The 1,153,433-nt window shown below is 39.1% G+C and overlaps 4 protein-coding genes and 1 long non-coding RNA gene across 6 annotated transcripts; 3 read left to right on the forward strand and 2 right to left on the reverse strand.

The window, feature by feature from the left end:
* Positions 1-218,943: 218,943 nt before the first annotated feature.
* LOC124159347 (ataxin-2) lies at positions 218,944-899,657 on the forward strand. Of its 2 annotated transcripts, none has more exons than XM_046535104.1 (14): positions 218,944-219,814; positions 695,845-696,340; positions 704,364-704,684; positions 706,409-706,707; positions 707,711-708,367; positions 710,915-711,683; positions 712,471-712,541; positions 714,340-715,686; positions 889,620-889,855; positions 891,067-892,026; positions 893,303-893,486; positions 894,128-894,308; positions 895,242-895,547; positions 896,533-899,657. In XM_046535104.1, exons 2-14 carry the CDS (start codon positions 696,056-696,058, stop codon positions 896,959-896,961), a joined length of 6,045 nt encoding a protein of 2,014 aa, XP_046391060.1. In that variant the 5' UTR covers positions 218,944-219,814; positions 695,845-696,055; the 3' UTR covers positions 896,962-899,657. The 2 variants fall into 2 exon arrangements, with proteins under 2 accessions (XP_046391060.1, XP_046391059.1); XM_046535103.1 differs by having other exon boundaries at positions 218,945-219,814; positions 894,125-894,308.
* A 13,419-nt stretch (positions 899,658-913,076) lies between these two features.
* On the forward strand, positions 913,077-931,631 carry LOC124159348. Its single transcript, XR_006864948.1, has 6 exons — positions 913,077-913,365; positions 913,530-913,826; positions 914,004-914,285; positions 915,238-915,445; positions 926,096-926,187; positions 926,474-931,631. It is a non-coding gene; the product is annotated as an uncharacterized LOC124159348 (long non-coding RNA).
* A 4,926-nt stretch (positions 931,632-936,557) lies between these two features.
* On the reverse strand, positions 936,558-938,600 carry LOC124159755 (tigger transposable element-derived protein 6-like). Its single transcript, XM_046535667.1, has 3 exons — positions 937,985-938,600; positions 937,198-937,431; positions 936,558-936,574 (listed from the first exon to the last, which is right to left on the reverse strand). The coding sequence occupies exons 1-3, from the start codon at positions 938,598-938,600 to the stop codon at positions 936,558-936,560; spliced, it is 867 nt and encodes a 288-aa protein (XP_046391623.1).
* Positions 938,601-946,877: 8,277 nt separating this feature from the next.
* Positions 946,878-957,130, reverse strand: LOC124159349 (glycosyltransferase 25 family member-like). Its single transcript, XM_046535105.1, has 4 exons — positions 957,059-957,130; positions 956,022-956,079; positions 954,061-954,188; positions 946,878-952,426 (listed from the first exon to the last, which is right to left on the reverse strand). The coding sequence occupies exons 1-4, from the start codon at positions 957,103-957,105 to the stop codon at positions 952,054-952,056; spliced, it is 606 nt and encodes a 201-aa protein (XP_046391061.1). The 5' UTR covers positions 957,106-957,130; the 3' UTR covers positions 946,878-952,053.
* Positions 957,131-1,024,802: 67,672 nt separating this feature from the next.
* LOC124159756 (myelin expression factor 2-like) lies at positions 1,024,803-1,025,606 on the forward strand. Its single transcript, XM_046535668.1, has one exon. The coding sequence runs from the start codon at positions 1,024,803-1,024,805 to the stop codon at positions 1,025,604-1,025,606; it is 804 nt and encodes a 267-aa protein (XP_046391624.1).
* The last annotated feature ends 127,827 nt before the right edge of the window (positions 1,025,607-1,153,433 follow it).

Below are 1,153,433 nucleotides of genomic sequence, written 5' to 3' on the forward strand. Positions count from 1 at the left end.
GGGTGGATCAAAAGTAGTTGTCGTTCAAGTTATAATACAGAAAAGGTTGAAAAACCAAAATTCCACGATAATTATAACAGCACTTTAAATTACATGTTTTATACTAATGTCACTTTCCTTGAATTTGAAGAGCATTTTTTTCAAAAATTTCGTTTTTGATCTAAATTTACTTTTGCTTCTAGGGGGGGGGCAGTTGGGTACACCCATTTCATATATATAGAAAAAAATTAATTGTCGAAATAACTTCTAAACATGCCCAAAATTGACATGTGACGTAATTACCGCCAAGTGTAATGATTAAAAATGTCTTCAAACTCTGTGAATCAAAGTATAATTTGAAAACTTTTAATAAGGCTCTGAATAATTTTTCAAATACTGATTTCATAAAATTCAATCATTTAGCAGTTGATTTATCAAGATAAAATATCTCTTGCCTAAAGTTTAATTTGAGATAAAAAGTTGACATTTTCTTGGAAACCCCCAAATCCTTTATCTTAGGAGCTGAAGAAACAAAAACGTTGCTTTTTCCATATACTGATTTATTTTTTCCGACTATGTTTTCTTAATAGCGTAAAATTTTCAAGGTTTTATGATGGCGGAGGAGTAACATTGTTTCCTGTAGATGCAAAAGTCGATCTTATGATTTTGGATTCTTAATGTTAGGTCCAAGTACTTTAGTACACCTTGTTTCTCGATTTCCATACCGAATTGAAAATGTCACGCTATAATGAAACCATGGTCGAAAAAAATAAATCACCGTGTAAGAAAAGTAAAGTTTTTATTCCTTCATCTCCTGTGTAAAATTTACAAAGTAAAGCATGTATCTAATTTATCTCCTGTTCATCAAAAAGCTACCATTATTGGGGAAAGAACGAAAATCAATTTCAAAGTCTCTAGAGGTCGAAAATTAAGCAGTATTTGGTACACTGCGTTTTTCCATAAAGATATTATGCAATATTGAATTTATCATGGAAAAATTCGGGACATAATTATTATAACGCACATTTCTAATTTCCCTCCTATCCCTCGGAACTGTTGGATGCAGTACAGTTAAAACTCGCGACATACGTTCGCGTATTCCATACAGGTGCTTTATGTTCGAAAATTAAATATAAATTAATAATATTTTTGTACGACGATGATGGACCAATTTTTTCAACCTATTCGTGATATACCTATCATCATATACCTAACAATCCTAGGATTGGTTTGACGCAGCTCTCCACTCAGTTCTCCTATCAGCTAATCTTTTCACACCTACGTATTTCTTCTCTTTCACATCTCTCTTTACTTGTTCCATATATTTTGTTCGGGGTCTTCCTTTTCCATTCTTGCCTTCCACTTGTCCTTCGACGATTGTCTTCATCAGGCCATCATGTCTCAAGATGTGGCCTATAAGGTTGTTCCGTCTTCTTATTAAGGTTTTCATAAGGCTTCTCTTCTCTCCTACCCTTCTTAGGACTTCCTCGTTACTAACTCGGTCGATCCATTTGATTTTCATGATTCTTCTGTAGCACCACATTTCAAAGGCCTCTATCCTTGCTTTCTCTGCTTCTTTTTGAAACCAAGAAATACATGAATCACAAGGAAAAAGCGTCGGTTGCAGGAGTTTATTTTCTTCAGTATCAATTTTTAAATGATCAATATCGTATAGACTGCAAAGGTTCATTCTTATAAGAATTCGTGAACATTTTTAACTGCACCTTAAGAACCGGACCTTTGGGATTCAGTACAATAAATAATCGCGAAATACGCTCGCAAATTCTATGCAGGTTCTTTATGTTCGAAAATAAAATGTGCAATGTATTTTTTACGGAGGTGAAGGATCAGGTTTTTGCTGTTTTTTCGTGAGATATCCCAATATCTTTTTTGGGCCCAAACATTACATGAAGCATAAGGAAAAATCGTCAGTTTTAGGTGGTTTTTTCTTCAGTATAATTTTTGAAATGAGCAATGTCGTAGACACTGCAGAGATTCAATCTTTTAAGAATTCCTTGACATTTTTAGGTGCACCAATGCCAACGCTAATCCACGAAAAGGGAAAATTTGATGTTTAGACTTATGTTTTCACCCTAGTTTCCGTCGCCCCTTTAAAAAAAAGCTTGCAATTCTCGCTGTGCCTCGAATCCTATACCGACCATTACCACAGTAAACCGTTGTTTTGGGCTTCACGTCTTTCACATTATAGTGTGACTTTCAGGGACTCTGTTGTGGGAACGGCATACATACTAGGACTGTATCAACAGTCGTTACGTTACTGGTAGTTATGACTTGTTTATAACCTCTAGCGTTTAAATACGAATTTTATGACTGTGTCATTCCACTATGGCAATGAAAGCATTGGGGAACTCTAATTTTTCAATTAATCTCTGAAGATTTTCTCTTTGCTCGATGGAGTTTTCTTATCACCACAGGTTGTTACCTATTAATGTATCATCGTGTCACGTCCAATGATTAGGTGATTTTAATAACCATACATTAACTTTGCCGCATGGATTCTTACCGTCTCCTTTTCCAGGAAAAGATGCCTACTAATGTGTAAAAAATTCATTCATTGGTTGAAGAACGGTGGGATCACGCCTTGAGCTGTTATCAGCTTATGTGTGTGCATTTTACGAGAGCATTAATGTCCATGCAATTGGTTGGTATGGATGGTATAAATTTCTAGTTCATTAAAATCAACTTTACAAATATAGGACTCTTGCAACGTGGTGATGTCACATTTGCCCTGCCAGTCAAAATAGTATGGTGTCTGCGCGGCACTAGCAAAGTAGCCTTATCTGGTATGTGTTTTGGATGCAAGTTCTATAACTCATGCCTGATATCTTGATAGGATGCGTGTGAGCTCAACGCCTTAGAGAATTTACATCTTTTCATCAGACTAATTCTGGATATCTCGTGTCGAATGGCATATATTCCGCCTCATCGGACTCTCCGTTTAAACGATTGTAGCTATGAACGAATGAGCATGACCATAATAGCGTACTGGATGCCTCGGGTTTGCGTCTTGGAAGTAGAAGGCGCCTCTTATTGTACTAATGAATCATCACCAAACCTTCGTCTAGAGAGTCATCTGGCTTAGCGCAGCTGCAGAATAGCAGTTGCATTTCCATTTTTGCTGAGTGAAGGGATATAGCCGAGTGTTAACTTCAAGTTTTGAGAAGAGAAATGACTTGACGAAGAAACCGAGGTACTCTCGCGCTAAAACGCAGGCACTCATTTGTTTCATCTAGACCCGAGAGTTTTTCTCATAGATTTTATTTTTGTTTGCTGGTATGATTTTATGTTCACGATTGCGCTACTCAATATGAAAGTTGTAACTGGATCTGTTGTATTCCTCATCTGGAAATGGAGCTCTTACTCCGGCAGTCGTAAGTTATGCTAATAACACGGGATTCTTTAGGTTTGTTGATGCTAGTTGAATCATGTGGGCCATTTTGGAGACCCGTGGGAATTGGGCTACAGGTATTGCTACAATTACTTTAACGAGTCAGATGTTAATACTTGAACTAAGTTTAATATCCGATGATGTTTAATTTATTTCACTCGATATTAACCTTCATATGTTTTAGTGCCCTTTGAAATTGAAAACTGAGTTAGGGCTGAGGAAAGGCGTTTTCTCTATGAAATTTCCCTTCACCTTTGGTCTTAAAACGACGAGTATTTCTTTATATTAAGAATCAATGGTGAAAAGAAACATTTACAAATATATTGCAGTTCTTGTCCGAGAAAAATAATGAAATAACGTTGGTAACTTCATTAATAATTCTCATCATTCTCTAATATCATGCCATAAAAATCAGGCCGTGCAAAATCCACAGTAGGCATTGCAAAGGTTTAGGCATTCGCTTAATTAATACGGAACCAGCAATCTGATCATAATTTCATATTGTAGACGAAGGAATCACAACTAGTGCTCACGGGCGTAATTTCAGGAACGGCATTGAATTAATTTTTATTCGTAGAAACAGAAAATCTTTTTCTACAAAAACTTACGAGTTCACGTTTGATTATTTGCACATTTTTTCTTGATATTTCTTCGTAAGTGATTTCATGTATGGTGAAAAGTCAATTCCAGCCACGTTTTTCAAATCTTCTATTCATCACAAATTTCTTCTTGGAGGGTAATGTACGCCGCCATAACCTCCTAAAAAGACATTGTTGTTAAAGCATTCAACTGGTCAAGGTAGGTTTGCATGGAGCATTTGCGAATTACTCCGGCTGTTTTCTCTTACACGAAAAGACACGACTCATGGATTTTCTTTTTCCCGCTGAATAAAGTGTGTGTACGTCGCGATAAAGAGAAAAAATTTTCTTTTTTCCTTTCCATACCTGTCGTCTCCAGCAAATTTTGTCATCAAACCTTCCTCAAGTAAAGCAATCGGCGAGAGCTCAACAAAAACCGCCGGTTGCAGCGAATAAAATCATTTAAATCTTCGCGGGTAAAATTAAATGATTTGAACAAATCCGAACCAAAAATTGGTGTCCCCAAATTTTTTTCAAACCTTCTTAAATGATAAGTTTTGAAAAAAATTAATACGAAAATTTGAAAATTCAGTAAATGGGATTGAATTCCGTAGCTCTACCTTAAAATCATCAAGAATTGAGTTTTACTCCGAAGAATAATAGTATTAATATAGTTATTTATAAATCTCACTCTGGAAAATATGAAAATGTATTTGTTTTCGTACGTCTGATTTCATCCGACTCAATTAATTCATACCTACAAAAATATCCGTAACAACTCATTTTTTCGTTGAAAACTTTGATGTGCTATACTTATTTTCGCCGCATCAGTTCCGATAATTATCGGGTAAAGTAGGCAATAATGGTTCCATTTTTAATTTCCGGTGTTCGCATGATTTAAATTGTTCATTATAATCTAATAGAAATATATTTACAATCTAAATCTAATTTGGAGGGAAACTTAGTCGGTCATAGCTTCCCGAAAAAGAAGGCGCCTGCTTTAATTCCTACCCCTCACCATAAAATACGCCGCGATAAAACTTTTTCTTTCCTTTCATTCCCTGTCGTCTCCTTTGAATATCCTCGTACTCCCATCCCTCGGTAAATGAACCGACGAAAGCGCAACAAACACCTCACCGACTGCGGCGAAAGTAAGAACTAAAAAAAGAAATAATCGCGCGGGTAAAATAAAACGGGATATTAACGTCGGGCGTGTTAGTACCGGGTGTCCGACTCACTCGCACGGAGAAGAGGGTGGTCGCGGGTGGGTTTTTGTCCAGAGTGCGACGAACGGCCGAGTAAGCGGAGAAGGTGAGGGAGAGAGAGGAGGTGGCAGAAGATAAATGATTGGTAGCGCTGTCGTGTAAGACGTAAGGGGTTGCTGTCGGTTGGATGGGGGAAGGGGGCTTATGTTGATGAGGAGGAGAGAGAAGTCGTCTGGTAAGAGGGCGTACACACACACACACTCTCGTGGAAGATGAGTCGGGATCACGTTATGCGGGTGTGAGTGACAGGAAATGGACGATTAAATGCGGAATTCCGACTCAAATCGCTTCTCCAGTATCGTTTTAAGCGAGAGGGGAATGATAACGGTGATTATGCTGGGGATAGATTACATGGGGGAAAATTTTTTCGCGATGAAGTTGGTACTTAAGAAATCCATTACCAAAAATATTCAAATCAACTCAAACTTTTAAAACTAATCAAATGAACGATTTATGTCTGTGCCTAGAAATATTAAAAACGTATGTAATAATTTGTTGAATTATTGAATGATGCTATTAAGATTATAAAATCGTATCTTTTTGTGTGTCATTGTAACTAACGTTTCCTTGGGACATTGAGTTTTTGCGTGTTTGTTTGATACCACTCAAAAGTTATCAGTAGAAATGGTATTTAATTTTTTTAAGCACTTAACGTTGCTGAAGGCTACTCCTGTCTTTGACTAAATTGAAATTCACACCACTGCTAGAGCTTCAAGACTCAAGTAGTCCTCCATCTATTGGCCTAAATATGAGATACTGTTGTAAATGAATTATTTTTCTAGAATCCTACAAAAATATGAAAATAAATAGATCGGTCAGTGATTCGCCCAAAGGTTGGTTTGAATTGGTGAGGAAATCGATCTCCCAGGACTACCAGTAGTTGTAAGCTTTTACCACGAGTAAGCCTAAGAATGTTAATTTTATTTGTTCTGTGTGCGTAGGATATCAAATACCTTTCCTTGGGCCACCTCTAACCGTGAGATGTCTGTTGTTTAATGGTTTCTACAGGCTCTATCCTCGCATCCTGTCATTTTTCAATCAGCGGGCCATTCACATTTACCCGCTAATTTCACGAATAATTGATTGACACTTTATAAATTTTGTCGCAAGTACATATCTTTCAGTTGCCTTACCATTTACCATATCAGGCGTGTTCGTGAATAACTCCAGTGGCTGCGTAGAACTCAATTCACATATGCATATTGTCTTGAACTTACCGAGAAAGAAGAGCAATTGATGATCTCTGTAATAAATAAATTATTTTTTAGAATTCAGGTTGGGAGTTACGTAATAATATACCTAGTTGAACATCAATGCAAACATTAATAGGTCACATCATGTGTACATCGCTCGGTAAATAGTTCGCAGCGGCTATTATTATTCAGTTCTATTAATCGTTTGACGTTATCACTTCAGACAACTTTACTCTCACCAACAATCCCTAGATTGTTAGTGCAATGCATCACTTGCTTTACCGTGTTATATTGTTGAAGAAGAAATTCACGATAAAATTAAACTTTATTTGAAATGGATAGTTGGTGGAGTGACTTCGTTAAATTGCTTAATGTTGAATCGATAAAACTTTGTAGATTTCAGATGGATACATTTCACATAGACCAATGTGAAATATACTAAGTTTTTTTCTATTAAACTTCATTTCATTTAACTTCTGACCAAGGGAATCGTATTACAGAACAGGAACTAAATCTAAGCCCTCGTGGCGCAGGTGAACCGATTGTTACATATAACTTGCTTTCCTATTTCATTTCCCTTATTAAAGAAGAAATTCACGGCAAAATTAAGCTCAAATTCAATAAACCTCTGATTTTTTGAATAAAAATAACAGAAGCAGGCGAAATATAGTGGAATGACATCCTGTAATTATTAAAAGAATAGAGAGATGGCACTTTTCCACAGGTTTATTGAGAGTACGACGCGTTTCGACCGTTAGGTCGATAACATAATTGGGTCTAAAACATAACTACTGTACATGATAATGACCTAATGGTCGTACTCTCAATAAACCTGTGGAAAAGTGTCATCTCTCTATTCTTTTAATACTCTCATATTTTATTCGAATCTTTGAATGCTGCCAGGAAACCGCAGTACAGACGCATGAACGAAAGCTCTTGGTGTAGGTGATTGTCGTAGGCTCCAGGAGGTTCCATGAGGAAAACCTTTAAGTGTTGTATTCGTGGTGGTTGGCGAGGGTAATCACCTCCTGAACTCCCCCATCCTTCCAACCGCGGAGATCCACCCACAGCCCCGGCAGATGAGACAGGCGATGTCCCTCGAGTCGGGAGGTGGCCGGTTCAGCTCAAGGCGAGCGCCATCACGAGGGGCTGAAGGGGGAGGCCCGCTTGTCGGGTGTCTCGCGAGGGCGAAAGATTGTTGTGGCTATGGGACAGGAAGGAAGAGAGGAGGAGCGAATAATGAGCTGGGCGAATAAGGCGCGTAATAACGGGACATTTTTAATGAAGCAGCGGCGGCGACGAGGAGGACGCAGTAACGAGGGAACAAAGGGCCTGCATCACGTCTCATTGCCTCGAGTCACCGTGCCAATCGTTAGTGCCGTTCCAGGCGATACGTATCCTTCTGTATCGAGGGTTCTTCGCTGGTCGATTTCAGCCATCAGATATCGAACTTAAAAGTGTCTCCACGAGATCGCGTTCGCGTTTCATTGTGATGGAAGGCTTCATTTTAAGGTATATGCGTGTTTGGTTTAGCCTCAAATGGGTCTTAGTAATCGCGGTATTATTGATGGAAAGTAATATTGAAACCGTATTAACATCAAAATTAAACAATGGTATTATTTCCACGCCCCATGTGCCATATTTCTGCCAATAAAGGTCAAACTCACAAGGGAAAGTGCGTAATTGTCACCACCAAATTGCGCTCAAAATTCGCAGTGTGATGTAAAATGACATTATAAGGAATATGTGTTTCGATGTAGCCTCAAATTGGCCTTAATTATCACAATATCATGAATATAAAGTACCAGTAAATCCATATTTGTATTAAAATCATTATAAAAATAAAAAACGGTAAAAATTCTACACCCGATGCAATTCGTCGCAGTAACGAGCGAGCGAAAGGCGTCCATCACGTCTCATTGCCCCGAGTCGCCGTGCCGTTGCGTGCGATAAAAATCCTTTATTGAGGGTACTTCGGGGGTCGTATTCAGCCACCGGAAGTCGAACTTACAAGTGTCTTCACCAGATCGCGTTCAAACTTCGCAGTGTGATACGAAATGACATTTTAAGGAACTCATCTACACTCTAAGCAATAATTAATTACTATATGAACTGAGGTCATGATGAAGAAATCGATTTATCTTAAGGAATGTATGTGTGTATGATCTAGCCTCAAATGGACCTTAGGTATCGCGATATTATCGCTTTAAAGTACTTGTGAAACCATATTAATATCAAAAACCATAGTAAAATAGAACAATGGTAAAATTTTCGCGCCGCATATGCCTTTGGATGTCGGACTTTACTAGGGAAGCTGCATGAGTGTCACCATCAGATCGCGTTTAAGCTTCGCAGTATAATATAAAATGACATTATAAGTAATATGCGTTTTTGCTCTGCCCTCACAGGCCCAAACTATCGCAATTTTATGCATAGAAAGTGCTAGTGAAACCATATTAATGTTGGTGGTGGTTTTCGGGAATTGCTGCAATTCCCGAAAACCACCACCAACATTGATAAAAGAAGCTGTGAAAATCTTCATATGAAAAACCATATTGAAATAAAACGGTGGTAAAATGTCCACACCACATGTGCTTCACTGGCTCTGGATTCGAGTTATGGATATGTAATTTTCAAATACAAAAGGTTTTTCTGATATATTTCCCAGAAAAAACAATTTATAAGAATGTTTTACGATGGTGTCCTATGCATGGGAAAAGTGTTACTGGAATGTAGATTTTGCTGCGGAAATAACTGATCAATAGTCGGTCACGGCATAATATACGTGATTAAAAATATAAGAGGCGCCTGACCATGCAATATTTTTAGTTAATAGCAAATTAACGCTGGAAATGAAGCAAAATCACATTATTTACGGGGAAATAGCGCTAAACTCGATTCATTTAGTTTTAAATAGAATTTCTTCAGTAAGGTGAGCATTGAATCGCTCTCATTTTGTTCTATATATTTTTGATTTTTTAAATCAATAAATGACAATTTTTTCTAAGAAAAAAAAGTTCTTTATCAAAATATGCGAAAATTGCTTTAAATCGTCCATTTGCAATGGGTTATGCAACCTTTACGAAAATGGATTTCTTCGTTATTCAATGCAGTCCAATCCTTAGCAGTGAATCTTCGGTTGGTGGGTTCAGTGATGGCTCAAGTTGTGGGAAGTGGAGCCGGGAAAAACTTCTCATTTGACTGCGGCGTCAAAAGCTGCGGTCAGGCGATGCTCCATTAAGACGGTGTTGACCACAGGCACGCCATTACAGTATAGAGGCAGAGAATGCGTAGAGGGAAGAGAGGCCATTAGGAGGCTGGTCTTTGTTGTCTGCCGGTCTGAAGGTTTTTTTTACGCTCTCACGGGCTTACAAAAGATGGTGTAGCAATGAGGTTTGTTATAGTGGGTGTGTATTCATCTTGCGAGTTTTATGGCTTACGAATGAATCCAGGTGTCCCACATGTGCCAGGCTCCCATATTTATTCAGTTTCATGCTTCATTTTTCTCTCATATGCCATGAACGACGTGCACTTAATTTCTAGGACTGTCAGCATTCATTAGAAATAAAATGGGCTAGTTATTGCCGCCTATTCTTCATTTTTGTGTCGTTTATTTAAGGTGTTACAATTCTCCTGTATCGTGTGTGAATAGCGATGCTGTCGTGTGTGCCATTGCCAGAATACTTATTCATTTATTTATAAAGTTGTCCACATACAGCATATTTTCCAGTTAACAGTGGCACAATATAACAAACGTGAAAAAGTACATGCATAATTAAACACAATAAATTTAAAGGAATAACAATGCTCTAAATGTAATCATATTCTATTCCGATAGGAAAGAGCGCGGTTTGTAAAAGTGTGGTTAGGAAAAGAGTCAATGTGATCTGGAAGGGAATTTATGAGGAAAAAGAGGTGGAAGAGGGTGGAACATTTGGTCATTGGTAATCTGGGAATGGGCATATGGAGGAGCGAATGCGTACGATTGGGTCTGCATGGAACTTTAGAGGTTAAATTGGAGATGAGATCGGGACTGTCTATGGCAGAGTTTGGAATATCTTAGTATTAGTTTTAAATCAGATTTGAGAATTAAATTTGGAATAATAGGTATAGAAAGTTTAGGCAGAATAGTGTCAGCTGGTATATTACGAAAATGAAGGACTTAAAACTATTTTAGTGAAAAAATTTGTCACACTTTTTAGAGCCAAAATATTGGATGGAGCTGAGATGGTCCAAATGGGGGAGAGGTACATGATAACTGGAACGACAATAGTTGAAAAATATGTGCGTAATGCAAGTGGGTCTGCAATTTCTGGGAAGCGGTGGGGAAGACCAAGGAGAGACCCAGCTTTGTTTTTAATTTTTATAACGTGTTCACTGTAATTTAATTTTTGATTTATCAAAACTTAGATGGTGAAGACTCGACTGAGATAAAGTGAGTTTAAACTGTACCTGAAATCATAAGGGAACTTTTTTTAGCGAAATAGCAATTGTATTGCATTTATTGTATCCAGGTGTTGCACAAATATTGGAACGGTGTATGTTCAAACTATTTGGGAACGCAAATAATAGGTTATTTTCAATATTAGGGAATAGTACATGTTTTCTACAGCTTTATGGAATATATTTCTATTATTACCGTTGTAAATTATTGTTATAAATGTGTTGTTGTTAAATCGGTATTAGTGGGTGCAAATCACGCTCGAAATCAATATTTAAATGTGTGATTGAAGGGGGAAACATTTTATAACCAAATGGACTGATGGTATTCATGCAGAAATATTCGTCTTGAAACGAAAATTTGTTATCGAGAGAAGATTAACAATTCTTTTTGCAGGAGTGAATTTTTTATCACTTTAAGTAAGAATAATTCGTGGTGATGGTTTTCCGGGTTTACACCGCGTTGATACATGTTTTGCGGACGACAGTTTCGGGCGCGTTCCAGCTCCCGTTTTCGGGTCCAAATCATTTGGACCCGAAGACGGGAGCTGGAACGCGCCCGAAACTGTCGTCCGCAAAACATGTATCAACGCGGTGTAAACCCGGAAAACCATCACCAATCAACTAACCGCGGAAGCCTCCGTAATAAGAATAATTCGTGATATGATGGAATTTCCGTTACAATTGACTTTTTATTTTTGATGGACTTAATGCGGGAGGACCCGCTGATTTCGAGGAATTTATTGTAACATCATTCGGCTAAGTGAAAGTTTTTGGTGCGGCATTAAAATAAAAGGGATTGTATGGATCATTATTATATCACGTTTGCTGTAAATTTGACACTTTTAAAAGAATATTTCACCGGAATAAAAATTTTTAAATACGATTTTTCAAGTAGTTTAAACAGCACATTCAGTCATCAATGATCTTGTGGCGTTGCGTGTTAAAATCTTGCAGATTCGTAACGTAAGCCCCAGACACAGTGAACTCCGATCGTCTGTCACTAACTAGATGAGGGAAAGACACGATAAAACAAGAATAATCATCAGTCAGAGAAACAACTGTGAGAAAATTACAAGTCGTATTCAATCAAAATGTATTCTAAGTTGGAATATTCAAAATCAAAATTACTTCAAAAATCAACGATGATAACCAATAATCTCATAAGGAACATTACCAGTACTTTGAAAATCTAAGTACAAACCTGTGTTTGCCTGCCAGCACCAAAAATGATTTTTGAGAAATACAGTGAAACCTCGGTTAGCGAACGCCTCTGATAACGAACAATTCGGATAACGACCAAAGATTTCGCTAAAAATTTGCCTCGAATAGCAAACAAAATTTCGGTTAGCGAACAGATGTGAAGCGTCCATGTTTGTGTTCGGTGCTGTGCGATCCCAAATGGCTACAAAGTAATACAATGTCTACAATAGTGGGTTTACAAGTAATAAAATACCTGTATAACCTGTAACTTTCATAGTATAGCGAGTCAATAGGAGCTAGGAACCAATTATTCCTATTTACTGTATTTCTTATGGGAAATTTGTTTCGGATAGCGAACATTTCGGATTACGACCAGCTTTCTGGAACGGGTTGTGGTCGCTTCATGTTTTTCTCTTTTTTTAATACAAACTTTGGATTTTATGAATACATTTACTATGATACTTACTTTTTTAGTCAAAATGCCTATATTTATTTTTCATCTTTGATTGCCAAAGGCTCATGTTGAGGCGCCTGTGGCTGGTTCTATAATTTTGGCAGGAGTATTATTAAAGTTGGGGGCATATGGTTTAATTCGTGTTTTTTCTCTTATTTATTATTTAGGAGTAAATTTTAATTTCTTGTTTGTTTCTATAAAAATTATTGGAGGGGTTTTAGTTAGTCTTATTTGTTTACGTCAAGTTGATTTAAAATCTTTAATTGCTTATTCTTCTGTTGCTCATATGGGTATTGTGATTGGGGGATTAATAACAATAAGTTACTGGGGATTAAGTGGTTCGTATACCTTAATGATCGCTCACGGTCTTTGTCCCTCTGGTATATTTTGTTCAGCTAATATTTCTTATGAACGTGTTGGTAGACGAAGATTATTTTTAAATAAGGGGTTAATAAATCTTATAGGATATAAGGAAAACCACCAGCTTTCTGGAACGGATTGTGGTCGTTATCCGAGGTTCTAGTGTAATTCTCTCAGTCGACCGATGTGATCGCGACGGAAGCCCATGAGAAAGAGGGGTTGCTGGAGCCGGAAGAGCGGCCGAGTGGAGGGGGGAATTTTGCAAAGGAGTGGGGGGATTACTGCGATGTCCAAGTGAGCTGCATCGGTGAAAAAAAACCTCCCGGCAGGCGCCCGTGTTCACTGGAGCCTCTGGAACACTTCTCGTCATCCAAGCAGGGGTTGAGGGAGAACAGCTTAGCCCCGGGTTTTCTCTCCTCTATCTTCTGGGTTGGAGACATGGCCAAGTGGTGTGATCGTAGGTCGAGGCAAGCCATTGGAATTCAAGGAGGGGAAAGACGTAGGCCGTTTTCCAATCCGCGTAGTATGCACTCATTCACTTGTTCCCTTTCTCCCTTGCATCCTGCTCCCTTACTAATGCTCTACTGGCGCCATAAAGTGTGAACGGAAAAAATGCGAACTATTGACAGTAACGAAATGTGACGCACGGGGTAGTGTTAGGACATTTAGTGATTGATTTGAGAATCAATTTCACCTTTATACTTATATTTTTGCATTTGAAGAGCAAGAATTCACAATGCCGATATAATAGCAAGTAAAAGAGCTCATAATAAACACAAAATTACTTAAAAACTCCAGTTCAAGATTTCTGAGTTTTTCATTGCCGCCATTTTCACGTCCACTTCCCACGAGGGCACGTGAACGAGGGAGCATCCACGTTCCCTAGTTCACTTACCCTTCGTTCCCTTGCGCCCTCGCCAATTGGATCCACCCTTGCTGTCGTCACATCCGTAAGTTGACGATCGAAAAGTGCACGAAGGGTGAATAATTGCGAATTGGAAAACGGCCATAGTAGGATGAGGCCTTGGAGGGAGTTAGAGTTATGATAGGACAAAGTGGAGTACTTCTCACTCCAAACTGCATTCTTATGCCTCAGCACCCACTTATCCTAGATTGCCAGGTGTAGGTATTCCTCCGCCATACTAGCTATATAAGTCTTAGGCCGTTTTCCAATTCGCAATTATTCACCCTTCGTGCACTTTTCGATCGTCAACTTACGGATGTGACGACAGCAAGGGTGGATCCAATCGGTTGAGGGCGCAAGGGAACGAAGGGTAAGTGAACTAGGGAACGGGGATGCTCCCTCGCTCCCTTCCCCTCGTAGGAAGTGGACGTCAAAATGGCGGCAATGGAAAACTCAGAAATCTTGAACTGGAGTTTTAAGTAATTTTGTGTTTATTATGTGAGCTCTTCTACGTTATATTATATCGGCATTGTGAATTCTTGCTCTTCGCATGCAAAAATATAAGTATAAAGGTGAAATTGATTCTTAAATCAACCACCAGATATTCTAACACTACCCCGTGCGTCACATTTCGTTACTGCCAATAGTTCGCATTATTTCCGTACACACTTTATGGCGCCAGTAGAGCATTAGTAAGGGAACAGGGTGCAAGGGAGAAAGGGATCAAGGGAATGAGTGCATACTACGTGGATTGGAAAACGGCCTTAATCTCCATGTGGGCTGGTTCGGAGGGCTGCTGGTGAGTGGATTTTTCGGGCGATTGTTTATACACACAACGCAGAAGTCGGTATAAGTGTAGGTATATCAACTGTATGGGAGACTGAGTGGACAAAAAGCCAGATACACTTCTCTATTTTTGCTGATACTACAGTGAATCACTCACTCATCTCTCTATCTTGATGTTGCCTACCTCAGTGACATCTAGAACGTGACCCCATGGCACGGAAAAAGGTGGGAGGCGTGAGAAGTTATTTGCACGCGCCATGATGCAGATATAAACACTCCAAAACCCTCCACTTGGCGTAGTATCGGAGTGAAAGTGGAGCGGCTTACGCGTTATAAATAAATTAAGACTCATCGGTGGGTCAGGAGATGGCTGTGGCCCAATATTGGATTTTCCTGGAAATGATTTGACGATGGTTGGACATGGGGATTGGAGCTGGGAAGAGCATCTTCATCTTTTTTTCTGTATATTCTGACCACGAATCCAGATGAATCGTTTGATTTCGTGAGGAGAAGGAACACGAAATCCCAACTTTAGATGAAGAACACGTCAAAGTTTTTAATAAATCTTTTATATACTATACGTTCTGATGAATTGGATCATATTGGAACCGATACTCTTGGCCTTTAATAAGCGGATACCAATTTTATCCCAATCCTTCTACATGTACACCTTAAGATCCAGGTTTACAGCTAGCTCCTGCCAATTCCTTTTTCCATATTCATCAGCTGATTCAAACTGGCATTTAATTTAATTTTTCCATTTCTCATAAAAATACCGAAGATGAGAGTTTAAATGATGACTTCCGCTTTTGGTAACGACACAACATCAGAAGAAATAAATGGTTGAACCCACATGATGTCTGTATAATAACCATCATCCGAGACCAACATTGACAACCAAACCTCTGTATTATCATAGGATATGGAACAATTCATGGAATTAAATACTGATTAATAGAGTTTATCAAAGTCGTGATGTTTCTCATGCTTCTTGACCTTTAATTGTAATGAAAATAAAATTTCCTATCGAAATAAACAATATGAAAACAATCCATACCGTCTTAATCAGGAAGTAAATTGCGCAAGCACAGGAGGCGCTCATAAAGAGGAAAGAGCTGATGATATGATCGTTATGTTGGAGTTTATAGAGAAGGCTAGTGAAGAGTCCGAAGTTTAGCGCTTTATGATTCGAAAACATTGACATTTGGGAAGGAGGACGAGAGAAGACTAGAGGCGTTGTGACTACTTGTAGAAGATGAAGTGGTAGAGGAGGTAAAGGAACGACGAAGTGCTGGACATGGTGGATGAGTATGGGCAGCTTCAGGATGAGAAGGGGAGGAGATAGAAGGTTTGGATGGAGCGAGTACTGGGCTAGGAGGGATATTGATAACAGATACTTATGAAGACTTCCGCGGAATGATGTAAATGAATATTTAGTCCTGAGAAGTTCGTAAAAAATAGACCGACGCGGATTAAAGCCCGAAAGATGTATATAATGGTAGTAATATTTTTTATGATAATAGCAGCAATAATGATAATGATAATCAGTGAAATGGAAATAAAAATACTATAGAAATTGGAACAGATTTTTATGACGCCTGATGTCATCTCAGCTACCTGTCCCAAAACATGTATAAAATAGCTATACCATACTCAATCTTACTTCAAATATCTACATACATCAAACTGCAAAAGGCCATCATTATTTCAATTTGCCATGTTACGAGAAAATGTTTCAACTCAACATAGCAGTAAAGAGTAATAAACGATTTTAATTTCTCCTTGTGATTGATATTGAGGAATTCTTCTCAGGTTCTAGCCGACGACGGTTCGAAAGACGACTAGTCTTCCATTTTCAAGGCGTGTCACTCAGTAAATAGTTACTTTGGTGAGAACTCTTTAAGTAACAATCAGTGAAAACTGAAGAAAGTATCGTTAAAATAATAATAATGATTGGATAACATTGCGGGCTTTAAATTTTAATCTCAGAAAAATGGCAAAACGTGGCATGCTAGTGAACCTGCCATAGGTTTTATGGATGCAACAGGTTCCAAAGTTTAGCTATTGGTAAACGAAAAAATTAAATAGCTGCCATATTTGGATCCCTATTAGATTAAAAAATAGTCTAGTCTTAGTCAGCCAGTCAGATTCGTTAATTATCTCTGATCTTTCCATTTAAATGCTGGTCTTATTCGCAGAGGCTGATGGGCGCTTGTGTTTATATTTCTTGTGAATGCCCTTGTCTAGGTCAATCCAAGATGGGGGTGTTTGGCCACGCAAGAAAACCTTGGAAACCGATTCCATCTCATTCTAATTTGAATCTCGCCGTTCGCATCCGAAGTGGGAATTGCAGTGCATTCGGAGTGACACATGTGGGGCATTGGGTTTGCTGCAACTTCCACTTTTTACACCCATTGAAATCCACCCGATGTTATCGGGAGGGAAGAGACTCCATGATAGGTAATAACGTGTTACCCCGGGAAGATTGGAAGGAGGCCATTTCAAGAGGTGTTGAGATGGCGAGTGGGAGGCAATGGCCACGTTTCTGAATCCATTAGCCTTCATTTTTGAGTAAGCTCTCGATTATTATCGCACCCAAAGGAGTCACGCTCCAGTGACCGTCTGGTTTGTTCAGGTTCTTTTCGGTGTCTCATCGTGACCGAACTCGAAGTGTAAAATGTCCCGTCAACTCTCTTTCCACTATCTTTTTCCCCTCGCCAAGATTTACGTTTTGCCGCTTACCACTGCTGTGCTATTTTTTTCAGTACCGTAACTTGGGTCTCACCCTTAACCCTAACCGCGACCGAGCTAACTTACCAACTGATTTTTTAAATTATTTTTTAATATCCTGTTTATTTTACAACTAATTAAGAGATATTGTGTAAGAAAACCCGAACAAAAATTTTTACATGCGTTTTCAAGCATGTTCCGAAATAGGAACATGCCATAACATTTTGCTATTGCTTGAAAAATAAATATATACCTGACCAAAAAAACTAAGTTAATAGTGTAATATGTATTGATCTTTTGAATAAATGAGCATTTGTTACTGGAGAGGGATTGTAGGGAAAAATATCGAATAAACCGCATACTCACTGCAGAGGTGACGAAAATAACCAATTTTGAAAAGGTATGCTTAACGACCAATGTATACGCAAGTCATGCGATTCGCTTTAAAAAATACTTCCATACTATATTTACATAGCAAAAGCTATAAAATTAATCACAGATACGAAATATAATTTTTATGAATTTTATAAATCTGTTCCCAAATGGACTGCAAGCGAATAAGTACTTATGTATATGATCTTTATGCCCATACCGGCTTATTCTCCTGCGGATTTCTGTGAGTGTTATTATTTGATATCGTATGAACTAGGCCATAATTTATTTACCATTATTTTAATTTTATTATGTGACTCTCGCAGTCTTTCCGTTCTTTGAAGTTGTGGTTAATATTGCAAAAATAGCAAATGGATATCTCGTCCGCCTTTGAGAAAAAAAAATGCATTAAGGGAGCCATAATTTGAATATCTCGCTAAAAAAAGCATCATTATAACCTAGATCATTCAATTATAGGGCATTTTTAGGCAACATTATGAAATTTTTTTGGTGTAAATTCTCTTCAGTAATATATTAGCCAGATTTTGAAAAAATAATATATTTATGGATAGAAGTTGAATAATATTGCGGGATTTAAATTTTAATCTCAGAAAAAGTGGCAAAACGTGGCATGCTAGTGAATCTGCCATAGGTATTATGGATGTAACAGGTTCCAATCTTTAGCTGATTATTATCATAGTATTCTACCGATTAAGGTAGGTTTCCATGGAGTATACGAGAAGCGATATGGGAGCCTCCCTATCCTTCCAGCACTGCCTTCTTTAATTCACTGTAAGGCCTACTCTCTTTCAATCTATCCAAAAATCCTATTCTTTTCCTTCCCCTCCCTCGTTTCCCTAACATTCTACCCTCCAACACCATTTTCAACATCCCCTCCCCGCTAAGTACTCGCTCCATCCATACCTTCTGTCTCCTGCGTAGATATTAAACGTAAAATAATAGCTGTCATTTTTGTATCCCTTTTAGATTAAAAAAATGCAATATGTTTCATCACTGTTTCACACTGTTTCATCACACGTATAGTTCATAATAATCATAAATGTTCGGAATATGAAATTAATTATTAGAACTCCATGGATACCAATCGTTTTAAGGAATTCCTGTTTCTTTTTATTTTTTAATTTCTTCTTATCATCCATTTCTTTGCCATTGGTTAAAACTATGTTTTACCCCGATTTTTGAAATCACTAAAATATAGTAATCATCTGCAATTTTACCCGTTAAATTAGTATTTTATCCTAATAAGACCATCAATCTCCTTTATATTTTGCTATGATTCCATCAACTGATGTGAATCCGAAGTCTTAACATAGTTTCTGTGTTATTATGAAATATATTGCATTGATAAATATATTAAAACGACCAAGTCTTAACCATTATATCTCCTGTGACGGTTTACAACGCTCCTAGTCGTTGCAGTGAAATTGTATAACTTATAGCTTGATTTAATTAAACATCAAAATTTTAAGGCTTAGAACATTCCCGCTAAGTCTCTTTAAGCCTCTTTCTGCACTCATCACGGTGTAAGCTACTTGATTGGTGCGTTGAGGAGATTAACAATCAAAATAGCAGCAATACTGAAACCCTTACGTGATCAAGCTTGCACTTCCGAGTTAAGCGTCTGCTGCACTGAGGAAGCGAGCCAAACCCACCGTGAAGTACCGATATATCTTCGGCATGATTCTCCACAGTACACGACCCCGTATCTGTGGGAAAGAAACTCGAAAATAAGAGGTAAACAAACTTTTACCTTGGCCGATTCTCCACGCAGATCCTTCCGCAGAACAAAAAATAGGTGAGATCCTGAGTTGGTTTCACAAGAGAGAGAGAAAGAAAAAAACCTCGTGAGAAGATGGGTTTTCAGAGGTTATTCCAGTTTTTATTTCTTTCCATTTGACACGTTTTTTCTTTCGCTCCAATCTAAGCTGAACCATACAGTTCACGGGATCACGAATAGGCTTTCGATCTCCTCCTTCCTGCGTTGGAGGGATAGACGAGTTTCTGGTACTTTCCTTCCATTTCTCCACCTTCCACTTCGTGTCCGTGACCTTTGGTGGGCCTCGAGGGACGCCTTGAAACTGGATCACCAGAGGAATAACTACGCACGCGGCACGTTCGTGTAGTTCGATTTTAGAGGAATCATCACCTCCACTCGACATTCGCCCGACCATTTTTCTTATCGTGAAACCTGTTATCTAAACCCATTTTCGCCTAGAAAAATGTCTGCTTGGGATCGTGAAAATATTTAGGTGCGTTGATCCGAGTGTCATCTACAGTGATCCAGTGAAATATTTTGGTTATACATCATCTTGTTTCTTCAGAAAGACCCGTTGCCATATTGCTACAATGGGAGGTAATGAGGTCAGAATCTAATGTCGGTCAATTTGTACTTTTTTTACTAAATTAATTATCAGTTTTGCTAATTAATTTATCAGTTTTTTTGTGAGCCTTTTAATGGCTTATGAGATAATTATTTTTAACTGAACATCAAGCAATAAATTGAAACAAAAGAAATTCTTATTTAACCTTCTTAGTGCCGGCTTTTGCTTCTCAACCGAAAGGCGCCAAGAGCCGAAATATTAGTTTAGAGGTAGTTGAACGTTCAAAATAATGGTAACGCACTAAATAAACTCTTGAATAAATTCAGTATTAATTATACAGAACATATTTAATATTATTAAAGTAAAATTTGAAAAAATAGCATGTTGATGTACCAAAAAAATTACATAATAGACATTTTTTTCTCGAAGATGTTTCATTTTATTTGTAAGTCCCATCATGTACGTGGCAACAAGGGGGTTGAACAAATACACTATGCGCAAGGAAATACAATATAAAATATAGCAGTTGGTTGATCATCAACAGCAAAAGAATAAAATATATCTCACGTCCACGCCCGTCAGAGGATAGATGTGAGCAGAGCGATGGTATATGTCGAGCAAATCAGCTCAAAAGTCAAGGAGAAGCGAAATAGATGAGATCCTCTCTCTCCTGCTTGTATACCTTGCTTGGCCTTCTTTTTTTCCCTAACTGCAAGCGCCTTAACTGTAATGGAACGACGCGAAGAACGTGCGAAGGCTTAACTTTCCCGCCCCTCAGCGCTATCACGCCTTGCTCGCGTTGGCATGGACTCGTTTTGCTTCTTTTTTCCTCACCTCGATCGCTTTTAAGCGTGCCCCATGGCTGTGATCTCGTATTTGATCGTCAGAACGTGTTCCAAAATAAATCTGTTTTTCCTTATTATTTTGAGAAAGTGAAGAGTTTTGTGTGTTCATAAAAATCCTGGGATTCCAGAGAAATTAAGAGTAATTTGTTCGTATTTGAAAAATAATTAGTGGTTTTCCACTAATAAAAAAAATCAATTAGGCCTAATATTTAATGCTACCTGGCATTAAATTATGTGGCTTCAATTTCGGGGGCTTCAGCCCGAACTTTGTCGCAGCCCTTTGCGGCAATGCAAATCGCGATACATGTATTTAGATGGCCACCTGCCCAGGGACACCTCTCCTCTGACACTCGATTTTTTTGCACAGTTTTATGTTTCATAATGTTTGTTTACAAATATTTTTTGAATATGACTGCATACGTAAACGTAAGATTAAAAGTTACAGATTATCTAAATTAAAAGCTGGATTCATCCATTACTTTTATGTTTCACCTAATGGTTTCCGACCAAGCCAAATCTTTTTAAAAGGTTCTCCACTCACTTGGTCACCCATTAAAACCTTTGTTAGAGACGTTAGTTGCCCTGATATTTCAAAACATACTCTATGACCTTTGGCGCACATTACGACCTTCGGAGGTCAAAATATCAATAATAAGGATCTATGAACTGCAAAACTGACGTGGCACCCTTTAAAACCTATGGTTCGACGGTTGGTTGTCATGATGGCCCGACGTTTTACTCTATGCCCTTTGACCCCCATTATAACCTTTGAAGGTCAAAAAATCAACAATACGGATCTATGAACAGCAAAACTGGCTTGGGCACCTTTTAAAACCTACGGTTCGATAAGCCTATGAATGGGCTAAGGCGTCGGTCGCCTACCCCAAATACCAAATCTAAACGTAGAAACTCTGCATGATTGAGAGAAGGCTGTTTGTAAACGAAAAAATGAAACGGGATTCTCTATCTGGAAGAACTGAAGCTTGTACAAGAAGATCAATCTGTGTAGGTATTTCGTGGGTAGGGGCCGACGCCAAATCTGCTCAAACTAAGATCGTTAATATCCCAGAGTGTACCCTGTACGAGTTGGTTCGCGCTTGAATTCTTCGATCGGATAGTAATAGGAATAGAGACATAGTTGTCTCACGTGTGCTCGAGTAAAGTGTCACTAAGTTGTTCAAACGGCCAAAAATTCTCTTACTATGTCGTTCAAAGGCAAGAAACTTGCACAAACTATTCTTATTATGGGGGAAAATTCTGGAGATCACGTTAGCAACCATTCCGTAAATGAGGACTAAGTCATTGACTACCGCGGTTAAATGATTGATTTCCAAAATGGGGTCCGCAAGAAATTCATTGACAGATGTATTGCAAAATAATTTCCTTTTGCCCACGTTTTTGTCTATGTCCGGAAATTATTTTTTGATCACTGAATAAGGTTTAATTGATAGGAATCAGTTATCTTGAGTATGGAACGTTTTCAAAATACATAATGAGTGGAAATATCCTCGAATACTCATCAAGGAGTAAGGTGGCATGAGCCCTTATATATTTTACATAAGCGGTGAATACCATTACTTCAATATACATACATTACTTCAACTTCATTTCGCATGATCAGTATCTTTAATTAGCATCCACGATAGATGCTTTAAACTTGATTCACAAACATCTCGCTTTCCGTCTGATGGACGAGGCAAAGAAAAACCCAATTCCCCGCGACAAGCTGACATGGCCAAAGTTTGTAGATTATTATCATTTAATTGAAAGCTGCAACTTACGTGACTGAGTGTAGTTATTTCAAAGTGACGTTGATGACATTTGATGATATTTTGTTTTCTCAAATTAGCACTCCATCTTTGGCTCCTGCTTATTAAAAATTTGCACGGGATACGTTTAGGCACCTTTGCTGTTTTCCATTATCCATGATGTATTTTAATTAAACCGAAGTTGATGAAATCTTGTCTGTCATCTAATAAGTCCAGTGTGAACATTTTGTGCCTCACTAATTAATTCCTCGTGGTGAAAAATTTCATATGGCTGAACTGATGTGATTAAATTTGCTTTCTAATTTTCGTGAAAATTCAGATAACGATCCCTAGAGCATTCTTGTGTTTGGAAAGTAGTCATCATAAAATGCTACCTGTCGGGTCCCGATTTCTATAATGATTCTCACCATTTTATTGAACTTTCTGAAGATACACTGTTACGCTACAAAATAAATCTTAAAAGCTCCTATACCCTTCTTAACACCCAAAGTCGCTTATTTTCTCTAGCCTCTTATTAGAGGTTTTATTATCCGGGACGACTATCCTTCCTGTAACCGCAGATCCATTGATCCATTGACTTTCTCTCTCTTTTATTGATTTCATCACTTTATCATTCATCTAAATTACACGTTTGGTACTACTTTACATTTCTTTCATATCCCGCGCTGATTCCCAATTTGTTTTGCTTAGTTACAATTCGTACTCAGGGAAACCCTTCGTTGAGATAAGGTAGGTGTGGCGGATATCATGTAGGAGTTTCGCACTTATAGCTCGGTACGTAATCGCAGTAGTGGTAGAGATTTTTCCGAACAACCCAAATTATTGCTCAGGCAGAAAAGTAATTCCTATACCCAGTGGCGGATCCAGGATAGGGACAAGGGGGGGGTTAAAATTCCAGCAGTAGTGGGGGTCGGAAAAAATTACCATTCTATCTAGTGTAAAACAAATACAGTCGTAAGGACATTAGAGAGAGAACTGCATTAGCAAAGGAGGCATTCATGAAAAGGAAGGAGCTCATGAGAGGTTCGCTTTGTAAGAATTTAAAGAGAAGGTTTGTGAAGAGTCTGATCTGGAGTGTAGCGCTTTACGGCGCAGAAACGTGGACACCTAGGAAAGAGGACGAGAGAAGACTTGAGGCATTCGAGATGTGGGTGTGGCGATGAATGGAGAAGGTGAAGTGGACAGAGAGGAGGAGGAACGACGAAGTGCTTGACATGGTGGGTGAGGAGAGGCAGCTTTTAGATGAGATACGGAGGAGACAGAAGGTATGGATGGAGCGATTGCCTACTAAGCGGGGAGGGGATGTTGAAAACAGGGTGTTAGAAGGAAGAATGTTAGGTAAACGAGGGAGAGGAGGGAAAAGAATAGGCTTTTTAGATATAATAGAATAGAGAAAGCCTTACTGTAAACTGAAGAGGGAAGTGGTTGATGGGGAGGGAGGATCCAAGAATTCTTCTCAAGTACTCCATGGAAACCTACCTTTATCGGTAGAATACTTTTATTATAATAATAATGAGTAAATTGGATACCCAAGGGGTTGTTCCCCCCTTCCTAAGCCCCCTATAGATCTGCCACTGGCTATACCCTATCGTTTGGCAAAATAATTCTCTCATGTCGCCTTAACCTTATTCCGTCCAGGGCCTCCTCTTTAGTTTCCCTGCTTCTTCCTAACCTCACCGCGTCCGTCATCTTCAGCCTTCTTCTTCCTCTTCTCTGTTTTCCTTTCACTGTTCCCTCGACTGCTGCATTCAAAATCCCCTTCCCTCTCAAAGCATGCCCTATCCAATTCCCTTTTCTCTTCATTACAGTTTTCAGTTGTGTTCTATCCTCCCCAACTCTTTCCAGCACCTCCGCATTCCTTACTTTATCCACCCACTTCACCCTCACCAGCATTCTCCACACCCACATCTCAAAACGTTGATCCTATCCCTATCTCTTCTTCCCAATGTTCATGTTTCACATCCATATAACACAGCACTCCAAACGTAGCATTTCACCATCTTCTTCCTCAGCTCTAAGTTCATGCTGCTACGTAATACCTCTATTTTATTATTAAATGCCACCTTTCCCATAGCTATTCTTGCCTTCATCTCCGTCTCACTCCTCCAGTCTTTTCTCTCACACTCACTTGCTACAAAGTTTCTCTGTTTTTCCTATCGTTTGATGAAGTTACAAGTTATGATATAAAACCGTAATACTTAATAACGGCTTCAATTTTACTTACTTTTTTAAAAACTGTTTTCGAAACTAAATCGGATTCCTGTTGCATACTTGCTTGAAATTTTCCTAGTATTTCCAATCATTTGATAAAACTGAAAGGTATGAATATAAGACCCTTACATTTAAATACGGCTTCACTTTTACCTGGTTTTTGTGGATGTTGAAGCAGATAGTCGGGAATGGCGTCCGGGATCTTTTAGATTAAGGCCATAGTTGAACTTTTTTCTAAATTAAATCTAACACATAACGCACACTTGCTTCAAATTTTCTCAGTTTTTCCTATTGTTTGATGAAGTTACAAGTTATGATATAAGATCGTAATACTTAATAACGGCTTCAATTTTACTTGCTTTTTTTTAAACTGTTTTCGAAACTAAATCGGATTCCTGTTGCATACTTGCTTGAAATTTTCCTAGTATTTCCAATCATTTGATAAAACTGAAAGGTATGAATATAAGACCCTTACATTTAAATACGGCTTCACTTTTACCTGGTTTTTGTCGATGTTCAAGCAGATAGGCGGGAATGGCGTCCGGGATCTTTTAGATTACGCCGTCTGGATTGACTCTACTCCTCGGGCGTCTATCGGGAGATGGGCTGGTCATTTCTCAAAGTTGAAGAATAAATGGCCTTGGCGGATTCATCCCGAAAATTCCTTGATGCTATTCCCACATCGCTGTTGTGGGATCCCCCTGGCGGTCAGGAAGTGCAGCGCTTGTGGTCAACGATACAACGGTCATCAGAATAAATATTCCCCGGAGATTACGTTCCGAGTATTCTTTTTTTTTATTTTAGGGGTTAATAAATCAACTCCGCTGGTTAAATTTAAGCTACTTCTAGCGGACAAAATTAATTTTCATGGTTCTGGGAGAAGTTAATTTTTTTCCTCGTCCTATTTTTCAACCTTTTGAAAATATTATATTATTTTTATTTTTTTCCTCTAATCAACTAAAGCCAGCTCAGGAACTTTTATCATCTAATCTACTCATAAATTTCAAGATTGCTGTCGTCTTTTTCTGTGACTTGTAGTTAAGCTATGTTTGGAGATAAAACTTTGATATCACCCTTTATATTAGTTGGTTGGTTGGTTAGGGCTGAATTTATATTTGAATAGGGTGAATACCTATTTTTTTATTGCCTAAATCGAAAGATTATTACTCCTGGAGTACGTATTTCACGCTTTTAGATTTTAAATGACGATATCTATTTTTCGCGATTAAATGAAAAGTGAAAAATCTCAAGCGCTCGAAAACGCGACGGCTGAGTATGAATGCTGGGAAAACCCCGTGTAACGTCATTCTGGTTCCGACTGTCACCGTGTTAGGTGACCTTGTGGTGAGGCTTAGAGTACTGATACGACGCAGGCTGCTAGCAGGTAGCGCTTGGCTTAAATATGGATTATTAATACCCTATCAAACGAAGGAAACTTTCCGACCATAGGCAATCTTAATAAGTGATTATTGAGAGATATCTCCCTTAGCAGAAACTGTCCCTCGGAAGGGATGGAAAAAAATTTCTTGTTGTTCAGGCTCTGTTCTGAGCTTAGTTTTACTAGGTAATGATAACGTTAAACCCACGGGGCAAGAGAAAGAATAAAAAATAATGATAACATTCCACCATACCACGTATGAGACATCGTACTCTTTTCGCTCGAGGGGTACAGTGTTGAGGTGGATGTACCCAGTCATTCATCCCGAGGCTTGCCGCCGCGGGAGCTCGCGAGAGATAAAGCCCTAATGATTTCTTCCGTGAAAATACGCCGCGGGATTAAAAGGATCCCTGCCGGCTCCGTGGTGCGGCGAGGAATAGCACGAGGAGGAGGCAGCAATTTCAAACTTTTTAATTACCGCCACCTCGTGAGGATCTCTTCATTCCGCCTCGGCCGATCCTGTAAATCAGAGCACGATGACAGCCGACCGTTGGTGATTAAGTCCGGCGGAGGGAAGTAGGAGGAGTAGGAGGCGCGGGGAGTGCGGGACGTGCCTTTGTTCCTCCCCACACCCTTTTTTAAAAGGCCTCCAAATCGACGAAACGTGAAGATTTTCGCACGACCACCGGTCGGGGTCATCCATTTAACGAGTAGTGGGGGGGACTCGGGCAGGAAAAGTGTTGTTGATGGGGGCACTGGCTTCTTTCTCCCGGTATATTTTTTTTTATTTTTTAAAATCTGTTATTCCTCCATCATTTGCAAGATAAATGGTTCAAAATGGTGAGTTTTCGGATTTCTGAGGGATATTTAATTAATCCTTACAGTATTATATAAGTAACGTTTATCCAGTTACGTGAAATGGATTAAATTTTAAAATTTCTCTGAGTTCCGGCCATGGATAAGAGCGCGGAAGCCGACTCTAGGTATGGTATGGTATTTGGTTGTGGCGACAGATAGTTGAGGTCATTTGCTCCTTGAGGTGGGGGAGAAGTCAACTTATTCTGAGACTATACCGGAAGGATTTCCGGACGCAGCAATACGCATAATTCTCCCCAACAGTTTGAGGAATTTGTGAGGTGTCCGTCGAGAATATTGAGGCTGAGAAAAAGTTCATTCAAATGGTGGTAGTATGATGCATGGATTGTTGAGGGGTCGGAAACCCTTTCTGAGTTTATACTTAGTACGCGGTTGTGTTATCAGGGGCGAATACAAGAAGGAGCCAGGGAACCCAGTGCCTCTCAAAACGAGGAAAATAAAGAATAATGGCCAACCCAAGAAGAGTAGGAGAGAAGCCTCATGAAAACCTTAATATGAAGACGGAACAACCTGATAGACCACACCTTTAGACATGACGGCCTGATGAAGACAATCGTCGAGGGACAAGTGGATAGCAAGAACGGGAAAGGAAAACCTCGATATAAATATATGGAACAGGTGAAGAAAGGTGTGAAAGAGAAGAAATACGTAGGTGTGAAAAGATTAGCTGATAGGAGAACTGAATGGAGAGCTGCGTCAAACCAATCTTAGGATTGTTGACCAGTGATGATGAAGAAATAATTACTACGTTGAGAATGGGGTTAGGTGGGTTTATTACTGAAATAGCTGAGTCGTCTCCATGTTCGCCCAAATAAAACGCTGGGTAACTCCGAGCTCAGTCCGATGGCCAAAAACATTACCTGTATCATTTCGGTATACAGCCGCAGGCGTATGATAAAATTATTAGATATATTCATTGTATACTTTGCATGTGACAGCTGCTAAGGTTAGATGTGTTTTTTAGCTGAATGTGCTGTTTGTATTATGGCTCATATATTTTAATTAATTCCTCCTGATTTCGATCGCTGGCAGGCGCGCGGCTAGGAATTAAGGCTAGGGGGTTTTAGGCGCAACTAATACTGGGGGTATGGAATGTGGGAGATGCGGGTGCCCTCCTCCAGAAATTTTTTAAGATAAATGGTTAAAATGTTGAGTTTTCGACTTTCTGAGGGACATTTTAGTAATCCTTACACTATTCTATAAGTAATATTTATCCAAATATATGTAAAATGGATTAAACTTTAAAATTTTTCAGAGTTCTGGGGAAGTTTATCCCCCAAAACTCCCCTCCTACGCCACTGATCACAGGTTTGCAGTAGCATCACATTCTCCTTCCTTTTCCGAAGTAGTCGTGCACTAAACTATTTTTTTCTTTGTCTATAATATCCGCCATTGTCTTATTCTCCTTTGCATCAACATTGTCTTCCCCGCCTGCGCACTCCGTCCTCCCACTCGGCGATATGTAATTGTACCGTTTCTATCTGGATTCTTTCTTCCTCCCTCGTTACTTGGAAACGGGAAGGTCATACGGCAGGCGGTGCCAGGAATCCGCCCAGTGCTTCAGCGGAAACAGGGAGGAAGCTCAGAGCCTGAGCGTGGCTTGGATAGATAGGGATTGAGCAATTGAGTTGCCAGCGGGTCTACTATGTAAATGTCAAATGCGTAATTCACAATCAGTGAACCGTAAGCATCAGTGAATGTACTTAACAATTGACCATAGGAATTTTACGATCGATACAACAATTGATTTGCCGGCTTTGACATTTACGTAGTTTACCCGCAGGTAATGTTTAATGCTTGGAATATTTTCACTTTAAGCTTTAATATCATAAAAGAAGCAATGTTCTTCCCCTTATTGTGAAAGTACTCGTGTATTAGTCGACCTATATGTTGCAGCCATATTCATGCTCAATTTCGCCCAATTCAGTAAATCAGTATTTTGTCTGCGATGCCTACAGTTCCGTCACTGTATGCTATGGAATGATGCAACTGTTTGCCCAGCCAAAACACATTTGAAATATTTTTATAATAGTAAATTACAAGTATTGCAAATTTTTAATTATAAATCGCCATTCGATGAATCTTCGCGTATGGTTTTTGGAACACATTTTTAAAAATTTTGGAAGTTGTTACAATTCACTAGTGATATTTAATTTTAAAATTTTTAATCGGTACTTTTAGTTATTCAGAGTCTTATTCAAAAGAATAATTCCTATTGGACTCTATTTAATTTTCGTTTTATTGCCGTAACCGTATAGAATAAAGAGCGATAGAAGGTAAGAAACAATTACTACGTTTAGAATGGGGGCTTGGGGGTTGATTCCATGCTAACCCAATTAAACCGCTAGGTAACCTTCAGTTACTCCACCCATTTCTGTTTGCTAGCGCGGGCCTCGTGTCGAGAGCACATATTGCGCGATGTTCTGACCTCCCAAGTGGCGGGTCAACGCCGCGGCGAACAGAAAGGAGACTATGGTAGGCAGGCAGCGAGGAAGCCCGGAGGGCAGTGCTAATGGGAAGGAAAAAGGGTAGAGTTCGCATCATTTGAGGCGAGGCCAGCGGCGCGTAAAATTACATGCCTCAGGGATTGGTGAGAACCTTTTAACCTCCTGTTCATTGTGTGACTACCGCATGGAATTTGGTATTCCAGAAGAAATTAAACCTGGGCGTGGCCAAATTTGTCCGCAGTCACATCTTGGGGTTTGAACACGGAACCTTTCGCGTCGCGGTCATACACCTTTCGGGACACAAACAGAATTTCCGTTCCTAACGTTCGTTAACAACCCAGAACGTTCCAGTTGGGGGCGTAGACCACATTAAGGCCGACAAAGGTAGTTGAAACTTATTTCAAACAAGATTATAGGAAATTGAGCCTGAGCAACAAGCCTGAGGATTTTTTTTAAATAAGTAGTTATATGTGGTACAGGAAGAGCAAAAATATTGCTAATGAAGACTTCATTAAATAGAGAACTAATATAGTCTCTAATATCAGTTCGTTTTAATCAATGTGAAAAAAATTTCTTAAGGGATGTAGTACATCATCGTGATATAATAAATGGAGGCTTCCGGCAAAATCTTCATGCATAAAATATATTTTATTTAACTCTTGGACATTCTGTCCCTTGGAGCGTGATAAAACAGTTGAAGGTTACTCACACAACAATTCAACTTTTTCAATATTCATGAACCAGAATAACAGATATAAATATATATGTGAAAATAAATCAGTACGTAAAGACATCAAGTTAACTAATAAATCTCTGTTCAAATGTTGGACATATAAACTAAATAAAAAACAAAGACAATATACAAAATAGATTATGTATACAAAGCATAACAATAATATTATTTTGAAGACATTTTACCTCGTAATGACTTATGTTATCATTTCGATTTATAAATAGCCGCTTTTTAAACACATCTATATTTACAGATACCTTATTTCCTCCGGTAGAATATTCAGCATCGTAGAATATGTTGCTTAAAATAATTTAGCATTCACCACTCAGCAGAAATTCAGCAGAAATTTGGTATCAGCAGCAGCTCTGTGCACTTTTCTGCATTTGAACGTTGAATAGTTTGTACATGGACAATTAACGTCGAAAATTCGACGTTACCTTACGCTTCAACTGTGTTAAGAAGACGGGTCTTCGCAACGCGGACGCCTTCGCACTAACATGGACAATTGACGTTTAAATTCCCGTCGCTTATCAATCATCAACCCCCGGAGTTTATCATATTATGGTGTAATATGTTTACCAACAGGAATACTGCATTAGTCCTACTTCATCATCTTCGGTGACAAAAGAAATTTTATATCAGAAGCAGATCTGTGTTTCTTACGAGGATTCCCATGTTGAAATTTAAAGAACTATCTTAAAAACATGGGCGCATCTAGGCTGCCGGGTTGTCCTCCGCGTCGATTCATATTCGTGACGACGGTTTCGCCGGCGATGCAGCATGTGTCATCAGGTTTGAACGCCTTCAGACGCCTTCAAATGTTGCAGGAGGATATTCAAACCTGAAGACGACTGCTGTATCACCGGCGAAACTGTCCTCTTGAATATGAATCGACGCGGGGTATAACCCGAAAGTCTAGCTATGCCTGTGTCTTGAAGGTAGTTCTTTCAATTTCAATATGGGAATCCTCGTAAGAAATACGAGCTGTTGCTGATGCTGGACGAATCCGTTCTGAGAGATTAGTTGCATTTTTCGTTCGGATCGTTGCATTAATTGAGAGCCAGAGAACATATTCAGCGCAAAACCCAAGTGAAGTAGTACCTGATGATTATGAAGGCTATTTTTGCTATATAACTCAACTAAGAAATCATGTAACGACGCACATAAAGGTAAATTGAATCGTGCATTTCCAAAACGTTGGAGTCAATAGTGAAATTTTATCAGATGAAGAAAATAAATATTTTGCAAAGAAAAAAAATATTATTAAGTAGTTGAATAACACATTAAATTATTTTTTGAAGTAGGAATTATATCTGTTATTTTTTAAGAATAAAATTTCTATTCACATTTACATCGTGTTTTAGTTTAAAAAGTAATATTTTCTAATTTTGGCATTTACAACGTTTCTGAAATGCACGATTTGTTTAACCAATATCTATGATCTCAAAATACATACAGTTCACAAAGGTGCACTATTGAACCACTCCGCGGAAGTGTTCATCAACATCTTCAAGACCCTTGCGGGTTCGTCATCTCGAAAGGACGTCTGCTCCTCCCTGGTGGAGCAGATTTACCGAGATTTCCCACGACTTCGGACCTGTCCTCAACGTTGTCGTCTTCGAATCCGTGGCAAAGCGGTTGAGACGTGATCGGCGGAGATTAATGTCCGATCATCGCTCGCTGCACGCTCATACACGCACGCCTCCACCCTACCTCTCTTCCCCCCCCCCCCCCCCCCGCCCCCCACTGTTCCACTCAATTAGAACGCTCCACCCCTTCCCCTCCTGTGGAGATCCGCCGATAGCGAACGTCCGTGGGTTGTCGGGATCCAGGAGTGTGCGAGGCACTGGCTACATGTATTTCGTGTTCGCTCGCTTCGCCCCTGGTTTGTTGTACATCGAATGCCCCAGTTGCACTGGCATGAGACTGTTCTGCGACGTTTATTTGAATGTTCTGATGGAAGGGGTTGGTACGTGGCTCCGGCATCTCAGGGCCGGATCTAGGAGTTTTGACAGGGGGGGATGAAGTTCAGTTTGCCGCATCCCCTACACTGAACCCCACCTCCGAACTCTCTCCCCTCCCCACCCCAAACAGTAGAATATAATACCTCCGTAAGCTATTTTTTGAGATAAGGTTGTTGGAATTAGAGAGCGTATGTTTGCTATTAATAAGTTTTATTAATACCATTGTTAAATAATTGAGTAATAAAATTTAATTGACTTTTTAAATAAGCTTTTCAAATTTTGCCGCCCCCCGAAATCTGTCGCCCGGGGCACGTGCCTCCTTGCCACGCCCTTAGTTCCGGGCCAGCGGCAGCTACCCAACGGATAGGTATTTCAAATTGAGCGTAGTACTGGGTTATCACACGATAATGGTGCGGTTTTGAGCATGGATTAAATGATAACAGAATTACTTGCAATTAGTGTTTTTTTATTTTTGTAATTCGTCGTCTTAAATAGTTTTTTTTACATAATTAATAAATCTCAATATTTGCGCCCTCAGTCAATCGACAGATGTCCTACCGATATTCATTTCTGTCCAAACAATAGTTAACACATCCTCTTTAATGGTTGTCATTGCTTTATTTACACTGTTCATTAAGTGATTTAGATCAAGTTTTTTTGTCCAAAAACAACGCTTTGTTTTATCCCCACAAGGAAAAAATTACAACATCTTTAAAGTTTCCTACTTTCTTCCTATGAATTACTGAAACTGCAACATTCTTTTATGACAACGTGTATAATGGCATTCATTACTAACCTATAGTGGTTACAGGAATATACTACTACTCCTCTCCCTTAGGAAATTGGTCATTGAGTGAGTTTCACATAATATGCCGTTAATAAAATATTTGAGTGTGTCATCAGTTTTAGTGTGAAAGTAGTGGGTAAGATGTGAATAATTTTTTTAAATAAGATCTGTAGCGCATTTATTAAAAACAATTTCATTTGGTAACATTTGAATATTTTTACGATTGTGATTTTTTTCCATATGGTAAACGCGAAATCGTAAATTCACGCTCACATGAACATGGACTGAATGTTGGTAGGCAAATGAAGGAAAAGAAAGTGGGCGGACTATTGCTGAAAAAATGAACTTGAATTTTTGCGAGGTAGCACTCTTCCTTTATATTGGTACGATAGAGTAATTCTATTTTAGCTATATTTTCAATACCTACTACATTGGCATTGACCAGAAGTAGATCCAGAGAGGAGCTTTACCCCCCACTCCCTTGGGCATTCGATTTACACCAGATAAAATGGATAATTTTTCCAGTCGTCGAATATAAAAATGTCATGCAATATCGAAACTTACCATGAGGTAGAATTATTAAAAATATACGCAAAATTTTGCTTTAAAAATGAATTCTTTGAAAAATTATAAATGAGGAAATCTTAAAGCGCTGTTGCAAGCCTCGAAATTCTAAAAATTTTCGTAACTTCCCGGACTTCCACTTCTGCTGAGAGATTACCTCCCATGCCCCTCGCCTAGACACCCTCCCCTTGTCCCTATCCTGGATCCCCCTCTGGTAATAACGATACGATAAATTATTATCGATGCCTAGTGCCAGTGCATCGGATCCCTAATCCAGTCCTTGGGAAAAAAATGAGGAGAAGCAACTTAAAGAGGCCGATACATCGACCACTCACGTTACAACAGCTGCTTCTTTTGCGGGCGCAAATTTCCCTGTGTTTATGAAACCGCGCTCGATTGTGAAAGCCATTGGCTGGAGGTTAACGAGTCGGCGATGATTTAAGGTCGGTTGCATGTTTCATGAAACGCCCACGCTCCGTGCGTACGCTATACTCCCGTGTAAGGAGGTGCGTGCCTGAATATTGTGAGGCCGTGCTTCATCATGGCAGTGGTTAAATCTGATTGGTCTGCGGGTAATTTGGGCAGTTGAAGGAGAGCAGAAGGTCGTTCACTCCAGCAAAGGAAGGTGCAAAAGAAAGCGATTTCATTAACCGAAGAACTGAACCTCAATATTCATTACTCCTTTTGTTACATGATTTTTCTTTGCATGTTTCATCTGTTTTATCTATGGAATTTTATGATTGATTTTTAGCCCACATCCCATTGACGGATTATCTTGAAATTTTAAATACAGATGATACCCATTTGACTATGCATTCTCACATTACTCCTAGGCCTTCAAAGGCAGTATGAGCCACAATTTTTAACAATTGAGGGGCTGAGAAGCCATGAGGTGAGTTAGGTACAGAAATTGATAAAAGAAATGTACAAAAACTTTCTAGCCAAGGGAAAGGAGTAATTCTATGTTCTGTGCTGGCATCGAGTGGAAAATCAAATGTACTACAAAATATCAAGCTGATCTCGATTTTTTTACTTTACTTTATTTCTTTTCCCACCTATTTTTAGAAATAAATATCACTTGTAAGGGTCAAACTTCTACATAAGGACATAGATCAAGGACCGAATCATGTCTTTGGTGGCCTCAGTAATGTGACATAAATTATTATAAAGGGCCCAAAGGCGGAGCGGAAAACCCTACCCCTTGGCTTCTCACCCCCTCACTTAACGCTTTAAGTGATTGCTAAGATTCAGGGTGAATACTAATTATTTCATTCCTCAGCAGTTCAGACAGTATCGTCTGACACAACGGACAACCCGTTTGCCTAGCTAAAAAAGATTATAGGTTCGAATCCTGAATTAGAAGACTCTTTTCCTTAATTGTTTTATGTTCCTAGTTTACAAACTGACTTTACGCGTATCGCATGGTTTTCGGCTTTACTATTTCGCACTTTATATGAGTAAGTATTTGGTCGCCTTGTAAGCCTCACTCTCATAAAAGTATGAATATATTTTTAAAATGGATTAGAAAATCAATTTAAAATCCACATTTATAATCTTACTAAAGGTAAGAAAATAAAAATAATAAGATAAAAAAACACTTTTCAGGTACAGTAAAAAATGCACTCGATAGTAAAAAAATAGGCTTTCATCACTCGGAGAGTAAAATGTGGGTTTAGATATTGTTATTGCATGCCAAGCCCTACCCACATATCGTACTACACTCCTTTATAATAGGCCTAATCAACGAATTTTTGATAAAGCGAGTATTCTCCATCTTTTTTATCAATTTATTCAATTTCTTTTTGGCCTACTCTTCATAGAGTTGTTTTACTTGCCTTCATTATCCGGAATTCAATTGCGTGGGGTTGCGAAGAAAAAAGAGCAATTGTCGATTGCTCCCTGTATTTTCGAGCTGTCGCATTATTGTGCATGACGGATTTAAATGTGTATTCATGGTGAGATGACTTCAAGGATGAATGAGTTACTGCGGTTCGATAGACTGAATATTTGAACTCTATTGAAAATCGTATTTCATGGAAGCCATCGAAACTGTGTCATATTTTATTTGAGCTCGATTCAATAGCATTTCAACCTGCAACTCTAACATATTTCAATAATCTAGCCCGAGAAATCTGCACATTATTTAATCTGTACGGATTCAATTGAACTACTACAAATCATTGCAAAAGTAGTAAGACGGATCTTCTTTTAAGTTAACCATTTCACGCTAAAATAATTTTACTGTCAGGTGTTTAAATGCTATCAAAGGGCAGATTTTCAGTTGATATAGCCTATTATAATGCCGTAAATCAAGGTATGGCCGTTAACATATTCCTGTATTTAACTTGTTAGACTCCAGATATGGTTCATCAACCAGAATGCATAGCCCTGGTGCTAAGACTTCTCCTATCTGATAAAAGCAGTGTACATAATTCTCGTTTGGCCGGGTTTACCTTTGAGGACCTGTTTTCCTTTCCCTGATTCTCTCGAAAACAGACTTACCTCTTAGCAATTTTCCGTAAAGTTATCAATCCACGTGATTTTATCCATACTTCTTTGTGGCGCCCCTCTCTAGACTTCTAATTTCGCTCATGCACGACTTCCGTTTTTCGATTTAGTGTGTGAAAATGTAATTAAATATGGTACAATTTGGTTCCATTTTAATAAGCTTGATCTCTGAATATATTTTTCCAGCTGAGCTCGCTATCGTGCCGTATTTATTAAAGTAACTTATTTTGAAATTACTGAAGGCATTGAATTTTTTTAAACTAAAGAATTGCCTCGGTGTGATTCCTAAGATTTAGAAGGAAGAGAATAGAATTTTTAGATAGAATGAAGAGGAGCAGGCCTTATCATGAAAAGAAGAGGGAAGTCCATGAAAGGAGTGAAGACTGCCAGAATACTTTTTAATATTAATGACTAACCTTATGTATGTTTCTTCAAATCATCATGATGCTGCCCATAATGTTTACCCATTTTAAAAATATTATCTTAAGTTCTGATCAAATTTTACCAATAATCGTGTTCATTTTTTAATTAATATAGCAATAAAAGTTAATTTTTATTAACCTTCGGCCGGAAAAAATAAAAAAGGTGATATTTGAAAATATTCACCAAAGTGACAATTCATATGTCTCATTATGAATCCACCTCGATACAAATGCAGAGTAGCGAGGTGGAATAACGCCAGATGTTACGTTTTAGCGTTGAGATAGGGTCAAAGGGGTCAGTCTACTTCTCGTGACCTCTATCTTTCATCGCAAAGGGATTTATTTCGTGCCTGCTCTTGCAAAATTGACTGGTAAAATACACATCTGCTGAGTGTTTGGTCTGCAAAATATATCTCTCGGCGATAATTGAATCTAATCCCGAAACTTGCCTCACCCAAGTCAGAACTACCTCCTTATTCGTCGCGTAAATCCGGCCTCCGATAACCGTGGAAGATTTATGGCGAGAGTATTATTCTGCGGCAAAGTGTTCCAGAGTGACTTGCTTGTCTCTCACTCGCGTTCCGTGGGCCAACGCGAAAGTTTGCGCGAAGGAAACTCCACTGCTAAGCTCGGAAACTGGAAGAGGGAAACGAATTATGTCACCTGGGAAGTAGAATTACTAGCGATGGAGTCAAAGATAGAGATATTATCAGTGGAATATCACATACGTCGAGATAATTCCTGTGACAGAAAGATCTAGTTACAGCTCAAAATATAAGCTTAGAAGTAGGGAGCGATTCATCAGAACTTATAACTGGAGTTCACTTATCTATTCCACGACATGTCGCGACATGGACTGATGACACTGGCAGAGAAATCAAAAGTGGAGGCATTCTAAATGTTCTGCGACCACAGATTGATTAAATTTAAGTGTATCGCCTGAGTGAGCACTGAGGAAATCCTAAGAATAGTGGGAGTGAAGAAATCCTTATGTTAACTGCAAGAAGTTGATATAACAACTCTGCAGAACAATTTCAGGTGCATATATTTTATTGTCTTGACTTCAAGATATGGATGGCAGTTTAAGAAATCGTCAACTGGGAAAATATTTTGTTATTAATATTTAAATAGAATACTATATTCTTACCTGCATATTGGTAACCACAGAGTCCTACTACGGGATCGAGGAGCTAAGCTCCAGAATTCATTTAGAGAAAAAATGGGATTGATCTTTCGTGGAGGCCTTTCAATGTCCCTATTGCAGTGCCCCACGATAACATAATGAGTGCCTTTAGTAGAATTTTTTTTAAATTTTACTATATGGTCATAATTTTCTATATCAATTATATTGATTATAAAGATGTAAAAGAGAATGTGTCTATATCGCATCCACACAATCCGCCGCATCGCCGCGAGCAGTCGAATTCGTCTACACACTCGAAAAAACTGAAAAATTCGGGGCTGCAAGAATGAGCAGGATTTTACTTTATGTTCACAATTCTATTATAAGCTTCATAAAAATGGTTGATGTAAGTCACTTTGCGAAACTCAGCGGAAGTATCTACTAATTTTCTACATGTACGCAAAAAAAATTGGCCGCCATTTTATTATATATATCTATGGTCAGCAATAAATTAAAGTCTTAAAAACCCTCCAAATTTAAGAAAAAAAGTGATTAACATGCTATAATAGTTTTTCCAATAAATCAATTCACGAAACTACTGAAAGAGGATACACAATAGACAGATATACAATACAGGACTGGCAATTTTCAGATAAAATCTAGGGTGGTCGTTTTTCGCTAAATTTGTTCAATTTTTTAACGTGAGAGCAAAGGAAAAATGGATCGGGCAATTTATGCAAAATGTATTTGAGAATAATTATGCAAAGTTTCAATTTCCCAGATCAAAAAATTCGTTTTTGAGGTCTTGGCTAGCTTTTTTCTATTTCAGCTCACTGTGCGCTGTGATTATTCCACTTCCCCGTGGAGTGTAGTAATATAATGTCTGGTTTTCTCCCGGCGAACAATGACAGTGAAGATTACTCGGTTTTACATCGGGCAAGATTCTCCATGTCCCCTTCCTTACAAAGGTAGGAGTAGTATCAGAATCCCAGTATCTAATTGTAAGAGGATAGGTAAGGCCAGCCAAGAGCCTGGACTTCTCCTTACGCTGCTCCTCAAGTTTTTGGGAACTGCGATGATTCTGCGCCCCGTAACCTTATGAAATGTTTATTTTTTCCGTTGAAAAATGTGTCTCCATTTTTCATATGTCCGGTATTCAAGAAGAAAGGCTAGTTCAGCCAAGAGCCTCGACTTCTCTCTACGCGGGTCTTGAGGCCGTTTTACACAGGGCACGGAATTGCGCAGGTTAGAGCTGCATTAATTTCTAAAATGGCGTGGAATTGCGCGAATGCATGAACGAAATTAGAACAGGGGCTATTTTGCCGTCTCGCATCCACGCATACTCGCAAGTGTTCTAGCAATTCACCGCTTTACACGACGCAATTTTGATTGCGCCTTCGCACGTACGTCAGATTGCGCAATTCCGTGTACCGTGTAAAACGGCCTTTACAGTTTTCGGACGCTGCGATGATTCCTCCTCCTTTTAGGGTCTATTAATGTAATGTCCGGTTTATTTCGGTGAATTATGGCAAAGAATACATATGTCAGGTTTCACAGCGGGTTAGATTCGGGTAAAATATTGGAATGGAGGATCCCGATCATATGAAACCCGAGAGAATTTCACTGTTAATATCTAAAGGCTTTGGCTCAGTTTCGCTGCGGTGTGCGTGGGGACGGAAATTGAGGTTTTTTGGGTGCGGCTGTCTCAAGATGAGAGGGAAAGTATTTGATTTTTTTCTTCTTTTTTATTTCTCGAGATCACCGCAGAGTCCTCTTTTTTATTTTTATAGCTTCTCTTTTTTTATTTCACGCGAAGTCCTTCCCTTTTGTCTTTGACTCCACGCCTACCCCACCACACCCCGTCTCGACCCGTCCACGAATTTGGAGAGAAAGGGCGAGAGTTTGGTTCTTTTCATCATTTTTTTTATTTAAAGTTTTTTTTATATAGGAGATATAGTGAGAGTGAACTTTTAGTCCATCTCAAGTCTCGATCTCATTTTTTTTTTCTTTCTCTCTGTGGAGTTTACGTATTGTTCGACGATCATGACGGATGAGTTTTAGAGTGTGTGCGAACGGCCTTTGTCGGCAAGGCAGTCTTTTGTTTTGTTGGTTCGCACGCGAGTCTCCGCCGAAATCCGCGCGCGTTTTTACCCTTCATACTGTTGCCTTTCAAGGAAAGGTTGGATGGACGTCAATTGAGAAAAAATTTGGAGATTCTGGTTCTTTCGTGATGAGGGAAGGAAATATATTGTGGAACGCGTGAACCGAGCTTTATATCATGGATTCGTCACCGTCGCTGCAATAAATAACGTACTCTTATTTTAAAAAAATACCTGCTGTTCGTATTTATCATAAGATAGCTGATGCGCCGTGCGGAAGAAATGTTTTAACGCACATATGATTTGCCGCTAAATTGCATTTTTAAGAAAGAACATTGCGTTTGGGGAGAGATTTTTTCCTTTTACTGACCCCTATAATTAACATTAAAATAGAGGCTTAGAGTTTAAGCCTTAAAATTCTAACTCATGTTTACAGACGTTTAAGACTATTTTGCAATAGTTTACAACAATGTTTTACAATAATTTAATGAAAAACATTGCTGTAACAATTTTTATGGATCAAAATTGCACACTCATTCTCTTATGAAGTCCGAAAGATGGTTTATAAATAAACTAAAACGCTGGCAAAACTTATCACCTACACTCCAAGACTCAAATTTAATATTTGGTGAGTGTCTAGTGGGTATAAGTTTTGGCTTCTGACCGCAAATTCTCGGGTTCAAGTCCTGGCTGAGGCCTTTTGAAACCCCCAAACAAAAATCCTCGAAATGGCTCTCAAGGTGGAATTTGGCCCATGCGATACCACTCCACGTGACGTCACAGGGACCTAGATGCTATACGATTTGTCAGGAGTTTTACTTCGTCTGAGATTACCAATGCATGCATGAGGCACAGAGCACAGGGAAACATCTTTTAATAATCACCTATTAAAATTGCCTAAAGTTGGTTCGTTTGATAGGGTATTAACAACCTTTTTTTATGCCAAGCGCCACCTTCTATATTGGTACTCTGCTACCTGCTAGCAGCCTGCATCGTGGCGGCGCTCATAGCCTCGCACCAAGTTGGCCTCACACGGCGGCAGCTGAAATCATAATGACATCACACGGGCTTTTCCCAGCATTCATACTTAGCTGTCGCGTTTCCGCGCGCTTGAAATTTTTCACTTTTCATTCAATCACGAAAAATGTAATAGATATCGTCATTTATAAATCCACAAGCGTGAAATACGTTCTCCAGGAGTAATAATCTATCGATTTAGCAATAAAAAAATCAGAGGAAACCACCCTATTGTAGATTCCTCCTGAAGCACCCTCTATTCTTATGCCAAGTCCCTGTTATATTCCTCCACCGACAGCAGGGAATAGTGTCGATGTTGGTTATGGAGAAGAGGGAGGGGGAGTCTCGTGGGTCTCCATGGCACTCGTTCTCAGGGTAACGCACCAAATAAACGAGTCCAGCGTAGCCGGGTCTTCCCCACAGCTGAGCTTGGTTCGATTATGATACTCTTAGAAGGGAGGGACACCTTCGGTGCTGGGCGCGTGCCGTGGGATGGACGCCTAAGCCATTTCGTGATTCGGTCGAGTGGATAGGTTTGAACCGCAGCAATGAACCAGTGATGCCCTTCCGTTGCCGTTTTGGTAAGTCTCTGAAGAGAGTCGTTCTCTTCTCCTAAAGACAGTGCATTTCTCTATCTTGATTGTATTCAAATAAATACTTGCAATTTTTCACGATCTAAAATTTATTACGACTTAGGTTTCAATATTATTACATCATCTTCGAGGTCCAATGCAGTAACATTGCAGACAAAGTCGTAATAAATGTTACAATCGCGGAAAATTGCAAGTAAATATATATTTCGACGTAGGAAAATTCCTCTCCTTCCACGCTTGAATCTTCGGGTATTATTCATTTATCTATCCGTGCAGCCACTTTCCTCAGTGTATAGCCGTTGATTTTATATTGGCGCAGGAATTATATTTAGTAGTGTTGATTGACCTAATACTATGATAGAAGGGCATTTAACGTATTCCTTTTGCCTTCGTTTCTGAAAAAATTTTCACCGTTTTTATAGGAAATCCTCGTTTCATTATTGGTCTACATAAATTTAACTTCCTTGTAACGGATGTCTTGGAACGCTTCTAGTTCTTATAGCGCTTTTTCATGTTTTTCTTCATGATGTATCGACTTATTTATTTTTGTCACTCTCCTACAAAATAATTTTAGACACATCTTTTTCGAGTTCCTTTTATTTGAGGGCCATCTTCATAAAAATGTGGTTCCAGCTTCTTTGAAATCCACATTTTCTTTCTGAAAGTTCATTTTTCTATGTCAACTAAATGTGAAACCTCGGAGTTCAGGATGGTATTAAATAGACTCTCTCAGGATAGACTCTCTTAAGGTTTCATTGCGAACTAAGCCTTTAATTGTGGTGGGCGCTTTATTTCCACACTTATCTATTTCTGTATTTCACTAAGCTTTATCTATGCGCACTGTCTCAGTTCAGTATTATAATTCAGCTGGTTCCATTCACCCGGTTTTTGGTTAATCAGGCCGGCGACATGGGAGCCTTTAATTCAAAATCGAACTTGCTTGCCTGCTTTCCTCGCTTCCTTACCTCCTCGCTTTCCTCGCCGAGGCTAAAACAACTATATTTTGCCTCCAGAGAGGTACGGTAGTCCTCTTCTCGACGTAATGCGGTAGTCATCTTGTAACGTCCTTCCGCTTCGTCATATAGATCTGCACAGGGAAAGTATTCCTCCGCTGCTGCGAATGCAAACCGTTGTTCACACTATCACCCCCAGCAATGCATAAAAAGTCCGTAGTTCCTCAGGTCAATTTTCCTTCCGTCCGTAGGTACTGAGAATCAATCGCAGAAAAATTTTTATCCGACTAAAGGATTTATAATTCAGTCCCTCTATGAGCATTGGTTATTCATAAGTTGTACGGCGATGCTCCTAGCATTAATTAGGATTGGTATATTATAGCGACGATTATATTATTTTTCTTATCATGGTGTCATATCTGTGTAATTTTTTTTATTTCGCACAGAAAAACATCGCCATTATTGCTTATTCAGTTATACGAATTTTCTATAATAATTCCAATTAAAGAGTTAAAATCCAGTCTTTGATTGGCAAACGATTAAATACTTATGTACGATAATTTTAGCTCGCTACGTTTGGGAATTTTCATGTAGTGACACAAGCTTCGTTTGTCGGCGAAATCTCGTCAAGAGAAATAACGTTGACTTCACCGGTACTTTGGTAAAAATATACCGGATCCACCGGTATATATCGATGCGATGCTCTCTCATCCCTTGTTCCCTTGGCGACCCGCTGACCGTCGCGTTGGCTGCTCTGGGGCAATCCTTTGTGAATCCACAGCATCGGACTTCTCCCCCCATTATCCAGAGGAAAGGATGCTTTTGAAGTCTGGAAACATCGGTCGCTCTCCGGCGGGGTAAGGAATAAAAAGAATGCGTGGCGTATTTGAAAGGAGTCGAAGCAGTTTATCCTGCTCCGAGAGCATCCTCTTCCCGCGCCTCCTCTTCATCGGTCGTGATATTACCTTTAAGAGACGCGTCCGACCTTCATCTCTTGCCTTTATCCAAGTCATTCGCGTTGTCTCGTTCGTTTTTCGATTTTTATAAAAGGCAGGTCGACGTCCATCCCTGCATTCCCCATTGCTTTCGGGACGCGGAGTGCATGTCGCAAGAGAAGCAGGTCCATCGTGTTAGCTGTCTTCTTCTTCCTCCTTCCCGTTCATATTTTTTTCTCTCGGAAAATCTTTTCATTCTATTAAAATACCTTGATTTCTCAGTTCATTGTCGCGAGAGTAGGTTAACGTCTTATGATATTTTTTCCTCTTTCTTTTATTCCTCATCATCTTCCACGGTACTTTCCGGTGTCTTCTTTTCCTCGTCTCGAACGTGACCTCTTATAGTAAGTTCTTCAGGGACGAGTTCTCTCGTCTTCCACGGAGCGTTGTGTTATGTTTTGGAGATTTCTAGTAATGCTACGACTCTAGTTTCCGGTTCAAGTTCAACGATTGTTTATTCCGCGGATAATATTTGCAAAACAATAAAATAAAATCTATAACAATTTTAAAAAATGGCAGAAATAGACTAGATCCGCGGAGCTGCTTAGGCTGCCGCCTCTTCAGCACAATAGGGAAGTCCTCAGGGTTCCTCATATAACATAATGGCGTTGATAATAGTAATAAAAAAAGTCATTTGGATGCCAACCTAAATTCATTATGATCCTTAGGTACCGATTCAAAGATAGATTTGACTCAGTTCCCTTCTCAGTTCACTCATAAGTTGATATTTTTATGCAACGTAGATCTCTTCTCTCTCATACTTCATTGCATATTAGATACATTTTATCTTCTACTTTCGTTACTCGCTTCAATATTCGTACTATTAAAGTTCCCATGTAATATAATGTTTCTATAATTTTGGAGTGCCACTCTTATGGTGTGTAATGGATACATTTCACCAAAATATTGTTCAATTTTAATTTTGCTTATCCGAACATTCCTCAGGAGTGAGATTCTATATAAAATATAAAATTTAGTGATTATTAGGTATAATATTTCATGCGCTAAGACATGCTTCAGCAAAACAAAATAAGTGAAGATTGGGGTATTTAAAAGCGACTGTTTTCTAAAGAATAACGGAAATAAAGTTATATATTCGTCATTTATCGTAGTCAGGTAAAATCCAATTAAAAGAACGTGTTTTGGATTTTCATGAAAATAACCCGTTTCGTTCGTACCCCTTTTACCGTAAGCCTAGAGAAAAAATTATTTTGGCCTCGCCCCTAACAATTGAATAGTGCGACAAAGTTCTAAATATTTTTGGTATGATCAGAGAGACGAAGTAGAAAACCATGCAACTTCGTTCATTGAACTTGGTCGCATTATCTTCAACACTGTCTGGGCCTGCTCTTTGGCGAAACACAATTGTTTCCTAACGAATTAGGACGTGATGGCAAATAAATTCAGGTTTCCTGAATTCTTCAATCTTTCTTTGTCCTTTTTTTGCATTGCCTTAGCGTGAAGAATCAGTGATGGCACGTTCGGTTGCTGGGCGTGCAGTTTGGGATTCCAGTGCGTGTAATTCCAATAGCCGTTGCCCTCGAGCACAGCTCAATCTATGTTATTACCGACGCTGAAGGACGCTCTGGGAATAATCTGGCGACTTCGGGGAAAATACAACCAACACTCTATCGTGCATATGTGAATTCCTCGCGTCAGGGTGTCGGGTATAGGAAGCTCTACCTTCAGTGGCGGCTGGTGCAGAAGACCAGATACGTGTTACCCCCACTTCCTCCCGTAAAACCCCCCCACAATGGAATACCCTGTAACACTTAATTTTGAGTTGTTTTGGATTGGATGTGGGTGTGACGATTGATGGGAGGACAATGAAGCGGGCAATAATGAGCAGCAGAGGGGGTGGATCAATAGGGTGGTTTCCTATTATTTTTTTATTGCCTAAATCGAAAGATTATTACTCCTGGAGTGCGCATTTCACGCTCTTAGATTTTCGAATGACGATATCTATTTTTTGCAATTAAATGAAAAGTGAAAATTTTCAAGCGCGCAAAACGCGACGGCTAAGTAGGAATGATGGGAAAAGTCCGTGTGACGTATTTCTGGTTCCAGCCGTCGGCGTGTGAGGTAGCCTTGGAGCGAGGCTTGAGCGCTGATACGACGCAGGCTGCTAGCAGGTAGCTGAGTACCCTGCTAGCAGGTAGCGCTTGTCTTAAATAAGGGTTATTATTCCCCTATCAAACGAAGGAAACTTTCCGAACTTAGGCATTTTTAATGTGTGATTATTATAAGATGTTTCCCTGAGCTCTGTGCCTCAGGCATTGGTAATCTCTGATTATGTAAATCTCCTATCTACTCGTATAGAAACTAGGTTCCTGTGACGTCACGTGGAGCGGAATCGCATGGGCGCCAATCTGGCCTTTTTCAAATGAGGTTAAAATTGACCATTGACTTTCGTCTAAACCGGGATTTCTAAAACCAAATAAATTGTATATTATGAATACACTAATGGGAATCGCAATCAATGCCTTCCGTTTTCTTCGAAAAAGGAAACTACAATTTTAACACAGTTTCTCCGTTAAGACTTCACTCCCCAATGAACAGCACGCAGCTTACGAATTTTGAATTTACACTGAAGCCTATCATTCGTTCAATTTAATTTTTCGCGTATGTACAGGCGTGAAAATTTTTTTCCCAATTCCTACGTTATAGAAATGTAAAAATCATAAATATCATCAAATATTCGAATAAACAGCGCCACTTTTAGCTGTAGTGGTAGGGATGTTTTTCCCATGTCTTTCGCTTTCAATCCTATGTGCACCGGCGTACATCCTGGTCTGCTTTCTGCACTCCGTATTGGTCTTTTAAGACTTTTTAAGAAACTTGGGATCCAAGCGTTGAGATTAGCAAATAAAAGACTGAATATTGGGTATGTATGTTGACAGAGAGTAATAATTTTGGAAATTTGCGGTCTTAATACGAACAGACTCAGCGACATTGGTGCAGCATCATAAACTGCTTTTTAATATATTTCTGCTGAATGTTACCACAGGTAAGATAGTTTACTTCAATACATAATTTCTTGTATTCATGCCACTGTGAAACATAGCATGGTACCACATTTCTCAGTTTGTTTTTTATCTATGACAAATTAAATTTGTTTCTTATCTACGACAATATACACAATGAAGTCAAATAACTGTGTATTTTTTGTTTCATTTCGTAGCCTCAAAATGTTTTCCTTAATGCGTTTGAATACGGTCAATCTCGAAAAAAAAATTCAATGCTGGCGAAATTTGTTCAGCTCAATTTTCTCGACCCGTTCGGCAATGACTGTAGGGGACGATTCACCGCGCAACTATCAAATGAACCCCAAGGGAATATCCTCCCATTCCCTTTTAGCTGGCAGTTCCCCGCGCTTGCACTCCAAAATAAATGTCAAACGATATGGTATTACCAGCTAAGACCGTCATTATATCATTTGGTAGTAAAGTCTTCGCCTACCAGACTTGCGTGCCCGTGTGTCGCCTGGGTTAGCAACCCCTATCTAGCGCATGGATATTTTTTCGTGCATTTTTAGTGGGGGAATTCCCGTTGTAAATGCCATTATGTGCTGTTTATTGGGAAGTTGGAAATATATAGTGATAAAAAATTAATTAATAGATTCATAATAAAGAAGACAAGAAAGTAGCAATTAGTCTTGGTGCGCGGAATGGAAAATTGCACAGATTTTTATTTCTCTCGATAATTTAAATCCTAATTAGCTTAATAAAAAGTTACTTCCGGTGATTGTCATGGAAGCTCTTTTCTACGACGCATGGAAATGAAATCAGATCATTTATTTTTCAAAGCTATGTAAGCGATAATTTTAGCTAGGTATGTACGAAAAACAAGATTCCCCTGAGGCGAAAACCTTCGTTTTTTTCTATTGTGAGAATACTGAACTTAGCCTTCGAATGGTAAAACCCTAGCTTCAGCGCTTGCACTCGGGGCAATAACGATGGAAGTGTGAAAATAGTCGTCGGCTCAATCCCATTTTAACGCGGAGGAGAATTCTCCGAATTTCCCGATCGCGGTGCCGGCTCCGTCTTTTATTTAAAAAATTGCGGAAATATGGAAGGGGTGGAGAAGGAAGACCGACGGAGGGCAGCATTATCACTTCCCCGGCACCACAATAAAGATAGGGGGCAAAAAAATAAAAGGCAGACACTCCTTTCCTTGTAAAGTATAATACACTCGCGCTCGGGCATTTCCACTTTATTGCACCGAAGGCGGCATTTTTCTACCCTCGCTCAGCCCTGCAAGGTGCCGCGAGTTTATTATTATTTCGCGCGAAATTGGAGGCGAGAAAACAATTTGGGAGTAGAGGTGTCGGAGAAAGTGGTTGTTCTCTCGCCGGAGTGGGTGGCTATATGGTTGGTTGGTCCCAGACGGCGGCGTAGTCTCTCGTGCTGCAGTTGGTGTGTGTTCTGCACGCTGCCTACCACGGTAACAAACAGTGGCGGCGCGTGCATATACGCATGTTAGCAAGTGCACACCAAAAGATGAATGAATTATAAAAGAAAACTTAGCATTCCTTTGCAAAGGGAAATATAAAAATCCTGTCCACACAGAGATGGGATATGAAACTCCAAACGCTATCTCTTTGGCGAATTCACCGCTCTACAAGTGTGCGATCCCGTGGCATCGCGCCGGCCGCATATTCGGTCTACGGGATCGCTTGTGGGAGCTCGGGCGGGACGAGGTAAGCAGGGGGCTTGCCATGTTCTAATGGGTGCTGGGAACAGACTCAACACTACGCGATCGCGCTACTCGCGCGCGAGTGCGTACGCGCGTATTTGGTGAGTAACTCGCAGGTAGTGTAGCGGTGTAGCTGCCACATACACTACCTGCGCTCAGGATCCTAGACCATCAATGCATTCAGTGCCATTTAGCAGCATTCATTTGAACTTCATGCCCTTTTTTATCATCGTATATCATCTGTAATACACAATCTGGATTCATAACCACCAGCCGCCACTGGTCATAAATTTTCTGGGTATTCGTCGTAAGAGAGCACTGCATGAGAATGGCTGATTCACGGTGACCCTTTCACAGATTCACAGTCACCTTCCACCTCTTTTAGGAATATTGCAACCCTGCCGCGTGAAGGGCGGAGTAATGCGAATCAATTGCCGTGGTTAAAATATCTCTGGATTAGGAACCGAATCGCGGATCTTTGGCATTCCGGGTCACTATTATGCTGACAGAGCTGCACTTTTTACTATGGAGGGAATTGATTTTGCATCACTAGATTTGAAATTGTACGACAGTACGGCCGTACCACTGTAAGACAGTCTGTACGCAGTGTTTTTCTTAGGATTATGCTGTGTTTATCAGTATACATTTGGTCGTACGCTGAAAGAGCTAAACTTTATTCAATGGAGGGAATTATATTTGCACCGCTAGGTTTGCAATTATATGACCGTACGGCAGTACCACAGTACTGTACGACAGTATGAAGGTAGCGTTTTTTTTTAAGGTTATGCAGTTTTTATTGGTATACATTGGTCATATCGAACACTTACACGTTAAGAGCTATACTTTTAATGATGATGGGAATCGATTTTGTATCGCTGAATTCGCAAACGAACGACAATATCTCTGTACGGCGATAATATTATTTGATCTATACAGCTGGTGTAATATAACTAGGGTTTTCTGTTTAGTACTTTGTGCTTGTTGCCCTCAAGTAAAATGTTTATGAAATGTTACATCAAGGTTTTTTATTGCTTCTTCACATGGTATGGTGTAGTTTCCGATTTTAATGTTAGGCAAAGATAAAATTACATTTTAGTATATTTGGGCATGCAAGAAGCTTTGTCCAATTATTATCGACTTTGTTTTGCATTCATTTAATCGTAGGTGGTTTTTCAGTGTCCAGGATGCCATTCGCTCAACATCTTCGTTGATCAGCACAATTGTAGATGTTAAGTCCGTAATTGACGAGTACTAATAAACATAGCATGACCCTAAGAAAAACACTGCCCTTAAGGCTGTAAGCCGGACCACAGCGGTCGCGACGATCTTCCCGCGATGGTACGTATAGCATGGCGTCGGTGACTGCGAGAATAAAAGTGAAAGGAGGGGTTTGAGTCTTGGCTGGGAGAGTGACCCAAAAGGTCACGCCCATTGCTCTCTCTTTCTCAGTGTGCACAGGGGGAAGTGGAGTGGAGGGCGTGCACGCTCGCCTACGTGGGAGTTCCAGTTTGCAGTGGGCCCACCCTGGCGGCGGCCGCTACCGGGCGACTCCTCTCCCGCAAGACGAGACATGTCTCACGTGTTGAGCTGGAAGGCTCGTATTGAGTCGAGCCCATCACGACTGGCAGGGAGGCGCTCTGCTCTCAGAATAAATGCGTACCATGCAGGGCCGGAGCTAGGAGTTTGACCAGGGGGGGGCAAAGATCAGTTTGCTGCCCCCCTTACTCCTCCTTAACCCTCACTAAAATATCATGCATTCGTAAGCTATTTTTTTAATGTGCGTTGGTTGAAATTACCAACCGTATGTTTGCTATTAAGTCGTTTTATTGATATAATTGTTGAATGATTCACGATTTCATAATTATTTTGAAATTATTTGATTAGAAAATTGAAGAACTTTTTGAAATGAACTTTTTAAATTTTGCCGCCCCTGAAAACTGCCACCCGGGGCACGTACCCCTCAGTCCCGCCCTAGTTCCGGGCCTGTTGCTGTGGGTCTAAAAAGTATCCCAGCCAACGGAATGGCGTTAAGTACGCTTTTGAACAATTTTTTTATTAATATATTTTTTGTTATAATAATACCAACTACAAATATATTTATTTCACTGCAAAAAAGTATGACAAAATCTTCCCGCATTCTCAATAAATCAATTAAAACCTATCGATGCGGAGACAATCACCTGATATAAACAAAATCCCCACTATTTGTTTCTTAAGCGGTCCTTCCGGTACCTCACCCCAGCATTTAATGTTTTCACCGATTGGATAAATTTTTAACGGCCAAACGATAAAATTCCTTGGTGCCACTATAGGGAAAGTAATTTTTGCTCAAATTACCAAATTTTCATTTTAATGCTGATATATCAAAGAGCGAGGAAGTACCGCCTCTGAATTATACTCTGACTCCCGATTTCATAAGTAAAAATACTAAATGTCCGAAAATAATACAGATTCAGCATACGCTTAAATTCGCTTTGCAAAAGGTTCTCCGGAACGGATTAAGTATCGGTCTTCCGCACATATACGATACAATACTCGTATATTGCGTAGCTAATTCGTTGGAGAATTTAATCGACAACCCACCGCCTTCGTCTGGTAAAAGCTAATATTTAGTTTCTGTACCTCCGACATCGCTGGGTGGCCTTTGTTGGAAAAGCCAGGAGGAAAAACGGACGGTATAAGATTTCAGTTGCCCCGCTACAATTGGTTGCGATCGCGCGCCTCATCACCCACCCCTATGCCGACCGACGTGACACCTCTCGGTTGAAAAGGAAAGCGGAAGGTTGCACGACGAATTGAGAGATGTCGCCCAAGTCGATGGAACGCCCTTCAGCCTTTTCCCACGGACCGCTCCTCGTGTTATGACTTCCCGCCGGTGCTTCTCGACCCGCGCCCAGCTTGTCTCCCTCACGAAGGGAGGGCGTTGTTCAAGTGTTCAAGACTTTCGCTCTCTCTTGCCCGTCGCAAGAAGAAAGTAAGTATATGAGGACACTGCCGTCAACATTTGAGTCAGTCGTTGAGTACTAGAACTTCCCCGCCCAAGGGGTGGGATGAGCTTTCGTCAGGGGCGGAATAAGGTCGTTGTATCGAGGGGGCGCAAGAATTTATCGACTATATTCGTTAAGCTTACGGAAATTAAAAAAATACCACGATAACTGATTATATAGTTTTTTTATTCCGTAAGGATCCACTTTAACTTCACCATCTACTTCATTAGGAAGATTTTCAGAGAAAGTTGAAGACGGGCATTTTTATGGAAATTTGCTCATGTTTGAGCCTTCGTATTTCAGTTACGGGTGTGAATCATGTGAAATATGGTACAATTCCATAAATTTCAATCGTTTTCAAGATAACATGCGAAATTTCAAGTTTTTAACTTAAAAAAAGCCATTTTTTAGTTTTTTCCGGCTTCTTCTGATTTCCGCACACTTTGGGGCGATTCACTACTTTCTGCGGCGCCTCAGTGGTATGCAACGCAATTGGACGATATTTCGCCTGTTTATTTACAAGTGGCTCATAAACCTGTTCACACCGTCATTTTTTCCGTCCCTCAGAATGATAGCTCCAGCGATAGGTTTTCAGGGACCAAAAGAGTGATCGCTCGACCCATCATTTTCTCAACCACTCAGTCATTCCTACCGTCCCTTTCTCTATCCCTTTTGATTAAAAGCCAATCGTGGCATTACTCTCGCCTCAGCAGCCATGCGTTTTGAGAGAAACGCGGTGTCGGCATTAGCCTGCTCTTAACGAAAGGCGCCGATGGCATCACGGCTTAAACGTCCCATCCGACGGACGGAGTGTTGCGCTTGAAATGTCCTCCACATAGCATTCAAGCAGGGATCTCAGAAAAATCTCTGTCACTGCCGGGATTTGAACCCGAGCCCACAGGGTGGGAAGCCAACAATGTGGTCACCACACCAACCCGATCCTCTTCTGCATTTATATTTGCTCACTGCTCATTCCACCACCCGATCCCCTCTTAATCCGCCTTGGTTATAGAAGAATATTACTCGCCTAAGAAAACCCTTGTGAAAGGTTTTAATGTTAACTAAATGTGGCCACTCAAACAGAGTCCCAAGTGGAAGAGACCAGTGGCTACCGCGCTGGATGTCGTTAATGGATTTTTTTTCATAATATGCTCTCAAGTTAGCATTTATAGAAGAAAAATGAGTTTAAATACTGAAAACTTTGGTAGTCATGTCACCTAAAATCATTGAACGTTGTGAAATGTCTTTCACCATTTTTGTGAAAAGATGTGGGGACGAAGCATCATATCTTGAGCCATAGGCGGATTTAGGGGGGAGGCACGGGGACACGTTCCTCTCCCCGCAGATGCTTAAAAAATAGACAAGATTTTTCTTGAGGTTATCATTACGTTCCTTTTGTTTTGTGTAGTACGCAGCCTCAACCATTAAATTTCATATTAAAATGAAAAGAATATTTCATTCAGTAATTGTTGTAAGTTTTTTAAATGTCAAATATGAGAAGACCATTTGCCTATCACATCCTTGTGCCCCCCCCCCCCCCGAAAAATTCTTGGATCCGCCCTATTCTAGAGCCTTCAAAGATAACATTTTTTTAGTCTCCGATTTTGACATCGCTCCACCAAGATCACCGTTTCACTTGAACGTGAAATGAACGAGCCATTGCATTCACAGGCAACGAAGCTTTTAGGAGAGGTTAAAATAGGTGTTAATGTATTGTTTCTGCTGGAAAATAGTACAGTATGGCACATTTGGTTCGCCAGGAGAGAATAAATTCACGCCTGACACCAACCATGAGCATCGATGCTCTCTTGAAATATTCGTGTCAATGTATCAATTGATGCAGCTATTCATCCGATGCGCAACCGTGCGAATCACGATAGCCTGTAATTTATTGCTCGGGTCGGACGATCACTTAACCCTCGGCGAGGAATATCTGTGTAGTCATTTATAACAAAAACATCCTCTGGTACTCATTGATTAACTATCGAGGAATGCAAACTCCATTTTATCGTTCTCCTTCCATCTGCATCCAAGTCATGGTTCTGCAATGGCGTACTTTTAAAAGAACTAGATGGGAGCACTCGTGACGGCGTCAACTTAATCACTCCTGTAATCTCTGCCTATCGGAAGAGCTCATCGTAGTCAGGAAAAATAAAAGAAGACCATAATTTCTAAATGGCGCGGAAACGGGCGCATCCTTACTTACGAAACAATTATAATGCGATAGGGCGGGGTGGGGATAGGGGCTGTTTTTATTTATGGCGCCAATTGCCGTGGTTACTCGTGTCGGGGGAAGATGGCGTAGTATCGCTCTACAAGATGGCGGCGGAAAAGAGTAGGGCGGGAAAAAGGGATGGGAGAACTGATGTGGAGAGGATTGCATCGGAGAGTGAGGTAATTTATGTACACGAGTGTGTCGGTGCAAGTCGAGATACCAAGTCACGGCATCCCGATGAACTTTTAGCACGCCATCTATTTGTGGGAGAGGAAATTATCTTTTTTTTCGCCTCCTCCTCCTCCTCTTCTCGTCTTTGCTTCCACGTGATTGAGTGGCGTGATCCTCACCCCCTTCTTTTTTGCACCCTCTCCTCCTCGATCTCTCTTCCTAGATTTAAATTCATTTAGCGAGATAAACCTCTTTGCGACGCGTTGCCACTCCCCACATCCACATCCCGTTGAGCCGCGGATCTATTTATCGAGCTAAAAGTTTTAATCGGTTTTGCCTCCATGTGTCGGGTCGACGGAAACGTGCGTGTTCTTCGACCAAGTCGAATAGTAAGGGTTGCTAACTAGACTTTACAAGACTCCCGAGTGGTGTAATACAATTATTTACATTTTTTCTGTCCTCATGTCTCTTTATGCTGAATTTTATACAGAGACTCAGGTAATATGGGAGAGGACACGGATTGCCTAGGCCAGACCTTGTCGATACAAGGTGATAAATTGCGATACGTGGATCATCATGAAAATATGGGTTGGGCATGAAGGAAGTTGCAATTCGCATAACCTGTTTTTTCTACATCTTTGTGACGTGAATTAAATTTTCTTGTGTTTTTACACGTGGACTTGCTCCATATCTTTTAATGGAAAACATTACTTCCTGGAAATATGAAGGAAGTAGCTTTGCTACTCTAACATGATTGCACACTGTGCAATGCACAGTAATCAAGAATTTTTCAGGACAATAAATCATGGTAGGACAGAAGTTTGCTGTTTGTTTGATAAAATTTATGTCAATGGCTTTGGTGACTTCATAGTGAACAAAAATTGATCCGAAAAAAAAATAATTTCCATTTTATAATGATATTTATTTATTTGCTGCTTCTTCCTGTAAACCAATTTTCAGATGGAATTTTCCCACCAACGTAAGAAGGATCTACCTTAAATATCTCTCCACATTTAAAACTTCATTTGCAGGTTTAATCACTATCCTATTTTGTACACTGACGGGATAAAGGTTAACTTGACTACGAATAAAAATTTGTAGCTATAGACACTCTAATGAACTTCTCGGTTATAGCCATCCCAACCAAATGGAGATGGCCTTTTACAGCTGAGGGCGATGCTGTCATTTTAGGATATCAGATATGGATAGCCCGAGTTAGATCTGGTTGGAAACACGAACATCTTTCCCCATTATAATATCATCTTCCCGAAAGCTTAATTATAACTGCAGTACTTAGTGCCTATGAGCTAGGCCGCAGTATATTTATCGTTTCGCTAATGGTATTGAATAATGATGGACTTGCTTGGTCATTTTGATGCACCACCGATAATTTTCTTGACGTATTTGCAAACAAAATAAATAGAATTAAGTCGTCGGATAAATAAGAAGACAATGGAACTGGGAAAAATATTATTCATGCAAAACCTGGGGAAATTATTAAACGACATTCGCCATTTATATTCATTTAGAATTAGGTCATGTTTTTCCACTAACATCGACGCAATGATCAACAGATACCTAAATTGGCAGGTTGCGATACTATTAGGACTACAACTCGTTTAATACCAAAGAGTCTTTTTATAACATAAGGCGTAGATTTATAAATTTTTTGAGTATCGCAAAAATTTTACCGTAAACCCCAATTATTCATGGAAAAAACGATCTCCTATTCCTATCTGTAAGTCCTTGGAGCTTTCTTATTTAATCGTTTTGATTGCACCTAGAAATATAGTGAAATTCTGAAGTGATATCTTTTGTTTCGCCTCGTATCATGGAGATTAAACTGCGTTTTTCCTGTATGTATATTTATACTAGTATGACAAAGATGCCCTTTTAAATAAAAAATGGAATGAATTATCTAATTATAGGGAAATTTCACGTAAAATTAATTTTCATTATGCTCTCTAGTGCATTCAAATGCCTTAAGGTATTGAATTGTTTCCCAATATTGTTTTCAATTCATAAAAATTATCTGATAGGAATCGTACTATTTAAGTACACACGCTTATAAAAGTACATTCCTTTGCTTATTGCACTTTGCCGGCCTCGGTGGCGGTGGGGTAAAGTCCTCGCCTGCCAGACCGTAGGTCGTGGGTTCGAATCCCGCCTGGGTAGGTGATCCCTATCCAGGGCATGGATCTTTGTATTGTGCTTTGTTAATATTGGAAACCATCGTTGTAAAAGGCCGTTATATGCTGTTTACAGGGGATGTGATAAATAAATAAAATAATAGGGGGATATTTGGGTCTCGGGATCGTAGACGCTGTACCCTGAGGCAATCATAGCTGGACAATCATATTCCCCGTGCATATCATAGCTTTATTAGACATCTGCAGTCAGCGATAGCTCTCAATTGTTGCAATGCATGCTTCCGACTTTCAGTTCTGGGATCGAAGATTACCCAAATGCTTTCGTAGTTGTTGCAGTGCATGCGAATGGGAGATGGAAAAAACGCATGGAATGCTGGCCTCTCACCCAACCCAAGCCTTGGGAAACGCCCTCCACGCTGTATATTGCCCGGAGTTAGCACCCTCATCTTTGCACCCCATCGTGAAAAACGCAGCGACGGCAGCCCTTCGGGTGCAGGCCACCATCTACCGTCTTCTAACACATCTTGTATGGTGCCGCAAGGGTTCTGCCCACCCGGTGAGTCGAGGGTAGTGTTTATCTATCCACGGATAGCATCGGCTGAATCCTGAGGTGAGGAAATGAACTCAGACAACGTGAGAAAAGGGAGAGCACTGTATTTTCGATGGAGAGGGAATCTGCAATGCCAGAAGTTCCGTATATTTATTTATTTAATGCAGTCCAAAAGCTGCCAATTAATAACAGCAATAAATAAGGCTAATTAAAGCGAACTCGTAATAATAACGAAATCATTAAAAATAGTAAGAAAAACGGACACAACTCTGAAAAAAATTATATTCAACAGTTTTATCAAATAAAAACAAAGAAATGGGAGTATTCATAGGGTGGTGCGAGGAGTAGGGGTAAATTACGATGGAAATGGTGCAAGATAGGTGAGGGATGAAAAGAAGTATCAATATTTGTATCACATTGTGAATATGAGTTAATGGAAGAAGGTGGTCTAAATCGAAAAGAACAATTAGAGAGAGAAAGAAACAATGAAATCGGTCACTGAACCTCGTCGTGCGTGAAGGGATAGTTTCTTGTGCCACAAACTTGATTTTAGGAAAGTTGTAATTTTATTAGAAATTAAACGGTGAAAATCCCTAATTAATGTAACAAAATTTAGTCACATTTTCACGTGAAGTGCTATAATTGCAAAATAATTGGCAATTTTTAGTGTTTTTGAACGCTGTATAGAATTTTAAGAGACTCTTCAAAGGTTTTTTTTCCGGATAATCTTTGGTAATTTCTTAAATGTGTGTAAACTGAAGACCTTCTTGTCCAATTTATCTGCCTTAGAGAATGAAGCTGAGATAATCGAGACTCAAGTGTTGGTCTCGACAAAATTAATTTCCACATTTTTTAGTATCGCTAGCAATTATTCAACACATTATAAAACTTTTTGTTGGCTATGTTAGCAAAGAGCACAAATTTTGGTGCTCGGCAGTGGCGCAGCGAGGGGTGGGATAAACCCCCCCCCCCCCCAGATCTCAGAGAAATTTTTAAGTTTAATCCATTTTATTTCCTTGGATTGATATTACTTATAGTATAAGGATTAATAATCCTAATATTATAAGGATTAATAACATATCCCTCAGAAAGCCGTAAAACTCACCATTTTGAACCATTTACCTAAAAATTCCGCAATTTATTAATCTTGCACCTCCCGCTTACCCTGGCGGGAATTCCATACCCCCGGATCCCTAGTGTTAGTTGCACCTAAACATCCCCCCCCAAGACTTAATTACTAGTTGCGCCCCAGGTGCTCGGTAAATCATTAGGGCCTATTTTATTAAACCTCTTAGCTAATTGGTACGAGTGATTTTAAAATATAATACTGTCTATTGAAATGCATGTGTATGAAAAGTTTTTATCGATCTAAAAAGTCTTGGAAGATCGCCTTTTAATTAAAAAAAAACACTGCTTTAATCGCCATGCATAGACTAACACCAAATACTAAACCTTTCTTCAGGTGACTCATTGCACTTCATTCTATTACTAGTTGGTCGTTTTCCTCTTTTTAACGCTGGCATTTACAGTTTCTTTCATTGTGTGTAAGATTGGCCATCTGCTCATAGTGAGCAGTAACCTAACAAGAAGATCGAGTGTTGATCTTCCCTGTTCGTACCACCTCGCCATGGGGCAGTTGTCCATCATCGGCATTTCGAGACCCATAGCATTGGAAATTTTCTTTAATGAGTCCCCCGATAATGACGTGGGCATCGGATGACCTTCGCAACCCTTAATCTTCAGCTCCTCCAAAGGATGTATACCACCGGAAGAAGGGACATGCCGTTTCCATGATTGCGTCTTGTTAACGTGAAAAAAAAGAAGTACGGTGATATAACAATGGCTTCCATAATGAACTTTTCAGCCGTCCTTTGATGCCCTTTCCTTTTTTGGGCCGTGCCTTATGCCCATTTTCTTGTGAGCGTTCTTCCCTCATCGAAATACGTATACAAGAACCTTACGTGGTGCTATCATGTTTTTGTTTTGTTTCATATTTTGCATTAAAAGTTTATAATCGGGCATTTTGAATTATTGGATCCATTGAGAAGTATATTTATCCCTCTACATATATAATGGATTTAACTTTGATATCATTGCCACCTAAAATATTACTCTCAAATTTAGTCGTGAGCATATTCTATGATACGTTTCAATTCGTTTCGGGGTGGGCAATCAAATATAAACACTTTTTGCTATGGTATTTTTTACAGGCTTTTATTTTTAACGAATATAATTTATTTCATCGAGTTTAAATTTATTTACTTACTCTTCTAATCTTGCCCTTTTCATTCATTCAGACAATTAAATTATAATATACCGTATAATCTCGTACACTAATAATAATAATTCATTTACTCCTAAATTTTGATTTTACAGCTAAGTGACAAAGAGAAGGAGCTTTAGGAGGTCTCCAAGGTTATAAGACAGGAATTGAGCCACCATAAAATAACAAAAATGTATGCCAATGAAATAAAATAACAATGCAGAAAATAATACACGAGTGTTTAAAATAAATGACATCAAAGAAAATTTTCAATTATTTCTTGTGAGAAAAGCCAGTCTTTAGCAAGTCTTTACATTTTATTTGAGGATTTAATTTTAGCTTGTAGTAAATGAAATAAAATTGGGCCCATGTAAAGAAAACGTTTATATAATATTAACATTGGTGTGTTTGTTACCACAAATGACTCACTCCTTAAATTATATTTATCACATCCACTCGGCATATTGATACTTCAGGCATAAAACAATTTTACGACTTTGAATAAATACAAATGACTTAGTGGCAACTATTTTAGTATTCCAACAAATTCCAACTATACTCCGAGTAGCCGTATTTTGTTGCTCTTCGGTCTGCGTTTGTCAGAAAAAAAATAAATGTTCGATTTCTTTTTATTGTAGAGCTTGGTGGTCATTAAATATGTATGGGGGTTAAAAAGCTCTATTTTCCATCCCCCTATCGGCACTCCCTGTTCCATAAGGGTATAATTTGCTGTCCGTCACTTCTGTCTCCGCCCGGTACAGTTAACTCATTTGAAGAAAGCCACCCACCCTTGTAGGTACGCAATAATGTTAGCCTATAACGTATAAAATCAAATGCGAAATTTGATCGATCTTTTTCGCTGTCGAAATTCTCTTCAATGACCGGAGCACGACGGAGACGTATATTTCGAAGCACACCTTCGCCACGTTATTGCCACGGTTTTGCTCTAATGGCTCGATCGTTCACTCTCCTCCATTGAATGCCTCTGTAAAGTAACCATTCACGCACCCATTCAAAATGAGCATCATAATGCGGTGGTTATGATTTGCTCCCCTTTTAAACTGCCCGCCGCTGAATGGGACGTCATTCGCGGCGACGCCGAACGGCGTTCCCGCTGAGAGGCGGGACATATGATTATCCTCCCGACAACGCCTCGACCAAAATTTATCCCCTCTTTCACTCCGCTTCGGGTTCGCTCTTATGAATTGTGTGTGCCCGTTTGATTCTGGGTTTGATGCCGGAATTGCCCCCCTCCCCCTCTACTCGTGATGAGTAATGGTCGTCAACACAATGGCGTTCTCAACGGGAATGTGTTGTGGTGTTTGGAGGATAGGTCGTGTGTGATGATTTGAAGAGGAAAAAAAAGTGTTTGCCGTAGCGCACGTGACAGGACCAATTTCGGTCACTTTCAAAGTTGAAGAGTGCCTCGTTGGTGTGTCGGGTGAAGAACGAAGGCTGTCAGACCGCAGGACGAGACAATGGTGGGTGCTCTTCAGGGTTTTGGCGGTCTAACGAACGATGTGGTGAGGTGTGGATGACTAGGAATCGTTTGAAAGAGTCACGTCTCACAAAAAACTCTTTAGTTAAAAGGTTTTTTTTATGAGAAATCGCGTTTAACTTAACATTAAGAACTAAGTCATGATTGAGTATTCAATTGAAAATCAAAACTTATATCAGCTTACTACCCTACAAAGAATCATTAATCGTTAGAAAGAATTTAATTTGTTGTCAGTAAATGATTTTACTTCTTCAAATAATTTCTCTGGAATATAATTTTATAGACTGACCCAGCGCATGAATCCATGATTCATATAATTGTCACCCAGCTCTTAATTTTTCCTGTTCCTGTAATAATTCCTCGGTAAAGTTCCATTTTTCTTCTTTGAAAAATGATGTGGAAGGAGTGAGAATATTGGAGGCATTCGAGATGTGGGGATGGAGAAGAATGGAGGAGATGAAATGGACAAAGAGGAGGAACGAAGAAGTGCTGGACATGGTGGGTGAGGAGAGGCAACCTTTGGATGAGATACGGAGGAGACAGAAGGTTTAGATGGATCGAGTACTTAGCGGGGAGGGGATGTTGAAAATGGTGATAGAGGGTAGAATGTTAGGAAAACGAGGGAGGGGGAGTAAAAGAATAGGATTTTTAGATAGATTGAAAGGGAGTAAGCCTTACAGTGAATTGAAGAAGTCTGTGCTGGAAGGAAAGGGAGACTCCCAGATTACTTCTTTAGTATTCCATGGAAACCTACCTTAATCGGTAGAATACTATAATAAAAATACATTGGATTTAGGCCGGCATAACTCCATTCTCTACACTACCTCCAAACAGGATAGTTAGAAAGACGTCAGACTTTCTTGGCCAATGGCCTTGATGTACGTTCATTCAACCAATTTTAATTCAAACGATATTTTGAGCCTCGAATTGCCTTGAATAAAAAAAGGAATAAATTATATAGCACTTCCTAGGGTTTTGAAATCTTTTTAGTAGAATTTAGGAAATGCTGCCGGTGAGAGAGAGGTAAAGAATTTCCCGAGAATGAGACGAGATCCCTTCACCCCCGAGAGGAGGCAATGAATAAAACGCTCGGCCCAGAAAACCGTTCATTCCGTGACTCCCGTGGACAGTGGATGAATCTTAAACAGCCCGAAATATAATTGCCGGGGAACATAATTTTATGGACTGACTCAGCACTAGAGTTCATAATTCACTTAATTGTCACCTTTCTCCCGTTAAGTGCTTAATTCACCCAGTTCCTCCCCAATAGATAACGGCCTTGGCGTGGTGGTGCATGGGTTTAGCTCCTTCCAATGACCCCTAAGAGCTGAACTAGTGGAAGCGATTAAAATAATTGCCCCTGTTTGGAAGGCCTCTGCCTGGTCTATGGAATTGCTGGGGCAAGACGGTAGTAAAATCATGGAACGTTTTGACTGTAATGAATCCACCGAACAAGTTCGTTATTCTTTGTTCTTCAATCTGAAATTTTGTGGAAAGAGTGATGTAAGTTCTCTTTGCTAATACACACAAAAGAGTTTGTATGTATTAGCTAATTGTCAGTATTTTTTATCCGTAATGGAATGAACAAGGTTATGTGAAGATACATATGATGACGGTAGGGCAAGTTTTGAGGTCTAGTGACCCTAATGAAAATGAGGACTTTTGCAGTGGATTTGAAATGTTGAATTTTTAAATTTTGACTGGCATTTATATTCAACGATAAATATTAAAAATTTACCGCGAGAAATTAATCTAATTAAAATTACTGGCATGACGAGGAAAAGAGCCACTATCAGTGCGTCACGTAACGGCGCGCCGTGGATGAAACTTGTGTATATCTATGTCAAATGTGGCTGAAGACATTTAAGGGAGACTTCAAAGCTTTTGCAGAGACCCAGCATGTTTTTAACGACTAGATATCGACGACTATTTTTAAGAGGAAGACTTCAAAATGCATTTTTCCGGACGACATTGCAGAAATAAAGTCTATTTAATGATTTAAGTATTGATATTTCCCGTAAAGACTAGCTTATTAGTTTGCTTATAATCAACGTGTTTAGCTAGACTAGCAGAGCAATTCAACTTTCAGTATTTGTGTAGTTTCAAAACCCCTATGCTTAACCCAGGCTATACGGGTACTTAGATCAGGAAAAAGTCACATTACAGCGGAAAAAATGTGTGGTTTGAGGGATAAATATTTTGCTTTTAAACCAAAAGTCATCTTTAGCACAAAATATTTAAAAGAGTGAAAATTGGGTGTTGCAAACTGATCGTTACGAGTTTTTCCTTGCACTTGGCATATGCTATAGACGGAAATTCGTTTAATCGTGTTTATAGTGAACATTCACGTATTTTATTTATTTTTTATTTTATTTTATTTTATTTTATGCTCAAACCACCGGATACAGCTCTCATTTTCTTAACATTTTAATCTAGGAGTAAATTAGAGCAAGCTAGAGTTGAACTAATTATAAATGCACTTTCTTCAATGAAGGCTGTTCAATGTCATTATTACATGTTGTTACCTTCATTGAAGGCTGTTACCTGTCATTATTATGTGACGGACAGTTTGATACCAAGAGATAATAATGGAATGATCGAAGCCTTGAATTCCCTGAGATTCTCTTTTAGCTGCCATATTAGATTGTTACTAGGACGACGATTTTTTATTGGGAAAATACGATGCACCTGGTTGTGTACAAATGGACGTAAGAACCAACTTTTAAGGCGTTGACGACTGCTCATCCATGATCTTCTTGAAGGTCTAGACCGTGCCTGCTAATCGGCGAGCACAATCTCCTCATGGCGGATTACTCTATTCTACGTAATGTGAATGTTGTGTCACTCACCTTACCATTCATGTGTAACACCACAATTACTCCTTTATCTGTCACTTAAGGGCGTTACCTCCGTCAAAATTATGGATGCAATCCCTCTCCTCGCTGACGTTAAACTCTCGCATCCTTATCTTTTCCTCTGAGCGCCTTAAATGTGAGATTTTGCTATTCCTCTTATTCGTACGTTTGACTAAGATAGAATTCATCACCGCGATTTAAAACGCTCCCTCAAGGAAAACACTTATAGCTACTACTGTCTGCCTTATTGCTTCGTCAAGTCAGTGGCTTTCGGTCTCTCACTGGTGGTTTAATGCGGCGATGATGAGACTGGGATTGGTAGCTGCGACCGCCGGCTGAATTATTCTCCGATAGGTTTATTTGAGTCACTTTCACAGTGTCGGGTAAACGCTAACCGTATCATGCTCTTCAACTTTACCGGGAGACGGTTAAAAGTTCTGGTTATCTACGATATGTGATCAAACCTCAAGTTAACCAGAACTTTCAGCCACCGCCAAGTAAAGTTGAAGGTTGTACCATCTTATGGTTACCGCCAGTAGCGGATCCAGGATAGGGACAAGGGGGGGCTAAGTATGAGGTCAATTCCCAGAAGTATTGCAGGTCCAAACAAAAATTACTATTCTATCCAGTGTAAATTGGACCTCCAAGGGGGTGCTGTAGCTCTCTTAGCCCCCCTCCCATAGATCCGCCACTGATTACCGTTAAACAGACATTACAAAACCGGCAGAAACTGAAGTTAAATAACATATCAACAATTGACAAAAAGAGAAGTAAAACGGATATTAGTGTATGAGCAAATGCAAGACAAGGAAAACAAAAACAATAAGGAAAGCTTAGCAGTATATATTAGATTGCCCACAATTTTATGGCTCAGAGACAAAATTCACGCGCTACGACAGCTCCTGTCATTTTCTGCTTCACATCCAAAGTAGGGTATCGAAAGGTCGGCCGAGATGGAGTTGGAGAACCTGACCCGATGGAAATCCCGTGTAGCCTTCCACAACGAAATAGGGTAGTTTCATTCATCAAAGAAAACGAAAGGCATTGGTTGCGATTCGTTACCCACCATTAGTGTATTTATAATATTATTTGGTTTTAGAATTCCCAGTTTAGACGAATGGCAATGTTCAATTTTAACTGCATTAGAAAAAGGCCACATTGGCGCCCGTACGATGCCACTCCACGTGACGTCACAGGGACCTAGTTTCCATACGAGTAGATAGGAGTTTTACATCGTCTGAGGTTACCAATGCATGCATGAGGTACAGAGCTCGGGGAAACATGTATTAATAATCACCTATTAACACTGCCTTAGGTCGGAAAGTTTCCTTCGTTTGATAAGGTATTAATAATCCTAATTTAAGCCAGTCGCTACGTGCTAGCAGGGTACTCTGCTACCTGCTAGCAGCCCGAGTCGTATCAGCGCTCAAAGCCTCGCCCCAAGGTCACCTCAAATGCCGACAGCGGGAACCAGAATGACGTCACACGGCGTTTTCCCAGCATTCATACTTACCCGTTGCGTATTCGCGCTCTTGAAATTTTTCACTTTTCATTTAATCGCTAAAATAGATATCGTCATTTAAAAATCTAAAAGCGTGAAATACGTACTCCAGGAGTAATAATCTTTCGATTTAGGCAATAAAAAATTATAGGTAACCACCCTATTGTGTACCTGTGACTCTCTATCTATCACAGTGCAGAGAGGAGGCGGAGGAAAATGTTATTTGAATGTTCGAGGCAGTGGGAGATATAGGAATGGATGGTAATCAGGAAATTTTGAGGGATGATGATGGTGGATTCAAGCGAAGAAAGGAACATTGACGATTCAGGAAAGAATTGAGGACTTCATGACAAATTTATCGTTTTGAGAAAGGGTCAAATTCATTTTCATCCTCCTTTTTTCTTCATTTATTATGAGTTACCTTGTTTGTGAATTCTAAGAAAAGTGTTTATGAAATATTACACCTGATACCAATGAAAAGCTATTAACTAAGATTAATTAAGCTATTAACTCGTGCATCAAAATTTTTATCAATTTTTCATGAATATTCGTGCGCATTTGAAACCAATGATAATGGATATTTTAACTTTCACGTTTCAAATAAAAATTGAGATCTAGAATGATATAGATTTTTAATAGACTTCTCTAAAAGTCATTCGATTGTGGATTGAAATTTTACTTTTTATTGTTTTTGCTGATTCACGGACTATTAGGTCATTTTAATATTTCAAGTGATCTTTTTCAATGGACAGATTTCTACCACATTTATTTCTGAATGTGTCAATCTGTAGTTTCTTAAACAAAATTCACTAACTCTTGGTATACTTTGTGGTATTGCATTATAAGTTTTTCCTGAATATACACAATTACTTATACCACTTATTTTGCCTGATGATGATGATTATTCATTGAAACCCGGCTCTTATAAAAAATAAGTGCTATAAGTAACTGTGTATATCCAGGAAAAATTTCTTGACTGAATTATAATATCAAGCTTCAGATTGGCCGAAAAGCATCCATCGGTAGTGGTTCCTGTTCGCTAGTTGTATGGTATTTTTTTAGCAGAAGTATTTGATTCCGAATCGACTTGGCTAGTTTATGACCTAACCAACTGCTATGTTCTCGTGGAACCATGAACGCCTGTGACAATCTATCGCATCCATAAACTTGCATCGCGTCGATAGCACAACTCCCTTACCACATAAACTGCGTAATTTCCTCTGCTTGACGGTGGTACTCGAAGTTGACGTCCACCAGCGGCGTTGATCTAGGTACGAGATACGTTTGAAGAGAACGGGTGTGTTTTCCCTCAACCACCAACGCGGAAATGAGCTTTAGCCGAGAGTTTTTTTTTCATCTTCCCCAGACTTCTTGTTTCTGCGTTGCTGGAAAAGAACAGTGAGCCGTAAATTGTGAATGTCAATTCTGTACGCCAATTCCGTCGACAAACAGACGGCCCTTGAACCGCCTTTCTTTCTCGCCGTGAAAAGCCACGGAGTCCCTGTCCGCGGAACTAATTGCTCTGCATTCTCTTACGTCTGAAGGCTTAAGAGTTCGCCACGGTCGTGTCGGAAGTGTTCTCTGAAGGTGCCCATTTTGTGTGCATTCCACCGTCTCTACGAGGGATTTGTTCGTCTAAGACGAGCATAACTTTTGTATCCTAGTTGTTATTCTTGAGTAAAAAATAGGGTGGTTTACTATTATTTTTTATTACCTAAATCGAAAGATTATTATTCCTGGAGTACATATTTCACGTTTTTAGATTTATATATGACGATATCTATTTTTCGCGATTAAATGTAAAGTGAAAAATTTCAAGCGCGCGAAAACGCGACGGCTAATAATGAATGCTGGGAAAAGCCCGTGTGACGTTTGGCTGCTGCTGTGTGAGGCCACCTGGTTGCGAGGCTATGAACGCCACTACGATGCAGGCTACTTGCAGCCGAGAATGGCGGTAGCGTAGAGTACCCTGCTAGCAGGTAGCGCTTGGCTTAAATATCCTTATTAATACCCTATCAAACGAAGGAAACTTTCCGGCCATAGGCACTGTTAATAGGTGACAATTTAGAGATGTTTCCCTGAGCTCTGTGCCTCAATCATGCATTGGTAATCTCAGACGATGTAAAACACCTATCTACTCGTATAGAATCTAGGTCCCTGTGACGTAACGTGGAGTGGCATCGCATGGGCGCCAATCTGGCCTTTTTCAAATGAGGTTAAAATAGACCATTAACATTCGTCTGAACTGGGATTTCTAAAACCAAATAATTTTTCTATTATGAATACACTAATGGTAGGTAACGAATCGCAATCAATGCCTTTCGTTTTCTTTGATGAAGGAAACTACCCTATTTAGTCTTCTTTTCTGTAATTTTTTGAGATTTTCGTTATATTTAAAGAAAATAACAAAATCCTATTTCATTCGCGTGGCGTCTACCAGACGAGAAAGCATTTACTTTTCTTTTCCCACGTCGTTTTTTCAAAGTTAGGAAACTGTCCTTCCTTGTATCTTATTATTAGATATACGTGAAAATAGCACTTTCATTATAATTTTATAGCACTTTCGATTACGGTGTTTAGCATTTTGTAGCATCTATTCTTTCCTTATTTTCATATTTATTATACTTTTCTTATGTCATTTTTAGATGACGAAAAAATGTGGTGAAAAACAGTTATTCGACAACATACGGAATTGTTTAAATAATTATAGGGTAAAACAATTATAAATTAAGGAGTAAAATATTTAGTAAATAATAAAATATGAGATTAATAGCCTGAATATGATTCACACAAGTTGAACATCAACATTAACAAGTTTCAAAACTTTCTTCCTTCAACCGGTTGCGTCTGTCGGTCACAACTAGACTGCACAGGATGAAGAACCTCCCTGCATCCACGATTCTAACTGGTGTCCAGATTGTGTGGAGTGCAGCATTATCAAGCTCCGTTTTTTGTAGGCAGATGGCGAGAAATATATGCTTAGCATCGCAGAATCTACCAGGGTTCTCTCTCAACCTCTCTAGTAGCTGCCAATGAAAACACATGTAACCATCTATGAAGCAGTAAGGCCCAACGTCCAGTGGAGCAGCAAGAGGCGGGCTCGACACCGAACTTACGAATTTTGGCATCGATAAGGCAAACTTGCGGTTTAAATATCGTAAAAGTCCCGCCATCGCACCTATGTCGTATTTATTCACCTGTATCGCATCAATATCGCATTTATCGTATATCCGATTTACACGTATCACTACTTATTATTTTATGCTTCTGAATTAGTCACCAATATGATTTTATGTTTCGTCCCATTTCTGGAATTTATACGAATATTTTGTTGCTTTTGGCGTAGACGTCACGCGAAAACTTGAGGTACAATGCGTTGTTTGCTAATTCGATATGCGAAATACATTGCAAACTTTTTAAAAGCGTTTAATAAATTAAACAAACATTATCAACAACTATTTAAAGAATTAAATTTGGGGAACACGACATTTTGCATTTATGATTACTAACATGTTAACATTATTTAGATGCAATAAAACTGTAAAACAAACTTGTATTAAGTATTTTATTAATATCAATATCTCCAGTGCCGTAAATATGGGGGGGATAAGGGGATAGATACCCCTCCTCCAAAGCCTCAGAGAAATTAAAAAATTATTTTAAACTATTATCTAGTTTTGTCATGGAATAACGACATCTGCTTGAAGTTAAATCTTGAGTGACAAAATGATAAAAAAATCTTTCCAGGCATGTCATTTTTTTTTTTAAGTTATCCTTGACCCCGTTGCCTGGGAGGGAGGGGTCGCCACCCCAGGCCACTCCATCCCCCCCCCAGAACCTATTCCTAGGTACGCTACTGAATGTCTCCATCATTATCATTCATATATTTGATGCCCATGCATGAAATTAGTTATTTTATGAATGATTTTTTATATAGTTAAAACAATTATTTCTGGTGGTATGCATTTTCTTTAACCATTACTAAATGGCGTGTGTGAGACGCCGCGCGAAAAACTGCGTTCCAAAATGTGACGCCATTGACGTAGGATTGAAAGAACAAAACTTACCAACATTTTTCTGAAAGGGTGTAGGCTCACATCTACCACGCTTCTGATACTTTAAGGACAAATAGTCGATTCTTTGAAAGGTTTGAACATCCTTACACTATCCCTACCTTCGCCTCCTCCACCGCTTTGGAATCAGGATCATTAAAGTAAACCTAATCGATAGCGATACAGACAACGTTGATGAGTTGTGAGTGGTAAGTGAATAAATGCCCTGATGTAGCGAAAGTTCTAGATAAAGGCTGACGAATAATGTATAAAAATGATGCATAAAAGATTTTAAATGCAGTGAAATACCAAAAAACATTAATTGAATAAAAGAACATTGTGATATAGATGATTACGAACGTACGAATATGACAATTTACTGCCATAGCCATTTACTACCAATTTTATCTATTATCTTTGAACGCATTATCCATAACCGCATACTTCATTTCACTCTCCCTTACATATCGCCTTCGCAGCATGGCTTTCTTCCTGGGGGGTCCTGCCTGACCAATCTCTCTATACTGCACCATCATATAATTCCTGCTTTCGAAAACAGGTCCCAGCTGGATGTCTGTTACATTGACTTTTCTAAAGCTTTTGATTCTGTTAATCATACCCTCCTCATCCACAAACTCCAGTCGCGTTTTAATATCCATGGCACTCTCTTATGTTTAATCTCTAATTTCCTGAGTTCCCGCAGCCAAAGAGTTCTAATAGAAGGTTTTTCGTCGAATTACTTACCCGTTTCTTCTGGCGTGCCTCAAGGCAGTGTATTAGGCCCACTTCTGTTTGCTCTTTACGTTGACGACATTGTTGATGACATTCTTCCCTCTAGTTGTGGTGTTCTCCTCTATGCCGACGATTGTAAAATATTTAAAAGGGTTAACACCGCGGCTGATTCCCTGGTTTTACAAACTGCTCTTCAATCGCTAGATAAATGGTGCAATAAATGGCAGTTGTGTGTGAATCCTGGAAAATCTACTGCGATGTCTTTCTCGCTGAAGAAGAGCACTATCACCTCCACTTATACAATAAATAATCAACCCATTCCCTCTGTCTTATCCCACTCCGATTTAGGCGTCACTTTTGACCAAAAGTTAACCTTTTACGAACATATAAAAACCGTTGTTAACAAGGCTATGGCAGTGGTTGGGACCCTATATCGCATGAGCGAGATATCCGAACCGAGTGCCTTAAAATCAGTATTCATTGAATGTGTGCAACCAATCCTCGAATATTGCTCCCCCATTTGGTCAACTGCTTCTCCCACCACACTAAAATTAATCAACCGTCCACTCAATTTCTTCTTAGCAATAGTTCGACACCGCATACCTCACCTCAGATTCTCTTCACGTGCCGAAATACTTCTTTCACTTGGATTATTACACCCCAACCACCGCAGATTGACATTAGACATCAAATTTCTTTACCGCATCTTAAATGGGTCCTTCAGATCCAGTGATCTCCTATCCTTCTTTTCACTACGCATTCCTGCTCGCAAAACCCGCAATACTGAACTTCTACACCAGCCCAACTTCCGTCTGGCAGTATCTCAACGATCCCTCTTTTCCCGCCTACCTGCTATTTTCAATTCAGTCTCCAATACTTCTTCCTCTCTTGACATCTTCGCCTCCCGCTCTTATTTTAATAACCAAGTGAAAAGTCTATCTTTCTGACACTGACCTTTTGTATCTGTTGTATAAGCTGAAAATGATTGCTACTTATGATATTAATTTTTTACATGTTCATTATTATATTTATATAATTTATTTTGTTTATAAGCCCAAAGTAAAGGCCTTAGTGCTGTTTTTGGTGTGACATAAATAAATAAATAAATAAATAGCACAAAATGGTAATATAACGCGTGAAAATATATCTAAAATTTTGGGATTTACCTAAGGGCTTTGATTGATATATTATTTTTGGAAAAACCCCGCAGCGGGAAAATACCCACACAAGAAACTGGGGGGAAAAAAACCCTGCGAAAACCTACGAAGAAAGAGCTAATATATCCGTGGATAGGTACGAAAAAGAACACGTACCCTTAGTACCTGGGAAGGGAAACGGAATAAAATAAGTATTTAACGAATCCGGCCTAGTTCTAGTAAGATTATACATTTCACACTGTTGTGCTTCGAGAAGTGTCCCTTCGAAAGAATTGAATGAGGGTGCTCTACGTAGCGTTGCATCAACAGTACTATTATTCTACCCGCGGCGTGCAGTAGCAATGAATGATTTGCTAAATCCGAGTTTCCGGTGGTAAGGTATTTCAATGCAGTCTTTAATTCCCTCACTTACTGGCTGAATTCGTAAGATTTCATAAGTCATAATTAAAATTTTTCGGCCTCCATGGCGGCGGGGTAAAGCCCTTGCCCGCTAATTCAAGGATCGTGGATTGGAATCCCGCATGGGTGGATTTTCTCCCCTCTATGACACAGTGACTTTGGTTGATCAGCGAAGAAAAATTTATTTTTCTTATAATCATTATAATTTTTTCTCTAATATTTAATTTATGCATTTAATATGGAACCTGCCGACAAACATGATGATGTTTGGCAGGACCATATTTTTTTACAATTTATGAGCTTGCTTTTTGTTGCGTATTTTAAGTATTTTTTATGTACACTTCAGAAATATCATCAATTCCATAGTTAGACTATTTGCACAAGCAACAGGTATTTCCTTGTTGGCTTTTGATTTTAAATCAAGGTACAAATAAATAATATTCATTATTATAATATTTATTACTTTTATAATCATCTTCTTCTTCTTTCCCTTTCATTTACCGAATTAGTTCAATGAAATACCATTCCGTGTCTGAGTATATTAGCACATTGACGTGTCGGTATTGGTCCAAGCGTGAAGTTGGATGGAGGATGAATGGAGAAAATATAAAATAAATGGAAAAATAAGGAAGCAAAATGAAGGGAGTCGGAGGAAAACAATGAAGAATTGTGGATTTGTCCCTTGAGCAAGTTTCTTTCTTTTTTTCGGTGGACCAAGAGGAAGCGGGAGGTTTGGGTTATCGACCTCTTACCGAATTCTCCTGCCCTCTCTTTTCAGGAATCCGAAACATGAGCCCTACAATCCCGTCTCTCAATCCTCCAAAAATACTCCTTCCTCTCGCAAACACGGTGCATCTAAATACTATCCGGTAAGCTGCTACGACTGGTGTGTGGCGGAGGTTGTAACAGTAGAGCATTTGCATACGAAAGAGTGATATGAACCCTTAACCGGTGACGTGCGGTCTGAGAGACCGCTGCGTTTATAAAATTATGAATATTTTCAAAATTGCTACTTCAAAATATCTATAATCCATGTGAGCGTCATAATTTTGCATAATAAGGACATAGCACTCTTAAAATTTAACGTCCTTGTTATTTATTTCTGAAAATTTGCAACTGAATTTGAGTAGCGGTCTGTGAGACCTCACGTCACTGAATTGGAAATCCGCAATAAACGTAATGCTGGTGGAAATGGTTCAAAAAGTTGTTAAAACAATTCCTAGTGATTTTTCAAGAATAATAATAACAATAAAAAATTTTTAAGGAAGCATTTCTAAGTGCAAAACGTGGATAATTAAATACTTAATTAAAAAAGTACCATGGTCAAAATAATAACTTTGAAAGTGTTTTTGATATCAGTTTTTTGATCCTGTTTCAAATAACAGTATTTACTGAAAAAGTTCGTTCGTATTTGGAATGCACAATATTAAATATAAGTTTAATAATAGGTGAGAAGTCAAAGAAACAGTAAACTAAGCAATACAAATGACTTTGCAACGTTGTACGAATTTTTGTTTTATTGCGGTCTCCCAGACCGCACGTCACTGGTAGTGTATCAAATATTTCACGTCGCTAGTTAAGGGTTAAAACCTAAAGTGTGGTTTGTTCAGTTAGGTAATATTACTATTATTAAAATATTCTGCCTATTAAGGTAGGTTTGCATGAAGATTCGCGAAGCATTTCGGCGGCCTAACTTCCCCTCATGGACATCCCTCATCGATTAAAAATAAGGCCTACTTCTTTTCATTTCATCTAAAAATCCTATTCTATTCCTTACTCTCCCTAGTTCACCCAATATTCTACTCTTTAACACTGAATTTCAACATCTCTCCGCTCAGTACTCTTTCCATCCATATTAGGAAATATATAGTATTTTTTAATATATTCCGTCATTCGTATTATATTCCTGTCGGCCTCGGTGGCGGCGAGGATAAGTTCTCGCCTACCATACCGAAGGTCGGGGGTTCGAGTTTCGCCTGGATATGTTGCCCCTTCCAGGACATCAGTATGTGTGATCGTCTGTTGTTGATTGTTTAAACTCCCGATGTAAAGGCCACATTGTGCTGTTTTCGGGGTAATTGAGATAAATAAATAAATAAATAAAATAAATGAATATTCCGTATTCCGTAAGCCATGATCTCACAATGCTTCACCTTTGAAAGGTCCGAGGATTCTGGGAAGTAAAAAATATCCACTATAGTTCGACCCAGAGATATCATGCATGAAATCTTTTATAATTGCTAATCGCAGTTGTTATAGTTGTATCCATCATTAAAATGGTGGTAGTTGGATCGTTCATCGCCGTAGGTCCTAAATATCCATCGACCCATAAAGCCTGCTCTTTGTGACGTAAATACTGCGGTCCTCAATTGTTCAAATCAACGTTTTCATTCTCTTTCTTGAATAATTCAGCTGCCCACAGTTGCAAATGATAACAGATTTTAACGACCTTAAACATTGAAAACTTCCACGGAGATGAAATCGCGTGAATCTCGGATACGAATGGAAAGAGATCATTTTGATTTCTGCGAAAGAACCCAAGAGTGAAAAATCAAATCTCAAATTCACATGGTTCCTTACATTAACGTATAAACCGATTAATTTTTAATTGATCGTTTAACAAATCGATAGTATTGTTTGAATTGGCACCATGAGTTCGAGTAAATATATTATTCCCATTGCAAAAGAGCACTCTAAAAGAAGAAGAGGTTAATGGTTTTGGAATCTAAGTATTTCACGAATATTTATTCACCCCTTTAGCATAACACTGTTCTGCAAAAAAATAGTTCAAAAAATGCCCCGCTACAATTTAGGGCGTTTCTGGCTAATTTTGGGTCGCTGAATCCGAAAATGAGCGAATGATTATATTTTATGTTATATTAATCCTTAAAAAATAGTGAACAGAGTATTCTTCACTTAAAAACTTTTCCATTAGCTACCATATCATATGTCATAAAAAACGAAGAAAAATGGTTATTTTAATGTTTTTTAAAGTTTTTTTTTTTCAATTTTTACCCCCTAAATCTTTTCAACCCCAGTGAAGTTTGCCTCTCTCTTGACCCTAATTGCCTTAAAACGTCAGTTTTTTTTCAATCAGAAACAGATAACATCAGTAAAAGCCACCTGAAAAGCGATAAGTTTATATAAGGGGTTGTTTTCCCAAATTTAGGGGTTGCGTAAAAATGGAGGGTGATAGAAAAAAACGAAAGGTCATTTTCCGATTCAGCGACCCGAAATTAGCCAGAAACACCCTAAATTGTAGCGGGGCATTTATTGAACTATTATTTTGCAGAACAGTGTAATTATATTGGAATTGAATTGGAATAACGTGGTATCAATGTTGGCTACAGCTTCTAATTAGTAAGTATTCAAGTCAAGCGATGGACTTAATTTTCTTCTGAGGCCACAACAGCGGCAATGACCCCATCGTTTGAATAGCCGAACTGAAGACAAGATAGCCAATGACACTACGAGCTATTATTCGATACGTTGGACTGCGTCGTCTTCCATTTCTAACATGCGTGAATGCAATTTCATTACACCCTGCCTAATATGGCGGCCAATCGCTTTCGTAAAGCCATCGGTGACGCAAATCACTTCGGTCTCACTTGCTGATTCCAAGAAGATCGTCCGAAAGGTTGCAATTACACTGATATTTATGGATGAAACCCAGACGGAATACTGAGTTTCCAATCGCATAGAACAATGCCGCGAATTGTACGTGGAGGCGTGATATCTAGGCACCTGGCCTCTTTCCTCCAAGAACAAGCTAAGAAATGCCAGAAAAAATTTCAATGTCAGGATGTACTAATACTTGTTAATGAGTAAATGACGTCAGCACTATTTGAACGTATTCCAAGTCGTACCTACTTGGGGGAAATAAGATCTTACTGTTTGCCGAAACCTTCCATTTTTTTTGTTTGTAATGCATTCTTTGAATCGGTTTGCATATGAGTTCGTTGCGTTTCCCCTTCTTGCTTCTCGTCTTCAATCACTCCTGTCGTTAGAATTATAGACTCCATTCCTCATCATTGCAGCAGTTTGAATTTCCAAGATATTTTCTATTGACCGAAAGAAATGGAAGTTTTCGAAGTGTATCTGTGGGCCGTCAGGGGAAGTTACCAGTTACGACAATCACAAATTGACAGGCATACCGAAGTGGTATTTCAGGAATGAATTCTAAGAGCCAAATCTTGAAGTAGTAACATGAGCTTGTGAATCGGCTTTTTAGATCGAAGAATTATTCAAAATTATCACACACGGTTTCGGCAATCGAAGTTGTGGTGATAACTGTAGATCTTGATGGCAAGCATTAATACCTTCATATTGAGAATCGTGTCTGTCAACTGTCGACGAATAGTCACATGTCAATGGTCAACCGTTTTATTCCATTCTATAGAGTGAAGAATAGCATTAGAATTCTATTTAAATGGTTGAATCTTACTCGATCATCGAAATTCGATGCCACTCAAAGTATAAAAAAATGGATGTCTTTTGTATAACAACGATTGACAATGACCATTTTTCAACGATGATACTTTTTGCTATAGGTACATTCAATATCGGTACCTTTTTATTGTTTTAATCCGTCTAATTTAAATCAACAATATCTCCAACAAACACAATAACGCAAGCTTTACACGCAAATAATTAAAGCGAATTTTATTAATGCCTACTCAAACGATTTGATTACATCTGTACTGTATATATAATTATCCTTGGATAAAATTCCTTTTACTTGACCAGGATATGAACCAAACTTTTCAATGCTCAGGAAGCCGTGGTGAAGACAAACGACTTCTGTCCAGTGGATTTTTGCATCCCAATTTCCACGAATGTGCATAACCAGCCACGCAGACTGTCTACGCTAATATCCTGTCATGTTCTATCGTGCCGATTCAAATCGTAAATTCATCCTGCTTTCTATTAGTCGCTGATTTGATTGAGGGACCCGAATTTATTTTACTCCAGATATTATTATTAAAGTATTCCACCGATTAAGGTAGGTGTCATTGGAGTACTTAAGAAGAATTCTGGGAGCCTCTCCTTCCTTCAAGCGCTTCCATCTTCAATTCACAATTAGGCCTACCCCCTTTCATCCTAACTAAAAATCCTATTCTTTTCCTTCCTCTCCCTCGTTTACCCATAATTATACCCACTAACACTGTTCTAAGAATAGGGTGGTTTCCTATTATTTTTTTATTTCCTAAATCGAAAGATTATTACTGCTGGAGTACGTATTTCACGCTTTTAGATTTTTAAATGACGGTATCTATTTTTCGCGATTACATGAAAAGTGAAAATTTTCAAGCGCGCGAAAACGCGACGGATAAGTATGAATGCCGGGAAAAACTCCGTGTGACGTCGTTCTGGTTCCCGCTGCCGCAACTGAGGTGACCTTGGGGCGAGGCTCTGAACGCTGATACGACGCAGGATGCAAGCAGGTAGCAGAGTACCCTGCTAGCTGGTAGCGCTTGGCTTAAATAAGGATTATTAATACCTTATCAAACGAAGAAAACTTTCCGACCTTAGCCAGTTTTAATTGGTGATTATTAAGACATGTTTCCCTAAGCTCTGTGCCTCATGCATGCATACCAATTTGGTAATCTCAGACGATGTAAAACTCCTATCTACTCATATAGAAACTAGGTCCCTATGACGTCACGTGGAGTGGCATTGCATGGGCGCCAATCTGGCCTTTTTCAAATGAGGATAAAATGGACCATTGCCATTCGTCTAAACCGGTATTTCTAAAACCAAATAATTTGTATATTATGAATACAGTAATGGTGGTAAACGAATCGCAATCAATGCCTTTCGTTTTCTTTGATGAAGGAAACTACCCTATTCCCTCCCCGCTAAGTACTTCCTCCACTCATACCTTCATTAATACGTATGAGATTACTGGCTACAAATACGATCGAGAGTCTCAATGATTCAGGATGGCATTGGCTTTTTGGCGTCCCTTGATGACAAAATACTCCGAGGAGGGAAGCCATGTGTAATGCTCAGCTCGCATCCGTGAAACGTGTCGAAACAAAGAGCACGGACACATTCGAGTCGTGAGGCTTTTTTCCTCGTGGGAAATACGAAGCTAATCTTACGAGTAAGACGAAGTGCTTAAAATTTCCTGCTCCTCATATGTGTCCACGTGTAAGTGTACATTTTTGATCGGAAATGTAATGACGTTATTCATTGTATTTTTTTGCGATTTATTTATTTATTTATTTATTCATTTAACTATGTACAAACAAGAAATAATGTTTATACAACAGTGTAAATTTACAAAAGAAAACAAACATTCTGGTCCCGCTAAGCCGAAATTGGCTTGTCAGCAGGTGCCAACTTAAGCATTACAATTTGTGTCTTGTAAAAATTACTAAATTAACAATTTCACTAACAAACAAATTATACATTAAAAAAAAACATTCTTAATAGCAATTAAGCATATCAATATATAAAATACTGCTACATTCCATTATCAACAACCAGACAATATCCATGTCTTAATTTTTCTTTTTACTTCACTCAAAGATTTCAACTCTTTAAATTCACTCTTCAAATTATTGAACAGTTTAGGTACAACAACTTTCAATTGCCTATTACCCTTATGCGTATAACATCGCGGAATCTCATACATTCCTAAAGCCCTTAAATCGATATTACTATTAATATTTCTTTTCCTTTTGTATCTATTATTAAAATAATTATCAATTACTAATATGTACTGAAACAAATTATCAAGTGGTAATGTACCAAGGTCTTTAAAATACGAGTCACCTGAATATCCACCATTTTCCTCAAAGTTAGTTTGATGAATCATTTTTAAAATCCTTTTTTGGTTGGACTTCAATCTTTTCATATTAGTCACACCACATGATCCCCACACAGTAAGGCCATATCTGAGAAGGCTCTCAAAAAGACCGTGATACATCATTTTGAGTACATTTTTCGTGACGCTGTCCTTCAATTTAATCCTAGTACAAGTTAATTCAAGCATAGGTAAAGTCAAATGATTCTTATAACACAAATAAATAATTAACCTATGGGCTGACGAATCTGAAATACGAGAAACTGAAATGTATAATGAAATAATGCATAAAGGATCATCGCTGCTCTCTAGAACATGACTCTTCATAAATCAGCTGGGGGTGAAATTGTTGGTCGGGATCGGCCAGGGTAGAGCTCACCCAGAGGTAAGCTCCATTAGATCAATTTTGATATGGTTGGGGTAACGGATCAAGATTATTTCCATGAACCACCTCGAACAGCGATTACTTTCCTTCGTGGATGTCAGATTCTTAATTCAAACCGACCCAAACACTGTCAGTGATTCAACGTGAAGGTTGGTTGTAAAAGGCGAGGGCAGAGGTCGTTCCGGAATAAGTCCAAGGTGTATGAAATACGCAATTTAATACTAATAGTAGGGGGAAGGTTCCTTTCCTTGGGCTACCGAGACATTGTGTTCGGGAATGCCCAAAGATTTCGTCCAGGATTTGAACCCGGAGCCCGTGGGTATAGTGCCAAGTGGTTCAGCACAATGGTTGGTTGTGAAAGGCGAGGGCAGAGCTCGTTACGGAATAAGCCAAAGGAGTATGAAATTTGCATATTCAGGGTAGAAGGTAAGGTCCCTTCGAGGCTATTTATTCGTGCATAATTTCCAATATTTGAACCCGGAGCCCGTGGGTCAAGTGCCAAGCGCTCTATCCACTAGGCGACCACGCTCCACCTTAAAAATGTATGCACAAATACTTGAAAAAAAAGATGAGGGACTCGAAGCGGGAGCGTCGGGCCCTTGAACTTCAACAACCAACGATGACTTGGTCCGATATTATAGTGTTTCCATTCTCTTCCCCCACCTCCTTTTCCTTTCGGTCCAGGAATCGAAGGGGTTTGAGGCGGGCACGTTTGAGATTCCCCCAAGGGGATGAGGAAGAGAGGGGTTTGCTGTGATTCGTGGGGGGGGGGGGGGTGTGAAGGGGAATGGGGTTCATGCGGCCGAAACCAGTCGAACAGCTTCGGAGGGAGGAAAGAAAAAAAAGAGGAATGGGAAGAGAGAGAGAGAGACTAAACCCTTTTTTTTATTTTTTGTCTTCTTTTGCGTCCGTCTTTTTCTTCATCTGCCCCGAGCCGTGCCTCAGTCAGTGTGCAGGAGGCGAGGGGGTTGGAGGATGGGGTTTGCACGAATGTGGGTGGAAGCGAGGGTGGTAAGACGGAATGTGCTCTCGCGTCCCCCACACCCACCCCACAAACGTTCTTCCGTCTCTCCGGCGAGGAATGAAGTACACCGACCCGCCAGCACGCGAACGTAATGTAATGTGCTTGTACGCAGTGCTTGCTTTTTTGGTGGACAATCACCGTATTTTCTCATGTACCACGCGCAGATATTTTAGTGGCGTCAAAAAAGGGGTGCGCGTCATACACGGTAACGCTCGTGTCACGTGAACGTTAACGTTTTAAATGTTATCTATAGGAAAAGCGCTTAAAGGCAATGCAATTGACAAGCTTTGGCCGAGTAATTACTTTCGTTTCTTTAACCTAAACCACCTGTTTGTGGCACACCGTAATGTAATGTCCTCCTCGCAGTCCTTGCTTTTTGGTGGACGATTACTGTATTTGCTCATGTACCTACCACGAGCACCAATTTTTCGTTTAAGCGAAAAATGGGGTGAGCGTCATATAACACAATATGCGGGTTAAGTGATTTTTACATTTTAAATATTACCGATAGGAAAAACGTTGAACGGCAATCCAATAAGCCAGATCCTGCCGAGTGATTCCTTTCGTTTCTTAAATCTAATTTTGCCGGTTGCGGCATCCCGTAGTATTCCCACGCGCCACCTTAATGTTACGTATTCTATCGTGCTAACATTTGAAAAGTTATTATTTTCCTAAATCAATTGCTCCCAAAACAAAATCCACGTCTTAAACGAGTGTGCGTTTTGCATTAGAATATAGGGTGCCCATCATCGATTTGATTTTCATCTAGATCAAGATTGGCCAACCAAATTGATCTTGCGGGATTTGGAAATGCATCAATATTAGCGGGCCGAATATAGAATGCCTTTTAAGTCCTTTAAAGAATATATTTTAAGCCCGAATTTTTTACCTTATTTTTTCGTTTTTCCCCGTAAGATGAATTGGATGAAAATTGGACTGGATGCAGAAGGAAAATTCATCGCTGGGAAGTTACAATACGGCATCGCTTGGGCACTACTCGACGGATACGTAGATCATGATATGTAAATTAATCACAAAAAAGATCAAGGTTATGCGGTTTTGTTAAGCATCGCGAGTGAAAAATGTGAGACTTAAGATAAAGGTGGGTGGGGAAAAACTTGAGGAGGTAGAGCAATTCAACTATTTAGGCAGCACGTTAGAGGAAAATGGATACAGCAGTAAGGACTTCAGGGAGAGAATTGCATTAGCAAAGGAGGCTTTCAGGACAGGAAGGAGCTTATGAAAGGATTATTATGTAAGAGTTTAAAGAAAAGGTTAGTGAAGATTCTGATCTGGAGTGTAACGCTTTACGGTGCGGAAACGTGGATACAAAGGAAAGAGGACGAGGGAAGACTTGAGGCGTTATAAATGTGGGTGTGGCGAAGAATGGAGAAGGTGAAGTGGACATAGAGGAGGAGGAACGACGAAGTGCTGGACATGGTGGGTGAGGAGAGTGGAGTACTTAGCAGGGAGGGGATGTTGTAGGGGATAGGTAGAATATTAGGTAAACGAAGGAGAGGAAGGAAAAGAATTGGATTTTTAGATAGAATGTAAGGGAGTAGGCCTTATTGTGAATTGAAGAGGGAGGTGCTTGATGGAAGAAGATACTCCCATTATTCTTTTTAAGTACTCCATGGAAATCTACCTTAATCGGTAGAATACTTAAATAGTAAAAATGTGTAATTTCACCAAGTTGGAAGCATAATCCTACCCCTCATTCAGCTCTCAATCAAATTTCTGTCCTAGTCGCCTGCTTCACTGTGTGGAACTGTGGAACACACTCTCTTTCTAATGGAATTATATTAAGGCATGAAGTGGCTCTCTCAGTCATGCTTTCAGCTCGGTAATGATTAGCCATTGCTTCCTCAAATACCAGCCTACAGCATAGCGCGCTACAGTGCACAAACTATAGGATACTTCTGGTTTACCATTGTCCTTGTTTGGGTTTATTGGTCATTGTCTTCCTTTTTGGCATGTAACTAGTTTTGTTCAACTGCATTGATATTTATTCACTTAATAACTTCGTATTTTTTGATTGTTTGTTGTCAACTTGTACATATATATCAATGCATACTCTGTGAAAGCTCACAATGTTTGCTTATTGACGGAAAAATCGATTTCAATTATAATCGAAAATCGAATTTTAGTGGACAAAGATCGAGATCGCGCCTTGATATTCGAGTTTCGATCTAAACTCAATTTTTCAACTTCGATCTAGACCATTTCGTTTGATCTCAGCTGCGTCACTATCAGCCTATAATGGCGTCATCCGCTCCATGCGAAAGACTTTTCTCTAAGGCCGGTAAAATTGGAAAGGCATGCACTCGAATTTCAAGAAAGAATTTCAATCATTTCTAAAAAATTTTAGTGAAGTGGAATGGTTCCAAGTGGCGATCCCAATACGTTAATGTAGTATATTTGTAATTTTTTCCTGCTAATAATTCAAGCAAGTATTACAAGTACATTGTTTTCACACTACTCTTATATGTGTTTTGAGTGTTTTTCGAATGAATAATAAACATTTTTCTGTTCAAATTAAAACAAAAACCGTCGATTTTTTCGATTAATCGATCTATTGGTTAAAATTTCGATTTTTTTGAAAATTTTGGGCTTTAATTTCGTTTAAAAATTGATTGCTCAAAAATTCGATTTTGACCGACATTTTTAGATCACTACGCCAACTGGCAAGTGTTATACCCCGAGCTTTGCTAATAGTTAGAACTTCACAATGCCATGTGATGGTCACAAGTGGTCACTTCACCCTTTGAGGATTTTAGTTTGGGGTTAGTCTTTACAAAGAACTTGAACCCGGTCCCCGTCATGCCCAATCTTATCGTCCCCATAGCCCAAGGCCCTTTCCATCCCCACCCTCTTCTGATTGGTCTACTACAATCCCTGTGACAGCAACCATCCCTGGAGTTACTTCGCGGTGAAGGAACCTCAATCGACATACATTAAAACGAATACGATGCTGCTATTTTTTTCTTCAATTTTAATTTTAACTCTCGAGTGAATAAAATGATTTCTTATTACTTTATATGTACACTAGCTGACCCGGCGAACTTCGTACCGCCTAACAATCAATGAACTTACAGTTTACTTACACCATTTATAAATCAGGAGCGGCTGTATCGTTTTTAATCATGTTTAATTTATTGTAATAAAATAAGGGTACAAATTCAATAAAACTACGTAAAAGAGTACCAAAATTGCTTGTCAGAAAGACATTTTCTTTATTGAATCTACATAGGGTGAATCGGAGCACGTTTACGCGGATTTTTTCAACAAATTTTCTTACGTTTTAGCTTAAGAAATTTTGGGCATTGTGGTTTAATAAAGCAGTTTATGAAATAAAAATTATACGCATTCAGTTGTTGGCTATTTGCGTTATTAGCTGTAAAAAAATGTTTTTAGGTCCAAGTCTGTTGCATACACTTGGCCCATTCAGGGGGCAGGTTGACACGACCCCAGACCGACGCTTGACTGATGCTCAAAATCGTGCAAGAAAAGCCCCTATGAAGCAGCATTCGCATTAAATGACTTAAGGCGCGCCAGTTTTAGTATCTATGTTTGGAAAAAATGCACTGCGTAAACGTACTGCATGCGTAAACGCACCACGGTGAGCCCTACACATTCGGGTTTAATGTCTTGCGTCAAGCACCTTCCGAGAAACAACAGTTTTTGTTTTGTTATCAGGCGCAAGATGAAGCGGATGAAGCTAAATAAATATAGCGAAGCAAAGCAGTGACGCAGCGAGGGGAGGTTTTGGGGGATAACCCCCCCCCCAAGAGCTTAGAGAATTTTTTTATGAAAGATTTTGTTATTAATATTAGGGGGACGGATGACTAACAAACAAAACATATTTAACTATTCACACCGCCGCAAAACCCACTATTTTGAACCATTTATCTCAAAAAATGTCTGAGGGAAGTGCCCCCACACTTCCCGCTTACCTTAGCGAGTTTTCTATACCCTACAGACCCGTGGTATTAGCTGCGCCCAAAACCCCCTATCCTAGCTACGCACTTGAAGCGAAGGATGAAATACAGAGGATGGTTTATCGACTCGTGAACATAGCACGCTAAATTGACCATGAGAAAATCATGGGTTTTCATTAGCACATGAGCACAAACAACACAAAAACTGAAAGAATGACCATGCGATTTTTTAATCGTTATCACGAATGCAACACGAATTGTAAATTGAATACGTTTTAGCTCAAAAGGGCATATGAGTTGAGATCATGGAATCTACGGAATGAGGACTTCCTAACCTTTGAATTTTTCTTTGAGTAAAGTTGCGTGAATCACATTCATCACCAATTTTTTTAATGATCAAACACGTTCCGTTGGATAGTTATGGTTGGTTTAGGCTTCGAAAGATCATGAGCACAGAAACTACATTTTTCTGTAAATCGTGCCTTGGTAAGCCAGGTACGTCCAAGGACTTAAAATATTCAGATAGATAGTTGGTGATTTCGTCTTCGTTTGTTACACATTTAAAAGATTCGAATCCATGCAGAGTACGAACTATTTGAATTTACCTCGTTTTAGTCATCCACATCTTCGTTCTTGCTCGCTAAATCAACCATCTTTGATTCTTTTGGTGATCAATCATATTCTGGAACTCTTTGTTGATGAGCAAACTACTCGATTCCTCGACAGGAACACGGACATTACCGTTTGTCAACAATTGCTTGGAGATTTGTTTACAAACACGGTAGTGAAGTGTCAACTCGAGCTGGGTCACGGCTGGGCTTACAATCAGCTCAAATTAAATTTTAAAAATGTAATTTCAATTTAATTAATATTTTGAATATATTTAGTAATTAAAATGTTGTATTGTTACTAAATTCAGGTATTAAAGTGGTAAAAACAAAACAAAGTATTTAATTTGTAGTTTTGACTGACTTATCAATTGTTGTGTTACTATAACTCCTAAAAGCATGTCCATAGGAAAGGGATGAATTTTTTTTGTGAAATTATCCTTTTTTTAATGGCCTATATGTTAACCCCGCCTGAGACGAATCCAAAGAACCAAATCTCATTGAAATCGGTGCAGCCGTTCTCGAGTTATAAGTGTTCTAACTAACACGATTTTCGACTTTCTTTTATATATATAGACTAGCTGACCCGGCGAACTTCGTACCGCCTAACAATCAATGAACTTACAGTTAACTTACGCCATTTATAAATCAAGAGCGGCTGTATCGTTTTTAATCATGTTTATTATAATAAAATAAGGATACAAATTCAATAAAACTACGTAAATGAGTACCAAAATTGCTTGTCAGAAAGACATTTTCTTTATTGAATCTACATAGGGTGGAACGGAGCACGTTTACGCGGATTTTTTTCAACAAATTTTCTTACATTTTAGGTTAAGAAATTTTGGGCATTGTGGTTTAATAAAGCAGTTCATGAAATAAAAATTATACGCATTCAGTTGTTGGCTATTATTAGCTGTGGTTGGTTATTAGCTGTAAAAAAAATGTTTTTAGGTCCAAGTCTGTTGCATACACTTGGCCCATTCAGGGGGGAGGTTGACACAACCCCAGACCGACGCTTGACTGATGCTCAATATCGTGCAAAAAAAGCCCCTATGAGGCAGCATCCGCATTAAATGACCTAAGGCGCGCCAGTTTCAGTATCTCTGTTTGGAAAAAATGCTCTGCTTAAACGTACTGCATGCGTAAACGCACCACGGTGAGCCCTACACATTCGGGTTTAATATCTTGCGTCAAGCACCTTCTGATAAACAACCGTTTTTGTTTTGTTATCAGGCGCAAGATGAAGCTAAATAAATATAGCGAAGCAAAGCAGTGGCGCAGCGAGGGGTGGTTTTGGGAGATAAACTCCCCCCCCCCCCCCCCCCCAAGAGCTTAGAGAATTTTTTAATGAAAGATTTTGTCATTAATATTAGGGGGACGGATGACTAACAAATAAAACATATTTAACTATTCACACAGTCGCAAAACCCACTATTTTGAGCCATTTATCTTAAAAAATGTCTGAAGGAAGTGCCCCCACACTTCCCGCTTACCTTAGCGAGTTTTCTATGCCCTACAGACCCGTGGTATTAGCTGCGCCCAAAACCCCCTATCCTAGCTACGCACTTGAAGCGAAGGAAGAAATACAGAGGATGGTTTATCGACTCGTGAACATGCACGTTAAATTGACCATGAGAAAATCATGGGTTTTCATTAGTACATGAGCACAAACAACACAAAAACTGAAAGACTGACCATGCGATTTTTTAATAGTTACCACGAATGCAACACGAATTGGAAATTTAATACGTTTAATCTCAAAAGGGCATATGAGTTGAGATCATGGAATCTACGGAATAAGGACTTCCTCACCTTTGAATTTTCCTTTGGGTAAAGTTGCGTGAATCACATTCATTAGCAATTATTTTAATCACCAAACACGTTCCGTTGGATAGTTATGGTTGGTTTAGGCTTCGAAAGATCATGAACACAGAAATTACACTTTGCTGTAAATCGTGCCTTGGTAAGCCAGGTACGTCCAAGGACTTAAAATATTCAGATAGATAGTTGGTGATTTCGTCTTCGTTTGTTACACATTTAAAAGATTCGAATTCATGCAGAGTACGAACTATTTGAATTTACCTCGTTTTAGTCATCCACATCTTCGTTCTTGCTCGCTAAATCAACCATCTTTGATTCTTTTGGTGATCAATCATATTCTGGAACTCTTTGTTAATGAGCTCACCTTTCGCTGAAACTAATTTGTATTCATTCCAAGGAAATGAGTTAAAACTACTCGATTCCTCGACAGGAACACGGACATTACGTTTGTAAACAATTGCTTGGAGATTTGTTTACAAACACGGTAGTGAAGTGTCAACTCGAGCTGGGCCACGGCTGGGCTTACAATTAGCTCGAATTAAATTTTTAAAATGTAATTTCAATTTAATTAATAGTTTGAATATATTTAGTAATTAAAATGTAATATTGTTACTAAATTCAGTTATTAAAGTGGTAAAAACAAAACAAATTATTTAATTTGTAGTTTTGACCGACTTATCAATTGTTGTGTTACTATAACTCCTAAAAGCATGTCCATAGGAAAGAGATGAATTGTTTTTGTGAAATTATTCTTTTTTTAATAGCCTATATGTTAACCCCGCCTGAGGCGAATCTAAAGAACCAAATCTCATTGAAATCGGTGCAGCCGTTCTCGAGTTATAAGTGTTCTAACTAACACGATTTTCGACTTTCTTTTATATATATAGATATTAAATCTTTAGTTCTAAATCATCTTTTATTTTTTCTAGGTGAGTGATTTGACCAGCTCCTACGTGACTTCCATAGTAACCAATGATTATGAACGCATGTTTTGCATTCTCCTCAAATTGGAAATTCGGGATGTATTGGTAAGTACCTGGAATATATTTGAATTTTAGCTATATGGCATTGGTTAAAAAACAAATATTTTAGCATAAAAAACTACATGTTTTCAATAAAACAGGATTTACTTTTCCACAAGGTTCCCCGTTGGCAGCGGCGTAGGCACAACCGGGTTACAACCCCCCTTAAGTTTTTACAAGAGGTGCCAAAAACGAGTACGATGGTCTCAATATATTACAAAATGCGTTATTTTAAGGAATAATCGTACAAAATTACTGTTTTCGTGTCCTAAAAATCACTTTTTCAACGTCAAAAATTCCCAGACTCCCCATTGCCCTGGGGTGGTGTCCATAGTATGGATAGCACTATGCCTTTACTTTATTTTAGGCCTTTATTTGTTTTTAGGCCTAAAAATCACGTTTTCAGCGTCAAAAACTTTCCGGGGGCGGACCCCGAACCCCCTTTGCGTTGGCGTGTTTGGCATACACCCCGAAAGGACCCCGAAATCTCCAGTAAACCCCTCCATTTCAAAATCCTGGCTACGCCACTGCCTGTTGGCACAGCCCGTTTCCACCAATAGGTCCTCAATAGGTAGTATACTTTGTTGAAATTGTAGACCATTTGGTTAAGATCCATTCTGTGTCATAGTTATTGTGCTTTTTTCTATTTTACTCCACCTGACCTTGTTTAAAATCACATGTTTGCTCAAAATTTAGCGGCATTGTTTGAGTCATTGAATTGTTGAGTACCTACTTCATCTCAGCCTTGTTCGACAACCATTTATCCTTATGGCGATGTGCAAGTCGAGAATCGGCATGTTGGCTGGTAAATTCTTCACGGGTTTTCCACCGGGTTAGTGGATTGTTGTGCGGCGTTTCGATGGCGGAGACAGCCATAGAAACGTCGGCCTACAATCAACTCACCCGATTGAAAACCCGAGAAGAATTCACGAGCATTATTCGCCAGGAAATAAAAAGATCACATTTCGGCATGTTGGCTATTGAAAACTTGACCCGTTGGAGAAACTGAGATGAATTCATCTACATAATATCCTGTTAGCCATCTCAAAAGGCGTGTAACGGGGGTGTTAGGATATTAGCCCTGACGAAATTATGCCAAGCGTTTATTAAACCCCTTTATGATTCAAAGAATTCCCATACTTTTCCGTTCGGAATAATCTTTCTCTTCATTTATCGTTTCCGTCGAACCTGGAGAATACAAGTGCTTATACAAAATTTTGCTCTTTAAATACTCAAAATAAATTTTTAAACTAAGATATTGCTAAATTGTTTTTTAATGGTCATAGGGTATCTGCTTTATTTAAGTGCCATATTCTAATTTCTCAACTTGCAAACTGCTTTTAGAAAGCGCACTGGAATATGCATAGTACCTACCCTTTGGAAGAAATTTAATCTTTCACTAAAAAAATATGTATCATTTCCATTATTTAACTTCCATTGACTGGGTTGAAAATATGCAGATGTCTATTTGAGATGTCAAGCTAAAGGTTGTTTCAGGACATGTAAGTCTTTGATGCTGACAAAGCCAGATAAGCTTAAATTAAAATAATTAGATAGGCATGCAGGTGCTCAGAATTTCTTGCTGCCTCTTCTGTCTAAACATTTTCATCACGTCCGGCCCTGTGTCTTTGAGCAAATAAATTACATTCAAATACTTTCCGCAGTCCTGGAAGAACGCCGCGGATTCGTAGGGAAGTTGGCTAAGTAACGCTTTTTCCATCTCATGTATAATTAATTTTGTCAATTAAGATTCAGTGAGATCTGGCGAAGATTTGTGGCTAAGATGAGCGGAGAATGTGGGAAGTTTGAATATAAATTCGAAGGAATTGCGATCGTCATACTCATTACCACATGCCTCCAAATTCTTACGATAAAGAAGTAAAGATGTTAAGACGATGAGTGCTCTTCGTCGTTAAGCTGGTCTTCCAGACACAAGCCTTGATATAGTATAGCATTTGAAAGTCTAACTAAAAATGGTAAAAGAAATGCGTGACGAGCAAAGAATGAAGTATGCTTTATTTCTTCTGCATATACTGATTCAAAAATAAATCATCATGGGACTGCAAAATATGAAAAATACAGACCTTTAAGGGTAAGTCGTACTGCTGGGTTTTCATCTCCTAACCAAGGGTATTGCTATGTAATATAATGTCCATTTTATAAAAATATTTAATGATCGACACTCCAAATACTGCGAGAAAGTCAAAACAGAACTTTATTTAGCTCCACAACGCATAATAGTTTTTATGTAGTATTTCCACACAATGACCAGTGAAAATGGGAGCACAAAAATACTATTTTCCCATTCGCTGTAAAAATCCATTCGGCTGTACACTGATGCACAATGATTTCGGCTGATGCAATTTTACGAACAAATTGAGCTCTGTCGAATTTGCTCCCAACAAACTTTTCACGTCCTTACTTCTCGTCCTCATTTGTCATAACTTTTACGTTATGGTCCCTGCCATACGCTCTATCAGCTGTTTTCGGGTTGTAAAATGTATGAAAAATAAAATTTGTAGGAAATATATTATAGTTTCGAAAATTATTTACTTGCTTAATTATTTATCTATCTTCGATAGTTATATTAAATTTATTTTTACCACTTTACCAAGCTCGAATTCTTCGGTACTTTTCTGATCATTTCTATAAAGGATTATAATACTTCCTTCAATTTTCATTCAATAGCGTCTCTCATCTCATGTTGTGATCCATCTGTTGTAATAAGTACCTATTTCTTTATCAGTATAATGTGTTTCAAAATATTTGACTTCTTCACTTACCAAGTCCTTAACTAACATCATCAATGTTTACCATTATGTTCCATTTTAATTAGTATCGTTTCAAATCCGCGATATATTCGCGGAACTTAATCCGAGGGGAAAAAGCATCATGCTGTCTATTAAATTCATCTTCGTCGTTTTTTGCATTTGGAGGGCAGCTAGTGCTAAGAAAATCGTTCAAGTATTCATATTATTATTTTCTCGTTTGTAAAGTTGTAAGGCTTATAATTCCTGGTTTCTCTTGGATGTACAATAAGACCTCAACCTGGGTTCGAATACTGATCGAGATGAATAACCCCTGTCGTAAAATTTTTATCAATGTTTCCCATTTTTTACAGTTATTCCAAAATTTACGCTTACTTTACATAAATTTCCTTGCTCTTTCAAGCTTTACTTCTCCATCAAAAGTTAAATTTACAATTAATATACCCATTGCAAATATTAAGTTTCTCCTTTACGTCTTTTTTTTCACCTTTTAGCAGGATTACAAGGAATTTCACTCGGTTCGATTACAGCGATGTCTTAGAATGCAGTAAAAAATCATTATACTATGTGATCTAACTATTTTCTTCAATGCTGCTTTCTTGAATTTAATCGGCTTTGGAATGAAGATGTTTCCTACATCAGGTGTGGTGTTTGACTAGGGTCATTTGTTTATGTCGTTCTTTGCCTTCGTGTTAGTTACCCTTCTGTTCTATTCTTTCGGGGGAAGAAGGCTCAGAGATGCGTTAGCGAATTAAGTTGTTTTCATGGCTGTAAGAAAACGGGTAAAATCACTTGGCTGCAAGTTTGTTGTATTTTTCATTTCATGCGGTCGGAATTCAATGTTTTTCCAATGCTATGAACTTGAGCAATTTCTCGTATCTGCTGTATCTATTGATACCACTTCCGATAACCAGCTTCTGCTGAATTTTCAAGTGACTCCCTCTGTAGGAGGTTGTTCATATAAGCATACCGCGACTTTCCTACGTCATAAAGAGATTGGATACGCAATGGTACGATGAAAACAATCGTGAAAAGACTATCAAAAATTAATAACGACTAAGGAAGGCCATGAATGAGGTATATAGAGAAGATGATGGAGGATGTAAGATAGCCTATAGAGAAGAATTGCCTGACTATTAGCTTCTCGTTGGTAATTAATTTGAATGGATAGCTTAGACAAACCAATCTTCATATTGTTGGCTGCTGATTATAACGAAAGGAATTGATACTAGGGTTTCCATGAGATGAGACAACCATTATCGCATCAAATCATCTTTGATGTATTGCGTGTATGGTTATGTTATTATCCAGTTTCTATTTCCATAAAGTATATTGTACGGTAATTTTTTACTCATAGCATTAATCTGAAGGTTGGATGAATATATGAGGGTTAATAAACCGCAGAATCATTTCTCATTCAAGCAAGAAAATCATGAAAGTGTTAAATGTAAAAAAATTCAAAGGGATGAAGAAATGGTGCACGGTATAGCAAGGGTGGATATGTAAGGATAGACCATTACTCTAGTGTATTCCACCTTTGCACACAAGCCAAAGCGAATGCTAAACTACTGTGAACCCTGGCTCGTTAGTTACATTTCTGCCCATTCAAAGTTGTAGAGAGTAGGCAATCCTAATCGCTACCAGGGTTGGAGCCCTGAGTGAGTGACTGCGTCCCCCTAAACGCATTAAAGGCATTGAAACTTAGCCAAAGTCATCAACTCCTCGACTTATGAATTAATATTATTCATTGGTAAAACCCAATGGTTGGTCTTTATAGGTAAGTGTAGAGCACCCTTCAGACTAAACCATAGAGTTGTGATTTTTGGGACTTATGGCGTGTCAAAAGGCTTCTCCCAGTTGTTTTTAAACCAGGACCCTTTTGGCCGTAAGTTAAAAGTTCTATCCACTGGAATACTACGCCCCCGGCTGAGTGTGATATGGACGTGTTTTAGGAGGAGCAGGCGACAATTGCAACCGTCTAGACTGTATGACGCAGTAAGGCGATGTAGGTTTTTACACCCGTGATGCCGCCGTGCGACTTCCAATGAGTTTAAATCTCCATCGCGCATGCGTTGGATTCCTGCCGGCCAGTTGGTTGATGTCGGATGTCCGTCGCGCGAGTTTCAATGAACATCCTCGAGCAATGGACGCGTTGAAAAAGGAAAACGACAGAGTCTGAAGGAGTGTAAGCTCTTTGGTCTGTCGTCTTTTTAGTTTTTGCCCCTCCATTCTTCCCCGCTTTGTGGGTAATAATAGCAACCAAGACGGAATTATCCTGTAAGAAAGCCCTGTGGGTAGAAACATTCGGAGAAAAATAAATTGCCGCGAAGATACCCGAGTCAAGGCTAAGTGTTTGCAGCAATAAGTTATATGCTTGAGGATTTTCCTCTAACAGCGAATGGAGAAGGAGCACAAATACGTACTCAGGTATTTGCGGACATCAGCCACTATTTGCCCTGTAAGCGAACTCTTGACTTTGGTGTTTTTTCTACCTTGCTTGCTGGGGATCAAACAAAGAGAGAAAAACCTGATCTGCAATTTGCTTCTCCAAAGATTCGGAATGCGTGTGGCAGATGGGGAGAACATCACTGGATTTAAACTATGCAGATATACTGCGATTTTTTTTGCGCCGACTGGGAATGGTCGCTTCAATTTGCTTTCAATGGCTAACCCCTTTTTCCTTGTGGAGAAGTTAAAATTCTTATCATACTTTCCCATAATTGGCGTGGCGCCTGGGAGAGGATAACACAATTCGATTTCCAGGAAGATTTTTTTGAAAGATTTGACTTTGTTTTGTATTGCGGGTGACTACCGTAAAAGTTATCACCGTGTCTAGTCCCGTTATACATAAGTTTGTTTATTAAGTTTTCCGAGTTGGAGCGATTTTTAATCAGTATCTCCGTTCGATCAATGCATTATTATTAAAATATTTTACCAATTAAGGCAGATTTTCATGGAGTATTTAGGAAGTATCATGGTCGTCTCCCCTCCTTCCATGGACTAACCTCTTTAAATCACAATGTGGTCTACTCCCTATCATTCCGTCTAAAAATACTTTTCATTCTTCTCCCACGTTTACCTAACGTTCTACCCTCTAATACTGTTTTCAGCATCCCTGCATTTGAAGCTTTACTTCACTTTCAGGTAGCTGCTCCAGAAGTAGATTGCTAGGTAAGTTAATTTACGTGGAGTGAAATATTGTTCACCCTTTATAACCCAATGTTGCTTCTAAGCAACCTCAAAAATGCTTAAACTTTTAGCTCTATTTAGGCGATATCAAAACTACCTACTATTTTGTAGTGTAAATTTTAATGGCGAAATATGAAAACTGCCACGATAATTATCATTGAGTGTAATATGTTCAAGTTTTCAAATTGAAAAATCTTCAAATTTGAATTTTTCCCAGAATCAGCTCTGGGTTAGAGAGGGTAAAAACGAAATTGGAAGCTATGACGAGGTGGAAGGGCTTCATAATAAGGGCTCACAAAGTCTCTTCATTGCTATTATTGTGAAATATATCTAACGTTCAAAAGTTTTTGTATCTTCTGCTTATCCATGAGCACTATTTTCTTTCCCCTTTTCCGCGTTTTCGCATCCCTTTCACTATTTCTCTATCCACCCCCGTCATTGAACCGAGGAAATAAACTCAAAGTAAAATTTAACCCGAAGTGCCCTCCGCACAATACACACTTTTCGGCGAACGTGGTCGATCCAGTCCCCTTCCTTCTCCGCCATCATTTAGTCCCAAACATTCTGAGTCGTCCGGGCTAAAAGCTTGAAACCAATTATCCGTGACGCTGTATATCAGCGGCGCCTTCGCGCTGGTTGTCTTTGTGAGGACGGTAAAAAGGCGAGGACCATCTCCGAACCACTTAAAACCACATCCTCTTCAGGTGTTCGGCTCGCCTTTGCTAATTTTAAGACCCTCGCCGTTTTTTTAGAGGAAATCCGCCGCCACCCGGAAAAGTGGTTTTCTTCACTTCTTTTACGCCCATTTCAACATATATCAGTGTCATCAAGTTAGTTTCCAACCGTGATATTAAAGAAGGACCCTTTATTATAAGGCAGTACAATATTCTGCTCACGTTTCATTCAACCCGCATCAGAATATCGCTTTTATAGAATAACCAACGGGCTAAATTAAGGAGCATTTGAATTTTTTTTGTGATTGAAAATAGGAGAATATAATAAAACACTTTGCACTTTTCTATATAAATAAATTAATGTGGAAAAGTGAAAAGTATTTTACTTTATATCCTGTAATGGATTTCCACAAAGTATCAGTGTCCACCATTCATTTATCACAATCTAGCTGATCTTTACGTACTTTAATTTAGCTTCAAAGTGAGTCAGAGTTTTGATTTCTCATTAGGAAAAAACCAAAAATCATCTATAATGATGATTTTTTAGAAATTTTTCGTATGACGACTCTTCGGTTTCTATGTGCTGTAAATTTTTAACATGCTTTATAAAACTGAATATATGAATCATTATCAGTATATGCCTGCTCTAAATATGGTAGTAGAACACTCCTTGTGTCATTATTGTCAAGTCCCTTGGTTTTCTCTCCCTTTAAACTTCGTTTGAATAAGAACTTGTTCGGTTCGCATTTCGACTGGCGAGGTTCCAGTTCACTATCACTAAGTAAATGTTTTACATTGAAAATGTAATGCTACACTTAACTGTGTTACAACTTTTTCTTGCAAAAATTATAAAAAAACACAGAAACAAATCTCCGCGAGGCTGAAAGCGATAAGCTGAAAAACCTACAAAAGCAGTTCCTCTTTATCCCTCCCTAGTCTCCGAATTCAATCAGATATAAAATTCATTTAAATTTCCCTTAATTCTCAATTTGAAATTCCTGATATTGTCATTCACCAACATTAGATAAGCTTCCCGTCACACCCACTCAACCTCCTTTCTCTACATGCCAATAGCCAGGCTGTCAGTAATTAAGCACTCTCTATTCTACCGACTTTCCGACGTGATAAATTCTCTCTCGATGGATTGATCCGTTTACGTTGTCAATCAAAAATTTTAATACATTAGGTATCATCTCATTTAACGCATAGTGACTATATTTGTATTTAATTTTCAATACTTTTCTTTTTTTCTGTCGCAATTACTTCAATATGATACATGTTCTATAGAATGTGAAAATACCTTAATCTCACTACTATTGTCAAATTGTTAAATTGGTGCTCTTGTAGGGATATTGTACCCAGAGTCAATAAATATTATTATATATCTTGCTAATACTCCGTTTGTGACCACTGTAATTGTTTTGTTGTTTTGTTTTGTTATTGTTTAATTTGAAATTGTGATTAGGTTATTTGTTTAACTTTAATCTGTTGTATGTGCACTTTAAATGGGCAGTCTTGCTTTATTTGTGCCATTTTATTTAAAATAAAAATTAAATATTAGCTTTTTATGCAATACAAATGGTTTACATCTAAATAAGCAGTAAAATTTAAGTCCCCTTTTCTTCTCAAAGCGTTGCCCTAAAACAAAATACGGGAGAATGTAATGAAGGAATTTGTTGGCTTGGGGTGATGTAGAGGAGGGAAGAGTTGGTCTTTATAGTGTACAAAGGGCGGTTTTCTTTTTAGGGCGGCTTTCTTCTCGTGTCTTCTTCCTCCTTTAGAGGGTAGTCGGTAGAGGCGCCGTGGTGGCGGCCGTTGAGGACCACAATGACTGCTCTGCTTGTCTCGGACCATCTCGAACTAACTAAGCCCCATGAGGTGCGGGGAGGTCACGATCCGCGACGGGTGTGGGGCTTTTGTGGATACCCTGGGAAGGAGCAGCGACACTCGCCAAGCCTTTTATTTGCGGACTGAAAAACGCCGAACATATTCCCCGTTTTTCGTGAGGGTGAAAGTTGGTGTCAAAGGGTTTTTGCGACGCCCAGCTGCGTGAGCATATACTGCTACTCCTGCTGCCCTGCTTGACTTTCGCTCCACGGCTACTCTATCCGCTCTGTGTGACGCACGGTATCCTTTGCGCCCATCTTTCCATAGTTTGCTTTAACTAGTGCACACATTTATTTATTTAATCATTCAAAAACAGCTAAGACGGCCTTTACATTGAATAGACAAATAAAAATCTGCAGCTTTAACAAATATAAACTATTTAAAAAAATATAAAAAGGATATTTAAAAAAAGGATTCAGAAGATGGCTTTTCGCAGCTGCCTCTTGAATGATCTGATGGGCATTGAAAGATCCAGGGAAGGGTGAGTGGTCGAAATGGTATTGAAAGAGGTGGGGAGTCTGTATAAAAGTGATCTGAGAGAGAGAAAGACGGAATTTAGGTTGTTATAGTAGGTAATTATTACGGAAGGAAAACTGTGGTTATTACATTTATGTCTGAATACGGTATTCAGTACTACCTGCTATCACATAAGTGACTCAGTACCAAATAAGGTCTGAAGTCTAGCTTGGATTAGGAAACGAGGGTCAAAAATCGTATTTGAAACTAAATTGAAAGTTCTTCACCTCTTATCCTTCTTCCTTTTGATCAAAAGATTTACTTTTGGTTTTTCTACTCATTTTTTTATTTCAGCCAGGGTTAACTTAACCCTTAGTCAATGGACAATAGAATACTAGCATACATGTAAAAGCAGAGAGCATTATTATGAACATTGTTTCCCTTCGACAATAGGGTGGTTTCCTATTATTTTTTTATTGGCTAAATCGAAAGATTATTACTCCTCGAGTACGTATTTCACGCTTTTAGATTTTTAAATGACGATATCTATTTTTCGCGATTAAATGAAAAGTGATTTCTTTTTCAAGCGCGCGAAAACGCGACGCGTAAGTATGAATGCCGGGAAATCTCTCCGTACGACGTATTTCTGGTTCCCGCTGCCGCCCTGTGAGGTGACCTTGAGGCGAGGCTTAGCGCTGATACGACGCAGGCTGCTAGCGGGTAGCTGAGTACCCTGCTGGCTGGTAGCGCTTGGCTTAAATAAGGATTATTAATACCTTATCAAACGAAGAAAACTTTCCGACCTTAGCCAGTTTTAATAAGTGATTATTGAGACATGTTTCCCTGAGCTCTGCGCCTCATGCATGCATTGGTAACCTCAGACGATGTATAACTCCTATCTTCTCCTATAGAAACTAGGTCCCTGTAACGTCACGTGGAGTGGCATTGCATGGGCGCCAATATGGCCCTTTTCAAATGAGGATAAAAATGGACCATTGCCATTCGTCTAAACCGGTATTTCTAAAACGAAAATTTTTGTATATTATGAATACAGTAATGGTGGTAAACGAATCGCAATCAATGCCTTTCGTTTTCTTTGATGAAGGAAACTACCCTATTGCAAAATGTACAATTGTGTGGAGTTTCTTTCGTCTTTGCAATCTCATGGAAGATTCCGTTTTCTCTGCCACTTATTTAAATAATTATTCATGTACAACCTCTCATGTTTTTCGAAAAACAGTGGTGAAGCAATTAAAGGAAAAATTAATTCACTTACGTACATCGGGACCTGAATAACAGTTGCTCCAGAATTCGGGCAGAAACGCAATTTAAAAAATCGCTGTTATTAAGATTTTCATGATTTTTATTTAAAATCATGCAGAGAGATTTTTTCAGGGTTCCAGAGCAAGTATGTAAATCCATGATGTTATAGACGACCATTATTTTCGATGTGCCGAACTATTAATGAAGTTTCTCCATTTATTTACGTAGAGATGTATCACAAGTGTTGCAATTTCAACTGAATATTGCATTTAAAATATACGTAAAATTAATTATGTTTTTAAAGAATTCGAATCAAATTTCAGTGCAGTTAATTTTCTGTAAATTTATAAAAGATCTTATCAGATCTGGATGTGAAAACAAATATTTTAATCTGTTTCAGTCGCGGTCAGATTGAAACTCTTCGTAATAATTATGCTGAATTCGGTGATTAAATTATCTGAAGCCCCTACTGCAGCATTTTGCATTCAAAATACGTATGCAAAACACGATAATTTGTTTTGTTTATGGGGTTGGTACAAGTTAAAATGTAACCCGCAGAATCGATCACCTCATGCTAATGCTTTACTGCATGGAAAACTCGGTAATTTCAGCATCCGATTGTGGTAGTACCACACTGTTTGAACACAAGCTGGAGACTTCTAACATATTAATTTGCCCATCAAAGTGTACCATATTTGGCGTCAGCGTGACTACCATAACTTGTTCAGCCAAAGTTTCCTCCAAAATGGATGTGGTGTCGTCATTTTAAAGACTACGGATGAACCGTGGCTCTTATAAGTCATAATCATAATAATGATATTATTATTATTGTTGCTGTTGTTATTATTATGAAATTATTCTACAGATTAAGGTAGGTTTCTATGGAGCATTCTGAGAGCTTCCCTTTCCTTCAAGCACTTCCCTCTTCAATTCACTATAATGACCTACTCTCTTTCCTTCTATCTAGGAATCCTATTATCTTCCTTCCTCTCCCTCGTTTACTCAACCTTCTACCCTATAACACTGTCTTCAACATCCCCTTATGGCCCCTTTGACATTTCATTTTTATTTTCCTTATTTTGAGAAATTTATCGCAGCATGTGTTGGGATTTCAGGGACCAACACCGTTATATTCAGAAAACTCTCCGCCACTGGGCCTGTGCCCCAGTGCAACCCATAAACATCCTTCCCTGCGTCTCGTTGCAAGCAATGGGACGTAAAATATATTTGGGGAGATGTACCCGGAAGGTGGTTTGTCTTCTTAAGCGATCGGGTCGGGGTGGTTAACGGGTAGAGATTAGTAGGGTGGACAGGGCGCCATGAGCTGAAAAAACGGAGGGGTGGGGAGAATGGCAGGGGGTTAAGGTGGGGTAGTTTCTTTTTTTTTCGGGAGAATTCCTTCTTCCCGCCTAATTTATTGGCTTTCTCCACCTTATTTATGTCGTGCCGTGCCCGATGCTGCCTCCTCCATATCCTAACCTCCATCCACCTTCTTTCCACGTTCCACTACTTTTTTTCCTCAACTTTGAGCCTTTGTTTGCTTAAAGTTCACTACCCTTCACTTCCTCTTTTTGCTTTTCATTGAGTAGCATTTTATTTTTAGTCCGCGTTTTCCGCTGGTCCATATATTGTCAAAAATTTTCAAGACGCCTCCGTACGTATTTATACTCTCCTCATGCTTCGTGATGTCTTATTCATGGGTGGCTAGTATTATAAATTATGCAGTACGTGCCCAGAGAGGTCTTTCGTGAGGAACAAGATGATAAATTACGATGAAAGCGCATCCTAATAATTTTCATACATGAAGCCATGTCATGTTGAGTACCCTACAGTGTTACAGTTATAATCTCGGAAAAATGTTCGTGACTATACTAATGTTTGGTCTCAGCGTTAGAGGTTTTACAACAACGTAGCTGTAATAGTTAACTATCTCCAAATGAGTTCAGTAACAAAATATTTTGCAACGTAAGAGGCTAATGGAATACTAATATTTACTTCGGCCCTGAAACCATTTTTCATGTACATTTCCCTTGCTGTAGCCACTTCTATTTTTTCTTCAAAATATAGTTTAAATTTCAATATCTAGTAAAAGTTAATGCAGTAATATAGTAATGATGTTTCTTTTGCGTCATTCAATGTGTTTATCACATTTATAAAATAATTAATTTTAAATGAAAATGGCCCTATATGGTTTTTACGACCAGAATTCGGCCGAGAATGAATTAAGAGCAGTTGCTTGATCTCAGAGTTTGGTAAAATTACTTCGTCGAACAAATGGACGATTCTCATCGCTTAAAATTGAGTTAAATCTTGGAATGTAGATGGACGTATGCTCCAAATACTTTTTTTATTTTATCACGATTCTTATTATTATGAAAGGCGATTTGATGATGGCGTTTTCACTATTGCTTCTGCTACTGAAAATCTTTCTATGAGGCTAAAATTAGTTTTTGTCAACAGTTTAAATTATATTCTTCGCTGGGAATCAGTAAAAGTTTTCACAGTTCCTTAATGAGCTTTTCATGTCAGTAGATATTTATAGACTTAATTATTATTCTTATATGTAATTAGATCCTCAAAGTGAAGGCTGTACTTTTCTGCATTGCGAAAATTTCACAGAGAAAAACCATTCGCCTTGACCGGAATTTTCGCATGATATGTGCATTGCGGGTTACTCCGTAAATTTATAATCATCTCAGTCCTAGTCCCGGTATGCTTAAATTTTCTGAAATATTCGAATAATTGGTAATTTTTTAGATGCCAGATTTTCCATGACTAGTGTAACTGTATCTGACCGGATGTAGTAGAAATTTTCCAACGAATGACTTATTCACACACTGAAATAACGTATGCTTGAATGTCATAACATATTTTTAAAGTTTATTTATTTAAAAAATCCATTGCTCATTTTCGAGATATTTATGGCTCGGGGTAATACTTTTTTATCCCTCATGTATTTCTTGTGTTGAAATTCGCTTTGAAATTTAGAATAAATGTAGTTAATGATCGAGCATTCCGAAACAAAACCAATTTATGTTCTCATTCGTCGCCGTTATACCGTATAGTATGAGTAAAATACTAACTCTGATGTTTTTTTCTTGAGATAGATTCACGGAACTCTTACGTCTTCCGATTTTCTTAGATCATTTCTTCGTGTGATAGAGAACGAAATGCGCAGGTGGTGGTATTTGTGCAAGGCTCATTCTCAAGTGCTCATTCACGACCAGGAATTTCACATGTGGGTGGTTCTCTCAGAATGGTTGTTTTTTTAAAGAGATCTGGTAAAAAGATATGAATTGACGGAGAAATATTTCATTTTTTACTCTGGGTGAAATTGAATACGCAGTGAACCAACTCTGGGAAAGCGTTGACCTTCTACCTGGCCAAAAATGAATGATAAGATTTACTCCCGGTAGTGTTATCATTATGAGCTACTTGCATCTCAACTAGTGTTCTGTCTGCTTCTGTATTCAGTTTTAACGAATGCTCTCCTTTACTGGTTTAAGCTCCAATTTCTAGAGGGTAGCATGTATCATACGAGGGAAACTGGAGATTTTGCGATAGTAAAAAACCTTTGGAAAAAGGTGGAAGTACTCAAGTTTATTTTAATTGCAATTGTTCCAAGATAGTAATCGATTTGCAATTTTGGTATTCATAGTAGTAATTAAAGTGATAATATAACATCATAGTAAAGATTACATCTTTTTGGCATGATTCAATTATTGTCGTTTTGATGTTACAAGAATCTCGAAAAGTTTGCAGGCATTATTTTGTACCTTGAAGTTTTGTAGCTTGTACCTTGTTTGTACCTTGTGTCTGTTTTGTACCTTGAAGTACCTGACTTCCCTCTCCAAAATAAAAGTTTGAACTAACTCTAATTGGCGAATTAAATCAACTTCATACGATACGATATAAATATATTGGATGTAATCATGGCAGTATCAACTGTAACCTATACTACTGAAGATCTTCCTTCAAGGATAATATTACTCAGTGACAATAGTTTTAATAATATTCTTTCTTGTAAAATGTAAGATATTTCTGACAGTTCCTTCAGGAGATATCATAATGGACGGATTATTGTAAAAATTGACTTGCTGAATCCTTGGTTGGGTAAATAAAAGTCTATGGATATCATCATCATCCATAGTCAACAATGCTGAGATTGTTTTTAACGCAGCTCTCCACTAAAGTCTCCCATTAGCTAATCTTTTCACACCCACGCATTTCCTCTCTTTCACATCCTTCTTTATTTGTTCCCTATATTTCATTCGAGGTCTTCCTTCTCCGTTCTTGCCTTCCACTTGTCCCAATCGACGATTATTTTCATCAGGCCATCCTGTCTCAATATTTGGCCTATAAGATTGCTCCGAATATTTTAACTTTTCTCGAGATTCCACGCGGGTAAGATTTTCTAAGAGCGCAGACGTTTCGAGTTCCTACTCGTTCCCCATTCTGATGGCTGCTCATTACTCATTCTCTTAGTAACGAATACATATACACAGTATACACAGATCATCATACATTAGGATGTTCCGTTTCCGTTGGATATTTATATTTATCTTATGTCAAACGTCGCGTCTAGATGCTCAAATTGATTGAGAATTTGAAAATGCGTGAGTTAATTTTAAATAGGAGTAGTAACTAGTGAAATTTACCCTAGATTTATTTCGAGATCCGGCGGAAAGGTGTAAGAGCCATACCTTCAGCCTTGCGCTGGAAATATTTTTTATAACATTATAGGTTTTACGTGTTACCAACACCATCTGATGAATGAAATAAAAGCAAGTACAACCAATAGTCAATTCAATCCTTAAGTTGCCTTGGATATTACACAATTACTTATACCACTTATTTTTTAGAGAGCGTGACCCGGTTTTCGATGAATTATCTTCAGGCGCAAATTATGATTTGTTTATCTTATTAATGTCACCTAGTTACTTGATGAATTTTAAAACGGACGCCAGAACAGGGGGAAAAGGATGGGTAAAGATATTTCAGCCGGAGACGCATGCTGTTGAAGTAAATATTGAGAGAGGTGATCCTTTTCTTGATGGATAACTTCCTGTATAACTTTACTAGAGTAGACGTACTTGCTTCACGGACAAATTCACTAACTCATGATTAACTTTGTGGTATTCCATTATAAGTATTTTAATTCAATCCTTTTAAGTGCAAATTCCCTGTTACTTTTCAACCACATTACTTGAAAAGTAATCGCTACAGTCACTTGGAGTAAAATTTCTCAGTAACTGCTCATCACTGGGCCTTATAATTGTAGCTTGAGGTCGAACGAAATGACCTTCCAAGCCCCTCTCCTTGTTCCTCCGAAGCTATTTCGGATACTCCAAATTTTTGCCGCGCTGTTTCGGCGATTTCGTGCGTTGTTCTTCCCCTTCCGCATTTTGGCCTTTTTCCGGAGAAAACACGGGCCTCGGGAATCCGTGTTCGATCTGACTCCCAGCGTGGACAAGACGACAAGGGATCGTTCCACGGTTGATGGTTCCGTGTAGTGGAGGTCCTCCTCCGCTCGTAAAAATTCTTTCGCCTCAATTTCTCTCCCCAACCCCCGCTCCCACCGCCACCCCCGTGAAGTGAACTAAGCCACCGTGCGGCAGTCCATAGCTAGACCTATTCAACAGCTCCCAGAAGTCGGGGTCACGAACCTTCAAAGGAAAAACATTACCATTGTTAATATAATTATCACCATTAAAGTATTCTACCGATTAAAGTAGGTTTGCATGGAATATTTTAGGACTATTTTGGCTCTTACCGCTTCCTTCATGGATATCAATTAATTCCCTTCCATTCCATCTAAAAAAAATCTTATTCTCCTCCTTCCTCTCCCTCGTAAAGTAAAGTATTTGGAGGTGGCAACCGACAGCTGAGGTCATTTGCGCGATGAGAGAAGGGTATGGAAGAAATGGTGGAGAGAAAAGCGGCGTCGGTATGAGCCTTCTCTTAACTAAAGGCGCTAAGGGGACCACGGGTTAACGTCCCATACGGTGGGCGGGGAGTTGCGCTTGAAATGTTCTCTACACATCATTCAAGTAGGGATCGGGAAGTCTCTGAAAATTCTCTGCACCTGCCGGGGTTTGAACCAACCCGATCCCCTCTCCCTCGTTTAACAAACATTCTAACGCTGCTTTCAACATCCCCTTCCCGCTAAGTACTCGCTCCATCTATACCTTCTATCTCCACCGTATCTCATCTAGAAGCTGTCTCTCGCTCACCATCTCTAGAATTTCGTTGTTCTTCCTCCTCTCCGTCCAATTCATCTTCTCAATTCTTTTCCACACGCATATCTAGAACGCCTTCAGTCTAGATAAATAAAATAAAAAAACAACAACAATATAAAGGCAACTTCAATTTTAAAACAACACGGGGCACAATCTCCCTGGAGTGGCCATGTGCGTGAATATCTGAATAAGATTGGTGACTTGGCATGTCTCAGCTGGGTTTCACGGTCTCTAGTTTTGACACCCTGTGACTTCTTCCTGTGGGGTTTCGTTAAAGATAACGTTTATGTACCACAACTCCCACAGAACCTGGAAAAGGTGAAGAACCGGATCTATACTGCCACAACATCAGTGGCGAAGGCCGTGATTGCCCTAATAAGGGAGGAATTTGAGTATCGATGCGACATTTTTCCTATCCCTGATGGAGGAATTTACGAATATTACAAAAGAGCATCCTCAAGTTTGCGTCTAAATGTGTTGTCAACCATTGCGCATTTAAATAGGTTTACAAAAGTCGCCACCCTCGTCGCTGACGGACAAAGTGATCTGAGATTCACGGGGGAAATAAGGTATTATTTAAGGTACTATCAGGGGTGTTAACGGAAATTTATACACATGATGATATCAAGTTTATAACTTTTTAATGCTATTCCTCGCTATTACACACATTATTATGCACAATATTGGAAAAATCGGATCGCATTGCACTCATTTCCGCGCCGTGGACATTTTTAAAATCCGATTAAAATGCGACCGAAGTGGCAACGAAAATCAACCTTCTAACGGATGGAAATGGGCCTCCTCTATGCATTCTCCTTGGAGGACATATTGAATAAGCTCAACTGATTCAGGCGTTATATGGTGGAAGTTCAACATTTTTAAATAAAAGCTGGTAGCACTTTTCCACAATATTATGTTTTTATATATACGTATAAAGGAAAATTTATGAGTGAATTATGTATTTATAATATATTCCATAATATTGTCGAAAAGCGCTAGCGGCTTATATTTAGAAAAAGACATTGAACATCTGTATTCTAAACTTGAGAAGTTCTTAAATATGCTTGTTAAGTTTCATATTCGTACGTCTTAAATTTTAAGAAATATATGCATTCGAAATACGTATATTATTTATGAAACTCATTGTACCATCGTGCTTTGCAATTTTCTACACGTCTGATGTACCGACACTCTCGGAACAGGTAGCAAGCATGAGAAGCATCACATCTCTCGGGCATTCCCGCGTCCTCGACAACTGTCGCGCAAGTCGTATCTCTCTTTTTTTCACCGTTCGCAGTGCCATCTATCCCGGAATCCCTCTCACGTACTACCCCTCTTTTATATCTCCCCATATCCCCTCCCTCCCATCTTACGTGCATTACTGCATCCACCTGCCCCCACACACAACCTCCACTGCTGCAAAACCTCTTTTTTTTCATCATAGCCGTCCGTTCTCATAACCGTTACTCCGATTTCTAAAAATTTCAAAAATCCCTCCCTCTCCCCCTTCTTCTATAAGGAGTGGATGCGTCGCTGTTACCTTGGATTCGTCTCTCGTAGAGATCACGTTCCCGCGATCCCTTAAAGGGATAGATGCTGTGCGCGACCAGGAGATAGGGAGGGATCCGTGGGCCAGATGACGTGATGCCTCTACTCCGCAACATTAACGGAGTATTGGGCGAGAACTTATCGTGGAGTCGTGGCGCGTGTCTGGGAGCATTGCTTTGAAGTGGCCTTGGTAATCTAGACTAGTGATGCCCCTTCGACACCATTGTGTCAGACTGTTACACTTTTATTCATTACTAGCTGGCCATTAAATATAAAAACCAATAGTAATTTCCGCACTTAACTATCCAACTCATCAATTTCAAAGTTCCTGCCCGCCCCACCTGTTCTCATCTCCTAATACACATGCCCGGTCCTAGACTTTCACTTACTAAACGTTCGATTTTCTACCGCATTGCTTCTGTGCTGAACTCTCTCCCTCCATACATGGACCCCTTTTCACTACCATTTCACTATCTTTATAAGTATTTCCCTATCCTATCTGTCACCGAAGTAGCTTATACCTGCAGATTCTATTGGCCTATTTTATTAAATTATTTATTATTTCCGCTTGTTATGTTGTTTGTTTGTCCTCTAATTTATGTATTGTTACATGGCCACTATAAAATGGCAACTTTATGCTGTACCTGGTTCTCTTTCTTTAAATAAAATAAATAAAAATAAAGCTCCACTATCGACCATGGTTTCAACTTTTTTACATAATGAAGTCGACTTGGTTATCTGGACTAGAGACGTCCCCTCAACCTCAATGTGTCGGAATGTTACTCTTTTATACATCACTAGCAAGCCACCCGGTGTTTCTCGGGAGGGATAGTTCCCAGAGAATTGGAAATTCTTGGAACTTGGAATTTATGGTCACGTGGCAGTATTTTAGGTAAAGGAACAAAGTAGGTATGAGATACTACACATGCATGACAGAACAAACAATCGGAAAAATGATTTCCGTGTACCACGGGATCAGTTTATACCCCGCTTCACAACATTGATTGTCATGTGTGTCCGTTCGCGCGTAGACCAAAAACGTCGTATGAACGCATACTTCAGCATAAAGGTTTGTACCAAGAGGATTATTTCCAAGAATTCGTAAATTTGATACTATTTTCCCATTTTTTCTGCTAAGTAAATTTATGTTCGAGAGCATGTACTCCCTCCACACTCATGACGATTCTCTGAAAATGGCTTCAGTAGAAAGAGTTAAATCACTCAATTAACAAAAGTTCTAAGTGTTATTCGGGGAAACATTAGTGAAAATTAGGTATTCATTATATATAATATAGAGCGTTTTATTTGATTGATTGTAAGGCATATAAAATTAATTTGACAATTATTATAAGAGAGAAATGCTTTCAAGCTCGTGTTATTGGCCTCGGATCACATACACAGAGATTCCACCTGAAGTTGGTTTGGATAGGTAAGAATAGACCTCAGTGTGCACTATGTCACATTGTCACAGTCGTTTAAATTTTACACATTCACGATAGAGATTTTATGTTTGTCCAACCTCACCAATGAAAGAGTTATTCTACGGGCGTCGAAGAGCTTCGCCTGCGATTTGAACCCGGGACTTTTCGATCAGTGGCCAAGTTCTTCAATATAGTCCTTCCTATAGTTAAGAGTAGAAACCTTTGAGTTATGCTTTACCTTTGAACGTATATAGAGGTGTACCTACGGACGCGACGGGCCCAACCAGAAGTAATACTGCTGGCTTTGGAAGCATGAGATGCACCTACGTACTAACATTGGTTTCAATCCGTGCAGCCGTATGGAAATGCGGACAAACTGATAGACATCCTCTTTTATGTATTATATAAAAGATGGAAATAAAGCACCAATTGAAATGCCCACGCTCTAATACACAACTCTACTACCGACCATGGTATTGACACTTTAATTTTATTTTCAAGGTGTTGAAACCATGGTCGTTGGTGGGGTTGCGTTGTAAAGTACGGAAATTACTATTATTGTTATATATTTTATCATCGATAAATCGCAATTCCACCTCGTTAAGCCTGAAACGATTTCATGTGTTGCTCTTTTGCTTGTCGAGCCTCAAAATGTCGATCGAATATCAAACTCTCAATAACGCCATTGAACTCTCAACAGCACCACTGGAACAATGGTGTGCTACATTGTATAGACCCCCTAAAATTCAGCAGCTTCAGGGGATTGGTACAGCTTAAGATATAACACCAATGAGGATATTGAAGGAGTTTCATTCACTATTTTTTATTGAAATTGATCAAATGAAGATTGTACTGATGAATGTATCACATGAACATTATAGCAAAAGCGGTAATTGTTATTGCTAAACAAAAAAAAACATGAATTCCTTGGTCTTTGGTTTCTGTTCATGTAAATATCAAGTTTTGAATGACCGACCGAATCGATGCAACCAGCACACATCTATATTGACACGTATGCCAACCAAGAGTGGGAGTTAGAAGCCTATTTTTCATATTAATGTTTTAATTGTCTACCATAATAAATGAAGTTAATTCCTTAACCAGATCTGAATCTTAAAATCAGAAAGTTGTCTTGGCGATTAATGTACTAATTTTATTCATCCTTCAGTTTACTCCAATTTCACTCTTCGTTTTTTATTATTTAATTTTTTCAGTGATTCTTGATTGTTTTAAAGCCCTTTTAGGCTTTTGTAATTACTTTCTTTTTGTGATGTACTATCTCTTCTTTTATTGTACTTCATTTTTTCGCTAGGAAACCAGAAAACAAGCAAACTATTTCATACATATTTTCAGTGAAGAGTCTTTCCGAATAATTTTGCTCTCTTTCGTATTGAAATATTTTTGTTTTAATGCATATTCATTTTTTATTTTCGCTGTTCACAAAAATTTGCGGTGGCAATGTCTGTGTACTCATCAACTTAAAAATTAAGGCTTTCTGAATTTATGGTCATTTTATGACCGTGATCTCATTGCTGGAAATGTATCTTTGGAAACGTGGGAAAACTTGACATTGCCCTCTAAATGCACTCACGATCGTGTTTATACGAGAAATCTCATGCAATTTATTGCTTTATTGCCAGAGTTTCCATTTTATGATATTTCTCCGCTAGAGTGTGTGATGAATATTTAATTTCGAGATAAGTAAAAATTAAATTCCCTCGCAACACAATTTTGTTTTTTGCTTTTTACAAATATATGTAATAATCATCGAGATTACGACGCGCAACAAACACAATGACGTCCTTGAAATTAGGCGTGTTCTCCCGTTCATGAATAGCTGTGTACTCTTATAGATATCTGAAGTACCTTAAGTGGGAGGAGTGAAGCAAACGATACATGAGCCAAGCCGTTGCTCTTATAATATTCTTGGTTCAAACCAACGAAATTTGAATAAAATATGCCCGTAAAAATGGAGCATAGCGTGTGACGAAATTATGACACTCTCTCTCAAACAGATGAGTGCAAAGGCATTTGTATGGAATTTTTTTTTCATACTGCAATTATTATTTAAAACTTCACATAATGCATTTGGTTAAGTCTTAGATCTGACTAATGGGAGATAATTTTTTAAAACTTGAATTGGAAACATTTTAGTGATCAAAATCGTACTTCATATCTAAATTTGGTACCTAATTATCTGGGTTATGCTAACGTTTATCATACATATTGGTGGAGTTCACCAGCATTTCCTCATTTATGCTTGTTGTCATTCACAGAAAATACTAAGCTATAATAAATTCCACATGCGGACCTAAATAAGCGTCTGTGCGGAGAAGTGGCACAAATTATTTAAACATGGGCCCTTAGGCTCAAAACCTAACTTCCCAGATGGAGAATTCTTGACTTCCATACAATACGCTGTATTACGCTCTAAAAGCTAGAGAGTTCTTATCCGTGTATGATGAAAAACCTCCGATTATGTTGATCATCCAATTATTACACAATTGGATGATCAACCCAGACCAACGGCCAGTTTAAAATTCCCAACCCTCCCTCCTTCCAGCCTACCTTCCGCCCCCACCTCCTCAAATGTTTGTGAGTGTGTAATTTTGTATATATATTGGTATGGTTAGTTTAGTCTCGATAATGCAGCAGTGCAGCGAAAAATGCCGACTGTAGTTAAATAATTTTTTATGTGGAAAGTGCAAAGTGTTTCACTTCATATCTCATAATGGATCTCCACAAAGTATCTGCCTCATCCGTCCAATTCATTTTTATACGGCTTTGATCGTCTCCTCCCCACATAGAATTCCCTCCATCCAGTTGCTCAGCGAGGGGGTTTTTGGAGGATGAAAACCCCCCAGAGCTCAGAGAAATATTTGAGTTCAACCCATTTTACCTAAGTGGATTAGGATTATTTATAGAATAGTGTTAGGATTAATCAAATATCCCTCAGAAAGCCGTAAAACTCGCCATTTTGAACCATTAATCTTAAAATTTGGAGGAGAGCCCCCGCAACTCCCACTTACCCTGGCGGGTATGCAATACCCCCCCCCACCCCCTAAGTATTAGTTGCGCCTAAAGCCCGTATGATACTTTCCAATTTATTGGCCAATAAATCGGCGCGCAATATTGCTCAAAATATTGGTCGTTACGTACCATACGACAAGCATCAATATTAGCACCAATTTTGGCCGAAATAGTGTTCTAATGTCCCGCTAGAGGTTGCCCCTGTATTTCGATGTTTTTACGTTGCATAAGTATCCGTGTGATTTGTACGCTTCATTCAATTGTGAAACAACTTCTTTCGTCCACTTTTTAGAAACTTCAAGCGAATTTTCGGGAATAAACAATGTTTTACCGCCAAACCTAATGTTTTGCTAAGAGCTTCTAGTTTTGGCCACTAGGAGTCAACAACACTGACTTCTGATTGGAGATTGGATGCGAGAAAATAGAACCTGTTCTAAATTCCAAATTGGACAAGAAATTGTGCCCAATACTGTGAAAAGGATATTGGACTAGAAATCGGTGTGTGTCAGTTGGACCACAATCCAATATCCAATGGATTGGTCAATGAATTGGGAAGTGTCATACGGGCTTAAATCCCCCCCTAGCCTTAATTCTTAGCTGCGCCCCTGCCTCCATCTATACCTCCAATTATTACTGATGAGCAATTTATTTAATCTCAAGGTCAACTAAAGGGATATCCGTTGAATTAAGAGAATTAACTTTCGGTGTATGACTTAGGCAGGTCCATCATTCGGCTGCCCTCGCAATTTCCTCCGTCTCCCTACTATTTTTTTAAAAAACAAAACAAGATCCGACCTTCGAACCTCGAGAGGAGTTGCACATCCGGCAGCCTTTTTTATTGCTCATTGTTTAAAGGTGGGGTTGGTTTCCCGTCTTTTGCTCATTTCTCCTTTCCATAACGCCCCCTACCCTCGGCACCCACCCATCCCTCCCTGCCTCCACCCCCGCTACCAATCTTCGGGAACAATCTCCCCCTCTCGGTTCTCATCCCCCAGGGGCGTGCATAGAAAAAGGAGAAGATTCAAAAAAAGGGGTGAGGTTGCGTGGAACCGTTGGAGTGGGTCGCAGTTCTTTACCTCCTCCCCAAGGTTAGACTTCGACTCGTGTGCGAAGACGGCTTGAATGTGAGTTCGGTGCAAAATGTTTTAGTTATAATATACACCCTTGCCACACCCTGTTACTAGTTCTTATTTCATCGTTCATTATTTCTTGGGTTCATGGAGAGGCAGCTTCTAGATGAGATTCGTAAGTGACGAAATGTATGTATGGAGGGTGTACTTAGCGGGAAAGGAATGGTTAATCAGTGTTAAAGGGTAGAATGTTTCTGTAAACGGGGGAGAGGAAGGAAGAGAATAGGATTTTTTGATAGAATAAAAGGGAGTAGGCCTTACTGTGAATTGAAGAGGGAAGTACATTAACGAGGGGGAGGCTACCAGAATATTTCTTAAATACCACATGCAAACCTCCCCTAATCAGTTATATGCCTTAATAATAAAAAATAATAAATACAATATTAAAGTTATATAATATAAACAAACATTAATATAATGGAAAGTTCCCAACAGTCATGCTGGAGGATTGGATTGTCAGAAACGCATCTTTGAAATGGTTTCAAAATGGCTATTTATACCCGGAGACTGAAGGGTTTGTGATGGCAGTTCAAGACGGAATTATACGAACTCATAATAATAAAAAAACTTATTAAAACTTGAAATAGCAGATAAATGTAGAAAATGTTGGAAAACAGGTTAATCCATTGAACAAATAACTTCAGGCTGCTCAGCTCTTGCTAGTAATGGCTATCTCAATGGGCACGACCAGTTGGCCAAAATTATCCACCAAAACCTAGCAACTACTTATGGACTTCAAAAAAATACCCCACCGTATTACAAATACCATCCATCCGCCGTATTAGGGTCAAATACACACATTATATACGGGGACAGACTGATACTTACAGATAAAACCATAGATTACAATAGACCAGATATTTTATTCATCCACAAATCACAGCGAAGAGCAAATACAGTTGATGTAGCAGTGCCACTGAATCACAACGTTGAGTCTACGGGAAGAGAGAAAAAACAAAAATATTAAAATTTGGCCGGTGAAATAAAAAAATACTTGGAAGTTGAAAGAAGTCAGCATTCACCCACTAATAATCTCTGCGGAGGGAGTCTTATCAAAACGATTCAATAAAGAAATTGAAGAGCTTGAAATTCAAAAACACCTGATTAATCTCGGGCGAAAAGTTGTTTTATGACAGAATTGCAAGATTTTGAGATGATTCCTGGGCCGGGCATGATCGGACAGTGTATGATAGGGTGATTTCTCTTCCTTTACATCCGAACCTAATCCTAATTTGCCCTTAGGATAGGTGAATATTTCCAGCTGGTTTTAATCTGCTGAGAAAGAGCATACACTCGAAATAATAACAATAACAATATTTATAGTGCTTCAATCCTGAGATTGGTACACAGCAAACTTCCATTTTCCCCTTTACCAAGCTACTTTCTTCAGTTACTTTATGTTCCTCCATGTAACCTATATTTCACCATGTTTCCTCCATTATCTGTCCCAAGAATATAATAACTTATCGGGGTCTTCCTCTGGAAACTTTTCCTTTATTTATTCCCTTCATTATATTCCTCTCCTAGTTGCTATAAGATGACCAATCGTCTGCGTCCTTATGTAGCTCCACAATTTCCTTTCTTCTACTGGTCCATCTCCCACTTCAATTGCCGCCCTCTCCGTCCGTTAGATCTTTCCGTCAAAAACAGGTCTCGAAGGCTTCTACTCTGGTCTGGTCTGCATTACCGATTGTTCAACTCTCTGATACGTAAAGTGTCTCTGCCCACCCCAATGATTCACGAACTGTTTCAGTGTGCTCACAATGGAAAATTAACTGTCTCCTTTTCGTGCAATTTAGTCATTTTCCCCAATAATCCTTACTATTATTAGTTACCGATGAAATTCTCTCGATGAATCCATGTATTTGGCTTGTAATCCGTCACTTTTTTTATTATGCTCTAACTTTGATCTTTATTAAAGTATTCTCGATCAGGGTAGGTATCCATGGAGTAGTTAAGAAGAATAATGGGAGCCTCCCCTTCCATCAATCACCTCCCTCTTCAATTCACAATAAGACCTACTTCCTTTCATTCTATCTAAAAATCCTATTCTTTTCCTTCCTCTCCCTCGCTTACCTAACATTCTTCCCTCCAACACTGTTTTCAACATCCCCTCCCCGCTACGTACTCGCTCCATCCATGCCTTCTGTCTCCTCCGTATCTCATCTTAAAGCTGCCTCTCCTCACCCACCATGTCCAGTACTTCGTCGGTCCTTTTCCCTTCCGTCCACTTCACATTCTACATTCTTCGCCACACCCACATCTCGAACGCCTCCAGTATTCTCTCGTCCTCTTTCCTTATAGTCCATGTTTCAGCACCGTAAAGCGCTACACTCCAGATTTTGATCTTTACACTGGTGTTAACTATTTTCTACAGACTGACTCCTATTAAGTTTTACTTTTAATCGCCTTCTGTAAATATCTGTCGAATCCATCGTCTGCGAAATGCAAACAAGAAATAACCCACTGTGTTTATTTCCCAAATAATGGATGAAGTTGTTAAACACTCCCTGTTTTTTGGCTATTGATGATGTTTTTTCGGGTGTACCTCGTGTACATATTGGGTTTTTTCCGGCGATTCGTGGCCATTGCTGGTAACTTTTCTGAGGGAACTGCCAACAAGGAAAGTGACTAGCCACTAAATCTCGGGCAAAAAAAAACGATAAGTACGCGAGGTACACCCGAAAAAACATCATCAACGGCTATAATGACCCGCAAAAGCTTTAACGTTTTTTTTTTTTTCAATACACATTTCGCCATAAAAATTCGAATGAATTTTTTTTTCTCGTTTACGCGACATTTTTACGTGTTTGCATCATGATATTTAATCTGAAAATTCATCAAACCATTTTTTTGCGAATTGATGAAACTCTTCGAAGCAATGAAAGGTTCTGAAAGTTCGAGTGAAAATTTCGCATTTTTTTCCGTCGCGTCATTTATTCAATTAGATTAGTTTGAATGTCGTTCAGCCCAAATCAGTTTTCAAGGTTAAATCGGTCAACCCATGATGCCAGTCATCCGGCAGGAGGAACTCGATATGTGTGATCATTAAGAAGCTTACCAAAAATACTACCACGAGCTGCGGGCGGAAGGGAGCAAATTGGCATATCGCGTCGCTCTTAAAAGCCATCAATCTTTCTCGTGATCGGCGATTACCCGAAGGTGCACTGCACCAAGGCCCTTCTCGGAAAGGGACGACAAAAAAATCCCAAGGTTTTGTTTCGGCAGGAACGGAACGCTGGCGGAGATTTTCACCCCTGAGTGTGGAGGGAGGGGGGGAAGGAATAGAGGGTTGAAAATGAATTAGTCTCGTGGGGGGTGATGGGAAGTGTGGCCAAAGATAGAGGCACGAGAAAAACGTTGCTCACGCACGGTGTTGATTCGCTCCATTTCCAATTCCAAGGGAAAATAATCTTCACTGCCTAGAGTTCGCTACTTTTGAGTTTCGATTATTGATAAGTCTTTGTTTTTTGAGTAAAAGAAAGAGTGCCACTCCTCATCTAGAGGTGGACACTCCTCATCTAATTGACGTATTGCGTTTGTCCATTGCATTAGATCTTAACGAGTAACGCATATAACCCTTAACACTTTCTAACCCAGATCTGCCTCAGTGAGAAATTAAATTTCAAGAATTTTCAGTTTTTAAATATGAAAGTATTCTGCTCAATCATAATTATTATGGTAGCCTAATATTTCGCCATTAAAATTTACAGCAGAAAATAACAGTTTCAGTTTTCCTAAATGGAGCATAAAATGCATGCATGTTTTTATATTACGCAGAAGTTACATTGGGTTATAATGAGTTAAGCTCTTGCTTGGGTTACGCTAGGTTTTCTGGAGATTTAATTAGATGCCCAAAAAATTATCTTCATTTCTCTCTAATCAAGAGTTCACTGGTCTTCATCTCCCCCAATGTATATAATAAATTATTACTGAAGCATTCTTCCTTGAAGAAGTATTCTGGTAGCCTCCCTTCTCTCCATGTTGTTCCCTCTTCATGCATAATAATGACTACTCGTTTTCATTCCATACAAAAATCCTAATCTCCTCCGTTCCTCTCCATGGTTTACACCGCATTCCACCCTCATAGACTATTTTACCATATATTAAATATAGTATCAAAATTTTTTAATGAATTTGATCTAAAACAAATATGAAAGTCAACGCAATGATAGGTAGAAATTTATTCGGAAAAGTGATCAATTTATTCGGGAGATAGAGATATCAAGATACAAATTGAGGTATTTTCTTTAGTTTCTCTACCCCTTTGCTGTTGAAATATCAGCATCTAGGGCACGAGAGAGGGAAGAAATTTGTGCAAAATATGGTTCTGTATGAAGACGATGTTAAAAACTGCGTAAGAGGAAGGAACGTTTGGCAAGTGAGGAAGAGGGAGAAAGACTTTTAGGATTTTTAGGTAAAATGGAAGGTAATAGGTCCTTTTCGGAATGGAAACGTATGTTCAATTTGAGGATGGGGATAGCAAGAATAATTAGCATGATGCTTCATGTAAATTTTTCGCTTTAGGTTTTAAAGTATTCTACCAATTAAGGTAGTTTTGCATGGAGTACTTAAAAAGCATTTTGGTGGCCCCTCTTCCTTCGTGTACTTCCCTCACCAAATCATAATAAGACCTACTCCATTTCATTCTATCTAAAATATTCTATTCTTTTCCTTCCTCTCCCTCGTTTACCTAACATTCTACTCTCTAACACTATTTTCAACATCACCTTCCCGCTAAGTACTAAGTACTCGATCCATCCATACCTTCTGTTTCCTCCGCATCTCATCTCAAACCTGCCTCTCCTCTCCCATCATGTCCAGCACTTCATCTTTCCTCCTCCCCTACGTCCACTTCACTTCCTCCATTCTTCTCCTCAACGACAACGCAAACGCCTCCAGTCAGTCAATAATCTTGGAACGAATGCTTTCGCAGTGAGATTCGTTCTAGATTTAAAAATAATAAATAATCAAATGTAATGTTAAGACTGGCTTTTCTCACAAGAAATAATTGAAAATTTATTTTGATGTTATTTATTTGAAACACTCATGCATCATTTACTGCATTATTATTTTTTTATTGGCATTCTAAAATGGCGTGGAATTGCGCGAATGCATGAACGAAATTATAACAGGGTATATTTTGCCGCCTCGCATCCACGCATTCTCGCATGTGTTCTAGCAATTCACCGCTTTACACGACGCAATTTTGATTGCGCCTTCGCACGTGCGTCAGATTGCGCAATTCCGTGTACCGTGTAAAACGGCCTTAATACGCAGCTGCACCCGAAAGTCGTCGACATCAATCAGTCAATATTCGTTTTGGGTTTTTCAGTCTAGGCAGAACGTCCGCAATCTGCCACAGCTCCCTATCCTGTGCCCACAAAGTGAGTTGTGTATCATGCCGATATGACGTCACACCTAATCGACCTGCTTCACCCTATTGCATTGTATCCATTTTCCCCCGCATACCTCTGCGACGTAGTCTTTTAATTAAATCTCCGAGTCAGCGAATCACTTACGTTTCCATGAGATTCCAGATTTTGCCGGCATCTTGGCTCTTTCATCAATCGGCCTCAAACAAGATGCCAAGCCATCTCATCGGGGCACTTTTAATAATTTAGTCATGTTCCACGAACTGTTAGCATTAATTTGCACCGGCTGTCTTTGATGCATAAATCGAAGATCATATTTTTTTACCATTCACCGTGTTAAGCAACGATAAAAAGTGTTGAAGCCGCCGTTTCATAATTTTGTGTCGTAAATTGAAGCCTGCTGTGAGCGCAGTTTTCAGTTTTGCATGATAAATATTTCCATTCCCCTCCTCCAAAGCTTCGAAAATAATTCCGAACAGCTGCAAAAATTTGTACATTTTTGCTGAGAGCGTATACATGTACTTTAAAAATCGTTTAATCCGTGGAATGCTGGAAATAGTTTTGAAATTGTCATTTTTATTTTTGTTATATCTTTCTTTGACGTTTTTCGTACCTTCTAGTTTTATAACACTTTAAACAAGAAATGTAAATGGTGGTATATGTAAATCAAAATGTATGTGATTGAAAGCTAAACAACTCTGTATGTAAATCTTGAAACTTCATTTGCTTTTGAACTGACTGTTTTTCCCTCCACATCAATAAACAAGGTTTTACTAATATCAAATTTTATATTATTTCCTAACAAATTCACGTTCAACTCATTTTCTGATCTTGGTGGATGAAAAGATTTGATAAGATGTAGGATATTTTTATTATTATTTATACGACGTGTAGGCTTGCTTATACTGAGAAAATGAATCATATGAAAGATCAAAAAGAAGTTGCGTAAGAAATTCTTTGTGTCAACAAAGCATTTTGAATATCACTAAGCATCTCAGATCATCTGGTCGTCTTACAAAAAATTCTTCGCGTTTTTTTTTTCAGTAGAAAGAAACAATGGAATTCTTGTGAAGGGTATTGATCATTTTTCACAGTATTCTTGAAGCTTCAGACAAGAAAATCCTCGGTTGACCTTATTATTATTTAATGCAATTTTTTTCATACATATTATGCTGTACATTTAAGAATCGAAAGCTCTCGTATTTGAAAACACCGTTTTCCTTGAATCGATTTGATTGTGGCGTTGAAATGGATGGTCTATCATTGCAATTCTGGTCGTCGCTGACTGGATGGTTACGGCTTTATAAAACATCTCAGTGGCTCAGACATCTTTTTCATCCAACAGAGCCCTCAAGAATGAGTGGCATCGTCACTACTTACTCCTCTCCCCGCTAGATGTCTCGCCCAGCGCGGCTCCTCCCAACGGGCCGTCCAAGGCTTCCATCTGGTGGCGGTCGCGCCAGAGTGGACATTTCTTTTTTTCCCTTCCCTCTCTATCCTCTCTATCGTATCCATTATCGTCCGCGTGTCTCTTCCTTGAGAAGGTGATTAATTTCCTCCTGAGGATTTTCGTGGCTCGAAACCATTTACCACCGCAGCAGATCTTCTGACTTGAAGCCTTTCAGATCGATAACAGGTAGTGACTGAAATGTTCGACAATCGTTTTTCACATCAACCCGGTCGGCTGGAAATTTTCTTCCTTGGGATTTTATTTCTCTTGGGGGGCGCGACCATCGCCCAACTCTTGATTCCACCTCCCCAACGGTGAGGGCCCAGAATGCCAACTATTTGCATCCAACGCGACGCCATTTCACGATGGGAAAGCGTTCGTATATTTCAATGGGGAATAGGGTGGTTTCCCATTGTTTTTATTGCCTAATTAGAAAGATTATTACTCCTGGAGTACGCATTTCACGCTTTTAGATTTTCGAATGACGATATCTATTTTTCGCGATTAAACGAAAAGTGAAAATTTTCAAGCGCGCGAAAACGCGACGGCTAAGTAGGAATGCTGGGAAAAGTCCGTGTGACATATTGCTGGTTCCAGCTGTCGCCGTGTGAGGTGACCTTGGGGCGAGGCTTTGAGCGCTGATACGACTCGGGCTGCTAGCAGGTAGCGCTTGGTTTAAATAAGGATTATTATCACCCTATCAAACGAAGGAAACTTTCCGAACTTAGGTAATTTTAATGGGTGATTATTAAGAGATGTTTCCCTGAGCTCTGTGCCTCATGCATGCATACCAATTTGGTAATCTCAGACAATGTAAAACTCCTATCTACTCGTATAGAAACTAGGTCCCTGTGACGTCACGTGGGGTGGAATCGCATGGGCGCCAATGTGGCCTTTTCCAAATGCAGTTAAAATTGACCATTGCCATTCGTCTAAACTGGGATTCCTAAAATCAAATAATTTGTATATTATGAATACACTAATGGTGGGTAAGGAATCACAATCAATGCATTTCATTTTCTTTGATGAAGGAAACTACGCTATTCTTTGGTCGGCCTATGTATGTGTTATCACGAGGGATGGCAAGTGAAACGAATAGAAAATGTCTCGTTTCGACCCGGAGGGAAACGAGAATACGTTTCTACTCGGAGGGGAACGCTTCTGTGAACTCATAGCAATGCCACGGACATTTTTGCAAACCTGTTAAAATGCGCCCAAAAGTGGCCGATAAAAATCAACTTTTCGACATGACGTACCAGGGTCATATGTACAAGGGTCATTCAATAATATGTAATGCCCCAAATTAAAAAAAAAGTCATTGATGTACATAGAGCAATGTCCTTGTGGGTTTTTCACATTTGGCCTCTGCGCTGGTGAAGTTTGGCACAGATCCAGCATACGGGGGCGCAGATAGAAATTAAGTCTACGGGGGGGTTACAGGAGCAACTAATACTGGGGTGCCTGGGGTGTGGTCTACCCGCCAGGGTAAGCGGTAGGTGCGGGGGCCCTCCGCCAGAAAAAAAATTAGATAAATGGTTCAAAATGTTGAGTTTTACGGCCTTATGAGGGATATTTTGTTAATACTCACACTATTCTATAAGCAATATTAATCCAATTAAGTAAATTAGATTTAACTTAAAAATTTCTCTGAGCTCTGGGGGGGGTTTATCCCCCAGACCCCCCCTCGCTGCGCCACTGCCAGGAGTTGTCAGAACCAGTATACAGCGTCAAAATGGCATCCACATACCACTCACGTTGAAAGCAGCGGGCTGTTCTTGAATTCATGTGTGAAAAAAAAAGAAACCGTGGTTGACATCCCAAAACGTTTTTGTGCAGTACTATGTGAGGATGCTGCAATTGGTAGGAGTACAGTTGGGTGATAGGTAAAGAAAGTTACAGCCTCAGGAGATGCTGAAACAGAGCTCCATGATCACGCCACGTTCGGCATCGCTATGCCTACAAGACAAGAGGTTTTACCATCACGGAAAACATGCTGCCCCAACACGTTGGCACGCGGCCATTGAACGTGATGGGGACTACATAGAAGAATAGAATATGGGCGAGACATGTTGATGCATATTGTCACCAAATTCTGCCTCTTAACAATTAATATGTTCCGTAAAAAATATATATGGGGCAATACGGGGATCGGGTTGGTGTGGTGGCTAGAGTGTTGGCTTCCCACCCCATAGGCTCGGGTTCAAATCCCGGTTGTGGCAGAGAATTTTCAACGACTGCCCAATTCCTGCTTGAATGTTGTATGTAGGACATTTCAAGGACAACACTCCGTCCGCCGGATGGGACGTTAAGCCTTGGTCCCCTTGGCGCCTTTCGTTAAGAGCAGGCTATTGCCGACGCCAGGTTTCTCTCCAACCTTCCTAACCTACCTTTTCCCTTATGGCGAAAATGACCTAAGCTGTCGGTCGCCTTCTTCAAATACCATACCAATGGGGCATTACTTATTGAATGACCCGCGTAGTCCCCATTGCCTTGCGTTTGACTGCGCGACTGGAATCGTTACCCCACGCTTTGTGGGTTTTATCGGAATATTAGGGTCAAATCAATTTATCGTATTTATAAGCTGAAATTTTCCTTAGATAGAGTCTTAACAATTTCCACCAATTAATTATCATGTGCTTTTATGGATTTTTGGTAAGTAATTTCTTGGAACTGTAATTAATTGCAAATGATTGCGATTTGGCAAACCTTAGTCCGTAGTAAAGTCACATTAACTCAGTCCATAACCTCAAACTTTCCTTAATTCTACAAAACTCCAGTCCCCTCCAGCTCACGAAATCTTAAAAGGATTCTGATCTCCAAATAAATAGATAGGATAGCTCCACGTCCAAAGGCTGCCTTGTTTCCAAAATAGTCTCCATGTATTAGGATGGCATTAGATTTCCAAAATGAATATCACGTTTTTGACTTCCATGGATTATGAGACCATGTATATAAATATATATGAGGCCATATATGTACATATATATACCTCTAATTAAACTTGAGAATTTTCAAAAAAATCTCTCTGCAACCGTCATGGTTGGATTACCAGTAGTAATAATTAGGTTATTATTTCCTTACAGCATCAGGCATTCGTTTCCCATGACCTTGATTGTGATTTAAGCGTTCACATCCCTTGTTTATTTCGACATCAATCAACTGTTAAAATGCTCCACCGTACTCATCTCGCTCCTGTACCTCCACCAGCGGATTAAGTACGAGAACCAATCTCCGAAATCTGTCATTACTGCGAATATGCACCCTCTGCAAGATCTGGAATGGGCGGGATCCCATCTTAATTGATTTTTTCCCTAGTTAACAAAGAAGGGTTGGTTTATTTTTATTCGAGAGACTTTTTTTTATTTTTTTGGCCGCAAAAATTATACTCTTCCAGCTTGGCGTTCAGCTCAAATAACCTACTACCTTGAAGTTCAATCATCACGCTTGGTAATCAGCAAGAAGAGACCGAAAAAATGGAGGATGGGTGGTATGAGAAAAAATATCATCCGGTTCCCACACAGCTGTAACCCTGTATACATGTAACGCGCGCTATATTTTCTAAATCTAGGCATAATCATTATTTTTCATCCATTTGGGATGGAATTGTGTTGTTGTTCAAGAATCTTGAGGTGCGATCTTGGAGGGTTTTGGGTGATACCAGACCTCTTACTATGTTTTCTGTGAACCATGTGGAAAATAGTCATATTTTACGATACGCAGGAATATTAGAAACGATTTAAAAATATGTATTTTACCTTTTCATTATGTTTTATTTTACAAGGACTCCTAAACAAAATTTCTTTCAAAATATTGAAGTGCATTTTTACGAGATAGGCTTTCCAGGAATATAGCAAATTTCTTTCGGCAGCAAGTGTAATATCCTCATAGTTCAAGAGGTGATTCACTTTGAAACAATTTCTAATTTCTTCGAAACAGCATTGACATAAGGCTATGAATTTATTTGTCTATGAGTGGACTTAGCAAAATAATTATAAAATACATAATTCAATGTACGAAAACTGTTGTTCGAAAAAAAAACTGCTCGAGACTGAAATCTGAACTTTGTTGAATGTCGGACGTGGGCAGAATAACAAAATGTGATGATGGTAAAAATTCTTGTGGGGCTCTGCAGAGGGTTGCTGGTTTCAATTCCGCCATAACGTGATGCAGAGCCCGAAAATAATTCACAAAAATCTTTCATAGGGAAAACTTAAATCGTATATAACGCAAAATATATTTTGTTTTGTTTTGTGTTAAAATCATTTCTCTCATCGCTGATGAAAGTACAAAACTGGGCCATCGAATATTCCACAAAAAAGTAAGGCATCAAGACAGTGGCGGTTTGTAGCTAAGTCACAACTCGTTTAACACATAGATGCTAATGAGATCCTTTTTCTGTAATTTTCGTCGGAGTTACGTTTTAGCGCGTGAAGTGGTCAAAAAATCAGGCGGGTTCAACGGAATGAGGCGGTAATTTCACGTGAACGTTAACAGGATAAAAATTCTGGCAAAAAGTCTCAAGCACAAAGTGCCCATGTAGTGTAATTATGGTCGCTCTGTTTTCGCTCTGGGGCTTATTACGGAACGGGAGTCAAGCGCTGTAATTTGGAGCAATTACTTGCCCATCTTTCACCAGCTTGCCATCCTCCTGTCCGAATGTCATGCATTTTCGACTTCAACTCCTTGTTTACTACTACATTTCTGTTACTCTCTCTCTCTTTCTCTCTCATTTCCTCTCACCCAAACTTCTTTTAGCAAACAGTTTCTCCGTTCCGTGGGCTCTATTTTCTAGTCTTCTCCTCTCTTCACTTTTCCCTATGCTCGGAGTATAATTGGGAAAATTAAGGTGATTTAAAGAGGCTCCGCCTCGTCCATGCTATTCAACACAGTGAAATGTTTCTGAATTTTCTTAAATAATGGCTTGAAAATAAACATTACACTCATTCGGTCCTTATAATTAGACTGCATAGCATTGACTTAAGGCTATGAATATATTGTTACATGAGTTGGTAAACTTACCGCAATAATTTTTAAAAAATTCTACTGCAGCATTTTCATATTTAATCCCTTGCCTAATATATTCCCCTGCTCAGCGTATGGGCACTATCTGTTTCTAAAATCAGTCGTGACATATATAACCTTATGTTGTATAAAAATAGGGTGTTTCTGGATGGATCTGCAGTACTTCAGGAGGTCGCAGGGGAGACAGTTTTAAGCGTGGCGTTGTAACTCCTTAGTTTATGATCTATGGCCACGAAAACATCTCTTTGGATGCACTTTGCAGTCACAATGAAAACTGCTTTTCGTGGATATCCAGTCTTTTTGGCATTTTTTAATACTTTGGATTTTTAGCCACATTAGGGAATTAAGGTTGGACGAAAATTTGCTATTATAATTGTCTGAAACAATCAATCTTTGAACTGAATTAAACGAGGGCTTTGAGTGAGTAACCACTATATGATTTACGCAATTTCACCCATTTTGAACTCCTTAAGTATTGCAGATTCCTAATAAAACACCCAGTATAGGTCACCATAACCATGAAAATTAAATGCCTTGGTTTTGTAATTCTGCAACTTATTGAGGATCGCGGGTTGTTTATTTCTGTATTTGACTTGCTGAATTGGACGCAAAACGCAAACGGTTATTTTAGTTATACCAGTCCGACAGTTAATTTCACCTTACACTTTTTACCCTATCAGATAGTATAAGAATGCGCTGCTTCAAGTTCAAGCAATCGAGTTTCACCACACAATATATAAGGTTAAAATGAACTGAGAAATGGACTAAAAAATGCATGATATTCAGAGAATTTATTATGAATTTTTCAGCATTGTGGGTTTAAGTATTGTTGACAGGATATCGTGGCCCAACTTTTCCTGAGTTTCTTCCGCAGTATACTGTGGTAAAACATTGGCGATGACCGAATGGCACTTCAAACCTCTAGGGTTCATCATCATAATCAGCAATACTAAGATTGTTTGATGCAGCTCTCCATTCGATTTTCCAAATCGGCAAATCTTTTAACCCCTTCAATATTCTTCTGCTTTATATCCTTCGTCAAATATCACCTTTATCATCCTTAATCTACATCTACATCTACATAATACCCCGCAAGCCGCCTAAAAGGCGTGTGGCAGGGGGTGTTAGGACACCAACCGTTCACAGATATAAAAAATAATGAAGGGGCCTAACGAGGTTGGGACTAGCGTTTATTAAAGTCCTTTATGGTTCGAAGGAAAAACGAATTCGCATATCTATCCGTTCGGCAAAACATCTCTCTTAATTTATCGCTTCTATCGGACCTGGAAATATAGTGTGGCTCTAATATTATGTTCTCTGTGTCGCTCTTAAAGATATCTATTCTCAATTGTTCAAGCAATCTAAGCCTAGCGCGCAGCCTCCGAGTCTCCAACGGCTCCCAGCCTAATTCGCTTAACATCTGGGTAACACTGTCTGTACGCCCGTAGCGGTTTTTGACGAAACGCGCAGCCTTCCTTTGAATTTTATTCAGTTCGCGGATTAAGTCTTTCTGCACCGGATCCCATACGCTCGCTGCATATTCAAGGCGCGGTCGGATGAGAGCGAAATAGCACCTTTCTTTTACTTTCTCATCCGAAAATCTTCCCACAATACGCTTGACGAATCCTAATTTCTTCAGGGCCAGGCCACAAATATTCTTTATATGTGTTCCCCACGTGTCAATCTATCATCACTCTGTGTATCTCATCCGTGGTCTACGTCTACCGTTTTTCCCTTCCACCTGTCCTTCAAGGATTAGACCATAGTGTCACATTATGTAGCCTATAAAATTGTCCCGTCTTCTACCAAAGGTTTAGAAACATTTCTTAGCCGTCTTAGTCCTCCTCTCTTGAACGTAGGAAACAAGTTGGAAACCAAGATGTACGAACCGCTCTGGGTAATAATATGGATAATATCAATAATGTAATACAATATATCATCAACACATGCATAATTAAACTCTTGTGACTTCATATAATAGGAGACCCCTTTTTATTGAAAGCGCTTAATAAAAATCAATAAGCTTCCTTACTGTAAAGGAACTATGAGCGGAGCAAATGATCCTGTTGTCGACGCACGACTAAAAACGCATCTCTACTACCCTTAGTCCTCCTAAAAATCCTCAAATTACTCACACATGCGTCTAAAATAAAATTCATTGAATAATATTATCTCTGTGTAGCTGTAAATTAATTTAATCAGTTAATTAATTCCTTAAACTGAGAAAATTATTTAATAAACATCATTCTTCATTTACCTGTTGAGTCGCCCCGAAAATGTAATTGCATCGCAATTAACTGTTAAAACAATGAGAAAAACCAATTGTAAAACCTTTCATCTTTTTCATGATATAATAAAATGCCAGACATGGTGTGCATGACATAATGAAACGTACTTAAAGAAAACTTTGTAATTTCACGTAAATCTTTAATGTACTACCTAGGTTTCGACGAGGCACGTAATCGTGTGGTACAGATGCATAGAGAGCAGTTAAAAAACAGTCTCACACAAAACTATCATAAAAAATCTCAAAAACAAAAAATCTTGAAATAGTTTTGTGTGGCTGTTTATTCTCTCCCTTCTGAGAGTCAATACCAGACAATAACTTCCCACGTCGAAACAACGTTAAAACCTTAAAGGTTTTACCATACATTATATATTTATGTGCAATTACAAAGCATTCTTTGCTTTTCATTATGTCAAGTAGATTTCATAAAGTCATTCCTGAAACAACTAATTATATGTCTGTAGTCAAAAATCGGTTGATGGAGGAAATTACTGATGGAAGCAAGTTTTATCCCTTATTTTGCAGTAACCTTTGTACTCTATTATCCCATAAATATCATATCGCTCATAAAGGAATAGGCTTAGTATATTATATTACTTTACTTGTACCAAGCGTTCCATGCAGCACCTCCAAATTCTGTATTTGACCTCAAAGAAAGATTATAATCCAAATGTAGCGAGAGCAAATACCGAAAGGGTACTTGACGAAAGCTCTTTAACGATTTGCTTCTCTCCAAAATTAGGTCTTTCATTCCGTGAGATTTCTAGAGAAAAGAACGTGGTTTTCCACGAATTGCTTAGTGTCCAGTCATGTCCTTTTTTCACGTCTTCCCTCTCTAGTTTTCCGGGTGAGTCCCAGCGGTCAGTCCAAGGAATGATAATTTTCGTGTCATAATTTTGGGCCCGTAATTTTGGAACAATTTGACTTATGGGTCGGCGACTTATGGCCAAGCTCAAAAAGGCAGAAACTGCGTGATGATTAGAGTAGAATGACTTTGCGAGGGGGAACGAGTCTTGTGGAATTTGCTCGTTCCTCACCTGATCTGATGCTTTTTTTGGTGTATGGGTGGAATTGGAGTTCATGAACCTAAATTTAAATTCAAGTTTCTTCTCACTCATATTTTGTGCATGGTAAAATAATGACGCTAATTTTTTATAAAAAACCGATGAATCTGGACCGAGTATTGTGAAAAGAAGTGTAATAATAGTTCTCATTTATCCTAAAGTTTGGTTAATTTAGGGTTTTCGGTTGCTGTAATGAATAATTTATATTGTTTTTAAACGTTCATGTTCACGTGTCTTCTCTGGCTGATTTTTTAATAGTCTGCTCAAATCCAGAGAAGTAAGAGAGTTAAAAACCCTATCCCTTTTTACAATAGCATGAGTTAAAACTGTTTTTGTACTTTTTATAGTTCATTTACATTTCGTTTTATGTAATGCAGCAATTTGAAGTTTTGTATTTTATTATAAGAAATTTAGGCATATTAATAAAGTAACATCGCTTTCAAATTTCAAAAATCGGGTTTGAAATGTATCACAAATTGTGATATTTCGGAATTTTTGGGTGGTTCAATAGCTTTGGCAATGCTTAGATAATAATTTCCACCCTTGTTGTGACCAATGGCTACTTCCAGTTACAAAGCTCTGAAAATGATTTGACCAACGATATTTTTGTAATTCAGAGTCATTGTTAACTTTTACCATTAGCCAATATAGTTTGAAATGCTGGTGAAACTTCTAGCTGTTCGGTGGGGGCTAAGCCTAGCATTTTTCTGACAAATATTTGGGGATCACGTATGTATTTATACCTTAATTATATTCTATTTAGAGACAAATATTTGCAGAGGTATGTTCCGAAGAGGCTTTAAAGCTGGAATATAAGGAGAAGATAAAAAATTAAACTCCTTGTAAGCGAGAAGCTGAGATGTGGGTCTAGAGAAGAACTACAATGGCTTGCTGTTTCGTGAAGGAAAAAAATAAATTTAAATTGAAGAGATACAACTTGCAATGGTACACAAGGGACGATTTTGGTCCAAATTTATAAGGCATTCGGCGAAAATTTGAGAAGTTTGGTTCGATCCGTATTCATGTGGAATTTTCCAAAAGAACCCAGGTTATTGGACTCTTGGTTAAGAACTTAAGTAAATAAAATAAAGAATATCCCATAAATCTTTCTCAACAGCGTATACAGCTTGAAAAATTTTAACACGAGGTATATAAATAAAAAAACTTACGAAATAGTTAATACAATTTTACAATAGTCAGGTATAATCAAAGGTGGGCAGAAAAAATTAAAATACATGTATTTCAATGACGTATTTTCGTTACTTTTGCAATTCGCGTTGAAAATGCAATTTATGACAGTATTCTGTAACTTATGTACATTTGAGAAGTACTTTTTAATTTCAAATTTTAAGTTGAAAGTTTTTCCTCTGCGAAGTATATACCGTTCGAAATCATTTGCGGTTGCGATGGGTGGCTATCACAATCTTTTACTTTTCTGCGGCTTTTTCAAAAGTTGCTCGATCAATTCAATTCAAAAAAAGGTTTATTTCCATAGTGCAGTGTACATGAACATATTTACATAGTAAGGTAGAGTTATAGTTATTTACAGTAGGTCCCCGTTATAGGAAATAGGAAGTCAAACGCTGTAATTTGGAGCAATTACTTGCCCATCTTTCACCAGCTTGCTATCCTCCTGTCCGAATGTCATGCATTTTCGACTTCAACTCCTTGTTTACTACTAGATTTCTGCTACTCTCTCTCTTATTTTTTCTCACCCAAACTTCTTTTAGCAAACAGTTTCTCCGTTCTTTTAGCTCTATTTTCTAGTCATCTCCTCTCTTCACTGTTCCCTATGCTCGGAGTATAATTGGGAAAATTAAGGTGATTTAAAGAGGCTCCGCCTCGTCCATGCTATTCAACACAGTGAAATGTTTCTGAATTTTCTTAAATAATGGCTTGAAAATAAACATTTCACTCATTCAGTCCTTACAATTAGACAGCATAGCATTGATATAAGGCTATGAATATATTGGTACATGAGTTGGTAAACTTACCGCAATAATTCAAAAAATAAAATCTATTGCAGCATTTTCATATTTAATCCCTTGCTTAATACATATATATATCCCTTACTCTTCAGGGCATGTCAAATTGATATTATTAATACATCGTTTGCGAGCTTGTAGCAGATATGGTAAAAGTCAAAAATCCTCTTCTGTATGCTATAATTTTCGTTCAAATCATCCTTCTGCAGTATACCCAGAATAATCCAAATGCTTTTATTCACGCAAAAATATGGGTAAAATTTCGTCTTAATCGTTCTTGCTTCAGACGAAATCGATTGTCAAATTCACCCGGATCATTTGCCAAATCTCTACGGATGCCTCAGATATCCCACACGTGCAGGAGGAATCAAATTTATGTCCGTGGAACTACATCTGTAAGAGAAAAGAAAAAAAAAAACCTTCATTTTTACCTTCTCTACCAGCGTAACTAATCAATACTCGCTCTACGATTCGGGTTGAAATATTCTCTCGGCATTCTTTTTTTTTTTTTAAACGCCGTCGGTAAATTATCTCGTGCCATCGCTGCATATAAGCATGCGAAATGCCTGTGAATGTCCTTCTCCTTTTTGGAGGTGGGGAAAAAATCGTTCCCATCGAAGAATAACCGGTAGTTGATAGCTCCTCCTTTTTTTCTGTTTGTTGGCTGAGATGATTAATTAATTACAAGGAGGGATATTTTTTGCCGCCGCTCCACCGATGGCCGATCGTGCAGTCCACCTCACCGCCGACGCCCGCGTTCCTCACCGGGCGAAGATTTCTCTCCCAACCGGCAGCCGCGCCTCCCTTGATTGATGTCTCCCATCGGAGCTTCAAATTCTGTCGCCTCCGGCCGTCTCTCCATCTCTCCACCGCTTCGGTGACAAATATCCCCGGTAAACGGCTTCCTGTGGTGCTGATGTGGTAGGGACCATCCGGAATTCGGTATCTATCTCCATTTAGCTGGTGTCATCTGGTATTGTATTTTCTCCGGTACTGTGCTTCTAAAAATTTTCCCCACGGATTTAATGGCGCCACGATCTCTTAAATTTCCGCTTCATCTCTCGTTGTATATTATTCATAGGCCTTGTTGCAACGATATAATATTTTAAGCAGTAACGGCGCGGCGTAAATTATTGACTAAGGATTAGATTTATGGTATCTGATTAATCGAATTACTAAAATTCGCGTAAGATGAAGCGATTTGTTGAACACAAAAAAACTGTCTTCTGCTCATTTCACAATTATCACGATCATTCCTCGATGTTCATTCGATAACTTTGTTTGCCTAGCAGGGTTATGGAGTCAATAATTTATTTGTTTATGTTTCAATAAAATAATAGAATACTGAGAGCGCTATTCTTCCGTTTTTATCTATCTCCATTTAGCTGATGCCATCTGGTACTATATTTTCTTATACGCTGTTCGTCTAAAAGTTTTCTCTACAAATTAAGTGGCGCCACGATGGCTTAAGCTGAAATTTCAGCTCAATCTCTCGTTGTATGTTATTTCTAGGTGTCGATGCAACGATTAAACATTTAAAGCAGTTACGCGCGTAAATTATTGACGGGTAGGCTTATGCTACCGGCTTACCAAAACTCGCATAAGATTAAGGAATTTGTTGGACACCAAAAATCTGTCTCCAGATCATTGCACGACGATCGTGGTCATTCCTCGACGTCTTTTCGATAATTTTGATTGCCTAGCGGGGTCACGAGGTAAAAAATGTATTTTTTACTTTTATATCAAATGATAGGGTACTGAGTATGCCTTTTTTTCAATTTTTATTTAAATTTTATTTTTAACTCTTTTACTCAAACAATGGGCGTCAGTGATCACGGCTTATGCCGGCCTCGGTGGCGGCGGAGTAAAGTCCTCGCATGCCAAAGAAGAGGTCACGGGTTCGAGTCCCGCCTGGGTAGATTGATCTTATTCAGGGCATGGTTGTTCGTATACGTGTAATTGTTGAATTTGTTGAATACCCCGATGTAAAATGACCAATATGAGCTATATTCGGTGGTTTAGGAATAAAATTAATAAAAAATAAAATATAAATGACATTGAAGTATTAAAATTTTGATCTTCCTAAGCGTGGCCTTGGAATAGCATATAGTATGCTTAATATGCTCGAAACACAAAGAGAGTTATCAGTGGAGATCATACGATTGAAAGAAATTGGTCTGAAAATTAAAATCAAGAATTATCGAATGAGGAGAAAACATCTGTTTGAAAGAAATAAAAGAAAGACATCACACAAGTCAATCTAATGGGTAATTTAGGTTTAAATTTAATAATCACTCGACCTGTCTCAAATTTTAAGTACAATTTCTCTTTAGTTCTCCGTAGCATCTATTACATTATTTCCTTTATTAGAGACAAAACACATATATCCCGGGGTTAATGCTTTAAAGATTCAGGTTAGACCTCAGAGTGACTTTAAAATCATCCGTAATCGTTCCATAACAGATACTTCAAATACTTTGAAAAATTAAACTGACCTGATATTATTCATTTTATTGATTATTTTTATCAAAATTAATCCACTGGTTTATATAATTTTGCAACGATCGATTTACGAACTATCGTGGCCTGTCTCCCTATCATTGAAGTATATACCCTTAGTTATCAAAATTAGAAAAAAGTTATGTTTCACTCTTTTAAAAGTGCTTAGAGCGAATTTTATGTTTCTGAGTGATAAAATAATCGTCTATCGAAGAGTTTCAGGACTTCGATAAACCAAAGTGCTATAATTACTCTGGGTACGGGTAAAACTAAGTATTTGTATTTCTTTCTTCTTCTAGTAGTCTTTATTTCTTAACTCATTTCCGCACCCCGCATTGGACCGCAGCCGCACCCTATCGCGATGAGTCTCCCGTTGAAAAACTGCGCACGTTTTTGTCTTAAAATTCTCTAAAACAGTCTGCTCAAGACATTGCCAACCTAATCCATCAATTAGTTAATTTTTGAAGCTGGTAGAAATGATCCCACTTGCCGAAAGAGACTGGTGAAAATCTGTATTTATTTCAATATGGATGCCTATTGTGTGTAAAAAAGACGCAAGTGTAATGTAAGTTAAAATTTATGGGCATTGAAAGGATAATTTTAACAAACGCCACGGTTTTTTCTGAGATAATTGTTTGATGAATGCATCACCAAAATAGTTAAATGGACAACTATAGGTATATACTTCGGACGACCTTAGGATCCGAGCACATCAATATCTTCAAAAACGCAAACAGACATTTTGTCTGGTGATTTTAACTACCTCTGACGAGCAAAGGAAATTGATAAAGTACTTGGTAATGACCTCTATAGTTCGAAACATGTCGTACGGACGAAATAAATCAATGGTAATCAACGAAGTCTCCTTTTCATTTTCGAGTATTAACTTCCACATAGTTGAGCCTAATACAATTGAACGAAATTAGCCTTCATTCGGTATGGTATGGTGTTTGGAGGAGGCGACCGACAGCTGAGGTCATTTGTGCCATGAAGGAAGGGTAGGTAAGGAAGGGTGGAGAGAAACCCGGCGTCGGCATTAGCCTGCTCTTAACGAAAGGCACCAAGGTAACCAAGGCTTAGCGACCCATCTGACAGACGCAGTGTTGCGCTTGAAATGCCCTACGTAAAAATTCAAGCAGGAATCGGGCAGTCTTTGTAAACTCTCTGTCACCGCCGGGGTTTGAACCCGAGTCCACGGGGCGGGAAGCCAGCACTCAAGCTACCAACCCGATCCGCGCCTTCATTCAGAAACGGACGGTCGTGAAATTTGTAATAGAGATGTGGTCTCTAGCGTTTGGCTTTTCAAAAGTGTGGAGGCGTGTTTTAGGATGTTTTCTCTTTTCCGACCCTCTTCTTGCCAATCCCAGGACCTTTTCAACCTCCTTTTCATTTCACATTTGTTCCGTTTGAGTGAGCACTGCGCTACTACCTCCATAGGAAGAGGGTATTGGGATTACGTCAATGGGTCCGCGCTCGCAGGGGTCTGTCTGAGTGTAACTCAACACCATGTTTCAGCATATTCTTGTTGATCTTGGTTCTCTAGTCACTTGTGCAAGATGGAAATTCCATGGAGGCCGATATTGAGTTTCCATCGTCGTTTCTGGACCCCACCCTTCAGGAAGAAGAATAGGTGAATTTTTGAATGGAGCGTGTGAACTTCGCAAAGCTGAAAAATGCATGGAACACGAGACACTCTGGGGCGAAGGAAGCACGCTAGATGTTGCGCAATCAATTTTTTTTCATTCGATGAATAGAGGAAGGGATCGATTTTTTCAAAAAATTTCACGTACGGATGTAAGTACTCAATTTGCTGCAAAAAAAGCTCGCTTTCGGAAAAAAAATTCTTTTTTTTCGACGGAATGGAGGGTAATCAAGTGTCTTTCATTTTAAACCCTTGAGACGCGGGAGTCCACGATTTTAGATGCCAAGCAATGCAGAAGAGATCCCCCCCTATAGTACTTTCTGCCAGGGGCGCAGCTAAGAATTAAGGCTGGGGGGGTTTAGGTGCAACTAATACCGGTGTGTGTGGGGGTATGGAATACCCGCCAGGATAAGCTGTATGTCCGAGATTAATACATTGCGGAATTTTAAGATGAATGGTTCAAAATGTTGAGTTTTACGGCTTTCTGAGGGATATTTTACTAATATTTACTCTATTCTATTAGTAATATCAATCCAATTAAGTAAAAGGGATTAAACTTAAAAATTTCTCTGAGGTCTGGGGGAGTTTTCATCCCCCAAAATCCCTCCCTCGCTGCGCCACTGTCCCCTGCCACGAGGGCTGTTATCGTAGAGTTAACACGTTCAGTGCGGACCTCTGCCGTACGGGCCAGGAGCCATTTCTCCGCCTTCGTTCGTTACTAACATCCACTTTCGAGTCGTCCGATCTTGTGTATGGCCTTCAGCAAGCTTCCATCTTTCGAACCGTGTGCGCCGTTTGTAAAAAGTATTATTTGAACCAAAGTTATGGCGCGGAAACCTCTCTCTATTTTTCTTTCCTATTTTAACGGTCGATTTTGACGACTTAAATGAAAATCGGCCCCGCATTGAGCCCCTCAGCTATCCTTATGGTGAGGGAAAGTGCGCAAGGGCAAGTCAGCGTGCAAAACGTGTAAAAACGTTCCCACACTCTAAGTGTTAAACTTAAACTGTCTTTAAAGGGACGTATGGATATTAATAATGAAAAACACTTTGTTACTTCCACAAAATTTACAGTTTCTATTTTATTACCGGTTTCAGCTATTACACCATTTTCAAATACATACAATATATGGTGGGGGCAGGTATATATATAGTGGTTGTTGATGTGGGGGTGGGGGAAAAGGTTTGGATTCAAGCTGGGATTGGTAATTCGTGGAAAAGAATAGGAGGGGGGGACACAGTTTGTCAGGTGCGTTGTTGGGGTGGAGGATTTGGGAGGGTGATGAGTAACAAGGGGGATGGGTTGGGAAAGGTTATGTCGTTAACAAGGTTTCCATTTATGACTATTTCTCGAATTTCCAAGGCGTCCATCCTTCTTCCTTTACTAGTAAAATGGAGTATTTCGGGGTCGAAATTACTTCCGTGCCCCATTTCCAGGAGGTGCCGGGCGAAAGCAGACGTATCGTCCTTGTTTTTCCAACATGCCCTGTGTTCCTTTACCCTGGTGTTGAAGTCTCGTCCCGTTTGGCAGATGTAGCATGAATCACAATCATTACATTTTAATTTATAAATACCAGATTTAAATTTTGGTTCAATAACATCTTTAGCATTATTTAACAGTCTACCCAAGGTTTTATTATTATAAAAAGCAACTTTGTATTTGTTTTTGTGGATAGCTTGGGATACAGCATTAGACAAAGGGCCTATAAAAGGTATTTTACACCATTTAGTTGAAGTTCTGGACGTATGGAGTACATCTAAGCAGCGCAAAAACAGTTGATAGAGTGAAACATAATTTTTTTTATAATTTAGGAATTCCTTAAAGGAGCAAGGCATCAATATGTGCATTGATCAAGATGGCCAGATGCGCAATTTAGTGGCTTCACTACGGGATGGGTATCGTCATTGCATTTCTTACTGTTCAATTTATCAGCTACCTAATTACGATGGTTATTGCCGCTAAATCTCGTATAAAAGTCAATATTGACTGACGTAGCAATCGACTATCGTGCTCGTACATGAGTGCAGTACATACATCTGCATATTACCCTGTAAGCCACCTACAGAGGTGTTTGGCATTGGGTGAACCATTACTAACATTCACCAAAGGATAAAAATTTACTTCCTCGAACATGAATTACGCAATGTGTACGCTGTATATGACACACAAGCTATGGGATTCATCTATATCCTAGTTATGAAAGCAATCTGCCCAAGAGGGTAGAACATACAAAACGTTCTGTCAGAAATATGCGAATTCCTTTTTTCCCCGAACCATAAAGGACTTTAATAAATGCCAGTCGTAATTTCGTTAGAGCATTTCCTTTTTATGTGCAAATGGCTGGTGTCCTAACAACCACTGCATCAAGCCTTTTAGGTGACTTCCGTGGTAGTATGTAGATGTAGATATGAAATAATAGGAAAATTCAGAAAAATGCATTAAGAGATACATAAGTTAGTTAGCTTCACTACCACTTAACTAACCTATTTCTAAGTCCGAACGCGGCTGTTATAGTCTCGTATCAATCGCGAAAAAACGACAATCTGAATCTATTCGCTTTACAGTATATCTCTCTTATTTTTTTAATGATCTGATCTACCATATGTATGTTGGCGTTCGTTAGATATAATTTACTTCGTCGGAAAATAATATACTCCTACGTTATATGTTTAGTCTCATTTTTCAGTGTACGGTCTGACAGAGTTTCCCACCCGAGTTTATCTAAGAGGTCAGTTACACCAAAAAGACTATCGTAAAGGCTTATCATTTACCTGGCTGGTCTTCTTTGCACGCGTTTTGACTCCGTTTTTGAGCCTACTTCATGAGGATCCCAAGCACTGTTAGCGTATTCTAAATGGGGTCTATCGAGGATGAAATAGCCAATTTCTCTCAAGGGTTTTTTTTGTAGATGAGGATTTTATTTTGACAGCGAGAAACTCATATGGCCATTGAAATCCTGTTAATTAATTTTCAACTATTTTTAAGTATTGTTTGTGGTACCTACGTACGCTCAGGTAGCTACTCAGAAAAAAACTGTTTTCTAATCTTGTCCATTTTTTTATATTAAATTTAAGTCCAATTCGCATCGAAAAGAAAACCTCGTGGAAGAGAATAAGTGGTTAGTGAATTCACTTCGTTGAATGGTGGGATGATAGATTTAAAAAATAAATTTAGCTACAGTTCATATAGCTGCATTATAACAACAGCCTGTTATGTTACGTCTAGTTAATGACGGGAAAAGGTCTAAACCGGTACTGTTTTTAATAAATACTGTGTGGAATATAACAAAGTTTATTTTTTAATCTATCTTGTAGGGGAAGCTTTCCGAATCTTTGTAATCCTTTTCATTCGCACCTTCAACGTACAGAGAAAATATGAGGACCAGATGAGGTGGACCAGTGTGAGATGGCTGTGATGTTCCTCCTCGTAGCATCCAAGCTGTCATGGTGTTTGATCTCACTCACGCACCAAAAGGGTGGAGGGATACCTCTTTTACAGTAGTAGTATACGCTAGAAAAATAAAATGAAGGAAATTATGTTCTTACTCGTTTGTGCTCCTTGCTGCAATTTTCGTCAGCAGATCTTTCTGAGGATCAGTAGCAAAAAAATATGACCAACTTTAATTCGTTTCAAAATGTATATTTTTGCGATTATAAACTGCCATGACTTTAATTAAATCGTAAAAAATCATACTGCAGAAAAGATTATTAGAATGAGGATGTCGTTTTTCCGCTATCGATAAGATACTATAACGGCAAAGCTAAGACTTAGAAATGGATTAGTTGACTGGTAGCGTAACTGTATTCCTTAATGCATTTTTCTGAATTTTCCTACTATTTCTGACAGCATGATTTCCATTCTCTATCTTCATCTGCAGAATGATTTTATAAGAAGGATATAGTAGATTATGTGTCATATGCAATGTGCATGGCGCATAGTGCATGGTAGTGGAAATAATTTTTAATCCCCTTGTGCATGAAAACCTTCTTAAAAATCCCGAAAATGCCTCTTGTGAGACGGGCGTGATGTTTTTCCTCGCAGCATCCAAGCTGTCACGGTGTTTGATCCCACTCACGCTCGAAGCGAGCGGAGGGAGCCCTCTTTTACAGTAGTAGCATACGTTGGAAAGAAAAAGAAAGGGTGGCTGGCAGAGCAAGCAGCTTTCTCCGTCAACGTCCCCAGCCCCCGCAGTCTACAGCGTCCTTGGGAAGGTCATTCCGTACCCTCGGCCCTTCTTGTTTGGCGCGGTTCCCCTTCTTCTCTCTCCGCTTATATTCCTGCTCTTGCGAGTCACTCCTGCCTGTTCCCAGCTCTTGTTTGTGTGTTCCCCAGTGGACTTATTTTGGTCATCCCCTCTCGCTTCAGGCGTCCAGACCAGCGTTTTATTTCTCGCAGTTCATCTCGTATTTTCGCTGTACATTGAAGGTACGAATCAGAAGGATTGCGAAGGGGAGGCCCAATTCTATCTACTCGTGTATACTTTCATGCATGTTTCTGAATTTTCTTATCTTATAATTTCTATCTTTACTCTTATAATTTCTATCGGTATGTTTTGTGTTTTCTAGATTTAGTTGCAGATTATCATAATGAGTAGTTGGCAAGTTTTGACTCAGCATTAATTTTGGTAGCATAAGTTGTTAGCATGCGTAATTTTTTTGGACCATGCGGTGTGAATGTGGGGATCATAATGCATGGTGCATGCTGGCGTTTGAGCAGGTTATACAAGATGTAAAGAAGAAGTACGTCGTTATGAAAAAAAAATAGCGGATAGAAGAGAGGAATGGAGAGCTGCGTCAAACCAATCTCACTATTTTTGACTTATGATGATGAAAGCATGTTTCTGAATTTTCTTATTACTCCTAACAGCATGTTCTTTTGTGTTCTAGCTTTATTGGCAGAAAACCTTAATGAATAGTGAGCAATTTTTGCCTTTGATGAATGTGGTAGTATTATTTGTTAGTATGCGTAAGGATTCAGTGTATGAGAGTATTCAGACCGTGTGGTATGCATATGGGGATCCTATTGAATGGTGGTGATGTATCACCCCCTGCCAAACACCCTGGAGGTGACTCGCAAGATATTATGTAGATGTTGATGAAGTTGCCACTTGCGTCGCTCAAGGACTAAGTTATCCGTATTGGTAGGGAAATAAGGTTTAAATATGAAGTGTCAACCAAAATTTACATTCCCAATTATGTGATTTAATCAATGCAAAACTTTTCAGTACTGTTCCTCGCTTGGTAACTTTTCACTGAAAATTTTTATTAGTACGACGCGTTCCAACGCTGAGGCGTCATTTTCAAGTTCCTTAAAAATGACGTCTCAGCGTTGAAACGCGTCGAACCAATAAAATTTCCAGTGAAAAGTTAACAAGGTTGTTTATTTTTCATTTCCACATGGATTTTCACAAAGTTAAAGCCGAATCGATTGATTTCACTATTCCTCGCATTTGCAAAGATCATTCTGCAAAATATTGTAAAAAAATTGGATCGCATTGCACTCATCACCGCGCCACGGACATTGTTTTAAACCGATTAAAATGCGACCGAAGTGGCAACAGAAATCAATCTTTTACTGAATGGTATTGGGCCTCCTCTATGCAGTCTCCTTACCCTTCCCCTCTCACTGCTGGCGTCCGGTCGTGTTTTATTCTTTGCATTTCATCTCACATTTTCGGCGTACGTTGAAGGAGAGCAAATTAGCGGGAGGAAACCTTTTCCTTGAGACGGTCCTTAAAAGCCAATTAAATTGAAATAAAAATTCCTTCGATGGTTTCTCGACCAGTCGTTCATCTGCAGGAGGGAAAATTATAAGTCTTTGCATAGAAATTATGGCTTCATAATTCTTACCCGTTTGCGCTGCTTGCTGCTATTTTTGTCACCAGATCTTTTCGAGGAAAAGCAGAAAAAATATGACGAACTATAATTGGTTTCAATATGTATTTTTAACCGTTTCCAGTTGTCAGTATTTTATTTTAAACATAATTACTTCAAATGAAACCGTAGTAGCCATAGATTTCATAACTACACTTGCAATTACTATGCTAAATGATCTTGTATCTCAAGAAGCAAATTAATGAGAACAAGCAAGAGAAAATACACATGGCATCCGATATATGTGATTGTGGCTAGGGAGTGATTGGCAATCAACCTTTTGGGTTTTCTGGCTTCAGTTGTTTTCATTCAGTTATCAAGCTACCATATGAAGTATAATGTTTGCAAATGCCCGACACGAGCATAGGCTTATGAGGGTGAATTTAGCTCCCACAAAGTATGAACTACTTCAAGGGTGTTTTCTACCCCTCCAAACTAAATGCTTACTAATATAATACGAATATGGATATAAAGATTTCATACGACCCATTATAGCAATGCAATGAGCATATAAATGCAATGCAGTGATAAATAATCAACTAAGCATTTAATTTTCTAACAGGAAATGATATATCATGGATTCATTCAAGCAACTACCTGTTTTTTTGCCCTCGGTAAAAAATATCCTCTCCATTAAGGAATATATTCTCTAATTTTGTGATCGTTGTCCAATATACGTTGATAAGTCAAGTATCATAAATTTTTTTACCTAAAAAAAAAATATCTCACCTTGGAACTCGAAAACTAACGATATAAATAAGTTTTGATAGTTCTTCCAGTGATGGTGATAGAAGGTGTTATGTTTAAACCTAGCGTTCTACGAACAATCTAATTTTCGTTTATTGTCACCACACCTCACCATTTCCAAATCCTATCCTCGTTTGTGTGTACTTAAGTGGAATCATACTATCACCATCATAGATAATTGCATCCTTGCTCCTCCTCGAATAGATGCTACTTTTCCACCACTTATGCCCTTAATACACATTTCACTTATCTCATTATAGTGTTCTTCATCTGTCAAAAAATCAGTTTTTTTCTCAAGATTTTCTTCTCTCCATCAAAATCACCTTTACTGAACCAGTTCTTTCAAATCGCTCCTTCACTCCAATTCCTATTTCTTACTTTATAATAGTTCTTTTTAGTTCCCCAAATTCTGGCTCATTTAGATTCAATAAATGATTATTTTTTTATTATTGGAATACACATAATGACCTCATAACCTGACTTGGTGACAGCAAATCCCTATCACGCAAGTGCATGCACGTATGTAACCATGTGGCAACATATAACGCGTAAATTCGTCAAATTCGATCGAGATATCTCGGGAGTTTTGTATATTGGGTAAAAAAATTACCAAATACACTTTCCTAGCGGAAATAATCCGAATAATCAGCGGAATGATGCATTTATTAAAAGAAAACTACCGATGAAACTTATTGTGTGTTGGCTATAACTACTCATGCCATGCAAAACACCCTTGAAGTTTCTCCTAGGGTATCCCGTGGATCAAGATTTAGGTAAGTGTAAAATTCCTTTAAATTTTGGATCAGTCTTACTTTGCACCACTGATATCGTAGTTATTTTCATCACCGGTCGCATTTAAATATGTATTAGCAATTCTTGACCATCTCCCAAATATTTGGCTGGTTGCCATCCTTGGCCATCCTATTCCATTCTGCATCTCATCACGTGACAGAGGGTCCTGACCCCCCCTAGAGTCAGTGACCAGAAAGGTCGCCACCCGTTGAGCACGTGCTTCGAATGCTGTCGCCCTGTTTTCTCCCTGTCAAGCCCCTGTCGGCTTGGAAAAACACCCCGCCCTTGACGTCATGACTGAAAACTTGACGGAGACCGACCGAGTGTTCTGTTTTACGGTCACATCCTCTGGCACTCTTTGTCCATTCAGGGAGGGGAGCGGTTGGAAATTGGCAGTAGGTACCTACCTGAAATATTTTCGTGTCATTTTTGTGGGACCTCTCGGTGCTAACTTTCGCGTCACGTAATAACAGCGTGGGTGTGTAGAGAAAGGTTGACTGTCATTTGGTGACAAAGAAGGTAAAACCTTAAATTAAGGTAGGTTTCATACGGAATGCCAAAGAAGAATTCCGGGAGCCTCCCCTTCCATCATGCACTTCCCACTTCAATTCACAATAAGACCTATTCCCTTTCATTTTATCTAAAAAGCCTATTCTTTTCCTTCCTCTCCCTCGTTTACCTAACATTCTTCCCTCTAACACTCTGTTTCCAATATCTCCTCCCCGCTAAGCACTCGCTCCATCCATTCCTTATGTCTCCTCCGGATCTCATCTAAAAGCTGCCTCTCCTCACCCACCATGCCCAGCACTTCGTCGTTCCTCCTCCTCTCCGCCCACTTCACCTTCTCCATTCTTCGCCACACCCACTTCTCGAATGCCTCGAGTCTTCTCTCGTCCTCCTTCCTAAGTGTCCACGTGTCTGCACCGTAAAGCGCTACACTCCAGATCAGACTAGCATCGCTTTAACTTTTAAGAGAAAATTTTAAATGAGTCCTGGTTTTAGAATTAGTCTTTTTTATGACTTAAAAAAACTCTATGGGGCTGTAAATAGTTTTGTGAATTAAATGGATTTATTTCCTAATCCTTCGAGGTGAAAATGTTCTATTCCGATGCATAGGCTCTTTTTCTGTAAATTATATTAAAATCAGTTTTAAGATTGCTGAGAAGAAATATATCTACGATAAAAAAGACCAAAAGTTTTCTGAATTAGGTTTCTAATTATTACTTTCTGAGGGTTTTGATGCTTAGTAGCTGAAGTCCATAGTAATGTTATATGAAGATAATGGCTGTATTTCAACCATAACGTCGTTAGTTCCAGTAAAATGAATCTCCCTAGAAGATCTGGTTGTCCTGAAATGATTTCTAGAAAAAAAACATCTGTTGCTGAGTGTCATTACAAAATTTTTAAATCTGAGGTTTGAACTTAACCGTTGAAGTCTGGTTATTACCCTCTTTATTTTAATAGACTTCTAGCATCCTTAAATTTTTGGTGGCCTTTGGGTTGCCTTGCCTATGTTCGCTCACTCCCTCCAACATAGATGGCCTCCTTAAATTATTCCTAATTGTACCATGCTTAGAAAGCCTTTGGCCTAATGTAAGGATAATACATAAAGATGTTGGACATTTTATTCCAGCTAAGGGGTGGAATGGAAGTCTTCCTAACCTTTTATACGGGCTCCCTACGTGCCAGTACAGCAGTGATAAGGTTGAGGTCATTACTCACGATGATCGGAAAATTTATCAGCCGAATTAAGTAGCATTATTAAAGTTATTTATTATTCTCGAGTAATGACCTTTTTATAAGGGTGGAGAATTGATCATAAAACCTCAGGAAACCCATCAATCCAGTGTCTTGCGTAAGAGCCAAATCGGTCTTATCTCGCATAACCTGTTTCAAGTTGTCTCCCTTTAATAATTTTATCCCGGCCCGACTGAAATATCCATCAACTATTCTCCTTTACTGCTTATCTCCTAAAATTCTTCATCGATGCTTGTTCCTTCGGGTTGGAAATCTTCTCATTAAGTAAGGCTATCTATCCGCAAATGTTATAGAAACGGAAATCATTTTCCTGGGAAAAAGTTGTATCGTGTGTTTCATAGCGTTAGAATGCATCGGAAATAATTCATAATAAATCGGTTATATTAAGTAATGCGGATTTTCTCTGTCATATTTTGTATTGCTCTAAGCTTTCGGTAAATTGCTATGTCTCCTCTTTCTTTCCACCTGTTGCAAAGGGTCCATGAATATGACAAGTGTCTTAACACACGCTTATGAGTCCAAGTTTCTTCTGGCATGCTTACTAACGTTAGTTTAATATGCATTTTATTCCGGAAGTCATTTGATTGTATTCAATAGGTCTCCAATGAAGGTTTTTTGATATGATTTTGGACGATCAAGTGCTGATTAATGTCACTTTTAGCTAAATGACGGGTAATTGTTTTTAATGGAGCATTACAAGTACTTTAATTCATAGTGTTTATTACGTCGTAATGAAATCATTAACATTCCGTTATTAGTGAAAACCTGCACCTTGTTGGTTGTCTCAAGAACATTTAATTACCAATTTTAACCTATTTTACTTATAATTATATTTCAAAATGCCTGGAGTACATTGTTAGGACGTATGATTACGCGAAGAAGATCGCATTATCCCCAATTAATGAAATGTTTATTAAAATTTTTCTATTTTCCAATAATGGTTATTACTTTATCTACTGTTTAAATTTTCAGTTCACTAATCCTTTTTATTTGGTCAATATCGGGTTAAATTTTCATGTTTTTTCATAAATTTATTTTATCTGCTTACATTGGCACGAAATAGGGAATAAGATTGCGCCATGTGCAATGGTAAGCGATTGCTAAATTCATTGGCTTTGGTTGCTCTACATCACAAATAGAATATATAATGAAAAAAAAACTCTTTTCATCTCATCGATACTCCCGTCCATGAGATTGTGAGCTGTCCGTTTTCATTGGCCGAATGTGTAGCGCACTGTATGGTAATGAATAACCACCCTCTGCCTTGGAAATGGCAAAGGAGTTACTGAGCAGATGCCCGTATCTATTTTTCATTCATACTTGTGGATCTCTTTATTCGATTATGCGTCACCTTTTCCCTTGTGGTTCCTTTAAAGGAACGACTTTACCGGCAGTAAAATCCATTTTGATTCCCTCTTCCACTGTCTTTTATGAGCCACATCTTCGCTCGACGTCATCAGTTGACGTAAGTGCTTTGATCGTGAATCTAACCCTTTCTCTTACTAATATGTCCACTTTCACTCTGAATAATTGCCCAAATATGCTCGAGCCCCGCCAAAACGTCATCAGGTTGTTACAGAGCGTTCGATGACTTTCTCAGCGAATGATTCTTTTTTTTATCTTCAAATTACCCCTGGTTACGAAGGCACTCAGCAAATTCCGTGATTCCATTAATGTGAAGAGGAGTGTCTTTTTAGGCTCTTCATCCCGACCTAGGGTTAATGCCTTCTCTTCGTCTTGTCTTCAGATCGAGAATCGTCTGGTGTAGATTTTATCACCGTCTCCATCTCGGCATTTTGAAAATTTTTGCCATAAGTGTTTTATCTGAATTCTGTTATTAGGTAGTTTATTTTTTATTCATTATATTTTTTATGTGTATTCGGTTGAATATATTTTTTTATTTTTTCATAATATGGAGAATAAGTTCATTTTTTAGAAGGGAAGGGCATCATATTTCGTATATGGTCCGGGTAGTTACCCTACCTTGGTCACGATACCGTTCCCCGTTAATAGAAGTTAAATATAGCTCACTTATAAAATGTATATCCGCAGTTTAACTATTTCGATGCCTTATTAATGCTGTGAAGTGCTTATTTATTATTCTGTCGTTCTTAATATTGGCTCTTTAGTGGAATTATGAAGTCAGATGGCGCTTTTCTAACTTTTTTTAGTTTTCCGTCGAAACTGCAAGTAATTGAGGAATTTATCCGTGATTATCCTAGAACTGTGCTTATTATTGCCACATTTTCTGATGTAATCGAGATATTTCCTGCAGTACTCATCACAGTATGGTTTCTGTGCACTGAATGAGCAATACTAAGTTTCTGATGTAATCGAGATATTTCCTGTTATCACTCAGGGATTTTTGGGTTTCTTTTATGTGTACTGGGGTGAATATTAATATTCCCCGGGGAAAATAAATTTTTCTTCTAGGAAACTCATCACAGTATGGTTTCTGTACACTGAATGAGCAATACTAAGTTTCTGATGTAATCGAGATATTTCCTGTTATCACTCATGGATTTTTGGGTTTCTTTTATGTGTATTGGGGTGAATATTAATATTCCCCGGGGAAAATAAATTTTTCTTCTAGGAAACTCATCACAGTATGGTTTCTGTACACTGAATGAGCAATACTAAGCTTTAAAAATTAATTTTTTTCGGCCCTAATGAGCTTACATCCGCGGTAACTATTCAAAACAAAGTAAAATTTAATTGCATACAATCCAATAACAATTTTGGTGAGTTCTAAATCTTGGTCTCACATTATGCGTGCCTGGAAACGTGTTATACTTTGAGGTTCGGTGCTAACTGGTGAAAGATTTTCAGAAAAACACTGATGAGGTACCACTTCGTGCATTGACGAAACCATTGCGCAATTTAAATTATAATAATTTTCATTTGTGTGGGCGTGATTTTGTGTTTTGGTACTACTGTTGCTATTAGTATTTCATTTTATGTATATGATACATCTTCCCTTATCAGAAGAGGAAGCCAAAATATATACTCTGAATCTTTACAGTGAACTTTTCCAGACCCAAAACTTATGTCCCGGAGACCTTTCTCCAACTTGGCATTTCTCATACGGCACAAGAGAGGTGAAAATAATTCCGACACACTATTTACCTCCTACAACATAGGTATTAAGATATTTTTGACTGAAAAAACCCATACTGTTTACTGAATGCCTCTCTAACCCCTATGAGAATTAGGTTTTATGTTTGAATTCCAATGAGGCTACAATTGATTAGAGGTGAAATATAATCGGGTTTTGAATACAATATAAGGGAAGTGAATCTGCTTATATATGGTCACGTCCATGGAGGGAAACGTGATAGAATACACAACGGAAGGATTTCGGAAATGGGCCTCGAATGCGGACTATTTTTTTCGGTTCTTCACATTGAAGATCCTTCACTTTTATGTTCTTGTATCATCTTTAAATAGATCTCTCCAACTCCGTTTCTGTCACGCAATGGTGATAAGAGTTGGATAACTTAAGTATTCATAGAAAGGTCTGTCTTCTAAGAGTTCCATCTTTTCACGGTCTGTTTCCTTGTGCCTGGCAATACCTACTCGCGACAAATCTACCAAGGACACTCGCACGTAATTACTTTTTTCCTAATAGAAAACGTATGCGGCTATTCACTTCTTATGGAAGCGTTCTTTTTCGAATTCGAAGGAAACATAATTTTCAATTAAAATTAACTGCGTGTGAACGAACGCTATGGTTATAGTCAACCAGTCATAAGCCTCACGTAATCTCAGATGTTCCCATTTCAGTGCTAGAGGGGATCGGGATGGTTTGGTGGTGAGATTGTTGGCTTCCCACCCAGTCGGTCCGCATTCAAATCCCGGTGGTAGAAGAGATTTTCAGAGGCTACCCGATCCCTATTTGAGTACTTTATGGAGGACATATCAAGCGCTACGCTCCTTCCATTGGATGGGACATTAAGCCAAGGTCCTCTCGGCACTCTTTCGGTATGAGTAGTCTAATGCCGACGCCGGGTTTCTCTCCACCCTTCCCTTCCTATCCTTCCCTTATGGCACAAATGACCGTAGCGGTCGGTCGCCTCCTCCACATGCCATACCATTCAATAATGGTTTCCAAGGGGGCTTCAGAGAGAAGGCATCAATGCGCCCCGGAGTAGCTTAATTAGTGTTGCTTCTTGCGGCGCATTTCCTCCAGTTTTCAAAATATCGGTAGCGCGGCGCAGTAGTAAGAAGGGACCATTTATTTTCAATATTTAACATATGATGCTTATATTCGAGAGTATTAGCATTGATATCAGTGGCGGATACATATGGGGGGCGCAGGGGGCGCGCGAGAGATTCGACTTGTATTCAGTCATTATCAAGGTTTTTTTTTTGTGAGACATTGCTAAGTGATTTATTTGGCACATAGATATGTGGTCCCACCAAGTGAAGCTTGAACACTTTATTTATAAAAGTAAAGGTAGTTCAAGATATCTTTTGCACCCCCATAGAGTTTTTCTGCATCAAAGAGTCTCATCTGTGAACCTGCATTTTTAATTATGTATTGGGTAAATTGGAATAATATTTGCGATTAATATCTTGCAGTCATTTTATAACTTTTAATCAGGGCGAAGGTAAAATATTGGTGAGCAACATTTATGCGACATGCTTGCTGTCAATTTATATCACAAATTGTAACTAACCACGATAAGTGCTTAAACATTATTGCTTGATGTATTCTAAAAAAAAGACGTATGAGTTCTTTCTTTGTCCGCAAAATGACTAAGTAGAAATGGTCCTAATTTGTGTACATATTTATGCGCTCGGAAAATATGTTATTACATAACAACGCCAGCGATGGCATGTAATTATTTACGGAAGGCAGCCTCGATGCAGGTGCTTGTACCCTTGAGACTGCCCAAAGGTCATAGGTATTTATTCTTAATTAATGTAATCAGTGATGGAGAAAATATAAATTATCAAAAATAATACCCATTCCATAATAAGCACCAGTCAGGCCGCCTTTTTACCCTCTGATTTCTGGCTTTTTCCATCTACCACAGCACCTTTGTCCACCTCCTTTTTCAACCATCCCTCTCTTCCCTACGCTATGAATTAATTTATATACGAAATAATAATATACACGATTATTTTGTATAGCTATTACCTAAAAAGCTCGTGCGGAGTTAGAGGAATCAACATGGGAAGCAGAGCGCGGGTTTTTGGTCTACTAAACTGCACCATCCCCATTTTTAGCCCTCTCTCTGAATCGTTTCCGCCCGAGGCCCATCTACCAGTCTCGGTCCTTCCCCGTGGACCAATTGCAATGGACGGGGTGGAAAAAGAGAAGGACGAATAGAATAAAAAAAGACAGTGGAAGGACGGTGCGCGCGAGAGGGCATAATCGAGAGGAGAGGGCGTTAACTCACTCCGAATATATAACCGAAGGTGACCTTGAAAGGAAAGAGCAGTCCGCGCGCCGACCAATAGGATATTCCCCTCGTCCCCCTATCCCACAATCCCCCGCGCGAGATCTTTCCCTACCCTCCCCCTTGGGTGCACCTGAAGTCGTTGACCAGGGGGATATGTCACCCCCGTGGGAGACAGAGACACATAACACACACAGAAATAAGGTGGAGAGGAGTCTCCGCGAGTGATATTTATGGGAGGGGATTGTTGAGTGGTCCACCTCAGTCTGCGTCGCCAAATTCCTCGCCTTCACCAAACTTTTCGATTCGGAAACAGCGAGGGGGGACGGACCTTATGCCTCGTTCACATTACGATTGTCCGATCAATCATCCAAACGATACTTGGCCGAACTATAAACTATACTTGGCGATAACGATACTTGGCCGAACTATATTTTTATAACAGTGTGAATACATGTCCTGACAATAGTTATCGTAGTTCCGAACGTTGCCACTTTACGATGGTTAGGCGCTGGGAGACCGAAAAAGGAAGCGACAAGAGAAAGACGAATAGTTCGTGAAGCTCTATTTTTTTCATGGATTTGTCCAAACAAGGAATAATATGAGCGAAAGAAAAATTATTGAACACATCTTGTCCCTGCATACCTCAACTGCTTTGCTAACCGTCAATTTCTCTTTCACTTGAGATGTCAGCACTACAGGGCTGCACAGATTTTAACCATCATCGTGTGAATGCACGATAGTTCCGACAATCGCTGGAACAATCGTAATGTGAACGAGACATTAATTTTTTGCTCAGGTTTTGCGTTGCACTGTCCCAAGATAAATGAGCGGTGTCTCCACAGTTGCGGCTATATATGTAGGGTGTATTGCCGGATGAGAAGGGGTCAATCTAGAGACTTAGTAAACGTGACTGTCGCGAAAAATCCAAAAATATTATCTCTTTATTTTTCACTTTCGACTGCCCTGCAGATATTTAGGTTTCTTGTCTCTTCAATATCTCGTAAAATCACTTCGAATTCAGTATAATTCTTCACCTTCTCATAGCAACCCTTAGCCGTACGTCAAATAAATATTGATTGAAATTGGATTATAACTGCCGTTTCTTTCCAAAAAGTGATACTCGGTGTCATATGTCATAGAATCTTCGATGGAAATGAAATAAAGAAAGCTCACCTGTCTTCTTGTACAGTTGACTGCTATTTTGCTGCATTTGAAGTCAAAATAGTGGCATAATTTTTATGAAATAGGTGCAGATAGGCGTTAGAACGGTGAAAATAATGTGCGTAATCAAGTAACGTTTCATTTAATAATGTGTATAGCAGGTAGCCTAATAGAAGAGCATCGAAGAGTGTCATCCGTGAAACATATGTTTCGATGATGGATAGGGTAAGTTTGTGTATTATATACGATTTAAATGTTGCAGTCATAGAAAAACTTTCAATCAAGCTGGATGTAAAATATTAGCCAGCTGCATCCATATGACATTCGTTTAATTTGTATGACAAGAAGTCAGGACGCCAATATTTTCATGGAGAAATTGGCGATATTATTGTCTTGACGAATATATAGCTTCAAAGCTGTTCTCTGCGAACAAATCTTTAGTTTTAGGAAAGATGGTTGGCCGCAAGTCGAGTAGGAAATAATTTTGGTCCGCACATTAGGCAGTTAGGTCTTAACAGTACCCATGTATCAGAACTTCTGATACAGAAGTGATCAGCTGCACCCGATAGCTGAAGCCGACAAGGAGGCAAAATGGCTTCATTATTAAGCCAATTAATTTAATTGGAAAACTGGGAAACTATTAGTGAATGAGAGCAATAAACATTTTGAATTCCAAGCCTGAGACCTCTTCTTCTCCTTGAGCTATTAAATTAATTTAAATAAAATTTTCACTCTCATTATGAAAACTAACAGCGAAAACTCAGTTATATTGATGAAATTAGAACTAATTTTCTTTCGCGGAAAGGTAGGAATGGAGTAAATATGCTGCGAAGTCGAAAATTTTCATTTTAAGTTGCATTCACATAGGTCCATGATGATTCTTCCCTGTCTTTGTATGAGAAAGAGACTTAAACGATCGAATGATGCTCCTGTGTATAAGTACTTTGCATTTTTTACGGGCATGAAATAATTCTTTCCGATTCTGGTCACCTCATGTAGCTGGTTTGATAAGTGTAAGCTCATCTGATTTGATTTTTTAAAGAATTTTATAATACACATTATTTGAAAAAGTAAATCAAACTGGAATTTCGGACCTTGCTCTTTGCTATTCGTATTCATATCATCGCGTGCCTTAGGAATTATTGAGTTCACACTGGAATGATATCGTTGCATTCAAGAGCGATTTAAAGTTAATTTCATGAAGTTTCATTTAGTTAATTTTTCGACCAATTAAAGAAGTATTACATTTTACAAACGAGCACGGCCTTTCACTCTCTTCACTGCTACTCACGGGAGTTGATGTTTCGTTCATAGTTTCGCCTTGCGATTGCGCCTTGTGGAAAGTCTTTAATATCTTATAGCATAAAACAATCATATTGAGTAGTGAAATATTTTATGGCCAGTTTACATTTATGGCCATAATAATTCATTCAATTCGATTTTCGGAATAATAAAAATTAAATTCTTTTTTCTTGGATTTCTATTCATCATCGCAAATAATGAAATTCGGTATTGTTTTCAATTTGTGAAAAAAATTAAAAATTTCAATATCAGAAATAAAAATATTTTCTATGGTAATAGGCACTTCACGTCATAATTAATGATTGTAGGGGAACCGGAATTGGTGGGATCCACTGATACTTATCATGTTGTAAGTAATTTCTAAATTATAATGACTTTCTTGACTAGGAATAATCAGGGACGCACGGGTTCTTGGCAATAAAAATAGAGAAGTAGAAATAATTTTTAATCATTATAATACTAAATTTGCGGTAAAAGGTGTGGAAATCCTTTTTTTCTGGGTTTAGTACATGACCAGAGAACAATTAGCAAATTCGATTAGAATTCCCGAAAATTTATATGCTTTGAAAGCCTCTGTTCCTCTTTCATGTACAAACTGTACTCTTTGTTCAAATTTTTTTATGTTAAAATTTCATGTTTGATTCTGCGTCACTATAAATTGGCAGAAATACTGTATGTGACCAACTCCTTAAATGCATAAAATAAAATTAATAAAATAGACGTAGATGTTGTTGACTATAATGGTAAAGAGGCAGAAATAAATGTTAATCATTAAAATACAAAATCCGGTTAGCCGTAAAGTTCCTTTTCTACTCGTTATGTTGAGAATTTTTGTTTCAAAGGTGCGACTGGCGTGAATTTTAGTCCCAGCACTTGCCGATAGGGAAATTCTGACTACTGTGCTACTTGATTGCGCACCTACCAAGTAACCTCTCTGAGCGCTCGTTCCCTCTCTCTCTCGTACTGTCCTGTTACTAAAGCATTTCTGTTCTGAACTTTTACTTTGTGACATTCTCGTCCGCTTTTCTTAGTTGCCTTAACCGAATTAAACTTACCTTGAAATGAACTAACGTGCTTTTGCTCTTAAGTGATCCGAAACACGTTACTTCTGATGTCATCCTTGCATCCCATTCTCATTCCACTCCCGCATTCACCATTTTCGCCAGAGTCCCTTCACTTCCTCCAATTTCTCGGTTCGCCATCATCATCGTCCTCTCCTCATCCCCTCCTCCTCCTTCTTATTTCCCCGCGGAGCGTATCTCATTACCGTTCCAACGGTTATTGTGTCCCGTCTCCACTTTCGCTAGGCTCAAGGAAGAGGAGGCGGAAGGAAAAGATGAGAATGGTTCCAGCATTAACACGCCGTCCCGTTGGCCACACACAATAACAAATGGGGGGGGGGCATTGGCTCGGGGGGTGTTTGATCCCCCCCCCTGAGGGGACGTGAAGAGGCAGGTTGGTCGGTGAACATCCTCTCCAATGGGGTTAACCCTCTCCATATTTTCTCCTGCGGGGGCGTGTGGGAGAGAGGAATGTGTAACCAAACCAATCTCGATGTTTATCGATACTTCTAGGCGAGATCAGATTATCGATATCTTTCTCCTGAAATTTTAAGGGATTCGTTTATCCTCCTTAAAAGTTTCATGAAACTTTAACTGGATAATGGATGTAATAAATCTGCAATACCATTTTTTTACGGCAGTACACCTACCTACTTACCTTTACCTTCTGTGTAATTCATTCGGAGGGTATTCTTATCTTCATTGAAATTATTTATTTTTTGTGCCATTCGATAACAATCATTATAAATTTACTCATTTTTTCCGTGTGAATTGATACTTTTTTAAAACTCTAATCGTGAATTATTAAAGAAGGCACATAAGGGGAAAAATCATGGGTATACTAATGGAGTAGACGAATAACCTCCCGAAAAGGTATCTAGACAGCTTAGGAGCAACTCAATTTCAATACATATGCGGCAGTATGCAGTTACATGGGCGTACCCAGCGAGGGGGAGGGGGGGCAGCTGCCCCCTCCCCCCCTAGAAGCGAAAATCGCAAATGTCTTTAAGGAAAATGATATGTTTTCAAGCAAATAAATTTAAAAACTAATAAAGAGCTGTTACAGTTTCCTTAAAATGTTGATTTCATTCACCTTTCTCATGCTTAAATCTCAACTTGAGCAACCATGGCTTGCCCCGCCCCCCCCCCCTAGTTTTGATCCTGGGTAAGCCCTTGTGCAGTTAGTTTACATAAGAGTAGCAGATGGTATCCAGTACGGAGTAATTTCTTTGTAATCGTCGCAGAGTTTTAGACTTTTAAAGGTAAAATTTCGTTGTTTTTTTCGCTGATTTTTTATTTATGTTGAGAGTACCGATGTACCGAGTCTGAGAATCGTTCCTCAGTAACGCGAGCGGGTCCCTCAGTAACCCACCCCCGCATCATCCACTCATTCTGCGTTCCTTGGCCTCTTCATCCGATACGTGAGCAATTTCAATTCCGCTAATGTGTGTGGACCCTCTGCTGGGATCGCGGTGCGCTCTCGTAACTTCCGTGACCGAGCTATTCCAGCACGGTTGCCTCGAGGTCGTGAGTCGGCCAGAGTGAATGAAATAAATTAGGAAGACGCATTTAGGAATTCTCGGAATGGCCGATGCGAAAGCAAAGCAAATAAATCATCACGAGCAATCTTCCCACTGTTTCTATGCATTCATTAAAAAATTCCTAAATCTTGAAATTCTTTGTTGATTGATATTTTTTTCGGGTGTTTCTCGCGTATTTGTTGCCCGACGTGTCTTGTGCATCGTTCAGATTACGGTTGTTCCAGCAATCGTAGGAACAATCGTGCATTCACACAACGATGGTTAAAATCTGTGCTGCCCTCTAGTGCTGACATCTGAAGTGAACGAGAAATTGACGGTTGGCAAAGCTGTTGAGGTATGCATGGTCAACATAATACTGTGTTTAACGTGTTATTAACGAATAATTTTTCTTTCGCCTATATTATTCCTTGTTTGGACAAATCCATGAAAAAATTGATCGAAGGGAGCTTCACGAACTTTTCGTCCTTCTCTTGTCGCTTCCTTTTCCGGTCACCCAGCGCCTAACCATCGTAAAGTTGCAACGTTCGGAACTACGGTAACTATTGTTAGGGCATGCATTCATACTGCTAGTTCGGCCAACTATCGTTAGGACGATCGCTCGGACAATCGTAATCTGAACGAGGCATTGGCCGTTGCTGGTAACTATTTCTGAGGGAATCGCTGTGCCGAGAAACCGATGTATCTTCCGTAGTAGCGGATGATTTTAGGAGCACTTGCGTATTTTGCTTTGTTAAGTGAGCTTTTGCGTCCATTGCAGGATGCATCATGAGGCTAACGCATCATCAGTGCGCATCATTCATCGTCTGATGATAAGTCCTGCAGTTGTCACGAAAGCACGCTTGGCAGAGCGTTATATGCAGTTGCTCCCAAAAGCCTCCGATACTAATGAATGTCGCTGCGAAAGCCTACGCTTCGATTTATCTTCTCTCGCAAAAAGTGACCAGCTACGGCCACGATACGTAGGGAAACAAACCCAATACGAAATCTCCACTGCAAAATCGCTCAACAATCGCCCAGCAAATGAAATCCGCTCATCTAGTTGCCCAACAATGGGTGCTTTCCATTCAACGACACACGTCGACACAAGTCGACTTGCGTCGCGGTTTTCGTGTTCCATTCTATGTGCGACGCCGACTGTTGTGACACAAGTCAACAAACGATTACGCCTAGGAATTGGAGAGTTATAAACAGCTTCCGTGGGTTGACACTAGTCCACGCGTGGGTCCCTGAATTGAAAGCTCCCAGTACGAATCCGCTCAGCTGGTAGTAGCCGGGGCATAAACGCTCACCTTCTATTCTCCAAACTTTGGATTCTGTCAGCTTAGCGGATTTGTATTGTTGGGCTACTAGATGAGCGGATTTGATTCGGTGGGGGATTGTTGAGCGTTTTTGCAGTGGAGGTATCGAATAAGTACGCGGGGCACACCCAAAAAATCTATCAACAGCCGTAATGATCCGCGAAAGTTTCAACGTTGAAATTCCATTGAAAATCATGGCTGCGAGTTCATAGTTTTTTTCCAATATGTACAACTGGCAGCGCATTTAATCTTGATCACAACTAACTTATAAACGTTCCGTTTTACTTCTGTGGTAATGCTTACAAAACGCCATTTCCCATAAACTTTCTCCGACCGCGGAATTGTTCAGGCGGTAAATTCTAAATACGTTTCCTAATTTTATACGCTTACTCGTTTCAGTGAGTAGGTAAGTAGGGTAAGATAAAGTTTCAATTATTTTCAATGATATAGTTGATGATTTTGTTTTTGAAAGCGTAAAATATTGTAATTTAATTCATTTTAATACAAATTTAGTCCTTAGCGTAAAGGCGCATCGAAATTTTATAGCGCAAATGTAAACAATATCCTGTAAAATATTTTTATCAATAATACTGCTGTTAGTTTTGCATCAGGAGATAAAATGTTTTCTCTACCGGACCTAAAGCTAAAGCGAATTAGGAAACCAATCAGCGAAAGAAAAGTTGAGCGAATTTGGCTGAGAGTTGCTAGAGACTCGGAGGCTGGGCGCTACACCTAGATTGCTTGAACAATTGAGAATATCTTTAGTAGCGACACGGAGAACATCATCTTAAAGCCGCACAATATATCCAGGTCCGACAGAAGCGATAAACTGAGAGATATTTTTCCGAACGGATAGATATGTAATACGTTTTCCCCTGAATCATAAAGGACTTCAATAAATGCTAGTCGTAAATTTCTTTGAGCATATGCTTTTTTTTACTCAGACGTGAACGCTAGTGTCCTAACACCCCCTACCACACGCCTTTTTAGTCGGCTTGCGGGGTGGTATGTAGATGCAGATTTAATTTTATTTTGAGCCTCCCATCCGACCTTAGCCGAAGGACCTCGTGAACCAGCTCTTCCTATCGGTCGTAGGTTTTAAGTCCATATGATCTAATCCATAAGCCACGGTATTATCATCAACGTTGCATGAGCTTGGCTGTCTGGCAAAAGTAACCTGATATTATTGTGCCAATTAATTATTGTTAATCGTCCACAGAATTTTTTCCGTGCCACCTTGGTATTCCTCCTTGCTCCTTTCTTTGACAATCCAGCGTTCACCCCCTCTTTTCCATTGTGAACATTCGCGAGTCATATTTGCTGCATCTCAATCTTCCTACCGCTGTGCGATTTTCTACGCCATCATTCCATAATTTTCCCTTTTACCATATTGAGATCCTGCCGGCCCTATTCTGACCGCCTCTTATTTATTCCTTCATTTCTCGTCAGCAGTGAATTGGTGAAGATTTTTACGGAGGAAATCTCCCCTATTGAAGACTTCGGTATTAAATTATTACCTTCAAAAGTTTTTATTCAGCGTTAATGGATTTTTAGTTCTTTTATAATTTCCTTAATTTTAATTTGAAAGAAGTAGGCAAGAAGGCACATATCATTTGCCCGCATAATACTGACGAAGAGGTCCATAATCTGATGAGTCTATTTTTATTTTTCATATCCTTAGAATGAGGATATGAGTAGTAGGTATTTAGCATGTGAACACAGTGGCGTAGCCAGGATTTTGAAATGGGGGATGGTTTACTGGAGATTTGAAGGCCCTTCCAAGGTATATGAAAAACACCCAAATCAAAGGGGGTACGGGGGTCTTCCTCAAAACTTTGGGAATTTTGGTACTGAAAACGTGATTTTTAACGCTCAAAAACCATAATTTTGTACGAGTATTTATCAAAATAAAGTATATATATTGGATGAAGTAAAAGATTTAAATGCTCAAGGAGGGGGGGGGGGGTTATAATCTGGAAAACCCTCCCCCCCGTGGCTACGCCACTGTGTGAACATAAGAGACAATGAATTGGTTAGGTTTAAAGAAAGTACAAGGGACTAGGACCCTAAGCACGCTGACTGAGAAGAGAAAAAAAAATCGTCAAAGAGTTACGAAAATGGGTAGGTTTAGCAAGTAATGACCGACTAAGGGATGCCGAAGTCATTAATCAAAGGAAGGAAGTTAAGCGATTGGCAATAAGAATAAATAGTCTTTTCGTATTTAGTGGAAAAATATCATATGTGCTAATCGGAATAAAAATTATGTGTAAGAAAATGAAATTAAAAAACGTGGACTAGTGAATCCTGTTTTAAGTATATTTTCTGCGTATTTTAGCTTCAATGTGATTGAGCATACGGCCCTCGCGAGTGATATAACTGAGAAAATACTTAACTATTCTTCGCTTTAAGTTTTTTGATAAGGTTACGCGCTATACTTGGTTTACGGCCTAGAAGTTTTGCATTTTTCCATCGGGAATGGAAACTGTTCATGAGTTCGACGTAAGCATATGAAATGAATTCAATGCATCTTTTACTTCAGCATACGATGTGCATAACTTGTTTTCATAAAATTGACCTAAACTCCAGGAAATATTATAACATGTTTTGAAATAAGTGCTTAGTTGCGGTTTGATCTGGAATGAATCTTTGCGTCACCTTTTACCTGGACTCAGACCTTGAGGGACAGGAAGACAATAGATTTGTAGTGATTAGGATGTGGGAGGAGAGATCAGAGATGATGACTGAAAAATAACTACCCAAAAAGAGTTGAAGCGGAAAAGAAATCAACGCAGGAAGTGAGTAGGCGAACGGAGTAGGTGGATGGAGACGGTAATTAAGAGACTAATGGATGTAGGAGGTCATTATAGGAGGAAGAATTATGGGTGAGCGGTGCTGATGGAGGGATAGGTGTATAACCAGAGCTGTATGGGCGTACGGAATGGGGTTCAAAGAGGGTTGCTTTACAGAATAGGTAAGTGCTTAACGGGGACAAATCAAAGGTAGTGGAAAGCGCTGAAAAATTTTGTAAATAATATACCGCCAATTGCGTACGTATTTCACTATAATAATCAAATGAATTCTTGTAATAGTAAACAAATTTTATTTCTCACACAAAATACAAAAAAAATTAAATGTAGACGACAATGAAATAATAGTGAAAGCTTTTTTGCTTCAAACGGAAACCTCAATAAAAAAAGTAATCAATTCAGTCGATATCGGTCCATATCATTCAATGAAGTCAGAAATTAACCTCATTGAAATCATATACTGAAAATCAAAATATTATTCAAGGTGGTTAACAGGAAAGAAGAAGAAATCAGTAAACAGCAGTAAAACCTTGAAATATTAGTCAGTATCCATTACTTGGCTGAATTTAGGATTTCTTGCAATTTTTTTTACTTTTTTATTTTTTTATTGTAGCCAATTATAAATTTTTTGGGCCCATTTAGACAAAGAATCGCTAAAAGGGAGTCAAATTAGGCTTAATTAATGATACGTTTTTAAATGACAACCCTCTCTTCAATTAAACGTATTGTTTTTTCGTATGAAGATTATCACAGCTTCTTTTATCAATGTTGGTGGTGGTTTTCGGGAATTGCTGCATAGGTAACATTTTCACACTCAACGTTTCACTCATCCTACTGGGAGCGTTATCAAGAGAAACTCCTATTATCCTATTTGTTTATTATTTCTCTTGATAACGCTCCCAGTAGGATGAGTGAAACGTTGAGTGTGAAAATGTTACCTATGCAGCAATTCCCGAAAACCACCACCAACATTGATAAACGTATTGTTATTATTATTAATATTATTAAATATTTCTGCAAGTAGGCTCTATCCTGATGCCAGCAGTAGATTCACACACATGAATGACAAGTCTACCTATTTAATGGCAAAGTGAGAAACTGCAGTTGAAGATACTGTTGGTGTGTTTTCACTCTTTATATAAAGGTTTCATAACCTCACATACATAAATATGCTCTCGTGGAAGTAAATTGTGGGTTTCAAGCAAGGTATATGTATGTTTAGACCTGTTTTTAACAACATACTTCAAACGATTCTTTTTTGTAGAATTACAGCAGGTATTGTTATATGCTCCTCTCCAAAATTTAAATCCATAACTCAACTTGGATTGTACAAGAGTATGGTAAATAAAAAGTCTACCTATCTAATGACAAAAGTAAGAAACAGCACTAGAGGATACAGTTGCTGCGTTTGAACTCATTATGTAAAAGCTCATAACCTCAAATACATAAATATGCTGTAGTGGAGGTAAAGTGTGGGTTCTAACAAGGTATATGTACAATATTTTTTTTCCCCCGGCGAACAATTTCAGTAAATTTTTCTCGGTTTTCGCACCGGGTGAGGTCCTCCATATCTCCTTCCGACGTTCCGGTGAGCAACTCGCCCACCATCTCCAGGGATTCATCAGTTTTACCTTTTTTTTGTAGATTTACAGCAGGCTTTAATTAATTTTTATATGCTCCTCTCCAGTTTTTAAATCCATAACGCAACTTGGATTGTACCAGAGTATGGTTTATAACTGTTTCAAAGTTAGATTACTTTTGCTTCGGAAAAGGAAAATTTTAAACCGACCCAAATCCTAAGGATATATAGTTACTTGATAGTCCCATTGTAGCTGGTCACGGTTGATACCCATTTACGAAGGGAGTTCAATAAGTAATGCAACACATTTTTTTCGCAGCTGAATTTGGTTTTAAAAAACTTGCAATTTGCAACTCTTCGCATAGTTGCATTTACTTCGGATTGGTGACCGCGCTACACGGAGCTGTTAAAATGGCGTCTGGAACGGAGATGCGATGCAAAAAGCGGGCAGTGATTTATTTTCTTTTTTAAATAAAAGATGCACTTTTCCACAATATTTTAATGCGGACAACGCGTTTCGTCTCACAGAGCCATCATATGGTACAGGATTTATTATTCCAGAGCCATTTACCAGTATTGTACCAGCATAGAGTCTTGTACCATCTATCATATTTTATTTAAAAATGTCGAACTTCCAGTCGCTTACAGGATGTCTGTAATACAAAAATATTTTGTTTCGTTTCACCTGCCATTCCTGCTTTGAAGTACAATTCGGGGGGAATTGGTTGGGATATCTGGGATGAGATACCCAATAGTTGGGATATATTTCTCGCCATGCAAGGGGACTCCATGAAATTAGGCTCACGAACGCGATGCTTATATCTGTTGCCGTTTCGCGCGCATCTTATTCGGCGGCGCTACTAGGCAGCTGTATCTCGTTCAGTGCGAATTCGCCAATAACCGTATGATATGTGGTCTTTTTTAGTTGACAATCGTTTCGCATGCGTTAAATGTGTCGATTATATATTATTTATTGGCTCAAGTAGAAAGTTTCTGCCTTAAATTTCCTTGTGAAAAGTGGATATAGATAACTGATAGTGCCGCGAGTGGCGCTTTTGAAAGGAATTTTAAGGAAGAAAGGTCTGAGGTTTTACCAGCGTATGATGATGTTGAAGTTGTTTCGGGTTTCCCACCGGGTGAGGTTCTCCATCTCTGCCGACGTTTAGATGGCCGTATCAAGCCCTGACGTTCATCGTCATCAGGGCTTGATACGGCCATCTAAACGTCGGCAGAGATGGAGAACCTCACCCGGTGGGAAACCCGAAACAACTTCATCATTGGTAATTTTAATGCGTGAGGAGGGACAACAATTCTAGCGGTGGTATTAAGAATCCTATAATGTAATATTCGTATCGCCATATTTAATATTGATTAATTAAAGAGTCAAGACCCAAGCTATACTTACATGTGCGGTTACTGCGGTGTATATTACTTACGCGCGAGCCCTTGCGGTGCACACACTCATTTCAAAGGAGCCGCTGTTCATAAAGAGATATCTCAGGGGATGAGAAGGATGCGGTGCGCAGCGAGATGTGCTTTTGTTTCGCCTCGCCCGTAACGCTCGCATTTCACACTCATGAAAACTGTGCCAAGGAGGTTCACTATGCGTGCGATTTCTTCCCACTTCTGTTTGTGCGGCCCTTTTCAAAAGGATAGAAAGGTCGCCGTTCCCTTAGTCACCGTTTCATCAAGTTTTCGTTCTCAGGAAAGGCAACCGTAACTTCTCATTAGCTGGTAATGTTAACATTTTAGCTTGGATTGCTTTCATAATCAATGCAGTAACCAGTCGGGGTCAGATGGCGTATCTTTATCCATTAGGGTTTGCGGAGATTTTTTTATTGTAGCCTGGAGAAGTTGGGGCGACACACAATTTCATGTCTTCTTCCGGGGAATGACCTGTTATGATGTTTCTTACCTGACCATATGCTTGTTACCATCATCATCAAGGGCCGATACAGGATATTTTTCTGAGCGGGCACAAGGGCCTGACAGGCAAGCGGTCTTCTCATATTTGACATTAAAAACAACCAACAACAATTGCTAAGTATACGAAACATTCTCTTTATTTTAATATTAAATTAAATTATTGGGGCTCCGTAATGCACAAAACAAAACGGACACAATGATAACGGCATTAAAAATCTTGTCTCTTTCTTTACGCGTCTCTGGGGGGTAGGGCACAATCTCTTGTTCCCCCTCCCTAAATCCGCCTATGATCATCATCATTATCACTCGTCCACAATCCTAAGAATATTTTGACGCTGTCCTCCACTCAATTTTATTTTCAGCTAATTTTTTTATACCTTCGTATTTCTTCTCGTTCACAGCCTTATTTACTTGTTCAATATATTTCATTTGAGGTCTTTCTTTTCCGTTCCTATTTTTACCATATATTTTCAAATCCGAGGAATGAATTGTTTAGAATGAATGAATTCGAGGAATTTTGGTAATTAGAAGAGGGAAGTGCTTGATTGAAATGGAGCCTCCCAGAATTCTTCTTAGGTACCTACTCCATGGAAACCTACCTTAATCGGTAGAATACTTTAATAATAGTAAAACGAAATTTCAAGCTATCTTGATCTCTGCTATCGGGTCCACTACTGCATCACATTTTATGTCTCTCCGTCAGAATCATGCGTTCTTAAAAGTTTTGTCAGTAATGCGGTCTTTCTCCTTACTAAAGTTTAGACCTGTCATAATATTATGCAGCACAGTGCAGTACCTGAATGAGATTCATGCGATTAAAACAATCAGGTTATTAAGATGATTTAATTTTTAATTTGCCTGATACATATTTGTGTATTACTAGCTAGCTCTTATTTTTTACAATCACACCCAACTGCTGGAGTGCAAAAAACAAAAAAATACAAAACTGATGCACACAAAAATAAAGGAAATATGGTGCCCAAAAATTGAAATTATGTAAATGTACAAAGAAATTTTACTTTAATGAATTTGTTTCGTCTTTCCCACAGGGATGCGGTCGCAAGTGAATCAGGCGGCAGTCACCAGCACACCGCCAGCAACGTGAGCTCGGGCAGCCACCACGGGGGCGCCATAGGGCGGTGGCTGCGGGAACTGCGCCCCGGCGGCGGCGGCGGGGGCGGAGGTCGCGGTGACCAACGTGCCGCCCCCAAAGCGTCCCCCGGCCCCCAGCCGCCTCCGGGGGCAACGCCGACGGCGGCTCGCTCCTCCTCGTACCGGAGCTTCGGCAAGGGCAGCGTTGGGTCGGGAAAGAAGAAGTCCAAGGACAAGCGGCGGCACTCGTTCAACGAGAGGGAAGACGCTGGGGCCGTGGGCTCAAACCCGGGCCTCGCGGCTGGGAGGACGCCAGCCGCCGAGGCGAGGGGGAGGGTGCACACGCTGGACCGGCAGCCCAATGGATCTGCGTCTTACGCCGACAAGGATGCGACGATAAGGTAAGGAAGAGTTGGCTAAACATGTTTCTTTGCTTTCACTAATGGAGGCCTTACGCAGTTGACGCGACGCGACTATTTTATTGCCATGAGCGGGGATCCTAAAGTTTTGCGAGTGGGAATTTTCAGTAAGTACATCGTTTCCTTTTGCAGGTTATGCGAAACGTAGTCAGTCCGGTGTGAAAACCTTTCTTGAGCCGTGATAAAATCCTAGCTAATGTCACCAACTCCGTCACGGTATCAAAACTGATAGTAACATGAAATTCCAAAAATCCTCAAAATTAGGATAGCTATTATTCACTACATCGTTTTATTTGCAGGTTCTTCGAAAGGTAGTTCGGTCTGAAAACCTTTCTGAGCCGCGATAAAATCCGAACTAACGTCACCAACTCTGACAAGGTATAAAAACATGAAATTACAAAATTCCTCAGTTTCGCGAATGGGAATTTTCACTTGGTACATCGTTTTCTTTTGCAGGTTATGGGAAAGGTAGTCCGGTCTGAAAACCTTACTGAGCCGTGATAAAATCCTAACTAATGTCACCAACTCCGTCACGGTATCAAAACTGATAGTAACATGAAATTCCAAAATTCTTCAAAATTAGTATAGCTGTTATTCAATATATCGTTTTATTTGCTAGTTTTATGAAAGGTAGTCCGGTCTGAAAAATTTTCTGTGCAGCTTTAAAATCTTAACTGACGCTACCAACCTTAAAATGGTATCAAAATTGCTGCCAATATAAAGTCCCAAAATTCTAGAAAATCAGGAAAACTACTGTAGTCGTTAGATATTTTTATATCACCAGCGATAGTCTTATCATGAATTTCATGGTGAAGATGAGGAATGAAGCTGTTTGAATTTCTCAGAAACCGATGCATAACCAGGGTTCCACCACTGTGGAGAATTATGAAATTTGCAATGAGTATTTTTTCAGCTCAAATTTAATCAAAATTGATTGAAAAGCCTTCATTTCATTTTAATCTTCGAATTGGTCTTATTCCATCAATTAATATCGTGTCTGCAACTTCTGCTGAGTGTAATCCCTAGTGAAGACGATAAAATTCAACCCAAGACACAGTTCAACAAACGAATCACAATATCCGATATGATGCGGTCTGAAATTTGATCATTAAATAGTCACTGCTATTTTTTAATATTTGTCATTACCTACCCTTAGTGAAATTGTCCCATTTTTAAGATAAAAATTATGTATATATTTTTTTTAGATCACGAGATGTGGGTCAATTGTAAATATTATTTATTTTTTCCAAACTTTGCCAACGTTTCGGACATTATATTTGTCCATCCTCAGGGCTTTAAGTCTGATGTTGTTTTTATTTTATATTGCAGCATTTATTTATCGACTAGTATAGTGGAGTGAAGTGTGCGATTGCATATAACGTTGCGAGTCCCAAGCGACCGCCCTCCGCTGCCGAATGGAGATTTGAATGCGTGGCTGCGAGGGCGGTTGAAGCACTTTCCGAAGAGATGACCTTCGAATCGATTGGTGCATCGGGAAGTGCTCGAGGTCATCCCATTGTTGCTCCCTTCGAGAGAGGCTGCGCAAGATCCAGTCAATATATGAATAGTATTTGAGATGGCTGACAGCAAGAAAATAATCGAGAGTTCTATTCACCATGCTTTATTAAGGAGTATTTATCTGTGATATACATTTCCAGATAAATATCCATCGCTTATTTAAGTAAAAAAAGACTTGCTTTCATACAAGGGATCCATAATAGCCAATTAAGGATACGTTGGTAGAAAATTCAACATTCATATTTTTGAACACGAACAGTTTCAAGATTCATGAACTGGCCATGCAGCAGTGGCGCCGACTCCATGGGGCTTGAGGGGGCCCGAGCCCCCCCAATAATTCGTTATGGGTGTGAGGAAAAAAGTGTCAGGCTTGTCGATTTTCCCCGGAGTGTCCAGATATCGAGATTAGAGTTATCATGGTTCTAACTTTGATCATATGACTCTTATAAAGTGCATAAAAGAGTAACAATTCACTACTTATAAAATTTCCCGGGGAAAGATCCCCGGTTTGGGCCCCCCCAATATTTTTTGTAAGTCGGCGTGCCTGCCATGCAGTCACTATCATGTTACTAACTTAAAGTTGTATTGTTTCAATTACATTTACTAATTTAGTATATTGAAGTTTTATTTAAATCACAATTTCCCGTGGTGAAGTGACATTCATATTATTTTCCGTCAAAACGACATGCGTATTCTAGTCATAATCAACATTTTCTCATTACCATGAGCAGCATCGGTACATGAGCCAGTGAAAAAAATTATTTTCAAGTACCTAATACTTCCTGAAAACATAGAATGAAAAGTCATATTTTATGTACGATCCCCTAGTGGGGAAATTGCAAAAAAAATAGTATTTGCTGCCTCCAAAATCGTTTAGATTCATTTCAAATTCTGTGTCATCATAAGGAGGAACTAAAACACAAAAATAGATATTAATGGCACAATGTTAGGTACAAATTTTTCCTATCGTCAGTCGATGCGTAGTGCTGAGAACAGCATAATTGAGAATTTACATTCAAATGGCATTTTCTTCGTTTCTCAGTGGGAATTGATAGTGGCTTGGAACAGGATATTTATTCTAAAAGAGCATCCATGATATGAATGACAAATTTTAACGGTCACTTGACAGCAGGAATTATCAATATGGGAGGGATGAATACGCCTCTCGGTCAAATGGTTGCAATGGTTAGCTCTGTCAGTAAACTTTCAGGTAGGAATATATTCACACCTATCGTCAGTATATGCAGTATACTAATTTTTTAGTTACCGTAGTATCAAGGGTTAGTATCGGATTTAAAAGATCAAAGAACAGTATTAACAATGTAATATGAAGTGTGTCTACTGCAGTGTTGAAAGAATTGGGCTCGCTTCTGCTATGTGATTTGTAGGCTGAAGTTGATTGTTGATTTTTGTACGTACTGAATCGGTAATATCCGACGGTAAGTGATTTTTTAAATTTCATAAATCCTTTATGTGTATGTTAAACAGATATTTTTAAACCAGTTACTTAATTTATGTGTTAATTAAGCCTAGTTATGATCATCGCTCATAGAGAACAGAAAGGTCAGTTACATATTGCCTGTGGACGTACTTTTTGTACTGATTTTGTGTAAGAGTTTAAAGAAAAGGCTGGTGAAGAGTTTGATTTGGAGTGTAGCTCTCTACGGTGCGGAAACGTGGACACTGAGGAAAGAAGACGAGAGAAGATTGGAGGCATTTGAGATGTGGGTATGGAAAAGAATGGAGAGGGTGAAATGGACGGAGAGGAAAAGGAACGACGAAGTGCTGGACATGGTTGGCGAGGAGAGGCAGCTTTTAGATGAGATGCGCAGGAGACAGAAGGTATGGATGGAGTTAGTGCTTAGTGGTGAGGGGATGCTGAAAATGGTGTTGGAGGGTAGAATGTTGGGTAAACGAGGGAGGGGAAGGAAAAGAATAGGTTTTTTAGATAGATTGAAAGAGAGTAGGCCTTACAGTGAATTAAAGAAGGCAGTGCTGGAAGGAAAGGGAGGCTCCCAGATTGCTTCTCGAATACTCCATGGAAACCTACCTTAATCGGTAGAATACTATAATAATAATAATCAAACTTTATTTTTTTCACGGAATCGCTAACTAGGACTCTTCAGCTACGATTGTGAATTTAAATTGTATCGCCAATCACCTGGTCATGCTGATCGATCGTAATTACCGAGGAAATCCATGGACGAAGAAGAATGGAGGCTTACCAAAGGTTATGATATCCTTTGTGTAATCGCCCAAGCCATCTATTGTGTGCGAAGATTCGTGAACGCTTGGTAGAAGTTTTATCTTTTCTTAATACGTTTGGAGGGCTTGTTGTGTATTCGTGATGATATCATCGTGATTATAGCATTCACGTCCTTCTTTTTCTTCAGTGAATTGAAAAAAAACTAATCAGTACGAATTCAATTGGTATCATCTTTCTCTTCCTGTGTGTCCATCGTCTTCGTATCTAATCCTCATTTCTTATCCCACTACCGTGAACCAAATCTTTTCCTTTTATCCCGACAGGTCATTAAGAAACGCAACATGGATAAAATATTCAATTGAATTGTACATAACGGTTTGCTAAAGAATGTTTCAAAGGTGGAGTGAAAAAAATAGCGATAAATATATCGGAAGGTGAATGTTGGAATGGTGAAAAAAACTGACAGTTGCCGAATCTATTCTGATTAATTAATGCAGCCCGGTTCCGTTCGTGTTTCGGTACTTGGATGTGTGTTGTAGAGCTGCTGGCCACTCATTTAAGTGGCACCCCTTGTCGGAGAGATATGCTAAAGGGAAGATTGGGTTCATCGCATAATAAATAGCCCATCGAAAGCCCTTTGACCGGAAGCTATGGAGATTTGGGCATGCTATAGTTATGTTCGTCGATATAATTAGACAACGGTTTGCAAGGCGTGAGTCTGGGAAAATGCTCCAGTAGTACTTCAAGACGATCGGCTCCGTTTACCGTTAAAGGCACGATGCACATTAATCTTCGCATTGTCATCATCGGGTCAAAATTTTTCGGGAGGACGATAAATCCTAGGCGGCAATTGAATGGAAATAGAAAAAATCAGGCAATTAAATGAGAAATATTTTGAATGGAGGCCTATTAAATCTACGATAACGTTTAACAATATTTATTTGATACAAATCGAATAGTAATGTGAATGGTGAGTAATTAAAGTCATTTGCAACTTGTGTTTTAATACAATTCGAATTCTAATTATGACATTTTGACGACGAGGTGCTGGGGTGGGCGAGGAGAGGAAACTTTTAGAGGAGTTATGACGGAGAAAGAGGTTTAAAAACTTAAAGATTAAAAGTTTAAGATGCTAAAACTCATGTTGGAGGGAAGAACATTAGGAAAGCGGGCGAGGGTACAAAAATCAAAAATTAAAAATTAGATGAAAGAGAATCGGCCTGACTTGGAATAGACGAGGGAAGTTCAGTTTGGGATGGATTACAGACGGTGTTATTCAAAAAATGTTCCATGTAAGTCGACCTTCATATGAAGGCGTTTTAGTCACTTGCACAAAAAAATCTTATCGTTCTTCATTGTCATAATCTTTTTCATTCAATTTGGTGGAAGTAAGCTAATAAGCTTGTGTCCAAGAGGAGGTAATGGCTAAATTCAAGGTTTCAATATGCATCTCATAACCAAATTCCAATGAAGTGATGTAGTCAGATCTCTAAACGGTGGTTAGGACTGCAGATAAGATGTATGAATGTCTTGGCCCCCAAATACCCTAATCAAGCCGAAAATGATGATATATACTTTGATCCACCGCTCTATCTAATGACGATGTAACCTCCAGTGAATGATTGCCATATTGATCAACTCTCCGTTATTTTTATTATTTTTTTAATGATTTAAAGGGCTTCTGTCTCTTCGATATATAACTATTACTTACCGTATACTTCTTTGGCATAATGCTTGCTATCTATTCTAGCTAGCTTGCTAGCTATTCCTGAAGTTCCTTTCCGTATCTATGCTGTTTCAATATTTGTTGCTTCCTGTTTTGCCTATTTTTTTTACATATATGTCTGTTGCTATACTTAACATCTCCCGGTTTATACTAATACTCGTAATTATTCCGATTATAAGAAATATGGTTGCTTATTATTTAAGCACCTTAATTAAAAATTAATATCACTCAGACGTAAAATTGGCATCACTTCCTTATAAATTGAACGCAACTTATAGGCATCAAAAGGCATCAAAACACAATTTGATACGTCCTTTTAGCAATAGTTGTTTCGATAAATTAATACTGTTTTCTTCATAAATTTCAATTGACTTTTAGTAAAATGGGTATGCACACGGTTTTTAATGCCGTTATGCTTTCTCTGTATGTATTGATATTTTCCGAGTGTTAATTGTTTATCAATCACTCAATTTAAGTATTTTAACTTTCTGGTTTATAATAATCTTATGCAAAATATTTTATTATCTTTCCCTTCACGGAATCAGGGAGAAGTTAAAACGGTCAATCAAGAAATTCAGAATATTTTCTTGTCTTTCTCCGTCATCTTTTGAGTTCTCGTATCCATCGTGTAATCTAAAATTCTGCTTCGCATCCTCCTGCTGTCACACCTGTCTGTCATTCAAGCCCTCTATTCCTAACTTCTAAATGTGTCTCCTTTCGCTATTTCCTTAATCCGCTTTCAATGTTATCCCATTACTCGGTCGTCGGTCTGATGTTCTCTTTTCTCCGATCTGATTTCCATTCGGTCCTCTTGATTTTTTTCAATTGTGAAAGGTCTTCATCTCTGAATCATATTTTAAATGATGCCGATTTGTTTTAGAGAAAAAAGAACCCTCACGTTGATTTCATAGCTTCTTGCTACTTTTTTTGCTCAGCTGAGAATATTGTTTTCAGCAATTGAATTTTGGAAATATAGGAAAAGATGGATTTCTCAAAGGGCAGAATAAAAACGACAACTGGATTTCTCTCTACATTTCTTTACCTCATGGACACAAATGACTTGGGCTATCGGTCTTCTCCAGTAGATTTTGCGCACTACCAGGGCAATAGATAAATATGGTAGTCTAGTGGTTAGAGGGTTTTTTTTTAATGAATCGCAGGACCGCAGGTTCCATTATAGCTAAAGGCTTTGTGGCACCCGCAACGAAAACGGGCGTGGTGGGATTTATCTCAGGAAAATCCTGCGCCCCCAACTTTATGTATTAGTATGCGGAAGTGGTGACTGACAGGTAATGTTATTTTCTCTAAGGGGGAAGGATAGGGAAGGAAGTGTGAAATAGATAGAATGTATGGGAGTGGGTCCTGTTATGAATGGAAGAGATGAAGGGCGGGGAGTCTGCCAGAATACATCTTAAAAACTCCATGCAAACCTACCTTAATCGGTAGGGAACTTTAATGGTAACCTATCTTTCCAATCCGTTTCCCGAATTTTTTATTTATTTATTATCACTGCAGGCTCAATTAACCTTCAGTAATGCTACAGTACCTGCAGTAACCTGCGAGTATTTAGCGGGGATGAGATGTTGAAAAGAGTGTAAGAGGGTAAAATGTTAGGTAAACGAATAGAGGAAGGAAAGCACAGGTTTTTTTAGATAAATTGGAAGGGAGTAGGCCTTACTATGAATTGAAGAGGGAAATGGTTAATGGGGAGGGAGGATCCCAGATGGAATTCTTCTCAAGTTTTCCATTGAAACCTACCTTAATCGGTAGAATACTTTAATAATTATTGCAGGTCTGAGTGAGGGACCTTATTACCGCTGTGCGTTGTCGTCCAAGGAAATGATTTAGCCTCTCTACCATTAACTAGTGAAATCCATGTGTCTATAGCTTACTAAGGAAGCGTGGTAGCCAAATGGATAGAACGTACGGGTAATGAGCAAAGCGTCTATGGTCTCAAATCCCTCGGAAAACCTTCGGGCACCCTCTCAAAATATAGTCCTCGGAGTGCTGAGGCAGAGCTTGGAAAATAAATTCCTCACCATGTTTGTGTGATATTCAAATGCCCATGGCCAAGCCCTGAATAAACTCCCCTTTCATCTATAAAATGAAAAATTCGGGTTGAATCAGTGTATGAGTGATAGCTTAGTTGGGGGAAACTCTGCCCTAACCCAGTAAAACTAGCCCTCAGGTTGAGGAAAAATTATTATTTATAACCGATTAGAAATATGAAGGGAAATCACTGTAAAAAGGATGATTCCTTTCCAGTAATCTCCTCCGCAAAATGTGAAATATAGGTATGAGGGATTATTTTCTACCTCCCTCATGCTACCTACCGAGGATTATCTAGTGCGTAAGCCGGCATGAGATATAAGATTCCGCCAATCCTCTCAATGTGATCTTTTTCCCGTATAGAAGCGCACAAATATCTCGCTCCCCGTATTTTTTTTTTCTACTCTCTCTCCTCGACTTCGCTCTCATAACACGCGTAACATGGGTGGCTCGTGGAAAGCGTCCATAACTTTTATTCGCCCCCTTTCATTCCGTATCTTCCGACGGTAGCCGAGGTCTTAGGGAGAGAGGGAAAAAGACCCCTTCTCCCCCGCCCACCTCCCCGTTTCTCAATCTCTCCGAGAGCGGCGCTGCTGATGCTGGGCGGATGATGGAAAAAAGGACGTTTGGGCGGCTGTCAAGAGTGGCTGTTTTTCCCTCCTTTTCGCCTCTCCATCTCCCCCCCATGTCTCACAACTCGAGTCTTCATCTTTCTCTCACGCCATAACATGGATTTAATTCCACGCTAGCTTTTTTTTTTTGAAAAAAAAATATAGACATTCGCCCGTTTTTGATCGCCCTCGTGATACCACGGGACACAGCCATTGTGAATTTCCGTCGAGGCAGAAGTGGCAGTACTTATCCCACTAAAGCTACGCTATACGCTAAATACGCTTTCCTGGTGACTCATTGGTCTTGAATATTTGTGAGCAATTTTGAAGCATTGCGATGGTTGATCCTGGAAGTTTTATTTCGATTTAATGTCAGGGAGAAGTTGCTATAAAGAAGCTAAATTTAGTGATGGATAAAAACCTATTTATGGTACTTTCCTTTACCTTAAAAATTAATAATTCCCTTTTAAATAAAAAAAATGGGTGAAAAACTATTCATTTTTGACCAATAATATTTTTTCCTCACCATTCTGACACTGGTTTAATAAGATAAAGTGAAATTTTTCTTGAGGTAGACGAAGCGTTGCTTTCGTAAGTGGTGTTATAAACATTTCTTTGTGCGCCTTGGGTCCTACCTAATTATTAGCTATTTTTAATCATTCTGGTAGTAGATGTAGCTATGCCATTTTGTTTTTTGTCGGAGAGAAAACTCAATAGAGATACATTTAGTTTTAATTTAAACTTTTTACTCTTTGATCTACTCATTGGTCATAAAAATATTAATTCTACCTTTTTCCCTCAATAGCACGAAGCCAGTAGGTATGTTCGTTGTTAAATTTTGTTTGGGTTAAAATGGCAGCATAAATCTCTCAAAATTTATGATATTCAGCTTTCTCTGTGCACTTTATGTCCTAGAATGAGGATATGAAAGCTATTGTACAGTATTTTTTGTGGTCGAATCAGCTGTTTTCTTCTTTGTAATCAAGGGACATAACCTCAAGTTGCTGCATTTGCTGCGTTGCTGCATGCTGCGTTGGTGCTTACTGAAATAGAAAAGATTGAATTGAATATTGAAAGACTGAAATAGAAAGCTTTAAAATGGAGGAAAAATGGATTAATTTGTTCATTCGATATCCACCTTAACACTAGAACCGCGGACGGAACTTTTTTGTCCCATCGTCCTTTGCAAATGTTTGCCATTCATGTACTAGTGGTTTGATCCCTTTGAAATTTACTGAATTTTACTCATTTTTTATGTTCTTTCGAATGGTCATATTGAAAATATTGTACGATGTTTGGTTCGCGAGAAAAACGACGATTTACCTAGAACCGCGGGATGGAATTTTTTGTCCCATATGGGGAAAACATACAATTTCAGTTTTTTTTGGACACTTATTTTGTATTTAGTACAATAACAGTTTATTACAAAAGGGATCGATGCACAGATACCGTTATTCTGCCAGTTAGAAGCGCAGAAGGGAATAATCTGTGCACTGCGCCGGCCGCCTACTTACGCAGCGCCGGCCGCGTCACCTCTGCCCGGCGCGTCTGCAGGTCTGAGCTTGCAACCAACACGTCAAAATAAGTTTACTGTATTCCTAGTTATACTTAATAAAACGTTTTAAACATTACCTAAACACGTGTTTTGTTCACACAAACCACAAAAAAACCGTCAATTATACTTAAACATGACAGGATCAACGTATTTTGTCAATGGGACAAAAAAGTCCCATGCCGCGATTTTGGTGGGGTTGGAAAGTTCAGCGGTTCTAGTGTTAAACCCAGTGCTGTGAAAAACTCTTCAGGTAGGAGAGAGAGAGAACTTATATCTCAAATTTTGACCATTCTGGTTCTCGGAGCTCCGGTGACGTTAACATGACTGTGTTGGCCCTATTTGATAAATAATGGTGATAATGGTGGTCATGTTGTACCCTTCACTTCAATGAAGTACGTTACCCAAACGTAGCTTACCTGGTGAATTGAAACACTGTTTTTGGTGCTTGCCTTTGCGTGGCGAACATTATTTTCAATTTGGCAGAAAGGTAAATTCATGAGTATTTTACATACTTGATTTTTTCCACATTCCCTTGGGATCACTCGATGGCATCATGGCAAAACTCCTTTGAAGAATATGCGACGTATTTCATTTTTCAGAAGGGTTGTTATTCTACCTTCGTTACATTTCGGAAGTCTCCAAATATCTCTCCTAAAACAGTAAGGAACATTTACTTGAATAGGGTGGCCAAGGGGTTATAAAAATGTGTAGATCACATCAATGTTGTTAGCTTAAATGTGGAATCAGTGTGTGAAGTTTCTTTCCTTATGACTGAGTTCCTTAATTTAAGCGTGAAACGTTGAATTCGACCTTATGTAATATTTTCTAAACACTAAAGCCATGATAAAAAGGCTGTCAGATAATACTGACCGTCATTATGCTTTCCTATTTCTCTTAACCTGTTAATACGTTTAAAATTTTGATTGCCCATAATTTCCTTTTTGTATTAGCTTCATACACAATTGGTAAACGTGTACATATTCGAAACCTCCATCTCTCTATGTTTACATTGTAATTGCCGGTGGACTTAACTATTTCCAAACACTCAATATAGACGTGTTTCTTTCCCAGCAATCACGTTAACTGAGTAAAGAAATAATTATAGCTACCCCGATCAACCCCTTTTCCGCTTCAAGATCCGTATCATCCTCTCGGGAGCCTGGCCTCTTAACTCAAACCTTACTAGTTTTCAGCTTCCAAGGAAAGCCGGAATATTTCCCACGAAGGGGATATTTATTGACTTTGCTCGCCGTATGGAAGATGGAAGTTCTACCAAAAAAAAGCTTTCATTTTCACGAGAGGGGGTTCTCTCATGGAGTAAACAACTGGGTAGGTATATCATGGAATGCCTAAAGGGAGGCATAAGTATTTCTCTAGGCGTGAACTTAGAAACCTCACATGATCCACGGCTTTCAAATTAATGGGTTAGCACCCGTTACGGACGAGTTATTTCATTTCTCATGCAACATTTTCTATTCTACCTTTTAGTCTTAATGCAAACCGCGTAGCTGAGAGCTGCAAGGAATATAATGGAAAAATAATTTTTCGTCAACGTTTTCTTTACACCGTGGTAGTCACCTCGATTATGAATCGGATGCTATATGCTCATGCATACACTGCGTCGAATAAACACCATTGAACCATTTTCTCCCCAAAAGGTTGATATTGGCTTTTTCAGGAATCACATAGTTGACGCCAATCATGGGTCTCGAACTCATGACCTTTAGATTAGGAGTATCATGTTCTACCAACTGAGCTAATCAGACTCATTTTCATTGGGTCTACTAGGATGGGGTTTATGGGTGTATTGAAGGTGTATGAAAATAAGTAAAATGGAATTTTTCTTAATGTGAATTGAAGAGGTGGAACACGTGGAATGGGGACCGACCAAAGTGATGCGGAAGGTGTACCTACCTTCATTATTAGAATACCTTTAACTTTATTAATAATAATAATTATCATTTTCTTCCTTTTATTTATTTATTTATTTCATCACCAAAAACGGCACAAAGGCCTTTACATTGGCTGTTCCTAAATAAATAATATCTAAAAGATAAGAAACAATAGCACAGTAAATGAAAAGTAACAGTAAACAAAATTTTTAAACGTGAGAAGGGGCACTATTGATTAGACAATGGTGAATTATTGAGATGGCATTTTAAGGTGGCTTTGTAACTAGTAGCAGAGGAAAATAGGTCCAGGGAAGGGATTTTCGAAGCGATGGAGTTAAACAAGGAGGGGATTCGGAAGAACAGAGAGCGTTGAGAGAACAGAGAGAGAAGACGGAATCGCGGAATGTGCAGCAGAGAGTTATTTCGTAAGGGGCGAGGAGGAATATGAAATCGGAAAAGAGGAAGAATTTCGTTTGTCCGTAGAGAACCACTAAAGATTTAAACCGGAGTGATAACCTATCTAAAGAGAGGAAAGTTACGCCACTGTGACTGTAGTAACCTTAAGCATTCTGCCAACCATTTATTTATTTTTTCAATTTAACTTTCTTTTATCCTAACACGCCACCCCAAAGAACAAACTCTTATCAAACAAAATGAAAAACTTACATGATTTAATGCACTACCAACACGAGCATTTTTTCAATAACTTACGGCTTGTAAATTACCGACAAGGTATGAATTCTGAATCGTTCATTGTTCCGGCCGTTTACACGGCACATTAACACTTACCGGGTTAATGTCAAAATGTATGAACGCGAGAATGAATGCCAAAATGCACCGTGTAACCACCCAACTTTAAGCGCTGAATAGGTTAATAGAAAAAAAATTATAAGAAGATTATGACAGCGCTTTATCAGTCTATAAAAGTATTTGCTTGAAAAATATTATTATTTCTATTTCAGTTTCCTGTTTTATGGCCTGGTCACACGGTACATCAACACGTACGGGTTAAATGTATGAACGCGAGAATGAACGCCAAAATGCACCGTGTAACCACCCAACTTGTGTGAATGCATGCATAGAAATTATAATCTATTCTAATTTGGTTCATGCATTCGTACATATTCCGTTCCGGTCCACAAAAATCATTCACGCAAACATACATTAACTCGTGCGTGTTAATGTATCGTAGAAACAGACCTTAACACTCAGTATCACATGGACTTCAAAGGGCGCCTAAGGTTGAGAACTGGAAAAAAAACCATCTGAAATATTATTGATCTATATGTAATCCTCAACAAAGCCCATCTCACGGCATTGTATCCCTCGTAATTTCCCAACTTTCGTTTCCCAAGCCACTCACTACCTTTCTCGCAAGAAGAACCCACTTTTCGACCGTCCTCCAAATGGCTTCGCTCACATTTTGACGTCTCCATAAATCTTAGTTTGAGTTTTCGGCCTCTCCTTTACGAAACGTACCTAACCTCTCTCCTCCATCTGCATGGATTTCCCCCCCCCCCCTCCCCCATACCCTCCTGAAGCAGAAGATCTTTCACCTCGTCGTCCACGGTCTTCTTTTTCCCCCCTCTTGATCCTCATATCCTGTTTTTTTTTTGTTCCTGCTCCAATCTCGCGAGCAAATATTGCTCCGCCCGAGATCTCTCCGTGGAAAAACTGTTCCGTGATTGCCCAACGTCTGGCGTGTGAATCGAGATGGTCAATAGGTCCACGGTCGTGAAGTCCTTTCGCCCGCGATATAAGCTGCCATTACCAGCGACGTGGCTGTAGGGTATTAAAAAAAATGGTAGTAATAATTTCATTGTTACATCTTGATGCATACAACTCACTCATTCAATCAGTGATGCAACCAGAAGGTTGGTTTGGATAGGTGAGGGTAGAACTCAACACTTACAAACCCACAGGCGTGTGAGTTTCACACATTTGGGGTGGGAGGACCAGTTCAGTGGCGTAGTTAGGGGGGAGGTGCGGGGGTCCAGACCCCCCCCACCGAAATATAAGAGCACACTAACTTTGCATCACAAACGAAACCAAATATTGAAAAATTATGCATTTACAAAAAATTTCTTTGAAAAATGAATTTTTTCTATTAGGAAGGGAAGGCATGTGGAGGGCATTTACTTTCTCCAGCCAATAGGTGTTCTTCACGAAGTTATGATACGCAGTATGAAATTCCTAACAAGAGTGAATACGTATTACGAACCCTGGTCCGTGATAATTCGTTTCAGTCCTCAGTATTATAATCTTTGTAGAAAAATCGTTTCTCAATTGGCCAACATTTGGCTTGCCGGTCGAGATGATCCATTAGTCCTGTTTCATATTTGTTGACGAAATGAAATGGTGTTTCTAACATACCATGACCGCTGATATGCGGAAGTATTTTCTCTACGTTTATATAAAAAATTGTCTGAAAACAGGCTCCACCGTTTTATTATATGTCTATGGTGATGAATAAAACAAAACCTTTAAAAATCCTCCAAATGGCAAAAAAAAGAAATTTTTACTAACGTGGTGTAAAAGTTTTGTCAATAATAAAAAAAATTCATGAAACCACTGCACGAGTATAAAGATGACAATTTTCAGAAAAAATCCAGCGTGGTCGTTTTTCGCTAAATTTGTTTAACTTTGATCTCATATGAGTGGGTTTGAAGCCAAGGGGTACAAGTGATTTTTTTCCTGAACAGAGTTAGGTTAAATTAATTGTTAGAATAAATACACAAAAACCTGGTTGCCAAGGGAAACGAGTGAGTCTCTATTCTGTGCTGACATCGAATGGAAAATCAAATGCACTGCTACGTATCTAATAGATTTCGTTTGTTTTCTATGCCTAATTTCTGTACCTAAATCTGTATAGGAAAGAGAAATCACTTGCACCCTTTGGCTTCCAACCCACTCATATATATTGTTTACGTGAAGTCACAGGGGATAATAATTCGGGCAAGTTATGTACAATTTAATTGAAAATACTTACGCGAAGTTTCAACTTCCTCAAAAGCTCATAAAATCGTTTTTGAGGTTTTTGCCAGCTTTTTTCGTTTACAGCCCACTGTGCGACGTTTAGAATGGCTCCAAAACATGCTGTTGGGTTATGTCTTGCAAACTATCTATTATTCCATCCCTGGCTACTGTTGAAACTCGTGCCCAATTTGTCTTTCCTTTTCGCAAGGTAAATCCGCTCACGCCCTCACTCGTGTGTACTTTAATTGGAGGAAGAGAAAGGCGATGGCCGAGTAGCTTGTTGGCAAACCGCTTGTCTATTAGTGTTTTATTTCTTGATGGAAAGTCGTTTTATTTGTGTTGGCCAATCCACTAAGTGTTACTATATCACAATGAGGTATGGCAAATGACAGCCTTACGGTCGGAGGAAGATTGATAAAGTTTCACCAGAGAGCTTTGCCAAATCTCATCTGAAACTATTCGTGTATGATCTTAGGTTTTCCCGGCGTTTCAGGCGCAGAAAAGTTTCTCTGGTTTTCCACCTGTTAATGTTGTCCATGTCTCCAGACGTTTCGAGCAGCGACTAGCTGGTCATCCTCAGGGGATCTTCCGAATCTTCGGAATCTTCCTAATCTTCGGAAGATCCCCTGAGGACGATCAGCAAGTCGCTGCTCGAAACGTCGGGAGACATGGAGAATATCAACCAGTGGAAACCCCGAGAACCTTTTCTGAAACTATTCGTATTTGTCTCCTATCATTAATCACATTTACTTTAATGATGGATGACGTCTAATTTTTAGCTCAATTTTAACACGCTCGGACTATCGTCATTTCAATCGGAAGGTTTATTTTGATGAGCAAAGGTGGAGATTTCCCCGAACAAAGCTATTGAGATTTGAAATTCTCACGTCTAGGGTTGCGAGTAGAATATACACCATGGATGACAATCGCCATTAAAAAAATCATTGGGCTTAGCCGGGATGGCGAAATTTCATTCTTGGTGTTTATAGCTTTGCACCGTGCGAGTGACTACGTACACATTCACTCGTTTCATGCAGTCTTAAGACAAGGAACACAATTCTTAAAATTTGATAAAATGAGAGGCTCCTTAACAGTCTATTCATAATTATTCAAGAATTCCTTAGGTAAGTTTTCCGGTATTTAAACAATTCGTTTTGAGCGCTATGAAGTTCTCTTTGAAGAAACTTCTCTGCTTTATTCTCCCACGTTATGATGTTTTACGATCACCATTGGGATGCAAACTGTGGCTAACATTTTGGTAAGTCATAGGTTGAAGCCAACTCATGATTTCAGTTGCCGGAATACATTAATCTATCCCTGACTAGTATTATTACGCGGCCGTTGTCATCTATGAGAAGAAAAAGGCAACTCTTTTCACCTTCCTCCCTTCTCCAGATTTTCCCTCGACCATTACATGTCTCTCTTCGCACCAATGCTGAAGTAAAATATTAATGAATCAAAGAGTACTTGACCATGAAAATGTCCACTGTCAAATATTTTACTGGTTCTCATGTGTGTATCAGAATTAGGATAATCATAACGTTGATAAGTGTCTTGGAGTGTCGGTCTAGATTAATTGAAATCCAATTTTTTTCCAGAGTTCTTGAATATTTATATACCTTCATCAGGGCTTTTTAAAAGCAGCAAATTGGGTTTGTTTTAATAAAAGAAAACAAAGTAAATTAATTGCAAAAAATCCCTCATGAAGATGCATAAGTATTCCGAAACGATGAGAAAAAATTGCATTTAAATTATTTATGATCTAAACTCCAAGAAACTAATTATCGTTTGACATAGAGGTCGAGAGGAAGAAAAAATGAACTCAATTGATAATCATAACTGAAATAAAACTAAGGTTTAAGTTATGATAAGACTAACACAAGAAACTTTGAGAGAGAGAAGTAACGTCGAGAGTTGAACATAGTTATGGAGTTTTAGTGAGTTTGACAACCTTTGTTTTACCCATTATTTCATAAATGAAGTCATAGTCCCATAGAAGATAAGAATTAGGTATGCTGCATAAAAAGGCTGCTTATTGCTTAACATTTTGCAATTATAAGTACCTTCATTTTGGGTATTTAATCGGATGAGTAATTACAAAAATCCACAGTAATGTTTTTCTATCGGAGGACAATCCCCCACGGTCATTGAATGATTTAAACCAACAAAATAAATACTGTGTACTTATTGTTAGAATCCCAGCTCCTAAAAGCATAGTTGATTATCTTTTTAGACATATATCCAGGAAATGGGTAAATATCCCTTTATAACTACCATGATTGTTTGCCGGTCCCATGTTACTACCGATGCAATATCATCCCCGGTTCGAATATGAGCGAAGATCCAGTGGTCCAAACCATCACATGAGGAAAACCGTCTGTATAGATTAATCCACGTCTGATACCAGCCGCGTTCTTCTCTCACGTGGTCGTAATCATCAACATGAAGAAAAAAAGAAACCCCAAACTCCTTCCCAAAATTCACCCCTACTCCCGTAATATCAGCCTCTCCCAAGAGAGAAGAACTTTGCCCCCCCTCCGCGCAGCTTCCGACGGAATGCCGCCATGGTTAGTGGTGGTGGATGATGGAGGGGCAGTGGTGCCCTGTACGCGTCGTCCGCAGTCGTCCCACTGCCGACAGCAACGGGGGAAATCCCGACCACTGGCCGGTCGCATCTGCTTGCGCCCATATAACCTTCCCAACAACTTTTCACCCTTCCGAAAGAGTAATACAGTGGTACTTGGATAATTCGAACACCAAGGGACCAGTCAAAAACTTCGAATCATCCAAAAATTCGAATTAACCCTTAACCAGTGACGTGAAATATTTGTTACACTACCAGTGACGTGCGGTCTGGGAGGCCGCAATAAAACAAAAATTCATGAAACGTTGCAACGGCATTTTTGTTGCTCTGTTTAATTTTTCTTTGTCTTCTCAACTATTATAAAACTCATATATAATATAAAGCATTCTTAATTCGAACCAACTTTTTCAGTAAAAATTGTTATTTGAAACGGGATCAAAAAACTGATATCAACAGCACTCGAGATGTTATTATTATCGTACTTTTTGAAATTAAGTACTTAATTATCCACGTTATGCAACTAAAAATTATTCCTTACAAATTATTATTATTATTTATTTTTCCACAAGATTTACTTGGAGGTCTGCCAGTGTCGGGCCTTGCCAAGACGTTGCCTCAAGTTACAATTCATTTAAAAACAATCTAACTGTTCTACATGTATCTATTATTACAGATTTTTGAATGTTATATATTGTGTTTCTTTTAATTTTTAATTGTTCAATTCCAAAATTGAGTGATGAATGTATTATTCCTGTTGATGATATTACTATGGGGATGATGGTGATCACGTCCTGTTTCCAGATAGTTTTTATTTGCCTTGCGAGGTCTTGATATTTTTGTTTACTTTCCTCGTATTTCTTCTTAAGGTTGTGGTCAGCCGGAACTGCTATTTCAATTATAAAGGTCTGCTTTTCTTTTTTTTAATCCAGATTATGTCCGGTCTGTTATGCTGAACAGGTTTGTCTGTGTAAATTGTGTTGTCCCAGTATAATTTGTAATTTTCATTTTCCAGCACTGTAGCAGGGGTGAACAGGTAATATGGGTCATGATCCATTTTTAATCCGGTAACATACGCTATTTCTAAATAAATAATTTTGCATATATTATTGTGTCTTTTGGTGAATTCATTACCAACTAAATTCGTACATTCGCTAATTATGTGTTCTATCGTCTCACTCTTTGCATTACATTTACGGCATAGGTCATTTAATACGCTTCCGTCTTTGATTATATATTTCCTATAATTCTTCGTACCAATTACTCTGTCCTGAATAGCTACCATTGTCCCCTCTGTTTCCTTATATAGCTCACCTCTTTTTAACCAGGCATTTGATAGTGAGGTGTTTACGCATTCCTGATGAAGGAATTTGTGATGTATCCCATGTAACTGCTTGGTTCGCCATGTGTCTTCTAGCTCCTCTATTATTATTATTTTTTTTCTTGAAAAATCACTAGGAATTGTTTTGAACAACTTTTTGAATTATTTCCACCTGCATTACCTTTAATTGTTTTCCCAATTTAGTGACGTGAGGTCTCACAGACCGCTACTTTTCTAATTCGGTTCGCTAAAATTCAGTAGCAAATTTTTAGAAATAAATAATCGCAGATTATAATTTATACCTTAATTTTACACACCAAAAACTATAATTATGCAAAGTAAAATTCGAGTTATCCGCGATTTTTTTTAGCATTGTTTGAATACAAAATGCTAGGGACCAAGAGAAATTTTCGAATTAGAGAATATTTCGAATTAAAGAAGTTCGAATCATCCAGGTTCCACCATATAACAAAAACATTTTAATTTTTCCTGGTGAATAATATTCCTCTCCGGATCTACACCAGTTATAATGCAGTCCCATTAGCCTAAAAATGTTGTCTATTTGTCCTTACTTCTTTCCGTTTATTTTGATTTTCAAATCATTTGTGGCCGAGTTTCTGTAAAATTTGAATATAAAAAATTAGGACATGTAGACTGAAATTTGATGCTGCAGTAGTTGTTTCGTTGGAAAAATGTGATCGAATTCTCGTTAGAAATATGACTCTTTCCTTACCTACTATTGCGGTCTGTCATAAGCGTAAGCTCCAAGCTCATTCCTATGACCTGCTTGTCGTAGAAAATGGATATTTCCACTTTATATGTTTGGATATTATTATCATTCAAGTATTCTTTCAGTTAAGATGCATTGAGCATTTTGCGAATCGCCCAGAATGTACCCCAACCCCAATTTGAACCTCCAATTCTATGCGCAATAAGGCCTATTCCTTGTCTGTCAATCTTCCTCCCACTTAGCATTTGATGATCTAGAACTTTCTACATGCTCTCTTGGTGATGCTTCTCTTAGACAGGAAATATTTACGTTTGCATAATCTTTTTTTTCACAACTATTGTTGTCGTTCTAAATTCAGCTTGCATTTCTCTGCATGAAGGTATTCCTCTTATTTCATTACTCTTCATTCAGTTGCGTTTTCTATTCCGTGTATCCTACACTTCCTTGGTTGACTTCTTTTAGCTTCTTAAGAGATTATCAATTTTATTTTTGTACACCCGAAGTCATCATTCATTATATTATATAGAGATATTTCTAAGTAGTTAGTTGCTTTAAATGTTATATATTTTTTCTCAATTCTTTCCGGTTATTTCAATTTCGATTCATTTCTAGCTGTGTCCCTGCTAACGGCAACTTCTTCTCAAGTAGTTTCTCTCAATCATTAATAATAAATTTTTATTCTTACTATTCATATGCTGCAGACGTTATAGCGTTAGTAAAATGAAATGGAATTCTCATTTCAAAATCTCCACAACATATTTTGCAGTAGAACATGGTGATTTTATTTTCTTTGCGAGGAGAGGGGGGCGACATAGCCTAGTAGGTAGGAGGCTTAGCTTCTGATCAAAGGTACTGATATAAGATATGAATTATGTGAGGTATAAAATATAATTCCTTCCAATCGAAGAGATTCACGCCTTGTAAATTTACCGTAACGAATCACCCATTCGTTGCACCTGAATCATAAGCACTGATAAACTGTAACGCATACGATCTTATTATTTCCTGGCACTAGTAACACTAGACATCAAAGAAACATAATTTTTCCATTCAACTCATGAAGTATATGACTAGCATAGTATTTTTGACCTAAAGTCGTACACGTCTTTCATATTGGATTATTGCAGTTAATTGCTTTTGCAATTGCAGAGCACCAAGTCAAACCTATTCTTTTCCTTTCTTTATTTCCCCGTAGTGCAACTAATATCTCCAATTATTAAAATTTCTTGAAATCCGAAACTTAACAACGCCAACATGCTTGATATCTCATGCTTATTTGCTGCATAGCGACCACGGTTTACATATTTAGAACATGGCCAAATACTTATCAAGTGGCTAGCGCCCACTGTCCTCTCCGTATTTACTTACTCAGTGTGCGTCTACTCTAGTCCGCGGTGACCTCTACCCTCACCTATTCTGAACGACCTTCGGGATGAACCACTGAGAAAGATATTTATGAAGCAAAGTTGAAATTCTTAAAGCAAATTGAAATACTGATAAGAATTTTACCTGGAAAAAAACCACATACGATGCTGGGCAGTCTCATTTCAAGATTTCACGGTCAAAATCCGACGATGGAAAGCTGTTGCATCAGCATTGGGTGACGAAATTCTCTCTCTCTCTCTCTCTCTCTCTAGGGAAGCTGCAGCATATTTGATAATGTGTAGCAGTGGAAACGAGCGGAGAGCACGTCGAGTGCTGCGTCCTTGCCCGCGTCAGCGATTCAATCTCATTCCGGCGAGGAATGAAAACCCCAAAGGGAATGACAGTCTCGATTTCGTATCACACATTAATGTGGCGTTTGATTGAACCATTAGGCGCCGTCGCCCTCTTTCGGATTCCCAAGGCCAGCCGCTGGAGAGCAATGTCCCTCTCCCCCTCCCCCTCCACCCCACCATGTACATTTCTCTACCCCCCCCCACCCTCCCCAACTCCCCCTCTCGCTCCCCTCTCACGTTTGAATAAAGAAGGTGGTCGGACTAGGGGAAGAGGAAAGCTTGAGATAAGTTGGAATGGGGTGTGCATCAAGAGCGGGAAGAAGTGGACCGGTAGGAAGAGGTAGGCAGTGCTGAGACATTTATGTATTTGCAAAATGTAAAGGCCGTTTTACACGGGGAACGCCATTGCGTAATCTGACGTATGTACGAAGGCGCAATCAAAATTGCTTCGCGTAAAGCGGTGAATTGCTGGAACACATGCGAGAATGCGTGGATGCGAGACGGCAAAATAGCCCCTGCTCTGATTCCAAGCTCGCATTCTCGCAAGTTCAACATGCTCTCAATGCTGAACGCGAGCAACGACGTGTCCCATGTAAAACGGCCTTAACAATATATCCTGGGGATCCGGTTGGTGCAAAATATTCAAAAGTGCGCGTCACTCCTGATCATCCAATCATATTTGGACTTTTTTCGTGACATATTTCTCGTCCATAAATTAAGATTACATCTTGTAATTTTCATGGTGTACGGAAGAGATATTTGCCAAAATTTGACTTAATATCAAATATAAAAATTTACATTATCTGAGGAAATACTGAGGTTAATTCCAATTTTCGACGGAGGAAAATAATGATTGAGGTCAAATATGTTGACAATTTCAAGAGGATTATAATTATAGCAGTATTCTATTCTAATTGTCTTCTGCCAACTGAGATGGGTTTCCATGGGTATTTAAGAAGTATTCTGCCAGTGTCCACTCCCTTAATGGACCTCCCTCTTAAATTCACTTAAAGGTCTCGCACTTGCATTCTTACCACAAATCTTATTCCCTTCTTCCCTCTTTTACCTAACATTCTACCATCTACCCCTGTTTTCAACATCCCCTCCCCGCTAAGGACTCGCTCCATCAATACCGTCTGTCCCCTCCGTATCTCATTCAGAAGCTGCCTCTCCATAACCACCATGTACCGCACTTCTTCGTTTCTCCTTCTTTCCGTCCACTTCGCCTTCTCCATTCTTCGCAGCACCCACATTTCAAACACCTCCAGTCATCTCTCGTCCTTAGTGTCCATGTTTCTCTACCGTAAAGCGCTACACTCCATATCAGACTCTTTTCCGACATTTTCTGTAAACTCTAACATAACGTCCCGTCATACGCTCCTTCCTGTTTGTGAACTCCTCCCTTACCAACGCAGTTATCTTCCAAATGTTCAAACTGCTGTATGCGTGTGATGTCTGCCAATGTTCATAAGCCCGGCAACAACTACTCTATATTTGCTAAACAATGCAATGTTGCAATAAAATGTATCTAGCATTTTCAGCTGAAGAAATGATTTATTGAACTCTGTTGAAGGAGTGTTTTCGGGTCTTTAAATAATGAGGTGTAATAAAGGCATTACTCGCACCATTTGGATATATTCTGAGTCTTTCCTTTTTCGGTTGGCTACTAAGTAGAGGCATCTCGTTGAAGTCTTCTTAAGATGGTACAGTTTCGTGTGAGAAGGGGAAATCTTGAGCGACGGTCAGAGCTATTTTCTAAGAAAATTTTGCCAAAATTTCATTAGAGGAAATTTAGGCTTTTTTAAGGTAATAGCTCGCAGTGGTAGATTTAATTTTTTTGGTAAAGCTCAAATTGATAGGATTTACGTGGTGTTAAGCTTGGAAGACAGCGAGTTTGAATTCTTCGTTTTTTAATTTTCTATTTTTATCCATTTCACAGACTCAATGGACTGGACGTCTTTTTTCATTGCTTGAGGTTACATCTCTTCCACATCCGTAGACTTTTATATTGGGGCATTCCCTAAATTTTATACTGAATTTCCGTAATTTTTGGCTAGCCTCAAACCTTATTATTTTGAAATTTTCCTGGCATCCTCTCAGATTTGTCCGATGTTTCTCGGAGATAGGAACAGAGTCTGCGATAAATTTTAATTTATTTTTAATTATTTAATTGCAGTGGATTGGCGATTTTCTGTTCTGATCAAACTGCCCATCTTGCCATCCTCAGGCACACGTCTCAAGTCCCCGCCCATACAGGCCGAAGCTTAAGTGGACCTGATAGCTCCGGGACTGTGCCTCACAGTCTTTTAATCTCTGTCTAATCTTTTTTTCTCAGCTGCCCAAATATTTCGCATACCTTCTCCTTTTTAGTTGCCAAAATAGTTTCTTCTTTGGCCTATCTCAAAAATGGAGGAATTAGCAAACGAGAGTGAAAGGTCTTGGGTGAAAATAAATATTAGTATGTAATTGGAATTTTTTATGACCACAAATGCAGAAAATTCATAGAAAAAAGGATAAGACTGAGATAAAACTAGAGGAGCACGAACTAAAACTGTAAATCACGTAAGCTCCGCAAAAGATTAGTAAATGGAACAAAAATAGGTAGCCTTGAAGATTTCAGAAATGTAGTTGTTTTCTAACGGAGGCATTGTTTTCGGATAGAGTTGTTCTCCAGGAATGCTTAAACGTATTAACAAGACTGGTGAAGGGTTTATCATTGGAATAGAAAAGAACCATGCGGAAACGTAGGTCTTTTTGTAGGAAAATGACAGTTTATGGATTTTAGATATTTGTGCGAAGGATAATCTCCATTGTTAGAAGGATGAGAAAAAGAGGAACTATAAAATTCTTGGCGTGGAGATTGAAGATCTGGAATTGCCTTAGTGTCGTAATTCATTATTTGTATTTGTATTATATTTTTTATTTGCCTTTATCTCAGTTGGAATGTTGGTTAGATGGAAATATCATCGACGATTTTGATTTTCTTATCCCACTACTTTTGGATCTAAGGAAAATATCAAAGTTCATTGACTCAAATAAATTTTATGGAACCTTTAAGACCTAATTCCGCCACTAGCTGTTCTCAACCATTGACCTTGGACAGTATTCCTCTAACTCTCTTTTTATGCGAGAAACTTGATCACTATCCATGTATCTCTAATGCCTCGAACTTTCTACGTGGGAGGCACCCTTAGCTAATTTATGTTATCCACTGGGAGAATCGCTAAATTAAGAAGAATTTTTTTCCGTAAATAAATATGTTCCCATCTTCATCAAATTCATAAATCCATTTGCGAATTTGGGTCTGAGTAAACACTATTTCGAACCTTTCAATTAATATTTGGGTTACGAGGAACAAGTATTATTAATGGAACATGGAATGGGCGTGTCCATTGTTAATTGACTGCGGAATATTTTGCTGTACATTAAATTAAATCTTTGCTCTTGCGTGTTAATGTATATCACCTTCCCGTTAGGAACCATACATTTTGAGGTCCTTTATGTTTGAATATATTTTTTCGGTGAGATAACGGGGTTTCACTCGCATGTTTACGTCTTATTTAAAGGCATATAAGGTCTTTTGCACTCGAGTGTAGCCAATCTATAACTATTTTCCAAACGATATCACTTTTTAAATGAAATTTTTTACCAAAACTCGTTTCGTTTGAGTTAGAATTATATCGTACTTTTATTCGAAATTCGGTATATTAGTGTAAATGACAGATTTTGAGTGAAAAAATTCTTTATAATATTGCTTTGCCACTCAAAAGTCAAGTGACACTGTTAACTTAGGGTAATGCCCATCAAAGTAGCTAGCAAAATACAAGAGATCTGATTCATTACTTTCAGAAAGCATATGATGGTGAATGGTGCTTTTTGCTTTCTCTCCTTGCAATGGAGCAGCAAGTTACATCAGTAATTTTCCACATTTCATTTCCATAGTAGGCTGAAAAACTGAAATATTTCATCGCCAAAGCACGAAGTGATCAAAGCGAATCAGGAAACACAAAATTGGTGGGAAATTTCCCTGTCAGACCCTAGCGCCACCCCCAGAAAAATCCTGGATTTGCCCTTGAGGATAAGTATTGATATTTTTATGGAAAATACGTAGAAAATAAGTTAAGATTATGTGTAATTGCAAGAATTTCACGAGAGAAACAATATAAGCGAGTGATTTTACAAAATAACGGTATGTAAAATAAATAAGACTTTCTCTGCCCAATTGGTGTGACTAGTCACTACCCCGTGTGCTATTATTTCGAATCACCTAGCCTCTCTATCGAGAGTAATATTTTGTTTCCCAACACATTTTCTTCCACTAGTTGGAGGCAGTCAAGCCGTCACTATCATCTCAATATCTCCTTCTCACCGAGGTATATTTCCCATTAACGTGGCAGATGAATGGAGAGACGTAGAGGGGCTTTATTACGAAAACGAGCGTGAACACATCGCCTCCCTTTAACCAGTCGTTCGAGGCGATCCTATTTTTTACGTATAAGTTGCCGCCAAGTGCCTCATGTCACGAAAGTGACCCAGAAACATTTATCAAAAGGGTTATTTTTTTTGTATGCTCCCCCCTTATCAAATTCAAATTAGTTTTCCATCTCATCTGCCAACACTTCTTCTTCCGTGCGGAGTCCTTCCTCTTGACTTTTCCTCGTGCCGATCCGAGTCTGAATATCCTTCACCTCGGTGTAAGAATGAGAGGTCCCTCGATCATCGTCTCTTGGCTATTTTTCTCTGCCAATCGAATCGACGGTCGTCTGGCGTGTTGGAGCTCCGGAGGGGGCTCTGATGGCCCACGGGGAGAAGTTTGAATGTGTTGCAAATGGTTGAAATATCGCCATGCCGGAAGGGTTTTCCTCCATCGTATCCAGCGGAGCCGGGAGTTGGAAAGCGTCTTGCTAGATTCCATCTCTGTGCTTTAGTAGTTTCTATGAGGGCAAGGGAAGTCATCATGAGAGCAACGTGACAATGGTTGTGCATTCGTGTGAATTGAGTATTCCTGAGAAATTTGAGGTCAAATTTTTTGTCTTTAACTAGAATGTTTGAATGAACTAGAATGTTTTTTTCTATGATTTCTTCCTATTCATAAAAGATAGAAAACAAAAAATATAATAGTGCATGGTTTTCCTTTCCAATCCTGATTATGTATACCGTTATGTATATCTGTGGGTTCCCTTACTAACCTTCCAACATCGTTGATGTTGGATGCTGCCTGTTGAAAAATATCCTTATTTATGCACTAGCATTCTTCGTACGAACAAATTCATGCACAAATTTCCTTGAGCCAGGTACATTATGATCAAAAATATTTTATCTGCACCACTCTATGCATTCTTGATCCCCAACTTATTTCATTCAAGTCAGGATAACTTATCGACTCAGAAAAATATGCTGATTGAATACCTTTATTTTTAAAGTATTCTACCGATCAAGGTACCCAAGGTGCCCATGGAGTACTTACGAAGAATTCTGGGAGCTCCCTTTCCACAAAGATCTTCCCTCTTCAATTTTACAATAAGGACTACTCTCCTTCATTTTCTACCTAAAAATCATATTCTTTTCCTTCATCTCCCTCGTTTGCCTGACATTCTACCCTCTAGCACTGTTTTCAACACCCTCTCTCCCCGCTAAGTACTCCCGCCATCCATACCTTCTGTCTTCTCCGTATCTCATCTAAAAGCTGCCTCTCCTCACCCACCATGTCGAGCACTTCGTCGTTTCTCCTCCTCTCCGCCCACTTCATTTTCTCCATTCCTCGCCACACCCACATCTGGAATGCCTTCAATTTTATCTCGTCCTCCTTCCTTAATGTCCACGTTTCCGCACCGGAAAGAGCTACTCTCCAGATCAAACTCCTCACTAACATTTTCTTTAAACTCTTACATAATGATCCTCTCATTGTCTCCATCCTGTTCATGAACACCTCCTTTGCTAGTGCAATTCGCTTCCTGATATCCACTCACAAGAAATAATGATGTGTCAACTATGCACCCTATTTTTCCACGTAACCTCCGTCCCGTTCTATGGCCTTTCTCCAGCGCGAAACAAGGGTGGGTTTTCCATGTCGGTTCTAATCCTTGCTGTGGTCCCCGACCACCACCTACAAATCTCGTCCAAAATCCAACTCGAAAAAGAAATTCCTAAAAATCAGACACCGGAAAACAATTCATTCCTCGAATTTGATAATATACGGTTAAAAAAGAAAGGAAAAGGAAGACCTCGAATGAAATATGTTTATTATTTAATGTCTTACAAAATATGGTGTTGTATTCTCCTCAAAAAGAAGGTTTTTTTTAGAAAAAGTCTCTTCCTACCGTCGCTATAGCTGCAGTACTTGACTGGACTGCAACCGTTGAATCGCATCGGTAACAGGGAAACTCTAGAGGGTAGAATGGGAAATTAAGTGAATATTTCTTGCAGATGTTTCCTCGTATTTGCTCACTTTTCCGTGAAGTTCGCATCAAATTCAATAGTTTATACCGAGCATTATAATTAACTGCTGCGTATTTCTGCACTTTCACTCCTAATACAAAGAAAAGTGAATTTTCTGCGTATGCCTCCCTCGATATTCTTTTACGAATTTCCTATTTACATTTTTCATACGCCTTCATGCGGATCACGACCGTGTATTTTTGCGAGAAACCGTCGTTTGCATTCCTTGGCGTGCTTTTGCGGAGTCGTTCATGCATGACGAGTTTGGCAAAGCTCTACCTACGACGTGCAAGTGTTAAGACCGTAGAACTCCTACGCGCGATATACCGCCAGGCTTACATCTTAGGCTTAAAACATTTGTGCTCAGTTTAAATTTATATGTTTTCCATTTTTAGCAGCATATTTATGACGATGTGTTCGTGGACTGTAGGATGACTTTTACTTTTGTGCTTCATTACCGGGTTTATTTAAGTAGCCTCGAATATTTTCCGCATTACAAGATATTTAACGAAAAATACGTATTTCCCTGCATCTTAGTTAGCTTAATTCCTTCCTCCAGCCCTAATATAAAATAGGTTTTATACGTCATCATTATTTACTAAGTACTCGCACCATCCATACCTTATGTCTCCTCCGTATCTCATATAAAAGCTGCCTCTCCTCATTCACCATGTCCAGCACTTCTTCGTTCCTCTTCCTTTCCGTCTACTTCACCTTATCCGTTCTTCTCCACACCTATATCTAGAAAGCCTCTAGTCTTCTCTCGTCGTCCTTTCTTAGTGTCCACTTTTCCACTTCGTTAAGAACTACACTCCAAATCAGACTCTTCACTGACCTTTTCTTTTAACTCTTGCATGACGGTCCTCTCATAAGCTCCTTCCTGTTCATGAACTCCTCCTTTGCCAATGCAATTCTTGAATAAATAAAGACTTGATGTAAATAAAGACATTTATCAATAATAATGGAAAAATTACGTCAACATTTAATATTGAGGAACTCACCTTGGTAACTAAATTATTTGTGTTGAGCTAAACAATGAGCCAATTCTGAATAACTTTTAGTTGTATCCCATTTCTTAAACAGTTTAATAGATTTATTGGTAATGGAGTCCAAATTTAGAAAATATCCGGGGCCCTCATTCATCTCGAGAATTTAAAGTATTTCTTTTATTGTGCTATTAATATATTCGTAGATTTCTAATAATACCTATAATTTATATTAAACGTATCATTTTTAAAGTGAAAGCCGATATATGTTATGATTTGTGTACTGATGATGATTTTTCAAATCGAATTCAGCTTTATTTATGAATTATTCTGTAAAAAAATTGCCCTTACATCACTACATTTATTTTATTGCATCTTTAACTCGCTCCAATCGTTAATCTTTAATGGGAACGCGGAATATCGTAGATTGTTTTTCTCATCAATATTATTGGCTTAAATTTTATGCCGTCGTTACACGTAAATCATTGCCACAAACAATGTTCAGATTATCTTTCTTATCCTGAAATTCTGATGATTTATGTGGAGCGACAACTTTCTCGTTCGTTTGGCGAAAGTCTTTAGAGTGTGAATGAAATTATTGCGATTATGTTAAGCTGTGTTTTATGTTGGTGTATTTGTCCTTTTCATATCGCTCAAATACTTGGGGTTAATTCAGAACGTTTGCTTTCGCGATCATTTAGTGAATAACAGCAGAGATTACATCGCTACGATGCATTTCGTTTTAGTTTTACGCTGTAGCGATGCATCAATCTCTAGCTTTCAGAGTGTAACAGATATCTCATTACATTCTAAAGATAGCACTCGGCGCAAATATACACCCAAGAAGGATGGTCTCCGCGAAGATCATGAATTAGTATACCTACACCTTAATTTCGTTTGAATCGGTTAAGAAGCGGTGGTTGCTCTTGTTTTCCGGCACGAGTCGCGAGGAGCGTTGGCATCGATCAGGCTCGCCTCGCAGAGATCCATGGGATAGCTTAAAGCAGCCAATGGAGTGAAACGACCCATTCTCCCCTCGTATTGTTCGCGGAAGCCGCCATTTAGGAGCTCATCTCGGTAGTCAATTTCCATAATTGTTCTATCGACTTGGAAAATATAGCCACTTCTTCTTCTCCTTTCTCCCCGCGACCCGTTATTCCTTTTGGCATACCCGACTAGGCCACGTTATTTTAACGGTGCGGTCAGAGCCACTCCACTCTATCTAATGACTCCTGATGCATGGGAATTGCATAGCCACGTTGGAGAAGGCGTTTTTATCCCGTATTGACACGTGGGAGCGTTAAATATTGGTTGCATTCCAAGTTTCTATCTATTAAGAACGCATAACGCGTTTAATTTGTTGATACAAAGAATTATCCTTTAGAATAGAATCACATCTCCTCCATAACTTATCTATATTTCTTAGAATAATTGCTAGTTCTTCTTTCTCTTAACAATTGTTCTGCTTGTTATGAATGATCGTGTGATTCTCTTTTTAAGTAATTCTGTTCTCATTTTATAACTAATCGTGCTGACCTTAGTTATTTCGATCTATACCCCACTGCTGGCCATTTTCAATACTTTTCAGTTATTCCTTAACAACCAACCTTTGATGCGAGGAATGGGTGTTTGCTATCATTATAAAAAATGTATTTTACTTTTTTTCACTTGATTATTTAGAGATTGGTACCACTTTGTTAAAAAATGGCAAACTACGATTTTTTCAAAAGACGGATGGCGTGAGAAATAAGATCTGATGTTTTCCCTGAGTATGCTGGCAGTGAAGGCTGTTCGGGTTCTCCACCGGGTAATCTCTACCATGGCTGCCGACCATTCGGGGTATTAGTCACACAGCAGCCTCAGGTGGAGTGTGACTTCCTGTGCCTGTGAGGTGGCGTACAACATCCACATTGAGCCCTGAGGATGGAGTACGACTCGTATCCCGAAGCGTCGGCAGCCATGGAGGAGATTACCCGGTGGATCACCCGAGCAGCCTTCACTATGAGCCCAGTGTTGAATACGGTATTTTGCGCATCATTCAGATGATTTTACATGACGTACTTAAACTTCATTTCTAATTTTGCTAAATTTGTTAGCTAGAGCAAAACTACACAATCATGTTTTTTAATAGTTTCCCTTTTTTATTTCATATATTTGTCCTCTTGCTCATGTCCTTGCCTGTAATCAGTGAGGTTGTTGGTTATGGCCCCTTAGGGTTATTTTTCTGTCAACCAAAACAGTGGAGGCCTACGGATGGGGTAATATTATGAGCATAGTAAAAATTGAAGGATTTCACGTGGCGTAATACGGTGGTTTTTCAGATAGTAATGTACCAATGCACCTTATTTTTTCTTCGACATCGATTTATTGCCCAAAATGAAAATAATTATTATCATTTAAGTATTCTACCCATTAAGGTAGGTTTCCATGGAGTACATAAGAAGCATTCTGAAAGCCTGCCTTTCAGCACTTCACAATAAGGCCTCCTCTCTTTCATTCTGTCTAAATATCCTATTATTTTCCTTCCTCTCCCTCGTTTACCTAACATTCTACCCTCCAGCACTGTTTTCAAAACCCCATCCCCGATAAGTACTCCCTCCATTCATACCTTCTGTCTCCTCCGCGTCTCATCTAAAAGCTGCCTCTCCTCACCCACAATGTCCAGCATTTCTTCGTTCCTCCTCCTCTCCGTCCACATCACCTTCTCCATTCTTCTCCACACCCACATCTCGAATGCCTCCGGTCTTTTCCTGCCTTAGTGTCTACAATTCCGCACTGTAAAGAACTACACTCCAGATCACACTCTTCATTAACCATTTCTTTAAGCTCTAACATAATGATCCTCTCATAATCTCCCTCCTGTTAATGAAAGCCTCCTTTTTTTTGCGCAATTCTCTTCCTAATATCCACACACACGAAATAACGATGTTTCAACTACACACCCCGTTTTTCCACGTAATCTCCGTCCCATTACGTGGCTTTTCTCTAGCGCGAAACAAGGGCATGTTTTCTATGTTGGTTCTAATCCTTGTTCTGTTCCCCGAGTGCTACAAATCTCTTAGCACCGCCGAACCGCCCTCTGACGTCCTCGTTCTTCCAGCCCAGCGTCTAGCAGTACTGCTATTGACAGCAGATACTCCATAAACTTTGCACAAACGTTTTTGAATATTCCCTGCAGTTTCTTTCTATACCGCTAGAAATTCAATGACGGCATGCTGCTGGTAACGTGCATCACTTTCAAAGACCATTTTGAAACGGTCCTCCAGCCGCGCTTTCTGTCAGAAGAGCCAGAAATTTTGCGCGCGCACCCATGAAACTTCAGATAATGCATACAGGCACGGTCTTAGAATATGAGAAGGTCTGGACACTCTCCGTTCAGGCATGGTCATTTAATGAAGCCGTTTCCCGTTGAGGCCGGTAGGGGCGCCACCTATCCTGAAGGGCAAGTTTCCTACGTATCTTTATACGATACTTCAGTAATTATGAACTAATTTATGGAAAAAATGAATATAAACACATCGACAGTGGTTACTAGTTAACAAGTTCATTTGCACTTAACATCTTATAGCAAAAAATACCTAGAAATCGTTCTCATACGTGAGTATTAATCAAATGGAAGGCGTTGGATTTCAGCTTCGTCTGCTTCCATACCTTTGTAAAATCAGTTACAGCCATAACGAAAGATTGTCAGCAGTTAAAACCTTATGTAGTGAGGAAAGGTATTTTTAAGGAAATAATTATTTATAGCTATCTTGTGGTAAACGTTAATATAAGTTGTCATAGAAGCTACGTACGCACCATTGCCTCTGAGCCCATCGGCATGTTTCCACGGCCTTATAAGAATATAGATGTTATTCCTTGCTTTCAAACACTATTAACAAATATAATATCAGAAACGCAAACGGCTTCTTACAAGCCCGAAGTGAAATACTTCTTATGAAGTGACGTATGTTAATGTTTTTAATCTCCTGAGTCTCGATCAAGTGATAATAATAATGGCAGGGCACAGCAAACCTAAAAAAATGATTCTATCCTAGGGACGTTTTGCGGGTATAGAATAGGCATATTTAATCGTTGAACAGGGTGAATAATTTCCGAAAGTACCATTATTACCGTTAAAGGCTATTTTATAACGATGCTTGCCTACTCACCAAAGGAATAATTTGAGATTTAAGGAAGTAAAATACCATATGAAAGATAAGAACGAAAGAGATTTTGCAAATAATTTCCGAATAAACTTCCAAGAAATCAGTGCAATGGATATAATCCAAGGGATTTGCGGATGTCTGATCACTTTCGGGTGCTGGCAAATCTGAAATATTATCCCTCGCCCAAAAATAAGATGAGTAGTACGACAGAAACCACAGGCTAATACTGCTAATACGCGGTAAATGTACTTTTCATGAGAGTTGCACGCACCATCGATAACAGCTGCATTAAAAGAAATCATCGAAAGAGGTATTAAGAATGAAAACGATTCACATTTTTCCAACTTATATAATGTACACACACATCAAATCTACATTTCCAGAATGATTACACAATGCTATTGAAACTGAGATTATTTATACAATCAATGCAAGGTAATGTCATGAAAAATAAATTTTAAGTACTCACAATTTAACATTTCTATTAATTCTTTCTATTACTAATTTCTATTTCTAATTACTAATCATTCTAAGAGATTCAATTTAGTAGGAGAGAATGATGAATAGTTGATGAAAGCCGTCGCACATCTTGCATTTTCTCAGTGTTACTTCATTCCTCCACTGTGAATGACATTGACCACTGGAACAGCAGAACCTGTAATTTAAAATATGTATAAATTTTGGAGCTTTAGCACACCAAAAAAAGGAATCGTACAGCTATTTCATCGCCTCTCAGGGCCTTGGGGACTCTAAAAAGCGAAATCCCCGAAGTCTTGTGGCCATAACCAGTGGTGCAACGCGGTACCACACACGTCCACGGCATTTTCCTTTTTTTCAGTAAATCCGCGATATATATCCACGAAATATTAATGTAGAACAATAAGGAAATAATGCAGAAGACTAACATTCGAAAATAAATGAAAACTAAATCTTAATTAATTACAAAAATGACTATTTCCACTCACCTGTAGTATGCGCTCAACAATACGGAAATTAACTTACCCGCTAATTCTTGCCCTCCAGAATACGTGGCGCCGCCCCGGTATACGTGCGGCAGGTTGAGGAAACGACTTCAATAAAAGACCAAAAATGTAGTGCATTACTTTCTGGGGAACCCACGCCTATAGCACGCAAAGTGTTAAACCATGTTCAAATCCGCAGCAGTCTTTTATGATAACCCAGTATATTTCTCTTCAGCCCGCAGATTCGAGGCTTGTACCAAATGCGTCCAAATGCTTCCCCCCATCTCTTACGTTGGCTGCAGCATCATCTCCTATCGTCTCACGTCCGCCCACCTCCAACTCCCCCCCAACCCCCAACCACTCCTCATCTCTTGGTCATCGCCTCTGGCCGACCACCCCTCCACCCCATTCCCACCCCCCTAGAGGCCTCAAGGCCGCTACCTTCCACCCCTCCTCCTGCTCCTGTTGTCCTGCTTGCTCTCTCCCGAACAGCCCCACCCCCATCCCTTCCCTCCCCCCTTTCCCGAAAATCGCAGACGCGGAGAGCAAAGGGGTTGGGATGGTGGTGGTGGCACTCTCGCACTCCGGTAGCATGCTTTTACTCGCATTTGGTTGGATGATGGAAGGCCCTTTGGAATGGCTTTGTCGCAAACGGCTTCCTCCTTCCATCCCGACTTTATTTCTCTCCCTTTATTGTTTTGTGTGGCCCTTTCTCATCGCTGTTAGTATATTGTTTTCCCTCAAGCCGTAAACAAACAATCTAGATGGAAAAGCTTAAGTTCTAGGCATTCTGAGGATAGTTTGACAGTCACTAGAATGGGATTCATCTACATACACATAATACCCTGTGTGCCACCTCTAGGGTGTTTGGCAGGGAGTGATCACTCTCCCACATGCGGCATGCAATTGGACTCCCACATGCACACCATACAGTTCAAAAAACGTCACGCATACTAACAAATTATACTACCATTCGCTGTTAGAAATAATAAAATTCAGAAACATGCATTAAGGTATATATAAGGTAGTAGGCTACACTACAAGTTACCTAATCTATTTATGAGTTCTATCGCTGCCGTTATACTCTCTTATTGATCGTGGAAAAAAAGACATTCTGAATTTGTCTGTTCTAAAGTCTATCTCTCTTGTTTTATTTACATGATCTGGTCTTCCGTAGTATGTTGGTGTCCGTAAGATATGGCTAACTTCGTTATAATCTCTTATTGATCGTGGAAAAAAAGGCATTCTCAATCTGTCTGTTCTAAAGTCTATCTCTCTTGCTTTATTTACATGATCTGATCTTCCGCAGTATATTGGTGTCCGTAAGATATGGCTAACTTCGTTAGAAAAGACACTGCTCTTGAATTAATCTAAAAGGTTTAGTCTATTTTTGAATCGAAAAGGTTTAGTCTATTTTTCAATCTAAGATCTGACAGAGATTCCCATCCGAGTTTATCTAAGAGGTAAGTTAAACTAACAAGATTATCGTAACGATCTTTCACATACCTGAAAGCTCTTCTTTGCACGCGTTCTAAGTCTGTTATTATGCCTTTTCCATGAAGGTCCCAAACACTGGTAGCGTATTCTAAATGGGGTCTAACGAGGGAAAAGTAGCTAATTTCTCTCACTTTGTCGTTGCACTTTCCTAGTAGGGGTATAGGGGGGATAGGGGTGGCCCGGGCAAGACGCATATGTTAAGAGAAACTGTAGACAAGAAGGTACAAATGTATTATCAACAGAACTTTCTTCATTATTAATCAGTACTGTTTTCACAAACTTTGGACTGAGCTATTAAAAAATGAGGACTTAAGCGTTAACTGCTCGTAAAATCAGTTATTAAAAAACGGATACGCCATAAGGGCAAAAAGGATAAATTCAAAAATTAAAAAGTCTTGGCAATCATTTCAGAAGTAGTTGCCTACTCCTACATATGATGTGCTGTTCCCGTGTGTCCATCCTTGGCACTGGCTGCACTATATCAGGTCATCGATAATCAGCTCACTATATTTTTCAATTTACACCAAGCAAAAGAAATCTAATATGGTATTTTTGTTCTAAGATTTATCTGTCTTCTTGCAACTGCTGGGTCCTTAAAATTCAGTTATTTTTTTCTTTTGTTTTGTAATGCATCAAATTTTTTAGCCTGCTATGCTTTAACAGAATTGGACGTCAATATCTCTTATTGTTGTTGCCTCCTGTGTTTGCGGTATGTTTTGGGAGCGACCATAGCTGGTATGGGTCTGATTTGCAGTGGTATGAATGAATATCGCCGAAGGTGCTGGAGTTGACTGTCCTTCTGTTGACCCTAAGGAAAATTGGTGCAAAAAATATGTAAAAACCGCGAACCTTCTTAAGAGAACAGCAACCGGTTGCATTGCATTAGAAAATAATAGTGGTTAGAGGACTCTTTCTGCACTACTTACTACCGTGAGTTAGCTTTTGCTTTCGATAGATAAAACTATTGATGGTGGAAGTTGTACTGCTCTTCACACCTGTTTGTCCATGTTGTATATGGTTGTCACTTCAAAGTTTTGTTTCTCCTTCGAAACGAGTGCCTATCCGTTTTTCCCATATCAGTCTTTCCCGAAGCCGCAATATTAAGGCCGTTTTACACGGGGCACGTACTTGCACAATCTGACGTGTGTACGAAGGCGCAGTCAAAATTGCGTCGTGTAAAGCGGTGAATTGCTAGAACACATGCGAGAATGCGTGGACGTGAGATGGCAAAATAGCCCCTTTTCTAATTTCGTTCATGCATTCGCGCAATTCCACGCCATTTTAGAAATTAATGCAGCTCTAACCTGCGCAATTCCGTGCCACGTGTAAAACGGCCTTTAGAAAGATTCGTAAAACTTTCAGATATCTTTGGTGGTCTGTGGTAGACTACAGTCACAAATTAGACTTAAAGAAAAATGCCATTATGATTGATCACTAGACAATTAGTGAAAAAAAATAAGAACAAATCTTAGCGGAAATCGTAATAAAACAGCAGAAATCGTTCTTTTTCACTTTACCGACAAACTCGTGTCTGTATTGCTTTGTTTTCACTGTTATGGCTTCGCCAAAGCGATCAGCTGACTCGGCCTATGCTTATAGTGACGTTATCTATTAGCGATTTGTGGAAAAACAGCTTATTCTTCTTACCCGCAGTATACTTCTTGCCCTGGCCTCCCCCTATGCTTTTTTGTAGAAAAGTAGGCGCATTCTTCAATCTTCCGCTTTTAAAGGAGAACGTTGTTAGTACTTTTCCCATTTTTTTAGTGAGTGGCATATCTCATGTAACCCTATCTGATTTGTTTGGCTGAAGTTAAATATGACCTTTCTCTGTCTAAGTTTATCGAAAGAATACCCAAAAAATCCCCCCCTCCCATGAATGATACAGAAAGTTATAGCCTAAGCCTCAAATTCAGCTGTTATTAAAATACCTGAAATGATCGCTGAAATAACATGCGTGCATGAAATGATCGCTGGACTTGTACGGGGAAAATTATAGTATGGTTAAAGCTTTATAGCCATCCTGCAAGGATTTTCCTATGGAATATTAAAAAGGGAAAGTAATGTTGTCGTTATGACTTGTTGATGACCGACGGTTTATTTCCATGATTTCGTAACCAAGAAAGAAGAGGATTTAAAAAAAATACGGCATTCCAAATTTAATGCATATAATTTTGCATTTGTACATACTTAGTATAAATGAATGATGGTATAACGTCTCTTTTGGGTGGTCTTATAAGAATTCTACTTTAAAAAGCATTTTAAATGTCATACGATCATAAAATTGAAGCATTGCTCATACACATTACAGCAACTCAATAACTTAAGGCCACTGTTGGTGGTCCGAGATGAAATTTACTTTGGGGGTAATATTCGCAAGAAGTCCTCAAATGCTTGAGCAAATAAAAACCACGAATATCGGTCGTAATTTCCACTTTTGTGGTCCAGGAACCAGAACCCCACTATGGAAATCATCTTCGAAAATAAAACGAAATCGGAGCACTCTCTTGACGTTTCCTTCTTCCGTTTCTCGTCTACGTCACGTAATTACGCAATTTCGCGAGTGTTTTTTTTTTATTCTCTCGGCGGTTGAGTGGCGTGTTTGGACGCGAAAATGTTGATGGCCGGTGTTCATCGCTTTCCTTTTCGGACGTCTCGTCCAAAGAACCTTCCTCCTCCTCCCACTTCCCATCCAGGAATCCGAGCAGAGCCACGACCGCTCCCGGAATGCGCTTTTATTCAGTCTCCTGTCTTTTTAAGGGCTCTCTCTCCTCTCGTTTCTTTCTCTGACTGACTCGTCCATCGTCCTTTTATTTTCAAACTCTTCACGAAATTGCTCCTCTTTTATTTTTCTTCGGTCATTTTTGTTCTCTTTTCAATCCAAGGATATTTTCTTTTTTAAGGTTAGGAATCCGTAATGCGTTGCATGTTCGACGGCAGCTGGTCGTATTCGTTTACGTCAGGTTATTCGCGCCGAGATGTCACGAGTGCTTCCGGCATGGTTTTACGCCCGTCCCCACGAGGATTCATTCTTCTCCGAAATATAATTCCAGCCGGCAGACGGGAGGCACGCCTACCGCCAACAGTAGGAGAAATACCGAAGTCCAAACACGGCCTGCTCATTGTTACGGGAAGATTCGCCTTTAGATGCTCCAGCTGGAGGTGGAGATTTGAATGATATACCGCCTACTCTCCGTATACGAACAGGGACAATGAATTTTGAAAATTATCAAAATTCCAAAGTCAGCGACTATTTAAATGGATTTATTTCGAAAAAGTTTGCAAAACCATCAAACAAAATAACTCGTACGTGTTATTAACGGGTCTCACTTGTTGATAGCCCGAACAGAAAGTTTACTTAAACACTGTTGTGTAAAAGTTAATGCGATTAATTAATTTTAAATGCAATTTGAGCGAATAAATATAAAGAGAGTTTCATTCACGCACTTTTTTCCTGTTGCTATATGCTGACTTCTTGATTAGTAATTAATAAATTTTGAGATTTGGTCGATAAGCTCAAAGTATAGGGTCCGAAATTTTGCTAATTTATTCTAGAGGAAGTCTTCAGATAGCGCCTTTTTTATTTCTTCAACGTTTCTTCGCCATATTTTGATAAATAATATCCATGTTCTTCTTTCTTTTAATTCTCTTCTAACTTAATCGGCGTCCAGATGTTTTTCAAAGCATCCACAGTATTCCATCAAATGGACCATTTTTATTTGGCATTAAATACTATTTCATCACTAACTTTTAATACTTTTTCATATCTCCATAAAATTGGGCTTTTCTATTATTATTCTACACAGGGACGGATAATATTCTCTCTGTGACATTGTTTGCATCTCATTTCTTAAATGGCTTTTTATCACTTGTGAGCATTTATCTGGTTTAAAAGTTAGTTCGTAAATTCGAGGTTTCTACACTTAAGAAAGCATTCCAGATTCGTTATAAGTTTTAGAAATGGGTAATTATGAGACAAAAACTTTCCATATAACTCAAATGGGAGGCAATAATTTGCAATAGTGACAAGATTCTGATAATAATTATTATTTTTAGTGCGATCGTTTAATTTTACGTTCCTCACACAAAGGGTTACGAGCAGTTGAGGTTTTTGTCCCCTCCATCATTGGACTCCAAACATTTTCCGGTATCCTGAATAGGAGTGGCCTCTGCCTCTCCATTATTTTTGCAAGATGGGTTTGGAATGCTTGCAAAAAATGCCTCAGTATGAGGTGGATTTGAAAAAGTCTCGTCTTAAAACTTCTCCCCTTTATTCACGGCAGTTTAGCTTTAAAATGTCTCGTTTTTCTATATCATGTAAGGGATAACGATTTCAATATCAAATTCGGAATCAAAAGTGGCTATTCCATATCAAATATTGCTGAATGCGTCACTTAGTTTTAAATAAAATGGCATTATTCTCATTTATATTAAAACAACGCAGTTAAAGTTACAAGCTCGAAAAACTTGAATCAATAATTTATGTGACTTGCTATGATACAAATAGTCATAAAAACTGGTGTCTATGATGAATTCCTGTCGTAATGTCAACTTGTAGTCTGTAATAATATTTGTTAGTTTATAGTACCTAATTTCGTGATTCGTGTTATTTTGTTCCCTAAAATTGCTGAGATTTACTTAAAATTCATCTTTTCAATAAGCTTTTTTGGAATAAATAGGATAAATAGTAAAAAATAAATAGCTGGTTTGTACTGATACTGTTGAATTCGATAGAATATCGATCAGATACTCCCTGAATAGTGCAGAAAATGTGGAAAATGCAAAAATCGGTGGAGACTGTTTCACTCCGACTTTTGGATGAAAGGTTTTTATTCGCTGGGTATCTAATTTCTCTAATGATTTTTATAAATAATTCTTTTCTAATTCTGTCTCCATTGTAATTTTCTGTTCAGAGTCAATAATCACTCTCGCAATGCAGGTACTGGTGAATGACGCTCCAAACTTAAGTGCTGTCCATTCTCACCATCCATTCTGGGTAAATATTCTAGTTGATCAGTAATGTATTTTTTTCCTCACATTGTTATTTACTTTTCATTGAGTTGTTATGACTCTCACGGTTTCTCAAATTATGCTTCCTTTTATGTCTCGTTTGCAGTTATCGTTTAAGCTGTGCTGCCAAATTTCAGTCATTTTTTCAAGTTCCCAATCACCGCTAATCTCAACGGTATTGAATTACAAAACATTGTTATCCATGTCAGGACTGATTGTGAGATATTTGTAATGCGAAATGAGTAGAGCTGATTTATTTTATGAATAAATCAATTTTTTACATTCGCTGATGACCCAAATAGGGAACACAAGGTTTTATGACGTATGTTTAGTGTAAATGTGAACCCCATGTTATGAGAGTTAATTATAGGATACGGATGATGAAAAAATCGCTTCTTGCCTGCTTATTAAAATTGAGATAGATTTGGGTCAGATGAGTTCGATAGGCTAACACTTCTTTTGACTCTGCAATGATACCCTCAGGCAGTTTCACCGTGGTTGTTCTACTGCTATGTACAGTGGATGGTAAGGGGTTCTTTACTAGCGTAATTTACATTCATTCTTGGGAATGTTTATTGCAGATATTTTTTCCATTGATTATATTCTCTATTATAGGTTCGAAGATTTTCGCGGCGTTGATCAGATGATCTCTGCATTCTCTTCGGGTTTTCACCGCATCCGTTGGGTTTTGGCGACAACAGTTTAATAATAATAAAATATTCTCTACACCTGGCACCTTTTGTTGATTTAAAAACATCCTCCGGTGCATTCATTCATATTTGTAAATAAGTTAAAATGAAAAGTCAAATTAAATAGGTTCAATAAATTGCGATTTAAAATTTCAGTGCAATAATATTTGTTTGCATAAAAATTAAAGTAGTGCTGAGGAATACCTCTATTTCGTAACGTAAACGATGAATTAATTTCCAACATCTCGTAAGGGCCTCATAAAGGCAACATATTTTTATTCTTTTCCCATAACGCCGAAAAAACCGCATATTGGCCTTTTACATCGGGGTTTTTCAACAGGCTAACATTTACACTTGCACGAGCATCTGTGCCCTGGATAGATGGGGGAAAGCCACCCATGCGGGACATGAACCCGCGACCTCTTATTTGGCAGGCGAGGAATTTACCACACCGATTGGACACAACCACGAATGTGACGCTAGATGTAGAGTTCAGTCATGCACATGTCTTGCGTTCCCCAAGATGACGTCTAATAATAACACTGCATTCATTTTTGCCTCAAAATGGACGTGGATTGCTCATCGTCCAGAGCGTATAGCGTGCCTAACTCGGCGAGGAATATCTCCCGAGGAGCCCTCCTTCATTCGCCCAAGTGGTACACTCCCGCACTCGGACTATATCTGACGCCCCAATCGCGAAACGTTGCGGCAAGTGCTAATTTGAGTCGTGATGCGGGAGCGATTGGGAGAGGGCGCGGGAGATGCGGCTGTCGATTGCATATTTGGCTCCGGGGAGGATATCGCGCCGTGCGAGAAACAAAAGAATAAGCCACGGCGTACAGACCAAGCGGAAGACTGTGGCATTGCATATTAGACGATTTTGGAACTGGAGAGAGTCTCTTTTATAATAGCTTAATTCATTTAACATCTGTGTAACGCTTTTTGTTTGCCTGCAGCAGTTTTTTTTCCTGTGTATTTTGTAAAATGACATAGTTGTGTCCAAATGCTGCCATTTTGAGGCCCTTTCGTGATGTTGGAAATGAAGTTATCAAGTATCGTTTACTGCGCGATATGGATTCCTCAGCACTACTTCTATATAGGCAAACAAATAAATGAACTTTTTACCAACGATCTGAAAAAAACCATTAAATTTGACTATTATTTAACCTTCCGTCAGACGCAATATTGGAATTCCTGAGTTCAGGCGCAATGTGCCTGACAGAAGTGCCTGACAGGATCAATAAATTAAGAGAGATATTTTCGCGAACGGATAGGTTTATAAAATCGTGTTGCCCCCGAGCAGTAACGGATTTTTAATAAATGCCAGGCGTAATTTTGTTATTTCATTTATTATTTTTTTAATGGGTATTTCCTACTTATATAATAACGGTCGGTGTCCTAACAGCCCCACCGCACGCCTTGAAGTGGCTTACGGAGCAGAGAGATCAGGATTCCTGAGTGGGTCCTCTGAAGGTTACAACATACCGGGGTCGGGAACCAAGTCCGAGACTTACACGCCCGCGCTCCCGGGGAGGGATTTGGATGGGAAGGAACAAGGAAAGAGGCGCCGCCGCGATAGGAGGCCGTCGACGCCTCTGAGATAGGGATAGGGTTGGAAGGGCGGGGGTCGGAGTAAACACCTCACCGCTATAGAAGCGGAAAGGGCCCACTAAATGGCAAAGCCCGGCATAAGCCATTTATGTGCCAACGATTTTGGTGGATTTTCCTATTGAGGAGAAAAATCCATCGATAAAATCGTATGATGGCTTGAGGGGCAGTATGTAGATGAACATTGAAGCCCCAACCGCGTTATTACCGTGGAACATGATAAAAATGTATCAAATTCTGGCCTCGGTGGCGGCGGGGTAAAGTTCTCGCTAGCAAAACCGTTGTAAAGACCGAAAGCGCTATTTTTGGAAGTGTGGAAATATATAAATTACATAAATAAAAAATATAAAAAATTCATATAATCATATTTTTTATATCCCGATGAATCACCTTTTTTGTGAGTCCATCACATTTAATGGAAGTAAAATTTGAAATCGAAATGGACAACATGAAAACATCGTCGCAGCCAACCAATCATACCGATCACGCTATATCAGATTTTAGCATTTTAGTCTTGGTCATGTGCGCGGAAGTGAAGATCGCTCATATTTGCTCTCTGGCCCGTAAGAAATAAATGCACAAATTGTATCTAAATGTTCGAATACCCTCCGAGTAAATTTTTCTTTCCATCATGCACGAATAATATGATATTTGCCCCACCTTCTCTCGATACCTTGTTACATTCTGATGTGTCTCAGATGTTTCGGCTTTAATAATAGTGGTGATAAATCTTCCAAAATCCTTTTCACTTCCTTGGTTGTTCGCCAGGAGGTCCCACACCTCAGTCCCCTCCTATTTCAGCAGCGGACCCATATGTCAAGCGAAGGAGCGATAAAAATTGGCGAATGGTCACCCTTTAATTCTTCGGGAATATTAATGAGTGCTGCGCCCTTTGATGTGTGGAGGGAAATATGAGAAACGGGCAGTGTGGGGGTGGGATGTTCCGAATCCATCGCCGAAGGCGCTGATCCAAAGGCCGGCCGATATCTGACGGCGCCGCCGCTTTTTTCCCTCGCTGTCGAAACGTGACCTGGCCGGCGACCCGGATCTGCATGGATTGAAAAAGACTGTAAGTGTTAAAGCTTTTCTCGTTTTCCAAGAACTAAGGGAGTGGGCGCACCGTATCTTCAACAGAGCAACTCCTTCACTGATGTGGCCAAATATTCGTAAATACCCCCATTTCTGGTGCAGTCGGAATTTACAAAGTTGCCATTCCCAAAGATTCCAGGTTACCCATAGTCGTGATGGACGCCTAATACTAGGGTACGTATTAGTGAATCTAACAGATTAAGCAAACGTTTAGGTGATGTGCTCCTCGGAAAAGTGGTTGAATAGAAAATGAATTGTATTCAGTTGGAATACGAGCATAATATAAAAGAATGAACGCTCTACGGCCGTATAACAGTTGAAAGAATTAAATTACTCAAAGCCGCACTCTAGCTGGGCAAAGCAGGGAAGGTTTGAGAATTTAGAGAAAACACACAATTGAAATTATTATTAAATTATTGTATCGATTAAGGTGGAGTACTTAAGAAGAATTCTGGGGGCCTCCCTTTCCATCAAGCAATTCCCTTTTCATTTCACAATGAAGCCTACTCCCTTTTATTTTATCTAAAAATCCTATTCTTTTCCTTCCTCTCCCTCGTTTACCTAAAACATCCGTGGGGAATTCTATTATTTTAACTGAACGTAAATAGTTGCGGGTATCTTCGTTGAGGCTAATAAGTAGTTTTGAATAACTAAAGAATACTCACAGTTAAGCGGGATTAGTGTGATATCTTTTGACACTTTTCAAGTTCTCTCGTCTTGTACAGAGTTATGAAAAGGGAATAGACTTTATTGTTATTTGAAGAGAGCAGTTCAAAGAGGGAAGATGAACCAGCCGCGGTGAATCATATAATTCTCCATGCAATATCTCCCTTACCCGTAGAATATCTTTCATAATAATGCGGTATATTCCGGTTAATTGGGGCACATCGAGACGGGTCCACTTGGCCCGAATTAAGCTATTACCCCGATAATCCGAAGCGTTTCGTCGGCCGTATTACCGATCCGTATTAAGTAATTCTTCGTTAAAGTCGTAGCCCAAAAGTTTTTAATCATAATGACGCATTAAGTATACCGATCGAGACTATTTGATTCGTAATTAAAATGCATTATTATTCCGTCATCAATTATTTGAGCTAAAATTGTGTAAAAGATACTAAAACAATGAAATTTTTTACGAAATTATCAGAGTATATTAAAAATTACATGTATTTCTTTCGGCCCATGTTTGGTAATATTTGTTTAAAACTTAATTAGCGAAAGGAGTGACGATGCAAGTGGACACGCGTGCATTTATTTCTATTCGTTCCTACTCATTCTTTGTCGAAGTATATCATACAAATACGGTTTCCAGCGTTTAAAACTTTGCATACCTCCACATAAGGTTAAGGTAGGTTTTCCGTATGACGGTTTTTGCCCCTATAAACCGTGTAAAACTGAAGGTATTTCCTTATAAGGCATGGTATTAGTAGGAGGCAACGAATTCTTAGGTCATTTTTGCCATAGGGAAGGGAAATGCGGGTGGAGAGAAACCTGGCGTCGGCGTTAACCTGCTCTTGAGGGAAAGGCGGCAAGGGAACCAAGGCTTAACGTCCCATCCGACGGACGGAGTGTCGCCCTTGAAGTTTCCTCCACACAGCATTCACGTAGGGATCGGGGCAATCACTGAAAGCCTTCTGCTGCTGCCGGAGTTTGAATCCGGCCACAAGAACATGAAGCCAACACTCTTCAAACCACATAAACCCGATCCCCACGAAATTCCTATGTTAGATTTAGAGGGCGTACCCAGGATCATAACTAGGGGGGGGGGGAAGCCAAGTTTTGGCATTTTATCATGGAAAAGGTGAATGAAACCAACATTTTAATAAAATTATGACAGCGTATTATTAGTTTATGAGACAATTTCCTTGAAAAAATAGTTTTATTTTAGTTGCATATCTTATACTTATACTTATTTCTCGTGGGTTTAAAGAAAATTTGTTTAATTCTTTCGTTTCAACTCAGTACTGATTTTGCTTAAAGACTTGCGATTTTGCTTCTAGGAGGGGGAGGGATCAGCTACCCCCTTCCCCCGGCCCCTCGCTGGGTACGCCCATGGTAGATGTATCTGGAAAAGGTGGTCGTTACTAATATCTAGCAGTCCAAATAACCAAAATTTACTGTAGTATAAAGATATTTTACCTCGCGAGCTCATCATGTATTTCGAATCGCTGTTATGCATGTACTCACCTTCATGTATGCACGGCCGCTGGGATGTCGGAGTCCCCTGGGATGTCTCTGCAAGTCATTGTCCAACGAAGGACGGGCAGCGGATCCGTACATATTTGCGAAAGCCGGGCCCTCGTGGATTTTTGTCCATTCCGAGCCAGTCCTCCACCTTTCCGAGAGCACATCAACAGCCGGCCGTCTGGGGAATTTCAATGGCCCCAACTCCCACGCCATTGTTTGCTGGGCTTGTCTCACTTTTTCCGCGAATCCAGACACCGAAAGAAAATGGTGTGGAGGACAACGCCGAGCCGCTGAGACAATGGCCGTGTTTATTGTCTCGAAAGGAAAAATGAGTCGTTACTGTTAGGGAATCCTAATTTTGCCGCCGTATTGGGAAAAAACACAGTTATGAATGTTTATCAGGAAGAGAATTCCCAAATATTTATATATTGTTATTTTTTCCGTTCTTCCCCATACCTTTCAACGCCGCATGTCGATGCCCGATGGAAGAAGTTATTCCTCAAGGACAGCCACAATAGGTCACAGTAGGAGCTGGAATTTAATTTTATTCAGGAAGCCGCGATAATAAAATTAAATTTATTCCCGCTACCGGAATTCAACGGGACGTTATGAAATCAACGGAAATTACTACAAGAAATTTGCATTGAGGTCGCATTGATGTTTTTTTTTGTAGTCGCTTAAAAATTCGTCACGGTCTAAATGCTCTCATATATTTTAATTTGCATGCATTCTCAGTCACTGCCTCAATGCAAGCTCAAAAAATATCAAAGCAGCAGCAATCCACTGGAGTGCTTAGAATTTTGGGACCAAGAGTTATTTAACCTTTTTAACCTTTTTTAAGCGAAATGGCAAACTAAAACACACTAGCAATTTTCCGCAAACACCTTTATTCGCTCGACCGGTTTAGATACATTTATTTTTATCGTCAGGTCACCTTTGTAATGTAGTTGAACTGGTGGCGTGAATAAAAGTTATTGTGAGAAATTTTCTGTAGGTTTTAATATGCAATATGTTAAAATTCCTCCAGATAAGTCACTTTATCTATAGACGTAGTGGAAAATCTTCTGTAGTGAAGGATAAAGGAAATGACTTTGCCATTTTCTTGCCGGTTGAGAGGACTTTTACATTGACAACTAATTTAGACAGCTCTGTCATTATCCATCTAGTAATAATTATAATAGCAACGCTGTTGTGAATATACTATATATATTTGGAGCACTGCGATATTATTTTATTGATCCTTGATCATATTATGGATACAATTACATAAAAATTTACATGTAGTTTCTTTGCGTTAAAAATTGAAAAAACGTTTTTAAAAGAGCTTTTTTGTTTGTATTTGTAAAATGCCTTAAAGTAAATAGTCACCAAACTCTTTAAATGATAGTGAATCTCAGTAAAGAGCAGATTTTTGAACGTATGGTTTCTGAATGACTGTTATTGAACTGGTCGTAGTTCAATGACTGCCTTTTGGATTGTATAATATCAGAAGGTTTTTTTCCTCTGTTACCGGGAAGGCTTGTTGAGAAAGTAAAATGATTTAAAGCAATTCCGTCATTAAGTTGATCATTGATTACCTTTTCCGGGAAGATAATCTGGTCGTTACATCTCCAATAGTGTTTGCCTTTCCCTTTTAGGTAATTAAATACGCTTTCAAGTGATCTTTCTCCCTCCCTTATTTGACCATCACATGAAGTATTTTGTAGCTAATTCCACAAGGATAATGAACCCATCGACTAATTCTGTCCTCCAAACAATTGGTGTTGTAACTTTTGAACTTGAAGATTCTTCCTGTTCTTAATGACGCGTCATGAAGTACAGAATTTCCCTTAATGACAGAGGCAGTGTTTCATTTGCTGATGTTCTGTAAGTAAACGTTTTTAGCTCTCCTTTCTAGATTGATTAAAGTGATCGAGTGCCTAGCTTTGAAAAAATTTCCCGTTGTATCCTGTAAATTGAGTAATTGAGACTACTTAACAGTTTAGATTATATTTTTAAATTTTAATTTAGCGTACAGGTAATTTGCAGTAAGATATATATTCATATTTAGCATCTATTTTATATGATGATTCCGTTCTTTAGATAGCCGTGAGATAGCCTGCAAATGAAGTGGATATTTTATAACGCTTAAGAAGTAGGAATGCTACTCAGCAGCCTTTTTCTCGACTGAAAACATCACTCGCGCTGAATATAAGTTGACTAAAAAGCCCAACTCTCTCCTTTTGTATTTTTTGAGGATAATCTATAAATAGTTTTACTAACAATAAGTTGGAGTTCTGTTCATACGAATATTCCTCTGTGAAATGTTATTGCTCTGAGCGCACTTATTTATGATTCCTTTAGGTTTTAGTTCGTCCTTTTTTTTTACTACGTTTTCACAAATTTTCTTTTCTCCTTCTACCAACGATAGTGGTGTTTTATTCTTCTCGGGCAGGTATGTGATTGAATGGGGAAGTTGATGCGAGTTAACTGATTGAGCTGGTAAAAAATAAATTGGGAAATAGAGTAGATATATTCTTGCTTTGGATGTCGTTTTCCTTGGTAATGAGTTCTGGTAAAGAAAGCATTGGGAGAAGGTTAATTTGATTTTCAAATGCATCGGAAGAAGACAAGTACGCCGAACCTGAGGAAATAGTGTGTGAAGATGCACGGTCAAGATAGCTAGGATAATATCAAATAGCCATGTATATCCTTCCAATGCTATCGTTAACAATGCGACTCTTATACTCTGTAATGTGTCACCGCAGGTAATGTAACTATTAAGTTATCCGGCGTATTCATACATAGAAACAACCACAGACCCCATTTCTCTCCTTTTATTTCTCTAATCAGAATTTCATACAGCTTACTCCTCCTAACCATGTGTGTATAAATCCTATCCTCTTTATTTCTCATTTCCCGCAGATGGAAGATCCGTCCTCCCTAACGTAAAATAATTGTGGAAATTACCCATTTAGTGTCATCGCTCAAATAGTCTAAATAGTCATAATAAAAGCGAGGAAAAGATCTTAGAAAGTTTCTGATCGATGCATTGTCGAGGGGAGAAGAGAGGCCCCTTGAAAACGTGACGAAGAAACGAAAGAAACTAATCGGTCAAATATTGAGGCATGGTGGCCTCAATGTAAACAATCATCAAGGGACAAACAGATGGCAGTAATAGAAAAATAAGATTCGATTAGAATATATGGAGCAAATAATAAAAGGATGTGAATGAAAAAAAAATACTTAGGTGTTAAAAGATTTCAGTTTCATTTTCAGGAATTTCAGTATAAACGATTTTGAAAAAAACTGGACAATAGCTATTTTACCCGCTATAATATGATGGAAATACTTTGCCAATGCAGGGAAGCCCATGAAGGGAGGGAAAGGAACTGCTTGAACTATTCGTAAATACTCCATACAAACCTATCTTTATCGGTAGAATAATTTAATAATAATAATCGATCCAAGTAGATGCCTCACTCTCTATACTCCTGCGGTTGGGAAGGAATTGGTAGTTTTAGTAAAATTTAACAAATTTTAAATAAAAAATAAATGTAGTTCCTAAAATATCTCCGACTAGTGGAAATTGCGGAGGAGACAGAAGGTTCGGATGGAGCGAGTACTTAGCGGGGAGGGGATGTTGAAAACAGTGTTAGAGGATAGAATGTTAGCTAAACGAGGGAGAGGTGGGAGGGGGATATAATTTTTAGATAGAATGAAAGGGATTAAGTCTTATAGAGAATTGAAGAGAGAAGTGCTTGATGGAAAGGGAAGCTCCAAGAATGCTTCTTAAGTACTCCATGGAAACATACGCTAATCGCTAGAATACTTTAATGATAGGTAATGATAATCGATTTAAGGAGGTAACTCAACTTCTACACTCCTGTGGTTAGGAAGGTTGCACCCGTGGGAAGTTGGTGGTCCCATGCCGGGGTTATTCGAGGAGGCTTTTAAGTCAATAGGTTTCCCATTGTTTGGAATGCGGCACACTTTGCCCTAGAAAAGTGGGCGGAGTTTTCGGGAAAGTGAAATTATTTTACCTTGGAAGGAATGGCTGCAAACATCCCCCTCTTGTCTTGTGGGGCGTCCGGTCCGAGGGCGGAGGTGGGGAAGGGCCGATTGCAAGCTCACTTGCCATTCTTCTGGAAGAAGAACGAGCTCTGGGAGGGGAATGTAAAAGATAATCCTCCCCTTCCGTCCCACCCTCCCTCCCTCCCCCATCCTCTTAGCTGGCCGGCGAGCATCTATTCTCCTCACCCCATCCTCATTCCCTCCCATTTCACCCCTCTTACCCCACTCCACCCTTTATTTTCCACCTCTCATTGCCTCGTTTTTAATATTTTATTCAGTAAACCCATTTCGTTATACTATTTCGAATGTGGTACCTCACTATCAGACTTAATAAGTCAGATCAATTGAGGGCATGGTCGTACCCAGAGAAAGCAAATGCCCCCCCCCCTCCAACCCTAGAAGCGAAAATAAATTTAGTTCAGAATGAAATTTTTGAACTAATTCTCTTTTGAAGAAAACTGATATTAGTATAAAGGCCTGGTTACACGGTACATTAACACATACAAGTTAATGTACGTTTGCGTGAATGATTTTGGTGGACCGGAACGGAACATGTACGAATGCATGAACCAAATTAGAACAGGTTCTATTTTCTGTTCGCGCGTTCGCACAAGTTGGGTGGTTACACGGTGCATTTTGGCGTTCATTCTCGCGTTCATACATTTAACTCGTACGCGTTGATGTATCGTGTAACCAGGCCTCAAGACATGGAACTAAAGTAGAAATCATCATTTTTTTCAAGTTTATAATTTTATAAACTGATAAAGTGCTGTCATAATTTTCTTAACATTTTTGTTTTATTAACTTATTCTGTGCTTAAATGCCACAACTTGAACGACTACGGCTCCCCACCCCCTAGTTTTGATCCTGGGTACGGTCATGAATGATTGTCTTTAAGGGCGTCTCGGAGAACCTCATTTTAGAAAACCACTACATTTGCAGGTCCGAAAGAAGACGTAGAATAAGAGAGATATTTTGCCGAACGGATATGTATTGGTATTCGTTTTTCCTCCGCACGATAAAGGGCCATAATAAATGCTAGGCGTTATTTCGTTAATAACAAAATTGTTATTGAGCATCAAGTCCTGGAGTAAGTGTCGCACTTCCAGTACTTAGAATGCGATGTGAAATATGACGAGGACAAAGATATTATATATAAAGTTAATACTTTCCAGAGAATATGTGGCACAATTAGAAGAATTCTAAAAAACGAAACGAGAAACATAGACAAATAAAATTTTAGAAAGTGATGGCAGTCCCTTTTGTACTCTACGGATCAGAATGTTTGGTACCAATAAAGAATGAAATAAGGCTGATAGAATCATTGGAAATGAAATTTTTATGATCAGTTAAAGGCTGCACAAGATTGAATAAATTAAGAAACACTCAAATAACAGATCAACTGGGTGTCCAGACAGTCACTGATAAATTACTAGACTACAAACACAGATGGAAGGAACATATGCTTCGAATGCCAAATAAAAGAATTCCAAAACAAGCAATGGTATACCAACCAATTGACAAGAGAGGTATTGTAAGACCAAGAAAAAGATAGTAATGTGAAGCCGAAACAGGCTTCGTAGCCTAATCCTGGAAGGAAGACGAAGAAGTTATTTCGTTTGAGCATTATCTTTTTATATGAAACACCGCCGCCAAACGTCCATTGAGGCGGCTTACGGGGTAGTAGGTAGATGCGGATGAATATCTGCGAAGAGTTCCAGGGGTTATACAGCAATCGAGATCTGAGGCAACCATGGAAATGAAACGCCAGGATTATTATGGGACATAGAGAAAGTTAGCAAGTCAAATGCTTATAATTAGATGATATTATATCCTTATATTCATGCACCCTTATGAGTGGATACTATCCAATTTTATTGAAAAAAAAAACTATTTTATATCGAGATAAACGACGAAAAAATAAACTTCCTCGTCGTTGTCAGTCCATCAGACTCGTTAAACTATGTTTTCTATGTAATATAATAAAATATCTGTATAAAATAATAAAATATTATAAAACTAATTACATAAGGATTAAATTATAATTAAATAATCTCGCATTTGATCATTTTCATTGGTTTATATGCAAATAAGTGATATTTCCCCTTTTTTCAGCATAATCAGATAGAAAAATCTGCCTTCGCAACACAATGAAACATTCCTTTCCTCTAACTATGTTCTTATGTTCTTTCATTTTACATTTTACAGACATGTATTTACCCATCATCGCAATTTTTCTTTCACAAATTACATGGCAACCAAATAGCCGTGTTTAAATCTGAGATCAGCGGCGAAGATGCAAGTATACGAAAAGGAGTGATACAAGGGCGTGCTTGGTCCTCCGCAATTTTTATGTTTTCATTGAGAAAAATGTCGATAAAATCAAAGAGGAAGCCCCGGTAATGAAAATCCACGGTGAGAAAATAAGGATGTGGCGCTTATCCATGAAACAACAGTTATAACAGAAGCTATGGATGGAGCGAGTACTCAGTGGGGAGTGGATATTGAAAACAGTGTTAGAGGGTAGAATATCAGGTAAACGAGGGAGAGAAAGGAAGAGAATAGAACTAAATGGAATGAAATAAAGAAGGCTTTACTGTGGGTTGAAGTGGGAAGTTCGTGAACGAAGGGGAGGCTGCCAGAATACTTGTATTGTAAATTTCAATAATGAGTAAATGCCTGTAAAATGTAAAATGAAAGAAAAGAAGGATAGAATTAGAGGAAAGGAATGTTTTATTGTGTTATGAAGACAGATTTCTCTATCTGATTATGTTGAAAAAAGGGAAAATGTAACTTATGTGCATAGGAACCAATTGAAATGATAAAATTCGAGATTATTAAATTTTAATTTAATATTTGTATCTATAAGTACTCCATGGCAGCCTACCTTAACCGTTAGAATGCTTTAGACCGTTAGAATGATTTATTATTATATCTATTTTTCTCATGAACAATTTGATTGATGCCGGGCTGTAGTTTTCATTTGTTTGAATGAAAGTTATACATCTACATCTACATAATAACCTGCGAGCCACCCCTAGGGTGTTTGGCAGGGGGTGATCAGTCACCAGCATGCAGCATGCAATTGGACTCCCACATGCACACCACACGGTCCAAAAAACGTCTCCTATACTAACAAATTATACTACCGTATGCTGTTAGAAATAATAATAAAATTAAGAAACAAGCATTAAGTTTTACATAGGTTAGTAGGCTACAGTGCAAGTCATGCAATCTATTTATGAGTTCTATCACTGCCGTTATAATCTCTTATTGATCGTGGAAAAAAAAGACATTCTGAATCTGTCTGTTCTCCAATCTATATCTCTCTTATTTTATTTATATGATATAAGCTTTAGGTTCGTTGGATTTTTTTGTCTCGATTCAGTAAGGGCCAGGTCAGGGTTTATAATCGCAAATGGGAAACGTCAAGGAAACCTCACCTTTTCGATGCTCTCAGTGGGTCGGTTAGATGTGGAGCGTTATTATTATATAACAATGGGTCGGTAAGTTAAACGCGACACCCGTGGAAGGGTCGTGGGAGTTATGAATTGAGGCCGCAGATTTCTCATCCATATTGTCTTGCATTACATAAGCATCTTTAGTGCCTCAACCACCCATGGACAAGTGGAGGTCATTTTCACACGTGAAGAACTTGGGAAACTCGGACAGAGAAAAGAAAAAGAAAACAATTAGTTAATAAATAATAACTGAAAGAGAATTTTGCAATGGATTAAGACTGGTGGCTTCCAACATGAGTTATTCATTACTCGTCCTATTTTTTTAAAAAGATGTTATCCTATTTTTAAAGTTTTCTTATATTTTGTCTTAAACATGTAAAAATTCATGAAGTAAAATAAAGTAGGAGGAGCATTGCGGATTTTTTTGGAAATGTTAGAAAGATTTGATGGATAAAGGATACTTCCATGTTAGTACAATTTCTACACCATATTCTCTTCCGACTTATGCTCAGCTAAACAAGTGAGATACCTATTTAAAAATAATCCTCTAAATATTCGGCTTAAACTCATATGGGGAGAGCGTTGGTTACTCTTCACTATCTTATATGAGCTTCGTATGAAGTCGTATGACACTGTAAGACTTACCTCTACCAGTGCTACTTAGAAGGTTTGACTTGATACTTTGAAGTGACGCAGAAAAGAACTCGCAAACTTTATGAATGTTATCGATTGTATTCGTACGGAATGGTATAAAATTGTTGAAACAACTCTTTATTTAAGATTCGGTTACGCCAGCTTTGGCCAACTTCGAAGGTATAGCCGACAACGTTTGGTAAAGTAAAATTACTTATGAAGCTTATTTATGCGAATGACAACTAGCCCGTATCCATTCCATTTCCATTTCTTTCAAAAATTTTCTCCTAAGAAGATGAAGCTCTCTGTGGTTTTAACCTCAAATTCACCCTATGGAAGATGGCAAATTTCAAACTATTTATGGCCATGTAACTTTCATCCGGCTAGAAACTGTCAAAAAACTACATTAATAGCGCTCATTGGGGAATCTGCGATCAAACTAATTTTTATTTTATATTTAACGTTAAATGTTTACGATTAAGAATGTTATCATGTATTCATATGTATTTTATAATGGAAACTTGAAACGTAAAAAGTAATGCCATTCCTTTATTTGCTTGCGTTTCCTTGGTCGTAACAGTGAAACTTTCTGATTCATATATGTGGTCCACGGATTGGATAATTGTTGGCTAATGGCTGCATAATAAATTTCAATACTTAGAACCTAAGAATATTGAAACTTGACATAAATGAGACACTGTAAGCTAAACATCACTTTACCTTTAGATATCCTTCCTCTGAATGAGTATCAAATTATCTGAGGGAAGTAGGAGGGTGGTGATGCAATCTTAGCTTTCATAATTGTCTTTCAGGATTCTTTTTCGGAAAATTTTAACACCAGGTATTTTCTTATCGTCAATACAGGCGACAAAATTTCTTTTCTTCTTTGTATTTTAATAGGTGTCCCAAGTACTTGCATATTTAATTATCTACCGTAAGCAAGTGTTATCTCATTAATATTATATTCCCTCTATTCTATAAATAAAGAGGATAGAATTGTTTTGATACGCTTACACAGGTTTCTACCAGGCTTTCGTCTTCTTAAGACGAGGCTCCCGATGTTAGAACGGGTGAATTTGCGACATTCAGGTGATTAGCCCCAGGGTTCTCCCGCATTGGGAACCAGAGAAATAGCTAATCTCTTGCGGGTTAGGTAGACTTGAGGGAAGAGGAAATGATGTTGGATAGATGCAAGGGAATTGCCTGAAGCGTTGAGATAGTGACGATAAGACGCACTCAACTGTTGTGAATGAGATTCCCAGCGAAATGTGGCGATGGCAGTGTCCCAACTAGGACTACAACATTTATATCTATGTTTACCAGTTTTAACTTAAGAGATTTAAATTAATACCAATTTATTGATAAAAGAAATACATTCATTGATTTTATCGGATGGAATTTTCGCTTACAATTAATTCAGGTGGCTGTCACCATCCAATAATATGCACGAAATAAAATCTAAATGATGATTCTACGATGAGTAACCATTTTTTCCGAGCATTAATTAAAATATGCTACTGCCGAAGTATTTTTTGATTTTTCCCTTATTGGAATGGTAGATGAGAAGACATATGGAAACCCATGTTGTGGGCCTTTTTTAGCGTGAAAACGATTTTTTTGTGCATACATCCTTATGATAATCGCAATTTTAAATCGGAATCATATTTGATTATAAATTATTATATTACGAAAAACTTGCTATATCATGATTCTTGTAATGTTACCTCTTTGACCTGTGCGTACATTGCAATTGAATATTGGCATTGAGGTAACGTGTTACGTGAAAAATCACCAATGCAACTTCAAGTGAACCCTCACCACTCATTCCAGCATGCGTCTGCTGGTGAGCTCTGGTCTGCTCTATCATAGTTAATAATTTTGTGTAGTACATTATAATCTTGATTCATAGGGCTTTATATAATAGGGAGTTCCAAGTCTCTTCCTGCCCTGAAATACGGAAAATTTTTATCTTTTAAGCTGTCTACTCCTGCCGCCAAGAAAAATAACATAAACTCCTATCCATTATGCTGTAACTAACATAATTCCTTATTTATTTAAATTTCACATTTATAAATTGAAAACATTATGTGGTGTCCCTATTTAAAATTTCTATATACGCTACTGTAGTTTTCTATGCATTGCAATCGCTTGGAAACAGGCATTTTAATGCCATTAGGAAAGTTATGGGAACTTTGCTTCCCTAGGAACGGATTAATTGTAACAGGAGAGCTATCTGAAGCGCCATTCGCTTGGTGGGAAACACGCCTTGTTTCTAGTACTCTGGCTCTACCGTGGTAAGACGATGATGGGTAACCGACTAGCGTTTTTATCGATGCAATATCAACCCTTGTTACTTGATGGGGAACTTATTCCAGTAAATACTATCAACTTTTTGAGAGAATTGAAAATATAGGAAAAAAGTTGGGCATTCTTCAAAATATTTACAGGAAACAAAAAGAAAGCATTAATGAGGGAAAAGATCTTAATAGGAAGGGTAGTGAGTTTCTTGAGTTTTAGAATGAGATGAGTCACCGGAATAATATTGATGAAGCGATTACTTAGCGGGGAGGGGATATTGGAAACAGTGTTAGAGGGTGAAATGTTATGTAAACGAGGTAGAGTAAGGAAAAGAATAGGGTTTTTAGATAAGTAGATTGAAGGGGGTAGATCTTATATTGTGAATTTAAGAGAGAAGTGCTTGAAGGAAGGGAAGGCTGCCAGAATGATTCATAAGTACTCCATGGAAACCTACCTTAATCGGTAGAATACTTTCATAATAGTAATAATAATAAATATAATAATAATTAATATAATAATAATAATATAAAAAAACAGATTATGGGACAGGTTTTTATAACTCCAATTGTCATCTCTGCCATCAGTATCATCGCAAAACAACAACAAAATAGTTTCAAAATACTCAACCTTCATCCAAATACACTCATCAAATTGCAAAAGGCTGTAATAATTTCAACCTGCTTTATCACGAGAAAATTTCCTCAACGTAATTGAATAGTAAAGAGTTATTATTATTTAAGTATTCCACTGATTAGGGTAGGTTTTCATGGAGTATTTGAGAAGAATTCTGGGATCCTCCCTCCCCATCAACCACTTCCCTCTTCAATTCACAATAAGGCCTACTCCCTTTTATTCTATCTAGAGATCCTATTCTTTTCCTTCCTCTCCCTCGTTTACCTAACATTCTACCCTCTAACACTGTTTTCAACATCCCCTCCCCGCTAAGAACTCGCTCCATCCATATCTTCTGTCTCCTCCGTATCTCATCTAAAAGCTGCCTCTCCTCACCCACCATGTCCAGTAAATAGTTACCTTGGTGAAAACCGCTGATCTTTACAATAAAGCAACTCAGTGAAAACTGAAGAAATTTTAAGGAAAAATAATAATAATAATAATAATAATAAACAGTGAACCAACCCCTGCCACTGTTTTCAACATCCCCTCCCCGCTAAGTACTCGCTCCATCCATACCTTTTGTCTCCTCCGTATCTCATCTAATAGCTGCCTCTCCTCACCCACCATGTCCAGTAAATAGTTACCTTGGTGAAAACCCCTGCTCTTTACATGAAAACAACTCAGTGAAAACTGAAGAAATTTTAAGGAAAAAAAATAATAAACAGCGAAGCAACCCCTGCCACGCGCCTTGGCAGCCGACCGTTGGCGGGCTCACTGCAGACTCGATACGAGAGCGAGCCGGCCGCTGGCCGAAGAATGCTCCCTTCCAGCCTCCTTCTCTGGCTGCTCCCCTCCAGTATCCCCGGGCCGGCCTTCCTCGCTCACCTCTCCGCTGGAACTTGGGGTCCCGTCCTCTCCAACGCCCACACATCCCAACAAACACCCCCCGAGCAGGAGGACAGCGAACGAGTGAGGAGCAATGGCAACTCATGCCTTCTTTCTACTACACACGATCTACGGTGGTAAGACGATGATGTGTCACTGGATAGTTTTCTAGCGTTGCAAAATCAACCCGTGTTACTACATCAAGTTCGGCAATCGTTTATTTCCACGAGTAATAACAACTATAACATAAAATATATATAGGATACATAGAATATTGAATACTTCATTAACAAAGCAACAAAAGTATATACTCGCGGAGCTGTTTAGGCTAGTGCCTCTTCAACATTTCTGGGATTGAATGCTAGTGATGGATTTGATTTTCCACACGATACCAACACAGGATCAACGGGAACAACTCACTCGTATCTCTTGGCCTCCAAGTTTTTTGGTGCCTGTTTCTTTTAGCAATTTCTGTGCCTAACTCAGTTTAGTAAGAAAATCACTTGTACCTCTTGGCTTCTCACCCCATAAATTTTAGCATAAAATATATAACTCTTTAGCAAATTAACAAAAATATTTACTCGCGGAGCTGTATACGCTAGCGCATCCTCAGCATTACTGGTGTTGAATACTGGTACGGGAGAGGCTCCGCATTTACCAAAGGGACGGCGGGAAACCCGTAAAACCACCGTCAGGCATCTTCCGTCTGCTCGAGAAATGTGGATGGAATTGAGACAGTATTATTGAAATGGCCTGTCTCGATGATGAAGAGGTCAACTCATACCCTGCCTAACTGAAGGTCGCAGAGCCCCCAAGTCGCGGGTCGCCTGGGTAGGTTACCCCGATCCAGGAAATAAATCTTAATGATCTCGTTGGTGCTATTTATTCAATCATCACACGTACTGCAATTTCTCAGAAACAGGCCAATTTGTGCCACTCAGGTGATATCCTTCAAGGCCGTAGCGTGCTGTTTATAATGAGCAAAAAAGAAAATAAAGAGCATAAACCTATGAGATAAATCATGAGGTTAATTTATTGGCGGTAGTCTAACGTTTCCACTACGATTTTTAGCTCTCGCAACAATTGTAGCCACGGATTCCACTGACTGGCGTTGGCGGGGTACAATCCTTGCTTGCCAAACCGAAGGTCGCGCGTTCGAGTCCCTTCTTGGTAGCTTTCTCTTATCCAGGGCATGGATGTTTTGTTGCGGTTCATTGTTATTTGTTGTAGCTTCCCCATATAAAGGCTTAAAAAATGGGTGATGAATATAAATAAAATACTACAGAGAATGGAACCAGGGTCGCCCAAACCAGAATAAAAATGAGCGTAGTGGAAACGGTGCAAAAGGAAGGAAGTGATGGGAACATCGGTGGTGGACACAAGAGGATGGAATGGAGGAGCAAAAGCAACTCCCAGAGCGGCCAGCGCAGTGGAGATGGAGAGAATAGGAGGCGAGGGAGGGGAAATCTTAGACTGGCGACCGCTGAGACTCGCTCCCAAGCTCGACTGCGAGCCCGCATCCCCGCATGGCCGCGCGCGCCGACAGGCCGACCGCCTTGGCTGCGAACGGAGGAGTCTCTCTCTCCTCGCCAAGGTTTTTCCCCTCTCCGTTCCCCTCCGCCCGCTTGTATCGTTTTCGTGGGCAACCGGCGCGGCCTCGGCGGGCATTCACTTGCAAGCCGTCCCTCGTGAGCGTCGGTACGTGCGTTCCCACCTCGGGAAGACTGGAAGGAGCGAGTCTTTTTTCGGGGGAAAGAGGAAAGGGCGCCCTCCGGCTCTTCTACTGGCACCTCGGTGGAAGAGTCGCGGGGCATGTGGACGTGTGCAGTGTTGCCCCCTCCCCCCGTTGTAAACACACCACCTTTGTAAAAAAATTAACCCTTTCCGTCATCATCCCTAATACCGACCTACCTACCTTGTAAAACCGATTCACCTGAATAACCTTTCGCCCGCCACCTCTCAACTCAACGTTCAAGACGCCGGTCTTATACCACCGCGAGACAGTGTTGTGTGCTCAAGATACAGTGTGGATGTTGATTTTTTTGCGTGTGATGTAACCGGGTTCGCCGCTGATGCTCCTGGATGGCTCTTCCTCGTCGTTCAGTCCTAAGAATCTTTACAATAGTTATTTTTTGATTGGGAAATAGTTTCGTCTGCTATTACATTGTTGCTGGAATAAGTTCTTCGAAGAGAAAAAAAAGGATGCTGTTAGGTTTATAAAGGAAACGCTTCGTTTTAGGTTCAGTGATATCATCTGTTGATAATTTTCGCTCATATTTTGTGTGCGTATTCATCGATAAGTTTACCTTCTGGGATTGTCAGTGGGACGTGGACGTCCTATTCGGTGCTCTTCGGAGATATAAGTGAGAGAGGGGAATGTTGGGTGCTGTTTCTATTGCTCATTCAGTGGAATACTTGATCTGGAGACCAAGGAATACTGCAACAAGCAAGTGCGGAAGAAGCAAGCAAGAAGAAAGCCTTATATTGTCAGGTGCTGGGTTTATTGTTTTCAAGAATCATCGCTGCTGCTGACGCTGAATCAATAGGTGAGTTATATAAATTTGCTAATTTCTTGTTTATCGCAAGAATTTTTCCTTCATTCCCACGTGTACACCATGAGTGAATGTTTTAGGCATGCACTGTTGGTCGGCGAAAGATAATGTGAAATTGCCATAGCTGCGTATATGTCTTACGCGTGCACGAAGTTAGGTTTTAAGCTGACGATAAAGTGCTGATCTTAATGCAATGAGGTTTAATGACATTGGTAACAGTATATAGATTTATATGAAATATTTTTAGATTTTCCTCGTAGATTGGAAATGAATTTGGTTAATAAGTGAGGGGACGGTTAATCATTGCGGTCAGCTTCCTTATCCACGGCAGTTGTTTATTTACTGCGTTGGCATGTTGACTGACGTTTAGGTATGCGCAAATATTAATATTTAGGGTCAGTTTTTGCGCTTGAATTGAATGTAGAAGATGTAAATATTCTCTTTTTAGGAGATTCTAGCATTTACTAATGAGATTCACTGATATCTGCAGGAGAGTTATCCGCATCGCAGCCGTTTTTTATTTTTGGGGTCTCTTTCTGAAGAAATTTTCGTCCGTATGCTTTTTGGACCAGGAGAAATGAGTAACTGCCTCGCGTAACACGCAGGTGGTGCTGAGGTGTTCTCAAATTGTGTTTTAACCTTTTGCTTGTGCAGGTATAAAAAAAAACATCTGCGAAGCTGTGCAAAGGTCATTACTGTAGAAGATGGAGGCTGTTTTCACGGATAATGTAACGGCTCGTCGGCGGAATAGCGATGCTCGGAACTGCATCCATCGAAGACTCATTTCCTCGGCGAGAATCGAAACCCGAACGTAGAGCATGGAAAACCGGTTTAACCCCGCTCGCATAGTAACGGAGGCCATGGAATGTTCAATATTCCGTTTTCGCGCGAAGGACGGCTTTATCTGTGAAGTGTTTGCTCCGGACTCAGGGAATCTACCAGGACTCTTTACCTCTTCTTGTGTTTCACACTGCCTTATTGCTCGTGAATGTGTCTTGAGTCGGATAAAAGTTTACTGCTTCCTTTGATTTGCGACGGTCGATTTAGTAGTGCGATATATAAGACGGAAGGAATAATCGTTGGTGCTTTTGCCATCACCGATGAAATTCGAACTTTATATTCCTAGGCATTGTGTTGACAGATAGAAACTTTATTCTCCATAGACCAAAGAGACCCTAGAATAAGTTTCTTCTGTGAAAAATAGCACCAGCAGAAAAAGTATTCGTAATATGGTAATGGGACCGAAGCTCAGCCATTGTTTATGCAACTATGGTTTTACGAACTTTTGGAATTCATAGATTGGAAGATTTAGCTAAGGTCAATGTTGGGAAAGAAATTTCGATAGGTACTGTGGTCCGCTTGTGATTGGCAGAGGTATTTTATTTAAGTATTTGGTTTATTAGCACCTACATACTGCGCCGCAAACCACCTATGTAGGCTTGTGACGGGGGAGTTAGTACATCTGCCATTAGCCTGCGCTAAAGTGCATGCATAGATATTATTAAATTTTTGGTTCGCTTTAAAAGTATTTTGATCTCAGCATAATTTATGTTTTTGCTTTATTGATTGGATAAAATGAGTTACATTTATAGTCGCTCGCTAACGTATCTTTCCTCAGTCGATTGAAGGAGTTACAGTGGCGCCGACTCCATGGGGCTTGAGGGGGTTCGAGCCCCTTCAAAAATTCCTTATAGGTGTGAGGAAAAAATGTGTCAGGCTTGTCGATTTTCAACGGAGTGTCCAGATATCGAGATTCGAGTTATCAGGGTTCTAATGTTGATCATATGAATCTTCTAAAATTCTTAAGAAAACTTAAAACTCACTACTTAACAAATTTTCCGGGGCAAGATCCCCGGTTTGGGCCCCCCAAATATTTTTTGTAAGTCGGCATCCCTGAGGAGTTATAATGTTTGTCTGCATTATTTTTACCATACTCTAATTTAAAACATTACGAATATGGTGGCAGGTTAATCTGTCGTGTGGGGAATGAGTTGAAGGTTGCACGGAAACCACCTTTAAGCGTTCTCTCGTTCAAAATCTTGCATGGCGCCAACGGGTTCACCGTCCCCAGACCATTTTCATCTTGTATGAGCATTATTTACTCCCAGTGACACATTATTATGGTTCCGAATGATCTAGGTAGGCTTCTCTCTCCGTATCATACATGACAAATACCAATGAAGATCGATCAATCTCTCAAAAGTCGATTTTACGTCTTTCTGGAGTGTCATAATTTTCTCCCAAATGTCGCTATTTTCCTGTAGTAGCCGAAATATTTTTGAAAGATGCTGTCATCACATTGCTTGCCGTTACGACTCTCCAAGAAAAAAGATTCGATTGTGTAGACTCGTCGATTATACATCTTTCTGGAGTGTCGTAATTTTATACCAACTGTCGTCGTTTTTCTGCCGTAAGTGGTCGAAAGATTTTATGAAAGATGCTGTCTTCACGTTTCTAGCTGCTACTCCTCCCGAGGAAAAAGACTCGATTAAGTAGAACTCTTGAAGAGACTGTTTTCCGTGTGTTTTGCTCCGGTCTGACGCCTCGCGAAGTGAAATGGCCCGATAAACATCTCGGCCTCCATCACGGTTGTCATCTTCCACTCTGCGGGAATGGGCCCTCCACGAAGTCCCTCGGGCCCTTTATGAAGACGACATTTGAGGGCCCTGGTCACACAGCTGGTGGGAAGGGCCCCCCCCCCCCCCGTAAAAATTCCGTCCCTGCCCAACACCACGCGCGTCATTGGGACCGCCCCGCAGCCGTGTTCTCGCACGTGCGTGTGGCCGCCTTGTAAGACGGACACAGAAAAGCCGCCCGTGGGAATCGCTGGTGGTGGGGCATCCTTCACGAAACAATAAAGTAACGGTTCGCACGTTTCATTTTGCCCGGAGGAATGGTCACCATCCCGCCTTCTCTTCTCGTGGGACCCCTTTTGGCCATTTCCACGCAGTTTGGATAATTAGGATATCGGAGAGTCTGCATTTACTTTCGCACTTGGCGCTTAGAAATGGAGAACAGATACATTCAGAAAGTCGTTTTTTCCCACGATCGATAAGAGACTGTAATGGTAGCGTTAGACCTTAAAAAAAGATTACGTATATCCTCTTCAGACCTGAAAGTGTATTTTCTGCAGAAAATTTGCGTTTGTCTCGCTTTTTTTTTACAGAAATAGAACTGAAAAATATTAATCCGCTTAAAAAATTGTAATTTTAATGATAGTAATCCCTTGTATCTACCGTGATACATAAAAATAATGCAAAAATTACAAGGAAAGGGTTTAATGCAAAAATTTAAAAATGCGTGTTAAATTTAAAGCACACGTGCAGAGTATTTGTGTTGTAAAAGGTCATGTTATTGAAATAATAACAATTTATAGTTGTAAAATAGTATCAATGAATAGTGCTCCCCTTTATCAATGCCACCCATTGTAGGATAACACAAAAACTGGAATCTTTCGCTATCACCCACGCCTGAGTTTCAAGAGAGAGATGGAAAACAGCTGAGCACGTTGAAGCGCAAAATGTATAGAACACGATATGAGCGGTGCTCAACACTTAGAGACACTCTTAGGTCAGGAAATGATAAAAAATCTAGATTTATCATTTATGATACAGTGGGACTGAAGGGGATACGAATTGTAGTGTAGCCTACCAACTTACGTATTCCCTAATGCATGTTTCTGAATATTTATTTCTAACAGCATGCTTTGTGTGTTCTACCTTAATTGGAAGATAGCGTCACTGAGTATTTGGCAAGTTTTGCCTTTGAATGAAGTGGTAGTATAATTTCTAAGCATGTGTGACGTTTTTTGGACCGTGTGGTGTGTATGTGGGAATCCTATCGCATGCTGGATGCTGGTGATTGATCACACCCTGCCAAACACCCTAGATGTGACTCGCAGGATATTATGTAGATGTTGTCATCACTCCCACTCGACCGGCCCTGTTATAGCGACGAAAGAACTCGTACACCATTCTTTTTTAAAGCCTGAGCCACACGATCATTTTTTTCATCCCTTTTGGAGGGAGACCCCCAGCGATCGTTCCAGCGATGGTAGAAAAAATACCGTTTCTCGCAATCATTTTCCGCAATGGCTCGAGGGATGCGATTTCCATCCCTTTTTCCATCGCTCGGCACGTCCTTTTTTCCGTCCCTGAAACTTTAGCGGGAACCGTCCTTCAGCCAATCAGAACTCACGGCCGCTGATAGCGATGGTAACGCCACGCTAGGTTATTAATTGAATAACAGTTGTAAATACGGGAAGTGATGGAGTAAGCGATGGTAAAAGGGACGCTGGAAATGTCCATGTGATTCATAAAATGATGAGTCGAGCGATCGCTCATTTGGTCCCTGAAAACCTATCGCTGGAGCTATCATTATGAGGGACGGAAAAAATTACTATTTGATTCAGGTATAAAGCGCTTTTTCAGGGGTAGGGGTACATTAATGGATGAGCTGCATTTGAGTGGGAGTCTCTGGGAAGGGCTTCTTGGTGCCTTTGACCGCAAATATTTTGGGGGGAAATGACACCCCTCCCCTCCCTTCCTCCGATGCATACGACCTTGACCTTCACCTTGTGATGGCTAGAAATGTAACTGATAATGCCACATTGATTTCATTGTTATCAAAGCATACTATTGGTTAAGGTAGGTTTATATTGCAGGGATCGTTCTGTGAGTTAGCTCAACTTGCTGTGATGGGACCTCTCTCTTTAATTCACGATGAGGTTTACTTGAGAGGGTCATAACAGGGAATGCGAGAAAAACCGCCAAAATCCCAAAGTTCGTCTTGTTGTTTGTAGTTGTCTTTGTTTTGCTCGTGAAGTGATCTTTTCCGCTTTAGGTGCTATTGTTTTTATCAAATGATTTGGGGCTTGCCATTTGGTATAATAATGAATTGTGTTATATTTACTTCAACGTTACCTAGAATCAATTAAAAAAATAGAATCGGGTGCCATATATTATCCAAAAAAGTCTCTTTATTGGCTGTTAAAATAATTTCTCTGATGCATCCAGTCCGTTTTCCTCTATTTCATAATTATTGCCATTGTCAATATATTCATTGGTCAGGACTTACAAATTGGTTTGTTACACGTCCCCGCTCTGTTTTCCCATCACGAAGCCCTTAAATATACCAAAATTTCTCTTACAATTCATATACTTCACCTTTTTTTCATCTCAAATGAGAGGCTGTTCTTTAAGTTCATTTGGCCCTCGACAATTTTCTTTATCAAACCATTTTGGTCAAGAACTGATCTTAATATTTTTACAATAGCCATGATGCGCACATGTAGCCATCACGTAGATGTGGAGTATGTCTCGTTATATGGCTTCATGCTATTTACAATTCGACTACATCGCGAGCTCCCTCAAGAGAGTGTGGCAGGGGAATGAGTTGAAATCCTCTCGCAGATGCCTTGCAATTCCATCCGTTGCACTGCATGCAAGGAAACCAGAAAAAAAATGTATTTAGACACATGTGCACAGGTATGGAGGTGGTGTGAGCCTCCATCAAGCTTGCAACACTTGACGGACTACCGTCGAAATCTAAAACTTGTCAGTTTCATTTAAGTAAGATTATCCATGCAAAGTTAGTATCCAACTAAGGAAATTGTCGTGATGGGGATGGTCATGAGACATAAAGCCTCAGCTACAGTAATTATTAGTTGGGTTTGTTTTGAATACGCTCGGATTTTTATGGAGTTTCGGAGTTTCATCATCGATTGTCAGCATTCCTAAGATTAGTTAGATCTCCTCTCAATTCTCCAATTAGAAAATCCTCTCACACCTAAGTATTTCTTCTCTTTCACGCACAACATTTCCTGTTTCAAATATTTTTTCGGGGTCTTCTTTTCCGTTCTTACTTTCCTTCTTGTCCTTCGACGATTGTCTTCATTAGACCATCATGCCTTAATGTTTGGCCAATTACGTTGCTCTGACTTATTGCTACAGTTTTCATTAGGCCTCTCTTATCTCCTACTGTTCCAAGAAAGTCCTCATTTCTCATTTGTTCGATTCTTTTAGTTTTCATCACACTTCGGTAGCATACATTTCGAACGCCTCCACCCTTTGTTTTTCTGCTTCTATCAACGTCCATGCCTTGTTGCCATGGAGAGAGACACTCCAGGTGTAACATCTGATGAATTTTTCCTAATGATATTTAATGGTGTGCAATGATTAAAGGGGATAGATTTGTACCTAAATATATAAATATATGTGTGTGGTGTGTGTAGAGAGGAATGGATAGAGATGGAGAGGTGGAAGATGATGTCTTGGAGAGTGTTCGCTAACGGCACATCACTGCCGTGGTATGCGCCCCCTCGCTTAACGGCCTCCTCTGCACTCGGACCCACCAAGGCCGAAGCATCCTCCGATTCACACATATGGATGCGTTTTCGATTGTGTGCGTTGTGTCAAAGTTTGGGTCCTCCATTTAGTAAGCTGATCCTCATAATCAACGAGTATCGTCTAGAAACAGCAGGGAGTATTTACCGTGAAGATACCGTGAAGAAGGTCGGTCTTGTAACCTTTCGAAATTGAGTGCTCGATGCTTAGATTTATCTCTAATAACTGGATCATCGAAAATGAAAAGGAGACTTCGTTGATTTCCACTGATTTATTTCTTGGCACTTGATAATGACCTCTGTGGTTCGAAACATGTCGCACGGACGATCAGGGGAATTCAAAGAAGTCTCCTTTTCATTTTCGAGTATTAACTTCCGCATAGTTGAGCTTAATTCAATTGAACGAATTGGATCATCATCAACTGTCAGAAATTCGAAGATCTGTTTGACGGCACACTCCATTTGGAGCCGGAAACGTAGTCCAAGTTATCTTCGCATCTTGGTTTACGTCAGCCATTGCTTCAAAGGAATCTTACAAGAGGATAGAAATTGGAGAAATATACAAATTAAGATCGTTTTATCAGTAGATAAACCCCATACCATCGCATTATTCTGTGATTCTGGTCTGACCGCGTCTCGTTGTGTGCTTGTCCAGTGTCCTGCGAACGACGACGTCTTTGATCAAGGCTAGGTAGAGCGCTGCATGCCTGCATGCCTGATGTGGAATCAACACACCCTGTTGGTGGCTTGCAGGGTACTACGTACATATAGATTGATTAATATGCCTTTGATTATGTTTGCCTTTCACGTAGTTCACTGATGTTTACGTTTGAAATGTTTTTTTTCTTGTAAGTGTGGACACTAGGGAAGGAGTATGAAAGAATATTGTAGGCATTCGAGATGTGGGTATGGAGAAGAATGGAGGAGATGAAATGGACAAAGAGGAGGAGGAACGACGAAGTGCTGGACTTGGTGGGTGATGAGAGGCAGCTTATAGATAAGATACGGAGGAGACAGAAGTTATGGATGGAGGGAGTACTTAGCGGGGAGGGGATGTCGAAAATAGTGTTAGAGGGCAGAATGTTGGGTAAACGAGGGAGGGAAAAGGAAAAGAATAGGATTTTTAGATAGATTGAAAGGGATTAGGCCTTACAGTGAATTGAAGAAGGCAGTGCTGGAAGGAAAGGGAAGCTCCCAGATTACTTCTTTAGTACTCCATGGAAACCTACCTTAATCGGTAGAATACTATAATAATAATAATAATCTTAATACTGGAGTAATGTCGCTAAAATATTCTACTGGAATATTTATATAGGCAAAATTAGCTGCCGGAAATTTTGTTTTCTGTTATTATCTAGGTGTTGGTTGTATCACTGTAGCTTGTAAGGAATCCCACTAGGATTAAGAAAATGGAAAAGAACATGAGTTATGATCCCTTTCGATATTTCCCCTTTATGGAAACGTAAATTGTATTTGCACAGCTGATCGCTCGCGCCTTCCGTGCCACTTTCTCATTTGTTTGTCCTGGATTCCGACATGGTCAGCGAAATAGGATTTTTGCCGCCGAGGCTCGTCTGCGCCCCTTATAATGCGCCTTTCGTGTCACGCTTGTTGTGTCGGTGTAACCTAACTGAGTTGGTGGAGCGTTTGAAAGAGGCGCTGGTGGAAGAAAAAAAAACTTGATGTCTTCTGGGGCTTCAGTCATAAACATCATTTTTTTCAGTAATACTCTATTCTTCATATTTCCCGGTGTTATGATCCGCTACGCTAGCGGAATTTTTCAGGGCCACTTATCTCGTACTATCGGGGATGGTGACGGTGTCTCGATTAATAGAATCAATGGCGTCACTCGCAAGGTCGAATCAATGCATTGTTGTCATTTTTTATATTGTTCTAATCTTGGATAGATTTGGAGTTGGAGTTACCGATTGTTGGAAAGTTTTTCCTTTTCGTGAATGTGAACGTATATTTTATTATTTTACGTAATATTTTATGACCGTGTGGTGTGCATGTGGCGGTCCTTTTGCATGCTGCCTGTTGGTGATTGGTCATCCCCTACCAAACACCCTAGAGGTGGCTCATAGGGTATTATGTAGATCTCCAACCTCGCCATGACGCCGGGAGTTGTGATGAATCCCTTCCACCGTGTTTCGATGATTCATATTTATGCATTTTTTCGCTCCTATGCTCCGTGTTTGTGGTTAATTATGGGGTGAAGGATGAAATCTAATTTTTTATTATTAGATATTATTCTAAAAATCGGAATTTAATGTTTACTTTGTCATGTTTTGAAATTTAATTTCGTGACTCCATCCATGTAGCTTACGCGGACAAATGGGATATTTTCACGTGCGTGATTTTAAAATTAATGGATCTGAAATTCAATTATAGCATCGTAATTTGATTGCTAAATTCAGAAAATTGGAAATATAAGCTTTGGAAATTATTTCGGAAAGAGAAAGATAAATTATTTAGAAACTGAACTTTACAATACTAAGAGAATATATGGAGTACAATTTCGATGGGAAGAATATACATTGAAATATTTCATGGCTATAATAGCCACTAGAACTATTATGTTGCATTAAGTCATTTTATGAGTTTTCTCATGGAGCATTTCATGTTAATAACCTTTTATCATTTATTTAAATCTCCAATTATGCTGTGAATCGAGCAGACGTTCAGATTCAATTAGGAAAGTAATTGAAATCATCTCTTATGAAGGGTTTTTTTTATTTTCTAATAGTAAAAAGTAATTGGAAATAGGGTTGCGTCGAAATGTACAAAATTTTATGGAGGTCCTCTTTGTTGATTTTGATGTATAAAATTTACTATAAAGGTGTTTTTTTTAATAATTGATTTAAATGAAGCACATAAATGGTTACCCTTTGAAGCCATTTTTAGTGATTTTGGCCTGATATAGTATTTTAATTTTTCCTTCAATTTTTTTCAAGTATTTTGCGTTGACAAGTTATTTTGGTAAAGCTGGTGTAGCTGCATGGTTTTATACTATCCTTCTATCATATCCTTCGTCAGGAAATCCCTTTTTCAAGATCGGGAACTTGTAGGGCCGGGGTAAATCTCTCCACTGCTTGTTCGTGTGTATAATGTGGTGTTCAGGTATCATACATTTTGATACACTTTCCCGAATATTAGTGGTAATCGGTTTGGAGTTGCTGAACGTGTCAATCTTTTGCTGCCTGACATTTCCTTTATGGTCGCGTCTGTTGCGGAACAGGTGATAACGAATCCAGTGAAAATGAGACTGGAATGTCTGATCTTTATTTTTTGGTCCCTTCATCATCTTCGATGAGCATATTTTTTTCTCTTTTCGTTTTCTTTCCGTCATCCCCGTCCTCCAGTGTCAAGGCCGAGTTGCTCCCATCCATATATATTTTTTTATCCTCTCTCTCGAAAATTCTCCACCCCTCCTCCCCTCTCTTCCTTAGCAAGGCCTCGCTCCAGCGACCGTCTGCCGCTTGCCCTTCGCCGCCTCTGCGACGGCATCTCCCGCTGGCGCCCTCTAGGGGCTTCCGAGAACTATTCGGCCTATTTCCGACGTACCTCTCCCTCCGCGGAGGGAGACACCTAACCCTCCACCCTCGCGAGCTCTTCCCTTTCCATCCGTAGCGGCCATTATTCCGCGAAAGGGTCGTTCATTATTTTTAATATATCATCATTACCGTAGATGTGGTTAGGTTTCGACCTAGGTTTATTTATTTTTATTAACAAATTTATTGGCTAGGTTTATTAATTTCAATTAATAATTTATTATGATCTAGGTTTCAATTCACATCATCTTCACCGTGATTCACCTTCGGTTGATTCTGACGACCGACTTTCGATTATCTAGAAGAGATTAGATATTTATTCATGCTCTGGGTCTATCTTATGCTTATCTATGGTCTACCTCGTATCGATTTCTAACCAAATGGAAGCTCTGTGCATTTTTAGTGGCAAATAAACAGTCTATAAATTTATTTTCACTTGAACTAAAAATTGAATCGATCCATGAGGAAGTTTTATTCGAAATTGTAAAATAGTACGTGCTAGCTTAACGTTTCGCTAGCAATTTCACTACCTTTTCCAGTTAATCAATTTTTTTCATTTTACTTTTAAACATGAATTCGATCGACAAAGAAGTTATGTTAGATATAGTAGGTATAATTGAATATGTTTGCTCAACAATTATATGTTTGGTATCATCATAAGCAATCAATCCAAAGATTTATTTCACGTAGCTCTCCACTTCGCTCTCCTACATTCTAATCTTTTCATATTAGCGTATTACTTTTTATTTACATCCTTAATATCGTCCTTTTTGTTACTTACTTGTTCGTCTGTTTTTTTATTCGTTCTTTGCGTTTCTCTCCGTACACTTGTCCATCGACGATTGTCTTCATTATGTCTAATGTTGTGGCTGATTACGTTTATGCCTTTGTTTCATTTTAGTGAACAGGGGCGAATCCAGGATAGGGACAAGGGGGGCTAAGTGTTGGGTAACCTCTCAGTAGTAGTGGGGGTGCGATCAAAATACCAATCTATCTAGTATAAATTGTATAACCAAGGGGGGGGGGGGGGGATATATCCTCCTTAGCCACCACTAGATCCGCCACTGTTAGTGAATAAATACATGATTTGGGATATATTCCAAAATCGGCCGATTGGTGCGGTCGTGGCACTTCATTTCTTCGATCCCTTGCCTCTCACCGGGTAGAACTCTCTTCGCTGACCATCCTCGACCTTCGTTCCGAAGCTCCGGAAGATCGAAATGAAAATTCCCGATTGAGTGTGAGCCTCGGGGCGAAGCGGGAGCTGGATTCTTAGAAGGCTTCCCTCTCGTCATGGCTGGAAACCAACTTGCCCCCCTCATTATTCCCCCCCCCCCCTCCCACTGCATTCCAAGTCTGTTTATCCGAATGGTGGAGTCAAAAGCAACCGTTTCACCACGTTCGACTGCAATGATTTTCATCAATTGGAAGTGGAATATTATGTCCTAATGAATTAAAAGGATATAATTGAGAACTTCCGGCTTGACTTAGTGAAAGCTCTCCATATTGGAAATAAAAAAGTAAACCTTTGTCAGGTTTACTATTATGTTAATATGGACACGACCCGGGTTTCGTAACGTAGTTACATCTTCAGGTGATGTATCAAAGAGAACCTGACAAAGTTTTACTCCTTTATTTCCAAATTAAAAGGATTTGGTACAGTGAAACCTCTGTTCACGGACAGCTCTGGCTTAAGGACAGTATTCAATTCCCCGGCAGAAGGATATACATCTGGAATAAGTTTAACTGATTCAGGATTTTTATGGTGGAAGTTCGACATAATGAAATAAAAAATTATTCCTAGATCGTACCAACAAGGACACTCAGGAAAATATTCAGGCAACAGTATAGTAATAGTTCTTTTTACAACCTGGCAATACTTCTCACTACGTTCAAACGAGTCTGGCGTGATATAGTGGAAGTTTGACATTTTTCAATAAAAGGCAGTTGCATCTTTCTACAATAATTAAATTCGTACGACGCGTTTCGGCTCAAAGACCCATAATCTGGTACTGCATTTTACTGAGGAAAAGTGCAACTGCCTTCCATTTCAAGATATTCATTTATATAAGGATAAAACCTCGAGTAATAATAAAAATCGATCTTGGATTAATAATTTTATGGGAAACCACCAGTTTCTTTTTTTATTCATGAGAATTCCACTATGTTAAGCCTCAAATCATCGAGTTTATGTTATGTCCTGATAACCGTTGGAATAGACGTAAGTGAGATTGACGTTATTCACGTTATTACTGACGTAGTTAAATACTAATTCATCTACATCTACATCTACAAATTACCCTGCGAGCCACCTCTAGGGTGTTTGGCAGGGGGTGATCAATCACCAGCATGCAGCATGCATTTGGACTCCCACATGCACACCACACCGTCCAAGAAACGTCCCGCATAATAACAAACTATACTACTATATGCTGTTAGAAATAGAATATAGAATAGAAATTCAGAAACATGCAGTAAGTTTTACATAGGTTAGTAGGCTACACTACAAGTCATGCAATCTATTTACGCGCTCTATTGCTGCCGTTATAATCTCTTATTGATCGTGGAAAAAATGACATTCGGAATCTGTCTGTTCTGCAATCTATCTCTCTTATTTTATTTATATGATCTGATCTTCCGTAGTACGTTGGCGTCCGCAAGATATGGTTAACTTCGTCAGAAAAGACACTGCTCTTGAATTTATCTAAAAGGTTTAGTCTATTTTTCAATCTACGGTCCGACAGAGATTGGCAAATTAGGAGTTAGCTCTCTCCCGTATGTGCTTCTAAAAGTTTTCTCCAGATTTCCTCCGGGTCAGGGCGTCCTTCGGGTAAATATGCTGTCAGGGGTGAAGGGAAAAATAAAATCATGTATACCAGAAATAGATATTGTAAAATATCGCACTTTATGCCTATGACTAGTTATGTTTTGGTAAGTTGTGAATAGTTGATATCGATACTTAAGATTTTACTTCTATGCAACACCTGAAATGTTATATTAAAAGAAAGTGAGATTATATGGTAGATAAATTTAAAGCAATCACATTTGATATTCCTGTCGCTGTAAGAGCTTGTTTACTTCTCAAAGCGTTTAGATTCATCCAGTTCAATTGTACAGCTCCGGTGTCGAGAGACCACGTGGGTGCTTACAAAGCTCTCGTCTCGCAACATAAGCATTTGCGTATGCATAGAAGAATAGTGAGTGCCTTTATTTAGGTTATCGACGACGGGATCCCCATGCTAAATAAAAGTAGTCGCTACGCAATCGCGATGAGGGGCCTGCAAAATGAATCTTACGCAACCCAAAAACCTCTTTCCCCTCCACCCACGTCTTCTTAGCCGCCACCCGCGCTTCACTTTTTTTATTCCCTTCGTGGAGTCTCCCCCAGTGTCCGATAAATCGTGTTCAATTGTTTCTGCCTTTTTTTCTTACTCCATTGTAGATCATTTCGCGAGCCATTTTTCCACTCCAGAGCCCGACTTAACCGCTGTATTTTGTCCCTGTACCTCTTTCGGAGAGAGCAATCGTGTTGTTCCTCAAGTTGTCTCGGAAACGTGGGTAATTATTGCTTCATGTTCCTCCTGCAGGGTGACCAGAGAGTTCTCATGTTCGCTCCTCGCATCACGTGAGTTCGGGCCTAAAATCCTCATTACGCCCGTCCGTCAGCATTTTTTCCCTTTTTTTTGGGGTCAGGTCCGTTGCGAAAATCGTGTTTCATTTTTTTTTACGAGGCTGTGAGGGAAATGCAGGGGAAAATAATGGTGGGAATGTGAATTTATGATAGATATTAGTAATGTAGATTAACTTTGAAGGAAACTTAGATGCTGTGATGAAACAGGCTACTACTTAAAAAGAACTCGTAAAGAGTGGAATAATTTTGAATGCATTTACACTAATGGTTACTCTTCCAAATCCAAGTTAAATGAGCCATTAAATTTTATGAGTACAGAAGCTCTATATAAATTATTCCGCATTTTACGTCTTCTGCTTATAGCCGAGACTTTGTTACAGCGCATGCAAGTAGTATTACAGTACTATTACTTTTTCTCCGTTAATTTTTAGCTAATTTTATTTGGAATCATTCCTAATTTCAGTTTTTTTTTTGTGTTACCTGACTTGATTACTGCCTCGATGGTGTAGCCTTGGCCAAAGTTATGAATCTTCGTGGTTGACGTTGTTTCAATTCAACTTTTGTGGTATTCAATTTCAGAAAACAAAGGAAAAATTCTAAAGCTGCTGAAGAAATTGATACTTTCCAAAATTAAAATCGAAGTTTTGTATTAAATTTGTGGCTCATGTTATTTTTCAAATTGTAACTAACCATCGTAAGTGTTTATATATCTTATATACCTTGATGCATTGTTAAAAAAGGAATATATTTATTCAGTCTTTATTCACAGACTTATTATACATGAAATGGTCCTTATTTTTTGTACAGATATATGTTGGTAATATTTAATTTATATTTATAGCAACATCAGGAATGAGATGTATTTATTTACGAAAGGCAGTCGGGATACAGATACCTTTGAGCTGCTGCCTACAGCGCCAAATTATTTGTACTTAAAAATTTATACAGTTATTGCATAAAACTTACATTATTTATAATATTGTTCCTAAAAGATTAGGTTGTTTTCCTTCTAAATGAAATTATCTTTTCGAGCAGTAATAAGCGTGGTGTAATGAGATATTAGTTATTGAGTTGTCTAGTTAAAGGATTTATTTACGGTGCTGGGGTTAAAGAATGAAGTCTGAAGTGAGAGGCGATTGTGTCTTGATTATCAAAGAAAATAATGCTCGATGTTTTTCCATCCACATTCAACAACAAGAATTAAATACACGATTGAAAAGAGTAATTGTTTTCCGGAACCGTTCAGTGTCTGCCTCTACACGCTCGACTGGCGCCAATGATAAATAATAAGGCTGAATATTTGTGTCTTTTTATTTCTCCGTCGACAGATAAAGGTAACACTGCACGAGGTGAGTCGTTACACTCGAGCGAGCGCTATAATTGTGAAACGGTTGCGGCTCCCGGCGCTTTGGCTAGCAGTTGGCCCTCGTGGGCGGGCAACTTTAGCCGAAGGATATCTAGATGAGTTGCTACCCTCGGGAGATGTCGGGAAGAGAAAACCGTGAGCATTGATGGAAACGAAGATCAAAGGCATCTTGGAGAGCATTAAAAATTAGCACCTCAGCCGTCGATAATGCGGGGAGATTAGGTAATGAGCTTTAATTTCACTTTTAGAGGAGATTGAGATCCGATGGATATCTTAAGTGTGGTGTAATACTGGGCCGTATTTTCGGAGCGTTGTATTTGGGGGAAAAGGTAGACCAAGAATTTTTGTGCTTTAGATTTTCCCTTTGTAAAATTTTCTTTACTAGTCACTAGATTCTTTGTGCGAGTTAGTTGTCGTAATGAAACGAAATAATTTTATCAATTTTCCATTGAACAAGACCTGAGGCTACAGAAAAATGTGTCATATTAATCACTTTATTGTTTTAATTAGATGGTTCTATATTTTGTTCCATGATTTCCGTTGTAGGTGGGCTAGTGTTTACAGTGACTCTCTATTGCGTGGTGTACTCCGCCGGCACAGGAAACTCATGGTCCTCGCCGCGGGGAAACTGCTCCTCTGCTGACTGTAAGATGGCGAATCTAGCAGAATGTACTCAGTGCTCAAGGATACTCATATTTAATCTCATTTTCGCACTTCTTTGTCTTTGGAACTCGTTTTTTAATCTTTAGTGGTTAATTTGCTCCGTGGAGACGATCGGCTTGGAATGCAGGCTAAAAATGCGTCCGGATGCCGCCGCTATCGAATATTTACTGTTCGAATGTTTATATAAGGTCCCTAGAAGTCAAGGGGTACACCGCATTTTTATAATTTCGGATATAAGAGGTGATAATAGCTGGTGGGGTACACAATATAGTTGTGGCAAAGGCATACAAATTCATCACTGATATTTATTATCATTGATTCATTTATTTACTTGTATCCCATTGCCAGAGCAACATTGTGTACCCCACCAACCATTACCTGCACTTATCTCCGAAATTATAAAAATTGCACTCGTACCCATTGTCTTCTGAGGTTCTCATATAGTCCGGAAGGGTTGGGTGGCCGGAATATTTGGCCAGCGGTAGGTACCCAGCCAAAGTCTAATTTTCGGATTGGATTAATTGTCGTCGATAATTTCAAGTTCTCTCTTTTGTAATGATAAAAGTATAATGTGTCGAGTCCTTGGGGCGCTGCAACTTTTGTCTCCGATATCCGGCATTCTCTCCACGTTCCCCTATCGTCACTTGCAGCGGTGGCCATGCCTTCTGAATATCTAATACCTTGCCGGTTTATGGCTATTGCGGAAGACACTGGCGAAGATTCTTTCGTTTGGAGACGAGGGTAATTTAGGATGCTTCAATGTTGAGAGTCTCTGGGAAAAATTCTTTTCTTTACTTTGTGTCTGGGAAGTGTTGGTGTGTGTGCTATGGTTTCAACGAAAACTATCAGAAGGTTTGGGTGAAAATTAATAATAACGACTTTTCTGCCAAATAATAACACAGCACAGCTGACAGAAAACTAATTGCGGGGGGTGTTCGAAATGGATCTTGTAATTCACTTTTGAGTCGATGATCGAAAATTCGTCATCATTTTCTTCTCGTAAACTTATGTGATTTTCCCTAGGTTTCCCTAGGTTTTCTTCTAATGAAATCTCATTGAACACGTTGGAATGCAACGCATGAAAAATAGTCCAACATCTCTCATTAGGGAATGTTGATTATGCTTTGTTATTATTTTTTATTGCAATCGAATCGATGAATTGTCTTCTCACTGTAAATATTATGTATTATGATGACTCTTGCCACCGTCTTGTAGTTCGTCTGGAACTATATGAACAACTGAAGCAACCCCTAATAGTGTAGCTGACGATATCGCAAAGTGGTGATACGCCCTGTTCTGCAAAAATATTGCAGATAAGGTTTTATGCGTTCCGAAATGAGGTCACGAAACGTATGTGCTATGTTCCTTATATCTACTTCGCAACATCGTGGGAAAATATGTAATAGGTATATTTCAAGCAATTTATTCAGTAACGAATATAAACGAGGTCTAAGGAATGAGGTTATGTTAATTATTTTAGTTAAGTTATATAAGTTAGTTATTTTATTGTTTTCACGTGCTTCAATTGTGCTTTTTCCTCCAGAAATCTATGCTTGAGCGAGCATCATATATTTTTATCGCACTCTCATTTATGTGTGTATATCCTTATATCTTCCCTTCCATTTCACGTTACGGGTCGGGTGTAACAATAGACTCTGGCGAAGCCTGACGGAAAGCATGCCGGTATTAGGAGCAAGATAATCTTTTCAGCGTGAAGCGTGCTCTGACTTCAAAATCGTTATCTTCTATGTAGTATACTGTGGTCCAACCTCTCCTGAGCCAACCCTACCCGCCCCTGTGAAAAAAGACGTAGACGGAGAGTAAAATCGTTCGCTTTACGACGCTCTTTTGTTCGGCGATGGACAGCCATAGAGCCAGCCCCTAGCAGCAACCCTCCTCTTCAATACCGGACCGATACGCCTTGTACCCGCTCGTAATTGGAAACATTACGACTCCTGGAAAATATTTTTAATTCGCGGCATGGGTTAGTTCAAGGTACATCTTCAGTGCCACACTTCACACACTTCGGAGTAGTCCAAGTTCTTTCATCGGTGTAATTTACATGCCGGAAGGTTCAGAGTAGACACTGCAGCATTGCGATAGTGTTTCAATCTATTACCTCATAGGAAATAGTTCATTAATAGAGCGCTGTAACTAAACGCTATGGGAAACATTAGAGCTCCGACTTCCGTTTTATTTTAGGAAACTAAAACAGCAAAGGGAATAATTATATAACTGATAACTTCAGGTTTAAATGTGTGAAACCTTTCCATTATGGAAAATAAAAAGGATAAATTTGTAAGGGTCACAAATATATTTTTTTAAAAGCACGACCCGGGTGTCATAGCTCTATCTCCAGGTCAGAAGATGTAACTTTGTTATATCAGACTTGAAGATGTATCTATGTCGTAACATAAGTACATCTTCAGTCCTGTAGATGTAACTATGTTGTGACTATCTAATGAAACCTAGGTCGTGCTAGTTTTAAATATATATTTGTGAACCTTTAAAATTTTATTATTTTTAATTTCCGAAATACTTATTCACAGATTGTAGTAAAATTTTGGAATTTATCCTTGCCTTGATTTATATTAATAAATTAAATTTTCAATTGATAAAAAACGTGGAAACAAACAGAATAGACGTAGTCAGCGAATCAGACCCATTAGGAGATTTTGCCGTTTCTATTCTTTCTACCATGCACGAAGACAATGGGCGCACTCGTTTACACTTCCTCCTCTACTACTTGATCGCCATCTTAATAGGTTGAAGTAACTCTCTCTACGCCATTGACGTAATATAAATCTTCATAATAAAGTATTGTTAATGCCTCATGTTATGTGGAATTTGTCTAAATCTGCTGAAGTGTTGCTGTTATCCGTCGATTTTTATATGGAAACAAACACTATTCTGTTTTAAGGCGTGGCTAATTCTTCGGGTGCTCCAAGAGCAAAAACCATTGAAATATCAAATATTCTTTCTTGAGGATTGTTAATTTAACATGGTGTGTGATACTTGTTCAAATCTGCTGATTGTATCTGTTATCAGTCGATTTGCTTATCCTCTTTTAAGGCGTGGTCAATACTTCAGTTGTTGTGAGAGCAAAAGCTGAGGTTTCACATGTCTTGGGTGATGAACAAACTCCTCGGGAACTCGGGCAATTTCCATTGTCTTCACCGCTTTCCTAAGTCATCGTTCGCCCACAATGACCTCATTTGTCGAGTCATTCAAGTAAGTGGCTGACGACGCGGTCGCACTTTTTCGCGGTAGTCCTCTTTCGTTGTTTTGCGTTGATCAAAGTTAACGTTTAAAAGAAATCGCAAATTATCCATGTCGGAATTTAAAAATTGCCGTGGAAAGTTGAAAAAAACTACATGTCCTTTTTGTGAGGTTGGCAGTTAGCTGTCTTCCACAGGTGGACTATTTCTCAGGGACGTTTCTCAATTTTATGACAGTTCTTGTTTATTCGACACAATTTATTTCCCTTACGCCAATTTCCTTCATGTTGTGTTTTCACGCGTGTCTTACAGCTGAGAAGAGGGCAGCGGAAAGGGCTCACATTCAGTAAAAATTCCAATTCTTGTCATCTTTATTGCTATTCCGAAAGGACTGAAGGCTGTTTTGGCGCGGTAAAAATGATTATGAAAGCTGACATTATTTCTATTCTGTGCCATGGCTTTATCTTATCTTCGCTCCGACTGGTTGTGTGTGTTGAAGTGCTGTCGTCGTAGAAACCAGTATTCCACTTATTGTTAGTAATAATCGTCTCCCGTCAAGGCCGTTGCTTGAAGGGGAGGTGTGCTCAAGTGGTTTAACGTACTTCACCTCAATAATGGATAATATCTTCGAAATGGCTCCTACAAGTGAACCCTCTTCTGAAAAGTACTCATCTACTAATGAAATTTCCCCGTTTTTTTTCTCGCTACGGCCTTATCACCAGTGCTCAAACTTGTATTAATATTCCTTGTTGGGATATGAGAACGGTATTGATGCCTTTATGACTGCCGAATTATTTTGCTATATTGAAAGAAGAAAGGAAAGATTGCAAGCTTTTCCAGCTGATAAGCTGAGCGGAACTAATCTCCACAAGATAGCAATTTTAATATTCTTACCTAGTGCAACTTTTGGAAGCTGAAACACATGGATCCGTTGACCCGGGAGGTTACCTGAGAAATCCTCATTGAAGAAGCTGAGCGATTATTAATAAGAGAAAACTTATAACCATCCTAAATGGGGCATTTATCCTCAAACACTGGTTAGATTGAACGAACATACGGTGACTACCTTGCCATCCTACTCTAATGCTTGCTGCCTGCTTAATGTTCGGCTAATGATAGGTTAGTTGACTTGTAGTATATAGCCTACAAACTTATGCATTCCTTAATGCATGTTTCTGGATTTTACTACCATTTATTACAGCATGTTCTAGCTTCATATGCAGATTGCCTTCATGAGTAGTTGGCTATTTTTGCCCTTGCATGAATGTGGAAGCATAAATTGTTGGTACGCGTAACGTTTTTATGACCGTGTGATGTGCATGTGGGAATCCTCTTGCATGCTGGATGCTGGTGAATGATCACCCCCTGCCAAACCCCCTAGAGGTGACTCGCAGGGTATTGAGTAGATGTAAAATACTCTTATTCCTTCCTATCGGTTAAGGACAGCGGGTCCTCTCTTGCCCAACCCAAAATCCGATTTCATGCACAGGCGGTCTGTTACCTCGCCTCTTTTAAAGGTGCGAGTACAGAGACCCTTTTCAGCCCCCCACCCCAAATCTTTTGATCCCACTTCCTTCGCTGTGTTTGCGTCAAGACGATGGGCCTAAGGCGATGCTGGATCGAGACGTGTCGTGCCTTCCTCCTCGGGGATAAAGAAGCAGCCTTCGCTTCTCGTTCCTCATTCGTTTTACAACGCCCGATCCGAGCCTTACCTCTCAAACCCTCTGAAGCCCTCGGTCAAGTGTGTGTTAGCCTGGGCAGGAATTTTACAACTGCCATATTGTGTAGATCCTGCTCCTCATGCCCACTGAACCCTGTAAACATTTTGGTGTCGTGTTTAGCATTGCATGCCCCTTGTATGGAAGACTGAAACCATATTCGTCGGACTTTTCCTGCATTCTGTGATCAAATCAAATGATTCTTATGAATAATGATGATCTTATTTTTTTGGAACGGGAGTCCGGTTTCCTGGAAGGCCCAGGGATACAGATCGAGTCGTTTGAACGGTGGGGGTAACCACTACAATATTATCAGTCATTCTGAGATAATTTTTATCAAGTTTGTTTCTAAAATATTCTTCGTACTTACGTGCGCCTGGAAGTGTATCCGTACCGGAAGAATTCTAAATCTTTCATTCGTGGTTCTTTTTCCATATCGTTTACAATAAGCCTTTTCCAGAGGGCGTCTTGCTGTAAGTTGAATACATCGAGGACTCAGTGACATTGTTAAAAGCCTTAAAAACTGAAAAAGATAAACGAGGAATTACTCATTGTATTAAGTATTCTTGCGCATACTTGGAATAAAATATTTTGTCGAATTCACTTGCATTAGTATACCTTTTTGGCATTGTACCTTACATTATTTCTATTTTCACAATCCCATTCTTTGTTTGATATAATAGCATTTGTGTTTCAATATTCCTGAAATGTGATATCTTCTCTTGCTGTCTCAAAATTGATTTTTTTAATTCATGGCAAACACGATGAAGCAATTGTGTTATCTAATCGATGTCTTATTTTCCTCCGTAATTGGTATGTCTAAAACCACAGGTATCCTCTACGATCGTACTGAATCCGTTAAGGTGGAGTGATTCTTTTGTTTCTAATCGATTTCTTTTCCATGTCTTCAGTTATGTAATAATTTATAGCTTCTTGGAGTATAGGTCTGGGAATTGAAATGAAAAATAGTTTGCCGACGTTTCGATATATTTTTTTATCTTCATCAGGGCAATGAATCTTAATGGTTACAATAAATTCATAAAAGATTTCATTAACTCATATTACTAAATTATCATATTCAAGATTACAAAAAATCATAAATGCATGAAAGATTTTTACAATAACAAATAAAAAAATATAAAAAGCATTAAATTGAGCATGAATGAAAAGGACGCGACAATAATTTTGACATACCTTATTTGCACTTTGTTTACCGATTGTCACTAAGCTAGTAAAATGCCATTGTTACCTACCATAAATTTGGATTTATTATATAAAAATATATTTGACTGAGATTTTCAATGTTTGATATTTTGTGGGATTTATTTCTGTTTTTAGAGATAGGATTCATTCATTTAAATAATCTATTTTTTAATTATTTCTATAATCTAAAATTCCTGCATTATCAAAGCCATAGGTATTTTTTCCTAGTGGAATGAGGGAGTGGTCTCACATCATGCCACTAGATCGCACTGCTTTCCCCGGTCATCCCATTTCGTCGCTAATAACACATCGGACGAGGAACCATTAACACATCACCGGTCGACTGGCTTTTTCATTCGACCCTGCTCATGATTATGGGATGAGGAGGAATATTTTTGCCCGTTACGCTTCGGAATTTTCCGAACGCGTAATACCTCAGGACGGGGTTTTGTTTTACATCCCATTTTTATTGGACGAGTTTTCTCCCTCACGAGTTTTTTTTTGTAGCCTCCTCTTATTCAGAGCCAACGGACGGCAAAGGAAGTAGAGATGCCACATCGACTGAAAATATTGACCGGTCGATATTTTGATCTTAATAATAGCACTGGTATTCATTAATAATTGGAAAACAAAGAATCGATATTTGAATGAATGCAGTGTTTTATGCCTCCTGGCAATATTCTCGCCATCTGGTTTATAATCTCAGGACTTCAATTGGCATCCCGTCCTAATTGAGTAGCATACTTAAAGTGCTTTCCAAAGTTCCTTGCAAGTTGCTCATATCACCATAGAGCTTTGATGCTGTGACCAGAGATTGCTGATAACAATTTTTTCAGCGTTTCTTGTAAATGATTCCAATTTTCAGCATTAATTAGTTTACAAAACTTTTTGATACTCGATGTAATCGATGTACCGACAATTATTCCATGGCGTACCCTTTCCAAGACAAAGGTAGTTTGTGATTCTTTTTACGATATTGGTTTGATGTTCTAATTGTGCCGAAACTCTTCATAGGTTGTCATCGTTGTGAGTAGCTCAATCTCCAACGTTTCAGCAGTTCACTATGCTACCGTCCTCTGGTAGACCTACGTCTTCTCACCTCTTAATACATCTACATCTACATAATACCCTGCGAGCCACCTCGAGGGTGTTTGGCAGGGGGTGATCAATCACTAGCATGCAGCATGCAATTGGACTCCCGCATGCACACCACACCGTCCAAAAAGCATCACGTATACTAACAAATTATACTACTATATGCTGTTAGAAATAATAATAAAATTAAGAAACATGCATTAAGTTTTACATAGGTTAGTTGGCTACACTACAAGTCATGCAATCTATCTATGAGTTCCATCGCTGCCGTTATAATCTCTTATTGATCGTGGAAAAAATGACATTCTGAATCTGTCTGTTCTACAATCTATCTCTCTTATTTTATTTATATGATCTGATCTTCCGTAGTATGTTTGTTCCCGCAAGATTTGGTTAACTTCTTCAGGAAAGACACTGCTCTTGAATTTATCTAAAAGGTTTAGTCTATATTTCAATCTACGGTCCGACAGAGATTCCCATCCGAGTTTATCTGAGAGGTCAGTTACACTAATAAGACTATCGTAACGACCTTTCACATACCTGACAGCTCATCTTTGCACGCGTTCTAACTCTGTTATTAAGCCTTTTTCATGAGGGGTTTACAGTAGCGAAGTAAGCTACCATAACACTGGAGGTAGAGTCGTCGACCTGGTTGACAGCCCGGGAAGAATTTCTGCTTATTATTCCCCGGGAAAACCTCAGATCTTTCGGGTACGAGTAATATTTGTTGCACTTGATGCTTTCGATGTATCGACTATAATTAATAAAATTTGAAGATTTAGGCATGATGGAGTGGAATTTTTCCATACCGAAATAAATAATTACTATTTTAATTAATCGTAGAGGGCGTAACTTGGTGGAAATCCATTATATCACGAATACAAGGATCAAGAACTTTGCTATTTCCACATAATATGTGGAAATAGCAAAGTTCTTGATCCTTGTATTCGTGAAATTACTATTCTCCACGATTATAAAATGTATTACAAAGTTACTACAACATCTTCAATCTCTTTGACACGTCTACCTTGAAGATGTAGTAACATAGATACCTAGGTCGTAACAAATTTTATAATCGTCGTAAATTGCAAGTATTTATTTCAATATCGACTGTAAAATATCGAGTGGACCATACATCGATATCACGGCGGCATCGATATAAATGTTGAGGATGGTGGAAGGACGTGTACCTTTCTTCAGCGCCCCAAACCTTTTCCTCGCCTCAACTTTTTTTTCACTTTGTCTTTTTTTCGGCGCATTCTTCTTGCCCCATGGGCCGATTGGATTACTATCCCCTCGTGTTTCGTGAGCCCCAACTTTCCTCCTCCTTACCCTCCCTCCCCAACCACCCTCACCGGGGACACGTTTCCCCCCACCCTCTCTTGTGAACTACCCTCTTCCTCCCGGATGTCGAACCCCTTACCCTCTCGTTCCCCACCACCTCAAGAACAGCTCATCTGTAAGTCCTCTGCCGTTTTACATCCGGGATATCGAAAGCGATTACATTCCTTTCCTTACTATTTTCTCATTCCGTCGTATACGTAAACAAATATCCCTTGATATCCACTTTAGCTATAGGAGCAGTTGGTGCCATCTGCAACCTGGACCACTGACGCTGTGTGTTCATTTCAACAACTGAGAACCCACCGTGGATATGGTTTTGATTCGGGGTGCGCATGCGCAGCGTGACTCATCAAGTGCGTGACGCAAGTAGTCTAGAGACTATTAAGCATAAATAGCCCGAAGTGGTGATTCAAAAAGATGGCGATTGTTATGCACAAATAACAACCGCACGTGTACATTTGCGCCGTGGCGTCATTGTTACGGGTCTTTGTTGTGACTATATGCCACTATGGTGAATTTTTCAGAAGATTGTATCTGTTTACATACCTGATAAATTAGTTAATACTAAAAGTTTAAATATTGTTTCATTAGTGAAACGTCCAGGTTGTAGACTGGGGGAGGCCTCAATGCTGCTCGTTAGCCAAAATTGGTTATTCTTTGTGGTCTTATTAGTTTGAATGCAGATTGAGGAAAAATTGTGGTATATTTAATATTTTTGATGGATTTTATTTAATTAAATGTTTTTTATTTAGCTTTGGCTTGCACTTTAATATGCATTCATTCGGTGACCAATGTTTTGAAAGAATGAAAACTATATAATTACGTCTGTCGTTTATCCATTTTATTTATTTTCCTATGGATATTGCAGTGATAGTTATCGAGAATTTTAATCAAAAGTTCTCCACTCAAAGTCCTCTCTAGCGACCATTCCAGCTTGCTGTATACTGTCCTTCTATTTTTGTTTTGCATTCTCTGGATAATTTTCGACCACTTTCTCCATTCCAACCTTGCCCACAGCTTCCTTCCTCATTAGTCCTTTTGTTTTCCATGTTCTCCTTTTCTCTACGGGCTTCTTCATAGCATGTGGTTTTTAAGCACCCCCAGGCTTCGAGCATTTTCTTTTTCTGGTTGGCACCATTTGCTTTAGCGCTGAATAAGTGTTAGTCTTCCATCAAACTACCGTTATCATTTGTCTTATTAACGAGATATCTTTAATTACTTGCTTATAATGCTGGTTGAGCATAAAAGAAGGATGTAGTTTTGAACATGATTTAAATGGAAACAGAATTACTCACAGGCCATGTTTTTTTATAGAATTTGTCGTCTCAAACAGGTTTTTTACGTAATTAGTAAATTTCAATATGCGCGCCCTTAGTCGCTCGGCAAATGTCCGAACGATACTGAACTTCTGTTCAAAAATAAGTTAACATTTCTTCGTTAGTGGTTGTCATGGCGTTTTTGATCCTGTTCATTGAGTGGTTTAAGCTGAAAATACTTTGTGTATAAACAACGCTTTTAAAGCAAGTCCTTTTTTGGGGGTACAGTACCCCCTCAAGAACCAATTGCTAGGTGTGAGACCAAAATTTCTCAATCATCCTATGAGTTACTGAAACCGCACGATTATTTTATGATAACCCTGTACCTTACATTCTGCCTCAGTTAACCTGAGAATATTTTTGGATTGTGAGGATTTTGTAAGCTATTTGCTAAATGGGATGAGTCAACCCTTGTAAATATTTTGTGCGATTGATGAAGTAGGTATCTCAAATTTCCACTTAACATTCACTCCCTTCGTTAAGCACTAGAAGTAGTTATCCTTTAAAACTCAAATTTTAAAAAAAATCTGATATGATATGGTAGATAACCTTCCTGCCTATCCATTGCAGAAAAATTTCATTGGAGATTGGATCGTGAGAAATAGTGAGTTCGTGACATTGTCGTGGACGAGCTCAGAATATTCCGTCACATTTTTACGCAGGCGTCACAATGTGGTTCGTGAATAAGGTGCCCGATTTTGCAATACCACGTCAGCCGTTGGATAAACCTTATCGAATATCCCACGACGGGTCCAATAACGGAAGAGGAAGCCTGGAATTCTTTCATGCAGCTGCCATCCGTTTTCTCCTTATGCTCCACGCTGCCCGTCCCAAGAGCCCTGCCTTATGGTGCAGCATTTTTCTTCGGACCACTATATACCCTCGCCCACAGGTACACTCAGGCCTTCCATTTCTCCCTGTCTCACCTTACTTGGTCAAAAACTTTGTCCCTTTCAGCTGCGTGTTAAGATTTTCCGAGTGAAAGTTTCCTAATTCACAGCTCTTTACATAATTTTGTTTTCTACCATGAGTTTTTACGAGTGTTATGGTCTCTAATAATTCGGCCTGATATTAAGAATGAATATATTGCTGCTGAGACAAGGTGTGAGCAATTTGTGCCTATCAGAAACTGATTATGATTTGCTTACTAAGAAATTCCACCTTTATGTCTAGTAGCTACATTTCATACAGCATAAGCTATTATGTGGCCTCATTCTAGTTTCGGAATGAGTCTGATAACATTGTTGTTAATTGATGAATCGCTGACGGCTGTAAGACATATTAATAGCTACGGTGTCTCAATTAGCAGAATTGGTTGCATCACTCGCTACGACGATTCATTGCATTTTTTTCCCTTAGTTCTAACCTTGTATGGGCTTGCCACAGGAATTAACAACCATTGGAAAGTTTTGTCTTTGCATGAATATGCATGTATATTTTGCTCATATGCGTAATATTTTTACTACCATGTGGTGTGCATGTGGTGGTCCTCTTGCATGTTGCATGTTGGTGATTGGTCACCCCCTGTCAGACACCCTAGAGTTGGCTCGCAGGGTATTATGTAGATGTAATATTGTATCATGAATGCTTGTCGTATTGTATGATCAATAGTAATTCGATTTTGAGTAATGATACTAGTGTAATGCCGCATTCGTGTTATGAAGAAGTACCAATTGCCTAGCATGATTTTATAAATGCACATAACATGACAAAAATTAGCATCATCTTTAATTTGAGCGAGATTTAAATTTCCGCTATCTTATTAGTTAAAATCTCTTAAGAGAATTTCAGCCATGTATTAAAACTTAATTACTTATTCATGTTTTCAGTTTTATTTGACTTAATGGAATGGTTTATTTTATTTTTGGCCAGTCCGTGGTTTTCTTCAATATATTTTCTCCTAAACATCTGCGTTAGTTTCAAAAGTTATTTTGACATACTCTGAAAAACTTCAGCCAAATATTCCTTTTGTTTACCTTCTGGGAGGTTTATCTCTTCCAATCCAGCAACTGTTTTCACCGTGTAGTTCGACCTAAGTTTCTATCTTGCCCCTAATTATCACCTAGTTATTACTTCTTGCTGTCCCCCATTTGCCTATCTATTTTTAACTGAAAAGAAGAAATAGGTGAGATGTGTAGTGTTAGTCATCAGGAAGACATGCTATTTCTCAACACCATCTTGTGCGACTGAGCGTGGAAAAAGATTTCGGGAACTGCGAACATACCTCCCGTAGGCTATTTTTTGCCTCGCCTCCCGGAATGCGCTTGGCAATATACATTCATTTCATCTCATTGTAAGAACATATTCATTATAAAATATTTACGATTCCATCTGTAAACCTTCCTTTTCCTATCTAAGACCTTCCTAACAACCTTTTATATGATTTTACGCGTTTGATATTTTAGCAAGCTTGAGAATCGATTAAATATGGGGTATCTATGGACATTATGTTTCCTCTCACTTGGCCAATAGACATATTTACATATTATTCAAAAGCCAATAAATGGCTATCGCAGTAATCACCTGCCGTTTTTAAATATATGTCCTCATCATTAGATCCTTTCTTGGTATTGCAACTTTAGCTGATCATCATATCCTCAGTGATTGGAGACTCTTCTAAAATATTATTAAAGGAAAATACAGGTCATCTGATCTATTTTTTTTCCCGAGGTCGAGTGACTTATTTCATTGTTTCACCCCCTGCCTTTCTGTCTCTAAACGCTCTTTTCTATTCAGATTTCCTTCTTTCATTAACTCCTATTCCAAATTTTTTTCATCCCTCATCCATTTTTCACTCTTATCTCTATCGTAATTTTCCCCGTACTCCTCGCACCACCCGATGAAGTCTACCATCCTTTGTTATTTATTTGTAAATATTGTTGAATATTATCGGTTCACCCGCAATGCACAAATTGTGCGAAAAGTCCACAGAGAAAAAAACATTCGCCTTCACCGGGATTCGAACCCGGATCCCTCGACTTCCAGCCTACCGAGGCGTCATTCTCCCCAGTAAAAGTTTGTGGACTGTATCGAACAAGGTGGTATGGACTGCTGAGCGGAATCTGTTCATTGTTGGTTACGTTTTGCTTAATATTAGTAAATTGTTCTCTTGTTATATTGAGTCCTCTGTAATTGGCCTAGTGCTGTTTTTGGGCTGCATTAAATAAATAAATCGTATATATGTAATCTCTGCTGTGATCGTCTGGCAGAAGGAATGTCGTTGTCCCGGCCGGAACTCTACGATTTCGGGCTCTTCTTTCTCCATCCTTCTTTGAAAATATCCTTAATTCATCTCGATCGTTTTGGAGTGATGCATCGCCTTAGCCATGCGATCACTGCCCGCTATCCTCTGGAATTCTTTGAGCCTTTTATTCCCGGCGTCGTCCCGCGTTCTTCGGGGCAAAGGCGTTGTGCTTCGTTTATTCAATCGGTCCTTCTCTTTGACAGCAGAGAGGATCCCCTTCCCGAGGATTCCTGTGGCCTTCGTCACCGTAGGTGTGCCATCAATGCTTTTTCCTTCCGGTGTCCTCGCGCCGATGGTGAAAGAGGTTTTTGGTCCGTCTCCTCTCTTCTCCAAGGAACCAGCCTGTCCGTCCGAAGGGGGTGTCTTTAGCCCTTATCAGCCTTTTCCCCACTTCCCTATCCGTCCACTCGCTTTCCAGCGGCCCAATGACAGCATTCTTACCCTCCGGAGATGGTTCAAGGTCTTCCTCATCCCAGTTATAGCTCACTCGATAATTCGAGGAATCGGAGCCAACATCGATTTAAATAAAATGATGGCAGAGATACGAAGGAGACAGATAGTATGAATGGGGCGAGTTCTTGGTTGGGAGGGGATGTTGAAAACATTGTTAGAAATAATAATGCTGTACGTCTCAACTGCCGAGTTTCACCTATCTATTGCAGATGATCCGTAATGTCATGTGATCACCAATGAGGACTAGAGACTGTTCAGTGTAATGTGTGGCTAACTAAAGCCTCGTTTGTTCGTCGCGGTAGACTGCTATGGCAGTCGGTGGAATTTAAGGTAAGCGAGGGAGAAGGAGGAAGAGAAAAGGGTTTGAAGATAGGGCGTAGGCCGATTATGAATTGAAGAGGGATCTAAATGAAGGAAGAGGAGGCTTCTCCTTGGAAACCTACCTTTTTCGGTAGAAAACTTAAATTATGATGCTGTATGTCTTAACTGTCGATTGCTACCTATCTATTGGAAATGATCTGCGATGCTATGTGACCAGCAATAATGACCAACGACTTTTCACTGTAATGTGCGTCCTCCTACGGCTAAAGCCTCGTTTACTCGTCGAGGTAGACTACTCTAGCAGCGTGCTATTATTCTCGATTTTTATGTGTGGACAATGACCGCGGAGAACTGCCGAGAGAATATTGCCCTGAGATTGCTTCACAGTGGCTGTCCATACGTGACAATCGAGCGTAATTGTCGAAAACTATAGCATTATATTGCGACTTAAAACCAGGATTATGGGAGTTTTGGCATATTTGTTATGATAGACCTTCGAAATTGAAGCAATCAGTTATTCTCGTCATCGAAGATCATCAATGATGGATCAATGTCAACTGAAGATATTTTGGTGAACGTCAGGAATTTCATACTTGGTAAACCATTCACCATTCAAATGAAGTTTGCATCTGAAGTCGGCTATCGATTGCTATAGAAAATTGAGTAATCACCGAAAATCGCAAAATTGTCGACCATTAGAAAAGTCCCATCCAACCAGCGTACCCAGTGAACCTATGTTTTCTTCCGTGTTTTTTTCCCCATGGCCAAGCATGTTTCCCCAACATTTCGTTATCTGCAACTCTCGAATTCCTTCAGTTTCCCATTCTTTACAGCTTCTTGTTATATTCCTGTCAGGAATATCGTTTTTTACGTTTGTCGATATTTACTTCGAGCTAATGGAGTCGATAAAAGGTGTGCTAGTAGGTGTCTCCCTTGTAGGGTCCTTTACCAAATGTGAATCCCTTATCTGTTCCAATGGTTCTCGACAACCTTTTAGTAGTTCCGTTTTTTTTGGGCCTAGAAGACATCGTGGGTCTTTTGGATGGCAGGAGTGAAGTAAAAACTCAATGCTGTGCGATTTCTTGAAATATGGTGTCAGTGATCGTGTAAACTGCTAATTAAAATAGTAAAAAATAATAATTTTTAGGATAAGTTAAAAACCATCAATAATTTTTATTTCAGCGTATTAACTATAATTAACTAAATTTCAGTATTTTAATTTAATTGAAAATGGGTAGGGAATTTACAGGCGATGAAAGGTTATTTCGTGTATTTTTCAGCTTTGTAAAATGTACTGATATTGGTTATTAATCTTGTGATAGCTGTTTATACTTGGATTAATCCGATTAGGTACATATTTACAAATTGCGTCTCGTGAGCCCGTAAGTTTTGTCCTTATTCATTTCCTTATGAGTGGGCATCAGTGCCTGCATTGTTAGTGGATATGTAATTTATGACCACATTGGATGGTACTAAAATGTTATCGTCACAAGAGCAGCTTAGGGAGTTCGAACCTGGACTGCGTTCATGTCTTTTTATCTCTAAGATCTTGATTACAAGAACCTATTGCGTGTGCTGAGCGTGCCCCAGACCACCTACCTTAATCACTGCTTCATGGGCTAATATACCATCGAACGCCTGAAGCAGAATTCTGATCCGTTAGTTTTGAGTTGCTAGGCCAACGGTTTGGCAGCCGTCTTTCAGTGCGATTTTAGCGTTTTCATTGTTTTATAGCTATCATCGACGAAATAATGCAACTTGCCCCTCATGGGCATTTATGCGTCTCTTAGCGCTTCAATGTCAGTTCTCATCTCACATCAGTACATCATATTTCGCAGCGTTGTGCCGGCAATAATCACATTCACAAGGGATACTGCGAATCGTCATGCTATACTTCACATTGTCGTTATCGTGAATCTTTTTTTTTAGCGCCAGGGTGAGTGAAAAAATGCCTTTTTTTTGGCTAGGTACCGGATGCGGGTAATTTTTTTTTTCGAAGATGTTTTGAGCTTCACATCGGTATTGAGATGTCAGTATTGGAATATTACTATTTTCCCGTCAGTTAGGATGTTAAGGTATAAGTTATTTCATAGTTGAGGTAATGGATTAGAGGGAGGTAATTTAGACATTAATCCAATCGCTTAAAAGTTGAGTTTTTGGTAAATATATGAGACATCAGAGCATATTACAAATTATCCCGTCCAATCTCACCCTCCAACATGGACTTATCTCTTCAATTCATAGTTAGGCCTTTTCCCTATCATGTCATTCATAAATTCTATTCTCACCCTCTCCCACCCCTTCTCGCCAAACATTCTTTCTTTTTACACGTTTGTTAGTATCCCTCAACCCTCAGAACTCGCTCCATTCCTTGCTTGCGTTAAATTTAGTATTATAAATTTGCTCTTCTCGTGATAAATCTTCGTGCCATATTCCTCGCACAGTTTACCTAGCGTATCAAACAGTACCTGCAACCCTTTCGCCGACTCGCTTATGAATGCAAGTTCATCCGCGATCCTCTTTTTCAAAGATTCTAAAATGATAGAACTTTCTTTATTGTGTACCAAATATGTTATGACCCATTTTTTTATTTATTTTGACCGAGGAGTGAATCATCCTCAATAATACTCCCTCAGCTGCGTCACTGTATCTTCGTAGAACTATTTTTGAAGGGATGATAAAATATAACGCACAAATAGTAATTTTCATATTTTAATATACACTTTGGGCACCTATTAAAACCTATGGATCGACACCTGTGTTGGTATGCAATTCTTTTTGCCCCCCTATGACCTTAACTGTGACCTTACTGAGTCAACGGTCGAATTTTCACAAATAAAAGTGTCATTTTCGGTTTTATCGTGTCCGAAAACCAAAGATTTGACGTCTTAGTAAATGAAGTTCGGATTTTATTCTAACTCAATTTTTTTAACATTGAAACCCCATAAGGCAAATTCAAAATTTTGGTTTGGACCCACATTGTAAGGTCAAAATTGTAAAATTTTGCATGCACCCAACAAAACTTAGGACCTTTACCCCATAAGTATGCCAATTTTCATGAGTGTTGCTCGAGGTGAAGTTACTAAAATGAGAGTTCAAAATTGACACACGACCTGTGGGACAGCCTGTACAACTTCATTAACGACCATGGTTTCGACACTCTTTTGCTATTCACAAGATACTGATTTCTCACCTCGACAATGACATAAGAATGTTGAAACCATGTTCGGTAGTGGAGTTGTATAATAAACCGTGGAAATTGCTATTTGCATATTGTATTTTATCATGGATAAATCGTATTTCCACCGCGTCAAACCTGAAATGATTCCATACGTTTTTTGATGGCGTCTTCTTTGTTTTGTTCTGTGCGTTCTCGTCGCCATTGGGGAGCGTTATGCTCCAGCTTCACGCGCGTGATCGTATCCGCATGAATCACGCAGATGTGAGAAAGAGAAAGATAGGAAAAAGGGGGAAGGCGGCAAGTAACACTTTTCGCCTGCGTTATCTCGCGTCCGTGCCATGCGACGACTCTCCTCGCTATTTTCCATGTCACTGCTGTCTCCTCACGTTACTCTTGTTTACGCGGACTATCGCGGCCTCATTAGAATCCACCCGAATCCCCCCCATTCCCTGTAACGAAGCCGTGTGTTCTGGAATTCAGCGTGACTTTTGCACTGAGTATATTCTTCTGCCTTTTGATGGTCTTAATCACTAATGTATCGATACCTCCACTGCACAAGCGCTGACTCAAATCCGCTCATCTAGTAACCTTATAAGATATATATATAGAGAAGATAAGAAATGTATCACCCAGATAATGCTCGGCGCTAGAATAAGTAGAACTCACGCTTGGAGTATGCTTCTCTAGGGAAGCGAGGCATGGACAATGACATCAGCGAAAAATCTAGGGTAGAGGCCTTCGAAATGTGCTGCTAACAAAGGATGATGAAAATCAAGTGTATCGACCAAGTAGGTAATGAGGCAGTCCTAAGAAAAGTAGGAGAGAGGGGAAGCGTCATAAAAATATTGATTAGAAGACGGAACAACCTGAACGACCGTATCTTCAGGCACGAAGGCCTGATGAAGAAAATCATCGAGGGAGAGGTGAATGGCAAGAATGGTTAAGGAAGACTTCGAACAAAATATATAAAAGAGACATACATAATATAGAAAAGGTATAGAAAGGTATGTGAAAAAGAATAAATACGTAGAGTGAAAAGATTAGCTGATAGGAGACTTAGGTGGGGAGCTGCGTCAAACCAATCTTAATATCTTAATCTTACTGTTGACCAGTGATGATAGAATGAGTACTCAACATTTAATCTTAGTTTTAATCCCGTTACTATTTGATTTCAATTATTAGTCTTTGTGACTAATTCGCACTACCATCAGCGTGGACCCAGCGTCCTCCACGCCGCTGCTTACACTTCCTGACGCCGCCAGCATCGAACTTTTAATGTACGATCTCGTTATTGACCGGCGAATAATGTGTTGTACTTGAACTCGGGCTGTCCTTCGGGTGAAAGTCTCCATTGATGCAACTTGATGCATCGAAACGTCGGCACTCGCCCTGATGACGTAAACCGACTTGGTTTTTGAAACGTGAGCATCAATGGAGGCTCCCACTCGTTGGAAAGCCCGAGTTCAGCTGCAAGGTCGAACTTTTAATGTCGGCGCCCATTTTTAGCGACGTCCTTTATCTTCGGTATGCTTTTCACTTCGGGGAAAGCTTGGGTTCGAACTCGAACCTCCTCAGGGTCAGCCTACCGGGTAGGTACGAAGCACGTCTCTGGGATCTCCGCGTCACGTCAGTCCGGTTGACCGTTCAATTATGAAGCAGGCCGTTATCAAGTGCGCACACACGAGAAGGGGTTGTCGTTGCACATGATGCGTTTCGCTCGGCGACCAATATTTCATGGTGGAAGCTGGTTGTGGACGGGTAAGGGAAGGCAAAGGCAGCGAGCGACGGCTGACTTCGCTGTAGCCTCCACCTCCTCCCTGCGGGATGTTTACCGCTGTGGAGTGGGGGTAGGGATGAGAGAGCTCCTCCACCTGTTCGGCTGGCTCAATCTACGTCTCCACCCTTCTTCTTCTTCCACTGCGCTCAACAGCCTTCTCCTGTCTTTTTTCCCCTTTTGCTCCGCTGGTTCGCCCCTTCAACATATACGAGGAAGACGTTCGCTCCGGGCAGTCTGGCTGGCTGGATCGTGCTCCGGGTAGAAATGCCCCCGACACTACGGTTCCATCCATCTTACCTCCTCACTCCTCGCTGGAGATGTTTGGAGGGGAATTTCTCCCAGTGCATGCGATGAAGGACGAATTTGTTCAACCCATTATAACCCAATGTTGCTTCTAAGTAACATCAAAAACTAAATAAATTTTCAGCTCAATTCAGGGAAGATTTAAACTACGTGTGAAAACTGTTCTCGGGATACCGCGCGGGTAAGATTATATGAGAGCGCCGACGTTTCGGGTACCGACTCGCTACCCATTCTCGCTATTCATTCTCAGTAGCCGTGAGAATGGGTAGCGAGTCGGTATCCGAAACGTCGGCGCTCTCATATAATCTTACCCGCGCGGTATCCCGAGAAGATTTTTTACATATTGTTCGCCGGGAAAGTGTTAAATCTTATTTAAACTACGTGTTCTCTTGTGGTGTAAAGTTCAATGGCGAAACATGTAGCTGCCACAACAATTATGATTGAGTAGAAAATTTTTCACATTTAAATAATGAGAAGTCTAGAAATTTAATTTCTCTCATTAGCGGCTAGCTAAACAGAGTTCTTAGCAATCTCATGCGTCGGCTCAGTTGTACAACACACGAAACTTCTTTCTCAACGCTGTAATTTTACACTATAGAACCTCAAGACAATGGATGCTTATTCTTGTTTCCTTTTGCAATAATAAAATAAATATTTATAGGAAAATGTGACGTAGAAAATGGAATCGAAAAACTCCAAATGGCAAACATAGTTAGCTTTTAATGACATTATTATCTTTTTCATTATGAATCATGACCAGCTTCGATAGTTTTCCATAAGGAAATCATATCGAAATAACTCTTGTGCAAGATATAGAAAATGATAAATCTGTGCTGCGAAATATTTTTTGAACCGTTTTCCCTTGATTAAGGTTTCGTCAATCGATTTTTTTTTCTTTCGATGGCATTCGATACCCATCGATGCACAAGTCATTGATACTAGCATATCCTCGGCTGTTGTAACTGCATTTATCCCCGCTCTACCTATCTTCGCCGGCCTATCGTTTCTCATTGTCTAGGTGATAGTATTGCTTATTGAATCGCATATTTTTGGCGTCTCACCAAAGAGAGTGTAGAGCAAATGTTGTTGTTAAAATTTATGTAAATTAGTTATAAATAAACTGTTAGTAAGTAATTTAAACGAACGATTTTTCATTGTTAAGAGATAAACATGGTATCAATATATGGTTGATAATTTACCGAACTATATATATCTTTCAGTAAAAGCATAATTCATTAATTATTATGTAGTTTGGGTGTTATAAAATTCTTATCTATCGCTGTAATCACGTAAGATTAACGTGGAATTTTGTAAAATTTCCCTGAAAAACATGGAACTATGCATGGTTTTTTCTGCTAATGGCTGGACACCCTATTATATTGAAGTACCTGGGAGTTACGATAACCTCGAACCTCTCGTGGGGAACACATATAAGGAATATTTGCAGAATAACCCTGACGAAATTAGGATTCGTAAAGCGTATTGTGGGAAAATTTTCGAATGAGAAAGTAAAAGAACGGTGTTATTTCACACTCGTCCGACCGCACCTTGAATATGCAGCGAGCGTATGGGATCCGGTGCAGAAAGACTTAATCCGCGATCTGAACAAAATACAAGGAATGCTGCGCGGTTCGTCAAAAACCGCTACGGGCGTACAGACAGCGTTACTCAGATGTTAAGCGAATTAGGCTGGGAGCCGCTTGAGACTCGGAGGCTGCGCGCTAGGCTTAGATTGCTTGAACAATTGAGAATGTTTATCTTTAAGAGCGAGACAGAGAACATAATATTAGAGCCACACTATATTTCCAGGTCCGATAGAAGCGATAAATTAAGAGAGATGTTTTGCCGAACGGATAGATATGGGAATTCGTTTTTTCCCCGAACCATATAGGATTTCAATAAACGCTAGTCCCTACTTCGTTAGAGCACTTCATTTATTATGTGTGGTGAAGAGTTTGATTTGGAGTGTAGCTCTCTACGGTGCGGAAACGTGGACATTGAGGAAAGAAGACGAGAGAAGATTGGAGGCATTCGAGATGTGGGTATGGAGAAGAATAGAGAGGGTGAAATGGACGGAAAGGAAAAGGAACGACGAAGTGCTGGATATGGTTGGCGAGCAGAGGCAGCTTTTAAATGAGAGACGGAGGAGACAGAAGGTATGGATGGAGTTAGTGCTTAGCGGGGATTTGGCCTTACAGTGAATTAAAGAAGGCAGTGCTGGTAGGAATGGGAGGCTTCCAGATCACTTCTTGAACATTATATGGAAACCTACCTTAATCGTTAGAATACTATAATAATAATTATATGGCTGGTGTCCTAACACCCCCTGCCACACGCCTTTTAGGCGGCTTGCGGGGTATTATGTAGATGTAGATGAATATATGTTTCATAACAGTCAATTTTTAGCCTTCGGGGCCCTCCGCTCCCCGTCAAAGTCCATCATCGGCGTTGCGTTCGGTGCGGCGTTGAGTCTTCCACGGTCCAGTCGGCATCCCTTTCACCAACCAATCGCTCGGACCGAACTCAATCATTTCCGACCTAAGGTTGCAAGCGTCCGTGAACTAAAGCAAACCTCACGGTATTCATTTTTCCTTCGATAAGAATTGCGCTCTGTTGAAACTGCCCATTAAAGTGTTTTCAGATCGTGTGTAATAATTCAGCATTTCCTCACTAAAAACCCCATGGATTGGGAAACTTTGTGTGGAGCAAACTGACCTCCGTGCTGAGCCCGTCGAGATGAATGAGGGGCGCACGCAAGTCGGCGGTGCAATAAAGCACGATTTCCATAATTTCCGGCCGAAGATCAGTCGAGTCTTTTTCGTAGGGCGAAATTATTTTATCCCCCATTACGCTCGAAGGCGAAAGCGATCTCCCTACACACGCCCGGACCTTGACACGAATTTCGCCTCCTTAACTTTTCTCATCTTTTGACGTTTATGTTTTTTTTTCATTTCTTGCCTTCCGCCGATGCTGGAACTACTTACTACGTCCTTACTCCGTGGGTGGATTCCGTAATCGAATTTCGTACCAATCGAAAGCCTACAATTGCGTTCAAATGCAACGAGTGTTTTATTTTGACTGATCAGTGTTCGTTACTTAGTCGACTGAAATTGCTCGTTGCTCGATTGTCGATTGTTGATCAATCTTTTGTTGTCAGTTAATTTTCGATTTTCAGTGATCAACGATGACTCTGGAACTTTTCTTACTGACAATTACCTTCGTATACCTAAGGTTATCGATCATTGAGGGCTTTGAGGCGTGGACAAAGTTGGTTAAGTCTGATGTTTACAATATAATCAATGAGTATAACAAACGGCAATGTATAAAAAATAAAAATTGGTTATGTATAATAATATCTGATGCTTTCATGTGTGTCAATGAAGTAATAGGTACTAAGAGAGGTGACGTTTGACTTTTATTCCATACTAATTCAAATATGATCTAGCATCACTATATTTTTGAATATTATTTGGCATGTGAAAGCTGTATCCTTACCAGGAAATCGAGTTTTGAATTAATTCCTTTATGCGATTGTCGAACTTTAATAATTTTTTTTTGTAAGGAAATTTTTAACTAGACTATGGGGGATCTACTGCGAATTAGTAAATCGGTGGTCAAAATCACGTTCAAAATCATGGATAGTGGTTCAGTTAGTCGAAGGATTGGTTAAATCTTACCCTTGGCCAAGTACTTGATGAGGAGGAGGTTGAGTGTTGGGGGACATAGTACTATTCCTTGCTCTAATTTATGATGGATTTTCGCGCTCCACCGACTTTTCCTATGCATAACCTTGTCAAGGCCGTCGCCGTCGGTTTCAACAGATGGTGCAGATTTCTCGACGGCGTAGGATAGGAAGGGGGCTGTCGCCTTGTCGGCCGCGTAATTGCTATACGTCTCTCTTTTCCCCCGGGGAGAAAATATTTCGATTCTCCACGGTCGATGAGTAGAGCGGCTGTTGCGATATGTGTAATTGAAGTCGCATGAATTATTAGGCTAAACGCACGATTTAACGTCCGTACCGTCAGTCTGATTGCTGCATAACATGATGTCATATTTGAATCATAAAAGGTACATCCAACCTGGTAATTTAGGCTGATGCGATACGTGTAATTGAATTATTATATGAAATGAGTCCATTACTTCAGTCTTGTATGACATTATGCTATATTTAAATTATAAAATAAGCTCCTTTAATGCAAATAATTATCTATTGTCCATCATCATAATCACCTTTTGGGTTGATAATATAGGTTTTACCCCTGAAAAATGAAATGTTTCTTTTGCAACCTTGCCCATGGCTTATTTATTTCCCAGCTGTATATATTTTTCACATTTTTTAAAAACCAATATTGTTTCTAATTGAATAATTTCTGCCAATAATCCGTGTTACCTAATAGTGTTAATAATCCGTGTTAGCTTAATGTTATTAGTGCTTATGACATTAAATGTGGTGGCTATACATTTTATTAAACGCCGTATTTTCTCGCGCTAACTTGATTGGTTTCTTTTATCTATTCAAACTATTAGTGCAACATAAATATTTCATGAGTACTGTGGTTACATAAGCGTTCGAGTGTGCTTGGGGAATATTTTTCATGGTAAATCACGGACCTGCCTTCATTTCGGAGATATCTCGGAAGATCCCTTCGTAGGATGACGTAAGAGAGTGACAGAAGAGGTCAAACAAACCCTTCCGCGAAAACGGTTCCAGCACGCGTTTTTGATCGATTGATTGACGACACGCGGAAGAGGTGGGCGAGAGGTCCCCTCGGGCTAATAGCATCACCCCTTCATTTTTCATCCTCCTCCTCCTCCTCCGCATCAACTTTTGAAATTGCAATGTCGTGGCACGGACCTCTTTTAAATCCTCTTCGGGCCATTTCGTCTCTTTTTTGTTCTCCTATCTTCGTTTCGCGCATCGAAAGGGTTTGGTTACCCCCCTCTTCCCATGTTTTCGTAAATAGGACACTTGCCGTGAGTGATGTTTCTTGATGGCTTCGCCGTTGAAGTGAATCGCCCCTTTAAGAGTTAATGTGCCCACATGGACGACGACATGAGGTGAAAAGGTCCCCCATTACGTGCTGTACCTTTAGTTTTATTTTTTTTTATAACTTCGTATTTACTTCTTTTTCTTCTCGAGGGGTAATTTTTCATCCCATATTGTGTATTCTGTAGAAGTCAATTACATCCGTCATGTTAGAGCGATGTTGTTTGGGATGAATGCCCGTCCTGCTTTGTCCAGTGCTTATTCCTGGGTCTCGTCTTCGGGTAATTTAGCATGGGCATGTTCGAAGGTATTTTGAATGCATAACAATTCGTATAATTTTTAACGTGATCGTTGACCGTGAAGTATTTAGACATGTCAGTCTTATAGGTCTTCTGTTTTGCATATTCATGACCAATTGAGTTTTTTGGAGCATTATTCCATCGACGTTTGCTAAATCGTAGATATTTTCTGAATAAGTGCCCGGTGATCTTCATATTTACGGCTTAGGGCTTTATTCCCTGAGAAAGTAATAAAGTTTCAATGCCCCGGACTATTCATGCGATATTTTTCCCTAAAATTACGTTTACCCATGCTGGTGAATATATATGCCTTGAAAGCTTATTGAAAGTTATTGAGTGGCAGGGAAATGGATCTGATGTAGGTGATATTAGGTTTCAACACATTGTGTCACGAAAGCAGACGATGTCACGAAAAGAGACGAAATACGACCGAAGGAGCAGGAGTGTCGTCTTCTTCTACTAAAGTAGATAGATATAGAAGTAGATAGTCGTTTAAGGTGTCGAGATGTGTTTTGTGGATGGTATAAGGTGAAGTTTTTGGAAGAATATGCTCCTCTGACCACCATTTTCCCCTGAAAGGTCGAGACGTGAACCTACCCCCTCTTCCCAAGGGCAAAGGCGTGAGGACACCTCTGAAGCACATTCGGGCGAGCGCGTAACTCATGCGACCTAAAGAGCCGAGGTGGCAAATGAGCCCATCCCTCTCCAAAACCCCTTATTCACAGACCATACATACTTCTTCCTTTTTTATCTCCTTATTTTATTTTCTCTCCCTTTTCATTATTCAACAACACCTTCATCTCTCCAGACGCTCCGCCTCCTTTAACCCTGGACCCCTGAGGGCTTCTTTCCCTTCGGCCCTGAACCCCTTCCAAGTCCCCTCATCCTCCGACTACTCCACACTCAAAACAGACACGGGTCTCGCCTAGTCCTCCCTTTCCCTCTTCACTGGAAGGAATGTAGTGAGGTCTCGTGTGTGTGCATTGTAAAACCCCCTCCTACGAGTCTGGCAACTACCCCATCTTATCCCATCTTCGTAGAGGCGCAGGATTATGATTCTTTCAGTTAACTTAACCCCCTTAGTGCCACCGAATTGGAGTTGCACTGGCTGTAAATGTCAAATTTCTTTTAATATAGTGTAACATCTTCGAGACGGAATGTCTGTTACGTCATTTTTTGGTGTAACAACATCCTTTTTTTAAATTTCACTCTTTTTATGTTAGTTTTTGATCCTAGTTTTTATTCATGAGTTTCGTGGGTGCATAATTATTACTTTGAACAATTAACCACCACCACCACAAAGCCGATATTTCGGATCGTGGCACTTTTCGTCTGAGAAGTAATAGCCGATTAATCGGCCCGCGGTACTGTGAGGGTTGAAGCCTCGTTTACAACATTTTGAAATGTTTTAAACGAGAGTACTGCCGTGGCTGAGTTACAGGGGAAAGTTGTTGAATGTGGAGACTCTTGGTCTGGTATCGCATGCGGCTAAAATGATTCTGTGGATTTTAAACTGACGAATGAAGGCGTGGACAAAGGATTAGTTGGGCAACGATCAGTTTGGTTTCAGGAAGGCAAAGTCAATCCTTGATGCGATAACAGTAATGAGGAACCTATTGGAGAGGATTGTGGAATATCGTAGGAATATGTATGCCTTTCTTGTGGATTTTGAAAGTGCATATTGATAGAATGGACTGGGTAAATTTAGTAAATATTCTTATGGGGTTTGTGGATTTAGCTAACGTGCTAGTCAATTTAGTTAACACAGCAAGTGCTATTACTGGTTGAGTGCGGTTGAGTTTAATAAGCTTACTCCTGGGTTAGTAGCGTTCAAGTAGTCGGAAAAGAAAGCGTAGATAATGGAAATTGGTATTGAAGTGATATTTAAAAAGGGAAAGTTGGTCTTTTAGAGTGAAAAAGGTGACCTCAAGGCGCCGCGAGAGATTCTCACGCTAGGTGCTGCCCCTTTTTTCTATTTAGTTTCTATTCATGAGATTTACGTCATGTTTTAAAGCTCTGGTGAAAGTTCTTGGGAGTTTAAACCTTCTTTTATCTTGGGTCTTTCAACTGAATGAAGTTGTAGTTTTACATATTCAGCTCTTTCCAGTTGTCTCGGGCTTTAAAAGATTAGAAAGACGCCATTCAGATCATTTCGTTTCCCCATTCTTCTTTTTTTGAGCATTTTTTATAGACAAAAGTTACCTATCCCTATGATGCCGTTGAAGCGATCGATAGAAAAGCCAGGAACCACATTCAAATCGATCCTAAGTGTTTTTGAATTTTTCTTTTGGATATTTTTATATTGGAATATTATTTATACTTGATATTTTGATCTCTTTTTTTCCAAATAATTTGCACTAATTTTGTTTTGGTATTTTTTTAAATTTTCATGGTAATCATGCACTCTACCTGAAGCTCGTAAATTTTATCCGAAATAAGATCCGTTATAAATATTTTCTCGAGAATGAATAGACATAGTGTTCCATTCTTTGGCTTCCTACCGTTCGTGATTTTTCTTACCTTCTGTAAATGGAACCGTTAATCACTACTAACATTCTCCAATCAAGCTTCTGACTGCTAAAAGACCTCTTATTCGTACATACATAATTTACTGTTCTTTGTATGCTCGAGTTATGCGTTCTGCATAAGCGTCGCAAGGGTGGAGGTATTAATTTTCCAAGCCTGTACACATGCCATGAAGGTGTGAAAGCTCTCAGAGTTGTTTCTTTAAGGAATGTTATACCCATTCTCCCCGTTTGAAAAGTATTGATAATTTATCGAAGGCTGGGTATTTTTTAAGCATTAAAAAACTTTTTATTTTGTATTTCCCCTTCATTATTTTGGGCGGAGAAGACTTTTTTCTACTGGTTAAGCCTGATGGGCATCTTAATCTCATCCTCAATACCCTGGATCGTGAGTTTTACGAGGGTGAGGGCAATCTTATGCGTCAGAGAATAAAGCGAAAGTTTTTTTACGGGCACTATCCCCTATTACACCCCATCAAATGTGTTAGGTCAACTTAGAACCCTCATCTCCTATACAAACGACCATTTTCACCCAATATCCATCTAGAAAAGAGACATATCATAGATGATGCCGATAAGAACGTTTATAGCCTCCGCATAGAATCATCTTTCCTCCGAATGTCGTCGAATCCTAAATTACATCTTGTGTCGCATTAGAAAATACATTGCGTCCCAAATAAATTGTTTGCTCTTTGTTTTGTGGATGATCTCGGGCCAGATAGGGTGATACATATCCATACACATGGAGAAAAATTATGACTCAATGGAATAATATTTATACTACTATGATAAAATAATATAGGCGAGAGAGGAAAATAATGACGCCACGCAATACGTCCAGCGTAGAAGATTTCTGAAAAGCCGAAATTAAATAATCCTTGTATGGAGCGTATTCTTTTTGCGAGGGATATATGAGGGTTTGGCCCTCGTTTATATGAAATATTTAGAGGAAAGTTAGGCGTTTAATTTTTGCGGAATTTAATCGGTTAGAGGGGACATCGTAGTATACTAATAAATTAGTTAACAGGTATGGTGACCGGAAAAGGAGAGTAGGTAAATTCAGCATAGACTTAGTAGAAGTGAAATAACATTTCGGAGAGTATAGACAGTATAAATAATGTCGAATAGAGAGTAAGGAAAGATATCCTTGCGCAACATTTATTATAAATACGATGTTGGTGATTTTCAATTAAAGAAGTGGTAAAACATTTATTGAAGAATCGTTTTGAAAGTTATTTAATACCGGGCAATATCTTTTTCAGGTGCTCAATCCACACTCGCGCTGAATTATACACCAGCGTTGCTTGTTGCTTGGAGGAAAACCTATATTTTCTATGTTTCCGTTTTTACACGAGACCTAAAATAAATGCATATATCCACATCGTAGTGAAGCATGTCAGATTCTGAAATGTGCAGTGGATTAAGTCGTTGTTTGGTAGTGTATCTATGGTAACCTACGCCTACTATTTTATTTTAAGGTGGAAGGAGTCGTTACAGATGGCTATAACAAAACGAATCATGTCGGCGGTCGGGGGTATTCAATCTGATAACGTGTTGACTTGGTATATGCCTATGATTACTACCTTTACCATTCTTTCTTGAAGCGAATGAAATCGTTCAATATGTCTGTAACGAAGTTTTACGAGCGCTAAGTATCGAACGCCATATGATACTCGTGATATCATGGCGCAATGAAGTTGTTATCGATTTTTTATTTTAGTCGACCATCGGATTGACCGGAACGATTTCTAACGGCTGGTCTTTCCCTTACTCGAAGTATATTTTTTCTATCTATTTCTCGGAGGTGCGTGTGATGAGTGGTGTTGATTGACCGTCCTAATGCCCACAAGGCGTCGAGTTTTCTCTCTGGACGATGGACTGCTCCGTGCTGCGCGCGCAACATCGCCTTTTAAGTGCCCCTTGTGGTGCGCTGATCCCTAAGTATAGTAGGGCACCCTCTCCAGAGTTCGATTGTCGGAGCGGAGCCGAGGGCCGAGGTCTACGTATTATTCCAGTCCTTCCACAATCCATCACTGATGGACCACGCCCCCTCACATCCACGTGGGCGGGGACACGGCATACTCCTCAGCCCTTTCGTCGGAGATTGAAGGTTCACCACGAAGGGTTTTAGGCTGGAGATTCCGGAGGCTGGAAACTTTTAGGGTGGTAACTCGTGGACTGGACCGAGGCAAGTTCTACGGGTGGCTTCGGCTAGGGCAGTATTCGATGATTAAATTGTCAGATGGACTCCGATGTCGATGGTGGGCTTTAAAAAATCTGTTACCAACTTGTCGGTTGTCAATATATTTCGAAGAAAGACTTACATCAGTGCTTTCCCGGTAAGTAGATGTTCTCGGTATCGCCACCGGGTCAGGGACTGCATTACTGTCCGACTCGGCCATCTAAACATCGGCTGTAATGCAGTTCCTGACTATTGACAGTTGATGATGATGACAGTTATGGACAGTTCAGGAACTGAATTACAGCCGATGTTTCGATGGCCGAGTTGGGCAGAAATGCAGTTCCTACGCGGTGGCGATCCCAAGAACTCTTCACGCAATATATTTCGTGTCTCAATGAGCATTAACTCTGGAAGGACATGGGTTTTCAGTTATTATTTGAGGGATTGGGTTGGTATGGTGACGATAGTGTTGACCTCCCACCCTGTGGGCTCAGGTTCAAATCCCGGCGGTGGCAGAGAATTTTCAGAGACTTCTGCCCGATTTCTGTATGGATGTTGTGTGGAGCGTATTTCAAGCGCAACACTCCGTCAGTCGGATGGGATGTAAAGCCTAGGTTCCTTTCCATACGAGCAGGCTAATTCCGACGCTGTGTTTCTTTCCACTCTTCCTTTCATGCCCTACCCTCATGGCACAAATGATCTCGGGTGTCGGTCGCCTCCTTTAAATACCATACCATTATTATCGGTTATCGATGGTCGGAGATTCGTTGCTTACATTTTCTCCGTCCTGGCCTTCCGAGGCACCTTATTCCTTTTGCAAGTGGCTGTCTTTCTCGTCCATTTAGGGCGAGTACAAAATACTCATCGCCTTTTTCTTGTTTTCGTATTTTTTCAAACCTATAAGTATTGCTACCTAATAAATGGACATGAATATCCTTCTTACGGTGCCTCCAGGGAAGTTAGGTAGCTAAAAGTGAAGCCTAAAGAGACCCTATAGGTATAGCGGGGTTTTTAAATGATAGCTAGGGTCAAGGTAAGATCATGAGTACTCACCAGTTAAACTATTTTTTTTCATTATAGAAATTTAATGCTCAAGTGCATGTTGAGATAGTAGACAATTATTTTATCCACTCTATTATTTCAGGTGAAAAAGTTACGTTGAAATGCGTAATTAATCGTATTTTTTGTTTATTTTAATACCTCATGCAAGCATTGTCCCCAGCGTATGTCCGTATCCCTTACTACCCACAACTCAAGCTTCCACGGGCTGCCGTCATTCTCTTATCGGCGTAGTTGTATTTTTTTAAGATCGAAGTACTGGAAGTAATAAAGGGTAGGGTCTTTTTCTGGTAATTAAGGGCCGTTTAGCGCTTTTTCAGCCCGCAATTTTCCCATGACGAAGTTATGTTGGTTAATTAGGAGTGTAGTCGGAAAAAGGAGCACCACTGGCTGATTTTTTTGTGCGTTCTATTGAATGAAGAGCAGGTGCTGTGCGAGAATTTTTCCAGCAGTCTTATAATCTCTTGATGGTTTTGTTATGATGACCAGCTGCTGAAGCTGAACATTGATTTCCTTTGGAATGCTACAAACGAGTGACAGTTACGTACCGTATTCGTAGGTTTCTGGAAAAGACTGTGGCATCAAAGTATTCCTCAGAGTCCATAGCACCATCCTGGTTTGTTCATGTTTCTGTGTATTCAAACTTTCTACCATCTCTCACTTTTCCCATTGGTTTATCGTTTTTTTTTTTTGCTTTGGCTATAAAAATTTAAACCAGGAAACGAACCGCGACAGTAAGAATTGTGCTTCACGCTTTGCAATTTCTTGGTGGCTATGGAATTTCCTTGACAGGCGTAGTCTGGCGGTAAACTTACTTTGATATTGCCTGGTAAATTCACAATCATAGCCTTAAAATTTGCCGAGATATTGGTTTTACTTTAGATCGTTAGCCTTGTGGAAAGTGGTGCCCTAGTTGGTACATGCTTGGGCTCCTGACTAAAGAGGTCCCGACTTCAAATCCCGGGTGAAGCGTTTGTACACCCCTACACCAAAATCCTCGCAGTTCGAGATAGCTAGGGACTTGTCTCCTTACCCTGAATGTATGAAATCCAAACTTTTGTTTGGTAGTTTTGGTGTTTGTTTAATATATTTTATTATCGAAATCAGTAAGATATAAATAACATGAGACATATTTGAATTATCTGCATACGTTCAAATAATCTCATTCCTTAAGATCGACCGTCTCAATAAAATTGTTTTTATTGAGACGGTCCGATTTTAGTTTTAGTAAGTTCTACCCAATACCAAATACCCTTCGGTTTTAACCAACAAGTGAGTAAGATAGAGGTGTCTTATTTTCTTTTCAATACATGGAAATATGCGTCCCACCGCCGGCTTTATCAAAGACTAAGTGCGAAATTAATTCCAAAGGTCATTGCCAATTGTTTTTATTTTGTTTTCATTCCATTAGTAATGGACGTTTGTTGGCAATGCATTGTTGCTTCGCGGACCTTATGTGTGACAGTGTTGAATCATGGTACGTACTAATAATAGCTGTGCAGTGATGCGTTTCAAAAGTGATTTTCGAAGTCTTAAGACCGGCAATTACAGAAGAATTTTGCCCGAGGTTGCGCATGTACACCACGGTTACTTCTTCGCTGCTCGCGGGTTTTTTTGTTGGTGATTATGCGCGCAGGATTACATCGGGGTAATTTAAGGAGACGGCATGTTTTAGTGCGGCGCGCGCTTTCATGACAAGTAATTAACTTTCCTTTTTTGCTCTCTTTGTTTTCGACTCTTTTGTGACTTGCGCCTAGAGGGTGTGATTCCTTGCGAGCAATCTCAATGTTTAAGCCGGCGGCGTTATAATGGAGAGCCTGCGCTTTGCAAAACCGCGGGCACTCGACCTTGGATCTATGATGCGCTGAGCAGGTCTTTGGCTGATTTTTCGACGGCTAGAAGGAGTCGATATGCTCCATTTTTGCTGAGTCCCATTGCCCCAACATGGTCGTCTACCATATTTTCTGTCAGAAATTTGGCATGCCAACATTCTGTAAGTCCTACATTTAATGGCTCTTGATAGAACTATTTACCACTTGTGAAATTTTTTTCTCTGTTGTCGTAGCACGATTATGGAACGGTGTTTTAAAGGATGTGATAGATTCTGTCTCTTTGTCTGTATTCAAGCAAAGATTTTTTCGATACATAAAAACCCTTGAAAGTGTATAACTTCTGTTGTTCCTTCTTCACTGTTATATTCTTATGTCATTTTAGTGTAATGTATCCGCCAATACCTATATTTTCCCATTGTAAATTTTGTAATTTGTCAGCTTTGAGCTCATTTGTATGGTAAATCTCCAATATGGTTTTGATGGAGGAATATGAATATGATGGACGATGTCCAAGAACAATAAACCGTATTATTATATCTTTGGGATAATGGGAACATTCGAATGAGACGATTGCGCATTTTGTGAAACTGAAATTGTATTTTGAAATTTTAGCAATTTGTAACCCAATCCCAAGTTATCCTAAGAATCCGGGTTAAATCCGAATTACGTGCAACGAGAAATAAATATAGTTTCCGGATTTTCGCGTAGTGCTCGAGGTTTTTTTCGATTTTTCCGAGTGAACAATATTATTCCTTCTCTTGAGGAGATGATGTCATCTTTCGATTGAGCTCAGTGGAATTATTACCTAGTATAATCTCGAGTCTTCGATTCTTAATGGTATGCATTTGTCGAATTTTATGGAATATTTATAATCCTCCGTAGGATGATCATCCTCACATAAAACCCGCACATGTGCCCGACCTCCGTGATGAAAATAACTTTGCCTCTTCAGGAATCAATTCTTGGCATCCCAATTTGCATCCACGCACTTCTGAGCTACTACATGAAAGTGAAAAACTTTATTATCATATTCAGTATCCATGTATTCTAAACGCATATTTTTTCAGTGGTATCATTGGAGTAATAAAATTGATTTACCGATCAATTGGAAGAAATCAAAAGATTTTCTTCAAAGCAGCCGAAACAAAACGGTTCTGATTTATTTTTTTTTACTGGAAAATTAATCTTAAATGGCAGGTGCAATCACTTGTACTTTGCTCATTTATATTCAAGCCTATTTTTTCCAACGGAAAATGTGAGTTTTCGTCCATAAAATATCATAGAATTGCAGAGGCTTATCCATAATTGAGAAAAAAATCCTGAACGTATTCCTGGAAAGATAACTGCTCAGAGCATTTACTCCGATCATGACCAATTGCCATAGGTAGCACCTGTCGAGTGGCATAATTTTATTTGTTCGTTGTGATATCAGTTTAGGGAATCTAAAGGGCGGGTGACTCTTCCACATTCACTCCTCCATCCGCCATTTTGGTGTTTGATATGGTGGTAGTTTTCCCCAGTATTCATCATAATGTATTATATTTCATTTTAAGAAAAAAAACGTGAGTCCTTTCACATTCATCAAAACGTATTGTTCTCGTTAAATTTTCAATGCTCGAAAGCATCCTATTTTTCACCTATGTGGACATTCGGCTATTGAAATCTAATTTTACAGGCATGCATTAAAAAAAGCATTCACGTTTGGGAAATCAAGTGACGTTAAAAACATACTTAAACGTTATGCCAGTAAAAAAATTATTGCTTTACCTAGGACCCCGGCCTAAGGAGGATTGGGTTTGGCCTCTGTAACAAATCTCCTCGCATCGGAATCGTTCACAAAAATAAAATACACGCTTCAATTACCATAATTTTCAATTTTTCTACAAATTTAATGTTCTTAACTTAGATAAAAAACTTGTACCCATTGTTTTCTTTACTGAACGTCATGTGTCGCCTAAAACTCGATAAGTCAACGATAGAAAGATTCATTTCTTAAAGGGCGAATCGGTACGCTGCGCTGGTGGGATTAGGCCGTGGGAAAACACACACACCGTGATGCCTGTGTGTTTGCCGACTCCCCCCCTGCCAACTCCTTCCGAAAGGCATCAAGCCGGCTGCCACCTGAGTCTTTTTACGAGGTGTGAACGCAGAGGGAAAACACAATCCACGGGAAGTATTCCGTCGCACAGAGGGATGGGATTTCATTCTAGAGCAACAATGAATTCTTCTCGTGTCCCAGCAAGCTTTAGCTTCATTAGTTCCATGTGAATTTTTCATCTAATTATTTGTTTCTCTTCCTGAAAAATCCATTCAATTCATTCGTCATTTGATGAATATATTACAGAATCACTGCTTTTACTCTTGAGCAAAATCTGTGTTTGCATCAAGAAGGGTGAAGTTGAGTTGAGTCACCCTCTAGGATTTTTTTCCGATAAGTTCAACTAGCCTTATGTAAATTCCGTAGCACATGACGGATACACGTGATGAGGTTATTATCAACGCTGACAATGGTCATAGAAAATAATAAAAAGGGAATATTAGAGCTTTTTAGCATTGAATTGTAATTTTTTCTTCTTTTACAACTTCATAGTACTGCCTTTTATGCATAGAACTCATGATGTAAGTGCTTAGATAGTTAGTGATTTGTCATCATTGTGACATTTTGTTCCGGTACGACAAAATACCTTAGTTAAAAATAAAAAATAAATTAAAAAGCTATAATTAAGTTCTCTTTATCATGAGACACTTCGAGTAATTAGTGTAAGTATTATTGTTTTCAACCCCATATAGATTGTGATATCTTCTGTTTTATGTGCGGGTGTTATTAAATCGAGTAATTATTTTTCCTTTATTAGATATTATTTTCTTTTCGTTTTTTCGCATTTGTTCCTAAATTAATTTTATCTCCTTTCTGCTATTTCTCACTTTTTTGGTTCGTTTTGAATGTCACTTTTTTGTGTAATTTATACATTTTTATCTTTGTATACATATACCTCCTCGACATAAAATTTGTTTTTTTTTGTAATTGTGAACCTCATCTCAGAATCTTCTTTCGATTCTGGGGAATGTGACAGATGGACCTTAATTTTACTAGCGAGTTCTCACTCCTTCACCAACGAGGTCGTAACAGGCCGATGTTCACGGGTTAGTTCTAAATGAAAAAATGGGGCAATTCATAAGCGCGTTACTCTTTCGTCAAATTTACGAGGGAGGGTGGCTCCTGTTTCTTCGCTGGAACGTTTTTTCAAACATTTGGGAAAAAATATGAGTAAATATATCGAAGAGTTAAGACAGTAAGAGTTTATTACAATTAAGTGGTAGGTTTAGTTTTTACTTGGCATACGACCAGGCAAGCTTCTTGCTTTTGCTATGCTCGATGATGCCAGATTCGATTTCGCCCGCTTTCTGTCTAGTTTATTTCATTGACAGCCATTTTTAACTGTTGTATTCCTTTTTGGTATAGAATACAGTATTTAGAACTTGAGAAGGTGAACTTGATTAACATATGTTGGTAATAATATTGAATTGGATGTTGGTGCTTGGTGAAGGGGATGTTGAAAACGGTGACAGAGGGTATTGCTAGAGGGTAAAAACGGGGTTAAAGGGTAGAGTTTGGTGAATGAGGGAGAGGAAGGAAGAGAATAGTACCTATTTTTAGACGGAATAAAAGGGAGTAGGCCTCATTTTGAATTGAAAAAGGAAGTTTAGTGAGAAGAGGGGATACTAATAATTTGCTTGCATAATTATTTTCTACAGGCCAGGGAGTAAATATGAGCAAGAGCTAATTTTGGTTTCTGCTTACGCGACCAAGGCTAAAATGCTAAAATCTGAGATCACGAGATGGGTTTGATTGATTAGCTACGACGATGTTTTCATGCTGTCAATGAAATGAATAATTTAAAATTTTATTTCCAATCGAAATTTCTCTCACGAATAAGAAGAATAATCAGGATTTTAAAAATCTATTCTGTTCATGAGTATTTTAGTTGCTAAATATTTCTGTTTACCATGATAATAACGCTGTTGAGGCTTCGATGTTCATCTAACCCGCATGCCGCCTCAAGTATTGTGCCGGGAGATGTTAGGACACTACCCGTTTGCTAATAAAAAGGATACGATCGAACGGAATTGCGGAAAATTAATTAGGAAGGAAGAGAATAGGATTTTTAGATGGGATGAAATCTACATCTACATCTACATAATACCCCGCAAGCCGCCTAAAAGGCGTGTGGCAGGGGGTGTTAGGACACCAGCCGTTTACAGCTTAAAAAAAAAAAAAAATTAAGTGCTCAAACGAAGTTGGGACTAGCGTTTATTAGTCCTTTATGGTTCGGGGGAAAAACGAATTCGCATATCTATCTGTTCGGCAAAACATCTCTCTTAATTTATCACTTCTATCGGACCTGGAAATATAGTGTGGCTCCAATATTATGTTCTCTGTGTCGCTCTTAAAGATATCCATTCTCAATTGTTCAAGCAATCTAAGCCTAGCGCGCAGCCTCCGAGTCTCCAACGGCTCCCAGCCTAACTCGCTTAACATCTGAGTAACGCTGTCTGTACGCCCGTAGCAGTTTTTGACGAAACGCGCAGCCTTCCTTTGAATTTTATTCAGTTCGCGGATTAAGTCTTTCTGCACCGGATCCCATATGCTCGCTACATATTCAAGGTGCGGTCGGACGAGAGCGAAATAGCCACCTTTCCTTTACTTTCTCATCCAAAAATCTTCCCACAATACGCTTGACGAATCCTAATTTCTTCAGGGCTGTGCCGCAAATATTCTTTATATGTGTTCCCCACGTGAGGTTCGAGGTTATCGTAGGAGTAGGCCTTATTGTGAATTGAAGAGGGACATACGTGAAGGGAGGTGAAACTACCTGAATGCCTCTTAAGTAATTAATGCAAACCTATCGGTAGAGTCAATTGGTAGAATCAAATCAATCGGTAGAATACTTTAATAAATCCTCTTTATACTATCGAACCGGTTGGTCTCAACTGCAACCTGGACCACTAACGTTATGTGTTTGTTTTAGCAACTGAGAAACCCATCGAAGATATGGTTTTCAGCTAATGGATTCGGGTTGCAATTGCGAAACGTGACGCAATCAGTTTACGACGGGTCTTTATGAATCTTCTTAAAAAAATTGGACGAATGTTTAGGCCTAGAAAGCAAGAAGTGGTGATTCAAAAACATGGCGATTATTATGCGCTAATGACCACCACCCTCGATCACCGCTTCAGCCTCTCTAGGTACAGCCGTTGCCGGTATCCGGTCATTGTCGTGAGTTCGTGGTGGACTCGTTCGCTCGCGTCCTTGTTCATCTCGTCCGTGGGTCATTAGCACTTGCCCGAAGGACGCAGCGGGAGGGTCAAGGGAACGGGGAGGTTGGGTGGGGTTCCGGGAGAAGCATTGGCGCCCCCTAACGAGGCTGGCCCTGCCTTCCGTGACTCCCATCAAGAATCGCCCCCACAAATCCCATCCCCGCGGGGTCTCTCTTCCTCTTTTTATGGTCATTGTGCGTGCGCTTATCTCAGTCAGCTCTTCTAAAAGAGTGAGCTCCAGAGGCTTAACTGGCCTCGTGTATGTCGAGCAGAGTTGGAGCAAGGGTTTATTAGTGGGGCAGTTCCCGTTCGGAGGAGGTGCGAATGATGAGATGATATTATTATTTGAGGTATTATACTGGTTAATTCTTTTAGTGCCGCCTACTTGGAGTGGCACTGACGAGAAATACCAAATGTAGGCATTTAAATCAAATGAGAATTTAAATATCTTCGAGAGAATTTCTGTTGTGCATTTTTGGCACATCAACGTACTGTTTTTGAATTTAACTCTAATTATTTTATTTTTAACAGTATTATCAATGCTGATTTTTTATTCAAGATTTGATTTGCTGTATAATAATTAATTTGAATTGCCTTAAAGTCGATATTTCGGCTCGAGGCAAATTTCGGCTGAAAAGCAAAAGCTGATATATCGGCCCGCGGCACTAAAAGTGTTAAGGTAGGTTTACAAGAAGGATCATACCACGGGTCCCGGGAGAAGCATTGGCGCCCCCTAACGAGGCTGGCCCCCCCGGGCATGCAACCCTACAAAATAGTACCTCTAACATTAATTCTCGAAGAGGCTTATTCATTTTCATTCTGTCAGTATTGCATATTATCTTCCTCCCCATTCCCCGATTATCCATCTTTCTTGGTTTTAACACATTTTTATTATCCCCTCTTCACTTAGTACTCACTCCATCTAGAACCTCTTTCTTCTCCGTATCTCTTCTTGAAGTTTCCCTCCTTGCCAGCCACGTGTAAGTATTCATTCATCCTTTTCCTTTCCGAGTCATCTTCTTCATTTTCCTCTGCACCCGCAATCCGAAAGCTTTCAGTCAATTAAAAAAAAAAAACTTTGCAAATGACACAGTGTATCTTTTATGTTTTCTGTCACCAAGTTCCACCAAATATCGCCATCCAGCCTTAAGTTGCTGTCCCTATAGTTGAACTGCAGGATTTGCTCGAGTTTTTTTTTCTAATTGACGTACCTCTATGTTCATCTAAGTAATCTGTTCGTCTATTGCACCATTTCTGGTATAGAGACCTTTTAATTGCTTAAGTTCTAGCGTCCTAATAAAAGGACGTTGCTTCAAATCATAGTGATACTGATGATTTCTATTGATAGTTCCAATCCCTGTTCGGGTAAGACAAGCTGGGAAGGTGCAGAATGTACCTAAAGTAGATACTCCGTTCCTCGGATAGGATATTAAACCATGATCCTCTGAGCACCTTTCGGAATAAATGGCATCCCCCACGGCGGATTCCTTTGGTTTTTTACTGCCGTGTGCCTCATGTACTGATCCACTTTCTCTTACTGTTTCTACTCTGTGGCGAAGGAAGGATCTTACATAAAAAATTATTAATTTATAATTGCACCGTTTTAATTAAATCCCCATGATACACTAATTCCGTGGAACCATGGGCGTACCCAGCGAGGGGCAGGAGGGGGCATCCTCCTAGAAGCAAAAATCTCAAATGTCTTTAAGGAAAATAATATTTTTTCAAGCAAATAATTTTAAAAACTTATAAAGAGCTGTAACAGTTTCCTTAAGATGTTGATTTCATTCATTTTTTCCATACTTTAATCTTACCTATAACTTGAACAACCATGGCTTGTCCCCCCCAATCCCCCCCTAGTTTTCGTCCTGGGTACGCCCTTGCGTGGAACGACTGAATATGTTTACATTTTTTAAAGCTGAAGAGTTGTGTTTGGTGGGAAGATAACAGAAGTATAATATTGGATTCATATATCCCTTTGAGGAACGAACGTGACTCGTTCCGTAGAAGGTGGTGGTGTAATTTTCTCTTAAACGCCTCTATGGGGTGTTAATGTGTGGGCGGGTGGTGGCGTTGAAATTTTTTCGGGATCAGAGCCAGCCCTACGAGGGTCAGGTTTTGCCTGAATTATAGGTTCCTTACGAAAGACCCTTCTCTTCTTCCTACGCACTCCTAGAACCCTTCTCCTAGGGACTTCATCCCTTAGCTTTTCCATTCGTCATCTCACACCTCTGCCTGTCACAGTCCCTCGCGCTTCCACGAGCCGACTGCGAGGCTACGTGTACGAGTAGTCTTGAGTGTTCCCTGACCGCCAGGACGGACTCAAATTTTACGATTCCTGAACGACCATCTTTTTCACGTGAGACACTCCGTGTTGGAGCATCGGAGAAAAAAGATCCATCCTCTAAGAATAATATTTTCACATTCGACTCCTTGTGATACTACTTAGAAATAATAAATGGTTTCTTGGTAGCATCAATTTGATTTCTCGGAACTATTATCATTGCTGTGAGCGAATTTTATCATGGTCGAAGTGGTTATCGGCAGGCTTCGAATACCTTATTCAAGTCACATTATCTCTCGTCATTGTTTGGCTTCTACCTTCGTTCATATCGCTACTATTATCCTCAACCCCGTTTTACACGGGGAACAGAATTAAGCAGGTAAAAACTACATTAATTTCTTTTTCTGGCGTGGAATACCGCGAAACCACGAACGAAAATGGAACAGGTTTTTTTTCCGACTCATGTCCGCACATTCTCGCAAGTATTGTTGCAATTCACCGCATTACACGACCCAATTTCGACTGCGCCTTCGTAAACACGTCTGATTGTTCAAGTACTTGTCCATCGGCCTTCCGGTTCTTCGTTTACTTTCCGCACCACGCAACTTCCTGCATCGATCACTTTACCTTTTGTATCCAGACATGATACAGTATTGTATTTGTTCGATATTAATCATTAACATTACTTTTACTCTTTCCCTGTTTATTAGCATCCGTGGCCGGTGCAGTTGCTTGCTTTGAACTACGCCCTAAGAGGCTCGCTACACTACCTATTTGCAGGTTTCATCGTACGCAGGGATGATTTAGTCCTTGTACTGCTCATTATGCTCTCGCGTGCATCGTTTGACTCTATATGTCTCCTTAAGATGCGGAACTACTTGTTCCAATGTCGGCGTATACTGGAGTCTTGATTTATACCCTTTCTATGACTATGTGCAAGGAAAGCTGCTGTTATAAAGCTGTGTCAATCTTTCTCGACACGGATAAGGGTGTCTGCCGGGGAACTCAGGTTAGGAAAATACATTGTAGTTTTTCATCCGAGCTGTTAATAAATTTAGAATTAAAACTAACCTATTCATTATATTACATCATGTATATACGTCCTGAAGGTACTGTAAATGAATCATTTAGGGTGTTCGGTGACTTTATCCCTGTGCGCATATTCAAATTTGAATAAGTCTGTACCAGAGACTTTTTAGTTACGAAGTCGCTTCTTGGTATAGTTTTACGAAACAAGGTGGAACGTGCTAACTAAATTCCATTTTTTTAAATTCGGTAATCGACGATAGATTCCAGGTGATGACTAGACCATTTCAATCTACCATCCGCCGATTAGGGTCTCTCTAAGGATACGCAGTAGCGGATACAGGAAAAACTGAAAGGGGGGGGGGAGGTCGCAAAAGATACCTTGAGTTACCTTTATTTTTATTGTAATAAAAATAATCGAGTCACATGCACAATTAAAGAAGGTTTTAATTAAATTGATTAAAATAAAAATACAAGAATATGCCATCTTTTGATGTAATAAAGTTAAAATTTTGGTTCTGCAATGTTTGGCAATACGGGCGGCCCCACAAAGGGGGGGGGGGCACGCGCCCCCCCATCTGTATCCGCCACTAAGGATACGCGGTGCACACTTCAGTGAAGATATTTATTCTTCCGTTTAACTAGTTCTCAAATGGCTTTTGTGAATATGGATCACCTTGGAAGCAACGGGTCTCATCTATTCCTCGGACTTTCTCAGCTGACCAAGCCTTCTTCTCTGGCCACCCATGGACACCTCAGCCGTGAACACCCCCTCTCCTACTCCCCCCCTCCTCTCCTCCATCCCCTCGCATTCCTATCATTCCCCTGACGTCATTTTCCGCTCCTCGTGCGTCGCAACAATTTCCAGACTCATCCTCGGCCCGCCCCCCTTTTAGCAGCGGGGAAGGCGATCGGCGAGAACGGTCCAGTCCTCCCATTAGAAAACACTTCCCCAACGAAAGAGTTGGAACGTGTCGAATGCACGGTGCATTCAAATCTCCAATTCTCGTCGGGGATTTCTTAGAAGGAGACTCGCCATCTTCCATAGTGCTAATTCCGTACACAAAAGGATCATTCACTTAGACTCGCAATTCATGAAGAGGAATCGGTCGGTGGAAGGATGAGATACGGCGAAAGAAAACTCTTCCTCATTCGGCTATCCTCTCGTTAGGTCAATTTGAAAAAATTGTCGTTCAAAAATCGATTTTTCGAGGAATCGATTTTTAATCGAAATGAAAAGCTCGACTACAGAAAGGTTTCTCGGGTTATCCACCGGGTAATTTGCTCCACGTCTCCCGACGTTTCGAAAAGCGACTTGACTTTCATCCTGAGGGGATCTTCTGAATGCCTTCTCTCAATTTGGTCCGGTACATACACAACCGGAGGATTAAAGGAAAGTTGCTTTACGAAAACGTCGGGAGACGGAGCAAATTACTGGTGGATACCCTGAGAAACCTTTCTGCACTTGATACGCCCGTAAAACTAAAGAAACTCACTCACTTACTAACGAAAACTAGACTTTTCAACAGAAATCGAAATTCGAATCAAAACATCGATCAATCAAAAAATCGACGGTTCTGTTTTTAAAAAAAATTCAGTTCGTACATAACAAGTTTATTATTAATACGAAAAACTCGCAAAACGCACATTAGAGTTGTAGAATAAAATACCAAAAAATCTACTCTTAGTGCATGATTGAATGCTTTCGTAAAAATTATGAATCCACTCATATTAAAGTTTTAGGATCTCTGCTTGGAACCATTCGGCTACTTTGAAGTTTATAAGAAAGAGGCAACCGATTACGATGCTTTCTTGATGACCGAGGGTGTGTTATTAGAATTTCATGGGCCATAGATAGAAGTCTTACGCATGGGACGGAAGACGTTGTTATTGGCCGGTAGTGGCGCTGCTGAAATCAAACGAAATGGTCAAGGTCGAAGTCCAAAAATCGAGTTGGAATCGAAACTCGAAGATCGTGGAAACTCGAAGATCGATTTCGTTCTCCTCATTCTTTGCCTATTAACGCTTGATTTTCGATTTTAATCGAAATAGATTTGTCCATCACTAGTCGTTAGAGTTCAGGTTTATAGTCTCGTTCAGGGAAAATTGCTCATTGAGTTATGTAGTCGATCACGAGATTGTAAACGGTAACGAACGACGCGAGGCCGATTCGCGGAGTTGCGAAGAATCGATGACACGTCCGGCAGGAGTTGCTGACGGCATCAGCTTGCCTGTTAAAGGCCAACGCCGTCGATTCTTCACCACGAACAGATCGAGAAGTAATTGACGGATCCAGAAATGGATAATTGTGTCTCACTTTATTTTTAAACTTTCATACTGAGGAATATAAATAGCTGGTGAACGAGGCCATTTTTGTTGCAATGCACAAACATTTCCAGAGCATGTTAAATAAAAACCTTTGTATATTTCACGTTTGATTTTACTAACAACCAGTTTAGTCAATGTGTGAGGTCGTCAGGTTCTAATACAGGATACAGGGAGAGTTACATTCGTTTAGTCAGTAGGGATGGAAGGCTGGCCAAGGTGGGGAAGCTGGGAAGGAGGGTATGGTGGTCCTTAAGTCATATAAAGTTACGAAATGTGAGGCACACAATGCAAAATGGGAATAAAAAAATGTAACAAAATGAGAGGCGGGGTATTAAGGTTGTCACGAAATCATGTGTGAAATTTACGAAGAGTTTTGTTCAACATAAAGACATTTCACCAAGTCACGCGTCAAACCATCAATTTCCAGATCACATGGAAGATGAAAGTTTCCATTAGTTGTTATACGTACTCTTTGGGCGTCGTAGTTTTTTGCTTCCCTAGAAACACAACCCTTTTGAGTGATTAATTTTTACTATAGGAGCGTCAGAAAAGCTTTATGACATCTGAGGTCCTTATACTAAAGTGGTTATGTGGATTGATTGTTTTCTTTCTGAGCATTCCTCTATTCCGATGGTGAATACAATAATCGGGCGAGTATGGATTTAGTGGTTGGGTGCGAGTTTTCCATCGGAATTGTTCCATTGTTCGGAGGTGCTGCATATTAATTACGTGTTTTGTAAAGGAGTGGCTCTCGTTTCTTCGTATGATCGAGCTACCTAATAGGTGAGGTCTATTGTTCCGTGGAGTTAGGATGGCTTATGATGCCGGAGAATCTAGCTCCCTGTTGTGCTCCTGTACAAATGCATCCCCTTTGATTAACTCCGTTATATTCTTTCATTTTTTCGTTAATTGTTTTCTGTGTATATGGTGCGCTATCCTCGTGAGGCACAAAAATGATTAACCAATTATGATAACCGTCTAAAATTTTGAAATTGTGCGGCTCATATTAGGGGATGAAAATCCATTGCCTATCTTAATTTATATATATGTTAAATGTAGCAAGTGATTTTTTCTAAACAGATGTATGGAATATTTTTAGAGTAGTGTTTTTATGCAGATGCATTCGCGGCATTTTATTAATCTCAGGATTATTACCCTCCTTTATTCCACCGCTGGAGTAAGTCGAGTTTTTATGTATCTGTATGCATAAGTAATTGACGGCTGATTCATATCATTGCCCGGTTGTGAAGTCATCCTGCGAAAATTATCTTTGAAATTTTTTTTAATTCGGAGAGACGGACGTTTTTGATGAACCTGTGCTGCGCTCCGTGTCATAATTTGCATTTTCATTCCGGAGTGAATGAGCTATTCTTCAAGCCCCGCTGCAATAATTATTGGATGTCAGACCAAGTTGATGTGCGGAGCTAATTTGAAAATTACCGCATCTCACTGACTCATATCATTCCCAGTGCTAACACTGGAATGGCTTTATCAGACCATGCTGGCGTGGGGTCTCCTGGGAGACGTCCTTGCTATTTTATATTCTATTTAGAATTCTATTCATAGTAATCATACTCCTTAATAAATTTTTTATTTAAAAATGTGTCCCTACTTCTTTATATATTGCTTCAAAAAGCTACTTCCATGTGTTACAATCCCCGTTTCTGATTATGTAAAAATGGAGTACATTGATATTATTTCTGAAGTACGATAGACATCTGGGAAGCGGTTGAGTGCTCGGTGAGTGCTGTTGATCTTAGGAGAAGGCTTATGACACCACGAAATGTATTATTTTGAATTATTTGGTATTAGCATTCGACTTCCATAATTTTTTAGGCATGAGAAATTCCTAAATTTCGCAATGCATTTATTTATTTTAGCCTGTTTATGTAAATATTTTGTAAAATTTCATTTTATTGACATGATTTTCTTATTTTACTTTTCAGGTGAGTTCCTATGTGAATGATTTTACCTGCCCTGATCTTCAAAAACCTCAGCTCATGGTATTGGTACTTTTAATTTTTAATATTTTTAAGCAAAATATATACGTGGAAGCGTGTGACTGAGAGACCATATTTAGTTTAGTTTTATTCGGTAATATTCAGTAAAAGCGACTTGAGTGTTCATTTGTTTGCGAAAATTAATGTAGCAGAAATAATCAGTTCCCAATCCATTGAAAGGTGAATACTTTTTTTATTTATCTTAATCTATACGTACATGGTATTTGCTGGGTCGGCTCGCTAGGACCTCCTTGTACTCTTACAACTAGCATTATTATTTTTATATTATAGTCGGTATTCTATATATTTACTTTTGAAAAAGTTGTGATGTATTGATGTTGTGATTTTAGGCTTTATATTAATGTAAAATGCTCAGAAAAATCATTGTTTAAGCTTTGGTCAAAAGCCTTTACGCGAACTGCCGGAAGCCAGGGTCTGTCAAATAATATCAGAAGTACTGTTTGGTATTATCCCAATACAGATCTCTGATTAGACATGCATTTGTACTATCGCTTGGCTCCTCAGGTCAAATAAAATACTCCTGAATTCTCCTACCCACAATGCGCCGCAGATATTTATTTATTACCTACTACTATAAGTAGACTATTGCCTGGTGGCAGCATTAGATTTAAACGAATGAATGACAAGTCTACCTATCAAATGACAAAGTAAAGAAACAGAAAATACACGTTTAGCACAAAAACATTAATTCTTATATCATTTAACTGGCAAATGAAGGTTTTCCCAAGTAATCCAATATCAAACCCTTTATAAGAAACCATAATGTAATCAACCAAGAATCGATGAACACTAATTCTTTTAAAAATTTATTATTTGTGGGGAATTTCTTAAAAAATATCTACAGGAATCTTATCCCACTCATTTATTCATCTTTGTAGGAAGGATTTGTTTCAAAATGTCTGATTTCACCCAACCAACCAAGAAATCACTTTCCTCTGGATGATAACATTGCGGTGCGCGAAGCGTGGGTGGCCGTCCTCCCTTCGTTTACGTCAATACTTTTTTCGGGGGTGCTCATACTCTGCCCTGCATTCCGCAGCCCTCTCTCGCACTTGTAGTCCTTCGCCCCAGGTGTTCCTCAGGCTGCTCTGCTTCGCGCGTCCGCCATATTTCGCCACACTCTCCCCCAACCCCTCCTCCCATATCGCCCTCGACACCTGACGTCTTAGATACCACCCCTTCAACCCCCCCTATGCGGCGCGTGATGGCATTCGGGTCGCTACTGTTTTGGGTAGCCGGCTTCTGTCATGTGTTGTTTTTTTATTTCCTTTAATTTTCGGCAGCTATTATGCTTCTCAAGGACACCTTTTGTGTACCCCTTTTGGTGTTGGCATATTCCTTGCGTGATGCATGGAGGGCGCGAGTCTCCCATGCAGATTTTCTTGAAGTTTGTAATATTATCGTCGTTATTTCTTCACAAAATAACAAGAGTACTATGACGGTTTTTTTATACATATTCTTTTACCGATAACGATGGCTAAATTTTAGCGCGATTCATTGGTGTGGAAAATTATTTTTTATTTTGTTTTTTATTTTGCCCTATTTTTTTAGTACGCATCTGAAATTATCGGAAACAGAGCATGGTAAACTAATATGAACAGTGACACCACGTAAGTAGTAGTTGGAGGTTCTTATTCACCAGTAAATTGAGCGATTTTCTGTGTTGAAACAATATATAGTGTTTATTGGTATAGGGAATTTTGTAAAATATCCCAACATATCATTGATCCGTCCTAAACTACAGAGGTATTAGATACTTGATGAGTCCAACCTGCAGTCGTGGAGTTGGCGTTTATTTTAAGGTGGTTCTTCTGCGATCTAGATTCTAAGAGCCCTTGTGCCTATTTCCATGTATCGGCCACGTTTCAACCTCGATGACGCGGCGGCGAGACACATGCTGTGACTCTTGCTTCTATAATCGGGGACACTCATTAATAATGCGACCGGAATTGAGGGGGTCAAGTGGATGATCTCCTGGGTTCGCTTTGTGAAAAGATTCACTCATGCGTCGCATGCATTGTTTTTATAGATGAAATAACCGCGTCATCGTTTCGGATCAATTAAGCTGATTTTCGCGTGATTCACAATGACGTAATCTGAGTGACCAGAAATTTTCAGTTCCCCATACAGTGAAGGGTGAATACTGTTTTTTTTACCTTAATATGCACGCACATGTTACAAGCCAGATAGGCTCTCTCCAACTTCCTAATCCACCTATAATTAGCTTTAATATATTTACATTTTAGTAGGTACAAAAGATAAATATTTTTGATAAAGTTACAATATATATTGTGGATGGTAACTTGATATTTTAAGAAAAATATTAGGCTTATATGTAAAATGCCACAGCCAAGGTTATGTTTTAGTTCTGGTGAAATCGATCAAAAGCCTTTTCGCAAATTGTTAATCGCCTGGTCCTGTTACGTAATAGCATAGGTGATGATTCTGTTTCCCGTTTGGTATTAATTACATACAAAGCTCTGAAGAGACGGGTGCATTTGTACACTGTCACGCACACGGGTTTAAAGGTACAAACGAAAAATGAGGTAATTCCCTGCGGAATAAAAACCGGTCAAGTCGAATGATTTTAAGGATGACGTAAGTATATTTTTGGCTAGTTTTCACCTCTCCTCCCACGCATGTATACGGAAAAATTTGCATTTGCCGAGCCCCAAAAGTAAGTGAACCTGTCCCTAATTAGAAACGTTACCTTATATCGGCTATTTTACCGACCGTAGCGCTATTTGTCATACAATTAACGTGATTTTGCTTAAGTAACAACATCAATTGATGATAACTCAAAACGTAGTGCAGTGACGTTCATGAATTTTATTTTTACCGTAACTGTCATGGTATAACGATTATATAAATTTTGAGCTTTATTTATATTCTAGGAGTTATCAAGATTTTTCCTATTCATAGATTATTATTTCAATGAGAGTTGGAGTGTTGAAAAATATAGATGTTCAAATGCAATATCCAGGAGTGATACCAAGGAAAGTCTATATTTCGAGGCCGTCAGTCGAAGTAAACTAAGAAGATATTATTTTGAAATTTTCTTGAAAATGGCATATACTTACATACTTCGTTGTATTCGTCAACGTCCTTAATGACGACGTGAATAATATATCGGCCAAGGAAGGCGCAACACGTGGCTGGTCGTGCACCCGTCAAAATGCCGGCCCTAATCCATTTGACCTTCCCCCTTCTTTGTGTACAAAGAGGTAAACACGTATCGATTAATTCCGCCGTCCTCGTTATAGTGTGTTTGGGGATTTAACGGAGAATCTCATATCCTGTCTCTATGGGGATATGTGGTGTGTGCAACGTTACTACCTTTAACAATAAGGGAATTCATCCAGGTCTACCGTAGTGCTTATGTGATGCCGTATTAGAGTTTTAAAATTAATCAATGTATAAAGCGATATTATAACGTATTAATATGAATGTAACCACAATTTGCATTATTCTTCTGTAATGGTGTATTCTTCTCATGAATGTAACCACAATTTTCGGCCAATGAAGCTACTTTTTAAGACAAATAAATAATGCTTCCTCTCTTGATGTTTTTGTAAGATAATCTCTCTCATTTTATTTTATCATTTCATCCCTATTCCAGTTGCATCATTTTTTGAATCAACACGTTGATAACTTTTGGGTTTTGCTCAGCACTCCGCTCTGAGGAGTGCTGACTTAATGCTTGAACCTTACCCTGTCCTCTGGAAGTAATTTGATCCATACCACTATATGATATCCGCCTTCATCAGAACTTCTTATTCGAAAGATACGTAAAATATTTTAGGGAACTAAGTAGTTTCGCCAATTATATGCCAAAAAGAGATGACGGAATGAGCGTTATCAAAATCAGCTGAGGTTTACTATTAAATCGAACGCATATTTTGAGTTGATGCTTGCAATTGAGTTTGAATGACATGGCTTTCCCGTTTTTTTTATTTTGGATTAATCTAACTCTAATTTACAATTAATACAACCCCCATAGCTTCCGTCGTAGGCTCATTCGACGTCGTGTTGCACTTGCTCCGGTAGTCATTCTGTATTAGATGATGCAGGAATTTAAGCGGGCATGGTACCCCAGTTTATGTAGCCATAGGAATTTATAGACCCCGTTTGATATAATTAGTGAATAAAATTATTCTATCTCCCTCCCCATATCGCTTGATACTCACTCCTCGAATCATTTTTAAAATTACGTAGTGCGTTGGAAACATCCTTGCGGACGACTCCGGTCGTAATGGGCAACACTTCCGCCTTCGTTAGTTGAGGATTCGAGAACTCCCTGATCTTTCGTTCATTTGAGGACTTGATCTTTCAATTTAAGTTTTTTCCTCGGTTTAATCGCCGTACGTATCGTTAGCAACGGAAAGGAAGCGATTAAGTTAATTGAGTAGTTGGCCGCGAGAATGGCCCTGAAATATTTCCTTTCTTGGAATGTCCCGTTCTTCTTTCGCATATTGCAGCTTCCGACACGCTCCAATAACGCTAGAACGTGTGAAAAATCCAAGCCGGTTCTTATTAGCTTCTTTATTTCGCGTCAGTGTTTTCAGGCATCATAAACCCTTAAGTCCCACTTCTACGACGCATATTAATGATACGTAATCCATCCGTTTGTGTTTACGTTTGAACAGCATAAGTTTTTTTCTGCGTCAGCATCATTAATATTAACGATATACTAGTGATATTTTATATTTTTCTGTTAGTTATTTCATGGTGCCGATTGAGAGCCGATATGATTGTTACCGTTGCGGATGCTATTGAATTTATTTCTTCTCTTTCTCCATTAATAATTATTATACAGTATTAACGTAAATAATGATCTAATTATTCTTTAATTAAACATGTCGTTGTTGTCTCTTTGACTGATGACATTCATCCGTAACTAATTAACATCTATTAACCCTTGACAACCCTTTTGCTTTTTTCTTTTAATTTATATTAGCAATAGATTGATTCATTAACTTCAACAGGTGCGAGAAAGTCTGTAGGTCGGAACAGGAAGATTAGATATCACAGGTGTAGTGTGGGTTTTTCCTTTCCTGGAAGCATAAACTCCTTAGCTAACAGTTAAATGTAATCCTAACTATAGTATTAATTTTTTTACGTATCCGTAGCAGCTCTATTGGTTCAATAATTGAAATTATGTTCGATTTGTCGCAATATTTTTCTTTTTCGTGGTACGCAACTATTTTAATAAGGCGGAATCGTATGATCAATTATTTTAGGCTTGTGTTTTGGAAATTTTTTTTAGCCATTGATTCATCAACTATTTGTGTATGCCGCTGGAAAAGTGTGACATTTTAGCAATTTTGGTAAGCAAAGGAAGGGTTGAAGGAATACTTGGAGCAGCGTTGATTCCTTTAAAAAATTTTCCACCGTGTCGAGATTTGCTGCCATACCCAGGGATAATCCAGGAGGAATAATGCTCTTTCCAGCAACTGTTTGGTACTCATGTTTTTTCTGTGATTAAAAACTGTGTAAAACTTATGATTTTGCATTAAATATTGCCGATCTTATACTTATTTTTTTAGGCTACCGAGCATTACTTCATTGCCACTCGTTGACTTTTAGTTGGTATATTAAAACTTAATAATTATTCAAATTATTTATTCGTAATCTGGTATGTTATCGCGCTAAAGCGCCTAAAATTTACTGCATAAATCATAATATATTTTCATTGTCAACTTCCCACAGTATAAGACGACAACTTTTGTCCCTCTCGATACTCGAGACAATTATTCTTTTATTGATCTTTTTAGTCCTCCTCTTATGGCGTTAAATTTTATTCGACCCGCTTGTTTCATCTCGAAACTTTTTTTCAAGTCTTATTGCAGATTTATGTGCTTAATGGACGTGAAATGACGTACCATTCGGACGCTAAGCAACGGATTAATTTACTGTTCATTCCGCTGCGGTGATGAGGTGTTATAGTTCTCGCCTTTGCAATGAAATTAATTTTTCACCCTTTTGCAATAAACAATAAAAGTCCACTTCAATGGAATCCATATCACTGAAGCACGTGGAATTATCTGTTCCGTGCATGCGAAGTAAAATTCCAAGGTCATACGTGTGAGTACCTCTATGAAAAAAAAGAGAGTAATTGTGAACCTAGGTTGAGAGACATGTCGTAGTGGTCCATTAAAGTAGGTGACGAGACGGTCCATTGTTCTCGTCGAAGCGATTCTCCACATTGGCTCGCCAAATTGGCACTCCTTGAAGGAAGTAGTGCAGATTTCACGGCGTCATGATTTTGCATACAAACGGCACTTTTGAGCGAGGAGTAGGTAGGGATGAGTATTGATTGCCGCTGCGATGCTTTTTGTTCACTGCGCGAGACTCAGCAACAACTGCGTCTTTGTTGCGTCACCAGACGATATTAAACTGTCAAATGGTTCGGCGGCGCGCTTTAAAACGCACGTTTGAATTATGGAGTCGAATGCCAAGTTCTTTCAAATCCCTTCCGCCTCCATCACAGATCTCTCTTGTGGTATTTCTCTCCACACCCCCTCGTAAAGAGGTTTTTCCTTCCGTCCTTTTTTTTCGAACGTGAGTGGGGGAGTGATAAGACTACATTCCTTGTCGTTGAAACATTCGAAGACCGATATAAGGGCACGAAAGCGTTCTGAAGTCGATGGGGTCATAGACTCCGAACTCTTTTTCTTATCAAGACATCGGTTCCAGCCGAAGTAACCATTTCCCTTTGAGTCATTTTTTTCTGAGCTACATGTGTTAGAACAAGATCATCAATATGTATTTATTTTTATAACTGTTGCGTGGATGATTGCCGTCGAAGTCATTGTGAGATGAAATAATTCTCCGTATTAACAATGAAACCTATATATTGACAATGGAGAGGCCGAAAAGAGAGCCATGATACTTAAGCCTTTTAGTAATCAAGTGAAGTATTGTAGTAGTCATGCTGCAACACATTAAGCAAATCTAATTTGCATACATCGTTCTGACATTCAATTTGACCTCAGTTTTATTTTTTTGAGTTATACCCTTTTTTAATGTAAGGTTTTTGAATGCAGGAATAAGGTGCGCACACTTCGTAGGGAATTCATGAAGGCGTTATTGAAAGCGCCAACAATTAAGTGGACGTGATATCGAGTTGGATTGAAAATCAAGGATAGTAATCTCATTTATGACACTTTCTCAAGTACCTGGGACGGAGCAGACATATACCAGCGGCCATCGCCGCTTTAAAAGAATGACATTGGAAATGCCAATAGTGCCCATACTACCTTAGTCATTAACGTGGCTATGACGGCTACTTCTACATAGTACCCTGCGATCCACCTCTAAGGGGTTCGGCAGGGGGTGACCAATCACCAGCATGCAGCAATCAAATGGGTTTTCCCACATTCACACCACGCGGTCATAAAAATGTTACGCTTATTAACAAATGATACTTTCATAGTTATGCAAAGGCAAAACTCGTCAACCACTAATGAAGACAATCTGCCAGTGAAGCTGGAACATGCGAAACGTGCTGTTAAAAATACTAGGAAAATTCAGAAGCATGCATTGAGGAATGCATGAGGTAGCAAGCTTAACTACATGACATCTAATCTATTTGTGAGTTCTAACGCTGCCGTTACAGTCTCTTATTGATCGTGGAAAAAACGGCATTCTGTATCTATCTGTTCTCTATTTGTAAGAGCCAAGTGCGAAAGTAAATCCAGACTCTCCAATTTCCAACAGAAGCCATAACTTGCGTAGCAGTTGCGTTTTCTGCAGTTCAACGCCAAGGAATGCTGTAATAAACGATGCACCAGCTACTTGATAGGACGTTATAAGTACGAGTCAACTAACCTATTGGTAAGTCCTATTCTTAGATGTGTCCAACGTTGGAGGTACTTCCGAAAGTATCGTACAAGATCACTACCCGAAACCAAATATATTTGGTTTCGGGTAGTGATCAATAAATTTTTGATGCAAATTCAACCGTGTGGCACCGGCCTTACAAAGGGGGATCCTCAAGTTTTCCTCTAAATTTGTTGTCAACCACCGCGCATTTAAATGGGTTTGCAGAAGTCTCTACTCGTGTCGCTAACGGACAAATTGGAATTTTCACGGGGAAATATAGTATAATTATAGGTGTCAACCGAAAATTACACTCGTGTTAATGTGATTTATCAAATCCACACATCTTCAATGCTATTCCTCGCAATTGAAAAGACCACACTGCAAAATATTGGAAAAAAGTGGAAATACCGAAAAGTGGAATCATAACTGCACCGCGGACATTTTTGAAAACCGATTGAAATGCGACCGAATTGGCAACAGAAATCGGCCTTACATAAGATGGAATTCCTATTCCTCTATTCTGTCCCCTTGGTTGTGGTTTTCGAGAACTCCCGAAAAGGATATCGTCAATGTTCGCTCCGTTGCGTGCGTGTGTTTTTCCGGGTCACGCATTTCAATGCACGAGGAATGTTTTTTTTCGAGGGGTCTCCACCCTCCTTATTTGTGTGCTCGAATATTCCTCGCCGTGACCTTGCATTTAAGGGACTCACTCCTCCATTTACTATTCCGTCGACCCACGAATACGCCCTCAGACGTCCCCACCAGAGAATTATTCGTGGAATCCAGACGACCTTACTCCCCCTCCTTCCTTCCGACCCGTCGTCAGGGCAACCGTTTGATCACTAGCTGGTTGACGACCCATTCCTATCGTCAAGGTTCACCTCCTTAGCAAGGGTGTCGGCCAAGATGGGGCTAATCGACTTCACTGCGATGTTATTATCTTCAGCTGCTATCTAGTATCTACCTGTGTATCTAACCGATGAGGTTGGCTTTGATTGAAGAAATAATATCATTAATCCCCAGGTGGACATGTTTACGAATGAGAAAACATTTCTTAATTCTATCCATAAACCTTACCGACCCTATATCCTCCCCTAAGCTTATTTTACACGGAACACGAAATTCCACATATTGAGTCTGCATGCTTCTCTCAATAAGGCGTTTAATAATTTATAATGAGAGCAGGGGCAATTTTCCACTTAGAGTTCTTGATTATCGCTTGCGTTCATACAATTGAGGACTTTACATGATGCATTTTGGAGTTCACTTTCGTATGTACATCTGTTAAATTGTGGAATGGGTAAAAACAGGGATTACTCCTGTCATACCTTAGTTAGGAATTCTCTACGAAGTATGCAAAGTCGCCTTATTCCAGTATTTACAAATGAGAATCAGGTCTACAAGGAATAATTCTCACAATAGAGTTCCAATCCAATTAAATGCCACCGCAGTGGGATAGTCAGGAATATTTTCGGAGGAGGGGAGGTCCTAAATTAGGGGGAAACTGTTTGAAAAACAGGATACTAAGTTAAGGGTTTTTAACTAATTTGAGCACTTTTATAGTCGAAAAAACTTCATTTTCCAAAGAAATCTTTAGTAAATTCTGGATTTTTTCAGTAATTTGTTTTCTTTTATGGACGAAAGTAATTGTTTTTATATTTCGGGGGAAGTGGAGAGTCCGGACCCCCTGAACCTCCCCACTCGCTACGCCACTGTGCCGCCATATTTAATTAGTTTTATCGTATTTAACATACATAATTTATCATTGGTTAACTTTATAATGTGCATCGACTGATTGGTCCGGTTTTAAGAGAATGCACACCTCCCGCCCAATCGGGCTTTTTCGATTAATAATTTAAAAATAATAATAATAATTTCGCCTCTATTATTCAAGCGACTTGTATTGTAAGAGAGGACAACATTGTCCTCTCTTACAATTAACTTGATTAACATTCACAAATATCCATGCCCTGGATGGTGGTCAAGCCACCCAGGCGGGATTCGAACCCGCGACCTCTAGGTTAGATATCGGGGACTTAACTCCGGCGCCACCGAGGCCGGCAAATTACGGGAATTGCTTCATCCGTGAAACTTCCTCCCAAAATGTCATGATGACGAGCATTGATCTTTTACCTGGTTCGCCTTGACAAAACGGGTTCTCACGCTCAGAATTCTGTCTTCAGAAAAATTAATAAATACTGCACATTTGTTAATTTGGCTACCATGACTCATTTTTATTAGCTGACATTTTCCTCAAATTGGAGTTCCTGAGGTAATATGTATTTTCATCATACGGGATCATCATTCGTGGAACGCGGAAAATTCTTTACTGCTTTTTAAAATTCTTGTGAGATGGTTTAACGTAAATACCTCTCCTGCAAATGAAAGCACTTTTTTGCGGGCTTATTAGGATAAACAAGTCGTTTCCATATTTTTTTAATTAGAAAATACGCTTTCATCCGTATTTCTCATGTTTGATATATTGAATGACGGTGTAAATAGATAATGCTTGAATAACAGGTTCGTCCTGGATATTTACGACTGCTTGGGTTCGTGAAAAAGATATTCGTTCGTAAATAATATCTCAGCGTTTCCAACCGTTTTGTTTCCTCTCTACCCATTCAAAATATCACTCAAAAAGTGTGAGTGATCGCGCTTCCCGACGTGTTTCTTATACCTCGCGATGCGATCCACCTATTCGCTTTGAGTTCCTCCTTTTTTGCTGCGATTCCGTGGGAATTTTCGACGCAGACGATGATGAAAACTTGCAAAAGAAATTGTAAAATACTGAATTATTCCCAAAGGTATAAATATCGGCCGGGGAGTATCGGGGTTGTACATCGAGACAGGCTGAAGGAAATTCCCATGGATTCAATTCCAAAATTTACTTGGATGTTTAGTTTTTAAGGCATCGCTGCTTTGTAACGGTATTATGAAAAAAGAACATTCTCAACTCAAATGTTATTTTTCATCTTTTTGTATGCATGATATTTTTTCATTTAAAATACCCTAGGCACTTCCAAATTGCTATTTCCTTTGAACCTCTAAAACGAAATTGGAATATTATAAATTTTTAAAGAGCTGCTACAATTCGGCTTATAAGTCAAGTTTTGCTGCGATTGATTCAGACCCACCTTTGTAGGGTATTTGGTGTCTTAATATAAAAAAAATAATTTGTCATAAATCAGGAAACAAAAACATTTCTTAATTAAAACATTTCTCAGTGTTAAGACCTGGTTACACGGTACATTAACACATAAAAGTTAATGTACGTTTTCGTGAATGATTTTGGTGGACCGGAACGGAACATGTATGAATGTATGAACCAAATTAGACCAGGTTCTATTTTCTGTGCATGCATTTGCACAAGTTGGGTGGTCACACGGTGCATTTTGGCGTTCATTCTCGCGATCATAGATTTAGACATTAACCCGTAAGTACGTGTTAATGAATCATGTGTCCAGGCCTTTACAGAGGTTTCTTTGCATGTATTTCAACTTAGAGCTTTCGTTTTTTTAAATATCTACAGTTTTAGTCGACCATCATTCTGATCGAGGAGCTGCGGATGTCTTTCTCATTCTTTTTGTGGACGTAATGAATGCTCTATGTTTTTCTTAGAAGATATAGATGGCCATTTGAAGGAAGGCATCCCATGAGGAGGGCGTGCTCCGGGCATCTCCCTCGCTCGCTGCAACGGTAAATCAAAAGTTATGTGCGCAAGTGTTTCCGGTGGAGGAATACCTACGCTAACGAAAGTGTCTCTTATTTATATCGAGCACTGCCTAGATGCATAAACGTGATTGCGCTGGGAATTCGATCCGCCGGCGTAACGGTCAAGGGCTGGATTAACGATATAATCCTCAGTATTCATTTCAGCCCTCAATGTTTATCCGACACGAGAGTATACGGAATTTTACGTTGATTCGGTTGGAAGCCGCTAGACGCGGGAGGTTACGTGCTAGGCTTACATAGCAATAGATTATTTAGGTATTCTACCGATAAAGGTAGGTTTCCATGGAGTACTGAAGAAGCACTTTGAGCAAGTCTCCCTGTGCTTCAAGCACTTCCCTATGAGGCCTATACCCTTTCATTCTATCTAAAAATCTCTTCCTTCCTCTCCCTCGTTTACCTAACATTATACCCTCTAACACTGTCTTCAACATCCCCTCCAAGTACCCCTCCATCCATGACTTCTGTCTCCTCTGTATCTCATCCAAAAGCTGCCTCTTCTCACCCACCATGTCCAGAGCTTCGTCGTTCCTCCTCCTTTCCGCCCACTTCACAATCTCCGTTCTTCTCCACACCCACATCTTGAATGCCTCGGAGGAGGTTTATATTTATGTTAGTTATTTTATATTTTATTTTTATTCATTCCCGTACTGTCGAAAACAGGAACTTTATAGGTTTTTACTTAGTTCTTTTTTTCCAAAAAGTTCACAATTAAGATTACACAACCATTTGAATTCCCATGAAAACCCCTTCGTAGGAGCAATCTACCCAGGCGGGATTTGAATCCGTGACCTTCGGTACGAAAGTTAAGTACTTTATCCCGCCGGCATCATAATTATGTATTAAATTATTGTAATCACATCCATTCATACTCCCTGATGAAGGTATAAAATTATACCGATACGTTGGCCAAAAATTATGCATTTAATTCTGAAACACCCAAACTCCAAAACACCGATCAACTTTCAAGCTTCATTTCATGAGAAATTTTAAATTGTACTTCATTCCAACATGAAGAAATCTCACGAAGTCACGCCGAAAGCAATTTGTTTCGATCCACAAATACCAGTGTGTGGACTGAACTTTCGTGGTATCGGTAGCAAAAATGGGTTTCTAAATGTCTTCCTCTCTGAGCGGTACTTAATGATTTCTTGTGTGCGCTTCTCCGCGTGGACGAAAGTGGTTTTTTTCCGCAGTCGATGAGAATACTAAAGGGAGAAAAATGGCAAACCCTGTCCGATCCGTTATGTTCGCCCATGTCCTTCCGTTTTCTTTCAACCCGTATCAATTACTCGCTCCCTCTTTTTATTCTCTTCCTTAAGGACCCCACGTATTCCCTCCACATTGCGTCTTCGGACGAAATAAAAAAAATGTTGGATGGACCTCTGCAAATTCTGGACGATCGAAATCATTTTCCGGGAATAACAATAATTTGTACGGACTCGCTCATCTCGACAGGCGTATTAAAGAACGGGAGTGATAAAAAAAAGAAGATTCGATATTCCTTTCTCCTCGCTTCTGGTAGCAATAATGATTTCGTGCCAGAAAAAAAAGCGAGCATCGCAGTAGCGATCGATGTCTCATGCTATTCTCCTCTTTTTCTCCCTATCCTCCTCATGATTCTTTAGAGCGCTCGATTCTTTTCCTTGTTAAAATGCATCGGCGGCGTAACTATGGATAATTTTTTTTTATTCGGAGTATGGAAGTGTATGTGCAACCGCTTCAATGATTACTCTGGCGAACGGACATGTGATCCTTCTCCTTCCTCTTTCGAACGCCGAAGGAATGTTTGCGGAGTTAAGGTATGTGAAACACTTGTTGGTGGTTATGAGGAATACCTTGACGGGAGTCTGGTCGTTGACGCGGGAAGAGGAAGAGTCGAGTGCGTTGGGATGATGTAGTCGGAGACTCGTGGGAATCGGGGAGAGATCATAACTGTGTGATATTAAGACATCTACATCTACAAAATACCCTGCGAGCCACCTCTAGGGTGTTCGGCAGGGGGTGATCTATCATCAGTATGCAGCATGCAATTGGACTCCCACATGCACACCACACGGTCCAAAAACTTCACGCATACTAACAAATTATACTAACATATACTGTTACAATTAATAATAAAATTCAGAAACATGCATTAAGTTTTACATAAGTTAGTAGACTACACCACAAGTCATCTAATCTATGTATGAGTTCCAACGCTGCCGTTATAACCTCTTATTGATCGTGAAAAAAAAGACATCTAGTCGTCTAACGTTGGATACCTGGCTCGTGAGCTCTCATCCCAATGTAGGTATTGTGCCATTGATAGTATTTCTAGGGCTTAATCTTTAGGTAAAATTAAATCCCCTAACGGCAATCACAAGAAGTCTTAAGGCAACGCGGTTTTGTGAAGCATAAATGTAAGACTCAAGATGAAAGTAGGTGGGGAAAAACTTGAGCAGGTAGAGAAATTCCACTACTTGGGCAGCACATTAAAGGAAAACGGACACAGTAGTTAGGACATCAGGAAGCGAATTGCACTAGCAAAGGAGGCGTTCATGAACAGGAAGGAGCTTCTGAGAGGATCGTTACGTAAGAGTTCAAAGAAAAGGTTAGTGAAGATAATGATCAGTATAGAGTATAGCTCTCCACGGTACGGAAACGTGGACACTGAGGAAAGAAGGCGAGAGAAGATAGGAGGTATTCGAGATGTGGGTATGGAGAAGAATGGAGAGGGCGAAATGGATGGAGAGGAGGAGGAACGACGAAGTGCTTGATATGGTAGGTGAGTAGAGGCAGATTTTAGATGAGATACGGAGGAGACAGAAGGTATGGATGGAGGGAGTACTTAGCGGGGATGGAATGTTGAAAACGGCGTTAGAGGGTAGAATGTTAGGTAAAAGAGGGAGATGAAGGAAGAGAATAGGATTTTTAAATAGAATGAAATGGAGTAGGTCTTATTGTGAATTGAAGAGGGAAGTGGTTGATGGGGAGGGAGGATCCCGGAATTCTTCTCAAGTACTCCATGGAAACCTACCTTAATCGGTAGAATATTTTAATAATAATATTAAGGACTGTATTATATTCCTTAAATTACGAACGTTTTCTTATGTTTCTAATGAAAAAATGACGCTGGTAATTTTTCAAGTTTTTGGATTAGTTTGCAGTGGAGTCAAGCCTGTTTTTCACCCCCTTTCCTCCTTATGCGATTGACTACTTATTTATCTCTCCCTGTATCTACCTCTCCTCTCTCGGGAAAAGTTAGGAATGCGGTTAATGATGGTGCGAGTCGTCATGTCCATCTCTTCTCCCCGCAACCGTGTGTGTGTATGTTTGTATGTACAAGTGCACAAGTTCCGCTCGTATTTGCTCCCCCTCCCTCCCATTCGAGCTGTTCCCTAGTCACCCTGTGTGGTTTGGTTCAATCAGGGACGACAGTGAAGCATTTCGAAGCGCATCCGTTTCTGCATACCACGTTCCATTTTGATTCATCAATCCACCGAGATGAAGCTTCGAAGTTATCCTGCGGTCGCAAATCATCTATTAGGAATTTATAATTGTGCATGATTCTTCCGGTTGGGTTGTTCAAATGTCACGTTTGCCTTTTGGTTAATGGAAGGATAACATTTCATTCGTCTGATCTTAGAGTGGGGAGATTTTTTTACAGGTTTTTAACTTAATCCGCTTGAATGATATTGCCTATGATTATTTCCTATGTAGAATATCTGTTTTAATGTGTTTGAAGTCTTCTGTTATTATCAGCAAGTATATCAATGGCCGGATGTCGAAACAAATTTGGATATAAAGGCAGTTCGATCTTATTTAAGTTCCTTTTTTCAAATCATTAACTACAGGAAGCAACTAAGCCGGAAACAGAACGATTCTTAATACATAATCCGGTGATGGTTTGCATCTAGTGTGTTTCTCTATTAAAGTGTGACTTTATTCTAATTAAAAAATTGTTTTTTTTCCTATACAATGAAGCATACATTAACGTTTTTACGCTGAAAATAAGTAGGATTTATATAAGAATACCGGGACTAGCCACGTTGATATCTTTACGGAGTCACCCGTATACTACCTTATCCGGTACAGTCCTCAAATTTACCGGCCTCGGTGGCGGCGGGGTTAAGTCCTCGCCGAACCGAAACCGAAGGCCGCGAGTTTGATTCTCGCCTGGGTAAGTTTCCCCTACCCAGGGAATGGTTGTGTTTAATAGTCATTGTTTCATGTTATTTCCCCCGTTGTAAAAGGAACTTCTTCTCGGGACGATAAAAATAAATAAAGATAAATGAAAGAATTTCCATAGGAAGGAATGACGCCTCGATAGCTTATCTGGCTAAAGCACTCGACCGGAAATCGGTGGATCCGGGTTCGTGTCCTGGTCAGGGCAAATGATTTTTTTCTGTTTTGAACAATCTCACGCGAGATTAGAGGGAGGGGGTCGAGTGAAATCTCACGACATCTCGCTAAAGGGGGGAGGGGTAAAAATCGCCAAAATCACTTCATGTAATTAATTAATGGACGCCTCTCAATCCATGTACGAATCCGATTCCCTCGGTGTGGTAATACCAACACTTCTCCACCATCGCAATGCCACGCCTAATTTCGGATAATCGCGGCCATAAATCGCTTTGAAACGCGTAGTTGAACGGCCAACTGAATGGTTCGTTGACTTTTCTCCCGTCGTCGGTGAGGAATTCCGGCGATTACGCATCGCATTGTCTGGGAATCGGATTTGGATTTTATAAGAGGATCGTACCATCCATTGGAATCGCCTTCCTACGCGCATGATGACCCTGCCAAATCAACGCACGCATCCGATGCGCAAGACCCGAAAAAGGCGCGGCCAACGACCCAATGCGTCTCTCTCCACTCCTCCTCCTCTCTCTCGTATTTGTATCCCGTAATCACTTTTTGCTTCGGACGAGAAGGAGGAGGGAGTGGGGGAGAATACTTTCTTCGTTGCCCGGAGAGGTCGCGGTCAGGGCCAAGCCATGAAATCAACGCCGCGGTCTTTTCCTCCTCCTCCCACCCACTACCTCATTCTTGCTCCTCCCAGGCCACCTCTTCCTTCCTCTAGATCAGGGGTGGGAAATAGGGTGGTTTCCTATTATTTTTTTATCGCCTAATTCGAAATATTATTACTCCTGCCGTGACGCGGTGATGAGTGCAATGCGATCCACTTTCTTCCAATATTTTGCAGTGTAATGTTTGTAATTGCGTGGAATAGCATTGAAAAGTTATGAACTTGATATTTCACGTCATCATGCGTATAAATTTCGGTGAGCACCTCTAATTATACCTTATTTCCCCGTGAAACTCGGGTCAATTTGTTCGTCAGCGACGCCAGATGCGACTTATGTAAACGCATTTAAATGCGCGGTGGGTTTCGAATATGAATGAATTCCTTCACCAAGCGGTTCCAGTATCCATGGGATCGACGCAGGAGCTTCGCTCTGTGAATCATTACTCTGGTTTCTATTGTGCGGCCCGTCTCTCCAATGTAGGTTCTCCCGCATTCACATGGTATTACGTACACTCCAGCAGTTTTTAACCCGATTGGGCCTTTGCCTTCAAAAGTTGATCTCTTAATTTTGGCGGAGGCAATTGGATGATGTGGATGTCAAACCTCTTCAGGATTTTAGAGATCTTCCCTGATATGGTGGATATGTATTGGAGATAGGCCTTGGTCTACTTTGACGACCTGATGACCCGAGTCGAGCGTCGAAACGTCGGCACGGATAATTGGACCCAGTGGAGAACTCAAAAAGATTTCATTCTGCTAGTCTATCTGCTAATCTATTATAAAACCGACAAATTTAGGCTTAACGGCGTGAAACCTTTCCATTGTGGAAAACGAAAGAACAAAATTTGTTAGGTTCACAAACATATTTTGTGCTTTTTCAAATATATTAGCGAAGCTAAAAAAGGTTATTCTTTCATTTACATGATGGAATATATTTTTAACTTTTAATCACTGTGAAAAAAACTCATCAATATCATCTTCTCTTTCGTTCCTCACCTTTTTTTCTTTCAAAAGATTCTCTCCCAACCCCCCTCCGCATTCTTATTTTCCGCAAACTTCCTCCCTTTCCGACGTCGCACCGCCATTCGCATGTTCTCGAGGGATCTCCGGTGTTTTCGAGTCCCGATGGATGAGCATCGCTTGCATACCGCCGCGAGTCCAAATGTCTGCCCACCCCATCTTGCCCCGTTCGCCGGTTCGTTTTCAGCGAGCTTTCTCAAGACTCACGGCTCGGAAGGTCAAATGCCAATTGCGCTGGGTATGAGATTGCTTGCGTTCCGTCTCGAATCACTGTCCTCCCATCTCCCACTACCAGCATTGCTCCAACCTAACTACGTTGGTTTTCCCGGTTTTGCCTTGAGTGGAGGCGAGGAATTAACCTTTGAAAAAAAAATCTTCGGTGGAAACTTATCCTGCGAAAAAAACAGGGGAATAATGTTAGCAACGCGTTGATCATAATGTGTAATACGAGATTCAATATGTATGTGTGGATTTAACCAGCCGTATAATGTCTTTTATAATGTGTCAGGGGAGATTTAATGTTTACTTGGAATTAACTATTTTAGTTTTCCAAAAATAATATTGAATTATTCTGAAATTACGTGGTTCACCATATTCTGCTAAAATGAGAATTAGTTCCAAGATTTACCAACACTGTTTCTTAAAAAATTAAGGCTTGTTGCTTTTATCAGGGGGATATGAAAAGGTAAATATTTGCTTCAATTTAGTTTGTTGACATCGTCGGTCTTTTTTTTGCATAGTCTTAGCCAATGTTTCCTATACTAGGTGAGAATAATGTCTTTAAACGTACAAATAAAGAAGAACAAGGTATTAATCGAAATGCATTCTTCGGTCGTTTTGGAGGAACTCCATCATCTCACGTCTTTAGTGGAGTTGGTTTTACGAAATGTGAACTACTAGACATTTTACGATGCAAAATAAAATGTTCTGTATGATGCCGCCATGACAATTACGATTCATTTGATAATTTACGCATTTTTGTAATGCCAAATTTTCAAGTTTTATTTTTTCCCAGAAATAACGCTACGTTAGAAAGGATAGAAAATGCTGGGTAGAAAAGCTGCTCAAGCAATCTTAGCGTTGCGCGTAGCCTTCGAGTTTCTAGCGGCTCCCAAGCTAATTCGTGTTAAAGCCGTGTATCGCATTTATAGACATCATTACGTTCTCAGGGTGGAAGCGTAAGAAATATAGATGCCGGATCCCTGCATTGAGTCCTCTACAACCTCATTTTCTCTCTGGTTCTCCCCTCCTCGAGTTGATTCCTTCGCGTTCTCAGCATCTTCCTTGTTCGCTTCAATAGCCTGCTGGTCCAATGTCCTTGCAGCAAGCGGCGTGAAACACTCGTTTAAACGTACTCGAAGGTCCCGGGATAATGACCCCTGCTTGTAAACGTGGCATAGTCGGCGGTGGTGTAGTTCACTCCACGGTTCAAAGCTTGATTGCTGCCAGCAGTGGGTTTATCCGCCTAGCAGTGGGCCCGCTTTGATTGGTCTATTTGCGGACCGATGAGTTGCCGAAGACATAGTGGACCATGGAGTTGGGTATCCATGGAGAAAATTGTGGAATTAAGGTGCCCGATTATCCAATCCTTCTCCGTCTTTAGCTCTCGATACCTATTGGCCATCTAAGCCATTCATCACTAATCGTCCTGGAATTTCATGCTCTTGGCTTTTTTTCAATTTTGCTGTATTATGTCCTGGAGAAATCAGGTGTTATTATGTGGTTCGTGGTAGTTATGCCGATAAATACATTTGGCCTGTGAATGTTAATACTCGGGTCCCATGTAGATTACAGCTCCTTTTTTCTGCCTTAACCTCTGCTACTACTGACCACTGCTTCCTTTACTTTCCCTCAATATTATGTGACGGTACGCTCACCAAAATAAATAACTTTATAAGTTTCTTTAAATATTTTACTGCGACGTTAGTTTAGAGCTGAATATTTATTTTTAATGCAGTATCAATCCTTCAAGAATAAAACATTTGAGGAAAGATAGTTAAATTTATTTATTTTGATTAGCAGAACCAATTCTTTTGAATCATTGAAAATATGCGTCAATATGAATTTGTTTTGAAAGATCCTTATCTAGATATCTTCTAATTATAAATGAATTGAGAAACTTTTATTTGGTGGAATAAGAGTGGGCCCTTTGATGGGGATATACATTTAAATAATACTTATTTCGAGTGTTGCATATTTAGGGACTTTTTATATACTTATACGAGCCTGAGACGATAGAGGTCTTTTTTAGGGCTATTTTTAGCAGATGACTCTCAATCAGCTCTTTCATATAGTCGACCAAGGCGTATTTTTACCATATATTGTTTAAAGTATCGTTTCACTTTCAAGTTTTCATTCGGTTTAAAATAATGGGCCTCTTTACTAGTCCAGCGTCCAGCTAATTATACCAATATCTATTAGAATATTGATGTATTTCACTTATCATCTAGTATCACCTATGACATGAGTATGTTTACTCACAACGAGCATTTCTTGAGGTACCACTGTATTTCCGGGTTCAGATTCGGTCAATGAGTAAACGTTAGCCTGCACAAATCAAGAGCTTAAAATAATGCTACAGTTATTGCCGGCCTTGTTTACCACATAATCAGACCATGCGTCCCCAAACTAACAAGTCTCCCACGCTTAGCATAACCAAGTTAGCTCGTATTAAGCACGTCCCGCTATTACAACGGCTTTCCTGCTCAGCAGATTTTCATGCTCATCTTGACATCTAAATGGCACTGCCGACAGCCATATCCGTGTGATTTCTGAGGCGATTCCGTTGGCCGTTTCCGCTGACTTCAATCCACTGCCTGCGCGAATGACCCGAGCGTTTCGGAAACTGCTGCGCTTGTCTTCCTTCCATTGTTTTAATCCTCACCGTCTCCTGCGCCATCTTGTTTCTCACCCTCACTCCCTGCAATCTTAATCCTTCTGCTAAAGAGCAACATATCATTTTTTTCGGAAGGTTAAGCGTTCAAAGTCCAACGTTCCCATTTGGAACAGATTTATATAAATTCATGAAATTTATATTTCGTGACTGTGATTACTTTTATAGCTTTTGTTATGTAAACAAAGTAGGGAAGTATTTTTTAAAGCGAATCGCATGACTTGTGAATATATTGGTCGTTAATTATACCTTTTTTAAATTGGTCATTTTCACCACCTCCATAGCGAATATGCGGTTTTTTCGATATTTTCCCTACACTCGCTCTCCGGTAGCAAAAAAATGTTTGTTCGAGTTTTCTTACATAATATCTCTTAATTAGTTGTAAAATAAATAGGATATGTAAAAAACAATAAGAACCAGTTGGCAAGTTAGTTCGGTCTTCAATAATAATAATACGTCTTTATTGGGCAAGATTGGGACTAGAAAGCCCCATCTTCCATCCAACTCCTCGTCAAACATAATATTATTGCAGCTAAAAAGTTGTCAAGTTGCTCATGAAATTACATGCAGAGAAATTACAGAAATAGACATAGAAGTACGATTTTCAATTAACAAACAGAATTGTTAGTTAACAAAGTGACCATTTACCAAGTGTAAAAAGATGTGAGCAAACGTTGGAAAAACTTAAGGATATTGACTTTCGTCCTTATTGGAAAAAACACACTGCAGGAAGGGTGACAGGGTATTAAATGGGAGCTGTTGCAGGTTGCAGAATTATCTTTCATTAATTTTTTGGAGAGGAATATGGAGCCATGAATGTTTGCTCAGACGAAGTGCAATTGAGTGCGTGTAACGCTCAAATCATATAGGTTAAAAAAATTAACTTGCCAACTACTTACTTTCGAAGGCAGCCTTTCATTTAAAGGAATGAATCTGTATTTATATAACGGTTCGTGCCTTTCGTTAATTTTTCCATTATCCATTCGGCGTACTACTCTACCAAAGAAGTTTTTAATCATCAGTTCTCTTCTATATTGTACTGTACTTGAAGATATATCAGTTCTGTACTAACCCTTTTATAAATTAACTGACCCTCATCACTTTGACCTGTGGAAAACATTGGAGTGTTATTCGAACGAAAGACATCTTCTTTGGGGAAGAAACATGGCAGAGAAACAGAAGCTCCGATAAAATCTGATAGCCTGATGTTTACTATTACAAAATTTTTAGCACATTACGTACGATTCCCAGATTTTTAGCGGAGATTATGCATTATTTCTACCCGTGTCTTATTTTAAACAAGAAGAACATCTACTTTCTCGTAAATATATATCAGTTGAACCCTGAACCAGTGTTAAGTCTACGAGTCCTTTCGTGAATATTCATAATTAATGTTGATCATTGGATCTCTTTTCCATCGTTAAATCAATTTAAATTTACAAAGTGACAATAAAATGTTATGTCTATGAGTCCTTTCGCGAGTATTGATTCATTTTGATCATTGAATCTCTTAAGTTCAGCATTCTTTCGGGCTGCATCCGCGTCCGTTGTCGACGAACCAAATTTATTTGACGACGCCAAAATAATTGCGAGAGAAGACAAGTACTTCCCGAGAATAATAAGAGAGGCCATTGAGATAGTCAAGAGACCAGCGAACTTTAACAGGGAGGATGGCTATCCTTTGCACAGCGCGTGGAAAAGGTATATTCGACGCAAATACGAGGACGTTCCCTGATTGGTCGAAAGAAATCCACCGAATTGGCGCCAAAAATTGACTATATAAGAGAGGACTAAAAGCTTCACTTCATCCTTCACCTGAGGACGCTGGCAGGAGAGCTGGCGAAACTGTTGTGGTTCTTCGACAACGGACGCGGATGCAGCCCGAAAGAATGCTGAACTCAAGTAATCACCGCGGAAACCTGCGTACGAACATTTAATCTCTTATTTCATCGTTAAATTAATTTTAATTTATCATAGTGTCAATAAAATGATAAATAAATATCGCAAACTTTAACTCTAAGTGGAATTAAGAGAGTCGTGTGCCAATTTATGGATTGTTTAAAAATTCAAGGGACGGTGAAACTTCTTTTTATCATCAATCTGTTTTAACGAACAGATAAAAACTGCATCTATATGAATTCTCCTTGGACCCGTTCGATGCATCGCAACACCTAAGTTACAACCACCTCGCGCCCATTAAGCCGTTTGCTTCCTCTGGGCTCGTTATCGGATGCGCAAGACGATATAATGCGGAAGACTAGAGGAGAAACTGGTTTAGTTCGACAGAGATTATTCCGGAGTAGTAGTGGTGGTAGTAGATATGTCTCACTGCGTCAAACAGTGGTGGACGAGAGGGCCCCTTACTCCGTGTTATCGAACGGAGCAAAACACACGCCGAAGACCCGGAGATGCTGCAAAAAGGACGCACGTGTGGATTCCTGGGGGTTGAGATTGCTTCGCCCACCTCCTCTGGTTCTCCCTCGTCGTTTCCGGGGCTTCGGGAGACGGATAAAAACTCGGTAGGAATTCCGTCGAATTTTGCTCGAGACAAAAACTTTTTCAAGAGAGCATCTCCTGCAGACAGGAACGGAGGGGGCCTGGAAAATTTCGACAAGCTCATCCTCAGTTTTTCTTTTTAAAAAATCTCTTCCCCCTCATTTCACTTCAGAATGAACATGCTATACTTTAATTCGTTGTTTCGGGCGTGACATCATTGAATAGACTTGACGTAATAAAATGCAAAAAAACTTTACAATTCCACAGAGGAGGGGATATAGGATTTTTTTGGGGGAAACAAGGGTCTGACTGGCCTTCTCGTATGTGAGATTAAAAACAAAATGCAACAATTAATGTGAAAATATTCTCTTCATTTTGATATGAAAGTGATTTATGTTAAATTAAATGATTGAGGCTCCGTAACACACAAAATAAAACGAACGTCTATTTTTTAAGCGTCTGGGGGAGGGGGAAAAGGGGCACGCGCCCCCGTGCCCGGCCCCAAAATCTGCCTATGATTTCCCACAAATTTAATGCAGTGTTTTCGACGTGGTGCGTCATCATCTGGTGACGTTGTAGACACACGGCATCATCATCACACTTCTTGGTACGTCATCACTAGATGATAAAAAAGTTTAAAAACTTTTCTCGGGATTCCCACCGGGTTAATGTTTTTATATCGGCCAACGTTTCAAGTACCGTCTCGGCACTCATCTTCAGGGCTGAATTCATTCGACAGAGATTATTATTATTATTATTGATATTCAGCCCTGAAGATGAGTGCCGAGACGGTACTTGAAACGTTGGCCGATATAAAAACATTAACTCGGTGGGAATCCCGAGAAAATTTTACCCACATTATTCACCGGGAAAGCATTAAATCATATTTCAAAAAGTTTATAGATAAAAAATATTTAAAAAAATTATAATCCCACATAAATTTAATACTGAACGACCAAAGCTCCGACAAAGTACGTCGAAACTTAGGTCGTACAGTGTTAAAATTTCGTGGAATTATAATGTTTTTTTATTTCATTATGCTTACTACACTTGCCGTGAAAAATCCAGCCTTAGAAAATTTCCACCTTATTTCCCTTAAGGAATAAACTGAACCTACTGTTTTATAACGCTTCCAGATTTGAACCCGTTGTGGTAGCTTCCATAAAAGGCGATGATGAAATGCCGGAAATGCGCGTTAATAACTATTTTAAACCGTTAATGTATTCTATTTACAATTCAACGTCCTTATATGATCACCTTATTAATGAGTGTTTACATAGGAATTTTTAATACGGCTTTATCAATGAATTCTTTCTTAATTGCAATGACATAAAGGAAACAATTTCAACATTTTCGACATTTCTACATCTACAATATACCCTGCGAGCCACCTCTAGGTTGTTTGGCAGGGGGTGATCAATCACCAGTAGGTATGCAGCATGCAATTGGACTCCCACATGAACACCACACGGTGCAAAAAACGTCACGCATTCTAACTAATTACAGCAGGGCGAGAAGTGGAAACCATTTCCATAGAGGGAAGGAAAGCCACCCGTTGCGGATTCGACATATATCGTCTATCATTACCTTACGCAAAATAGGAGTGCTTATTTCGCTTTGGCTAAAAATCTAAATTATTTGCTATTAATTATTGCTGGTTGCTGTAATGCTGAAGTAAGTTTCACTTCGAAGCAAAGCTACACTTTACAAGTGATATGGTGAATGTGAAGTACATCTAGTTTACCCATTTTACACTTTTCTTTTATTAAATACTCGTTTTATGCTATTGCTACCATTTTGAACTCGTATTTTATCTCGCATATGCACTCATTTAAATGATTTCTCATTGACTGTTTACTGGTGTAAAATATTGATTTTTCCTAAATCTTCATTGTAGAATCAGTAACCATTTTAGTGTGTTTATTTATTCATCACGCGTTTGATGCTGTCGCTACAATTTTAACTCGTATTTCACTATCGGCAACTCATGAAATTTATTTACTCGTACTCTGATTACTGGTGTATACTATTGAATCTCACTAGATCTCCTTTATTGAATCGGTAATCATTTTTACTGTGAAATGCAGATTTTATCCCTACGAATAAGGTGGGTAAACTCTTCTCGGGACTACCACCGGGTTAAATTCTTCATTTTAACCAACAAGCCCAAAACCGGAGCTCATCCTTAGGGCTGCTGACTTTTTCTGCATCCCTGAGGATGAGTCCCGAGTATGAGCTTGAAACATTGGCTAAAATAGGGGACTTTGACTCGGTGAGAATCCCGAGAAGAGCTTAGCCACATTTTTACTGAGTTTATTTCTTTCGTGAAGAGGAATGGATTTGTCTATTTACTTGTCTTCGCCTCTCGTCAGTACGGCATGACGGCTCGGGGCAGGTATGCGAGTCACATCCGCCTTGGAAAACCTCCCGCGCGCTCTCTCCCCTTCTTTTGTTTGAGACTTCGCCAGCGTCGTCGTCGTCGCTCGCGTGTCCACCCACATTGCTGCGTAAGTTATTCACACCCAAGTCGACCTTTTGGTTCGAGGAGAGCTGCGCTCCGCGAGATGAGTGCTTGTGGTGTGAGGCGAAGGACGCGACAAGAACATTATCCCCTCTTTTATTTTTTTATCTCGGAAGAATTCTAAGTCGCCGAGTGCTGTATGAAACGACTTAAAAAGCTAATGCATGCCAGGCCTTCGCTCTTTAAAGGAAACGGATAATATGAAGTCATTTCCGTTGGATTGTATGTTTCCTTGCTGACGAAAGGAAAGCATTTATAATGATTGGATATTTGTGATTTTATTGAATCTTTGTGATATTTTATTGCGCCGAATAGTTAATGATTACGTAAAGAAAGTACAGTTTGGGAGTAATCCTCGCTAATTTATGTTTGAACTGCATTTTTAAGGCATCCACAGTGGTTTTGATTGTGGCATAAGGCACCGCTCCTAGTCAGATGTGGTGCGTAAAAACAATTCCATAAGTATACCTACATCAATCCCAGTGAGTTGAAAGAATTGATTTATTTTCTCTTTACTTACAAGCTAAGAGTCAATTTTTACGTTAAACTCACTAGATGTGATTAAATACAAGAGACAGGTTATGAACTGTACTCCTTTGGTCCCATTGACAAGAAATATATTTTAAACAAGGTAGGGCGTTGTCTAAATGGAAATAGATTCCAATTCCAAGTAATGCAGTTTTCCTGCATGTTATCTGAGCTTATGCGGATAAAAATTTGATACTTCGTGAAAATCTCATTTCCATTGCTTTCCTAATGCTTATCCAAATTCTCACCATGCTGATTTTAATTTTTTTTTTTTTTATTTTTATAACGTTTTGAGTAACAAATTTTTTAACAAAAGTTGCAATTAGATGCGAAATTAAAGATCAATTCCGTTGAATAGTTTTACTCATCCTATATTACAAAAACAGTAATTATATATAAATTATATCTTTTAAGGTCATTAACCGTGTAATTAGGGAATGCTACTTCTCTGAAAGAACTTTTGTAAGGGGATCTAAAGAGTTTTTTTCCGGAGAGGAATTTGGAGAACGTTGGGTGCTTGTTAAAGGTCATTAATTTCTTTCGTTTTTAACTGGGAACGTCATAATTTAATGGACTGCCCTTCTCGCTTTGTGTAAATACTAGTAAATGCCGCGCGCCTCGCGTAGTTACCATTATTTCATGTGCGTCCTTGTGAATGAGTGAGGCTTCTTTATTCATGAAATTCCATGGTTTCTTCAAATCGGTGGTATTGATTGCGGCACTTGTTTTCATGCTAATTGATCTCAACCGCAAACCTTTGAGCTGGCTTTCCGAGGACTAAGTAAACGTTTGGTCACCAGGTATGAACAAGAGGTGGCTTGTGAGTGGGGGTGACGTAAGTTGAAGTTCCCTGAGGGAAGATGAATACTAGTTCTTACACATATCTCCCTAATGTGGTCTGAATGATTATTTGAGTGATTGAATTGTTGTAGAATATAAGGGGGAGGTTGCACAACTTTTGCCAAGTGTATTATTTGAAAAAGACCGCAATAGTGAACGTATTGATTTATCTCACTGCAGTAAATTCTGTTGTTACAAAATGTAGGTGATGATTGTGAGGAATTGCATCTTATCCTAATCATTTACAGCAATAAATTTGTTTACAAAATTATAGTATTTTACTGAGCACCCGGTACAGTTTGACATTAAATTATCTCCGTATTAGGTGCCTGCTGAATTTTTTGTGTGAAATTTGATCTAAGGAATGTGGAGGGAATTTTTGCATTAAATAAGACGCCATTTCAAAACATTTTTAAAGTTATTATTTTGAATATCATACCTTGGGGTCGAGCTATAAGCCGTGTTACATCAAAACTAAATTCTAGAGAATGGGATTCAGGCAAAAATACTATTGCGGAAAAACATACAGAATGCTTGCAAGGCTCCAAATAAATATAAATGATGACGGTTACAGAAGGACCTCGACAGTTATACTCCCTGGAGTTGACTTGGTGGGTCTTAGATATGATTATAATGTATCACTTCCTCTTTTAATATTTACTTAACTCTTTCCCGTATTTGCATGGGAGGGAGGAGTTCAGTATGAATTGCCCTGAAGATTAAATTGCATTGCCATTCTAAGGTGTCTTCCATTTGTAAGCTAAGTGGGTCGTAACAATCCTTCAAAAAAGGACGCGAAGGCGTTCTCTGTGGGAGAGATAGTTTGGAGAATATACTCGAAGTACAAGAGAGAAGGTTCATGCTTTGGGATTGTGTCTTCCGAACCATTTTAAGCAAATATATTTCTAAATATAATATAGTATTTCTTGGAGTTTAGGTCATTTATAAAATAAGTTTCAGCCAACGTTTCGATTTATTTTTTAAATCATCTTCAGGGCTATGCAAGAAAAAGTGTGAACAATATAAAATACAGAGAATAAAAAGATACACAATATTTATACATAAAAAAGGTACAATCGGGTTTTTTATACAATATAATTTAAAGAAAAAAAAAATATATATAAACGTTGGCTGAAACTTATTTTATAAATGACCTAAACTCCAAGAAATACTATATTATATATTAAACAAGGTCAAGAAAAGGAAAGAAAAAAAAAGCAAATATATTTCACATCCCATCAATTCTCAGTTGTCGTGGGCATAGGTGGATCTAGGGGGGCACGGAGGCACGTCCCCCCTCCCCCAACACTTAAAAAATATGCAAGATTTTTTATGCGGTCCCATTATTTATTTTATTCTCAAGCTACCGGATACAGCTCTTATTGGCCATTTTACACCGGGGTGTTCAACGAATGTAACAAGTAAACGTACACAAACGACCATGCCCTGGACCTCTTGTTTGGCAGGCGAGAACGTTACCCCGCCGCCACCGAGGCCGCAATTATCATTGCGCTCGTTTTGTATTACGAGGTATCCTTGAACCCCCCCTTCCCCCCAGAAAAAAATCCTCGATCCGCCCCTGGTCGTGGATTTATAGTCATCAGAATATTGATTATCAACCGAGTATTCCTACTAATAGTGAGATCATGAGCGTAATTCCTTTCAGCTAAGTATTTTAATAAATAATGACAACCATTTGAAGAACCATCTGATTAATTCAGAAAAAAATGATGATGATTTTATCCATACAAAAATATATCGTAATTTTATAAACCAATTGCTGATTATTATTAGTTTTATGCATGAAAAGGGCATTATTATAGTGAAATGAATTTTTTAGGTAGTATTTTCTTTATTTCGTTGATGATTGACTTTCAAACGGACAAAGCTAATTGAAATGTCGTGCGCTAAAATAATCTCACTCGAAATCGTCTGTACTATAGTTTTCTTTCATATATTATATATCCTACCTTTTCAGAAACCCTGCTTTAATCTTAATATTTATTTATAATGGCGATTGTCGTGTCATAAGTCTATCGGTTGAAATAGCGTATTTGATGAAACGCGACTCTATCATTGGAGAAAGAAATAGCATTGCCTGAGAAGTATTGCTTTTCCTCATCGCCTTGCACTTACCGTATTAATTTCATACGGTGCCTTCTGAAGGTGGAGCCCCTTTGTAAGTCCCTCGAAACTGAACCACTTTGGTCAACGGCCTGATTGCCATCGACCACCACGCCTTCACTGAAATATGAACGCGAGAAAAATTGAAACGCGTCCCCGCCCGGCCGCCATCTCTTGTTTTATCGTAATTGAATTGTCACGATTCTTATCCGTTTAATGTGCCGCGTCGTTCGCCGTATAACGAACTTCGTCGTCAAATCACGTCTTTGTGAGCGGGAGTCAGCGACCGAAGTTATTCGTCAAGGGTGTCATTGCCATTCGCTTTTTTCCGGTATATATCATAATCTAGAGAAACGCTCGTAAAATCTCTCTCATTGGAGTTGGCATTTACAAGTTTCGTAGTTCTACGGAGGCTTTTTGATGGAATATTGAGGAGCTTGAGACTTATGTTCAGAGATTTCCTGTTACAATCAAGGAGTATCGTTGCCACTTTCTGGACTGATTCTGTTCATATTGTGATGTAGCACTTTACGTGTTTGGGACAGCAATTTATCTACACTCCTTTTTTGTTTAATACTCTTCATGTTTATTGTTTTAGCTTCAAATGGCTCCTTGTGAGAAATCACTTATTTTTCCTTGTCTTATTTTCTTCCCTTTTCCGCTTAACATACCCATGGCAATTCAATTTGCTATTCATCTGGGTAGCAATTAAGGGGTTTTTAAGTTTCTTAGATTCTCGAAATTGCTGTCAGTATTCAGTGGAACGTGTTTGCCCTCCAAGATGATATGATTCAGCTAAAATTTGTGTGGAATGATAATATTTTTCATTCTTTAAATACTAAAGAATATCTTTTCAATAATCACAGGCTGAAAAAATCTATGTATTTGATGCTGAGATTTTTTTTGTTCAAAGAGAAATTTGTGATTCCGGGTGACGCTTACTCTAGCATTTCCCTTCAAAAGTTTGAGTTGCTTTTTACCCAGCGTAGAATCATCATAATCTTATTTTGCACACAGTAACTCTTGGTTAGCTAGGTTATACTTAATAATTTCTGCATTAAATTATAAGAATATTTTGCTCAGCTGTGTAGTAGTTTCGATTCTTTAATGGTCGAGGAAACTTAATTAAAGAGATGTAAGGCGATGTCTTAAGTGGTCTATTTTATGAATCCGCCTGCTACGCATGCGGTGTCTGGTTGCTTATTGTATGAACTCATCCGAAAATTTAATGCTTCATGTGCAAAGAAGAAAGAGGTCGAATTAATTGTCATGGATCTTTATTCTGGAATTTTCTCTCGTCAAGTGCGGTCTAATTGATTCTTACTGCCAATTATGAGAAGTTTCTGGAAAGAAGGTTGCATTTAGGGAAAGATAATGTTATTATTCGACAGAAAATTTTCAAATTACCTTCTGAGCATTCCTTAAGAATATTTTTCTACGTCATCCCCACACTTATTTACGTTCTTGCCATACCTATGTTCAAAATTTTAAATATTAACCCTTGAATAAAATTCTTCTAACAGCGGTGAAATCATGCTATTAACACCCATCGCTTGCAAAGCAATACCAAGCGTCCTCTCGGGATACAACTACCGGGGCCCGGAACCAAGCCCGAGGCTTATACGCCAGGAACACCCGGGGAAGGGGCTGGAGTGGAAGGAAAAAGGATGGAGACGCCGTCGCGATCGGAGCCCGCCGACGCCTCCAGGGAAAGGAAAGGGTTGGAAGGGAGTGGAATAGGGTTAAAACACTCCAATGCTATGGAAACAGAGGAGGCCCTACCTAGCGAAACCATGCGTGCGCAATTTTTCTACCACCATCCCGGGGAGATTTTTCTATGAGGAAGAAAAATCCCAATGAGAGGGACAGTGGGAAGTGTTAAGGGACAGTTGAAATCTGGTTGGGTCCAAATAATGGCTGTGGAGTGAATGACCAAATACATCCTGAACGATGCCGCCAAATTCCTGTCGAGAGCCATGCTGCAATTGGAGACCAGTAAGGGCATTAGAGGATGAAGTCCTTAATCCTCGGTCAGCGTCAGCCATAAGGTTTGTTTTCGACCGTCCTCTCCATAGCCTTCAAACCACTTCCATTTGTCCTCGAGCGTGAAAACATGACTGGAAATGCATTGCATTGCCGGCACTGGCGGCAGCAGCTTGGTGTCATAATTTTATTTATTGATTAAGTAAAATATTGCTCACGTTGGTACCAAGGGATGTGCGGTGATTATGTGGAAAAGTGGTTTGAGGTAGGTCCTGTAAGATGTACATTACAAAAAGTCTATATACCCATTTATTATTTTGAATCCCTAAAAGGAACATTCATTCTCAGCTACCCGTGTTTATGCAACATTCAGGGCTTGGAGAGTATCAGCTGCTGTTGCGCTATTCTTAGTGAATGAGGGAGAAAAGTCAGACGTATGCAAAATACAATTTCCGACAGACAGTGGCGGGGCAATTCATGAATCAAAAAGGAAGGGGAGTGGTGCGTAGGACAATGAGTCCGCCTGAATTTTTTTTTGCTTGGCAAGGATTGAAAGTGTAGTGTCTTCTCAAGTTTTGCTGACTCATGGAAACGTAGCAAGTGGCCATGAATCATGACACCTCTTCCCTTTCCTTTTGTTTGATGCATGTCTGCACCCAACTTGATAAAACTCTAGGCCGCGCAACTCTCCTAAGTGGGACTAAAAGAAAATATGTGATCTGGCTTCTGTCAAGACCCTATTCATGCGCAAGAAATTGATAAATCAATTTCAAACTAAATACTTGAGTAAGATCTTAGATTTTCCCAGCTTATCAAGTGCAGAAAAGATTGTTCTTCATCTCTGGGGATCTTCCGAATGCCATTTCTCAAATTGGTCTGGGTATTTTTATTGGTTAAAGGTACTCTCGTGGGGATCCAAACTTATCCATTTAACCTAAAACAGTGCAGAAGACCTTTTAAATTGGATATGTAAAAAACCAAGATCTTAGTACCTATGCAGCAGAAGAGAAGAAGTCAAGACCAACATTAAAATAGGGAGGCAAAAACTGATAGAGGTGGATGAATTCTGTTATTTGGGAAGCAAGATAACTAGTGACGGGAGAAGCAAGAAAGAAATTATCAGCAGAATAGCCCAGGCGAAGAGAGCATTCCACCGAAAGAGAGACCTGCTTACAGCGGGAAACTTAAATATGGAAGTAAAGAAACAATATATAAGAACCTACATCTGGAGTATGCTCCTATACGGAAGTGAGGCATGGACAATGACCGCAGCGGAGAAAGCAAGGATAGAGGCCTTTGAGTTAGTAACGAGGAAGTGCTAAGAAGGGTAGGAGAGAAGAGAAGCCTCATGAAAACCTTAATAAGAAGACGGAACAACCTTATAGGCCACATCTTGAGACATGATGGCCTGATGAAGACAATCGTCGAAGGACAAGCGGAAGGCAAGAATGGAAAAGGAAGACCCCGAACAAAATTTATGGAACAAGTAAAGAGAGATGTGAAAGAGAAGAAATACGTAGGTGTGAAAAGATTAGCTGATAGGAGAACTGAGTGGAGAGAGCTGCGTCAAACCAATCCTAGGATTGTTGACCAGTGATGATGATGATGATGATGCAAAAAATTGGTTAAATAACAAAGTGTTGCAAGAAACAGCAACAACAAAAAAACACTTGAAGCTTGAAAAATATCGTTCGCTCTAGATTATTAATAAGCCATCGGTCGTGCTCATAGTAAGAAAATCAGAAATACCGCGAGATTATTCTTCAGATCTCGTAATCGATCGTCTATTTCGCGTTATCAGCAGTCGTCAGCATCCATGATGATCTCTCGCATCAGCGACCTCGTTAATCTGCTTTTGAAAACTGCTGTTCTTTCCCTTTTATCGGGATTATGGCCGTAAGGAGAAAAAAAATCTCACGGTTCTGATCTTGAGATTGTCTTCAGTGTTTGCCCCCTCGATGTCACTTTCAGTTCGTCTCGCTCCGTTGATCGTATAGACAATCGCTTACATTTCTCTCTCTCTCGAACCGAGTCGATTTCTTTCCATTTTCCCTTTTCCTCTTGCGACTCATTTCGATCTTTCGATTTTTTTTACGTCGGCCAGAAAAAAATTAATGTCTTTCATAACGAATGACTTCCGTGAAACTACAGGTGCCGCTCGTGTTTACTATGAGTTTGTTTAGACCTTTTCGTTTAATTTTTTCTCTCCGCTAATAATTCATACTAGCGGTGATAGTTATGCTGACACAAGCTGCAATATTTCTGCTCATGAGGTAAAAAGAATTTCTCATAATGTCCCCACACGTTCGTGAATTACTGATTTTAAAATGCACCAGTTTAAAACCATTTTTTTTGGAGATATTGAGGAAGAATATGTGGCTAAATCTTGGACCTAATTTTGCATATTTTCTTAGCGAATTGAAGTACCATTTTTGCATGCGAGTTTTGTTCTCAGGAATGCTAAATGGAAATCTTTTGTCTAATAAAGAAAAGCAAAGGTTCGTGGGTCGATTCCTGATCCAAGAGAATTTCTCTCTCTTTGCGATTAATGTGAATCTTGCATATATTTTTTTAGGGTAAAAATTCCACATAACTGTCAACGTTTATAAAATCCTCCGAATCAGTGGATACGGATATCATGACTTTTCTTAAACTCTATCTGAATTGACAGCAAAAAAAATTGGTGGAGGAGCCCATTATGACGTTAATGTAAGAGAACACTGTACTTTAACCCATTAAAACCCAATGTTACTTCTAAGTAACATCAAATAGGTAATAATTTTCTGCTCTATTTAGGAAATATTTAAACTATGTTGAATTTTGTGGTGTAAATTGTAATGGCGAAATATTTAGCTGCCACAAATATTATGATCGAGTGAAAAATATTCAAGTTTTCAAAATGGAAAATCTTGAAATTTGATTTCTCCCAGAAACAGCTCTGGGTTAGAAAGGGTTAACTGCACAGTAGGGAGCTTACGTACTAGAATAGCGTGCTCACGAGGTCTGCAATGGAGTTCAAACACCCTTGACTTCCATTCCTCGGTCTTAATGCAAGGGCGGCTCTTTTCAGCCACTTTGCTGAGTCGCCGTCGTCTTCGTGGCGAAGAGCGGAAAAGTGTGACTTCCGGCCGATTCTCCTTCCCTTCCTCCCGATTGTTGAGCCTCTCTTCGCGATCCGTGCACCCCCACTGCACTTGGCCGGGAACAAACGAGTTTCAGGTTTATCGAGAGTCGCTTGGAGGAAGAGCTACTTGTACGTGCGGTGGCCGATGACTGAACGGCGAGTAACGCGTGCTTTGACCTTCCGCCATGTTACTTACTCTCCGATCAACGTTCATGCACGTGCAAGGCCGATTTCTATTTGAAAATTATGTATTAACCCATAGAGTTCCGGACTCCTCCTATCTCTCGCTAAAAGTGCCAGGAACGCGATGGTTGTCCTCCTGCAACTATTTTTTTAATTATAAAAATTAACTCATATTACCAAAAATTCGTCAAGTACTACATTAAAAAGGTGAAATCACGTATAATATATATTTCCTAGAGTTTTTGAATACATACCAAAAGTTGTTTTTGATACCTCAGTTTTTTCCTAACCTACTGCAAAATCAGCAGCAATGCCTCGGCACTATTAGCGTAGTAACTAGGAAATAGGGTGGCACTCAAAGGGCTAAGTTAAAACTTTCAATTACCCGCTTCCATGTGGTTTCCCTTGAATTGGTTTAAGACCTACTAATTAATTCAGTAGGACATGTTTTTGTCAAACAACGGAAAATTTTATTTACCGAGCCCCTTAGTTACAATCAAAGTGAAATGAAAACAAAACAACAGAATTTAATCAAATAAAAATAATAAATAACAATTAAAATCTAATAAAGTTCTAAATTAATCGTTTTAATAAATATGTTCTTTGGTATATAGCGTTTTTTAGTATTTGGTCAATTAGGAAGGTATTTCAGTATTTAAATTTTGAAGCTAAGTTTTTTTAATTTTATAAATGAAAATTTTCTCCATTTTAATGGAAGCATCAAAAAAATTTGAAGCGTAGGTAAGTGGATATTAGATTGGGTAATGGATAATAGTAGAGTTTTTATATTTAATCGTTTTCTAGGTCTGATAAGCTCCTAATTCATTCTTTGTTGACGGCGAGTCTTTTTCGCATAGGTACTTTTTATGCAAAAATCATAGGTGAAATATGAGTAGATCCTCTTTGTGGATCGTCAGCCAAACGATATGAAATGCGTGTATTTAATCTTTTCCAGTCGACATGGTTGGCAAAGATACTAAGAAATAAGTAGGTAGCTAATAGGTATCAGGAATTCCAGTGACTGGGAGAGCATCGTCATAGGCACGTAATGCCGTACGGCTCTCCACTACGCATGCTAGTGGTAATGTAGGAACTAATGATTCACATGGCTGGAATTAGAACTCACGCATTGGTCCTGGGAAGAGATTGGACTGTTTCGTCATCATCTTTGTAAATGAACCGTAGAAGTTAATTATTTAGCGAACGACAAAAAAATAATGTTCTAGGAAAAAGTGATCGAATAGATGGAGCTCGATCGTTTGTTTTGCAATGATCCTTTTCATTTCGTTGGAGTTTCAGGACGTTGTGGGAATGGAATTGTGATGTGCCGCTGGCTCTGGTATCTCGCTTGGTTTCGTGAACATGTATCTTTATACATTAAGCATTTCTAGTCTCATTCCCCGAAAGGTGCTTTGAATTTTTAGCTTAAGTTAGATTAGAGTTGATAAGTCACAATGGTACGAGGCCAAATTTGTCGCCTCAGCAACGCCTCGGTTCGAGACGTCAGAGGAAGTGGAATATCTTATTGTTAGGTTAATTTATCAAGGTTTCGCTGTATATTCTATGTGAACTTCAAAGTGATAGCTTATTTTTTTTTAATAATTAGCATTCATAAGATACGTAAGTATTGAATGTTTATGAAATGGGTAAAATGTTGACAAGGGTTTCATTGGAGTGGCCAACCCGTGGCCCGCCTTGAAAATTTTTCCGGAACGGAAGTTTCATCACACCTCAGCAATATATGTAAATTTTACAATGGCTATTGTTGTGAAAAAAATTGTACTAAAACATTTATTTATATTATAAAAATATATTAATATTGGGTTATAAAATTTAAATGTTGCCGTCGAAATTATGATGCATTTTCAAAATAAGATCATTTTGGCTGGCTACTTCTTGTTTAGGTTATGTGCCACAAAAACGTAATGATTTTATCGCACGAACTTCTTCATTTGTGGTTACTACTACGTTAGTTTCTGTGTCAATGACAACAGTCTCGCGTCACTATTGCAAGCGTCTTCAGGTCGAAGAAAAAGAACAAGAAACTGTTGTCATCGCCACAGCAACCAACGCGGCAGTAACCGGAAATAAAAAGTTCAACACAGATCGCGGAAATCCCCGTTCTATCATGATATCGCACTTTTTAAACTAGTAATGCGCCTCGATAAAAAGACAAAATACGACCGATGGATTGATAATGATGCCTAGCCTAATAATTTTCCCACTCTTGGAACGTAATGCTGTTTGAATAAAATTTCAGGGAATTTGTGTACGCCATCCCACTCTTCGTCCAATAAATACGCTGGTATGTAAACTAGGTCTTACGTAAATATCTATCCCTTCCATCCTCCACCCCTATTTCCTCCAGTGACGCGAGAAAGCGAGTTACCCACGCTCATTGACTTTTGCATCATACCCATCTCGATCCGAGCGCCCTCGCCATTCCAATCGCACCGCGTTGATTGGAAACGGCTCCTCTGGAATGTCGAGTGGAGATGAGAACGGACGGAAAGGTGGAAAAATGGAGTGGACGTGGGAGAGCAGAGACCTTGCGAAGAGTGAAATTGGACGGCTGGCTCGACGTGTAGGCCACTCCCGTTCTGCTGCGACTCTCGATTGCATTTTCCAGTGCGTGCTCAATGAATGGATTTGGAGGGTGAGGCGGAAAAATTCATGGGGAAAAATTTAGTGATGGAACAATGTCGGTCAAAATCGATTTTTCGAGCGATCGATTTTTAATCGAAATTAAAATATCGAGTTTTAATAAAATATCGAAATTTGAGAAAAAGATCGATTAATCGAAAAAATCGACGGTTTTTCTAGAAAAGAAACATTTCTACATCTACATCTACATAATACCCTGCGAGTCACCTCTAGGGTGTTTGGCAGGGGGTGATCAATCACCAGCATGCAATTGGATTCCCATACGTAGTATGTTTTTAGAACAATGTCGGTCAAAATCGATTTTTCGTGCGATCGATTTTTAATCGAAATTAAAATATCGACTTTTCATAAAATATCGAAATTTGAAAAAAAGATCGATTAATCGAAAAAATCGGCGGTTTTTCTAGAAAAGAAACATTTCTACATCTAGATAATACCCTGTGAGCCACCTCTAGGGTGTTTGGCAGGGGTGATCAATCACCAGCATGCGGCATGCAATTGGATTTCCATACAAAGTATGTTTTCATTAATTCGGAAAACACTCCAAATACATATATAATACAATATTAGTAGAAAAAAATCCAAAAAGTGTACTCAGGATACACGGCAATGTTTTGGTAAAAAGTTATAAATGCACGTTCATTTAAATGTTGGGACCACCTCTTGGAACCGTTAAACTCTATTAAAACTTTTAAGAATCATCAGCAGATTGACATGGTTTTTTGACGATCGAATAGGAATCGATACCTTCCCAATTTTACTTGTGTTACATAAAAGTCTTTCTCTCGGGACGGATGACGTTATCATAGACCGGTAGTGATGCTGCTGATATCAAATGAAGTGGTCAAGATCGAAGTCTAAAAATCGAGTTTGGATCGAAACTTGAACATCATGGCTTGATCTCCATTCCCTCAATCTTTGACCTTTGAAACTCGACTTCGATTTTAATCGTAATCGATTTTTCTATCACTTATTTGGTCAGTGGCCATAGTATTTGTTTCCCATCCCGTGGGCCTTGATTTAAATACCGGTGGTATCAATACATTTTTTCAGAGACTGCCCTGAGTGTTTTTTGGAAGGCACTTCGAGTATAACACTCATTCCATCGGATGGGAGATAAAACTTAAATTCCCTTAGGGCCTTTCATTAACGGTAGGCTGATTCCAACGCTAGTTGTTTATCTTGCTTTCTTTCCCTCATGGCGCAAATAGCCTCAGCTGTCTGTCGTGTCCTCCAAATATCATACCTTATCATGCGGATACTTCATAAACAGATTGCCTTCATAAGTAGTGTTTACTAGATTGTGTGTCATGTGTAGCGTACATGAAGCGTTAAGCATGTTAGTGGAAGTAACTTTTGACCCCTTTTGCACGCTGGTGATGGTTCACCCCATGCCAAACACGTCTGTGGATGGCTTGCAGCGTAATATGTAGATGATGTACTTGGGCACTTCAAGGTGTCAACATAGCGTAAGGGAGTTGTCGAAATATTCCTAGCTTTCCATGTGTGACTGCGATACCGAGTGAGGTATATTGTAGACCCTCACTCTACGATATGAATCCGCTCAATATAGACTTACGAGATGCTCAAAATTTGGTTTTAAAACAAGTTTTGGTGAATTCGTATTCGCCGAAATAAGCTGGTTTTGGTTGATAGGAATAGACGTTTGTAGCGGAGAGCGGATCCAATCAAGAGAAACCAAATCACCACATCATCGCTCGTACTTCGCTATGCTCCAGTTTCGTCACGTTGGCTCGCCGCTTGTTCCTTTCTCTGCGTGCCTCACGGGACACGCATGGCATAGTGATTAGACCGATGGCCGCCCTTGTCGAAGGTCGCCTTTTCGAATCCGCATCGGAGTAGACTCGTTTTTTTTCGTAGCTCCGGATGCATTTTGCTTTCAAATAAGGAGGTGCTTACGTTTGCTTTTTGAAAGGAGTTTCATTCATCGCGAAACCTTGGCGCATATAGTTCTGACTAATGAAATCTTTTGTTAATGTTCTACTTTCATTTTCCATATGCGTGACCCGTGATGTATCCAATGTCATCAGATAACAGTAATTTTCGGCCACCGCCCCTGTTAATCCTCTCTGTTTCCATATATGTTACTGTGCATGACCGTCAATCATAGCTTGCATCTTCTGTAACTCTTGCGGCATGCTGAGTTGTTCAGCATACTTGGATTCTGGTTGTTTATCGTATGTATTTATCCAAGTGATTGATTTATTTTATTTTGTACAGTATTTATTGTATTCATTGCTGTCTCATTTTGATTATAGTCGTACGAAATTGGGTAAAATAAATTTTGTGTGTCTTATATACTTAATGGGCTCATTATGTCAAAAGGAGGGCTCTCTATAAGCACTATTGCGGAAAATGAAAAGGGACGAAATAAACCTTGAGGATCGTGTTGGTGTGGTGGCTTGAATGTTGGCTACCCACCTGGTGGGCTCGGGTTCAAATCCCGTCGGTGGCAGAGAAGTTTCAGTGACTACCCGATCCCTACTTGAGTGTTGTGTGGAGGACATTCATAACGCAACTCTACGTCCGCCGGATGGGACGCTAAGCCGTGGTCCCCTTGGCGCCTTTCGTTAAGAGCAAGCTGATTGCGACGCCGGGTTTCTCTCCACCCTTCCTTCTTGACCTTGCCCTCATGGCGCAGATGAACTCAGCTATCAATCGCCTCTCCTAATACCATACCTACCATACGAAACATACCGATTGAGCCTACATCAGGAGCACAAATTAAAAAAAAAAATTATACGATTTTGTACCACTACATCAAAATGTGACCGCAATAAATGCAATAAATACTGCACACAATAAAATAAATCAATAAATCATGTTAATACATACGCTTAACTACTCGAATCCACTAAGCTATCAAGCATACCGCAAAAGTATTAAATACTATGTAGTATTTATTCATTAAGCCAGTCCAATGCCTGGATAAAGTGTGATTGGGATCAGAAACTAAGTAATTCAGCAATTAATCAATGATTGAAATGTCCAGAGACGTATTCACAAACAGTATGCCCCTTTTGTTTTCTGTATTCCTTATTTTGAACCAGATATTCCTTTTGTTACTCAAAAAGGGTTGAATATACCCTTTTTTGGTACCCTTTTTACACCGTTTCATAATAAATACCAGTACATTTCGTGGGACCGTATGCGGTGGATGGTCGAAAACATTTAGTCCGGACCGTGCATTCTTGTGCACGGAAGCTCTTCCGGAGTGACGGACGATGAGCGCTCGGAGTGGTTATGGCTTTTCCCACCTGACCTCCGGCGTCGCTCCCTCCATCATATTCCACACCCCCATCACATAACCCACCCGCCCTGAGCTGCATGTGAACGTTTTCTTTTTTTTTTTTTTCTTTTGACGTCCCGCACGTGTGGTCACGTTTGCACGCGTGTTGCCTAATTTGGAAGAGCGGTGGAGTGAGGCAGCTGTCCCTCCCCCTTCACGATCTTTTTTCATTTCTAGCTCACATCCGCTCCCATCTTTCTTTCTTGCCTACCTCTCCCTCCTGCCTTACGCTTTCTATTCTCTCGCGGAGTTTCGTCGGTGAGGACTTACCCTTTCAGTTCCAATGGTGTTCCATTCCGTGCGCTCTCGGAGTGATTTACTTTTTACGAATTGTGCCCTTTACTTTTCTCATATTTTGCGAACAGCCATTTAAATTCCGTACTTCTTTAACGTATTCGAGACTGCTCGATACTTTTGTAGTTGGCATTATCACAATGAAGCATTTATATACTCGCATTATTTCTGATTTAATATGTCAGATAATTATAAAATTTTCTGTCTCCAAAATATTATTCATTTTCCGTAGTTGGATCAAAAATGCTGAAATATTTATCGACAAATTGTATGGTGAAGCTTTGTTGGAAACTTGTCATTGGCTTTTGTAGAAAAAAATCACTGTAATTATTGAAAAGGCAGTGCAAATGATGATTAATATCCTCATAGGCGGCGCATTATTCGACATTTTCTTCAATTACTCTTTCGAGCAGTGCCATAAATATCTTAATATTGATACTGCTGGAAATATTCAAAGGAAATCACTATATATCTCCTTTAGGTTGACCGAGTGAAGAATGTGGGAGTGCTGTTCGGATTGAGAGGTTATAGAATTCTTCTATAAATGAAAAAAGATAGTAAGACTTGTAGGCAAATTATTGAATGTATTTGACGGCGTGTGGGATCTTGGATTGGGTGTTTTTTGTGTGTATAAATACAGGTAAAAACTTTTTAAATCATTTCTAATGATGTTACGGTTCGGAAATCGATGGAAATGGTCATTTGTAAGCGGTATTGAGTGATAAGTCAGATACGTACAGGACATTCTTTCAGGGTACCGTAGCAGACCATAATTCTGGCGCACTTCCAATGATATCTCATTTCAATAGCATCTTTCTCGGCGTCTGTATCATGATTTAATCGGGATATTTGGCCGAGTTCCTTTGTCTCCGTCGTCTGCATTAACACCTACGCTACTTCCCGCGAGATGTCTCAAGGACGGCGTTTCAGGACTTACGATTACGAAGACCTTCAATCATTTAAATTCGACGAAGGCAAATTGATATTGAGAGATCAAAGGCAAATGACGATGGGCTTCGGGTTTTGATGACAATTGCTCTTCCTTAGTTATTTGTGGCCGCGAAGCGCAGGTGTGAGATCTCTTGTTCAAATGTGTCCCTAGTTGTTTGTTATTTTATCTTACAATAGAGTCTAATATAGCATTGAAGTCCTCTTAGGTGGTGGAATTTTCGAAATTTTCTCAATTATTCTTTGGAGCTATGCCATAAATATCTTTCTATTGATACTAAGGGTAATATTCAAAGAAAATTACTACTTGTTACGTTTATGTTGACCGAGTGAGTAATGTAGGAATGCTCTGAGGAGAGTGAGGGAATGGAATTCTTCTGTAAACACAAAAGACATGATAAGGCATATAGGCACAATTGTCTGAGTATTGTGGTCATGTAAGTGGACGGGAAAAACGGAAAGGATAATCTTCGTATTTACTAATTAGAGAAAATAGTGAGAGGAATATCTAACAATAAGTGGTAAATGGTTTGGTGAACCGATACCGGAGGGAAAAAGCTATCTTATATGTGTTGAAAATACTGTGGAAGTTCAGGAAATGTCTAAGAGTTTCATCAGGATATTTATTTTTTCAGCACCAAGAACGGCTCCTCGGTTCTCTTAAATAGGTTGAATTTGACAATAAAATAAAAAATATTTTCATGGCGGCAACATTTATGCAGACGAATAAATAAATGTTTTTTTTTTAAAGAACGAAATTACCCGTAATTTTCTGAACACTCCTAATACGTCGGTGAGATATGGTATAGGTGGCTACAAATGAAAAGATAGCTTTAAGGGTGAAGTTTATTGACGTAGGGATTCGGTGGTGAGCGAGGAAGGGGTTGATTTGGCGGGTGATCTAATTTGAGCAGCCATGCTGTAATTTAAGAAGTATGTGAAACCGTCACCATTGTCATGTCCACCATTCAATTCTGGGCTCCTTTGGTTTCCTTTGTCACATGACCTTGGTCTCAGTGGAATTCCTCGCCACGAGTTGCGAATCATTCGTGGGCGTCGGATGTTTATTTCGCGAAGCGAATGATTTTAATGGACTTTAGACACGTTGATAGCCCATGCAAATGTCATGCCACCTCTTTCTTTTCCACTTCCTCTGTGCCCCCACGCATGGCAGTGAAATTGGCTGTTATGATGCATGATGGGACACCTGCCTAATTTGATCATTTATTTTGGGGAAGGAGTCGAGATCACTCATAAATTATTTCTTCCCTCGGTTAGTATGGGGCTCTCAGTAGACCGGGTGATCAGTTGTAATAGAAGCGTTTATGAAATTGAGAATGATCCTTACTGGAATTGTAAAAATTATTTAGAATATATTTTTTATTTAAGGGTCTACTAAAATAATACACATTTTGTACCATCATGTTTTGATAAATTTGAATGTTGTTTTACCTCCTATGTTTGCTACCTTCTCCTCACTTTCTTGCCCTCGTCTATATGATTATCATAGTTCCTGTGAGAGGTGTGTGTTAGGGGGATGAGTTTCAACATACTTATAAGCACTAAATTTATTCACTAAAGTAAAAAAACCAATTGTTACGAAAAGCCCATGGCGATACATACGTATGTTGTGAGCGATTTCAAATGGATGTGATGCCAAATTTTTATAATGTAAGTTTCCTAATTCACGCGCAAAGTCTTCACTTCACCAACAGATGTATGCATATATTTATATTAGTTTCCTGTTGTTCTGATCTCTGTGAGGTTGTGTGTGGACGTCTGGTTTCTTAGGTAAGCCTTATCTTATTTTTGGTGCCAAACGCCTCTCCTCGTAAACCATCCCTTTAAACTTTCCACGAGTTAATGACCTTTTCTTTTGGGGACTTCTTTCGAGTAGTCCATTACCGTTTAGTGCTTTGGGGACGTATTGACGGGATCCTCTTTAATACCCTTCTAACCCCTTCCTTTTTAGTCTTTGAGTTGGCCTTTTAGATCCTAGAAGTATATTTTAATGGGTGACTTTATGAGGAAGTTTAGAGAACATAATAAGTATGTTACTTAAATCCGTGGTATTGTCGGTGATGAGTTTCGGATTTCTCTTCTCGCATAGTGGGAATAGACCTTAGCTAAGAATTTTAAATATCACTTAAATTACGACTTTCTTTTATTTCTCCCAAATACGCCAGGTTTAGAAAAATACCTCCTCCGTAAGGCCTTCTTAGAACATGTACTTATCTGCATCTACTTGAAATATTTCCAACCATCTCAAGGGTATCAGTCAGGAGGTAGTTTTTAAGGATAATTTAAATACAGTGCTAATTGATAAACAAAAGCGTCTTATAAAATGAAAGATATGAGTATAAAAAACTTCTCGAATGCAAATGCGTCGCTTATTCCTACGTTATTTTTAATTTAACGGTGAAAAAGAATTAAATGGTAGGGGATCATGGTTTAATAAATAGTTGGGTCTCTATATCCATAGTGTACAATTTTTACCTTTTTAATAGGTTTTGATTTGCTAATTAATCTCGGAATTTGAAGTAAAGGAAGAAAAAACTTTTTAGTATATTTCCCTTTTAATTTTATTTCAGGAATATGTTAGTTCATTGAGAATATTTGGTCCGTCAATTCTGAAATTTTAATCAAAAATAAACATTGATGCAGCGTCACCGTGAGTTGCTCATTTCCAACTGATGAAGTAGGTAATTTTTTGTCACTTTTTCAGCTGAGCTTCAAGGGCAAATGACCTCGAAGAGTTCAGGAACAGGTTTTGATCGGCAAAGGGTCCATCACACACGGTGTGAATCGAGAAATGGGCCTTGAGCTACCGTCTGGAAGTTGGCCTTAAAGAGTCGCGTGGCGTTTCGGTTATGAGTGGTTTCCAAACCATAGAAAAATATATTGATAAAAACTTTGTGTATTTTAGCAAAGACAGATTTGTAATAGCTGAAAATGGAGTAAATGTAAATCTGTATAATGAAAATACCTGCGAAACTGAAGAATAAGATCAATTGTTGAATGGGCTGATTTTCGCCACATTTTTTGATGTTGCATCGTTAGCATATTTTATACCTACCGATAAATAACCTGACATTTTATTCCTCTGCAGATATTTAATGTAAGGACGAGGGTTGCGTGGATGATGGGACTTTCTATTCCCAATCTCGCCCAATAAAGTCGTATTTTTATTTTACGGTGTCATTGCTTAAGTAGATTGGCATACACTATTTATATCGCCGATTTTTACTGTAGTCGCTCATTTGTGAAGGTGGCAAAGGACATTTCTTAGAAAATGAAGAGGGCGTCATGATGTGAATAATAATTTATGGTTGCGTCTCCACAGAGTCTTGCTTTGGGCCTCCGAATTGTCCATTCTCTTTGAATTGAGAGTGTGTGCCTGCATGCCTAATTCTGTAGCGGGTGGACAATGGGGTTGGAGAGAAGAGGGAAAATATTTTCGGGCCGAGCGTGTCCGTGGAGGAAAGGACCTTTTCAAGGCCTTGTGTGAGGGAAGTCGAAGGGAAAGTGGCGAGAGTGGTAGTAGTAAGGCTGGGATGATGATGATGGTTTGGGGGGCGGCGGTCGGTCGAGGAAATTCCTCGAATGTCTTCTGCTGGGCCTTCTTCTTAGGTCCACATCCTATTGTTGGGGACCTAAAGTGAATAAGTCAAGGGGGATGGTGGCCTTTAATGAGTGAGCTCTGGAGGGGTTTGAGGTGGTAGTGAAGGGCCTGTTGTGCAAGGTAAACGGCTCACCATACCATGAAAATAAAACTGCGAGTTGGTATTATTATCATTATTATTTTAAAATTAATTTTTATTAAAGTTAAATGCCGCGGCGCGAGCCTTTGTCCACGAAGATTCTCTTTAGGGCGCCCTTAAATCACTAACGATTAAAAATTGAGTTCCAAGGAATAAAGAAGTGCAAATCTCAGATTAACACATTGAGTATTTAATTATTCTAGCACCGGGTTTATTCTTGGAGATATGTTATTTTCAGTTGAATTGGCGGCGTGGACTGTTTTTCGGTGTTAGCGGCTTCCACCTCTTGTCTGCACATTTTCTGGGAAAAGATTAAGCATTTGGTTCAATTTCCGGTGCGAGCGAATTTTTTCTTGGGGAAATCCAACGATTAGTATGTGATAGCAGTGATTTCAAAATATTCCCTTGAGTTTTTAAGGAAAAAGTTTATGGAATTAAAATTTGAAATTGATTCTTTTAACCTGTGATCTTTATAATTCTTTCGAGCTGATGTATTCGTACGTTACCTTGGCGCGCAGCCATGAATGAAGGCTAGGGTGGGTTTTTGGTGCAACTAATACTGAGGGGTCTGGGATACCCGCCTCCCCCAGATTTATAAGATTAATGGTTCAAAATGGTGTGTTTTACGGTTTTCTGAAGGGTGTTTTATCAATCCTTACACTATTATGTAAGTAATATTTATCCAATGAAGTAAACTGGATTAAATTTTAAAATTTCTTTGAGCTCTGGGGTTGGGGGGTTTGTCCTCCAAAGCCCCTCCTCGCTGCTCGTCTGACTTTACTATGAAGTTATGGTAATTTTGTGGTACGTCTTGTGGGATATCATCTATGCTTTACATATTTTCGAGTTACATAGTTGCAAGGAGTAATTATTTAATATATAATCATCCAAAACTTTTCTTTGTGATACCCTGGGTTAGTCTGATAGGTCACTGATAGGTCATGAAATAAATACCTACGTTTCTCAAATATGTATTAGCTCTGAGTTATTATTTTCTCCTGACTTACTTCATACGTTTGAAGTTTCCGTTTTCCATATTTCCTAGTTTCCCTTACAAATTGGTGGTGATGGGTCCTTGTCAATTGGCCATAAATTTTCTTCCAGCTGCAAACTGCACTGGCAATGATTGGAGTATTCTAACGAGTCCTTTATCTGTAATGTCATCGGCCGACTTGAACAACTCTCTGCTCTGTCGCTGTCATGTTTAGGGTTCATCCTCTAACCCTTCTTCCTTGAAGGAGATATTTTGTGGGTGTGTGAACCGTGGGTATGTCTATTTTCGAACGCTGTAGGACGGAATGAGGGACCTGGAGTTTCGTTAGTCATGCGCAGCGTTTCGGCATGGAAGAAGGACGTTATGTTGGTCCCACTTTCCTTTTTGGGGGGTTGGGAAAATAGTTTTAGATTTTTCTCTAAGGCCTCGCTGACAATACTTGGAGGAACCGTATGCGACCGCCTGAGCTCAGGTTTCTGCTGTATAAGTCTCGCCTTTCCTGTGTGATTGGATGAAAACCAGTGACGTCATGGCAAAATGAGCAGTGCCGGAACGCACTTTCCTTAAGTTTCTTTATAAGTGCAATATTACTCTGTGTGTTTTGTTATTACAAATTATTATTTACATTTTATTACAAAATGTTTTGTTTTGTTTTCTAATTCGAAAATATTAGAAATTTTGGGGCAGCAAAATTGATAAAGGTGTCAATTGATTATTACATCGTTCGTTAACCAGTGCCGGAACGGCGTTCGTTCCGGCACCATGATACCCCTGCTGAAAACAGAGAAAAATAACCGATGGATATCGAATAGGATGGCTCTACAGAATGAAAATATCTTTTTTTCGCCTGAATGTTCGGTTCGTTTATGGGAGCTATATTCATGTTCCTCTACCATTGGTGACAGATCCTAGCGATGGGTAATTTGCGTTTAACCGTAAGGTATTTCTCCTTATTAATGTTTTGTTGATCCCCCAGAGCTGCTGTGATATTGAAGTGTCGATGAAAAAAACGACGCTCGTAATGTCTAAGTTGTGTTTATGCATTTTTTTTGACGAAAAGTAGTGCCACAAGGGCTGTTAATTAGCTGATGATCGTTTATTGCAAGGACTATTCATGAAACCAAATTTTTGGCTGAACAGTGAAATTCTAACAGCGTTTTTCTGTGATAAGTTACTAAACTGAATTCGAAGTACTTCATTGGTATTGTTATTATGGAATTTTAATATTTTATGAATTTTTGACTGATTTATGCCTAAAAAACGCTCCGTGAAATGTGTGCCTTTTAAAATTAAGCGCAATGTCCCTTGTTAACTACTAAAATGAAGTCTCACATGTGTAATCTTATATGTGTAATCTTATGTGGAAAACATTGTAGCTGTTCGTAGTAGGTACTCTATAAGTACGACAATATGATGTTAATCTACGTTCGCATCAAAGTCGATGTTTGAACGTATGACAAAAGGCGTTGGGGAACCGTCCCCGTTGTTTAGGTAAAATAATTAGCTTTGTAAATTCACTCAGGCATGAGATGAAATAAATGTAGGGATAAACGGTTCTTAAAACAATGGTGTCGGCTGGAACGTTTGTATGCGGAAGTAAGCTAGTGCTGGCCTTTGAGGTCGTAGTGGTATTGCTTTTAGTCCAGATCGGGGCACCAGCCACTGGAATTGGATGTGGCCATTTAGTGTCGAGGCATGCGACGGTAAATTTCGTCGGTTCGACAGGTGGTCCTCGTAAAGCCCCCGGGAGTTCCTTCCCCCCTCCGATACCCCCGCTACTCCACCCCCCCCCACACTTGTGGGCAATAGGACGCCGAAGAACGTGGGTGTCCTAATAGGGCCTGGCGGAAGTCACTTCCGTCCATATTGGTGAGGTGACGCGATTCCTCCCTTGCCGGACAATGTCCTCACACCACCACCAAACCGTCTCCTGCGACAAATTTCCACCACCCGACTTTCTCCTCTTAAATGTTAATCCCCTCTCACAGGACCCTGTCGAAGCTCTTCGTGGTTTATTTCACCTTAGAGATAAAGCCCGGGTGGCCTCGGTGGACGTGCTTAGAGGTGGTTTTAGTTGAAGTTTTCTACGACGGTCAAAGCGTGTCATGGAGGTGGGTTAGAAAGTGTCTCGTGTAAGTGTTGCTGTAGTCTACATCTACATAATACCCTGCGAGCCACCTCTATGGTGTTTGGCAGGGGGTGACCGATCACCAACATGCATCATACAAGAGGACCACCACATGTACACCGCATGGTCATAGAAATATTACGCATACTAGCAAAATATACATGCTTATTCATAAAAAAAAATTGCTAATGGTTAGTAATTCCTAGATCAAATACATACAAGGTTAGGACTATAGAAAAAACATGCAATGAGTCATCCTAGCGAGTGACGACATAAATCCTATCAATTGAGACAACGTTGCTATCCTTAATAGTACGAGGGAAGAATGACATTTTAAATCTCTCTGTTTCGCAGTCTAATTCTTTTATTTTCTTCTCATGATCACTTCTACCATAGTACGATGGTAAACGAAGGATGTGATTCACACGCCTGAGGTAACATTTTCCTCGAATTTCCGAAGTAAGTTAACCCTATACTTCGATCTACGCTCCTGTAAAGATTCCCATCTCCATTCGTGCAACATACTAGTCATGAAGGTCTAGCTATATGGTCATCTAAACCTTTTTTTAATCACGTATGAAATCTCTGCATGCAGCTTACATGTTAAATAACTGTATTCTACGTTCATCTTGTGCAGTAAATATTCTCCGTTGTAATTTTTGTGCTTCTTAGAAAAATATCATGGCAAAATTTTCAAATTTATGATACTGGCAAATGTTGAAAAGAATATACTTTGTGTACTATGAACGTTTCACGATGTTAGTGTACGTTTTAAAGAAGTAATACTTCTTGAAAGTAGACTAGTCGAGTGGGAAAATACGAAAAAGTACGTTCACGAAAAAAAGAAAAAAAAAAGAAAATGCATTGCTCGTACCTTTAGAAGCACAATAAGGCTGGAAAGGAAACCTAAAAGGTACTTCTCTGAAATACCGAGGTTTTATTGTCAGCCATTGCCTTAGTGAGCGTTGACATATTCAGTATCATTGTAAAAGTTGTAAACGAGTGGAACCTTGCAAAAAATATACGTGCTCACATTCATATAGATTGTGTACACAATATTTGATGGTGAAAAACGGCCATTACTTTCATCAACCATGTGCGCTAGCTTTTGATGTAAATGAAATATTCTGCTGATGAAGGAAGTCAATGAGAGGGAGAATAAACATTATCCTTTTGCGCAATCAGTGTTTAATAAAAGACGCATCTGGCTTGAAAAACTTACCTAAGGTAAGCCTCATTTTTTTCACACGGTACACGAATACCTTCGCACCGTAACCAAAGACAGAGACAGTGATCTCATGCTTTGGCATCCTGCGCGGAAAATCTTGAACTGCGTGCTTTAGGCGAGGGTGAACACGACTTTAACGCCAACTCGAGGGACTTCACAGTGGATCGGCGCCCGTGATTCCTTGTCTGGCTAGATGCGAGGCTAGAGCATCCGAGGAATAGATTCGAATTACATGAAGGATGCCGACCTCTTGAACCTCCATCCCTTTTCCTAAGCGAGCAACCGCGGTCGTATATACTCCGCGATAACATCCCGTGTCGCTGGAGACAGACCGGACTACGTGAGTCGAATAAAGGAAATCCGTTCGAGTGTAGGAGTCTCTCTTCTCCGGCTGTTATTATTACGGGAGGTTTCACTTTTCTATTCACGGCCAGACGCTAGGGGAAGCGGAAAGCTGCGTCGGGTAATCAGTGGGGGGTTTCCCCGCACACGAGGCAGTGATAAGTGTCTCCTGCTCAGGTATCCTTAGCAATCATTAAGGGGACACAAATAATGGACGGGAGGTGTCTTTCAGCGGTTAGATTCGTCATCAAGATTAACTATCCATGGGAGACGGTTGACATTATGAGAAAACGGAGGTGACGAGGTTATTTAAGAGGTTTTACCTACTTAGAAATCTTGATTACTTGATAGCATCCCTCGAAATTTTTTCTTTGGTTAGGAATAAATTTTACTAGCGTCGTAAAAAAAAGGGCGTTCGGATAATAATTTTACCGTGAAAAACGGCTCGCACTACAATTCACAAAGCAAAGGGTCTTTATTGCTTAGGGCAGTGGGCGTAACTATGGGGGAGATGAGGGGATAGATCCCCTCCAAAAATGTATCTCTATTTGGTTGAGAATTCGTGTATAGTTTTTTAACCGCTTTGATATTCTAATTTAGTATGTGTTTTATTAGGTTTTCTTGGATGTAAGAATTTTTCCCTTTTGCATTTTTCAAATTATTTTTTTTGTTTATTTTCCTTATCTGTCATAAATATTATAATGTTATTATTATTAATTATTTACCCCAGCTGCTACCCTTTACCCTTTGTGCCCTGAATCTAAACCCTTTCATTTTCCCCTCATTATTGGCCTTACATTGACTTGATAATAAATGCGATAGTATTATAATTCATTTTTACGGGGTAGTATGTTCTTCCTCTACTAGTCTGCCGCCAGCATAGTAAAATAGGTAGTTTTTCATAGAAATTTTCGTTGGAAGTCATTAACACGTTGATGAAATATAATGGTAGAGCTGCCTTTTGCTTTATATTACATTCCTTCCTCTATCTTTTTCCCTGATGAATGAGAGCACAATGTTTATATTCCAATCATTTTAAATTTGGTTCTCTATAATGATGCTGTCATTCATTGATTACGATTTCATAATTAATTGCTGTATGCCCAGTGAAAGCCGTGAAAAAAATGACTAAATGTATTTTCTTATGATTTATGGTTTTCATACCTCCTCGGATTTAGGCGTCAATGAATGAAACGCAATGTATGGAATGTAGTGGTGTAGCGGAGTTTCAGGGGCGTACGAATTCTACGCATTGCATGGAATACATTATTATTATTAAATTTTGAGTTATTATTATTATTATTAAAATTATGAGTCCTAAAGAAATAACCAAGAATGTCTGTTACCCACTCGGTACGTTAATGTTATAAGTATCGCTTGTAGGTCGTTGAGAGATACTTTTGAAACTTCATTGTCTATCACCGATGTCCCTCGTATCGTTGAAAACGCAATTCAGTGCGATAAAATTGCAAGGCATGATCGTATTCCTGATTTGGCCTGCTGTACCCATGGGGAACCTCTGTTACATATGGATGGCAATGAGCTTTTTCCACCAGGTCTGACCTTGACATTCTGGCCACGTGCAAATTAGGGAGTTGTTTCGCTGGGCACTTCAATGTAGTAGGAACGCCTGCCCTTCCTATCTCCTGTTTGGGTCTCCGCTTGCATCGAGTGCAGGGCAGGTAGTAGTGCAGGTAGTAGTTCCAACTCCGCCTTTCATTGCAGAGAGGCGCCAAAGGGACCGACAATGTTAAGCTCTTGTCCTTCGGCTCTCGACTGAAGAAGAAGAGAGGGTGAGACTAGTGCTTTGATCCAGTCCGGCCCCTACAGCGTGCTTTTCCCGTTTAGTCATTCCCGACGCGTTTAGCAGTCCAAGGAGATGCTATTGGCGTCATTTGCATGGCCACTTGAATTAAATCTATGGGAAAAATCGCCTCGCAATTTTCTCGCTTGGACCGGCGTAGTTTCTCAATGGGTTTAACGCGTTTTACTTCTAAAGCGCTTATCTACAAAGGTGAGGCCGACGTTCGCTCTCAGTTTTTGCTTCGCGTCCACTTTCGATAATTTTGAGCTTTATCTCAGTGAAAGTCATGGTCAACTCTCCGTTTTTTCTGTTGCTTTGCAAGGGTATGGCCGTGAATTTCAATGAAATTTGAAGCGAATCTGCGAGCAGGTGTACTAGAAGTTGAAAAAAAGGGAAATATCTGTAACTTTTTAAAAATATTTCATGGTGGTTTGTCTCTCTCACGTGTGTCGCTTAATTTCCCGCAGTCAATTTTTTTCCAAAAATGTTTGGAAACACAACTATTCCCCCCTAGCAAATTGAATACTTGCTAAATGTTTAAAAAAGTTTTAAAATTGTGACGGAATAATGGATTTTATTTTTTTACTCTAGCTTAGTTACCAAAGTTATTTTGGAGAATCATCGTACGTGTTTGAGTGAGCATTTCGCTTACTTATATCTTTATTATTGCCTATTATTTTAACCATCATACTTAGTTTATTGTTTTTAGATACTCAATAGCTGTATGTATGCATAAATGTAGAATCGAGTCATTTAATTTTATGCTGGTTTGTTCTGATGACGTACTGATTTCATGGCTCATAATATCTTACTCTCCTAATCTATCACTTAGTTGCTATTTTGATGCTGTTTTAGTGTTACCGTGTTTAGTGATTTCTTCAGGCAATTATTGTTGCGACAGAGCATTGCAAATTAATAATGGAAAACTTCGGACATATATAATAACTATTATTAGTAATTTTATAGCCTTTTCAAATTTCAATTTCTTTCTCTCATAGTTTGTTTTCTTTTTCAAAGCCTTCCATTTTTTGTGATCGAAACCAATCCAATACCACTTCATTAAACTCCCGCGTATCATCTCTTCTTGCGGGCTATCTTTTTTCATAAAAGTGCGAACGGTATTAGATGAAGTATCCTATGACCGCAGTAGCCCATTCTCAATCATGGGAATGTTGCTGGTGTGCCAACAATGATCTACTGATATGGAAGTATAATTCTTGCTCATTGTTATAATAGACTATTGTGTGCGTTTGATGTGCTATTGTGACGAGGCGATGTAAGCCTTGCGGCTGGGGCCTGTGCCTTCTCTTAAGGCCGGTACAGGAGGCGCCAATTCCTCTAGTTGAACCACGCCCGGCGCGGCGGGCCGTATTCAGTGGGTGCTGCGGCCTGTACGCGGCGGACGAAGCATTCCCAGTGACCTCGAGGCCGTTAATTGCTGCGTGAGCGTAAAGGAATTCTCTCCCCAGGCACTTGCCAGTCACACGAAAGGATTCGAAATTTGATGGAAGGTGGAGGGAGGAATCGTCAAAGATAGAACGCACAACCTTATTCTTTTCCATGGCTGACTACTTTCGAGGACCGGAATTTAGCCCCCACGAATCTGCGTCAATATTTTGCATTACCAGTTACCATTAAGATGCATTGCAAGTGGTGGTTATTTTCATTTTTCCATTGGTTCATTAGCTATACACCATGTATTTAATTCATGGAACCAGTCGCGTAGGGAGGGGGGGGGGGTCCGGACCCCCAAAAATCTAAAAAAATTACTATTCCTCACAAAAGAAAACAAAATATTGAAAAATCATGATTTACATAGGATTTCTTTGTCAAATGAAGTTTTTTTTGTTGTGAAAAGTTTTAAAATTTGTAAAAAGAACCATCTTCTTACACTTAGTACCCTATTTTTCTTTTTAATTCCCCCCTGGTTTTGGACACCCCCGAACAAAATTCATGGCTACCCCATGCATGAAACGGCCATTTTAGCACCCTTTGTATTTATTTATATTACAAAAAGCCCTTTTATTACCGCATGCCACATTAATTGAAAATGTTCAATGCTTAAAATGAAATTCTTTTCTTTTAAGGTTTAGAATTTAGAAAGGTTCAGTGTATATGGTTCAGTCGCTATAGAAAGGTTCAGTGTAATAGGGAAGTGCACTAATTTTTTTTTATTGCTGAATTTGAAAGTTTAGCCTAAAAAAGAAACATTAGTATAGTCACTTTTATTTTCTGCATCTGGGGTATGCACTTTAAAACGTTTTGAAAGTCGGAAAATTTCATGTTGCGCTGAAACACAGTGCCTCCATCTTGATTGAGATGTGACGTCACAAGGCAGTAGTCACCAGTGGAGTATCACTGAATTCCGTCGCCTTCTTTAGCGCGGCGAGAGTTTCCGGGAATCGGTGGAGTTTGCTTCCTAAAAATGTCGTCTAGTACCGAAAACATGAATTCAAAATAGAATTATAAATGATTTTTTGTTCCAAATTTCATCTCGACGTCGAAACAAAAGCCTGGAGAAGATATTCATTCCCGTGCCTTAAGCACAAGCTATACGGAATAAATGGTTCAAGGCTGCTCCTGACTCTTACCTATCGATGATATTCTGTTTTGAAGATCATTTGAAGGTATTGTTAGATCAAATTGATATTTATATTATAATAATTTACTTAATAGGTACCTCAGTCACATCAGAAAGTGTGTTGAGTCAAAATATAGCATCTTCCGCGTAGACCTACGTAATTTTTAAACTGAAAGTAGTTTGGTTAAAGAATTATGGCGCGACTGTTTTTTTACACGACCGGGAAAAATGCGTACTTTGCCCATGATATGTGCATATATGATAACAAACGATTTTTGTTAAAGTTAATCTTTATTTGTTGAAATTAGTACATTTATAGGTGATACAGATATAAAGGTACACGTTAGGTCGCGCGGCGTAATTTGTACTCCACTGGTGACGGGTTCATCTTGCTGATCCAAAAAATTAGCTACAATACCTCGAACTTTGAAAACTCGCAATATAGGCAGTCAAAGTACATTGTAAGAATACACGAGACCATTATAGCCCAGAATGTACGTACAATGTCGAAATCCTTGGTTTTCAAAGATTGACGTATTTTATACGCCAGCGCGCCCGGTCCAGGGTTATCAACTTTTATTTCATCCTATTTGTTAGTTGAAATTATATTTCAGAATGGTTCTTTTAGCACTGCTACTGAGGTAAACTGGTAGGTACTGAGTACAAGGTACTGAGGTATGTACAGAGTAAGTAAACTCCCTTTGGAGTAATGTGAATTACAAGTGTTCGAGATATATGGCATTTTATATTCGCTTTGTGTTCTTATTAATTATGCCTGTACGCATATTGTTGCTTGCCGCGAGCCTTTAATGGCATGTGCTCTTGCAAGAGTGGTTTTCATTTTTAATGTGGAAGTTGGTCAGTATAAGCAAAGAAAAAATTAACATTTTAGCGCACACCAACCCTTGTAGCCATCGTATCTCTGCGTTTGTAATGACACTGCTAAAATACCTAAACGCCATAATGATGATAAAAAAGTTGTCTCATGTCAATGATTGCTGCAATTATAATTAATGATAAACTTGATGCCGTATAATCACAATGTAGACAACAAAATATAATGCCATGACGCAGTCTTGAACCACGGTCCTTCGGGTGAGATCTATCCTACGAATCGTGCACGCTACCACTACCCCAACCGACCCATTGGGAAATAATGGACATTTTGGATTTATATATATAACTTGTAAAAAGTAACGCATGAAAATTAATTAATTAGAGCCTAACTAACGCCCTAATTGAAAAAGATGCAGCAAGGTACGCGGTCTCCCCTTGTTAGCCTTAACGTCTCGCATTTCTATGGAACGTTGAACCTGTCCTCCTTATTCAAAAATTCAGTAACTATAAATACATCAAAGTTTGGTATACCATTTATAAATCGTTGGAATTTTCCTTCTCCCAACCAAGATTATCTTTTCTTGAACCCATCCTGGACAGCGAACCATTGCAACAACCAGCCAGCTCGGAAATAAGGCTAACATCCCATGATTCTAGTTGCGAAGGGCGAACGTTCCGGCCGGCGTGAATACATACGCAACGAATAAGTCTTGCAGCAAACGTCTGAAATAGGTTTATTAGTTTGACTCGGTTCTTACAAAAAAAGTTTTGGCATGATAAACGGCATTGTGTCAAAATATACCCAGCGAAAAATAAATGCCATCATGCACTTATTAAAGATTCAATGTGCTATTCGTACTACTCTTTCCAAACTTGAAGTTGACACGTAAATGAATATTAATATATTACGCAATGATGAAGTCGTTTACTCAAAAGAGAAGCAGCCACATATATATTCTGAAGATATTTTATGACAGCAAAAAACGGATACCCTCAAATTCTGTAATTTTTCTATGCAATAATAGTGGTAGAACTAAACGGTGTAGAAGCTGCCTTCTGCTACTGCCTTGTGACGTCACGGCCAATATTCAACATGGACACCCGTTTTCGCGGCCTTTGAATTTTTCCATATTTCAGACGGTCATCTCGAATAAAGTATTCACTATTAGGATTTAAACTGTGGTTTTACGACATTATGTTATTCTGAACTCTAATTTAAAAAATGTGTTTGGTGCATTTGAAACACTAGTGCACTTCCCTATTCTAGGTTATCTACATTATAACTTGCGAACTACTCATTGAGGTTATCTGCCAATAAAGCTAGAGCATACAAAACATGGTGTTAGAAATAATAATAAAATTTATAAACATACATTAAGGTATACATAAGTTAGTGGGCTACAATACAAGTCATCTAGTCTATTTGTGAGTCCTAACGCTGCCATTATAATCTCTTATTGATCGTGGAAAAAATGCGTTCTGAATCTGTCTGATCTACCGTAGTATGTTGGCGTTCGTAAGATATGGCTAACTTCGTCAGAAAAGACACTTCTCTTTAATTTATTTAATCGTTTTAGTCATTTTTCATTCTACGTTTATCACCCCGTTTAAGTGTTTGCGGGGAAACCTTCGAATTTATTTTGAACCTAGTTAGTGCGACGGCTAGAGCGTTGGATCCCCACCCAGTGGTCCTGGGTCAAATCCCGTACTGTGTTAGTGATATGACGTAGAAATCCCAATTCCTGCTTGTGAGCCATGTGGAGAGCACTTATATTCGCTCTTACTTATGGACGCTCTTTGACGCCTACCGTTTGGAGGAGGCTATACCTGAGGTTTTCTTTTTCTGTGAGTTTTTTATTTATCGTGTTATCTTTTAGGTATTGTTTATTTACGTAAGTAGGCAACGTAAAAGCCTATGTGCCGTTTTTGGTGGTGAAATAAATAATAACATTTCTCCCCGCTTTACACGGGGCACGGAATTGCGCAGGTTAGAACTGCATTAATTTCTAGAGTTGCGTGGAATTGCGCGAATGTATGAACGAAATTAGAACAGGGGCTATTTAGCCATCTCACGTTTACGCATTCTCGCATATGTTCTAGCAATTCACCGCTTTACATGACGCAATTTTGACTGCGCCTTCGTACACACTTCAGATTGTGCAAGTACGTGCCCCGTGTAAAATGGCCTTAACAGTACTTGGGAAGAATGACATTTTAAATCTCTCTGTTTTGCAGTCTATTTCTTTTATTTTCTTCTCATGATCACGTCATAATGGGTTAATATTTCTACTATCCCCTTAAAGTCCTCCACCGCTGGGCATCTCGCCTGGCACCTACTCCCCCATTCCTCCGACGACGTCGACGACAAAGTGAGAGAAATTAGCTACTTTTCCCTCGTTAGACCACATTTGGAATACGCTGCCAGTGTTTGGGACCCTCACGAAAAAGGCTTAATAACAGAGTTAGAACGCGTGCAAAGAAGAGGTGCCAGGTATGTGAAAGGTCGTTACGATAGTCTTGTTAGTGTAACTGACATCTTAGATAAACTCGGATGGGAATCTCTGTCGGACCGTAGATTGAAAAATAGACTAAACCTTTTAGATAAATTCAACAGTAGTGCCCTTTCTAACGAAGTTAACCATATCTTACGGACGCCAACATACTACAGAAGATAAGATCATATAAATAAAGTAAGAGAGATAGATTGCAGAACAGACAGATTCCGAATGTCATTTTTTCCACGATCAATAAGAGATTATAACGGCAGCGAAAGAACTCATAAATAGATTGCATGACTTGTAGTGTAGCCTACTAGCCTATGTAAAACTTAATGCATGTTTCTTAATTCTATTATTATTGCTAACAGCATATAGTAGTATAGTTTGTTATTATACGGGACGTTTTTTGGACGGTGTGGTGTGCATGTGGGAGTCCAATTGCATGTTACATGCTGGTGATTGATCAGCCCCTGCCAAACACCCCAGAGGTGGCTCGCAGGGTATTATGTAGATGTAGATTCCTCCTGTCGTCCATCACCGCACCCTCTTGTCGATATATCGGATGCCGCATCCACCGGAGTCTGTCCCGGAGGCAGTCATTACGCACACTTATGCGAGCCTCAAGTCACACTCCTCGCTCCCATCCGCTCTGCACACAGATCACGTATTGCTCCTCCTCCTCCTCCTACACTCACCCCTCACCTCCCCCTCCTACACCAACCCCTGCACTCTCGGACGCCCCCAGTCACGTGATCTCCCTTAAAAGGTTCATTCACGTCTCACCGTGCTTTGCGCTCGCATACATTATACGCACTCTGTATCTATTTTTCTCTCTCTACCTCTCTCGCACACAAATGTATTCTCTTTCTGTTCCCATTCGTTGCGTAGGTATGCCTACATAATCCCCAGCAAGCTACATAAGGGGCCAAATCAACTGATTTCGGAATTACTTGGTTAAATGAAGTAATACCAATAGTAAACATAACAAAGTACGGATCTACTAAATATATATATTTCTATCCACTAGTTTTGACGGCAATAGCGTCACTTTAAATACGAATAGTCTTAGGTCCTTGTCTTTAAAATGACGTATCATTTGTTAAAACTAGGCTCCTCCAATAAATGGCAAGTAGAACCGTCCTTAGTTGAGTTTGTAATGAGCTCCTCTTTGGTTTTTGGTATAGGGTGAATATTTTTACCCAACGTTGTCTGTGCTATAATATTAAAATAAATTTGAATGTTCCACAGCCATAATTTATCAAAATTAACATACGGTAGCCACTCCTGTAGCCAATACAGGCACACAAACCACCACTCCTGATAATGCCTTACAGAACACAGGGTGACTGTAATAAATTATATCATCGGAGCATAGATAAATATTATTTTGTGTCATTTTGCTGTCTATCCGTTTACATTTTACATAGTTTTAGGTACATTATTACTTGTACTCGTATCTGACAGGAGTTCAAATCTCACACAGTCTGCACTATTTTGCGTAACAAAAGTTGTTTACTTATGAATAGTTATTCTTCTCGACTAAGGACGTGAAATGATAGTACGGTGTTACCACCTCTTATGTTAGTCCTGATTGGAACATTACTTTGTTGTATTGAGGTGTGTCATTGATCGATATGCCTCGAATATTTGACTAAATGGTTATATAGCTGTTGGGTTTTTAAATTTGGAGTGAGTTATTCCATCCTGAAAATCCAAAATGAAACGTTATCTAGACAAAGTACTGGACCATTTTATTGCTAACAAACTCTCGTGATATTCTTTTAGTTGTAAGGTTTTATAAAATTTAGTTGGTCCTAGGGTTTTATTATGTGCGCCTCTTTTAAATTTCTTATTTCTTCTCATCAATCTATCTCTGTGATAATTATTCAATAGTTATTAGTGGCTCTCTTAATTGTCTCCGGTTCTACAATGGGGAATGTAGGCACCGCTTCTTTTTAGCTCTCTCGTCATAATACGATGTGGCATCCATATCGATCCGACCACTATCCGATTAGAGACAAGTTCAATGCCTCCTCGACGGCTGGAGGCATTCATTTACCTCCCCATTGTCGAGACCAGTTTGGGACGAAATGTGTAATCGACTCTGCACCGTGGCTGAAATAAATAAATGAGCTTATCTTTCCCCTTGACGCGTCGACCTCATCTCCAGGAATGACTTTCGAGTTTTCTGTTGCCGTTAATTTTTACGCTGGAGATAAAAGATCACAATAGATGTCGCCGTGCCATGAAAATAGGTCTTTGGTCCGGCAAGGTATTTACGTATTTTTCTAATTATACCGTATATAATTTTTGGTTTGGTAGCTGGTAGTGTTGTGAATCATCGAGAGCTAGGAATGTGAGACTCAAAGTATAAGTAGCTGGGGAAAACCTTGAGCAGGTGGAGCAATTAAACTATTTGGGCAGCACATTAAAGGAAAACGGATACCGCAGTATGGGCGCCAGGAAGAGAATTGCGTTTGCAAAGGAAGCGCTCATGAACAGGAAGAACTCATGAGAGGATCGTTTTGAAGGAGTTAAAATAAAAGGTCGATGAAGAGTTTGATCTGGATTGTGGCGCTTTATAGTGCGGAAACGTGGACACTGAGGAATGGAGACGAGAGAAGATTGGAGGCATTCCAGATGTTGGCGTGGAGAATAATGGAGAAGGTGAAATGAACAGAAAGGAAGAGGAACAAAGAAGTGCTGGACATGGTGGACGATGAGAGGAGGCTTTTTGATGAGGTTCGGAGGAAACAGAAGGTATGGATGGAGTGAGTTCTTAGCGGTGAGAGTATGTTGAAAACAGTGTTAGAAGGTAAAATGTCTGGTAATCGAGGCAGAGAAAAAAGATAATAATATTTTTATTGAATGAAACAGAGTTGACTTTACAGAGAATTGAAGAGGGAAGTACGTTAAAAAAGAGGAGGCTTCACGAATGCTTCTCCAGTACTCCGCGGAAATCTACCTTAATCAGTAGAATACTTCAATAATAGTTTCCTTGTCGTAAAAGAAAAATTGGTGTGGAAGCGAGAATAAGGAAACAGCAAAACGTACAACCAGTTTTGCTGATTGAAAATTTACTTCGCCTCATTCTCCTCCGCTTTCTTCTCTTCGTTGGTTGTGAAAAGTAGGAAGAAGGCGAAACGTCGACAGACCGTAAAACGAAAGAAGAACGCAGAGCGAATCTGATCCGTTCTCATGTTGGCGTCGGCTTGGACATTACCCGTTCCCATTAACCCCGAATGGTATCCCGAGCATGTCCCGCCGCCTTGTCAACCGTCCGGAATGTCATCGATTCCGAGATAAGATCGTTTGCCTTATGTTGTTTTTTTGCTCTTCTGTCTCTTGTACTTCCCATCAACCGAATGTTGACCTTCTCGTTCCTTAGCAAGGCACAACTTTTTATTTATTTCTATGAGAAAAGTCTGCAGGTTTCTTCGTTCCCGTGATCTTCAGGTGAAATAGTATCGATCGAGAAAGGGAAGATAAATAGCGGGTTGCCGGTCGTTTGGATCTAAGAGTCCTCTGGATTGGTGATAATGCACTAGTAAGTAGGGTGAGTCTTTTCTCCAAATTTTCGCATACAAAGCTAAAGGTCAAGAGGGTATTACTGCAGCTTCACCAATGCATCCTGTGGTATTAAGTTTTTACCATAAACATGTCCTTGCAATCGTTAAAAGTTACGCTGAATTAAGTAACTAATTTGTTGATAAATATTATAACAGATTGGTTGATTGAAAGTTTACTTCGCCTAATTTCAAATTACTCCGTATAGTGAGGTTCTACCAGGTTCAGGTATCTATTGAACAAATGAAGAAGTGTATAAAAGAGATGACCTGCGTACTTGAGACGAAGTAAATTTTCAGTCAATCAGTTTGTTAACAATAGTCATCAATCAAATAGTTATAGAGGTAGGTGAAAGTGTGGTATTGAGTATGGTCACCCAGAGGGCTCTACTTGTATCTATCGTTGAATGAATTCTTTAACTCCCATCTTAAAAGAAATCTTCCTAAACCGTTACATTTCATTGGAAAATATAAATATTAACAAATTCTGTCAAAGTCTGTGTAAATAGAAATGATATCTAAAACTTTGAAATATTTCATTTGACAATGCAGTGCTTTCCCTTTGATCAGAAATTTGTTTCCCTTTGTAGTTAACTTCTATTTTAACATAAATACTGCAATCCATAATTCATTGCATTGCACCCTTATAATAATGCAAGCAGTTCGACATCCTCAGGGAACATAGAATATTTTGACCAGGTAATGAGGGAAATCTGAGTTAATTTTAGGCTCAAAACTTGTGACAACCCAAGTGCAATGAGAATTTCCTCAACATATCGCCCTAATAAATGCTCGTGTGGCGATAAACGTGTCTTGATAGCAATAGCAGAAATCAAATGCTAGATCAGAGTTCGGTAAACTAGCCCGGAGGGCGATGGGTTCCATCGAATAAGTTCAACCGATTCAGGCGTGATATGGTGGTAGTTCAACATATTGAAATAAAAGGTAGTTTCACATCTCAATTATAATCAATAGCTGTGGAAAATTCGCCGGCATCGTTCGCGGCGGAAAGAAGTCCTAGCCTGGCAAACAAGAGGTCGCGGGTTCGAGGTTGCCTCTATCGTGGGGATGGTCGTTTGTGCACGTGTAATTGTTATATTTTTTAAACACCCCGTTATAAAATGGCCAAAATGTTCTGCATTCGGTGGTATGAGATTAAATAAATAAATATAATAAATGTAATAAAACACCTTTTAGTTAAATATTCCATTGAAATTGAACAAGAAACGAAGAGGCTAACCCGATTGATAGCCCGAGAAAACTCATCCTATTAGTGTACCACGTAAGTACTATATGAAATCTTTCTCGGGCAGTGGTGTACGATGTGGACCATAGGGCGACTCGGACCAGCGTGCAGACTCCTCGGCTGGACCTTCCATTAGCATCCACCACCCTGCAGATCTCCGTGCAATGGGTGACCACCGCCTTCTCCCCTCTTCCCAAGGTGACCCAGGTTCGGTACCAAGTTTGGGCAAGCCGCTCGCCCTCCCCTTCCTTCCGCCCCACCGTGTGTCTGCACACCGTGATGAATGCCCCTGGCCGGAGCGGCGGGGGTGGGTGCTAGCGCAAGGGATGACGGGAAGGGCGGGTGGACCAATGAGAGGAGAGGAACAACGCGGGGTGTGGGTGGTCGCACCTGGCGTTCGGCGAAACTGCTCCCTGCCTCCCGTAGAGAGATTTGGGACGCGGCTCCCTTGGCCCTATAAGTGCTTGGGGAAGTGCTTCAAGGCTAGTTTGTGGGAAATATTTGCAGTAACTTTAAATGCAGCACTTGGCGAAAAGTTTTAAGCATGAAGAGACTAGCCTCGGTGATAACTTTTACGGGGGTCACCTATGGTCGCGGGTTCGAGTCCCGCCAGGAGTAGTTGCCAGGATATTCCCGCCAGGACATGGGTGTGTGCAATCGTCTGTTGATGATTGTTAAAAATCCCGATGTAAAGACTTCATTGTGCTGTATTCGGGGGTAATATAAATAAATATTATATAAATAAATTGTGCGAAAAATTCGCAGAGGAGAAATCATTCGCCTTGACCAGGATTTGAACCCGGATCCCCGATTTCTGTTCCAGTGCTTTAGCCAGTTAAGCTATCGAGGCGTCATTGCTACCTGTGGATATGTTGATTCTTCCCTGTGGATATTTGTGAACACAACCGGACTGCCTCACTTTGCGAAAAATTAGCTTCGTGGCTTTGGGGCGTTGATTTGGAAAATTGACTCGCACTAGACGCCATCTATCATTTAGAAGTCACTCCCACCTCTACGTTTCTAATGTCGTTACCTTTCTTTACACTGCCCTTTCTACTTTTAAAGAAATAAACACTTTCAAGTTTCCACGATTTTAAAATTTATTCCGACCTAGGTTTCGATGTTACTAAGTCAGCCTCAAGGTACAAATGGTACCAATAGTGCCCTTTGCTTTATTTACTAGCTTCGGTATCATAGACGTGATTTCTTTCGAATAAGACAATCCTTATGCGCAAAGGTGATTTGCCATTCCAGCACATGGAGGTCCTTCTGAGTAGAGCGGGGGAGGTGCACCTTGACGCCGACGGCAGCTGTTTCAGCCGGGAGATGGGAGTGGCCCGCGCCCCGTCCCACTCGTCATTTGAATCTCCCGGAAGGAGGGTGATCCGCCGGCTGGCAACCGATCTCATTTAAGGGAAGCCAAGGGCTTTATGCAACGCTATCGGATGCCTCGTGCAGAGGGCGCCAAATGTTACCAGGCTGTTACGAAAATCTGGCATAGCGAATTCGTGGCATGCACCATTTGACAAAGGCATTTATTGAAAGAAAGTCCTCCAAGTCAATAATCAAACGAGCTTGCCCTGATATTTCTGCGTGGATATTTATAAAAAAATATAATAGGCATATAAACCAGGATAGGAACGGTGTCTTGATTAATTAAAAAAATATTATGTTTTGTCAACAATGTCCCGGTTAATAACCCGGTCAGTTTTGAGGTTCGTCGTCTTGATTAATAAAATTGATGGCGTCACTTGCTCGGAAGTCTCATTGCATATTTTTATTTTACCATTCATCTAACCTTGCTTGGATTTCCTGTAGTCATTAACTAGTCATTTGCCAGTTTTGCCTCTGCATGAATGTGGACTTATATTATGTTATTTTGATTAATATTTTTATGACCGTGTGGTGTGCATGTGGGGGTCCTCTATGCTAGTGATTGATCAGCCCCCAGTAAATACCCGCCCGCCAGGTAATATGTGGATGTAAATGATACCTAGTTCGATTTTCTTTGGAAAAACCTATTTTGAAATTTGTTTTTCCCCAGTTTATTGTTTTAGCCTTGGAGCGGAGTTTTGCTCTCGGCAGCCCGAATGAAACCTCTCTATTATTAATCCAGTCAACCGAAATAAAATGGGTATCTTTTGCTGGTATCCTGTGGACTTAACGTGCTTTTCCATTTATGACGATGAACCCACCCAAAGCGTCCGGAAGCCGCGGGACTCCACCGTCTCCTTTCGTGGAAAGATTAAGGATTTGCATGCGGAATCTGTTCGCAACATTTCGGGAAGATTGACGTGTGGCCTTCCCTCCTGCTTCGAAGGTGTTGTCTTCGAGTCTCACAGTCAGGGACGTCAGGATTTTTTGGGCCGCTCCACCTCTCATGCCAAAACCGGGCCCAATCCGTGTTGCTTGAATTCCCGCCGAGGGACTTAATGCTGCTCCGAGTTTATTAAAAGTGACATCTATCAAATGCGAAACGTCGCGGGATACGAGAGTGCGGTTTTCCTGAAAATGTATTTTACGATATTATGGGCCATTTATCTTGATGATTGATTTTTTTATTTCCACCGAATAATTAGGGACTGACAGTAAATTAAATGGGCGTAACCGCAAATGAAGGGAATTGTGGTTTTAAAAATTCCGCAGAGTAAACACGTCTGAAGATTTCGGCATTGAACCCGAAACATGGTGAGATGAGGGTTGTTGCCGTCATCGCCGGGTATTTTTAGACCCCTCTTTAAATAGGAAAATTACATTATTCACATATTAAATCGCATTCACGATTACTGTTACGAAATGCTGATAAGTGGATAACCTAATTGGCTATGTATATCTTGTAGACAGAAATTATTTTATTATTGCCTATCGGTGCTCTTTTCACATGTGATAAAAAAAACACAAAATTAAACAAAACATGATCGTTGATGATATAAACTGGAATACAAATGAACCAAATCTTGAGATCAAAATAGAATGGAACCCTTTGCAGTGTATTCAAGAGAATTTTAGGCTGTAAATCTTGGAATATTCCAATAGAAGTTTGTGATCCGTTGACGCATAGATTTGTTTGATGTTAAATACCATTTGCTAGGTTTTATGAAGAGTGTGAATATCGAAAGCTAACTGGGTTTTCAGTTGAAAGAGGAGGATAGTATAACACGTATTCGTCTTAAAACTTCCATGCCCTAGTAATCACCAAGAAAATGAGAAGCACGTGATTATTTCCTTTCCTAGATATTTTTGTACCTATGTGTACCCATTAATATTATAAAGCAGACGCATGGATCGTTATCTGAAAATTAAATCATGGGTAAAAATTTGATTCACTTAGAAATTTATAAGTTGTCCTTAATTTTCATCTAGGTAATGCCTCCTATTGAGAGTAGCAAGTGCACACTTGTGAACCCTCATCCATCATCATTGAACACCTGAGTGCATGAACCAGATAATGGCCAGTGCTCGCAAAAAATGAAATTTTCACAAAAATAATGAAGCCCTTCCTCCCATTAGCCAGCCGACGTAGTTATTTTCGACAATAAGTGCCAAATAAATTCAGCAGACATAGTTGAAAACTTACGGTCTACTCACTTGTTGCAAGGACCATTATTTGTTCCTCATTTTGATTGAAACTACCACCTTTAGTTAAGGTCAGTTACAATAACAAGACTATCGTATAACGAACTTTCACATGCCTGGCAGCTCTTCTTTTCACCGTTCTAACTCTGTTACAAAGCCTTTTTCATGAGAGTCCCAAATATTGGCTGCGAATTTTAATTGGGGTCTAACGAGGGAAAAGTAGCTAATTTCTCTCACTTTGTCGTCGCACTTTCCTAATATTCTTTTATCAAAACCCATTTTACGATTAGCTTGACCGGTTATTTCCCGATTATGTTTATTCCACGATAGATCATCATTTCTTCATCATGTCATCATCTTCATCATCTTGTGACTTAGCGTAATGGAAAACTCTAGACACCCCCGGGGTGGGTGTTGGTTAGTGAGCGCGCAGTTCATCGACTTTCCGAGCTTTTGAGAATCACGGACGCAGAAATCTCAGCCCTGGAGAATAAAGGGGTGGACGCCTGCATTTTCCCCTCCACCCCCTGTTGTGGTCAGTCCCTTCCATTTCCCGGCATCGTAGTTGTCATCATCGCGTGTCTCCCTCAAGAATTCCATCCCCTTTTGCCAGCATGTCTTGTAATCCTAACCACTCCCTTGAACGTCTTTCCCCTTCGATTGATTCCCCCATCTCACCTCTTTTGCGTCATGCCGATGGATGTCATCGTCAACAGACCTATCTTAAGCTACATTTTACCCTACGAGCCAACTCTAAGGTGCCCGGCAGGGGGCGTGTTCCTCTAGCGTGCTCTGGACTACAAGATCTATCGCTTTAAAAAACTATTAACTACTAGTACTGGGAGTGAATCTCTCTAAGCATGGTGCAGTTCTTTTATTCGTAAGTTATCACTGAATAACTTTCTTCTATGTGTATTGTTGTCTAACATCTTTCAGGGGTGAAAGAATTTCTAGACTGACTTATCAAATTACTTTCTTCAATATTTTTATCATTATTCGTTCTACTTAGGCTAGTTGATAGTGGATCGTTCCAAAAGATTACACCTAAGAGGATTCGACGATTATTACTCTGCCACGACTGAGTTCGACCAGATCTTTCATCGGTCAGTGTTTATAAATACTTAGGTTATTTATTTTTAAGCCATTGCTTGCCAAATAATATGCCCAGTTGAACTATGTACAAGCACACGCACATAGAGACATGCATTTTTTGCGCAATGTATGTAGTTTTAGGGTCTAATTACGTAAAAAATCGAAAAAATAGTGCATTCTTGGTTAGAGGTAATCACTGCCACATGCACGCACGTGTTAATGTGGTGGCTTTAAAAAAAATCTACATCTGCGAAGCGTGCAAGTCACAACAAGTGTTTGGCGCGGGGTGATTCAGCATCAGGCATGCAGCAATCATCCTAGCCGAAATCATAAACTGCCCTCGTTCGCCGGAAATGAAATAAATATCTACATGAAATCTTGCGAGCCATCTCTTGGCAAGGTGGCAGTGGTGTACGTATTTTTCCTCAACATGTACTGAACTACGTATAGGTGCCTACGCAATATTATATGCGATTACGTGACTTGGGCTCGATCTCAGTAAGCATGCGTAATTAAAGCGATACAAACTTAGGGCATGTATTCATAAATGCCCTAAGTTTATATCCCAACGGCAAGAGATATTCACGTTTCAAGTAAAAAACTATTTAACGAAATACCATTTTTATATCGCGGTGAAATCTATTGTGATCTTTTATACCCTTCGCACTACATCTGTGGTAGTGGATGTCGGATAAAGATGCCATCCGCTTCCAAGCACTGTAGAGCAGCTTGTTGTCGCTATCTAGACGTATTTTGCCTATGCTAAAGGTGTAGTTTTTTCCAACTCCCCCCCTCTGATCCCCTTCCCCCCCATCCGTTTCCGACCCCACCCATTGCCTCACCCCATCCCTGGCGATCAAATGTCCGCCGTGACTTCCCTTCTTGCCTCCCCAGGTATTTTATCCACCACGGTCTATCCTGCTACATTGCTAGGATGGGCTTTCCTCTGGCGTCTTCTCCTATTATTTTCGGAACGCGGTGTGTGGTAACGAGAGCACCCTTGCCTCCGAAGATATTATTTGGCGAGGCATGTCATAAATCCACTTCCTGTTGCGTGAGCACTTATGAAATAGTGAAGAGTGATATGCCCCGTTGTAATGAGACTATGGTATTATTATTAGGTGACTGAGTTGTATCGCTATGTAGATCTGGTTACAACTGCTTGCGTAACAGATCGGTTGGTGCATTATTGGTCAGAGCTAACTTCTGCTGCATTTTTACGTTAGCTGGGCATAAGTGGCAGATGGAGAGACCAATGCAGACAATCAACCTACCTTTCCTTTCCACATACATTTCGAACCTTAAGGCGACTCTTCGGCTTTTAATCGCGTTTGTTTTAAAATTTAGATATGTAGTGTAATTTGCAATATTTTGTGTCTAATTAGGTTATGGCAGTTTTTGTGAAGGTCTGAATATAACTACTATCGGGGTACAATCGCCTTCTAATCAAGAGCTCCACCTGAGTCGGTTGCTCAGGGCATTGATGTTCGGGTACGTTTAATAGTCAGCTTGTTGAAAAACTCCGATGTAAAAGGCCAATATTGTGCTGCTTTCGGTGATATGCGATGGATTAAATTGAAAATTTAGAAAAATCGCCGTCATTAGTTTGCCTTAATCACGTGACGTGGGTAGTTCTGGATTTCCATTCTTTAGTCCCTCGCCCTTGGTGCTCCCCATTCTATCATTCCTTTTCGACCTCGATAGCACGTCTCCGTTCGTCTTCACTTCCGCCCTCCTGAGCCTCCCCAATCCGTGCGATCAAGCGAACCAGAAAGACGAGCAACTTCTTCTCACTCAGCTAAGATTTCCTTTCGCCCCCCCCCCCCCATACTATACACTTCTCCCACCTTACGTAAGTTTGAATCACTCTATCGCTCGATCGCTGTGTCGAGGTAAATTCTTCGCGGGTTTAGGAACGAGTCATGTCCTCTGCGGCCGACTTTTCGATGGCTTTATCAACCATTATACTCCTCTTAGCGTTGGAGGAGTGTGGAAAGGGATGGATGTTTTTGAGACGGATTTTCGATTCGGAATCTTATTTTGTTTCCACTTTCGTAGCTAATGTTGTTGGGACAGAGTTTATATTTTGCGAAAAAAAGGATAACTGGCCAGTCTAAATTTGGAAATTTTTCTTCGTAAGTGGTAACATTTTTTGATGACTTCACCCTCAGTAACGTAGGCCATTAAAAAAAATCATTTTTGTGGATTTTTTTGTTCCTACACTATAAGTTCTACTTACTCAGCATACTGCATACTGCAACAACAGTTAATTATTAACAAGGCTCAGATGTCAATGAAATTACAGTACTATTTTTATATTTTCTTAGTGAGATCACCTTGAATGATAATATTGCTAATAGTGATGATTTACTTTTCAAAATTTAGGAGAGATTAGCTCACTGGTGAAGATTCTTTTTTCTCTAAACTTATCTACCAAACTTTAACCCTTCGATCTACCGAATTCGCCAAATGAATTGCGATTTCTGGTTTTAGTGAACAATCCCTTTCAATTATTTATGTTTTTCCCATGCATTATAGTCACAAAAAAGTGCATGTGCTAAAAGTATTGACCGTCTTGTTGTTTTCCTGGTTACATTTTCCGCTTTCGGTTGTTAACTTCTTGATAACTTCACCCTCTACTTGGATTTTAATGTTGAGAGCCAGGTCAATTTTAAATCTTTTTGCGGATTAAATATTTCCCAAATATTTATGCTCAACCGATTCTGGCGTGATATAGTCGAAGTTCGACGTATTGAACTAAAAGATAGTTGCACTTTTCCACTGTTATTAAATGCGTGCGACACGTCACAAAGCCAACAACACAGAGCCATCCAGACTATAGGTCTTGTAGCATATGATAGCTCTATGAGCCGAAGCGTTAACCAGTTGTGGGAAGGTGCATTTCCCACATTTATTGTAACTAACTTTGTGAGAGGGTTAAGGAGAGGGTACATTAACACATTGGTGAGATGGTTAAGGTAGTAGATTTGCTGTGGTGAATAGATATTCAATAATCCATGCAAACCTACCTTAATGGGTATAATACTTAAATAATATATTGAGAAGAAGGCCACGGATCAGAAAAAGCAAGTAAACTTTATTTTTAAAATTCTATTACAATAGGCAATAGTAAAAAAATGGTGGACTCTCCCATTGTGCTATTCTGGTTCTCCATGCGGCTGATTATTACGTCATCCTCCGCACATGACTGATGTATCCTCCGTCATATTCCTTTGCACACATCCCTTGCCCTTTTGGTCTTCCGAGCAGCCCTTGAAAAACAGCGCACCTGCGTCGTACGAAGACCGCGCCCTGCGAACGACTGGGCGAAGCTCTCCGCGAGCCACGAGGAGCGAGCGATCGTTCATGCAGATAGGGGAAAATGATGAAGCATATCACGTTCCCCGGTTGCCACCAATTCTGCATTGAGTTTCAAGCGTCCCGAAAAAAAATTCCCATTTCCGAGTTTTTCGCCCTGCAGTCCGGTCGCCACTCATCAAGCCTCGTCTCCGTGTATTTTTCGCGGAATTCCTGCGGCCGGTCGTCGTTGTTGACCGGAGATTCAAGGCTCTCTGCGGTGAGGGGGAGAGTAGTGGGGAGTAGAAGGAGTGAGGAAAGACATAGATGTTTTTGAGGGGGGATGTACGAAAATCTTTTTTTCTAGGAATTCTTTATGCAATACTGTGGAGATAGGCTTTATCAAAGTAACTGAGTCAGGGTGATGTAGCGGAATGACATACTGATTTAACGAAAAAGAGATATGGCAATTTTTCTCAAATTCATTTAACTAAGTACGACTCGTTTCAAAGCATTATACTAGAGAATAACCCGACGATCGAAACCCTTAATGAAATAAATTGTGGCAAACCACCAACTCTCTTCTTCATTAAATCAATATATAGCGTTTGTCATTTGCAAATTAACAAAGTGCTTATTTAGCAAGAAACCAAGTTTTGGAAATTTATCAGCAGTAATGAGAATATTTTTTTATGACTTCACGCTCAGTAGGGATTCTTATGTGTTGAAACGTAGGCCATTTTAAAAATGTTATTTTGTGGATTTTTTTATTTCCAGCACTTTCATCTTTTCTGACACACTGCAAAAAATTTATTATTAACAAGGCTCGGGTGTCAATGACACTACAGTACCATTTTTTATGTTTACTTTGTGACTCATCAACGTGATTGACAATACTGCTACTAGTGATGATTTGTTTCAAAATTTAGAAGAAATTGGCTGACTGGGGAAAGTTCTTTTTTCGTCTAACTGTATCTATCCCTTGCATCTACCGAATTCGGCAAATTAATTGCAATTTCGGGTTTTATTGGACGACCCCTTTCGATTACTTTTGTTTTTGTCATGCAACGCAGTCATGAAAGTGTTAAAGTTAGTGAACATATTGCTGTTTTCCTGGTAACATTTCCCTATTTTTGGGTCGTTAACTCCTTACACTTAGTGGGACGGAACTTCCTTGGTGAATATACGATTCCCCTGCCACGCCCACTTTTCAATCGGGGTTGAGATTACAAGAGGTAGCAGCGGCTCGCCATGTTCTCCCCCTCAATCGTTTGATATTTCCGGCAACCCCGTCGCGGGCGTTTCATCGGCGACCGCAAGACGAGGCGTCGTTCGTGCGAATGTTGAGGATAAGACTGTTACGTGTCCACAATTTTACCTGGAGGAGCATGCGAAGGCCTCCGTCATACTGGCCGGGACTCGATACCGCGACCTCCCCCGTTGGATGTCATGACAAAAATGTTGGGATGACGCGTCGCGAAGGTGGCAGATCGCGTCAAGTGTCGACTTTTTTTATAGATATTGCGGCTCAAGTTCAAGGGACGGGTGATGTAAAAATTGTTCGAAATCTATAAATATTAAGTTTGTAGCGTGTCGGTCTGTCAGCATTTTGTGCAGTCACACTTTAGGGTCCATCTCATTCGTACTAAGTGCTGCAGGGATAGGGTTTGGCGTGTTCGACGCAGTATCTCTGCACGCACGTTTTAGACTTGGTCCCAGCGCTTTAGATCGACATTGCGTAAGGCTGCGGACATGAAAAATGCTAAGACGGACCAAAAACAGTTCTACACAAAACGGGAGACAAACAGTGCCAAGCCAAAATGAATACATGTCTCCCGGCCACTGCAGTGGTTCTCCCTTGCAAAACACTAACAACCAGCAATATTTGCAACCTTACTATAAACAACTGTGCAACAATTATTGGCGGAAAGGTAACGACCGGCTGTGGAACAGACAGGTTGGCAATGATAGGTATGCTAAGTATTTATAGGTACCTATTCTTCGGGTTAAAGTAGGTTTAGAACATTAAGCATTTTGAGCGATGCCCCGCCATTCACCATCACTAAATCGTACTTATATTTCACAGTGAAGGCTATTCTCTTTCATTCTCTCTAGGATTCCTATATTCCTTCTCTCTCTTCTCTGCCTACCTAAAATTTTTCTCTTTTGCCCGGTTTTTAACATTCTATCCCTGCTTTGTACCTACTTTCTCCATCCAAACCCTCTGCTTCCTCCGTTAATAAGTTTTATATTTATCATAATCCATACAGTTTAGCGAACATTAGATAATTTTTTCGTCGAAATGGCAATATAGTCTAGTTTGAATTAAATTTTTTTGTGAAACTGACAAGTTTCGCCATAAAAACGTTGTTGATGATAATGAATGGTGAAAATGATCGTCAGTAGCTCATTAAGAAAATAATATTTTGAATTTTTATTTATATGTCTTGTTTATCTTTCCTCTCACCAACTTCATCAAGACCCTACGGATTTCGTGTCCTTAAGTAGCCATTAGTATCTTCTCACTGCTTGGCTAGCATGTGATCGTATGGGATTATGTTTTGTGATAAAAGGTGGTCACCCCGCCTTGCGCATATCTGCCTTCGTCTTCATTTTTCTCCTCCTTGCGTGGGAATCGCGTTTCATCCGCGGCATCGCGTTGCGGGGCGACCGAAGTTGTTCGCCGCGGAAAAGGGGTTGTGACAAGCAGTGCGGGGGTTTGATGTGCCGGGGCGTGGTTTCGCCTGTCTGCGTGCTGCGATAGGCACTCTTTGGTCTCCCCTCCTAGTGTATGCTAGCATCCGGGCATTGACCACGTTCCAAGATGATTTTAAATTTGCAGAATTGGCTTTTTTATCGGTGATGCATTGCATGTCTGGTGCAGTTACGTCGGTAACAGATGAAGACTAAATTGCTAAGCTCTTTGCAAAGGTTGAACATTTGATAACGGGCACCATTGATAGTGATATGATGGATGCCATAGATTAACCGCGCTGTATCGCATTCCTAATGGGCCCCTTCGCCATATTTTGAATTGCCAATTGTGATACATCTTAAGGAATGAATTGTCGCGTATTTTTCCGTTTTTCAATATGACGCATATCTCTCGCAGTGGCGGATACGTATAGGGGCGCACCCCCCCCCCCCTTGCGGGGCCACCTTCATTGTCTAACATTGCCGAACCATAATTGTAACTTTTTTATATCATAAGATATCATTATATTGTGTATGTGTAAAATCAGCTTAAATGAAGCTTTCTCAAACTTTGCATGCGACTTATTTTTCATTCCGATAAAAGTAAAGGTAGCTCAAGAAATATTTTGCGCCCCCCCCCCCCCCCTCGAGTTTTTTCTGTATCCGCTACTGATATCTGGAGGTATTCGCCGCGAACATCGAAGGCTTCACCATTTCGCAGATAAGTTGATGGCGTCACGGACTCATCTATAGTAATTCACCACTTTGTTTTTTTTTGCTTACTTTCTCGCTAGCGATTCCTCCTCTTAATGAAGGGATCTTCCCAATCGAGTAAATGAACAAAAACTCTAATGGCATCACTTACTCATAAATAACAATTGGTTGGTAACATTCACGATTTTATTTTAAACTTTTCAAAGAATGGCTGAATGGTCTTTTTTCGTCGTAAAATTTCTTTCCCTTTCATTTACCGAATTAGCGTACGGAAAATTGACTTCAAGCTTGAGTGAACGGCCACATGCTGGAAAAAATTGATAAAACAAGTGGATAACATTTTTTTGAACTATTTTCTTCCCTTATGTACGTATTCTTCTTTGTATATCGCATTCTGCTGCATTTTCCGTTTTCTTGAGTCATGGTGAATTCATTTTTTAACAGACATGCAGGGCTGAAATAATATATCCAGACACTGTAAAAATATTGTCAAATCAAAATCTACTATTATAACATTTTTTCAAAATCACGTCTAGCATCTTAACTATCGCTATACATTTTATTAAGATCCAAATACACCATATTAATAATGGTGGTTGATTAGATGGCAGATCGGAAATATTAGAGCGATTAATTCAGATTATCAGCGAATGGCGAAATTTGTAGCCGAGCTCTAAATGGTGTGGTATTATCGTGTTATTAGGGTTTCTGGCTACCAATGTGTCCCTTCCCTGAATTTTTCGTGATAGCCTCTTCAAGGAGAAGCAATACGGGGAAATGCACTGGGATGGAACTTTACGGCGACGGTTTCATTGCCCATGAGGGAAATCCGTGGATCAGTGACTCAGTCAGCGGGCTATTTTAGGCGGAACTTTCGAGTGATTCACTTTGAAACGGAAATTACTCACGGTCTTCTCGGCGGGCAGTTCGCCTTGATTTAGAGATTACTGCGATATCTGAAAATGAGACTGGCTTTAATTATTTCCTTTTCACCGAAGACTTGCTGTGAAATAAAACCTCTTTTGGCAGGGCGAATCCAGAAATATTTGAGAGGAGGTCCCACCAAGATCGTTGCAATAGGTTATTCAGAGAGTTCAAACTTCCCCCAAAATTTTTGGAGACACGGTACTGAGTGTAATCCCTCCAAAGGATATTACCCGCTCTTCATGTACCCCCTCCCCGGAATCTTTTCCTTGTTACAGGCCTGGGTCTGACCGGCCTATGAAGCCTTTAGTGTGTCTCACAACTATAGATTTTCTTCTGAAAAAATAAGGTATATCGTTACATTTGTCCTCTAATTTGTGAATAATTATAATTATTAAAATAAATATCATTTGGCTAAAATTGTATTTTACAACGGCAATAGAACGATCAAACATTTTGAAATGAGGAAAGTTCTGGCAACAAGGAAATGCCATGAGCCGAATGGCCAAATACCAAGAACCATACCTTTCCGTGGATTGGCTCCGCTTTTTTATCCTGTATGATATAGCTGCTCCTTATATTTTCACTTTGTTGCTTTCTCCCTTCCGATTAGTATGCGTGAATTTCAACCGAAGAATTTACCGTCGCTTTTTTTTCGATCGACGCCCGCTGTCTCAGTATTTCGTGCGTGGGCGCCTTGCTTCTCTTCTGAAACATTCAGGCGCTCTTTCCCTTGTCACATAAAGAAGGAGGATCCCTAACAGTCTCACGAAACACCTGAAAGTGGCTGGCGAAAAAGGTCACGCGAGTTAGGAGAGTCGTAAAAGCAATGCGACGAGAGCCGCACCATGGAATGTGAAACTGTTACGTTATATTTTTTACGAAGATCAAAATCTTAGTGAGACGTCTTGATTTTCGTGTCAAATCATTTATTTTGTGGAATACAAATTACCCATTATATATTATGATTTGGTAAAGCCATGCCTTAAGGAGGAAAATAATAAAAACAGCAAGGGCCCTGGACTGCATCTGTTACATTCACCGATATTTTTTATGTCTCGACCGATAAGTAGTCTAGTAAAATACGTCTATTATGACTGCCTATCACTTTTAATTTAGCTTAATGAAGAAGAACTTTTGTATAAGAGAATTACTTGTAGTTTTTATTGTTGAGACCATAAAGCTTTCAAATAGGGGTTTTGTTTCTTGACAGCTCTATTTTGTAGTATACACTTAAACCTCCTAAATGAATGGAATAAATATTATTTTAACATATACGTTAGTTTAATCTAGTCCCTGACCGATACTATTGTTCTAATTAGCTTTTTGAGTTATGTATAAAATTATTTTATCCATCTATGTACCTATTATATAAGCACCATTGATGGTGATATTACCAGGATGGTTTTTGGGTTTTAAACCCTTCACTCAAAGCTTAAATGGGTTTTCAATCAAGGTATTATGAGCTGGATTGATATTAATAACAGGGTTATTTTTAAATTATGTAGCAATTATCTATTCTGGAGTGCTGATAGGCATGGTAGTGGAACTTCCCGTACTACTGCCGTTGAGTGCCAACAAAAATTAAAGAAAGATGTTAAGGTTACACGTACTAAGATGTGGTGGAACTGTTTTATCCTTATTTTTTATATATTCTATATGAATTACAATTTTTCTCTTTTATTTCATTCAGTGCGATTTTGAATATATTTGGGTTTTTGACTCTTTATTACCAAAAATCCATCATGCTACCAGAGTAAACATTTCTTCCCTCAATGTGACTTTGAATGTAGAGAGTGCTTTCAAGCTTTTTGTAACCGTAATCCTACGTACTAATTAAATGAAAAACACGGGAAACATCACAAAAGAATAAGAATAAATGTGGAAAAGGTTTGAAATTTTTGTGAACATTTTCAAGTAATTTCATTTTCATTAATGTAATTTTAAACCGTGCACACCCGTGTTAAGGAATTTTAAGCATTTTGGTCATTTGATCGTCGCAAACTGTGCGCATGTCCGTTGTGGATTTTAGCATTAACCCCTAACTTTAAAAGGGTGAAAGTGTCGTATTCTCATCTCTTTTCTTCTCTCTTCCTCTCTCTCCAGGTAAGGGAAGCCACAACAACAGTCTTTCCGCCAGTTCGAGACCGTTCGCTTGACATGATGAGGAGGAAGGAAAAGGGTTTTATGTTTCCTCGCCGCGAGAAGGGCAAAAGACGTGCCCTTTAACCCACGCCCTCCGTGTCCTTCCGGCGCGGAGTGGCTGGGACGGGCGGGGAGAGAACTTCTTTTGTTTCTCGTGAGATGGGAAGGGATAAGCATTTTCCCTTGCGAGGCCTTCCTCTCTCAGGCTTTTTCTATGCGAGAAAGACGGTGAGTTCCATTTGCTCTTCCTTTTGTTTGCTCCGTTCATTTTGTCCGGAATCAGAGAGTCGCCCCATAGCGAAAACTACGAGGAAACTTGCGAGTGACTGTCGACTGGACATTCCTGCGTTGTCATATCTTCTCTTGTTGTTAAAACACGCGGATGTCGATTTTTAACGATTGGGGAAGGGAGGGGGTCGTTCTCGTGCGATACTTGTCCGTATTTTCCCTTTCGTGGATTTTTTTATCGTAAAAGTTCAGCGAACGAAGCGAATTTTTTATTGTACTCGGGTGAAAGTTTTCGGGGAACATGGGTGTAGGAAGGTTAACTTAGCGGAAGTCACCTTTATTCGGAGACGAGTCGCGTATATTTTTTTTGTAAAGGAGTAGAAACTTATTTTTTTAGCCAGGGAAATATATTGAGGGTAAATTATTGATTGGAAAACCTTTCTCAAAATTCAATGCAATGAAATAAATACTGGAAAAAACTGCCTATTGGATACGGTACGATAATTTCGTTCAATGAAGTGTTTCTTTTTTGTTTCGGAACATACATTATATCCTTTATGTGAGTTGGCAATGTTCCTCCGTTGTGGAAATAAGAGTAAATTTAAAGATATGGGTTTTTCAAAGGCAATGGGCGAATAAATTTATCATATCGTAATATCTGTCTTTGTACCGAAGTAAAATCGGTGATTTTAATGACTGTAATCAGAAAAACGTCAGTCGAGAATGACAAGAGATGGATTCGGTAATCAACAACTCAACAATACGCAAAAATAAAATAATCCGTTTCATAAACAATCGTTTAGGGAATTGAAATGACTAAATACTATTAAATAGCTAGTAAATAAAAATTTACTCAGATGAATCTTACAATTCAGAAGGTATATAAATGAAGAACTGCGGGAGATAGAACAAATTCTATTCAGAGCAGCGGCGTAGCTAGGAATATGCTTTTGGGGGGAATGGCCTGGATGGAATGGATGGAATGGCCTGGGCTGGCGATACCCCTCCCCAGGCAACGGGGGTCGGGAAGCTGTTGAAAATTGATGTGCCTGGAAGTACATTTTACATTTTGACCCTAAAAATTTAACTTTAAGCAGACGCAATTTTTAAATGTCAAAACTAGGCAATAGCTTTAAATATTACTTTTAATTTCTTCGAGGCTTTGGGGGGATCTATCCCATCATCCCCCCATAGATACTCCACTGATTCAGAGCGTTGCTAAAGTAGATGGTTTTGGTTGCGTGACCTCCCCATCATTCCTATTTACCCCTACCCTTTCCTTCCACCTCAGCCTTCCCCAACGACCTCCTTGCGCAGGCTCCGTGTTGAGACAGGCCATGCCAAGGAGAAAAAACAATGCTCCGAGTACCCTGCCTACACGCGACCTCCTCCAAAAAAAACTAACCCGCATCTAATTCAATCGCGTCCAGCGAGAGCTTTCTCTAAAATTCGCCTTTCAGTTTATTCTTAGATCAGAAACGTCCGACCAATTTTCGGGAACTTTTGTCATACAAGTGGCCAAAGTTTCTCTTCCTCTTCCGGAGACCTCGTCGTGACCGATAATCTCGCATATGCCGATCGCCAATTATGTCCGATTTTTATCATAATTATAGCAGTGTCTATAGAGGGATATCTATTTGGGCGCAACATAAGGGAAATTATTATCCATGCCCGAAAAACTAAATATTTAGCGTGAATTTTATAGGTTTTCCTTTCAGATGGAAAATTGAGTGTGACGCAAACGATGAGTTCGTAGAAAATGCTTTAGGTGCTGATTTCGCATTCAATGAAAAAATATTCATACTTCATTGGTATTATTTCAAAAAGTGGTCTATTTTTATCATTGCTCACTTTAATTGTGTCACCCTTCAGATTTTTTAGCTCATCATCAAAGTCCAATTATGTGCAGTATTTCACGTATGTAATTAACTTTGCTGGTAATTGAAATCATGAGCTTCCATACGTAGTTGCTCCGTGTCAATAACATTTAATACACGACCCAAGATTTAGCGAGGGTCGGCATTTTTATTGACAGGGATCGATGATGTCATTTTTCGACGATGTCTGGGTCATGTAATAGCATTTTTTTTGGTGGAACAATATGTATATACGACGATCCATATTTCCAATATGAAGTAATTGCACGAAATTAATGTTCATCCATTGGGCTTCAACTTTGCTGGTGGTATTTATAAACAGCGCCTGAACTGTTATACTAAAGAGTGGTTGCACGATTCGTCTACATCTACATATTACCTTGCAAGCCACCTACAATAGCGTGAAGAGCTGTCGGGATCGCCACCGGGTCAGGGACTGCATAATGCAGTCGGTCGAGTCGGACATCGTAAAATCGGCAGTGCTGCAGTTTCTGGCCCGGTGGCGATCCCGAAAACTCTTCACACAGTGTCTCACCGGGAAAGCACTAAATATTTCTTCCCCTACACTAATGCTTGGCAGGGGGTAAAGTATCCCAGCGTCCACCATGCACAACACCAGCAATGGGGATTGAAGTTAGCCTATTTCCAAGTCTTAACGTGTGCGAGTGAATGTCTAAATGTATGAACGCGATAATGAGGGCCAAAATGTAACGTATTACCTTCCAATCTGTACGAATGGATGAGCCGAAAATAGAACTTGTCCCAATTTGGTTCCCAAGCATTCATTCGTGCATGTTCCGCTGCACCAAAACCGTCGAAGAACTTAAATATCAACTCGTTCGGCTTTTTGCATTAGGCCTTTAGAGAGAGTCGCAAGATTTTTTCGATTTTACGGAATCGGCAACGGTTCTGCCGATTCCGTGTTCCTTTGCCCGAGAGCCAGTGAGTGCTTTGGCGAGCAATCTTCGTCCCGCTTCCCACACCCGCCTTTCGGGGGGAAAGGCAACGGGAATGGGCGCGCGATATCGTAGATTTTTCGGACGTTTGTTGTGCGTGCGTGTGTGGATGTGGGAGCGGGCGAAACAGCGCGCTCCACATAGCGTTTTGTGGGAGGCATGGCGATTCCGCTGTTGTTTCCCACCGATTTTGTGATCCCTTTCGGGCCGAACCGTGACTCCTCCTCGGTGGAAATCCTCGCACCCATCGGAGCCCCTCCCTTCGTTTCTTTCTTAGGACGGATGTTTCGCCTTGTTTAGATCCCAATCCACCTTGCGTGACTCTGTCGACCCTTTAAAAAAAATAAGAAGGTTCGCTAATGCGATGCGAGAAGAATTGTTTTTGAATGCGTCTAACTCAAGAGTTCTGTTAACTTGAAGATTTTTTCCCATGCTTATTGGGTCGGAATGTGCTCTTTTACAACTTTTCTTTTTTGTCGATTGTGATTATTATTATTAAAGTGTCCTCAGGTTATGGCAGGTTTACATGGAGCATTAAAAAAGTATGCTGGCATCCTTCCCACTTTTCATAGACTTCCCTCTCCAATTTATACTAAGGCCTACTCCCTTTCATTCCAACTTAAAATATATGGCCCATATATACTCTTCCTTCCTATCACTCGTTTACCCAACATTAAACCCTCTAAAGGCCGTTTTACATGGGGCACGGAATCGCGCAGGTTAGAATTGCATTAATTTCTAAATTGGCGTGGAATTGCGCGAATGCATGAACGAAATTAGAACAGGGGCTATTTTGCCATCTTACAATTAGGTCCACGCATTCCCGCATGTGTTCTAGCAATTCACCGCTTTCCACGACGTAATTTTGACTGCGCCTTTGTACACGCGTCCGATTGTGCAAGTACGTGCCCCGTGTGAAACGGCCTTAACACTGTTTTCAACATGCCCTCCCCTACTAATCTCATTAATTGATGCGCCGAAGGCGCTTTCCCGCTGTACCGGTGAATTATTTCACCCTAACCAGCCAGACAGCAGATTATTATATTTTTTGCGCAATTGTCTATGTTGTGTGGGCAGTGTTTTGTTTGTGTGAGCAGAAACTTATAACTAATGAGGATTTTACATATACATATTTTGGATTGAATACATAGATACATTTTGGGCCATATATTTATAGGTTTTCTTTACATTGATATGAGTTAGTTTAACAGCTATATTATAATTTGTATGATGAATATGGAATTTCTTTTCTCTTTTTTTTGTTTTGTCTTTATTCATTTCTTTGAATAAAGTATTTATCATTTTTTTTCTTTTTTGTATTTTGTTTATTATTATTATTATTATTATTATTTTATCTTTTCCATTGTTTTATATATTTTTGCCATGTTTTTTTCTTTTTATTTTATTTATATATTTTTTTTTCTTTTCATCATCATCATCACTTTCATTAATTAGGAGTACACAATAGAAAATTATATATAATACCTTCTTTATAATACCTTTCAGTGGAAGACTATTCTACAAGAGAAAAAGACATAGGAAAGACTCATAGACGAGTGATTTGTTGAGGCAGTTTGTATGTGGTGGGGATTGATGGATCATAATCCCATATATTTGTGAGTAATGTGTTTTGAGTTGCCCCGAGTCTGGACTTAAAGTTGATCGTTAATTTGGAGATGAATGTGTTAATAGCGGGAAGGTTGTGTTTGGACCGTACATCGGACATTCTGACTAACCTGGATTGGTTGAGGAGTTGGCGTAGGGTTTTGTTTTGGAAGACTTCCAGTTTGTCTCTTAAATTTTTAGATAAAGCAAATATCTCGCAGCCGTACAGGAGGACTGGTCGGATTGTTGAAGTGTACAGTCTCACTCTGTGATTATGAGAGAGAGGCGAGGATTGAGAGCATAGTGAGGCAATTGCTCGCTCGCATCCTTAAGTACTCGCTCCATCCATACCTTCTGTCTCTGTATATAATCCAGAAGCTGTTTATCCTCACTCGTCATGTCCACCACTTATAGTTTGAAAAACAAAGATCCGCGTATGTTTATTTTTATTGATTTTTTAACATTTATTTTGTTTATTCACATACTTCCTAATGTGTAGCGCTTTACGGTGCAGAAACGTGGACACTTAGGAAGGAGGACGAGAGAAGACTCGATGTATTCGAGATGTGGGTGTTGCAAAGAATGGAGAAGGTGAAGTGGACGGAGAGGAGGAGGAACGACGAAGTGCTGGAGATGATGGGTGAGGAGAGGCAGCTTTTGGCGGAGGAGACAGAAGGTTTGGATGGAGCGAGTACTTAGCGAGGAGGGATTGTTGAAAAGGGTGTGAGAGGGTAGAATGTTAGGTAAACGAGGGAGAGGAAGGAAGAGAATAGGATTTTTAGATAGAATGAAAGGGGGTAGGCCTTATTGCGATTTGAAGAGGGAAGTTCATGATGGAAGGGGAGGCTTTCAGAATTCTTCTTAAGTACTCCATGGAAACATACCTTAATCGGTAGAATACTTCATTAATAATAATACCTCCTAATGCAGCGCATATTGGGTATTTTACATCGGGGTGTACAACAAATTTAATAGTTACTCGTGCACGAGCAACCGTGCACTGGATAGTGGCAATCTACCCGGGGGGGGGGGGGGGGGGGGGGTCATGACTAGGGTTCTAGGAACATGGAATAGAGAGTATGAGAGTGAGGGGCGTTCTCCCGTTTAAATTTTTTAAAGAGCTGCACTCTACTGTAAGCACAACTCAAACTTCTCTCACGTTTGGGACTTGTAGCCATGTATTTGCATATACATTCCCTTTGCTGCAGAAGGATACGAAAACAATTTGACTAATATGGTATTTGACTAAAATTATGGGGGAATCATGTCCCCTGTGACCCCCCTAAATCCGTCACTGATTACGGACCCCAGTTGTTATGACTGAACGTGCAAGGCCGTCAAACCCTCGGTGACCCCAATCACCAGCCAACCTCGGCGTAGACTTTTAGGGTTGTGCATACGAATCTCGGACGAGCAGAAGACGTAGGAAGGGGTGTGGGGATTGGTTGGAAGGCGATGACGCAGGGGGAGAGCGTTATACAGCTTCCCTCTCTCGCACGCGTTCGTCACGCCTTGTCAACAGGAAGCAAGCCAAGGCCCGTCGTGGCTGAACATGTGAGGCAACCGTACGTCTCCGAAAGGGTTAGTTTGAAAAAAAAGAGCTGGAAGAAGATAATGGAATACACGCTAACGAGAGTACACGGCTGGAAGGCTAATGAAAAAAAAGGGGGAAAAATATAAACAGAATGGAGTAGAAGAAGGTTACGCTAACCTAGAGCCCTATATATGCATTTTTATATTTTTCTCTATTCACGTGTGTAGTTGAGGACGACCGTGCCTTCATTCCGTTCATTGATGAAATTTGCGTGAGTATGCGATGCTACTTACTGCACTCGATTCCTTCGTGGGATTTAGTGTGCATCTACATCTGCACAATACCCTGCGAGCCACCTCTAGGCAGGGGGTGATCAATCACTAGCGTGCAGCATGCAATAGGATTCCCACATGAACACCACATGTTCGTAAAAATGTTAAGCATACTGACAAATCATACTTCCACATTCAGGCACTTACTGGCTGCAAAACCCACAGAAGCGAACCTATCGAGACTGTGAGCCCGCCAAAGAGATACATGCTATTTTTCGTATTAATAAAGTACTTATACCTCTAAGGAGATGGGTTTAGGATGGTTTTTCTCTAACCACGGTCGAAAAAATCCAGCTTACACCGTGGCTAATGATTGCATGCACAGAAAAATTGCTACTGATGTTACAAAAAGCGTGTTAGGAATAAAGTTGTGAAACATTTATATTTTTTAAATAAATCACTTCATTTGCATCGACCTTGAAACACTTTAAGAAGCCTAGGTTTTTGTTGAGGTTTATGAAAATAGATTTGTAAAAAAAATTGTTTCAATGAATCGTGCAGAAAAATTATCGTTTTATGACTTCGCCAGTCGTGAAAGGAAGGCAGAATGCCATTATACTACTCTTACTTCGTAAACTCTGCTGAATAACATCAATATTGCTTCATATTCATCGTAGGTTTCCCGATCTGACTTTCAATCTTTCTCACGTACACATGTCCGTTCTCTGTTATATGAGATGTGGTGCACATAGCTAATTGGATCATTCAAATTTGGGCGAACTACGTGAGAGAAAAAGTAGGGCATGGGTTTTCATGGGATTGACTGATGGCATTATCTCTTTCCGAAAAAGATTTTCCTCCAAGTTAATGAGCCAGTAGATAGTCATATCCAATTCAGTCTGAAAATGAAGGCCAGGAATGGCGTAAGATTAGGGAACGAATCTTTTGTAAGTACGGTTTTGTTCCCTAGAATTTGGCTGTATTGCGTTCTATTGCCCGTATTCTTTCTTAAATTGTTCAATTAAACATAGGTTCTGTTGTTGAAGCAGGTATATAGGTACCTTTCGCATCTTGTTTTTGAAGACGTATTTACGATTAGCGAATAAAAATTTATCATATTAATTTCCCTCTACATAATCAATAATTTAGCTCATCGATGATTATGTGGTTTTTAAGTCGTTAAGATTCCTATATATTTAAGTTTTGATTCTTAATGGATTTGAAAATATATAGTTCTGATTTGAAAATAATGAATCCAATTTAATCCGAGCGATTGTTACGTAATCCAAATTTGATCTTTTTCGATTGATTAGCGAACGCCAAAGAAAGTTTTGTCTTACAACCTATAATTATCCCGCGAAATCAGTTGTATAAAAGTTAGTTTAAAAGTTTCGAATTATCTCTGCCAAATTAGAAATCCAAATTTCCATATTTTCTCCCATAACTGTAACGTAGTATACGTTGACTCAAAGATATGAATCGCATGTCACTCGTGTGAGGTTTTCATTGTGTGGCTGAATGGGTTAGATTTTTTTGCCTAGTCTTATCTTTCCTTTCCATCGACCGACTTCTTTTAATTAATTGCAATTTATGTTGCGATTTTACGACCCCATTCTCCTTTGTCTCCTACTCTCGTGTGCTTGGCTCTGATATTAATTCTCACGTTAATGTTCTTGATTTGTGTGTGAATATGTATCTGAATTCACTGTTACATTTTGTATGTTAAAAAAGTTATATTTTTGGTCTAAAAGTTGTATTTTTTTATTCTCTTGTATGCTCTTATTTTTTCCTTATTTTACTTATATTGTTCTCATATTACGTTTTTGCTACGTAGCATATTTAATTACATATTTATAATATGTAAAAACTGATAATTTTTGTGACTAGCGTTGCTTTTAAATTTATGGATGGTGGCTTCCAAACTGGCATTAATCACTAAAGCCACTTAAAGCTCCTTCATATTTTTGCTTCAACAAAGTTGTAAATAGAAGACATCTATAGAGTAATAAATGTATTATTATTGCTATTAATATTATTATTGCCGTATTACTCGATGCTTCTTTTATGGGCGCTTCTACTAATTTAGAAAGGTCGAGAGCGACGTAGGAGAAGCCACTACCTAAATCTCCTTCATTTTTTGTAACCAAAGTCGTAAATTTTAGATATTTATTTATTAGTATTCATTAATATCATATTTCTCGATTCTTTTTTATGTGCGCTTTTACTCGTTTGGAAAGGTCGGAAGCGGCGCAGGAGAAGCCTTGTACCCAAATCTCCTTCACTTTTTGATTACCAAAGTTGTAAATTTTTGACATTTTAAATTAATAAATTTATTATTATTAGTATTATTTATTATATTTTCACAGTATTTTTGGTGGTTTTAGGCGAGGTATGGGTATTACCAAGCACTCTCGTGTTTTTATTCTGTGTTGAAAAATTTTCTGACATTATTTTTATTATTATTGTTATTATTATTTTCGACGACGCCCCCACCAGAGAGTACGTACTTGACTCAGCGGCGAGAATCCGCAGACCTATTTGCTCGGACCTATGGGCGGTAGTTTCTCCAAGCGTTCGCTGCCCCTATTGTCTTTGCCAAGAGCCGTCAAAGCTTTCGCAACGTGCTTTATTTTCCCACACGAGGTCCCCATCGGCGCGGCGCCACTTTTGCCTGCGGGAAAACGAAAGGAAACTGTTTGGCGTTCGGAAGAAGAAGATGGAGAATGACGGTGGACGAGGATTGCGAAGCAGGAGACGATTGAAGTCGCCAAAGCGGAAGTTTCCTACTTGGCAGACACGGACTCTGTGAGGGAAAGTGTCTCTTCATAGTGGTTCCAATTGGACCACCGTTTGTGTTGGTTTTCTGTTCACAAAAAAGAGGTTTTCAGTAGCTGTTAAAATGAATCTATTCGTGACGTGATTTCGTTGTTGCCTGGTTCTTGCCTCTTGAATAATTTGGAAGCTTGCCAAAGTGTTCGATTTATTGCTCTTTGTGTTACACTCAAAGGTAGGTTTTAGAAAAAGCGATTTCTTTTGTACAGATTTTGACATTTTATGCCCGATTTGGGCAGGGACCCTGCGTTTGAGAGCCTTTTATACCCAGACTATGTGATCGCTTGTTCCGTTATACTTCCTTGTTTTTTTTACTGAACAAGTATATAAGTTTTTCATCTTGATGCAGAAGTAAACAATTTTGATACATCACCATATTCCTAAGTAATAGGGATTTAATAAAAAATGGCAGTTGAATACTCGAATTGTTTTTTTACGAGATCATCTTTTTTATAATATAATTAAACGATCGTAATTAATTTTTACTCAACCGACCCTTTTTATCATTTACCACTTTAATTTTTTAGGCCTTTTAGGTTCATTACTTTCTTCTACATTGTGTCCTTAGATTCTTGAAATTCATATCACGTTGGTTCTCCGTATTCTTGGTTAGATGCATAATCTTTTAAGGTAATTACTGCTCGGTACTTCATCCTAAAATTCTTGAGACATGATCGTATTCGATTTTGCCTTACGGGCCAAAACTTGGGTGGGCTTGTGTTGAACTAAGTTCAGAATAAAAAAAAAGCTCTCACTCTCAATATGAAGTATCTTTCGTTGGAATTTTCGGAATAGTTCGCTCTTTACCTAGTTACCAATCACTGGGAAAACAGATGAACGTGTCGAGGGCATGTGCCCATAGAATTGGGACTAAAACTTTAGGCCCGTAAACAAACAAAGTTATTTATGTACGTACTTTAATCCAATTCGAAGCCGCTCCGGCGATATAACAACAGGATATATAACTCAATTGTATCTCTTGCTTCAGCTTACTCATCTGGATGTTTATTATTATATTTTTGTTTAAATTAGGAATTATTTGTTTGCTGCTTTGAAATATTTCGCGAAAGTGCCTCACAAATAATTTCGGCTGCTTTAAGTGATTCTTTGATTGTTTAAAGCTTGATCTTAACTTTATCATATTCAAAACGGCATTAAATGTGTAAAAATTGTTTGAATTCTTTTAGAATATAGTTTGAAGAAAAAATAATTTACTCCCAAATTAAGTACTTTTTCTTGGTATTTTCTCAGTGATACTTTGACCAATTCTTGGGGGAAAAAAGGCGATCGGGAGGATTTTGGCCGTGAAGTTGGAGTGATCACTTTCAGTCCATACTCGGTCAAAGGAGAGGCATTATTTTCTCCTTGATTGAACCAACGTCCTCCGACGTTGATGCAAATGGGGAAAATGGAACACCATTGTGTCTCCGGCCGCAACTGGGACTCTGTCGGGGACAAAAGAAAACTGTAAACTGAATCCGAAGCATTCCATCAGTGCCAAATCGATACTATTGAAGAGCCCTTACGATTCGACGGGGTTCCATCGCTTTCTCCATAATTGTCCCACTCTGCGTGCATTAACAGTTTAAGAAGGTATGGTGCCCTTTCTCACGATTAAATGAATGAATAATCGTCGTTGCATTTGTTCGCGAATACGTTGAGTGCTCCTAACCCGAAGAAGAAGTTCCTACCCATCATTAATGGCCTCTTGATTTTTTCCCACCACAATGACACGAACTCAAACCAATTTTCGGCGCGTGAAATTATTGCCCGGCAATAAAATGCGAGTTAAAAGGGCCATTTGTATATTCGTGCAAGTTTATCTTTCCGAGGCTGATTCGCTTAAAAAAATTGAAGCACTTAGAATTTTTACGATTGGGTTTTACGATCGGGTGGTGACCTGTGTACTCCCTGTATCAAAAGCTTCCATTACCCATTATCTTTTTCTCAAGCGATTTGCGTTTTAGCTGAAGTTGATACTATTCGTATGAAGTCTAAATAAGGAATTCGTAAATTTTACCTGAGACCAGAACGTGGCATAAATTTCGTGGTAGTCTCCATCTAATTTAAACTTTGTACAGTGTCATGCTAAAATGCAATCTTTCCTAATGTTTTAATGAAGAAAATATAATTTTTACTTGGGTAAATGACCAGAAACATTAGGGCTTGTAAAAAATTGAATAAATGAAGCATATCTTTATGTGGTTTACACTCGTAATCAGTTTGGTAAGACATCAGGGGATGAGGGTGCTATTTATTCCCCTTGAGCAGAGACTGGAGTTATGGGGAGTGTGGCTAAGAAATTGGAGTGAAAATATCATGAAGATTACGACAGAGGAGAAAAAATATTACTGTTTGGTCTCATTTTATAAATTGAATATGGGGCTCTGTGCGGACGTTTTAAAAGTTTATTGAATCGAATATGTTTTGTGGGTCGGCACCATTGCCCAAAGGAGAAGATAGGGTCTATTGATGAACTAGAAGGAGACAGAAGGATTATTTAAACGGTGGTGAGTTAATGCTTATGAAAGAATCCGAAAGTAAATATATGAAGTTATAACCGTTTCAAAGGTCATAAAGCAGAATCTTATTAAATCAAAGCAATTTCCAGTGGCGTCTACGGCAATGGAGTGCAGTTTATTTAAATTAAAGGTTCTTATTCATCGGAATAGTTTCCCATTTTCCATCGAATTCGTAAATTCAGTCACACAATTTACTATGCCAAAATATTTGTGTTTCATTGTTAAAAATAGTTTCCATTCCGACTACTCTATCTGTTAATGTATTTTTTTTACATGTTATAATGCATTATTAAAATCCTTCTTATGAACATTGGGCATGGTCAATTTCTCCCCATTTTGCAATAGCGCTATTATATGTGTAAACTACGCTTTTAAACCTCTACTATAGTAACGCATGAAGCTAAATTAGGGTGATCTCTTGTTAAACATCTTTTATTTCATGCCATGTGAGAATTAAATCCAAAGTTTTAAGCGTTAACGAGTGGAAATGTTTTCCATATTGAAATAAATACTTGCACTTAACATCCAACGCGTGCAAAGAAGAGCTGCCAGGTATGTGAAAGGTCGTTACGATAGTCTTATTTGTGTAACTGACCTCTTAGATGAACTCGGATGGTAATCTCTCTCGGACCGTAGATTGAAAAATAGACTAAACCTTTTAGATAAATTCAAGAGCAGTGTCTTTTCTGACGAAGTTAACCATATCTTGCGGACGCCAACGTACTACGGAAGATCAGATCATATAAATAAAATAAGAGAGATAGATTTCAGAACAGACAGATTCCGAATGTCATTTTTTCTACGATCAATAAGAGATTATAACGGCAGCAATAGAACTCGTAAATAGATTGCATGACTTGTAGTGTAGCCTACTAACCTATGTAAAACTTAAAGCATGTTTCTGAATTTCTATTCTATATTCTATTTCTAACAGCATATAGTAGTATAGTTTGTTTTTATGCGGGACGTTTTTTGGACGGTGTGGTGTGCATGTGGGAGTCCAATTGCATGCTGCATGCTGGTGATTGATCACCCCCTGCCAAACACCCTAGAGGTGGCTCGCAGGGTATTATATAGATGTAGATGTAGATCCAATACAATATTTGGAACTTTGAAGATGAAGTTGAACATTGAAACCTTGGTCGTAATAAATGTTGTAATCGTGGAAAATTGCAAGTATATATTTCGATATGAGAATGCACTGAATTGTTTGAAGAATAATAATCAGATTGCGTGTTATTTGTTTTCAAATAAATGGGTTTTGCCGTCTATGCATCATACTACGCTAAATTTTTCGGAAAAGAATCAATTAATTTACTACAGTGTTTATGAGTCATTTAAAGGGACACCTCTGAATATTAGTTTTCCATGCAATACGTCTAGGATTTTTTCCCCATGTCTTAAGTCCATATCACCGAGGTACGACTGGTCTCTCCAGTTATTTTCTGCCACTTCAAGGCTCTTTCGCGCTAACCAGAAGAAAGTGCGTTGGCGTCGAGAAGTGAATGTACTTATCGAGTAATCATTGTAGTCTTACTAAATTTATCGTTGCGTTGCCGGAACGGCGATTGGGTAGTATTGGCGTAATGATGCAGTCGCCGGCTATTATGCCGCGGAATTCTACGGCGCTTGAGTTTTTCTACGAGGAGAATTCTCAAATGCCGCCGAGTTAAGCGTCGGAATCCAGTTTGTTGCGGATGTGATCATTTCGCCACTCTTGTTTCCCGTTTCTGGACGTTTTCAATTATCTCCAGGCGCAATCTGCCCGCCATATATCCTCTGCCCCGCTCACTTGTTTTTCCCATGGACTAGCTCAAGGCTCGCGTTGTTCCTAGCCGTTTGAACGCAGCAACGCTTGCCGTTTATATTTTTATGGTTTTTTTCTACCTTTCGATCGGTATCACTCGCACGCTACGTCGCGGTCGGATGTTGAATCAAATCCAGAGGTACAACAAACGGTTTAGTGGTGGTACCAGTGCTGTATTTACACTTTATAGTCTACTTCATTGTACTTAAGTCCAATGGAAAGCTCACGGCTTCGTGCCGTACACGGTTTTGAGACTGAAAAAGTCTACTCGCTAAAAACAGGATTGCAAAACAGGATCTTCAAGTTTGACTCTAAATGTATTGTAAGTGACCGCGTATTTTAACGAGTTTACAAAAGTCGCCTATCGCGTCGCTGACGGACAAAATGGTTCGAGTTTCACGGGGAAATAAGGAATTATTAGGCGGGTTAGCCGAAATTTATTTTCACGGTGATGTGATTTATCAAATTCATAAATTTTCAATGCTATTCCTCGCAATTACTAACATGATACTGCAAACCATTGGGAAAAAGTGGATCGCATTGCACTTATCACAGCGCCGCTTACATTTTTAAGAACCGAACAAACTACGACCGAGGTGACAACGGATATCAGTCTTCTATATACCTCCTAATGCAGTCCCCATGGATTTGACCGTCGCGACGTCAAACACTGGTTGAACACATGCTGCGCATTTTTGCTATGCATCTATGGTTAAAACTTTATTCTTTACAGAACGCTACGTGCAAAGGTTGAAGTGGTATTATTGTTTGATCCGTTGGTCTATTAATTAAATTTCAACAGGAGTAAATTTGGTAATTTTTAGAGAAAATCGGATGTGATATTTTTTTCGCTTTATTTATCGCTCGTTTCATTGGTTCTTCTTCTTCTATTCTACTAATTATTTTGCGCATAAAAATTCTCCGTACCTAGAATTGGATGATTATACGTTACAGACTCTTGGCAATGCTCTATTGAATACCTCGCGCCTTTATTGCGAGCCGAGACTGCAAGCAATCTGCAAATGTGACTCACAATCAGTTTATCTTTTATGCGCTAGGTTTTGCGGGAGTGTATTTCCCTTTGTAGCTGAAAATAATTGAATGACTGCGAGCGCCCTCCGCGAACGCCGACTCGCTCGCTAATTTTCACCCTTCATCCCATCGGAGCGAAGGGCGTATTTCGATGAAAGTAGATTCTTCATGCGCGATTAAATACCTTTCCTCGCGTCAATGGCTGACCAATGACTCGGCATTATCTCTACGGCTTATTCACCTTTTTTTCGCAACCCTTCGTACGCATAGGCTTAGTACGTCAGATAGATAAGATGTTTTCTCCTTCTCTCCTAGGAGAAGTAAATAATCTAAGTTCTTACGCTCGCTTTACCACACTCTCGTTCGCTAAAGATCTTTGCGGACCGAGTGTTGAAAAACGAACTCGGTTCGCCCTTAAGCGAATGAATTTTTCCGGAAGAAAAAGGAGGAACGGAAGAAAAGACCGCACGTTGTATGTAAAAAAAAAGGCGTTACGCATGCAATGAGTTGCATTTAAGCATGCGTCCCTTACGTCTTACTCCTATTTCTTATGCGGAAATGCGCACCTGCTGCTTCGGGTCCCGCGTAATCGAGTGCACTGGAGTCCCTATCTTCTGTTAGCCGTCTGAGAGCTTTCCATTTGAATTATAACGAGATTTTAGTCTTTTAATGACCAAGGCCTTCCTCATCCTCTTCCCATCACCTTCTCAAGGCAGGAATAGAGCTAGAGAGACGCGTTTGATAATAATCGCGGTCCGTGATCTCGAGTTGCGTAATCGTCGATCATCTCTCGTATATCGTGGCGATCGGGTTTCACTCGACGTCGTCAGCGCATGCGAGTGAGGACTCGAAAAAAAATAAAAGGTTTGCGAGATGCTCCAGTTTTTGTCCCATCTCAGTGGGTATCAGAGTGTGTGTGGTTCTCCAGTGTGCCGTTGCTGGAGAACGGTTCGAGGGAAAAAGAACCTCATGGGATATGCCCTTCAAGCGGAGGTATGAGGTATAATGCTTGTTGGGCCCGAACGTCGAGCTAAATGTTCAGTCTCAACAAATCTTATGGTCATACTGAGGGGGATCAGTCGGATCTATCCACAGAGTGGATATTCTTATGGAAAGCCAGGGAATTCCTTTGTGCCATTCAGTAATGTAATGGAATGTCAGGGATAATTTGAGTAAGTTCAACCGATTTAAGCGTGATATAGTGGAAGTTCGGCATATTGGAATAAAAGGTAATTGCACCTATCCACAATTATATTTATTTCATCATTATATTTATTATAGTTGTGGAAAAATGAAATTACATTTAATGTTGCCGTCAGTTTGACTAACTTGGCTTGGACAGATTGGCCAATTTATTCATTTTTTAAGTGGCCTAAACTCATTTTGTACTCATTTTAACACAGGTCTTTCTCAGAATCTAATTTAATTTTCCTTTTCAGTTCAAATGTTTAAGGTAACAATGAGGTTTCTACGTTCATCTATGCTGCGTTAATAACGGTTTCTTACTGTCTTTTTTTACTTTAATTATTCCGCGCTGTACGTTTTCGGCCGTCACATTTTCCGACTCACGGAAATGTATCTTGCTTGAACCGAGAGTTGGTGTTGTAATACAAGTTGACGCCATTGGTAGCCGGTGGAAAAACTTCTCTTGTCTCATTCAATCCTTTTGGTTCGGGATGTTTGGAAGGAGAAAACGTTCGTATGTGGAATAATGGTCACTTTCGACTTTGGTGTCCCGCACGCTGCGCTTAACGGTCGCTGCCATGCCAACCATGGGAGCCGGAGTTATATATTTGTTGTCGTGACTACAATGGCGGGGATGCAAAGAGTGGCGAGGGAAAGGTTGGAAGAGGTATTTTCTCCGTATAAGGAGGTTCTCCTCATCCGGGCTATCTCGTCCGTACACCCTTATCCTCGCATCCGACGGGAGGGAAAGCGAGAAGACAAGGACTTGGAGGAATGAGAGTTGGAGGCGGAGAGAAACGTAGGAAAGAAATAGAGGAGAATGAGAAGGAAACGTTTGCTATTCGCGAAGGGGAACAAGCCACACTCCTCCACCTCCCTCCATTCTGTGCTTTCCAGAATAACGGAACGTGGTCGTCCGATGCATTGCATTGTCGTTCTTGAAATTTTCCTTCCCTTCCTCCAATCCCCTACGCTCGTCGTTTTTCTTCTGTCTTCTGACTTTTCTCATTCTTTCTCGTTTCGTGAGTTTTTCTCCTCTCCGCCGCGATCTTGCGTGCGCGGATGACCTTTCGGATAGAAAGTGATACATGCATTGTCGTTGTGAATCATTATTGGAAGAATAAATAATCCGATTCCTTTTGATATTTATTCGTTTCTTATTATGTATCATTTTAATGGTATTTCAATGGTTCACCGTGTCTGATCTTGTTTGTTTTTCATTTTTGTTATTACGTATAAACTACCAGTTTCGTAGACGATTTTTGCGAATCACTTCGGCCTGATCCGCTCCTACTTTTAACTTCCTTCAGCGATGAACAGTAAGACCGGTTATCGTTATTTAATGCACATCGTACAATCTCTTTCTTCTCATTCTTGTGTTGCATTCTACCATGTAACTCGAGTACGAGATCAACTATGACCTGAGTCACTTCCATTGAACTTCATTCACGAGTAGATCAGAATTAATGGCTCTAATAAGGCGCAGTTTGATTGCATCTCTATGATTTTAAGGAATCTTTTGGGCCATGTCTCATCCAAGAGCATTTGCAGTGTACCTAAATGGATCCTAGCTAAAAAAAATAATGGTGTTGGCGTGCCTTTACGAGTTATAGTGAGATATTCATGTGGAGTTTATGAGCTGTAATGCTGGTATATTTTGTAATTGTGTAAAACATGGCTGCATTACAGTGGAGTAGCCAGAAATTTCGTTCGGGGGGGGGGGGGGGTTAGGATGGTTCAAAACTAGGGGTGAATTTTTGAAAAACAGAGTACTAAGTAGATGGTTTTAAACTAATTTTAACACTTTTCACAACCGAAAAACTTCATTTGTCAGAGAAATGTTTTGTAAATTCATGATTTTCAGTATTTTACTTTATTTTACGAAGGAAAGTTGTCCTGTTTTTATATTTCCGGAGGGTTAGTAACCCCCGGACCTTCCCTACGCTATGTAACTGCTTTATTAGCCAATCTGAATGTAAGTAATCCTTTTGGAAATAGCTTGGTAAGTGTTGGCAAGGTAAATGTGTGGGAAGCTAACCTTGGCACATTGTAATTTAAGTTACTGACACCCTGCAATTGCTCCCGTTATTTCTTTTCCGGCACTATGGGAACTCTTTAGATTTCATCATGGTCTTCGATTTAAATGGTCAAAATTTCTGCGTGTGCGAGATTCATAAACGAGATAGTTGAATTTAGGTGTACATCTCTTCACGAATATTAATAAGACATTTTTCCCTATTTTGCATGTGACAAAACAGGGAACGCGCAAATTGTATGCTATCATTACTGCCGTGTTGTTCCTTCATTTAATATAATATATATATATATAATATTAATAAGACATTTTTCCCTATTTTGCATGTGACAAAACAGGGAACGCGCAAATTGTATGCTATCATTACTGCCGTGTTGTTCCTTCATTTAATATAATATATATATATATATAATATTAATAAGACATTTTTCCCTATTTTGCATGTGACAAAACAGGGAACGCGCAAATTGTATGCTATCATTACTGCCGTGTTGTTCCTTCAAATTCTTCAAGTTCCTTCCCTGTTCTTGCAAATCAAAATTATTCCCGAATCGCAATATTACTACTTCCGAAGTTTTAATCGTGGCTGTGGTTAATTGCCGTAGTTTAAGAAATAAGATTCCCGAATTCCACCATTTAATTCATAGTACGAAGTGTAACGTCATTTTTGGAACAGAAAGTTGGCTAACAGATGATGATTCAGACAATGAGATCTTCCCAAAATCGTTCACTGTTTATCGGAAAGATAGAATTAATCGAGTTGGGGGCGGAGTTTTTATAGCTGTAAAGAATTCAATCGTCAGCCAAGCGATAACCGTAACTGAGACCAGCGTTGAATCTGTGTGGTGTTTAATTAAATGTCCAAAATTCAAAACTATTTTATTATGTTCGTATTACAGACCACCTAACTCAGATATAACGTCAATGTTGGATTTTCAAAATCAAATAAACAGCGTAGCATCCAAGTATCCTGAAAGAAACTTGATTGTGGGTGGAGATTTCAACGTACCTTCTATAGATTGGGAGACTTATAGCTTCATTCCTGGTGGGAGGGATAAAGTGATCTGCGAGGCTTTATTACACACTTTCACATCTAATTCATTGTTTCAAATAGCATCCGCACCAAACAGAGGAGAAAATATTCTTGATTTATTAGCGACAAATATTCCACATCAGGTAATAAACGTTGGCACTGTCGAAGGAATAAGTGACCATAGGGTAGTAACTGCAAAGTTTTCTCTAAATACCGCTGTAAACTTTAAAAAAGAGCGTAAAGTTTTCATTTTTAAAAGAGCTAATTTTGATGGGTTTAAGAGTCATATGAAAAATGCTTTCCCCGAGTTTCAAGAATCAGTATTAAAGTTAAATGTAGAGAATACTTGGAAAGCTTTTCTTTCGCTCGTAACTTCGGGAATAAATAGCTACATCCCTAGTAAAATAGTAAAAGAAGGCAGCGAACCGAGATGGTACGACGCGGAAGTGAGAAAATCATTGAGGCGACAGAGAGCGTGTCATGCTAAAATGAAAAAAGTCAGCACGGATTTATCCGCTAATGAACGCGAGCTAATAATTAAAAAATATAGGATGACTAAAGCCGCCACGAAGGAAGCGTTCAGGAATGCGTTCACGAATTTTAAAAGAAAAACACTAGTAGAGCAGTTACAGGATAACCCAAAAGCATTTTGGTCATATGTTAGGGAAGTTCAAGGTAAACGATCTACCGTATGTTCGCTGAGAAACGACAATGGAGATGTGTTGACAAGCAGTTACGATAAAGCCAATTTATTAAATTCCTACTTTAAGAGCGTGTTCACGGAGCCTTCCGAAAACTCACCCGAGACCGATGACAATCCCTGTCTACATAAGATGCCAGCTATTGACATTAGTACGCTCGGAATAGAAAATATATTGAAATCGCTTAGTCCAAATAAATCACCTGGTCCAGACGAAATCCCTTCTCGCGTATATAAAGAACTAGCCTCAGAACTTGCCCCCTACTTGCAGTTAATATTCAGTAAATCCATCAAGCAACACGAAGTACCTAATGACTGGAAAATCGCTAATGTAACGCCTATATTTAAAAGTGGAGACAAGGAACAGCCATCTAATTACAGGCCGATATCTTTAACGTCCATCTCTTGCAAAGTCCTTGAACACATCGTAGTCAGCTCGGTAATGAAACACCTAGACGCGCAAAACTTATTAATGGGAAATCAACATGGATTCAGGAAAAGCAGATCGTGCGAAACTCAGTTAGCGCTTTTCGCCCACGATATTTTAGTCTCCGGGGAAGACAACATTCCAGTAGACGCGATTTTTCTTGATTTCAAAAAGGCATTTGATAAAGTACCCCACGGAAAGTTAATAATAAAACTGAAATCTTATGGTCTAGACGAAGATGTCATTTCCTGGATTAGAGAATTTTTGAGCGACCGCGTCCAAAGAGTAGTATTAGACGGTGCAGTCTCCAATGAGGTTAGAGTCACTTCTGGCGTTCCTCAGGGTAGTGTCATTGGCCCACTCCTATTCCTTCTTTATATAAACGACATTGGCGAAGTAGTGCAGAGTAAGTTACGATTATTTGCAGACGACGCTGTAGTTTACAGAGAAATTCGTTCCAGCAAAGATATAGATGAACTAACGAATGACCTTGCTGCTATCCAAGCTTGGTGCGATGCTTGGCAATTAGAATTAAATTTGGAAAAATGCGTCGTAATGAATTTCTGGAAGAAGAATAACTCCCTACAGCGTAACTATGTCATTCGGGGCACGCAGTTAAAGGCAGTTGAATCTGTGAAATATCTAGGGGTTAGACTCAATAATGATCTATCGTGGAATAAACATATTCGATAAATAACCGGTCAAGCTAATCGTAAAATGGGTTTTGTTAAAAGAATATTAGGAAAGTGCGACGACAAAGTGAGAGAAATTAGCTACTTTTCCCTCGTTAGACCACATTTGGAATACGCTGCCAGTGTTTGGGACCCTCATGAAAAAGGCTTAATAACAGAGTTAGAACGCGTGCAAAGAAGAGCTGCCAGGTATGTGAAAGGTCGTTACGATAGTCTTGTTAGTGTAACTGACCTCTTACATAAACTCGGATGGGAATCTCTGTCGGACCGTAGATTGAAAAATAGACTAAACCTTTTAGATAAATTCAAGAGCAGTGTCTTTTCTGACGAAGTTAACCATATCTTGCGGACGCCAACGTACTACGGAAGATCAGATCATATAAATAAAATAAGAGAGATAGATTGCAGAACAGACAGATTCCGAATGTCATTTTTTCCACGATCAATAAGAGATTATAACGGCAGCAATAGAGCGCGTAAATAGATTGCATGACTTGTAGTGTAGCCTACTAACCTATGTAAAACTTACTGCATGTTTCTGAATTTCTATTCTATATTCTATTTCTAACAGCATATAGTAGTATAGTTTGTTATTATACGGGACGTTTCTTGGACGGTGTGGTGTGCATGTGGGAGTCCAAATGCATGCTGCGTGCTGGTGATTGATCACCCCCTGCCAAACACCCTAGAGGTGGCTCGCAGGGTAATTTGTAGATGTAGATGTAGATATCTGATTTCTTAGATTTTTTGTTCTTATCAGGTTTATCGTCCTCTGCACCTCCCGCTTACCCGTCATTCTTTCTTTCAGAGCGGTTGTCACCCTGTGCTACGCACCCTGGTGGTGTCTTGCAAAGTACTTCTTATGTATGTAGATGTGCAAATAATCAGGTTTTTTATAGTGTGGTTTTATTCCTTTGTTTTGTGTTTTCCACCTATTGCCATTATCAGTCGTTTATACCCTTTCCCGTGGTTTTCATATAGATTTAGATGTAGAGAGTTAGTTATTGCTGAAGGACTTGTGTCTTCTAAGATCAAAAACAATTTACTTATACAAAAGATAAGAGTGGATGTAAACAAAGAATTAATTAAACATAAAATCATGAAATCAACTCACTTACTAATTGTGAGCGATAAAATAACAGGACAATGCAACAAAAGAGTTCCATTATACAAAGTTCAAAAAAAAAAAAAGAAAGAGAAACATATCATACGCAATGTTCCAAAATAGTACAGTTAGTTCCAGCATAATAACGTAGCATTAAGGTCCATCAATTACACAGCGACAAATCACAGAGAGCAGAACAAATGAGGAAGAAGTTTTAGGAATGCATGATAGGAGAAAAACGTGCAGAGGGCCATGGGAGATATGCAAATGGAACCATTTCGGAAATCCAATCTCCTCGCCTATTTCCCGCTATCTTATTTTTTTCCTCTCCCTTCGGAGTCACGCCTTGTTTCCGCCATTTTCCGTCCCAAGGGCGCCCTCTACACGGACAAGTGCCGAACACCAGCCCCCCACTCCACTCCCCCGCGTTAATCCAAAGTCTCCCCCACCCACTCCACCTATCCCATTCCATTTTTGGGATTTCTTTTCCGCTCGGCTTACCTTCTTCGTCCGGTTGAAAAAAAAACGTGTCGGGGGAAGAGCGTGTGAATCAGCGCCCATGCTCCTTCTTTTTTTTCTTTTCTTCTTCTTCTCATTTTCGCCCTCAACTCCCCACCCAACCGCCAGAGGGTTTGTTTTCACGCGCGCATCTTTCGTGAGCGGTCCTTAATGGAGCTTTTTTCCGGGGCGAGTCCATCTGTTCGCAGTCTTTCGCCTTCAAAACCTTTTGACGAGTTCCCCGTGCACGTGTCTTGGAAGTGATTAGTGATCGAAGCGACGTGGGATGGAAATTGAATTTTTTTTTGCCATCGAGGGAGCGGAATTGGATTGTTATTGTTTAGCGGATGGGATACAGGCAATTATTGTGACCTCGCACCTCGTGATTCTGTTATCGGTGGGATGTATTTTCTATTGCAGGAAATAGAAGAGCGGTTCTCAAATTAATGAAATCCAAAGATTCAAGCATGATGGAGTGGACTTTTTCCATTTGAAATAAACACTTGGAGGTTTACGCGATTTTAATTTTTTATTTCGATAGGTTCTTAAAATATTTTCGACGTTGCTCACTAATATCATACTTTCTACAATGCGTCTTATTTATTATCCATGCATAATTCTGGATAGTGAATTTTAAGGCTTAAAATCAGATCTTAATAACTTATTGCTTTGTTTTAGTTTTACATTGGGCCATAGGCGATCTGGGTATTGGAGATAACAGTTATAAACCGCTGATATAGAGAATATACGTGTAAATAATGACTGGGAAAACGAGTTAAATATTTCATTTATCGCATTGATTTCCTTCCCTTCCTTCTCAGCCCTTTATAGAAAACTTTATTAAATAAGTACTTTTGCTGCTCATCCACGATTTGCATTTTTTATTTAATACGCGTGTATTATGACCTATCGGAATATCCGCCAAAGTTATCGGAAGCATGCTGATGGCATAAAATCAATAAGACTTTACATTATTTCTGTTAAGTATAAGTACACTTATTTCGAATTATCATATATTGAATATTTTTTGTGTAGTTTGCAATGATTTAAATGACGCCATTCTTGACATCATTCTATATTAATGTTGGCTCCTTTTTTCATTTCCTGTGAACGAATTAAGGAATAGGATTTTACCCTAGATAATCAATTATATGTTTTTCAACTGCACTGGAAATTATTTTCAATATATCATTCTTTTATGTTGTCTTCTTCGCATTTAAGGTAGTTATGCGGGAAAAAATGCAGGGTGGTAAGAGACAGAAGAACTATAGAACTGGTTTGCCGTTCACTTCGTTTCTTGTGGAGATACTGCCTCGCTGTGTTTTAATGCGCTGTATTTAAGGTGCTGTGATCGCTGAAGCAGCGCGGTGCAGCATCTGCTGTATAGATATAATTGGAAATCCAATTTTTACTTTGCAGTTTATGCAATATTTTCCTTACCTCGTTCATTAGAAATTCTTTGAACAAAGCGTTATGGAAATGGTTTTCCCCTCATAAAAATATTTCTCTCAAAATATTCTTTCGATACAAGTGTAGAAATATCGTTTAATTGTTGTAAATTAACCATGGGCATGCTGGCATGGTCATCAAGAGCGGGGTCTCGAAAAGATTTCGCTGAAGGAGACAGGGCAATCTCGTTGGTGGTACTGGGAATTGGGTCGTATTTGCATTCAGAGCCTCAGAAAATAATTGGGATCCAGATCCAATGGCAACAATGGCATTGCTATGTGTGCTTGCCGATTTCATTGTAGAAACGAAAAAGTTGGTGTAATAATAGAAATCATTCAAGGCATTATACTTCTTGTAAATACGGTGGGCCATCTGAACTGAGTTCAGAGTTCAGAAGTTAAGATGTTTTAGTAGGTACAATGGTTTTCTCTTGTGAAGATGGTTTGGTTGTTTATATTCGGGCGGAAGGTCGAGAACGCAGCATCCTAATGCGATATATTTGATGCTTTTATGAAAGATATATAAAATTTTGCTAAATAAAGAACTTTTCATAGATAATATCCCATGCCTTATCTTCTTTTTGATCCTTATATGCAATAGGACTGCCATTTTCACTCGAAATAAATTCCCCAAATCAATCCAAACAATCATACATATAACTACAGCCAGTAATCGCTATTCCCTGTCTTAGAAATTTTTGAGGAGTGGCCTAGGAGACCACGGAAGCTCGGGAATTTTCTTTTTCAATCTTATTCACGTGCGAGGTAGCCTTTTTCCTGAACGCTCTACGGTGGAGACTTGAACTCTCGAAGAGGAGAGACTTGAACGTCCGTCGGGATGGTTAGGTCGCCCGATCACCTGTTTTTTGGTGGATCGTGGCTCGGATCGTTCGCTCCTCTGACCCTGTCCCACTCCTCCCTCTTCAGACGCATCCTTCGCCTCCCGTTCTTAACCCCGGGCCACAAGCAGACCCATCATTTACATCCGTTCTCTTCCTTCCCCGGCCTCCCTAACATTTCCCTCGTTTGTTCTTTGGGAGGCCACTCTGCTTTTCCGTATCGAACACCTCTTCCGTTATTCCTCCCAGCCTTCCCCCGTCTTCGTTCCCAGCTCGCCTCCCCTTCTGAGTCTGCGTATAAAAAACCTGCATATCTTTTCACTCTCTTCGCCGCGGCCGTGAGCGGCGGCTCTTGAAACTAACCGATTAGTTAGGAATGAGACTTCGCCCTTGGCTCTCGGGCGCCGCTACTTGTGTATTCTTCTATCTATGGCACGAAATAGGCGCAGCGTTCTAAAATACATAGGATAACTTGTATTATACACTTTTTTCTTTTAAATTGAAGTACTTCGATGCTTCGGTATCGGTTTTATCCAGATATTAAGCACGTCGAAGAGTTACTGTGGATGGCTTTGTTGTCAAATGTCCCTGTTGTCTCCTACGGCTGGAATGAGAGCGGAGCCTTCCTCAGTGAAAGCTAGTAATTAATTTAAGTTATTTATATGTTCATGATTGCGATAAATTTCCATATGTACTACCTACTTTGGCACGTACTTTGAACTGTTTTCTTATGTTTTTGTTACTAGCCTTATCGGCATTAATCAACGTTAATCTCACTAGAGTGAGTGAGATTAATCTTAATTTTTTTAATCGTATCGTGGGATATTGACGGGATAATTCTTAATCGAAACCATTGCTTTTTATTGGATATTTTTACCGTTGATTGATTCATTGTTTGGTTGATGTGTATATCTTTGACTTAATCGAATTTTTTCAATGAATATTTGTTTCAATTCCTCAAGTTAGTCCTTGGTTTTGCATGCTCATGAATGCTAAGCATTTTTTCCTGATCATTTTTACTTGACATGATTTGATGAATTGTGATCATTTTTACGTCGAATGAGTGATATTTTCTTGTTAAAGGAGCTAAATTTTGAAATTTATGTCCAGAGATTAGTAAAAGTAATAATAAATATAATAATAAATTTAAATGAAATTGCGATTTATTTCTAAATATGAAAGGTATCCTATATGCTTAACTAATTTATGATATTTTTCATAGTATATATAATTATTTATCGGCGGAGTGCAATGTTAACAGTGAAACTGACAGTGTAACAGTGAAACATTCCACTGTCAATAAAACTGGGTGGAAATGAGTTATATCGATAGTAATAATAAGATAGCATATACTGCTCCCTGCAATTGCCAGTTCGGCAAGCATGATTGAGTTAACTATTCAGAGCCATTTTCTGAACAAATATCAATCTTCATTCCCAATTTTCTTCTCATAACTTTTGATATTATATTTTTCGATAAAATTATCTATGAAATTAATTTCTCCTATTTCTAGAGTTCTCCCGTCCAGAAAAGAATCCAGCTGTTAACTAATAACACCAAATCAAGTGCTTGATGCATTCGAGTTTGCGGTTTGCTTTCGTGTATTGCTCTAATGGTTGTTTAATTTGCTCATTGGGCAGGCAATTCGTATCTGTCCGCGCGGTTTTTGTAATACGTTGAGAAGGAATGACTTATGTAAACAAATTGCTAATAGATTCGTATTCCGTTACTTTTCTCGGAGAGACTCGTGAATTATCCTTTCACCAAGTGCTTTTATCATATTTAATGTGAATTTGATCTTGATGATATCGATTCCGTCACTAAGGCCGCACAACGAATGAAATAGTGAAGTTATCGGTCATAATTCGTAGATTATCTGTCGGTAAACGATTTGGTTGAGCAACTCTTATTCTATTTGCGCATCAACTGTAAGATCAAATTCAGTGATTGAATTATGACGGATAATATACGAGTTATGTTGTGTTTTAATGTTAAGTCAGTGAGTTAAGAGACAATGAGCTCAACTGGCCGTGATTTCGATGCAGGAGTCAGCATTGCTTGCATTTACTGTAGCCTGTTGGGAATAAAGAAATATTTAGTGAAATAAATGTCATTGAAAAATTGCTGTGAGAAATTTCTCGATGATAAATTTTCATTATATAAAGCTTCAATGGGAAAAAATCACTTGCATGATCAATAACAGATTCAAATCTTTTACCTGAGTACCTGCCATGGTTGTTCACGTAGGAATCACTGAATACTGCTATGCCGTTAATGAGAACATATGTAATGGAATTTGGAGGAGGATAAAAGTCATATTTGAAGTAATCACGTAGAAATATGACTATTAAATAGTAGCTGAAAAATATGGGAAGTCCTTCATGAGACTCGTGGTTTAGTGACAAAGTCATAAGTCAGTAATATGGAAAAGTCTAGCATAAACTTAAACTCATATAGTTAATAACCCATGTTCGATTAAATATCATTGCACCTCTGTGCTCACAATAATGAGAATAGTGATTATATTCAAGTAATACTTTAGCCTAACCATCCAGCTAAGGAGTAACTAACTCGTTTAATTTAAATCGTTCAAAGTTACGGGTATTGATTTGAAAGAAAGAGAAAAGCGCATGTTTCACTGCTAAAGCTTAGGTAACTTTGCGGCATTAAATAAAAGTGTGATAATGTGTGGGCGCGGGAGTAAATAATGCAATGCAACCGGCTATTTTTCCCATCTGGTTAAGTGTATACGATCCCTTCTGTGCCATGATTTACGCTATTACCCTATTTCAAAACTGTAATAAATAAAGAGAAACAAACTTCAACTCACGTTTTTAATAATCCCTATGCTCTACGTCTCAAAATACAATCAGGGATGATTATAAACACGTCTATTCTCGCAGAATATCTTCTCATGGGATGTTTTAGTCTCACTCTCACAGCTAGTAGAATACGAACTCATTCGATTCGAAATAGCTCAAGGTTGCTCCTCTTGATTTCAAAGAAAGAGAAAAGCTCATATTTCACGGTTATAAACTGGGTTGCTTCGCAAAATGAATTTTGATTGTCCGTGCTCGACGTTTTGGCGCTGGAGAACGAATTTGTGATGTATTCCGCTTTGGTCCAGCGAACACGACTCGGTGGCATTTCTTTTGCAATTATCTGCACGTGATGGGGTTTGTGGGCTCATTACATGCTGCTACCTTGCTGTTCCTTTGCGTGAATCAATTACTGGATCCGACGCGATGGGGTCGCGCATGGATTGACTTGGCTGATTGTTTCATATGCCACTGCGCCTCTTGCATTCATAATGGACCTCCGCGATATCGAAATCGCTGGGAAATTTGAAGAAACCGACACTTATTCCTCACGAATTTTTCGCTCGAATGAGCTTCCCTATTTATTCATATTTTTTTTATTATCGACGGGTGCTGTTGTTACAATATGGTATTGGACTTATCGCTCAGTAGGTACGTTTGGAGTGAAAACATAATGGTTTTAGTAACGCTTGAATAAAGTTAAATGGAATCGAAATAACTGATGCTATGAAGTAATACTCACAATAAAATCAACATCGTATGGTTCCACTAACTGTTGATTAGTATCAATTGGTTTCGACGACTATTGCTTCATTTTCAAGTCGAGCATCATTTCTGTTAGTCTTGAAAATGACCCAGAGGTTGTCGGAACTAATCGGTTGTATAAAATGTGGAAGTTCGATATATCCATGGTAAAATAACACAAATGGCAATTTCCACACTTTTAATTCAAAACTCAACAACCGACCATAGCTGCAACACTTTGTGTCATTTCCCTTGAGAATTTCAATTTTCCTCGAAAATGACGCAATGTTTTAAAACCATGGTAGATTGTTGAATTTTGAATTGAAAGTGTGGAAGTTACCATTCGTGCTCTTGTATCATGGATAATAGGTAGAGGTAAATAGTTCATGGAAACTTTCCCACTAAAAAACCATCTATTTTATATTTTTCCCCTATCGTTGTTTGGGTTTGTTGGTCTTTGTATTCCTTTTCAACATCTAATTAGTACCTGGTGATGATTGAGCATAGCAATCGAAACACGTGTAGTAAGCTGTCATAATAAAATTAGTGGGCAATGCACCTTGTTTATCATTCGATTTTTTGTTCCACGACATCTCGCCGCAAACATTTGAATTTGTCAGCTCATCATGGATGGAAAAGGTAAAATGCTATTCAAAACAGTGGCGTAACTATGGGGGGATGAGGGGATAGATCCCCCCCCCCCCCCCAAAGCCTCGGAGAAATCAAAAAAATATCTAAAAATCTTGTCTGGATTTGATGCATAGCAACTGCATCTGCGTTAAGTCAAATTTTAAGTGCCAAAATGATGTAAAATGCATTTTCAGGCATGTTATGTCTAAAGAATTTTTCTGAACTCCGCATTTTTTGGGGGGTAGCTCCCACTTACCCCTTCATCCTCCCAAAGACCCCGTCATCCCCCCCAAAGCCCCCTCATCCCCTCCTCGAAGCATATTCCTAGTTTCTCCACTGATTCACAATATTTAATTATTGGCCTCAGCTTTAATACGTTTTTTATTGGGTTCGAAGGGGAAGGTAATGAACCCCTGCATTATATTGTGAATAGAAGTGTTTCGGAAATCTACTCGAACAGGCAGATTGCTTTGTGAATGGGCGGCCCATGATTCTCATTTCCAGCGTTCATCGTCCGAACTTCATCGCCGCGAGCAAATCGCCGCGTGGAGGATTCGCAATTTCCACCCCCGACGCAGCAGCGTAACGACCGAGAGAGAAATGAAAAAAAACGACAACGAGGGTCTTGTGTTTGAAGTGAATGAGCCTAGCCAGTGTAGAGAGAGAGAGACAGAGAAAGACTTTTTCTTCTTTCTTATTTTGTTTTTTTTTCTCTTCTTGACCGCGGGACGAGTCTGGAAGGAGGAGCTGTCACGGTATCCAACACTCCGGAACCACTCCCATAATCCGGATTTTTTAATTCCGTGATTTGCATGTAGATGGCTCCGGCTGCGCGGCTGTCCCGGAGGGAAGGGGGGAGGTGTTGAGGAGGAGTAGGATGTTGTGGAGGGAGTTGCTTGGGGGAAGGAGGATCGGTTGGATGAGTTTAAAAATAGAAGATTGCCTCCTCATTGCTTGGATGTCCGCGCGGGTTGAGTGTAGATCACACAAACGTCTGGGATCACGCTTTCGCGTCGAGGGGGCGGGCGGAGGGGTGGGGTGGGGCGTTAAGGTGATGTCTGCAAGGGAGCGTAGGGATGAGGTAAGCGGGAAACGTTGCTGTTAGTGGTCAAAGGCCTGTCGATTCAGTTTGGTAGCCATGAGTCGAAAAATTTTTACACCATGAAAAGGCAAGTGTTTAAGCTATGTCGAAAGCTATTAAACCCTTAATCGCTGAACTCGCTAGGTAGATCTAATGCGTGTATTTTTTCATCTTTTCCCTTGTATTAGATTGGGTTTGTTGGTCCTTGTTTTTCTTTCCGGCATCAAATTAGTAATACACAGCTACGTAGAACCAAAAAAATAGTCATCATGTTAAGTCCACTTCATTTGACACACCGTCTGAAGGAAGGTGAATGTGTTATTTGGTCTTTTTTTTCGATTAAAAATAAGTGACATACGGGTGTATGCCGCGTGTCGTAATGAAGATCAAGACATTTTTTTCGATGATCGCAGAGACATGGTGTATTGCTTGCTGCATGTTGGTGTAGACTCACCCCCTGCCAAACACCCTCGAGGTGGCTGGCAGAGTATTAATGTAGATATAGAAATCATTCGAAACTTGGTGTTACCAAATGAGTTACACTAGACAGATTATTTAGGATGTAAAACAGAGGAAATAGGTCACTATGGCTTATGGATAGGAGAGCGGAATAGAGAGCTGTGTCAAACCAATCTCGCGACTTCTGATGATGACTACGAAGAAACAATGAACAACTCTTTTTTCATTGAAGGAAATATCATTGGAAGCAAGTTAATGCGGCGTATAATCGGTAGAATAAAGTATAAAGTCATGCACAAATGCATAAACCTTCACATTTATTATCTATTATTGTGGTACGCTCGCCAAAGGCTTTCTATGGTCTAAATTATCAAATTTCTAATTATATTTCAGGGAAGTTTTGTTATTTTCGGTTATCCTTATTACAGTGATTACCAACCGTGTCATAATTCTTTATTTCCATTATGGGTTTACTATCTCTCATTGTTTACTTGGTCCTGCTCCCATTCCAACATCGATTCCTTTTCTTTAGTTCGGAGTAAGGCCCGTTTATTCTTATTCTATCCATAAACCCTGACAGCTTCCTCATTCTTCATTGCGTTGCCAGAATATTTTCTTTACTACTATTTTACAATTCTCCCTCTCCTATTTATACGTTCGCCCTATTTTCTCCTTGTAATCTCCCCTATAAGATCCACTCCTCACCCACCACGTCTAGCACTTCATCGTCCCTTTTCCACTTCCTCCATCTTACTCTCTCCCCTACACTCATTTCACGAGAACCGCCAATATCTTATCGTTCTCCTTCTTCAGTTTAAATAGTTTCTGCACCGTCGAGGTAAGATCTGACTCTCCGCTATTCTTTATCTCACATCAACTCTATTCCGTTCATAAATGCCTCCGTCATAAAAGCTTTTCTCTTCTTTATGTCCTCCCTGCTGTTTCATCTTTGCTCTCTGGTACCGTTCGGCAATTACAAGTGTTCATCCTGATGTTTGTGCCCATGCACTTTTACGTTGAGTTATTTCCAATATAATGGCCGTTGAAAATGTGCTTCATTTTTGCGGTGTTCACAGCCGGTTAACCGTCTTCTATGGTCTAAGCTTACCTCATCGTCTTGCGCTGGGATAGAGTGGGGATATGATGGGTGTATGTTGGGTACAGGGGAGTGGAGTGGGTTGAAAGTGTTGAATGAGCAAGGAGTGGCGCGAAGATACGATATCTCCCCTTCTTCCGTTCTCTCATCATGAGCAAAGCGACCGTGGAAGAGATTGGAAAATGCAATTGCGCCCGGGGTTCCGTGCCTGAGATTGCTTTTCACACTCTTCCCGTCATTCCCTGGAAAGGGAGGCGGGGGTAGGTGATAAGGGAGTGTCCTTTGTTCGAGGTTACCTGGACTCGTTTACAATTCACACCCGACTTCATCTCTTTCTCTCCTTTCCCTCTCCACCGAACACCCTCCAGATATGATGAGCTAACGCATGGGTTTATCAAGGGAGGGCGCAGTGTGACGACGCGATGACAAGGTTGGTAGATCAAGGGGATTAAGATGCCAGATTAGTCATTCTCCTCGCTCCTTCGCCACGTCCCTCAATTGCTTGCCCATTGTGTGGAACCAGTCCAGTTTTTTTGTTAACTTCTATAGTAAAAGTAAAAGTAGTTAACTCTTCCCCAGCGATAATGGACCTCAGCAGATTCGCTTTGGAGGAAGATGGCTCTGTGGGGTAACTGGTTAGCCAAAGGCCAGGGAGTCGCTGAGAAGTGGTTAATCGCTCTCGGCGTGATCTCCTGACGTCATCAACTCAATTCCGAAAGGGCCGTAAGTTTTTTTTAGTCGCGAATGACTCGAGCAGGGGGACGTTCGAGATTTGGGTTTAGAGGAGAATGGAGATGTTGAAGTGGACGGAGAGGAGGAACGACGAAGTGCTGGACATGGTTGGTGAGGAGAGGCAGCTTTTAGATGAGATACGGAGGAGACAGAAGGTATAGATGGAACGAGTACTTAACGGGAAGGGGATGTTGAAAACAGTATTTGAGGGTAGAATGGTAGGTAAACGAGTGAGAGGAAGGAAAAGAATAGGATTTTTGGATAGAATAAAAGTGAGTAGGCTTCACAGTGAATTTATATTTAGATATTTATTTATTGCTTAAGGACTTATGTCCTCTTAGAACAAAAACAATTTACCTCTACAAAATTATAGAGTACATTAAAATATAGAATTAATTAAACATAAAATAATGAAATCAACTCACTTAAAATCATGGAAACAACACTCACTCGTTGTGAGACTCGTCTCAGCGGCAAATTGACAGCCGTTCAGCCAATAAGTAATAATGAGGCAGAAAGTAATAAGCTATAAACGTTTGTCTTAAAACAATTCAAAAATCGTATGTTTTTAACTTCAAACTGGTATTTTATTCCAGAGATTGGATCCTATAACCTGAAATAATTTTTGGAAAGAAGTTGTACGAAGAGGGAAGTTCATGAAGGGAAGGGATGCTCAATGAAGGACATGTTTTTTCTAACACGTTTCGTCGTAACGTCGTTTCGTCGTAATCCCGAGAAAAGTTTTCCCACATTATTCGCCGGGAAAGCATCATAACCTATTTGCCAGTGTGCCTCTAAAAATACTCCATGCATACATTCTTTAATCGCTAGAATACTTTAATAAATACAACGCTAGAAGTGAACGACCTAAAAAACGAAGTGCACGGGTCATGAAACGGACAAATTACGGCTCCCTTTATTTTTAAAACACTACCCAAATGCATAATGAAAATTTATCGAACGAGCCCATCGGAGAAGCCTGCATGCACGCTTGCATGGCGGGTGAATGTGGGCGTGGAAGGCCGTTTGCTTCGGTGGCAACCGCAGTGTTCTCGATGGCCGACCATTCCTCGTCCGTACTCGTCTGTGGTGTGAAACGGAGACGCATTCCCACGCCGTGCACCGTGTCCACTCGTGTTCAGGTCGTCGGACGCACTCGCGATGCACGCTTGTTCTTCTCCTCAGCGCAATTTTCGCACCTTGCGTGACCTTCCCACAAGGTGGCTCTTCAATCTCACATCCATCACTCTTCCTTACCTCCCTTAGATCTTTTAATACCCCTTTCAGTCATTTCCTCGCGTCATTATCATGAGTGGCAAACCTTTGTGATCGCGCTATTGAAGAGGAAGAAGACAGTCACATTTTGAATGAAAATTGAACTTTGTTTTTCCACTTAAATATTTATTTAATCACGACCGCGGTTTCGATGCACTGCGCCATCCTCAGGCACAGGATGACGCAGTGTGTAGAAACCGCGGTCGTGGTTGAATAAATATTTAAGTGGAAAAACAAAGTTCAATTTTCATTCATTATGAGTAAATTCCACAAAGTGACGCCTCAAACCATCAACTACAGTCACATTTGCCGATAGCCAAACATTATTCTTGTAACTTCTCCCTGTAGGAAGGCCACGCCACGCCGAAATTCCTAGGTTTTTCTGGTCACTGTTCCCAGCCTTACAGGCTGTCTACAGTGCGTTTCTTTAATCTTCGTTTCTGGTAAAAAGCAATCAGTCAGTCAGAGTGTGGCAAATGGGGAGTTAAGGGGAGGGGATGTGGTGGGGGACCAAGGCGTATTTCGAGGTTTTATGTTTTCCAGTACTTTCAGGGGAGTAGATCCAGAGATTCTGTATTAATTCATTTCTGGTTTTATCTAATGATCATGCAAACTGAGGAAGGCACGCTTTTAAATCCGTAAATATTGGAACGATTGGGAGATCTTTCCTTAAGTCTTTGTTACGGATAAACCAAGGAGCTCCTGCTAGCTTTCTGATGATCTTGTTTTCCGTCGTCTGAGTACGGTTTAGGTGCGTTTTTGCAGCCATGATCCAAACGGATGACGCGTAGGACAGAAGAGGTTTTATCATGGATTTATATAAGAGCAGCTTCGTTTTCAGGGATAGTTTTGAGTTCCGGTACAGCAGGGGGCCAAGGGAAGAAGCAGCAGCAATAGTTTTTCCAGTGACGTATGTTATATGCTGCCTCCATCGCATTCGTTGATCCAAAGGAACCCTTTAGGAAGGCTCTAGAAAATTCTGCTTTTGAAAATATTACCAGGGCCAGACGACGCTGCAGATGAGAAATGATAAGCTAGATACTAGGTTAATTTAATATTGGAAAAGCGTCTTACTCATTTTGTAATTGATTAATTATAAATTAGAAATTGTAAAATTAAATTTCGTGCTCTTCCCCTTAGGACCGTATAATAACGGCATTTTAGATGACACGGTAGTATTCAAAAGCCTCTTCCTAGCCCCTAATAATGTGTTATCTTTAATTTTTACTCTTATAGTACCCTAGAAAATGACTTGGGGCGGTTTCATTGTTGGCTAATTTACGCTTGTTTTTAAAACCCGCTTATAAACACTGCTGTGTATATATCTGGATCTTTAAACTCGCTAACTACCTGGCAATAGACCGAGATCAATTCGTGGGGATCTCTCTGGCAATCTTGAAGAATACGCGGGGAAGCGTGGAAAAAAAAACTCTTCTCCCTGTCATATTCTATTGCCCCTTGTCTCAATTATTTTTTCCTGGACGTTAACCAAAGCCTTGAGGAAAGCAGTGGTGGGTGCGGTTAACTCTCCCGTGTCTGCTCACGCCCATTTCTACCTCGACGGAGTAGTATTTAGTGCCCTTTATACCTTGAGTGCCACTAATGGGATCGGATCCACTTGGCAACCTTTCATAGCAGTCTAGTGGAATTCGCAGCTCAATTCTAACCTGCATCCCTTTCCTGCGCTTCCTTTATCTCATATTTTCCTTAGCACCTATTTCGTTTTCGCATTTCGTCTTTGCATTTTCCTTTTTCCATGTCAAGCGAAGCGATTGCACTCCGCGGAGAGGAAGAAATACGATATAATCTCGAGACCGCAACTTCCGACTCGGTTGTTACGCGGGGGTGCTCTTCAGGTGCGCTTTCCTGTGGATGACCACTCTTGAAGGCGATCTTCTTCCATTTCTCGCACCCTCTACTGACTAGCATGACGTGAGGTTTTAATGAATTGCCAAACGGCAAGTCGGAGAAGGGGAATTTGAAAGTGCCATTAAAGAAGACAGGAGGAACGACGAAGTGCTGGACATGGTGGGTGAGGAGAGGCAGCTTTTAGATGAGATACGGAGGAGACAGAAAGTATGGATGGAGGCAGTGATTGGTGAACGAGGGAGACGTAGGAAGAGAATAGGATTTTTAGATAGAATGAAAGGGAGTAGGCCATTATAGTGAATCGAAGAGGGAAGTGCTTGAAGGAACGACAGTCTCCCACAGTGCTTATTAAGAACTCCATTTAAACCTACTTTATCTGTGGAATACTCCAAAAACAATAGAAGTAGACATCAGGTTGACGCACTCCTTCAGTGATTCACACCCGAGGTTTGGTTTTGATGGGAGAAAGTAGAGCTCGCCGCGGACTGAGTCAAGGGCGTGTGAATAATACAAATTCGTGGTATGGGGGCCAATCCCTTACATCGGGCCATCTTGATTTACAAGGTTGATGCGTAGTTTTCCTCGGCGTTGTTTAGATGATGTCTCCAATGGAGACTCTCCATGCTTCTGGGTTTCACCGCGTGGATTTCTTTGCGACCGATTTTCTTTGTCGCAAAGAAAATCTACGCGGTGAAACCCAGAACCATGGAGACGACATTGATTTACAAGGATTTGTTCAGGAGACCTCCAAAAGCTTCACCTAGGATATGAACCTGGGACACATTTCAGTCTGTAGGCGAGTGTTCTTCCCGATAGACCGCCACGGTCCCTATTATCTTCACCCCTATCGCCCCGTAAGGGTTAACCCGTTAACGCCTAGTGGTACCATATGGTACCAGCTGATAGTGCAATAATAAACGTCCCTTTTTTATATGTTTTTTTTGAGGGTTTTAAATTGATAAGTATGTTTTTTTACATTTTTTTGAAAAGTTTGATTTTTGAAAGCTGGGTTTGATATATCAGCATAATTTTTGATGATACTCTATGTTTATTTTGAAAAAAATGGTATATATTCAACGTCTTCGGCATAAAAATGTGAATTTCTAAGTGTTTATTAAGTTACGACTTTTTTTACCCTTTAAACGCCTATCGGTGCCACATGGTACTAGGCTGTATTTCCAAAACTATTAGCGCTAATAGTACAACATTTGCACTTAATCACTTAGAATTTAATTGATTTGAAAGTATAAGATTACGACAAAAGCGGAGAACATTTTAAATTCATGTTTCACCGAGTTAACTATTGGCAGTTGCGGTCAGGTAGGTACTGAAAAACACATTTCCAGAGTAGCGATGCCACGTTTAGGATGCATTCATTGAAATAATCGATCAATTCTGCAAAATAAGTCATCGCTTGCGAGTGCAGTGTTTTAGGAAGCAATCAAAAATATTTGCTCGCTCAATGCAATTTATGTTTTTCTCATAACTTAATTTATACTAGACACGTGTTTGTAAAGGATGTTCTTTGCTATTATTTTGCATCGTAGTATCCCTACAGCCCTGTTGATAAATAAGTTTTTTCTATTTTGTGAATTGCAATAGCTACCCTATCTATTTTACTGTGTATCACCATTAACTAGGAGTATATTCGCCTTAATCATTGGTAAACCAACCGACCACTGGCTCGCGATTCAATATCGTTGAATTATAGTCATTTTTTTACCTCATTCTGTGTTGTATAATGAGTACTAAATTAAATAGACCCCATGCACCTGGGTAAAGACGCTGACATTTTCGGCTCCACATATAGTTTATTTAATGCAGTCCAAGAACAGCACAAGGCCAATTACAGAATTTGCGTCGAGCCGATTGAAATCAATCGATGAAAGCAGTGGCGAATCCAGGATAGGGACATGACGGGGGGTTGGGTTGGGTTAGGTTTGTTTGGGTTTTAATGAAGGGAATTCATGTTTAATGCTTCTTTTATAATATCGTCAAAGCCTTTTGATGACAATTTTCCGTGCCAACGCATCCTGAAACTTCGTTTATACACACTGATATGCATTTGTATGGAATATGCCTATCCTCTACATTACGCATGTGTCAACCATGGTTACAACCATACTTGCGTGTTTACACCCCAATGGTAGAATCGTAATTTCCCGTTTTAATAGGTGTTTTAATGTGTACAGTTTTGATGTTGTTGGTTTGAGTAACTAAGTGGGGGTTAAAATTCCAGCAGTAGTGGGGGTCGGAAAAAAATACCATTCTATCTAGTGTAAATTGGATACCCAAGGAGGGGTTATAGTGCTCTTAGCCCCCCACCCCCCATAGATCCGCCATTGGATGAAAGCATAAGCTTTTGTAAATATATGCTCTTTCATTAGTGGTATGCTGACTTATTGGGATATTCGTCTAATCTGCTCCCACGTTCTCCTTTTCACCTTCAACCATTCTATTTTTTTGCATCTCTGGGAAAGGTTTGTGGTATGCGGATAAACTCCAGTGGCCTTATCTTTGTTTTTAATATTCTATCTTAAATAGAGTGGATTAAGTTTCTCCGACCCCTTTTCCTTGGGAAAGGTAACTAATGAGACCGACGGCCATTAATGAGAAGAATTTTTATCAGCGCTTTTATTTCGGTTTCATTAACAGCGCCATTAACGAGTCTCGCGCTAGTTACCGAACAGGGACCGGTAAGTGTTACCATCTAGCTCCGCTGCTCCCTGGCGATAAAAGAAAGTATTTGTTCTTGGCTGCGGCTCAAGATGGGAGTGACCGTAAGGAAAGAAGAATTTATCCCATTCCATTGACGAAGTAGGTTTTCTTTTTTCTCTAGTGCCAGTGTTAAGCTGCCGGGCGAGGGATTGGGTTACAAAATGGAACGCTCTTACGTACCTACGTGTACTCATTTTGATTAAGTGTAGGGTCCGCCAGTGAAATCGGACCATTATAGGTGTCCTTAACCCTTTCTAACCCAGAGCTACTTCTGGAAGAAATCAAATTTCACGATTTTTCATTTTGAAAACTTGAAACTTTTGCACTCAATCATAATTATCTTGGCAGCTAAACCTTTCGTCATTAAATACACCACTAAATAATGCGTTGTTTAGATATTTTCTAAATAGAGCTGAAAATGTATACATTTTTGATGTTGCTTAGAATCCACATTGGGTTATAATGAGTTTAGAAGGAGATGAGAAGTATTGGAGGGGAAGGTTACAAATGTGTTAGCAGTAGCACAGTCTGCCATTTCAATTGCCATGGATCGTTGGACTGGGGAGCATCGTGGTTTTCTTATGCAAAGCGATTTATCAAAATAGCGGAAGCTTAGTGCAAACGTGACGAGATTTTCGGCATTTAACATTCCGCGTAACCGGTCTGTTCTGAAGGTTTTTTTTAAACCGATCCGCCCAGAACCACACAAGCTCTCAAACAAAGACTTGCTCGCTACGTAGATAGCAGCAATACTTGCCAGTATGCTACGATAAGTTACGCAAATTCTCCTAGTGGCCAGGATGCAAGAATGCCGTGCCTGCGATGGTGGACATTTGGTGGACAATGTGTTGAGAAAATAGTTTTTCTCGTTTTTACTCTAAATGGCTTTTTTTACCTTCAGTTAAATAGTAAAGAAATATTTTAAAAAAAGTTTGTTTTCAACTTCAAGTTACTTTATCTAATCATCGTGTTTCATTGGCGAACCCTGTATTTCAAGCTTCGACCACTCTTTTACGATGTTGGATGGTTTTCATTATATTGGAACTTATACCATCGTTCAACTCTCCCGTATAAGCTGGTGTTCATCAATTAATTTGATCTATTTCAAGTCATTTGAAAATATGCATCGAAAATTAATTTTTTTTCGATAATACCGAGTGCTTGAAGGTTGCTTCAAAGTGAAATTATGCTATCCATAAATTAATTTTGAGAACACAATCATTTATTTAACGCAGATGACTAATTGTAAGATGTAAATATTAATTACTCTCTGTGTAAAAGTTGCTTGCTATTAAATTTGAATAATTTTATTTTCATTTGACACTCCAATACTAGTTCTTCATTAACTAAATTATGTGTTCGACATATGGTATAAAATATTTTTGGCCCTTATTATGATAAGGTTTTCAAGTATGTATATTTTACGTTATAAACTAATTATTTTTTCTTTACTTTTCAGGTATGTGGTGAACTCTATTTTCCGGTGTTCTCATTCCATTAACGTTGTAAGTACAATATATCCACTATCTTACTCCATTTTTAAAAGGATGTGATGACATTTGTCTATGATAATACGTCGTATTCGTCCTTGTCGTGCAACCCGTGGGAGAATGAACAATTATTATCGTTTCGGGCTTTTGTCAATGACTTAGCTCATCTGTCGTTTCAATAATTTTCTATGTATTAGAAGGCTAGATGTATCACTAAATAAACTTGAATTATAAAAAGTAGAATAATTAATCGGTTCTGAGTTTTCACAATTATTTTGAACTCCTTAATGGGCGTGCCCATGAAAAAAATGAGCATGGTTTTCATATTGGTTTTGCGGAATCATCGAGTGAGTGAATGAACCACTTTCGCGTCGAGAAATTATCGGCTGCTTCAACACTTGAGTGCAATCCATATAGCCTCTGGCTGCTGCTACTCTGATCTTACTCATTGATTCTGATCGCCTTGCCAGTTTGGTCGGCTCGAAGGTGAAATTCATTGATGTTTGGATTTGTGAGTCCACGTTTCACAACGTTCACTGATACCTCGCGTGATTTAACCCCACAGTCCTTTTTCCCAATACATCATGAGTTGCCAGGTCGTGACACCAAATGGGTAGCATTATTGTAATTACGTATCCTTTTCCAATATAATCCATCAATATTTCCCCAACATAAAACGGACCGCGCACGTTAAAAACTTCGCGTTTACCTCATTTGCAGCTTGTTTTCCGGGTAAAAATATTATCTTTTATTCCCATGTGTATCAACTCCGTGTATTTATTAGGATATATTTTCCCACCATTGATGGTGGACCAACTAGGAGCAGATTGCCTGCAAAAAGTACATAGATAATTTGATAGGTGATTTTACACTAAAGGTGTAAATTTATCGGATTTTCCATGCGATTTCAACATTTTTTGCTTCCGCTGGTCTAATGAAATTTATTGGGAAATAATTTTGGAAATTTTTAAGCATAAGTTATTCCTATGTTTGTTATGAAATGCGATGCCATTGAAAATGTTAACATTTAGGAATAATATGTAGAAGAAGTTATTATTTTTTTACTTTTTATTCCAAATATATTATTGTGACTTCTAATGGTAGACTGTAATGGTAGAGCCCTGGAATGACGAAAATAAATCCCTGGAAGTTAGTAATGATATTCAAAATGCTCGTTCAATATGTCGGAAGAAATAATCTTCCGTTTCCCGACCCCTCCGGTGGTTATACACGCCTTCATGTTGCTTCCGGGATATAAGGAAGGTGGAACTGCACCTTTCTCTAGGGATTACTATCCTCAATTATTGCCTTTGCCGTTTCTGGTTTCACCCGTCAATGGAACTTTTAACATTTCCTCCCTTCAGATTCACACTTGCTCCGTCGTCATGATTGCTACAAAGTGAGCTTCACTGGATCCTAGTGGGGAAGAATTACCACTCCTTTTAAAGGTGACGCGCGGATTTCGAGTTTTATGGGCGACATCTGGTGGTAGGGAATGACACTCTCTCTCTCTCTCTCTTGGTCTCAACTACGGAGACGCCCTCTTTTTCCACCCTCTTGTTTTCCCTTTCACCGAGGCCATTCCCGTAACCCGATATCGTTCCCGAACCGTGCGCCATTTTTGATTCTCTTTATTTTCCGTGTGGAGAGTTGGACCGGGACTGAACCGAATCGCGAGCTGTGGCCCTTGGTGAGGAGATCGTGACCAATTGACTCGGGTCGCATCTGTTTGTTCCGAGCGTTTCTCTCGTGAAACCTGACTCTTTGGAGTCGTAACATATTTTTCAGTGCTTCTACCATCTCGAAGCAGTCCATCCAACTTGAATTATTCTGGCTTTATGTCGATCTCAACGGGGAGAGATGTTTGTTGAGAGGGGAGAACAAAGTGGAATGCCTAAATTTTTATGCCCTGGGTATCAACGATGGGAAGTTTTCAGCATAATGTATTTTTGGCTCAAAATGAATGTGAAACAAATGCAACATTGACAAGGGGGTATGAGGTAAAAGGGTGTGGATATGGAATGTGTTCACAATAAGTGACCCCAAAAAATATGCCTCTGACTCAGTGATTCCACCCGAATGTTTGTTTGGGTAGGTGAAGGTAGAGCTCACCCCGGACGGACACGAGTGTGTGATGGCAGCATTCAGGGTAGAGGGCGCCAGTTTCCTTCCATGGGCTACCTCACACTTCGAATAAGTGTGCCTTCTTACTAAGTGCGGTTTTCTCGCGGAACATCTCTACGAGGCAAATTAGTCGCTAATGATCAAAAATAGACTTCTACGGATATAGAAGTGCAAACATAAGATTATAGCCGGGCGGCTAAACATAAGAGAAGCCGGCCTCGGTGGCGGTGGGGTAAAGTCCTCGCCTGCCAAACCATAGGTCGTGGGTTCGAATCCCGTCTGGGTAGGTTTTCCCTATTCAGTGCATGGATGTTTGTGTTGTACTTTGTTAATGGTGGAATCGTCGTTGTAGAAGGCCGCTATGTGCTGTTTACGGGGAAGTTGATAATAAATAAATAAAATATAAAATATTGGTTATTTATTCTAGTAGGGATCATGTTCGTGGAGATAAATATCTATTTTTACAGCTGAGTCGGCGTCAGCGCCACTTCATAGCTCAATCTTGACTCATTTGCGCGGGAGTCCCTTATCTCGGCAAACCGTGACAAAGGTCAGCTGTAGAAAATCCTAATTCACCACGACGGATCTCCACCTCCGGCTGGGGAGTTACGCCACCACCGCCGAGACTCCAAAGTAACGAAGATGGCAAAATATTTTACCTTTCCCAAATTCTTCCAGGAGGAAAAAATGATGTGAATCCTGACCGCCCACGCTTGAAACTATTTCTTTCAGTACTCAAGGCCATTATATAGAAATAATTAAATAAATAAACGTTAGGGAAAAAGGACTAATGGCTCTGGGACATTTATGAAAAAAAATTACGCGTAATGCACTCCATCTATAATTCGTCTCAAGAACAGCAAACTGCCTCGCAAACTATGGTAAAATTGAGTGCAGCAGTTTCGAAGCACCCTCGATGTCGTTTCCGGAATTTTTGTTTCCATTACATACTATTTCTATTTCATTTTTATTTCTGAGGTGCATCCTTCCATGATTCACGAACGGAGTTAAAACACGGTATAAAAGTGCATGAAACATGACCTCGACACCGTACGTCATTGAAATACAGGTAAGGGAATCTCGAGTGCTCCCAAAATTTCGTTTATTGATTAATTTTTTTTCTGTTACCTAGTCTCAACCGTGTGGACGAAAAAAATCGCTAAAGGCGCAATTAACCGAGTTCCCGTCGCCTTTTCTATTCGCCTTGAGAGAGATAAAAATCTTGCAGTTCTCAAATTGCCGGGGCAGGCACGAAGATACAAGTCAAGGTAGCCTTTTGGTCTCACATAAGCTACCTAACAATATACCTACACATGCGCGACCGCGGTAACCAAAGCCGGATCGCTGAGACAAATTAAGGGGTATGTTATAAGGCTTAATGTCCGTGCACTTTTAAAAATCGCCACGCATTTGCGGCGCGGGTGTGGTGCCCTGGTCACGAACCAACGCCCCCTCCCCCCACGCCTCCTCTCATCCTGATAGGGAACCTAAACACAGGAGCAACACAGAAATCGCCCCCGGCTTAAGAGTCCAAGGACAAATCATATCCCGACCAACCTCCTGGCTCGCCGGACTGTTACGCTCGATTTTACGTCTGGGAAAGGAGGCTGATACGCTCAGACGCTTAGCAAATCTCTCAAGAATAAGCCGACCACCTAATCCAACGGGTCGAAACCGCTTGAGCGTACACCAGCGTGTGACGTATTCGACGAATGAATTGCTGAATGCGCAATCCATGACTAGACTGCAGCGCAGGCCAATAACATGGGACGAGCTCCAATTACGATCTAGAGTTCCCAGGATTCCATTTGATTATATCGCTGAGTTGTTTCGACGTTTGAGTGACGTAAGGCGTCATCAGTTTTACCCACAGATAAAATATTTCTCAATGCTGAAGATGTTGCCAGACTACGTCAACGAAATGTGAGAGCATTGTCCAGGAAAATCTTAAATCCAAGTTTGAACGCTTTCATGACGTAAAGAGTGATTCTTAAAGTCCTTAAAAGGCAATAATATCATGGCTGGAGTTTAAGCATGGTGTATTACCATGCTTAAACTCCAGCAACCTATCTTTCGATTTAGGGCGTCGTTATTAAGGTAATTTATTCAAATTCCTAAAACTCATTGTTTGTTTAGGTAAAACACTACCGTCCCGTGCACTACCACCTAATCCAATGGGTCGAAAGCGCTTAAGCGTGCGACGTTCTCGACGATGAGTTGCTTAATGCGCAATCCATGACCAGGCTTCAGCATAGGCCAATAGCATGGGACGAGCTCCATTTACGATCTAGAGTTCCCAGGATTCTAGATGTGACACCGCTGAGCTGCATCGACGTATGAATGACGTAGGGCGTCATCACTTTTACCAATAGATAACGTTTTTCTTACTACTGAAAATGCTTTCAGACTATGTCAGCAAATTGGGAGAGTATTTTCCAGGAAAGCCTTAAATCCGAGTTACAGTTATTCATGGCTCAAAGGGTAATACTTAAAGTTTTTAAAAGGTAATAACATCATGGGCATAGAAGTAACCCCGGATGCCTCACCATAATTAAACTCAAGTAGCCTACGTTTCGATGTAGGGAATCATTTTAAGGTAAATTGCTCGCTTTCCTAAAAATCATTGTTTGGTTAGGTAAAACCTAACCGTCCTATTCACCAGGGGATGACTACATTCGTTTTATCACATACCGTGGCGCCTTGGTGACATGCAATACCTCTCAGGAATCTGTCTTAGGCCAGGCATTCGTAGAAAAATCAATTAATCTGAAACATTTCTTATTCAGCTAGTGAAATACAAACTTTAATTAGAGAACCCCCTTTATTATTTTTTATTTTCAATTTTTCCAGAAATTACATTTCCGTCCTACCCCCTTAATACGCATATTATATTGAAATTTAAGTATAAATCCGTTGCATCGATAAAACTTTCCTCGCAATAGAGGAATTGCAGTCAAGTGAAATTCTCACGCCCACCTCAAATTATTTTATACTCTCCTCTAAGTGTGCTTTAAAAAGTAGTATTTATCAAAGATTTTTTCCTCTATAAACTCTACAGTGTAATACTTCTCACCGATCCCATAATGAGGCCTAAGGTAACGAAATCCTAACCTTTCGCAGTGTTACTTCACAATTTTAGCGCTATTAAGTCCCTCTCTGCATCCACCACGTATTTTTATTTAAGTATTCTACCGATTATGGAAACCTACCTTAATCGGTAGAATACTTTAATAATAATAAGTGGTGGATGCAGGGAGGGGCTGGGGAACCCTCCTCATGGGGTATCCAATTTACACTAGATAAAATGGTAATTTTAGACCCCCACCATTGCTGGGAGGTTACCCACCAGCTCCCGCCTAGCCCCCCTTTTACTTATCCTGGATCCGCTACAGGCGGTATTCAGCAGTATCGAGTGTTTTTACGGACCCTATTTGTTGCCATGCGACGCTAACATTGATAAAATTCAACTTTGGACTCTGGCAGCGGTAAAATCGCTGGCGAAAGAAAAGAATGCGACAATATCGTGATCCATATGTAGTATACAGAATGGCCACCTTAAGAGTGAAGAAGCCCGTCACGACATTGCGGCGTGCTTAATCCTCGACGCGGAAGCTAATTGCCATGAAGAGAAAAACCTTAGAGAGCGAACGGGAAGGAAAATAGCCTTGAATGCTGACATTTTGCCCGTCTTTTCCCTATTCTCCCCGCGTGTCTAAGACCAAAGCCGCGACGTAAATCACCCAGAGTGCGACCAACATGCACCACTTTATGGAAGGAATTCCTGAGGGGCCTTGGCATTTGTTTTTTTTCTCCTTTCGCGAAACAGTGCCTATGGTTCGACAATCGTTCATTATACCGGCTGGACATTTAATACCGCGCAAATGCGACGGTTAAGTCGTGAAATTAATTGACGAGCACCCGATGGGATACGTGATCCGCATACAAATTGAGCTTGCGGATATTTTTTCAGATTCGAGATATTTGTAGTTAACGGCTAATGATTGTCTTAGACGACGGTTAATGAACAGGGCTGAAAACCAATTAGATAGCAATCACTATCTCTATAAATACGACAGATCGAAGCTTGGAATCGATTCTGTGCCCAGAAAAGGAGGAGAAAGGACTGGGATAACATTAGGTAACACTCCGTTGTGAACGTATGAAATATGAATATGTATTCAGATGTGCATGACACTCCTTGATCAGAAAACGATTATTTACGTCGATGGCTAAATTATTGAAGTATGCCGTAAGTTTAAAATAATTAGATCGGACCATTTACGGTTTCATATCAAACTGAAGCATGGGTATAAGCTGGGAAAAGGCACAGAAAAGATCTGCAGAACACTCCACAGTTTAACGAAACCGTAATTCATAATTTTTTCTCACCAAAATCGACTTCGACATGAAAATGACACTTTCACGGAAATTTTAAAACCTTTATGTTCTTGATAGTGCGCGAATTCATCGTCACTAGCAAAAATTCCCATGATTTTGGACCGCATTCAATAAATATTTGGCCCACTTAGTCTTTCTTGAAATTGTCTTCTTACGACGCTGTGGATCCACAAAGTACTTTCTTTATCCAACAATAGGCCTGAATGAACAAATTGAAAGAAAACAAAAAGATATTGTGCTTTTACAGCGCATTATTTCATCCTTAAAATCATCTGGGTTCCTAACAGGCAAGGGTCTTCATTGTTACCTTGTAACCCTTGGAGAATCTTACCCTGTGGCGATCATTAAAATATTTTATTAATGAAAGAAATAAAAAAGTTTAAAAATTCCGCTAGGCCAAAAATATCTCCCTTGTTCTATCAAGGTTTGGGCAAATCATTCGCCAGCTAGAAACGAAAACCAAATAAGAGAGAAGGTATAAGGGAATGAGTGCATCTTGGGTGTATTTATAGACTTGAGATAACTTCGGCCTCACATGGCAATTTTGCATATCTACGGGAAGAGAGAAGAGAAATTTAAATTTGCGTCACGGATTCCACGAAACAATGTAAGCAGTCAATTTATTCGGAAAATCGCATGTAAGCAAGCAGAAGATTAAAAAAAGTAGATGCTTCCAATGACAGCCACGGGCAAATCGGCCTTCCACGAAAGAGAGGCCTGTCCTATCTTCTGCAAACTCGTACCAAATATGCAAACACTGGATCCATTTATTGAAAATCAGGCATAATAATGGATTACGTTACGACCAAACTAAGTGTACCAGAGTTATTTAAAGGCTTAAACGCTATATTTTCTTGGAACTCAAGATAAGGGAATCGACCTGAAAACGCCATAAATTGTACGTTTGATGTCAAACTCTGCATATTCAGCGAGCCATTACGGTATCGATGAGGGTAAAAGGAAGAAAACAATAAAATTAAACGCGCCGTATAAATAGAGTCCACTAAGTTCCGCGGAGGAATTTTAATGGCCAATTAGGACGGACTGTCCGAATAGCTTAGTATTTCACATAAAATAATAGGGTGAAGCGGTCGACGTGATTTTAGGCACGCAATCACTCAATTGAAAGCAACAGACTAGCAACTGCAGGAGGGGTGTGCGTAGAGATTTATGTTGCTCAATTAGTTCGAACCCATGAGTCGTCGCATTACCAAAGGCACGCAATTATATACCGACAAATTTTACAGGTAAACGTCACTGACCATTACAGGTCACTAGAGTTTGACATATAATGTGATTCAGAGGAGCAATGGCACTACGACGAATATAATCGAAGGCACAGGTCAATAATCCTATTAGAAAGATTTCGTTGTTCCCCGGCGAATAGACTTAGTTAAGAGTTCTCGGGATTGCCACCGGGTCAGGAACTGCATTACTGCCGACGTGATGATGGAAGAATCGGACATCGAAACGTCGGCAGATATGCAGTTCCTAACCCGGTGGAGATCCCGAGAACTCTTCACTAAATAATTCTATTAGTTTATGAGAATCTGGTATTAAAATATCTATTACCACATAAAGTAATAACTACGAATATTGACGTTATGTACGGTGTGTTGAACTCATTGCCAACGATTAATCTGGTTTATTTATAATCAAAGTCGTAGTATACCTTTTAAGGTGGATTTCTATGTAGAATTTGCAAATTATTCCTGTCATTTCACTTTCCATAATAGACTTCCCTCTTCTATTTTCAATAAAATTTCAAAGGTACTCAATGCCGCAGCGATGATTTAACCTAGGCTTTTCAAAAATGATTCATAGAAACTATAGAGAAAAGGTATTTAAGATGGCTCATTTACGCAGGTAATGATCAAAGAAAAGTTACTGCCCAAAATTTTGATGTTTTATGAAGTTACAGACAGACCCATAAACTCTGGTTTGTGTGCCCTCTGTAAATGTGAGTACTCTGTAATTGGCCTCGTGCTGTTTTTGGGCTGCATTAAATAAATAAATTATACGAACGCTTAATGTCTGTAAAAAAAAAAGCAGAATTATGAGGATCTCTAGCGTCTAAGCGAAGCAATAAATTTCAATGCAACAAAAAGCCTACGAAAAATAATTTATTTCTAAGATGGATCGCTTACTTTAAAAAATCACGCTACGCGACCTTTTCAAGTGCCCCATCTTGTACCTTTATATTCAATTGGCGCCACTCAGCCCAACATCCAGTGTTAGAAGGGACTGGCGTCGCGTGCCAGATAATCGCCGCCCGCAACCTCATCCTTTTAAGCCGTGTTTCCGTCTCAATCGCTCCTCCTAATTATTCCCCTTCCCAAGCGGACAAGATGGTCGCAGATCATGAGGCACCGAAAGGTCACGGAACTGGACCAGGGTTCGATTACCGTGCGTGGGTGTGGGGTGCAACCACGCCCTTTTGTGGCTCTTGATCCATGCGACCGCTCCCTCTATCTGTGGCAGAGGGAAAAGGTTGGGTCGGAGAGACGGCTGGTGAGCTGGTGGGAGGGGAGATTATCGAGAGGAATCAAGGGTGTAGTATGGCGGTTGCTGACCTTACTGTTACGGTGGACCTTTCTTTAACTTGTTTCACATCTTTCTCATTTTAAGAATCATTTTCCTTGACATTATTTCAAAATTCCAGCGTATTTCTTTTGCCCAGTCCACCTCGATTCCTTATTATTTTATTACTAGCTGAAAAACCCATGTTTTTTTGCGATTGAAAGCCTAGAAACAAGAAGGAGCATATTTGTAACATCACCGTTGAAAGTCTCCATGAAACCTAGTATACATTTGATTTTTGATGGGCAAAATTAATATTTTCAATATTTTTTGCAGTTTTAATCTATCTTGCATTGCCAGTATCAGCCTGTGTTCCATATCCGAATTTATATCAAACTAATGATTTTCACGATTCTGGGACCACTGACGTTCCAAAAATGTACTGAAAAGCAATAATTTGTAGCATGGAAATTATTATGTCCCAAATTTAATTATTTCACCTCTTACTGGCTTATTAGACTTTATTTAGCGGTGGTAAAACATCCGTCTTTCTACGATTTTTTTGTATTCTTTTGGTTCAAATTTATTGGACCGAATATCTTTAACTTATGGTATATTCAGAAAAGAATAGAACGGTTTTGAGAAAAGTTCTTTTAAAAGTTCTTGTAATGTTGCCTCTGTTTTTCATGATAAAATAAATTAATTTTCCCGAAAGTTTTTGTGGTTTTACTGAAACCTTAAGGTTGAATGAGCTTGAGAAATGATTTCGTAATTTATTTCATCAAATCGTAAACAACGCGAGAACACCATAAAAATACATTAATGTAAATCATTCTTCCGGGGTAGCACGTACACCAAATGATCTAACCGTTATTCTTCGTTAACCGTCTAAAATGATGCTATGAAAATCATTGAAAACAAATTTAAACTCGGCATTTTTTCAGCCTGTTGTCATGCGTCATTCGTAGAATCCGAATTGATTTCCATCTCCCTCGGTACCTCACGTTCTCATCTCATACATAAATCTGCGGTTTCATTTCAATATCTTCCACGGCTAACCCTTTTCCTCCTCTTATTTTATGTGACGTTTTCATAAATATTTCTCCTCCTTGCAATCACATTCAAGAGCGTAGACGTGGAGATATTAAGGCGTGAAACTTGGCTCTTTTTTTTTCCCACTCCGTTTCAATCAGACCAGTATGATTATCCATGCGTGCCTTTTCGAAATTCAGCTCGCCTATCGTCTCATGCGTAACTTATTAGCACAACACATCCCTCGTCGTTCTGACCGCGACATTTATCGGCTCACCCTCGATGTATCGGTTTGGCACGAAGTTTCATTCCCTTTTTTTCCCTCTGCCTTGAAAATCGCGTCCATTGCCAGAGGTTCCACTCTTCCAATTCTCCGCTCGTAATGCTCTCGGATCTCGTTCTGCGTCTCCGTTGGCCCCGGTCGCAATGCATTATGGTCGCGGCACGCCCAGCTTCATGTATTGTCCACCAACCAGTGGTGCCGGAACGGCGTTCCGGCAATGTTTTTTAAAATACATAATAGTCAAGTAACGCTTTTATGAATTTTGTTGCCTCAAATTTCTAATATACCTATAGTTTACTAATATATTTGATATTCGTACGGTACATTTTAGAAACATAATTAAACAAAATACATAATAGTCAAGTAACACTTTTATGAATTTTGTTGCCTCAAATTTCTAATATACCTATAGTTTACCAATATATTTGATATTCGTACAGTACATTTTAGAAACATAATTAAACAAAATACATAATAGTCGAGTAACACGTTTATGAATTTTGTTGCTTCAAAATTTCTAATATACCTATACTGTACTAATATCTATTGATATTCGTGCAGTATATATTAGAAACATAATTAGTGCAGTAGATACATGAGTGCTTCGGAAGCCAAGGGGTACAAGTGGTTTCTTTTTTTCTGTACACAAATAGGTACAAAAATTAGGTATAGAAAACAAACGAGATGAATTAAATATTTGATAGGGTGCATATGATTTTCCACTCGATGTCACCGCGGAGCTGAGACTCATATAGACTTATAGACTTAGATTTATATTGTTATGCGATTCAGTGCTGCGGTGTGCTAGGATTACTTTTTCTCCATAATCGTAGCTTTTAATTTCTCCCTCTCTCCTTGACTTAAATTCTTTAAATCTAACCAATTCAATGCATGCAATAAATATTATTAAAAATAAAGTTGATAACCTTAAAATGTTAAAATAAAAATAGTATTTTTCGAAACATTTTATTTTTTATTCTTTTTATGATCCCATCTTTTTTGTTAATTACTGAACATTTTTTAACGTTCTTTTTATTATCATTCTTTTTTTTTCTTTTTGGTCGTATACCTTTTTATTACACTGGCATTGGTCAATGATCGTGTAACGAATTTCTCCCTACCTCATTCTTGAAAAATGCATCCAATTCAATGCATCCACATGTCCTCTGAGCACTCTGCTTACGTCTGCACTGTCTTATCTTCAATCGTTACCTCACCCACTCCATCCTGCCTAACTTTTCCATGCATACATTAATTCTCCGTGGCTTTGTCATGCAGTCCGCGCGCGGGTTTAGCGTGTGGATCGTAGATTTTAATTTTAGTTTGGCGCTCCAATCACTCGGTGTGAGAGTCCCTTTTGCTGTCTCGCATCGCTAATGGGTTTTGTCTCTGTCTCCGCCTCTCTCATATACCTCTCCCACATAGTGGCCGTTAGATTCTTCGCCTCTGAGATGGCATCGCGCGAAAAACGTACTATTGTTCTCGTCGCGGTAAATAGTCTCCGGGGAGGGATGGACACTTCGGTTTGCGGTCGCCGGCGAGTGTCCATTGTCCCTACCGGTGTGGTGCTTAAATTTACCCACGCGAGCCCATCATGTCGGTATACTTCGCGTCACGTTCTCATTTCTATACCTCTCCACAAAAAATCTAGGATTGCTATTTTTTAGTATCCCATCCTTATTGTGGAAATAAGAACGACTTGTTGAATTTTATTTTACTTTTTAATGAACTAAACGAGTGCGAAAACTTGATTATTCGACTCAAATATTATTGGCAACCGGTTTCGAATTATTAGCTGGTCCTCAGGCAAATCTATAAAAAAATCCCAAATCGTTGGCATCAGTGGCGGCAGGGATAAATCTTCGCCTGCTATACCGAAGGTCACGGGTTCGAGTCCCGCGTGGATAGGTTGCCCTTCCAGGATATGGGTGTGTGTGATCGTCTGTTGTTGATTGTTTAAAACTCCCGATGTAAAGGCTTCATTTTGCTGTTCTCGGGGGTAATTGATATAAACAAAAGTCAGTTATGTCCTCCTTTTCATACTCCAATGTTTCGTGTTAACTAATGCTGAAATAAATTATTTTACTCCTCAAATTTTCATCGCGTTTTTCTTTTTCTATTTTGCAAAGACTGTCGTACCACATTTTGGTTAGTTCCTTTTTTTGGGAATATTAACGACTTACCATGGAAGATGTTCATACTTTCTTGCTTCGTACAGCCAACTATTTTGAAGAATCTATTTATTTCACTAACTTCATTGCTGCATGTTTATTTTTTGGAAATAGGTGAATTTTCTTCCGTGCTTCCTTATTAATTTTCCTGCTATCTCACTGATACTTAAATGAAACAATTGTTATGTTCTGTTTTTGATTCGTTTTATTGATGCTTTCAAATATGAGATATTCTACTGTTTTGAGTCACTTTTTTAATAAAACGCCATGTTACAACTTTTTCCTTACTGAACATTTACTTTGTACTGATTTTACCTTTTGCGATATTCTAATGAATACTTTACCAGGAACTTTTGTTCACTCAAAATGAATCAGTTTCTATTCCATCGGTGTGTCTGTCTCCTGGGCCGAAGCTCATTGTTTTATTCCTGCTCGGAATCGACGGACCCATAATGATTTCACATGCTTAACGGTTTGAGTGCATGTATTCTACAAAGCTTTCAAGTGCCGCTCTTTTAAGGCGTATTCTTTACATAAGCGTGCAGCATCAAATGCGAGTTATGCGGTGCTTGAGTCGTTGTCGTGTGTTTCAGTCCCGTTTCCAATGAAATGAACTAAAAGTAAATTTCATTCAGAGAATATTTCATGTGCTGTTATCGAAAGCTCAGCCTTTCATGAGGAGGAGGTGAGGTGTATGCGTGTTGTTGGTAAAAGTAAGTGTCGCTATTGTCTATGCCAGTCAGGTTTTCAACGGATTTTCTATTTTGTTTGGAATAAGATATTCGCGATCATGTTTCTCAAAACGCTCAGCGTGTGTAATAATTCCCCATGTTTGAAGGCGGCCGTTATTCGCTAAACATATTTTGTTGATACGATCATTTTATTAACCGGTGGTATGAAAACTAGGATAGAGAATTAGGTAAGATTTTATCAGCAAGACCCTTCAGATGATGCAAGCAAAAACTAGTATTTTCATACCTTTTTACTCTTTAATTATTTAGCTTCCATTGGTTTATGCTAATATTTTTATATTTGCGTCGAATTTTCAATCAAGAATGATTTTAATTATCCGAAGACATTTAAAATCTAATTCGGTACTGATGCACATTCTTCAGCTCTGATTGGAGGATTAGGTAATCAGTCAATTGATCAGTTATTTGATAGTTAAAATGATTATTTTTCCTATTAATCGATAATAATTGTAAATGTCTAGAGTGATCTGAAATCTATTTCAAGGGTGGTGCTCAATCTTGAGCTCCGATTGGAAGATTATTTCAGCTATCGGTCTCGGACATATTAACGCGACGAAACGCAAGCCGAACCGAGTTAAGTTGTTTTGGACGGAGCTGGAAGCTGTCACGTTCTCTCAGTGTCGCAAGAAAATTCGCGAGACTCCCTCCGGACTTCATTTCGCACCGAGTCTTCGGGGGCGAGCACGGTGCGGGGTGGAATTGTGAAATTGCGGTAGTCGTAAATACTTCAAGCATTTTTGGCCGGCTTCCAGGCTGGTAATGAATTCACTGCGAGTCCCTTTTTGGATTCCATTCGGATTGTGCGAAGCTGGAGGAACTTGCTTCATTTTTTCCTCCTTCTTATTCCCTCACACAGACCCTCAGGAGGCCGCCGTGACTCAGAAGTCGAGGGAAGGGCTCGACGCAGTGCTATCTATGCTCTCCATGCTGCTTGCGCATTTGTGGCACGTTGCGCGGAGATTGATGAGAGAAATGCGTTTGGTTGTGTGGGAGAGAGGAGTTGTCTGGGAAAATCCGTCACAGACTCCATCAGACGTAGGTGTACCGTTTTTCCTCGAAAATTACATCTATCTCTTTGTTCGTGCCCTTCAACTTACTATTTCCGCTTAAGAAAACTATTCCGGTACAACTGTAAATGATCGATTACATGTTTTAATGTTGTCAATCAATTGTATATTATTATTATTGAAGCGAAGTCTAGTATCTACATCGTCCAGATATATAAGAAGCCAATGCCCGTGCTAAATATTCCATCAAATGTACAATATGAAAAGAAGCAAATGATATTATCCTTTATATCGAAAATTATTTCGTTTGGTCGTTCTTCCGCTTAGCTTAGATCACTAAATCTTCTCCGTTTACTTGTAATTTTGGAATTTGAAAAAGTACTTTCTAGGTATAATGAATTTATTATTGTTGCCCAATGTTAAATTATGGATATGGAGTTACTTATGTACCCAGAAAACGCATAATTTTATAACTCAAGGGGGTAAATATTTATGTTGCGAGTAATATCTTAACATTTTCCCCCTAAGTAATATGCGACCAAAAAAGGATAAGTTACGTATGCTAGATTCCCATACTCTTTTTCCCCTTTTCACTCAGGTGTTCCTGCATATTCTTCTTCATTTAATTTCTTGCTGGGAAGCTGTCCCCCGAGACCCTCGCACCTTGCATAGTAGGGTGTGTTCTTTAGTGCGCCACGAGGGAAAGTGAAAGTCTCTCACATTGTGACAATCCTCTCCATAAAAAGAATGTGTACGATGCATTTAATAAACCACTTATTTCAAGCCTTCGTACGTGGAAATCTGTGGACCTAATGGTAATGCTCTCCAGGTCCTCGACGATATCCAGTATCATATTGCAGTGAATACTGCGAATCGTATGGTTATGAAACGAAAGCAGATGCCATCTCTCGTGCATCGCTTGAAATGTTATCCATGTTCTTGTTTTTTTTTGCGTGCATGAAGCACGCCGACTTGCAGAGCGATGGTTGATTCTCCTAGAGGATTGCGGGTCTGGATATTTTCTCATAAAAACTGGAAGATTTCATTGCCGCAAGCGCTGACCTTCACCGTTACTCGCGCGTCCGCCTGAAAATGTTTATATCACCCATGCGAGTGCGGGTAGCAGCCGGAATGATCACGGATAAAACTGTAGTCAGCGATGTCTTAGGGACGTTTTGCCGCCTCCTAAAACTCCTCTAGAAGTCCAACGCGGCGTGCTGATAAATCCTCGGGAATACCTTCGGGCCGAGTTAAGTATGCGGTCGTAAATCGTTAATGAGCTGGGTAGCATCTCCCTACGCTCCGAGACTAGGTGCGTCATGCTTCGCTACCACTGCCGTGTAAATAAACACTTTTTTTATGGATCCGCGTGGGTTTGTCCATAACGTATAACTCTCGGGAAATGGCGAGACCCTCATTGCACGTAATATATTCCCAGCAGTTGAGCCAAAACGTTAAATGTAGCGGAAAAATATTACGGAGGCAATCCCATTGAGGGGAGTGTGGAGGAGGGGGGGGGGGGGTTTAGAGAAGAGAATGCAAGGTGAACCTCGTTCGAATGAAAGAACGCCCTGGCGTCAGCGTTTATTTTTTATTTCTCTCTTCCATGCGCGCGTCCTCCATGCTAATGGTGCGTGGGTCGCGCCTCTACCGGGCGAAGGTGAAAGTGCTTTCCTCCTCCTATTGGGTTCCTCGCCTCGTTTTTGTGTCACTGCGCCTCTAATTTTTTTTATTTGCTTCTCACACATACCGTGTCCCACCCTTCCTCCTTCCGAGCCATGTATTGGCGTGCTCTGCCAAGACTTTTTCTCTCGTGCGATCAGGCCGAGCCAGTCGAGGCCACGCTTGCTCGATTGATAATTGTACGTCATTGACGCTCGATTTTGTGAAATTTATCGATGTTCGCTTTTGCTAATGATTTTTATTTTATTATTCCACCGAATAAGGTAGGTTTCCATAGAGTACTTACTTATGAAATATTCTGGCCGCCTCCCCTTCCTTTATGCACTTGAGTATTTGAGTAGTATTCCGGAAATCTACTCTCCCTTCGTAGACCCTATCTATGGACCTCCATCTCTCGTCTCTTAAATCCATAATAACGCCTACTCCCTTTCATTATGTCTAAAAATTCTAATCTCTTCCTTCCTCTCCCCCGTTTTCCTATTACTATCATCCTGTCGATGATTATTATATAAACATAATAGATGATTTTCGACTGTCGAATACTTTCTGTTGTCTTCAGTTAAAAATTACCCGTAATTCTTAATCATTGATTATTATAGATATCTATATTTTTCGATCGATGATTATGATCCTCTTTTCGATCGGTGGTCGCTGATGGTTGTCGTTACTCGCATTCTAACGATTGATTGTTTCAAATCATTTTTCGGTCGGTATTGGAATTTTAGTTCTCAATAACGCCGAAAAAAAGAGCACGTGTCGTATTCTACATCGCTGAACATGATGAACTTTCATTGTGCAAAATTGCGTATTTCTGTTAACTGATAATCAAAAATAATCAAATCAAGTGTAGGTACCTATTTGATGATCTATGTATGCTATAGGCACTGACGTTGAAGGCTTCAATCTGAGGTTTCAATGCGTTGAATCCGGGTTCAATGGTACTTTTTGTTCTTTAAAGGAGGAAGTGTTATTCCGAATAAAATTAGAAAATTCCGTTTTATAGATAATGGATTTTATCCGTATAATTTTGTATTTTCCCTTACGTTTCAAATACGAGGTATTTTTTCCGAAGCAAAGCTGCTGTCTTGAGAACATGCAATATAATATACTCGTGGATATGATTCATAGATGTACCTAGAATATTAATAATGTTAATAAATAATAATAATTTAATTTTTTTCACTTATAATTTTTGCTATTAATTGGCAGTTTCGGAAAAAATTTTGCATTTTAAAATTTAATGTGAAATATTTTTTTGTTCCTGCCAAAAGTCGTTTTAAGACGAGCGAGTGTTCAAGTCTCCAGGCTTACCGTTGGCTTTACATAGAAGCATCTTTACCCTATTTTTGGTTGCACTAGGTCAGTCAGACCTGCAAATCGTTCTTTCTTATAATTCAGACACAGAATAACATCCTGCAGTCCATTTTCTTAAGTACCTTCCTATTTCCAACTTCTTCTCCGCTATTTATATATAAATTTTACTTCGCAAGAACATTTCTCTTATTTAGCCACTTTCGGACCGTCGTTATCGTGTCTTTAATTTATTCTATGTATCATAGCTCACTAAAATTACAGTTGAATGATATTTGAAAAAATGGGAAACGTTTTTAATTCTCAAGTATGTCAAGTTCATGTTTTTTACGATTCAATATGTACAGTGGCCAAGTAAATACGTCAAAATAATAATAATAATAATAATAATGATTTATTCAATGCTAATAGCAACACCCAATAAATAGCATTTTACTTATATAGACGGAACAATTTTATAAACACACATGCCTTGGGTACCCAGACGGGACTCGAACCCGATAACTTCGGTTTAGTAGGCGAGAACTTTTCGGTGAGGCCGGCGAAGGGAGTGTCTCAGAGTTGTGGGCTTAAACAAATAAAAATTGAAGTACCTTTATATAGCAACAAAAATGAGCTGTATATATTTTTATGGTTTTATTCAAAGCCTGTTACCATTGTATTTTAGACAAATGAAGAATATTGTTTTTTTTCAATATCGCCCATACTCCATATTGGTCCAGGATACTGAAGTCATCACTTATGCGGCAGTCGTTTTCGTCACTACTGTTGAGTTAAATAGGCAGACTATATTTGACCAAGTTTTAATTTCGAACTCCAAAGCTTTGCTATTAGAGAACCGTGCACCATTTGCTTTCTCTATTGCGTCACCGCAATCACGACTCCAGCCTCCTTTTATTTTGTCTACTTGAAGCGTTTATTTTCCCGACGTAATTGAAGAATCGTGATCTAAGGTGAATGGCATTTCACGCCAAAAAGGGATCATGTGACTAACCTGTGCAATTTGGTCTTTCCTTCCGATTTCTTATTCATGCTTCGTTTGAAGGTGAGATCAATTTTCTGATACTTTCTTATTTTTTCCGAAGTCAATGCTGCTGTCTAAAAAAAAAAACATGAAATATAATGGACTCGCGTATATGATGCACCTAGACCACGTTATGTCTTCGAATTTAAAAATATTTTTATCATAGTTTTGCCCGTGTCTTTTAGCACGTAAAAATAATTATCACCAACGATAATAATTGCTCGAGGCGCTGGAACCTCGATTAGTTTTCTGAGGATGGTGTACGCAAGCCTTCCAATTAGACCCTTGTGTGTCGTAATTTTCGAGTTGCTTGCTTGATCTCCCTTAATCCTGGCTCCATAAGTTATAAAATTCGTTCTCATAACCTATTATAAATAATGAACGTTCTATGGCTTAAACCAGCGTTTCCCGAACTTTTTCTTTCCACGACCCATTTTAGCCCATACGTTTTAGCCGCGGCCCCTTAAAAATGGTTGTCTAAGTTTAAGTACATAGTTCACCATATTATTTGTATACATCTCGCGACCCCTTTCCTAACGGCCCGCGACCCCCCTAGGGGTCGCGACCCCCAGTTTGGGAACCGCTGGCTTAAACGATGGATTTCCTTAGGCCGGGGACGGCTGTATTGCCATCACAATTTTTTTATAAATGTGAGGCTAATTAAAACGGCTTGCTTGTATCTTTTAAAAATTCTTAGGAGAGTTTACGGAGAGTAAATTCAAAGGATATGTATATTTTTATTTTTGTTTGGTACAACGTTATATATACTATCAATTGTTACCAGCGTCATTATTTCAGTATTAATTTCTTTTAATGTATTCATATCCAATTTCCGGTCTAAGTTTGTTTCACATTTGGACTGCGGGAGTTCACGATCCAACTATTTCTTCGATTGATTTTTCTCTTTAATAGGAAAATCCACCAAAATCGTTGGCACATGAATGGCTGATGCCTGGTTTCGCTATTTAGTGGGCCCTTTCCGATTCTATAGCGGTGAGGTGTTTACCCCGTTCCTTTCCTTCCAACCCTATCCCTACCCTATACCTATCGCGGCGACGCCTCTTTCCTTGTTCCTTCCCATCCAAACTAACCCCTCCCGGGGAGGGCGGGCGTATTAGTCTTGGACTTCGTTCCCGGCCCCAGTGTGTTGTATCCTTCAGAGGACCCACCTAGGAATCCTGTTCTCTCTGCGGGAGTTCACGATTTTAGCTGCCAGCTAGTGCAGAAGAGACCCCCTGTGCAGGAGGCACCCCCTACCGCGAGGGCTGGTCTGGTAGAATTAAGCCTCGTAGCGATCCTAATGGTCAGGGAAAGTGCCCAAGTTCTAGGTATCTACTAGTAGGTTGCAATAAAATTTTTTGGTTAATGCCGTAGTCAGCGTCCAAAACGTATAAAAACGTTCCCCCGCTCTAAATTAATGGCAATAAATGTATTTCTAAGTTTTTTAAATACTAATAAAACTTGTTTGCAGAACAATTCTTAGATCTAGGGTGGTGGCTTTTACAATTATGCGCCTTAACAATCCTTATGGTAAGGGGTATCTAGGTAGCAATAAAATTTTTGGGTAAATGCCGCAGTCAGCGTTCAAAACGTATAAAAATGTTTCCGCAGTCCAAGAGTTAGTGAACGGCAATAAATGTATTTTTAAGTTTTTAATTATAAAAAAACTTGTCTTCTGAACAATTTTTAGATATAGGGTGGTTATCACTCCCAAGTCCCCCTGATTGACACACCAGCTGATAAATGAATCGTCATTAAAATTGGTGCCATGAACGAAGTTCTGTGTTGGTCTCGTCCGTCTATGGTAGGAACCCCATTCTCGGGTCATTTATGACAATTTCACTTCCCAGCTGGGTATTGGCTCGCGTGCACCGTAAAAGGAGTGGTGCGCGCCCGTTGTTTCCTCTCCACCCAGCCTGTCCGTGGGCACCTTCTCTTCGTTCTCTCTCCCTTTCGCCCGCTCCACGACTGGCTGTCCGTGCGTGAAGTGAGCCACGCGACTCGATGCATAGCCAAGGATTGCTTTTGCGGGTGACGGGTGAGTTCGCGTGGTCGGGTGTGCGTGACCCCCGCGTCTTTCTAGGAGCGTAGAAAGTGGCGCCTTGCCCGTTATCCCACGGTGCGATTCACAGTCTGGCCGAAAGGGAACCCTTCATCTGTCGGACTAATGTATCCATAATTTCCAAAATAATCTCTCCAATCCTTTGATGCCTACATACTTCAAAGACAGTACGATTTTTAAAGTATTTGTTAAGGGAAAAGTATTGGAAGCGAGCGGATTTAGATTTGATGTCGCTAAACCATTTTCAGTTTAAGGAAATATGCATTAGCAATGTCTGTAGCGGCTCCCAGTCTAATTCGTGTGATAGGCTCCATGAACTCCCTTCATTCTCTTCCTGTTGAACTGATATTTAATGCAGTCAGTTTTTTTCCAAACATGATAGACTTGGAGCATCCATCCATTTCTGTCAAATTGATCTCTATCTACGTCCCTATGTGAGATAACTTCAGATTTTTTCGCAGGGGGTGAGTTTTTTGGCCAACATGTGCTACACAGTGACACTTGCAAGGGTTGTTTATTCCCTAGCTCGTACCATTCATTCTGCTTCTACAGTGGTTCGAAGAAAACCTGCAAAAACCATGTTTCACTCTGGTCTCCTATAACTATAAGGAGAAAACATTAAAATTGGCTCTATAGCTGAACTTTCTATCGCTTCTAAGTATCATTAGGAACATGATGTCAAATCGATTGGCTACTGATCACAATTTTCCATCACTTCATAATTTGATTACGTCTGGAAATACGTTTTATTAAGCTGTTTAGTTTGTATAATAACTTAATCACATCAAGAATATTTATTTCAATAATAGTAATTGAAACGTGAGAATAATGTATCTTCATATTCCTTGCAGAAAATATATATTCAGAGATTCAGCAACTACACGACTTATTGGTGAAAATAGATAAAATGAACAAAAGCGGATGCAACAAGCTATTAACTATTTGAATCCTGTTGATTAAATGTAAACTTTATCCATATTTTCAATAGGTACTCTCAAATTATTCGATGCTAACTGAATTTAAAGACTACGATATTTATAGTAATGGCCGATTGAAAAGTAGATGAGTTGAGTGAATTTAGACGAGATGTCGCTAAACCATTTTTAGTTAAAGGAAGTATGTATTAAAAAGCAGAAATTGACTACTTGTAACTAACTATAACGTTGCATGCGTTATATACATTTGGAGGATTAACTAATTTATGAAACTGGCGCCACAATAGATGCCCTACTAGTAGGTGTGTGATTGTAAATGTCGACGACGTGACCGGGATAATATTCGCTGTTGGTGGTCCCTTGTTGTGCCTGAGTGATTGAAGGTCTCGGGGGTGACTGCTTCAGAAATGCTTCCATCTTTGTCTCAGAGAGAATTGTATTTTCGCTCTCCCTATCGTCAGCACCATAATGTAGCTAATGGCATGTAAGGACTAGCAAGAGCTCGATACTTGCTCCTAAAATAAAACCATTGTACCCCTGAGGCAGCACTTGCTTTAGGAGTAGCTAGTCAATATTTGCGTCGTGATGTCGTTGAGAATGCGATACCTTTACGAGGAAAGACGCCTGTGGGAGGAGATAATATTTATATACCTTTTTTATCCTCTGTACTATTCGTTTTATTTTTCAAATAATTGAGCGCAAGTATACGACGTTGTTATTATGATAGATTTGTCAAAATAAAAGAGATCGTGTTAATTTATTTCTGGCTTATAGGTAAAAGTTTATTTTAGGCTTTAAAATTAATATCTAGGGCATGGTAGTAATAGGAGTATGTCTGATAATATTTAAGTAAAGACACATTACGTGTTGCCCTCTCATCTATATCGCAATCTCTCATCCACTATGCTCATTGATATTAGATTATATGCGTAGTGATCAATATATCGATGGCTATGTTCTAACAACACGTATCTCAAAAATAGCAACTTGTCAGGAGAGAATAAAATACATAAAAAGAGTAAATTATCGAAGTAGACTTAGAACCAGCAAAAACAATTGCTGGAGAAAATTTACTCTTTTAGTGTAAACTTCCAACATTGGACTTACACGAATTAACAAGCATCTGAAAGGGAAAATAACGGAAAAAATATTTAACCTCGAAGCGGAAGGAATTGAGGTCTAGGCAGCTGTATGTTTGCTTAAATAAATTGCCGATATACTATCTAAAATGAAGGGAAAAACAGGCGAAGTGTTTGATTTCACTGTTCGTATTCAAATTCACAAGCAAGACGTTATTTTGCCACTGTGCATGACAGCACTGATTTTGATAAGAATATTCAAGTCACATTTCAGACAGAGAAAAATATTTATTGCAATACCGGCAAACTTAACCTCCCATTTAAGGAGGGATTCATACTTCATTGATATGCCTTCTATTTGATAGCATTATGACTAATGTAAAGGGAAATGTATTGAAGAGAGTAAAAAATAATGAAGTTTTTTTTAAAAAGAACCTTCTGAAACCCCTGCATCGAATCGAAAGGCTAAACTAATCCCTTTCAGCTTGACTTTGATAAAATGGACTGTAATTCTTTCAGCATCGTGGATAGATTTCTTGAATATCCTGTACTTGTGGACGAATGAATGCATAAATAACAATGTACGCCGGAACTTAGTGAGAAAAATCAACCACCCACAACAGATACCAATTAAGCAGCGGTCTACTTTCGCTACCGCGGACACAGGAGGTCACGGTAATTGCGGTTGATTTATAACCGAACTTGGGATACATGAGGAATAATGGTCAAATCGTGCTACAAAATAGCGTCCTACAGATTTACGAGCGAGAAATTCGTATAAGATACATGCACGTGGCTAATGAACCGGCGGGATTTAAATAATTTTGGATCGGAAAGATAGTGAATTAGGCAAGAAAGCGAACGCATTTGAGTAAGAATTGTAGTCTTCCCATACTTGCAGGGTTTGAAATATACAAGAATAAAATTATATGCATTATTACATGCATAAAAATATTATTTATTACTTTAAAAAGAACATGAACCGTGAAATAGTCCAGTTCCATCTTATTACCTGAGTGTCAATAACAAGTTAGGAGCCTGTGGACTTCCGTGGACTGAAAAAGATACATTTTCTTCGAAAAATTAGAAATAAGAAACGGTGTACATGATCAAACATGCAGAAATCTTTACCAGTGACCAGAGAAGTATTCACCAATTTCATTAAGCTTTTAATTTTACTTGATAGGTTGAAAATAAGCTACCTTCGATAGAACAAGGTTATGTCTTTAGAATATAGTAACTGAGAAAAATAGAAAAAAACAAATAATACAGATTTTAAGCTTACAATTGTGGAGATTAATACTAAGCAAAACTTTTCCGCGTTATTTTTAAGGATAGAAAAATTAGTTTCAAACACGTTACGTGGGCCAACAGAAGAGTCACCTTGACAACGCAATTCCTCGACAGATTAGGAAACCTGACAAAGTTCAAGCAAAGATCAAGTGATCGCTTGATTATCCCAACATGATGTATAGTGTGCCTCGTGACAAGGATTTGAGTTTACCATTTTCTCGAAGCTGATCACGCTCGGCTACGAGCCTAATTACGGCCGAGACTGCAGAGCTGCTCGATAACTTGATTAATTGCTATCGTTTCCTAAGTATTTGGCAAGCTGATTAGTTATCAGTGATCAAAAGTGTAAGATGATCGTCTTGAAAAGAATTAAATCGTTGTCCAAATATAGCCCCTAAATATTAACGTACGTGGACCGTACTGCTTTCTTAGCTGAACGAAAATTATCAAGAAAGTTGAACGGTCCTCCAACGACAACTTTTGTAATTATAAACATTCCGGTCAACAAGGTTTTGGGAAGGTAACAAGGACGGTTCTGGAAATGGATAACTTACAAGTGAGGTCTCACTGTCTGATTTCCAATAACTAGGTCGCAATTCACCATCGACAATCTAAAAATAATGCTCAATACCTCAGCAGAAATCGGAGCCTATAAATTATTTTTGCCATCAAACTTTGACGTCCTAAGTCTCACATAAAGCCAGACTGGATGGCGAACATTGTCTAGAACTCCTGTGAATTGTTTCTGCGCTGGGGACTAAACAAAAAATCACACACTCGTTTCCACTTCCTAAAACCACAATGACTTTATCATTACCTGCGATGCGAAGCACAACGCTTCGCTGAAATCCTGAGAAAAATCCTCCCAAGACACGTCACTCTACCAAGAGGACGGGATGTAATTCTATCGCGTGCCGCTAAGTAGAAAGCTCAGGGGCTCAGTGAAAGTGAAACACGCAGAGCAGCGGAAGGAACGGAGAGGAAGGAACTTGAAGAGAAGAGACTCGTCAAATGATTTTGAGAGAATGCATGTCTTTAAGAACTGTGAATGGAAGAGAACTGATAAGGTTCTCCAAACCTGGACCGGAAGACAGTGCGACAAGCCCTAAGTAGGGGCAATGTTCTCCGGTAACTTGAAATTGAAGTAACCCCTAGCTGTTTTGCGATGGCTTTTCACTAACAAGGGGAGACCACGTACCTTGCTCCGCCGTTTTCAATGCCTATGTTCTATGCCCAATTTTTTATGGCATTCGGAATGGCGATCACATCTCTGAACTGATTGTGGTTCCATTAGAATGGGCCTTAGTTTGGCTGTGATTAATTAATTTCCGAGCGGTATTTTTAATAAGCGTTATATAATTCCAAAATAGCGCCCTCCATTCAACAGGGACAATTGGTTTAGTGGTGAGCGCGTCCGCCATTCACCTGGGTATATTTTGTAGTTTTCATTTTGATCATACAGCGACAAGTTTTTCACTAGTAATGTTAATTGCAGCAAGCATAGGCATGAGGAAAAAAAGCGCTCTCTGCCTTGTGACTTTAGTTAGCCTCAAAAGCGTCATTGCTAGATTGGTTCTGCTGTAGAATTAGCCTGCCGAAGCTTTGCGTAAGTTTACCTCCTCTGTTTTCACACGCTGATGATGGATATATTTCACAAAATAACCGTGGGATATTCTACCGCTCATGATATTAAAGTAAATTTATTTTGAAAGTGTGGCAGCCTTCTAAGTTTCAGCCATGTGGTTATGAAAATAAGAGGGGACGGCTGAGCACTTTGATAGGGAGTCATGAGGGTATTGTATTCGTATTTTCCATTCTTTCCGTTGTATAGATTTCAGTGTGGAGGACTTTCTATCTTCGATTCGAGATTTTGATGATGATTCAAAGTCGTTAGTCCAATCGTCTCAAATGTTTTTTATGACAGCCGTGGAACTGAGGATGCCGTCAAACGGAATGCGTGAAAAGACCCAATTTTTCACTGTCCCGCCCATGGTGCTAGTGTTGTTGGATGCGTGACTTCGATTCACGATTGCCGCGCCACGCGTAGGCGCCTCTCATTTGTTTATTTTTCCGGCGCAGTGGGCGCTTTCGCCATTCGCGTTGCTAGACGTGTGACAATCCATCACTCTCCTTTTAAACCGGACGGCCACCGGGATATTGTGCGACGCGCAGGTCATCCACGAGTGAATGGAATAATTTTTTATGTTTTTTTTTCTTCTCCCTTTTGATTTGGAAGACAATGGTCTCGCCGGCCGCGTGCGCGCTTCGGCATATAGGGAGCGAGGAAATTGGGACAGGAACTAGAAAATGGGCAAGGAGGAATCTTCGGCCGTGGTGAGGAAAACCGTTACAGCAGACCATATGATAACTCTTTCTGTTGCGGTTAGTCGTCATTACTATCAGCAATACATTGTATGCTTCACAGATTATGATTGATTCCATTGTCGAATTACAACAGGATGAAGGAGCTAAACACAATCAAACTAATTGCATCCAATAATGGGTACTCCGAATGCCCCCTTTCTCCACCTCCACTCTTCCACCCCTCTAACGCCTTCAAGGGTATAAATTCTATGTACTGATACTTGTAATTGCCAGATGATGATACGCTGTATCGAAACCGGTCGCAAATATATTTTATTTTGTGAAACAGCTAAGTCTTTTCTTAACCTTTGTGCATCATGAAGGAGTTTCACCATGTTACGCCAACCAACATCGCATTTGTCATTACTTTCATTTTGTCAGTATGTATGCGGAATCGTGGATTTTAAAGACTCTCCCATTCTGTTTTCCTTCAAATGTTTTTTTTTGTTGTTAAAGCATCATACGTAAGCATGATTCGCAGAAATCGCTAATTTTGTTTGTTAACGTCTGGTTAACCATAAAAAATGTAATTTATACCAAAAATAGCGATAAATATGTCCCGGGGCTGAGGAATTTAACACTATTTCCTGCGGCAAAGATTGGAGTTGGGTCAGTATATTATCTTTGCATTCGTCTCTGGAAGTTATGAGGTGAAGTAATCCCCGTTAAGGTGGAGAAACTCATGCGAGACATGCATTTGGATGAAAAAATCGTTTTGCGTTCGAGGGAGGAATGCTTCTATCATTTCTCTTAGGTGGGAGTGTTGGCCATATGCCCGTTGCCCGCTCGCCACTCCTCACTCGTCTGCGATGTGGACGTCTTCTGGTAAGCGTATCACGTGCTCGAGGCGAGAGGAAGAGCGAGCGAGGGAAGGATTGGGAGAAAAAAGTGAAGAGCGTCGGAGTGTACGGGCGGAAGACCTAAAGATGGGGCGAATGGAGAGAAGTTGGTCGGATTCTCTGCGAGAGCAAAGCTTTCTATGGGAGATGGTAGACTCAAGGCCGTACTCACTTGGGGGATAATTTTCATTGCAACACGTATGAGAAACGTACGTGATGCATACATGAAACGATGCTAACCCCTTCTAACCCAGAGCTGCTTCTGGGAGAAATTAAAATTTCAAGACTTTTCATTTTAAAAATTTGAAAAATTTGTACTCGATCATAAGTATTGTGGCAGCTACATATTTTGCCATTCACATTTGCAGCACAAGAGAACTAGTAGTTACGATCTTTTCTGAACGGAGCTGAAAATGTAAAAATTGTTGATGTTATTTAGAAGCAGCATTGGGTTATGATGGGTTAATCATCATTAGTCTACAATCCTAACTCTGCAATTTTCCCATATTGAAATAAATACTTGCAATTTTCCCTAATCATAAAATTAATTACGACCTAGGTTTCAATATTACTATGATGAAAGTAATATATGTAACTCATTCGGGGCTATCCCTAGCCCTTTTTCCCCTCCACTTCTCATTAGTGATGTCCGAGTGGTTAAGGAGTTGGACATGAAATTCAATGGTCTCTCCCCACGCAGGTTCGAATCCTGTCCGGAGCGAAATTTTTATCCTTTTTATTCATTAACGGCTGGTGCCACACCCACAACGGCATTTCCATGAAAATACCAACTTTTTCTCTCAAATAAAAATTTATGCTGGATATATTTTATGCTGATAAATCAACGGCTAAATGATTGAATTTTATGAAATCAGTATTTAAAACATTATTGATAGCCTTATTAAATGTTTTCAAATTGTACTTCAGTCCACAGAGTTTTGTAGATGTTTGAAATCATTACACTTAGAAGATTGAACTGGCAGTAATTCCGTCACATGTTAATTTTGGGCATATTTAGAAAGTATTTCGATAATTAATTTTGTTTTTGCACATGAAAATCACCTTTATAAATATTTTTTGACCACGCTGTTTTGCAATTGTTTTTGTATTTTACAATTTTATCGAAATAGCATAGTTTTCTCTAAAGGTAATTCCGTCACAAATGGAAAAGCCCATAAGGCGGCTTGCGCGGTGGTATGTAGATGAAGATTTCTCTACCCTTACATCGCATGTTGTGTATGCCTCATAGGAGTCCTTATTCCTTTCATATTGCTCTTTTTTACTTCTAATAGCATGATTATTTTAGTAGAGGAAGTGGCAATTGGCGTTTTTCGATACCTCCACTGCATAAACGCTCAACAATTACCCACCGAATCAAATCCGATAATCTAGTAGTCCAACGCAGCGGGTGTCCGGAGCATAAACGCTCATCTCCTATTCTCCAAGCTTGGAGGTGAGCGTTTATGCTCCGGACACTGCCAGCTGAGCTGATTCGTATTGTTGGGCTACTAGATGACCGGATTTGATTCGGTGGGTGATTGTTGAGCGTTTTTGCAGTATCGTTTTCTCTATCAAAATTTAAGAAATCATCCAGATTATTCTTGATGTTTACGTCATTGTTTGAGATAGGCAATTGCGCACTCAATGATACTTCAGTCCTCCCTCCGACCTTGTTTTGTTTTTCTTGCGGTTACGTAATCTTGGATTATTGCTTTGCCACAATATTGGTGTCCTTCCTAATCGCCGCTACTGCTAGTGAGAGGAAGGTGAGGGGTGTTAGAGGAAGTGTGACAGGTTGTCGGAATAGAGATGAAGGCGTGGGAAACTTTCAGTATGCCTTATAGGCGTGGAATGATTTAGTCTGGACTCTTATAGTTCATATTAACGCCGTATGAGTATTTCACTCCGGCAACTTTTTCTCTCCCGTGTTCTTGTGTTGTTGTGGTCAAGAAATCATGTTTTTATTTCTTCTGCGACGTGTCTAAAACGACCTCTGATGCCAAGATAAAAAAGACAATAAATAATATTCCTCCTTCCCACCTTTTCCCGTGGCGAGTGAAATTCATTTTTTTCCATTACTTCTATGGAACACACCTTCGAGATCTGTCTGTGGCAAGTTCACCCAAGTGTTAAGGCCTTCTATGAATGAGAGTGTGGTCTCTGTCCGATATTTGGTTGCGGTCGCTGTGTTTTCAGTGTAAAATGTGAGCAACACCTTCGTGAGTATTTCCATTCATCCATGCTGAGCTATGGCCAAAAGAGACGCCTTCAAAGCGAGTCCAAGTTTCATTGAGACGAGGCGAGACCATCATCTTGAGGTTCTCTAAAGTGTCGAAGTTTCTATGTAATCAATGAACAATCATTTAGCATTGTATTCTATCCTTAAACCCACATTGTTTAGCTTGAAAGAAGCGCATTTTTTTACCTTCGAGTGAATAACGTCTCAATTGTGATGTAACATTTTAAAACTGTTACTCGTGTTCTTAAGTTGGAGAGAGCTATGATGCGATCGATGAGTTGATGATGTATCCCGTTCGGATTAATATTTATTGTCTTTTCCTTGTAAGCTGATATTATGTGTAATGAAATGATGAATAGTAAAAATTTTGGAGTATTTGCATAGCACATTTAACAAATATTCCATCTAAAAAATTGTTATCAGCAGCACTAAAAGGTGGTGTCGACGACAGACTTCAAAGTATTATGCTCAGTTTTTACTTGCGAATCTTACATCACCTCCCTTTTCTACTACTGGCTATGTGGGTAAACTTAATAGAATAATTTGTTTTGTATTACAACCCTCTGTTTTTTTTTTTCTTTTAAAGGCTCAAACGCAATCATTAAATTCATAGAATATTTTATTCTCTTCCACGAATGTTACTGAAGTTCTATTTGTGCTGTTAAAATTTTTTTCAAAGAGGTTGACTCTACGATTATTTTCTGTTTGAGACCAGTAAATCATTTCACCTCTTGTTATCGAAGCGATATTTTTACTTTCGTTTCGCATTCTCCCACGGCACGGAGTCACTCGCACTTGAAATCCGGTTCTAAATAACGGTCACAAGAATGTCTCCCTCTGCGGAACGAGCCAACATCCGTGGACGTGCTTTAATTTTGATTTGCATGCGCGGAATGTGGGTGTGATGTTTGGCCCTCGGGGGCCAAGTCGGAAGGCCTTGCCCCTCGTCCACAAGGCGGTCGCCCTGTTCGCTAATTACTCCCTCGCCCACATTGGCCGCTAATGAACGCGCGAGGAAGAAGAATGGACGTTTTGGATCCACTGAGTTCATCCGAGATGCTGAATGACAGGGCCTTGTTTAACTCTGGGAGATTTTTATCGCGTGGTCGTGTGTATTTTTTTCGGCGATAATTGACCAAGGAGTGGCGGTCCGTAATCATGGATTTGCCCATGAAGCAACCAGTCTGTAAGCAATTTAATATTTTTTTATTCCTAGCATAAATGGTCAATTTTGATCCTTGAGGCCTCCTTAAGACCGGGGTGATGTCAAACCGTCTTACCAGTGTAATTCATCCGTGCGCCTACGCGGACGTCATTACTGGGATGGGCCCAAAAGCGTCGAACTCCGCATCAAAAGATGTAGATCATGCGTCGGAAGTGGCCATCTCGAAAATAATTCATTTTTTTGACCTATAACTTGGGTGGAAACTCAATTTTACGTAGAATATATGTACCTATGGTCACATCGGATCAATATGGATGAAAATCTTTTGGACGAATTTAGAGTTAGTGGATTTTAAATCTCTTATTTGGCTACTCTGTAATAGATATTAGATACTTTAGACCTGCATCTCAGTATAATTTCATAAAATTGCCGAAATAAGAACTTCCGACGCTAATTTTTGTGTAGGCCTGCTGAGTGTACCGTAAAGTCAGATATACTTTGTTCAGTCCCCATTTTTGGTTATTATTTTCATGTATAAATACTACGGACCTTCACGCTCCAAGTTCAAAATCTTTACGCTTAATTAAACTTAAACTTAGCTTAAACGAGAGCTTTGAGCGAGTTTCAACAATACAATAGCGCAATCTCAACCATTTTGAAATTATTTGTTTAAGGCAGTAATAATCGCACATTGTCGTGCAACATTAATTATTTAATTTCATTTAAAATCCAAAGTATGAAGTAAAATGATGAAAAGTCGGGATGTTCAAGAAAAAATATTTTAATGGCAACTCGAAAGTGCATCCAGAAAAATGTTTGTGTAGCCATAGCTGGAGGAGTTGCGACACCACATTTAATGTAAAAAATGCTTAAAATTGCCTCCCCAAACCACCTCCTGAAGTAATGTAGATTCCTCCAGGAACGCCCTGTATATTTTGGGGAGGAGATTTTTTTTATTCTATGACAAATAGCCTCCCAGGTCTCAATAATAAATGGATTAATGGATTGTTTGAAATTCGTCTCGTTTGCACGAGTAGGAGTCACAAACCTTACTGCCACATCTGATGCATATTTTTCGGTTGGCCGACCAAGGAGAGAAAAGGCGAATCACCTCCCGGCTGCGTTTCGCACAGTTGGCGACAATGGGCGCCGGTCGTCCGATGGGAACTCCACGTGACAGTCGCCCCATTTGACGGACGCCCTTATCCCGCCCACCCTCCGTCGTCGCCTCCGCATCCAGAACACGTGACCCTATGATATGCACGTTCGCTTTTCACGTTCCCGTGGTACATCATCCGTGTCGTCCTAGTTTAGTCCCCCCGAGCGCCGAGTGACTATGCCGTGAAGGATTACTCCGCTGTCGAAGGCAATCACTCATGCGGAGGGAGGCGGAAAATTTATGCTCTTCAGTGAACGAGAGATGCTATCCGACCGTGTGAGTGAGTTGGCTTGTGCTAATTACGCGTCTTCACTGCCCAGGATTTCTTCTCGCTGGTGTGAACGACCATGAGGAATTTCATTGGTTGTGGAAATAATATTCCCTGGACAGTATTTTCTATTTCCCGTACATTTTCCGAATTTAAATTTAATTCCGGGCTTTGCAATCATAGGATAAATCGTGCCATCTGAATTTATGTTTTCGAGAAATGAGTGGCACTGTCTACAGTCCTAACTAAAATTTTTTTTTCCGCTTCTTTGGTTCTAACCTTAATGTTTAAAGAGACCTGTGGGTATTCTCTAAAGGAAGTGCACAATTTATAAAGTTTTCCTTCGCCCTGACTATAATTTACATTCTCGTAGATACACAATCTTGAATGATATTTATTTTATGAAGAAATTCCGATAATTACTCCTTGCCTTTTAACCAAAGATCAATTTAGTTACTTAACTAATCTATTTATTCCAACATTTTACTGATCTGGAAATTGTAGTAAATTCCCTGTAGTGGCAGGTTATATAATAACATAAACATAAAATTTGTATAATAATGTCTCGTAGGTGCTCCCAATTGCGATCATTTTGTAAAATCTGGAGGGTAAATTTAATTTAATTATATATGTTTTAGATCCAGCAAAAATGTATGCCTATGTTATGCAAATATATGAATATTATTTTCGCAGTAAGCTACTTTCTTGTCTGTAAAATAAAGGCATCATGAACATAAATTCTTTTCTGTACTAGCGATACCTATTTATGTATTTTATTGTCTCCTAAGGGCAATTTTAGCTTTCCAACATCGGAAAAAGCAATGTCCTCTATTGGCTGCCTTAGTTACTATTACATATACATAATACCCAGGGAGCCCCCTCTTGGATGTTTGGAATGGTGCAACCAATCACCAGTATGCAGTGTGCATGAAATTCCCTCGTGCACACCACGCGGTCTTAAAAATGTTAAGCTTGACAACAAAAAATGGCTGCACATTTATTCGAATGCTTACGGTCAGTGATTTCTATTGTAAATCCATGAAAGATTTGAACAATTGGTAAAGGTAAGCATGCAATAAGTCGTCATAGCGGTGACGCCATTCATTTTATTAATCCTTTGGTATCCATGATAGTGGTAGGAAAGAATGACATTTTAAAGCTCTCTGTTTTTCGGTCTATTTCCTTTATTTTCTTCATGTGATCACGTCTAGCGTTGTACGACGGTAAACGAATAATACATTTTTAATTTTAGGTTTCATAATAATTTTGGAACTATCGAGGAGTTGGCATTTCATTGTAGGCGTTAGCTTAAGTATACTCCGCATAAACCATGAGAACTCTGTTTATGTTTACTCCCAGGTGCCTAGTCTTTACCGCTTTCCTCACTCGATCTCGCTCTGCGCGCGGTGGCCATATTTTTTTAATCCAAACGGTCACGCCCCTGTGAAGACGTTCCTAGAACGAACGAACGCTGCGCCCCGTCCTCTCCTGGTGGATGAATGACGAACGAATAAAAAAAGTGAAGAGCGAGATTGCGGGAGAGTGGAGAGGGAACGTCCTAGCGGGGTCGTTAAAATGTAAATAACGGCGGTGGCGTCGGCGCGAGAGAGGGGGAGTTTTGAAATGGAATCAGTTTTCGTAGCGGAGGGGAGGGATGTACCGAAGAGACATCAATCTGCAGTGGCGGCGGGTGACTCATCCGCGGCCGGTAATAGCGGAGCTCGCGCGCGGCCAATTTCGCGCAGCGGAGGAGGAAAAGAGCGTTGCAGGGAACAGAAGAATCCGCTAAATCGCGATGAATTTTTTTGCGCAGCGGAGGAGGAAAAGAGCGATACAGGGGACAGAAGAATCCGCTAAATCGCGCTGAATTTTTTGTTAATTTGTTGCACCATTTTCTTATTTAATACACGCGGAATAGACCAGAACTTCTGGTGGTAAAACGTTGACCGTGGGTAGCAGAGAGTTTGTAGGGGCTCAAATTTCAAGCCCCGAACTGATACAGTGTTATATGTGCCCGTTTCAAGGTAATCTCCCACGATAGTTACAAGGCACTTAAATTGTGACACGATTGCGTATTATGCTTTTCCCCATGAGAGTAGGGTAGGGATTCCAAAGCAGTTGAGAGGGAAAAGCAGAAGAATCTGGCGTAAGAATGAGCCTAAAAATCTTTCAAGTTTGGAAGAAAAGTGGTTGAAACCGGGTTGTTATTACTTCTGCTTACTTATAATTAATTCAATTAAAATAATACATGAATAAATAAATTAGCTCATCTGATATTTGGATGGAAAAAACGATCCTAAAAAATTAAAGGGCAGTCGCCCAATACTCTTCGAAATCGTATGCTTCCTCCTTAGGATGTATAATCTTTTTTGTGTATATTGTGCAGACCTTAGTGTCAGTATAAGTTTGTATACCAAGTATAAAAAAAATTACCTCGGTGAAGTATTTAGGTACAATTTTCAGAGTTGAAGTAGAGCAATAAATGTAGACGATTGTTTACGCTATGAATTAAAGTTTCAAGATGAATGCGTTACTTTTTCATAATAATTCTTAACTAAAATGTCTACTCCAATGGGAGTGATGTGTCCCCTTTAAGCCAGAGAAGACCCCTCACCCACTACCTCCCCTGCCAGTTTGAACCAGAGAGAGCACGACTTATCGGCTTACGGCCTCCGCGGAGACAACGACGACGCTGTCCCCAAGCGGTTGGATGATGGACTGCGATTAAATTTGCTGCATGCGCTCGCCTCGTACGTGCAACGTCGGGAGGTCGACCCTATTGGCGCCCGGGACGACCGTGGATCATAAAGCTGAGGGAGGCAGAGAGATCTTACCTCACCGAGGTCTCGTTGCCGTCCTCTGGTTCTATATTTATCCATGCACATGAATGCACTGCGCATAATAAATGCTCATGGACCGTTTGAAGTGTCGTTATTTTAGGTTCGATCACTTTAGTCCACGACGTGACGCAGCCTGGCGAAATGTCCTGCTCCAAGTTGTCCTCGTCTTTCCCCGTGTTCCTTCCGGATGGAGAGTAATGTACGGTGGCAATTGATGTCTCCATTTCTTTGATATTCTTTCATGCTTCGAGATGAGCGTGAAGAGCGTGTTATTTCCTCGTGATAATTTTTTTAGATGGTGAGTTTTAGGGTGAAATGGCTCCAAAGGCGGATTTAGGGGGGGGGGGGGCGACGCTTAGAAAATGCACAGACACTTAAAAAATTGACAAAATATTTTATAAGATTATCGTTACGTTCTTTTTGTTGTGTGTATTACGGAGCCTTAATAATTTAATTGCACATTCACAACTTTCATATAATAATTAAGAGAATATTTCGTACAGTAATTGCTGTATCTTGTTTTTAATCTCAAGTATGAGAAAATTGTTTGTCTGTCAAACCCTTGTCGCCTCTCCCCCAGAAAAAAATCCTTGATCCGCCCCTGTATGGCTCTGTAAATATGAGGACTGGAGATAATCAGTATTTTGTAGGCGGAAATATCCCCTTTCCCTTGAATTTATATTTATGCTTTAAGATTAAGGGTAACCCGCTTTAACGGCTGGTTGTTTTTCTTACTTAGTTTTTTGAAGGATAGCTACTATTTTTAAATTGAATCTCTTCTTTTTTTAATTAGCAATCAGGATAATTATTGAGTTTTTCAATTTTATGTTTTAAGAAAGCCGAAGAAAATGTGTTGTGAACTTGATTAACTCACCGAATTTATTTATGAGGACATTAGAAATTATGTTCCTCACTTGTCTTTTCTAGCTCAAAGAAGATAGTTTTGCCACTTTCACCTTCTTCATATTCAATCTAAATCTCTGCTGTAAATAAGTACCTACTCCATGAGGAAGAATGCCGCATTCATTCGAGAAAATTTTCACTTTTTTCTGATATTCTTGCTCACATTACGTGGAACACATTTCCTGTAATCACTCCTGTGTCAAAACCAGTCACCTGCTTAAAAAATAAAGATAACTGCTAAGCAAAAATATTACGTAGACTGCAAAGTTTAACACTTCTTATAGCAACTATATTCCCATAACAACCATATTTGGGCTTCATACAGCAAAGTATGTGTCTTCTCTTTCTAATTCCTTCCCGGTCAATCTATCCATGGTTTCTCCTGGCTGAAAACCTAAATTTATAGCCTTAATGATAGGTTAGAAACGTGGTCACTGAGTTTTCCATGCTTTCGAATTGGCTGGTGAGCATAGTCCTATGAATGAGATAACGAAAACAATAACCTCGGGGTCACCTAAGATGCTAAGGCACCGGTGCGAGGTTTCGTGAATCCAGTCCATTAGTTGCAGGTTGTTTTTCTTAGCGAAGTCTCAGATGGGCACGACCCTCTTAGTGAAATAGTTTTTTTTTAGAGTCAGGCACCGTGAGAGTGAGATTTCTTTTCGATACGGCGGTGACATAGAGTGAAGAAAGACCGCCCTTGGAAAGGCAACATAATCAGAGGGTTGCGAAACTTCGACTAGTGTGGTCAGTCCATTTTCGTCGTTCCATTCCGTCTGTTGCGATGCTGCGTTGCTTCTCCCTTCGTGTGAGCGGATGGTGATATAACATCTGCGACTCACTTCCCTCATGACGTTCTTTCCATTCTTGAGTTGAGATCTTTATTATCGTCTCGGTTTCGAAGAGAACGGGCTCGCGGGTTCGATTCCCGCCTGGGTAGATTACCTCTGTACAGGGTATGGTTGTTCGTGTACGTTTAATTGTTAAATTTGTTGAATACCCTTACATAAAATGACCAATATGAGCTGTATTTGGTGGTTTGAGAATTGAAAAAAAACTATTTAATCTCAGCCCAAGGGCGCGAAATTCGCGGTTTTTCTGAAAGAATATTCGATAAGAGTATTTCGAATGCATATATTTATTTAACTTTAATACATACAAATATGATAATTTACACCTATATGTATGAACGTCTAAAGGTTAGATTAAAGATGTTAAAATGAGTCCTCCATCAGCGATAATAACAATATCATATCGATACTCAAATTCCTCCCATTCTCGGGCAAGCATACCCTTCGTCACTGATGCTATAGCAGTACGGGCTCTATTCTTCACCTTTGCCAAGTTCGGTGGGATTGGTGGTACGTAAAAACGTTGTCTTTAACGAACCCCCCAGGAAAAAGTCACAGGGTGTAAAATCCGGTGGCTGTGGAGCCCAGCTGAGACATGCTAAGTCGCCAGCTCCATGAAGACCAATCCACAGGTTCGGTAGAGTTTCATTTAGATATTTACGCACTTGGCGACTCCAGTGATGGGTCCCCACCCCAGTCTTGTTGAAAATTGATGTTGTCTTTGTGCGGCCCCGTAAAGAACCATGGCACAACGAACGATAGTTTGGACGAAACAATACTTTGTAATGCGTATATTCTTTTTGAAGCACCCTCTATTTTTGAATTTGCTCTTCTGGCTATGTGAATAAATTCATTCCCTAGCATGGGCGTACCCAGCGCGGGGCAGGAGGGGTGCAGCTGCCACCCCCCCCCCCTAGAAGCGAAAATGATTTTTGTTCAAAATAAAAGTCAAGAACAAATTTTCCTTTTGAAGAAAAATGATGAGACATGGAACTAAAATAAAAATTATTATTTTTGAAGGGAATATTTAAAAAAAAAACTAATGAATTGCTGTCATAGTTTCCTTAAAATTTTGGTTTCATTAACCGTTTCTGTGCAAAAAAGTTACAACTTGATCGACCACGGCTAGTTTAGCCCTCCCTCCCCCTGAGTTTGATTCTGGGTACTCCCATATTCCCAAGCCTGCTAAATTGCGGCCATTTTCTACTTTTCCCGCTGTGATTTCGCTTCGATGTCGACTGCTGTTGCCTGATGGTCAACACAGGCCACCCATTGTAATTTTACTTTTCTATACTTTGAAATTAAGGGATCCAATCACTGTCCTTGTTTCCACTTTTGTATTAATTTCAGCTTAAATAAAGGAACCTTTGTCGTTTATTTTTGTTAACTGTGTCAGTGGTAGTCGGAGGTTGTGAAAGAACAATTCAATTTGTTTTGGTATTTGAAGGAAATTAATCATTACTTCCACGTCATGGATAACCTATATTTCTGAATTTTCTGCCTGCACCGGTTCAGACTCGTCCCTGATATCTCGAGGCTTTTTCGAATTTTCACTTGCCAATCTGCCTGGTTTTGAATCTAGTGGCAAGGAAAATATATTGCCTGTTATAGAAACATGATATATTTATCAACCGTGGCGCCCCGCCCATTCCGGACCTAAATGGCTAAGGGAAATATTTAATTTAGTCTCTTCAGCCCATAAGAAATCATTTTGTGTTTTTTCCATTCGAAAAATGTTCATCCATTTTCGGTACAAGCAGCCTGTAAATTACTCTCCAAAATCATTCCATTAGGATATGAGTTCTATTTGTTGTGAAATGACGAATTTACGTATTTAAGAAGACTTGTCGTAGACGTTAGGTAAGGATATTTTTCTGGCATTGAGTGTCAGTGGATAGTTTAAATGATATTAGGATTATAATGAATAATTAACGACATTAGTCTCCTATTCCCTGGTAGAAAAAAGAGCAAGAACAATGTATGTCTTTTCTTTTCCGACTTATATTTTCCTTAATGGGGATCGTGTCATCAAGTTTGATAATGTTTCTATTTAAATATCCTGTACTAAATTCAGTGATATAAATTCAAATTTACGATATGTGATTACCGTTTTTGTCATGATAATGATTTTGCGAGACCAAAATCGTTGAGTTGATTAAGCATGTTGTGAATGTAAGCTTGTTCATTAATTCCATTTTTTCTTGAATGCGAAAGAAGTTAGTCATATATCGGCGAAATTATATCACCAAGAATGAACGGTTGACAGGCGTAGTTAAATAAGAGGGTGTCAAAAATTAGAGTAGCTGAGGAAGGTTTTTAGAGGGTCGTGAGTTTTGATATAGTTTGCCAAATGCAGGAAATAATCGGCATTATTAAAAACGCATCGTATTCTAGTATTAGTTAGACAGCATATTACGGATAACCTGTATAATTGAATGTATAATAAAAACGTTCTCCCAAGTTGCATGAGTCCCATGTGAAGATATCCTTCTTCGTATTCCCTTGAATTAACCAGAACCTCTGAACACAACCGATATCCATATATGTGCGCATCACATACTGATCTAGTGCATTGGCTGTCTATGACCGCCATTTTCCCGCCAGGGGCGTTCGAATCGCGTCCTCAATAATAGGGCGAGCCACTATCGCCCCTCCTATCTCTCCTTGCGGCTCACCCTTGCTCAAGTATCTTGCCCTGTCACGTGACCCGTCCCGCCCTTTTTTCGCAAGCGCCCTCTGTCGCCCCTGGGGATCCGTGAGCTCGCGTTCGTGTGTCATTGTGGTGGGCCCGTAAAATATCGACACGCTGCCCTTGTTGCCGCCTCGTTTTTTTGATGTTATTTTTCGTGCGAATTGTGCGTCCCGAAAGCCATTCTGTACTACAGTCGTCTCTCCTCGTCGTCTATCGTTGCAAAACTTTCTTTAAGACGCAATCCGTGGGGATAGACGTTTCTCGGTTGATGCGTTACCTACCTCGCCCGGTTTCTTTATGTGGTCGATTCGATCCATGCTCGCAAAGTAACGACCAAACCCGGCTCGTGTTCATTTTACTGGGCTGGTAATCGTGGCGTGAGTTGGAGTGAAAGATTTTAGATCGAGAATCGTTGAAGTTGTCTTGGCAATCATCGCTGTTGTTGTATTTTCTTCCTTGTTGCGAGTGTTATAGGGTATGTCTCTTTTACTGTTTTTGTCTGCGTTTCGGGACCGTAAATACAAACCATAGCGGTATTCTCTACTAGTTTTCTCCTATTACTCTGTTTTCTAGCAGTTTATTTTACTATATATCCGGTTTAACGATCCAGATGTTAATATTGTTTGTACATTCTCGACCTCTTTTAATTTTCATTGAAACGAAGCGCCCATGTCTTGCCAAAAGAGATATAAAATATGTAAAGGCCAATCATTTTTGCAATTTTTATCCAGGAGAAATGGCATAAGTTGAGATTAGAGAGGGTGAAATAAGCATTTTTCTTCTCGTAGCCGAAGTGACACCATGCTCTATGCTAACTGCTATGCTTTATGTATCGATTTCTTTTAAGTCTATTAAATATCTTCAGACTGATAAACTACTTGACATGCATGAAAATAGCTGGTCTAACATGTATTTTCTAGCTCTGGAGGCATTGATGTGATCATGGATATAATTCAATTTATTTTACTCAGACTCACCTCACTTGTGATTGTAGCGTACTCCATTCATATTTGATGTGTGTTTTGATATCATACTCGTATTTTGAGCTGATTTTATTATGCTCACATAAACATACTGAATCACTTCATTGGTGAATCAATCCGTTTCATTTTTGGTAATATTTTTTCGTTAATTTTGAATCTGAAAAAATATAGTTTTTACTTCCATGAGGCCATTGAAGAAACTAAATCGCCCTCTATTTCCCTCAAGAAATCATGAGATCAAATATAAATACACGCATGTCATAGCTATACGGCGTTCATGCGTCATTTATGATACTATGCACTTTTGCGTTTACTCATCCTTCTTTAAGCTTACCTCACCACACCTTGAACTATATCAAGTATGACTCTGTAACCATTTGCCCTTGCCTCTTTGTGAAGGCGGCAGTTATGACGACCGTTATACGTTCTTAGGTGACAAACACATTAATTATTCCGGACACATTAGTTTGAACTTGGAACTTTCGCTTATCTAGGTTTAACAAGGAAAAGGTTTTGCGTTTCTTTAAGGCCCGGATGTAAGATCGAGCCGACATAAAAAAAGAAACGAATTCCATTAACGGCATTTGTATCGTATTCTCGGGTAGTGAAAAGATAAATAACAATGGCTGTCTTTTCTTTTCCGACTTACCTTTCCTCTGATGGGGATCCTGTCATCAGGGTGGCATGAGCGTACCTTGCCTAACTCGTTATGTTTGTCTCCTTCTCCATTGACTCCATCAAACTAAATACGCAAACACCATATTGTCAGATAAAAATCTTTTCCCCGTCGGAAAGAGAATTCGAAATGGATTTCTCCTCGGAATCGAGGTGCTGGCCTTATTTCAGCGGTCACTCCCACATCTCAGCCCTGAGCCAGCCAAGGTGTTATCGGCATAGGGTTTACAATGGATAGAGTACTGGATTTCCATTCTGAAGGCCATCATTCGAATACCGGGCGTGTCGGGGTGGAAATCCGATTCCTACTTGAGTTCTAAGAGATTTGCGTTTTGCAACTCACCTGGCATTTGAAGTTTGGCAACTCACCTGGGTTTTTAGATAGACTCTTCTCGTAAAACAAAGCATATGCAGTGGCGCCGACTCCATGGGGCTTGAGGGGGCCCGAGCCCCCTCAAAAATTCGTTATGGGTGTGAGGAAAAATGTATAAGGCTTGTTGATTTTCCCCGGAGTATCCAGATATCGATATTCGAGTTATAAGGGTTCTAATTTTTATCATTCGACTCTTCTAAAATGCTTAAAAAACTTAAAACTCACTACTTAAAAAATTTCTTGAGGCAAGGACCCTGGTTTGGGCCCCCCAATATTTTTTGTAATTCGGCGTCCCTGAGCATATGTGTCTATCGTGAGGATCGAATTTAGGCTCATAATATTCCTTTTGTTAAAGCTAGAACCAATGTTTAAAATATATAGTCAATATCTATTATATGACCTCTTCTCCGAACTACCTCTCCTCATAGCATAGAGTTATTTCCATGAAAGTTTAAGTAGTTTTAGGGGTTATATTGGTCATTATTGACAATTTTACTCCGTATTAAATTACAGCTGAATAAATCTGTCTAGTCCATAAGGATAACCATGTTACCTCTCTATAAACGTGCTAACTAATTTTAAAATCCTGGACTTGAACTTATTTGAATGCTATGAGAATGTGCGCTGGATATGGTGGGTGAGGAGAGGCAGCGTTTAGGTGAGATACGGAGGAGACAGAAGGCATGGATGGAGCGAGTACGTAGCGGGGAGGGGATATTGTAAACAGTGTCTGAGGGTAGAATTTTGCTTGGAGAATTTCTACTAGAAAAGATATTTGTGCGTAGAAATATCTCTTGGTTGAGTTTCTGAATAGTTCATATTTAGTCAAGGCTTGCCATAACCGCATATATCTATCGATTAATTAATATTAATTTAAAATTTATGTGATTGTGATTTCTGAGAAAAACTCGCCTGTTACAAAATTTCAAAATCGTTTCTGTCAGGGTATAATGTACGTTATAGTGTCCCTTCAAAATGCAATTTTCCATTGAAACATTTTTTTATATTTTCCCTCTGGTAGCACAACCTTATCTATAATGGTGTAGAGGAATGAATTAATATTTTATCATGTCACAAACTCTTTGAATATTAATCAAAAGTGACAGAGAAAATACGGAACGTACAAATTTTTAGTCCAAGTTAGAAATATTTGATAAAAAATTGGAAAATCCATTTGATACCTTTGCTAAAAAGCTGAATTTTAACGAATATTTGCCCATTTATTCTGTTTCGTACTCGTTTCATGTTGCCTAAATTTTGAGACTGTCACATTGCCAATAAAATTATGTTTTTAATTTTCGACGAAATTTGTTTTGCCGTAGAAAACCGAGAGTAAACATATTTCTTTGGCGATACTCTCTGTGCATAGGCGTGGAAGCTCTTTTATTTTTGTAATTGAATTACATATGAATTTAATGCTTTCTGATTGTACCTATGACCCAATACTTTGCAACTTTTGCCATATGGCATTCCTTATCATGTCCCAGCGTATATTGGTCGTAGCAACGGCGTCAATTGCAAGTGGCTCGTTACGGATTGATCGAGATCTGTCTGGAGGTTATCGAGATGCAAGCGGCGATACGTGAATGGCAGGACGCGTGCTATATGTTCACATTGGCCGATGCGAGCTTTTGCAAGACGCGGGCACTCGTGAGTAGGGGCAACGCACGCTTTGGTTTAAGCACTCTATTAGCCGCGTGTCGTGACGTGGGTGTGGTCCACCCTACCCCGATGCTTCTGGAAGTGAGCAAGTGCATACTTACTATGTGAATGCGTAGGTTTGGGTGAGTAGGAGGGGGGATTCATGAAATTTTATTTTGGTCTCAGGCTGCACCTAAGATGGATGAAAATATTTCGGCAGATACCTTAGGGAACGCTTTGGCCCCAAAATTTATAAGATGCATCCTAGGGGAATACTAAGAACCTTTCAATACGACTACACATAGAAACACAGGAAAAGGGACACTTACAAAATGTTTTTCTCAGCCGTTTCGGTGGGGTGACCTGTGTGGGTTGGGTTGTATATATTATAGATAGATTTAAATGAGCGGTGGGTGACATCACATTTAGAAGCTGATTTGAGAATTCTCCGTTGTTGTATCCGTGAACATGCAAATCTTGATTGACTGGTCTCTTTACGAGACGTATTACTTGTTTAAACTTGAAAATTTTGAAAGATTGAAAATTTGCGGACCAAGAGTGACCGTAGCAGGGCGTGGTCATGCTCGCGTTTCCTACGTTGTGAGGGAGGGTGCGCCCGGCAGACCTCAACTGTCTTATGCCTGTCCCTTTTTTTACTTTGCTATGCGCCGGTTTGCTTTCCCGTTGGTGAAACGACCACCATGTTCGAGTTCCTTTTCGGAAGTGTCGGCGCACAGATGGCGTGCCGAATCAAAATCAGTATATATCGGGCGGCAAGTACTCAATTTCGAGTTCTTGTCGATTTTCGACTTCGGGTATATATGTCTGAAACATACACGCTCTTTTATGCCCTTTACCTTTTTGGCAGTAGGTCTCTGAGTAATATAGACTACTGAAGATGCCTATCGAAATAGCTCCAGTGCCTTTGCTTTCCGACTTGGTGAGCAAGAACTTCCTATTGTAAACTTCCGCTTTACGAACATGGATTCGGCATACGAGTTTAACTAATTGTCCGAGCTATTTTTATTTAAAATTTCCCCGATTTGGTAAATGTGGTTTCCAATCGCACATTACATCTACATAATACCCTACGAGCTACCTCTAGGATGTTTGGCAGGGGGTGATCAATCACCAGCATGCAGCATGCAATTGGACTCCAACATGCACACCACACAGTACAAAAAACGTCACGCATACTAAAATTTTACTACTATATGCTATTAGCTAAAATTTTACTACTATATGCTGTTAGAAATAATAATATTAAGAAACATGCATTAAGTTTTACATAGGTTAGTTGGCTGGACCACAAGTCATGCATTAAATTGTCCCTTGACTAACTCTGCAAATTATTGTGAACGAAACACATTTTAACGAAGCAGCATTTAAATGCGCTCATGCTATTGATTGCTTGTACTGAAATAATTCAGGTAAAACTTTCGATGGAATACGCTATAGTACTATCTGTCCTCGGTAGCAGATATGTAATATCGTAAAACGATGGTCTGTTGTGTATATTTTAGGCAGGTTACGTAAGCTTGTCCGGCTTTCAACGTCGAAGCCGATAGTGCCCAATATTTCCGTGGAGGCATTGGCCCTAAACCCGTTACTCACTTACTTCCTTTAATGGTTTGGTCTTTTTGTTTGCACCCCAGAGGGGCGTGACATGATCGATTTAAGTCGTGAGGGGGCGGCGTGACTCGAGGAGGTCAAAATGTAAACATTTATTGCCCACCCCCACCGTTTATGACTCGCCCGGGGTTGATGTGTATATGCGTTGTGAAACACCGATTCCAATCCGTGGCGTTCTTGAAGATAAGCCACGATTTTTTTCTTTCAAATGACTCAGGCCTTTATTCTCCCCTGCCTCCGTTGCTACCATAAATCCGTTTGCCGTATGATTAAGTACATTTGTTCCTTATCTCATCAATTCCTGTACTCTTTGACGTGATGTCTGTGACCACGACAATACCTTTTATTAAAGGTTTCGAATTCCCTAGAACTAGTCCACAAAAGGGCCTCCGGGTTTTCGAGTTGGGTAGTTCACCTGAGCGTGGAGGTTATCTAGTTCCGGTATGTTGGCTATCCTTGGGTTCAGCGTGCTGGAATGGAAGGGCAACGTTTGAACTACTTAGCGTCAAGGTTCAGTTTTGTCCAATCTGTCGAGTAAACGGGTTAATTGTTGTATTGGCTTCAAGCTCATGTTGACTCATTCACACTCTTGCTTTAAAAATTACCATAGGTATTCATAGCGGTCTATGATGATTGACAAGCTTCAGATTTTGAGTCATGATATTGGCTACTATTTAATGAGAATGGCTAATGGTTGAAGTCCATATCCGTCCGGAGTCAATAATTCGTATGTCACTGTGTCATGAAAACATTTCCAGAAGCAAAACTTTTCAAGCATCTGATTTTATTCTTTCACTCTTACTTAGCAGTGGAATTGAGCCTTTCCGTGTCATTTTTAAGTACTCATTCGAGAAATTAATTTTGCTCTCAAACGCCAGCCGTGTTTCATGATGAAGTGTTTTTTTTACCAACTCCACGGATTATGTCTTTCTGCGCCGGATCTGATGTGTTCGCCGAGTGTTCAAGGTGTGCTTATTGGTGATACAGAGGTGACGTGATACCGGATATTGCGAAGTCATCCAAATCCTTTGTAGCTGTGGAAGAATTCGATCCGCGAAATTCTTCCTCATGGCCACTCCCCATCCCCTCCCCACCCCCTGTGCTTCCTTGACCCCTCTCTTCCTTTGTCGGTCGGACGTTCTTGCGTGCCTCCCCGGATCATCTCTCCCGAATGGCCACAGGGCAGTGAACGACTCTTTCAGGTGAATCGGTTCTCACAATGTTTCATATCAGTGAACGATCGTTCATTTTACCTCGTAAATGGTGCCACAAAATAAATACTTATTAACAACAGCGATTATCACCATTTGCGCTGGCATCGCGAGATTTAATTTGTTAAATTTGAGATCGTTTGATGAGTTACATTGGCTGAAAACGACGATATGCGTTTATTTTTGTGTCTTTTTATTTCGTTTGAAAATTTTATATCCAATAAAATCAGCAATCGCGAAGATAAAGAAGACTCAGGATTTTAATGAAATCTGTTAAAAAGTAATTAGTTTGCATACTTTTTCTATCCCCCCTACGATTGGGTTTTCAATGTAGGCTTCAGATTTTCATTACTTTATAGACACCTTGTATTATTTTTTCGGGGAATGATGTTACCATGGCACACTTAGATAAACACAGCTGTTCTGTAGCCAAATGAGAATTGTAATTTACTTTAATCTAATCCGAAGCGTGAAAACCATTACTCTATTAGCTATATGAATTGTCATGAGGGAATTAAAATAGAATATATTCCCATCATTATCATTGATGATGATGATCCTTGATAATGTTGCCTTATTATCTGTTCATATCTCCTGAGTGGATGGCTGATACCATTGCTTTACTGCTAATCCTTTCATTGGAATATTTTTTACTCTTTCCTTGGTAACGACACGATAAAGTGTTTGTTATGTTAATCATTTATTTCTTATGTATACTTTCTTGTCCTTTTCTAATCAATGCATTTTTTCTAATTTCAGGTAAGCATGCCTCGGGATTCTGCACTTGTGGTTGAGCATATTCTACATTAGGAAAGGAGTCCGTGAGTAAAAGAAACTTTCCAATAATCGAAAAATACGAGTGCAAAATACTTATTGACCGCGTACTGTCAAGCTGAAATCCTCCAGAAAGATTTTCGTGGCTACTACCCTTTGTCTTTGTAAGAAAATTTGCGAACAAGAGCTACTCTCAAGATATGGCTCCTTTTACTGAACCCTTAGAACCATGTATTGATCGGTCCTTTAGCCATCTTGCCTAATCCCACTCGGCCCCATTTCGGTCGCGCATTCTAGCCTATTAGTTAGCAGGTATTCTATCGGTTGAGGTAGTTTAAATGAAGTATTTTACGAATCACCCAGGGCTTCATCCAGGGGCGGATCCAGGATTTCTTTCTGGGGGGGCACAAGCAAGGCCGTATCCAGGATTTTGTTCTCGAGGGGGCACAAGGATACCCCGTAATACAAAACGAATGCAATGATAACGGGACCGTATTAAAAATCGTGCTTATTTTTAAGGGGCACGTGCCCCCGTGCCACCCCTAAATCCGTCTATGGCTTCCTCCTGCCTATTTTGAACTTCCGCCGTGCTAAATTCTCAATAAGACGTACTTGAGCCCGGATAGCTTCATCCAAAGATCTAGGCAACTCTTAATCTTAGAGTCCAGGGTTCGAATCCTAGTTGTGGCTATAATTTTTTCGGCCTCGGTGGTGGTGGGTGAACGTCTTTGCCTGTCAACCCATAGGTATCGGGTTCGAATCTTGCTTGGTTGAGACAAGAGAAATTCGCCATTTAGGATATCGGCGTGTGTGTTTGTCTGAGAAGGTAATTGAAACAGAGTAATATGTGATCCTAAATTCGTTTGTGCATAAAAATGATTTTTTTAATTTATTCATTATGCCCTTTCATTCGATCACTGAACCCATAGATTAAAACGACGAAAGTCCACGTTGCCGTTGGGATTTGAGATGAACTGTTTTTATATGCCCATTCACCTTTGGGGCTACAAGAGATTTTACGCATTTCCACTATAAACGGATATTACTAATCGTATACCATATATAAATGCATAATCGATTCGGTAAAGACTTAATTTGCGAACTGAATAAAACACAAAGAGAGGCTGCGCGGTTCATCGAAAACTACTACAGACAGCGTTACCCAGATGTTAAGTGAATTAAGCTGGGAGGCACTGGAGACTCCCGAGGCTGCGCGCTAGGCTTATATTGCTTGAATAATTGAGATTGGATATCTTAAAGAGCGACACGGAGAACATAATATTAGAGCCTCAATATATTTCCAGGTCCGACAGAAGCGATAAATTAAGAGATATGTTTTGCCGAACGTATATATATGTATTATTTTATTTTAATTTGTTTTTTCCCCGAGCCATAAATGACTTTAATGAATGCTAGACGTAATTTCGTTAGAGCATTTCCTTTTTATGTGTAAATGGCTGGTTTCCTAACACCCCCTGCCGCACGCCTTTTAGGTGACTTGCGGGATAGTATGTAGATGCAAATGTAGATATTCTTGAAAAATAGTCGAAGTGGCAGCTTAGACAGCCGGGAAGATGCACAAAAAAGTGGTTCGTCTCACTACTTGTTGACTTTTCGCTGTTCTGTAATTCACGTCTTCAATTCTCCTCGTTCCACTTTTCCGCTCGCCTATATTATTTTGAAAGTATCCTACAGATTAAGGCAAATTTCCATAGAGTACTTAAAAAGGATTCTGTCTGCCTCCCCTTCCTTCATATACTTCCCTCTTCATTTCATGGTTAGGCCCTTCCTTTCATTCAATCTAAAAATCCTATTCTCTTCCTTCCTCTCCCTCGTTTTCCAAACATTCTCTCCTATAAAACTGTTTTCAACATACCCTCCCCGCTAAGCACTCCCTCCATTCATACCTTCGGTCTCCTTCGTATTTCATCTAGAAGCTACCTGTCCTCACCCACCATGTCCAGAACTTCATTGTTCAAACGCATATAATTCTTACCAAAATCACAGTATCCCTTCCCCACTCAGTGTTTGCTCAATATAAACCCTTAGTGTTCTCATTACTTCAGGCTTTTCTATGTGAAACCTCTCCATGTTGGAAGTAAAAAAATAAAACTTTGTAAGGTTCACTATTATTTTAATATGGGCGCGACCCGGACACGTTACGAAACCCGGGTCGTGCCCATATTAAAATAATAGTGAACCTTACAACGTTTTATTTTTTTTACTTCCTTAGTGTTCTCCTTATCTCCTCTAGAAGTTTACTCTTCCCACCATACCCAGTACTTCCTCGTTTCTTTTCTTCTCCATTTCACCATCTCCATTCTCCCCAATCCTATTCCCCGAAAAATAACCGATGGGAATACCAGAGGTTTTGTGTCCCCGCGTCCGGACATGTCTTCGGGTACGGTGGGGAGGACGCTGACCCCAAAGAGGCCGAGGGAAAGGGGGAGGTAAAGAGGGAGGGGGGGCTGTCTTTGAGAGAGGAGTAGGTGGGGGAGTTAGGAGGATAAGTCTGATTGGGGGTGGGGAAGGAAGAAAGCGAATGTACGTTCACGAGCAATGAGCTTAAAACCCGAAACGGTGGGATTTGAAACCAAAGCGCTTCGGGTAATGCTATCTTGCTATTATAGATCACTTTTTAATGCATCAGAAAGGTTATGAAGTTTTGGTCGTGGGTAATGTAAGAAAAAGCATTCGGCTTATCGACAACGTTTCGCCAATTAATGCGAACGTCATCAGTTATATGCTTAATGTGCGTAGGTAATGTGAAACAGTCACTGGAATGTAGAGATAGGTATGAAATCATACTACCCTAAATTTTTTTACTACCTTCAGGTTCAAAAAGTTGTATTCAAGTAACAAGCATAATCATCAGAACGGATTTATAAAGTTAATATTTTGCTCGAAAACTGCCACTTGAGCATGGAAAAATAAACTGGGATGGATTATTCTCTTGAATGAGGGGGGTATAGTAATAGCATTCTGGGTTGCATTTGTGGGAATATGCCTGAAGGGCGTATGCCTTTCTTCAGTGAAGTCTTAATTCGGAAATAGTGGGGGGTAAATAATTTTGATAACAGTTGATCATCTTCTAAAAATTCTACATTGTCATTATTTGACCTAATCGTTTGTTGATAAAGGTTACTGTCTAAAAATAACGTTATCCATTTTACCATTTTCAGGCTGTTTGTAGTAATAGCAATTTATGAGTGCCCTTTGAGTTTACCTCTTGCCAAGCCTGTATTATTCTGTGAAATATTTTAATCGATACATACATTCAATAGGTAAAAGTCATATTTTTTAATGGTATCATTAGGGGGTTATTAAACACGATCCATGGCTCAAAAGGCTGTTTTTTATGTGTAGTTAAGTTTTTTGTGGGCATAAAATCAGAGTTAACTATATCTTCCATTTTAGGTCACCTGTTTAACTAAACTTGTATCAGAACTACTTCGGTTATTTAAACTTTCAAATATTCTCAAGTTTAGGTTACGGCTGTACCATGCTCCGCTTGATGGTAACTTAAAGGTAACCGGCAATTAATATAATTTCTACCGATGCAGGTTCTAAGTTTTAGAGTCATAGAATAATGAGAGAGTTGGTTCACTACTTCACTTTGATGGCGTGGTTGATGAACTTCCGCCACGATATCTGCGATGGCTGTTAGAACTTTGCGATCAACCACCCCATATTCCTGCAGTTAAATCCGCATGCTCCCCAATGAAAAGCAAAATCGAAGCCGCTGCCTCATCACTCTCCCCTGTTTTGCTCCAGACCTTCTCCCTCCGAGGGCGCTGACGTAACGTTTGGCCCTCCAAACCGGTCGCTCGTTCCATCACTCGCCATAAATAAAAGACTCACGGTACCCGCTCACGCACACTCTCGCACAAGCTCGTATTTGGCCGAAGGAGTTTGTTACATCCGCCCGCCGCATCTCTGCTCCTTGTCGGCCATTCCTCCCACAACCACCGGGAGACACATGGTCGGCGAATTTTCGCTTTTGCCGTCCGCGATTGTCCGAGTAGTAATTCACGGATGGAAGCTGTAAATCCCCTTGTCTCGCGCCGATGTCTCGAGGTATGAGCAAGATTAATTTTCGCCCACGTTCCTTGTAATGCTGTGATAACGACAACGAGAGGACACGGTTCGAAATGGCCCTTATTATTCCGTTACGTCTTTCGTGCTTGGATGGTACAGGATTCATTGAAGCACCTTTGAAAAAGTCTCTGATAACTTATTTTCTCTGTGATGAACGAGGGCGAGAAAAATTGTTCGGGAGAGAATATGCGTGATGAATGACTTTATCCTCCGTGGGGATTTTTTCCTCGCGATGTAAACTGGTGGTGATTAAATATTGTGCGTGCGTAATCAGCGTAGGTAGTGCATACATAAAGACGCCATTATGCAGTCCAACCCGGAAACTTAGTAGCCATCTAAAAATCTGCCCGAACACGTCTTTGTTTATTTAGGAATCATGTGATCAAATATTTGATCGAGTCATGTTTAAATTGATGGAAGCGGCGGAAATTTATGAAATAATATTGTGCGAAATATTTCCTTACTTGTGCTCAACTTATCATACTTTGGAAACAAGGGTGGAAATTGGTATGCCTTAGTGTGATGAAACTGGTCTCATCATTTTCTTTTTGCTGTGAAGATAGAAATACACTATGGTTTAGGTCTCATGTAGCATTTTATTTATTAAAGATTAGATCCCGTGAAACTTTTTAAGTATTTTTCCTGAAAAGTTTTGCTGATTGGTTTTATCTTTCTTTGTTGTGAGTGTCGACCAATATGTTGTGCTTGTCGACCAATATGTTCAAATGTTGTGCTTACTTCAATTCAAATGTTTATATGTCAGCATGACCCTATGCAAATGATGGTAGCCAAAAAACAGGTTGTCCTTAATGGCTACCTAAAGTTACTCCGTTTTCGGTAATTAATTCTATCCTGTACTTTTATTTTTTGGAGTAATAAACAATTATTATTATTATTATTATATATTTGGGTGGAAAGTTGAATCAAATGTTTGAAGTAATGCCAAATATTTTAATGGAATTGTTATTCGTGGAAAGGAGACTACCACCCATTTATCATCATTTGCAACTACTGTGCCTGACAACAATTATGCCTGGGGAAAGAACCTCCTGTCAAATGATGATCGTTCATTATTTTCGGCAGAATGTTCCGTTGCGGGTGATGACCGGTATTTCTAAACGAGGCCTTCCTCTTGAAGGGAGGAGTCCCCTTACATGCTGGGCCAACCCGCAAATATTTACCCTCGTCGTCGATGTCCGTGGCGAAAAAGGGCGTTACCTCCCGTAGAGGCGTCGTTGGTTACTTTGACTGTGGCTTCGCGCGCTTCTCCCTTCCATCCTCGCGGTCGCAAATTTGTCAGAGTGGGCGTGTCAAGGTGCCTAATTTAAGCGAAAAGATTTTCACGGTATCGGAGGGGTAAAAGCATGGACCAATTTCCAGCATTACCGTCGACATGAAGTAGATTTTTGGATTGTACTAATTCGATCCCCAACATTTTAAATCAATGAGAGCAATGACTAGGTTAATGAAACGCTGCAGGTAAATAAATTTAAATTCAAGTAAATTTTCGCTAAATATGTAACAAAGTTTTCGAAATCATTTCTTTTAAGTACTAAGAAAATTCCACCAAATTTCATCTGACAGAAATCAATTATATCCCCAACTTATGATTATGCGAATGCATAACCATGTTCTTTAGCATTGGCGCATTCCTCTTATCTAATTTTGCCTACATGAATAAATTTTTGACAGAGTATTATAAATTCCCTTGTTATGCCATTTTTATTTCGTGATGATATGACTTAAAAATGGAAGAACGGCTTAGTAAGAGGTACGTTTGGGCAACCCGTCCGAAGCTAATATTGGGTTTTCATTGAAGTCTCATTAAAAGTGGTTTTAATCTTGAAAAATATAGTTTTATCATCAAACATATTTGAAGCCATCTTTATTTGAGTATTAGTCGTGTTCATATGGAAAATCGCTCGCTCAAATTGTAATAGAGTCATCATGGATGACTATAACTTACACGGATAGCAGCGTGAACTGCTTCCATTAAATATTTGACCTTTCGTAGATTCACGTATGATTGCCGTGTTTATAAATCGTTCTGAATTCTGGATAAAGTCAACATGCATTGCGGGAAAGTTACCCTGAATAAGCTCAACCGATTCAATGGAATCACCTGGTGGAAAGCCAAAACCCAGGTGTCTTGCACCAAATGATGGCTCTGTGAACCGAAACGCGTCGCTCGCGTTATATAATAGGGTAGTTTCCTTCATCAAAGAAAACGGAAGGCATTAATTGCGATTCGTTACCCACCATTAGTGTATTAATAATATATAAATTATTTGGTTTCAGAATTCCCAGTTTAGACGAATGGCAATGGTCAATTTTAATTGCATTTGAAAAAGGCCAGGTTGGCGCCCATGCGATGCCACTCCACGTGACGCCACTGGGACCTAGTTTCTATACGAGTAGATAGGAGTTTTACATCGTCTGAGATTACCAATGCATGCTTGAGGCACAGACTTCAGGGAAACATCTCTTAATAATCACCTATGCCTAAGGTCGGAATGTTTCCTTCGTTTGATAAGGTATTAATAACCCTTACTTAAGCCAAGCGCTACCTGCTAGCAGGGTACTCTGCTACTTGCTTGCAGCCTGCATCGTATCAGCGCTCAAAGCCTCGCCCCATGGTCACCTCACACGGCAACAGCGGGAACCAAAATGACGTCACACGGAGTTTTCCCAGCATTCGTACTTGCCGTCGCGTTTTCGCGCGCTTAAAAATTCAGTTAATCGCGAAAAAATATATATCGTCATTTAAAAATCTACAAGCGTGAAATGCGTATTCCAGGAGCAATAATCTTTCGATTTAGGCAATAAAAAATAATGGGAGACCACCCTATTGTGGAAAAGTGCAACTACCTTTTATTTCAAGTTACCCTGAAACCTGACTCAATCACACTGACCAGGTAGACTCGGTTTCTCAATCTCTTTCCAAAAATGCCTCTCTGCCTCCGCACGTCTATCTCGTCGTGCTCTTTCATTCATCCATTCCTACGTTCGCTCATTTCTGGCCCCGTCACTCCCCATCGCCCGCGCACCTTTCCTATCGACCCAAAGACTGAATTTTCGAAAAGGGAGCGCGCACTTGTTCATTCACACTTTAGCCGCGAAAAGAAGAGTGCGTGGGGTTCGCCCATATTCCTCCCGCCCAGAATACATCCCCGTCGTGACACGTTCACGCCGACGGCGGAAAGACAAGCGCCGAGTGGAGGCGTGGCCCTCGGCGTGCGCGTATCTGCGCTCTTGACGCAGTCATTTGTTTGTTAGCGCCCCCTCACCCTCGCGTGTCACCCAGCGTGGTCACAGCTGCGCTTACCCGCTGCTCCCGCTCTAGATTATATGTATTCCGTTTCTCTTCTCAGAGCGGTCAAGGTGTAGTTTTACCATAACTATTTTTGGGTAATTTTTATTACTTCCTCTCTCCATATTTCTTGGCTAGCTGATTCCGAATCTGAGGTTTGTAATGAAACTTTTGTAACTAAAAATCGCAAAAAATATTATTTTTTCGCTCTGTAGTTGAAAAATCCTTTCCCTTGGCCTAAAACCTCGTCGCGATGGAAATACTTGCGTGTTCCTATGGCTATTTAAATAAATAAATATGTGCTGCGATCTTTTATTTATTTAAATATGTCTAACTTCCATCAATTTAAGCCTGAATCTGTTGAACTTGTTCCTATGATCCCTAGTGACCCTGTAGTGGCGGGATTAATTTAATTTATATCTATCAACTTTTCTTTGACTACTTCGCATCATCCGAATACGTGTTAAGCTAATAAATATCCAGTGAAACTTTTATAAAATAAAATTTTCTTCCAATTTCATTCCTATGAAAAATGTTCTCTGACTAACCGTTAACTGATGACCTCGCAAAGTCATTTCAGAATTTGCGTCGTTTGATCACCTTCGCAAAAACTTTCTCTTTAGATAATTACCTTAATGCGGGGAGTGGTGCCTGTATTTTTAGTTTTTGATCATTGAATCTGATTAGTTTTAACGCTGAATCTGTCTTTTAATTACTATCATCATGTCGATAATTTGCAAATTAAAAATTTGCAAAAAAAAGTTCAAAAATAGATAGAAATTGCGTCTTTAAGAAGAGCTGAAATCTTATTTTTGTATAATATATTACTTTTTTTCAATTACTTTTTTTTTCTCCTTAACGCTATGCAGTTGAAAATTTTGAAGAGAGTAGCGAATTGGCAGGTTGAATTCTTCGTTTTGATTATATTATTAAAAGTTATCAGATATTTCAATTGTAGTGCGCTTTTAAAGTAATTTATTTTTACATGTGGAGTTAAGTGTTTGCAGAATTGCGTTTGATAAAATTATCAAATTGTACGTTGGGATCGTAAAACTTATTCGTCCATTTTTATGCAATCATTATGACAATTTTTATGCCGGGTTTTGATAGAAAAACCGCCTTTTATATTTTGAAAGTTAAAATTTGATGGGAAGCAAAAATTTTATATCTTGCCAAATTAGGAGACCTTTTTCTTGTGCTGCATCCGATCAGCTCAGGGCGTTTCCCTTCCCGTTGCCAAATCCGGCCCTAGTCCGTTCACCATGATAGCCCCGTCATGGCTCAACCTCACGACTAAAACCTCCATTACTTGAATAATTATTGCAAACAGGAATGACTTACGGTTGTACTGGAAGCCATTATTTAAAATTTACCTTTACTGGTCTATTACGGCGGATCTCATTCTGCAGAAGTAAGCCCACATTTGCGCGCAGGTTATTGCAGAGCAAAAGAAAATATTCAAGTCCAGTGGCGCAGCGAGGGGGGGTTTTGGGGGATAAAACCTCCCCTAGAGCTCAGAAATTTTTTAGTTTAATTCATTTTACTTAATTTGATAGGTATAACTAATAGAATAGTGTAAGGGTTGATAAAATATCCCACAGAAAGGCGTAAAATTGACCATTTATCTTAAAATTCCGCAATATTTATCTCGCACCAACCGTTTATCCTGGTGGATATTCTATACCCCCACACACCCCGGTATTAGTTGCTCCTAATCCCCCTCCCCCCAGCCTTAATTCCTAGCTGCGCCCCTGTTCAAGTCTATAATTGATCCCTTAAAATTATTCGTAGGTTTCGGTTTAAGAGTTTATATACATTTATATTTTCTGGAGCTACAAAAAAGTCTGAAGTTTTCCCGATGCCTCGATTTTACTGGGAGTATTCCACACCCGACGTCGGATTCCTTCTAATAATAAGTGTACTTCGCTTCAAAATGATGACCTAACGTTTAAATTATTCCAGGGTCATCATTTCCTTTGTAAATGTCAAGACTATTGAAAATACTTCTCGGTAACTCCGTAGTTCTGTCCACTTATCCTTGGTACGTGCGGCAAGGTATTTAACCTTGCATGAAGTCTTGGAAATATTCTCCTGCGAGTACTTACAAGCCATGTGACCACATGCATAAGACTCGGTGTGAAGGCGGCTGACGCCCACGTTGACGGTATGTGGGGGTTACTCATGGCAAGGTTACGAAGTCCTTCATGTTTCTCCTAGCTGTACACCATCCATTATTCCCTTTTTGCTTTTGCCAAGGTATTCCTTAGGAAGGCGTCATAATTGATCGTCCCAGCATATCCTTGCAAGTGCTGCTCACCAGGCACAGCTGTGTTTCATAAGCGTTTTCAGTCAGTTATCTATGCTTTTAATGAGTGCATTACCTCTACAGGTTCAATGAGACTTAATTAGTTTCTTTTAAATAAAAACACAGTAAGAAGAATAAATCCTGGTGATAAGGTTTGGAAATTGGCAATGGTGTGAAATATATTGCTATCCTCTAGATTATAATAAATTTTGGATCGAGTTTTTACTAAGAGAAAACGTTAAAAGTGCTTAAGAGGACTATATATCCATGATTTCCTTTGAGCATTTATTTTTTGGGAATAAAATAGCATATTAGGGTGAAGTTGATAATAATGGACAAAAAGGAATCTAATCTATCAATATGTGTTGTAATAGTTTATTGAAGTTCTATTTTTTAATATACATAGTATTTTATGCCGAAATAAGATAAGTACCTATTTTACCTATCACTGTGATGATGTATTTCTAACATAATGATGTTGAATAATGTTATGATATCAAGTATGGTGAAGGAGTTAGGCTCTCATCGACTGCCCCTAATTATCTTCTTTTGTTGCCCCACTTACGAATTTATTTAGCTATTACTGAATAACTAATTACTCGTGTCCTACATGACATTATGGGAGTAAATTTAGGGTAGGAACTTATACGGCCTCTCGTTGAGTTCAATCTTTCAGTTCATTAGTATTCCCTGAATCATCATAAATAAGTAGTACTTCGTTGACGTAATATTATTTTCTCAGTCTGTCTTGACCGACTTATAGGCACTTGTCATGAAGTACTGGCAGTGGGCGAATTTTCCCCAGTGAGATTTATAAGCTTGCGAGATTGAGTTTTATTTTTTTACCCTCCCGCATTGGTGATTTTCTGAATAATGGTTCTGTTACACTTGCATGTTGTTACGTCCTATATGCCACGACGGCTGCTTGGGTGAAAGCCTTTCATTTGTTGAGGTGTGTTAAGTTATGCTTGACACAGAAAATCATGGGCCGCGAAGTTATTTTGATGCGGTATCTTGGTTTGTGAAATACTGCGCCCGTATGTAAATATCATGTGTGTCTGTGAAATCAGTTTAATCTCGCAGCCAAGGAACATAGTGATAGTCCCGCCTTCAAATAGATTTCAAGTGTGAAAATTATAACGCCTTTAAAATTTAGAAAAAGGTTATGTTGGTGCGTCAAAGTAGCCTTCCACTATAAGTCCAGTTTATGTCTCATAAGAAATTTTAAGCTGACAATAGAGTTCCCGATTCATCAAACTCTTATTCATGTTATTTGACGGATTTTGTTTTAATTTCCGAAATCTGTCAAAAAATATCTGTGTTATCTGGGGCACTATTTATTCCGTATTCATTTACATGGAATGTGTACATTTTGAAAAGTTACATCTTATTTATATATCCTTGATGACGATAACCGTGCAAAAATTTGAAAAGAATGGGCCTTTAAACTCTTCATTTTTAAGTTACATAATTTCTTGAATTTCATTCGAGGCCATTGTTTACGGGAGTATTTCGGGGATACGGTATTACGTGTACCCGCATCAAAAGCATTATACTCTCTCCACCACCTCCGTAATGTACCCCATCTCTTTGACTCCCCTGTCCAAAATTTTCCCTGGCCAAGACCATGATTTTATGTAGTGAATATTTGTATTGTAAATATACTCAAAATTATTGTATGTGATTTGGTTTGCAAATATTTGTGAAAAACGTCGTTGAAGCTACTTCTTTTGCCTTTGAGCCTTTGCTTTTTTTAGTCGGACTCGAATATGAATGGAAAGGATTTGAATTTCTCTGGGATTTCGGGAGTGGATTGGTCGAGGGTGCTGCTTGTTGCGTAACCTGGCGTCAGCCGCTTTACGGGGAGGAGGCGCAACAGAGCGCGCTGGGACGATTCTTCGTTGACGATCATCGGCCGTAAAGAAAAGGGATTTCGCGCTTTTAAGGCTTGCGAAGGGCATGCGGGATCGATCACTGGGTGAGGCTCTCGCTCGTCTTGAAGCGAGCTGGCAAATGAGGCCAAGATGGGATTTCCTCCCGCCGACGCCGTGAAATTTCGGTAATTGGATGAAGTGAGGAGAGACGAAAACCGTGGGTGCTGCCTCGCTAAGTAGGTGTCCCTCTGAAACGGACACTCAAGATTGCTGGTTAAGTAAATGCTACGTCGCACTAGTAATCCTGAACATGATTTCTCTCTAAAGCTGCGTTTCCACTGAGTAACATGTTATGTAAACAAGTTACATATGACACGTTTAAAAAAAGTTACAATTCCGTGTAACATGTTACAAGGATTACAATGTTCACGTATTGTTATACAACAAGTTTTTTGGTTTCCCGCACCAAGCGGAATGAACGACACGAACATTTGTTTTATTACACAATATTGCATGTTACATGAATTTGTACCTTTTTCGTAAAACATGTTATATATTACTGGTGTATGTAACATGTTACTCGGCAGTGGTGCTAGCTAATTGACGCTAGCAAGCGTAACGTCATGCCTTGTTAAACTTTATTTCTATTTATTTTATTTAACTTTATTTAATTAATTTTGTTTCTTATTTGGGTTTTGATTATATTACTTTACACGTTAATTTATCTTTTATTGACTGATGTTTGTAGAGTGTTTATTATTTTTTGCTCTGTTGTTGTTGATAAAAGAAGGGGATTCTTAAATAAAAAGTTTTGAGAGAGAAGACTTGAATTAAGAGGGCAATCCAAAATTGAATAATTTCAAGGAGTTTTAAATATATTGAGGGATTCCGACGTCACACAACGAATTAAAAATTCTAAAATTAGAAGTGTCTCAAGTATTTTGGCATAAGTAGTACAGATACAGAGGGAGAAGATATTTAATTAAATGCCCCATATTCATCAGCGGTCATTTAATTTGAAGATAAATATAACCATAGAGTAAGTATGTACTTACTCTATGACATAACTATAATTGTAAAAACAATTTTTTTATCCGTGATTCACGATTTTACGTCGAAAATATTTGGCTAAAAATTCATGTGGCAGTAAAAACAAACAGTAAATGTTATACACTTTTCTTGTTAATGTCACATTTTTGGTTAGCAGTAGGTATATTTCCAGTGCCCTAAAATATTCAAGGGAAAAGTTTCAAATTGGAGTGATTTTATCGTAGTTACACCTCTGGTCTAGGCTTCTGAACCATAAGGAGCCAGAAATTGGCCATGTTGAAAGTTTCTTAATCATCAGGTCGTGCATTTGAATTACCAGTACTCAATTCGTGTCCATCTTGTTTTCTTAGGGAGGGGAAAGCATAGGAGTGTTCTTCGCAGGTGTTGCAAAAAGAAGCAAGGAGTGTTCACCCGCTTAAGTTGGGCGTTGATATTCTTTCTACCCTTTGTAAGCCATTTTCATCTTCCAAAAAAAATAAAATAAAACCTCCTTCTCGGAAATAATTCCCCATGCGAGAGAGGAGAGACATTATCGTTTGCATGAGGAAGAAAATATAAAACCCGTGGTGGCGTTAACTCGCGTTTTCGATGGACACATGAATCAACGCTGCGCGAGAATGCCGAGGTCTTACCTCAATTGTTTTCCCTCTTTTCCCTCGCATTTTTTTTGTTTTCATTTTTGCCCCTTCTTTTCTTTTGTGGAGGAGTTTCGGACATGTCGGTGGAAAAAGGGATGAGGATAAGTTTATGCGTTAGGGATTGAGGAGATATATTGTTCGCAGCTGAGGGACTTAAGGGCGTGGGCGATGCTGGAAGCCCCAGTCTTCTCTCTTTTTGTCGCGAGGGAGAAAGTGGCCATCTCGGACTCCTGGCTGAGCATTTCATTCAAATTTCTTTTTTTTCCTTTTTTTACAAACCAAGGTTGAGCCATTTTGGTGGATGAAGCTGACCCTTTTATATTTTTGCCGGCGCCTCTATCATTCATGACTGGTTTGCTGTTAAAGATGATTTTGTAAATTCAATACTTCTATTTACTGTTTTTTCCCCACCGTTATTCGTTTTTTTCTTTTTTTCGTACACAAGATTGTGACATTTCGGTGGGTGAAGCTGACTATTTTGGAGGCGCCGGCAAAAATAGATAAGCTTTTCTATTTTTGCTGGCGCTTCAAGCATTCATTGCTATTGGCTGTTTTGTTAGAGGTGATTTTATAAATCCGAGACTCCTATTTTTTTGTTTTTTCTTACTGAATTTCGTTACTTCTTTCAAATAACGGCCGTATGATACTCACTCCTACTTGAAGCTCTTTGAAGAGCTGAAAATATTTCATTCTTAGAGTATAGCGTTCAGTTTGTAGTAATGAAATTCCAGTGAATGTTGTTCTTCTCGCCTCACTAAAGCTCCCATGAACAAGTGTCCCAACATCAAAAATGACAAATTTAGGCTCCTCGCTGAGAATTCTATCAGCTAAGGTAATGTTATGGTGTGATTTTTCCGTAATGATAGAATATTTTCATAGTTCTTATTTAGTTTATATAAATACTCGCACAGTGGCGCAACGACGGGGAATTAGGGAGATAGAAGCCCTATCCTAGAGCCCTATCACTATTCTCGATCTCCTTCCCTTTAGTGAGTGATTCTTCCTCCTTTTAATGAAAACATTTGAGGGACTTTAAACTTTTTAAAGCAAGTATTAAATGAAGCCATGTTTTTCTAAAATGGATTTAAGTTATAAAGCAAAATTACGTGTAAACGATTTTTTTCCCGGTGAATTGTATTTAGGAATTCTTATTGGGCTCTACGCTAGGTTAATTTAGTCGTATTGGCCGAGTGGAAAACGACTTATCTTCTATTTTCAAGGATTACTACTGTATGATTGTCCAAATTCACATCTCAGACAGTAATACGCTTTAAGAATGGAAAACAGGCCGTTTTCCGAAACGTCGGCCAATACGACTGAATTAACCCGGCGTAGAGCCCGAGAAATTTTTCCGTAAATTTCGTGTGTATTGCATGGTGTGGTATGATGTACAATATTATCCATCTCCTCTGAAACCAAGTCGTTATTACGCCACTGTTCACGTATACGTTTATCTCAAGCACAAATCCAAACACAATCGACATCTTTATGTGTTTTGCAATTCGGAAAACGTATTTTATGTAGTCATCTTGCCACTAATCGTCGCTTTAGAAAAAAATACTTGATGGACCAAGTGTACTTCTGCATTCCAGAGCATTGCATCCTGTCGATTTTCACGCAGGAAAAAGGTGCGGTTTAAAATAGGTTCGTATCAGAGGCGGCCATCCCACGCGAGGCATTGATGCCGTCTCACGATGATTGATAAAACAAGTCTTTCATCCTTCTTGTCCTCCCCTCCTATTCCTTCCTAACCGTCGTCCCACCGTTAGCTGCCAATAGATAATTAGCTGTGTGTATTTTACGTAAAATAGAATAATGGCCATTCGTATGTTCCACTCAATGCAATTCAATGCGCAGACCAGAGTTACATAAACTCTTTTAGAAATTTTCAAGGAACATACAAACAAATAGCAAGCTCTTTTGTATAGAAAATTTGGTTAGAGGGTGGAGAAGGAGGAACTGTTGCAATCTTCTTACAGGCGGTAGGCAGCGATTCTTCCGGGTTTCCTTCCGTGTTTATCCATTTCACTGGACAATATTTCACGAATGTTCAAGTTGGCTTCCTCAGGTCAACTCAAGTGTCGATGCAGAAATTTGGTCGTCTTTGTATACCCCTGTTTGGCGCCTATTTTGTAGAGGTGTGGCCAGATTGGTCGAGATATTTGAAGACCCGTTTCCACGCGCTAGCGAGAGTGCAGCCGTCATCACGGAGTGTTTTGGCGATTTCAATTGCCTCCCTGATGATCCTTGGGTATTAGCGTCCTTTAATCAATATAGAGGCGTTTTAGAAGTCAATTTTGTGGGTTGGTCCACTCCATTGGTGTACCGGCACCGCTGACTGGCTGAATTGTCTATTTTTTACGGCCCTTGCGTGTTCTTGGACTCGGCATTTCAGTGCTCTTGATGTCTGGCCAATGTAGGAGTCACCGCAGCTACATTTCATCTGGTATACTTCTCCACAGATGTCTTTTGGATGGTGGTTTTTCGTGTTGACGAGGATATTCGCCATCTTGGTGACGTATTTGAAACTGGTCAAGATGTAGTGTTTCTGGAGGGATCTCGTGATCTTTTCCGTGGTACCGGCGACATAAGGTAGATAGACGTTGGTCACACCATCAGAGGATAATTACCATTATAGAAGCTACATGGAAAATGTGTTAAACTATGGTACTGATGCAAGCAAAACACATTTACGAAATGTGGGGTGGGAGTTGGACTCGGGAGACGATATTAACATGACAGATGCATCAAATTCCGGCTATACAAGGCGCAAAGGTTGGTTTAAGAACAGTGCAGAGGTTGAGTTGTATGGTAAACTGCATGTAGATATTTTCAACCAGGTTCAATTAATGATGGATCGAGTAGACATAGGTATAAGACTATTGCTATCTAATCATGCTTTCTATCTTATGGGAGGAAGTGATGATGGACTATTGAAAATTTTAGACGCAACATTATACGTTCAACATTTCGATATTAACCCATCCATTTTAGTTGCACATAATAAAATCCTGGAAAACAACAATGCTAAATATCACTACAAACGTACGGAACTGAAAACCTTTACTGTTCCCTCTGGTGGACGAACTTTGAGCCTCGACAATGCGATCGTGGGACGAATACCGAATACAATTATTTTTGCAATGGTTGATAATGAGGCTTACGCGGGAAGTTTGAATAAGAACCCATTTGCTCTCTCTCATTATTCGCTCGAGAATTTTTCACTCTTCGTGAACGGTGTGCAAATTCCATCCGAGGGATTACAATGCAATTTTTCAAGTAAAAAGTATTGGGCACGAGCGTATGACACGATATTCTCAGGTAGTGGGATAAAGCATTACAATAGAGGTAATCAAATCACTTACGACATGTTTGGACACGGTTATTTTATGCTAGTCTTCGATCTAACACCCGATGATTCGGGTAACGAAGATTATATAAGTCTGGGTGATAGAGGAGTTGTGAGAATAGAGGCGAGATTCGAGAACGAATTATCGAGAACGGTTACGTGTCTTATTTTCTCAGAGTATGATGCAACGTTAGAAATTGATAAAAATAGAAACATTATCACAAACTTTTAGTCATGGATGGAATTCAAATTAACACGGTACTAAGACCACTCAGTATATTCCGTGGAGTTTACGCCTCTGATAGGTTACCAAAATCACCTCAAAATGGAGTTTACATAATAAATTTAGATCCATCAAATTTACCGGGTTCACACTGGGTGGTGGTATATTTAAACAAATATTTTGCCGAGTACTTTGATTCGTACGGATTACCTCCTTTGGTCTCAAATGTAAGAAAATTTTTAAAGCCATTCTCAGTCACTCGCAATCACGTTCAAATTCAAAGTTTTCATTCGGATATTTGCGGTGAATACTGCTGCCTCTATACCGTTAGTAAATCAGTAGGTCAAACACTACACAAATTCCTCAGACACTTTCATCACACCACTCCTCATCTCAACGACTGCCGAGCCCTGAATTTGTTTCATCAGACCTTCAAGCGGGTGAGGCGAGCCAAATGTCATCCCAGAGCTCAGCGGTGCTGTTCCCGAATAAATATGATGAGCAGAAAGAGGAGGTGATTATTTGAGAAGAGTCTGTTGCAGAATGCAGATCGTGGTATCTGTGACTTATAGCCAAGGTGGGGTGACGGAGCTTGCAGCCGTCGACGTTGATTCAAATCGTCTATTTTGGGGCAGTTTCAAGAAACATGGGAAGCTCACCGCTGGAGGAAAGAAGCTACGTTTCCCAGACCCCTTACTACGAGATGAGACATCCTTCAACGAGGGATTCATTTCTCACGCCGAACTTTCATCTACCTTGGAAGCTATGACTGAGGGTGCAACCGCTCTCTACGCATTCAGCGAAGCAGAGTGTGAGTTCCTGTCAGATCTCACGGGACGCACTTTCATCTCTCTCGAAAAAGAGCTAAACTGCCCCCCTCCCGAAAAATGTTCCTTTCTTGCCTTTACCTGCCTCAATCCCTGTCACAAGTTGCGCAACAGCACTTGCGCATTGAGAGATGCACATTCATTAGCGCAATGGTTTCAATACAACCGTCTAAAGGTGGAAGTCGATCCTTGCCCCGATGACTGCTCCCCCATCCCTCCACCTACATCTACCTCTAAATAAAGACAATCACGTCACCATACATCAGTCGTCATGCAGACGTCAGGGACACTGGATGTACATCCTCCACCGGTGAAGAGAAAGAGACCAGCTGAACTCCCCATTCCTACTTCATTCCACAACTTTAACAATTTAGTGCTTCAAACTGTGTATTACTTGAACAGTGCAAAAACAAAGACTGTATGTCTTGGATATGATCCCAGCAGTGACTTTGATTCAGTGGTGCAATTTAATCAAGTTGGAAAAAAAAGTGTAAATGTTTCACAAAGCGAGTGGGTAAACATCTTGAAGTGTGACAAGGACGTGGATTTGTTCTTTTACAAAGGGGAAAAGCATTTTTTAACTTCCTGTTTGGTGTATGCAAATTACTTTGGGAAGACGCATTTGGTTATCAAAAAATCTTTTAACTTAAAGAAGGATGAATGGAATGCATTGATGAAACTCTCCAAGTTGATTAATCTTTTCCTTCAGAGACTGTCTGTCAGTCGTGACAAAGTGAGACATTTTCTCGCCACCAAACTAACAAAGAATATCACAGATTGTGATTATGAACGACTTGAATTAGAGATGGAACTCATAGCGTTTGGTTCGGCTGATAATCAAAAGTTGTCAGCTTGAGTGTGGATGAAAGATAAGCTAACCTCTGGCGTGAATGAAAGTTCCGTAAGTTAGTTTATCTTGATATGCGATCAACCCCTGGCATTTGAGCTTAACGGCTTTGTAAGCTGATCACATATCACGATGAGCGCCATTCTCGAGTTTCAAGGATTTACTGGTAGCAATGGAAATTTCATTGTCAAAGAATTGGCAATCATCGCTGTCCAGAATAAATGCTGTAATACGTGGTTATTTAAATCACCACAGAGATTACTCTTTACAAAAGAGTCTTCTTGGCTGAGAAACAACTATCACGGCTTGTGCGAATACGCTGGAGATGTGGATTATTCAGAACTGGAGTGTATACTTCACAATTATACTAAAAATTTTAAATATCTATTCACAAAGGGTGCTCAAAAAGCTGCCTTCTTAACGAGTCTTCTTCCCAAGGGAATTTGTGTGGCTAATCTGGAACTTTATGGGTGTCCCTCATTCATGAAATTAACCACGAATGAGGGTTGTTTAATTGAAATCCATATGGATGGTAATCTACAGTGTGCCAGAAAAAATTGTTTTAAGCTGGCTGATTGGTGTATACGAAATAAAATTTGTTGAAATAAAAAAATATTAACCTATACCCTGTGTTATTATTTAATAAAAGAACATAAAATCTTTTAAGACATTTTTTTTTATTCTCAATAAATATACATATCATCTTCAATTTTGAGTATAAACTTTATCACTCTCAGACGGGTACCTTTAGTAGCCTCTGTGGTACCATAATCCACTTTTGATTGTCTATGGTCTGTATAACACACAGGTTTTGGACCGTCAATACAATCACTTTGAATCATTCCTCCTCCTCCTTTTGCGTAGACTCGAGGCCTGATGCATTCGTACACATCACACCAAATGATTGGGTGCTGCTTTTCCGCGAGGCTTCGCTTTTCCGGATCGGTAATGTCATCCTGAGTAGTTATATTAAATCTCTCCACTACACCATTTTCATTCGTGAAGCCGGAGAAAGTCACCTTCTTTCCGACCACTTCAAATGTCTTTCTCTGGTGCCGGAATGCACAGTAGTAAACTGCTTTAAAAGGTACCGAGAGCACAAAATCTTTGCCTCGATGAGGGATGTATACTATGTAAGTATCAGGATCTGACTGCTTCTCCACCCGGAGATTGGTGTGCTCCAGGGAGGCTTCGGGATCTCTTTGCAGCTCAGCAACTGTTCTGGAGGCCATGATAACGTTGAATGAATTGATAATCATTCGGGAGTTGTTTATACATGGTGATGGAAGGGGGAGGGAAAATACAATTAATTTCGCAACCAATCAGATTAAACTTTACGACAGACCAGTAGACCGCCTCGTATTTCGATGAGGAGATAGTTTAAGCGGTCACCGCACTGTGTGCACACATGCAGTCGCACTATGAATGTAGGGTGAATTCTTGTCGAATCAAGCATGCAGTTCTTTCATCGGTGACCGAGGTTGGCCGAAGGTATTTGTGATGCATTCATTATAATGCAAAAGGTGTGTGTGTGGAAAGTAGGACTAAAGGTCGTACGATCCATTTGAGAATGGAGTATCTCTTTTCAGATGCGTTTCTCTTACGTATTTTTCATTGTGAACTGCGATAGCTATTTGTAATTATAGTATTTTATTCAGGGCTGGGGAGACTGTATGACTATGAGAACTTATTATATTAATAATTTATTTCTGACCCATCGTAAATTAAATTTATTTCTCGCCAAAGTCTCCATCGTAAAAATAAGAATGTTTAACAATCTGAACAGTCTCGCAATAATGAAAAGTGGAAGGAGGAGGGGGGGGGTACTCCCCATCGATGAGGGGGGGTCAAATTAACGGTATTTGCTATAGAAAAAGCATAAATTAAATCTCTGGGCAGAACATACAAATCTACTCTACTGCGTGTGTTTTCGCCTTTTCTGTAGTAGGGCTCTCATCATCGGTCCTTTTCCGGGCTAGCAGCGGCTGCTTTCGTTCCACCTTGTTCCATCTTCAAATATTGCCTTATCCTCGAAATATGTCCATTAAAATGGATAAACGCGGAAGGAAACCCGGAAGAATCGCTGCCTATCGTCATAATCTCCGCGGAAGCCTACTTGTGAAACCTTCTCACAGGCGTTGGTTCACGAACCATCTTGCGGATGTATTGCGGGGGGTGGGGTGCTCCTGAATGAATTAAATATAAAATTGAAAGGGTTTTAGGTATACTTTTTGTTTATGGCTCACCGTGAAGATGCGTGTTCATTGGAAAAAGACATTTCACCTCATCGACCAGAGGAAGGCTGTTGCAATGCCGTCGAAACTGTCGTCTAAGAAGATGGACACACGAGATGCATATCCTGAAAACATGTCCACTGAATCTTCACCTCGCCGCGAAAGCCTACACAAGGGAGTAGGCCTTAATGTAAATTGAAGATGGCATTCCAAGTCGGGGAAAGGATGAAGGCCAGAGTAATTTGCAAAATGCTGCACCTTATCCGGCAGAATACTTAACCAATTTTTACAACAACTTTTTGTTACATTGTCTATCCATTAAGCCCCTTTTTTGGCCCTCTCGCTCGATATACTTTTTTGTTATTCGAGTAGGGTGTAGGTTTTTCTGCGTGGGATTTTTATTGGCCCTTGCGCCCTCAAGGTTATGTCCGCGCCCCGCTGACGAATTCATCGATCTATTTTGCGAGTATCCTTCACAAAGCGCACACGAGTTTGTTTCTCCTCAGCCCGAGCCTCCAACAACCAGTCCTTGTTTTCTCCTCCTTATCTCCACTTTAATGGCTGTTGATTAGCGAGTCGTGAGGCCGCAAAGTGTACGTACTCCGAACCGTTTCCCTTGTGTTGCTCCCATAAAACTTTTCCTACCCGTCCGCTTATCTATGCAGCCAGGGAATGATGTCGTCATTCCAATCCTTCACTTTCTCCCTACGTGGGCTTCGGTTAATCCTCCGACTGCATTATATCGATCGTGTAAGAAACCTAAGATTTTACGCGAGCACTGCGAGTTATTCTGTTGTTGCTCTCTCTGTTGTTGGAAGTAAGGGTAGCGCAAATACTCTTGATTTATGATCTAAGCTGTGCTTCTCTATTCTGCGATCTATGGTTATTTTGGTTTCTAGATGAATGGTAGGTTAATATCATCGATAACTTTTGCCTTTGTCAGTGAAATGGTGACTCTCTGTGGAAATTGCTGGGATGGACTTCAATTTCGTTAAGTCGAAGTATTTTGATTTGATGTTACCAATCAATGGTAAATAATAACTGCCTCAAATTGAATAGTGATAGCAGATGACGTAAACGGACACTTATTCGCGTTTGATGATCCTTGGTTTCTTAATAAATTTACCGATAAACGAAGACCATAGTTTAACCGCAGCAGAATAATATCATGGTTTACCAAAGAAACTGGAAATATCGAGGGTCACCGGCATTCAATACGTAACTACGTATTTCAAAATTTGTTGGCAATCATCAGTATCAGTGATCGTGGGTTAATTTAATCCGACTTAATAAAAATTGTCTATTAATTAATCCTCGTAACTATGTAGTGCTAAGAGAATAAGCAAGAACAATGTGCAGGGCATCTGTTTAGACATAGTGGATGACGAGAGTGGGAGGGAAGAAAGGGAACAAAACAAAGGGGAAAAAACCGAAGAAAGTGATGTCATATGTGAATGGAGTCAGTTTAGTATATTGTAGCATAAATTTTTCAGACTATTACTAAACCGTGGATTTCCCGCTGCATGAAGGTTTAACTGTGGTGGGTGGGGGGTGGCTGTTAAAGGAGGAGTAATTTTATGGGAAGAGTAACATACCCGATGTTGAACTGAATAAATTAGTGCCTACAATGTAGAAACAGGGGTAGGTGCGCGGGGTTAGAAAAATGAATACGTATCGTTTATAATTAAGCCGTCGGGGTATTACTTTATTCATGAAAATAACTGCGGACTAGCCAGAAGCATATATTTATTGATTAACTCTGTATAAGGTCGGTAAACCCAAAGAGGAGAAATTATTTGACTTGACTAGAATGATTCTTACTTGGATCTCCAAAATTTGCGCCGGATGTTTTACCTATTTAACTACCTCTGAACCAGTGGCGTAGCGAGAGGGGGGTCCAGACACCCCCCCCCCCTGAAGTATGAAAACAACTACTTTCCTTCGTAAAAGAAAACAAAACATTAAAAAATCATCTATTTTCCAAAGATATCGTTGACATATGATGTTTTTTGGATTATGAAAATTGTTAAAATTAGTTAAAAACCCTCTACTCTGTACCCTGTTTAAAGTATAGCGGGACAAGCCGCGGTAATAAATTTTAACGGGAGTCACCCGCAATCTCGCAAGTCTTTCGCACGATTGTACCCTGTTTTTCAAAAATTTCACCCCTGGTATTGGACACCCCCCGAATTAAATTCCTGGCGATCCCACTGCTCTGAACTGCCTCTTCTTTCCCTGCAAACTTTTTTGGGCTAAGAGGACGAGAAAGATTATCCCACCAGACATACAATGCCCTAAGATAGCATGTTTGCTGCGCTGGGATATTACCTTAAGTACAAAGGTAAAACTATGGTATTGTAGTTGCTGGGTGGTTTTCTTTCTCGTTCCAAATTTCTTGAAGGTTGTGTGATATTGTTTACCTTCTCTTTGTCATGGGCTGAGTGCGAGCGTTTTTCCTACCCCGTGGCACACCCTGTTTTCCCCGCTCCGCATGCCTTAGTGGCGATTCATCCCCGGTCTGCGGAGAGACTTTTTTCCGCTGTCCGTCTCAATCTCGTGTGGGTGGACTGGACCTGCCCCACCCTCCCCCCCCCCCGCTAACCCCATCCCGCTCTCTTCGGGTGGCGTGATATAGGAGTGATTGCCAAACGCTCGGTCACCACAGCTTAACTCTCCCGTCGCATATGATTGTCTCAATTTCGTTCCAAGTTTTATTTTTTGAACAATATTCACGGGAATGCTCGAAGTAAGGTAGACATATGGTAAAACAAACTTTTGAAGAAATAAAATTTTTCACCTTTCATCAGGCGCAATATTGTAATTGCTGAGTTCAGGCGCAATGTGCCTGACAGGCACAGATGTGAAAAAATATAATTAACCCTTAGCATGGCTAAGTGGTACACCTTTAAAGTTCAAGTCACCATTATAAGTGTATTGGAAAACTTGTGAATATGAATACGAAGTTTTTTGTGCTATGTATGTACATGCCGTCCTACGGTCCCGACCGATCTAGCATGCTCTATATGCTATTAAGTATTATTATATGTATCTTATTTTAGCATATGAATTCTGTAAGATAAGTGTTCTTTATTTTGCTATCTCTTTTATCTTAAAATGCTTTTATTTTGCTTTATTTTCCCATTACTTTGATTAATTATACTGAATAATCCGCCCCAGATCGGTCGGCACAAATGCGAAAAGCAAAAGGCTGCATTGAGCGTGTCAAAACAAGCAGCTACTATAAGCGCCAAGGGTCTATGCCTCCTAGCGGTACGGAGATATGAAAAAAAAACTCGCGCTGTGCGTGTCAGACTATTGCGCCCGACGGAAGGTTAAAAGAGCTAAAGAGGAAAGAAATATAACAAAAATTATTGAGGAATGCGAAGTTAAAATTGTTGAAATATTTCTATTTTTCCTTTCTCTTTACCTCAATTTTTAACGTTGAATACTGTTTTGGAGTGTATTTATTTAATAATTAAATGGAAAATGCTTGGCCAACGTTTTGCTATATTTTTATACCTTCATCAGGGCTTTTTGGCAATGAATATGATTTTTTTATGTACACATTTGTTTTAAAATGACTGTGGACGACAATTTTATAAAGAAAATCATATTCTTTGCTAAAAAAAATATTTGATGACGGTAAAAGAATACCGAAACGTTGGCCAAAAAGTTTGGATTTGATTCTTAAAGACCTATACTGCAAGGTACTTATATCAACTTTGGAAATTTACTTGAGCGCAAAAGTGGACTTAGATGTATTTCAAGGAGTAATGGAGGTTATAGATTGCTGAGGATGACCCCAACTAGGTCATATGAGACCAACTATTCAAGATGTACTGGAAACACTGATGACTAAAATGGAAAGCTGAAAAGTGAGATGCAGAGAAGACTGCTACCATCGAGTTCAAGGGTTGAATCGCAAGAATGGGACACAGATTAATGTCCCGAGGTGCAGAAAATGGTTTCTCATTCTTGTGCTTAAGATAAACCGTTTCGTATATATGGAAGTGCTAATAAAATAATCTTGATAGATCTTATTAAATAATCTGGGGGATTCAGTTTATTCCGAAGTCGTGGATCTCATTTTTAGACATTTCTTGACGTCTGCTCGCGTGCTATAATTGATGGGTATCGTTTATTTTCTTAAGGATCATTCCCTCATTCATCAAGTGTATGCTCTTTTCCTAGCTTTCTCGCCGTTGATTTATTACTCATCTCTCTGGTCCATTAATATGTGTATGATCATATACGATAGCAATGACATTAAGGAGTTGACTGGGCAGGCAATAACTTATATACAATTCTTTCCTTTATAATAGTGTGAATTTACAAAAACTGTGACGAAATAACTATGGCATCAGTGTATTCAGTTATTCTGTTTATCTCTTACCCTTGCATATCGCAAAAATATGATTAGCGTAATTATTTTTTAGCGACAAATTATTGTCCTTTGAAAATTAGGGACTTTCGTTATGTTCTATTATGAAATCGTCTCCTAATGTGTGTCACAATGTCAATTAATGAACATTATCTGTGTCTTTCAGGTATGTTTTCCGCTCTACTCCCAAGGAATCTGATATCATAAGCTATTGAAATGTCAGTAAGTACCTATATGCGGTTTTAATTCGTGAGTGAAATGATATTACGATGTTTGTTCCCCTAAATAATTGTCTTGCAATATGCATCCTTTCTCTTCAAAGAGTGTTTGCTACACATTTTGTATTGCCATAAATTCAATTAATTTCATTTTCACCCATTTCTGCCTCTATGGTATAGTATTTCATCTAAAGATGTGTTTTAGTGATTGTTACGAAACTCGAGTTTTGGTAAGTTACATGTCCTTAGTGTAAATGAGAAGAATTGACAAGCAATGCGAGAAAGTATTGACGTTTTAAGATAGGGATGAATAATGAATATGTTATGTTCAACAGTAATAAACGTTTTATGCAATGCATATTTTTCTTGCTATTCAGTGTACGCAATTTTTATTGGAGTCATTCGTAGTCTTCGAAGAAATTTGTCACTATTAGAAGTGCTTCTCTGCGTTGTAGTTCGGTATTTGGTCTTTAGAAGAGAATGGACGAATTGAGGAGGAATTAAGTGCATGAATTTTAAAGTTGACTGATTAAGCTTTGCCATCATTAATACGTATAATGGTATTGGGAGCTAAATCATCCACTGAATGTTCACAAAGATAATAACAATTCCGTGGATTTGCTTTTTTTCTCGAAGTTTACTTGTAGGTATGCTCTTTCCCTAGAAAATCACCTCACCTTAGCCACATTATTCTTCTCTCTAGTTCATTTGTACATGTATGTTCATGCACGGTAGCAGGGAGATAAAAGAGGTGACTGCATAGGTAATAACTTATATACAGTTCATTAATATTATAAGTTATAATGCGAATTTACGAAAACGGTTACGAGAAAAGAGCGAGATCAGTATATAAAATCATTCTCTGTTTATCTCTTGTACTTTTTTAAATTTTCTTTCTCTTGTGATGTTCCCTATTTCGACTTGCGATTCGAAAACTTTCCCCTCCACGGTCACAGTTTCGTTGGGGGAGGATATATAAAATAAGTAGAAACGTGGGTGGTGGGAAATCCGTCATGAGAACACACATGCATGGGGGAATTCTATGGGCTGAAAGCCAGGCTACGTCATAGGTATCGGCGCCACATTTGGACGCGCTGTGAGAGTGGCTTCGGTTTTGAACACTGCGCCCCAACACCCCCTCGTGACCCAAATTGCAAATTGCTTTCCCCGCGCCTCTCCTTGCTGCTTATCTTTCAATTTTATCTCCTCGCTCAGTGCGCTACCGTTTTCCCCTCAAACTCTTCCTCCGACATGTCCTCAAATAAAGTGTACTCATTGTCTTCCATCCATTTGTCTCTTGCTTGAAGTTTTCTTTTTTTCGGGAACACCCGACTCGTCTTCGATGACTCGCCTTCCGTTTCTTCGACGAGGCCTGTCATGGCGTGTGGTGCGTTTCTTCGTTTTTCCTGAGCCATGCGTTAATTTGCTCCAAAAAATTTGAAATAAAAATGTGATTTCTTCCTATGAAAGGGAGTAGGCCTTATTTTGAATTAAAGGGAAAAAGTCCATGAGCAGAGGAGAAACTACCGGAATGCTTCGTGAAGCTCCATGTAAACCTATCTTAATCGGTAGAATACTGAAATAGTAATTGAAACTTTAAACTGTTCCAATTAAGGTGGTTGTGTAATGGCAATTTTAGATAATAGGTTAATTTCGTGAATGGTCTGCTTATATTTTTAATTTCATAACGAGCATTCTCGTTCTTAATGTTGACTACCTTATTTTGCCTATTTAAATCAACTTAATTATTTATGTTTTTTCATATGTAGCGGGCAACTTTCATTAATGCATCATAATCGTAACTTACATCACAACTTTGCATTGGTCGTACACTTTTAGAATGCCTTCATATTTTTTTTGTTCAAATAACGTCATGTTTTCGAAGTTACCGCATTCGCATCACACCAAAAACGATTACTTACCTCACACCTGAGTAAGTACAAAAAATTCTTAAAAAATTAGAAGCAGAGCACTTTAAGGGTAAGTATGATTGAGGATTTGGCTTAACCGAATCCTAGATAACACTTGACTTCATCCTTGGCGTGTATAGCTTATCACCTGTGCGAGTGTCTGCATACAAAGTCAATATGATATAGTGCTTTGAAAGGAATTTTAACTGAAAATAATGGAAAATGTAATCAAGTTATTCAGAAATAAATAATCCGAAAGGAAGAAAGCCTAGATTTCTCAATATTAGTTTTTTCCTCTCTTTAAAATCCATTGATGCGTAAAAGTGCTTCATCTTTTGGTACTGATCTTGTTTTTTGAAGAACGAAGTAGGTGAAAAGCGTAATGAATAGAGTTTTGATTGCAGGCGAGATAATTGAGTTGCCTTATTGTGGCTATTGTTGAAATGATAGACCGTTTCCGATGGGTTTGGTGTTGGGAAGGAGACCGCTAATCATTCGAAAATCCAGACCTGAATGGTATTAAATATTCTTCCTTTGAGTGAAGAAGGTAGCGCTTCCAATTCGTCTCAAATTGTTTTCCGCCTCGGATGAGTTTCGTATCATGTTTTTTTCCCTCCCCTTTTCAATACGTTTTTCCAGTATCGGAAAATTGTGCGGGATGTGCTCCAACTGCTCAACACACGAACGGAGATTACGATCTCAATCTGCATAATAGTTTCCGCGTGCAGTTTCCCGATGTATGCTCGACCCAATGCAAACAGGAGCAAAAAAAAAGACAATCTTCCTTCCAATCATTTGTGGGCAATGTTCTCGCGAAGTGAAAAAACCCCCATTATCGGAACGCGACGGGAAAACGCACGAGCAATCACGCCGGAATCCTGAAGTGTAAATGGAGCTGAGATTATATTAATGTAAACACGTTGAGGTGTTCGTAATTGCATGCTCACTTCCGAGCAGGCTTTTTTGGACTTTATATGAGCCATGAAGTTTGCAAAAAAGTTATATCCTATTAAAACTATTTCAATGTAAAATGAAGGTGGTGGCGTGTTGGCGATTTTAGATGCTATATTAATTTCGTGGAAGACCTATATATATTATGAATTCCACTTTAATGGAAGTATGAATTAGGAGTATAAACTATTATAAGATTTTCTTGATCGGGCTTTTACTATTAAAGTAAAATCTTTAACTCCAAATTTATCTTCAACATTAGTTGTTGACGGCTTAAATCAAACTTATTAATTTTTGAATCTTGAATATTAGTTGTAGTAAATATTTTTAAGAAATTTGCTTATTCGTGTCTTTTTCATATGCTTTTGAAGCAAAAAAGGAGCCTTATCAGTGAATATTTTGTTTACATTATGATAAGAGACGGATTAGCTTAGTCTAAAGAATGTTGTGACTCGCTAGAAAACGGAATCAAGTTGTAAAATGCATTTTGAAATAAATATTTGTAATTTTCGACGATTCGTTGAAAATTGAAGGTATATATATTAATGTGGACAAATTTCACTCCGTCCCGCTTTAATCTTCTGATTTTATTTGTAAAATGCGCGTTTTCTTTAATTTATTTTCCGTGATTTCCTTTTGAAATCATTCTCAGTGCTTTCCGACAAGTCTCAATATTCATTTTATCCACTTTCAATGGAGAAAATCGAACGCCCTTTCCCACGATCGTCCGTAAATCGTCCATATTATTGTTTCAGTGTGCATGTGTTGCTTGCTTATTGGTTTCTGCATGGCGTAATGATAGCCTTGAGCGTACCATATTTGTGGGCAGTGCTTACAATCTCGCCATATTCTGGTGGACGAAGCGTGATTTATACGCCTCTGAGCCATTCTTTAACCCCTGGTATATTTCAAAAGACCTTTTTCCATAAGATTATCAATTTTAACAACATTTCCCCTTGGATATATTTTATTTTTTGACAATCGTAGTATTATTTTATACAGTAGGAAAAGTAATATTTATCCATGTATATAGCTTGTGATACTACATTTTTCCCTGAGGTTCTTGCAACATGAGCTGCCGTTCTTAAAGAATGTAATTTTTCGGAGGCACTTGATATCATGGTAGCGCGTAAAATTTACTTGTTATTAATTTTGTGAATAAATTTTGAACTTTGGTAGGTATTGAGCTTTTGACACAGAGCTATGACTGTGGATGATATGAAGCATTGAACTTTCGGAACTCAGTATACCTGTTTTTCCTGCCATTCCTAGGTACAGCGTTTCTCGTTGTATAGTAAATGATATGAAATAAATTGATTTTATCAGTAGTGCATACTTCAGCTAATGAAAATTCTTTGTCAACGCTTTGATTTCACGTCCCATAATAAGACCACGGTTGTCAGTGTCGGAGCTTACGTCTTCGCGTATCTCATCGTGTTGGTGATTTCAGAGTTTGAGGAATACGAAGTTTAAGTGGGGAATGAAAGCTGAAGATAACTTAGCGCCTTGTTCAACCGCATTCTGTGAGATTAAATGATGAAACTTTGAGATAGCCCCGTGGCTATTTGATGACTCGGAATCATCGTGATGCATTTGAACAACTCACAGGTATTACCTATGGAATCCCTTGTATTACTCTTAAGTGCCCTTTGGCTGAAATGCAAATGAGAGTTTCCGCGGCTTGAATGAGCACCTGTTTCACTCAGAACCCTTAGACAGAGAAAAATATGCGGAAGACTGTTAGCTTAGAAGCAACCGGATTATGTATATTTTTTCTTTTAGTCAGGCTTCATCCCCTGCATAGGGACGTATTCTTTGTAGGCTTTCAATCTTAGTTATGGTCTATGGCAGCCAACCAAGATATCCTAAGCTATCCACCATTCTTCAGAGTTGTTTTAATTTTATATTTTAGCATATGCGTTTATTTTTTCTTAATTATTTAAAGTTTTCCAATCATTATCATCGTAAAGCGAGGGTCTCTGCGTTGCTTTTCATGCAGGAATTCTCTAAGGGTTCTTAATGTAAAATATATATGTATAATATATATTTAATAATAACATATGTATATAAAATATGTTATTATTAAAATCTAATAGTATAAATATTATAGTATAATAGCATATGTTGCCATTTGTTGTTTATTTAAGAATGCCATTCATTTTTGGGAAGTAAGTTTTGATTTCTTAGCTGAAAAATTATAAATATGAAATATTTTGCTTGGAGGACCATTCAAACTTGTCCTACTCCCGGTTCTATCATTTCAGCGTGTTTATCGCTCGAGTTTTCAGAGATTTGAAGACCCCGCTTTAAGCGATGGCTTGATTGCCTATTGAAAGTGAATTTCATATTTCATGGAGAAACGATAGTAACTGAAGTTCCCAGTCGTTCGTCGAAATATCAATGCTAATCGGCTCGCGGCGTTCTATTAAAAGTGGAATGGGCTCGTTCTTCATTTTTATTAGCAAGCGTAATAGTGTTTAAGACGTAAGAATGCATAATTATCCATTTCCTTAATCCGTCGCCTCCTTCTCGAGCTATTTTCAGCGACATAGTGATAAATTCAATGCTCTTTTAGTTTAGTTCATGACGTAACGTACTCTTGGCGAGCGGATAACCGCTAATCTTCGGCCCCAGCCATCGGCCTCGCATCACTCGTTGGTTATTGCGATCTCATGAGCAGTTACCCCTGAACCTGAACTATGATGATTGTACCAACTCAATGAAATTTGCCGCCACTATCACGTTTTTAATTTTTAAGTCATTCAAGAATGGTTGAATGACAAAGATTACATTTTTCATTTTAACACAACTGTCACTTTTATCTTCCGAAATCATTTTAATGTACTACGATCCAATTAATTCACTGGGGAAGCACCAGAACTTTTTTCATCGAACCACGGACCTTGGAAAGGGAATGCGTCCCTTTCCCCATCGCGGAATCTCGATAATGCCAACGTGCTGCGCAGCATGTAAGTCCACGCGAATCGTCTTCCTAACGGAACACGATAGCAATTTTTACGATTGGATGCAGATTGGGCATTTGCGAAGCTAAATTGAACGAGCCACTTTCCGCTCCCGTTTTGCGGTTCGCTCGGAAGCCCCTTTCGCTGTGGCATTCGTATATCCGAGGCGATTTTTCAACGTAAGTAATTCACCGCCGGCCTCTTCATCGGAGCGGGAGATTACCGGCGGACGTTGGCCACTCTCTTGGAGGAGTGCGCAGTCAATCTCCGCGTGGAAGAGGAACGTGAAGTCCCATAACCGCCCCCCCTCCCGTTCCAATGGTCCCGGGACAGAATTGATCTCCGCCTGCCGTTCGGCTGATTGTGATTGGTGCGCTCTCCCTCGGGAAGAGTCCTGTGGTCTTCATGCCCGGGCCATTCGTCCCTGTTATATCCTTCTTCGGAGCCAACCAGTAGTCGTTTTCTAGTCCCATAAAGATGTAACGGCGGAAGGTGGGATGAAATAAGCTAGAATTGCACTGGTATAATATTTTTAATGTTTTCTTATACATTAGTCGAAACGTGGACACTTTGGAAAGAGGACGAGAGAAGACTGACGGCATTCGATATGTGGGTGTGGAGAAGAATGGAGAAGGTGAAGTGGACGGAGAGTAAGAGAAACGAAGAAATGCTGGACATGGTGGGTGAGGAGAGGCTGCTTCTAGATGAGATACGGAGGAGACAGAAGGTATAGATGGAGCGAGTACTTAGCGTGGTTGGTATGTTGAAAACAGTGTTAGAGGGTAGAATGTTAGGTATACGAAGGAGAGGAACGAAAAGAATAGGATTTTTAGACAGGATGAAATGGGGTAGGCCTTATTGTGAATTGAAGAGGGAAGTGCTTGAAGAAATGGGATTTTTCCAGAATTCTACCTAAGTACTCTTCATGGAAACCTTCCTTAATCGGTAGAGTACTATAATAATGAAAATAATGATAATGAATATTATTATTATTGATTCGATCCCGCTGTTGGTTTTAACATTAGTTTAGGAGAGATATTAGGGCCCACGGTGTATGTATTTGGAGGAGGCGACCGACATCCTAGGTCATATGTACCATGAGGGAAGGGTATGGAAAAAAGGGTGCAGAGAAACCCTGCGAGAAATGATGCTTGCTGCTGAAAATGGCAAAATTTCATTGCTTTTTTCTAACTCATTCTAATTGATTTATTTAGATTCGCAAGATCCACATTACTTCTCACGATACATCTCCTATCTGTGCATACATTTTTTTCGTCAAGGGATCATTTTCCTGCGCATGGAAACTAATGCATAACTTACATTTCCAAGTGCCCGGGAAGAAATCCCTTTATGGATGATGAAGCTTTTCCGCTTCAGTAGCTATGTTACAACTCGTCACAGTTGAGGGGATGCAGTTTTTTTAAATCTCAGATTCATGTATTAAAGATGTATTCGTTTTTATTGAGTGAGTAAGAACAGTTTAGCACCACTTAAATGATCACTTCATGTACGTTTCAAAATCGGCGTGATGGGCACTTGTTCAATGGGCCCAGGTATCTTAATGTGATAATTACTCAACGTATGAGTAAATTATTTTTTGAATGGGGTAACAGATAAGTTATATACTTGAAAAAAACTGGTTCCGTTTGATGAGTTCTTGAATATTTCTATATTCGAAAAGTCGAATTAAATCATATGTTAGGTCATTAATTCGAGTCTACCGTTTCTGATTAACTTAAATAAAATATTGATTTTGTAACATTGTGATATACTTGCAAATATTTGTAGTTTTGTGGTTAATTTCGTCGCTGGTTTGCGTTAATACCGAGTCGGACTGGCACGGTATAATAAATCCTGCTAGAGAATATTAGGGCATAATTCATTAACTCAGTTATGAAGCCTGGAGGTTGATATTTATAATGATGGTTGCGATTACCTCGTGCTCAGCCACATGCGGGTTATATTCTAGCATTCACGGTAGAGGGGGCCAGTTCCTTTCCCTGAGCCAGTGGGCTCAGCGAGTATTCTTACACACCAAGGATGAAAATTAATTGGGATTAGCGGGGTTTCGAACCTGGTTCTCCTGATTGCCATTCAAGTATGCTACCAGTTACATCACCAAGTTTATCTTCTTCCAAGCGTTATCTCATTGGCAGACTTCATTATAACTTTGCATAGTAGCGTGACTACGTACAAGTTATTCGTTCTATGAAGTATGCGAGTATTTTTGCTGGGATAACGAAAGGCTTATCCCCGCGATGAATTATAATTTCCTTCTGATACAAACTTATACTACATAGTAAACACATATGTATATTACATACGATACTAAACTAATCTTATATACTATTGCCTGGGAATAAATGGACCAACTTAATCTTTCTTTTTGGAAAATTGCGGAACACCATCCCCTGGATGGTGAAATTCGAACCCGCGACCATCGGTTTCGTAATCGAAGGATTGTCTCCAACGCCACTGAAGGTTTACAAAGAGATGGAACGCGATGAAAAACAACAGTAGCGTGTGGGCAAAGGAAATAGCTTTCGACAGTTTTTTGTTTTGCTTAAATCATTCGGCACTCTGCCTCATTAGTCGCCCCTGCTCATTCGGAGATGGATCCATCAGTGACCAGAATGATCTTCCGCCTCGCGAACAGCTCTCGTAATCGAAATATCCGTTTGATTCGTCGAAAAAAGATTTATGAATCCGAAGAAGCTTGGAGAGCGCTGACTAATCTTCATAACTATCTCATTTCCGCCAGCTGTGGAGGGAAACGTGGGCCAAAAATATAAAGATGTCGGCCAGGAATAGGAGTGGTCCCTCATCAGTGGTCATCATTCCATTTCGCCCTCCGAAATTTCCCGGAATTCTCCTCGTTTCTTTCACTTTATGTTTTTTGTTCACGCGGCTGGTGAGCGTCAGTTTTTCCCGGTAATTACGCGGAGTGTGCTCTGGTCCCGTGGTCGTTGATTTGAATATCCGGTGGCTTCCACGCGCAGTTTCTTGCAAAAAGCTTACTCAATTGTTATGAGGTATCTCACGTTTTCCTTTGGGTTATTTAAAATCAAGGTATTAGTTTTACTGAGTATGCACGACAGAGAATCAGGACACCAAGGTGGGTCCTCTGAGGGTTACAACGCACCGGCCCCGGGAACCAAGTCAGAGACTGAATACGTCCGCGCTCCCGGGGAGGGGTTTTGGACGGGAAGAAACAAGGAAAGAGGCGCCGCCGCGATAGGAGCCCGACGACGCCTCTGGGATAGGGAAAGGGTTTGAAGGGAGGGACGGGGTAAAAACCTCTCCGCTATAGGGCTTATTGAATAACGAAACCCGGCAGCAGCCATTAATGTGCCAATGATTTTGGTGGATTTTCCTTTTAAAAAGAAAAAAGCCATTCGATCAAATCGTTGGATAAAGGTAGTACGACAGTCAATTTCATAGGAATTTGGCCACCATCTTGTGCTATGTTATTCGCTGCATTATTTCCTTGATATTACGCTAACCCTCCCTAGCGCTCATGCCACAGTATCTTACTGCCATTAAACATAGGTAATCGTCTTCATTATAGACTTAGAGTAAGGAAATAAGTAATGTGACTCGTAAAAGATTAATGCTCCAACGAATCGTTTTTTTTTTCAACAAATTTAAGGAACTGCATTAAAAATTGAGTTGCCCACCAAAAGTCTCTGATGTTACGTAGCATGCAATCACCTTAAAACTATTTTCCTCTAAAATTATCCGATTTCTATTTTTTTATTTTTTAAACACAGCATTTTGTCGTATTTAACCTCAAATCGAATTAAATAGCAACAGCCGAAAATTACTCGCAATTATGAGGGCTAGGGTCGCCTTACACCCAGTATTTCGAAGTAAAGTTAGGGCTATGGATGAGGACAGTAAATGTGTTTGTGGAAAATCTCACGTCAATATAAACATCTTATTTCGATAATGGACTGTGTGAAAGGAATTTAAATTATGAAATGTTGCGCTTCTCGAGTAACGTGTGATTCTGGAATAGTTCAAGAATTGACATCTCCTTTGTAGTCGATAATTATGCACTTCAATTCTGTTGCAAAGCAACAAGCCAATAATCAGTAGTAAAACAAAAAGGTCATGGAGAACAAATCATTATTAAGTACATAAATATTCATGTCCTTGTTATCCTATAATATCAAATTATTCATAGGAATAACGTCCTGTCGTCGATTATAAAAATGCGACTCGAATATAAAATTGTAAAAGATGATATTTTGAGAACTTTGGGACAATAATTGGGGTTTCCTTCCTCCTAATCTTTCTCTCCCTTCTTTCTTCTTCCCAAAGAAAAGTTGCGGCAATAAGATTTGGACAGTAAATGGATTTGTGGGATCTCATGGGGATGGAGATGAAAGGCACTTTAACGAGCAATATTTCTGCACTTAAATTAATTAACTCGATTCCAGAGGGTCTTCTAAAATATCTTCCCTTGAAATTGCTCTACCCTTACAGGTATAACTTCGTAAGGAAGAGTACCTTGAATATGTTGGGTCTTTGATGAAAGATAATGTGAATTAAACATCCACAATGCATGCATTTGTGGTTAACGATTCGTGAGGTAACGGTGCACACATGTCCGATTCCGCATCTTTTTGCGGCTCGTGCTGTTCGCGTGCAAAAAAAATGGCGGGGAACAGAAGGGAAGTGACGTCCGGGGGAACTTTTCCTCACCGAATCAATCACATCCTTTCATCCTCGTTTACCTCCTCCCCCTTTCCACCCCGACGTAGTTCGCCCTTTCTCCGCACGCCCCTACGGCGGTAGCAGCCTCGCGCCCTGTTTGTATGTAAAAAGGTCCGCGCATCTCGAGGAGATGAGGCCAGTATAATTGCTCTCCAGTCCGCTGGCTTGCTCCGTTATCTCGAAGCGAGCCCCCATTGCCCTGGGGGGAGATTGCTCAGGCTTTTGACTCCGCGTCCGCGAGATAGGGACGGCAGGCGACAAGACGCTCGGCATCGCCGGTAGCATCCGCCGCGAAGCGCGATGGTTTTGCCCCGTTACACTGCAGCTATCACTCACCGTCACTTTGTAATCTGTCGAGGTTATGTCCGAATCTTCGCTGAGCCTGAGACCAGTCACTGGGGGTAATGGATGATAAAGTCTGCGAGGTGATTCATCTTCTACCCCTCCGTAAGAAAGTGGTTTGCTCGGAGGATTAGCAGGTAATAATTTAGTGGAATGAAACGCTTTCTGCTTGTTATTCCTCTTGCGTTGTATTTTGAAAATATTTTAAAATAATACTTGCTGGACTTTGAAAATTTAAATATTTTATTTTAGTGAATATTGATACCACCATGTTATAGCGTTAAATTAAAAATATTAAAACCATATCTAGAATGTAATGATTATGTAAGTGGATATGCAGAAACTTGAATGTTTTAGAAGTGTTAATATTCTGTAAATGACTCTGGATTTTGATTTTTGGATTGATATTTCGTGAATATACCTGTATTACCGAATTTTAAAGTTAGGCATTTTGCAATAAAATCGTACAGACGTTAATGGAATTGTTAAATTAGAGAAAGTTTGTACAATAGAAATCTATAAATGTAGAACGAATTAATTTAAGATTGAATTATCTATATTCACTCTAATCTTGCAAAATATCATCAATGAATACCCTAATATCATGGTGAAACTTCTTAACTTATTTTTATGGTAGTTGCGAAAAGTATTTATTTTGAAAGTCGTAGTCGTGATCTTTCCACCATAGAGCGTAGTGAAATAGCAGACGATCTACCCATTTTCTCAACTCTGAAGTCACCCCTAGTTATCCCTAGTTAAGTTGTCGTTAACTGGGTATGATTGAAGATTTAAAACTAATCGCACTATGAAGTGAGTCCAATGAACGCATTCTCTCGTCCCTTCAGAGTCCGCTTCTTGCCCTGCTGGACACGGATTTCACGAAATTAAGCCCTTTAGCGAGGCACTTGAATGATGCATCCGGTGCGAGCGGAAGTTCAAACGCGTTGATTTGTATGCGCGGGGAGTATGGATAAGGAAAGGAGAGTTTGGTAACGGTAGTGTTAATTTATAAGAGAACCTTGCGGTGTCTTTCATATATCACCGTGCCAACGAACTCGTTAAAGACCTTGGCCATTGTTCTTCGTGGTCCGAAGGGGTTACCCATGTAGGATTAATTGGATCGTGAGATCAACATTTTTTTCTCGTCAGAATTGTTTCCATCGCTTGCCGCGATGATTTAAAGCTTTAAGATGGTCGAGTATAGACCGGCTTAGTGTGGAGCTTGTCTCGGAAATCGCGATTAGCCGCTCTAAATCCCTGTCTGTAGCGGGAGGTGCGTAGCTTATTTTGTGTCGGACGCCGTATTGTGGGATGCAATGACTATGCCTTACATCATCACCTTATCTTTCGTCGTTCAATCTCTATTGTTATTGATTTCTCCGGCTTTATGACTTGATTTAAAGGGTTAAACTATTAATAGTAAACTGTTTTTCTCTTGCCATGAAGTAGGGGACGTCATACCCACGTATAATCTCTGCCAATTCATAGACTCGTAGTGAAAAGTCGATATTTAAGCCGTTATATAGCCGAGAATTTTAGTATGGACGAATAAACACGAAGAGAGATAAAATATGTAAGTGAATGACAGTTGGGGAAAGATTTATTTTTAGAGAGAAATATTTTTTGAACGTAGCGTATATTTTTGGCAGGTCCAGTTATTTAGTCTTTTGGGAATTAATTGCGCACTAATGACTAAGATTAATACACTTGAAAGAAACAGCTTTGCTCATTACAAGACTTGGCCATTACCGCTTAGTAGGATTTAGATTTATCTTCTAGTTGAGGATAATATTGCACACCTATTCTATCATTTTAAAGCTTGCTCTTCATAATGCAACCGAGTTATATGCACCGGTGTCGAAGTAGTTAACAAGGGAAACTACGAATTTTTTCGTTTCATATTACTGATATAAAAATAAAAAAAGGCCCAATCTAAGTTCCTTAAACATTTTTTTCTTTTGATGTATCTCGGAAATTTTATTTTTACGACATCGAAAAATAAAAAAAACCTAAACTGTAAGTAATTCGGTTTTCATTCAAAAATTGTTCAAAACTTCACCATTCTTTTATGATAACCGTGTATTATTGGGATTCATTTGCTGTAGAACTTCATTTCCCAAGTTCTTTGAAGTAGGGTATTATCCTCGGTCTTTCCTGTGGGATTAGGCTCTACAGTCGCAAGCGCACTCTTTCTCCTTCGCTTTTCCCGTTGTTCCCTCTTCGATGTGCTCGCCCCCTTAACCGATAAGCCTCGCGATCGTGAACGTGACTCTCCATATTTAGCAGTCGTGCTCCCCGTGCACTTCTTCCGCTCGTCCTTTCGGCCTTCACTCACGAATCAACGCGTTCACACGGGTGGGAGTCATGCGTGTGCATTTCCCATCGCCCGAAATCGAACTTCTTGCCCACGAATGTTACCATAGAGGATTATCCGGTGGGACTCGAGCATTGTTGTCACTCAGCGCGCATTAAAATGTGTTTACGAAAGTTGCTACTCGCTTTGCTGACGCGCAGCGCGATCTGAATTTTATAAGTGAAGGAATATTGGTATAAGAATTGTATTGGTTATAATTTGGGCTGCTAGCATGGATATATATTCCTGTTAAATGTACCAATTTAAGTCATAGCAAATTAAATCGAAATTTGGAGCTTGTACGTGGTGGAAGGGCTTCATATTAGCAATGAAAGACACTTCGTTACTTCCACGATTCATTTGAAAATTGCTACCGGTTTCGGCTGTTACGTTATAATCTTTATTACTTCTATGTATTTGTGTACTTGATAATGGCGTAACAGCCGAAACCGTTAGTAATTTTCAAGTAAATTTTCGAAGTAAGGAAGTGTCTTTCATAGCTAATTAAGTCGTAGCATCTAAATTCTATCCCTTGCAATTGAAAATAATATATTGTGAATTTTTAGAATGTTTGTATCTCTCGGTACTCACCGCTGCGCCGCGGACATTTTTGAAAAGCGCCCTCGGTGGCAAACTCTCATCAAGCTTCTGCGAGACGGACCCAGTCTGCCTGTACGGAATCTCCTCGTTCTTACCGTTGAGCTGGCCCACTGCCGGAAATATTTTATGGAGACCACGAATATTAAAATAGAGGATCCTCAAGTCTGCCTCATAATGTGTTGTCGCCCACCGCGCATATGAATGGGTTTTCAAAAGTCGTGCTCGCGTCGCTAACGGACTAATTGATCCGAGTTTCACGGAGAAATACGTATTATTAGGGGTGTCAGGCGAAATTTACATTTAGGATGATGTTTTTTTTATCAAATTCATAACTCATCAGTTCTGTTCCTCGCAATTACATACTTTATCCTGCAAAATATTGGAATAAAATGAATCGCAATGCACTCGTCACCGCGCTGCGGCCATTTTTGAAAGCCGATAAAATACGACCGAAGTGGCAACAGAAATCAACCTTCCATGGAATGGAATTGGGCCTCCTATATGCAGTCCCCTTGATTGAGACGGTGAGGTAGTTACAGCTGGGATGTTGATAGCCAAAATTTGGGAACGTTTAGATGGAAACTTAACAGTGTTAACTAATTATGACAAAACGTTGACGAATTAAAAGACAGGGTTAAGTCTTTCTTGACAAATGGTTGCACCGATTCTAACTACTCCGGAACTTAAAGTTTTATGGCCTTGTTGCCTTTTTTTCTAGCTGTCAAGTTCAAATGTACTGCAAATTAAATTAAGCTGCTGTGAACAAGTCTTAATAAGAGGCATCGCCCCTCTGGATACGTCATATTTTGTATTTTTTGCGTTACGTATTAATCAATTAAAACTGAAGTTATCGTCTCGAAATTTTTAAGGTTTTTTATTTTAGGCTCTATGTAACATTTCGCCTCCTGCATGGACCAATGAGAAGACGCCCGACTCAGACCGAGGTATATAAAAAACGGTGGAAACAATCTCTCTGCTCTTCATTGATCTAAAGAAGCCAACCACAATGCCGGCGACACTTTCGTCTAAGAAGAGAAGGCTGTAATCACTACGAAACACGTCTAGATGTGAAAATAAATATTGCAATGGACATATGCGGTATTTTGAAATGAATATTGTTATGTATCATATCTGAAATAAGGTTCGGGATGGATTGCTAATCGGCAATAAAACTTACAAGATGCTAATTTTGCATCGTCCAAGTACGGGCTGCATATCTCGTAAACATGTTCGCTGAATTTTCATCCCCGCGTTCTTCGCTGTCGAGAGTGTGACATCACCGGGAGGCGTCCCCGGCGTCTATTGACGTGCGTGCATCTGCGCGTTGATGTGGTGAGGAAATGGATACGCGGGGAGTAATTTATTTTTGATCGGCGCCAGGGATGAGATTCAGGGAAGTAATATTCGCAGAGGCATAACCGTTCCACGGCCAGCCGCAAGGGTCAATGTCGCCTCCCGCTCCTCCTCGGCTCCTCCGTGACTCGGCTTCCGGCGGTTAACCCAGCCACTTTGGCTGCACGAGGTCAGCACGGCTGTTTTCGTGAGGTCCCCGCCGTGCACTCCTCCTCTTCTACCCCCGACAACGTAGGTGAACGTATAATATTTTTTTTTCTGCTCGCGGCCCGGTTCAGCTCGTGCCGTTCACTGCAACTCCCTGGCGCTAATATGCTCACGACGTGGAGAGGAAATGACGCAACAACCGTATTCGACGTCTTGTCGTATCGCCGACCGTTGTGATCGACAGATCGAGGTGAATCCACATGGACGAATCTGCAGTCTCCATATACGGACACGGTTCTGTCTCTTGTTACACTTTTGTCTGAGTTATTATTACAGAAAACTTATTTGAAAGGCCTAAAAAAAGTACCTACTATGAAAAATTGCAGATCACAGCTGAAGTTGTAAACGATTAAGTAGCCCAAAAGGACCGAGTGGCCTGGGCGGTTTTTTGTTTCCTCTCAGCAAATAGCTACGTCGTTTCGAGCTTGAATATCGATACCTCCACTGCAAAAACGCTCAACAATAGCCCACCGAATCAAACCCGCTCATCTATTAGCCCAAGAATACGAATCCGCTCAGCTGGCAGTATCTGGAACATAACCGCTCATCTCCTATTCTCCGAGCTTGGAGGTGAGCGTTATATATAGATCTTATAGATCTTATATAGAGCGTTAGATATGTTTTCAGAAACTTTTTCCAACTCCTAGTTAGTTTTAACGCCTGGTTAAATTGTAGTGATTGAGGCTTGTGATATTTTCATCCCTGAGTCCGTCACTGTCGAAAGTATGACGTCATCGTTACCGTTGTAATCGATATATCCAGGTGAATCCACATGGAGCAAGCTAGATTCTCTATATTCAGACACGGTTTTGTCTCTAACGTAGTGTTGTTGATAATTCATCCCGTTTTCTGGAGCTTTTTGGGTACAACGTAGGTGCTCATTTTATAAATCGCCAGCAATTTTCCTTTTCGAATTATTTTTCTTCACATTCCTCTGTCCTCCCGGTAAGAACGTCTGAGGGTACTTGGAAAATTACTGTTTTATTTGGGATTAGTAATAAAAATTTCAAGTTGTAATCACTACTAAACCCGTCTAGTTTTGATATATTTAATATATCTGTGGACATTTTCGGTACTTTTGATTGAATACTGTAAAATTTCTTGTCTGAAATTTGGAATCGGAATTAATTACTATTCGGCAAACAAACTTAACTCGATGCTAACTTTGCGTTGTCCAATCAGCCATAACTTTTCGATGGTAATGATAATCGCACTATGTGACTCCCGCTGTAGAATTTAAATAGTTGAGTTTTCTAATAATTATTTACTCTACGACCTTCCTGTACATATGCACTGAATTGTTGAGGCCTTTACTTTGTAGAATTGCATTATATGGTTGGATGGAAATAACTTTGCTTTTCTACAAACCACACACTTTATTGCCGACTAGTTTCGGTTACACTGTACCATTTTCAAGACTAGTGATACACATAAGAATTTGCCGGGATATATACTCTGTGGTCGGGTGATTGGAGGGGAAGGGGAGAGGGGAGGTAAGTGACGGGAAGGGGGAAGGTGGGAAGATATAGGGGAAAAAACCAGAGGTAGTTACAGAGGGGAGCGTGGGTTGGCGTCACAAGGATTTTTTGGCGTGTAATAGTGGAATGTCTAGGAGAGGGGAGTGGAAAGGGAAAAGGTGGTCATTAGCAATGGATTCTTTCCTCTTTACAATTTTTAAAATTTCCAACTGTTCTCTGATTTCCAGCTGTGTTCCTTTCTTGACTCGGTGCTGTAATTCCGGGGTAAAATCCGCTTGGTGGCCTTCCTCCCGAAGATGGGTAGCGAATAGGAATAGTTTATCATATTAGATCAGTGTCTTCCTTATCATATTTTATATGGTTTATTCATCTTTGTCTTGAAATTCCCCTAATTACATTAAAGTTTAAAATGTGTTGATGAAAAAGCTTTCTCTCCTCAATGACTCATTCATTGAGGTATTTTACCTGTTAACGTAAGTTTTCATGCAGCGTATGAAATTTATTTCCCTTCATACTATCTATAAATCCAAAACTCTACCTCCTTCTCCGCCTACCAACCATTCTTCGCTTTAGCTCATTTTTTTAAACATCCCCTCCTCACTTGCTTCTTTTAAACCCTTATTCTCCTCAATATCCCATCTAGAAGCTTTCTCTTCTTATCCACCATGTCCAGCACTTCGTCGCCTCTCTTTCCATCCGTCCATTCCACCTTCTCCATTCTCCTCCATACCCACATTCAGGGTACTAATAGTCTCTTCACCTCCTCCCTCCTCAGTATCCACGATTCCGCACCGTAAAGCGCTACACACCAGGACAGACTCTTCACTAGCCTTTCCTTAAAATTCTTATATAAGTATTATTCTCTGAGCTATTCATAACGCCTCCTTTTCTGACTCAATTATCTTCCTGATATTCTTTCTGCCGTGTCCGTCAATGGTGAGAGTTATTACAATCCCTGGGAAAGAATCACCCATGATGCACACTGGTCCAGCTCTTTAGTAACTGAGGGGGTGAACGGGATAGCGAATTTTTTAAGGCTAACATCAGGTGTGGGAGGAGGAGTCTTCATCCCGCCCTAAGGAGGTCATCGGGGTGCGAAAAAACAGATGAACCAGTCCCGCCGTGCCGGAGAAGTTTGAGTGGGAGGAGTCGTTGGAATTACCCTTCTTCCTTCGTTTCATATTATCTTTATTTTCTGTAGCCGCTTTGACTATTGGAGAGGATGAACTCTTCCTGGCGTAGCGTCTGATGTAACGTTATGCATGCTGGCGCTCTGAAGTGTTATTATTCAAGTCTTCCCTCTTCAAAGGGCCAAGGGCGATTAGATCATCTCTTACCTTCCTCAAACTACTTACAAAACAACTATTGGAGCTTGAAGCCTGCTCCCTCTGAGGGCTGATTCCGGTACTCATGTCATGTCTATTGAGCTCCGAAGTCACGTCTATTCGACAGTAAAAAAAATGTTATCCAATCAAAAATTTGCTCCGTCCGATTTGATATAGCATGTTTTTTTGGCTGCTGTGATGATAGTATTATGTGGCTCATGCTCATGCAATATGAAGTTTTAATGTGCTCACAAAAATTTCCTCACCTGTCATTGACCCACTGAACTTAGCTGTAATATCAGTGTTTACGGAAGCGCATTAGAAGATTGATGGCAGTCAAGTTTCCTTTGGTATTATCATAATTTAAAAAAATAGGTTAAATATTGTTGAAAAAAGTCATGGAAGGACTGGAATGTTTGCCTTGGATAGAATAAGATTTCTGCCTAATGAAGCACGTATTTCATCGCATCTCGCACCTCGTTAATTACTTTTCCAGCTTTTTGCCTTTTTGCTCATGCTTGTTTTTATATGCGCAAGTAGAGTTCAAATAGTTTAATTTCTTTATATTTTAAGGAAAAAAATTCTCTTTTTATTAAACCTTGTACACCTTTTTCGCGAGAGTCACTCAATACCTTTGCGTTTCACCGTCTGGTCATTTAATTATCATTTTTGACAAACTCTAGGCAAAGGCAAAGGCCTGTGTTTTGTTTTGAAAACAAAATTGTTTTACTTTGAAAGAGATAAAGACTTATTCTTCCTCTCATCCCATGAGTTATCTCAATGTATCCATTACATAAAATCTTAGTATGTATATCTTATAATTTTATAGATATCATTCCAGCGAAATATTCCAGCATTCTAAATTTTTCCTTATTTCCTTATTAGCCTGGCTTGACTCACTCGGATTTATCTGGCATGTCACAAACTCATTTTAGCATTCTTGTTCCGTAATTTTTGTATTACTATTACAGTTAGGTATCTTTGTGTCCGGATTCCGAAACCATATTTTTTTCCTGCCCACAATACGTCATAAAATCACTTTTACGGGCACGGTTCATGGCCTCGTAAGTGATGAGCGTTGGTTTAAGCTGCCCTCCTATAAGGAGTACCTACTCATGGAGTCGAAATCTTCCTGATGACCTTCCCTTGCGCTCTCATCGGCCGGTGATTGGGTAATGAGAGGAGCCCACGGCACTCCTTTCTTTTCATGTGCGCATTCCTCAGCTTCGACCGAGGGGATGCTCAAAAACTCCTGTTTTCATTTGGGCGTCACCGGAGTTAGTAATAGCAGACTGCGGGCCATAATAGCCACTGGAGCAAAAGGAAGGTGGGGACGTAATTCGCGGAACGGCTTAAGAGTCCTATTGCTACGCTAAAAAAAATGTGATATTGGGCACCTGGATTATAGGTCCACGTCCAGGGGCCCCCGGGTCTTTTTTCTTTGGGTCATGTTCCGAGGCGGAAATTACGGGTATCGCTTAATGAAACGAGCATGAGCTTGGTTCCGAAACAAGGGGAAAAAATTCATAATGCGTTTAACGTGGAATGTGGAGCATTGTGTGCTTCTGTGATTGGTGTATCTTTTTTAACGTACCCAGAATTTCTTCGATAATGTCATCAATAATTGCCATCTTACTTTCAAATTCTGCTTGTATCACGAACTGAAGTATCGACTGGCGGAATAAAGTAGTGGAAATGCATTAGAAGGAATAAATACTTCTAGGTATTATTCCCAAACTTAAGAGGTTCGAAATCGGTGCTGCGTTTGTTTTGAATTTTTTTATCCTACTAACTTGTATCAATGATTCCTTAGAGTTTTGTTATCCTCATCATGAACGATGTTTTCGTTTGGGCTAATATTTTTCTCAGCGTTTCAATTCCGTTCTTTCATTTTGTTCTGCGGAGGAAAGAAAACCTTTATGTTTTTACACATTTTTAGCGTGTTTTTTTACTTTTATACTTATTTTTCACCGTAAATTACGCTATTACACTGGCGTAACTCGGAATATGCCTGGGTGGTAGCATCTTCCCCCCCCCCCCCAGGCAGCGGGAAGACTGGGAAAAGTTTTGAAAAATGATATGCCTGGGAATAAATATTCCATCATTTTGGCAATTAAAATTTAACTTTGTGAAGATGAAGTTATTATACATCGAATCTAGACAATAGTTTTAAATACTTTTTTTATTTCTCTGAGGCTTGGGGAGGCATGGGATCTACCCCCTCGTCCCCTCCACAGTTACGCCACTGCCCTACTTAATTAGTAATTCCTCAAGGGCCAGAAAGGCACACGTTAATGAAGTTAAATGAATTGAATTGATATGGATTTTAGAGTAGAGTGATATCTTTGGCATTGAATTCTATGTAGAGGCAATATTGTCATCTGTGTCTGCCTATTCGACTGAAAAATCAAAGCTTCGTGAAGAAGGATTTGACCTTTTCCCTGTGAATATCCTCGATAACTTTTTCCCAGGGTTCAGACAGGGTCAGGGGGTTCCCCTTTCCTGCCGACGTTTCGATGGCATTCTTTTCCATCGCACTCCTTGTCAGGGCTGATCGATAATGAGTGCAGTACAATCTCTGTAATACGGCCTTGCGGTAATCTGACAGGTCCATTAATCCGGCGTGCAGGGCTGGTGACCTTCCTTCGGCTGATGTAATTGAAAGGTTGATATGGAAAAGGTAGTGTCAATAAATGTGAATTTTTCAGGAGACGAAAGAAAGAGGGTTGCCAACATTTTGAAGCTAATATAAGTGAACAAACTTCGTCAGTCGTAGCATACCTTTTCCATGAAAAAAAAACAAAATTTCGAGTTTTTTCTGCCTCACTACATTTTCCCATGCCAACGCTTCAATTAAATTAGTTTTAAATAATATATCTTTCAATACAGACTAGGTATCTGTTTTATTATTATGTTTGTACGCGTTCCTTAGTTCATAATTTGCATGAAGTTTTGCACACGGTTGCATAAGCCTTATGCAACCCTGTGGGTGAGGAATAAGACTGGCTGTGACTGGAGGACCCTAATCCCGGGAAAAATTCATCGCAAAACATCGTGATTCTATCCCTGATTTGGGAGGACATTTCTCGATGCTTTTTAGCTTGGTATTTGGAGGAGGAGACCGACAGCTGAGGTCATTTGCGCCATGAGGTTTGGATATAGAAGGAAGGGTGGAGAGAAACCTGGCGTCAGCATTAGCGTTCTCTTTACGATAGCCAAGGGGACCATGGCTTAACGTCATAACCGACGGACGGACTGTTGAGCTTGAAATGTCCTCCACTCAACATTCAAGCAGGGATCGGGCAGTCTTAGAAAAATCTCTGCCACCACCGGGATTATAACCCAATCCCAATGGGTAGGAAGCCATCACACCAACCAAATCCCCCATACAAATCAGCAACAGTTCAGGAAATCACACTGGTGAAGCGAGGGCGATTATCTTAAAGGGTCGCAGGAAGTCTTATCCAACCGTATTCTGTCCCAAAAGCCATGTGCATTGCCATGGATCCAATTTGCTGACGGGCAAGGCAGTATTCGCGACTGGGGTCGTTACGGAGTGTTGAGCTTCAAATATCGTCCACACATCATTCAAGCAGGGATCTCTATAAAAATCTCTGCCACTGCCGGGATTTGAACCCGAGCCCACTGGGTGGGAAGCCAACACTCCAGCCACCACATCAACCTGATCCCATCGATGCGTTTTTCATGGACGCTTCTACTCGTTTGGAAAGGTCGGGAGCGGCGCAGGAGATTGGTTCGAGTTGTGATTCGTGGGCCGATGGGATAAGGGGGGCTGGGCAAACTTCACTCCACCCGCCCACCCGTCAACAAAAGCTGCCATTTCAAATTTTCTCACCGCCTCCCACTCCTCCTCCGAAAAACACATTCTCTTCTCCGCCGCTCCATTATTCCATCCGCGTGAAAAACCTCCTCGCAACATCATCATCATTATTGGATATTATTATTTTTTTCTTCTCCCACCTCACGAAAAAAATATATATATACACACACAAGCCTTCAAAGCGGAGGTGAAGTGTCTGATGCCCCCTTCCATCATCCGATATGAGGGAACCGTTATTTGTATTCCAATCGCGAGGAATCGCTTACACAGCCATTTTTTCTCACTCCCCGCTTTCCTACCCGCTCGGGTGGGTCAGATCTAGTCATTTTGCGCTTCTTCCTCAATCAACAGCATTCTCTATTCCTACCCACTCGTCCAGAACGTAATCACTCCTTTATTTTATACTAGCAGGCCACCCAGGGTTGCTCGGGAATGATAGTACCCAGAGAAGTGGGAACCTTGGAATTCATGGTCACATGGCAGGATTTTTAGGTAAAAGAACATATCAAGGTATGTTGATGGTATACATATGTAACTGCATAAAATAGAAAAATATAATATAGAAAAATATAATTTAGAAAAATATAATATAGAAAAATATAAAATAGAAAAATATAATATAGAAAAATATAATATAGAAAAATATAAAATAGAAAAATATAAAATAGAAATAACTATTTCCGTTTACTGCTCATATCCGCTTTCTGAACACCGGATCAGCTTATAATCCGCTCCACAACACCAGTGGCGTAACCAAGAATATGCTTTGGGGGGTATGGGAGGGTCTAGGTTTGAGGCCCCCCCTCCGAGCAACAGGGGGTCCGGGGAAAGTTTTGAAAAATTACATGCCTGGAAATACATGTTACATCATTTTGTCACTTAAAATTTCACTTTGAGTAAATGCAGTAATTATACGTCAAAACTAGACGATAGTTTCAAGTATGTTTTATTTGTTTGAGGCTTGGGGGGGGGGGGATCTATCCGCCTCATCCTCCCCATAGTTACGCCACTGCACAACATTGATCATTGTGTGCCCGTGAATGCTCAGACCAAAAATGTTTGCACCTTTGGTTGGCCCTAAAAGGTCAAAAATGTCACGTTAACGTTTACCGCAGCAAAAATGTTTGCACGTAGAGGATTAATATTTAAGTGTTGAATCCCACGAGTTATGTTTTCCCGATGAGAGTGTCAAGTGGTGTGCCTAACCGTCAGGATGTCCAACCACAGAAGTTGGTCATCCTGACGGTTAGGCACGTGTATTAACAAATGGCGATGTGAAAACGACGCTAAGAATGCATTGGATACCACCAGAAGTGACACTACGGGCTTTGGAAGCATATATTGCCCTTAAGTGCCTACTTTGGAGTCAATCCGTGCTGCCATATGGAAATGCTAAGCTGACAGACAATGAGGCATCTTCTTTTATACATTTATAAGTACATAGATGCATTCCGTTGGCCATAGAATTGATAATGACTCGAACACATGCACAATCTGTGATTATATGCAATTTTATGTAGATAAAAAACTTTTTATGAATGATTTTTCCCATTTAATGATAGGAATAATAATGTGTTGGTATTAAATGTTGTATTGTGGAGTTGATTGAATTTTTTATGCAATTCATGTGATGAATCATGATATTCCTAACTTATAAAAGCCATTCTATTAAAATAAAAATCTTGCAACATTGTCCCTCGTTTTTAAACATTACACGTAAACTTTAATTCTCCGAGCAATCATAGGAAAAAGAAAGGTATTATTTTAGGTTACTCGGAAATGTTTATGATGGAAACTACCCAGATGCCAATTTATTCTACGGCTACGGCTAAATGTTAGATAATACTCTTAGCGAGGTGCAACTAGAAACCTTTGCATGCGGGGTTCATTTTATCATAGTAAAGCTATTTTTTGCTGTGGAAAAGTATTTTATGTAAGCACTTTTACTGTTACGTCCTTAATTCTGTCCCTGGCCTTGCGTTATAGATATGTGTACGATATGATGATCTGAAAATATTTTAGTGGATGGAAGTTTGAATTTATTCGTTAACCTCGAAGATGCTCACATACATTCAGCCCACTGATTAATCAGCAGAATTTTCCTTTGGTACCGTTGATGCGCTCTTGATACGGTCGGGGAAATTTTAATCATATGCTTCGATGGTATCAAGAATATTTTTCAAATTATGCATTCCATCTGCCCGTTTCAACGTCTTCAGTGGTGTTATATTCATTTCCGGGGAAGTATTTATTTCTGCTTTCTCTCTCTAAAACTATATAGTAAATAGTATTTCACTAATCTCTTCTTGGTTGACATCTAGTGCTTCCTGTCCATTTTCTTGTGAGTTTTATAACTAAGTGGCTACATTAAAATAAAAGTGACCGTGAAAATCAAGTATTTTACGATATATTCGCATTTCCTCCGGGCCTTCCTGTGGATTCAGTATTTATAGTAACGGTTCGTGAGCGCTGGTTGGCCGAAAGCCAGTATCAACCCGTGGTCGAGAAGACGTTTCCTGCTTATCCATTTGAACCATCTTTCTTAAATCTCATCAAATCTATCAGCATTCATTTCCACTTCTATATTCTTTGCTAATTCTTTTCGCTTGTCAGCCTAATGCTGTATTTTTATGCTGAACTTCCGTATCAGGTCCGACAGAAACGATAAATTAAAAGAGATATTTTGTCGAGGCGTGGGAATCGTTTTTCCTCCGAGCAATAGAAGACTTTCATGAATGCTAGGCTTAATTTCTTTAAAGCATTCTCCTTTTTATTTGTAAAAGGCTGGTTTCCTTATACCCCCCCATCACACGCCTATGGAGGCAGCTTGCGGGGTAGTTTCTAGATGTAGATATATGGGCTGAGAAAAAATTTAAATGTCGCGCGGGTTCCCATTTATTATACATGTACATGGAGTGCACTTCAACAGATCCTCCTCAAGATGGCCAGATGCGCAACTTCTTAGCTTCTTTTGAGGAGGAATAATCAAAATTCTGCTGTTTAGAGTTCAGTTTTTTCATTGCTTCTTGCGTTTGGAATTTCTAAATGTTACATAAGGATTTTAGATAGAATGAAAGGGAGTAGGTCTTATTGTGAATTGAAGAGGAAAGTGCATGATGGAAGGGGAGGCTCACGGAATTTTTCTTAAGGACTCCAATGGGTAGAATACTTTAATAATAGTGTCTAACAGCGCCCGCCATACGCCCATTGAGGCGGCATATAAATAATTATGCAAATTATTTTACATCTACATACAAGCCACTGAGGGTAGTCGGTAGATTAAGAATAATTTGCATAATTTTATATTTGTTGCAATGATTCCGGAAAGGATCCAATATATGAGGAGCTGTTCACTTAAGCAGCCTGAAAGCTTATGACTCTTTTACAGTCAAGTTTGGACCTCACACAAACAAAAAAATAAAAACTTTGATAAGCCCCTCCGCTTGATCGTGGATCGAAAGATCATGTTCTTATATGAATGAAGAGTCCATCGTTGAGTTTATAAGCCATAAATGTATACGATGCAGTTCATAGTCGGTTGTGAAATCGTTGATAGCCTAGCCTTTGTGGGAAGAATTCTAGGTTTTATGATTCCTTATGGGACCTATGGAACTTAATTCATTTAGTATTTGTTGTCCGTGTGCTTTCACTTACGCTATTACCTAGAGGCGTAGCTGGAAATTTACTTCAGTGTATATTCTGTGGTACATATTGTGGCTTAATAATCGCCATGCATCTTTAATTTCCTGAATAAAGCTTTGTGTGCCTTTAGTGAGAGATTAAAAAATTGGTATTCGCTGAATGTTGGACTCATTAATTTTTTTGTGGACAGATCGTTTACAAAGAAAATTTTACAAATATTGCGTCCATTTTTCTTTTTTAAGTTCACCTGTAATGTTATGCATCACTTTACAGTATTTTACTCGAATGTACTCATCGTTTGAATTAAGTTTCAATCAGAATCGTCGTCGTTAATCGACAGAATTAAGAATCCATCTCTCAAGTTTCATGTGATTTCTCATCGTCACTTGACATTTAAATTTTTAACTGAATATGGTGGTTACGTTTCTCAGGCTTTATGTGTGAGAGTCATTACTACAGTTCATTAAATATTTGCTAATATAGCGTATAAAATCATTTCTCTCTATACTTAAAGAGTCAATCTTTCGTGGAAGTGAGAATTTAGCCAATTTAAAGATTCGAAAACTATTACCTCATAAGCTTTTTAGGCCAGAATGAATGATTTTTTTTATTTGTCCAACGAGGGAAGCGTTGGTGTATAATTGAAATCTCTTTGTTTGGAGTTCGCTAGAATTATCCTCTGTGCCCGTCTGTGAGAATCTCTTTCATTGCCTCGACGCGTTGACGCCGTGTAATTAGGCAGACTTAATCTCGCCCGTGGCGCGTGGCGTTACTCGGCCATTTTCGAGATTGGCTTTAGTGACTCACGCGCTGGAAATTAGATTTCTTTTCTCTTCTTGTCGTTCGAATTTTGTCAGGAGAATATGAAGGAGCAATGATTAGAAACTCTAGTCACGCTCTCAAGAAAGAGCGGAAATAAGTATATAGGCAACACAGGTAACAGCATTGAACAAATACATAAAATTTTGCCTGACGAATGCATGCATAAATATTACATACATCCAAAGTATTATAATGAAAGCAAACAGAAACTTTATCAGTAATATACGTAGAAAATCGACTTAAAAATCCCTATTTGAAATCCCACAATTATTATTGGAGTTTTATTTTTAGTTTTCAGTATGGGCACTAAACGGTTCCAGTTGGTGGCGTATCTGATATTTGCTTTGAAAATAATTTGCCTATTAAAATGAATTAGATATTATTTTCTAAACAAAATCAATTTTTTTGTTATCTCGACTCCGGTGTTCCGATGCTTTGATTGCAATTACGTCTTCCACACCTTATTTAGTTGGGCGACGGGGTAGAATGCAAAAATTCGGGGACCATGTGGTTTGAAGGGTGGAAAGCTCTCCTTTGTCCCTCGGAAATTCCTGGTAGTATACTCTGGTGGCTATCAGAAACGCAAATGTTTTCCCAAGTAAAGTCATAATGATTCATGCCTGTCTATCTGGTTATTTAGGTACCGAGGGAATTTAGTTTCAAAGAAAGGCATTGCACACCTAATATGCGCCTCTGAGAAATATAAACTGGAGTGCTGAAGGTTACTGCGCAGTGATCAGATTCCGAGGCCCAAATTTAACTTTAATATATAACTATCAGCGACGGAAAAGAAAGGGAAGGAAATATTTAAAATTGTTTTTATTAAAATTCTGATGTAGGGGTATGGTATGGATGGAAGGCGACCGACAGCTGAGGTCATTTGCGCCATGAGGGTAGGGTGTGGAAGGAAGGGTGGAGAGAAACCCGGCTTCGGCATTAGCCTGCTCTTAACGAAAGGCGCCAAGGGGACCACGGCTTTACGTCCCATCCGACGGACGGAGTGTTGCGCTCGAAATGTCCTCCACACAACACTCAAGAAGGGATCGCGCTGTCTCTGAAAATTCTCTGCCGCTGCCGTGATTTGAACCCGAGCCCGCCGGGTGGGAAGCCAACACTCTAGCCACCACACCAACCCGATCCCCACTCTGATTTATCTACGTCTTCATTGTTTTTAATGGAAATAAAATTCCTAAATGAAAAAACAACATGAAACATCGTTATTGATCCCCTCTAGCAATCTGTTTTATTTATATATATATAATACCCTGCGAGCCATCTGAACGGTGTTTGGTAGGGGTAGACGAATTGATAGCATGCAGCTTGCGCATACACACTAAATGAAAATAAAAAACGTTCATGTATAATAATAATAATTATTACTCGTAGGGATTCATGCAGGTGGTACATTTAATGCTCTATGCAACACCAAACTCAAGCTCACTTTTACATAGATCTTTTTTATTTAGGGATTTATGTTTCAATTGTTGGCTAATTTCTCTTTACGCATCCTCTGTATTTATGCCCCATTCCCCTTTTACCAGTGATCTCTTACAAGGCTCTCATTGCAAGTCGTCTGGATAAAGAGCGGGCACTGTCCACGATGACGTCAACCGTTCTGCTAGCCTCGCCACGCTTAGTCATCGAACGGCTATACACTACCCGCTGCTTCATTTGCGGGAAAAAATCAACGCCTCTCCAATGGATTTATTTTCAATTTCCTCTCCTCTGCTATGAATTTACTCGCCGAAAACGTGACGCCAGCCAATACCAAGGGCTTTTAATGGAAGATCTTTAAGAAAACGAACCATCTGCTACCTCAAAGAGCATTAAATTACATTAGAAGCTATCAAATTGCTACATGAATTGGGATTACAAGGGGTATTAATCGTAAGAAGGCATTTTAATGGTATATCTCTTCGTAAGTATAGCGAGTTGCATTAAACGCTGATGCTCAATTAGCTAGCCAACCATCTTGCCTGGCAGGTGAATTATGAGTGGTTGTCATCTTACTCTTAATGTGATGACGGCGTGGGCGAGGATTTGTGTATAATTTGTTGACGCTGTTAGTAACCGTGTAGCTGAGTGCATTGTTGATGCGCGCGCATCACTAATAATTCCTGGACGTCCCAAATGTCCCATCGGACGTGGTGATCGAATGAGTGAATAAAATAAGGAAATGCACTTTACTATTTTTCACAATTTTATGGTACTCTTAAGACATAAACCCATCGTCATTTTTACGTCTACATAATATCCTTCGAACCTCCTCAAGGGTCTTTGGCTGAGTGTGAGTTTTCACAGACATGGAATACAGTACTTGTGCACTCTATGGTAGTGAAAAGTAAACATTCTGTAAAACTTGTTCAAGTTCGTGAGTAATGACAGCACCCCTTAAAAATGAATTGCTCATTGTGGAACGCTCATGCGTTTTGAGGACAATACCCTTTGGCAATACCGAAATCGGTTATAGAATACTTTGATAATAATTCTTGTTTGGTTGAATCAAATCGTATATCACGGAGGAGAATTTTCGGAATAAAAATTACATGGATCTTGGATCTTAAACTTTAAACGCCTTCCTCGGTGGCAGCTGGGTAAAGCCCTCGCCTGCCAAATTAGAAGTCGCGGGTTAGAGTCACCTAGATTGTCTCTATCTGTGGCATGGTCGTTAGTGCACCTGTAATTGTTGACTTTTTGAATAAAAATCCAACGTAATAGGCCAATTTGTGCTGTTGGTGGTATGGGAATAATTAAATGGTTATATGGGAAGGAGTATTAAATTCCGGGGAAAAAAATCGAATCAGCTAAGAGGCAACTGAAATCAAATTCATAATTTAATTGTGTGCGGCAGTCTGCTGTCAGCCAGAAAGAAATGTTATGTAAACTCCTTAAAGCCGTTATGCTAATATTTTCTTGGGTATTTAATTTTTGTTAATCTTTTCCATAAACCAGCCTTTGGCTAGGTTTTGAAGCTCGCTTGTCCATTTCGCATCGATTTCGCCGCTCGCCTTAGATCATAAACCTTTGGCCATGGTTCCATTATTCTTGGAGAGAGGTCAACAGTCGCCCGAGGGTGGAGACGGAAGTCCCGCAGCGATCCTTCAAACTGAGCGCAAATTCCAGCGCGAGTGCAAATTGCCAACAGGCCGAACTCTATTCGCGAAATTTAATGCCCCCGTCACTAACAGGCCAAGTTGTTGAATGTTAACTGCTTGCGTTTTCTTAAGGCAGGAAGTTCTCGGGTTCCTTCGACTAGTTTAAGTATCTTCATTGCTGTTCATCCGCGTTGCTAAATTTATGGGCTAACGTTTAATTAAACTCCGCCGATCTTCTTCTCAGTTTGTCCATGAATGGAGGTAACTCTGGATTCCCATCGTCTTAATGATGGTACGATCTTGGGTAACTATGTGACTTCAAATATCTCCAATCCTTGTATTTACTTTCTATATACGTCCGTACTATTTTTTCCAAAATGGCTAAATATAATAGTATTATATTTAAGTATAGTGCATACAAATATGGTTGATTGACGGCAGGAAATGTTCGCTTGCTTCCGAAACCTGTGGAGCGTTTCATGTAATTCTAGTATAGTTTTGCATGATACTCCCTTGATGCACAGTGGTAAAGGTAAAAGTATTCTTGGTTCCCTTTCCCAACCCATTAATAGTTTTTCTAGTTATTGTTTTGCCGGGTTCAAAGGTAAGGGTTAAGGTAAATTATATATCCTCAGTGGACTTTTAACTCATAAGTTATAATTGCGAGTGAATCGTGAAGATAATCGTCTTACTGATCCGCGATTATTTCCTCGAATTTTCGTCTGCATCTTCAAAATACCCTCCGAGCCACCTCTAGGGTGTTTGGCAGGGGGTGATCAATCACCAGCATGCAATAGGATTCCCGCACTTTCTTTCTCAACTTTCCTTTAATTACAAGGTAGACTGCTAATTTGATAGAAGAAACACTCTGGGTACATATCCCTAAAAGCAATAAGTACGTAGCGCACATGACATTTTGAGTAGTTATTAAATAAAACAAAATGAAAACTTAGTACACCATTTACATAGAAATAGACATTAAACACATGGTAAAAAAACAGCTGAAGCATTAAAGTATAAAAATGTATGGTTGGATTAATGATGTAACAGGTAACAATGTCATTTCTACTTGAGAGTTCCACAGTTTAGTATAATAATGTATATTTACATGCCATTGTGAATTTATACTAAGTAAACACAGAACTAAAAAAACGTAGTATAAACATAATATCAATCACCAATACATTGTAGTCAAGTGATTAAGATCATTTTCAAGGTATCCTGAGGCAGATGTTACATCTCCTACGTGGGGAGTGAACTCTTTCAGGGTCAGAAAAAAAGCTTCTCTCGTAGTAGTCTGCATGGATGACGCAATAGGATCGTTGAGCGTTTACCATTTTTGGCCGTCGACGTCCCTTCAATTACCTTGCGCACAGTGCCTTATCCTCTTCTCGTAATGCTTTCCAAATTCACCTCGATCGTCGCTGCGGAGGCGTTAATGCCGATACCAGCCGGGGATTTGTTCTTCGTCCAGTGCTTGCACATGCGGTGATGACATCACCACCCCGTGTGCCTATCGATGTGAAGTACCCAGGTGTTCATAACTAGGGGGCAAAGCACTGATGTATACCGCTTACATGATAGTCATTAAGTGTGTAATGGCAATTAATATTAGCTGAAATCGTTAGGAATTCTTTCTTAGAAATTATTTTCTTTGTCCTTGTTCTTCATTTATTTGTTATTGCTCGATGTACAATACTTTTTCCTTATTCAATATATAATCTTTTTTAGTATACTTTTCATATAATCTTTCGGTCGCGGTGGCGTAAAGTCCTTGCCTGCCAAACCAAAGGTCGCTGTTACGAGTCCCGCCTGTGTAAGTTATCCTTATCCAGGGCATGGATGTTTGTGAACGTTTGATTGTTAATTGTTATCGAAAAACTCGATGTAAAGGCAGAAAAGTGCTGTTTTCGGTGGTGAGAAATAAATAAATAAATGATCTTATAACTTCTTAGCTTATAGTTAACGGATTCACTTATTTTAAGTGGTAGCCGGTATCTAATATTTGCTTTATAAATCTGTTTGTTTGTGCTATGTGTTTGTGTTTCATGGAGCGATGTAGACTTTATAACGAATTGCGTATTTACTTTTTTAAATAATTAAATGAGAACGACTTATTTGGATACTCTGTATCGTAACTTGATATAACGGACGCCACATTGGATAGAGAGCCTGTGAAGCAAAGAGTAAATTTGCTATTAGTTATAAATTTCACGATAGATAGCTCCACCACATTGCCCTTAGTGTATATACTTAGTACATAGTTAGAAATTACAATGGGAAATAAACCATATCTGTATCATAGGTAAATAGTTGTTTTCATTCATTTCTACATTCTGGGCCTTGAGCTGCTGGTCTCTCTATCCTATTTCTCCCAGTTGCGGATGCAGAAAACACTCAAGGGGGGCGCAAAAGATATTTTGAGCCACCTATATTTTTACCGTAATGAAAAGTTATCAAGTTACTTGCAAAATTTTAGAAAGTTTTATTCAAACTGATGATACACATGTACAAGACAGGGGACACGAAACCCTGGGGCGGACTCGCTAGGTTACTCTCCTGGACCGAGGTCTGGAAGCGTTAGCTTATCACCTCTGCACCGCAGAAAGGGGAGGACAGCAAGGAGAAAGGAACGAGGCGCCACCGCGATAGGAGCCCGACGACGCCTCCTGGGACGGGAGAGGGAAGGAAGGGATGGGACGAGGAATCCCGTACCGTCACATAGGCGGGCGGGTCCTACCACTAGCGAAATTTGGAAAAACCATTACTGTGCCAGAGATTTTAGAGGATTATCCTATGACGAAGAATAATCCAACGATCAAATCGCTAGATACATATAGGTACAAGAGAGAGAGTATGAGGGTTCAAGGTGAACCCTTCAGGGATACAACACACCGGGGCCGGGAACCAAGCCCGTGGCTTATACGCCCGATCACCCGGGGAGGGGGAGGAGAGGAAGGAGGAAGGAAAAGAGGCGCCGCCGCGATAGGAGCCCGTCGACGCCCCTGGGGTAGGATAGGGAAGGATGGAATGGGATGGGGAAAAACACTTCAACGCAATAGAAGCGGAGAAGGCCCACTAAATAGCGAAACCAAGCAAAGCTATTAATGTTCTAACGACTTTGGAGGATCATTCTATGAGGAAGAATGATCCAACGATCAAATCGTAAGATTACATATACAAGACAATGCCATCTTGTGATATTAAAAAGTTACAATTGTGGTTCAGCAATGTTCGACAATGAAGGCCGCCCCTGCGCCCCCCTCCCCCCCGTATGTATCCGCCACTGATTTCTCCCTTCCGCTATGGCGTCGGATGTGCGTGGGTTTCAGTCCACCGGACTTGTCTCCGGATGGACCCCTTTCTCGGCCCTTCATAACGCCTCCACTACCAGTCCGTGTGCGCGCGGCTTACTCATTGTGTGGCGCCCGTCAGACGTGCCATTAATCAGTCGCCAGCGACAGAATGCCACCGCAATGACATTCCCAGTCCTCCGGCAGCCCACCCCTCCGTATTTCGCTGTCCTCGTCGCGACATGTCGCTACTCACCTAACCCATCCACCAACTTCTGTGCTAGGGATGCAAAGGGCGCAGTAATGTTTTTTAGGAAGACGTGGCGAAGTTGCAGGATCTAAAAGATTCCACTGCAACTGAAGAGTCAATCTGTATTAAGTGTTCTGTTTCCTGTTGTGGGCCTTTTCATTATATCTATGGTTATGAGTTGTGATGCAATTACGTTTTTTTTCCTTTTCACATTTCATTGTTTACTCATCTGTATCCAATGTGGAACCTATAAGATTTTCGTGCCGACAGTAGCATACAGCAGTCGAGTGTTTGTTTTCTTTGAAACCGATCCAATGTTGACTAATGTAGATTTAATTACAGTATAAATCCGAGGATTACTGCTCTTGGTATTTATTTCTTTTTTTAATCTATATTATTTTCATCATTTAGACTTATGGTTTTTCTATTTACATCGAAATTGATAATATTTCGTACTCTACAGGAAATTAAAATTGTTGCACGTTTGGTAAATACAACATGTTAGAGTTTTTCCCATGGAAAATGAGTCTTTATTTTAACTCTACACATGAGGATTTCGCTTTTAGTGGCGGGTTTGTGATTCCAAACATGCATTTTAAACGAGTATTTTTTCTATAAACATAACTTACGTGAGACTGGTATCAACTGAAGTGTCTATAGCCTCTTTCTGACCCGTAGTTCTACTTGAAAAGCTCCATAGAAGCTCTTAGCTCTTCTACGGGTCAGATTTTCCAATGGCTGGGCGTGAGCAGAAACGGTTTTGCGCGTCGTCATAAAGCACTTCACCAAGCGTTTCATTGGGGCATCATTTAAGACTTGAACGACGGCATTCAGAGTCTCGGTGAAAAGGAACGGCGCCAATGGTTTTGCGACTTACGGCGAAAATATTTACATACCAGCTCTCTCAAACATCACGCTAGGAGCTATACATTGGAACTAGACAAGTTTACGTCGGTTTAATACCTCCCCAACCCTTAGAAAAATTTTATGGTATGAGATATTTTTGCCTCTAAAGAGCAAGCAATTCTTAACAAAAATCTTTCATGTCTTCATATTTTCACGTATTTTTACGCTTTTTCATTGTCCTATGTGACCAGATGCCAAGCGAATTAGGCTGGGAGCCACCAGAGATTCGGAGGCTGCGCACTAGGCTTCGATTGCCTGGGCAATTAACTACATATTAGAGCTCCACTATATTTCCAGGTCCAATAGAAGCGTTAAATTAAGAGAAATATTTTTCCGAACGGATAAATAGGAGAATTTATTTTTTACTAGATCAATAAAAAACTTTAAAGGCCGTTTTACACGTACTTGCACAATCTGACGTGTGTACGAAGGCGCAGTCAAAATTGTGTCGTGTAAAGCGGTGAATTGCTAGAACACATGCGAGAATGCGTTGACGTGAGATGGCAAAATAGCCCTAGTTATAGATTCGTTCATTCATTCGCGCTATTCCATGCCATTTTAGAAATTATGCAGTTCTAACCTGCGCAATTCCGTGCCCCGTGTAAAACGGCCTTAATAAATGCTAGTCGTAATTTTGTTTGAGCATTTGCTTTTTATACGTAGACGGCTGGCGTCCTAACACCCCATAGATGAATAATTAAGGATACTTTACTCACCACTGTATTTTGGACTAAATGTTTTTACGCCATGTTAGTATCCCGCATAGCGAACTCACTATGAAAATTTTCGCGCTGTGATGAAAAATTGGCGGCGGAAAGGAAGTCCTTGGCTTTCCGTCCGAAGGTCGCAGGTTCGAGCCCCTCTTAGATAGGTTGCTCCTATATCGTGCGTGGGTGTTTTTGATTGTCTTACGTTGTTGTTCGTTAGATTCCCCCGCAATAAAGGGCTTAAATACGTTTTTTTTCGGGGCGGTGAAGATAAATAAAAATAAATGATATATTACAAAAAGTCTGGCTAAATTTGCGAATAAAGGATTCGAAACATATATAGGTCTGAGAAGTTAACGACTTTACGCTTACTGTCTTGAGGCCGGCAGTTCGTCCAATGATGAAATACAACTGCAGTGCACCTGTTGGGGTAAACTTATTCAAATGGCGTTGTGTGATGCTTGCTTGAAATGCATGGCGGCTCCAGGTTTATTCTTATTCATTTCTATTTCCTGTCAAAGGCCTGCTGCGTTGAGTTTCAATCGGACTTAGGTATTTAGGAAGGCGTTTGTTTATCTATTCCTGCAAGGATATTTTAATATTAGCTTGGTCAAGTGTTTGTCTTCATGATTTTTGCTGCTCAAATCTTTCATGAGTTAATTTAAAAAATTCTTTTTATTCTTCCCATGGTAGGGCAATTATTTCATCATCGTGGTCATTCATGCGCTTGGATTTGGGGGATCCTTGATCATTCGTATGAAAGTACAATTCAAAGCTAGTGACAGTTCTGTTTGAAGGTTCTTTCGGTGTTTGTTCTAAAGTAAATCGACCTCACTTTTAATATCTACTTTCCTATCTCCCATTGCTATTACTTTCATGGGGTTGTTTTTTTTTACACCTCGCGCAATTTTCGCAACTCCTATGGTTAGGAATATCTCTTGATTCGTGCATGTAATGAATATGTTCCTAAATACTGGTTTATTGTATTTTGAAAGTAATCTCTAAGATATGATTAAATATTCTTTGTGGAATAACGGTGAGGTTTCCTTGCCGGACCAGAACTTACAAATCGCCGAATGGCTATAAACTCTATAGTGTCCACCGTGAACTTAGTGATATATTTATGAATGGAAAGAGTTTGGTCTTCACTTTTCTCGTCCTAGTTCCAACTTGTGTTTTCACCCGCTGACCCGGAGGCGTCGACCATTTTTTTCGCTCGGCAGACGGGCGCGGTCCGCCCGCCACCCCCCCTCGACAATCGCCCCGCTACGTCTGCTGACATCCCCACCACGGGCTTTATTCCCTCTCCCAGGGCCGGCCCCACCCAACTTCATGCCGCCGCCGCCCACTTGCCATCTGGGGCCTAGTTCTTCTCACCTTGGCGTAGGTCGGTCCATCCAGGTATAGCCCCGCGTTGCCCTCGGCAGATGACAGACTCAGTCCTATAGCATTTCACCCACGAATATTACAAAAGAGGACCCTCAAGACATCCTCTTAATGTGTTGTCACTCGCCACTCATTTAAATGAGTTTACAAAATTCACCACTCGCGTCGCTGACGGACAAAGTGATCCGAATTTCACGTGGAAATATGGTAAAATTAGGGTTGTTAACCGAAATTTGTGTACATAATTATGTGATCTATGAAGATCATAACTTATCAGTGCTATTCATCGAAATTGCAAACATTAAAATGCACAATTTTGGAAAAAAAGTGGATCGCATTGCACCCATCACCGCGCTGCGGTCAATTTTGAAAACCGGTTAAAAAGTGATCGGAGTGGCAACAGAAATTTTCCTACTATGAGATGGAATTGAGCCCCTTCTATGCAGCCCCCATGATTTCACCGCTCGGTGATTCTTAGAATTCCGAGGGGTAGATGTAATTGAGCTAACTCCACGAATTTGAATTTTAATGCAAAGAGTTGCGAAATATAGTGAAAAGCTCGAATTAGAGGTAATTTATTTTTCGCAAAACTCAAACGCCGATTTCTTTAGCGTAAATTTTCACTCGCTTCATGCCTATATCAGCTCGTTAACGTGTGGTCAATCTGCAGTATAAAGTTAACTGAATAAGTTTCCAAATTATACGCATTATGAGGTCTAATTACGCCAGGTACTCACCTGTTAACGTAATAAAAAAGTCATTTTACTCACACTAACATTACCAAGGATATGATTAACCTCAACAAAGGGTAGCAAAATCATTGAAGTCTCTCAAATAATAATATCCATAGTACACAGGAAACGAGATCTAATTAACCGCCAAAGAGTACGAAGCACAGCCCAAGACACTATAAGCGTGGTTTCTCCGTTCTAACTGGTGTCATCAGGCCCTGACTGAAGCTGTTGCTATTGGTGTCCGTGTCAGTTTCGTGGATGCGAAGTCGAAAAGTGGTCAAATTTTCTAAAAACTAGGTCACCTATCCCATGTTTGTGAAGTGCCATTCGTTGAACCTGTATCATGTTCGGTAATTAGGGAGTGTTCTATGGAAATGATTTTTTAATTTGACCAACCTCAACTAAATGTTTATTCACGAATTCACGAGAGACTTGACTCCATATCTACGTAGCATCCAGTAGAAAAGAGGTTTCAAATAATATTTGGGAATGATGCGGAATTCATGATTGAGTAATAACGATAGGCAAGATATTAAGTAATAAGGAAAGTCAGAAAAAAGCTTTGAGATATTTTTGAGAACACGATATTAAACAGAAGGATTGAGAATGAATCATCTTTTTATTGACAAAACCTTGACATTTATAATTCTATTCCAAATCCATCTTTTAACTGTTATGACATCATTCGTAATAAAATCCAACTGACGGCAGTAAGAATGAAAGAGAAACTCTCTGCTGATTTCTCTTCTCTCATTTCGCACGCTTTTTTGTGTACATGTGCTCTTGTGTTAGCTGTCACTGTTCAGAAGCTTTATCTGTGTTTTAATTACTCATCTTGACCTGCATATTGGAAATGCAGCATAATCAGTTATGCCAGTTACAATTTACTGGCCTCGTGTTTCGAAGTAACTGATACAAAATGAACTGATTTTATAGGTACGCGTCGTCACCAATTACTCTTTTTTATTTTTAATCATGAAATAATTTAGTTTTTTCAATTCTCAGAACAATTTTTCGTGCAATAAAGTGGAAGATGATTTAAAAAAATTAATATCAGACGAGAGAATACTGCTTGGCCAATTTTTTTCGTTCCCTAGCAATTAAAGAAAGTGAATAACGCCTGTCTCCAATAAAAAGAGACATTCAACCACTCAAAAGACATGGAATGCTCGTAAATAGAGGGCTCTATGTAGCAAAATATGCCTTATTAATGCTTTTGAAGAAGAAAACATCCCCAACTGCTTAAGGTAAATACTTGCTTCAAATTTTACTTATATAATCCATGATATGGTTCCACTATAGCCTCTATCATTAGAAGGAAAGATAGGGAAGCAAAAAGGCCAAATAATTGCCATGCATCCAAAGTAATTTTTATGACAATTTTTGATATCCACTGACAGAGATGACATATATTATTTTAAAAATGGCTGGATTGCCGGCGAAGATGCATTATGAATTCGAAATATTTCTCGTTACCATGCCAAAATTACTTATGATTAATTTTTAGATAATCCGTTTATTGGCTTGCGAAAAAAGCTTTTTCCCTTGTGAAGGATGCGATGCGCAAGTTTTTGTATAATGCCTCCGAAGTGTAAAAGGGCTAAGCTATACGTAAAGTTTTGCGATTGATTTTGTTTTCTGCATTTATTAACTCATAAAACAGAGTCTGAAATAAGACTCTGCGGTAATGGTGTACGTAGGTTTCCATGGAGCGACTCATCCCTGCCTGTCCCCCATCACGCACTGAAAATTTCTGAAAACTGCTCCTATTTACAGTAATGGCTCTACTTTATCATGCTGTGTATAATTCCAATTCTATTCCTCCCGCTTCCTTACTTCCCTTGTATTCTTCCCCCGAATATTTTGTAGCTTACCCTCTCGCATCATCCTAACATTCTCTCTCCCATTATTTATGACTGACCTTTTCCATCTTCTTGGCCTTCAATTCTTTATTCGTGGATGACACTGATAAGTGTGCACTAAGATTTCGCGTAATGGAGACCGTGAGGACCTCGCTACCTTGAACGACAACCGTCGGTACGAGTTCGATGCGCTTCCACGAATCTTAAAGTGGCGTTAGGGGTGAGAGTTATTGGGATTACCCAATTCCATTCTTACAGCGTTTTTATTATATATTCCCTTTCCATGCACTATATTTCGTCTGGCTCTTGCCTTTCGATCTGTATAGTATGTGTGTTCATACTGATAGAAGGTAGTAGAAAAAGATCCAGCTGGTGCCTCCCCTCTAGATCCATCTCTTGGGGTCTACATCTACATAATACCCCGCAAGCCGCCTAAAAGGCGTGTGGCAGGGGGTGTTAGGACACCAGCCGTCTATGCATAAAAAATGAAGTGTTAACGAAGTTGGGACTAGCATTTCTTAAAGTCCTTTATGGTTCAGGGGAAAAACGAATTCCCATATCTATCCGTTCGGCAAAACATCTCTCTTAATTTCTCGCTTCTAGCGGACCTGGAAATGTAGTGTGGCTCTAATATTATGTTCTCCGTGTCGCTCTTAAAGATATCCATTCTCAATTGTTCAAGCAATCTAAGCCTAGCGCGCAGCCTCCGAGGTCATTGTAATTGGCCAGCCTTTCAATGGCGACAAAATCTCCTAGTGATATATATTTTAGATCTTATTGTTAGTTTGGATACCACTTAAATACTTTAAGTGAGAAAAAATTTGCGATCAATATCTGAAAATTGCTTTGTTACACTTCTAAATAAATATTAATTGTTTTTTTTTTTCGGGCAATATTTTATTTTTATCTCTTCATCATCAATAGTAGTGATATAAAATTTTGATTCATACAGTTATATTAAGATATCACTAATAATTCACCTGTAGAGGTATCAAATTTTAATATTTTTAGTATCCATATTGATAACTAAATGGTATCAATTTTATATCACCAGAGCAATGGCGTTGTAAAATTGAAATCTTTTCTAAGTATTAATTAAGACATTAGATTCTCCTTGGGGGAGTGCATTGGCATATTTATATATGATGATAATCAGGGGCGCAGCTAGGAATTAAAGCTGGGGAAGGGGAGGGTTTAGAAGCAACTAATACCGGTGTGTGTGGGGGTATGGAATACCCACCAGTATAAGAGGTAGGTGCGAGATTAATGAATTGCGGAATTTTAAGATAAATGATTCAAAATTGTGAGTTTTACGGATTTCTTCGGGATATTTTATTAATATTTACACTATTCTATTAGTAACATCAATCCAATTAAGTAAAATGGATTAAACTTAAAAATTTCTCTGTGCTTTTATCCTCCAAAACCCCCCCTCGCTGCGCCACCTATCATAATGGTATAAAGAAAGAGTTGATTCGTGCGGGGTGTGTGATAGGGCGGATCGGAAAAATCGATTTTTTTCAAATCCATCTGGCCCAGTGAAAAAAAGTTGTGGGACAGATCAAAAATAAGGCCTAAAAAATTTGAGACCCCTAGGTGAACCCCTGACCCTCGCTCAAATGCAATTTAGGGGGGGGGGGGGGGAGGGTCAAAATTCGAAAAATATAATATTTTATGACGAATATTTCTCGGGTTTGCATCCAGGTTAAAGCTTTTATACAAGCCGACGGACGGACGGCGCCAGCGCCGTGAAATTGAATTGCGCCGTGAGTGTGAAATTGGACTTCCATAAAGTAACACAGCCTTGAGGATGTAAGAAAAGTCGTCTTCCGAAACGCCGGCTTGTATAAAAGCTTTAACCTGGATGCAAACCCGAGAAATATTCGTCAGAAATATTCACCAGGAAAAATTAAAATCGTTTATAATATTTTATGGTCATTCCCTATAGATTTTGCCGAGTTACTCTTCCACTAGGTCAAAAATTTCGTACATTTTTACGTATCTGCCACCTTTTAGCCACAAAATGCCTAATTTTGAGTCCGCGTCCACGAAGAAAATATTCCAACGCCCAGTGTGTGGCTGTGGTCGGAAGATGCTGGGAGGGCGTGTGTTTGGGCGAGTCGTCTTATGGGATTCCCCCACTCCCCTACCTCCGTCTGCACAAGCGCTGGCGCCGTCCGAGTGGGGAGGTGGGGCTCCGGATTATTCCCCTGCGGCGGTGGGACGAGCCGACAACAGTCATACCAACCGAGATCATTCGCGAAGGACTTCCATCCGATCCAACGCACCACAGACCTCCAAGGACTCCACGTAAAATTTCATTCTCCGCGGAGCGAATGAAAGTGAGATTGCCATGGAAATTTGTCTCTCGAATGTCTCCTCAAATTCTAAATTCATAGCATTATTTATTTATTTAAGTATTATTCCTGCTAAGATATCTTAATAAGGAGCATGTAGATTTTCCCATCCTGTCCCTCCTCCCAAATCGGACTGAAAAATAGAATAAAGCAAAACTTCATGATTATTTACTGTCCACAATTTATTTATGTCTTGACTATACGTGTGTCAAAGCTGTCTCTTCATCATCAGTCAGAAAGTACGAGATAAAAAAGTTTTACGCGCCAATGTAGTGGAATACGATCCCTCGTAATATTAATACGAGATTTAATCTTTTAATTCGACCTATGAGAGATTATAGAGGCTTTATGAATTGAAGAATTACTCAATGATTGTTTATAATACTTATTTTAGTTTTCTACGTAAAAATTATTTTATGTTGCTGCTACTGCAGAAGAGGATGTTTTGTTGTAGAAAAGGTGAAGAACAATAGAAAAGGAGTATAAATTATGTAATATTTCATTTGTTCTAACTCATGCATTTAAATTACTGGAAGTTATGTGACCCGTGAGCAAGTTACAACTTAAGTCGTTAGTCATGAAATAACTTTGAAAAAACACAATTTTGACACTAAGTATATGATTAAACTGGACCAACCTAAAATTCATTGTTCATCTAGCCACATTATCTTCACAAAAGTAAATATAAATGGCACTATCAATGCTATCATTGTTACTCGTTGATAATATAAGTTATCTTGAATCTTTGGTTTCATGAAATGCACATTCTAAACGGCTTTTTTTTTAAATATTCGTTGAATCACTTCTAATTACATGCCATGAGTAATCGCTCTTTAGGTTTCTTAAAAAGAGACGGCAGAGGCCGCGAGCAGTTCCCTCGTTATTTTGGCAGGCACCCGTCCGTCTTCCCTCAAGGTTATTGTGGATTGGGCGTTGTAAGCATCGGTCAAACAATGTGTAATTATCGGTGTTTTTCCTTGTCGTGGTGCTTTTAAAACTTAAAAACCGATGGGGCGAGTGGGAACATTCGTCTGAAATTTCATCGTTGAAGTGACCTTAGCCAAAATTACTCGCTCTCTTTTCACGTTCTGCGAACGGTAAAGGGGGGAGGATGGGATTTTTCTGTTTCTGCGTATGTCATTCTTCCTATTATCCACGTCTAGCGTTATCTCCGTCAATAATTATTGTTGAGGCTGTGTTAAAGTCTAGCTTTTCAATGGGTTTGTGGTATAAGTTTGCACATCTAAACGCTGTTTAAAACGGGTGAATTTCGATATCTCGTGACATGGGAGAAAACATTTAGAGACTTAATGCTTTAGTGCAGCACGAGATTATATTATGCCCCGTTCACATTACCATCTTTCTTAACCAGCGTAAGATGACGTCAGAACCAACGCGCGTTCACACTTACCATGGTTAGACCCTGGCGACATCTGATGAGTGGTAAAGTAAGTGCAAGTGAAAAATGAATATACGAGAGCGTATAACCTTTTGGAAGGAAATAGAGAATGTGCAGGGAAAAGTTCTTGTGTTAATTGCAATGATTTTCAACGTATGTGCATATTATGAGCTGCTTATGAATTAAAAATTGCATTACAGCGTCGACAATCATTGTTCCTTGCTACGTAGAAGGTAATATAAATGTGTTCGTCCAACTAATCATTTCATCGATAGTGTGGCTTGCATTCTCCTACTGCTCTATTTATTACGAATAAAAGCGAATATTAGTTATAATTAGGTTGATATCAACAACATATACTACTACTTTCCCTTGATTCGGATGTGTTGACAAATCATTGATGTAGGTGAAGAAAATCGAGGACCTAATCTTGAGACTTGAGCCTCAATTGAGACACACTTGTGATTTGGGATGGAGATACACTTTTCGCTGCATTAAATTCTTCGCAATTATTGTTTTCTGATTTGGCAAAGGACATGATCCAATCCGATGCTCTACCGTAAATTAAAACTCTTATACCTCTTCTTCAAATGTGGACGAATAACTTGCAGAAATGTGACGATTATTGAAATTTAACTTATGAAATAAGAGAAAGAACGTGGTACTTTTGCGATATGTAGTATCACCCGAAGTTTCTAACTTTATTTTCTATAGTTATATCTGACAAGCCATTAGCCTGATATTTTATATTGACAGTGGAACTTTTGTCCAAGGATGAACATAAGTGATCTTTTTCAAACTGGGACTAAGCACTCTTACCAAAACATTAAAATCATAGTGACTTTCGGATTTCTATTATGGTAGTTTCGCACATTTTACTTAATTCTAGCAAAATATTAATATAGATTATTCAATCTGTCCGTAACAATACAATACGAGCTAAAAGCTAATTCAGTACGAACTAGATAGTATATCGCATAACTTAAATCAGGTTTAAAATCTCATAATATACAACAAATTACGGAATGAATCAATAACACTTTCCTTAGAGTTAATTCTGACGAATATAATTCAACAATAACGGCCGTCTCCTCAACGAATGCTTTATTTTCTGTTTTCTTTCCTCCTATCCCACTTCGTTGCTGCTTCGCCTTCTTCTTTTTCTAACCAGCTTTTAACCAACTTGCGTTCACACACGCATGAACTACCGCCAACCATGGTCGGAAAATGGTGGTCAGAATCCCAACCACGGTTAACGGGAACTTGCGTTCACACCTCGTTTTGTAACCATGGTCGGGGCTAACCGGCGTAAAAAGAACGTAATGTGAACGGGGCATTAGTAAATTTTACAACAGCATTTGAATCCTGTATCGTTACAAAAGCAATGGTGGATAATAGTTGTGCCAATGTATCAATTTTTTCTTTTGCTATGTTAATATAAAGTATTGCTCTGTAACATTAAAAATACTTTTTACTGAAGTATGTCTGATGTCACCAATTTGAGCTGTCGAATATTTTTTTTTGGCTAGAGCTAAATAATTCACGTCTCAATTCTGGTAAGAAATAAAAGGAGTTTTAAAATGCATTTTTTACTCAAACAAGTTACTCATCAATTAGTAATCCGCTAATTTTCTCTCACAGGAAAACGATCCAGAAAGACGAGAAAAGTGACTGTTGACTACTCTATGCTCTCTGAAGCCAGTTTTTCTGTACTCGACGACGCGTTGAGGTCGCTGATTTTTGTCGCACTTACCGTTTCGATCATTGGATATTGCCTTTTTACCCTTCCTGCCTCTCCTTCATGTCGATAGGTTGACGAACGGTAGGCGATGTAATGAACCTTGTCGGAAAAAGAGGGTAGAAATTGAAGAAGGTCTGAAAGGAATGGAAGTGGTGTATAGGAGGAAGAAGGTATGGGAAGCGAAGTGAGAAGTTCAGACGTCCGGTATTCGAAGGGACGGGAACGTAAAAAAAACACATGAACGGAAATGGGACAGCTATCGCGTGACAAGGAGACACTGTGACAGTTACAGAAGAGCAACTTATTTTCGTCATGCACCAGGTCATGCATTTTATTTCGGCCTGTACCGAAAATTTGACTCAGTAAGGGAGAGGAAGGTCAAAGAGTGATCCGAGTTTTTCACTTCAAGCCGTTATTTTCAGCGATTTGGAATGCTATCCTCTCCTGTTTTTATTGCATGTCGGGTTTGGAAGGTGGTGGTGGTGTAGTATTGGATGTCTGCGGCTTTGTGGAATGGGTTTTTCACTAGGGAAACCGGTCAGTGGCGTGGATGAAATCGGCGACCCGCAAATCCACCGTGGGAGCCAAACTCTTGCGGAATTTTGACCAAATAATTGCGATTCGAGCATTGCATTATGTGAAGTCTTCTAATTAAATATTCTTTCGGTAGTGCAATGGTCATCAATGTCATCATCCCTTGCCAACAATCCTTGGATTGGTTTGAGGAAGCTGTATGACCACTGTCAGTTTTCCTATGAGGTAATATTTTCACTCGTATGTAGTTTTCTTTCACAGCCATTATTATTTGTCCGGTATATTTCATCCGAGGCCTTTCTTTGCCGTTCTTTCCATACAATTTTCCATCTACAATTGTTGTTTGTAGTAAAATAATTCACGCGATTAATTTTTTATTGCATTATGAAGAATTGTGGATTATAATATTCTTTTTATATAAAACATGTAGTATTGTGATTGGGTAAAATTTAAGCCTTTTTCTGTATTTTTCATGAATTAAATAAATATCTATAGCATCTTTACCGTCACCCTGCTTTCTCAAGCTAGTGCATATGTCTCAAGCAGTTCACTCACTGATTACCTTTGTCAGTGAAACGATAACCATTATGAATGGCTATTTATTTGCAATATAAAATCCTATCTCGTGGAGAACTTACAATAAATGCTATATTAACATTATGTAGTCTTCAAAAAGAGACCTTAATGTTGAAATTTGTTCTTTCACTGAGAATGACAATATTCCCCTTATCTGTGATCTTTCTTTTCAACACATTCCCTCTTTTCCTAATCTCTCTGTCATAGGTTACGTGGAATTTTATGCTGATTCCTCAATTTCAATTAAGCATACCATTTTACATAAGCATGAACTTTCTTTTGGCTTACCCCTAAGGAACACAAGGATAATTCATTTCCCCCTCCATTTCCGGTTGACCAGGGGAACATCAAGCGCACTTGTCTGCATTAATAGCTGCGCGTAATAATTTCCCGGGGGGCTTTGATAATTTTGTTATTTCTCCCCGGGCGAGATAGTCGTGACGTCTGCATGACGCATATCCATACACCTCAGATCCCAATCGTTGAAGTCACCCGCGGGAGGAGCGAAATTTATTTCATGCTTGCGTAAGGATGGCACTTACACCCCGTGCGCCGCAGCCGAGATAAGGCTTTTGACCACATTTCCAGCATATCTACATGATGCATAGACAATGTCGCGCATATACGGTCGTCAAGGGATGGAATTGCCCCGGGACGTGACGTCGGGCTATCGGGGAATCGCTTGCCCGTCCATCCCTCGTGAGTGAGGCGTCGTTGTTATCTCCTCCTCCTTCGGGATAATCCTCACTCTTTTCCCCCGGCTTAACGATGAAATACGAGCCGCGTTGCCTTGTTTCGAAGTCCCATCTAGCTTCGCTCCCGGTAGAGTTTTGCCTTGTCGCAGCCACCCCCGCGGGACCCCAGCACGCGTAACCAAGAGTCTCGCCATTGTTGACCCTCCATCATGGCATTATCCACGCATCTTCTTCAGGGCTCTCTTGCGGTCCAAGTTGTGCGATGCTTGTAGGGACGTAGACCCTTTCCGCTTCCCCTGCTTCCCGCTTTCCTCCGGATGGAGTCTTACCCCGTTGTTTAGGAACCCTACGCAGCTATGACTTCCCCTGAAGAGAGTGTATCACACCCTATCTGATGGTCGTCATTATTAATTTTTTCGATAAATTTCTTCTTCAAAAATTGCCTTATGATTAGGAATCTTCTATTTTAAAGAGTAGACCTTTTTGAAGATGATTTTTCTGTAGCTTAAATAACGCCCGTTATCGTTTATAGATAGCGCTAAGCTAACACTAGTGTCGTGTTTCTCTTTGCTTTATTTTCCTTACTCATCACTGATGGCGTAAATTTAATTAGCCATCGGTCGCTTTTTCCAAAGATGATGCCTATGTATTCATATCATTTCTTCTGTTAGGCCATTATCTTCCTTTTTGTTTCATCAGTTAACCACCTCATGTCCGTTTATATTTGAATACCTAAAACTGTGCTGTATCGAGACTTTTAGAAGCGATATAATGATAGAGATATTTTGCCTAACGTATTGGTAGTGTAGAAGTTCCTTTTCCCCCCAATGAAATACTTTAAAAAATCTTAAATCAAACTCTGGCATTCATATCTCTTTCTACGAACCCGTATTTTTTTATTTTCCTCTGAAAGGTTGATGGCTGTTGTCTTAGGTCCTATCGCCTTCCACCCACCTAATGGACGGTTTGCGGGGTACAGTGTTAGTGTTGATGTTATACACCCACAAAATTTCACGTCACTAAACTGGCAAACACTACACCAGGGCTGTGAAATTATTATAAAATTTATTGAAGCCTTATATGATTCTTTAAAAACGAGTCAACTTCGGTGATTCTTCGTTAATCTTCATCAAAAGTACTAATAGCAAATATAATGATAATATTTTCGTCTTCTCGTGCAAGTGAACACCAAATTCCCGACTCCTCCCACTTCACGCCTTTTGAGGCGGCTTTTGGGGTAGCATTTTGATATCTTGCAAGCACAAGATGTTCAGTCGCTACATTGTCAGCGACTATAGCGGTTATTTGAAGCTATTCTTTAAAGATTTGTACCTTAAAATGACTATATAAAAACGCAATTTCGGTGATTCTTCCTACAAAAGCTAACAACAGAAATGAGAAAAATATTTGAGCTATATGCTAGTGAACGCGTGATTCCCTTACTCCTACGCCATTGAAGCGTTTTGCGGAGTAGGATTTAGACGTCAATTTATCGGTTGTTCTTGAATGTAACTAGAAATTGGGGAAGTCAGTCGTTGGAGGTGGCTCCCGAAGAGGAGTTGCCTGGGTTCAGATCCGGGTCGTGCCACCGGGAAGCACGCACACCTAGTGTTTACTCCGCCCAAGATCAATCTTTGGCAAAGGCACACGCATCCGTGGAAGGATGTAGGGGAGCTCCGCCCAGTGTGAGTGATTTCACATGCCGTTAGGCCTAGTGCGAGATGAACCACGATTCATCATCTGTCACGCCTATGGATTGGTTTGTTACGATGTTGACTCAAGCTTCCATTTTGCACGGAGCACTTTGGAATGAAGGATGCGTTAAAATATACATCCAGGAGGAATGAAAAATACGTGAGCAGTTAATTTATTTTCTATGGATTACCGTTTAGAAAAAGTTTCTGTCATCGACATCTTTCGTTTTCTCATAGCGAGCAAATTCGTAAAGGGGCAAACATCGTTCGTCATTCCTCAGCACCAATTACTGATGATAAACTTGTTGTCAAATGAGGTGGAATGTTTACATTTGTCAATGAACGATTCTCCAGTAGGTACCAATACTAATAGTTATTGGTAGTAAACTTGTTGTCTAATAAGGTGGGATGTTTACATATGTAAATGAACAATTATCCTGTTGGCACGAGTACTATTATTAGAAACTTACTAAGGATATTGAGTGTTTTCATTTTTTCTGCAGTTGAATGATGGGTGGACGGAGCTGGTGCTTGGTTTCGATAACTGCTGTAGTTATTGACCCAACGCACTGCCTCTAAGTGTATGCTAAGTTATTGAGCCAATCTAAGCCAATTCGGGACGAAATTGAATGGCCATTTACTGATTGGACTTTGTTTGGTGGTGAACTTTTAAGCAACGTTATCAAATGAGATACAAAAAAGTTACAATGAACGAAAATTAGCCGGAATCCTCCCAAAATCAGAAATCTGGCAACACCGACTGTCGAAGATTCTCGGAGATCACAGAGAACTGAAAATTGAATATCAAGGACAACAGTTGGCTGTGTTTTCGGAATTCGATTATTGAAAAACCATCCTCAACTTGTAGTATACATCACTCCCTCTCGATCGGACTTATTTTGCCTTTTTTCGCGATGAATACTCTTATAAAATGAATAAAATATATTTGAATGTGCCAATATCAATCTCAGATGGAAAATGTTTAGGTCATTATAAAATTTTGAGGTGAAACTTTCAAATTCAGATACTGGAAAATGTTTACATGAGTCTACTTTGAAAGTTTCAAGATGAGAATTACTTTTAAGAGAGTACCTAGTTAACGTGTTGGTTGTTGTTGTATCAATATAATAGTTTAAATGAAAAATAAACAACCTTGATAGTAGTACTTGAAACAAGTACTTGAAAATAACGCCTCCACGATGAAACCCGTCGTACCAATAAAAATATCCAGGGAAATGTAACCAAGGATGCTTATTTTTCATTTCAACATGGATTTTCACAAAGTTAAAGTCAAATCGATTGATTTCAATATAATATTTCGATCAACAAAAATTAGTATTACTTCACGAAGAAAGACCGGTCAAGCGGGAACGGTGCTTAGTCAGATTAGGAGAAGGAGAGAAGAGAAGCCTCATGAAAACCTTAACAAGAAGACGGAACAACCTTGTAGGCCACATCTTGAGACATGATGGCCTGATGAAGACAATCGCCGAGGGACAAGTGGAAGGCAAGAACGGAAAAGGAAGACCTCGAACAAAATATATGGAACAAGTAAATAAGGATGTGAAATAGAAGAAAGACGTAGGTGTGAAAAGATTAGCTGATAGGAGAACTGAGTGGAGAGGTGCGTCAAACCAATCCTGGGATTGTTGACCAGTGATGATGATGATGCCTGAAGTTGCTCATTTAGCCCTCAGTGCAGAGGGAGGGTTGAGAGCAATCCTTTCGCGTGGTAGTCTCCCCTTGTGCCTCTGACCCCTAGTCAATCCCACTCTCCGCGTGTATCCCAGTGTGTCCCTCCGGAAGAGAGACCACGGAATGCCGTGCACCATGTTTCGCTCCCGCTGCGTGGGCGGGGACAACATCCCTCCCCTCCCCTTGCACCACCAGGATGATCCATTAATCTTCGTCTCGTTGGCAGCCTTGCCACTCGCTGCCTACCCGCATATGTGTGCGCTGTCTCTCTCGTTGGCGTTCGCCCTTCGCTACCACGGGTCCCCCCCGGGTTGTGAGCTCGTGTCCTTCCGTCACCCATGTCGCCTCATCCCCCTCTTGAGGGTTGCGGCCGCGTCGTAGGGCCGATGCGTACGTAGATACCACCACCGTTTGCCTCTTTTCTAACCCTGCATGGATTTGCGGTAGGCATTATTAACCATTGGCAAGTTTTGTCTTTGCATGAATATTCATGTATATTTTGCTCACATGCGTAATATTTCGCATGTTCATGTGGCGGTCCTCTTCCATGCTGCAGTTTGGTGAGTGGTCACCCCCTGCCAAACACCCTAGAGGTGGCTCACCGGGTATTATGTAAATGTAGATTTATTCAATCCCTTTCTAAAATCAGAAGAACCAAGCGTGATGGATTGGACTTTTTCAATATTGAAATAAACACTTGCAATTTTCCACGATTATAAACTATTTATTCCGACCTAGGTTACAATGTTACTACATCATCTTCAAGATACCATTTTGTACCTTGAATATGGAGCTGTGATATCGAAACCCATGTTGGAATAAAATTTTTTAATCTTGGAAAAATTGCTTAAGTTTATTTCAATATCTTTGCTATCCCAGTCGTTTGGCATTCCTACTGAGATTATTTTTTGTCAAGTTAAATTTATGCTGAAAATTGATGTAACTAACATGTAATATGTGCCAATATATACTAATGAAAATTGGATCTATGGGCGTTACTTATGGCAAGTTTATTGACCCTGAGCCAATTTCAGTAATTTTTACGCGTCGAAAGTTTCTTCTTTGTAATATTTTTCCCTTTGTTTTTTAGGTATTTTTGAGGTGCTTATTTTTTGGTTTTTGATATTTTTTAAATTAAATTTTCTATGGTCGTGCTGCAACTCGCTGTACTGTAAAATTCTGTTCTCAGGTCATTCCTCTGCCGATAATTCATGAAAGTATTATTGTTACCTGTCATGTGATCTTCTATGCTAACTTCTAAAAACTTCTTGTCATGTAATCTTTTATGCTAATATCCACGTTAGTCCAATTATTGAAACTCTCTCTTTGTATTTGACGACGATTAACACAAGCGTTTATGTTCACTTGGTGCGCTGTACTATTGAATAAAATCATTATTGTAGCCCCTTGAATGGTGTTGTATCTAACGCCCTGAAGTGATTGCTGGAAAACTCAATTCAAGGCTATAATCTGAAAGGGTTGCGAAGCTACAGGCAGTCTTGAATGAGAAATCTGCGCGCTTTCGAAAGATTCGTCATCGTCGGATTCCTTAAAGAGTCAAACTTGCCCGTTTCCAGCTGCGGGAGATTTTAACGCATGTAAAAGTTCACTTCACTCGACGGAAAGGTGAGTGCCCCGAGTGAGTGTATAGTGAAAAGTGAGCTTAATATGCGAGTACTCAGCTAAGTGTGAAAGGAAAATGTTACTTTCGTAGCAATGGTTTTTGTGGCATGAATTGCTATGGTATGCGGGCTCTTCCATTGGACGAATTTGTATCCCATATGCTGACTGGAGAAAAGTAATAAGAGATGCCTGCGATCTTTTCGAAGAGATTGGCACCGTCATGCTCTTGAGCGACGTTGGAGGAAAGCATGCCATCATCCTTGCTGAGGGAAGAATTTAATGCGCATTAGAGAAAGGTATATCCCCTTAGTGAAGTTGAGGTGTGAGTTCCGTACGCATAGATTTGACCCAGGAAGAAGGAGAAATTTGTGCTTTAACACGAATGCTTTTTATCTGAAACGGGATACTTCAGAATCCTTTGAACTCATGCTACAAATCTTTTTTTGCATTATGGCCTGCAGTATAATCTATCCGTTGGATCTCAAACGAACGCTTTTCCTCGGTATATTGTCACTTAAGTGTTTACTCCATTTTCATTGCTTTTCTACCATAAGGTGTTATTTACTTATGTTGAATTATTAACTTTAAACGACAAGCGTGTGCATTTCTCTGTGTAAATGGACCTCATCAGCAGTGAAACATTCAACTTAAACCATCACAATGGAAATAAGTTGCAGGCGCTCTATTGCTTTCTGCGTATCTTTGAATACTGCTTCAACGCGAAATCTCCGCAAAATATCATGATTAACATGCGTTCTGAAACTATAAATATCTGTTTCATTGCTTTCTAAAGGTGAAAATTTTCCAATGCTCAAAAGTTTCGAGAGAAATGAGTTGAGAACTTAAAAACTTTTTCCTCATTACGGAATATTGGTATTTGGCTCCTAATTGGTTGTTATATATATATACATTTCCGTGCTTTCGAGTAACCTTTGCATTTCAATCGATGCATTAAAATGTGTTTCCGCTTCAATCCGCGGAGTTATACACAGACGGCTAATTGTGAGTTTGATTTCCTCAATGCAAAGGTTTTGAGCACGATATAATATTAAAAAAGAGGGTCCTCAAGTCGGCCTCTAAATGTGTTGTCACCCACCGAGCAATTAAATGGGTTTACAAAAGTCGCCACTCGCGTCGATGACGGACAAATTGATCCCAGTATCACGGGAAAATAAGGTATAATTTGGGATGTCAACCGAAATTTACATTCGTGATGGTGTGATTTATCAAATTCACAACTCATCATTGCTATTCTCCATGTCTGCAAAGACAAACTGCAAAATATTGTAAAAAAAAAAGTGGATCACTTTGCACTTATGACCGCGTTGGGGACATTTTTGAAAGCCGATTAAAATGCGACCGAGGTGGCAACAGAAATCAGCCTTCTATTATATGTAATTGGGGTTCTTTTATGCAGTCCCCTTGGTGTTGAGCATAGTATAATTCCTGCATGATCGTCCTCTGTCCATTTCATGGTCTCCCCTTCTTTATTTAATTTTTTAATGTATTATCGCGTCCGTCAAATGTCTCTCGCGAATTTGGTGTATCAGCTTTTACATCTCCCGACTCACGCATTTCGTGGCGTTATGCGTGGGTTTTTCGCACGATGGTTCCGGTTGCGGGCGTGATATATGAAAGTGGCGATCCAGTTTGGAGCGAACTCGCGTCCCAATTACCAAGTGGAGTGAATTCTCCCCTCTCTTAATTATTATCGCCGCTTGCTTCTTTCCTGCATTCGTGTTTCGAAGCATCTCGTGCTGGGTGCATAATTGGGTCGCTTCGCCGCTCGCAATTGTGTTTTTTTGTCCACGGACGAGTTTGCAGCCATGTATGTTTTTCAACGGCTTGCTTACTTCATTTGGGAAGAATTGGGATCTTTTTTTTTTTAGAAAGCTATGGGTGCGTCGAACCTTTTAATTGCTCCTTGCCTTGACTTTCAGCTATTTTATCCGGATCACGGCCACTCTGCATGTGTATCTCCCTTCGCCTTTCCATATCTACCTTCGCTTTTCCTTCCTTGGAAATTTTCCCCTAAGGTTGGGACGCTTGATAATCATATCATTAACCTATTTCTATTCTTAAATTAAACCGGAGATAACATATCGTTCTAATATATGTTGTATATTTAGTAATTCAATAGGAATAAATTTAAGAGTTACTTTATTATCTAATGATGATGTGTCTGATAAAAATAAATTATTATCACTTGTCAAAGATTCTAAGATTTGACGCAACTGTACACTCATGTCCTCTATCAGTCAAACTTATGCGCACTTCTTTTGCTCTCTTGATGACCCGCATATTTTTAATTGAATTTATTATTATACTTTCTGTGATTGCAAACAAATATTTTTGTATGAGGTATAAACGGAAGGAATCACACTTAAAAGAGAAGAAATATTAATTTTCTGACATTGAGTAAATTTCACTTGATATAGCTTTAATGTAAATTTAATTCACATGTAGCTCGCATTCTGTTGGCTCCAGATTATGATACTTTCGTAAATGGTACTGTTAATGAATAGGTGTGCGCAATTGATGAAAACCACCCTGAAGCAGGAAACGTTAGAAATGATATGATTCTAAACATCGAACATTAAATTCTCCTAGACGCGTTTACAAGCCATGAAATTGATGCATATTGCTCGTGAAGCTACAAATTTTAATTTAATATTAGCATTCATGGGCGTATCCAGCGAGGGGCGGGGGGAAGCAAAGAAACAAAGATCACCTTAGAAGCAAAAATCACAAAAGTCTTTAAGCAAAATCAGTACTGAATTTAAACGAAAGCATTCAACAAATTTTCTTTAAACCTACGAAAAATAATACGTATTAGTATAAGATATGTAACTAAAATATAACTATTTTTTTCAGGAAACAATCTCATACAATAATGTCACAACTTGGTTTGCCCCCCCCTCCCCTAGACTTCTATTTTTGCCTAATATTATTTTTGCTTATTGTCTAGACTATCATTTTAAATTTGCCCCTCCTCTAGACCATGGCTTGCCCCCCCTCCCCCCCAGTTATGATCCTTGGTACGCCCTTGTCAGCATTATTATCATTAATGTTGTTTGTGATTAAACGTGAATTACGTGGAATTGCCTGGCCTTCGTCGAATGCAGAGACGCGTGGCATGGTGTCGTTGCCCTTGCATTTGTACTCCATGGGGTCCAGTGGAGGCGAAGCCGGTTGCCCCTCTCAAGAGCGCCACTCTCCAAGGTTCGCCCTCCGGCGAGTCCACGGCGGAGGAAAGAAAAAAATATTGTCGCTCACTCTCCCTTCCCCTTTCACCTGACTGCGTGAGCGAGAGTGGAGAGAGAGGGGAGGGGAAGGGGTAGGAGGCACACGCGGCCAAAGGTCACGGCCAGTGTGTCAGGCGCGAGCGGAGCGACTGCAAACGCCGGACGGAGGTTCATTCTGCCTCGACCGTGTGTATATATACGGCCCTCTTTCGATGGTTACGAGATGATTGTAAATCGTCGTAGATTTTCACTGAAATGTATTCAACGGTAGCTGATAACTTAAGTCTTAATAATGTGGAATATTTCCATTTTTGAGAATGAAAGTATAAAAATTTATTAGGCTAATTTGTATATAATATCGTGTATTAAACAGAATGAGCTATATCCTGGATTGTAGACCCATAAAAGTCGTATAGAGGAGCAAGGGCGTACCCAGGATCAAGACTTGGGGGGGGGCAAGCCATGGTTATTCAAGTTATAGGTAGGATTTAAGCATGGAAAAGGTGAATGAAACCAAAATTTTAAGGAAACTGTAACAGCTCTTTATTATTTTTTAACATAATTTGCTTGAAAAAATATGATTTTTCTTGATGACACTTGCGATTTTTACTTCAAGAGGGGAGGGAGGGCAGCTGCCCCTCGCTGGGTACGCCCATGTCGAGGAGTATTAAGAGGGCGTATCTCTCCCTCTCCAGCTGCCGTATTTTTATCTTCTTTTACCACGAATTAATCTTTTAAAAACTCTCCTAATAGGCTTCCGCGGAGATTATGATGATATCTGGCGATTTTTCCGGGTATTCTTCCGCGTTTATCCTTTTTTAGCACAATCTTTCGCCAACGTTCCAGTTGGCTTCCTCAGGTCCACTGAAGATTTAAAGTCCTGACTTATAAGCGAGTTTTTAATAAGAAGTTTTAAAAACTCGCCTTTTCGTCGTGGTGTTTTTAGAGAACCTAGAATGGACCTTTGTCTGAATTTGGGTTAATCCAAGTTAAAAAATTGTTTCATTTGAGAAAATAGTACTTAGAATAATAATGTCTCTAATGATCATCGGTGCTCCATATCACGGTCATTCTACCATGTTTAGACTACATATTCTGTTCGGCTGGCTGGGATAAACAACTTTCTTCTCAAACCCTCCTGTCTCTTAGTTAAAACGTAACCTAAACCAACTTCGAACCATTCTTTTGTTTTCATTATAGAGCATAACTTATCTCTGAGCTTCTCTCGCTTATAAGTCACAAAGTACTTTTCAATATATTCATGATGATTATCACGAGCAACCTGCAGAGGAGTTTTCCTTGTCTATTACCTTCATCAGAAATAGCTCCTTTCTCTAAGAGTAAAACTACGCCTTCAGAACAACCAACGCTAGCAACATGATGCAAAGGCGTTTTTTTTCATTACCTTTTGCATTAAGGTCAGCTCCCTTTTCTAAGAGAGCAAATATACTATAAGGTCCAGTAGCATAGTGTAATGGTGTCCTTCCTTTATCATTCTTGAGATTAGGATTAGCTCCTGCTTCTAAAAGCAAACTTACGGTACAATCATATTGTTTTCTTGCCCAAGCCATACTTGATATTATGTGCAATATCGTCAAACTAGACTCTCCACTACTACAATTAAGAACGGTTTTTAGATCTTGATTATCTTTTTATTATTTAATAAAAACTTTTGAAGTTGTCGGTCGGACCCTGTCACCTCCGAAGCCAGCAAACTTGTAGTGTAATTCTAATATTTGGGAAACAGGAAAATGTTGGAAAGGGTGTGATTTGTATAACATGAAAATTTAAAGATGTTCACTCAAATTTTTAACAAGTTATACGTCACGATCAAATTGCAGAAGTGTTCCGTCATCTTAAATCTGCCTCATAAGATTAGATTTCTGTTCCTGTGAGGAGATGGAGGAGGAGGAGAAAGGAAAAAAATCGGTTAATATAGGCTTCAGAATAATCGAAATTATCCCATAATCCGGATTTGGAGGTAGAATCGATCGATGAATTTAGCTAATATGGTAACAAAGATATTAAATAAATATTTTGTCATGACGTTGCGTTACAAGGAAACAATTTAAAGTTTTGGCGGGGCATGTCGAAAATTGTGTGTGAGTTTTGTTCGAGTTTTAATTTCGTCATTCGTATCATATCCAATTAGTAAGAATAATGGCAGAGGCATCAATTTAAAGCCTTTATTCCCTGTGATTACTTGCGTTACTTTCTCAAACGGCTCAATATCGCGGTTGGTACCTTCAATGTTTCACATGGATCGCCCATGGCTGTTCTTTTGACCACGATTTCACACAGTTACATCGCGAGAGCGGGGTTGGGTCGCGCGATAAGTCCACGCGGAATCGGATTTGCGCCCTCTTTTAATTTTTTTACTAAAATCCGCACGCAATACTCAACTCTTGAATAAGGCGTCGCCGTTCGGGCGTAAGGTGGCTCAATCCAACGGATCCGTGTCTCTCTTGCATTTATACACCTCACGGGTCGCGCGCCTAAGCCGTCGTAATACTCTTACGGGAATTGTTTTCCGCGTAAGAGTATTATTTATTGCGCGTCTCATGGACGGCTCCCATGCGCGAGGGGTGATGAGACAAAAAGAAGTCTCGAAGGGAATTAACATGCCACCGTACTGAGTCGGATGAATTCGTCCGACCACCGGTCTGACCTTGCTGACAAGGTGGGGAAAAGCTTCGCGAGTTGAAAACTCGATTTGATAAATATTTAACGTGACGTCGCCATAAAAAGGAGTCACGAGGGTTGGAAAGTGTGAGGGGACATTCATGTCCCTTGGTGTGTTGCTCAAGAAATTTAATTATCGGGGATTGATGATGGTGTTCGCGAATGATCGATAGTTTTCGATTCACTGACGCGGCGCGTGGGCGGGTCGAAATGAGGATTTTTTTTGATTGGGTGGTTTCTTAATCTCGAAATGAACAATCACCAAATTTATTCCGGTCTCAAGGTTTAAAGCCAAGTTTTAATCCAAGACGTGCATGGCATTGTTTTAAGCAGAAATTAATGTCTCCCGAATGTGAAATTAGTGTTTAATGATAGTGTGTTCAACAGATCCAGGCTCAATTGGTGGAGGATAGACATAGTTAAATAAACAAAAAGTCGTAGCATTTTACCACAAGATTTGTGGAAATTTGTTAATTTCCACAAATATATATTTTTGTATTTAATATATTGAATATAAATATTTTTTTTTAATTTTCCACATAAATCTATGGAAAAAGTGCTACGATCTTTTATTTATTTAAATAATTATAACGTATTTGCTTGAGGCTAGTGAATGCAATCGGCAACGATTTTTTTCAACAAATTTCCTACGTAGTGGAGGTCGACTCGGATTCAATGCAATATCCCTGAATATGGAACCTGAACTGGATTCCGAAACGTGACAACACGGTTAACTATGTGGGGAACCTGAACAACCATCATAAAATTCAGTTGTTCTTGTCTTATATAATTATGTTTTCAATACTTTATCACACTGTGAGGAAAGATTAATTTTAATTGATTTCAGTTCACCCATTTGAAATAGATAGCCCTCGCTTCTTAACTTATCAGTCAATTGTATTTTTACCTAAGGCAGTGTTACGCGTAAGGTGGAACTTGTAAGTCTTGTTCACAACAAGTTAACATGGTATAAATATGGGGTTGGAAACTAATATAGATCGTCTGTTGATTCACAGCAACTTAAAATGACGTAACTTGACTTAGGGTAGTAATCACTTGAGAAAACCTCTATATATTTTTTTTGGAAACTAACCAAGAACTAGTTTTTTCTATCGAGATATTTAAAACCATCCTAAGTCCCTTAAAATCGATCTCGCGATTAATGCGCGGTTTGCGCTGTATATATTGGGTATACAATTTTCTATCTATACAAGTATTTATAACTAAAAGTGTCACCTACCCATAGTGAAATTATGTAATGAAAATGTACACGCTACATTTTCGTGGGTACAGTATAAGTTATGTACATATAGAGGGGGAGGAAAAAAGGGTTGGGAAGCGCTGATTTAGACGAATCCTGCCACGGTTTGATGTCAGCAGCAGGGAGAAGGCATTACCGAGAGCGTAGCTACGCCCCTTCACTCCGCGACTCCACCCTCGGTCCATTTACCTTCGCAGAGTGTGCCCCGAGGGTTTCTCTGAAGAGGAGTGGTTCTCTGTGCAGCCGGGATGAAGCGATGACGATCAATTTCAGGCGCTCGATCATTCCGCGGTCAGCTGCTGTCAGGACGGCACAGCGGAGCAATTAGTCAAAACTCGGCTCGGTCATCGGGAGAAATTTGTCAGTGCGCGGTGTTAGCGCTCAAGACTGGAAAGAACATATGGGAGGCAATGAATTCGCTTTCTCATTCATGTACAGAGCAATCAGAGAGCTGCATCAATGGCATGCGGCAGACTTATTTTGAACAGTAAAAAATGCACCAAAAAGTAAAAAAAATAAGTTTATCACCACTCGTGGAATAAAGGGTTGGTACTGAGTAGGTTATATTATGATTAGGTTGTTTGTTACTTGGAGACACTGTGCAAAATGTTGTACAACAAAAAAATGTCTTCCAGATGAACTTTCAATACCTAAGTAATATATAACGAAGATGCACTTGATATAAATCAATGGAATTTGAACTCGTCATGTGAGTTATTACTAACATATTTCTGGATGTTACGTTAAAATTCTTTATATCCAATGGTAAAATATTCCATGTGAGGAAGAACGACGAAGTGCTGGACATGGTGGATGAGGAGAGGCAGCTTCTAGATGGCGTACGGAGGAGACAGAAAGTATGGATGGAGCGAGTAATTAGCGGGGAGGGGATGTTGAAAACAATGTTAGAGGGTAGCATGTTGGGAGAGGAAGGAAACGAATAGGATTTATAGATACAAATAAAGGGAGTAGGAGTTATTGTGAATTGAATAGGGAAGTACATTGTTGTCTCGTAGTCATTCGTGACGTTCTTGATTAGATGTTATCTCCATCTTTCGGATTTTCGCCGCATTGTTTGCAATGGGGTGACAACTGTTTCGCCGTTATTCCACCAGACGTCTTCGGGTCGAAGTGCCGATATCGGTATTTTCGCCTCGTTTATGTATTACGCAGCGGCGAGGTACGATGGGTACATAAATACATGACGGAAGGGAAGCTACTGGCATGCTTCTTCTCTACTTCTTCTTCCATGGAAACCCACATTAAGCGGTAAAATACTATAATGATAATTTATAATGAAATAATTTTAATAAAAAAGTAACTCATTTTATTTCACAGGTTTTTATCCGACCAGTTTTCCGGTATATTCTCTCCGCCTTGAATGTGCTCCTTGGAGGCAATGATGGTCTATCCTTGCACCCGGTCGAATTGCCTCTTTGCTTTGTTTCCGCCCATCCCCAGTCTCTCCCAACTGGAACGGGGTCGCGAGCGGGGCCCCTGACGCCGGCGCTCATTAATCGACGTGGAGAGCTCCTCCAGTCCACGCACCCTTGCCCTTTTGCATTTCCCCGCGCGGTCTTCGCTTCAAATGGATTGGAAGTCGTTAAATGGCTCGCGGTCGTTACAGTTGAAGGGGTAAGGCCGCCGTGGACCCAAGGCTGTTTGCTCCGAAAGAAACTGCATATCCACGTCGCGAAGTCCTCGGAATATCCCATGGCAGATGCGCACTGACCTATTTTTTTAAGGAGACAGAGAAGACCAGTCGAAGCGTGCAATCTGCCGGCTAAGTTATAATCCTACTTGCAGAGTATTGTCGGTAGTTTGTTCTTCTTCCTTGTTTGTGTCCTCCTTCATTTGCCCTAATAGCTTTTATTTTTCTTCAGACGACATTTCACCTCGATTCTTTCTTCAGATATGTTTGCGAATGTGTTTGTGTTGACGTGTCCATTCCGACTTATTGTTCCTTTACGTAGAGTGCTCCACAGTTTACTATCTTCTCCTTAACTTCTGCACCAATTCGCAAAACAGCACAGTATTTCCTTGCTCATCTTCACCTCCCCATCAATCTTCAATTTATTTTTGCTGATAGTTTTCAATATTTTTTTCATACACTTCACGCATTTTTGCAAAATTCATTTATTTTTATTTTTCTCCTCTTTCATGGCTAAAAATGGATTTGACATTATTTTTCTCCACAGCTTTTTTTATACTTAGACGTTGAAAAAGTTTCGTTCACATTGAGTCCCTAATGTGTAAACAAGGTCGTGATCGCACATTTCAATATCATATTTTAATCTATGACTTTTCTTTATATTATTTCCCAATTTATAATTCATTACAAAAGTTACATTCAATTTTGAGCGGCATCAAAAATAAGAAATCGTAACCGCTCCGTGAGGAGAAAACGATGTTTTCGGGTTGGAACATTTTTTGGCTCATGCATCTCAGGCAATCATAATCGGGAAACCATGCTCTAATTCATCTGCTCCGTTTCTTTTCGTCTTTTTTGCGATTTCAATTAACGCTGTCGATTACTCTGCAGCTAGAATACAGTCGTTGGTATTCGTTGGGTCTACTATTGCCAAACTTTTGCCAAGCAATATCCTTTTTTTGGCAATTGCGAGAAAGCCATCATTGGTTCCTGAAAGCCATTGATCCGCAGGATGCGGATATTAGCGTTTTTATTTCTTGTGGGTTTTGTAACCAGGCGTTACATTTGTATCGCAATCTGTGCTAATTTTAAGTAGGTACGGTGTGTCCCAGGTTAAAATGCAATTATATTCACTTGGTTCCAGAAATTGGGCAGCTTGTTACATTTTACTTCATTTAAGTTTGGGCAAATTCTTATCCACCCAATTACTCAAGTGAATGATTACAGCTTCGTTGAGGTAAAATGGAAGGAACACAATTCGTAAGAAGTGGTGCTAAGAGACTTTTCCGTGAATGAAATGTGATGTTTGATGGCCCTTTTGTTTTTCTATAATTCGCTTTCGAAGTCATCTTATCATGTCGTATGATTTATTAGTAAGATAACTGCCAAGGCGGTCAAAGATTTTCGTTGTTGAAATTTTCGTTTCGTTCGACTTGTTCAATTTCGTAAATTTATTGCACCAAATCATGTTATACGATCAAGGTAGAAAAAAAATGATTAACTTTTAGTGAAATCATGACTGTGAAACGAAGGAATTGCCACTATATCTTTCTTAAAGCTTTTTTCCTGCCAGGTTCTTTTCTGAATGAACACAGTGATTGGTATGAAAAACAAAAACTGGTACGGGTGGACAAAAATACTTTTTGGAAATCCATTCAAGAAAATGAGGTTCTTAGTTAAGGATAATTTTATTTATAGTGCTATGTCATTTTTAAGGCCCGTACAGATATCTACGAAAATTTGGCTGCAAATGGTGATAGAGACTTGTTGCGTGCGTTGGGTCGAATGAAAGAGATTGAATGAAACATGACCTGGATTTTACGCAAACCAACCCTGGACCACCATCAAGATATCGCATCAAGATGCTTCGTTGATAGCCACTACCCTAATATCATATTTCTTTATCAAAAGAGAAAAAATAATCCCTGTGTGCGGTGTGTAGAGAAAACACCTAGCTTTTATTAACATTTTACGATAACTTAAAAAAAATAAAGTTCATTTTTGAGCTAAATTTTGTATCTTGTTATGGAGTCAATTTTAAGGCCTACACAGGTGTCTACGAAAAATTTGCTTGGTACTTCAGACTTGAGATAAATATGACTTATCGTTGTGTGAAATAAAATAGGTTCATTGAAGCATAATGGCCTGAATTATACGCAAGCAACACTCTGGGCCACCACCGTATCAAGATACTAAGTTGATATCCGTGACCCTGGTATGATGTGATATATTTCTAACCTGCTAATTGTAAGTTAAAACAATCGCCTTTTGAAAAAAACATGGACTGGGAAACGAACCACGGAGGTATAAATCTGGATGGGGTAGTGGTTTGCGCAGTGGCCCGGAAGGCGAAGGTTCACGTTTCGAATCCCGGTTCAGGAGAATTTTTCCCTGATATCATATTTCTTCATCGTGAGCGAACAAGTTTTTTTTTTCGTGCGTGCGGTGCGTAGAGAAAGTAAACATCCCGCTTATCCCTCATTACGATCCTGAGTCCGCTCTTCCGCTCCGTTCTGCATCAAGCCCTCTCCCACCTCTCCTGCATCAACCGCCTCCCTACCCAAGGCTCGTCTCACCCCCTCGGGGTAACCTCCCTGCGGCGGCCGTGTTTCTTCTTGCCTCCGGTGCGGAATCTCTTCTCTCTCCCTCGAGGTTCTACTGAGGACGCTCGCATGCGAAGACATTCGTTTCGCCGCCTCCGCGGACCCGAAAAGGCCATCTCCCCTAGTCGCGTCTCCCCGAGGCTTCGAAAGGGGCGGGGCAGGGGACAGTCCTACCCCGATGGACAAGCCCGAGGAGGCGGGAGTTGTCGGTAGACACCTGCAAGTGGCGGAAGCGATTGTATGTGTTTGCCGCGAAGGCGACTTTTGTTCGCATTATACGTGAGGTGACTCGCCTCCTGTGTGTTAAGCCCGGAACGGTTGTCTCCCAGTCGATGATCTTCTTGGATGTGTTCTGTGCCTTTTCTGTGGAGTTTGCTGTGCAGTCGGTGTTCCCGAGGATTTAGCCTAAGGCTTTGCGCGTGTGATTTTCGGTGGTGCCGAGTGCCCCTGTTCTTTTTTATCTGTTGTTGCGAAGCTGTAGTGGAGGATGCTGGAATACGCAGTGCGGCATCATCCTTTTAAGAGGTTTGTAATGTTTATTGTGTTGTATCCGATCGTTTACTACAATGCGGATCTGGAAATGATTTGAATGAGTGCAAATGATAATAGTGGCGTATCACTTTGCCTTGACGGGTCTACTTTCATGGCATACTACTTTTTTTTAACTAATGCTTAGTGCTCCATGGAAGCCTACCTTAATCGGTAGAATACTATAACAATAATAATCTAAAAATTTTAAGGGTATATAAAGAAGGCCATGCTCTGGAAATTTTAAGAGTATTATAACGTAAATTTTAGACGAGTAGTTACTGGCGATTACAAAAGCAAAATACGACCAGTCGGAAGAGGGGAATGATGCATCATCCTAACATTGAGTGGCGCTAAGTTACGTTAATTTATGTGGACCCAAAATTACCATACATTTAACAGTCTCGTAAATTTTAAAGTCGGAAGACAACGTTCCTCGTCAATGCATTTCTATCCCGTGGCGGATATTTTTTTTCAAGATCTATCCGTTTATAAATGCAATCTCTCACTCACACTTTTCATTCAAAAATATTTAGTCACCGTTGATTTGGTTTCCACCGGATCTTGTCTCTATTATTGCTATCTTTGAAGCTTTTAAATATAGATACAATGCGAATGGAAACCTCCAAACTTTAGGTACTCAAAGTTAATCTCAATGACAGTGCAGGTGCTGCTGACATTTTTTTGTCAAGCATTTGATGATTAGGTAGCTTTGATTTTATTTCTCATCGGACGGCTACTGATTTATCCACGCTCGTTGGCGCATTGAATTGAAAGAGCTCATTTACATGGTAATGTTGGTTCGTATAGCGTAATTAGTTTTGGGTTCTGAGGAAAACTTTCCTCCACATTATTTTTGCTTTCGGGAATATGTCCAGTTTTATTTTTTATTGCAAATGTCATGTGCTGCTGAATATATTAACATGGAAACTATCTTTGCTAATGCAATAAGGTAAAAATATGTAAATAATTCTCTCGGAAACTAAAAGATGCACCCGATAGTAATCATTGTTTAAACGTGTTTAGTTGAGGGTGTAATGTCGCAATATCATGTCTTTGAAGACGAAAATGTATATCAGTAATTTACTACCCTCAGTATTTGCTCTCACGTATATCAAACTGTATTGATATATTAATTTTTAATTTATTATTAGTTCGAAGTATTGTACTGACATTCAAATTCAATTAGTTTCCGAATCATCTGTTTCGCAATTATGGTATACTTTTTGGCATCAAATTTTTATGTAATTTTTGGGATCACTTTAGAATTTAGAATTTTTTTCTTTTCGTATTCATATTCTTTAAATCTCTCTTCGTTGTTCTTAATTTACAATAAATGTTACACACTTTGATATGAAATGCTTATGTAGTATTTAGGCTCTCCTGGAATTTGATGATTTTTTTCTTTTTTTGTATGCAGTCTATATTCCCTAAATCTGTTTTCTGCTCGCGTGGTCGTATTATTATTGAATTGATGGATGCCGTTTGTGGATTCTTGGCTTATCGTGACTTTAATATCCTTTTCTCCCCTCTCCTCCTTGCAGGTGAGTCCCATCCGTGGATGGTTTGAGTGCGTGGTGTAGCGGCCACCTCCTCCCTTTGAAGAAGGCCGGCGCGGTCCCTTTATAAAGCGATCGGACGGGCCGCGCCACGAGAATTCCCTCTCAGCTACCGTAAGTTGGCACTCGCCTCGCTTTGACGGACCGAAGAAGACAGACCCCTTTTATCTGTCTCTAGAAGCGCACGTCTTAACTGCGTATAGCGGGAGGGAGGTCCCTCTTCACTTTTCCGACTCGTACACACACACACACTCTCTCTCTCTCCCAGGCCCGATAAAACTTATGACTCTAATGCGCCTTAGAAAAACGGTCCGGTTGTTTACCGTTCACTATTTCCGTGCATAATGAACGCGGTGTGCTCAGGGGGATTTCCTATCGGGGAGAAAGGTAGGTGGAGGTGTACTTGACTGATCCCGCTTTGGTGAGTGATTTGCTTGTGGAAAGGGAGAAAGAAATGCGTGCTGATTACGGGAGAATCACGAGGAGATGGAGTCCTGCTATCGCTCCGGAATCCCTATTATTTACTTTTTTTTAGAAAATCATTCCACATTCGCCGGCCTCGGTGGCGGTGGGGTAAAGTCCTCGCATGCCCAACAAGAGGTCGCGGGTTCGAGTCACGCTAGAGTGGGTTGGTCCTATCCAGAACATGGCTGTTCGTGCTCGTGTAATTGTTGAATAGTCGAACAACCACGTGGTAAAAGCCAACATAAGCTTTTTTTCGGTGGAATGGTAATAAATAAAATTAATAAAAAGTTCAAAGAATCCATTTCAGCTGTTGAGGGTTGCAGCAGCAGCAGTAGTTAGCAGGTGAATAGATAATTTTTTCTTCTCAAGCTCTTGCTTGAACACGGAATTTAAAAGAAAAAAAAATTAGCTCAAAGTGCTTTGGTGAGTGATTTGCTTGTGGAAAGGGAGAAAGAAATGAATTCTGGTGACGAGAGACTCACGAGGAGATGGAGTGCTGCTATCGCTCGAAATCCCAGTTATTTTTTTCTAAAAAATCATTTCACAGTCCAAAGAAACCATTTCAGTCGTTAGGGGTTGCAAAAATATGGGATGCTCTATTTTTAGTTAGGAGGTGAATGGATTTTTTTTGTTCTTCCCAGGCCTGAATTTGATTGAAAACAGAATCATTCCATATTCGCCGGCCTAGGTGACGGCAGAGTAAAGTCCTCGCTTGCGAAATAGGAGGTCGCGGGTTCGAGTCCCGCTAGTGTGGGTTGCCGTTATTCAAGACATGGTTGTTCGTGCACGTGCAATCGTGAAATAGTTGGAAAAAACCCGTGGTAAAAGCCAGCTTTTCGGTGTCATGGGAATATCCTTATATATATTTCTACTGTATAGATACCTTTTTCTCAACCTATACGCAACCAAACTCTACAAATGAGGTACCAAAATGCACAGAATTTATCAGAGAACATGCGCCGGCATATCTTACTTCCTAAATATTGCTATTGTTTCCTCTAATTGGTTTTAAAAATGGCCCTTGACATTTCTCTTAGGGGGTGAGGCGATCCGCCATCTTGACATCACGCACTTGCTCCATGGTGCAGAGCAATACATATTATTATATTTTTTGCAATATAACGCGCTTTCAACATTAAATTTTTTTTAATATTACGCGCTTTCAACATATTATTTCAAGTTATCACAGAAAGGGGTTGGACTCAACACGTACTCAGTCTATGGCGAAGTCTATGTCATTTTCTGTCTCTCTTTCTCTGGCCCCTCTGTGGACCTGCATTAAAAAGAGCGGGGGAAGACCGCTGGGAGCGGGCGCATCACGCTCGTGTAAAACAAATAAACAAAAAAGAAAGAAATTCATCCGTTAAGGTTAAAAAAATATGGAATGACTTATTTTAGTTCGGAGGTAAATGCATTCTTTATGTTCTTCTCGGGCATGAATTTGATAGAACACGGAACAAAAACCTACGATAACTATATGGTTCAAAGAGAGTGATTTGTTTGCGGAAAGAGAGAAAGAAATGCATTCTGCTTACGGGAGAATTTGTCGAGATGGAGTGTTGCTATCGCTCGGGAGTCCTATTATTTTTCTAGAGAATCATTTCACACTCCAAAGAGTGCATTTCACAGTCCAAATGTACAACCCCGTCAGAGGTTTTATAAATATTGGATGCTTCATTTTAGTTCTTTGGTGAATGGATATTCATCTCAATCATAAATTTGATTGGAAACAGAGAAAACAACAACGATAACTATATTTATGTAGTCCAATGTGCTTTGGTGAGTGATTGGTTTGCGTAACGGGAGAAATAAATGCTAACTGGCACGGTAGAATGTGGAGAGTGTTGCTATAGCTCGGGATAATATGAAATTATTTCTTTGAGGATAATTTCACTGTTAGGGATAAATAATATCAGTCGTTGGAAATTGAAGGAAGTTGGAATTTTTGTTATAACGAGGAGGAAAATGGATTCCTCTATCCTTTCTCCTCGTGAAAATTGCTTGAAAATGGAGTATTATAACAATTACGCCAATAATTTTATATTCTGCAGAGTTATCCTCAAAATTGGAAATTATGTCATTTGCGATGCAAACTGAATGCAACTAGATATGCAGATTTCTATGAAAGTCAAATTCTATTATCTTACGTGATGTTTCGCTTATGTTTCCAAATCACTCCTCAGCTTAATGAAATCATGCCAGCTTGAGAATTAATGTTAATTAACCCGAAGATCAAGGGATTTCCTATCGCTAAGGAAGGGAATGCGTATTTGACTCATCGCGCTTAGTTTAAAAATTTTCTTGTGAAAAGGTAAAAGCAGGTTATTACGTAAGTCAATTTTCTTTTATCCTTTAAAATGTAAAAGCTTTTTTGAAAATATTTTTACTCTCTCGGGATCTCACATCAACCGTTAGAAATACCAGAAATTTAGAATGCTTCCGTCCTTTTCAAGGTATAAATGAATAATATATTGTTTTACATTTTTAGAGGGAAATATTCTCTATTGTGACGCTCTTATTTGAAAATCATTTTACAGGTCTAGGAATTAGTTCTCATTGGTAGAATTTATGCAATTTTCAGTTCTATCAATATGTTAAGGTTATTTATTAACCATTTTATAATAGGAAGAATTTAGTAGAATTCGGTGCGTAACATTAACAGTTGCGTTCAATTCAACGTCTTACAGTTTTTATGCTTAGTATCTGAAGCAGTTGAATTGCAATCTATACGCTAGTCGTAGAAATTATTATTATTTGTTCATAGATGGTGGACTAGAGTTAGTACCGCGAAATTGCACATGATACTTAATATAAAAACTGACTCTGGGGGTAGGTCTGCTTAACGGTGTTTCCTGGAAATATAGTTTGAAAGCGTGTTTCTCGAATATACCGGGAAATAATTTTTCGTTTTAAGATGAAACTACAGCCTGACATTTAAACAACTCGTTAACTCATTGGTTTACTATCCATCACTTAAATAGTCTGTGAAGAAACTCGTTCCATGCAGACAATTTTAAGTTCCTCACTTTCACCACTAAGCTCACTATGAATCTAACGAAAATATGTGGTGAATGTGTCGCAATAGAAAATTATAAAGTTTTTCCTTGCGTTTAAATTTTCCGTAGATAAGTTGAACGTTTTATTCAAGGTGACAATCATTGCCTGGAGTCGTTTTCACACTCAGGCTTGGTAATTACACCTCGCGCACTTAATCGAGACTATTAGCTCCCTCTTCGGTAATGCAGTCTTGCAATTTCTTGAAGTAGTCCTCTGAGCATAACAATTTTGTGATCGTAAAATCACTTCTTCTGAGAAATTTTCTCCCTTCCACTTCCTCGAGAACGCAAGGTAGCGGGGGATGGAAAAATAAATGAAAGCGGATTTTTGCTGCCCATCAAGGTTTAAATTAACCGTGGGGTAAGACTACCATTAGATTTTGTGGGTGCTAAGCGCCGACATGTGGCTGTGAAAATCTTTAGCTACCTTTAGGGACTTTTAAAAAATGTTTGCTGTAAAATATTCCTTTGGATCTTTTTTACACTGAATTTGCCGTGTAGATTACCCATTTCATACTTAGAAATTCAGCGGAAATTTTAAGCATATATGGATTTAACACGGATTTGAATCTAAATGGATTTAATCATTAGAGATTTTGAAAATTGTGTTTATTATCGCTAAAACATCGTACAACGTATTGAATGAAACTCGTGAATTTGTACGCAGTGATGCGCACGGGTACGTTGTTCTTTAATACCCGTCCTAAAGTTCATTCTAATAAAATGGTGGTGTAATTGGCTAGCGCACCTGACCCGCGATCCGGAATCGAAACTCGAGCTGGGAATTTCGAATGCCGGCGAATTCGGAAATTTTTTCATGTCGAACTTCATCCTTGGTGTATTTATTTTAGAAAGTATTAATGAAATCATTAATTCACTGGAATTATGAATAACATCGATCATTGGCTATCGCAAATAAAGTAGCCGTCGTCAAATTATACAGTAATTTCCATTGCTCTATAAGCTTGAGGTGACGAGGTAGCCCTTAGCTTTGAAAGGGGTACCTACATGTTTCGTCCGTTATCCTCCACCGTCAAACCAGATGGCGTCTTGTGTTCCCTTATGCACCCCGTTATGACAACTCCCTGAGCCACATCTACGAGCTATTAGTCCGGATCACGGAGAGGATATCCGCAAACTCGAACGGACGCGAGCACACGGCGAATATGTATGTATACGGGTACCTGCGTACGATATGGATGGTCGGTGACGCTGGGCGCATTATAGAAAGAACCCCACTCCCACCTTGTCATCATTTTCTTCCCCCCCCCCCCTCACAATCTCTCCCGGAATACCATTCCGGGGGTTGTTGGGCATATCAGTACAAGCGCACCATGTCGCCCTAACGGTCTAGCCAATTCAACGTATCGGAAATCAAAGAGGGGACGAGGAATATAGAGGAAGACGTGGAACGTTCCAGAGGTTTGTCGGTCCCTTGGATTTTGTACGACATTCCGGCGGCGGTGGCAATTCGTTTAACCAGTGCCGCATGGCGTGCGAACGTTGCGGCTGAGAAGTCAGCGTGAGCATTGGTAAGCGTAATCTCATTAATTTTAAAATGCGTGCGCTTGCGTTAAAGTGATCGATCAGTAAGCCGTGAACACTTCCGCTTATCGCCGCTTTATGATTCCTGTCACGCTCGACGCTTCGTGTTTGCATGTTTCCAGTGCCTTGTTTTGGGGTCGAAATCTGAAGGATTCCATTAGCTCGCCGAAGTAAGCGTTTATTCCGTGCGTACAGTTGAGCAGATCAAAGGATGCCGAGCCTGTACGCAATAGTCTGTTGCCAATATTTTCCATTTTTATCTTGTTGCCTGTACGTCTTTAATGACTTTATGATGCTCTATGCTTTTATGTTTGCTGATGATTAATGAGGAATTTCTCGATTTTTTACTTAATTTATTGGCGCACCACGGGTTTATACATAAACACTGCCAAATGTTGTAGTGCATATTATGTGTAAAATTGCGGACTATCTCACACATAAAATATTAAGAAAAACGCCGAAAACCATGTTTGCTTATCCGGTTGGTTGTTTGAAGTAAGGTAACATGTTTATGTGATGGTGTTCGACCTCAATATGCTCAGAAGATACCGAGCGGAAGGGTTGTCCTGTTACAAAAATAAACGCGTGGTATAAATGCGAAAATTGGAGACTAATTTTATCCTAAAATTATTTTACTGCCATCCTACGTCTTTGCCTATTGCAAAATTATTTATTTACCTTCCTGTGACATTTTTTTTTGCTTATAGTGTTCCGCAGCTTACCCATTTACATGTATACCTCCCCATTTGCCCCTTATCTATCTGTAAGTCATTTTTTTCTTACCAATAAGATTTCCTCAGAAGCTTCGTTTTCCTTTATTTATTTAAGTATTCTTCCAATTGAGATAGGTTTCTACGGAGTACTGATGAAGCATTCTGGCAGCCTCCCCTTCCTTCATGTACTGCCCTCTTCAATTCACAATACGGTCTATTCCCTTCAATCCTATCTAAGGAAAGGGATTGCATTAACTTTTTCTTTAGAAGAATAAAATACCCGCCATTGAAAGGCTGGCATTTTTTTCGCATTTAATCCCTTCCTTTCGATTATGATTAGAGTGGTAATTTCAGAAGGGAACGGAATTTACTGTGGTCAGCCGATAATCAGCTAACCTTTCAGTTACTGCCCTGAGAAGGGCTTTTTTTAAACTCTGCTATTCCTGTTATATTTTTACAGGATAAATTATTTCCTTTCTTGTAAGCCCAAAATCCCCAAATACATGTTTAATGGTCTTCCTACTTTTACTTTACTTTACTTTTAATAAATTTCTCCATTATGGCGCGAAAAAGTATGCATTTGTCTTATGGTGCTCGGCAGCTTTGGTGTTACAAGTATATCTACTCATATTCCCCTTATCTGTTCTTTTTATAAAGCAACCTTCTCCACCACCAAGTATTTAAGACTTCTTTTTCTCACCAATCAACTTTTTCTCATAAACCTCGTTTTGTTTTAAAATAAAAAAATATGCCCCTTTGAAACGCTGACCTTTGTTCTGCTTTTTTAAACCTTTCCTTTTGATTATAAATAACTTGGTGATTTCAGATCATGTCTTTTGAAGGGATTGGAAATTAATGTGGTCAGCCGATAAGCAGCAAATCTGAAAGTTACAGTCCTGGGAAGTAGCTAACTCCGTACTGCTATTCCTGTTATATTTTTAATGTTCCGGAATTCCGCCTAATACATCTACGTCTCCCTATTCCTTCCCCTCCCCCACATCCTTTCACCTAGCAGTACTCCACCCCCTCCATCCTCCGCGCCCCTCGCCCCTTCCTTTTCCCGTCCGGTGACTGTCCGTGACCGCCTCAGCCGCCGTAATGCAAATGCTCGCTTGAACATTCCTGCCGCGATCAATCAAAATATACCTTTTTCTCCTTTTTATCCGCATGCGTGAGCTACTTATAAACGAGTGGAGCCTTCATAAGAATAGATCTTACCACCTACTAGCATTCCTCTTACTTTACACTCTCTAACTCCTTTCTTCTTCTTTTTATAACGTTTTTATGTACTCGTTTGTCATCTTGTCCGGATGAAAACTTGGCACTCAATTTTAGTCCCCTTTACGATTAGCTAAAATTTTTAGGATAACTTAGTACCGTATGGCAATGCAATATTCTAATACTTTTATTTTGATTTTAACTTTATCTCGATTTTTATTCATATTTTAAAATTAAATATGGAGATTAGTTCCAAAAATGGTCACCAAAATCTGAAGGCGACAGTGCGATCATATAAAGGAACGAGAATGATAGTCATAACAACAAATTTATTTGCATCAAAACTCATTGGAAAATTGATAGAACAAAAATTCGTTCGTATTCTTTTTATTTCGCTATAAAAACGTTGTTTTTCATTAAAATTTATTTTTATTTTGTATTTTTTTGAGTTTGCAATAACAGGGCGCGAGGTGGCCTTGTGGGTGGTGGGTTGGGTACTGATCGAAGCGTCCCGGGTTGCAATCCCGGTATTATCTTTCGGATAATTTCAAACAAAAAATAACACTAACTACTAGTTGATCCATAGAAAGGAATTAGACCTACCCTGATTGAGTTCTGGGGCGAGCTTTACCCTCAGTGCCGAGCACATAGCCTCCGAGTCTCTAGTGGCTCCCAATCGAATTCATGCAAGAGCTGAGTAATAATCACTTTGCTCATAGCAGGTTTTTCATACAATGTTTGTTAATCCTAGCTTCTTCAGGGCTCTTCCGCAAGTATTTTTCATTATTATTTCCCATGATAAGTTTGAAGCTATCCCGACTCCTAGGCTTCATGTGAAACCTTTGTTTTCACATCCAAATAGTTACACGTGGTTAATTGGAGGTCTTACACATGAAAGTTGGGTTTAATCTCAGAGTAAGTGAGTAAACAATTAGAGATAGGCTTAGCATCTTTTGAAACGTTCGTGGGGAAAAGGCAATCCCTTTTGCATGAATCTTTAAGACTTAATCATGAGTTTATGATTCTTTTTTCTACCCTCCCAAAGAGTCCTCTAATTTTAATTTTATTTTATTAAAATCGTGAACATACAGCAAGACCGCCCCTTTATAGCGCACCTATAACAAATTAAAATTAAATTAATTAATTATTAAATACAATTTTAAATCAAACGAATAGCGAAACAAAAAACATTATTCAAGTTATATAATCAATTATGCGCTAAATATGTTGATTCCAGGTGAGTAAAAGTTTTAATTGACTAAGAAAAAACGGATCAATATCATCCGGGAGAAAATTTATCAGAAAAGAGAGTGTGCGGAATAGAGAGCGGTTAATTGCTAATAACCCGGGTGTAGGAATGTGGAGTAAAGAGGTAGGACGGGTATGGCGGGAAGGTTCTCCGATGTTTATGAGGGAAACAATATCAGGACTGTCGAAGTGGGAGTTGAGGGCATTGTGAATGAAATTTATGTCTCACTGAAGGGAAGACTAGGAATAAAGAGAATAAAACTGCATCTGTAGGTGCCTCACGGAGATTTGCTTCGGAAGTATTTACGGTTTGTTTGCGTCAAATTCACCAGATTGCCCAACCGCCTCTGAATTCCCAGTGATCTTCAATCCGTGGTAATAATCCCTACTCCCCCTCTATTTCACGCTGGTACTCACGTTTGTCACTCCCCGCCACACACCACGGACGCTTGAGGGACCCCAGGCGCACTTGCGTGGGTGCCCGCGCGGCTGAAGGCGCCTTACTGGCGCCAAATGGAGCCCTGCCCCCCCCCCTTCCACATCATCCATCCTCGGTCGGATTCACTTCCGACGGTCACTTATGCTTTTGTGCGCTCCGGCGTGAACTGCACAGCTTCGTTTTGACTTAACGCTCACATCCAAGATTTATGCTCACGCTTTGCACTCCAGAGACTGCTGCGTTTGTCTCGAATTCTTTTCTTTTGAAACCCTTTTCACTGCAATTTATTTTGTGAATATCGTGCTCTTATCCTCTATTTATTTCTTTGCAGTTCTTTTCGAATGAAATGATAGGTGATGAAATGATATTTTTTAGTTTGTGTTTATAATCAACTTGGAACAGTGAAATACAAATTTATCATTATTTCAAATTGTGAAGTATCTAGTTAAATACATCGAGACCGTTATCGCTACTTGTATAAAATCATTTTAGTATGTACTTCCAAAGCATCTTATTTCATGAAATGCGAGTTCTTTATGGATGTTGTGGTTGTACTAACATTGTTGAAATTTCAAAATATTTACATTGTTCCCCTGAATAGTGCTAAAATAACTGAAGACAAGCTACATTCGTCATTTCAGCTCAAAGGTTTAAACTCCTAGCCAGCCTTGGTCCGTGGTTTTTTATCACCTTCGACTGTTTTTGTAGCTCAATTTTGATAAAATGTCGCTGTGGTCGAAATTAGTTATTTTATGTAATCTTGCGTGTCATTTTAATGCAACCCTTTATGAATTCATCTTAATAAGTATTAAAAAAGAATGGTACAGTTTAATTTCATTGCTTTCCTCGTAATTTTCATCTAAGATAGTCGGAACCGAGATGGGGGATGGCATCGTAATTCGCTCTCTTAAGTATGTTCCTCATCTTGTTTACTTTTGCAGCGGTTATGATTCGAGTTAACTTTGTTTTAATCATTAAAAATATCAATTGATTAATCTGTGACCAATTTTTGTTTAACATTTATTTTAGTTAGAATTGTTTACAATGCTAATGTTATGCTAAAGTGCATTATAATTATTTTTTGCTCGCTCTTGTCTTTAATAATGTGGCATATGATGCAATTTTGATTATATCAATCTAGAATGTGATATCTTTGTAAAATATTGTAAAATCGTTAAAGGAAGATAATCTGTGAAAAATCTTTGTGCTTCTTTTACTTCCTATATTTTTATGCCATTTGCAATGCTACCGAAATCGGTGGAATACTTCAATAATAATATAATTTCCAACCTAAGAACTACATTTGCTGTCCTCCATCGTGGCCTTAATTCTCCTATACTGTAGTGTAAAGTCTTCTAAATGCTATAGTTGCCACTTTTATTTATTTTTACCTTCAATATGTCCACATCTTTTGTCGTGAGTGGCACGGGATGCGTGGATGAAATTGAAAGTTATCTGTTTAGAATCCACCGGTGATGAAGTTTCCATTAATATCTGTCAGTGGACGGCGGGATAATATCTTGTTGTCTCTCGAATCTGATTCCATCATTAAGCATCTCGGTAATTCTCTTTTCACAGTCCCTGATTATCTTGAAAAGGTAAAAGAGACTCCCCCCAAGTTGGTGTGAGTAATTTCATGTTTCGTAACACACAATCAGTCTCTAGTTGTTTGGTGAGCAACGCGAACGGAATGGTTTTCCCTTTGAAATGAGAAATTTTGCTCGGTGAACTTTCATTTTATCTGATTATTCCCCCCTAACATAGACCTTTAACATTTTTCGCACTGTGGATGATTTTTTAAAATGTATCTCGTGCTTTAAGAAAACATAACCCCCTTTTTAGTACGTACCATGGAAATTGTAACAGCCTGTGACCTCAATTTTGTAACTTTCAACCTCTGGATTCTCCTCTTAAGTTATTGCTTAGTTATGAAAAACTATTACAGAAATGGCATTTATAAATGCATCCAGAGTTTGCGTCAGAATTGAAACTGAAAAAGTTCTTTTAAATTCGCAATCTGCATCTAATATGTGGGACTACGAAATACCTACCTTGTCACACTTATTTAAAGATAACGTTTCACCCTCGGATGGTATCGTTCAAACATTAATTCACTATTAATTTTTTTAATTACTTGTTTAATGTATTAAATGCGTTTAATCGCAGAGACACTATCAAAATGAGCAGTACCATCAGATTACTTAACGACTCACTGGTATTAGCCATTTTTAGGTTGTTAGAAGCTGCGTTTAGTGAACAGTTATTTTCACATTATTCATGTACTAAAGTTTTTTTCGTTCTTTCGCCTTTTCGATCTAATTTTAATTAAATTATATGGGCAGCTTTTGAAGGTTTATTGGATCCAGGGTGATATATTTGCTCCTTGCTATTTAATGATAAATGATCATTTCTCCTGGAATAATAAAAAAAATTAAAGAATTTTTCTGACATTTTAAGTGTGTACCTATAATGTTAAAAAGAAACACATTGTATATTCTATTAAAATAAAGTAGGAAATCATTACAGCGTAAGGTTTTTAAGTAATCGTGCATCCTTTGATGGCAAAATAGTTTTTTCCAAAGGCGAATTACTCTCACCATCTCATACTCCGTAGTAGAAGGCTAAAGAAGGACCCATTTTCAAAACTTCGTATTGTTCAAGGAAAAATCCAAAATGAACAAGTTTTACACCAATGAAAAGAGGAAGTTTCAAAGTTTTGTTTACATAATTTTTATATTAATTTCATTTGATAAATATATTTCCTTTGTAATAATTAGTTAGTTTAAATAACTATTTAATAATTAAAAATGAGATAAATCTTATGACTTTTAAATTTTGACCTAAATTTAAAACTTTGAAACTTCTCTGTTCATGTGTATAAAGCTTGTTTATTTTGGAGTTGTACTTGAATACATACGAATTTTTGAAAATAGGTTCATCATTTAGAATAACCCTGTATATTAGTTTGCGTCCCCAAAGCCGTTCCTGTAAAGGGACGCCATTAACTACACGAACCGATTTATGCAGGTTCTCGTTAGAACCAGACGTTTGCATTTACACCCGACCCTCCCCTCACTTGTATAATCAAATGAAAATCCGCTCTACCATTGCGGTCATCTTGTTGTTTTGCCAACAGCCGGAATACTCGCAGCGCGTAAGCTTCAATGCGCTGGGGGGGAGTAAATGCGTTCTTAAGGTTTCCAACCCCACGCGCTAAACCGATAAATGTGAAGGAGGGAATGGCGTTGCCAAATTCCGAGTCGCGAGTCGGCCCCGCATTCCACGGGAGCTTAATTCCCCACCTAGTTATTTCTCCATTCACGCCCCCGGACGGAGAGAGCCTGCCTGCATGTTTACCTCAAGTTTTCTGCGCCACAGTTTCAGAAGCCGGCGGACTAATATCTTTAGCGTGCGCTTACGTGTATTTTCGTATCGGAGGCATTCCAGGTGGGACAATAATCTCCCGCCTTGGGTCCGGTCAGTGACATGATCGGATGCGTCCATCGCATGTGACTTATCGCCTTGCGGCAGTCTCTTGTTTTTACTTATTTCCCCTTTAATGTCGTCACACCCACTGCAAATAATACCTCTCCGCAAACTCGGGCCAGTAAGACAGCTTGTCTCACGACTTCGATGCCACTCAACTGCTCGTTTCCCTTTCAATTAAATCCCTCTGAATCCCTGGTAGATTTATCATGAGTGAGATTGCAGATATTCATTTTAGTTCCCAATCGAGATTTGCCATTAATCACCAATTTATTCCCTCGAGGAAAAAACTCTCACCCGAGACAATAATCAAGATGCTCTCGGTACATTTATTAATGGACTACGTTTACCTGCACGTGCAATATCTGCCAAAACCATGGTTTACTTTTATATGTTATATCTTCGCCTACATTAATATTTTATTTTAATTTACCTACTAGACATTGTTTAATGAAAATATCTACCCTAAGTAATTATTCAAAATTATTTCATTATTTCACCATAGAACATCATTAAGTGCTGTAAATAGCCCCTAATAATGTTCCATATATTGATGAAGGATACTGAAACTTTTAATTTTAAATATATTTTCCTCGACATACAATGTCGATATCTTCTTTATAAAAATTTATGGCAACAGGAAATAAACGGTTGATTTTTATAATTGTAGAAAAATTTACCATTTGGCTTTCTTTTTGAAAAAATCCCATAATGTTTTATTACTTTTTATGAGTTACTATGCCGCTATCATTTTAGGATTATATATGCCTACCATCAGCACGTTTTTATCCTCTTTCACATAATTTTTGATGAATTTTCAATGCTCGTGAGAAAGATATTCTCTCTTTATCTTTTACCTCATCAGTTGTAAAGTTCTTGTTTTCTATCGACCCTGAAAATACTCCCCGAAATCCTTCATTTGCATATCATTAGCCCGATGGATTGAGGCCGATGTATATATAGCAAAATACTGGTCTCTTTCCCTGTCTCTCGGAGCTAGACCCACTATATACGTTTTTCAGCACCATTTTGTGAGGCTATGTGCCGGCATTCGTTCTACTCTAATTTTTAACAAAAGCCTGAAGGGAAGAATGCGAGGCTTTTAAACCGAGGAAGCAAACCTCGATCATGAATATTCAGTCGTTTGTTAATCCTGGTCGTAGCTTTAAATGCTGCGCTAATTCTGAAGCTGTGCCAATTTTTTTTGGAGCAAGCGTGTTATCGTTTGTATTTTTCCTGCATTTTTGCGCGGACAATCGTGGCTCGAGATGGAAGTAGCGATTGGGATAGCCGGAGTTTTAATAAGAGTTTTAGCTGCGATACTCCTTCCACTGCGTCGTAGCCCCTTCGAAACGGTCTATCCGACTCTAATGGGTCGCTCTTTTTCTTTCGTGCATCGCCCCGAGACAGTATCAATTTTTTTTACCTTTCCCTTCCGCGGCCTTTTTCCGTCGCTTTAATTAGTAGTAATGCTGTTGAGTCGATCTTATCTTCTCCGATCAAAGTCGGCGGTATGTATATGTATGCATGCTGTAGAATACATGAAGGGGGGATCGAAAAAAGTTTGCGTTCAAATGCCTCCGCCCCCATGTCATGATATATTTTTTTTCAAGCTCCCATCTGCATATCGCTACCCCGACGTCATTTGTCTGCTCTTCTGTGCCCTAGGCGTCCTCGGAAACATATTGTTAGCTGATTCTCATGAGAATGAGAGGGTTTTGCGCGGGGAAGGGGCACTATTTCTCCACATTTCTCTCCTTGGCCACCCTCCAACTCCTCCGATATACCTTCAAAATGGATGACCTCGTATCATCGCCCGCATACCGTTGCATTCTGTGCGCAGATAAGATCTTCATCCCACCCCCTCATCTCTTTCTCTCTCCAGATATCTCTGAAGGAAAAGAAGTGACCTTTTGAATCTCGCGAGCGAGTCTAGTACGCCCTTGCAGCCGCTCCGGTTGCCGTATTCTTTCGTTCCACTGTCCCGATACGTTATAGTTTCGCGCCAATTTGGCGCGCGGGAGGGATAAGGCGGGAAGCATTCCGCCATTATTCAAGACTTCCAATCTCCTTGCTCGTGCATTTTTGCCTTAGCTCTTTGTGTTGGGGCGTGGTGGTCTCGTGAGTGGAGCAATATTTTCTTCCTTACCGCCCAGTTCATCTGCATTGCATGCTATCCTAGTTTAGCGTGGGTGAAAATTCTACCTAATGTGCTCAACGGAGCTTTTATTTTGGCTCACGCTGCTGGCGTGATAATATTTGCGATCCTATCGCTAGTTTATATAACGCAGTCAAAAAAGCAGCTATAAAATGTATCTCAGTTTCAGATAGGTCATCGTATAATATAGTGAGCATACTTATGTTAAATATCACATCTCTTTTATAGCCATAGGTCAAACATTTTTCGTGTCGTATTACTATGTTTTTGTTTTTCCTCATTCCGAATTCAATACTCAAGGGGTATGATTTTGAATACTCTAACAGTACATATTAGAATAGTTCAGTGTCATGATGGTAAAACGTCAATACCTCTATCGCAATGGGTTGGACCGATAGGTAATAAAGGACCATAAATCGCCAGCCACCCAACCCCAAAAGATTCGCCATCCATGTAAAAAATACTATTGCCACCATCTCCAAAGTTCCCCAAAGGAGAGTATGCCTGTCCCATGAAATTAACTTTGTGGTCAAGCAGGTTTAGCCAGCCGATCTGGCTGATGGAGATACTTATAAGGTTGATGATTAATGTGTGCCAATCTCAAGGTAATGATCCGGACAGACCTTGTGTGTCGTGTCATTGTGTTTTAGGTGCTGGACCACTTTTCGAGGTTTGAAATCTTTCTTTTAAGCGCATCATACCAATATTCTGTTCTGTAGGTGTCGTTTTACTACTTTTATCAACGGAGCAGATATCACTGGTTCCCTAGGAAAAGAATTTAAATATCCTGCCATTATTACTCCAAATTTAGTGATGCAAAGTCTGCATCATCTATGCCAGTTGCTTACTGCGAGGTTATCTTTACCCTACCTAATAATTCAACCTTCGGGTAGGGAGGTCGATTAAGGGTTCTCTTTATTAAATCATTGAACTTTGCCATCTTTCGTGGCGATGGGGTCTTCCCTTTCTCAATGACAGAAAACACTACAAATATTGCAAAAGATGATTTCCAAGTTAGCCTCTAAATGTGTTGTCAACCACCGCACATTTAAATGGGTTTACAAAAGTCGCCGGACAAAGGGAACTTAGTTTCTTGGGGAAATAAGGTATAATTAAGGATATTAACCGAAATTTATATACATAATGATGTGATCTATCGAATTCATAAAAGCTCAATTCTATTCGTCACAATTACAAACGTTATAATTCAAAATATTGGAAAAAAAGTGGATCGCATTGCACTCATCACCGCGCCGCGGACATTTTTGAAAACCGATTAAAATTCGACCGAAGTGGCAACAGAAATAAGCCTTCAATGAGATGGAATTGGGCCTCCTCTATGCATTACCCTTGGAAAACACATCACTTGTACATAATGCTTTCTGGGTCGTTCATTCGAATCCTATATAGATACGATTTTCACCCAATAGAGTAGGGGGGATTGCCCATCGTATTAATCTAAGGAAAGGTCCTTTTATACCAAAATCGCTTGAATGAATAAGGATTTTAGGATTCCTCAAGCACTCCACCATTCACATCAAAACGTTGGTTCTCTGTCTCCCCTAGCGGTTATCCTAATGCTCTTATCGCCCCGGAATCGCATTATGAGGGCGACGGAATCCACTGCCCTGTCGTAGCACCCACCCGCTAGCCCTGTGGCAAAAGAGCAAGGAGAACTCGATCGAACAATGGCATCCGCCTCAGTTGGTCGGTGGAAAAGGGAACAGAGGCGATAAGCTTGAGATTGGATTAGGGGTCGGTGTAATTCCCTCGGTCGCTAATAATGCGAGAGCGCAAAACGTTTCCTATAGGTATGTCTCTTGCCACTCCCCTACTAAGAATAACCACATTATCACATATCATGCATTAATTACTGAACGTGTAAAAGGAAGAGGGGATTTTTCGGTGGAGTCCCTTTCATTTATTTTTTTTGTAATTTGGAACTTCTAAATCGCTTCTTCATTCCAACTTCTTCCTTCATGAATTCCACCAAGGATGATAATATTTGACAATATATATTTTTTAAACTTACAATTACAATTGATAATGAAATAAATAAATACAAGTACTAGTAGTTCTGTTCTTTTGCTAAAAATATTGTTTCTTGAAATATCGTGCAAAACGATGGAGTTTTAAGAATAGGTAATATTAGGAAACTTAAATGATTCGAATCTCTTCCTTTATTCGTCTCTTCAGAATAGAATTACATTTCGAACCTGATGGGACGTTTCTTTATTATAGTTTAGAAAATTGTGAGTTATATATATGCTAGTCATGTATTGTTTTTTTTTTCTTTTTGGTGCTATATATGTGGCAAGTAGTTCAAATGAAAAGCAATTTGGAAATTCATAGCCAAAAATTATTTATATTATACCGTATTCCATTGCATTTCTCTAGCTGGTTCATTAGAATAAGCTGTGCATCGAAATATCCAAGTCTGGTTCCCACTTGTATTCATTCTTTTGAAGGACCACGAGTACAAAAAGATTTGAATGCATTATAACTGATTTAGTTAAAGTGATGCATCTATCTTAATTATATATTCATGTAATATATTTTGTAGCAACACGAGTGGATTGTTTTACTAGTTATGACTAGGATTTTTTCAGATAATCCCAGTTTGTTCCTGGTGGATGATCGTTCACTAAATATTTTCGCTATCTCACTTCTTATTAATATTGCTTGAAGATCTGTGTGCCAGATTTTGTGAAATGAATAGCCAAAGAAAGTCTGTCCGATAGGGAAGCCACGTATTATTTTCCTACCATAATAGACCGTACTTATCGCAGGGTTGTCTCTAGTCAATGGGCCGTCCGTCAATCGTTCCCCGATCAGGCAATTATATCCACTTTGGGGGTCCGTAATTGCGTTCTCATCACCGCGGGTTAATCGTGGTCTGCACGATGTACCCAGTACCTTCAATTGAACTTGCGAGCACCAGCAATAAATATATGCATGTGCCCATATATTTAACTTTCAAGAAGAGGATTGCCGACGCGCGTGCTATTGATACTTTTTGAAAATGATTTCCTCGTGCACGAATGCCTCAATTTATGAAGATTAGCTTGATAGTTTACGCAAGCCCGGAAAATACAATTTAGAACATCCTAACATCCGTGAGTTATTGTGGATGGAATCCTGTTTAGTTTCCAATCCCTCGTTCTGCCTCTCTGTATCTGTTTCTATCCCTCGCATTGCCTTACAAACGAAGTAAAATGCCGGTGTTCGTATTTCCTCCTTTCGCAAATGAATCCGGGAGTTGCACCGTAAATTTGCCATCACAGCCGTTTAAGAGGCGTCAGGGCATTATAAAAAAAATAGTTCCTCTGGTTCATACCGGTGGTCTTTCACGCGTGACTGGCCACGAATAGGATTATACGTTTTTTGAGGGCAGGTGACGCCCTCTTTATGTTGCGCGCGCATTTTTTTCCCGCGCGAAGCGGTGATGCAGATAGGTTGTGTGCGAGAGAATGGGTATGGGGAGAGAGAAAAAAGGCCAAGGGTGCATTTAAGGCTGCTGCATGGTTAATAGGAGAAAGGGCGCTAATGGGTTGTTGCCTCTTCCGCAACCTTCAGCGTCCTTGAAAGTGTGCGCTGCTCTCGTTGCCGCCTGAAGATTTACTGCTTCCCCCGCCAAAGAACGGCAATTTTTCGCCCTCGCGGGGAATCGCGACTGCGCAGGCGCGAGCTGTCACCCGCGGTTAAATGCCGCGCCGTCGCGACTGCTTCTACGTACATTGTCTCGCCACGCGGTGTCTGGTCGTCAAGTGGGGCCGGCCGCCTCCGCGGCTGCTGGTAGAGAAAATACGTAAAACAATCGTGAGCGCGCGCTAAAGGTTCTTCGTGTCTGAAACAAAACGGTTGGGTATTATATTATGCCGGTGGAGTGAAGTCTCTTCGTTTCCTTGTTCCTGTCGAGTGCGTCGAGATTGTTGTCTCGTTTGGGGGTATCGCTTCCTCACTCACCCTCCCTGGAGATCGCGACTTCGCACGTATATGGCATCGCGTCCTGATACATCTGAATTTAATGTTTCTATTGTTTCCCTGCAAATGCATTTTGTGTTTCCTGTTATTTCGATCGCTTTCACCCCGTTCCTCAGCGTTTGCGGATTTACATCGCCAGCTACTCCTTTGTTGCGAAGGTGACGTCAACGTAATTATAATGAGTTTATTAATTTAAGAAGGCATCAACGGATTAATTTTAGTTTTAATGGATTAAAGCCTTGAATTATAATACTGATTGCTGTCGACACCGCATCTCGGATAATAGTTCTGTCTTCAGCTTGTTTGTATCCTTTGGTTTAAATTAAACGTATTGATGCATCGGGAATTTTGGAAGGAAATGGGGAAGCAAGGTATGGATTGATTGGTTGAAAAAGTGACCCATGAGTTCAATGTATCCGCGTACGTATGAGAGTGTATTTGACTTTTGTTTGCTACGCTTTGTTCCTTATTACTGCGGAAATGTAATAGTCCATTAATTCCTTTCACTCTCTTGAGCCCCATAAAGTTCCTTTAAGGAACTTTAACGACTTGGGGATGAATATGCTTACCAGTTTTGCTGGTTAGTAGACACCCTATCGTTAACGTCGCAAGAACAACGTTGCCCTTCATTTGGACTGAACGTAAGTGACGGATATTTCTATGATTTACTGGCTGCGCAATCATACCAGTGTTTTATGGTGGTATAAACTCGTTTTGCGTGTAATATACGTGATACGATGTGCAATAAACTTAATAGTGGTTAACTATCAGATTGTGAGCATCGACCTTCATTTTCACGTCATTAAAACTGGAATCATTAAAAAAAATATTGATGCGTTTCTGGAAGTATTTAAGCATACGTAATTGTCATAAGAATAAATTCTAGTTTCTAAAGATAGAAGGAATTAGGGCCTCATTTAATTGCTTGAAAGTTAATCTGATCGAATCCTTGTTTCTATTCTTAGTATCTTTGGTCCAAAATCGAATGAGTTACGTAATATTTTGATTAAAGATTCATGGAATTGTGACCCATTATAAGTGCGCATGGAATGTATGTTCCTGTAAAATTGACTCCTGCTTATTAAGAGCGATTTCTAATTTTTCTTCGGGTTTCAAATTCTTGATAGAAACGAGAAGAAATTCGTATGATCCTCTTATCCTGACGGCGCCATCGCTGACGGACATTCGGCGGGAATTCTCAAAAAGTGTTCGTTTATTGAAGACGAGGAAGATATACTGGCAGCAGAAGGATGGAGCTTTAGGAGACCCTGTACGAGAATGTTCCTACTCTGTTCTTACATGAAGGTAATTAATGGTGTCTCGCCGGCACGTGTTTTACGCAGCAAGGCGATCCAGTCGCTAGCGACGCGACTGCATTTCAGACAGTCTACCCACATACCTCTCCCTCGACCACCTTATGGACATTGGTCCTCTCTACCTTCGCAATGCACCTATTAACTCTTTGAGGACTGAATTAACTTTATAACTGATTTTTAGTATTTTTTGCATTACCTTCCTATTTTACTACTAATTAAGAGACATTATGAAAGAAAACCCGAACAAAATGTTTAAATGCGTTTTCAAACATATTCCCAAATGGGAACGCGCCGAAAAATTTTGCTATAGCTTGAAAATTTAATATACACTTGACCAAAAAAGTAGGTTTAACAGTGTAATATACATTTTTATTTTGAATAAATGAGCATTTGTTACTGGAGAGCGATTGTAGGGAAAACTATCGAATAAACCGCATACTCACAACATAGGTGACGAAAGTAACCAATTTTGAAAAGGTATACTTAACGACCAATGTATACACAAGTCATGCATTTCAATCAAAAAAATACTTCTATACTTTATTTACATAAAAAACTATAAAAGTAATCACAGACACGAAATATAATTTTCATGAATTTTTATAAATCTATTCCCTTATGGGAACATTGGACTGTAAACAGTTAAAGAGGACCAGTACCTCCCGCTCGACAAGCATCTTTTGGTGACTGTTACTTTCTTTAACTCGTGGTAGCATCTTGAAATGTTCATGATATCTTGAGGAGACCCTATTTTTGCGTGGATCCTCGCCTACCATACGGGTCGCGGGTTCGTGTCCCACCTGGAAAGGTTGCCTCTTCCAGGATATGGTTGTGTGTGATCGTCTGTTGTTTATTGTCAAAACTCCCGATGAAAAGGCCTCATTGTGCTGTTTTTTGTTGTAATTGAGATAAATAAATTAATTTAGCATTTGACCTTATCTAAAATTTGAGTATTTCACTCTGATATTCTTTCAGATGCATGTTTTTTTATAAACGGGTGTTTAGAAGCCTTGTACGCTGATGATTACCTTATAGAACATGCTTGTCGACATTCATGTGGTATCTTTCGAGTAATAAGTTAGGAAGTAGCTCATATATCTTTTAAACCCCTAATGTAATGCTTTTTGATCATCGGCTGCGTGTACAGATGCAATGGATCCTGTAATCAGCTGCGTGCATAGATGCATTGCTGCACATTTATTTTTCAAGCAAAAATTCATGTCGCCCGGTCACCTTGGCCATTTATGTTAACTACGATTAAAGTAGCGTTGCAAATATTGACAAAGATCTAGGTCGAAGATTTTCGCGGCATTAATCAGGTGATCTCTGCATTTTCTTCAGTTTCTCACCGCATTCGTTGGTTTTTGCTGACAGAGTTTCGCTGGAATTGCACGTCTTCAGGTCGAAGGTGATGAAACACGGAAATATGCCACCTAATATTGGCCTAATCAATAATTCTAAGCTCTCTCGTATTATTTTCCATAGCTTTGGCTTTCAGTATCGCTTTTCAAAGTTAAGTAACGTTTCTATTGGATACTTATGAGTATCACACGTACACACCCGTATCATGGAGTACGCATTTCTGGATTCATTAATATCGGATACGTAGCCTTAAATATCATCTGCTCTTACTTACTCTAACTTAAGTGATATGTTGCTAACAATTAGTTTCCTCAAATTACGTGGTACTGTACTGGGTTTCGCTGTGGTTAATCATTGTCTAACATTAAAACATATGCTCAGTATTATTTGACATTGATTGAATGCTTTGCAAAAATGAACTCAATTGACTAGTTTTCCATTGAATTCACGTGCATTATGAGTAGGCATTTTAAGTTTTCAATAGAGTTAACAAATTTAAGCATAGTTTCGGATATTCGTGCCTTTTTTATTCCACGTTAGTGCTTCCATATCATTTCTTATAAAATATTAATTAGGACTGCCTGGCTATTCTTTTTTATTGTCTTTTGGCCGTTAAACGGCTCTTGAAGTCATTTTTTGATAAGTTGCTTAGAGTTTTAGGTTAAAGTAATGTCTTCTGTCATCACCGTTATGCCGCTTGAAATGAAAAATGTGATGCTTATAGTACAATGGCGTTTAGCTGGTTTTACGTAATGAAGGAGCATTACTCGCTGTGGCGTTAACTTCCCTCTTCTCATGATATTTGTCTCCAGGAAGTAGCTATTTTGTACCTATACAGAACGATTAATTTCAATGTTCGCGATGCATCACTTTCTGTATTGTCCGTGTATAATTTTGACCTTTTACGCTGATGCGTACCTTATGGCAACAGACTTGTTGGCATGCATGCGGTATCTTGCCAGTAATTAGTTAGGAAGTGGCTCGTGTATCTTTGAAATGCCTAACTTAATGCTTTGGATCTCGTCATCGGCTGCGTGTTTATATAAGTATACGTTCATGATGCCCGGTCTTCTTGGCCATTTATGTTAACTACGATTTATGAAACGCATGGCATTTGCGGAGCTAGTTCCCAGCTTTCCATGTAACTCTTGTTCGAGTTGCCTGAGGGTCGTTGCTACCCATCAAGAAGAATAATTCTCTAGGCTGATAGATTCTTATAGATAGAAACTTTCAGATCTTTGACCACAGGTCTTGGCATTTAAATTTTATTTGTACTAGTATTATGAATATTAAAGTATTCTTGTGAAATGTCTGATTGCTATTAGTGGAGTACGTTATGTCTTTTCCTTTCAACGCGATCTCTATCCATTCCGCTGATGCAATCAATCCATGGTACATTTTTGGAACATTTTCATTATTTCTTTTATTTTCCAGTAATTCTTCGGAGTGTCTACTGAAGTTTTGCGAGATTATTTTTTTTCAACAATAGTCCGGCTAGCTGCTCAGTTCAAAATTATGAAATAATGATAATTTTTCATGAAATTTTGAACAATAACATATATTGCTACCCTTGATGATTCCTCGATGATAGTTTAGGAAATGGTTGATATGTTTAGCGTTGTATGCTATAAATGCTATGGTATATGGTATGAAATTTAACCACAGTCACCTGTTGGTCATGCCATGACTATGAAAGTGAAGTTCAACTGAAAAAAAACTTATAAAGGCAATTTATAATCATCTATTATTATTATTATTATTATTATTATTATTATTATCGTAAAAATTATTTACTACACATTTTTCATTTGAATATATACTTAACTGTAGAATTTTATAAAATGACAATATGATATATCTCAGAAATTTTTTATTTATTGCAAAATTTTTAATTTGGTGACTATTTATTTGATTATATGTTACAAATGGCTATTTTTTACACTTATGTTAAACTATTATTTGAAAATATAACTATCAAATGTATTATTTATTTAAACAATCATCGTTGTATTATTTTAATAAACCATAACATTATTTTTATTATGATTATTATTATTATACATATCGTAAGTTACTTTCGTATCGTTGATGACATCGACTGATCGAGCCATCGATCAAGCCTCGCGTGCGCGGTCTTACCAACTACAACCGCCGCGTCCCATCCCCTCCCCCCGACCGTCGGAAAGGATGGAATCGCCAATGTGCACGCGAAATTAGACGGGAAGGTCCCTGAGAAAGTATCCGTCTCATTGCGAACTTTTTTATTTGGAACGTTTTTTTTTGTGGCTCCTCTTGTTCCCACGGACCTCGGCCGCCTTCACCATTACTCCCGCAACCTTCCACTCCCTCCCGACTACAACCGAGCCATACTTCCCATCCTTTATCACCAGGCGGCGCTGAGATCGATCGATTTCGTCCATCCTGTTGGTATTCTGTGGACGAAGGTCCGGAGTGACATCAATTTATTTTTCGTTTGGGAGATAGGGTCATTGCGTCTCCTCTGTAAGGAGGAAAGGTTGGCAATATCTTGTGATCGAGATCTTTTGTGGCGGGATATCTACCTACTCTCTCTCATGTATCGTGCACGTATCCTTGCCTCATCTTTACAGACAAGTTCACCTTTGGAGTCTTATCTCGGAACAGTGGAGGTGGAACCCTTAACCCCTTGCCGTGAAGTATCCTTCAAAATGTTCTGCGCCGCATACTTTTATTTTGATACTCAAAGTTTCCAACTGGTGGTCATGAGAGCCTCGTAAATGGTCCAGAGGACGATTAATGATCAAAGATTAAATTGAAATTCCAAGTTAAAGCGTGATGGAAAGGCTCTAAAATTATTGTGAGAGAACCTGATTTACCTTCATTGCAATCAAATAAGTTCCGCAGGATGATCAGGAAGATTTACGTCTTAGAGTAGAACGTTTTGAACAGATATGAGTGGTTAAAGACATACTGCTCCTAATTTTTGGGGAAAATGTTACTCATTGACTGTTTTTGACGCTGCCTTCGAAAACCAGAGGAAGCTTTTGTGGAGAATACATGAGCTCGCAAGGAATATGTTAAGTAAATTAGGAGGGTATGGAAGAGAACAGGGTTAATTAGGGAGTAATAAGCGATTAGTTTTTTATACCCGAGGAGAATAAATTCTCGTGTAATAATATGGGGTCGGGACGGTAAAGGTAAAAATTAATGAGTTTCTGCGACGAAGAAGTGGAAGAGATTTTTCGATGTTCTTGAATTCTACACTAAGTAGTACATTGCTATCAATTGCTGTAATTTTTCTTTAAAATTATGGATTCGATTCATCATCGTCAGTCATCCCAAGATTGGTTTGGCGCAGCTCTCCATTCCTCTCTCCTTTCCAATAGTCTTTTCATATCTACGTATTTCTTCTGTTTTACATCCTTGATAACAATGAATAATGTCTCGGAGTATAGATCTGAGAATGAAATGCAAAAGTTTTTGCCAACGTTTCGATATAGTTCTTATATCATCTCCAGGGCTATGAATCTTAACGGTTACAATAGGATAACACATGAAGGTTGGGACGATTGTCAATTTGCTTTTCACAGTAGTAAAATAAATCCGGAAACCCATAAAATGGAAAAATAAAATTCTTTCATATCTTGTCCTATGTAACTCATTTGGGTCGTCCCTGGCCCTTCTTCCCTTCCACCTGTCCTTCTACGATTGTTATCATCAGCCTAGATACCCTTTCCGAAAGGCTTAACGTGGAGAATTGCAACGCTGGAGCCTCCTTTTAGGCCTAAAAGCTGTCCTTTATAGCTATTTTTCGGGAGCCCACCCCCGCGAAACTCCTCGATCTCAAATTTGGGCGGGAGATAAAGAGTTAAATTGGACGTCAGATTTTTATCGACCGTGTCGCTCCCTCCGTCTCTTACCGGTGATTTATTACCCGTATCTTGACATAGAGGAGACCACCTCGCATCGTCCGATTTGGTGCCCGCATGGATGTCTCGTGTACCCCCGCCCCTTCCCTACCAACCCGTCCTCCGTCTCTTTTAAAGGCTGTGGGGGCTGGGAAATTAGTCTCGCCCTCCCACCTTCGTTCCGCCCTGCCGGAAAAATGTGAAGGTGATCGGATAAATTATGTGTCACGAGGTTCGCCGTTGGGTACGATCGTGCGATGTCTCCCGTGTGATTTCAGAACTCCCTCCCTCCCCGCCCCTATGAAAGCGTTTCATTTCGACCTAAGTGGTGCGCTAATGGCTTCAAATGATGATGCTCCGGCGAACTCCCCGCTCATTATTTTGCCTCTCGTCCTGCGGGAGAAAACGTCTCCCCGTGTTGCCTATTGTATTGCAGATGAAGGGAAATGAATGTTTCACCAAACGCTCGGCGGAGGAGAAGCTGATATTAAAACTTAACGTATGAGTAGAATGTAAATATATTTACTTTTTCGCGAAACTTTGAATATTTGTTATTAAAAGTCATATTAATTGCAAGATATAGAAATAGGATTTCGATATCATAAAGAAAATAGAGATTATGCTTGGTCAAGCTAAATTTTTAATGGTAATATTAGCACATCACACGACGTCATCTTCAGGGCCTGAGTAAAGCATTTTTAAACTTTGCAGACAACTCGTAATAATTATCTGGTAAATAATTTTGTATTTATTTTGCTATCTTTTCTTTTGGGTATATTTACTAAAATCTCAATGTTATCCTTGTTATAATGTTGTCCTTGATCATTTTTTAGTAGAATCTATTTTGTCAGCATTTACAATGTGTTTTCTGTACAATTCTTACTCGGTGAGTTGCCTTAACACCGAGATCTAAGACATTTTCAGTTGCTTTTCCACGGTAGCGAAGTCAAAAGAGCACTCAATCCTTGAGTCATATCCACACAAATGCGGCCTGATCTTGACATAATGAAGCCGATCGTGAGAGAAACTGATCGTTTTCTTATGGAAATGAGTTTCAAATGAGGATGACCGTCTATGGCGGAAAGTGAGAAAGAAAGTTCTTTCTTAAATAGTAGCCACCACGATTGGAAAGTGTTCTCGGTCCCAAACTATGAAGATTCTCCGTGAAAGTGGAATGCGTCTTAGTTTGGTGTCCTAATTGTTATCGGCCTCAGCGACGCTCCGTTTTCCTCCGGCAATGGCATCCTGCTGAGTGTTAACAGAACGATTTTTACTTATGAAAATATTCGAAAAAAATAATGTGTCAATGGACGGAAATGTCGGAGAAGAATTCCATGAAATAGAGCCCCCTCTACTAATTTTACTGAATGCTTTCTTTACTGTGCACCATTTCAGCATTTAAAATGCTGAAATAATTCTTTTGCATTCCCTGGTTGAATATTATTCTTGAAAAAATATCTAATCGTCTCCCCGTGTTACCTATGGTATTGCAGGTGAAGGGAAATGGATGTTTTACCATACGCTGTGCGAAGGAGAATATTAATGCCTAATACCAAGAGCTTTAGAGCATCTCTCTGATTGATATAACCTATAGATTGTGCCATGGTAAAAGGAACAAAACTATTTTTCATGGAAAAGAAGCAACCATTTTACATTTAGCAGCGGTTATATTGGGAAATTCTTTTTAGCAGATGGTAAATTGTGATAAAGAAAGCCTCTTGTAAAAATTGTTGAAAAGTTAATGAATAGCGTAAAATTTTCTGTCTATTTTTTCATCAAAAGGAGGAAGACATTTTTTTGTAATGTGAATTGCAATCCTTCCTGAAAACTTCCTGGTATGGCTATTTTTTAGCGGCCCTTAGAGGTTTTACCACTGTTTTAGTCGGTTTTATTATCTTCCGTGGTTCTCTAGGAGATTGCTTTTCGAGGTACATTTTTTTCATCCCTGCTAGGTTGATACCACTCTAAATAAATTCATCTCATATTACTGAGGTGGTCTCGGCGTATTTTAAGTTTTGATAATCCACACACACGCGATTCAGCCATGTGTGAGACGGTGCGGTTTTCGCGTCTTGCGCTCCGAAAGGATTTTCTTGAGTTACGCCTGGAAATAAATTCAGGAGTGAAATGGCCACTGAAAAAGTACGCAAGGCTGTGGTCAACGGGTTCGTCCTTCTAACTTCCACGCGGCGAAGTCTACCTTGAAACAATTCTTTCGTCAACCTTTACGTGAGTTCACAAACATAAAGCCGATTTTTCCTACCCCACCTTCCTTGTAATAATTATAAGGAAATATCATTTAATATATCCACTGTTCTCATGAAGAAACTTAATTTATTCTAATCCTTTTTTTGTTTATACCAATATATTGTGTGAGAGACAGTGCTGTGAGAATAGAGGTAGCAACTGATTTATATTTGACAGAAAATATTCTGTCAACGGTTAATTTAAGTATAAAATTCGAGGAATCAAGCGAGATGGAGTGGAATTGATTCATAATGAAAGATGATTTGCAATATTCCACAAAAATTAAGCTTGTGAGGAGCAGCAATAATAATGAAATTCGCAGTATAATAGAACTGATTTACGTATTATAATACCATGGTGACCTGCCGTAAATTAAATCCTGATGAAGTGAATAAACATTCCATTTCGCTCTAGTTATATATGCGTGAATAATTCTGTTTACTTCGTATGAGTCCCAATTTGCTATTTATTATCAGTTTAACGCATGGAATTTCAATGTATTACTGAAAGTTTTTTTTTTTGCGATACCACCGCCGTTCCTAGTGGGCGGTTTGCTTCTTGCTAAGTCGCCACCGCAGCCGGTTTCCGTGCGGGGGTCCTGGTCCCCGGGCTGCTCCTCCTATTCCGCGCTCCCCGGGGAAGTAATGTGTGCAGATCGCGTATCGCGTGACAGTCACTTCGCATCGCGCTCGAGTGACTCGTCAAACGTAAAGAGCACCTCTGTGTGACTACATGCGTTCGTGCTCCGCGGCTGAATCGAACCCTCCCGACCTGTCTCCAGCGGAGAAAGGCAAGAGGCCACGGCATGAAAGTGTGATGAGTTTGATGCCACTTTCAAGCTGGATCACGGCGACTAAATGGTCGCGGCAGTCGGCCTCAGTCCCGTCGTATCCTTTGATGATGTTTGATTATTACAGATGGTGTTCATGCGTTGGAACTGGGTTTTTAAATCCTTCATTGGCTGAAGATAAGCGTCGATATGGTGAAATTCCCATGCAAACATTTTTATCAAAATTTTTTAGGTGCTAAAGGTTTAAATTCTACTCGCCTTGTTTTTTTGTCCTATTGTCTGGGTCACATCTTGCCACTCAATTTTCAAGTGGTCTCATTTAGAAACAGGCAAAACTGGAGCGTGATTGCTGTGAAAATAAAATGGTGGAAAGAGGACGTGTTATATGTGCGTCTGAGGAATGAGTTAGTACATTACAACTCCTATTAATTATATGCAAAGGTCCTGAATGTGTCTGCACAATAACCAAATGCTGAGACCATCATTTAAAGCCCAACTTCTGTGTGATGATTGGAAATGGAAAAAGGTAGAAAATTTAATACAAATTTGATTTATAATCGAAAATTAATTTAAAAAAGGAAGAAAAATCGCTATCGTCGTTATTAACCAATCCGACTCAATGCGAAATCCTAGAATTGCTCACTTTAATCTTGATCAAAAGCGTAAAATCCTGAAATTACTCGTCTTTATGATTTTTTCTGAAGTCTTTATGCATTATGTTGAAGATCTCTTATTTATCCTATAGTCTTATAGAGGTCATTCAGGGATATTTGCCTTCTCAAATAGCATATAAAAGTCACTAATTCGATAGTGAATACCATTTCAAATATAAATTTCGGTTAGCAACCCTAAATATAGCTTCTTTTTCCCAATAGAAATGGAGTTAGGAGTACACCATTTTGAATATGTACTTCAGTTCACCACCCTAGTTATACCTTCCTTCCTCGGAAAATTCGTTTTGCTTTTCTATTAGTGTCACGTGTGATGACTTTTGTACGCAAATTTAAATTCGCGGAGGGTTAGAACGGGTGGCCGACTAGAGAGTCTATAGTAACATTCGAGGCTGGAGACTTTAACGCTGGATTAGATAAGTAATGGAGACTTCAACGGTGGAAGAAAAAGTTTGGGAAAAGAAAAGGTCTAAATACGCTTCGGGGATTGCGTGTGGTCCTGCCCCCTCGTCTGTTCCCCCAATCATCGGCGGTGGACGAGTGAATCGGGCGGGAGGGGACGCCGCGGCGTCTCCGGCGCGACTGCGGTCGACCGATCTTCGGAGTCGCTGGACTGGAACTGGGCACGCGGGCTGTGTTTTTACGTGCGTTGACATTCGCGGGAGTCTGCGGAAGATTGGAGTGGGCGTGCGGGCTGAGGGCAAGGTGTCCAGCGGTTAAAGTCTCGGGGTTTAGGGTGAGTGCGTTACGTGGAATCAAATCAGGTTCCATCAGTACTAATTGCTAAAAAAATAACTTATCACTTGAGGCATGAAGAAAACGAACGAGGAAGTGGTTGACGAGGAGAAGAATCGGATGAAAAGATAAGGGGAATCAGGTTACTCTAAACTTCTCATGCACAGTAATTGTGCTGTTAAATCATTGGTGTTAGTCAAAAATCGAACTAGAACAATATGAGGTTAGGAGGAGGAATCTCATTCTTAGTATTTCTACCTGCTAAACTCGTAATGATTACAAGTAACTTGAAATAACTTATTAGAGCATGTTGGACATAAATACTCATCTGGAGCCAAACATACTGGTAGTAGTTCGCTGGGTATCATGAGTATATGGGATCCCCCAAGTTCGTGCTGAGATCTATGAACATTGCATATGTGACTATATCCTCTCTCCCTTTTGAATTTTTACTTTTTGGAAATTCCATATTAATGTCTAAGAGTTATTTTTATGGCTTTTCTTGTGTAGAATTTTGTCCCAACTCGGTAAATTTTTACGGATGGTTAGTCTGTCGTTATGAATAATACTGGGGGGAAAAGGTAATAAAGGTGGTAAAAGGTAAATAATTTATTGGATAGACCCAGAGCTTTAGTACGTTATACGAAGAAATCTGAATGAATATATGTTAAGAGAATAAATCAGCCATAATGAATGAGGAAAAATGCTGCAAAAAAAGTAAAATACGAGATTTGGCAATGATGGTGGTAGCTAATGTCAGTCGTAGAGTATGGTTTTGATTGAGAAAATATTGCTACCACCTCTAATTCTTTCGGACAGTCTCGTCTTTTTTGCATCTTATCTAGTCAATATGGGCTTTTTCGGTGAGCAGCCAAGCGGGTTCGGCTCTTACCAAGCTGTGTGAAAATTTTGCAGAGAAAAACTCCTTCGCCTTGATCGGGAATCGAATCCGGATCCCTCCCTTTCCGGTCGATTGCTTTAGCCAGGTAAGCTACCGAGGCGTCCTTCCCCTCTGTGGAAATTTGTGGACTATACCATTCTTATCTTACATACTCACCTTACTTACCTTACTTACTTACGTTACTTATCTTACTTGCTTACCTTACTTATCTTTCTAACTTACCTTACTGGTCTTACTTACCTTACTTATTTTACTTACTTACGTTACTTATCATACTTACTTATCTACTTACTTACATTACTGATCTTACTTGCTTTCCTTACTTATCTTTCTAACTTACCTTACTAGCCTTACTCACTTATCTTACTAACTTACCTTACTAATCTTAATTACTTACCTACTAATATTACTTACTTACCTTACTTATCTTACTTACTTACCTTACATATCTTACCGAGCATTCACAATTCATTTTCCTGGCGTTTCACTTTCCAGCTGACATCCTCGGAAAGTTTTGTCTGCCCAATTTGAAATTCTTCTCGCTGCGGTTTCGTCGTCGCCTAAGCCCATGGCGTGATGGCCTCTCTACCACTCCTCATTCTTTCCGTAGAACAAATCGCCTCATCCTGGTGGACAGATGGGAAGGCCATCCGCTTAGCTAAGGGGATTTTGGACGTGGGTCGGGATTTACTCTCACTAAATCGGCTGCCTTCGGACTTTCCCTTAAAAACCGAGAGTCTTGATGATTCTTGGCGGCGACGTGGACGCTCATCGCCGGGGCGATCCGTCTCTCCTCTCCGCGGGCCGGGCGGAGGAAACTCGTTTCGTTGCTTTGTGGTAAAGGTCGCTGAACCTGCCGCTTTCTTCGAGTGATCGTGTGCGAAGAGAGGCTGAGGTTTTGACCACGGGACATTAGAGTCGACGTCGGCCGGTGGGTGGCGGTGCAGCCAAGAGTGATATCAGCCCCATGGGTCATTAATTAGTGCAAGGGACGAAGTTTGAGCGCGTTGTTTACGAGTCGTTGGCGACCAATGCGGAAGTACGGGACCATGACCGAAATATATTGGTATTCGTGGTTAAATCATCGATGTCCCGCAAAAGAAATGTGATCGACGTGTAGAAGGGAGAAATAATCGATATCTTTCTTCAGGGATGTTGGTTTTATTTGCTTGCATAAGGATAGAAATATTCATTTATTCGCGCAATGGGTAGTTGGGGACATAGCGGAATAAAACCTCAGGTTGAATTAGAAGTAAGTTTTATTCAGAAATAGTTACTATCGAGTAGAAGCTTATAGATGGATAGGAGAGGGTAGAGCTCACGACGGAAGTATGGAATACGGATGTACGGAAACATGACCGCAATATATCGGTATTCGTGGTTGGTCGTTGATATTCCCAAAAGAAATGCAATCGAAAATCGAAATGGAGAGATAATTGATAGCTCTATTTAGAGGTGATGGTTTTATTTCAAGCCGCCAGGGTAGAAATATGTGTTCTTAATGTGTTCTATGGATCATTGGGAAAATAGCTGCAAGAAACTTTCAAGCTGTATTAGATGAAAATTTTATAGGGAAGTAGTTGCTATCAAGTGGATGCTTGTTGATGACAATTTTCCTCTTTAATTGAAATTCTTGGCCTAATATTTTTTTAAGATCCCAGCATAATAGAAATTAGTATCTAGAGATTTGCATGACTTTTTGGGAAATTAAGAATCAATTTTCTAGGAAATTTCACAATGATAATCACTATATTTTTATCTACTCATGCTAAAATTCATTAAAATATTTTTAAATTATTTTAGTCATCTAACAAAAATAAAAAAATACGCAAGCAAAAATGTAATGCTGAGTCAAAGCAGATTGATGTCGACTCAGACTTATCCCGGGTGCACCAATTGTAAAATGTAGAGGGAACTATTAAATAGCTTGATTAGCATTAAATCTTAACCTCATATCGTATCCAATGAATATGTATTGAAAGTCGGAAGATTATCCAGCCTCACGATTACCAGTGACCTATTTTGGCTACGTTTGAATTTCAGTTAATCCGATTTGAAAGCGTTTATTTGGAATAATTATTGCGCATAAATATCAGCGCAATTAATCGACACAGTCGTTGGGTCAGCTTCTTATCTCCATGGAAACGATCATAAGTGAGTGCATCTGTTTGCGTGTGGCGTGCGCTTCTGGTATTGAATGCTGTGATAAGGGTTGGTGGAAGGTACCCTGATTTATAGAACGTGTAATGATTTATGTTGCCTCGTCTTCGAATTAATTTTTAAGTTCACGGAATAAGTTTGAAATCATGCTAGGTGAGTGTTGGCTACCTTTTCATTTTGATGTTTGACTCAAGCAAACGCGAGCGTTAACCAGCCAGTCATCTTCATATCAATGATTCTCACCGTGTGCCATGGTAAAGAGAAATAGAAATACTCTGCGGTGTGCTTTATTTTAACGTAGGGAGGTAAGAGGCTTGTACTAAATGCTTCAGTTACTTTATACTGAAGTTTATCACTAGTCATTGATTTCGGTTATTTTCGGATTCTCGACCTGTTTTATTTAAGTTCATGCCATAGTCATTTTTCAATGCCTTTTTAAAACTAAAAAAAAGTCCTTTGAATGCTGAATGCTGCGAAATTATTTGCACTTCTCAGCTGGTCCTGATTTATACATTCTTTTGCTTGAGACTATTATTATAAAATTTATTTTTTCAATTTTTTTTAAATCGTTAAGGTTCACCTCTTTTCTTTGTTTTCCTAAGCATTTCTCCCGATGCATGGTTATTTTTTAGACTTGTGATGTCACTCTAAGTCAATTATCATTTTGTTTAAAAATTATATTGGACAATCATCTATCTAGAAAGTTTAAATTACAGGTATTCTATTTTGTAGCTTTGTAACCAAGATGTAGAATTTGATTTTCCGTGTATTCATAAGCAGTCGTAAGCATTTGTTATATGTAAAAATCGCCATAATTACGTCAATACTACGCGAAAAAAACAATCATTTTATTTCTACATAGTTTCATTGGATCTATCTAATTGCGAATTACATGTTTGTACATTTTGTCCGCTCAAACTGGAAGCAATTCAACCTCTAGCTGGAGCAAGGGAAAAAATGTTCAATGGATGGCCTGGCGGTTGATAAATTCCTCCACCTAACCCCGTGGAGAATAAACCGTTGAGGATTTAATTAATCTCCCCCGGTGACTCTCAAGAATGCGACCGGGAGATGCGTCCTCAGCTTTTTACTCCTTCCCCTCCCAATCACAAAATTTCTGCGGAAGAGAACGTGAGCCGAATGAGCAAGTACGAAGCGACCTATCCTTCCCTCAGGAACTTTTTTGTCCCTTTAGCAGTGGCGCAGTCAGGAGGTATCCTCCCTATCCTAAGAATGAAATATGGTTGTTGATTTAACAATAAATCTTTTCGAAGTTAGACCGATGAAAATTTGCTTATCGTCGAATTATCGATTTTAAGCATTTTTTTCCCTTTATTAATACAGCATAATTTATTTCAATGTATACCTTTGTCCTTCAATAAAATTCCCTTCGAAGTGCAAAAATTTGATCTCTTTCAAAATCGACCACAGTAATTTTTTGTTTATGCGTTAATATGTCATTTGTTTCGTACACTTTGTCTGCTTATTGTTAAAATATTATGCAAAGCTTTAATGCTAAAAATATTTTGTTGTTCATTCTGGATATTACTCTCAAATTTCTCTAACTTTTAACTTTCACAAAATTAAATGTGTCTATATTATTTGTGCTGTATTGGTTAACTCTTAATCGCCAGTTCGCTCTCCTCTCACGTATTCAAAATTCATTTTTCGGTAGGAGACGCTCATGCACCCCCTCTGTCTTCTGTTTGCCTCCTTTTCCACTCCTTTGGAAGTATCCTTTTTCGAACGCTACGCTCGGAGCTTTCTTGTAAGCCTTTCCTACTCTATTCTCCATCGTGTATCTTAAACGCCTCTAACCTCATCTTATTCTCATTCATCGGTACTCTTGTTTTTCCCCAAAAATCCCTAAGTAAATTAATTATAGATTAAGTATAAAGTATATTATCGGTGATTTCTTTTATGCCTCGAAAATGATGGCATTTTGAATGATTAAGGTGATGTTGACCAGTTGTATGATTTTGACCAAAATGTAGATGAAAGAAGAATTTATTTTGTCACGAATCTCTGAAGACTACTTTGGTTCGCTTACTATTACTTTACCGGGAGATATTTTGTTAGTATCCCTTTTTAATCCATAACCATGATATCAAATTTTGATAAGTTAGGCTATTTTTAGTATCAATTTTTAAGCATTTGCTCTGAAATCAAATTTAAATATCCTAACAATAAGGCATATGTGGCTCCCAAATCACTTCTTTCGTACTCGATGAAAACCTACCTTTTTCGGTAGAATACTATAATAATAAATGATATCTCGGTCGTATCGCCTTAGGTATGGGGAAGTAAAACTGATATTGGTTATATAAAACTGAAATCTTTTAGGCTTCAAAATTACTTGAGATTGCTGCTCGGATTAATTTATAGTTTTTCCATTCCACACATTGTTGCTGCTGAGTTATTTTTCATGGGCTGCCCAAATAGTTCAATTGACCTTTCCTGGTGATTTTCCAACCGGTAGTTTTTTCTTCATTTCCTGCTGGTGACTTCTCGGGCCCCGTCAAAGAGCATTCCCGTTCCTCCCACCCAGCACGAAATTCAGCCACCGGCAGCCGACGGCGTCTGCGGTAGCTCTCCTCCCCCTTCTCCATCTGCAGCGGCCGTCCCTCGCCGCGAATATAACAATGAAAAAGGCGCCCGTAGTAGTCTCGGCAGCCATCAGCATAACCGGTTGCTCTGGGCCCGTTGCTGCTTCCTCGCGCCCCTCACCCACCCCCCAACTTCGTCTAGTGTCTCCGTGAGACGAGAGTCGCGGTTCCAGTCCACTCGTGGGCGTGGACATGACTGCTCCCAGGCTATCTCCGCGTTTCTTTCCCCTTTTCCCATCGAGATGGCGTCTCTGGTCCACCATGCAACCCGCGCACCTCCTAGTAGAATAGGGTAGTTTCCGACATCAAAGAAAACGAAAGGCATTGAATGCGATTCATTGCCCACCATTAGTGCATTCATAATATATAAATTATTTGGTTTTAGAAATCCCAGTTTAGAACAATGTTAATGGTCAATTTTATATCATTTGAACCTCATTTGACCACATTTTGAGGCACGATGGTCTGATGAAGACAATCGTTGAAGGACAAGTGGAAGGGAAAAAGGGCAAGGGACGGCCCCGAATGAGCTATATCGGACAGGTTATAAAGGATGTAAAAGAGAATAAATATGTAGCTATGAAGAGATTACCGGATACGAGAGAGAAATGGAGAGCTGCGTCAAACCAATCTTAGGATTGTTAACTAATGATGATGATTGAACCTCATTTGAAAAGGCCAGATTGGCGCCCATGCGATGCCACTCCACGTGACGTCACAGGGACCCAGATGCTTTACGAGAAGTCAGGAGTTTTACATCGTCTGATATTACCGATGCATGCATGAGGCACAGAGCTCAGGGAAACATTTCTAAATAATCACCTTTTAAAATTACCTATGGTCGGAAAGTTTCCTCCGTTTGACATGGTATTAATAATCCTTATTTAAGCCAAGCGCTACCTGCTAGCAGCCTGTATCTTATCGGCGCTCATAGCCTATAACCAAGGTGGCCTCACGTGGCGGCAGCCGGAACCAGAATGACGTCAGACGGGCTTTTCCCAGCATTCATTCTTAGCCGTCGCGTTTTCGCGCGCTTGAAAATTTTCACTTTTCATTTAATCGCGAAAAATAGATATCGTCATTTTAAAATCTAAAAGCGTGAAATACGTACTCCAAGAGTAATAATCTTTCGATTTAGGGAGTTAAAAAGAAAAGGAAACCACCCTATTGTAACGGCCCTTTTACACGATGCAGGTCACTGCACAATCTGACGTATGTGCGGGGGCGCAGTCAATATTGTGCCGTGTAAAGCGGGGAATCGCTAGAACACCTAGATTCGAGATGGAAAAATAGCCCCTGCTATAATTTTGAGCTCAATTTGAGCTCGCAATTTCAGAAATGTTTTTTATGCAAACCTGCGCAATGACATGACCTGTACGCGATAATACGGCCTTAAGACGGGCGAATTTTGCAATTCCGCACTCCCACTTCCACCATGCCTCCATGTGCATTTTACAGGCTAAAACGTCACCAGGACCAAGTTAATTTTCTGAACGTTGAATGCGTGGTGATGTGGGCTGAGTAGTTACCAATTGTTTAGGTTCATCATAAGTGGGTAATTACCATGTACTCATTTTCCTGTGGAGTATTTATGATTTTATGATCTTCAGACTAAATTCAATCTGCCCAATCATACGCCGAGTTGAAAAAAGCAAAGTAATTTGGAGTTGAAATCAGTCGGGGGAGGAGGAGAAGCTTATCCGGGGTCAATTAATAAAACTATTATTTGGTATTCCATATAAAACAATTGAGAATTACAGTAAGCGTAATTAAGTTCTTAGCAGTATATATTCCCAGGTTTAAAGGTTCCATCCATTACTCAACTAAATATTGTAGGTGATATTATTTCAAATTATGTGAGATTTATCTTTTATAAAGAGTTCACACTGAAGCTGGGCTGGCTGAAATTTTCCAGCAAACATCATTTTCTCACCATTTTGTGTCTCGTATTTTTTCTCAGAGATTGGTGTAAATGAACCAGTTTAGGATGTAACTTGTTATACTTCGAATGAAACTTCTTGTCCAAGTTTTTCGCGGGAGAAACTTAATGAAGCTTTTACGTCGGGGTCTTAGAACCCGGCTTCGTTACGTTATTTCTGTAGAGCACGAGTACTTTTTTTCGCAATTTCTCCAGTTCCCACGCACCTTTTCGCACATCGCTACGGCTTGAGGCGTGGAATCATCAGCTACTTACCAATATTTTTTTTTTGCTAGCATGGCACTTCATAAACATCCGTTATTCATCTTGTAATACAGAACGTTATATTAAGCCATCCGCATGGGTGGAGACTCACGTCAATGAAGACAGAAGGGCTTTTTTTGCCGTGGTATCGGCGCTCGCGAAAAGGATGAGAATGGAGGAGATACACTTTTCTCTTCGCGTTTCTAGCGGAAAGTGAGTTTCAGAAAGGAAGAAAGTGTATGCACCGATGTTGAGAGTACGGAAGACGAAGTTGAAGCGCAAGTGAAGTTAGTTTGCTTTCGTTCCCGCGGGGAATGAGGATGTGTCATAATGGAAAATATGTAATTTCCTGCAATGTCATGCTTTATATCTTTCCCACGCCCTTCTTCGGTCAACGGTCTACGCATCCTTAAGGGTTGGCGTCGAAAAGAGGATGCGATGAAGGTGACAAGGCTTTTCCGACTCTAAGATGACGCCTGTGTGCATGAACGCCTCGTACGAATGCTCTCTTGGTGCAGAGTCGCAAGGGTAGGTGAACCGAGCTCGTATCTATCGGTATGGAACAACGAATAGTGTCATAACCGGTCGGTAACATCTTTTTCATTTCCCGTGCTCGTTACCGGATGCGATGGTGGAATAGGATCCGCATTTACACATTAAGAAAATCATGAGAGCTGGAGGTAATTGGAAATGTTTTTATCATCTTCATGCGTCAATCTTATTTTAGCTAAATTGAGAATTATTCCACCTTATGGATAGAATATTACATTTTCCGTAGAAATCCTTGCGTTGCGAAAGGGTGCTTCGGTGATATGTCTTTAATTAATTGTTATAACGTATGGAATTGATTAGTCATATAAATAAAATTTCAAACAGAATTATTTACTTCGGTTTCATAATTGTATGCCATATTTTGTTTCCTACCGCTGGTCCTCCAATTCTCAGATCGTGGATTCATAATTTCGTCTATGCTGTGAGACAGAATCCAGCAAATATTATCAATATCCTAAATATATTTCAATTAAAAGTTTCATGTAATAAGCAAGTTTTCGCCTTACCCCAATTTTAAATGAAAGCTAATTTGCTGGTTGCTCCATTTTTCGTCCAACGATCAGAGTTTAGGACGTTCTGTCAATTGTTAACGCAAAATACCTGTCATGGAATCTAGTTGCAATGGTGAACTAGGATTCTGATTTACACAAGGCTGCACGCCTTGTCCAATCTTTTCAGATATTCAATCCGCATTCATAAAAAATTCACAAAAAGTATTTCACATGCAGTGGTTGTTATCAAAAGTATTTAATAATAGGCTGGTTAGTACTTGGGATTATACAATCGATTCATTTTTCTATTATAATACGACATGTCTCGCTTGTAACCTCCAAATGCTTGCGGCTGGAGGTGTTAGGGCACCAGTCGTTTACATGTCCGGGAATACTTAAAAAAATTAGGTACGCGTTGTGACTGATTTTACTGCCTAGATTTTACATTGCATTGCCCTCCTTAATTATTTTGGGAATGGAAGAATTCCTGAACTTATCCATTATGCAAAATATCTCCCATCTTTTATCGACTCTAATGAACCTAAAAATGTAGTGCAGTTCTATAATCGTGTTCTCCATGTCTCTCCGATAGATATATGTTCTTAGTTGCTCAAGCAATCGAAGCCTAGCACTTATTCTCCTACTCTCGTTCTGCTTTCAGCCTTTTTTGTTAAAAGATGTGTGAGTAAGAAGAAATTTAAGCCTATCCTTCACTTATACGGGTAAGAAGTGGGTGAGAAGCCGCGAGATTAAACTATGGTGGTTCTGTGGCAGGAAGGAAGCGGTGGACTCACTGCTTTGTCGACTTGTCCACCTCGACAAGGAGAAAACGGAATAATCTGCGACCACTGGCGGATCTTCAGTTGTCACACCGCCAGCGGTTTGCTCGCTTAAATGATTACTCTTGTTTCCGGTAAGGTAACCGTAATGTGCGGCTTACTGTCAGCTTCATGCTTCAAAACATCTACAATGGCGGCTGTCCAACTGTATGACCACGCATGACTTATCACTGCGAAGGCCTAATCCAATGACATCAACTTTTCAAGAGGCGATGTAAGTGTAGGAAATCAACTTCCGTGATGAGATTAATTTCCGATCTAAATATTTTGAATACAAAAAATCGATTAGTTTTAGCCCGATATTGGAATAATATCATCTATCTCGTTTGCTTACACATGATCTATCTGGACACCGTATTTTCTTCGTTGTTATTGATGTTGACTGGTGGATAACAGAAGAAAGGGAGTATTGGGAATTCAAAAAGTGGCTCTCTACAAGAGAAATCAAAAATTTCCCTCGAATACTTTCAAATAATATGATTTTTACTAGATTTTTCATGGATAACTTGCAGAATGCCTTTTGCTGGCAGAAGTAAAAGATGTTTTAAGAATTTAACGACTACTGCGTTAATTTGCTTTTTTTCTTATGGGAAATTTTAGAAAGGCTCTTGTTGATCATCATCCCTTAATTTATTTGCTGTTTTCTCATCTGGATTGAGTTTCAGATCGATGCTATTCCAAAATGGCTTATTTCATTTCATTTATTTCTTTTTTTAATTTTATGCCTCCGCATTATCCGTACAATAATGAGGGTTAGAACGGATCTTCATCACTGCCAAAACTCTGGAATTATGGTGATGGTTTTCCGGGTTTACACCGCGTTGATTCATGTTTTGCGGACGACAGTTTCGGGCGCGTTCCAGCTCCCGTCTTCGGGTCCAAATGATTTGCAGATCTGTGATCCTTATTTATTTATAGCTAGTCAGGCGGATGTTGATTTTTAATTCCATTGTTGGAAAAACCGTTTGAAAGATGAATTATGATTATGGAATTATGATTGGGTAAATTTTCCTCATCTGAAATAGAAAATAATTTTCGGTACTCGTCAACTATATTATTATGTGGCAGTCCTCTTCGACGACAGTGTCGGCTGTTAATCGATGAGAATGGAGATTTACTCAAGCATCGATTTTTCAAAGATGCTCCACAAAAATTAGTGGCCATGAAAATGAGATACATTAGGCTCTTCTCTCAACGTTATTAATTGCTTATCGTAAAAAAGGAAAGTTATGCTATCCGTCATGCACCCACGTTGCTTTTCTAAGCCGGGAGTAGGCCATAAGTGAGGGGAAAGCAACACAGCAAGTACTAGGGTTGAAATGTTGGATGTCTCCTAAGATCTCTTGTGCGGGTTAGAGGTGGTGTTAACTGAATAAATATGAATGTAAAGTGCTGCATATTCATACTGGCATGGAAATAGTAAAAAAAAAATTGCTCGAAGCTGAGAATACAAGCAGTGCGATTTTATCAAACAGTGACCTTGGTCGATGCAGAATAGAAGTTGTGGCTGATCATTTTCTCAGATACCTGCCCTGTGGTACTGAAGTAGGACGCTGAGCTCTTATCTCAGGGAGAATCATTTAGCATAGTTTCTTATCAAGGATTTTACCTCTTGCCGTCTTCAAAATCATTAATTATAACCTAACGCATAGTATTAAAATGTATCGCAGGGTCATGCCTCCTCCTTATTTTAGTCTGTTTGAACATATGTAAATTTATTCGCTTAGTAGTGGGTACAAAAAGATGTCTGTCAAAAAAATTATGTTATTTACCGCCAATTTTTTAGCTCTCATATTTTTTTCACGAATTCCCTAGCATATCTTAGGATTTAGGAAATGATTGTTTTATTTATACTCCGCTGAAATTTCATCCTATAGCATTACTCATAAGCAGAAAAATGAATGGAAGCTTTGCTAGAAAAGTTGGAGCAGTTTTAAATATCCAAGACTTTAGAAGCAATTGATTCAGATTTTACTTTTCGGACCTTTTCCATAGTTATAGTGAAAGAAAAACATTAATCTAGTACATGTATATCAATTTGAGAATATTTAATCTTAGTTCCATGTCAAAGGTTGTAGCCTTTTATCTTCCTAAACATTCGATAAGTGGTTTTCTTTTTCAGTCATGACTTATACATTTTTTTCAAGAGCGTCAAGAATATTTTCAAGGAAATTTTCCTCCGAAAGTCGTCTTATTTTCAATGAGAACCTCGCCATATTTACCAAAAAATTACAAAATAAGTTAATATTTTATTTTAAAAATGATAATATCCGTTTTCTCGTAACTAAATGGCATCTTCGCTTGTTTTTAAACTTACAAAACTACCCTTGAATCCCGCTTACAAAATACTATTATTCCTTACTCACAACTTAAATCGCGCGTGTATCGTGACATTGATATTAGAGGAGTTACGATAGTTTTATGTCACTCGATAGAGAAAAGTATCTTCCGTGCCACTAGATAATACCAAGAGAGGCTGGAACTTTCTCTGATGATGTCTTCCGTAAGTCAAGTTTCGTAATTTCAAGTTTCCGAGAACCAGCAGACGCTCTTTTTTTAATTTTTTTTAACCCCACTTATATTCACAGAAAGTATGGATGGAGGGAGTACTTAGCGGGGAGGGGATGTTGAAAACAGTGTTAGAGGGTAGAATGTTGGGTAAACGAGGGAGATGAAGGGAGAGAATGGGATTTTTAGATAGAATGAAATGGAGTAGGCCTTATTGTGAATTGAGGAAGTACATGAAGAGAGGGGAGGCTGGCAGAATGATTCTTAAGTAGTCCATGAAAACCTACCTCAATAGGTAGAATGCAGTTATAATAATCCCAAGTTAAGTGAAGTTGAGTCATGAACAAGGGTTTAGAACATGACCGTTGCCCCATCTGTTGATTCAAACCCGCTAAGGAATGCAAATTGGAGGGAAACATTCGCTTAGCTATTTGGGTCGATGCGCGGGCACGCACCATCATCTCCTTCGGTGACCAATGTGGGTAGTGACCGATCAGCCACTTCGATCCGACCCCAAGTTGAGTCACTTACCCGGGTATTGCTTCGGTATCGTTGCCCGGGGCGACCGAGGGTTTGTTCGCCGGTGCGGAAGGGACTGCGGCCCAGGGGCGAGCACGCGAATGTATCGCGAACACGATCGATCGATTGATCGAGATGCCTTCGTTTGAGAAACTGAGGCTTGTTACCGTGGCGGTGGGAGTGGGTGGTGGTTATGCAAAGCTCTTTTGTCGTGATCGGCAATTTTTTTTCTTTCCTCCCTATCGTGCCTGGAGGCAAAAGGTGGCGTACTATCGCAATAGGTAAGCATTCTCTTCTTCCTGGGCATCAGTTTCATCAAATCAGTCATCAATGTTTTTCTTCTATTGTTGTTCTGAGCGGATAAATATAGCTAAAAGATTCATGTTCAACTTGATGATGTAGCAAGGATTAGAATTCTCGAGAATGAAGTTTGCTTTGTCAATGATATAGGAATGTTAATTTTCTATAATTGACTCTCTTTATACTTTTGGATCACATAAAATTGACTTATGCTTCAATTTAAATGAGTGAGTAGGTGTCAAACTTGACACATGGCACAAAGCAAAGTTTACTCATGATTTGATTACAACACAAATGAAAAAGAGGCTATTAGATACATCAATTCTTAGTTTTAACAAATAAATGTGTTTGAGAAAATTTTGATAACGTGTTCATCATTCCTTATTTTGTTTGGACATATATAATTTTTTTCATTTGTGCTGTTGACAATCCATTTCCGTGCGTCGTTGTCCTTGCGAGAATTATGTAGCGTAGACTGTAAAATTAAAGAGATAATTGAATAACTGCAAAAATTTAATTTTTTTACGTTAATATTTTCTTTAAAAACGCGAATTCATATATTATTTATGGACAGATTTTTGACGAGTGTTTAAGATGTTACGGATCATAGATTTTACATTGATGTATTCTCTGTAAGGCCAGAAAAAAATTATCGTATGATTACCAGTTCCTTTGAACCGCGTAATGTTTTGAGATAATGGAGATTATGTTTTACCTTTCAGTATCTTTGGTGTTCTCGCATTCGTTCGTGGTTCAACCGTTTTTTTAATTTCTTTTGTCTGGTGTGGGTCCAAGAAGAGAAGTCGATAATGAAAATTTGAGAGAGGCCGTAAAGTAACTACGCGGAACTAAAGGGCGTGCTGCAATGCATCAATATTTTTTGACAGGAGAGTTAAAGGTCAAATAGGATATCTCATTTAAGAGGATGAGAGTTTATTTTAGCTCTGTGCACCTTTTAACGGGACCGGACACGAGTGTTGCGTTAAAAACCCGAAAACACTCGGCCTATCTCGAAAATGAATCTCGAAGAAAAATAATAATAATATTTGTACCCCGTACCGTAGGTTTTCGAGTTTTTTTCTTCTCTATCCCGGCCTCGTATGATCGGTTCATTTCCTGAAGTCACGGTCGGCGCAATATATTAGCTGTCTGCTTTCATCGCTTCCCTAGCCTCCATCTGCTTCGCCTTCCGTAATAGATTCGGAAGGCGTGGTCGAAGGATATTGAATGGTATATATTGCGATATTATTGGTAGATAGCAAATGCATAACCCGGACTTGAAATTAGTCTATGCCAGCCACAATGGCGTTGAGGGTTATTCTCTAGCTTGCAAAACTTAGGGTCACATTCAATTTCCTTCAGAGTGTACCTTTACCTCTCGTGGTGTGGTTGACGTTTTTAAGCTTGTATATTTTAAGAGAGGACTAATTAGTCCTCAATAACATGACCAAGAAAATATATTACATATAACTATAGTTTACTCAATAACATACATACCTTTCGGAGAGTGTTACCATCGAAAAATCGAGTTGGATTGGTTCCTTCGGATAGGTTCCTTCCTTTTTCGTTAGAGGTTTACTCAACCGATACGCAGCTTAGCTTTAATGTATTTGAATATTGTTTTTAAGAACTAACGTAAGAAGCCGCTCATCTCGTGCCTTGGACGCAACTAGTATCAGTACGTGTGGTTTTGGGTTGAGTTTTCGTTGTTCCCGTATGCAGCCCGGCAGATTTTTTTTCATCCACCCCATTCTCCTGTACAGCAGAGTCCTCCATCACCTTCGTCCACTTCCGGGAGCTCTCCACTACCCTTTAGCCGCCCTCTAGCCTCCTCCTCCATTCCATTCCCATACCATGGCCCTCACTGACCAACGAGTTGAAGTCGGATGAAATCATTTTACACCCCCATATATTTTTCGTCCTTAGGCGTAGTCGGTTTTCGATTTTTTCCCTGAAATTTTGCGGGCTGATGCCATCGAATGATCCCTTGAGGTCTATGATGGGAGCGAAAAATAAATTTCTAAATCGTTATTCGTGGAGATGTTTCGATATTTATTTCTATTGCGTAATTTGTCTTGAGAATGATTTTTATTTTAATTTTGGGGTGGTCGATTTAGGATGGTTCTGGATTGTTGATGGTAGTCAGTTGGCGTTAGTCGTCGACTGTCGATATGCCTGCTATTAATGGCCTGTTATTATGCGGGCTTGTTTGTCGCCTATATTCGTGACAATTTTTAATCGTGGTCAATCATTGCTATTCGTCGTAAACAAAGGTCGTGCTACTCGCAGCCTGCAATCATCTGTGAAGAGAGTGAATGTAAATTTTAAAGAATATTGAAAGGAAATAAATACCGAGCAACGCGCTTTACTGGTAATAAAAGGTTTGAACTGTAATTAAAATAAAACAATAAAACTAATTGCTGCCGAGAAAAAATAGTTTGATGTCGTGTAAGAGGTAACATTTGTGTTGGCATTTGTGTAATCAAGTGTTTTTTTGTTTGAATGTTTTTTTGGTAGAATGCTGCCGAGGTTTTTTTGCTCTCTATTTATTTTTTGTCATTAGTTGTAAAACTTTATCTGCAAATAAACCCTGGTATGGGGATGCACAAATTTAAGCATAAATCAAGTCCAAATTCATCGAAATTCGGCGATCAAAGATGAGCATCCAACCATTGATCTCTGAAGGTGATGGACGCCTCGTCAATGGCCAAAACTGTCGATGGAAGATAATTGAACCATCGGAGGAGCCCGCTTGATGGCCTCAGTTCCAATTCGCCTCACATCGAAAATTTGGAATTCCTCTCATCGCCCGCTTTCGCGTTTGCTTCCTGCAGTCCTTGGGAGCTTTTGCGGCGACATGCTCGGAAATATAAGTAACCACATACTCGCTCGCCTCAGTAGTTTCCGCCCCGCTTTTCGGTGCAGTCTCGGTTTTTCAGCGCAAGGCGGATTCAGTCCACGTTCCATCTGTCGCGTAAATCCCCCCCAGATATCTTTTCGGCGAACGAATCGGATTGGCGTGCAGGGCCGCTCTCATTCCACTGCCGTTTCCTCCGTTGGTGTCGTTTTTTTCGCTAACTCCGCTGCGTTCGTGGGGACCGGAAAATATGGCTGTTCCTCTCCCAACAGAATATTTTCTCTCCTGATGGAATCTTCCCCTGCATCTGTATCGTGAGAAGAAACAATTATTAGCTCGGTTAAGCACATTGTTGAAAAATGTTGCGATTTTTCTCGGGATATTTGTTCGTAAACTTATGCGGAGTCGCCTGCTGGTGTTAGTTATTATCAATTAGGGTATTTTACTGGGTATGATGAATTTGCATGGAGAATAGCACCGCAGTTTCCTTGACAATTTGTTCGACACTCTGCGTAGATCACATTCTGTTTTACTTCGAACCCTGTTTTTTTAATACATGCACTCGGTTTTGATTATGATACTTACCTTAAAATATTCTACGTTTAGTAAATAATATTTTTCGAAGCTTAAGATCCTAATTGGTGGCTTCTTCGTAAGAATCCTCTCTATGTATTTTTAAGAGAAGCATTTGAGGTGAAAATATATATTTTGTCTAACTTTTTATACCAGATTTTTTTGGTTCATCATCCCGTAACACAAAGGCGGTCTATTTTCTATCCTATTCTAGATCTCAGTCTGTCTCTACCGTTATCTACAGATTTCATTCTTCCTCTTAGTTAAATGATATAGCTAAGGTATTTCTAAACCACTAATTATAAGAGTACTTATTGTTGCGTGTCTTCCTCTAGGTTATTACCCAAATTGGCATCTTAGAATACTACCGTTGAAATCGGTCCTTGCCTATGAACTTGGAGTTCTTGATGACCCATAATTTTAGATGCTGAGGTTCCCTTTTTTGTCCCATTTTAAATTCGTGTACCTACTCCGATTTCTATACCAGATAACGGAGAGTGTCAGTATATGGTTCTGAGTACCGGCTGTAGATATAGCGAACATGTTACTCCGAAGAGCATAAGACGTCATGGGGTTTCCTGCGGTATAACTTATATTGGTGGATTTAATAAAAGTAGCGTAGGTAATCTTACAGAACTCCAGGACTATTATGTCGTGTCAAATGCTAAATTCAATAATTTTATTAAGAAACACCAAATCAGTTGTCTTGATTGCTCATTTTATCTGTGATATAAAAATTTGTGTAAAGACATAGCCATTCGGTCATTTAGCAAAGCTCTGAAAATCCAGTGCATTATACCAGGCTTTTACAAGTATATGCCAGTTCATTTATCTAAGGGCATGAGTCGAGATCACTATTGAGACTTTTTCAGGATCAAACTTATAATTTATCATTATCCTACACGCATATGCAGTTTATCTTTCAAAATTTTGGGTGAGCGATTAATATTGCTCCGTAATGTCTCCAAAAGTTGAAATATAACCATAGTTTATTAAAATTTTAAATGTAGATGATATTTAAAAATATAGGAGCATCTCAGTCGTTATTTATCGAACCTCTCCAATGGAAGTTGTTTCGATGGAAAATCAGGGAAAGAAATATTTATAATTTCTTTATAAACATAATTTCTCTTGATTTAATATTTACTGGATAAATATTATGACTTCGTACAGGCATCTTGGAATTGGCATCACATTCTATCAATAAAGTATCAAGTGAATGAGGAATATATTTTTCACTTATGCACCTCATACAGTGTCTCAATTCTATCGTAAATTAATTTCCTGCTGTTTCCATCGATGTTTCTCACTCTTCTATCATCGTGGTGGGTCTCGATAGAGTAAAATACCTGTCAATACCGTTTTCTTGACTAAGGAATTGGGCTAGATAATTTCCGTTGAGATTAAGTGGACAAATAGCCGTTTTCCCCTCAACCGGTACGGGTTCCTTGGTTATTCAACTCGCTATTTCAACCGTTAGATAGTTACCTAATGACAGTGATGATACTACTCTGGACGAAAGTTTTCGTTTCAGCATAAAAGTCCCATCGTTCGGTTTTTATACCATTTAAGGAGGTGAGCCCGCCATAACGACCTCAGTCACGAACACTGCCGTGCCCGTCAACAAATTGGATCCATGGCTTTGCACGATACTTTTGGGATAGAATACGGTTGGATAAGCCTTCTTGTGACCGAGTCTGCCCCTTAAGAAGATGATCACCCCCGCTTCACCAGTGTCATTTTCTGACGTCTTGCTGATTTGAAACGGGGATTTGGTTGGTATGGTGGCTAGATTGTTGGCTTCCCACCGAGTGGGCTCGAGTTCTAATCCCGGTGGTGGCAGAGAATTTACAGAGACTGGCCGATCCCTGCTTGAATGTGGAGAACATTTCAAGCGCAACACTCCGTCCGTCGGATGGGACGTTCAGCCGTGGACCCGTTGGTGCCTTTTGTTAAGAGCAGGCTAGTGCCGACGCCGGGTTTCTCTCCATCCTTCCTTCCTCCCATACCCTTCCCTCATGGCGCAAATGACCTATGTTGTCGGTCGCCTCCTCCAGATACCGTACTTATACCTTGTTTGTAATTTACGCTATCGGTGTGGAATTTCCACGGTATAAGGATTTGACCCTTATCAATATTTACTGTGTAATAGAAAATTTACCTTTAGGGCATTAGTAAATATGGTTTACTTCAATTGCAACTCGTTAATGGCGATGAAATTCATTGAAAATATTATCCTGGACAGGGAATCGAAACACGGCCTTTTGCTTTCCGATGGTAAAATTGCCTGGATGGTGTAGCGGCTGCAAAGCCAAAGGAACGTTATTCATCTGCAGGGGAAATTTTTATTCATTTTATTTATATTCACCACCCTGAAAAAAGCGAAATCGGAGGTTAACCAGCGGGGTTAATTAATATCTTACATTAGGGTTTGTATATATAGGGGATTTGACAATATATAGCAATGTGCGATCATACACTTTATCCCTGAAAATTGGTGTGAATTCAATTAAATGTTGCGCACAGTATTCCCTGAATATGCTGGGAATAGAGTTTAATTTTTAAGAGGTAACACGCCGGGAAATAAAGACAACTACAGACCGCAGACGGCCTCCTTCTTGACGGTAACTTTTCGGGCTCCTCCGTGGATCATCGGGTCTTCTCGGTTTCGAAATTACCGCATTGGTCACCCCGTGATTGGGAAGTGATACTCGTATTTTTGTTTCTCTTTCATCTTTTATCTCTTCCAGTTTCCTTGCCTCCTCCTGCCCCTCCTACTCTCGGGCTCCGTCCAGCCCATGCCACCAATCTTTCATGCCTATTCGTAACTCTCTTTCTCTCGTCTTTTTCCATCCCGTCTCGATGGAAGCGGGTACAAGAATGCTGCTCCCTCTGGTGTGTGCCCTTCCGAAAGGTCACGGCCGACGGAGATTTTCCCCCCCCCTCCCCCGTTCCACTCGCGCCCCTCCATCCCAGGTTTCCCCTTCCTCCAGTCCCGGCTAGCTCGAGGAGGCGACAAACCTCATGTTAAGCAGGCGCTGCCGGCGGATGGCGTTGACCGAAATATCTATCTTTCTTTCTATCTCCATCCCCCCTCCCCCGATCCTTCCTTCGTCTAGGCTGCCTTTTACGTCAGCGCTTTTTAGATGCGTTTTTCCTCTCTCGCCAATCCGCATCGGAGCACGAGTTTTTCTTTTAGTAGTAGAGAGGCTTTTATAGATATTTTTATTATAGATGCTGAGTATTGTATTCGTGTTTGCTTTAAATTGCTGAGACCTGTTATCAAGTTCTTATCATCCTCGAATCGATGGCTGAATGTACCATTAATTTTATGCCACGCAATCGTCACTTGCTCATGGAGAGGAATGAAATATAGCTAAATATAAAAAAATGCAATAATGGAAACCCTGTGTTCCCGCCTATTTGAGATTCAATAATTTCAACAATCGAAGACCAAAATGAAGGATATAATTGAGGTAATGCGGGTGGGATTTGATTTTACTCTTTGAGATGCATAATATGTCAATGCATCGGTGGATTTTTTTGGACATTGCATTTAGTTTAATGATTTATTTTTTTCCAAAAAATCTTTACCTGAGCATGAGAAGTAAGAACGAATCTTCACCCTCCATTTGAATCTGAATCAAATGCATATATTTCAGTGTTTATAAGTACTTTTCAACTATCGCAAGGGCGGAAGGGTAGAGCCCATCGGTTAAATTTTTATCGAAAGGCGTTAGAAAAAATCGTATATGGAACGAATATATAGCTTCTAACTGTGAACAAGTAATCAGTATTGTGGAGCCAGTCGATTAAATTATGATGGAAAGTCATTGGCAAAAATTATCTATTGGACGAGATGAGGAAACCCATGTTGAGCAGAATGAGCAGAAACTGCCTATGAATGACGTTAACCGAAATGGCTATCTCCCTATTTCTCTGCAACATTTCCTCTGCTTCCTCTTGCCGCCAGTCCATTACGTCAGCGATTCCCAGATGCCTTTTTTCCTTCTTGCCCATTTCTCCGCGTCACCTGCTCTGGTAATGATCCGTGTTTTGACCTCTTGGACCCAGTCTACCCGTTTTTAGTCTTCTTAATCTGTTCTCAGGAGCTTTTCTTGAGCGTCTTTTGTGCCGGCTTCAAGTTTTTCACGTCGTTTTTCTTCATTCCTTCAGCTTTAGTTCATTCCTTCAGCTTTAGTTCATTCCCTTACCGCAAGTTCCTTTTGGAGCCGGCTTTGTTATTATCTTACGAGCGTTGAAGTCTCCGAGGAGTGATTCCTGGCGAATGATAAATATAAGACTGTTGAAGCCTCCTGTAGTGGTTTTTGGTTTTTATTGTAAATTGTAGCCATTGATAATGCCTAAATAATGTTTTTACATATATTATAAGATGTATGTACACTTAATTCCGATCAAATTTCGCATCGGTGCGTCTGGTATTGAAGAAGTGAAGCGCAGCAGTAAAATCTGGGTAGTACTACATTTTAATAACACTAAAAAGTTGTATTTTGACCTTATATATCCTAAACCAAAGTCATTGACTTTTGTGATTCCGCTCATTGAATCGTTATTTAGACTTTTTGGAATGCTCCCATATCTAAATCACTCTATCGTATCGATAAACTTAAATGCAGCATTACTTACTGCTCCTTTCAGCAGCTGACATTTGCTTCATTTCGGAATCTCAATACTGTGTATCTTCAGGTAGATTGTTCTTCGATTATCCCATACGTTGTAATCTTCTAATATTTCATTGCTCTTCGCTCACGATGACTTACGATTCATACGTCTTTGTGTTGTGGTGCATGATTCTTGCTGGTTAATAGTCCACCATTGCCGTTTTAGTGGACGTAAATAATGATGTTTGATTTTTTATGCCACAGCGAATTCTTCGTGCAAATCTTTAATTGGATATCGCATTAGTGCTCGCTCCCAGCTGCTTGGGTGTAGAGACAGGTGCTAGTCTGGAGATTTCATCATTCATGTTCCGTCATGTGCGAACTTCATAGCTGCTCATATGGCGAATAGCGATTTGAAAATACAGGCTCTCATTTTTTGACGATTTTTTTTTTCGAAAATATAAGGCATTGGCTATATTTTAGAGCTGAAACTTGAACAATTATTTGCATTTATTATGGAATTCGGTGGACTGTATTGATGATAGATATAACTTGTTATTAATGTTTTAATTTGTGGAGGTTGTTTATGTAGGTGAATGATGCATGAAGGAAGAGAATCTTATTTTTCTACACTAGCACGGCAGTGGAAAAAAATCCTGAGCCTTTTTTTTTTAATTCGTGAAAATAGCGTTGAAAGTAGATCTACCGTTTTACGAGCTTCAAAAGCAGTACATTCTTCTCACAAGGCCGGCTCTACTGTTAATGTAAATGCTAAGATGAGTGATGCTAATGATCACGCTGAGTAAAAATAGAAATACATTTCATTCTCAGTTCATTTTATTGAAACCGAGATATTACTTCAGCATCGGTGATATCATTGCAAGGACTGGTTACTAATCCTGGTCCGTCTGGTGCTCGTCAAAAACTGCTACGGGCGTACAGACAGTGTTACCCAGATGTTAAGCGAATTAGGCTGGAAGCCGTTGGAGACTCGGAGTCTGCGCGCTAGGCTTAGATTGCTTGAACAATTGAGAATGTATATCTTTAAGAGCGACACAGAGAACATAATATTAGAGCCACACTATATTTTCAGGTCCGATAGAAGCGATAAATTAAGAGAGATGTTTTGCCGAACGGATAGATATTCGAATTCGTTTTTCCCCAGAACCATAAAGGACAATAATAAACGCTAATCCCTACCTCGTTAGAGCCCTTCTTTATTTTTAGCTGTAAACGGCTGGTGTCCTAACACCCCCTGCCACACGCCTTTAAGGTGACTTGCGGAGTATATTGTAGATTTAGATGTAGATGAATCCGTTTTCTTCGGTTATAATTCTATGAACAGGCCTGCAGGGGCGCCGACTTATAAAAAATATTGGGGGGGCCCATATCGGGGGTCTTACCCCGGGAAGAGGTTAAATTCAAAGTGTGTCTCAGCACCGTAACACTATCATAATTCACACCACTTGTTTTCAATTAACCTGCTTACTACCTTAAAATAATTTGTTTTAACACATTATTGAATGCATTTTAAAAGGTATCTATCGTCAAACATGGGAAAATACCTATATATTTTTGTGATTTTCCCAAAGCATAATATAACTTAATTATTTTCCTGAATTATTGAGGGGGCTCAGCCCCCCCTAACGAATCTTTGAGGGGGCTCGGGCCCCCTCAGGCCCCATGGAGTCGGCGCCACTGCAGGCCTGCCAGGAACAGGTCTATGAGATCGCTGGATAGCGGATCGGTCCATGCGGCTGTGGACGCGGTAGTGGACTAGTGCGGCCTACAGCGGCGGAGGGGTGGCGAGGAGTCCCTTCCCCTACCCTCCCCACCTCCTCCACTGTAGTGTAATGTGCATCTCCTGGGGATTTGGGGAGGGGAGGGGAAGTGGCGTCTCGCCCGAATCCACGTTCAAATTCAAAAAATCCGCCAGCCGCGCGGAATTGAGGAATCGCATGCCTCGAACCGGTTCCTGCGCTATTGGAGGGGAGGGGACGATGGATTGGTGGAATTGGGAGGGGGTAGAGGAAGTATAGGAGGGGAAGTAGTAGGGAGAGATGAAAGGGGATGGTCCAGAGAACGTTATTCACTCTTGATGCTACCGGAGGCTTCGCAGGGGCGCATCCAATTCGAAACCGTCCATGTTCATCCATCACGGGGCGTAATGTACAGGGTGGAGGAAAATTTTATCACGAAATTTTTACCCTGGATAGCTGACACCAGTAAAAACCAAAATTATCAATGATGTTTGGACGTAAACGCACCAATTTTAAACTACAGAAACTTTGAGCGAAGCGATCCGATTGGCAGCGAGTTTGCCCTGCTGCCGGATGTTCAGCACAACTTTGAATACTGTGCCTGCCGGAGATCACGATGAATCCAGCAACTGGGCTGACTCGCGGCCAATTTGAGTACTTTTCTCAAAGTTTCTGTAGCTTAAAAATGATTCGTTTTTGCCGGCATCGGTGGCAGCGGGATGCAGTCCTCGCCTGCCACACTGAAGGTCGCGGGTTCGAATCCCGCCTGGGTGGTTAACCCTATCAAGGGTATGGTTGTTTGTGATTGTCCTATGTTAATTGTTGAAAACCCTCCGATATAAAGGCCAAATAGTGTTGTTTTCGGGGTGATGGAAATAAATAAATTAATTAATTAAATATCAACAGTAAATTGTTTCTATTGAAAAATTCGTGGCATAATTCTTCTCCGTCCTTTAGATTACGTTTTCGTAATCCAATAAGAATTGGAAGAATCGCTTGCATTTTATTGGAATTCTTTCGCTCAGATTATTGGAGTCCACACCTACGATAGGGATTAATTATATTTTTGGGATGAGACACATAATCGCAGTTATTTGGACTACTAGTAAGCCATTCAGGGCCGGTCCTGTGTTTTTTAGTGAGCGTTAACCGGAGCATGATATAGCAGTAACCTTAACTTGAAAATATGTAAAAGATCATGTAGAATTGGAAACGAAATATCGAGGTATCATTCGTGGTATACGTAGACATTAAACGTTTACAGACCTAAAAACAGATATATTTCGAGAATTTAATGTCGCAAAGAAAAGGGCATTTTTGATAAAACTTTATCGGAACCCTACTTGGCTGTAAGATAATTCTATCACTATCAACTATCCCAAATATGTTTCATTTTTTGTATAACTTTCGCCAAATGAATCGCTGGTACAAAGATCATTCATCACTCTATTCACTAATGAACGTTTATGACGTGGACAAATGTGTAAGAATATTTCTCGACCGAAACCGACTGAAAACGATGAAAACCCCCCGCAGGGAAGAAATAATTATTTTTAAAAACATTCCGTACAACCCCTGCATCTTTTGGAGCCTTCTTCCCAGCGCTGCTCTCAAACAAGTGACAAGCGGCCCCGCGCATTTTTCTCCGTCGTGCTCCACTTTGAGGATGGCGTGATCGATCCCTCGCTTTCTTTCGACCTGCGTCGATTTACTTCCGCGAGACTTCGTGCAAGTCGCGTGGCACCCTCCCCCGGCCATTTGCATAACCGCTGGGAGGCGCCCCAGGCGTTCGGCGTGGAAAATCAACATGGCCGCCGCGGAGTCGTTAGTATCCGCTCTTGAATGCAACGGTTTTCTTCGTCTTCTTCAACTTTCAATTGGAATGGAAGCCGCCTGAGGGCGTGCGTCAATTACTCATCGTTCCGCGCCCGTCTCACAGTCGCCATCCTGTAGCCAGTTCCATATTTCTTCGTGTTCCATGGCGCCCTAGACCCAGTTACAAATGGAGTCATTTAATTATTCGGGTTGAGGACCTTCCTTTCAAGTTATTCCTTGTTTTTATTTTCACCGGAATGTGCTTGTTTTGAGACAGTTCATTGGGTTAGTGAGGTAGGCCGACTTTTGAGAATATATCACCCCCCAGGACTCCGAGTACTTTCTAATTAAATGTTGATAAATATAACTCCCCCAAAAAGCAGCAGTATTTTTTTAGTAGAGTGCAAATTTTTCTTTGGAAAACTCATCGTGGAAAAGTAGGTTGTTCAAGAAGATATATACTGTAAATTCAATTTTTTTATTGCATTCACAATGTAAAATTTACACGCTCTCTTAAATTTGCGCTAAAAAAATAAACTCTCTTCTTTATCAATAACCTCTTGAAAACCGAAAACATTCCCACTCTAAAATGAATTTACAGCATTAAAAATACCAAAAATTCAAACAAAATCACAACCCGAGCGGTAATTTAAAAATTAAAAGTCGTTACCATATTGAGCTATATCTCATTAGCAGCTCGGTCGATCAATTATTAAATGAATCGACCGAGTAAGTTACGAGGGAGTCCAAAAAGAGCAGTAGAGAAGAGAAGCCTCATGAACACCTTTATAAGAAAACGGAGCAACCATATAGACCATATATTGAGACATCATGCCTACCTGAATAATGCAATAGTCGAGGGACAAGTAGATGTGGAAAAGGAAGAACTAGAACAAAATATATATCGAACAGGTAAAAGAGGTTGTGCAAGAGAAGAAATACGAAGGTGTGAAAAGATTAGCTGTTAGGAGAATTAAGTGGAGAGCTATGTCAAACCAATCTTAGGATTGTTGACCAGTGATGATGATTGAAGTGTATTATCAGGCTCTTTGCGAGAACTGTCGTCGTCAGGATAGGCCGGCGTGTTATAGATCGGTTATTATCGTGGTGGGAAGTGTAAAATCCGACGAATCAGGACGTCAGAGTGAGGTATGCCGAAGGAGGGTGTTGCGATGGAGGAGGAATGAGAAGAGACGAAGATGCAAATAGAGGCGCGAGAAAGTGAACCGCGGAGATGCAAATCGCATTCTCGGGTGATTGCGAGACACGAGCGACTCGGAGGGATTGCTCGGATGGGACGCCCTGTTGTACGACGTAAAAATCACCGAAGAGACGGCTTATGTGTTCTGGCTTGACGTGTGCGCCTCGGGTCCTCTCGGGTTGCGGGGACGACATAATGCTGACCTTTTGGTCCCAGCTCTGTTGTAGTGGGTGAGACCGGTTTGTAGAAAAATTCAGGGATAAATTTACGGTAAGGAGCACTCGTGGTGAGGTTTCAGAGAGAAATACTCATCGACTTTTTTAAATAGTATTCTACCGATTAAGGTAGGTTTCCATGGAGTATTAGAAAAGTGATCTGGGAGCCTCCCTTTCCTTCCACCACTGCCTTCTTCAATTCAATGTAAGGTCTACTCCCTTTCAATCTATCTAAAAATCTTGTCCTTCCCCTCCCTCGTTTACCTAACATTCTACCCTCCAACTCCATTTTCAACATCCCCTCCCCGCTAAGTACTCCCTCCATCCATACCTTCTGTCTCCTCCGTATCTCATCTAAAAGCTGCCTCTCTTCGCCAACCTTATCCAGCACTTCGTCATTGAAAATGGAGTATTGATGGTAAAAAAGTCATCTCTACTCTAAATTGAGACCTGCCATTAGCTAGTCTATGATATTTTTCACCAAGTTAAAATTTTCAAATTACTTTGTCGATTTTTAAAGACCGATTGAATTATTTTTTCCGTATGAATTAAGTTTACAGCATAAATATTATGGGTTTCAGTAAGAAATTGTTGGCCAGTAAAAGTTAATAAAAATTCAAAAATTCAGTGGATGAAAATTATTTATATAAGACACGGTCTCAGGCGTTACTTTGTGGAACTGCTTCATCATAAAATAAAATAGAAATACTACCTACCGAATTGTACCTGATGATAGCATGAGATGCAGAAACCCGGGTCGTACTATTTAAAATAAAGTGTGGAATAGAACAAAGTATTTTTATTTTATTTTATGAAAATAATTTGCTGCGATCAAGATTCCCTTTTATTTTCTAAGGCTATGGGAAATTATAAAAGATGGTTTTTTCGTACAATTATAAATTGTAATGTATTTTGCAGAACAGTATTTTGCGGTCTGTCTCAAGCATTTAGTGAGTTTGAATACCTCTCAAAATCTTACGCGCAAACTTTATCGATATGGAATGCCCCAATAACTCTGTCCCTCAGCACTTCTTCCTTGTCCAATTTTCCACTCTCTCCGTGCGATCGCATCCGCGGGACGGGCGCCAGTAAAAATAGGTCGCTTATATTCGCGCTATTTTTGCCCATCTGAAACATGGCGTCTCGGAGACTTTAACGGCCGATGGCGTGCTATTAATGGCTTCATTTGAACACTTTAAGGGGCCCACTCCAGGGGTTATTTATCGCAGTGGTTCGATGATTTGCCTCTCCGGAGCGCCATTTTGCGCGGATGTTAATGGGTCGTAATGCTCAGGCCGTCGGGTTGTGGGAGTGAGTCTGGTCCATCGAAGATGAGAACATCTCACGCCGGGCGTGCCGATACATCGACCCGCCGACGCTCGGGTTTAAGATTTAGTGAGCCACGGTTTATCGATCAATTGCTCTCCGATTTGCGATAACAATACGCCCGCACGTCTGCCCTTTAAGCTGAGTTCATCCGACGTGCGAAGCAAATATTTTGATGAAAATGTTTAAAGATGCTCTGTCAAATTAACTGGCTGTCGTGTCGTATAAGATATTTGGGCACTTCCATTTGTGACGGAATTGCCTTTAGAGAAAACTGTACAATAGGATATTTGGATAAAATTATAAAATACGAAAAAATTGGAAAACTTCTTACTGTGCATCAGGGGCGCAGCCAGGAATCTAGGCTGGGGGGGGGGGGTGTTGAGGTGCTACTAATACCGGTGTGTGTGGGGGGGTTATGGAATACCCACCAGGATAAGCGTTAGGTGCGATCAATAAATTGCGGAATTTTAGATGAATGATTAAAAATGGTGAGTGTTACGGCTTTTTAAGGGATATTTTATTTATCCTTACACTATTCTATTAGTAATATCAATTCAATTAAGTGTAAAATGGGTTAAACTTAAATATTTCTCTGAGCTCTGGGGAGGGGGGGTTAACCCCCAAAACCCCCCTGTCGCTGCGCCACTGCTGTGTATGATCAAAAAACATTTACGAAGGTGATTTTTATATGCAAAAACAAAATTGATTCTCGAAATACCTTCTAAATATGCCCAAAATTAACATGTGACGGAATTACTGTCAGGTCAACCTCATAAGTGTAATGATTTCAAACATCTTCAACATTGTGTGACACAAAGTATAGATTGAAAACTTTTAATAAGGCTCTGAATAATGTTTCAAATTGCTAATTCAGCAAACTCAATCATTTAGCGGGTGATTTTTCAAAATAAAATATTGTCAGCCTAAATTTTAATTTGAGAGTTAAAGTTAACATTTTAATGGAAACGCCCATTTAGTTTTTCCATGTTGCATTAATCGCAAACTAATAATGCAGATGAATTCAAGGTACTCATAACATTGGAAGGAAATTTTTCCATTTTTTTGTACTCAAATTTACCCGGAAATGTGGGAATTTAAAAATTATTATGTTAAATTACCAGCATCATGTGGGGAATAGTCATGGCTTTTATCATTGGATATTATATATGATAGAAATATTTTTACGTTTTAACATAATTCAATGATTTGGTCCAAAGGTTGCTTGGAGTATGTTGTGAAAGTATTAAAAGTATAGAGTCTCACTGGAGGGCAATTTTTATGCGTGCGAATTTCCCGCAAACAAGGAAGGTGAGCTTATATTGACCAAGGGTACATAATTTGTTGAGTATTTTTACTTTAATTCCATAAGTTCCATCCGAGATTTGAACGTGGGACTTACCGATTAAGAACCACACACCCACCAGGCCTCTAAGCTCACCATTTTTAATCAGTGTACAATCGAGTACTCAGTGCATGAAGAGCTGGAACTGAGAGCTTGAGTTGAATTTCGCTGTAGAGACGAAGCCTCTCTAAGATTTGGCGAGTTTTTATATCTCTATCAATTGCTTTTTTGATTTGAGATAACAAATCGCTTGCTCGTCTGCCCTTTAAAAGCTTTTCCATGAATCACGCCTTCACGGAATTCGGCGTCGATAGCCTCGTTCTCCGAGGTTAGGGCGCATTTTCCTGGTCGCCCTGGGTGCCAACTTGCCGAAATATGCGAATGACCCGTAGATGAGATCATCACTGCAAATCGGCGACACATGCCCTAAGTGCGGTGTTGGATGAGGGTAAATTGCTTCATTTGTTCCGTTTACTTTCGCGATAATAAATGGAGCCGAGGTGCGACAAAAATTTATGGGGAGCCGAAACTTGAGAATTGGAGTTCTCCAATTGAGCTTGTCCTGGTTTAGTGCCTTGCATTTTATGTAGGTTCCTGCAGTCATTGAGCTGTCTTGTATCGTATTAAGGTCATCCTCCACTATTTCAAAAAAGAGTATGCGATATACTTTAGGATGCTGTTTTTAAAATAATGGAAGAGGTATTAAAAGAAGGCAGCCATTAGGAATCCAAACTTATTTATTTTATTTTTATTTTATTCCCAAACCACCGGATACAGCTCTTATTGGCCATTTTACACCGGGGTGTTCAACAAATGTAACAAATAAACGTAACACAAACGACCATGCCCTGGACCGGGGAAACCTACCCAGGCGGGACTCGAACCCGCGACCTCTTGTTTGGCAGGCGAGAACGTTACCCCTACGCCACCGAGGCCGGCAAATTATTATGATGTGAAGAACATCCATGACTTCATGCGTGTAGTAATTTTTTTTTATATCTCTAAGGTAAGATTATCCACTTTAAATGCCTTTTTACATTTTCTCGTCAATAATTTGTCCCTATCTAATGCTTACTCAAAATATTTTGGGCTTATGTATATTTGGTGTTGCAGAAAGGCGAATTTTCAAGATTTAATGGCGAAAATAGACTTAAATTTGTATTAATTATCATTTTCTCAAATGTCATCACTGTGATAATTGTAAGTTGCGGCTGCAGTTTATTGAAATAAATACTAATTTCAGTTGCTTTCTTGAGAGAAAAACGTTCCTCTCTTTTTTTTGGGATTATTGATTACTTTATTGTCATCAGGGTAATTTTTAAGCGATTACTTTATCATTAAATTGTGAACTGTTTATTAAAAGTGTGTTGTAACTCTTCTGACATTTTCTTTTCTTTTATCTTTGCAGGTACGTGAACCAAAAGTCTACTTAATTTTTTGGGTGGAGTAATATCACTGTAAGTGCCAAAACCACTTCTTATCTTTGCCTGATGCAAAGTGTTCTTATTGACTAACATAATTTCCTTTCCGCTGGTGAAGAACTTTAGCATCCTAAATTGGTTTTTCTTGCCTCTTAAGCAAAAATATTAAGCTTGCGTATGTACCTATTTTGTCTCCGTCTTACAATTTTAGAAACTCAGTTTTTAATTGTTTTTGATATTTTATTAACGTCACTTTTGGCAAAAAAATGAGGTCTCATTTACGTAGCTACTCAATATTGCTTTGTCTTACAGTTGCTTAGCAAATTTTCTTTATTGGCTTGGGTTTAAGGAAAAACAACCTTTTTGCATCGTTTGCGTTTTTTTAGGTAGAGGTCGATCATATAATACCGAATTATTCTTCCCATAAAGTCTGTGTTAATTAAACGTTAATGACATCATATGCGTCCTTAAATTTTTTTCCGAAGCTCATTTTCGCGATCATTGCCTTTACAAATGAACGATAATCACATTAAGTTAAATAAGGCTATCATTGGAAAAATTCTCGTTCACTTCTCATAAGAAAAAGTCTTTCTTTTACAATGCACCTGGCATTTATTTCTAAAATGGCGTGGAATTGCGCGAATGCATGGACGAAATTAGAACAGGGGCTATTTTACCGTCTCGCATCCACGCATTCTCGCATGTATTCTAGCAATTCACCGCTTTACACGGCGCAATTTTGATTACGCCTTCGCACGTATGTCAGATTGCGAAATTCCGTGTACCGTGTGAAACGGCCTTAAGACTATGAAGATGGCACCCAAGAAACCTTTTAAATATCGTATTTTGGGATAAGTTGGAATAAAAGGACTTCTACCAATTAATTTTGCGATTTAACCCCGTTCTACCTCTAAGGTTTTCCGAAGCTGTCACGTGATTCCTGTTTTCTCTCCAGACAGCGTCCTTTTTTTTTGCTCCAATATTCAGCATCGCGTCACCTCTGTTGTTCCTGCCGAGGGCGACCTAATGGATGAGGCGGAGGTGTTGTGGCTGAGGGGGATGACTAAAGTGGAGGGCATTTCCGGCGACCCGAGGGAAACGCCTTGGCTCTCTTCTTTTTGCACACACTTTCCTCATCTCTCGAGCGACAGACTTTTCCTCTTCCACTTGAGAGCGTGACTGTCCCTCACTTAACCCCGCGCACCTCTATTCGGGGTTGTAAAACAATTATAGTGAAATTGATTTGCCTCCATAGAGAAAGTACTTTGCGACTTCAGCATTCTAAGATTTGAACTGTTGAATGAATTCAGTGAGCCCAAAGTGGTGCCTCTGTTAAGGAGTAATTATGAATATAACTGATGACTTCAGGCTCCACTGCGTGAAACCTTACCATTATGGAAATGAAAGAATTAACTCTGCAAGGTTAACAAATATACATTTTTTTAAAACGCGACCCGGGTTTTGTGATATCTTCAGGTGCATCAATCATGTGTAGAGAAGGAGGAGGTCTAGGGAATGAAGATGTACCCATGAAGAAGAAGATGTAACCATGTTACGAAACCCAGTTCGTGCTTTTTAAGCACATGTATTAAATTAACCTAGCAAAGATTATTCTTTCATTTCCAGTAATTGTGAATTTTATATCATCTAGACCAGTGGTTCCCAAAGTGGGCCCTACCGCCCCTTGGGGGGCGTTGCTGTCGTCTATGGGGGTGAAAAGAGCCAAGGGGGCAGCAGGGGGGCGCCGGAGGGTCCTGACAATGTGACAAATGCGAAGGTTCCGTAACCTTCCTTTTTCTTCGTTTTCAAGCTTCGCTTCTAAGTTTACTTTGTTCCCGCGTATGGAAGTAATTTAAACCATGTGTTTTCTTACATTTTAAAGTATGAACTGTTGAAAAATATTTCCAAGCCTTTCTTGCACAAGGGAAACGTTTGAAGGGGTTTAGTTCCATTTGGTCTATCGTTGGTACAACTTCATGACACGGAGAACTTAATTATTTATTAGTCATGTAAGTAGTCATTGTTTTTAATTTAATTATTACAATGTTCCTGATTTGATTAATTAGTATATGATTCTGATTATTATTTTAAAGATACCGATTAGGGGGGCGTTGAGTATAGGTTTATGGATCCAAGGGGGTGGCTAGAAAAAGTTTGGGAAACACTAATCTAGACGATGAGGTGCATATGTTCATGCATATGCCAAATGTTGAGTTTTCAGAGCGTTTGGATGCTGACTTCAGGGTCCCGGTATCGAATCTGGGGTCCCCAGCAATGTATCTTTGCAATGGACGATGACGTTGGGAAAGGAACTTTCCCACCTAATCTAAAGGTTTGGAGTTCACTCATGTTCATCTTGTTGGTCTTTCGTGAGCTCTACCCTCACCTATGAAAAGCAACCTTCGGGCTCATGCACCGACACTTGATATGAGCACATGATTAAGTTATATTCGAGGAATATATTTTTGGCTAGTTACATTTATCCGTCGAAAATATTGTGATCATGATATTTTCTCAAGTATTAGACGAGGTTTTCGTACCTATTTTTCCCATGTTTCTTGAGTTTATTTATGGCTTTAAGGCTTATGCTCAGAGCTATCGCAAAATCACCGTCAAATGCCTACAAATAAGCCAGTGCTCATTATTTCTTGTAATTTTGTTCAGAGTTTCAGAACCGCCTATTTTTTGCGACCCTTAAGAGCTTCATAAATCTTTTTTCATGAATTTCTCCTACTCCATCTTTGATATTGATGTACCCTAATCCGAATATGTTGTCCCTTACGGCTTCGAAAGCTCACTTGTTGTTATTATTTTGCTCCACCTTACTTTCACCAACAGCTCTTCTATTTTTGGAGTCCAACAAGTGACTGGTCCTCATTGTCTTTTTCTCTCTCAGTCATTTGGAAAAAAAGTAATCCTTTCCGTTTATTTCCCCGGTGGCGCCACGGCGGGTGACTTATTGACGAGAAATTGCGGGCACCACCACCTCTCGTAGTACCGTCCTCGCTGCTTTCACGAAACCCATCATTAAACTCGTCTTTTTCGTGGGAGGCTGGGTGAAGCTTGGGAAGGTGACAATAGCTGTCCCGAATTTACTCAAGGAAGCTGTGCAGGCAGCAAAATGCGCGTGGTGGATACAGAATATGTTGAGTTTAATTTGAAGAAATCTGTTGCCATGTTAAGAATGAATGATATTTGATTTCGTTGCACAAAATGCACTATCATTATTGGTGTACAGTCCTAAGGTTGGTTTGTAGCAACTCTTTATTCCGTTCTCCTATCCGCTAGCCTTTTCATGGCGGCATATTTCTTCTCTTTATAACCTGTCCTATGTAACTCATTCGGCGCCGACCCTTGACCTTCTTCCCTTCCACTTGTCCTTCTACGATTGTTTACAGCCGGCCATCATGACTCATAATGTTGCCAGCTAAGTTACTTAAATTTAAAGTTTTTAGAATAAAATGTGTACTCCATTGTTACTTAGTAGATGGGACCTAAACTATACCACCTCATCGTCCGTCTTTATTGTCTCTTTGGCTTTTGTTTCCGGGGAAAAGATGGCTGAACGAATGAAAGAAATGGAGTAATATTGTTTTGGTGAAATATTTTTGTAATGAGTGGAAAAAATAATTCACGTACTGCCTATCTATTTTGAAAAAGTGGCATACTTAGGTGTGAGAGCTCTTTACTGTTGATTAGTCTTTTAGAGATGTAAGTTTATAATATTTTGTCGGTTAGATCGCGCATCACAGGTGTATTCGTGCCATTTATGTGTCTATTCTATAATTTTACTACACTTTGGGAATTGGTTTTAGTTTTAGTTTGAGAAAGTGTATGTTAACGAAAAAAGTGTTTTTACTGCATCCAAGTGTTCCTCATCAAAAGTCACACAGAGCTTTTCATGCTGTACCACGATTGTTACCTTTATACTCGCTCATCGTACTCATTGTCAGCCACGTCCGATGCATATTATTTTCTTCTCAGAAATTTCGGTTCATATTCAATATGGAAACAATTAGTTCCATTGTGTATATCAAAGAACATGCAACAGTATCAGCCACGCGAGTATTAATAGTTTGCTTTCCTTCAGATAACTTAATTCAAAAATACTTACAATAGTTTCAATTGACAAAGGTCTACCAAGTTATATTCTCTTAGAAGTCGGCTCACAATATTTTGTTAGCCAAGCCAAATATTATTTCTCTCCGAATTACTAGTGCCTGCGGTCTCCGCAAACCAAATTTTGTATAACTACTTAACAATTTACCCATTAATGCATTGAAAGCGTAATATATTCTTGCCTTAAAGCCTTTTGGTATTTCATAAATCCTTGAAATCGCGATTTAATATTCATATTGCCTAATTATTGAAAACTTCACAGATGCGTATGCCCGTACTAAACCGGTTAGGGCGTCATCATTGAAGATGGAATTTTTGTCTTAAAATCACCTTCGTCATTATGTAAACGAGGAAGATGTATTCCGAATATCCCTTGCGTTGGGTTATAAAATGTCGTTTAGCTGTTTCTTCATCTTTCTTGTGCACCATCTTATTTTTCTTCGCTCTTATCTTCCATCATAAATCTTAAAAATAATTTCTTATTCTACCTCATTCCTCTGTTGATTTTTATGCTTATACTTATTGACGTAAACGCCCCTCGTTAGTTTTTCCGCTGAAATTTTGCTTACTTTTAGTTGAAAAATGGTTTTTGTTATACCGTCAGGCTAGATGGTGGGTCATGAATACATAATTTTTCGCGTTCTGGAATGACGCAGGATGTCTTAGTGCGTTGGCTTATCCTTTGATGTTACTTTTATAATATTTTGCTGCCGCAGTTGATTTACGTACATCTTTCTTCATTATGGAGTCCAATTGACGTCTTCAGTTATGTCAGTTCGATATGTTAAAATTACTTTAAATATTTTTTAGGCGCTTACGCGTTTTATAATCTCCGTTTTATTTTATTTTATTTTGAGGGGTGAATTACAAGTGAACACTCTTACTACAATTTTTCTAATCCCTTTCCAGCACTTTATCCAACTCTTTCGGAATTCATTTGCGTGATCGACCGTGGCGATTTCATCGGGAAAAACCCTTACCGAGATCGATGTGAGAGAATGTGGGCCATAGAAAACGTTTACTTCACACCATCATAGGGAGGGAAGGCTTTGGCCCAGAACGAAACCGGATTCTCTGGATAGACAAGGGCACTTTCGCGTTCCGATGATTTCTCGGAAATGATTTTTTTTTGCCGAGGCAAAACAGGATTCTCTTTTCAAGGAATCGTTTCCGTAGGGGTTCCATGCACAAACAAATGCACGCTCCAATGGACACTTAGCTCTGGCCCGTCAGCGTTATTGGTGGAGGATGCAGATCATGATGGGCATCGTACGGAAAGTTCCGAGAAGAACGGAAGGGGTTCGATTTTTCAACATTTTTTCTCGGTAAATCTTTTTTATTTTGTTTTTTTTTTTCTCAAAAGTTGATTTTTTTTATGCTTCCAAAGAATTGGACCAATTGGAACTTTGTTGGAATTTTGGAAAAATATTGGAACTTTGTCCTCTAACCAGTGGCGGATCCAGAATAGGGACAAAGGGGGAGGCTAAGAAGGGGTTGAAATTCCAGCAGTAGTGGGGGTCGGAAAAAAATTACCATTCTATATAGTGTAAATTGGATACCCAACGGGAGGGGTCCCCCCCATAGATCCGCCACTGCCTCTAACCCACTGTTTTGTTTTCTCCCCAGGAAAATTGGTAGTTGTTTTTTTTGCATGCAATACTTACTCCCGAATATTTCTTGCGGTTAGCTTCCGCTGTACCCTCTAGTGGACTGATCCGCTCGGCTGACGGGGAAGTTGGGAATCGGAGCAGCTGACCAGCGGGCCTTTATTGTTTTCGTCACTCTGCAATTCAATCAAGATGTTCGTCCTACCCGGGAGGGAAAGGCGGCACTAAAAGGACCTGAGGACCTTAAATGGAATCCGAGAGTTTTGGAAGAAAGGTCGGATTCGGAGAACGCGTTAACGGTCGGCTTTTGGCTTTTATTTTCTTCCACCATCGTCATTGTTCCCGGGGCAATCAAAAATTCTTTTCAAGGTTTGACATTCAGTGGAATCCGTTTTCGATCGTTGGTATTGTATCTAAAATTATCAGCTTGAGCATTGTTTGAATGTCTGCCTGGATTTTTATTTGTGCTGTAATATTGATTTAGATTGTATTTGGTCGGGTGGAACGTGCCGAGAAAGTGGAAAATAAATGTGGAATTTGAAAAATGTAGTCATTGGTTAAGTAGGAATGGTTCCGTAACATTTATATAACTGATTATAGGTTGTTTAAATTTCTTCCGGGATTTTTGTTTCTGGTGATAATATTGATTTAGACTGTACTTGATCGGTCGTAACGTGCCGAGAAATATAAAAAATAACTATGGAAGTTGACAAAGGTGGTAATTGGTTAAGTACAAATAGTTCCGTAAAATTTATGTAACTGATTATTGAAAATGATTTACGGCTTTGATTTCAATTTGCCGTGATATGAAATATGTTGAAATAGATTATTCAGTAAAGAGAAACTTCGGCTTATTTTTCCGGATTTTTTATCTACTAGCTTACTTGATATTTCTATTTAATGCCGCCTCTTGGAGTGCGTAGGATCAAATGTCATCGAATGGGTACTTTCTCTATCACTCCGATTGAAAGTAATTTCCTGGCAACGCGTTAAGTCCATAGCTTTCGTGTCACTCAGGCGTACGTGTTATGGAGAGAATGTAGACTGTTGACAAATTAGATTGGTGTAATTTGTGCCTCCCGCTGAGCATGTTGTTTTACATTGAAATGATTTTCTAAAATGCGACCAATCCGTGGAGGAAAAATAAGCTGGAGGCAATTGATGGAAACGTTTCTTTCAACGAAAAAGTTATCATTTTATAGGAATGGAAAGAATGAAGTCGTTATATGATTGCAGTATATAAATAAAGATTCTTCTTTATATATAAGAAAATAATACTTAAATTTTGAGAATCAATCGTGGAGTAAAAGAAAAATGGATCGTTGAAATTTTTATGGAAATTTGTGATGCTGCAAAAAAAATTGTTATTAAAGTGGAGAAAGATTGTGAGCACTAAACACATTATTTATCGATGCAAGACAAGTTGCCATTCTCATGTGTTAAAAGTGAATTGGAGTATTCCTTGCAGAAAGTACTTCGTCATAATTCAAAAGAGAAGAAAATTTGTTCTTCCACTCTATTATTAATGCCCACGCGCAGTTTCCATGCGGAGGTTTAGCTTAAGTAATTAACATTGAACAGCAGCAAGTTCCTCTGTGTGTAATTCTCCCTTCATTTAAAGTTCTCATATGCATCTTTATCATATACAAAGTGCATTTATAACTTTTTCGCTGCATAGAGAAATATTCTGTCATGCTCTTAGGTATTCAGAGCCACTTTATCATGCATTCAAGCTGAATTTTCAAAGTTTTAATGTTATTTTAGTGGCAAATACCAATAACTTCACGGTATACATATGTGAATACTAATTGGTCAACGCGAAATTTATGCGGCTTACTTCTCTTCATAGTCAGTTACACTATCCAAATATCAGTTATACCTTATTCGATATTATTCTTTATAGTAGTGGAGGCCCCAATAAATTGTTGTGGATGTCTCAGGATGCCAATTCAAGGTTCACAATTCCTTGGTAAGGCATTTTGCCTCAAAAATGAAGTAAAAACGTTCTATGGTGCCTACGCCGTTTCCTTCCTTATTTATGTGGCTGGTATGCGATCATTTGGCGAGCCACCTTCTTTTCCTCTGTCATAGTGTTATCTGCGAGGGAGGAAATCACCTGCCGGAAACTCAGGCAAGCATGGCGCCGTCTCCCGGAGTCATTGACCAATCCCGTGCCTCGTCATGAGCCGACCTCTAGAGAATTCTGTTGGAATCACAGATGCGGGCGCGACCCCGCTTTGGTGATGTGCTGGTTCCTTGATCAGGCCCGCACGTATGCATTCACGGGGAATAACTCGTGACGAGTGGAAACCTACAAGAGTATGGGCATATATTCAAGTGGGTATAATGATTGGTCCCGGCTGTAAAAATATAGATTTCCAACTCCTAAAAACTTAGAAAACTTCCATTTGGGTTGTCATTGCCCTGGTCATTGAGCCCATTTTTACTCTCACAGAATTTACGTGAATTCCGGCGCGATCATTCGTTCAGTGGACGGTAATAGAACAATTCTGGTCAACAATTTAAAAATTATATATATTTTTGAGTTTGAAAGCTATGAGCATGTATATTTTTAATTGGTATTGTGATAAACATTTTTGTATACATTATCCTTAGCACTTACCACTCAGTAGATTTGCCAATAGCAATGGCGTCTAGTTGTTATAATCCTGCTAAACAGTATCATTGCAATTTTGTGTATGATTCTTGCTGATAAGGCCTTCTTTGGAACCTTACTTTTGCTTACTTGTTTGAATTCTCTCGGCTTATTAACGTGAAGGTGTTTTTCTCTAAGTGTGAGATATCTCCAAAGAGTTTTTATACCTCATATTTCTTATTTACCTCGTGGTTCTAGAATTAGATTACATAGGCAACATGGAGAGGTCATAAAAGGAAAACTAAAGGCCAGTAACTTAAAAACCTCGTCAAAAAATTTGTGGGAGGAATCATTAGCAAATATTTAATAATGAAATGATCGTGTTTATTAATACGGCTCATGGTGTTATATTTAAACGCAGTATGGCTCTACTCGTTTACCTATCGTTAAAATGTTGGAATTTAAGTGCCAAGTATCTATTTTCAATATATTTTCCTTTTGTCTTTGGTGATTAATCGCTGTACTAATTTTCCCGGTTAAGAATTTAGTTTTGTGTAAATCTTAGATGTCGAACAGTAGCTCATGAAATCGCAGGGAAAAAAGAGAGAAGTAGCTTCATTAATAATGCGTGGTGCAACGTTTTCTCATCTGTTAACTCCTTTGTCCTTGCGAACTTCGTTGAGAGACAAGCTTATAAATTCCGAGGGTCGTGTTAATGGACATCAACTCCGTTGTTTTCTCCCCATTGTGTTCATATAAAGAAAGACGTTTCTTAGGAAAAATACGAATATGTCTAGGAATGAGCCTCAAAATATTCACACCGCTGCTGGTTGCATCAATATTAAGTGGCTGAGAACTGGGACAGTTTACTCCCACTCGGGGAACCCCTCATAATTTTTAAAGCTGCGTTGCGTCAAAACCACGGGTTTCGTGTCATGTATGTTTTCTCTGATCAATTATTCCATAATTTGCCTTGAAAATTATACATATCTTGATTGAAGTATTACGTAGCTTTCTCTTGCCTTTTGATCCAAAAGACAGTTCTAAACCGCACAGCAAAAATGAATTTTTCATGCCAAGGGAAAAATCGGGATTTTTTTTAGAATTACACCAAAAACGTCATTAGGGGTTGTTGAGAAAGAAAATGTATTGGGTTGAAAGCCACGCTAAGTTCTTTTGAATGAAAGGCGACCACAGTATAAATATAAAATGTCTTACAAACTATAAACAAAGAAAAAATTATTTAATTTTCAAATAACTGGTAATTTTTTATTTTTAATCGCAGAAACGCATGTTTATAAACATTATGGTAATTTATTAGTCGAAAATATTTTAGATTTTCGGTGGATCTGTCCCCTATAATCATACTTCAATAATATACGCGTAACACTTTATTGATAGCAAGTAAAATGGATAGAGAAAGTTTATATGGGAAACTATTTATTGTTTCGTTTTAAGTACAAGGCATGCCTCTGATCTTATCTTAAGTTTATCTTGCGAAAACTGATATCATTTTCATGTAACTGGGAAGATACTTCTAGCGGAAGCAGATTGTACAGGAACTTGAGCTTCTTGGGAAGGATGGAAACTTCCAACGTTTACTAGTGATTAGGTCGTTTTACTCGAAGCACTTAAAAGTACAGGGTAAGACATTCAGTCATTGTTTTAGTCCAGTATGCCTGCAAAATTCAGAAGATGCAATTCCATGGCATATATTCATGCATTAGTGCTATCTTAGTCGAAATATATGGCTCGATGCAATTTTCACTTCCCCTGACTATGTTAACAAGAGTGTTTTACACTGCCTGATGTAAAATGGTATTTTTACGCGTATATTAGCATATGTCAGGTTTGATTCTTCGGCCCTGCCGGTCATCTAATGATGTCTTTATGCCGTAATAAATGCCCGTTCATTGGCTCGCGGATCCTTTTGATCGCGGCCTCTAACCTTTCTGCTATTTATTTTCTGAGATAAGGCCGAATCGGGAAGAATGGAAGAAGGCTCATTGGTCCGCGGCTAGATCTGTTTTGTTTCGGAATGCCGCGAGGGAGGATGGGCACATGCGTGGGTAGAAGGGCTTTTCGTCGTCTCGAACCGCACCTTGAATTTAGTGCGGTTCTCAAATCACGAAGTTGGAGCGGCGGTTGGTGGAAACGCGTCGTTGAGTTATGATTCTCCTGGAAGTCTACTTATCCGCACGCTTTTTCTCCGCCACTAAGCCTCGGATTTACGATGCAAAACCCAGGAAAACGTGCCTTCCCCGTAATGAAAAATGAGTTTTAAATTATCCGTCGAGGAATTTCGAAAGGCGCGGCTATAAGGCGTTCGGCGGGAGCAAAAGGAACATCCAGGAGAATCGGTCGGCTTCTATAAATGTATCGAGCTCGAATGTATTTGGTGTGTGTGTATGTCACTCCCAAGTTGCCGGTAGGCGGCGTGTTAAGAATGATATATCCGCGTTATTATGTCTTTATCCTTGCTATCTTCTTCTTCAAACTGCTTCGGTTTCCGTGCATTTCGTGGGCAGCCTTCATAGATTCCATGGTATAATTCTTTACTTCCTGAGGACCTGTGTTTTTGAGAGGTCAAGGTAGACCAAAGTGTCTCTCAGTTCTCACTATAGCAATTCCTTGGCCGAATAAGTAATAATATGCCATTGCTAAAAGCGATAGAATGTGAAAAATATTTTAAAGACGTCCTTATGATATTTTTCTCTTTATTAGTACTCGACGAAGCGAATTTATTATGTAATTCATTAAATGTTAAATTATTATTAATGACGCATTTTGCCAGCGATGTATATTCATAGGTTTCATGGTAAAATTCTTTACTTTCCGAGGACCTGTGGCTTTGAGAGATCCAGGTAGACCAAAATGTCTCTCCTCACTATAGCAATTATTTGGCCGAAACATTTACTAATATGCCATTACTAAATGTGAAGGCATCTGGAAAATATTCAAAAGACACCGTTTAAGATATTCCCCTCTTCACTAGTACTTGACGAAGCGAATTCACCAGGTAATTAATTGAATATTAACTTATCATTGCCGACGCATTAAGACAGCGATGTAATACTTGAATATTAATCAAAAAGGGAAAATTTTTCGATTCTTGGCTGAAGTAATAACCAATTTTTCTGTCAGTACATCGTACCTTCGTGGCCTTCCCTCTTCAATTCACAATAAGTATTACTCGATTCCCCCTTTCTTTCTATCTAAAAATCAAATTCTCTTCCTTCCTCTCCCTCGTTTACCCAAAACTTCTACCCTCTAACACTATTTTCAACATCTCCCCTCCGCGCAAAACTTGCTGCATCTAAACCTTCCATCTATTTTGTATCTTATCTTGTAGCTGCCTGTCGCCATCCACCATGTCCAGCACTTCGTCTTCTCCGTCCTCTAAACATTTTCCATTCTTTTAATAGAATTGGTGCTTTAAAATTACTTTAAACCTTTTAAACTTTTAAAAACCATTACGGGTTGTTTTGACGGGTGTAAATTATATGATCATAAACAGGCTTCCAATAACGGTGATAATTCGGAAAATCATGTAACACCCAATATCAGTTTTTTCTTTTGTTGAGAAGTGATAACAATATGGCTCTACCTCGATTCTCGGCTGTGGTTATACAGGTCATTTAGGGTGAGCTCTGTTGGAAGCGGAAAAAGGGGAGAGATGATGGAACAATATTTTTTAGCGGCCAAGTATTATCTTTTGTCCTTTATTATATCCAAAACTCCTTCATATTTTTATATTGCTATGAAAGGTGACTTAAATGGAAACAGTTGGCAGTTTACGGAGGCAGATGCAAAGAAAAATTGCCTATAGATAAGTGAAAGGTGCTTCGTGGAAGGTCGAACGCATGGAAAGCTGTGGGTGCAATAAAGATAATCGGGCTTCCTCTGGGTGAAACTTGCTGATGTTTTGTATAGCGTGTGCCTTACGTGTCTTTTTGTTATTTCCTCGTTGGGAGTCGTAGAGGCGCCACACCGTACTGAATACGTATTTGATGAATGGCATACCCATGACAATTTTCTATGCTGAATCCCATTAAATTAGTTAAACTTTAGCCCGCGTAATTCACGCAGAATTCCACATCATGTAATTGTTCCTTGTGCCGGTAATATTGCTATAAGTTGTCATCAGTTAAAGTTTTGGTACCTAAGCAGCATTCCTCGTAAATTGGATGCTTTTATTTCAAGTTCAAAGGCCTGTTTTAACGGGAATGGGAGGTATGAATTTTAAAACAAAAAAATCCATCGTCAGTTAATTACTATAGATTTACAAGTTAAATGTGTCACACTTGTTGATTTTCCCCGGAGTGTCCAGTTATCGAGAGTCGAGTTTTCAGGATTCTAATGTTGATTACTAATTATATAAAAACTCTTCTAAAATGATTTAAAAGCTTTAAAACTCACTATTTATAAAGTTTCCTGGGGTAAGCTCCCCGGTATAGCCCCCCAAATATTTTTTATAAGTCGACCTCTGAACGTAAAAAATTCTGTCTTGTAATTTCCGAACGAAATTAATTTCATCTTTGTCTCTTATCTATCAATTTGTAAAACGATATTAGTGAGCGAAGTGAGAGGTAAGCTATTTTCTCATGAATTCATTGGAACCTCCACTTTGACATGCGTCCTTGGAAGTGCCACACTTACCTAATTCGATCTGTATCTCAAGATTGCTTGTCCATTCGTCACACTTTCTTCCCCCTTTTTTTCAATCTGTGACTCCATCTTTGACCTGCACATAATGCGTCACGCAGGTGCAGGCACCTCCTGATCTTGATCTTGAGTAATAATTGAGAACGCAAGGAGCCAGATGCGATTTTCTCGTGTGGTAGGCCGTTCCGATTTTTCTTTTCGCGTTGCCCTCTTTCCCGAGTTTTGTCACGCGATTGCCTGCGATTCCCAAAGTTATTCCCACGTTTTTTGTCTTGTCATGTAAAATGCATGGGTCGATGGCAGGAAAGTCTTTCAAAATGCATATAATTTACGGAACTTCAAATAACCTGGTTATTCGTGGATTACTCGATAATACCGTGGTCCGTAACTGACTGTGCTAATTTAAAAGACCGTTTTACTCGACGAGATATGTATGCATACAATGATGCATGCTGCTTTTCGAAAGCGTGCGCACAAGTAATGAGAGCTGTGGCTATTTCCCAGCTCGAATAGGGTAGTTTCCTTCATCAAAGAAAACGAAAGGCATTGATTGCGATTCGTTATCCACCATTAGTATATTCATAATATACAAACCATTTGGTTGTAGAAATCCCAGTTTAGACGAATGGCATTGGTCAATTTTAACCGCATTTGAAAAAGGCCAGATTGGCGCCCATGCGATGCCACTCCACGTGACGTCACAGGGACCTAGTTTCTATACGAGTAGATAGGAGTTTTTAATGGCCTAAGATTACCAATACATGCACGAGGCACAGAGCTCAGGGCAAAATCTCTTAATGATCACCCGTTAAAATTACCTAAGCTCGGAAAGTTTCCTTCGTTTGATAGGGTAATAATAATCCTTATTTAAGCCAAGCGCTGCCTGCTAGCTGGGTACTCCTCTACCTTCAAGCAGCCTGCGTCGTATCAGCGCTCAAGCCTCGCCCCAAGGTCACCTCACACGGCGACAGCTGGAACCAGAAATACGTCACAAGGACTTTTCCCAGCTTTCCTACTTAGCCGTCGCGTTTTCGCGCGCTTGAAAATTTTCACTTTTCATTTAATCGCGAAAAATAGATATCGTCATTCGAAAATCTTAGAGCGTGAAATGCGTACTCCAGGAGTAATAATCTTTCGATTTAGGCAATAAAAAATAATAGGAAACCACCCAATTCTCGCATTTGTGCATTAGTAGTTTCAATGTGCCAAACCACATTTCCACGGAGCCGCAGCACTTATTTTAAAGTTCCTTAACGTATACAGTGAAAAACCTGGTGTGAAGTGGGCTAAAAAAAGCGGCGAGAAGAAAAGTAGCGTTTTTTGTTAATTTCTAGTGCTTCGCCTCCTATGAATGTTATGCATTAACCTATGAACGGTTTTCTGTTGTCGGAAAAATGTCGAATTGAAGACAATCTTTGTCTTCATTACAGCCGGTTTGAGGTCAATGCCAGAAATTTACCTTAAATACTGCTTAGTGCTATATTTAATAAAATGTGAGATTTTTTCTCTCCTATATGAAACATTTTTCCGGAATATAAGGTGAAATAGGCTTCTTTTTTATCGCCCAGTAAATCGCTTTGAGGATGAAGGAACCAGCGGCCCGCGAACAATTTTTCAGGCATGTTTTCCACACTAAATAGACCTTCATTTCTTTAATCTCCCTCCCTCCGTGCGTATGGGAAACGTATTTCGTCGTGAGACATCTCGAAAAATACATTCGAAGGAACGATTCTCGCGAGACGGAGGGTCAAGGGTGATCACTGTTATCTGACTTTTCGCAGCGGTTTAACTAGTTAAAGGTTCAACGCCACGGATATTTTCATTTCGGGGGTTAAATGTCAGCCAAGGTGAAAATCCGTGATCAAAAAGGGCCACGATCCAGCTTAAGTAGCCCCAGTGAGGTGGTACATGAAGGTGAGCCGTTAAATTATTATATAGGTCGGCTCGTCGACCACCGTGACCATCGTGATTAAGATATCCTGTAGAGTTACGAGTTGAAGTTTTTATTTTTGTAATTTGTTATCAGGCTAAGGCTTCGGTATTTTATCCTCATCACGCCGTGTTTTCTTTTAATTTTTTCTTTGAGTTGTAGGTGGTTTTCAACATTTTAGTAAAGTTCCTGCTTTTGTTTCGTGATCTTTCGAATTAAATAACTTATTCTCGGAGTAATATCAGCATCTAAGAATTCGAAAATGTTTCTAAAGTTGGCTAAAGGCTTTATTTTTTGACGGTTTCACTTCCGTACGTTCTTTGGCTTAGCATTCGGCGGAAGTGCATTCTTTTATGCAAACATTCTCGTATGGCGACTGCCATTGACGAATAATGTGTCGAATGGCGAAGGGTTTGCGATGTAAGCCCAGAGAGCTGGATTTATCTTTGGCACTACGCTTGTAAAGCGTGTTTATATGCTTGATGGATCAGCTTTTAATTTTTTTACCCTTGAAAATAATCATTGTGTTGAGATTTCTATGAGAGATTTTGGATGTGGTCTTTATCCAATTAGTCATCAGGTATCGCCGGTAAGGAATTGTTTTTTTAACGGTTTGTTGCAGCCCATGGCATTTATTTTTGAAATTGTTTGTTCATTATTTGGTGACTATGGTGATTGCAAGTCATTGTTGAAAGTGGAAAACTAAATCATTCAACAAGAGTGTGCCTATCGACATTCGAGCGATTACCAGAATCTGCCTGGCCGCGCAGTTTTGACCATTGGCATCTATTTCGAATAATCAACTGTTAAGCTATCCAAGTTCCTAGTTGGATAAATCTGTGTACGTTATCAACTAATTTCTACTTGGAAATTCCTCTCGGTGAAAAATGGCGAAGACCCGATTATTTCATCAGATGAAACAGAAGGACTTTAGGACTTACAGTGAAAGCCTTAATCGCTTTTTTGCGTGCAAGAATAAATCGTTGGTTTCCTTTGAATCCTGATTATTTTTCAACATTTAATTAAATTATGCAAGCAGCCTAATCGTCTGAACTTGAAACTAAGGTGTCGAAAAGAGGTAATTATATAATTTCAAATGCTTTTTTTTATTTTCCCCAGACTTCCGCTTCTTAGTGTTCTATAGAGATTCATGAAAGATCAAAACTGAAAGAGTCGTAGATAGATTTCGTAATGAGCTTTCTTGTGTTGAAATAGGGATTATAGAGAGAACATTCTTGTGTTGAAACTTACACTGAATATGATACTGGTGATATCGTGACTACTTTCAAGGCTGTATATTTTTTATTCTCTAAAAAATTGTGCTCAATCGTTTAACTGCATGGTAGTATTTCTTTCGATTAGATTTCATAAGTGAAAGGTTAGTCTATTGAGGACTGAATAACTACCATGATATTGGCCATATGTATAAAATGCTCATACTATTTAATGGCTAACATTCCCAAAGGTCCAAGTTTCGCAGCAAGTTCTTAAAATGTTGACATTCATTGAAATAATGTGTTTTTTACCAATATGCTTAAGAGAAAGAAGGCTTAAAAGAAGGGTTCAAATTTAAGGAAAAGGTGAGGTAGATTATGGGTTAAAAAAAGAGGATGCACCTGACTTCCTGTACTCTTTCCTGCCATTAATGCGAAATATGCACTGTTCGGTGGTTGTAAATCGGTCCAATTGAGTTGGTCGTGCCAGGAAATCTTGGATGAGGTGGTGGTGGTTGACGCAAAATATTCCACTGTAGGAATTGACCTCCTAATGGAGAACCGTGAAAGCAGCCTTGACGAATGCTTTCTACAGGTTTCTAGCGTGACAAAACATTTCTAGCAACAAAAGTGTGTGTAAGGCGAGGAATTAGCGATGGTGAAGCGGATAAGTTCCTGAGAACGTATATATTGTCTTTGCATATCATCCCTTTCAGAGTTCCTCGGTCAAGAATTCATAACTCACTAGCACGCATAGCAAATCCATATCCTTTTCGGAGAGCGCCTTTGAGGAAGTTTATTACATCTCCGCCCGCTCTTTGAGTGGTTTTTTTCCGGTGAGCATTAGCGGAGAGGACTTCGTTGTCTCTCTTCCTCCTCTTCGCAGGGTGTTTTTACTCAGCATTATCTCGCAGGCCATCCATTTCTTTTTCCTTTTATTCTCTTCGGCCCTTTCTATCTTTCGCCATTTCTTTCCTTCCGACCGTTCAGGCTTAGAAACAATCAGATATCTGTAGAGATGCTGGGATCTTTAGTTACAGCTTTAAGAAAAAGGAGTCTTTTTATACTAAAACGCGAAGGGTGCGTAACCAAAGAATAATCAAGGTGGATCCATTGTTTGTCCTCATCTGGTAGGTAAAAAAAATATTAAAAAATTATTATTAATATTTGTAATGGATTTAAACATGAATCGCCTAAAATCGTCGTTTGCTCTCCAAACTCATGCGCTACATGATATTTTAGTGGTTTTTCAACTATTCTAAGTTGCATGTGGGTACTAGAATTCCAAAGCTTCGATTACGCAACCAAGAATTCCTTAGCTGTGATAGGAATTAGAGAGACCTCCTCAAAATAATTCTAAAAATCAAATATAATAGTTCAAACATGCCAGCGTAGGAAATTTCAGGATTTTTAAAACAAATATCATAGTATGAGTTGAGGCAATGTATTATTTGCGGTTAAATTATGTGCTTGTGGAGAAAGTTATATGGCTCACGTAAAAATTGATAACGCTGCACGGGTTTTGAGAAACATAACCTGCCATCACAAAGCATTTAAAAAAGCTCTGGTTTTTCAAGGTCAAGGAGTCAAGTGAGAGTTAAATTGGTAAATAGGCATCAGATAAAATCATATGGTAAAATCGATAAATCTATTTCACAGATTATAACCGCTACCAATAGTTGTAATTGTAATCATATCAGCCCTTGCGAAACTAAAATCTTTGATGTGATTTTGAATAAGTTAATTCGAAAGTGAATAAATTTGCGGTATAGCTTATTGACTCTACATATAACTTGTGAAATGTAAAATCTATTAAAACCGTTGTTTTAGTGTCTGCAAAAATTCACAGCCCTCTTCCAAATGATTTCAAAATTCATAAAATCACAATGAAATCAGTTGTTTCACTGTGACTAAAATTGCAAACTATTGTACCGTGGTTTTAGTGCCTACAAAATTCACAACCCTTTGAAATGTGATGTAGCGCTAAAATCAAACTGAAGTCAGTAGTTTTAATATTACTAAAATTCCAAACTGTTGTGAAAGGGCTTAACTTCGAACGATCGCACAATCTATGCTTTTCTGTGGGAATAAAAGTACCTCCACCCATCCCTCGTGTGGAGGGTGGGTGAAATTAAAAGAAAAAATAGATAAAAATTAAATTATCCCTCCTCGTCCTCTCCTTTCGAGCGCGTCCTCTGGTCTATCTTGTGTTGTTGAGTGCTCGCTCTGCCCCTTTTTAATGGGACCGCGCCGTAAAAGTAATAAATGAAGACAAAATGAAAAACAGTGGCCGTTATGAGCGAGGAGGATTCCTCCTCGTCTCCTGCTGGCGGCTCTTTTCATCTTCCGCCTCCACGACTCCTTCGCGCGTGTGATTGCGTATATTACCATCTTCATCCTGCGCTTCTCCCTCAGCTTCCATCCTTCCGACTTGGCAGCGTCTTAAAAAAAAATGAACCTTAGCCACCCTCAATGCTGCGGCCATCACACAAGCGCAAGAGGGTAGGTGAAAGTGTTTTCTCGCTTCAAGTACTCGTGCCTTGCATGCTATTTTAAGTCGAGAGATTCATTTTTTTGAAAAAAAATTATGGCATGCTAATAATTTAGGGCGATTTGAAACTCGGGGAGTTGTAATGTTGGAGGTAACTCTCGGTTTTACTTTATGGTTTTGTCGTGGTCGGCGGTAGGTCTATAAAACCTTTCAGGCGACTAATTTTCTTTCATTCTTTAATGGGACAATTACATGGGTAAGCTCGGTAATATCCTTATGTGTCACGCTTATGTCCTCTCCCTATCTATATACTATTTCTTCTGAGTTTCATCTGCAACTTTCAAGGTGCTTTTCTCTCATGCTATGTTTCGGTTGATTCTCTCGGGCTTTTCGCTTACATTTCCATGAGTGGATGTTTAGCCACATTATTTCTGAGCAATAATTCAATTAATTCGTAACTAATAATTTTTTTCAACGAATTTAGGTACATACCAATGTACCACAGATTTTTTCGCGTATACATTAATGCACGAGTATTTATTTATGTTCCATTTTATTTATCTTGTTCCCGAAAATATTGAATTGCATATCTTTCATAATTTCATAATCATATCTACGTTTTCCATTCATTTTGTCAATTAGGCTTAAGCGAAGTAGTCTCCCAGCTTCTTTCAGTACTAACGAGGCTCATTAAATGGTTTTTTATTATTACGGTATTTTATTGGAATACATGTTGATTGAATATAATTATTCGGTGTTCCAACCTGTATTCCATATTCCACATTTCATATATTATGATTTAGGTACATAATTTTCCCAGTTTCTGGGCGTCTTTAGCAAGTTCTGCAAAGTTTTTAACGGCATGTCTTGACGAACTTTGACATACCAGTGGGTGTCCTGCAATTGATGACGACGGGAACTTATATCTAAACTATGCACCTTATTAATGATCGCCGTCAATGTTCGACCAACTCGGATTTCAAATTTAACCAAATCTACTTAATGATTCCTGTGTGTAAGAAACTTCACTTTGTCGAGACAAAAAGCATCTAGCTCAATATGTTTTTATTTTATTAAATTTTATTATGGAAGTTAATTTGATGGAATAACTACTACCTTTTATTTACATGTAATGGGCCACCACATTGGCTGAGTGTTCACGAAATAGATTTTGGCTGCTTAGTTTGAGTTTTTGTGGAGACATACAAATGAGTTTTGTGAAAAAGAAATGATACAGTCAACATCCATTCCAAAAGCACTCTTCTCGAGCTTATTTTTTAAGTTAATTTCATCAACTTGGAAATGCGCGTCATTTTTTATTCGAATTTTTACGCTCTTCGAAGCCTTTGCTGGACTCGCATCACTAATGTGGGACGCAGAGGTGAGGGAGAAAACTAAAACTGAAACTGAAAAAGTGTTTTACAGTTTTTACAATATATTTTATGAATGATTTTTTGATTTTAGTTGGGAGTTCATTCTCTATCTTTAAAATAAGTTTTAGAGAAATTTCATGCTTACGTGGAAATATTAAATACTTATTCTTGCTTAGATTGATCTGGTAAGGGAAAAAATCATCCGCCTTGACCGGGACTCGAACTCGGATCCCCCGATTTCCGGTCGAGTGCTTTAGCCAGTTAAACCCCCGTAAAAGTTATCACCGCGGCTAGTCTCGGTATACTTTAAACGTGATCTGTAAAGGTTTTTTGAATGAATTTGGCAACTGCCATATTGACTAAAATTCTTCGAGGTGCCGGAAGTTGTGGGTTTATCATATCTAGCCTTCCAACGGTTTTATAACAGCCTGCGAGCAACAGTCCTCGTAAATACATTTAGTAGAAAATCTTGCCGATAAAAATTCTGCAAATAGATCCTAAAAAATGCGTCTGCATTCCTCCTTCAATTTATGGTATGTTCTCTTCTCTCATTTGTGGACCCTACGTCTTCAGAAAAATTTTGTAACCTTTTTTGTTATTTTTCTATTCACTTCGACGCACCTGGAAATCCTGAGAAAAATATTTTTCTCTTTTCCCGTCGTAAGTGATTTACTCGCAATTTTTTTTCAACGGACATTCGTCTTCTATTTCCATCTTTCGGTGCAGTATCCCAATTAACTGTGCGTAGTGCGGACGTCTCGTATTTTAAGTCTAATTGCTCATTAGTCCAATCAGTTCTATTGATATTATTCCGTATTTGATAATTATTTTAGGATTTTCCATCTAGTTTTTCCGTTTTCCTTGATTTGAGGTTATTGGAGCTGAAAGATAGACGCTGAAAAGTTCGTATTCATGCTTTGAACGTTTCTTTCTTCTTAGTTGAGCAAATACTATTATTAGCATGAGATCATTACTTAAAGTATGTGGGTACCACATTTTTAATATTTATCAAAGTAGCATACAGTCGAATCTACCACCTTTATAAACTTATCTTTTTATACTAGTCCATTGTTAATCCCGAAATATTATTTAAATTCATAATTTAAAAAAACTTTACTTTATTTAGTCATTTAATCTTTCTGCGTCGGATTTATTATGTTCGCCTTGTATTCGAGGTGAGGACTGACGAATGCTATTTACGCCTATATTTCAATTTTTAATCCGAAAACCTTACACTGGAAAAGTAGACCCTCGCTTTTTGCAATCCTAAGCTAATCCCCAGGGCCTATATCGTAAAGCGAATTCCATCGCATGTTGAATCGCCATTGTTTTCGGACGACTAACCGTTACGAAATATCATGACCGAATGTAAATGTTGCGATGTAAATATTAATAAATTTCAAATTTGAAAATAAATATTGTTAATATATTTCTTGCTTATTTGTGGCAAGTAATTAGCGGTGAGGGGATATTGCAAACAGTGTTAGAGGGTAGAATATTGACTAACGGGGGAGAGGAAGGAAGAGAATATGATTTTTGGATAGAATGAAAGGGAGTGGGCTTTATTGTGAATATTTCTTACGCATTAACTATGCAAACCTACCGTATTTCGTAGAATGCTTCAATAATAACTAAAAACAAATAACGATTACAATTACATAACTAATGGCAGGTTTTGCTTCTTGAAACAAATCTGAGACTTTTATGAATGTTTAAAAAGTGCGTCCAAAATCAGCTCAGATCTTAATCATAATCCTTCGGAAATTGAACCCATCATAAATCAAGGAGTCCACTGTAAAGTACAATGGAATCTAGTCCAGCCGACAATGTTCTTAAAAGAGTCCCTACCTCTTCTTCTTCTTCGGTGATACCTGCGGAGTGATCGGCTCCATCGGAAACGCGCCGGTACTCCATGGAAACCTACTTCAATCGTTAAAATTATTTAATAATAAATGAAAGCAAAAACCTATTAAAATTAAAAATTGATGGCAGATTGTGCGAGTGAAAACAAAACCGGCGATTTTTAAATGTTTAAAAAGCACTCTCAATATAATCTCAGATCGTACCCCGAATTCTTGGGAAGTCGAACTCATCATTAAGCTTTACTGTATAGTGAGATGGAATCTAGTCCAGTCTACAATGGTGTTAAAAGAGTACCCTTTTGAAATCTGCGGAGTGGTCCGTGTTACTGGAAAAGCGCAGGTACTCCAAGTAAACCTACCTCAAGCGGTAGAATACTTACATTATAAATAAAAACAATTAATCCATTAGAATTACATAATTTCTTGCAGCTTGAGCGAGCGAAAACAAAACCGGCGAATTATATATATTTTTAAAAAGCGCATCCAAAATCAGATCGGATCATACTTCCACTTCTTCGGAAGTCGAACCCATCATAAAGCTCTACTGTGTAGTGAAATGGAATCTAGTCCAGTCGACAATGGTCTTAAAGGCCTTCTCCCCCTTTGATACCTGCGGAGTGGCCGGCGCCGCGGCGGCGCCGCGAGTCTTAGTATTACGTGGAAGTGGACTCCTTAGGGAGAGGATGGATGGATGGAGAGACGGCACCTGCCTCTCAAAACTCCACATTCCCCCTCCCCTCCACGTATTCCTCGTATTCCGCAAGGACGATCATCCCTCCTCCCAGAATCCATTCTCTTCTTCCACTTTTTTGCACCCAGTCCTCTCCCAACTCTCCCCCCTCCCTCCCCAGCCAGACGACCGCCGCTCCATTGCGCAAACTCCTCCCCCTCCTTCCCATAATCCCATTCCCACGTTCTGCAGTCGTACCACCCGCCAAAGTCTTCCGCAGGGCTTCCCCACCTTCAACCCAACTTATCTCTCCCTTTCGTTACCACTGACGGACTGACTCGCGGATTGAGCGTGCTCGCGAATAATGCTTTCATTAACGTGGAACTTTGATACCGTTTGGAATGTCGAAATAATTGCATTCTATACGATTTCAGTTATCTTGTGCTCTTGGAAATAATTCCTGAAGTGTAACTTTTATAGCGTGTGGAATATACATGAATTTCCATGAGAAAAAGTTCCCCTGCACCGGGTATCGAACCGCGGATCTTTGGATTTCCGATTTTCCATTTGTTACATCATTTAAGCACATGGTCCCTCCGGTGCGAAACATTATCTACATTTTTTCGTCCCAGAGTTTTTGTTTAGTTTCGACCCGAAGTAGTTTTGACTCCGATTTCGTTTCGACCCTGAGTTTAGCTCCCCGGGTTTAAATCCATTTCGTTTCCTTTCCGCATTTCGCTCCTTGGAACGAAACTATTGAAATTTTACTGGTTTTGACTTTCGTTTAGTTTCTGTTGCCATCCCTGCCGAATTGTTAGGGATTTCTCAACCGGAGTCACTGCTTTGCTTCTCAAAAATCATAACTTGGTCAACTTTGATAGCATTCCGCGCGAATTTCCGTCGACCGCAGACGGAGGAATAGCACCGTGTTATTTGTCACGGGTGGTTGTGATCGCGTCCATCCTCTTCGCTCCACTCGCCTGGCCCACGTGCCCTTTGCTCTGCATTTCTTTCGCATGTCCAATCCACGCTTGCCTCCTTTTTGTTGCTTCTCATCTTCGATCGCGCTACATGCTGCAACCCGTCAGCGCCCAAAGTTTTTTTTAAATTCACACATATTTCACTTTTAAAAAAATATGATACATATGAGCTCAACACAATGAACACAATTCAAACTGACTGAATGATAGAGGAAACCTTCTGCTAAGTATGTGCACTGAAATGTACACTAAAATTCACATATTAAATGCATTGCATATTAAATGCATTGGTTCAGCACTGCATTGGGTGCCAAATGGCACCCGTGGGCGTTGACGGGTTTATAAACCTAGAATATACTACTTCGGTGTGGGACCCCCATTGTAAAAATGGATCTTTAAAGCTCGAAAAAGTTCAGCGAAAGGCAGCCAGGTATACTCCAGAGAAATATAGGAATGGGGAGAGTGTAAAGGCCTGGTTACACGATACATTAACACGTACGGGTTAATGTCTAAATGTATGAACGCGAGAATGAACGCCAAAATGCACCGTGTAACCACCCAACTTGTGCGAATGCATGCACAGAAAATAGAACCTTTTCTAATTTCGTTCATGCATTCGTACATGTTCCAAAATCATTCATGCAAACGTACATTAACTTGTACGTGTTATTGTATCGTGTAACTAGGCCTTAACAGCTATGCTAAGGTGTTTAGGATTGAAGCCTCTAAAAGTGAGAAGAAGCATAAATAGGTTATGCGGGGTGTACAAAGACCTACTAAAGAACGGGGTTGGAAAGAAATCGGTCTAAAGCTGGACTCACCCTGCTACATAGGAAGGAAAGATCATAAATTCAATATTAAGTTTTTAAAAAAGAGAAAACAAATATTTTGAAAACATTCTTCCTACATAGAGGAATAAAGGAGTGGAACGACCTACCTGTAGTTATTTTTAAGATCTTCCCCGCAAATGTGAAGATCTTTAGGAATAAGTGTTCATCACGTATTGGTTAATTACATGGTAGTTTATTAGGGCGTGTGTGAAATGGGGTTAATGGGGTCAATGCTCATTTGTTAGTTGTATGATATTAGAAGTAATGTATTTTATGGAGTGTTTGGGATTGGGTTATTGGGGTCATAGTTCAAGTGTTAGTTGTATCATATCAGAATTAATGTATTATTTTTTTACTATAGGTGTCTTTACTGTTTCTAAATCTGTTTGTAAATCTTGTGCTGCCTACAGGCAATTGCCTACTTGCAGCAATATGTAATAATAATAATAATAATAATATGGTTCTGTGTTTATTGAACTATGTCGTGAATGACATAAAAATTCTTGCTTCGAGTGATTCAGTTCAGGGGAGGCCGAGCAACTGGCCCCTTCCCTCGTATGGCATATGTCCCTATGCCGACGGAATCCGCAGGTGGAACGCTCTCTTGCTGTCGGACAGATGTCGCTTTTCCCATCTGCGTTCCTTCACTTCTGCGCCGTCACGACTACGGGAAAACTTACACTCATCGCGGAATTCGCTCTACAGTCAATTACTTCCTGATCTATTTTATACGCAAAAAGTGGCACTGCAGAATCAGTGTTGGGTAGCTGTATAAACTTATGACTCATGCAGTTTTCCAGCGATTAAATATTGTCGGAGTGGGCAACCAGTCGCTGAGATATTTTAAATGAAAACTTCTTAGTTTTATCTGCACGAATGTTTAATACCTCCTCTGTTTTAGTGAGATGTGCAGTGAGCAAGTAATTAAGTTTAAATGTTTTTGGTGGTATTTTTTTTAAATATTGTTCATAAACTTTGCTCGTTAATCTTTACTTAACTTTATGATTACGAATGCGAAACTTAAGAAGTTTTCCAGTTACAGTTTCATTGCTTTTTTTCAAAAATGGTATACAGGTCAACTTTCGGGACATTCCGCGCGATTTTTCTTCAACCACAGATGGAGGATTAGCACTCACCATTAAGCCTTAAGGCGCTAGAAATTTTGAGGTCGTCCCAAGCTGGAAGAGTGTCCATTCTTACTTAGGGGCACCGAAGCTCCCTACCTTATGTCGTACTATCAAGTTAACATGTTGTCCTTATGGTTAGATTTTAAAATTCCTCTTTTACCTCCCTCCGGACAGCAATAACTAATCTTGGCTCTTGCTCGGTAGTTTCTTTTGGGCGTCCCTTTCATACGAGGCCTCCAATGCAGCTTCCTCTGGTGATGCGAAGGGTAAAGTTAGGCGGGAAGAGGAGGTTGATATCAGCGTTAATTTTCTCCCTTCTCCCTTTCCCTGGTCCGTGGGACACCGTTACGTACAAGGATCCTATGATGAGTCGGTATTTTTTTCATACCGCGATATGGAGGAAGGATCATGAATACACCTTCCCACACTCCGTAAAGTCTGGTTTTATTCATCGGAGCTGACTGCTATGCTATGCATCAAAATTGTTATCTCGCTGCCATTATCAACGGCAAAGTGTCCCAAGAGTGCCAATACTTCGTATACTTGTGTATACTTCGTGGGGGTAGAGGTAGAGAATGGAAAGGACGAACGGTGGAAAATATGACCAATTTCACCTCCTCTTCTCCATGAGAAAATTGAATTCAATTTTCGCTTACTTATGAAGGAGGGCAAAAGAAGAATGTAAGCGTTCGAGATGTTTATTACTACGATGATGAGACGGGAATGGTTTAGAATGAAGAAAGTGAAGTGAACGGAAAGAGGATGAACAACGAAGTGCTGAACTTGGTGGGTGAGAAGAGGCAGATTTTAGATGAGATACAGAGGAGACAAAAGGCATAGATGGAGCGAGTACTTAGCGGGGAGGGGATGTTGAAAACGGTGTTAGAGGGTAGAAGGTTAGGTAAACGAGGGAGGGGAAGGAAGAGAACAGCCTTTTTAGGTAGAATGGGAAGGAGAAGGTCTTATTTTGAATCGAAGAGGGAAGTCCATGAAGAGAGAAGATACTGCCTGAATACTTCCTAAATACTTCATGCAAATTGGGCAAAATACATTAATAATAATACCAAATAAGTAATTAATGGAGAAAAAGCGTAGAGTAACAATATATTTTGCCGTCGTAGTTAAGTCAACGTTTGCCAAACGCGATATACCAATAACCATCGATTGATATTGCGTAACAAGGTTGAACTCATTTATATTTGCTCGTATATCGAATCAAGATCGATCCTGTCTTCAATCGTTTGGTATCCTATTCGTATTGTATCGTAGTAACTGTCCACACTGAGGCGAGCATTAAAGTTGACTTCTATATCACTGAATTTCTACTTGTAAACATGGCGAAAGGAGGTATTCGGGAGTAATCTTCGATCGATCGCTTCGTATCAGAGAGCTCCGGCCTTCAAGGACGATGCGGTCATGGCTTTGGGAGGGATACGCTCAAGACAGCTCTCCCGTGTCAACGAACGCTGTGGCAGCTGCGATGAAAAATCGCCCGATTTAATACGTGACCATTCCCCAAAAGGAAATAAAAAGCGAGTGGGAAATAATTTGTAATGGCCATTTAAACGTGACTCTGGGTAATTTCTGCATGAATATATATTCAGAGCTTTTCACAAATTTATGCAGAATGTTGCCTTCCCGCCTTCCTGCCTTAGGGAATTTTGGAATTTTTTTTTTACTAAATTCTTCTGTGGTTTTTATGGCCATTTATCCGATGATATTATGGCATCTGAGGGTAAACATCGTTTTTTACACGAGGTGATCGGTCATGGTTGCTTCTTCACGGTGTATCAAGCAGTGTTACCGGATTTCGTCTGATTTTGCCCTTAAGATTACGAATATTTCGACGAGATGGTGCTCGGATAAGCCTCAGAACTTTTAAAAATTGGGAAAAAATAGTTGGCAGCAAGCGCAATCCTGATACAGCTGAAAACTCGAAAAAGCATCACAGCCTTCTTTCTAGTGTCTAGTAATAAATATATAGCCTCTCATTTATTCGGTATACCTTATACTTAGGATATCAGAGTGATTATGAACAAGAAGACTAATCGGCTTCAGACCATGTGTCTGAGAGATGGAAATTGCGAAATCCGATATAAAGCAAGTAATTGGTGTGATAATTCTGATTGACTCACTCAGACGATATCATTTGTTTAAATGCATTTAATATCAGTTTGTTTTAAATGCTTTTGAACATTTTATTTCCATCAAATTTAACACTCACGAGGAAGAATAATTATTAAGGTTGTAATAAAATCTTTGAATATTTAATTTTGCTAATTTTCTCCATTCCCCATTGTAGTTATGAAGTTGATCTTTTCATGGCGACATATTTCATCTCTTTTAATTCCTTTATGAAGGAAGGAGAGGCTTCTAGAATGATTCCTAAGTACTCCACAGAAACCTTCCTAAATCGGCATAATAGTTAAATAATATTTATTCTACTATGTAATAATATGTTGTACCAGTTGGTAACTCATTCCGTACCATCCCTTGCCTTTCTTCCCTTCCATCTGTCTTTCTTTGATTTTTTCATGTCACTGAGATAAATTAATTAATGTATTTATTCTGAACTTACAACAGCAAGCCCGCGCATGACCCTCGAGTGTTACCTGCGCATGGATAGCATAAATCTTCATGGTGAAAATAAACCATTACTATTCCACAAACTTTTATTATTAGCTGTCAGCTAGGTTCGACGTTTATACCGTCATTATCAAGTCTAACAGTTAGTTTTGATAATCATAATAATATCAAGACTAACAGTTAGTAATGACGGTATAAACGTCGAAACTAGTTGACAGCCAATAATAAAAGTTTGTGGAATAGCACTGGGTTTTGTTTCACCATGAACATTTCATCTTTCCACCAAGTAACACCCAAATCAGTAAATTTTATAAGCATAAATTTTAACATCGGCGTACGGTTTGGGAGGGCTTGGGTGGGTAGTATGATGAAGCTTGTGTTTCAATGAACATTCCCCGGGTCTCACACCGGATGAAGTCCTCCATAATTGCTTCCGACGTTTCGTTGTGTAAATCGTCCATTGAAACGCCGAAAAGAGATGGAGGATCATACCTGGCGAGGGACCTGAGAAATCTTCACTGACATTGCTTGCTGGGGAAAATACCGATATTACATCTTGTGTTGAAACTTTCCTTGGGGCAAATTCCCTTGGCAACACTTTGAAGCGTGCGTTGGAATCCCTTCTTTACCGGTAGTGAGTCCCCTGCCGGCGGCATTGTTGGGCGTCCCTGAGTGGTCCGCACCTAACTGACTAGCACCTGTGGCACGTACTCTTTTGGGCAGCCCATCTCCATGGCGCGGGATTTTTAATAACCGCCGCCGTTCTTCCATTAGCGCCTGCTCCGAAAGCCGGAAGCCGTCGTCCCCCGCACTCCCGGGTCCCGTTTCCGAGTCGTGCGCTCGCCATCTCCGCGAGACAAAGGAACGGCCACGCGTTTGGCCCTCTTGATGACTCCGGGAAGGGGCGTGGACATGTACGGAAGGCGTAGCGAAACCCGCAGCTGTTCCGCCAACTTGGTAGTCACTCTCCTACGCTCAGCGATGATGAGATACCTCAGGGTCTTGTTGGATGAAAAGGTTTTTTTTAGCCTATTGTGATCGCAGAAAGTATTCATGAGTTGAAATACGTGAAAATCGCACTTTCATTTTTATTTTATCGCACTTTCAATAACAGTTTATCGCATTTTGTAGCGTCTATTTTTTATTTTCATAATGAGGTAGATGGCGATATAATGTAGTGAAGCGCAGTTATATGGCAAAATAGTCGCTCACATGCTTTAAGTGGTGAGTGTCGGTGGAGCATTTAAACTGCGCTCGGCACATAATGTATGAATTTTGCCGTCGAAAAGGCAAATTTGCGTAAAAATATTATGAAAGTCCAGTCATCGCATCTATGTCGCATTTATTTGCGCACATCGCATCTATATCGCATTTGCGATTTTCACGCATCTCTATTCATGAGTATTTGAGGCTGAAATGAAATTGCTAAGTAAGCACGGAAAAATAAATGAAGACATTGATTATTCGTGTTTATTGTGATGTTTACGTATGCCACCTATACGGACCTATGTGGACAAATTTTTTGATTCATTGTTTTTCACTGCGAAAAGTTTTGTATTTGCATTCTAATTTATGCTATACTTGGCTAAGGACAGGAAATTACGTACAAAGTGCAATAATTTAAATAATTTCTCCCATCAATTGTGATTTCAATTTGGGCTGCGCCAAATTTTTATTCCTTACGGTATAATGTGTTATCAGAAAGGAGTGGAAAATTACTCTAAGGAGCACTAACAATTATACTAAAAATCAGGCGCCTGCATATTTTATTTTTAGACCAGCTTTGAAGTTTTGATTTTTCAGCATGCTTTTAACGCTTCAGCATGCATATCTTCTCCGTTTCTCAATTACGCTCAAGAAGTTTCAAAACATTCTTCACCCCTAATTTGATCTCAAGTAACAAATAAACTCGTATTCTTTTATTCATTTCATATGTCGTGTAATCGTCCTCATTTCGAATATATATTTCTTTAACGAGTTTCAACATGTGCCTTGGTTCGTTCACTGCGGCGTTCATCTTTTCTTCGCCACCTCCTATCATACCTGTCTGTCCGTCACATTCGTGGTCCATCCCACTCACGCCCAATCGAAGAACCTATAATATCAGCCGTGTTCTTTTTTTTTGCCACCCACTCGCCCACGCAGCACGTTTTTAAGAGGTCCTCCCCGATCAACGCCGGTCGATCGTTGAAATCTCCGGCGGCGGCGGCGTCCAGTTTCGGTCGGTCACGCGGTCGATCGCTCTTCAAAATCCAGTGGCTGCTCCGATGCGGACGGAGGAGGAAATTGGGTGGCAATCAAGCGTTTTATATCATACCATCCCTCGCATTCCCTCGTTTACGAGCCTCGCCGGTTGGAGTCATTAGAGCTCACCTGTGAAAATCTAGTCAAAGCCTTCGACGTCGGCGTGGGAGTAATGAAGCGTGGCTATAAAGCTTTGGTTTATTTGGCGTATTCTATGGTATGGGTGAGTCTCTCTGCCTCGTGTTGATTTAAGTGGTTGTATTTATTTGTATTGGCTACTCTAGAATTTATAAGATTGTATTCGAAGAGAAGGAGTACCTTCTGGAATCGTCGATATTTTATTATGCAAGATAATATATTATGTAAATCTGTAGGCCGGTTCAGATGCTGTCAAAGTGCAGCCCTTTTCTGCCAATCCTGGAGTCATTAGTTCGCATCCCGCGTGAGTGGTTCAATCGCCACGCAGAACATTGGTGAGCGATATGTCGTACAAGTCCAATGCATGGAAAACCTAAACACAAGCTACGTCTCTTAAGATTCCAAGTTCAAAACAAACCGGAAGAATCGTCTGATTACATAAAATAAGTTTTTTTCTTCCTACCATTTAGAGGTTTAAATTTAGGTTTATTAAACGGATTTGTAATTGACAATTTTACTTCTCTTCAAATGATATTTCATCTCCATTGCTCTGTGATCTGGTAATTTGTTTTTGTTTTCGAAGCCTTTGGAGGGAATTTCCTGTGAAATTTGAATTTTATTAAGTTTTTAATCGCTGCAATATTATGCAAATTACTCAATTTAGATTGAGTACAACTTGAAACTAGGCAGACACATTAATGATTATCAATTTCATTGGGCGAAAAATGCAGAGAATGGTATAAATGTAGTTCTCGAAGAGAATTAATTTCTATCGTTTACGAGATAAGGGTTGTTTTCCGTACGCCTTGCTGAGCATCCATCGCGTTAATTTTAGGGATTTTTTTAATGGTAGTGAAAATTTTCCCCTGAACTTTTCCTGGCTAAATTCTCTGGCATTTTTCAGCATTTTCAGATTGTGCAACTACCCGAAGGTACCCATTTCAAGTGAATTCATCACGAATGAAATGGTTTTTCAATGGTGTTTTATAATTAAATCTCTATAGGCTCATTTTTTTAAGCCAAAAGGCTCTGTGGTTTAGTATCCGCCGTCCCTCGGATGTTGAGCTATTACCCCTTCTGTTCCACATCCTTTGCATACCTGCGAGGTGACCTCATCGCTAGTGCATGCCAGAGTAGTAGAGGAATTCACTTTCATACAGATTCTCGTTTCAGAGAAATTCTCGCATCCTCCTGACCCGTCCAACTTGACACGATCGCCTGGTATACGCATTAGTGTACGTATCTCTTGAAGCATGGCTTTCTCATCCTTTCACCGATGGAAAATGAGCGACCTTCGCCACTTGTGAGCACGGAGAATCGATCAAGGGTTAACCGTTTTCCCCTCATCATTTCATTTGGCCGTTGCCCTGATAGTATTGATGCTGCTCATCTTAAGAAGACTCCTCACTCCTCCAATGAGCGGTCGAATTTCATTTCTCTTTTGGTGAAGTGATACCCAAATCAAACAAAGATTCTAATTATTATTATTTTTAAGGTATCCTATTGGTTAAGGTGGGTTTGCATGGAGTAAGGTGGGTTTGCGAAGTACCCTGGCATTATCCTTACCCTTCATGGACTTCCCTATTCAATTAAATATACGGCCTAGTCCATTTTAATTTTTCTAAAAATCCAATTCTCTTCCTTCCTCTCCCTCTTTTACCCAAAATTCTACCCCCTTACACCATTTTTTAACATTCCCTCCCCGTTCGGTACTCCAAAACTTCTGTCTCCTTCCTATCTCATCTATGCAAGTCTTGAAAATGAAACAGTGTATGGAAACTAGTCGACAATTAAAAGTTAAGTTATAGAAAGCAAATTTTGTTATGTTTCCAAACTTCAAATAGAATTCCTTTTTTCTGGGTTACAACCTTGTCGCGGTGGAAAGGCTTACGATTTCCTATGACCCCTAGAGCTGCACAGGCGGGATTAATTCTAAATTACACCCGATAGGGCTACCCATGCCAGATAGGTCGAAGGGTAGAAGCCAGGGCGAAAGGTAGTCCACGTGATGTTGTCACGCAAAAAACACTGTTGGAATGAAAGTGGGAAACCCTCTCATCTCAAACCCATCTCTTCCCTGAAAACATGTAGTACAACCAAATGAGCCTCGGAATCTCATCGAGCGAGACCTTAAGATTCTAATTACCAGCTATTTCTGCGCATTTTAATAGGGCCTCCCGTTTTGCTCACTAATTCAAGCCAATGAGCCTGTGCATCTCCGAGTATTTTATCTTCGTTCATTCTATAGAGTTGAGTCATCATTTGATGAGACTCAGCGGCCATCGTTAAACTTTTATTCAGTATAGTCTGTTACCGTTTCTGTATCAGATTGGTCATCTATTATATCATTACCATCGACCCGTGCTCCCAAACATCTATTGCCAACAGAAGAAAACTGCACTATACCTTTGACAGGTCCCTGTGATAGAGGTCATGCGTTGTGTACGAAGTTTGAAAACTCGGGAATGTCATGTTAAGTCCACGCGCCAGGCGGTCGTTCATTTTCTGCTCGAGTTACGAGTTTGGCCGAAGCTGGCGCTGGTGGTCACACCCGTGGGCGTTCCCGCCCCAACTGTCTCCTCTTGGACACCCCGAAATTCCTCTTTTTTTTAGGGGGATGCTTATTCCTCTCTTTCGGGGGTTTTTAAGGTGGGTAGTGGGAGGAAAACTCATTTATTGCAGCTTGCGTGAGTTATGGCCAGCCGTAAATTCTTCCATCCACTTTCCGGCCGACCGCACCGTAGCAATGTGCGGCGCACATATTCGCAATCTGCGTTCACTGATGCCTCCTACTTTGGATAGATGGATGGCTCTGGAAGTATTCCTTACGAGTCACCTTCTCCTTAATGTCGTGCAAGTGATTCGTACTCACTTATACAAGCACAAACTGTTTGTGATAAGATAAGGTATTTTCGACCGAGTGCTGTTTCAATTTGTAATGACCGGAAAATAATTCATGTTTTGATCGATCTATTCTGAGCACTCTACGACTTTTTCCATTAATTGCCGTGATTAGCCAATTAATGGCTACGATCATAACGAAGAAAGTCCTTAAAGACCAAAGATACTTGTTTTGTAAGTGAATATAATCATTTAATAAATATCAGTTTCCCTCGTGAATTCATTTCGTGGGGTAAACCATGAAATAATCCTTGTTTTTCACGATAATTTTTGTAATTTTAATCCTGCATTAGAGTTTTCAACGACTATTTTATTGTAATTAGCTGTTTCTGGCGTGAATTAATGGAATCTTCTTTTCATTATGGCTATTTTAATGGTTTTTACCATGAAATTTCAGTGGGAAACAAAATTTCAGAGAGACAGCTGTTTATGGCATTACATAAATTCAATATAAATAGGTAGATATTTTCCGCAGCACCGTCCAAATTCGTTGGTGACGTTTTTTCACCGGTTGTTTGAAGTGAGAATTTAAACCACATTCAGCGACCTTTCTAACACGTTTTTGTCGGTCCCAATTAGAGAATTCCACCTTGCGAGTTTAAGGGAGAATGTCTCAGACAAGATCGCTGATTGGCCATAAAGTCTTATCATCGCACACCACTGGAATCTAAAACTGGATTAGGAGTTAGCTCCTTGGACCGTTTTTTTTTCACATTTTCACATTTTTCTGATTCCGCCGTTTGACTTCCATTTAATTAAATGATCTGTGGTACGACTAACAATGCTGATACCCAATTAATCCTCGGGGAATGCTTCAGTGTGTGTAAGAAAAGCAGTTTGACCGCCATGTCTTTCAGTGATACCTAGCCAAATATTTATTTTTCCTTCGCTAAGAAAAAAATGTCGAAATTTATGCACCATATAACATTAGCCTTTGCCTAAATTCTTGCGGTTTATCGCTGGGTCTGAAAGAAAACCGTCTCTCAGGGTTTAAAATTACTTTTTGTTAGAACGTAGGTTTCCTCCAGCCTACAGTATATAAGCGACGCAGAAACCAACAGCCGACACCATCGACCTGAAGACGCTGGCAGGATAGCCAGCGAAACTGTTGTCCACAAACAAGCTGACGCGGAAGAAAACCCTGAAGAAATTACTTTTTGTTTTTAATGACTTCGATATTTACGGCTACCGAACTTAATATTAATTTTCCTTGTCGTTTTTGTTATTCCGTTTCCTTCGCGTGAGTCCTAGTAAGCTGAATCTAGTTAAGATGCTTCCATATTTGTGTGAACATGGATTATTATGCTAAATGATGACTAAGATATATCCATGATAAAAGAACACAAATGGCATTTTCCACACTTGTAATTCAAAATTCAACAACCGACCATGGTTTCAACTCATTGTGCCATTTTCAAGGTGATACAACCAGTACTCTCTTAGTATTTATACCAATGCTGAGGTAGGGATTGGGGGCATATGGAATTGGTGTGAGGAAAATTTGCTTTTTAAATTTGCTTATTTAGAGGTTAGTACCACTTTGCAAATAGAAGTGGCAAGCTACGATTTTTCAAAATACTGATGGAATGATATTACGCCCATATCACGCAAAGTGTTATGATTTACTCTTGAAGTTATCTATATCCGTGATGAATGCTCATGTGCTCGAAAGACCAGTGGGCGCATTGAGGTGGGGGTTTTGGGGATAACCCCCCCCCCCCCCCCCCCCCAGAGCTCATAGAAATTTTTGAGTTTGATCCATTTTACTAAATTGGATTGATATTATTAATAGAATAGTGTAAGGATTAATAAAATATCCCTCAGAAAGCCGTAAAACTCGCCATTTTGAACCATTTATCTTAAAATTCCGCAATTTATTAATCTCGCACCTACCGCTTTTCCTTGTGGGTATTCCATACCCCCACACACCCCGGTATTTGTTGCACCGAAACCCCCCGCCCCCCCAGCCTTAATTCCTAGCTGCGCCCCTGCGAAAGACTGGCGTTTAGTGTCCATTGTGATGGGACCCTCTACAAGACTCCCACTCCTTTTTGTCTTAGAGTCGGGGAAGATCCAAGAGAATTTCTCACCCCATAGATTTCTTTTTTACTGCCCTAAACCAGAGAGGAGTGGAGAAGAGGAGGAGATGAGTCCTCGCCCGAACCTAGTCCCATGTGGAGGCGGGCTCTCGTGAGTTCAATCTCGCTTTTATTGTTCGCGTGGTCTGATCCCCTTCTTAGCACCACTTAAAACCTTTTCGGTCGGATATCGCTCCTTCGTAACTCTTTTTTTTTCTCTTTTACGACCGGAATCGGAAATGGCCCATCGTGTTTGTTGACTATAAATTTTAACTTTAATTTTTTTGTGTTTTCGCGCGTTTTTATGTCTTTGGCCGCGTGAGCGCGTCTCGGCAAGGAAGGCTAGTTAGCATTTTCCTCGCTCGAAGTTATTTTACAACCCAAAGCTTGACTGACGGTGGGCTTTTTCGAATTAAAATTTTGTTCCAACTTTCTTGGAAGTGGCTTATGTTCAGTATCCTTCTTTGTGAATTCTATGTGATGTTGGAAAGATGTTCGCCGCCTACAAGTGATTTTACCCTTTCCTCGCACCTGAAAGATATTTTTTGATGGTCGTAAATAATTTATATGAAATTCTTCTGCATGATAAACTCTTGCACGCTAACGTTTTTGCCTCTAAATAATGCGCCTTACTGAGAGTAATTGATTACCCTTACTATTTGGACCTTTTCTTCTTAGTCTCGCAGAATATTAAAGAGGGAAAATTCTAATTTCTCTTTTACGTAGTTACCTCTCCATCAACGTCCTTCATCTTTCGATCCTTTAAAACCATACGCTCCATATTAATTTCTATGGGATCAATCGAAGCAAAATATGAACAAGTCCATGGCATGTGAATGGCAGCATTTTCTGGGGTTTCCAGTAGTGTACATTGTTTTTTTGTCATTGAAAACTTGCTCGTCATTAAATACAACATGTACGGTTGGGAACCCCAGAAAGTGCTGCCACTCTTTATGCAATACCATGGAAGCCTTCGCACTAAACCCATGGTATTTTCATCTTGGATTTATGGTAAATCTGAAGCACTTTTTGTTGACATAAAATTTTATTCTAAGAATAAATGCATATTTGGGTAAGTTTCTGATCTATAAGTCCTGAATTTTTCTAGTGTATAGCCGAATGTTAAAATACGCAATAAGGAATTAAGGAAATAAAACTTTGTAAGTTAATTCCAATATGGAGAGGTTTCACAAAGTAAAGCCTGAAGTTATTAGTTATATACGCAATAAGTATCGAGAAAATACCGTCCCAGCGAGAGTAATGCGTCCTCTTATAAAGCATGTGTACTAAAAAAAAAAACCCACACTTCAGCGGCGCTACTTCGTGACCGTCACACTACCCCAAAAGGTCCTTACGCCCAGAGCATTTCGGCGGCGTGTCGCCACGTTTATGTCCACTCACGAAAGGGGAGAGAAGAATACGCGAGGCTCTCCGTGGCCTCTTTGCGTTCTCTCTCTCACTATTTCTCGAGTGGCCACAAGTGGCTGGCGGTCTTCTTCACTCCAAAGCATTGGGAGGGGGTGGCCGCAGAAGAAGGAGGGCTCAAGAGATCTCTCGAGAGAGCGAGGGGAAACATTTCATATTTTGGCACTCGGCCAGACACTCGGACGAGAGCATGCAGAACGTCTTCCTTGTCGAATCCTCCCATTCCCCTTCTCGATCTCTGCTCGTCTCCGTCTTGGGTGGCCCTCTTCCTCTTCAAGCTGGACGCCACTCCGTCCACTTTACGCCGTACCCGACACGCCCAGCCTCCACCCCTTCCGTCTCCGAGCACGAACACCTCCCTCGCTTCACATGTTCTCCGCGAGGGGTCAGCAATGCGACCCATACTGCGTGATCTGCCCTCGTTGACCTTTGATCACGACTGAATGCGTCTCCTCTTGTCTGTGACTCCAGGGCAGGTTAAAAAGGTAAACAAAGCACGCGGCCGCGTTAGGCGCCAATCGAAAGAGGGCGCCTAAGCGCTCAGTAAAATGCTCAGTAATACGAGAATCGCGAGGAGATTGTAAATATGTGGAGACGCCGGTCCCTAGTTTTTAGCGTGGTCAAAGTTCCCTCATTTTGGTTTGACAATATTCGGACTTATTCTCCGACTGATTCTTTAGGTAGCTAAATTTTTTCCGGAAAATGAACTACATTAAGTGAAAAATGCTACCATAATCATTAGTATTTCGCCGGTGATTTTCGTCGGATTTTTCCCATCATTCACAATACTTCAATTAATGTACATACTCTGTCTCTGTTAGCCACTTTACTGGTGGAGATATCCTTGAACATATACTTAATTACTGTAATAGTTAGATTTCCATTGGCTGTAGTAAAATTAAATGCCCATATAAGTCAAGAGAAATGCCTAGTTTACTCTCGTAAAATTTTATTTTCAGCTGAGCTGGTTGTAGAACGTAACCGTAGTGATTGATAATAATGCTTACCTGGGAAAAGATGTTTGAGTCTTAACTTCGCGAAGCCTACATTCAAAATGAAAAAATGAGTTTACATTGTGCGTTCTAGAGTTTTTTTAATGTATTAACGAGTTATGACCAAAAATTTCTCCAAATACTAAGCATTGACACGTATGGGATCGTCAATGATTTTGGTCTAAGTGGGCGTGGCTTGTCCTACCCAAGCACCCCCATTCCGGCCACACTTCGCTCCACACTCTAAACCTGTGGTGCCCCCCTCCAGATATTTACAACCTTCTTGGAGAATCGTGACGATTGAGACGCCAACTATCGGCCGAATTCGGAAGTAGAATTCCTAGGATACCAAACAATTGCCTTACGAAACCACGTTGAGAAATCGTTAACACTCTTGGATATTTTCTGATTTCTGTAGTTATTTTGTTGGTATTAAGCTATCATAACGTCGTATGTAATATATTTTTTGAATTCGTATTTATATATGTAATGCCTCTCAGTTGCCATTCATAATTTACTAATAAGGTGGTTAGTGGGTTTATGGAATTTATGGTGACCAACGATTTACACTTTTTCTTTTCTACCTTTTCTAAGAATAATGTTTTTTAAATCGGAGTCTCGCATGTATGGACGTTAGGAGGTCTTAATCTCCGTGTGTTAGTAGCCGATATTTCAGCGATAAGGTAATATTTTTCATAAGACAATACTTTTTCAGTCAATTTTGCAATTGTGGTGATGATTATAAAGTAAGGATGAGCAGCAGATGCATTTCCTCTTTTGATTCCAAACTAGTTCAGAGAATATCCCGCATTCCATTCCTTCAGCTGCCCCGTGCTCATATGGTTCCCTCCATATTTATGACAAGACGCGTGTCTCCTCAGCGTCTCTCTCTGCCCATTGTTCTCTCGTCTTGATGGATGGAGCGACATTTTTGAAGCCCTGAAATTCTACAAGGGTGGACGTGAAGGGAGAAATAAGGGCGAAGTTGGCGAACGGGATTCTTCTTCCCCGTAGGAGGTGGCACTTTCATCAGCGGACTCCCTGCAGATTGGCCTCAGCGATAATCGCCAAATGGTCCTTACGGATGCTGGAACGATCCCTCCCCTTCCTTTCCTCTCCTCGGAGTTTCCTCTCTGACTGTCTCATTTTCTCTCTTGACTCGGTCCAACATATTATTGTACCCCCCGGCCCGTCCACCGCTCAGCCGGATCGTTTTATTGGCCCATAGCGCTGCCCTCCATCCTACCTAAAACCCCTAATTTAACGACTTTTCTCGTCGACTGGGGACGCCTTTCAGTCTTGCGAGCGGTTTTACTGGGATCTCTCTGGGTTTGCCGATGAAATTTTGAATCTGGTGGGCTTTCGTATGGATTTTCTGTTGAATCGTTGTTGCTGTGTGGGTGATTTCCAATCCAGTGAATTCCATTGCGCGGATAAGACGTGGTGAGAGATTATATTATTTGGTTATTATTTAGTCTCGGCATCTCGTTGTATTTCACTTATTGACAATCCTTTAGAATCCAACGTTGGTTGTCCTCGTTGTTTTCTCTACTTAAAAAAATGCGTTGATGTTAATGTTTTGACATTTTTAGTTCTAGGTAACTCGATGTATGGTTCTCTGGCGAAGATATTTTCTCTCGGACTGATAGGTTTTCCGTCATACGTTTCTTTACATCATGTATGTAATTTGAAGAGACATGCCTTTGTATTTAAGGCTACAATGACTCACTTGTGAGTCTCCTTATAGTTTTTAACTGTCTCATCGAGGTGTATGGAGCTTTCAACCAAAGGGAGAAAATACTGTACTTATTTTTTAAATAAGACGAGGATTTTTCCGATCATAGTTGGCCATTCATGGAATTGAAAATAACATCTAATTTAAAAATCATGACGTTTTACCAATAACATGATAGTCTTTTCATTCTGATAACAAAAGGTGAATGTATGAAAATACACATGCAATACACTAGGTAAAATATTTATAACTCTTTTTATAATGTGTCTATTTTATTAGAATTTTACTCCCCATGATTGATTTTGGGTCTAGGAAATTCTCCATATAGACTGGAGATATTCGACAGGTGATTATGAAGAGGAATGGAGGAAGTACGAGTAAAAAGGACGGAAAGGAGGAGGAACGACGAAGTGCTGGATATGGTGGGTGAGGAGAGGCAGCTTCTAGATGAGATACGGAGGAGACAGAGGGTATGGATGGAGCTAGTACTTTGCGGGGAAGGGATGTTGAAAGCAGTGTTAGAGGGTAGAATGTTGGGTAAACGAGGGAGAGGAAAGTAGAGAATAGGATTTTTTAGGTAGATAGAAGGGGAGTAGGCCTTATTATGAATTCCATGAGAGAAGATAATATAGAATAGAAGGAATAAGACGGAAGTCCATGAAAGGAGGGGAGACTTACAGAATACTTCTTGAATACTCTTTGCAAACCTACCTAAATCGGTAGAATACTTTAATAATAATAATAATAATAATAATGCGAGAAGTGTTCTGTTCGGGAAAATGTGGCAACTCGTGTGCCCTCCTCTTGGCCGGCTCGCCACGGCGCTGAGGAGTTCTCTACTGCCGCGCCTGTATCCTTGAGTATAGACCACTTGAATGACATCCACCGTAGGAAGGTCGCCTAAAGGAATCCAGATGGCGCCACGCCTATTGGGATTGGCCTTTTTAGCCACACGCTTCTATTATCTATTCTACCCCTCCCTTATTTCCCTCGGACCGCCTAGGAGCCCTATTTTATCCTCTCTTTCTCCCGGATAAAAGAAGGAACTGGTTGGCTAACACAAAATTTATTATCAGGACTTTTTCCCAGTGACCTACGGGGCCTCCTCCTTCCCGGTGTGATTTGAACTTCATTCTCTGAGGCACGCTTGAGGTCTCCTTCCATTTCAAGAATGCTCATTCGCCTGCCATTTTTTTTATTTCCAATCGGTTTTCGAATTTCGTGTTCCCGCAAGGTCAAGATCGTTTTTCGGGTTCATCTCCGATAAGGTCTCAGCTTATACGCCTTCATTCCTTTCTTTCTTGGCGCGGTTTTTCCGGTGTGCATGATGACATATTTCGGACTATGAAAGGTGACGCAACCGTTCCCGTTGAGTAGATTGCTCGATTATCTTTTCATGTTTTTATTTCGTTGTTTATTTTCCAATGGTGTTATATGAGGTTTTTCTTACTTCAATCAATGAGAAATTAATCCCCGTTTTTCTCTTCTCAATGTAATCATCTTGTAATCATGGGTATTTCATACTATTTTTCATGAGGAGAGTTATCAATTATCTATCTCATTATTTTAACTGATGTGTGAATAATTATGCAGGAATGTTATTCTTGATTCATAAGAGTTTTACTCCCGTAAAGAAAATCAAAATAAAATTCTCAGTTTCCAAACTACTTTCAAATTTTTAGCCTTATCGAGCGTTTTTCGCAAAGAAAAACATTTTCTGCTTATTTATTTTTGTGGAAACCTTCTCCAACTATTATTATCATGAATTATTACTAACAATATTTTTTTTCAAAGTTGGAAATCGATAATATAATTTTATTAGTATACACACATGCCCCCAGGTAATGGAAACAGTGCTCCCTCCTCATAATCTTGAGCGTTAACTCAGTTTTTATTTACACTTGCATACGGTACACGTCTCCGTTGCATGTTTTTAATCTCATCTGATTTAACTTTTAAAAGTGTTTCACTATCAACTACAAATTAGTAGAAAGTAAAGTGCAATAGCGCATTGCTTGTGGAAGCCATAAGTGAGATTTTTATCTGCCGTGTAAATGTAATCTTCTCTGTCTGATTGTCAATATCGGAGCTGCTGTTTCTTTTGTTGAGCCTTAATCCTAGAAGTTGAGCTTTGAATTTCCCTAACTTCAAAGGATCACCTGTTTCTCTTTTCTTTCTTATATATATATGCTCAATTTCATTCGTTGGCCAAAGTGTCGTTGATTTAAAGATCAGATCGTTCAAGCCGTATTGATTTACTCCTTTGCGTCTTTCATTTTTTTATTTGCGTCTATCCAAAGGGGAATTGGTCGCACGGTCGCCACGATACGCCGTGAAGTGGATTCCATTTAATTTAGCATAAACGTGCAACAACTCCCCTTTTGGCGGCTAGTTCGTCCCTTGTCGCACGACCGATCCGTCCAAGCCGCTGAGATATAAGTCGACCATAAGGAAAGAACAAAGGAAGACACCGGTATGAATCGTGACCTTGTCTTTTGCTTCGTGTGTTCTTCCTATCCCAGAGAGAATGAGTAAACGAGCCGCCCTGTGCCTATCATGCAGTGGACTAGAATACGGCAACCCTTTCGGTTCCTTTGTCTTTCCCCTCCTCCCTCTGGAGATTGTTGTACGGTTAGAAAAATGTACCGTATTTCATGAACGCTTCTTGTCTGTTACCTACCCTTTGTGTATCATTAATATGGAAACTGATTCATATGGTTGAATTTTACTCTTCACGACCTTGTAATAAATGAAACTAAAAACAATGCTGGTTTTATGTCTTCTTATACTTCTTAAACTCGACCATTATCGCTTATATTAGTAATTTTTTTTTACTTTTAATTATTTTACTGTTATCCATCTTATGCACACATACTCCCATGTTCTTTGACATAAGTCTCTCACTATTAGGAAGAAACTATGAATTGTTCTAGACCAATGGTTTCTTTTTCCCCTCCGTATGATTACTGTTTCCAATTTAGATAGGATTTTTCTCTTTAATATTGTGATTTTCATTGTGTCGCCTTTAAATTTCTTGTTTATGCATAAATATAAATTAAATTACAATGAGTGGTTATACAATTTTCAAGTTTTATTACTATTTATGCCAAATCGTGCATTTTATCATTCCCCTAATACTAAAAGAATATTGATTGTAATATGCATCTACTCTCGGTATGTAAATCTAACTGGTTAATTTTATCCCCCGCTGCCAATTGCCAAACTTTCTGCGTTGCTTGTCGTCTTAAATTTGTGAGTAAACGATTCTCATGAATGTTTTTCGTCTAAAAACTCATCGGTTCAATGGTAACGTAAATAGGTGTTGGGCTAAGTATTATAGGTACTCCACTACTAATCATCTCCATATATTACCTTTAAAGGAGAAAATGCCACGAAAAATGATCTCTAATCGAGAAAAAGGTAATTTGCTCGTGGAAAGTCAAGGGAATCCGTGGAAGGAGAGCAGAAGCAGGAGGCAGTTGGGAGAATCGTATTTTTCCCGCAGTCACGTCGGATTCGCCGTAAAACGACCTCTTCACCGGATTATTCCGTTCACCAGGTCGAGTCCCTGTTATTTCGCATTCGGCTACTCTCGCAGGCTCCTCGAAAGTGTGCAATTTTTTTTCTTTTACCGAAATATTTTTGCGCTTTGTAACATTTTCGCGCTTCTTTTGTTCTTCTTGCTTTCGGCGACCGGGCGCCCAGGAGATGCTCTCAGGAAGTAATGCACGCACGGAGAAGCACTTCAAAATTTTCATCCAATTTCTCTCTATATCTCGCTCTGCGGGAAGCACTGCGGTTAACCGATCGACACCGTTTTTTTTTATTATTTTCAACTCAGTCCAATCCACTCGGGAGAGTTCTTTTCTCCTCAACCTTTTCCTTAGTGTACAGAGTAACCTTTCGTAATACATTTCAGAGACAGTGGCACAGCCTCAAAACAATTCAGGAAACGGGAAACTGCAAGAATTAATTGACGGAGATTGCACTTCAAAAAATAATTACTTACCTAATTTTCAATGTTTTTAAAAATCAGTGTTTTCGAAGTAAATAGCCGAGTAACGTGCAGTTTTCCTTTAGATTGGCTGAAAAAAAATTTCCCCTTTGACAATTTACTCTTAGAGTAAGGCAGCGCCATCTCATTATTTCTCCCTTCCACTTCTTCATTTACGCTAATGAGCGCAATTACATTCAGATGTCTGACTAGCCAACAAAATGATTTCCGTTTTTGTGACGAAGGAAAAATTGACTTTTTAGGTGCATCATTTATACCGTTTAGCATCGCATTCAATGCCCTTTTGCTGTTACATGCAGTGGCTGTAATTGTGGCATCGCATATTGCGAAAATGCTGAAAAAATAAATTTCCGTAAAAACATATTCGCCATAGTATTATAAGTGCCCACAGTGAAGGCTTTTACTGTTGTTCAGTCATTAAAATTCAAATTCTCGAAACTCCCTCCGATTACACTAATTAAACATGGGGTGAATGATTAAATTTTTCCCCCAGTTAAGGTTGGTTTACATGGAATATTTTGGGACATGCTCCGGCATGTCCCCTATTCCATAATGGACTTCATTTGGTGGTGCCTTTCTTTTTATTCTCTCTATAAATCCAATTCTCTTCATTCCCCAACCCCGGTTACCAAATATTATTCCTTATAACAGGGCTTTTAACATCACCTCCTCACTCCTTACTCACTAGGAGAACATAATACTATAGCCGCACTATATTTCCAGATCCGACAGAAGCGATAATAAAAGAGAGATATTTAGCCGAACGGAGAGATATGGGAATTCGTTTTTCCCTTGAACCACAAAGGATTTTAATAAATGCTAGTCGTAATTTCCTTAGAGCTCTTCCTTTTTATTTGTAAACGGCTGGTGTCCTAACACCCCCTTTTAGGCGGCTTCAGGGGTATTATGTAGATGTAGATTACTCGCTCCATCTAAACCTCTGTATCCTCATCTTCCCATGTATATTTTTCCTATCCGCGCCCACCATGCCTAACACTTCGTCGTTCCTCTACCTATCCATCCTCTTCACCTTCTCAATTCTCCTACTCGCCTTCATTTGGGATGCCTTCAGCGTTTTATCATTCTATTTCCTTGACGTCTACGTTTCCGCACCGTAAAGCGCCGCACTTTTGCTCAAACTCTTCACTAGCATTTTATTTTAACTATTGTGTTACGATCCTTTCCTCATCTCTTTGCTATTCATGACGGCTTCCCTTGGTTACGCAATTCGCTTCCTGATGCCCTTACTGATGTCTCCGTTTTCGTCTGAAGTACACGCCAACTATTTGAACCCACCTTTTGGGTTAGCCCCCATCTATTTTTATGCTAAACCTCAACAAAATCAATCCCACATTCATCGGCTGTAAATTTTCCCGAATCCTGCCGTTGTGTTATTATGTTTATTTTTCAACCCCAGGCCATGGAATTCCAGCGCTTTACCGATCTGATGTTGTACGTGGTGGCAGTCATACCCATCATAACTGTTCTCTCGGTTTCCACTCTTTCATATCTACGTTAAGAATCCGACCTTTCGAAGGGCATATCTCGGCTGTGAGAAATGAGGTAATCATTGCATTCAGAAACGCCGAATGGAAATTTAAGTGGGTATTACTTCGCGGCAGAGGTTAGCGATCTCCTTTTTATGGAATAAAGTGGCTGTCATCCCGCGATGTGATAGAGTAGCTGGTATGTTCTTTGTGCCGGCGTAGCAATTTTCGCGATGAGGAAGGGAGAGAAGTGCAGGCTTTACACGAATACATGAAGAAAGGCGAGAGAAAGGCTTTATAAAGAGCTACAGAGAAAAATCATTCAGAGGAAGATAAAGGCCTTTGGTTTTGAAGACTTGGGTTGTCTGACTCCGAGTGCACCAGCAGTAGCTGACTTAACTAGTGAACAAAATATATTGATGTTATGGGATGTTATTGTTTCCTCCTCGAATTCCTTTTGTTAGTATATTTTGTCGTATAAATTGAGCCAATAAATATCAATTAAGTATTAAGTAAATTATCACTATAATACCATTAATGTCTATCAATATCAATTACATTGAGTAAAACTCACTATTCATTAGAGTATTATCAATTATTACTATGAACAGTTATTTCTTTTACTTTTACCTCGAGGACTTTTAAGTGAATGTTTTCAGTCATTGATTTCAGAATTTTTTTACTTAAAAATATACTCGTCATATTTCCCTTGGCACTAAACGATTGTAGAAGGATCTCTTCAAAGGATTCATTTAGTAATAAGCTTTTTCAGGATTGAACAAATTTCTTTAAGAATAAAAAAAATGTGTTTTCTTTACGCTATGAATTGATCAATGCCAATTCGCGCGAGCCATTGGTCATTGTCCATTTTGATTTCAGTCGGTGAAATATAGTCATGGAAAATCCATTCGTAAATATGGACAGTGCAGGTAGTATTCGTGGCTTGCTGCATTTACCGGATTTAATTTTATTGCATACCTACTACGTGATTTTTTAATTGATTTTTATATATTCTCTGTGTCTGTAATTATTATTTATTGTTGAATTTAGTTAGCATTAATTGAATTATCAATTGGAAGGTAAAGGCTTCTTGATCTATGGAAAAATATTTCTTGTTTCTCCGACCACTGAAGTGGTTACCTGCGGTTCAGTAGATCCTCGCTTTACTATATTAATATGTTATGATATTAATACTATATGAGGAACTAGTTTCAAAGAGTATCAGAGCATTCACATTCTGATCAGCGTTTCATAAATATGTTAGGCGTAGAATTATATAATTTATGACACATTAAACGCCTAGAAAAATATCTGCGAGATTTGAAATTTAAGAAGCGCCGAGAAAATCAGCTCAGATGTTTTGCCGAATCCATTGTGAGTCACACCCTTCCTGAGGTCCACTGTACTTTTTAGCCTTTATCTCGTTGCGCCAAGTGGCCACTCGAGGCTTGAGTGCGCTCGCGTCGCCTATCTGCCCGCCATCATTGGATCCTCTTCGCCTCAACCATTAAAGCTCTTCACTCACTCTTGAGGACCACTCGAGTGGGTCCTCACTCAATCAGTACGAATATCACTCTCTCCCCTCTCACGGCATTCAAAATTCGGAACCCCCTCCCCTCCCTCTTACTTCTCCTCCTTTTCTTTCGTATTCAGTCGTCTTGGAAACTCAATGCTTTTTCCCAAATGTATCTTCCTTTTACTTTCAACGCCAATTCCACCACCACTTTTATCTAGTATGTTAATAGTTGTAGCTGAGTTATAAGTCTATAACTATGCATGTAGTTGTCTTCCATTGATATCATCCTGTCAACTGTTTTACACATTGTGTAGATCTTGCTTTACCTACCTAACCTTCTCGTTTGTTTAATAAAGGTGAGTAAGTTTAAATAAACTTCAGGGTTTGGCTTTTGCACATTCAGGGTAGCGAGAATAGATCCTTGCCAGCAACATAAAATCTCGTATGATCCCCGCTTTTCCCCGCAAAGGTATTATTTTTCGGCGTCCTAAAATTCAATTAGGTCGGCACTCTTCTAGGTGAGGCGACAGAAATTTGTTTCGCTTCCGTTCTCATATTCTCCTTTATGTATTTCCCTCGTCAATGTCCTTAAAGATGGTGTTTTAGCTATGTTTGTTGGTGTTGAAAATTTTCCTCCCTATTTAGTACTACATCGAAACCTACCTGATCGGTAGAATACTTTAATAAATACCTTTCCTGGGTTATACAAAGGAGACAGAAGGTATGGATGGATTTGGGTATAATTATCTGGGAGGGTACGTTGAAAACAGTGTTAGAGGGTAGAATGTTAGGGAAGCGAGTGAGAGGAGGGAAGATGATATGATTTTTAGATAAAATAAGAGCCTTATTGCCAACTGAATGGGGAAGTCAACAAAAGAATGAATGGTGCTGAAGCATGATGCATGTGTCTTTATGACCAATATCACTTTTGTATATGTTTAGTTTATTTTCTGCTTTTAAGTTCATTTGTTGTTTGTTTTGTGAATTTGTGAGCATGTTTGTTTTTATTTTGATTTCTTTTATTTCTTTGTTTGAGACGATGCTATGGTGATAGAAGATAAAGAATGAATTGTGTAGGAGAGAGACATCTTGAAATGGATGTAATATAGGATTGAGAATAAAACAGAGTGTCAAGTGATATTTACATTGAATTTAATCGCTGTGATACGTTAAGTACTCGATGGAAATCAATCTTAACTGGTAGAATACTTGAATAAATAAATGTTTTTATTCCTCCGCCGTCATGAAAAGTATTTCACGAATCAGTCGGCGGTGCTGCTACCCTCACATCATGAAATACAGCCGATTTTTAAAAAATCTTTTGCGCTCTCATCAGATATGCTATGCTGTATCGCCTCGTTTAAAATTTGTACCTTTTTTTCTTAAGCAGGGTTATAGTATAGATGCCCGTAAGTGAAGAAAAAATAAATTGTATTTGATATCCAGGGCAGGTATGGAAAATATGTCGCCAATCTGTCTACCGTTGAGTCGTTTCATTCCACCGCATCTCAGGCTATTTGTCCTCCCACGCTTGCCAACTGCCGCGTCCTACCTGCCGTCCCGACGTCAAAAGGAATGCGTTCAAAAACGCGCATGGCCGGGGTTTCTTGGAAAATTATGTGAAGGGACCTCTCTGCATGCACGGTTTCGAGTCACGCAGTCGAGAAATTGATGCCCGCTCGACACCTACTTGGAATTTGTCGATCGGGACGCCATCGGTCTTGCGAAATTGTGGGCTCAAGTCCTTCTGCCTGCCTCTTGTGATCTTTCATTCGATTTTAGCCAGACGATGTACCAACTTAGGGCGAAAATATTTGCTACGTGGCATTGTTCAGCATTGCCATGGCTTTACCAGGAAAGGATATTGATTAGAGATAAAGATAAATAGAGATTAAGAGATAAATAGGCGATAGAAAGTATATAAAAACTCAACTATGGGGTTTGGAGATGCTGAAAACTGAGAAAGAGCATAAGCGGTGAAGGGGGATAAAGTTAGCGTTGCTTATGTATAGAAACAAAAGGTTATATTTTTTCAACGGAATTGATGAAGGTAATCTAGTGTGGGGATGGAGACGATTGGTAAATGAATCGTGGGTGCCCATGTAAGCATACCATAACCATAAGATAATCTATAATAATGGCAATGGTACCGTGCGGGAAAAAAATGAGAGATTTTTCTAAGTTCAATGGGGATATGTCCCGTGATTCCCACCGCCATATGACCGACCCGGATTTTAAGTTCTCTATAAATATTCCTCCTTTTTTCTTTTGGTGCCTTTTCATTCAAACATATATAACTCTACTTTAGACAAGATACAATATTTAGAAGAGTCTTGATTTAGTTACCTACTGGTTGAGTATCTTCGCTTTTTCCATTCTACATTCTATTTGTGGATAAACTTTGTCTCATTATGTGCGTACCTCATGGTTTCACATAACGTTGATATGCGACGTGTAGGATTGTTAAATTATCGAAATTATTTCGTTGTCATGTGAATGAAGCCGATTTTAACTTCATATAGGTTGGGGTAACATATTTCTATACCGGGTTTAAGGTATAAAGGAATTGCCATTTGTAAAGCTCCTTAAGTCTAGTCTAATGTAAATCCTAAATTCCCTAGGATAGCTAAAATCCAAATTCCCTGTATTAAAACAAAAAATACCTATAATTGCTCTCAATAATCACTCGGGCTTTAGTGCGTTTCAAACAGGCTTATCCTCGCGATTTGTAAAATGCTTTTGAGTTTGACATCGGGTAAGGCTTGAAGGCCGAACATAGTCAGGGCTAAAATGAATTGATTTGTAGTCCAGTTGAAGAAAGTTAAGGTTTGTTCAAATAATAATCAGATATAAGGGTAGTCCAGTAAGGGGTTAGGGAATTAGCCCTGATGTGGAATTTGTGTATTCACATTGGCATTAGTAATCCACGTAGTTCCGACGTTCATTTGAGTACTGAGGAAATCCCTCGTCGCCTGACTGAGTGTGGGGCCTCCGTCGGTATTCGTGAGCATATTGGTCGATCAGGCGGAAACGCGGGGGCGAGTCTTGAAGGGTCCTTAACGTGGCAAGCTTAAATTCCGATCCTCAATCGCTGCCTTCCCCTCCCATCGCCACCCACACGCTTTACTCCACCTCGCCATAGATAACTCATCCAAACCCTCTCCTCCACATGCCCCCTCCTCCAGCTCCCCTGTGCTCGTAACACGAGACGAACCCCAAGAGCCGTCGAGGTGTCTCCCGCAGGCGAAAGAATCCAGAAGCCCGTACCAGCGAGGGTGGAGACTTTTTTGGTGGGGAGGCACTGCCTCTGGTAACGCCTACACCACCAGACACCACGTTGGGTAGCCCCCAAAATTGCCTCTGAGGATCGCTTCGCGAGGAAGGCTTGCGCTATGTCTAACCTCCTCATTCACGTGTGTTTAGCTTCGAATGTTAGTTTATTATCATCCACATTTTTGGCCTTGCCTTCGCGGTTTCGGGTGCTTCCTTATTGTATTTGTCTATTTTTGTCTCATCGCAGTCCCTTTTGCATTTCACGGAAAATGATAGGAAAAAATCGTAAATATCCTCCTGGTTGAGTGATGGTGGTGGCCAAAATTTTTTTAGTCCAATTTTCATCCTTGTTGATCTGCGCGATATTTTTATAAATTTTGTCGTCATCAGAGCCTTTCTATCAAATTCCTTGATATGCATATTAGTTGTTGAAACCTGGGTTAAAAAGTGAAATCGCGCTAATGTTACCTCAAGTTTCTTTAACTTTGGCGGTACTTGGGTATGTGTATTACTAAGTAATGCAATGGTAACATAGTTTTAATTCACGCCATCATTTTAGCGAAACCAATACAAATTAAATCGATTTTTATTTTTTTTAATTTTAAATGTCGTTTTATCTTTCATTTTGCGAAGAATGCAGTGAATTTCTGAGAAGCTTGTCGGAGAGGGACGAGTATATCCGGAGAAAATATGGAAGGAGCAGAGATTATATTTGGAGCTAATTCATACGATGAAGTCATGGAAACCGTTATTGAAGCGTAGAATTCTGGTGGTGATGGTGAGGAGAAGGATGAAGTTGTCGGATAGAAAGAAGGATGGTGAGAAAGTATTCCACGCTATGAAGGGATAGGTTTTTAGGTTGGAAACTATTTCAAAGGTTTCATAATGTGCTGGTAGAATCCATCAAAAGCTGTGTAATATGATATAGAATAGTAATTGATGAGCATGTGTGTCCGAGAAATGTATGTATGGTTTGCTGATGGACATTTTGAGCTAATAAATAATTGTAAATTTTAACACAAAATAAACTTAACTTGCTTCTAAATCTGAATTTATAGTGAATTTAGCAAAAAATCGACAAAAACATTTTTCCAAAAAAGTTAAAAAGGTAGCAAAATCCATTGCCAAACTAAATCTTGGTCAATTTCAACAGTTATATCTCGGTGCCAACTGTTTATTTTTTTAGCATGGCGGAGGTGTTTATTCCACTGTTATGTATTCCAGTTCACTTGCATAAGATACATACGACAATGAACTAGCAGAATTGCCCCACCCTTAAAGCTGGTAAATTTAATTTCGCACAAAAAGTCTCAGTTTTTTTCGTTTCTTAAATGTTCCTTTCCGCTCGATATAAATTACTCCGTTTTATCGCCGTACCGTCTCCTTACGGTTTTATGGTTTGAGGCCCTCTTTATTGGAAATTGAATATGGCATCCTCGTTGCCATCCCCCTCACAGTTCCACCACTCTTTCAGTCACGGCTTAGGCCCGAACCGAGCATGTAGCCGAATACTTTTTCCACCTCCCTTCAAAAAAGGGCCTCTCACCCCTTTATTGGGCCCCTTCTACAAGACCTCCCGAACCACCCACGGCCTCCGTGCGCCACGAAAGGGTGTCCCGACGACACACCAGCGGTGTCATCTCCTTTACCGCCCGGTAGCTCCTCAACCCAGAACTCTCCCATCCCCTGCGAGAAAATCCTCGGGTCCTCCCCGACATGTGGCCGGGCTGTCTCTCCGAAGCTTCCTCCCACCCCCTTTCTCTTTACCCCCAAACCCCTTCTCCTTTTCCCTGAAAAATCCCTCGTGCAACACCTTAAACCTTCGCCGTCGACGGGCCTGTCATTTGCCTTTCCGTCCTGGATACGCCCGGAATATTACCTGTCTGCACCGTAGTGCTACGGCCTTGCCCCGAGTGAAGTGACGGCCTTGCGGTGCGACGTCCCCGATGGCGCTGGTCTTGGATGCCATCGGCGGCGGTGGGCCCGCGATGGCCGCCTCAGAGTCTCAGCCCGCGGTGTTGTGTCTTTGGCAGAGAAGACGGTGAGTCTGTGCGCGGAGACGTGGAGGGTCTCATTGTGAGGTTGCAGTGAAGGTTGCGGACGTCTTTTTATAACAGGAAGATGTTAAAGATGCGTAATCGACGCGCCATGGTGTTAAAAACTAATTAGGCCTTCGACTGGGTCAAAAATTCCGTCTTCGATGGGGTGCACCTGTCGTCACCCGAAGCTATGACCTAGTTTTTTTGCCATTAGGGTTGATTGTGACACATGCTAAAATTCCACAGAGAAAAATATCATTCGTCTCGACCAGGATTCGAACCCGGATTCTCCGATATCTGGTCGAGTGCTTAGCCAGTGAAGCTACCGAGGCGTCATTCTCCCCTGTAGATATTTGTGTCCTCTACCGGAAAAGATGGTCTGGACTGCTGAGGATATTATGCGACGTACCGTCCAAGTCGTGCGCACTGCGCCACAGCCGGAGAGCAAAGCCCGAACTTGAACACTAAGAAGTGTTCGCTATTGACTAATTTAACTATACCGGGACTAGCCACGGCGAAACCTATACGTTGCCACCCGCAATGCAGAAATTGTGCAAAAATTCTACAGAGAAATTAATATTTTTCAGAGAATTCATCTTCATTCAGAGATGTTTCGCACAATTTGTGCATTACGGGTGACTTCGCAAAGTTTTCACCGTGGCAAGTTCCGGTGAACCTAAACGATTGTGACTTCAGTGATGATGGAAGTTTTGACCCAGTGTAAGAATCTCAGCTTCCGTTTTTGTGCCTCTAGTACAGTAGTTGGGTGAGACTATGTTCTGAGCCTTACAATTAAGAAAATCTTGGATGATGGTTCCTGTGCATTATTTCAATGATTTTTCCCTCGGAGAAAGTGGTTACAGATCCTTGCATTGTCTTGAAGGATACTTTAACCTCCCTCAGGGCCAAAATTACCACCTTCTCTAACGTTTAGGGTTGTAAGAGTCTTACTCCAACACCCCTACTTTGTTATGTGGTCCCGATAGTGTAGAGTGACTAATTCAACGTCGGCGATGATGGTAGTTTAGACCCAGAGTCCCGAGACAGGGACTTGAGAGTCTCAGCCTCGCTTGCTCTGTGTGTGGCAAAAAGAAGACGGTGAGATTATGCTCTGAATCTTCTTTCTTTTAGGAAGTTATTACAGAGGATGATTTTGGTGAATTTTCTGATGTTGCTTTCACATAGAAAGTGAATACTTGCCATTAACAGTTTTACTTCACTGTTAAAAGCTATTCCGACTTCCCTGCACGTGAAAAACTCCATCATCGCTGGCGTATTGGAGTGAGCAAGCCATTCTCCGAATCGCCACGGAATGCATTTTAATGCGATCGAAGTCTTTAGTAGCTCAATTAACGACTCGTTTTCCAAATCGTAGATCTATTCATTAATAACCCAGGATTGAGAATAACTAGTTCTCCAAATTTTCGGCGATGATGGGGATTTTTCCCGATTAGCTCGAGGAGCTAATAGTTTCGCTAAACATGTACCGATTTATTAATTCCTGAGGGTTTTTAGCGATTATATCTTAGGGATGTAAGCCTCGACGTGCGGAAGATTCGATTTGCTATCGATTCGAAGAATCTTTCCTTGGAGTATTTTGAGGTTGGCTCTAGTTAAATATCCCGATGCAGCTGGTTTCATGACACTCTTTTCAACCTGAATTAATTCCACATAACGTATGGAGATCTACGGGCAGTTTCTTCTCTTAAGCCGTCTTCGAAATCTGACGAAACTCTGCGATCCCCACGCGTCATGTTTGGTCGTGCATCTTCGTTCGGAGCAATGAGGAAAACTTGGTTATCTTTGCGTTGTGGCTTGGGTTAGATTAATCGTGACTTTGTGTGCTATTTAGTCTTCCATTTCTCTGGAGTGCCTTGGTGCCATAGTTTGCCCTTCTTTTTGTGTGGGTGTATTTACAGGTGAACTTTCTCTTGCAGAGTGAGATGCATTCTAATGAAATATATTTTTGTAACTCTTCTGGTAGTTTCATCGCCATGATTTTAAATATAAACGCTTGATTTCAACTAACATAGTGTTTCGTTTATGAAATGTGAAAAGAAGAAAACTCAAGCTGTGATGTAACTACCTATATTAATGTGCCTTGCTATTCCTTTGCCCTCAGGAATGCATTTGTATTTATTCCTATGATAAATGCCAATAAAACTATGACTCCCATTTCAATTATTACATCGGTCAGTTTCTAAACGCGACAGATGCAGGAAGGCCACCATAAAGAAAGAGATTTTAATTTTTCTCCGAGTAAATTTCTGAGGCCAGGGAAAAGTGCTTACCATATTCCTAAACTTCTGGTTGTCCTCGTGAACTTTTCTTCTGAAATGCATTTCATTAATTCAATATATTAATTTAAGTGAAGTAGAGTAATAGTAAGATGCAATAGATATTCTTTACTATCATTTGGAACTTAAGAACGCCAGGAGAAAACAGGAATTGGTGAAAAATCCCGGGTGTAAGACTAGATAAATCCCTGCCAAGACAGGTTTTCATACGAAACGGTTATGTATGTTCTTCATAAACATTCGAGAAGACAGGAGAAGAATAGCTGATAGAGTTCGTATCTATGCGCGAATGCCTGGGAAGAAACTTCCCGGACGTGTGAATTTTACAGAACCTTTTGAAAAAGTAGCCAGCTTTCCCGTCAGGAATGGGGTGGCGTGGGTGGATCTTGAGTACGTGCCTCATCAGGCGCCTGCGCTAGCCGTTCTCACGAATTACCATTGAGGCGGGAAATGATAATATATTGTCACGGGCAAATGACCGATGCTCTCATGTTCTTTAGGAAGATCAACGCATGGGAAGATCTTGTGTTTCATCAACTTTAGCCTGTCTGCTACATTCTTTCGCTCCTCTCTTTATTTTTCCACAAATTAATAGGTACACGTAAAATTGACGCGTCGTATTTTTACGCATTATGCCTTATTATTGTGGATTTAATTGAGAATTTCTATTTTTTTAAGGCCAGTCTTTTGAGTGGGTTACGAGTTAACCTAATATTTTTTCCTGCAGATTTTGTCAGTGTGATTAAAATAGTAGGCCTACGATAGCTTTCATTTAGCATGTGAACTGCTTTACTTCATATCTCCTGATCTTATATGCTGTCGGTTATAAATCAATGAAAAATTTAAAGAGCGAATCAGCTCAAATAAATTATCTTTTAAAGTTTTATAAGTAGATCTCAAAACAGTCGCTAGAAAAAAAAAACGTGGCTACTGTAAAAAGTTTGACAAGTTAAAGCGCGGTAATCAACGTGTTAAGAGTAGTATTACAGCCAATTTAATTTGTTTTTTTGTACATGCTACCACTTAATTTTAAGTTTCCAGAGATTTGCACGCAAGGCGATCGTCATTTATCAGCGCTTGCACTCCACGCACACAGGGGGCTTCGTGCGCTCACGATCGCTCGCCGTATTTCATTCAACTCGCTCCGCGAAGAGAGCGGGAAAGGATAAATCATTGAGAGAGGAATCGCCGAGGAGCAGCGGGTGAATAATGCACTCTCGCGTGCATGCACTTACTTAAAGGTGTCCCGTGATGATTTCGCATGCCGTTTTTTTTCCTACGCCAAACTTTCCATCCCGCAGACGCCGAAGAGTGGAGCTGTGCGCCCCAGATACTCGGTGGTACACAACAGTTGGTGGAGAGGTTTCCTTTGCGAGGGAAGGTCGTCTGGTTACAGAATGTGGAGCGGTTTTTCTTCTCACCCTCAAAGCTGGTAGGAGTAAGAGAGCTCAAAAGTGCCTGGCCTATGGAATATTGCCATTTGGAAATCCATCCTGCTTTTCATTTATCCTTCCATTTGCTTGAGGGAGCTCTTTTTTTCTATGGCCTACATTAATATCTTTCGACTACAAAAACACCAGCGCATGTATGCATCTGGGGAACCGAAAATTGAGCATCCCGGTATCGAATTAAAAATTATTATCGCACTGCTGCTTTCTTTTCAGTGAATGCGATAGTAGATCGTAGTAATAGCCATTTATTCTGTGAAGTTTCAGTGATAGAGTTGGTCTGATGGTCATATATTCTCTTGGATCTTAGTAGACTGATTTTATACATTACCGTGCGGGCCAGATGTTTATTTGCATACGGTGAGCTTTGAAAATATTCAACCATTTGGCCAAATTTTGTGCTATTTTGAGGAGCATAGTGGTGGGTGCGATGTCCTTTTCGTCTATATACTTGCTTTGAAGACAGCATCTGGAGGAACTAAATCATTAAGAGTTACACATCGGGGTGTATAGGAACATAGGTCATGATGATATCGTCAGTAACGCCTTCGTATATGTGTCTAGGCTATAAATCCTAGGTTCTAGATGCCGCATGCATCAATTCATCAACCTGTCCATAAAGACAAAGGGGACCTCGATTTGCAGTCTCCATCTTTTTATAACCACAATTGATGTTTTCATTAGCACGAGCAGATGTTTTCATGATCTCACCCTCAATATCACGTCTTTATAACTTAGAGCGTTGAGATTTATTCACGAAAACATGCTTTAAAAAAATTGAGTCCCACCTTGAATTATCTTTCCTCTTCTCAATGGTTGGATGGGATGATGTTTTGGGCATGCACCTGCCGATGTACGTATGTACTCAACCGTGTTAAATTCTGTGTGCGGCCTTGAAGGGATGACATGCTTGCTTCGAGCCCTTTGCTCGTTCTTACCCGGCTATTACCGCCCACGTGCGTCTCTCCTTTCCCGGTATTTAAGATTGGGCCGGCGGTGAGGATTTTTTTAACGGCGGTCCCGAGTGCTGCGGCCGGGGACGTCTGACCTCGGATAGGGTCCTCCCCTTCGTTTGCAATCTCGCCACTCGCGACCTTTGACCTGCGGGGCCCTCCCACGACACACTCGGGACACCCACGCTTCCGCTGCACTCCTCCACCGACTCCCACACCTGGTCCTTGGACCGCTCTCCGTATCCTCTTTGTGGAGGAGGTCTCGCCGATGTCTTCTAGGCTCAAAGGGAACGCCTCATTGTAGCTTTTCACTCATGCATATTTCTTCTAAAAAATATTGTTTTCAAGGATGACATCCTTTCATTTTGGAGATGGATAAAATTATAGTCGCAAGCGCATTAGTGCATTCGTGTGTGGATTTCGCCCCGAATGAAATCTAAGGTAATTTAACCGGGAGTAAATTCCAAATTAAACTAATGAGATACTCCTCTCTTACAGGATCTTAAAATCGTCATTTTTTATCTGTAACTATGCATTACATATTATCCACCCCCAATTATGTTTGCCACACCTTTAAATCCTGTATTGAAGTAATCAACAAAGGGAGAAATAACTAGAGGCGCATGAGAGCAATGGTCGTTGTGTGTATTATAGTAATGGACTCGTGAAGACGTTTCTGCTGTCGGAAATCGTCTTGGCGAAATATCTGAATTGGATCCAATTCACTGGGAAAAAATCTCTTCTGCGAAAGAATTGAAAGATTTCCTTCTCGAACGAAAAATCTGCCCCATCCGTAGATACATCATTTATGGTTTCATTAGTAGTGGCCCACGTCGCCCTAATGACGGCGTGGGGTATCCCATTCCTTCCAACCCTATCCTAATCCCTGAGGCATCGGCGGGCTCCCTATCGCGGCGGCGATTCTTTCTTTTTTTCTTGGGGGATCGGGTTGAAGTTGTGGCTAGAGTGTTGGCTTCCCTCCCCGTGGGCTCGGGTTCAAACCCCGGCAGTGGCAAATAATTTTAAGAGACTGCCCGGTCCCTACTTGAATGCTGTGTGGAGGACATTTCAAGCCTAACACTCCGTTCGTCGGATGGGACGTTAAGCCGTGGTCCCTTTGGTGCCTTTCGTGAAATGCAGGCCAATTCCGACGCCGGGTTTCTCTCCACCTTTCCCTCCTTACCCTTCCCTCATGGCGCAAGTGACCTCACTTGTCAGTGGCCTCCTCCTAATACCATAGCAATGACATACCTTTTGGTCCTTCCTCTCAAAACCCCTCCCCAGGATGGATAGGCGAATGATAAGGTACTTTGTTCCTTGCCCTGGTGAGTTGTTCCTTCAAAGGGTCCATCCTGGGTCCTTATCCGCTTGGGAAAAATCTGTATTTTGTACTGGTGATTCCTGAGTGCTCCTCCGCCGTTTTTTGCTTCCCGCACGCACAATGGCGCTGCCGTCGGTCGCGTGGGTGGGAGGGAGAAAGAGACAGCTGCGAGGTGACCAAGCAGCGAGCCGTGAGTGATTCTGAGTGAGTGAGCCTCCCCCTGCCGTCGGGGGAGTGTGGTAGGGGGTTGGGGGTTGCGCGATGAATCTGCGAGGCAATTCGTGCCTCCGAGGATGCTAACCGAAGGTGTGCTTATGAGCCCTCGGTTCCCTCTTAAGGATTTGGATTTAAGGAAGGGTGTTTTGACGGGTAATGAAGGAGCCGGCGTGTGTTTTATTAGCAGGCTGCCGTAAAAAAAAATAAAAAGAAAGGGGGCTTATGGACGTCTGTACTTCTTCAGAGTTGTCACGTTTAGTTTTCCGAACTTTTAAGTCTTCGCATCATACCGGGTGGATAAGATTGTGACTGAGGGTCTAAGGGTTTTTTCCAATTTAACAGGTACAATGGTAATAAATTACCATGCATTTTAAGCTACAATACATAAATTTAAAATAAAATATTCGAAATGACCTTTGGATGAGCATGATGGACATTGATTTGAAGGATTAACTAATTATATGTAACTTCACAGGACTTTTAAGGGCATATTGATCATGTTTTGTGGCGTCAACTTACGCCTACTTGTTCTCAGATAGTATTAACCCCTTATAACCCATAGCTGCTTCTGGGAGAAGTAAAATTTCAAGATTTTTCATTTTGAAGACTCGAAAATTTTGCACTCAATCATAATTATTGTGACAGCTAAATATTTCGTCATTGAGCTTTACACCACAAAATAATACATAGTTTCGATCTTTCCTAAATAGAGCCGAAAATTTATACATTTTTGATGTTGCTTAGAGCAGCATTGGGTTATGATGGGTTAAATAGTATTTATCTCAACGAGTTGTTTTCTTAGCAAGTATACACCTCATAATACGCTAAAAGGGTAACTAATGAGAGCTGTTAAGTGTGAACTAGGAAAACACAGCGCTCAGGAATTTCATGAGCTATTGCGGTGCACATTACTTATCTGATTAACATTGATGCATAATGGAATCCTTGTTCTGTAGAAAACAGAAGTGGTTCTCCTGTCCTTGAAATTACGTGGTATATATCATACAGTGGATCAGGGATTATTGCGCGCTTTTGATGAATTTCTCCTTCCACTGAGAAACATCTCATAAAGTTTTTCTTGGAAAGCGTAAACAGATGAAACCGGTGTCATTAAAAATTTTCTACCCGTATTTTAGTTATGTTGGCCACTAAATCTTGTCATTTTTTGAGTGTCTAGGGAGAATTTACTAGAGACCTTGGGGAGAGATGTGCGTTGTGTTTCATAATGCCAAAATCATTTATCAGTTGAAAAATTTGGTGTCGTGGGTATCTATTTTTAAGAAAATATATATTTGCCTATTCTTTACAAACATTTTTGGTGAATTCCTCTGCTCTTTACTAAAAAGTATATATAAGCTTTTCATCACTTGGTGAATATTGCGTGTGAGTGAGTGATGATTAGGTTTAGATATTTATTATTATTGAGTGCATATCCTCACTAACCTATAATATGCACTCACTATATTATGCACTCTCTTCAAAGAAACTTAATTAGCTCTCCCACTTTATTCTTTGAGTGATGAAAAGCTTATTTTTTACTATTTAGTGCATTTAATGCTGACTTAGGAAAAAGCGCGTTTATTAAAAATCTTTTTTTTATTTTTCATTTCTTATCAGCTGAAAATCAGCAAAAAGAAGGCTAAAATATTAGTATGCTGCAAAAGATAGGATGCTAAGACAAAGACTAACCTAGGAAAGCATAAGCTTGAAGAGGTGAAAGAGTCTTCTTACCTGGAAAGCTGATTTACCAACGATGGGCGAAGCACGAAAGAAATAGGCTGTAGAATAGCGCAGGCGAAGAGAGGTTCCTACAAAAAGAGGAATCTTCTTACAGCCGAGAATACAAGCATAGAAGTAGGGAAACAATTCATCACATGTTACAAATGGAGTATGTTTCTCTATGGAAGCGAGGCTTGGACGTTGACAGCAGCAGAGAAGTTAAGAGTGGAAGCATTCGAAATACGGAGCTACCGAAGAATGATGAAGATAAAATGGATTGACCGTGTAAGTAACGAGGAAGTGCTAAGAAGAATGGGAGAAAAGAGAAGCCTCCTAAAAACCTGAAGCATAAGACGGGAAAACTTAGTTGGCCACATTATTAGACATGATAGCCTAATGAAAACAACCGTAGGGGGACAGGTGGAATGGAAGAAGGGCAAGGGACGGTCCCGAATGAGTTACATAGGACAGGTTAAATGGATGTAAAAGAGAAGAAATACGTCGCTATGAAAGGGTTAGCGGATAGGGGGGAGGAATGGAGAGCTGCGTCTAAACCAATCTTGGGATTGTTGACTAATGATGATGATGATGACATAAAATACAATGAGTAATATATTTACCCAAAAAAGCTAGAAAATATAAATCTGCGCAACCACTTCTTAAGGTCGTGTTTATATTTACTTACTGAGAGGCTATACACTCTGTCATCTTGCCCTTCCACCTACTCTAGCCTCCAACCCCCTCTACCCTTTGGTGTCCAGTGGGGTCGTTTTACATTACCAGCCGCTCCCCAACTCCCCTCACCACCTCCCGCATATATTATTCACTGATATTTTTGTGGGTGGTCTCTCTGGAGCGAAAAAAATGTTTGACTCCTCCATGACAACCACCTAATATTGGAGTATATGTTGTTTCCAAGAAGGCTGCGAAAGAATTAGTTTTTTGGTGCTCTAAACCTTTTTTTATAATAGCTCACAAAGCGAAGAGCACTTTCTCCCTGTCTCACCAAATTGATTTTTTTTATCTTCTAAGGCTGCTGACCTAAAGATATAGCTCCCTCCTTGGATTCATGCTTTCGGTTTTCAAACCCGTTTCCTGCAGGTAGTTTTATGGTATTGGCATTAAAATAAGCCTCTTCGTCCAAGAGCGGAACTGCTATGGTTTTTAGAGATGTAGAGACAGTCGGATGGTATCGACGTTAAGTTCTCCCTCTGGATAGGATACGACGAATTCGGCAACAGGATTCATCACATTCAAGGAGTTTGTTTTCAGATATAAGAGATCACAAAACATCCGCTGTACCGGTCTATTTTCGCGACAAAAATACTCATTAATAACTTATTCTGTCATCTTGATAATTTTGGAGTATTTAGAGTGGATCCTTGTCAATATTTGCCTGTACGTTAAATAGAAACATTTTAACCAAGTGTTTCCTAAGAATATTTTACATCTCTCCAGTTGTTCTCATACCCACTTATAGCCTTTCATGAGATAATCCAGGGGATTAACACACTTCCTACGTATAACGTGTACATTCACAGCCTATCAATCTTTGACCTGCCTCTTTCCCGACAATAACTCGTATTCTCATGTGGCCTTCAACATCTCATCTCTCTCCCTTACTTGCCTGGTATCGGGTAGACGGAGAAAAAACAAAAACTGGATTTCACAGTACGACGAGGCGTCATACTAATTCTCGCATTTAAATCAGGCGGTGACGGTGCAGACTGTTGAATAGTCAGAGGCGAGATGAAATCGAGAGGCATGACCAGGGCATTTTTCTTCTTGAGCTCCGGAGCAGCAAGTGTGGGAAAACGGCGAGGAATCCATTGGCACTCCTCGGCTGGGAAAACGCCATTTTTTCTCCCGTTTGCGAACGGCGGGAACCGGGCGGCCCCCGAGCGCCGATGAAGGATCACCGGCAGACAGCATCGATTCTCTGCATCCGCGGGCAGCTTCCTTCGTTTGTTTCTTTTTAGTTCAAAATCGGGTGAAAGTACGCGGGAGCAGCGCGTAGGATTTGATACCGATTGCTCTGGGTTCCACCTGATAGAAGCCATGGAGGTGGCTCCAGGCTTTGATTTTTTCACCTGGTAAATCAGATTTTTCTATCAATCGAACGAATCTGAATCTAATCGATGTGTCGAAATATCCGACTGAGCTGAAGTGCTTCCGATGGATCGGGAAACCGCTTTAGGGTTTCTGCCCGCGTAACCATGTTCGATTTATCGAAGAATCGAAAACATCTAACTTGGCTAATTTTTTTGTCTATCATCAAATTGAAATTACCACGGTGCCAATGTGAAGGAAGAATGTCATCATTATCTTCAATTTTATCATGCTTCATTAGTGTTTTCATTTCTACCGTAATGCGGAATGAAAGAGAGAGACTATATCATTTTTAAACGATATTTCATTCAACTTCACTGCCGTGTCTCTCTGTCTTTTGTCGGTCTATGGATTCAAATCTTTGAAATCAGTCCCTCTTCTGCAGGTGCTTCAGCTTTTAATTTTGGCATTGTAAGAAAGTGTAGATGACGTTACAATATTATGAAAACATTTAAAATCTACATCTTTTCAAAACCTTAAGAAAGAAACTTTATAAAGTTAACTGGAAAATTTTATTTACACTTGCTTGAATAATATTTAAAATATTGTATTGCTTATGTGCGTACTATGGTAAATAAGCAATAGGAGACAAAACGTCCTTTAAAATTAATATCAAAATTTCCCCCGTATAAAATGCTTATACTAGGACTATACTGTGTAGTGTTTATTATTAGTTCTGAGCAGTCCATGTGGGTTGATTAGACTTCCTTATACATCCCGTCTGATGCACGGAAAGGTGAAAACGTGTCCTGAACAAATATCTTCCGTGGCACTGGCCACAAATCACCGCCAAATAGTCCTACCACTCCAAAGGCGTGACCCCCCGCGGTATTGTTTCGCACTCTCGGCTTGATTTATCTATCGCTCAATGTTGAGTAATCGGAGCTAGTCTTCACAACACCCTTCCAAGCACCCTTTCCCGTTTCGCACCTGTTGAAGACGGCCATCCGTGAGGTAGCCGACTCAAAACGAGCGAATATTCGATTAAAGAAGGACACAATATCGCATTCATCAAACAGCGGGTGGGATACGTTCCCGCGAAGAGTTGACTCCTGTTTTGCTTCGCTTCCACAACCGTTCTCCGCGTGTCGTTGCGTTTTTGTTTCACTCTCACCCGTTTTGCTCTTGTTTTAATTTCTTTCCCGATTTCCCCGTCATCTTATGCTAATGACGGCGGCGCTGTGGTCGCGGAGTGACGGGGATCCGCGCTGAGTGGCGCTATCATCGCGCTAAGTGGATTGTTTGAAGAGCGCTGTCTCCAGTGCGGCGAGTCCGGGAATCTCTCTCTCTTCAAGAAAAGCGAATCGCGTGGCGTGAGCCTGTTTTTCTGAGTGCATTGAGAAGTGGAATGGGTCGCGTGCAACGGCTTCGATTCCCGGAACAATCGACTGTTCATTTGACATTAACGTGCGCACATACATATTCCGTTGTGTGCGCCCTTTACGGGGAATACGATAAATAAGTAGATTTTACGTCATCAATGGCTACGGCGTTTTGTAATCCATGAGTCATGGAAATCACCGCGGAATATGGCATATTGATGAGTCACAATATTTTTATCTTAAAAGTAAAATGTTTGATTGAAGGTTTATAATAATTCAGATACATCTTTTCTCGTACCAACTTCCCGACTTATTTTTTTCAATAATTTTATTATTTCCTTCTACGTACTCACTGCATCTTTTACTTTCTTACCAAAAGTTATCCTTTTCATACCCTTTCTTTCATAGTCGCTTACAGTGTCTTGCGACTTTGTAATTATAATTCCCTACCTGGTATTCATGAAAATGTAGGTACGTCATTTAGCTTTGCTTTTAGGTGAGCCGTTTCTTTTACCTTCTTCTCTGATCGTATGGTTATCGTCATTATTAGTCATATGTGGGGCAAACGTCTCTTTAAACTTAGGTTTGAGGTTTCTGTGACATTTATACGTATTAAAAGAGACTTACTAGCTTTCAATCGTGTTTAAGTGTTTCGAGAAAACTGCAGTTCCCACAGCCACTCTGCTGAAGTCCTCACTCCAGTAGACATGTTAAAGCCGGTGGATGGACAAATTATTGGAATAATAATTCGCCAATTATGTTCATCATATCTCTTAATTAATCTATCGTCCAATGCGATTTCATTTCAGCCTCCATATCACCTCAAAAATAATGTTCATTTTCACCATATCATTTCATAGCAGAAAATGTATTTTTTTACTTACTTATCAGATAGAAGAATTTATTGGTACTGGAAATTAAGATTAAAAGCAGTGAAAAATGGACATAATTTTTTACGAGTGTTTTTATTGCAATGTATTTTCAATTTCATTTACTCCCACTACGTACAAAGCATGACAACTTATAGGTTTGAATAATTTTGGAAAAAAGATAGTAGCATAGGAACTTTTGAAACTTCGACTGTGCTTTATACGCTCGCAAATGGAATAAGATTAGTTGCATTGATCTCATAAAATCCTACAATGATGGATATCCAGGAAGTCAAACCGGCAACGATATTATGTATGGATAAAATTATGAAATGCAGTTATTAAACCGAAGAAATGCTAACGTAATAATGCTCTGCCTTCTTTTTAGACTGCTTGAGATACAAGGCCTTTTGCGTAGGAGAAATTTTAAAATACTCGTTTTAAGGCGTGTTGTCTATTTTATGCACCCGCCCAGATGCCATTATCTGCACTGTGAATCTCTTTAGTGTGCGTTACGCAGACCGTACGCAACTGCTTTTGCTTTCTCTTGGAAGCCTGTGCAGCCGGAGGCCTTTCCACATTATGCACTTGTTGGCATTTAAGCTGCCGACCTCGGCGCATACTAACCCCGAGATTCATTTTTTTATGTCCAGGAAGGTTGAAAGAATAGGAAGTAGCATGCCAACGTTATTAGCAATGAGAACTATGCTAAGAATAGCGAAGTAAAAATATCGCGTAAATATAACTTTGAATGCTTACCAAACTTAACAAGTATCTGAATAAATATGAATTAAATCTCAACAAAGAACCATACCCATAAAATTATTGGTAAGAGGTGCGTATATGAGTTGCGTAATCTAGATTATCTTTGGAACTGGTCTCATTCTAGAATGGCATTTTGTGGATTCAAATAAATATCAATGGAGAAGAAAGCAATCAATAGAATAATTTAATTCCTTTTATATCAGCGCTCCTCCAATACCTTTCGAAAATCTTGCTTTTTCTAAAGTTTTTTTTGTATACAAGTATCCTTATTTTGGACGCGAGTAACTAGGTCATGGATACATTCCAGTCTGTAGTTTAAATACCCAGTTAGTACTTTCGCGGTCTTCATCATCAAGCCTTGTCGAATAAAACGTAAACTTAACGTGATATCCGAGTGTATTTAATTCGTGTTTTATGTTGTTGTTGTTTCTTGTTACACTTTATTATTTAAACATTTGTTTACAAATCCGGTGTAAAAGAACCTATGTACCTACTGTTTTTGGATTTAATACAAATAAATAAAATACATAAAATTACTTCACTTAAATTGGCGTAACTTTGAAGTTGAAAGCTTTATAAGAAAGTGTGTTTGTTCATAGTAACTAAATACTGTGCAAAACGACTTCGGATGGTCATTAGCTGAAAAACGCTCAAATTAACCTGGAAATTAATCAGCTGCAAGAACATAGCCTTGTTCATCAAGGTACATTGTACCGTGAAGTCAGCTAAAATTGAAAACACGATCTATGCCTGCGTGGTATTGAGATTGCAGTTATAGCTCATTAATCCGCCTTATCCATAACGTTAAGTTACGCCGAGTTCAGTGGCTGTGCGCTTAAAATGCATCGAAGAGACTCCGTCCTTCACAAATTATGAGCCTCTTATGTTGCCTTTCTTAAGCGCATCCACGTCATCATAGTGGAAGGTCGAAGTGATATTGAATGCATGTGTGGCACTAAAGATGTTACTCGCCGTTAAGTCCTCGTGCAGTCATTGAATCCTGCTAATCGTGTCCCACTTTTGCAAGCATGCCCATCCCGATGACTCGGCATATTTCACTGAGGACGCCTTGTGCTCGGACGAATAATAATTGAAGAATGCCATTTTCATTTGGTGCCTATATTGCGCTGAAGTAGTACATAATGAAGCTGGTGATTTTTTTTCAACGAAGTCGCTAGGCGTAATAGTAAAAATATTTGCAGAGAAGTGTGCGCTGTTCAAGGCGCTGACACGGCTGTTTGTTCATGACGTTTTCCTTCTTCCCTTGAACTTTTCATTTGTTATCATAATTTTTCCATCGTTACTGATTTGTGTTTTTCTTTACTCCTTTCAGGTAAGTTCAACTCATGCTGCCCACGTTTGTGACCAAAGGGGAGCCCTTGGTAGTAAGTGAACAGTTCCATGAGAGAAATTTTTCATTCCTTATCTTCCTGATGTCATCATTCTCTTTCGAACTTTATTTTCACCTGATAATATGTAGTTGACCTCGAATTCTCATAGATAAGCTGCTTTATTAACGCTGATTATGACTCTCATAAGCCGTGAAAAGTTCTCTCTCTCAATTTTTTATTTACCATTTGCCTTTTTGAAATGCATCATTCTCTTTCGAACTTAATTTTCACCTGATAATATGTAGTTGACCTCGAATTCTCATAGATAAGCTGCTTTATTAACGCTGATTATGACTCTCATAAGCCGTGAAAAGTTCTCTCTCTCAATTTTTTATTTACCATTTGCCTTTTTGAAATGCATCATTCTCTTTCGAACTTAATTTTCACCTGATAATATGTAGTTGACCTCGAATTCTCATAGATAAGCTGCTTTATTAACGCTGATTATGACTCTCATAAGCCGTGAAAAGTTCTCTCTTTCAATTTTTTATTTACCATTTGCCTTTTTGAAATGCATCATTCTCTTTCGAACTTTATTTTCACCTGATAATATGTAGTTGACCTCGAATTCTCATAGATAAGCTGCTTTATTAACGCTGATTATGACTCTCATAAGCCGTGAAAAGTTCTCTCTCTCAATTTTTTATTTACCATTTGCCTTTTTGAAATGCTTATGGGGTAATAGCTTTCATTATTTTAACTTCCTAATCTAAGCGCAGTTTTCCTTCGAGAATGACGTCTGTTAATAAGAGCTATGAGAATCCGTATCATTGAGATTTTCAAAGTAAGTCACTTGTTTGTAGAGGGGCTGGAATTGCGAAAACAATTTAGAATCGCGTTAGTGCGATGTTATTTGAATAACCTTTCCCTTCGACCGTGGATGTATAATTCAAAATCGCGCCGAATAAAGTCTTCTCGGGAAATCAGCAAGATTCGCCGGGAAAGCACCAAATCCTTCATCGCGCTGAATAAATTTTGTTTCGAGTTTTCTTCTGCATATCCTTCCCGCATGAATTGAAGATCCCAAAATTGGTAGCTGATTATTTTATTAAATTTATTGTCATAACTACTTATAGAAAGAGACTGTTTCTCGGTCAGCCCTGAGTTGTTCTTTACTATATGTCCAGTAGTTACGTCAGATTCAAGAGCCATACAATGTATTGCGGGCTTTCTATCTTAATAATGCTAACGTCACTTCTTGCTTATGCAGCCATCCTGTGAACTCTATTAAAAACATCCTTAATGAGGGCACGTATAAGTAGAACTCCAAGTTGGAATAGTCTAGACTGGAAAAAGTCATATACAATACAAGGAAATACGTGCATAAATGAAATTTTGGGAGTTATTGTCACCTTCTGGAACTTAAAAGTCTTAAATCGAGGGGAGTCTATCTAGTTTTTTTTCAAAAATCGCCTATAAATCAGAGTTACTTTTCTTTAATTTAAACCGACTTTTCCTTTCTCAACCTTAAGCAGAAATGTTATTTTCTTTCCAAAATAAAAATACTCTAAATAGACTTCGATCTTCCTCCTTTAAATCGCAGGACAATCAACCGTACTCCGTCACGATTAGTCAGGCACTCGGAATAGTTTCTCTCGCATTCTATCTGGCCTCCGAAGATGGTTCCCTTCCAATGCTTCAGAATTTTAAGATTGATTTTAAAGCTCGCACTCGCTGGATGATTGATTGAGAGAGGTATGTATCTGAATTCCGCGTGGAGAATCTTCGAGAAAATCAACCCACGTACCCTTGTGGGGTCAGAGGACTTGTGGTGCATCCTCCAGTCAGCTTCTTCTTCGATACTGATCTCCCCTTGAACGTTTTTCCGCAGTGTTGGCAGGGGGGATGTGGGGTCAGGCGCGCCCGAGCAAGGGTCGCCGGTCTATTGGTCAAGTGCCAAAACGCTTTTGCGCCGTCCACGCACTTAGCTTGGCAATTTCCTTGACTCGCTCCATCAACCCCTTCCCCTCGCCTCCCTCCACGTCCACCTACGCAAGCGAAGGTGTAACCAAGTTCCCTTCTCGGGACACACATGGGGGAAAGGTTGGCCGCGTGTGTGAGAGAAAGTAGACGTGCATAGATAGGTATCCTCATCGCTGCATTCACAGCCACCTCACGGTGAAAGAATACGTAGAGGGAATGACGCGGAAATTTGCCGTTGAATTCCGGTAGTTCGATAGACTCATTAGAATAAATTAAAATGTTTTTAGGCGTGCGTCTGTCACCAACAAGACGTAGCTTGAGAAGTGTGATATTTTTAATATAAGTAGCCGTGGATTTTCTTTTAATTGCTCTATTCAGTGATAAAATAATGGCTGGTTACTATTAAAATATTATTCCCATTTGAAGATGGTTTTAATAGATATCAACAAATAAGGGCAAATGAAGTAACGGTCAAAAATTGAGGAACTGGCATGAAACTCGTCACAAATTCCTTTATAATAAATTGGTTTTGATTGTAATATATCTTTTCCTAAACCAATTTTGCGGCGGCAGCACTAATTCCCTAAAATGAAGAAATGTTTTATCACGAGCTAGATAGAGAAAATAGGCATATGCCAGTGCTTCCTGAGCTTAGTTATTGTCTTTATTTTGCTTTCTTGAACATAAGATAGTAACGGCAAATGACGACAACTGGTGCCGTCTGCATACTGCTTTGGGCATGAATGTTAATTTTTTTGTCACTGATTCATACTTCCTTCTTTAGTCTTTAGTAGGAGACAAATAATTACTGTCAATGATCCTAATGTGTTTCAGGCCAACGAATAGCGGTGACATCACTGACCGTAACCGTTGTCTAGAAATCAAAGAATAATTTTGTGCTTTTATGAATTTAGAATTTTGGAATTGAAACTTTTTTCGTTGCCAATTCCTTAATGTACTGAAAACCGTGACTGATTCCTGTTAGTTGGTGTACGACAGTGGGTATGTTGCGTTGGGGGATGGGTAAGGCGGTTAGGCGCCCGTGAGGCCGAGATCTGTCCGGTCTCCTCCGGAGTGGAAAAAGTTGCTCTCATCGGCGACTGGTGGTGGTAGTGTTGGCGGCAGGTCACGATTCATATCGCCTCGGCTCTATTGCTCCCGTGGAACAAAAGTTGTGGCCAGGGGGGTGCGGCTTATTTCTCCTCCGTCTGAGATGCGTGTGTGGGAGGGCGCCGAGATCAGTGGAGGAATGCGCGCCGAGACATCTTCTTCCCTTCCGTGTTTGCCCTCTCACGGTTTGCCCGGGTCAGGTCCGGAGATGCCATGCAGATCAGGGGTGTCGAGTCATTTAGGTCGCCAAGACTTATCCAAGGTGGGAATAGTCACCTTGTAAATGAACAAAATTCACTAACTATTGATGTTCTTTGTGGTATTCCATTATAAGTTTTCCTGGATATCACACAATTAATTATATCACTTATTTTTTACACAGCGCAACCCGGGTTTCAATGAATTGTCATCATCTTCAGGCGCAAAATGATTTGTTTATCTTATTATTGTTACCTAGTTACTTGATGAATTTTAAAACAGACGCCAGAATAGGGGAAAAGGATGGGTAAAGATATTCATTTATGAGAAAACTGTCCTGATTCATTGAAACCCGGGTCGCTCTCTGTAAAAAATAGGTGGTATAAGTAATTGTGTGATATCCAGGAAAACTTACCTTGTAAATGGTTGGAAGTGAATATTTCTCTAGTTTCACGCCGATTATCTGTATTTCCGACGCTCATACGAGCGATTTTCCCATAGTGTTTCGGGACTCTAGAATCCAATCGCTGAATTTCTGAATCACTGAGTGAGACGCTCTTCGACACGTTGAAAATAGAATGGTAAAATCTTACCCGTACTCAAATCCGTGAAATCTTCACTTCCATTCTTCATCGTGAAAAAATGAGACTTTTTTTCAATGGTTAATTCACGAATTTATTTTTACTTGTCAATTGCAATTTAGATAGATACTTTTTTAGCTTTTCCCGGCAAAAATTGATGCTCTTAACCCTTCCGTTCATAAGTTGATGACGTCAATAAATCCTGCCGAGGTTGTCGCCGTTTCTCCGATACTCCTCGGGCTTGTGCTTGGGTCGTATGTTGTTCTTTGTTGCTTACACTCCTGTGAGAGAACCTTTCCCTCAATGAAAAATTCTTCCAGCTCCAGTAAGTGAACCTTATCTCTATTGAGGTCACTAACTCATGAAAATTGGGTGGCATATTCGAGTTTTCTGTTTTTCTCTTACTTTTGAGTTAACCTCTTAATGGGGAAGATATTGTATGAGGCAGATTCGTAGCGCAAAATATGCACCTACTGTCAACCCATTCTGTTTTTGATACAGGTTCGCTACTGTTTTTATCAAATTATTTCGAGGTTAGCTTGGTGTCTAGCCGCGTAATGAAGGTGCATGGATTCGAATGTGGTGAATATTCTCTGCTGACTAGACAGGGATAAGGGGTTGTGAACTGACAGCGTTAGCTTTTGATGTGTTGTAATGCAAAAGTACTTGGTTTACTGGAAATTATGGAGTATAAAATTACTTGGTTGAACCCAATTAAATGCCAAATAAATTTTATAAAGTTAACTCGAAATTTTTATTTACAGTTGCTTCGATAGTATCTCAAATATGGTTTTGTTTATGTGCGTACTAGGGTAAATAGGCAATTGTAGACAAGATTTCCTTAGTTTCTTACAATGGTATTACAAACGCGAGATGCAATCGATACGTAGATTTTTTCTACTACGTGAACTCATTGCCATTATTTTTTGTATGAGGATATTGCAATATTTCCTTTCCCTCCGCTGTGACCCGTAAAAGCCTTTCCTCCCGCGCAATAAGCAATGGGAGACAAAATATCCGTGGCCAGTTCCTTAAAACGGCATTTTAAATGCGAGATGCGATCGGTGCGTTGATTTTTTTGCTGCGTGAAATCATTGCCTTTACTTTTTGCATGAGAAACTTGGAATATTATCTTTCCCTTCGCTATGACCCGTATAAGCCTTTCCTCCCGCGCCTACAACTCCCTCCTCTGCTGCCACCTTCCGCATCTTCTCGCCGACACCGTGGGAGCTGTAGCTTTCTTCCTCCCACCGACCGAGGTGCCAAGGGGTGGTTTATGTGCCTCATCAGTGGTTCCGCCTCGGGAGTGCCTTCGGAACGCCTGAAATGCGGAAAACAAGAGTGACACGCGCGGGTTGGTTTGGGAGGCGCGCCGACCTCCGACGGGCGTGGGAGTGTAAACAAATCGTTCGCTTCGTCCCGTCTGAGTGGGTTCTCCTACTTTAATGTATTCATTTAGAACGAATGGCGAACTCCAGTGAGAAATTTCGTCTGCTGACAAGGATTTGCGAGGAACCGGAGTAAATGGTATCCTCTCTGCTAAAAAAGTGGTTCAGTTCGGACGTTGAAAGTTTATTTTTCTGTTGTAAATACACCAAAGGATGAAGTTCGCCATGAAAAATTTTTAATCTAACCTGGATTTGAACCCGAATCTCCCGATTGCCGGTCAGGTATGTTAGCCAGTTACACCACCAAGCCATTTTCTCAGAGGGAACATCGGGATGGTTTTTACCGAACAAGATGTTGACGTCACAAGTCCACACTGTGGCACATTCCATTGTAATTATAGTCACCTTATTCAGTCTTTTCCATACACGCTTTTCGAACTTCTCCGGCAAATTCTCATCCTCTTTCAAGGTACACGTATCCATTCCATTTATCATAGTGCTCCGTCATCCGTCAATGACCTCTGTCTGGAGATGTGCTGTCGGGTTTTCAGCCAGGTCAATATCTCCATGGTCTCCAACATTTCCTCTTCCAATTCGGGCACCGCCTAAATTGCCATTTCTCTGAAGGCGATGTCCAAGTCACGAGCTGAAGCGTTGTAGGCCTTGGAGATATTGGCCCAGCTGTGAACCCGAGAACAGTTCCTGAATATCATTGCAGGAAAAAAACGAGTCATATTTTACCCTCTGATGCCTTTTCATCTTCTCAATCAATATCCTTTTCTGTGCACCTTTTTCTACAAAGCTAAGATCGCGATTTTTATCAACCTTATGCTTCAGCTTATTCTGGATTTGAATCTTAGACCCTCTCATAAGGTACCCAGATGCGAAGTCATTAATTTTCGGATTCAATTTTCATCCTATTAATCTCAAGAAGACCAAGGTAATGCGGTTTTGTAAAGTATCGCGAGCGATGAATATGAGACTTAAATATGAAGGTGGTTGAGGAAAAACTTTAGCAGGTAGTGTAATTCAACTATTTAGGCAGCACATTGGAGAAAAAAGGATACAGTAGTAAGGGCATTAGGAAGATAATTGCATTGCGGAAACGTGGACACTAAGGAAGGAGGACGAGAGAAGATTGGAGGCATTCGAGATGTGGGTATGGAGAAGAATGCAGAAGGTGAAATGGACAGAGAGGACGAAGTGGGTGAGGAGAGACAGCTTTCAGATGAGATTCGGAGGAGACAGAGGGTATGGATGGAGGGAGTACTTAGAGGGGAGGGGATGTTGAAAATGGTGTTAGAGGGTAGAATGTTAGGTAAACGAGGGAGGGGAAGGAAGAGAATAGGATATTTAGAAAGATTGAAAGGGACTAAGCCTTACAGTGAATTGAAGAAGGCAGTGCTGGAAGGAAAGGGAGGCTCCCAGATTACTTCTTTAGTACTCCATGGAAACATACCTAATCGGTAGAATACTATAATTATTATTATTATTATTTTCATCGTCCTTCTATTTACCTACAAATTTAATTACAAGTACGTGTTACAGGTAATTATGGTTACTCCATTAATGTTCTCATGAAAAATAATGAGGCGTAATATTACGGGTCAAAGTTATTATTCCTTGTGGTATTGGGCTCTCATGTGATTTCTTACGGTAGAAGTAATTATGGATAGGTATTTTCTATGGAATGCCATAGGTCACTCATTTGTAAACGGTAATGTGTTTAAACGATTCCGCGATGAAGTTTTGGTAATTAAGTAAAATTGAAAAATGAGATCCACGACGAGGTTTACGGAACGAGACGGCGAAAGCGATCAATATGGGCCTATATATAAGTAATTTTCATATTTTAGGAAATTAGATGTCGTTTGGGTTAAGGCTTTGAATCAATTTTTCACGGAGAAATTTTGAAAGCGTTCTCTGTAACACTTTCTATTTTCGGTCTCAAAAGAATGTTATAAGAAGTGATAGTTATGGATGAAATGAAAGTTACTACTAAATAAAATGTGATCAACTGATAGCATTGGGGAAAAAATCCGGTTTCTGTAATGTATGTTTATTTTATTTTCAACTCTGGGTGGATGTATATTCGAAGCAAAGGAATCAATACAGGTTCCTCTTTCTAACCTGAGGGAAAATTTTATTTGTGTTGACTCGATACAGGTCATTTCTGTAATTGCCTCTTTACTGTAATCGGATGGCTGGAATAACAAGAGAAAGCCATTTGCTTACAAAATTTGGGAGAAAGTAAGACGTTTATGGAGGAGATGATGGTATAGTGTGGAAGAAGGATCGACCGACCTCTTGTGAGAATTTCATTTCACCGAGGAGATTTACCTCCGCGTTCCCTCTTTCCAGTGGCAAGCCAAGTACTTATTAATAACCGATTTATTTCGGAACAAAATTAGACTCCAAGCCGTGAGGGATTCAGCTTTTTTTTGATCACGGAAGTCCATTTGATTTTACAAATTTCTCCTCCATGCCGATTCCACCTTCGGAATGTGTTGTGTGTCTGCCGTTTTAAATCATAAAACTATATTTTATTCAAACAGCTGTATCCAATTTCTTCATTTATTTCATCAATTCATTCATCTGTTCTACAAAGCTACGTATTTCTTACCAACGACTTATTTTCTCCGAATAATGTATAATATCCATTCTCACGGCGTTTATTTACTGTTTTATATTGGCCTGCATGACCAGAATTCTGCTTGGCTGCTGATTGAAGGGTCACGAGTGTAAAATATTCGGATATCCCGACTGAAAATCGTCGAAGTAGCCTAGGGATAGGCGATAACTCACCCTAACATTTATTGAAGTATTCTACTAATTCAAGTAGGTTTGAATGGAGTATTTAAGAGGTATTCCGGGAACCTCCCCTCTCTTCATCGACTTCCCTCTTCAGTTCGTTACAGGGCCTACTCCCTTTTATCCTATCTAAAAATCCTATTCTTTTCCTTCCTCTCCCACGTTTACCTAACATTCTACTCTCTAACACTATTTGCCACTTCCCCTCCCCGCTAAGTACTACCTCCATCCATATCTTCTGTCTCCTCCGTATCTCATCTAGAAGTTGCATCTCCTCACCCACCGTGTCCAGTACTTCGTTGTCCCTCCTCCTGGTTGTGTGTTTATCACACGTCTATTGCTTGTTCTGAAGTGGGCTCTACCACTATCCATCCAAACCTACATTTAAATTAAAGCGCTGAGTTAGAGGAGCATATACTTACCGGGACAATAATGAAGCAGTATGAAGTCACTCCAATGAAATGGTAAACTTATCTTTTCCGAAACATTTCATTTTCAAATTCAGAAAGATAAAATTTTTAGAGGGGCGAGAAATTTTTTCCGAACCTTCACCGTTTCTTTCGTTCGCGAAAGAAACGTTAAAGATTTGGGTGTCTCCCCCCGAGCGCAAGGCAGTTTATCGCCGTGGCCGCAGCCGTGAACCACCCGCGGGGGAAATCCGTCGCCTCTCATTGCCGTCCACTTTCCGCCAATCTCCCGAAAAATAATCGCAATCCGGAGATCGCTAACGGAATCCAGAGTGGTGCGGAAAACGGGAGAAGTCGAAGGGGTCTCGTCTCCTCCATCCCCTACCCGCCAACCCTTTTCCTCAAAGCAACCCCGAGGCGAAAGTCCTGTCGATTGCCATCTGGAGGGAAAGGCCGGAATCATTTCTACGATTCTTTTGTTTTTTTTTTCGTCCGATGACCATCTCTATCCCTTTCTTTCTCCCTCTCGCGTCGAAGGCGGGATTGAACGTAAAAAAAATTAAAAAAAGAATAACGCTCTCCGCGAGGAAAAACGTTTTCACTCCCCCGCCCAACATCACGACGACGGGCTAAAAAGATTACGACTCTTAACAACTCCCGTTATGAGATCCGGGATCGACTGTCATATCGTTTTGTATTTTTCTCTCGCTTCGTTTTGTATCTCTCTCATTCTTTCTCGGGATTGTATAACGACGGGAGGTGTTCGTCTCCTTTTTCTTTTATAAATCCTTTCTTTCTCGTCGTGGCATCTCGATATTTCTCCCTCCCATCTTGACTATTGTCCAGCGATGACACACTTGTCAATTAGACGCCCAAACGCGCTCCGTATGCTTGCTAGTCTGTCTTTTTTATCTTTCCACTGTGACTGAAGTATCCTATGCGCTCGATTCGGTTGGAGCCGGAATGGGATTGGATACCCGTAGCGCTCACCATATGGTGACACGAATACACAGATAGATTAGGTGCTTTAAAACGGTGGCATTCCTTCTTGATCTTGTGATGCTTTGTTCGTTTTATCGTTCTGTAACGTGCCGGTGCATTTGAATATGAAAGTTAACGTTTCATGTTGAGAGTTTTAAGGCGTTTATTGGCTCCATAATGCTTTAATGCTATTAGCATTTAGTGGGTTAAAATGGCATATATCTCAAACGCTATTAGATAAATAGTCGCTTCTTGTAAATAAATGCGCTGGCATGATTCTCCGTTCAACGATTTTTAGGTTGGAGAATTGGAGGTTAGAAATTTTTACTCGGTTGCTTATCTTGGTCAATGATATATATTCTATCTGATCGGAGATGCCGTGACGTTGGATTCGGCCTCGGTGACGTTGGGGTTGAGTCTCTACCTGTCAAACTGAAGGTTGTGGGTTCGTATCCCGCCTGGGTAGGTTTTCCTTAGCAAGAGCGTGGTTTTATGTGGCCGTCCATTGTTATATGTTGTAGCCCATCGATGTAAAAGCCATATAGTGCTGTTTTCGGGGTGATGAATACAAATAAATTAATAAATATAATTGATTGGGAATTATATATTTGTTTCAAGTTGTCTATTCTTTAAGATGGTTATCATTATTATTAACTATTTCTCCTTCTCCACGTCACGTCACACCGAATTAAATCCTTTTAATTATTTATATTTTATCTAGTCAGAGAGAATATTTTTGAGAAAGCATTGTAAAATTTCCCACTTTTTTGGGAGCTTTAGGTGTCTATCAACCATAAAACTGTACGCGTGCACATAAAAACTCCTTCTTGAATGTATCAGAACTGTATGTATAAATAATATAACGCTTGGTACCAATTATTCTGTTGAAATTTTTGACTCCAACAACTTCCAAGTGATGGAGACGAGAAAGAAATTAGATTTGAGCCAGCGAACACCTTAATGTGGCCGTCCATTGTTATATGTTGTAGCCCATCGATGTAAAAGCCATATAGTGCTGTTTTCGGGGTGATGAATACAAATAAATTAATAAATATAATTGATTGGGAATTATATATTTGTTTCAAGTTGTCTATTCTTTAAGATGGTTATCATTATTATTAACTATTTCTCCTTCTCCACGTCACGTCACACCGAATTAAATCCTTTTAATTATTTATATTTTATCTAGTCAGAGAGAATATTTTTGAGAAAGCATTGTAAAATTTCCCACTTTTTTGGGAGCTTTAGGTGTCTATCAACCATAAAACTGTACGCGTGCACATAAAAACTCCTTCTTGAATGTATCAGAACTGTATGTATAAATAATATAACGCTTGGTACCAATTATTCTGTTGAAATTTTTGACTCCAACAACTTCCAAGTGATGGAGACGAGAAAGAAATTAGATTTGAGCCAGCGAACACCTTAAGGTTCGATGGATTATCCGATTCGTGAATTGTATCCTGCAAAAGATTTAACACCGCTCACGTGAGAGTTTCCGGGTAGGCGAAGGCACGAAGGGTCTTAAAGTATATTTCCAAGTAATCTGTCGGGAGAAAATGGAACGGCCGTCGAAAATCTGCAAATGACGGAGAAATGAATTAGTGCGCGCTGCCCTTGTTATACGTGAAGCGTTAGCGCACAGAAAGGCGTTAGACAATTGCTTTCTAAACATGAAGCCGCGAGCATTTTACGATAGAGATTTTTGCGCCTTGTGACCCGGCGCTTTTGTTTCTTTTTTTTTTAGCCGAATAATAATGGTCTCGCGGCGGTGGGAACTCGTGAGTCGAGCAAGTAGAGCACTGTTGTGCCATTATTACCTTCCCCCCCCCCTCCCCGGTCGAAAGTGCGCGCGCCCGCCTTCGGAGTAGTGAGCGCGTGATCACTCGTCTTCCGGGATCTTCACTTTATGCGCCCACTAGTCTCCTGTAAAGTCGTCAAACATCACGCTTTACCTGCACCTATTCTTCCATCATCCATAGGTGATTTTAGCCTACTTCACATTTTTTCGACGTGTGGGAGAAGAGAGATAGATAAGTTCTAGGGGGAAACGGAGGAAGTAACTAAAACCTAATAGGCTAAATAATTCCGTAGCTTAATGAAAGGAAGGAGTTCATGAACAGGAAGGAGCTTCTGAGAGGATCGCTATGTAATAATTTAAAGAAAAGGTTAGTGAAGAGTTTGATCTGGAGTGTAGCTCTCCACGGTGCGGAAACGTGGATACTAAGGAAGGAGGGCGAGAGAATATTGGAGGCATTCGAGGTATGGGTATGGAGAAGAATGGAGATGGTGAAATGAACTGAGAAGAGGGGAAACGATGAATTGCTGGACATGGTGGGTGAGGAGAGGAAACTTTTAGGTGAGATACGAAGGTTTGGATGGAGCGAGTACTTAGCGGGGAGGTGATGTTGAAAACGGTGTTGGTGGGTAAAATGTTAGGTAAACGAGGGAGGCGAAGGAAGAGAATACGATTTTTAGATAGATTGAAAGGGAATAAGCCTTATAGTAAATTGAAGAAGGCAGTGCTGGAAGGAAAGGCAGGCTCCCAGAATGCTTCTTTAGTACGACTCCATGGAAATGAAAACCCACCTTAATCGATGGAATACTATGATAATGATAATGAATATGCACCGTGACCGCAAAGATGATGGGATTGTTTTTAGTTTATCTCGAGGGATGGTCAATAAGAAAGTATTTACGAATATTCCCACGTTTTTTAGAATCTATTTTCATCCTCAAGGATGGGAACTCAATTTGGAAGCCCGGAGATAAAAATCGATCATTTATTAATTCTAAATTTAAAGTCAATTTTTGTCTCCGAGTTACCTGAGTTTCACGGCCTGAGGATGAAAATGTATCTGTCGAATATTGTATCTGTTTCCTGTATCAACGACTCCCAAAATAGAAATTGAACCGCACGATTATTTTTTTTGCCATCGCTTTTGAGAGATCGCTTCATATGCGTGACAGTGATCGGAATTTTTCCGATCGGTTTTCAATCCGAACGGTTATTTCCGATTGGCTGCGACGCGATCGACATTTGTTTTTTTTTTTGCTTTTCACTCGGAAGACTCATCCCGAGGTCTATATCGGCGTCAGATGAAAGTATTAAATCAAAACAAATTCTGTTCGCATTCAAAACCAAACGGAATCATCCATTCGGAATGAAAACCGATCGCAATAACTCCGATCAGCATCTAGGGGATTTCCATGGGTGGGAAACTCGGGTAGCCTTCCGAGACACCAATTGCATTATTTGAAGATAATGTTGAGGGGTGGTCAGTAACAGAGTATTTACTTTTTTCCTAACGTTTTGACAGATATATTGTCATTTTATACTTATTCGTCTGAATTATTGTGCACAATCACATTTCGAAAGCCTCTTGTTCTTTTTGGCCATGTTTATCTAGCGTCCAGGTTTTAAAAACCCGGATAAATTTCCAAGATTAAAAATTAATGAGGACCTTATGACCTGTCCAATAATAACAACCTGCTTAAAGGAATGCTAACTGGTTTAAGTCATGCGTAACGCATATCTCCTACATAGCAATTTTTTAATCTGTATTGAGATACCGATACAGGTATGTTTATGGGATGTATTACTAAGTTTTTTGTATTCCCATGCTGAGATAACAAAAAAATATGATTTCCTCTTTTTTTAGTTTAACTCGCGCTACACGTTTCTCCGCTCCGTGAAGTTGTAGGGAATTTCTGTGGAAATTAGTTTTGATTATTTCATCATGAATGTTCAACATTTCCACTTTCAAAGTCATCAGTCGTTGTTTACATGCGGTCTTCTTTCGGTGTGATGAGGGAATCGATCTGCGGTCAGTTTCGATCCTCTCGATGATGTGGATTGTGTAACCGGAAGCGAATTTCTTCCTCTTTCACTGCGATCCAACGTCTGGTTTTCCGGAGAAAGGATTTCTCACGAAGGGAACGCTCTGGGAAGACCCTCCTCCTCTTCCTCCACCTGCTCTTCCCTTCACTCATTGCTCACTCACTCTGGAGAGCGTAAATTCTTCTATTCGTGCGCGAGCCAACATACGTCTATATGGACACCATCTCGCAGAGGTTCCGCGCCGGAGCCTGAGAAAACGAGTGGGCACTTCGGCCGCTGATGTTTTTTCAGTTGCGCGATGAGTAAAAGTGCTTTTCACGATCCGGCCCGAGATTAATTACTCCATCAATAGAATGCTATAATGACCTCCCCATCGAAGATACGCTCGCCTCTTTGAAATGGCTCACCTGCCCTTATGCTGCGGAAGGGAACGTCTTTTTTTTCTTCGTTGATTGTATAATATTCCCTCCGCTTGTCTAATCCTCTCCTTTTTTATTTGACTTAGTGTCAGCATTAAACTGCTTGAATAAAATCTCGATTGTAGCCTTGAAATTATTGATTTTAGCCTTTATTGAATTTCTAATGCGGTTAAAAGCGCCATAATGCATCTAGTAACAGTAACTAAATAATAAAAATTTGAGATAATAATAATAAGTTATTTCCTATATTTACACTTAATATTTTTTTAGATTTGCTTAGGTTTTTTTTACATATCATTGTTGCATTTTCAAATTTTCATGGAATATGTGGCATATTTTTTAGCATCACGTACAATTTTCAAATTGGTATGTTTATGGAATTTTACATCAGTTTATTTTGCGAAAAATTGACGTAAACGTCGTGGTATTGAAAACCTTTATCGCCTTTTTGTACCTTTCTTTTGGACTTCTTTTAAAACACAATCTGTAGCATATCATGATTCCATTTCCTCTCCCTCATAAAGAACGTTACTGCTTGAAAGACAATTCTAACGCACGGTTTCATAAAATAAAGAAATATTTTAGTGTCCTAGTTATAAATGTTTGATTTAACAAAGTATAATGAAATGTTATTTCAATAAGCCGCACCCTTTCGGTTATTTATTGTTCGTGAGAATGCATATGCTGTCAGTCATCGCCAAGGAGTGGCCAAAGAGCCCTATGACAGCTCTGCGGAACTCGTCGTGTTAACGCGTTGAAAATCGGCTGAAACATTCCTTCGTCTTAGGTGGAGAAATACAGGATGAGACTTCGTAGAAAAAGTCGCCTTGGATTACGCCGTTTCAATCACATACTCTGTAGATACGAATCTATGGCGAAACCTGAACTTCGCCTGTGCCATTTATTATTAAACGATGGCTGTTATTGAATCTCCATCGATATATATTATATATATTTATTGTCTGATATCCTGTGGTGCACTCGTTGTTTTTACTGGTTAAAAGAAAACGACCTTTGATTGATGGTTAGGGGTCCGTTATGCTTTTTATTTGTATGTTTATCCTCGTTCATCTGATGGCCGGGTTAGCTTTTGTTTTTTTTATCGTACGGTTTACCAAAATCTCGTGGAGATTCCTCAGAAGGCGTGACTGTAGTAGCGAGTGGGTCCGATGATATCGAATGAACTCCGGTAGACTTTCAAGATTTTCGTCAGTTTGAGAAACATAAATTATTAATATTCTTAATTATGGACAAATTTTAACTTTATACATTCTTCTCAATTAGGGATACATTATTGGTGATGAAATTTAATTTGGTTTATTGTCTATTCACCTCCTTTTTAGGTTTTTAATGTGAATCGGATTATTTTTCCCCTCGTACAAAGTTCGCCGATCAAAATTAATGAACCGATATAGGTGAAAAAGAATGAGGCTGGAAAGAAATGCTTTCACCTAATCGAAGAGTATCAATTTCATGGCATCACATATTGTTTTAGTAACATCGAATTTTCGCATTACTCTTTCGGTTTATAGTGCACATTTGCATTTTCTCTCTTTCTAATAGGCTGATATTGTTCGACATAATCCTTGGATTTAAGTCGCTATTTAGAACCAACTCGGATATAATATTAAAACTGAAAACTTTCTGGGCTTCAACAGCAGTTACCTAACGTAATCGAATAGAGCTGAACGAGTTCTGGTTGTATTTTTTAGCCTTTCGGCAACTTTCAAGAATGGTTCTTTCCTTCCAAGAATGGTTAATTCCTTAGAAAACGTCAGCAACTGACTCCTTGTGACTACCCTACTGCATATTATATCATTCATCTCATATCTTCCGGCATAGGTGAAGGATTTCACGGGCTCTACTTCATCTTCCATGCAGAAGCATTGTATTTTCCTCTTCCGTAGAATATAATTAGCATATAATCTGCGGAAGAAGGAATTACGTATAAGTAGGTGAAGATTCTTCGCATTTTAATCTTAATTGTAATGTAAAATGTGAAATAATTAACGTATGTGAGGAAGGGTAAATTTTTAGATGAGGCGAAGGGATGAATGTTTTGTTGAGCATCACGGATATGTTTCTAGGCAAAAATGGAGGGATAGGCACTTGAGAATCAACGGCCTTGCGGAAACGAGGCCAGGTATACCTTCTCTCTCCTAGTTTGGACTGCACAATGAGGAAGTCTTTGTGTATGTGGAGCAAATTATGCATGGAGAGAGAAGGGGAATTGAGTCACAGGTCAACAATGCTAATGGAATAGTTACGGTAGATCATCGTATCAATTTGCTGCTAATTGAGTTATCGCTACATCACAAGGAGCAGAGTGACACCAAATTGCAACTTTCACTCTTCGCCTTCATCTCATTCTTATTGGTCTTGCAACCAATTGTGAGTATGAATTTCTGCTTATATGATCTTGCGTGTCAGATTAAAAATTTGCGATCTGATTATTTGAAGTGTAATTTGTTTCTCACCACTATATTTTTCGGTGAAAATTTCGTCAAATTATACCACTTTACCATTTATATTCTTCCTACCGCTTTCTCCATCTTTCATATATTTCTAACGTATTTATGCAACAATCTCTTCCGCAGTATCTTAATATAATTGAATTTTATTCCTTGCATTTGGTAATCGATTTTTGTGCAGTATTCTTTATTAATTAATGAGGATGAATTGCATTCAAGGGAAGGCGTTAGAGTTATATTTTGAAAGGAAATTCAGCCAATGGTAAACTTGTGCCATATTTTCTTGTCAGTATTCTATACTGTGATGAATTGAGTGTATTTTGACGAAACTAGTGTCGATAGAATCTTCTTTTATGTGTTAGAGTTCAAATGACATCTTTGAAGATTAAATTATTCAGAGTATCACTAGGGTAATTCCCTGCCATATTTTCGTATCAGTCTTCTGCATTGTTTAAGAAGAATTTAGTGGATTTTGACGAAACTAGAGTTGACAGAATGTGAACTTACGGGCAAGAATTCAAGTGACAATTCATTGAAAAATAAGTCATTCAGAGAATGACTTGGGTCAGTTTTTTTTCATCGTCGTCCTTCGGTATCGCTCATGATAAATTGACTGCTTTGTTGGCCCTCATTACCGGACGACACGATGTTTATTTCTGAGAAAGGCGTTGCGACTATTTTTCCTCGAAAGTCGATGCCATTTGAGTGGGGGTCGACCCAATCATGCTCCCCTTTGTCAGAGCCTGCGTGCAATTTTATTCCCCCAAGGCTCTCCTTGCTCCCCTCTCCTTCGTGGAGTGCCAAATTGGAATCATCCCCGCACGAAGATGCACCCGCGGAGTCACGCGCCGATAACGGTCCACGCCAAGTGCATTTACATCCGTCTCCACTCGGCCCGCGCCGCCGTGTGTGGGAACCCCGGCTCCCGGACTGGGGGATACGCCATAAGTAAATTGGATGGGGCGAGGTCACCTCAGGTCAGGGCACCATTCGTTTCGGACGACGCGACGGGAGAGATGCGCTGCACTGCTTGGTGATGGTGGTGGTGGCACTTCTGGTTAGACGCGTCACCGGGACATTCGCGTGGGTGTAATTCACGAGCCGGTGGATCTGTGCTCGATTCTGCGAGGTCGCTTCATCATGCACGGCCTCATATATCCATTTCCTATCTCTTGCATGTCTCGTATTTTTGCGAAATCAATTGGGACACTGGAGCCGGGTTTTATGCTGACTACGATGACCTGTTAAATATTTAATGCCATTATAGGAAACTACTCTTGTTACGGGAGGCCTGAGAGAGATTTTCTTCGATGATCACTGCACCTATATAGTTAAAATATTTCTCAAATTAATGAAATAACACATTTAACCATGAAATTTTGCATAAAACAGTGAAATACCGACTTCGGTGGCGGCGGGGTAAAGTCCTCGCCTGCCCAAACAAGAGGTCGTGTGTTCGAATCATGCCTGGGTAGGGTATGGTTGTCCGTGCTTGTGTAATTGTTGAACTGTTTAATAAACCCTGTAGTAAAAGTCTAATATGTGATGTTTTTGATGGTAAGGGAAAAAATAAATGAGTAGTGCTTAATTAATTATGAAACCATTATTTTTTGTGATTTATTAATTAGAAAGTCGAAATACCGCTCGACCTAATATCGATTCTTAATTGAAAACTCAGGTGAAAAGTAAATTCCATAAAGTTACACCTGAAAAAAACTATTTATATGAAAACTCATGGTACCCATTATGTTTTACTCACTAAACTCCCTAACCTACCGCACTGCTCGTGGATGAGAAAGCCATGGTCCCTTAAGTGTTAACATCTTGCCAACCACCCGTTTTCAATGATGCATTAAATTTTAACTCGCAACGCTAAAAAAAGGATGTTAAAACGACCCAAGATAAGCAAACCTGTCTTGTTTTGTTTACTGAAATTAATTATTTTAAGGAAAGCATTTTCTGGCAAAATTCATTAAGTAATGTACTTTGCTAGCAAATACCTTAGCTCTCTATGCTGAATAATCTGTGGAAACAAATAGTGTGGTAAGATAATTCATATTGAGGCCCTCAGGTCCTTAAAGTGGGTTTAAAAATGTAAGGTATCTCGGCTTGGTTTGGCATAGTATTAAGTTGGTTGCACCGTTAAAAAAACGGTTAACATACTGTTCGCTTTATAAAAGAGTGGAACGCTTTCCAGCTTGTCGATTTTTTAATGCTGTTATAGTTTAGCTTGATGTTTGAATTTTATGTATTTACGTTGAAAAGGGTGTTTAATTTACCCATGTATTATTAGTTTAACTATGTAGTTATGCATAATTTAGATCATCTATCTTTATAATTCTTCATCAATTTTGTGTAATAATAGGCGTGGTAGAAAACTGTTATTCATTATAAGAGCATATTCGCATCATTAATAAAGCTGTGACCGACTACTTCCTCATGACGCAGAGGCTAATGATCTTTAGGGTTCCGCATTATTGGTCGCGTTGGATGACTGCTTGGGAACTACGTATTCCGAGAAATGGGAGGAAGCACGGAGTATTGGGAGTCAGGGTCCGTGAAAATTCCGGAATCTCTCGTCTATAATGCTCAGATCCTTCTTGCCGTTGTCCTGTCTTTCGTTCGGTACTACTGCGATATGTTCAAAGCGCGAAGACGTAACTGTAGTTTGAAAAAATACCTGTCTCTTCGAATTAGTCTATTATTCTATTTTCTTATGCTGGTTTCTCTCCCGCTGACCATCCATAAACAATAATCATGCTTATTAGAATGGTTCCGAGTGATCGAAATTCGTAATTTCCTTTGAGGGATATGCAAGATTAAAGTAACATCATTTCCATCAAAATCTGTGTGATTTCTTTTCTACTACTCAATTTCAGTGGTGTTACATTATTGACGTATTATCATGCATAATCACTTACGGATGTCAAAATAATTTCTGTGCGTTTCTTAAATCAATGTTATGTGTTGGAGGACATTTTAGGAAATTTTCATTGCATTACGTAATTTAAATCGAAGAAATCTTACCAGAAAAAAAACAGTGCCTCATTTCGAATGTGAGTATGTATCACAAATATCGATAATTAGACCATGTATGTATGTATTAGTCAATATGAACATTTTTCATATGAATTTCATTAAAGAGAATTAACTTATAAATGAGTATCGCTCATGCTTTCTGAAATGAACTTTTAGTTAAATTTTTCAATACAACATTTTTCCTGGTGAACTTCACAACATTAAGCCTAAATGAACTTTTTCGTACTGATTGCGATGTAAATCGTTATTTTTTTGGATATCCGTTCATAATGTTCCCTGAATATTTGTTAGAATCACTTGTTCTTTTAGTCGGTTTTGGTTTTCAAGTGTTCGTGCTGAGGGAGAGGGTGGATTTTTATTCAAGTCGAACCGGAGAGGAAAAGTCGAGTCAGTCGTTGGAGTGAAGGGCGTGACGGGGCGGGGTGGAGTCAGATGACGATCGATCTATCGCAGGCGACCGGAAGAAGGCCGTGCTCTCACGACCGAAGCGACTGCTCGTGAGCCAGACCTCTGCGGAAACCTCGCCCTGGCCCCTCTCCGCAAAATAGTGCTGCTCCTGCAGCTGTGAGGACCACTATCCTCGAGACACCGGAGGCTTTCTTATGATTACTTGAAACATACATGAACGAGGGAGAGGAAGGAAGAGAATAGGATTTTCAGAAATAATGAAAGGGAGTAGGCCTTATTTCGAGTTGAAGAGAGAAATCCATGTGGGGAGGGGAGACTGCCAGAATACTTCGTAAGTACTCCATGAAAACCTGCTTTAATCGTTAGAATACTTTAATAAATAATAAATAAAGCATACCTAACTAGGCTTATTATGACCCTGACGGAGGGACCAATAAGTAATGTATGGCATCAGCCATTCCTCAAGGGTCAATCTAGGAACTGATTGTAGTTGATTTTATGCCATTATTCAAGGAATAGACTCAGCTACCATTCTTACAATTGGCTACCGTTAATATATACGTGATTACGTTCAACATATAACTAACCAGTCTTGAATCCAGTGACGCCGCTTTTAATTTTTCGTGATTTTTCATACTTTCCTCCTAATTTTTCGACTATTTTCTAATTATAATTAGAAAATAATTATCTATTCGTCGCACTTCTGCATTTCCTGATATCCTTTGCTCTCGGTCCTAATTTTATCCATTCTTGCTTGCTTTATTTTGAGAATTGTATATCGCTAGTTTACAATGAACGTCCAGTATGTAGTCATTCAGTGAGAGAATCATGTGCTCTGCCGTATGCGAGGTCGAAAGTGCGCTTCACCAGTGTCTTACCCCACGGAACCCTGGGAATGATCTTTACGATCAACTACCGTCGTGACGGGCATATGTTTTTTCCACAACTTTTAAATTTTTTTTTCCTCTCCCGTACCGAATTTTCCCTTCCGGAAGCCTTAAGGGGATTTGCGGTGCGCAATATCTTCCGCATTACTCTTCAGCGGAGGTCGTTATTCCATTGTTTCGATTTTTGGCTTTCGATCTAATATTATAGTTCATTGAAGTAATATGCGCTCTCATCTGGGATACTGGTTATCGTCATTATACCTACCAGTGTCAGATGTCAATGTCATTTAAACTATTGACGTCACTAGCCCGGAATTTTTCCTTGGAGATGAGGTACTAAAAACTATGAAATTTTTTAATTCCTTCCGCATGGAACCAAGTTACTTATACAATTGGAGGTGATCTGTTAGTAAAGTATACTTGGTGACCTAAGATGCAACCAAGTTCCTTTAAATCGTCCAACTAATGCGTCATAGAGTAGACCATATGTAGAATTCATGAGTACATTCTTTGATACTAATGTAGGCTCGTATGTGTGGCATTGAAATTTGCATAAGCTCCCGGCCTAGTATGGTAGCAAGTAATTTTTTTCTCTACCCCGATACATTACAGATCGTTACTAATTATAATGTTCTTCGTTGTTTATGACGGAATATACTAAAATAAATATTAATAACTCTAATTTCATATCCCGATTGGCTTTATAGGGTTGGTAAAAGTTTCATATTGAGATCGGATTAGAGTTGCATTATTTATGCAATTTGAGCTGTTATTTTTGCAATTATCCGCAGATTTCCGTTTGGGTACGGGAAAAGTTCGTGGCGTAAACTTCTACTTCAGATGCACTACTCCGCAGCATCTATCGGACCGCAAATCAGCGCCCGCGATCCGCGGTTAATCGGAGATTCCCATCTTCGCTGCGTTGCTGCTCATCCGAAGGGCTGCCGGGCGACGTGCAATCTTGGCTCTCCCGGGGCGCACTCTTCTGCCGTTGAAAATTGCCGCCTCCCACCTGGCTAATGTGCTCTTAGGCATCTTTCACTAGCTAATTAAAATGAGGGAAAATTCCTCCCGACTCCGATAATCCGTATCGTCCTCCTTTAGGACTAAATTAGAATGAGATATTGCTACCATGTCTTATGCCTCCTTCACATTCTTTGGCAGGATTTCAATGAAATGATGAATACATAGATGACTCTGTTCGGGCGGGGTTGAGGTTAAAAGTCCCCTCTTCCATCAAACCCCTCGTTAGCGTCATTGAATAGATATATATATATAAAGGTAAATAATGATTCACAAAAGACAAATATGCATTTATTATATAAAAATATACAATTAGAATAGAGAAATATAGAATTACAACATTCACTCTTTGTGAAATGTCAAACCAGATTTAAGAAAATTTAGAATGAAAGGTTTAAATTTCACTTGCACGCGTGGAATTTTGTTTAAAGAAAGTTTGTTAGAAAAAAATGATGTCTCCAACTCAGCAAGATGCGTAATGGGTCGTAGTTATAATACTATTGCTTGTAGCCGTAGACGTTTAATTTTCTTTCTGAATCGGAGTGCTTTATGGTGGTTCTATTTTAATGGCTTATGAATCATCGCTTTGTTACATTGGGCAGTAATTCACGAAAAAGCATGCGATTATTTTTTTGTGGCCGTTGTTTTTTATTTCATTATTTTACTATATCGAATCATGAATAATCATGGCTACCTTTTTCTCTAGTCTTCGCTCTTTCTGCAATGAAATATGAGTTGACGGAAATTATTGATTTTTATGATTTCATGGGAAGGTCACCGATCCAAAATACAAGCAATATACACATATTTGTAAATTTAATGTTAAGAAATATATGTTTGGGAATATATAATATGATAGAAAATATTTAAGAATATGAAACTAAAATGAAGAATTCCTGTAACAATCAAAAATCGAAGAAATCTTTTGTTTCAATTGTACTTTGAGCTGATGAAAAGGTTGATGCTTTGGGATATGGTACTGTCTTAATGTAGAACATTTGGAGCTAATTCATTTAAACAGGCGTTTCAAATGTCTTTGTGAGTTATCTTCCATGAGTCAATATGGATAGAAGCCATCGCCAACACAATCACCCATGGATTGTTGCTCTTCCGTGCACTGGTACTGCGCCCTATTTTCGGCATGAAGGGTTGGACTTCCCCCATGTCGACCCCAGATCACGGATCTTCTCTTTCTCTTTCTTATCTTCTTTGGCGGCTGCTACTCTACGGGTTAGTCCCCCTTCAAGGAGTGACATCACTGCCCTATATACCCATGGTAATGAACCTTCCACCCTTCTCCCATTGCTAGAAATGTAGCCGCTCCAACCGCAGGAGTCCATTTATTTCTATCATTCCTCTGCCGCGTCCTGGTGTGGTCAGTATCGCCACGTGAGATGAAGTTGCTTTTTCTTTCATCCAAATCCCTGGGATATCTCTCCTCTTCAAACTGACGCAAGAGAGGGGCACTCGCGGCCTTTTTAGGTCCAGTAAAGCCCTCACTTCAGAAAGGAAAACTTTTCTGGCGATCGTGGTGGAGAAATACAAAAAAGAGTGTGCATGATGTGCATTTTTTTCGGGCGTTTGTATTCAGATTTGTTCTACCGTTTAAGGGAGGTTTTATTGGATATTGTCGTACTTATACCACTCCAGATGTACTTATGTTTTCTCCAGATACCCCTTTTAGGAGCTCATCTTCCTCCCCTGCTTCGACATGAATACTTATTTATTCCATCTTCTCATGCTTATTTAACAGCGGGGGGAGGATGGGCAGCAGGCTTGGTGAACAGGATGAATAAAGATTTGAGCCAAACTGGAGTATCAAAATGATTTATAGAACAAGGTATTGCGGCCTTTAAATTTGGCATGCATTCTGCTTCTTATAAATCCGGCCAACCTGGCAGTCCGCGGATAATTTTAATACATATTTCCCCATCAAGTACGCGCTTCTTAATTATAAGAGGCATACTAATATCATCATATGAAGTTTGAACGAAATCCAATTTTACACCCAAGACCTGCCAGCTGGTGAAAAACTCAATCAATATAAATGGCGCAGTGGCTTGCGCATTAAACCTACATTTTCTATGTCTCTATTCCCTTTCCAAAATAATATGTGTGATTTTAAGTTCATATTTTCGGAGATCACTGATCAACATCCAATTTTACGCATTGAGAAATACAATGAAGGGCTGTTGCCGGTAGATGTTATTCCGTAGAAGAAAGATAAATAATTATTGCTCATTAATTGTTTTTCTAGTGAGTTATTTTCCGATCCATCTGCTAAATAAAGCCAGTTTTATCATTGTTTTTAAGCGCTTGAGGGCCAGGAGTTCGCATTAATATCCATGGGAAAACATCCCCCTCGACTACGTATTAAGCCTCAGACCTTTGGTTTTCTGGGCCACTGCGCGGACGACTATGATCTCCAGGTTTCCATAGCAATTAAGGACTAACATTCTAATGGTCCAAAAAGAATAAAAGCAGTTCGATTCCCAGACTAAATACTTACGGAGTTATTTTCCCTTGGCAATGGATGATAATTTTTATAGCGTTCAGGAGGCAGTTTCGAAAAAAATCACATATATGGGAAAGTGTAGATACCTTTTACATAAATTTTAAGGCTGGAAGATGGGGGAACCAGCCGATAACATGCAGCATCCGCCTCCAACGAAAATTCAGTATCTAACTTCCTGATAACCGCCTTGCGCTTAGTCCTGGCTTAAAGCAGCTTTCCCGTATCGAACAGCCGAAGACAGAATGTCAGCCATGGAGTAGAAAGGGCACTCGGCTAGGCAAGCGGGCAGGAAAGTTTTAGACGAAAATGCTGCTTAGTTTTTACGACCAACCCGATGCAAATGCACAGGCGGAAGCAACCACTAGATTGAGGAGGAAGACCTTAGCCGTCACGAAGTCGTACGATTCCTGCTCTTATCTCGAAAAGAAACAAGACCAGTATTTTTATGGTAGGCGAGGCCTTTATAACGCACGCCGATACCGAGATCTATTCCTGCTCCTCCTACCCCAGATTTTTCCTATTCCCCGGAAACGAAATTCTCTCCTTAGAAATCTACGTTCGAGCATGAAAACACTTTGGGAAGAAAGGCCACGGCCCTTCACTTCGTCCTGGGTCCACGCCTGCTCCACTTTCCTCGATATTTTCACGATAAGGAGACGGTTACGTGAGGTCTACCACAGATACCTTTACCCGTCCCGACAAGTCAGTGGGATTGGTGAACAACGATCCTCGTTAGCAATGGGTGCCTATGGCTCCATTTTTATGAGGTTTTTTTTGTTTATGTTGACGGTAAAGTGAGGGTTGGATATGGATTCGAACCATCGCGATACCCGGGACATCTTACCGTGCACGAATCCCTCTGTGCAATGAGTCTGTCATTATCAGAGAAAGGTGGCTTTATCATCCGCCATCCTAGAATTCACCCGGCCAAGGGAACTATTTGCATTCTTCTGGAGTGGCTGAAGGAGCCTCCGATTTGACTGAAACCTTGGTGAGGTTTTAGTCAAATCGGAGCTGATGACGTGAGCCGGAACAGTCGCGGCATTTTGAGTGATATTACACTCGATTCAGGGGCGGATACAGGATTTTTTCTGGGGGGTGGCACAAGGATCTGTCACGTCTTCTCATATTTGAGATTGAAAACAAAATACAACAATTACTGTACAAAGTCTTCTCTTTATTTTGATATGAGAGTTATTAATATTAAATTAAATGATTGAGGCTCCGTAGTACACAAAATAAAACGAATGTAATGACAACCGTATTAAAAACCTTGTCTACATTTTGAGCGTCTGGGGGTGGAGCACGTTCCCCTCCTAAATCCATCTATGACTCGATATGTGCGACTAAGAGGTTGAAATATTTGTTTTATAAAAATATGGAAACTCTCATTAGAACTGGGATGGAAATGGGGTTATGGTGGTGTGGTAGCCTAGAGTACTTCCTATTCTAACGATCCGGGTCCTTATCGCGGCGGTAGCGGATATTTTTCATAGGTATAAGTAAAATTTCTAATTATAAGTAAAATAAATAATAAGTAAAAAATTAGTAAGTTTCTCATAAAAGTGCATAATCTAATCCTAGTGACTACCCTTGACAACTTCAGACATGATTTCCACGTTTTGGTCGGAAAAAAATGTATATTTTGCGTCATTTGTCGCATGCATAGCGTAAAATGAGGCTGCGGGTTGCCCACCCCACAAAACTGCTTTCGGGTGTAAGATAAAAGGTCATTTTCTCGATAATTAAAAGCAATAGAGCTGACATATTTGGTCTAAAATATCAATGAAAGACCTATGTTACACCCAACTGGAAAAAATGAGTGCTTGCTAAAACCGAATTAAAATTATTTACATTTTTTAAGTTTTTCGTTAAAAATTTCGACATTTCTAGACAAAATGGCGAACAGAAGTTATTAACCGATTTGAAAAAAAATCATATTTGTAATACCCACTCGGGTACGCAAATTTTTCCGGGTATTACGATTCGCTCCCAAAAGAAAGTGGCAAAACGAGGCACCCTAGTGCATAGCGGATATTTTCATAGGGTAGTTTTCTACCCAGCTTAGGTGGTACGTGGAGGACACTTCCAGTACAGCACTTCGTCCGTCGGACATGACGTTCAGCAGTGGTCCCCGTGGCACCTTTTTTTAAGAGTAAGCTAATGCTGACGCCGGGTTTCTATCCACTCTTACCTCCTTACCCTTCCCTGATAGCGCAGATGACCTTAGCTATCGGTCGCCTCCTATAATTTGCATAAAATTAATATATATTTTCAATGGACGATCCTCCCTTTTGATGGAGTGGACTGTGATAATTTTTTCCGTGGTATTCAGGGCAATGCATGTTTTTGTCAGAATTCTCTATCTCACCACTTAACCCTCGAAACGATGGAGTCCATCCTGGCCCTTATCCTGTCAGGTGCGTTCAAATTGCTTCGAAGAAAATAGATTCATTTTTCCACCTTATTAACCCTCTTCGTACATCGGCGAATATTGCAGATCCTAAAAATTCCTTTCTCTATGCAGTTATTGTCGTTCGTCGTAAAATTCTATGGTCTCCGACTGCATAAAAACAGGCATCATTAGCATTTTTAGGTGTGAAAGTGGGTATCGTCTTAAGCATCGCCCTTACCCGTGTTTTTACGAACGCGGAATTTTCATTTCGTCCGCTAGAACTCAAACTCATTTAACCTCGGTCGCTACGTCCTCTCGTTTACGATCATTCATAAAAATTTCCGCGCTCCTACATTGAGCGTCATATTCTGTGCAAGAGCGATAACTGCCGGTCATTTGCGCTCTGTTATGACCACTTACGTCATACCCCACGATATTCCATCGCTGATGAACGCTCGCGTTTTTAAATGACTATATCTCTCCTGATTTACTCCGGGGGTGTATGAAGACGGTCTGCGCGCTCATGTAAACAAATTCGAGTTTTCAAAGTGGGTATTCATTGCAGTCGTGCTTTGAAACGGTCGTTAATCCACCTGCAGCAGGGAGCAATTAAGTATTTTCTTGATGGAATACGCGAATATTTAGCGTCCTTCGGTAAAAGTCGCGAATTATTACGCTTTAATCGACGTTAAATCGCATAAACGGCGAAGTGGATTTGTATCGCTCGTTTAAATGTAGGGGAAAGGTGAAAAAAAGTTTCTCAAAGACCCTCTCGTAAATTCCCATTCTTAATATTGCGTTTATTTCTTCGCGTGGGAGAGAATGCAGTGATTCTACCTTTAATGTTCTTTCTTAACGCCCTATTGATCCATGACCTCCAAGTCTCCTTCTTAGGAAATCAACTGTTTGCATCCGCCTCTCTTTATTACATTATCTCTTGGCTACTCCTTCGTATAAATTTTAAGAAACTCATCCTCCCCTTTCGGTACTCTGCTGTTTTTCCCTGAGTTACAGCCGACGAGCGCCGTAAAAAACGGCGCGGCGTAACTTAAAATGTCAAGCAGCGGTGGTGTCTCACGATTCTGTAGCAAATTAATCCGTGGACATGAACGCAGCTTTTGAGTAGTTTGAGCGGATTGAATTGAAATTCATCCTTCTGCACGGACGTTAAAATTAAAATGCTTCCCTTTCCTAAATCGTCTTATTTTAACGTTACTCGGATTAATAAGTTAGACATGGTTATTAATACGTTATAAATCGGTAATCAGTTATATACGTGAGTAGCTCAAGGTACTTATAAATATATAATCGTACCAAGAATGTTAGGTTTTATGTATCAAGCATGGGGAAAAATTTTATCCATAACTGCAATGAAGATGCAAAATGAAGTTTTTGGATTTTTATTATAGCTCAACCAACAGGTGCATTAATAAATGTCCCTGCTATACACCTGGAGTTATTTTCTCTCTCCTTTTTAGTAATCACTTCGATTGAGCGTTGTTGTATTAAAAATATATTTATTTTCGCAGTTAGCTGAAATCAGTTGAAGCCGTGTAAGCAAAATCCATTTCCTCCACATTATATTTTGCTAATCACATAAAAAAATTTCCCATTTACCAAGGTTCATGAAGTTATTTTATCAGTTAATGGTCATTTGTGTGGATAGGAAGACATTTGGTCGAAATCAGTATACGTGTAGGTACGCAGGAGAACGAGTACAGTCAGTGGACTGACTACTCGTTATCCTGCGAGTTGGTCTTCTCAGCGTAAAAGCTAAACGGCGAAAATGGTTGTTAGCCCGAGAGAAACTCCCCTCATGTCAGTGATGTTTTCGTCGCCGCTTGTGTGTTTCATTATTGCAATCTGCCTAATTAATTACTTACGATTTCGGATATATCAAGTTGAAGTTGTCTTTTTTCCTGTACTCTCAGGATAACGAGCCATATGCTTTCCTAAAATACATCTATTTTCGCGATAGGTGAGCGATTACAAGCAGGTTACTGTTTAATATTAATACTTTGATAGAATATCTTTTGACCAATGGCTGGAATAGCTTAAGGCAGGTTAACCCGAAAATTGGTTTTCTTCATTCTTAATATTGCTTTACGTTTAAAAATATCACCATCCCTCCATGATTGTTACTGATTCGTCTAATCCATAACAATTAAAGTAATTATAATTCATGTTAAGGTATGATGAAAGGAATCTGAGATATAAAATAAAATTCTTATTAGAAATTTTGTTTCGAGAAAATTTTGGATTTATTATATTTCTTGTAATGTTGGAAACGGTCATCACAAAAGCTCCGCCTCTGCGTGACGTGATGATTTTTCTCAGGATCCAGCCAGATGATTTCCTTTCTCCTTGCGGCGATCATCCGTTCTTTCGCCTTGGTTCGAGTGGAACTGTCGCCCTCTGTCGCCGTGGACTTCGTGATATCCTTTTGAGTGGCACTGCCTCATCACCAAGAGGGCGACGGGCGTTGCATTGTGGGCATTCATCTCTCACGCCACGGGAAAGCAATCAAAGTCGCAGCGGGGTGAAAAATTAATGTGAGGGACGTGGAGGGGTGAGGAAAGAAAGGGTTAGACGTCCGGGAGGATATATAAATCCGGGAGAATGGGGACGATTGACTCAATGTGTAATCCAGAGCCCCTCGCGCGACCTAATAATTTAATGAGATTCACGCTCACCCGTGCCTCTTGTGATGAGGGTAAAGTTTGAGATTTTCTTTTGGATTTTTTTCCGATTCCATCCTGACTATCGAATTACGTGCCTTGGGGCAGCTATTACTAGATTACATTGGTTATTCTATTCGTCGCATTGCCGCGCCAAACCAGGAGAAGCACACTCTAAAAATCCGAGTAGATATTTTTTCAACCAAAACGATATTTCGTATCTATGGGCGTTTTCTGTAACATAAAAATAATTTTGAGTAATTATTCATGCGCCGTTTTATAGTTAAGTCTGTTAATATTTTGTTTTTTTTAAAGATATGAATCATCGTATTGGTATCATGGAAATATGGGATAGATATACATATTTTGAAATATTGAAACAGTCAATTGTGAGGACCCACCGTAACGTTTGAAATTCAATTATTGCTGTCGATTTTGCGAAGGAGTTGTTGATGAGAGGAGAGGATGGTTTGTTGAGGAGAGATTAAATAGGTTAAGTTGCTCGCAGAACGGAGTCAAAAAGAAACTATATCTCAAAGATAATAAAGAAATTTTGAAACAAAACAAACGTTTGACGTTACTTCACTCTGATTATGAACTCGGGGAAAATCACTGCAAATTTTGGTGAAAATAACAAAAATGTTTACTTCCGATTAAATGCATCACTGCCAAAGTGTCCGCGTTTTTTGGGTTGTAAAATTTAAGTGCATTCTTGAGACTCAATGCTGTCCTTAATGGACATAAATAACTCATTGTTTCATCTTCGCCCTCGGACTGAATTCTTAAGAAGCCAGCTAACAACACGTGCTATTCATACATCCTTTGCTAGTTCAATTGTAAAGTGAGTGCCAGTCACGAATGAAGTCGCCATGGTTTATCTAGTGGCTCAAAGAAGTGAGTGCATTCCAGAAGAGGAATGAAATAACAAATCCTTGGAACTATTGTCGTCGTGCGTGCTTTGGTATTTAGAGCTGCTGGCTTAGACCATCAGAATCCTTTTAATACCGCGTCGAGTTATGATGAAAGTGGCCTCTCGCTCGCTAACGGGATATTGTCCGGAAGGAATGTCGCAGTGGCCTAGCACTTCATGAAGCGTTCATTTACCGTTCACAGCAATCACGTTTTCGATCGGGCCTAGTTAAGCACAATACCCTAGAAAGTAACCTCAAAGGGTAATTGGTGGGGGAGGGTTTTCACCAACTTGCACTGCGTGGTACGCACTGCACAATAACATTTCACAAGCTCTTGCTCATACGTTCATGCAAGTGGTGTGAATTCCCGAAGCATAATTTCTCCACCCAACCCATATTAGTATTGGAAAAACGAAATTTCCAGGTCCTGACTTCACAGTTTAAGAGTTAGTGAAGTAAATTCTTCTAGTCAGGCTAAATTAAAATGCCCTTACAGTGAAATCTGGGAAAAATGAAGTAAGAAAAATCTGTATGATCGGTCGGTTACTTCCAAAGAGAGTAATAACATTCTTAATGGTGTGAAGAATAAAAGGATTTATTTAACCTTTCCGTTTCAATTACCTTTTTTACTTCCTCTGGTAATCCTTCCTATCGTGGTAAAATCGGGGGCGAAATTCCTTTGATTCCCCTAAAACTTTTGAAACCTTTGAAACCCAATTTTATTTAAAAAATTTATTAGTTTAATAGTTTTTGCATCCTTGTGAAGGAGTGAAGGGAGTGTATTTGCAATTGCGGTTACAACTAGCAAACGTGAGAGAAGTTTTAATTGTATTTATTGTAGAGCTTAACTTTTTCAACTGAAAAAAAGACCCAGGTCATGATTTGATACTGTATCTGCCCCCGGGCTCAATGTCGCAGGTAAAATATAACAGCATCATCATAAAGCCATCGCGTCTCGTATTGAGTTCTGTTAAAGCGGCACTTAGGAATTTTATGCCGGTAAAATGGACAGCGGACCCTTGTTGGGTCGTTGTTGACAGGTTACGCCGCCGGAGGCTGCATTCCGATGAGCTTTTGACGGTCTGGAGAGAAACGTCACTGCGAGTGTCTCAATTCAAAACGGCCTATTAGGGGTGGGTGAAGGGGAAGGGAGAAAGGGTAAAAGGGCCGCCGGTCTCCACACAATGTCCTTTCTCTGCCGGGAAGGACGTTTTCTCGTAAGGCACGTGTTTTATCTCAGTCGCGGCGCTCAGAGAGAAACTCAGACGAAGGCGGAACAGGCGCGGGAGACGTTCATTTTTCGTTTCGTTGAAAAACAAAATTTTCTTAGAATTGAAAGGAGAAATTTCTTTAACTTACCTTTTGTGCTATCTGAGACTTCAATAATATTTTATTGAAGTATCAGTGATACTTTTGTATCTTCATTACGGTATCCAGGGGTTTAAAGTACAGCCTTTTTACGTACATTACGATACTTCCACTGCAAAAGCGCTCAACAATTGCCCACCGAATCAAATCCGCTCATCCTTTACTACTAGGGCCACTTGATGAGCGAATTTGATTCTATCTATCGGATTTAATCTAGTAGACACAGTAGTACTAGATGAACGGATTCAGTGGCGTACCCAGGAATTTCGTTCGGGGGGGGGGGTTCAAAACCAGGGGTGGGGAATTTTTGAAAAACAGGGTACTAAGTAATGAGTTTTGAACTAATTTTAACACTTTTCATAATCGAAAAAACTTCATTCGTTAAAGAAATATTTTTTAATCTTATGATTTTTCAATATTTTGTTTTCTTTTAAGAAGGAAAATGATTGTGTTTTTATATTTCGAGGGGAGGGGGGGTCCGGACCCTCCGAACCCCCCCCCCCCCCTGACTACGCCACTGAGTGGATTTGATTCGGTGGGCGATTGCTGAGCGTTTGTGCAGTGGAGGTATCGATTATGTTAAAGTCTCATGTGATTAAATACCGTTTGTAATAAATGTGCCGGGGAATCATGCCTGTTCTTATTGAAACGTATTTATTCTATATCAAATGATCGCGAACACGTAGCTGATTGGGCGAATCATCCGTATCACCCCCAATTTTACTTACCTATCTTGCAGTATGAAAGATGCACTTCATTTTCCTACGGTAATTTGCACATAGCCATTTTCTGACTTTAGGCTCGTTCGTTTGAATATGACATTCATTTTGGAAAAGCGAAGCGTGATATTTTCTATTTAAGAATAATAGTTGCTTATTGTCACGAGTGAAATCTTTACATGGCTTAATTTGCGTTAAATGTAAAGAGTTAATGCTCGAGAGATTCTTAATTTAATGAAAATTCTATTGATTTGAAAGATTAAAGCTACGATGAAGATGTTTTCGTACAATTCAAAGAATATCTACAAGCCATTCCAGATATATCAACCCGAGCAATAAAGACGTTTTTTGTGAGCCTGCCGTTTTCATTCCTGCATTGAGTAACAAAATGAATCATTTTAACTGAGAAATTCTATGAATGTTGAGTATATTTTCATATCGATGTGTCATTTCGCTTCACTTTCTGTAAGAAAATATAAATAATTTCCACACAGTGATTCCACGAGGCACTTGTATGTGAAAATTATTTTACATTTTTCATTTTCTGACCATTGTAAAAAATAAATTAGGAATCACTGACACCTGAGTATCTTTATTATGGCACCAAAATATTGAATTTTCAGGTATACACATTCAGAAAACTATATTATATCTAAATGATCACGGGTGTGCCGGCGGTCTTAAAAGTAGTCCCATCATCTAAGACGAGGATTTATATGACTGGGTTCGTCGCAATCCACTAATTTATATTGCTGATTCCTTTTTCATATTCCTGCTCTTCTTTGTCATTGAAAGGGGTAGATGACCTATTAGGAAAACACGGGAAAGCTTTTAGCTCACAACAAAGGGATTTTTCCCTTCAAATTACTCCTGCGATTGCCTCTATAAATATGAAAAAAATATGCAACGAAATGAATAGGCAGTAATACAAACAGGAAGATGGATATTTAACATGAAATTGGCGAACCAACTCCGTGGTCCTTCGTTTCGCTCGGAAGATTGTAGGGAATTTTTGTTCAAAGGTTCTTATGGCCCCTTTTTTGTTAATAATAAATGACGGTACCAGCTATTATTTTCATATATCCTTTGTTATTTCGGCGTTAAATCTTTAATATTGCTAGTTCTATTTGTGGTATTATTTTTATGATTCGTTAAAAAATGGTATCGTAATATTTTCCGGTAATTGTGTCAAAAACTCCATAGAAAATGTGAATTCGTGTTTATCTTCGTATTCATCTGTGGTCTAAAGTGTTCTGCTCATCCTCTCCGAATATCATTCCTCAACTTCAAATTCTCACTTAACGAATCAACGCGATAGCATTTTCCCAGCATGTATTAATTCATCCCCGCGAATGGGCGTGTCATAGAGGAGAATAGACACCGCTCGCCATAGAGACCGTTATCTCCTTCTGTTTCCCCCTTTCTTTCTTATCTTTCAGTCGGTGATGTCCTCAGGGTTGTCAACTTAAAGGGGTTGCATCTTGGGTGTATTTTTTAAAGAATTCCTTTCCGCAGCTTCGGATTAAAAAATGAGTTGAAGTGAGGTGCTATTCCACACTTATCTTTCTCCTGAATTTTTTAAGTAATGAACGGGTAGTTGATGTTGAAAACGGTGTTATAGGGCAGAATGTTGGGTAAACGAGGGAGAGAAAGGAAGAAAACAGGATTTTAGATAGAGTGAAAGGTAGTACGAATTATTGTGAATAGGAGAGGGAAGTCCACTAAGGGAGGGGAGACTGCCAGAATACTTTTTAAATACTCCATGCAAACCTACCTTAATCGGTTGAATACTTTAATTCTAAGACGTGCAAACCGAGGAAAAATTAAATTTAATGTGTATATTCCACACTGAAAATGTATTGCCGACCGTGTTTTTGACGCTTGCATCATACAAATTTTGAATATTAAATTCCTTAATTATGTTACTGTTATCGTCAATTCTGAAATATATTGTTATATGCGTTTTGGTAAAGTATTGAATTAAGGTACTCTATTGTAGTATTAGTGTGTAAGACACGGTATTTCGTACACTCTCAAGATTCTGGAAAATCAAAGAAGACTGTTTCATGCAACTTGGTACACAACTGCAAATTGGAATGGAAGCAACTCGAGTTCATAATCCCAGATAAGCATCAAGGTTCAACTTTTTTGATACCTCGGTATCATGATTATGATAAAAATTTGGATCCGTTTATTATCTAGACGCGTACGCTCAGTAAATTTCCTCTCTTAAGCAGTATAGAATTCAGGCCAACGTTCTTGTATTGAGAAGCGGATGATAATAATGGTAATGCTTAGATTATATTTCACGCGTGACATGATTCTTCTTTTCATTTGGAAGCATTTTGTCCCTAATCACCCTCGGGACGATCGCTGCGTTTGATGGTCTTACACGCTTCTTATCCCCTTTCCCGAATCTAGCGCGTCAAATGTCAATTCGACACGGTGGGCCCTACTTGTGCCGAATGGTTGAAAGGGAATGTATCAAATTATGATGCGTATCGCTGCGATCCACGCAGTGACTCTACTCGTAATCGGGCGTGACGACTTATTATTACCGTATCCCTTGAAATCCGACTCGTCTAAGTGAGAAGCTCGTTTTATTTCTTTTTCCTTACCAATCCGATTGTGCGCTTAAGTAATTGATCGAATTGACCTCCTTACGATGCCGCCTGGTACTAAGGGAGGCACTTAAGCATTTACTATGAAGGGTCAGGGACACGAACGAGAGTTTTCAACCCTTGAAGTTATGGAATATCTTTGGTAATACTGTAACGAAATGCTCTCCCCTGAATTTTTTTCTGTAAGATAATGGAATCTAAAAAGTGTTAATAGTTACCATAAACTATTTTTCCCGCCTGTTTATCGTAATTGGCTTTCGTTTGCTGTTTTTGATACCCCTATCATCGAAAAATGTCAACCTTTACTTTAAAATACATTATAATCAGACTTTTTGTCGCAGCAGTCCTTGTGAAGTGAACTGGATGTTCTCCTATATTTTTTTTTACTTTCATAATTGTATATATCGATTTTCAGTCTTAAAGAAGTTAATTAAATTCAATATTATCATAAACTCGTCGGCGATTTTAAGTAATTGAATATCAATGAAAATCTGGAAATGTTGAAGCGAATTACTGAAACATCAGGCACATTCTTTGGTTGACTTGAGAAAAATAATGTACCATCCATACTTATTTGTGAAGTATAGATATTTCAATCAAGGATCATAAAAATTATTTCAGTGGAGCCGCTACGTATTCCTCAAAAAATCAGCATGTGTAACTCCTCCGTTAGTTACGTAACCGTCTCATGAATTTCTAGCACTTGTAGGGGATACCGCGAAGTCTTTACTTGACTTTTCAGAGGTAGGCTATATAAAATTCGTGGTAATAGAAAGAGAGTTCCGCTAAAATAGAGTCCCCGGACAGTCAAACTCTTGCATAGTCGGTGTTAGAAGTCAGTGTTTATGATGCTCTGCCTTCCCATCCCGGCTTCAAATCTGTACAGGGCACTGATTCTCCCTTCTCACAAGGTATGGCGTGTATTTACATGTTAATTCGTATACCATGCATTAATATGTATAGCGTAATGCATATTTATGCCGTGTTATACCACGCAATTATTTTTTTGCCGTAATTGATCGCACTTTATTACTATGTCCAGCGCCTCAAGAACAGGTTTTCTGCTCACAGTTCGGAATGTTCTCTTTTTAATTCTTTGCTCCCAAGAAGGCATTACATCGCTGTCAATTTTTTTTTCGCTGCGGAAAAATGACTGTTCCTAAAGGAAAGCGTGGTGGCGATCACTGTCGCTTTTAATCTTTTGCCTCCTTTTTTTATCGGGTGTGTTTGAAGAATATATTTCGTCGATCGCGATAAATTCCACGTGTAGGTACATACTTCACGCGCGGAATTAATTTCATTATCCAGTTGAATTTGTGACTTTTCGTGTCTTGTTTGATTAAAATAAGCCGTCCTTCGCAGTATCCTTGTATTTAGACGCGAAATAATTTACGCGATCGTAATTTTAATGGTGTTCGTAGCGTCGATCAAGTATTCTGCACCAGTTCATAAAAATCTCTCTCATCCAGCTGCTGAAAGCTAATAACTGTTTTTTTTCTTTTCGTTTCGAAGTTGGACTTAATCGAAACTTCACTGTTAATACAATTTTTGCTCTCTTAGACTTGTCTCCTTTGACTTCTTCGATTATGTCGTAAATTATGACCGTAGGCATCAATCGTGTGAAAAAATCTTTATCCAAGGTTGACGCGGAATCCAAACCAGTAATTTATCCATTTATAGAATGGAAAATCAAATCCTGGGCTTTGATTTACAAGTCCGAACAAAGAAGCTGGTTACTGAATATTTCTCTTGACATTGAATGCAAGCATGTTGTGAATTCATTCAGTGCATATTAGGTATGAAATATTTCATTGATGATAATAGTTAATACGAAATAGCCATGATGAATTCAGGCAAACTGAATTCAGGTAATTTTGATCATGAATTCAGAATAAAGAAAGCAATGTGGATAATTCTATCGATATTAAGTGTACAGTTTTGTGCTTAATTTAAGGTCACTTTTAGTTGGTAATATCACTAAACAATAACTCAATCCGCTTTATCGTTCACGTCCTGTCATGAATGACCTTTGAACAAGTAAATCACTGTGCAGATTTTATGAATAATTCAACCCTTTATGACCATTATGTCTGCTCCAGTGGTTGTATTGCTGGTACCTATTCTCTATGTCCTATCTGTATGGAATATCTTTTTTAATTTTTGTGTCTACGGGTGTTGATAATGTAAACGCTACTTTAAGCTTATTCATTTCACTTATATTCTCTCATTTTTATCCTTTACCCGCAGCAATAAACGGAGGAACAAGGTAGACGTCTTCCCGGGACCCATCCAGACTTCGCCTCCGGCCCGCAAGGAGCCCCAGAAGCACCACTGCACCCTACAGAGGGCCTCTACCCTCAAGCACGAGCCCAACTACCAGAACCACCACCAGTTCTACCGGGCGCGACACCTCCAGCACCAGCAGGCGCAGCGGGTGCCGCCCGACCGCGATGCCGCCATGACCACCGCCCGCTCCACACCCAACCTGCTGTTCCTGCCGAACCAGGCCGCACCGGCGTCGCTCCATTCCCCGCCTGGCGCCGCACCCGGCTCCGCCGCGCCGCTGCCCTACTCGGCGCCGCCGCACCACCACCCGCCTTCCGCGGTGCCGTCCATCTACAATTACCTGCAGCAACAGCAGCAGCAGGGGCGGCCTGGGCTGAGCTTCTCGCCCCCGGTGGCGGGGGGCGAAGGGAGCGGCCGACCCCCCGCCCCACCCGTCAGGGACGCCTCCAGCCTCAAGGTGAGTGCATGTAGCTAAAAGTATTTGTTTGTCACAAATGGGCTCTCCCGGTTGGGGCAGTGGCGGATACAGAAAAAAAACTCAAGGGAGGGCGCAAAAGATATCTTGAGTTACCTTTGCTTTTATTGTGATAAAAAAATAATCAAGTCACATACAAAGCTTAACCCCTTCCACTTCCATTTATTTTCCGAATATCGTGCTCCTATTCTCCATTATTTTTTATGTGGTTTTCTTTTAAAAGGTAGGTAATTAAATAAAGTTTTGTGATTTGCAATCAGCGTAGAACCGTGAAATAAAATGTGATTATTAAACATGGAGAACACAGCTATCGCTACTCCAAGAAATTCATTTTAATCCTTCCAATGCATCATGTTTCATGAAATATGAACTATTTATATACATATCCTGTGAATGTTTTGACGTTGTTAAGCTTTCAATTATTTATATTGTTCCTCTAAATAGTGCTAAAATTATGAGAATCCGATGACGAGATACACTCGTCATTGCGCGGTTTGGCATCGAAAGTTCATGACGAGCTAGACTCGTCATTACAGCGCAAGGGGTTAAGAAAGTTTTATTTAAATTGATTTTACACATAAAAAAGACAATGCCAATTCATGATATAAATAAGTTACAACTGTGGTTCAGCAATGTTCACTAATGCGGGCGGCCCCCGCGCCCCGCATATATATTTGCCACCTGGTTGGGGTAGAACTCAAAAATATTACAAAATAATTTTGTTGCATACTCATATGTATTTTGCAACCGTTTTCCGAGTTATTAAACCGAAACTGAAGTTACCCCCATAACTGTAGAAAAAGGGATGCTAATTTATCGTTTTATTGTTTTAAGCTTACCGAGAACAATTTAATGCGGATTTTTTTTCTTGTAAGTTAACTTTCCCTTTCGTCAACCGATTTTTTTTTATAACTGCGACTTCGGGTCCGAGTAGGTCAAAATTTTAATTTAACCGTGAGAACACGTGGCGGGGGGAAGTGGTAATTTCTATGCAGAGATAGGTAAAAATTGGTGAATAAATGCATTCAAATTACGTCCCATCATAATCCTTTTTAATAATTCTTATTGGGTGCCAAGTTTAATGAAAATCAAAATTTCCCTCAAGTTAAAAAAAAATTAGTGTTACGGCTATAATTTATCTCCAAAGTCATTTTCCATATCCTTGCGCAATTTTAGTGCCGGATAATTTGCCTCAGTGTGGAGTCCATTCTTTGTCTTCGTAACTCCACTAGTGGGACACAATATCACTTGAAGGTAGGCGTCCTAACCCCTTTCTCGGCATAATCAGACCACCAATCCCCATCCTCTCGGGTGCTGGAGGCAGTGAGGATGCAAGGGTTGATCTCGCATTGAGCCTCCTTGGGAGGAGGGGAGGGATTCGATCCCAAGGTCGCCCGCATGAAGAGAAGGGAGTCTGCGACCCGACTTGGAAGATGAGGTGCCCGGCCGCCAGCCCCAAACCTCCTTTTTCCCCTCATCACTCGCCTTTTTATCCTGTAAAGTTTTTATAAAATCGCTTTGTTGTTAGTCATCTTGTCCGTGTCAAAGCTTGCAACTCAACTTTAACCCACTTTCAGACTAGCTATCAGGCTGAAATTTTCAGAATAAATCAGAACTAAATGGCAGTGCAATATTCTTACAATTTTATTTTGATGTTACCTGTATCTCTATTGTTATTCAGAATTTAAAATTAAATATGATGATTGGTTTTAAAAAAGGCCACAAAAATCCGATAGCGGCGCTGCGATCATTTCAAAGGAACGAGAATGATAGAGAGCCGTAAAAACATGTTTTTTGCGTCAAAATTCATTGAAAATTTGTTTTAATAAACATTTACTTGTATTCTTTTTGGATCGCGTTAATAACATTGTTCTTTTATAAAATTTTATTTTTATTTTGCATTATTTATGCCTGTTCTCGGATAAGTTGGGAAATATTACTTGATATGCTACGCGGAGAAATAATGTCATCTCTAAGAGTAAATGCTGCTTTCCGCGATTAGCTGCTTATTTCAGCACAGTATTCCTTGATGAAACTTATTTAAAAAAATACTCCGGACTGAATTATAAACTGAAATCTAATTCAATACAAAACTGGCTGGCATATGGTTGTTATCTATTCAATAAAGCTAATTCGGCTTCTTTTATATAAATTAGGGATATAATTTTTCATATGCATCTATTGTGGGATAATCCCGTGGATCAAAAAGTAAAATAGGCATAAATTTATTCATTTGGTGAGTTTTTTACGCGATATTTGATGCACATACCTTATCCCAATTATTGTTGAATATGTTCGACGTAGTTATGCATTTAGGTTGTACTAAAGTGTGTTTTACAACAATTTATTCCTATCTACATAAGGATAGATTCAAATAAAAGTTATAAATAAGAGTTAAAAATAATTTTAGATAATTTCCTTTAAAAGCTTAGGACTTCACGCAGGCATTAGGCGTGTTGTTTTCTATGAGTCTCATTGTTTGCAGGAAGAAATTTTAAATAAACATATATTCAGTGCGGAAGCAAGGAGCATTTCGGGAGTATAAATTCCTCCAAAACATCTCTTTTTCTGCTGGATTTAAGTGATACGAAGAATTGTAATGCTTACCCAACGCCTCACCCGGCACTCTAATCCGATATCCAGAGACAGCTTTCGTAAAGTAAAGTAAGGAGTAGATTGGATGAGGCAGCATGTATGAGAAAACATCCGGTGGATTACTTTGATTGATTATTTTGTTAAACCCGCCACCGTTAACTTTCGCGGACGTGAATGCTTCGTTCTGTCTTCGTCTCGTGAGGCGATCGTGTTTTTTTTATTCACTCCCTGTTGAAGAACTCGATCTTTGGTTCGCCCCTGAGAGAGCGCGTCTTCGCACGGAGATCCTCTGGAATGCGTTTGGGGAGGGAGTAGGGATTGGGTGTCGCAGTGCGTGCGAATTGCACGCCCGGACATATCCAATCACGTCACGCACCGTCCCTCGCGTCAAATATGTCGATCGCCCGCAATAGAGGAGTTTCATCTCATCTGTCGATCGTCTGATGCTAGATGCTATGGTAGGTACTTGCTCCCAGTATCGCTGGTATTCAGCAGTTATCTTAATGTCTCTCGAATGTGCATTAAACAGTGGCGCCAACTCCGTGGGGATGAGGGGGCCCGAGCCCCCTCAAAAATTCGTTATGTGCGTGAGGAAAAAATGTGTCAGGCTTGTCGATTTTCCCCGGAGTGTCCAGATATCGAGATTCAAGTTATCAATGTTCTAATGTCGATCATATGCCTCTTCTAAAATGCTTAAAAAACTTAAAACTCACTACTTATAAAATTTTCCGGGGCAAGATCTCCGGTTTGGGCCCCCCCCAATATTTTTTGTAAGTCGGCATCCCTGGGATTAATAAAGAAATTCTCTACAAAACGTATCTTTTACTATGGAAATATAAATGAACCACAACTGGTTCCACTGCACTACGTCTAGGATCTTCTTATCCTCCCCCTTCTTCATCCCCCCTTTTGGATTTTGAATTGAGAACTTATAGGTTGTCCCGCAGATACTGTCTTGTCGCCGGAATCATAATCCCGAACCTTTAAGTCCCATTTCTCTTGACCGCCATTTGGGTGTCGCAGGCTACCAATAGCAAAACCAGAATTTCTGTTCCTAGAGGAATGGAAGATCATCTCACGAAGAAAAAGATCCAGAGATTTTTCTCAAGATCCCCTTTCAGGTAAATATTCCACCTCCTCAGTAGAGGCTTGCAACCGAAAGCAAAACCGTTACTCTCCCCGTTTGGAGCACATGACCGTCTTAGTATTGGAAAAATCGATTTCGATTAAAATGGAAAATCGAGTTTTAAATGCCAAAAATTGATGAAATCGATATCGAGCCTTGATTTTCGAGTTTCGATCAAAACTCAATTTCCGATTTCGATCTTTACTATTCCGTTTGATCTCAGTTGCGTCACTACCGGTCTATGACAATTTCATCCATCCCATGAGCAAGGCTCTTCTCTGAGGCCGGCAAAATTGGTAGGCACGCCTTCGATCACCATGAAAGCATCGCGGTAATCTGTCTAACAAATTTAGAGAAGCCTAATGGTTCCGAAGCTTTTATCTCGAAACTTTAATGTTGGCGCAATTTAAAATGGTTACTCTTACGCTTGTATTCTAAGTAGATTTTAAAAGTATTTTTTTCTAGATCTCAATTGTGTCTATTAAGTGTTTTTCGAATGTATAAGTAACATGTTTTGTTCAAATTGTATTTAACGAAAAGAACCGTCAATGTTTTCGACGAATCGATCTTTAGGTTCAAATTTCGATTTTATTCAAAAATCTATCTTTTTCATTCCGATCAAAATCTACTGCTCAAAATCATTTTTCCATCATTATACCGTCTGAGTTTGTGTTCTCAGTCACTCGGATTAAGTAATTGCTCGACCGTGACCGTTCGCATTGAGTTCGTTGAGTTTAAGGACGTTAATGATTAATTGTACGAGCATAGACTCTGGCAGTGATTAATAATAATAATAATGTTGTCTTTATTACAAGCGAATTTTTGGACTAGATAGTCCTCTCTTACAATTTAATTGTTGCGTCAGTGCCCTGGATGGTGTTAAATCCACCCAGGCGGGATTCGAACCCGCGACCTCTAGGTCGGCAGGTCAGGGACATTAACCCGGCGCCACCGAGGCCGGCCAGAATAATATGATAGGTTCCGAACGAGAAGAGCTCGGATGTTACGTCCCTCTGTAAGCCTCTGCCCCACGGTGAGACAATTTTGCGTCATCGGGCGAGAGAGAGTTTGCGCACTCCTCCCTTCCTCTGTTCGTATCTTGAATCCTTCCACTTCTCTCTTCTTCTAAGTTCGGACTTCTTCACCGTCCTGGCCCCGCATTCCTCGCATTCTCGGCCGCCGAGGGAGAGAGTGAGGGGCAGAAATCGCCCTGCCCCCTTGGGTGCCCCGCGGAGGTGATACGCATCCCGATGATCTCTGCCAACTCCTCCCCACCCATCTGATTCATCCGTGCTCTCACGGCTTGCCCGAGTCTAACTCCCTACTCTTCCTCCGTGCCAAAACCGTCATCGTTATTCACTTATTTTCCCATAGAATAAAATAAAATTACTTTGTTCTATTCCACACTTTATTTTCAATAGCACGACCCGGGTTTCAGCATCTAATGCTATCATCAGGTGACCTGCACAAGTTGGGTGGTTACACGGTGCATTTTGGCGTTCATTCTCAGGTTCATGCATTTAGACATTAACCCGTACGTTGTTATGTACCGTGTAAACAGGCCTTAACACCCGAGAAATCTTCTCTGCCATAGGGGGATGATGATTGCGGGAAAGGGAACAGTCGGGGGTAATTATCAAAATGCTTCGTGTGCAGAAAAACAGTTAAAATTCGATGGCGGCGGTGTCCAAGCGCATTTGTATCGCTGGTGCGCGTTTGTCTATGCAGTCTTTATTATAATTAGACGATTAATAAACTGTAGTTCCACAATATCTAATAAAATAGTATTTTTTGTAAAACTAACTGCAGAAATGAAAATACCCCGTCAAATAACAAGTGTGCAATTTTCAAAGTAATACGACAAAAATCAGATTTTACTTATTACTTCGTAAAAAGTAATTATTGTTTCAAATTAAAAATATTATTGAATTTTAATGTCCATTTAAGTATTGAGTTAATGTTCATTTTGAAATTTGTATTAAATTATTATTTAATTTAAAATTTGAATTTTATTTTAAAATTAATAAAACATTACATTTCTGTCGGTTTGTACCAATCTTCCATCGTTAAATTACATTGATGCAATGATACCTCCTTAAGATTTATCAGATTGTTTTAACGTCGACACTGAGTTGTTTTTTTTACCCACAGGAAGTTCGTGTTTGTATTTCGTTCCCTGTGAGCTGGAGATTTTCCATTTTTTGTTCGACTTTTTGGCAAAAGAGTCCTTCGGTCTGCCACTGTGTCCACTTTCTACGTCTGGAATGCTGCGGTAATCCCTCGGGTCGTTGTTTCCTCTTAAAAATATTTTCGACCAGTTTTGTGTGCGCTTGACCCCTGAAACCTGTTGTACACCATTAGTTTTGGAGCATTGCCCCGCACTTAACTGCCATGGGAAAAAAATGCGACGGACAGGTAAAAAAAAGCAGGTGGACAATGAGAACGGGTCTCTTTTTTTAAGGGGGTTGGCAGAATAGAAGGAATTTTTCCATCCTCCTGTCCTCGCTGTCTTGTTGGGCACTTAAACCTTACGCGGTTGTAAAATTGTCGTCGGATTTGTCTTTGCCGCTCGCAACAGAACCGGCTAAAGGTCTAGTGGTTTAGTGAGTGCTTGTGTCATTGCCTGAGATATTTCAGCGGTTCCCACTTGAGGGTCTTCTTTTGTGTTACCGAATTGCACTCCGAAAGGGACTTATACTTTCGACGAAAAACTGACTTTTACTCGCTGTCAAGACCGTTTTACACGGATCACGTCATTGCGCAACCAGACGCATGTACGAAGGCGCAATCGAGATTGCTTCGTGTAAAGCGGTGAATGGTTAGAACTCATGCCGGAATGCTTGATACGAGACGGAAACATAGCCCCTGCCCTAATTCCAAGCTTGCATTCACGCAATTTCAACATTTTTTCAGTGCCTACCTGCGCAATGACGTGCCCCGTGTAAAACGACCTTCAAAACATCCGAAGTACTGATCTCTGCATTTCTCCAGGGTTTTCTTCCGCGTCAGATTGTTGGTAGACAACAGTTTCGCTGGCTATCCTGCCAGCGAAACTGTTGTCAAGACCTTCGACCTGAAGACGCTGGCAGGATAGCCAGCGAAACTGTTGTCAACCAACAATCTGACGCGGAAGAAAACCCTGGAGAAATGCAGAGATCAAACCATCGCCGCGGAAACCTACGCTCTAACATCATCCGAAGTACGATTGTAAAAAAAATGGCATTGGGTCCTTTAACATCACAATGTAGCGACACAATGTTGGTGGAGTATTGGAGCATGTGTTGACGTTAGCGGTCATATGTTGGATCCCGTCCATTTAAACCTTCGTTTTTTGTTTTGCGAAGAGATGTAAAAGGAACCCAAATGTTGACATACTTACTCATCTTGGTTAATACATTTTCAATGCACTTAAAGATGAAGAAATGCATTCACAATACATTCCTTGTTTATTTAGTTCCGCATTCTATTAAATTATTTGAATTGCAATTGCAATAATTATTCATTTTCCGTTGAACAAAGTGGTTTCATTTAAGCAATTTATAATTTAGAATAATGAATATTATTGTTAATAAAGTATTCTACCGATTAAGGTAAGTTTCCATGGAATACTAAAGAAGTGATTTAGGAGCCTCCCTTTCCTTCCAGCACTGCCTTCTTCAGTTCTCTGTGAGGCCTACTCCCTTCCAATCTATCTAAAAATACTATTCTTTTCCTTCCTCTCCCTCGTATACCTAACATCCTACTCTCTAACACTGTTTTCAACATCCCCTCCCCGCTAAGTACTTGCTCCATCCATACCTTCTGTCTCCTCTGTATCTCATATAAAATCTGCCTCTCCTCACCCACCATGTCCAGCACTTCATTGTTACTCCTCCTCTCCGTCCACTTCACCTTCTCCATTCTTCGCCACACCGACATCTGGAATGCCTGTCTTTTCTCGTCCTCCTTCCCACGTGTCCACGTTTCTGAACCGTAAAGCGCTACACTCCAGATCAATCTCTTCCCTAACCTTTTTTTTAAATTACATATTACATATCGATCCTCTCAGAAGCTTCTTCCTGTTCATCAACTCATTCCTTTCATTAAGCTCCGGAATAATTTAGCCTATTAGGTTTTAGTTAGTTACACTCCAGATCAGATTCTTTTCTAACCTTTTCTTTAGCGAAAAACCCTGGAGACAGATTTTAAGCTGGGACCTGTGGCTTCTACAACACCAGCGGCACATGCTTGGACTTGGATCCGTTTCTCACCTGCTAAGCCTCGTCTTCCTCTCTCCCTTTACAGTTGAAGAGCGTGATGGAGAGATGCGACCGCTATCCAGCATCGTCTGAGCTGTGCGACGGGGGCCGCAGGAGCACGGGCTGCCCCCCCGAAGACCCTCCCTTCCCCTCTCCCGACTCCCCCCCGCCCCCGGGGGCAGGCCCCAATTCCTCCTCCCTCTCATCCTCGCCCGTCCGCAGCCCTCCTTACCCCTTTCCCCTGCCGCGAGTGGACCGCGATGGCAAGCCCATCGGCGACTCTGATTACGCGGTGCCGTCTCCGCCCGAGCGGGACACTGGCGCCGGAGGGTGCTGGATCCAGCGAGGCACCACCCGCCTCACACAGGTAGGCCTCACCACACATTCGGACACGTCCTGATTTATTAAATAAGAAGCAGTCCCATCCATGGCTTCCGGGTTATCTACGTCAAGCTGTTTTCAAGATGACGTTTCGTCCTCTATATGTACCTCTAATGGATGAGAATGGCCCTCTTACTATACCATCCTCAGTATGGTACACATAGAAAGGCATTTCCATCTTTTAGCTCCCATATCTGCCCGGAAGATGTGGCCAGCATAGCCTACGAAACGTCATCTTGAAAACAATTTGACGCAGCTAACCAGGGAGCCATGGTGGGGTTACAGGGTTACCATAAAAGAATGTTGCGGTTTCAGTAATTCGTAGGAAAACGGTAGGGAAATTTTAATTTTATTTTCATGTGGGTGGTACATCAAAAACGTTGTTCATAGACAAAAATTGGCGACCTAAACCACGTAATGAACAGGATTAGTGGAACAGGTCCTCTAACGAAGTAATCTTGATTAATGTTTGGATAGAAGTTGGGTATCGTTTGGAAATTTGCCTTGTAACTAAGGGTGCGCACATTAAAATTTGTTAATAATGCAATAAAAAGTTTTTGAGACTGCAATTTTGAAAAATTAAAAACATTAATTGTAAGTAATTCTATTTTCATTTAAACAATGTCGCAAACCGCACCATTCTTTTATGATAACCCAGTATAAATTTATCTAAGAAAATGCTGGGGAGAAAATGTTTGACTAGGGTATGTCCTCTGGACTCATAATTTCAAGATGATCCCATATCTCAACTAAAAAATTTGACATCTAGGAAAAGAATGAAAATGTCATATTTGAGGTGCAGGAAAACATTAAAACGCGTCTACACGATTTACCCTGACGATGTCAGGGTGACAGCTATAGTTATCATATATATGAGTTATTAGTGATGAAAAAAGATCGTTCAAACGGAAATTGTGCATCCTCTTAACGCTCTTTCAACATTTTTAAGCCGACTGTAGCGCCTAATAAATGAAAACAGTGTGATTGGACTTCAATTGCAATATTTTTATTGTAAATTATTCAATAAGATGTAACTTTCCTACATATTATTTACAGATTTCTTTTGGAATGGCATCATTATATTAGTTTTGTGATAGTACGTCATCGACATTCTACTTGAAATCACTATTAATCCAGTGTTAAGACATTAAGGGCCTTAATTAATATTATGAATTTTGAATTACGTTGTGAATTGTTGCCTGTAGTACTCACACTTCAAAGGAGACATAAAGTAATTTCAATCCTTTGGTGTATGTTGGTGATTGTTCATCCCCTGCCAAACACCTCTGTAGGTGACTTGCAGGGTAATATGTAGATGGGTACTGTCAGGTTATCATTCAAAATACTCGTGCAGTGGCGTAACCAGGAATTTCGTTCAGGGGAGACTAAAACCAGGAGGAAAAATTTTGGAAAAACAGGGTGATGAGTCATGTGTTTGAAGTTAATTTTAACACTTTTCATAATCGAAAAAAAACTTCATTTGTTAAATAAGCATTTTTTTTATTTCTGATTTTTCAATATTTTGTTTTCTTTTTTGAAGGAAAATAATTTTGTTTTATATTTCGTGGGGAAGGGGGGGAGAGGGTCCGGATCCCTGTAGTCCGGTCCTATCTCCTTGCTACACCACTGCACTCATGTTCCCTCAAGTAGAAGCCATGCGTTTGTACTCCTCTAATGTTCTATTCTTTTCTGTTATCCCCACTGACTCAGGCCGACTTGGAGGAGTACGCGCGCACCTACGAGGAGTCGTTGGTGTTGCGACAACACCAGATGATGGCGCTGCAGCAGTCGCAGCACGCGGCCGCCGCCGCGGCGCACATGATGCTGCTGACGTCTCTAGGCGGGCACCACGGGCACGGACACCATCCGGTGGCGCCGCATCACGCCGTGGGCGGCGGCGGCGCCTCCTCCGCGTCCTCCTCATCCTACGCCCACTCGGAGGGATACCACAGCTACGTGTCCAGCTGCGACTCATCAGCATCTGCATCGCACACGCCCTTCCTGGACAGGTCCGTCTCCTCTGCCTAAACGTAGTGGTGGCCGAGATAAGTTTGTTGAAAATTATCGTGTCATGGGCGTACCCAGCGAGGGGTAGGAGGGGGTAGCTGCCCCAACCCCCATAGAAGCAAAAATCGCAAGTGTCTTTAAGGAAAATAATATTTTTTCGAGCAAATAATTTTTAAAACTTGTAAAGAGCAGTTACATTTTCCTTAAATTGTTGGTTTCATTCACCTTTTCCATGTTTTAATCTTACCTATGACTTGAACAACCATGGCTTGCCCCACCCCCGCCTTGTTTTGATCCTGGGTACGCCCTTGTATCGTGTCATTAATGGGGAAAAATTGCTGTTATTTTACCTCTTTACATACCGCCTATTGGCCAGAATTGATAGAAATGCTTAAGATGCCTTTGATAAGCATTCCCTTTGCTCTTATTTTTTAGCACGGTTAAATTTATTATGCTCAATACAACCATGGTCCAACAGTCCCTCGAATTTGATTGCAAAGCAGGTTCTGCTACAGTTGGAAGTGTTCTAGAAAATGATAAGACCCTGTGAATCTTGAGGTCAAAGGATATATTCTTCCCCTTTTATTTGTGTGACAACATTTTGCACATTTTCATCAAGCTTCATAGAATACTCAAGAAACTAATGAAGAGAGTGCAAATCATCGTATGAGTAGTTAATTCACACAACCCTATTCCGCTGAGCGCGAATGGGCGCTAGAAAACGTTTTTTTGTATTCAAATGAACGTGTCAATATAGTAAAAAAAAAAAGTGATTTCTGCTGAGTTCCTACGAAAAATTATTCATTAAAGCTTGCTTACATTTGACCGAGGTGAGAGGAAGATTTTTATTGGGAATATTTGTTAAAGCCTTCTTGTAAGTGGTCATTTATGGCATTTATCAATAATGCCTTTTGCTCATGGTGATTGTTGATTTGCTCTTAACAGTCGACCCCGCTGCGCTCTTTTCCCGCGCACGGGAAACCCATTCTCTCTCTCTTTCTGCAGACTCCGACGTGAGAGCGAGGCGGCGGCAGCGGCTGCGGCGGCCAACCAACAGCGCTCCGCTCTCTCCCTCGAATGCCACAAGTCAGCGTCGGAAGGCCGGGACGACGGCGACGACCTGGACGAGCCGGAGGACGCCGGCGTCGCCGACGAAGACGACCACGTGGAGAGCTCGGAGTGCGACGAGGGGAGCGGCGGCCGGCTCGGACACGGCGGAGGCGGAGGAAGCAACGGAGGCAGCGGAGGGAGCAGTTCCGGGGGCGAGACGCTCAAGTGGCACGGCTCCGTGGGGGATGTGAGCGTCGCGTCCTCCTCAGTGTCGGGGTCGTCTTCCTCCGCGGCCGCGAGGCAGCTCATCGCCCACAGTGCCCGGGTGAAGACCCCCCAGCGACACCACTCTGAGAGCGTGCTGTACCTCGGAGGTGGTGGCCCGATGACTTCCAGTGCAAGCACCACTTCCGGGTCCTCGTCGTCCACGAGCTGGCAGGCGAGGGTGCAGAGGAACAACGCCCTGAATCACAAGTTGAGGATGTTCCCAGTCAACACGTATACGGTGCAGCCCCAGCTGCAGATGGCCACTGTGCACCACCAACCGCAGCCGCCCCAGCAGCAGCCTGTCTCCCCGTCGTCTCCTCCCCCTGCGGATCAGACATCTCCCAGGTGAGAAAGAGTAATTTTATGCAATATGTCCTATTTTTCCTGTTAATTCCTGAGGTAATTTACCAGAGAATCCGTGGCATTGCGAAAATATAAAAGAACACTTACTTTACTTCACAATGAAACAAAATATTGAAAAATCATGAATTTACAAAACATTTTTTGAAAAAATGAAGTTTTTTTCCTTTGTGAAAAGTGCTAAAAGTAGTTTAAAACCCTCTAATTAGTACCCTGTTTTTCAAAAAAATTTCTCCCTGGTTTTGGCCCCCGAACAAAATTCCACTGCAAGGAATTTAGATTTAACTTTGAATAATTCACCACATAATCCAGGCTTTAACCCTTGTACTCAGTATGAATTCTTCTTTCTCTATTGCCTCTAAAATATTAGTACTCCCTCTATAGTGGATATTAGCATACTTTCACTCCTTAATACATATCTGTCCATATCATGCCTCCTCCCAATCTCCTTCAACCGTGTCCCTCGTACACAACCATGCACATCATCATTCAATTTCCTCTCTGTCCATGTCACCAGTCCTGTTCTCCAGGCCCGTGCTGGGCCGCCGGGACACTAGGGCATATCCCGGTATGCCCTCCAGCCTGGAAATCTTTGGCACCCTCTGGTAATAGTTGTCCACCATCCTAAGAAGGGGTCCAGCACAGGCCTGCTGTTCTCCTCCATTTCCCTATTTTAAACTCTTCTAGCTGATTTTCATCCTTCTTCCTCAGCATCCATGCTACTTTTTCCATATCAGATTCTATATCTTTTCATTACTAATTCTATTATTTTCTTGGTATCTTTATGTATTAGTGCACATTTTTGGCATTGAATGCCCTAAAGGAAACCTTATTATCACCATCAGTTTTAGGAACAATGCTGGGGGTGCTCATTTTGTCTTCTCATTCTTATCCTTGGCACTCGTTGTACATCTTGATTTGATTATTTAGTCATCATGCTGACTTTAATGTGACCTGGTGTGTCATCAATCGTAAAACTTTTAACAAAGAGTTAAAATTTAGTATGTGGAGTGGGTCAAGTAAGCTAGGATGATATTGGCCTTCATTTTGATTCACTCACAATTGGGTAATTACAAGCTTTATTAATTTTATAGTCAACTGACTCATGATCAAGCTGTATCATATGGAATGGAATACATATGCTATTTTTTTCTTTTATCCTTGTACTCTTCATCTCTCCATTCTTCTGGGTACTCTCTGCTTCAAGTAGCTCTCTTCATTTTTATGGGAATTTTATTTTCTATTTTCCGCCCCTCTTACCAATTATTTAGAATTCTTCACCACGTTATTGACCGCAGATTCCCTTTCCAGTCACCATCAACATCTTTTTTTCAATTTAGCTTACTTCTGCTGAAGTCACAAAATTTCCTCTCCCCATACACCATTCATTTCATGCTCCTTGCTCCACTTCCTTTCTTCCTCTAAATTCATTTTCATCCATAACAGTACATCAAGTCCCTGATATCCCATCTTTTTGACAATCCTTGGAGTCCATTATTGTGTGCAATACATTGATGTTCTCTGTAAGCACTTAAATTGAATATCATGCCTGGTGATGATCATTACTTTATCTTCCTGACCTTTTCACCTCTTATGGTCATAAAATTTATCCATTATCTCCCTGCTTTGCATCAGACCACCACTTTCAAATGGCTATCATTAGTTTGTGTGCCCTTGCTAACCACTCTTATGATTCATTGTCCCTCATGGTTCTATCATATTTCTCTAACTGCTTTTTTTGAGTACCTACAATTCGTTATGCCTGGTGGTGGAAGGATAATTAGTGCCTGGAAAGCAGGAAACCTCACTGAATTCATTTGCTTTCATTTGTCTTTGTGACTCTTTTATCTTCGACTCAATCCATATCCAATACATTGTAGTATGTACAAATTTGACATTGGAAAATTTTGCTGTTTGACTCCGTCCACTTGATGGTTCTCTCACCAATACCCCCTTTTTGGCTGAAGTAGTATTTTTCCATAGGGATATCTATGGTAGTTATTTGTATTAGTTCATTGCTTAAATTCTATTTCTCCCAGATAACAATTGAATTTATTATAACAACTGAAATTATTGCTGATCTAGATTTAATGCTGTCTAAAACTGAAAATTTGCAGATAGTTCTAATGGTTTTAATACAATTATATTCCAAATAAACCTCCTACTCTCCTTTCAATTCCAATTTTCTTTACCATTACTTTACTACCATTACTAAGTTCGTTACACTTTCCTATATGTATTGATCAGTTGTTATCGTTAGTGTCAAATATGTATCAATATTTCAAGTATTTGAATTCCTCCATTGATGTAAAATAAAGTAATGGAGTGTAGTCACCTAAGATTTTCCTCATGTTGCTGGATAGATCTTCTTTTAGGCATTTATATACATGCATATTTCTCTATCATAATTCCATTATAAGGACCAAATTATCTGGGCATTTGGCACATGGTAACCTCCTCATGGTGATCAATTTTAATTTTCAGAATTTGCTATAGTTAATCTGATGTATTTACCATATCATTGCCTTGCAGGACTATGCTACGGCTTCCACACTCTTTCTCTGTGGCTGAAAGGATCCATGAATTAGAGAAACAGTCGCGCCGCAGAGCTGGGGCCGAGGGAAACAACTGGAATGGAAACAATGTAAATAACAGCAATGGAGGGGGCTACACATATCTTGACCCAGAGAAGAGGCACCGCGTGTCTGACCCAACACTGAAAGCGATCCAGAAGAAAGCGCTGCTCTCCTATTATGAGAGGCACCATCGGGGTGGCGGAAGGTCGTCTGCTGGTAACCCAAGCCCCGATGGTGGAGTGGTGGGCGTCGCCAGACTGACCTGTGTCCCAGGAATGTCGTCCTCAACAAACTCAGAGGACGGCATGGCAAAGCACAGTGAGGGTAACGGACTCATCTGCAGTTCGAATGGGACGTGGCGATCAGAGCAGCAACAAGCGCAACCGCAAGTACCAACCCCGTCTCAGCAACATCACCAGCAGATTTCTCCAACTCAGAGGAGCCTGTCTCCCCAGCACCAGTATGGTCCCCAGTCCCCGAGGTCGTCATCATGCCAGCAGAAGGATGGGCATAGTCAGCCTTACCACAGATCACAATCCATGGATGGCAGGCCATCGCCTCCATCAGAACCTCCGCCTAACGATGATGACCCGTCGCTGTCTCTTACCCTTCCCCCTCAGCCCAGGGGACTGCCACAGGGCTGTGCACCTGTGCCTTACTCTAGAAGGTCCTCCTCTGCATCAGATTATCTCTCAACTGGTGGAACATGGAGAGAACATTTTCAGGTAACTTGTGATTTTCATCAGCTACTGCATTTCCCTGAATGTAACCTCCCCTTTTTGCCCAAACTCTTTGGGAAGGAAGTAAATGGAGATTATATTTTAACAAAAGTGACTTACATTTTCCTGAATTGAATCCTCAAATATTTTTTGGGGACTATATTTGGACGATTACAACATTTAGTCCCGTAATTGTTTTCGGCCTAATTGCTTACATTGTATAAGGGTAAACAGATGAATGAATCAAGAAATTGAATTTATGATGCATTCAATATTGGCATTCAGTGGTTTTAGACAATTTTGAAATTATTTGAATAATGAAGCTTGAGTAATTTGAGTGATTTGAATAATGAGTATGGCCCTTATCTCTGTGATATGGCTACCTGGATGTCTTGCACTTGGTCTCTTTCCCTCATCACAAGGATTGCTAAGGGGCTTAAGTCTCCCAGACCAGCCCTCGTGACAGGGGTGCCTCCAGCACAGGGGGTCTCTTCTGCACTGGCTGGCAGCTAAAATTGTGGAATCTGGCAGCCCAAGGGATAATGGCCACAAATTTAAAAAAAAACAAAATTCCGCAAAAGGCCAGCTATTTGTGGAATAATTAAAATTCATCAATGATCAAAATCTTTCTGGAAACAAATGGGAAATGACTAACCTATGTATATAAAAGGATTAGCTCTACATGCACAGCCATGTTATAAGTCTCCTTTTTTTGTCATCTAAATCTAATTTTTTGGTACCTACCTCATCTCAGGTTCAAAACTAATACATTTTTAAATTTGCTTTTATGCAGAGAGGAAGAGAAACTACAACTACATCGAGTGATGCAGGAAGTGTTCGTGATATGCCAAGGCATGAGCACAGGTGAGTCGCAAAATTACTGTGTGACATTCTCACATATATATTACTCAAGTTGGAAATATGATAATGTACCTTCCATATTTCTTTTCTAATTCACAATTTTGATTGTATAACAGAAACATAAGACCAATCAGAGTCAGCAAGAGAATTCAGTTGATGATACCTACCTATTTCATACAAATATAATGAGTCTGTGAATATTTCATTTATTTAGACTTGAATTTCTATTAGTGTACTCTTTATGTAATATTGATCCCTGGAGAAATATGTTCAGGTAATTTTCCTCTGTGGGTGTATGTTACTTCATCCTCCTCTGATTGAATCAAAATAGGTAGCAAATAATTTCTTGTGTATTGGTGCAACACATATGAATGTATGTTTATCTGAATTCATAATGTTCTTGAAGTAAAATATGACTCATATGAGTTTGGTAAAGCCAATAGCATTGCAAAGAAATTAGAGAAGCAATCCAGCCTAGCCACAATTTTGAGGGGGTGGAACAAAGAGATCTTTTGTATGCAATAATACAGTTAGTCCTGACCTTTCATGTGCAATGTGTGCTTGAAAATTACATGTTTATTATTGTATTGTGTTCTCTAAAATGTGAAATTTACATAATTTCACACCAGTCCTTAATCGATGCAAGATGCTCAAGTACAAAGGAAATTCATAGATGAAGCAGCATTGATATTTTAAAAAGTTGAGATAATAATGTATTCTTTGCGGTCAAAATTTTAAGTATTCAATCATACATTAATAAAAATTTGCAATCCTAAATGACCTATTCCATCTGAGGCCTATAGTCTGAAATACTAATCAGCATTAAATAATTGAGGTCAAGAAAAAGAGATTGATTTATCTTAAATGACTAAAAAGAACTGCGTAACTGTAGAAATCATCATGTAAAGTTATATTTAAACTGGTTGCAAGGAAATACCTGGTGGTATTACTGTAAATACCATTTAAAAGTCATATATAAGCACACAAAAGGAAACAACCAACATAAGAAGTGACAATCTGACAATTTGTAATTTTTTGTAGTGGAAGGCTAAGCCGTGACTTCATTCTTCTCATAAACTGGGAATTTATCTGAGCTAGAATTTATCCCTAGACCACAGGGAGTGTCATTTAATGCTCATCCTAAATTTACAGCTTCTAAAACTCTGCTCTCTCCTCTATTATAGCACTCTGTCACTTATTGATGACATTTATTCAGTTTCTCAGCTTAGTTTCAATGACCACTGAGATGGAGCAAAAGAGCAGGTTCAATGCTAAACAACTTCTGCTCCATCAAAATATGGTTATGAAACATATGCTTATCTTTGTTGGATTCTGCTTTTTACTCAAACTGTCATAAAATCATTTTTATCATAGGAATTAGTTCATAATTTGTTACTTAGTCCAGGTATACATGTTGAATGATGTCAATTGAAGAGTACAAGTTACTGAGTTGTCACTCAAGATCTATATGAAATAATTGAAAGTCAAAATATGGTGTCACAGGAATCCCAAAAATGGATACAAAGTGCCATTGCTAGTCCAAAAGTGTAATTTTGCACATGAAATTTGAGAAAAAAAGTATCAATTCAGATTTTACTGAGATTGAATCATATCAAATACTGTGATTTTTTGTTTTTGCTTTGGATTCTCCTTCTACATCCCTTGTGATTTTCTTGCAATCAACTATACATAGTTTTTTCTATCATAGTTACAAATTCTGCATTTGACTCATCCCACATGACCTCTTTTAAAGTTAGCTCAAAATTTTTTGCTTACATATTTGGTTCCATTCATTTTGCAGTGCAAGCTGTGGTTCGCTGCCTGGGGGAGAACTTGGCCCACTAATCCTTGGACCCCCGATTTCCCTGGACCACTGGGTGCCTGAGAGGCCTCCCAAGAAGCCGCACCTGAGGGCAGCCTTCTCCCCTCCCCACCATCAGCAGAGCGCCCCTCAACCCTTCCCCCACACGCCTAATGAGATTTCCGACACTCCACCCTCCTCCCCACCCATCCCACCTCCTCGCACCACCTCCTCATCCAACAATTCCCCTGCATCCGCTCCCCCGACCCTGCCTTCCTCGTCCCACAGGTGCCCCAGCCCCGACGATCCCCCTCCACCTCCACCACCGCCACTGCCAGAAGACGATGAGGTGCTCTTATCGGACGAACCACTACCCCCTCCTCCACCACACCTCCAGCCTCCCAGCCCGCAATCCCACGACCCGTGGTCCATCCCCCACGGAAACAGAAAGTCTCCAACCTCCTGCCCACCTCTGACCTCCTCAGAGAATCAATCCGATGGCTGTGCCCGCTCTAATGGAGTGACGTATCCCACGACTGCCCCTTACATTGCCCCAGAAAGGCACTTCTTTGGTGAGAACTTCAGCATCAACCCGTCACCCTCCTTGGCCAAACCTGGTTCTCCTCCTCCGAGGCCTCAACAGCTTCAACCGTGGCAGCCCATGAGTGCCGGAGATGGTGGGAGCTCTGGAGGTCTCTCGGCCAATAGTTCCCAGTCTACCATGCTGCAAATTTCACCCAACATTCCAGCAAGGGGTGTTCCTGCCATCCGTACCCTGGTGAAGACTCCGAACCAGGGTTTTGCTACGTCCAAGTCGGTCATTCCAGGAGGCGGTAGGGAACGTCCTCCGGTGATGTCTAGGGCACGGATCAGTGCTGCACAGCAGTGGAGATCCACGGATTCATCATCAGAGTCATCAAGGACTTCTCCTAAGTCTCCTCCCTTATCTTCCAATGCCCCACAGGAGACGGGTCCAATGCCTGGACCTCAGTCTCCCATAAAAGAGTCCAAGGGCAGTGATAGGCCGTGGGGAATAGGTTCCCAGGCTCACAGGAGGCCCAACCATTGGCAAGTGCCCCTCAAGTCTACGGTACGAAAGTTCCCCAGTGAACACTTGTCTCCGACCAAAAACTCTGCAGACAGCATTCCAATCAAGTCACCCAATCGATCATTGCAGGCAATGAACTTAAAGAACACGGACAGTGATGACAATAGGCATAGCCATTCACATGAGAACGGTGTTGGGGACAGACTCGTAGATAGTGTGGAGGAAAACAGTGATACCAACTCTGTGAAGACGAAGAGCAGTAAATTCCAGGCCAACCTAGTTGGGAAAGCTGCTTTACGGTAAGTGCAACTTTATTTAAGTTCTTGATTTTGGCTCTTATTAAGGTTTCTTTTGTTAGGTTATTAAGGTCTATTCCAAACTATGTATTAGTGTAGCCAGGTGCCATCTTAGAACTCTCCCATTTACAGCATTCAGTGGATTTTTGGCTGAATCGTCCATTTTTTGAGGGATAATGTATTTGTTAGGCATCACAAATAGAATAGCTATTAGGGCATAGAAATAAAGATACATTCTATCCTAGTTGTGAAATTTTGTTTTTAGCTTGCATGTACATCGTCATTTTATCATGGCATTAGGGACCTTCTTATATTAAGCATCGGCTACAGGCATTCTGTTGATATTGATTGGATGTACAAAAAAATATTTCTTTACGGTCCTTCAGTGTATTTTAGGGACCATGACTTTAGCAAAGAATTCAATGAAATAAAATGTATTGGCTCCATAAATGATGGTCTATCTTTAATTTTGACAGAAGTATTTATTCATGTCTGTCATCAAGGCAAAAAAGATTCTGTGCAAAAAAGATTCAAATAACCTTTCAAGAGCAGTTGCATTGGTGCACACCTTGCACCATTGTATCCAAGTTTTCAAAGTATTTTGTCAAGTTAATTCGAGTCTCTTGACTGTGAACAATTTTGCAACTACTATGCATATACATTAAAAATTTCTTTTAATTTCCTCAGACAGGCTTTTTCCTCATCTTTTTCACTGTTTTTTGTATTCCATGAATGTGAAATTCAAGTCATAGATATTCGCCGGAAAAATCCATCATTGAAAGACATGAGGTGGATGAATTCAAGCAGGGGAATTCTATAAGTTGAGCACTCAATTCTAAGATTCGAGTGCACATTTTATTTGGACTCCATCCAAGAAAATTAATTTTATTTGTATGTAATTACATTGCCTGATTGTAGAATGATTTTATCTATTCAAGGTTAGGTATATATTTAGGTATGGTGTCTCCTCTTTAACTACTAATTGAGTTCTACTTATCTCTTGCTATTTTTTGTGCCAATAATACTTTTTTGATAGTTATTTTGATATTTTAATACAAGTTATCAATGATATTTATATTAAAACAGGTATGTATCACGGTCCGTATGTGGTTTTATTACTTGATCCTATCATTAACATGTAGATATGACATAATTTTCTAAGAAATAAGACCCGATTATTATTTGCAGTTCAAATCAGTGGCATGAATCCGAATCTTAACTTATCTTTTGAGTGACCGTTCCAGTCGTATGTGGCCAGAGTTATAAGAAGTTATCGCTTCGTCATATTTTTTGTTTTCTTTTCTGGTACATTGGCAGTGAATTGAACTGTGATAAATGACTGTAATCGTGTTTGCATAAATTTTGCGTGATAGCTGTCAGGCATTGCTAAACGGTGGTCGTAACGTGGATTCGAAACGGCCTCCTCCACCAAGTTCTCCTGCGCTATTGGTGCTGCCACCTGGCGTCGTCGAGCTGAACTTCTTAACCGTCTCCGACTTAAAAATTCGAAACGGACAGGTGCAGGCGGGTCCCTTGAGCGAGCGTTTTCCAAAGGCTGGCAGCAGTGCTAGGCGGTTTAGTTTGAAAGGGGATGACCTCACTGTTGGTATTTGAATTCCGGCAGTGTCCAGTCTGAACGTTTAAATTTGTTTCCCGGCATGCGATCATCACTTTATCTCCTCGCTCAGTCAAAATAGCAATCGGAATGTTTTGCCGGCGAGCAAGAGCAAACATTTTCGAGAAATATCAATATCAAAAGTAAGACTTAAAAATTTAGTATCATTCAGTCAATTTTATACCTGTAGGTTGTCAAAATAATTTCATTGTTTAAATAATTTTAGTTTTTTTTAAGCATTAATTTGGGGCCAAAATTCATCGTATATTGATTAACATTTTGCCCGCATTTTCCCGGAGCGATTTTTCTGTTTCTTTTTATTTTTTTATTTAAATAATTTCCGAAACTTTTCAATATTGGGTAAAATTGCTTCCTCATGCTTTACCTTCTTGTTTAAAACTGATTTTTTTTCAATTAAATGTTTTTTTTCAACTGTGGAATGTAGAATATCACTTCGCGTGTATAAAATGTATTAACAATATTTTGATATTCTTTGTCCCAGCTGGTGTGACTCAACTTATCGCGATAATTTTTTTTTGGAATATTAGATTTCTCCTAAAGAAAACGAAGTAGTAGGTATAGTACGTCCATTGCTAAATTTGCAAAGTTTTTGTCGAATTAGAAACTTTCTCAAACGTTCAGTCCACCATATCGTCCTTCACACCCCATGGTGAGATTTACAAAATCTGGGAGGAACTGGTAAGATCTCGGGCCGACCTTCGGGTTCCCTAAGAACTGCGTAATGCAAAGAGTGATGTTTCAGAATTCTCGTTTGGATTATACCTCTGGGTGTACCTTTCCTATGCAAACATTTGAATATCGTAATGTCTCTTGGAAGGAGCCACACATCTTTTGCTTACTTCGCTCGTTTAAACACAGTGAAGTCATTATTGAAAAGTTTTGAGGGAGTGGAAGAATTTGATTTCCCTGCTGAGGTATTTCATGTCTCGGAGACTGTTGATTTTGGCCCTGTCATTTTATTAATCCAGAGTGTCCAAATAAATTTTTCTGCTGCATCAATCTTCGTAAGTATGTATTATTTGTTAGTGGTTGAGCACAAATTTTGGATTTGCTGTGGAAAGAAAATGGACATTTGTAGAGTTGAATTAATTTTTCTAGTGCCTTTTTTTAAATAATAATGATACCTGTTTGTTTTAAGAAGGCAGTGCTGGAAGGAAAGGGAGGCTCCCAAATCACTTCTTTAGTACTCCATGGAAACCTACCTTAATCGGTGGGATACTATAATAATAAGTGCCTTTTTAGATTCGAACTAGAGAATTTTAAAAGTTTATAAAGAAGTGTTTATATCATGGCACGTGCTTCAAATCGAAAACCTAGGCAATACCATTCTATGCGAATGAGGCGAAATTGGGTGAAGTGCCTCCCGTAATCTTCATTCTCCATGTATCTGTATTCGATCGGCCCGGAAGTGAAGTGCAAGTGGGTCGTTCACTTGTTTTGCATAATTACATTCGTCGCGTGGTGTGTCGATGCAGGCGCCCAGTCGAGCGTGTTCAGGAAGAAAGGGATCCTGTTTATCCGGATCGCTCAGTTTCCTCCTTTTTCCTCGTCTCCGGGTTTCTGGATAGAATGCACTCAACGTTCACCCTCTTTGCCGTTACCTATACATACTCTGTTTATTGTTTTTCCCATATCAACAATGCGGATATTCAAGGGGACTCAGTTACACCCCAATTTCGAGATGACAGTCATTTTTCTTACATAGGCTAATGTATATAAGCTGTCAAGTCAATTTGAAATGAGCCATAAACTTCCTATTTAAACACAAGCGGTATGTCTCTAAAAATTGATCCCTAGCTTATTATTTTTTTGCATAAATTCCTTCGCACAGGGGATTTTCTTATTGAGCCGTAAATGTATTTCTTAAGGTTATTATGATGGGAGGGAAACGGCCGTAATAATTAGGAAATTCTCCTGTAACCAACCCTTATCCGGTATTTCACATTCAATAAATGGTGAAAATTTTAAATTTTGACCTTTTTATTATACTTTATCGACTGAATATGAGAAAATCAAGCTTTTTATTCTATATTTTCCGAGGATGACATTTGAACACCAGATTTTTAACGTGGCCGCTTACGGTGATGTTGGACTTCGCATGGAAAAAAATGTGTTTATTATAATTAGAAAATTCATGTCATAAAAGTAATACAATATTCTGATGCACCTCAAGAATGATGATAAGTTAGGAAATTTTAGCACTTAAAATAAATTAGATATAAGCCGGCATAAATCTTTTTTAGAAAATTCATTCCGAACTAGAAGTCAAATCACATTAGTCACATGAATATGACGCTGCGATAGAATCCACAAGATTGAAAAAGCGTTGTATTTAAAAAATATTACCATTAAATTGTTCGAATTTTCGTAATTTCATTTTAGTTTTAACCATCAATGGACGTTCTCTTGGGAGTAATAGCTTTTTCTAAGAAATATAAGAAAAGTTAGTAAAATATATATCTTTCATTTCGATGTGAAACTGAAAATTATCTATTTGTTTTGAGCCGTTTGGTCACAATGAAACTTCGAGCGTCTTCTGTTTCCATGGTGCTATCGGACACGTTTCGAAGCCTTTTAAGCGAACTAAGAGAGGCGATGCAAAAGCCTTCACGTGTTTCTGCAAAACGGGTCACTCTTTGTGATCAGTGGGGGTGGGGGGGGGGGGGAGCGAAAAGACTAGTTGCATCTCCACCTCTTAAAATGGAAACCAATTACCGCTCTTTTTCCAGGCGACGAAGCTTTTTTTTCCTTCAAACTCCTTTTTTCTGCACTTTCTCCCTCTCTATCTCCTCCCAGCATGCCTTGCTCCGCTCCTAATCCACTTCTCTGCCGTTCCTTCTTTCGTTTTTTTTCCCACGGAAATATTTACACGTGCTTCGCTCTCCTTTTCTGGGAGTTCGAGAACTCCTCCTAGCGGCGGCTCCTTGAATTACTCTCTCTCCCATCCGATCCGGCAATTAACCCGATTAATATGGGCAAACGGACATCCACGGTGGAGATGATTTAGAAAAAATATTTGTAATTACGCTAGTCAGAGACCAGTGATCCGTTTTAATCATAGCTTCACGCGATCGTTTCTCGTGCCAACAGACCTGTCGTTCTCTTTTTTACTCCGGCTGTTTGTGAAGAAGGAAAATACATTTTTGCGGACAATTTTATCGGAATCTAGTTCATTTCCAAGCTTCGGGCATACCTTAGGAAATGCATTCAGTTATAGAGTAATTGCTCTCAGAAATTCTGAAAAGTTGTAATGCGCACCCCCAGGACTCATTGTCCCGATAAGCCGGAGTAAGGTTTGATTACCTGCCATCAGGAATTTTTCCGAATTTAATTATTTAGAAAAAATGTCATGGAGAGACGCGCAATCTTGATTTGGATAACTCAGTTTCTAATAATATCTAGGGCCTTATTCTTTAGCGTCACTTAAGTCTTAATCCTGACACCAACTGGACTCGTTAGAGCTCACTCGAGTCCCAAAGCTCGCTATGTTGATACACTACCGTTTGTAAGTTGAGTCGCAAATTCCTAGATGTCCGCCGACATCGTCTCTCATTTTTTAAATGAAATATATCTCCTAAAACTAATTGTAAGTAATACCAATAAGGTTTGCTAAATAATTTCAGTAATGCTAGTTTTTTTCATGAGCAGGAGATCATGAGTGACAAGAGTCAAGGGAAATGTTTGTAAATTTTACCACTGAAGTTTTTTACAGTTACTTTAGCTGAAGCAAATTGAGTTTGAGAATTTTTCTGAAATAGTACCAAAACTCAACTGAGTCTGCGATCTTACCACCCACGTAGAGAGGACTGAAGATGGAGTCAGGCTCCCGAATGCTGCCCACAGTGTCCTCCTAATGTTATAACGAAAGCAAATTGTTACTCCACCTAGCTGGAGATTCGTGACGCACCTCTCCTGCGCCAAGTATCCACGGGACGGTTGAGAACGTTTTCAAATTTTCCGACACGCTTCCCGGCGGTTACGAATGGCTCGGACGTCCTCCGCGTGGGACGGTGACTCAACAACGACTGCCCACTCCTCTTCGTGCGATCCGGGTCGTCGATCGCGCGGAGGGCGGCGGCGGTCTTTCCGACTATTCTTCTACCTTCGCTTCCTTCCTCTGACACTGGGGAAGCGTTCGAATGACCTCTTGACAGTTGTGCCTTGAGGGAGAATTAAAAAAAAAACTCAAAAAACTCGCTCTCATTCGGTTTTACGTCTCAAAACATTCGTATCCCTCCAGTTCCTTTTCATTTTAATCGGTTCTCAGAACTTCTCCCGTTCGGCCCGACATCCGTGCCGCTTGAATGTTTACGTTCGTCAGTTGTGGTGACTCAGTCTGTTTGGGGTCGGTTGTGATACTTGGGGGAAATGAGCTGTTTGTACCGTATTCGTCTTTTTAATTCACTCGTCCGCTGTCTGTAAGCGGAACAACATAGAGGAGACCCCAGTATACCTCATAGAAGCTTTAGTTATGCCACCAATTTCAATCGGTTATCGAAAATTTCCGCCGTGCAGCGATGAATACGTAGCGATCCATTTAATGTGAAATTTGCAATGGAGTATTTTTAATCGCAAGGTTGAGCAAGCATTGAGAAGTGAGTTATTTCATAGATAACATCATCTCGAATGTAAATTTTAATTGATAAACCATATTATAACCTATATTCGGAACGCTCAGCCGTCAGCGACGCAAGTGGCGATGTTTTAAAAACCCATTTAAATGCGCGGTGGGTGACTACACTTTTAGCGGCCTAGTAGAGAATACTGTATTGTAATATTTGTACTGTTTGTCTGCGCAAGCTTCGCAGGGACAAGGCAAAAAGGAAGAGTGATTTTGTAAATCGGTGGAAGAAAACAAAGTCGTTTCGCCATTTGTGATTTTTCTTCACTTTGGACATATTATTTCCGTTTAACTTTAATACGCACCAAGAGGAAGGCATGAGGAATTGAATAAAATCTTTAAATAAGTATTTCATTTCAATTGATGTTAGAGTTTCCATATTGGCTTCTGCTTTTAGTTTGTGGGCGGCCACCTTAAGCGTCCTTGTTTAAATTAATTTTGAGGAATAGGCAATTCAAATATACTGGTAATGACCATCTTTCTGTTTTAATTTACGAAAAAAATATTCTTGTGTGAAGTGTGAGGTAAAATATCTTAAAAATCTCTACTTGCATGTGATAGCAAGCTTTTTATCGAATTCATTCGTTTTTTTGTGACAAGCGGATAATATGCCGTGATTTCATTCTTTTCCATGGAATACACATATCTATTAATATCGCGATGCGATTTTTGATCCTCAGATTTCTTAAGTGGCGATTGTTTTGTAGAACAAAAAGATCTGATCTTCAGACTCAACACCTAAGGTAGAATCTCCGAAAATCAAAACAATATGCAATTGATAAAGATGGAAGTCGCCGATAACACATCCTACATAATGGAGCTATTCGAGACAGTGGTGCGCAGCAAGATAAGAACTCTCAATTGTAGTATCTCATTATGATTCTGTGTAATTCTGCCTGTTTTCCGGTTGTCACTACAAAAAAAAACGGAACAAATTCAACAAAAAGCATTCTATCACATGCAAGTTAAGATTTTTAAGGAATTCTTTATTGAAATATCGCATATTTTGTTGGAAAAAGAAGTTACAAAAAGAAATGTAAATTGGCTGAAATTTTCTAAGATGAGATAGAGAGGAGAATGGAGAACTCGTTTGAGGTATAAACAAAAATGAGCGAGGAATTGCTGAGAATAGAAAACTAATGACAGGAATAAGATAAAAATCAGAGCATTGGTCTGAAAAAGTATTGAGGAGAAAAAAAATCCGAAATAAGGAGAAAGGTTTTGTGATAATTTATAAGTGCCTAACCGATACTGACGGTGTCATTCTTCAATATCTCATGCGTTTTCCTCCTTCCATCTTATCCATTGATAATGTTTCTGCCCATTTTCCGCTCGCATAGCATTCTTCCCTGCATACATTTTCATCTACATCAACCTGCAAGCCGCTCAAAAAGGTGTGTGGCGGGGGATGTTAGGACACCAGCCGTTTATGTATAAAAAATCAATGCTCATACGAAATTACGACTATAATTTATTGAAGTCCTTTGTTGCTCTGGGGAAAAACGAATTCCCATACCTAACCGTTCGTTAAGATATCTCTCTTAGTTTATCATCTTTGTCGGTCCTGGAAACATAGTAGGGCTGTAATATGATGTTCTCCGTGTCGGTGTTAAAGATATCTATCCTCAATTGCTCAAGAAATCTAACCCTGGTGTGTTTTCTAGGCGGTTATAGTCTCCGCAGACTATACTCTAGCTATATTTACTCTCCCGTATCTTCAATTCTCCCTAAAATCTTTCTGTATGTACTTTCATCGTTAAATTCGCATTCCTCTTCGCTACCCTTTCTTTCTTTCCATTTCTCATTTCTTCAATTCTCCCCACCCTAACCCCTGATTTATCCATATCACCATCTTCCCTACGCATTTTCCATACTTAAAGGACCATATAACGCCACAAGTTAATTCGGTTTTTTATACCTTTCCTTTCACTTTAACTCAAAACAAGCGAGATTTTTAAGAATGAGCTATATTATTGTTTCGGTAAAACTCTTATTCAGTGACTTCTGTATATTTTTTACGAATCTGTTGCCTAAATGCATCCCACGAATGAAGAGTATATCGATTGATGCTTTAACCGTCGCAATTTAAATTCAATGGAACTAATGCGTCTTTCATTAAGAATGGGGTTTATTTTCTCAAGCGTTTAACGATCTCATGCTATCATTCTGGTCACGTAAATTAATTTTTTATTTGTAAAGAATAAGTGTTTTTTGATGGCCTTTCACGGCCCAAAACGGCTTATTCCTTTTTTTTACATTTGAAAGAGGAAACATCGACTTCGAACGTTTCGAGTGATATATGTTAGAATTATATTGGCGTCTTCCCCGCGGAGAGCTTATGGCGAGAGGTTTTTGTTTGCAAATATTTTGATTGGGAATGGCCGGCACGTTTTCATTAGCCTAACCTCTCGGCGCCCCGCAGACAACTCGATAATGAAGCACGCGGTGGCAAATCCGGGTTTTATAATCGTTTTCCAAGAAGGAAAAACGGAGCAAGCGTGGGTTGTGGAGGAGGGAAATATTATGGACGCATAGTAGAAGTATTAAGGGGACTGGATACCACGCCAGAAAAGTGCCGTTGCAGCAAGCTACCATTTAGGTCGCTAGGGAGCCATTTTTGCATGTAACAAGGAACTGTTTCCACTAAAAAACATAGGATATATGTAGCCTTGGTTTGTATGTCTTCACAGTTGTACACGTAAAAACCTATTAGGAGAAAAAAATTGTAAACTTCCCAAAAAAATCGCCTTTTTCTCGTGAGAATTACTCCGCTCCAAATTGAGACTCAGAGATGATCAAACATTTGAGTCAAGGCTGCGTCTTTCATAATTTCAAATATATATACCGGTAGAGCGTGCATGCAACCAGATTCGCGTTATGTTCTTGAGCGTGATGGATGTTTTGGCCTTTCTACGGCTCAACGTCTATCACAGCGCTGGCGGGGACCTGGCGCTGTCGTCTTCCAGAGAAGGATCCCCCCACCTCCACTTCCCCTCTCTTTGGCGGTCTCTCTCCTTCCCCTCTCTCTCCCCCACTACCAATCCCTTGCCTTCCTTCCCCTCACACTGCTCCACTGCGTCGGGCGTCATATTCGGAGAAAAAAAAAATTTTGTTTCGGGAGGCTGGAGAGTTCAAGCGTGCTACGAGAGCAAGATACACCTGTGTTTTTCGACGGGTCAGTGTCGAGATTGATTGTGGACAGCAGATTATGGAAAAACCAACTCCTTACCTGAAGTGGAGATATCGTAAGTGTTATCAGCCGAAGAAGAGGAAATATCACCCTCCAAAACCTAAGGAAGCAGGTAATTTCACAGTGAAATTCAATTCATTTTGCGTTTAAAAAATGACTCTCTTGTATTGATAGTGTACCAATTATCTAAGCTTCAAGAAAAATAACGAGAATAAAAATTCCCTCCTTTGCCTGACGCCTTATTACACATTTTTTTTGTAGCAGTTGAAACCGGAAGCGTTCATTCCGAAGAATCATCGCCATTGGGTTCCGGAACAGGTGTAGTGGAAAGGTAAATATTGCTGCAAAATAATTACATTAAATATTATACCTACGATTTAGTTGATAATAGTTCAGAAATATTCAATGGAGCGCTAATTGCTAATTATAATTAACGTGTAAATTACATCACCGTCAGCAAATTCGTTTTCTCAAAATTCGTTTTTTCCCCTTAGGCCATCATCACCTCAGCCTGGATGCAGCAATTGGCATGGTGGAGAAATGGACCCTAAGGAACAGGATGAATATCGACGAGCTGAGCAATCAGACGTAGACGATTGCCTTCTCAGACTTGAGGATCATTTGGAAAAAACGGATAGGTAATTGCAATAAGACTTTGGTGGATTTGTTGATTCGGTTAGGTTGAATTACTCGGAACATAATTTTGAATACGCAAACTCACAGAATTGAAAAACGCATTTTAATGTAGTTTACCGTCTCCTATTTTGTACGCCCCTAGTTTAATATATAATGTCACCAACAATCCTGTAGAGTCATACAACTCTTACGTAGCTAATGTGCATAAAATATTTGTTCATTAGAAGCTATATGCATTCATTTTCTTTCAATACTTTAGTTGGAAGTTAATTTTAAAACTTGAATATTTAATATATTTTCATCATGAAATCATTCACGATCAAAAAACATCGCTCTCAAGTAATGAAATCCTTTTTATTACAGGTGATGGTGATAGTAGCATAATGAAAAGGCTGTCTAGGGAAATGCCATATGGGCAGCAGTTACCAGTGCAAAAAGTAGAATGCGTCAACCACCTACTTAAAAATTACAGCAGTAGACTGCAAGATATTGCACGACGGCCAAGAAATTCAAAAGGGGCAGTGCCCGTTGGGTACAGGAGAACAATAAACAATAACTTGCCAAGATTGAAGGTAGCTGTGAGTGGGGCAATCTCCTTCAGAGCGAAAATGGCCGGGTCGGAAAGGGTTAAACTCCTACAGAAGGACATAGAGCAAGGATCGAATCATGTTTTTGGTGACCATAATAAATGTGACAAATATTATTGCAAAGGGCCCAAAGAAGGAGAGGAAAACTTGGTCCCTCATTTCATTAGTTGCGGCATATGGGAGGATATCACCAATGCCAACAGTATATTATCTCGTCACTCCGCTAGTTTGATATATAACGTGACAATCTTGCGGAGTCCTACAACTCTTATGTAGCTAAGTACGTAGGAGGGAAAAGGTTAAATTTATGTTTAAGGGGGGCCTATGAAACTAGGTGTGCCATTGCATCGGTAGCCTTCAATGTGAAATATGATGTACATGGCATAATTCATAAAGGACTGACGAGCAAGAGCCCAGGAGAATGCCCAAAAAAATTCTGTTTCCTCCAAAAGGAATAGGGAGTACATAAGAAAGCGACGACTGGAATTCTCTGAAACTTCAAAAAAGAAACGTCTGCGAATTGAGGGACCAGACAAACATTATGGGATTGTTCCTGATGTACAAAGTGACATCGCATTGGCCAGCCAAGATTCCATGAATAATTTCCTATCATCACTAAAAATGGATAAAATCTCAAGGGAAAAGTTGGAGAGGGAAACACGAGAGCAAATGCTCAATACGACGTGGCAGGCGGAAATGTGGAAAAGGCTGTGGCCTCTTTCTTTGGCCGTATTTGCAATTTAAGGCCCACAACATCTAGGGAGAAAGTGGCAGACGATATTTTGTTTCCTTCTTTCAGAAGAAACAAGGCTACAGATTGGGGAAATGCTAACGAAAAATCTGCCATCAGGGAATATGAGTCTTCAATCAAATATAAAGTTTTACCCGCAGGTCTCTTTGTTGATGAAAAATTACCTTTTTTGGCTGCTAGTCCTGATGGGGTAATATCTGATGGTGAAGGCTTGGTTGAAATCAAGTGCCCCTATAATTGTAGGTATATTACTCCTGAGGAAGGAGTTAAAAATAAAAGAGCTACCTTCATGGAAGTGAAAGAAGGAAAATATAAGTTACTCAGGAGAAACAGATATTTTTATCAAGTACAGGGACAGCTGGAAATATGGGATAAACAATATTGCGATTTTATTGTGTGGTCTCCTCATGGGATTATAATTGACAGAATTCAAAGGGAAAGCAGTTTTGGGCCACAGCAATGGTGGATAAATTAAAAGAGTTTTACCTGAACTTTATGTTGCCTAAAATATGCCATAATTCACCTGGTTACAATAAATAATTGTACCGGAGCTGATGTTTTTTATCAATACTTTCCCTCAACTTTTTACCCTTCATTTCTCTCTGCACACCGGCCTCCTGGAGACTAAATATGGTAATATTTTATCCCTGTATATCGCGGTGCGGCCAACAGCAGCCTTCTGCCCCGGCCACTGGTTTTTCCTGGATTATCGCATATATATTATGAGATGGCTGAGTAAGACGCATTTTTCTTTTCTCGGCCAATTTTATAAATTAATTAATATTGTAACAAATTTAAGTGCGACTTCCATTAGTGCTTACAATATACTATACATACATCGAAATAATTAATAGCTTTCAGCCGCGCGAACCGCATTGTTTATCGAGTCACGCGCGCATCAAAAGTTTCCGGCTTCAGCCTTAAGGCCGTTTTACACGAGGTACGGAATTGCGCAGGTTAGAGCTGCATTAATTTCTAAAATGGCGCGGAATTGCGCGAATGCATGAACGAAATTAAAACAGTGGCTATTTTGCCGTCTCGCATCCACGCATGTGTTCTAGCAATTCACCGCTTTACATGACGCAATTTTAATTGCGCCTTCGCACGTAAGTCAGATTGCGCAATTCCGTGTACCGTGTAAAACGGCCTTTAGAGATGGGATTCTTACAGGGTAATGAGATCGCAATACATGAAGTTACTAATTCCACCTCTGAATACCCTTCACCAATTGTGAACCGAGTCGAAATTTTTCGTGCTGCGGCGCGACATTAATTTTCTCCGGGCATTTTCAAACGAGTAAGATAAAAAAATGAGGATATCATGACTCCTCAGCTTCAGTGCCGATTACAGCACTACAGACTTCAAAGTTAAGAAAAAATTTATTTTGCATGATCCCAGGGGAGTTGAGATTTAATAACTGTTTATGAATTTTTATAAATGTAATCATAAACACGTATATGTATCATATGAAATAGACCACTTGTAAAAGTTTTCGAATTTTAAGACAAAATTTCACCTTTCATACTTGGAGTTGAAGCTTTCGAAATAGAGGTAATTTAGGATTCCTCCCAGCTGTACTAAAAATTATGCTGTCGTTGCCATCATAGGAAAAAATTATCATTGAAGTGCGCAATAAAACGGAGTATTGAAGTAATATAAACGTGGATTTTGTGAAGGATTGCAACAACAAACGGTAGAGAGAAAAATGAAACTGCATTTAACGAAAGTGATATACGATTTCTCGCGTTCTCGTTTCGATTAATTATATTGTGCAATATTGGTTACCGGCGTAGAATAAGTCAAGTCATACGGTCTATTTTATTTTTATATTATAAATTATAAACTGCAATCTTATTTACGATGCATTCATTGAGGTACAGGATGAATAGAAATGGGACACCGTGAAGAAAGCGAGCGGAATTCAATGCGGGAACTATCCAGAGAAAAAGAGACCGACGGAAGGGCTGATCAACTAAAGTAACACAAAAAGAGTTTTTTGGGCCTCAAGAGTTTTTTTTGCAACACAAACAACTCCATGGGGTCTGCATAGGTTATCCGAGATCCCGACCGCCAGCGGACCGAAATCTGACACCGCAGAAGGGGAGTTCAGTCCCTCTCCCCAACCATGAATTTTTCTTCGCTCTCGAGTCCCCCTTCCACCCAGTCAACTTCCCCTCCAATTCAAACGCAGCGGTCGCTTTCGGAACTAAATGCCAGCGACCGTTGCAGCGGAGTTCTCCCGAAGTATCCTATCCCCTTAAGGGCAGAATAATTTTCTCGCTCTTGGGGAGTAAAATGGCGATGTAAATTGGTGTTGTAAAATTGGTATTTTTCAGGCTTAAAAATTCCATATGTTAATAATAATAAAATATGTTACTTGGGAAGGCCACGTGTCTCTATTCGAATTACCTTACATTTCTGGCATGACATATTTGGGTAATGTAAATCATGAATATTTGGCGTAAATTCTGTCAATTGAAACTTAAAATTTTTCTGATAAACTGCCTGGTAGGTAAGAGAATAGTAAATAAGCTCTTATTTGTAGCTGTTGTTATTATTTGCATTGTTATAATTATTATTATGGAATTAAAAAATGTATTTTTTGGAAATAATGAAGGCTTCCCTGTGATAACCAACGCTCGGAACTTTATTTTTCAAATAAACGTGAAAAGTAATCAATATAATTACCTAGGCTTCAAAAACATCTTTGGGGTTCAAATCGTGCTCAGTTACTGGCTCTTCTATTTATACAACCTGATTGTGAGTGCGCTAAAATTTCAGAAAAATGTTTGTAAATTCATCGGGTAGGTAGCTCTATTTTCGCATTTTTATTTTGTCACATTTCCCGTGTAAATTTGAAATCATATAGATTGCTCTTTTGCGAGCCGTAATGGGGTTAGAGGGTAGAATGTTAGGGAAACGAGGGAGGGGAAGGAAAAGAATAGGATTTTTAGATAGATTGAAAAAGAGTAGGCCTTACAATGAATTAAAGAAGGTAGTGCTGGAAGGAAAGGGAGGCTCCCAGCTCACTTCTTGAATACTCCATGAAAACCTACCTTAATCGGTAGAATACTACTAATAATAATAATCTTAAGTGAAAAACATGAACTCTTGCAGAATATTTTTACCAAAATTTGTGAAATTTTGAAGGACTATTTTCAAATTTGTCAGAACGCATAATATTTCTACTCTCGTGTTTCTATTTTTTTAACCGTTAAAATCTTAGAAATCGTTAAAAAATATTTCTTAGAATCATCTTATCATAACTTTGCTACATGGCTATGTAGCCACCTTTCGGACCGCATCGCTGCACCCCTTTTGTGCGATACTCTCCGAATATCGCATCCAGTGCAACGCATAGCCGCAGTCGGCGGCGGCGGTTTTTGTCGGGCTGAGCAAAGAAGGGACTGTCGGCGTACTGTCTTCGGAAATGGGGTGGGAGGTAGACACGGCAACCCTGTACCGCCCCTCCCCCTCGATGCACGGCCAGGTAGGAAGGAGGAGGGGAAGTAAGTAGGGGGTAAGGCACCCTCCAGGCAGGTGTGCTGAGAGAGGAGGCTGGTCAGGCGGCGGAGGAGAAAGAGGGGAGGTTGAATCGCGGCCCGCAAGTTCCCTCTCTCGGCGGTGGCCAGCAGTTACCCCACGGAGTCTATCGGAGGAAGGTCGTCTTCGGGCCGAAGAGATAGCGACGGTTGGCTGTGTCGGTTCCTCTGTTCTCATTCCATTGGCTTTTTGAAAAGAGACCTCCAAGTCTTCTGCTGGCGTCTTTGTACTCACAGCCGTGTTGCCGCACTTTGGGTGGCCCCCTGTTCTTGCCTCCAGGGTTTTATTCATCCCATCGACTGTGTTCTTCGTACGTTTTATGAGGCGTTATTTGCCCTTTCCAAATGGCCCCGTGTCATCAATATCAACCGTCTCCGCCCATAGTGAGCGTTATGAGTTGTTGTACTTTGGCTAGTCGCGCTGATCACACCCACATTTGAGTGTTAGGCTCGTTTTATCGTGTGCATACATCTGGTGACTTGAGTGATTTGTAATCGTTTGTGTGGCGGGATTCGCTTGTTTTCTTGAATTTTTTTTTCGTGGTCTCTCGGGGTGGTCGACTCTCTGAAGTCGCCCGTCTCCCGGGTGCAAAATTACTGGATCCATGGATTTTTTAACGGGGGAGACTGGTACCGAAAAACATTATTACAGTTTTTTGAGTGATTCCACTCATCAGGTGAAGGAGAAAACTGTGAAATTGGCCAAGATGGTGTTCGGCAGTGGGACTAAGTTTCGACTGAGACGGTAAGTTCATCTGAAGAAAATTTCTTTGATTTTAATTCATCTATTAATCGTTCACCACGTGCTCCCATTTTTCCTGACGGTTATTTGTGCATAAATTTTGCTATGGTTAGTCCTTTTCTGTCACGACTGATATGTAGCTATTCAGTGATTGATTTCATGTTTTTTTTTTGGCTTACGAAACTTGAGGTGAAGAAACGATCAGAGGCGTTTTGTGTTTATACTTTCTTTCAATTACGTCAGTTCGTACGGTTGCGTACACGTCTTCCGTTGGCATGCCTTCTCCATAAGCGGGCAGTTGCCGCTTCCCTCCCATGTTCAGGCCAGGTAACTGAATTTCGTTCGAGGGTATAGGCAAGACTTCATTTCATTCGGTGTTTTTGTGGTTTAATAATTGAGAACGAAAATGAGTAATGGTTTTAACCAGTTGCATAAGAAGACTCCCCCACTTCGCTGGTATCTCCGATGTTTATGCGTGTACCTCATTGCCATCAATAAAAGCCTCTTCGTGACCTATGGTATTGAGCGGGTGGGATTTTTTTTGGGGCGGGTACCACTTGTTTTTGTACTGTTTTTTCCTCAATATTTCGTTTTGTTTCTAAGCTTTCGTAGATAATTCTTCGATATTTCTTGTTCCAGTAAATGTTTAGTGAATTTAATTAATTTTTACGATTTCAATTTATGGTTTCATTTCGGGGTGCGCATTTCTAGGTTTTTCGATTTTCAGTTATTTTTTATTCAATCAAATCATCGGAATTGCTAGTTGATGTTGATGTTGAATATAACGATGGTGTAAGCTCTCTGCAAAAAATGTGATTAATGCCCGGGTTCTGTATAAGGTTTTATTATTGCTGCTTTTGGGGGCGGGGGGTCGCATTCTTGTAATAAGCCGCCACCCCATATCTCCAGCGTTTCTCCGCCTTGGGAATATCCGTCTGTCTTTTTCCGTCCCCTCGTTGAACCCATCCCCGCGGTCGCACAATGCTTTCGTGCGTGATTTGCTGGGAACCATGCTGCTCGCGTGATTATCCTTCCACCCCGAAATGGTTTATTATGATCCCGTGCGTGCATTACTCACGCCGCGCCGGTGTGAATCGTTAGCATACCCTTCGTTCGCGTGTGCTACGCGATCTTTCTATTCGTCGCGTGAGCCGTCCTTGAGGTTCATATTTTCGTGGTGCTTGAAAAATGAGATCACCACCCCCTGGTCTAACCCCCCCCCCCCCCCAGTGTTTGATAATTGCTTTGGGTGTGATGCATGGAAAGGGATACAGCATTGACGCGTTCCCCTTGACGCCATTTGGTCTGGTAACAATGAAAATGTTTATGCTCCATCGTGCTCATATGTCTCTCGTTATTTTGCCCGGTTAACACTTGCCGTGTGACGAAGGTAGCTCGAAATATCCAACAACATAGCCTCCAAAGAATAAATACTTTTATTCAATGCACATTCGAGGAATGGTTTACTACTTGATTTTGAGGATGGAGAAATAGTTTGCGTTTGTGCACTTAGTTCTAGGGAGAACTGTGGATTGATTAGAGGCTGGTCTCTTTCCAGACGCAGGATAACAGTGGCACATCTAGTCATTCAAAACACCCTGCTATTCCGACTTGATTATCATCTAGAGAGCAAATTCTCTAAAATGTATGAATTGCTTTCAATGCCAGGGTCGGTGTAAGAATTGGCCTATGAATTTATTCCCCGTGGCAACGGGTGAATCGTATTATTTTTCTTACGCGATCACTTAAATCATAATATTCAATGTACGAATATTTCTACCTACGAAAATCTTGCATTGCTTCATATGAGATTAAGTTGTTAAGATTTTACTTATTAAAAATTCACCTTCGTCAGCCCCGTTTGCTAATTGGAGTGCAATTTTTTCTCCTTCCTTCGGAAAGGGGAATCTTAAAAGCTTCTCCATGTTTTCTTGCCCGCCCGCTGCACTCCGTGACCGGAATCCGAGAAAGGACAAAGGGTCGATGCAAACAAAAGGAAAGCCCAATAAAGGTGAGGGGAGCTTTACGTACGTGTTTTCCCAACTGATTGTCTCTGTGCAATTCCTCCTCCGGTCAATAAGGGGGTTTGAAGAGGGGGGGGGGGGGTGGGAGTCAAGGGGTTGCAGTAAATTCGAGATCGTTTTATCCCTGCGGGTGGTATGGAATTTAAAATACCCCTCTAGCGAAGAGCGCGTACGCTAGGGTCACATTCATCTGTTGAAAAAAAGCAAGGGAAAAATTCTCGTGTCTCTCTTCCCTTTCATTCTATCCCCATCCTTACCTTTCTACCTTCTCGTATTGTTGCCTTCGGCTCATGAATCCCTTTGTTGCGAGAAATGATGGTTTCTCTGCACATTGCTTCGACGCGTGTGCTTGGCCACGGCTAGTTGTATTTTTTTGCTCTTGTATGTGCATTATCTTGCCTTTTTTACGTGAGAAGATCCAATTTGCGTCCAGTAGTAGGAAATCGAAAATGCGAGTGATAAGTATCCGATAGTGGATCTGTGTAATAATTTGGAGCATTGCGCATATATGCACTAAGATGCTCGTATATAATTCGTTTACGTCATTGAAATATTAGTTGATTGTACTTGATAGAACTTGTTTATATTTATTTTCAAGGAAATTTTCATTTTTTCATAATTTCACAATCTTATAAAATTGATATCTTGTACTGTTGCAAAGTATCTACATATGTCATTAATTTTAGTGAACATGTGACGCAACACTTTCTTTTGTTTGAAATTTCTTCGCCTTATTCCTAATTTAGAAGATGACGCGTTGGAGCTTTTTGTTTTCTAAAACTATAGCTGAGGGTTGAGTGATGATTAGGGTAGGAAAATTTGTCCTAGCAAATGCTAGTCCCTTCCAAATGAATTCCCTCCTCTCTTTAAATTAATGCCCCTATTCTCTTTAATGAACTCGGCTTTAACGCAAATATGTGATCGAGGAAAATCTTGCCCGTTCTTGATAAATAGATGGCTTGAAAATCACCCCAAGTTGTAAAATATTTAATTTATCATCATTTCTTATGTTTAGACATGCCAATTGAAAACAATCAAATCGATGATGATTTACTTCCATTAGGCTTGACACTATCAATGTATTTAATTTATCGATTGTTAATCCATGTGTCTAAAGAATCTGAAAATTTACCTCCACTTTGAGGCGCTATTAACCCTATCGCTATGTCGAATATTGCGTTGCGCCAAAAAAAGATTTTACCGAGATTATCCGCGGTATAAATGCTATTTTCTTCAGTTTCACGGAAAGGTTGGTATTTTCTAAGGTTGCGCCGGCGTTTTGTAGCATGTGCCGTGAAGTGGCATCTGTGCCGTGTTATTTTCACAGCCGCATCCCATCTTGTCAAGCTGCCGAGTTCTGTTCTCCCGTGATCTGGTTTTATTTTTCTGGACGTCCCAAGGGGTGGCCGGGGCGAATGCGACACCCTCGCCTGCCCCTTGTGCACGCGTTGCGACCCCAGGGCCGGCCGGATGTTCACGGGACGAGGGGGGGTGGTAGGGTGTAAACAGGTGGTGTGTGTGAGGACTTAGCCACACGACCCAAAATCTCGCTTTCCCCTCTTGACGTCTCTTACTTTTCCTCCTCGCGTTCGATTCAGCTGGGGGAATGAATGGTATCTGAAATATTCGCTCCTGTTTTCGGTACAGTCAGCCTCAGATGTGGCAATACAGAATAGATTGTTATGAAAAAATCCATCGCGCTCGAAAGATAAGACGGACACTTGTGCTCTTAAAAAAATCATATTAATTGCAAAAATAAATCCCTGATGAAGGTATAAAAATATCCCGAAACCTTGACCAAAAATTTTACATTTCAGATTTTTTTTAAACATCGAAATCGTTGCATGCAAACCTACTCATTAATACTGTACACCAGAATTCGAATGTCTTCATTCAAGTAAATGCGATGTAATATTTTTTAGCTACTGTTTTTAGCTGCAGAATCCTTTAGCTAGTTATTATACTTTAAACTCATTGGGAACACGATTTATGGTACAATTCTGATACCAGCACCTCGTGATCAAGGCTTTTATCATATTCTCTGATAAATAAATAGTAGGAGAAGAATCTTTGTGATAGTTTTAGATATTAATCCTTTAAAGTCGCCTTTATGATAGCTTTTAATGTATGAGATCTTCCACTATTTATGAGATGTTTGGATTAGTACCTAGGATCCCTGAATCTTTAGTTTTTTTCCTCAAATTTATACGCATTTAATGATTTGACAGTCATCGTGAACAACGCCGCAGAAACCTACGCACGAATGATCATTTGAATGTTTGTTTGCTAGAGGCTGCTAGCGATGATAAGAGTGGGCTTCACGAAACTTAATCATGGGGTACGTTTCCTTTAGGAATGCCTGATTGAGAACAGGTGCCTGCATATTTATATTAACCTTGTCAAGGTCCGCGTCTCAATTCCTCCATCCATCACAAAACCATTCATTCCGTAAACATGCCCGTGTTCTAAACACATGACTGAGTGAGTGGTGATGAGAAAATTTACCATAGAGTACCCATTATTAAAGATATTCTAATGGTTTAGGTAGTTATACGTGGAGTATTTTGCGAATCACCCCTCATGCCTCCCATTACAAAACTGAGCTACTCCATTCAATTCCTATTGAGGTTTGTTCCCTTTCCTTCTACCTAAAACTCCTATTCTCTTTCTCCCTTTTTTCGTTTCTCTACTTTCTCCCGCTTTTAACATCCTTACTCTATCTCAAACATCCTTGCATTCCGTATGGAATGTAAGGATTGGAATTTGAGTTAAAGTTACGGTTTTTTTTATGAAGAAGGTTTCCAGGTGTTCCGATACAAATCATAATGGACCAACTCTACTGGTCGGAGCGTTTTTTTATTTATTCCCGGACGAATAGTGAGCGTTTTAAATGTCAAAAATTAGCTTCTCTTAAAGGAACTTCTTTTCTCATCTCTCGTGTCGCGGGTCCCCGGCCCATCCGTGAAGGCGACGACCAGTGGCTGTTCCAACCGAACGCCTGTTGAGAAAAAAAAGCGGTGACGGCTGTATGCGAAGGATTTTTTTATTTCGCTGGCATTCCCTTTCGCCCAACTGTCAAAACTTTTTTGGAGGCGGTCCAAGATTTCAGCTCTCGTCTTCGGGGAGCAAATAGCCCGCGGAAAGACGGTTTGGAGGTGTGGCGGCCGGCGAGTAGAGAAGTTTTCGGGGAAGGGGGTGGGTGAATGGATGTTGGAGGTGGCGGTTGTATGAGTCGCGAATACTCTGATCGGCTCCCTCCGTCGAAATATTTCCTATACGAGTTTCTAACTTAAAAATCATCGGATTCTCTAGGCATATCAATTAAATTCTACTTAATAATGGGGTCCCTGCCTCGAAACGGTTATGCCGCGAAAGATGTTTATACTGCCCATAACGAAAACAGTAAGAAAAATTATGCAAGCACGCACGTAAAGATATGTAATAATGGTGGTATTTTTTATGTTCAGCGGCCCTGAGGCTCTTTCTTAAATACTATAGTACTAAGGCGGAATGTTTGAATTTTTGTATAAATTTCACCGAATAATCATCAGTAATAGGATTTCTATTATAATTACATAGACTAAGCCGAAAATGGTAAGGTACATAAAATGTGCGCCTTTATGCTACTCCTAATGTAAAGTCAGTGTACAAGAAGCGTGCGCCTACAGTTGTAAGTGCGTAGCTTTACAGTTGTAAGCCGAGAGTACATCTTATGTTTTATTACAGGGACAACACGGCATCTAATTTACATGTCGTTCACGTTAGAGTGCGTTTCGTGTGCAGTTCCAGTTTTTCCATTAGCGCTCGCTTAAAATGGGGCGGTGAACGTTTAATGCGAACTTGCTGCACGCTTCGTGCACCTTTTGTGTACTCTTGTCGCGGAGGTGTAAATATCATGCTGTACACTTCGTGTACGGTACCTGTATATCATCAGGAGTTCAAAAAGTGTTCTTTACGTGCACGTTACAATTTTCAAACGGGTATGGTATTTTTCATTCTTTTTCAAAAGTTCTCAAGATCTGCGATTATGAAAGTAAGATTCGTTTCAATGGCTGTTGTTAGTTACCGATCGTAGATTATGCGTCTGTGTATAAACATCGCATGATAGCGATTATTCTCTGTGGGTTGCCATAATTTTCCCTGGTTAGAATTAGTACTGAAGGACATTTATTGTGATCGTCTCAAGGAATATTTTGTTGTTATATTTTTATTGATTTATAAGAAAAGTATATTTACTAGAATATTAAAGGCAAATTTTGTGAAAAATTTTTAAAAATTAGTCGAACTTTTTAGCACCACTGAAATTGGCAGTTGTCGGTATTGTGTGAATGTGTTTTTAACGACTCTCCAACTTTGATTTGAAAAGGAAAACATTTTCCGCTTTGCTACTTCGCTATGATTTTTTTATGTTTGACCAAGTTTATTTAGTGGCAAAAGCAAATAAACTTGTCACAGCTGTATGCATGCCTTTACCTTTATGATAAAAAACGTTTGCTCTTTGCATTTTAATGAAGGTCGTACGATATACCTATCTCGTGTGAATTGTTTTATAATGTGGTCAAGCGTAAAGTTTATATCGGTGAGCAGTAGCGTCGCCAGGAAACGATCCTGGGAGTGGGGAGAATATGAAATATCCTTTCTATTACGATACCTGCTAAAATAAGGGAGTCGATTATTTAAAGCTGAGTTGTGTGTTAAAACGTAACAATCTCGAGAAGTCGTTAATATTTGGAAATTTATTATTAATTTCTTTGAAAGAACCTGTGTTCTTTATTCATACGACTGATGGAAAACCCTCATTGGCTCTTGGGGTTGTAGAAACGCATATATATCTCCTATGGCTCTTTCTCTTTGTAGTAGGGAACATATCACACATAGAAATGCAAAGGTTTATACGTTATTAAATTATTTCCAACGAATGGATTCCTTTCTTGGATTTTGACCTTTCGTGTACCCCGAGAATAATTCACGGTTTAATGCTCAATTTCATTTATCGAGTTGATTTAGCTCGGGAGAAATTCCTCGCATTCTTTGTATCATCCATTCATCTTTCATGCCCTCAACTCTGCGGATCGGAAGTTATCAACCCTACCTCCTCTTTTTTTCTGCGCATTCCTCCTCGCCTCCTATTTGTTCCGTCTGTATCTCTTCTCATCGCCGCCGTGGTGCACTTTGCATCCCTCGCACTCTCCTCCCTCCCTCCCTCCCTCCCGTGGGGGGCGTTCTCTAAGAAGAGGAGCAGCAGCAATAGATAAGGAGGAGTAGAACGGAGACGAGCGAAATTTACGGTCACCCTTTTCCGCGAACCCCCTTTTCCGCTTATCGCCGCGCCGCCCAGCGGGTGGTCCGCGAACCACTCACTCGTTGCGATGCGAGGGAGTGGAGACTGCATGCGCCTGCTCTTTCTTCATCCAACTCTTCCATTAGCATTCGCCCGATCCTTTTTTTTTTGCCTCCATTTCATGCCGTAATACCTCCCCGTTGGAATAATATCACTCCAACCATATCTTCAGCTCCACCACTGTTGATTTTTTATTACTACCCCTACCTACTTTCGCTTTTTACGCTCGAAGCGTTTCTCCTGTCTTACGAGGGTATTCTCCTCTACGATATAATTTCATTTATTTATTTTATCAATTATTTATTTGGTCATCTTGATGATGTATTGAGGCAGCGTGAAGATTTTTGAAAGGAGTTGATTGTGTTCTCGCATTATTTATATTCTTGAGTATCATATGATTTGTTGAAAGCTGAAATTAACGTCATCAATGTCTATGTTTGTCTAAAATCGTGTTTGAACTACTCTTACGGCGGTCACTTAAAGTTCTAGTGCAACCGTTGTTTTAACTGTTGTTGTAAAGTCGCGAGACTGCATCGGTTAACTGTGCCATAATGAACTAATGGCTTGTCTTTATTCGACTGGAAAATGCCTTTCAAATCAGCGTTCAGTTGTCAATATAATAGATTACGAGTCTTGTAATAACTTTGTGTCGAAGTTATGGGGAGCTAGAAGTCAAGTGTATTAATAGATTTCTTTACTGTTTCATCTAAATTGTCTAACGGATGCTCTACTAAAGAAATCTCTCGTTGACAAATCCAAATTCAAGTATTGCATAAGGGTCCGTCAATTCTTAGGTGTGTGGTATTTGACTTAAGGTTTCTATTTCAACTCTCATCTTAATATTTTTAATAAGAGCGCCCTGTCATAATGAATATACGTTCGTAAGTGCGGAGATACTCTCAAGCTGCGAATTTTATAACGATTTAGATTCTCCCCTTATTTGTGCCAGTATGGAGGATTGTTTATGAAAACCTGGGATAGTATGCATCACCACATTTTGAATGCAAAAATAAGTTATTTCTAGAGTATTCCAATAGTTTTGTAACATTGAAGCAATTGTATGTTGACAATGGAGATGATATTTGCTTGAATATAAATGTGCAATGACAGGGATGGCGTAGAAAAGGGTAGGATAGTAATTTTCTGGAAATAGTCCCGCCAAAAAGTGAATAGCATAGGTAAATGGCATAGCGGAGGCGTGTTTGATCATGTTCTCTCCGTTTGATGAAATGATTTATGATATCCGTTGGCCCAGCATTTATTCGCTTGGATTCCTTGCCGTTGCTGCTGCTGGTGATTTATTTCCCATTCCACCCGCGTGGCCGGTGTGGGCGCCAATCCTCTGTCGTGATGAATCGCTTGGAAGGGTTTCAAGAGCGTCACTTCCTGTCTCGCTCGCTGTCTCGTCCCCAAAAATCCTCTCGAGGGCCGACGAAATATCCTTCCTCGCCCAAAAAATTAACCGCTCGTCTCGCGAAATCGCTGTGTGGGGTCCGCGAAAATGAAGATATGTACCCATCGTCCGAATTGCTTTTGAGGAGCAGTCTAATGCCGGGTTCATTCCATGATTGTGGCTTTTGGAATGTCCAGTACTCGATCACGCACAGTGATGACATTGAGCTATTCATTATTTAGAATTTTTTATAATTGATAATCGTAATTAATTGATTCATTTTTTAAATATTATTTAGATAGAATGAAAGAAACTTGGGCGTATTTTGAATGTAAGTGGGAAGTATGTACATAAATAAAGGGGAGGCTGCCAGATTGCTTCTTAACTACTCCATGGAAACCTATCCTAATCGGTAGAATACTCAAAACAATAAAATTGGAACGAACCCCTTGATTTTTTCCCGGTTGCTACTGCCTTGCTTGCAATAATCTTCCTTATCCCTTGTAGTTTATTTTACGTAATTAATTTTTACGTTGCTTTATCCTGTGCAATAGATGCAGAATGATTTTTAACAGTACTTTGGTAATGATTTTATGAGATTATGGTATGTTTATTCCTAAAATATATGTAATCATTACACCGCCTTTATTGGGACTGTGCTGGAAATCAAGTAACATGGACCGCGAACATACCTACTAGTTGGGGGTGGTTATTTGATAAATTATTTGAGTTAAGACCATAAATAAAGGTGTTAATGATTGTCTGAGCCGTAAAACTATCTGAGATTTTTTTTAAAGATTGCTATTGTAAATTTATAACAGTATGACATTAAATAGGTAATATTTAAATAGTCTTTTATGTTCATTTAAAGATATATTAAAAGTTAATATGAATGACGTACTATCTGACCTTTTGAAAATCTGCACCCATAACATGCATTGCTTAACCGTATGTCGCCTCGTGAAAGAGAACAACGCGTTGGTATTCAATTCAGGATGATTATGAAACTTTTTTGATGCTTAGGATATTTATCCCGAGTTATAAATACCCAGAAATGTTACATAAGTCAAAAAATTAATTAAAAATTGATAAAAGAAAAAATGTATATTTAAATATGCCAATGTTTTATAAATTTTTCCTTTTTCACACGAACAACACATTATACAGGCAACGATTCTCATGCGCCAATTTTTAATTTCTTTTGTAAACTGGCTGGTTGTGTTTAGTTTTGATCTCACCGGTACAGCATAGTTTACGCGCCTTCGGCGCTGACAATTAGCGACTCCATCACTAATGCTAGGGGCTCTGCACCGAGTTTTTATTGTGGGTACTGAATCGTTAATTCATCCCTATCCAGTGGCAGTTTGATAGTTTTCAGGCCTTCATTTGAATTTCCTCCCCGGTAGGTTCTTCAGTTTTGGAGGATTGCGGGGAATTCTGATTCCCTATTGGATGGAATGTGCCTTGGGTTTTTCTCCGCGGCCGAGTCATGGGGAAATGGCCGTCGTGCATCAGTGAATGCATCCCATACGCTCTTGCCAACTCGTCTGTCAGCGACACCGGAACAGGGGCGTGTTTCACCCCCTCCAACTCTCTGTGCTCGAATCACTCGCAAGGACGAATGCGTGAGAAGGACGCGGCAACAATCCAGATCTCGTTTTAATCAACGAAAGGAATGTGCCGACGAATCCACAAGAATCCAAGGGATCAGGAATATTAACGCATGGAGGGCGACAGCAAGCTAGGGAAAGGTCTAGGGTTTCCAATTTTTTTAATTGTAGAATTCTACCGATTAAGGTAGTTTTCCATGGAGTACTAAAAAGTAATCTGAGAGCCTCCCTTTCCTTCCAGCACTTCATTCTTCAATTCACTGTAAGACCTACTCCCTTTCATTCTATCTAAAAATCCTATTCTCTTCCTTAATTTCCCTCGTTTACCTAACATTCTACCCTCTAACACCGTTTTCAACGTCTCACCCCGCCAACTACTCGCTCCATCCATACCTTCTGTCTTCTCCGTATCTAGAATTAAATAAAATTACTTTGTTCTATTCCACACTTTATTTTAAATAGTACGACCCGGGTTTCTGCATCTCATGCTATCATCAGGTTCAGGTATCAGAACCTGATGATGGCATGAGATGCATAAACCCGGGTCGTACTATTTAAAATAAAGTGTGGAGTAGAACAAAGTAATTATATTTTATTCTATGATGAAGCAGTTCCACAAAGTTACGCCTATATTAAAAGTTCTCCGTATCTAATCTAAAAGCCGCCTCTCCTCACCCACCATGTCCAGCACTTCATCATTCCTCTTCCTCTCCGTCCATTTCACCCTCTCCATTCTTCTCCATACCCACATCTCGAATGCCTCCAATCTTCTCTCGTCCTCTTTCCTTAGTATCCTCGTTTCCGCACCGTAGAGAGCTACAGTCCAGATCAAACTCTACACTGACCTTTTCTTTAAACTCTTACATAACGATCCTCTCAGAGGCTCCTCCCTGTTCATGAACGCCTCCTTTGATAATGTAATTTTCTTTCTGATGTCCTTTCTACTGCATGCGTTGTCCTCTAATGTGATGCCTAAATAGTTGAATGGTTTCCAATTATCCCATTAGTAGTCGAAAGACTGCCTAGCAATATCCACATATACGGCTTCGCTAAGGTGTAATATGTCCATAATAGAAAAACTACTAATGCATTTTTTCCTAACATTTTACAGAAAAGTGCACATTTTTCAAATTTTACTCTGGTATAACCCTCCAAATGAGTCTTCTAGAATTTTTTCTGCCCCACAGCCTTGCGAATATCGTATTATACCGTAGTTTTTTTCAGATTGTCTAAACTCAACATTAACAACAAAATTCAATTGAATGCATAATCATTGCCAATGTCGTTTTTGAAAAAAGTATAGAATAGTCTGATAGTGCGAAGTAATATCGCTACTGTGCGAGATTTAATGGCGAAGCTAAGTAATCATGCTAAAATTGAACCCACTCGAAATAATATTTTGGTTCTTAAAAAGGAGGCATTTATCATTAGGAGCTGATTGAATGTTCGTTTTGAAAGGCTGTGGAGAAAAGGCAGTTAAGAGTTGGAAGTGTTACTTAATTAATCTTGGCATTATGGCTGGGTTAGTTTTATTATTCGCATCTGAAGGGAAATACTGCACGCTTTTTGGATTTTGTTTTTGGGGAGGAAATCGTTTCTTCGATCGGAAATGAAGGGCCATATTTTTAATTATACTGCAATTAGCAATTCTGTATGTAATTTCCTGAGTAACGTCTTTCATGTCATGGGCAGGTGTCATTATATTTCTCTGCCACGCGCCTATTGAGGTTGTTTTCGGGGTAAATGTAGAATTCATATCCAAAATGAAGGATTCGGCCTTCGTCTTGTTTTCACTGGTTGGCAAGGTGCCCATTCCCACATGCCTCACTCGCATTCCACAGAAGTAGTGAAGTGGGGATGCAGAACAAAAAATTAAAAATTCTTTTTCCTTTCTTTTTAATGGCTCGAATACGTGAGGTCGTGAAGTATTTCCCTGCGAAATAAAAAAATGCCCTGCTATGCCACGCATGCTGGTAATAGGTTAAATGTGGAAATGAGTTGGCCCGTAGTGGTCGAAGTTAGGAGCATAAACCACCGTAAAATATAGCTGTAGGAAATTTATGTGTCTGTGCTTCCGCACTTAACGCCTTCTCCTGATTACAGTTGTTAAAATTTGGTCCGAGTTCACCCTTTCATTTAATGCGGTATCCTTTAGACGTACTTACTTTTTGCGTCAGAAAGGATTTTATTCTCTATTAATTTTATTTCTCGCGCACGTAACTAGTGTGTTAATTCTGCCATTATATTATGACGACGCTTTTCGCATGTTTATGATCTCTTGCCTTAATCGCGCATTACCATGCTGAGTTTGCCCACAAATTATATATTTTTTTCGTTTGCAAAGGATCGACCTTGGAGAGCGGAGGTCGAAGTTAAATTCGTCGAAGGAAAGTTACCCTCAAGCATTGTTCTCGGTATATAAGACCCTTGCATTAGTGAGAGTTCGATCGGGAGTTTTTGTATGTATCCATCCCTTATGTGATTGGCGTTTTATTTTAAAAGGTGGGGTCCGTAGCCAAGGGTGCGGTAGTGTAGGGGCTGTTGGTGGTAATTTGGCCGTGAATTCTTTCGAAGCTGAGCAAGGCTAGTAATTACGGGTTCATCAGTGCCTTCGACTCTACTTACCCTGTTTTTCCACCACAGATTATCCGCTTTGCCGAGCTCATTACGCGTTCAAAAAGGATTGCTTTTCTGTTTTTATTTTCGACGCGGTTGCCAGGTTTCCCTTGGAAACGCTCATTGTCGGTTTCGACCTTGGAGTAACCTTTTTATTTCTCCTCTCGCAAAGATCGAATAATTTTCATACCGATGTTTTTTTCATCCTTATCTCCTGCGGAAATCAGCGTTAAGCACGAGGAAACGAATTCGTTGATCTTCTTTTATTTGAATTCCTCGTTGCTAATTTCGTGCTGAGCAACCGCTGTTATTTAAAGCGCGCGATTCGAAGAGTTTTTAAGGAATTCTTTTCAGTGTGGTTAATTTCCGAGTAGCTTTTCTATCTGGACCTTAAATCCGTACATGCGTCTATGCTGTCCAGATGCGAGTTTAATATCGACGTTACCACTATGCTATATTAGTGTTTTGGGATATCGGTGGGACTTATTTGATACAATAGGAACCGTAACGGCTGATATAAATCTCTTTTTTTTCTTTGGCTACGATATTAGCAGATTTATCGTATATTGTGAGAGGCTCGAGATAAAAGTTTTATATTACGTCAATATCGCATTATTTTCTTGGATGATACCACTATGTCTTATCATCCGTGTACTTCTAAATTTTATTTTAGTTGAATGAATGTAAACCACTTAAGTAAATTTTTACTGAATTTATTTTCTGGTACGACGCCTTTTTACAAAGTGTGTTTATTTTCAATCAACATGAATTTTCATGAAATTGAAACCGATTCCATAGATTTCTTCATTTAAATATTTGAATTTATGCTTGTTATTGAGAGAAAAGTCTTCATAAATGATATTTCTGAGCACCTATGTCGTGCTCATTAGTGAATCTGGTTGCTAAATTTCGTGCTAGCTGAATAGTAAGTGTCTTGTTGGACCAAGATTGCCTTCAAACGATATAGTTCATGCAGAGGCGATTACTTATCTTGTTTTGATCTACATGTCGCGTTGTACGTTATTGCTGAGGTCATGAAAAGCTTTAAACACCTTTGGCATAAATGTAAATATTTGTGTGCATAACTTAAGAAAGAAAACAATAATTATGCCGGAAGCATGATTTTATATTTTGCATGTTATATTTTCATGTTTTGATCAGAACGGTAACCTTTCTTAGTATTATCGTGGCCTCAAATTTATTTTTTTCATCTTTAAAACTTTTATGAAGCCCGTTTAACAAGTGCCTCGTAATTGCACAACCTAATGTAAATACGAACGTGTAACAATGGAAGATAAAAGTAAAAACTAATCGTGTGAAGTCGTGAATTGCATGACTGAATGCGCAAATTAATGAATGGTAGGTTGCAATATAGCTACAGACTCAAGTTTAAAATGATGGCGCGCCAGATTGAGAGCAAGACGCTGTTAAAAGAGGTTGAATTTCGTTTTCCGTATTTAACAGTATATTGGGATACCATGGAGCGATCTACTCTGTGACTTTCATTTGTCCTTGAAGGGATCCAAACGGTCCTGTTGGAACTCGAAGGTTCGGGGGTGGTTTATGTCTCGGATTGAAGGAAATGTATGCGTAAAATGCATCATACGACAGCGAAATAGCGTTCGACGGTTCCAAGATGCCGTGCGAGAATAATTTTGGGCGATTGTGTAATGATGGCCGCATGACTCTTGAATTATCGTCTTTATGCTCGGTGTGACTCGCATTTTTTTTACCTTTGATCTTGGGTTTTATGTTTTGTTTTTGTCTGGCTCAGCAGTCCCTTTAGATTACTCGTCTCATTACCCATGTTTGTGTTCGTTATTACGGTACGCCTCGTTAAGTTTGAACAATAAACTGATGCTTACGCAAAACTTTATTAATATACCCGTGATATCATGCTTTTGTTCAGATTGATGCATAATTTATTCTTTGTCATTGGCCTGATTGACGATATTTATAGCTTGAAAACAATTCTCGAATCGAGCATCGATTTAATTGGATTCTTATCCTTTTGTCTTCAGTGTTTTTCCGGGCGTGTTTGAGTTCGTAAAAAACGTCACACTATTTGAAAGTCGTCTTAAAGGCTGCGTTCATTGTTTCGAGGCAGGTAATTGTTGTCTCTAGTTCTATTTGCAACACAACTCGTCGCTTTTTGCATTGGCGCATTATTGTTTCTGAAGGACAGTAGGTATCGCAGCCGCATGAATGTTGTAACAAGTACAGAAAAAAAACGATATCAGGTTGCGGACTAACGTACTGCGTGGTACCATTATATTTCCACACGTGGAAATTCCGTCAACCCTTTTAAATTGAATTGTCTCCCTTGCAAGGTCACCGACTTTGAACGTGAGGTGCCTCCCCCACTTGAATAAACAAGTTGGTTTTTACGCAATTTTTCTAGGAAGACATTTCCATAAGTATTACACCGTGTATGTCGTAAGTATTGACGTCATTACTTGTATACAAAGTTACTTTTTGGTTAGGCAGTTTATAAAATTATTATGATAAAGGATGTTTGCGTTTTCATCATTAGACGTTATCCTTTATTTAGACTTAGGGTTATGATAGAATTTTATTGTACATAGTTTCATTTTTTTTATGTACGTAAAGAATAGTCTAGGAATTTAGAATTCATCTGTGTTATCGACCTTTTATTACTGAGTTAAAGTTGCCAATTTTGTTATTTTTTGTTAACTCAATCATGTAAAACATCCCATTTTTATGATCTTTTGTTTTCAGCATGAACTTAGGTACTCTTGGCTTAGACAATGTTGTTAACCGATATGGCCAAACAGAGGTATACCCACAGTGTTGCTCTATGTAACTCCGGTTTGCACATGAAAATATTTCACATAACCTTGCGAGGCTCTTTTTAGAAAATAGCTGATTATTTCTCCGTATTGCTTCACTGTCTCAAAAAGGGTTTGGAACTGCTTTTGAACTCTAAATCATATCTCTTCGAGAAATATCTGTGCTCATACTTTCAGCACATTTTTCTTTACGTCCACCTCTTCCTTTTTTTTTAACCCTACTAATTCACCAGGATTACGACCCAAAGTTTAGCACGTGTGGTGCGAAGACGTGGACGCTGAGAAACTGGAAGATAAAGGACTGAATAGGTTCTCTGTGTAGTCATGGGGGATATAGGAGATGATTTAGTGGGCGGAGAGGAAGATGAAAAATGAAGTGCCGGACATGGTGGACGATGAGAGGAAACTTCTTGGAGAGATTGAAAGAAGGCGCGGTGTTTGGATAGAGCGAATACTAAGCGAGGAGGGGTTTCTATAAAGCCGTGTGATATTGATTAATTTTTAAGTAAGCTGAAGAAGTGCGAGAAAAATAATAGGATTAATGTGTAGGACCAAAGGCGATAGGCCTATCTAGGAATACTTTGATTTAACCCCTGCCAATTCGATTAATTTTACGATTCGTGCTCCTATTCTCAATTTATTTTTTTCTGTGGTTCTCTTTTAAATGGTAGGCAATGAAATGATACTTTATAATAGGGTAGTTTCCTTCATCAAAGAAAACAAAAGGCAATAATTGCGATTCGTTACCCACCATTAGTGTATTCATAATATACAAATGATTTCGTTTTATAAATGCCGGTTTAGACGAATGGCAATGGTCCATTTTTATCCTCATTTGAAAAGGGCCAGATTGGCGCCCATGCGATGCCACTCCACGTGACGTCACAGGGACCTAGTTTCTATAGGAGAAGATAGGAGTTATACATCGTCTGAGGTTACCAATGCATGCATGAGGCGCAGAGCTCAGGGAAACATGTCTTAATAATCACTTATTAAAACTGGCTAAGGTCGAAAAGTTTTCCTCGTTTGATAAGGTATTAATAATCCTTATTTAAGCCAAGCTACCAGCCAGCGGGGTACTAGGCTACCCGCTGGCAGCCTGCGACGTATCAGCGCTAAGTCTCGCCTCAAGGTCACCTCACCGGGCGGAGGGGGAACCAGAAATACGACGTACGGAGAGATTTCCCATCATTCCTACTTACGCGTCGCGTTTTCGCGCGCTTGAAAATTTTCACTTTTCATTTAATCGCGAAAAATAGATATTGTCATTTAAAAATCTAAAAGCGTGAAATACGTACTCCAGGAGTAATAATCATTCGTTTTAGGCAATAAAAAAATAATAGGAAACCACCCTATTTGTAATAAACGGAGAACCGTGAAATAAAGTGTGATAATTAAACGTGCAGAACACAGCTATCGCTACTCGAATAAAATCATTTTAATCCTTCCAATGCATCATTTTTCTTGAAATATGAATTATTTATGTATACTATGTATGTTTTAACATTTGTAAACTTTCAAATAATTATATTGATCCTCTAAATAGTGCTAAAATAATGAAAATCCGATGACGAGATACACTTGTCATTGCGCGGTTTGGCGTCGAAAGTTCATGACGTGATAGACTCGTCATTACAGCGCAAGGGGTTAAGGATGTAGGACAGTGTGAGTTCGGGGTCTGGATTCGCAAAATGCACCCTGTTTATCAACATTGACAGGTAGAATACCCATTAGGGAAAGTAACTCGTTTACTGAAGTCTGCTGTCTCCACCGTCGTGTTTGCATATGATCGTCGCATGTCCCTGGTAAAATAAGTTAGTCTATTTGCTATAATTTCCACCTGTTCCTCTTACTTCTTTAAGACAACTTATTCTTCCAAGATGAGCAATGAGGTTACCTCGACAATTCCGTCCGTCCTGTTTGTTTCGCGGGCTATTTTTTTCCCTTTCTATTTGACGCCTCTGTTCAATTTCCCATCTGCCGACGGAGTGAAGACGTCTTTTGTTTCTTCTCCCCATCCCGACCGACTCTTACTTCTCTCGCTTTTAAACACGCTGCTCCACTTTTCTGGCCTTTCGCCCGCGAATTGATTCATGGAACATTTCGTAAAGTCTCTTCTGCCCTCCGGCGGAGACAGACACGAGGAAGAGGAGGGAGCGAGATGGGATGGGTAGCTTGTTTGGTTTTGAAACCTGGAGGCGGTTCCCATGACAACTCGGAGGCAATTTCGGTACTGCAAGAACATCCATCTTCCTACTTCATTATTATGATCATTATTTTATGCTACATCTCACTCACTCATCAATTTCTATCATCACTAAAAAACCCTCCACCTTCTCCGTACCTCCCTTACCTCTTTTATGCCTATCTCATCGAAGATCGAAAAATCAGGCGAGTAGCATCGCTTTCCTTTCCCCCATTGCCTGTAGTGGCTTTCGATTTTGTTTTTTACGACCGGTAGCCCCGTTTTAAATCTCTTACCTCGTCGCCGGCTTTTCCGCGAGTCTTGCTTTCCTCCCGCCGTCGCACTGCGATGCGTCTCTGTTCTATTATTTTTTGCCCCATTTTACGAAACGCGATCCCGAGCGCGTGCTTGCTCTTACGTGAGTGGTTGCCGTCTGTCGCTTGTTCTCCGAGAACGCAATTCCATTCTCGGCGGGAGCGAAGGCTATCGTCTTCCCGGTCGACGAAGCGTCCATGTCGGAGTGGACGACGAGATAATGTTCTTACGGAGTGCGATAGTCTTTTTCCTAGCTGTTAAAAATTCGATTGCAGACGGAAATGGGGTGTGTGGCTGCATCAGGGATGATCTTTGTAAGTTTAGTCTTTTTCGCGAATTAATGCATTTGTGACGTGAGTAACTGTCACAAAAACTGCGACTCCGAAAAATGTACTTATAGTTTGATATAAAATCGGTTATAGAGGAAATATTCTAGTCTAAATCTTAATTACAAAATTTAGGTTCACATTAACTCTCTGAAGGTTTAGAAATTTCAACATATATATATCATCGTTATTTTCCTACGTACTGCACGAAAATGTTTTTCCGAGATTGAAAATTTTCGTTAGGACTAGTCTTTGTATATCATCGTGCAAACGCATGTTAAAATATTAACTAATAGTACGTTTAAAACTCGATAGCTCATGCTGGGAACCTTAGTGGGGCGTTTCTCATCCTCTATAGCTGAGCGAGTGACTGAGGATTCGTTGCAGAAATGGTTAATTTATGTTAGGGAAAATTTATTGCAAATGTGTTACAGTCAGCGAGAATCCTATTTTTTTTATTGAATTAGTCGTATGAATAATGGAGTTTTTTTTTCCTCAGTGGGCTTTACTAGCATTGGATAATGATTAAATTGTAGTGAACCGAGAACAATCATAAAATATTAGATAGAGAGTAGTTTTAGCGTTATGTTGTCAAGGTTACTCTTGCGTATATTTTCCTCCCAAGAGTTGAGATAGTTTCCTTTTACCTTCATGCCATTTTACGGTGGAATCATCTTCTTCTTACGAAATCCATGGAAGCTACCGTTCCTGGTAGGTGGAGATTTTACGTGAAAAGATTAATTTTTCTCGACCCCAGCGCTAACGGAAGAAATATGTCGTGTTCTCGTTACTTTTCACCGTAGTTCCAGATAGGAAGCGCCGTGTCGGGTGTATGGACCGGAAAAAGGGGCACTTTCTTCGCAGGGAAAGATCCTTTTTAGCAAGCTGTGGTGAAGTGCTTGCAGGCATTCTCATCCGCTACGTGCGGGCGAATGCGAAAAGCCGTCTAGAGCCAGTGACAGCAGCATAGGACGTTGCAGACAACTTAGCAGGAGTCATTTTTTCGTAATTTAAGCTAACAGCCTTTGTTTCTCCCAGTATGCCAGCTGATCTTGACAAAGTAGACCTAAATCTTCAGTCCCCGAAGCATGCGGGTGTTTCAAGTTGAAATAATCCTTATGCATATGCGTTTTGACCTAGGAAAACAGAATAAATTGGTTGCATGTATGTCGGCCCTCTTTCGATGAGGAAAAAAACTGTTTTCGTAGGCCTATGACCTTCCATACATAAATAGCTATCTTAAATGGTAGACTTTTCGTGATATTTTTAGGCGATTGAATGCATTGGGAAACTTATTTTGAATCAGATTGAAGCTTTTTAAACGGTATTAATCGTCGGTTGTGAAAGAAATGGAAAAATAAAGTGCCAATGAATGAAACTCAAAAAGTAGTATTAGATTTTTAAAAGTGGGTAGATAGTTTACATTCTTCTTTTAAGACTCCGAGAAATACCAGGATCTCGTAATAAAATTCGTCGCTATTGGATACAAATATTCATTACCTTGAAATTCACGTTTATTGCTCTTATATTTAATAGGTGCCTGTTTGAACACCTGTCGACTTTGAGATATTGCCTAAATAACACGAATATAAATAACCGTTATCTTATTGTGACGTCAATGCGGGCACCCTTAGTCGATTCGAAATGCGAAATTCATGTATGAGGGCAGTGTATAAACACTCTTACGCTCTCGTTTCGCAATCACCCGCACTGATATGTCCCCCATCAACGGAAACGTGCGTGATCAAATAGCTCGAGCGATCGCGCTACGCCCATGGCCAAACACATTCCATTTGGCTCGTTGACCTCCGAACGAACTGATAATGGGAGAATCGCTTTATTCTTTTCTCCGAAAAACATCGGACGTGAGTCCTGGAGAATTCTAACCTTTCCGGTTGTTCGAATACTCCTATGGGCAGTATAGACTAGTATTAGAGTAGTCATCGTATTTTTGAGAAGTTTTCTCATCGACTATGCAGTTCAAAGCACTTTCTTTTATCTCCTAGCTGAATTATAGTTTACAATTGCTTTACTCATATTTTGATCAAAGAACTTTTTTTCTTCGATTTCAAAAATGATAATTGTGGTAGATACACAGAATGCAGAAAACTCAGTGAATGCGTCTTAAAATCAGCACTTTCGACATGTGCTTAATGGGAATGTAGTGTCAACAGCTAAAACATTTTGCCTTCATTTTCATCTTTAATTTTTTAATGGCTCAATGGTAAACTGTCAATGCTTTAATTCTGTCGTGATTCTTATGTTATAGTCAGCCTTATAAGAAATATTTTTTTCTTGAACTGCATTTATAATCTAACTTTACACTTTTCTCTTTCATATTTATCCGCCTATCTTTTACCTAGCTTTACACGTTTCACGCTTAATTTCTCAACTGCCTGTCCAAGCATCGACTTTGGATCCTTTTTTCATTTTATTTCGATTTCGAAAAACATTAAGCGTATTATTATAATAATCGACGCGCAGTACAGCTTGGAGTGTGTTTGCATGTAACTTGTTCTCAGGGATGCCGACTTACAAAAGATATTGGGGGGGCCCAAACCGGGGATCTTTCCCCGGGAAATTTTATAAGTAGTGAGTTTTAGTTTTTTAAGCATTTTCGAAGAGTCTTAATGATCAACATTAGAACACTGAGAACTCTAATCTCGATATCTGGACACTCCGGGGAAAATCGACAAGCCTGACACTTTTTTCCTCACACCCATAACGAATTATTGAGGGGGCTCGGGCCCCTTAAAGCCCCATGGAGTCGGCGCCACTGCTTGTTCTTGTGAGTTAAAGTGATTGATTTAATGTCGCTCTTTTTCAGAAGCCGCCTTGAAAATATTTTTTTAAATATCGCCGCGTCATGTCATTTAGTTTTGCATATTAATATTATGGGAATAATAAGAAAAATCATCTTACTACCCACTAATTTAATTTAACAGCCCACAACACCTGTTTGGATTGCCTTACAATCGTCATCAAGACTGGTTGATGTGCATTATTTAGAGGCTGATCGGTGTACAAAGATTCTACGCGTAACAATATCAGGGAAGTCGAATCTCTTTAGCTCAAATTGGTCGGTGTTCCAGCTCAAATAGGATATTTTATATCCTTCGTTGTTTCGGGCGATGACCGGAGACTTTCTTCGGAAGATTCATTCTTTTAATGGAGTGAGAACTTTCGGTGGCTTCCGAAATTTCAAGGGCAGCCGGCCGTGAAAATCTCTTGGTTATAGTTCCCCTTAATTTTTCCCACCCTCGAATATATATATGTGTGTGTCTCGTTTGCGGAAGTCGTCCTCTCTCGATAGATCGTCAGCTCAGCTTTCCTCTCATAAATGCATCTTTCTCTCTCTCTCTCTCTCTCTCTCTCTGGGCCTACCTCCGGCAAGGCAGAGCTTCGTCGAAAGTTAATTTATTCGGCCGCGTTTTCCCAGCAAGCAGGCGGCGGCGGAGTGGAAGCCAGGGATGGGACAGGTTGTTTTTCGATGGGTGTCGCTGGGAGGCTGGTTCGTCAAAAAGCGACCAGTTCGTCTTCTTTCAGTCTCAAGGTTAAGACTCGTGTTTGAGAGAGATTGGGGGGAGGGAGAGAGAGCCCCGTGCATGCTCGTCTGCAATGTTTTTTTTTATTCCATCCAGAGAATTTACCTAGTTAATGGTCAGCGCGATCCCCCCCCACACATATTAGATCATATAGTGCAGGAATTACGCATTGTATGAATTTAAGTAACAGATGAATATTAACTCTAATGAAGTTAAAATAAAATTAAGTACAACCCTTGAAATGTGATGAAATATAAGCCTTAGTTTATTGTACTAAATCACTATTACTTTAGTCCTCATTCTAGGCTTGTTACTCCCGAGAGAGTATTCATTGCATTACCTGTAATTGACATTAATAGTAATAAAAAAATTGTCCTCTTTAAATGTATACTAACCTTTAACGAATTCCCTAAAAATATAAAATAAGTGTGTGGTGCGTAATAAATGTTACAGTTTGGAATGAATATATGCATCAAAACTAGGGAGCTACGTAGAAACTTGTCAACATTGATGAATTCAGAATTTATCCATTCAAGGTTATGTGTAATCAGTTCTTATGTGCGTTTTTTGTGAATTCATTTAATAAAGGGAAAATATTATATAGTTTCAAGTACAATTAAAAAAAAATATTTTCAAACCCACGTTCAACCTGTAAGATTGATTATTGTTGACTTAATGTTTCCTTGAATTCTGTGCTCGTCCCTAAGAGCCCATGCATACTTTCAACGTTCGCAAAGTGGAGGGGTTAATGGATCCCTTATTGTTGGCATGGTTCACCACCATTTCCCTTATTTCGCTTGACCACGCATGAATTCACCCTTTGGAAGGCGGGCTCGAAGAATGCACTCCGCTTCGATTGTGCCTATGCGGATGGGAGCGGAAATTTTGCGTCTGGTGCTCCATAATGACCGTGCAAAATTGCATCTCGATCTGGTAAGCATCGTATGTGCCTCAGTGGCCTTGAGAAGATTCTCTCGAATCGGCAGCGGTGGGTGTCGGGCTCAGGAGATGTGTATTTTTTCCGATGCTTTGTCACGCTTCCTCAGCCACATAGGCTCAAATCGTAGAACCTTGATGAACCATGTCATTTTTTCGCGAATGAGACTTTCCAGAATTCGTCCCTTGATCTCCGACTTCGAATGCAGATGGCGAGACGTTTCACCGCGTGCCATAGTTCAATTTCTGTTCTTACCTCATGTTGAAGTCTATCCTAAAATAACTCTAAAGGCCTCTATACACGGTGAATGAATTTGCGAACAATCATGATGAATGGTCACGTGATCATTCACAGGATCATGCGAGCAAAATGGAACATGTTCTAATTTTCACTGAGTGATCATGCTCATGAAGGTTCATTCGCGAATTGTTCCGTCATACACGGCGAATGATCATGCGCATTATCATGCTGAATGATCATGCGAATGAAATCATTCGCTGCGTAGGGCCTTGAATTAGTGTATACTGAGCTGGAATTCTGATATTTATGTTTATCTGGTATACATGTTTCACTTCATATCTGCATAAATTGTTATCAGGTACTTATCCACTATAATAAATTACCAACTATTAAAATTGGCTATGTTGAAATATTATGCTGATTCTCTTTATGAACTTAATCTGCTGTTCAAAGGCATTCTATATTAGAATGTATTAGGGACACGATAAACAAGTTCTTTTCGCATCAGGTTATCTATTATCCGTAGAATTAAAAATACTGAAAGGGTCTCCGTACAAATTAAGTAAATATGCTGTAAAAATGCTGCGGCAATTCTATGATTTGGCAAGGAATTCATAATTTACAGTTAGAATTTGAAATTATTGTAAATTCATTTTTTTACTTAGTATTTTCTATGTTTAGAAAATATGCCCTGTTACGAGCTTGGTGTAGTTCAAGGATCTAATTTTATCCTTATGTTACCTGGCTTCTGTGAGAGAATGTATGGAGTTAAGTTTTATCAAAATGCTTATCTCGTCTTTAAAGGTATTGTCTGTCTTGTATCCACATATGCCATATATATGTCTCCGCTGTCTGTATTTCCTGCCCTTGCGCTCATATTGTACTCCTTCGTAACTTCAATGGGAAAAATTCTGACGTTGGTAATTATTATGCGAGTTGCAAATTTCTTAGTGAGAGGTGCTTATAGTGATAACCCGTATATTTTCAAGAAGTACCGCTGCAGTCTATGAAGAAGAAAATCATTTCCTCTCCGCTAATTTTCTTTCCGAGACACGATTAATGTGTGTCTTATTACATCACAACCTGCCACGGTGGTACGACTCTTCTCAAAGTCAGTCGTACCAGAATTCCTCACCATATCTTTGCGAACAAGGTGCCCTTGCCGCTTTAAAAATGACTTTTCGTAAGTCAATATTTAATGTTTTTCCCCTTATCAGTTGGAGTAAACAGCCATATCTGAACGGAATTCTACTCGCCTACCACGATTTTAGCCAGCTAAAATAATGGTATGACGATTAATAGCACCTTTCTGCTCCTCATCAGGCTGTGATTTCAGATTTCATATTAACCTATATCAATTCCCTTTGCATTTTCTACTCCACATAGTTCACGAATTAAGTCTTTGTGTTTATTGCTTCATTAGATATTATTTCTCGAATGAATCGAATTATAATATTCTCTTTGAATGCATACTTATCGCGGGAGCAGCTGCTTTTAAAGCTCTTGAATCCTGTATTTTGACCTTCTGGACGAAATAACTTTGATTTTCGTCTTGATTATCACCTTAAGTAATAATTTTTAGAAAGAAGCTATTATATTTAAAGGTAAGGAATGATTCTAGTTGAAATTGCAAACTCTTCAGATTATCATATCGACTTAAGTTTCGAGGTATTTGAGTTATTCAGGTATTAACTCCATATGGACGTCGATTTAGTTGTGTGTATAGTTAAATGAGTTATTTATTGTGAACTTCAGTTGGTACTAACGTTGCTCTATGCGAGAAACTCGTAAAGGCGAAATAAGGAGGGAACGTCCCGTCAACGCCCACGGGTGCCATACGGCACCCAGTGCAATGCCAAGCCAATACTCCTGCAAATGCATATTATAAGTGAATTTTAACGCATATTTTGGTGCACATACGTAGTAGAAAGTTTCCTCTATTATTCAGTCAGTTTGGATTTTGTTCATTGTGTTGAGCTCATATGTATCATATTTAAAAAAAATGAACGATGTGTGATTTAAAAAAAACTTTAGGCGCTTACGGGTTAAAACCATCGAACGTTTGTTGGTAATAAGAAATAAGTCATGTAACTTAAAAAAAATCATAAAATGCCGAATACCAAGTTGTAGTGCACAACGTTATGAATCTTCAGATCTTTCTATCGAGAGGAGTGAATTTTCAGAATAAAAAAATCACAGACGCTGTTCGGTGTTTTCGGATGGTTGAATGCGCGTGAGGGGGCAATATAAAACTTCCCGAACCGTGTTTCGCTATGCTCCTGTCGTCGTTTTATGGCGTCTTTTCCGGTCCCAGCGTTTGAAGATGTTCGGAAAAATACGCCCAAGGTCGCGCACTGTTTCGGAGGGGCGCTAAGCAGAGCGACACTTGGGGAAAATTGAATTGCTCTCGCATCGAGCCGGGAAGGGGCCGCCTGGTTGAAGGGGGCGGCTGGTGGAAAAAAAACAATCCATCATGCTCATTGTTGGCGTTGTGGAGAATTGAGCAGGTGTTTTTTTTCTTATATCACTCGTGTAGGTATATTTTTTAGTTTCTCATTTTCGCAAACGATTCCTTTAAATGCTCTTGTCTCAAAGGGGCCCGGATCATTATAGAATCCTTCAAAATTCCTCCTCGATGTTAAGGAAAACATTGTAGGTCTTTTTATTTTTTTTATGTGATTCTAGTTTTCAAGGGGACTGCATAGATGAGGCCGAATTCCATCACATAGAAGGATATTTCTGTTGCCTCTTCATTCGCAATTTTAATCGGTTTTCGAAAATGTCCGCGGCGCGGTGATGAGTGCAATGCGATCCATTCTATTCCAATATTTTGCAGCATAATGTTTGTAATTGCAAGGAATATCATTATACGTTTATGAATTTGACTGAAAATAGCGTCATGAATATAAATTACGGTGAACACGCTTAATTTTACCATATTGCCCCGTGAAACTCGAATCAATGTGGCCGATGCGATTGGCGACCCTTGTAAACTAATTAAATGCGCGGTGGGTAGGTAATAAAACATTATGATGCCAACTTGAGGATCATCTTTTGTAATATTTGTGCTAGCTATATTCTAGCAAGTCTATTTATAGGCCATTTTGTTGCATTAGCCGGCTTGTTGTCAAAATTTCTTCTCGGCCAGAAAAAATCTTTTAGTGTACTCAGGAACTCTCTTACGTATTATGTCGGTAGCACAAAGAAAAGTGCCCATGATTGCTCCAGCTTAACTGCTTGGTCGTAAAGTCAGGGTGGGCCAAGGGAGAGCTATCTCTTTGACGTGGGCTACCGTCGAGGGTTGTCCCCGTGTAAAGTGAAACGCGCTCTCTTATTCCTTTATGACATGCGCAGTTTTAGAGGCAGCCGGAATGTAGGTATATGGGCCTTTTGAAAATCGCGGAACGTTGTAAACATTCGTTAGTGTCGGTTTTATTTAGTTTTTCGTGAACGTCTGCCAGCCGGACTCTTTAAAGGGTGCCACCTTTTTGCGCTGCTCGACTTAAATTTGGTTAAATCTTCATATTCCTATGCAATTTTCAATCATATTCAAGTTTGGTACTAGTCTAAGGAGATAATATTGGCTAAGGCTAACAATTGGTTTCTTCCAATTGTTGTGAACGACATCTCCGACTATTTAGCCGATTCCCTGATACCGTTAGTTTTAATGCGTTTGAAGAAATTGAATCTATTTGAAAAGATATTTCACATATATTTGAGGGTATCGATGAATTTTTGCTGAGTATTTGCTCATCCTATTTGTCACCTTTTATCGTTGTAAGGATCTCGGATAACGACTTACAATTCCGCAAGCCCAGGAAAAATATTTTAGCCAAATTTAATCTTCTTGACTTAAAAAAAAAACTAAGCATCTTTCCAGCTTTTAGTTTTCAACTCGCCGTGCGACGATGTGAATAAGCACTTTCTTCCACTCACGAAGAGGGTGCCTTTTGATGTTTTTTGGAGGAACTGAGTTTGAGAATGGTTTTCCGTAAAGGAAATGGCGGGCACATGTCAAGGTCTTCTCCACTTCCGCGGCCAGAAAGCAACGAGGAGGGGAGAAGCAACAGGTGCGCGCACTTAAAAATACAGTACGTGTCTTCTCTCCTATGGAATTCGAACGGCGTCGAGGAGAGAGAGAGAGAGAGAGAAAGGAAGGAGTGTTGGGGAGGTGACTTCGTGTTAAATGGGGCCGTTGAGTCGAGTCGGGCTCACCCATTCGATTCTCGAGAGCGGTTCCCATCGCGACAACGGTCGCGAAAGCGGTTGAGAAGACGTCCGTCTTCTGGTCTTCCTGTTCGCTTGTTTTTTTTTTCGTTTTTCAATTTCCCCAACACCCCACTGCTCTCGCCCGGTACCTTGCGGTGTATCTTCATCGTCCGTGATGGAGAAAGGACCGAGGTGGGAGATTCTCACGGGATATATATCGATTTAATTCATCGTCGATCGCATCTCTTCGCATTGGAAAATCATCTATCAAAACTGGACTGTCTGTGAAGTGAGACAGGCACAAGCATTGATCGAATGATTCTTAAGCATATCACGACGCCAGGTGCGTATCAATCAAGGAAACCTTTTTGAAACGGTCAACTTTAGCAATCGATATTGAATGAATAAAATTTACGGATGGACTCAGGTTCGATGGTGGGCATGTCACGATTGTAATAGATTTTTTTAAGGACAGGAATGGTGTATTATCGATGTTTCTTAATATTTTTCGTCTACTTTTGGTTGATCATTAGCCTTGGAAATATATGTGGCTATCTCTGCCCCTATTTTCGATGTCTACGTCGTATCTTCATCGATTTTGACGTCGAAATGGCCCAAACCAAGTTCGGTGTAGTTAGTGGTGCAGGAGCAACACAGTATGCAAAATAAACTTGTTGTTCTAACGTAAATGAACGTAAACCTAGTTACGAGTATGGTTTGCATTTGTTTCAAACAAAGGGCTAGTGATTATAATGAGTGGCTTTCTTATTCGACAATAATTCTTGTCGATTTTCTAAATGGTATTTTGCTAAGATCTTTTCAGCAGTGCAGTGAAAGTATTATGTGAAGTGTGGCTGTGATTAAAATCGTTAACAATTTCTCACCTCTGCTGTTCCTTGCGCACTTAGTTGGTCTACCGTCATTTCAGTGGCGTAGCCAGTAATTTCGTTCGGAGGGGGGGGGGGGTCCAAAACCAGGGGTGAAAATTTTTGAAAAACAGGATACTGAGTATAGGGTTTTTAACAAATTTTAACATTTTTCATAATCGAAAAAAACTTCATTTAGGTATCAAATAAATCTTTATTAAAGCCATGATTTTTCAATACTTTGTTTTCTTTTGTGAAGGAAAATAATTACGTTTTTATATTTCGGGGGGGGGGGGGGGTCCGAACCCCTGGACCCCCCTCCTGGCTACGCCACTGCGTCATTCACTGAGATAAGTTTCTCAAGCGTGGGTAAATCTTCAATCGGAGAGCCCTAGTAGATGGAAATTATTTTTTTTTTTCGGTCTGGAGGAAAGATTGGAGGCAATATCATTGAATCACAGAGTAATAGATGAGCTCTTTTTCAGCGGGAAATGAAAGGGTAGGAGTGCCTCCACGTAGGAGGAAAAGTGATAACTAAGTCTCTGCTGTACGGCTTGTCGCGTGATGACTAAGCTTTTCCATTCCGCCCACAAGTTTAACGTCAATATAACTCACATGGACCTGAGTTTTATGCGGTTTCCGTCGCAGATCCATATTGTTTCCTAGAGGAATAATATAATCGCCGTTCAATTCTTGCCATTCAGGATGCATTATGTCGAATCCCTCGATTTTTTGTCTCGCAACTGAGTCATACGTTATTTACCAATCTACTACCTGCATGCCATATTTTATGTCTGTCGTCTCCATGGTTATCTCTCCCCAGCTAAAGGTCATGGGTTGGTTTCTAGAGCTTCAATGTCATTTCTTAGAAATCTTCGAGTAATGGTCTGATGTCATCGCATCAAGCGGAACGATTAAGATGATTTTTAATACGCAGTAGCTAAACCAGACCTTAGATACTGCTTCAGTGTGACTTTATCATAGGCCGTGTTGTTATAGGGCCCGTAGCTATTCGGGATATTAGGTATTTTTGTTAAAAACGTATGCCATCATCATTAGTATCATCGAAAAAAAACTGTCTTTAGATAGTTATTCAAGTAAACACACGAATGAAAAATTATTCAATTGCTCCGAGTGTGTACCTGTTAGTTCTCCGTGCGTGGTGATGATAAGAATTTCAAAGTTAACTATCTTTTGAGAGTTTTGAAGAAACCTTGTCATGAGTTTTGTAGTCAAAACTTTTTGCCGAGCTGTATTTTAGTATTCGTTTAACCTGAAAATTTTTAATTAGAATTAATGAGCGATGTCATTCTTTTTAAGTTCCCCTCGCCACTAGCCTATTTAGGTGGCTTACGGGGTATTATGTTTTGTACTGCATAATTTTTTATAAGATAAACGCCATTGTACATACTTTCGTGCTGATATTATATCTGGCGAATTTGATTAATATTTTTATTTGCGTTCAAAAACTACATAAGCTCGTGGCAAGACATGCTGTGCCGCTCTCTGCTGACTGGAGGCAAACGAGGCATGCATCAACACCTTGGAGCAAAAACGTACGCTCGAATCCACCGCGTAATTTCATCATTGTGGACTCGGGCTGGCGGTTATCATTTATGAAATCTTTGGAGGGAAAGTCAGGACCCAAAAAGATAAAAGGGGATCTTTCCGTCTAACTTGAGGTGGGTGTGTGTGGCCTTGGAGTTTGGCTTCTCGGCTCCTGGTTTTCGTATTTTTCTCGCCAGCACGGCCTCTTTGCAGCGGAATTGCAATACGTTTCCCGCGTCTCCTCGGGAGTTTTTGCGCATGACATTGATAACTTTGAATGAAATGTAATGTGGTATGGCTCAACAGTTTTAAAGAGTGTCTCCATACGCTCCGGTACGTGACACTATCGCCCGACTGATCTTTTTAGTGGCGTATTGTATGCAAAAGATGTTATGCTATCATATCATCAAATTTTCGGTGTGTATTAAGTTGATTATTTTACCTGTTTGCCTGGATGTTAAATGCGAAATTTTTTGCCTTAATTTTTTTTCTCGTTGATGAAAATTTTGTAATTGAGGAGTAGTTGTACTCTAAAGACTTCGAAATTTTCTAGATTTTAACATTACTTTTGAAAAATTAATTACTAAAGTGTTCTACCGATTAAGGTTTGTTTTTCATGGGGGTACTTACGAGGTAAACTGGCGGTATCTCCTCCCGTAATGGACTTCACTCTTCAATGCAGACTAGAGCCTTATCCCTTTCATTCTATCTAAAAAAAATCCTATTCTCTTCCTTCCTCTCCTTAGTTAACGCAACATTCTTCCTTTAAGCAAAGTTTTCAACATCCCCTCCACGCTCATTACTCGCTCCATCTAAACTCTTCCTCTGATCCGTATTTCATCTAGAAGCTGCCTCACCTCACCCAACATTTCCAGCACTTCTTCGTTCGTCCTCACCTTCTTCATTCTTCTCCATATCTACATCTCATGCGCCTTTAGGCTTTTCTCGTCATTATTCATACGAGTCTATGTTTCTACACCGTAAAGCGCTACACTCCTGATCAAACTCTTTGCAAGCCTTTAATGGATCACGTAGAAAGTCCAAGTACGACGTATTGAGCCCTAGTGTTGCGTCTCCTTTTGTTGCGATTTGCTTTTGAGCTAATTTTCTCCGAAAAGCGGTAATCGAAACTGCAGCTGTCGTTACTTCGAATGTCCGTCTATGGCGTTTCTGTCCGCCGCGGTGTGAAAGGGAAATTGTCACAATATCGCCAGACGTGGGGGTGGAGATAGAGACCCCCCCTCCAACCCCTTGCGTCTCAGCTCCTCGCAAATATCTCCTGTCGCAGACGCGGAAGACTTAGCAGGATTTTTACTGTCGTGTAAATTCTTTGGCATTTATACCGTGGGGACGTTTTTATTCCGCGTTTGCGTGATATGTCTCTCTGCGTGGCCGTAATACACCGGCGGGAGAATCTCATAAAACCTGTTCTTCTTTTTTCCCAATCGTTGCATAAGCCTTGATGCAGACAGGGGGCTGGAAGCTGAATGGGTCAATGAGACGGATAGTTTCAGAACGGCATTGTTGGGACATAATTATCCATTGTCTCTTGGGCATTTCATTCCTCGCCGATATCCTTGCTTGGCTTGTGAAAGTGATGCGAGTACTTTCAAGATAATGAAAACTATGTTATGGTTTAAAAAAATTATTTCTCAATTATACTAGCATTATCGGCGGCAATGGGTCACTATCGAGAAATAGAGCATCAGAGATGTTTCCGATAAAATTAAATGAAATATTTACCATAATATTTGTCGGAAAATAAAGGGAAATCCTATGAGTATGTAATACTCTGCGCCAAGCATCGCCTGTCTCAATGGATTTAATTTTATATTATAATTTTTCTGGCTTACCATTGTTAGGTTACAGGATCTGCGTAATCTACTTAATATCCGCTATCGAAGTAATTTACATAAAATATTCAACGAACTTGTATCTGGATTCAGAAATGCTATTTTAGAATTATCCAATAACTTTGATGATAATGTATTTACATTTATGTCTTGGTTTCCCAATTCTTGATGTGAGATTTATTATGGCGGAACCAAATACCATACGAGAATATTATAGAGGTTCTTGTTGTAAATTTTCGCCAGGACCAGTAATTTTATTGAGTTCTGCCCGTGCGTGGATTTTTTCTCTCCTTACGTCGCCGCAGATGGTGTTACCTACGGAAAAGAATATTTTTGCCGAATGGAATGCCATTTCGTCTTCGCACATTTTGGGCATCGTTTCCTTGCGAAATGATCTGCAGGAAAATGCTGACATAAGCCCACTCGAGAATTAAAGATGTGATATTTTATTCATCTTTCCGTCCTTGGGCTGCGTCACGCGATTCTCGTTTGTCCGCCCTTCTCCATTCCTGATTCCATTGTGTAACTGTATCTTTGTGGTAGAACTTATGTCTTTTGAATATTTGCGCAGGCTTGTTCGGTGAGGTTTTCTTTCCAAGATTCTTTCAACTGTTGATTTTGCAATTGCAAAGATCACATTTTATTCTTAACGTATAAAGTTATGCTTCCAAATAAGGGAAAAATGACTTTTTCAACAACATTATATTACAAATTGCTGCGCAGTTTATACGGTGTAACTCAATCACGACCTCTTACCTAATGATCTGTTTCCTTTTTACAAATTAATCAGTTAACCACTGTTACCTCAACATTTTTATGCATCTTCAATCGATTATGGTATGCGACTATAGTTAATAACTGTATTTTGTGATAATTGTCGTTATTGGCTATCGCCGTTTCCCACCACAGGATCAGCGTGTCTTCCTAAAATTTTGGTTTATGGCATAATAGGAGCGACCGATCGACCTTCAAAAATGGAAGTTATTTTGGTGATGTTAGATACTTGTATCTATGTTGTAGCGTTGCTTAGAACCACTAAAGTTGCTGTGATGTGGACTACGCGTTTAGAAAGTTACTTTCTTATTTACGGGGGAAAGATCACCCGTTCCACCGCCATTAAAAGATACTTTTTCTTCAACCCAGTGAGATAATTATCTACCTCTAACTTGACGTCGTTAGATTGAGGAACTATCTCCAATTAAAACGATCTCTTCAAGTTTTCAACGAAATCGTCACTTGCTTGGTTGCTAAAAAATAATTGTTTGATTTTGATCGATTGCCATGAATCTTGGATAAGAGTTATAATCGACCGAGTTAATACAGTTGCCATGTTTGCTCTAGACAGGCTGCACTTGTTAAGTGATACTAATTGATCATGGAAACGTGTCTTACAATTAGTGATTTGCTTTGCTGATATGAATCGTTGTCATATAAATTATTAATATGGTGATGAATCATTATTTTAATGCTATGCATTCACTTTTTGAGGGGCTTATTTCTTAACCCCTGAATTTCAGTGATCTTAGCCAATATTTTCAGCTATAAACCTGAGTATTAAGATGATAATATAATGTTATCATGTACCATACTGCTCCAATCCTAATCCGTTACGAAGGATATAATTTGAGAGTTATCGTGCTGAAGGCTGGTCATTAGTTTTTTGGTATCATAGATGTGTTTTCTGGTATACGATTCTGTGCTTTACAATACCATCTGATAACCATTTTATTAAACCTTAGGCATTTTTTCTGTTGTTCAAACTGATAATCAATTTGCAAAGCTTTGGTGATTGCCTATTTTTTAAGTTGTGGCCTGTATTAATTCTCTGGAATGGTATTGCTTGATTTCTCGACGCAAAACTTAGCATAAACATCTGATTAACATTATATCTTCAGCCTGGTGAGCTGTGGTGCAATTTGATCTAACTACCTTAACTCAAGTTAGCACGAGTTGGTATTTGCAGCTTTGCAAAAAAGATATGCAAGATTTCAAGGTCCCGGTCCGCCGTCCCTGAAAGCGAGAGGGGATGAAAATTCCATGTTCCACTCGTGAGAAAGGTGGTGGCTAACTTCCGTCGCTCTAAGTGGAAATCTCGTTCGGTGCTTACCGTGGGAAGGATGGGCGAAAAAAGTGCGTATCGCGGTTTTCTTTCGAGAGACCACGCATTGGTCAAGAGGCTCCCCAGGCTAGGCTTCTAGCTGCCCGCCCGTCACCCAAGTGTCTTCGTCGGCTCTGCCGGACTGGTTGGTCCCTGTCAGACCTCCCGGGGGCGAACATTGTCCCAGATCCACGTGAGGCGTTCACCACTTTCCCACTCCACGCTGCTGGTGGTCGCATCTTCCACTGGCTTACCTGTCAGGAGGAAGGGAAAAAAAATTCGACGACTTTCGTTTTCCACTCTCATTTTAGGGCAAAGAAGTCACTTTGATTTCTTCAGAATATTCAACTGTTTTTACAAATTTGTAGTGTCATAGTCTGCGGTGGTTTTGTGTGATCATCTTCCCACCCCGTAGATAAATTATGTTTTAAAAATCATATTATCGCAAGCTATTCTTCATGAGATTTTTTATATTTTACCCCGAATTTATTTTACAGTATTGTTTTTTTGTCAATAATAGTGGATGTGTATGTGAAGTGTATATGAAATGTGATCGATTTTAAACCTATCATAAACACCCTCTCGTCTCTCTTGGGTGTATACTTGACCTCTAAAAGTTATGTTTGTTCAGAAGTTATATTTATTCAATCCAGATTTTTAAAAACTTTACTATAAAAGAACTGGGAGAATCGGGTATTTTAGGCGATGAGATTGTTACGGATGAAGCAGTTTCCTAGCCAGAGAATGGTTCTAGGAGAGTTTTATCGCTATTCTCAAGGAATAATTAAAGTGTGGAAAATATTATAAACGGCAAAAGTTAATAAAAGTAATGAGGTGGGCATAAGATTCTCATGGCGATTTTTTTGTGAAAACGTTGATGCTTTTCTTGATCAAACTAAAGTGAGACGACTCGAAAAACCATGCCGGCTCTGGCCCCGATCTCTGACTACGCCATAGGCTATATCCGTGTTAAGTATGGATCTCAAAAAAGATTCAAGCAACAATTCCTAATGCAGCTGGTATTCTTGAGTCCACGAAAGAGCACGCGCGTGATGATGCATCGAATTAGCCTCTTTATATTTTTACGCGCGTGCGTGGGAATGAAGTGGCCAGGATGCTGGACTCGGGAGTCTGCTAGCACGTACAGGGATTTTCTCGCCAGGGATTTCCGCGTGTTTCGCTATTTTTTCTGCCCAGTGTCTAGATTAGAATAGGCAGTTTTCGTTCTGAACGTGGCTAAACGCTGTTTTGAGACTGATCTCCCGAATGGGTTTCCATGTTTGTGTTCGGCCTAACTTTTGGTTTTTAGTCTTAAATCAAATCCGTTTTTCCTCTTTTAAGAGGTTGATGATGTAAAAGTTATGTGGCCTGAAGTGCTGCGGTGTTAAATCTTACACACGAACTAAAATTCTTTAATATACAAGGTGGATAAAATAGTGTCACGCAATGTTACCCTGGATAACTGATGACATCAGGAGTAAAAATTACGGATGCCTTAGATGCATCGAGATCTCCGGCAGGCAAAGCATTTGAAGTTATGATTTGTCGAGACCAACCGGTAACGGGGCAAATTCGCAGATAATCGGAGCACTTTGCTGAAGTTTTCTGTTGTTTAGAAATGGTGCGTTTTCGACCTAAACATCATATGTAATTTTGGTTCCCGCTGGCATCAGCTATCCAGGGTTAAAATTTCGTGACACAATTCTTCTCCACGCAGTGTATCGCTAGTAACGCATAAGAAATCGTAGGAACAGCGAGGATATTTCGTAATGAAGTAGAGGAAGGTTTTTATCTCTCAATATTAGGTTCAGAAAAAATAACAGTGTCTGTATGCATTTTCCATCCCATCCCAATGAGAGAGCCCAATTTTCGTTGCTTCATATGTCAGTGTGCTCGTTTCTGGACGTAAAGTGATGGGTTTTCGATCGGTACGAAAAAACCATCTCGAAGGGATGCTCTTCAGTGAAAGTCTAGTTCATTTATATTCAGTGTGCTTTGCGAGCGGCCAAGTGTATCTTGACAATATGGCTGTTTAATCGCCGTGCGTGGCGGCTTGAATTAATTTTGTGAAGTCTTCTTGCCTCAGATAGGTCGGCGGTTGAGGAAGATCATTATCAAGTCATTGTGAAAGATGGTCTTAGAAGGTGGTTTCTCTACAATAGGCGCGAAATTTGAAAGGGTATAGCCTGTGTTCTGGAAATCAGAAGTGTGGCTTCGCGTTTTCTTAGATCTTTCAGCTTCGTAGGAAATGGTATTTTTATTCTTGGCCTCATTTTTTTCTAGCTTAATTCTCTCAAATTATGTTCTATAGTTAATCATTGATTTAAAATTTACTTTCTAATATATACTCCACGGAGTGGTTAACTCATGAAGTGCTCAGCGAATTGCGGTTAAATTTTTAGACTCGTAATAACAACAGAAACGGTAGAAGTGTAATTTTAGTATGAAAAGTTATATTCAGTCTCAGTTCTATTGTTTGTGCTTATAAATCATTTCTGTTTTCAAATATATTCTCTGATTCACACAAACTATAAGTATGGTTTGTTTGAGATATTGTGTGATATACCTATCGCATTCAAATACTGTTATAACTCCAATAAAAGCTAATAAGTCATTAGTATTAAAAACTTAAGGAATGAAAATGAAGCTCAATGAATAGACTAAACACAGTTTAAGTGTACGTCGGCTTGGAGAACATAACCCTATTAAAATGGATAGATTCTTGACAGTCAAAATGTAGTCCTTATAACAGCTTTCCTTAGTGCCTTATTCAATAAATATATTGATTAACAAGAGTAATGTCTTATCCTTCTCGTGCGTACAAAGCATCTTCGGCAACCATCTGTTGTACAGTGTGTTATCGACCAGTCTCGAAAACGTTTTACTATTTCAATCGCTTATAGCTCCTAATCAGGAAAGTGCTTCGCTATCCTTGCCCAAGGAGTTGTGACTTGAGTTTCATGACCTGTCATACTTCCTCAAGCAACCACAGTTCAACAAAGAAGGCGAAGCAGTGCGTTGGAAGGACTTAAAACAGGAACCACGTCAGTCTTCAAAATTGCCCGTCGTCGTCCTCCTTTTATCTCTGTTTTCGGAAAGTAACTTCCTTTAGCGGTCTAATAGCCGATAAAGATTCAACCTGTGGACACCGCGCTCTCCCCCATTGGTGGATTTTTGTAAAGTGACGTGTTGTGTTCGCTTTCTCAGCAAGCGAAACGAAGTCTGCTTGCTGCTATTTGAACTCGCTTTCGCCGACGTGATATAACCCCTTCCGCTACAGCTCCTTCTCATTAGCGGGAAATGCTCCCTCCTCTGTCACTGAGAATTAAGTGGCCTTATTCGTCCGGAGTTGCTCTACAAAATGGGCACGGGTCGTTTGGCAATCATTGGCACTCTTCTTAGAAATTTAATTGGTGGTTTGGAAGCTTATTTTTTTTGTTCAAATCTTGTCTCGGTGAGCTGACGATACTCACGTTATCTTTTAGTTTCATATTAAGATCGATAGGTTTAATGCTCAAGTCTAGCAGTAATTGATATTCGCGTACGAGCTCAATTCACAATCATCTATACCCTTTAAGCTCTGGATACTTAATTGCGTGGTTGGTAGATTCACTTTTTTTTTAGCTTTCCTCCGTAAGCAGACGAAGTTGACTTAATCTTATAGTTTCATACTGAGATTAATATTTTAATGTGTAAGTCAAACATTGATTGATAGTCGCAAACAAACTCAAGTCATAAATACATGCACCCTTTAATCTCGAACGAACCTAATTTGTGTTTGAAAGTTTTTATATTTTTCAACTTGTCTCAGTTAGCATACGAGGTTCCCCTTATCTTTTGATTTCAAAACGAGATTGGCTGTGGTCGTGCCTGAGTCAAATAGTTATTAATATCTATGAACACACCCAATTTATCCAACCCCATCTTTGGAAGTTGGTGCATTTGATACGGCTTCATGGATCCGTTTCATTACTTTCTGCCTATACCTTACCTATCTAGTGTACATTTTTAGCTAGAGAGGCATCATAACGATGCATGCTTGATAAAGTAGTCACGTTTATACCTGCCTTAAGGAGCTGTAGTATATTTATATTACGGTGAAGGCATGGCGAAACACCCAAGGGAACTGCCGTTGGTTTTAGCTCGTATGGAGAGAGTTGTCGTATAAAGAAGGACACAGATATAATGAACATTATTTAGAGTTTTAAAATTCGTGATATCACAATCTGTTTATATTACATTACTAATATAGGGACTGGTGATTGAAAATTCAAAGCAATAAAAGCAACATTTTTAGGGTAGTTTTTTAGTGGGAACAATCGCAACTTTGATGGTCATTCTTCTACATCAGCAGAATTTGAAGGGCTTGTGTGAAGGTGTGACCTCATATGAGTTTGAAAAGAAGTAACATAGCTTCGATTCCATGGAACAAATCCAAGTTCTTGATCTTTTTTCCGTGACGCAATTCCACTCTCTTTGTTTGAGAAGTCATTGTGTCTAAAACTAAGTGTTTTTCTTGGGTGCTCGAGGAAGGTGAACGATTATAAACTCCATTGAGTTATTGTAAGCTCCCTTAGTTTGTACGTGAGGAAAAATCCTGATTATTTGTAAACAAAATAAGGTAAATATTATAATTATGGCATATATTCAGATTCCATGCCTGTCGGTTCTTCGAAACAACAGGTGTAAGCGAGCCGAAGAAGATATGAGCCTACTTTCAAGGTCTTAAAATATTGTAATACGGCCATTTTTTAAGTTAAAACAGTAAAAAATAATGTGGTGACGTTTTTAGAATTGTCTTCTACGTATGTCAGTAAATTAAAAACATCAATACTGACACCTATCTAAATTGTATTGATTAGGAGAATGCGACTCATGAATGCTCACGTATTGCTTGAGAAGTTACTGAATAAATAAAATAAAAAAATGAGTTAGTAGGGAGAAAAAATTTACAATAGATAAATTGGTAATTTTATAAAATTACTAAAAATAAGTGTTCATAAGTGTTCGTGTTTTGAAAAAAATAATTAATGAAACAGCCTTAAAGTGTTGTTACAAACCTCGAAATTCTCAAAATTTTCGTAACTTCCCACTACTGAAGGGAGGTTATCCCCGAGGCCTCCCACCTTTCCCCCCCCCCCCTCCTTGTACCCATTTTTGATCCGCCAATGGTACGATTCAAATAAGTGATACGGCGCGAAGAAAGTGAAGACTGACTAGGAGTGGTGAGTCCTCTCATATAATTCTTACGATCAGTGCTTGTTGAATGAATGTGATCGGTGGTATCCGTTTCCAGAAGTATAATAGGGAGCATTTGATTCTGACCTGGTTGTGACAATCGGTGTGACAAGAGTCATTGCTCCGCGCCGTCTCGAGCAAATGGGTAGGTACTCCGCCCATGAAGCTGGTGAAAGTGATTCGGGCGCAATTTGCCAAGCGTCCTTTCTCGCTTTGACAGTTTCCCATTGTCTTAATCCCTCTCTGCCACCCCCGCCAACATGCCCCTCCCCCCCAAGCGGCTTCAATAGGAAGCTGAAAAATTTCTCCTGTTTATGCGCTCAGCCAAGCGGTGGTTCTCATTTGAGCCGCTTGGGTCGCGAGGCGCCTCGTTTCATTGGTTGCGCAACGCGGGAGCCAGCCGTGTTCGTTCGCACTCCACGTGGGAAAGAAATAATCGTCGCCTCGAGTCATGCAAACCGTTTGAGTGCGTCCATCGGGTGGAATTCATCTTGTAGAGGCCTCAGATTTGGGCATCTCCGTGTTTTTTTCTATTGTCTAATATCGTTTGAGAAGCGGAAGTCGTTGTGGGGAGTTCCATTCCCTGCTGATAGTTTACTTCGCGCTTATTTATTCATTTAATGAGCAGTTACAGCTTTAACTAGTAATCCTGAGCATACTATTAGTCATTATTGTTCAGTAAATTAATAAATCTTAAGGGAACAGTCCAAGATTGGAACGTGGGTGGTCTAACTCTATATATTGCGGTGCTCCATTCCTTAATGTTACTTTGCTTTTTGCTCTCCGTTGTGAGTAATCCCATTTTGTGAAAGTAGTTGTAAGCTTTAATACCCATTTCACCCACTTATCAAAGGTTAGTTCATAACTTTTTAGGGAATAATCCAGTATTGAGGCCAACGTGTACGATGACAAGCCAAGATTGATGTGTGTTATTGGCATGTGTCGCTATAGCCAAGCCATGCGTGTTACTTCCAGCCCAATCCGGATTTGCGAATTCTGATGTTAATCTAATGATTTTCTGAAAACGTAATTCGTACAGAAAGGTTCCTGTTTTGACATATACTTATTTCGTATTCTGTGGAATTCTTTTCAAATGTAATGTAAAGACCTTGTTTATTACCAAATATGCTTTGGAAATCCGCCATTCAAGTTACCCAACTATTAATTACCCTTTTACGACCAGTATTTTATTTTAAAAGATAGTTAGTACATTTTAATCCTGAATCGTATTCAGTATGTATTAATCTAGGTAAATTTTAAAATATTGAAGAAAACTTTTTTAGGCCATATCGAAGAACGCTCTTACTCCATTGTGTCCGGCCTCAATTCGCTTGTGTAGTGATCCATTGGGTCTATGCTTAAATTTCTTACAAATTTACCGCCGCAAAAGTTGTATGGCGCCATATCAATTTAAGAGAACACGTACTCTCAAAGGTTAATATGCGGATGATTCTTGTCGTGGCCACTCTTTGGGTAATCGTATGGAAATGTTTTTGTGAGCCGGTAGGGGTAATTTTATTGGGTTATCGTGACTGGGGTGGTGCTTCCGACCGCAGTGATCAAGGGAACTGTTTGAATATTTGTGTTGAGCAGTGATTGGTCTAGAGTTGTCTGGAAGTTGATTGGTGTTCAATTTTCCCCCGCGTTGTATTTTGTCAGTTTCTCAAATCCGCCTCGAGATCTTTTGAGCTCCAGATTCTGTCTCGGCTTCACCGATGAGCATCGCAATGTCTTATGGCCTCCGTTTTCACTTATTATTAAACCAAACCACAGCTCAGCTCCCCCTTCGCCATCCTACCGCCTCCATCAATCTATCGTCACTAAATAACCCGTTTTTTCCTGTGTTCTTCTGAAACTAAGCGTGTGTGTGTTAGATTAACCGGGCGTTTTGAAAACCTGTATTCCGTGGGCGTATTTCCGCGCTTTGAACAGATGCGTATTGCTGCTCCTCGCGGTTATCGCGTGTGCGGAGTCTTCACGCGTTTTGTTTGCATTCGATCGGCGTCTCGAGAAATCGCATTTCTGCGGTTTCCTCCCCATTCCCGTTGTAACTAGACGGTAAGTATGAAAAAAAACAGTTACATTTCTTAGCGAGGGAAGTTCCGTTAATGGTTTGTAGTCTTGGAGGTAAAAAAAAATATGGAATGAATTCTTAATTTTCAGTCGGGATGAAGCAAAACTTTCAAAAGATAATTTTGCGAGGGATGATGACTTCTGATCATTTCGTGGTATCAGTTGCGGTTGGTGAAACTCACAAATGGTGCCACTTTGTGTACTTCATTGTGGGAATTTCATCCTGTCACCTCCTGTTTTATTCTGAGGCGTTGAAAATGAGGTTTCTTTCAGATACTTTAAAGACACTATTATTTTTTTCTATTTAAAGAAAAACTATACCTATTGTCTCCACATTACTTCATGTGGATAATCGGTATCGAAATACAAATAATTCCCAATTTTGCTCATTTCAACAGATTTTAATTTGGAAAAGAGCCCTTCCAAATTATAATTAGCCCTTCCTAATTATAGCTTACCCATACCGATCCTTCAACCTTCTCTTATTTACACCGTTTCGCATTTATTGCCGTCAATTAGAAGAAAATTTGTCTGCTTAAGAATTTTAACTTGAATGCGAATTGACTAATTTCATTTCGCGCGTCAAAATTGTTTAAAGGAAATTAAATCTATCTTCTTACACAAGGTTTGAAGCCTTCGAACTGCAAAAAAAATTAGTTTGATGTTAGGACCAAAAAATTCTAAATAATATCATTCCAAATAATTCTTTTTGATACATAGTTGATTCCTTACGAAGGATTATTTATGTGTGACACTCTGAAAGGATTTGTACTTGGCTTAGCCCAACCGCACCATGTTTTGAGCATGGAGTCTCAACCCCGACGTAACTTGGGTAAGAATTTAATGAGTTATCACGGTTACGAAAATGTCTAGGGTACACGGAATGTAGGCCTTATTGAGCGCATCATTGATAGCTGGTCCTTCCATCTTTGTATGCATCGCAGCCGCCGGGTCACCGCCGGGTTACTTTGTTCTCGTACCCTTCATCGTCCCTTCATTGAACGGCTTCGTGCGTCGATGTGGCAAATATCGTTCACTCGTGTGTTACCAAATTCGCCAGAAGCAGGTCAGACATAGCTCATGCATTCCTCAGTTGGAGGTAGCTTTTTTTGTTCGTGAGAATTCATTCACTTTCTCCCGAAGAGAGTCCATATGTCGCAGAACTCACCTCTATGGGACATTGCTGTTACCATTTCAGCGTAGTTCACGTAGTGTAGTCTAATGGTGAATGGGGTTTTAGGATTCGTTGACTTTTCTGTTCCCGACCTAGTCCTGAGTTTGATCGAGCGTTGCATCACCGAAGGCTTGTTTTTTAGATCGTTGGTTGGAGCTTTTTATGACTCACGTCGTATTCGCATCCAGGCTAGGTGATGTATGTGGAATAGTAAGAAACGTAAAAGATTTATTGAGTACCTTGTAGATAAATCAACCATATTAATTACTTAATCGGAAATGTTACATGTTAATGTTAAATGAATTTATGAGCACGTTCAGAGTATGAAATTTTATTTTTGTTTCAAAGACTAGGTTTGATACACTTTTGATTTATAATGGGCACCAACTGGGTTTCGTAGTATGTTTACATCATCTGGTCTTTGGTCTCAGAGATGTGCTAGAAAACTAGCGATGTGCACAAAGCGTGTTTTTTTTACTAACCATCCAAGGTAAAAGTTTACATAGTAAAGGCTGAAGTTAAATCAGAATCGGAAATTCAACAATCCGAAAAATTGAATTGTTTTGAAACGCTGACCTGTTATTTTCTCTGTTGTTATTTACGCTGTAAAAGTAGGGAAAAGTTTTTGAAAGGAAATCCCTTGAAAATATGTTATCTACTGATGTTGTTGACTCCGTGAGCAAAATCATGTCATGGATTATCATGCTTTATTTCAGTTTCTTGGTTACGGTAAGAGTTAATCTGTTTGGTGAAAACGGTGGAGATTTTGTATGTCTTCTCGTTTAAGGGATTTTTTTTTAGGACTTGAGAGTATTCGTTCACGTTCTGGGGACGGTGGCGGGAAACTGTGACAGCTGCATTTTTCCAGGTGGAAAATAAATGGAAAAAGATTCAGTCGCCGCGAAAATACTGGATCATACTGATATTAACGCTGTCTGATAGTCTATGGTTGAATTACGAGCTGGTGTTAAGAGCTGAGGCATAACATGTATATATATTCAATATATTTTTTCATCCTTTAGTTTATATCAGGACACGAGAACGCTTAAGATATAAAATCTATTTCATGAAAGTGAAGGTGATTATATGATTTGTAGCCTGTAGCGATATACATTTTAGAGATAATGTAATGGGGCAGGTATCAAATGCAACTCAGCGCATGATTCGATGATTATGGCAATGCAAATGTGGTGAAAGGTGTGGTACTTTTAAGAAAAGTCATTTTTGTATCAATTTTTTCCATTAGCTCTTATTTTGTGGTTTAAGCGATTGAGGTCACATGCTTAAAATTTTAGCTTCTAGTCGATATGTGAAGTACTTAGTGCGTACCGTGGAGAGAAATATGATTGGATGCGTCCACTTCCTGCTTTACATAACTTTCTCATGCATTCGCTGGTTGCGTGATCCCTCCGTATGAACGCGCGCAATTTAATGCCTCGTCCGTAACTCGCTTTTTATGAAATATGCATCACGTGCGTGATCCGCGCTGGAAGATGCTCTAAATATGAAAAGGTCCCTCTCCACGTTTCTCTGCTTCTCGTGAACTCTGCCTCCCTGTCTACTTTTCCGTTCCTCCAGTGCAGTGGTCGTCGGCGGGAACGGGTTCTCGAAAAAATGACTGCTGCGTGGCGTGCCCGTGCCATCCCCAACGGTTGATTTCAGATCGTGGAAGAGTGAACTTCGCGACGGTGCAGTGCTGAGAATCGAAACGTAGGGAATAAAGTTCATGGAGTTGAGTTATTGGCATACGAATTTGTTTGTGGAGTGAATCTGAACCGTCGTTTTAGTTGGATAGTAACATGCCTGCTTCTTTCATTATCGGATGGAGCGATCGTCGAACATTTTTGCCTCTTATGTTAAAGTCATTGGTCCAAAAATGATATCATGAGGACTTTGTTTGAGCGAGGGATATTAAAGTCTCAACGTTGAATGTCGAATGTAAAAAAAGCTTGCTTGAATGTCTGAAATAGAAGGGAAAGGAAATGGAATTTATTCCATTGTAATGGTAGCCTTGTTATTCTTGTTCGTGGAGGTCCCTCATGCTCTTCTTCCGTCGACCTTCTTTACATACTCCAAGTATTTATCTCTTGGCCTGCCTCTGGCGACCGTTCCTTCTATTTTTCCCTGTACTTAGTTTCTCACTTGTATGAAAAACTATGTAAAAGACTTGTAATGATTTGGTGTTTTTCATTTTTTCAGAGTGAACAAATTCTCTGTTTACCGTATTAACTCTGCCTCTTAAACTGAATATCTCCAAGCATATGAAAAAAACTGAAATGCATGAAATTGAAGGTTAAGGTGGACTATTGGCCACTTTTAAGTTGGGGAGACGCCTATTTTAGTATGAGTTCGACGGACCTTTAATAGGATCTAAGCCTATTTTGCGCACGCTATTTAATATCTCAAATTTTGCTAATCATTCCTATACATTAAAACGTAATAGCATTTATAACAACTAAAATCCACGATTTATAATGTGCATTAGTTCTGCCGTGTACATGGAATTTATTGCATCTGATTTATCTTTACACCGATTCCTCGTCCGTGAATAATTTCTATTCAACACGCGATGGGATTTACGTTACGATCGATCCTCGGGGAACGGATTAATATCGTAACTGTATGTGCCATGTTTATGGCTGGAGAGAGAAATCCACCCGTTGTCCATAATGGCGTGCGGTATCCGAAGATGATTCGCATCTCGATCTCCCCTCCCCATATTTTGTCGTCGTTTCATCTCCAGCTCCTCATCCTCGTACCGTACTGTCCGCTCTGCAGTCCGTCTCCTCGCGTTTGAATTCCCTGCACGATCCCCAGCCATCCTTTCTTTTGCTCTCATCATTGCATCGGGAAGACGCGGCCGTCGTCATCTCCCGACATCATGCATCACTTCCCTGAGAAGACGGACTAGGGCTCCCCTCGGCGCGTTAGTTCTCGCCGCCGCCAGCCGCGGGCGTCCCTGATACACAGCTCCTATCATCCGTCAGATCTTCCCTTTTGCTTTTGTTGCATTTATTTCCTTGCTATTGATGGTGTAGTATTACCAACTTGCTTATCCTTCCGAGATGGAATCTAGGTTGATTTTCAAGAAGATCGCGGGCGTTTTCATAAAGGATTTTAATATGAAATTATTTTGAAAAGGTTTTTTGTTTTGGCTGGCTATCGTATTATAATCTACATATTGATAAGTTCTGATAGTAAATATTTTCCCGGTTTAGCGATGTCAAAATGTGACAGTGTCAAAATGTCTGTGGGCATTACATCGTGACTGAGTGTGTTTTATAAGCGAACTCTATCAAGACATTTTTATGGCTAGCTATCGTATTTTTGTACCACAAATTCATATATTCAGATTGTAAATGTTTTCCTGCAGTAGGTATGTTTGAAAGTTATCAAAAGTTATCGGTGGTACGCATTGTCGTACCTTAAGTGCGTTTAATTATAGAGTTCCATCATAGTTGAAGTTCGACGAATTTAAATAAAAGATAGTTGCACTTTTCGACGATTATTTAATACGTCCTGTCCCAAATGATGGTTCCGTAAGCCGAAACGCGTCGTACATATTAAATAATTGTAGAAAAGTGCAACTACCTTTATTTCAATATAATTTTGAAAAAATCGGCGTATACTTATTTTCCATAGGTCACGTTTTTTTGTGAGAATTCTCCTGACTGTCGGCATCTCCGGACCCTGATCGTGCATTACCAGTCTCTTCTCGTAATCCTCTGCTTAAGTCTTCCTTCGCATTTGCATTTAATTCTCCTGTTGTTTTTCCCTGCTCCTCGTGGATATTTGGAAGGGGATGAAGTAGCCGAAGGGGGGATTAGCTAAGCGTCCAGCGTATCACTGGAGCGGATCGGGAGAAAGCGGACCGATTAGGTGTTCAATTAAACCTAATTCCCCTCTCCTCTGCGCTTGCTTGCCTGTCCACAGCGGTACTCGTGCATTAATCTCGGTGAAAAAAGGCGACGAGACGTTTTGGATAATTCGCCGAGTTTGGAAAGTAGAAACTTTTTTTTGCATCCGGCATTTCTAATCTATCATATGTGATTTTTAAGTTTAGTTTCAATGATTGATTCGAAAATAAAGTTTGTTTTATTCCACACGGTATGCATTAAAAGCACTCAACCGGCTTCGACCTTTTCAGGTCATTATCAAGGTAAAATAACTAATAATAATAATAAATTAAATAAATAAATAAAATTTTAACGTTTTCTGTGTGGAATACAACAAACTATATTTTCGAATCCATCCTGTCACCATTCTACAAAGCGAACTCGCTAACCATTTATTTTTTATTTCAACGTTTTAAGTTTGTAACGACGCTCTTAAATTTTTTCGTTGATTCCGACGGATGTTGTGTACAATGAATGCATGGAAAATATTCAATGCCCTTCCATAACATTTTCCCGTAATAAAATTACTATTAAATTTTGTATTATTTCTAGTTTTATTCAAAAGTTTTTGATTCCGTATCATTACGAAGTACCATTTACCGAGGATGATAGCCTAGCATCGTAATTTTTTCTCTCTCGGAAGTGAAAGTAGTGCACATCATAGGTCCTTTCATGTCATGAGTCTTAATTAGATGAGTCAATTATGCGGAATGATACCATGCGTAGAGTAATCATGTTATGCACCCAGTAACACAAGACCTAACCTCTCCGAAAATTATGATCCTTGAATTGTGATTTTTTTCTCGTGAAAGCGAGCGCAAATTGATGGAAGTGGTCGTTTTAATGCTCGCAAATTAGCGAAACGAACCAGGAAGAACCCGGGGTGCGTGACTGGCGCTTCCGAAGGGTTTCGAGTTGCGTTTCGCTCCACGGATCGTAGGGCAACTCCCCACGTTTCCCCCTTCTTCTGTTTTTCCCCTTCCCGTATAAACATGGCCGTCGTTATCCAACGTGAAAGCTGGCCCCCATCTTCTCCAGTGATTAATATTCGCATAACATTAAAAGCGGAGAGGAAGGATGAAATGTGTTGCGATGGTAATGAATGCGGGGCACGCTAACAGGCCGACACAATATGCGAATAAATTCTTCTTCGCCGGGGGATGACTGTTTTGACGGCGGAGGTATCCCGAATGCTAATCGGATGGTGTGGAGGTCGGCGTGAGTGAGGATGATGAGAAATTGCCTGGGATTGTGAATGGAGAGGATGCAGGCATGAGGTGATCGGAGAAAGGGGTTGGTGGGATTCTCGGTTTTGCCCTTGCGAAATTTATGTGCTCGACCGCGGGAAGAATTTTTTGGAAACGATGATAATTTATTCCGAGGCACAAATGGGAGAATTGGTGAAAGGGCAGGAAGCAGTGGAAGGTAATTGTAATGTTTTCTATAAATAAATTCCTTCAATAAATTTACCGTAATAGTTAAATGCAGTTCTAGGCATAAATAAATAAACAGCCATTAATTTCATGATAAAGATAAAAAAATTGTTTTATTTCCACAGATTTCATTTCTTAAACGACCTAAGTTTCGACAATATACTACACGATTATTATCAAGTGTATATTGTCGTAACCTAGTAATAAACTCTTTGAAAACAAAACAACCTTTTTAGCTTTATCATGATAGCGATTCTCTATTCCCACAAGGTATCGCCGTGGACGTCAAACTCGAGCCTCTATTAAATGAATGGAGCAGGCGTATCGCGATTTATTTCGCGGTCAATGGATAGTTAATCAGTTTAGCAAACTGATATCTCAAATTTTTCCTCTGAAAAATAAGCGCTGGCGTTATATCTGCGCCTGAGCACTTATGTATCACATATCTCGTTCGTCTAAATAGTATATTGATAGTATTTTTAGTTATTTAGATGTTATGATTTTACCTGCTCTTAGTATCAATGGTCGCAAGCCGTTTACTCAATTCATTTACTACCCCAGCGTAAGTTCTCATACAGTTTCATATTTCTAGCGGCAGTCCTTCACAAGCATTGTAAATATGTCACGTACGCTAACAATTACAACTCACGTTCACAAGTTTAAGCCGGATGTCACGCGATGCCATCTCACAGTCGAAAATTATCTTATAATCCAAAATGAACCTTGCCTTTATTATTTTGCATGCCGCAGTTGGTATTGCTACCTGCCAACTGATTTACTATTTGAGGAAGACGTGTTTATAATTCATTTTTGATGGTCAACGATGGCCTCCGATCGCTTAGAAAGACGTCAATCGGTAGTCCTCTTTAATCAGCGACCTTCGATTTGATCCTTTGCGTACAGTTTAGATAGATAGATGGAAGAGTATTTATTGTTCAGGAAATAACCCATAAGTACAAGAATAATAAAAAATCATATAAATATGTGACAGTTTACTAGCACATTAAATGCAATATAGATGATTATAATGATGATAAAATGAAAATGTTTGAAATTTCTTTGCGTAATATTAATCCATTTCATGATATAACCAAAAATATGAATGCATGAAATCTTAGTGAAAAACGGCAAGCAAGTAAAAACAATGCTACAGAAAGAAAACATAATAACCAGAACACAAATTTGAAAAAAAATAAGTGCTACTTGTGCTATTACCGAGGCAGTTAATAATCAAAATATTTTAGTTTAATAATTTTAACAGGTATGCAATTTTTTATATCAGTTTACGGTGTTTGAAAAATGTTCGTAGTCGATGACCTTCGACTACGGACATTTTTCGCGCAGGACTTCGGCAGTAAATATTTGATAACTTTATACTCCCGACATTCGTAGATTTTCGGCTGCCGCAGACTCTTGTCAGTATAAAACTATAGCATTAGAAATTTATCGAAAATCGAAGGCTTTGTACATATCAAACGATGAGTACATTATTTTTACGGAGTATTTTTTTTACAATCTCTCATTTCAATGGCGCGACTGGGGAGCGTGGTGAGAGATACGTAGTGCGTAGGTGGGTTGGCTACTGGCCGAAGGGGCCCGAGTTCAGACCCCTCCTGAAGCCTTAGGGTAGCCCAAATCAAATTCTACATCTAGAAGGTCTGAGGAAAGGAATTGGCCTTTACGTGAATGTGATACATTTACTCGCCGTGACTTATTACGAGGGAGCTTTATTCTAACCTATCTGAACCTACCTTGATTGAATGACTTTACCAAGCATGGTTTCAGCAACTCAAGGCAACACCTTGGTAATGGCTCGAAATAGTCCATTCCTATCATCTATTAATTTTAGTGATCGAAACTCGATGACAAGTATCACTCATCGAAGGAGCATCATCCTATCCCTCCATTACTCTCCCCTCCCGTTTTCACCCCTTGCCCCCCCCCCTCCTTTGACCATCCCTTTTGCGGTGGACCCTGCACGATGCACGTCGTACCCTCGACCCGTCCATATCCCTTTGAGTCACGTAACCACCGCCGCAAGGATCGAGAGAACTCGTCTAACCGGTGGCCGCGCGCTGCTCGTGCAGGACGACGGACGTGTTTCGTTTGATGTGGACGAGAACCTGGTCAGAATGCGTTATATTCGGTTGAAAAAGGGGGTTAGTTAAGAGAGGGCGAAGAAAGGGGATGGATAAGTCTTTAAAAGCGCGGAGGCGTTGGATGGTCGGCGGCGTACCGCCACACAAATGCCTGCTCCAGACGGGACCGTGATCCTTGCTACTCGCTGGCGCCGCACCGTCCCGGTCGTGCTCGTCATAAGGAACGGTTTTTAGCGGAGGCGAAGTATTAGGAATGGCCAATAAGTTTCTTCACGGTCGATCTGTCGCGACTTCTCTTCTATATATCTCCCCCTACATGTTGAGGATGTTCTGGGTTTTGCCGTGGCGGTCATGTCTTCGCGATCCCTAAGGGTAAAAGCCAACCGTATCCACCGAGTCCGGGAACTCATAAGTACGATGAAAGTAAGGGGAGGAAAGGACACGTAGTTGGTGGAGTTGTTTCTCCTCGTTTGTAGTGCAAGTTTTTATTTTCACTGGGGTCTTGGGATGTAAAGTTCTGCAAGTAGCCTGATATATGAGCAAAGTTGTCATTGTTTTGTGCCATGCTCATGGTTAGCATCGTGTTTCATTCAATTGGTATGACGATCGTCATTTTTTATCTTCAGTAATCGTTTTCGATTTAGCTTTGTCTTCTTTTGTGAGGATCGAAAGGCTTGCTAGCCAATCGGGTAATTTGGCTACCATTTCTGGTTATAATCCCAAGCATCGTTCGAATATTGACAGTATAGCAAATAAATATATCTTTGGCGATAGCAGCTTATGACTACAGAAGAAACTTGGTACTAAGCAATTATTGACTATCGGTGACCCAGCCTTAAGAGGCAGTCTTCAACAGTGGATTATTTAGGACACTTGTCAAAAATCAGTTACGGACGACTATTATCAATATAATCTTCAGAATGGATCGGTCCCGGGGCAGGTTGCAATTTTGTACAGGCTCGGAAAGTGGAATACATAATATGTAATGCAAAAACAGTATACCATATTATATATATTATTTCCTAATGCATTCTCCATTGGAATTTTGGAGTCCATAGATAAGTTAAACCTGGATATCGCAAGTATCTTCCTGTGATGGTGCATTTTTGGACAGGTCTGTCGGTGAAGGTATAATGTTTGATTACCCTGGGACGATTAGTTTCTGTTTCGCTGTATCAGGATTCACCTTCTCCGTGCTATTAACCAACACGATGCTTGAGAATGAATGGCTACGAATGCTCCAGAGAAATGGCCTCACTTTCATGGAACATCCCGAGGTCTCTTGAGTGAATGTTCCTCCGCATGGCATCCTTGAGGGATGTAACGATTCACTCCAGTGGAAGATACGTGAGCTATTATTTTACTTTCGCTCCTGCCGTCGATGCTATATTTTTTAAATTCTGTGCGCCCGCGCACATAACCTGAGAGCGCTTGCCTTTTCACCGCGGTTAGACCAATACATCACCCTACCTAAATCTCTTCCTCTCTCTTTCTCAACTAGAATGGAAATCTAAATGAAAGGGAATGTTCCCTGAAGAAGATAAATGCGATAATTTATGGTCAAACTGCAAACCCATTTGTAAATCAACGTGAAAATTATGTCTCCCTGGATACCATCCCGTTAAACAATTTTTGACCAAATATTTTAAAAATATTTTGAACCGTGTTCAAGACTTTCACTTTTGCGTTCACATCTCAGTATTTTATTTAGAATTTTTTTCTTGCCTTATTAATGGCTTCCTTTTAGTATATCAAAAGGAATTCGTATGAACTACAATTTATGCTTATTGACTGCAATTTCTTTTTTTCCCTTGGTTTCAACGTTTGCATTCTAAAATATCATGAATTATTTTTGTGACCTTTGTTCCATAATCAGAATGCTAATTATAATACTCATCCAGGCCGTTTTCTATACTGAATTCTATCATTGTTTTGATGTTAAAATATCTTATATGTTATAAAGTTTTTCTTCCGACTGCGCCGTTCATTTAGTCCGCACTATTATTTAAGACACTTGGCAAAAATCGGATTTCCGTCTGTGGATTATTTGACCAAGTAAAAACTTACGCCAGCATAAGTATATTCTTACTTATGTATTATTGGTCTTGTAAACTCGGGTATCGATCATTTCAATCCGCTTTCTTTGTTTTAGGTGGTTGATGTAATCATTCTCCCAGCTAAGTACATAATGGCACGAATTCATCGCATTTATCCCTCGTATTTGCATCTTATCAATGACCACCTTAAAATGGACGTAAAGAATACCTACTACTCCATAATATTCGGAGTATTGCGACCCGTATTATGGTGAAGAGATATCAATAACGATACCGCGAGTGCGCGTCAACGTGTATAAGACACCTGCGGGAGACGTTGCGCAGGTGTTTGCGTGGATTATGCGCATTTACGATATCAATTTGTTTGGGCGGAAGTCATTTCCTTGTCAAAGATTTCTTTTTTTTTTCCTTTTTATTTTCATTCCACTCAGAATTTTCCTTTTCCGGTTCCCAAAATCGCTTTTTTATCACACCATGCCGTTTGGAGGGGAGGGAGGCGATATCTGAAAGCATTGGACTTCAGGATGAAACGTGTCGTTCATTTTTAAGGGTCGACGACTCTTTCTTAACTTCGGGAATGATTATAAAACTATGCACGTGATATCACGAATATTTTCTCTCCCAGTAGTTCTATTGTAAGTATGTGTTAACGACGCGTGAGGCAAAGGTATGTAGAGGTCAGCGGACACATTATTAATTGGAGAGAAATTTTGTTTATCCCTTTGGACAGCGTCACAAGAATCTTCAAAATTGTAATGTTTGAGACCTATTAGAATGTAATTAGCTGAAGAATATTTTGTGATTTAAATGAAACTATACATGGACAATAATTACCATTTACATTCAGAGGATTGCATATAATGCCGGAATTGTTCTCCACGCTTTTCTGTGGTTTATTAAATACCAGTGGGTTATTTTGCTTGTGTGTGTTCACAATAAACGGAAATTTTGGGAACAGCTTTCTGTTCGAAACCTTGGCGTTAAATCTGTAGGATAATCATTAGTGCGCCTCCTTCGGAGTGTTTGCAGCTCAAAAATATTGTCTCGAAATAACAGTATAATATCGTTATCATTTTGAAAGGGTCCCATGAAGTCCTTCGCTTGGGCGCTCTCGAAAAGATCAACGATACGTCCTGTCATGTAGCTTTCGATGATTAATCGTATTGGCACGAAAAATAAAGGATGCCACGCATAAATCCTCACGTCCCACTCGTTTCATGTCGCCGTAAAAATTTCCCTAACATCATCAGAATAATCCTTGCGTATTGCTATATTTTTTTTAATCGCCTCATTCCTCTCCCGACAAGTGGCGTTGGTGCGCCCATAGGTAGTCTCTTCCGCGATAGGGCGATCGAGATATCGAGTGTAGGTTCGGGTGGTCGTATGGGAAAAGGAAAGACAGTGGTCGGTCTTCTTTTGGAATGTGATTGCGGGGGCGAAGCGTGCTACGTGCCCGCCCTGCCCCACACCCAAGGACATCTCGTGGCGGATCAATCGTGAGCCGCCGCCTCAGCGCTCTTTGAACCGTAGTCGTCGAATGCGTCCTCGAAGTCTCCGCGCCATTTGACTCTAGAGCACGTGCAACGCCTCTGCGTTCCGCCTATTACCTACGTTCTTCCGTCTCCTTATCGACCGCCTTCACAAAAATGCCTACGATTTCATCTCTCCCTTTTTCTTTGGGCTGTGGCGGTTTCTATTTCGGTGGCAAGCCAACTTTCGATCACTAAAAATATGAAAAGAAAATGCGTAACTAATGTGACTTGCGCAAAGATACTGCCCCAGTGTCAAAGTCTATAGGTACAACACTATTGTGCTAGTTTTCATTAATTTCTTCTTATGATTATCTTCCTCGGGTACAAATGATGTATATATTTAAGGTTATTTAAGTACAAGCCATATAATAATCGGCCCAGTCATTAAGAAAACCTCTTTATATCCTAATATTTATAACCTAATATCAGTTTATTTAGTTACATTATTCTTAGCACTCACCATCATCCCTGCGGTCGTTTTTTATAGGATTTTTACTGCCATCATTCATACACCTATTCATTCATTTTTCATCTACCAAATACATAGGAGAATATGATTTTTCGTGGGATAAACGTATTCTTTGAATTAGCTACGGATCCAAATAAGATGGTTTCATTATCGTGTTAAGAACTATATTTGTTGAATCATATCTTTATCGCGTCGCAGCTAGTATGAGTAATTGTTTCCCTTGATCATTAATTTCTATCTCCTACGGATATTTATAAATAATTTATATATTTCTAAGGTTCTTGTCGTTTAGGTATGAAGAGCTGAAAGGGTCTTTTTGGAACATGTTTTGAAATTGTATTCATAATTTTATTCACTGTAACCAGTGCTCCGATCCTCATCGACTCATGTAAATAGCATGCGGCTTAATCGTATGCTCATTGTATCTAAATTCCGAGAAATTCTTTTGACGTTTTCATCTCCCGCCGATCAACTAATACCCTATTCTATGATTAGTTTACGTCGATAAGGCGAGAGAACTGTTTTCGTTTTGTTTGATCTCGGGGGATTTTCCGTACCGTTCGCGTTGTCCTTCCGCGAATCGGGCGATTAGCGATTCTCTTGGTGGACCTTTGCCGCCCCTCTCAAAGGTTCTCCCGAGTCGCGTTCGCTTTTCTGTTGTTCTTTCTGCCCGCCAGACCTTTTGGCGGCCGCGCGCGCGGCTTCGTTTGAATACATCTCCTTCCATTCCATCCCCCGATAACTCCGCTTGACCTTAAAGCCGACTGTTTCCCCCACACCCTCCCGTGTGGGGGAAACCGATTGGCGCAAGCCGATCCTTACTTACACCCTCCCGTGTGTGTTCTGCCGTGGTGGGAGAAACGCATTCAGTCACCAAGCTGTCTGTCCGAGCCGCTCTCCCTACCATCCCACGTCAAGGCGCGGGTGTCGCGCATGTTGAAGGTTGGCGCGAGAGGAGGGTGTGGGTTTGACTTGTTGCACTGCTGCAAGGAGTATGGCATATATGCAGGCGCTGTTTCCGAGTTTTTGGCGTGGCCTTAGGTCCGCCATCTTAGTTTGACAATTTTTGAATTGTCTCTTACTGATATTTTGAGGTGGCTAAGTTTTGTTTCGAAAATGCATTACAATAAGTGAAAAATGCTACCATAATCATTAGTATTTAGTCGTCGATTGTCATCATAGTTTACCCATAATTCGTGATACTTCAATTAAATTATAAACTCTGTGTCTTGAGAGCCACTTTTCTGGTGGGAATATCCTTGGAAATATACTTTTGTACTGTAGTTGTTAGATTTCCATTAGCTATAATAACATTAAATACCAGTATAATTGCCGGGAAATGACTAGTTTACTCTTGTAAAATTTTAATTTCAGCTCAGCTGGTTGTAGAACGTAACCGTGGTGATTGATATGAATTCTTCCCTAAGAAAATATTTTTGAGACATTACTTCGCGAAGCCTACCAATAAAGTAATTATAGGTTTACTGCGTGCGTCCCATAGAGTATTTACGAGTTATGACCAAAAATTTCACCAGATAGTTAGCCATTGACCCTTATGGGAATGTCAGTGTTTTGGTCAAAGTGGCTTGTCCTGCCCAAGCACTCCCATTCTGGCCACACCTCACTCCACGCTCGGAATCAGTGGTACTCCCCTCCTGTATATTCCAACCTTCTTGGAATGCTGTCGTGGGACACATTCGCGGGCGGCCTACTCGTCGGGCGCTTGACGTCAGAGCGTTGCTGGATGGGAATAGATAATGCTCCTCTTTTGCGATTGAGCTATTGTCTCTCGGAATGTGGACTGTCTGTTTTAATTTACGATTGATTCGAGTCGCGTGGGGAGTAACGAAGCGGTTGAACGATGTGCGAGTATAGGGAGTTACGTTTCGGAATGTAAATTTTTGCGTTGATTATTAATGCTACTAGGAGACGTTGATTGAGGAATTTTCGGAAAGGATCTCGGAGAAGGATGACGTACTTATTTTTTATTGTAAAATTTATCGTAAATTTTCGGCCCGTATAAAGTTTTAGTGTTACTTTTTTCCTAATTTATTGGATTTATTGGTAAACTTAGAAATACTGACTTTAAGGATATCCTTTTTTCTTCTTGATCTAAATGTCGTAATTCTGGTCAGAGATAATGCATGGGAATGATAATGGTACACTTTGCAGTGGTGCGATAAAATTTCAATTTGGCCACGGGAAGAAAGGGAAAGGGAAAAGTTTTGGATGGACCGCATACAGAAATGGAGAAAGCAATGCAATCAAAAAAGGGGAAACTAGAGCTTAGAACATCAATGAATTGGGCGCGTTCTTCAATGAATTCTACACGATAGGCGAAGTCACAGTAATGCAGAGTAATGTTGAAATACACTAAATGATACGTAAAACCATCTCACAAAGTTAGGTATATTATAATTTGTGTGGACTCTTGAGTTTATCTTTCGAGTGAGTATTTGAAAAATATGGGCAGTGGAAAAAAATTGTTATAGATAACTTTTATGTTGGTGATGGATCGTAAACACACTCAATTGGAAAAATTTTTAAATAATGAAATTAAAAATAAAACATTATTATTTGACATAAATTTACTACTGAACCACTCAGGTTTCGACGTGACACGTTCCTACAGTAATAATTGTATGTGTGATTACAATTTTTTTTACATTTCACTATGTGAAGTCGATACCATGAAGTTATGCCCGAGACAAGGAATTGTATAAAGTCTTAAAATATTATGAACGTATAGAAAATCGTGGTATATACGTACGTGGTATTACGTGGCAAATATATTCATGGTGTCACCCGTTAATTAAGAGGAATCTTGCGTCGTTTCTACCTCCTATCGCATAATAATCCGAGGTGGCGTGAGGAAGCGGAAAAGAACCAGCGGATCAGGGTTTCGAAACACATCGTTGGCGGCGAGCGTATTCAAACGACTTGAGAAAAGATCGAAGGCATGTCGTTTGATTTGCGAGGTTTTTTTTATTTATTTCCTCCGAAGAGTTTCCTAAGCGCGAAGTTTCGCGGGGGAGCTGTAGTCAGAAGTCATGCGGCCTGTGTGAAAAGTCCCATTCTTCTTGTCCCGTGAATGTAATCAGAGGGAGATCGAGGGTCGAAAGACGGCAGTAACTTTGAAGAAACTCTATTTGTTGATGCAGGTGCTTGTGAGTTCGTATCGCGCAATCATGTTGCTCATCGCGAGGGCTGAACTCCGCGCTGAACTGCGATCGGTTCTTTTGAAGTGACCGATTCGTTGCGTGTGGCTATCCAAGTGCTCGCAGCGACCTTTATGTCACTGCGTAGTGGCTTTGAACTATCGGGTCAAGTAAACATTTTATATTTTACTTGTTTTTTTTTTAGTTGGTGATTATTGTGGTTGTTGCATTGGTCATAAGAAAATGTTCAAGTTGTAGAAACATTACGCACACCATTTTTTCGAGTGCTGTGTTCTCATTCCAAAGCAGATCACATTGCATCATATTTTCGCCGCGAGATCTTCAGACTATCTAGCATAGGAACTTGTATCTAATTCAGTAAGGGCTTGACCTCGGAGTATTTACAAATTTCTAAATTCAAGGTTTGAATTTTGTAAGGCCCTATTGACTAGACTGTCTCATGTTTGATGTTCGAGTATCACCAGTTATATTATTTTATTAAGTCTCCGGATACTTTTGAGGGCCTTCGATTTCTGTATCTGATGATTGAAATTAATATTTTCATCTTTTTCGTTGAATATTTGAACGAAATATAGCTTCTTAGTGTATATTCTTTACTTCGTAATATTCTCTGAATATCTACGCACTGTAATTTTTTATCATTTTTATTACTAAGGCACTTCTAGTGATCGTGATTGTAACCCATCGATGCATCACTACTAACGGTTTTTGTGAGTTGTGTTTCGGTTATCATCGTTAGTGAGGTCGGATCTTTTAATCTTAGAATTGAATGTAACCCCTGTATGCTTGCATTCGTGCTGAACAGTTAGGAAATGAGATTGCATTAGTATTCTTTGATACTATTGAAAGATAAAGCTACCTATATTTTGTTTCCTCTGCGGTGCTGGAATTCTTTAACGTAAATTAATGTTTGCGAATTTACTTGTAATCGTTATTCCTCAAGTTCTTCTCTATATATGCTTGGATATATGCTTGTCGCTCAGTTTGTTGTTTCCATTCTTCGTTTAATTTTGGGTAAAAATATATTTTTTTAGTTTATTTCAAAATTAAAGACTCATATAACAATGCAATGTACGTATAAGTTTGCTTTACCGGTTGATACATATTGCCTTTTGGTTCTATTTCCGTTGTAATGTTCATTTCGGTGTCTGATCCTAGAACTATTTCTCAGTCTTACACTGTTTCGAAGTATGAACGGAGAACATCGGAATGTGTGCAGACGCGACTAGGTCGATGAGCTCCTAGCTATTCCGCCGTCATTATGAAACTGCGAGCCTTTGTAGAATTTGTGATGAAACAGTCGTCTAGTGTGTCGTGGTACATACGCGTTTACAGTATTTCGTCATCCATTTCGATTCAAGGGAACCGTGTCAATGCCATCGTAATCGGTGACGTTAGTCGGTGCCGGATCGGTGTGCCAGCATAACTCACGCGAATATTTTCCTTTGTTCGCGGGTCAGGTCGCGTGAAAATTGCGTGAAACTTTTGCGTAGAAGGAGCTTATTTTAAAGGATCATGCGCTACATGAAACTGTTCTCGATTGGTCGAGGACCACAGGCCTCTACTTAGAATGATAATTACGGAAATATATGTCAAAAGAAATGCCTGGCGCATGGTGATGACGTCTGTACCTCAATGCTTACATTAGGGGCCCGTATCTGTTGAGGTAACAATGAAAATCCGGGGTTTCAAAAGTTTCTTGGAAATGAATATTTAGAAATAAAATATGGTATATCAAAACACTTCTGCACGCTACAGTTAGACTGATACAATATAATACACACAATTATTTTGTCGTTTTCTTGATCTACGTAATTAATTATATTGGTTCTTGAGTACCAAATTAACAACAATTACCCAAAAGCTTAGTCTTTTCACTCAGTCATTGGCCCCAAAGAGAAATATGGTCCACGTGGGGATTAGGAATAGTTTTCTAAACCTTCACGATTCTGCGAATACGCAGATACTTACCGTGTATTTGATTGGTAATCTAATTGTTTGTTGGATTTTTTTAGCAACAAAATGTGTTGTTTATTTGTGGTGTGATGAAAATATATCAGTGCGTATAAATCCATGTAGAGAATACGCTAGATCCCAAGGTATGCTGGAGAAAACATTGTTTCTCTCACATTGCCTCTTTTTAATTTTTTCTTTCCATAATCCAGAATTCGTTTTCTGTGAAGTTATCATTCATCAGGTCTATCCGTAAAAGGATGCTTATTTGAATTTTACGACTCGATAAATGGAGCGGAAAGAAACGTATTTTTCAAGATAAAGGTTTTTCAACTAAAATATTGGTGCACATCATAAATTGGCGGACTCACGTGACTCGTTTTTAATTATTTCTCCCGAATTGTTCTTGCCTTTTCGTTCATGTTGCAAACCCTAAATTTCTTGCGCTTAAATCGCGAGATTCATCGTAAGTTTAACTATTCTTCGTTGGAATTCCTCCTCTGCTTGTTGATGTTATTGGAATTGGAATGATTGGTGTTGGAATCTGTAGAGTGCGCGTGGCGCTGCATCGAGGTGGCTTCACGCGGCGCAAGAGCCTTGGAATCGTCCCTGATTTCGCTCCGAGCCGAGAATACAAAATCGTGGTCATCCAGGGGACGCTTAGTATGTTCTCTCTTCATTTGACTCCAGACATACAGTCTAACTTAGCTTAGTAGGCCGGCGCAGATAGATCGAGACGGAAAAAACGCAGATGGTAAGCGTTGCTCCAGCAATCTGTGACTTTGGCAAATACTGGTGGTCCAATTTCTTCGCTCTCTCGAGTGGATCTTCGAAATGTATGAAAAGGAAAGCTTCTTACCGCGGCGTTTTCTCCAACTTATACGTAGCCTTCTGTCATTCTATTTATTCCTCGGAAAAAAAGCAGCTAATCCACTTAGATATGCCGTTGGCTAGCGGAAACTTTTTGACATTTCTTTAGAATAGCTTGGCTTTCGGAAAGTGTTTTGATTTTTTCTTGCACCAGAAAATTCATCAGCCCTATCTTACCCACATAATTCTATGGACACTTCTGGTATATATTGTATCCATTGTGACGCCCTAAATTTTAAGTTGTCAGGCATTGCCACTGTTACCAAATTTTCTATGAATAAGAAAACTTTGGCGCTTCGTTGAGTCTTAAAATCTTATTGAAAATTATGTATCACTTTACTATTTTATCCAGTTGTTTGAAATTTGTCGAATTAAAATCTTACCCTGAATAATACTTCTTTGTGTCGGTTGGCAGTTTAAAACCCAGATTATTTTATTTTTTTATTACTATACCTCCGAAAGTATCTCCATTAGCCTTTTACATCGATTTTTTTCATAATGTTCACAATTTTAATGTTCACGAACAACCAAGCCCTAGTAGGGACAACCTACCCTGGCGGGACTCGAAGCCGCGACCTCATGTTTGACAGGCGAGGACTTTACCCTGCCGCCACCGATTTCATTAATAGTCTTCGTAAATGCCTACTGTATAAAGAAGCCTAATTTATTCGTGGAAATCCGTTTAGTATGGGGTCATATTTCCATGGTTGGTCTTTTGCACGCAATTGAAGTCAAAATAATAGTTTCTTAACGGGTGTGGAGGGTCACTGTTTATTTCCTTAGACTTTTTTTGCCATAATTTTCTAGGGCAGCGGTTTCACTCTGTTTTTCATGGAGTCTTTCTTTTATGAGTGTTGAGTGCGGAGAGAGAAAAAAGGTAACAATCATGTCCCACGAAACATGCGCCCGCCCTCGTGCTTTTGTGTCTTTCGCCCCCCTCCCCCTAACTACGTGATTACCAAGCCGCGTCCTTGCCTCTCACAGCCCACCGCACGCACAAAACCCGCAGTAAGTCCCGCAAAACCCTCCTCAACTCGGTCCATTTTCTGGTACGCAGAGCGCCTTATCTCTCTCCCGGAGTCGAGTTGGGGTCTGGAGGTCGCGCCGCAGCGGCGGACGAAAAGATCCAGCCTCCGTTATGCCGGGGTTTGGAATGAGGCGGTGAAGGCCTCTCTTCTGGGGGTTGGCTGTGGTTTTGTGTGTTTGTTTCCTGGCTCAGCTGTTACCCCAAATTCATGCTGTCGTGGACTCATGAAAAACGCGTGTAATGCGATCCGAATCATGATTCATTCCTTCAGTCAAATAAAATTTGTTAATCATCAATATTAGCTAGCCATCAGAAGACTGCTGGCTCCAAGATGTTTTATTGCGTTCATCTGCCTGCCATTGGATAGAGCGAACTTTTTATTTGTGATTTGTTATGCTTGTCAATTGTTGGTGACCGGTGACGTCATGGCAGAATTAGCAGTGCCGGAACGCACTTTCCTTAGCTTTTTTTATTTTATTAAATCATTCTACCGAATAAGTTAGGTTTCCGTCGAGTGCTTAAGAAGAATTCCGGAAGCCTCCCCTTCCATCATGCACTTCAATCTTCAATTCACACTATTATAGAAGTGAAATAAAACTCTGTGTGTATTTTTTTATACTATTTATTATTTACATTTTATTTCAATTTTTTTGTTTTTATCACGAATGTATATATTAGTAATTTTGTGGAAAAAATTGGTACAAAAGTTATTTGACTATTATGTCTTGTTAAGCATACTACCATGACACCACTGTTGGTGACCTGGGAGTGCAGATTTTTGCAGACGCTCATTTGACTTTGTCGAGTCAATTTGTACATTTGATTTGAATTTACGATACAGCCCAATAATTTTCTTTGAAGTAGATTTTTTTCTTAGTTTTTGCACACTCCATCAACGAGAAAACATAGGCCTTTTCGCAGCCACTCTCTAGTGAATATTTTTCGTGAGCGCAGTTGCTTTTTCTTCCCTGGTGTACCTGTTGCCGAAAGGCTATGGTTATCATATGCCCTTGCGGAGACAATGGAAAAATCATGGCGAAAATGAAAAGCGAGCATCGCTGACGGTCGCTTCGAAAACGAGTGAAAAACTAATTTTCGTTTTCCCGCATTTGCATGCATTTGCTGTGCATCCTGGCGACGACGAATTACGAATTCGGAGTGGTTGTCTTTTCCGCGCCGCCGAAGACGAGGAAGAATGGGAGGAGGAGGCAAAAAGGAAGAAGGGTGTACTTTTCAGAGCGTATCCTCCACACGCTGTTAACTCTTTAAGCTCTTCCACCCCCCCCCCTCCCTCTTAAAAACTACCATCCCCGTCCTTACGGGAAAATGAAGACATTTGTGTGAGATTCAGAGCCCCGCCCCTCAGAGCCAGGTGGCTCTCTCACACGGCCTTGCCTCAAGGATGAGATGCCATCGTGGCAGCTCCTGTGGAAAAACAAATGGAAATTCCCAACTTTTTTGTCGATTTAAAAATTTGCCCGCTTTTGCCTGCTCTTTAAGCATCTCTGGGATTGAAACGTTGAAGTTAAACTCACTCTGATTAACCCATTACCTCCCAATGAACTCAAATGAGATAACTTAAAAATTAAGAGATTTCGTAACTATCTGTCTGTATATTTGCATAGCTTACTTCCATGCTATATCTATTAGATTTATTTCTCTGATATCTACATGCGATTTTATAAATTTTTGCTTAATATTAATTGATATACAATCATTCGCGTGAAATCTATTAATTTTTAAGTGATCTGTAAAGAGATTACAGGGAGGTAATGGGTCAAGACTGCTCCGAAGTCGTGGGGTATGAGCTATCCATGCAAAATCTGTATCCAAGGGTGATGGGTAACAACCTTTAAAGCGAATGTAATTACATTTTTGAGTAATTTTGGCACTTATTTGATTGGAAGTTATCAATTTTTTGTAGTGAAGGCTACATGTTTCATGCAGACGCCCATATTCATGCTCAATTACCTGGATATTGACTCGAGACTATTATATTTGGAGTGGAGAAATGAACTGAATTTCCATCACTATTATTTCTAGTACATATCTAAAAAATTATGTGATGTTTACAATTAAGCGTTTACTGCCAGCAGAAAATAGTCAGAACTTCTGAAATTTAAGAACTGTCCTTAATAGAAGTGGCATTCATTAATTATATAGTATGAGATAAGCTTCTTATAATAGCTATTTTTTAAATATTGATGACTTTTATGGAATGGATATTCAAAAGCTTAATGAAAGGGTGGAGAAGAAAGAGTTTCTTCAGGCCTTATGTCGTGTAGATCTAGTGTGTTAATAAAATATATGTTATTGGCAAATTTACAAATCTCCGTTGTGCAATAAAAAATTTGTGGAGAACTTCCAGTAATTTTTACACTATTAACGGTGAATAAGGTATGGTGGATAACAATGAGATCATGCTCATCAACATTGTCGTGTGCTCGTATGAGAAGACAAATACCCTGCCAAATGTGTTCTACGCGCAACTTTTTCGGAGAAATCTTTCTATCGATTCAAACGGGAGTCTCTCTCCATTTGCAGTACTTTCTGGGATTCTGTAAATAAAACCGCGGGATAAAAGGGTTCGAAGGTTGTGTCAGCAGTGCGTGGCGAACTCGCGACGTCCTTAAACAATAACCGCACGGACCCATAAAGTTGCCGTGCCCGTAGTCACGTGGCCCCGTTCATCGTCAAACCCTGAATATAAAACAGAGTGGAAACAAATCGACAACAATGGTCGGGGGGGAGGTAACCAACCCGTTTTCCCTCCTTTCCCCATTCATCCATCGTGCTCATTATTATGACTTTTTTTTATTCTTTCACGAGTCCGTTTCGTTTTCGTTTCGTGGGTCCCAGCGACGCGTAACAAGAACTCTTCTTCGGCGACGATGGGTTTTGAATCGGCAAGTCGCTCTTCGCCCATTGGGTGACCCCCAACAATGCCCTTTCCCGGCTGCCTGTCTTTCGAATCCATTTCTCTTTTCGCCCAACAATGGCTGCCTTTGTTGAAGGTACCTACGTGAGCGTGCATTTTGTGAAGACCCTGTCCAGATTTAAGGGTGGAAATAAGTCCGGACAGGTGAGTTGTGGATGTGAATATAACAGTTCCAAGATGTGTTCGTGTCGCACGTTTCCCTAGGAAACGTCTCTGAGAAGTTCGGCGATGAGTTTCGCGACCTTTCTTCGACATTGACTGTTTCTACGATATGACTTCACTCTCGATTTATTCGAGTCTGTTTCTGCCTACACCTTACGCTCTATCTATATTTTTATCACTCATATAATAACCAACCGAAAGTTGAAGTAAGTGAGATAGTGAGTTAACGTTAGTCACAGCGATGGTGTTAAGCTTAGATGAAAGGATAGACTGGGGATGATTTCCGAAAGGTCCTTGATTACTTGGTCCTTTGTCTTGGTGAAATATTTACTACGTGTTTTTAGTCAACCTTCTAGATCTTCACCGTCTTTGCCGCGCGCTGTGCCCAATATTCTAGTCGTCTTTTTTATCGTATGTGTGTTATGATAAATTTTTTCGAGCCAATGTCGGCTAGTTATAATTTAGAAATTTAATTTCATGTTATTTACTGTTTTATTTTTTACTCATTTTGCATTTTAGAATGTTATTTTTTATCGGAGATATAAAACCTAATAGGCTTATGGAGTCGGTCGTTGTTAAATCGAGTCCACATTGTAATCAAAAGGTGGCCTCTGTAAGGTGTATAAATATAACCCCTTGTTAAGGGGAAGTTTTCGTGCTTATTCGAGAGTTTTATCTAGTAATTTGTATTCAAGTTCGTCGTTTTTTTTAATTAATCATGTGGAAAATTAAAAGGTCAAAAACCAGAAATAAATTACGGTGCGATTGGCGAAAGAGATTCTTTAGTCATTCCAGGAATCGAATTTATTAGAGGTAAATGGATGAACGACCCAGTGTTTCAGAATCGTAAGATATTATTCAAAATTTATTCTGAATTTGACTTTATCCACCATTATCATGATGACCGCGTGCTTTCGTACACGCAGAACACTAATTGCCAGTTTTCTCTCGCGTTATTTATGGAAGACATCAAGACTTTCTACGGTTCGGTACGGCAGAGAAAAGTGCTCGTGATCAACTCACTGTTTTATTCGCGGTGTCCGACTTGAATCAGTGAGTGAACACTCGCCTGGAAGCTTTTGTATTTTTCGTCGCCGTGATCGATTGTTCTCGAATCTAATCAATCTAATTGGCTTACTTACTCTCAAGAGTGGCTGTGTCTTCCTTTCTCTTCCCAGTGTGCCGTTTGTCTTTTGCTTTCAATGGATCGTATTGAATCTTGATAAGAGCGTTGATACGTGCTAATTAGTGTCACCCTTGTACGTACTATACGCTGCTACAGCGCTGATGTTGCATTTGCGTAGGTTACTCTGCGTGGGATAGTATCAACTAAATTACAAGTCAGATGAATTTGGTGAAGCATTATTTTCGGGTTTTAAATTTATTACAATTTTGTCTAATCGATATACGCTCAAATGTGATGACACATTCATGAAATAGCTTCATTTTCTCAATAATTATGCCATGATTATTTATGCTGAAACGGCGATTTTTTTACAATATTTGACTCCATTCCTTACTTTCAATCAATATTAACGAGGAAACGTTTTTTTAAATACCCCATTTTTGTCTGCGGTCACGATTAGTAAATTAGTTATTTTGTTGTATGGGCCAATTATTATATACCTTATTCAGTTAAAATTATGTGATATGTTTGAACATTTTAAATGCAAAGTATTCATGTACTAATTTTACTTTCTTTCATTCTAGGTAAGTGTCATTCGTCCCTGAAGTAAATAGGTGACCTTCCCAGGTGGTGAGTCTTCCAGTCATCATTTTAATTTATGTCTCAATCCAAAGAAATCAAACTCGGATCTTGATTGCTCTTTTCCATCAATATTTAAATTCATTTTCAAAACGGCAAATACTTTAAATGTGTTGTATAGTCACTAATTGCATGGGTGTAATTAATTTATAAAAATGTTTGAGAAAAAAATGGACGAAATTAAGGGAAAGTTTTCTCTTATAATATTTTTTCTTCCGTACCCTGTACTACGGACATGTTATGGAAAACGTTTTTCTCGAGGTCATTCGTTTTATACCACCGTGGTTAGGTTAAACTCATATTTACAGTTTACAATGGATTTCCCTCTTAAATTACGATGTACGCGTTGTGGTTCTGTATTTGTTAATAAATGTGATTTATATTGGTGATTTGTCAGAAAAATGGATAAGCGAATGTATTCACGGACGGATAATATCGCCTTCTAAATTTTTTGGCTTGGCTGATGTACTTTACTGTGCCCTAACCTGTAATCCTAGTACCATGGTGCCAATAATCTTTGATCTCGGTTTCAATAATAGTTTGCTATTTTACCTTTTCATAATTTCCAGATATAGTAGTCTATCTTACAGAATTCTGTTATTCTCTTTACGATTCTCTTTATTTTGTAGAATAAATATGATAGAAATTCCTTTCTGGTATTAGCCGAAGTAAAGTAAAATGAATGAAAATTCCTCCTTCAATTCTTTTAAAATTACTTGGTTAAAATGGTTTCCGTTACATTTTTAATGGATTATTTAAGTCGCCACGTGTCTATTTCGTTTATTCTTATTCTCCTTTCATTATGCAGTCGGGTATACTCAATGCTCGCTAGTTTGATGTTGTTTAGAAGAGTTTTTCAAAGAAACAATAGCTGCTAACGGAGTTATAGCCCTCATTCAAAGATTTTTATAATAGACGGAATGAAAGCAAGTATCGAACTTTCATCTTTATCGGCACGAAAACAATTATGTGCCATTTGCGACGCGGTGAAATTGTGACGCATGTGAATGTGGTCAGGTGGCTTAGAGCTTCCGAAGATGAGCGTGTCATTCAAATATCGCTGGCTTTCGAGAAGAAAGCGGCACCGACGGCTGCGCTAATGTGCGGGGCTCGCTTGCCGTCCACGTAACCAATTAAACTTGAGCGCCAACAACCAGGGTTCGGGGACAGTCTCTGAAATTAGAGTTTCATGGAGGAATTCGAAGACGAAGCGGAATTCCGGAGCCCGGAAAGAGACGGCAGATGAATTAAAACCTTGTGGAAAGTGCCTCGCCGAGTGTGCTCTTATAAGTATGTCGTCTTTCATCCGTATCGCAATGCAATTTTTAATTGAAGAAATCGTGGGAGGAAATTATATACGGGAATTGAATCTTTTTTTTCCTTCTCTATGTCTCTCTTCCTGATTTTTTTATTGATTTCACCTTTTGAGTATTGTTCGATTTTGTTCCGTGCTCCATTGTTTCAAAATGTTCACAGCTTAATTATTTTTTAATGACAGCTGTTGTTACTTGCAATTATTATTATAGCTCGAAGCTTCATGTAATTTGGACTCTCTAAATAATGGAACCTGAAGCTGATATATTATTATTATAGTATTCTACCGATTAAGGTAGGTTTTCATGAAGTATTCAAGGAGTGAGCTGGGAGCCTCCCTTTCTTTCCAGCACTACCTTCTTTAATTCACTGTAAGGCCTACTCTCTTTCAATCTATCTAAAAATCCTATTCTTTTCCTTCCCCTCCCTCGTTTCCCTAACATTCTACCCTCTAACACCATTTTCAACATCCCCTCATTGCTAAGCACTAACTCCATCCATACCTTCTGTCTCCTCCATATATATGATGAAATAATTAAAATTTTAGCATATCGATACGCACTCTTTTTTGATGTGTTTAAATGATTGGTGATGAGGATAATATTTTTCTTTACAGCATCCGTAGGATTTTAGGGATATCATTGTTGAGTTATGGCTAAATTGAGATTAAATGAAGTCACTGAGATCAGTTTATTGAATTACCCCTATCTATCTCTCTTGACGATTACGAGTGTATTTTTTATATTTCACTTTTGTTATTACCAAGAAGTAGGCAATCTGCTATTTTATTTTATATCGTGCGTTACTTGCGTGTTGCCTTTGAGTTGAAGAGATTGTTTTATTTTTCTGGCAAGTAGTGTCTTTTACTCGTTTGACTTGCGAACGAGTGGGTTCCATTTCCATATCAGATACCTTTGGCAACTTGCCAGTGCGATCCAGGTGTATGGAATCACCAGCGTAACAGTCATTCTACCATCACATAAAATGAATGATTTAGGAATATTACATGCTAGAAGGTGCTTTGACATTGATTCTTTCTTGATATTGAGTTTTCGATGACCGAAGTGATAGACGTATATTATGACTTGTCGATCATATCACAATACTTCTCATCTGAAATGTGCTTTCTTGTGAAGGGATATGTCCAGCTCTATTGTCTCAACTCCTCGTGCCGACTTCTCACCTTGGCCTCTGGTGGGCTGAATTTATGTTCGTCTTCGAGCGTTTTCTTGATGCGTCACCGTGGCGAGTCCTCTGGAGCCATTTCTGAAATGTATTTTAGGCGAATGATATCCATTACTGACAGGTGTTGCTTCCTACTTAGCTGCTTTGGACGACGCATTCATTTCATGGAATTTTAGCGTAATTAATTTTATAATGATAATAGTAAGGTGTAGGTATAATGATGAATTACATTACCGATAGATTAATTTTATCAATTATTGCATTAATATATACTGATACTCTTACCAAATAATCAACTAAATGGCCAGCTGAATGGAAAACTATCATGTCCAAATTTTAAGACTTAACTGATCGCCTATACTCTTAGCAATCTAATAAGTACCTACTACTTCTCTCTTATTATTATCAAGTAGACTGATATTACTTACATTTTTTCGTTTTTTTTGTATGGTTTTCATTGTTCATGATGAAGCCTTCGAGCACCTTCGAACGAAAATCTTCAAAGTGCATGGGAAAGGAACTGGCATCGTTGCCCTGAACATGTTAAATTCACACACCCTTGACTAATTCCGGGTTGCGCTCTATCACCACCTATGTATGATTTAACATTTTTCCGGCGGATAGAATGAATAAACATTTCTCGCGTTTCCAATACGGGTAAGAAAATCTAAGGCAGCCCAGATTGGCTGCTTTTGATTTCGGACCCGCACCGAAACCCAAGAAAAGTTGTTTTCATTCTATATTCATATACTCATGCTTAAATATGAATACTTTCATATTGTACTTTTTGAACGAAATCGCTTTTATTGTGTGTATTTTTCTGATTATTATCTGTCCGAGTTTTTTTAAACTCATCGATGGACCAAAGGAAAAATCCCAGAGAAAATCCCAAAGTTCTGGATATGGTGGGTGAGGAGAGGCAGCTTTTAGATGAGATACGGAGGAGAGAGAAAGTATTGATGAGAGGAGTACTTAGCAGGGGAGGGATGTTGAAAACGGTGTTATATGGAAGAATGTTGGGTAAACGAGGGAGGGAAAGGGAGAGAATAGGGTTTTTAGATAAATTTAAAGGGAGTAGGCCTTACATTGAATTGAAGAGGGCAGTGCTTGAAGGAAAGGGAGGCTCCCAGAATACTTCTTTAGTACTCCATGGAAAGCTAGCGTAATCGTTGGAATACTATTATATTAATACCTTATTATAATATAATAATATCTATTCAAACCACTTGAATAACTGGCAATCAGAGAAAGTGAATCTGCTAGCTCTCTGTACTTCTCAAGGCACGTCTTGATCGAAATACTCCTGTATTGAAACGCTTTAAAGACTCGCGGCTGTATCAGTCCGGGCAGATGCGTTTGAGGAAGTGTCATCGTGAGCTGAGTCCTTGAGAAAGGGCGGGGGAGAGTTGGTGGCCATCATTTTTATCGAGGCGCTCGCATCGTGTCGCAGTCTTTTGTTATCGGTCAGGATTCTTGCGCGTCCGAAGTTTCCCACGCGAGCCCGTGGAACGGATTCGCCGAACAGAAAGGGAATCATATTGCGTCGTGCATTGGTGCCTTCCGAGTGCCGAAACGTGAAGGGTCGCTGACCCTCGGGCACGCGTGACGCGGGATACAACACGCTCGGGAAACATTTCGTGGTCGGTTGGAGGGGATCTCGACGACCGTTTTTCGGCCCGTGTTCGCGCTAACTGTATATAAGGGGCACTTCATTTGTACCCGCGCCGCGTAGTGATTAGGAAAGGTCGCCGACAGCTAGGGTTATTTACTCAATGATAGGGCATTCAGAATACTTGACGTATCGTACAAATATCATAGGAGTTATAGTACACGACATATTGCATTCGCCATCATAGGAATACCAAAGGCTTTCTGACTGTTACAAGGTGTGGACTAACGCCTGCCACTCTGCCCGTTATTCAATTGAAATTATATTTTACGTGATATTTTTTTACAAAAATTGGCATAAATTGAAGAGGTATTCCATAAGAAAATCGATGAATCGAAAATTAAGGACCACCCCTCGCCCACAGTGACTTTGGTGCCATTGATAAGTTTCTCCGCGATTTTCAAATTCCTCATTGTCATCGATTTTTTTTACCCTCAAAAAGTAGAGGCATAGGGGCTGTTGGCAACGTTGTCATAGATAGAAAATGTAGTGTTTTGACAAATTATGCTAGGGTTTCAGACAATTCTAGAGGGTGGTCGATTGTATGATTTTTTGTCGTTTCTCGTCTCGCACACCCCAAACAGTCATTTGAATCAACAAGAGTATGGCTGTTGTATCTTCAGGGAGATATGTAGTGTAAATATTTATATAAATTCGAAAGATAAATCACAGATGGAATTCATGTTAGGTTTTTCTCGGAAGAGATGCCTTATTTTTTCCTTTGCACCTTAAATGGATACACACACAGATATTTATGAACATTGAAGTAGTTTCCTGTTACATATCCTATTATACCTAAGACACGCTATTTCCTGTGCTCATTTAGAAATTTTTCGTCGAAATTCGACCTCTTGAGCTTAATATTTTTCCTCAGATTTTCATGATATAGAAATGGAGTCACACAGTTTTCAAATGTTGGTAATAAATATTTTCTTGAGGTTGGAATTGTTTTTGGTGCTTATATGATCTCTAAATTACATACTTTCAATCGGACCTATTTAAAATGTGGATGGATCACATTGATGGAAACTTTATTTCAGGAAGATTATACGTAAAACGTTCCCCTCTTGAATGTTTCCGCCGGTAAAACAATCACAAAATAGATGTATTTTACGATTGCTCTCTAATGTTTTGCGAAAGTTTTAATGGTACTTCAGTTAAGTCATACAGTTTACAAATGATGGTAATATTTTCTTGAGGTTGGAATTAGTTTTTCGTGCGTATGTGATCTCCAAATTAGATGTGTTCAATCGGACGTACCAATAATATAATTATTATATACATACTATTAATTCGTCCGATTCCTGGCTCGTGGCCTTTCCCTTGGCAACCTTGCCGTTTCGCGTTTACGCCGAAGTTTCCGAGGTTTCGGAATGCAGGCTGATGGACATCTTGAGGTTGAGGTGAGAGGCACAGGTACAAGGGTTCTCGGGCCCAGTCGATGAGACCTCAAACTCGCGGCCTCCGGACAAGGACGCCTGAAAATTGAAAAAAAAATCCATCAATCGTGGAAAGTAAATCTCAGGGCGCCAATCTCACCCTCCTCTTCCTTCGCCCACATTTAATTAGCTGTCCCGAATGGTAATCTCAAGAGCCCCTTTGGCTGGTGAGGGATTGTGGTCTATATTATCGTCCCTCCAAACAATAGATTGGTGTCCCTCCGCTCTCTCTGTTATTTTTGCTCGTGATTTGAATGCATCGCAGAGAGGAGATCGGGGGAAAAACTGGCTCAAGGTTACGCTTTCTGTCGAAACCGCCTCCTGCCGCGTCCTTCCTCCCTCTAGTTGTGCATTCATTCTGGTTTTTACCTCCTCTCCTCCGCGTGCCCGGTAATTTGTGTGCAAACCTGTCGAATCCCATCTCCGCTCACAATGGGTTCTGCTGAATGGGTCTCCTGAGTGGCATTTTGCGACCTCTGTGCGAGAGGAAAAAAGGCTGGGATGTGTATTGAAGGATGAGATCAAAGCGGGGGACTCTTGGGCTACACTGTGTCCAGCTAGTTGCTTGGGTGGGTGTGATGCAAGAGTTGCAAAATATCCGTTACAGTTTCGATGATTTTGCCTTGACAAACTGTGCAATATACTGCAATTATACGATTGGATTATTTGCAGAAATATTGCTCCCGCTCGCCTTCGCTTCTTGGCGAGATACTTGTTGGAATTTCACGCCATAATATTGAAATTGCGTGAGGGAATATTATACGCTCGACTGAAGTCCATGCATTTAGAGTATGGATTTTTTAGGATGACTAATCTTAGGAATCAATTTAATTGAAGATTGGCTTTTTCTCCCAGCATAACCCGTCATCGGTAATCAATAAGTAGGTATTGAATATGATATCTGCAGGTTTCCTTGGCGTTGTTATGTATTTTAATATTAGCTAAAAATGCCAATATCAGTTCACCGGGTATTTATAAGTTACGTTGTGGTCATTACTCATTGCTTGCTTGTAGGAACCAGCCTCTCATCTCGAGGGCCTTGATTTCAAGGTGGTGGAACGCTTTCAATGCCCTCATGAATTGGGCAGGTGACTAACATGACCAAACCTTATCAGAAGTGGCGTTAAGCGCTATATCTCATGGTGCCTTGATCAAATGCTAAAGGCGGCACCCAGTTCATCACTATGCTTTTTTTCGCAAAATCCAGCGCGACCTACCCATCTACTCTGAGGGCAAAAATAACCTCGGCCGTCGATCGCCTTCTTTCTGTGACCTAACCGCCAACCAATCAATAGGGTAAGAAGGTAAGGTAACAAGATTGGTTCTTCCTTAGAAGTGAGGCACAATCGTTTTTAATGCCGTGCCTCTCCCGACCTTGCCTTCCTATTTTTAATTGTCGGACGTCAATCCCTTCTTCCCTTTCGGAGAAGGGTCAGAAAGGGAGGGTGTCCACAAGGAGCGAACCACTCGTGTCTCGACTAATTACAATCTGACCTTCGGCCGATCCAGCTCCTTATTCTCTTTCGATCGATCGAGAAAACGCCCAAGTCGTGAGTGATTACTTCTTCGGTCACCGAAGAAAAGGAATCGCTGCTATTTCTTCACGATAATATGCCGTAATGAAAAGAGGATAAATGATTTCAGGCTTAATTTAATGGTACGATTCAATTGTGAGAAATCTCTGATTTGGTATTTCTACTTTTTCAAGTTTTTGAATTATATGAAGGCCGTGCCCTTTTAGCGGTTAAGTTGAGGGGGTACATGTTTACCTATTGATCGACCTCATTTTGCCTTCTTGTTGACGTATTACTTACCATGATGATATCATTAACTATGAATAATCTTCAGGGTAAGTAGTGGACACCTTTGAGAGGATTTTATGAGCCGAATATAAAAAAATACATCTGAGAAATTGGTGAGGAACAAATTTTAAGTTTTAAATTCAGAAAAATGTTTACCATGGTCTACTTTACATTACCTGAAAATTTCTTGATGTTAGTACAAGTTTTAAGCAATTATTGTGTCCCTAAAAAATACCAGTTCGGGTCTTTCGGGATTGTTTCTTTTAAGTTTAAAGTATTTATATGACTATTTTTTAACACTTCCGCTCATAGCCATGTGGATTGTCTCTTGAGTATTAGTTACCTACTGCATTCATCAAAGTAAAGATGGGCACTAAATGTTGTATGTTTTTAATCTCTGACATGTATGAGTTGGATGTATTTACTTTTAATAAAATCGATAAGCAAAGTATTGGAACCCTATTCCATATTAGTTAGGCTCAGGAAAGTGGAACGCTACTAGCAGACAACATTTCGATGGCATTTGTAACGCTTGCTATATGTGCAATTTTCTCAGTTTTTCGGATCGGTGGAAGTGGATGTCGTATGATTTGCTTCGAAAGCAATTATTTGCCGTAAGATCACGTCTGGGACGTGTGCTTTTTCTAGTAGTGTCCTGGGGCGCAGCAAGCGTGGATTAATTTCCTAATCGTGTGTTGGGAATGCGGTCAGTGCTGTTCACGTGAACCTATTTCGTGGTTTTATATTTTTCACGCATTACTTTTCTTAGTGGGCTCATTAAACGCTCACGGGAGCCAGTGAAAGTATATTTCTGGGCTGCTCCAGTTATGAAATTATTTTAAATGGAGCTTCTACGTCATTTGAATGATACTGCTTGCAGTTAAAGTAAATCTTTGCTATTTAAGGTCTGTAGTTGGGGACAGCGAATAGTGAGATTCCTGCATCATCGCATTTGTTTTTAAGCATAAATACTCTTTTGCGTAGGTAAATGCACTGAAAATTCTGATCTAAATTATATCGCTAAGCATCCCTATGAATTATTTCAACTACAAGAATACCAGGATAATTAATGTAAGCTTCCTTAATAATTGCCTGGTGAAGTCTTCACTTCCTTATCCATGGTTCGTAGGTTCGAGTTGATTTGGTGTGGGGTTTTCTCCTCTCGGAGCGTAGTGTATTGTTGCACATCAATTTCTGTTGGCTAGGCCCTAGAAAAGCCTTTTAACTCGCTGTGCCTGTCAGGAAAAATCAAATCAAAAGCAAAATGAAGATTTGTTAAAGTACCCTACCTGTTAAGTTAGGTTTTTAGGGATCATTTTTTTTAAATTATCCTGGCCTGTCTCCTTTTCTAAATGGGGCATCCCTTTTTTCGAGCTAAGCACTTTACTCCCTTCCGTTCTATCGATAATCACTATTCTCTTTGTCTCCCTTCCTCGCTTACCTTGAATTCTTCCCTCCAACACAGATTTTAACATCCCCTGTCTTTGCTCAATTCTACCTCTATCCAAACTCTCTGTCTCTTGCTTATCTCATCCAGAATATTTTCAGATAAAGAATTGCAATTTTGCGCGATCATAAAATTTATTCCTTAAAATTTTGGATTACAATTACAATTGTTCTTAAAATTACAATTTTTTCATCTACATGGAAAATTACCACTCCATCACGCTTGGATCTTCGGATTTCATTCATCTAAATTACCCTCTATTCGCCCACCGCGTGTGGCACTTCGTTTTTCCTGTGAATCTACGTGGAAATAATGCGAGGAAATCCATTTGTCAGACAGTATTTCTTTTGAAATCCTTGTATTGGACGAAAATGGTTTCATTTGTGCCTTGAAAACGTTCGTATCGACAGAAAATCCTGCCCATTGTCTTGTGAAAAAAAAGTCCACTGTTGCCGCAAATGAAGTGGATATGTCGCGATATTTCGATGCCTATCGCAGCCTCCCTGTGCTATATCCGTTCTCTTCTAGTCACTCCTCGAACCTATCTACTTGGAGGAGGTGAGGATCCATCGGTCACGGATTGACGAAGACGCGAAGGCCTGAACCGTAGGTTGTTTCCCGAGAAGGACTCGCAGTAGAGAATCCTTTCCCCTTTGTTGACCTCGCACCTCTCTCCCCTCCCATTTCTTCTCCCCCCCTCCTCCCTCATCCCCACCCCCGCCTCGCATAAGTGAATCCTTTGACCTCACCCCTATCCATCATTCCGCTTTTTTATGTGTTTTTCCACGTCGATTCTCCCCAATTTCATACACGCGCACGAGGTATTCAAAATGGTCGGAAAATCGCTTTTCCTGTATTTATTCTCGCCGTTGTTTTCCACTGATTCCATCTATTTTATGTACTTCCCTTCCGAGTTTGACGTCCCCGCTCCGTTCGCGGGCCCCGCGTTGCATTTGTTTTCGTGGGGAGGAAAGGTAAGGTCGATGGTGGCGCCGCCGCGCCTTTCCGGAATGGCTGTTCTTGCCTGTGCGGAAGAATTTTTCTCGTTTCGAAGACACCTCGATCGTTGGATCATTTATTTCCTCGCGAGGAAAACAAATTACCCCGGGGTGGTTGTGGTGTATTATCTTTTTGCTGGTACCCATTGTGGATTTTTTACTGAGGAAGGATATCATGGTGGAAATGTTATGGTTAAAACTTCTCCTTATAAATCTATGATTTCTACTTCCTATATTTTCGACCTTCTATAAATCTTCGATTTTGTACAGATGTCTGAAAGGTAGGGGAACCTCATGAGACCCTGGTGAACTGCATCCTCGTGCGTGCGTTATTTTTGTTGCGTGTTTTTTCTGAGTTGAATACCTTAAACCCATTATAACCCAATGTTGCTTCTAAATAACATCGAAAATGTTTACATTTCCGGCTCTATTCAGGAAATATTCAAACTACGTGCTCCTTTGTGCTATAAATTGTAATGGTGATATATGTAGCAGCCACAATAATTATGATTGAGTAGAAAATTTTCACTTTTTTACAATAAAAAGTCTTGAGATTTAATTTCTCCCAGAAGCATCTCTGGGTTAGAGAGGGTTGAATTGTTCAATAAGTGGATACTTCATATTGTGTTTTTCATGTCTTCTTGTGAATTTGCGAAGATTCTAAAGATTCCCTTCTTTTCAAAATTCTCGGCCTTTTTATCCCGTAGGTGTAATCGATTTGCCTTAAATATTTATCTCGGTAATGTGTAGTTTCCCTACTCGCTAATTAAATCCTCAATTCACTTGAAGTACACAGTAACTTCCCTCTTTCTAAGTTGCTTGTCTCCTCCATTACCCGTTTTTTCACTCGAATATTTCCCATTACATCCTCTTCTCGCTTTCCCCGATCTTTAAGATTGCCTCCAAGAAATCCTGTAAGCTGCTCTCACTAACGCCTCTTCGTTTGTCTGTTTGATCGATGTCCGTGGAGGAACCTTTGTCGCTGAAGGCGTCTCCAATTCATTCGTTTTCTCGTTCCTCAAACTTTCCGTTCGGTTGACTTTCAGCGTTTGCTCCTATTACCAGGTTGCGAACGATCCTATTCTTTAAGCCAATCTCAGTGCTTCCAGCGATCCATGTCTTCCGCTGTGTGACACTTAACACGGATGCTTTACTCTCACTGGAGTTTCCCCAGTAATGCAAATACTTCATTTAGTCTTTCGTTGAGTTCCACTGTACATATCCATGGAACATTACGTATTAATTTATTTTATTTATTATTACATTCTATCATTATTATCATAGCATTAATGTAGGTTTCCATGGAGTACTAAAGAATTGATCTGGGAGCCTCCCTTTACCTCCAGCACTGCCTTCTTCAATTCACTGTGGGGCCTACTCCCTTTCAATCTACCTAAAAATCCTATTCTTTTCCTTCCCCTCCCTCGTTTACCTAACATTCTACACTCTAACATCGTTTTCAACGTCCCTCCCCGCTAAGTACTTGCTCCATCCATACCTTCTCTCTCCTCCGTATCTCCTCTGAAAGCCGCCTTTCATCGCCAACCATATCCAGCACTTCGTCGTTCCTTTTCCTCTCAGTCCATTTCACCTTCTCCACACTTCTCCATACCCACATATGGAATGCCTCCAATCTTCTCTCGTCTTCTTTCCTCGGTGTCCACGTTTCCGCACCATAGAGAGCTACACTCCAGATCAAACTCTTCACTAACCTTTTCTTTAAACTCTTACATAACAATCCTCTCAGAATGTCCTTCCTGTTCATGAACCCTGTCCTCCTTTGCTAGTGGAAGGTTGGACTTACATATGTTACTGTTAGCATCCCTCTATCGTAGGTTAGTTCTACTTGAACGAACAGAGTTTTTCCTGAATATTTGCGGCGATGACATATAGATTTCACCAAACTCGAGTTGAAGTTCATTTTTTTATTGCAAATTCTTATTGAAATGCTATAGGAGATTCATAGTGCGATGGTATCAGATGTATCATGGAATAGAAAGTTTGTAATAATCGTTTTAAGGTGTTTTGACGAGTCGAAGGCTTTATAATCGAATGAAAGTAAAAAAAAACGGAGGCAATTTTCCGCTGTTCCTAGGCATTTCTGGCAGTTACAAAGTTGAGCTTTAATTGAGGTAGGATCATCCAGCCGTTTTCATGTAAAATGAATTAATTCTGAATTTCTACATATATATGATCTGTAGGCATTAATACGAAGAATCCTCGGTTTCAATTGGAGCTTTTACTTGTCACTTACGTCACTCAATCTCTCATAGCAGTAACCTGACCATGCATGCCTCCCTAGGCCTGTAGCCTGGATTGGTATCCCAGTTTTCACACAACTGGTGTCTTGTTATTCAACCGAAAAAGAGATTTCATAACAGTGGATTGCGGTGACCGGAGAATACAATCTCTCATTTCAAGCTATGTATTTATTTTGAAAAAAAGGAAAAAAGCTGCCTCCGCGGCAATGAGTTTCATCCTCCCGCAGGAAGTCATATTTGTGGCTTGAATATTCTACCTTTTTACCCCCCTCTCCCTGTTGCCGTAGGGATCTCATTGTGTTGTGTCGTGGCCTGCTCGTTTACCAGGTCACGGACTCTCTAGGGAGTGAAGAGGATCTCAAAGCCGGCACGGGAGCTTAGAAGATACGGCGCAATGGTAATGCTCTTCCCCAGTCTTTTGTGCAATAATTAGCCGCGCGTGAGATGCGTTAAAAATTGCCGGGACGGAACGGCCTTGTATTTTGTTGTTGCACTGTGGGAGGAGGGGTCGATCGAGAAAAGGCAATTCGATTGTTGTTTTTTTTTTGTCGCAACAAAAAAATCGTCAAGGATCCCTCGAAGTGAGATGCTCATCAAGACAGGCTTCAGACAATGAATAAGTCGCCTAAGGGAGCTTACTCTAACAGGACGGTCTAGTGCACATAGTTATTGCATGTAATAACACTCCTTCCGGCAGCAAGAAAGGAAAATATCCTGGGATCATTATGCATTGGCAATTTTTTGGAGCTAGGAATTTCCATTCATTTATACCAAACATTTTAGAGTGGCGCCGGTACCAGCCCAGTAAGGACTGCATTGAATTTAGAGGCTCATCTGTAAAAAAAGATATTTTCAATAAAAGAAGGAATGACTACAAATGTGTGTCCTTTTTCGCATAAAATGTCAAAACTCTTTCAATCAATAAAATGAAACAGGAAATCAAATAAAATTTAATAAATATTGCTTATATAATGGATTTTATTAGTAATTTGTGATTGAATATTATTTGAAGTTTTGTTTTTTTAGTAAACTACCTATAATCTTCAAGTCAGTACTGAATTGAAACGAAAGTATTCAACAAATTCTCTTAAAACCCACGAAAAATGATTAGTATTAGTATAAGATATGTAACTAAAATAAAACTATTTTTTCAAGGAAATGATCTCATAAACTAATAAATCGGAGTTATAATTTTCTTAAAATGTTGGTTTCATACACCTTTCCCATGCTAAAATGTCACAACTTGGCTTGCCCCCCTACTAGTTATGATCCTCTGATAAGAATAGCCAAAACTTTGCCCGCCTCAGGTGGACGAAAATATGAAACTGGTCCTGATTCTCGTATCATACGCATATTGATAGAAACGAGCGTTTCGCAGCGTTGATTAGCAACCAAGGTATATTGCATCTTTTTATGCATGCGTGCGAGTTTATTTTTTTTCATCTCGTCCCAACTCCCGCCGTAGACAATGGACACATTACGGAGTGCAGTGGTGTTTCATCTTTGCGGGGCATTCTTCGGCCACGATTTGTGGCCTTTTCTTTGGCTTCCCGGGTGCGTATGAGGTGATATTTCTTGCATTCTATCTAGCGTTGCCGCCTTCTCTCCCATTGTTTTCGGTTGGGATCTTTCGTCCTCGAAGGTGTTTGCGTGTTGAATGCAAGATGCAATTATTACTGTGTGAGCGGGCAGGTTCGTCGTTTTCACTCATGATCTCATGAATGAGTTGGTGGCGAGTCACTAGCTTTTCCGACCTGATCATTCAGCTTGATCGGTGGGTGGCGTAATGAATAATATTGGTGTAGTCAGTGAAGGCAAGTTGTGATCTTGATTAGAATTTAAAATTGCTTCCGAAAATTTTTCGAAGTATTTCTTTTCTTTTTGAAAAAACATGATAATTAGATTTGATATGCTTGATGACAAAGCTATTCGGTGACATATATGTATCATTTGGTTGAATTTTCCAAAAGCGAGGAGAAAGCAATATTCCGGTTTATTTTTCAATTTTTAGTTTTTATTGGCCGTTATTCGTATTTTAGCAAAAATAAGTATTTTAATGGTACAAATTCTAAATAAATATTCATAAATAATTTTAAACCCCTGTTTTAAATCATTCTCTCTCCATCTCTCGGTAAAGATAAAAGGCGTCTTAATGGCTTTCAAATCTAGTTTCGTACTGAATGTTTTATATTGACACATGTTTTTTTTGTCAAAATAGCATCACTGATTCCCATTTATTCCCTTATCCAATTGCCCAACAATGCCTTCTGCATGTATGAAAATTTTGGCCATGCGATTTTAAGTAAAAAAATTTTTTTACTTTCTACTCTTAAATCACTTTGGAGAACTCAATTTTTTCTCAAAAAATAATGCATTGAGATCAATCTAGTATACCGAGACTAAGCCACGGCGATAACTTTACGTATTCATCCGCAATACACATGTGATGACGTAAAATTGTCGGAGCAAAAGTCGGTAACTGCTACCAGAATGGCCTTGGGTGTATTCAAATTTTCGTAAGCATTTCAAGTATGTTTTGTCCGTCCTTTGGATATCTTTTTGGAAGAGGAAAGATTCCATTCTCAGGAAGAGGCCTTTCGAACTGAAGCGTGTCAGCGCGGTCGAGCGGCCACGGTGTTTCTCTCTCGCTGTGGTCTGGAAGCGGGCGATATTGCTCTTGCTAAGATGCTGTGGCCGCGGCGGCTGGCGGTGGCTTCCTCGGCCGCCTTCCGGTCGCGCCGTCGTCGTGGGAGAGACGCTCGCTTTTCCTCGACCGCCCGCCACCTGTTGGTCCCTCCGTCCAAGAATCTGTCGAACGATCCTCCACTTCCGGGGGGGATTTCGTGTTTTCCTTCCAATTCGCTGGACCCCCGTAAAGGATGTCTCCACTTCTCGAGACACTAGAAGAGAGCATGTCTTCTTAGCTCCATCGAAAATTTTCGTAAAAGTGTATTCGGTCCGATTTATTTCCGGAAGTATTCTCTTGAGGTCTTAGGCTTTCCCGGTGAGTACTACATGTAAAATCCTTTCAGATTTGGCCCCGGGTACGCTTTATAAGGCCAACGTTTCGATGAAAAACTTCCTCATCTTCATCAGGGCTAAGTCTGACTGCTGAGTTTGGTTCACGCTGTGTTTTAATGCTAGCCTAGCGAAGGACGGTTGAGATCCAGGCTTGGGGATCCGATTCAAATTTGGCTCTGGGCGGTTAGATTTTGAATCGTGTCCGCGACCGTTGTATTTTGTCAAAATGTTTTTGAAACATGGAGAGCATTGATTGATAAAAAAAAACAATTCAAATTCCAGCCGCCTTTCCATACAAATTATTTGGTTATCAAATTCACACGACATGAATGATTTCAACGGTTTGCAGATTGGTCTCGTTTCATGATTCGTAAAAACTGTTCCAACAGACTTTTTTGTGTAAGTTTACATATATTTAATATGGGCTTCCAAGGAAAATCAGTCTTTCTTTTCATTTCACTGCCCTTTTGTTATTTTAGTTCCTATATTCTAAACGTGCGCTGGTGGCATGGAGTAGCAAGAGCTGTAGAATCACTGATACGCGCATAATATTTGTTCTGTTTTATCGTGTGTGTTATATACTGTGATTGAATAAAATATTATTTAATGCTGTAATAAATGAACTCTCGGCGATCTATCACTTCTTTGAAACAGGGAAAGGCATTTTATTGGGCCAGTTGCAAAATGTGAATTTATAGCAGCTTCGAATGAGTGTGTAATTAAGGCCCTGGTTTAATGGTGGCTCTTTGCACTTCATTCTGTACCGTCTATTCTGTTGCAAACTCCCACGAAATATCGCCCAGTACAAAAAGGCAATGATGTGCTCTCAGCTCATGAATTATTCAGATTGTGTGCCATTAACAGCCATAAACATCATTACTTACGGCGGTAGTTCCTGGATCGTATTAAAAAGCGCTGGAACCAATGTGGGAACGTGAATTATCTCCCATGTCGGTCGTTGCCTTCAATAAACTGGGCGTAAACTGCTGCTATAGAGTAAGTTTTACGGAATTGAAGTTCAATAAAATTGAAAGCTTCAAGTATTCCCGATTTACTGTCTGTGTAGAATTTAGGTCGCTACTTTTTTGGGCATAGAATCTTTATCTTGGAACGAGTTGAAACATTTCGGTATAAAACATGCCTGTAGCCTAATTTCCAACAGCTTAGCTTCGTACTCACTACAAGACTATGACTTCAGCCAATAAATGAAATCTTCTACCAATCACTGCGTAGACCGTGTATTAATTATGGAGTAAAATTTGGCGAAGTCATTCATAGAACTATCAATAAGCTTTACAATATTCCTTATTATTGGCTGAAATGAATATTAGTGACGACAGGTCGTATTATGATTATGAAATACCTCATCACACGTTCCTTACTTTGAAATCGCGCAATATAAGTGAAGCTAAGATTTTTTAATGGAATTGTACTCTAATGAAGATGATACATTTTTATTTTACGAGTTAATTTTATCGTCCTTGGATTTCTACTGATGATTTTCTCCATCATATTTTGAGTTTTTGCTTTGGAAAGAGTTAAAACTTCAGCCAGAACTCCTTTCAGTTTTCTTTGAAGTTGGCGGCCAATGTGTTCCATCGCGGGTCTAGATGCGATTGTCAGCAAATAGATTGCGTTGCTATGTGCGCACGTCGAAGAGCTGAAGTAATCACCCGCATGGCATGCTGCACGTAGACGGGTTGGAGCCGCCCGCACTGCCACTATCACAAGGGACGGCAATCAGTGAATGTCGTCCCAAGGCTGCTTTTGCTTGGTGGTCTCTATCTTGGGCGTAAGCATTACTTAGTGCTCATGTCGTCAGAGTTTATGCAAGTGTCGCATATCTTTTTTGAGGATAGAAGAGACGTGGAGATCTTGATCTAATAATCTCTGCAACTAGTTCATCATTCCAAAAACTCATTTATACTCGTAAGGTAATATTTATATTTGAGGCGAGTTCATTATACTAAAAAATTTCTTCCATTAAGTTATAAGCGACTTTACTCTATGTCAATTGTTTATTCGTCATTGTATTCGTTCAAGGTTTTTTTTCATGACCCTTCGTAAGTATAAAAATTTGTGTTCGTTCTAAGTATCAATGATTTCTTTTAAATATTGTGTTCGACATTTACTGCTATTCTCTAGTGGGCTCGATATGCATTCTGGGAGCATCCAATTGCAGCGATAATGGTAATAATAGTTAGGATAAATAATTTATAGGACTGTCAGGAATATTGTAATTGTTATTGCTGGAGCGGTATGCGCGATTAAAATCATTTTATATCCATTTATTAAAAAAATATTTAATTTATCATTAGTTTACGCTTTCATAAATAAGCTTCACTAGTAATACAGAGATCATGTCAGTAGATTTTTCTCGAAGCCCCCTCAAAGTATTATGGCCTTGCCATTGCGGAAGGTCAAAAACCCTTTCGGGTCGCCCGTTTTTTTCCCTTTATTCATTTCCTTTTATCCTTTCGGGGCCTATTCCCTTTTGATTTGCCGGCCTAAACGACTTTCGCGTTCCTCCCCATGCCCTTTTAGTACCTACCGCTCCCTCCCAACAGATTTTAATCACTCCCCAACCCTCCAGTCTCGGTAATTGTCGCGATGTTCGCCGCTTTCGACGGTGCTTGAGGCTTCTTCATTCCTGCGTGTCGAACACTTCAAACGACGACGACATTTTCCGCGGGGACGAAGACGAAATTTTGAGGAATGTTGGCTCATCGGATTGTTTTTTCGGGACCGTTATAACGAGCCTCTCTTCCCCTGGTATGGTATGGTTTGGTTTGTCGGTGGGAGGGAAGGGTGGAGAATTACCGTCGTACCCGAGGCGTCATTATTGGTGGGCGTCGTTTTCGAAGAAGGCGGTGCATTTGGGGTTTGGTGGGGGAGGGTAGGGCAGAATACCCCTTTTGTGACCTTCCCATTCTTTATCCACCGAAAACCTTGACTTTCGTGCCGGAAGAGAGGGAGGCACCGTAAATTTCGACATTCGTCAAGTTTTATTGCTTGAACAATTAAGAATGGATATATTTAAGAGCGACACAGAGAACATAATCTTAGAGCCACACTATATTTCCAGGTCCGACAGAAGCGATAAATTAAGAGAGATTTTTAGCCGAACGGATAGATATAAGAATTCGTTTTTCCCCCGAACAATAAAGGACTTTAATAAACGCTTGTCCCAACCTCGTTAGAGCACTTCTTTTTTTTTTTAATAGCTGTAAACGGCTGGTGTCGTAACACCCCCTGCCACACGCCTTTTAGGCGGCTTGCGGGGTATTATGTAGATGTAGATGAAGTTCATTTTTCCGGTTTGCGTTCACGCTTTCGGAACTTCTCCTTTTTTTCCAGCCTTTATATCAACTCACCAACCTGTCTGTTTGTTTGTCTGGTACAAATCTTGTTACTGAAATTTGACTCACTTCCTGTGAAGCAAAAACGCTGAAATTTTGCACACTTCTTCATTTCCGATGACAATACATGAAAATATAACTTTTTCTCTCCAACCCCCCTTTAACCACCCCCCAGTCAACCTATAGCCCCCCCAAAACATTTATATTTATTTTTGTACACACTACACGAATCTTTACAATTTTCTCATTTATTCACATATACATTTAATTTGTGAAAACTGTACAACAGCTAATTATGATCTTCATATATTTATTAACAATTGTAAGGTTTTTGTAAATGTTTGAATATTGTTTTACCGTTACATAAAACGTACGGGGTGGCATTTTTAACATAGGGGGGGTGGCATTTTTAACATAGGGGTAGGCATTTAAAAGCATAGGGGTGGCATTTTGAAACATAGGGGGCTTACCATTCACTGAAAATTTAATAAATATAGTGACTTTTTTAATACGTCACTTTTGGTTTTTCGGGGTCACTGAGTTTTTTTTGCTTTGTGTCATATATATACGTTGCTCATCCCCTGTAATCTAAATATAAAGGCTGGTTTAAAAAAAAAAAAAAATTATAAGAGCTTATTTCAGTCTGTTTTGTGTTCGAGAGATGCAGTTTCGTTGTTTTTCCCGTCATTTTTTCGGTTTAGATTTTCGTCAAAGAGGATCATCTTCTACTGTGACTGTGTGTACAAATCCAATTATTGAAGTCAACCATTGTATCACCATGTAATAATAATATTTTTTTCTGATAAAATATTTCCGGTGTGACATGATGACAATGGAATAATAAGATATCAATTTCTCATTGTGAAGTCAGATCGTATGTCAGTGGTAATTATCAATATTTGTTGATTTATTGGAGGATTACTATCCAATAATAACCATTGTACGTACATTTTCGATGTCTTGTTATCGCACGGAAGTACCCGTAACTACCCATACAATTTTATTTACTCACCGATTTTTCGGGATAAGTTTTACCACTGACATATTCACTACAGTGATAATGGCGAAGGCCAGGTTCGATTCGACTGTGTTGTTAAGTTGCTAGTGCTTCTATTTCATAATAGTGCTCGCTTTGGACCGATGGATACTCACAGATTTTCCATTGGTGGCGCATGTATGAAAAAATGTCATGTATTCCACTGTACGGTGGATCCTCCGTAACCTCACAAGAATTCTTTCCCAGTCGCTTGTTTCCGAGCAACGGCGAACACCTGCCAATAATTATTTCGGACGAACGCGTGGCGATTTTTCTGCTCCTAGCAAAAAAAGTAAGAAAGAAGAACTCGGACCTTTGCAGAATCAGCCCTTACCGACAACGGCTTCTTCGTGGTATTCCCTATCTTTAGTATAATATCCGAAGATGTCTCCGTCTTCCTGGCAAAACTCTTTTGTCTTATTGTACAAATAGGAGGCTTAAGTATCAAGTAAAGTCTGTTCCACCGAGTGATAACAACTTCGTTTTCTTCACATTTGAAGAACTACATAAAAATTTCTTATGAATGTAGTGATAAGTAAATTTTCCATCATCGTTCATTATTCCTTTCACTTATTGATTGTATATTTTTGTGTTAACTGCGATGATAAGTCAGTAATGATGGAATATGTTTCTGCTCATCAAAAAGGTCGTTAAATTCCAAAATGGTCAAAAGTATTCTTTGATCGTGTTAAATTTCATTACATCCAATCAGGAAAACATCTAGCTTTGATTTGCAAACTTTCATGCATTTAAAAAAATTGATTTTTTTGCGCCAATAATGAAAAAAATATGTGGTGCTTCTCTTTGCGCATTTTGATCCTCGATCCAAGTCATCGTTGAAAATATCTTATGCTGTTATAAATGCGAGATTTGAGTCATATTTTGTTCCCAACAATTAAGGAATGCTTTCAGTGGTAGCTGTATGTTTTAACGTTCTGAAGAAAATAATTTTTAATCAAGTGTTTTAAGTAAAGCACTACGTCTCAGTGCATCGTATGAGAAGAAAGAATGCCTTTGAATTTTCTTCCGCGGAAAATGTTCAAGTTGATCTAAGAATGTGGACTCGTAGGAAATAATCCAGTTTCATACCTTCCATTGATGGTAATATTTTGATTGAATGTGCTTTGTATGGTCTGCCATTGCAGTCTTTCGATGCATTGACCGTAACGTCGTGTAATGAACGGAAAATACCATATCGCCGAGAGGAATCCGACATATGGAGAAGTGAACTGAAGGATCTCTTAAAGGGCTAGTGTTTGCTAGTTTCCCTGAAGTTGGAGGAATCCGTGTGTGGTATTTAAGTCACTTCGTGGCGAGAATTGGTGCTGGAAGAATTCTTCGGAATCCCGCGCTCTGACCGTTGACTTGCCCTTTCGTTTGAAGAGCCGCGAAATAACCCGGGTCCCTCATGCTTTATTTCCCGTTTTCATTGCTGGTCTCATCGCGGAAAGAAATAATGGCTCTTGAGGGGCCAATTTCCTGGAATGTTCATTGTTTTCCGACGGACGGGAAAACGATATTTTTACCCTCGTATTTATCGATTTAATTAAATTCAATCTATTTTCTATTGTTTATCGTGAAATATGATTTGTTAGAGATAACAACTGTTCAGGAGACTTCAGGTCGTGATACTTGTTTATCGATAATTAGTATTTTCTTTTGCGCCATCGTTCTTCTTCTGGATTCTTGCGCAGAAACTATATTGTATTTATTGCCGGATGCAATCAAAAATATCTGCGGAAACAATGAAATATCTGTAATATGTGGATTTCATGGGTACTCGCAGGGAATTCTTTCTAAATATGAAGGTATCTGTTATTATAAATCATTTGACGTTAAGTAGTAATAAGTTGGTATCAAATTTACTCACTTAAATTCTCTTACCGGCTTTGCTAGTTTTGGATGACGTACAGGTTGGAAATGCTTTGTAGTTTTGATTAAAAAAGGACCGACTAGAATTCGTCATTGTGTATTTTCCTGGTTAAAGAACCCGGTGGACATAAATTTTCAATTTCGCTTTTATGTGGAAACATAATGAGCTATATTTTTAGTTGCTGTCACTCACTCACAGTAAGTATTCAATATTGCCTCCGCAAACCGGCGACTTGTGTTTGAGTCACCGCAACTTTCTGACGGCTGGTGCTCTTGGGTCAGCATGGGTCCTCGGTTGATAGCCTGGTGGTCTTATCGTTTGGGAAAATCCCGTTTTTATCGCGACGAAACGCTAATCATTTTCACATTATTCCCCGCGTTATTGCAACGTGCTTACCTCACTGCTGTTGCTAATTCTAGGCAAATGTTTACTATGGTTATCACTCTGTGAAGTGAAGGTGGAGTGTGTATATGCCCATGTATCACCCGCCTAAGTGAATTGTGCGATATCAGCGTCTCGCCTGTCTCGATAAAAAAATCTAACCGTGCTCACGATAATATCTGCTTCGTTGAATAAAGTCTAATTTTAGCCCATCACCTGTATTTTTGCGATATGATGCGTGAATGATGGATGAATGGGTAAGATGGCTAAGGTTATATGCGCTTCCGAGGGAAAGGTGTAGAGTGACCTACCGTCCGAGTTAGCCTGTTTTTAACACCAGTCTCCTATACTCTGTTCACGAATATTACAAAAAAGGATCCTCAAGTCGGCCTCTGAATGTGTTGTCACTCACCGTGCATTAAAATGGGTTTACAGAAGTCGCCACTCGCGTTGGGGGACAGTTAGGGAGGTGGGGAAGCCTGGTCTACCAATTCTGAAAGGATAGGGGAATGGGAGTGTGACAAACATTCGTTTATAAGGTTAACATCTGCGTCAAGATTACATTTTAAAATTTCCAGCTGTTCAAAGGCATTCAGCTCACAGTTCGGTTATTAGTTAAATGCAAGGTTTTCACTTCAAAATCACTGGAATGGTCAAAGGTTAAAAGACCTTTATCAAAATTGCTCTTGTATTCATTTAAGTTTTTAGAATGATGGTTTTAACAGACTTAAATCTGTTCACAGTAGCTACACCAGCGTGTATCTTTTCTGCGTCAAATAGTTAATAATTTTCAATACCCTTTCCCCGAAGTTTGACCTGGTATTCAAAACGATTGCACGACGTTATGCATCTGTTGTATCAAATTTAATATGATACCTTTACAGAAATGCCATTTTACTTCTCATTCGATTAGTGACTCAATGAGCTTTCGTAATCTTTAAGGCATTCCCTTCGTTAATACCATTTGTCGACCAAATTCTCATTACCTGCCTTCCTTCCCACGCTCTCCGCTCAATCTCGGCGCGGAATATGTACTTACTACCCGAGTCGCGACGTCGGTGTGCAAAAGTCTTGGAAAATGATCTTCAAGTGGATCACTGTGGGTGCATCGAGATAGAAACTTGTTTTGAGCGAACCAATCAGCTCTTCGCGCGGCTTTTCTCCTTTGTACTCGGGACTGTAGGCGATTGCGGTGAAAATTGAGTCCCATACAACTTCCCGCCAATCGCATTATACATGTCGACTCGAGGAAATCGATTGTCACTTTACTGGCGCGCACCCATTTGCCAGCCTGGACTCGCGTAATTATTACCTCGGCGAGCCTTGCGCAGATTCGCCTTCGATTGTTTTTCTGCGGACACCACGCCGCGCCGTACTCATGATTCCCAATACCGATTTTACCCCCCTCCGCTATCGAGGTGCCTATAACTTAATGCCGTTCTCATTTGAACCAGTCGCGACCCTACGGAGCTAATTCTCCTGCTTTAATCTGGTAGGCTCGCAACAAGTATATATATGATCGCTCTTTCCAGTTCATTATGCGTGAATCACTACTTCAAGCCTCTTAAGAATGATTTTCTTTGGGTTATTCCGCTATGTTTCGTCGAACGTCGTGGATGACCTTCAGTATATTCTAATCCTGGTGTGTTTATTTATGTCTCCTCTTTCGATTCGGCGGGTTAATTGCTTCACCCACATTATCTTTTTTGAAGCACGAAGATATTGGTGCTGAAGATTACGTTCATGCGTTACCTCTTTATCGTTATCGTAAATTAGGCTTAAGCTAATGATGTGTCGCTGATCTCATGTCCTCCGTCGAAATCGTAGATAAATTTGCTATGTCGTGCAGGCGGATTGTGTCGTGCACGAAAGGGCATGGGTGTTGAGGGATTAGCGCGTCGCTATTTCGCTGGCGATATTTCGATTTTCGCTTCGGAATTGTATCTACGGTTGAAAATAATTGCTACACGTTTATTTAGATATGTGTTTACAATAACAAAAAATGCTGTAGACGGCGGCAGAGTGTTGGCTTCCCACCACATTGACTCGGGTTGCGATCCCTCTGGTGGCTGAGGATTTTTAGAAACCGACCGATTCCTGCTTGAGTGATGTGTGGAGGACATTTCAAGCGCAGCGCTTCGTCCATCGGATGGGACGGTAAGCCGTGGTCCCCTTGGCGCGTTAAGAGCAGGCTAATTCCGACGCCGGGTTTCTCTCCACGCTTCCCTCCCTACCCTTCCCTAATGGCGCAAGTGACCTCAGCCATCCGTCGCCTCCTCCAAATACTGTACCCATACCTTGTTTGTAACTTAAGCTATCACTGCGGAATTTCCACGGTTTATGGATTTGACCCTTGTCAACATTTGCCTATTTCATAACACGATTATTACCTCAGTACTTTCTGTTAGGTACAATTTTTATTTTTTAGACACTGGTAAATATTTTTAACTTCAATGGCACTACGTTAACGTCGATGAAATCCACATTGATTGCATGGGGAAAATATTACCTTGGAAAGGGGATCGAACCACGGACCTTTCGGATGGTAAAATTGTGATCGGAATGAAGAAACCTGGATGGTTTAGTGGCTATTCAGTGGCTGAAAAGCCGAAGATCCGTTATTCGCCTGCAGCGGAAATTTTTTATTCATTTTACTTATATTCACCACCCTGAAAACAGCGAAGTCATGGGTTTTACAGTGGGGTTTGACAATATTTAACATCGGGGTTTATTTTCATCGACGATTTGAAAATATATCCTTGGTCACCTCTTACAAATACCATACGATCGATCATTGGGGTGACTATGGGGGTGATGAGGGGATGTATCCCCCAAGGGCTCAGAGAAATCAAAAAAATATTTAAAAATCATGTCTGGATTTGATATATAATAACTGCATCTGCTTAAAGTTAAATTTTAAGTGCCGAAATTATGTAAAATGCATTAGCAGGCATGTTATTTTTCAAAAATTTTCCTGAACTCCCCGTTTCCTGGGGGGGAGGGGTAGCCCCCACTAACCCCCCTTTTCTCCACCAAAGCCTCCCCATCCCCCCCAAAGCATATTCCTAGTTACGCCCCTGCCGTCGATGTATTTACATCAATCGACCCGTCGAAAAAGCCGTCTTTGACTATTACGCGCACGTGAAGTGGAGGAGTGGGGAGGAAGGACGCGGCATTCGGATTCGGAAGGTCGAATCGAAGCCGCTGAAGATCCTCTTTCGCGATTCAGCCGACGAAATTTGTACCGTTAAAGAATCAGCGAAGCGTTCTCCTCCGTCCGTTCCTCCCTCCACTTCGCCCACTCATCCATCCATCGCTCTTGACTCCACCACCGGGCGATGGTTCATTGTTCCCTTGACCCCAACCCCATCCTCCGCCTCCATAGTTCCACCCTCCTCCCACGCCATCCGCGGGCATCGAAAGTTGGGCCCGAATCAGATGATCGTCTTTTCCGTCCCTCTGAGTGATAGCTCTAGCTGTAGCTTATCAGGGACGGATGAAATGATCGCTCGACCTATAATTTTCTGAATCATATGGTCTTTCCCAACGTTCCTTTTTCTACCGTTTATTCCGTCACTTTCCGCATTTACTAATGATGAGTCGATTCCAAATGTCGATTTTCGATTCCACCGGCTCTCGGGCACGGAATCGGAATCGACATTCGATCGCCTGAAGTCGATTCCGATTCCATCGAATTCAGGAAGATAATGTTTTTTTTTTTTATGGACTATCAGCTAGCTTGGGGCATAGAGGCCACCTGAGCTATCGTGCACTGTACATTATTAAGTAAACAATTTATGTATGAAACAGTTAAGTGTTTATTATTTTATAGTAGCTGAGGATACATTATTATAATAATAATTCGCTTTTTATAATAAATGTACTTTTTGGGCTACTTACTTGTATTTCTAATTTTATTCCATTCAATTCTTAAATTTTACTGACTGCAATACTACTGACAAATCAATATCCCATCTGTTAGTGCGAATAAGAATCGATTGAATCAGAATCGATGATCGGAAGCCGATTCTCACCCAATCTCAAAAGGGGGGGAGGGGTGGTCGTGGCAAGTATCTCCAATTTTTTCCGCAATAAACATGTAAAATGTGATACTACACTTAGATCTTAGTAATGTTACTACTTGTCTTAACTAATATTAAATAAAATTAATGAAATAAATTGTTTTTTTTATGAATCCAACTCAATGAAGCATAGATTAACCTATTTACACTGAAAATACGCATTTTTGTACAATCTCACGTGAGTTAAGATTGTGGGGATCGATGCAAATCTCACGATATCTCACTAATGGGGAAGTTGATGGTCCAAAAATCGCCAATATCACCTCACGAAAATTACTGGTTGCCCCCTTTTCTCCGCCATTATATGAGGGATCACTGGAAGGATCATTGGAATTGTCCCTCGAAAGGGATGGAATAAAAATGATCGTGTGTTTCGGAATTTACGGAAGACGCACGGCCTCCACGAATTGTGTTCCCACCTCCTCCCCATAATTCGTGATTCAACCATCCTTTTCATCCATCCATCCCGACTCGTGTTTTTTTTTCTCTATTTCCCCTCACAATAATACATCACCCGATCGTTTTTGTGTTCCTGTTTGTTTCGTGATCGATTCTTCTCTCACAGAGAGGCCGGAAGTTACGAAAGCATCACGCTCTTGCGTAATGTTCTCACCAGGGAGAAAAAAATTAATGCGCTGCCGATGTTGGAAAGTGATCTTTTCGGAGAGTGTGTGAATCGGTGGCGAAAGATGAAATGTTATTTTCAGTTCACTACCGTTCACGCTCGGTTGCGCTAGTGCGATCACTTCCTCTTCGATAAATGAGCGGTGAAAATCGAAGATAATCATGTGATTCATCCCTAGCTTTCATTTCAGTAAATGTTTACCTTTTTTATATTTCTTCGCTCAATTCCCCTTTTATTTGATTTTATTTTCGGTTATTTTGCTTGCATAATCATGCTATTTTCTAGATAATCAGTGAAATGTGTAGGTATTCTGTTGGATAACGTAATCTTTCCTATCTTTTCGAATGCAGATCTGAAAATAATGAGAATATTTTTTTGTCGGAAAACCTTATTAGCTGTTACGTTCATCAACAACGTTTGAAAATAAATTGGCAACTACTATTTGTTTCTATGTCTGCTTCTTGAGAAGACTACTGCGCTGGCGAGTTTGTTTTTATTTATGACTTATTCTTCTTAAGAACTCCATGGAAACCTACCTTAATCAGTAGAATACTTTAATAAATAATAATTGGCTGAGTATATAAGAATATAGTACCCGACGACTTATTATGGTCTATCTGGCGATTATTTCAATTTCATGAAGATTTTAGATCGGAATGAACCACCGAATGGCAATGAAGGTTATACCGGCGTTCAATTGGGGAGTTTGAAAAATCAATTTTTCGCGGCTAAGTAGGTTAAAATTAGTCGCAGAATTCGCATTTTGTTCATGGATTGTCGCGAAAAAAAAAGCTCGTCCGAATGTCCACGAAAATCGGTCAATAGAAAGGCTGCCATTGGACTGTTGTTCTTTTGTCATCTCATCCAAGTGTTGGAAGGGGATGGGTTCTCCAACGTGGGCGGCTTTTTTGTATTCCCCCGTTCGGTCCGATGTGCACGAGCAAATTCCGGCAGTAGCAGCAGCAGCGATTGATCCGCGCAAAAGGCCACGGTGGATTTCGGTGAACACTCGGGTTATTTCCCGGCGAATTGTACGTCCCTCCCACGTCCCTTTGTTCCTTATGATCTTCAATCTCGGAGCGGTGGCATATCTCGTCCAACTTGTCGAGGAGTACGTGCCTCACTAGCCGACCGAGGGATATTTTGGTGGTGCAACATCTGCCAAAATGTCAAGCTACCCGAATCGCGCCGGTAAAATAAGCGTACACGAGGTGGTGGAAACGGTTGGTGTCGTTTGAGCCAGGTGGCCTATAGTACTAGCCCTGTTTGGATTGCATTCATTGTCTCTTGTGTTCCAAGTTGAGGCCATTGCAGTAATTATGTATTTAAGAGTGATTGGGCTTCTTGGGTCAATTTTCTCTAATGGTAAGTGGCCCTTTCATCCATCCTCATTATTACAAATTATGAGAATAATGTCACTGTATTGGATTGAAAGTAGGAGAGGCCATGATTTGATAGTATTATTCTCTCGGGTTTGTTAGAGTGAAGTGCAGTTTTCTTCACGCTGAGCTGAAAAAGGAAATACGAAATTTAGGATTTGTAAAAGAGGAGTGTATATTGTTTTCCAAAGAAGCCTGCCTTAAGAGGACGTATCACTCAGGCCTGAATGGCGTGGTTTTTTTTTGCGTATTACTAGTAAAATCATATTTTGGAACTTTCAGTGTGTCGAGAGTAGATAAATTCCAACATTTGCTTGTATCTGAAATTAAAAAGTTTACCTCAACATTTTCCAGGTGTTAAAATCCTATATTTGCAATACAGGTACATGTTGGCAAAGGTCTACCATATTCAACCTTAACATATCGAGGTGATAGCTTAAGTTTCAAATGAAACATGATTGTAGACAAATTACGCCTGATCAGTCAGGGGTCATGCGTCATCATAACTTATAGAAAACCTGAAATGAAACCTAGTAATAATTTTTCATCGCTGAAAATACCTGTGAATAATTTAAAGTTAATCCGTTAAAAATTAAAAATATTTCTGGCTAGGAACCGTAGTTCTTGTTTCATATGGGAAATACAAACTCTTGAAAGAGATTTTTCAATCGGTTACTCTTGTATTTCAAAACTGTGCTCATATTCTCCGTCTGATTCCGACTGAACCATCCACGGATTTCTTTTGAAACGTTTGTTTATTTGGAATTAAAGGAAGAAATGTTGATGGTATTGCAAGTAACGACCGATAAGTCAGCATTCATGGCACTCAAGAATGTCAAAAGTCAGTGAAATGAGGAAAAAGGTTCGTCAAGTATCAGGAATTTGACTTTCTAGAAGCCATCGTAATGGTTCGCAGGAGGGCAAGGGTCGCCAAAGCCATCGGATGAGTAAAAAAAACGTGTGGGACAAGTTGTGGAGGAGGGAAATGATGACTGTGGACAGAATGCATTAGGAAAGTTTATGAGAGAATTATGTCAAATAAGATGCCCTACCGGTTTTAGGTTGTTTTTTTGTACGGAGACTGTTATTTCACTCTACGGATCCCCAACGTCGTATGTCTTTCCATACAGTCCTAAACACAGATATTCAATATCTTCCTTTGACGTATTAGCCATATATTCCACTGAATTTTGAAATCTAATCGAATTTGTTCACTATTATGAAATGAGTACAGATTTCCACAAAATAAATTTATCTCAAGTCGATTTGTAGTGTGTTCATAAAATGTCTCTCTTTCTGGTGGCTATGTATTGCCATATTTTGGTTGAAGGTACTTTTATTTTGAGGCAATTGCGTCTCAATACTCAATTGATATCATAAGCAGTATTTAGGTATAAGTGCCCTTTCGAACATTTCGTTTTTAGTGTAATTTTCATTTACGGAACCCGATTGTATTAATGTCATCAATTATATTGTGAGGCATCGTACCGGTGAAAGTAGCTATTGAGTAAATGCCTTGATCCATGCGCCGACAATGATATTAGTATGGATATCCTTATTTCTCTTCGATTTTTTCACCAATCAGTTTGGCGTATCTTTTCCCATTATAAACCACACTAAACATTTCTCTTGTCCAACTGCTCCACATCATTGCTATCGTTGATCGAATTCAGCCTCCCCTCGCTTCTTCGTTTTATCATTGATTATCTCAACTGCGCTCTTCCTTTACAATCTATTCCACATGTTTTCCCTCCTCTCCATACATGTCCACAACATCGTCCTTCGCATTTCCTACCCTACATGTCTCCTTTCTCGTTCACCTCTACTACTGCACCAGCTTTCAACATCCTTCCTGATAGTCCCACCAGGGGCCTCCGGTGAAAGGTTGTTCTAGTGATGATGTCACTTTAGAAAACGAGTGGACTGGGAAACCCAGCCAACTGTCATTTTCCTCCGTAAAGATGAAAGCATATTGCGGTAATTTGAGAAATAAGTGTTAAGTATGGAAATCTAATCCCAGAGGGGGATGATTGTTGCAGTGCATAATTCATTTTCGTATTTCAGAGAACTTTGGAATTCCTCGTTGGTATATAGACTTACGTCTACCTCGACGGAAGTTGGAAACTCATTAAAGGGTGTAATAAATCAGGTGCATGGAGTGTAAAAGTCGATTCCCCCCTCTGGTATCTTACGCGAGAGTTCACGTAACCTTAAGCTACTCGTCGTGGGTCGTACGAGTTGGTTACGCAACAATGTTGACTGTTTTTTTCGTGTCCGATTGAAAATGACGACCATTTTTCCCCTCCGTATGACCATTGAAGATATCTCATTTCATGCTTTCACTTTCACCATCTGCTAGCGTCGTCTCGGGTCTATGCGAAAAACTGCTGCACTAGTAGTAAGTGGGTAACAGTTACTGATGGCGCGGCGTCGGAAATATTAAATTTCCCGTGAAGGCTTGCTTTCGCCATTTCACATCATTAAATGCCTTCCCGGGCATTTTATTTTCATCCCCACCGGATTAAGTGTAAAGCATGGTCCGTGAAACCGAGGCGACGTAAGCATTTACGTGTAGGTGCAAAAAAAAGAAAACTTCCCTTGGGATTCATGTCGATTATTGTGGTCGGAAGTGTCGCAATCCCGCCTTTTAAGAATGAGTTGAATTGATTGCCCAGAAACCGTAGGAAAAGAAAAGAATTGCTATGTAATTCATTGTGCCTGTTAGAATCTTGGGTTGTTTCTTTTTTCTAGATAATCACACGGAAGTCGTCGCGTTCTTACTTAGCAGAGGATATTTCCAAAATTCGGAAAAGAAAATTGAGGCGATAACCGTCTACTTGGAAGTTTTCAGGAGTTTTTCCATCATTTCCAGTGTTTTTTCATTTTTTCATGAGAAATGTCTTTAGTGCAGTGCTAGTGGAGTGCTAAATTTTTACGGATACCGGAAGTTTAAATTTATGGCATTGTGATTTTTTATTGTTACAGTAGAGTGAATGGCAGCTGAAACTATATTATTGACTCAACTTACTAAATAGCTGTTTTAATGTATAGCTTAGGGAGGCATATGTTAATCAGTTCTGTTGTAATGTATTTTACTGTAATGAGTAACGTTGTTTTAACATTGTTTGTTGACCTTTTATAGCTCATTATTTTACTAAAGACATTTACCCTCTTTTCCAACGGAGAACCAATCATTTTAAACGTAAGTAACCGTAATGTTTAAAAATCGATATGATTTTAGTTCAGGAAATTTTTCTCGCATCATCCGTTGTAGGCCTTGAGAAATGTATCTAAAAAAACAACCCATGGCTGAAATAGTTCAAATACGTTTTTTGCCAGCGCAGCCCTAATGCCTACATTTTTAAGCTCGGTTGGACGAATTGAAGGACGACTCGGGGACAATTTGTATTTTCCATCCTTGAAAGTTTTCGCAAAAAAGGCATGGAAAGCGAGTAAATGTGTGGGAAACCAAATACATCTTTCGTTTTCCGCATTTCGAGTAAACGTGTATCATTGTCGCTTGCATGTTCTCCGCCTTCCGTTCCCTGCCGTTTATTTATTGTTACTCTCAAAATTTCACCCGCGATCATGTGGTCAGTTTCAAGAAAGTGTCGCCGCGATGGCATTGTGTTGAAAAAAAAAACAATTTCGCAACGAAAAAAGGCGTGGTTACGGTTTTCCTCCTCCAAAAGAGGGATTTCTTTTTCTCCGCGGAAGACGACACGTGTGTTCGTCTCGTGACCACTGGCGTGGAATGCCTTCAGCGCCCTCCGTGTCTAATTCCTCTCTCTTCTCTCATTACATCTCTCTGCTTTGCATGATCCCATAACCGCTTGTCATGTCATTGCAGCGAGTGTCTTTGTTGTTGAACTCGGTTGAAGGTACTAACTATAGCAGTGGAGACCATTTTTTGATATTAGAGATTTTTTTAGCCGCAAGTATTCTAGTTGGGGGTCAATACATTTCAAAACACCCCGGCAATGTTGCTCAACATTTTTAATTTTCCTGATTTTTTTATCATTGGTTCCCTACAAGTAGACAATCGCAAAACACTAGTTGAAAAAAATTACAAACCATACTTTTGTTCGGCAGCCATTTTTAACTTTGTGGCTGGGGAAATTTTGATGAAAAAAGTGGTTTTCATAAAGTTTAATTTCGAAGCTATTTTAAAAGATATCAGAATAATTAAAAAACCAGTAAGTTTAGCGTGAAAAGAATATTGGGTAACTATTTTTAAAAATCTTCTATCATAACAGACCGTCAGTCAAAATCATTCCATAAAAAGTCGGGAAAAATTTGTCAATCCTAACTTTTTAACCACCGTAACATCATAATTTTTTACGAAGGAAAGGAGACTCGCTGATAAAATGTTTTTGTGAGGTAACGTAATTACGCGATTTACATCTGAGATAGACTTATCAAATATCACTTTCTAAGTCTAATCTCCATCAGTTACTCTCGAAATTATATTTAAAATGAATAATATAATAAGAAATAAGAGTTTAAGGGTAAATTAAAAGGGAGTCCATTAGCAAATTCGTTAATTGCATGGATAGAAATTAATATTTTCTTATGCGATCGTTAAGTCTCTTAAGAAATAATTCAAATCCATCGATTTCTTACGACAGAAAAAAATGACCGTATAAATAAAGGCATTGTGAAACAAATCAAGTCTAGAAAACATTTTTCTATTTGGGTTGTTTTGATTAACATAGTCTATCATAATGCGCGCCTAAGACGTAAATAGGGATTTCCTACTATACTTTCTTACTAGTAATAGTAGTTAGAAGGTATAATATACTCCAATTGTGAATCTGATCTACCTCATGTAAGTATAGTACACGATATGTTGTACTTTGGTATTCTGGATATCTTAAAGTGAATAATAGCGTGTTTATTTCTTATGCGGTTGAAATGATCAAAATTTTTCCTTTGTCTCTTATTTTTGGCCTACCCCTGATTTCTTGAATGTCACCGATATTTATGCCGCTAGCACAGTTATTTGAGGCGGAATCATAAAAACAAGCGTCGGTGGCCCGAGTTACCGTTGAAAAATGCAAAAAGGAAGAAAATAAATGGGGAGACACCAGCTTTCTGGTGGTGACCCTTTTTTTTACTGCTGTTTGTGGGTGCACCCAAGTGTGGCGCTGTTGAGTCACATGGTACGTTGGGCCGCAGGGGGTGGGGGCGGTGGGTGGGAACGAACGTTGGCTGGAGGATTCTGGGAAGACGTGGCGAAGGGTGGAAAAGAATGGCGAACTGACCCTTTGTCTCTCAACCCCCGACTTAGCATTTGCCTGTGCACCCGAAAATGCTATGTAAGAATTATTATTATTATTATAGTATTCTAGCGATTAAGATAGGTTTCCATACAGAAGATACTAAAGTAGTAATCTGGGAACCTCCCTTTCCTTCCAGCACTGCCTTCTTCAATTCACTGACAAGCCTAATCCCTGTCATTCTATCTAAAAATCCTATTCTCTTCCTTCCCCTCCCTCGTTTACCTAACATTCTACCATCTAACACCGTTTTCAACAACCCCTCCCCTCTAAGTACTAGGTCCATCCATACCTTCTGTCTCCTCCGTATTTCATTTAGAAGCTGCCTCTCCTCACCCACCATGTCCAGCACTTCGTCATTCTTCCTCCTCTCCGTCCACTTCGCCATATATCCTAACTTTCTTCTGCTTAGTAATGATCATTTTGTTGTATCTCATAAACGCCCTGTTGCGTCTTTTTACTAAGGGATACTACTCGTTGTTTCGCTTTTCTTATTGTTAATTGGTTTATGATCTTGTAATCTCAGGTTTGAGAAAAATTTCAGGTCCCATCTTTTTTTTTTACTGAAAATATTCGGGCTAATTACAACAGGCATTGCTCAAATTATTCCTGGAGCAGCATTTGTATTTTAGTGTGCATTCTGAGGTATTGATAATTCACTCACCATAATTGCCATTTCAGACTTTATTGGGCACAATTTAATTGGATTATACAAATTTTAAGTACCGAATCGAAGCTGTGAGAATTATGAATAGTCTGTATTGGTTACGTCAGCTTAATTTTAGTATCGCCTACCGTCGAAGTCATGCTATGAGTGTAGAGTGCCGCCCTAATTTTGTATTTACAGCGCATGAATCATTTCCCGTATTTTGTTGTGTGTGTGTTTGCTTTCGAGCAGCGTCGCTACAAATCGCTTGCAATGAGAACATGTCTATTTGAGCGTGAGCAAAAATAGAGGACACGTGACTGAAACGCCCGTCATATCTATTTTCGTGGTGTGTACTTCTGCCGGCGAGTTGTTTTCGCGTCTAAAGTTGTGGTCATGAGTCATTGTCCTAGGTGTGTCCTTTGCGTCAGTTTCTAAGAATAGAAGAATTTTTAAAAAGAGTTATGCTCTATAGATACAAAGTTTTTGCGTTCGAGTAAGAGTATGCTGGTGCTGCTATCATTTTTTACTTAAGTCATTGGATCAGTGTAGCAAATAGCGTTATTTAATTTTCGTCATGAATGTTTTACGCGTTTGTTATTAGGTAAAACCTATAATTAAGCAACTTCAATTGGTCCCTACTGTTCTTAATGAAGATCTGTAGTTGATATAAAAACAACGTGTCAATAACTGCATTACTGAAAAATTCTGCGCATTAGGGCAATATCCTGTATCAATGACGTACTAATAAAATTCACAAAGCTCGTTTTAAGTGCATATACATTGAATTTATTTGAGAACCTGGTTTTGCGTCACGTTTTTTCGGTCTAATATGTTAACATACCGTCTCGTCCCTGAGCCTCTCATCATGCTGAGAGTTTTATGTAATTTCATACACTGTTCGAAGTTACATTATATGTATCGCCAAACGTACCACCATGTTATTTCCAACGGTTTAAGCCCTTGGGAAAAGGTTATATAAGGATTTTATTTCATGATATTTGCTCTTGGATATTACTTTATGTAATACTTTGAATTATGTTTCGGCATGCTAACATACCAATCCAGCTAATATCTAGATATTCCATGGTGAAATTTAATAATCATTGAAAGTAATTATTTCTGACTCCTTTGGTGTCCTTGGATGAAACTTAAGAAAGCAATCCCATTCAAATGTAGTTTCTTGTTTCATTGAGTTAAATTTCTGTGTTCAAATGACTTAGGAGGCTACAAATGGCTATGGCTTAGAAGATTGATCTAAAGTGTAGTAAATAGTTTCCAGCAAGAATAAATAAGACTGATCATCTGGATGCCAAAACAAATAGCGTACTTATACGTGCGCATGAACATGATAGCGAGTCATTTGTTCCACTTTCTTAACTCGGAAACCCATCCGATTCACTTTCCCTCTCCAGTGGCACCCTTATCCCATGCCATACGCCCTAAGGTGCCCACGGAATCCGTCTCCGACCTCCGCCGACGAGCCCCTACTCTTGCATGTATTTTACGCGATGACGGATCGCTTCCTGGGGCATGGCACGAACATGTTTGCTCTTCTTGCTTGGGATAATTCTTTCGCCAATTATCTCTCTTTGAGAGCATTTCGAGACGGGAGGAAGTGGATTGTTTAACGAGGGTGGAATGTCTTTGAAAGGCATGCTCGCCGATCCAATCGGATCCTCCTTGTTTCTCTTTTGCTCTTATTTTCTTTGAGCGCCTAAAATTTTGCGGCGATTCTATGTGAAAAGATGTTTGACGGAAAGATTATTATTATTAAAATGTCCTACCGATTAAGATAGGTTTACATGGAGTAAAAATAGGATGCCGAAAATTTACTAATGGAATGCTAAAGTGATTGGTGATTCAAACCATACCGCAGATTATTCCGTCGAAGCTGAAAGATTCTAGGTTTGCGCTAGGAATAATGAAATATATGTATCAAATTTGATAAAATAATGTCGCGTAAAAATAATTGACCCCACATGAAATAAAATTAAAAAACGCAAATGGAAAAAGTAAGCAAAATGTTTGTATTTAGCCACATCGACTCTGATGGAAGCATGACTATGGAACATGATGCTTTTTATTTAAATGCAAGTATCTGCTGGAATGCTGTGTTCGTGTTTTTTTTTAACCAAATACAGCGTGTAGGGGGATAATTTGATTGGGGGGGGGGGGGAGTGCAGTGAGTATAGGAAGTGCATGGGAGTGAATCCATCCACTTCGCTGTTGTCATTCAGTGCGTACGAGCTGCTTTCCCGTCACGGTCGGCCGCTAATGTATTCCTCCCCCTGATTTCTTCCTCTTGACTTCGTATGATTGGTGGTGCGAGCTAAGTCAGATCTTGAAAGAAGGCGGGGGAAAGCTAATTAGAGAAATATTCCGTCTCCCTTCCTCTTCCGTTCCCCCATGGCGTGTTGCTTTCTTCCCACGGATATGGATTCACTTTTATTCGCTCGACGGGAATACCCTCATAACTTTTAATATCCCTGTGAAACGATGGATGTTTAGATTCACGTTTGTTTTCGTGAAAATATGTCATTCTCGTCCGTAAAAACCACCTATTTTCTTTCGAATATCCTTGGAAGATCATTTAAAGTCGCACGTGGTTAATATCCTCTCTGGAATCGGCCAGAAAATATCGGGTATTCACTTAGGATGACCTAGTGCATGCAAATTGATTTGGGGGATCACTTTGTTGAAATATGGGTAGGAGTTAAAAGGCTTTGACTTTATATTCGATAGTTTATATGCGAAAAACTCCTATAACCAGACCTATTGTTGTTTGCTAACTCCTTATTCAATAGAGGATTGTAATTTGCTAAAATTGCCTAGCTTTTGCGTAATATTTTAATTATTCGGCCGATGTGCTGATTAGAATGAAGCGTGAAGATCTTTAAAGAATAATGAAATAGTTCTTCAGGTCACAGGAGAGAGAAAACATGTTGCCCTTGTCCTATTCATGCCGCTATTATTGTGTAGATATAATCCGTAATTGACAGCTTTCTGATTTTCACAAGACTTAAAATTAAATTTAAATTTAAAATTAAAAGCAGTGAAGTTTTACGCCTCTATACATTCGTTTACGCTTCAGAGCACGTAGGTGTTACAAATATATTTTAGCCTCGTCCTGGCGTTGAATAGTTGCGCATGTACTAGTTTCATTTATCTATTTATCTCTCATGTTTTTACATTTGGTACTGGCTTCCTTAATGCAAAATCTGGAGGCATATTTTATTTTACAATTAATGTGTTAAGCTCCCAAACATTGTTGATAAGATTGTATACTTTGTTTTTATACCAAATACTAATGATGCAAAATTTCTTTTTCCAGGTAAGTGGTGCCGTGGATGTCATTCAGGTAGTTAAAACTTTTTTTTTTTTGGTGTTCTGTGTTTGGTGAGTATTGATGGAATCAGTGAATTTGCCTCTGAATTGGGAATAGCGAAATTCATCCTTAATTTCTTGCTGTTTTTTTGGTTCATAAATTTCAATGAAAAGATATAGAGCCTGCTTATCTTAAACTTCATATTTGCATTGACTCAGTAGAGCTTGATTAAGCTGTCATGCTGTACCACATCACCCAAATCCATTACTAAACGAAGGAAATGCATATGGCATATTCATTTTCTTCATTTTTATATTTTATGTATCGTCTCCGTTGGATGCATCTAAAATGACTATTAATGGCCGATTGCATTTAGCAATTGAGTTCGCAAAGTTACCTCAATAATGGGTCTTTTTCATCTCTCCTTGAACTTTGTTGTGTGTTTTGGTGGATGATAATATTTTAATTCGCTAATTATCTTTACACCTCCAGTTAAAAATACGCTACATTCGTTATCCCGAAGGGCAATTGTGCCGAAAATTCTTATTCTACTCCCCTTATCTTGCGTGCTCGCGAAGTATCCCTAGTATTCCGATGTATTGCCAGAAATATTGAAATAAACGCTTGCAGTTTTCCACGATCGCAAGTGTTTATTTCAATAAAGAAAAATTCCGCTCCATCACGCTTGGATCATCGGATTGCATCCCCAGAAAGTTCATTTAGAAGCCGCGCCAGCGCAGCAAACTTCGCGGACGTGAGAAAATGGGTAAGCATTGCATTTGGCCGCGAAGTACGTGCTGGAGTTTGTTTAGGGCTTCCATGTCAAGGGGTTCCGCTGGCTCCGGAAGCGGGTGCGGGTGACGCGGGGTGCGGCGTTTGGTGCGCATTCCTTGGGAAGAATAAATGAAGGCTCAAGGGGGAGCCAAAGCGTTGGTAGGGAGAAAGTTGTTGAGGAGCGGTTGCTGGAATGCGGCGCCGGGCTTTCGTTTTCATCCGTTGACACATTCTAATCAATCCCTCCCCTCCCCCCCCCCATCCCAATGAATGACCCCTCTCTTCAATTCTCACTCTCGTAATTTCCATGCCGATATGTAGGGGGAGCTTCCTGCACTTCCATCTATGGTGATGGAAGCAGTCCCTTGCCTCTTTTATGCGCACACTTGCTTTACCGCCCACATGCCTTTTTATTGTGAGGGCTACTCAAACTGTCAATTCCTAAGTATAATGTTACTGATGATTTCAGGTTTAAGTTTGTGAGACTTTTCCATTTTGGAAAATGAAAGTATAAATTTTGTTAGGTTCACTGATATATTTTTAAAAAATAGCACAGCTGGAAGTTCCCCTCCTAGGACAACAAGAAGAAGATCTACAAAATGGCCATCCGGCCTATACTGTCGTATGCTGCACCTGCGTGGAGCGGCCTGATCTCGAAAACTTCCATACGAGTCAGCCCATACGATTGACGGAGAAGACGGCGCTGAAGACCATCCTCGACCTAGGGTGGAGCTACCGTCGTGAGCTCCTATACGCCCTTGCCGACATGGTACCCATAGAAGACTTCCTTCGCCGGACTTCCAGAGACTTCTTTGAAAAAGCAAAGGAGCCCAAAATCGACGGAATTCGACAAATCGCAGCAGCAAAGCCAACTGCCTACGACAGACACAAGAGACCATGCTCTTCAATAGGCGAGGAGGAAGACCTTCGGCCAAAGATGAGACGGAAGTGAAGGACCCTCATATGAGAATCGACGTGAGAACCTCTCCGAATACACATCAGCTGCAGAACAATACTTTGGACAGTTAAGAGGATCAGGCAATTAGGACTGCCTGACCAAATCACCACCCTTTCGTCTGGGTTACATAAAATGTTTGTATCTTCAGGTTCATGATTATAACTTCTCGCCTGAATATGTAACTATGTTATGAAACCCGGGTCGTGGTTTTATATATATATTAGTGAACCTTATAAAATTTATCATTTAATTTTCCAAAAACTTGCAATACCAGATACAGATAAGGCCCTTTAACACGGGCCACGTAAACACGCACGTTAGAACTGCGTTAGTTTCTCATTATGGTGTGCCATGGTGCGGATGCACGAACGAAATTAGAACGGGCTATTTTGCAATCTCAAGTCTTTGCAATTCGCCGCTTTACCCGACGCAATTTTTACTGCCCATTCGTACACATGTCAGATTGTGCAATTACGTGCCCCGTGTAAAACGTCCTCGAGATATGTTTAATCTCACGACGTTTATTACCTGAAGAATCCAATAGCATCCGATTGAGATCATATAATTAATTGGGATGGCGTTACAAAGCCAAGTATGGTCTTAAAATATGAAATAAAACTACTACTCGTATGAAAAATATAAAATAGCTCAATGTTCCCTTCACTCAACCCCTGGAATCGGAACTTAACTATGAGTAGCGGAGTTTCGATCAATTTTGTTTCGTTCCCGGGTCGAAACTAAACTCCTTGGTGATTTTAATTTCGTGCGGGAACGAAACTAAGCCTAGGCCTCATATTTTCGTATCCCTCCGGGTGGAAACAAAACATTTTCGTTTAGTTTCACTTGCCATCCTTGCCATTGGCTGTTGTATGAAGAATATTGTAAAGAATGTTCTGGGTGTTTCTTTGGTTCGTTACTGGTTCTGTTACGTTGCTGACTCTGTTACTTTGCTGATTCGGCTACGTTTCTGTTTCGTTGTTGCGCCGTAGACCAGAGGAAATGGCCAGCGAATTTGTCGTACTGTAGCAGCATAATGACAAGCTGGGCGCCAGTCTGCTATACAGCGCACAGTGGCGTGCTCACGTATGGAAATAAGTCTTAATCAAATTCTCCAAACTACCCCGCTCCACTGCTGTGCCTCGCCATTGGCTCGCCTCAATGGATGGAAGGGGGAGACTGGACCCCCAATTCTTTCCTCCCGGACGACCTTGACAGTGTGCGTGAAGGGGAAACTGCGAAGGAAATTTAGGACGTTCCACCCATGCGACCAATATTGAAACGGCAAAAATCCTAGATCACATGAATCCTGATTGGCTGATTCTGGCGATAGCGTTTCTTTGTTTTTTTTTCGATTGGAAACTTTATTTCCATTAAATTTAACATTAGCGATGAAAAATAAGTGTCAGAATTTTCGTGGAATGCCTCCTGAAGTATTTCTTTTTCCAATGCTTTCCATTTCCCTTGATAATTCTCACCCGAGCGATCACAGCGCCCTTGTCTTGCCACTAGCGTGATTCGACTTCATTGTTTCTATTCATTTGCTATTACTTCAAAAAGTGGTATATTAGATGCATGCATTAAATTTTTCTCGCGCAATAGCCGCCTTAATTTCAGACTTTGTCTCTACGGAATTTATTCTCGAGTGCTTATAGGAATTTTTCCTATGCAGAATCGCCATTTCAGCTGTCTTAGATTTCCTTATTTCCAATTGCGTTTTCCGGAAATTATGGCACGGAAAGCCTCTTTTTGCTAACGCCAATCGTTTGAAATTTTCATGAATATTACATTCCCTTCTTTTCTCATTCGAACTTCCTTAATTCTTCCCTCCGGACGACCTTGACGAGGTGCTGCGAGAAGAGAAAAAAATAGAAGAAATTAAAGGAATTAAATAAAAAAACAAGGGGATGAGAGGAGCGAGGATGGTCTTGGGTCGTTGGGAATCTTCCATCTGGGCGAGGTAAGGGGAAGATAATAGGATAGCACGCGGGGTGAAGGGAGCGATTTGTATCTCTCTTTCTCGGGGTAGTCCAGGCGGAGAAAGTAATAAGGGGTGGTCTGGCTGGTTCGGCTGCGCTGGAAGGGGGGGCAGTCAGTCTGTGGGAGGTGGAGGAGAATGAGAGAGAAGAAGGGCGAAGGACGAATAGAGGTTTTCCTCCTCGCAGGGGTGGACGACCCTTTGGGTTACGTGAGGTGATGTAGGGGGGCTAAAATGAGGCGGTAGAAATGATAATGTTCCTCTTGGAGGGGAGGGTGTCGAAGGAAATTAGTGCGGGCGTGGAAAAAACTATTGGTGTGGTGGAAGATTTCTTGGGGAAGGCCTGGCCTCAAGGGATTTCCTACGAAGCTAGGTGTGCATCTCAGGTCTGGGGCTTTTCATCTGCATAATGCCTCTCTCCCTGCCCGAAGACTGGTTCGGGTTGTTGAGGGTAGAGCTCAAACAGTTTTAAGTGCAGAGGGTAGGGTCCGAGGGTGGTTGGATTCGTAGCTAGGGGTCTGAGGCCATGCCTCTGCAATCTGGAGTTCAGTTCTTCTAGAGAAAAGTTTTAAATCGAGAGATTAGTTCTTCAACTAGAAAATTGGTTTGCGTAGGTGAGGATATAGCTCAACGTGTCTTGATGCGGTGAAGAGTTTAGTTTTAGAAGTTGTGCACGAAAGGCTGAGTGGGGAAGAATCTTTTTTCGTCGTAACTTGTATTTCCCAACCATCTTCCAAATTTTGCGGGCAAGGAAAAGTGATTGGTGCGGGAAAGATTTCTTGGGAATGCCTGAAGATGTTGCCCACGAATCTAGGTGTGTATCTGAGGTCAGGGGATTTTCATCTACATAATGCCCTTCTCCCTGCCCGGAGACTGGTTCGGGTTGTTGAAGCTAGAGCTCAAGTAGTTTTAAGTGCAGACGATAGGGCCTGAGTGAGGTTGGATACGTAGCTAGGTGTCCGAGGTACTGTCTCTGCTAACTGGAGACTAGTTCTCCTAGAAAAACGTCTGCAATCGAGTGCCGAGGTCAGCTCGAAGATTGGTTTGAGTTGATGAGGATACAGCTCAACCTGTTATAATTCATAATGTCATCACCTTGAATTTGATGTAATAAAATTGAAACCTAAGTCGTAATAAATTTTTTAATAGAGGAAAAGTGCAAGTATATATTTCAAAAACTGTCTTAATTCGGTGAAGAGTTCAGTTAGAGAAGTTTTGCATGAATGGCTGAGTGGGGAAGATAGGGAGATGGGGATTTGTCGTAACTTTTCTTCCCCTGCTATCTACCGAATTCTTTTTATGAATGGAGGACCTTAGAAGCCAAGAGGTACCAGAGCAATTTTGATAACGTTGGAGATAAGTGCAGATAATGTTTGGTAGGCTACACGATATTGTTGTGGCAAAGGAATACAAGTGAATCGCAAAATCTATATTTATCTGCTAATCAGTGCTTCACTTGTATCCCTCTGCCACAACAATATTGTGTACCCCACCAACCATCATCTGAACTTATCCCCAAAATTATTGAAATTGCACTTGCACTCCATGGCTTTCTTGGGTCGTCAAAGGCGATATTGGGTCTGAATCAACTATCCCAATCTGTTAGTGCACTTCTTGAATATTTTATGCACCCTCCGTGCTCTGCTGTTGTGGGAACTGAACTGCAGTCTTTGGGGTGTGAGTGGAGAAGTTAAAAATGGAACGGGTGTGAAATGGGCCCTGGCGCGTATCCTGGTTGCCAGCGCGGCTGTTATCGAGGGGCATCAGGCGGAAAGAACGGCGTCAAATGGAGTTAATGTTTGGTGAGGCCGGTCAATCGCCCTGTGCGCCCCTTATCGGGCATCCGCCGCCGCAGACGCACGGGAAAGTGATGCGGCGCGTGACGGAATATATTCGGCCGACGTGTGGGAATGACGCGACCAATATTACATTAGAGGATTCTCAAGTCCGCCACTTTAATTGTTGTCGCCCCGCGCGCATTAAAATTAGATTTCAAAATATCGCCACTCGCGGCGCTACCAGTCATCTATACCCACTTTTCACGGGTAAATATGTAACTGGGCCAATAAATCATATAAACACTACATTCAACGCATGCGAGACGACTGTCAACTATAAAAGACCACTTCCACTACGGCTAATGGCTAAAGTCACACTGAATGAGATACAGTTGCCTAGTGGCGCTGCCGAATAAAATGCGCGCGAAGCGTCAACAGATATTATGCTCTAAGGTCTCCTTTAATGGAGTCTCCTTGCGGGGGAGGCTAGTTTTTTTTAGACTTAGGGGAAGAGATGGCATCTACGGTCCTGTAGGGGGTACAATTCGGTAAGCAAGCGCGGATAGGGGCTTGCGATAAAATGTTACTTACTGTTAAATTAGTGAAGTTCACAAATTAGAACCTAAAAATTTCAACGCAACTTTTTTTTTATTTAAGCTATTCAATATAATAGGTTCTTAAAACATTTAAATGCCTCTTTTGGTGCGTTAAATCCTGTTAATGGATGAATCCCTCCAATGCTTTTTCAAGTTTCTTAGCCGGGAATGTGACTCAGTGAAACCACGCTTCCAGGGGTCTACTTTTTACCGTGGTTTCAAAGTTATTTTTTATGGCCAAAAATTTAACTACCGTTCTTGTCATGAGTTTTTTAACGACTGGAAAATTCTATCTACTTGTAAAACACGAAATCATGAGCTATTTAGGTTGAGATGTTGCCTCCCTGTTACATCTCTTTTATCTTGTCCCGTGTGTATCCCACAGTTAGACGGAAAAATTGAGAAATTATCCATTTATAGCATATAAAGATCGTAGATATAAAGATAGATTTGAAGTTTACCTCTTCTCCAATAGATCGTTAGAGGTAGTGGCTTACCTTTTTTCTCTAGGCGGTGAATTCTTTCAGAATGGAATCATTAACTATGATTACTTCATGGTTAAACATCCTTACCCTTAAACGGAATATCATCTATCGAACCTTGGCGAATGGTGGAGTAAACATCAGGCACGTGGTCCCTGATCTTTCATTTCATCCCATAAAAACTTTGAGAGAGATGTCGTAAAGATAAAATACTCTTCAAGTGATCAGGTCACAATGTCTCTATTATGCGCCATAGACATAGCGCAGCGTATTCTACTCGGAATGTTATAAAAAAGGACTATATAGAAGGAAGATGTGGTATACCGTTTCCTGAATGAACCGTTTATTGATAGACCTCACGAAGTATCCGTTTACATTACCTGCGCCAGATATGAATGCAATGAGTACCCTTGGGCAATATCAACCTATTTCAACCGATGATAGTTCTAACAAGCTTTGCCTTGAAACTGTATTTCAGGGAGTAATGCGATACCTGGGGTAAAATTATGGATAAAAAAATATCAAGGTAGGAAAGAGTTGAGTTATTATTGCCTGGCGGCCTTAGGAGATTCTAAAGTAAAATTTAAGCACGTATGATCGTTCGTGTAATGGAGTAGGCGTGGGAGTTGTTAACGTAACTTATTTCCCCCAGCATGAAAAGTCCGCTTCTCAAAACATTCCTCGCTTACGAAACTTTTTTATGCTTCGGTATTAAGCGTAGTGTTAACTTACCTGATATTTGCCCCCCAGTGGCTTCATTACGATCATGTGACTGCTTTAGTATCGAAATACCAGTGAAACTTGATATCTATGGAGTCGGTCTCCATCCGAGTATCGCATTGCCTGCCTTTGTAGCCTCTGCCCCGATCTAAGAATGTACATTGGGCGACTTGAAATACGTGTGTACTTTTGCGGCAGATCTATAATTTTTCATTACCTAAGAACAGAATAATAATTTTTTAAATTCCGAATTATTATAAACTGAGAAATGGAGGCTTATACGACATGTGTACATAATTTTTTTGCTGTTCAAGTTTATTTGTTTGAGCTTGTATCATTTAGTTTTCCCATCTTTCAAGCAATCAATTACTGTGTGCTACCACATTCGGTCGGCTTTGGTGAAAATTGGTACTTCTTTACCATTTATCAACCGTTAAAAACTCTCGTTCGTTCAGAAATGAAATTGTTTACGGGTTAATATTTCCTGAGACAAGTTTCAAAGTGGCACATTTTTTTTCAAACTTATTGCGATCTTGTGATTGCATTATGTTTTCAAATCTCTTCATAAATTGTCTGCGCTCACATTTCAATTTTCCCGCATCGTTATCCCGCAAATGAAGGTCAAGTTTGGCTTCTTTATCGTCCGGATTTTTAATTACCGAAAGTCGAAACCGACCGTTTTCTTCCGCGGGAGAAATCTACTTCTAAAATCTAGCCGCGAGGCCCAACCGGCAGCATGCCTGGACCAACGAGATGAACACTGCCAAACGGCGAACCGATCGTCTGTTTCACACCCGCCTATGCCGAACTTTTAAAAGTTAAGAAATGTAATTTTCTCAATGGCAATCAGTATTAATGTGATTGCAGGTACGGGGCTTTCCCTCCAATAAATCCGGGATTCGAAGTTTTATAAGTAGGGGGAGGAAGAGAATAGGATTTATAGATTAATTTAAATGTCCCTTAATATGATTTGAAAAGGGGAGTCGAATTTGGAAGGAAAATTTAGGTCGAGGAAATTTTAAAAATTCTCCATTATCATTAGTAAACAATCCTAAGATTTGAAGCTGCTCTCCATTCCTCTCTAATATCCGCAAGCCTTATCATAGCGACGTATTTCTTCTCTTTCACATCATTTATAGCCTGTTCTTTGTGACTCATTCGGGGCCGTCCCTTGCCCTTATTCTATTCCACAAACCACTCTATGATTGCTTTCATCGAGCCATCATGTTCCATAAAATGCTTCACATGCACCTATCGTAAACGTTAGAACACTTAATAATATTTCCCTCTAGGGGTCCCAGGATGTACCCAGTATCGTTATTTTTTGTCACTACCTCCCCGATTAAACATAATAAACCGTCTGAGTTCACATTCTAACTTACCCTCTTCCTATTGCATATCAGGTTCAAGTTCAGCATGCCATTTCCTGTTATTTTTTAGTTACCGCGAGTCGAAACCAACCGTTTTCTTCAGAAGGCGAAGAGAAATCTTTCTACTGTCCATTTCATCGTTCTTGTATGGCGGGGTCTTTTCAATCGTCTTCTTCCCGAGGATGATGTTGCCGTAGGCCATGGCCCATCATTCTCATCTCTCTCCTCCGCGCCCAAACCTCTTCCTTGACCACTTCCAGCCCCCCTCTCCATGCCTCCAATCACTCCGCCCCCTGCCCTACTTCTTATCTCAAACTCCTCCCGAACATCAGGCTGGTTCTCATATTTCTAAACTAAAGGAAATTTTTTACTATCTCGGTGGAAACCTTAAACATCGGTAATTAATAAATAAACGGTATTTGTCTTTTATATCTCTGATTCAATCGTATGCATCGCAAGATATTTTTAGCAGCATTTAATTATCATCATCATTTGTCAACAATCCTGAGATTGGTTTGACGCAGCTATCCATTCCTCTCTCATATCCGCTAACCTTTTCATAGTTACATATTTATTCTCTTTTACATCCTTAATTACCTGTCCAATGTAACTCATTCGGAGCCGTCCCTTGCCCTTTTTCCCTTCCACTTGTGCTTCAACGATTGTCTTCATCAGGCCATCGTGCCTCAAAATGTGGCCAACTACGTTGTCCCTCTTCGTAGCACTTCCTCGTTACTTACACGGTCAATCCATTCTATCTCCATCATTCTTCGGTAGCACCACATTTCGAACGCTTCCACCCTTGACTTCTCTGCTGCTGTCAACGTCCAAGCCTCGCTTCCATAGAGAAACATACTCCATATGTAGCATTTAATAATAAATTACAAAAAACTAAACGAGAGAGAGGAAGGAAGAGAATAGGTTTTTTTTGATGGAATGAAAGGGATATAACAAACGATATTTATTGTACTCATGACTATGACTTCGTCGCGTTGAAATGCTGCGTCATAAACAATAAACTTGCGGACAGTGCATCATTTCCCAGCTGGCTTTGGCTATTACAGATATTTTCAAAGGTGTATTTATCTTCCTTAGTCACAATACACGAAACTTTTGTCTACCATGGCTGGAGTGATGCGCCAAAATAGTTTTAAACTGTTGAGTAATCACTTAAGCATTTACTTACGAATACAAAGTTACAGTATGAAATAATCAAGTATACTTACATATCAACATATATGTTTCGAGTTTTTTCACTATCTTGGTGGGTACATCAGTGAAAAGCATGCGTTCGAAATTTAATATTGTAATTTTATATTAATAAGTACAATTTAATTAAATAATTAAGTTGCTCAATGTTTCCAAATGGCGGTACCGGAACCTTTGCTTTCAACTTAAGCTTCAGTGTATTCTCAATCATCGAGAACGGGAAAAAGCAGCCCTGTTTTCCTATTAGCATGCCGCTGCGTCGAAGGGAAATACAACGGCTGGAAATAAGGGTTTCTGAATTGGTATCCACCCCTTAAAACGTAAAGATTGGGGGTATCTTCATTGGAGACTTATTTTCAAAACGGGATATTTTTTCCTTCCAAGCGGAAATCATATTCATAATTTCGTGAGTATTATCGGGAAAGCTCTAACCGTCAGGTGGTCGGTAACTATGAAGGTCATTTATGGTGAAGATGCATGGATTCTCACATTTTTTCCAATTCCTTTTTTTTTATATGACTAGTGATTTGATTAACCGTTAACACGTAAGCGCCATGACCGAGGTGCCGTTCTTTTCATGAAAGCATTTCCTTGTTTTCGGTTTTTTATGATCTCCGTATCTGCATCAGACGGAGATGTAAATAAGAAATGCTTCCCTATTGATACTCATCAATCATACTTGACTCACGTTTATCGATCGATCCATCCAAATCGTCATGCCATGGTCATTAATCATCATCGCTTTTATTCAACAATTTTGACTTTCATTTTAATCTCTACATTATAGACGTACACTACGTTTTATACCTACATTAATTTAATAATTACTCTGTAAATTACACAATTTGATTATTCCAAAATTACACGAATGATATCGTGATTTTATTTATCTTTTAGATGGTAATAATCATCATTAACTGATTGCAAACTCCGATTCCTTATCTGTTCCGTTGAAAAATACTATAACCCCTCTAATTTATTAAGGAATGTTTTCACGCATGAAGGCCTTCATATTTATGTCAAATCATTTTAGCTACATATCTGTAAATTTTCACCTGTTGGTGATTCGAAGAGATAAAAATCCAAGCGGATGTGCCCGATAGTTGCGGAAATCGTCCTTGCTCATCAAATTTCGCAGTAGTTGTTCAGTATGAGTAAATATATTATGATGTTTAACGAAAGTCGAGAGAATTTTCCAACGATGCATTAGTAAACAGGATATCCTGTAGTGTTTGCCGTTCGATGCTTGTCAATCTTCCAATTATTACCGCAGGAGTTGAATAAAGAAAAGCTTTTATGAATATGCGGCACGATTTGTTGGAAGTTTTTAATGTGAGTTAAATGAGACATTGCGATATTTCCACGGTGTTTCCGAATCGTTGTTACTACAACATTATCAAATGCATCTTGTGCCTTAGAGTTCATCCTTAATGTTTTTGTATCAACGAAACGCGTCGTATTTGAATAAATCTTGAGAATATATTGCAATGTCTCATTTAACTAATAAATAAATGGAGAAACATGATACCAAAAACAAAAAATATATTATCCATATAACTGCGATGAGTCGTAAAGGTACGTGGAATGTTACGGGGTGCTCCGTAGCCATCCAACCCTTTTCTTGCTCCTCAACTACTTTCCTCTGATGCTTTGGAATCCATCTTTGGGAGGCGCGCAGGTGGGAGGACGGCGGTCATTCCTTTTGTCCCTCGCTTGGCACCTCGCTTTTGTTTTCACCCTCGCCAAGGGAATGCGGTCTTGGATGCGTCTCCCACGCAAGGAGCGTCTGCAAAGTGTGCTTCGGAGAAGAAGAGCCGGATTTTTATGAGGGATTGTTGCAGTGTCGGAAGCGAGAGTGCGCAGCAAGCAGGGAATGTTTTGCGGACGGCGTTGGAAGGGCTTCACCACGCTCGTCTATCACGGGGGCGGTGGTCAGTGAAGAGACCTTTCCCTCCTTCCCCTCCTCTTATCTCAGTCTTTCTCTTCTCTTCCGGGGTTGAGGGTTGGCACTTTACCAGAATATCCCCCAGTCCAATTGGGGTGGAATTCCTCAAAGTTAGAATGCGGAATGGTCGGAGGTGTTATCTGTCCTTTGCTGCCGCCACTTGACCGTTTGTTGTTGAGTTGTGGTCGGCATTATTTCTGGTCAATTTTTAGACAAATGGTGGTGATAATGCGCCAAAATTAGACGAACCAGCATTTGGAGTGAAACATAACGTTTAAACCTTCTGTGGAATATAATACGCTTCCTTCAGCAGGCTTAATGGATTCCGTAATTGAAATACTGCCTTATGATAAGTGTAATGATTAATATTCATTTAACTATACATAATCCGTCGACGTATGGTGATTAAATACTTATGTCGAGAAGAATATAGAAATAAGAAGAAAACATAATAAATACTTTATCCAGAAACCGAAAGAGAAGATAAGGGGTAGAATACATTTTACTATTGATGAACAAAGCTAACGCTGCAACGTAGTGGAGGGTGGTAAAGCCAAGTAGTATGTTCCTTGTTGTTGTGCTGCTAATAATAGTATTTTATTTTGATGCTATCCTTAAAATATGTAAATTACGCCCGATTACGGATTTAAAAGTCTGATTGTGCGATAGGTATTCAAAGCATTTCTCATGCTAATTTTTGGCAGAATAACTCCATATTATCTTACAAAATCTGATTCTTCAACCCTCTGACCAGCTGATCTGATTTTTTTTTTCGGGTTACCGAAAATCCATCAATATTAGAGTGAAATACTTTTTTTTAAAGAATATTGAAAAAGGATTTATTTCCGTGTGAATTGATTTGGTATCGTAAAGCAGTTCTAAAAAGCTGAGCACCAGGTTCTTATGCAATCGTTGTTCTTGCATGAGACGAAATTTATATTGACTTCACTACCCATCTCTGCTCTCTTAAGTGTTGTGCGTGAATGTATTGGCTGTCAATCACAGCTATAATCAGATCCCAAGTTGTATCGCTCTATGGGGTAGGAAATCAATATTTATAGCCGTCTTTATCTCCGACATAAATATACGTGTCCCACGCCATCCTCAGTTTCCCGCGGGAAAGTGAAAAAAAAAAGTTATCTTCACGGATCATTGCGTTTTTCCGAACGTGCTCCAAATAGATGGGACGGGGTAGAGTTGCGTTATGGAATCTATTTCGGTGAACTTTTTCTTTCAAGCGGAATCAATTTTGCCCAAATTTACGTGGCTGCCAGACGTTATTGGAAAATATTTTTTGAAATTCGTTGGGAAATGATCTCGCAGTGGTGTAAAAGTGTGTCGTTCTTATTGAGAAATTTGTTTAAAAAATGATTGATAGTGTTGTATTGAAAATTTACATTTTTTCATGTGCTTTATCACTATAATTCTTTAATAATTTCCAATCGTCAGAGAAGTATGCAGTTTTGAACTATTTGACTCGTAATACGGATTGAAGGGGAACTCGTAGGTGATGTTTTAACGTATTTTAGATGACTCTTTCAATAATAACTGACCGAGAGAACTAGCCTTACGATACTTTGAAATCGATCACTTGCATCTACAAACATAATTTTGTGGTCATATTTGACGACATAAACCAAGTTGTATTAACCTAACTTTGTTGAGGATGTGGCAATTCAATGCTGTTAATTCGATGTCCTGTCCTTCAAATAATTTCAATGGATGATATCACCCTGAATTTATTCTAAAATCAACCGAAAACCTGCGCCAAATTCACTACGTCTTAGTCACCGTGAAGGTTTTTTTATCTCTATTCGAGCGTATTAATATTTTCGATCGTCACTGGTGACTTCAGTCCCGTAAGTGACGCTGGCATTCCAGTACGTATTCACAAAATCATGAAACCGTTTGGCAACTCGGACCAGTTCGAAGGGAAAAGTTTTTGGCTCCCGTAACTTGCAGTATCATTCCCAGCGTTGGCAGCGCGCTTCTCAGTTGGAAGAGTGTATCTGTTGGACCGAAAACTACAGTCGTGGAATCTTAATGGGTGCAAAGTGTCTTTCGATGAAGAAAAGTTTGGTGTGTATGCACGGACCTTCCATGTGCCTCTTGTGATCTATTTCGATGATTTGTTCAATTGCTACACTATCGATGACTCGCTGATGACTAATGATTTTAAGAGAAGGTATCAAGGTATACTTTGGGGAGCAACTTTGTATATATTCAATGGATGGTGAATTTTAGTGGGTCACACTAACTTCAATGGTTACTCAACAATCGATGTTCAGTTGATAGGCGATGGTCAATCAATTTCCGGTGGCCATTCGATTGTCTACGATTTTAATGTGATTTAATAATAAAAACTACGATTCTTCATTTTCAAGTTTTCCCGTTTTTCCGTGGGCCAGGATATATGGTAGGTTTGGAATTATTATGGCATGGTCGTAAAATAATACTAGGTGTCTGTGATGTTGTTGATGATGCAGCCTGTGGAAAATTTACTCATCTCATTTTGCAACTGTCAAAGGGAAAGGTTTGATCTCTTTGGATGGAGCTTAAATCCATAAGGCGTCTCTACTACATCATTTAAAATCCGAAGATCCAAGCGTGATGGAGTAGAGTTTTTCCGTATTGATATAAACCATTGCAATTTTCCACGATTATGGTCAGGATAAGTACTCCATGTAAACCTACCTTAATCGGTTGAATACTTTAATAGTAATAAATGTCGACAGGCTCCTACATCACGACCAACTTAATTGTGCTAGGAAATTCTGAGTTACTATCCTCAATGTCCAGGAGTATTTTCGTATCATTAAGTTCATTTACATGTTGAGTTTTTTAAACTCATTAAACATATCTTTTGAGCTGATCCATTGATTGGGAGAGAAGTCCCTCTGGCGTGGGTGTTAACCGGCCGAGACTTTTCGTGTCCAACGGCAACCGTTTCGTCACATTCCCTTTCTAAACCCCTGCGGTACATTTTTCTGGTCGTTATAACGTAATGCGGGTGGGAAATTGGCTCACGTTTGCCTCTTGTTCGCCGAAATCGATCGATCCTTTGAGCACCCGGTCAATTTTCTCGCGTGAGATTTCCTTCCCTACGTGTCCATCCGATCGGCACGTTTCCGAACTTCATTCTCGTGTATTGCCTCGGAATCCTTCATTACGCGTTGTTTATAGGGTTCCGCGGAGCACGGGCCCTACTTTTTTTTACTCTATAATGTCGAAAGAATGAACGAAATGTTTGTGTCTTGAGATTGCAATAGAGCTTCATCCCTCGTTACCCATAATTCAATCCGTGCATTTTGCTCCATTCTGTAGTTGCATGTCAGAAATTACAGGGAAACTGATTGACTCGACCTTTTTTTTTAATACTTTTGGTCTACGGTGGAGTTTTCGTTAATGGGCAAGTTTATCGCCTGATATGAATGTTGTGTAAGAGGCCACTTGGATAGGATATTAGTCAAACAGATAAGAACTTGTTAATAAGTTGTAATTAACCTTAGTTACGTTTTCTAGTCTGGTGAAATGTAATTTTGGTCAGTTTCTCCTCTATTATCATCATAGTTTGTTCTGCAGGGAAACTTCAATTTCCTAGGAAACATAATAAAATATACTCAAAGTTTTTTGTTCCACTATTTCATTTTCATGGTGTACATGTCGTAAACTGGTTCGGTCAGTTAAATTTTTGTGGAGCATACAACTCAGTGTATCTTTTACATATGTTTTCTGCCACCAAGTTTCACCAAATATTGCCACCCAGCCTTAAGTTGATTCATTTTCCCAAACTGTTTTGGTTATACTTAGTTGTAACATTTCGTGATTGTGCGAAAGATCCACAGAGAAAAAATCATTCGCCTTGACCGGGATTCGAACCCGGATTCCCCGATTTCCGGTCGACTGTCCGAAATTATCCACTGGGAAGAATGACGCCTCGGTAGCTTAACTGGCTAAAGCACTCGACCGGAAATCGGGGAATCCGGGTTCGAATCCCGGTCAAGGCGAATGATTTTTTCTCTGTGGATCTTTCGCACGATTGTGCATTCCGGGTGACTCCCGTAAAAATTATCACCGCGGCTAGTCCCGGCATACTTTAAACTATTTCGTGATTGTGCGCAATCCAGTATCATCGTTCCCAATGCAGCAAATAAAGCCGAATGACGCCAAAAGGCTCGTCGGGAGCTTTAAAACTGATTCAATTGCCATGTTCCGTTAATCCTTTTACCCTCGGTGATAAATATCCACGATTCCCATCATTCGTGATCATTTGTGCAATGAGGACGCGAAAGTAGATAGTCTTTCGGAGCATTTTCCTGCGCTTATCGCGGTTCAGCTCTAGTGTCCCGTATATACACATCGCTATGCAGCTGTTTTGTGAAATATTTATCATGCCCTAGTGTCATCCCGAAACCAGTTCTATGTGCCGTGGGAGGAAGAATCCCATGAGAGCTTTGAACTAGAGTTACGTGAAGATATTCCGACGAGAAAATAAGAAAGGAAAGCGCTGAATAGCTCCTCTTCGCTAATAACAGTGTGTGTGGCGGAGGAGCAACTTGTCAGCTCGCTTCAAATAATAATCCTGGCGATTTCGATCGATTCAGGATGAGCCAATCACACTGATCTCGATTATTACCGTGTTCCGCCACTCTTCGTAGTTTCTTACCGCGCTCCCAATAACGTAGTGCTAGTTATGGGAAAATTATCAGCTCTACTTTTTTTATGATGGCTAATTTGACGAATTATTTTCGCTGTTCTAGCGATAGTTTACTGGGATATCTTCTAAGTTGCTCCACATTCCTATCCTTTATTCCTATCCAACATTTTCGGGGTAGGGAATATTGTATTGAGGTCACTTCACTCGGTAATTTGAGTGCAAAGTTTAATATACTTACTTGCTTAGGTAGGAGTAAAGCGGCAACGTTCGACTACGAATGTACAAATACGGGGATGAGAGGCAGCAAAACAGGCCTTCTTGTAATCTTCCTCAATCAAACTAGGCCGTTTTAGTTAATTCATCGATCAGCTACATACACCAAGGATGTAATTTGCTATGAAAAATATTTGGCTTAGCCGGGATTCGAACCCTTATCTCCCGATTGCCGATCGCGTGTGCTAGCCAGTTACACCACCATCTTCATAGAGCGAACTCTAGGGCGAGCATACCTAACCAGCAATCGGGGGATTTGGGTTCGAGACCAGGCTAAGCAAAAAATTATTTTATGACGATGAATATAGCATCATCCTTGGTGCATATAACTTTGTACCCGTGCGCCTGACTGCGTACAACGTCACTTTTTTCATGCAGTGCATCTATCAGTTTATGTTTCGAGTGCCTCGTGTAAAGTATCCTTCAGGGGGTGTAAAGTACCCTTTAGTGTCGAGAAGAATGGCTCGCTTTCCTTGGCACTGTGAACGTAAAATAAATCTGCTAAGCACTGAAGTTTACTCTAAATCCCACCTATCGTTTGTCATGAAGGATTTAAAAAAATATTTCATTTGGGAAAAGTCTTTGTGCTTGCAGCTGTTACTATTTCAATCCTGTTAATATGCTGCGTAAAGAGATAAAAAAATGAAGGCATTTAGATAACCAAGCACACGTAGAATCAGCTGATGGGAGCATATGTTTAAGGATAAATAATTAAGCTGGAAACGTTTCCCTCATCACTTTATCGCATATAATCAGCTGATATTGCAGTGCATGGCTGTATTTCATCGCGTCCTTAATTCCGATACCTACCTTGAAATCCAGAAGCTGATCGCGGGTAGTTAAAAACCTGGTATTAAAAAAATGGTGGTGGTTAAAAATAATGGTCCTCATCTCGTGCTTGAAGTTTCATTCGCTGATGCGGGTGAAAAATCACTTTCTTCCTTTATGAGATTCCATTGTTCTTGGAAGGAAGGTATATGCCATCGCAAAAGCTGCGTAGCGCTGGTAATTTCAATCGTTCTCCCTCTTTGTGCCTTTGAGGTCAAAGAACTAACCAAGGGGCGAAGACACAACTCATATTGAGATCAGGCCAGCTGACTTGGAACCAAGCTACTTTGGTTAAGAAACATTGTTTGGAAGAATTCTCTTATCATTATCTCTATCGCCGATAGGAAGATCATGTAAACAAAATAATATCATATATAAATGTATGTATCAATTTAAACAGTCAATAAATCCTATTTTTCGTCATTATAAATAAGTACAAAGCACGCATGTTTTTTATCGATCGAGCTTCCCCCACATCAGTAAGCCTGTGATTGAAAACTGAAATTTGTTCTGGGGTTTTTGATTCCCAACCCTCTTGTCTAAGCCAAATCTAGTATGTTTCCCGATAGTCCTCAATTTTTTAAAGTTATCACTCACCGAAGGTGATCAATTTTCGTGGGTCTTCAATTGTCCGGTTTTATCTTTTGTTGATGGTCGTCTCATTTTCTTAACTTTTTTGTATTCCCCATTGTTGTCAGTTGCTATTTTGTCTATCTTGGGAAGTCATTGGTTTTAATGGTAACGTGAGAATAGAGCACATTCTGTACGTTCCGGAGATCCAAATAATGTCTAACGAAGTCCTGTAGGAATTTAATGGAAAGAATGAATAATGGCCGCAGACAAAATAGAGCAATGTCGAATTATCATCAAAATGTGACTATAAATCGTCTGCGAATAGGTAGTTGAAAGTTGTTGATTGATTAGCATCGCATTTTCGATGGTCAGTAATATCGATACCAATCTTATCGTTTCTATCAATCGCAACATTGGCATATGCCAACGGCAATAAAGAAAAACAAGAACTGTGTCTAGCCTCAAGATCCAAATGATTCGAAATAATCTTTGATTTTTGTGTCTCCCTTTTCAAATCCCGATGACTCGGTCATTCTGTCTTCTAATCCCGAAGCGGTGATTTGTGCGGCTCGACCTAGTTCTCTTTCTCTCGTCCATATATTTTTAATTTTTACGGCGAAAAAAATGGGGTAGTGTTGAGGAGAGGATATTTTTTCACATGTGGATGGGTTGTAAGGAAGTGAAAGTAGACTCGGGGTTGGTGCCGGTTGGTGTGGGGATGTTAATTGGGGCTATTTATCGGACGCGGGGATGCTAACGCTCATGGTTTTCCGCCGGGATTCCAATGCTGCTTTTCACCGTCTCATTCTTCATAGAATCGCCCGCGGGAGACAAATCACCCGTGCAACTTAATACCCAATGCTTTTTGACGAGATTTGAGTAGATCGCTGGAGGAATACGACTCTTGACGACAGGTGATGGTCATTATCTTCATCACCACGGTCATTCGGTCATTGTTGAGTTTCGGTGAGTGGCTCTTCGCCTTCTGCTCGCCGGAAAGTGAAGCTGTCATCGCTGCGACCTATATAATTCAGCGATTTTGTTTACAACATTGAGGACTGAGCTTTAATTTCAAGAGGTAGCCGGAAAACGGCTCTGCGGGAGAGAAGTTTTGAAAGAGTTCTATTCTACAGCAGGTCAGAGAAAGCTTACTTGAAGTCCTTCTCGTGCATCGAAAAATTAATAATCAAAGCATTATTTTCATGAAATATTTAATGGGATTTCTTTCGTGACCGAATTGGTTACATATCGATCGAAAATTCATACTTTAGCCTGGGTAAAACTTGCTAGTTTGATTACTGCCATGCTATTTTTTCCTCATGTTTTAATATACGAGCTGAGTTTTTTAGATTACGTCAACATTTTATTAAAACTCATCTAATTAGGGTAATTCTACTTCTTGAGTAAGTAAGATGCTACAAACCGCGTTTAAATACCAAAAAAACTACTCATTTGGTCAGAAATGTCTACCCCATGCGCAATATTTAGCCAAAAATGCTTATATAGAGGACTTTATAACACCCAGGAAAGGAAAAAATTCCACTGCAAAATCCTTGGATTCCGTGAGAATTTTTTGACCACTTCAATCCCCCTTTCTCCCTTTCCGCTTTCCTAGGTACTCTATATGGTAAATGCTGGTTTTGCACAAAATTAGTGTTCTGTATATTTGTGAAATATCTATCATTGTGATCACGTGTTCTGGATTTTTCATTTTTAGGCTCGATCGCATGTGCAGAATTCAAATTCGTAAACGTGTACCTATAGGGACAAATGTCTGCTCTTGGAGCGGCATTGACTCTCCCCGAGATCCGCCTCGTCGTGTTATCGTTAGAGGAATGCGACTGTAGGAATGTGACTCCCTGGACAGTCTCGTTGGACCCCGCCCATAAACAATACGGTAGACCCCCATTTTAAGATAGTTCGACCCACGATCGATTCGCTACACTACCTGCGCTGAATTTTCGCGCGCTTTTTCAAATTTCTAATTTCCCCCTTTTTTTCCACTCGCACTAGTGCCATAAATTATGTGATTCTACGCCGCATGTGCCAACGAAAAGTATTTTAACATTGCAACGTTTACCTTCTCTGATTTTCTTAAAACTGATTCGAGAAGAGTGGAGAAAGTAAATTGGACGGAGAGGAGGAAGAACGACGAAGTGCTGGATATGGTGGGTGAGGAGAGGCAGCTTCTAGATGATAAATGGAGGAGGCAGAAGGCGTGGGTGGAGCGAGAACTGAGCGGGGAGGTGATGTTGAAAACAGTGTTAGAGTTTAGGATGTTGGTTAAAACAGGGAGATGAAGGAAGATAACAGGATTTTTAGATAGAATGAAAGGGAGTAGGCTTTATTTTAACATAAAATTTAGTTTATATTTATTTTAAATTTCACATCATAATTTAATGGGGAAGTTCATGAAGGGAGGGGAAGCAGCCAGAATACTTCTGAAGTTCTCCAGGAATACCTTTCTCAATCGGTAGAATACTTAAATAATTGTCCGTAAACAAGGTCCATTGGGTGTGCCTAATTAGCTTTTCGATAGGTCCTCCGGCGCGGCAATAATATCGTAAAGCGAGAATGTACTGTATTTTGAATGGCAAAGACGGAATCGCGTGACCATCTAAAGGCTAGTTTGACCCGCGGAGAAAAGCAGAGGAGAGTTTTCAGAGGAGTCAAGTGAAATTGAGGGATGAGATCATTCTTTGCTCCCTTGGCACTGAATATTCCACATCCTTCGGAGTCTTCGACTTCCGTCATCTCATTGGAAAGTCTGAGGCATCGTGCATATCCCATTTTCGTGTGCACACCACTTTGTGCCTTTCATCAAACTCGTTACTGCTAATGGCCGTGCAATCAGTTAGGCTTGTCTGAGCAAAGTCAGTAAATTTATTGGAATACGTGATCTCCCTATCAAAAATTTACGATTCGCGACGCTGCTTGCTTGGAATTTTCACTAAACGTGTGCGTACTTCCAGTTCCTGGGGTCCTTCAATGATCTTTATATTGGATTCCGACTTTAATTACTTACACTGGTTAAAAACTTCCGGTAATAATTATTAATGCTAATTTCACCAATATTTGATTCACATTCCATATCGACAGCAATCGTAAAAAGTTAAACGAAAATAGTTGTTTTCATCTAGGAAACTTTATTACCACAATTGGTCCATTATGTTCAACAAAACGCTTGTTAAGTATACATTTTTGTTTTTGCACAATTGTAACTTTAATGTACGCAGCAACATATTATACTTTCATCGTATTTGCCGAGATATGTTACATCATTTGGTTTCGCGTATGAGTATATAGAGTGAAAGTAATTATTATCCATGCGATATAACCCTTCGCCTCCCTGACGTGGGGGGCTCTGACGGGATGTATTTGGAATCACTTCCACCGGTGTAACTTTAATAATGGGGGCGAACCTTCCCACCGCTAAGAGGTTTATGAGAAAGGGTATTTAATATTGTGAGAGTTAACGTTTGAAAAATGTACAGTCGTTTGAAAATCCTATCTTCAAATTAGTAATTCCAGGTTATAAATTCTTGAATTTGCGTGTTGGAAAAGACTTTGGCGAAGTTAACCTGGATTTCCAGCTGGGCGGATGACCCTTTTTTTCCAGCGATACGAAACAAATCGTGCGGTGAGGTAGATTTAGCCAATCATGTTACAATAAGTTGACATTTTATCCACCGGAACTTGATATTCCGCAACGTTAAATACTAATTCCGTTTTTGTGTAATGAAAATAGAGATATGTATAATAATTATTGTAATTACAATAAATTCATTCATTGCTAAAGGAGTCCGAACCCCTTTCGAACATTGAATCAATTTACAAGGCGTGCATTGACAATAGACATAATGGTAACAAAGGAATCTTCCATCAATAAAAAATAACGAAGAATTTCTTTGCTAAAACTAAATCGATATTAAACGTATCAATAAACAAACCAAATAACTCAGCACTCATGGATCACCTGAAAGTAAGTGTGAAAGAGTCTTTCTCTTAAATATTTTCAGTTAAAAACTGTTATTTGCCTGTTTCAGAAAATTATTCCACGGATGGAAATTTTCCTTAAAAAGGATTATTCATTCAATTCATCATCGCCCCCAACATTCTGTAATTATTGTCAGGGATGAGGTCTAACTGAAATCCATTCGCTAGCTTGTGAGATAACTTAAGGGGGTGGAGTGTCTCAGTCGGAGTTGTTTTCGACGGCGTAGTCAAATGGGGAGAAGGGATTAGCGTGTCGAGAAGGGTTGGATTTGACTGGGTGGGGAGGTTTTCGTTTCTGCGGAGGGGTGGCAGAGGGGGGCATGGAATGCAGACAACCTTCATTCGCGCCGACCCGGACCGCGGATCGCTCTTTTTCTTTCCATTCGCCTTCGCTGTTCGTGCATGCGAAGTGGCGTGCATTGGGGGACCTCCCGAACATTGAAACCTTGTGTCGGAATGCATTGCAGTCATTAGGAAACACAGTCACATGCGAGCATGTGTTGTTGTCCCTTGCGTTGCCATTCGTCCACTTCGTATTCCGCTAACTGCTCGGTCGTCCTTTAGGACATCTTGAAGCGTTTCAGGGGCGTATTCAAATTTTCGCGGACCTTGCTATAAATTCGCGAGCCGAAGCTGAACTACCATCTTTTTTGTTCGTTCGTCACTGTCGGAGGATAAAATGCTAATTTTCTAAATAAGTACATGATCATGCCACTAAATAGGTAATGCATCGCGAGACGAAATATGCGGTTTAGTCTCCAAGTGTACTGTTGAAAAAATTTCAATTCATCGTCGACAATTGTACACCATTTAGCCTTCTTCTTTTCTTTTCTATTCAAGTGTCTTGGCCTATAATTTAAAGTGGATAAAATGTCATTAATTAAGAGGTAATAGTTTATTCCTTGTGATCAACTGTGAGAAATTAACTTTGTTTAACGATTTTTCTCGATGATATCATTGATAATCGAGAGTAAATAAGTCATCCAACTATGACGTCTTTCGGGTAGCTCTTCAATTTTAAGAATCTTCTGCCTTCTGAGGGACTAATACTGTTAGTAACAGCTAACTGTAGTCATTTTATTGGACTATTTTTAAGTGTAACATTTATAGCTAATGATTTCATTGTCATTCATAGAATTTGGACAAAAGGATTCGTTCATGATTTCTATAATGCATATCCATTTTTATAAGTTTCCCATGATTTTCCATTTAGCTAAATGTAAGCCCTGCTCAGCAGTCAGATTTTGGTGAGCTAAGTTTAGAAATATGTTGTATTGTCTTGCTATCACGAACAACTCTGGGAAGATGGTTGGGTAGGCCTCGATGGCGTTTGCTATTCTAGAAATTAATCTTCCAGAATCGTTACGAAATCATGGGAATCCCCAGGAAAAAAAACTTTCTATAAGTAGATATTGCCCATGGATGGTTACCCTATTCAGCATGCATTGTATTACCCCGTGGATGATTGCTCCATTCACTTCAACCCTCTACTCTGCGTCCCCACCGCAAACTCACTTTCGCATCTGTGTACCTTCACGCTTCTTCTTAACCTATGTAATGTGCGGCACGCCCGAATCTTAAATGTTTCCAGCATACACGTATCGTCTTCGCGTTACAGCCTAAAGTTTCCAATTTTATCTCGTAAGGTCCGTGAGGTAGGGATTTTTTCCTGTCATTTTCCTAGTCCATGTTAGTAATAAATCTAAATTAGTTGGATTTCCGCACTTTAATACTTGCTGTTTGGTTTTCAATTTGAATTTAAACTAACATCCTCTGTCAGGCAAAAATGGTGGCATGTTCTGATGATTAAATTAAATGTAACTATGGTGTTAGAGGGTAGAATGTTAGGGAAACGAGGGAGAGGAAGGAAAAGAATAGGATTTTTAGATAGATTGAAAGGTAGTAGGCCTTAGAGTGAATTGACGAAGGCAGTGATGGAAGGAAATGGAGGCTCCAAGATCACTTCGTTAGTACTCCATGGAAACCTACCTTAATCGGTAGCGTAGTATAATAATAATAACAATATGGCACTCCGTTCTACGAGGGTCACTCCACAACTAATGCACCCAAATTTCTTGACACCATAACCTTTATTCTAGGCACATCCAATTTTTACAGTGTATTAACACATTCTTAAGGAACGCCGTGTATAACTTTTCAACATAATCTCCCTCCTTTTCAACAGCCTTACGCCGCCTTGAAACTAAGGCGCGTATTCCTGTTCGGTAAAACTCTGACTCGGCGCGCGGAAAAATGGGATTTGTTTGTACGGTATGGGGTCTACCGCTGCGTCCACGATCTTCAATACTGGTGTGCCCGTTCTCACAAGATACTCACTGTGCCCACTGACTAACTGTACTAGCATCGACGTCATCATCTATATACACACTCATCAACCTTTCGTGTGTTTCTGACCGTCTCATTGTCACAACAAAGGAACTCAATTGCAGGACGTTGATATTGACTGACAACAAGTGCATCCGCCATCTTATAGAACTGCTGTTACCACGCCTTGATCGGTATTGCGTTCAAATAAATTTGAATGGAATCGGGAAGGATGCTTTTATGCACTCTATTAGTTAGAAGAGCCTAGAGAAAAAATTGTGGTGTAAAGAAATTTGTGTACGATAGTTTTGGAGTCCCCTCGTACATTAATTTTATGCTTAAATGTGATGTAATGCGTACATGTATTTAATATCGGCATTAGATGGTTTCTGCGGCACGAAAATCGTGTCGTAACTACCTTGCCTGTTGCAAATTTTGGCCGACGTGATTGAGCGTGGTGGCAAAGCGATGATTAATATTGTGGCTCCATCAGCTTGTTTTGCGATTTAACGCCAGCATTTGCGATCGAGTGTACTAAATGTCCCTATCTATCTTAGGTAATCGTTGTTCTAGGGGTCGAAAACTCTCTACGAAATGCATTGTGGGTGCATCGCGTTTGATTCTTCCAATATAGTTCTTGCATATGTCAACTACAACTATCATATTGGCTGATCGGTCAACTATTTCTTTTCTGTTTACACCAATAGTTTGTGGTGTGTGTGGAAAATCAATTGAGGACCGCGCTTATGTTTAACGCTTCAACAGCATTAAGTGAGAAATTAAGAAGTTCTTCGACCGTTTCGTGGAATGGTGAATGAAAATGATTGGGACTCAAAGAGTGTAGTCGCGAGGGAGACTGATGTTGGAGGCCGCAAGCCCTGAGCCATCAGAAAGGAATTTTTGGGAAACCCTTTGCAACACTTGGAACTGGTGCGTGTCGACTCCGCTTTGCTGATTGACTCGCGATAATCGTTCCGTGGCTTGCACAAGGCAGTGATCAGAGGTCGTCGTCGTCTAGGAGTGGGCCGATCCTTAGGAATAGCGGATAGGAGAAGAAATCCAAAGGTTACTCAATCTGTTAAAGGGCGCACGATCCATTGATGCAGACAAGGTTGAGTATTTGTCAACAATTATTCAATCAGGGAAGGATTAGTGGCCGGGATTTAACTTATGAAATAGCGAATTTTCGTAACGCAAGGATGTGTGGCAAGCAGGGAAGGGGTATGAAGATAAGAAGAGGATTATTAGATAGAATGAAAGTGATTGTCCTCATTTTATATTCAAGGAGTAAGTTCATAGTTAAGAGCTGAAATGGCCGGGGTGATTCGAATAAAATGCTCATATTAAACAACCGTTACCGTTGGAGTACCTTTATAAAAATACTTCATGAAATATCAATCAGTGTTTGGAAATGAGAAGCAAAATCTTCTGTCAGGTGACGTAGAGAAGACTTAAATATTAGTAGAGCCTACGATTAGTGTATTCGAAAACCTGATGAGAGGTACTAAGTTTGCTCAAATAATCTCTGCGACAATCTAGCCAAAGGATAAGTATATTTTGTCTTTTTCCCAAGTATGGAAGCGGTAATTGTTTAATCCTTCTCTTCCAATCCGTGGTTCAGATAAATGAGCATGTTCTGCATTTAAGCGTGCGAATTAGTTTGAGGAGGAAATATTCTCACCTTGTCTCGAACGCGCAAAACCTTGTCTGATTAGTTAATCATCGGTTGATTCTGATGATAGCTTTCGTTTGCATGTTGTTCACTTTTATTGAATTTTTTATAGTTATTAACTTTAAAGCTCTTAGGTATACAGATAGCTTAAAAGGTATCTCGATGTTACTAAAATTGTTTCAATGCATTTAACTATCTTTTTTTCGAACACCACCACGATATTTAATTTAGGGTATTCAATACTTTCCTCAGTTAATGGCTTCTGCCTAAGCCTCTCAGAGCGATTTGTTTATATTTTCTTTCATGTTAGTGTCCTCCATTCAGTCCACCCAACGTGTAAGTGAGCTATTGTAAAAGGAAGAAACAAAACGCGTGTTCCAAGCAATGAATGGAAGAACTCCTTGGTGTATGTTTGGGGTGGAGAGGGAGGTGATGGAATTCCTCAAATCCCTCTTCGTTTTCTTTTGGTCTGCGCGTCCCCTTGTCGGACGTCCTTCCCAAGGTTGAGTGGTCCGCTTCGGGGAGTCTGTTGGCGTGGCGCGCTTATGGCTTCCTTTTTCTTCCACTCGCTTCTTCATTTCCATATTCCCAACTGTTCCTCTTGCGCCTCCTTACTTTGCGGCTCATGCAATGACGCCTTAATATTTTTTATTTGCTCTTACTTTAACCGCGGAATGTGGACATAAAACATGTTGTAAATGGCCAAGTTTAGAACATTAAATCTAAAAGAACCTAGCAAACAAAGTTAGCTCTGGTATAAAAAAGTTAATTCTGTACTTAGTCGTTACTGAATAAAGTAACCATATGCAAAGGTCGCATACTTTAATATATGCGCTAGGGTTCTTTCTGCCAAGAGGAACTTCCATTCCAAGGTTAGGATGTATAATGTGCTAAAAAAAAACGATCGTAAATTATAGATCACTTAAATTATTTTGCGTTATTTAATCCAAATTTCCGCCGCTCCTTAAAATACACGTGTTTAATTAGCTATCCTTCAGCTGGTGGTCTTGTGGCTCGCTCATATGTAATTTTGGCTTCATAGTTACTGTTACCGATACCTTTTTCTTCCCTTTATGCATGTATTTTTACTCCTTATTTAGTCGTGTTGTTATTAGATAAGTTTTTTACTCTATCGTAATTTAAGATATTTTTCTTGTAGCTTTAACTTTTAGAGGTCTAATTCGTTCGCCTGTTTCTTCAATATGCATAAAAATTACATAGTTTTTGAGAGTATGAAGCAATTTCCTTGAACTCTTTTGTCAGGGATCGCCCCTCCTCCTCCCCCCATGTCTGCCTTTTTTAATTGCACCCATTCTGTTGGGATGGGTGGTTTGGGGGAACTTCACGCTCCGCGGGTCTCTCTCTCTCTCTCCCCCCCTTATCCCGGTTCAACGGCCGCCTGTTGACTTTGACACTGACGCTCGAGTGCCTCCTCAAATGCTATGGCGGTGGATTCGCCCTCCGAACATCATCTCCTCCGTGTTTTTTGGTCGAGAGAGGCTGATGACATCACCCAGCTTTATGGTAGCTCTCCGGCCTTCCAACAGTTCTCCAATCCCGCGCCGAGGTCCCTGCACTTTCGAAAACGCAATATGGTCCCGTCACGTTCTCAAAGATGAAGTTCATCGCGTATTCCCTTACTGTGCTGCTCGCGTTGGATTTATTTGAAAATTTGTGGCCAATCATTATCGCAGTTTTTTCCGAAATTTCGGTTTTTGTTTCGGGGAATATTTTCGTCGTGTACTTGTATTATTTCTTTGTTAATATTTAATGGATGTAGTAACTTCTTTTGATTGATAAAATTAAGTTTATATTCGACGGTCAAATATGTTATGAAAAGTGCATTGATTACTTGCGAAAAATCCTTGGGTGTTAAGTAGATTTTATCTGAATTATTCAATTTATTACCTAAGGAATTATTCTTCTACTCAACGGTCATGTACTTAATGCATTTATAATTATTACAGTTTTTTTTATGAATCAGTGTTTAACTGTTCCACCATCATTATTTCATCGGCTAATCAGCCTTTACTTTTCCTGCTCTAGTCTCAAGTGATAGGTAATCGTGATCGTAAATTTGTAAACTAAAATGTCATATTTAATCTCAAAACCTAGATGAAATGATGTGACACCCAACTATTTTAATGTTTTACTCTATCCTGGTTGGAATAAAATTTTATTAATGAGAAACATCAGTCAAGTTGTAAATTTCTAAGGCAATCATACCATCAGTGAAATCATTATGTTTTGAACTACGTAAAATAAATAGTTGGGTTCCGTTTATGTATCGATTCTCACAGTAGCATTCTAACCTACTTTTGCGACCTTGCTCGACGTTATGCTTCGAGATAGTTCGCTAACATTTACTTATCTGAGAGTAAAGTTTGCAGTATTTAGTGTGAAGCATCTTCTGTCTACCTTTCACCGTGTTTAACGTGTTCTATTGACCTCGCGTGAAGAAAAAAAGTTGAAACTGCAAGTTACGGAATGGTCATACCCGTGAATCATTCATTGTTATGAGAGCGAAGTGTATTCCCGCAATTGCTCGAAGGTCTTTTCAGTCTGCATGGCCAGCACTTTGCACTCTCCACTCGGGTAACGTTCAGTCGCAATCTGATTGAGCAAGTGTGAATAAAATTGCGTAAAGCGTCCGATAGCGAATTCAAAGACTTGGGTGACTAAAGGTTTATAAAGGAGACGTTCCAATATTCGACCTTCACTCGAAGGGGTGAGGTGTAAGCTTCAATGCCTAAAGCATGACCTAATGTAATATGAAAAAGTGGAAATTGAATGGGGACATTGTGTTAGACGCGAGATAACATTGAGCTGATCTCAAGAGAATAGCGCGAGAGATTTGTGTTTGCGGGTTTTACGTCGTTGGAGAAAATCGTTAAAGAAGCCAAATGCCTTCGTCTTTTTTGCGCGCGGTATTTCATATCAATGCATTGTGTGCTCTTCGTATTCCATTTGAGGGAAACGGGAATTTCAGAAATTTACAACTGAGAGGTACGGTTTACGTTGGTAAATGGCCGGAAAGAGCTGACGGAAGAAACGTTTTGTAGAAGTTTTTACAAATATATATTTCACATCATGTTGCATCTGAAATATTTTTACTCTTCAAATTTTAACGGACTAAATATTTCTGAATTAATAATGCCTCCCAAGCAATTTTTTCAAGCTATACTTTGAAGAAATGTTTAATTTTAACCAAGCATAGTTAATATTTGAGTTAATTTTACTCCTTGTGGTGATTCGTCCCAACCGTGGTCGTTAAGGGCTTGTATTCAATAATTGTGTACGCATCAAATTGAAGAACCATGATCAAATATGATAAATACTGGCTATTTACCACGATTATCAAATTTATTATGACCTAATTGAAGGCTAGGTCGTAATAAATTTTACAATCTTTGAAAAATTGCAAGTATTTATTTCAATATGGGAAAATTCCACTCCATCACGCATGAATCTTTGGATAGTCAACACGGCTAAAGTTGATATTCCAATCGTAGACTTTTTAGATTAATCAATTTGGTGAATTATGGTGATCTTTTGGTAAAACATTTGCTAAACCTATCAGGGAGAGGTGAAAGAAATTCACTTACATAGAAATAACTAAGAGAATAAACATGTATACAATTATATGTTTTAAATTGTGTTATAAATTAAATGTATAAATAAGAGGCAACTTACAACCAGTGTAGTTAGGAATAATTTTGGTATGCATATCAGTGTTTTTAACGAAATTGAAGCTTTTCCATATAGGTCGTATGGCTTCGGCCGTTCGAACGTTCAGAAAGAAAATCACAGCTTGACATTTCCATCCGAAATTTCATCGTGAATATCATTTCAGCCCATCCTGCGGTGAAAGTGGCTTTTTATCGTCGTCGTTTTCTATTTCAGATATTTGGCTGTATCCGAATAGCCTAGATTTTTGGTGTATTCGGCTAAATGAAATGGCTCGTTGTGGTTGTCATGGCGATAGAAAATCTTGGATTGTAAACCACCTCATTGCTTTGAATAACGCAATTTATCGGCTAAACTACGTCTGAAAAGCTGTAATGCGTAGCGATTTAATCTAACGGTACCTATAGGTCGCATAGCGAATGAAGCCTTTGAAATATAGTCTTAAAAGAAGCGGTGAGGGGGAAAGTAATTGGGGTTGCAAAATTTGGGATTTTCAGAAGGGCCGGTGTCATTCATAAATGACATTTCCCGACTATAACATTCCAGACCCCCTTCATGCTAGTTTTTTCTTACCCAGGATTTCCCAAATTATTTCCTTGAGCTGTCCATATACGTCATCGACTTCTTCCTCCCTATGATTGCTAGTGGGCATGTATACTTGAACCACCACAATTTATTCAGGAATAAAGGTTGGAATTAGGTCCTTCTGTTTACAATATATTTCATTATTGAAGTACTTCTGTGGTATTTGTATCGCCTCAGCCTTAAAATACACAGCTTTTATCTTTTTGCTCAAGCCCTTTAAGTTATTTTGAATATTTATCCAAACCTATAAAATATTTAGATAGAATGAAAGGGAGTAGGCCTTATTATGAATTGAAGGGGAAGTCCATGAAGAGAAGGGAGACTGCCAGAATACATATGTACTACTAAATACTCCATGCAAACCTACCTTAATGGGTGGAATATTTTAAACCATTATAACCTAATGTTCCTTTTAAGTAACATCGAAGTATACATTTTCAGCTCTTTTCAGGAAAGGTTTTTCTACTTGTTCCTTTGTGCTGCAAAGTGAAGCTGCCTCAATGATTATGATCGAGTAGAAAAATTTCCCTTTTTCTCTTAGAAAAGTTTTGAAATTTAATTTTTCCCAGAAGCTGCTCTGGGTTAGAAAGGTTTACTAATACTAATAATAGTTAAATGCCACTTAATAATACTCTATCCACCGTGGAAACACACCTACTCAGCCGTGGTCGACAATACTTTCGTTCGGTTCCCGTTCACCAAAATTCACCTTCCATGAAGTGATGTGGATGTGTTCGGAAAACACGTTTCCAGATGGTATAGCCGAACTGTGCGGGGATGCCTCTTGCTTTGGCCGTGACCTTAATGAAGCTACCGCCTGGGCAACTCTCCCTGGCGGCTTCGGCGCTCGACCCCCCGGCCGCCGCCGGAGACCTCGAGGGTGCGAAAGTGTTTGCTTCCCCGGGTGACCTTGTTCCAGCAGCCCGTGGACCAGCGTGTGTGTGTGTGTGTGAAAGAGGATGAAAGTTGGTCCAAGATCTCCCGTCGGCTGGGAGCCGGCGGTGGAAGGAGGGGCACCTCCCGAAAAACGGTTGTCCCGGCGCGTCAAAACAAGAAAAAGTTCTCGCTTGGAAAAAATTAAGATTTTTTTTCACTCTGTCCGGTTGTGATGTGCCCAAGGAAGGTGGAAGGCGTATTGGACATGAACGCAGACTGTTAGAGCTACCGCATATACGCTTTATCCGCAGGGAAAAATTGTTGAATTAATGTTTTCGGAAGTATGAGTTGTCTTCCGTGAGATACCTACGTGAGATTCGTGAGGCAGAACTGCGGCATATTCGCATATCCGCAAGGAAAAATCATAGAAATTGATGCTTTTGGCTTGAAAGTTATGTTTTTTGGAAATCGTTGAAATCAATGTTCTTTTAATACTTGAATTGTCTTTCGTGAGATAGGTAATTGCAATATCACGTGACATGAATTCCTAACTACATTACTTCCTTCAGTTGTTGTGTGCTTTCTAACCTGTAATATTTATTCAGTTTTTCTTCGTAGTAATTATTGATAGGGGTTTTTATAATTGATTTTTGTCTCTTTTATAAAAATTGTTATCCTTCCATTTTTCATTTGTACTGATGCATTAATATCCCATATTTAACCACGACAACTAGTTTTGAACGATGCACAGGGACTTGAAGAATTTTATTTCGCTCCATTTTGGGTTTCATTGGACATACACGTATCTAAGTTTGTACTATTTGGTGTTAAGCGTTATTTCGCGTAATTTCTTTTACAGTTCTTGCAGTTAATGCGTCAAATTTTCTGGTTGCGCAAAATAATAATTACCTATTAAGCAATGATTGAGTCATAGTTTTGGAATGCAATCAATAATTTTCATCATAAAATTTCATCTATCTATTTTAGAACAGTCTATCTATTTTAAAACAGGTGTAAAGATGTTATTTTCAGTCATTTTTTTATTTCGTCTTTCTATTCGGCACTCCATTGGTTTGGGGGAATAACGTTTGAAAGGCTTTAAAAGGCCTTCACAATAAGGACCTGCGGTCTGCACTGTGGCAACCGACTTGTGACCGGTAGCGTAGCTTACAGAAGGGGGTTACTAGGTAGCTGTCCTCTCCTCACCTTCTCCCTACCCCTTCCGAAGTTTCCCTTGGCATCGTCTCCTTAGGCATTGATGCGAATTTCAAACACCGCGAAACATAACACTTACATGATGTTCAGGCCCCTAAGGCGTCGCAGAGGGTGGATTGTTGGGAGTTAGCTATGAAAACGAGGCAAAGAATACTTTTCTGAGTTTTGCTAAACTGACCGCATTCAGATTGAATAGTGCACTTCTTTGTCACCAGTGTTACGAAAAAAACCTAACGAGGCCGTATGCTTAGGCGGGCATATGTTTCAAGCAATTTTTAGGGAAGTGGAATGAAGGAATCTAGCTTTTCAACAATCTCGGGGTAAAATTTGTGTAAAAATGAATGCCTTTCGGTGCCAGGCATGCATAATATGCCTGCATTCTTACCTATGCGTTCACCCCGTTTTGCGTTAACTTCGGCGTTGGACATACGATCAGGAAGTTGGATTTCATTGGGCTCTGTAGTCAGTGATGTCATGTGCAAATTTTAAAAGTCAATATTACTTTTACATACTTAGGGTGATGCTCCGTTGAACAAACATCTTCAGTCACAGTCTGGTTTAAATTTAATCCATTTGCGATAGAAAATAGTATTGTTATGTCGCAAAAAGCAGTGAATCGACAATAATAGGTATGTAAAGTATGCCGTAAACTATGTTTTCGTCGGTTTCACTCGTCGCAGTCGTAATTTTTCAGAGATAATGTTTCCGTATGAATATCATCGCCCTATTCCTTTGAATGAGCGTTTTCAATCGCACATGTTATGAATCTCTTCCTCTCTTACGTGCATTGGTATGCACCGCAATTCATCGAAATTGAGTCCTGCCTCCCCGTTCCTTCTGTAGATGGCGACCTCTCCTCGCTTCCCAGCTTGCGGCGGGCGAAACGGCGACTGCGGGGCCATCTGGCGGGATTGAGGCCAATTAACGGTCGAAGGCAGTGATTTTTGTAATTTTTTCCCGCCTCGCTTTGGTCGGAACGGTGCGCCAAGGCGGTCGAATTGATGTATTTAATCGTTTTCCGAAGGAGAACACGCTCTCTTTCGTTTTCACCATGATAGAACTGATGATTTTCATCATCTCTATCCTCGTAGTTATGTCCCAGCACCGTCGTCTCATCGTTTTTGCCCCGTGAGATCAGTCCTTTGAACCCGCTGATCGCGAGTGGACAGGGCATCAATCTCCTTCGCACGCTTTGAGAATATCCAAGTGGTGAAATGGCGGGCGGGACTTGGCGATTGTCCACGGATACGTTTTTGAGTGTGAAGTCAGTTGAGATCGATGTTTTACGGATTTTACGCCTTGTTGAGCGGCGATAAATTGGTACCCTCCTGATAAGAGGGCGAATGTTTCATTGTTTTGAAAATTGAGAACTTATTTATTCATACCCTTCCCCTCAATAAAAGTGTGGCAGCTTTAAAATTAGGATGGAAGAGGCCATACGTTAAGCAGCGGTATATTCAACCAAAGTGGGAGTATTCAATACTACCATGAACCAAAACAGATTTTCAATTGTTTTTTTTTTAATTTCAGATTAGTTCGAGAAAAATATTCAAGTAATATAAAAAATAATTGTAGAGTAATTATCTTTTAGATATTTTTCTGGTCATTTTTTTTACCGTTTTAGGCGTTCTCTAGGTCGTTGTAGGAAATCATAGGAGACCCTCTCAAACCTCCTACACTCGTTTTCTTACTTCATACAATTTCTGATAACAACCGAGCATAAACATCCTTATAAGACGGAATTCTATAGCGAGTGCTACCTGTACAATTAGCCAGTTTTATCTCCCATCAAACTCATTGGTAGTATACACATGTGTAATCATTTTAACAACAATGATGCAGCCATATAAATAGTGATATCGAATATACCTTAAACTATAGCCAATGTCTTTATGCTGACCTAGTGCTCGGATATATTTTTAGATTTTCGCCACGCAAGCTTTCCTCTCCCTCCCCCCTTTGAGTTTCGTCCGATATTCGTGTATTTTAGTTTGGATTTGATTTATGGAGGAAGTATTTTTAGGGCACGATGCTTGTGAAGTGTGGAACGGAACTGGGAACTTATGAATGGATGAAACATACTCAAAATAAAGAATGAGTTACATCGTATGGAATAATTGTGAATATCGATTCTAAAGTACAAGTATGTACTATTAATATCCATTAGAGCACGATATTGGATAAAGTGGCTGTTAATTGGTAAAGAATGGAATTGAACAGTTTTCCCTGCAATTTTTGTATAGTTACTTCTCGTGTATAAGGTATAGCAACTTGCTACATCCAGTAAGTAATATTTATAATAATGGCACTCACTTTGTGTGAAGGGACATTGTACTCAATTTCATATGCTGACTAGGAGGTTATCTCATCCAGTCTTATCTGAAGCCCGCGAATTGTCATCATCTCGTCTTCCGTAAAAGAAATTAGGCTGGAGACGATTGAATATTGATGGAATTTTCATCAAAATTTATATGCTTCTTTGAGTTTAATAAAAATGTGATTTTCAGATTAGATCTCAAGTTTTCACTTCTTGTTTTTCGTCTGTTCGTCGTACTCAAATCTATGAATTGCAAGTTCCCTAGTGAGTCGATTTGTTACTCTCTGGCGTGTGATTTACGAAAGGACTCGTCGTCCTCCCTATTTGCAAGTCCTGTCACTGACGCTTCGCCTGAGTAACGGTTTATCTCGAGATCACGGCGCAGTAAATCTCCCGCGATTAATAGCGATTACTATTTCTATTTCTCTGCTAGACAAGCGGTTTGTCCAATTTCAGTGAAGTGAATTTTGCAAGCTCTTTAAATCATCCCTCTCTTCATTTGACTGTAAAGACTCTCTCTTCACTAGATCTTCCACTATCAACTCCTTTTGATCTTCTCAATAAGTTGTGAATGCATAACTAATAGTGTTGCATAAACAGCTCATCAGATCCATAAGCAGCTCACTATTATCACTATATTCCGATAATTAGAAGAGATACCGTCACTTTACAGTCGAAACGTTCGTGTACCGATACTATTGCATTCTGTTTATTTTCCAGTTTCTAACATATCGAATTAAGATCTACAATCGAATCGAGAGATTCTTTAACCTTTTTTGTAGTAATCCATTTATTTTCAAGCACATTTATGTCAATTTATATACATTTATTGATGCGAAGTTTTTCAAATGATATAACGATTTCTAATAAAAATTATTTCTACGACAGCAATGATTTAATTAATGTAGATGCGTATCTTATCGCCTCACTAAAACATGATGGAAATTGTCACATCTACCGTGCCAGCCATACTCCACTATCTGCGGTTACCTCGAATTGTCACGTTGGAAGTAATTGAAAATAACGGATTTATTTACACAGACGCCTCCGTGTACTAAGTTCGCATTCGTATGACGCGAAGAAAGTAGGAACGAATTTTTAGCGACCTGCATTTAGCTCGCATGCTTAAAAGTTAGCTACTGCGTGGCGAATACGACTGGTTTTAGCGCGAATTTCTTCGTTCGCAGGGTTAATGCCGTGAGCCTCACATTTCCCAACCATAGTTACCTGTAACTGCTAAGCTCCTAACATCACTTCATTCAGCGAATTTGAGCAGCTTCGATTCAATGTTTCGCTGATCTTTGTAGTCTTCTGGCGCCCTGGGTACAGCTGCTGTGAATATGCGCTTGGCAGTTATGTTTTTTTTTAGGCTCCATCCAGCTTACCCTTTCCAGGTAGTAAAAACGAATGATCTGTGGGAAACGATGTGGCTGCTGCCATTTCAACACGCTGGAGTTTTAAAAATACGAACGTCTCTTCGTCTTTTTGAATTCGACGAGCAGCCCGATGGATGTGCAATAATAGGTGCTTTATCTCCGTGTTGCTCGTCAAACTTCTGAAGGGGTTGTTTTTATCCTACTTTACCTACATTTTGCGTATTCTTGGATTCGGTATTGTGCAACCTGTCATAAAGTTTACGGAAATTCTTTCCTCGGAGTTTCTCACGTCGCCTTGCTTCTGTGCCAGCGGATTCATGTCTCCAGGTTGACATTCCCATGTAGCATTAAAATTGACTGGCTCTGTTAGGTTTATGTGCTGTGTGTGTTTGAGTACATGTGGTGTACTCGCAGTTTTGTCACGGTGATAATATACTCATGCTAATTACTCTTACGTGAGATACCTATGCATTTTTCAAAGTACTGTTTGTTTATTTATGTACGAAGCTTTCGCGCATCTTAAAGGTACTATAAATAATTTGAGATTTCGGTATGAATACGAACCATTATGTCGTTCAAATCTGATGCATTGTTCCTAAGCATATTCTAAACAACCGTTTACTACTTATTATGACGTATTTTCTCAGTGGATATGTAAACTTGGAGATTATGCTAGTCCTATCGTTCAATAAAATATGCAGCGACATGCTTTTTCTCGAGCCGGCTCAATGGACAGGAAATGAGCAGATAACACTTGCAAATATATTTTTCTAAGTTTCTATAAAATGGAGAAATATGTGAAGTGTCCTAGTATTTTCACGGTAATGTGCTTCTGCAAATGTATTCATGATATCAGAAGGCATTATATTGAAACGTAGAGAGATATTACGTATTGATATATTTCTGATTTTCTTGTAAGTGTACGTAGAATTTGTATGGAGTATGGCGTATATTCTATGGCCCAATCTGTGATAAGAAGCCCAAACTATTTACACCCCCTTTTCATATTACGTAACGCGAAGGAACAAGATGGAAAGGATTATTTGCTTTTCTCATGGTCTTAGAAGCGTCGAGGACTGTTCCTCTTCCTCCTCGTTCTTCCCTGGAGAGCGATTCATCTCGTGGAGGAGGAAAGTCGTCGATATGGTAAAGTTTTCTCGAAGTCCGTTCGATTTGAGCTCGCGTATATCGGCCATAAACCTGGAAGTGAGTTGTTATGGGGAAGCTTTTTTCGGCTGTTTGGGCTTCTCGCCTCCTTCCTGGGTGGATCAGTTTCCGAATTCGCGAAACATCTGCGCATCAAACTTGAAAGGTTTGATCAGAAGAGAAAGCTTTTCCGGAATGTTTATTTGTGTACGTGTAAGGCACCAAATAAAATCTTTCGCGCCATCATTTTTAGTGGCGAGTGATACGTTAATATTAAGCCTGAACGCATGTACCTAGGGCGTTTTTGAAAGTGCCAATAATCAAGCTACATGCTATCGAGTTAACGTAATACTTGTTGTAATACCTTCGTATTGTACGTAATACCTTCAACAGAGGAGACACCTGGCGGTCATCGCTAAAATGAGCTATTGCTAAAAAAATGAGTATCGAAATACGAATTGGATAATTACTCTGTGTTATGGGATGGTTAGCAATGACTGCCTACTCACTTTTCCTTGGAATTTGTTCGAAAAATGTCATGAATTAGATCAATGTCTTTTATTTTTAAATTAGCTCCAAATCAAATAAATCACGGGCGCTTTCAAAAACGCTCTCAGAATTAGGATACAATTGGCATGCTCGATATTTTTCTCAGAGTTGCTCTTAAAATGTCTTGAAATTCCATTTTTAATTGTTTGGCACCAATTCGCGCCGTGGACTCTATCAAGGTGGACGCCGCGCCGCGCCGGCACACGTCGCCGAAAGTACCCTAGGACGCCGCTACCATCAAATTTTAAATGCCGGCAAATGTATCTAGCTCGTAGTATACTATTCCTTTTGTTGTTGTTAGTGGTAATTTAGAAGTAAAATGACCATTCTGAATCATCGCTAGCTTTAAAAATTATCATTATGGAAACTAGAGATACGTGGAGTATATTCGTGGAGTAGGATACGTGATAAGTAGAGAATGCGTGGGGAGATGTCATGTAATTTTATCATCTGTCTTTAACAAATACTTACAATCTTTGCAAGGATTCCTGAAACTATGTACACCCTCTTTTGCGTGCTAACACACTTACCGTTGAGGATACTTTGTGATACTTATATCTTTTCCTTATTTTTCCATCGATCCGGCGTCAGCATTTAGGAATTCATTCCACTAGTGCGACCTCGTTTACCCGCGTGCCACTCGCGCCACTACACCCTTAGTGATCTTCGGTCAAATGCCCCGGTGAAATGGATCACTTTCGGTCAAATGCCTCGCCTCCATTTTTGTTTTTCTCCGCGAGACGCTAATGTGTTTATTTTCCCCCGCGTTCCGAAATGGCTTCGTCCTAAGCCTTCCTGAGAGTTTTTTCATCCTTTCCACCCGTTCACATAGGAATTCCTACTCGCAGTTCCCTCGTGAATTCTATATAATACTCCTTTCACCTCTTTCCATCTCTTGCGTCCTGAATAACAATTCATTCTCGGAATTGCCGTATCCTGGACCTATTTCCTCGCGATCTAAGGAGCAGGCACTGCTCCCGTGTAAACCGAGCGAACCCCATGGATGCGATTATTGCGTCAATAACTATCCAGCCGTGCCGGTGGGATGGTGAGGCCGTTCTCAAGGCTGTTAAAGGAACTGTAAACAAAAGGATTGGTTGTTCCTCTTTTCCATCACCTTCATACTCATTTCATATTAAGAGTGGAGAATTCCCATAGCCAATAGTATTTTACGGCAACCATCGGCCGCTCAAGTTTTTTTTCTCTTTTTACGAGGCTGTCCAGAGGCATTGTGTGAAGGATAAAAATGAAATTTCTAATACAGTTTTCTTACCGATCGTGTGGGAACCTTAAAGAAATATTTTTTTGATTGCGCTTAATGATTTTACGGTGATTCGAGTCTCCGGAATGGGCGTTGTTATGGTTATTGCTGTGGCGTGAATGACTTGCAGTATCCATAAAGTGTCTCTTTCACTGTCAGTGAGCGATTTTGATCCGGTCGACTTACGCTTCGAATCGCTCATGGCCCCAGAAACGAGCCGTTTATCGCATTGTTCCGTTAACTTGTAATTCAGTGTCTCCGTGGAATTTTGAATCGGTTTATTTATGCGCTCAAATGTATTCTTATGAAGCATTCTTCATCGTTTATCGGTCGGCATTGAAACAAGCTCGATTGTTTTTCTAATCGGGAAGGTTGTGTGCATTACTTAACGATCTAAATTCAACTAGGGTTTTAAGTATTTGTATCGTCAAATGTTAATAGCCCAAGTATGATAGGCAATGGTGTTGATATGTATTGAATAAGTTAAACCTGTGCCTGATGATGCCTGACCCCAATGTTCAGTTCTTTATTTGATAAAACAGAACATCCGCCTTTCTTCCGGGAGTTCGCAGCTGGTCAATAAAATGCTTCTCTCACCGGTAGCAGCTAATAACGTTTCATAATGAAACTCAGTGTTTCCTTATGTTGTCTTCACTCGCCCAACTTACAGTGATAAATGTTCGCTTTAGCAATCCACCTTACCTTCAGTAATTTATTACCAGGAAGCCAGTCTTTACTCTGTTCCATGCGAATGATGAAATATTTTAGCAAATAAATAAATGAATGAAAATGGCATTGTGCGCTTGAACGACATATTGTCATGATTTCAGTCATGACTTGAACTTAATTCCATAAATTGTCTGATACCAAGTATCAATGTACTATGTATTATAATATATCAATATATTAATATTTCAATATCCCTGTCCGCACTTGTTTATTGCTGTCAGTCTAATGGAGTGATATAGTTTCTATGTAACATTTCACTTACATCGTCATGAGCTACTTATCCCCGTGCATAATTAAGGAGTAATGTCAAGGCCGCTGAATGGACAGTAGTGCCGTGTTCCCACGGGTTAAGTGGAGTGTGAGATGTCGGATTCGGTGTACCTTCCGCTGATACGGCGAGAGTAGCCGGCCGAGCGCTGCGAAGTGCGAATCATATGAGTTATGAAATGGTAATGCGGTCGCACGGAATTTTCATTTGAAATGCGGCGGTTGCGAAAGAGACGGGTAAATTTTTCATCGTCCATTGAAACGGCTCAAGTGTTTTTAAAAGTTTCCCACATGCTGCGAAGTGTGTTAGCACGTAATATCGAGCGATCTCATTTCCAAAATTAGGTCGATTTTCGGGACGAGGTCATCTAGAGTTAGCTCTTATCCGAATCTGTAGGTAAATTCCTTTGGTTAGCCCATGAGTAAAATCCGAATTTACATTGATAAATGGTTGCTCTATTTACTTTGATTGTATTCAGCCTCATCATCACTCGTTCATGCATTCTTTTAATTACGCCGCTGACGTGCATTTGTATTGTTAGTGCTTTGTCTGACTGAACCTTTGGCCTGTATCTAGTAGTAACCCAGTTACGATGTAACTATTTTGTCTTTATGAATACAAAATCAATAAATGTTATGCTTTATGTTAATAGTGTTACCCTCGATGTAATCAGCATCTTGGTATCCACAGCTGCTTGGATCTATTGAAAAAAATAGATCTCATAGTTCGGTTTTTGAATCCTAAAGTTATGTTTTTGAAGCGAAGAATCGGTGTGTTCGTGTGTGTCTAATTAAATTGTCCTTATTTTTCTACTCCATAGAGTGTTTAGCTAGTAATTATTTGTATTGAAATAAAAGTTAGTTGCACTTTTTTACAATTATAAAAATCTAACCTTTTATTTCAAGACGTGATGCAGTGGAAGTCGAACTTCCACTGCATCACGTCTGAATAGGTTGAACTTAAAAATATTTGAATCGATATCACGGAAATTCAGGATTTTTGTCGAACTCGGGAGAGGAGGTTGTGTTGCCTAAACTTTAGTCTCGAAGCACGCGTGTGTTCCGAAAAGGGCTGTCGGATCCGGTCCCGCTGTTAACTCCTGTCTCCATGCCAACGGGATCATTAAACCGTGTCATTCCTGGCGACGCACGTATTAGTGCGCCGTCCAGCTAAGTCTCCATGCTATGTCTGTGTCGCCAGCTACCAGTTGATTTTCGGGGTTGTCAATTGGTATTGTATCTAAACTTCGTCTATGATGCTCCCTTATGATGCATTGTAATACTCTCCTTAAGTCTTAGGATGTAGTTTTTTTATTTTAGGAAACCAGTACATGGGATCCGCAACTTAGAGAATTTTTTTCGGGGCCTAAAGTTCATGTGCTAAATATGATTCCACCTCTATTTACATTTTAAACTGGTGGTTGAAGGAAAACATGCGAGGCATGAATCCTTTGAGGTTCAAAAATAAAAAAAGCCCTACATTTACCTATCACTAATGAAACTAACAGGAAGGTAAGCAACTAAATATTAGACTTAATATGGTTGAAAATATATGTATATTTAAATTAGTTGGATTATACAGGCATAAAAATATGCTTTCTCCTTCTCTTGTGATAGAATTTTGGGTCATTTTCACGGTGTGAATTCATTGATTTATGGAATTTGGCCGGTGTAAGTTTTTTTTGTAGTCGTATTTGAGTATCCTGGTTCGAATTGATTTGGTCATCATTTGTTTGCTTATTTCAGTAAGGTACCTATTAAATTACCACTTTTTAGGTTTAGTGCTGAGGTTAATGATTTCATAATCGATCCGATTTATCGGTAATGATTACCTCTGTCGACATTAACTCGAAGTTTTGTCAAAATGCCTGTTGTTTTATTGTTTAGTGTGATACAAAATGGGCGGCTATTCATTGCATAATATTCATTGCAGTACTGTAGGGCAAGAGTCAGTGGCGTAGCCTGGAATTTCATTCGGGGGGGGCCCAAAACCGTGGGGGGAAATTTTTTAAAAACGGGGTACAAAGTAATGTTTTTTTAAACAAATTTTAACGCTTTTAATAATCGGAAAAACTTCATCGGATTAATGAATATTTTTAAAATTCATGATTTTTCATTATTACTTTTTATTTTATGAAGGAAAATAATTGTGTTTTTATATTTCGGGGAGGGAATTGGGGGGGGGGGGTCCGGATCCCTGCCACTGGCAAGAGTTTTTTTCAAAGACGAATTGCGCAAATTTTCGTTTCGTTTGAATCGCCCACCGGACACGTGCATTTATGTTTCCGTTCTTTTGGTTCTATTAATGCGCTCCGTCACCCACTTCCATTGTCTCCGCACGGCAGACAATGTATTCGTCTCAAATTCAGACCTGAAAACATCGTTTCTAAGCCAAGGTTCTTAAAGTAAAGGTTGCCTCATTCGCGACTCGGGCTCCCATTGGCTTGACGTCACGGTAGACCCAACTTCCAGCGCCATTTCAAATTCTAGCCTTTCCGCGGGCCTAACTGCTTACCGCGGCGAGTTCTTTAATTTACCCTCTATCGAACACTATAAGCCGAATTTTAAATTGAAGGCCGATTTATGAAAATAATGATGATAAGATTTAAAAAAAGATAAATTCGTGTATTCAGACGCCATAATTTCCTGATGAAGTGATGAAATGGGAAGGTGTGCGAGTTGATTCCGTGTCCACACTTCCTTCCTGTAACTCTCAAAACACTGTTTTCCTAGCTACTTCCGCAATATAATTTAAACTTAAATTAATATGGCTGGGAGGAAAATACGCAAAAACCAAATTAGTTGCTTCAAAAAATTACAGTTCTGCAACTTTTTAAATAGAAATTATGCTCGTTTTCATTCTTCGCCGGGCTTTGAAAATACAGACTGTCCCAAGGGTCGTGTGTCATTTTTGACCTGTAAATTTAGTAACTTTGCATGGAGCAATGTTCATTAAAATTAGCATATGTACTTATGTGAAAAGGTCCTAAGTTTTGTTGAGTGTAAAATTTTTTTTACAATTTTGACCTTTTGACCTCACAATGTGGGTCCAAACCAAAATTTGCCTTAATTTCAATGTTTAAAAAATCGAGATAGAAAAAAGTCTGAATTTCATTGACCAAGATGACTATTCTTAGGTTTTCGGACACGAGAAACCCGAAAATAATACTTTTATTCACGAAAATTCAACTGTTGACCCAGTAAGGTCACCGTCAAGGTCATAAAGGTGGCAAAAAGAATAGTATACCAACAAAGGTGTCGATCCATGGGTTTTATAGGGTGCCCAAGTCATTGGTAAAGTCCAAAAACCCTTATTATTCACTAATTGACCTCCGAGGGTCACAATGGGGGTCAAAGGTCATAGAGTTAAACGTCGGGCCATCATGACAACCAACGTGTCAAACCATGGGTTTTGAAGGGTGCCAAAGTCGGTTAGGCAGTTCATAGACCCGTAGTGTGGATTTTTTGACCTCTGAGGGTCAGAATGGGGGTCAAAGGTCATCGGGTTAAACGTCCGAAAATCATGACAACCAACGTGTCAAACCATGGGTTTTGAAGGGTGCCAAAGTCGGTTAGGCAGTTCATAGATCCGTAGTGTGGATTTTTAGACCTCCGAGGGTCACAATGGGGGTCAAAGGTCATAGGGTTAAACCTTGACGGTGACCTTACTGGGTCAACAGTTGAATTTTCGTGAATAAAAGTATTATTTTCGGGTTTCTCGTGTCCGAAAACCTAAGAATAGTCATCTTGGTCAATGAAATTCAGACTTTTTTCTATCTCGATTTTTTAAACATTGAAATTAAGGCAAATTTTGGTTTGGACCCACATTGTGAGGTCAAAAGGTCAAAATTGTAAAAAAAATTTTACACTCAACAAAACTTAGGACCTTTTCACATAAGTACATATGCTAATTTTAATGAACATTGCTCCATGCAAAGTTACTAAATTTACAGGTCAAAAATGACACACGACCCTTGGGACAGTCTGTATTTTCAAAGCCCGGCGAAGAATGAAAACGAGCATAATTTCTATTTAAAAAGTTGCAGAACTGTAATTTTTTGAAGCAACTAATTTGGTTTTTGCGTATTTTCCTCCCAGCCATATTAATTTAAGTTTAAATTATATTGCGGAAGTAGCTAGGAAAACAGTGTTTTGAGAGTTACAGGAAGGAAGTGTGGACACGGAATCAACTCGCACACCTTCCCATTTCATCACTTCATCAGGAAATTATGGCGTCTGAATACACGAATTTATCTTTTTTTAAATCTTATCATCATTATTTTCATAAATCGGCCTTCAATTTAAAATTCGGCTTATAGTGTTCGATAGAGGGTAAATTCAAGAACTCGCCGCGGTAAGCAGTTAGGCCCGCGGAAAGACTAGAATTTGAAATGGCGCTGGAAGTTGGGTCTACCGTGACGTAACGGGGCTTCTGCTGGCGCATGCGCAGTTACGAATGAGGCAACCTTACCGTCTAAGAACCTTGGTTTCTAAGCCACCTCCTGACCTCCTTTTCATTTCAAGAAATTTGATCAATTAATGATGACGTTATGTCGTCATTACGTTTAAGGCTTCTGCACCTGACGTTACAATAAGGATGGTAACAAATTCTTCTGTACAAAAGCGAATTAGGGCTGAGTAAAAAATAAGTTCCCAGAAATCTCCTTAGTTGAAATGTCAGTATTATTACAGAAAAGACTACCAAAAATTTTAATTTATTAAAAAAAAAAGTTTCTCGTGGTGTACGCTTGACATATTTGCAATCGCTGTTAGAGTTCCTGGATCGTGAATTTCCGTTATGTAGTAGATGAGATTTCGTTCAAAATATTTCACCCTGAATTATGTGAGCAGCAAAAATGGTCGTATTGGAATTATAAGAAATGTTATGCCTCATCCCTTATTTTGGTTCAGCCGAAGATCATGTTGTTGCTATAAGAACTTGACTTAAAGGAACTTGACTGCGTACGAAAGATCTTTCATCTAGCTTCATCAACGAGGACTTAGTGAAATCCTCGAGATTTTATCAGCAATCCAAAATGTTGTAATTATTTCTTAGTTCATCCGTAGTTGCTCCATTTTCGATCGTTACTGTTTTAATTGTTTTGCGCGCATCTATACGAGTTGTAAATTTTTTTACCTGTTGGTGATGTAACTTTTTTTCACTGACATAAGTTGGAGCTGATGTAAGTTGAGGAAATTTCCAAGGGAAAAATAGGAGAGGTCAGGAGAAAGTTCCCTTTTTTCGTTCCCGTGGGTTTTTTAATCACCTCTTAATTATTTTGTGCACATCATTAGGATATTTCGTTTGAGTTTTGGTATGGTTTCATGCACAAAAGAACCATTTCCCACTCGTTTTTGCGTAAAAAACTGCTCCTGCTTCGACAAATATTATCCACCATTTTGCTACATTCAATGTCGAACCGATTCGTCCACATAATCTGATATATAATTTTATATATTTAAATTGCATCCACGAATCTACGCTACAAGTTTTAAACTCGCGTCCTATGCTGCGACGTTATTTTTTGCGTTCTACGTTATCCCTTTTTATTTACTGATTTATACTATTTTTCTATTTTTATACAAATCACGGGAATAAATTCCTTTCCTCTTATTATTTTTCCGGACGCGGTGAGATGGGAATCGTATTTCATCAGAAATATACGTCTGAGAAAAATTTGAATCTGATACCGAAAGCAATCCTCTTGCATTTATTTTTGCGAAGTGGAAGGAACCAGCTTGGGAATGAACACGCTATTGAGTAAAAATATGTGCTTCCATCAACACCCCTCATGAGAAAGAGCTGAAAATGATGCCATCTAGCCACACACACACACTTCGGCCTGTGAAACAGTATACACGCGTAGCCGAGGGAGCGGTCTCTGGTCAAATGCGCCCCGAGGGGAAAAGTAATATGGGACATGGCTTCCCTGCTACCCGTTCCTCTTTGCTTGCAAATCCTCTCATTTCTTTACTGTCATATTTTTGCTTTCCCGGTGTGTTATTTTCGCCCAATCCGGTTCCGTGGCCTGCATGTCACGTCCTCCGTGTCGGACGACCTCAAGGGACGTCCTTGCCCCAAGCGAATGCCTAATATTCGGCTCGCGTGGGCGGGCGCGGAATTTCTCTCGCCGCCGCTGGCGTCTTAGTCGCGGCGTTGGATTACGTGGTAGGTAGTGGCAATCTTAGGAGGGAAAAGGAGGTGGGGTAGAGTTTGCGGTCATTGCGGACGAAGAGAAAGAAGGTTTTTTGTCGTAATCTTGCGGGTTGTTGCCTGTGCGTCGTGGGAGGTTGTTAGGGCTCCCGCGGAAGCTCATAGCATATAACTGATGCATGATTTTTGGCAGTGAAATGATTTTTCATTCAATTTTTCATTGGAGAATATGGAAGCGGCTGGATAATGCTTTTGTTGTTCTGTATTTAGTAACCTTTTAATGCTGTGTAGTACTCCAACTGATCACAATAGCGGATTACAATTGGCTACGGCAGATTGCTGTATACTATCCTATCTAATTGACGTTAAGCGTAAACAATTGATTGCTTTCTTCTTCAGCTTAATCCATTTAATGTGTCAAATCCTTAATCTGCACGGCTAGGTGTATTAAATGCTTGATACCTAGTTGTTGCAGGTCTCGCTAGCAATTGCTACTTGCCGACATTTGTGGAATCGACACGATCTCGGTTGTTTATCTAGCGGCATTCTTTGTTAACCAAGCCCATCTTAAATCTTATTCACTCCCCTAACACGTACGTGGGTGTAAATTTTTAGTGCTTTGAATAAAATTGAAATTCCAGCATGAGTTACCGCTGAAAGATCTCCAACACCTACGAAGGTGAATAAAAACGAACAAACTTTGTATTATTCCACCAATTTATTTACGCGGTACGACTAGTTTCGACGCAGCGGCGTCATCCTCAGGTGCAAAGGTTATAAACAATAGTCACAGTTCGGTAGAGTTTGGCCTTTTTCGCTATACTTATATATAGAGATTACCTGCGAAGGTGTTAGAGGAGTGATTAAGGTTCGAGACAGGCTTGCCTCGTGACCACTCGTGTCGTCCATCTTAGGTCTTTCCATTTTCATCCTGAAATGCTATATGATTGTCTCCTCGTGTCTACCATCTTCTCATTTTCCCCTTGTTTTACACGATTTTCCTTAACTTGCTTCATCTGTGTTTATTCGATGAAATCTTGGAATTGAGTATTTAACCCACTTGCCAATGTCGGATCGGCTTGAAATTTTGCACACTTGTTTGCTCCTGATAGCAGTGTAATATTCAATAATCAGGGATTTTAAACTATGTTCAAATGTGTTGTAATTAATTAATGAAATTTCTATTCGGAGACATAATCATAAATATTCTCCATAGATGACATTAGTTAAAGTTTTTTTGGCAGGAATTTCTATAATAGCTCTTGTGAACAATATTTTCGGTACATTCTTTGGCACTTATCTTTCGCGATAGCTGTAGATACTACTTTTAGGGTCAGTAATATCACCTTGCCGGTCACCTTAGCGTGCGTGACGTAACGGCATCTTCGCTTGGATCGACGCCTAATTGGTTTGTTGTCTCTTCGCCGTAGGGAGGGGTTGCACTGGTGCTGTGCATATTTATTAGGCGGATCTAGCGTGGTTGAATGTTTTACCGTCCGATTTTGGCACTACCCTGCCCTTCGTTTACGAGTATTTCCCCTCCATAGTCCTCCACCCAGACTTCCGGTAGGAAATGGTTCTCCTGTTGAGGGGTTTAACGGTCGAGTATCCGGCGAGGCCATGTCAACCTGGGTCAAACGTTTCAGTGTACTATGGGGGTGACTTTTGAGACCGTAGAAAGGATAGTAGGACACCTGAAAGTTTCGAACTTTTAAGTTGGAATTTCTCCCGCAGCGTCTTCGACCGATATTGATTAGCCATTTTAGTCAAGGATGTTTCGAGGAAGTTAATTTTAACAAAAAGGAAAATTTCAAGTAGTAATTATGGTGTTATTTTAGCTTAGAGGTGAATACGTATTAAATTCTTTTTTAATATGTTAAGTCTCTCTGAGGTCCTTCTCAGGTAGTCATTCTTATATAAAAGTCATTCAATAGGTCTAATTGATATTAGGCCCATTATTTTTATTTTTACCTCTAGTTTGATGCAAATGTACAAATGATATTTAATATGTTTACCTTTGATATCAAATTAATTATTGATTTAGCTGTTGTTTTTGGCAGATTTTCATGTGTGAAATTCGATTACACTGAATCGAATCTCATTATTGCTTCTTCCACATTTACTATTATTGGCTGAGAATATTCCTATAATCAATAGGCTTTTTATTCAGAAAAAAATCGCTAAGCGCTAAGGGGCTGGCATTTCAAGAGAGCTTATTGTTACTAGCAGTTGTTCATCTGCATCTGTGTTAGTCAAAACCAGCGTTCAGAACAACAATGACTTTCTCCTTTCGTTTATTGAAAAAAAAATAATTATTACAGTTCTACAATATATTCATTTTTTACTTAAGTTTTTTTATAGCTTCAGTCAATTTTCTCCTACATTAAATACCAGTGATTATAATTAAAAACTCATCGATGAATTGTAGAGAATCTTTCAAAGATATTTCCTGGCCATTGATATTCTTGCAGCGCAGATCACGAGAATTTACACTTGAAATATTCTACCAACCGCTGCGAAGAATAGTGTAGGGATTATATAATGGCGTAAACCTGCCTCACGGATGTTATCGGTGTTCGCAAAAAGTGTAAACGACCTCGGCCTTGCTGTATTTCCTCAATGGACAGCTAACACCTCCTGCAAATGACTCGTATCTATTGGCTGCTGAGGACGTATCCACTTTATGTTCAGTGGTCGTGGCCGGAAGTTGTCTTTCCACCCTCCACCGCTACGTGCAAGTCGTCCATTTTTCGGAGAGAAGGAGTCGGTGCTCTCGCCAGTGGATATTTCCGAGTTCACGGCGGGTATTGGTGCGAGGTGGGTATTGGTGGCGCTTGACTGGCGCCGGGGAAGAACCTCCGATCCCATGCTGTCTCGTTTCTGGGGATTGGTTGGGGGAGAGGGGTTGCGAGATCTGATGACACGAATTCCAAGAGTGGTCGATTGCAGGCACGTAGCCAGACGGGGGAGGGGGAGCTTCACCTGAAAATTTTCCCTTAATGGCGACTGACCGCGAAACATCCGCTCAGGAGACTAGCTCAGGTACCCTGATCGAAAACCTTGAGTTAGTCTTAGGACTTTTTTTGTTAGTATTAAACCTTGTTTTTGGCTCAATGCAAAAGTTTTTACTTCTATGGAAAGCAATAACGGTTGAATTTGAAAAAAAAATATTTTTTAAGGAATGTCTTCCGAATTTTCTAGCTTTGGTATGCGCAAAGAAAATCTATAATTCGCGTAAGAGTGTATTTACATTAATTTAAAAGTGTTGAAAGGTTTTTTCAATGCCAGTAGTACCTATAAGAAAATGGTGACAGGCTCCTAAATTTTATTTTTTTTTCAAAGCAATCGGGAGAATTTTTAGGGTCAAACTCGTAAGGAGACCAAGTCATGATAATATCGGTGCATATTGTTATCTGAATAGGTCATACCATTGAATGATGTGCCTCAATGGGGAGAACTCCCGCATTGATGTAAACGGCTTAAATATTGAGATAAATATTTTAATTACTTCGAAAGAAAATATTTACTTTTACAAGCTTAAAAAAGCAGTAATACGAAGGCTGGAAAAGTAAAAAAAATGTAATATTAAATATATAGTTAAATATTTTTAATATACTTTATTGAATATTTTTCGCTAATTATTTATTTAAGATGCTTATTTGACAAAGTGTACATACATCCTTGATACCAAACAAATATTTTTTAAACTGCCAACAAATATTTCCTCTTTAGGAATTTTTTAGACCTCTTTAGGTAAACACGAAAATAATTTAGGACCTAAGAATAAATAGCCCTGTCTAAATAGTTCGCTTTTAGGTCTTATTGTGGGCATGTTGACATTCCTCCGTTGCCAACTTGGTCAACGTCTTTAAGTGTCTGAATTCTGTGACATCCGAAATTTCCGGTGTATATGTGCATGGAATGTTTGTGTGTCCATGTAAAATAACCATCTTTCTCTCCGGCCTTTTAATCATTGTGCTTTTAATTAATCGTTCATGAAAAAAAATTTGTTGCTTGGTTCCGATGAGGAATAAGCGCATTTATCGCTAAAAAAGAATCGATGAAACCCAAATTTATTTCCTCCACTCACTCAGTCAAACTGAAAGTTGGTTTTAATTGGTGAGGTTAGCGCTTAACCCAGACTAAACCACTGGTGTGTGAATTTCTCACATCCAGGGTTGGGGTCCTTCCTGTCGGCCACATCTTGCTTATTGCCGAGTACTTTGAAGTGTTGGTGTAACAAGGTTGAACGACAGCTGCACCTACTTGGCGGTTATCTCTGGTAAACACGTTAAATCATTATCGAACAGCATGGCCGATAAGAGAGGAAGCTTCTGCGGGTATTTCAGCCAGTTGTTGTGGCAGATATATCGTGGCGAGGATTACAAGTTATTCTTTGGCTCTAGGGTTGTTTTCATTTGTTCCAGATATTACGTACTGTTGCCTATTTGTTTGGCGTTTCTCTGAATTCGCATTTGGACAAGTCTCACAGGTTAGTGTAGAAAGACTAAACGAATATTTTCATAATCATAGTTTTACTTCAAGCTCTTGGATGAAATTTCTATCGCTGAACATTTTTGGAAAATTACCTTTGAGATATTATCACTAGCCGTTCGTTTTTTAGCCGAATCATGATTGATTTTTTTATGATTAGAAATTTGCGTCGATTCCTCCACAGATCTAAGGGATGGAATTTGTGATGAATCTGGAGTCGAGCTACACCTGAGATTCGCTCGATGACTACGGATTCGATTTCGAATGATACTCTCTGGAATCGATGTCCGCGAGGCATGTGAGAACTCATTTTTGTGTGGTATTCCAGTTTTAGGTTCTTTGGATGGACAACTATTTTTCCCCACATTCTGGCGTCCGTTTCATAATTCATCTCATCTTCCGTTACGTAACTAAGGCTTCAATTATAATATGAATAGATAAGAATTTACGCCTCACGATGCTAATTATTTGTCGATGCACGGGTCGCTTTACTTAAAAAAACAGTGGTAGCTATATATGCAAATATAAATAATAATTATTATAATATAAGTTAGTGAATTATTTGTTGTAATTATCCATCCAAATCCATTCAAGGAACCGGAAATTGACGTTGGAATCGCTCGGTGATCGATGGAATCGCTTTTGGGTGATACTTATCGAGTTCCTTGCTAAATTATAATCGAATTTTGCAAAAAAAGGAGAATTCATCAATTGTTAGACACGCTTGAAGGGAGATAGAGCGGATTTTAAGTGCGTTTTTTTGATTATTTGGAGGTTGAAGTGGACCTATTTTTCCGATCTGCACGTAATCAAACTTATTTTCACTCGATTCGAGATGAAATCCATTTTAAGCCATGCTTATTGGAGTGGACCTATTTTTCCTATGTTCGCGTAATCAAACTCTTCTATTTGACTCACTCGATACATTGTAGAATCGATTTTGTTTAGCGTCGCGTATCGGAGTCTGTGTTGGGAATGGGCCATCTATAATTTGAAACCGCTCTCTCTCACTCTGTCCCCCGCCGCTCCCCGCGAGAATTCCTTCCTCGCCGTCGGTCTAGACTTGCACGCCGCCCGCCTCACCCTCCGCCCGAGACTTCCCACCGCTTCCCTCGGCACCCGAGCCCCCTCCTCGCGGGGCCAAACTTCGACAGACGACGGCAACCCATTCCGGCGCCTGCACGCGCTGCGACCGACGTCCCTGCCCGTTCCTATCGTATCTCCATATGGCCAGCCTCTAGGACTGATCTACTCCAATTGTGTCTTCGCCACTCTGGACAGCATGAGGGCTAGTGAATGGGCGAGACGAGAGTTTTTCTCCATGCAGGAGGCATGTGTTACCGCACCCGAGTGAGTGCTTCTAACCACCTACCCGATATTCGATCATTGTATTCCCATATGCGCTTGTTCGATCACCGTAACTATTGCAACCATTATCGATTTTTCCCTTGGACGATACTGTTGCTATCGATTTCGACAACATCATTTTCGATTTCCTGTGATTTATGATTGTTTTCCATCCTTGCTAGTTGTCGGTGATCGTCGATTATCGATATTTTCACTGTTTTGGTGTCGATTTTTGACGATTTTCCACAAGTATCGACTATAATCGTTTCATTCTTCGATGTTTTGATGAATGTCGTAGTCATTTCATTGATTTTCGGTCGATTTTTCTACCATTTTTATCTCATTTCTACAGAGTGTATATTCATTCACATAGCACCCATCTTGGAGATTATTGGATTAGTACATCTGGTGGCTTCCCTGTTTCTATGTTCCAAAATGTCGATCAATTGATATTATCTCCTTTGTTACAGTGCCATTTTTCGGTTCGAACCCCATTTTTAGGTCCAAATGTTTAGGTTTTATCCACGCTGCATTTCTGGATCTGTCTCAGAGTCACTAGAAGTTGTCGATGCGGGCCACTTTTCAGAATCATCTAAAAGCTGTTTCTTTTTTGGCTGTCTCTATTTTTTAGTGAATCATAGCCTTGCATTCGCGATGGTGGCAAATATGCGCTTAGATCAGCCTGAAATCTCAAGTTGTGCGGCAAAAAGTTTCTGCCCTGAAAAGTTCATCTACCTCAGTAATGTAAGTCTAGGAATCGCTAGATACACGGAAAGTCCTTGCGGCTAGCCGATGAATTTTTAGGTCGTGTGGGAGGTAGGTGGGAAATCGTACTTAATTTTATGACAGCAATGATATAACTCTCCAAAGTCACCCGAATCGTTGTGATACTGAAATAAATTCTTATCTCGTCCAGTGTTTACGTTATATCCTGCGGAGATGAACTTAATCTTTTTGTTCGGTCAGAGTTTTAGACTTGGTGAAAAGAGTATAACTGCAGTCTACTCTCTAGAAGTGGGTGGTATTTTTCTCTCTTATCATCGACCTTTTAACGGATTGTGTGGTGCAGATTGTATATCATCCTCCTACCACTTATCATTACTTCCATATACAATATACATTAAATAATTTACTACTTAAGAGTCTTGCCACGTAGATTGATTTGGCAATAAGTCTTAAGTTATATCTAAACGAATCGTCACCAATGAGTATCGCCAAGAATCTGTTCTTTTCCCCCTAGTTGTTATTGCCTGATTGTTATTTTAGCTTGTTTCCATTACTTTGCTTACGCAGAGCCCATGTTATAAATCTGTGGCTATTTAAATTGGTCTTATGTGAGACGATTTGATTTTTTAAAAGCGTTATTAATTCATTAATGCAGATGATGATGGAAAATATATCTGGACGATAACTCGAATAATATGCTTCATTTTGCTCCTCTACCACGTCATAAAAACGGAAGTGATCTGTATGGCTTTTAAGAGGACGCTTCACTCAAGCGCGATCTATCATATCTTTTGTTCTTAACCACTCGTTCAAAACTCACGTTGTCATTTTGAAATTTTCAGGTCAATTTGGGTTGACCTTTTTCATTATCAACCCGTATCTGAAATTTAAATATCTTACATATTGAGGTGAAATCTTCAAATTTGAGACTCCGCGAAGTTTGGAAAAGGGTCTGCCTGTACATCCTGACAATTTTCAGGTTACACCTTTAAGTTATAAACAAGTAATTCATGCGAAAAAGGAGTAGTTTAGCGGGAGTGATGCGTCACCTTAAGTTGTAATCCTCAGCACCCTTTACGTTGCGGGTTTTTCGTCGGGAAAGAGAAAGTGTCCTCCACCTTTTCAGAACAATTCGGACGAAGCGTGAGAAAGCCTTGTTCTTTTTCTTCTCGGTCCTAGCAAACGCTCTTGCCTCACCTGGAGTCAGCCAAAAGATCTCTACGAAGGATCCCACTCGGGTCTCGTTTTTTTTACGACACTCTGCTCCTCAGCGGCACTCAGCAGTGGGAAAAAGGTAGGGAGGGAGGGAGAGAAAAAAAGAGAATCGAAATGCAAACAGAGAGAAAGAAAACGAAGTGCGGGGCTGCAGGGACTATTCGAGGCACGGTGGGGTCGTAGGCATAGTCGTAGGTGTCGCATGCCGGTGCGTTTATTTCTGTCCGGTCGCTCTCTTGCTGCGGAATGCCTCTCCCTTTTGTTTTGATTCACATGCGTGCGCTTTGTCCCTCTCCATTGTTTTCTTTATTTTTACTAGAGTAGTGCGGTTTGACCGCGGTCGGTCTGTTACATCGTATCATAGAAAGATTTAATCCGTGGACTAAATAAAAATCAATGACGCGGCTCGTCCAGGAAACTGTTACGAGCGGAGTACGAGTGTTTCAAAGCTTTTACGCGGACTTGGTTCATGGGCGGAGTTGGGGAGGTCAGGGGAAGCCTGCCCACCCCAACTTAAATGGTAATTTGTCCGACAAAAGAACGAAACCTTACAAATTACAATGGAAAGAAAAACTTTAAAAAATTTAATAAATTTTAGTTTTAGGTAGTACTTAAATTGCTGTTTTCAGAGGCTCATTTAAACAAATTTTCCCCTCCCCCGTTTCAATGGAGATTTTTTCATTGCCCCCAAACTTCCGGCAGGATTCCTGGCTGCCTTAACTCAAAACTCTCAACTCCCATCATGCTTGATATGGAGCGACTTGAACCTCGCAGACTACGTGTTAGGCTTAGATTGTTTGACCCCCTTGATTTGAAAATTTGAGCATACACATATTCCATAGGATGTCATTTCAGATCGGCATTATATTTTTTGGACAAACAGGAGCAATGTAATAGGTGAAGTGCTCGACTGGACGAATGAAAATGGAAAAATATTAATTAATTAAAATTTTGTCGTTCGCTATCCAAATTTCAACACTGTGAATAAATTCTTATGGAAAATATTCCTATATTTGTAACGCTTAAATTCATTTATCATCATAGTAATCTTCTGATATGTATAGAAAAGAAATGCAGATGGTTTTTAAATTTTTTTGATTTATCAATTGTTTCATCATGAAGTTAGAAACGGGAATTAAATCAATTACTCTGAGATACTAGTTGAGATAATGCCTGTTATATTAGTTAAAATTTTTAAACTTTGAAAGATCTTGTTTTTTTTTATACTGATACTTATTATTTTCTTTACAGGACTCAGTCCAAGTCATCATCATATCTGTCAACGTATCACACCCATCATCTCCAGCTTATGCATCGCAGAGGCTCGGAGAAGGGAACACCAAATTTTGAGGGAAGCTACAAGAGGACCTTGTCCCCACCCTCCAGTGAGCTGCTTCACATCAGCAAGCAATCAGAGACACTGCAGCAGCGTAGTTTGACTGAGTCTAACAGTGAGAACAAAAACCAGCTCCATCAGCATGTGCCAGGTAATTAGTGGTATAGTACAACTAGTAATGATACTGGTAATACTAAGCTCTCACGGTTAACTCGTACTTTGGTACACACAAAAATTTTGAAACTTATGACACAATGAAGATGTTGAAGAAGAAGATGTTGGCACTTAGTTTTTGTCAGACAAAACTATTGGCATCATAAAATCAACAAATTTTACGTAATGAATATGAAATTAATTAAATTGATTTACTTTCCGAGCAATGTACAATCTTATTGGTACCCTTCCTTGAAGAATAAAAGGGATTTTGCACGTCTTCTGGCACGTCATTGCTGTGCAATTTTCTCTCACAATAGTACATACCTATGAAAAAGAAGAAACTTTGTGCTTTCATATGAAATATTTATTCACACATTTACATGATCATGGTTTCAACGTAAGACGTCATCATCAGGTGAGCTCTACAGAGGTCCATCACATCAATTTATACCAGGCTCTTCATAATGAATCGCTTTCACAAAGTTATGCCTCAAATCATCAATTTTATCAAGTACATACCTAATTTAAGTACGAGTAGTTATTTATGAACTATATGGTCTCTACATTCCATGAATTTCCTTTCCCAGTGATATTTGCTGTTTGCTCTTCAAATATGATCGTGAGGAAGTTTGTGGTAACGAGCAGGGGCATAGCTAGGAATTAAGGCTAGGGAGGGTTTCAGGCACAACTAATACGGGTGCTTGGGGGTGTGGTATATCCACCAGGGTAAGCGGTAGGTGCAGGGGCCCTTCACCAGAAAAAAATTAAAATAAATGGTTCAAAAGGTTGAGTTACAGCCTTCTGAGGGATATTTTGTTAATTCTTACACAATTCTTTGAGCAAGATTAATCCAATTAAGTAAAATAGATTTAACTTAAAAATTTCTCTGAGCTCTGGGGGGGGGGGGGGTTATTCCCCAAAACCCCCTCTTGCTGTGCCACTGGCAACGAGAATGAAGGATCTCCAGTAAATTGACTGATTTTGCTCAGGAAGTACTTGAAGTATCAAAGAGGCATTAAGAACTGTGGACAGGTTAAATGTATGATATTACTAAATGCATTACCTAACTTGTGAATCACTCAGTTAACATGGTGTCAGCCTCTGCTATTTCATTTTTTTTATTCATTAATTCATTAAAACAGCTTTAACTTTGGTATTACATAATGAGGAAATTGATTGCACGTTTATCTCATTTCGCCAATGCAGGATGGGAGGAGCGAGTGCCAGATCTGGCAGGTGGCACTCTGGGAACGCTGAACAACTCCAAGGACATCTGCGAGTCAGCCTCGTTGAAAGGGGGGAGGAGGAGTCGCCTGGACCATTCTTGGGTGAAGAGCGACGCGAGTTGGAGGGAGGAGGGGACGGGGGTGACGGAGAGGAGGCTCGACGAGGAGGATGGCACGAGCGAGATGGACGAGGGCGAGGGAGACGGCGAGAGGGTCAGGAGGGGGCGGAGAAGAAGGGGGGTCAACGGGCGTGAGAACGGGGTCGTGACCTCGACCGGCAGCCAATCCCGGTCCCTCACGGCTTCCTCCTCTTCCTCATCCTCGTCCACCATGTCCTCCTTCTCGGTTTCATCCGTGTCGACGTCTTCCCTCCCAGGAATGTCCTCCCTGAGGTCTCCCATATCCCTGGCTCCATACGAAACCTCGGCCGACTCATGGGTGGTCAGTCAAAGCAGCCCGGCGACCCAAACCGGTGATGCGGACCACTCTGTGGCCTCCTCCGGCAAGGCCGATGCGGCGTCTCAGACGGAGTCGCTCGATGAAGGAGTCGAAGTTGAGAGGAGGGACTCTGGTGGGGAAGAGAAGGGTTCTCTGGAGGAGATGGCTGTGAAGAAGGAGAGGGTGCTTCCGGACTCTGCGCTCAGCAGGAACTCGCTGACCAAGAGGTCGAGTTCCGAGGGAGTGAATGGGACGGTCGAGAACGGGACGCACACGACGTCCTCCTCGACGTCCCCACCATCTTCGCCCCCTCCATCTCCCCCCAAGTGTTCCCCTCCGGCCATTTCACCCCCTCAGCCATCTACAACCCCTCCCATTGTTGCTCCCCCATCTCCTCCTCCTCCCGCACCACAGTCCCTCACGGAAGAGGCTGAGTGTGAGAGGCTGTCGAGGGATTTGGTTAGCTTGCTCCCACCCACGGACAGGTTGCAAGGCATTCTAGGTAAGTATCTTATTTTATCGTCAACATCTTAACAAGGATTGGTTTCATGCAGATCTCCACACTATAGGGTGGTTTCCTATTATTTTCTTACTGTCTAAATCGAATTTGAACTGCTGTGCACTACCATCTTAAATCGTAATCGAGGGTGTGTTTACACAAGATGTCATAGCTTAATACACTGCAATAGAATCATAATAACCAAAGAGATTAAAAACATTGAAAACATACTTTATTGGCTAACAGAATATTGAAAAATAAACATAAAGCTCTTGGGATGGCAACCATAAAACTCGAATTATCCTAAATAAAATTCGAATTATCCATGATTTTTTAGCATTGTTTGGATAAAAAATGCTAGAGACCAAAAGAAATATTCAAATTAAAGAATATTTCGAATTAAAGAAGTTTGAATTATCCAGATTTCACTCTATTTCAATATGTTGAACTTTCACTATATGATGCCTGAAGCAGTTGAACCTATGCATATATATCTACTGTATTCTGTCTGTGGTAACTTGTCCTGCATAACTCATTGGAGGCATTCCTTTGGCATTCTTCCCATTGACTTCTCTTAAGTAATGTTTTTCATTTCCCCATATGCTTCATGATGCGGCCAATTAAGTTGTCCTGTCTTCTTCTGTGGTCTTTCAAGGTGAACACTAAATGCCTTGAAAAACTTTTCCCGAATATTTCTTTGAAAATTATCAGACCTTTCAATCTATTTTCATCTATTGCCTACATTTAATTATTGTGTGCTTTATTACCTTTATCCAGTTAAAATTCTCTGTAATTACACATTCAAACTCACTCCTCAAACTCTTCAATTTAGAGAACACCAATGGTTAATGATAATTTATCTTGATTGGGACATTGATCTTTAAAATAATTTGAATTTTTCAATCGAGGTTGAGCTAATGACAGCCAATTTCTTTAGTTATACATGAGATGAAGTCTATTTCATTTTAAAACCCTTAACTATGTGAATACCATTTCCTATGGCAGCTAAAGTTTCTCTCACTGTTCATCACTCTAGATTTACCTTGTGCATCTTATTTTAAGAGCATATTGAGTACAGTTGCATATTATAGCTACCCATCTTGAATATAATCTTTATCTCATTGCACTTCTGAAGCCCCTAGAAGATCTCATAGGGCTTCTTGTTCTTTCACCGTGATGTCAAACCACCATAAGTTGGGAAACAGTAGAAAATTTATCAGAGGTACCTTGATGTTACTCATTTGAAAAGTTATAAATAAATTGTTTTTATTATTTTCAGCTCCAATTCCTGATCAGAAGAGACCTACAGACTATGTGAGTGGGCTGTTTCGTCTGGATGTAGCTCCTAGACCAAGGTCCTGTACAAGTGCCTCTGTAAATAGGTTATTAGGGTCTAAGTCTTCCAAAAGTGATGAAAAGGAATCCCAGGACTCTGAAACAGAAGAATCCTCAAAGGTTGAGAGGTGAGTTCCCAAAGCCGTGATTTCCAAAATGTTACCAGTGTACTTGACTAGGATTTGGTTGGGATGAGCCGTTTATTTTTGTAGCTTTGGGGCTACAAGTACTGATGTGTTGATGTTTTTGTATGAATGGATAGTACATGGTGTATAATATCTTTTATGTTTTAACGTATCTATTTATGGAGAAAAGTTGAAGCTGTGGCCTTAGTAGCATTGAAGATGTGCTGATATAGATTATGTATTTCAAAAATTGCATGGCTGGACTCGGGGGCGGATCCAGGATTCTGGGGGACACAAGGGTCTGACAGATCTTCTCAAATTTGACATTAAAAACAAAACAACTATTAGTGTAGTGAATATTCTTTATTTTGATATGAAATCATTTATTAATATTATTATTAAAAATTTATGAATACATATTAAATTAAATGATTGAGGCTCCGTAGTGCGCAAATTAAAATGAATGTAATGACAGCTGTATTAAAATTCTTGTCTAGTTTTTAAGCGTGTGGGGGAGGGCACGTGCCCGGTGAATCTACCTATGGCTGGACTAGTGAAATTTAGGAATCCACAGCTTCAATTAATTCTTATTTGTATCAGACTGACTAATCATGTGTTAATAAAATGTATTTATTAACCAGCAGGTGCAAGTCAAGTTCAGAAACAGTCAAAAAGGAAAGGGTGGAGGCTCCACTTCCAGCAACATCACCATACTTCACAACATCAGAGCCAAAGGCAAGGTTTCTTGCTCGTTATGGTCGGGATGTTGGCAGTGGAAAAACTGGCCTTGAGCAGACTGATACCCAAGAACTTCAGCGGAAAAAGGTTGGTTTGAGAGCTAAAGTTGATTAAATCCCATAGTTGATCGCCCGTCCATTTCTTTCTTTTCGTATGATTTCACTTCTTCCGTTAAATTTGATGAAAATCTTGCTATATTTACATTTCTTTTGAAATAACATATGTATTCAAATCATGGGCATACCCAGAATCAAAACTGGGGGTGAGGGGGCAAAACTAGCTGTGGTCGTTCAAGTTGTAACTTTTATCAAAATTTTAAGGAAATTATGACAGAAATTTATTAGTTTTTATAATTATTTGCTTGAAAAAAGTGATTTTATTTTAGTTCAATGTCTTGCACTAATATAATTTTTATTCAAAAGGAAAATTTGTTCATAAATTTTGTTTTGAACTAAATTTATTTTCACTTCTGGGGGGGGGGGGCATTTCCCCCCACCTGCCCCCTGCTGGGTATGCCCATGATTCAAATAAATATACTCTGAGTTCTTAAAGATAAACTGTGCAGTGAAAATTAATGCTTTAGCCTACCAGGGTGGAAAAGTATTTTTGTTATTTTTTGAGTGACATCTTTTCTCACAGCGCCAATTTTTATAGTGCCATTATTCTTTGTTGTTACGTATAAGATGAGCATGTAGAGAATTGAGATCGAAAAGTGCTTGTACTGGAATCAAACATTTTATATGTATCATTTCTGTGGAGAAGGGCAGTACATATTTGAGTTTGAATCTTTGCTAAGGTAAATTAATTTTCTGCTACTACTACAACTGCTTTACTTTGTTTAACAGCATAACATATGGAATTTGTCCATAAAATCCCTATACATATATGATTGCTCATATTTTTGCCATTGATATTGGCCTGAAAATTTAAATATTTGGATTGGATATTAGGGAAGGGTCAGGGAAATTGAATATGGTAAATGGATATGAACTGTGTAAAAAAATTTTTACTTACTTTCAGGAGGAGCTGATGAGCCGCCTTAGTCGGAAACTCGAGGTGCTGCGAGAGGAAGCAATAGCCGTGAGCGAGGAGGCTGCTCTCAATGAGGATCTGGGTCGAGGTGTGGCCACCCAGCTTGGGCAGCTTGCCTTGCCGCACGAGGTGTCCCGGTTCAAGCTGCACGTCGATGAGGTCGGCAAAGTGACAAGTCTATTGCTCGCTCTGTCCGGTCGTCTTGCACGAGCCGAGAATGCCCTGGCGTTGGAGGATACGGCCACCTCGACCAATGGTCATCTCAACTCTGCTCTTTCATCTGGAGAGGAAAGGGTGAGTGTCACTTCATTTGAATTATATTCTGTTGATGCATAAAATAGGGCCAGGCCCTATGCAGTAATTAATTATAAGAATTCAATTGATTTAAGGAAAGATAAGGTTTACCAAAATAATCTTCCACAATCAGCCATTCTCTCTTGAGTTTATAAAAATAAAAACACTTTAAGTTTCCTCCTAATTTCAAGAGTTGATAATGTCATTTGACATCTGGCTTATTTAATCGCACGGGGGGAACCTTTAATTAAAGAAAGGAATAACTAGCAAGAGCATAAACAGCAACAATTCATCATTTTTCTGGTGCCTCATACCTAATTCCGTTGCATTTATAAATAATAGTTGTCTATTGATACCTATGATCGTCTTTCTTTTACTTTGAATCTTGTAGGACCTAAAAGTAATGAGAAATTAGTATTACTCATTTGCAAATGGCTGCATTTCGAAATATTTACCTTCAAGAGTAATCTTTCTTCAATCCCTCTGCTAATATTTTGGGTATTAGTTTTGTTCAATATTTAAGAGGAGCCGTAAATTTTCTCATATTTTTACAAGTATTTAAATGTGTGAAAATCTTTTTTCATCCAATCTTCACATTGGCCTTAGATGCTATTTTTTGGTCTAACTTGGAACAGAGATTAGAGGAACCATTGGTGTTCAAATAATTCTCTTAAACATACCGTGATGACAGAAAATTGTGAGTAAGTTACTTAGTGGTAGATAAAAAATTTTTGAGGGCCATTCATTGACTGAAGATCATTGAGTTTTTCAAACATAGTAAATGGCACTCTGAGGTGATCATTTTAAAACTTTTCTATGCTGTAATTTCTTGAATCAAATGTTTTACATAGAATTTAATCTGTGTAAGTCCTCAAGTTGTCTTCTGTGTAAGTCTTCACCAGAATTATGGAGCCCTTCTACAACATTAAAGCTTCTAATCTTGATTAAGTGTCATTTATTTATTTTTTTCATTTTCTCCCAACAGAAAGCATTGGAGGGGAAGAGAGACAAATTGAGAGACCAGCTTGAAGAAGCAAAGCAGCTGAAGGCAAGCATAGACCGTCGCTCTGGTAGTGTCTCAGCCATGTTGGCTCGGTATTTGGACCCTGAAGCATTTGCTGATTATGGCCACTTTATATCCATGAAGGCAAAGCTGATAGTTGATGCCAGAGAAGTGTCCGATAAGATCAAACTTGGGGAGGAACAGTTGTCAGCCCTCAAGGAAACTCTGCTGTCTTCATCTTTCCCCACCAGCACCACAAATACTGTTAGCCAATCAAATGCTCTCTCCTCTACTTCAGTTGAGACCAGCTTGTGTCCATCATCTAGTGTTCCTGAAAAAAGTGCCAACAATTATCGTGGGTCTAGTGTCGTCTCACATAACTCTGCACCATTAGCAGCAGGATCAAACTAGTTTTGTATATCTCTTGTATAGGCCATCCCTTCGATGGGAATGTTTTCTGCTTTGTTTAATAATACTTGAATGGTAAAATTGAATCTATTTTATGAAAATTGTTTATACATGATGTACATGAGTATGCCAATCATGTATTCCTAATTCTGGTCATTGTTTTTAATCATTGTAATTGTTTTGCTTGGGTTAAATGCTTAGTGGGATGCATTGTTTGCATTGTGAAATGTAACTCTAGCATTCCAAGTAAGTATTTTTTTAAAACCCATATGATTTTGAAGTTGAACGTGCAGTGCTTGGAGCATACCTTTCCCCTCCCCACCCGATTTGCAAACGAATCGGGAATGGTCCGAGTGGCTTTAATTCTCCAGTGTAAGTAAATATATTTGTGTGTTGTTCATCTCCAATCTTCCATATATTTTGAAGTGATATTTCATTATATGGGAGAGAGATGTTATGTTTTGATGCTTTTAATATTATTGTTGTAATTTACTGGTCTTGGGTGCTATTTTTGAGTGCATGAGAGATGGTATAAGTCTACGCATGCGTGTGATATTAAATGAAGGACTGCCTCTGAAAAAAAAGACCAAATTGATTCGCCTTGGTTTCTTTTTGTTGTTCATATCTTGATACATGGAAGAACTGAGTCACATCAATGGTGACTCTCATATTTAAAAAAAAACACTCGAGGAGTAGATGCTACGGTTGATTATTTGCCTGGCATCAATGGACAGCAAACTCAAGAAAATTTTTCTTGGAAGTAATAGGCTTTCTAACCATATTTTCCCTCATGACAGTTTTTAGCAGTCTTAGGAAAATCATGTGTTCACAGTCCATGATGAATTTTATTTGTGATACTTTGGAACTGTTGACTCTCACTGATTTTATTGGATTTTAAATGGCCTATTACAGTCGCTCCGTGTGATATATGTGATTGCAGAAATATGAGTTGGTAGTCACGACTGAGGCATTGCAAGATCATGTGAATTACCTATGGTAGAATATACCAAGACTGGGTGGGTGTCTGTAAGGAAATCAAATTTTTGCCAAGGCATATGGTGCTCAGAAGATCTGATCCATAGTGTAGACAAAATATCTTTTAAATTTTAATGTTTTATCATAATGACTCCATTAAATGTTCGGTGATAAACATCTCCTTACTGTGGAGTTATTGTCTTACTGCTAAAATATTGTGTTAGACTTTGGTTGATATCTCAACAAAGTCATTTTTATATTGTGTCCCCTTACATAACCTATTTTTTGCATTCTCTCCTCGTGCTTAGTCCCTAATATTTGTTGTGCTAAAGTATTTTTACAAGCACCCACTTTAGTTTCCCAGGTGTGTACAACATAAATACATCAGGTTATCAAATTTTAAGTAAAAGCACCAGCTGCAGATTCGTGCTGTGCTAGCATTGTTTACATTCAACTATTTTTATTCTGCCATGCGGAGATGCAGGATTAACCAAGCAAGTCTATTGCGGAGTTTAGTTTATGTTTTTAAACTTAAAATTCATTTTAGACTTGGCAAGAAGTTTCCTATGCCCACAGATACTTGAGGACAATTATCTCAACTTATTATGGAAGCACACTGCCTAGGCAGAAAGCATTGCTGCATACAGTCTTAATATCCATATTAATATTTTAAAGTTAGCAATGACATATTTTTGTTCTATGAATATTCTAAGGAAGTTGTGGATCTGTGATTATGAGTTTTGGTTCACTGATTTTGAGGAAGAACAGATTTCAGACTTGCTATTTTTCTTAATCTAACATGTTTTAAATCGACATTATGAAGAAATTATCACCTGATCACTGAGGTCCTTCATCTTCACATGAACAATATAGGGAACGAAGGTATAGAGAAAACTAAAAGAACACGCAAATATGTGGTTTGAATTTGTCCACTGACATTCCCGAGAAGCAATTGAAATGTGTGTTCGTATTTCCTACTGCACATTTGCGTCATGATTGCAGTATTGCTTAGTATTCTCTCAAAAAGAAAGTACACTGATCGCTGATAATATTTATTGGATGTTATGCTATCTGCCAAGGTATTGTGCCCCATTAAAATTTCTGATAAAAATTTTACCTTTTTCACATTAATTTTTTTCAACACTTTACAAACAGTAGGAACTCAAAATGTAATACAGCAACCTTTAAAAAAAATCATCTAGTGCCTTAATCTGCGTTAATGTGGTGCCTTTGAAAATTCTAAGTTTGCAATTATCTACTCACAGGAACAGCATGATAGGAATACTTCTAAACGAAATGTAAGCGAACATTTAATTGATACCTACAGACTGCAGTTTTTTAAATGTACATAAGCACAAATGCATAAAACATACATATTATACATGAAACAGGAAAATGCCTCTTAATCTTGTCAAATACATCTTTTGAAATGCTCTTAGCATACAACTGCCTGCTTCTGTACCATTAGCATTGGAATACATTGTGACATATTTAATGTTTTTTCTGAAGAATTCTAGAGATATTATGTGAAAACTGTTATAATCACTCATAAAGAGCTCAACTTTTCCACTTCATATTTAAATTTAGAGTTGAAGAATTATTGGAGCCTGCTAACTTTTCATAAAGAGAAGTGGATCAAGTATTTAAAATTGTTTTGTAAATAAGTACATTCTGTGATGGTAAAATCCATTGTGTAGAAATATCAATAAATTTGAATGATATAATGTTGCAGCTACTTACTGTATCCTCATGAAAAATGAACCTATTCCTCCATCAGATACCTTCTCAAATCAACCTGGTATACATAAATCCAACCACCTTAATGTGAATTATTTTTTCTTAGAAGTCTTTACTTTTATGTATCTTTTTATGCAATAAATTTTTGATAATACAGAAGAGACATAACTGCCAGTAATCAGCCTGGAATGAAGATAGTATGGCAATATTTAGTTTTCCTATTAATTTTGATTGTTATAATTATCAACAACTAAACTTTATTTTATTAGAAAAGCCATGAGATGAATTCTTTGAGGGATCTTAGAGCCATCCCAGTAAACACAGTAATATGTATGTTATATTTCTGAAGCATAACAGTCAGCAAAAGTTACATTGCAGATAAGTCACCTGTAACTTGCTTGCAGTAACGTTACATTTTTATATAACAGTAACGTTGATTAATAGGGTAGTTTCCTTCATCAAAGAAAACGAAAGTCATTGATTGCGATTCGTCACCCACCATTACTGTATTCATAATATACAAATTATTTCGTTTTAAAAATACCGGTTTAGACGAATGGCAATGGTCTATTTTTATCCTCATTTGAAAAGGGCCAGATTGACGCCCATGCGATGCCACTCCACGTGACGTCATAGGGACCTAGTTTCTATACGAGAAGATCGGAGTTATACGTCGTCTGAGGTTACCAATGCATGCATGAGGCACAGAGCTCAGGGAACATGTCTTAATAATCACTTATTAAAACTGGCTAAGGTCGGAAAGTTTTCTTCATTTGATAAGGTATTAATAATCCTTATTTAAGCCAAGCGCTACCAGCCAGCAGGGTACTCAGCTACCCGCTAGCAGCCTGCATTGTATCAGCGCTCAACTCGCCTCAAGGTCACCTCACAAGGCGGCAGCGGGAACCAGAAATACGTCACACGGAGAGAATTCCCGACATTCATACTTAGCCGTCGCATTTTCGAATGCTTGAAAATTTTCACTTTTCATTTAATCGCGAAAAATAGATACTGTCATTTAAAAATCTAAAAGTGTGAAATACGTACTCCAGGAGTAATAATCTTTCGATTTAGGCAATAAAAAAATAATAGGAAACCACCCTATTGTTCTTTTTCCTTTTATGTAAGGTAATGGTTACATCACAAAAATACAGTAATTTGCTATATTGAAGTAGCTTTACAATGTTATGTGGTATCCACTCCATTCAACACAGCATTATTAAATTTAGCACAATTTAGAATTCCAATCTGAGTAGCCTGGCCCTCATACGATTACATTCAGTTTGGGGAGGAGGGTTGGGGGCGTGACCTCCTCCCCCAGGCAACATTTGTCTGGGAAATTTTTGAAAAATGACATGCCTGGAAATACATTTTACCTCATTTTGGCTCTCAAAATTTAAATTTAAGCATATGCAGTTATTATACACCAAAACTAGACTAGTTTGAAATATTTTTTTTATTTCTCTGAGGATTTTGGGGGGGGGCATCTATCCCTCTCACCCCCCCTCCATAATTACCTACTGGTTACATCTATACTTATTATTTAAAAAATATTTTACAAATTTGAAAAATTGGATTATTACAATTAAAGTTTACAAGGCTTGCAAAAAAAACATGGCAATGATAAAATCTGTGGCTTAACTATGGGAGATGAGGAGATAGATCCCCCACCCAAAGCCTCTGAGAAATAAAATAATTATTAAAAACTATTGTCTAGTTTTGACAAATAATAACTGCATCTGCTTAGAGTTAAATTTTTAGTGCCCAAATGATGTAAAATGCATTTGTAGGCATGCCATTTTCAAATATTTTCCCAGGTCCTTGTTGCCATCACATCCACCCTGAATAAGCCTGTTGACGATGGCAAAATAATAATTGAGCTGTCACTGCTATACTTCAAGTAAAGTCAGAATTACAAACAAAAAATATATAACTTTTTTAGGACCACAAAGCTGGAGGACCATTACATATGCTGCAAGTTATCTGATCAACGTTATGCATTTACTGATGAAGAGAAACTGTATTAGGAAACCCTTGATTTTATACAAAAAATAAATTTTCAAAGGAACTTCATTGAATGGGTGGACTGTACTCATGCAATACAATGTAAAAGAGGCAGCAGTGCAACCTTCTTGGGGTTACTGCTAAAACACTAAGCACGACCAGTTGATGATACACTTTCTGCAGAAAAGGATGTATTAACTATAATAAATAGATTATTTGCTAAAGTGAGATGGTTGATTGAATATGATGATTCTGTGTGAGTCATTCTATCATCTTGAATACAAAAACCATTTTATCTCTGATGAGAAAATTGTTAACAAAAAAAATAACAAAATCTGACGAAATTCAGCAATTGTCATTCGATCAAGAGGAAGGAGTAAACCCTATAAATTCCAATTAACCCTTTTGTGCTGGTGCCTACAATAGGAAAATGTTTTCTGTGTAATGAGTAACATTAGAATATTTGGAACTCCTCTGCGTTGAGTTCTTTTTTGGGGAGGAGTTACCCTGGTATTTTCGTCCCTCCGATTTGGGACCCAACTCAATGAGGTGTCCATCCCATACCTCAGCCACTGGACTAGACCCTGGAACCCTACCTTGGCACGAATCCATGGTCAACTTTTTGTATTACCACTGTTTTTTCAACCAAATATGTACTGCATTTGATTTTCAATAATTTACTCTTCTTAAAGAATTTCTAACATTTTTTTTAAGCATTGTAGAAATTTAAACAGATTTCTAGCATTAATGGCAACAAAGTTAGTGAGCACAAGGTACATTCCAAGATTGTAAGTCCAGAAGTCTGTTATTTTTAATGCTATAACTTCGTTTAAAAATTGCTTACGCACAGAACAAAAGGAAGAATCCATTTCAAAGTATGATAAAATATATCATTGCACAAACCATTGACAATATAACCACTTTGTAACAGATTCTTGCAATGAGGATGATCATAAATGAGTGGGAGGGTCGGGCTTAATTTCCAAGGAGTGGCCCGCTATGGTCTCGCTAAGAAGGGTCTCAGGTCTGGTCTCACCATATCTGACAGTAGGATTGTTCCCTTCATCAAAGAAAACAAAAGGCATTGATTGCGATTTGTTACCCAATATTAGTGTATTCATAATATACAAATTATTTTGTTTTAGAAATCTCAGTTTAGACGAATGTTAATGGTCAATTTAAACCTCATTTAAAAATGGCCAAATTGGCGGCCATGCAATGCCACTCCACGTGACGTCACAGGGACCTAGATGCTTTACGAGTAGTCAGGAGTTTTACATTGTCTGAGATTACCAATGCATACATGTGGCACAGAGCTCAGGGAAACATCACTTGTTAAAATTGCCTAAGGTAGGAAAGTTTCCTTTGTTTGATAGGGTATTAATAATCCTTATTTAAGCCAAGCGCTATCTGCTAGCAGGGTACTCTGCTTACTGCTAACAGCCTGCGTCATATCGGTGCTCATAGCCTCGCACCAGGGTAGCCTCACACGGCGGCACCTGGAACCAGAATGATGTCACACGGGCTTTTCCCAGCATTCATACCTAGCTGTTGCATTTTTGCATGCTTGAAAATTTTCACTTTTCATTTAATTGGCAAATATAGATGTCGTCATTTAAAAATCTAAAAGCATGAAACACATACTCGAGGCGTAATCTGTCGATTTAGGCAATTAAAAAAAATAGGAAACCACCCTATTCTCTGCCATTAGAAACTCCCTCTTCCTGCCCAACTGGAAACTGTTGTAGAGGCTGACCAACAGCCAAAGCCTTCCCTTTGGATCACACAGATGTTGTGCAGCACACGGCATGACAATATGAGTATTGGAATCTGGTCAAGTCCTGCATAGCTAGGCTATGAAACAGAGACCACCGGCCTTTCAGGAGGCTGAAAGCTCTCTTAATAGCCATCTTGGTGAAGAGAAGCAGGAATAAAAAATTTTCTTCCAGTGTGATAGGTGGCCATCGTCTGCATCAGGGGTAAGGAGCTAGAGGTGTAAACCATAGGTAGCATACCCAATGATATGGAATCATTGGGGAACATCGTTGGGTCAGCCACTAAAAGCAGAAACAGATGACAGCTGAAAAACTTTGGCATCATGCACAAAGCCCACATTGCCCACATAGCAGTGTGTGAAAACAGCCTCACTGTCATGGACGGCCGACAAAGATGAACAAACAAAACGTTCATGGCACAAACCAGCAGAATATAGATATATCAGGTAATCTACTTCAACTGAAAGGCATTTTTATGGTAAAATTTATTGCAGACTGGGCTGATTTTATGTCCATACAAAACAAGCCATTCATTTCGGTGCCAATTGGGCAGACAACCTGCCAGAATCTCTCCCACAAACTACTCCAGTTATATTTACAGATGTCACAAACATCATTTTGAACGGCAACAGACAAAGGCAAAGGTCAGACTGTAGGGACAGAAAAGCCATAGCCGAGAGGTCCTGAATACCATGTTCATCATCCAGTGGCGGCTGGTGGTAATTTATCTAGGGTGTGCATTAGAGCAGATATAGGATGATTTAATTATATTATGTTAATCCTAATCCATGAGCGTCATATTTCGTCGTAATAGAATACATAGCAAGCAAAACATATCACTGGTACACTCTACCCTTAAAATTGCATGAACAGAAATAATATTAGCATGTGTGAAAATAATTATTCTCAACACACCTTTACAAGTGACGGTAGTTGAAATTCATTCACTTTTCCTTACACCCTATGAGGAAGTAGTGTAGAAAACAGCTATACAGATGGCTCTGTAGACGGACTAGGATCCTGGGCGCAGGTAGTGTAGGTGGCGGCTACACCACTACACTACCTGCTAGTCAGTCACCAAAATTATGCGCGTGCGCATTCGCATGGTTTTGAGTCTGCTCCCATCGCCCCTTTGAACAGCACATACCCCCCCGCTTACCTCGTCCCGCCAGAGCACCCTCAAGCGATCGCACAGACCGAAAATGCGCACGGGATCGCACACTTGTAGAGCGGTGAATTCGAATAGGAGATAGCTGTAGCGTTCGGAGGCTCATGTTTCTTGCACATGCAGACAGTACTTTTATCCTTCGCGTTGCAAAGAAATAGTTTTCTTTTATAATTTATTCATCTTTGGGTGTGCACTTGCTAACATGCGTATACGCACGCGCCGCCACTGTCATCATCCCTAAAAACTGAGTTTGCACGTAATGCACAATATTTTACAAATTTTCTTTCTTTGCAATCAATGGAATTATCAAGTTCACACCAGGTGTGCCGACCTACAAAAAATATTGGGTGGGCCCATATTGGGGGTCTTGCAGATTGGGAGACCTGGAGATTATATAGATAATAAGTTTTAAAGTTTTTTTTGCATTTTAAAAGAGTCATAAGATCAACATTAGAGCCCTGAAAACTCGACTCTTGATAACTCGACACTCCGGGAAATTGAAAAGCCTGACACATCTTTTCCTCCCCCTCATAATGAATTTTTGAGGGGGCTTGGGCTCCCTCCAGCCCCATGGAGTCGGCGCCACTGGTTCACACACCTGCAGGTGGATAGAATTAGAATAGAATAAAACCCTTCCTATTAATATAGGCAGCAGCACTTTTGTTCAGTGCAAGAATTTCTATGTGGGTACCATCTATGGCATTGATAATCCCTCAGGGAAACCGCTTTGACTGAGAAAAGCCATCAATAAATCTCACAGCCGCTTCCCTGATTGGCCACATAACATACTTCTGAGCCATTCTCGTGAGAGTCACTCTCCTTGTGGCTCTCCCAACTCCAAATTACTGACTTACCTGAAAAGAGTCACCCATGATTTAGTAAAGGAAAACTCACAACATATCAAGGCAGGTGCATAGCTAGGAATTAAGTCTAGGTGGGGCTTTAGGCACAGCTAATACTGGAGGGTATGGAATAGCCGCCAGGGTAAGTAGGAGGTATGGGAGCTCTTCCCCAGAAAATTTTTAAGATAAATGGTTCAAAATGTTGAGTTTCAGGGACGCAGCTAAGAATTAAGGCTGGGGGGGGGGGGGGTTTAGGCACCACTATAATACTTTGTATTATCCAGATTTCACTGTATTTCAATATGTTGAACTTTCAATATATGATGCCTGAAGCGGTTGAACCTAAGTATGTATATCTACTGTATTCCGTCCGTGGTAACTTGTCCTGCATAACTCATTGGAGGCATTTCTCTGGCATTCTTCCCATTGACTTCTCTTAAATAATGGTTTTCATTTCCCCATATACTTCATGATGTGGCCAATTAAGTTGTCCTGTCTTCTTCTGTGGTCTTTCAAGATGATCACTAGATGCCTGAAAAACTTTTCTCAGTCATTTCTTTGAAAATTATCAGACCTTTCAATCTATTCTCATCTATTACCTACTTCAAATTCCTTCCTCCAGAAAATTTTTAAGATTAATGGTTCAAAATGGTGAGTTTTACGGCTTTCTGAGGGATATTTGATTAATCCTAACACTATTCTATAAGTAATACTAATCCATTAAGTAAAACGGATTAAATTTAAAAATTTCTCTGAGCTCTGGTGGGGGTTTTATCCCCCATAATCCCCCCCCCCTCTGCGCCACTGGTGAGTTTAACGGCTTTATGAGGGATATTTTATTAATCCTTACACTATCCTATAAGTAATCATTGTCAGTTAAATAAAATGGATTAAATTTTAAAATTTCTCTGAGTTCTGGGGGGGGGAGTTATCCCCCAAAACCTACCCCCAATGTATCAAGGTACATATAACGGCACAAACTCATTGCTATAAAAACTGGAATGTAAGCATATAATTTCTATATGTTCCATTCCATCCTTCCATTTATATTCCTACAATTGTTTTTATATGCCTCATATATTATTTATTATATATCCTGGAGACATTACATGAATGCATAGGACAGGTCAAGATAAGAGAAAAAAAAGTAATCACACACAAAGGCACAGCAGTTCAACATTACGAAAAGTACTCATCCACAGTATAAAAACACTTTGTCATAAGAAACTTCCTCAGCTGGTATTTGAAAGCAGACAATTTTTCAATGTTTTTTAAATGCCTAGGAAGGACATTGTACATTTTGATGCACATCACTCTTGGACCTAAAGAAGAGACCTTAAAATTTTGCTGTACAACATATAGATCTGATGTCTGTCTAGTATTGTGTAGATGATAAGACTCATTTTTGCTAAACAAAGATAAATTTTCCCAAGTAAAAACCAGAGTACAATAAATATAGATTGATGGCACAGTAAGCAAGTCTAATTTTATGAAGAGAGGTCGGCAATGGCTCCTGAATTGGGCATTACACATGGATCTTACTATCTTCTTTTGGACTATATAAATTTTATCTAACAAGGATGATGAACCCCAAATAATTATACCATATGATACATGAGAGTAAAAACAAGCATAATATACACTTTTGAGCACTTCAACACTAAGTGAGTGTTTAACAATAGACAATAAATAGTACGCAGAGTTTAGTTTTTTACATAGGTTCTCAATGTGAGAGGACCAATTCAAAAGTGGGTCAATATGGACACCGAGAAATTTAATACACTCTTCCAGTTGAAGATCTGTATTAATGCAAGAATGCAATTTGTGAAGACCTCGTGATGAAGAGGAAACAGAGTCTGAGTTTTATCCTTGTTCAGGCTAAGTTTGTGATCCCAGCACCAATGAGACATCCTTACCATGATCTCATTGATACCCTCGACTAGGTTATTATAGCCTCGTTGGCCACTTAGGAAATTTGCATCATCAGCATATAAAACTACCATATTACTATCATTGTTGAGCAGGGTAACAGGGAGATCATTTACAAAAATTAGGAAGAGGACAGGACCCAAGATTGAACCTTGGGGAACTCCTTGGGGAGCATATATGTATGGTAATGATCAGGGCCGTCGCGTGGGTGGGGCAACCAGGGCGGTCGCCCCGGGCGCCGCGGCCAGGGGGGCGCCGCTACGGCAGGGAAAACGGGAATTTTGCGGTAGAATAAACGGGAATCTTGCGGCAGGGAAAACAAAAATGTTTACTACCAGAATTTAAAAAAAGTAGTTTTTACAATAACAAAATAAACATTCTGCAATAATAACTAAAATATTCGTTATCTTAAGTCAATATCTTTTCAAAATTTAGTAATTGAATATGCGTGCTTTTCGTCAAGCAGATGGAGGATTTTTCTTTCTTAGTGTGCTTATAGTCATATGGCATGACTTGCTGTTCGAAATCAACATAATCAGCAAAACTCTTGAAGGGAAGGCTAAGGACTGTAAGTGATGCTGCCAAGAAGATCAGTAATTGTTTAGACTTCTTGGACAAATTTCGGGAAAGTGGATTCGTTGACGCGGTAATTACAGCGAAAGAGATACCAGAAGAGCTAGAAATCGAACCAGTCTTCCAAAAAAAGAAAATACGAAAAAAGAAACAATTATTTTTTAATGAAAATAATGAGGAAGAGGAAGTGCAAGCATCTGCATCAGAGACATTCAAGAGGGAGGTATTTTATCCACTGGTGGACACAGTTAGCACGTCAGTGAAAAGTAGGTCAACTGCAATTGAAAACCATAATGTACAGTGGGGCTTCTTGTACAATGTGGCTAACCTCCCAGCAAAGGACACGCTGAAACAAAATTGTTTGAATCTTGAATCTACGTTAAAAAATACTGACGCTTCAGACATTAATGGCAATGAACTTTTTTGTGAACTACAACATATCCACACCATCTTGGAACTGATAGAACCTCAATTTCATCCCATCGAAGTCTTACGAACAATCAAGAGTACAGACAGCAAAGACTTGTTTATGAATCTTTGGATTGCCTTAAGAGTATTGTTAACCACGCCAGTTTCAGTCGCCAGTGCGGAGCGAAGCTTCAGCAAGCTAAAGCTTATAAAAACGTATTTACGGTCAACAATGTCACAGGAAAGACTAAATTCACTAGCCATCTTATCTATTGAAAACGAACTGGCGAGAAAAATAGATTTTAAGGATGTGCTCATAAAATTTGCTCATGCAAAAGCCAGGCGAATGCCGTTCAGTGTTTAGTGCCTCTGTTTATTTCCTTTCAACTTTAACATTCATAGGTATATTATCTTGGTTTGAATATTTTCAACAATACTGTACGTGGATTGTGAATAAATGTTAAAAACAAATATGTTCGTTGTTATTTGGTGATTCGGGATTCCTGTAAACACCTGCCGCTCGCATTGTGTTTGGTTTTGAGTGTAAGTTGTGGTGCGGCCGCCCGGGGAGGGGGGGGGGCGGCGCGCTTGACAGAATCTCGTCCCGGGCGCGGCCACACCACGCGACGGCCCTGGTAATGATATAGAGAAGTGTTCTACTTCAGATTATGACCACGTTTTTTTACAGGAGTTGGTTATCCGGTACCATATACTCTGTGGTCAGAGGTGAACTGGAAAAGATAGCGAAGGGTTTTTCGCTAACGTGCCAAATTGAGTGGGCGTGCTAAATTTGCTGCCACGAATGGGCATCCCGCGGCATTTATACCGCAAATAGTAGTCGCACATTAAAATTGTAGAAAATCGTAGTTTTGAAGGACAATAGCTGGTTAATAGTCAACATCTGTATCGCCGGGTTATTTCTATTACGCTTAGGGCCTGATTTTTCAAAAATCACCTTCAGACGCTATTACAAGGTTAACAGGGTAGTTTCCTTCGTCAAAGAAAACAAAAGGCATTGATTGCGATTTGTTACCCAACATAAGTGTATTCATAATATACAAATTATTTTGTTTTAGAAATCCCAGTTTAGACGAATGTTAATGGTCAATTTAAACCTCATTTAAAAATGGCCAAATTGGCGGCCATGCGATGCCACACCACGTGACGTCACAGGCACCTAGATGCTTTACGAGTAGTCAGGAGTTTTACATTGTCTGAGATTACCAATGCATGCATGAGGCACAGAGCCCTGGGAAACATCTCTTAATTATCACCTATTAAAACTGCCTATGGTCGGAAAGTTTCCTTTGCTTGATAAGGTATTAATAATTCTTATTTAAGCCAAGCGCTACCTGCTAGCAGCCTGCATCGCAGCGGCGCACGCATCCTTGCCCCAAGGTCACCTTATTTTCCGTCTGCGGGTACCAGAATGACGTCACACGGGCTCTTCCCAGCATTCATACTTACAATAAGCCGTCGCGTTTTCGCGCGCTTGAAATTTTTCACTTTTCGTTTAATGGCGAGAAATAGATATCGTCATTTAAACATCTAAAAGCGTGAAATGCGTATTCCAGGAGCAATAATCTTTCGATTTAGGCAATAAAAAATACTAGGAAACCACCCTATTGTCCCCTATGCTTCCACGTACGTTAGCATCTCTGAACGTGAACCCTTAAGGCTGGTCGTACACTTGAAGTGTTCAGGCGGCTTTGCGCTCACGCGTACTCGAGAGGCAAGAAGCGGGAACAAGATGAGCAGTTACAATCTTGGAATCTTGTGGAATTGCACTGCACCGATTTCTTACACCATGACCTCTATCTTCTTCGTCGTCTTCCAAAGAGGAAGGAGGGACCACAATCGCCTCTACAAGCGCAATTGACGCCATCTCCTCGGTCTCTATAAATATGGTTAGCCCGCCTTCTTTCATTTCCGTAATTTTCACTTCGCTCTTGACCGATCCGTAAAGAAATTCTCATAGCAAACGTAGCACCTACGGATTTGTATTTCGGAGCAGTGGCAACCAAGGGGGAGGGTCCGGGGGGTGCGGACCACCCCCAACCCCGAAATATAAAAGCACACTTACTTTGCATCACGAAAGAAAACCAAATATTGAAAAAAAACATGAATTTACAAAAGATTTCTTTGAAAAATGACTTTTTTCTGTTATGAAAAGTGTTAAATTTAGTTTAAACCCCTCAACTAATTGTTAGTACCCTGTTTTTCAAATAGTTTCCCCCCCTGGTTTTTTAATCCCGCCGAACTAAATTCTTCGCTACGCCACTGCTCTAGAGCACATCCGTTGGGAGCATCTTGAAGCGAATGTAGCGTTCATTAGCGCTCGCCGTCAGGGGCGGTCTGGCCAGGTTGGTTGATCGGCAATCGCCGAGCTTAAGGCCCCCCCCACAACGCTCATGTCCAGGGGCGGATCCAGGATTTCTTTCTGGGAGGGGCACAAGCAAGGCCGTATCCAGGATTTTGGTCAGGGGGGGGCACAAGGATACCTCGTCATACAAAACAAACGAAATGATAATGGGACCGTATTAAAAATCTAGCATATTTTTAAGGGTCTGGGGGGGGGCACGTGCCCCCGTGCCCCCCTCCTGGATCCGCCTATGCTCATGTCTATTGTGTGGCGTGTATGGAAGGTATAATAAAAAATACTTCGATTACTTGAAGTTTTTTTTTTTAAATTATGAAATCCTAAGTGTTCATTAGTTGCTTTATTTACAGTATGCTCACTACTCAGTGTGAAAAGTTTTATACGAGGCCGGTTTTTTTCCAACCTCCGATAGCTCAGCAAAAACACCAAACAAGCGACAGGCGGGTACTGAGCGGAAAGGGCAACTGCGCGTCCTCCGCACCACACGCTTGAGTCATTTCTGATCGTAAGTTGTTAGTTTAAAGTTAGTAGCAATCTCATTAACTACACTGCTTCAATTGATTCTCCCGCCGAGTGTGCACTGCGGAGTGACAGCGAGAAAACTCGCCGAATTACTTCAGAATAAACTTTTCTTGACGTTTATGCCGATAAAAGATATTTTTTTAATGGACTGCGGCCAGTGTGTGAAATATGACGGCTTTTCCCAGTCAAAACAAAAGAGGAGACATGCTGAATTCTGCAGGGGCGCAGCTAGGAATTAAGGCTAGTGGGGGTTTTAGGCACAACTAATACTGGGGTGTCTGGGGTTGTGGAATACCCGCCAGGGTAAGCGAGAGGTGCGGGGGCAGTCCTTCAGAAAATTTTTAAGATAAATGATTCAAAATGGTGAGTTTTACGGCTTTCGGAGGGATATTTTATTAATATTTACACTATTCTGTAAGTTATATTAATCCAATTAAGTAAAATGGATTAAACTTTTAAAAATTCTGAGATCTGGGGGAGGTTTTATCCCCCATAACTTCCCCTCGCTGCGTCACTGGACTTCTAGAAATGTTCTTATTCATGACAACGCCCGTCATGTCAGCGCTGATGCAGCCCAACCAGGAGCTCCTTGGGCAATTTCAATGGGACATTTTTGATCACCCGCGGTTCAGTGCCAACCTCGGCGGTTTGTTTGTTTGCCGGCCTCGGTGGCGGTGGGGTAAAGTCCTCGCCTGCCAAACCGTAGGTCGTGGGTTCGAATCCCGCCTGGGTAGGTGATCCCTATCCAGGGCATGGATGTTTGTGTTGTAATTTGTTAATATTGGAAACCCTCGTTGTAAAAGGCCGTCATGTGCTGTTTACGGGGGATGTGATAAATAAATAAATAAAAAATAAATAAATAAACTTAGTGCCGTGCGACTTCCATCCTCGCGCTGAAATGAAATGTGTCGTTCAGAGAAGCGTTTTCAAACGGACGAGGAGCATCAGGACATTGGCAAAATTCATTTTAAGACATTGGCGGAGAAATCCAATGAAGAAGGTATGGTAAAGCTTGTCCATAGGTACGATTAATTCCTCAATCGCCGAGGCGGTTATGTCGAAAGGACACCACATTTGTGCACAATATTTAGTAATAAAACAATTTTTAATCAACCACTTCATCTCTGTTTATGACCCATCGAAGATTGAAAAAAAGCCGACCTAATATATAAAAATAAATAAAATAAAGGTATCGAAAGATAAAGGAAAACCTGATTCTTTTAAGAAAGAGTCACTCGAAAAGGTTATTGTGAAGTTTTTTTTTTTAGATTTCGGTGCAGTTTCAAGGAGCATAGTTACTAATTATTTTATAGAATCATAGTACAGTATCAAATTTTTATAAGCTGTGAAATTCTCACTTTCCATAATATTTTTTTCTTACCGAATTAGTATTTATGATTAACTTTTAAATAATTAATAAGAGCCAGAATAGCGTAATAAATGCATTTTCGGGCATAAAATTTTCTAAAAGTTTCCGGGGGAGGACCCCTGAATCCCCCCGGTTAGATCATGAGGCCGAGCCGAGGGTCCTCATTCTCCCAAGACCGCCCCTGACTGTGAGTCGATCGTTGTAGTCTCCCACGTGGGTGCGCAATCGAAATCCAAAAAATGCCATGTCACTCGCGAGGGACCGGCCCGGCTGCTCGCTGCTTGCGTGGCAGGGAACGGGGAGGAGGCGGGGGAGTGGAGAGGTAGGTGAGGTAGCAACCCCCTGAACCCCTCGACACCCTCCCCTCTCGCCGGTGAACTTCTCTATAAATTGCGCAGCTTCACAGGTTTTCGGTCATTTTGTCGCTGCTCTTCGTTGTGACTAGTACCTTTACGGGTTCCGATGCCTTCAATCTGGAGGTTTTGCTGGCTCTACTTTGCTGCCCGAATATGGTTCACTTTAATTCACCTCCGTGATTTCGATTTCGTACGGAAGCAATACCTCCTCGTGGTTCATTGGCGATGAGATTCCTACAAAGTTCTTGTAGCCGTCTTGCTTTTTCGATTTAATGTTTTAAATCAAGAAGTAGCTGAATTGATTCGAATTAGCTCTCGTAATCTTCCTCACAGCGTACGATTTGTCGTCGATATTGTGTGGCCGTAATGGTAAGTACTGTAGACGTTAACTACTTATTCCTTTTAAGTTGCTTGGTTATTGGGAGAGCATGGCATTTATGCGCTAAGACGTAGTAATTCTTGAAATATTGTCATTCTTTTTGTCTTATTCTAAAAGAGTCTGTATGCTAACTTTATTTGTTCAATATTTTCAGACCCATGTTGAAGTAAGAATTCTATTACTAGTTCGATCGGATTACTCGACGTAATTTGACTTCGTTAACTAGCACGTGGGGCGTTGCCGTTAGAAAGGCAGATTTCCTGGAGAGAGTATTTCTAAGATTTATTCTCCTCGGTTTATCCGCGATGTCAAATGGCTGAGGAAATTTTCCACGAGATTTTGGCTGTACCTCCGTCGGGGCGATTCATCATTGCAGTCATTGCAGCACTGCTCGCTGATGAATTGCCTTAGTAGAATTGGAAAGGATCCACAACTTCAGCATATGCTTGTGGTGAGTTTTATTCCTTATCATAAACCATGCCTGTGCGGAACGTAATTGGCAGAGGTTTTCGAATTTATCCATTCGATGGGCAAGGAGTGTGAACTTCATCCAATCGACGTTTTTAATTTGTTTCTTTCTTGCTTGGTTCTTTGTCATCGTTAACGAAGTGTTTTTCTTCATTTACAGGTCTTTCGTGGGTGACGAGCACCAGACAAGTGATAGCGATTAGGGTGCTTGGTGAAAGTACATATACTTAGAAGTGGTCTAAGGGTCAACTTTCATCTGGCAAAATCTTCAAATCGACACATTGAGAAGAAACTTGTTGACTGACTGGAGAGTCAAATGAAATAATATCTGACAAGTTGGCTAAAAAAAACGAAGTACCTACTGAATGGTGATCCATCGTGACGATATGGAGACGTTCCCGTACGCCACATCTTGATATATTCGGAGACTATTATAATAGAGGTGAGTTATATATCGTTATGTTCAAACGTTTGCATTGGCGGAGTTCTGGCAACTGTATAGTTTTATCGAGTCTCCAATTTTCGTCTGATTTTTAGTAGTTTACGTATATAACTTATTTCACATTCTTAACAATCCTAGGTTGGGCGAAAGCGCTTCGGGAACAAATAAAAATTTACTAATTTATTACTTATCTTGGTGTCGGATGGGTAACTTAACGTTGCAGAAGCCATCATAGAGGAGAAAAGACGATCGAAAACAAACTGTTACTAAGGTTTGGGTATAGACGAGGCATGATGTGCCTTGTAAAGGATGCAAATTTTCTCTCTACATTTTGTAAAATCCAAGCGAATGAATGGCTTATTCCTAGTGTACGGTCGTACGACCGGAGGGGTGGGTTGGGTAGCGCACGGCGGAAGGCCGAAGGCGCGGCTTCTTATTTGTGTGTCGACTGACTCCGACAGACGGGCTTATGACGGCACTAGCAAAATTATGTGGGCGTGTCGGATTATGCCAGGATGGGTCGAGGCATAGTTATTGTATTAAAAACATAAATTCGTCCCTCGAAGTTATATCAAAACCTCATGATACAAACTAATTCGTTCACCTGAGCAACAGTTTAGTTTTCGATTGTCTTTTCTCATCAATGATGGCTCCTGCAACGTGTAAGTTACCCATCCGACACCGAGATAAGTAATGAATCAGTAAATTTTTATTTGTACTCGAAGCGCTTTCGCCCACCCTAGGATTGTTGAGAATGTGAAATAAGTTATGCATACTAATTTTGGTGAAGATCCGACGAAAATTGGCGATTTGATAAAACCATACAGTCGCCGGAGTTCTTAGTTAAATCATTTAGCGTTAACATTAAATTTGATTGTTAAGGTACCAGTTTTAGTCTCAGATAAGATTATTTTTACCTGTGCCGTAGTCATGACTTAATTTCAATTTTCAGGCCTTCAACGACGCCACTTCAGGTTTCCACACTCAGCAATCGCTGTAAGCTTGCTGTACATTCTTCTGCAACCTTCGTAACGATGGCATCAGCTGTTTGGTTCAAGCCTCTAGCGAGAGAATGCAGTCTGAATAAAGCTCCACAGCCACCTAGTGAAAGATTTAGTCTGAACTTCGGTCATCAGGCTGCGGCTCTGGAATATATTTCGGTGAGTAAAAATTTCCTTGATATCATTTCAAAGGGACACCAGTGAACTCATTCATGTATGTCAGTGTGTGGTCAGTGCAGGTCGTTCGTCAGCCTTGAGACCTAGATAAAATTAAAGTTCGGAAACAATAGAATAAAAATATTTGGTGCGCGGAGGTTGCGGCCTATATAGTTGATTTACCGATGCTTAACCAGCTGTTAAAAAAAATTGATGTTGCGATGGAGATCACAGCGGAAAAATATTTCCGTGAATTTGTTTCGCCTAAATTCCGAGAGAAAGAAATAAGATTATCATTTAATATATTTTACTGTAATCTCTAAAAAAAAATAGCCATAATTTCGTAGGAATTTCGACGAGTATTTGGGATTATTTTTGTGCTGCTGTTGAGAGTACGGTAATCGCAGTGACGACGATGAAAAAATGATTAATCAGTTAAGTTGGTCATGCGGAAAAATAGATTGATGTTCCGGAAGCCCTCTTCTTAAGTAGTGATCACAATGTGCTTTTTTATTCTTAAAGCTACATCGAATTTTTTCTCGGTCTCCTCTATTTTATTTGTATCCAGTGGCGCCAGCTCCATGGGGCCTGAGGGGGCCCGAGCCCCCTCAAAAATTCGTTGTGTGTGAGGATAAAATGTCAGGCTTGTCGATTTTCCCCAGAGAGTCCAGATATCGAGATTATAGTTATCCGGGTTCTAATGTTGATCATATGACTCTTCTAAAATGCTTAAAAAACTGAAAACTTACTACGTATAAAATTTCCTAGGGTAAGATTCCAGATTTGGGCCCCCAATATTTTTCAATATCAATATTTATCAATATTTTTTGTGAGTCGGCGTCCCTGTTTGTATCATCACCGTAGCCGCTGCTAGACGAATTACGGGATGGGTCACGACCACCGGGAGGGATTTCACAGAGAGGGATCCCAAGGGCACGTTGTCTCCCTTGGGGCGTTATATTTAGATGTGATTTAAGCAATGAGTATTTTGTTTAAACTGTCAATTGTTTCCCCGAGCTAAATTCATTGCTAATGACGTGACGACAATGAAAAGGCAAACAAATTATAAAGCAGTTACGTTGGTCCTAGTGGCGTACCTACGGGGGGGTATGAGGGGAATAGATCCCCCCAAGGCCTCTGAGAAATAAGAATAATATTCAAAACTTTTGACTTGTAGTAAATTTTAATGTAACATTTTAATGAAACCTAAATTTTAAGTGCCAATATTATGTAAACTGTAATTTTCCGGCATGTAATTTTTCACATTTTCCCAAACGGGGAGTGGGAGGTTGTACCGCCCTCTCCCCCCAAAGCATATTCCTAGTTACGCCACTGGTTGGTCTTGTGGAAAAATAGAGGTCGATGTTCCGGTAGCTCTGTTCTTACTTAAATTAGTGAACACATGTGCTTCCCCATTCTTAAAGCCACTTCGAATTTTTTTTCTGACTCCTTGATTTTGATTTTATCGTCACCATGGCCGCTGCAAGAGAAATAGAGGGCGTGGGGGCAGTGTCGCCTCAGGGGCATTATGTTGAGAAGCGAGGTCAGCGATGCTTTCGTTCAAGAAGTCATCGGTTTTCCTGCAGTGAATGCATTGCTTGTACATTGGCTTGTTCTCATCTTCTCCTCTCAATGAGAACCTCTCGGGTCAATATTTCTTCCATTGTGCCTTTGCTTTTTTTTCCAGTGTCTCATCATTTCGTGTCAGTGGCGTAGCCAGGAATTTTGTTCGGGGGGGGGGGGGGGGGGAGGGGGGGTCCAAAACCAGGGGGGAGAATTTTTGAAAAACGGGGTACTAATTAATGGGTTTTTAACTAATTTTAACCCTTTGCATAATCGAAATAACTTCATTTGTTAAAGAAATATTTTGTAAATTCATTATTTTTCAATATTTGGTTTTCATTTATGAAGGAAATTAATTTTTATATTTCGGGGGGGGGGGGAGGTCCAGGTGGTCTGGGCCCCCTGGACACCCCCTGGACCTCCCCCCTGGCTACGGCACTGCTCTTAATGTTAAGTCTACTATTTTGTAGACGATTCTTGCCAGTTTCTTAGATGCGTGTTTTCAGGCTAATGATCCGAAAAAATGTTCAGTTCACTATTTTTTTTTCTTGGGAATTAGTATTATGTTCCATTCAGAGCCATTCGGTAACTCAACTATCAAAACAACTTCGCTTATGATTTTATAGAGCTGGTTTTCCAGATATTTTATTCATCTGATCTTTTTCTGCCGCATCAAATTCTGAATGTGAAATTGAGGTTGCAGTGTCATCTTCATCCACTTTCCTTTATTATACGTTATCTATCTTAGGATGTTTGTTACCTACTTACCAGATATTCTTTCCATCTCTTCACTTAGCTCACTCTTCAAGCATGAGTTTTCAATTTTCAGTCCCTCTTGTAGCATTGTGGAGCAAGGGAGTACCCAGGATCATAGCTGGGGGGGGAGGGGGGGCATGGGATTTGAGATTATTTCCTTGAATAAATAGTTTTATTTTAGTTACATAACTAATACTAATATACATGATTTTTCGTGGGTTTAAAGAATATTTATTGAATACTTTCGTTTAAATGCAGTACTGAGTTTGCTTTAAGACTTGTACGATTTTTGCTTCTAGAGGGGGGCCCCTGCCCCTGCCCCTCGCTGGGTACGCCCATGATGTGGAGCTTTTCTTCCTAACCTTTCTCCATATCATTTACCAACTTGATGATTTAGGCCAGCACGTATAATATTCTCTTCAGATATCATTCTTAAAGGCATTTTGTACTAACCACAGACTTGACTATAAACTGATAATGGAATTTAAATGGTCACGTTAACCTTACTTGTATGAAAGTTCTAAAAATTTGCTTAACATACCAGCATCTATCCCAGTCAGGGTGTTAAATCTTAGGCGTTGAAGAGGTTCCTTACCATTCCTTACTATCATATAGACAGCCTCTTCTTTTTCATTTTCAAGGTTGTTCAGTAAGTCTTCAGATAGTTATCGTCCCTGACTCTAGCCTTCCATCCTTCGTGAAAAATCTCATTTCCTCCTCTCTGGTAATTTTACTGTCCTTTATCTGTTTCTGCACTCGTGTTGTTCCTTCTTTCTTCAATAAGATTGAATCGAGGTAGTTTTTTCATGTTGGCTTTCCTTTTTCAAACTAGTTCTTCAGGTGCTGCCTGCATTCCCCTTACAAAGTTTTTCCTGTTCCTTCCACTTTATTCATATCTTCTCCTATTATGTTCGCCACAGCTTCTTTAAATTCCAGTTGATGCTGAACTTCCTTCAATTTTTCAACTTGCCAATTTTTATCTCTCCTTTCCTAAGTTTTGAGTTTCGGATGGAATTTCATCCTAACTAAGTTATGGTCACTGTCAATATGGTTGCTTTTATGGTTTCTGAATATTTTTTTCACTGGAATGTAGTCCATTTTGAATCTTTGTAAGTCTCATGGCGATCTCTTGAAGTACCTTAGTGTGGGATCTTTTTAACGAAGGTGGCAACCACTGGCCTGTGCTCACGTCAGTGCAGAATTCCGTTAGACTTTCTCATCTTACGAAGGCCTATAGCCGCAGTGCCGGGACATGGAGACCGAAGCGACGCGAGGGAGAGAAAGGGGGGGCGAGGCAACTCCCCTTCCGACTTCGCCCGCGGCGATACCTAGGAGAAATTTGATACTGAGGATAAATTTGATACGGGTCGCTGGAACAGGGGTCGCAGTCTGAGTTGATATGACACCTAATTGGCGGCGAGCCAATTAAAAATAGTAGAAGCCAACTTCTGTGGGCCGTGTTCCTCTCTCATGCGCTGAAAAAATAGGCCTGTGAATGCGAAGGTCCTATTGAGTTTACACCTTTTGCGAAATTGTTCACGATGTTATCTTCATTATGTACACAGACATTTCGTCAACATCGCGCCGCCGACCTCGGTGGCGGCTGGGTGATGTCCTCGCCTGCCAAATAAGAAATCGCGGGTTCGAGTCCCGTTTGGGTAGGTTTCCCCCATCCAGGGCTTGATTGTTCGTGTAAGTAATTGTTAAATTTTTGGAATACTGAATATAAAATGGCACAATTTGAGCTGTGTTCAGTGGTTAGGGAATAAAACAAAATTAAAAATAAAATTTAATTTCAGCATTGAATTGTCGTTTGATGTTATTTTAACGGAATGTAAACGAAAAATGGAGGTTTCTCATTTGATATATACTCACGCGAAATATATTCAACTAATAAAATTAATTATTAATTAAATGTAACAATATGTCGGCTAGCTTGCTTGAAAATCACACTTGGATGCGAAAAACAATGGTTACTTAAGTTATAGTTAAAAAAAAATTCTGAGCGAGCCGAAACCTGCGTTTCAAGATAAAAGTAGTAGTTAATTAATAGTTGAACTTTGTGTCATCATTTTTTCCGATATAAAACGCATCAGAAATCACCTCGCAAGTATTTTATACTTTGAAAAATACAATGGAAAACATGAAATTATATATGAACCATTGTAAATTAACAAAAGTATTTAAATCGTAAGAAAACATTAAGAATAAATTCACCAGCTCTACAACTACTTTTCATTTGCATTAAAGGGAAAAGTCGACCTCGTGATCATCAATGAATTGGCATTGATGCTATGATGCGCGAGGCTGTATGGTTCAGAAGCCCTTGCAGGTCCACTTTTAAATTTTTTTTCTTTCACCGATGTCCCCTCTGGGTATGAAGATTTTTTTTCGTCTAGCCCTTTCATAACTATAAAGTTGGTTGCCACAGATCTTGGCAGTCTTAAGAATAATTTTGTATAGAACTTTTGCAATTGCAGTTAACAATCGGCGAAAGAGCTGCTTCTGGCGTTAGTTAATTTTGATTTGTAGGTATTTACCTCCATTTCTGTAAAATGTTTCCCTCGGGTGGGGGTGGTCGTGGTCATTTCCGTGATTATCTTCGCTGCCGCCTGCCCTTGCGAGCGCAGTGTCACAGATGTAGCTAGTGATAGTTCAGCTACTGTTGCTTTCTCAAATCAGTCACTTTTCTGCTCTTATTGTTAGACCTATATCTAGACCTCTTAAAGTTTTTCTTAGGCCTTTCTTTGCTGCTTTACCCAGAAAAACCAGGAAATTGATAGCAATAGTGATATAAAATCGCCTTGGAGGAAAGTAAAGACAGTACGAATACGTTAAACAATAATAGGTTAAAACCTGTGCAAGGAGTCTGAAGGGGATTAATAAGCATATCAGCTGGATATATCCTTCTCTGACCAATATAGAAGTTTTTTTTCAAACCTGTCGCTGGTTCTCTTGCATTCGTCCTCTTTCTGGAAATACGTATTGAAAAAGTTTGTTCATGACAGTCTGCATTACTTCCTTCGTCTTCACTTCCTGCTCCCAGTTAAACTTTTTGAGAAGATATTGAACGGCAAATTTAAGTTTTGAGAACGAATTTCCACTTCCATTAACAATAACGTCGTGTATTTCTTTTCGTGTTACTTTCATGCGGTCAACTTTTTCTTATCCGAAATATCAACAATCTGAATCATCGAAGATGAAAATCGAAATTGGAATATAATTCCCTGCATAATACTACAAACGAAATCAGAGATATTTATCTTGGAAACATAGTAACCTTTTTATCATTGAGAGATATCCTCCGATAGTGGTAGTCCGTCCTCAATGCTGAAATCTCACGCTTTAGGTAAAATAAACCTTAGTTCTCCGCTTCCGTAGCACAAGCACCGAGATCCTTTGGCTCTCACTAGTAAAAGCTGACTAATTTTCTCGGTAAAATCGTGAAAGGAATGTTTTTTGCAATCAATTGGGAAGAAGCATTTGTGGAAATCCCCGTGCGAGCCACCTCGTAGAAATCACCCGTATCGAAGGGAAGCGATCCTCAAAATGGCAAAAACCCTTCCTATAACGATGCAATAAAGCAATAAGCGGCATTTCTCCAAACGGACAGCTTTGATTTGAGTAGCAAACTTTTTAAACGCTTAATAAAAATCGTAAGACTGGAGTAGGGTTTACGGTCACAATAGGAATTAACACGGTAGGCAGGGTAGTGCCCGCCGCCACTCTTGAGCCCTTTCCAATGCTTGAGCCGATGGGAGCTATGAAAGACCTATGAGAATGTGGTTAATCAAAATGCGGGTGCATTGCCGTAAGATATGGCTTCTCCAAGAATAAGAAACTATTTCCTTGCAGCCGCGTTCTTTCCGAGACAAGCTTCTGACTTGCCAGCGCAATCTTAGTCCGTAACATGTATCTCATGAATAAAATCTTGATTTGCACATTAAAAAAATCAAACACCTACATGGAATTTATAATGTATGCAAGTGTAGAAAACTATAATACCTATAATAAACTATAATATGAGGTCTTTAGCGAAATATCCTAAACTATAACTAAGGCTGAACAAATTTCCGCATCTAATCACCGCGTCGGGTGGTTGGACATTCAGGCACATAACTTAATAGGAGAGGTGGGGTGGCAGGTTGGTGCAAGATTTCTCAAGATCAAGAGAATTAAAGTTGATAATGTTTTTGTAATGCGAGGTAAAACCTTATGCGTATCAATGTGAAAATCATGAAGTTTTCCTCTAACCATGTTATCAATACGTGTAAAATAAAACATTTTAATCGTTAAATAAAAAATACGAACTATCAATAGAAAAGAAATTTTCACTACTACAGAATCTAATCATATTTACTGTTATGGCATCCTTAAAAATTACTCAATTCAAAACAAAACGCAACAGTACACACATACTTCTGACAATTTCTCACAATTTCCTAAATTGTAGCTTTGATTTAAGACGTATGGCATATGTGTAGCCTTTGCTTGTAGTTAAAGGATTATATTATCCTTGGTCGGTTGAATTTTTTACGTGATTTTGCGCCGTGGTGATGGTCATTGAAAAAAATCGAAATTCGTGAAATTAAGCGACAAATTTCTCCTGTAGGAAACCTGGTAAGAGACCCGTCTTTGTCTCAAGGCACAGATTAACCTTTATTAATATTGAGTCAAGAAACCGCTATGTACTTATGACGAGCGGAGCACAAACTGGTTAATAGAAACTGTCTGCATCGCCTTCCGCGACCGTGCTAGGGCGCCCCCTCTAGGTCTCATGATCCATAATTGTTGGTTTTTCTGCCAACTTGGCTGTCAAAGATGACTTTTTTCCAGTCACCTTAAATGTGATTTTCCACCCCTGTTAATTGTTTGATTACTTCCATTTCACCTCTGTAGATGTCGGATACTTATCTTCATAATGATATTGGAATGTAAAATTGCCCCAATTCATCAGCTACTACTTAGGTCTTATTCTTTATTAAGGTCATCCTGTCATAAACTGCAGGTTACTTTTCACATGTATCCTGCCTTTTTCTTAGCATCTTCCCAAATCGAGCCTTACCATATATCACTTTTTCTTGGGCCGAGGACACCCTAGATGAATCACCCTGTAAATTTTGCATCTTTACAAGATATTTTGGGCATGAAATTCATTCTTTCGGGTAACTCTTGAAAGAAATACTGAAATAATTTATGTCGAGGGTAGATTCTGCAAGACATTATATGTTGTAGAACTTGCCTTGTGCTGACTAAATGATAATTTTCAAAACTCCTTGGAAGTGAATAGTTGAAGGTGAAGTTTAGTTATCCTTTGTAGTGCGTAAAAGCTGGTATTTAGTAACCATTAGTATTTTCCTGGTAAAACATTTTCATCTGCGTCTTAAGTCATTTATGGACTGGAATAAATGTATGGATGATATGTGTAGATAATGAGACTGTGGGTGAATTACTCCTGCTTGGTCTCGGCCCTATGATTAATAAATTTTTACTTTCACATTCTGAATGCTGTCAGTGGTTTTGATTATGTATGCGAGTTGGTCAGACAGAGGTAAATTCGAAGGGACTTTTAGGAATGAGTATGAGCTAAATTTAACTTAAAAAAGGAGGAACGAAATTGAACAAGTAATCCCGGGACTAGTTAACCTAAAACAATTCCTACGCTACTGGATGTCAGGAGGCATTGATAAGAATTCTATCAGAATGAGGACTTCTCTTATACTCAATCGTAGTCACATAATGATAAGAAACTACTTCGCACATAAATAATTTGTAATTTGTTTCTTGCCTATTTGACGCTCAATTTAGGTCTTACTAAAAAAATATAGTAGAACCTCACTTATGAAACTTTTTTCAGTTCTTCCCTGATGTTTCATGCATGGGGTTTTTTGGTTTTTTGCATAAAATCCTTTTCAATAGGAGCCAGTTTGTCTCAAGGATGTAATTACTCATTTGGAGGCAAGAAATTGAAACCTGATAATCTTATTTACTCAAAAGCATCACCACAGATGATGCGTTGCTTAAATAGACACATAACTTTGCATGCTGGAACAACATTACCCACGGTTGAACGTCTTGGTCGAATTGGCATTTCTGGCACTAACATTTTGTAAGCGGCAAGGCTATCACACTGGCGAAATTTCGGAATGGTGATCGAGAAATAAAAAAAATATTTTAAGCAATTGTTTAGTTTTGATATACAGTAACTGCATCTGCTTATGGTTAAAATTTAAGTGCATGAATTATGTAAAATATATTTGCAGGCTTTTTTAAAATAATTTTCCGGGAATCCCCGTTGCCACGGGGGTGGGGTACTACCATACCCCCCAAAGCATATCCCTAGTTACGCCACTGGCACCGTAGCTAAGATTTTTCCGGATCTTATATCACTTCTTTTAAGTGAGCAATTTCAATAACCGCGCAACTGCCAACAGTGATGACTGAGGAAAATAAATAGACAGCCCGGAATAATCTCCCCACTCTATAATGTTTTCGCTCTGAAAAAGAATTTTCCCATGACATTTTAGAAATAGTAGATAGAATCTACCGGGTATAGCTTCTGTCGACATTCTTCCGTGAATTCAGCGCCGGGAACTTCGACTCACAAGCCGCATGATTTGTCTTAACGGAATTATTTACTTTCCTATTTCTGATAATAACACGGGACACTTTTTGTACTTTAATATAAGCCATTCCCGAGTCGAAAGGAACTACCTTATCATTCAGGTTTTGAAAGTGACTTTGATGATGACGTGACAAAGGACGTACCAAGGATCAAAACTAGGGGGTGGGGGGCAGGCCATGGTTGTTCAAGTTAAGTAAGATTTAAGCATGGAAAAGGTGAATGAAACCAATATTTTAAGGATATTGTAACAGCTTTCTTAACTTTTTTGAAAAATTATTTGCTTGAAAAAAAAATTATTTTCCTTAAAGACATAAGCAATTTTTGATTCTGGAGGGAGGGAGGGGGGGCAGCTGCCACCTCCTGCCCTCGCTGGGTACGCCCATGTACGTGAACACTGACGACGCGAGTTATTCTAAGAGGGCATTCGCACTAACTATCCTTCTATTAAAAAATAAACTCTTGCCACCAGGCATAGTTAAGCTAATAGGTATTTAAAGTCCAACTATGTTCCATTTAAACCCATTGAGTTACAAGTTGGGTTAGTTTTGATCTGCGCGCCGCGTAAGCAACTTCCCCCGGCCAATGCTTTCGTAAGTCTGACGGCATTGCTCCGGCACATTAGCCCGCGGAATGAGACAACCCATTGTTTTTACAATCTTGTTGAATCACCATCGACTTACGTCCATACTGCAAACACGATAATCTTTTTAGAATTACCTTGGAAGCCAAAATTTAGGCACGCGTGGATTTGTAACGGCTCATTTGGGCGTTATATCGCTGGGGCGATGGAAAACATAGCCTTGGAAAAATTCTAGAAAATCTTCCGTAGATATTCCGTAGTTCATAATTTCGGATTGACGACAATCTACTGTAGTTAAAATTAATATCTAGTAAACAGCATCGCTTATTGTTAAAACTTATTATTCTTCATTGATATCTCTATGTAATAAGCACACATTACTCCCGCTCCTGTGACTAAAATCGGCGCGCATGCCGCAATCTTCTGGCAAGTCATATATTTGAGATATTATCTCATTGGACCTGAAAAAGTTTCGTAACAGAGGTCGTCGTATAAGTGAAAATTTTCATGACGGAGGTTGGAAATACATGGGTTCAAATGGGGTTATTCGCCGGACCAAAAAAGTCGGTGTGTAAGTGAGCTCGAGGTATAACTGAGGGTCGTATAACAGTTTCTACTTTACATAGTTAGGGAGGTAGGTACATGTTAATCAAGGCTTTCGGATTAATATAAGTAAGCGCTTGCTACATCGCGATAAGTTGAAGCTCTAATTACCAGAGTGATAAAAAGATTCGGTTTCATTGACTCATTCATTGTACAGAACAGTTTGCCATAAGAAGCAAGGGCTTTGCTCTCAAACAATACTTGTTACCAAGGTTTAAAATTTACCAAATGCTTGAAAGACAATTATCATCTTCATTTTGTTGCAATTTCTAGGGGTGATATAATTAGCATAATTTTTATCATTAGAGCATAATCTAATAAGTGTAAACTTTTGTGGCAATAAGTGCTATCGGGCTTTCTTTTGTTTTTCTTTATGCGATTAATTGTATCTCAAGGAATTCAATTATTCATGTTTAACTGCATAAAAGTTGCAAAAAACTTAACGAATTTGAAATACACTCAATCTACTTTATAATTTGAGAAGGAAAATCTTGCAAAGCTAATGAAATATTTTTTTTCTTTTAAGGGGGCGCATGTCGTGATTAAATGCAGCGTACCTGTTGTTATTCCCCTGCATCCATCTATTCCATGGGAAAGAGGACAGTGCTGCATAAAATGGTGAGCCTTCTCCATTCATGTCTTCTAGAGGGATGTAGTCATTTACAAATTTGTTGTAAAACAGGCTTGGCTAAAAAATCAGCCAAAAGCTTCCTTTCAAGATACTTCATTAAGAATTAAGTAAGATATCTGTTATACAAAGTCAAGATGAAAAATATCAAAATTAGAGGGTACTACTGCGTTTAAGTAAATTAAAGAAGTATTACAATATTTTGACTTCTGTCAAATAATACATTACATTATTGATGAATTCATAAATATGTATATCAATTATAATTTATTTCAGGTACGTATTTGGCCTCTAAACAAAAATACACTAAAATCCGATTAATTGAATACATTTTCTGACGGATACAAATTGTAGAGACCATAACAAAAACGCCATCGCCTGTGAGAGGTGATGTGTAGCATCGTGTCACTAAGCATTAGGGTCATTACTTTCTATGCTAGCACGATAGGGGCCCTCTCACAAAAAGGCCGTCGCCTGTGAGAGGTGAAGTGTGGCTGCCTGGGTCACTAAGCATTAGGGTCACGACTTACTATGCTAGCGCGATAGGGACCCTCTCACAAAAAGGCCGTCGCCTGTGAGAGGTGAAGTGTGGCTGCCTGGGTCACTAAGCATTAAGGTCACGACTTACTATGCTAGCGCGATAGGGGCCCTCTCACAAAAAGGCCGTCGCCTGTGAGAGGTGAAGTGTGGCTGCCTGGGTCACTAAGCTTTAGGGTCAAATGTTATTATGCTAGCGCGATAGGGACCCTCACAAAAAGGCCGTCGCCTGTGAGAGGTGAAGTGTGGCTGCCTGGGTCACTAAGCATTAGGGTCATAACTTATTATGCTAGCACGATAGGGACCCTCTCACAAAAAGGCCGTCGCCTGTGAGAGGTGAAGTGTGGCTGCCTGGGTCACTAAGCCTTAGGGTCATTACTTATTATGCTAGCACGATAGGGGCCCTCTCACAAAAAGGCCGTCACCTGTGAGAGGTGAAGTGTGGCTGCCTGGGTCACTAAGCATTAAGGTCATTACTTATTATGCTAGCGCGATAGGGGCCCTCTCACAAAAAGGCCGTCGCCTGTGAGAGGTGAAGTGTGGCTGCCTGGGTCACTAAGCTTTAGGGTCAAATGTTATTATGCTAGCGCGATAGGGACCCTCTCACAAAAAGGCCGTCGCCTGTGAGAGGTGAAGTGTGGCTGCCTGGGTCAATAAGCATTAGGGTCATAACTTATTATGCTAGCACGATAGGGACCCTCTCACAAAAAGGCCGTCGCCTGTGAGAGGTGAAGTGTGGCTGCCTGGGTCACTAAGCATTAAGGTCACGACTTACTATGCTAGCGCGATAGGGGCCCTCTCACAAAAAGGCCGTCGCCTGTGAGAGGTGAAGTGTGGCTGCCTGGGTCACTAAGCATTAAGGTCACGACTTACTATGCTAGCGCGATAGGGGCCCTCTCACAAAAAGGACGTCGCCTGTGAGAGGTGAAGTGTGGCTGCCTGGGTCACTAAGCATTAAGGTCACGACTTACTATGCTAGCGCGATAGGGGCCCTCTCACAAAAAGGCCGTCGCCTGTGAGAGGTGAAGTGTGGCTGCCTGGGTCACTAAGTTTTAGGGTCATTACTTACTATGCTAGCGCGATAGGGGCCCTCTCACAAAAAGGCCGTCGCCTGTGAGAGGTGAAGTGTGGCTGCCTGGGTCACTAAGCATTAAGGTCATTACTTATTATGCTAGCGCGATAGGGGCCCTCTCACAAAAAGGCCGTCGCCTGTGAGGTGAAATGTGGCTGCCTGGGTCACTAAGCTTTAGGGTCAAATGTTATTATGCTAGCGCGATAGGGACCCTCTCACAAAAGGCCGTCGCCTGTGAGAGGTGAAGTGTGGATGCCTGGGTCACTAAGCTTTAGTGTCACGACTTAATATGCTAGCGCGATAGGGGCCCTCTCACAAAAAGGCCGTCGCCTGTGAGAGGTGAAGTGTGGCTGCCTGGGTCACTAAGCTTTAGGGTCAAATGTTATTATGCTAGCGCGATAGGGACCCTCTCACAAAAAGGCCGTCGCCTGTGAGAGGTGAAGTGTGGCTGCCTGGGTCAATAAGCATTAGGGTCATAACTTATTATGCTAGCACGATAGGGACCCTCTCACAAAAAGGCCGTCGCCTGTGAGAGGTGAAGTGTGGCTGCCTGGGTCACTAAGCATTAAGGTCACGACTTACTATGCTAGCGCGATAGGGGCCCTCTCACAAAAAGGCCGTCGCCTGTGAGAGGTGAAGTGTGGCTGCCTGGGTCACTAAGCATTAAGGTCACGACTTACTATGCTAGCGCGATAGGGGCCCTCTCACAAAAAGGACGTCGCCTGTGAGAGGTGAAGTGTGGCTGCCTGGGTCACTAAGCATTAAGGTCACGACTTACTATGCTAGCGCGATAGGGGCCCTCTCACAAAAAGGCCGTCGCCTGTGAGAGGTGAAGTGTGGCTGCCTGGGTCACTAAGTTTTAGGGTCATTACTTACTATGCTAGCGCGATAGGGGCCCTCTCACAAAAAGGCCGTCGCCTGTGAGAGGTGAAGTGTGGCTGCCTGGGTCACTAAGCTTTAGGGTCATTACTTACTATGCTAGCGCGATAGGGGCCCTCTCACAAAAAGGCCGTCGCCTGTGAGAGGTGAAGTGTGGCTGCCTGGGTCACTAAGCATTAGGGTCATTACTTATTATGCTAGCGCGATAGGGGCCCTCTCACAAAAAGGCCGTCGCCTGTGTGAGGTGATGTGTGGCTGCCTGGGTCACTATGCATTAGGGTCACGACGTACTATGCTAGCGCGATAGTGGCCCTCTCACAAAAAGGCCGTCGCCTGTGAGAGGTGAAGTGTGGCTGCCTGGGTCACTAAGCTTTAGGGTCAAATGTTATTATGCTAGCGCGATAGGGACCCTCTCAAAAAAAGGCCGTCGCCTGTGAGAGGTGAAGTGTGGCTGCCTGGGTCAATAAGCATTAGGGTCATAACTTATTATGCTAGCACGATAGGGACCCTCTCACAAAAAGGCCGTCGCCTGTGAGAGGTGAAGTGTGGCTGCCTGGGTCAATAAGCATTAGGGTCATAACTTATTATGCTAGCACGATAGGGACCCTCTCACAAAAAGGACGTCGCCTGTGAGAGGTGAAGTGTGGCTGCCTGGGTCACTAAGTTTTAGGGTCATTACTTACTATGCTAGCGCGATAGGGGCCCTCTCACAAAAAGGCCGTCGCCTGTGAGAGGTGAAGTGTGGCTGCCTGGGTCACTAAGCTTTAGGGTCATTACTTACTATGCTAGCGCGATAGGGGCCCTCTCACAAAAAGGCCGTCGCCTGTGAGAGGTGAAGTGTGGCTGCCTGGGTCACTAAGCTTTAGGGTCATTACTTACTATGCTAGCGCGATAGGGGCCCTCTCACAAAAAGGCCGTCGCCTGTGAGAGGTGAAGTGTGGCTGCCTGGGTCACTAAGCTTTAGGGTCAAATGTTATTATGCTAGCGCGTTAGGGACCCTCTCACAAAAGGCCGTCGCCTGTGAGAGGTGAAGTGTGGCTGCCTGGGTCACTAAGCTTTAGTGTCACAACGTACTATGCTAGCGCCATAGGGGCCCTCTCACAAAAAGGCCGTCGCCTGTGAGAGGTGAAATGTGGCTGCCTGGGTCACTAAGCGTTAGGGTAATTACCTACTCTGCTAGTGCGATAGGGGCTACGCATGGGTATAGTCTATGGGAGGTGAAATCTGGCTGCTCTCACCTCACAAACGAGTTTTGAAATAGAAATCATAGGGTATTGCAATATCTATCAAATCATATTCACAATTACACTGCCCTCCTTGAAGATCCTGTCATCAATGCTGTTCCTGATGTTGATCTTCCTGCCTTCACTGAAGATTGGTGTTTTGTGTAATGTGAATGGTCATTTGTGCATTCCCCCTGTGTTTCTGAATATGTGTAAGTGTTTGGGGGCTAGTGTTTTAAGGTGAAAAAGCGTGTGCATCGTGGGATCGTCGATGGAAAGCAGAGGCTCTGCCACCGTTGGACCTTGCTGTGTTGTGGTAGGGACTCATCTCCTTTCCTTGCATGATTTAGGAACTGCAGCACTGGCAAGTAGCGTAGGCCAGTGTAGCACTCATCGTAGGGCCCTTAAGTTGGAATTGAATGGGAATGCTGCAAATGGCCATGGTGTACTGATGTAGTTATGTATTTATTCTCATGTGTTAGTCATTCAGGTTAGGGTTAGGTCACCTCTGAGAGTTTATGCATACTACTCCAATGTGCTATTGACCAATTGTTCAATTGCCATTCAATTTTGTCTTTATTGGGCGATAGAGAATTCAAACTTAGAGACCCATGTTTTATGGAGGGAGATATTATTTTAAGGTTGTAATTGGATACCTTCATAGGTTAACCTATTCTAATACCATTACCATCTTCTGAAGTTTGAAGATCCTTATCTTCATTAGGTCGGTAGGTTGGATGAGCTTGCATCTTGTGTAAGGTTCCTGATGTGCAACACCGCATTGTTGCCACTGATCTTCTCCTGGTTCCTTCTCTACAGTGTCCAGTGGGAATTGTGGAGTCCCTCCACACTATTAGAGATGGGAATTAGGTAGGGTCATGGAACTCCCCTTTTCTTGCTGGCTCTGAAGTTGAGCTCCCCAATACCTCATTTCGAAAATTAGGGTTTCAATGCTGCCTTATGTTGTAGTACTTAAATGGATTTTTTCTGAACACACATGCCTCACTACACTCATCACTTTTTGAAGTTCGATATAATTTGGCTTTATTTTAATTTTAGGATTTTATTGACTTTTAATCGTTAAGGAAAATTTTATAGTATTTTACATGCTGATGTCATTTGTTACTAATGATGACTTTGCTTTTCAGGACCTTACATCCCTTTATGCTCAATATTTCATCTTAGTAATTTCTCATGAAAACTAATTGAAGAAAATTCAATTTTAAAGAAATGATTTCTTGTTTTCAAACTTGCTCTTCCATGCCAATTGTAGAAGACTCATAATAAGTTGAAGTTTTTTATATTAATATGAAATTTTTTTCTTACCTGATTTTTTCTTATAAACCATAATGTTTCTATCAATGAAAATAACTTTAGTTACTTGTAAATCTCATATTAAACAATCATTGAAATACATTATAAATTTGATATTTCAAGTGAAAGATGTTTAAATAAGTCCCCTTTGCTTCACGTTTTTCACAATTTGGGTACAGGCTGCTAATACTGTTTCTTTTCTTTTGCTTTTATCTGGTGGAGTGATGTTGGCCACAAAACCTCATGTGGTTCCTGGGTCCCAACGTGGGAATATAACCTCATCTTGCTACTTCACTCAATATCCTGGAAGTAATCAATGCAATAAGAAGCTGCAATTAATTTGGTTCTTTGGACTTTGGTTCACTTGATATTTGTTAAAAATGCTGTGGAACGTGTATTAAGTTTTGTGCTCTTTGCTCCAAGGGTTTTTTCCCAGAGCATAATAAATATCTATTCTATTCTATTCTATTCTCTTTTTGTTTCCATTAGACAATGTTCTCTGCCATTGTCAGAATCTGAGTAGGTCAATCAAAATAGTGTTGAAAATTCCAATCAAGACCATTAATTATCACATTTAAGATAACAAAGGCTATACAGCACTGTAAATTCAATCTACCTTCTTGTTATGTTATGGATCAGTCTTACCTAAACCTGCAAGTCATTTAAGTTTGATTTTTAATATTTTTTATTTATTTTCATGCTTCACTGTAATGCATTGAAATATATTCTTGTCATTGCTAACTTAGTCATTTAGTCAATATGATGATGGAAGTATTGGCATTAAAATATTGTCTGTTTTGTTGATTTGTTAGAGCACTTAAGGTTAATGCTCCACTCAGCTTTCATAGATATCACTTCAGTTTTGTAGACTATTGTTCTGATTTATGTACTTTATTCAGCTGTGTTGATGTTAATTTAAATTTCAAGCTTTCAATAGTAGTCAGGTTTTCAATCTTGCTGTAATAAAGTTCTTGTTTTTATCTTAATTTTTCTTATTCATAAATAATTGTGAATTATTTACTATTTTTCCTTGCTGCTCTATAAACATATTAATGAATGAATTTTGATATGAAATATTGTGAGAATAATGGTATTTTTTACTCCTGAAATATGTATTCGCTAAAATACATTATTTTTTGCTCTCTAAATTTTGTTTATTTCATTGTGAAGATGATATTATGATGGTACCTATATCTACTTATTATTGATGGGGTTAATTGCCAGTCCTGCCATATGTAAGGTCAGTCGCATGCTATGGCCCCTAATAAATTTTGTAAACTCCAATAATTAAGAACTTAGCTCTTAAATATCTCAAATGGCCCACATGCAGGTGGCACTGCTGTGATACTTTGTGGTAATGGCTTGAGGAATTGTTTCTTTAAACAAGATATATCATGTAAGTTTCCCAATTCATTTAAATTAGTTTGATATTGCCACTGAATGATCCACAATTGCTGCTGCTGGTTTTTATCATAGGCCAATTCTGGGGAGATGTAAATTCTGTTGGCATTATTACAGTAATTGTAATTAGCTATTTTGACTCTTGAAACTTGTGGTATCTCGCAGATATGGTCTCTAGGAAAGAGAAGAGTAGAATATTACTGTAATACATAGATTTCATTCCCTAGGACATTTAAAATAATGCATTAGTTCAAGAATCTTTGCTGTAACATGACTTAAACTTGGTAATTAGAAAAAAATAGGATTCAGTTCCCGCACACTTTCATCCACAGATTTCCCCGGCCGTTGCCTATCAGCACTACTATGCACCCAATGTTGGCGTTCAAATAAAATGCACGTGAAACTGCAACAGATGCAATGCTTTACTTTCATGTTCTCTGGCCTCCTTTATTGAAGTTACCTTGGTAGTGCTGTTTTTGGTTTTGAATAAATAAAAAGGAAAAATTTACAACTTGATGAAAGGTAATGACAATGTGAAAGTATCTTTTTCGATTTTTTTTTACAATTGGCCCCTCTCTTCTGAGGTGTCTATGATCCATATTTTTCCAATTACCTTCCCTTTTCAACACCCTCTCTGCGTCTTTCCCTGTCATGCATAAGTCTCAAATACTAGTTAATTTCCATCTGATTTATCTCCATTGCTTTATTAATTTCCATAATTTATTCCTGTTATGTATTTGAGTTCACTAATTATTGTTATAAAATTATTAAAAGGGCCTTAATTCTGTTTTGGTGCTGATTAAATAAATAAAATAAAGTCCTTAAAGAATCTACATCCTGAATCCTTTTGCTGATAAGTTTGACTATACAAACTCATTCCGTGCAGGACACTGCTTCTTAGCAACTACTGTACCTTATGTGTGGAGTACTGTTGTTCACTCTTAGGGCAAATATTTATCTCAATGAAAGGTTTCCATGAATAATTCAGTGAACCAAATCACACAGTCTCTCATGATAACCAATGGCAAGCAGGTGATACCGTTGTCTTCTCATTTTAATTTTACTATAGAATGCCTGAATGGGTAAGATTCTTTTTGTCCTTATCCTTCCCTTCCATCTACAGGATTCATACAATTTAGGATTAGAATAAATTACCCCACTGTATTTCTTTCACTTTTTGTTTTCTATATTACCTCCCTACATATTATTACTGGTACATAAATAGTATGTATTGGTGATATTCAATCACATCCACTAAATTTTTTAACCATGTCTCGGCTCTTAAATATGTATAGCATGGTTTGGTAATATTTACCTGCCTGCAAGCCCTATGTTCCAATGGGCTACACTTTCTGTAAATACTTGAATTTCTTTAAGATATATTTATAAAACAATGCATGGTGACAATGCATTTATCCAGTACAAAATATGTGCTCTACACATTTAATCTGATATTATCAAGTATCTTGCTGCTAGGCTTAAAGCAGCCATCCACTAGGTTAGGACTTGATTGATACCTGAAGAGGTGTTAGCAAATTTATTTGATTTCTGAAATTTAATTTGTTTGAATAATCAGTCGTGGAAAAAAGTGAAGGCGTCCAGGGGTTTGTTGTGTGAGGTAAGTCATGACTCTGAAACCTCTGAAGTAGCTGTGAATTGCTGACAGAGAGCTGCCAACTATTATGCTTCCCAACACCTGGAAGAGTGGGCAGTCTTCTTGGAGTGAGTTACGTGAGCTTTAAGGTGACCATGGTGGCCAGTACAATGACAGCCATATCACTGTAGGTGTTGTAATAATTACTTAGAAGGATGTAGCACTGCTATGTGGCAAGCAAGGGAGACATCCACTGCATTGTTATTCTGAGAGGTTGCAGCTACTACAATCATTGATATAAAGGATTGGTAGTGTTATCAAATATCCCTAAGGTAAGCTAGTCATCCATTCAGTTCTCAAAGCAAGGAATACTCAAAGGGATGTATTTATCTGCCAAATGTGATAGAATGTTAAGGATAGGAACATGGAAAGTGAGATTACTTCATGCATGTGCTAGGCTGGAGAACTTAAATTGAATACTTACTTTAAACAGAAACACCTTTTATGAGAAGAATGAACCCTTATGTATTAGGAATAAGGGAAATGAAGTGAGTTGAAGGAGACTTTTGGAGTGGAGACAACAGAATGATGCATGCAGGTTCAAGAAATGGTAATGTTGGGTTGGGGACGATGCATATGAGCACCACATTACAGGTGAAAAACTTTCTGTTGTATAACGAAAGGATGATTAGGATTGACAAAGAAGGACCCTCGGGGGTCACCACCAAATCTCATTCAAATTTTGCTCGGTGATTAAAAGTGAATACCCATGAGGTGTAGTTTTGGTTTCAGCCACCATCGCTCAATAATTTTTGAGAAATTAGTGACGGAAATTAACAGAAAAAATTTTTTATGAAACCAGCAGAACACCAACAGCCCCTTTTACTCCATTGCTAGTATGAGGAGTACTGAGGGTCAATAATTTTTGATGTATTAGGAATGGGAAGTACAGTAAAACCTCCGTACAACGAATTTGAGGGGACCGGGAAAATCATGACTTCGCTGTAGAGGGTTTCGTTGTATAGGGGTAACGAGCGGGTTGCGTCTTCGCAGGGGCACAAAGTGTTCCGTGTGCTTTACGCTGCAAGTCGAGTAAATTTATCAATCTTGCTTCATTCGCCATTAAAACCTTCCCTAGAGTGATGATAAACATTTTTTTTTAATTAATGTCAAAGGATCACGTCTTAAAGAGTGATCCATAATTTTCCTGAGTATCTAGTCGGCATTATTCTTTGAGTGTAATAATTGAAGTCGATATCAAATGGCAGTTTTGTGCAGCAAATTTGCCTGAAAGAGCAATATTGCCCAAAGACTTACGAAATAAAGTGCATTGTTGGCATCCTACTGAAATTCCGGTAAATATCTATGTTCGTGACCGGTATGTACTAATATCTATAAACGACGATGGAAGTTAGGTGGGGCGTGTTAGTTACCACGTGTAAAATCGTGGAAGTCGGCAATCGAAGTAACAATGGCAATCTCAGATGATAATGCATTCAGTATGACCGATTCTCCTCTCAGGTATGACTTAATAGAAGCTGGACACGATCAGTATTCCGCTGGTACACCCATTCCTCGGTGCCAAAACGCAGTACTATCCTCGAGTAAGCCAGGATAATATTTGAATCCACGCTTTGTCGCCTTTCATCCAGTGTTTAGGAGAGACTAAAAATCTCCATACGGTTTCAACTTTAGCCCGAGAACCAAGTCCGAGACTTATACGCCCGAGTTACCCAAGGAGGGGGTGGTAAAAAGGTAGGGAAAAGGAGGAGGTCGTCGCGACAAAGGAGCCCGCCGACGCCCTCGGGAGAGGATAGAATGGGAAGGTAAGGAAGGAAATCCCGGAACCGTCATCAGTCATACGCTCAGCGAAACCAAGCTTACGCAATTACTTTACCCACTGATAGACAAAAAACAACAACAAAGTATTCCCCGAGTATAAGGACAGTTGGAATCGCTGGGAATTCATCCAGTTCACCTCTTCATACTTATTGTTAGTCAATTTTAAGCGAGGTTTGTGGTTTTTCAGTCCTTTACCGAACGTATCTCTCGTATGTGCCATTTGCAGGCCATAACTATTAAACTGGGATAATTAGTCACTAAAGCACTATCTAACCAATTCAATACGACTTACGTTAGCAATCAGTTACGTTACGTTAGCAGAGAATAAAAACACGTGAAAGAACCTGATCCCACTCCTTTTCGCGTCTTTTATGACACTTGAAGGACTTCTGCCCAAACCAGGCGAAGATCGATAATCTGAAAACTCTAGTTGCACTGGTAATATTTCATGCTAACAATTTGGAGTGGAGATGTTTCCAGTTGGACACAGCAAGAAGTCTAACCCCACGCACGCACTGAAATGAGGAGGAAAGGAGTGGATTTACAACTAACCACTCCCAAACATTTCATACCAAAATGTCTATTATTCAATAACATTTCCCCTCTGAAAGGAAGAAGAACTACGCACTTAGGCGACTGTTTCTCTACAATGCTGCTGTTATCTCCCCTCCCCTTCCACGTTTCTTCGGGGAGCCATCCCTCTCCTCAGTGATTCCCCTTCCCCTAACCAAAATCTCATGCGTCTCCGACAGTGCGTGACCCTGTGGTCTGCCGCTCTTCAAGTAACCCAACTTATTTGACACACCCAGAAGGAGGACAAAATTCATGTATTAGTAATCTGCCTTTCGATTTATCTCTCCTTCACTTACCTCCTCACAAATATAAATACAACATCGTCTACTGTCCTCGCTGTACATACAGACAGCTCTCTTGAGACTTACCTCAGCCGAAACATTCCATATTCTTTGCAAATGAGGACATTTCATGAAGTTTAAACAAATTTCGAAAAAAATGGGTTTAAATAATATTTTTAATAAATAAGAGACGGTATCTGTTTTTAAGTTTTTTAATCCAAAATTATTCTATTTAAAATAGTTTTGCAAAGTTGTCTGCCTCATCCTTTTTCTCATTTCTTTACTGGCTGCTTGCTCAACCTGCCGCAGAATTTTCAAATTTTCTATTCCATCTTCTGAAGTAATAAAAACTCGCTCCAAAACATCTACTGCGTCCACCACTTCCTTCCAACTGGGGCGCACTACGCAATTGCTGGACTCTTCTCTCTCTTCATCGCTCACATCCTGCGTCTCTGTGATTATTTCAGGATCCTCATTCTTGCCAAAAACAGCGAGATCATCATCAATGTTTGCAAAGTCTTCGAAAGATACCCCTTCAATGTTTACCAATTGTGCGACTTCGCCCCATTCCTCCCTCTACTCCGGCTGTGGGTCGTCTTGGAAGTCCATCTCTCCGGGAAAGCCTGCCCTCCTGAAGCAATTCGTGATTGCGCTCTTCTCTACTCCATCCCATGCAACACGGAGACGCTGAATGGCTTGCAGGATGTTCCACTTCAGTTACTTGATGTCTTCCGTGTTTCCTATTCTAGGTAGAAGATATTCAACCAGCTGCCTTCTATATGCCCTCTTCACGAGGGAAATAATCCCCTGATCGAGTGGTTGCACTTTGCTCGTGCAATTAGGGGGAAAATGTACGACTTTCACGTTTCTCAGTTTCATATCTGATGTGTTTGTGAGCGGTGCAGCCGTCAAGGAAAAGAGGAATTTTTCTATTTTTACCCCCCATGACTGCGTCAAGTGATGCGAGCCACTCTCTAAATAAAATTGCCGTCATCCACGCACTTTTGTTATTCCCATAACGGCATGGCAATTTTTTAACATGCTTGAAGCACCTCGGACTAGCAAATTTACCAATCACGAAAGGCTTCAACTTTTCTGACCCGTCACTGTTAGTGCAGAAAAGAACGGTCAATCTTTCTTTACTTCGTTTGCCCCCATGGCAAATTTCTCCCTTGGTAGCTAACGTGGAGTCCGGAAGGAGATTATAGAAGAAGCCAGACTCATCGGCGTTAAAAATGTCTTTGGGATCATACCCAGCCACCAAGGAAGGCAAATTTTTCTTCCACTCCTCCACCACGGCCACGTCGACTGCTGCTTCCTCCCCACATACCCTGAGAGTCGTCAAATTCCACCGACGCTTAAATCTTGAGAGCCATCCATTAGAGGAGTGGAAATCATCTATCCCTAATTTTAGGGCTATTGTTTTCGCCCGGTCCTGTAGGATGGACCCAGATAACGGGATATTGGCACTTCTCACTTCCGTAAACCACTCAAATACTTTCCTGTCTAATTCGTCATTTTTGCATGACCGAGACCTCTTCCTTTCCGGACCAGTGGAAAGTGTGGATGCCGGAATGTTAAATCTCTCCGCAATTGCCGTTTCTTTCTCTCCAGTGTCGACCGATTCCAAAATTTGCAACTTCGTTTCAATGGAGAGTTGTCGGCGTTTTTTGGTGGTATTGGCCATTTTACAGTTAAGGAATAATTATAATAATAAGGAAGGAATAAAAATAACAGAAAAATACTCAATTTATAGAAAAATTAAGAAAGAATAATCTCAAAATATTTTCCAGTTCGTACCGTAGAAGCAAGTCCTGTTGTCACAATCAACTCGTGCAGCCGTTTCCACAGGTAATGACTAAAGCAGACTAGGACAGACTATTCCTATATTTTCTCAGCTCCTAATAATCAGTAAAGCGAACAGGGAATGAGTTCCAGACTTCAATTGTCCTCGCACACAGGAAAGATATTCGAGTCTGAAGAGTCGCATCTTTGTTACTACTGAATCCATTGCGATGAAGATAAAATAAGGTGAAGACTAGCCAAATTTTTTATATCATCAGTGATTCCTCGATAGATAAAAAATATATGGTTTTGAGCAAAACGTAAAAGATGTCAAGTAACGTAAAAGATAAATTCTTGTACGTTACTTGACATTGCTGAGCGATGCCATCAGGTATGTACCATGCATGAAAATTTGGTTGGTCGGAGTTGGTGACTGGTCAAGTGGGGAACGGATGCGCTGGAGGGACGTGGCGGGTTGGAATGGGGGACGGGAAGAGGAAAGGTATGATGTGATAGGCAAGGCACCTCAGGCCATTCGTCATACCATGTCACTAGGAGAAAGGGTAGGGTAAAGGTACGGAAGAGGTTTATTGCCAAAGGTGATGGGAATTTACGGAAGGGAATAGGATAAAGCGCTAGAACGTAATAATTAGCCGTGAAAGTGGAGCTGCAGTTTTTGAGTACCAATATTTTGTTATCAAAAACGTAGTTAAAATGCTATATCTTGAAGGATCACTGATAATTTTATTCAAAATTGTGAATAAATTGCCTTTAATTATTATACAATTGCAACAGATGAATTACTTTACGAGATGCAATACTTCAAAACATCAGTGATCACTCAATCGATTTTAAAGGGCAAAATAATTTCATGACGTAATAGAAATATTGGTAGAGAATCATCAACTAAAATGCTTTCAGTCTTACCTGTCTTCCGCAACATATTCGCCCAATCCGTGTCACAAGTATTAAATTTCTTGGCAATCGGCGTGGAATCCAAATCCAGTGAACACCAACCAATGAAGTTTTGAATACTTCGCCATAGTAAACATACATTGTCAACTCCGACGGTTCCCACCATAAGAAAAAGTAGGTACAAATAAAGCCAATGCTTCGCTCCCCGTTAGCTGAGAAGGGTGATAGAGGAGTGGATGAGTAATCAGTAGTTATCTTAGTTGACTATGGCCTTCACCGAGCAAGATCACATTACGAAGAAATCTTCTCAGGTTACCTTTCTGTACTGGGTTACAGCTGGCCGGCTGCCACTCTTACGCCCCCGCCCCTCTCGGTCCATTAGTCATCCGACCCGCTCTCACCCTCCAGCTACCTGGGGGGGAGGGGGAGAAAAAGGCAACTCCCCTCCCAACTTCGCTCGCAACAACTCCGAAGAGACATTTGATACGTAGAAAAAGGCAACTCCCCTCCCAACTTCGCTCGCAACAACTCCGAAGAGACATTTGATACGTACTTTCGGAACAGGGGTCGCAGAGTGAGTTGATACGAGACAAGCAGATGGTGGCGAGCCAGTTCTACATAGTATGACTTATCGGGGCCGTGTTACACTCTCACGCGTTTAGAAAATATGCATGTGAATCCAAGGGCTCGTTTGAGCTTGCGCCTTTTCCGATGTTGCCGTCGATACTATCTTCATTGCCTTAGCAGACACGTCAACGGCACCCTCCGCTGTAGTTCTACTTCCTGCTTATTACGTAAATATCTAAGGAAAAATTATAATATGTAAAATACTGCGTTTATTCTCAATAATTCGTTCTAGAGGGGCACTTTTCCTGTTTTGGGCCCAAGTGTGGACTTCGTTGTACGGAGTTTTCGTAGTTAGAGAGGTTCGTTACGCGAGGTTTTTTTGCGTGCATTATCCATTGGAAGGAACCGGGACCGGGCCATTAACTTCGAAATAGAGGGGTTTTCTTAAAATTTCGTTGTATAGGGGTTCGTTGTATAGAGGTTTCACTGTAACAGAAAAAATGCCTTTATGGAACCAACAGAACACCAACCCCTTTTACTCCGTTGCTAGGATGAAGAGCACTGACAATGAGTGTGTTTTGTTGTGCTGTGGGCTGCATAGATTTAGGAATTTTTTTCTTGTGCATACCGTGGCTAATATCTTGAAAAGTTATGAGCTCGGCACCTGAAGCAGAACCTACTACATGAGTACCCATTTCCTATCACCTAGCTAAATTTAACAGTAATTGGTGATGACCCTTGAGAGACTTCCCAAGAAGTTCCAAAAACAGCGAAATCCAAGCACTCTTTCGGTAAAGGGATTCATTTTTGGCAAAAAATGTCGCCAAAAAAATCTGTAATACAGTAAATTCCAGTTAATTGGGACATATCGGGACTTGTGCACTTTACCCCAACTAAGCGGCTGCCCCAATTAGGCGTACTCTCTTGTATATGGGCATAAAAAACTTTGAAATGGTAGAAAGAAGACTAATGAATGTTTATAATGCAACATCAGTTTATTAAACTATTAATTTGATTAATAAATGAATGAGTTTAGTTAATTTATTATCATTTTTAAGAATTATAACATTTTTGTTAAAAATATTTTTCACAGCCACGGGCGACGTTGAACGAATGTCTTTTAATAAGTCCTATCCTCTTGTGGATAGTATAAAAATAAGAGCTTTCAAAATAGGGCAAGAATAGGAACATTTGTGAAAAATAAGAGTAAATCAAAGGAGGAAAAAAAAAGTATTCTGAAAACAAAAAATTTTAATTTCGTTGCGAGTATGGAGTCTCTGTCGCCGACTCGTGGCCCAATAAAGCGGCATGCTGTCCCAATTAAGCGGAGAATGCTCTGAGATATTCCTCTATTGGGTTCTGTTCTTTAAGATCTGCCCCAATTAAGCGGCTGGCCCAAGTAACCGGTGGACCCATTAAATGGAATCTACTGTACTTTAAGTGCAGTACAGACGATTTACATAAATAATTGTCCATTTTTGCAGGAAAACATAACATCAAAATGAATGTTTTCAGCTTAAAAAATCAATAAAAAGAAATAACATTTTCTGTAAAAAAATAATGGTTTTATAATGTGATGTTTTTGGCATAACAATCAACCTTAAAAGAAACATCTTTATTGAAACATAAATTAATGATAGAATTGAAATAGATTTAGTTCCGGTATTTTAAAAATTAGCTAATTATAGGTATTTTACTTTCAATATACCTAATATGGTTCAATCGATTGTTCTATGCATGGCTACAGCTGTTGGTCACCTCAGTGTCACCTTGAAAGTATGAGAACTCTTACACTGGTTTATTTTAACACTTTGATATGACTAAGATTATGTACCAATGGGAATTTATATAAAGGTTTTACAATTATTTCAAAATAATTTTGAAATAATATCTACACATTATTTTTCTATAAAAAAAAAAATTACTTTCAAGCAATAAAATAATTCAATATTTCCTACTTATCAGTGTATATGTAATCAACAAAATTGAATGATTTGATGCTGAATTTTAAAAGAGTAACAGCTAATAAATTATTTTAAAATCTTGAGAGAGTCATGAATTTAGCCACCTTATGACATTTTCAAATTATTTGAAATTATTTAAAAATCATTTTTCTATAATTTTTGCTGCTTGGGAAATCAATCGGTTAATTCCTTTCTTTAGAATACACATTATTGGTGAAAATTAATTTGATGCTTCATGCCTTCTTTATGACTATATAGTCATATGTTGGTAACAAATTGTCTCCCAGAATTAACTTATGTATTTGAGTATTCATTAATTTGCCTTTTTACCTTAAAATGCTACTGTTACCTTGAGTTACCTTAAGGGATACCTAATTCTTTTTATCGAATTGCAATATTGTTGCATTGTGGTTGTTAACTTACCTTGGCCTTTGAATGTTGCATAGGGTAGGCACAACTCACGGTTATTTCATTCAGATCACATAACGGCCCTGTGTTGAAAAAAATCCCCTAATCTTTGAAAGAGAAGGAAAAAATAAAGGCTTTCTCTAAAATGCTTGTTAATTATGAAATTATACTTGATCCTTCATGCTTTCTTTGCGATTATAACTTTGAGAAGTAGCATCTACAAGGGATAGTTAATTTAAAATAGTAAATTGCAATTTTTGTCTCATTAAAATACATGCATATTTTCATGTAGTGATTGTAGTAACTTCTGATGTATATTTTTTGCCTGTACATATTCCACATGAGCAGTCGTGAACGCAGTCAAGTTCAACAAAGTGGCTGCTGTTATGGGAGTTAGAGTCAACGTTTTCAGAACTAGTCAGTGTCGTCGTCACTCGGAATGCACTGGGAGCAAAGTAAAACATCACGGACGTTTTGTTTCATTTAGAAACACATACATGACAAAACCTTGTTCAGAACTATGTGAATTTTTGATGGAATAAAATATATCAAAGTTTGTAAGAATGTATCTACTTGGATGGATCAGTGGAGATACACAGGAATGACCCAAACACCCATTTATGTCTAGGTTCTTAAAGTTTGAATTTGAGGAAATGGAGGTAAAATATGACATTAATTAAATGGATTCATAGCAGCTGGAGGACAAGGTAAAGTAACCAATAGGAAGAGGACCAACAGGACGAGGAAAGGTATAGTAACCAATATCAATGATCACAAAATCTGCATACTTCACAAAGGCACAAATAAGTTTTCAAGCCTTACAGGACAACAGAGGAAACCGATGTGAGTGTGTAGTAAACAAAGTCTATCAAATAGTTAAAACTAACCGGCAAATCTGGGTAAGTTCGCAGTAACTGCACAGGAAATAATCACTACCCAGTGAGAAATGGGTGGTGGAATCCACGTGGAACCCACGTGGAATCCACGTTGAGTGGTGGATATTTGGTGGTGGTGGATATTGAGTGGTTGGACCCACGTGGAATCCACGTTGATTTCAAGTGGATTTGTGGTGATTATCATAAAATGTTAAACAGAATTTCTAATTTGTGGAACTTAACTCTCTGGTGACATTGCGTCATTTATCATCCTGAAACCACGCTAGTTATGTGAAAATGTATCGCACATTCTATTTTTATATAATTCGTGGAAAGGCAGCCATGAGAGCACATGAAAAATCGTAGACACATATATAGAAGGTTTAGATATAGAGTGGTTGAGGTTTTAATGGTTTTAGGACAGCACCAACTGCTGTTTTAATTTTTCCACCAAATTTCCACGTGGGTTCCACGTTGATTCCACGACCAAAAACACGTGGTATCCACGTTAATTCTCCACGTGGGTTCCACGTGGATTCCACCACCCATTTCTCACTGGGTAAATCCAAAATTAATTGAAGCAGAATGATTGATTTGCAAGTAATTTCTCCCTCTGAGTGCATATATCTTCTCGAGCGAATGAAATATTTGCGCTGGGTAGACAAAGACAACAGTAGTAAGGGAAACTAAATTTCCTTGTGGAGCAGAAGTGGCACCACAAACTTAGTCCTAAAACTTTTGAAAGTGACTGTGTACCTCAGAGCATGGAACCATAAAGTTTAATGAATTTATGATGGAATTTAAACCAAGTTTAAGAAAAATTACTATATTTTTTGGCTAACAGAGCAAAATTGAATGGAAAGTGAATTTTCACTGAAAATTCAATGTTAATAAATAACGAATCATAAAATTTAATCAAGTTGAAGTAAAATTTTTGCATTTTTTTCGATGAGAAGGGTAAAATACAAAGAATATTAATATTTAATTTGAAAAATTGTTCCCGTGGGGGGAATTGAACTTGGATCTTCTGGGTAATTGCGAGATTTCTCAGCCACTAGCCCATAAAAGCCATATTTTTTCTCTAGATTATAAATTATGTTGCAAGTAGCTCTTAATTGTTTCAACTCAATTGTTACTTTTTCACCATGACTCACTCCCGATCCATTCAACGGGCAGCAGTCGAACGGGGGAGTAGTGCATGTCAGAATTCCTTGCAGGATATATATTTTAAATGATAAGACTGAATTGGAAATCGGTATCTTAGGAATAATACCTTATAGATAGTGTATCCGGTGTTTGTGATTGAGCTCTTTTGAAGTGCTGTAATGTCAGAAATTATACATATTATACATTACATTATGACAGTTTTATGTTAGCACAGGCCTCATCAAAGGCATATTCAGGGGGTAGGCCCAGACACTTAAAAAATAGACAAGATTTTTAATATGGTTATCATTATGTTCGATTTATTTTGTGTATTATGGAGCCTCAATCATTTACTTTAATGTTTAATAAATTTCATATAAAAATATAGATAATATTTTCTACAGTAATTGCTGTATTTTGTTTTTGATCTAAAATATGAGAAGACCTGTCGGACCCTTGTGCCCCCGCCAATCTGCCACTGAGTCTCATTGTCATAATTCTCCTGCCATCACATAATAAGTCATTGAGGTAAGCTGGAAGGAAAAAGTAAGGCAGGTGCTTATGAATAATCAGGTTAGTCTTTTCTTATGGGTTCCTTATATGTCCTGGCCGACAAACATCCAGAGCAAATACAAAATCGAGGTCTAACTTTCAGCACTTACATGTTATTATTCCATCATTTCAGAATATTTATTAAGGTATTCTACTTATACGGTATTACTACTAAGGCTACTGAGGTATTTACCTATAAAAATTGTTTCCATCCTTGGCACTTCTAAGTTATGAGGAGAAATAACATTATAAGGCCATAATTTGAAAATCATTTACATTTATAAAATTATGCAAAACCATGGTCGTAAGAAAGAAACATATTTTCATACAAATTGCTACGTGCTGGATAAAAATGCCAGAAAAAACTCTGTTATCAGTAATTTATTCATCAAGCTACCTTGACAAAAAATAAGACCTATTAATAAATGTCAGATTGTGTGGACTTTGAATGGAAAAAGTTTGTTTCATGCATGCAGCATTTGAGTTTTGGCTATATAATTACATTTTAAATTTGTCCCTTAATGTACACTTCTCCACCAAAGCAGGCTGTAGGCTCGATTCCCCCACAAAAAGTATATTACTCTTGCCAATACAAAAAAATGCATTGCATCTTTGACAGCAAGTCACTTGAAGTTGTAAAACTTTTTTCTATTTACAAGAAAATCTGTTATCAGCTGTTCAGCTGTTATTAAATACTCACCAAATTTTAACAGTTGACTCGTAGCAGTATAACTTGCATAGTACTCTGTTATACCACCTTTGGTGCTCATGCAGCATAAGAAGCTTGTGTCAAAATGAGAATATTTGATGTCATTCCTTACCTATACTTTCCTAAAACAGTGGCTTAGCCAGCTTAAAATATAAAAACACAATTATTTTCCTTCATAAAAGAAAACAAAACATTGAAAAATAATGAATTTACTAAATATTTCTTTAACAAATGAAGTTTTTTCGATTATGAAAAGTGTTAGCATAAGTTTAAAACCCATAACTTAGTATCCTGTTTATCCTAAAATCAGCATTCTATTTATATAAATTATTCCATAAGTAGTATGATATAGGCTTTCCAAGTAACATTTTTGGTTGGCCCTATGTTGGCAGATGGTGGGACACTGCGGTTGGCCCATGGTATGATTTGGCCACCTCGCCAACAATATCCCAACCAACGATTCCCCAACGATGGGCCAACAAGAGCATCAGAGGAACTCATATGAGGTACTCTACTTTGGAGGGTTGAAATTACACCAGGAAATTGCAAAGTCTCTCATTAGAATCACACAGTAAAAAGATAATATACTGAATATCTCTGCTGAAGACTTCAACTCTGGGATGAATGTGTGCTTCATCGTCTGCATTAGGGACAATGGTGTAGTGAGGGGGACCCACCCCAAGGTATAAAAACAATACTTTGCTTCACCATAAAAGACAACAAAATGCATTTTTTTTAAATCATGAATTTACAAAAGATTTCATCATCAACAAAAATCATATTTCACAGAAATGTGTTAAAATTGGCTAGTAACCCTCTATTTTGTACCCTTTTTTTAATTTCCCCCATACTCCATCCCCCTCCCAAATGAAATTCCTAGCTACACCACTGATTAGGGATTTAAGGAGCCCTCAGATGAATAAAAAAAATTCTAAGTTGTCCAATTTCATCATCCCCTGAGTATAGTTATCATTATAATATAAATTATAATTTTGAATTAAGGATAGTTGGAGACAAAAGATTTGTTAAATAAAAGTAAAATATTTTAAAAATGTAAAAATCTTTACTGATACATGGTAATATAAAATATGAGTACATACTCAAACAGTAATCTAAGATCAATCTTCTAGCACCAATATTGGCATGTTAAAGATATACAAACCAAGTTCACATGATACAATGTAACTTCCATATTTTTTTGTAACAGCAACATAAAAATAAATTTAATATAAAATGATAAAATTCACATCAACATATTTTGTGATAAAGTATCAAACGCTGCACCAGACATACATTGAAAAGGAAAACAAAAAAACATTTTTGTTTCCATCAAAGTTTACGAAAAGGTACTTCAGCACACATAGAACTGTACATTTCAGAAATGCATATATATTCTGATTGTTGCACAATGAACATAGAAACAATTATTACAAGTAAAAACAGGAATAACTTGATATTAGTGTCATTGATCACCTGATTTGGTCATACTTGTGTTCATTTGGAGGATACAACTAATACATATAGGTTCACATGAAAAAAAATATGACGTACATACTTAGTACATAGAAGTAGAACATGGATAAAAGGTAATAATATTATTTAATCTAAATTATAATCCCACAACTAGATATTTTATAGCCATTTTTGTAACATAATAAGTAATTTATTCTTCTACTTGAATTACTTGGTTTGATAATTTTGGCATATCTAGCAGGCAATGAGCCAATTTCATTCCTTTTCAATCATTTGATTTGAAAGTTTAGGAAATTATAATGCAATTTTTTTAATTAAAAGAAAAACATACAGTGATCTATTGAAGAATGTAGTACATTCACTACAGGCATATTAAGACTAGGTTTTAATGAATATGGCACATATACATATATCCATGACATTTTCAGGATATGAATGCTGAAAACTGACTGTATACATAACATGTTGGGATAAATGGACGATGATTGACATAAAAACTGTAGCTCTACAATGTTTACATTGAGAGAGAATTTTCATTAGGAAGTACATACACCCATTTCAATTTTTAGGAACATGAGAATTTCTTTTATGCCATCAACGCTACGTATTGTACCAGGAATTACAACAAATATAAACATTTTAAACACTTCACTCAAATTGACTACACATTTATTTTTTAAATGCCTACATTAAACAAACCTCCATCATGTAAAACATCTCTTAATTCACACACCCATATGCAACATGGATAAGAGAGAGATGTTGTTGTTGGAGAGTAGAATGCATTATATTGACCAAAATCTTGGATTTTGAACTGAGGTAAATAATTAGTTAGTCATTTGCAGAATATGAAAAATGCAGGTTGAAAACTTATATGAATAGTTTTCTTTATATAGCTGCTTCATTCTTCTAATTTCTCTCATCCTCTAAAATACCTGATGCGCAGATCATAGTTTAACTCCCTTCCCTTTGATAAGCCTGATTACTCCACAATTGAAAGATGACATATCTCTTGTGAGTTAGATTGCCTGAACTTTACATATCCTACCTATGGTAGTCTTTTATCCCTAATGGCGTTTTGTTGCTGAAGTTTTCAGGACGGTTCTAAAATTCATTGAACAAAAATTACTAGCAAGACGTGGATTCATAATTTACTTCAGGCACCGGTTTTGACAAAACATGGCATTGATGAAGGTATATTGAGCCCCAAAAAGGTATTAATGGTCAACACTGCAGTCAGAAAATATTTTTTGGCAATCGAGTTCATAAGAAGAGGGTCATCTTAAAACTGTACCCCCTCGAAGTTTTGGGAGCACCATCCAAAACTCAGAACTCTCCTCACACCCTGCTGGCCTTGCTCATACTGTTTAAAGGGGATAACATGAAGAGCCAGGGATAGCATAGTTTTCATTCATAGGACTACGGTCATAGGGGGTGAAGTAAATGAGATAATTATTATGTTGCCATTTCCTGGCACTCATAATATGAGTTATTAAGTACCTATCTCTTCTATAGAATTTTAATTTTTAATAATTCAATAGCTCCTAAATTTTCCAGCACATTCACTACTAGTGATGTCTCTATGGGAAGAAAACTTGAAGCAAAATCAACAAAGATAGAATGTAGCATTTCTAAGAAGTAAAAGATTTAAGGTGCACATATTATTTAGACACATGGCATTAATGCAATTATAACATACCACAGGAATCAAAATTTCATCGCTGCCGATATTGGGAAAAGTTCGCGTGGAAATGCTGTCTCAAAAATGTATTTCAACAAATAAAAATTGCACATTTATGTACAATGCACACTGCACATTGCAAATATGATTAGGAAAAAAGGTAGATACACTTTCAATTAGTTAAAAACTGTGGTTGACATGAAAAACCATAACATTTATACTCTCAACATTTCATAACTGTTGGCAGACAATATTCTCTCATCTACATCCAACTACATGGTTTATTTGTCACTGTACTTATTATCACAGCAATTAAGGCACATCTTCACATGGAGACTTTCCTTCAGCAAAAGTTTACATATACATATAATGAGCTTCAAAGGTGAGCAAATGGGATGCTTCCATAGTATTTAGTGCTCAATGTTGCTCCAGTAATCTTAGATTCAGAGTCTTAAGGTTGAGTCATGTAACAAACACACAAAAACGCTGCAATTGGAACAATTCCTTGAACCCAAAATTCAGTAGTTATCCCCAATAAGAGGTTTCTCTACATACCTAAAAAGTTTTCATTCATATCTCCCTAATTCCACAGAAAAAAAGATCCACTGCTTTGAATGTCTGTAACAATTCAGTTGAGGAATAATATTAATAATGCATACAGAATTTTCTATTACAATGAGAGGGTGTTTGGAAGAAAGATGTAAATCCCTGCCCTAGTATTCAGGATCATTACTAAGTTTAGAAAATTACTCTGCAAAATGACGAGTGCGTTTAAGACCACGAAGTTCGTATCAAGGAATCTGAGTACAGGCTACTGTAGCATCAAGGTCCACCACATTCTATGAAGAGTACTCGGCACATTAATTACACTTTTCACAGTGAGTACTGTCTCATATATTTGGTAGATACGCTTAACACAATATGAATTTTTGAGCCATCATTACTACACTAACCAATATAAAACTCAGTTCCAGAGTAACAGAGGAAATGTTATAAATGGGATTCATACAACTAGTTTCTAAACATTTTTCTTTGAGGTCTTTCATCAGATTATTATTATGATTTAGGTCAAAAATGAATTTTGAAAACTTTTCAAAGCCTTTGTGAAATTCTTTTTTTTCTCCCTCAGGGTTGCAATTTCATAAAAAGTCATTTAAACATAAACAAAATTGGCAAATCTTTCACAGTGTAAACAACAACAACCATGAATTTAATATTGATAATAGAATTATGGATTCAGAAAAAAATTTGTCAGAAGAACTGTTAAAATAGGTGCTTTAAATTGACAAAAATTCTGTGTTTAAGAAAAGATATTTCCAATATTAGGCTAGCGTATACAGTGTATCCACTGATAAAAATACCAGCAATAAAGTAAGTTAAGTAAGTAAGTCGTAGGTTCAAAGAAAGCACCCAATCACAAGAGTATAAGTTAACTGTAGGAATTATATTTTTTCACAATGTAAAGAATATCTTGTTAAAATATTGCTTTTGATACTATATTTCTTGATGTTGAATGATGGTTTCATCATTGTTTTACCCTAAGGGAGGTAAAGTTTCTAAAAATTCAGGCTAAAAAATTGTCAAAACTCATTGAAAATCTGGAAAGAAAACTGAAAAAGCACAAAAGAAAATGGATGTCAGCAACAATGTTTTCAACAGCCATGGAAAATGAAAATCATCTTAATGAGCGGCTTTTCTTTGCGTCCATTCTTAATTTCACCAATCCACCAAAAGACTGAATTGAAAATGAATTAAGGATGCTCACTGGGGCTAAGGCTGGCACACACTGAATCAGCAGCACAAGCTGCAGTCCACATTTTGGATGCATAGTTTAAAAGCTCTGTCCCTTGGCTACTTGAGTCACTGTGCATGGCCACAAGCTGGGCCTGAGACCGATCCTTGTTACTTAACTTACTTGCTCAGAATCAAAAAGTAGCAAGAATTGGTACAAGCAGAATTAGCCTCTGTCTCTGCCCACTACTTAGGTTCCGATTGTAACTAGTATTTTCCACCAGAGGAAAAGAATGGTGGCCACTCATGCATGGATGCCTTGACTGCTGGCAACCCTTATTGGCCATGGTTATAAGGCTGACATAGGCCACCTGTGGCTGCCTTTGATCACGTAAACAGCAGATACTAAGGAAAGATATAGGAAACATACTTTTTCATAAGGAGTAATTGGGTGTTCAGCTATCAGCTAGCTTTGTATCACTGGAGTTATGCTGTAAAGGCACAACCAAAAACAGCTGGTAGCTGAAAACCTGCAAAAAGTGATTTGGCTTCTCAGTTGTAGATATATATGTTGAGATATCAGCGGTTCGGATTGGCCATACTTAATTGGCCATATCATGAGACAAGATGGCCTGATAAAGAAATCACTTAGGGATAAATGGAGGGAAAATGGTGAAGGGAGGCTAAGCAAGAGATATATGTAGCAGGTGAGTAAGGATGCAAAACTGAAGAATTGTGTAGGTGCAAAAATATAAACTGATAGGAGAACTGAGTGGAAAGCTGGGTAAAAAACCAATCTTTGGATGGATGGCTCATGATAATGATGATGATCAGAGTCAATTTTGGAACCGAATTCTGCCTCTGTGGTGAAGGTGATTCTTTGTTAAAACTTTTGGGGGTACTTGTCATGTTAGTTAAAAATCTTGTTGGGCTATGTTGCTGTGTCAATTTTTGGTTTGCCTCAACATTTCCTGACCAATGCTGGTTTGCTATTACAAGGGAATCTATTTGAAGGATTCCCTTGAAAAAGCAATGAGCATTGGTCGGAAAACATTGGGGCCACCCGAAAATTGATGCGGATGACATAGCCCAAAAAGTTTTTCAACTAATATAACTAGGTGTATCTGCTCGCATACATGATCTAAGGTGGCTAACAGAATTGGCTGGCTCCAGTAGCCTAGTGTGCGCTTGACCTTTCGGCTATGGCCTGTTCCTCAATATCAGATGAGGCCCCAGCTCTCTACACAAATCCTGTATATTGTACAAGACCGGCACAAAGGTAGGACAGGCTGGAACTCCATACTAGTAGAAATGTTCCAACATGCAGGATCCTCTCAGAGGTCATCTCTTTGGTGTGGTGAGACAGAGGGCACCGTGATTGAATCCTCGGTGTCACTAACATACCCCTGCTCTCCCGTGTAGTGCGTGGGGAAGAGGAGCAGGGGTGCGGCTGACATGACTCGGAGGTCCCTAGGGGAGAAGTGCGCCTTCCACAACTCCTCCGGGTGTCTGTCCGACATGATGGGCAGGTACTCATCGACAGGGAGGAGGCGGGCAAGGGGTTGGCCCTCGACCAACTTCCGTGCACCACTCGATGCCAGCAAGTACCCCAGGGTCCAGTACGAATATCCAGCCCAGACGAGGTGCTTGGAACCTTCGACCCACTCTTCTCCATCGGCCTCTGCAAGGCGCTTACGACCCAGGTATCTGCGCAAATAGAGAGTTTTGTCAAAATAGCCAAGAATTAGACATCCTCTTATGCAAACACGTTGACCTATTCAGTGATTTAATATATAAGTACATATTTTCTGCAATGTCATCAGTGTTCTTTTATCTGCCGTGTAGAATGGGTTCATGACACTCAGAAATATCAATCCAAATTAATCTAAAATGAATTTAATTGTCCTTTGAAGTACTGTTGTCACAAATACCATTTTGGTCATGATCTATGCCTAAACAATCACAAATTCAAAAAAGCTGTCAACATTGGAAAAATAGCATGGATAGGGCATAATGTTGAGATTTGGAAAAATATCAAATCAAACTTATTATGAAAAAATGAGATTGATTCTCCAATATATAGAAAATGTATTAGAAAATGTACGTACATATTTTCTGAAATGTCATCAGTGTTCTTTTATCTGCCGTGTAGTATTGGTTCATGACACACACAAATATCAATCCAAATTAATCTAAAATGAATTTAATTCTCCTTTGAAGTACTGTTGTCACAAATACCATTTTGGTCATGATCTATGCCAAGACAATCACAAGTTCAAAATCTGTAGACATTGGGAAAATATCATGGATAGGGCATAATGTTGAAATTTGGAAAATATCAAATCAAACTTATCATGAAAAAAATGAGATTGATTCTCCAATATAAAGAAAATGTATTAGAGCTATTAACATATAAGATGTTGAATTTCATCACTACTCATTGAATATCTTTGCAAAAATGACAAATAGAAATAGTAAAAAATATAATTATTATTTTCATAAAGTTGCTACCATTTATCATATTACATAATAATAAATGTAATTTACTGAAAAGATTTCCCAAGAAAGCTTTTTCATTTCCTTATTTTTGTGAAAATAATAAATTTCTCAGTAAATGTATTGAAGCGCACTTAAAAAGAAATAAGTAGAAATTGCAATTGCACTCTTCCAGATAAATTTCATTATTATAACAGAAATAATATTTAATAACAACATATACTCCCCAGGCTTTTAGGCACCCCAAATCAAAATCTTCGAAGTGTGAGGTGGACCAAGAAAAGGAGTGGACCCCTACACCCTGAATATGTGCAATTCGAATGCTGCTGGCTAATTCTGGGGTGAGCTCTACCCTCACCCAAATCAACCTTTTGGTTGAATCACTAAGTGAACTAGGAAGTTTTGGCATTTTCAAGGCAATAACAAATGCTCCTTAGATCCCATGCTGATGAGACAAAAGATGATTAAAGGCCCATTTACTCCAGCCCACTAGGTAGCAGTCTGAGTCATTGTGAACATCCTAAGAATATGACGTACCGCAGATGCATTGCAAGGGCCAACGAGTGTAGCCTAAGCAACCTAACAGTAGCATGTGGTGGCAATGTGGATATGGCACTCAGTAGAGCAAGTGATTAGCCTTGAATATCAATGAATGACATTCCATGACTTGGAAAAAATCATAAAAATGTGTTGAGATTGACCAGTTTTTTTTTGTATTGTTGATATTTTTTATTGTTGCAAATTGATGAAAACTATGTTTTTGCTCTTCATTAATCATCCATGGGAGAATGCAATTGCCTTGTAATTACAAGATGTAGAAAATAAAGGCATGGAATGTATCTTACATGAGATCCCAATCAATTGAAAGCCTCCGTGTTTCCTCCAAGAGTCCCATAACTTTTTGTCGGAAGTATGGCTCAAAACGTATGTCGTCCTCCAGCACCATTACAACCTCCTGCCCACGTTCCAATACCTGGGAAATGAAACAAGTTGAAATGAACAAGGAAAATACATCATTTTTAAAGTATACCCAGACAAGATGAAATAATGAATATTTATCATGGTAAAACTAAACATGCTCGTATTTAATGTGGAAACTTTACGGAGTCACCTGCAATGCACAAATTGTGCAAAACTTCCACAGAGAAAAAATCATTCGCCTTGACAGGGATTTGAATCCGGATTTCTAGGAGATTTTTGATGTCCAGAGATCTCTGAAATGATTTTTTCTCCATGGAATTTTTGCTCAAAATAAATTATTATGACTTCATTTTTGGAATGCCACTCAATGCCTATTGCACATACATGCAACATGTCAACTGCCAAGGTGTTTTAGTATACATATCCTGTGATGCCTTTGGAGTTTCTTTATCAGTATCTTTGCATATTAATGGTCCATGACTCACAATCAGAGAATTATCCTTTAAAAAAATTTTTAATTACTCTTTTTTTAAGCACTGCGGTCATGATGACCACTTCGGTCACAATCTATGCCTAAGAAATCAGTCCCCTTCGTACATGGTGTCAGAAATCCACTGGCATTTAGCCGCTCCATAACTTTTTCCCGGCATAGCATGGCAGGCATTTTCTTTGCCAGCCACTATGACCAGCCCTTGATATTGATAGGAAAAATGATACAACTGCATTGGAATTGGTATGGCAGAAAATGGAGAGGGTGAGATGAATGGAGAGAATAAGGATTGAGAAAGTGCTACGCATTGTGGTTGATGAGGAAAAACTGCTTGATGGAGGAGGCAGAGGATATATGAAGTGGGAGTGGAGAAAGAATGCTGGAAACCATTATTGTCATTTATATATTATAAGCTGGGCCATGTTTGTTTGACCATTTTCTCATCTTTCTCCTGTTATCCATAGATTTCATTATCCATACACTCAACAGAAATTATGTATGTATCCAACAATATTCCTGCAGTTTATGTATCAAAGGTCATTATCAATCAACAACCACTATTATCCATCAACTGCTTTTTATACTTTATAATGTCTACTTATAATAAATTGCCATTTGATAAATAATATTAATATTCTAAATATCTTAAAAGATAGAGTAAAAGAATATCTTGAACAAAATCCAAAGTACTTAATAATTTTTCAATAATAATGAGATACATTTTCTTCAACTACATATTGTAGTTAAAAATTTTGTTGCAGCTATTGAAATTAAACCATGTTTATTTGCTTTGCTATGTTCTTCTTTATGTCCTAGTGATTTTTTTGTACTATGTAATTGTATAGCGAAATATGTTTCATACTTAACTTGTTAACTTATGTATTGCTACTTTTATTAGACATTTCTTATGTTTGTACACAAATCAACAGGCGCAATAAACATTATTATTATCATTATTACCACCAGATACCACAAAACTCATTCATTGCCAACACAATCCAGTTTTAAGGCTGCATTTGAAAACTAGCAGCAAAAAAACTGAAATTACATTCTATGTATCTGGCTAGCATTAATTTTATGCATACATGAAATATATTACTGTATAATTTTCCCCTTTCGTGTAGTATCTGTACAGTTAATTGCATTGCCATTATTATTATAATTAAATAAGTTTAATAATTTAGGAAAAATTTAGGATTTCTGATTAGCTATCAAAATTTACCAATCATAAAATAGAAAAAATATTTGAAACTTTAACTGACAACATTTATGCAATTATGCTGATGTCAGTATCTCTGTTGAAACCAATAACACTCACATCAATGCTTCGACAGATATGAACCCAAAAAAAAAATTCGAAACTGCTCCAGAAATGCTGCACATTTTAGAACTTACATTGTACCAGATGGTGTAGTGGCTGAGGAAGCATCCAATTTCTCCCATTGTCAATGGCCTGCAAAGATATAGGCAAATAGTTCAGAAATTTAAAATAGATGTGCTTGCATTACATCATAATTAGAAGATAATGGCTCAATCTACCAAATAAAATTCTATTTTTCATAAAAATAAAGTAACTAGTCCAAATACATTTAAGACTACACATTCATCCAAGACAACAAGTGTTGGTCATCTGCAAAATACCAGGTGACTGTTTCTTAAATAGAATGTATACATTATGGTAGCATTATGATAGAGAGATCAAAGTGAACATTTCCAGGCAGAATTTGGTTTTAATTATGGAGAACCACAAATAGAAAGAAACAATGAGGTAATGGTGGCAAAATTAGATCAGTAAATAGTCAGAAATGCTAGCGGAGAATGAAAAGAAATGAAGGATATTGAAATAGAATGTAGTGTTTTATGCTGAAAATATTTTTTTTAAATAATTATTCGGCCTTAGGTAAAATAATTTTCATTTGGCCTGGAACTTACTATAGACAATCATAAATAATTTGAAATATGTTGAATGAATATTTGGCTCAAAAATGTATTTGATTTTATGATTATAAATATTTACCAACAAATCAGCAAATTGAAAACCATAGTCAAGATTTTTGTCACTAATAAAGAACATTATTATTACTATTATTATTATTAGTTTGATTAAAGAAAAAACAACTATTGCAGAACATTACAGGCTTTTCAGAAAGTAAAGAGAAGGATATAAATTACAATGGGGTCTACATGAGATGAGGGATAGATATAAAATATTAAAGCATAAAAATATACGACATCGACTCGTACATCCTACATAAACATAACTTATTAATGAAGAGATGACTGATTATGAAACTAAACTACAAATATGGAATTCTGTGCAATTAATGCATGATGCATGATGTGCAATGTTCTACTAGATTATTGGGAAAAATCTTAGTAGTTTAAGCTAAGCTTAAAATGACCAATAATAAGACATATGAGAAATTGCTCACCGCTTGTGATATGGGTCCGCATATTCTGGCATTGCCTTGATGCCCATTGCCTCAAGGACAGAATCATTTAGAGTCCTGAAAGCAGAAAAGAGATTGATTTTTAGGAATTATTAAATATGTTGCAGTGAAAAAATAACCACTCGAGCATAATTGATGAGAATAATAACAATGTACATTTATCCTGAACAGCTGCTTCAATAGTGTTCACTTGGTTTTTAATAGCTGTTACAAAAACTTTTCCTACAGTTCCAATTGCAATTATTTATGTTCTCCAACTATTGAATGCATAGCAATTCTCAACTCAGATTAGAGGTAGAACTAAATGATAAAGAATGGTAGAAAAAATTGAATAATTTCTCATAATGGTTATGATATTCCACATAAGTTAATTGTGTCTGCAATAGGTTCATTGGTAGAGACAAAGGGCTAATATTATTATTATTATTATAAAAGTATCCTATCAATTAAGGTAAATTTGTATGGAGCTTCACAAAGCATTCTGGCAGTCTCCCCTCCCCTTATAGACTTCTCTCTTCAATTCAAAATAAAGCCTCCTCACTTTCAGTCCATCTAAAATCCCATTCTCTTCCTACATCTCCCTCATTTACCCAACATTCTACCATATAAGACTGTTTTCAACATTCCCTCCCCACTAAATACTCCCTCCATCCATACCTTCTGTCTCCTCTGTATCTCAATATTCATACACGATCTACCAAAAAAATTATTACTACCAATAATAAGTGTGTTATGTATGCAGATATGTAACCATCATGTCAAAAAGTAAAAATGTGGCAACATCTATTGATACCACTAGGTTTACAATGAAACGCATGCAAACATGGTGAGATGACAATGAACTAATGTTAAATGATGATAAAACCAAGTGATATTGTTTTCTGCTAGGCACGGCATAAAGGATGATGATCTGCTGCAGTGCAGAAATAATATTTTGGAGTGTATAAAATATTTTGGAATTCATGTTGATAGTAATTTGAAGTACAAATAATTTAAAAAGACAGTTTCAGAGTACTTATTGAAGAATTGTTTCTGTAGTGTAAAAGGGTAAATGTATAGAGGATTGTAATACATTCTTTTATGAAAGTGTTTTCTTTCTGATGAGCCCTATATACTTACACTGCGTTTGGACATTAACTTGCTCTTCAGGCCCTAAAGGTAAATGAGCTCTCATCACCAGGAATATCAATGACCTTCTGACATGCTATGGTTAAAACTTATTTATGTTATTGTTAATTTGGTAAAACATGAATAAACCCCCCTTCCGAAAGGACATTGACTGAAAACACTCAGATAGGTCATTGACCTTTACAATCCTAAAAGATCAATGACCTCTAATCACCAGAAAGGTCATTGACTTTTCCAAGCGTTTAAGATTGACCTTTTAAGGGAATAAATGCGCTGCAATAGATAGGTCATTGACATCACAATTTCAAAAGGTCAGTACCCTATCTACTCCTGAGAGATCATTGACCTATTCAAGCATTCAAAGGAAGGTCATTGAACTTTACCTTCTGGAAGTTCAATGACCACTGGCCTCGAAAGGACATTGAAATTTATAAGCCTAAGTGGTAAATGACGTCTTAACTCCTGAAGGTCATTGACCTCAACCTTCGGAAGAATAAGCGAACTCTATCAATACATTGGTAAAATTACTAGAATTATCACTTTAAATTTGTATTAAAAAATATTATCTCGTTCATAATTTATTGAGAAAAATAAAAATAAAGTATAAATTGCAATTTTTTTGGCTTTTAGAGATCCAGTTTAAAGCAACAAAATTCATTTCTGGAGTGACAAGTCGCATTTTTCTTACTTTACAATTGTACTGGAATCGTGCTTATAGCTCTAAATTTCATTTCTAAAGTGTAATTTCAAATTTTCCTTACCTGGTACTGAAATAGTGTTTAATTTAATTTACAGCAATAAAATTGAATTCTGGAGTGTCATTTCGCATTTTTCTTACCTCGCACAGAATTAGTGTTTATAGCAAATAAAATTAAATTCTGCCTGTGTCATTTCGCAATTTTCTTACCTCGTACTAAAACACTGTTTATAGCAATAAAATCAATTCTGGAGTGTCATTTCGCATTTTCATTAACTCGCACTGAAATTGTGTTTATAGCAATAAAATTCAATTCTGGAGCGTCATTTCGCATATTTCTTACCTCGAACAGATATCATATGTTTATTGAAAAAAAATCAATTCCTGTGTGTCATTTCACATTTTTCTTATCTCGCTTTGAAATTGTGTGTATAGAAATAAAATTCAATTCTGGCGTGTCTTTTCGCATTTATCTTACCTCACACAGAAATTGTATCTTCAGCAATAAAATTGAATTCGGGAAAATCGTTTCGCATTTTTCTTACCTCGCACTGCAATCGTGTTATTAGCAATAATATTCAATTCTGTAGAGTCATTTCGCATTTTCTTACCTCAAACAGAAATCGTGTTTATAGCGAAAAAATTCTATTCTGGGGTGTCATTTCTCATTTTTATTGCCTCGCTTAGAAATTGTGTTTATATAGCGACAAAATTCAAGTGTCATTTCGCATTTTTCTTACCTCGCACTAAAATTGTGTGAATAGCAATAAAATTAAATTCTGGAGCGTCGTTTCGCATTATTCTTACCTCGCAATGAAATCGTGTTCATAGATATAAAATTCAAATCTGATGGGATTTTTTTTCCTGTTTATATAGAAATGACTCTGGTTATTTACGTGAATATTGTCTCTTATATTTAAATCGATTGCCTTTTAATTTGCTGATTTTAAACGTAAAGTAACTTTTTAAATTTACTTTATCCTAAGTAGTATAACTTAAAATATTAATTTAGGAGTGTCATTTAGTATTATTCTTTCCTCGCAAATAAATCGTGATAATAGTTATAAAAGTCCATTCTGGAATGTCACATCGCATTTTTCTTACCTCGCAGTGAAATTGTGTTCATGGAAAAAAATTCAATTCATGCGTGTTTTTTCGCATTTTTCTTACCTCGCACTAAAATCGGGTTTATGACAAAAAAATTCAATAATGGAGTGCAATTTCGATTTTTTTTAACTCGCACTGAAATCGTATTCATATAACATTCAATTCTGGAGGTTCAATTCACATTTTTCTTACCTCGCACTGATATTGTGTTTATAGTAATAAAATCAATTCTGGAGCATCATTTCGCATTTTTCATACCTCTCACTGAAAACGTTTTTATAAAAATAAAATTCAAATCTGGAGTGTCATTTCGCATTTTTCCTACCACGCACAGAAATGGTGTTTATGGCAATAACACTCAATTCTGTAGTGCCATTTCGCATTTTTCTTATTTTGTTTTGAAATCATGGTCATAGAAATAATATTAAATTCTTGAGTGTCATTTCGCATTATTCTTACGTTGCACTGAAATTGCTTATATAGCAATACCACCTCGCAATGAGATGGTGTTTATGGCAATAAAATTCAATTCTGGAGGGTCATTTCCAATATTTATTATCTCGCACTGTAATGGTTTTCATAGCAATAAAATTGAATAATTCAAACTTTATACTTCACGACCCCTTATTATATATATATATATTTTTTTTTATATCACGAGATGTGGGTCAAATGTAAATATTATTTATTTTTTCAAACTTTGCCTACGTTTCGGACATTATATTTGTCCATCCTCAGGGCTATAAAAATGATAATGTATGATACAAAATTAGTTAAATACAGGCAATTTTACAGTTGTTATACATTAAAATACATGGAAATACATATTCAAAATTTACCTTTAAGTCTGATGTTGTTTTTATTTATTTACAATTTGGTTGCTTGGATTTCTTTCTTTGTTGGTTATGTCATTTATTAAATTATGATAAATTTTGCTACGGTAAGTAATGTCTGTTCTTTTATTGCAGCTTTTTTTATTTCTGGATATTTGGTACATTTCTTTGAATAATCTTTTTGATAAAACTGGTTCTGTATCTAAAATTTTGGCCTCTTCGAAACGAAATGAGTGACTGTTTGTAATTGCATGATCTGCTAATGCACAAATTTGAATTTTGGTCTTAATTGATGCTTTATGTTGTGAGATCCTATTTTTTAAATATTGACGTGTTTGGCCTATATAATTTTTATCACAGTCTTTACATGGAATTGAATAAATGATATTTCTTCTAAGCTGCATAGGGGTATTTTACTTAAGTTTAGAATATATGAGTTTATGTTGGGTTTTATAGTTTTTATGTGCTATTTTAAAATTTGTTTTTTTGAATACTTTGGTAATTTGTTCTGATAATCCATTTATATAAATCATTCCTCGATATTGGTCTGTATTTGTGTTTGATATATTTGTTGTAGTTATTGTATTGTGAGTCTGTGAAGATGATTTTTTATTTGAATAGAGTATGTTATTGATTAATTTTTTTGGAAAGTGGTTTTTTTCTAAAATATTACCAATTATTTTCAAATTTTTTTTATGGAAGATCTTATCACTTAAACTGAGTGCTCTAAATTTGAGTGCCATGGCCGTATTTATTTTGTGCTTTAGAGGGTGGTGGGAATGAAAATTTAGATATCTATCTGCTTTATGCGGTTTCTTGTACCAATCTATTATTATGGAACCATCAGAGTTTCTTTTAGTGATCATATCCAGAAAAGGAAGTTCATTATTTTTTTATTTTTCTATTACAAATTGCAATTTAGGATGGAAATCATTGAAATGTTGTAAAATAGTGTTATCTTGTATATTATTTGGTATTGCTAAATATAGGTCATCAACAAATTTATAGATGAAAGGTATATTAAAAGGTATCTTTGGTAGCACTGTATCTAATAGTTTGTTCATGGTGAGATCTGCCAAAAAGGTTGCCACTGGGGATCCCATAGCAACACCATTTTTATATGGTATTGACAATTTTATGGTATCGTGATATTAAAAAAAAATATATATATAAAATTGAATACTAGATTGTCATTTTGCATTTTTTTACCTCGCACTGAATTCGTGTTTATAGAAATAAAATTAAATTCTGTAGATATATTTCGCATTTTTCTTATCTCGTTTTGAAATTGTGGTTATAGGATTAAAATTCAATTCAGAAGTGTTATTTCACATATTTCTTACTTCGCACTGAAATCGTTTTAATAGCAAAAAAATAAAATCTGGAGTGTAAATTCGCATTTTTCTTACCTCGCACTAAAATTGTGTGAATAGCAATAAAATTGAATTCTGGAGTGTTATTTCTCATTTTTCTTACGTCGCAATGAAACCGTTTTTATGGCAATAAAAATCAATTCTGGAGTGTAAATTCTCAGTTTTCTTACCTCGCAAGAAATGGTGAGTATGGCATATAAAATTCAATTCTGGAGTGTCATTTCGCATTTTTCTTACCTCGCACTGAAATCGTGTTAATAGCAAAAAAATAAATTCTGGAGTGTTAATTCGCATTTTTCTTACCTCGAAATGAAATCGTGTTTATAGCAATAAAATTAAATTCTGGAATATCATTTCGAATTTTTCTTATATAGTTTTGAATCGTGGTTATAGAAATAAAATTTCAATTCTATGGTATTAATTCGCATTTTTCTTATATCGTTTTGAAATCGTGGTTATAGAAATAAAATACAATTCTGGAGTGTCATTTCGCCTTTTTTTGCCTCGCACTGATATCGTGTTTCTAGAATTAAAGTTAGATTCTGGAGTTTAAAATTGCATTTTTATTACCTCGCACTAAAATTGTGTTAATGGCAATAAAATTGAATTCTGGAGTGTGATTTCTCATTTTCTTACGTCGCACTTAAACCGTTTTTATAGTAATAAAAATCAATTCTGGAGTGTTAATTAGCATTTTTCTTACCTCGCAATGAAATGGTGTTTATGGCAAACAAATTTAATTATGATGTTTCATTTCGCATTTTTTTTTACCTTGAACTGAAATCGTGTTCATGGAAAAAATTCCATTCTGATATGTCATTTCTTATCTTTATTACCTCGCACTTAAATAGTATTTATCACAAAAAAATTCAATTCTACGGTGTCATTTCACATTTTTCTTACCTTGGACTGAAAATATGTTTTAAAGCAATAATATTCACTTTTGGAGTGCCATATCGAATTTTAATTATGTCGCACTGTAACCTATTTATAGCAATAAAATTCAATGCTGGAATGTCATTTTTCATTTATTTACCTCGCATTGAAATCGTGTTAATAGCATTAAAATTAAATTCTGGAGTGTAAAATCGCATTTTTCTTGCATCGCACCTTAATTGTGTGAATAGCATAAGAATTGAATTCTGGAAAGTCATTTCTTATTTTTCTTACGTCGCACTAAAATCGTGTTTATAGCAATACTATTCGATTCTGGGATGTAAATTCGCATTTTTCTTACCTCGCAATAAGATGGTGTTTATGGCACTAAAATTCAATTCTGAGGTGTCATTTAGAATATTCATTATCTCAAACTGAAATGGTGTTTATAGCAGTAAAATTGAATAAATTGTTTAAATTCGCGTTTTTCTTACCTCGCAATGTAATGGTGTGTATGGCAAATAAAATTCAATTCCGGTGTTTTATTTCGCATTTTTCTTACCTTGAACTGAATTCGTGTTGATGGCAAAAAATTCAATTCTGATGTGCCATTTTTTTTTAACTCGAACTTAAATAGTATTTATAGCAATAAAATGCTATTCTGAAGTTTCATTTCGCTTTTCTCTTCCCAAGCTGTGAAATCGAGGTAAAAGCATTAAAATTCAATTCTTGTGTGTCACTGTGCATTCTTCTAATGTCGTTTTGAAATATTGGTTCAGGCAATTAAATTCAATTCTTGACTGTAATTTCACATTTTTCTTACCTCGCACTGAAATTGTGTTTAAAGCAATAAAATTCGATTCTGGAGTGTCATTTCGCATTTTTTTACATCGCATTGAAATCGTATTTATGGAAAAAATATTCAATTGTGATGTGTCATTTCGCATTTTTTTTTACCTCGAAATGAAACCGTGTAAATAGCAGTAAAATTAAATTCTGTAGTGTAAACACAAATTTTTACGTACTTCCCAATGAAATTGTGTGAATAACAATAAATTTGAATTCTGGAGTGTCATTTCGCATTTTTCTTACGTCGCACTGTAATGGTATTCATAGCAATAAAATTGAATACTAGATTGTCATTTTGCATTTTTTTTACATCGCACTGACTTCGTGTTTATAGCAATAAAATTCTTATCTGTAGATTCATTTCGCATTTTCCTTATTTCTTTTTGAAATTGTGGTTAAAGGAATAAAATACAATTCTGGAGTGTCAATTGGCATTTTTCTTACGTCGCTCTAAACTGTTTTTATAGCAATAAAAATCAATTCTGGAGTGTTATCGCATTTTTCTTACCTCTAAATGAAATGGTGTTTATGGCAAATAAAATTCCATTCTGGCGTTTCATTTCGCATTTTTCTTGCCTTGAAAAGAATTCGTGTTGATGGCAAAAAATTCAATTCTGATGTGTCATTTCTTTTTTTTATCTCGCACTTAAATAGTATTCATAGAAATAAAATTCAATTCTTTAGTTTCATTTAGCTTTTCTCTTACCAAGTTGTGAAATCGAGGTAATATCCTTAAAATTCAATTCTTGTGTGTCACTTCGCATTTTTCTAATGTCGTTTTGAAATATTGGTTCAGGCAATTAAATTCAATTCTAGAGTTTAATTTCACATTTTTCTTACCTCGCACTGAAAATGTGTTAATAGAATAATATTCAATTTTGCAGTGTCATTTCAAATTTTTATTACCTCGCACCGTAATCGTGTTTATTGCAATAAAATTCAAAACCGGATTGTCATTTTGCATTTTTTTTTACCTCGCACTGAATTCGTGTTTATAGAAATAAAATTCAATTCTGGAGTGTCATTTCGCATTTTTATTACCTCGCACTGAAATCGTGTTAATACAAAAAAAAATAATTCTGGAGTGTTTATTCGCATTTTTCTTACCTCGCACTGAAATTGTGTTTATAGCAATAAAATTGAATACTGGATTGTCATTTGCATTTTTTTTTACCTCGCACTGAATTCGTGTTCATAGCAATAAAATTCTATTATGTATGTTCATTTCGTATTTTTCTTATTTATTTTTGAAATTGTGGTTATAGCAATAAAATTCAATTCTGAGTTTCATTTCGCTTTTCTCTTACAATGCTGTGATATCGTGGTAATAGCATTTAAAATCAATTTTTGGGTGTCAGTTCGCATGCTTCTTTTGCCATTTTGAAATAATTGTTATAGAATTAAATTCAGTTCTAGAGTGTCATTTCACATTTTTCTTACCTCGCCTTGAAATTGTGATTTAAACCAATAATATTCAATTCTGGAACTGTAACCTATTTATAGCAATAAAATTCAATGCTGGAATGTCATTTTTCATTTATTTACCTCGCATTGAAATCGTGTTAATAGCATTAAAATTAAATTCTGGAGTGTAAAATCGCATTTTTCTTGCATCGCACCTTAATTGTGTGAATAGCATAAGAATTGAATTCTGGAAAGTCATTTCTTATTTTTCTTACGTCGCACTAAAATCGTGTTTATAGCAATACTATTCGATTCTGGGATGTAAATTCGCATTTTTCTTACCTCGCAATAAGATGGTGTTTATGGCACTAAAATTCAATTCTGAGGTGTCATTTAGAATATTCATTATCTCAAACTGAAATGGTGTTTATAGCAGTAAAATTGAATAAATTGTTTAAATTCGCGTTTTTCTTACCTCGCAATGTAATGGTGTGTATGGCAAATAAAATTCAATTCCGGTGTTTTATTTCGCATTTTTCTTACCTTGAACTGAATTCGTGTTGATGGCAAAAAATTCAATTCTGATGTGCCATTTTTTTTAACTCGAACTTAAATAGAATTTATAGCAATAAAATGCTATTCTGAAGTTTCATTTCGCTTTTCTCTTCCCAAGCTGTGAAATCGAGGTAAAAGCATTAAAATTCAATTCTTGTGTGTCACTGTGCATTCTTCTAATGTCGTTTTGAAATATTGGTTCAGGCAATTAAATTCAATTCTTGACTGTAATTTCACATTTTTCTTACCTCGCACTGAAATTGTGTTTAAAGCAATAAAATTCGATTCTGGAGTGTCATTTCGCATTTTTTTACATCGCATTGAAATCGTATTTATGGAAAAAATATTCAATTGTGATGTGTCACTTCGCATTTTTTTTTACCTCGAAATGAAACCGTGTAAATAGCAGTAAAATTAAATTCTGTAGTGTAAACACAAATTTTTACGTACTTCCCAATGAAATTGTGTGAATAACAATAAATTTGAATTCTGGAGTGTCATTTCGCATTTTTCTTACGTCGCACTGTAATGGTGTTCATAGCAATAAAATTGAATACTAGATTGTCATTTTGCATTTTTTTTACATCGCTCTGACTTCGTGTTTATAGCAATAAAATTCTTATCTGTAGATTCATTTCGCATTTTTCTTATTTCTTTTTGAAATTGTGGTTAAAGGAATAAAATACAATTCTGGAGTGTCAATTGGCATTTTTCTTACGTCGCTCTAAACTGTTTTTATAGCAATAAAAATCAATTCTGGAGTGTTATCGCATTTTTCTTACCTCTAAATGAAATGGTGTTTATGGCAAATAAAATTCCATTCTGGCGTTTCATTTCGCATTTTTCTTGCCTTGAAAAGAATTCGCGTTGATGGCAAAAAATTCAATTCTGATGTGTCATTTCTTTTTTTTATCTCGCACTTAAATAGTATTCATAGAAATAAAATTCAATTCTTTAGTTTCATTTAGCTTTTCTCTTACCAAGTTGTGAAATCGAGGTAATATCCTTAAAATTCAATTCTTGTGTGTCACTTCGCATTTTTCTAATGTCGTTTTGAAATATTGGTTCAGGCAATTAAATTCAATTCTAGAGTTTAATTTCACATTTTTCTTACCTCGCACTGAAAATGTGTTAATAGAATAATATTCAATTTTGCAGTGTCATTTCAAATTTTTATTACCTCGCACCGTAATCGTGTTTATTGCAATAAAATTCAATACTGGATTGTCATTTTGCATTTTTTTTTACCTCGCACTGAATTCGTGTTTATAGAAATAAAATTCAATTCTGGAGTGTCATTTCGCATTTTTATTACCTCGCACTGAAATCGTGTTAATACAAAAAAAAATAATTCTGGAGTGTTTATTCGCATTTTTCTTACATCGCACTGAAATTGTGTTTATTGCAATAAAATTGAATACTGGATTGTCATTTGCATTTTTTTTACCTCGCACTGAATTCGTGTTCATAGCAATAAAATTCTATTATGTATGTTCATTTCGTATTTTTCTTATTTATTTTTGAAATTGTGGTTATAGCAATAAAATTCAATTCTGAGTTTCATTTCGCTTTTCTCTTACAATGCTGTGATATCGTGGTAATAGCATTTAAAATCAATTTTTGGGTGTCAGTTCGCATGCTTCTTTTGCCATTTTGAAATAATTGTTATAGAATTAAATTCAGTTCTAGAGTGTCATTTCACATTTTTCTTACCTCGCCTTGAAATTGTGATTTAAACCAATAATATTCAATTCTGGAGTGTCATATCGATGTTTTATTACGTCTTACTGTTACCTTTATATCGCAATAAAATTCAATGCATGATTGTCATTTTTCATTTATTTACCTCGCACTGAAATCGTGTTAATAGTCTGACTGATACTCATTCTGATCGTCATTTTGCATTTTTTTAACCTCGCAGAGAATTCGTGTTCACAGCAATAAAATTCTATTCTGTATGTTCATTTGGTATTTTTCTAATTTATATTTGAATTTGTGGTTATAGGAATAAAATAATTTTCTGGAGTGTCATTTCGCATTTTTCTTACCTCGCAATGAAATTGTGTTAAAATAGCAATAAAATTCTATTCTAGAGTGTCATTTCGCATTTTTCTTACCTCGCACTGAAATCGTGTTAATGGCAATAATAATAAATTGTGGAATGTCATTTCGCATTCTTCTTATATCGTTTTGAATCGTGGTTATAGAAATAAAATTGAAATCTGTAGATACATTTCGCATTTTCTTATCTCGCTTTGAAATTGTGGTTATAGGATTAAAATTCAATTCAGGAGTGTTATTTCACATATTTCTTACTTCGCACTGAAATCGTGTTAATAGCATTAAAATTAAATTCTGTAGTGTATGATCGCACTTTTATTACATCGCACCTAAATTTTGTGAATAGCAATAAAATTGAATTCTGGAAAGTCATTTCTTATTTTTTCTTACGTCGAACTGATATCGATTATGTAGCAATAATATTATATTCTGGAGTGTAAATTCGAATATTTGTTATCTCGCACTGAAATGGTGTTTATAGCAATAAAATTGAATACTCATTGTCTGATACTGATGTCTGACTGATACTCATACTGATTGTCATTTTGCATTTTTTTAACCTCGCAGAGAATTCGTGTTCACAGCAATAAAATTCTATTCTGTATGTTCATTTGGTATTTTTCTAATTTATATTTGAATTTGTGGTTATAGGAATAAAATACAATTCTGGAGTGTCATTTCGCATTTTTCTTACCTCGCAATGAAATTGTGTTAAAATAGCAATAAAATTCGATTCTAGAGTGTCATTTCGCATTTTTCTTACCTCGCACTGAAATCGTGTTAATGGCAATAAAAATAAATTATGGAATGTCAATACGCATTTTTCTTATATCGTTTTGAATCGTGGTTATAGAAATAAAATTGAATCCTGTAGATACATTTCGCATTTTTCTTATCTCCTTTGAAATTGTGGTTATAGGATTAAAATTCAATTCAGGAGTGTTATTTCACATATTTCTTACCTTGCACTGAAATCGTGTTCATAGCAATAAAATTCTATTCTGTATGTTCATTTCGTATATTTTCTAATTTCTATTTGAATTTGCGCCTACAGGAATAAAATACAATTCTGGAATGTCATTTCGCATTTTTCTTACCTCGCACTGAAATCGTGTTAATAGCAATAATAATAAATTGTGGAATGTCATTACGCATTTTTCTTATATCGTTTTGAATCGTGGTTATAGAAATAAAATTGAAATCTGTAGATACATTTCGCATTTTCTTATCTCGCTTTGAAATTGTGGTTATAGGATTAAAATTCAATTCAGGAGTGTTATTTCACATATTTCTTACTTCGCACTGAAATCGTGTTAATAGCATTAAAATTAAATTCTGTAGTGTATGATCGCACTTTTCTTACATCGCACCTAAATTTTGTGAATAGCAATAAAATTGAATTCTGGAAAGTCATTTCTTATTTTTCTTTCGTCGTACTGAAATCGATCATATAGCGATAATATTATATTCTGGAGTGTAAATTCTCATTTTTCTTACCTCGCAATTAGATGGTGTTTATGGCAATAAAATTCAATTCTGGAGTGTCATTTGGAATAATTATTATCTGGCACTGTAATGGTGTTTATAGCAAAAAAAATGGAATACCGGATTGTCATTATGCATTTTTTTTACCTCGCACTAAATTCGTGTTTATAGCAATAAAATTCTATTTTGTCGACTCATTTCGTATTTTTCTAATTTCTATTTGAAATTGTGGTTATAGGAAAAAATACAATTCTGGAGTGTCTTTTCGCATTTTTCTTACATCGCACTGATATCGTCCTAATAGCAATAGAAATAAAATCTGGAGTGTAAATTCGCATATTTCTTACCTCGCACTAAAATTGTGTGAATAGCAATAAAATTGATTTGTTGAGTGTCATTTCTCATTTTCCTTACGTCGCACTGAAACCGTTTTTATAGCAGTAAAAATAATTCTGGAGTGTAAATTCGCAGCTTTATTACCTCGCACTAAAATTGTGTGAATAGCAATAAAATTGAATTCTGGAGTGTCATTTTTAATTTTTTTTACGTCGCACTGAAACCGTTTTTATAGCAAATATAAATAATACAATTAATATACAATTCTGGAGTGTCATTTCAAATCTTTCTTACCTTGGACTGAAAATGTGATTTAAAGCAATAATATTCACTTCTGGAGTGCCATAGCGAATTTTAATCGCGTCGCACTATAACCTATTTAAGGCAATAAAATTCAATTCTGGAGTGTCATTTCAAATATTATTATTTCGAACGGAAATGGTGTTTATAGCAATAAAATTGAATACTGGATTGTCATTTTGCATTTTTTTTACCTCGCACTGAATTCGTGTTCATAGCAATAAAATTCTATTATGTATGTTCATTTCGTATTTTTATTATTTATATTTGAAATTGTGGTTATAGGAATAAAATACAATTCTGGAGTGTCATTTCGCATTTTTCTTACCTCGCTATGAAATCGTGTTAAAATAGCAGTAAAATTCGATTCTGGAGTGTCATTTCGCATTTTTCTTACCTCGCACTGAAATCGTGTGTTTCGCATCGCACCAATCGCATTTTTCTTACATCGCACCTAAATTGTGTGAATAGCAATAAAATTGAATCCTGGAAAGTCATTTCTTATTTTTCTTACCTCGCACTGAATTCGTTTTTATAGCAATAAAATTCTATTGTGTATACTCATTTCGTATTTTTCTTATTCCATTTTGAAATTGTGGATAGAGGAAAAGTACAATTCTGGAGTGTCATATCGCATTTTTCTTTCCTCGCACTGATATCGTGTTAATAGCAATATAAATAAAATATGGAGTGTGAATTCGTATTTTTCAATTCTGGAGTGCCTTTTCTCATTTTTCTTACGTCGCACTGAAACCGTTTTTATAGCAATTAAATATTATAATAAAATTAATTAATAATTAAATATAATTCTGGAGTGTCATTTCTCATCTATGTTGCTGGTGGTTTTCGGGTATTGCTGTGTAGAAAACATTTTAACTCGACGTTTCACTCCTCCTACTGGGAGCGTTATCAAGAGAATGGAAGGAATTTATACTCGTCCCGAGCTTATATATGTTTTTCGCTACCCATTGTTGTGCCGGATTTGAATTTTAGCCGATAGCCGTTGGCCATTATATTGTGCTAGGAACCCTCTCCATATACGGCTATCGGCTAAAATTCAAATCCGGCACAACAATGGGTAGCGAAAAACATATATAAGCTCGGGACGAGTATATCTCTTGATAACGCTCCCAGTAGGAGGAGTGAAACGTCGAGTTAAAATGTTTTCTACACAGCAATACCCGAAAACCACCAGCAACATAGATAAAAGAAGCTGTGAAAGTCTTCAGATGTCATTTCTCATGTTTCCTACGTCGCACTGAAACCGTGTTAATAGCAGTAAACTTTAATTCTGGAGTGTTAATTCGCATTTTTCTTACCTCGCACTGAAATTGTGTTAATGGCAATAAAAATAAATTCTGGAGTGTTAATTCGGTTTTTTGTTACCTCGCACAGAAATTGTGATTGTAGCAATAAAATTCGATTCTGGAATGTCATTTCGCATTTTTCTTATCTCGCACTGAAATTGTGTTAATAGCAATAAAATTGCATTCTGGAGTGTCATTTCTAAATTTTTCTTACGTCGCACTGAAACCGTTTTTATAGCAAACAAATTCAATTCCGGTGTTTCATTTCGCATTTTTTTACCTTGAACTCAATACGTGTTGATGGAAAAAATTCAATTGTGAAAAGTCATTTCTTTTCTTTTTTACCTCGCACATAAATAGTATTTATAGCAATAAAATTCAATTCTGGAGTTTCATTTAGCTTTTCGCTTACCAAGCTGTGAAATCGTCGTAATAGCATTAAAATTCAATTCATGAGTGTCTAATCGCATTCTTCTCATGTCGTATTGAAATTGTGGTTATAGCAATAAAATTCAATTCTAGAGTATCATTACACAGTTTTCTTACCTTGCACTGATATTGTGTTTATAGAATAATATTCAATTCTGCAGTGTCATTTCTAATATTTATTACCTCGTAATTTAAAGGTGTTTATAGGAATTATATTCAATATTGGATTGTTATTTTACATTTTTTTTACCTCGCACTGTTCTAAATTACTCTACTGCACTAAAATTCAATTCTGTATATTCATCTCACATTTTTCTTATGTCGTTTTGAAATTGTAGTTAAGGGTATAAAATCAATTCTAGAGTATCATTTCAAATTTGTCATACCTCGCACTGAAATTGTGTTTTTAATTTTAATATTCAATTCTGTAGATTCATTTCGCATTTTTCTTATCTTGTTTTGGAATTGTGGTTATAGGAATAAAATTCAATTCTGGAAGGTCATTTCGTATTTTTTTCCTCGCACTAAAACTCGCACTCGCGTTCATACCAATAAAAATAAATTCTTAAGTGTTATTTCGTATTTAAATAATTCGCACTGAAATCGTGTTTATGGAAATAACATTCAAATCTGATGTGTCATTTCGCAATTTTCGTACGTCGCACTGAAACCATTTTTATAGGAATAAAATTCAATTGTAGATTGTCATTTCGCATTTTTATTACCTCGCACAGAAATGGTGTTTATAGAAATAAAATTCAATTCTACAGTGACATTTCGCAGTTTTCTTACATCGTTTTGAAATCGGGGTCATAGAAATAAAATTAAATTCTGGAGTGTCATTTCGCATTTTTTTTACATCACACTGAATTCGTGTCTATGGAAAAATAATTCAATTCGGATGTGTCATTTAGCATTTTATAACCTCAAGCTGAAATCGTTGTTATAGCAATAAAATTGAATTCTGGAGTGTCATTTCGCTTCTTTCTACCCATGCTCTGTAATCGTGTTAATAGCAAGTAAATTTAATTCTGGAGTGTAATTTCGCGTTCATCCTATTTCGTTTTCAAATTGTGGTTATAGCAAAAAAATTTAATTCTTGAGTGTCATTTCGTAATTGTCTTACCTCACATTGAATTTGTGTTTATAGCAATTAAATTCAATTCTGAATTGTCGTTTCGCATTTTTATTACCTCGTACTAAAATCGTGTCTATAATAACAAAATTCAACAATGGAGTGCAATTTTGCATTTTCTTACCTCCCACTGAAAACTTGTTAAGAACATCAATGCATTGCATTTTTATTACCTCGCACTAAAAATGTGTTTACAGCAATAAAATTGAATTCTGTAGTGTCATTTCGCATGTTTCTTATCTCACGCTGAAATTGTGTTTATAACAATCACATTCAATTCTGGAGTGTCAAATCGTATTTTTTCTTTCATTCTGAAATTTCGTTAATCGCAATAAAATTCAATTATAGTGTGCCATTTCCGATTTTTCTTACCTCGCACTGAAACCGTTATTATATCAATAAATTAAATTCTGGCGTGTCATTTTGCATTTTTCTTACCTCGCACAGAAATTGTGTTTATGGCAATAAAATTCAATTCTGTAGCGTCATTTCGTTTTTTTTCTTATTTCGTTTTGAAATCGTGGTTATAGAAATTAAAAATCATTCTGGAAGTGAAGTATTCTGGAGTGTCATTTCTCATTTTTCTTACGTCGCACTGAAACCGTTTTTAAAGCAATAAAATTCAATTGTAGTGTCATTTCGAATATTTATTGCCTCGCACTGTAATGGTGTTTATAGATATAATAATATTGAATACTGGATTGTTATTTTGCATTTTTTTCCCTCGCTATTAATTCGTGTTTATAGCAATAAAATTCTATTCTGTAGCTTCATTTCGTATTTTTCTTATTTCTTTTTGAAGTTGTGGTTATAGGAATAAAATACAATTCTGAAGTTCTCCACTGACGAGGTTTTTATTGCAATAAAATACAATTCTGGAGTGTCATTTCGCATTTTCCCTACCTCGCATAGAAATGATGTTTATGGCAATATAATTGATAACTATAGTGTCATTTCGCATTTTTCGTATTTCGTTTTTATATCGTGGTTTTTTACCTCGCCTGAAACCGTGCTTATAGCAATAAAATTAAATTCAGTTGTGCCATTTCGCAGTTTTCTTACCTCGCCCTGAAACCGTTTTTATATCAATAAAATTCAATTCTGTAGATTCATTTCGCATTTTTCTTATCTAGTTTAGAAATTTTGGTAATAGGATTAAAACTCAATTCTGGATTGACATTTTGCAATTATCTTTCCTCGCGCTGAAATTGTGTTTATAGCAATAAAAATAAATTCTGGAGGGTCATTTCGCATTTTTCTTACCTCGCACTGAAATCGTGTTTATTGCAATAAAATTCAATTCTGGAATATCATTTCGCATTTTTCTTACCTCGCACAGAAATGGTTTTTAAAGCAATAAAATTCAATTCTATAGTGTCATTTCGCATTCTGAAAATTTCGTTTTTAAATCGTGGTTATAGAAATAAAATTAAATTCTGGCGTGTCATTTTGCATTTTTCTTGACTCGCACAGAAATGGTGTTAATGGCATTAAAATTCAATTCTGTAGAGTCATTTCGCATTTTTCTCTTACCGCACTGAAACCGTGGAAATAGCAGTAAAAATAAATTCTGTTGTGTAATTCTGCATTTTTCTCACCTGTAACTGACATTGTGTGAATAGCAATAAAATTAAGCTCTGGAATGTTATTTTGCATTATTTAACCAGCACAGAATTCTTGTTAATAGCAATAAAATTGAATAGTGTAGATTCATTTCGCATTTTTCTTATCTCGTTTTGAACTTATGGTTATAGGATTAAAATTCAATTCTGGAGTGTCCTGTCACATATTTCTTACTTCGCACTGAAATCGTGTTAATAATCGTGTTAGCGTAAACCGTGTTAATTCTGGAGTGTTAATTTGCATTTTCTTACCTCGCACTGAAATCGTGTTTATAGCAAAAAAAATTAATTCTGGAAAGTCATTTCGCATTTTTCCAACCTCGCACAGAAAATGTGTTTATAGCAACAAAATTCAGTTCAATAATGTCATATCACATTTTTCTTATTTCGTTTTGAAATCCTGGTTATAGAAATAAAAGTAAATTCTGGAGTGTCATTTTACATTTTTCTTACCTCGCACTGAAACCGTGTTTATAACATTATAATTCGATTCTGGAATGTAAAATCACATTTTTCTTACATCGCACTAAAATTGTGTGAATAGCAATATAATTAAATTCTAGAATGTCATTTCGCATTCTTCTTATATCGTTTTGAAATTGTGGTTGTAGAAATAAAATTCAATTCTAGACTTTAATTTCAAATTTTTCTTACCTCGCTCTGAAATTGTGTTTATAGCAATAATATTCAATTGTGGAGAGGCATTTACGAATTTTTATTACCTCGCACTACAATCATGGTTATAGCAATCAAATTTAATGCTCATGATTCATTTCGCATTTTTCATATTTCGTTTGGAAGACGTGGTATTAAAAATAAAATTAAATTCTGGAGTGTCATTTCACTTTTTTCTTCCCTCGCTTTGAAACCGTGTTAATAACAATAAAAATAAATTCTGGAGTGTTAAATCGCGTTTTTCTTACCTCGCACTGAAGTGGTATTTATAGAAATTACATTTAATTCTGGAATTCATTTCGCAATCATCTTACCTTGCACAGAAATGGTATTTATAGCAATAAAATTCAATCGTATGGTGTCGTTTCGCATTCTTCAAATTTCGTTTTGAAATCGCGGATATATAGATATATAATTAAATTCTGGAGTGTCATTTCACATTTTTCTTAAATCGCTTTAAAACCGTGTTAATAGCATTAAAATTAGAACCCGGAGTGTAAAATAGCATTTTTCTTACCTCGCACTAAAATTGTGTTCTCGAGTGTCACTTTTCATTTTTCTTACGTCGCACTTAAACCGTTTTCATAGCAATGAAAATCAACTTTGGAGTGATAATTCGCATTTTTCTTACCTCGCAATGAAATGGTGTTTATGGCAAAAAAATGCAATTCTACTGTTTCATTTCGCATTTTTCTTGCCTTGAACTGAAATCGCGTTGATGGCAAAAAATTCTATCCTGATGTGTCATTTCTTTATTGTAATACCTCGCACTTAAATAGTATTTAAATCAATAAAATCAAATCCTTAAATTTCAGTTCGCTTTCCTATAACAAGCTGTGAAATCGTGGTAATAGCATTAAAATTCAATTCCTGAGTGTCACCTCGCATTCTTCTTATGTAGCTTTGAAATTGTGGTTATAGTTCAATTCTTGAGTATCATTTCACATTTTTCTTACCTCGCAGTTAAATTGTGTTTGTAGTTTAAATATTCAATTCTGTAGATTAATTTCGCATTTTTCTTAACTCGTTTTTAAATTGTAGTTATAGAAATAAAATTCAATTCTGGAGTGTCATTTCGCATTTTCTTACCTCGCACTGAATCCGTCTTAATAGCAAGAAAAATTTATTCTAGAGTGTTAATTCCCATTTTTCTTACTTCGCATTGAAATATTGTTTATAGCTATAAATTTCGATTCTGGAATGATATTTAGCATATTTCTTACCTCGCACTGATATCATATTTATGTAAAAAACATTCAATTCTGATGTGTCATTTCGCAATATTCTTACGTCGCAATAAAACCGTTTTGTAGCAATTAAATAAAATTTTTGAGTGTAAAATTGCATTTTTCTTACCTTGCACTAAAAGCGTGTTTACAGCAATAAAATTGAATTCTGCAGAGTCATTTCGCATACTTCTAATCTCACACTGAAATTGTGTTTATAACAAACACATTCAATTCTGGAGTGCCAAAACGTATTTTTTTCCTTCATTCTGAAATTTTGTTAATCGCAATGAAATTCAATTATAGTGTGCCATTTCCTATTTTTTTACCACGCACTGAAACCGTTATTATATCAATAAATTAAATTCTGGTGTGTCATTTTGCATTTTTCTTACCTCGCACAGAAATGGTGTTTATGGCAATAAAATTCAATTCGGTAGTGTCATTTCGTTTTTTTTCTTATTTCGTTTTAGAATCGTGGTTATTGGCGATGCAAAGATTCTCCCCAGCGCCCCTGGCGGCCGCGCCTGGAAGCACTCTAACTCAGACACATTCGTTGCTCGTATATCTTTGTTTACGTTGCGGAAATCATGGACAACGATTATTTGTCGGTTCCTCACTTCCAGAAAAACTGTAGAAACACCACGTACTGCAGCGTTCCGATGTGTTCAAGTTATAATGCCCCCGAAGTAAGCTTCCATTTTTTCCGAAGGAAGAAAGTTTACGGCAAAAGTGGGTTATAGTACTGAAGATGGGAAAACGAGTGTCCAAACACAAATTATTTTAAGCACACACGTCCTTCACTAGCACGCATGTTGAAGTCAGTGATACCCTGGCCTGATCAAGCTACGATCCGAGCCAACCTACCATCATCATTTTCAGAATACAAGATCACCAGGATTGTACTGGATTGCATGGAAATTCCTATAGAAAAATGTAAGTGTCTCAAATGTAGAATTTTAACCTATTCCCAGTACAAGAGAGGTCACACTGCGAAGGTCAATCTTGACATTGCCCCATCTGGACTAATAACTGAGATAAGTTCTTTATATGGTGGACGAGCCTCGGACAAGTTTATTGTTACTGATAGCTGCGAGTTGGATAAATTAGACTACCAAGATGGAGTGATGTTGGACAAAGAATACAGAATTGAAAATGAGTGTCGCCCGGTAAGATATTTTTGAATTTATTTTCTTGAAGCAATGTAATTTTGCAGGTGCATAAGTAAGATTGTCCTCTCTTGCAGAGAAATTTAAGAATCATCCGCCCTCAATTTCTTCAGAAGAAAGTCAGTTATCTAAGGATGATGCTGACATTGCCAGAGCTAGAGGTTATGTTGAGAGAGTGATTCAACGCCTGCGGGCATATGAAATGATACTGGATCCAATATAATGGACGCTACTCCCATATGCTGATGAAATTCTTTTTATTGTTTGTTGATTAACTAATTTTGGACCTTCAATCATGAATATTGACAAGTTCATGTAATGCTATTACACGCAAGTATTGTGTTTGTGATTAGAGAGACTGAACTGTGAATAAGAGCTGAGAACTTTTTATCTGAGAACTGTTCATCAAGATTTGTCTTTTCTCCTTGTTTTTGTGTTGTATTAACTTACATATGGAATTGTCAACCACGTACTTCTCCACAGACACTGCTTTTGAGAGAGAAAAACATAAATGAAGCAGTTGCAAAAGAAATCCTAGCATATTTTCTGATTAGATACATAAAATAAAGTTACTTTGGCATTACGGATCAAAAAATCGGTAAAATGCAAAATATTATAGTAAAACATTGAAAATAAAACTTCACACTGGTAACTTAATACTGGCACATCAAAATACATAAACTATAACATCACAGTTCAGCAAGAGAAAAAAACTAGGTGAAGAGAATATTTCTGGACAAATCAAATAGTTCAAGAATACAAAAAAACACAATGACAAACACTAAAACTGAATCACAAACATGTAAACATAAGTTGACTCAGTTTGCTTTAAAAAATCAGTTCTATGACAAATGTCAGGAGAAAAAAATTGAAGGAAAAAGCACCTCAAGAGAGGCTTAAGAGTTAGCATAATGATCCTCCATCATTAGAGGAAGAAAATGATCAAAATAAACATCACACAATCTACTTAAGAGATTGAACACATAATCCGAATGAAAAGGAACAAGTACTTTAAGATAATCATTACCAGCCTGAGAATACACAATGTAATCACTTTCTGGGATGCCACTCAAAGCCTAAAATACCTATTTGAACTTGGGCAAAATAGTCAGTATTCTTCTTCAAATTAACATTGTTGTCCAAGGTCTTCACTGCTCTTCGATCCAAAAACTCCGCTGCCGTCAAAGTCTCACCATCCTTAAATGTAATGATAAATGAAGAGCAAACTTAGTGCATGTCTGCACTAAGTTTGCTCTTCATTTATCATTGTATCATTATGTTCCACAACATCTCGCCGAACACCGTTGAATACATTCTTAAATGTTTTAATTTCAACATTTCTTACTAACCTGCCATAAACCAAAGCTGTTCCATCCAAACTTGCTCTCACACAAGGAATTTCTGGACGGACTAGAAGTCCTGATTCCACCACCTGACAACCCTCAAGCTCCTCATACCTCTTTCTCGCTACAGTTTCAAGTTTGTTGCCTCTGTCTGTGTACTTGTTACCAGTAAAATTGCTGTAGTACAAATCTACTTAACGTTTTTTCCAGTTAGCTTTAGGATTTACCGCATAAGTGGACTGGCTGTATGCCTTAGATGCTGGGATAGACATATTTCTGCCTTTGAACCAGGCATCAGTCCTCTGCGGGGTTGCCAAGAGCGAAGCCACTTGGTCTTAGGTCACGGTAACATTTTGCTGATAAAATTCCAGCAGGACTGCACCCACACTTTGGAGTTTTATCTGGGTGAGTGCTTCCACATTCGAAATCACCTCAAAAGGGGGGTTGCTCAAAAGACTGCTAATGGTATGGAAGTCCTGAGATGCAGAGGAGGAGGACCGAGAAGTACAGAACGAAAGTCCTTCACCCACTCTAATCCCCGAGTAAAACATAGATATTTCACTACCAGGGGCACCTGAAGTGTATAACGGAGGTTAATGATGCGCCAGTACTAAAAAGTTACACAACAATACGGCCACACCCTAAACGCTGATCCCTCGATAACCGATCGCCGTAATTCTGAGATAAATCAATCCACAAATCCACGGAATACGGATGCTCAGAAGTCAGGCCCGAAATGCGAAGGACTCTTTTTCCTCACCGAAATCACAAAGCCAGCATTTAAAACTTCTTCTCCCTCACGCATGGGCCTCACATACCCTGAGGTTGCTTTCATTGGCGTCCACAACCGATAACATCTTCAACAAATTACCGTCTTCTCATGCTTTTCACGTTGAAACACATGCAGTAAATACGACTAAGGATGGAGTGTGTCTGAGTTAGAGTGATTCCAGGCGCGGCCGCTAGGGGCGCTGCGGTAATCTTTGCATCGCCAATAGAAATTAAATTAATTCAGGAGTGTCATTTCGCATATTTCTTACCCCGCACTGAAACCGTGGTAACAGCAGTAAAGTTAAATTCTTGAGAGTAAATTTCCATTTCTCTTACCTTGCACCTTGAATACTGGATTGTCATTTTTCATTTTTTTCACCTCCCACTGAAATTGTGTGAATAGAAATAAAAATAAATTCTTAAGTGTCATTTCGCATTTTTCTTACCTCGCACTGAAACCGTGTTCATAGCAGTAAAATTAAATTATTGAGAGTATATTCGCATTTTTCTAACCACCCACTGAAATAATGTGAATAGCAATAAAATTCAATTTTGGTGTGCCATTTCGCATTTTTCTTACCTCGCGCTAAAAGCGTGTTTACAGCAATAATTATTCATTTCGCATTTTTCTTATTTCGTTTGGAAAACGTGGTAAAAGAAATAAAATTAAATTCTGGAGTGTCATTTCACATTTTTATTACCTCGCACTGAAATCGTGTCTATAAAAATGAAATTCAACCCTGGAATGCCATTTCGCATTTTTTTTACCTCGCACTAAAATCGTGTTATTAGAAATAAAATAAAATTCTGAAGTATTGATTTGCATTTTTCTTACCTCTTCAATAAAGTGTATTTACGGCAATAAAATTGAATTCTGCAATGTTATTTTGCATTTTTCTTATAGCGAAATGTAACTCTGTTTATAGCAATTCAATTAAATTCTAGAGTGTCATTTCGTATTCTTTTCTTTCGTTCTGAAATTATGTCAAAAGCAATGAAATTCAATTCTAGTGTGTCACTTTGCATTTTTCCCGCCTCTCATGGAAGTGGTGTTTATGGCAATAAAATTGAATTCTGTAGTGTCATTTCGCATTTTTCTTTCCTCCCTTAGAAATGGTGTTTATGGTAAATAAAATTAAATTCTGTTGTGTTATTTCACATTTTTCATTCCTCGCATTGAAATTGAGTTTATAGCATATCAAATTAAATTCTGGATCGTCGATTCGCATTTTTATTTCCTCGAGCTGAAATCGTGTCTAAAATAATATAATTGAACACTGGAGAACCATTTCGCATTTTTGACCTCGCACTGAAATCGTGTTATTAGAAATGAAATAAAATTCTGAAGTATAAATTTGCATTTTTCTGACCTCGGACTTAAAGTGTGATTACAGTAATAAAATAAAATTCTGGAATGTTATTTTGCATTTTTCTTATCGCGAACTGTAATTAGATTTTTATAGCAATCCAATTCATTTCTAGTGTATTTTCGTTTTTTTTCTTTCCTTCTTAAATTATGTTAAAAGCAATAAAATTTAATTCTGGTGTGCTATTTCGCATTCTTCTTACCTCGCACTATAATGGAGTTTATAGTAATAAAATCAATTCTGGAGTATCATTTCGCATCTTTCATACCTCGCACTGAAAACAATTTTATAGTAATAAAATTCAATTCTGTAGTGTCATTTCTTATTTTTCCTGCCTCGCACTTATTTGGCTCTTATGGCAATAAATTTGAATTATGTTGTGTAATTTCGCATTTTTCTTATTTCGTTTTTAAATATTGGTCATAGAAGTAAAATTGAATTCTGGATTGTCATGTCGCATTTTCTTACCTCGCACTAAAACCGTATTTATATCAATAAAATTCAATTGTGTTGTGTCATTTCGCATTTTTCTTCTTCCGATTTGAAATCGTGGTTATAAAAATAAAATTTCTTTAGTGTCATTTCGCATTTTTCTTACCTCGCACTGGAACCGTGATAATAGCAGTAAAGTTAAATTTTGGAGTGTAATTTCGCATTTTTCGTACTTCCCACTGATATTGTGAGAATAGCAATAAAATGGAATACTTGAGTGTCATTTTGCATTTTTCTTACCACACACTGATATCGTGTTGCTGGCAAAAAATTCAATTCTGATGTGTAATTTCTTTTTTTTTAATACCTCGCACTTATATGGTATTTATAGCAATAAAATTTAGTTCTAGAGTGTCATTTCACATTTTTCTTACCCCGCACTGAAAATAGGTGAATAGCAATAAAATTGAATTCTTGACTGTTATTTCGCATTTTTCTTACCTCGCACAGAATTCGTGTTTAGGGAAAAAAAATTCAATTCTGAGGTGTCATTTAGCATTTTTATTCTCTCAAACTGAAATCGTGTTGATAGCAATAAAAATCAGTTCTTTAGTGTCATTTTGCACTTTTCTTACTATTCTCTAACATCGTGTAATTAGCATGAAATTTAATTCTGGTGTGTCATTTCACATTTTTCTTACCTCACATTAAAGTTGTGTTTATAGCATATTACTTTCAATACCGGATTGTGGTTTCGCATTTTAGCCACTTCACACTTAAATCGTGTCTATAATAATAAAATTAAACACTGGAGTGCCACTCCGCTTTTTTTTTACCTCGCACTGAAATCGTGTTATTAGAAATAAAATAAAATTCTGAAGTATAAATTTGCATTTTTCTAAACTTGAACTTAAAGTGTGTTTACAGCAATAAAATTGAAATGGAATTCGGGAATGTCATTTTGCATTTTTCTTATCGCGAACAGTAATTGTGTTGATAGCAATGCAATTTAATTCTAAAGTGTTTCATCAGTAAAGTAAATCATTCCGTGTTCTTTTCTTTCGTTCTGAAATTATGTCACAAGCAATAAAATTCAATTCTGGTGTGCCATTTCGTATTTTTTTCCTTCGTTCTGAAATTATGTTACAAGCAATAAAATACAATTCTGGTGTGTCATTTCGCATTTTCTTACCTCGCATTTAAATCGCGTTTTTTAGTAATAAATCAATTCTGGAGAATCATTTCGCATTTTTCATACCTCGCACTGAAAACATTTTTATAGCAATAAAATTCAATTCTAGAGTGTCATTTCATACTTTTTTTCATTCGTTCTGAAAATCAATGAAAAGCAATAAAATTCAATTCTATTGTGTCATTTCGCATTATTTTTACCTCGCCCTGAAACCGTGATAATAGCAGTAAAATTAAATTCTGGTGTGTAAATTCGCAATATTCGTTGTTTATGGCAATAAAATTATATTCTGTAGTGTCATTTCGCATTTTACTTATTTCGTTTTTAAATCGTGGTTATAGAAATAAAATTAAATTCTTGAGTGTCATGTCGCATTTTTTTTACCTCGCACTGAAACCGTGTTAATAGCGATAAAATTAAATTCAGGTGTGTAATTTCCCATTTTTCTTACCTCGCATTGAAACCGTTTATATATCAATAAAATTCAATTCTAAAGTGTCATTTCGCATTTTTCATACTTCGCATTGATGACATTTTTATAGCAATAAAATTCAATTCCGGAGTGTCATTTCACATTTTTCTTACCTCGCACTAAAACCGTTTTTATATCAATAAAATTCAATTCTGGAGTGTCACATCGTATTTTTATTGCCTCGCACAGAAATGGTATTTATAACAGAAAAATTAAATTCTGGAGTGTAAATTCGCATTTTTCTTGCCTCCCACTGAAATTGTGTGAGAAGCAATAAAATTGAATTCTGGAGTGTCATTTCGCATTTTTATTACCTCGCGCTGAATTCGTATTTATGGAAAAAAAATCATTTTTTTTCACTGTTGTAGAAAAAATTTAATTTATTGAATTTTTTTGCTACAACCACAATTTCATAACGAAACAAGAAGAATGCGAAATGACACTTAAGAATTGAATTTTATTGTTATCAACACGATTTTATTTTAAGGGAATAAAAAATGCTAAATGACACATCAGAATTAAATTTTTTTATTATTCCATTTTTAAATCGTGGTTATTGAAATAAAATTCAATTCTGGAGTGTCATTTCGCATTTTTCTTACCTCGCACAGAAATGGTGTTTATAGCAGTAAAATTAAATTCTCGAGTGTAAATTCGCATTTTTTATCTCCCACTGAAATTGTGTCAATAGCAATAAAATTGAAATCTGGAGTTTCATTTCGCATTTTTCTTACCTCGCACTTAACTCGTTTTTAGCGAAAAAAATTCAATTCTGATGTGTCATTTAGCATTTTTATTATCTCAAACTGAAATCGTGTTTATTGCATTAAAATTCAACTCTGGAGTGTCATTTTGCTCTTTTCTTACCATGCTCTAAAATCGTCTTAATAGCAATAAAATTCATTTCGCATTCTTTTTAGTTCGTTTTGAAATTTATTCAATTCTTGAGTGTCATTTCACATTTTTCTTACCTCGCATTGAAATTGTGTTTATAGCAATCCAATTCAATTCTAGAGTGTCGATAAGTATTTTTTCTTTCGTTCTAAAATTATATTAAAAGCAATAAAATCAATTCTGCAGTATCATTTCGCATTTGTCATACCTCGCACTGAAAACATTATATAGCAATAAAATTCAATTCTGGAGTATCATTTTGCATTTTTCCTACCGCACAGAGAAGTGGTTTTTATGGCAATAAAATTGAATTTTGGAGCGTCATGTCACGTTTTTCTTACCTCGCACTGAAAACGTATTAATTAAAAATAAAAATAAATATAGGAGTGTTAATTCGCATTTTTCTTACCGCGCACTAAAATTGTGTTATTAGCAATAAAAATAAATTCTGGAGTGTTAATTTGCATTTTTATTACCTCGCACTGAAATCGTGTTAATATAGCAATAAAATTGAATTCTGGATTGTCATTTCTCATTTTTCTTACGTCGCACGGAAACCGTTTTTATAGCAATAAATATCAATACTGGAGTGTTCAATCGCATTTTTCTTACCTAGTAATGAAATGGTGTTTATGGCAAATAAAATCAAATTCTGGTGTTTCATTTTCGATTTTCTTACGAAGCTGTGTAATCGTGGTAATATCATTAAAATTCAATTTTTGAGTGCCACTTCGCATTCAATGTATGTCATTTTGAAATTATTATTATAGCAATAAAATTCAGTTCTAGAGTGTCATTTCAGATTTTTCTTACCTCGCACTAAAATTGTGTTTATAGCAATAATATTCAATTCTGGAGTGCCATTTCGAATATTTATTACGTCGCACTGTAACCTCGTCTATAGCAATAAAATTCAATTCTGTAGATTCATTTCGCATTTTTCTTATCTCGTTTTGAGACCGTTTTAATAGCAATAGAAATCAATTCTGGAGTGTGAATTCGCATTTTTCTTACCTCGCATTCAAATCGTGTTCATAGCAATAAAATCAATTCTGGGTAGTAATTCGCATTTTTCTTACCTCGCAATGAAAACGTGTTTATAGCAATAAAATTATATTCTGTTATGTCATTTCGCATTTTTCTAATCTTGCACAAAATTGGTGTTTATAGCAATAAAATTCAATTCTATAGTGTCATTTCGCATTTTTCTTATTTCGTTTTGAAATCGTGGTTATAGAAATAATATTAAATTTTGGAAGGTCATTTCGCATTTTTCTTACCTTGCACTGAAATTGTGTTAATAGCAAAAAAAATCAATTCTGGAGTTTTACTTCGCATTTTTCTTACCTAGCAATGAAATGGTGTTTATGCCAAATAAAATTCAATTCTGTTGTTTCATTTTTCTTACCGTGAACTGAAATCGTGTTGATGGCAAAAAATTCAATTCTGATGTGTCATTTCTTTTTTTTTATTACCTCGCACTTAAATAGTATTTATAGCAATAAAATTCTATTCTGAAGTTTCATTTTGCTTTTCTCTTACAAAGCTGTGACATCGTGGGAATAGCATTAAAATGATATTCTTGAGTGTCACTTCGCATTCTTCATATGTCTTTTTGAAATTGTTTTTATAGCATTAAAATCCAATTCTAGAGTGTCATTTCACATTTTTCTTACCTCGCACTTAAATTTTGTATATAGCAAAAATATTTAATAGGGCTGCTAACCTCAAACGAAATTACCCATTTAAGTAGATGCTAACGGTGAGTTTTGTCTAATAATTCACATTGGTGAAAAAGTTTCTGCAATAGGTGCATTATATTTTCGAAACGGCCAGTTTCGGCGGGATGTCAGGCTCGAATGGCTCACACACACAGCTACTTCGCTGACTGCACTTTTAGTGAACGCCGTTATCCGAGCCGTGCTTGAATTTGTGAATGCCGTGGTAAGACATGCCTTCGGATTGTGGTTTTGTTAAGGCTAATTCTAATACTGTACCTAATATGAGTGCTCTGATGCTCATTTTTCATTAATAATATATATAAGACAAGGCAAAGAAAAAATACGCAAAAATAAATGTAGTAATGACATTTTTAGCGCTCCGGAAATGCAAGGTTTCAAGCAGGCAAGTTAGGTGTTAATACATATTAATTATGATAGCACTGTTAAATATGTTAATCGTACTTATGAGTATATTTTACATCAAATACTTAATTTTGTTACGATTTACTCAGCCTTAGCTTCCATTTTTAATCGAATTATCCCCTAGTAAACACTGAAATGATTCTGGAGTGGTACATTTCATATTATATCACAAATTCCTGTCACGCAATGCTAGTTTTTTTTAGTTTTAAAGGCTTTTGATAATTTATAGACTGTGAAAACTAAGGTGACATAAAAGAACTAATATCGTAAAATAATTACTTTTGTCCCTCTCTGATTTGTCTGAATCATCATATAGAATGGCGAATTATTGTCAGTATTTATTCTTGTGAATGTTACCTACTGTAAGGCCCAGTGCACACGCACCGATTTTGGACGGCCGGTTAGATATCGGCCGATATTTTACCGGCGAAGCACTGCTTGCACACACGCCGGATTTTTACAGGTCAAAAGATAAGTTGCTTGGTTGTTGAGCTGGTGCAGGGGATCCGCAGTGGCATTGGCCGGTAGCTAACCGACTCTTTACCAGTGCCGGTGCGCGGTCGGTCAGTGTGCAAACTCCCATGCCCTATTCACTATTGGAATGTTTCCGGCCGTCCAAAATCGGCGTGTGCTATGGGTCTAAGGGTTGAAAACTATTTCAGCGCTGCTAGAATAGAATACGGCGATTCAGCAGTTTGCTATATCCAACTTAAAAGAGAATATTACGCGCACTATGAAAGGAAGAGATAGTCCTTAGCACAAAATCAGAAGAAACCACAGGAAAATATTTTTTTTTGTCACTTATTCTTCCGCCATACCCAGAGGAAACAAAATTTACAAATTCAATTGGTTCACAAGGTACTTAATACTTGATGGCATAACATTTTTTACACTCACTCCATGTCAAAGCTTGATTTATTGGTTTAGAGGGCTTTTGAATTTGAATTTCAGAACATTCAATTATATACTGTACATTGCTGTAATTGGCTTGAAAAGACAAAGGTAGATCAAATTTGTAATACTTCGGAAAAAATATTTCATTTTTAAGCACTGTGAAATAAGAGGTAAAGTTGTGTGGATAGTAGAAGAAACTCTTGTCTTACTGAGTTGTAATTGGTCTCCTAATCTCTCCAAGTTGTCATTTAATTCAATTTTGATGATGGTCATGAAAATGTCTCTGGTGGCAATCTTAAATATTCCAGAGGGCAAATCAATGACGTACTTTGGATCATTAGGTATTCCTAAGTACCCATTGGGGTAGCTTCATTATTAAGTCTGATACATAATTGTTTTCACCAACTCCAAAACTCTCGGCTGAGAATGTGCTCGAGAATATTTCATCAATAAACATTATGTTTGGTGACTGTATGACAATCTCTGGTGTACTAAATCTAAGACTAAGTTAGCATCAATTAACTTCGGTGATCATTGAATAGCAGCATAAACATTGTTCTTAATCGTTTGTAAATTATTTCCCTTCAAATAACTTAAATTAAAATTGTTTTCGTCTGTTCGGCATATTTTGGAAGACCGCAGGTAAAACAATAAATCACGTTAACTGGCGTTGTGATGCTGCCATTTAGTATTAATTTAACACTAACATTAAAATAATCTTCACAGCAACAATAAGATGTCTTGCCGTTGATGTTTTTGGTCATCAGGCACAGCAATAAAAAGTTTTCCCCGATTTCTTGTTGTGGTAGAATTACTTAGCGGTAGAAAGCAATATATAATATATATATATATATATATATAATATATATATATATATATATATATATATATATATATATATATAAAGTCTTGAGGAAAGCGCACTACGCGATAGTATAAATAACGAACAAAATTGTCACCACCCTTCCATCCTTCATAAAAGACTCCTATCATTTCCTAAGCATACTTAACTCAACCCCTATCCCTACCGGTACCAATCTCCTAATGGCGACAATTGACGTCGTTTCACTCTATACTTCTATTCCCCACCACGAAGGCCTCAATGCCCTCAACCATTTTCTTGCCCAACGCCCTCAGCCTCACTCTCCCTCCACCAACTTCATCATCCAATTAACCGAACTAATTCTTAACAAAAACGCCTTCAATTTCAACGACACCATCTACCTACAAAAGCGAGGAGTCCCGATGGGAACCAGAATGGCCCCAGCCTATGCAAACCTCTACATGGGCCACCTGGAAAGCTCCTTTCTAAATTCCCAAACCCTCAAGCCTCTCCTGTGGGTCCGATTCATCGACGACATTTTCTTATTATGGGCCCATGGGCGTGATTCGCTTGACACTTTCATTGCATCCCTCAACTCCACCTCATCCGTTTCTTTCACTTCATCAATTTCTGCCTCCTCCCTTACCTTCCTTGACATAAACATCCACCTTGAAAACAATACCTTCAGCACCTCCATCCACAAAAAACCCACCAACCATGAACAATACCTACACTACACCAGTTGCCATCCACCTCACACCAAACACGCAATCCCCTACTCCCTCTCAGTCCGCGCCCATCGCATCTGCAACAATTCACCATCTCTTCAAAGAGCCACACAGAACCTCCACCATGCTCTCCTCAAACGAGAGTATCCAGAATCCCTACTTAAAAAGAAAATACTCTCTCCCTCTGAACAGTACACCCCACGCACCAAAAAAGAACAAACCAGAAAACTCAATCTCACCACCACATTCTTCCCTGGCTCTCAAAAAATTAAAAAAATATTAAAAGATCTGTACCCCATCATCAGCAAAAACAAAACCACAGCTGCTCTTCTTCCATCCTGCCCCTCCATTGCCTACAGAAGAGCACCTAACTTAGGTAATATTTTAAAATCCACCCGCCCCCTCCTCCGACACACACTCCCCCCACTCTCCTCCCTTACTCCATGCAAACGCCCTCGTTGCAAGTGCTGCCCTCTGCTACGCCCCACCACTTCACCTGTCATCAATAGATCCTCCTCTATACCGTCTTGTACTTCCTTCAACGCTGTCTACAAGCTACTTTGTAATTTTTGCCCCTCGTACTACATAGGAGAATGCACCACACCCATATCCATCCGAATGAACAACCACAGACACTCCTGCAAAACCCTCCCCTTTCATGAACCCGTCCCCATTCACACCGCCTCACACAATAGCTCCTTCGATAAATGTTTTTCCCTAACCATCATTGAAATTCTGCCAGAAAACGCAACCATCATCGAGGTGAGAACGAGGGAAATGGCACATATTTGGGTTGAAAAGGCGTTTGAAACGCCCGGGCTAAACATTGCCCACTAATAGTCAAAGCAAACCCTACCCCCCCTTCCCCCCTTCTCCCCTTCCCCTTCTTCCACCCCCACTACTCCACCAAGGAGAGCTTCTGGAGGATCCGCCTGCAGCAGTTCACTTTCAGCACTGACGATAGCGGGTCAACCCGCTGAAACGTTTGCAAGCTTCTTTGTGAGTGTCCTTTTCTATGTGTCCCTATGTTTTTTATTAGTGTTTATTTTGTTCGTTATTTATACTATCGCGTAGTGCGCTTTCCTCAAGACTTTATATTACGGCTATTCAGCCCAAGTTCTATCATCTTCGTGTTCGTCGTCTCATCAGTGCCTCAAGCTGCTGTGACATCATTCTTGTGAGTGTTCCTCCTCTCCTTTCAATCACTTTCATCTTCTTACTTTTTTCCTTTCCAAACTATTCCAAATGTGCAATCCCCCACCCACCCATCTTTGGCTAAAACATGCTCGTACCAACGCGCACAAGATCGCCCAGTACACCAGCCACACCGAGTTTCTCACCTCATGCTTATCCTTAAATATTCCCCCCAATGGCTTCACCATCAAGTTCCCCCTCACAGGTATTCCCCCTAGCATGCACCCTCATCTACGCATATCAATTTTTCACCAATCTCTTATGTTCACCAATTTAATATTATCCCACTATCAATCCCTCCTCCACACACACACTAGCAATCTCATATCCCTCACAAAAATCATTGCTATGTCCCAGCCGCATTTACTAACCGAACTTAATCAAATCCTTTCTTCCGCCCGGCGACATCTTTCCCGGAGACGCGCCAAACATCTACACAAATTGTCGAATCTGTGCACTTCATTTCTTCGTGCCGGCCTTCAACTCCCCCTAACGGGTCTTGCACCCCCACCCCCACCCACTCCTCCGCCTCTCTTCCTTTACAAACCTGACCTGGCCACAATACTCAAACTCCCCCTCCCACCAATGGACTTTCCGGCACCACCCAACCCCCGCCCCCCATCGCGACCGCCTCCATACACGCAGTGCGAAAACGAGGCAGACAATGCAACGAACCCTTCCCCCCAAGACAATGTAGTGAATCTTTCTTCGCATGTCCTCGACGCCAACGAGCGGGCAGTCCTCAGTAAAGGATTATCTTTTTCACCCACGCCGAAAGTTAACCACGTGAGCCTTGTGACGGACGCCCTGAATTTTTGCCGGAACCTGCGTTGGAAAGCATTCTGGCAGTCCCAACAAAACACATCTTCCAACCACGACACTCTTCACCCACTGGCCCAATTCGCCCCACCGTCTGTACGAGAACCTAAACCACTTCATGCAAACCATCCCGTAGAGATATTCATTAAACTTTTTCTCAACAGAATCAGTGATCCCAATTTCCTCCATTCTCTCACCCCACCTAAAAATCTCACACGCCTGGAATTCCAGGCCTTAAGAAATCTCTCCACCAACAAAGACATCATCATAACCTCAGCGGATAAGGGCTCAACGGTAGTCGTTCTTGACAAAGATAAATATGTGGAGGAAGGTTTAAGACAACTGAACGACCCGACTTCCTATTCTCCCCTCCCTAATGATCCCAACCCGCAATTTCAGAAAGAAATCCTCTCCTTTCTAAAAAATTTTGGCCCCGCAGAAGGACTCAGCCCCTCCGACATTAATCTTCTCTCACCTGCTGATTTCAACACTCCACAATTCTATCTTCTCCCCAAAATACACAAACCCAATAACCCAGGCCGCCCCATTGTGTCTAGCCGCAATTCCCCAACCGAAAGAATATCAGCCCTTCTAGATCACTACTTGCAACCTCTTGTCACCACCCTTCCATCCTTCATAAAAGACTCCTATCATTTCCTAAGCATACTTAACTCAACCCCTATCCCTACCGGTACCAATCTCCTAATGGCGACAATTGACGTCGTTTCACTCTATACTTCTATTCCCCACCACGAAGGCCTCAATGCCCTCAACCATTTTCTTGCCCAACGCCCTCAGCCTCACTCTCCCTCCACCAACTTCATCATCCAATTAACCGAACTAATTCTTAACAAAAACGCCTTCAATTTCAACGACACCATCTACCTACAAAAGCGAGGAGTCCCGATGGGAACCAGAATGGCCCCAGCCTATGCAAACCTCTACATGGGCCACCTGGAAAGCTCCTTTCTAAATTCCCAAACCCTCAAGCCTCTCCTGTGGGTCCGATTCATCGACGACATTTTCTTATTATGGGCCCATGGGCGTGATTCGCTTGACACTTTCATTGCATCCCTCAACTCCACCTCATCCGTTTCTTTCACTTCATCAATTTCTGCCTCCTCCCTTACCTTCCTTGACATAAACATCCACCTTGAAAACAATACCTTCAGCACCTCCATCCACAAAAAACCCACCAACCATGAACAATACCTACACTACACCAGTTGCCATCCACCTCACACCAAACACGCAATCCCCTACTCCCTCTCAGTCCGCGCCCATCGCATCTGCAACAATTCACCATCTCTTCAAAGAGCCACACAGAACCTCCACCATGCTCTCCTCAAACGAGAGTATCCAGAATCCCTACTTAAAAAGAAAATACTCTCTCCCTCTGAACAGTACACCCCACGCACCAAAAAAGAACAAACCAGAAAACTCAATCTCACCACCACATTCTTCCCTGGCTCTCAAAAAATTAAAAAAATATTAAAAGATCTGTACCCCATCATCAGCAAAAACAAAACCACAGCTGCTCTTCTTCCATCCTGCCCCTCCATTGCCTACAGAAGAGCACCTAACTTAGGTAATATTTTAAAATCCACCCGCCCCCTCCTCCGACACACACTCCCCCCACTCTCCTCCCTTACTCCATGCAAACGCCCTCGTTGCAAGTGCTGCCCTCTGCTACGCCCCACCACTTCACCTGTCATCAATAGATCCTCCTCTATACCGTCTTGTACTTCCTTCAACGCTGTCTACAAGCTACTTTGTAATTTTTGCCCCTCGTACTACATAGGAGAATGCACCACACCCATATCCATCCGAATGAACAACCACAGACACTCCTGCAAAACCCTCCCCTTTCATGAACCCGTCCCCATTCACACCGCCTCACACAATAGCTCCTTCGATAAATGTTTTTCCCTAACCATCATTGAAATTCTGCCAGAAAACGCAACCATCATCGAGGTGAGAACGAGGGAAATGGCACATATTTGGGTTGAAAAGGCGTTTGAAACGCCCGGGCTAAACATTGCCCACTAATAGTCAAAGCAAACCCTACCCCCCCTTCCCCCCTTCTCCCCTTCCCCTTCTTCCACCCCCACTACTCCACCAAGGAGAGCTTCTGGAGGATCCGCCTGCAGCAGTTCACTTTCAGCACTGACGATAGCGGGTCAACCCGCTGAAACGTTTGCAAGCTTCTTTGTGAGTGTCCTTTTCTATGTGTCCCTATGTTTTTTATTAGTGTTTATTTTGTTCGTTATATATATATATACATACTCTGTGGCATCGGACGCTTCGAATCGAGCTCCCGAAAAAAGCGAGTTTTTGTGTGGTTTTTTTACCTCCCGACCTACTTACTACGTACTGTCGAGAGCGTAAAGTTTTCATCTTTCCATTGGTGTTAAAATCATTATCGTACGCCTCATAGTATAATTTATATTAGTGTTTTTGTGTTTCTGTCAACTCGACTTGCAGTCGCCGGCGGACTCGCCACCTGCCGCCCGGGCTTTGGCCCGGTCGGATGCGGCGGACAAAACATCGCGATCAGCTGATGTAGCCACAACTATCTACACTTCAACTCCAATCTCTAATACTACTCCTGCAATCATCCCTGCATGCAGCATGCCATCTACTCCACCTACTTCACCTAAGAAGACAGCGAAAGGTTCGCCAATACGCAAAATTAATCAACTTAATTGTCCTGATGATTCTTCTGACTCATTACCGCCAAGCACCGTCCTACGCCGGGAGCATGGAGCGCTCGTGGCTACAACGGCTGTACCGTTATCACCTGAAAATTTAAATACGGTAACTACATGTGCTAAAAGTGAAAATATTACTAAAGTTATTAGCAGTGAAAATGTGCTCAGTCCAATTTCGAGTGTTGGAGGGGTGGGGGGAGCCAATCCCCTTTCCACAGCTGGGAGTACGTCACTCCAAGTGACCTTGAAGCCGGCTTCGCGAAGCATTGGCTATGCCTCGCCAACCACTGCAACCCCACCCCTGCCGCCTACTGCCCCCACCTCCCTTGTCGACGCGTCGGACGAGCTCATCGCAAGACGGCCAACCGCCCCGCCTGCCTCCTCTACCGCTCCCGCAACTCAACGACGCCGCAGCTACGCATCTGCCGCCAGGCCGTATGACCACTACGGCGGTCCGTCGGGCGCGCAGTTCTCAACAGCGGCGAAAACTGTCTTCGCCTTCCAGACAAAGAAGATCGTTCCCTCGGATTCCGGTCCGAATAAAAAGAAAGGAATTATTTTATCTGCTATACCTGATACTTCCATTCACACTTACGTACTAAAACTCGGGGAAAAACTTGGAGGGGGGCATAACATTACGCATGCGACCAGACTGGCTCATCAAAGAATTTGTATTTATTTAAAATCGGAGGAGCTGGTCGAACAGTTTATTGCAAATTATGGTGGGTTATCAATAAATAATACCTGGGTTGAGGCAAGGCGAATGGTAACCCGCACCGAGAAAATAACACTGAAAAAAGTTCCTCCTGAAGTAAGTGATGCTGATTTGGCTGATATTCTTAGCCAAGCAGTGCAGATTGTATCCCCTTTTTACTCCCTTACACTCGGCGTCAAAGATGACGGCTATAACCATATTGGTTCATGGAAAAGAACGGTATATGTAGTCAGGCGGGAAGGAATTGTTCTGCCTGATTCCTTCCTTGTCGAAATTGGAGATACACCGCACCGAATTTTCATTGAACATAATGACCACAGATGTAATACTTGCAATAAGCATGGTCATATTTCCAAAGATTGCCCACATTCCCTATTTTCACTGGCGGAAGCAGAAACCAACGAGGAGATTGATGCTACAGAGCGGCTAGAAATTCCCGCTCCACCCCCACCTCCTCCTGAACCACAATCCCTCTCCGTTTCGGGAATCGCACAGCTATCCACCATAAACCCTGACCCCGTGCCTTTGTCATTGCATGCAGAACCCTCAACCTCTAAAAATCTTCCTGGTCAAGAAAAGGAAAAAGATCCCCCTAGTATCACTGTTCGGTCACAATCACCTTCTCGTGACTTTATATCCGAGTCTCATGAGAGGGACTCTGATAGTCAATCTTTTTGCTCCCTTTCACTCCCTCTGAATGCTGAGGATCTTTATGATGATCCTGATATTGGCACAGCTTCTTTACTGGACAGGACGGGTAAGAGGAAGAATCCTGACGATCACCGAAGTACGAGGGAGGCCGGTGGATCGCCGCAGAGGAAGAAGGGGAGTAAAGTTAAAAATCCAGACTTTGAGGGTCTCAGACAGATTGAAGAGTTCTATTTTGAACATCCTGATTTCAGTTCAATACCCTATCCTCGATTAGAAAAATATTTATCCGGGGTAAAGCGGATGGATCCGCAAAGGAAGGCCAAAGAACTTCTCCTCGATGAGGAGGAACTGTTAAATACGTTAAAAGAAATAGTACAGGGGAAAATTGTGAAGGAACAAGCTTTAAAAAATAGACTTCACAGGCTTGTCAGTGCTTTGTCAATAGATAAGAGGTAACTACCCTTCATCGATTTTTACACACATTTATTTATTTATTTAATTTTTAACTATTTATTCATACATAGCACTAGGAATAGGAGAGGATGCATGAGATTACATTCATGACCTTGAATGTGCGTTCAGTACGGAGCCAATATAAGTGGGCTCAGTTGTCGTTGTTTATGAATAAGCATAATCCCGACATACTTCTCATACAAGAGGCAAACACTGACTTTCCCACAATGCCTTCATTGCCAAATTACACTTTTTACTTTAGCACACCTGTTATTCCTCATGTCGGTGTTGCCTTTGCGATTAAAAATAATATTGGAATATCCTCTCTTTCGACCAAGGTTATTTTCCCAGGTCATGCCCTGGGTTTATGTATGACCATAACGTATCCAGAACGTCATACGTTTTTGCTGGTGACTTATTATGGGCCTCATGATCAAGACCGTGCAGTAGAGCTGGTACATGAGGTGAATAGGTACATAGAGGCGGCCTATTCACAATCAAGAAACCATAACATTTGGGTTGTGGTAGGAGGAGATTTTAACTGTACCATGGCTCCTTCTATAGATAGATCATCTGGAATAGAGACACATGCTAGGTATGTCTCAAAATTGAGGCAGTTGATTAATCAACATCGACTCGTGGATGTTTGGCGAAGACTTAAACCTAATAAGCCTGGCTTCACCCATTTTTATCACCGAGGTGTACATACTGCATCAAGGTTGGATAGATTTTATATGACGGACACCAGAGTGCAGTCAGTGCATAAAATATGCATTGAATCTAGCTTTTCGGACCACAGAGCTGTGTCAATGCGCCTCATTATTTCAGATAGGAAGAAACATATTCCTTACTGGCGATTTGATAATGCTTTGCTTGAAAATGATAAATACTGCTCCTATGCAAAGCTTTTGATCAAATCAATAGCAGACACACAGGTCCATAAAAATCCATGCGTAGCTTGGGAGCTTCTCAAACAGGAGATAAAAGAGCATGCTGTTACTTACAAAAGAGGATTACGAATGAACTTATCCGCTGAGACCGAAGAAGGTTATTATACTCGTGAGGCAAAAGCCATTGTGGCAAGAGCCGGTTGGGAAAACATCATTACGAATGACACGCCCTCAGCGACACACCTAGCCAAATGGGCTTCTGGAACACAACCAAAGCCAATCCAGAAACTAAAGATTGATGGGCAGTGGGTTGAAGACCCAGAGATTTTGGCGGCTACCCTGCATACACATTTAAAAAATGTTTTTGGCTCAGAGTTAAATATCTCTGAAGACGTCTCAAGTCAAAATAATTTTTACTCTACTCTTGATGTGATCGAGGAAGATAACTCTTTCCACTTGGAAGCTACACTAGAACCCAATGAGCTATTTAACGCTCTCAGGAGTCTCAAGAAAAACAAATCCCCTGGAGTAGATGGCTTAACAACAGAGTTTTATTTAAAATTCTGGAGGGAATTAGAAAAACCCTTTCTCTCAATGTTGAATGCGAGCTTCGCACGTGGAAAATTGCCTCGATCTACATCTACAGCCTTACTTGTAATGATACCCAAGATAAAAAATGTTGAAACACTAAATGACCTAAGGCCTTTGTCAATCACAAATTGTGACTACAAAATCATTGCGAAATGTCTATCCAATAGGTTGTCTCAGGTAATTTCCACAATTATATCCGCCGAGCAATCCTATTGTGTGCCTGGCAGAACGATATTCGATGCAATTTCGACAACACGTGACATTATTCGATGCTATAACGAAAGTGGTGAACCTCTGGCTGTGCTATCCTTAGACCAGGAAAAGGCCTTTGATAAAGTCAATCATCAACATCTTTTTCGGGTATTTACCAAGAGTGGTTTTGGTTCTTCTTTTACTAATATGATACAGACCTTGTATACTGGTGCGGAATGCATGGCCAGGGTGGCTAATTGCATAACTGCTCCTTTTCCATTCAAAGTAGGGATTCGACAGGGCTGTCCCTTGTCAGGTCAGCTCTACTCTCTAGCTTTTGAGCCTTTCATCAGAAAGCTGAAAACTCACTTGCAACCAATTGAAGTAGGGAATTTTATAAAATCCAGAATTGTATGTAGCGTCTATGCTGATGACATTAATATTTTCATCACAAGGGAATGCGATTTCAATAAGGTATTAAGCATATTTAAGGCCTTTTCAAAAATTTCGGGTGCTAAGCTAAATCTCAATAAATGTAACGGTCTCTGGGTTGGTCGATGGAAAACCCGGGTAGACTGTCCTCTAGGCGTTGCATGGTCGACTAGAGGTTCGAAATGCCTTGGTGTCTGGATTGATACTGACCCCATACGCGGAGATGCTAAAGTTGAGGAGGAAATAGCTACGAAGTTAAAAGAGACAATGAACAGATGGAAAGTGAGAACCGGTTCAATGTCCTTGAGAGGGAGAGTACTGGCTTGTAACCAGTTTATTGCTCCAAGAATATGGCATGTACTTCAGGTTTTTACCCCGGGATCAGCCATGGTGAGGAGACTACAATCCTTACTGGTTGACTTCGTGTGGAATGGCAGGAAGCACTGGCTTCGTGCAAATGTAGTGACTGCACCCATTAACGAAGGCGGCCTTGGGCTCGTAGACTTGACCACAAAAATAATGGCATTTAGATTCCTTACAGCACAACGTCTATTATTAGAAAAGGATATCAGCCCTTGGAGAGCTCTTGCGTTGCAAAGAATGGAAGCAACCTCGGGCACTGGAAATGCTTACGCTCTCCTCTCTGGAGCGAAAACAATCTACCTTAATCAAACAAGTGACAATTATTACTATTCCCTTTTAGAGTCTTGGAAATCTTTTGATGTACAGCCCCTGATGCCAAGTAATGATAGAGGATCTGATCGACCTCGCTTGACTGGGTGGCCTCCCCCTGATTTAATGCCAACCTTCGTGTTTCACAGCAAGATACACAAATTATTTATGAAATTGCCTTTAGTCAAGCATTACAAAGAAACATTATATATCAAAAGCTCTGAAACATGGCCTCTGAAATCGAAGGAAACTGATGAAAATGTGCAATGGTTAGGAATCAGAGGGTGGCCAACCCTTGGTTTAGACGCTGATGTGTCGTGGAGACTCTGCCATGGTGCGTGGGCGGATGGTGTGTTCCTCCACCGGATTGGAATAATTCGGACATCAGCCTGTCCCTGGTGCCCTGGTCAAGAGGCTACAGCCTGGCATTTGACATTCCTATGTAGTAAAACGCGCTCGATGTGGAAGGCTGTCGTAAAATCAGTAAAATCACTGACTGAATTAGAGCAAATACCGCTACTTTTCTTATATTCAGGGTTACCAAGGCAGAAAAAATTTGATGCTAAGGGAGTTAGGCTAGCAAATTTTCTTGTATCTCTAGCCAAATCAGCAGTGTATCAAGATGTAATACTTTATTTTAGAGGAAAAGTAGATTTTGTGAACTATTTGCCTTCTGTAAAAAAGAAATTATTGAGAAGGTTAAAGTCCGAAGAAAGCTACCATCGGGCTAATGATTCCATTACAGAATATCTAGCCTTTTGGGGGTATAAGGATTACCTCATAAATTCAAGGACTGGAGAGCATAACAAAAATGCTCTATAATTTAGTTCATTTATAGTAAAAGAAGGAAAAAAAATCCTCTCTGAGATGCAATTGTGAGTAATTAGAAGCACATTATTACCTAACATGATTTGATGCTTGGAAACTAAAAATTCCCACACCTTGAGAGATAATAATAATAATAATAATAATAATAATAATAATATATATATATATATATATATATATATATATATAACCTCCTGGTTGCCGGCCAGGTGCTCTACCAGTTGCGCTACCAGGACGCTTAGATTTACCATGATTTCGGCGGGGGTTTATACACAGGAAACTCCCTTTGCTTTGGCCCACAAGAGTAACCAATAGATGGCACTGGGGCAGCTCACCACTCACCAACGGAAGGAATGGACGAGGACACAAGGATGAAAGGAAAGGTACACACTCACACGATAGCAGGAAAGGGACAGGAACATGCGTTTCGGGGCACGCAGAGCCCAAGTGAAATAAGCCAATATGGCCGATACACTACTTATATATATAGTAAATCTAAGCGTCCTGGTAGCGCAACTGGTAGAGCACCTGGCCGGCAACCAGGAGGTTCTGGGTTCGAGTCCCAGTCAGGCCGCATTTTTACCCTCTGATTTCTGGCTTTTTCCATCTACCACAGCACCGTTGTCCTTGTCCTTTTTCTATTCCATGTTCCTTTCCCTTTCTTTCCTTACCTGTGAATTTATATGCATATTTGCGCTTAAGGCGTCGTGTGAATGAATGAAGTAGTGTATCGGCCATATTGGCTTATTTCACTTGGGCTCAGCGTGCCCCGAAACGCATGTTCCTGTCTCTTTCCTGCCATCGTGTGAGTGTGTATCTTTCCTTTCATCCTTGTGTCCTCGTCCATTCCTTCTGCTGGTGAGTGGTGAGCTGCCCCAGTGCCATCTATTGGTTACTCTTGTGGGCCAAAGCAAAGGGAGTTTACTGTATATAAACCCCCGCCGAAATCATGGTAAATCTAAGCGTCCTGGTAGCGCAACTGGTAGAGCACCTGGCCGGCAACCAGGAGGTTCTGGGTTCGAGTCCCAGTCAGGCCGCATTTTTACCCTCTGATTTCTGGCTTTTTCCATCTACCACAGCACCGTTGTCCTTGTCCTTTTTCTATTCCATGTTCCTTTCCCTTTCTTTCCTTACCTGTGAATTTATATGCATATTTGCGCTTAAGGCGTCGTGTGAATGAATGAAGTAGTGTATCGGCCATATTGGCTTATTTCACTTGGGCTCAGCGTGCCCCGAAACGCATGTTCCTGTCTCTTTCCTGCCATCGTGTGAGTGTGTATCTTTCCTTTCATCCTTGTGTCCTCGTCCATTCCTTCTGCTGGTGAGTGGTGAGCTGCCCCAGTGCCATCTATTGGTTACTCTTGTGGGCCAAAGCAAAGGGAGTTTACTGTATATAAACCCCCGCCGAAATCATGGTAAATCTAAGCGTCCTGGTAGCGCAACTGGTAGAGCACCTGGCCGGCAACCAGGAGGTTCTGGGTTCGAGTCCCAGTCAGGCCGCATTTTTACCCTCTGATTTCTGGATTTTTCCATCTACCACAGCACCGTTGTCCTTGTCCTTTTTCTATTCCATGTTCCTTTCCCTTTCTTTCCTTACCTGTGAATTTATATGTATATATATATTTATATATATATATAAATAGTTCAAGTTAATATCGATAAACACAGAGACACAAAAAAGAAACACTCACATTGAATAAATAAACTCGTCGAAGCTATCGAAGCACTTCAGGCTTCTTCGTCAGCTGAAGTATGAATGGTGAGGAAAGGAGAGGGTTGGAAGAGGGAGAATAGGGGTAAGGGGAGAGGTGTATGGGGAGGGGGAGTTAGGAATAGGGGTTAGGATGCGACGTTCAGACCTGGAAAGCTATTGGCTTGAAAGTGCCAAATGCAAGCCAATTCGAGGATATATATATATATATATTATATACAAATAAATTCACAGGTAAGGAAAGAAAGGGATAGGAACATGGAATAGAAAAAGGACAAGGACAACGGTGCTGTGGTAGGTGGAAAAAAGCCAGAAATCAGGGGGTAAAAATGCGGCCTGACTGGGACTCGAACCCAGAACCTCCTGGTTGCCGGCCAGGTGCTCTACGAGTTGCGCTACCAGGACGCTTAGATTTACCATGATTTCGGCGGGGGTTTATTATATACACACCTTCTTCCTAATTTCCTGCATTTTCACCCTCGTTGTTTCTTCTCAGATGCAGGATCACAGGTTTTTCGACGGGGTTGACGGGTTCCGCAAGAAGTTCGCTGTGTGTGACGTCAGCATGCCTTCGGCAACCATCGTGCGCTCTCGGAGCGTTTGAGCCGGCCCTCGGATTCCAAACTTTTCGCTTAGCCTTTTAAGGGTTAATTTTTTTAATAGAAAAGCGCTGAAACTGCCGCCGGTATCCCCTCGGTGTGTACTTTCATTTAAGACAGTAAAAAAATTGGTGAACAACCTTATTTAGGAGTGTCATTTCTAATTTTTAATACGGCGCACTGTAACCGTGATTATAGCAATAAAATTCAATACTGGAGTGTCATTTCACATTTTCTTTACCTCACACTGAAATTGTATTTATAGCAAAAACATTTAATTCTGGAGTGTCATTTCTAATTTTTAATACGGCACACTGTAACAGTGGTTATAGCAATAAAATTCAATACTGGATTGTCATTTTTTATTTTTTTACCTCGCACTGAACTTGTGTTTATAGAAATCAAAATTCAATTCTGGAATATCGTTTCGCATTTATATTACCTCAAACTGAAATCGTGTCTATAATAATAAAATTCAAACCTGGTGTGCCATTTCGCATTTTTTTACTTCGCACTGAAATCGTGTTATTAACAATAAAATTGAATTCTGGAATATCATTTTGCATTTTTCTTATCGCGAACTATAATTGTGTTTAAAGCAATCCCATTCAATTCTAGAGTGTCATTTCGTATTTTTTTCTTTCGTTCTGAAATTATGTTAAAAGCAATAAAATTCAACCCTGGTATGCCATTTCGCATTTTTATTTCCTCGCACTTAAATCGTGTTTATATTAATAAAATCAATTCTATAGTGTCATTTCGCATTTTTCCTACCTTGCACAGAAGTGGTGTTTATGGCAATAAAACTCAATTCTGTAGTGTCATTTCGCATTTTTCTTATTTTGTTTTTAAATCGTGGTTATAGAAATAAAATTAAATTCCGGGGTGTCATGTCGCATTTTTCTTAGCTCGCACGGAAACCGTGTTAATAGCTATGAAATTAAATTCAGGTTTGCCATTTCGCATTTTTCTTACCTCTCAGTGAAACCGTTTTTATATCAATAAAAATTAATTCTGGAGTGTCATTTCGCATTTTTCTTACCTCGCTTAGAAATGGTGTTTATGGCAATAAAATTCAATTCTGTAATGTCATTTCGCATTTTCTTATTTTGTTTTGAAATCGTGGTTATAAAAATAAAAGTAAATTCTGGAGTGTCATTTCTCATTTTTCTTATTTTGTTTTGAAATCGTGGTTATAAAAATAAAAGTAAATTCTGGAGTGTCATTTCTCATTTTTCTTATTTTGTTTTGAAATCGTGGTTATAAAAATAAAAGTAAATTCTGTAGTGTCATTTCGCATTTTTCTTATTTTGTTTTGAAATCGTGGTTATAAAAATAAAAGTAAATTCTGGAGTGTCATTTCTCATTTTTCTTACCGCGCACTCAAACCGTGATTTAGCAGTTAAATTAAATTCTGGAGTGTAAATTCGCATTTGTCGTAATTCCCACTGAACTTATATGAATAGCAATAAAATTGAATTCTGGAGTGTCATTTCGCATTTTTCTTACCTCGCACTGTATTCGTGTTGATGGCAAAAAACTCACTTCTGATGTGGTATTTCTTTTTTTGTATTACCTCGCACTTAAATGGTATTTATAGCAATAAAATTCAATTCTGACTTTCATTTCGTTTTTTTCTCTTACGAAGCTGTGAAATCGTAGTAATAATATTAAAATTTAATTCTTGAGTGTCACTTCGCATTCAATTTATGTCCTTTTGAAATAATTATTATAGCAATAAAATTCAATTCTAGAGTGTCATTTCACATTTTTCTTACCTCGCACTGAAATTGTGTATATAGCAAAAATATTTAATTATGGAATGTCATTTCGAATTTTTAATACGACGCACTGTAACCGTGATTATAGCAATAAAATTCAATACTGTATAGTCATTTTTTATTTTTTTTTACCTCGCACTGAAATCGTGTTAATAGCTTTAAAATTTAATCCTAGAATGTCATTTCGCATTTATTTACCTCGCACAGAAATGTGTTTATAGCAAATCGTGGTTATAGAAATAAAATGAAATTCTGGAGTGTCATTTCTCATTTCTCTTACCGCGCACTAAAACCATGATTTAGCAGTAAAATCAAATTCTGGAGTGTAAATTCGCATTTTTCGTACTTCCCACTGAAATTGTGTGAATAGCAATAAAATTGAATTCTGGAGTGTCATTTCGCATTTTTCTTACCTCGCACTGTGTTCGTGTTGATGGCAAAAAAGTCAATTCTGATGTGTCATTTCTTTTTTTTTTATTACCTCGCACTTAAATGGTATTTACAGCAATAAAATTCAATTCTGAGTTTCATTTCGCTTTACTATTACCAAGCTGTGAAATCGTGGCCTAAGCATTAAAATTCAATTCTTGAGTGTCACTTAGCATTCTTCTCATGTCTTTTTGAAATTATTGTTATAGCAATAAAATTCAGTTCTAGATTGTCATTTCACATTTTTCTTACCTCGCACTGAAATTCTGATTATAGCAATAATATTCGATTCCGGAGTGGTATTTCGAATTTTTATATTACCTAGCACTGTAATCGTGTTTATGGCAATAAAATTACATTCTGGAGGGTCATTTCATTTTTTTCTTACCACGCTCTGAAAACGTGTTAATAGCAATATAATTCAATTCTGGAGTGTCATTTCGTTTTCTTCTAATCTATTTTTAAAATTGTGTTTATATCAATAAAATTTAAGTCTGGTGTATAATTTCGCATATTTCTTACCTCGCACTGGAATTGTGTTCATATAAATAAACATATTCATGTGTTTTTTTTCATTTCTTTGTTACCTGATATTGAAATCGTGTTTTTAGCTATAAATTCAATTCACGAGTATCATTTCGTATTTTTGTTACCTCGCACTGAAATTGTGTTTATAGCAGTAAATTCAATTCTGGGTATCATTTCGAATTTTTCATACATTGTACTGAAAGCGTGTTTATATCTACTAAATTCAATTCTGGATTGTCATTTCGCATTTTTCTTATCTGAACTGAAATCGTATTTATTGCATCGAAATTCACATCTTTAATGTCACAACGCGGTTATCTTTCTTTATACTGATTTCGTGTTTCTAGAACAAAATTAACTACATCAGTTTTTACATTTTACATTTTTTGAATTAGTGCTTAAATCGTGTTTATAGCAACAAATTTCAGTATTGGAGTGTTAATTCGAATTTTTCTGCAGTGTTATCGTGTTCATACATACCAAATTATTTTCCTTGTTGTCATTTACGTTGTACTGTATTATTTACGTTGTACTGTAATCATGCGTAAAGCAACAACTTTCACTTCTGGGGTGTCAACTCGCATTATTCTTACTTGGTACTGAAGTGTGCACATTGTAACAAAATTCACTTCTGGAGTTTAATTTTGAATTTTTCTTACCTTGAACTGAAATAGTTTTTATAGCAATAAAATTCTCTTCTGGAGTGTCATTTCGCATCTATCTTATCTTTCACTGTAATCGTAATTAAAGAAACAAATTTCAGTTCTGTAGTTTCATTTCGCATATTTCTTACTTTGTACTGCAATCATGTTTATAGAAGCAAAATTCACTTCTGGAGTGTAATTTAATGTAAGCAACAATATTCATTCCTGTAGTCTGAAATCAATACCACATTTTTCTAACTTTGTACTAAAATCGCGTTTAAAGCATGAAAATTCACTTCTGAACTGTCATTTGCCATTTTTCTTTCTTTGCACTGAAATCGTGTTATAACAACAAAATTCACTTCTGGAGTCTCATTTGCCATTTTTCTCACTTTGCACAGAAATCTTGTTTATAGGAACAAAATTAACTTCTGTAGAGTCTTTCCGAATTTTTCATACTAGGCACTGAAATTGTGTTCGTAGCAAAAAATTTCACATCTGGAGTGTCAATGTCACATATTCTTACTTTTCACTGAAATCATGTTTATGGAAAAAATGTTCACTCCTGGAATTATATTTCGCATTTATCTCTGTTTATACTGAAATCGTATTCATAATAATAAAATTCACTCTTGAATTGCCATTTCGCATAATTCTTACTCTGCACTGAAATCGTGTTTATGGCAACAAAATTCACTTCCGTGGTGTCATTTCGACCTTTTTTTACCTTGTACTGATATCGAGTTCATAGCAACAAAATTCACTTCTGGACAGTCATTTCGTTTTTTTTTTTACTTTTTACTGATATAGTGCTTATAGCAACAAAATTTACTTCTTGTGCGTCACCTCGTATTTTCAATACTTTGCACTGAAATCTTGCTTATAGCAACAAAATTTATTCCCGTAGTGCCATATCGCATTTTTCTTACGCTGTACTGAATTTGTATTAATAGAAAAAAAATTCACTCCTGGAGTGTTATTTCGCATTTATCTTTGTTTTTACCGAAATCGTATTTATAGTAATAAAATTCACTCCTGGAGTGTCATTTCGCATTTTTCTTTCTTTGTACTGAAATCGTGTTTATGTCAATAAAATTCACTCGCTCGTCGTTTTGCATTTTTCCTACTTTGCACTGAAATCGTGTTTATAGCAACAAAATTTACTCCTGGGGTGTGTTTTCGTATTTGTTGACTTTGCACTGAAATCGTGTTTATAGCAACATAATTCACTCCCCGAGTGTCAATTAGAATTTTTCTTTCTATGTACTGAAATCGTGTTTATAGCAACGAAATTCGCTTCTGTAGTGTTATTACGCATTTATCTTTATGTCAACTGAAATCGTATTTATAGCAATAAAATTAACTTCAGGAAATTTCTTTCGCATTTTTCTTCCTTTGATCTGAAATCGTGTTTATAGCAACAAAATTCACTTCTGGAGTTTCATTTCGCAATTGTCTTTTTTTGCACTGAAATCGTGTTTCTAGCTACAGAATCAATTGTGGAGGGTGATATCGCATTTTTCTTACTTAGTACCGAAATCGTGGTTATAGAAACAAAATTCACTACTGGAGTATATTTTTGAATTTTTCTTACCTTTCACTGAAATCGTGTTTATAGCAACAAAATTCACATATGAAATGCCATTTTGCATTATTTTACTTTGCACTGAAATCGTGTTTATAGCAACAAGATTTACTTCTGGAGTGTCATTTCGCATTTTTCTTACTCTGTGCTCATGTCCTCTGGGCTTATAAATAATATTATTATTTTTTACAAAACCACATAATAAATGTCTTCTTGTGTTTAATCTTCATACCATATTCCTCGATGCGCTTGTCTAACGCATCAACAAGAACCTGCTGCCCCCTCTTTGACTAACTAACAAAAGGTTGATCATCCGCAATCCTTAGCAAAGACAAATTATAACAATTTTGCCGGCCTTGGTGGCGGCGGGGTAAAGTCCTCGACTGCCAAACCGAAGATCGCGGGTTCGAGTCCCGCCTGGGTAAGTTACCCTTATCCAGGGCATGGGCGTGTGTGAATGTCCTTCATTGTTAATTGTTAATTCCCCATTGTAAAGGCCGTAAAAATGCTGTTTATGGGGTAATGGAAATAAATAAATAAATAAATAAATTTGCTTGCGGAATTAAATAAAAATTAGATTAAGAGTCTAAATTACTTTCTAGATTTTTTACAGCTTGAGTGATAACATAGCCATTCATTCCATAAGCTTCGACTACTTGAGCAATAAACTGAGAGCTAAAATTGCGAGTAAGATGAAGACAAATTGGATTGAAATTAATATGTGCTCAGGGTAGCAAATAGGAAAAAAATGCATTTGACCCCTCATTTTCCTATGAATAACTACTTTCAAAATAATTTTAAGATTGTGCGAAAAATCCATGGAGAATAAATTACTCGCCTTGACTGGGATTCGAACCCGGATTCCCAAATTTATCGTGTGGTTAGCCAGGTAAGCCACAGAAGCATTTTTCTCCTCTTTGGAAATTTGAGTGGAAAGCACTCGACCAGCAATCCGAAAATTTGCGTTTGAATCCCGGTCAAGGCAAATGATTTTTTCTCTGTGGATTTTTCGCACAATTTGTGACTCCGTAAAATCATCACAGTGGCTGGTCCCAATTTACTTAAATGGTTAAGTTTATGATTGTCAAGTGTTATTTTTTAAAGCTGAGTTAGTAACATTATTTTACAATCCTCGAACTAATTCAATGGATTTATAGTATTAAAATGATAAACAGCAATTAGGAATGAACAAGATGAACGGGCATATGGCATAAAGAGATCTTACAAACAACTTATATCAATTAGGCTACCTGAAAAAATTAAAAATTGGACAATAACATGAAATGGTATTAAAAATTATATTGATTTCAAATTTCATACAGGAACCTTAAGCTTTCACATCAACCGCCAATGAATCAAGGAAAAATTTGTGTAGAGATAAAAGGATTTACATGATTGAAGGCACAATTTTTCCTTATCACACAATTGTTTTCTTATCATCAGAAAACAACATTATTTTAAGGCAAACATAGACAAATACAGAAATTTTAATCAAAAGCTGAGACCCTTAGAACCAATGGTTTGCTGAATTGAGGCTGAATTGGTATAAATAATTGGAGGTATTGGGGATAATATGATTTGAAAAGGAAGATTAATATTAAAATAAAATATTTTGTACGGATCACAAACAAAAATGAACAGCATTCTTCAGATCTTTACGAGAAAAGCAGCTATGTCACGAAAGAATAACATGACGAGAGGATTCTTTAACAGCACATGTTTTAAGAGGTTACCCAGAAGGCATATTCTTAAAAGACCAAAAGCCACAGTAAAGTGACAAAGTTACTTTAAAGACTAGATTTACTTCGGTCCGCTACCCGACTTATCAAATTTTAGTCCTATTCAAAGTATTATAAAAGGATGTGTATGTAAATGTCTCCATACATCTCATGTAACCATACATCTCATTGTATATATATGTATAACATAAACGTGTGTTTAAAAATTTAAATCGTATAGCTTGATTAAAAAGGAACACGGGGATACTAGCTACCTTTAAATTCGCAAACTACGAGAATGATTGCTCACGAGATTTAGCTTCGGTTATGGATATGGTGGTTTCGGGCATGCAGGCTGCCTGCATTCATATTTTTTTGTCAATTCGCTGTCCAAAAAAAGTTGGAACTACGGAAAAGGGGAAAAGATCAGTTTGCCGCCCCTGCCACCTGTCCCCTCCCCACCACTAAAATATAATACATCTGTAAGTTAAAATTTGAGATGCGAGTTGAAATTACTTACCGTGTGTTTGCTATTTACAAGTATTATTAATAGTATTGTTTAGTAATTTATGGATTGAAAATTATTGTTAAATAATCTAATTGGAAAAATTAAATTAATATTTTAGACAAAATTTAAAATTTTCGTCGCCCCCTGAAATCTGCAGACCGGGGATCGTACCTCCTCTGCCCCGCCATTGTTCCGGGCCTGATTCGCACGCATCGTAAAACCATACATCTCATTAAGTAAACCATATATGTCGTTTGTGATAAAAGATAAATTAACAATTATATTTTGGAAGATTTTGTGTAACGCAACTGTATCGAAAAATGGAGTGTCTGAGGAAAGATGCCCGTGGACTAGCGGTATCCTCAGCAGATTTATCGCGGATAGCTGTCACAATGGGAAAAAATAAGGAGGAGAAAAGCAAACTTGGCTACCATATCGCATTTATCTTCAGAATCGAAGCTTCATGAAAGGTACCATCAACTGTAACAGTAAATTACGAATTCTTGAGCATTAATTTTTAATAATTATAGTAAACTGCTTGATTGCATAACCTCTTCATAACCTTCACTTTCAAAATAAAGGACAAGAATGACGGTGATGTAAAAAAAGCAATATTTTCACATGATGCAATGTCACCTGCCAGATGAAAGCGGCGATAAAATACATGGAGAATGAGAAAGGTTATGCATATTCACAAAATAGGGAAGGACACTTATGAAATCTGTCATCCAAAATACATCACCCGGGGTTACCAAAGGGGGCTAGGCTCAAGGCATATTGAACTCGAACGAGTTACCATCAACAAATATTGGAATACCAATCCGTAGAGGCTGATCGCACATGATGGATGTAGGTGCATTGTAAACGCAGAAATATTCAACGAGAATGCAATACTTTCCCTCCAATAACATGGGAAAAGTAGGTAATTACCCAATCAAAGAAACAGTCTTCACGCATTGCTAATTTTCTTTCATACATTTTCAAATCCGCCACAAAGTTCTGCCACCACCAACAAAGCGTCATCCCGAAGCAAATTGTTTACGATGATTTTACGGCTCCCCTCCCTTAGTATCCATTCGATATCAGCACAGTACCATTTTATCAAAGCATTAAAAGACGAGGAATAAAAGTTGAATTTTCCGACATTTCTGATAGCATTGATTGTAACTCCTCTCGGTATTCAGTACTATTACATGAAACAGAAGTCCAGAATCGAGGCCGAGTAATACAAGGAAGAAAAAATACCTAAAACTCATCATCATCACTGCTCAACATTGGTTTGACGAAGTTCTCTACTCAATTCTCCCATCTGCTAATATTTTCAAACCTCGATATTTCTTCTTTCATACCCTTTTTTACTAGTTAAATTTCTTTTGTTTGGGGCCTTCCTTACCGTTCTTGCCATCTACTTATCCCTCAACGCTTGCTTCATCAAGCTATCATGTCTAAAAAAATATAAGGCATGGCCTATAAGGTTGTTCCGTCTTTTTATTAAGGTTTTCACGAGGCTTCTCTTATCTCCAACTCCACTTAGGACTTCCTCATTACTTACTCGGACGATCCATTTCATCCTCATAATCCTGCGCAGTAGTATTAACAGCAGAGTATCTCCCAGGATTGAGCTATTCCCGAAGAATTCCTATATAAAGTCGTAAGAATGAGTTAGTTTTAGACAAAGATTTAGATGGCAGCTTCACGAAGCAGATAACTCATGCCATTATCGATATTTCTACGGCGTCCTCAAGAGCGGTAAAATCACACCTGCTAGATAAGACACTTCTACACATGCAAAAATTATTGCGACCATTCAAGAAGCTTTTTCATTCATTCACCAGTCTCGCTCAGGAAGTCATGATGAACGGTCGTGTTGTTCTCGCTCGCTTGGTTTTCGCATGATACCTATTTTGGCTCGCTTCGAAATGTCCAGTTGCGCAATCTGTGGCCTCCCGACAAAACTCTCTATTGCATTGATTTGCATCCTCCATCCTGCAATTCTTCCACTGAGGAGGACTTCAAGACACTCATCGATCTTCAAAAGCAGTGGACCGGCAACAAATGTCTGGGGAATCATCACCTGGATCGCAGAGAAGAAAATCCCGTGAGAGGCATCCCTGCTGCATCTCCTACTCTTCCGGATGAAGATGACACTACGAAGGAGCTGTTGCGAACCCCCCTGATGCGTGTAAACTCCATCCACGATGAGCAACGTTCATTAAAGGATACCATCCCTACGTGGCAGCCTTCTGTGAGTGAGTACTCCAAGTCTATCGATCTATCCAAGTGTATTATAAAATGTAAATATCTTTTATATGCTGACGAACTACAAATTTATCTTCACTGCCGTTTGTATGAGCTGAATGATGCAATTTCCAAAGTCAATCAGGATGTTCAAGCCATATTTTCATGGGCTGTAGACAATAACTTTGTGTTGAACCTTAGAAAAACAAAGTCTATGCTACTTGGTACCTCAAAACTACTCAAACATGTTGACTTTGATGTTTTGCCAAAGATTATTGTTGGTGACGCTGAAATATCGTATGCAAACTCCTTTAAAAATCTTGGGGTCATATTGATGCCTAATTTGTCTTGGCAAAACCATGTTCAAGCCATCAGCAATAAGATTAATATGATCCTGTTTCAACTAAAAACTCATAAAAACCTTTTGCCCCTCATACCCGAAAGCAACTTGTATCCTCGCTAATATTCCCCCATATTGATTACTGCTGTCTTGTGTATCATGACCTAACTGAAGAAATTAAATACCCTGATTCAGCGGCAATTAAATATGTGTGAGGTTCATTTATGACCTTGAAAAAGATGAACATATATCCCCTTATTTTTCCAAGTTAGAATGACTTAAAGCTAAAACAAGGAGGGAATACATGCTTGCCTCATTTTTATTTAAACTTTTCAATTGTAAACAGCCTGAATATATCATGCAATTTTTTCAGTCTAAAGAGGAAAATCGAGATGTTGCAACTCGAATGTCACCAGATTTTTAAATTGTTCCACATCATCGAACCACTACATTTAATAAATCCTTATCTGTTGTTGGGGCAAGGATTTGGAATAGTTCTCCAGAACTAACTAAAAACTCCAAATCGTTGCTGTCTTTCAAAAATATACTTTTCAATAAAATGCCATCACATGATAAAAATTAATTTTACCAATATGCTAGTATTTTCTGATACCATTATTATATTATTTATGTATGTATCTAACTTTTCTGTGTACTCGAGCTCTGACACTAATATATACCTTTGTACGTTCTTGGTGGACCAAGGGTCCAAGAACAATTAACATTTCTTTATCTTTATCTTGTTAACACCATCCTCTAAAAATATTATTATTATTATAAATAAAAGAATAGGTCAGTTTGTCTGTCCTCTATGCATTTCAATTCGGCTGCTCGAATTGCGACCAAAGATAGGTGCATCTCATGTTCCCAAAGCTCGCAGTGCTACTGTCGGTTACGTCTTTTGAGTCATTATCTCATTATCGTTTGTTGTGTCACGTCATACAACTTCTGCGTTTGGACATCCTGCCAAGTAGGCACACCTCTTGACACGCTCAAAGAGGAAACATCAAAATCGTATACGATCATGAAATCCAAGTTCCAAGTTTCGCACTTCTCTGGGTACTATCCATCCTGAGCAACGCCGGGTGGCCTGCTTACATATATAGAAGAGGATGTCTGTTTGTCTGTCCGCTATCCATTTCCACACGGCTGCACGGATTGCAACCAAAGTTATTACGTAGGTGCATCTCACGCTCCCAAAGCCCGTAGTGCTACTTCTGGTTGTGCCCGACACGTCCTTTGCGTCATTTTCTCATTACTGTTTGTTAAGTCACATCATACAGTCTGTGACTTGATATTCTGCAGGGTAGGCACACCTCTTGACTCGCTCAAAGAGAAAACATAACTCAAAGGATTCTACACTAAACTATTACTTCTCTTGGTGCAAACATGTTTGCTGGGGTATGCTCATACGACGATTCTGGTCTTCGCACGTACGAATACATATAAAGATCAATGCTGTGGAGCAAGGTATAAGCTGATCCCGTGCGCGGTATACGGAAATCGTTTTTTCAATTTATTACTGTTCAGCGTCTTCCAATCATCCTCTTACTTCAATTATGAGTCAACCATGGGAGATATTGGGGAGGAGGGATTTCCAAGTTTCCCTCTTTTTTGGGTACTTTCTTTCTCAAGCAACGCCGGGTGGCCTGCTAGTAAAATAATAAGTTGGATGAAATGTCGAGAGAAAATAAAGTTTTAAATTGCAAACTGTCCGATTGTGAAGTTCGCTTAAACCAACTTGAGCAGGAGCAATTGGGGGACGTGGTCGAGATAAGAGGTATTCCTACGTCTGGCGGTGAAGTTGCCGAGTTCCTCGTTATTTCAACGGGATTATCATTGAAAGTTGATTTTAGTGATATCGACTATGAGTTCCGCGTTGGTAATCGCTCAGCTGATAACCAATGCCGTGCAATTTTAGTACGTTTCATTAGGTCTCGTGTTGCAGAGAAATTTTTCCAGTTACGTAAAACGAAAATAAATCTATACTTGAAGGACTTAGATGCGCCTCATTTGAAGTCCAATTCGCCAAATCTCTTCGTCTACGTTAACTAATCCTTGATTCCATTCAACAGAAAACTACATAGCATAGCCCCCAGTCTTAGAAACGAAGGTAAAGTCAACTTTGTCTGGATAGGAAATGGAAGGGTGTACTTATCATTATTTGTGGCGATTTAAACATCGATGTGCTTAAAGATACTCGTAAGAATGCTTATATTAAGAATTTATTGTTTAATTATAATCTTCATCTGCCTTCTTTTCAAGCTACTCATTTCTTGTAATAAAGTCACGAAATGCATTGTCAATGATGCAAGAAATATTGATGACTTTGGTCAAGAATTCGTAAAGTTACTATGAGAGCAGGACTTAGTGTATGTGAACTATATTTTCAACACACCAAAATATAAACCACGAATATTACATTAGAGGATACTTAAGTCCGCTGATAGAATTATAGTCGCTCGGCACGAGTTAAAATCATATTTAAAACAAAATTCACCAACTCATTATTAACTTTGTGGTATTCCATTATAAGTTTTCTCTTTTACTTATACCACTTCTTTTTTACTTAATGCGACCCGGGTTTCGATGAATTATCATCATCTTCAGGCAATTATGATCTTTATAAAATTATGATCTTTATCTTATTATTGTTACCTAGTTACCCGATGAATTTTAAAACTGTCGCCAGGATAGGGGTAAAGGATGGGTAAAGATATTAATTTATCAGAGTACTGTCCTGACTATCAATAATTTTTAAAATTTCTAACTGCTCTGTAGAGTCCAATTCACGGCGGTCATTGCATAATTTAAAAATATTCATTTTAAAATCGCTCCTATGGCAGTTGCATATCAAGTGTTTAGCAAAATTATTTTCTTCATCTTTGTTATTTTTGTAAGCACTTAAATGTTCTTTCTTCCTCACTTCAAAGCTTCTTCCTGTCTGTCCCACGTATAAACCATTGCAATCGCTGTATTTCAATGAATATACTCCACATCTATCCAATTGGTCCATCTGATCTTTACATTTAACAATCAGTCTGCTCAGATTACCATAAGGTTTAAAAACCATGCGGAATTTGTCCTTAGGTAAAAGAAGAGCCATTTTCATAGAAAGTGGATGGAGATACGTCTCTGTGTACCACTGCTTCTTTTTATTCCCGTCCGCCGAAAGCATGTGGTCGATAGGCAATCTTCTCTGTTTTTTAAATATCAGTTTGTCTATTTTTGGGAATAACCTGTGGCTGAAGCAATTTGCTTAGTGGTGATGCTCTCTTTTTTAAAGTCTTCTTTTGATAGTGGTATGCATCCTTTTCCCCTAATCTGGCGTCCGTTTTAAAATTCATCAGGTAACTAGGTAACCATAATAAGATAAAAAGATCATAATTTACGCCTGCAGATGATGATAATTCATCGGAACCCGGGTCGCGTTAAGTAAAAAAGAAGTGGTATAAGAAAAAGTATAATATCCAAGAAAACTCAGATTTCAAAATCGACACTCGCGGCGCTACCAGTCATCTAGATGCACTTTTCACGAGGAAATACACGGCAGTAATGTGTAACTGATCCAATAAATCACACATTGAACTTGTGCGAGACGATTATCAATTAAAAAAGACCACTTCCACCACGGTTAATGGCGAAAATCACCAGACACTGCTGCCTCGTGGCGTCGCCGAATAAAATGCGCGCGAAACGGCCACAGACCACCTTAACCACCATGTTCATGGGCCTCCTTTAATGGAGTCCCCTGGATATAAACCTCCTGAAATCCGTATCCGGGATTTGGATTAACTTGATTATGTTACGTTTGAAACAAACTGGAGCGTCCTCTCAAGGGAGGACTTCTTTTAAACGCGTGATGTCAATTATAAAGAGACCATATTACATTCCCAACTAAATTTTCGTCTAGATAGAAACGCTCCCATTAAAAACGTAAAAATTGAGACGCAAACCAGCTCCCTGGCTATTTCAAGAAATTAAAAATTCCATGAGACGTAGAGATTTGTTACGCAGGCACTTTCGAAGAACTCCGCCTCTTCTATAATACCACGAGTATAAAGCCTTTCGAGACTAAGAGAAGCATTTGCAGTATAATGAAAAATTTAGCAATTTTAATTCATGCTTATGTGATAAACGTGACACTCAATGCTCATGAGACTCACTCATGCTTATGAGACAAACGTAAAGACAAGGTGGAAAGTATCGATGTCAATTGACCGTGAATTCAGCAATGGAAATTTTATTTCCCTCATTTTCCTACCGATCCACTGCTAAAATACATCTCAATGGTAACTTCAAACTCCACGGGCGTAGATGAAATTAGTATTAATTTAATTGAAGAGATTCTTCATCTAGCACTTTTAATGTTACCATCAATTTTTAATTGCTCGTTAGATTAATCTAATTTCCCCTCTTTGTGGAAATTAATGGCTAATTTAGGCAATGTTCTAAACAAATAACTTAGATACTTAGGGACTACTGACAAATGAAGTGGTTAAAACCTTGCGCTAGTTGAATTGTTTTAGTTATCAAATGCCCTTATCAACCTTCTTTTTGGATTGAATATTCTGATTGATAATTTAATTTTGAAGTACAGTTACCCGCTATTTATTTAATATTTTTATGAAATAAATACTTCACAATAGTTTATTAACTCTGTAATTCGTTGTCTCCGACGTGACGTCATGGAATCGACTTCACATAATTTCCATTTGTTGTTGCGGGGAGTTGCGTGCTAATCGCTAGCTTTGACTAGCTTGGCTCACTTTGGAAAGCATGGGATCGTCCTGTAATGTCTCGATGATCTTTATGTTCAGCTGAGGACAGAACCATTCAGGCAACCTTTTAGACCTCGATACCCACTTTAAATCGGACTAGAAGCAAAGCTAACACGTGCGAAAGATATCAGTGCCACGCGAAAAAGCATTTAGGAAAAAAAACTTAGCCAGTACTTGAGAGCATCCGATGAGTGGACATTTTCAAGCTCTTCACAGTGGACTGAAGTGGCAAAAAACGTCGAAAGAATTAGAAAACGACGCATTTTGGGTTGCCAAATGCCATGCGCATGACGAATTACCAAGGCTATTTATATCCCATCCAAAGACTGATTTTTGATTTTTTTTGCAAAGTTTCAGCCTCGAAAAACGTCGTTTTATAATTTTTTCTATCGTTTATTTTTCGATATCAGGACACTGGGGAGCTTCGCGGAGCAGTTTAGTCACAGTTTAGGAAAACAGTATTTTGTATACAAAATTCATATCTCCAAACAAATAAATGCATTATAATTATTAACTATATTTACTTTCAGGCTTACGAGGACATACTGAAATAAACACAATTTCCCACTATTATTCAATTTATTGCGACCAACGTTTCGATGTTACTACATTTTATTCAAGATCATGAAGTAACATAGAAACCTAGATCGGAATAAATTTTATATCCGTGGAAAACTGCAAGTGTTAATTTCAACATGGAAAAATCCACTCCATCGCGCTTGAATTTTCAAATTTTATTCAAGAGTAGCAGGCGATGTTTTGCGGAACTTTTTAACAGGTTGCATAATGACAGAAAAACGTTTGTATGTCATACTCATTTTATTTACCGACCCAGGTTTCGTCAAGCATTGTAACTTTAAAGATATCAATAAAAACTATGGACCATAAAAACATTTTACTGTCATTATGTTACTACTTTCGTCACGGCAAGCGTGCGTGGAGAAGGATACGGAATGCACTCCTGTGGTGAGATATTCCAGTCACTTTAGTTGCAACAAATCATGCCGTTATTATTATTAAATATATTTACCCACCGCTTTAAGAGTATTCGGCGATGTTTAGCGGATCTTTGTAAAAGATACAGCGTCCGGCGTGATATGGTGGAAATCTTTGATATTCAGCTTAGTAAAAGGTAACACATTGGCAGAAAAACGTTAGTATATTCTGAAGTTTTCTTTTATTGACCCAAGTTTAAGCAAACCACGCAATTTTAAAGGTTTCAGCTAAAAAAAATTAAGACCGTACAAACGTTTTAATGTATTTATGTCAAGATTTTAGTCACGGAAAGTGTGCATGGAGAAGATGGCCAGAATGCACATCTGCGGTGAGATATTCCGGTCACATCAGTTTCCACAAAACACGCCGTCATTTTCCGTCGTGACCACGGGGCAAGATTAAAAGAGCCCATGGGATTAACCTCCACCCATCCACAGTGAGGAGCACACAGCGACAAATTAGCCACGTGACGGTGGTCTCTTCTCGACCAGGGCGAGAATAGGCCACTGGGGGAGGGTCATTAAAACCTCTAGAAGGACACGAGGGGGGAGGGTACTTCCCGGAATAAAACGACATCCGTAATCAGTCATCATAAATTCTCAGGGGATTAGTTCTCTGGTCGAGGAAGAAAAATCTCTGTAATACCTTCGTTTTATCCTAAAACTGACGACACTCCATGGACAAAACGCTTCGATCGCAACTTTAGTTTACTCCCATAAATGTTCTTCCATAGACATACCTCAGTAATCACGTCAAAAACCATTTAGGCTGAGTTAAAATACGCTTATTTCGTAAATACAACCCATTAATTCATGTAATAATAATCATATACGTATTAACTTATGATTTGGTCATCCTGAAAAATATTGAACTCATATCCATGATAGCGTGTCCTAAATTTGTATTTTATGCAAACATTTCAAATCTTCAGACAAATAAATGTATTAATATTATTATCACTATGTTTACCCTCACAGTAAATTAAAAAATACTGGAGCGATTTCTGGCTTCTGCGCAAGCGACCACGGTTGAACGAACAAAATCCGATATCACGTGATGGTATGAATACGGCGATTGCGTTTATTTTCACATTGATCGAAGAAAACAAGATAGCACTTTTTCCGCAAGTTTTACTTGCACTAAGCGTTTCAACCGCTGGGTCATCGTGAGGCATAACGTGCGTCAATTTTTACATTCACTCGATTTTAATGGCAATTCCCACGTGGTCAAGGCAAAAATTCCTCAAAAATTAATTTTTCCCTACGGTAACCTAATTCGCGAGTTGCTCAGGGATTAATATTTACATGAAAGAAAACAAGTTTCCGTTTGGTAAATGGAAGAAATTAATCGAAAATTTGTACTCGACCAGTCCACCCCATTAGCCCAAAGAGTATCGGGGTCGCATGTACTGGTGGTTCTTCACCATAGCCTTCACTTCCCGGAAGGAAGATTAGCGTTACTCTAGGCCACTCCTTCCGTCCAGCAATAGTGGATTAATTACTCCGTCGACCTGTCGAATGGGAGGCGGATGGAGGGTGTAATTGTGACCCTGTCCAACTTCCCTTCCCCCATTACACGTGTTTGAGGGCATTATCAGGTGACCACGAGGCTTACGGTAAACAAGTCTCTCATTGCTTCCTCCTTCCCGCGACTTCGAGCCTCCCATGGGGGTCGAGATTGGCATGAGCCCTTACGGGTGGAATCACGCCTCCGTGAAGCAGCTTGCACAAGGTACATACAGTTCACGACAAAGAAATGGCCGTATGGACATTATTACCGAGGGGAATACATAAAGGTGGCGCCAGTGACTCCAGTAGAAGCTTCACCTACTAATGTAACCCTTTTCGCTGAAATGACATTCCTAATTCGTCATGAATGAATTCGTCATGCATCACATGCGCAATTACGAGTGACGCTCGTCATCAGGTTTTCACAATTTTAGCACTGTTTAGGGGAAAAATATAAACATTTTGAAAGTTAAACAATGTTATAAAATGAGGAACACATATTTCAGATAATTATATACATGAGGAACACATATTTCAGATAATTATAGACATGAGGAACACATATTTCAGATAATTAATATGATGCATTGGAAGTAATAAAATAATTTTATAAGAGAAGCGATAGCTGCGTTCTCTCATGTATTTAACTAAATACTTTACAATATGAAGTAATAATTACTTTTATGCCAATTTTCTTCGTTGATTACGAAATGCAAAGAATTATTTCATTAAGTACCATTCCATTTAAAAAGAGCCGGAGAAAAATAAATAGAGGATAGGAGTACGATATCCAGAAAATAAATTGAAGTAGAAGGGATTTAAGTTAAGAATAATATATCTGAGAGCCTCAAGCTCAACTGCATGAAACCTTTTCACTATGGAAAATAAAAGAATAAAACTCAAAGGGTCAAAGCAACAGTCATCATGCACATTAATACCATTTTGCTTCTCAAAGAAAATAAAATGTTTACCTGCTGGAGACTGTTAAAAATGGCAATTTGAATTGATCTTAACGATTTCGAAGCTTTCAATGACTATTTACAGGGCTTATGGCACAGGTAAATATTAATTGATTTACATTACATGCGACAGGTTTTTACACCTAAAACACTTAAAAAATGGCAGCGATCGAAAATTCCAAACTTGCATTTTTAGGTGACACACATCTTTCTAAACTCATGGTTTTCATAGCATGCAAATAAAAAATTAACAAATAAATTGATTCTATTAACAGAAGAGTTGTTAAAATTGATGTGAAGCTTCAATTTGTAAATATCAATGCATGACAAAATTTCACAATACCGGTAAAAAAGGCTTAGTTACCGGAAGTACCATCACTATTTTGCGTTATCAAAGACGATAATGCGCGTCAAATATACACCCTTAATTTATTAAAAGCTCTGCAACTCTATTAAGACAGCTTTTACCTAGTGTTGAATCCATTTTTCAATAAAAAATGCCCATCTCTAAGGATACTAGGAGTGAAAAAAATTACCTCGTAAAAAGGAATACTATACTTAAAGCTAATTAACAAATATGAAAAGAGACTCAGCGCGACGAAAAATGGAATGCTGCGTAAGTAAGGGTTTCAACGTCGTATATGTCACAACTTCGCAGGGAATGATTTCGTGTCCGAGGAGGACTCCTAATAGCACAGCTAATGTTAAGCTTGGCCTTCGTAACACCTGAAAATTTAAATAAATAATCCTTTAATTAATTGCCAAATATGATACCTGAGGCAGGAATTATATCATGCTAGTCAGATTAAGAACGTGAAGAGAAATAATAATATATTTCTGATTTCCCAAAATTATGTGAAATTTTTATCATGGATTTACGTAATGCATGACAGCTATGCATAACATAAATTTCTCACATTTAAGCAGGGAAAATGCATAGAATTGGAGCTAGGTAACAAAATTCGAAGCAGATGATCGATAACCACAAAAATCACAAATGATTGAGTGAGCCAGCAATTTCGGCGGTTAAGAACGAAGATGTGGATGACTTAAACTTCGTAAGTAAGAATAAAATCGTTGGTACTCTGTATTCACTGAAATATACTGACTGTGTAATAAAAGAAGAATAAGTAGCCAACTAACCATCCGAATTTTTCAACTCCTTGGATGTGCCTGGCTTACCACCCCAAAATTTACAGCCGAAGGTTAGCTCGGTGGTCATGCTGCTTCGAAACTTAAGCCAACCAAAGTATGCAATGGAACGCATTTGTTGTTAAGAAAGCTGAAAATAAATGTGATTCACGCGACTATGCTCATAGGGAAAATTCAAAGATGAGGAAGTTCTCATTCCGAGGACTTCCATGATCCCAACCGATATGCCCTTTGAATTTATACAAATTCCATTTCCAATTCGTGTTGCATGCACGCATACGGTTAACAAATCACAAAGATGAGTGATTGTTGTCTGAATCTAGAAAACCCATGTTTTTTCTCATAGTCTAATATTAGTGGCATGTCCACGTGTTGGAAAATCATCCGCTTTATTTGTTCTTGCAACTGATAACAAAACAAATACTGTTGTATATCAGAAGGTACTTGACTCAAGAGAATGGAGCTGATTGTGTAGGGCCGACCGGGGGACGTTTAAGCATGGGGTACGTTTACGTAGTACACTTTCCTTAACCTGAGTTGTATCTAGCGGGTAACAAGCCATTAAATTTAGATGCAGCTCCCTAGGGGGTATTCTCGCGAGATTTTGATCGTCAGTCAAGCATCGGTCTATCGTTGCGTAAACTTGCCCCAAGAAAGAAGAAGAAGGGGCAAGTTTACGCAACAGACTTGGACAAAAAAAACATTTTTTAAGAGTTGAAAACGTAAATAGGCTAACCACTGAATGCATAAAATTTTAACTGGAGTAACTGCCTTATAAAATCACAATGCCTAAAATTTCCTAAGTTAAAATATAAAAATTAGAATATTCCCTGAAAAAAATCTATGCATGCATGTAGATTGAATGAAGAATTTTTTTTCTAATAAGTCATTGTTATACTTATTTTTGTAGTTTTATTCATTTTTTCTCATTTCCTTATAATGAGTCAAAAATAATTAAAGTCAGTACAGCTGCTTTTGGTTTATAAATGATGCAACTAAACCGTTCATTGATTGTTAGGCGGTTCGCCGGGTCAGCTATTAAGATATAAAATGTCTTAACATAGCGAGATTCTGCTGTTAAAGGGTTACTTAAAACAAATCCGCACACTCATATGCAAAAAATATAGTCGAGGGAAAAATAAAACTTATCTAAAAGAAAAAAGAAAACAACAAAAAAGTAGCATTCTATATGAATTAACATGCACGATGGCCTAAATTCTGCTCAAAGAAGTATATGTAAACGTAAGCCTGCCCTTGCTAACCTTCCACCCACGACAACGCTTTGAGAAAACAAGAATCCACCAGTCCATTGTTTACTACGCAACACCGCAACCAAGGGGACTGCATAGAGGAGGCCCTATTCCATCCCATAGAAGTCTGACTTTTGTTGCCACGTCGGTCGCATGTAAATCGGCTTTCAAAAACGTCCGCTGTGCGGTAATGAGTGCAATACGATCCACATTTTTCCAATATTTTGTTGTATTGTCTTTGAAAATGCGAGGAATAGCATTGAAGAGTTATGAATTTGGTGCATCACGTCATCATGCATGTAAATTTCGGTTAACATCGCTAATTATACCTTATTTCCCCGTGAAACTCGGATCAATTTGTCCGTCGGCGACGCGAGTGGCGACTTTAGTAAACCCATTTTAATGCGCGGCGGGCGACAACACATTTAGATGCCAATTGAGGATTTTCTTACGTACCTAATATTCGTGACCTCGACCGTGAGGATTCAATTCGACTGTAACTGCAATGAAACGTCATATCGAATTTCTTCCTGGTCCACACGCACTTCCACAGAAAAAAAGGGAAGGCTAGATGGGATGCATCACGAGAGGAAGCAGTTAAGTGGATCAAGCTCACTTACTACGCGCACTGAGTTTAACGGGATAGACGTAGTCTAGATGGCATAAATTTCGCAATTGTCTAATCTAACAAGGCGATAAGACGTTGCATCGCTTCTCAAGGTTACCGAGAAAAAGAACAAGGAAATAAGGGATACATTAAAGCAGCAAGGAATTTAGCCAGAAAACAAAGAGTTTCACAGTTAGGAGAGAGTAACAGAGAAGGATGCGATTCTTCAAAATACTGCGTGAAAGGAGAAGGGAGAACATCAAAGATGAGGGTGAAATGAAGAGGAAAATAGGCGGAATAAAACGATGAATAAAAGAAGGCCTCAGATAAACAAAAACCAAAGATTAGCCTCGTCATGGTTCCAAAATGGCATGATGCGTAGAGGAAAATTGCGAACAAAAAAAGAAACTTTTCTACAGAAAGCCCACAAGGAAGAATACGATACAACTATGAGGGTGTAACGTCTGATGTTTTGTTTGATCTGAGTTGTTATTTTGGTTGGGAAGGGTTTGTTTGGGGAGAGGGGATTGTTGAGTGAGATGTAAAACGGAGAGGTTTTGGAGATAATAGAAGGAAATAAAAAGGGTTCTGAAAATTAATAGTCTTACGTTACAGACGTAAGTGTGAGCCCACGTTTTTCTGGCGACGAGGATGGGATGTTTGACACAGGTTTGGAAAAATTAGCCTGAGTGAAATTGAGAAGACGCAGCGGCCGGTTTGAGCGTTGGAACGGTTGCTGGTTCGAGGAAGCGGACTGGAGATGGTATTTGCTTCAAGGAAGGACGCACATTGAGAAGTTGGAGCTGCAAGCAAAGACGACTTGGTGTTTTTCGGAAGAAGTGGAAGTTTAATTCGCTGGTGTGGCGTTTTTGCTTCGGGAAAGGTGAGTACCCTTTTTGCCGGATGGTGTGAGCATACTGGGTGCTGTTTCTGACTTCCTCATTTTAGTGAGTTGTTTAGGTGATAGATTTGCGGAAAAACTTAAACAATGTCGTATTTGGCTAGAGTCCCTAAAGATGTTTTGTGCAAAATCGCATATGAAGTAGGAGCTGACGTGGGGAGGGAAGCTAGAGTCGTAGAGTACAAACAAGCGATACTAAAAAGTGAAGATTATGATGAGGAATTTGTTAAAAATATGCTGAAGTTTTTGACTGAAGAGAAAAGATTGGAACGAGAGGCAGAAGAGAGAAGATTAGAACGGGAAGCGGAAGAGAGAAGATTGGAACGGGAACGAGAGGCAGAAGAGAGAAGATTAGAACGGGAAGCGGAAGAGAGAAGATTGGAACGGGAAGACGCTGAAAGACAGAGAAGTTTTCAGTTAGAAATGGAGAAACTAAAATTTTCACAAACCAATTTAAACCGCGAGTGTGATGGATTGGAGACGGAGACCGCTCAGAGGACACTGCCGAAAATAGATATAACTCGGCATATGGATAAATTTGATCCTCACGGGGAAAACATTAGTTTATATCTTGAACGTTTTGAAAGGCAGGCAGATAGGGCCGGTATTCCGGAACACCAATTAGTATTTTACTTGACGGGATTACTATCAAACGAGATTAATGATATAATTTCTCGAGAACCTAGGGAAAAAGCTGATAGTTATGAATTTGTGAAACATTTACTGCTTAAGAAATACAAATTGAGCTCAGAAATGTTTAGACAGTTATTTTACAAGCAGTCCAAATCAAATGGTATGGCGTGGAGTGATGTAGTATATAAAATGACTAATTATTTCCAAGGATGGATTGACGGGATGGATATAATTTCTTTTGAGGAGTTAAAAGGACTGATGGTGACTGATCAGATGAAAAGAAAAGTACCCATAGAGGTGCGAGATCTCCTGATAGACGAATGGCCAAATTTTAAGGATCCGAATGTATTGGCTGAGAAGTTGGATAGTTTTGATGCTATTAGAGAAAGCATGGGACGGAAAACCACGGATCATTACATTAAGGATCAACAAAATAAAAGAATCCAGTTTACAAAGCCGAAGACTGTTTCTGTAAATTCTGATGAAGAAAGGCGTGACTTGACTATGGAAAAGATGCCTAAATCATCGTCTTCGGGACTTAATTTCGAAAAGAGGTTTCAACCCAAGTGCTACGGGTGTGGTTCCACTCAACATTTTCTCGCAAATTGCCCAAAGAAAAAAACGAAGGATAACGAAGAAAAAGAATTCGTGGGTTCTTTAAAAATTGAAAATAATAAAAATATGTTTGGCAAATACTTGTCAGAGGGAATGGTAAATGGGTATTCAATGAAGATATTACGAGATACAGGTGCAACAATCGATGTAGTGGCTCAGAAATATGTTGCCCCACACATGTATACAGGAGAAACTGTTTGGATACAGCAAGCTTTAGAAGTACGCGATCGTTTTCTTCCTATAGCAGAAGTAGAAGTAATTGGAGAGTTCGGTCGAGTATTTGGGAAGGCTGTGGTAGTACAGAATGATTTGGATCGCGGTGTATATCTTTTGGGAAATACCACCGCAGAACTAATTGAAAAATGTCAATTAGAGCAACAAGAAAAACATTGGATAAGGGAGTTGAAAGGAAGAAAACTTGTTGTTAAGGAGGATTTTGATATTGAGAGGGACAAGTATGGCAGGCCAATGAAGGGAGGTTCCAGTGGTGGTGGTGGGGGTAGAGGAAATGCTGGTATGAGTGGAGGAAGTAGACGCCCCAGAGATGAACCACGGTCTAGCTGGCAGGCACTAGCACCTTTACCTGCTCCAATTGGTCCTACCTCACCTGCAATTCAGAACAAGTGGGGCAATACGTATGGACTGAGCCCACAGTTTTTAGAATGCCTGGGAATAAATGGACCCCTAGTCAGCAGATTGTTTGTTGCCAATTTGGACTACAAAGTTGATGAAAAGAAATTGAGGGATGTCTTCCGTCTCGCTGGTAAAGTCACTAATGCAAAACTTAACAGAGACAAAGATGGAAAGAGTCGTGGACATGGTGTGGTGAAATTTGAGCATCCAGTTGAAGCTGTGCAAGCAATATCTATGCTTCATAATCAGCTGTTGTATGATAGGAAAATGACAGTGAGAATGGACCGTGTGAATGAAAAGACTGAAGGCTTGCCCTCAAAGTTACCTGAAGGTCTACGTGGAATTGGTATGGGTCTGGGTGCTGGTGGAAACCCTCTACTTGATGTTTCTCGTGCTGCAGTGTTGCCAAGTGTGGTGTCCCCATCATTAGGATTGAATAGTACTGGTCGGTTTGCTGATAGTCCACCTCTTCCAAGGAGATCAGCCCTTGGCTATAGCAGTGGAGCTGTTGCCCTGCCAGGTGGGCTGTCTGTGGGAGTGGGCAGTCTTGGAGCTTTGGCCGGTGGAGGTGACATTGGCAGCATTGGAGGCAGTTTGGGATGCAGCCTTGGGGCTGGTCTAGCCGGGGTCAGCTCATAAGAACGCGGATGCGCTAAGCATGGCGATGAGCGACATCAAATAGATTGGAAGTCGGTAAGTGTTCGGGTGTGGCACCATCTGGCAAGGGGTACTCCAACGGCATCGCAATAAAATTTTGTCCAGTGATTGAAGCATTAAAACATTTATGGACAAAATTCTTAAAGGGTGGAGGAAAGACTGTAACGTCTGATGTTTTGTTTGATCTGAGTTGTTATTTTGGTTGGGAAGGGTTTGTTTGGGGAGAGGGGATTGTTGAGTGAGATGTAAAAAGGAGAGGTCTTGTGGAGGATTTTGGAGATAATAGAAGGAAATAAAAAGGGTTCTGAAAATTAATAGTCTTACGTTACAAGGGTAAAAGTGTATAGGAGCCCTAAAGGTGGATACTCAGTGAGGAGTGACAAAAATAAAGGGTCATAACCGACATTTCCTCTAGAAATTTCTATATTGTAATGGAAAATGTTAGGAAATTAAGCAAATATTATTATAATTCATTCATTAATTCATTTCATTCATATTAAGCGATATGATACGCATATGAATTCATTAAATGTTTTCTATCCATTCAATTAAATCTCTATTTGAGATTTAAAGACTTATTAAACGTACTGCATGTTTCCTAATTAATTATTTTAAAAATTATTTTTTATCTGGTCATAGGAATAAGGTAAAATTAGTAATAAATTCCTGAAATATGCAGACATAGCTATCTCGAAAATCTAATACCCTTCAATTGAACGATAGTCCCTCCAGAATTAGACGGATAAATGATATACGGCGCCTACATATCGTTGAACTCGGAGGGTATTTAAAAAATATTATTACGGAGGCTTCCGCGGTGAGTTGATTGGTGATAGTTTTCCGGATTTACACCGCGTTGATTCATGTTTTTGCGGACGACAGTTTCGGGCGCGTTCCAGCTCCCGAATCCGCGTATCACCATTTAAAAAATATATTTATGTAGTTCATCAAATTTACAGAATTTTTTCCCAATATAAAACTAAAGTGAAAAACTTTATATTTTTTAAAAATACGCTTGCACTCACAGGATACGCCATTACAACTAAAGCTTTGTGATAGCAATTCCGGAAAAATATAGTATAAGGTATTAAGACTGAAATGACCAGATAAAATAAATTTATAAATAATTAATTAGGAAACATGCAGTATGCTTAATAAGCTTTTAAATCTCAGATAAAGATTTATTTGAATGAATAGAAAACATATAATGAATTCATATGCGTATCATATCGCTTAATATGAACTCAACGGCGATAAATTTAAAGAGGATACTTATTTTTAAAGGCTTCATTGCATGGGACTAATTAGTTCGTCTGATGAGTATTTCAATAGTGAAGACTCACGTTCATCATCATTAATAATATCATTCAAGTTTATAAAGAACGTGGAATACTAATTAATTCATATACCCATATTTGTTCCACTTCCCCAAAAATGAGCAGCAAACGCACGGTAATTTGAGCTCATTATCTCAAATGCTACACTTTATTTGTGCACTTATGCATATGATATGGTATGGGGGGTTGAAATAGGTCAGGAGTGAAAAATAAAATATATTTCAGTGGAGTGGTAAATAACATAGTGCTTCATTCCCTTAGCTCAACATTCATTTTATTTTATAGTTTATTTCTTTTGAAAATATAATTTTTTATTCCATTTTACATATTGTTGTATTGTCGTATTTTACATATTGTTGTATTGTTGTGTTGGATTGTATCCATGAAATATACAAAAATGAAATATTCAGGGTTTTCCTGCACATATCACGGTCATAATAATCGTATAAGAAATAGGATATGTCATCATGTCATCTTTGTTGAATGCCAAGGTACGAATATTGGGTGCGATTTGATGAAGGTAATTTTTCTCATTTTACGAAAGAATAAGAAAACGCTTCGCATACTGATAACAAAACAGCGATGATGAGAGTTTGCAGCTACGCAACCTTCCAATCAACAGAGAAAGCATAAAAAAGATTATCCAAATGGGTCGTTCGTTCCAAAAACCCGATTCCACGTCCTTTCAATTTGTTACAAAACATCAGTTTTCCATAACGGAACGAAAAATTGCATGGGACAACCTTAGTTAATTTTAGCGCACACAGCAGATTATTGCTACAATACATGGTGAAAAATTCATCTCCTTTGCTTTTTATTGACATTTAGAGGTATTCAAAGGGATTTTAACTCAGTGAGAGAATAATTTTTATTGTACAGGAAAACTGCACCAAGTTAAAATTATACACCAGAATAAAATTTAAAATTCATAATAATAGTAGGCATCTCTTAATAATACCTGTTTCCTTTGCAATTGGCAAATTGTAGATATATAAATGAATAACAAAAAAGTAAGCTGAATGAAAATAACGCGTGAGTACAGTAGCACGAAATGTGTGAAAATTAAAAAAAGTATGCTTTTAATCGTCTGCATTATACGTAAATAGAATATTAAAATATCACACAATAGGCAGCAATGAAATCTTTCAGAACTATTTTTGGCAAATTTTCCGGAAATTTGGAACTAAGGTAATTTCCGGAAATTTGGAACTAAAGATGCCACGAAGTTCCTATTTAAGGATTCGCGTCACGTGGGTGAATGCGAATGTGTAGCTCAATTGCATGGATAGTTGGAGTGCATTGAAATAAGCAAAATCTATGTTAATAAAAGAGGATATCAGTTTGTTTGTCCGCTATGCGTTTTCATGCGGCTGCACAGTTTGCGACAAAAGTTAGCATATAAGTAAATCTCATGCTTCCAAAGCCCGTAGTGCTACTTTCAATTGCGTCCAAAACGTCCTTTACGTCGTTTTCTCATTACAGTTTGTTACGTTAGGTCATACAACCTCTGTGGCTGGACACCCTGACGGATAGGCAACCCCCACGACACCATCAATGGTGAAACATAACTCAAAGGATACTGCACTTGCCTAATTATCATTTCCGTGTCAACCTTTTTTTCTGGGGTATGCGTTCACACGACGCTTTTGGTCTAAGTACGTACGGAAACACAAGATCAATGCTGTGGAGCGAGGTATAAGCTTTCCAACAGAATACGAAATCAATACGCGCGCTGAAAAACAAATTACGCATGAAAAAAAAAATTATGATATTTCATCATAAAATTGATTGTCTGCTACCTCCAAGATGGTTTCAATTCCCACCTTCCCATTCAACAGGAAAACATATTTGTGAATCAAGAGCTTAAGATTAATTCATCCACTTGAATATGACGTACTTGCATCGAAACGATTTATATCTCGCGGCTAAAATTTAAAATAAGGAAAAAAGGTGCAAAGAGCAATTTAGCGTAGAGTATGCGTAGCGTAGAGAGTTCAGAATAGGTAAATTAATGTCTCCACGAAGGGCAATATATGAGTATTTGTGCACAAAGTTTATCGTGAAATAAGATTGAAATACCCGATTTCCGATATTTTCTGTAGAATTCTTTTCAATCAACATATTGATATATGGAAATCGTTTTTTTCATTGATTGTTTTTATACATGTGTATATCATAATCATCATTACTGATTTGTTTCTTTACCTAAAAATACTGCAATGTGACTATGAATTCCAAGTTTCCCACTAATCTGGGTAATATCCTTCCCGAGCAACACCGGGTAGCCCGCTGGTTTATAATAAAGTAGAATTGGAATTCAAGATGGACGACGACATCAGCAAGGCAAGTCAAGAGTGGAGACTTTCCAAATGCTTCCAAGAATTATAGGAGTTCAAATGGATTGACAATGGAAGCAATTCTTAAGCCCTGAAAGGATTTGGAGAAACGAAAATCTTCTGAAAAACGTAGAAGAAGACATGACACCTTAATAAGCCACATGATGAATGAATGCCTGATGAAGTCAAGAAGAGGGGAAAAACCACATAGGATCATCCCAGACAGACGAGAAAATGAAACGTGATGAAATACGTAAAACAGAAAAAAAATTAAGAGAGAAAATATCAGCTGATGAGGGAAACGAGCGGAGAGCAGTATCAAACCAATCCAAGGGTTGGGGGTGAATAATGATGAGGACGCTAAATAGGTCATGGAAATTTTTTTATCGTATTTTAAAAACAACAATGAGTTTGCGCGTCATCACCAGGTGGAGACTGATGAATTGTCTTCTATCTCCGACGCGGTTTCAACTCCCACCTCCACCTTCAACAGGAAACCATGTTTATGAATCAAGAGCTTCAGGGTAATTCATCAGACTCCACCTGAAGATGACGTACTTACATCGAAACGATTTATATCTCTCGGCTTAAAATTGAGGAAAAACAGCGCAAATATCAATTTAGCGCCGAGTATGGTAAATTATTGCCTAAACGAAGGGTAATGAATGAGTATCAACGCACAAGTATATCGTGAATTAAGATTGAAATGCCCGATTTCCGATATTTGCTGCTGAATTTTTGAGAAATGAGAAGTTGTATGAAAGAATGGGTTTAGGAAGGATGATTGATTGATGGATTGGCAATGCTACCATACACAGAACGATTTTAGATGGTAAAATTAAAGGAAACGCACGAAAGGATTTTAAACGAACGAAAGGAAATTAAACGAAAAACGAACAGAAGGGTTTTATATGGTAAAATTAAAGGAAAACCCTATTTAGGAATTAAAAGAGACATACATTTGGAGCTGGCCTTGAAGAAAGCAGGAGACAAAAACATGGACGTAAATTACTCGGAAGACACAAGGAGAAATGAAGGTCAACAGCGTACCCACTCTTGGGAAGGTATATAGCGCATTCATGTACTCTTTAGTTTACAGGGTCACTGTCATTTATAATGCCGTTCACGGAAGCATATGGTTAGGGCATTCACCCGAGAACCCTATCCACCCGTGTTCACATGCATCCCACCATAAAAAGCGAGATCAGTAATTATCAAGCGCGCAGGCTGGGCGCCAATGAAGCTAATATCTGCTGTATTAACTTCATAGGAGTCGTCTGGAGAGAAATTTCTCCCACGCGCAACATCTGACGCAAAAACCTCTTCGGCTAAGGATCGATTAAAACTCAGACGACCAGGGTGCTACTAATTGGTTGGTTTTTACAAGAGATGAGAGCGATATCAGAGGTAATTTTCGTCATCAAGATACGATGCGTGATTCAGTGCGCCAAAGATGAAGAGAAACTCTGTAATGTTTCATGAAATGCCACCGTAAGAATGTTATCAATAACACTAAAGAAAAAGTAATATAGTGATATTACAATAAAATATCAGGCTTGTTAATTGGCATGAGCAAGCATTAGCACATTGCAGAAGGTAAAATATTACATATCGTATCATGGCAATAATTGTAAGCTTGTAAAATGCACTCTTATATTACTGGGAAGGTTATGGTGTTGAAACGACGAGTTCTACTCCATTATTCCAGTTGTTCACTGGCGGAAACAGTTGTCGCCAGCATCATCAATGTGGTGAACAACCGAAAGAGTGCAGAAGAACTCATATTCGTGACAATTCGCTTTAGCAAAAGAAATGCCAAATAAGTACGAGGAATTTCTTTCACAAATATAAGCATACAAATTATTCTACATAAAGGTTTCAATTCTGTAGTTTTTTCATTCGTGGTAACTACCCGATAAATTATAAATGTTGAGGGTAACATCATTTGATTTAAGTAGAGATAGAGAAAAGTCCATTTCAAATCTATGAACTTTTTATGGCCGCGTGAGTAGTCCCACAACACATTATTATTAGAGAAAAATAATTATTGCTTATATTATTTGATTTTGTTTACAAACGGAAAAACGTCGCCAATTTCTAAAAAAATATGTCAGACAAAAGGGTGCACTTTTAGCTGACATCTGGATTACGAACTCTTCCCGTAATACAAGACTGAGTGTGCCAGAAAATAAATAATTTCTCTCCTTCGTTCATTAACTTTGAAGAATGTCTTTAGACCCAGTATTTGAGCCCCAAATAAATGCAATGTTTCCAGCAATCTGGTACAATTAACATGTGATTGACATAATATTTTCAAATATTATACGCTTCAGATGATACGAGACTAATTTAATAGTGAACGGTATGTGCAATGAGGCATTTTATTCACTGCTGAAAATCATGTAAATCTCATACGTAAAGTTAATTTAAATGCCTTCCAAAGGTTCCATATTTCCCAAACAAAAACAACCTTAGTTTCCAGGAGTGAAAGCTGCGCCTTTCTGAGATGAATCAAATACAGACAGATAACTGACCATTTACTCGATAAGATAAACTTGAGGCTACGAGGAAATCAATCTTTGGCGTGAGGACGATTACAATTTGTGCAGAGAGATGACGGCATCAATCTACGGCCGATTGCGCGGCGATAATGACGTTTGCCTGAATCGGCGGCAGTCGCGCGAATGGATAACGTCTCCGGGGAAAAGGTGCGATTAAGACGCACGTCCCTCGCGAAAAGGATGAAAAGCGTGGAGCGCGGAGCGGTGAAAGTAAAACGAGAGAAGAAATTTTGCGAGAGGGAATTATGGATCGAGAATGTGACTTGTGTCGGAGGGACTCCTACCGAGGAAGTACAATAGGGTGTCCTTATAAGCCTCCATCACATTTTGTTATTCCATTTCTACACTATTCCATTCCATTGTCCAATACTTCATTATGCCCCAAAAAATACAAACGAAAAAAATGTCAAATGTTTTAAAGCTGTAAAAGCATAATTATTTTCTTGCCTCAGTAAATAAATAATTAGTAATGACATTCTGTAGATAATATCGTATAATTCAGTATTTTCCTTAAATTAGGCAATCACATTTAATATTTGATAAACATTTTTTAAATTAAAGATGTTTCAAATACATCCTTAATATATAAAGTGCATTGGTTACCTTTTATGACGTACAAATACGGGTAAAAATTATATATGGCGGCTAAAATATGAGGAAAAACAGCACTTAGATCAATTTATCGTCAAGTATGGTAAATAAATGAGGCATTGGATTATGGGCTATATTTTAAATTAAAACGTTTATGGTGAATTAAGATTGAAATGCCCGATTTCCGATATTTACGACAGAATTCTTTGCTATAAAGTATTGAACGAGATGGTATACTAAAGAATGGGTTTATTGGTCTCTGAGATTTTCATCAATAATATAAAGAGTAATAATACGAATTTTTATTTTTCTGCAACCTACATGAACCTCTCGCGTGCAGTACTGCAAACGTTAAGGTTATCATAAAAGCTGGTGAAATCCTCACGAAAGCTTACAATAAAAATGAAAAACAGGGGAAAATAAATGTTAGGAAGGTTTAAAGGAGAGGGATTCAGAGAAAGTATTGAGGTAAACTTTCCAAATTTTGAAACAAAGGGCAAATGTTGATAAGGGGTAACTCCATATTGCACAATCGTATTGCTTATACTTACTCAAAGATCTCGTTAAATTAAGCTTAAATTTTAATTATTTCACACAATTGTAATAGCGAATTTTCTTCCAGCCGTAATTATTTAATGCTCTCAAAAATCCAGAGTATTAAATAAAATAAAGAAAAGAATGGATACAAAAAAAAACTGTTTCCTTGGTAACTAAAAAATGCACCCAAAAAATGTTTTCGTTGACATAGCTCAGTGAGAAAGGACTTGCGATCCCATGTTAAACGGTAAAAATGCTTAAAATTCCCACTCCTACCCCTACTGAACTCTCGCAGATTCCTCAGGAAACACCCTGTACATACTCGCGAAAAAGATGAAAGGCGCGGAGCGCAGAGACTGGAGAGTAAAATGGAGGAGTAATTCTGCGAGAGGGATCGAGGGTGTGTCTTAGGACGCCAATCAACGGAAGTTCTACAGCCGAAGTAATTTCAAAACCCTTGGTGACAGGTTCTTCAAAATCTTAAAGGCTTGAGAAAAAAATTGCCATTTACACGACTACGATACACGACAATCAACACGATTTTTACAGCCAACCAACATATTTAACGGAAATTTTATATAAAGCAATGAATTAAGTAACGAGGTACTCGATTGAGACTCAATAGACGCGCAGCATTGTATACATCTACATACTACCTCACCGGTCGCCTAAAAAGGCGTGTGGCAGGGAGTGTTAGGACACCATCCGTTTACACATAAAAAGCAAATGCTTAAACAAAATGACGACGACCATTTATTAAAGCCCTTTATTGTTCTGGGTAAAAACGAATTCCCATGTCTATCCGTTCGGAAAAAATCTCTCTTAATTTATCGCTTCTGTTGGATCTGGAAATATGGTGGGGCTCTAAGATGATGTTCTCCGTGACGCTCTCAAAGATGTCTATTCTCAATTGTTGAAGCAATCTAAGTTATCGCTTTTTGTTTGCTTACGATCACTCAGTAGTCAATCATGGAAAAAGTTTTTCTGGAACGGGATGGAAAAATCTTAAATATGGTATGGTATTTGGAGGAGGCGACCGACAGCTGAGGTCATTTGCGCCATGAGGGATGGGGTAGGTAAGGAAGGGTGGAGGGAAACCCGGCGTCGGAATTAGCCTGCTCATAACGAAAGGCGCCAAGGGGACCACGGCTTAACGTCCCATCCGACGGACGGAGTGTTGCGCTTGAAATATTCTCCGCACAACATTCAAGCAGGGATCGGGCAGTCTCTGAAAATTCTCTGCCTCCGCCGGGATTTGAACCCGAGTCCACCGGGTGGGAAGCCAACACTCAAGCCACCACACCAAGCCGATCCCAAACCTTAAACATTGAGGAATCTTAAAGGCTTGAGAAAAAAATGGCCATTTACAAGCAATTAAGATGAAATTCGCAGCGAACCAAAATGACTTACTTGAATTTTCTGTACAGAAATGTATTAAGTAACGAGTCACGCAATTTATTGACGCAATAGGTGCGCAGCATATTCTACATCAGCCATTTACGTATAAAAAGGGAATTCTCAAATACAAATACGACTAACATTTATTTAAAAGTCCTTTATGGTTCGGGAGGAAAACGAATTCCCACATCTATCCGTTCGGCAAAATGTCTCCCTTAAAAAAAATGATATTTCGAGGCGTGACTTGGTGCAATTGCTTCACGTTGAACAAAAAAAAAACCTTGTAAATTTCACATAAGTGATTTAATAATGACCAGTTTCGTCGGTGTGCGACATATTCAGGTAAAAATACAGGAAACAGAGATAGACACAGTACTGCACTGACCAGAGGGAATTTGGCCCTCGAAAAAGGGCACCATCGCCCAACGCAGAGGTGGGGGAATGATCAGGAGAGGAGGGGTGGGGGAAGACTTGGGAGGAGGCGCTGGTCCGCCCCAAAGCAGAAGTTCGCTCTCCGAACTAGTCGTCTCCGAGGAGTCTATCCTAATAGTGGACACAACAGCGCGCGAGGCATCGCGTTATCTCCTTCACGTCTACCCGACTCGATCTCCTAAAGAAGAAAAGCCGCTGCGGAAAAACTGAAATCATATCGGCCCCGTTCTCTGAAATAGCGCAAGTGCTTTGACGAGTAATTGAAGCTGAACCTTATATTCATTGAGTCAGTAGGAGCAGAGGGCTGGCCAAGGTGGGGAAACTAGGTAGGTGCCGGGAAGGTTGGAAAGAATGGCCATTTCACAGGCAATCAACATGAAATTTGAAGTCAACCTGCACGTTTAGCTTGAAATTTCAATACAACAATGAATGAAGTACATAACGAGGCACACGACTGATATACAATAGATGCGCAGCATAGTCTAAATATAGGTAGGCGTCGGGAAGGTTGGAAAGAATGGCCATTTCACAGGCAATCAACATATATATGCATCTACATACTACCCTGCAAGCCGCTTAAAAAGGCGTGTGGCAGGAGGTGTTAGGACACCAGCCATTTACATATTGAAAGCAAATGCTAAAACAAAAATAGGACTAGCATTTGTTGAAGTCCTTTATAATGCGGGAGGAAAACGAATTCCCACATTATCCGTACGGCAAATTTTCTCTCTTCGAAAAAATTGAAAATTCGAGGCGTGAATTGGTGAAATTGCTTCATGTTGAACAAAAAAACCTTGTAAATTGCACACAAATGATTTGAAAACGACCAGTTGCGTCGGTGTGCGACATTGTCAGGTGTAAGAACAGGACACAGGGAGACAATGTTACCTGACAATGGCCATTTACAGCAAATCAACGTGAAATTTGAAGCCAACCTACACGTTTAGCATGAAATTTCTGTACAGTAATGAATTAAGTAGCGAGGCACACGATTGAGACGCGATCGGTACGCGGCATAGTCAATCTCGGAAAAAGTTTTCAGGAGCGGAACGGAGTAGAGGATTGCTGGAAGGAAGAAGAAATTTCGGAGGGGGGAGAAGTGAAAGGGTGGGAGATAGTGGAGTGGGAAAATTTGGAGAGTTATGGTGGGGGGGGGGTGTAAAGGCTTACCTTCCCCATCCACCAAAGACGCGGCGATTACTCTTGTCCCATCCCGTTTGGTTTGCACCTCTCGCGCACAAGAGCGAGACAGATAGTGAGGAGGGGTAGATTTCGCGGGGGTGGGGAGTGAGGGGTTGGGGAAGTAAGAGGTAAAGAAGCGCATGCGCCCGCAGGGGTGATCAGGAGAGGAGGGGTGGGGGAAGACTTGGGAGGAGGCGCTGGTCCGCCCCAAAGCAGAAGTTCGCTCTCCGAACTAGTCGTCTCCGAGGAGGCTATCCTAATAGTGGACACAACAGCGCGCGAGGCATCGCGTTTTCTCCTTCACGTCTACCCGACTCGATCTCCCAAAGAAGCAAAGCGGCTGCGGGAAAATTGAAATCATATCGGCCCCGTTCTCTGAACTAGCGAAAGTGCTTTGACGAGTAATTGAAGCTGAAACTGCGGAAAAAAAGTAGGTGGGTACTTCTGTGGGAAGTTTGTTTCTTTCTAAAAAGGGACACAAAGGGATGTAAACGAAGTGGGGGTCAGCAGCGGAATGAAATTGAACGATGGGTGATGAGTGAAGGGATTGAGGGTTATGCAGGCGGTACTTTTTTGGACTTTTTGCTGGCGCCGGCACCACATTAAGCTATCTGAATTTAGGGTGACAGTAGAAAAGAAAGAGAAAATATAGGTTGTGGTTTGAGAGGAAGATCTCATTTATTTATTGGCTTGTTTAGGCATTATATGGTGTTCAAATAACTAGTTATTTCATTAATATTAGAAGAAAATCTAACAGTAAAACTTGTTGGGGACAGAGGAGAACTATTGAAAACACAGAAGATTGTGGTTAAGACACTTTCATTTGACCCCAGTGAGTGTTAAATTCAGTTTCATTTTTATAATCTTACCCTCACAATGGGCAGAGGACAGCTGCCATATGCCATTAGGTGTTCAATGTAGGGAAGAGAAGGCATATTCAGCCTATTTTGCCCATACATAGGAAAGGGAAAGTGAGCAGAGAGTAGTAAACTCTGAGTGTGCCATTACACTATCTTCTATCGTCGACCAAAGGGGCTCTGAAAGGAAAACTTGGAGTGTTCTCAAACATTTTTTAGGAGTTGTTACACAGTACTGCACTGACCAGAGGGAATTTGGCCCTCGAAAAAGGGCACCATCGCCCAACGAAGCGTCCGAACTCCGCTCCGCCAAAGAGCAGGGCCGGCAGGGGCAGATGAGATGGGCAACTGCAACAGGGGAGAGCGGTACCGCGGTAGGATTAAAGTGAGGCGCTCTCCAAGCTGGATTATCTCGGACATGCGAGTGATTTCCTCCCGGGAGTGATTTGTGTGCTTCGCGAGTGATTTTCCCCCAAACAGAGGAGGAAAAGGGAGTTTTGGTTCCCTTGGAGTGTCCACATCCATCATTGCACTCAATCACCTCTCTCGCGGTAGTCGACGACCCCCTTTGTCACGACTTTTTTCACTCACATTAGCTGTGTGCATGCGTGGCGGCTGGAAGAGGTCCATGGGAATTGTCTGAGAGGACATCCGCGGGAAAAGAGTGGAGGGAGGTAAGTGTTGAAAAGACATGTTGTGGCCGCCAAGCCACAAGGCAGTACCTTATCAATGTTGTGAATAAAAAAAAATTTAGAAATATTAGTGCAAAACCCTACCTTTAAAATACGCGCAACATTGCCAAGAACATATATCTCTAAATATTATTTCTTTAGTGCGAAAACGGATTATAGGGTTTATAACCTGTAAATGAACGCAAAATTATTAATAACTGCTACATGAAAAATAAAGAAAATTTTAAGTAATGTAAAGTCAAAATTTATCTACTCCTTTGTGACCACCAAGCCAAAAGACAGTACGATATCAATGTTGAGAATAAAAAAAACGCTTAGAAGTATTAGTGAAAAACCCTACCTTTAAAATACGTTGCCAACAACATCCATCTCCGCTCAAGAATAAGCTTTCCTTTTTGATGGTTTCCACGCCACAAAGCAGTTCCTTATCCACGATGAAAATAAAAAGATAAGCCTAGTAATATTAGTGTAAAACGCTACCTTTAAAATACGCGCAACGTTGCCAAGAAAATCCATCTAAGTTCAAGTTTAGGCTTCCCTTTTTGAATAATTGGCACACATATCATCTAACTATACTAGAGGTGAAGGATACGGACGCCGATCAGCAATGGTGTATTATAAAAGTGCATTTTACTCTATTAATTACAACTTTTATTCTCATCAGAAAAAAGAAAAAAAAATTATAAAATCTCAAATGTAAGCGAAAAGGAAAGATGAGCAAAGGAAAGGGAAAAATAACCATCTTACAATAATGCAAATGGAATAACTTACGTTCACCAAGTACTTACACGATGATTTCCTGCTCGCTCATCTAATTACCCCTGAACGTCTTCAAATTAAATCCAAAGTGGTTGCTTATTCGATTGCATGAAAAAAAAATACTGGGCGAGCTTTTAGTTATGCGTTGACAATGAGTTCAATCACATTTTTTGGCCACTTTGATTTGTACTACAATGTCTCCATTTTATTTCTCATTATTTAAATAAATTTTTACGACGCTGTTTTATTAAATGATTATTTTTATCGTAATGGCTCCAATAAACGCCTGTTTAATTAAAATACGCTGAGAATAATTCACGCTAGCTAAACTAGAAGCCATTTTTAATGATTATTGCTACTCCTTCAGATAATAAAGTAAATAATACGAGGCAAAAATTTTTAATCCAGCGAAAATATAATGTAGTATATAATAAGTTTCAAACATAAACAAGAGAAAATAATTAAAATTAGATAGAATATACCACGATATCAGTACATTTGATAACGTTAACACTGCGACTAAATAAAAACGGAATTCAGTCGCAATTCATTGATTAATTCATTCACAACTGATCAATTTTAAAAACAATACTTGGGCCTTTCATCAAAATTCTTACCTCCGCAAAGTTTGATTTTGCCACATAGAACCAGAATGGACACTGGAAATTTTATAACTTTAAATATAGGGAAACTTAAAGTGGATGAAAGACAACGGATTTTTAGGAGAGAAATGCGTGGATTCATATTGCTTAGATAATTGACTATGAATACTATTCTTTTAACTTCGATAAAAAAAGCAATGGAACACTGAGGCGAGATTTTCTTAATAATGGAAGGAAAACTCACATCTACGGCTAAGTTCAATTTAGATTTTGTAAGCAGAAATGGCGCTTTGTTTATTACGAAAAGGGATTGGATTTATAATCGGTAAATAAAGGCAAATTAAAGGCAAAAGGCAAATATTGATAAATGCCACATGAAAATAAATAAAAGCTTAAGTAATGTAAAGTCAAAATTTATCTGCTCCATTGTGACCACCAAGTTACAAGGCAATACCACCTACCTCACTCAATATTGAAAACAAAAAGATACGCTTAGAAATATAAGTACAAAACCGTATACAAGCATAAGTAGACGTCTACTCTCTACTCTACTAATCAATACAGGGTCTGGTTGGGCGGACCAAGCCTCAGTCTTTCCTTCATTTCAATTAATTAGTCCTTCATTCAGGAGATGGGTTAACTTTAGTCCCCTGTTTTTATCCCTCCAGAATTGATTCTTCAACGCCCATATATGTCTTATTTCAAGCATTCTGCTCTATTTGGCCGACCTAATTGTCCCTTTTGTTACAAGGAAAGATAAAAGTCTCTTAACTCGCGGAACGTTTCCTATCCCACGAAATCCATTGTCTCTCATTCGTTTAGTCAACCTGACCATTAGGTCTTCCATTTATCACACAGAGATCTTTTTTTTCCCATCCAAGAGGCCTTCTCCTTTGAATTCCCTCCTAAAGGGACATACGAGAAAATTTTGAGACAGTGAGACGACAATTTCATCCGAAATACACAATAAAATTGTCCTTTACCTGATTAAAAGTGGTACTTCTAATAACGAGAACAGTATCTGGTTTTGATTGGAATTAATGAAAACCACAAGTTCCTTGTGTCGCTGCCTTTGAAATATTGCCATCATGCAGCTTTCTAAATGGTTCACACAGAGTTCTCCAATGCATCCTGGACACGATTCCCAAAGGTTTTAAAGAAACTTTGTGGGAATCTCGTGCAGTGGCACTTTAGTAGCAATATCTCAGGAAATGTTAATCACCAACGATCCGCAACGTATCAATCGAAATTCACTTTTTTTAAATCGAACATGATATAATGGTAAGCATTTTAAACACACAAACGGATAATGAAAACTTCAATAATATTTAGTTTCTAACAAGATTTTTATAATCTTACCGTTATACGTTGAATAATAATCAAATAATCTATTATTAATTATTTAAATAAAAATACTGCAAAAATGTTTTAAAAAGTCATGGCCAACATAACTTCAGCTGCTTAAAGTATACAGCGGTTCACAGTCACTCCATAGCCAGAAAATGTGACTTCTCTTGCATCAAGATAATCCGATGCAACGAAAAGAAATTACTATACGCTTAACAACCAATTAACAACAATTAAAAAGGAATCGATGATCGTAGAACTAAATGGACTTACTTGGAATTCACGAAGTTCTCAAATATTGCGAATAATTCTCCAATAGCGAATAATTAACACTCATTATAGACAAGGATGGGCATTAGTGAAGCATTAAAAGAATTAATGAATTCGAAAAGTTTAAAACATTTGAATACATACGGTTCGTTCACAATTGCCAAAATTAGGAATACGGGCTTCAACATGTGAGTGATTTGCGGAAAACTTCGAGCAATCTGAGCAAACATATCTTCCTTTATTAATGAATCACCTCGCTTTTTTGTAGGAATTAACAGTTGCATTAGCTCTACAGGCTTACTTTTATTCCATTTAGAAATAAAATGTTAATGGAAAACGAATTATAATTATCTCTATTTGAGTCATTTCGATAACTTTAATATATCGACGATTATCAGCCATAGAATCCATAGAAATTGAGTTAATTTACCTAATTAAAACACCTAATTTTCACGTATGGCCGTATTCTTTTGCTTCCTTGGTCAGCGAAGTAACACTAGCAATAACAGCAATACAAAGCTGTATCTATCGCACGTGTTGGACGCGTTTACTGGGGTAAATTAAAAAATCAGATGGACTAGCAAGCTCAACTTCTCTTATATTAATCGTTTTTGTCACATCTCATTTCTTCTAGTCCTTCTTCTCCTTCTTTCTTCCAGGGTTAGGCTACTAAGCCTGTTCCGGCTGCACATTACCATCATTTTCTTGGTCTTCCTATACTTCTATTGCCAAATGGTTGATATTACATTGCTTGTTTTGGAATTCTTTCATTTGGCACTCGAAGTATATCTATAGTATATCCTTCCATCTGTATTTGTTGTCTTGTTGTTTATCAATGAGTGCCTGGACACCCAGCTCATCTCTTATTTGCTTGTTTCTTAATTTATCCAATCTTGTGCAGCCTTTCACTGATCTTAAAAATTTCATTTCCCATTATTCTATAAGCCTTAATTCATTCCTTCAACATTCTGATCCGTAGAGTACAGTAGGAGGTGGAGTACAGTAGTATTATAGTAATACAGTCATGAGGAGTATAGGTGGATAACAGTAGTGATAAATATACATTAAATATACATTTAAAAAAACAAATAGATCCATTAATTACTCTTCGTGAAATAAGTCCCAATTAAGTCAAAAAAATAAATGAAAAAATCGGGAAAAACAATAAAACGTGGAATGCTTAACTATATTCAAACTACTTCCAAACATTTTTTGAAAGTAAAAAAATGCAGAAAAACACATAGGACGGAATGAAACGATAAATAAATGAAAGCAAGGATTCACAAGGCTATTATAAATAAAATAAGAAGAACTTTGAGCTAAAATTAAGCGTGCTTGACGGAGGCATAAATTTAAACGCGTACACGAAACGTCTATTACAATCGTGTTTTGCATTTTGTTGTTTGCACTGAAATAAGAAAGATTTTACAAAGAATATGATAGTATTTCATCGCTTTTAGGTGTACTTGTTCCGGAAAAAAGGGAATGCGTTTCAGAGTATGATTAAGTCACATTCATTCAGTTTTAATTTTAATTAAATGATTATTCCTTCAAACATAACCAACACCAGTTTCTTCACCAGTTTACTTCTTCACTAGTTTCAACACCAATTTATTTCTTCAGCAAAATGTCAGCTGATCTAAAGCCTTACCTGTAAGGTTAAAAGAAACTTCAGCTGACACATCAAAGGGGAAAAATTCGACTTGCTTTCTGAATTCGAAAGATTTATAATTCCACTTCTCTAAGGCTGAGTATATGAGCATGATTATATTTTTCGGTTCCAACAAAATACGTAGCGTTCACTCATGAAACTTTGAGTCTGCATGAGGACTTTTGATGTTTCAATCAACATTCTTTTGGATTGATATTGACAGAAGAGAAAAATATCTACAGAATATTCTGCAGACATTTAAGAGAAAAATAAAAAAGTGTCTAAAAGAATCAAAAATTCTTTCTTCTCATAATGACTGTCTACTCCATGCCGTCAATGGAATTTACCTCATTTTCGCCTTCCCACTGTTACCCAAAACCCTTCCTTCCTTCCATCAAGGCCTTCAACTTCTTGATTCCGTTTAATATTATTTTTTTTGCTCTTTTCCCATTTCCTGAGTTTTTGCTTCTCTGAGCATATCCTAATATCTCCTCGGGTGACATCGCCTAGACGGAAACAAACTGGGAAAGTTACCTTTTTTCTGCCTACGTTTGAATTTGAATTCCAAGAACTCATTCTCGCTCACAAAGCAATATTTTCACTTTTCAATTCAATTCCGGGATATCTAAAGAATATCATGAGCAATATTTTTTTTTTCCTTTCCTGCATCTTTTGACAAAGATGTACCGCGCAGATTTGATAGGCCATGTCACTTAAATTTTTGCATTCAAAAATATATTATTCTTAATATCACTCTCCCAGCCTGTAATTCATTATACAAGTACTAATCCAAAAAAAGAAACGTAAAAAACATGTCAAAATATTTAATTAAAGAAATGCAACGGAGAAAAAGAATTCAAGGGAGTAGGGAATTATTATTACAGAGTAATGAAGGAAATGAAAGATTGTTAGCGAGTGCATATAGAGCATACTTTACAAAACCAATAAGCATATCGGTAGGACGATAACTGTATTTTAAAATCCACAATCTAAGACTTTCAAACCCAAACGTCGTGATCGTTATTTTGAAGATGAGTGGGTAAAACCAGGTCCAGCCCTAAGCGTATAGATTTCACTGAAAGAGGGATCACTTTCTTTTCAGTCAGATTTCATTTTGAATATTTTTATTTTGGAGTTTCCAAAGGTTAGACTCTTTTTGGACTTTGATCAATCAAGGGACTAACGATATACTCAACAGTCCACAATAGTCCTGCAGAGTATGAAAATTGACCAAACTAAATCTTATGTCCAGCGATCAAACGAAATTACTTTATACATTGCCATACATAAAGTAACTTCGTCAGTAACTTATGTAATGAAGATTCCCGAATATATTAGAGTAACTACGGTAGCTCAATGGTCTGAGCATCTGCCCGGAAAGCAAAAGGTCCGTGGTTCGATTCCCGGTCGAGGTGAAAATTTTCCATGTGTTTTCGGCCAGTATTCCATCTCCACACCACCGCAGTGTCATCATCAAGTGTTTCTCTTCTTGCCTGTCAAGTATTTTGTATCTCCCTCTATCCGTACTTATGTTTGAATATCCGACTGTGGCGATGAGTGTGAATGTGAATTTGATATAATTTGTGAATACGATTTGACACGCAGACTTCATTTGAGGATGAAGCTGAAAACGAGATATTAAGTGGTAAATTGATGAATGCCACTTTCGAGGAAAGGAATGACGGGAAACGAGAATTATCCATGAGAGTTTTGTGGAAATCATTAAAAACTCTATTACGAACGTTGAAAGCCGAAAGTTGCAAGCCCTAAATTAAACAAAAATGCTGGAGTAACTTATTATATCCTTGGGGTGCACTATTAATTTGAGGATTAAATAAATAATGCCATAATATACTGTTTTAAATTTACAAAACTAATTCCAATTTGCGATTTTTGTGTCAATCAATATAAATGACCAATGTAGGCAAACAATCTTCTTCACCAATAAAGCCAAATTCTCATACAGACCATAGATCTACCTATCAATCAAATAAAATATCTACCTAACAATGCCTTGATGTCGCATTTGCGTAGCGGCTATTTCATTCGTTTCGTTCATCATCCATATATCACCCCACATTAAAATAACCTCAAAAGGTAAACGGTGTTGGGTCTTAAGGCCTAAACCAGGAGGAAAGACTATGGTACACGCTGAGATTTTTAGGCAATACCCTAATTTTTATTAAACACATGTAAGGTCCAAAACCTGTACCTATCGGTTCACCAAAGTACCCCTTTTATTTCACTGTCTTTGTCGGACCTGAAAATATAGAAAATCACCACAATAATGCCTTTCGAAACACTCAGAAAGATGTGTGTTCCGAAAATTTCCTAGGCTTTCTAGTTTAGCACTTAGCCTACGGGTCTCTTGCGGCCCCTTCCCAAAATCCGTATAAAAGTTGTGCAAGTTTGGCACAATGAAAAGGGAAAAATCAAATCACATCTTACAATTAGAGCAATTTCGGCAATTTGTGAAAGCAATTTCGATTCGAGGATTAAATTGGAAACAAGAAAGTTGTTTCTTTTCCTATAGTTTCATTCCTTTTGCACATTTGTAACCAACTCCCCTGAGCGACTCGGCTTAAGATACACTTTGGATCACAGGGAAGATTAATGGAGTGGGTGGGACCCTGGAGCTTGAGGTCATCAGAGGCCATCCGAAGGGACCCTTCCCAGTTTTCGGAAGTATCAAAACAGAAGTTGGAGGCATTAGCATTGATTTTCGGGAGCAGCAAACCCAGTTGTCATAAGAGATTGTTCCGTTTTGACCTCAGTAATGGAATATCTCCTTCTGTACGTAAGCAAGTACTCAGTGGAGCAATCCCTTTCGCTTTACCTTTTTCGGCGACGTAGGTATTTTAGCTTAAAATTAACGGTATCATATTGGGGTTATGTAATTATATAAAGTAGACATTTGCCTTTAACTAAAAATTTGAAAATTTTACTGCAGTGTTTTCTCAGATTGATTAAAGCTCCGGCTCCCGAATTTTAAATTATCGGTTGACAGAATGCTCGTTAAGTTGCACCTGGGGATTTCAATACAAACTCCTGTATTTCAATGAGGATTTTTTAACCTTCATAATAGCAAAGACCAAAAACAATTCATGAACTGTGTTCTTGAAATGCAGGAAAATACAGTTGAAAACTACCTTTCATCTACTTCCTTCTGTCCTTTACCTGTTGACTACCTTTTATACCCTGAAAATTTCAAGATGATATCCTAAACAAACAAAATAAACACATTTGCATTCGACCAATCATTCTTCTTTCGTGTTACCCACGAAAATAACTTTTTCTGAGAGGTTTAACTCATCCAAACGATTTTAAAATGTTTTGGGGCATGTGATTACATTGAGCTGTATTTTATTAAAATAAATATTGGGTGAAATCATTTCACCTGGAAATTAGTTGGGTGATTCAGTGCGTACTTAAGAGATCCACAATCAGTGTGATGGAAGAGAAACCAGAATTCCCATGTAAATCCGGATGATTTTCGATCACCATATCATATCATTAAAAAAAAAGAAAAGCATACGCTACGAGCCGTATTACGTATGAATACCCTGTGGTCATCTTCACTCTTTTATTTACTAGGGTACGTAAAATACTACAACAAAAAGTAATGAATTGGCTTAAAAATTTAATTAAATACTCTGGTGGACTAAATAAATCATTTGCGTAGTATGTTAGCCCATAGTTTACGGGAAGCAGGCTCCACCACAGCTGATGCCTGGAAACTCTGGAACTTTGCGACCAATTGCATATTAACACTGTGAAAAATAGAGACGACGCATTTTTTACGTTATCATCGGAATATTAATTTTTTCTAGCAGATTCTAAGTAAAAAAAACTTCAATCTTTTTTTTAAACTATCAGTATTTTAATTCTTAAAAAGACTTCAATATTTTTGGTTAGACTTAGTATTACGGAATAGGAATGGATCGTATTGGTTGCTCACTTATGTTGCTCATAAGTGAGCAGCATGAATCGACTTATTATCACCACCGCCATGTTTGAAGCATGATTTGCAGGCTATTTGGTAAAAGTCACTGCTATAAATGTAAAATTTCGCAAAGAAAACTTTTCATGCCAACTGCACCACTTCTTTGTGTCTGGAAACTTTTATAATCTGTGGAAGCAAAAGTTTGGCCGAATGAACACTTATTAATTTTTTTACCGAAAAGATATTGATTTTGAATACATAAATAACATTAAAATTTTGAGTACACCTGGAAATCTCTCGCGTCCGCACTTAAAAAAACTTTCCTTTTATTGCAACGGGTATTGTTAGCTTTAAAAATAAAAAATAAAAAATTTCAAAGTAAAGACGATACTATCTCCTCTTCTTTACCTCTGCCGTACATATCCTGTCTCGCACCTGTATCCCTGGCAATATCATGTAGCAGCACTCAGAAGAATTTGAAGCCCGTGGAATATTTTTTGAAAGCTTCGTTCCGCACAAACCCCAAGAGATGCGATACAAATGCTATGCGGGACTCGGTCTTTCCATTTCGTGAGTCCCAGGAGTGTGGGAGCTTTTGAAACTCCATTTTCATTCAAATAAGAATATATTACTGATTTGGGCTACAAAATGATCAAGTTTCTCTGTAAATTTTCCGTATCGATTCCGATTCAGTATTCATGGTCCTCCATAAGTATCTAGAAATTATAAACCCCCTTAATGCTTCGTAGATGTGGGTATGTAGAAGAATGGAGAAGGTGAAATGGACGGAGAAGAAAAGGAACGACGAAGTGCTGGATATGGTTGGCGAGGTGAGGCAGCTTTTGGATGAGGTACGGAGGAGACAGAAGGTATGGATGGAGCGAATCCTTAGCGGGGAGGGGATGTTGAAAGTAGTGCTAGAGGGTAGAATGTTAGGGAAACGAGGGAGGGGAAGGAAAAGAATAGGATTTTTATATAGATTTAGAGGGAGTAGGCCTTACAGTGAATTGAAGAAGGTAGCGCTGGAAGGAAAGGGAGGCTCCCAGATCACTTCTTTGGTACTCCATGGAAACCTACTTTAATCGGTAGAATACTGAAATAATAATGCTGCGTACAGGAATATTTAAAGTAGTCGTCGAGCATTAGGTTCTCCAACTATGTTGCACCACAATTCCATTCGAAATGAAAAGAACGAGTGATTCCTACGCGTTTTATTCTGCACATGCTATGAATAATCGCGCCGTGCCAATACACACTGCAGCAGTAACTTTGGAATACGTCCAAAAGGGTTTATTTTACGATGCAGTTCGAATGCTTTCTTGAAAGCTTTGTAGGCTCTGGCTCCCTAATTTTAAATGCTCAGTTGACAGAATGCGCGTTAGGTTGCGTCAGTGGAGTTCAATACAAACCAGCGTTTTTTATAAGGAATTTTAAACCGGCATACCTACTACCAAAGATCAAAAACAATTCATAAATTCGATGAAAGAGAGGAATAAATACTTTGAAAATTATCGATAAATTTAAACTATTAAGGGATTTACCCATTAAACCCAATGTTGCTCCTAAGCAACATCAAAAATGTATAAATTTTCTGCTCTATTTAGGAAATATCGAAAGTACGCATTATTTGTGGTGTGGAATGTGATTAATAAATATTAAGCTGCCACGATAACTATGAATGAATGCAAAATTTTCAAATTTTCAAAATGAAAAATCTTGACATTTGAATTCTCCAAGAAGCAGCTTTGGGTTAGAAAGGGTTGAAATAAAATCCAATTATAATGGTAATTTCATATAATGCCATTAATTATTTTTCTCCGAAAAAAAAAATTCCAATTAGGAGAGAATTTATATAATTCTCCCAAAGCATAATATTTCACGAATTGGCGACAAACAATATCATCGCAGAACTTGAGTGTATTTTTTATATAATGAAGTATTCAAAACTATTTTAGACAATAAGATACCCCGGCCTAAATGGAAAAAGAGCAAAAGATGAACTTAATCTTTAAGGAGTCTAAAAGTACAGAACATGCACGAAGTAATTGCAGTAAGGAACGACCGGGGAAACTAGAGCGATAGTTTCCAATAGTTCTAATAATGGGGAGTGCTGGAAAGACTTTCCGAAAATCCCAGCGAGCTTGACAAGTTTTTCGTCCAAGCTAAAAAGACTAGAAGATCTCTAGATTCGATAACAGTAAAATTTAGAACACTAAGGCACATATATGATAAAAGTGGCATATATAGAAACTTTAACCGAGGCAATAATTCCAGCATTTTATCCAACTATCATAAAGTCTCTTTAAATGAAAACCGATAAATTACATTGCATGTATAGAACATATCAACTATGATAAGGTGTTGGAAGGTACTGGAAGGGAGTCATTAAAATTCCTATGCTAACTTAGTCATAAAAGACATTCAAGTGGAGGGCGAAAAATCGGAAACACGTAGTATATGGCAATTATCTTAAGAAAATTGTATGAACTTCTCCTAAAATTCATACATGTTTATTTAATGAAGTTGGATTGACGAAGTGTAGATATTAAAAGGTATAATTGATATGAAAATAATTTTTTCACTGCTTTTTTCAAATAATTACTATTTATTACATTTCTCTATGCCTGAGGCGGTGATTTCAGTAAATAATTGAGTGATTTAAAAAATATTAAATCGATTCAATGTCATTTCCATTGTCATCAAAATTTAACTAAACATAGCAGTGTGATTGAGATACGATTATCGTAATCCATTGACGAGTACCGTTATTACCTTGAGGTAAATCAAACAATTATAGATCTTAATTTGAAACTTCTATTGACCACGTTGGGCAGCGGCCACATAGAGAACAATAAAATGGAATATCATATGGTAGACACTTGAAATTAAAATATTAGATGGTATTGGGGCACTGTGAAGCTTACAAAAGCAGTGAGAGAGGTTGCGCATAGAGTTAAGTAGAAGAGAAATTCTGAGGTTCTACAAATTCAATTCAAAATCAACCTATTTCGATTTGTATTTCGGTCTCATCATGATCTTCGTTGGATACTGTGCTCAACAGACGCGGATCACCATAATCATTGCTGACCGCATAGCGATTTCTTAAATACAGCAAGGGTGTCCCGATTATTCCCACTTCGTCACAAGCAAATATTCTTTGCATATATTTCACCATTCTCGCACATTAGTACCTTCACTAGAAATAAATACCAGAAGTAAATAAGAAAGGTTTCGACCATCAGAATATTTCATTTATCCGCGACCAATCAAATCGTTGCTGAGAAGACTAAGAAAAATAAAAACATCTACTTTTGGAAATTTTCGCTGATATAAAGGAATATTAAACGAATTGAATTTTGGAAACCACGAATAAATTATAACGAATACATTAACTAAGTGAAACGAGATTGATTTAAGGACATTACGTGGATTTTCAAGGCTCTTTCAATAAGGAAAATTTTCATCGATGGTGTTCACAAAATACTTTCAATTTGTGCCATAAGATACAATTTTTTGACCACCACTATGTATCCAGCAAGGGAACCGTGTATTCCTGAGACTGAGGAAATGTATTTACATCCCCTACATCAACCCTTAGGAAGTTTACGCTAGGATAAGTTTAAAAAAGCACACCTTGGCCGTGGGGAATAATGTTAACCACCACGAGGAAGATAGGGCAGTAACTACGATTCGGGCAGACTGCAGACAGGAAGTACGAAACGTGGGTTTTTTGCGGTACACGCCGGGAAGCCCTTCATCACTGTAAGCTGAGATTTCCTGGGATTATCCCCGCTTAAGCATTTGAGCGGGAATTCAATCTAACTTGGCGACTTCTTTCGAGAAAATTTTGAGCTCTGTATTTCCTCGCTTACCACGCGATGAAACTGGACGTAAGAGAAACACCATTAAGGAAACCTCACTCGTAAAGCAAGGTTATGTGCTGATAGCTACGACGAAATAACACTTGCAACTCCAAGATATTTCGTTAACAAGGAAATGATACTACATAAAGAGACAAATCGGTAACAGATATTTATATGAATAAAAGGCAAAGAAATAGGAACTCTACTTTCGCCATAAAATTTCCACAATTTTGATACATAAGCTTTTGTATCTTAAAGTGCGTAAAAATTATGCAGCCATGAACTGAAAAAATGATTCTGAAACAAATAAAAGTTAATATTTACAAATATGTGACTCTATGAGCAGCAAATTTTTAATTTAAAAATATGATAGAGTAAAGTGCAATTTGAAAGAAGTCCATGATTTCAAAATAGGGTTTTTCTCGAGCTTCAAATTAGCAACGTAATCAAGATGGCCAATCATTCTTGGGTACCTTGCTTTTATGAAATAAACAGTAATTTTATTCATGACCATCCCCCATTCCGATTGTTGTGCTTTTTTATTGACTCCGTTGATGAATTATTTCCATGGCCACTAGGGTGGATCATCGGGAAAACACGAATAGAGACACTACATTCTGGTTAGTTGGGAACCAATGGGACCACTGCAATATTCTCCAGTGAAGTAAGTGTCTGGCCCTTTTTTTCCGTAGAAATTCGCACGTGTGTACAGTGCACCCAGTACGGAGAAGCTTTATTGCTAGCTACTAAGAATTATTTTTCAGCGCCACTCAGGTGATGCTAACAACTCTTTGGTCTCTAAGGAAACCAATAGTGCACGCTTGATGAAGAAGCTGGGTACTAGTATTAGTTGAATGGTGAAGAAAACAGGAAAAACCAGTTTATAGTTTAAAAAAATATTATCTTCCGTCAAATATAAACCAATCACGAGCGATGATAATGAATAGTAAAAGAAAAGTATGTTTATAATGTTTGCCAATCATAAGACTGAATAGAAAAGTTCGCCGTGATTTTCAACACGCTCGTGCTTCCGTTATAATAAACTCATCTGCTTAAACATAATTACGGTTGATATATCAACCACTACCAAATCATCACTTCACGAAAAATCTGTGTTGGGTAGGCAGCCAATTTTTTGAAAATTTAGGAAAGTGTTTGAACAGGAATTGAGCTAAAATATTTGAGCTATAAGGTTAATGTGTGCAAATAGAAAACAAATTCCAATTTATCGGCGTAGTACATATAGTTAAATAAAATTTTTGCATGCCGAAATTCTTTTTTCGTAAACAAAAACACGTCACAATACACGAAAGAGAAAGTTTGGGCGTGAATTCGTAACCCTGTTGCAGTTTCGTAGCACAACTCGATTTCCAATGCCATAATGGCGAGACTGTTGAAAAAACCACAGAAGTTCCACAGGATGTGGGTCGAGTAACTCTGTTAACGATCACGTCTAACACACGACGGATCAATTCACAATGAGAACTATTATGGAGGCGCTTGAGAAAAGCAAGCCCCCGCACCAACTTGTTTGACATCGGAGCTGCGAGGCGGATAGACGTGGTTGCCACACGGAAATATTGTGAGAGTCCTTACACTCCGTCAGGCGTACCTCTGGCAATTTTTAGGCTGAGTACAGCTGGCAGATAAACATAACGAGTCCTGTTCGCGGCCTGTTCCACTGGGTACCGAAGCGGACCGAACGAGATCGAAAACAGCGTAGGTTGGAAGGAGCAGTGAAGAAGGAATACAAGTTCAAGAAAAGGGAATATTACAAACAATAGCGTTGTATGGAGCAACGAATGTGATATGCTATTAAAGCAGTTCTGACTAGAATTTTTTAGAATGAAAGTATATCACTGGCGAGTATACGCGCTTATACAAGAAGGTTGGTTGTAGGGGTTAAATTATAAAATAGTTAAATAGGGGAAAAATAAATAAATAAGGGTTGTATACCGAAAATTGACAAAAAAAACCTAATATATTACTTACACTTTCATTCAAACGAGGGCGAGAGGTAATAGGGGTTACAACCCGAAAAACAGAAGGACTATAAAAGCTTAGAATCCCAATACACACGTATAGTTTATAGGCGTATCCAGGGTGTGGGAGGTCGCGGAAGTTGCAACATTACCAAAAATAAAAGAACACAAGTTATTTTTAAAAGTTATTCATCAATTATTGAAGGAATTTCAATGCTTAAAACACCATAAATACCCCCGCTTAGAGAGTGACCCTTTCAGACGATTTTATAGTAATATTCAGCAATGCCAAATGCAAGAAGCCATGTGAACACAATGTTCTAAATAATGTAATATTGTCAACTCCTCCTCGTGTGAAGCTAAGAAATTGCGCATTTTGCCATCTTGAGGTGGACCTTTTGAGGTGCACTTCATACACATTCCGTGCGCACAGTTTTTAGAGAAAATGCTCGGTGACTGACATTTTGGCTAAAATTTGAATTTTTTAATTTGAATTTTAACTAAGTCCTATGACATGTGATGCTGTGGCTATTTTTTCCCACTCGCCCTTTATTTGTTAAATATTTGAAATACAAATGTTGTAAGTATGTCAAACTGGTGATACCTACCCTTTATAAACGTATATGTTTTCGATATTTCTTCACTTTTTGTCAGTACTGCTCATTATTAAATATGCCTAAATGTCAGTAATGCTCCTCATTATTTTTTGGAAAACTCTTAGGAAAATCATACATTTTTTCATTTAATAATTGCTGTACATAACATTATACCATGTATAAAAAGAAACAAATTTACATAGAAAATATAAAAGATATGCATTGAAAAAAAACAATTTTGTCCTGATAAGTAAATAATTTTTAGCCTAACAAATTCGTGTGGTACTCCTGGAAACACCCTCGACACAATCCAGGCTCTTCCGGGCAGGTGGGGCAGTAATATGAAGTATCCTTGCGGACATTCTTCTTGAAGCACTCACTGCACCTCTACTGTTTTTGTCTTTTCTGTCTTTCGTCTTTGTCATATAGTCGGGTAAATGTCCCGATAAGCCCTTGGTTTTGGATAGGGCGGGCTTGGATGACGGTTGTCTCTTCAAGGGAGTCGGAGTGGCGCAGCGAGGGCGGGGCGGGTGGGGGGGCTTTGGGTGATAAACCCCCCCCCCAGAGCTCAGAGAAATTTTTAAGTTTAATCCATTTTACTTTATTGGTTTGATATTACTAATAGAATAGTGTAAGGATTAACAAAATATCCCTCAGAAAGCCGAAAAACTCACCATTTTGAACCATTTATCTTAAAATTCCGCAATTTATTAATCTCGCACCTACCGCTTATCCTGGTGGGTATTCCATACCCCCACACACATCGGTATTAGTTGCACCTAAACCCCCCCAGCCTTAATTCCTGGCTGCGCCCCTGGTTGGAGGTATAGATATTGTCAAAAGAGATTCTATAATTTGAATTCCAAAGTCGATGAGAGGAATTTTCCTAAAATACTCTTTGAATAAAAAGTAACGGTTAAGTAACACTTTCAGTTCAGTAGGTGGATTCCCAATTTTTTGTACCATTGGATTGATTTACTTTCTAAGGGATTGTAAGACATATTTTGATCCAAATGATCGATGCCACTCATGTAATTGTTGTATCCAATCACCGCCTGTGACTCTCTTGGCGTACACCCTCGTCTTTTGGAGGATTCAATAATTTTTGCACTGAATTAAGCGCTGATCATCCCCACTTCCCTCTTATCCTCCCACCTTAGGATACAGAATTTATCCTCGTAAAATGCCTCCACCACCTCACCTTTCTTTAATTCCTGGGGGAGCACAACAGGAGAAATACCTTTCTTGGCTCGCCGCATTGTCCCCGTCACGTATTTTTTCCTACGCGGATGGAATCTAGAAGTGCACTAGCCATGGCTACACTTTTACCAAAGTTGTCCATATGAAAGGATTGGCCTCAATCAAAGTGACTCTTGGTCAATTTTATTTACCTTCTCCTACAAATGACCTTTTCTAGACACTTCTGAGTTAGAAGATCATTGGTATTCGAGGATCTGCTGCGCCAAACTCTTTGCTTCCGTCAACATGTACAACTTTATAACACTCCCGCGGCGCTTTACCCAGATGTATTCACTAAATCCCAGCCTAGATCTCCATGGAACCATTGACTCTTCCGAACTCAAGTCACGTGAGGGGGTCACTAAGTTATCCATTGCTTCATTGAATGTGTCTATCAGGGGCCTAATTTTGAATAATTAGTCAATCAGAGGGGTGTTAGAGTCAGAGAAAACTTAGATAGGTTCTCGTTGAAATGAAGGGCTTTGAGAATTGACATGAATCGATCACGCGTCCTCTGACTCCTGAAGCAACCCAAGTCATAGAAAGGATGAGTTTTCCAATTATCTAGTATACGGGCAATGTTTATAATTCCTGTATGAAAAATACGGCCTAAAAGTGGTGAAATTCTTCTTTGGTTAAATATTTCCATCTGGAAAATCTTGCTTCAGGACATGCATTGCATTTTATTTGGCATTCTCCGCAATAGAAAAATTCCCTAAGAAAGCAACCTCCCCTCACCCAGTCACATACCGCCGAGCTCAGAGAAACTGACCCAGTTCGAGGATATATACGTCCGAGGATATATGCTGAGCAATGCATGTCCTGAAGCAAGATTTGCCAGATGGAAATATTTAACTAAAGAAGAATTTCGGCACTTTCAGCCCTTATTTTTCATACAGGAATTATTTAAATTGCCCGTATCCTAGATTTTTGGAAAACTCATCCTATATATGACTTGCATTGCTTCAGGAGTGAACGCAAGGATGGGGAAATCTAGCTTTTGCGCATAAAATGTAAATAGTAAAAAATAAATTGCAATGAGGAACAAGTACTTCACGAAATTTATTGAAAAATTTAGGCAAATATGGTCCTGAAGCAAGGTCTATATAACAATGCTATTAAACAATCCTTAATTAACAAAGTTATTTAACATTACCAGACGTCCAAAGTTGCAAAAAAACTATATAGCATTGTTGTATAACTTACTTCGATCTTTAACGACACTGGATGGGAGACAAGTTACACAGTTATGTGTAATTAATATACGAGAACTATTAAACTATTCTTTTCCATCTTGTATTAATTAAAAAGTGGTATGTTATAACATCGATGAATAACATTGTTATACGACATCTTAATTTCGAAAATCTGCATTTCATTGGAAATAATTATGTAACATTGTTATATAAGGGAGTGACTTGACAAGGGGTAAAATAGATTAGTTTTCTAAATAAAGTTAGGTACAGAAATTGATAGAAGAAATACACAATACTTGGTGATCAAGGGATACGAGTGAGTCTCTGTTCTGTGCTGACATCTAGTGGAAATTCTAATGCACTACTAAATATCTATCCAATATAATTCGTTTTCTATACTTAATTTCAGTACCTAACTCTCTAGAAAAAATAACTTATACCCCTTGGCTTCTCACCCACTCACAAGGAGTGGACCGACCTACCCGAAGTTATTTTTAAGATATTCAAGTGTAGTAGCAAATAAACATTGCAGAAAAAAAATCAAATTTTGCCGTGATGAATCATAGTAGATGAAATTCACTGTCATGTTACATCAAGAGCACGGAACGTGTTAAATACATGGGAAACCGCGCAACTTTAAATTTTTTCTCCAGGATCTGGAATGCACCCGTAACTATCGTCCGGTAAAATACGTAAACGCGACCTCAACCCGGAAAACATTTATCCATTTAATTACCGCGGGATCCACCGTGCCATTTCTTATGTGTCTTCCCCAGGATAGGTTCGAAGTAATCGATAAAACCCACATACAAATATGATTCGAATGGTACTGCGAATTGGAGATAAATTAGTTGCTCCTCAAACGAGAGTTTTTGCACTTCAAAATTCGCTACCTTGATTCCGCATTTATATAACAATGCCATTAAAATATCTTTAATTAACAAAGTTATTTAACATTTACACTAGAGCTGTGTCGTTCATGAATGAATCGTTCAAAATGAACGATTCAATGGCATTGTTATCAGGCGTTTGACACGTTGTCAAACGCCTGATCACAAATTGGAGCAAATATAACGGTAATGTTTCAATGACCTTATAATAGATTAGAACACCGCTCATAACTTCAAAAATAATTATCACATTCCAATAAAATTGCCAGATAAAAACAATTTGAATACTTCTTCAAAGATCTTGTGTTCCCTAAATAGATCACTGTTCATATCTTCAAAAATATAATATCACATTTTAAATGACCAGAATATCTTTTCATAATACCCTTGAAATACTTTGTCAACCAGAGTGTTCATAAATTCACAGCCTTGTGTTTCTAGATTAGAACATTAGATGTTCACAACTTGAAGCACCACTCTTAAGTTAAAACTATAATTGCAACATTTCAATAACTGCAGATTAAATACCATTAAAACACCTTTCCAACAGTCTTGTGTGTATAGATTAGAACACCACTAATAACTTCAAAAACAATTATCATATTGCAATAGCCAGATAAATACCATTTGAATACTTCTTAAAATATGTTGTGTTCCCTGATTGGAGCACTGTTCATATCTTCAAAAATATAATGTCACATTTTCTATGACCAGAATACCCTTCCCTGATAAAAATAAACTCCCCCATGGTGGGTAAAAGAAGGGTAAAGGAAGGGTAGTAGTCACCATCGTGGGTAGTTACCCTTGCACTAAACAGGCCCTACACGTACTCCAAGGAGGGTAAGGGAAGGGTAGAAAATATCTTCCTCTACCCTTCCTGAAAACTCCTTCGCTTACCATCCGCCTACAAGCCATTAAGAGTAAGAGAGGGGTAGGGCTATCCTTCGTCTACCCTTCCTCTACACGCCATTAAGGGTAAGGGAAGGGTAGGCCTATACTTCATCTACCCTTCCTTGGCACTCCTTCCCTTACCATCCGTCTACCATTCTTCTACACGCCATTAAGAGTAAAGGAAGGGTAGGCCTATACTTCCTCTACCCTTCTTTGGAAGTCATTCCCTTACCATCTGTCTACCCTTCCTCTACACACCATTAAGGGTAAGGGAAGTGTAGGGCTATCCTTCGTCTACCCTTCTTTGGAAGTCATTCCCTTACCATCCGTCTACCCTTCCTATAACTCAATTAATGGTATGACAAGATCCTTCGTCTACCCTTCCTTGGAACTTAGCATTTATTGCTGAGGAAAGCATATCCTGAAAATGTCTCCTCAGCTACTTTCACCTGCTAAAGAGCATTGAGTTCTGTACAAGAACATTGGCAGTCTTTGAAAGCAAAGATATAGACGGGCTGCACAACTACATAATATTTAAAAGTCCCCTAAGGAAAGCAATAATATACACAATCAGTGGCGTAGCCAGGGGTGGGGTCCCGGGGGGTTCGGATCCCCCTCCCCCCAAAATATAAAAACACTATCATTTTTATTCATAAAAGAAAACAAAATATTGAAAAATCATGAGCTTAGAAATATTTCTTTAACAATTGAAGTTTTTTCGATCATGAAAATTGTTAAAATTAGTTTAAACCCATTACTTAGTATCCTGTTTTTCAAAAATCCCCCCCCCCTGGTTTTGGACCCCCCCGAACGAAATTCCTGTAAACAATAGTTTCTATAATTGTGTGAAAAAAGCTCATTTAGAAGTTCTTTCATTCACATTTTTAGGATGTAACCTATCTGTGTGGCACACAATGATCGACATCACGAGTTATTTTCTGAAACGAAATAGGAATGGTAGAAAAAAATCAGTTTTCTTCCACATAGGCCCGGGACGAAAGATAATCTCATCTAAAGATTTTGTAGTATAAGTTCCGTTGAGAAGCACTAACTTTCAAGTACCTGTATAACCGAGTTGTTAAGATGCTACTCCATTATCCCCCAATATGTGAGTTCTGGGTTCAAGACCATGTGCAGGCTAATTTTTTTTCTGTCCTATAATTTTAGAAATCACTGTTACAACTGTTCCCCATTCGTTTAATTTAGTTGCTTAGCGATTTTTAAAATTTTCACGTTAATTTATGGATTTTTAGTTTTATATTAGTTAAGTATTTGCTATTTTTATTGTTACACCCAGATTTAGTACGATAGTATATTCACTCATAGGATTTGAAATGCAGTAATCGACAGATTTACAAGGATTCGAGATTCATGGATTCGAGGTATGGATTCGAGAATCACACGGTTCATTCGGTTCATTATGAACGATTTAAAGAACCGAATCATTGCCAAGAATCAAATCCCATGAACCGAATCCACAAAATGAACCGAAATTCCCACCTCTGATTTCCACACGTTCAATGTACTCTTCAAAAAGCTATATAGCATATTTGTATAACTTATTATGATATTTACCGACACTGGATGGGAAACAAGTGACACAGATTTTAGTATAAAACTTTTTCAAGATATTTCATTAATGTTAGTAAAATCGCTGATTTTATTGTATACGTCTTAAAAAGTGGTACATAAAATTGATGAATAACATTGTTACATGACATCTTAATTTTGAAAATCTGCATTCCATTGGAAATAGTTTTGTATCATTGTTATATAAGGGAGTGACTTGACAAGGGGTAAAATGATTTGTTTTCTAAATATAGTTAGGTACAGAAATTGATAGAAAAAATATACAAAACTTGGTGATAAAGGGATACAAGTGAGTCTCTGTTCTGTGCTGACATCTAGTGGAAATTCTAATGCACTACTAAATATCTATCCAATATAATTCGTTTTCTATACTTAATTTCTGTACCTAACTCTTTAGAAAAAAATTACTAAACTGTATAGAAAAAAAATACTTATATCCCTTGGCTTCTAACCCACTCATAAGAAGTGGAACGACCTACGTGAAGTTATTTTTAAGATCTTCGCTGCAAATGCGAAAATTTTTAGGAAGAAGTGCTCATCACTTATTGGTTAATTACATAGTGGTTTTAAAGCGAGACTGTGGAATTGGGTCTATGTTCATTTTTCAGTTGTATTTTATTAGAATAAATGCATTTAATGGATTGTTTGAAATTGGTTCATTGGGAAAATGTTCTCTTAGTATGAGATTAGAATTAACGCATTATTTTTTACCATGGGTGTCTTTTCTGTTTCTAAACTTTTTATTTGATACGTAAATTTGTCATTCATGAGTATACATCTAACGCTGCCACCGGGCAATAGTCGACTTGCAGCAATGTGTAGTAATAATAATATATCAGAGCTTTTTTGCATAGTGTAATTGCCCCTTCAGAATGAATTTAGTGGGTTTTCGCGTTTAAAGTAGATGTTTGGAAAATCAGGACGGGCATCAGGCTAACTGCTCTAGTGCTCGGCTCTGAGCGACGAGCATTCAATTGTTTTGAGTTCAGTGAGTTGAAAATGTCTCCTCTGTCCTTTCCTTCCGCCCGCGACTACCGATTTTCATGGACATCCATTTCAGCCCCTAAATTGTCTACTGCGCGAAGTCGCGCCGTAAGCATTCCCAACGTCTGTACCCACTGATTTTTAGAGTTACCAACACAACGTAACAATTTTATAGACGTCATAGTATTTTATTTACAGCATTGTATAGAGTCGAAGAATTATACAACACACTTTCTTATATCATCACCTTAAATTTAAAACCTCTTAAACATAAAATATCAAAATTTACAGTACGAACAAAGAACTATATTTTTTTGCGACACACATCATTTAAATGACTGTTTTGGTTTTTATATTCATAAAATTTAATTTCAAATAGAAAAAATTTTCCACTGTATTTTACGAAATACGAGGTTTTCAAACTAGTGAAATAAAAAATCTAATTTTTATGAAATGTGTAACTTTAGAGGTTTTATATTTAAGGTGACGATATACTTCCTTAGAGTCTCCAGAGTCTAGAATTTTCCATAAGTACCTATCATCATTTTACCTCCCGTATCAAAGAAAAAAATCTTTTACCTAAAAGCTTGAGAGGCTTCAGCTCCTTATTATTCTGCCAAAACCACTGTCATTATTTTATTTTGCGTCATGTTTATTAATTAGCTCTTATTTATACATTTTCAAAGGCCATTTAAGGCTGTTTATTTTAATATTTTAACAAATAATTATACTAACGGAAAACACTATATCCCATAACGACTGGGTAAGGTACAAAAAGGGCGTATTGCCGAATTTATTTAGAGCATTATACAAAGTCCAAGAGCTGTGCACACAACCATTCTCATACACTTCCTATCCAGACTCTTCACCACCTATCGCGATTTTAGCTCCCGTATTAAAAAAAAAAAAATTTACCTTAAAGAATGAGAGGCTTCACCGTATTCAGCAAAAAACCACTCTCATCATTGCATCTTAAATCAATATTATGTAGTTGTTTATTATTTACCTCCTATTTATCCTTTTTCAAAGACCATTTGAGGCAGTGCCAGTATTTTGAAATGGGGGGTTTAAAGGAAATTTCGGGGTCCTTCCGGAGGGTATGGAAAACACCCCTGGGCAAAGGGGGGTCCGGGTATTTTTTATGTTGCAAACGTGATTTTTAGCTCTCAAAAACAGTAATTTTACGAGTATTTATTAAAATAAGGTATTTTTATTGAGACCACCATACTGGTTTTTGGCGCCTCTTTTAAAGGCTCAAGGGGGGGCGATCCGGAAACCCCGCGTGGCTACGTCACGGATTTTAGGCTGTTTACTCTAATATTTTAATAACAATTACAAGGAGGGAGAGAGGTGAAGACAATGGGAGTTTATGAGAAAGGGTGTGTACAGTTCTTGGACTCTATATAATATATCAAAATAAATTAGTATGACGTCTCAACTCGTTGCAAATCTAACTCCCTTTGGGCAACACGCCATTTTTGTACCTTACCCAGACGTTATGGGCTATAGTGTATTCCGTCGTTATAACTAACTAATAAAATATCAAAATAAACAGCAACAAATGGCCTTTGAAAATGAATAAATAAGAGCTAATTAATAAACAACTTCATAACATTGACGCAAAATAAAATTATGACAGTGGGTTTAGCAGAATACAAAGAAGCTTAAGCCTCTCAAGAGTTTAGGTAACCCGAAACCTCCCCCCCCCCCCCGTGGCTAAGGCAGTGATTTAAGGCAGTTCATTTTAATATTTGAGTAACAATTATACTAAACGTATACACTATATCCCATAAGGACTGGGGCGACTGGGGAAGGTACAAAGATGGCGTATTGTCGAAAGGGAGTTGGCTTGACAACGAATGGAACACTATAAACAGCACATTAAAGGGTTTGCTCCTTCCACACCACTATAGGAGACGACCCCCTTCTCCAACTTCCCATCATCCTCCAGTCCTCTCCACGCTCCCGGTTCGTTGCAGAGGGATTCTACACAAATCGGGCGACCCTCTCTCTCTCCCTCTCTCGCTAAACGGCCGATTCCTTTTTCAACTCGAGCAATAACTCGGTCCGTGACGACTCGTAAACATTCGAACGCTCGTAAAAATAAACCAATATAGAGAGGTCTTGCCCGAATGCTGCGAGATGACGAACTTCTCTTTAGCAGACGTAAATGTTTCGGATGGCGTCGCACACTCTCTGCGATTGGGAGCGCGTGCATAAAATAGAAAGAAATCCGGCGCACCCCCAGTCGAGCATTGAGGTGGCCTTCCTCTGGATCCGAATTTTTAGCGACAATATAACGTGTAAACCGAGTTGGAAATCGATAAGTAGTACCCGAAAGCACAACTTTCGCCAACCTAACACATAAAAATTTCTTTGCATCAAATTTTCCATGCTAATTTTAGCATTTATAACCTCGCTGATTGCGCAATAATTAATTCCACTAGTCTTAAGCTAACCATTTCGAAAATTCAGATAACTTATCAAAAACATAAATATATATGCCTTTATACTAATATTTTCAAGGTACAATAAGCAAAAAAGAAGGCAAGCGCACCGGTGCAAAGTTATTATTGGTGCGCAGTAAAGAAATTCATTACGAAATAATCATTTTCCTTCTCCGGAACTTGAACCCCTACCACTCATTTTTCGGTCAGATATACAACCAGTTACACAACTTAGTGACTTTTGTGACACCGAGCACAGTGAATCTTTTACATCTAGCTGGGAAAGTAAATTATAAAAATCACAATGTTTACACATTAACTTAATCAGTGTCACACTAACCATCTCAGACTTTGATAATTATTGTCCAATGTTTATATACAACTTTAGCTAAGAAAATTCGGATATATTTTGCGCCAGCTACACATAATTTCTAAGATACGAGTACAAGTGTGTACAGAGGAAAAGTCACAGAGGAAATTTCTTCCCGTTGGTCAAAATTATCCCAAACACCTATTTATGCATAACAATTAAAACAAACTACAGCATCGAAGCCTTCAGATTGTATAGTTAGGAAACTCTAGATTTGTTGATATAATTACTGGAAACCAATAATTCGCTAATTTTTTTGCCGAAAAATACCAAAAAGTCAAACACCAATTGGAAAAAATAATCAAAATCTGAGGTGGTGAGTTGACATGGAATATCCCCATTTGTTTTCAATCTTAAAACGTCAAGACGTCGCACAGGCATTCGTCAAATAACTTGAGTTTAAGTTGCGTGAGGTATATGCTAGGAAAAAATTTAATTTGCCAATTTTATTACAATCGACATTAATTTTTTTTTCAATTCATCACTAATATCGACTTCAAATTCAAAATGGACGCGTTACTGCTGCTGATATCACTAGACTTCACAAAGGTGAAATTACTCGCCCGTACTCAAACGTACCTTTACCTGATACGACACTTTTGAATGAATGGAGGCTTAAAGTGATATTCATTCATGATGAAATATGGTGACATTTTTATCAATGAACTAGATAAAAGCAGGCAGACGATGCCATATTTTAACGAAGGAAATACGTGGCGGGAGTTTCTCACAGGCCCCTTGTTAAGTATATGTTATCCTCTCTGAGCCCTAAGTGGAGGGTGGGATCCCAACCTTTGTGACCGGATCTCCTCCTCCTTTCTGTCCTAAAAGAAACCTCTTATAAACGACACCATTACTGCTACGACGATAAAAATTATATTCCATTGGAAATATAAATGTAAAAGTTAACCGATTTTCGAAATGAAAAAGCCTTCATAAAACATACATGCAGATAGCCTCTCATGATACGATACGATTTCCTTTGAATTTTTTAAGTTGATCGCAAGCTCAAGGGATTTAAAAACTCCCTTGCAAAAAGCAAAAAATTATCCGATTTCACTATTTTGCATTAAAACATAATATCAGTTGACCATTCAATGGTAGCAAATATGACAAAAGAGCAATCCTCTTAAGGTGCTCAATAGGGAGGAGATACATTCAAGGAAAAAATATGTAAAATGATCCTTAAACTTCACGAATTTAGAAGCTTTGATGCTAAATATACTTTCCACATACGAACTCGATATTACCATGTTCGAAATGATCCAAGTATTTAGATAGAGTTCGTGGAAGGAGGAATTGCAAGATGATTTCATTTCAAAGCTATGCGTCGATTTTCGTCAGAAGCGGAGATATCCGCCCAAGAAAAATAACATAGGAAATTAATTGAATTGGAGATATAGCCAAAAATAGCGACAAGAATAAAAGATCATACTCTACATCATACCTTCCGATACCATGGTACGGTATGGTCTGACCTGATAACAAGATCGACAAGCAACAAAGGAAACGTCTACGTACGGGTCGTGTTAAAGGACGTGAGAAATCAAATGTAAAAATAAATTTTATTAAACCAAGTGCTAATCGGTAAAGCACATTCTACAAGTAGGGATGAATATGAGAACTAGAATAAATGGAATATTTTTCTTCAAATTTATAATATAATACTGAAAATATGCTTATGACAGGAATTTAAAAATTAATATGAAGGCCCTGAAAAAGAATATGTTTCTCCGTAATTAATAATATGTAATGGGCCTCATTTCTGGGAATAAAAACAGAGATACATTTCGGGCGACATGAAATGTTTTCAGCAATTTTAAGATAAATTAGTGACTTTGCGAGAAAAATAAGGAGCAAATGTCATTTTGAAACATTTGGAAATCGAATTATAATTATTAACTTTATATTTTGTCATCCCGTCTATCCAAACAGAAGAAATTACATTCTGTCACAGGTTGGTTACGTCACTTAATCAGATGAGCTTGATCCCACGACGCACAGTGGTCCCAAATCGAAAAAAGCTGGCCAAAAGTCGTTTTTTCGAAAATTTTCAAGGAATTTTTGAACCTTATTTTCGGATTCTACAGGATATGGTCTACAAAATACACTACTAAGTTAGTATTTTTGTTCATCAGAGCGGCTGCAGTGATCCGTCAAACATGGAGCATTCACCGTAAAAATCACAGTTGCGTGAAATCGGTCGATTTTGAGGAAGTTCAGCGTCATGCAGGGCAACCTTTACGCGATATATTTGGCCAAAAACATTTTTAACTACAAATATAAACATTATTACATAGTGGGGCATAAATTTTATTCGGATTTTACGATGTTTACTATTTTATATATATTTTGTAACTTTTAGTGTTTTTTACCCGAATTTTCAAATAAAATGTACAATATCGTTTAGAGAGGCACGAGAATGCACGGTGTCTTTTACACCAATACAAAGGGAAAAGTATATGCAACGCAGTAGTGAAGAAAAGTTTTGCTACTTGTTGCTACTCCGACCTCAGCATTGATTTAACTATAATGATGCAATGCGCTGACGCGGGCGGCGGCCTGGCTGGCGCGTGGTAGGACTCGAGGAAATCCAGTATTTATGGGTGTTATTCCACATTGTTGGATATTTTATTTCTACAAAAAATATTTACCCTATGAATAAACATCTCTTGTCATACGTAGAACGTTTTATCATTAATAGTTTCCACTTGACCTTACCTTTTATTTACGCGTGCCCATGCTCTCAAAAAAATTGCTTAAGGACTCGAGCGGAAGGATATATTTATGGAACGAAAGTTCGCAGCTGTGCTTATAGTAATCCTCAAAAACATGAATGCATTCAAAACAAAAAAGAATCCCTCAAATGCTACTCCACCCTTTCCTTCCGTTAGACGGGTTAGTTTTCGCCCTCACGCGGCACATTGTCCCTCTGTCGCCTCCTTAGCGGCCTCCTCAACCACATGCAGGGCAAACGACGGCCGAAAAGGCCTAGGCTATTGATTGCGCCCATCGGGAAAACAGAACCACCGCTCTCTGTACACTTGTTATGAATTGCACTTTGGCCACCGGGGATGAACGGAGTAAGCCTTTTCACCTTTCAAATGTGATATTTACTAGAAAATATAGATAATAGCATCGCGAGCCTCACACTGTGGAACCCCCAAATTACTTCTAGACATCGCTTGCCCGAAATTTTCTCGCCAAAACTCAGTTTTACTCAGATTTTGCCAAACGAAAGACGTGAAAGTTAGTTTCCTCAAGCGTGAAGATCGAGTCTTGAAAAAGTCGAGTATCCTCGAACTTTTTAAAGAAGACTTGTGGGGTTGAAGAAGAGTTCCCATAGTGTTTTAGTTCGATAATTCTGAAAATTTTCACGCGTCTTGAGATGCATGAAAAATTTCTTGAAAGTGGAAAAGGGTCCGTATCGTTTAAAAACCAATAATTATTGGATTGCTGGAGCAACAAGTTAGAGTTAGATGAGGACGTTAATTCAAAAGTTATCCTAAAAAAATTGCGGAGAAGTGTTTTTTCTCTCAAATTATCTTCGCCGGTGGAAGGAAAGAAAAAGAAATGACAGGTTTTTTAGAAGAAAGTTCGCCGACTGCCTAAAATGAGAAGTTGAAATTTCCTCCGCCTTTATTTAAACAATTTGAGAAGTCCAGTGAAAGGGCCTAGAGATGGAAAACGGAGGATCTTAGAGCTAGCACATCGCCAGTAGAGCATCCATGAGTTATCGAAGCAAAGGTGATGAGTTCGTGGCGAAAATAATAAATGAGGTGACAACAACCACTCTCTCAAGAGCGCGGCGAGTGTTATCAAAATGGAGAGCCAAGGATGTGAGGCAAAGTAAAATCTCCCACGAAGAAGCCCTTTCCATGATCGTTTCTGGTAAGTTCACGAAACATCTGTACTTGCTCCTCCGACGGACATCTAAAGAAGCTGCCCTTCCTATTGTCCACTTGTCCGAGGAGGCAATGGGGGCGAGGAATAAGGACATAAGAAGATTCAGGGAGCACCATGCAAGGAAAATTTCCTTGATAGCAACGAATGAAGACCTGTTTAAAAGATTACTCCTAACTTCAGATGCAATGATATCAAGTATTTCTAAGGCTCAAAGAAGGAAATTACTTCAATTACCAGTCGAGGTAAAGAGTTTATTAATCCTGGATGAATTGAGTGGATAACGACTGTGATGAGGATTTGTCGAATAGTGATTATGAATGTATTTAAATTTTTTTCGTAACAATGACTGAGAAAGATAAGGAGAAATATTAACTTATTTTTTTGATAATTAAAGAATCCCAAATTAATGGAAAATCTCATTTAATTTTTCGTACCAAATCATGTGCTCGTTAAATTGATGCCTCACTTCGTAAAGAGCTTATTGCAAGCGTATCAATAAATTTGGCGTTTAACTTGAGTTATAGGAGTTATGAAATATTGTTTATAACATTTCAATGATTGTAATAATGCCTCCGTTGAAACTTGTGAAATACGGAACCCCGTTTAAAATTGCTTCCAAATCCATTGGCACGTTACAAGGAACTATAAAATTGTCTACTTAATTAGAATTAGATATTATAAATTTTAAACTATTAATGCAGTACAATAATATTAATAATATACTTATAATATAAATTTCCAATTAATATTAACTTATTTTTCGTATCAAATACGATCAAACATATGAGAAAGTAGAAAATGTTCTCTTGGCTCATTCAAAATAAGTTGTTCAAAATTTGTCCAAAAATAAACAATGCAGTCATTTTATATGCATTCATGTATGTTTTAAATAACTAATTCAGTTTATGATATGCATAATTTTAATTTACTATCACCAGTATAATCTCAAATTCCAATGTTAAAAAAATTAATTGTTTAAACAAAATGTGAAATAGCAATAAAATTATTGCAAATACATAAAAAATAGTTATAAATTCAGAATAAGCGGGTCAAAAACAATAAGAATAGACCTTTAGGTCAAATATATACATAATAACAACGGCGTAATTAATTTTGGCCAGCTTTTTTCGATTTGGGACCACTGTGCGACGTTAGTTACAATGACATTAAGAACAAGGATTGACACCATATCCATTTGAATACGTGAACGTTGTTACTTTAAAACTGCTCGCTTAATAATAATAATAATAAATTCGTTTATTTCGTTTTTTATAATAAGCAGGAATGCCTTTTCACAGAACAAAAGCGGTGAATAAGAAAAATTCTACGCAATGAATTTAATTTCTTCTTCATCCATTTTCGTACATCTCAAGAAAAAATATCGCAAGATAGGGGCCTAAGAGAATTATCTCCCTTTTATTGAATTAAATTAATTAAAGACGCAGCCACTTCCTGATGCTTTTTTTGCCTCTTCTTTAATCTGGGACACCTTGAAAGTCTTCATTATGTAGATGAGGTGAAAGTTTAATCAACAAATGTTTTAAGCCCACAGAACTTTGAAAATGCAATTAAGGCAAAATAACAGCTGACTCACCACCCACGGCTTGGAAATTAATATATTTACCTCAATTTTATATTCAAGAGCAATGTAAAACATCCGCGTGAAGTAGAGGTTATTTCATTCTAGCAATTTTGATGATGAATTATGTTTCCTTCCAATCGAAAACTAATAAATAAAAGCATTTTAACTATTATGAAGTCATTCATGGCAATACCAAATAAAGCTGAGCATCATGTGACTGATTATATGAAAAAATGGGTAAATCAGGTCAATGGTCATTTTTGGAAAGAGAAATACCAAACCTTTTAGCGCCAGGTCTGAGGAAAAATTGAAGGGGATTGCAAAAAGCATCGAAACCATGAAATAATAACAAGAGAAGCTACTGATATACAGAAGAGAATGAACTATGGCATCGAGTTTTGGGAGATAAAGTTGTTAACCAAAGACATTTTTCAATAACTTGATTTAATAATGCTAAACTATTTAGCCTCTTTTTAGGTAGAAACTCCACTAGTTTTGGACAAGTAAAAGATTTATCACGTAAACGCAAGCGGATGCAGATCACAAATGAAAACTCCTTAACTTCAGTCACGCTGATAATATAAAAGCATTTTATTTAAATTCAGCCTTCAGGTATACAAACGCAACTTCACTCAGTCACACTCGACTTATTCAAGGACCGATGCAAAAATCAGGCGGTTCATACCTCTGTACACATATTTAAAGTATTTTAACGCTAATTAAGATTAATAACCTACAAGATTTCTATACACTACCAAAGTTTCGACAAAAATAAAGTGCCTAGTTGAAATTAATTGACTTAGAAAAATAAATTTATCCTTATATTACGTAATTTATTTTTTTTTATATTATATATTACGGAATTCTGTAGTGCACAGAGGTGGATATCAAACAAATTTTACGCCCGGAAAAACATTATGAACAGCCAATTATTTAGCAAGCAAGGACATGACACATGAAGAACAGCAAATGATACACTGAAAGATTACTTGCCAAACTTTAAATCTTAAACAAGAACACAACATACCCAACGAGTTCATTTCAATTAATTTCTTTTTCACAGCAAAACGCATGACGAATCGCGTTGAAAAGAGGGTGAGGGGAGTCACAACATTATTTAAGTAGAATCATAGTATTATTAATATTTTCAAGGTTCAAGGTTTATTTTGATCAGCCATTTAAGAGATTCCCATCATGAGCTATGATCCGATTACTAAAACTAACCTTGTTCCAACGATCGCTGGAACAATCGTAATCTGAACGAGGCATGACTATATTCGATTTTGACAAAAATCGATTTTTTCACAATCTGTGTCAGTCCGCCGAGGGCTAGACTTACTCCCCTTCGATGATCGCCTAAGACCATAGAAAAGCCGGTGTCGGAGATATTTTTCCTTCTGACTCAAATTGGCCTTTAGAGTTCCTTCCTTCGGACATATTCTTTACATTTATTTAACTCAATTGACTGAGTAAATGCAACAATATGAGCAATTTAAAAGGAGAGCACCGATGGTTACTCACGGAAGAAAAACCACCTGAACGTAAACACCTTCGAGGTCTTTTGAAATATCGAGCTTGAATCGAAACTCAAAGATCATACCTTGATCTCGAATTCCTCGATCTTTGACTATTTTCGATTTTAATCGAAATCGAATTTTCCACAACCGGTGTTAGTCTACCGAGGGCTAGACTTACTCCTCTTCGATTATCGCCTAAGACAATAGAAAAACCGGTACCGGAGATATATTTCCTTCTCAGTCGAATTGGTCTTTGGATTTCCTTCCTTCAGACATATTCACTACACTCCCTTCGGAGAAAAACTCAAGTGACTAAGTACATGCAAGAAGATGAGCAATTTAAAACGAGAGCATTGATGGTGCTTCACGGAAAAAAACCCACCTGAACGTAAACGCCTTCAAGGCCTTTTGAAATATCAAACTTGAATCGAAACTCAAAGATTATAACTTCATCTCGACTTCCTCGATCTTTGACTATTTTCGATTTTAATCGAAATCGATTTTTTCACAGCCAGTGTTAGTCTGCCGAGGGATAGCCTAAATCCCGTTCGATGATCGCCTAAGACGACAGAAAAACCGGCACCGGAGATATTTTTCCTTCGCAGTCGAATTGGCCTTTGGATTTCCTTCCTTCAAAATTCACTACATTCATTTAACTCAATTGACTGAGAAAATACAACAAGATGAGCAATTTAAAAGGAGAGCACTGATGGTGCTTCACGGAAAAAAACCACCTCCTGAACGTAAACGTTTTCGAGGCCTTTTGAAATATCGAGCTTAAATCGAAACTCAAAGATCATAACTTGATCTCGACTTCCTCGATCTTTCCTTGATATTTTCGATTTTAATCGAAATAGATTTTTCCACAACCAGTGTTAGTCCACCGAGGGATAGCCTAAATCCCCTTCGATGATCGCCTTAGACGACAGAAAAACCGGTACCGGAGATATTTTTCCTTCTCAGTCAAATGGGCCTTTGGATTTCCTTCCTTCGGACATATTCACAACATTCATTTAATTCAATTGACTCAGTAAATGTAACAAGATGAGCAATTTAAAAGGAGAGTGCTTCACGGAAAAAAACCACCTCCTGAACGTAAACGTCTTCGAGGGCGATCACAATGCTGCCTCTTTTACGGAAAAATCACAGCTTCTTCCGGCGACCCACGCGCCGTCCCGCCCGCCTTATCTAGGGGAAACGAGATGGTAGTGTCCCTCCCAGCTTGCGGGGCATAAAAGGCTGACGCGATGTCGATGGCTTCCTTGATCAGGTCGCATCGTCGCTGCTAAAGAGCGACTCAAAAAGACGAACATATCTCGCGGAGGGATGAGGGAACTATTTTTACGGGCCGAGTACCAATGGGGAGCGGACAAGCTGCCCTGACCAGCCGCAAGACTGGGGTCATTTCTTCCGAGTGGCCGCGCTAATTAATGGCCGGGTCCTTTTTACGGCTCTGAATAAACGCCCAGCTTCCCCTTACCCTGCCCCGGACGTGGCCGGAATGAAGGACTATTCCCACCCACGCCCCTGAAGATGGGAGACGCCACGCCCAGCCCAGATCGGATGTAGGGCAAAAGAGGATAAAGAGAAGGATCCAGTGAATTCGTAAAAAATCGCATCCATTGCCTCGCGAAAGGTCATTTAATGGAAGTTGGGTGGTCTTTCAAGTACTTAACGCATCATTGCCCACGTCTAATTTCTAAATCTTGTAATATAAAAAAAATACTCTCATGGGATACGTACTCGGTTACTTGAGTACCGTAGATACCCACCGTTACCACGACACCACGGACGGATGGAGCAGAAATAAGGAGACATATTTTTCCTGCCTGACTGCAGCGCCTGAATTTTGGTGACCATTTTTGTAACTCCAGATTAAATTTTTATTCGTAAATATTACACGAAATACTGTTCCGATCGTGGTAAAAGAGTACGTAAATTGCATCATCATCCAGTTCTGAACTAAATATAAAGTTTAAATGCTCTAGCTAGTCGTTATGTGTGTAAAAATTGAGTTACAAAATTCCACCATAACAAAAACATACAGACAAACATGCATACAGACAGACACGAAAGTAAGTTAAGAAAAACGTTGTAAAAACGGGCTACTCCACCGATATTTTACTTAGCGATTGTGATGGATAAAAATTTACTTTTTCGGATTTACCACGTAGTTCAGATTATATCCCGACGTTTAGCGACCCACACTTGTCGCTTCTTCAGACGTGATTATAAATTCACTAGTATAATGATGCATATAAGTTATCTGACGTTTAGACTTTAATCTTATAAAGGCCCGGTAATGCGATATATTAACATGTACGAGTTAATGTCTAAATGCGTGAACGCGTGAATGAACACGAAAATGCACCGTGTAACCACCCAACATGCGCGAACGCATAAACAGAAAATAGAACCTGTTCTAGTTTGGTTCATGCATTCGTAGATGTTCCATTCCGGTCCACAAAAGTCATTGACGCAAAGAGTCGTCAACTTGTACGCGTTAATGTACCGTGTAACCAGGTCTTAAAGCACGAAAATCAGTCCAAAAGCGACCAGTAGGGGCCGCGGAACGCCGGTAACATAACCTGAACTACGCGGTAAGACCCGTAGAAGTTTATTTTTATCTTTATCAACCATAGACTGCGAAAGCCTCAATGAAGGATTGTGATGCCGTTTGTAAAAATTAACTCTTTAACAAATAAGTTGATGACGTCACCAACTAACGCCGGGAGATTCACTGCTTCTCAGCTACTCGGCAGCCTCGTGCATGGGCTTAGCGAGTTTCGTAATTGTTTACACTCTTGTGAACGATTTTTATCCACAATTATAGGATTTCCCTGAACAAGTAAATGAGAAAAGATGTGATCACGTCAGTAACTTATTAAAACAGGATGGCAACTTTCGCAAAGTCTTATTTTCATTTAACAAGAAAATGGCTGATTGAGGAACATTTTTTCCCCGTCGTAACTCATATTATCCTCGATAATTATTACGAATTGCATATTCGAGTAAATTCTGTTATTTGGGAAGCAAGATAACTAACAACTAACTAACTAGTGACGGGAGAGGCAAGAAAGAAATTATCAGCAGAATAGCCCAGGGGAAGAGAGCATTCCACCAAAAGAGAGACCTGCTTACAGCGGGAAACTTAAATATGGAAGTAAAGAAACAATTTATAAGAACCTACATCTGGAGTATGCTCCTATACGGAAGTGAGGCATGGACAATGACCGCAGCGGAGAAAGCAAGGATAGAGGCCTTTGAAATGTGGTGCTACAGAAGTATGATGAAAATCAAATGGATCGACCGAGTTAGTAACGAGGAAGTGCTAAGAAGGGTAGGAGAGAAGAGAAGCCTCATGAAAACCTTAATAAGAAGACGGAACAACCTTATAGGCCACATCTTGAGACATGATGGCCTGATGAAGACAATCGTCGAAGGACAAGTGGAAGGCAAGAACGGAAAAGGAAGACCCCGAACAAAATATATGGAACAAGTAAAGAGAGATGTGAAAGAGAAGAAATACGTAGGTGTGAAAAGATTAGCTGATGTGAGAACTGAGTGGAGAGCTGCGTCAAACCAATCCTAGGATTGTTGACCAGTGATGATGATATTCGAGTAAGACCCAACGAAACTATTAAGAAGTAATTAGCAAGAAGGATGAGGATTGAAATGAAAAATAAGGGAAAACTCTTTGACCTCAATGGGGTGTGACATCGCATACCATATCATATAAGACATGCAAATCCATTTTTGATTGTCATTAATTTCTATGATTGAAGTGAATAGAGAGGTTAGTTTCCGTAATATCTATTTTAAAGAGACGGACGTTACTTTCATGTTAGTTGAGCCAATTTTTGAACGTCATTTTAAAAAATCGCCAGTTTTATGGTAAACATAAGCTATCAGCCGTTGAGATCTAACTATACTAAGCACGAAAATAAGTCCAAAAGCAGTGTTCAAAGATATTTTCTCACCACGATTCAACCATGGAAAATAACACGAAGAAAAAACGTAGAGATATAAAAAAGTTTTTTTAACAATATAAAAGTGAAAATAGAATTTAGATCTGAAGTAAAAAAATGTCGGACCAAAGATGAGCATTAAGGTTAAAAGAATTCAAGAAAAATGTGACAATAATTCAATTCAAGAATATTCTCAAAACAGCACAAGAAAACATAGCAGCAAAGGATCGTTGAAATGAGAGGCATGGCCCATATGAGTGACGTAAGAGGTGAAATGGAATGAGAGGTTAAGTTAAAGAAAAATATTTATTTCGATATCTTTTTAATGAGAAGGAGAAAAAAGGTCAACTTACAATATTTGCCCAAGAACCGTGATGATGAGGAAAATCAACATTGCGTTCAATATGCATTGCAAGTTTCTAGGTAATTACGAAATAGCCATTGGAGTTCGACGAAAATGAGGCTAGGTATCCTTTCAGTATTTCCTGGTGATCTATTCCATTTTTCTTAATTTCCATGCAATTTCTTTAATTTCTTTCCATGCAATTTTCTTAATTTCCACAATATAACTATTAGAAGTATTTAAATTAATTTTCAGCGCATGTTCAGATTATTTTTAATTCACGTTCGTACCAGCAAATGGAACCACCCAGGGAGTTCATGAAACTAAATGGAAGATTGTTTTCCGTTCGTTTTTATGCAGCATAATGATGTCAATTATGCTTATATTTGGTTCCCATTAGCATAATTGCGCCATTGATCCTCCAATCAAAATCGCGACGGCAAAAATCATTACATCAACAGCGGGAATACTCGAATTACTACGGCAAATTGACCTAAATAGGCTCCGCTCCTCCTCCCTTCGGCAGTGAGCAAATTCAGCAATCACTGCTTTGACTCGGTGCGCTGAGGCAAGAGATGAGGCGACACATGAATAGTTCAAATAGGCGGGGGAGTAGGGTAGGTACCCGGTGGGCGTTTGACGTATCTGCTTCCTTGGCTATAAAGGGCGGGTGCGCCGTGAGTTTACCGCCCACGGGGAGAGCTACAGCTTTCGATTGGACAGCTAAACGGATAGCGATCGAGAAGGCGAATGATGTGGAAGACCACAGGGTGCCCGTGGGACACTCGCCTCGTAAAAGATGCAGTACACAGCTCCCATCGTTCGGGGATTCATGGTCCTGCTTCCAAGCGACGGATAAGAGCAAACGATTGAATCTGGAAATGCCTCTGATAGAATCGGCACAACAGCAATCGTTGGGTACCATAAGATCCGCTGAAATCACACCCTATTTCACGTCTCAGAGGCGAGGACTGTTATCATCACTACACGGAAAAAAATTAAATTAAAACCATCAAACTGGTGCGATAGGGAGTACTTTTGTTAAATATACTTAAACGTTGATGTAAGTTATTGAGCACTTGATTTATTTTAACAAACGCTCTTGACATACTTCATCGAAAATTTTGATGTTTCATAAAATGGTCAATTGTACGAAAGAGTTTGGTAAAAATAATTGAATCAATTCGATACGATTCAGAGTTTAGTAACTTTCATCGAAGTTATGATTAATTTTACGAAGGTGCTTGCTTGTTTGGTAACGATTATCAAAACTCATTAACCATTAAATTGTTAACCAAATTTGGTTTGATATTATTTGCTAATCGTGTTCCGTAATATATCGCACAGTCTATTTTCCTCTTCTGTTTATACCAATGCACAGAATATATGAAAGCACAATTGCAATGAAAAATTTTTACACAGGCCTAACTTAAAAGATAGGTTGGTGGAAATAATTTTATTTTCATTATTTGTAATGGCAATAACGTTTTAATTTTGTTTACGTTCATTTTTCTGTTTATTTCAGCTATAAAGTGCAATGTAATCTGTAAGCTGGTGCATCACAGACAATGAATACTAGAATACGTAGGATAAGTTCAATTATAGGCATTTCATTTTCAATTGTTTGTATCACGAAGATCACGTTTCATTGAGTGACTAAGTTATTTAGCCTTTAACATCCTAAGGACAACTTCAGTAACATCTTGCTCTTCAAAGGTTGTCTTCTCCTACTAATAAGATGATTTAATAGCGAATTGTCATGGATATCATAGCTGTAAGGAGATGTTTGTGTATTCTCACACATTAAAACTTTAATTAGAGGTGTTCCTGAGGTATAATCATTCGAGATCATAGTGAATAATCACGTGATAAAAATCATTACACTAGACCCAATCCAAGCTCCCACCTCAATTGCCACCTCAATTAAAAACTACAATGTGAAGAGTTTTTTTTCAACATTGGAAAAACAGCTATATAGAGTGTATTTTAAAACTTGCGGTTTTTCATGAACAGGAAATTGTCGACGTCACATTTTTCGAAATGGAACCAACGTAAATAAATGTGGCCTCCAAGGACTTCCCAAGCGACAGATGAAAGAAAACCATTGAACCTCAAAATGCCTTTGACTATTTATAGCAGCCGTACATTTTGGGGACCCTCTGTACCGCTGATATCCCACCCAATTTCACCAAAGCCATAAGCCATTGGAGTCACCTCTCAGAGACAACGATAAGCACAGTTATTAGCATCTATTTGACCACATCGAACGATTTCAAGCGTTATGCAACACGTGTCCATGGTATCCGTGCTGTGTCAACTGCGTAGATGCACTTTTAGTATAGCTACATGCAGCTACTTTTGTCTGTACTTTCGCAATTTTATGCATACCTATTTATCCCTCTAGTGCATCATCATATTCTATAAAAACCACCCCAGAGACATAAAGTACACCTGCCGTTAATCAGCTCTCTTTTATAATAAAGCAGGTCATGAAAATACAATATGTAAGATACTGGAAAATATTGATAATGATCTACTACATACATCCTGAAAATGCCAAGATGGAAGCTGAAATTTAAAGTAAATAATACGTGAGGAAAATAAACTTATGGAGCGGGAGTGATACTTCCTCTTGAATCCAATTATGTTGGTGAGAAGGCCATTACATCTACTCAATCTCCATTTTAGCTCCCCAGGTATCGCTCTTAACCAATAGCGCTCATTATTTTACAAGCACAGTCAATATTCAATTTCTCTTGACCGGAAATGCACTTCTTTTCTAGTGTAGTATTCTTCGAATAAACTACAAGCATATGTAAATCGGTAAGAGTATCTGAATTTATGATCTGGAGCAACAAATTCCACTCTACTAAACAATCTGGCGAACTATTGAGATTTTTCCGAGTTCACAGTCTTACTGCGGCAATACAGATACAAATTCAATAAATCCACGGCGTTTCAAAAAGGCGCATGGCGATGGATTGCGTTCGATAGGAGCACAAAAAGAAGAGAATCACCCATGTTCTTTGATATAGCGACGCTCGATAGCAGGTGCTGGGAATTTGCCATATATTTTCACAGCGACAGATGTGAAGAATGACTTTGAAGCAGCCGTCAACTATTAGTCGCTAGTAACCAACATGCCTCTCTTTCACCCGTCCACGATCAATCTAAATGGTAGAACCGATTTTGGAAGCACATGTCACCATTCCGAAATTTCTAGGAACGGAACACCATATTGTAAAACCAGAGATATAGTTAATAATTTCTTCCCTCAAAGAAATAGGCATTACGTTAACAAAAATAAAAATAACTCAAATATACTTCAGCATTTGTCATTCACCAATAAAATATGCTTACATTAGTAGGTTTCAAAAATAAAAAAATTCTATCACATAAATAATTTTAATCCATTTTAGAATATCAGGGTAAGATGCAGTATATCCAACAATGAAACAAAGAAAAGAAACAATTACATTGAATGATTATAAGCAGTAATAATTGAAGAAATAAAACAAGAAGGAAAATGTTGAAAAATGTAGTAGACAGCGATAGAATGTTACAGAAAAGTTGCATCGACACCGAACCCTAATCGAATAATAGATACTGACGCGAAGCATAATTTCAAAACCTTTTTCCACAAAAACTGCATTTTCAATACAACTGTAAATAAATGCATTGGTAACCAAGGACACGGTTGGACATAATAGTAAAGCCACGACAGTGCTGGATTATTTGAAAATGTAAAAGTTTAATCAAGACGAAATAATGGGTCGATTCGGCGTTTTTTCATTGAAAGATAATAATTATAAATAATAATAACATAAATAAATAATTTATTCTGTATTTTAGTGTCATGGACATTCATTACGCGATATTTCTCGCAATAAATTAACCGCAGAGAACTACTTGAATAAACTTGTACAACTCACAAATCGTAACAGAAAGAATAAAATCTACACAATAAAAAGTGAAAACAACGTAGAGGTGGATATTCGCATCCTACCAGGGTATAAATTTGTGAGAAAAGCCTATTTATCGGATGAATTTCAGACCCGTAATATTTTCCACCGCATAAATATTTTTTGAATCCACACATGGGGAAAGCAATGCTCTGGAGTTTTTGTAGTTTTGCGCGAAGAGGAATTTCGGATGGGGCACGCCAACTTTTGACAATTTTTTTCCAAAATAGGAGGTCAAAGGGGTTTTTTTCGTTCCGACATATCACTTATTTTCGGGCAAAAATCTGAAGCAGTTTATCCATAAAATATGTGGACGACAATATGGGGACGCGGTTTACTTATTTCGAGGTGAATTGTGCCTCTCTCAGCAGTCAATAGAGGCATATCAATGAAACTAGCTATTTTATTGCATGCAGTGACCACGATACGTAACACGTGCTGTGAACTCACAGACTTCATGGAAATCCAGAGGGACTAATGTCGCAGATGAATTCACCATTCCAAACATTTTGCGCGTGACTTCTCCTGTTAGGCCGCATTTTTTTCTTAAATTGAAATAATGAAAACCAAAACGAGATTCGCCGTGTTGCAAAAGAGAAAAATCTGCTTTTCATTGCTGGGATTTTTAACGTAGAGAGATAACAAGGGGGAGAAATAGTAAGGGAAGCATGGCGGAATAGTTAGTGGAATGTTTGACTATTAAACAAAGTGTTCTGGGTTCATACTTCGGGTGAAACCATTGGAAATCCCTAAAAAATACTCTATAGTGCGAGGTTTCTCAAAGAGAAGAACTAAAGCCAAATAAGTATAAATCACATTCAAGTGGCCTAGTCTGGGGGTACCACTTCCATAATCTATGCAAAATAAACTTCGGGTTAAAAACTGACTGATGTTAAGATGGAAATAGAAAAATAAAATAATATGCTTCCGGCCACAAAATGAAATAGAAAATATATCCACCCTCCCTTTTGCCAGAAAATTGGCTTAAAATTGGCTAAAGAAGTAATATTCCAAAATTCTGAGGAAGACATGAATTTTCATATCAAAGTTCTATGCTAGATGAAAACGGTAAGGAATACTTCTCAGGGATTCATATTGTTTTCAACTTATAATTTTATGCCAGCTGAATTTTGTAAGGAATATTTTTTTTAGCGCTTCAATGAGAAAAACATGGGTCACGATAAACTTAGTACATTTTAATATTCAAGAGACCGTCGTACAGTACTATCTGCGAGCGGTGCTGCAAAGAACGTCCCGAAATGCAGAGTGCCCTACAAACGGCCACGGTCAAAGAGACAAGGGTTTGTTCCAGAGCTAACTTTTCCCCGCAGACTCAGCCCTGGCAAAAGGAATGCGTAGGTCAGGGCGCGTGTGACAAGTTCGAAACAAAGAAGAAAAAAAGAAACGGAGCGGTTCTCCTAAAGCCCTGGCCAATTCATTTGGTCACGAGCTGTGTTGACCGTCAAGTAAGTTGGAGTGCCACTGGTGTGGGACAGGCAAGGAAAAGAGTTAAGAGACAGCGCTCTCTGCAGTCTAGATGGTGATCCCCGCAACCTTCTTCAAGGAGTATTTCCTTTCCATCTGGAAGGCATGCGTTTCAGAGAGTAAAGTACATGGTTAAAATTTCCATATCTGATAGAAAGAAAATAAAATTGAGAGATACTTTGGCGAAAGAATTTTCCCTTATAAAGCCATCAACAATGTATCTAAAGCTCAAAAATTGTTTTCTTGATTTTAAATTGTATATAGTTTTTCGGCGTGTCTATTGTTTCCTAAAATTTTAAATTTAATTTTGAAAATTTCAAACTTGTGTAAAAGTTTAGTTTTTGGTCCAAAAATTTTGAAAAAAATCAAGATGGTAGACCATTATAGTATACACAATTTGAAATCAAGAAAACGATTTAAAAAAAGTACATACTGGAGATATGGTTGAAAAACTAAATATCGTGTTTCTAAATTTTTAATAACTAAAAATTTTTTCTGGGGTTATTTTCCATTGCTGAGGCCTGAAACCTTGGGAAAACACAGAATTTTTTATGCACTTTAAGTGAATGTTTTTTATTTCTCAAAATATCAGGGGGCACTTTTCACCATCTTAACCTGCTAGACCCTTTAAAAGACAAAACCCATGAGCGATATCAAAAAACATCATCCAGTGATTTGAAAAATCAGCCTCCACGAATAATATATAGTAAAATACAGAGTATTGTGGACACTAAATGCAATAAAGAACATGTAAAGGGCATTGCCGAAGCATGCGAGGAAAAAGTAAAGGAAATATGATAATATTCGATAAAACCCTAAAAAATTACCCGTCGAGACGACGCCACTTTGCAGCCTTATAAAATCGATTAAATTATCCCCCTAATGCGATATATCTTTATCTTTTTGGGAATCCACGTTCATTAATTCCATATTTAATTTCGAGCCTACGTTCCGAGTATCACATTCTTTCCTAGACTACTCTCCGATTCAATAATACCTAAATTCCTCGACCTCGTTTCGCGGTCTTGGATTCTCCATTAATCTAGCAGCTTAATGAGAACTTCAGTTGCGGTCAGCTCATTTTACGAGATTGCTTGATCGCAAGAAAATCAGGGAATTAAGCATTCCGAAGTTAGCAGAAAATAGTTTTATTAAAGGCAAGGAATGCATAACATTCTTTCTCCTAAGAAAATAAAGGTTTTTTGAGTTGGAAAAACAGGAGAAGGAAAATGAGTACATCCGCAAAACGGCGACCAAGGAATGTAATTAATAGGGAGATAGGTAGGAACACAATATTGTACGTTTGTCAGTTGAATCACCTTCAAAATAAATGAGTTAAACGTCACTTTAAATGATTTCTATTGGCAATGAGGGATTTCTAGTTTAAAATAATCATCATGGAAGCAACTTGTACCCGGCTTAAAATACACGCACTGCTCCCAAAATTGCTGATGAAGCATAATTGACATGGTTTTTTTATTTCCCTAGGTTGAAATTCATCAAATAAAAACTATAATGGGTTCCGCATGATTCGTTTTTTGTGAGAAAAATGATTCTGTATTTCATTCCGTTTGCCCAAAGTTTTTTGCTACTTTATACTAAATCCTGTTTTGGTTTCCCTTTTCGTTATGGCTGACAACATTTTAACTGTTTCATTACCACACAGAATTTATTTCGGTTTCTTTTCTATTTTGATCTTTTTGTCACAGGCAAGGGCTTTTAAAATTATTTTAAAATTAATTTTTACGAGGAATGCGCACAGAACTACAAGAAAGAAGTACAAAATAATTAATAAACCAAGTAGCACCATTACAGAAGATTAATCCGGAATTTGAACACCTGTTTTCAAAGCATTACTGCAACATGTACGCTCTGCAACCATCGATGCATTTATCGCTCAAGCTTTCCATGTAAACCCACGGTACTAAAGCATACTTCAGAACGCAGTCAACATCAGGATCTGAATACTTTGCTACGTCTCCTGACCAGTTGCGTCGCATGAAATAAACTAGAAATGACATTTGATTGATTAAGTCGAGATAACATTACACTCCTCCACTGTAAAAACACTCTCTAAACAAGCCGAGGAATCTACGTATTTCCATAATGAATCAAATTGGATTAGCTTCACTTTTACTGCAATAGCTTTCATGTGACACTTTCGGCCACATAAAAATTTCCATCATGTAGATATCGACTTTGAACTACTCCACATTCATTTCCCAAGTTAATTATTAGAAACCTGCAATTTTCCAACAGATGATATAGGTATATACAATGAGGTTATTGTCTTTGATCCCCGACTTTATAGTTCACATGAAGAGCAAAAATACCCAGGTTTAAGATATTTTACATCTATGCTAACTAAAATGTCACGAATGAAATTGATTTTCAAGAATATTTACGCTAACTAAAAAGAAAAACATCTCCGAGCGGTACTGAATTAAAATAATAAACTTAACAGTCAGCGCAGAGTAAATATAGGTTTAATTCACCAATTTTCACCAAGACGAATTGATATTATCCTTTCGCTAAATGTCCCAGGAAGAAGTGCAGCACATCTACAAAAATATTACTAATCTCCTTGGTTATCTCCCAATAGCTACATAATGTAATTTGATGAAAGAAATTAGAGAACTGCAAATAAGATTAAAGCATTTGTAAACACGATTAAAGCGTTTGCATATGTATTTTGAAAGTTTTTGGGATAAAATTACGTATGATCAAATCAGAGGAAGCATAAGCTTATCCAAGGAAACACTGAACTAGTTTACTGAAGGTATTTTTCGGGAAAAAATATATAAAAAATATAGACCCCTTAAGAATAAAATCGAATTTCAATGTGCTATTGCGATATAGACTGTTATAATGAAAACAATAAGAAGCCAAAAATAATACATATCTTTAGTGACTAAATAATTCATCTATTCGTCAAGAGCACGAAAAGGGCCCAATAATTTACCTTACCATCGAAATCCTTCAAAGTTAACTTTTTGCGAAGAGATGTCGTGGAACAACATATATAATGATGAACATAGATATCGTATTGCCCTCAAATTTTACTGTAACCGCGTCCTATACGTGTTTAGATTGCTACATTCGATTCTATTACACAATCATCATCAGTAGCTGATGATGATTTTGTAAACAATGTTTATCATAAAATCAGTGGGCAATACGATATCTTCGTTCATCATTCCAAATTCTTCGGTCGAAAAATCATGCTCATGTTCCGATTGTGGAATTTTTGGGACTGGCCATTCGTCTTTCGCATTCATTTTTCCGACTCTGCCATCCTTTCCAAAGATTTCTCTCAGGCCCCTCTCCATCATCACTAACGGCGGATGAGACGCAGGGTTTGATGGAGGACATGTAGGCTGAAGGGCGAGGGTACGAAAGAGATTGATGACGGAAGCGACATCACATATTTTGCTCTATTCGGACATCTTCATCGCCATCGATGAGTAGCCTCTTTTGCCACGCTTACGAAGGGAGACCCAAAAATAACTTGACGGATTTAAAAAAAAAATCGAATTAATTTTTTTGTATTACAAACGTTATTCATCTTCGACTCCTTACTTTTGCCTAGTCGTCGTCTATTGAATCCTAACCTATTCCGAGGCTCTCTGTGAACTTTTGAGTTAAAGAAGGTTTTACATCGGCAGGTTACCGGCCTGTCGCACAACCCCCAACCTGGAGGACCAGTGGGCTACACTTAGTCAGTCCCCTACCCTTCGACCTGTATGGCTTGGGTGGCCCTACCAGGAGCATACGCTCCCGCCAGCATAGCTCTCCGGGTCATCGGAGCACTCAAACCTCTCCACCGGGCACTTCCAGTACTTAGGATACGATATAGCATACTAAGAGGAAAAAGATATTATAAATAAGGTCAACACTTTCCAGAGAATATGTGGCACAATTAGAAGAACTCTAAAAAAACAAAACAAGAAAAGAAACACAAATAAAATTTTACAAAGTCCCTACTGTACTCTACGGATCAGAATGTTGGGTACCAAAAAAGAATGAATTAAGGCAGATAGAATCATCGGAAATGAAATTTTTTAGATCAGTGAAAGGCTGTGCAAGATTGGATAAAATAAGAAACACTCAAATAAGAGATGAACTGGGTGTCCAGGCAGTCACTGACAAACTATAAGACTACAAACATAGATGGAAATAACGTTTACTTCGAATGCCAAATGAAAGAATTCCAAAACAAGCAATGGAATATCAACCATTTCGCAAGAGAAGTATAAGAGAAGACCAAGGAAAAGAAGGTAATGTGGAGCCGGAACAGGCTTAGTAGCCTAATCCTGGAAGGAAGAAGAAGAAGATTCATCTTCGATGTACTCTCTATTAGCACTCATGCATTTGTTTAATCGTTTTTTCCACTGCATGAAATACCATTGGTACTCGTCCTTTCCGATGACTTGCAGCGCCGCCTTCGATTTTATTTTTACTTCAGGAATGTCATCAAAACTTTTCCCTTCCATCATCGTCAGACGGAACGACAGTAATCATAACGCATGAAATATGGTGAGTAGAATGGGTGAAGAGGCGGTGCCGTGCGTTTTTTTTGCCATAAACGGCTTGATCTGTAGTCAACAAGCGGGGGATGAATTCCGCCGCGATTCGTCTCACTTGAAAATCTTCAGCTAAAATGCATTGCACTAACTCCACGAAATACCAGGTTATTCAGCTAGTTCATCAATAGTACAGCCTCCTATCCTCGTACACGAGAGCATGCATTTTTACCATGTTTTCATTTGTTCTGGACGTGTAATCCCAGCCTGGGCGTAGCGTTTCTTCGATCGACATGTTGCCGTGTTCGAAAAGCAAATACCACCCTTACACTTGAGTATATTCAAGTCGTGTTCTTTGTAAGCTGTAGACAATATTTCAACCGGGTAGAAAACAAAATTTCAGCCCTGCACGCTGTACTCGAACATCAGCCATTTCCAAAATCTAAGATGCCGAAAAAATCTTTGAAAGAAAACTGGCACGGGGGCTCGCTACAACCGTCTAATGCCACGCCGTTTCGCATACTGACTCAGAAAGGGTGCATTGAGGCCTAATTTGCTTGTTACCGGGGTGCATTGAGGCCTGATTGCTAATTACCTGGAGGCGATGTATTTGAGTTTTAAGCGTGGTCAGAATTCCGCCATCTTGGTTTGACAATTTTCGGACTTAATCTTAAACAGTTTACGTATATAATCAAGTATTCTATTCCTTACCTCGCTTCTGATTTATACAATGAAAATTCATCAATTTATCCTTGATTGCCGTCGGAGTTTTCCGTTTGTACGTCATACTACTTGTGTATATCTGTCCATATAGTCATGTCTTGGTGATAATATATCGTCGTGAACGTACTTTCGTACTATTATTGCGACCGGTCCGCTATCTTAAGATTTCTATTGCCTGTAATATTATGAATTACCAGTAGAAGTGCAGAGGAACGGATATTTTACACTTTTACCTGAAAATTTTATTTTCCGCTCAGCTAGTTGCATAGCGGAACCGTGGTGTTTGACAAAAATTTTTCCTTGGGAAAAGATATTCGAGGCTATTTTCACGAAGCCTTCCCACAATGATAGAAAAAAGGTTTACAGTGTTCGTTTGCGATAGTTTATTTAAGCGTAACAACGATCATGACCGAATATTCCACCAAATAGTTAGCATTGACTCTTACGGGAATATCAATGTTTTGGTCAAAGTAGGCGTGGCCATCCTTCCCAAGCACCCCCATTCCTGCCACACTGCGCGCAACGCTCGGAACCAGTGGTGCCACCTCCAGTATATTTACAACCTCCTCGATGATCACCCATTTAGAGGGAGAATCCCAAACTATATGAGTAACGCGCGCAGAGATTTCCGTCCGTTTTTTTGGGTCCCTCTTATATAAATCGATAACGACTGATAGAAAAATTATTTTTATTAAAGGTATTTAAATGATGTATTATGTTATGTATTGAATGAATATGTTATGAATTGAAATTGAATGATATTTATGTATTATGTTATGTATTAAATCTTATTATGATATGAACATATCTTATTATGTTACCTCATTTAGTAGTAAATGAAATGAAACCTACCGCCACCTATATTATGCATTATGTTATGTATTGAATCTTATTATGTTACATGATCAACGTGATCACTGTTTCATGATCAATGTGATTTTCATTCAGTGAGAGTGAATGAAAATCAAATTGAATCTCAATATGGAGGACGGGATCGAGGACAGAACGAGGACAGGCAGGCATTCCAAAATTCCTCTTACTTCAATCATTTAATCACCTGAAAATAAAAAAAGCTGGACTTGACGAAAATACGCTGAAGCATCGCTTCTTACTCCTCATTCCTATCTCATGAGACTTCTTGAAAACCAACGGATTTCCGCGATGATTTTTTTTTTAAGAAGCAAAAACCTTGCGTCCCGAGGTTTTCCATTTCAAATTCCTGGAAAATTGGAGAATCCGCAATGAAAAGCCCAATGCTGCTGAGTACCGTGCGGAGAGCGTGCGTTTCAAGTGCAGTCCGTTTGACGAGGCACGGCCTTGAGGTCGCCAAAGCTTCCTTCAACCGCTCAGTCTCAAGGGTTGATTACCTCAGTCCCTCGACTCCTGAAATAGTCTGCACGCATCGTTCGGCCCGCTTTCTTTACGCCCTGAACCAAACTCGACCAGGAAACTGGAAATGAAGAGCCGCCGAAAAAACCTACCAACCTTGCGCCTCAAAACACCCCTAGCAATTTGTAATTATTCTCATGGCAACGAATTACCTACATACAGTGATCTTTGCTTTGGAAATGCTCGGCTAACAAATTAGCTTAATACATCTGTGCATTCGAAATGCTCTTTGCCTTGCCTGCGCATAATTTTGTGTTTGCACGCTTGTGTTTAGAGTTGGATATTATACTTACTGAGTAAAGGATAGGGGTATTTTAAGATTTCCCGATTTTAGTTAATCTCAAACGAATGCTTACGAAATGGAAATTTGCTTTTTACCTCAAAGATCTAAAGGTAAAATAACTCAATTTTAAGTAAATAAGAAGCTCAACAGGTTTATGAAGCTCTAGGAGAGGGTCTAACTAGAAAAATACCCTGATCTGGCGTTCCATTTCCTAATATTGTTCTAATGAATTCATGCATAAACTTTCCCGAAAGGTATGTCTCCAAATGTAAAATATCACAGGAGGATCCGAACTCTTAATAAAATTCAAATAAAACTTAATTATATACTCACTGCATTAATAAATAACCACAATAAGAGTAATTTTTCAAAGTAACATTTAAGTAACATTTCAAAAGTTTTAACAGCAGGATCTATTTGTTAAGGCTCATGTGACAAATGGGTCAAATTTTCAACTTTAACAGACCATAGAATGCTTCAAAATACTTTCTCTCCTACTTTATTGCAATTGAAAAAATATATTTCGCAAATGAACCAAGCCCCTCTGAAAATCCCCTATCATGCAACCCGAATTTCTTGAGCAGCTAGCGACTATTTTAGAAGTTAGGCCAATACGGGTTACGATTATCGTACTAGTCATAAATACCCAGGTTGCGAGAATTAGTAGGCGTTACGAGGTTGTGAGAATTCGTAGGAAAAGCGCAACAAGGAAATTAAAATATGGTATTATTTTATTTCATTCTAAAACCACCGAATACAGCTCGTATTCGCCATTTTACATCGGGATGTTTAAAAAATTTAACAACTACACAAGCACGAAAGGGGAAACCCATTCAGGCGGGACTCGACCCGCGACCTCTTGTTTGGCAGGCAAGGACTTTACCCCGCCGCCACCGAGGCCAGGAAAAATACAATGACGTAACAGAGGCTCGAACTCTGGCCCCCCAGATGATAGTCATATATGCTAACCAGCACACCAACTGACCCATCTAGCCAAGTATTTCTCACAGTTTGATGCATTTATTTTCTATTTATTAAAAAGTGAGATAAAATTCCTTTTGGTAAGTATCGATCAAGTGCAATGATCGTGAATGAATCAAATTGAATTCAAATCTCAACGGGCATCAACACGAGAGGGGATGTTAACGCCGACGAATATGACAACTAACGAAACAGATAAGCATAATGAATGAACTACACCACCCCGGTCTAACACGGTCGTTGAATAATTAATAATATCTGATTGTGTCCACCTACGTCAAAATTTCAACGATAAACTCTAGTAAATATATGAAGACTCAAGCTTGGATGAATACGCAGGTTATTTCATTGTCTTTCAATTTTCCTCGCCAATTTGGAAAACAAACTTTTTTTGTGGTCGGCTACGCACGGTGCTTCTGATTGTTTCATCACCTCTGCCAACCTTTCAACGCAAACGCTCAATTTTCCAAAATATCATCCTCACTGCACTTCAAAGCGTCACTTTATGATCACCGATACGACCAGCATCATCAAAACATGGTGGTTGCATCAACAGGGTGGAAAAAATGATCTTGACTGCAGTTCTACTGAGCCATGGCGAAGAATACGGCCGTTTCAATAAACAGGGCACAGGCCAGCTATCAAACACAGTTTAATCGGTCATCAAATAGCTCAATGCAATTGAAAAAAAATTATAAGGGAGTATTTAGCAGCCGTCTCCTCCGTCGATACAACGGAAGTACGAAAAGGGTACCATCGTGAAGATATAAGCAGTGAGGAAAAAAAACCACGGATAAGCAGAGTAACAGGGATACCGAAGTCACTCCATTTCTTTACATATTTCTTAATTAACATCTTTTTACAAAAGTAACGCCTAAAATTAATGCTTCCACGTGAATACAAGTTTTTCATTACCAAATAAGTGACAAATAAGAAACCAAATAGGCACTGGACGACCAGTGCCATTTAAATCATACTTATTATGTAATTACACAGCCATGGCCTAAAACTGAAAGTATGAAAGATCTGGTAACGGAGAAAAAGAAAAGAATTCTGCCAAGAAATATGGTTAATATCTTACCGTCATCGACAGGTTCACTTCGAAACGCATTGCATTATTCAAACTTGACGCTCTCATCATGTTTGTAGACATGGAATAGTAAATAAAATATGAAAATTTGAGATAATATATTATTTAGGTCAAATTTTTACATCGAAGATATTTAATGTTGAAATATACATGAATACACTCTGCACCACCTAGCAATTTTTATACGATAGCGTGAGTTTCGCACAAATGATACGTCACAAAAAAGCAACATTATGGCCGATAGAGCGAGAAAAATGTGCACAGACAGCGTGCAGTGAAAAATACGGGGAAAATAATCTGTGATTACTCTGTTTAGGTCTCCAGTCCAAAGAATTATGTCCATATTATCCTTTATAAGACTGAATATACCATCTTTCCACCTTTCCACGCGCCGTAAAATTTTAAGGCCATTATTTACACGGAGAAGGATGCTCAAGGGAAATAAAAACTAATATAAGAGTTTTGACACGATGCATATCGCAAACCTTTAAAGAAAATTAATGACCGCTTAATACGCTTTGCTTCCTTTACGATCGTGAAATACCCAAACAAAGTCGTTCTCATGCCTAAGTTTATTTTGTTTCCAATCAAATTTTCGGTTTCCACGATAAAATATGGGACGCAACAGATGTCAACAGGGATAAAGAGCTTATGCGTTCATGTGATGTGTTGGTTCGTATAATTTCGCATTTTGCGTCGCAAAATATTCAAGGCATAGCGGACGATTGGTCGCCTAATCTGAAATTTCCGCTCAGGATACATTCTTGCCCAGCGAGGTCTTACTACAGGTTATTTACGTGCTAGAGCATTTTCGGTGTTAGTTAAATTTATGGGGGGAAAGATAAGATAAGAAGGCACTTCCCTCACTCAATGATAGATTTCATGAAAATAGTTATCATTTACAATAAGATAACAGACGACTTTATTCTTTATCAAAAAAATGAGCACCTAATGGATATGTTCCTATGCGACTGCAACTATATGACTGTGATAAGTTCCTTCGATAATAGAATGTTGTTATTGACCTTTTCCGAAAAGAATCTTGGCATATTATTTCAATCTATCTGGATAAAACTGACCTTGTACTCTCCACGAATATAGTCGTTCTTGATAACAACCAACTACGTCAGCCATGGTAACATCATCACGTATCTTCACAAATGGTCAATTCTAATAGCACAAAAATTTCCCCGAGCAGGCCAAACGAAGTTACAGTTTTCATGCGAACTTCATTGTTTTTGATCGCAAAGTAAATACCAAGATACATGTAAATAAAACTTTAAAACCCCTAATAGATTTCAACCATGATTTTTGACAAAAATTCATAAAAAACAAAGCCTAAAATACTGAATAAATTTCCTTAAGTACGTAAAGATTGAAACTGAAAAAGACAAAAAAATCACATTGCATTAAATTGGCCTGGATTTCCTGACGAGAAATGTAGTTAAGGGAAAACGTGAAATCCCGGAGAATGAAGAGATTATACATTGCTCTTATCCTGCATCAAATCTCGGACACCACAAGGCGGTATCTCCTCGAAAAATCTAAGAAACTAGAAAAATCAATTACTGCCACTAACTGTCAAGTGGCCAACCTCTTAACGAAGCTCGGAACAAATCACTAACTGAAAGCCAGATGCCGAACGTAGCCAGCATTAACCGGCTTCAATTACTAGTACCATTATCACTGTCGAGTAATTGTGATTTTAATACAATATCATCTCCGAGCTAAAAAAATAAAAATAGATAATTGATAAAACTTGATATGACAAATAAATCGGATCGGTAGCCCCCTCAAAAATTGCGGTCCAGGACTCTGCGATGACGTCAATGCCACCGTAAATAAACAATGGAAGTACCAAGCACCTATACTTATCAAACTAAAATTCCGTTTAGGAATCCGTTCTGCGATCAAGTACAGATCCCAGCTATAAAAAGAGAGAGTAATACATCCTCATGTTGCAGAAGGTGTTTAGTCCGATAAAAGGAACTGGTGAATGAGGACCGTACCCTCTTCAACATAAATCTCACAATTTTACTTTTCCAACAACCTAATTTGACAGCCATTAAGCCAAAAATCCTCACCCCTAAGCAAGGGAATCTTCATTTTATTATGCATCATGGGAAAGAATAATATACGTATGTACCACGAAAGATGCAATAGAGGATCCTCAAGTCTGCCTTAAAATGTGCTGTGGCCAAACGCGGATTTAAATGGGTTTACAGAAGTCGCCACTCGCGTCACTAACGGACAAATTGATCTGAGTTTCACGGGGAAATAAGGTATAATTAGGGGTGTCAGTCGGAATTAATACACATGATGAAGTTATCCATGAAATTCATAACTCTTCAATGCTATTCCTCGCTTTTACAAACATTATACTGCAAAATATTGGACAAAAGCGGATCGCCTTGCACTCATCACCGCGCTGCGGAAGTTCTGGAAAGTTATTCGACAATGAAATCCTTTACTTGAAAGAAAAAGCAAACGTGCGAAACATGAAAACAGATTATATCATCTTACGAGAGCAGTTTATTTTTTCAACCTCCGATTGGTCATGAACAGAAGACGAAGTGGTTGATTAAAAATTATTTCATCGCTAAATATTGAGCAAACTTGTGGTATTCTTTCAACATAATCGCCTCGGCGATTGAGGAACTGGTCGTGCCTTCGTGTCGTCGTACCGTGGGAAATCTTTACTATACCTTATTATTAGGATTTTGCCGCCAATGACTTACAATGAATTTTGTCTTTGCCCTGAATCTCATCGCCCTTTCTATAAAGCTTACTTTCTAGCCACATCCTTATTTCAACGTAAAGAGGGATAAAAGTAACAGACGCAGGCGTTATATAGTGGAATGGCATTCTAAGTTTTAAAAATAACACAAAGATGGCAATATTCCACAGGTTTATTTTCCGTACAACGCGTTTCGACCGTTAGGTCAAAACATTGCATTGCATTGCATGTCAAGGCATTGTACTTAATAATGACCTAACGGTCGAAACGCGTTGTACGGAAAATAAACCTGTGGAATATTGCCATCTTTGTACTATTTTTAAAAATTGTAAAGATGGAAGTCACACTGGTCTAGGTCGACATTGCACGGGGGGTGATCGAAAATGTCCCATTGAAATTGCTTAAGGAGCAGATGGGCTGAATCAGCGCTGAGATGACGGTTATTGTCATGGAATATAGCACTTCCAGAAGTGCAAATGAATTTGAATGGGAATAGACGTGATGTTTCACACTGTTTCTCACTCTAGCTACTGCGAATTTAAAAATTTCTCTTCTTTAGGCATAAAAGTAAAGTAATTTCCATGGTAAAGCCATTCGGCAAGTTCCCTGGCTGTCTCTCCGCAGTGCACACTTGCGGAAGAATTAATTGAGGTAGTTGTAGTAGTAGAAATGAAATAAACTAACAACTTACGGTCAGAAATAACTTGAGTGTATTATACGGAGGACGCGTAGTTGCCCTACCTGCACAGTACCTGCAATACATCGTCATATTTGAGGATCAGCTTCTTTCATTGATTACTTAAATCGTCTTCCAAATCAATATTAATTTTTACATACCCCATTCTCTCGCAGAGAGTCGCGTTCATGCTACTTTGAACTCTTCTCATTTATTTTTCCACTCACCTGAAAAGATAAAAATATGCAAATTAGAGACACGAAATTGATGCATTCACATATAATAAAAGATTTCCAGGAGATCAATATACAGTAATATGGGAATAAATATAGTATTAATACATGCATATCATTCATTCTTTAATATTAGCAGATAAAACATGGAAATAACCTATTGGACAGGTGAAGGCCACATCCTTAAAGGCAAGGCCACGCCTAAAAAAATTATGGGATGGCGAAAACTTATTCCAACAAAATCAGGAAAAAATGCCGTTAATTCATAATTAACTACCTACAACAGGTATTAATAAAAGGGAGAAACTAGACTAAGTAATATTCATTAGTTTATTTAAAGCCAGTTTCATTTCATTTTTCACTCATACCAAAATGAAGGCCCACAAGGCTTAACTGCCTGCTAAGGGCAACCGCAGAGCTATAAAAGCACGGAATAAATTACGCCAATAATCATCTAAAAATTTAAATAAACAGAATTGGTACATTCATTTTACCGAGTTTTAAATTAAAAATTGGCAAGGACAATGATTTAAATTTCTTCAAGTATTTGAAATGTGCAAATAGCCTTTTGCCTCAGATTTACAAAGACCTCAGATTTACAAATCTTCACCTTCGGGAATGTGACGGAATTTCACGTTAATTCCATAAAGTTTCTAAGGACAGACCCAAGTTGAAAACAATCAGCATTGGGGATTATTTCGGAACGTAATCAATCTCGAACGATTCCGGCAACTCCTCCTCTGAGGTGTAATTATGAAATCACCCTTTTAATTAACACCTCTTTGATTGTCGTAGGTCTGATTAGTGGGATTAATGAAACTAGTAAGAGCTTTCTGCCAACTTACCTTTAAGAGGAAGACAATTTCTCATAGTCAACGATAAAGAGACGTTAGCAAACTGAAAATATATTTTTAATTTTTTTAAGTAAATGAAAGGTCGTAGCACTTTTCCACAAGAATTTTTAATGCGTACAACGCGTTTCGGCTCACTGAGCCATCATCTGGTACAAGAGTCTTGTACCAGATGATGGCTCAGTGGTCTTGTACCAGATGATGGCTCAGTGAGCCGAAACGCGTTGTACGCATTAAAAATTCTTGTGGAAAAGTGCTACGACCTTTCATTTACTTAAATATGTCTAACTTCCACCAATTGAAGCCTGAATCTGTTGAACATATTTTTAATTCTCGTTAAATATATGTGGAAGCAATGAAACGTGAAATTAAAAATTTTACTCACCTGGCATCATCTCCTTTAACGCATAATGACTGCATAACTTGCTAAGTACTGAGGTTGAGGTGACAGATGTTAGTTGATTTGAAATTATTTTTAGTTTATTATTAAGTTTTATTTGATATAAGTGCATTTTAAATTGACAGTCTTGTACCATTTTATTTAAAATAAAAAATGAAAATGCTCTCCGGTAGAATTTAGTAATTTAGATTAGCTGGTTCTTGAATGAGAAGGATAGCATACAAGGAGGTAATGGAAAATAAAATGCAACGGAAACACTAGCTACGTCACATCTCGACGCAAAGACTCACTTAAGGGATCCTTATGCAGTCTCTCTACAACCAAACTATTTTATCTCATTTAAGAACGAAAAAGCCGTTTGCATTCGGAGTCGAGAAAAAAGCCCGTACTCTCGAAATCTCAAGCGGGTTGGCGTCATAGTCGCAAAATGTAACGAACGTTTGAAGGGGTCTTCCTCGTGTTTCCATTGAAACCACCACGAGCACGTCAAAGCCTTCTCTCGGAAGATGACGGCCTCTCCTTTAAGACGCTCCCTTCAAAATTTACACATACCACAAGAGCACCGAGACAACAAACACGGGACGCAGAAATAAATGCGGAAAAACTGCTTCTCGATGGGATTCTGACGCTCATCGCTCGCATGAATACAATTTTAAACAGACCTCTTGCCAAAAAGAAACTCCGGGGGCTAAAGAGGTTCCATGATGTAAGCTAAAGCATCGATTTAATAGGCTTATGCTAGACAGTGAGGAACATTACCACCATGAAAGAGAGACTGAAGCAGAAAGAGGGCCAGCAAATAAAACTTCATTAAAATTTTAAGACATATAGGTACTGAAGTTTACACAGGCATTAAAGTTACGAAGAAAGAAAATGCATTCAAACTGGAAATATATGAAAAAACGATAAAACTTTAAAAACCAAGGTTCGTTTAAATTCACTCTGGCATTTAAATAGCGAAAATCATTTCCCAGCAGTAAAGCTTGAAAGTTAAGGAATGAACTGAAACAGTTTTAACATACGCATAAAGTACTTAAGTTTAACAGGCATTTAAGTCAAAGAGAACGAAAACTAATTCAAACTGGCGCAATATAGCCTAAATTAAATTTAACAATTACTTGAAGAGTAATCAAAGACTTGAAACAATACATTGTACAATTATTTATGAAATTTTATGCTTCATAGCACGGTTGAATGACTTTGTGTAATCGAAATTTGCTAGTGAGGTAAATATTACCATGACGCCATTGTTTCGTTATCCGGTGACTTAATAGTATCTACCATACTCGTTCGTTCAACTCATAGCCTAAAGACATTTTAACAATTTTGAAACTTTGAAATTCGCATCGCAAAAGTTTCGAGAAAAATTGGATGGAATCTGATTCATCAGACATGACACATGAAATAATGAGTGCAAATCAGTCACTGTGAGTAAAATTAAGATTCAAAGATAGAACTATCGCAAGCAGAATACTCAAAAGTAGTTTCGCGGGGGAATTTTATCTGGCTATGTCTATTAATTTTCGAGGTATGCAGCAGAGCGAGGCGTCAATCAAAACGTTTTAATAGATATTAAAAACTTAATTCGGCTCACATTCCCAGAGGAAATAATCCACACTAATAGTATTTCCCTCTAATTTACCTAGGGAATGAATTAAATTCACCTAATTATCTAATATGAATACCTGCCCATTGGATTTTTAGGTGGATATTGCTGCACATAAGGTTATTGTTAAAAACTTAGATACTTTTTTTTTTAAATATTACAACACTTCACAACATCCCTGCATCACTCTTCGTGTGTTGCCGGCAGCTCCTATTCTAAAGAAGCGAGCAAAAACTCAACCTCAAATATTTATTTAATATTTAGCGAATCAGAAACAAGCACGAAAATCATTGCCGGCTACAATAAAGGGGAAACTGGGACAATTGCAAGGACCTGAAACCAAGGGTTGCGTTAGAACCGTTTGAAATATTAAGAGCTATAAAACCTCAACCAAGGAGACATGGCAGCATCGTTTAAGAGCTTCAATCAGTGGCGTAACTATGGGGGGGGGGGGGAAGAGGAGGATAGATCCCCCCCCCAAAGCCTCAGAGAAAAAAAATTATTATAAAAATATAGCCCAGATTTGATATATAATAACTGAATCTACTCAAAGTTAAAATTTAAGTATCAAAATGATGTAAAATGCATATCCAGGAATGTCATTATTCAAAAATTTTCTCGGACCCCGATTGCTTAGGGGGGTGGGGTGGGGTGTGGTGGTCACCCCCTAGGCCCCTCATCCCCCAAAAGCATATTCCTCGTTACGCCACTGGCTTCAATATTGCAAATGAAATTTCCAGTTCTTCAAGAACGAGCAATTCTCGATGGGAAAACGGTAGTATAACTGAAAAGGAAAAGTCAGGTGCATTTCGGGAAAAGAATTGAAAAATTTGACAGATCAAAGCATTGTAGTTCTGTTAAATCAAACAGATAAGTCTTAAATTGGTGCTTGACCTAAACTAAGGGAAGCGCAGCTGAGGATGACTCCTTAATGATGGAGAGATAAGTGGAAACGTGGGTGATGGCGATGAAAAAAAACCTGCTTTCAAGGATGGGAGATTCAGGAGGTAATTTAAACGCCAGTAATTGAAGCATCACTCTGGTTCGACGACCACCAACATGACTGGGATATTGTATCGGATGAATCCACTCCAAAAATATTCCTCGATCACAGAGATGCAATATGCATCTAAGGTACTCTCCACGAAAAATATTCCTACACAATTAGCCCTTGAGCGTCATCGTTAGGTATAAACTCATAATTCATTGCCGAAGGTCTAGGCATTGGGCACTTCGTTATCCAGTGATTAATATATCATCAAACTGTGTCCTAGTATCTCCCATGCTCGTTCAAATCATGGCCGCATTAAAAATATTCCAGCAACTTCCGTTAACTTCATTTTCAATGAGAGAAAAAGGGAGTAATGCACAATTTCCAGCAGTATACGATTTTATATAATTTTGAAACCAACAATGAGAATTTAATCGAACTGTGGCCAGCGTAAACGGGCAGCACAAGCGGTAAATCTGACGTTACTTTCAGCAATCGCCTTTGGTTTCAGAAGGATATGCACATCAACTACGCCGTCTGTCTTGTTTATAGGTAAACTGGAATCACAAGTCTATAAAAATGATATCAAATATCTATCTAGGGATGACGCATGTAAACAGTTGAAAAAGGATGGGGGGGAATAGTGTTACGATTTTTACGATTATAGAATGCCTTAAGGTAACGGCTGAAATTGTTTACGTATTGACACACATTACGTCCGAAACGGTATATTGTACTCAACCGTACATGGAATTCCTTGAGCATTTCTCACTTTGGTCGGAGCGTAGAAGTTTTTGAGTCAAAGGGAATAGGAGGTGTATTAAGGGAGGCGTAAACAAAAATTATAGCAAATTTTTTCTACAAAAAAGTAGTTTTTTTCCTAAGGTCTCACGTCGAAAACTTTAATTGCCGACTGATCGAAGCTATGAAAAGCATACATAAGCGAGAAAATCGATAGCCGAGGGCGTCAATGAGGTTCGTGGGAGAGAGAGAAAGGGTATTTTAGTGGTGCGCAGCCAATGAGTTGAGCGCGCAAAGGAAACCTTTTAAGCCCTTTGCGGACGACTTCTCGCAAGGCTTAAGTTCCAAGAATGGTCATAAAGGGTCGCTGGGAGCGAATCCACCATACACCCACCCAACGGCATTACGTGGAGATACAGGGGAAACCGCGTGATGGAGATGAAAACAGTCTGCCTCAAGCGATGCGTGACTGGATTGACAGACCAAAGGAAATATCTAAAAGCGATGTATAATTGATAGTCAACTCACACACTTTCACGCTCTGACAAAAGTGAGAATCGCTCAGGGAAATCCATGAACAGTTGAGTATAACATACCGTTTCGATGTAATATGTGACAATACGTAAAAAACTTCAGCCGTTAACTGAAGGCATTCCATAATCGTCAAATAAATATTTTTTTTTTAATTTCAGCACCACAAAAAGCTTTTATGCAGAGCCCATACTCTTTCCAACAATCGGCTTCAAACACAAAGGACTAACTTAACTGTAGTCCTTTAATAATGACACCATGTGTTGGAATCAAAATTGGTTGGGCACTTAAACACATAATTGAAACATCACATTGCATTATTTTTGGATGTAATGCTTCATAACAACGTTGAAAGATCGTAATCGAAATTTGTTGAGTGCGATAAACACTGCCATGACATCATTGCTTCGTTATCCACTGACTTATGTATTATCAAACCGTGTACTAGTATCTGCCACGCTCGTTCAACTCATGGCCGATTTAAAAATATTCCAACCATTGTTGAATTTTCCACGAGAGAAAAAGGAAGAAATTCTCAACTACCAGCAGCAAACGAATTCATATCACTTTGAAACCATTAATAGGATAAATCTCACATTGCTTTCAACAATCGACATCGGTTTCAGTAGGATATACATATCAAATACGCGGTCTGTCGTATTTAGGTAGATCGGAAATACAAACCTAGGAAAATTATGTCCAATATCTCCTATATAGCAATTACCCAGTAAATGTAACCACTTGAAAAATTTAATAGGAACGCCATATTAATTGGATGCAATAATGAGAGCAATTCAATCAATTTCATGACCCTTTAAAGGAAATTGGTAACGTCACGAAAAGAATTAAAACACCAAACGATCTTCAATACGGCAATTGACGTCATGAAAGGGTCCTTGCTCGCGGCGGTATGACGCAAAGTGACATCAAACGCGTCACATCTACCCTGAGTTAGATTAAGCCATCGCAAAAGAATTCAAATTTTGGCGACGCACGAAGTTGCCATATGGTTCAACCAATATTGGAAACCACTCTAACCACCCAAGGGCTATCGAAATGAAATATCGGTGTCTCCAAATTTCGCCAAAATTGTCAAAATTTTTTCAAAATTGACTATTTTTTATGAAAAAACGGGAATAAGAGAGAAATACATTTTTTCAGTCCAGCTAAGCATCAGTCTTCCCCTGGAACGCATTCTTCAGCATCGCTTGCTAAACCCTCGTTTATCATTCCTCATCCATCTACTCAGTCTTCTCCTAATTTTCTGAAATAGCCTCCTGTCTTGACGGAATATTCTACGCTCTAAGCTACTCTACACCCTTTCCACAAATTGCAATGACTCAATCTTTTTAAAAGGCTTCATCTGACAAGTAAAAAAAACATACTCTCACCCCTATATCATCATCTTTGTGTTGGCACTCTTCAAAGCTTTGCTCAGTTTGTAATGAATCACCACAGCTTTGAGCTCTTATTGATCTTTGCAGAATTAGATAAATCTCCGAATTATCGATTTTGTATCAAGCCTTCGAATAGCTTCCCATCAATTTGCGCGGGCAAAAATTCCCCAGAACCGGAAATCGAACAGAGAACCTTTGGCCTTCCAGGCCACGACGCCAACCGCCACTCTTTCCAAGTTCCTCAATCACCCAGGCAATTTTTACCGAGGTTTGCGGCTAGATGTCACATACTTGCGATCCACCAAGGATAGAAACGCAAGGGAATATTTCTATGAGCCACAACCAAGTGTGGTTCAACTTTCGGGCGCACTGTGTTACGATATCGTGTACGTAAAAAACATAATCCGTTACCTTAAGGCATTCCAAAATCCTAAAATAAATAATTTTTCATATTCCTTTATCACAGAAGTCCAACCCAAATTAGAGCCCAAACGGTTTCGAACAATAGGCATCTGAAACAATACCGTTAGCCCATAAAAAATGACACTCATGTGATGGATTTAAGTTGGTTGGTCACTTAATCAAAGACTTGAAACATAAGATTGTGTAACGGAGGCTTCCGCGGTGTTTAAATTGATAAAAGTTTTTCGGGTAAGCCTTTACAGAAATTCTTTACAAGCCTGAAAGTACAAAAAGGTAAAAATGAGCCGACGCAGGTTTATAACAAGGTAGAATGACTTAGAATAGCTTCTCATCAATTGCCGAAGGAAAAAATCCCCCCGACCGTGAATCGAACCACGACCCTTCAGCCATTCCGGGCCACGGGCACAAAATGAGGTTAACCTTTTGGTAGTAGCTTCTCGAAAGTCAATATTCCCTTACGTTGCCGTCCTTAATGGACCGTAATGCCTTAACGGCTATTCGTAAACAGGGATGCCAACTTACAAAAAATATTGGGGGGGCCCAAACCGAGGATCTTGCCCCGGGAAATTTTATAAGTAGTGAGTTTTTAGTTTTTTAAGCATTTTAGAAGGGTCATATGATCGACATTAGAACCCTGATAACTTGAATTTCGATATCTGGACACTTCGGGGAAAATCGAAAAGCCTGACACATTTTTTCCTCACACCCATAACGAATTTTTGAAGTGGATCAAGCCCCATGGAGTCTGCACCACTGGCCGTAAACCTCTGCAAAAATTGTCATGGGATAACGTAGCAGTCTGCGCAGGGGCCCGGAAGGACAAAGGCTCGTGTTTCGATTCCTGGTCAAGGGGAATTTTTTCCCACGATGATTAATGTATTATTCTACAACCATTACGCAACATAACTAAGAAATTTAGCGTTCTTCAACCGCTAGGTTCTCAGTAGAACAATAGAAATACTAAAAGGCAAAATGCTTCGCATAACTTGATTTTTGAAATGTAAATGTAGAAGAAATGGGATACATAAAGGAGGTCGTGGCCATTCGGATAAAGTAGTGTTTAAGGCAAGCCGAGGATTAATTCAAGGTGGAAAATTTAAGCAGCTCATTGTTTTCAGGAAGGAACTCAAATATATATTTTAGATTCGTGATAAAACTAAGGTATTTATTCTGAGAAATATATGGTCACGGGATAAATAAGAATTTATGACGTGAGAAAATAAATAATTTTAACTCAAAGAGAAAAGTCGCGATATAACTACTGTTTGTGGAAATATTTCTTATTTTAATAGTGTGTCTTACAAAAATCCCAGGAAGTAATAACCAATGAATAAATTTAGTAAGTATAACAAGTAAATAAATTTATCAAAGCTTAAGCTGTTCAAATCTTCAAATAAAAAAAGGAATCGATTAACTAACTCCGGGCTGAGTTAAATTATTCCTAAATTCCTAGTTATTGTAACGAATTTACTTGGAGCAAGTAGTGTCCAGAGGGTATTTGAGAATTTTTTTGGGATAATTTGAAGAATAAAACTACATGTATTTATCAGTAGAATCAATTTAATGGTGGCAACAAGTACTACAAATGCTCCCAATGATGGTAAGGAATCGTTAAGGCAGAGCTCAGGATTATAAGAATCAATGACAATGACTCAACTGCAAAGCCGACATTAATGAAACAATTACTTATATTTTTTTAAAAGTAAGGTCATATACATGTCATAAACTCGTTCGGGGAGAACTGCTCATTGAGAGAAGGTATCTTTCACAGGAACACGAGCCACAACGAACCACTTGAGAAAAATGCGCGACGCCAAGGAGTAAAGAGGAGGCAGTGATGCGCTCATCTGAAGCGCGTGACGTCATCAACTTACCTGTGTCCTTTGATTTTAGGTATTGAATAGCTCGATAATTAGATAATCGATCGAAAAATTGACAAATATGGATGTCTTTGTTTTTCAAACACACCACAATCCTCAATAAAAATTAGTGCACGAGACCGTTCATTTTAGTTCCTAGTAAAGACAAAAACCTTACTTTTGATATTTCTTTTTTCAAAAGACGTATTTGCATTGTACTTATAATTCACTAGGATTGAATAGCGGCTAAAAATAGAAGCCAAAATTGATTACCTGGTCACCAGGAAATCTTGGAGATGAATCTTCAAACCTCAAAAATTGCTTCCTAGGCGTTCGTCCGACTTAAACTCTCCTGTAAGTCCAATTTAGTTGGGAAAGTTTCCTTCAGCCTTCCTTGTTCCATTAGAGTCTAATATCATTCAAGTTTCTCTTGGGAGTTTTTTTGCTATCTCTCCAACAATCATATTAAAAACTAATACTTAAAACATTCTTGAGCTCAAGGGACTGAGATATCTGCTAAAGTTGCAGAAATTTGATTTATAATCGCCGAGGAATACGAGGAAAAACACAAATTTCTCGAGATTTCGTTCCCCAACATTATTTTTCTCCCCACCAATTTTACTGCAGGAGTCAACAAGCGAAACAAATCTAGAATGCAAGAGTGATCACTAAAGTAAGAGAAAATATGCATATTGGCGAACATTAATTACTGCTCGTTCGTTAGATCCCCCGATAACTACGATCGTCTGGGCAAACTTTAAATTAGGATGGGTCCATAGGTACATGTACATATAAGCTTTAAATTAACGGGAAAGAATGAAGACAAAATCAACATTAGTTTAAAGGAAGATGAAAAATAAATATTCAATGTGGGCTATGCAAATTTGTAATGACTGTTTGTAATAGCACTGATGCAATATAACATTTTTTTCATAAAAAATTTAAAAAAATGGTATAAAACAACGTAATTAACTGAGTGATACAAAAACGATAAAAAAGACCGAAAAAAGTAATTAAGGAGGCTGATGATCTTTCACATTTCGAATTGCTATACTACAACAATGTTAATGCGGTAAAATATAATGTCTCCAATCAATATAATATAATAAACATTAAATAATCAATTCACAATAATAAGTCTCGGAAGTTGAGGAGGGTTAGGAAAGGAATAGGAAATTTGGTTTAAATGTTCCAAAAATCTATGTTAGCATCACTACTTGGTTCCTTCAAAATCTCAATTTCTTCCGTGATAGGTATTTCCTATCCTAGACGAACTACAGCTTAACGAAGGCAAGTCAAGATAAATGGAAGGAAAGCAGCTGCTTTCCGTGCTAGGAGAGGAGGCGCCGATAGATGTGTGATAGCGGACAAATAGACTAGTAAGAAAAACAGGGATAACTACCACAGACGGCATGGAATTTTCGCCTAGCAGTATAAAACACGAAATATCTGATCGTATTAAACTGAAAGTATCTTAACGCAACTTAAAACAAATTATAATGTCATCAAGCCACACCACCAGCTCATATGGTACATTGTAATAGCTACAATTGATCGCAAGCCTATTAATTGAAAACTAAATAATATTGCAATTTTCAGTTTTATTGCAGTCCATCAGCCCAATAATTATAATGATTTAATTTAAAAAAATGAGCTTATTTTTACGGAATCATGCATTGAAACTAAATACAAAGTGGAAGAAAAGACATTTTGAAAGGATTTTTAACTTAAATAATTAATATGCATCGAAAATATAAATGCATAATATTAATAAAGTCGACGATACTTTACCTACCGTAAGTTCAAGGGAGTAGCGTTTGCAATTTATTTAAAAGTATGAAAAAAATGAAAAGGATTATCCCCGCATAACTCAAACATTTTCCAATGGTAATTACATCAAAAACACGTGACACGGAAGCTTACGGTAAGCTATGCCTTTCCTTTAAAATTGTCGCATGCAAGGCAAAACCATATACATAAGGGAGCCCTCTGAAAATCAGCTTAAATTTAGAATTAAATCAACAAATAATAAATTTAATGTTTTATAAATTCAAAAAAGTAACACCATACACAGTATATCTAACAGAAAATAAATAATGGAAGCACGATAAAATAATATTCCACAGTAAAATACATTAAGCATACACATATTTTTTAATATTTCATGCTTAAAATGTTTACAATACGTTCGCAATACAAAGAGGAAGAGAAGTTTGCTCATAGTGAAAAACATTTTCCAATTAAAATAATGAAAAAATGCCGACAAGAAGAGGTAAAATTCATTCTCACGGTGGTTATTGGAATAGCTGAGGGAAAAGGCGAAAAGACAAAAAGGTCCCTAGGCTGAAATGCTAACGCCAGCAAATTGGAAAGAATGTCTTTCCAGCATCTGATTCACCGCAGGGAGAGCACATTAGAAGTATTTACTTCACTGCGTCCAAAAGATTGGAATTTATCACGCAACTCGTGGGAAGGTCATAGGAAGAAAAATGTGAGGTCACCGCTTCTTCGCTCAATCAGTAGCACAGATGTGGGAATCACCATATGATGTTTATTTCGTGAGATGAAAGAATTAAGAGAAGAAACGATTTCTATAAAAACAACGGTGGACTAACGCGACTACTGACGATGAACTTATTTCATTGAGTATAAAAAGCCACGCTTACGAGTAGTTTAAGCATGCCACACATTAGAACAAGTAAACCATATGCAACTAACCGCACAATAAAAATTATGCATGAGAAAGTACCATCTTTTTAGGAATATTTCACTGCAATACCGCATATACATCATGTTTCCAGTAGCATACAATATTTACGTACAATATAATTCAGCAATTCTATCACATACAGTAAGGTAAGAGATAATCGTACGAAAAAATACGCACATTAACATAGCAATAAAACATAGTTACGAAAGAACGTGAGAATTTAAGAAGGTAAAATGACATTGAAAACAAAAACCTATTACTTCGACTGAAATATTACCTAAATATAATGTAATATATATGTAGCAGGAAGCGGTGGAAGTAATTCATATTTGTGAAATAGGAGTTTGCACTATTTCCATAAATTCAGCGGATATATCAAAAATATCTCATTTAACAAAATTACCAAAATAGGCTATATGAGGAAACTAGAATAATGACTTTTAACTTTTCCACAAATTTTAGGGAGAATTTTTTTTCTGTAGCTTACGTTTGAAGCTGAAGAAGAATATTCGCTGCGGAAAAATAATTACAGAGGCGGGATTCCTCATCCGTTTTGGCTGGATGAGACGCCAGCCAAACTCGTTAATGGAAGGAAAGATGGGATGTAAGATGCGGGCGATGAGATGAAGATTTTTGGAGGACGAAAACAAAGTGAGCTGGATCTTGTGGGAGAGAGTTGGGAGGCCGGGTGTGGGAGGGATCTGAAAGCGAACGAGGTGAAGGGAAGTTGCTAGCGGTGACGCAGATGCTACGACAGGGTGTCGGGAAGGGACGGAAGGGTTAATAGTCCTATGAGATAGGAGGAGGAATAAAGAGAAATAGGAAAAAAAATTCTTATCCACTCGCTGTCAGGGACCAATTTTAGGGGAAAGGAAAATTGATTATGATATTAAGTCATTTTCCACCAAAAGAAGACCAGTTGAATTTCTAACAGGAAATATTAATTACTAGGGATTAATATATGGACTTCATTTTTATAATTTAATCGAATAAAATTCTTAAGAGGCATTAATGTACCATCGAGCGGCCAATATAAATTGAGTTATCTCATGTGTACTCAAATTAGGCAGGAGAAAAAAAATGGAATTCCTTCGAAATTTTCGTTCACCTTATAAAAATAAAACCTATTGGACAAAAGCTATGACAAATTTTACTAGTGGCCTATAATTAAATTTCATGACTTCACTGTACAGCTATCACACTAATTATACAAACTCATGATTATCATAGGCCTTTCTCACAGGTGAATGAGTATTTTTTGGTGACGAAAATTACTTACGAAACTTAAGCCATTGAACAACTTAATTTTATACAAAAAATCGAGAGTTGCTACCCACTTGAAAAGTCAACACATTCATCGGAGACTCAGTGCTATACCAAAATACTGAAAGCGGCTGGTCAAAAGTAGCATTTGATACCAATGATATTCCATAATCAGTTCCTGGGAAAAGTTCATAATTTCCAATATAAACCGCCGATCAGTCGAAAAGTAGGCGATGGATCTACGAAACGAAAAGTTATGTTTTTTGCAGAAATAATTTGCAGAAAGTTTATTAATCATATAACCAATCAGTCACATAAAATATGGGGGACGAATTAAATCAATAATTAATCTTATGAAAAACATGGAAAAGTATTATACAATGTAGGTACTACCTCAGGGAAATGAGAAATGGGATTTAAAGTGTAGTCTGCCAGATTGGCAGAAATAGTGTATGCTTGCATAAAATTGAAAAGTTACGCCATAGTTAACCATAACGTCCAACTCATCATTTCCTAGGGCAATGCCATATTCAGGTAGGAACACAAGCAGAAACAACGGAAAAAGGTTTAATAAAACAAGAGGAATTTCATACAGATAAAGTAAAAAATTTATTTTGATAGAGAATTATTATACGGGTCCATCCGATTAAGTACCCAAACCCGCATTTGAAGCTTGAATGTAACGGCAAAAGGGGAAAGCTGCCTGAGGTTCTATCACTGGGATCACGAAGTGACGAGAAAACACGCTACAGAGTTGCCACCACTACTACAAACAATACGGTTGACCTTGGAAAGTAACTTAGCCGGAAAATGGCACATTAGCAGCAGCTCCACCACCAAGTTCCCTAGGGAGACTGCCGAGAAGGTTATGAAAAGGTCGGACGCTACACAGGTGACTTAGAGAAATTCCAGCTCAAAATTTTTCAAAAATCTTAATTTACTAGTCTATGAATGATGTAAAGGTTCACTGGGACTGCAAAATAACGTAAAACATCAGCAGACCTAGTATATAATGTGGACCATTTTTACCGGTGAAAAATATTGGAAACGATATTGTTGAGCATTTTAAATAGATGTAATTTAGTAGATAACAGTACTTCTTATCATTGAAATATGACTGCAGCAATAGTTAGAACAACATTCAGTGAAGCACTTAAAGTAACTGTCGTTGCTATTTCTTAGCCTTTATTGCTACGAGCACCTTTAAAAAATCTGGCAAGGTAAACAAATAAAATTTGATTTTAGAAATAAAAGAGCTCTCCCTAAATCACTTTTCTGCAAGACCATTATACTTCTTTATATATTTTGTAGAGGTGATAGCAGGAAATACGATGCTCTGAGGCACGTTGCATTATCCGAATGAAACGGATCCATCAAGTATAAAAAATATAGCAGGAGAGTAGTGGGGCCGTTTAGTTATCGATATAAAATGAAAGAAAGCCTAATCAGACGCATTTTAAGGCACATGGGAATTGTGAAATAGGCCGTCGATGATAGTCAATGGATGGTCAATGGAAAAGCCCAGGAAGTACAGGAAGGAACCTAGGATGACGTGTGCCATGAGTAAAAGTGCATTACGACCGAAAACATTCTTTTATCCAAGTAAATTCAATTTTTTTCTTCCTCTTGACCTCAATTTTTAACATTGATTTAGTGTCATGGAGTATAGGTCTTAAAGAATTAAATGTTAAAATTTTTGGACAACGTTCCGATATATTTTTTATACCTTCTTCAGGGCTAAATGTATTTGATTGCAGTTATTTGAGACAAAAAGGTATGCAAGGTTGTTACAATGTATTTTTACAATACAAAAATAAAAAATAAAAAGAATTCAATTGTAAATTAATCAAAAATAAGAGAAAAGAATTTTGATATTTCTCTTTTACAATGAATATGATTTGTTTATTCACTGTAACTAGGCTAATGCATGTCATAATTACCTATCAATTTTGATTTACTAAATAAAAATAAATTTTAAGTAAATGTAAAGCGTATAAATGAATTTAAATGCAGTAAAAATAAATATAAAGCTTCAAAATCGATCACGGATGAAATAGTCACTCACCAACCATATTGCCCGTAAGGTTTGATTCGATAGGTGATACAATGCCTACTCATGGCTACGCTAAAGGTGTTCGAATTTCCACATTTTGTGGGTGAGAGGGCCAATGTGCATTTCCTTACTCAATGAAATAACCGTGGAATAGCATTTTCATTTGAGGATTTCATTTGCCTTGACCAACATCTCACAAATTAAACCCAAATCTCATAAATTCGCGCCAGGTGTTCCTCCACTTGAACTGGACATCTTTTCCCCCAGATGAGTTTTGTTGGCTCTACAGGACAAGGTGGTATATGTTGCCAGACATACAATACAATGCGTTTACTTCCTTGAATTATGTCCATAGCGAGCTCTGTGGCATTCTTAGTTTTGGATTTCGCCTGGGGACAGTGGAGCTATGCGTACGAATATGCTCCCATTTGGCATAATACGTCAGACAGCATAAACCGCGTCTCCTCTAAAGCTAACAAAACATCGCCGGGGAAGAATATGCCTTGGTACTTCAATTGGCGTGACAATTAATGCGAATTTAGATCCGGCATAGAGTCCGTTAAATGCAAATGATTTTCCCCAAGCGGAATTTTCACGCAGCTACTATCCCTTGGCCAACCTTTTTTTTCTCCTCGTCAATTAAGAAAATGAATTAGGCAATGTATTCCTCCGCTAATATATTAGTTTATGATGAGGGGTTAGATGGCATATGGCCTTTTACAGTCCCAATCTCGCCCAATAAAGAAGTTATATAATTACGAGCAGGGGCGGATCCAGGATTTCTTACTGAGGGGCACAAGCAAGGCCATATCCAGGATTTTGTTCTGGGGGGAGGGGGTTCATGTATACCCCGTAATACAAAACGAACGCAATTATAACGGGACCGTATTAAAAATCTTGCATATTTTTCAAGGTTCTGGGAAAGGGGCACGTGCCCCCGTGCCCCCCCCCCTAGATCCGCCTATGATTACGAGTATTATTATTATTAGGGCAATCCACTACCACATACACAGCCTCTGAATAAAGTATTGTGAAAATTATGGAGCTTTTGAGCTCTCCTTCGAAATCAAATTCAATATCATCCATTCATCCAGCCTGGAAGAAACTTCAAAGGGCAGTAATAATGTTTATCAAACTAATGAAAAAGGAAGGCAGATATTAATTCCACGCACTTGGTTATTTTCGCCATGTCATAATTCACGATGTGACCTGGAATCCATCTCATCGAAGTTCACGCTCCGCGGCGCTCCTAGAGCAAAATATCATCGTGATGCACAAAAGCGCTTATTTGCACAAAGAGCATTCGTCACGTCCCCATTCCTAGGGCACGTACACACTTGAGCACCCAGTTATTCACAATGTGAACATCGCATTACACAGTCACCCGAGTGGGCTGAACTCCTCCTGAAGGGTGCGAGGCACTGCGGGATGAATTTTAAGTCGGAGGTTTACTAATGGGGAAGTTTAATGAGGCCAAGTAAATAAAACAATTTTCCTAATAAAGGAATGAAGATTTCGGGGACAAGAGAGGTTCTGTAATTACTACGTAATTTGAATGCATTTTCGAGGAGTGCGCGACCTACAGACAGATGGATTGTCCTAAACTTCATGTAATGACATTTCAATCAATATCAACAAATGCCGCAAGTCACAGAGAGCAAAAGGATGAAACAGTTACCCAAGCATTCTTGTAAAGTATGAATTGAATCATAAAAATATACTATCGTGGAAAAATTTAAGACTTTCAATCCAAGAATTTTATTGATTCTTACAAAGCAGAATTTGCATGATGGACATTATTGTTTCTTTTAGGTAGAATATTAAATTTTTCGCATTGAATTCCTACCGTTAAAAATTTAGCCTCAAAAATGTACTGCTATGACTCAGGCTAGTAATTCTTAGTTTAAAGTATACCGGGACTAGCCGCGGTAATAACTTTTACGGGTGTCACCCGCAATGCACAATCGTGCGAAAGATCCACAGAGAAAAAAAAGAAAAAATCATTCGCCTTGACCGGGATTAGTAATTTTTACCTCGTTCACACTAAGCGGCTGACTGCATTAAATACTCCATTTGTATGAAAACTTACACGCCGTATTATACGCCGATACGTAAGAAATATAATCCTTTGCTGGAAGAGCAAAGGGGAAGAGAACAATTAAGGTATTTTTATTTTTTTAGAGGAGGCAGAAAATGGCGGAATATGATTGTCTGAGGAAAATAATATCCAGATTCAAAACAAAACACTTTAAAATAAATGAATTTGACACACTTCCGCAGAAAATATGTGGCGTTACAAGAGCTAAGAAGTACATAGTTAGGAGCAGAAAATGTTGACAGAAAAAATTATTTGACGCAAAAGGCATCCATTTCAGATAGGGTAACGTCAGTATCCACTGACCTAATTATTCTTAACCACATAACATAAAATAGAGGAAAAGGCATCGCAAAATGAGGTTATTCATTTTCAGTGATTACGTGTTCTTCACAAAAAAAACCTCTCTCAATGAATTCCGTTTAATCAGAATAAATAATTTTTTCGCATTGAAATTCTACTGGGAAAAACAATACCCCAAAATGCAATGAATCAGGCTACTAATGTTTACCTTGTTCGCCCAGTGCGGCTGCCTGCATCTCACACTCCATTTGTATGAAAACATGCAAGTCGAAATACAAGATTTGATACAACCGCAATACCCTAATTCTAAAGATAGTCGGGGGAGGAAAAACAAAAAAAAGTCTGCTCGTGAATCTCGCTTCATTTCCAGCTGACAGCTGGGAACGGAGACGAGACGCTGGGTGCATCGGTGGGTGCATGATTCACAGGAAAAGGCAAGAAGTTATCATTTCCTGAGTCGGACTCCTCAAGGCACTCATTGGACCAGTTTTGATATTTAGAAATGCAACCTGGAAATGATTTATGCTCCACTACGGAGTGGCACAAAAAATTTTCGGTTATTAACATGGTACAGTTGGAAATACTGCACCGCCATCAGAGTACCAACCCGGTGAATGAATAGACGTCTCGCTACAAGACTGAGTGTTGCAGTAGTTTCTGTTCCACTACAATGCCTTTCCCTCCAACTCGACCCAATTTCAACCATCCTTCTTCCCATTCCCTACCAGAGGGCAAAACAGGACGTTGTCATGAGTGCCGCGAAACATCGCTATCATTAATGACTCATGATCCGCATCATGCCGTCTCCTCTGAATTATGCACTATTTTATGCACCAAACGTCTCGTCTCCGTCCTTACCTGTCGGCTGTAAGTAGAACGAGATTAACCAATAGGTTTGACTTGTTTTTTTCTCCCCAATCATGTTTATATAAGGATATTGTGGATTGAGAGAGGTTGTTTCCATTGAGAAAGGTAGTTATTCAGAAGAAAAAAAAATCGCAATCACTGTAAATGCATTACGCCATTTTCCTATTCGTTTTATTCTGTTTTTTAACTTACTTATTATACAATTATCTTAAATGTACTTGGTCTAAAATACTTTTCACTATTAACATTCTCTGTTGCTAACCGTATTTAATCGCTAGAGAGACTATATCCTACACTTGCGTCTCAGTTGACAGCTAATATTTCATTGATGGCCAATATTTTGCCAATAAAACCTTTCACTGTCGACAAAAAAATCAAGTCTATTCTATGATAATGTAGTTACTCAGCATTGAAAAATAATGAAAAAACTTTGTATTACCTAATATACATCAATCGGGGGTACCTATGTATAAACATAAATTGTCCCTTTTCCATTACTTTAATTAATTATCAATTTGGTGTTTATTAATTTGCCCACCATATAAATGCGAATCCCTCATAACTCCCTAACCAGGCAATAGAATTAATAGAATATATTACCAGGGAATAAAAATAGCATAAGGTTTATAAAAGCCTTAGGGAGGTACTTTAATTGGCACGGACAAGGAATGCTGAAAACATTTAAAATAAGTATGTTTTGAGAAGAAGACGACTACCTCGGTGAGTTGCTTGGACAGCTGAAACGAGGTGATAAGTAAATTCCCCACGGGGAATTCCACACTTATTGCTAGGTTAGCACAAGCGCGGCCGGCCAAACGTTACCCCAAAAGATGTATACAACGCAGATATACGGCTAGGATTTCAACTGACTCTTCCTCACCCTGGGAAAGCCACACTACAATGCAGAGGTAGCCGTCGCGACCCATCCAGAATCCCATTGTTTACCCCTACGGGTGAGAAAGAGCCGCGTGAAATACGAGATGGAGCAAACACAGCCGAGAGAAAGAAGAAGAAAAAATATTTAGGCGCTCGGCCAAAGTATCTACGCGAGGGAATGGCGCACATATTTCACGGCGAGTGCAAATAAATAAAAGAGCAACGGATACACGGCAGGCCGCGCCCGACGCTTGAAGTGTTTTTCTCCAGGATTGCAAATGGAAAGGAGAGCACCCGAGGAAGTGAAGAGGCGGTCGCTATTCAATAAGTGGGGGCGATGTCGATGAGAAATGCGGAGACCTCTTCGGCGGTGTCGCGGGAAACGATCGCGGAACGGCCGGGGAATGGAAGATGAGAAATCGCCCAGGGACCCTCTACCACATTCCTTCCACGAACAAGATGGAACGATGACCACGTCCAGGGTTCTTCGACACTAGAGCCCTATTGCTCTGCCCAAGGGCCGCCGATCGCCCAATACTCGTCCTCAGGGAACCCATAAGAGAAAAGGAATCCTTAGTGACGCAAATGAATCCTGCTCTTGCGACTGAAAACCAAACTTTCCGCGTCAACGTACCACCACCCCTGACTGTTGATAGCAGGGGAATACAATAGGCTGCCTACCGTTTTATTCTTCAAGATTTTATTTTCCCAACTGTATTCATCATGCTACGTGAGATGAGTTGAATTACTCTGACTTGCATAACTGCTAGAATAGACGGTTTTTCCGAATGGCACATACCTTGACAGAAACTTCAGTGATGTCTTCTTACACGGAAATGAGGTCAATAATGACGACGATGGCATAAAAGAGCGTGCCCAATGATAGTGAATACCCTTGACATTTTCGGACCTTATTTCCACGTTTTTGATTGAATATGTCTCCATTTGGCGTCATTATTTGCATGTGTAGCGTAAAATGTGGCTGTGTGTTGCGGGTTGCCCACGTCACAAAACCTTTTTCCGGGGGAGACGATAAAATGTCATTTTCTCGATAATTAAAAGCAATATATCTCACGTATTTGGTCAAAATTATAAATTAGAGTCTAAAATTATACCCCATTCCTAAAAATGAGTTCTCGCTCAAAATAATTTGAATTATTTATATTTTTTACGTTTTTCGTCAAAAATTTCGAAATTTTAAGTCAAAATGGCGAAAAGAAGATACTAACCGATTAAAAAAAAATCATATTTGTAATACCCATCCGGGTACTCAACTTTTGCCGGGTATTAGGATTCGCTCCCAAAAAAAGTGGCACAACGAGGCACCGTAGTGGACAACCCGCTGAGCCTGTTAGTATCAAGGACCCTGGGAAACAGTGAATGTAACCCTCACAACTAAAGACCCACTCACAAAAATAGTAATAATATCCGTAAGGATCACAAGTTCCCACAGCTACTATCATTTTAATATAATTGCTAAACACATTTAAGACCACCCATGCCCAGGCGGTACTCGAACCCACGACCATCGATTTGGCAGGCGAGGGCTTAACCCTGACGCCATCAAGGCCGTCTAAACACCGTCCCTACAACTTTTACAACAGCTCAACTTGGCTTAAAATTTTCCAGATTTGAGCAAGTGAAATATTCTACCAATCACAAAAAGGACCGTGTACCAGTCATGAAATCCTTAAATGAGAATTTTCGATAACTAGTTAAAAGAAACTCTCGACAATTTTTTCCTTTCTACTGGCTACGTAAGAGAAAATACTGTTTTCTTCGACTAATGACTATTCCAAGTCAGGTTACGCTATTTTATGTCATTAAGAATCACTACACGGTCATCTCAAGTTTTAAACTCCACAGCTACGCCAAGATATGTCAAGTTTTTGTGAACGATACCTAAAACCTATCAGTTATATAACACCTATAATTGCTAAATTCATTTGAAATATGGACATATGAATGCGTGTGAATAGTGAAGGCAGCACCATAAGACCAGTATATTAGTTATATATAAATATTTTTTTTTCGATAAAATAAATATATACACATCTAAGGTACTCTCTTAAGTAAGATATACACTGCATAAGCATAAAAATGGTACTAATCCCTGGTCTCAAAAATTTGAAGAGAAAGGAAGCTGATGCACAATGTCCCTTTTCAGCGGTCGCCTTATGGTCTGATCCATGTCTTTTCCCCACTGCGATAACCATTCAAGGCAGATTTTTATTGAATTTAAATTACTAATTGTATTTTGATATGTACTTTGCCGCGATCAAATTCAGCTTATTAGTTGATTGATAGCCTATATAACACAGATATCTGCGAAATAAGTATTTAAATAATGGAATTCACCACAAAGCAGTAAATTTTTCTACATTTTTCCCGAAGTTACTAAACAGCTGTAATTTTTAAGCGGCGACATTAATTGGTGGTAGTCAGTCAATTAATGAATACAAAAGTACTATTTACTCAAAGCTGCATATCAATTGTGATTTTTCAAATAAAACGTAAAAGGGTGGCTTGCGGGAAATATTAGTTATAATTTAATTATTTTCCTGAGGACCTGGTAAACAGCTGTACATCACGTTTTACAATTTCAGAATCGATACATGCATAAAATAAAAAGAAAAAAGAATACAAATTCAAACGAATGCACCCTGTGCGGACCGCTGCCTCTAGCATAGACAATTTAATACGACAAAGTTGTCAAAAAAAGAGAAAAATAACACTGTGATGTAACAGAAACCATTTCACATTATTCGTAATATAGAAAACAATATTCGCATATGCGATTAAACAGGAAAGAGCTAAGATTTTCCTTCCAGAAGGATCAGGTTCGAGTTATCAGAGCGGTGGAGACTTTTCAGTAAAGTAAAAACTCTAGGACTAAAATTGGAAGGGAGAACACTATCTGAGCGCATTGTTTCGACGAGGAACACGCTAAGGTCTCTGAAGCGATCGCCTGAGTCTGCCATGCTGGTAGCGTGCGTAAAAGGAGCAGCCGACCGCAGTCTTGGCTGAGACTCGCGGAGCGAATGAAAAGTCTAGCGTAGATTCTGCCATATCTTTTCGGCTTCCCTGCGACCATTACCAAACGAGGCCGGCTTCGGAGCGGCGATGGCTTTGACCGATGCACTCAGCCACCCGTTCGTGCGTCTGAAAAGTAATGACTTGGCACGAGAGCCTAAACCCTGTTTCGGCATCCCGAGCTGCATGTCCCTCCACATTAGGAACAAGAATATTTATTGCAAAATTTAGCTGAATAAATGCTTGAAGTTTAAGACAATATTTTTTACTCCCATTTGGTTTAATATTTTCGAACGATAGATGCCGGCTAAATCCAACAAGAAGAACTGATCTAACGTTGGTGGTGTCTGGTGATACTTTGTGGAATTTTCTAAACATTTCTGAATGAAGAACTTAAACGTTGTTTTTCCAAAGAATTTTTTTTTATCAAATCACGTCCATGGTTTGAGCGGTCAACGTCATCTTTTGGTCGACCAGAATGGACAACAAAGCCCGTGGTCGACCGAAGATGACATTTAACCCTCAAAACAATGGTCGTGATTTGATTAAACTTTCTGTGAAAAACAAGTTTTAAGTTATTCATTCAAAAATAATCAAATATAAATAGACTTTTTGGTTACTTCAGCGCGTTTTCATCCAACAAATATCGTTTCAAGACATTGCGATAGGAGAAATATTAGTCGATATTTAAAAAGAAGCGAAGAAAAAGAAAAATAACCTGTATCAAATCAATTATCCACGAAAAATTGTACCAGTAGTTACGTAATTATGATCATCATCATTCTTGCTCAACTTTGCTATGATTGGACATTTGACTGATCTCTACTCAGTTATCCCACCAGAATATCTTTTCAAATCCACAGGTTCCTCGCTTTTTACATCCTTCCCCACTTGCTCTATATATTTCATCTGAGAGCTTCCTTTGCCAAATGAATTCAAGCCTTTTATGTCCTGGTGGGACGCAAAAAGGTTATACTCCTCATACTCCTTTTATTATCTCTCTAGAGTTCTCTTTACACATAAAACGTTGGTCTGGTGCCCATAGATGGAGAAACAAATTCCTTTAAAAGGTTTATCAATAATAGAGAACACACAACTCATTCGCTACCCGGTACAAAAATAAAATTTTATTAAAACATTAAAAGAAACGGCAACTCAACAGAAGACACCAAAAATAAATTGTCATAAATATTATTTTCACTTTTCATACTTTCATCATAATTAACTCTAACTAATGCTCTGCAACTTTGGTAATATATTCCCCGAAGGACTATTTAACACTAGAAGGACGAGATAGGTCATTTGACCCACATGCCATGATCTAAGTCAAATTTTGTCAACCATTTTCTCTCCTGTTTCTCTGAAAATTTTGCCACTATGCGCATTCATACCAATACAAAGCTTTCCAGAAATAAAATTTCGCAAATCCTCATAGAATGTTTTCAAAAGCAATTTATACCTCGAGGGACGGCTATGGGTCATTTCAACCCCTAACTGGTCCTCAACGTTAACCTCTCATTTTTCTTTAACTACTTCTACAGCACTCTTACAATATTTATTTTCGGATCAAAAAATAATTATGAAAACAGATAGATCAACATTTAAAACCTTCGTATTCTATTTGAATATCATTCTTTAATATATGGACTTTTACTGCTTTGCTGGTCATCTGAAGTACAATAATTATCACATATCTCAGCTTCAATAAATATTTGCCTCAGAATTACGATTGATATCAAGCTATATCCTCTCCATCATGACTAATTTTCTTTTTACCCTTGAATTTAAAAAAAGGAGCGATTCCGGCTAAGTAAATGACTATTTTTAGAGAATTCCGAATAGTATTTTTGAACTATAATGTCAGCCTAATTTAAATCGCAGTTTTTTCTCATTGTTCCTAACCATGCCTGAAAAAAAATATGTTCAGTTTTTCCAAGCTTGTACCCGCCACTGATTCGGAGTGAAGGTGAACAACCTTGACTCCTCTCGCTGCCATCAGCGGGAACCGAACAAAATTTCCACCGGGGAAACCAAGTTTCCTCTTTCAAGGCCAAAAAAGTTTGGAGCATTGCTCCCTGCGAAAGGGATTTCTCATATCCGAGGCATTTCCTGGGAAACCGAGTTCCGCTCCACTCAAAGCTAGTTACCTCCTCCTCCTGTCTTCCATTCCCGCCTCATTCGCTAAAAAAACCGTAGCCCCTCCACTTCCAACAGTTCCGCCATTTCTCTAGCGGCTTTTCAAACCACTGTTTCACTCTCGTCATCTGAGCGAAAAGTTACTGTGTGCCCTCAAAATGAAATGGAAAAACGGTCATTCCCGACACTCCATTTCTTCATGTTGATTGCATATTTCTAAGAATGTCCTCAGTTTCATAATCAAATCATGGCTGAAACTTGTCTAAAACTGAAGTTTTGGTTCTCCATTCACGCGGATTAACCCCGAATTAACCTTGAGATTGAGGCTCAGATTTTCCCAGCATGCATAAGAAAAACTGATTTAAAGAAAAGTCAAGCCAATTCAAGTTGGGAAAGTTTATACTTTAATAATATAAGCAGCCATAATTTGTGAAAAAAACCTAAATAAATTGGGAAGTGACCTCCACTCATGGTTTCAGAGCAATTCGGGCATATTTTTACCGTAACTATAAGCTGTTTTTTTCATGAACTATTTACAGATTTTATTTCTGTAGGCGGAAAAGGCACTGCCTTCAAAATTGAAATACGATCATTTCCAACAATTCATTTCCTTCACATTGATTGCCTATTTCTAAGGATGTCCCCAATTTCATAATGAAATCATGGCTGAAACTTGTCCGAAACCAAATTTTGGATCCCAATTCACGCGGATTAACGCCGAATAATCCTAGAAATTTGAGGCGTAAATTTTACCATTATTTACCAAAAAAACTTATTAAAAAGCCAATCCAATTCAACTTGGGAAACCTCATTCTGTACTATTATAGAAGCCGCCATAATTTGTGAAAAAAAAACTTAAATATATAGAGATGTAAGCCGTTTTTTCCATGAACTACGTAGAAGTTTTTTCTGTAAGGACAAATGGATAATTTCAGAGCAATTCGGGCATATTTTTACCTTAGTTATTAGCTGTTTATTCCATGTACTACTTAGAGGGTTTTTTTTCCATTAGAAATCATGATTTATCGAAATCAATAATTAAATACATCATCATAAATAAATCATAAAACTAAATCAATAACTTTGTTCCGTTATATCAAGCGCATTTGCGTCTTTGTGCCTGAGGATCATTTTATCTCTTTTTGTGTGATTCCAGAGACACAACAATGGAATACCAGTGCATTTACTAAAATCTACCCATAGGACGTTATTTTATTACTAGATTCGGAGCTGAAACATGAATCCTTGCGGTGGGTGGACTGAGTTTTTATATTTGCATTGAAAGTCATGGTTTGGCGGATACCACTCAGCCCAAACAATGCACTACCATTTATTTAGTGCACCAATATAAATAAATAGCGGCTTGTGGTGGATAGAAATTTAAATTTCTTCCGTCAGGTTCGAACTCTGGATGATTTCCAGCGTAAAAAAATTCCATCTAAAACAAGTACTTCAGTCACGTTCCTTCGACCCGAAACCGTTGTTGACCAGTTCCCATAATTCCGCCAAACCTCATTCGATCTTCAAGCCAGAGTAACGATCATTACAGTGGGGGCTCATAAAAGTTCCAGATCGAAAACGGCCGTTAGAAAATTCATTCCCTTTGAATTCATTGCCAACTCCTTAGAATTCCCACGCCATAATCAAATCATGATGCAAACTTGTCCAAAACCTAGACGTGGAATAATTGAAGGCTCAAAATTCCGGAGGATTAACCCTGGAATTAGCTCGCTGATTAAAGTTTACCAAGCAATAATTAAAAAAAAAAGAAAATCAGGGTCGCATCAATTTAAGTTAGTAAAGCTGGTTAAAAGCAAGAGTATAGGTGTCTTGGTCAGGCCACTTTTCATTCTCCCATAGCATATCAGGCACTCATTTCATTAATTAGTCAAAAGATATATTTCACTCAATCACTAGGGCTTTTCATTTAAAAGAATATATCAATTATAACTTTGCCATTAAAAATACCTGAGAAAGCAAACATTCTATTCCTTCATTACATGACTATTACATTGACTATCCAGGGGGTAAGGTGCGCGATTTACTCACAAAACTTGATTTAAAATACCACTGCTTCAATCTTACGTTTATTTGCTCGGTATTTTTAATTTAAAAATTTGAATGGTTTAGGCATTTAAGACCATGGTAAACGCTCAACACTTGTAGCACTCTTCCATCTTTCTCTTCAACTGATCATGATAAATTTATGAACATTTTTACAGTCCTCCATATGTAGTCTTTTAAGAAAAGAATCAATCGAACTCATGAAATTATTCACTCATTCAGGACTTTGGAAAATAGGCAAATCTTGCTCGACGTGGAAATTGATCGGCGAAATTTCACAAGCTACTACAATCCAAATCATTAATTTCTCGAGAAAGGCAGGCCCCACACACTTTTTTCATAAAGTGCTGTTTAAGTAAAGAGAAGCTGGTTCTTGGATTACCACGGGCAATCCAATTAGATACGTCCAATTGGATAAACATGGAGTGAAGCATTGGCATTTCCGTCAATCCTTTGTAAAGAAGATTATTGAGATTAGCGCATCAGTCCTGATCGATATTCTTAATTCGTTGCCAATATTCTCCCGGCCCATTGCGAGATACGATCAAAATGAACTAATATTTCCTCTGGAAAAATGCTTTCTACGATGAATGCTTCCAAGAACTGCTGTTTATTTCCCCAATTCATTTTCCATTTTCTCGTTTCCCCGGATAATGGTTTAATCTTATTTTCAATGGTCTCAATAACTTTCTAAATACAGAATGGTTATTGGAAAAAAACAGTTCTTTAAGTAGAAACGTTACATTAGGTGATAGTCCTATTTAAACACTATTAAAGTAGTAAAATTTAAAAAAAATTCCATAGATGAAAAATAATCTCCGTTGACTGGGATTCTAACCACGGTATGCGGATGGTTCCCTGAAGGTAGGACGCCATCTGTTCTGAGATTATCTCTTTGGATAGAATTGTTATAGTGATATTATTATTATCTCTTCATTTTTCCTCTTGCTTTCTTGCAAGGTTTCTCCACATTGAAGTGAGCAAGGCAAGTTCCACTTTGTTATGTCCACTTATTCTATAGAAAGGAACCGTCGTACAATATGCCAGGATGACTGATTTTTGTATTTTTCCTTTTTTCGGTTTATATTATTATAATCACTACTTTTTAGCCTGGTCATTGAAATCCGACTATTGATTGAGAAGGGCTCCAATGTCTCGTCGGGTAAACAAATCCAATCATCAATCCCCGACGTGGGAAGGAAAATTTTAAAGTATTGGAAAACTGCCTCATTGGCTCTATATTAGAAGCATGATCCTTCCTCTCTAATTTGATGATTAAAAACATAAATTCGGCGAAATATATAATTTAATTACCTATTAAAGGAAAATGATGGATTTATAGGATTTTTAGGAGCACATCATAGATTCAAACAGTGCAATAAACACATTTCTCGGCGGAGCCAGAGGATAAAGGGAAGTAGGAACGGGTAAAAGTATTGCGTTTTCTAAAGCTCATTTCAGGAGGAGTGTGCCGCAGACGGCTTTGCTGCACTCACCTGCCGATCTCTCGTCGCTTGAGACGTTAATGAGCTATGTGACGACAGGTTACCGACCTCCACGATTACGGATAACCAAGAGAACGCACTGCAGCAGCAGTTCAAGCGCAGATGGCCACGATAAAGGATTGCATGCACTCGGCAATTCTGGATGGTTTCAGCAATGGGCGCGCGGGCTGTGGCTGTATCAAATCTTGGATTTTTTCCTCATATTAAAATCGCACGAGACGTTGAAAATCCATAAACAGGTCCCGAAGAAAATGAGGTGAATGCCAGTTTTATGAAAAGTTTAAAATACTTTTGATATACGCTGCATTAAAATATGTTTTCTAATGCTACTCAATCACCTGATGAGTTCACTAATTTTATAATAATTTAATACTTCCGCCATTAATATAAAATGTTATCGGAAAGTTCATTAAAAATCCACATCTCTTCCTCTCTCATGGAGATATTTGTTTTTTTGTGTGAAAAAGTTGACTACACACAGAACATATAACTAATTTTTACAAAGAAATCATATAGATGCGTATAAGCATGAAAAGACAGGTGAGATTAAATAAATTAATTTACATATATGAAGACAATGTTGCATATGTCATTCTCAAAAGCTATTAATGCGAGTCTCTATGCATGCAGTTTTAGAATGAATGCGGGTGTATATAAAGTACTTTACCCGCAAGTTGGTATTTTAAGAGAAAAATAATACGTCGCCGGGCTAATTTCGGATTGCCATGTTAAATCCGTAAAGTAAGACACGCTAGATCAATGAAAATAGCGTATTAATGTACATACTTCCACTGCAAATGAAGCGTGAATTGAAAAATATATTCCTAGACCAATCTGCTATGAAGCCTACCTTTGATATTATTAATCGAATGGTGGAAAACATATAAGTTTAAAGTTTTAAATTAGTATTCGGTATAATCTCATTAGTTATTTATTTTAAATGAAAGAGTCTCAAAAAAACTCATTAACGGAACAAGCGGCTCAAGAATGTTAGAGAGCACCTTTCAAATATGAGTAAGCGGAAAAACAAAGTTTTTAGTTTCGGAAACGGTGTTTATGAGGCGATCTTAACTTCAGTGGTCTTCCAATGATTCCTTAAAGATAAGAGCTTAATAAGAGCGCACGTAAGGTGGTATGGAGGGGTTTCTGTCGCAGTCGCATGTTTAACGGAAAATGCATAGGAATAAATTTTGGCGACCACTCACGCCAGCAACCGATTACGCGTTATCAACATAAGGGGAGAAAACCCTTTACTGAGGCCTGGAGTAAAATAATATCTGCATTTGATATGACAAACCCTAGAGACAATCAAGCCACATTCAAAAAGAAGGAAATGAAAATCTCACCTGAAACGTCATGAAACAAAGGATTTAGTCGTTGACCTAAATGAATTCTGCTTTCATAGTATCTATATATTCCTCATCTTTCGGTGATAATTTCAGATTGAGCGCCAGTAGGTAGGTAGGCACTTGTCAATCTTCCCAATTCTACGCCCCAATTAACATTTCTTCAATATCAAAGATTCCTACAAATTTTGTAATTTTATGTAGTAACTGCAACAGTAATACTCCTACTGACCTCCTTCTCTTCATATACCCCTCAGTCACTGTAAATTTAAATTTCTCTTTTTATTCTGATGGCCGGACTCACATTTTGAAGACGCATTTCCACAAGATTACTTTCTCACATATTTTAAACAGAATAATATCCACTAAAATCCCATCCGTACCTTAAATAACAAATTTGCTCACAATACGTACAAAAAGGTCGATAAATATTCTATAGAGCAAAAAATCAAAAACATTGCATATTATGAAATTCAAGGAAGTCAGGTAGTCGATTGAATTTTATTCAGTAACATAACATAGCACATAAAAAATAACTTTTCTAAGCAAAGGTAACACTAATATTGTGGGATATGGCCGTAATAGTTTTTATACTAAAAACAACGCCTGTAAACTAGGTTCAGAATTTTTCGACGACTATACTCTGTATCAAGGGACATTTGAAGGGACTTATGCCAAGATTCTACCTTAACAAACGAAATTCGAACTGAAAATGGGTCTGAGTGAAGCAAAATTCAAAGCCGAGAGATTTTTTCCACGTTCCATTAAAACGAAAGAGACGACTTACCAAAGGGAATTCCGCATATTTCATCAAGAGGATGTGAATGTAAAAATAGCATTTACAAGAGGATCTGTGAATGAACAACAATATCACGTATCGAATTTACTGATGCTCCGAAACAAAAAACAAATCCTTTGGAAAGATTCTTTAACTTTGTTAAAAGCAGTAATTCGTTGGAGAAATGACTGCATTTCATGTTGTGCTAACAAGTGATTAACATTCATATAAAATCACAATGCTCCCACAAGATTTCTAGATAAACAAAAAAATTGTAATTTAGGCTTTTAATTTGAGAAGAGCTTGTCAAATCAAATTCTATAAGTTGGATGAACGTATTGGGAGATTAAAGATTTCTGTTCTAAATTTTCCGCCCTAAAAATAACCAGCAGTCATTTGTTTCACAAACAAGTTACTTTAGTAAGTGATCCGTTTTCTTCAATTTAGCTCAAGTCAGAAAGTTATGCTCCCCTATGCCTCACTAACTGGAGGCAATTTTCATGCTATTTAAGCCCAATTTACACGATTCTCAGCACTTTCATCGGTAGTGCTACCTCTCAATTATATGACAGCAGCAAAATAACCTGCCATAAAATTGATTGTGGATTTAACTACCCGATTTTAATACCGAGAAACTTCTCTGTTCCCTTATTAACAAATGAAGTAAAATGCAGGGATATCAATATCTGTAAAGGATGGAGCAAAAACGGATTGCAAATGCTGGACGTGATTAGGACGGCCTGAGCAATTTGTATATATTTGGGAAACCTTGAAGCATATAATGAACTAGGCCTGGAGGAAGGATAGAGGAAAATATGAGAGAAAGAGAATGAACAAGCATATCACATATTGAATTTACTGAGACTCCAATGCAAAAATATTCTTTGGAAATAATCTTGCATAACAGAAAATATGATAGGATAAGCAATCTTGCATAACAGAATATATGATAGCATAAGGTATCTTGAATAATTAAAAAGAGGAGAGGATAAGGTGCAGTTTTAATGAAAACAAAGGATCGCTAGCAATCAGAGCTGAGCGATATTATTTCCACACAACGAAGCAGAAGGATGTACCGAAAATGAAATTGCCCATGAAAATATTCCTACAGAATCAAAATAAAATTTAAATATCCCATTTACATAATGTTGCAAGATTCCATTCCCTGCCATTGAAAAGACGACTAGAAGAGGGAAAAAGTAATGAAATACATATGATTTTACGAATTGAGATTAATTTTAAATGCATAAATAAGCAGTCAATTAATTCATTTTAAGAGGTAAAAAATGTTAAATTAAGTGTTATTTTAGGCTTCATAATGCAGGAACTTCACTTTAAGACTTAAAGTCCCAAAATAATAGCTCTGAAATTCATTTTTAGGGCTGAAAAGAATGTTGAAGAACGATTTCACTTCTGAGAACTGCTCTCCATGGACTAGAGCTAAGAGTGATAGTGCAATAATTGGATTGGCAACACAAATTATGGTGACGAATAAAGATCCGTACCTTAAGTAACAAATTTGCTCACAATTCGTACAAAAAGGTAAATATTCTTTGGAGCGAAAAATCAAAAACATTGTATGTTATGAAATTCAAGGAAGTTGATTGAATTCTATTCAGTATTATGACAGCACATAAAACATAGATTTTCTAAGCAAAAGTTACACTAATATTGTGAGATATAGCCGCAATAGTTTTTATACTAAAACAACGACTGCAAACTAGGTTCAGAATTTCTTAAACGACGATACTCTGTATCGAGAGACATTTTAAGGGCTTTGCCAAGATTCTACCTTAACAAACGAAATTCAAACTGAAAATGGGTCTGAGTGAAGTAAAATTCAAAGCCGAGAGATTTTTTTCCACGTTCCATTAAAACGAGAGAGATGACTTACCAAAGGGAATTCCGCATTGTAAAAAAACTGTAAAACTTTCAGCAAGATCATAGAAAAGTAGAAATATTTCACTCTGATTGGATCCTTACTGAGTAACTGTGTCAGAAGAAATAAAAATAACAAGAGATATAAATTATAAAACACAAAAGAATTTTTTTTTTAATTTGAATTTCATATGCCAATTTGATAAAACAGCAATAAAGAAATTATGCTTCATAAATTGCGATTCATAATCTTAGAGGAATGAGTTTATCGCAAAAGTTAGCCCTGAAACGTAGTGAAAACAGTTAGTGGGTACAACACAAATAACAAAGATAGATAATCAAAGTTAAAAATAGGACCAGAAATCCGAAAACTTTTATAAAACCAATAAAACAATAGTTCATTATTCTCAAGCAACACTCCTAACTTGGAGCTAAAAAAGAAAGATTTTATTTCAGGCTTAAGAATGAAGGAATTTCATACAAGAAAATATGTAGAGGCCTTTACAAAAGAACTGCGATGTAGTCTCCGGGATCCATATAAGCACAAGAAATAACTTTTATTCACATTAATCCATTGAGATCCTGTAGATATCGGATAATTTAAGGCATACTCTGCGAAAGAAACTTCCGTGAAGGAATTCATTCCAAAAAGAGACTGAGAAAGAGTGAAAAGTCTCATGAAATGCTGTTGAGTTAATATGTGATAAACCAATGATACTTAACTCCTGCTATTTTCGGATATCTTTTTAAAATACTGCTTTCATTACGACATCACAGAATTTCCAAAGGTAAAACTAGGCATCATAGCACACACGGTAACCAGTAAATAAAATTTTCAATTCAACTTTCTAGAGCAGTTTAGTTAAATCTGACCTTAACGCTAGTAGACGCTCTTTTACACTATAAATTTCACGATAGTGGTTTAGAGATGGTAATTTTATATTTGCATAATTCATGGTGTTAAAAGGCATCTAATAATTGTTCTTTCGTCGCAAAAAAGTACTTAAAACAGCAAAAATGGTTACACTCATACTTCTCAGGCCAATTCATAATACATAAGTTGAAATATACGTTTTTAAAAATAAATCTAAATGAAACGATAATCCATAGACAGCAAGATAGTCCGCACCCACGAGAGATCAGCATCGAAAGAATGCCGCGTGTGGATCCCGTATCTGCGACCCGTCGAGAGCGGCAAAGAGTAAAGTGATTTAGGTGAGTGCATTGCGGTGTTGTTGTCGCTTATTGGACACCACGTGATGATATTAAAACACTCTATCGACTGATATTTCGATTAAAATTATGGATGTTCAAAGAAGGGGGCCGCCGAAAGAGATAAAAAAAAAAGACTTGGAGCCTAAGGACGGCTTATCGACGAACATTAATCTCTCGTAGGAGTGATTCAGATTGGAGCGAAAGGACTTGTCGAGGTTGCGTCGCGTTAAGAGAGCGTACTCGAGCAGCCTTTAACAGTAGGGGGTGTCATTATTGAGGAAAAAAAATAGCTTGTGCGTCCCAGGTAATCATTTTGTACGGAAGTGCATGAGGCCGGGGCTGTTAATTGACGGCGGAAATTTGTCGCAATCAAACTCACGCGGTAGTAGTTACGCTGTAAAAAGAAATAGCCGGTGTAATTGGAGATAAGAAAATGCCAGGTCACAGCTGTTCGCTTCGCTATACGCACCACAGGAGGTCGCACACAAACGCACATCCACTAGAAATTCAGAATGTACACCTGGCTGGCAAATCCTCCGCCTAAACTACCTGAGCATTACTAAGGTTGTAGTTATATGGTCCTTATTCACGTTCTACCTTCGCGCTTGATGAAAGGTCATTAACGCATCGCTATGTGAACTCCAAAACAGTGTCTATATCGCCAGGTAGTCTGAGTCGGCTACAAAAGAAATGGTGATTTCACACGAGAAATGAGTTGCAACGGGATGCTCTACAATCAATCATGGCGTAAGAAGTGCGAAACAAACACTCTGCCGACGAAAATAATAAATCGCTTGTATTGTTTTGTCACAAATGAACTAATCCAGGTGATATATGTTTTCGGAAGAAATATAAACATCTTCGATTCAAATAACGATATTCTTAGTAAAAGTAATTAATAATGCGAAATTCATGATAACAAAATTAATGCTGCTCAGTTTCACCCTCAATTTCCAATTCAGGCATAAGGGACTACCGAAGTAAGAAGAAAAAAGCAAAATGGCTGTGCATATAGTTTTACGGAAAGAAAATATTCCTACTGTAAAAATCCGGGTGCGCAAAAAATCCTTTAACGATAGAAAGAAACTTCGGAAATACCTTGGTTGCGCTAATTTGTGATTCGCGAGGCAAACTCGCTTTTGCAGTTTACATTAAACTCGCGGCAGCAACAACAAGCTTAAAACGAAGAGCTATGCAAGCAGAGCTTTAGTAGGAATATTTGCTTTCTTTGTAAAAAAAAAAACTCTATCCTTATACCTCTTCTCACTCCCACCCACTAATTACATTCATCCTATTTTCTCGTCGGAAACCATTTTCACGAAACGACTCAAGTTTGCATTGAGGTGGAAATCAACTGGAGAACGCTTTTAGAGCACAGAATTCCTTAGATAAGAGAACCGCTGTCGCAAAGGATGAAGTACAACGCCCACCTGCAAGATTGTTTAAGATATATGAAGAAATAGCGGGCGCATATCTTCAAAATTATGTATGAATTTCCTTCGAAGATACTACAATAGATAAAAACATCGAGGTCAGGAATATCTAAAATATAAAGTTCTGGAAACCGACAGGGAAAAATGAATGTTATTTCAAAACCAACGAGATACAAAAAGGTAGGAAAAATGGTAGACAAGGTTGGAAGCTATTACTGCCTGATATATTAAATTAAATCATACATAATTTGCGCTTTTTGTCGTACTGTTCGACGAAAATGCTGTGTACTTAACGAAGTGGCACACTTTCGTTAACATTTGTCTCTTCTCCTTAAAAGATAATTAAACCAACCATTCCTCCAAAGAGAGAGCAATTAAGGCAACAACTTTCTCCCAAGCACATATACCCATTCATTTAATTCATACCCAACATTTGGGTTTCTCACAAGACGATGTATCCTGAAGTTAAAAAAAGTACAAATTAAAGCCATCGGCTGATATCTGATTACGTAAGAAAAGTATGCGTCGCATGATTTCTAAGCTCTCTCGAATTGATAGAGGATTTTTAAAAATTATAAGGATGTAAACCAGAAAACCTGAGCAATATATTCGTGGAAATTTTCTACAAATAAGTCAGGCAATCGTGATTTTTCAGACGATATGTATGGTTCAGAGTAAACATATAAGAGAGGACTCAAGGTTACTGCACAGCAACCAAAAGCTGAAACTCTGCATTCAAACATCAACTTCAGTATTATTTTGGGAAATAGGTAAATTTAGAATATTAAATGTTAATAAATAGAATTTTAAAGAAATTCTTACGCATTCATTTCTTCATAAGCATTTAAATTTAATGGAATTAAAAATTTCAATGAGGAAAATGGAAATAAACGCCATCGTCGTAGTCTCATTGTTATACCTCATCAGACCCATCATGTAATCTCAGATTTTTCGCATTCAATGTATGTGGTACGCGCAGAAGTCGGAAATCATTTTATCACTACTATGACGGTAAGGAGCATGTGAATCAGGAAATTTCGCGTGAAATCAAAACTTTTCTTTCCAATACTGTACGTTACTAGTAACATTTCCAAAAATCTTTAACTGATCATAGAAAAATAATCATAGATTGCTTACGAAAGTGACATTAATCATTTAATGAAGCTTACTATTCTCAACTGACCTCGACAAAAATTTTCGGATAAAAAAGATTTGAAAGATGTGAATCTGGTAAAATGCCAAACCATCCTTGCGCATTATTAATTTAAATTCAAGTCAATAAAGTTCACTCTTGACTGAACGGCCGGCAGAAATAAGTCACATAAATAAAATTAATAGCTGCTAGTCATGCTTTATATTTAATTATCTGCGATAACGAAAATGAAGTTTATTTGAAAAATTAATGAAGCTACAACAAGACAAATGTTCCGGCATCGGTGGCGGCGGGTTTAAGTCCCTGCCAACCAAAAAAGAGTTCCTGGGTTGGAGTCCCATCTGAGTAGGTTGTCCCTGTCCATGGGGCTGTTAATACACAAGAATAGTTAAATATGTTGAATATCCCTATCTAAAATGACCTGTGCTGCACTATATTCGGTGGTAAGGGAATTTAAAAAAATGTATTGCAATAATGATTTTTTCGCATACAATGTTTAAATAAAAATTTTAACAAAAAAATTTCATTTTTGACGAAAACCAAAGAAGACAACGGCATTCCCACAGCGTCGCTTAGTGTAGATAAAGACTACACCGGGCAGCTTGGAGCGTTTCGAAACCAGCGCGAACCACGGACAAAATACGATCGCAGGGCGGTGCTGTGAAGAGGCGGCAGCGAGACATATTGGAGGCAGATACGAGCAACACCCGCTTCGAAGCGACGACCTTCCCCACTCCCCCCTCCACTGAAACCACCATCAAACACCCCACCTCCTCTCCCGTCAACTACATTAAGCACCTCCCTCCCCCGGCAAATCATTAAGATAAGCGAGTGGCCACTTAAAGGGAGGAAGAAGTGTCGCGCTCCAAGGGCAGAAATCCACATGAAGACGGGGAGGGATGGTCTGTTACATACAGAGTAGCCACACACTCTCAAGAAAAAATTCGGAAATTAAAAAAAAAACTGGAGAAAATCAAGGAGAATACTCAAGTTATCGGGAAAACATAATGAAGATAGAATATAGATACTACACTTGATTAAAAAAAAAATAGAGGTCAAGAATGCCTCAAAAATTTCAGTTATGAACACCGACCGCAAAAGTGAATGCTATTTCAAAACTAAAGAGGTACAATGGCAAAGGAAAGATTATAGACATGATTGAAAACTGCCACTTCCCAAGAGCTACTGAAAATATTAAATCACCCGTATTCTGAAGCTCTTTGTCGAACTCTTTGACGGATTTTTTATAATAAATTTGACGAAGAGGTGCATTTCCGATTAAAAAGTAAAGGTATAAGTTAATGTTAAACTGGAGGTCACGATTAGGACAAGATAGCCGAAGTGTTATGTTTGGAGCGTCTTACTTTATGTCTATTTGACATGGAAAGCCCAGAAATAGGATAAAGGATGGCACTGAAGCCCTGGGGACGTGATGGTGAATAAGAATGTTCAATATCAGCAGGGCAAACAGAGTGGGTAATGAGGTGATATCGTCCAGAGTGGGAGAAGAAAGAGGACTGTCGAAAATAATGAAAACAAGGAAGCAAAAAAAGGTTGGGGTATTTATACAAGGGGTTGTTTGATGAAAGAGACATTGGAAGGAATGGTGGAAGGAGAGGCCAAGCGAGGTTAGAACACGAAATAAAAACGGATGATTCAGATGAGGAAGAGGAAAGAACAAGATAGAATTAATTATCTAGAGGAGAGACAAGCGGAAACTACTAAAAGGGAATCTGCCGATAAAAATGATAAAAAAAGTAAAATAATAGGTACAAATTGTGCGAAAAATCCACAGAGAAAAAATTGTTCGCCTTGACCAGGACACGAACCCGGTTTTCCGGTCGAGTACTTTTTTTCCTAGCGGATTTTTCGCAGAATTTGTGCATTGCGGGTGACTCCCGTTAAAGTTATCACCGTGGCTAGTCCCGGTATACTTAAAGCTAGCAAGCACAAGTTCAATTTATAGTTTATACAGTGAGTATAAGAATTGTTTCATATTTAAAAATAAATACAAACGAGCACTTCGTTGGGACATTTACTAATTTTTTGGAACCTATTCGATTGAGTTAGATGAATTTGGATGGAATAGTTTAATGGATATCAGCATTGAAGCAAAAATTTGCAGTGTTTCAACGACCATACATAATTTTAATTAATGTAAATTACACGTGTATAACACTAATATGTCAACACTAAGATGCTTCGATTGAATGTAAAACGAAGTTTCCATTAAATACGGACTACTTATTATGTACCTGCAAAGTTTAACTTTATCATTGATTGGGATCAATCCATCGGTTGATATCATGGTTTTACCACAGACTTTATTTCTTAAACGACCTAAGTTTCGGCAACATACACTGTCATTATCAAGGTAGGTGTATGTCCAGTGTTTACACTGTCATTATAGATCAACACACCGTCACATTATTATAAACCGTCACGATCAAGGTATATGTATATTGTCGAAATCTAGGTTGGTTAAGAAATAAAATCTGTGGGAATAAAACAAATGTTTTATCTTTATCATGATATCGATTCACAGTTTCCAGAAGGTTTTGCCCCAGACATTATACTCAATACCCATAAGTTTATGAATTTCAAAGTTTTGAGAATCTGGAATATTTTGAAGCATCTGGGAATCATACTGTGTGATTCAAATAGGTACAGGTTTCACCTTAATTACGAAGATCAATAAGTGAAGTGAGACGGACATTTAATCACCACGTTTGCAATACACTTAATAGTCATTTGCGCTTGGCTACCGAACGAAGGATCCTAGTTGTAAATTACAGATGAAGCTATTGGATAGTACAGGTATACGTAAAAGTTTATACCGTTAATATAAGAGTAGTTTCGTTTAAAAAAATAAGATTAACAAACACTTTTTTGGGACATTTACCAACTTGTCAAATCCTATTCAATCAAGTAAGATGAGGTTTGACGGAATACTATATTCGGTTTTGAATCAAAATTATGCAGTGTTTAAACGTTTGCACATAATTATATTTTATAGAAATTACACCAGTTGGAAGAAAGGGAAAATAGTTATAATACTCGACATTGGATAGGTACTAATAAAAATTCCCGAGGTGCGAGACAGTCGAACGTGTGCAATTCAGGCTCCTTTTGCTTAGACCGGCTTTAGCTTCGACCTCAACTTTCGAAAACAACCTTGGGGTTGACTGTGAGTGAGTGAGTGAGTGACAAAAAATATAAATAACTCATTACGAAATAACCGCGAAAATGATGAGAATATACTAGGAAAAACCGTAAAATAAAGAACTTGGAAATTACATGCTCGAGACTGAGTACCACACTGGATATCTATCATGGGAGCGACATAGGAGGAAAGTGACGTATACACTCAGAGCCCGAGTAAGGGATTAAAGGGAGCTATCCCCTCTCCTTGGATATCTTAATGACGTGCTGCTTTATCGTTGGTAATCCATCGCCTCTTCGGCGGCGGTCGCCTATCACTGGATGGGACCATGGGCCATGGATGGGACTATATGAAGCCGGAAAGTCGGATTCATCCTTTTAAGAGACAGGTTTTGCCCGCCAGAAAATGGGACCTAGGCAATCTGTCTTCTTCAATTTTTTTCCAGGGTTGACACTGAGTACTTCGACGATTTCTGGATTCATTTTTCCCGAAAGGTTTCAAAACATTTTTACACCGCTTTTTTTTTACAAGCCCTCAAGTAACAAGCGAATGTCATCACTTACGTATCTTAAATTTTCTTCAGCTTCGAGGGCATGACATACAATGTACAACCTGTGACCTCCGTTAATCTTGCTTTGCTAATATATACTTCTGTAACTTCAATTGTAAAAGCCGTCAATGATCAAATATAATCAAACTATTCCTATTTTACTAAACTACTATTCCAATTCTATTTTATTCAGGACTACGATTTACCCTTTCTAACCCAGAGCTGATTCTAGGAGAAATCAAATTTCAAGATTTTTCATTTTGAAAACTTGAAAATTTTACACTCAATGATAATTATCCTGGCAGCTGAATATTTCGTCATTAAAATGCACACTAAAAAGTAATAGGTAGCTAGATATCTCCTAAATAGAGCTGAAAGTTGAAATATTTTTGATGTTGATGATGATGTTGATGAAGCAACATTGGGTTATAAAGGGTTAATCATAGTACAGACCGTAAATCGTACAGAATAAAAAGTACTTCCATTAAAACTAAGAAAATTACGCAGCTATAGCTTTAAAGATTTTGGTGATCCATTGTCAAAATTTAGATTACCATCGAATCAAATGAGCAAATCACTCTAATAACCACAGATAGCTGAATAAGATAAATGGAAGGCATGAACTGCCAAGTAGACGAAAACAGTTTGAACTTTCCCTTACTCGAGAATTGAGGGAATCGAGTTACAAAGTACGAGGAAGCTTCAAGGGTTTGGAGGAAGTTTTCGAATGAGTTACGCATCGTAATTAGTGCAGCATCCGAAGGCGCATGGAATGGGAGACGTTGATCGGCCCGATACAAGGCTTTCTGTTTCCTTATTCTGGCGTAAACAAAGGTAGACTTCCCAAGATCGATTCTCAATTAGCTTTTTTTGCGGTAACCTTCAAGTGAACGATAATCTGTTCACTCTTAAGACCCTGATTTTTCCCCCGGCGAGCAGCCAAGTTGCCTTCCTTTGATATTCAGTTTTTGGATAAGTTTCCTTTCGTTTCTATTAGATTATCGATTTCACTCAATTCCTCTGAATAGATTGATAATTAGCAACCTAAAATATTCTATTCTATTGCAATCCATCAAATTAAAATCTGTTACATTCATCAATTCAATATATTACTTTTTTGGAATGCAGCGATATGGTTATTAATTAATGGAATCAGTACCAATTTCACTAAATACACTTGAAACAAAGAATAGCTTAATTGACGCAGGATCAGAAGCTTTACATCCGAGAAGAAAGATTCCAGAGTATGCTCCTGGAGACACTTGAGGCATTCCGCGACCAAAACTTTAAAAGCTAGTAGCAATTGAAAGGAAATCAAATAGAGAAGTCTCATTCATTTTAGTGTTAGAGTGTAGTCACAACGACAGTAAATTTCTTGACCTGAGTTTGAACCAGATTTCCATGGTTTCCGCGATGACCTTTAATTAACTACGTAGCTACCCAGCCCTCTCAAACGGTTTCCCTACTAATTAGTTCCCTTAATTGGTTAAATCACTTAGTACACAGAGGAGGTTGCTCCGAGTCCAGCTGAAGGCGAATCTACCTCTTTGATGCGAAGCACTTAGGAGGGACTACGTACTGATTAATTACTGTTTACTCAACGAATTTTATAATAATGTAAACAATATCTATTCCTCATTCTTCTCTCACAAACAATCAGTACCTTGACATTTAAAACTATTGAATCATTTCAATAAAGTATTTATATAATTTGACGATTGATATGAATCTAGATTTGCTAACGTAGACTTCTGTAACTTCAATTTTCAAAGCCGTATCAAATATCATCAAAATATTATTCCCACATTCTATTTCATTCAAGACTAAGACTTAATGTTAGTGAAAACCGTAAATCGGACAGAAGGTAAATCCCTTAAATTATGTAGGAAACCACAATGTTGCATCGAAATTTAGATAAGGAAAATGAATGATTTTTCGAGAACAACGCTTTATAAAATTCCTGACATCTTACAAGTTAATATCATTTTCATACCTCCTCGAGAGTATTTTCAGAATAGAAATGAAATTCCGCCCAAATTTATCGGACTGAATCACCCATTGGGAACGTCCGGAACACTCCCGATTCATATTTTTATCCGAGAGACGGCGGAACCCTCTTCATTTTCCCCAAGAAGAAGGCATCAAACCAAATCTGCGAGTTAGGTAAGACCAAGGCGGGGTGAAATTAATGAAATCAACGTAGAGTTTTGAGGGAGTTTCCTTTATGAGAATGCAAATTGCTCTTTGGGAGGGATCGGGAAAGGCCAGCGGCATGAAAGGTCCTCGGTGAAAGGCTTTTATATCCCGAGAGAAAGAAGAGACTTTCAGTGACTGGCCCGGAGAAATAAATTTTGAACGCGAGAGAATCGACCCCCCCTCCGCGAAATGTTATGAATTGGAACGGGTCACGCGAAACAAACAATCCCTCCACCCCACACAGAAATTCTCCTTTTTAATCGGAAGAGTTGCGCGCTTTGAATGGGAACCTGCTCTTGCAGTCGTCGCAGGCACCGAGATCCTTCAAATCATGGCCAGTATTTAATGGGATGACGGCCGCTGAATTCATTCGTACGGAGCGCACCTCTGCGAAAATGCACCATGCCCTATGCAAGGAGAAACGGCCGAAATTTTACTTCATGTTTAATTGATATACAGCTTGTTTAAAGGCTCCGCGAGTTGAAACGGAGAGCCGCGATGCATACGCGCCAAACTAGATTTTCATGAATAAAACGTGTCATGGGAAATTTTAGTGTTTATTCAAACCGAGGTACTCGCGAAGGGTGAGATATCAACCTAGAGTGCCGAAACCGAAGGAGAGCAGTAAAATCCTCAACGGAATGATTAGGTATACTTGATCAAATTCTACAATAAATAGGTTGTAACAGATAAGATCTTATGCAAATGAATGCATTCTTGCAATTACTCCCATGCATTAGCGAAGATCCCATGAAGTGGATTTAATAAATCAAAAGTATATCATGAATATTTAATTTTGTAAAAAATAAAAAAAGCTGCAATAAAAGAACAGACATTACTTACCTTAGCAAAATTTATCATAATTTAATAAATGACATAACCAACAAAGAAAGAAATCCAAGCAACCAAATTGTAAATAAATAAAAACAACATCAGACTTAAAGGTAAATTTTGAATATGTATTTCCATGTATTTTAATGTATAACAACTGTAAAATTGCCTGTATTTAACTAATTTTGTATCATACATTATCATTTTTATAGCCCTGAGGATGGACAAATATAATGTCCGAAACGTAGGCAAAGTTTGAAAAAATAAATAATATTTACATTTGACCCACATCTCGTGATATAAAAAAATATATATATATATATATATATATATATAATAAGGGGTCGTGAAGTATAAAGTTTGAATTAAATTTTGTATTAAGCAGGCGTATAAGACACGTAAATGGTATAATACACAAAGAAATAAATTTTAATGCGAGTATTTAATATATAACAAGAACTGAGAGGTCACTTGGAGTTGTTCGGAACGGTAGTTCCCAGAGAAGTGGGAAATTTGGTACTTGGATTTCATGATCTTATAGGATTTAATGTTGCATATTTAAGCGTGTCAAGGTGTGCCTAACCGGCAGGCTGTCCAACCGAAGAAGTTGTATGATGTGATGTAACAAACGGTAATGCGATAATGACGCAAAAGAAGCGCATTAGCAATGTGAAAGTAGCCTTACGGGGTTTGAGAGAATGTACTAACTTTGGTTACAATCCGTACAGCAGCATGAGAATGCGTAGCGTAGCGAGACAAACAGACATAGGCTATGCATATATAAAACGGTAGAAAAGGTAAGATAATAAAAATTTGGTAATTAAGGCCCTGGAATTGTAGATGTAGTATTATTAAATGTTTCAAAAAAGTTATTTATTTCAATACTCGCCTATTTTGAATGAGATGCGGAAAAGACAAGAGGATTATATTGACCGAGTACTAGGCGGAGAGGGGAGCGTACAAGAAAAGGATTCTTCTTCTTCTTCTTCCTTCCAGGATTAGGCTACTAAGCCTGTTCCGGCTCCACATCACCATCTTTTCCTTGGTCTTCCTATACTTCTCTTGCCAAATGGTTGATATTCCATTGCTTGCTTTGGAATTCTTTCATTTGGCATTCGAAGTAAATGTTCTTTCCATCTATGTTTGTATTCTTTTAATTTGTCAGTGACTGCTTGGACACCCAGTTCATTTCTTATTTGAGTGTTTCTTATTTTATCCAATATTGTGCAACCTTTAACTGATCTTAAAAATTTCATTTCAGACGATTCTATCTGCCTTAATTCCTTCTTTTTTGTTACCCAACATTCTGATCCGTAGAGTACAGTAGGGACTGCCATCACTTTGTAAAATTTTATTTGTGTTTCTTTTCTTGTTTTGTTCTTTAGAGTTCTTCTGATAGTGCCACATATTCTCTGGAAAGTGTTAACCTTATTTATAATATCTTTTTCCTCGTCATATGTTATGTCGCATCCTAAGTACTGGAAGTGCGACACTTGCTCCAGGACTTGATCCTCAATAACAATTTTTGTTCTTATCGGGTTGCTTCCTAAAAATGCCATAGTCTTTGTTTTAAGAAAAGGATTTTTAGACAGATATAAGGGGAACAGGCCCTACACTGATTAGAGGATGGAAGTCCAAGAAGGGAGTGGAGACGACAGGAGAGGTTCTCAAATGCTCCATGCCAACATACCTTAACCAATAGAATACTTTAATAAAAACTCACACTTTGAAGAATATCAATAAACAAGAATAACCACGAAAACATATTCATAAAAACCATATGTTGACATAAATCGGATCAAACGACCAAAACGCAATCATAAATTAGCATAATTGTCATAATTCCTTAGATTTTAGCGTTCAGCGCGAAAACTCACATTTGCGAAGATTAAAATCATTGATCGGTGATGGTTCAAAAACCCATAGTGATGAAAATCTCCAGAGTCGAGAAAAATAAGGTTCAAATATGCGTTTCGATATGACTAAATGCTCAAAGAAACACATCTGAGTTGCAAACGCGCAGAAAATATGCAATAATTTACTTAGTATCTGCATGCAAACCTTAGGAAAATTCCATTACAATTTAATTCAATTCCGTTGGATTTACACAATTTTAGCACGACGTGCTAACCATAACACACAGATTCCTGAGAGAAGTCGTTAAACGACTCCTTGACGATTCTTTCGTCTTCAACACTTGCAAAGAGCCCTCAATCACCCGGACACCCGAGTCGTTTACAATCGTTTTATCGTTTGAGAGCGTAGCGTGGCCCAATTCAGAGCAATCGCCATTTGGATCAGGAAAATTCGGCGTTCAAGACGTCCGGAACAGACCTGTTCCACCGGTAAGCTCTAAATACGCGGGTAATGGCCTCTGCAATCTCAAGCAGTGATTCCGATCAGTTTGCTGTAAATGGAAATAGCGATTCGCAATTCAACACCGGAGCACTATTCTAGGAAAGCGAAGTACTTATGGAAATTCATTCCACATTGGGCTAGAGTGTGAAAGGATAAGGAGACGTTAAAAACGCAGGGACAGGTTTTATTACGCAGAAATTACATTCACATTATATTATGCAGAAATTACATACATAACGACAGGAAAAAGTCCGCATGAAATACCACCGTTGTATGATTAAATATTGTGAGCGAAGAGATTTCAAAGAAAGACAAAATCAAAATTAAATACCTAACTAAAAAGCAATGATTGTCGACAATAAAGACGGAGTTCTCGAATCCGGAGTATACTCATTGGAAACGTTGAGCTCAGAAATATAGAAGCGACGGTAACCAGAGGAACAGACAGTAGGGGCAAACTGTGACTATCAAATTGACAAAAAAAGAGGAATGTTACAGCAACCCTAAGACGTAGGTACATATCTCCATAAAAAAACAAAGGAGAAATGATAGTAGAACCGATAAAATTTCGTGGTCTTACATGAACACTTGTATAATGCGGCATGACCACAATTTCTTCATTGAATGACTGACTACTTGATGATGAAAAAGCATCACCGGAGTGGATTCCTGTGATAACTATACAGTCTCCCATTAATCGTGAGTCAGTTTTGATCTCTAATCTCAGGCACTAAAAGTATGCAATTTTGACGAAATTTGGCATTTGTGCAGGAAAATGTTGTAAATTTTGTTCGACGTTAATTAAATTTCATGATTTTAAAGGGTTACAAGAGAGGGACTTGGCTACCAAGATATCTAATGCTAGGTTTTCAAGGGTGTCCAAGTCAATGGTACAGTCCACATACCCATAGTAAACTTACTACTCTCCGGGAGTCAGCGTGGGTCAAATGTCATTGCGGTTATTTACGCACTATCTTGACAACTAGTATGCTTAAATATGCAATAGGATTTTAATGAAGCCAAAGTCATTGACGAGGTCAGCAGATCCCTCTGGTCAACCGGTTGACCTGCAACGGCTAGAAGAAGGTCGAAAGTCAAAATTATTAGGTGAATTATCCGGTCAACCAAGGCGTCAAACTCTAAATTTGGCAGGAAAGAAGAAAAAATTAATGATGATGTCCTTAGATCACGATAGGCAGCCATCAGACCACGAGGGGTCGTGTGGGGATCAAAGGTCACAGAGATATGAATTCGAAAATGTAGGTACTCAAATATGGCAAATCATTGAATATATTGAAGGGTACCAAAGACAATGGCGAAGTACATAGCTTCAAATTCCTCTATCGTCGACTTTCAATGGCTATGCAGAATTCAGAAGTCGCTGAAGATTGAGCCACATCACAGGGACAACCAATCTGCCGCACAATAGGTTTCTTAGGGTGCTCAAATTAAAGCTAAGACCCACCGATAGGTAACGTAAATTATATGACGTGCTGGGACTGGGGAAATTGATTAATCCGTACGTGCCACGCATCACAATTCTGATTTGTAGCACCCGAAGATGCAGTCGTTAAAAAAGACAATTTTTACACATGAAACACGCTCATGTAAATTGCAATCTAGTATTTTCTTCATATCCTAGAGTTTCAGAGGAGTTAAACACGCTGCTCCAGGTGTGTCTCTGCGGTAAACGGTGAATGCGCTTGAGTAACGCATGCAATTGGCGAAGTTTTCCGGAGCCGGTGTGAAACGGGGTTAAAGGTATGAATGACTACGTTAATCGAAGGCTATAAGCAGAGGGCATAATCTCTCCGTATTAAGCTGCCTGGTACCCAACGCGCTGGAGAACCATGTTGTTTCAAGACATGCGACGGAAACTAGGATTAGACTTGCCATTCAACTGAGAAGTAGGTTGCTTCAAGTGAATTGTAAATAATTTGCCGAATGAATAGCGAAGAAGATTAAGAAGGCCTTTGACACCATTTAATAAATAATTGCCAGCAATAAACCCAAGCAATTACAATTTTGATGGCCACAAAAATTTTATAAGGAGTGGATTACAATAATATTATTCAAAAATGCCTAACTACTAGCTACGAAATTTGCTGGTATAATTTACGATGGCACACACTGTCAAGGAGTTTTATCGTAAATTCACATATAAAATTAATTGGACCATCACGTGATGTCAAATGTTCGTGTTATTGTCCTGTATATCAGTCCCAAAGACACAATATAGCAATTAAATAGGAGCTACAATATGTCAATCATAAAACACTTGAAAATTTTCTCCCATTAGCTCTCACTGCTTTTCTACCAATACATTTTCATGTATTGTTTGACGAAGTGACGATCGACGACTGCGCATTATTGTATCTTTTTCACCAATACTTAAAATAAATCTGGAAGTAAATTAAAATTACGAGTACAGTATGACCTTTTGGCTCATTTCAAAAAATTGAATAAATTTAATGCAATGAAAGCAGAAAGTTATCCGTTAAAACATCAAAAACACTACGTTTTAAGAAGTAAAAATTCATCGTTCTAAAAATGGCCAGACGATCATTAAAAGAAAGGAAACTGCTAGTTATGCACACACCACAAATGTGGAATACTCCTCGACACAAACGAAACATGTCTCCAGCAAAAAATCTCCTGGAAATGCCTTCATTCCCGTCTGTTCTGATTTCCCGCTAATTCATTTATGACGCTGAGGCATGAAGTGTAACGATTTTGGCACGACATGACCGCAGCAGTCATACATAACCAATTCGTGAATCATGCTAATACGGTATCGCTGAAGACCTCCCGCAAACACTCAGTGGCAGGTTGTAATCAACCAATCGGAAGGCATTACCATAACCTCAAATCAATGAGGTTGCTGCGACCCCGAGCTACTAAAAGCTGCGACCTATCTCAATTTACCATTAAAGGATCCAATAAGGGTCGCTGGTATTTCTGCATACTTCTTCACACATTCTTTAACACTTACTGTGCTGACCTTAGCACTGAATCTCAATGCTGGTCATTTTCAATAATTTTGTTTTACTCATTAGTAAACAACCCTCGATGCGAGGAGTATGTATTTCGTATCACTTTAGAGAACGAATTTTGCTTTTGTTTTTTCATTTGTTTATTTAGAGGTTATTACCACTTTGTTAAAAAAAATGGCACCCTATGATTTTTCAAAAGACGAATGGCGTAATATTATGCCCATAGCACGCAGTTTGCAAACGAAAAAGTTCATTAAAGTACTCTTTTAATTAAATAAGACCTTATCCTAATTCAAGGAATTAACGGCAACAACCAGAATTTATATTAAATTTGTCACACTCCAGTTTGCTGAAACTTTCCAATTTGGGAGAAATACATTGATTGACAATATTCTGCAAAGAACGACATATTCCTGATGAACGCAAACCGTGGAAACGATTTCTCAAATAGAGATTATATTCGAACAAATTGCGATAGAAGGCGCACGTCAACATTGGAATTTAATTGAGAAAAACGGTCAACTCGCAAATGATTCATAGGACACTTTTTGTGGGCGCAGAGAACATTTTAATAAAGATAAAAAGACGAATCAGTTTTGTGGTAAAACGTTTTATTACATTTCGGCGCGGATGAGAGCCATTGAAGAGCGTGTTCGCCAAATTTGAACGAGAGAAAAAATAGCTTCGAAAATCGATGAGAACAGACCCTCATCCCCCTCCGACAGCTCGAGCGCTACTTATCCTGAGAGTACATCGCTCGGATATAAAAGCACTTGCCCGTTGGAAAAGCACTGCTGGCGACGGGGAAGAGGGGTGAGGCGAGTGGAGATTGCAGAGGGGAAGTGGCAACACCCTCTATTCGCAAGGGGAGGGGAAGGGAATCCGTCGGCTTCAAAATCGGCAACGGCTGTACTCCAATGCTGGCTATTTTCTATACACTTGTGTTACTTCTAAACAACCAACTTTTGATGCGATGAATATATGTTTCGTATCGTTTTAAAGAATTAATTTTTCTTTTGTGTTTTCATTTGGTTATTTTGAGGTTATTATCAACTCGTTAAAAATTGGCAATCTAAGAATTTCGGCGAAAGTACAATTGGCCTTGGTTTCGGAGCGCTAGAATTTAACGGCCAAAAACAAAAGGTCTTAATTTTAATGCGATCCGTTTACGCTGAACTCATTCAGGAGGACAGTACTTTCTGTAAAATTATCAGGGATTCGCCATTGAGGAGGACTCAAAACGCTTGCTTGACCAGTCGAATTTTCTCTCATGACGAGCCACATAAAATATTTGCAATTGCCATGATATATTCAGGGTGCAAATTGGTAGACCCTTTCTATCATTTGCCTATATCTCAAATTTGAAAATGCTACCACATTATTTCCACAGCAGTAAATTGAAGGGAAAAGTCAAGGGTTACAATTGAATTTTCTTTCTAAACCGAGTTAGGTACAGAAAGTAGGTATAGAAAACAAACGAAATAAACTAGATATTTACTAGTGCAATTGATTTTACACTCAATGTCAGCGGAGAACAGAGATTCATTCGTATCCCTTAACTAGCAAACATTTGTATATTTCTTCTATAAAATTCTGTACCCAAATCTGTTTAGAAAAAAAAATCGCTGGTACCCGTCGGCTTCTCACCCCCTCAATTTTTATCATTGAAATACGGGCACGTATTGAATATAATTAAAAGAGGATATCCGTTTGAATGTCCGCTATGCATTTCCACGCGGCAGCACGGATTGCAACCAAAGCTACTACATAGGTGTATCTTATGCTCTCAAAGCCTATAGTGCTACTTCTGGTTGTGTTCGACTCGTCTTTTGCGTCTTTTTCTCATTACCGTTGGTTACGTCACGTTGTGCAACTTCTCTGGCTGTACATCCTGTAGGGTATGCAAAACTCTCGACACTCTTATAGGTAAAACATTACTCAAAGGATTCTACACTTAACTAACTATCGGTGCATACATTTTAACTGTGGTATGCGTCCACATGTTGTTTTTGGTCTGCGCAAGTACGGACACATTTAATGGGGGATAAGCTGATCCCGAGTGGGGTATACGGAAATCGTTCCATCTGTTGTTTGCTGTAACATACGTATACCACCATCATCCCTTATTTGTTCCTTTAGCCAAATATATGACATGTGACCAAAAATCCCAAGTTCTACTCTCCTTCCCGAGCTACGCCGGGTGGCGTACTAGTCATTGATAAGGTCGTCACACAGTCGTATTTTTTTCACCGCGATTCACATAAAAATTTTGAAATCATCATAATTTATTCAGTTTGTACATGAGTAGGCCCTGGTAAATATTTACTCGAATATCAAATCCAAAAAACATTACATCAGTATTTACTCGGAGATTAATTTTTAATATTGAAATACTGTTGCGTATTGACATGTGTTTACTCCGCAAACTCTGAATATACCAAGGTTATAGCCTATGTTTTACATGAATAATACGCCACGAAAAAAGAGAAAATTCGATCGGGCGAGATGAAGTCATTCCCGCACGCAAATGGCCAAAAGACTTAGTCCTCATTTTAATACGAACAGCCCATATCCAACACTAATATTAAGGGAGAAATAATAAGTGAAATCACCCTATTATTGATTGAGTTATATGTCCTCCATAAATTTAATTTGCATTTTATTAAAAAAATGCATGTCTTTCATATTTAAGATTAAATAAATTTTGATCCATTTCATGCCTAAGTAAATGGAGGATTCCCCAATGTTCTGAAGCCTTAGCCTATCCAAATGCATCAATTATTGATTTTAGTGATATATAAAATTTAATCGTACCTCGAACGTCAAACATTTAGCAATGTGTATCATTCAGAATTAACTTATTGTTATTAGGTGGAATAAATTCTCCTCGATAGAAATTTTTCCCGTACTCGTTGCGGTCCTGTAAATATATTTAATATTTCCGATAAATTTCATCCGTTTTAATGTAAAGTTATTATAATTATACAATGGGATTGGAACATGTTAGAAAAAATCATATTATATTTATTGAAGAAATGCGCCGATTTTTAATAGGTAATTTCACTGGCAGGTAATTCAAATATTTATTGTTCTTTGGCATTTCTCTCTTTAACTGCAGCTGCACCGACATTATTATGTGCCATTACTCATTATGGCTAAAACCACGAGAGTAAAAAATTCCACGCAAGAGACGTTTAAGTAACGCCAGAACAACATAAGGCTCAAATGAAGCATAAAGGTAACATAACATGGATTAAGTAAGGAAAACATGTTTAAAAATTAGATATAAGTACTTTGAAACAATTAACATCCCATTTGTGCCTTTCTCCATCAAATTAAACCAAAAACTTTCGAGTGAAAACCATCGGGAGCTGAACAGAAATATTAGATGTGATATATTTCACTATTTCGCTAACTTCCATCAATGATCAGTTGACCGAAATTTAAATACAATGTGCTCTTTAACCAGATGAGTATCGTGGAGAGTTTCCTTCGAATAATTCGGAGATCTCTCGAGTTATTTCAACGCTGGACATAGAAGTTATTCCATAATTGATTTAGGTTAAAAGATGACCTGAGTGGCTTCGTAAAATGTGTTGGGATGTGGGAAACGATGGATAAAAAAAGAGTAGTCGATCAACACACAGTTAATCTCACCCGTGATACGATCCCGACACATATAAGAGAATATTTTCACCCCTATTGTCGCTAACACAAAGGGAAATTCTTTCATAGCTTCCGCAAACACGTAATACCACTGATAGAATTTATGGGGGGAAAATGCTATAGATCGATAAAAAGAGAGCGAAAAAGGTCGGTGAAACAAAAACGAAATGGAAAATGTGTGCATTCAAGATAATAATCCCCCTACGCGAAAGCTGACCGCGACAGTCAATTGTTTTCTTACCCCAGCATCACGATAATCTCTTCCACGGCGACCACCGGATCGCCAGCATTCACCGACGGGCATTAGAAAGGATCGCATCGGAGACGACGCGTCGAGACGGCCTAGTTTTCGCTGAATGCATGTTTTGCCATGGGGGATAAGGTATTTTAAAGAGGGTAATACGAAGAGTGCTTTCTTGTCTCATCCGGCCCAAAATCCTCCTGTGAATATACTTTGGAAGCTAAACAAATAGTACTATGCTCAAGTAGGAATTTAATAACAATGACTTCAAGGTAAGTTCTTCAATTCATAGCTTCAAAGTTAAAAAAAAAGTTCAAGATGATGGTGAAAAATAAATTGGACTCTAATTTTGACACGAAGTTATCACCTCGAGGAGCACAAACATGTATTATAATAATACAAATCGTAAAAAAAGTTATGAAATACCTCTGGCTTTCATATCTTCAGAGAGGAGACCACTTAACATCGATAGGCCATTTACACATTGCACAAAATAATCATGGCAAAAAAGTACAAATTGAAGTAAGCTTCCAAATGTTATTTATAAACTGTAAATAATTTAAACACCACAAATTTTCAAAGTCATTTGAGCCCAATGGCGGAGCTCGTGAATTTCTCACCCCCTCCCCCCAGACGCTCAAAAAATAGACAATTCTTTTCAACGGTTACCATTTCGTTCGTGTTGTTTTATGTATTACGGAGCCTCAATCATTTAATTTCACATTAATAATTTTCGTATTAAATAAAGAGAATATTTTGTACAGTAATTTTTTTTCTTGTTTTTAATCTCAAATATGTGAAGATCGTTTGCCTGTCAGACCCCCCAGAAAAAAATCTTGAATCCACCCCTGTCTAATCCCTTGCATTTTCCTCAAACCAATGTTTCATTTTCCTCAAACGCCCTTCCGCCACTGGTTAAGGAAAGGCATAATAGTCGAATAAAACTTTTATCAATTTTGGTGTTTAAAAATTTCCGTGAAAGACATTATTAAGCAAAATAAAAATTAATATTAAAATATGCAAACCTAAATTGTAACAAAAAACACACAGATTCATATTTAACTTGTAAAAAATGCTAAGGAAAGTGCGTTCCGGTACTCCTAATTTTGCCATGACACCCCTGCCTTAAACACCTGGTATAAGATATTACAAGACGGTGGTTTTTTTTGTCTAATAAGAGCACCAATTATTGAAAAAAGCACCTATTTGAACGGACTCGACTCTTTGCCGTTGAGCCTTCTGAAAACAACCCTTTTCCCGTCTCCACTTTCAGCCATCTCCGTCAGCCTGGTGCCCAGCCCGGTTTTACCTGATAACAATATGAATATCAGATGCTCTTGGATACAGAACTTAAACATGACAATAATATTAACGCTCTTAGTACCCCAGCATTGTCTGAAAGTAAAATAATTCATGCCATTATTGCTAGGAATGTAGCAAAAAAGTATGAATATCAGTAAAAAAAAACCGGTTTAATAGAAAGAAAGCCCAAGAATAACAAAATTTAGCACGAAAGCAATATAAAACATGTAATTATTTTCTGAAACACAGAAAATTTCATTACAAATTTTACGGCATCAAACGTAAGTATAGGCGCGCCTGAAAAGCATTACATCGAGGGAATAAAATAAATTAGGATTTTAATATACAGTGTGTCCCAAAAAGAATGACCCGAATGTAACTTGTAATAATATTGAAACAAAAGGCACTAAGCAAGCGAAACAGCGCCAGATGTGATCGGCATTGTTTAGAGTTTTAGAAAAATCCGCTGAATGTCACTAAGAGCGCTGATGTGGAGCGTGCAACCCTTAGACCATTGGTCTAACAATTAGGTCTAACAATAAGGTGCAGCCAGTCTCGCTGAAGATGACGTACAGGACCGCGAGAACAGGCTTTACACTCTTGGCCTCCTAGGTCCCCTGACATAACACCATGCGATTTTTTCCTTTTGGGAAATGTTAAACAGCATGCTTACGTTCCTCCCTTACCTCGCGACATTGATGAACAAAAAACATGGATATCAGCTGCTGCAGCTTCAGTAACAGAAGACACCTTACACTCAGTTCGGGATGAATTCAGCTATCGGCTAAATGTCGTCCGCGCCGCCAATGGAGGATATATTGAACATTTATGATGGTTTTTTTTATAAACTTTTGTCTTTTGTGAGTAATTTAGTATACAATATGTTGATGTTAAGCCCTTCTTCCTAATAAATAACCTTATTTAAAATCGGGTCATTCTTTTTGGGACACACTGTATTTACATAATTCTACACGTTGAAAAATTTTACAAAGGCGATTTACAATTTTTTAAAGCAAATCAACGACGCAAAAAATGTATGGCTGCCGGCGAAGGCAAAGTTGTAGGCTAATGCCGGTCTCGAAATATGCTTTAACCAACATCAATTTTAACAACAACCTTCTTGCTATAATATTTTATGTCATGTATCTGCAATCATATAAACAAAACATGGAATTCCTAAAATAATGCAACTAAATATTTTTTCTGTTTTGCTAATCACAAGGGGGTTTCAAAATAAAAGAAGCTGGGAGACTTTTAAAATAAGGCTCACATAGTTCCATGCTCCCAAGAGGGAAAATTTGTAGAAGGAAATGCGCGTAATGACGCCTAATTTTACTACTTGCCACATTCCCATCGCAGAGCCTGCCGTAAACGTACTGTCATTTAGCACAAGTGCAAATGGCGTACGTTTCTCTCTTACCCAAGCTTTCGACCATTTAGAGGTCATTTTAATTTGCACCGAGATATTCCGTGTCACAAAATAATTCGCAAAAAATAGGTCACAGATACCCTCTCAGACTAGTCTATGGGGATGCCTATTTCAGCCTACACCCTCCACATGCGCGAAAATTAAGTTTTGGACGCTCTTAAAAATATACCTCGAAAATAATTACTTTGATGTTCAAAACATGAATTCTAATCCCATGCCTATTTCCCATTTGCAACAAGTCCATCTCAACGGGCATAACGCAAGCATTTCCAGCAAGTGAAATACGAATTATTTTGGCCCGGAAGGGGTTCTCATGCTTGCTCGTCCCATATGTGGAATAACGAAGCTTTGGAGCATTTTCACTCTTTTGAAAAACATAGCAAAACTATCGTTATATGTATAAAGTAATTCATGTTTGTGGCAGAAAATTGTTACTTGTGAAATTCCAGGGCGTGGGTGTCATAAATGAACATAGCGTACGCATACGTATTTCAACACCTGGAGTATAAAATAGGTTAACGATAATGATGATAGGAAAAAAACAACTTCAAGGGAAAAACCTGCAGGAGGTCAGCAATTTCAATGTTATGGCCCATATTAGAATTTTATCACGACGGCCGTGCTAACGCACATGCATTATGGGTTGACATCTCTACACAGAAAATAATAATAAAGATGATTATTCCACTGCCCAGAAATTACACAAAGATACATATATAAACGGTGAAATTGGGAACCCAAGAAGATAGAATCTTTTGTAGGGGTTGCCATTCAACGAAAATAAGAAAGTGCTCCGCAGTACATTACAAAATTGTTTAAAGCAAAAGTAGCTCATCTGTGATTCATCGTAGAAGAAAGTGTAAAGTATGAAAAAAATGAATAAAAAGTATTACAAAGAACAAAAACAATTAGAAAATATAAAATAATGGGAAATTATTATTAAACGAGAATTGTGATGGAATAAAATTTAAAAATAAAAGATCATACGCAATTAAAATAATCCAGTGAACTCATTATGAGGAAAATGAAGTAATTGTCTCAAAGAGAAATTCAACATACTTGTGACGAAACTACTACCCTATCAATTTGTTAACAGACTCAGGTCGGCTATTACAGCAATGTAATTCTTTCCTAATTTTATTTTATAATTTTGGCGATAAATATTATGAACTAAAAGATGCATATAAAAGAGCAAAATTGTTAAATATTCCAAATAAATGTTTCAAAACTTTGGCAATGAAAATAAAATAAAACATGGATGATTTACCAGTACTATTTACCGTGAAATTACTGACTGATGAATACGTCAAACGTGTTTATGCCATTAGAACGAAAAATGCCAATTTGCAACCGACACATTAAAACTACAAAACTATGCATTTGATCAGCTATGGCTTTAAGTAGTGATCGCTCTCCTTTTATTCTAGCAATAGCTCCATTTCAACAGAAATAGAAGCTTCACTTTAATTATACACAGATTTATATTTGTCTTGCAACATGTTAAGCCGCAATATATAGCAACAGACGTTTTTTCAAATTCAAAATTACAGTAATATTTGAACATCTTGTGCTCAAGTCTCTTTAAGAATGAATTATTTACACAAGTATACAGTCTCGCTTCTATACGATAATAGAGGAATAAAATTATGAAAGGAAGGTACATAAAACTATGAAATAAATCATATTTTCATATTCCAGTACATCTGTATATTATAATATCTACATTAAGTCCATAAGCGATGCAGTGAGAAAAGACAGAAGAAATGCTCCACACCGATAGGCTATCGATTAAAAACACATTTCTACAGGAATAATGAAAGGGTAATGGACAAAAATGGCTGTAAAACAGACATAATTGGTGAAGAAGACGGCTTTTTGGGGTAGGATTAATATTAAATTACTTGGTAAATGAGGAAAATGCGAAAGAATATTTTCAGAAACCATAAAAATCATTTTGAGAAGAATTATTAAAAAGAATAGCGAACGGAAAAATTACAAAATTACGAGTAAAACATGGAAAATTGATGTAGGACCTAAGCCGCTGAACCAATAATTAATAACCCTTTTGAATTAATTGATTGATAGAAAAAGTTATCATGAACACCGTCTGTTTAACCAAATAGATATCATGATGAAACATCGCTTGAGAATGAATGGATATGTAGTTAGTGAAAAATTACGAGTGACAATGGTCCTATAAATCGAGAAAATATTTCTAGAAGAGCCAATAGATTCCTCACGAATGCCCGGAGTTAACATCTCAAGCCAGGAGTGTTGCAATAATAGAAACAAAATTAATATGGAAATGAAAGTGATAAAAAAATCGTTGAAGTGGAAACGAAGGGAGTTGCGGCTGTCATAATCAATCACACGGGAGTGTTGTGCATCGCAAATAAATTCAAAAATAATTTTAAGGAAAATGGACGCACGGAAACGATAATGCTTATTTTTAACGGAATACGCGTGTCGCGATTGTATTAATGAATACGACACAAATTTGACGTTATTAAGGACCACAGATCGGCGTGGCGGAATTTCATTTATGATATCTAGGACTCCGTAAAATGTCATGCATATATTCAGAACTATAATAAAAGATCTTTTATACAAATTAAATCGAATGATGTCGAATATTTGATGAAACCGTTGTCGCTCCTTTCAATCTGTGGGAGAATTCCACGAAAATAAGGACAAAACTCATCAAAATTAAAATAACAATCATAAAAGCTATACAATTATTTTCCATTTCATTACAGTGTAAAAGATAGAACACACATCAAGGTTTCAACTTTAATTTGATTTGAATTCACTGTAGCGGGCTTCTAAATCAATGTATTGCGAAATTACTTTTAAGCTACCTGAATGACAGTGTGATACATTTTTTCCTGTTTCAAAGTTATGATTTTTTACCTATTTCAAAGTTATGATGGAAATTCTCGAAGCTTCTAATTTGACTACCTACTACTTCTACTACACTATTAATGAGGATTTACATTTCGATGACAGATTTTCCAAAGGAAAGTGAAAATGTAAAGAATACATAAAATACTAAGCAGCTTTTTTACTAGCCTGTAGATAACACAAGAGCACTAATTGTTTTTGATTGGTTCCCAAAAGGGAAAATCAATCTCTTAGAAATTGAACAAAAGAAGATACATCTTACTACAGACCCAAGTATGATATTCTATTGGTTGAGTACATTGGCCTTGTTTCGGCACTTTAAAAATGCAGAATGCACATTTATATTTCTGAAGCCTGAAATAGAGTCTTTCCAGGGATGTGTAACAAAAACGACCAATGACTTTCTAGAGATAGTTGTAGAACTTTATGCAAAGTCAAACCTATTTTATGTCGACCAAAGACTTATTAGAATTCATTGTATATAATAAACCAAGATAAAATGTTAATTCGCTGTTTGCAATTAATTAACACACCATCACATATGATGTGGAGATGGATACATACTTGGACGAAATAATGCGCTGTCTACAGAGATAAAATTTGAATCCTAGAACCTGGTCTTGCGAACAATCTGTATCAGTACATGCTAGATTAGGAATACATTGTAGTGACCTACGACATGAGTGACAATTGACGAAAAACGGTGAAATTCATTTGTGGAAAGTATGTCCTAGGATTACTTATGGTCTTTACTGCTTTTCTAGCCTTCTTAAGGTGAACAACTTATTTTGGATGTAACTGTCATTATGGATAAGTTTTAGATAATTGTCTGATTTTTTATTATAAATTAATTGCAATACCTGATGAAATTTCATTTATGTCGAAAGTCATTTCTAACCAAGAACTTTTAGACATGATATTTTTTTAATTGAGCAACACTTTGTTTTTATATTTCCGTGAACCAACTAATGGCTGATTCCACATGTCCCGCACGTAACGAGGTCATTATATTTTACACACAAAAAACGTAATGAATAGGTATTTTCTCGCTATGAGAAATTTTAGAATAAAATTACTATAAATTGAAGTAGGGGAGAGTGTTGTACAGCAACTTGTAAGTACTTGTACTTGTTGTAAGGATTTTTCAACTTTTTTATATAAATCATAATATATTTACTGAAGATTTAGTCTAATAGTAGCTATTCAAACCATCAGGATTACTTCACATGAGTTTTCAATTTTATACTTGTACCTTTACTATTCAATGAATCTAATTAGAACTTCTAAAAGTGTTTGGAATTGTTCCTTGGTACATCATGTTCATCTTGTACCAAGGAACAAAATTTAGATTGGAGGGAACAGCGACGAAACTTGCGAAAAATGAAATCAATTTGTATTATGTTTATTAAATTTGAAAGTAAATTAAAATGTTACATAAAGAAAATTAATGTAGTTGTTTAAAACTCAATTTTAAAATATAACTCTTTTCAAGAACAAGAACAGATTTCTTCCGTTGAAGGGGACGATTACTAACATATGGTGGCATAAAGTCGTCGTCTGTGAATGCACCACGATCCAGAGGGAAAATTCCAGGAGTCTTAAATCCACTTATAATGTATTCGATTGTATATTTAACAGATATCTCCTATGAAAACTTGTTACTAGGTACATCATGTGCTCATGTCCCTAGGTACAAGAGGTAGTAGCCATTTTGAATTCTGGCTGACTTTTCAGGTTAGTATTACATCTAAAATAGCAAATAAGTAGCTAGTACTACTCACCATTATATGTCAATTTCACCTGTGCTACGATAACCACTGCGTGATAGATGTTTGGTAAAACACTTCGATATGCAACTTAAAATATTTACTTCTCAACGTAAAAACTTCAAAATAGCTCCTTCTTTGTAAATATAACCCAAATGAACTCAAATTGACCTATGCTCCTCTCTATCGCATCTTTCACGTAATAGCTTACTTTAAAGCCCCTAGGTCGAAGCAGGGCCATTTCATCTCAAATCAGGCAGATAGTGCAAAATCATGTCAGGTGACCATCACCGATTTCTCTGAAATTTATATATGTTAAAGCAGTATCCTTATGATGAATAACGATGACTTTATCTCTGCTCAGTACTGAACCGTCATAAAGTTACCGCCCCTTGAACATTGCAGTGTCAGGCCTCAGAGTAAAAAATGAAAAATCACATAAATGCTGATTACTAAGAAACCATGGCCCATAAAGCAGTGGTTATTGTTTTATTTTGAAGAGAATTCATTTATGCACATTATGGCATAACTTGCAAGTCATTTGAAGCAATAATAAACAAATAGGACTTGTTTAAACAATAAAAATTAGTCATTATTTAACAATTTATTACTAAAAAAGGCCACCTTTTATTTTCTTTAAAATTTCTCAGCGGGTAGTTTAAATGTTCTGCTTTCAATTAAAAAAATAAAAAAAGGTAGTATTTTTATACTTTTTGTTTTAAGGCATGTCAAAGTTAGGCATGTTTACGACTATTTTACACCAAGATTGCATACCTTCAAGGGGGGAAAAATGCAGTTTCATTCTACTTAGCATTCATAACAGTGAAAATTTCATATCTGAATGATTGGTTACATCTCTTGACTGAAAGCAAGTCCAATCTTGTTTACTTCCATGGCATCCAATGTGTGCAAACACCCACTGCTACTGGCTGGAAACGGTGAATGAGTCTCAATTTGCACAGAGTATTTTTCAATGGCAGTTCACGTAAGTCTTTCTTCTACTTTGGGCCATGTGGAATATGTCGATGGACCATGTGGATGCATAAATGAGACACTAATGTCATTCTCTTCTAAAGACACTGCAGTGATTTGTGAAATCAGGTTTGACCAGGTTTTTCAGAAACACAATGAAGTCATTCATGGTGAGATTTTGAGCACTGTACGTCATTATATCTGAATTTGTTAGTGTCACAGCCTGTTTGATTGTGTGGATTACAGAGCGAGCTTTAGTTGTCCCGTGTCTGTTAACTACCAAGACATGAAACTGTTGATGCCGTGTACAGGTGCTCTTTTCACCCAATCATTTTTTTGTCTACATAGGGTGGTTTCCTATAATTGTTCATTGCCTAAATGGAAAGATTATTACTCCTCGAATACATATTACTCGCTTTTAGATTTTTAAATGATGATATCTGTTTTTTGTGATTAAATGATAAGTGAAAATTTTCAAGCGTACGAAAACGCGACGGCTAAGTATGAATGCTGCGAAAAGCCCGTGTGACCTCTGGCTGCTTGCGGCCGAGCATGGCGGTAGCGTAGAGTTCCTTGCTAGCAGGTAGTGCTTGGTTTAAATAAGGATTATTAATAACCTATCAAAGAAAATTCTCTGACCAAAGGAAATTTTAAGAGGGGATTGTTAAGGGATGTTTCCCGGAGCTCTGTGCCTCATGTATACATTGGTAATCTCAGATGATGTAAAACTCCTATCTACTCGTAAAGCATCTAGGTCCCTGTGACGTCATGTGGAGTGGCATCGCATCGGTGCCAATCTATCCTTTTTCAAATGAGGTTAAAATTGACCATTAACATTCGTATAAACAGGGATTTCTAAAAATCAAATAATTTGTATATTATGAATACACTGAAGGTGGGTAACGAATCGCAATCAATGCCTTTCGTTTTCTTTGATGAAGGAAAATGAAAGGAATGAACCCTATTTGGCTAGTTTAACATATGTAAAATGCAAAAGTTTGATATTAGTCAAGGATATACTCACATGTTGTACAAAGGACTTGTTTGAATTTACTTGCCGCAATTGAAATATCTCAGGTTTCAGTTTGTGTCATAATTTTTTACCAATTCTTGCAACTCTATCAGATGGACCCTATTCATGTCCTGTTGCATTGAACAACCACCAATGACTTTCTTCCTGTTTAAGACTTTTCTCCAAGTCAAATATCTGAAATTTTTTTTTAATCAGCGGCTGACTTTTCTAAAATATATGATTTATTTCTCCATATGATATCTTTTTACTCTATTGTTCTTCTATTTGATTCATCCTAAGATAAGCATGTACAGTGTCCTGTGAAAAATCATCTGAAGTGCCTGCATACCTTAGTTATTATATTCCACACAGGTTAATATTGATATCTGTACTTTTTGCCAGTCATACGGTTGTATTTAATCTGGAAGAATCACACTCCAATTCTCGGAAAATTTGAAATGAAGCACCAACTCCACACCAATTAGTGTTACCAACTTCTCTTTTTGAATAGCTTCCCTTTCTTTTTTCCAGATATGGTGATGATAATTATACCTTTCTTGGTTCAATCCTAAACTTCGGAAATGAATTTCTCTGAATGAATGTTTTGTCTGAATGATTCTCAATGGCAGTGAACACATCTTGCTGATTAGGAGTTACACAAGAACAACCTTTATCATGATCCAAGTAAAATGAAAGCACAATGTTGATTGAGCACTATGAGGAAGAGGATGCCAGCAGTATACATCAGCATTGCCCCATATTCCGAGTTTTTTTAGCTCTGCATGATATGTCAATCGTATGTTTGGTTGAAATTGGAAAAGCAGCCAATTTATGTTGTTTAGATTAAATTGTGGAAAAGAATGATAAAATTTGAACATGGTCACTCATAGACATTTCACTCTCGCTTCTTCAAAAACTGCTGAGACATTATTTTACCATGAAGTACATATTTGACATTTATCACTTTCATTAAGTTAGTAA

Source organism: Ischnura elegans, chromosome 5, assembly GCF_921293095.1.
Source record: "Ischnura elegans chromosome 5, ioIscEleg1.1, whole genome shotgun sequence".
NCBI lineage: Eukaryota > Metazoa > Arthropoda > Insecta > Odonata > Coenagrionidae > Ischnura > Ischnura elegans.

What these genes read in the sequence shown, in the direction of transcription:
- LOC124159756 (XM_046535668.1), top strand. Translation starts at nt 1,024,803, where the DNA reads ATGAAGGGAGGTTCCAGTGGTGGTGGTGGGGGTAGAGGAAATGCTGGT.
- LOC124159349 (XM_046535105.1), bottom strand. Translation starts at nt 957,105, where the DNA reads ATGGGCATCAAGGCAATGCCAGAATATGCGGACCCATATCACAAGCG. An exon ending in ACTACACCATCTGGTACAAT is followed by an intron (nt 954,189 to 956,021) that starts GTAAGTTCTAAA and finishes TTCATTTCCCAG; the next exon opens with GTATTGGAACGTGGGCAGGA. An exon ending in TCAATTGATTGGGATCTCAT is followed by an intron (nt 952,427 to 954,060) that starts GTAAGATACATT and finishes CTATTTGCGCAG; the next exon opens with ATACCTGGGTCGTAAGCGCC.
- LOC124159755 (XM_046535667.1), bottom strand. Translation starts at nt 938,600, where the DNA reads ATGGCCAATACCACCAAAAAACGCCGACAACTCTCCATTGAAACGAAG. An exon ending in GTTGAAGCCTTTCGTGATTG is followed by an intron (nt 937,432 to 937,984) that starts GTAAATTTGCTA and finishes TATCTTTCGAAG; the next exon opens with ACTTTGCAAACATTGATGAT.
- LOC124159347 (XM_046535103.1), top strand. Translation starts at nt 696,056, where the DNA reads ATGACCACCGCCCGCTCCACACCCAACCTGCTGTTCCTGCCGAACCAG. An exon ending in GGGACGCCTCCAGCCTCAAG is followed by an intron (nt 696,341 to 704,363) that starts GTGAGTGCATGT and finishes CTCCCTTTACAG; the next exon opens with TTGAAGAGCGTGATGGAGAG. An exon ending in ATGCCAAGGCATGAGCACAG is followed by an intron (nt 712,542 to 714,339) that starts GTGAGTCGCAAA and finishes TTCATTTTGCAG; the next exon opens with TGCAAGCTGTGGTTCGCTGC.